Here is a 1,111,349-nt window from a genome sequence, read left to right as displayed (position 1 = left end):
AATGTTGGCTGGCGACCCCCCCGGGGGAGGGCCTTCTCTGTTGCTGCTCCGGCCCTCTGGAACGATCTCCCCATTGAGATCCGGACTCTCACGACCCTTCCGGCCTTCCGCAAAGCCACCAAGACCTGGCTGTTCTGGCAGGCTTGGGGCTGTTGAATTATCCAGCCCCATCTTGTGTTATGAATGTTGTTGAATTTTTAACTGTTGTTTTTTATTTTTATATTCCCCTTTCCCTTCTTTTTTAAATTTTTTTTCATTATTTTAATTTTATCAATTTCGTATATACATTCCCAATTATATGATCTCATAACTGTTATTAATAATATGTATTTATAACAATTTTTCCCTACTGTTGACAATATACTTGAAGATTGCTTTCTTACCATCCCATAGATCCATCTTATCTTACAACGGTCCTACTTCTTCTTCCCTCCCTCCCTCTTTCCTTCCCTCGTTTCTTCTCTCCTGCTCCCCTTCCTTCCCTCCCTCCTTCCCTCCCTCCTTCTCTCCTTCCCTCCTTCCTTCCCTCCTTTCTTTTCTCCTTCTCTCCTTCCTTTCCCCCTTCCTTTCCTCCTTCCTTCCCCCTTCCTTCTCTCCTACATTCCCTCCTTCCTTCCCTCCTTTCTTCTCTCCTTCCTTCCCTCCTTTCTTCTCTCCTTCTCTCCTTCCTTCCCTCCTTGCTTCCCTCCTTCCCTCCCTCCTTCCTACCCCCTTTCTTCTCTTTCTTCTCTCCTTCCTTCCTTCCTTCCTTCCTTCCTTCCTTCCTTCTTCCTCTCCTTTCCCTTCTCTCCTTCCCCTTCCTCCCCTTTACCCTTCCCCTCTTCTTATTTGTAAGCCACCCTGAGTCTTCCGAAAGTGGGCGGCATACAAGTTAGTTAGTTAATTAATTAATTAATTAATTAAATACATAAATAAATAAATAAATCCATGGTAGGTGCTACTTCAGAGGTTGGACCTTTGGGTGGCAGTAGTAGGGAGGTAAGGTGGGAGCAAAGGGTATGATGACTGAGTGGTTAAGTCACTGAGCTTGTTGATTGGAAAAACTGACAGCCTCAGTTCCGAACCTTAGTTTCGAGTTTAATAAAATTTGTATGCCGCCCACTCCCATTGGTACTCTGAGCGGCTCACAGCAAGACAAAAGAAACATTTAAAATTTAAGAATAAAAAATACAATTAAAAGTCCACGTCATCCATTCCATCTAAGCGGGGCTGGATATCAATCAACAGCCAGGAACAGCCAGGTCTTGACGGCTTTACGGAAGGCCGGGAGAGTGGGAAGGGTCCGGATCTCTACAGGTAGATCCTTCCACAGGGCCGGCGCAGCAACAGAAAAGGCCCTCCCCTAGGGGGCCGCCAGCCGGCATTGTCTGGTCGACGGCACCTGGAGGAGGCCCAACCTATGCGATCTTGTTGGTCATTGGGAGATAAGTGGCAGGAGGCGGTCTCTCAGGTAGCCAGGTCCTAAACCATGTAGGGCTTTAAAAGTAACGACTAGCACCTTGAAGCGCGTCCGGAGACCAATGGGGAGCCAGTGCAGCTCGCGGAGGATAGGTGTAACATGGGGGTATCTAGATACACCCCATATCGCTCGCTGCATTCTGGATCAACTGTAGTCTTCGAACACTCTTCAGGGGCAGCCCCATGTAGAGCATTAGTGCCATGCAACAGGATGAGCTCCCATTACTTGGCCCAGCTTCTTCCCAACTAGCAGTTCACAACAGAGGTGGTATTCTACCAGTTCGGTCTGGTTCGCCCAAACCTGTAGCAGAAATCACGGGTAGCCCTATCCACCCACCCCGACTCTAGGGCAACTCCTTTTTTTCACCAAAAGCGCATGCACGGAAGGCTGTGTGCATGTGCAGAGGTGGGCACAGGTGCTCGCACTCAACATTTGCCAACTAGTAGGGAAGGGAAGTGTATACCACCTCTAGTTCGAAAGCATGCAAGTAGATTCATATGTACCGCTTTGGTGGGAAGGTAACAGCATATCAGTGGTGGGTTTCAAAATTTTTTGGAACCTACTCTGTGGGTGTGGCCTCCTTTGTGGGAGTAGCTTGCTGGCCATGTGACCTGGTGGGAGTGGCTTGCCGGCCATGTGTTTTCTCTTTCTCTCTCTCTCTCTCTCTCTCTCTCCTTCCTTTTGTCTCTCTGTCCCTTTTTTCTTTTTTTCTTTAATCTCTCTCTCACTCTTTTTCTTTCTTTTTTCTTTTTATTTATTTATTTCTTCCTTTCTTTCTCTTTCTCTCTCTCTCTGTGTCAGTCAGTCTGTCTGTCTGTCTGTCTGTCTCTGTTTCTCTCTCTCTCTCTCTCTCTCTCTCTCTCTCTCTCTCTCTCTCTCTCTCCCTCCCTCCCTCCCTCCCTCCCTCCCTCCCTCTCTCTCTCTCTCTCTCTCTCTCTCTCTCTCTCTCTCTCTCAAAATTTTTTGGAACCTCTTCTGTAGGTGTGGCCTGCTTTCCGGGTCCACTGGTGGAACCTCTTCTAACCGGTTCAGTAGATTTGACCAACCGGTTCTACCGAATAGGTGAGAACTGGTAGGAACCCACCTCTGCAGCGTATCCATGTACCTTGCCATAAAGTCATGCTGATCACATGACCACAGAAAGGTCCTTTGGGCAACATTGACTCCCTCAGCTAAGAAATGAAGATGAGCACTTAACTTTTATCTTTACTTTAAGGTAAGGGCAAAGAAGATTGGCTGGAGAGCTGGGAATGCTCTATAGAAAAGAAGCAGCAGCTGAGAAGGAGATGGATGGAAGGGGGGATTCTCTGCTGAGGAAGGAATGGATAAGATCATAAGGCCTAGTTTATTTTACCATCTCGCATAGAGCCGTCTAATGGAGTCAAGGTGGCGCAGTGGTTAGAGTGCAGTACTGCAGCCACTTCAGCTGACTGTTAGCTGCAGTTTAGCGGTTCAAATCTCACCGGCTCAGGGTCGTGCTCCAAACGACCCACCCACCTGCGCTCTGTCCTTACCTGTATTTGAGCCAATCTTGGCAATCTGTGCGTATGTGCCTGCGCAACACTCCACCAAGGAGCTGGAGCATCGCGGAACCGTTGCAGAGCAACATGGGTGGTAAGTATTCATGTGTGCGCTGCATGTGGTGGACGCCTGGTCCCGCTGCACCGTACCGGTTGCACCAGGATCCAGAACCCACCACTGAGTCCATCTGTCACTTATGCCTGCTGATTAAGTCACTATGGACTTACTTGGACTTAATCTTCGTAAATGTCAACGTCCACAAGGCAGTGACCGTTGCATTGTGAAGGCCAAAGGCAGAACGTCACGCATTACAGAGTTGTTTATCCGTGTGTTGTCCTGCCATTGGGTTCTCAGCTTGTTTCACGGTTCCATCGCCACGGGAACCAACACTCCCCATTTATCCGGGCTTGTGACCGGCTATGGTTTCCCATAGGCTGGGTTTAAGTCACTATGCAAAGTGTGATCAAGTAGAAAGTTCCTTTTCTCCCCCTACAATTATTATTTTTGCTTTATTTTAATATTAATGTTTTAATAGTATTTTATCATGGGTGTTTTATTAGTATCTGCCATTTTTTCATGAAAGAAGGGATACCAGTGGAAATAATAACAGAAGCAAGAATACCATGGGTAAAGTTTACAAGAGAATTTGGGCCTTTGTGATTCAGGAAAAAAAAAATAAAAGCAAACTTTGAGGGATAGGATAAGTGGGGGTAGAAACTTGAGTGGTCTAAGAAGTGAAGTAGGTGATATGGGATAGATCAGTGATGGCGTACTTTTTCCTTACGGCTTGCTAAAATTGTGCCCCTGTGCATTATCTCACATGTGCCCAATCAATCTCTCCGGCCAACTGTGCATGCACATGCGACCCCTCCCCAGCCTCCGGAGGCTTTCCTGAAGCCCGGGGAGAGCAAAAATTGCCTCCCCCGGCCCGCCGGAAATGTGAAAAAGCAGCTGGCCAGTGCGCACATGCGCACCTAAGCTGACGGCTAGCGTGCCACCAAATATGGCTCCATGTGCCACCTGTGGCATGTGTGCCATAGGTTCACCATCAGGGGGAATAAATAAAACTTAGTACATTGTATGAGATTAAACCATAAATGCAACACCTCTTGGCTGTGAAATTGAATTGTTTTAAACTGAATCAGTCCCTTTGTGAAAGAGGAAAAATGATTACTAGTTATAATAACAACTCCGGGAGAACCGGTTGTTAACTTTCTGAGCAATTTGGTGAACTGGTTGTTGGAAGAAATCAGGGCAGAAAACCGGTTATTACATTATTTGAATCCCACCACTCCCTACTTTGTGTCAGTATCAGGATCTATGGGAAGTGTCCATATACCTATGTTCTACATTTGGGTTTCTTATAATAATTTGTTTGTTCATTTTAGGTAAGGGATGCTGAAATACCTTGACCTTTTTGTTTCATTTGTAGTAGGCTACAGATCAGTGGAAAATATAGATTTTTTTAAAAAAAAAATCTTCACCTTTTCACATCTGAAATATTTCCCTGTGCTACATGATATTGTAGACTACTCTTAAGTTACTAGTTCTCACATATTTTACTCCAATAGCTTACTACTAACTTTTTTATTCAGAAGAAAGATAGATTGGGAAGAAGAGTCGTTCAACTCTTTAGGAGTCCTGATTACTCCAGAGAAGATTAGTTTTCCTAGCAAAATGATTCTCCCCTTTCACATCTTTGCTATGTTTGTAGAAACAACAAGCAGAAAAGCTTCCAGCTTTTGGTAGCTTTAGCCAGGCTAGTTATCTGACTTGCTACATTCTTGAAAATGAAGTCTTTCTTGCAAAATGGTCGAGATGAAAGAAATCATTTCAATTCCCCCCCCCCCACCCCGAAGCCAACAACAATTGACTTAAATCTGGTCAAAGAACACTGAATGTGAAAAGCAGACTGTTTGCTCAAAGGACTAAGCTTTCATCTTCCATCTGCCTTCTACCTACACATTGTTTGTTAGTACCAGAGCTGTAAATGTTGTTTAGCTTCTGTAGGAAATTTAAGGTCCAGGAGACTTTGAAGTATTTTCTGTGACTTAACATCACCTACTGTTCCTGTCAGCAAGCTGAGATAAACCTGATGGATTCAAGGTGTCTGGTCTAATTCCTTTATTGACGCATTGTCTTGTCTTCAAATGCTTGAGTAAATGACTGTTTCCAGAGAGTAACGTGTCAGTAATAGCCTTCCAGATAAAGGTCCTTGTTTATGTACTGGTTCCTAAACTCTTAACAACCTTCAGACCTTACAAATTAGCACCTCGCTGAGATCAAAGTGGTTTTTAAAAAATTCTTTTTCTTTCTGCAATTGCATGCCAAAGGGGGACGCCTATATTCATCTTGGACCAGTAGAAGTCTAGAGGCTAATGGTGGGACTCATCCTTTGACAGCAAAACATGTAGGACTTTCTGTGTAAATCTGATGTATGCAAGAGCAGACAAAATGCTGAATGTAGTCAAGAGCAATCAGGATACTTTCCATATTGTGTATAGAAGGCAGCATGTATGTTAAAAAAAAATTGGGACTCTTCATGAGTAATCTCCCTGGTCCTTGAAAGTGGTTACCACATCGGTTGTACAGTGAAAGTTATAGCGTTTCTGTACCAGAGACAAACTTCTTGTGTGTCCAATCCTACTTGGCCAATAAAAAATTCAGTTCAGTTCAGTTCTGTTCTACTCTACTCTACTCTACTCTACTCTACTCTACTCTACTCTACTCTACTCTACTCTACCTCTACCTCTACCTCTACCTCTACCTCTACCTCTACCTCTACTCTACTCTACTCTACTCTACTCTACTCTACTCTAAAGTTTTTAAAGTCTGAAATCCCAGAGATATAGCAGCATAGATGCTTGCCATTAGTCTACAGTATGTCCAAAAAATGGACCAACACATGGCCTGTTTTTTCTTTTTAAAGAATGAAACATTTCACAAACATCATTTGGAATTGCCAGTAAATATTTTTGAATGTCAACCATTCATTAATACATTAAATATTATACTCCTTATATCACAACCTACTAAAAATTCATTTTTTAAAAACCTGGATTTCATAGTGGGATTTCAAGCATGATGAAAGTAATGAAAATGTGGTTGCTTGATTTACTTTTGCGAATAAAATATTCATGGGGCTGTATACATTCATATAAACCACAAAACTAAAATATAACAGAAGCCAGTCTTCTCAAATTACATGCACACACAAATAAGTAACATTTGGAAGTATAACACAGCAAGCCTAAAATAATGATGCCCAAAGTAACTAAGAAGGCACTGCAGAATCAGATGGGTGGCATATAAATTTAATAAAGAAAATCCATAACTTAGCCAATCAAATGATGCCACTGAGAATCATTTCAACATCATGAGAGAAAGGACCAGTCATACAGTGATTTCATTGCAATAAAGAATCCCCCCCCCTCATTGGATGGGTGGAAATAGAGATGGATGAACAGCTGTTTTTTAAAAGAAATTGGTTTGTTAAGTATGTATGAGAAAACAAGTATAAGTATGAATATAGCATATAAACATATATAAGCAGATATAAGTATATGCATAAGAAATTAGTACAAATAAACTGGAACAGTAGAACAGGGACTGGTAGGCCTATGCACACCACCTTACAGACTTCTTAGGAATGGGGTGAGGTCCACAGTAGGCAGTTTAAGGTTACGTTTTGGGGGTTTGAGGATGTAACAATGGAGTCAGGTAGGTTTAGGTTTAGGTTTCATTTTATTTATATGCCGCCCTATTCCCTGCGGGACTCAGGGTGGCGCACAAACCCAAGGAGGGAAAGGGAAACACAAAAATTACAAATACAAGGCATTTAAAAACAACCAACAGCCACACGAATCGAGAGGGGAAGGGAACTCATCGACCCCAGGCCTGCCGACACAGCCAGGTTTTAACGGCTTTTCGGAAGGCCTGGAGAGAGGTGAGGGTCCGAATCTCTGCGGGGAGTTCGTTCCAAAGGGCCGGAGCTGCCACAGAGAAGGCCCTCCCCCGGGTAGTAGCCAGATGACATTGGCTGGTAGACGGAACCCGGAGGAGGCCTAATCTGTGCGATCTAATGGGTCTTTGGGAGGTAATTGGCAGCAGGCGGTCTCTCAAGTACCCAGGTCCAATACCATGAAGGGCTTTATAAGTGACGACTAGCACCTTGAAGCGTATCCGGAGACCAATCAGTAACCAGTGCAGCTCGCGGAGGATAGGTGTAACGTGGGTGTACCGAGTTGCACCCACGATTGCTCGCGGGGCTGCATTCTGGACGAGCTGAAGTCTCCCAATGCTCTTCAAGGGCTGCCCCATGTAGAGCGCATTGCAGTAGTCCAGTCTTGAGGTCACGAGGGCATGAGTGACTGTAGCAAGTGCCTCCCGGTAGAGGTAGAACATTCCAGGCGTTGACCACTCAGTTGCTGAAGTCGTATTTTCTGCAATCGAGTTTGGAACGGTTTCCTTTTGAGTTTGTATTGATTGTTTGCCCGTGTATTATTGCAGTTGAAGCCGAAGTCCTCAGGTAGGACGTTGTAGCAGACAAAGAGACATATTTTCAAATGAACAGAAAACTGTTTACAATGTCCCTCCAATAGGTTATTGTATCTTCAATAACTTCATAAATAACTTTAATTTGAATTTTTTCACTGAGCAGGAGTTGGGTTTAGTGGCCTAAATAGCTCTCTCTCCACTATCTTTGCATAATTTAAGTGCAACATTTCATGTTGGGTTTCTTCTCCCCCTTTTAGTGGGGTTTTTAATGGAGAACGGCAAGATTTATTGCTTGTTTTTCTTTTCCCTTCTTCCTGTCTGAGCCATGTACCCAGCTTGTACCTAGAAATATTTTTTCTCAGAATTGCAAAACACTTGCAGAACCAGTTGGGATACATCTGAAAGCAGAACCTCCATACATCTATTTTCCTTCTGTTGGCTTGCAAAAAAAAAACACCCCTTCTTATGTACTTTATTATTTTTAATCTCTTGTTTGTGGTTTACAGTATTCTGCTGCCTTCAATTTGTGGCCATTCCATAACCGCTACTTGTGATTCTGCCAAAAGCTGCCCCCATTACAAAAGCTTTTTCTGGGCAACCACAAAATTTTGGAGAAATTGGGACGCGATGAATATGTTCATCATCTGCTAAAAAAAATAAGGCGCTTTTGGAAGCGTTCTGAAATGGTAAATAAATTTAACAAAACAAAAACAAAACCCTACCCTTACTCAGACAAAACAAAATAAGTGAAGCAGGATATTTATTTGTATCCCACCTTTGTCGTTTTTAGAAATAGCTCAAGGTTGCAAACTTTAAGCTATTAAACACTATCTGACAAGTTTAATTGTTATATCGTGTCAAACCCAACACAATCTGATCTATGAATACAGTGAACTAAAGTAAGTTTCTGTAGGATAGTGTTGAGGAATCTTTTCCGGACCCGTGGCACTACAAAACCGTGCTCGACTAAAGCGCGCCCGATTAAACCACGTCGCTGACGTCATCAACAGGGCAACAACAGCGAGCGCGGAGAAAGAAGGGCGCTTTAAATAGCGCTTTTAAAGCAAGCCGATTCAAGTTAAGGTAAGGGTTAGGTTTAGGGTTAGGGTTAGGGTTAGGGTTAGGGTTAGGGTTAGGGTTAGGGTTAGGTTAAGGGTTAGGGTTAGGTTTAGTGTTAGGTTAAGGGTTAGGGTTAGGTTTAGCGTTAGGTTAAGGGTTAGGTTTAGGTTTAGGTTTAGGGTTAGGGTTAGGGTTAGGGTTAGGTTAAGGGTTAGGGTTAGGTTTAGCGTTAGGTTAAGGGTTAGGGTTAGGTTTAGCATTAGGTTAAGGGTTAGGGTTAGGGTTAGGGTTAGGGTTAGGGTTAGGGTTAGGGTTAGGTTAAGGGTTAGGTTTAGGGTTAGGTTTAGGGTTAGGTTTAGGATTAGGATTAGGTTTAGGGGGGTTAGGTTTAGGTTTAGGTTTAGGTTTAGGGTTAGGTTAAGGGTTAGGATTAGGTTTAGGGTTAGGTTTAGGATTAGGTTTAGGGGGGTTAGGTTTAGGTTTAGGGGTTAATTTTAGGTTTAGCGTTTACAGCGTGCTTTTTTCTCCGCGCTGTTGTCGCGCTGTGATGACGTCAGCTATGCGGTTTCATCGAGCGCCCTTTAGTCAAACGCGGTTTTGTGGTGGAAACTTCAGGACCAAATGCCAAAAAGGGAGTGGCACTGGAAACTGGAAGAGCAGCTCCCTGGTGCGCATGTGTGTGCCGGGAAGCTGAGCTTCCGGTTTCCAGCATCCGCACTTCCAATTTTGAACATAACAACGAAGTGTGAAATGTGGCTTCATCAAAGAAGAAAATAAGGATCAGGAATATTCATATAATTAAAGCTATATATTTGTAAAGATCCAGCTAACAATTGGTGGCAGCAAATAATTTTGAGTTCTTGTCCATCTATGCTGCCATCGTCCATATTTTGCAGCCTAACCCCATATAGCCCTAATGCAATATTTTCAATCTTAACAACTTTAAGATGTGTTGACTTTAACTCTCAGAATCCCCAGTCCGCACATCCTAAAGTCTCTATGGTTGAAAAATACTCCTGTAATATAATGCTATGAGTTTTTCCATTCTGTAGAGATCTTGTTTCAAAACACGCCCTTCACGATTATAGGGGTGGGACCAGGTTACCTGTAAACACCCCTTGACTGGATTATGACATATGAACAGCCTACAACTGGGATGCATGCCAAAGTGGCACGCAGGGCCATTTGTCAGGGCACGCGAGGTGTTGCCCTGTCAGTTGGCCAGAGCGCACACTGGACAGCTGACTTCAGCTTTTTTAAGGCCATTTTTTCGCCCTCCCCAGGCTCCAGAGGCTTTATAGGAGCCTGAGGAGGGTGAAAACAGCCTTCCTCTCCTCCCCAAAGGCCCTCCGGAGGCTTCAGGAGTTTCCCTAAGCCTCTGGACTGCAGAAAACTGGCCCTACAGGCCAGTGGTGGGTTTCAAAAATTGTTTGAACCTACTCTGTGGGTGTGGCCTCCTTTGTGGGAGTGGCTTGCCGCCCATGTGACCTGATGGGAGTGGCTTGCCACCCATGTGACCAGATATGAAGATGCCGACGACACTTGTCAGAACCACCTTAAATTACTCACACACAGCACTGGCATGCATAAGAATAGGATGGAAACTTGTTTTTTAAAAGGCAACTTTGGTTTGCGTTAAAACAACTTCAACACACGCAATGTTCTGATTGCCCCACAAACGCAGTAGTCATCCTTACCTTTCACAGAGGCACTGAGTTTTATAAATAGGAGCATGATAGTGTAGAATAATCATATCCAAGGACCAGTGGGGGTTTCAAAATTTTTTGGAACCTCTTCTGTAGGTGTGGCCTGCTTTCCGGGTCCACTGGTGGAACCTCTTCTAACCGGTTTGGTAGATTTGACGAACCGGTTCTACCGAATAGGTGCGAACTGGTAGGAACCCACCTCTGCTATAGGCAAACCATAGGCTGTGTTTGCCCTCCGTGGGCTCCTATAAAACCTCTGGAGCCTGGGGAGGGCAAAAAAAGCAAGCAAAAAATGGGGGGGGAGAGCTGGTCATGTGCACATGCACGCTGGGGTCGTGCATTGCATTATGGGTGTTGCATGCCCGCATGCGATCCCCCCCCTGTGCTCCCCTCTTTTTGGCACGTGAGCCAAAAAGCGTTCTCCATCACTGGCCTACAACCTACAACCTTAATGAAGGACACACTTTTCTTATCTTCTCTATCACCAACAAACAGAGGACCCAAGCTTAGGGAAGAAATCAGTCCTCCACGTCAGTTTCCTAAATCTACTCCATCTATTCCTATTCTCTATGCTTTCTGAACCTTAAATAGACAGCTGGAGAGCACATGTGCTGTCACCCATTGAATATATTATTTCAAGGCCTTTCAGAATTCCATTACCTTCCCAAAGTGCTGTTATTGTTGGACTGTGATTCCTGAAAAGGTAAAGTAGAAGAGTTGTGGAGTGGAAATAAATTTTCTCCCCCATACCTCCTGCACACAAATATCCATTTATCAAACTAACAAAAAAAAAGATTTTTCAATTACTTACCAAGTGTTTAACATGCACTGTGAAAGCTATTAAAAATTATAAAGTAGGGTTTTCATGGTGCCTCTTTAACCTTATTTTATCCATTTATCTGTATGTCTGTATCTCCCTCCTTCCCTCTCTCTCTCCCTCTCATCTATTTCTTTCTTTCTTTCTTTCTTTCTTTCTTTCTTTCTATCTATCTATCTATCTATCTATCTATCTATCTATCTATCTATCTATCTATCTATCTATCTTATCTATCTATCTACCATAATGTATGTTAAATATTTAATGTAATTGAAAACACTTTTTTCTATCATCTATCTATCTATCTATCTATCTATCTATCTATCTATCTATCTATCTATCTATCTATCTATCATAATGTATGTTAAATATTTAATGTAATTGAAAACACTTTTATCTATCTATCTATCTATCTATCTATCTATCTATCTATCTATCTATCATCTATCTATCTACCATAATGTATGTTAAATATTTAATGTAATTGAAAACACTTTTTTCTATCTATCTATCTATCTATCTATCTATCTATCTATCTATCTATCTATCTATCTATCTATCTATCTATCTATCTGTCTATCATAATGTATGTTAAATATTTAATGTAATTGAAAACACTTCTATCTATCTATCTATCTATCTATCTATCTATCTATCTATCTATCATCTATCTATCATCTATCTATCTACCATAATGTATGTTAAATATTTAATGTAATTGAAAACACTTTTTTCTATCTATCTATCTATCTATCTATCTATCTATCTATCTATCTATCTATCTATCTATCTATCTATCTACCTACCTACCTACCTACCTACCTACCTACCTACCTACCTATCTATCTTCATCATCATCTATATATTTGACACAGAGTATGTTAAATATATAATTGAAAACTCTTTTCATCTCCCTCCCTCCCTCCCTTTCTTTCTTTCTTTCTTTCTTTCTTTCTTTCTTTCTTTCTTTCCTGGATTATGATGACATTAGGCAAAACAACAGCTTACCAAATGTCATGGAAATTGTTGTATTTCCAAAGATTTCATTTAATACAAAAACCCCACCTGAGTCCAATAAGAACCAAAACCGTATTACCAAAAATCTTCTTGGGAGTCATAAGTCATAAGCTGTCCATACCTAATGAAAACAATGCATGCCCCAGAGGCTTTCATGGATTTGACTTACTGGTTCTTGGTCATTGTTCACAGTTTTATTAATATCATGTCCACCTACCCCAAATAGAATAGATTGGTGTGGTATTCTTGTGATGACAGCATGCAAACATAAATTCACAAAAGAAATCGTCAGCTGTTGATCAGTGACCCTACCTATTTGTAGCAAATAAGTGTATGACAACCAAAAGAACAGACAAATTGATCAGTGTGTAAAATTTAGTTATGGACAAAAACTTGTTTTGTGGACAAAAAAAGAAAAGAAAAGAACAAAAGCCAATTTTGCTTCAGTTGCTCATTTCTGACCTGCATTTTTCAAGGGGTATCAATAATAGTATTTTCAACAGCACTCCTAATTGTGGAGTTCCAATGCAGTAGCTACAATTATTATTTCCCCCCCAAGATTGTCTATGAGTCCATTAAAATAGACTCCTTTCTTCATCCTGGCCTGATTTGAAACCTGCAGGTCCTAAATATTTAAAGTATATTTAAGGTTGAATATTTAAAATATTTACTCCAGCCTGAGACATGTCATTCTTTAAAGTCTAAAAGCTTTGGTTATTGCATGAATGAACCATGCAACTAATTATAAATCTGATTTGAAACAAGGTCTTTAAAGTCTGCTTATCTTCAGAAAGACAATCTAAAGTGATGTGCAAATTTTCCCTCTCACTATTATTATCCGTATGCATTCCCAGTTTAATAACAGCCATGTGTCTCATTTCAATGCTGCATCCAGGGTTTAAGCAATAAGCTCCTGAATCTATTGTCCCAGAATTGTTTGCTTTACTTATTTTCTTTTATCTGATTGTAAATAACACTTGAAAAACTCATCCATGGCTCATGATAAGAGAGAACTGGAGATGGGTGGCTGAGTTATCTTAACCCTTGAACTACTAATAATAACAAGAAGCAAGTTTCGATTCAAGTTGCTGGAACTCAGTTTTAGTGTGTATATGCAGTCCTTGACTTACAACCTTTCATTTAGTGACGGTTCAGAGTTACAATGGCACTGAAAAAAATGACTGAAGAGTGCAGAGGAGAGCCACAAAGATGATTAGGAGACTGGAGGCTAAAACATATAAAGAACGGATGCTAGAATTGGGTATGTCTAGCTTAATGAAAAGAAGGGCTAAGGGAGACATGATGGCAGTGTTCCAATATCTCAGGGGCTGCCACAAAGAAGAGGGAGTCAAGCATCTGAGGGCAGAACAAGAAGCAATGGATGGAAACTAATCAAGGAGAGAAGCAACCTAGAACTAAGGAGGAATTTCCTGACAGTTAGAACAATTAATCAGTGGAACAGAAGTTGCCTCCAGAAGTTGTGAATGTTCCAACACTGGAAGTTTTTAAGAAGATGTTGGATATCCATTTGTCTGAAGTGGTATATGATTTCCTGTCTAAGCAGGGGGTTGGATTAGAAGACCTCCAAGATTCCTTCCAATTCTGTTATTCTATTCTATTCTATTCTATTCTATTCTATTCTATTCTATTCTATTCTACTCTAATCTACTCTAATCTACTCTATTCTATTCTATTCTATTCTATTCTGTTCTAAAGACCATTTTCACCCTAATGACCATTGCTGCATCCCTATGGCCATGTGATTAAAATTCAGATGCTGGCATGTCTTCATGATGGATGCAGTGTCGTAGAGTCATCTGATCCCCCTTGTCAATCTTCCAACAAGCCTAGTCAATGGGGAAACTGGATTCAACCCCATTACTAACTTAAGAACTGCAGTGGTTCATTTAACAACTGTGGCAAGGCAGAGTGAAAAATGGGACAAAAGTAACTGTCTTGGTTAGCCATTCAAAATTCTGGGCTTAATTGTGGTTATAACTAGAGGAACACCTGCACTCTTATTTTGATTAGGCCAAAAGTGGCAATTCATCCAGGTTCAACGGCAGCTGTCCTGCCTAAAAATATCTTGTGTTCCTGAGCACACTTGAGAGACCGCCTCCTGCCAATTACCTCCTCACGACCCATTAGATTGCATAGATTGGGCCTCCTCCGAGTTCCATCTGCCAGTCAGTGTCGACTGGCAACTACGCGGAGGAGAGCCTTTTCAGTTGCAGCTCCGACCCTTTGGAACGATCTCCCCATGGAGATTCGTACCCTCACCACCCTCCAGACCTTCCACACAGCCCTCAAGACCTGGCTATCCCGTCAGGCCTGGGGTTAAAGATTATAATCCATCCCCGCCCGAATGTTGAATGAATGTTGCTTTACTCTTTTAATTATGTATTGTCCTATATGTCATTGTATGTTTCCCCTTCCTATATAAGTTGTAAGCCGCCCTGAGTCCCCTCAGGGAAAAGGGCGGCCTATAAATAAACTTAACCAACTAACCAACCAACCAACCAACATTCTTTGCACTCCATGATTTTCACTTGGGGTTCGATCAGAAGCGAGCGTGCTACTTAACTGCGATCCTCAGCACCAGAGCTGAGCAAAAATATAGCCAAAGTGCTACAACGAATGTAAACAGAGAATTAGATTATTATAGCTGCATGTGGTGGTATAATTAAAGAAGACGGCAACAAAGCCACTGGTGCATCGCATGCGCCATGGTGTCGCCAAATTTGCAGATGTTCAGCCTTACTTTTATTAAGCATGACAATGCTCAGCAGGATTTTTTTTTTTTTTTCTGATTATGCTCAACTGAAAAAGAATAGCAAAAGGCAAGATAATTAAAAATATATGACTTAACAAAGGCCGTGTCTATGATCCCTTTTTCAAGGGCTTTGAAATAGTTCAGATTTCTTTGCTGGCTGATATGTATAAGGAACCGAAAGGATGCCTTGAATCCAACATATGCCTCCAGTCTGTTTAATAAAAAGAAACATAGCTCAGGACCACCGTGAATTGATCTCTAAGTGGTGGCTTGTCAGAGGATTTTTAATTTTTATATCTTCCCTATGTATTAGGGTAAAAACTACTGCAACCTTTTGCTAGTGTATCTGGAAAGAATATTTCGCTCAACTACAATAGCTTTTCTCCCTGGAATTAAAAATTAGAAAGCACTTGATGGCATCCATCTCATGTGTGACTTTAATTTTAGAAAAGGGCTCCTTAAAAAATGCCACCACCAAAATACACAAACTGAACTATTCTCTGACTTCAAATTATGTGGTTTCTCAAGTGACTGGATGAATAAATTAAGACAGATGTGTTTGTGTTCTAAATGATAGCCATTTAAGACGGGTAGTGGCCACAAACACAAACACATATGAAAGTAATCCATGGAAGCTGTCCATGAATGAATTAAGGCTGAAGATGAAGCAGAGACACTTTCTCCAGCTTCATTCCTGCCTATCAGAGCACCATGTTCTGCTCTGTTCTTCTCAATCAATCAGAATAGAGTTGAAAGAGACCAGTGGTGGAATTCATTTTTTTTTACTACCAGTTCTGTGGGCGTGGCTTGGTGGGCGGGGCAGGGGAAGGATGCTGTAAAATCTCCATTCCCTCCCCACTCCAGTGGAACGTTACTGCAAAATCCCCATTTCCTCCCGATCAGCTGGGATTTCTGAGGCAACGAGTATTGATTTGATTTGATTTGATTGCACTTCTATGCCGCCCTATTCCCAGAGGGACTCAGGGCGGCTCACAAATCAAAGTAAGGGGAGGGGATACAAACAGGAGGAAGACAACGGACAAACAACTACAACAATTTAAAAAAACAATCAACAACCACACAATTTGACCGGGGACGGGGAACTCATCAGCTCCAGGCCTGTCGGAACAGCCAAGTTTTGAGGGCTTTGCGGAAAGCCTGAAGGGTGGTGATAGTCCGAATCTCCACGGGGAGCTCGTTCCAGAGGGCCAGAGCAGCCACAGAGAAGGCCCTCCTCCGGGTGGTAGCCAAACGGCATTGGCCAGTAGATGGGATTCGGAGGAGGCCTAATCTGTGGGATCTAATAGGTCTGTTGGAGGTAATTGGGGATGGGGCTAATCAGAGGTGGTATTTACCAGTTCTCCAAACTACTCAACATTTCCGCTACCGGTTCTCCAGAACTGGTCAGAATCTGCTGAATACTGCCTCTGGTAGGAGCCATGGTGGCACAGTGGTTAGACCACAGTATTGCGGGCTAATTCTGCTGACTACCAGCAGCTTGATCTTGAGCGGCTCAGGTTTGACTCATCCTTACTTCCTTCCAAGGTGGGTAAAATGAGGACCTAGATTGTTGGGGGCAATATGCTGACTCTGTAAACTGCTTAGAGAGGGCTGTAAAGCATTACAAAGTGGTATATAAGTCTAAGTGCAATTGCTATCTTTTCTTTCTCCCCTCTGTCTTTTGCTGTTTCATTAAGACATGGTGTTAGGACTTCCTGGGAGGAGCCTACTGGTGAAGGCAGCAAAAAATCAGCTGCCTCCGAATTCCTGGCTACGTACCTGTTTAGAGGATCTTCCATCTGACGTCTTATCAGGTTTTCTTATCCTTCAGGCAAGAGGGAAAGAAGAAACTGTTTTGCTGGCAAATGCTCTTCGATTTTTGCAGCTTTTGTGCTTGCAAGGAAAGGGGGGCTAGCCCATGGCAGAACGGCTGTCCGTGCTGGGAATTTCAAACTGCCTTGTGCAGGACAAAGTAGGTCTCTCCCACTCTGCTCTAAGTTTTGTTTGATTTAATCTTATCACGAGCAGAATCCGTTTACTGCGAGGACAATAATTGCTTATCAACATTTTAGCTTCTTCTCTTTTTCTCCTCCGAAAAATTATTTACTCAGAGGCTTTTAAAATGGCGCCGAGCAGGCTGGTTTCTCCGGTAATAACGAACACTTTTTGCTAATTCTCACAAGACTTCAAAAGAATTGAAAAGAATTCTTGAAAAGAATTCAAAACAAAAGAGATAGCTTATCACATGTTTTGGTTTCACAATAGAAGAATTTTACTCCTTCATTAACTTTGCTTATTTGGAAGTTAAATGGTGATGAATCTGTTGAACGGTCTTGTTACAATGTTTACTCACTGAAATTTTTGCCAAGCCTTAAACTTCAAAATAAAAGCCTCCTTACTTAAAGCTGCATATTTGGCAATAGAGTTTTATTAACTGCAGGCAGACAAATTTTGAAATGGCCTCAAAACCAAATATTAACTTGAAGTCGTCACCCTCTACTTCCAGGGGCACATCCTCAGTGCCTGGTACAAAGCTGCAGCCTCCGCTTCCTACGCCCCCTGCTGGGGATGTGTTAACGAAAGAATTTTTTCTGAGTAATCTAAGCGAGGCTCTTAATGCACAGACAATTAAAATGGAAGATAAATTTAGAGATAATAGAGAGGAGAGAAAAGAGGAAATAAAAGAAATGAAAGAAGAAATTAAAAGTGAAATTAAAAGTGAAATAAAAGGACTTAAACAGGAGTTGTATGAGAAATTTGAGGCTAAGGTTGATAAAATTAGAGATGACATGCTGAGTCTTGTAACTGTATTAACAGAACATATTTCTGGAGTGGAAGATACTCTAGAGGTTCTTAATGATGCCAATGCTAACTTGACATTGAAAACAGAGGTGGTGGAACAAAAAGTGGAAAATGCTGAAAAAGAAATTATTATGATACAGTACCGACAAATGGAGTTCGCATTAAGAGTAAGGGGGCTGCGTGAGGAGAAACAGGAGAACCTGAAACAGATCCTATCGGAAGCTTTTGACCGCCTGATGGGAAGACCAGGGACCAACCAAGGCTGGCAAATTGACAAAGCTTACCGCGTTAACTCCTGGCTGGCAAAGCAGAAGCAGCTTCCTCGAGACATCGTTATATATTTTACTACAAGAGAGTTCAGAAATATGGTACTGCAAGCGTCTTATAACACTAAGCTTCAAATTGGCGGTAAAGACCTGGCTGTTTTGAAAGAGATACCACCTCAAATGTTAAGAGCCAGAAGAGATTACGCTTTTTTGGTCGAAGAACTCAGAAATCGTCAGATACAGTATAGATGGGATGCACCATTCGGCATCATATTTACATTTGATAAGCAAAGGTACCGCCTCAACTCTGTATGGAAAGCCCGAGATTTTTATTATAATATATTGAAGGCCGGACACCCTGCACCATCTGGACCTAGAGAAAGACCACAAGAAGGACAGGATAGACAGCAAACTATACAACCACCAGACAAGATGGAGCATCTCTCTTCTCTAGAAGTGCAAGGTGCTATGGAACCAAGACCTAGCCGCATGACTACTAGACGTATGGAGAAACAAGCTAAGAAGCAACAGCGTCAACAATCACCGGCCATCGATCAAGGAACTACAACAACAAATCTGGAAGCAGTGGGAGGAGCTAGACCTAAGGTCAAACAGGCCATGCAGGAAGCTCTAAAAATGCTTCAACCAACCAAAGATGACAACTAAGATCTTAACATGGAATGTCAACGGACTGAACTCTCCACAGAAGAGGAAGAAAATATTTCATTATCTTAAACAGTTTAAGAACGATGTAATTTGTTTGCAAGAAACTCATATTAAGTCAACTGATCAAAAATATCTGATCAACTCAAAACTTGGTCAACATTTTGCAGCTTCTGCTATGGAAAAGAAGAATGGTATAGTTGTATACTTAAGAAAAGATATGAAAGCTGAATTAATAGAAGCAGATCCCTTCGGAAGATATATTGCTTTAGACTTAATCTTAGAAGGGAAAAAGACATTACTTTTGGGAATTTATGCTCCCAATCAACAGCAAGATAGATTCTATAGAAATCTTCATGCTAAATTAGTACAGTGGGACTATAGTTCCTGTATACTATTGGGTGACTGGAATGGAGTGATAGACACTAAGAGAGATAAGAAGATTTCCCGCTTAAATACCAAGATGCGAGCAAAGTTACCCAAATCTTTCTTTGACATTATGGATGATTTTGAATTGAGAGATATCTGGCGAGAAAGAAATGCAGAGGAATATGACTTCACTTTCTTCTCGGACAGGCATCAATCCCTTTCAAGGATTGATTTTATTCTAATCACTAATGATTTGCTTTCTAGGGTCAAGAAAACAAAGATTGCAGCTAGAGTCCTTTCGGACCATAACCCAGTTTGGATGGAGTTGGGAAGGGTAGTGCAGGCAAGAAGGTTTTGGAGACTGAATGAAAATTTATTTAGATATGAAAACTATATTAATGATTGTAAAAAATTACTATCTGAATATTTTGTTTTGAATATGAATAAGGGTACATCTATGGAATTTGTATGGGATGCAAGCAAAGCGTATATGAGAGGAGTTTTGATGAATATAAATAAAACACATAGAAATAAGCAAGGGTTAAAACGAACAGAACTGGAAGAGGAAATTAAGAGAAAAGAGCTGGAGTTAACAAGGAAACCAGACGATACAAAGGTTAAGGAAGCTATTAACATATTAAAATCTCAATTTGACATGTTGATCTCTGACCAGGTAGCTACTAATTTATTATATGCAAAACACAATACTTTTTGTAATGCAAACAAACCTGGCAGATGGTTAGCTTATCAGATTAGGAAAAAAAGGAAAACTCGAAATATATCTAAACTGATTTACAGAGGGAAGGAGGTGTTCCAACAGGAAGAGATTCAAAAGGCTTTCTGGGAATTTTTTACAGAACTGTATAAAGGGGATAAAATTAATGGTTTAGACATAGACAAATATTTAGACAAGGAGAAAATACCTTCAGTTAGAGAAGAACACAGGCAAAAATTGAATCAACCAATAACCTCGGGGGAAATCCTGCAGGTAATTAAGCAATTAAAGCCAGGGAAAGCACCAGGTACAGATGGCTTGACAGCGGTTTACTACAAAAACTTACAGTTAGAAATGGTAGAACCTCTTAGAGAATTATTTAATATGATTCAAACGGAAGGTAAAGTCCCTCCATCTTGGAAGACAGCGTTTATATCTTTGATACCCAAAGAAGATCAAGATACTACTCAACCCAAAAATTATAGACCCATTTCATTACTGAATGTAGATTATAAAATTTTTACTAAAATATTAGCAAATAGGTTAATGTTGGTCATTCAACAATTGATACATACGGACCAAACAGGTTTTATACAAGGGAGACAGATGAAAAGTAATGTTAGATTAATTATTAATGCATTAGAATATTTGGGAAAGAACAACCAGATCCCTGCTGCGTTTATATTTTTGGATGCTGAGAAGGCCTTTGATCGAGTTAATTGGCAATTTCTGTTGAAGATACTGCAAAAAATGCAGATAGGAGATAATTTTTTACAGTCAATTAAAGCAATATACCAACAGCAAACAGCACAAATCATAGTCAATGGAAGTCTAACAGACTCTTTTCAAATTGGAAAAGGTACAAGACAGGGCTGTCCTTTGTCCCCATTATTGTTTATTATAACTTTGGAAGTATTGTTGAATAAAATACGGGGCTTGGATGGTTTAAAAGGGATCAAGATTAGGCAGCAAGAATATAGAGTCCGCGCTTTTGCGGATGATTTGGTCATAATATTGGAACAACCGCAGGAATCCAGTATGGTTTTAATGAATATGATTAATCAATATGGTCAAGTGTCGGGCTTTAAAATAAACTTAGGAAAAACCAAAATATTAGCTATAAATATGAATATTAAACAAAAGGAAGAATTAGGAGTGATGCTAGGATGTGAGGTAGTTAAAAAAGTCAAATATCTTGGAGTTAACATTTTAACTTCAAATGGGAAATTATATAAGCATAATTATGAACCACTTTGGCATAGCATACAGACAGAGATGAAAAAATGGGAGAAATTGCACTTATCTTTGCTGGGTAGGATAGCGGCAGTGAAAATGAACATTTTACCAAAATTTTTATTTCTCTTCCAAATGTTACCTATACTTAAAAAAGATGCGAACCTTTTAGAATGGCAGAAGGGTATCAACAAATTTGTGTGGGCAGGAAAGAAGCCGAGGGTAAAGATGAAAATAATGCAAGATGTACGTGAGAGAGGAGGATTGAAACTACCTAATTTAAAACTATATTATGATGCAGTGGCATTATCTGCAATTAGTGATTGGATTCATTTAACCAATGATAGAATATTGAACATTGAGGGACACGATCTGGTATTTGGTTGGCATGCTTACCTGTTATTCAACAAAAAATTGGATAAGACCTTTAAAAGTCATATTTTAAGAAATGCTTTATTGCGGGTCTGGAAGAAATATCAATATAAATTAAATGACAAGATACCCATGTGGGCAATTCCTAGACACGCAATTGAAAATATGAATACAGCACAAAGACAGGACAGAATTACTTACAGACAGCTTCTTACCTCGGAAAGGGGGGTATTACAATTAAAATGTTTAGAGGTATTAAAAGAGGAGAAGGTAGTTCAAACATGGTTCCAGTATGGGCAATTACAGGCTAGGTGGAAAATAGATCAAAAAATTGGTTTTATTCAAGTTGAGGATAATCTGTTTAAACAAATAAGAGATCAAAGCTTAATGCATATAAAGAGGATATATAATGTATTAATACAGATGGATTCGGAAACAGAATTAGTTAAAGATTGTATGATAAAATGGGCTCAAAATATTGAGGAACCAATAATGTTGGATACATGGGAAAGAATCTGGGTAAGAAATGTGAAATTTACACAAGCTCAAAATCTGAGAGAAAATTTTTACAAGATGTTCTATAGATGGCATTTAGATCCTAAAAAGTTGGCTTCTATGTATCCGAATGTACAGCCTAAATGTTGGAGGTGTGGTTCTCTCGATGCTACATATTATCATATATGGTGGACCTGCCAAAAGGTTAAGGCATTTTGGATAAAAATATGGTGGGTCATGCAAAATGTTTTTAAAAGAAGGATAAAGTTTAGTCCTCAGTTATTTTTACTAGGTATATGTACTGATTTTACAGTGGTAGAGACCAACTTGACTCTGCACCTGATAACTGCAGCAAGACTGTTGGTGGCGCAATATTGGAAGAAGGAAGACTTGCCTACAATCCAAGAATGGACATTGAAAGTAACAAACTTAGCTGAAATGGCTAAAATATCGGCATATCTCAAAGATCATTCAAATGAGAGATATAAACGAGACTGGAAAAAATGGATTGACTATATACAAAATAAATACGGGACTAAGAAATTCCAGTTAGCCTATGCTTAAGATCAGAAATGATTTAAACTGTTAAAAGTCAGTTCAGTAAGAAGAAGCTAAGGTCAATCTAGAATGTCATTAATTTCTTTATTTCTTTTTTCTCAATAGATTTTAGACTGTGTTAGTTAAAAATCCATACCGTGTACGGGTTCTGGGAAGTCGGGGGGGGGGGGAAGGAGGAGGGGGGGTGGGGGGGTGGAGGGAGGGAGGGATACACACAACAAAAAAAAATTGTACTTTAATGTCTTAATGATTGACAAATGATGACATATTTGTGTTTTTTTTTTTTTTTTTAAAGAAAAATAAAAAAGTTGAATATTAAAAAAGACATGGTGTTAGCAAATATTTGATTCCAGAGGTTCAGAGGGATAGAAGGGATAAAATAAAATTCTTACGATTTTGCTCCTATCTGGTCTCCGTTGTGGGTAGTTGAATATCTGCCTCTAATATATTTACTTTAATCTGCTCAGAGTAGGTGAGCTAAAAAGCCAGGTCAGTGGGGAATTAAATTGGAAATATCTGACTCATTGGAAAAGGCCATCTCCAGAAATGTCATTAATTTCAAAGAGTTTAAGATGAATGCATGCCTGTTGCACTCTTTATCCGTTGCTGGAATGATATGCAAGAACAGAGAGAACAGAGCCATGGCCATTTATCTACTTGATCCAACATTCTAAAGAAAATTATATCTTTCTTACCTCTGAGTATCAATACTCCTGGGATACGGAAATAGCACCTCAAATGTCAACAAGCACAGCAATAGTTTTCTGGAATTCGCACCAAAGCCCTACAGCAGATTATATTGCAATATGCTTCCAGTTCATCAACTGAGAAGAAACCTGATTAACATAATATATCCTTGCTTTCTTTTTCTAGAGACAGATGTGGAATCTATTGGTAGTACTGCACCAGTTCTGATATATTGTGGGGCGGGAAGGACCATATCAGTAGTGGGAGAGCTCTCAAGAGTCCCAGTTTCTCATGTAGCCCTTTGGAAAAATTAATTACTCATCCCTGGTACTGGGTACTGCCTCAGTACCAATGCCAGTGTAAAGCCCCAGATGTTTTATTTCTCTTTCCCTTCCGTATAGTGTAGAGCTGAGGGAGTCCTTGTCTCCCTCCTTGTCTCCCTCCCCTCCCCTCCCTCCCTCCCTTCTGTATAGTGTAGAGATGAGGGAGTCCTTGCCTCCCTCCTTGCCTCCCTCCCCTCCTTACCTCCCTCCCTCCCTTCTGTATAGTGTAGAGATGAGGGAGTCCTCCCCTCCCCTCCTCTCTGTCCCTCCTTCCTTCCTCTGTAGCCACTCACCACATGCAGTCTTTTCCCACCATTTCAAGCTGCAACCGAAGGTTTGGAGAAGGGAGAATAGAGACATTGGGGAGGGTGGAAGTGCTTTAAGTCTAAACCAAACTTTCACTCTTGTTCAGCTTCAGCGCATGGCTGAAACTTAAAAAAAAAAAGAATAAAAGTTTTATATAAAGAGAGGAAAAGACTTTTATAGTATGGCTCTTTTTCTTTTTGCTGCCTGGGGACAATAATTATTAATTTTATTATTTATTAAATTTATAGGCTGCCCAATCCCGCAGGACTCCCGCAGAATAATGCACTTTGGATTATAATGTAGTGCATAATATGTATTATTTCAGCTTATTTATATTTTCTTTGTACTTATTCTGTGTTGCTTATTCTGTGTTTTAAAACTTACATGATGTGACACACAGCACTGGAGTTTTCACAATAGTAGTATTAAGACATACACATAAGGCAGCATAAATTCTAGTGATATATAAAGTCCAGACTGATTCTCCTTCCCCTTCTCCTCCTCCTCATTTTCCTTCTCCTTCTCCTCCTTCTCCTTCCACTCCTCCTCCTCCTTCCTCTCCATCTCCACTTCTCCTTTTTCTCCTTTTCTCCTCTCTTCCTCCTCTCCTCCTCCTTTTCTCCTCCTTTTCTCCTCCTCTTCTTCCAAAGTCACCACCTATAATATCTAATTATAAACCAAACTAGTGAAGAAATGTCTTCCTATGTTAGCTTCAGCATCTTGTGGTCAAATTTTTAAAAAACAGTAAAGAACCAGACGTGACTAAATTTCTGAGAAATATAGCAAGCGAGATGCAGACTACTGCAATGCGCTCTACATGGGGCAGCCCTTGAAGAGCATTCGGAGACTTCAGCTTGTCCAGAATGCAGCCGCGTGAGCGATCGTGGGTGCACCTCGGTTCACCCACGTAACACCTATCCTCCGCGAGCTGCACTGGCTGCCTATTGGTCTTCGGATATGCTTCACGGTGCTAGTCGTCACTTATAAAGCCCTTCATGGTATTGGACCTGGGTACTTGAGAGACCGCCTGCTGCCAATTACCTCCAATAGACCGATCAGATCCCACAGATTAGGCCTCCTCCGAATTCCATCCGCCGGCCAATGTCGACTGGCGACTACCTGGAGGAGAGCCTTCTCTGTGGCCACTCCGACCCTCTGGAACGAGCTCCCCGTGGGGATTCGAACCCTCACCACCCTCCAGGCCTTCCGCAAAGCCCTTAAAACCTGGCTGTTCCGACAGGCCTGGGGCTAAAGAGCTTTTGCCCCTTTCCTCGAATGGTATGGCTGTTGTGTGTTTTAAATTGTGTATTGTTATGTTCGTCTTTTTATCCCCTGTCTGTACCCCCTTCCCTGACTGAATTGTGAGCCGCCCTGAGTCCCCTTCGGGGAAAAGGGCGGCATATAAATGTAATCAATCCAATCCAATCCAGAGCACAATGCAGACAATGGTTGGTTGGTGGCATATGGAATCAACCTGCACTTTGATAGTATTGCCATTCTATGGCACTGATGTGTATTATTACTGCTTTCACGCATCCACGCGTACTGATTCTTTGTCAAACGGCAGCATAAATACTCTGGCCTTACATGGCAGAGCTTTCAACTGAATTAGGAGAAGAACACAACCACTATTTTCTATCTGAGATTAAAAAGAAAGGCTTGGTGTATTGAATAAATTCCCCTTTCAATTCACCTTCCCTAGGACAGATCTATTTAGTTGTTGATATGCTATGATGCATGCCGAAAATTATTTTCGTTCCTCTCTAGCTTGATCTTTCAAAAACATTTCATTAGCATGCGGAGAGTAGGAGGTAGCATGCCCTCTTCTCATCTGCTGGCTGTTACCAAATTTCTTCTGCTAAATTGACATTTTGACATTAGCCATCTTATTTAAACATGATTTCAAAAGGAGTGCCCAGAGATGTTTGTTTATACTGTGTAGGGCCATATGGCACAACATTATTTCAACAGGCAGTTTGCTCTAGCACTCCGCTTTATCGATGTAATGATTTTCCAGCATTCATATCTCCTTCTCTGTGTATAATTAGGCGAACGAGAAAATGGAAAAGAATCACGTCAGGCAAATTAAGAGACTATATCTAGAAACATTGGATGGTAGCCATTGGGGTAGGATGATTGATCTAAGGGTGGTGTTGAGTCAAACTAAGGGAACTAGGGACCTCTCTTTCTTTCTTTTTTTAATATTTTTATTTATTTACAAACATACAAAATACACACACATAAAACTTAGACGTACACTACATTTACACAATACAATACAAACAGGAACTTCCTGTTCATTCTAATAGCAATTTCAAATCGATACAGTTCTCCTTATATTATTTCCCCTTCTAATATATTTCATTCACATTTCACCATTTTTAACCCTCTTATTTTACTCATCTATCTGCTATATTGGGTGATTACCTCTAATAAATTTAAACTCTCTTGAGTGCATATAGGTGGGTTCCAGGGGTGGGTTTCTTGCCCCGTTCCAACCGGTTCGGTTGGAACGGGACCGGCGGCGTCCTTGTGCATGTGCGTGGCGCACGCATGCGTACTAGCGTTTGTGCGATGCTCCAGCTGCTCCTGGAGGATCGCGCAGGCGCTGTATGCGTCCTGCGCATGTGTGGAAGCGCAGAACTCGTCAAAACCGGGTAAGGAGTGCGGGCGGGCGGGTGGGCCCTTCGCCGTTCCCGGAAGTTACTTACTTCCGGGTTCACCGACCAACCGGTTCGCAGGGACCGTCGCGAACCGGTTGAAACCCACCCCTGGTGGGTTCCTACTGGTTTGCACCAGTTCAGTAAAACCGTATATATATATATATATATATATATATATATATATATGTTAATTCTCCTTAACTTCTATTTTTGAGTTTTATTGACTTCTTTCATTGATCCTTGTTTCTTTCCTCCATCAACCTATACCATTTTCCCCGTATCTGGTAATATTCTTTTTCTTCTTTTCCCTGGATTTCTTTTGTTAATTTGTCTATTTCAGCACAGTCCATAACCTTTCTTATTATTTCATCTTCTCCTCGTATTAATTTATTTTTCCATTTCTGAGCGAAGGCAATCCTCACCACCGTAATTATGTGTAAAATTAAATACTGGATTTTTTTTTTATATTTCACAGTCATTATTCCTAGTAGAAAAACTTCTGGTTTCCAATCTATTTTGACTCCTGTTATTGACTCTAGCCAATTTTTAATCCTTTTCCAATACTTTTTAGCCTCCTCACAAGTCCACCACACGTAATAATACGTTCCGTGGGTTCATTCACATTTCCAACATTTTGGGGAGATATTCGCTGAGAATTTTGCTAACCTTACTGGTGCCAGGTGCCATCTGCAAAACATTTTGTACTGGTTTTCCTTGTATGCAACCTATAGTGTTATTTTTAAATTCGCCCCCCCCCCAATTTTTCCCATTTATCTAATTCAATATTGTAGCCAAAGTTCTGTGCCCATTTTACCATTTGTTCTTTCACAATTTCTTCTTCCATTTTATACTTCAGAAGAAATTTATGTATTCTCCCTATCATCTTTCTTTCTGAGCTTTGGATTATTTTATCTAATTCATGTGGTTCCATTCCAATGTCATATAATTTAGTATCATTATTGTGTTTAGTTTTGATTTGAAAGTAGGTTAGCCAGTCAACTTTCTTGTTTTGTTCTGCCAATTCTTCAATTGTTTTTAAATTTCCCTGTTTGTTAATTAAGTCTATGTATCTTAACACTTTATTCATATCTGTAAAATTTGGGTGTGTTGTCCTTTCTGTCGTGGATAGCCAATTCGGGATTTTCACATAGTGGTTTTTTTTAATTGGATGACTGATCTAATGGTGGTGTTGAGTCAAACTAAGGGAACTAGGGATCTCTCTTTCCTTTAGCCTGTCACTGTGTATCACAAGGCAATTCAGTTGGTTTTTTAGCTTCCATGAAAGCCTTCTTAATTGCTTCAAGGAAGGGTGCCTACAACCTGTTTCATACTAAGCAGTAGGTCTCCTTGGTGCTGTCAAGATAAATCCACTGTTTGATATGTAATTTCTCTCCATGTTTATCATCTGTGGTGCTAACAAATATTCTCAGTAGTTTGAAGAAATCCTTGGTCTGTGTTGGTTCAACTATGGTACCTTCTCTTTTGAATTTAAAATTTAGGTAGCTCTCATTCTTAGGAGGAGGGGACAGCGGGAGATGGGATGGCTAGATAGGGTCATCAGCACTATGAACCAGTGGCGAAATTCAACTTGGGCAAACTCCAAGAGACAGTGGAAAAAGTGGAACCTTGTGAAGTACCCGTGGTTCGCCCATGAGGCCAATGTTGAGAAAAGACACGGACACGGGCTTTCTCGGGATGAGGCGACCCAGAATGGGGTCTGGTAGCCCCTTTTATTGAGATAGGACAAAGGCAGGAGGAGCAATCAGCATGTGATTTAAGACAGCCTGTCAAACTACAATTGCTAATCTACTACTCAGGGAAGTTCTGTCTATATATGGTCAAATCCTGGGTGTCGTTGGGTAAGGCACATCTAGAGCGAACTATCAGGATGTTATGTTATGCACTATCAGGATGTTATGGAGTTTGTTTTTTCCTGAGTGGTTCAGCGTGGCTGCGCATGCCCTGTTATGCACTGGGCCATGGGTGACCGCCACACCTACACAAGGAGTTATATGACAACAGAGCCTGGCACGCTATGGTCCATGGTGTCAACGAAGAGTTGGTCATAACTTACCAACAGAACAACAAAAAATTCTCACTCTTAAACTTTCACAACAAGAATACTTACAACTTATGTCAACTTTACTCATTTTGGACCTATCCTATAAATGTTTTATGTCATTATACTGGCTCTGTCCAGGACTAATAATCAAAACCTCATTGTCTTTCAACCAGCTTCATTAAACATATTTTTTCTACATTCTGTACTATTCTTAACAGCTCAAAATAATTCTCATGAACAAAATCAGAAGTGGTTGATCTCATTCTTACAGGAGAAGAGTGGAGTCCAAGAGGGTAAATGTTATTTTGTAGGTTTAATTATTAAAAGTTTCACTGATGTTATGGTCATTAGAATTTTATGCATTTCAATGCAAAAATCCTATTCCTTTGCTGTTGTCATTTCCATTTGCTTTAATCCCTTATTTCCTGTCCAATTCAGTGAATATCCACTACCATGCAAGGGTGTGATTTGTCAGATTGCAGATAATTAGAGCCAAGGTGGCGCAGTGGTTAAATGCAGCACTGCAGGCTACTGCTAGATCAGCAGGTCAGCGGTTCAAATCTCACCGGCTCAGGGTTGACTCAGCCTTCCATCCTTCCGAGGTGGGTAAAATGAGGACCCAGATTGTTGGGGGCAATATGCTGACTTTCTGTAAACCGCTTAGAGAGGCCTGAAAGGCCTATGAAGCGGTATATAAGTCTACTGCTATTGCTATAATGGTGTTTTTATTTTTGTTGTTAGTTTTAAAGCTCCATTTTCGAAAGAAAAAACTGCAAAGGCCAAAGTGCCTTCTCATTCCATCTATCTAAAATAGTAATTTTAAACACACTGGGAAGAAATTTAATTCAAGAAAAGTAAAAGTAGAATAGAAATAAATATCTGGACTTGTATTACAACTTCCAAGGAACAAAGATTCTTGGAAACAAAATGAAATTTTGTATTAATTCCCCCCCCCCAATATTTATTAAGGGAATGTGGGATTGATTAGATACTAAATTAAATAGATCCTAAATAGATCGGAGAAATTTGGATAGAAACATTCTCTCTTCTCTCTTTGCCTGACCTCCAAATTTGAAGCACTCTACTCTTTTTTAAAAAATATTTTATTTTATTTTCATAACACACACTCACATGTATACCCCATATCATATAGTATTAAATAATAATTACATCAGTTCCTCTTGTCAACAATGGCCCCCAAAATAGGAACCCATTATAGCTCTTCTGCTCTCCATACACCTCTTTCTTCCACCACCCTCCAACTTTCTATCTTCCTTCCATCATCCCCCTCTACTCTACTTCCCCTCCCCCTCTACCACTCCTCTCTCCACAGTCCACTCCCCCCCCATCCTTCTCATCTTCCCCCCCACCCTCTCTCCCATCCCTCTCTGTCCATCTTTCTTCTTTCCCACTCCTCCTCTCCTTGGTGTATTTCCGCTACATGTCAATATGCTTAGCCTATCCTATTTTAAAGAAAAATAATAGTAATAGTACTAAGAATATAAAATAAAGAGAAAAAAAAAGAAACAGTATACATGTGGTATCAAATTACATTGAGATCTAACACATCTCATCTAACCTTATATATATGACTTTAAGTATATATATATATATATATATATATATATATATATATATATATATATATATATATATATATATATATATATATATATATATATATATATATGGAAGTGTGACCTTCCTCCCATACTTGGGCATACCAGGGGTTGTGACTTTAAGTATATACCTCCCACCCTGGCTGGCTGATAAGGAGTCGTTCTCTGTAGCTCAAATGGTTAACTCCCTGCCTGGGAGGCAATAGAGCACAGGTTCGATTCCCAACTTGGGTATGGCTAGCTGATGAGAGCTAAATAGCTTGAAATAGATCTATACTAGTCTCCCTTTATTTATTTATCAGCATAAATATAGCATATATATATATATATATATATATATATATATATATATATATATATATATGTATGTATGTATGTATGTATGTATGTATGTATGTATGTATGTATATATATATATATATATATATATATATATATATATATATATATATATATATATATATATATATATATGTATGTATATGTATGTTTTTTATTTGTGCTTTAACAAAGGCAACAGTAAAAAAATATTGGGTTTCTGTCATGATGGACTCTTGTGACGAGCTGATTGACAGAGAATGGAAGTAGTTAGCTTCCTCCCATAATTGGGGCATACCAGGGGTTGTAACTTTATATATATATATTATATATTATATATTATATATTATATATTATATATTATATATTATATATTATATATTATATATTATATATTATATATTATATATTATATATTATATATTATATATTATATATTATATATTATATATTATATATTATATATTATATATTATATATTATATATTATATATTATATATTAGTGTGTGTGTTTTATTTGTGCTGATAAATAAATAAAGGGAGACTAGTATAGATCTATTTCAAGCTATTTAGCTCTCATCAGCTAGCCATACCCTTACTGGGATTTGAACCTGTGCTGTATTGCATCTTAGGCAAGCGTCTTAGCCATTATGCCACAGGTCTCCTCCTTATCAGCTGAAGCCAGGGAAGAAGGTATATATTTAGTGTTACAACCCCTGATATTTATTTATCAGCACAAATAAAACACAAATATAACAAAGGCAACAGTAAAAATATTGGGTTTCTGTCATGATGGACTCTTGTGACGATATATATAATTTTTGCTATTTAGTGATTTATTTTTAATTTGAACATATTTTTATTTCAATTTCATAACATACGAAGCACTCTACTCTTATAATGCAAACCAAGAAAACTAGATGAGGGTGTTTAATTGCCAATGGACTGTGTGCTGTTTCTGTCCATGGTGCTTAGCTTGTGATGAAAAATCCAGAGCCATTAAAACGATCTCCATCTGTTGAGTCTTCCTGTTGATCCAAAAATGAAAGTGCTCTCCTAGAACAAATCCAAGATTGACAGGTGGTGTGGATTTCATTCATCAGTGGTGTCATCTGGCTCCTGGCTGGATATTCCTGCTGTTGTAATGGTTTCAGCTGATTCTCCGAGTAGTACTTTGATTGCTCAGGAGTTTTGATCCTTTTAGGAAGTTGGAATTTTGTTAGCGTTGGTTTAGATAGCATTGGAATGCACATCTAAGATGTCATCTAGTATTATCCAAGGCTTTTGTCCTATCATGCACAATCTATGTGCTAGTGTAGCTGTGAAAATACTGACATCAACATTTAAGAAGAAAAATCAAGTAGTACATTGCACAACCCGCAGAAGTTTATTCAGTCTTCAGAGTCACAGTAAAATAAGCTTCACCGAAGGAGGTTGAAAAAAAATTAACAAAATCATCATCATCATGCTTAATTTTTAGATAATTTTTGACTCAGAATAACAAGTTAAATTTCAGAAATATTTTTTCATATAAACAACCAGAATCATAGTATGATTTTCCCTGAGCATCCTTAATACCGGTAGTAGAAATAATAAAACTTCTTGCTGTTTCTCTTAAGAAACCAAAAATATATTTTCTTGTTTTTTTTTCCAGTGTCTCATAAATATTCTTCAGCAAGCTCATAGAGGGAATTAAGTTCCAATTTAGCTAATGTTAAATCTTTATATACTTCTGGAAAGGCTTTTCCCCCCAAATATATTTAAAGATTCCTTGACTTTATTTTCCAAATGTTTTTTAAATGTCCTTTAAAGTTTTTGATTCTTTTTTTCATGTAAGCAATAATGCAACTGTGACTATTTCCTTTAAAAGTATCTCAAACCACCATTAAATTAATAGTCCATATTTATATTTAAAAATCTTCATAACCTAGTTCCATATGTTTTATTAAGAATGATGTTTTTATATTACCTTGAAAAACTAGAAATAGAAAGAAAAAGAAATACTTTTTCTTAAAGCAATTGATCATTTCCCTTTATATTTTTAAATAGTTGATTGATTTGCTTTTCTATTTATCCATGCTATGTCATAGCTAGTTAAGAACACGTCAACAGATCTTAATAAACGGAAAATCCTTAAAATATAATAAGGAAAAGATCTCTGAAAGATTACATATGGGATAGAAAACACACCTACTTTCAATCTCTTACTATTTTCATAAGTCTCATAGCTTATGTACTGATATAATTCAAGAATCTCAGCTAAAGGAATATAAATGTGAGGATCATATTTGTCATATGATTCGCTTTAATAAGCTATGGGTTATAGAAGAACTCCATAAGTTACTATTGGCTGATATTGCATAAGCTAGAATTTTCAGAAAATAACCATTTCTCCTTATTCTCTCCCCATTCTTTATTTCCTACATAAAGAATATAGATGAGGCTTAAGATAATTATTATTATTATTTTTTAATAATAATTATAGTCAAATGAAAATGGATATATGATGATGGTGATATGTATGAATATTTGAGTTAAAATGCTCGAGTTAACATGAATTATGTTTGTTGACTGTGGAAGAGATGCACAAAAGTCTTTTTGTAACCAACTGATATACTTTCTACAGCATGTAAAGAAAGATGTTGTATTTGTTTTAAATTAAAAATTAAAAAAAAATTAATTAAAAAAAAAGAATATAGATGAGGCTGTTTTATGTCAGGAAATAAGAGAGCTTGGTCAGGAATTTAAGGAGCCTAGACTTTTATCTTGTACAGTTTCTGAACAAGACAGAAATATTGTAAAGGGAGATAAAATCAACAATTTTCTCTATGTAATTCTAAGGTCTTCTGTGCTGTCTTATGGGAAAAACATTTAATATCATTCACAGGGGAGAAAATTATAACACCGGACATTTTATGCATAATAAAATTTATAGGAAGTATCTATACATTTAAAAATAAATACTGATTTTGGGAGATATTTGGAACAAGGAGTGTATAGCACTATTAATTCCATTTTTTTTTCTGGAATTGTCTTTAAGGCAGTGGTGAAATTCAATTTTTTTACTACCGGTTCTGTGGGTGTGGCTTGGTGGGCATGGTGTGGCTTGGTGATGTGGCAGGGGAAGGATACTGTAAAATCTCCATTCCCTCCCCACTCTGGGGCCAGCCAGAGGTGGCATTTGCCGGTTCTCCGAACTACTCAAAATTTCCGCTACCGGTTCTCCAGAACCTGTCAGAACCTGCTGGATTTCACCCCTACTTTAAGGCAGGAATATGTATATGAGAAAGACATAGGAGAAGCATCAAAGTGGCCCCAACTTGAGCTGTCAGGAGAAGCTGAATTCTGCTCAACATCTGAAAGCTGCCATCCCTATAAGATAGGCTAGAATAAGACTAAAGCAACAAGTAGGTCAGGGGTACTTTTATTGTAGTAGAGTTTTGCAAGTCTGAATATGTTTCCCACTCCCTTCCTTTATTTTCATGTAAATAGCTGTCTGAGATGTTTTCTCAAGTTTTGGTCCAGGCCTGGTTCCACCACAAATCCGCGAAGCCCTTATCCGCGGAGACATAAGCGCGAAGACTAATTCGCGCCGTTCGAAGCGCTAAGGAAAAACCCGACTCTACCGTGATGACATAATCGCGGAGGGCAAATCTGCGCATTCCCAAGCACTCAGTACCCTAAACCTAACCCTAACCCTAAACCTAACCCTAAACCTTACCCTAAACCTAACCCTAACCCTAACCCTAACCCTAAAACAAACCCCTAAACCTAATCCTAACCCTTACCTTAATTGAAATCGGCTTTCTGCCGCGGCGCCATTTTAAAGCGCCCTTCTGTTGCCGCGCTGTTGTCGCGGCGGTGATGACGTGCGGTGATGACGTCGCGGCTTTAGCAACACGCTTATATCTCCGCGGATAAGGGCTTCGTGGTTTTGTCGTGCCACGTCCAGGCCTAACCTCTCTGCCCTTTTCAGAGCCTAGGTAGTGCAGTGGTTAGAATGCAGTACTGCAGGCTAATTCTGCCAACTGCCAGCAGTTCCATCCTGACCGGCTCAAGGTTGATTCAGCTTTCCACCCTTCTGAGGTTGGTAAAACGAGGATCCAGATTGTTGAGGGCAATACGATGACTCTATAAACCACTTAGAGAGGGCAGTAAAGCACCGTGAAGTGGTAGATAAATCTAAGTGTATTGCTACATATCCTGAGCACTCCATTCAGTGATTTGCACAGCAGTAGCAGAAACAAGCTGACAAACTTTTTATATATATATAAAAAAGTAAATTATGTCCAACTTTCATAGTTAAAGCAGCCCTGATCTTACAGAATAATGGTATGATTGATGGTGGAGGGGATGATGAGAAATGACTCTGGTATATATGGCATAATAAAAAAGTAGTATTTTGCGGGATAAGTGTTGGTGTAAAAATTGTGTTATATAAACACTCCTATTTATTGTCTGGAGAGTTGAGTTGATGCTTTGCTGGACAGAGAGAGAGAGAGCTACTTTGTTCTTTAGAAGAAAAGAACAAATGGGAAATAGCTTCATAGTTCATTTTTCTTATATTATATTTGCCTCCAGCCATAATATTCTGGTTATTTTCTCCACATGGAAAAATCATGTTCAGATGTGTGGAGAGACGTATCTCCCAAGCAACCAAATCAGAAAGAATGATAATAATGTTCAATGTTCTAAATCAGATTTTCATACATTAGCATGGCAAGAGAAAATTATTAGACGGGGCCTTCTCATTTTGGAATTTGCTCCTTAGTGATATGGTCCTGTCATCTTACTCATCTTCTTGTTTTTACTTACTTTTTCTTTTGTGAATTCTGTGGTTTTACCTCGTCCAAGTGAAAGGGGAAAAAAAAGAAGGTAAAAGTTGCAAATCACAAAGGTTAGACTGGGGGGAGGGAGGGGTAGTAGGAAAGACAAGATGGAGAGGAGAAAGGAGAGGAATAGGAAAAAGGGAAGGGTAGAAGAAGGGGGGAAGGTTAAAAAAGGAGGAGGAGAAAGGAGAGAAGGGAAGGGAGAGGTGGAAAGGTGAGAAGAAAGAGAAGAAAGTGGGATAGGAAGGAGAGAGGAAAGAAGGCAGGGAAGCAAGGAGGGCAAGAGGGAGGAAAGGAAGGAGAGAAGGAGAGTAGATAGGAAGGAGGGAAGGAGGGAAGAAAGGAGGGAACTTAAGAGAAGAGAAGGAAGGAGGGAAGGAGGAAAGGAGGGAGGGAAGATATGAGAGAAGGAGGGGGGAAGAAGAGAGGAAAGAGAGAGGGAAGGAAAGGTAGGATAGGAAAAGAAAGGAGGGAAGGAAGGAGGGAAGGAGAGAAGGAGGGAGGGAAGGAAGGGGAGTGGGAAAGAAGAAACAAGGGAAGGAAAGAGGGAGGGAGGGGAGAAGATATCTAACCTCTGATGTCTATAAGGATTTTGATATTATGGGAACGTCTTGAAACGCAGTCAAATGTAAAGCGAAACAGTGAATGTTGTATTGTTTTTTACCAGTTATTGGTTGTTGTATTTTTCTTTTACTAATAAAAATATTTATTAAAAAAAAAAAGTTGCAAATCAATTGTTCATGATACCGTGCCTTTTTTTTTTTTTAAAGACTAGTTCATTCTATTAATTTTCAATGGCCCTTTTGCTTCTTAGGCTGAGTTTTGGATTATGGCCTGAGTCTCCCAAGAATTGCAAGTGTTTAATAATAAATAAGAATGAATCTACAGCCCATCGTAGTGATATATTGGTGGCATACCCTGCCTGTTGATTTGGTATCTATGCATACAAATTCACTTATGGCAATGAAAGATGCCCCATGGGTTTTGAAGTGATTCATGAAACTATTCTTCTTAAAACAGAAGCAGTTACTAAAAGTATTGTATACGACTTCTCAGTACAAGTAATCCCAAAGCAGGAAGGAAAAGAGATGGAGTTTGAAATCAGCTCCAGATCTCCCATAAGCCTAGCAATGTGTATCGTTCCTTTGTCGTTTATTTCTACCCAGTTGTAACGTAGCTGAAACTTCTTGGAAGCTATTTTTTTTAACATAGTGATTCTATCTCTTTCTGCTGAGGATCAAAGTTCTTCTTCTCCTTTCTCCTTTCTTCTTCCCCCTCCTTCTCCTCTTCTCCTTCTCCTCCTCCTCCCTTCCATTGGGCTTTATATGTCACTAGAGTTTATGAAAGAAGGAAGAAGGGAAAGGGAAGGAAGAAGAGGAGGAGGAGGAGGAGGAGGAGGAGGAGGAGGACTGACAAAGTTTTGATTAGTAATAATTTCTTGTGTTATATTGATGGTCACAGGATTTGCAGAAGTTTTCTGGAAGCTGCAACAGAACGGAGAACTGAAACTTGATCTGCCTTTCTGTCATGAGACATACAGTCTATACTTACTTATATAGTACCTTATTGAAACCTTGCTAAACTCTTTGGACAATTTAGTTACAGTTACATTAGGGGTGAGTTCCTGTACTGATTGCTACTGGTTTGCTGTGCGCACATGCTGGCCGCGCATTGCTCTCACATGCTCTGTAAATTGTTCTGCACATGCTCAGAAACATGCCGGCAATGGCAGAAGAGACCGGGGAACCGGTTCGGGGGTGTGACCAGCCTAGGTCGCTGCCAGTTCTGCCAAATCACCACTACTGGTTCAGCCGCACCGGGCCGAACCAGGAACAATCCACCTCTGAGTTACATGCATAGCAACATTTCATATACTGTTAGCATGGCTGGAACCAGTACCATTCCAGGCATCGAGATAGTTAATCTAAGAATGGTACATCTTAAATTTAAGAAGAAGCTCAAAATCAATTTGTGACATTCTCTTCCCTTCTGAAGCTAGTACCAGCTGAGTGCCATTTGTATACTTAGTCCTGCATGGTTGAAAAAAGAAGCCGTTTCTATCTTTGAACTGTTATAAAGAAAGAAAACATTTAAACTGATTTGTCAGAGGCTCTTTGTGTGCTGTGCCTTTTCTGTTTGATCCCACACAAACCCCTCACGGAGACAGTTCTCAGCATTTCAAGTGGCAGACATATAAACAATCAAAGGCCACCTTCAAAATGCTTTAGAGAGTACGAACAGTGGGTGGTATGGAGATGCCCTAAGAATAAAGTTTACAAAATGGCAAGACCTTATTGTGGTGTGATTTTAAAAGTGTGAGCTTCTGTTTTGGGTCACACAAGCAACTGAACTTTCCAAATAAGCACCCACTGGTTTTGCGAAGCTTTTCTGAGAATGAAGAGGAAATATGCATTTAATAATCAGTTGTACTGAAATTAAGAAAGGAAATTTTATGCGCTAATTTTAGTTTTTCTCAGGAAAGTTAGTGAACCATCTCATTACCACATTGTATTTTATGTATGCTGCTAAGATATTTGTTGAAATTAGTAATATAATAATGATAGGAATAAAAGGGATGTGGTGGCTCAGGACGCTGAGTTTGTTGATCAGAAAGGTCGGCAGTTCAGCGGTTCGAATCCCTAGTGCCGCATAACAGAGTGAGCTCCCGTTACTTGTTCCAGCTTATGCCAACGTAGCAGTTTGAAAGCATGTAAAAATGCAAGTAGAAAAATAGAAACCATCTTTGGTGGGAAGGTAACAGCATTCCGTGCACCTTCAGTGTTTAGTCATGCCGGCCACATGATCACAGAGACATCTTCGGACAGCGCTGGCTCTTCGGATTTGAAACAGAGATAAGCACTGCCTCCTAGAGTTGGGAACTAGCATATATGTGCGAGGGGAACCTTTAGTGATAGGAATGGATTTTTTTTCTCTTTTTCTGTTGCAATTCTGCTATATTAGATCTAAAGAAAAGGAAGATGGGCAGGTTTTATAGGTTGATACTTTTATGATTTATTACACAGTGAAGAAAACTATTCTTTTTTTTTTTTTTTTGCAAAGCTGAATTAAAACAAGATATGTTTTAATACGTCTGTAATGAATGGGGATTTATTCCAAGAGGGTCAAACATGGAAGCATTAAAAAAAAAGTAAATTAACTTTTAAACCAAAGTAGTGGAAAATGAAATAGGAAATGATAAAACCTTTAGCAGATAATCAGGAGTGAGGAATGAGGGTGGGATTTTATGAAGAGGAAGTGACGTTTTTTATTTTCTCCTTTGTTGTTATTGGGGCATATCTCAGAGGCTAGCTAGTGCTGGTTAAAAAAAAAACACCATGAAAATTGTAAACAATTATAATAACTTATGAAAGCTCGATGCAAACTAGATTAGAATTTGATGTTGTTTCATGAGGTATGAAGTGAGATTATTGCACGAGTTAGTTCTGCCTTAGTTTTGTACAGATTTTGTGTTGTGATGAGATTAATCAAATGCAATGCAACACCTGCTCAATTTTTCATCCCTCCCCTGCTTTTGCTCCCTCTAGTTCTTTAATCTTGATATACATCAAATAAAGAGTTGATTTCTTAATGAATCAACAACTCTCATTAACTCTCTAGGTATGGAATATCCTATCTGATTAGGCCACTGTCAAAAAAGACAACAAGATTATCTGTGTGACAAGGAAATTCTTTGGAGTGAAAAGGAAATTATTTGAAGTGAAAAAGAATTTCTTTGGAGCACAGTGGCCAATGGAAATATTTCTGAGTTGGCTTTCTATAGAAATTATGGAAAGCTATAGAGGTAGAGAGATCTTCTTCATGGGACTAGAAAGTTCAACCCAACACTTGCTATGCATGACTGCCTCCTTATAATAGATAAGCATTTAGTAGACATGTTTGAAATTCTTTAAATACCAACCAGAGTGGGACTGGGGCAAGAATATATGCAATAGAGGGATCTAGTCTTCCTACCTTGAAGCTGATCTTAACTAACTCCTGAAACAATTAGAATAATCTTTCCTGGGGAATAGCCAGGGGGCAGGGAGTAAAGCCAGGCAAAGAGATTTAATTTCCCTACTCTCCCATCATGCACTGTGATTTCAGTCCTGGTCCCTTCTACATTACTAGCATTTGAACAATAAAATACATGCACTATCCACGTACATATTATTTAACTTCTTGTATATTTTAGATATACACATTCTGCATTTTCACTCCAGATTGTTTAAATGCATCATTTATATATTTAATGATGTATTTACTGTATGTATGATTAAATTAGCCAACAATTGATAAAATATTTAAAACGGGTACAAAAACCACAACACAACCAAGAACTGGAACCTAACACTGAAACTTTAAACCAGTGTCAGTAGGAAAGTTGGAATCAAAGGCCTTCCTAAAGTGTCAGTAGGACAGTTGGAATCAAAGGCCTTCCTAAAGAGACATTTTGTCAGTCGGCAAAACTGAAGTCTCATCCTGATGTTCTTCCAACATCCAAGAATTTCAAATCAAGGATGCAATAGGTACCATTCAGGTTTTGCCCACGGTGGCATTTCAAGTAGAAGCCTACTAACTAATTTAGAGGCGACAGTATACTCTGCAGAAGTTTTGATTTGTCCAAGGGTAACCTAATTTGTAAGCACACCCTTCAGAATATTTTCTCCCTGACCCAAATTAGATTGATAGACAACAAATGATACACAATGCATGATAAACAATATATTGATAGATATATGATACATACATACATACATACATACATACATACATACATACATACATAGGATGGATGGATGGATGGATGGATGGATGGATAAGAGGATGGATAGGTGGTTGGATGGTTATGTGGATGGATGGATGGATGGATGGATGGATGGATGGATGGATAGATAGATACAAATAGCAATAGCACTTAGACTTATATTACAACCCCCTATAAGTGGTTTACAGAGTCAGTATATTGGCCCCAGAAATCTGGGTCCTTATTTTACTGACCTTGGAAGGATGGAAAGCTGAGTCAACTTTGAGTCAGTCAGAATTGAACTGCTGGCAGTTGGCAAAGTTAGATTGCAATACTGCATTCTAACCACTCCACCACCACAGCTCCTAATCTATCTATCTATCTATCTATCTATCTATCTATCTATCTATCTATCTATCTATCTATCTATCTATCTATCTATCTATCTATCTACCTACCTACCTACCTACCTACCTACCTACCTATTTATTTATCTCTATCTAGGCAGACCAACCAACCAACCAACCAACTAATCAACCATAGATGGATTATTTAGAGTTCACTGTATGGAAAAACAATTTCCCTTGACCAAGATACTTTCTCCATAATTCAGAACATTACTGGAAGAGAATGCACACGGCATAGCCTATAAATATTATATATTATATATTCACGGCCTGTTTGATTATTATTTTTTTAAAAGACGGTTGACAATGATCTCATCTCTCTATAACTACTCTGGCTAATCTATTATGGAAAAGAAATCTCAATGCTTTTATGATGACGTTTTAATAGGCTCCCCAAATCACAAGTGATATATTTGTTATGTTGTAGGTTTGGTTTTGTTGGCCAGCCCATGCAAATCTGAATGAGAATCTTCAATAGCAAGTTCGTTGCACAAGTGTATCAAAAACACCCAGCCATCTTTATTAAATATATTCTTTCAATGGTGTGCTCGAAACTGATGTACCAGTTGCTAACCGTGCAGCAAGCATTATTTTATATTTGTCTTGTGTGAAAGAAGCCAGTTATTTTTACTCCGTTTGTTTCTTTTTTTAGCTAATTGTAGAAGCATATACACTGTGCTATTCTTTACTCAATGTATGCATAATATACGGTGGGGTTTCTTTTATGGTTGCAAGCAACAACTGAAACAATATAATGACATTTCCTTCCGCTGGTCTTCCATGCATACTCATTTATTACATCACATACATTTTTCGTCTAGCATATGGGCAACATATAACCAGGAAACAGACCATAATTTAGCTAGTTTTATTTGTTAGCCTTGTTACATTTCTTTCATGGTGATCCAACCTTTTCCGAACTAAAAAGTATCCTGCCAATAAATACATAGAGGATCAAAACATTGGCATTAATAGGGAAAAAGCAATTTTCCTTGACCAAGATATTTTCTCCCTAATTCAGAAAATGAATTATCCACTATTGTTGCTTTGCACATTAGTTAGTGCCAAAATTAACACTCCTGGCATCTTAAAAAGAGCCCCACAGTCTTCAGTGGGTGCTTCCTTCACCCTGCCCATGTACACCATGTACAAAGAATATATTACATAGAGAATTGGCACCTGTGCCAGAGGTGGGTTCCTACCAGTTCGCACCTATTCGGTAGAACCGGTTCGTCAAATCTACCGAACCGGTTAGAAGAGGTTCCACCAGTGGACCCGGAAAGCAGGCCACACCTACAGAAGAGGTTCCAAAATTTTTTGAAACCCACCACTGGTCCTTGGATATGATTATTCTACACTTTCATGCTCCTATTTATAAAACTCAGTGCCTCTGTGAAAGGTAAGGATGACTACTGCGTTTGTGGTGCAATCAGAACATTGCGTGTGTTGAAGTTGTTTTAACGCAAACCAAAGATGCCTTTTAAAAAACAAGTTTGCATCCTATTCTTATTCATGCCAGTGCTGTGTGTGAGGTAATTTAAGGTGGTTCTGACAAGTGTCGTCGGCATCTTCATATCCGGTCACATGGGCGGCAAGCCACTCCCATCCGGTCACATGGGTGGCAAGCCACTCCCACAAAGGAGGCCACACCCACAGAGTAGGTTCGAACAATTTTTGAAACCCACCACTGACCTGTGCACATCTTTTCATTTCTTACTGGTTTCTTTCATCCTAAATAAAAATGGCTTTAGCTCTGAGCACTTTGCAACAATTATGGTCCAAGTAGAATTGAGACCCGCACATGATTTATAGCTCCGTTTGATTCGTTCTTCAATGTGTACATGACCTTTCCTTCTCTTTGGCATGGTGTAACTTTTAATGGGGCCAGAGAATTTGAAGTGACTACAAGATATGGAAAATGCTGGAAAGTAGGGATGAGAACGTTATGAACTGATCATTTCTTTTTTTCTTTATATAAGTGACTCTAAGTCCGTGATGGCGAACCAGTGGCACATATTCTAGAGGTGGCACACAGCACCTTCTCTGATGGCATGCCCCAGTTCAGCTTCACCGTGCATGCGCACATGCCTCCCACCAGCCAGCTGGCCTTCACGTCTCTGCCATGCATACATGGCGGGGTGGGGAATGTGGGGTGGGTGGGTAATGACACATGCGTGGGGTAGTCGCATAGGGGAAGCGCATGTGTGTGGGGAGGGGCACACACAGGGGGGTGTCATACATGAATGCATGTGGGGTGTGCGGGATTTATTTGTGCATGCACGGGGCATGGAACATGTGCGGGAGGTTGCATGCATGTGCGGGGAAAGGGCACATGTGCAGGGGCGCATTTCATTTTGGGGGTTTGGGCATGTGTGCATGTGTGCTTTGGGCACTCAGCAGTGGTGGGTTTCAAAAAAATTTCGAACCTACTCTGTGGGTGTGGCCTCCTTTGTGGGAATGGCTTGCCGGCCATGTGTTTTCTCTCTCTGTCTCTGTCTCTCTCTCTCCTTCCTTTTGTCTCTCTGTCCCTTTTTCCTTTTTTTCTTTCATCTCTCTCTCACTTTTTCTTTCTTTTTCTCTTTTTTTCTTTCTTCCTTTCTTTCTCTTTCTCTTTCTCTCTCTCTGTGAGTCTGTGTGCATGTCTGTGTGTGTCCGTGTGTGTCCGTGTGTGTCAGTGGTGGGTTTCAAAATTTTTTGGAACCTCTTCTGTAGGTGTGGCCTGCTTTCCGGGTCCACTGGTGGAACCTCTTCTAACCGGTTCGGTAGATTTGACGAACCGGTTCTACCGAACTGGTAGGAACCCACCTCTGGCACTCAGTCCAGAAAAGGTTAGCAATCACTGCTCTAAATAGTGAACAAAATTTAAATAAAACCAATTGCAACAATCAAAAACTAAAATACATAGCAGCCAAGACAATACTATGTTCCATAATCAGTAACATAGTCAAGAAACAGATCCCACATTCAGGCCTTCAGGCCTCAAAAGGGCTTTATGGCTTAAAAAAAATAATAGCAGTATCAGGGCCATCCTGATCTCCAGAGCAGGGGTGGGTTGCTAATCCTGTTCCAACTGGTTCGGTTGGAACAGGGCTGGCGGCGTCCTCGTGCACGCGCGCAGTTCACGCATGCGTCTTAGCGCCTGCGCGATGCTTCAGCTGCTTGCGGAGACTCGCGCAGGCGCTGTATGTGCCATCCAGCTGCTCGCGGAGAATGGCACATACAGCGCCTGCGCGGAAGCGCAGAAGCCTTCAAAGACCGGTAAGGAGCGCGGGCAGGCGGGTGGGCCCTTCGCCGTTCCCGGAAGTTACTTACTTCCGGGTTCGCCGACAAAACCGGTTCGCGGGGACCGCCGCGAACCGGTTGAAACCCACCCCTGCTCCAGAGGGAGGGCACTACAGCAGAAAAGGCACACCTTCTAGAACCTGCATTCCTTAGTGACAGGACCCAGAACATCTCCATCCTGCTTGACAAGATCAGGTGTATAGAAACAAGGCTTAAGTTTGATCCCAAGCCATGAAGGGTTTTAAAGGTGATAATCAGCACCTTAGCAGTGTTACATGCACTGAATAACTGGCACCATTGATTCCCTGTGGTACCACATTCTGTGCTTCCAAATGCTCTTCAGAGGCAGCCCCATGTAAAGTGCCTTGCAGTAGACCAGATGGGAGTCACAAGGGCATGAGTGACAGTGAAAGAGGCTTACTCATTCCCCATCCTTGCTTCCAAGTTGGGAAATGAACCTACATTATCTTATTACGGTTATGATACTCTGTTTGAAGGACTAGAATAGAATTTCTGATCCAATCATTTTTGTAGACGGGCAGAGTTTTAGTGTTCTACCTATGAGAAGAAAGATCTTGCCAAATATTTTATTGGGGGGGGGGGTTCAGCTTTCAGCTTTCATAGCTTCACGTTTTTGAAGATAGATTTTCACTATTTTAAATGTGTGAAACTTTCACATAAGTTGAAAAACTGCAGGGAAGCAGTGATCTGTGTACTTCTAAAGGGCACATTAAAATTAATTCAGTTCCAGTTGGCATGATCGTCCATATATCATGCTGAGAATGTGTTGTAATGTTAAAAAAAAACAACTGAAATCCAGAGAACAAATTAAGTCTGGAAATCCAGCCTGAAAAATGAAATCCTTTTAGCCTCAACACTAAGGATAATATTTAATCCCCCCCCCACTGAACTTCATTATTTGTACATGTGTAGATTCTTTATATGGCAGAAATTATTTCTCTGACAATTCTATACCCTTCCTCGGCTGTCACAACTATTATTTCCATTATCTGTGAAATTGACATTGAAATAACTAACCATTATGTACCTGTGTCTCACCAGCTGCCTCTAATTATTTTCACATTGCCGCCTGCTTTTTTGCATTTTTGAATGAAGTTACCTTGAAAGCAATAGCAATAGCAGTTAGACTTATATACCGCTTCATAGGGCTTCCAGCCCTCTCTAAGCGGTTTACAGAGTCAGCATATCGCCCCCACAGTCTGGGTCCTCATTTCACCCACCTCGGAAGGATGGAAGGCTGAGTCAACCTTGAGCCGGTGAGATTAGAACCGCTGAACTGCAGGATGCTGCTTATATTATATACAGTCATGCTATCTTTTTTTCAAAAATAAATAATGGAGTTTATACCCTGTTTCTCTGAAAATAAGACCTCCCTGAATAATAAGCCCAATCGGGCTTTTGAACACATGCGCAAAAATAAGCCCTCCCCTAAAATATTTAAATGCATGCACAGCTGGTCCCTGCCATCTCCTGGGGGAAGGGGGAACATGGCCCATGTGCCCCACATGCACCTGCCATCCATGGAAAATGGCCTCACGGAGGCCACTCCTACAAACCCGAGCTACCACGCTCCTTCTCTTAGTGGCGGCCGCAAAAAGAACGGCACTCCCAGCGATGCCGGGGATGACAAGAGTGTGCCAGAATCAGAGACAGAACTTACGGCCCTCTCTGGATCAGCTGATCCGCGAGCTGCGGGCTGAGATTAAGGGCCTTCTGTACCTGAAAAATAATAAGACCTCCCCAAAAATAAGGCCAAGAGTTTATTTTGGGAGTCAAAAGAAAATAAGACCTTATCTTATTTTGGGGGAAACATGGTAACAGTATATGTAGCAATGCTAGCATCACCAAAATTATTTCAATTAATAACTATTTGGAGCCTGCTTCATTGCAGAATGGCAATCTATCCTGAATACTTTACGGTAAAATAGCAATAGCAATAGCAGTTAGACTTATATACCGCTTCATAGGGCTTTCAGCCCTCTCTAAGCGGTTTACAGAGTCAGCATATTGCCCCCAACAACAATCCGGGTCCTCATTTCACCCACCTCGGAAGGATGGAAGGCTGAGTCAACCTTGAGCCGGTGAGATTTGAACCGCTGAACTGCAGCTAGCAGTCAGCTGAAGTGGCCTGCAGTACTGCAGCCTAACCACTGCGCCACCTTGGCTCTATAGGTACTTCTTGACTTTCAGCCATTCATTCAGTGACTGTTTCAAGTTACAACAGCAGTGAAAAAAGTGAGTTATGGCCATTTTTCACACTTACGACCACTGCAGCATCCCCATGCTATGTGATCAGCGCTTGGCAACTGGCTCATATTTATGATGGTTGCAGTGTCCCAGAGTCATGTGATTACCTTCTGTGATCTTCTGACAAGCAAAGTCAAAAAAGGAAGCCACATTCAACCAAGTTGCTAATTTAACCTCAGTGGTTCTTCTTAACAACTGTAGCAAAAAATAGCAATAGCACTTAAACTTATATACCACTTCACAGTGCTTCACAGCCCTCTCTAAGTGGTTTACAATTCAGGTAGTCCTCGACTAATGACCCAAATTTTCTGTTGCTAAGCGAGACAGTTAAGTGAGTATTGTGCTATTTTATGGCCTTTCTGCCACAGTTGTTAAGTGAATCACTGCAGGTGATTAGTAACTTCTAAGTGAATATCGCTTCCCCCTTGACTTTGCTTGTCAGGTCACAAAAGGTGATCACATGACCCCAAGACACTGTGAGCGTCATAAATATGAATCACTTGCCAACCATTTGAATATAAGTTAGAATATTTTGGACATGTGATGTGACACATGGATGTGAACATGTTGTGGGACACCCTGAAAAAGATGCCATACTCCACTTAATCCTCTAGGCAGAAGAAGGAGAAGGAGAAGGGGAAGAAGAATTTTGAAGCCTTGAATTGTATTTTAGCATTGGTCTGATTGTACACTACATACAATTGGGTGGCTGTATCTATTTCTAAAAATATTAAAATGAGATGAGAAAGTATTCAAATAGGTTTTTTCCCCAGGGTTTGAAATGTAAATTAATACATCTGTCAGCTAGGCTCATTTTGAAAAGATAGGGTGGAGGAGATTCTTAATGGAGGGCTAAGAATATTGGCTGAGAATGATGAAAATTGAAGTTGTTACAGATGTGGAAGGGATTAGATTGCAGCTGGTTGGGCTAATAAGATGCTTAATGTTGATGTTGGATGAACATCTGACTCAAGTCAACAACAAAAAGGCCAGTTTAAGTAATATATTAGTAAATATCAGTGGTGGGTTGCTGCCAGTTCAGCCCAGATTGGCTGAACCAGTAGTAGCAGTGGCAGGAGGATCCGCCCATATGCCCGGACACTTCTGTGCATGCGCAGAAGCGTCGCGCTCCCAAAACCGGTAATAACAAAATTGGCAACCCACCCATGCTTAAGATGTTATTTTCTTCACTGAAATATATCTCCTAAATGTGTGAGTGATATAGGGCATCTGCAAGAGAATAAGATTCGGATTTCCATATTGGTTTAAGCATTGTCACATACTAACAATGCGTTATTGCAATGAAGTAATTAGGCCTTTTGCATATAGAATCATTTTGGAAGGTTGTTTTCTTATTCCTATTCCTCACACTCTTTTTAAATTTAAAATTAGAGAAAACAAATTGTAGCATCAATTTGGTTTTGGCCACTGATCTTCATTGGAGCAATTTCAGGAATACTTGGGCTGACAAATGTTGGAAGGGAGACTGTATGCCCAAAGTTGAACTGCTTCATTATATGCTTGCAGAAACCTTGTAGAGGTTTCAAAGGCTCCATCACATTAGTAAGTTGATGTCAGGGCTGCTTCACTTAATAACCAAGAAAGAAACCACTCAACTCCATTTTTGCAGAATTAAGAGTACTTTTACTGGTTATAAGTAAATAGAAGCTAAGCAAAGCTGGATCTGAGATAAAAGCGCGCGCAAGCATAGATATCAATGTATGACCCATTCCCCTCCCCTTGGTACTCCAGCCCCTAGTCCAATCCAATTACTCCACAGGTGTCATGTGGGAGACATCTTCAAAAACCATCATCAGGTTGATATGCTGGACAGTTGGCCTTGGCGGGAAACTCCTCTCCCCACTACATGCACAGTAGATGGTGAGAACAACTCCCTTCTTACAGTCTCTCCTGTACAGAATATTTCCCATACCCAAATTTGATTTGATTTGATTTTGATTTGATTTTAACTTTATTTGTATGCCGCCCTTTTCCCTGAGGGGACTCAGGGCGGCTCACAATTCAGGGGGAGGGAAGTACAAAACAAGTTATACACATGAAGACAATACATCGTTAAAAAAGCACAACAGTCATACTATTCGGGTGGGGTTGAAGTCTTTAGTCCCAGGCCTGTCGGGACAGCCAGGTTTTAAGGGCTTTGCGGAAGGCCTGGAGGGTGGTGAGGGTACGAATCTCCACGGGGAGTTTGTTCCAGAGGGTCGGAGCAGCCACCGAGAAGGCTCTCCTCCGGGTAGTTGCCAGTCGACATTGACCGGCTGATGGAATTCGGAGGAGGCCTAGTCTATGGGATCTTATTGGCCTAGTGGAAGTAATTGGCAGTAGGCGGTCTCTCAAGTACCCAGATCCAATACCATGAAGGGCTTTGTAGGTGACAACTAGCACCTTGAAGCGCACCCGGAGATCAACAGGCAGCCAGTGCAGCTCGCGGAGGATAGGTGTTACGTGGGTGAAACGAGGTGCACCCACGATCGCTCGCGCGGCTGCATTCTGGACCAGCTGAAGTCGCCGAATACTCTTCAAGGGCAGCCCCATGTAGAGCACATTGCAGTACTCCAGCCTAGAGGTCACAAGGGCACGAGTGACTGTTGTGAGAGCCTCCCGGTTCAGGTAGGGACGCAACTGGTGCACCAGGCGAACCTGGGCAAGTGCCCCCCTGGTCACAGCTGATAAATGGTGTTCAAAAGTCAGCTGTGGGTCCAGGAGGACTCCCAAGTTGTGGACCCTATCTGAGGGGCGTAGTATTACCATGCCCCCCTCCCCATTTCAATGGCAGCCGAAAAGCAAGCAGCAAAACAGAGGCTGACAGTTGATGTCTCTTAGACTGCAGGCTGTAAGAAGATTCTCTGCTAAAGCTTCATAAAGAGCTTACAGATTATCTGGATGGCTTTTGACCTTCAGGGAGCTTCTTCTAATGGGCAACTCCAAAGCTTGATGATTGCTTTGAGGTAACAGTGGGAGATGTACCATACAAGCTATGCCTATAAAGGACACGTTGAGGATGTCAAGTGTGAATGCCTTTTATGGGAAGGTAATGGGTGCTAGAGGTTCTCATGAACATGATCAGCCCTGGAACAAAAATCACAGTCAATTGCAAAAGGCCAATTTGCTTGGAACAGCTTACATCCTACGATGATATCTTTAAAGGCCATCAAACAACTACACATCCTAAAATTTTGGGAAGGACTCGATAACTGGATAAAAATGCTAAATATAGCCTAGACATCTGGCTGACTGTGTGACCAGTCATAATCATATATACATTTTAATGTCAATTAACCAATGTCAGTGTCATTAATTTACGTCAATTAACTCCCAAAGACTCTGGTTGGTTTAAAACAATTGTTTTAAAAATATTTTTTTAAAAAACAATAGCAAAACACTAAAAAACAAAGAACACTAAAGAACAAGAGACATGGTGGCTCACTGGCTAAGACGCTGAGCTTGTCAATCAGAAAGGTCGGCGGTTTGACGGTTCGAATCCCTAGTGCCGTGTAACGGAGTGAGCTCCCGTTACTTGTCCCAGCTTCTGCCTTCCTAGCAGTTTGAAAGCACGTAAAAATGCAAGTAGAAAAATAGGAGCCACCTTTGGTGGGAAGGTAACAGTGTTCCATGCACCTTTGGCATTTAGTCATGCTGGCCATATGACCACGGAGATGTCTTCGGACAGCGCTGGCTCTTCGGCTGTGAAATGGAGATGAGCACTGTCCCCTAGAGTCAGGAACGACTAGCACATATGTGCAAGAGGAACCTTTACCTAAAGAACAATGAAAGAGGGAGGGAGGGAGAAAGGAAGAAAGGAAGGAAGGAAAGAAGAAAGGGAGGAAGGGAGGGAGAGAGAGAGTCATCTTTTGAAAGACCTGGATGAATAGCCAAGGCTTAGAGGCCATTTGAACTTTGGGGGAACCTCATTCTAGAAGGTGAGCTACTGAGAAAGCACTCTTCCAGTGCCCAAACTGATGGCATTGTTTAATTGATGGAACCCAGATCAAACCAAACCTAAACCAAACCTTCAAGGGCAGCCCTTGAAGAGCGTTCGGAGACTTCAGCTTGTCCAGAACGCAGCCGCGCGAGCGATTGTGGGTTCACCTCGGTACACCAACGTTACACCTATCCTCCGCGAGCTGCACTGGCTGCCTATTGGTCTTCAGATACGCTTCAAGGCACTAGTCGTCAATTATAAAGCCCTTCATGGTATTGGACCTGGGTACTTGAGAGACCGCCTCCTGCCAATTACCTCCCAAAGACCTATTAGATTCCACAGACTAGGCCTCCTCCTAATTCCATCTACCAGCCAATGTTGACTGGCGACCACCCGGAGGAGGGCCTTCTCTGTGGCTGCTCTGGCCCTCTGGTACGATCTCCCTGTGGAGATTCAGACCCTCACCACCCTTCAGGCTTTCCATAAAGCCGTTAAGATCTGGCTGTTCCAGCAGGCCTGGGGCTGTTGAGTTCCATCCCCACTCGAATTGGTGTGCTTGTTGAGACCTTTTAAACTGGTTCTGTATTGTTGTCTGTTTTTGTTTTCTTTTTTTTTTATGTTGAATGTTTGAATGTTTATTTTATTTATATGCCACCCTTTCCCCCCGAAGGGGACTCAGGGCGGCTCACAACTCAAACCAGGGAAGGGGGATACAGACAAAAATTAAAACGGCACAAAACAATGCATAATTTAAAACACACAACAGTCATACCATTCGAGATGGGGGCAACAGCTCTTTAGCCCTAGGCCTGTCGGAATAGCCAGGTTTTAAGGGCTTTGCGGAAGGCCTGGAGGGTGGTGAGGGTTCGAATCTCCACGGGGAGCTCGTTCCAGAGGGTCGGAGCAGCCACAGAGAAGGCTCTCCTCCGGGTAGTCACCAGTCGACACTGGCCGGTGGATGGGATTCGGAGGAGGCCTAATCTGTGGGATCTAATCGGTCTAGTGGAGGTGTATCGTTCCCTTCCCTTCCGGTTTGTGAGCCGCCCTGAGTCCTTCGGGAATAGGGTGGCATACAAGTTGAATAAAATCCAAATCCAAATCTATTAGATTAAGCTGATCAGGCAGATACTGTGGGGCATGAAGACATCTTGGGGATTTTGAACTTGTTTACCATATTCTGGCTTTTAATTTTTAATTTTTCACTTACAGTTTTGCTAAGACATGAACAACAGGAAAGCTTTCCACAATTTACTGAGCTTATTACCTTGGCTATACTAGCAATTGCTACAAAACCAGTGGTTCCAACATCCTAATTTTTTTCCCATCGGTCTAAATATGCATGGATTTTAAGAATGTTGCTTTATTTGCAAACCAAAGCAGCAGAAACATCCACAGGTAGAAGATTATTCTTTGTGTTGCATTTGGATATTCAACACCCATTCCCCCCCCCCTTTCTGGCTAAATTAGAGCCTTTGTTCATTTGTTTGCTTGCTTGTTAGTTTCAAAAAAAAAATCTGGAGGCCACAAGTGTAATTACTATCCAAGATGAGTTCTCCTATTATTATCAAGAATAATTTCATTTGTGCCTATCATAATTTGAGGGAAGGTTCAGGAGCTATTGCGATTAAAGAACCATTGTAGTGGATATCTATCTAGTCACTCACGCCCTTGTGACCTCAAGACTGGACTACTGCAATGCGCTCTACATGGGGCAGCCCTTGAAGAGTGTTCGGAGACTTCAGCTTGTCCAGAATGCAGCTGCGCGAGCGATTGTGGGTGCACCTTGGTACACCCACGTTACACCTATCCTCCGTGAGCTGCACTGGCTGCCCATTGGTCTCTGGACATGCTTCAAGGTGCTAGTCATTACTTTTAAAGCCCTACATGGTATTGGACCTGGGTACTTGAGAGACCGCCTCTTGCCAATTACCTCCCTAAGACCTATCAGATCCCACAGATTAGGCCTCCTCTGAATTCCATCTGCCAGCCAGTGCCGACTGGCAACTCCCCGGGGGAGGACCTTCTCTGTGGCTGCTCCGGCCCTCTGGAACAATCTCCCTGTGGAGATCCAGACCCTCACCACCCTCCCGGCTTTCCGCAAAGCCACTAAGACCTGGTTGTTCCGGCAGGCCTGGGGCTGATGAATTTCCAGACCCATTTGAAGCTGCGACTGTTGTTCTATTTTAATTTGTTTGTCTTTTATTTTCTTATTTGTATCCCTTTCCCCCTTGGTTGTTAGCCGCCCTGAGTCTCTCGGGAATAGGGCGGCATACAAATTGAATAAACTACTAACTACTACAACTAACTATCTCAATTCTTGATTTATTTTCACAATTTGGGCTTTTCTTATTGTCAGTATTTACCAACTGGGTTCTATGAGTTCTGATTCATTAAGACCAAAGAATTGTTGCTGGTGGATTTCCTTGCTGTTGCTTCTTTTTTAAAAAAAAAAACAACCCTCTTTTTATGACATGCTAAATGGACTCTTCTTATTGTTCATGTTTTCTCTTGACTTGGGTTATTATTAATTACCATGACTGTGATGGACTTTGATTCATTTAAATCAAAGCAAGGCTATCTGGCTTGAGTTACTTTTAGCTTAACTTCGCCTAGATGTTCTTAGAAGTCTTCCTGATACAAAGCACATCTGGCTTTGATAAATGACAGCTGGAGATGCATGGCACCAGTCTGCTCGGGGAAACATCCACATTTTAACATGCATCATTAGATGCATGCATATTTTGTCTATGGCACTAATAACACTGAACTGATGAAGGGAATGGAAAGGGCAGAGCCCAGGGAACTTCCCACAGCCAAATGCTTCCAAAAGCCTTTTTTAAAGTTCATAATATCCGAAAGAGGCATAAAAACAAGTCTGGAGCCAACAAGTTAATGTTACTGCTCTAAAGAGGCTTTCATACTCTTCCAACATTTAATTATTGGAAAGTTGAATCCAGCAGGAGCTGTTGGGAGAGGATGCCCTCCAGAACATAAGCAGAGTGCTGAAAACATTACTGAATAATTAAGTTGTGGGATATCCCATTTAAAAACAATTCACAATATAGTTGCTTCAGAAGCAGAGTGGGGAGCTAGCTGTCTGTGACACCCATTGTCTTTGAACTAGCAATAGCAGTTAGACTTATATACCGCTTCATAGGGCTTTCAGCCCTCTCTAAGCGGTTTACAGAGTCAGCATATCGCCCCCGCACAGTCTGGGTCCTCATTTCACCCACCTCGGAAGGATGGAAGGCTGAATCGACCTTGAGCCGGTGAGATTAGAACCGCTGAACTGCAGATAACAGTCAGCTGAAGTGGCCTGCAGTACTGCACCCTAACCACTGCGCCACCTCGGCTCTTAACTAAGTGCTAGGTTTCTTAAGGAACACAGGAAAGCAGAGATATCTTACTTCCGTGATCCAAATTATATCCTGAAAAATGCATCTCCAACATTAATAATCCCAATGTCAGGGTTTTAAAGTAATAGACCCATAGCAAGCAAAACTCCGAGGCAGATTAATTCCTCAAAGAATAACTTTATTGGAGATATCATATTGGCACAAATCTGATGAAAACCGACTCTGAAAGTTCCTGCAGTTGTCACCTAATTAAAAGTGAAAATTTCCCCTCAACCCCAAACACTCAGTCACGTGGTCCAATCAAGATGCTGTCTGGTTGCCTGGTGACCTCACTCCTCCTTCCACGGCCCATATGTGAGAATGTCCTTGGTTCCCAAGAGAAAGTATTTTATTTTGGCTACAAAACCCTAGCTATCTCTAATCCCCCCTCCCTATCCCTCAGCTCCAAGATGGCTCCAGCCAGGTCAGCTTCAGGGTTGACAACTAAAAACATTCTGTAAAAGAGTTATTCATTTCATTTCATTTATTAAATTTATAGGCCGCCCAATCCGGGAGGACTCTGGGCGGCTTACAATGAAAGAAGAAAAAAAATAAGAAAAAAAGTAAGTAAAAAATAGTTTAAAATACACAACACACATACGTTCTAATCGGGGCTGGACCTTAACACTAAGGTCAACAGCCCCAGGCCTGCCAGAAAAGCCAGGTTTTAACAGCTTTCCTGAAGGCCATGAGAGTGGGCAAGGTCCGGACCTCTGTGGGTAGCTGATTCCACAGGGTCGGAGCAGCCACAGAGAAGGCTCTCCTCCAAGGGCCCGCCAGCCGACACTGACCGGCTGACGGTATCTGAAGGAGGCCCACCCTGTGGGATCTTATCGGCCGTTGGGAGGTGTATGGCAGTAGGCGGTCTCGCGGATAGGCTGGTCCTGAGCCATGTAGGGCTTTAAAGGTAATAACCAACACCTTGAATTGCATCCAGTTATTAAAATATGAATATGAAACCTGTGGTCCCTCAGATGCTGCTAAACAACTCCATTTGCCCTGGAGTTGCCCCAATAGCGGATTAAGGCTCACTAGTATCCTAAGCACTGACAAATCTTGTTGCTCCCCCTCCTTTGTACGTATTGTACAAATCATCTTTTTTCTTCTTCTCAACTTTGTGGTGCCTCCTTTGGTGCCCTAAGCACGTGCTTAGTCTGCTTAATGGTTAATACACCACTGGTTGCGCCTGGAACTGTGTCGTCAGTAACGTTTCGAATGCAAGTTCCCCATTATTGTCTTCTGGGTCCTTAGGCTGTCGGGCTGCTATTTCCATCACTTCCCACAAATCTGTTGCTACAGATACCTCTCAATTACATGCAGCCAATCAGGCTTTCCGTTAGTTAAACAGTTCTATTCGGAGATGAGAGTATCAGCTTACAATTCAGGATGTTTGATCTGCGTTGTGCTACTGTCTCCTATAATGAGCGACTGCAGGATGAATCAGTCTGTGCGCATACCCTCTCCCAACATAAATGCTCCAATCATTCTAATCCATGAGATGATTAAAGCTTAGCTTGTTCAGACTCATCCTGATCAATGCTGGATCAGGGGCATTTCTGGGGAGTGGGTAGTGCTATGGGCATTGCACACATGTGCAAAAGAGGTGGGGTTTACATCACCACACCGTGTCCACTACTTTGCCTTTTCTTTAAACAAAAATCCCCTTTCCTCTTCATTGATTTATTGGGCATTTGCAATCCAGAGTTTCTAGATTTTGACATGATATTTTTGGCTAAATATCACCAAGTATGTTGAATGTTGATTTTATTTATATGCCGCCCTTTTCCCCCGAAGGGGACTCAGGGCGGCTCACAACTCAACCAGGGAAGGGGGATACAAACAAAGAATTTAAAACGACATAAAAAACAATGCATAATTAAAACACAACAGTCATACCAATTCGAGACGGGGGCATCAGTTCTTTAGCCCCAGGCCTGTCGGAACAGCCAGGTTTTAAGGGCTTTGCGGAAGGCCTGGAGGGTGGTGAGGGTTCGAATCTCCACGGGGAGTTCGTTCCAGAGGGTCGGAGCAGCCACAGAGAAGGCTCTCCTCCTGGTAGTCGCCAGTCGGCACTGGCCGGCGGATGGAATTCGGAGGAGGCCTAATCTGTGGGATCTAATCGGTCTAGTGGAGGTAATTGGCAGCAGGCGGTCTCTCAAGTACCCAAAAAAGTACCAGCTTTATCTCAATTTCTTACCTATTGTCCTATTGGTTTATCTTTTAAGCGGTTCCTAGGTATGTTTGAAGTTTGCAGTTTTTACCATTCCTTTAGTTCTATTGCACTATTTTTAAAGTTTCACTAGCATATGTGCTGAGCTGCCTTTGGAATTAGCATTCATGGAAAAATCGAGCTGTATCTGGTGCCTTTTGGTATTTTCTCTGTGGTTTGGCTAGAGTGAAAGAGCAACCATTGCTGTCTTCATACCAACTCAAAATTCACATACTTTATTGTCTGATCAATGTCTGTACCAGTGGTGGTATTCAGCAGGTTCTGACCAGTTGTGGATAACCAGTAGAAGAAGTTTTGAGTAGTTTGGAGAACCGGTAAATACCACCTCTGACTGGCCCCACCCCCATCTATTCTCTGCCTCCTGAGTCCCAGGAGGAAATGGGGATTTTGCAGTAACCTTCCCCTGGAGTGGGGAGGGAATTGAGATTTTACAGTATCTTTCCCCTGCCAAGCCACTCCCACCAAGCTATGCCACACCAACCAAGCCATGCCCACAGAACTGGTAATACATTTTTTTTTGGAATTCCACCACTGGGCTGTACAGTTTATTCATATAGATCCTACATAATCCTACGTTTAAGGATGATAGCAAGAGATATTGGATACAATGATGTAACTTCTAACATGTGTCAATGTGTCCATAGATCAGATAGGAAAAAAATTCAGGGAAGAAGGGGGAGTATTTGTGTGTATGGCAGTGGTGGGTTGCAAAAATTGTTCGAACCTACTCTGTGGGTGTGGCCTCCTTTGTGGGAGTGGCTTGCTGCCCATGTGACCGGATGGGAATGGCTTGCCACCCATGTGAGCGGATATGAAGATGCCGACGACACTTGTCAGAACCACCTTAAATTACCTCACACACAGCACTGGCGTGCATAAGAATATGATGTCAACTTGTTTTTAAAAGGCATCTTTGGTTTGCGTTAAAACAACTTCAACACACGCAATGTTCTGATTGCACCACAAACGCAGTAGTCATCCTTTCCTTTCACAGAGGCACTGAGTTTTATAAATAGGAGCATGATAGTGTAGAATAATCATATCCAAGGACCAGTGGTGGGTTTCAAAAAACTTTGGAACCTCTTCTGTAGGTGTGGCCTGCTTTCCGGGTCCACTGGTGGAACCTCTTCTAACCGGTTCGGTAGATTTGACGAACCGGTTCTACCGAATAGGTACGAACTGGTAGGAACCCACCTCTGGTGTCTGGTTCTGTGTATCTATGTGTCTGTGTGTCTGTTTGTTTCCGATTTTCAGTCCATGCCATTGCGTCAAAATCATTGGGACAGTTGCTGTAGGAGGATTTGAGTTAATGATGCATTTCTTAAAGGATTGACTATCATGCCAGTTTTAAGAAAAAGATCATATGGAAAACTGATATTCTTGGGACTTTAAAAAAATAAATAAAGGAGAAACAGGGTTGAGAAACAGAACCTGAGATATGAAATGGTATCATTAACATATTATGTGACTTGCTCAGTTACGAAATTCTGGTTTTATTAGAAGGTAATAAGGACACCATAAAATTCTGACAGCAGATTGATTGAATGAATGAATGAATGAATGAATGATTGAATGAATGAATGAATACATTTCTACTTTCCTTTTCTGAGATGATATTTCCAGAAGTCTTTGCATTCCCCCCCTGCCCCTATGGTTGAAGAGGAATTCATGAAAGGTGCAAGAAGATAACCAGCATGATTTGAATTATTATTATTGAGGGTGGGGGTGTTGTTGTTGTTTTTTTGTAAGGATTCGGTAGTCACTAAATAATAGCAAGGTAACCCTTGGACAGGAAATCACGGGGGTGATTTATACTTTATAACAAAACAAGAATAAGAATAGTGTCCTGATTCCATGAGCTTAATCTGTCTGGCTTACTCAGTGCTATATGGATTTAATGGGTAATCAAAAGTTACTGTAAGTGGAAAGGTGAGTTAACCTAACAAAAGTAGGTCTCCCAAACACAAAGTACAAGCAATACTTTCCTTTGTCTAATAAAAATGTCTCTTTAATCTTGGAAGGTGCAATAAACCCTCTGAACACAAGACAACGCAAATCCCTTGGGTTATCTTCTGCAAATTCACAAAGCAAAAGTTCCGAGACGGAGTATGCGCTAGTCATTCCCGACTGGGTAGTACTTGCTGCTAATCATCCTATCCACTTTTAAGTTGGAGCCTTGGGTAATCAGTTGGTCAGATCGCTTCCTGAAAAAGGCTATTTTCAGGTTTTCCAGGATGTCTTTCTGTTTGTTTGTTTTCCTCCCCCCTCCCTTGAGCTCACTAATTGGAGGTCAAATTGTTTTGTATGTATACTAAAATAACCGCGTTCCAAACTGGATAGAAAGATGCCGTTCTCAGCTCAGTGCAGTGACCAGAGGCAGGCCAGACTATTGAGTCAATGTTTATGGGAATGGAGTTACGTGGTCAAAGAAATCAGTCGATATAATTCGGTTATATATGTTCATTGTGGTATCTGCTCCACTGTTTTAGACGGTTCATACAAGAGCTGAATCAAGGCACAATGCTGTTAATACATAATTTGGCTAGGATATTAAAAGCTACTACTATGTTATTTTAAAAGGTACAGGCGCCCCTCGCACATATGTGCTAGTCATTCCCGACTCTAGGGGGCAGTGCTCATCTCCATTTCAAACCCGAAGAGCCGGTGCTGTCCAAAGATGTCTCTGTGGTCATGTGGCTGGCATAACTAAATGTCGAGGGCACACGGAGAGCTGTTACCTTCCCACCAACGGTGGTGCCTATTTTTCTACTTGCATTTTTATATGCTTTTGAACTGTTAGGTTGGCAGAAGCTGGGACAAGTAATGGGAGCTCACTCTGTTACGCGGTGCTAGGGATTCGACCTGCTGACCTGCCGACCTTTATGATCGACAAGTTCAACGTCTTAGCCACTGAGCCGCCACATCCTTCCAATGTTATTTTACGTTACTATAATTGGCTGAGTAAGTTCTGATTCTATAGTTATTGTAGTAAATAAGTACTGTATTTTTCAGAGTATAAGACACATTTTTTCCCTTAAAAAAGAGGGTGAAAATATGGCTGAATCTTATACACTGAATAGAGCATTTTTGGTCTCCTGAAACCCCACCGCCTTTGCAAAAATGGCCATACATTGCCTTTAGGAGGCTTCCAAAGTGCTCCTGGGGGCTGGGGAGGGCAAAGTGAGCAGAAAATGGGCCGGTGCGTCTTATACTCTGAAAAATACGGTACTAAGCATTTTATATATATATATATATATATATATATATATATATATATATATATATATATATATATATATATATATATATATGTTTTCTGAGGTTTTCGCGGGTGTTAGTATGTAGGTCTCTAGTTGTTCGTGTTTTCTCCCGCGTAGAATTGGAGATGTCTTGGCGACGTTTCGACAAAGTCACATTCGTCATCTTCAGGCTGCTGCTGATTACTTCAGATTTGGTGTTTCCAGGAGTCCTGGAAACACCAAACCTGAAGTAGTCAGCAGCAGCCTGAAGATGACGAATGTGACTTCGTCGAAACGTCGGTAAGACATCTCCAATTCTACGTGGGAGAAAACACGAACAACTAGAGACCTACATATATATATATATATATATATATATATATATATATATATATATATATATATATATATATATATTGATGTATTTGTGCTGATAAATAAATAAAGGGAGACTAGTATAGATCTATTTCAAGCTATTTAGCTCTCATCAGCTAGCCATACCCTTACTGGGATTTGAACCTGGGCTATATTACATACTAGGCAGGCATCTTAGCCATTAGGCCACAGGCTCTTATCCGTTATCAGCGAAGCCAGGGTGAAAGGTATCTATTAGACTTTTACAACCCCCGATATGCCCATATGTGTGTGTGTGTGTGTGTGTGTGTGTATGTATGTAATAAGTATTGTAGTTTTGTATGGTTAATAATTCCAATTACAAGTAATTTTTGACTTATGACCATAATTGAGCCCAGAATTATGACATAAGTTGTGGCAGTTGTTAAGTGGGTCGCTACCTTACCACACTCAATTTGATGATAATTTTGTGGCAGTCATTAAGTGAACACTATGGGTGTTAAGTGAACATGGTGGTCATTAAGGGAACCCATTTTCCCTAATGGGTGTTTTTTTTGCAAGAAACTGGAAGTAAGCACCAGAAATCTTGGTTATACTAGATCTGCTTTCTAAGAAAGGAAGGGAAGAGCAAAGGTAGAGGCAGAGGAGGCAGAGGCAAAAGGAAGGAGATTTTGATGGATCCTGCTAGATTCTCACAAGGAAATTCAATGGAGAAGCCAGCAGGAAGTCAGAAGTCATTTCTGCTCTCATTACTTTTTTACTTGGTCTATTTTTCTCTTTAAGTAACAAAATATCTCTGAAATGATGACCCAAGGGGGCACATGTCTGATATTATAAACTAACTCTGCTCCCAGTTCATTTATAAGCTCCATCAAGAGTGCTGATTTTTATATTTAAAAGTCCAAAGGCAAATTTTCTGACCTGCACACCATCTTCACACACGTTAAGATCCAGAGGCGGCTGTGTTTCATATATCTTTGGATGATAGATTATAGTGCCTTTTTGGTGGTAGAACCAGACATTTAAACTCGCTTACCAGAAATTCTTCAAAGGCCCCTTTTCAAGTGTCCCTTTCAAAGTAGCTATCAGTTAGAGGAATGATTTTTCTATCCTTTCCATCCCCCAAATTATGAATTATTTTATCCCAAAAAAAGTTAACCCAATGGTTAAATTTTTTCTGTTTTCTTTTTTTCTCACCAGGACAAAAGTTTCCCATTAGCCCAATAATTTTGAAGCTATAAAAGTGTCAAATTTTGATTACTATTTTTGTTTCTAAATTTATTTTCTATAACCAATGTTTCGCTGGATTTTAAATTTAATTTTGTTAGCTTGTGCTCAGAGTCTATGTGAGGTTTGGGCTTGTTGTTTATCTGTTGCCTTTTGTATCTTTAAATACTGTTTATATTTTAGTGTTATTTGAGATTTATGTTTTAGTGCCCATTAGTGGCTAATGTTTGCAGGTATCTCATAACCTACTCCCTGTGCCATGAGGTTGCAGTGGTTCGAATGCAGTATTGCAGGCCGACTCAACCCACTGCCAGGAGTTCGATCTTGACCAGTTCAAGGTTGACTCAGCCTTCCATCCTTATGAGGTCAGTAAAATGAGAACTTCTTTTTAGGGGCAATATGCGATTCTGTAAACTGCTTAGAGAGTGCTTTAAAGCACTATGAAGCAGCATTGCTATTGCTATAAATGCAACTGAGAAAACAAGAATTTTGGGGATATCATTTTAAAGTGAAACTTATATTTGCTTCTGATTATCTGCCTCATTAGCCATTAGCCACAAAGCAGTATATTCATAGGAATTCGTATGTATTTTGTAGTTTCCAAAATTACAGAGAACAATTCCGAGTTCCAGCAGCCATCAGTTCAACCAAAACTCAGTCTTAAGTTTTTATATCTGGAACCAGGGCCGGATTTAGATGAAAAGAGGCCCTAGGCTATTCCACTTAGGAGGCCCTTTCACCTCCCATTTTTAAGTTTGTAAATTACATGAGAGACAATAAAATACATCATTACTGTGATATATATCAATATATATCAATATATATAGCTGGCCTCCCGACGGAGGGCGGCTCTGTTCTGCAGCAAAGGCAGCGAGGCCAGCCACCTCCCCTGCTGCGCTCAGCTGCCCGGCTCGGCCCCCTCGCCTTCACCTGCCTGGCCACTGGTGGGCTCCCCGTCGACGGGGCGGCTACTGGGAGCGGCCGCGCCTCTCGTCCGACCGCCGGTGCCGGGAACATGGGCGGGCTCCCCAACTGCCGCGGCGCTGGAACGATCTTAACCAATACATTTTTATGTTTGTTTATTAGTCATATGCGTAGAATATCTCCTTATTTTCGGTTCAGTGTTTTAGTGTTCACTGTTTTTAGAGTAGTGTAATTTTAATTTTGCTAACAATTTGAATGTAGGCCCCTCTTGATCTTGAGGCCCTAGGCTGAAGCCTAGTTAGCCTATAGGAAAATCCGGCCCTGTCTGGAACCCACTTTGATTTTCTCTTCAAATATTAGTAATCTTACCTTGATTCTAAACAAAATAAATATGTTTCATAACTAGACAATTCCCATCAGGGGTGGGTTCCTACTGGCACCGGTTCACTGTCTTGCACGCCAGACACTCATTGCTCGCAGGTGCACAGCTCTCTGTAAATTGTTCTGTACATGCACAAAGACCTTGAAAAACTAATAAAAAACATGATGGCAATGGAGACACGGGAACCGATTCAGGGGCGTGGCCAGCCTGGGTTGCTGCCGGTTCTGTGACCTAGGCCAAATTACCATTACCGCTTCACCCGAACCGGTGCAAACCAATAGAAACCCACCTCTGATTCCCATGTAGCATTCTTCATTTTCTATATTCTGTACTTTAGAATTGTATGCAAGCCACCCAAAATCCATAATAAAAAACATGATGGCAATGGAGACACGGGAACCGATTCAGGGCCATGGCCAGCCTGGATCGCTGCCGGTTCTGTGACCTAGGCCAAATTACCACCTGAACCGGTGCAAACCAGTAGAAACTCACTTCTGATTCCCATGTAGCATTCTTCATTTTCTATATTCTGTACTTTAGAATTGTATGCAAGCCACCCAAAATCCATAATAATTGTTACATGGGAATGGAGAATAGGAAAATTGTTGTTAGTATAGGAGTTGAACAAGAATTGATTTCATTCCTTTGATCTGAAAATATAGTTTATAAAGAAAATAAAAAATTACTTTGCTTGTTTGCTCATACATAGCGTAGATAAGTTCTTCGCCTACATTATCTATAATATAGCCCAGCATTTTGACATTAAATACTATTTATATACTCCTTATCAGACCTATGCTTATGATAAAGCAACTTAATGGCAGCTTTAGGACCTATAATTGCTCAGGATACCATAACATTTGGTAGACAACTGTAATTATCAATTCTCTGAAGGAGACAGTCTTGAAGACCAAGGGACTGAAATATGTAGTAGCTAAACTGCTTAAATATAGACCTCAGCCACTCATTCATGGTTGATCTCTTACAATAGATGACATTAGTTTTATTACTTTCATTTCTCTCTATTTATTTACTACACTGCTTGAATTTCTAGAGAGACCTCTCATTCAGTAAATTCTCTAAGGGCTAAACATATGTTGTGTAGATATTATGGCAAACATGATTTCAGTTGTACCACAATTATTTCTTCCCGTTTAATTTGGTGTAGTCTCATGGCTCTTGGCTGCTTAAAACACTAGGTTTTGTGGCATGCCTGACGGAGGCAGGAATAGTTTATTGGCCAAAGATCTTGGTATTTGACAGCCAGAGACAATACATGAAATCTCGAAGAAAAATCTGGCATCTGGGATATTATTTTTTTCTTGGTTCATGTCCCAGATAAAATGGAAACGATAAATAATAATAGGAAGGAAAGCACATTCTAATATGGCTGTGCAGAACTTGGCATTCAAAAGCAAAAATTGTGCTTTGGAGCATAGAGGGTATATGTTGGCAAACATCAACCTTCAACATTTGAACCGTATCTGTTTTTTCCTGGAATCACACTGCATTTATAAAAGGCAGTTGTGCAATTCCGGAAAAGGTGCAGCTTTTTTCAAGGGTTAAAACACTCTGATGTATTTTTTGTTTGGTTTTGGAGTTTGGAGCACACCAAATGCAAATTCTTTCTTTTATTGTTTTTTTGTTAATCAACTACACTTTTTTTTAAAATGACATTTTAGGATAAACCAATCCCCCTCAGAACAGGTTTTTAATCTCAGTAAAATAACAATATGCAAAACCAGCAGAAGAACATTAACACATTGAAATCATTGCAGCATCCTTTTGTAACTAGTAGATCCTACCATAGTTTCACATCCAGACCCAGAGCTGTTAAGCGTGTGTGTGTGTGTGTGTGTGTGTGTGTGTGTGTGTGTGTGTGTTGTGGGCCAGCAGGAGCCGTTGGAGCTGCCACCAGACTCTGACAACGAGGGGACCTATGAGTCGGCTCTGGAGGATGTGGAGGACCCTGGACAGGGTTCTGACTCTGAGCAGAGCGCAGAGAGGCTGGTTGGCCACCAGGAGGTGCCTGAGCCTCGGACCAGTGGGGAGGAGACAAGGGAGCGTGATCCTGACGTCATGCATTGGAGCAGTGGGAAGGAGACAAGGGAGTTGGTCCTGGATGCCCGGCAACAGAGAGTTAATAGGCGTAAGGAACAGTTATGCAGTTACAGGAGATAATTGCACTCAGCTGGTGGTAATTAGGCTCCTCTCATGACTATAAAAGGAATGATTGTGCACACACTCGTTGCAGGAGTCAATGTACTTACTAGAGCTGGAGAACTCTCGTGGCTAGCTTGGCAGGCTGGATTGCTGCTAAGGTTAGTCTGTGCTGGATTGCTGCCAACGTCTGGACTGTGCTAGATTGCTGCCAAGGACTGGTTTATGCTGGGTTGCTGCCAAGGGCTAGTCTGTGTGTTAATAAATCCTTAAAGTATCTTTGTCTTGGCGTGCTTTGTTGTAGGATGAAGGGGGAGGGGAGTCAGAACATATATATATAAAACCCGAAATATATATATATAAAACTAAAAATATATATAAATAAAAAATATATATTATATATATATATAAAACCCGAACAACTAGAGACCTATATATATATATATATATATATATATATTTGTTATATTTATGCTGATAAATAAATAAAGGGAGACTAGTATAGATCTATTTCAAGCTATTTAGCTCTCATCAGCTAGCCATACCCTATGTTGGGAATCGAACCTGTGCTCTATTGCCTCTCAGGCAGATGTGTTAACCATCTGTCGGCTCGTCACAAGAGACGATTGACAGATGATGGAAGCAGTTAGCTTCCTCCCATAATTGGAGCTTACCAGGGGTTGTGACTCTAAATATATACCTTCTTCCCTGGCTTCGCTGATAACGGATAAGAGCCTGTGGCCTAATGGCTAAGATGTCTGCCTAGTATGTAACATAGTCCAGGTTCAAATCCCAGTAAGGGTATGGCTAGCTGATGAGAGCTAAATAGCTTGAAATAGATCTATACTAGTCTCCCTTTATTTATTTATCAGCACAAATAAAACACACACACACACACACACACACATATACATACATACATACATATACATACATATACACACATATATACACACACACACACACACACACACACACACACATATATATATGAGAGAGAGGTAGCTGTCCCAAAGATGCTTTTTCCGGAGGCAACTGGGCTTTTTTGTTTTTTCTTTGGAAGATGTTGCCCTTCTCCAAGTGCTTCAATGACCCTCTAAAAGGATGTAAATGACCAGCTGTCTGCAAGGAATATAAATCTTCCCATTCCCCACTATCCTGTCAGAGCTGAAGAAGCTTCTTGTATAAGAAGCAAAACGTCTTCAAAAGAAAAAACAAGAAAGTCCAGTTGCCTCCTGAAAAAGCACCTTTGGGACAGCCATGACCTGGATGGCTGATAATCTCTACAGAGAGATCTGTAGCTCTAATTTTCTTTTTAATCTCAGGTATCAGTCTAATTTCTCCCACGTTCAATGCCAACGTGAATGAAGACCCAACTGTCCAATTCAAAAATACAGTAGGGGGACTTTTCCTTCAATGGAAAATATTCTTTCAGCAGAAAAGGTTCTAATAAAATGAAGAAAAATTCTGAATCCAACCCAATTTAGCTTCAGACTTTCACCTCTCTTTCCATATTTCAGTAAGAAATGAAAAGCCTGTCATATATACCATGTTTTCCCGAAAATAAGACAAGGTCTTATTTTCTTTTGACCCCCAAAATAAGGGCTTGGACTTATTTTTGGGGAGGTCTTATTATTTTTGAGGCACAGAAGGCCCCGGTCAGCATGAAACTCCCTTCCTCCACATGCGCAGTAAGGTGGTCAGTTCAGCGTCTAGAAACTTCCTCCAGCACATCAATGATTCCCCTCCCAAATACCATGTCCCCCCCTCCCCGTTTCAATGGCAGCCGAAGCAGCAGCAAAGCAGAGGCTGACAGCCCCTTAATCTCAGCCCGCGGCCTACCGATCAGCTGAGCCAAAGAGGGCCAGAAGTTCTGTCTCTGTTTCTGGCACACTCTTGCCAGTCCCAGCATCGCTGGGACTGCCGCTCTGTTTGCAGCCACCACTAAGAGAAGGGGCGCGGTAGCTAGGGTTTGTGGGAGTGGCCTCCACGAGGCCATTCCCTGTGGATGGCAGGTGCATGTGATGCACATGGAGCATGTTTCCCCCCTTCCCCCCAGGAAATGGCGGGAACCTGCTGTACATGCGTTTAAATATTTTAGGGGAGGACTTATTTTAGCGCATACGCTCAACAGCCCAATTGGGCTTATTATCCAGGGAGGTCTTATTTTCAGGGAAACAGAGTATGCCCCCCCCCGCCCAGTGATAATATACCCAATATCCTGAACTTAAAATGAAAGAACTCGAAACGAGAATTTGTCTGAGACCTCCTTGCTAATCTTTGTATTTTTCTTCTTTGATGGACTGCCATGAGAAAATTGCTTTTCATGGCATTTCCCACTACAAGCACATGGCTTTCATCTGGGTTTCAACCACAAAAAGAGAACCACGTGTTTATGGCTTGAGAACACCAAGGAGAGGAGCTACGCTCATTGAATTTGCAGTCAGAGGAGAGACACACTGGGAAAAAAAAATCTAGATTCCCTTGCATCATTGAGTTCTCACTATTATTAAACTAGATCAAACACAACCAGCCAAGATTAACATAAAAGCAACACATATGTCAAGTAGATTTATTTGTTGTTGTTTTTTTTAAAGAAAGTATGGAAGGTATAGAGAAGTTGTGGATGAAATAATCTCTCGTCTTGCCTTGGTTTGTAGTCTTAAAATATATCTTGCGGGTGTGTGTGTGTTTGTGTGCTTACAATCTCAATGGGATGCACATTCCCTTATTGGCTCATGGTACAGAATTTCTCATGGATTGTGTGAACTGTGCCCATCTACTCATGGGAAGGACACTACAAGAGTAACAGGATGTCCCTTTAATCATCTTTCCTGACTCCTCAGCTCTAAACAAGAGACTTTAGGAGATTTACTTGTTCGTAACTTGGTGTTGGATGGAATTCTGCAACCACTTATTCATATGGTCCATCCATCCTCATTGTGCAATCTTGAGAAAGATGTAAATATTTGCTTTTAAAAAACACCACCACCACCACCACACCCTTAAATGACTAAAACCTTGTTTTCATCCTACATTTTACAGAATGGCAATATTTTCTTCTAAAATCACCTACAATTGTGAGGGAAGAAAGTGTAATTGCCCAAGGTTTTGTAAACTTGTGAGATTGCCGCTGATGTTTATTTCTTGTTTTACTTTTTTGAAAAATATTAGAATTCCGTGGAGACTTTTTCAGAACTTTCCTTCTTTCCCATCTGTCTCCATTCCCCATAATTGCTGCCTTGGTTCTTTCATTTTCTCACCTTACATTTACAGTCACTTTCCTTCCCAACTATACACACATGGAATGGGCTGTAAAGCAATATTGGCTCGTAATATATTTTTTCAGTTTTATATATTATGAGTTGTTTCAGAATTGAAACGAAATAACATTGGGTTATTTTGACAATCTTTGTTGTAAGATTGACTTGGACATAGTATCCTGCCTATTATAACATGAATGTAACAGGAGACTTTATTTGAATGGAGAGGACTATTAAACAGGTAGATACTGTATAGAAACTGAGTTACCATTTTAGCATGAAATCAATCCTTCGTTCCTTCGTTCCTTCCTTCCTTCCTTCCTTCCTTCCTTCCTTCCTTCCTTCCTTTTCTTCCTTCATCAGAGGCCTTTCAACAAATGGAAGGAAGGATAACCCAAGCTAAAAATAGCATAAACCTATTTTAACCTAAATTGAATTTAATTAAAATATTTGATTTAAAATTTAGTTTTAGCCCTACAATTCAGGATTTCTCCATTCCTTCATATAAAAAAAATGCTTTGAGGTAAGTATTTCTTATTGAGGTAGCTTGAAGAGAGCAGACCACAATATAACTTAATTTTTTTTTACTTTATTTGCTTATCACTTTTTCTATACTCCCACGACTCTTTGCAAGAATAAAAAATAGGAATGGAAACTTGCTGCAGTAAAAGGGAAAAAAAGCAGTTGGAACTTATCTCTGTGGTTGACTTTGCAAGAAATTGTTAGGCAAGGCTATAACTTTTGCTTAAACGGACAGAAAGATGAGAACATGGATTTTTTTTTTAGCATGAAATGACTGGATATATTACAGTTTCTATTCTCATTTCTTACGTTCTCTAAACACAAGAAGCTTGTCCTCTTCTTTTATTAGAAAGCTGGTAATCTAGCCTCCTAATTAACAGCTAAAGATCTGTATTGAAAACAGCTTACATTGCTAGTTAAATAACGTAAATGATAACCTAAAATCACTGTCAATACTATGGAAAGTCAAAAACTTGTTATATGAATTGTGAGCATGTTATGGTGCCACACATTTAGATCTCCAAAGACTCATCTTTACTTTGAATCAAAGCAGTATATAAATTATTCACCCTCCTTAACTCGTTCCAATACATCATCAATTAAATGACTTTCTTTATAGTTCATTTTCTATCAATCAAACTATGTAAGAGGAAGCTTCCGTCCTGAAGGAACATTTGGAAATCTAGACCTCAAGACTGGATTACTGTAATGCGCTCTACGTGGGGCTGCCCTTGAAGAGTGTTCGAAGACTTCAGTTAGTCCAGAACGCAGTCGCACGAGCGATTGTGGGTGCTCCCAGGTACACCCACGTCACACCTATCCTCCGCGAGCTGCACTGGCTACCCATTAGTCTCCGAATCCGCTTCAAGGTGCTGGTCGTTACCTATAAAGCCCTACATGGCATCGGACCTGGGTACCTGAGAGACCGCCTCCTGCCGATCACCTCCCATAGACCGATTAGATCTCACAGGTCTAATCCATTAGATCTCTCCTCCGGATTCCATCTGCCAGCCAATGTCAGCTGGCGATTCCCCGGGGGAGAGCCTTCTCTGTTGCAGCTCCAGCCCTCTGGAATGACCTCCCCGTGGAGATCCGGACCCTTACTACCCTCCCGGCCTTCCGCAAAGCCACCAAGTCCTGGCTGCTCCAGCAGGCCGGGGGGGGCTTGTGAAATATCCAGCCCCACGGAAACTGTGAATGTTGCCTTTTTTTAAAGTGTTGTCTTTGTCTATTTATCCCCCTTCCCTTGCCTATTGTGAGCCGCGCGGAGTCCTTCGGGAGTGGGCGGCATACAAGACAAATAAACTAAACTAAACTAAACTAACTAAACTAAACTAGTCAAAGATTTTGATAGAGTGTTTGTTTGTTTGTTTCTATCAAAAAGCAAACCATCAAGAAATTGATGAGAAACCATAGCTGGCAGTCCACACTTAAATAATCTACCTATCCTAATCATTACCTAGAAAATTAAAAGTTTGAGGTTGAATATAAAAGGTACCTTTCCACCCACTGAAAATATATTTCACAGCAATAAGACGCGCTACAAACTGTTTAAGCCAGACTTCAGACAAGGTAGCTTTATGCCACCAAGCTGTAAAATAGAAGTGGTGCATTTCTTGAGCCAGCAGCATTTTTGACTCTCTGCAAATCTCATTCTGATACATTTTTATAGATTGGAATTACAGTTCTTTTTTTAAAAAAAAAATCCCTGCTACGCTACACTGATGGTGGCTAGCAACATGGTCAACCACAAATGGGTGGCTCTTTGGGGCCACACAGCTGCAAAGCCTCAGACGGTAGCTCTGCCAGGCCCAAGTGCCAGCACAAGCTCTGCTTACACGATTTGATGCAGAATAACTTTGGCAGCTTTTGCTGGGCCAGATGTAAGATGTTCTGTAGGAGCAATCTTCAGCTCTCGGTTTTCATAACAGAAATATTAATATTAATACATATTAAGCATCCAATGGAAAAGTTCACTTAGCTATGTCGGGCTTGTTGTTTGTTAGGAAGGAAGGAAGGAAAGGGAGGGAAGGAGGGAGAGAGGAAAGGAAAGAAAGGAAAAAAGGAAGGAGGGAGGGAAGGAGGGAGGGAAGAAATGAAGGAAAGAAGGAAGGAAAGAAAGAGAAAGAAAGAGGGAGGGAGGAAAGAAAAGGAAAGGAAAAAAGGAAGGAGAGAGGGAAGGAGAGAGGGAAGAAGGGAAGAAATGAAGGAAAGAAGGAAGGAAAGAAAGAGAAAGAAAGAGGGAGGGAGGAAAGAAAAGGAAAGAGGAAAAAAGGAAGGAGGGTGGGAAGGAAGGAGGGAGGGAAGGAAAGAACAAAAAAGAAAGAAAGAGGAAGGGAGGGAGGAAAGGAAAGGAAGGAAAAAAGGAGAGAGGGAGGTAAGGAAGGAGAGATGGAAGAAAGTAAAGAAAGAAAGAAAGAAAGAAAGAAAGGAGGAGGGAAGGAAACAAAGAGAAGGAAGGAGGGAGGGAAGGAAGAATGGAAGGAAAAAAGAAGGAAAGAAAGAAAAAAGGAAAGAGAAAGAAGGAGGGAGGGAGGGAAGGAAAGAAAAAAGAAAGAGAAAGAGAGAAGGAGGGAGGGAAGGATAGAAGGAAAGAAAGAATTGGACAGTTGGAAGGGCCCTCTAAGATAACCAAACCCAATCCTCTCCAGACAGACTGTTTCACTGTTATATGGCTCTTATTAATAGGCATGCCTCACATTCTTTATCCATGAATTAGGGTTATTAATACTATGTGACCAGAAATCCTTCTCCACTACTTTCTGCTTCATAGACCTGTTGCAAATTTCTCTCCTCTGGAACAAAATTAGGCACGGTAAGTTCTAATGGAGATGTCACTGGTTTGCAGATCCAGTTATGAATTCCATAACTTTCCCAGGATGCTTTGGCCCAAAATGCATTTCAAATCAATATTGCTGCTATTTGGCATATTGAAGAAAGGTACGGGGAGTTTTCCCTAGAGTAAAAATAAATTGTGTAGCATTTATATGCCATCCACCACACTGTCAGGAGACTCTGGGTAGCTTACATCCGAAGGGATTGTCTAGATCTCTGGGGGTGACTGTCCCATCGGGCTGGTGCCATAAGAGAAGATGCATTGTTGACAGTTCTGAGTAGAATTGCTATACCCTGTGGATGGTTTTCTCAGTGGGAGAAACATCCCATTCCATAGTCTTTGCATATAACTAAATACTCAATACAAAGGTGATGACAAAACTGACAGTTCTTATTAGATAAAAGGCATTGACAAAATTTAATACTAATTGGAAACCTTTTGTGGACTTTTAGGAAGAAAGAGGAAAAAAACTATGTTATGTATGGACGAGTCACATTTATTTATTGTTTGGAAACATGGAAGCTATAATGCTCAAGTAAGGGATGAATTTAAGTTTTAACTATATCTTCTGTCAAAGAAGGCAGAAATCGCCTTCTGTCTACAGTTTTTCTATAGTCTTTCTATACTTTTTGCTTTTTTCTACTTCTATTTCTCATCTCTTTTTCTATCTTTCTTTTTTTATCTATTTCTCTCTCTGACCATTTATTTCCCTTTGTTAGTTTTTATTCTTTATGTTTTATGAGAGAAAAAACTCCAATAAAGTTATATATCATAAACAAGAATATAACTAAGTACGAGAAGGGATTTTCTTTTAATGCAAAATTCTGTTCCTATGCATGTGACGGATCTGCTAGCAAAGATAACACCTGGATGATTATTATAATTGGAATTAATGTACTGTATACCAATCCATTCATTGTATATTTCAAGGATAATTCGCTACATTTTGAAATAATTGATGACTTTTATTCCCCTTGCTTTAACATATTATTTTCTCAGTTCATAGCAAGCAAAGCCTTTTTCTTATCACATTTCCTTTTCAACTAGTCTCGTAAACGTAGTTTACATTATTAGCCCCATGTTATAAAACGTGCAATTAAACTATTTTTTTGTTCTGTCAAAAAAATCTGTCCAATCTTTTGCTAATAATGAAGGTGGGAACCTCCTGCAGAAACTGAAAACCTGCAAAAGATTTCTTTATTTACTTATAAATGTTTTTAGGCTGCCCAAATCAAACAACTTTGTGTAGTGATCCAAGTAATCAGCAACATCACCCCAATAGAATAATTCAAACACATAAATGCAAGACAAGCGAAATAAAAGCTGGTGCTATCCTTCATTTTTACTGGGCATGAAAAAAAGAAAACCCTCCAAAGCTCACCTAACAGTTTAAGAAGTTTTCCAAAGGCCAGAAATGAGAGTATCAAGCACATCTCTAAGATCACTTCGCCTCACTTCAGGTAAGGGCATAATATGAAGCAGGCCCTCTCTAGCTGCCCTGGCAGAGCCTGGAGAAAGTGTTCCCTGGAAAAAATGGTTCCACCACAAAACCGCGTTCGACTAAAGGGCGCTCGACGAAACCGCGTAGCTGACGTCATCACAGCGCGACAACAGCACGGAGAAAAAAGCATGCTGTAAACGCTAAACCTAAAATTAACCCCTAAACCTAAACCTAACCCCCCTAAACCTAATCCTAAACCTAATCCTAAACCTAACCCTTAACCTAACCCTAAACCTAACCCTAAACCTAACCCTTAACCTAACGCTAAACCTAATCCTAACCCTTAACCTAACCCTAAACCTAACCCTAACCCTAACCCTTAACCTAACCCTAAACCTAACCCTAACCCTTAACCTAACCCTAAACCTAACCCTAAACCTAATCCTTACCTTAACTTGAATCGGCTTGCTTTCAAAGCGCTATTTAAAGCGCCCTTCTTTCTCCGCGCCCGCTGTTGTCGCCCTGTTGATGATGTCAGCGACGCGGTTTAATCGGGCGCGCTTTAGTCGAGCGCGGTTTTGTCGTGCCACAGGAAAAAACTAGCTTTGTGCCATTAAGTGCTTTAGGGATGATAACCTGTTGTGACTCAGCAGATGTCTGCTGTGAGTCTTTTTGGGATACAAGATTCATTATGCAGCTGGGGCTTGTTAGGGGCAGGTTTGGAGATAAAAGGACGGATGCTGCCACGCCCTAGTCACAGGAGTCAACGTTCCTTCGTGCGTTCCTTGTTTGGTACAACATTGCTTGATTATTAAGTGCTCTGTGTTTCTTGTAACCCTGATTCAAGGCCACACTTGGAGAAGTGCATTGCTTGTAAGAGTTGTTTTGTATTCTGTTATCTCGTTAGAGACTCTATTTATGTTATTTTTGGGCTCGAAGCCAGTTTGAACTGAGAACTGATAAAGAAAGTTCCTTTTAAGTTTATTCATCTTGCCGTTTGTTAAGAGCCGTGAAGGGGGGACAGAACGATAACCTGACTACAAAATTGGGTTTATTCTGCAGTGGTGGGACCTGCACTCCGGCTGCTGCATTCTATATCAACAACAGCTCCCAGATCATTGTTAAAGGCAGACTCATATGAAACACATTGCATCGTTCTTTTGTTTGATGATAAAGGCAGGAATCAGTACTACCAGTCCTTCTAGAAACGGAACTGAATATAATGCTATGCTATGCTATGCCATCCCACTCGATGCTATCCTACCCTCATTAGAGCAGTGTTTCTTATCTTCAGCAACTACATGGTCTCCTGCCTTGGGCAGGGGGTTAGACTAAAAGACCTCCAAGTTCCCCTCCAACCCAATGATTCTATGCTATGCTATGGAAGTTATGCTGCATTATGCTACACTACACTACATCACACTATATTACAAGGTCCCCAACCCCTGGTCCATGGAACAGCACGTGAAACCACATCCCCTCTGGTCGACAGGAAAACCTCTCTCCACAGAACCAGTCCCTGGTGCCCAAAGGGTTGGTGGGTGCTATTATACATACTGTTCTGACCCCCCTACTTCGCTCGTTCAAAGACGACAGGCAGCCAGACTTAAAAGGAAATAACTTTATCAGTCCTCAGCTCAGACTGGCTGCGAGCCCAAAATAAACATAAATAAAGTCTCTGGCAAGAAGATAACAGAATGCAAAAACAAAGATCTCTTACAAAGCAAATCACTTCTCCAAGTGTCTCTTTGAATCAGGGTTACAGAAAGCAAATCACTTATCCAAGTGTCTCTCTCACAAACAAACCATGACCGATGAACGATGAACGTTGACTTCTGCAACCAGAGCGTGGCACCATCAGTCCTTTTATCTCCAGAAGACCACACTAACGAGCCCCAGCTGCATTGTTAATCTTGCATCCCGACTCAACTCACAGCAACCTTCTGCTGAGTCACAACAACATACTATACATACTATCCTATGGCATACATTATTATGCTATGCCATGCCATGCCATGCTATGCTATGCTATGCTATGCTATGCTATGCTATGCTATGCTATGCTATTCAGATGCTTGGCAACTAACTCATATTTAAGACAATTGCTGTGTCCTGGGATCATGTGATCACTTTTTGTGACTTCCTGACAAGCAAAGTCAATGAAGAAGCCAGATTCACTTAAAAAGTTAGTAACTTAACAACTGCAGTGATTTACTTAATAATTGAGACAAGAAAGTTCGTAAAACGGGGCAAAACTCACATGTCTCACTTAGCAATGAAAGTTGTGGGCTCAATTGTCGTCCTAAGTCAAAGACTACCTGTACTTAATCTACAGTTATGTATGAACATGCAGTTGCTACCTGACAAAGATCTTTCATCCACTGAGAAATTGACTCTTCAGCCCATGAAATGTCCACAGTCTATCAAATTGCTCCATGTTTACGGAAAGGCTTATTGCTGAAGAGTTCATTGCTGTTTTAAAGTTGAATTAAGGATCTTAACAACCTTTAATGTGTGACTGCAATTACCCAGAGGAATTTACAAAATGAACTTAAATGTTGTCTGTCGACAGGAATGCTTATTAAAACCCAATCTGAAGTCATTTACATTTGCCAATTTAGAACTTCTGAAAGCTGAAGTCTCTAAAGATGAAGGAAGGAAGAAGAAAGCGAAATACATTTTAAAAATAAATCTGTCTTTTGAAAAGCGATTTGTGAGCATCTGAAGGGTACATTATTCTTGGAGATTGGAAAAGACTACCTTTATTGAAATCAGAAGAAGGATCTCGGCTATTTGTACCTGTGTGCATCCTATGAAACTTTATGATCATAGTTAGTCAAGAATCGTTGAGTTCCTATTGACTGTTCATGATTATGTGCTCAAATGCTCTACTTAGGGATAAATCACCGTTCCTCCAAGGACATTCCATCAACCTCTTTGATCCCTTCCATCCACCTTATTTGTGGTCTTCTCTCAATTTTGCTATATATAATTCATCACTTTTGAGCTTCAGATTTTCAAAGCATATGAGTTTCTGCTTCCTGATTATCTTTCGAAAGGAGCCGCCATCTATATTTGGTCCAAGGATGATTAATTAGTTCTTCTTACAGTCCATGACACTTTTACTATCCAGATCCAGGTCCATAATTCAGAATGTCTTCTCCCACCCCCATCCCCTTTTTTTTGATGTCTACCTTTCATGTTGTACATTATATCAGGAAGGCCATTGCGTTAATTACCTTGAACTTTGATGTTATTGAAATGTCCTTATCTTTCACAAACGTTACTTGTTATTGCCTTCCTTCGCAGGCAAAACTTCCCTTGAACCCCCCAAAGAAAGAACTGTAAATTTAGTAAGCATGTATACTGATATTACTTTTGTTATCTTAACAAAATTAATCCAGATTGTAAACTTTGGGTTTCTTAACACTCTTAATGAGCTCGCCTACATCATTATAGGGTGTTACTCGTATATCTCGACAGTATTTGTGCTTTGACCTATTTTAATTCATCTCTTTTAATTCTGAGTTTAGAATATGCCATCTATCTTAAAGAGATCTGAGGATGCTAATCATTATACTTTGTAGGTAGTCCTTGACTTATGACCACAATTGAGCCCATTTCTGTTGTTAAACGAGAATTTTCTTAAGTGAATTTCCCCCCATTTTACAAACTTCCTTGCCACAGTGAATCACTGCAGTTCGTAAGTTGGTAACACAACTATCAAGGGAACCCCATTGTTTTTGCTTGTCAAAAGTTGCAAAAAGGTGATCACATGGGAATCACTTGGGAAACAGCAACAGTCATAAGTATGAACCAGTTGCCAAGCATCTGAATTTTGATCACGTGATCATGGAGATGCTAAACAAGTTGTAAATGTGAAAAAAATGGTCATAAGTCACTTTTTTCCATATACAATAGCAGAGTTGGAAGGGACATTGGAGGTCTTCTAGTCCAACCCCCTGCCTAGGCAGGAAACCCTATATTTATAGGATTAAGTTGGATAGCCATTTCAGATAAATGGCTATCCAACATCTTCTTAAAGACTTCCAGTGTTGGGGCATTCACAATTTCTGGAGGCAACTGATTGTTTTGTCAGGGACCTTGGAGGTCTTCTATTCCAACCCCCTGCTTAGGCAGGAAACCCTATACCGTTTCAGACAAATGGCTACCCAACATCTTCTTAAAGACTTCCCGTGTTGGAGCATTCACAACTTCTGGAGGCAAGCTGTTCCACTGATTAATTGTGCTAATTGTCAGGAAATTTCTCCTCAGTTCTAAGTTGCTTCTCTCCTTGATTATTTTCCACCATTGCTTCTTGTTCTACAGTCAGGGTGCCTTGGAGAATAGTTTGACTCCCTCTTCTTTATGGCAACCCCTGAGATATTGGAACACTGCTATCATGTCTCCCCTAGTCCTTCTTTTCATTAAACTAGACATACCCAGTTCCTGCAACCGTTCTTCATATGTTTTAGCCTCCAGTCCCCTAATCATCTTTGTTGCTCTTCTCTGCACTCGTTCCAGAGTCTCCACATCTTTTCTACACCGTGGCAACCAAAACTGAATGCAGTATTCCAAGTGTGGCCTTACCAAGGCATTATAAAGTGGTATTAACACTTCACATGATCTTGAGTCTATCCCTCTGTTTATGCAGCCTAGAACTGTGTTGGCTTTTTTGGCAGCTGCTGCACACTGCTGGCTCATATTTAAACGGTTGTCCACTGGGACTCCAAGATCCCTCTCACAGTTACTACTATTGAGCAAGGTACAACCTATACTGTACCTGTGAATTTCGTTTTTCTTGCCTAAACGTAGAACCTTACTCTTCCGTGCCATTGTAACTTTGAACAGTCACTAAATGAACTGTTTTAAGTTGAGAACTGCCTAAAATCTCCCTGCCTTCTTTCTCTGGGCCATTGTTTTTCTAAATTTAGTTCTTACAGCAACTTCAGAAGAATAATCAAGATGTCCATTATACTTAATAAACTCCTCACTGGAACTCTAGTCTGTGAAACGAAAGTACATTTTCTTGTATTGTTCTCTCCATCATCCATCTTACATTAACTATCTTTTGTCTTTTCTGAAATTTGCTTTTCTTTATACATGGATCTTTTTTAAAAAAAGATCTTAAACAAATCTTTCTTTGCGGGAGGAATTAGTGAAGTGAGCCTGTAATTTGCACATTCTCCGGCATCTCATTTTTTCGGTGTAGGAATGCACACTGATCTTGTCTGGTTTCTAAGCTGCATAGTCTTATTCCATACTGTTGAAATAAATGTATTATTCTAATTGTCTCTTCTTTGCAGCTTTAAATAGTTTGCTGTGTCCAGTGCTCCCCTATTTCACAGTTGTCTATTCAATCAGTTTCTGAACATATTCTCTCTCTCTCTCTCTCTCTCTCTCTCTCTATAATTCTTTTTCTATAATCCCATTTGTTTGGGGTTTCCCCCCTAGTCTTTCATCCTGCTTTAATCCTGTTTGCTTCTATCTTATCTCCTCTGCGATTAGGATTGCCCATTCCTATTTTAGCTGTACAATTCCCTGTGATTTTTTTTTTCAAAAACATCTTTAAAAGAGCACTTAAAAAAAACCTAGTTACATGCTTCTATTTGCTGACATTCTTGATTAAGGTGTCAGGAGAGATAATTCAGTGTTCTGTGTTTTGTTTTATTTTTATTATTGTAAATGTGTTTTTATTTTCCATTTTCATTTCGTACAGTCACATATATACTGTGCATAACCGGGGCCATATAACATTAAACAATAAACACAGCCATTCCTCTTGTCAACAATACCCCCCAAAATAGAAACCCAATGTACCACTTCGACCCTCCATACACCCTTTCTTTCGCCCCCCCTCCAACTTTCCATCTTCCCTCCATCATTCCCCTCTACCCTACTTCCCCTCCCCCTCTACCACTCCTCTCTCCCGGTACACTCCCTCCCTTCCTTCTCACCCTCCCTCCAATCCTCTCTCCCACCCTCTCTACCCTTCTTTCTTCTATCCCGCTACTCCTCCCTTCGGTGTATTTCTACTATCTATTAATATATTCAGCTTGTCCTATTTTTACAGTGAAATTAAAGAGCAACAGTATACAAGTGCAATCGCGTTACTTTAAAATCTAACACATACTATATATCCCCCCTCCCCCCTAACACCCCACCTCCCTTCCCCCCCCGACTTCCCAGAGCCCGTACACGGTATAGGTTTTTAACAAATACAGTCTAAAATATATTAAGACAAAGGAAATAAAAAAAAGAAGTTAATAACATCTCTGCATTTCTTTATCTTTTACTAGCTATTGTAATAATGGTCTGAAATTCACTCTTTTTCTCTTGAAGATTTTGAGATTGTTTTTTTTTTCTTACTTGATTTTCAGTCTCTAGTATCTCTTTTTGCGGTTCTTTGGTACAAATTAAGAATGCTGAATTTGTCCCTTAGGTCAGTGGTTCCCAAACTTGGCAACTTTAAGACTTGTGGACTTCAACTCCCAGAATTCTCCAGCCAGCAGAGCTCTGGGAGTTGAAGTCCACAAGTCTTAAAGTTGCCAAGTTTGGGAACCACTGCCTTAGGTTGTTGAGTATATGACTGTATTTTTCAGGTCATTTTTACTGGCACATCTATTCTCTATAATTTTCCAAGCTGAACCCATTTGTCTTATACCAATCATTCATGGGGTCTCACAATGTGCATCTGGAACTACATCTTCTCCATTCTATTATATTTTCTGTTGGATTTCGCTGTTCTTCTGGCAATCTTCATAGGTAGAGTCTTGCGTTGAAGTCAGCAACGTAAGTAATTCTCTTTGGCAATATCTATTAACCTGTTCCTGCATTTCAGTCACCCATTATTAATAACTCGAGAAACTGCATCCTATGGCTCTTACCACCCATCATAGAATCCCTTAATCCCTTAAAGGAGCCGAGGTGGCTCAGTGGTTAGGGTGCAGTACTGCAAGCCACTTCAGCTGACTGTTATCTGCAGTTCAGCGGTTCTAATCTCACCGGCTCAAGGTTGACTCAGCCTTCCATCCTTCCGAGGTGGGTGAAATGAGGACCCAGACTGTGGGGGCAATATGCTGACTCTGTAAACCGCTTAGAGAGGACTGAAAGCCCTATGAAGCGGTATATAAGTCTAACTGCTATTGCTATTGCTACTGCTATTTTCTGCAGTAGGATAGCTATGTAAAACATAATAGCAATAGCAATAGCAATAGCAGTTAGACTTATATACCGCTTCATAGGACTTTCAGCCCTCTCTAAGCGGTTTACAGAGTCAGCATATTGCCCCCAACAATCCAGGTCCTCATTTTACCCACCTCGGAAGGATGGAAGGCTGAGTCAACCCTGAGCCGGTGAGATTTGAACAGCCGAACTGCTGAACTGCAGTCACCTGAAGTAGCCTGCAGTGCTGCATTTAACCACTGCGCCACCTCGGCTCCATAATAAAGAACATCTCCTCTTTGCATATTCAAAAGTTGCACAATCACAAATCCTTGCTTCCCAGACTTCTATTCCTTTACTATCAGCTACGGGAACTAGTAAAGATTGTTCTAACTTTTCCCCATTAACATCTTTCCATTCTTGTTTGGATCAAAATAAAGGTTGTCCTCTGATACCTTATCCGTTCTTGATTGAATCAAGGCAGAGCATTCTTCGAACGGGTAAAAATAAAATGTTAAAAATGCATTCTCCCAAAAATGTCAACCTCTCTCATTTTTTATTTAAACTTACATTTTGAATAATAGTCTGCCTTCCCTGTTGTTGTTTATTGTTCAGTCAATGAATTACCGGTATTCAGTCAATGTTGACCTCCATTCTTCTTTGTTCTATGACAGGTATACAGTTTGTGTAACAACAAGCCTGACATATATCCACTGATATAGATATGATCTAATCATGAATTAGATTGAACATGAGCTGAACTTGTATCTTTTTTGAGTAACATTTCCATTCCGTTCTTTTGTCTGAACTCATGCTGTGAAGATTATATGAGGTAGACATCTGAATTAAAACTGATCCGTTCTGGTCCCCCTAAACCCAGTTGTTCTTAAAAATGCTCATTTTAAAACACCCATCCTTTTTGCCTTGATGATTTCAACTTTTACTTTAGTTCACGTTGCTCACATTTGATGTTCCTTTTGCAAATGCTTCATGTAACTATTGTCTAGGTCATATCCCGCTTTTTGTTCTTATGAAAATTCTACCCTGGGGGAATGCTTTCCCCTTTTCCCATTATATGACAATGGTCTTCAGGAACAGCCTCACATAGAATGCATTGCAACAGTGAGGTGGTTAAAGCATGAGTGACTGTATAAAGGGTTCCACCACAAAACCGCGGTCGACTAAAGCGCGCTCGACGAAACCGCGTACCTGACGTCATCACAGCGCGATGAAAAAAGCACGCTGTGAGCGGTAAAGCTAAAATTAACGCGTAAACCTAAACCTAACCCCCCCAAACCTAACCCTAAACCTAACCCTAAACCTAACCCTAAACCTAACCCTTAACCTAACCCTAAACCTAACCCTAAACCTAACCCTTAACCTAACGCTAAACCTAACGCTAACCCTTAACCTAACCCTTAACCTAACCCTAACCCTAACCCTAAACCTAACCCTTACCTTTACGTGAATCGGCTTGCTTTAAAAGCGCTTTTTAAAGCGCCCTTTTTTCTCCGCGGTCCTTGTTGTCGCGCTGCTGATGACGTCAGCGACGCGCTTTAATCGGGCGCGCTTTAGTGGACCGCGGTTTTGTCGTGCCACGGTATAAAGAGGTCCCCCTCCCAATTCAAGTAAGGGTATAACTGGTGCAGAGGTGGTATTCAGCCAGTTCTGACTGGTTCTGACGAACCAGTAGCAGAAATTTTGAGTAGTTCAGAGAACCAGCAAATACCACCTCTAGCTGGTTCTGCCTCCATCTATTTGCTGCCTCACAAGTCCCAGCTGATCTACATCCCAGCTCATTCGCTTGGTCTTCTTCTGTTGCACTGCACAGGAGAATGGCGCTAGGAAGAAGGTTAGTGGGATGGGGAGGGAATGATGGAGATTTTACAGTATCCTTCCCCCAGGAGTGGGGAGGGAATGGGGATTTTGCAATATCATTCCCCTGCCATGCCCACAAAGCTATGCCCACCAAGCCATGCCCACAGAACCGGTAGTAATTTTTTTTTGAATCCCACTACTGAACTGGTGGATAAGATGGAGGTGTGTAAAGGCCTTCTTAGTTGCAGCTGCCACCTGCTCTTCCAAAGTGTGCACCATCCAAGTGGGACCCCATGTAAGATTAAAGGTTCCACCACAAAACGGCGGAGGACAAAATCGCGCTCGACGAAAGCGCGCATTTGACGTCATCACAGCGCGACGAAAACATCGCGCTGTGATTGAAAAATGTAAAAATAAAGCGAAAACCTTACCCTAACCCCCCCAAACCTAACCCTAACCCTAAACCTAAACCTAACCCTTAACCTAACCCTAAATCTAACCCTAAACCTAACCGTTAACGTAACGCTAACCCTAACGCTAACCCTTAACCTAACGCTAAACGTAACCCTAACACTCTAAACCTAACCCTAACCCTTAACCTAACCCTAACCCTAAACCTAACCCTTACTTTTATGTGAATCGGCTTGCTTTAATTTTAATTTTATTTAAATTTTTATTTTTTTTCGTCGCGCTGTGATGATGTCACATGCGCGCTTTCGTCGATCGCAATTTTGTCCTCCGCAGTTTTGACGGATCACGAGATTAAAAGGGGAAATTGCTGGATAATAACTCCAGCCACTCAATCTTGGTAGGATTGAATTGGAGTTGATTGCTTCCCATCCAGGCTCACATGGCGAACCGTTTAGACACCAAGTGCCCAAACTGCGCACGCGCATGCCCAAACTAAAAGGTGTGCACGCATGAATCGTGCATGCACGGACATGCACGCAAGCGCAGCAGAGACCCAAAGACCAGCTGGCTGGCAGGGGGTGTGGCATCCCAACACCATGGCAAGAGGTAAGATCTTTTTCTTTCGTGAGCTTCGTGTTCATCATTTGCAGGGAAACAGAAGCTCACAAAAGAAATGCCACTGAGATCTGACCTGGGGTGATGGCACACATGCCAGCAGAGAGGGCTCTGTGTCCCACCTCTGGCATGTGTGCCATAGGTTCGGCATCACGGGCCTATAGGCACTGTGACTGAATTCTTATAACCCAACATCTTGGCCAGCCTGGAGTTGAAAGCTATAGTTGGGAATCATCATTGTATTGATAATACATATCCCAAACTAACAGATGACCTCACCTAGAGGTACCTGAGAGACCGCCTCCTGCCAATTACCTCTCTCAGACCAATTAGATCGCACAGGTTGGGTCTCCTCCGGATTCCATCTGCCAGCCAATGTCGGCTGGCGACTCCCCGGGGGAGGGCCTTCTCTGTCGCAGCTCCGGCCCTCTGGAATGATCTCCCCATCGAGATCCGGACCCTTACTACCCTCCCGGCCTTCCGCAAAGCCACCAAGTCCTGGCTGCTCCAGCAGGCTGGGGGCAGCTGAGAAGCATCTACTTCCACGGAAATTGTGAATGTTGGTTTTGTTTTTAATATGTTGTCTTTGTCTTGTTCCCCCCCTTTCCCTTGTCTTTTGTGAGCCGCCCGGAGTCCTCCGGGAGTGGGCGGCATACAAGACAAATAAATAAATAAGTAAATTAATTAATTAATTAATTAATTAATTAATTAATTTCAGGTAGATAGCAGTAGCAATAGCAGTTAGACTTATATACCGCTTCCTAGGGCTTTCAGCCCTCTCTAAGCAGTTTACAGAGTCAGCATCTTGCCCCCAACAACAATCCGGGCCCCCATTTTACCCACTTCGGAAGGATGGAAGGCTGAGTCAACCCTGAGCTGGTGAGATTTGAACAGCCGAACTGCAGAACTGCAGTCAGCTGAAGTAGCCTGCAGTGCTGCATTTAACCACTGCGCCACCTCGGCTAAACAAGATGTTAAACAAGAAGGAAGAGAACATTGAGCCCTGTTGCACTTGTCAAAAGGAATCTCGTAGGAGCAAACACACTCCCACCCTGTCAACACTGACTACAACTGTAATGGTATGTCAAAAGGACTTTGAGAGATTGAGCAAAGAGATGTTGCTAAGGGAATGGTCAGATAAGAGATAGTATAGCTTGTAACTACCTTTAAAGCCTTACATGGCCTAGGACCTGGATATCTCTGTGACCGCCTCCTGCCACATACCTCCCAACGTCCGATAAGATCTCACAGGGTGGGCCTTCTCCAGGTGCCGTTGACGACACAATGTCGACTGGTGGCCCCTCGGGGGAGAGCCTTCTCTGTAGCTGCCCCGGCCCTATGGAACGATCTACCCCCTGAGATCCGGACTCTCCCCACTCTCTCGGCCTTTCGAAAGTCTACTAAGACCTGGCTGTCCCGGCAGGCCTGGGGCTGTTGATCCTTGATTGAGTTCCAGCCCCACTAAGAACTGAGTGCATGTTGTGTTCTTTTAACCTCTTTGTTTTTGTATTTTAAATTTTCTAGTATTTTTAACTGTTTTTATGTGAGCCGCCCAGAGTCCTTCGGGATTGGGCGGCATACGAATCCATTCAAATTCCAATTCAAATAACTGGATAGTGGTTAGGAGAAGAGGCTCAGAAAGAAACCTCCTAATTTCTCAGCCTGTAAAGGAGAAAGAAGATTTATACTTTCAGATTTGCAAGAGTCTTGTCAATGCAACGTTACAATTAAATAGAATTAGGTTGTGATTTCTATCTAGTTTAAACCCGGAGACCTACAAGAACTGGCCAATGAAGAAGGAAGAGAACCATTATAAAATAGTTCCTCCTATTTCCAATCTCTCAGCCAAATCCAGAAAGATAATGTAGTTGATGGCATCCAAAGCCACTGAGAAATCTACAAGGATGGATGGATGGACGGACGGATGGATGGACAGATGTATAGACCAGCTCTATGCCAGCTCTGCCACAAGTCTTCCACAAGTGCAAGCAAGACTGTCTCCTTATTGAATCCCATCCTGAAACCCAACTGAAATGCATCTAGATAATCTTTTGGAGTGCCGTAATGTGTATTGGATCAATAACTTTGATTAAAGCAGTGTTTCTCAACCTTGGCAACTTGAAGATGTCCGGACTTCAACTCCCAGAATTCCCCAGCCAGGATTCGCTGGCTGGGGAATTCTGGGAGTTGAAGTCCGGACATCTTCAAGTTGCCAAGGTTGAGAAACACTGGATTAAAGCTATTTTATGAATGATCCTACGCAAATTTGAAATGGAAACCTACTTAGATTCCACATTACACTCTTCCTTGGTAATGGATTGCTTCCCTCTTTCCAACTGATATTAAATTATTATTAAATGTTTATGCCAACCATCCCATCTCCCCTACAAGGTGGCTGTGGGTTCCCCTTTCCTGCCCAAGCTTTTAGAAGACCGGTTCCACTAAAGTGACAGTGTCATTGCCCATTCGCTGTCTACTACTATCTCCAAGCTTCTTTCTTCTCTTTTGACTCTGCCCTTTTCTTCCCCTTTGTCTTTTGTCTTGAATCCTGTCTCTTCCTCCTTATCTATTTAATCTAGCTGGAGCCAATTTGACAAGATTCTTCCCAGCACAGCATAACCGACTGTCCACCCCAATAGCTCTCCTTTTAGAAATTGGGTGTCAGCAAGAGCTGCCAAAGATAGAAGCTGTCAGATCGGTAAGTACCACGAGTGCTGGAAGAAACATTTTATTATTTATCATACACAATTTTAAAAATGACACGTTAGACTTCATTGTCTGTGCAACATCAAAGTGTTCCTGCATGGAGAATGCATTTCCAGCTCTTGCAAGGCCGAATTACTGGAAAATTGTTCTACCAGGATAAAATAGAATAAAGATTAAATTCTTTCATGTGTGACAACATGTTTACGGCAGTTCCCGAGCATTTTGATGTGCCGAATTTCTCTTGTTTTGTAAGGAAATCTTAAAGAGCACATTTTGATTTATTTATTGATTTATTATTTATTATCAAAATTTAGATGCCGCCCAATCCCGAAGGACTCCGTGTGGCTTACAAAAAAGAGAGAGAAAAAAAAGAGAAAAAAAGAGACAGTTTAAAATCACAACACCAAATACATTCATTCTAATCGGGGCTGGACCTCAACAATGAGGTCAACAGCCCCAGGCTTGCCGGAACAGCCAGGTTTTTACAGCTTTCCTGAAGGCCATGAGAGTGGGTATGGTCCGGATCTCCGGGGGTAGCTGATTCCAAAGGGTCGGAGCAGCCACAGAGAAGGCTCTCCCCCGGGGGCCCGCCAGCCGACACTGTCTGGCTGACGGCATCTGAAAGAGGCCCAATCTGTGGGATCTTACCGGCCGCTGGGAGGTATGTGGCAGTAGGCGGTCTCAAAGGTACGCTGGCCCTAAGCCATGTAGGGCTTTAAAGGTAATAACCAACACCTTGAATTGCGTCCGGAGACCAATTGGTAGCCAGTGCAGCTCGCGGAGGATAGGTGTAACGTGGGTGTACCTCGGTGCACCCAATATCACTCGCGCGGCCGCATTCTGGACTAGCTGCAGTCTCCGAACGCTTTTCAAAGGTAGCCCCATGTAGATTTTAGGAAATACCAGATTTGTGGATAAGACTTATAGTTAATTCTGGTATGTCAAATAAGACTGTGGCACGACAAAACTGCACTCGACTAAAGTGCGCCCGATTAAACCGTGTCGCTGACGTCATCAACAGGGTGACAACAGCGAGCGCGGAGAAAGAAGGGCGCTTTAAATAGCGCTTTGAAAGCAAGCCGATTCAAGTTAAGGTAAGGGTTAGGGTTAGGGTTAGGTTTAGGGTTAGCTTTAGGGTTAGGTTAAGGGTTAGGGTTAGGTTTAGGATTAGGTTTAGGGGGGTTAGGTTTAGGTTTAGGGGTTAATTTTAGGTTTAGCGTTTACAGCGTGCTTCTGTCTCCGTGCTGTTGTCGCCCTGTGATGACGTCAGCTACGCGGTTTCGTCGAGCGCGCTTTAGTCGAACGCGGTTTTGTGGTGGAACCAAATAAGACATTCTATAGCATACCACGTCAGGATGGCATGAACATAATTAATGTATGATCTAATGTAAGAAAGAATATAAATGATATTATTTCATTTTTAACATACATTTTCCTCCACTTTCTATTTTTTTGAAAAAAATATGCAAGTTATTCATCATCATCATCAAGAGAATATAATAGTTTTTTAGGACATTGGATGCAATACAGCTATGAATAATGCAGGCAATCCTACATATAAACATCTTAAAAATGACAATGCATATTTTATAATGAAAATTAGTGTCTTTTGGACATTTGTTTCCTTATATATTTATTCATATAAAATACAGTCTTTTTTTCTTATGGAAGGTATATTAAGGTGGGGTTTTTTTTGGTAGTCATTGACTTAGTCTTCACTCCTGGTAACCACCTGGATTAGACCCTGATTATTTTCTTGGCAAGATTTTAGAAGTAGCCGAGGTGGCACAGTGGTTAGAGTGCAGTACTGCAGGCCACTTCAGCTGACTGCTAGCTGCAGTTCGGCAGTTCAAATGTCACCAGCTCAGGGTTGACTCAGCCTTCCATCCTTCCAAGGTGGGTAAAATGAGGACCCGGATTGTCGTTGGGGGCAATATGCTGACTCTGTAAACTGCTTAGAGGGGGCTGAAAGCTCTATGAAGCGGTATATAAGTCTAACTGCTATGGCTATTGCTAAGTAGTTTGTCATTGCCTCCTGTCTAGTACGTAGTTTGAACTGTCATTCCTAACAAGAATGACAGGCTCAGAACTGTGCAGCTAACTTTGTACCTAAAGCTGTGACACAGTGGTTAGAGCACAGTACTGCAGGCTACTTCTGCTGACTGCTGGCTACCTGCAATTCGGCAGTTCAAATCCCACCAGGCTCAAGGTTGACTCAGCCTTTCATCCTTCTGAGGTTGGTAAAATGAGGACCCAGATTGTTGGGGGCAATATGCTGACTCTAAAAACAGCTTAGAGAGAGCTATAAAGCACTGTGAAGTGGTATATAAGTCTAAGTGCCATTGCTATTGTTATTGCTAAAGCAAGATTTCTGCCAACCTAGCAGTTCAAAAATACGTAAAAATGCAAATAGAAAAATAGGGACCACCTTTGGAGGGAAGGTAACAGTGTTCTGTGCGCCTTCGGCATTTAGTCATGCCGGCCACATGACCACAAAGATGTTTCAGACAGCTCTGGCTCTTCGGCTTCGAAACGGAGATGAGCACTGCCTTCTAGAGTCGGGAATGACTAGCACAGAGAGCTTGGGAAAATTTCCATGGATAAGAATCCTCAAGTGGAAAACAACTCAGAAAGCTTGGGAAATTTTGAAAAATGAGATTACAAAAGCTCAGTCTAGCACAATACCAATGAAGAAGAAAAATAACAGCTCCCAAAAGAAACCAGCATGGCTGCATGAAGAACTATCTGACAAATTGAAAGACAAAAAAGATAAATATAAAAAGTGGAAAGAGCGGGACATAACTAAGGCAGAATATCAGCAAATAGCCCGAGCATGTAAAGATGAAGTGAGGAAAGCTAAGGCTCAAAATGAAGAAAGGCTTGCCACAAAAGTAAAAAATAACAACAAAAAAAAGCTTCTTCCAACATATTAAAAACAAGAAAAAAGTTAAGGAAACAGTTGGTCCATTGCTGGGAGAAAGTGGCAAGAAGGTGACAAGCAACAGGGAGAAAGCAAAACTATTTAACTCATGTTTTGCATCTGTCTTTACACAAAGGGATAAAACAGTCCAACCTATCAAAAACAGCACCACAAAAATCAGATTAGGAACACAAGTTGAAATAGGGAAGAATATGGTAAGTCAGCACCTGTCTACCCTAGATGAGTTCAAATCACCAAGACCGGATGGATTACACCCCAGGGTTCTGAAGGAACTGGCAGACAAGATCTCAGAACCACTGAACTATATCTTTCAGTGATCCTGGAGCACCAGGGAACTACCAGAGGACTGGAAAAGAGCTGATGTGGTTCCCATCTTCCAAAAAGGGGAAAAAAAACAGATCCAGGAAACTACAGACCTATCAGCCTGACCTCAATACCAGGAAAGATTCTGGAAAAGATAATCAAGCAATGAATTAGCGAACACCTAGAAGCAAACAAAGTGATAGCCAAAAGCCAACATGGGTTTGTCAAAAACGATTCTACGATTTCTACGATTTATAGGCCACCCAATCTCGGAGGATCAGATCATGCCAGACTAATCTTATTGCATTCTTTGATAATGTAACAAAATTAGTGGATGAGAGGAATGTTGTTGATATAGTTTACTTGGACTTCAGTGAGGCATTTGATAAGTTAGATCATACCCTACTACTAGATAAAGTAGAAGAATGTGGGTTAGACAGCATCACCACCAGATGGATTTGTAACTGGCTGACTAACCACATACAACTTGAAGTCCTCAATGGAACTGCATCTTCATGGAGGGAAGTATGCAGTGGAGTACCCCAAGGCTCTGTTTTGGGCCCAGTACTCTTCAGGATCTTCATTAATGATTTGGATGAGGGAATAAATGAGGAACTCATCAAATTTGCAGATGACACCAAGCTGGCAGGAATAGCCAACACTCCAGAAGACAGGCTAAAGATACAGAAGGATTTTGACAAACTTGAACATTGGGCACTATCTAATAAAATGAAATTCAATGGTGAAAAGAGTAAGGTTCTACATTTAGGCAACAAAAACGAAATGCACAGATACAGTATAGGTGGTACCTTGCTCAGCAGTAGTAACTGTGAAAGGGATCTTGGAGTCCTAGTGGACAACCATTTAAATATGAGCCAGCAGTGTGCAACAGCTGCCAAAAAAGCCAACACAGTTCTAGGCTGTATAAACAGAGGGATAGAATCAAGATCACATGAAGTGTTAATACCATTTTATAATGCCTTGGTAAGGCCACACTTAGAATACTGCATTCAGTTTTGGTCACCACAATGTAGGAAAGATGTGGAGACTCTAGAAAGAGTGCAGAGAAGAGCAACAAAGATGATTAGGGGACTGGAGACTAAAACATATGAAGAACGGTTGCAGGAACTGGGTATGTTTAGTTTAATAGAAAGAAGGACTAGGGGAGACATGATAGCAGTGTTTCAATATCTCAGGAGCTGCCACAAAGAAGAGGGAGTCAAGCTATTCTCCAAAGCACCTGAGGGCAGAACAAGAAGCAATGGGTGGAAACTAATCAAGGAGAGAAGCAACTTAGAACTGAATAGAAATTTCCTGACAGTTAGAACAATTAATCAGTGGAACAGAAGTTGCCTCCAGAAGTTGTGAATGCCCCAACGCTAGAAGTCTTTAGATGTTGGATAGCCAGTTGTCTGAAAAGGTATAGGGTTTCCTTCCTAGGCAGGGGGTTGGACTAGAAGACCTCCAAGGTCCCTTCCAACTCTGCTATTGTATTGTACATATGTGCAAGGGGAATCTTTACCTCTACCTTTAAAGCAGGTTTAGAAGTCATGGTCTCCGAGTTTCTAGCCTAGTTTCAAATGAACTTCAATATTAGAAGATATTACTCCTAATATTAAGTTATATTTCTCATGCCATAATCTGGGATACCTTGCTACCTACCATCGATACACTACATTCTGTATTGCTGTGTGGGCACATAGTTGTGTAATGGAATGGAAATAATTTTAATTGAATTCCCCAAAACAGTTTTATTTTCATTTGGAGTTAATGAAGCTGAGGTTTTAAAAATAAAAAACACGAAGCAAGTTATTAGATGTAAATTGGAATGAAAACGCTGGACAGCAAATGCTCCCTAAAATCATTTCTGAGGGAGAAAAGTAGCTTAGGAGAAGCAACCTCTTCTGCGGTTGTTTTGTGTGCTGAATGGGTGGAAATTGTATGAAGAAATAAAATAGGAGAGAAGAGAAATGGTTTGATTCGGTTTCATATCTATGTGGCAAGAAAGTTGTAGCAAATGTATTGCTAAGTCTAACTGAAGGCCAGTTTTAAGACTCCTTTATGGAGAAGATGGTGTCAAAGTAGAGATATAGAAATTGTGTTTTTTCCCATATTCCCATATGTAAATCAATGTATGTGACTATCTATCTGTCTGTCTGTCTGTCCGACCATCCGTCCGCCCGTCCGCCCACCCACCCACCCACCTACCTATCCACAGTATCTATCTATCTATCTATCTATCTATCTATCTATCTATCTATCTATCTATCTATCTATCTATCTATCTATCTATCTATCTATCTATCTATCCATCCATCCATCCATCCATCCATCCATCCATCCATCCATCCATCCATCCATCCACCCACCAGATATTCACTTCCCAAACCTAATATGTAAGGTTCCACCACAAAACCGTGCTCGACTAAACCGTGTCGCTGACGTCATCAACAGGGCGACAACAGCGCGGAGACAGAAGCACGCTGTAAACCTTAAACCTAAAATTAACCCCTAAACCTAAACCTAACCCCCTAAACCTAATCCTAAACCTAATCCTAAACCTAACCCTAAACCTAACCCTTAACCTAACCCTAAACCTAACCCTAACCCTAACCCTAACCCTTAACCTAACCCTAAACCTAATCCTAACCCTTAACCTAACCCTAAACCTAACCCTAACCCTAACCCTTAACCTAATCCTAAACCTAACCCTAAACCTAACCCTTACCTTAAATTGAATCGGCTTGCTTTCAAAGCGCTATTTAAAGCACCCTTCTTTCTCCGCGCTGGCTGTTGTCGCCCTGTTGATGACGTCAGCGACGCGGTTTAATCGGGCGCGGCTTAGTCAAGCACGGTTTTGATGGGTCACGAATATGTAACAATAAAGAACAACAAAGAAAAACTATATTTGAAAGAGTTTGCTTGATACTTACACCCTTCCTTAGTCTCTAGCAGAACAAAATCAGAGGTGGTATTCAGCAGGTTCTGACCAGTTCTGGAGAACCGGTAGCAGAACATTTGAGTAGTTTGGAGAATGGGTAAATATCATCTCTGACTGGCCCTGCTCCCATCTATTCTCTGCCTCCTGAGTCCCAGCTGATCAGGAGGAAATGGGGATTTTGCAGTATCCTTCCCCTGCCACGCCCACCAAGACACGCCCACAGAACCGGTAGTAAAAAAAAATTGAATCCCATCACTGAACAAAATGTTTCCAAATGCTGAGTGCATTTAAGGGCACACCATTGTTTTTATTTGATTTTTATTTTGTTCCGTCTTTAAAAAGTTTTTCTTGCAGCTGCTGATTGCTTATTGTTATATTTAAATGAAAAGATTCATCTACAAGCCATGAAGTTCAATATTCTGAAGCTAGAGGATTTTCCTTCTTGCCGGATTGACTGATAGGTAACATGAACCGTGTGTAGTTAAATTCTCCATTTGCATTATTCATGACAACCTTTCCATGCCACAAATGCCTTTTTCCCTTGGAAGAATTTATAAAGAAGCCTCTCTCCCTCCTTCCCTCTTTCTCTCCCCCTCTCTCTCTCCCCCCCTCTCTCTCTGTGTTTGTGTGTGACACAGAGAGAGAGAGACAGACAGACAGATAGAGACAGATAGAAGACAAAACATCAACCAGATGCAGCCTGTGAACCAAGGTCATGGCCACAAACATCTGAGATGAAGGGGGAGCTACTGCTGGACTGATTGGTTAACACAGGGATGTCAAACTTCATTTAGGGCTACATCAGGGTTGTGTTTCAACTGGGGGGGGCGAGGCATGGCCAGTTTGACGTCACTCGTGTTGGGGGTACCTTTGGTGTCCTGAGCACTCTGCCAGCAAAAACGGGCTCCCGAGTTCCATTTTCGGATGTGATGGCCTCCTACAACCTTCTGCCAGAGAAAACAGAACTCCAGAGGGCCACACGCAACCCTCCTGAGCTCCATTTTCTCTGGCAGAGGCACTGCAGGCCGGTCCTTCGCTGTTTCTATGACGGGCCCACGGGCCAGATCTAAGCACCCTGTGAATTGGATCCGGCCCCTGGGTCTTGAGTTTGATACCCCTGGGTTAATGTGACTCAAGACACCTGAGGGGGGTGGGAAGTTCCTGTTTTTTTTTATTACTCTGAAGCACAGGAAATACTCAGAGCTAGCTTCACCTTTCTAAGGGCCGATACGATGTACTCAATAAAAAGTCTTTAAAGCCTGAGTGGAGCTTCTGAGTCCAGATTCAATTGGGTTCATTGCTCGGAACCATGATGCCAGGTGGATTAAAATGGTTCACCGACAAAAGGGTGAATGACAAAACTGTGTGTTCTAAAGCGCTCCGACGAATGAGCGCTGAATCACGCCAACAACAGCGTGGCGACAGAAGCACGCTGTAAACCTAAACCTAACCCTAAACCTAACCCCTAACTCTAAACATAACCCTAAACGTAACGCTAAACCTAAACCTAACCCTAAACCTAAACCTAACCCCTAACTCTAAACCTAACCCTAAATGTAACGCTAAACCTAAACCTAACCCTAAACCTAACCCTAACCTAACCCTAAACGTAACGCTAAATCTAACCCTGAACCTAACCCTTACCTTAAGTTAAATCGGCTTTCTGTCGACGCGCTGTTGTAAAGCGCCATTCTGTCTCCGCGCTGTTGTCGCCGCATTGATGATGTCACGGTTTTAGCGACGCGGTTTAGCCGGGCACGGTTTTGTCGTTCGCTCTTTTGTCGGGTCACGGATTAAAATAGTTGACTTTGTGTTTTGTTTATCTGTTTGGAAAAACAGGTGACAACTGAAAATTGATGGAAGGTGCTCTATATCTTAATCAGAGATTAATTTTTGTTGCATTTGCATATACTTATATTTCCTTACTATGTATATTCGGATTATATTTATTTACTGCTTCCCCCCGCCCTCCAAAATTCTTAATGGCAGACATAAAAGGCCTTAGCAGAGTGACATCTCTGCTTTCAGAAAATCTCATCAGTTCCAGAGTGGAAACCACACAGAGCTAATGATAATTGAAATCAGATGTTCCTTATCAAAGCTTCCACTTAAAGGCAGCTTAAGGGGAAAATCCATAAATCTATGTCTTGACCTCAGTCTACCAGTCTTCTTCCTTTCATTCATTTGTTGCTTTTATTTCCATAGTTCATACAAATTATTATCAGGCATTGTTTTAATGAGCAGAACATTACTTCAGAATAAATGGAATTCTAAAACAGAATTAAATCACAATCCGTAGAGGCTCCACGTGGGCGTTAGAAACAGGAAACCTCTTTTAAAATGCCATTGTGATATTCTGCAGTTTGTTAGGGATTACTTTTATCTTAATATTTTTTGGTTTTGGTAATGTATTATAGATACTGGGTTGAAGAATAATTCACGTATCTTTGAAAAGACAAGGAAGGGTGCAATTCCTTTCTATTGTTTCATTAATTGAGGGTTGGTAGGCATAGGATAATGGATCTCTGGAGCATCTGTGGGTGGGAATTTTTAAAAAAATAGTAGCATCAACCACACGATCAAAGCCTCCCACTCTATAAAGCCTTAGTAAGACCTAGAATACAACACCCAGTTTTGGTCACCACACTATAAAAAAGATGTTGAGACTCTAGAAAGAGTGCAGAGGAGAGAAACCAGGATGATTAGGGGACTGGAGGCTAAAACATACAGTGAATGGTTGCAGGAACTGGGCATGGCTAGTCTAGTGAAGAGAAGGACCAGGGGAGATAGGATAGAAGTGTTTCAATATTTGAGGTACTGCCACAGAGAGAAGGGGGGTCAAGCTCTTTTCCAAAGCACCCAAGCTATTTTCCAAGGCACTCCTTATTTCTAGAATAAGAATAAGCTGATCAAGAATCTCTCCTTGATCAGCTTCCTTGTCTGGACAGACAAATTCACCACCCTTTGATGTCGATGTGGCTTCTAGGAGCCAATATGCAAATTATGATTTCCCACTTCAAAATGCTCCTTTGGCTATCCCTATCTTAAATTTTGAAGGGTAAAATCATATTTTCATCATGTTCGTAATCTGTTTAAAGTGACTTCTGTGATTATGAACTTTACAATGTTTATTATACTTCAGTGTTGATTTAATTGTGTGGGAGAGAAGGTAGTGTTAATTCAAAAACCTCCTTAGAAACGCATTAGGGAAGCAAAAGGTAGGTCATTTTTAAACGTGTGTGTGTGTGTGTGTGTTTGTGTGTTTGTGTGTGTGTGTGTGTGTGTATATGTAGCTACTTTTCATTAAAGAGTATCAATAGAGTTGTTGCTGTGCTATTTCATAAAAATGATTTCATAAGATGACATTCAAATAAATGACAATTGACTATTTGATTAGTTTGTATTTAAATCCATCTAGTATTTTACACAGCAAAGATTTGATTAAAAGACCCAAATTATAACATATGTGCTTAAAAGTTGGCTTTGCACCCATGGTGTAGCAACGTACTAAAATATCTTATACAAACAATGGCCACATGGAAATGGGACTCATTTTGTTAATAATTATTTCACTTTTTCCATAATATGGTTTTCTTATACTTCAGATATTCTCTTTTCTATATTTTCGTGAAGATAATATTGTTTACCTATCAAAACTAAGAATTATTAACTGGGGAAGACATCACTTTGGACAAGATAAAACATCTCTCTCTGCAGAATTAAATGCACAGCTTCTACTATATAATGGCTAGAATGCATTTTTTTTTTTCTTCCCTGGAAGGTGATTTTCACGCTGCAGAAATCATACATTTTAATTCAGGAAGAGCCTTTTCTATCAAACGTACTTGCATTCTAAATTGTTTTCCATACCCATATGACCTTTTTTTTTTTTAAAGTGCAGAGTTAAAAAAAATAAGATTTTCACACTATTATTTACTCTTTGCAATGAATAACATACTGTTGTAGTTCTGGTCAAGATAGACTGGTTTTTCTCTGTTCCCTTTTGGGGTTTCACACTGGATAGTAGTTTGAGAGAATGTAGGGTGTATTAGCTTTAAATCTGAGCTCTGCAGACCTGCTGGCACCATTAACAATAGTGGAGGCTCAGCACTTTGAACAGATATTATTTATTTTCACTAGCCAACAAAGATTAAATATCAAGCCCCCCTATTATTAGTGCTAGTGAAGCCCAGATTTACTGTATGATTAATCACTAAAGTCAGTATCACGGACAGAGAGTTTTTCCAGAAGTGGTTAAACTCTTCTTTTTAATAGGACTTGTAATTTACCATTTCCCTAATATCAGGATCCTTTCTTGGCTTTAATATGACTTGCCAGCCTCTTGGGACTTCAAAGTGGTGGGAAGCACCGTTTTCCCGAACCCTTAATGATAATTAAGAACATTTCTTTTGATTCTGATTTCCCCCCAAATGCCATACTTTTGATATGCCAATGAAAGGCAAGGGAACTTTCTAAAATCATAATAGCTGACTAAAACTAATTGTCATGTAAATGTTAAAACGGGGTCGGATTTTGATCCCATTTAAACGGAGAGCGGTTTCCTTTGAAATGAGCGACCTTGTGAAGATGCCATTGGGATTTTAAAATGAAAATAAAAATCTTGAGGCATTAAAGGGGTCTCAGGAATGACAATGGAAAGACATGCGTGTCCCTTCCCCCAATTATTCCAGATTTCAAAATGCCATTGCATCCGAGAACTGCTAATTCTTCAGCATTAAGAAATCAGTCCATGAATAACATGGCAAGAAACAAAAACTTGGATTGCTTCAAAGGCCTGTTACATAGCAAAGGTTTTATCAAAATACCCAAGTTATAAAGTATGTGCTTAAAAGTTGGCTTTTATACAGTATACACCCACACTGTAGCAACTTACTAAAGTGTCTTATACACTTGCTATTGTATTGTTGAATTTAGAATTGTATAAAGAACTAAATCTTCTGTAGCTTGTTGTCTCAAATGTATTGGACTCTATTTCCAGAATTCAATACAATCAATTTGTGCACATGTTAAAATGATAATGTACCGTTTAATATTCCCATTTCTTTATAGACGTCTGCTGGCCCAGTATTTGAAATCCATATACCAAAATGTATGCAAACAATGGCCACATGGAGGTGAGCTATCTTGTGAAGATGCCGTTGGGATTTTAAAATAAAAATCACGAGACTTTAAAGGGCCCCCAGAAATGACAATGGAAAGAAATGTGCTTCCCTTCCCCCCCAATTGTTCCAGGTTTCAAAAGGCTGTTGCATCCGAGAACCGCTAATTCTACAGCATTAAGGAATCAGTCTATAGATAACACGCCAACTTGGATTGCTTCAAAGGGCTGTTTTCAAACTCGCAAAAAAAGTAGTGAGTCAAAGCAACCCCCCCCCACTGCAGCCCATCACCCCCCCCCCCCCCCCACAATCCTTTAGCAATACTGGCTGGGTAGGGATATATCCTGCCCATTTAAGCAGAGACAACACCTCTGTTGCGGTGCGGTTAATAACCAGATAGGAGAATGGCATCCACCACTTTGATGGTAGGAAAGCAGGACTGTCTCCTCATTGGCGTCAAACAGTCCCCCCTTAAAGCATGCACCCAATTTCAATTATTACAAGGCAACCTTGCAAGGATGAAGCCTGGTATAAAATAAAGTAATTACTTTAATTAGGCCGCCAGAAAGGGACTAGAGAGCCACTGGCTGCCTAAATGCTTGCCTTTTGTTGACTTAAGAGGTCCTGAATAGAAACTTCAAAGTGTAAAGGGGGCTAAACAGGCTCCTTAATTAGCGGAGCCAAAGTTAGGAAACACAGCAAAACAACAACAACAAATCCTGCGTTTTCTTTTGCCGGGGAGTTCAAATAAAAAGATGGTTTGGTTCCCTTTGTGGATGACCCTGCATTAGGGTGATTTGTCTGTGAAGAGCTTGAGAAGGCACTTATGTTCAAAAGGGAAGATTTTCATTTTAATTAGAGTGGTCCTTCCGAACGGTACAAGATTGACAGCCGAAAAGCCAGGGATTTCGAACTACTTTGCACGAGCATTAAAATCAGCATTCTCAGTGGCGACTGCAAAGATGGAATACATTTGACTGGGAAGCAGAAATGAGCATGAGGATTCCTTTAACCTGGACTCGCTGGTTGCCAGGTCCTAAATGGGGAGGTCGGTAGAACATGATATTTAGAGGATCCTGCTGGTTTTATTTTATAATATGCATAATTTCTTTCCAAAATCAGAGGTTCTCTCAACCTATGACACCCATAATGCACCAGGTAGGACACTGAAATATTCTGAATTGTACCCAGTGCAAATCTTCAAAATATGAACCATAAGAGGAAGAATGGTTGATGGTCAGGTGATTCTTGATGTAGAAAAATCTAGATATGCCTTAATAAAAGAATCACTTCTAAGGTCTCACACCTGTCTATGGCTTTGTGGCTGGTGCCCAGAACACTTCTAAACACAATCACCCCAATTAGCAGCAGACTCTACTGCTATTTCAGTGTCTCTGGAAGGAGGAGAAGCAGAAAAATGGCAGTAAATGCCTTAAAATAGATTAAATTTTTTAAAGCAATACATCTCCACCAGATTCCTATCCATATCTATCTATCTGTCTGTCCGTCCGTCCGTCCGTCCATCCATCCATCCATCCATCCATCCATCCATCCATCCATCCATCCATCCATCTATCTATCTATCTATCTATCTATCTAGCTAGCTAGCTAGCTATCATCTATCTATCATCTATCTATCTATCTCTCATCTATCTCTCATCTATCTATCTATCTATCTATCTATCTATCTATCTATCTATCATCTTCTATCTATCTATCTATCTATCTATCTATCATCTATCATCTATCATCTATCATCTATCTATCATCCATCTATCTATCTATCTATCTATCTATCTATCTATCTATCTATCTATCTTATCTATCTATCTATCTATCTATCTATCTATCTATCTATCATCTATCTATCTCTCTATCTATCATCTATCTATCTATCTATCTATCTATCTATCTATCTATTATCTATCTATCTATCATCTATCTATCTATCTATCTATCTATCTATCTATCTATCTATTATCTATCTATCATCTATCTATCATCTATCTATCTATCTATCTATCTATCTATCTATCTATCTATCTATCTATCTATCTCTATCTATCCATCCATCCATCCATCCATCTATCATCTATCTATCTATCTATCTATCTATCTATCTATCTATCATCTATCTATCTATCTATCTATCTATCTATCTATCTATCATCTATCTATCTATCTATCTATCTATCTATCTATCTATTATCTATCTATCATCTATCTATCTATCTATCTATCTATCTATTATCTATCTATCATCTATCTATCATCTATCTATCTATCTATCTATCTATCTATCTATCTATCTATCTATCTATCTATCTATCTCTATCTATCCATCCATCCATCCATCCATCCATCTATCATCTATCTATCTATCTATCTATCTATCTATCTATCTATCTATCTATCTATCTATCTATCTATCTATCTATGGTATCCTTCTGCGACGACTGCGGGAGGTGGGAGTGGGAGGCACTGTTTTAAAGTGGTTCTCCTCCTACCTCTCGGACAGGTCGCAGTCGGTGTTGGTTGGGGGGCAGAGATCGTCCCCGAGGCCCCTAACTTATGGGGTGCCGCAGGGCTCGGTCTTATCCCCCCTACTATTTAACATATACATGAAACCGCTGGGCGAGATCATTCGGAGGCACGGGATAAAATACCATCAATACGCGGATGACACACAGTTGTATCTGTCCGCCCCGTGCCAACTCAATGAAGCGGTGGACGTGATGAACCGGGGTCTTGAGGCCGTTAAGAACTGGATGAGAGCTAACAAACTGGTACTCAACCCAGACAAGACCGAGTGGCTGTTGTGTTTTCCTCCCAATAATTTGGCCAATGTTCCATCACTCAGGCTGGGGGGTCAAATTTTACACCCCTCAGACAGGGTTCGCAACTTGGGAGTCCTCCTGGACCCACAGCTGACTTTTGACCATCATTTGTCAGCTGTGACCAGGGGGGCATTTGCCCAGGTTCGCCTGGTGCGCCAGTTGCGGCCCTACCTGAATCGGGAGGCCCTCACAACAGTCACTCGAGCCCTTGTGATCTCTAGGCTGGAATACTGCAACGTGCTCTACATGGGGCTGCCCTTGAAGAGCATCCGGCGACTTCAGCTAGTCCAGAATGCGGCCGCGCGAGTGATTGTGGGCGCACCGCGGTTCGCCCACATAACACCTATCCTCCGCGAGCTGCACTGGCTACCTGTTGATCTCCGGGTGCGCTTCAAGGTGCTACTTACCATCCATAAAGCCCTCCATGGTAGTGGATCTGAGTACTTGAGAGACCGCCTCCTGCCGATTACCTCCCTGCGACCCATCAGATCGCACAGATTAGGCCTCCTCCGAATTCCATCCGCCAGTCAGTGTCGACTGGCAACTACACGGAGGAGAGCCTTTTCAGTAGCAGCTCCGACCCTTTGGAACGATCTCCCCATGGAGATTCATACCCTCACCACCATCCAGACCTTCCGCATAGCCCTTAAGACCTGGCTATCCCGTCAGGCCTGGGGATAAGATCCTAATCCGCCCCACCCGAATGTTGAATGAATGTTGTGTTTTACTGTTTTATTGTATTTTATTCACATATTTTATGTTTTGTCTTGCACTCCTCCCCACGAATTGTAAGCCGCCCTGAGTCCCCTCAGGGAAAAGGGCGGCCTATAAATGACAAATAAAACTAATTTAAAAAAAACTATCTATCTATCATCTATCTATCATCCCTCCCTCCCTCCCTCCCTCCCTCTCTCTCTCTCTCTCTCTCTCTCTCTCTCTCTCACACACACACACACACACACACACACAGACACACACGATCCTGGGCTCACTCCTGGGCATCTATTGCAGACCTGTCCATCCATATTATTTTCTAGTATGGGTTTACCTTTGAATTGTTTGCTGGAAACTGTCTGGATAAATCTCTGCAATTTTCTAGCCAAGGTTTGAGATATGATTTGCTATTGCTTGTTTCGTAGGATTGAGATAAAGTGACAGGCCAAGCTCACCCAGCTGGTTTTGCGCCCAAAATGGGACTAGAACTCACAGTCTCCCAGTTCCTAGTCTAGTCCTTTTAACTACTACATCAAACTGTCTCTTGCTCCATCCATGTTCAACAATAAATTGCCATAGCTAATCTCTAAACTTAATTCTCGTTAATATAAAAAAATGGAATTATTCAAAACAGTGGTGGGATTCAGCCAGCCGGCACCTATTCGGGAGAACCGGTTGTTAACTTTCTGGGCAGCTCAGAAAACCGGTTGTTGGAAGAAATTTCCTTTTGTTTTTTTCCACTTTACAGGGCTAATCCTGTAAGGAAGGCAGGAAGGAAACATTCTGGTGTTGTTTCTAGCCTAACCTTTATTGCCCTGCTTACAGAAACTGCCTCTCCGGTTAATCCTGATTACATTGTAACAGCAAAGGCCAAGCGCCCATCGACTTGAGTGACCTTGAGTTGGCCCACATGGTCACATGACCACCGAGCCCCACCTACCCAGATGGTCATTAGGGCAGAGAACTGGTTGTTAAATTATTTGAATCCCACCCCTGATTCAAAATCATCACAATTTATTTAAGGTTTTGGTTTGCCAAAATCACAACCAACACTTTCTTGTTTAAGACCACTGGCTCTGATTTTATGACACACCTCTCACTGTTATGAAATCTATATCTATCTTCAACATTGGGACCAACTGCTTTATTTCAGGTCTCCTCAATCTAGACTGAGCGCCAGTCCTAGAGGAGATCAACCCTGACTGCTCTTTAGAAGGCCAGATCCTGAAGGTGAAACTGAAATACTTTGGACACCTAATGAGAAGGAAGGACTCACTGGAGAAGAGCCTCATGCTGGGAAAGATTGAGGGCAAAAGAAGAAGGGGACGACAGAGGATGAGGTGGCTGGATGGAGTCACTGAAGCAGTTGGTGTGAGCTTAAATGGACTCCAGAGGACAGGAAGGCCTGGAGGAACATTGTCCATGGGGTCAGACACAACTTCGCAACTAACAACAACAACAATCTAGATAACTATACCAGCTCAGTATTAGAAGAGCGAAGTCCAGCAAATCTGGAGACCGACAGCAGAGGGAAACTGATATATGTTTAACACAGAAATTAAACACGTGTGCAAACACAATCATTGGTAGAAAAAGATCTGGTTATATTATTATTATTATTATTATTATACAATTGTATCACAGCGGCCAGTTGTTTCGCCGGATTTGGCATTGGTTACTAGTCGGGCCCCACCCAGGGGCCTAGGACGTCGTAACGTATTTTCGTAATATGCGTGCAGATCCAAGCAGTGCGGCTTTTTGCATTTGACTGATGGTGATTTTGTCAATTTTTAACTGTTTTAAATGTAATTCCAGTGCTTTTGGAATAGCACCCAGTGTGCCAATTACCACTGGAATTACCACTGCTGGTTTGTGCCATAGTCGTTGAATTTCGATTTTTAAGTCCTGGTATCTTGCGATTTTTTCATGTTCCTTCTCGGCGACCCTGCTATCACCTGGTATTGCGATGTCTATGATTGTGACCTTATTTTTCTCAACCAGTGTGATGTCTGGTGTATTATGCGCCAGTATTTTGTCGGTTTGTATATGGAAATCCCACAAGATCTTGACCATCTGATTTTCGGTGACTTTTTCAGGCTGATGTTCCCACCAGTTTGTTGCTGTTTTAATATTATAATTTTTGCACAAATTCCAATGGATCATTTGTGCTACTGAATTGTGCCGCAATTTATAATCAGTCTGCGCGATTTTTTTACAGCAGCTGAGTATGTGATCAACAGTTTCATCAGCTTCTTTGCAAAGTCTGCATTTGGCATCATCAGAGGATTTTTCGATTTTGGCCTTAATGGCATTTGTGCGGATAGCTTGTTCTTGCACAGCCAGGATTAGTGACTCTGTTTCTTTCTTTAATGTACCTGTTTTTAACCATAACCAAGTTTGTTCACTGTCCACTTTATCTTTTGTTTTTTCCAGAAATTGACCATGCAGTGCTTTGTTCTGCCAACTCTTCATTATTATTATTATTATTATTATTATTATTATTATTATTTATTTGTCTTGTGTGCCGCCCACTCCCGGAGGACTCCGGGCGGCTCACAAAAGACAAGGGAAAGGGGGGAACGAGACAAAGACAACATATTAAAAACAAAAACCAACATTCACAATTTCTGTGGAGGTAGATGCTTCTCAGCTTCCCCCCAGCCTGCTGGAGCAGCCAGGACTTGGTGGCTTTGCGGAAGGCCGGGAGGGTAGTAAGGGTCCGGATCTCAACAGGGAGCTCGTTCCAGAGGGCCGGAGCTGCAACAGAGAAGGCTCTCCCCCGGGGAGTCGCCAGCCAACATTGGCTGGCAGATGGAATCCGGAGGAGACCCAACCTGTGTGATCTAATTGGTCTGAGAGAGGTAATCAGCAGGAGGCGGTCTCTCAGGTACCCAGGTCCGATGCCATGTAGGGTTTTATAGGTAGCGACCAGCACCTTGAAGCGGATTCGGAGACTAATGGGTAGCCAGTGCAGCTCGCAGAGGATAAGTCTGTGACGTGGGTGTAACTTGTATTCTAGACCACTGCACGAGCATGAGCTGAGGTGGCACAGTGGTTAAATGCAGCACTGCAGGCTACTTCAGCTGACTGCAGTTCTGCAGTTCGGCTGTTCAAATCTCACCGGCTCAAGGTTGACTCAGCCTTCCATCCTTCCGAGGTGGGTCAAATGAGGACCCGGATTGTTGTTGGGGGCAATATGCTGACTCTGTAAACCGCTTAGAGAGGGCTGAAAGCCCTATGAAGCGGTATATAAGTCTAACTGCTATTGCTATTGCTGCTATCAGTCCTTTCACTGCCATATAAATGTAGAGGAAGAGTGACAGTTTCTAAGGTGATAGATGGCCACCAGTCTCTTATCTACAGTGAAATTGTCGCCAAACATCTTTCACGCTAATGAAAAACACACACAGACGCTTGCACTTTCTGCTTCCTTGTCAACATCTAGCCACACAAGGCTAGCATGTCTCTGCTCGAGGCTGTTTGTCTATTCTAATACCCATGGAGACAACAGCCTGCTTATGTCATAAACCACATCTATCACCACAAGCTTCATTTCTTTATTCTTGGCTTAATAATGTTTGAAGGGAAGCATCACTTCTCTGTCTCTCTCTCTCTGCCTTCTAAGCACAAAGACAACATTTATGGTTCAAAGATCTAAACCATGTCTTGGGCAGAGATGAGCTGAAAAGCAGCGTGAATATCAGCGTTGAATTTTTTTACATAGACTTAGGAAGTGAATGTCTATAAGGAAGCAATTCAGGGCACTCAAATGCTTTTCTATAGAGTCCCCAAGCCTGATCTCCGGTCTAGATGTTACAAGCCTTAGCAAACCCTCCTCCATGTAATAATTAAAAAAAAAGACCTTTTCTATCATCACTTTCCTGATTAATAACATTTAGCAATCCTTAGTGATATTACAGTAGTCCATCATAGACCTTCTTTTGGAGAGATTCCAGATAAGATATTGACATGAAGGAAGGAGGGGGGTGGAAACAGTATGCCAAAATTAAACAGTCATTTGATATTCTTTTTTTAAAAATCAATTTCATATATACATTCACAATTATATGATCTCATAACTGTTATTAATAATATGTATTTATAACAATTTTCCCTACAGTTGACAATATACTTGAAGATTGCTTTCTTAACATCCCATAGATCCATCTTATCTTACAACGGTCCTACTTCTTCTTCCCTCCCTCCCTCTTTCCTTCCCTCGTTTCTTCTCTCCTACTCCCCTTCCTTCCCTCCTTCCTTCCCTCCCTCCTTCCCCTTCCCTCCTTCCTTCCTCCCTTCCCTCCTTTCTTTTCTCCTTCTCTCCTTCCTTTCCCCCTTCCTTTCCTCCTTCCTTCTCTCCTACATTCCCTCCTTCCTTCCCTCCCTCCTTCCCCTTCCCTCCTTCTCTCCTTCCCTCCTTCCTTCCCTCCTTCCTTCCTTCCCTCCTTTCTTTTCTCCTTCTCTCCTTCCTTTCCCCCTTCCTTCTCTCCTTCCTTCTCTCCTACATTCCCTCCTTCCTTCCCTCCTTTCTTCTCTCCTTCTTACAACAATCTCAATAAAAAGAGCTAGAAAGGAAGGTGCTATACACGTCTTACATATAAATTCCTCAAGCCTCACACAGTTATGCTCCTCTGGATCTTTATTCTAGCAGTAGGATTAGGAAAAAAATATGAGGCCATTTTCAAGAAAACGATGCAATTTGGAGGCATTGAATGAACAAGGAGACTGATCTGGTCATTATTTCTCAGCTAAATTTAACCTCACGGGATTTGGGTTTTTCTAAGATATACAGTGAAGCAATTCAAGATTTTAGTTTTAAATTGCAATATGCCTTTCCTACCACATTTGTCGACTCTATTGTCATTTTCTTTCTGGACCAAGGAGATTTGCTCTCAGATACTGCCTAGATAAGATTGTTGAGCCACAGATGATTTCAATTTCAATTCAGAATAGAGTTGGAAGGGACTAGGTGATAGTTGTTACCTTTAAAGCCCTTCATGGTATCGGACCTGGGTACTTGAGAGACCGCCTCCTGCCAATTACCTCCCTACGACCAATTAGATCCCACAGATTAGGCCTCCTCCAGATTCCATCAGCTAGCCAATGTTGACTGTCGACCCCCTGGGGGAGGGCCTTCTCTGTTGCAGCTCCGGCTGTCTGGAACGAGCTCCCCGTGGAGATCCAGACCCTTACGACCATCCAGGCCTTCCGTAAAGCCACTAAGTCCCAGCTGCTCCAGCAGGCCGGGAGCTGTTGAAGTATTCAGCCCCACGGTAATCTATGAATTAACCCTTCTCTGTGGCTGCTCCGGCCCCCTGGAACGATCTCCCCGTGGAGATTCGGACCCTCACCACCCTTCCAGCTTTCCGCAAAGCCGTTAAGACCTGGCTGTTCCGGCGGGCCTGGGGCTGATGAGTTCCCAGCCCCACTCGAATTGTTGCGGCTGTTGAGGAGTTTTTTAATCTGTTTTTTGTATTTTGTTTTGTCTTGTTTGTTTTCTGTTTATTGCCCCCTTCCCTATTTGGTTTGTTAGCCGCCCTGAGTCCCTCCGGGAATAGGGTGGCATACAAGTTTAATAAACTATAACTATAACTTTGGAGGTCTTCTCATCTAACCCTCCTGTTCAAGCATAAGACTCTATACCATTTCAGACAAAGGGCTGTCCAGTCTCTTCTTTAAAACCTCCAGTGATGGACCACCCGCACCTTCTGAAGGCAAGCTGTTCCACTGATTACTGTATATACTCGAGTATAAGCCTAGTTTTTCAGCCCACTTTTTGGGCTGAAAAAAGCCGCCTCGGCTTATACTCGAGTCAGTGAAAAATTTGCCCGAAATGGAGGAGAAAAAGGGGCGGGGCCATGCCGCTGGGTGACGCTCGTGAATGGCCCAGTGCCCCTGTGAGTTTCCCCTCCCTCTGTGTCAGTTTGCCGCGCAGCGTGCACCGCACCATCCCCCCTCCTCACGTTCTAATGTAATGCAGGGCTGTCTTACGATTCCCCTTCCTCCCCCTCCTGCCGCTCTGCAACGATGTCCTACCTCCTCCTTGTTATGGCAAGCAGCCACATAGCGATGTCCCACCTCCTCTGGTACAGTGATCCAATGATAGGAATCACTGTGCCGTGTGTCATAGGAGGCGGGACATCATCATCACAGCGGGACATCAGCATCATGAGGTGAGTGAAGTATTTCATTGAATACACCGCTAGTTTACTGTTTTTCTTTGAAATAAATATTCAAAAACATTATTGGTATCTATTTTTATTTTTGAAATTTACCGGTAGCTGCTGCATTTCCCACCCTAGGCTTATACTCGAGTCAATAACTTTTCCAGTTTTTTGTGGTAAAATTAGGTGCCTCGGCTTATATTCGGGTCGGCCTATACTCGAGTATATACGGTAATTGTTCTCGCTGTTAGGAAGTTTATCCTCAATTCCAGGATGCTTCTCTCCTAGATTAGTTTCCAACCATTGTTTCTTGTCCTGCCCTCTGGTGCTTTGGAAAATAAGTTGACCCCCTCTTCTTTGTGGGAGCCCCTTAAATACTGGAATACTGCTATTATGTCACCCCAGTCCTTCTTTTCTCTAGAATAGCCATACAACTGTTCTTCATATTATCTACTATCTAGACCTGTAATCATCTTAGTTACTCTTCTCTGCACTTTTCCCAAATACTGTGGTGACAAAAACTAGATGTAGAATTCCAGGAGTGGTCTTACTAAGGTTTATAAAGCAGTAGTTGTTTTTTGTTTGTTAGTTTTTGTTATGGCACTTGGTTGTTAAACTACAAATGGGATAATTATAATTCAGGCTCTGCAGTGTGAAAAAGATACATTATGAAGATTTTTTTCCTGTCAAAAAGGAAACACACCAGCCTTCTCTTACAGCCAGTAGATTTTCCTCAGTTGTCCAACAATAATTTTTATTATCATATGGAGGACTCTGCTTCCTCCATGTAAAAGCATGTTTTTAACAGTGTACTGTGTACTGTGGTTGTCAGCACCTCTCCATTTAATAATTAGGAAAGAAAGACCATGAGACTCCATACGTGGAAAATCAAATGTACTTTTACTAATTAAAAATGGTTAAAGAGCAGTTGCATAGCGAAGTCTGGTTAATTAGGCGCGAAAGCAGTTGATATATAGAATAGCCCATTCCACACCCCCTGGCATCATAGGCCTAGGCCAATCATAAGTCCTTCAAGTGTCAGGTGTGAGATAACTTCAAAAGGCATCACGAAGATGGAATGTCGGTGCCGTTAGTCCAGGCGGGAAACTCCCACGCATGCGTAGTCTGACCATCCAGAGAACTCCAGAACATTCCTCCAGCACATCGAATAACCCCACCCAAATACCATGCCCTCCCTCCCCGTTTCATGGCAGCCGAAGCAACAGCAAAGCAGAAGCTGACAGTGGTTATATAAGTGAGTGATCAGTGCATGAACAGATTTTTTTTTATTTTCCATAAGTTTAAAGCAAGTTCTCCTTAATTAAAAGTACTAGACTTCTTAGAGAGAGGGTCAGTTTGGTAGAGTGGTCCAAAGCACCGGGTTAAGAATCAGAAAACCATAAGTTCAAGTCCTGTCTGAGAAGCCTAAAAAATCAACTGGGTGAGTTTGGGCCATTCACTCTCCGTCAGCCGTAGAAAGAAGGCAAAGGGAAACCATTGAGAAGAAAAGTGCAGGGAATTGTTCATGTAGTTGTAAGGATTGAAGGCATCTCAACTCCACCCCAAAAAATACATAGCAATAGCAGTTTGACTTATATACCGCTTCATAGGGCTTTCAGCCCTCTCTAAGCGGTTTACAGAGTCAGCATATCGCCCCCAACAACAATCCGGGTCCTCATTTTACCCACTTCGGAAGGATGGAAGGCTGAGTCAACCCTGAGCCGGTGAGATTTGAACAGCCGAACTGCAGAACTGCAGTCAGCTGAAGTAGCCTGCAGTGCTGCATTTAACCACTGCGCCACCTTGGCTCTTAGTGAATCTATTCATTCTGCCAATATAGCTAAAGCATACAGTATTTTTCTAAAGCCTGATAATTAACTTGATATCACAACAGCCTTGACGTAGAGGGCCACGGTGGCTCAGTGGCTAAGACACTGAACTTGTCGATCAGAAAGGTTGACAGTTCAGCGGTTTGAATCCCTAGCGCCGCGTAATGGAGTGACCTCCCGTTACTTGTTCCAGCTTCTGCAAACCTAGCAGTTTGAAAGCATGTAAAAATGCAAGTAGAAAAAATAGGAACCACCATTGGTGGGAAGATAACAGTGTTCTGGGTGCCTTCAGCATTTAGTCATGCCGGCCACATGACCACAGAGACGTCTTCGGACAGCGCTGGCTCTTTGGCTTTGAAACAGAGATGAGCACCGCCCCCTAGAGTCGGGAAGGACTAGCACATATGTGCAAGGGGAACCTTTACTTTTAAGGATTGAAGGCATCTCAACTCCACCCAAAAAATACATTAGTGAATCTATTCATTCCATCGAAAGGGCTAAAGCATACAGTATTTTTCTAAAGCCAGATATGCCTTGAATTAGGCTGTTGTGATATCAAGTTAATTTTGATGTTTCTATGTATTTATGGGTGTGAACTTTGAAGTACCATAGCCATGTTGAGTGACTCACACAGATTTAGATCTATTTTATGTATCCGGCTTTTCTTTTGAAGTTCTACCGGCAATAGTATTTCCTGTGAAAAATCTTCTGCAATACTAGCAAATTCCCTAGCAAATCCTACTTTGATTGCCTTAGTCCTTTAAAGCTCCTATTTGCAATTTTCATCATGGAAATTTTAGTTGAACTTCTGCATTCCTAAACTGAAATTGCCTTTTATATCAATAGAACGTTCTCTTAATTCTTATTACCCAAGTCTATTGTTTCTCCAATAAGGCTTTTTTATTCTTGATTTCTGAATTTTGCCGCAAACTCTCTTTCCCACATGAAGCTCACTAGAAGATAATCTGTAATTATTAGATAACTTCCAATTAATATGGGCAAACATTCCTAAACAAAACTGACAATCAACGAGCAATTTGTGAGCATGAATGAAGAATGAGATGTCTATTCAATTTTCAGTGTTATAGTGTGCTCCAGACTCGCTGTGAACCTGGGATATGAGAAAAATAATATTTGTGAGAGGCACCATTGTGATTTCTGTCCCAAACAGCCCTGGGGAGATTTCTATAAAAACACCCATGGAATTTCTGTCATCCTAGTTCTTTTCTGCAACCCTCAAAGTTGCAGGTAGTCCTCACCTTACGACCACAGTTGAGCCCAAAATTTATGTTGCTAAGTGAGACCTTTGTTAAATGAGTTTTGCCCATTTTAAGACTTTTCTTGCCACATTTGTTAAGTGAATCACTGCAATCATTAAGTTGGTTAACCAATTTTTTTTTTAGGATTTTTTTTTTTTAGGATTTAGTTTATTTGTATGCCGCCCTTCTCCGGGAGGGACTCAGGGCGGCGAACAACTCAGGGGGGGGAAGGGGACATAAACACAATACACATAATTAAAATACACGAGAATCACACAGCCATACAAGTCGAGAGGGGAGGGGAACTCATCAACCCCAGGCCTGCCGGCACAGCCAGGTTTTGACAGCTTTCCGGAAGGCCTGGAGAGAGGTGAGGGTCCGAATCTCTGCGGGGAGTTCGTTCCAAAGGGCCGGAGCTGCTACAGAGAAGGCCCTCCCCCGGGTAGTAGCCAGATGGCATTGGCTGGTGGACGGAACCCGGAGGAGGCCAACCCTGTGCGATCTAACGGGTCTTTGGGAGGTAATTGGCAGCAGGCGGTCTCTCAAGTATCCAGGTCCAATTGTAGAGTGAATCTGGCTTCCCCATGACTTTGCTTGCCAGAAGGTCGCAACAGAGGAACCCATGATGCCAGGGCATTGCAACCATCATAAATGTGAGTCAGTTGCCAAGTGTCTGAATGTAAATCACGTGGACATGGGGATGCTGCAACAGTCATAAGTGTGGAAAATGGTCATAAACAGCCCATGGGGTGCTTAAACTGGCCCACAGAGCCAGCCTGGAAATAGCAAATGACTGACCTGTGGTGCCACTGGCAGCCAAAAAGGGCACTGTGGGCCTGTACCAGGGGTGGGTTTCTCGCCCCGTTCCAACCGGTTCAGTTGGAACGGGGCCGGCGGCGTCCTCGTGCACGCGTGCGGTGCACGCATGCGTACTAGCATCTGTGTGACGCTCCAGCTGCTCCTGGACGATCGCGCAGGCGCTGTATGCGTCCTGAGCATGTGTGGAAGTGAGAACTCGTCAAAACCGGGTAAGGACCGCGGGCGGGCGGGCGCCCCTTCGCCGTTCCCGGAAGTTACTTACTTCCGGGTTCGGCGACCAACTGGTTCGCAGGGACTGCCGCGAACCGGTTGAAACCCACCCCTGGCCTGCACACATCCCCCACACCCCGTTTTGGCTGGCAGGGTGATGCAGGAGGCAGGCCAGGCCCAAAATGAGGCACGGGGGCCACATGAGGCCCTTTGTACCTTATTTTGGATGGCAGGCTGGTACAGGAAGCCATTCAGGCACAAAATGGGGAGCGGGGGGCCATATGAGGCCATCTGTGTCTTATTTTGGATGGCAGGGTGGTGCAGGAGGCAGCCGTCCCATCTCCCCTGCCCCTTTGGCTGGCCCGCAGAGGAGAACTGCAATGCTGACCCAGTCCTAGAAGAAATCCAGTTTGACACCTGTGTTCTAACTTATCCTCTCCATAGCGCCAGAATTTCCATGGCTGAGGGTAGATTGGAGCATGGGTCTCCCTTCTTCCAAATCCTACAGTACACCACCCTGGCTGTTATATTTTTAGTGTCATGAATTGTATTGCTCAATTCACAGTGCCAGACTCAATCAAGGAGTGACCACTGAAAACTGTAGTTTTAACCTAGACTATTTTAATCAAAGACCCACTGTGATGTGGTCTTTTAGTAGTTGGGTTCAATCCAGTGGTGGGATTCAGCCAGTTCGCACCTATTCGGGAGAACCGTTTTTTAACTTTCTATGCAGTTCAGAGAACCGGTTGTTGGAAGAAATCTCCTTTCATTTTTCCCCACTTTACAGGGCTAATCCTGTAAGGAAGGCAGGAAGGAAACATTCTGGCGTTGTTTCTAGCCTAACCTTTATTGCCCTGCTTACAGAAACTGCCTCTCCGGTTAATCCTGATTACATTGTAACAGCTAAAGCGAAGCGCCCATCGATGTGAGTGATGTTGAGTTGGCCACGCCCACCCAGTCACATGGACACTGAGCCCCGCCCTATCCAGCTGGTCATTAGATTCAAGATTCAAGATTTCAGATTTAATGAATTTGTATGCTGCCCAATCCCGAAGGACTCCCGGTGGCTTACATAATTTTTTTAAAAAAAAATACTAAAAAAAATTAAAATACAAAGACAGAGCAAGTTAAAAGAATACAACATGCACTCAACCTTAGTGGGGCTGGAACTCAGTCAAGGGTCAACAGCCCCAGGCCTGCCGGAAAAGCCAGGTCTTAGTAGACTTTTGGAAGGCCGAGAGTGTGGGGAGGGTCCGGATCTCTGGGGGTAGATCGTTCCGTAGGGCCGGGGCAGCTACAGAGAAGGCCCTCCCCCGAGGAGCCGCCAGACGACATTGACTAGTCGACGGCACCCGGAGAAGGCCCATCCTGTGAGATCTTATCGGACGCTGGGAGATATGTGGCAGGAGGCGGTTAGGGCAGAGAACCGGTTGTTAAATTATTTGAATCCCACCCCTGGTTCAATCGTCTGGAAAAATCATTTTTTTGTCTATACACTGATCACTTGCACTGGCAATACAACATAATCACATAGAAGAAGTACATCGTTCCATATAGGAATAGAAATGTTGAATATTATAACTCTAAACTTAATTATATTATCCAAAGAATATTCAAACTCCAATATCTAGGTTGAGGTTGACTCAGCCTTCCAGCCTTCCAAGGTCAGTAAAATGAGAACCCAGATTGTTGGGGGCAATACGCTGACTCTGTAAACCGCTTAGGGCTGTGAAGCACTTGTGAAGCAATATGTAAGTCTAAGGGCTAATGCAATAGTGCTATCTACAATCTCCATTCAACCCTGAAAATACGTGGCTCACCAAACTAAATACAGTCCATTCATAAATAGATCTTTTCCTGCATTTGCCATCAGTTGTTTTTAAACTGTAATTTAAGTACAGGTTGTTTTAATCAGAGACCTAATTTGGCACTGTGGCTTAAGACTTCAGACCAGAAACCAGGAGGCTGTGGATTATAGTCCTACCCAAAGTATGAAACTAGGTAACCCTGGCCAAGTCACTTTTTCTTATCCCTAAGAAGAATGCAAGAATTGGGGTAACCTTTAACTGCAAGGAATTACAAAAACTGCAGGGAGTAATTCACGCAGGCCTTACTTCAAGACACCAAAGGGGGGAAGAAGAAAACCAACAAAACACTTATCAAGAGGCTATATATATATTTAAACAAAACAGATGCCTTTCCTTGTGAGTCAGGGACTAAGAGGAGGATGATAAGAGAAGCTTTCAGAGAATCTCAGTAATGCATAGACTCCAAAGGTATTACAAGCTGTTTTCTTTTGGGATTCTGTTAAAGCAACCCTTTTCATCTCTTAATCAATCAGTTTAGTTATTACATGTATTCACTTTTGTACGTTTAAACCTTTTGAAGGAAGCTGCCTAAGGAACAGCATCATAATATATTCCTAAAGCTACTTGGCCTTAAGTAACACTACTTCTGTTCTTCCCTCTCTCTTTTTTTTTAAATTCTTGTTCTTTAAGTTACATTTTGCATCCCTGAGATAGATTTTTACTAACGTCTGTGCATTATTCCATTAAATTGTATTCAGTAAAATGTAAAGTTGCATTGAAATATTGATGCAAGTGTGCTAACCATTTGGGGAAATATCCATGGCAGTGCCATCAATAATGTCTACAGACATTATTGTATTTCAGATAATACCATGTTTATTCTGCCCTGCAGAAGGAAATTTAAGCAGAGATGGGCCACTTTATTTAGCTTGAGGCAAGAGTTTAAGTATTTTTAGTATTTTTAGTATTTTATTAGGATTTATAGGCCGCCCTTTTCCCTGAGGGGACTCAGGGCGGCTTACAATCATTAGGGAGGGGGTGCAATTCAAAATAAACAATATGTGAGCAAAATAAAATAATAAAAACACAACTTGCATTCAGCATTCAACACTCGGGTGGGGCAAATTAGAGGCTTATCCCCAGGCCTGTTGGGATAGCCAGGTCTTGAGGGCTGCGCGGAAGGCCTGGACGGTGGTGAGGGTGCGTATCTCGACGGGGAGATCGTTCCACAGGGTCGGAGCTGCAACAGAAAAGGCTCTCCTCCGTGTAGTCGCCAGTCGACATTGACTGGCGGATGGGATTCGGAGGAGGCCCAGTCTGTGCGATCTTATTGGTCGGAGGGAGGTAATCGGCAGAAGGCGGTCTCTCAAGTACTCAGATCCACTACCATGAAGGGCTTTAAAGATGGTCAACAGCACCCTGAAGCGCACCCGGAGATCAACAGGTAGCCAGTGCAGCTCGCGGAGTATGGGTGTTATGTGGGCGAACCGAGGTGCGCCCACTATCACTCGCGCGGCCGCATTCTGAACTAACTGCAGTCACTGGATGCACTTCAGGGGCAGCCCCATGTAGAGCACATTGCAGTATTCCAGCCTAGAGATCACAGTTTTAAGTTTAAGTTTTAAGTTTTTAAGTTTTCCCGCTGAACATTTAGCAACTTTCTCTGAGGTCTGCAGGGAAACATTTCAGTGATATTAGGATGTTACCTGGGGTTAACACCTCAGCTTTCAAGGCCCCTTCATATACCACCTTGAGCTTGTAGGGTATGTGTGTGGAGGAGACAACTAATTTGCACTGTATTTGATGGGGTTGTGTTTTTCAGAACTTGTTTTAGCATTAGTTGATTAATTGCAACAAAGTTCTGGAAATCCAGCTCTTTGTAAAGCAACATTATCGGGGAATGCGGTTTTAGATGGGGATGAAGGAGTCATAAAACATTTGCTGGAAATCATTAAAAGAATCAACTCCAAGAAAAGGCTTGCAAATTTCAATGTTTTCAGTTTTGGGGCAAACAAGCTTAAGGGTGCATAAAATGTGAGGTGAAGGTTAGAAGTCCTCGAATAGATGTAGTTTCATCACACTCAAAGAGAATCGTAACATAATTCAATTCTGTATATGCTTTTGTAGTTCGCTTAACTTACCCACAATCACATTTCTGCTAAAGTAAGATGTTTAACAGGAAACTGTTTTTGTACAGAGACTTCTATAACCTTGTCTGATCATTGATGTGTGTTCTCAGAATCACACACTATCTCTTATGTGTCCAGACGCTAATGCTTATTCCTAGAATACAGACCAGTATCCTAACCCTTTCTTTTCCTTGAAGTCTTGATCTGAATTGGTCCCTTCCTGCTAGATTAGGTCAAAGGGAAGGTATTTATTTATTATTTATTTGTCTTGTATGCTGCCCACTCCTGGAGGACTCCCAGAGGAGGTATGCAGAGTCAGACCTAATTCAAGACCACGATAATGGGACAAAGGCTTGAAACTATATACATCCCTAACGGGATTAATAAGAAACATAACTTTGATGGGCCTTAATCTTTTAAGCTTTAATCTTGTAAGCTTTTAATACATTTTTATTTTATTATTTTATTTTAATTCAATTTGACATTTTATTTTGTTATTGTATTTTATTATTTTATTTATTGGTATCCCGAATTTATTATTATTTTTAAATAACTCGAGGTGGCAAACATATCCAACACACCCTCCTACTCTTATTCCCCCAACAACAACAACCCAGTGGTTAAAGTGCAGCACTGCAGGCTACTTCAGCTGACTGTTAGCTGCAGTTCGGCGGTTCAAATCTCACCGGCTCAGGGTTGACTCATCCTTCCATCCTTCCGAGGTGGGTAAAATGAGGACCCAGATTGTTGGGGGCAATATGCTGACTCTGTAAACCGCTTAGAGAGGGCTGAAAGCCCTATGAAGCGGTATATAAGTCTAACTGCTATTGCTATTGCTAACCCTGCGAAGTGGGTTGGGTTGGGCTGAGAGTGACTGGCCCAAGATCACTCAGCTGGCTTTCATCCTGCTGTTGTGCCCTGCCAGTGGCCAGCAAAGCTGGCAGCAGAGTCGAACCGTGAGGAAGTTGGGGAGGAACATGGGCCACTCCTGGAGGCTGGGGAAGGCTCGGACGAGGGCTCTGCGTCAGAGGCAGAGATGGGGCCAAGGCTGTCTGGCAGTTCTCAGCTGCCTTCGGAGCTAGACAGTGAGGCAGAAGAACAGCTGGAGCCTGTTCCCAGTGTGCGCATGTGCAAAGCTGCCACAAGAAAAGAACAGCTAAGAAATCAGGGTTGACTTGAGAGTAAAGGCCACAGGTGGACGGTGAATGGCCCCTCCCATAGGAAATAAAAGAGCGAAAGGGGAGTGGGCTTTTGCAGGAAACAATTTGTTCGTTCGTTTCAGGAGTGTGAAGATCTCCTGAGCCAAGGTGGCGCAGTGGTTAAAGCAGCACTGCAGGCTACTGCTAGATCAGCAGGTCAGCGGTTCAAATCTCACTGGCTCAGGGTTGACTCAGCCTTCCATCCTTCCGAGGTGGGTAAAATGAGGACCCAGATTGTTGGGGGCAATATGCTGACTCTCTGTAAACCGCTTAGAGAGGCCTGAAAGGCCTATGAAGCGGTATATAAGTCTACTGCTATTGCTATTGCTATTGCTATCTGTCGGTGAATCTCAGAGACTCTGTGCCTTGAAAGACTCAAGTTTTTCCTTGCACAGCACTGCTTTTGGAAAATATTTACATGGAAGCTTTCCAATCTAGATAAGGTCTGTGGTCATAAATGCACCTTTGAAAGACTGTTTACCAGGCGTTTGTTGAGTGTGAATGAGATAAATTCATATTCGTTTAATAAAAAGGGGTATTGTCAGGACCAGGAATCTGCTTCGTGCTTTTTGGGGAAGCCTGGGTCAGAACACCTGCTAAAGCAGGATTACAATCCAGAATCTCCTACTGGTGCTTTAACCATGATTAGACCAATCTGGGTCTCTTTTTTCATCAACATTAACTCTGGATTGGAACAACATGCATTGCATTGACACGAATGGACAAGTATTTGAAATCGATCCATAGTTTTAGAGAAGCTGTACTAATATTATAGGTCAGATTAGGCATGCAAATCCAGATTACTTGCCTCTGGAGATTGCATACAAGGCTTGTATATTGATAGTCCTGGCTATCTTTTCTCAAACCACACATTTTGGATGCCTTCCCTGAGATACAACATAGGTTCCCCCCCTTGCATGTATGTGCTAGTTGTTCCCAACTCTAGGGGGGTGGTGCTCATCTCTGTTTCAAAGCCGAAGAGCCAGCGCTGTCCAAAGACGTCTCTGTGAGCATGTGGCTAGCATGACTTGAGAGACCGCCTGCTGCCAATTACCTCCCAAAGACCCATTAGATCGCACAGGGTCGGCCTCCTCCGGGTTCCATCCACCAGCCAATGCCATCTGGCTACCACCCGGGGGTCTGTTGCAGCTCCGGCCCTTTGGAACGAACTCCCCGTGGAGATTCGGACCCTCACCTCTCTCCTGGCCTTCCGAAAAGCCGTTAAGACCTGGCTGTGTCGGCAGGCCTGGGGTTGATGAGCTCCCCTCCTCTCTTGACAGGTGTGGTTGTTGGTCATTTTAATATGTTTATTTTGTATTTGCATGTTTCCCTTCCCATTGGAGTTGTTCGCCGCCCTGAGTCCCTTTCAGGGAATAGGGCGGCATATAAATAAAATGAAACTTCAAACTTCATGACTCAATGCTGAATGCGCAGGGAACACTGTTACCTTCCCACCAAAGTGATCCCTATTTTTCTACTCGCATTTTTACATCCTTTCAAACTGCTATGTTGGCAGAAGCTGGGACAAGTAATGGGAACTCACTCCGTTACACGGCGCTGGGGATTCGAACCACCAAACCGCTGACCTTTCTGCTCGACCAGCTCAGCGTCTTAGCCACTGAGCCACTGCGATATAGCACAGCCTATCAGATTGCCTATCCTTGACTAGGGAGATGAGACTAGCTGGTGAATTGTCACTTTGCAGGTGGTTTTGTTGGTGCAATAAAACCACAGCTATGCGTAGCTGCCCAGGTCTCGTCAATTCCATATAGATTGGCTTTTAAAATGTTTCTAAAAGTCCATCAGCATCACTCTGAGTGGGCCGTTTCATTCCAGCTTCTATAAAATAGAATAAAAGAGCAGCTGTGATTTTCTTAAGAAGGTTTCCCCCCCCCACACACACACTTCTCTTTCATAGATGTTGAAACTTACCTTCCAATTTCAACTAAATTGTTGGAGAAATCACCTGTGTTATTAGATTTGCATTTGACAAAGTCAGGTTGAGGAAAGACACAAATGATTAAACAGAACATTAAAAAAATAAATACAACTCTCCCACATCACATTTATGACTGGGCATCTACTGTTATGTTGAAAGAATAATTAGGAGAAATTCTACTGGAAAGGGAGGTGCTGCCCCCTACTGACTAAAGGTAAACATGTTTACTTTAAAAAAATTATTTGGCATTTTCCAAACAATAAAATCGCAATTACACTTTTACAGCTTTCTGTTATCGGTATTTCTTTTTCCTGATTTCGGGTTTTCCATTTTCCATTCTATTGTTTTATACATATTCTTTGTTTACTTTCTCATTTGTACAATATATACATCTATATACAATATTTCCATCTCTTTCTAAATATTTGCCATCTCTTTTCATTGTGTTTGCTATGTGTTCCTTCTGCATTGATTTTACATCTCTTTTCGAGCCAGTTATACCACCTGTTCTATATTTTGTAGTACTCTGATTCCTCTCTAGCTCTTAGTTCCATTGTTAGTTTGTCCATTTCTGAGCATGCTAACACCTTATTTTTATGATTTCTGCATTTGATGGAATGATTTTTAGTTTCCAACTTTGGGCCAGAGGTGGGTTCCTACCAGTTCGCACCTATTCGGTAAAACCGGTTCGTCAAATCTACTGAACCTGTTAGAAGAGGTCCCACCAGTGGACCCGGAAAGCAGGCCACACCTACAGAAGAGGTTCCAAAGTTTTTTGAAACCCACCACTGGTCCTTGGATATGATTATTCTACACTATCATGCTCCTATTTATAAAACTCATAAGTGCCTCTGTGAAAGGTAAGGATGACTACTGCGTTTGTGGTGCAATCAGAACATTGCGAGTGTTGAAGTTGTTTTAACGCAAAACAAAGATGCCTTTTAAAAAACAAGTTTACATCCTATTCTTATGCATGCCAGTGCTGTGTGTGAGGTCATTTCAGGTGGTTTTGACAAGTGTTGTCGGCATCTTCATATCCGGTCACATGGGTGGCAAACCACTCCCACAAAGGAGGCCACACCCACAGAGTAGGTTCGAACAATTTTTGAAACCCACCACTGCTTTGGGCATATGAAATTCTGGCAGCAGTGATTATATGAAGCATTAAATATTGGCTATCCTTACTAAAATTAATTATTCCAAGAAGAAACAGATCAGGGTTCATGTCAATATTTTGTTCTATTATTTCTTCTAACCATTTTTGAATTTTGGTCCAGAATTCTTTGGCTTTCGATGGTAAAATGTCCCCTGTTGGTGGTTACATTTCCAACAGTTTGGTGATGTATTTGGGAACATTTTGGCTAATCTGCCCGGGGGTAAATGCCACCTATAAAACATTTTGTAAATGTTTTTCTTATAGGATGCTGACATTGTCAATTTATAATTCCCCGCCCCCCCCATACTTTTCCCCAGTGCTCCAATTCAATATTATACTCGAAGTTTTTAGCCCAAATTATCATTGTTTCCTTCACGGTTCCCTCCTGAATTTTAAGAGACAATTGTAGGTTTTTGTAATCATTTTTTCTTCTGTTCCCGTCATTATTTTGTCCAATTCTTGTTGTTCATTTTGAAAAGCGTACTGTTCTAAGTCTTTTTCGTATCTTGTTTGAATTTGTAGGTACGGCCACTGGCCTAATTCAATTCCCTGTAATTTTAACTCCTGATTTATTTTAGGTTTTTCTTGCCCATCCAATAACTCCTTATATGTCAATATCCTATTCAAATCTATTAGATTGGGGTAGATAATTGCTTCCCTGGTTGATATCCATCTGGGAATTTTTGTGTAGAGGTTTTTAAAGTATACTGATTCACATTAGAGCTGCTGCGTTTTGAAATGGATCTTGCAACTATTCACAGAGACATGGTTGGGCCAGCCAGTCAGAGTGCATTTGTATTATTTTATGAATACATGATAGCTGTACAGTATTATTTTTGGCTAATTGATTTTTGATAGCTGAGGGTCAGATGGTGACTTCACTGCAATAACTTTCACCTCTCTCCCTCCTACCTTTAAATGAAAAGCAAATATGGATGGGAGCGAACAAGCTTGCACTCAATCCCGACAAGACCGAGTGGCTATTGATGCTCCCTCCCAAAAATGGTCCAGCTATTCCATCCCTTAGCCTGGGGGGTGAAACCATAAGCCCCTCAGAGAGGGTTCGCAACTTGGGAGTCCTCCTGGATCCACAGCTGACGTTAGAACATCATTTGTCGGCTGTGACCAGGGGGACCTTTGCCCAGGTCCGCCTGGTGCACCAATTGCGACCCTACCTGGACCAGGAGGCCCTTCGGATAGTCACTCACACCCACGTGACCTCAAGACTGGATTACTGTAATACGCTCTACATGGGGCTGCCCTTGAAGAGTGTCCGAAGACTTCAGTTAGTCCAGAACGCAGCCGTGCGAGCGATCGTGGGTGCATCCAGGTACACCCACGTTACACCTATCCTCCGCGAGCTGCACTGGCTGCTCATTGGTTTCCGGATGCGCCTCAAGGTGCTAGTCGTTACTTATAAAGCCCTACATGGCATCGGACCTGGGTACCTGAGAGACCGCCTCCTGCCAATTACCTCCCAAAGACCGATCCGATCGCACAGACTAGGCCTTCTCCGGATTCCATCTGCCAGCCAATGTCGGCTGGCGATCCCCCGGGGGAGAGCCTTCTCTGTTGCAGCTCCGGCCTTCTGGAATGAGCTCCCTGTGGAGATCCGGACCCTTACTACCCTCCCGGCCTTCCATAAAGCCACTAAGTCCTGACTGCTCCGGCAGGCCGGGGGCTGTTGAAGTATCCAGCCCCACGGTAATCTATGAATGTTTTTGTATTTTAAATTTGCTGTTTGTCTTATTTATTTCCTTTCCCCTTTTTATTGTAAGCCGCCCAGAGTCCTTCGGGAGTGGGCGGCATACAAGACTAATAAACAGAACAGAACAAACAGAACAGAAATAAAACCAGAACCAAAAAAAAGCTGATGAACTTCAATTGTAATATTGTTGGAAGAAATGTACTCCTGGGTTCAGTTCCAAGTGGGGAAAAAGACACTGGAAACATGGAGGCTGCTTGGAAAGATGGTTTAATGGTGGACAAGATCACATGGCTTGACCTCCTGAACAGAAAAGGGGGATCACGTGCTTCCAGATGTTGGGTGAAGAAGAAAGGAGAGAGAAAAGGGGCTTGCTGAGAGTTCCTGGGTTTTTTTTAATACTCTCTGTTCGGCCCCACCTCTCTATTTCCTGTTCCTGTGTAAGAAATGTATTCTGATGAATTCCCAGGGGTGGGCAGGCTTAGCTAACTTTGTAGGATGTGGGTCTTTTTGAGTCCCAAGCTTGGTTGAGTTTCCAGATGCCATGCGGTGAGTTTCTGTAGAAGGCTAATCCTATCTTTGTTATGTAGAGTAGACTAACTCAGGGCCCCTCATGACCCATTGAGAAAGGTGGGCGCTATTAAAAGGGAGTCTGTTTCCTGCCTAAAAACATGTTTCTCCATTTCTGATCCAGAGTAATATAATATTGTGCCTTTTCAATATTTCCCAGGACATTTTATTTTTTTCTAGGAGATGGGGTGGGTGCTAACTTCCTACAACATTAACTAATAAGATTGCATTCAAGGCAAAGGTTCCATATGTTTACTGTCTCATTAAACAAAACAGCGATCCTTTATCCGCCCGGAGTCCTTCGGGATTGGGCGGCATATAAAAACTCCAAATAAATAAATAAATAAATAAATACTAAATAAATAAATAATAAATAAATAAATAATAAATAATAAATAAATACTAAATACTAAATACTAAATACTAAATACTAAATACTAAATACTAAATAATAAATAATAAATAATAAATAATAAATAATAAATAATAAATAATAAATAATAAATAATAAATAATAAATAATAAATAAATAAATAAATAAATAAATAAATAAATAAATAAATAAATCCATTGATTCACCAGATTCAAGCCAGCTGAGGTTGCAGGAATTAGGTCTCTAGAAAAGAAGGACTAAGAGTGACACAAAAGCAGTATTCCAGTACTTGGGGGCTGCCACAAAGAAGAGGGAGTCAAATTATTTTCCAAAGCATGAAACAATGGATGGAAACTACTCAAGGATAGAAGCAACCTAGAACCAAGGAAAGATTTCTGGACAGTGAGAACAATTAACCGGTGGAACTGCTTGCCTTCAGAAGTTGTGGGTCCTCCCATCACTGGAGGTTTTCAAGGAGAGATTGGACAACCGACTGCCTGTAATGGTATGGGGTCTCCTGCTTAAGGGTTGGACTAGAAGACTTCCAAGATCCCTTCCAGTTCTATTCTGATTGCTTGCTTGCTTGCTTGCTTGCTTGCTTGATTGATTGATTGAAGACCTCTCACAGGATGGTTTAAAGGGCTGTAGGAACTAATTCCTAAGGCTGGAGATGCCCGTGGCACGACAAAACCGCGGTCCACTAAAGCGCGCCCGATTAAAGCGCGTACCTGACGTCATCAGCAGCGCGACAAATAAAATTAAAAATAAATTAAATTAAAATTAAAATTAAATTAAAGCAAGCCGATTCACATAAAGGTAAGGGTTAGGGTTAGGGTTAGGGTTAGGGTTAGGTTAAGGGTTAGGGTTAGGTTTAGGGTTATGTTAAGCGTTAGGGTTAGGTTTAGCGTTAGGTTAAGGGTTAGCGTTAGGTTTAGCGTTAGGTTAAGGGTTAGATTTAGGGTTAGGTTTAGGGTTAGGTTAAGGGTTAGGCTTAGGGTTAGGCTTAGGGTTAGGTTTGGGGGGGTTAGGTTTGGATTTACGCGTTAATTTTAAGTTTACCGCTCACAGCGTGCTGTTTTCGTCGCACTGTGATGACGTCACGTACGCGGTTTCGTTGAGCGTGCTTTAGTCTACCGCGCTTTTGTGGTGGAACCGGAGATGCCACATTAGAGCTGAGGCTGAATTCACTCCAGCAGGATGGCTCTTTAGCAGTTAGTCCAAACAAGCAGAATTCTAAAAAGAGAGATCAGCTCATGGGGAAAGAGTGTTTAAAAGTACACAAATTATTTAGTTTATTTCTTTATAACCTTCCCTTATTCTTTTTATTAACAAATCACATGTCTCACCCTCCTTCCTCCTCCTATTTTCCCCATAACAACAACCTGTGAGGTGAGTTGGGCTGAGAAAGGGACTTTGCTTAAAGCCACTCAGGTGGCTTTCACAACTAAGGCAGGATTAGAACTCAGCCTCTTGGTTTCTGGTCTGGTTCCTTAACCACTAAACCAAACTTCCTCTGTCAAATAGCTAGGAGGCGCCACATCACTTGAATACGACAGATCATAAAGAATGTGACAAACCACATGGCTATATTTTTTTTTACATTTGGAGAAATGACTTTCAATTTAAATTACAATCAGTATTTATAAATACGGAGTCCTTGGTACTCTCTGAGCTTGGTGGCTTGCAGACATCTCATTACCCAACTTGGTAACATCATCAGTATGAGTTAGCATAGGTTTTGCTTCCTGTTTATGTAGAATAGCTTTTATAGATGCATTGTGTATATGTGCAAATGTCTGTCTTTTGCTTTTTCTAATGCCATTCCTAGTGTGTGGCAATGATTATAATATAATACACACACACACAGACACACACAGACACACACATTACTGATTTGTGATGGCAGCTCAGACGAGGCTCTTTGTGTGCTTCCAGCTCTCTCATTTCCTTGTTTTTTAGTTAATTTGCTTCTGTTTAAGTAAAGCCCTGATAACGTTCATGTCAAATTGAGCGAAGGAATAGCTTCATTTCTCGCGTAGAGCCAATTCTTTGAATTATGCTGTAATTTTAAGCCAGAAAAATCTTGTGAGTATTGATCCTAAAAAGATAACTACTCAGAGCTGGAAGGGACTCGCTGTACTGGGGCTGGGGAGATGCATTGCAGAGTTTGGAAGCTCTCAGCTGTGATAGATAGGCTCATTTCAAAGATTTTCACAGTACACGAAATGCTTTCAACCAGTCTTCAGAATCAATCCATCAATACCAATACGATTTTTAAGAGTTTCTTCCCATTTCAGAATAAAAGGAGTTATGATCTGTCAGTTTCAAGAAGGGGAAAACAGTTCAAGATTGAAATGGGATCAGAGAGTAAGGCCTGGCTTTCTATAAAAGTGGAGAAAAATGCTTTTAAAGTACAGTGAGATTGGCACCGTGATCTTTTAACTAAGCAACTAAGATGATCAAAGGCCTGGAGACTAAAACATAGGGAGAACGGTTGCAGGATTTGGTTTTGTCTAATCTAAAGAAAAGAAGAATTAGGGGTGACATGATAGCAGTATATTCCGGTACTTGAGGGGCTGCCACAAAGAAGAGGGGGCCAAATTATTCCCCAAAGCACCAGAGGGCAAAACAAGGAACAATGGTTGGAAACTAATCAAAGAGAGAAGCGACCTATAAACGAGACTGGAAAAAATGGATTGACTATATACAAAATAAATACGGGACCAAGAAATTCCAGTTAGCCTATGCTTAAGATCAGAAATGATTTAAATTAGCAGTTAGCAGTTAGACTTATATACCGCTTCATAGGGCTTTCAGCCCTCTCTAAGCGGTTTACAGAGTCAGCATATTGCCCCCAACAATAATCCAGGTCCTCATTTTACCCACCTCGGAAGGATGGAAGGCTGAGTCAACCCTGAGCCGGTGAGATTTGAACAGCCGAACTGTAGAACTACAGTCAGCTGAAGTAGCCTGCAGTGCTGCATTTAACCACTGCGCCACCTTGGCTCTAATTGTTTAAAGTTAACTCAGCAAGAAGAAGCTAAGATCAATGTAGAGATGTCATTAATTTCTTTATTTCTTTTTTCTCAATAGATTTTAGACTGTGTTTGTTAGAAATCCATACCGTGGACGGGTTCTGGGAAGTTGGGGGGGGGGAAGGAGGAGGGGGGTTGGGGTGGAGGGTGGAGGGAGGGAGGGGTATACATTAGGCTAGACAAGAATTTGGTGGTAAACTAGAACTATTTTGACACACAAAAAAATTGTACTCCGATGTCTTACTGATTTGAGGAATGATGAAATGTTTGTTTTAAAAGAAAATAAAACTTTTGAACCAAAGAGAGAAGCAATCTGGAATTAAGGAGAAAGTTCCTAACAGTGAGGACAATTAACCAGTGGAACAGCTTGCCTCCAGAAATCGTGGTCGCTCCATCACTTGATGTTTTTGTTCTGGTTGCTGATCTAAGACTGTAATAAATTGTTGTTGTTATTAAGAAGAGTCTGGACCACAGGTGTCAAACTCACAGCGTCACTGTTGCCATCATACAACATTTCACGACATTTTTCCCATTCACAGAGCTGGGGTGGGCACGGCCTGTGCGTGAATTTATTTTGATAAAATAAATTATTTTCCAATGAGTTCTAATCCATTAGTATGTGTACACCATGTATTCAATATGGGTTGCAGGAAAATTAAAGCTGTGCTTCTAATATTGTCAGGAAAGCCGATGACTGTTTAACGGCATACTGATATTGGGCTGTTCACATGCAATATAAGTTATCGGTGTAAATACCAAATTGCAACTAAAGCAGTCTTTTGGGAGAATAAATGTGGTGCTGTTGATTCCTTGGTGATTTTTTTAAAAAATGTGAGATATCTCTTTATATTTCCTTCATTTGTATTTTTCCACAGGTCTCAGATGTTAGTTGTAATAAATCCTACATGAAATGCAAGGAAAGGATGATGTAGATCAGATGTTTCCAGACCTGGCAACATGAAGACTTCTGGACTTCAACTCCCGGAATTCCATGGCTGGCTGAGGAATTCTGTGAGTTGAAGTCCACAAGCCTTCAAGCAGCCAAGTTTGGGGGGGCCCTGTCCTAAACATACCCATGTGCCCTGAATTCATTGGTAATGTCCATTTTTCTTTCTGAATTCATGGTGGCCCAGCCCTAACCCAAGGTTAGGAAAACCAGCTGTTGCAATGCTGTCCTTTCAAGATAATATTTTCTATCACCTACAGAAACAAAATGCTGGCAGTTCCTTTGAGAGCAGTATTTTTTAACAGATCTTTTCCGTAACAAAACTCCACATCTCATATTTGCTGGAGAATATGCAGCTAGAAAACTAGAAAAACAGGCTTGAGTAGTGGAGACTATACATAGCTCAGGAATGAACCATTGAGTTGTTGGTGCTCTTGGAGTTTGGTTGCTTGCTTGCAGATGTTTCATTACCCAACTAGGTAACAACATCAGCACCACTGACTGCAAAAGCAAGAATCTCCTGGTGCAAATGTACCTTCTTCTGAATAGGCATTATACGTCTTGGCAATAATATTTGGTGGCACTATATAAAAGAATCAGAACTTCACAAAGTTGGAAGCTAATAATACACAGTTACCCACCAATTGTGTTAACACCAATGGTAAATGGGTATTTATCTACCTGGCCCCACCTGAATTGGGGTGATTTCTCCAACATCTGCGAAGCACTATGATTTCAACTACACTGCGAGCTATACAGAGCTTGTAGGTCTGCATATATTCTCCCCTTATTAGAGAGATTGCCAGGGAGGGCAGACCATTTTTATCTAGGCTTTCTCCTCCAGGACACTAACCCGGTTACCATGTATGCAGTGGCAAAGTTCTGTGCTGCTGCAATGTCCATAAGAAAAAAAATGGCTACAGTATAGTACCCTCTTGTACCAATTATCTGGAGATACCTTTAACAATCTTTGGACCACAATGTTATTATCAGCCTCTGCCTTGCTGTTGCTTCGACTGCCATGAAACGGGGAGGGAGGGCATGGTATTTGGGAGGGGTTACTCATCGTGCTGGAGGAAGGTTCTGGAGTTCAACTGCCTGTCGGACTACGCCTGCGTAGGAGATTCCCGCCAGGACTAACGGCACCGACATTCCATCTTCATGATGCCTTTTGAAGTTATTTCACACCTGACACTTGGGAGAATTATGATTGGACTGTAGCTGTGATGCCAAGGGGTGGGGAATGGGCTATTCTATATATCAATCGCTTTCACGCCTAAATAATCAGACTTCGCTTCGCTATGCCTTTAATCATTGATAATTAGTAAAAGTACACTTGATTTCTACTCATAGAGTCTCGTGGTCTTCTTTCCTAATTATCTAATGGAGAGGTTCTGACAGTTATTATCCACTTTTAATGTAAATACTTTTTAATTATATTTTAATGTTAGTATTTTTAATATAGTGTAAAAGACAAATGTATATTGCTGGTCTTTGACCATAATAAAGATCTTACTTACTTACTTACCACCCGATCAACCCATGAGAAAAGCAACAGTTCATATCCTGGGAGGATAAGTTTCAAAATCAGAATGTCCTGTGTAGACATGAAACCAACTATTAACCTTTTCCTACATGTGAATAATTGGTTAAAGGGCATGGATAGCCTTTAGGAAGCCAATAGAGTACTGCTGGGGGCTGGTGGGGGGGGGGAACGGGCCATGTAACCTGGAGAAGAGGATGTTCTAAGGGGAGGAACATACTTCCTGCATACTTAGGAAATTCTTTTTAATAAAGCCCATCAGCTGGCGAGGCCTTATATGGCCAAAAGGGATGTTTTTCTCATGACTATCAAGTGCTTCTTGGTGTGTGTGTGTGTGTGTGTGTGTGTGTGTGTTTTGGATTGATCAGTTATGAAATCTGTTTCAGAGGCTGGTTCATCATCATAAAACACCGTATGAAATCAGACACTGCAGCTGCCATTCTCAACTATGGTCATAAAATTTCAGACTGCAGGCACAATGGAGCTGGGTGCGTGGGTGTGTGAACAGAGAATATTGAATTGGAAACAGATGAAGCATTGTCCTTGACAAGAGCCAACAACTCCTTCGGTAGGAAGTTTTTTGTCTGATGCTGCACTCTGGTGGACAAAACATGCACAGCATGCATCGTAGAATTCTCCAAAGAAGAAAATCCATTTCAGGATTTGCAATGCTGGAACTCTTTCTCGGGGCCCACAACAGCTTTTAGGAACGTGTGGGGCAGAGCAGTGAAAGGGGGCTGGCTTTTTTTGCCTCACTATGGTAGCAAAACTGTCGACAGCAGAATAGTGTCGTGCAGATTTAGGCTACCATGTTTTTCAGAATATAAGACGCACTGGAGTATAAGACACAGCAAGGTTTTAGCGATAGCAATAGCAATAGCAGTTAGACTTATATACTGCTTCATAGGGCTTTCAGCCCTCTCTAAGTAGTTTACAGAGTCAGCATATCGCCCCCACAGTCTGGGTCCTCATTTTACCCACCTCGGAAGGATGGAAGGCTGAGTCAACCCTGAGCCGGTGAGATTTGAACCACTGAACTGCAGATAACAGTCAGCTGAAGTGGCCTGCAGTACTGCACCCTAACCACTGCGCCACCTCGGCTCTTTTGAAGAGGAAATTTTTTAAAAAAAGTTTTGGCACTCAGCAAACCTCCCAAAAATTGCCCATTTTTCATGAAAATGGACCCATTCCCCCCCCCCCAAAGAGGGCATGAATAGCCTTTAGGAGGCTTGTAGAGTGTTCCTGGGGGGTGGGGTGGAGACAAAAATGAGCAAAAAAATGGCCCGTTTTTGTCAGAAAAAAGGGCATGGATAGCCTTTAGGAAGCCAATAGAGTGCTGCTGGGGGCTGGGGGGGGGAAACGGGCCATTTCTGCCCTTCCCAGCCCCCAGGAGCTCTCTGAAAGCTTTCTAAAAGCTATAGATGTCCATTTTGGTGAAGGGGCGGAGTTTCAGGAGGCAAAAAATACGGTACTCAGTGTATAAGATGCACCCAGATTTTCAGCCTCTTTTTTGAGGGGAAAAGATGCATCATACTCTGAAAAATACAGTAAATAATGCACATTTTTATCTTGGGCTGGGAGGATGCTGTGTTTCCATGCCTGGATAGCATGGGCCTGGGGGACTCTGTGATCCTGCTGATCTCTCCCTTGAAGAAATCCAGTTTGACACCCCTGCTTTATGATGATGTTCTGCCTCAACCTTAGCAATAGCAATAGCAGTTAGACTTATATACCGCTTCATAGGGCTTTCAGCCCTCTCTAACCGGTTTACAGAGTCAGCATATCGCCCCCAACAATCTGGGTCCTCATTTCACCCACCTCGGAAGGATGGAAGGCTGAGTCGACCTTGAGCCGGTGAGATTTGAACTGCTGAACTGCAGATAACAGTCAGCTGAAGTGGCCTGCAGTGCTGCACTCTAACCACTGCGCCACCTCGGCTCACAACACGCTGTTCGTTTTCAGAAATCCTGTTCCATCCATTTTCAGCATAAGGAGGACCCAGGTGTTGCATATGACCTAAGAACTACAAGTTATGCATCCCTGCCTTACGTCATATTTTATCTGCATAAAATGAAAATTACTCTATTGGTAATTTTGGATGCTGTTGTGTTTGCATTGGTTGAACACATAAGACCAATCATCATCATCTTTGAACAATGCCATAATCCCTTGCAGGGTGGAGTCTGGCCAACTAAATGGAGATAGCAAGAGTGTTTTAATGGCCGGATGTCCTTCCCATTGCCAATGCGGAGTTTTGTTCAGCAGATATAATCTCAGTGTGCCCAGAGAGAGAAATATCTGCCTCTACCTAGGATCGAACTCACAGCCTTCTGATTGTGAGAGCTTCACCTCTAGGCCACCATACCACTCCTACCTAAGACCAATAAGAACCTCAAAATATAAATTGTATTAGGGAATATCTGTGATACAAAGGAAACTACCTCTTTTTCACTGTATGGCACTGTATGTGCCATACAGTGAAAAAGAGATGCATTCTATTGGAGAAGGCCATGGTAAGCCATGGCACATCTCCATGATAAAAGCCCCAATTTATTTACAAACTCAGCAGCCCTGTGCCACAGAGCTCTGCCAACGCATTAGCTGCTCCTGTGCAATAAGCCTCAAGGTTCAACCATCACTCAACACAACACAGTTAGGTAGGTAAAAGTCCAGCTGTCTTGGATGTATCGCATGCAGGCACCTGACTAGTCCTCTCACCTTAACTGGCATTGGCAGCAGAACTTCATTTTTGGTGGGTGGGAGCAACTGGGAAAAATGGCAATGAAATTCTCTTTTGTCATTTCAAAAATATATTTTATACGGTAAAAGGCAGCTGCACGGTCATGAATAAGCCTCTATCTTCTCTGTTATTTTTGCTTGTGGAATGAGAAGCACACCGCAGTGTGACTTGTTATGCACCAGCATACCTAGACATTCAGGGACAGTGTTAAATAAACCCTCCATTCAATTCAATCTTACACAATTTGCAGCCCTGTTTCTGACATGAATAATATGGAGATGGAGAGCTATCTCAGCAGGACCTCTCATATAATCCAAGTATTATAGGAAAGCTATAGTGATTGTGGGACAGGCCTGCTGTCAGCCCTAGCTTCTTGCTGGTTCTTCATGAATCCATTCATTGGTACAAAACTCCAAGCAAATTAGTTTGGAATTGCTTGGGCGATGAGATGTTGAAAATGAAAGCTAGTACAAATTTTCAAAGGAGAAGATAGCATGGCACACATGAAATGACAATAGGTAATGGTAAAGGTTCCCCTCGAGCATATGTGTTAGTTGTTCCCAACTCTAGGGGTCGGTGCTCATCTCCTTTTCAAAGCCAAAGAGCCAGCGCTGTCCGAAGATGTCTCCATGGTCATGTGGCCGGCATGACTGGACAACAAAGGCACACGGAATGCTGTACCTTCCCACCAAAGGTGGTTCCTATTTTTCTACTTGCATTGTTACGTGCTTTTGAACTGCTAGGTTGGCAGAAGCTGAGATAAGTAACGGGAGCTCACTCTGTTACGTGGCGCTGGGGATTCGAACCGTCGAACTGCCAACCTTTCTGATCGACAAGCTCATCATACAAGCCACTGAGCCACCACATCCCTTGTAAAATGATAATAGGGAAGCCTTAAAACTTCTAGGGGGAAAATAAGGAGATATGGAGGTAACGTCCAGCAGCTAAAAAAAGCAATCATGGATTTAGATAGCGCTAATTGAAGATAGTGCTGGATTCAAACCAAAGAAAGGAGGGTGTCAGCACCTCTTCATTGAGTAATTAGGAAAGAAGACCACGAGACTCCATAGGTAGAAATCAAGTGTACTTTTACTAATTATAAATGATTAGAAGCGTAGCAAAGCGAAGACTGATTATTTAGGCGCGAAAGCGATTGATATATAAAATAACCCATTCCCCACCCCTTGGCATCCCAGTTACAGTCCAATCATAATTCTCCTAAGTGTCAGGTGTGAGATAACTTCGAAAGGCATCACCAAGATGGAATGTCGGTGCCGTTAGCCTTGGCGGGAACCTCCTCCGCATGCGTAGTCCGACAGGCAGCAGAACTCCAGAATCTTCCTCCAGCACAATTAGTATTCCCCTCCCAAATACCATGCCCCCCCTCCCCGTTTCATGGCAGCCGAAGCAGCAGCAAAGCAGAGGCTGACAGAGGGATAATGATCCTAAAATGATTTAGGCAGGGGCCTAATTCTAAAGACCTGATAGTTTATGTGTGGTCCAAAGTCCATCTGAATGCATGACCTGGGATGAGAGGACTAAAAAGAATGAAGAATCATTACTTACCTTGTCATCACAAGGATCAGCAGAAGGGTTGACAACGATGGAAAAACAATCAAAGATTTTAGTTGTCACAGGAAAATAAAGTTTTATCATCCTTCTTACCTGATTCAAGTTGATTTGAGCTGAAAACTGAAATTCAGATAAAAATGTTTATATTTTTAAAAGACCAGAGGAGGAAGAGGATTGTGTAGATTGATCAGATACAGCAGTAAATTGTACTTGCCTCATGCGAAGCTGCAGAAAAGAAATGTCCCAGGTCGCTTGTAAGTTTATAGGCATTTTCTGTCACAATTTGGTCACTACCAATTGTGACAGTGTCTTTTTTTTTTTTGATGTCCCATGAAGAGATGTGACAGACATTGACACTATATTGTGACTGGTGGTAGGAGAAGATGTAGAGGACGTATCCTTGATGGAGTTCTCAGCCCGAGGGAGAACTGTACTCAACATGTAACAACACAAATTGTTAAGGCCTCCTTTAACTGAAGATGAATTTAAGAGGCATTGATTTAATAGGAGAAGTGATTTATTTTCATTTTTTGGAAGGTTGCACGAAAATGCAAAATTGGCATAAATAAGTCATTCTCCATATTGTAATCTTCTGCCTTCAATTCTTAGTTATGCAATGGCACATGAAAGAAACTTTCTAAATATTCAAAGACTCTTCATTTTTACTTTTAACTTCTTAAGATTCTAAAGTTGAATTGTGGGGCGGTCTAAGACTTTAAATAATTCCTTAGACTTCAAATAAGCATAAATGGACACAGGATTGATCAGCTACCAATTTTTCCTTGACAATTGATACAGGTGGAATTAAACCCGGAGAGGCTAATTTGAAAAGGGCATTGCAATTCATTGACACAACTTTTAATTGCTGAGTTACGATAGGCCGGTTGGAAGATTGGCCTCAATAAGGATTAGTTAGAATACTTTGTGCAATGTTGATCTATTCTACCACTTTATTATAGCAAGACCCAGTCTGTTTGAATTGTGAACTATGGCATTAATTGTGGGTGAATATAATATATTCTCCACCATTAAGCTCCTCTCTAATCAAACGGAGTTCATTTTCAAGAGAAATGTCATGATGTCACATGATTTTATTTGGTTATACAGTAATTCCTCATTTTAATGGACCTAGCTGATGGAAGAGAAAATGTGTAGGTCAGGGTTGAGTTGCAGGGCACTTGGTGCTGTGTGGACCATGGCTTAAAGGACTTCAGATATAATGGACTCATGTGTTAAATCAGGTTTTGTCCATTAAATCAAGCAGTTTGATTATGAAAAAAGTGGTTCTGCCACTTGTTGAGATTTTAGTGCAAATAATGCTATTTATATCCATTAATATACAAATGATGTAAACTTGGATACAGGACCTAAATTAACAAACTTTCCTGTTAAGCAATAGCCCATTAAATAGAGGTTTTACTATAATATAGATGTGATAGCTAATCTAATACAGGTAATCCTTGATTTACAACCACAATTGAGCCCAGAATTTCTGTTGCTAATTTGTTAAGTCAGTTTCGCCACATTTTATGATTTTTCTTGCCACAGTTGTTAAATCACTGCAGTTAGCAATAGCAATAGCAGTTAGACTTATATACCGCTTCATAGGGCTTTCAGCCCTCTCTAAGCGGTTTACAGAGTCAGCATATCGCCCCCACAGTCTGGGTCCTCATTTCACCCACCTCGGAAGGATGGAAGGCTGAATCAACCTTGAGCCGGTGACATTAGAACCGCTGAACTGCAGATAACAGTCAGCTGAAGTGGCCTGCAGTACTGCACCCTAACCACTGCGCCACCTCGGCTCAAAGGGCCATGGCTTAAAGGACTTCAGATATAATGGACTCATGTGTTAAATCAGGTTTTGTCCATTAAATCAAGCAGTTTGATTATGAAAAAAGTGGTTCTGCCACTTGTTGAGATTTTAGTGCAAATAATGCTATTTATATCCATTAATATACAAATGATGTAAACTTGTATACAGGACCTAAATTAACAAACTTTCCTGTTAAGCAATAGCCCATTAAATAGAGGTTTTACTATAATATAGATGTGATAGCCAATCTAATACAGGTAATCCTTGACTTACGACCACAATTGAGCCCAGAATTTATGTTGCTAAGTGAAGCATTTGTTAAGTCAGTTTCGCCGCATTTTACGATTTTTCTTGCCACAGTTGTTAAATCACTGCAGTTGTTCAATTAGTAACACGGCTGTTACAGTAAGTGAATCTGGCTTCCATTAACTTTGCTTGTCAGGAGGTTGCAAAAGGGGATCACAGGAACCCGGGACATTGTAACTGTCATAAATACAAGTCATCTACCAAGCATCTGAATTTTGATCACATGATCTGTGCTGTAAGGGTTCTAAGAGTGAAAAATGGACGTAAGTTCCTTTTTCAGTGACATTAAAACTTTGAATGATCATTGTTGCCTGTATAAGAGGGTGAGAGACAGGCACTTTGGTGTGTGTGTGTGTGTGTGTGTGTGTGTGTGTGTGTGTGTGTGTATTTAAAGTCACAACCCCGGGTATGCCCAAATATGGGAGGAAGATCACACTTCCATTCTCTGTCCTTTGGCTCGTCACAAGAGACCATCCAGACAGAAACCCAATATTTTTTACTGTTGCCTTTTTGTTACATTTGTTATCTTTGTGCTGATAAATAAATGAAGGGAGACTAGTATAGATCTATTTCAAGCTATTTAGCTCTCATCAGCTAGCCATACCCTTGTTGGGAATCGAACCTGTGCTCTATTGCCTCTTAGGCAGATGTGTTAACCATTGAGCTACAGAGCTCGACTCCTTATCTGCCAGGCCAGGGTGAAAGGTATATATTTTTGCTGGGGCTGCTGACGCTCCTGATAAAATAATCTTTGAGTTAACTTCAGAGGATTGTGGTGTTTGGGGAGCTGGGTCAGAACAGGTAGATTGTAGGGGTGTCACCGACATATAATTTTTTGCCATGTTTTATTTATCTATATATTACATTATTGCATTGGATTCCAATTTCATTTTAAAGGAATGGTCACTTAATGCACTGTGAGTCAGTCAAGGTCTACAGGTACAACTTTGTTATTCCTGGCCTCTTTTAAACCAATTAATCTCATTAGTTGTTTTTGGAGATCTTCATTCTTTGCAGCTTAATAGCTCTTTCTTTCCCCAAGACATTTATTTTGCATTTTTGAAATTCAACAGTAGCTGAGATATATAGATCTTCTTGCAGAGTTATCATTCATTATCATTTTTTGATATAGTTTATATATCTGAATCATTCCCATTTTAATTCTGGGTGCTTTTCCGTGTGTGTGTGTGTGTGTGTGTGTGTGTGTGTGTGTGTGTGTGTGTTTTAAAGATTAATTGTAGAAGCTCCAGACCGTGACCCGTCAAAAGCGCGGATGACAAAAGCGCGATCGACAAAATCGCGCCTTTGACGTCATCACAGCGCGACGAAAAAGATCGAAAAATTCAAATAAAAATTAATAAAAATTAAATTAAAGCAAGCCGATTCACATAAAGGTAAGGGTTAGGGTTAGGGTTAGGTTAAGGGTTAGGGTTAGCTTTAGAGCGTTAGCGTTAGGGTTAGGTTAAGGGTTAGCGTTAGGTTTTTCGTTACTTTAACGGTTAGGTTTAGGGTTAGGTTTAGGGTTAGGTTAAGGGTTAGGTTTAGGGTTAGGTTTAGGGTTAGGTTTAGGTTTAGGTTTAGGTTTAGGTTAAGGGTTAGGTTTAGGGTTAGGTTTGGGGTTAGGTTAAGGGTTAGGTTTAGGGTTAGGTTTAGGGTTAGGTTAAGGGTTAGGTTTAGGGTTAGGTTTAGGGTTAGGTTTAGGGTTAGGTTAAGGGTTAGGTTTAGGGTTAGGTTTGGGGTTAGGTTAAGGGTTAGGTTTAGGGTTAGGTTTAGGGTTAGGTTTGGGGGGCTTAGGGTAAGGTTTTTGCTTTATTTTTACATTTTTCGAACTTTTTCGTCGCGCTGTGATGACGTCACAGCGCGCTTTTGTCGAGCGCGATTTTGTCCTACGCGCTTTTGTGGTGGAACCGCTCCAGACAATGCCATTAAAACAAACAAATTAATGCAAAGGCAGGTGGGTAGAGCTTTACCAGTGAAGATGATAAAAAAAATAAAAAAAGATTAATTATCACAAAATCCCTGCTGTAAATGATTTAGCATCATCTTTAATCTCCTGCTCAATGGATCTACATCGAGGTTATTGTGTTACATAATGAGCATATTGCTGATATCAAGGGCCTTCTTCCTGCTTTTTCTTAGAGCAGCTTTATAGCTTCAGACTTCCATTATGAATCTTCTCAGCAGCAGTAAATTTACAAAGCCTCATCGGCTTCCGTAAAGTTATGCTGATTTACCTCCGTGGAGTATCCGATCCAAGAAAAATATTCATAATTTATAATGCGGAGAGGTCTGGATTGCTCCCTTTGTTTATTAAACAGCCCTTTATAAATGTGTGGTTTTAAACATGTATAGTAAATGGAACGAGCAGCAGATTAGGGTGCAAATGTACTGAGTTCTCACACAGTTAAATAATCATAAGTGCAGTTAGAGTGATCAAGCTGAATTTACTCTGCGGTATTTCCATGCGCTCATCTGCAAGGCTAGAGACTGAGTAGTGTGGTGGCCTAGAGGTGGAGCTCTCACCTCACAATCAGGAGGCTGTGAGTTCGATCCTAGGTAGAGGCAGATATTTCTCTCTCTGGGCACAAAGAGATAACACCTGCTGCAAACTCCACATTGGCAACAGGCAAGGCATCGGGCCAGTAAAAGTTGCCCCGCCTCCATCCCAATGCAAGGGATTACGGGGTCTTTAAAAGACAAAAAAGGTTATTTTAGGAACAATGATAGTATTCCTATAGAATAAGGAAGTTGTGCTGCAGGAAGTGGAAACTTCTAACCGGATATGACACAGGAAATCCCTGTTGAGAATGTACAGTGGGTCAAATGGTGCAGATTTTTTTTTTAATGCACTGATATCAGCATACAATGGTTTGGCTTACAAGTCAAGACAGTCTATTTCAATAGCATGGAGTTTCATAGCTATTCATGGCTTTTCAAATTTCTTTATGGCTTATTAGCTTGCTATCACTGGGTCCTTCTAATTTTAGACATCTTTTAAATCTATAATGGACCTACAGGCTGATAGACTATGTGTTGAAAGCATGATGATGCAAATTCTCACAACTGCATCGGTATATGCGTAACTTTACAAGAATCCACCCAAGGCTGATTCTCATCATATTGATTCCCTACACACACACACACACACACACACACCGAAAATGGTCCTAAATTGATAGCGATAGCAACAATGGAAACTTTTTGTGCGAAGTATTAACTCTAACAATGGACAGAATCAAAAAAATCAATTCCCTCCCCCAGCTGAATGGAACTACTGAATGATAGATGCACATACCTTCTGATTTCCCTTTGCAGAGTATTTTTTTTTAAAAAAAAAACAATGTTCTAAATTGGAAAGGATCTTGAGATGAACCATCATAACTATCTGTCACATGTGACGAAACTTGATTCAACCTGAATTTGGACAAAATCACCTAGGGGATCTGGAATATTGCTTGTAGAATAAATGGCTCAAGAAAAAGGTATGGCATTAGCGGAGATGGCTACATTCTTGAATACATTCTGATTAGGTATAAGGCACATTGAAAGGAAGAGAATGAATTTCAAAGGCAGTTGTAATTTGTTATCAAGAATCGTTCAAAGAAAGAATAAACCATCGCAAGGCTAAAACTGACCTTGGAATGATCAATGTGAGTCTAGCTGGTTACAAGATATAGCCAAAGAAAGAACCACAGAACTATCTGGAAACAACTTAGAATATAGACCAGTGTTTTTCAACCACTGTGCCGCGGCACACTAGTGTGCCGTGACATAGTGTAAGGTGTGCCGTGGGAAAAACACTTTATATATAGTCAATATAGGCACAGAGTTAAATTTTTTTAACATTTTCTAATGGTGGTGTGCCTCGTGATTTTTTTCATGAAAAAAGTGTGCCTTTGCACAAAAAAGGTTGAAAAACACTGATATAGAAAATATGTGATTATTACTAGACCTAAGTGATGCGTGTTTATGTTGTGAAACCAAACTTTCTTCTGGGTTTTAAAGATAAATCATTCAAATATGTGATGGTTGCTTTTTCGGTTAAAAACACTGAACAATCACTGTTTGAGCATTCCAGTAATAGTTTTATGGTTGTTATTATTATGCAATAACTCTGAAACCAACAACCAACAAAGGAGTCCATTTTAATGAGAGTTTGTTCAGTGAATTTGGAGCCCATCCCCCCCCAAAAAAGAGAGAGGCGTGTGGGAAGAAAAAAATAATTAGTACAAACGTGAGTGCAAATTTTTTCTGGATTTTTGTTTTCCTTTGTTTTTCGACTTCTGTTTTTTTTTCCTTTTACTTTAAAGCATTTTGTTCGAAGTATACACAACTCAGGTGCACAATACAAAGTTTGTACGGTTCTCCTTGGTGACGATAAAAAGTGGTTTTATTGTTATCATTATCATTATTATAAATGGGGGAGGCAGGGATAAAAATCAAAACGGAAAAAAAGAGGTCACAGTTTTGTCATTGGTATGTGAAGGTTGTTCCAAGGGCCCATCCAGAGTTCCTCGTCTTCCGACTGTGCGTGATCGCTCGGCAAGTCCAAAGTCTCTTTGACGCCTTCATTATCAACGATGGACTCTTGCTGGTCTGTGCTTTTCAATCTGCTCCCCACCGCTTTGGTTGCTATGCTGTCAGGGTCTAAAGCCGAGGAGGCAGCAAAGGAAACACTACAGGGCCTGGGGTTCAGTTTATCGTTAGATGTTGCCCCGGTGGCAAATGTGTTCAGTGGGATGTTTTCCTCGTGCGTTACTCCCAACTTATCGAGCTTCTTGAACTGTTTCCCCAGTCTGGCGGGAGAGGCGACTTTCAAATTGTTCGAAAGGCAACTTCGACGTGTCCTGATCACTGACCCATTTTGGGCTATGTAGATATTGCTGTTGCCGTTGGTTGGAATATTGGGGTTGCTGAGACGATTCCTCTGGCTTTCGGGAGCACTGTCCTCTCCAGTGGAGCTGCTCTCATATTCAGGATCCAGAACCAACTTGATCCTTTTCTTTTTGGCCCACTGGAGGACAACAAAAAGAGATGAAAACATTTAAGTATCTCCTAGTTTATCTTTAATGCAGAACGTGGCTGCTTTTCTGCCTCTATTTTTTTTTAAAAAAAACGAAGAAATAAGATTTATAAGATTCTCTCTGATTAATGCATCTGTTTACACTAGTTTCTCATGCCACGTCCTTTGAAATGGCCTTCCGCAAAGCCCTTAAAACCTGGCTATTCCGACAGGCCTGGGGCTAAAGAGCTTCTGCCCCCCTCCTCGAATGGTATGGTTGTTGTGTGTTTTAAATTGTGTACTGTTATGTTCGTCTTTTTATCCCCTGTCTGTACCCCTTTCCCTGACTGAATTGTGAGCCACCCTGAGTCCCCTTCGGGGAAAAGGGCGGCATATAAATGTAATAAATCCAATCCAATCCAAGGCAATCTCATTTAAAACAATAACTTCAGAGGTGGAATTCAGCATGTTCTGACCAGTTCTGAAGAAATGGTAGTGGAAATTTTGAGTAGTTCGGAGAACCGGTAAATACAACCTCTGACTGGCCCTCCCCCCCTCTATTCTCTGTCCCAGCTGATTGGGAGGAAATGGGGATTTTGCAGTAACCTTCCCCTGGAGTGGGGAGGGAATGGAGATTTTACAGTATCCTTCCCCTGCCATGCCCACCAAGTCACGCCCTCAGAACCGGTAGTAAAAATGTTTGAATCCCACCACTGAATAACTTGTAACAATATTGAGAAAGTACGTATGAAACAATCATCCCTTTTTCCATCTCCTCCTCTCTGGTTTGTCGCATGCAGGAAATTTATTTTTCAATTATGTGGAACAGTGAAAATCTGTTGTGCAATTTGGAGGGTGGAGAGTAAAAGATATTCACCCAATCCTGACATTTAAGTAACATACTGAAAATGATCTTAAATTAATACACTTAAGGTTAGTCTTAGAATCTATATTGGCTAAAATATTCTAACTTGGGAAGAAATATTGTTGGTACCACCTATGGATAGAAAAGTGATATTAAACTCTTATATATGCAAAGCAGTGCTTAAACGTTTGCAAAACTGTTTGGATTTTCAATAATTCTGCAATATTCAGAATATTTTTGGCTCAATTGTTTAAGTGAGTTTACTTTTAGGACTTGTGTGGAGAACAAATCATGTTTGAGGCCATATTATGGATATTTGAACATTCAAAAGGTTCTGTATTTCTGTCTGTGCCTACATTTCTGTTTCAATCATATGAATCATGCTTGGGGAACAGATGAGCTATATTTGTAAGTATCTCCAGATACTTCCTGCACAAGGTAAAACAGCTGCAGGTAATTCTACACATTATTACCTATGGAGGAATTTCTCCAATAGCATTAATTCAGTTCCTGAAATTTGTTCAGGTGAACCAGTAGCTAAAAAACATGAAGATCTATAGTGATATTAAGACAGGTATAACCAGGGACGTGCAGTCACTAGAGGCAGGGGAGGCGTGGCCTCACCAGTCATGAGGAAAAGGAATTTTAAATAATTCTTCAAAAATAATTAAAGCCAAGGTAGTTGCTACCAGATTCACAGTGACTTGCAACAGTGCTTTGTGTTAACCATAGGAGGAGGCCAGAGAAATAGGGCCTCCTGTGCATAAGGAATTTTTCGCCTTTTAAGAGTTAAGCAAGGGTTAACAAGCAAAAAATTCCTTATGCAAATGAGGCACGTATTCTCTCGCCTCCTGTAGAGGGCATTTTTAGAGGCTTTTTAGAGTTCTCTGGGAGCAACTAGCTCAGTCTGACAGAGCTCTGGCCTTTCATGAGGGGAGGGCAGGGCAGGGCAGGCAGAAGCAGAGTTGAAATCGTCTCTGAAACAGCTGGAAAAAGATTCGTGTGTGGGGAGGGGGGAGGAATTCAAAAAGTTTGATCGGAAGGCAGCAGGGGAAGGGGGGGGTATGGCAGAGGAACTGCTTTCAAGCCTTTGGAAAATAATCTAATCCAACTTCTGTGTTTGTGTTTGAGAGTGAGTGAGTGAGGGAGAGAGGAGGAAGGAGGGGGAGGGAGAAGAAAAAAAATGGGAAAACTTATTTTGCAAAGGGGAAAAATGCTGTTGCTTTTAAACCGGAATTGAGCATGCCTGGCTGTGGAATTCTGGGAGTTGAAGTCCACAAGTCTAAAAAGTGCCTCACCAGCCCTAAAGCTGACTGCACATCACTGGGTATAACCATACTTTGATGCACATCCCTCCATCAACAGATAATGTATTATTCAAAGTTCATACATACATGAAAGCCTTATCATGAAATAATTCAACTATCAATATAAATAAAAAAAACCCTGACAAATGTATAAGACTTAGCAACACAGGTGGTATCCATTCTAATAATAAGGTTCGTATATTAAAAATAATCGCTTTCTTCCATTCAAAAGTCATTCAAAATACATTTAACAATGGCTTCCAAAGAGTGCTTGATATTTCTTCTTATCATGGCTCATTGTATCAAATGAAAGAATAATTTTTATTCTTCAAGGAAGTAAAAGGTATGGACATGATTAGAAAAAAAAACCAAGGATCCTAATACGAACATGTATCTCATCATATAAATATTTATCTAAATATGAAATTCATACAAACAAGCAGCGCTAAAAAGTTGCACCGGGAATCTATCGTATCCCTTATATTGGCACCAGCCAAGGGAACAAAAGGACCACTATACTTTCAAGATGAATTTCCACGCAAAAAGAACAAAACTATCAGCTTAAAGGAATAAGAGACAGATTATCTGCAAACAATGTTAAAGTTTGCAAAATCAGTATATAGTTATAGACTATATAATAATAACATAATTGCTTTTTTAAAGAGTATGCAGGCACTTTTAAGGAAAATACAAACCATGCATTATAGTAATGTTTCAGTATGGTTTCAGTGCATAACTATTCCACATGGGTTTCTTGACCGATCTGCAGTGTCAGGGGAAACTTGCTCATGTGAATTAACCATCCTAGTAAGAAGGGTCAGAGCAGTTCACACCACTTCAAGGGCATCTCTACTTCTGAACAAACCAGTGCACCAGAAAGTGTTACATGGTGATTTATACTGAATGGAACTGCTTCTTAATATCCTTATTCTAGAATGCTTTGAAATAGCACTGAGAGATTTAATTATTTAAATTGAACATGGTACTTCTGCAAAGTATGATTATCTTCCATATTTGTCCATCTAGTTTGTCTATGAGATTTTCATAATAACGCTTTCTCATGGGCAAAGAGGAACACAGAGGTGAACAGCAAACAAATTAAAAAACAACACACCACTGCAACTTTCTAACTATAGTCTCACTTTTCTTTTAAAAGGATGTCGAATCACTAGGCATGTCTGATTCAGTAGTGTCAGGGACAATCTTCGGTGTCATGGTCTGACTCGCCTAAATACCTCTTCAGGACCTTTTTTCTTTATATTCCCTTTTCATGCCTTCTTAGAAACTCTTGCTGATGTGGGTTTCTTCATAATTTTCTCCTTTTCAGTAGTATCTCCATCAGTGTCTTCTTCACTGCTCCTGTTTGTTGGCTGGAGGTAATGTTTCACTGTTGGATTGGGCTCATACTCACTTGATTCATCCTGCTCTTCCGTCTTCTCTCCCTCTTCCCTTTCTTCCTCCTCCTCTTCCTCATTTTCTCCCTTCTTCCTCTTTCTTTCCCTCTCCTCCTTCTCCCTCTCCTCCTTCTCCCTCTCCCTCTTCTCCTTCCTCTTCTTCCTCTTCTTCTCCTTTTTCTTGCTCCTCTTCTCAATGGAAGGTGGTTCTTCGTCTCTTCAGATATTCAGCTATCTATCATCTAAGTCACTTCCAGCTGTAGAATGTTTTTGGAAAGTGGACCCAGAGGTCTTGTCCTTCCTTGACCTTGGGAGTAACTTCACTGCTGACGGAACTCTGCATCACGATGAGATGTTTGATTCTGCTATCACCTTCTTCTACAATGTCAGAAACTTTTGCTCTGGGAATTGATTGTTCCATCTTAGGAGTCGCTGCTTGAGTGGAGCCAGCTGAATCTGAATGTTCTTCATCGGAAGTCCACCCGTGCTTTCGGTAGCTTCATCTTGGTCTAAGGTAACTTTCAAATAATCTTTATCGGATTGAAATGCTGAAGAACTGCTTTCTGATTGATGTTGACGATGAGGATGAGGATGTTGACTTAGTAGATGAGGTTGTCAATAGAAGATGATGTTGTCTTAGAAGATGATGTTGTCTTAGAAGATGATTTGTCTTAGAAGATGATGTTGTTTTAGAAGACGATGTTGTCTTAGTCGAGGATGTTAATTCTTCCTTTTTCCATAATCACTAACTTCAGATTCACTTTCTCTGCTGTGACACTAATTGAGATTTCCGATTTAGATTCGGAGTCACTTACTTCCTCAGAGGTACCACGCCTCCAGACCTTCTTCAAAACACTAGCACGTTTAATTTACGGCCAAGCTTCTTTGAGATGGTCCTTCACCTGCTGATTTCTGGAAAGGGCTTCCCTTAATAACCTTACTGTCTTCTCCATCTGCTTGCTGTGCTGCCATCAGCTTGACATAATCTGAATCTTTACCTCCTCCTTTTTGTAACATCATTGGGAAGATCTTGGCTTTTTTCCATGGGGATGGTGCTGCTTCAGTTGTGGCTGGCCTGTGAGCACTGACCGCTATTCGGCCCAGCTGCATCATGCTTTTAGTTTCCTTTTTCTCTGGATTGGACTTACGGTCTTGTGTTTACCTATACCACTAAGAGCTAATCGAGAACGTGGTTTCTGGTTTATAGCTCTTCCAACGTGACGTGTTCCCTGTTAATTACATAAATGAAATTTATATATCACTTTAGCACAGTTTTGTAAAAAAAATTGGAATGAAACTTGGTACCATAGAATGCACAGATGTGAAAAAAAACGTGGCACGACAAAACCGCGCTTGAGTAAAGCGCGCCCGATTAAACCGCGTCGCTGATGTCATCAACAGGGCGACAACAGCGAGCGTGGAGAAAGAAGGGCGCTTTAAATAGCGCTTTATAAGCAAGCCGATTCAAGTTAAGGTGTTAGGTTTAGGGTTAGGTTAAGGGTTAGGTTTAGGGTTAGGATAAGGGTTAGGTTTAGGGTTAGGTTAAGGGTTAGGATTAGGGTTAGGGTTAGGTTAAGGGTTAGGTTTAGGGTTAGGTTTAGGTTAAGGGTTAGGTTTAGGATTAGGTTTAGGATTAGGTTTAGGGGGGTTAGGTTTAGGGGTTAATTTTAGGTTTAGCATTTACAGCGTGCTTCTGTCTTTGCGCTGTTGTCGCCCTGTGATGACGTCAGCTACGCGGTTTCGTCAAGCGCCCTTTAGTCGAACGCGGTTTTGTGGTGGAACCGAAAAAAATGGAGCAACTAATATCTAGAAGTGATCTAGAATCAAAACAAACAGGTGAATCCTAATTTTTGTAGCATCCTAGGAAACCTGAATGTCTGTGTAGGACTTTTTAAAATCCTGAGTGATAATTAATAGTTTGTCCTCAATGAACGTGATCATTTTTTCTTTTAAAAAGTACTGAATATTCAAGGAATATTGGCAATAATTATTTTTCCTAAAAGAAACTCTAGCTTTGAGGCATCTTGTGTTAAATTTTACATGCGACACGAAATGTTGGGGATTAGCAGAGGTCATTCCCTTTTAATTTTAAATCTCAACTGGATATTTTGCAAAAGATTTTAGATATCCATTCGTTAGCTGGAAAAAATTGAATGTGTTTTTTTTTTAATTATATACTATATATATATATAATATATATATATATAGTATATATAATATTATATAGTATATATATATATATATTATATATATATATATATATATATATATATATTACTATTAACTTAGGCCACTAGAGGGTACTACAGATCTGAACAAGAATACAAGATGTCAAACCATATTTTTTTTAAAAAAAAATAAAGTCTGGTACTTACAGGCCTATATATAACTATGATGTGGTGTAATTGTTTAGCAGAACAAAAATGTAATCTAGGCTACTTTTCATGAGTTATTGGCTGTTGCATATAACTGTACCAATACTAAACATCTATGAAGATTGAAGGGCCCGAGAAGTTGTTGATATGGCATGAAGTTCAGGGACAGAGAGATGTATTTATTTATTTACAAGTAGCCGTCACATTTATTAAGATGCACTTCAGTCATACTACATCTGTAACTAGACTCTGCAATACTCAGAGGGAAAGAATCTAGATGTTCCTCCACGGTCCTTTCCAACCCTGTTACTCTATATTCTATGAATGGCTGCTACAGAAATAATGAATTTAATTCTTAGCTAAAGATAACATCAGTTGGTTATTATTCCAAGGCAGATCTAATGATAGATTATCCACTTCCGAAATAATCAAATGAACTGATGGTTTCAAGGATTTGGTAATTAAAATTCCTGCAGTACCTGTAGTCTTTTAAGCCCTAAATCAGTGTTTCTCAACCTTGGCAACTGGAAGATGTCCGGACTTCAACTCCCAGAATTCCCCAGCCAGCATTCGCTGGCTGGGGAATTCTGGGAGTTGAAGTCCGGACATCTTCAAGTTGCCAAGGTTGAGAAACACTGCCCTAAATAATCCACCTGTATATATTTGAACTTATCAAATATTTATGCTGCACTTTAATTCTGACTTCAGGAATGTAGCAGTTTGCAGCCCTTATAAATATATATTGACTGTGAATTTCTATTTTTTTCTCACATTTTTTTTAAAAAAAATTGGCAAAAATCCAAACACTGGTAGTGATATGGATCCTAAGATAAATGAATGGAAGCAGGAGTTTTTTGGAGCAGACTCTCCCTTCAGTTGTACTTTTGTCAATTGTACACTTCTAGCATGACCTTGTCTTGTTCCAGAAAAGATTCTCTGGACGAAGAGGAAGAAGACGAGAACTTTAGTTTATGAAGATGGGATGAGGTCAGTATGGGAGGGTAGCCTGCGAGCTGCTTTGGAAAAGTCAAAATCAAGCAAAATCAAAATTAAATTAAATTAGGCAGATGTCTGTCTGGTTTTAGACAGCTCTACCGGCACGATGGTCTCTTTCTAGAGATATGCAAGAAAGAAGCACTGATTTCTCTTCTCTGAATTTCTTGCCATTTGCTTCTTCTAGAATTCTTTTAGAAGGTTTCTGAATACCAAAACAGATAACCTATTGAACCAGAGATGGGTTCCTACCAGTTCGCACCTATTCGGTAGAACCGGTTCGTCAAATCTACCGGACCGGTTAGAAGAGGTTCCACCAGTGGACCCGGAAAGCAGGCCACACCTACAGAAGAGGTTCCAAAATTTTTTGAAACCCACCACTGTATTGAACATACAGAATGTGAGAGCTTCTGCATACCAGAACCATGAATTCAGGTGAATTTTGCAATAGCATCAAAGCCTACCTCTGCTTCTGTAGAGGTCCCTTGTGGACTATAATAATATCCGCCGTCACTCTCCACAACCACTTCTCCATATTCATCATACATTCCAGAAGGTGACAACAGGCGCCGACGACTTCCGTATTGAGGCAATTCGTACCTGGTGGAAAAACCAGGTACAGACACCTTCCATGTTTTATACCGTTCGATTACTATATAGCACATATACCATCTGTATATTTTACTTATTCCATCACTTTCAGTTTCTCCATCCCTTGCCCAATGAAAAACCTAATTGCTTCTAGACTTACCCTTGAGAGATGTGTCCGCATTCTACCTTCACAGATTTAAACAAAACCCCTCAAAAGTAATAAAAAGTCATAATTGTAAGTGCAAAAAGAGGCGTGATTAGTAAGAAATTATGATAACACCCTGTTTCCTGAGGAACAGTCATAATTGTAAATGCAAAAAAAGGCATGATTAATAAGAAATACTATAACATTCTGTTTCCTGAGAAACAGAATATCATTAATACCAGTTTATGACACAGCTATTTGACCAAAATGCACTAGATAGTTCAATCGAGCCTTGGTGGCGCAGTGGTTAGAATGCAGTACTGCAGGCTACTTCTGCTGATCTCCAGCTGCTTGCAATTTGGCAGTTCAAATCCCACCAGGCTCAAGATTGACTCAGCCTTCCATCCTGCTGAGGTGGGTAAAATGAGGACCCAGATTGTTGGTGGAAATATGCTGATTCTGTAAACACTTAGAGAGGGCTGTAAAGCTCTGTAAAGCAGTATATAAGTCTAAGTGCTATTGCTATTTTATTAAAAGATGGTCATATTTGTGTCTATATCTTTACTTCTGCTGCAATGGGATAGGAATAGTTCTACATAACATATCAACACACAAAACTATATATTCCTGTTGGAACAGATTCTACATAATTTTAAGTTATTTTTCAGATAACCCTACTTTGCTTTAGGTTCCATGATGTAGAGTTAAAAATAGTCCCACTACCATCCTTAGGAGCTGTAGTGGAGCACTGGTTAGAATCTAGAATTGCAGGCTAACTCTGCCGAAAGTCAGGAGTTCAATCCTGACCTGCTCAAGGTTGACTCAACCTTCTATACTTCTGAGGTCAGTAAAATGAGGGCCCAGATGGTGGGGGCAATATGCCGATACTGTAAATCACTCAGAGACTCAAGGTCTCAAGGCCTGTTGGTCTCCGGACACGCTTCAAGGTGCTAGTCATTACTTTTAAAGCCCTACATGGTATTAGACCTGGGTACTTGAAAGACCCCTCCTGCCAATCACCTCTACAACCAATTAGATCCCAGATTAGGCCTCCTCCGATCCATCAACTAGCCAATGTCGACTGTCGACTCCTCGGGGGGGCCTTCTCTGTAGCTGCTCCGGCCCTCTGGAATGATCTCCCGTGGAGATCCGGACCTCACCACCCTTCCGGCTTTCTGCAAAGCCACTAAGACCTGGCTGTTCCGGCAGGCCTGGGGCTGATGAGTTCCTGGCCCCATTTAAACTGTTGTGACTGTTGTTCTGTTTTTATCTTGCCTGTTTTGTCTTTTGTTTGTATTTCCCTTCCCCTTACTTGTTAGCCGCCCTGAGTCTCTCGGGATAGGGGCATACAAATGCAATAAACATTCAAACATTCAAGGTGCTATTGTTATCCTAAGATAAAATGTATATGCATCACGTCACACTGTATCTAATCAAGAATTCCTTTGTTGCTTATTTGATTTACGGTACCAGCTGAAGACCTCTTATGCAATTAAATCCAAAAAAATGCAACAATTATCTGCAAACTTTTTCAATCTAGTTGCCTACCCACTCATTGATGGTAGCCGATGATTGTAATAAACTTTAACCGACTTATCTATCTGGGTTCATTCTTGAACACTGTTGAAAAGTGAATATAATCAGAGTCAAGTGCTTTTAACATAATGGATTTTGACAAGCAATTGATATTAATAATAGGTAAATCTTTCCCAACCTGAGGTCTCACAGATACACTGCATACTATAGGGATGGTATTTCAAGAGCATCTCATGATTGAGAAAGCCTACTAAGAGGTTTGTTGTTTAAATTAACTAATGCTTAATACCTTGAGCACAGTCTTCAGATTCCAGCTACGATGTGCTTTAAATAAATAATAGCAGTAGAGATTTATAACCTATGAAGTCATACTAAAATAATAAGAAATGAATCATACCCATGTTCATAACTGTAGTAATCTTGCCCGTAATACTCTTGGCCGGGATCGATACCGATTCCATTGAAAGTTCCTGCAATACAGAGGATACACCAATCCATATGTTACTAAATGTAAACAGCCTGAGCACAATAAGCCACAAGGCAGCAGAACAGTTGTTTAGTCTTAGACACTTTAGTCATTAAATAAAAACAAATCTGGGTGATTTTCTTCATATAACAGAATAACAGAATCGGGACAGATCTTGGAGATCTTCTATCCAACCTCCTCTTCAAGCAAGAGACCCTATATCATTTCAGACAAATGACTGTCCAGTCTCTTCTTAAAAACCTCCAGTGTTGGAGCACCCACAATTTCTCAAGGCAAACTGTTCCTGTGATTAATAGTTCCAACTATTAGTAAATTTCTCCTTAAGGTTGGTGCTCTTCTTGATCTGTTTCCATCATTACTTCTTGTTTGCCTTCAAGGTTTTTTTTAACTCCTTTTTCTTTGTGGCAGCCCCTTGAAACATTGCTATCATGTCACCCTTGGTCCTTGTTTTCATTAAACTTGATGTACCCAATTCCAGCAACCATTCTTCATACGTTTTAGCCTCCAGCCCCTAATCATCTTTGTTGCTCTTCTCTGCTCTTTCTAGAGTACATCATTTTTTATTAGTGGCAACCAAATTTATATGTGATATTCTAAGTGTGGTCTTGGCAAGACCCAGAACTGAAAGTTCTGTGGTTCTGTGGTTTGTTCAGAATTAACATTTGGCATTGTAGTAATTCTATGCAAACGCCACCTTTAAATTCTTGTTGAGATTGTGTTCAATTCTATTTAGAATTCCAAAAAAGATCTAGTTGACAGATGGCGCACATTTATGTTAAAGCTGAAAAAGCAGTGCTTTTACTATTGTGCTTTATGCACAATTCTCTTTAGCATGTTGTTCTTATGCCAACTGCTTTTATTTTATTGCTATATATTTCTTTAAATATTTCTTTAAAAATATTGTTCAAAATCTAAAAGAATTCAACTTATTCACAGAATGGGACAGCTATTGAACAAACTAGTTGTAAGAAACATTAAATAATTATAGTAGAATTGTTATAATTTCAACTATAAGTTCATATGATCTATTCCCTTCTAACCTATTGATAATTCTGTAAGAGTGCCTCTCATTCCTGGTGAAAACTTTGTTCTGGTTTAACAACAGCAGATAATGAGACTGCATATAATAACATGCTAAAAGATACTTTACACATGTGAAACAATCCATGTGCACACATGAAATACACAAAAAATGTACCAAATATCATGGAACCATGAAATGTGTATATATGCTGGTCTTGTTGTATTCAGGTCTTTTCCCATGTAAGATTGAGATTGTCACTCGCCATCTTCAGCTGGGTTTTGGGCTTAAAGCGTGTCAGAGCTGCCGTCTTTCTATAATCTTGGTGGAGGTATGTGGAGTGCTGGCTTGTTTCAGATAATGGAATGATTGGTTGGTGCTGTATCATGATTGGTAGATTGGTGCTGATTAGTGCTGGCTGTGTGTCCGTTGTTGTTTTGTGTTGTAACGGCCTGGGTGGTGGGTGGGGCTCATTTGTTGACTAGGGCTGGTTTCCAGATATCTGGTAGGCAGGAGGTATCATCACATTTATTCATGTTGTGGGGGTGTTTTTCTATTTCGATAGCTTCCATAATTATTCTCTTGTTGAAGTTTTCAGTTTTGGAGATTAACCTGGTTCCTTCAAAATTAATTTCATGTCGAGAGGACGACACTCCTTGGTTTTCTAGCTGGATTTGTCTTTGGGGTTTCTTAAGATGTTGGCTATTTTTTGGTCAGTGTTGAAGGCTGTCTTGATATTATGTTTGTGGAGAATTGTGCTGATTTTATCTGTGGTGCCTTTGATGTAAGGGAGGAGGGCGATGCCGTTGTCCTGTTCTGTGTCTCCATTTTTGGGGGGAGTCTCCCCTTGGATTAGGTTGGTAATTGTTTTTCTTTGGAATCCGTTGGAGATTAATATGTTTGTGAGAGTACGCAATTCAGTTTTCAGGTGGTCTTTGTCAGCTAGACGCTTGGTTCTGGAGATGAGGGTCTTGGCTACAGAGTTGATTTGTGCAGGGTGGTGATGGAATTGTGCGTTTAAGTAGCAGTTGTGTTTTTCCCCTCCGATAGATGGTGTGTCCTAGGGAGCCATTGAGTATTTTGTAGATTAGGACGCCCAGAAAGGGAAGTTAGTTGTTTGCTTCTTTTCATAGTGAATTGTATTTTGGGGTGTAGGCTGTTGAGATGTGTGAGGAAGTTGTCCAGTTTTCCTTTCCCGTGTGGCCAAATCACGAAAGTGTCATCAACATATCTAAGCCAGAGTTTGGGTTTGTGTTCAGATTTATCTAAGGCGTTAGTTTCAAAATGTTCCATGTATAAGTTTGCGATGACGGGTGAGAGGGGTGATCCCATGGGTGCTCCTTCTATCTGTTTGTATCTTTGTCCATTATGGATGAAGTATTTCTTGGTTAGGCAGTGGTTGGTCAGGTCCAGGATGTGTTTAGGGGGGTTGTGTTTGTTCTGGATAGCTGTCAAGGCTTTTTTTATAGGCACTTGGGTGAAGAGAGATATGACATCGAAGCTCACAAGTAGGTCGCTGGGTTGTAGGTTTTCTTTATTGTTTCTATGAAGTGGAGTGAGTTTTGTACGTGTGAGATGATGGATTCTGCGTAGGGTTGAAGTTGTTTAGCGAGGAATTTGGGAAGATTCTGTAGAGGTGAGCCTATGGAGTTGACTATGGGTCTGAGTGATGTTCCTTCTTTGTGTATCTTGGGGAGGCCATAGAGCTTGGGGCATCTGGAAGATTTCTCTCTGGGGATGATTCTTTGCTGGATCTCTTCACTGATGGGAGAGGATTTTATTTTGGATTTGGAAGTTTTTTCCAGGAAGGTGGTGGGGTCTGTGTTTAGAGGTTTGTAAGCAAGATCTTGGAGTAGGTTGGATAGTTTGGCTTGTTAGTCAGACATGTTCATCACCACTGTGGCGTTACCTTCGTCTGCTGGGAGAATGATTATGTTGTTGGCTTTCCTCAGGTTGGTGAGTACTATTTCTTCTTGTTGCTGTAAGTTGCTTCTAGGTGGATTACTGGAGCAGAGGACGTTGGTGACTGCAAGTCTGATTTTATTGGCTTCATCTGGGTTGATTTTGGTGATTGTAGCTTCAACTCCACATATGATGTCTTCAGTGGAGATGTGTTTAGGGGCAACTGCAAAGTTGAATCCTCTGGAAAGGACATTGGTTTCAGCTGTGGTGAGGGTCCTGTCTGATATGCTGTGTACTGTTTGCTTCATGAGTGCTGTGGAGGGGGTTGGGCTTCTGTTGTTTTTCTAATCTGTGGAGTTTGTTGGGTGTTTGTCTGTCTTGTAGGAGGTTTCCGTTTCTGCTCTCCAGAGGGCTAGTTGTTTGGATTTGTCCCAGAGTGCTGGGTGGGCAAAATTCTCCACAAGCACAATATCAAGACAGCCTTCAGCACTGACCAAAAAATAGCCAACATCTTAAAAAACCCCAAAGACAAGATCCAGCTAGAAAACCAAGGAGTCTATGAAATACCATGCAAAATCTGCCCAGCACATACATTAGACAAACTAATAGGAGAATAAATGCATGCATCGCAGAACACAAGAACGCAGTCAGAAAAAAGAAAAAAACTTCCTCCCTTTTCCAGCACCTTAAAGCTACAGGACATGAAATTGATTTTGAAGGAACCAAATTAATCTCCAAAACTGAACACTTCAACAACAGAATAATTATGGAAGCTATCAAAATAGAAAAACACCCCCACAACATGAATAAACGTGACGATACCTCCCACCTACCAGACATCTGGAAACCAGTCCTAGTCAACAAACAAGTCCCACCCACCACCCAAGTTGTTACAACACAAAAGAACAACAGGCACACAGCCAACACCTCAGCCACACAGGATAATACGAAACAGCTGACCAATCTACAAACATCTCCATCTCCCAATCAGGATGCAACTACACAGCCAATCAACCCACTTACAGCAACAAAGCCAGCACTACACACACCCCCACCAAGATTTACAGAGAGATGGCAGCTCTGAACATGCTTTACTCGCACAAGCACAAAGCTGAAAACACCAGTCTGAAGATGGTGAGTGGGACCTCGCCGAAATGTTGCCAAGACAATCTCAATCTTACATGGGAAAAGACCCGAATACAACAAGACCAGCGTATGTATATGTATGTGTGTGTGTGATACATGCATGCATACATATATGCACACACACACACACACACACACACACATAGCATTTGTGCTGATAAATAATACACACACACAAACATAAATAGAAATAGAAATAAACAAACAAACTGGGGGCATAGAGACTGGATAACGATGTTCTTGGATTTGAAGGTATTTATGATATCGAGTATCTGCAATTTAAATCTTTCTGTGTTTATATGTAAGCATTTTCACAATTTCTTCAGGAAAATGTCATAAATTAGTTTGCTGCAGACAACAAAGGGCTTTTATTTCTCCCGATAATATCCTCCCTTCTCCCCCACCCTTTCAAATATGATATACAAGCGTTTCCCTTCTGATTTAAGGGAACACTTGTCAATGAAGTCCGTTTCAATATTCTCAGTTCTGTTTAGGGCAACTGACTATATGAGCTGTCAGCCAGAGGGACGGATTGTCTACATGAAATTATAAATTCTTCAGCTCTTGAAAACAAACAAACAAACAAAAAAAGACTGGATTGTTGTCTGTCAGAGAAACTCTAATTGATCTGCTGTCAGCCCCTCTCTTAGACCAGATAAGCAAATCAATTCCAAGGGAAGATTGGAAATACTTTTATTGAAATTGACTATAATCACAGAATCTTGCAACTATGATTGTGCTATACTTCAGGGGCTCCAACACCCGAGCCAGGGCCCATGACTGGACTGTGACATATTTGGAACCAGGCCACGAAGTGGCTGACTGGTGCGCAAACACACTGCACAGCTCAACTTGTATGAGTGGCGGGTTAGTGTACATGCACCCATTCCCCTATCACCCCTCCCCCTTGCTGGACCAAGGTTGGGGATCTTTCCTGCTAGAGTGAATCAGAGATGGATCTGCTGAGATTCGTCTGAACTTTTAAATATTTTTTTAAAAAAATGTTTTTGCCAGTTTTGCCTAGAGAATGTTGTTTACATTTAAGAGTCAGATTATCTTACCTTATCAAGAGAGAAAAAGAGAAGGAGAGGGTAGGAAGGAGAAGACAAAGGGTAGGAATAGGGGAGAAGTAAGGGGGGAAGAAGGGGAAGGGAGGAGGAAGGAAGGAGGTTAGAGAAGGAAGGGAGGGAGAAAAGAAAAGAAAGAGAAAATAAGGTGGGTCATAGCAGGTGCGAAGGATGGTAAACAATACATTCCAAATTATACCTTTTATCCTTTAAATGAAATAATAATAATAATATAAGAATGGCAAAGAAAAAGAATAACTATGGGAATGTATACCTAGAACTGTATCTAAGAGAATGAAGACAGTAAAAATATAAAGCCCATATAGGTAAATAATACTTGATCATAAGTAGCTAAGTATAAATAAAAAGAAATGTATATAAAATGGATAATGACATACGAGATTATGAAACGCAAGATAGAAATGTATAGAAGGGAAACCTAACTGCAAAGAAACCGATTCGGAACTGCTGTATGATATACGATGGAACTTATTGTTCCTATGTTGTTTTTAAGTTATGTGGTATTTTTGTTAATTGTGGCTTATGTGTTCTGTTGATGTGTTTATGCGTATAAAATAAAAATAAAAAAAGAAAAGATTATCTTCCTTATCTTCAGCCTGCACTTAGCAGTGATTATAATTCAAGACTTTAATGCTACACCTAATTACAGAATTCTAAAACAAGTGGAGCCCAGGGCTCAAAATGTTTATGGTCAAAAAGATCGAGATGGCAGCTGCGATGATGCAGTTGAAAGCACTAATTATGGCCCGATTTTGACTTGCTTCAAAACCCATACCCTTTGAACTTGCCTGGTGGCACATATTGGTACATTGGGCTGGGTTTCAATATGGTCATTTTCCTTTCCCTCCTGCTGGATTAGAAATATCAAATATGATCTGTGATGTATCTCAATGGACTATAATTATCTCTTTTGCAAGATGTAACTCAACTCGTCCAGAACGCAGCCGCACGAGCGATTGTGGGTGCACCTCGGTACACCCACGTTACACCTATCCTCCGCGAGCTGCACTGGTTACCGATAGTCTCCGGATACGCTTCAAGGTGCTAGTCGTAATTTATAAAGCCCTTCATGGTATTGGATCTCTGTACTTGAGAGACCGCCTGCTGTCAATTACCTCCCACAGACCATTAGATCTCACAGGGTTGGCCTCCTCCGGGGTTCCATCTACTAGCCAATGCCATCTGGCTATTACCCGGGGGAGGGCCTTCTCTATGGCAGCTCCAGCCCTCTGGAGCGACTCCCCACAGGGATTCGGACCCTCACCTCTCTCCAGGCCTTCCGAAAAGCCGTCAAAACCTGGCTTTGCCGGCAGGCCTGGGGGTGATGAGTTCCCTCCCCTCTCGACTGTATGATTGTGTGACTTTTGCTTATTTTAATTATTTGTATTTCGTTTTATGTTCCCCCTTTCCCACTTTTGAATTGTTCGCTGCCCTGAGTCCTCCCGGAGAAGGGCGGCATATAATAATAAAATTCAATTAATTCAACTTGTTTGAAACTTACGTTGGACTTAAAATGAACTAAGGACCAAGACTCTTCCACGGTCTTCTGTAACCACAGAGGTTACAGAAATGTATCAACTTGAAAAGACCTGAAATAAGTTGGCTGAACTCCAAGGCATCAGACATCAGTGCATTCTTAACAATTATATCAAATATTTGTTTCTTTTTCCTGTTCTGACCAAGGAAATATGTTCACAATGTTTGTCAGAATCTAGAACCTAAGACAAGTGCTTGGGAAATTCTAGAACAAGGAAGAAAATGGTACCTCAGGTCTGAGAAGAGAAGGCCTCAGCAATTGCTGTTGCTGACAAAGGGGAAAAAAAGATATAAATTTGATTTAATGGAAAAAGGCAAATAAAACAAAGTAATTTTTATATCATTATAACAATAGTACACTTTTACAACACAGCTACCATTTGGTTTCAGAGCCAAAGTGATTTTCTTTCAAGACTAAAGGGCTAAAACACCTCAGATTCATAAAATGAACACGCTTGAGTGTTAAACTTTCTTTGGAGCTCCGTTGTAAATTCCATTAGCAAGGCTAAGTTGCAAACAGTTTGCCGTACAAACTGTCTCAGTTCCGTCACCCAACAACTATTTTAGAAGGTCTCCTATTAATAAGGTCATTACTCCATTTGCACCTATCTTCACAGTTTTCAATAGTCAGCTATATTTTATATTCAGTACAGAAAATATTGTGTGATAATTCTATTGGTCTTTCAAGGCATCTTGCATCTTTTTCTTCCTTCCCTCCCCCCCCCCCCTCTGTTCGTAATGTCAAGTTCTGTATTCATTCTGAAAGTGATTCCTATTTATAAAACATACATCTTACAATTTTACAGAACAATATTGTTAATTGGACTTTGATTTCCGAATGAATGCAGCAGGTGCAGGCTTCAATTAATAAGTGGAAGCAAACTCTGTGTATGTCTTAGTACTGTTTATGGGTCTAAGTACAAAATTGTAGTTATGGAATAACATAGCTTTGCTGTCAAGGTTGGCCAATAAATTATACAACTTACAATATAAGAATAGGCAGAGGGTATGAGGAATCCAGAAAAGGCACATTTTTAGAAATAATATCTCTATTTTTGGATAGCAAAAATATTTTTTTTCCTAGTGCAGCCCTTCTGAAAGCATTTAATTCATAATTATTCATTTATTATAGTAAAGAATGTCTTTTAATCACTTTAAAAGTTTGGAATGTATGCAGCAAACAGAAAAAAGAATAGAAGTGTTACATCTAAAAGCTCAGGGAGACTTTTACACATCCATAATTCTCACTGATAACGTTTAATTCAGTGGATTAAATTCTCCAGGCTATGCTGAAGGAAACAGCTATAAATTATAACTTTTTGCTAAAATAAACGTAGGGAATGTGCATCTTACCTCTTGCTGTGCATATCCACGTCTGAATTACAAATGTAAAAAGGAAAGAAAAACATGACATTAATTCAATTACTTGCATTACATTTATGAATGTAAATATATGTTCCAAAAATGGTTAAAAATAATATGTGGGAACCTTGTGGATAAATCCATTGGAAATAATGAGAAAGAAGGGAATTGGTTGTTATGGCAACAATAAATGCATAGACCATAAATATATCTAGCATAGGAGTACTATGAACTTGAATAATGGCATAAAAGTACATTGAATTCTAATTGCTGAAGAGAACAAGTTCCATCTGATATTGACTATATGGGATATCTTAATCTTGGTGCCTTGAAAGAAATTCTTTTCTTCAACTCCCCTTCATCCTTCCTTCTGAAATTTACTGCAGGAAAAATGGAGTTTCTATTTATGTCTTAGATCTTCTCTCCATAATTTATATCTCATTCTCATCTCCTTGCTTCTGCTATCCAGAAATCACTTCAGAAAACGAGTGAACTTCTGTTACATTGAGGACTTGTCTCAAATCTGGAAAGGATTGAGAGGGGTGCACAATTGTGACCAGTTCAGTTTATACTGTATATCTGAAAGTTCTCGGGTGCACATTTAATTTGCAATTGAGCAACGATAACCACTTATATTTAAGTATGTTAAAGGACATGTTTCAATCATGACTGCTGCATTAAACAGAATAACAGAGTTGGAAGGGAGCTTGGAGGTCTCATCAAGCAGGAGACCCTATACCATTTCAGACAAATGGCTGTCCAATCTCCTCTTAAAAACATCCAGTGATGGATGATGTGATTTCTCCTTATTTCTAGGTTGGTCGTCTTCTTCACTGCTTCTTATACTGCCTCTCAGATGCTTTGGTGAATGGACTGAGCTCCTGTACTTCTGTGGCAGCCCTTTAGATCAGGGGTCCTCAAACTTTTTAAACAAGGGGCTAATTCACAGTCCCTCAGACTATTGGGGGAGCAGACCAGCTGGGTGGACATGGTTAGGTGGTCATGTAACTGGGTGGGCATGGCCAATTTAGCAGTCCAAACAATACAAACAAAATTAAATTGTTAAATTTAATTTGTTATGTTCTTGGAACTAGAAAGCAGGTTAGTGAAGGGATGTGGCTGCCTTGGGGTGTGTATGAGGAACTTCTGTTTGTGTGTGTGTCTCCCTCCCTCGCTCTCTCTCTGGAGGCCCAAAACACCCCTATTTTTGGCCTCCTGAGGCGTCCATGTATCCCATTTTTGGCCTTCCCAGCATCCAGTACCACTCTGCCGCCCCAAAACGGGCCCGTTGCTGGCCTCCCAAGGCCTCCGCATGTCCCATTGTTGGCTCCCCAGCCTCCAGTAGCATTCTGCTGCCCCAAAACAGTCCTGTTTTTGGCCTCCAGAAGGTGGTGGTGGTGGTGGGCTGGTGGGTAGTAGGGGTTGTGGTTGGGGCAGCCTCGTGGTCCCACATGGGTCAGGTTAATGGCTTCAGTGGGCCATATCCGGCCCGCGGGCTGAAGTTTGAGGAACCCTGCTTTAGATATCGGAACACTGCTATCATGTCACTCTTAGTCCCTTGTCTCATTAAATTAGACTTGTAGGTTCGCAGGACAGTGTAGGATCCATGTACACGATAAATACTCCTCGAGCCAAATTGATTGTTGTAAAGAAAAGGAAAACCAATGTCTCTTGGGAGTTTATTGAGCTGAAGTCTCAAAACTGATTTTCAAATGCTACTAAAATCAGCAGAATCATGCATGAAATCTGGTTCCTGTTTAGTATGTGCAGGACTGCCAGTTAAGGCTTCCCATTATCCATTTACAGACTAGTAATTTTGATGAGATACGAACCTCCTACAGATAGGGCCTTTTCTATTTAATTTGGATCTTTTGCTTTATAGAGCTATACAGTAGATTTGTTTGAGAAGAATAAACACTTAAAACCATGCTAAGTTCAAGCTAGGGGAGAGACGGCAGATGAGAGAAACCATTTAATCATACCTAAGGGAAAAATAAAGAACAATCTGGAGGAGCACATTTAATTTTTAATATTACCATCTGGAAAACTTTTCAATTAGCATTCCCCCTATGTGGAGGATTATTAGAGGTGAATTGTTGCTGTAGGCCATTTGATAGATAAATAATGAACGTTTAAAATGAAGATGATCAATGACATTTCAAAGTCTACACAGCCATAGTGAAACTCACAGCTTCCTTCCCCCGCCCCCCCGAGTGACATCTTCCAATGCTCCCCATCATTTTTGAAAACTTAAGCCCCAACCCTCTTTAAGAAAGTTGTATTGGGAGAAGGCAATCTGCAGAATGAGACAAGCTTTGCAGAGTGAGCTTAATTTTTCTGTGTTCATCGCCCACCAAAGTGGTTTTTCTCCTACTTGAATCTGATACCTTGATTGGAATAAGGAAAAGGCAAAAGTTTCCTGTCCAGTCAATTCGGACTCTATCGGGGAGTGCTCATCTCTGTTTCTTAGTTGAGGGAGCCTGTGTCGTCTGAAGAGGTTTCTGGGGTCATGTGACCAGCATGACTATAGGTTATAGGTTTATTTCATTTATATGCCACCCTATTCCCGGAGGGACTCAGGGTGGCTAACAAACCCAGGGGTGGGGGGGAGTAATACAGACAAGGCAAAAACAAACAACAGGATACAGAGAAAATTTAAAACAATCAACAGTCACACAATTCGAGTGGGGAAGGGAACTCGTCAACCCCAGGCCTGACGGAACAGCCAGGTTTTCACGGCTTTACAGAAAGCCTGAAGGGTGGTGAGGGTCCGGATCTCCATGGGGAGCTCGTTCCACAGGGCCGGAGCAGCCACAGAGAAGGCCCTCCCCCGGGTGGTCGCCAATCGGCACTGGCCAGTAGATGGAATTCGGAGGAGGCCTAGTTTGTGGGATCTAATGGGTCTTTGGGAGGTGATTGGCAGCAGGCAGTCTCTCAAGTATCCAGGTCCAATACCATGATACATTGAGGCACACAGAATGCTGTTACCTTCCAACCAAAGTGGTACTTATTTATCTACTTTCATTTGCATGCTTTCAAACTGCTCGGTAAGCATGATCGTGGTGGAAGTAAAGGGAATTCATTCTGTGGTATGGCGCTCACTTCTTGAACCTGGGCTGTCAGCTTTCCAACTGACAAGCTCAGTGTCTTTAACTACTGAGCCAGCGTGTCCCCTTGATTGGACTAAAAACAGACAATTCATTGGGAAAAGCAAGAGGAAAGGAGTTTAAAGTCTTCTTCAGTTCAGCAATCTCTTCTTTCATGCATACATTCTATGTGCATGCCTCCCCCCACCCGATACAAGCATAAGCCTAAAGTTTCAAACATCAGAAGAGTTGGTGGGAAAAGATATAATATAATTTACTGTAATTTATTAAGAGTTAAGCTTACTGCTCCTGCATGCTATCACTTTGTAAGAATACCTCTTCCAAAATTTCCAGAGCTGGAACAATTGAGAGTTCAAGAAAAGAAATGGTATCAGGATAGGCCACTCCATATACCATATTTTTGGAGTATAAGATGTTCTGGAGTATAAGATGCACATTAGTTTTTGGGGAGGAAAATAAGAAAATAATTCTGTCTCTGCCTACCAGCATCTGTTGGTATTCATTTGGCTAGCATCCTTAGCAAACAGCTGGTCAGCTTCAGCACATTATTGCAGTCTGATTCAGCATGAACAGCTGATTGGCAGGTGGATCGGCCTCCCGGAATACCTCCAAGCAGCTATTCCCAGAGGTGAACTGGTTTGCTGGTTGTCAGCACACATCCACACACACACACACACATGATCTTTGCTCATGCACACCACTTTGGGGCTGAAACGCAGCTTCAAACCATACAGCCGAGGTGGCGCAGTGGTTAAATGCAGCACTGCAGGCTACTTCAGCTGACTGCAGTTCTGCAGTTCGGCTGTTCAAATCTCACTGGCTCAGGGTTGATTCAGCCTTCCATCCTTCCGAGGTGGGTAAAATGAGGACCCGGATTGTTGTTGGGGGCAATATGCTGACTCTGTAAACCGTTTAGAGAGGGCTGAAAGTCCTATGAAGCGGTATATAAGTCTAACTGCTATTGCTATTGCTACTCAGGCAACTCTGGAGAGTACAAGGCGAAGCATGGAACTGATCTGACCATGCAGCAGCTGTTCAAGGCTGCCTTTTTGGCCTCTGCGTGTCGTGTTTTCTGGCGGTTCCAGGCAGCAGGGATCAGCAGTGGCGATCCCCGCCACCTAGAACCACTGGAAAATGGGACACACAGAGGCCCAAAACAGGGTGTGCGGAGGCCAAAAACGCAAGAGATGGAGGTCTATGGCAATCGGTGCAGCCGGGAACAGGTCTAAAACACGACACACGCTGAAAATGGCCAAAGGGTGGAGGCCGGCAGGTAGGCAGGGCTATATTCAGTGTATAAGACACACCCAAATTTTCACCCTCTTTTAGTGGGGGGGGAAGTGTGTCTTATAGTCTGAAAACACGATAATTTCCACATCTGGATGGGTCTAAGCAAAACCAATATTCTCAATCTATGTTCATTTCCAATTAGAAATTACTGAGGATTTCTTTCTAATTGGACTTTCTAGGTGTTGCATTAGTAGAGTTTCAGGGATTTTGGAAAGAGCTGCTCTTGGGAATGTAAAATTTAAGGGTTACTCTCAGTTTGATCTTAAATGAAAATAAGCAAATTTACTCTTTTAACAGATGGACATAGCATAATTTAAAAAAAATGAAATAATCAAGTGAAAATCATATGCAATCGAATGGACCAAACACTCATGCTTTAGTCACCTCTCGTATGGATTACTGCAATGTGTTCTACATGGAGCTGCCCTTGGAGAGTTTCAGAAAGTGCAACTTGTTCAAAGGGCAGGCAGTTATGCATGCTCCAGGTTCTGCACATTATATATCTCTGCTCCGCAAGCTGCATTGGCTGCCAGTTTGCTTCCAGATTCAGTTGAAGCTGGGGTCGTGATCTATAAAACCGTACATGGCATCCAACTGGGTTATCTGAGGAGATGCAGCTATACCTATTCAACCCATCTGGCCTAGGAAGGGTGGAGTATTGCAGGTTACATAATGCAGGAATGTTGTAGGATCCTAGAAGACAGCTTCCCATCAACCAGGGGATGTCATCCAGGATCCTAGAGATTTTTTTCCACTGTGGCGTCTGCATTTGAGCATTGTCCCCCAGAAATCAGATTAGTTCCAAAATGTTCTGGATTTTCTAGGCTCTGCAGGCCTAGTTTAACTAATAGACTCAAGATGAATGGGGTTATGTATTTAATTATTTTTAAAATATGTCTCTATATGAATTTTGTATTGTTCTTTTTTGTTGTTTTTACATTTGTTTGTAAGATGCCCCAAAGTCATATATATGAGATGGGTAGCTACATGGGTAGCCATAGCAATGTAGCGGATATAATGCTGTATTGCAGGCTGACTCTTCCCATTGCCTGGCTCAAGGTTAACTCAGCCTTCCATCTATGTGAAGTCAGTAAAATGAGGACCCAGATTTTTGAGGGCAATATGCTGACTTTGTAAACTGCTTCGAGTGCTCCAAAGCACTAGCAATAACACTTAGACTTATATACCACTTCATAGTGCCTTTACAGTCCTCTCTAAGTAGTTTACAGAGTCAACATATTGCCCCCAATAATCTGGGTCCTCATTTTACTGACCTTGGAAGGATGGAAGGATGAGCCAGTGAAGATCAAACTTCTGGCAGTGAGCAGTTTGCCTGCAACATTAATGCAATACTGCATTCTCACCACTGTACCATTACAGAAGTGGTGTATAAGTTTAAGTGCTATTGCTAGAAATTTGAAAAATCAAGAAAAATTTTGAACAACTGACTTTAAACAAAAAAAATAACCACTGGAAGAAGCTAGAATATTTAGACTTGGAGAGATTTGGGGCTTTGTGGTTTTTATGAATCTTATATTACTCTAGTTCTGTGTACATATCTGGGGACATATTTTTTGCTTAGGCCAAAGTTGATTTAGAGGATTGAATGAAAGAAAAAATCAAAGACATTATGATTTGTGAGTCTCTTTCCTAGTGACTGGGGAGAAACCAGATGTATGCATGCATGTATGCCTATACACATGCATGTATGTATGTATGTATCAGGATTGGGTTGCTCCCAATTCATCTAAACCGGTAGTGGCAGTGGCGGGAGACTCCACCCACCACTTGGATGTTTCTATGCATGAGCAAATCAGTAGTAAACTGGTTAGCAACCCACCACTGGTATATATGTATGTATGTATGTGGCTCAGTATGTGTGTGGATACATGTATGTATGTGTGCTCAGTATGTATATGGATGTGGTGGCTCAGTGGCTAAGATGCTGAGCTTGTCGATCAGAAAGGTCAGCAGTTCGAATCCCTAGTGCCGCGTAACCGAGTGAGCTCCTGTTACTTGTCCCAGCTTCTGCCAACCTAGCAGTTTGAAAACATGTAAAAATACAAGTAGAAAAATAGGTGGTCCCTTTTGGCATTTAGTCATGCCGGCCACATGGCCATGGAGACGTCTTCGGACAGCGCTTGTTCTTCAGCTTTGAAACGGAATCGAGCACTGCCCTCTAGAATCAGGAATGAGTAGCACATATGTGCGAGGGGAACCTTTCCTTATCTTTGTAAGTATGCATGTAAGTACATACATATGTATGCATCGATGCATGTATGTTACGTCACAATTATGTCCTGGTTTTCTAACAGATGGGAAAATATTTGTACTTCTTGAAGGCATATATAAAATCAGTTGCTCAATTCTGCATGTCTGCCCTGTTTTGCTTACACTGACTTAAATGGATTCCTGTTTGTGACAAATGCCACTGAAAATATCTTACAACATAACAAAAACATAGATCTAACTCAAAGCGAGGAAGAGAATGAAGAGTTAAGTCTATGTTTACCTTGTAGCTTGGACATAAAGATTGGATTATTTAAAATGTGGAAGCCTGAAAGATATCATCTATCTCAATTTTTGATACCTAACCCTTGTTTCCCAGTATCCTGTGGAAGGATCATTTTTCTTTCAGATCCTTTCAAGTTTTCTAGGTGTGGAATAATGTTTTCCAGAGGCTCTAAGTACAATGTGGCAGAGATATTTCCCTCCTGTTGTTTTGGACCTCTGATTAAGCAAAGCTGCAGAAATCCTTGTTCTGTGAGCTGCCTTAACAGGACTATATTTTTCAAAGCTTCCATGTCTCTGAATGTATGCATGAAAGGGTCCTTGAGGTTAATAGCAACTATACCTCTGACTGCGTATGAATTGGTCTTCAAGGTTAATAACAACTGACTTTAAAAAAAAACCCTATTCAATGGACTTGGTTTTTAAGTGGTTTCAGAAGGTGTAAGATTGGCTAAATTCATACTTTACATTACAGAAGCATGTGGAAAGAGATGCATTCTTAGTTAGTCTTATGCTGTGTGCAAAATCCCATGATGCATGAACATTCACACATTTTAAATTTTAGATTTAGAATGAATGAGCTGGAAGGGACCTTGGAGGTCTTCTAGTCCAACCCCCTGCTCAAGCAAGGAGAACATATACTATTTCATATAAGTGACTGTCTAGAATCTTCTTAAAAACCTCCAGTGATGGAGCACCCACAATTTCTGGAGGCAAGCTGTTCCACTGGTTAATTGTCCTCACTGTTGGGAAGTTTCTCCTTAATTCCAGCTTGCTTCTCTCTTTGATTAGTTTCCAACCATTGTTTCTTGACCTGCCCTCTGGTGCTTTGGAGAATAATTAGACCCCCTCTTCTTTGTGGCAGCTCCTTAAATACTGGAATATTGCTATCATGTCACCCTAATTCTTCTTTTCTTTAGACTAGCCAAAACCAAATCCTGCAGCCGTTCTTCATATGTTTTAGTCTCCAGGCCTTTGATCATCTAAGCTGCTGTTCTCTGAACTTTTTCCAAAGTCTCAACATCTTTTAAGTAGTATGGTGACCACAATTGGTTGCGATATTCCAGATGTGGTCTTACTAGGGTTGTATAAAGTGGTGTTAATACTTTTTTCCCTTTGCATAGTGTATTTTTCCCATTTACATATACTAACACAGGAAGTGACATTCAAATGTTACATTTTCATTGCATAGGATTCAACATTTAGACAGAAATTGCTTCGTGTAAGATAGGGAAATCATCCTTGACTAAAGAAAAGGCAGTGTGTATGTATGTATCCAAACCCAGTAATTTAAAATATTGTAAAAATGCAAACCCAAAAGTAACAGAAAGTGTGATCAGGGTATACTGGTACATGAAAAAATGATTTTGTATTTAATGCTGAAATTAAACATAAATTATAAACATTTGTTTTTTTAAAAAAACACCTCTCTTGGGGAAATGTCTTAAGTTGAAAGAGGAAAAAGGAGAATGGCTCACTTAGGCCAGATACTGTTATAATAAGCTGTCCTCAATATTTACAAACAGAGAAAGTCAAATTATAAACTAAATAATACAGTAAGTTAAAGCTGCACTTTTATGCCTCTTTCTCTGTTGTTTAGAAAAATCCATGAAGACCGGACTGTTTGAGAGGAAGAGGAAGGCTCCTTGCTTCATCATGGTTGCTATCTTTTATAGAATAGAATAACAGAGTTGGAAGGGACCTTGGAGGTCTTCTAGTCCAACCCCCTGCTTAGGCAGGAAACCCTACACCACTTCAGACAAATGGTTGTCCAATCTCTTCTTAAAAACTTCCAGTGTTGGAGCATTCACAACTTCTGGAGGCAAATTGTTCCACTGGTTAATTGTTCTAACTGTCAGGAAATTTGTCCTTAGTTCTTAGTTGCTTCTTTCCTTGATTTGTTTCCACCCATTGCTTCTTGTCCTGCCCTCAAGTGCTTTGGCGAATAGGTTGATTCCTTGTTCTTGTGGCAACCTCTGAGATATTGGAACACTGCTATCATGTCGTCCCTAGTCCTTCTTTTCATCAAACTAGACATACCCAATTTCAGCAACCACCCTTCATGTTTCAGCTTCCAGTTCCTACCCTTATTTGTAATGTTTTATTGATTTGATTGTAACTTCTTTGTTTGTTATGAGCTGCCCAGAATCATTGAGAGTTGAGTGGCATACACATTTAATAATAATTTATTTTCAGAGTAATAGCTGGTTTGGTTTGGTTTGGTTTTATTCAACTTGTATGCCGCTCTATTCCCGAAGGGACTCAGGGCGGCGAACAAACCGGAAGGGAAGGGAACAAAACAGAAGGGAAAAAAAACAAGACAAACAACAATGCAGAACCAGTTTAAAAGGTCTCAACAAACACACAAATTTGAGTGGGGATGGAACTCAACAGCCCCAGGCCTGCTGGAACAGCCAGGTCTTAATGGCTTTACGGAAAGCCTGAAGGGTGGTGAGGGTCCGGGGAGATCGTTCCAGAGGGCTGGAGCAGCCACAGAGAAGGCCCTCCTCCGGGTGGTCGACAATCGGCATTGGCCGGCAGACGGAATTCGGAGGAGGCCTAATCTGTGGGATCTAATAGGTCTTTAGGAGGTGATTGGCAGGAGGCGGTCTCTCAAGTACCCAGGTCCAATACCATGTAGGACTTTATAAGTGACGACTAGCACCTTGAATTATCTCAAGAGCTAAAGAAAACCCAACCAACCTTTTGCAGTACAGTTCAGGTGTTGATTATGACCTTTAAAGACCTTATGAACCTATCCTACTTGTGCTGGAAGAGAATGCCTACTTTGGATCCTGTCGATCAAAGAACTCTTGATTATCAAGATCCAGAAGAGCCTCCTCTGTTGCAGTCCCGGCCCTTTGGAACATGCTACCCTGTAAGATAAGATCTGCTCTCATTCTCCTATCTTTCTGTAGGAGCCTGAAGACATGGCTCTGCTGGTTGGTCTGGGAACCAAATGGGTGAATTCCATGTTGCTGGATTGATGGCAGACTCCACCTCTCTGCTCTTCACCCATCCATTTCATCATCCTATTGTTGTATTCTCGTTGTGTTCTTTTTCATTGTTTATTTTGTTGTTCCATTGTTTTACTCCTCATTTTCTTCCTTTTTATTATTGGAAGACCCCTTGAGTAGCGCTACAGCGAGATATGTAGCAAATAGATTTAATAAAATAAATATATTTAAGAAATAAATCAAGGGTTTTTCTCTCCACCAAGGAAGAGGATCATCAAAGAAAAGCCCCCACCTCACACCCCAAATCCCTTAAACTGTTTCAAAAACATCAGATCAAGGGGTCCAGAATATTCTGTCCATGGTTACCAGTAATTGCCATAAAAATATCTAATTTACTAATAGCTTACGATATCTGAGATTGAAACTAGTCTGAAAAGGACCCAGCTGTTTTTTTAAGACCCCTTAGAACTTTAAGCCTATCAGCTTCTCAACAACTACCTCCTTCCTTAAACAGGTTGGAGAAACTGGAGGAAAAGTGTCCATTACTGCTGGATCTTTCAATGGCTATTGAAAGAGGAAGAACCACCACTTCTTTCAAAGCAGCTGTTACCATCCCATTCTGTAAAGAAGTATTCACTACTGCCTAAATAACCTAGTCCACTTCCTCGGGATTAGCAGACTCCAGCTCTCCCCAAATAAATTAGCAAGATTATGCTTAATCAATTCTCTGGGACTTGCACATCCAGAATTCAGCTAATGCCCAGGAGTTCACCATCAACCAAGTGTGAATTGGGCAGCCATATAAAAATACTAAACAAACAAACAAACACAGTCAGAATAAGTGCCACTGTTGAAAAGAAATTAAAAAGCCCCTAGAATGGGATACTCTGCTTATTATCACTCATATATTACTTCTAATTGGCACACTGTGTTTTACCATGATATATCCATATAAAACGTATGCATTGTGAATTGCATATAGGAGGTTTCAGTAGGTTTCCAGGTACAATACAGGCTGCTGATGATCACCTATAAAACCTTATGTTGCCCAGGGTTAGAATACTCAAGCATTCACCTGTACTCCTGCCTGTCCACCAGTCTCTAAGGGTAAGCATGTTCCAGGTCCTATCTGTGAAACACCTTATGGGATCTGGGAGACCTACTATATTTGTCACAGTATCTGCCAGATGGAATAGCCTATCTCCTGGAGATTGGATGGCCTTCAACCCTATTAGCCTTTTCAAAAGACCCAATTTAATAGGATCTAAATGTTTAAATGTTATCCTTGTGCTGATGGCAGAGTTTATTTTTAATTAGGCATCTTTTGTTGTTTTTAATTTTTTTTTAAAAAAAGATTTCTCTTTTTATAATTGCTAGTCCACCCCCCCCCAAAAAAAGAGTTACTTATGATGGCAGCCATATAAATTGGTATGTTGAATGAATGAATGAATGAATGAATGAATGAATGAATGAATGAATGAATGAATGAATGAATGAATGAATGAATGAATATGTACATATGTATCTTTACAAAAGAAAGCCAAACAACATTCAGTGGTTATATGTGGAACAGGCAAAACTATATAGGAATGAAGATGAATTTTCTTAGGCACATACGATTTCTAGTGTAACAGGAGAACTCAGGTGGTGAAGTTCACAGAACGTGGCTTTTGGAGGACTAATTTTTTTAGCAAGTTTTTCATTCTTGTGCCACTAATGAAATAGCCAACCAGCAAAGGAAAACCATCTATTTTGAGACCTTTAACTACAGGATGTTTATGATTTCTTACCTGTTGGTGATGGATAATGTTAGTTGAGAAAACTGATTTTAAGCTTTTAATGTCTATCTCAAATGCCTGGGTTTGCAAACATTAATTATACATATTTCTGAAATAGACCTAGGATGTTTCTATATTAAGAATTGGAGGGAATATATATAACCATTGCTATGTCCCAGGTCATGTAATCACCTTTTGCAACCTTCTGACAAGCAAAGTCAAGGGGAAATCCAGATTCACTTAGCAATTGTGTTATTAACTTAACAACTACAACGATCCACTTAACAATTGTGAAAGAAAGGTAACAAAAATGGGCAAAACTCATTTAACAACTGTTTCTCTTAGTAACAGAAATTTTGGACTCAGTTGTGGTTGTAAGTTTAGGATTACCTATATATATATTAATTTTGCTTGGCCCTTGGCTTCAAATAATCTTTTCCCCCTCTTTAACCCACTTCTACTGTGAACAAATCTACTTCCACTAGAACCAGCAGTTAATTTAATAAAAATAGAATGTTAATTCTGCAAGTATTTTTTGTTTAGAGGGCTTAAAAGCCACAATCTTGCTAAGTGTGGCCTTTTGGGAAATTCATGCGCTTATAATTTCCTCTTTTTTCGTAGTAATTATTCAGATCATTTATTAGTTTTGACAAGCCGAAAAAAACGATAAAAGAAATATGCTTAGCCAGGTAGCATGCAGTACAGAGAAAAGTATTTTTAATAGGTTTTTTTAAAAAAAACAAACAAACGATTTTTACAGAAAATATATTACAAAAGTTAAGACTTAGAATATGCAGTGTCAGTATATAAAGAAGTAATAAAAGGCATGCTGGGAGAACAGAAGGGAGAACAGGGAGAATTATAAATAGAAAAATCATCAAAGCTAGAAACCTGTTGCCATGGCACAAAGCACTCCAGTTTACAGAAAAAGGTGATTATATTATTGCAATAATTGCATTTTTTTTCTTTTTGCCAAATCTGTTTGTTGTGGTTATCATTTGTTTTCCAATGACATCCAACCATGCTTTTCAGTGAAAAGTTAAGGTTAACCAGAGAACTTAACCATATATTCCCTTCCTACAGACCATAGCAGTTGAACTCCGAACTTGGATGTTTTCTTGCAGACATTTCATTACTCAAACTAGGTAACATCATCAGTGCAAGTAGCATTGATGATGTTACTTCGTTTGCGTAATGAAATATCTGCAAGAAAACAACCAGGCTCAGAGAGCAACTAGGACCCCACATTTCAACCCCAAGCTACAAATATTCTCCTTTATTCATGATAGTTGCTCTCGGGAGACAATCTATTTCAACCAAATAAAATACCCCTTTGCTATCTAGCTATCCTAAATGTGCTAAAATGCACTCACGGCTCTTAGAATTGTAATGTCTCGTTTTCCCCCTTTGACATGGACCCGGCAAACTTAAGGAATGAACAATTAACCACATTCCAAGATGAGATCGTGGATCAGCTCAAGAATCAGTAGTATTAGAGATTTAGCAGACTGTGAAGTGAAAGGAGAGAGAGAAAGAAACATTCTGATTGGGTCTATGATGTATGGGTTGGATGATGATGATACACTCGGCATACATCACGCATAAAAATCACTCAGGACTCTCATAGTGCAATTGCCTGAGGTGAGAACTGCTTTTCATGTTCTTCCACTAAAGTGCTCAAATTACCATTCTGTTGGTTATACTCCTCGGCTTCAGCTACAATTTCAATATCTGTTATCGGCTTTGGCTTACCTACCTCCTTAGGCAGAATGTAATTTTTATTTATCTGGCCGTACATATTGGCCACCGATTTTTCAATGTCTGCTAAGTTATGGATATTTTTAAGAATCCCCTTCAGTTGCTTGCGAGAAGAATCGCCAGGCTCTGATGCACAAGCCTGCGATGACCCCGTGGCTTGCTTGGAGCTCGACCTGGTACATTTTGCCACATGTAGAAGTTGGGCGCTTTGAATGGGTGAGGAAAGCCTTTGAAGGGGAGGGAAGGGGAGCGCTAATGAGGGAGGAGGCAGCAGTGGAGGGGATGGAGAAGGAGGTGGAAGTGGCAGAGGGGTTTTTGGTAGGTCTTGAATGCTTTGTGTTTCATCATCAGACATTTGGATCTTAAAAGGGGAAGGCGTTGACATACGGCTTGGTTGAGGGGATAACTGTTCAGGATTGTCATGATCAGTGATGGCAATGGATGGTGCTGTTGATGTTCTGAGTTCAGCCCCCTCAGAACATGCTTGGAAAGAAGAAAAAGAAAGTGCAGGAGATCCTGAAGAGGGAAGACAACATTCAGAAGTTGGTTCTACTGTTCTCTCTTCCTCTTGGGCCCAGGTGCTACTTGCCAGAGAAAGCCCACTTTTCTTTTCTTGGCATTTCATTGGTTGCATTTCTTGCAGAGCCTGCTGCTCAAACTGCCTTGCTTTCTCTCTAACTGATGTCCTTGTGCCATTGTTGGTCTTCAGGACTAGGCTGCTTCTATCAGGTCTTCTTTGGTGCGTCCTAACCCTGTCCTTCTTCACTCGGTTTTTCTCCTGGTCCCAGTGAATTGGGTCCATAATGAGCAAAATATTTTTCTTGGTAAGCTGGCTTGGTAAAGTCCAGGCCCGCTCGATGTCTTTCAAAGTGCCGCTCAACAGAACGTTTTTCAAAGCTGACTTTGAACGAAAGAAATGGGGCACTGCGTGTTTGCTTTCATATAACAACTCAGAAGTCGAACTATGCAATGCACTCTCAGCGTACAGAGGGTTTTGGATAGTTAAGGGAGTCTCATCAGATAATAATGTAATATTGCTTGCAGATTTGGGGAAATTGTTTTTCAACGTTCCTTTGATATTAGACTGCTTGTGGGCCTCGATTGCGCGAGAAGCAAAGCTGCTAATAACTCTCTGACGGTCTCCTCCCTCTAATAATACATTTTTTCTCCTGCTTTGTTGAAAACGGTAGAGAAGAAAAAGACTTGAAAGGAAAGAAAACCACAAATGAGAAAGCATGCATGGGAAAAACAATATGAATGAAGTGAATATGAAACAGAAAATGATTAAAAAGTCTACGTTCTTCTAGGTTATCTAAGAATCTAGATCTAGCATAATTAATCTACATGTAATTAATCTACTAAATCACAGAAAGCTATTTTACTACTTCACTGGGGGAAAGGGGATAATAAGTAAACTAAAATATTACAGGATGTAGTCTGCAATCCACATCTGAAATAGGATCAAATTTCTCTGTCTAATTATTTATTTATAGCTAATATTGCTGGAGGGACAAAACGTTACAGAAAGCATATTTTTGGTCATATCAAATTGCACTTGTGATTTTAATAGAATTATAGAGATGGAAGAGACCTCTGGTCACCTGATCCATCCCCGTGGTAACGGCTAAGATTTTCTAAAGCATTTCAGACAGATGGCTAACCATCTCTTTGATGACCTCCAGTGAAGGGAAATATGACAACTATTAGACATGTGAAGACTGGGGGGGGGGGGGAAAGCCTCCCCTCAAGCTTCTGTTCTGGTGGTTAAATATATCTAATTGTTTTAACTGTCCCTTATATGATTTCATTTCTAGTCCCCTCATCATCTTCCCTTGTGCTGGAGTGGCAGGCACGAGGGAAGGAGGAGGAGCAAGGAGGAGAAAGAGAGAAAGCATCCTTCTCCTTCCTTCATGCCGGCCACTCTGTTGCCCATTTCTCCATTGCAGCGCAGCGCCCAGGATTCACTTTGACAGCGGGAGGCGGCTAATTAAACAACCGGTTCAAATGATTCAGCTGAATCGCACCACTGTGTGCACTACCCCAAACTACAGACAGTATTCCAAATGATATGGATCCCTTGTTCTTGTTAATACAGGTAGGCCTCAACTTACGAACTACAACTGAACCCAAATTTTATTTTGTTACGTTAGAAATTTATTAAATGAGTTTGCTCTGTTTATGAATTTTCTTGCCCATGTTTGTTAAGTGAATCACTGCAGTTTTTAAATTAGTAACACGGTTGTTAAGTGAATCTGGTTTCCCCATTGACTTTTGCTTGTCAGAAGATTCACAAAAGGGGATCCCATGACTCCGGGACACTGCAACCGTCAAAAGTGTGAGTCAGCTGCCAAGCAGCCAAACGTTTAATCGTGTGACCATGGGGATGCTGAAATGGTCATAAGTGTGAAAAATGTTCATAAGTCACTTTTTTCAGTGCCGCTGTAACTTTGGTCACTAACTGAACTGCTGAATTGTCTAAACAGGCATTTGCCATTTTAGCAGTTGCATCATCCTGTCAACTCATGTTGTCAACTTGTGATCCATTAGAATACTCCAATCCTTTTCAAATCTACTACTGCTGGTTCACCAACAAAACCGTGCCCGACAAAACCGCGGTGACAAAACCGCGAGTTCTAAACCGCGCTGACGAATGAGCGCTGAAGCGCGCTGGCAACAGTGCACCAACAGAAGCGTGCTCTAAACCTAACCCTAACCCTAACCCTGACCCTAACCCTTACCTTAACTTAAATCGTGCTTCTGTCGGTGCGCTGTTGTTGGCGCATTGATGACATCGTGGTTTTCATGGCGTGGTTTTGTCAGCGCGCTTTTGTCGTGCGCGCATTTGTCGGGTCACGCTACTGCCTGCCAGGTTAGTTGTCCCCAATCCTATACATGTGCTTTTTATTGAAATAACTGGGGGGAAGGAGTATTGTATACCCAGCAACAGCCTGTGCTGCGCCCTGATTGGTTGGGACGAAGCACAGCCTGTGATTGGATAACAAAGTGACAGTTAGTGACAGTTGCTTGTGCCTGAGAGTATAAATACCGTGTCAGTTGAAACACAATCTGAATCGCTGTCATCTTCTAATAAACATCTTGCTCTCTGAATCCATGGCTCCTGCGTCTTTCCCTCAACTAATACACAATACACAAAACTTTTCATTTTTTATCACCAGTTGTAACTCTGTAAATTTTATTTGTTTAATTCCATTCTTCAAGCCTGCCTAATCCTTTTCAAAAAAAAAATCTTCTTATTTTCTAATTGTTCTTTCTAGTTTTGGATCATCTGTGAGGACATAAAGCCTTTTAAAAATGGAAATCATAGTTAGTCCATTAAGCAGTTTTCCAAGAAAATACTTTTAGGAACAGTGATTGGTCTACTATGTCTGTCTTTTTTTCTCCATCTCCTCTACTTGTTCTGATCAGCCTCAGTTTGCATAGCTTAATTGCAGGTATGAGAAAAAATCAAAAAATCAAGCTATAATTACAAAACTTCAGTTGTTTAACTGAGATTATTCTTATGTTAATGTTAATGTGACCTCTAATAAATGAAAGGTATTAGGATTGTGACTTGTTTTGACTGCGGAGAAATGTCATTAATACCAATAACTTGAAGGGCCTTGAATCTATATGCTGTAATTTATTGGGACATTGCTTTTAATCTTTTATATCTCGCTTCCTTTGGAGACTAGTGCATAGAATCTAGGAACTGCATACTAGAAAAATAAAATAATTGTATTTATTATTATTTTTTTTTAAAAAAAAAACACAATTGTTTCCATTTTCTACTATATTTGCCACTACTAGGAGAGTTTACTTACTGATGCCTACACGTCCAAAGACAAATAAAAAAAAGAAAATGAAAAATGAATTTAATTTCAAAATGCTATCTGTAGATGCTTTGTGCAATTCACAACACAGATTTCAACTGAAAACAGAATGAGATCCCCAAAGAAATTAGAGAAGTAAAATAAAGGAGATATTGTCTTTGGAGTACTTATTGCTTAAATTTTCAGGAATTATTAAGTATTGGCATTAAACAGTTCAAGTGCATCGTGAAATACATACTAAAATGATAGGTTATTTTGCAACGGGATTGTTAAAGATTGTTTTGCTATGGTGCATTTAAGCAAACATGTTTTAATCAAGGGAGTTTCTGTATATCTTCTGTATCCATCCCTTCAATGGATTTTTTAAAAAGTCCAATTACTAAAGGCAGCTCTATCCATTTCCCGAGGCAGCCTGACCCAATAGAGCTTGATTAATGCTCAGCTTGAATCTACGCTTTGAGTATAAAGTTTTTGTAGATATTGAAAATACTATTCAAGTTTCCACCCATGGAATATTCAGCTTTTTTGGGCTCATGTTACATGCAAAAGTTTGAATTTTACTTTATGTACTCCTTCCTATTTATATGTGGCGTTTGAACATCTTGACATAATTTTCCAACTACCAAAAAAACACTTTGCATTCAAGACATTTTGTCAGAATTTGAATAACACTAGTTTTGGACAAGTCTCAAATGGCTATATGATGGTGACGATTAGCCAAACAAATGTCTATGGGAATTCTTAATCATCTAGCTCAGGGCTGTTAAACTAGTGGCCCGTGGGCTGGATGCATCATGTGCTGGCCGGTTTAGTGAAGGGGAAGAAAGTCCCGATATGTCACATGACTCTGCTGTGATGACGTGGGTTTCACAGCCCTGATCCTCATGATCAGTGGTGGGTTTCAAAAATTGTTCGAACCTACTCTGTGGGTGTGGCCTCCTTTGTGGGAGTGGCTTGCTGCCCATGTGACTGGATGGGAGTGGCTTGCCGCCCATGTGACTGGATATGAAGATGCCGATGACACTTGTCAGAACCACCTTAAATTACCTCACACACAGCACCGGCATGCATAAGAATATGATGTAAACTTGTTTTTTAAAAGGCATCTTTGGTTTGCGTTAAAACAACTTCAACACACGCAATGTTCTGATTGCACCACAAACGCAGTAGTCATCCTTACCTTTCCCAGAGGCACTGAGTTTTATAAATATGAGCATGATAATGTAGAATAATCATATCCAAGTGGTGGGTTTCAAAAAATGTTGGAACCTCTTCTGTAGGTGTGGCCTGCTTTCTGGGTCCACTGGTGGAACCTCTTCTAACCGGTTCGGTAGATTTGATGAACCGGTTCCACCGAATAGGTGCGAACTGGTAGGAACCCACCTCTGCTCATGATTGTCCCAAAGGTGCTTTCAAAGGGCAACTGGACTTTCTTGTTTTTGTTTTTTTTAAACTTGGAAGTTTCTTGGATGAGAACGAAATATTTTCAAAGAAAAAAAAAAACAAGGAAGTCCAGTTGTCTTTTGAAAGCATCTTTGGGAATGTTAGCCAAATACGTTAAACAGTAAACGGCCCACTAAAGAACAACAAAGGCCATTCTCATCAGCAATGACAAGGCAAGCCACTACAATATAAATTGAAGGAAGCCCCACTGTTACTATGACTATTGTCAGCTGAAGCCATTGGTTTGTTTAGATTGATCACATTTTACAAACCCTTAGAGGTTCACTCGGTTCTATATAGAGCCGAGGTGGCGCAGTGGTTAAATGCAGCACTGCAGGCTACTTCAGCTGACTGCAGTTCTGCAGTTCGGCTGTTCAAATCTCACCGGCTCAGGGTTGACTCAGCCTTCCATCCTTCCGAAGTGGGTAAAATGAGGACCCGGATTGTTGTTGGGGGCGATATGCTGACTCTGTAAACCGCTTAGAGAGGGCTGAAAGCCCTATGAAGCGGTATATAAGTCTAACTGCTATTGCTATATTCCAAGCAGCTTTGCGGGAAGAGCAATAATACAGAATATTGGCTTTCTATATACTTTGGATTTTTTACTTAATTCTGACTACATTCTTGCCAATGATCCTTTGAATCCTTCCCTTCCTTTCTCCAAATTTGCTATTTATTTATTTATTTATTTATTTGACTTATACACCGCTTCATAGGGCTTTCAGCCCTCTCTAAGCGGTTTACAGATTTTTAGCAAATTGAGTCAGCAAATTGCCCCCACAGTCTTGGTCCTCATTTCACCCACCTCGGAAGGATGGAAGGCTGAGTCAACCTTGAGCCGGTGAGATTTGAACCGCTGAACTGCAGATAACAGTCAGCTGAAGTGGCCTGCAGTACTGCACCCTAACCACTGTGCCACCTCGGCTCATCCTGCCTGTATCCCTTTTCTTATCCACTGAACTCTCTTTGGTCTAGAATCTCAGGGGTGTCAAACTGGTGGCCTGCAGGCCGGGTGCACAGGCCACGCCCAACCCAGCTCCGTGAAAGGAAAAACCATAATCAAATGTCATGTGACGGCAATGTGATGCCTCGAGTTTGACACCTGTGGTCTAGATATACATCATTCAAAGTCCAATCTTAATAAGGGCTACTGTATGCTATTTTCATAGATTGATGAAATCCGGTCTCCTCTGGAGCGCGTAGGAAGAAGTGTTAAAACCAGTATAACCTATTCACTTTTCTCTCCTATCCCTGTTTCAATTTTGGTAGAAATTGGTAGAAATGCATTGATTCTGTCAGCCTTTTGACATTTTGCATACATTTGCTTTCATTAGTTCTTCCCAATGCACTAAACAGAATTCACTTGTACAGGAAGGTACACGCTGGACTTGACAAATTACCTAATCCTGTGATATCAAAAATAAATTTGCACACTTTAAAATACGTTTAAAAATTTTACAGAAAGTTTCTGAAATATACTTAGTACGTACACAGATGATCTCCCACTTGGTATACCAAATTGACAGTAATGCTTGTCACAATTCTCTTACGTGTCCAAAATTTTCCTACATGCTTCTGCTTACACAGTTACCATTTCTTTATCCTCCTTTGATAAATGCACTATTCCCCCATGATGTTCAGCAACATGTGGTTGATATTTAGAAGATTATATATTAATTTGCTTAGCCATGATGACTGTAATTTCTAAAGTCTCAAAATTATACCCTGCGTTATTAGCATTTTAAATTTCATTGGAAACTTACATGGTGCTGTCACCCAGTTCTTCGTAGAGATTATTGGCAGGGATGCTTGCTGATTTGCCAGCTGGTAAGGCCATCTGGATGCGAGCTGTCTTTGCACATTCAGCTTGTCTCCTTTGGTGAAATCATATGGGGAAGAAGCGAAGAGATTTGAAGGGAATCAAAGAATGATTCTAATAAGCCCACACTGGTAGAAACAGTCATGTGGAGAATTCATTAGAGGTTTTCATCTGTTAATTGGTGCTAATGCTAACCGTTTGAAAATACTGCAAACAGGATAAAATCGTAGCTTCTTGCTACAGATATACTCAGTTCTGTTACAATGGAATATTGTACCGGTGTTTTTGTGCACAATTGACTAGAAAGTTCTTGAAAAGCCGAACAATGAACTCAAGTTCTCTAAAATGAATAACTGGGATATTTAAAACTAAAAATATAGCTCCTATTTTCTTACAATCTAAGATGAAAAAAAGGGATTATAGAGGAGATAAATATCTCAAGTACCACTGAATTAATAGATTAACCTGTATTAGGTTGCTTGACATTTTGTACTCCTGTCCTACTGATACATATATATCCTTCTTTTTGAAATCATTGTACCCAAAAGCTGAACTTTTGCATATTCATACACAAGGCAAATAAAGTTTAAAAATAAAATACTTACTCTTTAAATCTGTTTTGTAATGCAGAATGGTAAAACAGAAATAAGAGAATAAACAGTGAGATTCACATAGAAAAATAATTCAGAAAATTCTTAACACTTTATAGGGTACATATTTTTAGGTCTCCCTCCTCAATCTTTAATTATTTTGACTAATCCATTAGAGATAGTTTAATAAATTAATAGGATATCTTTAATTAGGTGACCTTTAATAAAAAATAGCTATTTAGTTGCAATTAATGCTGTGATAACTGCCATTAAACTACCATCTTACAAAAATCCCTCCTTCCTTTGAAAGAGCCATAGAATAATATACCTTCTATGGGAAAGCTAGTATTTTATTAAAACATGGATTTATGCAGGTTTAGTAGATTAAAACTAACACAGGCTAACTTAATAAAGGAGTAACCTCAGTGGTGGGTTTCCATTTTTTTATTAGCAGTTTGCTCATTCGTGCGGCACTTCTGCGCATGTGCAGAAGTGTCCGGGCGGGTGGCCTGAGCCTCCCGCCACCACTCGATCTGGGCCAAACTGGGAGCAACCCATCTCTGAGTAACTTGATAGGTTATTGTGAACTAAAAATATATATTACATTATTGGGGGAAAAGAAAACTTCTTCCATCTGATGGAATAAGCCAGATTTGTTCTATTAACATTATCGCCAGGAAGGTGCGATGCCTTAGCAGTTAAAGACACAGAGCTTATTGGCTGGAAAGCAGACAAGTGCCCGTCTTTCCCTAGTTCCTGCCTGGCAGAAACATGCAAATGGAAGTAGATAAATAGGTACCACTTTGGTGGGGAGGAAAAGGCACTTTGTGACATCATGCTGGCCACATGACCATGGAAACATCTTCAAATGGTGCTTGAAATGGGGAGGAGCACTGCCCCCTATAGTCAGCAACGACAAGCAGAGTACAATCCATAGGGCTCCTTTCCTTTCCTTCCCAGGTTCTGGTTTTGATTTTTAAAACTTTCCATGGCATGGGGCACATTTGCTCATCCAATCAGATCTGACAAAAGAGGCATGCTACAGGGCCCGTCGCTCTAGAACAGTAGTTCCTAAACAATGGTGGGTTCCGGATCCCGTTCCAACTGGTATGATTGGAACGGGCACAGCGTCGCCCACATGATAATTTCTTGTGAATTTTTTAATAATTTTAATAAATAAATAAATAAACCAAATAGTCTGCTCTCAGGGACCAAATAGAATAGTCATGCACTTCTTTCTATAAGTCTGTCTGCCAGTGTAGTATTTTACCGTTTGATAATAGCTATTCAGTTCAATTCTTTATCCGAAAATCCTGCATTGGAAGTTACTGTCTGTGGACAAGGCCTGGAGGCAGAATGAGCAGAATCTACCTGAACATATATTTTGGTTGTAATCTAGTATAGTTTTATTAAAATGTCCACACCTACATATACATTTAGGCTTCTTTTCAATTTGTAATACTCTGCAGCAGGAGTGAAAATTGAACATCGAATAGAGGAAGGACTCCTACAGTTACAACATATTTCTATATCAACTATTACAATTACTTGTATTATTCTTTTTCTTATTTAATTAATTTTTAAATTCTTTTAGGTTATACTTTGTGTTTCTGGCCTTTGGCCATAATAGACTTTCATTCATTCACTTACATCTCCATGTACACACATTTTAGCACTCACAAGCTGTACACAAATCTGTACTTGTATTTTTCATCCAGATTTTAAATCACACAATTTTAGACAGTTTTAGAATAATGGTATATCTCTGAATTTTGTTTCTATATATCCATGATGAATATTCATTTATTAAATTCTAAAATCATCCATTTCCCTCCTAGAGGGATTCTGGATAGTGGACAAATACAATATTGGCATTAACAAATAGTGGACAAATAAATAAAAACATTAAGTAGTAAATATATAGTAAATATGCCCATTATTAATTAATTTATCTTTGGCTCATAATTATTATTTTCTTTGTGTGTAAACTATTGAAACTTCAAAATTATTGCTCCATAGGAAATAACAATGTTTTCTTTTTATTATTTTCCTACAATGCTACAACAATACTCATTCCCATAAGCAAATAAGCAATTGAAAATTCATTTAACTTTAAAGCTCTTTTTTTGTAATAATCTGGAAAAATTCATTGAACGTTAAACAAATTGGAATGTTAAACAAATTGTATTGCAAAATGTTTTATTACAAAGTGAATGCTTCCATTTTATGGGCATCAGTAATGATGGTTATGTTCATTTAAGTATAATTTTTTCCACTATGTAGCAGACTTCATCTGTTATTTTGCTAGCATTTATGGCTGCCAATTAAGGCATAAGAAAAGCTATAGAAAAAGAAAAATAGAGATATTTCCTAAATTATTTAAGTCGGACCATAGAAGAATAATAGCATTTTCAGGGTTTTGACATTCCTTTGAAAAAAAAAATCTGCCGTCACTGTTTTTTTCTTCTTCAGGTGGTCATTATGAATTACTTATTTGAATTAATGAAAAATTGTGCAGAAGTACTACTAGTTATAATGGCAATGCTTCAAAAATAACATATAATGAGCTGAGTCAGAACAGGGTTTGTCAAAACCTTTATCCCATATAAGAAAGTCAACATGGGATGAAAACAGTTCTCTGTAGGTCAACTGATTACCTGCTAGTTTGCAACTATAGCTAGCAAGTAAGCTATGTGAAGTCAAAGCTAGTTTCATGTTCTAGTGGGCCTCTTAATTGTTAGGCTTTCTAACACAGATGTTCTCTTAAGCAACAGTTCCATAGACACATAGATGTACTTGGCTAGGAACTGAATCTTTACTGTTACATCAGAACATCAGTCATAAGAGATAAACAGTCTCTATATCATGGGCTTCAAACTTGTTGGGTCACATTGCTGTCATGTGATGTATTGCAACACCTTTGCGGAGTTGAGTTGGGCATGGCCTGCACGTGACGCATTTGGCCTGCAGGCTGCTAGTTGGACACCCTGCTCTACATAGTCCTTCACTTACGATCATTAATTCAGTGAATATTGAAAATTAAAATGGTACTGAACAAAGGGCCTTAGAACTTGTGCCTGAAGTCACAGCCCTTGCAGTTTCTTCTTGCAGTCATATGATAGCAATCTGGGTACTTGGCAATCCATTTGCACTCATGACTGACTGCCAATTGCCCTGCAATCATGTGATTAGCATTTGAAAACTTCCCTGCTGGCTTCACCAGAAAGTCAATGGGGAAACCTGCAGGAAAAAATCACAAACTGTTGCCATCCATCAAAAGGATACCCTTTAGTTTCTGAGGGCTGGCTGAAAAAGGTCACTGATGAAAACCAATCAGGATTGTGAGTCATGGAGTGGAGAGACTTATTTATTTATTAATTATTTATTAATTAGACTTATATACCGCTTCATAGGGCTTTCAGCCCTCTCTAAGCGGTTTACAAATTTTTTTAGCAAATTGAGTCAGCAACTTGCCCCCACAGTCCGGGTCCTCCGGGACTTGTCCACAGATACTCCCCTCCCCCCAAAAAATCATATGTAATAAACAAATAAACTCATGCACCACGTCTCCCAGGACCTCTCCCATCCTGTTGAGTCAACCTGAACTCCTTACCTTACAGTGCTGCCTCACCCTCCTGGTTGGATTTCAGCAGAGAGAATTTTCAGCTCAGGAGCATAGAGGGTCTGAAAATCCTCCCTGCCAAAATCCAAGCAGAGCAGAGATGAAGTATGGTAAGGAGTGCAGCATGTCTCTGGGAATGTGGGAGGCTCTGGGAGTGCAGCATGAGTTGGGGTTGGGTGCTGCCGAGAACTCGGGAGCTGAAATCCTCCCTGCTGAAATCCCATCAGAGCAAAGAAACAGTGGAGTATGTTAAGGGTGTTATGTGCTTAGTAGGATGGAGGAGGCCCTGGGAGAATCAGCATAAACTGTGAGTGAGTTGGGGGTGCTGTAGACAAGTCTCTCTACTCTATAGCTGAAAATCCTCCCGGAGAAATCAAAGCAAAAGATTTTTAAATCCTGAATGGAAAGAGGAGGTTTAGAGGTTTATTACACTTGTATGCCGCCCTATTCCCGGAGGGACTCAGGGTGGCTAACAAACTGAAGGGGAAAGGGAATAATACAGACAAAAACAATAAAAACAGAAAAACAAAATACAGAAACAATTTAAAAACAGCCAACAGCCACACAATTCGAGTGGGGATGGGAACTCATCAGCCCCTGGCCTGTTGGAACAGCCAGGTTTTGACGGCTTTGCGGACAGCCTGAAGGGTGGAGAGGGTCCGAATCTCCATGGGGAGATTGTTCCAGAGGGCCGGAGCAGCCACAGAGAAGGCCCTCCTCCGGGTGGCCGACAATTGGCATTGGCCGGCGGATGGAATTCGGAGGATGCCTAATCTGTGGGATCTGATAGGTTTTTGGGAGGTAATTGGCAGCAGGCGGTCTCTCAAGTACCCAAGACTTGCCCACAGCATGCCACTCCCACGTTTGTGCTTAGCCTGCCCCAAGACCTTCCAGAGCCTCCTCCACCTAATTGAAGCATCCTGTGCTCTTATCTAGCATACTGTCTACTCAATGACCTGTGAGAGAGCTTAACAATGGGAACCAGGAGTGCTGGGAATGCGGTCCTTGAGTGAAGTGAACATGTGATGATTTCTTCACCCAATGACTTGGATTTTGGTCCCATTTGTGGTGGTAGGTAAGGTGGAGAGATGGTTCAGTGCCATATTTCAAATCCTTTGCAGTGCTTGTCACATGGAATTGTTCTCCTTTTACTTCTTACGAACAACTATGCAAAGAGGCATAATAAGGAAGAAGCAAAACTGGAAGGAAATTTGCCTTAAATATGGCTTGAATCGACCAAATAATCACAACCCATTGAAATAAGTGAATTCAGTAATGACAATCATGATTGCATATCTGATTACTGTAACGCGCTCTACATGGGGCTGCCCTTGAAGAGTGTTCGAAGACTTTAGTTAGTCCAGAATGCAGCCGTGCGAGCGATTGTGGGTGCACCCAGGTACACCCATGTCACACCTATCCTCCGCGGGCTGCACTGGCTACCCATTAGTCTCCGGACCCGCTTCAAGGTGCTGGTCGTTACCTATAAAGCTCTACATGGCATCGGACCTGGGTACCTGAGAGACCGCCTCCTGCCGATTATCTCCCAGAGACCGATTAGATCGCACAGGTTAGGTCTCCTCCGGATTCCATCTGCCAGCCAATGCCGGCTGGCGACTCCCCGGGGGAGGGCCTTCTCTGTTGCAGCTCCATCCCTCTGGAATGTCCTCCCCATGGAGATCCGGATCCTTTCTACCCTCCCGGCCTTCCGCAAAGCCACCAAGTCCTGGCTGCTCCAGCAGGCCGGGGGGCCTGTGAAACATCCAGCCCCACGGTAACTGTGAATGTTGTGTCTTTTTTAAAATGTTGTCTTTGTCTATTTATCCCCCCTTCCCTTGTCTGTTGTGAGCTGCCCGGAGTCCTTCGGGAGTGGGCAGCATACAAGACAAATAAAATGAAATGAAATGAAAATATCATACTGAACAAAATAATCCAAGAGCCCTTGTCCTCATCTAACATCCATTTGTTCCATGACTATTCAAACAGTGACAGTGTTGAACAAGGAAACCTCAAAGTTCTCACCATTGAAGAGTCCCTGCAGTTATGTGATTGTGATTTGGACACTCGACACTTAGCTGCAGTTACATGAATTTTGATGTTTCCTGCTGGCTTCCCACAAGCAAAGTCAACAGGGAATCTGGCAGGAAGTTGGAAGTTCTCACTTAATGATAGCAACTTTCAGCCTCTGCTTTGCTGCTGCTTCGGCTGCCATTGAAACGGGGAGGGGGGGCATGGTATTTGGGAGGGGAATACTGATTGTGTTGGAGGAAGAATCTGGAGTTTCTGCTGCGCATGCGGAGGAGGTTTCCCGCCAAGGCTAACGGCACCGACATTCCATCTTGGTGATGCCTTTCGAAGTTATCTCACACCTGACACTTGGGAGAATTATGATTGGACTGTAACTGGGATGCCAAGGGGTGGGGAATGGGTTATTCTATATATCATTTGCTTTCGCGCCTAAATAATCAGTCTTCGCTTTGCTACGCTTCTAATCATTTATAATTAGTAAAAGTACACTTGATTTCTATCCATGGAGTCTCGTGGTTTTCTTTCCTAATTATTCAATGGAGGAGTGCTGACAGCAACTGGGACTTCTGAGAACTGCCACTGCTAAGCAGCAAATCCACATGATGTTGCACCCCATCATTTAGTGACAGAAATTCCAGTCCCAATTACCTTCAAAAACTGCGGGCAACCTGTATAAGGAATGGAGGGAACACCAACACCTCCCCGAGTAAGATCTGTTTATATTGAATATGAATAATTGATGCTCTCTGAAAAAGAGCCACAACTGAAAACAAGAGTTCTATCTCATACATGACTTGTGTTGACAATTACTTTTTTAATTACATCAAACCCCTCAAGATCTCATGAGGGTTGCTAATTTTATACTCAAGACTGTAAGAGGTCTCACGTGATAATACTAGAGTCATAAGTGATTTGGTGCAAGGATAACCAACATCTCAGAGAAGATTGTCATTCTCTTAAAACAACTCTATAGGTTTTGTGGGTTTCAGCAATGCGTACCTTTTGTTGAATCCTTCTACTTCCATTTTTGCTACGTAACAAGTGCTATGCAAAGCAGAGTAAAGGGCTCTTGTATACTTACTGTTTGTAACTGACCATAACTATTAAAATAGCAGGCATGCAGCAAAGGATGATGATGACAGCCAGGGCCAACAGAGCTCCTTCCGTGTAGCCCACAGCTTGTGCCTGCTTTTTGACATTGGCCACCACATCTGGTGTTCGTATTTCCAAAATACGTCCTCCTTGCCCAAGGTATGGTTGAAATTCTTTATTGATATCCAGAAGCTTGCCATCCAGAAATCTTCAGTGTTCAAGGGAAGAAAAGCAAGGGAAGAAAGCAAGATCAAGCTAATCTCTATCCTTTTTGAAAGGTGGAATCAATATTAAAAGGTATTAATAGTCTTCTCCTCTCCCCTCCAGCTTTTATTTCCCCACCGTGGTTCCTTTTGAACATTTCATCCCCTCTCTGCCTTCTCTGTGGTTTCTTTGATCTGATTTTCATTCTAATTGACCAACGGCAGTAGAGTTATTTACAGTGTACCATCTGTTGATGATAGACTTCATAACACAACAGCTTCATAACAAAAGCACGCTGATCATCTCAGTGGAGACGATGGGGTAATTTTTAAAAACCAGGAACGATAGAACAAAAGAGTATAAAATAGTTCTGGAACAAATCTATTGGAATTATGATGTTGAAAATGTGATTATATTGCTTCAGAGCAAAATTGCTCCAACTGTTCGGGTTAGCAACCATGAATACAATAAAAAGAGCTAAACTGGTGTACCGTTGCAATTAGGCTCTGTGTTACATGAGTCCAAGTAAGTAATGCCGATTAAACTGAACAATTCAGGTGTAATGAAAAGAGGAAAACCTTCTCTTACATAATGCTTGCATGTATTGAATGCCATTTATGCTAATTAAGAAAGTGAAATGTCCTTCAGGGAGTTGTAATACACTCTTTTTAAAATTTTATCAGCAATTTATCTACAAATCTGTGTTTCTACATTTTTTTATAGCTTATCTGTGCTTATTGTAATTCAGATGAAACATGACATAAAGTACAAAATGAGATGAGGGCCTTTTAAATTTATTTTAGGAAGTCACAATGTCTCAGAATCTGTCCCTCTTTTTTGTACTCATGAAGGATAATAGATAGTTTAAGTATTTTTTTTAAAAAAAATTCTGATAGTACCTTTGTCCTAGTACCAAGAATGAAAAAAAGACATCATGACATTGGCAAATAAATTTCACTCGACACAGATATTCTGAATATCTGCATACACACAAACACACACAGGCACACGTGTGTTTATTTGTGTGTGTATGTGTATGCATGTGTATACTGTGTGTGTGTGTATATACATTGTGGCTTAATGGCTAACACATCTGCCTAAGATGCAGTACAGCACAGGTTCTAATCCCTGTAAGGGTATGGCTAGCTGATGAGAGCTAAATAGCTTGAAATAGATCTATACTAGTCTCCCTTTATTTATTTATCAGCACAATTACAACACAAATGTAACAAAGGCAACAGTAAAAATATTGGGTTTCTGTCTGGATGGTCTCTTGTGACAAGCCAATAGACAGAGAATGGAAGTAGTAAACTTCCTCCCATATTTGGGCATACCAGGGGTTGTGACTTGAAATGCATACCTATTTCCCTGGCTCAGCTGATAAGGAGAAGAACTTTGTGGCTTAATGGTTAACACATCTGCCTAAGATGCAGTACAGCACAGGTTCTAATCCCAGTAAGGGTATGGCTAGCTGATGAGAGCTAAATAGCTTGAAATAGATCTATACTAGTCTCCCTTTATTTATTTATCAGCACAAATACAACACACACACACACACACACACACACACACATATATATATATATACACACACACACACACATACATACGCTCTATCTATCTATCTATCTATCTATCTATCTATCTATCATCTATCTATCTATCTATCGGGGTGAACTTCAGCAGGTTCTTAACAACTTTTTTTGTGGTGGCAATTAAGTAAAAATAACAGCAATTGTGACCCCATTGTTCATTACGGCTACTTTTTTGTGGAAAACTGGAAATAAATGCCACTTTCTGGCAAAACCATTATAAATTGTCACATGACCATGGGGTACTGCAAAGGCCTATAAAATTGGGCTGGTTGTTAAGTGCCCAAAATGCAGGCATGTGACCGGAGGGAGGCTGATATAAAAAGTGGTTTATAAATAGTTTTTGGGGGGCGGGGTTTCCATTGTAACTTCAAATGGTCATGAAGAGGCTGGTCGTAAGTCAAGGACTACCTACAGTATATATTTGTGAGAAACTTCATGGTGAATTCCCCCCCCCCCCAAAAAAAAACCCCATATGATGTGGTAATAGAGAGAATGAATGTCACTGTCAAATGGCTTTGATATTAATAATTACTGTGCGAGGAAGTTTTTAAATAATCAGAGAAAATATAGAGAACTCAAGAAGATTCTTGGATGAGGAAACGTCTTCAAGAAAAAATAGAGTCCAGTTACCTTTTGAAAAAACACATTTGGGACAACCATGACCAGATTGACTGAAAGACTCCATAGACGCTGAGAAAATATATCTTACACCATATGCTTTGTCTTATTTTGAAGAAAGATTTTCATATTTGTTTAAAGTCTAGGAATAGTTGTATCACAAGAGACATTTTATTATTCCCATATTCTCCTTTCTGTCAAGACACCATTCCTTGAAAACAAGTCTAGGAGGCAGAACATCCTGAGGGACATGGCCTAAAAACCAGCTGAGAAATCTCTTTGTTTTTCCAGAATATCATGCTATTCTTTGGAAATTATCCTGTAATTGTACGATGAGGCAAAAGGCTGAATGAGACTCTTTCAAGGCATCTCATTGCAGGATTAAATAAAGGAAAATCCCAGCTGGAGTTAACTTTTGAAATCTGGAAATACATCTAAGTTTATAGGAATCAAACCACTGGAGATTCCCTGCCAAGCCTAAAATATGCTAATGTTTCAGACTAAAACTTTCTCTTCATTTTGCTAAACTGACACTTCTTCACCTCTGTCCCAAGGCCAAGAAAGTATTCCCTAGCCTTTTGATGTTATATATCTTTTAAAATGTTGGAAGAGGAAAAATAAAGCTAGTTGTGCAAGCTAAAGAAATATGTATTTAGGTTGCCTCTAAGCCTATGTTAATTAGTAGAGATGCATTTTTTTTTTAAAAAAAAGACTTTTCTTTGTTTTTTACATTTTCATCTTCTTTAGTACCAAGAATATAGATTAGATAAAGATTCAGTAATTCAAAATATTTGAATATTCAAATTGATATTTGAATATTTAAGTTGATATTTGAATATTTAAATTGATATTTGGATATTGAATATTTGAATACTCTACTCTACTCTACTCTAATTTTCTATATTTTAGTCCAGTACAGAGGAGAAAATTCAGCCTATTTTCTAACATACCATATCTCAAAAATATCCATTATAGTAGTGTTAAATGAATGAAGGCTATAATGGTTCGTTGTTATAAGAATTAGTTCCTCATTACATTATTTCTCCTTTTTATACTCAGCCTTTTATTTATTTATTTGCATCACTCTTTTTTGAGACAATGAGGCTAAAGACAGATATTATCTCATATTATTATTACACTGGAGAAACAGATTGTAACTACAACAAATAACTATATTCAGTAGCTTATTTTTGCTCTTTGGCTATCCCATGAATTCTTATTTATTTAAATAATGTCATGGTTTGAAATATAGCACAGTAACACAAGTATTTCATTCCACACACACATTAAAATCATATCAAACTGTTTATCTATTTTTTCCTTCACTTCTTAGAATCAGATTTGATTATTTCTTTCCAGATGTTAGAGGTCCTCCACTCTAAAATGCATAATAAAATGCACACAGGTTTGAATTTCAAAATTTTACTCATTTTACTCAATATTATATTACTACAATATTGCTTTCTAGGGAATAGTAAGGGAACAATTTTTAAATGTTTCTGTACATAAATATGCCATTTTTCTACTAGTGTTATTTCAGCAGAAGATGGCTTAGAATGCTAGAAATTCCAACGTCCTCGTCAACATGAAAGACTAGACTGCCTTCATCCTTTATTTTATTTCTTGTTTTATATATGTTAAGTGAAACCAAATATTAGGGCAAGCGACTAGTATATAAATGAGACCAAACCCTACTCCTGATGATCTTGTTTGGTAATGAAATGTCTGCAAGAAAACAACCAAGCTTAGAGAACACTACAGTCCAACTGTGAGCTACAAATTTTCTCTTTTGCTGGGAAAAAAAAACTGATTTGAAAAAAAAGGAATGAGAGGAATTATGTATAACTTTGGGCAATTTTTATGAACAGAAACATCCTGCATAAAAATATTGCACAGGTATAATGCAGAATATAAAATTATTCCTATCTTAAGTAAAAGTTGTGCTGGATGACATACATGACAGTTTATATTACATTTTTAAAATGTAGTTAAACGCAGTCCACCATTTATTTATTTCAAAATTGGACATGGAAGAAGAGTAAACCAATGTTGCAAATATTTATCACCAACAAAAAAACCCACAAATGTTTTCTTTTTTTAGTTCTATATTCAAACATTTGTCACTGTCAGTTTATATATTTGCTGTTTGTATATTATATATAGTTCTTTTTATATATATATAGTTAACACAATAGCTATTTGTAACCTCTCTCTCTCCATCCATCAACTGAAAATATGCCAATTTTCTTTGCAACATCAAGATATTTTGTATGTCACTATTAATTTAGCCACATAAGGTATGAAACTCTAAATAAACAAAATACCACCAATAAATCATAGTTCATTTGTTAGTTCAGAAACATTTGTTTCTTAAGCATACGGCTAGCAAACTATCACACTGCTCACTAGGCATTCTGACAGTATTCTCCTTAGTGCAGCAAAGATAAAATATAAATGAATTGCCTCAAGACTGGAGACTACATCAACATCTGTGCAGGCTTCTGAGTCAGAAGAAATCTAATCTCAAGAAATCTAATAACTCTACACCAGGGGTGTCAAACTCACATCGTCACGGTGTCATCACGTGATGTATCACAACTTTTTCCCCTTTGCTAAACCAGGCATGGGCATGGCCAGCCTGTGGTCCATGAGTTCGACACCCTCTACACTTTCTCCCTGCCTCCTAGTGAGATGCCTGTACTTTTGGTAGTCTTTGACCCAAAAGGACCACTGGTATAATTAACTCTTTGAGGTTGTATAATAATAAACCTTTGATCTTGAGGGATCAGGTTTGTCCTAATTTCCAGGTTCCAGAATGCACTATAAAAATAAGCAATTATCAAATCCAAGGAAAAAAAGGGGTATGCCATCAATTCTACCTTTGAATCCTAGCTCAGAAACTTTGTTCCACAACAGTGTTAGCACCTCTTCTTCTGCACTACTGTCTTGGCCTCTCCTATTAAGATTCTAATGATGGAAATAACAACTGTTGAAAGTCACCTCATTGGTTAAATCTCTGGATAGAAAATTTGGGACCACTGAACTCTTGAGTTGCAGTCTTATATCTGATTTATAGTAAACCAGGACTTTCCCCCCAAAAAACTGAACTTCTGAGACTTTTGAACTGTGCAGGTATAAAGCCCCGTATCTTTGAATCATAAAAACTACAGTGAAGAAGAACCTTATGAATAACACAACACAAATGCATTACCGCAAATGTGTCATAAATTGAGGGTGTGTGTGTTCAACTGCTGCTTTTCACAATAATTTTTGTGTGAAATTGAGCATATGTGATCGCATGTTTGCTTAAAGGCAGAAAAGATAACACAGACTACAAAATTCTTTCTAGGATTAACCCTATCAGAGTTTCTGTTTTCATCAGAACACAAAGCACTAAATCATAACAATGCTATTTTCAGGTCCAAAGGTGATCTCTTAAATAGCTGCAGTTGTGTGCCACTCAATGGTTACATATGGCCCTGTAGGGCATTACTTGCACCTTTAAACATCAGGCATGTAAAAGAAGAAAAAGTGCTAATATTGAAGTCAAATTCAGGCAATGCCTCAATACTAAGGTTGATTTCCTCAACTGATATTCACTGCTGCAATACACTTACTTGAAAAGTTCATTCCTCATTATAGCACGGTTTGTCTGAGGATCGATTGCATAGATCATGAGGTCAGATTTGGAATAATCTTCTTCTGAATATCCATCACCATATCTGCGAGCACCAATGGATTCCACTACCACTTTTGCACCAGGTATCTGGTCTTGAACATAGCGTTCCAAAATCCTGATAATGGAAATTGGTAATTTATTAGCTCTATTCTTTGACTTATTTATAGTTAGACAAAAAAAATCTTATATTGTAAAGAAAATTGATTAATAGCATGTCAGGAAGGCAGGAAAGATGGATGGATGGAAGGAAGGAAGGAAAGAAGAAAAGGAAGGAAGAAAAGGAATCCAGAAAAACTAGTTTCAAGCGTGGGGTAATTAATTCTACCTCTTAGTATTATATTGGGACTTGAATTTTAAATGGTTTGAAGGGAAATTGTAAATATATTTTACAGAGGGAACTGGTAGGCATGATAAAGGAATAGGTTTTATCTTTTTTTACAGAAGCTATTAAATTCCACAAACTACGCTCACAGTGAAATGCATTAAGTATATAACACAGAAGTGGCCATACATCTCACATGCGTAAGATTTATGCCTCTGAGAAAAATTGGAGTGCCAGATTGTCAGGCATACCAGAACAGAATAAGTAAGACTGGCAGTTAAGCCACAGGTATTTTCAGAAATGGAAAAAGTTGTTAACAGATTGTTTAAACAATGCCAGTGCAGAGCTGCAGCATGTTAGCAACCTAGAAAACACGGCTGACAATTATTGAAGATCCAGCCAGTTTCCTCTATCAACAAAAATAGACTTCCAGAAATATTGTCTCATGCGTTTGACTCTTTAAAAGTAGTCTATGGGGCACAGCAATAGCGATTTAAATATCAGTAGCATTATGGGGTGTGATTTCCTTAACAACCAACTGGCTTAGCAATGGAATTTCTGGTCCCAATTGTCAAGGACTATCTGTACTACTTTTGTTTAGAGCACTATAAACAACAAAAACATTGATGTCTTGGATAATCTCATTGACCCTTGGAGGTTTAGATTGACACTGTTTTAGATAAAGTCCCAGTGACTACCCATCTTCCATAGGACCAATTCAGTGCAGGCCCATTTAGTATCAGCAACAGCAGCCCCAAACTATTTTCTGAGTTCTTCACTTAAGAGTTATAATGTATGCCAGGGGGTGCCCCACAAGCGAGATGCATCACATGCAGGCCACGCCCACCCTAGCTCCACGAATGGGAAAAACATGAAATGTCATGTGACAGTAACATGACGCTCCACCTTTGACATCCTTGATGTATGCTATGGTCCATATAGCTTTGCTCAGTTCTGAATATGAATATTTTTATTTTATTAGACAGTGAGTTGGGCAACATTAATGAATAATTTTTAATGTTTATTTATTCATTTACCTACTTGCTTACTTACTTATTTTATTTACTTACTATTTTTACAAATAATTCAAGACAGCAAACATATCCAACACATCTTCCTCCTCGTATTTTCCCCACAATTCTGTGAGATTGTGTAACTGGCCCAAGGTCACCTAGCTGTCTTTCATGGTTAAAGCAGGACAATATAGTATATATTGCATATTATATTATAATTCAGCCTTTAAAAAAGGGAAATCTAACAAAATCCTCAATCTCACAAACTTTTTTTTTTGATAACTGTGAAGTAATTATTATTGCTTTTCTGAAAACCATGTATATTTACCTTAAAAGGTAGTGTCATGCAGAGGACAGCAAGCTTTCATTAATGTTACAAATAATACATTTTAACAATGTAATTGTAGTGATGGAGGTCCCCATGTCTTTTTTTAATTGTACTTATTAAATTGATGTCTTTTTTAAAATAAGAAATAGGGAGAAAACATAGTTTTTAATAGGGAGAGGTTTTTGTTTGTTTTGTTTTACTAAAAAGGCAACTAGAGTAGAGTTTTTTTAAAAAAACATTTTGAAAACAGAAACTGTGGGATTTATCTTGCAACGGCCAGCCTGAATTTTCCTGCTGCAGTTGCTGCATTCTTTGATTCCTTCCAAGCTCTGCATACTAATTCAAACAAAAGCTGTGCCAAGCTAATTAAACTTAGAGAAGCCCCTTCAGCAAACACTTCGGTTAATTTATACTTTTGTATAAACTGTAAGCTGGGTTGATCAGTCAATACACACATGACATGCAGCACAGATGATTCCAGTCATGTGAGTTTGGAGATTGATTCACAGAATACATGAAAAGGATCCACGTTTTGGCTCATAAAATCATAATGTTTCTTGAGCCAAGTTAAACAACCAGGGACTGCATAGATCCCTTGTACCAAAGCTTAGTAGGATTGCCTGAACCATGTTTAGTGGAGCTGTTTAGGAACTCACTTGGTTTGACTAGATTTTTTTTTTAAAAAAGTATGGTTGTATGATTTACCACTGATGTTACAGTCTCACTTCCCCTTTGGATATCTGCAATGTGCTTTACATAGAGTGCTCTTGAAGACCAGTCAGGAACTACAAATCCATAGACCTAGAACACAGTGGTACACACCAGTATTGGTTGTTCGTAAGGGTGTCAAACTGTTACACAAGCTGTACTAGCTCTCAGTTTCCTTCGTGGTGAAATTCAAGTTATTGTTCCCACATTTAGAACCCCATAGGACCAAGTTGCATACGGAAACACCACTCCAAGAAAATATCTGTGCATCTCACCAGATTGGGCAGAGTAGGCAGACTGAAATCTTGTCACCTTGTGGGACCTTGGAAGTGTACCTTTTCTGTGGCTATCCTATAGAATAGAGTTCCCCAACTTTTCCGGCTTTGAGGACTGGCGGTAGGGGGAGGGAGGATGATTCCGGGTGAGGTGTTGGCAAGTAGGTACACGCAGTTCCATTTGCACTATACAGCATTCATGTGTGCCACCACTCACACAAATAGAGCATGCATGCACATGCTTGCCTGCTGATCATTCAAATGGGGATGCGTGTGCTTGCGTGCGCACTTGCCCACCATCTCCACCGCCCGGTTGCAAACAACTCCAGAGGTTGGGGAGCCCTGTTGTAGAACACTTTCCACACAGACTTTTAATCTTTCAGAAAACTATCAAGACATGGCTTTTGAACTGGGGTAGAATGAAGATGTCTGATCTTGTTTGTGGGGTTGATTAAGGCACCATGTTCTGTTTTGGTTTCATGTTTTATATTTCTGGGTACCATTGTTGTTATGATCTGCTCAAGGTTATGTTTTTAAGTTAGGAAGCTATACAATACAACACTTTTAAATAAATCAGTAAATTCCAAAAGTCACCAGGGTTTTTGTATGTTTTTGGGTCAGTACATTTTTAATCACAAGTGATTTTTTCATGGTTACGGAATGAAGATATTCATTACCCTATAAGCTGATCTTTGCTTTGTTCTACAAGAGTAGGAGGAACATTTGACACAATGACTTGCATATCCAGCTGGTTGACTACTGAGACCTGAAACAGAAAAATAAAAATATAGTGGCGTCTGCAAAACATGTAATATACTCCAAATAGAAAGTGTATCTCATTTAAGAATTTCCTTTGATGGCCAGCAGTGTGGAGTTTGAATGGAGAAACTTATTATAATAAAATAACACAACAATTTCCTTGGTGGGATTTAATAAGCACAAATATGGCTGCAATACAACTTTTTTTTTAAAAAAAGAAAAAAATATGCTTTCATTTAAATAAGCCACATTTTATTATTACCGGTACATAATATACAAGAGACCATCATTTGTGTTGCCTTTTGTATTTGTATTTGTATTTTGTATTTTATTATTTGTATGCCGCCCTTCTCCGGGAGGACTCAGGGGGGCGAACAATTCAAGGGGGAAAAAGGGGAACATAAAAAAAACAAAATACAAATAATAAAAGTAAACAACAGTCACACAACCATACATGTCGAGAGGGGAGGGAACTCATCACCCCCAGGCCTGCCAGCAAAGCCAGGTTTTGACGGCTTTTCAGAAGGCCTGGAGAGAGGTGAGGGTCCGAATCCCTGCAGGGAGTTCATTCCAGAGGGCCGGAGCTGCCACAGAGAAGGCCCTCCCCCGGGTAATAGCCAGGTGGCATTGGCTGGTAGATGGCACCCGGAGGAGGCCAACCCTGTGAGATCTAATGGGTCTGTGGGAGGTAATTGGCAGCAGGCGGTCTCTCAAGTATTTCACCTGCACAAAATCTACCTGAAATTTTGTGTCTTTTTATCTGGAGATTCATACTTCAAACTGTACTAATTGAGTATAACTGGGTATAGTTTTTGTGACACCAAAGTGATCCTCAGCGACATTATCTATATTTAAAATAGCAATAGCAGTTAGACTTATATACCGCTTCATAGGGCTTTCAGCCCTCTCTAAGCGGTTTGCAGAGTCAGCATATCGCCCCCACAGTCTGGGTCCTCATTTCACCCACCTCGGAAGGATGGAAGGCTGAGTCAACCTTGAGCCAGTGAGATTTGAACCGCCGAACTGCAGCTAGCAGTCAGCTGAAGTGGCCTGCAGTACTGCACTCTAACCACTGCGCCACCTCGGACCATTTCCTATTGGTCTCTATCAATCTATCTATAATAGCCTAAGAAACAGCTGGAAAATGTCAAGTCATAATTGACTTCTGTACAGGTAGTCCCTGACTTACAACAATTTGTTTAGTGACCATTCAAAGTTATAACGGCACTGAGTAAAGTGCCTTATGACCATTTTTCAGACTTACAACCTTGGCAGCATCTCTTTAATCACGTGATCAAAATTCAGATACTTGGCAACTGACTCATGCTTATGACCATTTCAGTGTCCCAGAGTCATGTGATCATCTTTATTGATTGTTTAGCCTCTAGGCCAGTGATGGCGAACCTTTTTTGGCTCACGTGCCATAAGCGGGTGGGGGGAGTGCAGTTCACCATCCCGGCTATAGGCCCTATCAACATACAGGTTCAAACAGATATTAGGAATAAAATTGTAAACAAACAATTTAAAATGAGGGTACGGTAAAATATAATAATTATAGGATATAATACAATAATTAGCAGTTAGCAGTTAGACTTATATACCGCTTCATAGGGCTTTCAGCCCTCTCTAAGCAGTTTACAGAGTCAGCATATTGCCCCCACAGTCTGGGTCCTCATTTCACCCACCTCGGAAGGATGGAAGGCTGATTCAACCTTGAGCCGGTGAGATTTGAACCGCTGAACTGCAGATAACAGTCAGCTGAAGTGGCCTGCAGTACTGCACCCTAACCACTGCGCCACCTCGGCTCTTAATACATAAATATATAAAATAGAATACAATGAGATAAAATTAGATTTCTTTATCACCCCTGCAATCTATCCCAATCAGTCCCACATATGCCGATTTCAGATGGATCATTTTAATCAGAAATTGTGCTGCATTGAATGTCGTCAGATTCTGGCCACACATGAGGTATGTTGTTTTAATATTGGCCTCCAAATGGGCCATCCGCTTTATGAGCCGACATGGCGCAGTGGTTAAATGCAGCACTGCAGGCTACTTCAGCTGACTGCAGTTCTGCAGTTCTGCAGTTCGGCTGTTCAAATCTCACCGGCTCAGGGTTGACTCAGCCTTCCATCCTTCCGAGGTGGGTAAAATGAGGACCCGGATTGTTGTTGGGGGCGATATGCTGACGCTGTAAACCACTTAGAGAGGGCTGAAAGCCCTATGAAGCGGTATATAAGTCTAAGTCTAACTGCTATTTATATGATGATCAAGGTACTTATCACTCACCCCCTTATATAACCAGCAATCAAATATATGAGTCAGATCTTCTATCTCTTCAGCTCCACAGATATATGTACGTTCATTGTATGTGATAGAATGGAATCTTCCAAACCTAACCATTGTTATCAAGCTGTTCGAAACTTGCTCAAGTATACGTTTCCCTGAGATATTTTGGCAATTGTGATTTTTAAATAGTTGTTGTGTAATGTTACTAATTGCAGTGATACATTTAAGAACTGTGACAGGAATGGTCATAAAATGGAGGAAAATTCACTTAATAACTGTCATTTAGAACAGAAATTTCAAACTCAATTGTGGTCATAGATTGAGGACTACCTATATATGGAGTACACAAGGAGGGAAAGCACAAGGAGAATTTATCCACTTGAACATTGAAAGAGCAGATCAATCTGTATTTCTACTTGCCCTTCACCTCAAAAGCAGTATAATCTTGGTTGCAAGAATGGAGTGTCATTAGGAAATTATTGAATGAATAGCATAATCTATATGCAATCAAGGCTACATAACAGAAAAAAAATATTCATAATTTCCTTGGCCATGTAAGACCATGTTTTTTTATAATTATCTAGGTAGGAAACAGAAGGAATTGGTTTGCTGAGAAAGAATGAAATTGATACAGCCCACACATTAGTCAAGTAACTTAAGCTAAACCATTGGCAAGCCAGCATACAAATTCTATAATCGTACCAACCACACATCAGTGTACAATTAAACCAAGCGGTTGATATGCATGCAAATCATAACACGTTTCCTGATGTATGAGCACTTGACAAAACTAAGTCTCATAAGAAGGTCAAATTTCATTTTACTTTCTTGAGTACTTGAATTGCATAAGTAGCTTGCTTACTTAATGGCTTTTAAAACTATTTAATCATCGGGATGTTGGCAGCATAATTTGATATTGTGCTAGGCTCTGAAAAGTATCAGCATTTCATGATATAAGTCTTTTAGATAAATAAATAAATTCACACAAAACCTTGAGGGGAAAATCCTGGGACTTTTCCAAGAAGAGATGCGTCTCCAGTCTTAAACTTAAAAAGTTCAAATGTGGCAGACTTTTTTTTTTTTTTGGTGTGGGGAGGGTAACTATTATCTTGGGATTTCCCCCCCTACTTTCTTTGTATTTCAAACTTTTACACACACACACACACACACACACACACACACACACACACACACACACACATATCGTGAAATTGCCCCTTCCTCAACTACCAAATACTTGCAATCATGGTACTAAGGAGAGCTAATTCCAGTTTTGCTGTAAAGGAAATGTCACTGTGGAGTTAAAACCATTTCATTGCCTTGTAGTGGGCAAAGTATCACAAGGGATAACTGGCTTCCCAGATGCATTACCACCATACTGATGTCTCTGCTAAGAACAGTTGCCAAATAGGATACAAAATATACTATATTTTAAAATTCTAACATTTTTGTCTAACTGTAAATAAGGCTAGACATAGCCCGCAAGTACAAATGTGCATGCACATTCACGCCAGTGGTGGGATACCACTGGTACGCCCCGGTACAGGCGTACTGGTGCCTGCTGGGAGTACCATGTAACGTTCTGGTACGGTGCTGTAGAGGTCCCACCTGCCTTACCTGTATTTAAGCTGATTGGGGCTTTCGCGCATGCGCACGGAGCATACAGCCCATGTGCAATGCTCCACCGAGCACCTGGAGTGTCGCGGGCGGTAAGTACACATGCGCATGCTGTGTGCGTGCTGCACGCATTCACGTGGTGGACACCGGGCTCTGTTGCAGCTTACCAGTTGCAACAGGATCCGGAACCCGCCACTGATTCACAGACACTCACACCACAATATACAGTGCATCCATTCTTTTAGAGAAAGGTATAAAATTCCCACAATTTCTCTCTTCCACCAATCCTAGTAAAAATTAAAAAGAGGCCAAATGTTAACTTTGCCCAGTCCTGAAAGCGCAATGGAGACGATTACACATATGCATGATTTCAAAGGAAACGTAACGGATTTTTAAGAAGAAATTATTTTATTAAATAAATGAAGTCTCTAGATGCAAAAAAAAAAAAAAAAAAATATTGGTGAAAGGTATATGCAGAAGAACAAAAGAAGGGAAATTAAAACAAAAACCAGTCACACAGACACAATTCCAGATAAAAGTATTAGGAGACTGTAAATAAATATATTTATTATAAGCCAAATAAATATCAATATCTTCCAGTGGTAGATAAGATTTGTTTTTGTCATACTACATATCAGCAACAAAAGATTTGCAGCTACCTGGTTAGCAAGGTGCTGCTTTAAAGCCCTTCGTGATTTGGGACCAAGTTATCTGTGGGACTGTCTCTTGCCAGTGACATCCACATGACCCATTAGAGAGGAGGGGAGGAGGAATGTTGCAGGTCCCATCCTCTAAGGAGGTATATCTGGCAGGACCCAAAGAAGGGCCTTCTCTGTGGTGGCTCCCTCCCTTTGAAATATCATCCCTTCAGAAATTAGATTAGCTGGCCTCAATTTTGATACTAAGGACCTGAAGATTTGGTTTTGCTAGTAACCCAGAGTGGGATGGAGCCCATCAAATGCTCATTTAACTGTGTGTTGTCGCCAGGGGAGATTGTTTTTTTTATTTTTATCTATATTGTTTTTATTGCTTGTAAAGCTGCCTATTGAGCGAGCAAGCAGCTATATAATTTTTTTTTAAATCAATAAATAAATACCTACGCTAACTACAACAGAATCTCAATACAATGCAATCAGATCAAGAAATTATCAAGACAAACGTGTGCAAAAACAGGGGAATTATCGTAAATAAAACGTACAAGAATAATCTTCGGAAAGGATCTATTCAATCATACTTACAAGTACATCGGATTTGTTGCTCAACCCTTTTCCATAATTGTCCGTCGCGATGGCCTGAAACTTGAAATAGGATCGCCGCATGTTTTTGAACAGCATTGCTGTCTTGATCAGCCCTGTGTACGGTTCAATCACAAAGCCTTCCTTGCCATCTTTGATTGGAGGGATGATGAGTCTATACTGCATGGCACTATAGTTGCCGGTGTCTTTATCATGAGCCTGATGGGTAACAATGAGAGATAACATGAGAAGAATAATCTATGTGGGGTCCTTGGTGCTCTCTGACCTTGGTTATTGTTGTTTCTTCCTTGCAGACATTTCATTACCCAACTAAGTAACATCTTCAGTACTAGAAGAGACTGGGCTTTTTTCTCTGTTTAGATCAGTGTTTCTCAACCTTGGCAACTTGAAGATGTCCGGACTTCAACTCCCAGAATTCCCCAGCCAGCATTCGCTGGCTGGGGAATTCTGGGAGTTGAAGTCCGGGCATCTTCAAGTTGCCAAGGTTGAGAAACACTGGTTTAGATGCATTAATATATTCATTTTAATTCATAAATATAATGTATCCATATTAAATAAACTAAACTAAAAGGTATTGTGCAGCGTATCAATGACAGCACAAATTCTGGAATACAAACATTTGTTGTGCCGTACATGTTTTAGCATTATCAAGATTTACAAAGGAATTAGATCATCCAAAATGGGGAATTCAAAAAGTGGAACTTACAGAACTGTAGGAGCTCATAGAATTGTCTAAAATAGTACTAAAGCACATATGTTATTGGTGAAAAACACTTCTTCCATATTGATAGACATCCATGGAAAAGTTCACCCAAAATTAAGTTTTAGAGTGCCACTGGTGAAGAGAAAAGGTTAAGCAATATTTAATAGTTTATTTAAGACACAGATCATGATTTTGCCAAGCCTGGGTGATCACTTACCTTTTCAGAAAGAGTCCGATACTTTACAAGGTAAGCAGTCTTGGTTATTATTGTAAGTTATATAACCATCACTATGCCTGATGACTGACGTGGAGACTTTAATCAGGATTTGAACATGGACTAGTTCTGCATTGCCCCCTCAATTAAAAGGCAAATTTAAAACACAAGCTAGAAACTAAGAATATTGAAAGAATGAATATTTTCTAAAAATAAAGATTGACCTTGAAACTGTTGCATAGAATGGAATTAAATTACTTTTCGCATTCCGCCCTTTCCCCACAAATATTAAAGTTTTCAGTTTAAAAACATGAAAACACTCCATCAACTTTATATTTGCAACAAAATACAAAAGAAATCAGTTTGTGTTTGTGGATGTGTGTGTGTGTATTTGTGTAGCGGGGAAAGAGATTCTGGTTGAAATCCCTGTTAAGGCAGAGCATATATTTGGCTGTGTATTTGATGCATAATTTCTAAAAAATTAGAAATCAAGTAGGAATGGGGACAGCTTAATGAATGCACATAAATGCATATAAAGGTGACATAGATCAGAAATAGACGGACAGAACCATCGCTAATTAGCACTTGATTAAAGTATCAAGATTTCAACATCTTAATGTAGGTAGCAGTGCTTTTTTTTAATCAACTGTATTCATATGCCATTGTTATTTATTCAAAGATCTTTGAACTGAACTGAAGGTTTTTTTTAAAAAAAAAATGTTTCAAGTGTTCAAGAACCATCAAAAAGAGTCGCCTTTTTACCCAAAGAGAAAGATGGCTTTGCCACTTCATTAAGGAAAGATATACGTATATATAATGCCTCAAGGGTTCTGATAGGCCTGTCAGATAGAAGAGAAAGAACTACAGTTAATCTAAATGGCTGCATATCTTTTCTTTTGTTTATGTGGCATATATAAATAGGCAGATGTTTTGACAACTCTCTATGAACAGATGAGGAGGAATGGATCTGCTTTGTAACAAGCACAATTTTAATCTATTAATTAGATGTAACTGTATATCATTGGCTGCACGTTTACGCTCAGATTGAAGTATGTTTGAAATTTTTGTTTTCCAAATTAAGCATGGATTGAAGCCTCTTGGCACATCCTCATTATATGCTTTTGATTCATATATAAAAAAGGAGCAAGAGAAAGCCGTTGTACATGAACAATAATGGCTGGTAAAAGTTTTGAATTAACAAATGCATAATTTGGCTTTGTTTAAAATTGGGAAAGCAAGCTTCTATTTGTAATTATGAAAGAATAGACAAGCAATCTACACAACACGTTCACGTTACACCTCAAGTAGACCATAAATGGGAAAGAGGAGGTTTCTGGTTGACAAGAAACCAATTGGGTAACTTAGCAATAGCAATAGCAGTTCGACTTATATACCGCTTTGTAGGCCTTTCAGCCCTCTCTAAGCGGTTTACAGAGTCAGCATATTGCCCCCGACAACAAGCCGGGTCCGCATTTTACCCACCTTGGAAGGATGGAAGGCTGAGTCAACCTTGAGCCGGTGAGATTTGAACAGCCGAACTGCAGAACTGCAGTCAGCTGAAGTAGCCTGCATTTAACCACTGTGCCACCTCGGCTTCTAACTCCACTGTGAGGTGGCGCAGTGGTTAGGGTGCAGTACTGCAGGCCACTTCAGCTGACTGTTATCTGCAGTTCAGCAGTTCAAATCTCACCGGCTCAAGGTTGACTTCCATCCTTCCGAGGTGGGTGAAATGAGGACCCAGACTGTGGGGGCGATATGCTGACTCTGTAAACTGCTTAGAGAGGGTTGAAAGCCCTATGAAGCGGTATATAAGTCTAACTGCTATTGCTATTGCTATTGCTATTAGCCCAGAATTAGAAATGTGATGAATAAAATTACCCACAGATTATGCTGAGATTGAATCACAGAGAAGGAAAACCATAGCTCAGCCAGCAGTTGAGGATAATCTGTTCAAAATTTTTATTATATAAACATCTGTATACACATAGATGGTATTCAGCAGGTTCTGACCAGTTCTGGAGAACCAGTAGCAGAAATATGGAGTCCCAGCTGACTGGGAGAAAATGGGGATTTTGCAGTATCCTTCCCCTGGAGTGGGATGGGAATGAAGATTTTACAGTAGACCGCCTCCTGCCGATTACCTCTCTCAGACCAATTAGATCGCACAGGTTGGGTCTCCTCCGGATTCCATCTGCCAGCCAATGTCGGCTGGCGACTCCCCGGGGCAGAGCCTTCTCTGTTGCAGCTCCGGCCCTCTGGAACGAGCTCCCTGTTGAGATCCGGACCCTTACTACCCTCCCGGCCTTCCGCAAAGCCATCAAGTCCTGGCTGTTCCAGCAGGCTGGGGGGAGCTGAGAAGCATCTACCTCCACGGAAATTGTGAATGTTGGTTTTGTTTTTAATATGTTGTCTTTGTCTCGTTCCCCCCTTTCCCTTGTCTTTTGTGAGCCGCCCGGAGTCCTCCGGGAGTGGGCGGCATACAAGACAAATAAATAATAATAATAAATAATAATAGTATCCTTCTTATGCCACACCCACCAAGCCACAGAACCCGTAGTAAAGAAATTTGAATCCCACCACTGCTTAAGAGTTACTTAAGAGTTAAGAGTTAAGTAGCTCTTTAAATATTACAAAAAAAGGCATGCAGACAAAAGCAATAGGTTAAAGTGTTTGATTGTAAACTTGATGTTTGCTTGTAAACTTGACCCCTTTTTCAAAAGGCTTCCAAAGCCTGAAAAAGACAGATGAAAAATCCCTGTAATTTCTTGCTCACTGTCATGTCTTTTATTTTTTTAAAAAAACTATAGAAAAATGTCATAATCATTTATCAGAATGGCAATTTAGAATGATCTGCTTGTTTTCCTGCCCGAGGATGCTATAGAACTGAGCACTTATTGTATGCGCAAAATATGCATTAGTTTAGACTCAAAACAAATCAAAAAACCTCCTTGGGCATTTATAGTACAAGATAGCTTTCATTAGAACAATGCAAAGCTACGGCTAGTTATGGAGGTAGTGACAATAAAATGACATTGTTTCGTGGTGTTAAAAAGTTTGAAAAGAAGAAAGAATAGCAAAATGCAGGAACAATTCAGGAGCTTAAGACATGATGCCACCCTGAGTTAGCAGGTGTAGCTTTTAAGACTAAAAATATACATCAGGCTGTCAATTCCTGCAGGGAGAAAAGTGCTTGTGTTTTAAAAAGCTATTATATTTTGCTGGGAACTGTGACTGGAAACATCTGAATTTGCCATCTGTTTTAGTGCTGCTAAAGTTTAGTAGAAAAAGATCATTCGATTTATGATTCCCATTTAATGTATCAGATTTTAAAAAAATAAGAATGACCTGATAAGAGTAGATTAGAATGCCCAAAAGTATTTGTAGTACAATCTTCTCTCCGCTTCCACAAATTTCAGCAGCTGATTTGATGCAGGCTTCTTTTTTTTAAGGACAAAGAATAGTTAAGTCTGTTGTTTCTGTTGTTGTTGTAGTTGCTCCTCCTCCTCCTCCTCCTCCTCCTCCTCCTCCTCCTCCTCCTCCTCTTCTTCTCCTCCTCCTCCTCCTCCTCCTCCTCCTCCTCCTCCTCCTCCTCCTCCTCCCTCTTTGTCTTTCTTCTTGGTACATAGATGACTTACCCTCTGGAAACAAATACTGTGGGGGGTAAGACACCCCTCACACCACTCTGTGTGAGGGTTCCGTTAAGATACAGCCTGTTGTAGCCAAGGTGGCGCAGTGGTTAAATGCAGCACTGCAGGCTACTGCTAGATCAGCAGGTCAGCGGTTCAAATCTCACCGGCTCAGGGTTGACTCAGCCTTCCATCCTTCCGAGGTGGGTAAAATGAGGACCCAGATTGTTGGGGGCAATATGCTGACTCTCTGTAAACCGCTTAGAGAGGCCTGAAAGGCCTATGAAGCAGTATATAAGTCTACTGCTATTGCTATTGCTATTGCTATTGTTGTGCCTTCAAATGGCTTCTACCGTACTGCCGTAAAATGACTTCTATTGTACAGCACAGTGGATTTGCCATGGTAACTGCTTCACAATACTCCACAAGGGGACTCCCTCTGGTAAGGGGGAAAATCCAACATTAGAAATAATCCTGTATTAGACAAGATTATGATAAATAAATAACTGGGCAATGCCAGGTTATAGATCCCATTTTCCAGCAAGTTTTCCTGAGGAATATTTTCCTGAGTTCAAGAAAAACGCAGAGGAATGGGACATGCAATAACAATTAGGGGGCCTAGAAGTGAAGGAATTGTGTAAAGTATTTCCAATGTGACATCCTTGAACATTTTCCTGCTATTGAAATATCATAAGGTTTATAATGTCTATGGAGACTCTCAATCATCCAGCTCATTGTTGTCCCAAAGGTGCTTTTTCAAGAGGCAACTGGACTTTCTGGTTTTTCTTCTCATTCAAGAAGCTCCTTTGACTGGATGTTGGGGAACGGAAGGATTTGTATTCATTTCAGACAGCTGGAACTGTTAGCCGCATTTTGGACAAAGAGGACTGCTGGTTTGAAAGAGGGCTCAATGAAGCCATCTATGTCAAAACTGAACAGCCCTCCCTTAACAGAGGTGGAGGGATATGATATCATCTATCTCCAGTCGACAACATAGTCCTTTGAGCAATTCCCAGAAGGCTCCATACCCATTTGCACCACTCAGTTGACCCTGATGACACAGATAAACCTCAGAGTGGCTTCAATGACTCTCTAAATCAGTGTTTCTCAACCTTAGCAACTTGAAGATGTCCGGACTTCAACTCCCAGAATTCCCCAGCCAGCATTCGCTGGCTGGGGAATTCTGGGAGTTGAAGTCCGGACATCTTCAAGTTGCCAAGGTTGAGAAACACTGCTCTAAATGAATGCAAATGATCAACTGACTGCAAAGAATATAAATCCTTCCATTGCCCACCATCCAGTCAGAGCTGAAGAAGTTTCTTGGATGAAAAGTGAAACATCTTCAAAGAATAACAAGAAAGTTCAGTTGCCTCTTGAAAAAGCACCTTTGGGACATAAGAAGTTTCATAGAGACAGATTTCTGGCAAAATCACTGTAATCCAGCTTGAAATATGATTTTTTTTTAATTATATCCTCCTTCGTCCTTTTTCCTTTTAAAACATTTTGGTGAAGCTTTTCTCCCAGTCTTCAGTCTCAATTCAGTCCCCCCAAAATAATAACCGAGCCATCTGTCAGAGATAATTTTATTTAATTTCTTTCACTGAGTAGGATTAGACTTCATAATGTAATGGCCCCTTCCAACTTGATTAATGTATGGAGCGCACAAAAATCTGAATTTCTTTTTAAGAGTTCTTCGCCACTCATGTCTTTACTACGTTGAATCTCACAGTGTATATATATCCTTGTTTTAACAGAATTATCAGTCTGTTACTTTTCCATTTTCTGGGGGTAATAGCTGCCATGGACAGATATCTGTATATAACTTGATTGATATTTTTTAGTCCATCAACGTGATTAATTCAATGCCAAACACTATAAAATAGTGATATTCTCATTTTATATTGAAACTGAATGTAATATAATATAATGTATTTTATAAACATTTTATATTGAAAGTAAGTGTCTGAATTTGTATCATCAAATGAATCATTACAGGCAGTTTAGTGCTGGAGGTGTAGATTCGCAGCAAAGCTGAGCCTTTGTACTTGTTCTCCTATTGATTTCAACAAGTAGAAATAGCAAGAAAATTTCTTTTTTTCTTCTTACTCTTTTCCGTCTGAATGGAACCCTTCCTTCCTTCCTTCCTTCCTTCGTTCCTTCCTTCCTTCCTAAGAAAGTTAGTACCCACCCGTCCTAGAAGAATGAAATATTTTAGGAAATAGTAAAAACACAATATTTCACTTAAAAGAGAAATAAAAACTTAAAGGAAACAGAAACACAGCTTCCCCCCCACCAGCAGATATTTGGTGCCCATTGAGGACTGGGCCAGATATATACAGAACAAAAGAACTCTGCTCCAGGGTGATGGGATTAAGATATGAGCCTCCAGGACATAATAGGATTTATCTATAAGAGCCAAGGTGGCGCAGTGGTTAAATGCAGCACTGCAGGCTACTTCAGCTGACTGCAGTTGTGCAGTTCGGCTGTTCAAATCTCACCGGCTCAGGGTTGACTCAGCCTTCCATCCTTCCGAGGTGGGTAAAATGAGGACCCGGATTGTTGTTGGGGGCAATATGCTGACTCTGTAAACCGCTTAGAGAGGGCTGAAAGCCCTATGAAGCGGTATATAAGTCTAACTGCTATTGCTATTGCTATCAGCAGAGCTCACCACAGGGCATAAACAAGTCCCTTCATTGCATCAACCCAAGGTTCAACCAACCTTAATTCAGGCAACCTCAGCTGTGACCCCTGCATAGCCTCCTGGGAGTCTGACAGCCAACAGAATACATGCCCTTGCCACAGGAATAGGAAGCTCAAGTTCAAAGCCCAAGAGAGGGTTTAAATAACATCCAGTCTCCACTCCATGTGTTCAGCTGCACCAGGACTTCAAGCCCATTTGGTCCTGTCCATCAATAAATCATTTTTTCAATCAGCCTCCATGTTTCCAGTTCTTTCTCCCCACTTGGAACTGATGGATAGTTCTTTCCACCCTTCCTTCCTTCCTTCCTTCCTTCCTTCCTTCCTTCCTTCCTTCCTTCCCCTTCCTTCTTTCCTTCCTTCCTTTCTTCCTTCCTTCCTTCCTTCCTCACCCTCATCCATAAGAACTGTAAGATCAGCAGTGCAGGCTTTTTAGCCAAGCATGTAATTTTCTTAATAAATTTTAGCTGACTTATGGAATATTAAGCAGACTCTGGATGTTTTGAAACTTTTATGAATGCTCTAAGAATCAGGGAAGCTTCAAGCTTTCAATTTATAGTATTCTGATTTAAATATACTCAAAGGTGCTGGAAGAAATTAGCAAAGAAGAGAAAACCGTATTTAAAATTAAGGCTAGAAATAGAAGATGCTACTTCTGCAGGAAATATACCCATACACAGATTAAATGCCCCAGAGTAATTATTTTCTGATGTGAAATAAGTCAAGCCATGTTTCAGAGAGGGTGACTCATTAAGGCACAATACATTCAAAGACAGTAAAATGATAGGAAGAAACTAGGGAACAGAGTTTCTTAACTGTTAAGAAACAGAGAAGTTTCTTAAACTAGCTCTAAAAAGCATTTTAACATACATGGGTTGACTCTGTTATAACCTGTAATTTAATTAAAGAAAGTTAGAGATTTACTAAATTGGACATTAACTACAAGGCTCCCCATTTACCTATCAGATGGAAAATGAGCTTTTGCTGAAGGCAAGACTGCACTGTTAAGCAGAAAGAAACAAACAGAAAAACCACATCATTAAAAAAAAAACAGAGAGGATTGATGCTTTTGCCTATTCCAGTTTAGATATACTCATTTGATATCAGTGAAAACTACCAGTGAAAAGAGACCACGATAACATTATGCATTTTGTAATATACACACATTATACAATTTGCCAGGGAAGGATTTGAATTGCTGATGAGAGAGACTGTCAGGGAGAGTGGCCTGTTTGAAAGAGATTACTGTATGTAAATGAAAAACATCTAAAATGTGAAACAATGTGCATGTAAAGTATGCTTGAATGTATAGCACAGGGGATTAGGTCACTCATGGTGTTTCAAATATCTCAACCTAAGTGAAAATGGGTATTTAATCAGAGGCTTAAAAGCAGAGCTTTCAAAGGGAAATATAGGTGTTTGTACTGTCTAAAGGCAAATGAAATCTAGCCCTTTTTCTTCAGTGAAAGGAAAGAGTCATTCGGAGCTCTTAGAGATGATTTCACAATGGTATCCACGAAGAACAAAACTCCAGAGGAAAACAGCTGTCTCCTGACATTTATTGATATTTCTGAATATAGAACGTTGAGCACAGAATAATAGTGCTGGAATTTTGGAGATCTATACATATACATACATACAGTACATACATAGAGTGTGTATGTGTGCGTCAGGGGTGGGTTCCTCCCAGTTCGCACCGGTTTGCATGAACCGGTTTGTCGGTGAACCCGGAAGTAATTAACTTCCGGGAACGCCGGTACCGGTCCTGGCCCCTGTTGCTGCAAAGCGCCCTTTTGCCGGTGCATCGCAGCTCACTTGCTAATTCCCCGCCCATCCGCAGCTCGCTCCCTTGCTCCCCCGCCCGTCCGCACTAAGCCCTGCCTGCCGCTCACTGATTGGCTGGAGTCCAGCCAATCAGTGAGCGGGCTGGAGGCGAAGCGAAGCTTTTTTCGCGCTTGACCTCCATTTGAAAATTCCCTTCGGCCTTCACTTGCTGCTTCCCCCTCAGGTAAGCAACAAAGCCCCAATGGCGGGACTCGGGAAGGTCGGAGGGGAGCGGCGGTAGCGGCGGCATTAGCAAGCCACTCCCATCCAGCCACATGTGTAGCAAGCCACTCCCACAAAGGAGGCCACACCCACAGAGTAGGTTCGAACAATTTTTGAAACCCACCCCTGGTGTGCGTATACATAAATACATATACATACATACTGTGGGTGTATATATAGAGAGAGATAGGGAGGGAGGGGGAGAGAGAGAGAGGGAGGGAAGAGAGAGAGAGGGAGGGGAGAGAGAGATTCATTGTGAAAGCAAAGAAGACAAGCGACTTCTCTTGGCTCTATTCTGAAGTTATATTCTAAGGTACGAAATTAATTTTCAATAGAAAAATCACATGTCCACAGAATGATCTGCATGAAGAAAAGCTGTAGAATGTAAATGGGTCTTTATAATCAGCCCTGGTATAGAAAAGACCATTCTACATTAACAGCTCAGATCAACAGCTAAGACATATTCCCAAAAAGAATTATGACGTCACACTTGTACCAGTAGGGAACACAAATTGTTAATCTCAATTGTTAATCTCTCAAAAAGGAAACTTTTTAAGTATTGCAACATATAGAAAACGCCTCTAATAGAGTGCTTTAAACAAGGAAAGTTAAACTTGTACTCAAACCCAGGAATTATCTATCAAACCAAACCAAACCAAACCAAACCAAACCAAAATTTTATTATGACTTTCAGGCTAGAAAGGATAATAAAATATATAAACCTGTTTTTATTAATAATAACTCTTGAAAAAAGACAAGAGATGCAATAAAATGATAATTGTAACTATAGTACAGATAGCAGTGGCAATCACCAAAAATTGTGCTAAACTTCAACTAAAGATGGGGCAGATATAACAAACAGAAGCACCAAATCAGACAATCTGGAAAAATAAAATCAGTTATTTGGTCAATTAGACTCAGTGACAGATGAACCTTGGATTCTCTATCAGGATTTAACGGATAAATATCCATTAACTTCTGGAATTCTGTATAGAGAGACCACGAAAGAAGCTAATGGCTTGGAGATTCCACAGAGCGATCTCCACATGAGCAGAAGCACTGCTGAAAAGGGATTCTTCTATACCACCCCCACAGGAGTGCAGATGATAGTCATCAACCTAGCTATAATGAAAGCCAGACAGAATTTCAGAATTAGAGCTTAATGAGAGATAAAATGATGGCCCATGCCCATTTGAGAAGAAGCTATATAAAGTTGACAAATAAATAGAATCCATAAACCATAAAGCTGAATACTAGTTTTAAACTGGTTTGAAAATCCATCTCATATATGTTGTTTTAGGATAACTCTTCGCATTTTCCAGCCCTGATACAAAGAGGCTTTCCAAAGAGACTCCTAAAAATCAAAGTTTGCTATAAAGTTTGCTATAATTGCTTTACTATTTGTAAAACCAGACCTAATGGAGAAAATTTCAACCAGAAATTGAAGAGCATGGTTAGGACACTGACTTGATAAGCAGCAAGCCTGTGTTTGAGACCTGAGTGTTGCCATGGGGCAGGGTGAATCCTGTCCTTCGCTCCAGCTCCTGCTGGGGACATGAAAGTAGCCCCAATGGGGCGTCCCCTGAGCAACAGTGATGCCACCGGCTTATCCTTTCTACCTGGAAGCACCTCTGTGCCCCCAACACGTGTGTGATGCTACTAGAAATTTAGGAGAGAGAATCATGCTTAGACACACACAAGCCAAAAGTTGTCTTTAACAATAAAACAGCATTCTTGATGCATCTTGGAACTGCAAGTACAGCTCTTATACTTTTGGAGTACAGGGCTCCCAAGATATTAAACTTTGTAAAAATGCAAATTGGAATGCCATAAAGGAGCGGAGAGATTACCTTAGCAAGAAAAACCTTGCAAGCTGTGGGAATAAAATGTTCCCTCTTTGAATAGAAGAATCTTAAGGCAGCTGTGGAGCTACCTTGGGCCACACTTTCCTGATAAGAGAATGTGAGCTCCAAGATAAGAAAATCTGGAACTGCACCTCAAGATATTTATAAGTATGTACCCTGCTCTGCTGGGGTCCCATTAATTTTCCATTTGTTCTATTGTGCAAACACTAGAGCCTTAGGGTTTTGGGTCTTTTTTTTTGCTATAAGTTGTTCTTTTAGATAAAGGAAGCCAACACCTCAAAGTCCTGTTCATTCCCACCTGGGAGACTGATAAAATTACTATAGTGTCTGCACATAGCAAGGCACAAATTGTACCATCTGCTAACGTTGGAGAGTGATGATTAGAAGATGAGAGAGACCTCATGGTTGTATTGGATGCCAGTTAGAAAGAAATGGGGCTAGAATACAGAGGTCTTGTCTTACCCATCTTTTGGAGGAAATAGTCCAGAAAGATTCAGGTAGGAATTATCAAGGACCTTCATTCTGATTTATGTAAATGTTTTGATGATACGCTTTCAGAAAAAAAGATGATAGTAATAAGATTGTGAAACACCTAAACAGGGAGATGGAATGAAAGGGGAATGTTGTAGGGGAGAAAGGAAAGTTGGAGGGGGGGTGAAGAAAGGGTGTATGGAGGGTTGAAGTGGTATATCGGGTTTGTATTTTGGGGAGTATTGTTGACAAGGATGGCTGTGTTTATTGCTCAATGTTATATGGCCCCGGTTATGCACAGTATATATGTGACTGTATGAAATGAAAATGAAAATAAAACATATTTACAGACAAAAGAATCAACTCAGGCACGTGCACAGAAAATGAAATGTATGTCAGAAGCCGAAGATATAATACATATAATACATTTGGAATACATCGGTGGAGCAGAAGTCAGAGTGGTACATTAATGGAGAATAACTTTTAAACACAGGTTGATAAATAATGAGCATTCTATCAGGAATGTAATTGGCATGCTCCTTTGCCAAAAAAACATGGTTACTAGGCCAGACCATTACCACAGTAGTGGAAATCTTGAGCAGGAAAGATTGAACACTCTGTTCAAACAGGATCGGTTTGCAGTCCAACACTAGAAAGGAGTATTACCCTGCATTTGAAACTCATTTCAAATTCACAAATCCTTTACAGTTTGTCACAAGCAATCTTCAGTGAAAGCAATCTTCATAATTTGCACAAATGGATATGAAATTGCTAATATTTGAGCTTTCAGAAATGCAGGACCCATGTTGCAGCTTGTTTTCAGTATGTCTAAGGATGGTACAATTATTATTATTATTATGTGGTTAATTTTTGGTGAGGTTCACAGCCTTTGGGACTGGTTGGTAGCTCAACAGCTCGAGCCCTAACCAAGGACCTAGGAACTGTTAAGGTAACGTCGGAGGATATAAGCTGTTCCAAGTAGAGTCGTTTTTTGTAGAATCTAAGTCTGATAAATTTAAAATTTCCAAATAGCGAGGTAGCTCTTTAGGTATTGCTCCAATGGCTCCAATTACAATCGGGACAATACACGATTTCTTTTTCCACAGTCGCTCAACTTCAATTTGCAAGTCCCGGTACTTTGTGATTTTTTTCTTGCTGTTTATCTTCAATTCGTGCATCTCCAGGTATTGCAATGTCAATGAACCATACTTCTTTCTTTTCAACTATTGTTATATCAGGTGTGTTGTGGGCCAAGTGCCTGTCAGTCTGAATTCTGAAGTCCCACAAGATCTTGATTTTCTCATTCTCTAAAACCTTCTGAGCCTGATGTTCCCAGTGGTTTTTGCTGTACTCAAATCCAAACTTTTGGCACAATTTCCAGTGAATGATCTTAGCAATGCGGTCATGGCGTTGTAGGTAGTCAGTTTGTGAAATTTTGCTGCACCCACTGATCAAGTGGGTTGTTGTTGTTCGCAACAACAGAATTGTATCACAGTGGCCAGTTGTTTCGCCAGATTTGGCATTGATTACTAGTCGGGCCCCACCCAGGGGCCTAGGACGTTGTTGTTGTTGTTGTTGTTGTTGTTATGTGTTGTTATATCAATTATACCAATAGCCCTTAGACTTATATAACACTTCATAGTGTTTTACAGTCCTCTCTAAGTGGTTTACAGAGTCAGCATTTTGCCCCCAACAATCTAGATCCTCATTTTATTGACCTCAGAAGGATGAAAGGCTGAGTCAATCCTGAGTCAGAAATAAACTGCTGGCAATGAGCAATGAATTAGCCTGCAATATTGCATTCTAACCACTGCACCACCGTGGCTTTTATAAGTAAACATTCAAAGCTCAGTCAGCTTTAGACTTTGCTTCTTTCATAATCAGTGGTGGGATTCAATTTTTTTTACTACCGATTCGGTGGGCTTGGTGGGTATGGCATGACTTGGTGAGCATGGCTTGGTGGGCGTGGCAGGGGAAGGGTACTATAAAATCTCCATTTCCTCCTGATCAGCTGGAATTCAGGATGCAGAGAATAGATGGGAGCGTGGCCAATGAGAGGTGGTATTTATCGGTTCTCCAAACTACTCAAAATTTCCACTACCTATTATCCAGAACTCATCAGAACCTGCTGAATGCCACCTCTGTTCCATATATATATATATATATATATATATATATATATATATATATGTATGTATGTATGTATGTATGTATGTATGTATGTATGTATGTATGTATGTTTTATTTGTGCTGATAAATAAAGGGAGACTAGTATAGATCTATTTCAAGCTATTTAGCTCTCATCAGCTAGCCATACCCTTGCTGGGAATCGAACCTGTGCTCTATTGCCTCTTAGGCAGATGTGTTAACCATTGAGCTACAGAGCTCGACTCATTATCAGCCAGGCCAGGGTGAAAGGTATTTAAAGTCACAACCCCTGGTATGCCCAAATATGGGAGGAAGCTCCCTTTATTTATTTATCAGCACAAACATAACAAATGTAATAAAAAGGCAACAGTAAAAAAAAAATATTGGGTTTCTGTCTGGATGGTCTCTTGTGACGAGCCGAAGGACAGAGAATGGAAGTGTGACCTTCCTCCCATATTTGGGCATACCAGGGGTTGTGACTTTAAATATATATATATCTTTAGAGATTTATGTACTCATGAAATCTGATTTATCTTGGCAGAGCTTTTGAATACTGAAGATTTTGGTGCCGCTTCTGGGGATCATGGGGATCTATATCCCACCATTCTCTTTTATAACCTGAATTTGCAGTTCAAGGATTCTGCGGCACAAAGGGAGATGGGGAAGTGATGAGTAATGGCATGAAACATTAACTGTTTGTGAGAAATATTGTGTCATTACTTAAGATAAAACTAGGATAATTCAGAGTTTAGAAAGTATTTTGACAAAATTACTACGGTACTTAACTAATTAAAAACTGAATAATGCAAAGGGCATTTTTTGACCTCTCATTACTCCTTGTCAGAAAGTCTGGAGAAAAGGTGAGCAAAAAAAACCCAAACATCACTTAAGGCATTCTATGTTATAACCAGATGTTAATGAACTGTAAAACACTGAGGGAATATGTCAACACTATTAAACAGAGAACCTCAGTCTTTTAATTAATCAATTACCGGCTAATGTGTTAATTGAACCTTGCAGACTGAATAAAGAAATAACACTAGATAATGCAGAGAGGAAAAATGTCTGCAAAACAACTGAGATGCAAAATATTTAAACAAATTCATGCTAAGAGCCGCAACAAATTTCATAGACAAATAGATGCAACTATTTTTTAAAATACTTATTTATTATGAAAAGGATGTGTACGCAATGAGATAATATTTACTCTCAAGTTAGCAGCAAGGATAGAAGACATTGATCTGATTGATGGTGGTCTGAATCTTTGGACTTGAAGAGTGCAAACATGGAAGGTATACATTTAATTCTAAATTTAAAAAGCTGAAATGCACACCAGAAATATGAATTCATGCCATCTATCCTATTTAGTGCACCTATGAAAGTAGGAATTGATAGATGAGTAATAATTACATGTGATATTTCAGTGAATGGTGATAGTGAAAGACCTAGAGATGAGTTTAAGAAAAAAAAATGTAAAGTATTCTGAATGAATATGTTAAAATGTTGTTCTTGTTGTGAATTGATGAGAGAAAAAGTCCTGAGTCATGGGGAGAGCCCTCTGCCCCTCCGGGTCTTGATGTTATTATGAACTGAGTCCACCATTGATGAAGATTTCAGTTTTGACCGCCATTTTATTATTTTAGTACATTTGAATGAAATAAGTTATTTTTGTATTCATTAGAGTTTTCAGTTCTTTTTGTATAGGGCTCAAAGTCACATAGCATGACACTGGGCAACTACAGAAATGCTTAAGTAAATAAATAAGAACGAGGGTTATAAATATCTGTTCGTAGGCCTATTTTGATTATGTTTTTTAAACTTAATCCCATTTAAATGTGCATGTGGCTAAGGGAGGCATCCACTTTGAAAAGCATGCTGATTAGATTGTGTTTGTGATAAAAAGCTGTGTAGAATTAATAAAGAAAACAAGGCTGATGGAAGATTCAGAATGTGGGACCGATCATTTTTCGGTGATGGCAAAAATATTATTCCTGAGGAAAATGGAGAAAAGGTTGAAAAGAGAAAAAATGAAATACTAGAATTGTAGCAAAACTCACCTTATAAGTATTTGCATATGTATGTCTATTAATTTTAATTAATTCATTATTAATTTATTAATTATTAAAATGCTCAAATTTTAGTTACGTAGCAGGATGTACTTTCCTCTGAATTTATTTTTATTTTTTTAAAACATAATTGGTTTAGATAAAAAAATAAGATGCTTTAATATATGTTGTAGGCATGTCATTGAAAGTGCACAGATGTATATTTATCTGTGTGTGTTGCATTTTTGCTGATAAATAAATGAAGGAAGACTAGTACAGATCTATTTCAAGCTATTTAGCTCTCATCAGCCATACCCTTGCTGGGATTCGAACTTGGGCTGTTTTTACATATTAGGCAGTTATATTAACATGTAAGCCACAAGCTCTCCTCCCTTATCAGCTGAGTCAAGAGAATGATTAAGTATTTTTTTCTTTTGTCAAAGCACCTGGTATGCCCAAATATGGGAGGAAGCATACTGCTTCCCTATATCTCTATATAGATATCTATATCTATCTATAGATAGATAGATAGATAGATAGATAGATAGATAGATAGATAGATAGATAGATGGGTGGGTGGGTGGGTGGGTGGGTGGGTGGGTGGGTGGGTGGGTGGGTGGGTGGGTGGGTGGGTGGGTGGGGGCAGGGGAAGGTATTGAGGTCATATATTTAAAAAATGCTTTACATTTAAACTTTATCAAAATAGGTATTTTATTAAGAACCCCACAATAAATAGAAAGATAGATTTAATTTTTTTATTAGTTTCCTGTTGTAAATAGGATTACATTTGTAAAGTTAAAAGATACATTTACTGCACCTTTTTTAATTTTTCATGAAATATATGTGAACTGATATAACTCCTTGCCTGGCTGTTGTTATTCATGTTAAATTAATTAGTCTTTCAGAAAGGCCTTCTTTTTTGATTTGCTCCAAAACATTTAATTCAATTTAATAGGAGACTGCCAATAATGCTATACAAGAGACTATATTTCTGATTCATATTGTATTTCAGTACAGGAAATAGAAGTACATAATTACTCTTTGGACATTTAAGCTACAGCAATGTCTTACAGTCAAAATACTAGGAATTAATTTCAACTTAAATTACTACATAAGCATCCATCAGACTGAAGCCTTTTTTCATGGCTCTCAGATAAATAAACGGAGATCACTTTAGAAGCATGTAACTGCTTTGCTTTATTTTATTCCAATGCACATAAATTTCCTACAGTAAAAATTAATAGTTATAAAAACTAATCATCCAGGATATTAAAATTATACCACCATGGAGAGAAATGTATATGGTAACTACAAGAGTACACAAGCCAAAATAACTTGTTATTTAGCTCCAAATATATGAAATAATGTAGAACTGTCTTGTCCAATCTGCAGTTATGTGGAAACTAAGGCATTCAGAATTCCCAGAAATTGTGGCTTTTGAAGATTCAACTTTAAATCCGCTTCAAGGTGCTGGTCGCTACCTATAAAGCCCCACATGGCATCGGACCTGGGTACCTGAGAGACCGCCTCCTGCCAATTACCTCTCTCAGACCAATTAGATCGCACAGGTTAGGTCTCCTCCGGATTCCATCTGCCAGCCAATGTCTGTTGCAGCTCCGGCCCTCTGGAACGAGCTCCCTGTTGAGATCCGGACCCTTACTACCCTCCTGGCCTTCCGCAAAGCCACCAAGTCCTGGCTGTTCCAGCAGGCTGGGGGGGGGGGCTGAGAAGCATCTACCTCCACGGAAATTGTGAATGTTGGTTTTGTTTTTAATATGTTGTCTTTGTCTCGTTTTCCCCCTTTCCCTTGTCTTTTGTGAGCCGCCCGGAGTCCTCCGGGAGTGGGCGGCATACAAGACAAATAAATAAATAAAACATTTTTCCATGTTGAATAACGATAGATGGATGACTAAAAATGAATGGAGATTGAAGAAATTTATTTGGACTGTTCTTCAGTTAAAAATGATCAATTTTTCTAGGCAGCATGTCCAAGCATGGTTACCCATCTTATTAAATCAGAACTCTAGATACGTAGCCATAGGAATGCAGTCATTAATTTTGAGATGTATAAGACACAGATAATTGAATAAGAAAATAGTCTAGCCACCTTGGCAACCTGTTCCCAGAGGCATTCTTAAGAAAGAACAACTTAGGAGGAGCAAAATCTCTGCAGTTGTCTCAAGTAATGAATCACTGAACTGAAGTAGTAGCTTTCTTAGTAAAGTACCTTCTCATAAAGGACTGGTTGATGGGGTTCTGTTGTGACTCAGCAGATGTCTGCTGTGAGTCTTTTCGGGATACAAGATTCATTATGCAGCTGGGGCTGGTTAGAAGCAAGTTTGGAGATAAAAGGACGGATGCTGCCATGCCCTAGTCGCTGGAGTCAACGTTCCTCCGTGCGTGCCTTGGTTTGTACAACATTGTTTGATCATCAGTCGTGGTTTCTGTAAGATTCACTTGGATAAGTGCTCTGTATGTCTGTAACCCTGATTCATAGAGACTTTGGGAAGAAGTGTTTCGCTTTCGTTTTCTTCAAATTGAGTTGCCGTAAGAAAGATTTGTTTTCATTACGTTATCTGGTCAAAGACTTGTATTTATGTTATTTTTGGGCTCGAAGCCAGTTTGAACTGTGAACTGATAAAGAAAAGTTCCTTTTAAGTTTAATTGTCTGCCGTGTGTTAAGAGCCGTGAAGGGGGCTTCACGGCTCTTAACACTTCCATATAGGAAGTTCTTGACTTACAACCACAATTGAGCCAAAGCTTCTATTGCTAAGTGAAAATTGAGTAAGTGAATTTTGCCCCACTTTACAATCTTCTTGCCACAGTTGTTAAACGAATCACTGCAGGTGTTAAGTTAGGAAAACAGTTGTTAAGTGAATCTGGCTTCCCCACTGACATTGCAAGATTGCAAAAGGGGATCACGTGACCCTGGGACATTGCAACTGTCATAAATATGAGACAGTTGCCAAGCATCTGAATTTTGATCACACGATGATCAATGGGGATGCTGTAACAGTTGTAAGTGGGAGAAATGGTCATAAGTCACTTTTTTCAGCACCATTGTAACGTTGAATAGTCCCTAAGCGAACGGTTGTAAGTCAAGGAATACCTGTATCACACTACTTGGTTTGCCCTTCACTTAATGTGATGCTGACTATGAAACTTTGTTTATAAAATCCTGGTTAAAAAAAATGTTTTGTCTTGAATCATGAGCTTAGACGTTCTGTACCATACAATGTGCCTAGTGGCTCTTCTTCTTGGGCAGGAAAGGTTAAAAGAAGCTTTGAGCATTCCTAAACAAGAAAGAATTTCGATATGTTCCTGAATCACAGAGTATTTGGGTATTGGTTGATTTCTGCTTTGTACCTCTATCCTGTCTTCTGGACTGAGCTACCAAACCATTCAGATTCTCAGCAGGTTTCAAGAGAGTATAAAAAAACGGCAATAATAGTAATGTGTAGAATAAGAACATCATGGTGCTGAAGAATTACACCTTAAAACTCCTTAGTTTAGTTTTGCTCTCCTATGGAAAAGGTGCAGTCTAACTTTTAGATGCAGGCTATTTCAAAGAAGAGATCCAAAAGTGACAATATAAAACCTACTTGCCTTAGTTCCTCCTTGTCTTATGAAAATGGGGCATTTCCAATATCATCTTCTATAGGGAATCCTTGGACAAGTTGACGCTAACTGGAATAGATAATCCTTCAAGTATCTTGATGCTAACTAATCTACACTTCTGGTTCATCTGTTAGTCCTAACCAGTGGCTTCTCCCACAGGTCTTAATAAGTCAATTCTTCTCCAGCAGCTGCCCATGACTACTCTGATTCTTTTGGCTAAGGGGAAGGGACAGAATTTTCTTTGACAAAGCATTGTGGATAACATTTTTCTGTTTCGTCCTTACAAATGGCTTTACTTTATTTTATTTTTTTTGAACATATTTTGACACTCTGCTCATCTATCTTTATTTTCCTCACATTATGAGTTGCAAGATTTTGTTTTATTTCTAATATTTATTTTAGATTATTTATATTATTTAGGTTCAGCCCCCCCTCCAAAGTACAAATCTTAATCTAGTAGAAAATCGAAAATGTAAAAATGGCACCTTTCTTCCTCAGCAGAGCAAATCTCAACAGTCATTCATCATAATACTGCTTGCTAAAAGAATAACATTTATGTGAATGGCATTTAAAGAAATGTTCTAACGAATATATCTTTTTGGCAAGACATGGTTATGCTTATGGCCTGCAGTCTTGTCTATATTTGTGTCAAATTCAAAATCTGATGTATAAATAAAGCCAGTGTGGTATAGTAGTTATGATGTTGGACTAGAAGTAGGGATGCCTAAATCCTGATCCACTTCAACACATGATTGTTCTGTGGAGTGTCTCCCAGAACAAATAACCCCTCACATGATTGTGCAAAAATAGAATAGGAGCAACGAAGGTGATTAAGGCATTGAAGGCTAAAACATATGAAGAACGGTTGCTGGAATTGGGTATGTATAGTTTAATGAAAAGAAGGATTAGGGGAGACATAATAGCAGTGTCCCAATATCTCAGGGGTTGCCACAAAGAAGAGGGAGTCAAGCTATTCTCCAAAGCACCTGAGGGTAGAACAAGAAACAATGAACGAAAACTAATCAAGGAGAGATCCAATGTTGAAATAAGGAGAAATTTCCTGACAGAACAATTAATTTGTGGGATGACTTGCTGCTAAAAGTTGTGTGCTGTCTAATACTAGAGGTTTTTAGAAGAGCCTGGACAACCATTTGTCTAAAATGGTGTAGGGTTTCCCGCTTCAGCAAGTGGTTAGATTAGAAGACTTCCAAGGTCCCTTCCAACTCTGTCATTTTGTTATTTTGTTATTCTATTTGGTATGAACCGAAACGTATAAACACATAAATAATGAAGATTCAAAGCTTCATAAGATCCATAATTAGCTTCACTTTGACATATCTTTTCTTCTTTGCGGATTCTCTTTTACATTACAAAGATTTCCCAACACACAACCACACTCTTTGGCAGCTCAGTATGGACAATAGTGTTCTTTATTCCTCTTTTTCTTCTTTATTGATACAACTGAGGGTTGGTTTCTCTTTTGTTAAAGAAAAATCAAAGTCTTGAGAGGCATATGTTAAATGTGTGTTTACATTTAATGCAACTGGTTTTAATAGCCACATGATAGCTTGATCAGTATTCTGGCATATGGAAAGAATATTTTAAAACTGTATTTTACTCCTTAAGTTTCAATTTCTCCCAAGGAATAACATTGCTACTGATGCCTCTGGCAGCTTCCCATCCTTCTCCCAGTCTGGAAAAAACAGAACACATCTGAAGAATCATCTATTTGGCTTGGTTTTTACTGAGAACATGCCACAAATGAGAAGAAATTGTGGTGAGCAAAGCCTCACACCTGTCTTAATAGCAGTAGGGAGTAATTAGGTTGGTTTGCATTTTAATCTGAACATATGTAAACAGCAGCTTACATTTCTCGAATTTATATGGCTGGAAAGCAAAAAAAAATAAAAAAAAAAATCTAGCTGTGGTTCTCCACTGATTCTCCACTAGTAATTTGGCAGCACTATAAACCGCAAATGTCCAATGTTCTCTCATTCAGAATAAAAACTCAACAGCACCATGACAACTCTTCCTTTTAAGATTCAATTAAAACACATTATTTGGAAAAGGCTGTTTATCTAATATGATCAACTAATGTACTAGAATCTGGCTCAGAATATAAAACATACAATCTCCTGAAGAGTTAAAAATCTGACATCAAAATTTTCTGATATTTCCTATTTTCAAGTTTTCACATACATTTATCATTGTCAATGACCTGTAGAGAAACTCATAGGAATAGCAATAATAACGGAACATTTCTACCTCAGCAAAAATTTAGAGCCTTTTTTTTTTACTCAAGAGATCAACTATTTCTTTTCTTACATCTTATTTTAAGTGTGAATTTTAATGATCCCTCCTATTAAATTTGCACCGATAGAACTTCCCTTTCCATTAAAATGCAGCAACTGAGCTAAGTAATCAGAAATATCCTTTTGATTCTGTTTTTAGTGTAAGGTTTGAACTTCAAAACCAAAATGGCATTTTTCTATACCCTTTGCTTTATTCATTACTTCAGGCTTTCTCCAGTATAAGAAGAGTTACTGTGAATTTGGAATCCTAAAATTCAATACATAGTTTTTAAAAAGATGTAAAGCAGAAAATATTTAGTTGTACAGTATTTTGTTATTTATCGGTTGTTTCCCCATTTTTTATAATGGTTCCACATAAGAGGTAGAAATGATAGAATCAGAAAAATTATCAAAACATTTTAGTTGATCGAAATCTGGCCCATATGATTTGGGAGCTTCAGAAACACCTAAAATGCTTGGATTTTTAAAAAGGAACTATATGTAAAGCAAAACCAACAATTTATTTTTGATCAGAAATTTAAATATATGATCAACATTAATATTACTAGTTATTTATTATCTGTATAACAAGATTTTTACAATAAATATCCAGTTTTGGAAAATCAATAAAAGTTAAAGAAGTATTTCTTATGATTTAAAACAACATTAATCAGCCTGAAAATGTTTTCAGTCTACTGTATATCCCAAACAATGTTTAAAAAATAATGCCCGTTAGATTTTCTGTGATGGAGGTGTAAGAAATTTGATGAATAAATATGATTTGTTCATTTTTCTTATGCTCCATATACTGCATTAGGAGCTCAAATTATATTAAATTATCATACAACCAAATGAAAAATTTTTCTGTAGTTAATGCGGGAAAACCTGGAAGGAGTATTACATACATGGCCTTAAAATCTTAGAGGGAACTTAACATACAGCATGGAAAAAAGGTATACAGATGGTGTACGTACGTACGTACGTACGTACGTACGTACATACATACATACATACATACATACATACATACATACATATATATATATATATATATATTGGGTTTCTGCCTGGATGGTCTCTTGTGACGAGCCGAAGGACAGAGAATGGAAGTAGTGATCTTCCTCCCATATTTTGGCATACCGGGGGTTGTAAAAGAAATCTAATAGATACCTTTCACTGATAATGGATAAGAGCCTGTGGCCTAATGGCTAAGAAGTCTGCCTAGTATGTAATATAGCCCAGGTTCAAATCCCAGTAAGGGTATGGCTAGCTGATGAGAGCTAAATAGCTTGAAATAGATCTATACTAGTCTCCTTTTATTTATTTATCAGCACAAATAAAAAACACAAATATAACAAAGGCAACAGTAAAAATATTGGGTTTCTGTCGTGATGGACTCTTGTGACGAGCCGATTGACAGATGATGGAAGCAGTTAGCTCCCTCCCATAATTGGGGCTTACCAGGGGTTGTGACACTCACTCTCTCTCTCTCTCTCTCTCTCTCTTCTCTCTCTCTCTCTCTCTCTCTCTCTCTCTCTCTCTCTCTATATATATATATATATATATATATATATATATATATATATATATATATATATATATATATATATATATATATATATATATACATACACACACACACACACATATATATATATATATAATGTGCATGATATAAAGAAATCAGATACCGCACTGAATATTCACCTTATAATCATACTACTATTTGTCCAACAAATAAAATGTCTTTAAAGTCATAGATAAAGGGCCACCATCAGTGAGCTATTGGACAGCACTATTGGGTCTGTTGTGTGGATGCTTGGGTGGTTTAGGGGCGGGGAATTTTTTCGGTGGGTGGGGGTGTATTTGGGGATTGTTATGTATATTGGGTCTGGTCTCTGGATGTTGTGTGAATTTTGTTGTATGTATATAATTTGCATATACGTACAATGAGAATAAAGTAAATAAGTAAGATATATAATGATAAAATTGTTCTATGAAAAGGTACAAAGTTATTTTTCAGGCAATATCCAATGCTCTGTATGTAGCTTATCTCTACATTCAGAAGTGATTCTATTTTCAGTACACCAAATAATTCATTATATTTGTTTAGATTTAGCTTGTTATCGACCTCATTTTGTATTTTATGTACAATAACGGATCTGGAAAAGTGTATAAACTTTTTTTTTAGATAGAAAAGTAGTTCCTAATTTATAAGGAATTCTGTCTTCATTGACCCTAATGGAACAACAACAGCAGGTGTTTCTTCCATATTTTATTTCAGGCAGTTCTTAATTATGTTAATTCAGAGATATTGCAACTAGGGTAAGAGCTGGATTGAGCTACAAAAACACACTTCTCATCAATAATCTTTTCCAACCTTTCAACTGGTAGCAACATTAAGTAGCATCTTCTGGGTAAGATACAGGAGTTCAGATTTTGAATGGGTTAGCAAGAATAATTATACCTTAAAGCGTAGGCATCATATTTTAGAAACAATTTATTATATCAATAAGTACAACAAGTTAAAAAATACTGGATCTGACTAGAAGTATTAACAGCATACTTTGGGATTAAAAAAGAAAGCAGTAGTTAAAAAGCCCTTTATTTATCAAAACTCAAAGAACAGAAGCTGACTCTATATTTAAGTGAGAATAAAACATACGAAGAACAGTTGCAGGAATTGGGTATGTCAAGTCTAGTGAAAAGAAGAACTAGGGGAAACATGATAACAATGTTCTGATAACTGAGGAGAACAGGTGTCAAACTATTTTCCAAAGCACCTGAAGGAAAGACAAGAAACAATGGATGGAAACTAATCAAGGAGAGAAGTAACCTAACACTAGGGAGAAATTTTCTAATGGTGAGAACAATTACCAGTAGAATGGCTTGCTTCAGAAGTACTGGGTGCCCCATCATTGGAGGCTTTCAAGAAGGGACTGGACAGCCATTTGTTTGAAATGGTACAGGTTCTCCTGCTCATGCACATGGTTGGACTAGATTACTTCTAAGGTCCCTTCCAACTTTGTTATTCTATGAATAATTATACTTTAAAGAGTGGGCAGCATGTAGTAGAAATAATTTATTATATCAATACATACAATAAGTTAAAAATATTGGATCTAACTGGAAGTATTAATAGGCTACATTGGGATTTAAAAAGCAGTAATTAAAAAATCCCTTCATTTATAAAAACTCAAAGAATTATTATAGAAGCTGCTTCTGTATTTAAGGGAGTGTAGCAATTTTGAGCCCAGCTCTCATTTTCAAATTCCTTCTAACTCTTCTTCTGCAGTTTTGGAAATTTCTGTTAAATAATAAGCAATAAGCAAAGCTTCCATTCTCAGATAGCTGAAAATCTGTATGCATACTAAGTGATCTTTCTGCATGGAGATAAGACTCTAGGGTACATGTTTGAATGGATAGTAGGCTTTATAAGTGTACCTTCTAAAAATATTGAAAACAAAATGGGTTGTTCAGCATAATTCCTACCTTCACTTTGATCACGGAAGAAAACATTCTAGCGTCTTCAGAGACACCTCCTATATAAATTTTTTTCGTGAAGATGGGAGCATGATCGTTTTCATCCTGAACCTCAATGAATATCTTTGCAGTATTGCCTAAAAGTAAAAAACAAGGGGTTAGCAAAATTAAAGTACACTGAATGCCTTAAGTCATAATAAGCATGTCTCTTCTACATTCTGTTAGAAAAGCTGTAAAGAAAATTGCTGCATATTTACATTTTTAGGAACCATAAATAATTAGTTCACGCTTTTGTTCTAAAGTTCCTGAAGAAACTAAGTTTACATTTTGCTGCATATTTACATTTTTAGGAACCATAAATAATTAGTTCACGCTTTTGTTCTAAAGTTCCTGAAGAAACTAAGTTTACATTTTGCTGCATATTTACATTTTTAGGAACCATAAATTATTAGTTTATGCTTTTGTTCTAAAGTTTCAGAAGAAACTAAGTTTATATTTTTCTGACTCAGTGGAAATTAAACAGAATTGCTTTCTCAAAAAAAAAATCAACAGAACAAAGAGTTTGAAAACTCTACAATGAAGGACAAAGTCAAACTTGACTGTCCTTGATAATACAGAAATATTGAATATGAATATGACAAGAGTTTTATTTTTTCCTTAAGACTTAAAATGTTTCTTTGTTTTAAGTTATTTTTCTTTTTCATTCTTCAGGTAATTCGAAATACAGGTCCCAGAAAATAGTTAATATCATTAAATTCTTGATCCTAAAAGCTTAAAGAGATGCTATTTTTTAGCATATTTCAGGGTTGCTTTTCACCATTATTAATAGGTATTCTGTGCAAGATTGGTCATCCACTTTGCTTGTCACCTCCAATTCTATTATGTTATCCTGGGATAACGTAAGAGCTGTTGCCCCCATCTCGAATGGTATGACTGTTGTGTGTTTTAAATTATGCATTGTTATGTGTCGTTTTTTAATTTTTTGTCTGTATCCCCCTTCCCTGGTTTGAGTTGTGAGCCGCCCTGAGTCCCCTTCGGGGGAAAAGGGCGGCATATAAATATAATAAACAAACAAACATATTGGTTATATACATTTTGAATGGCATGCAAGTAAGGTATAAGTTATATATTGTCTAGAATCACTGCCTTATAGATAAATACTGTCACAGGAGAAAGGACTGCCACACCACCTTATGGATCATGCAGTTTGACTGACTGTGCACAGAGTCATAGCATAGTCATTTTATACGAACAACTGAAAATTTGTGAGTCAGCAAGAGTTATTTTAATAGTAGCAACACAGAAAAAGAGCTTAGAGGATTGGATGCCAAAACAAGACATAGAGTTAGTCTTCTCCCCCCGCCCCTCGCCGGTGCCATCATTCTGCTGAACACTTAATTCCTACAACACCCTCTCACTTCTCATCGTTTCTCATCTTCTCACCTGTCCTACATCTTCCATTGATTTCTTAGAATTTATCAATTGTTGTTTGTAACTTATAATTAATGATTGATTACAAAAGGCAAGAAACCCTACACCACTTCAGACAAATGGTTATCCAACATCTTAAAAACTTCCAGTGTTGGAGCATTCAAATTACAAATTCTTTTTTTTTCTTCTCATCGAAGAAGCTTCTTCAATTGTGATTGATGTTCTGACTCAGAACTGAAAAAGCTTCTTGGATGAGAAGCGAAACCACTTCAAGGAAAAACAAAGTCCAGTTGCCTTTTGAAAAAGCACCTTGAGACTATTAACTGGCAAATACTATTCTACTCTTTTGAATCATTGAATCCATGACTGGGATCCTTTCCCACGTCTTCTGACTCAATCCAATTCTTGAAATATTATTTTATGTTTTCTTGAAATATTAGAGTTCTATTGTCAAAGAAGTTATGACAAAGCCAACTGAAAATAATTAATATTTTCGGTGTTACCATAAATTTCACAAAACTAGATTTTCACAATTCAGTAACGTGCGATGAGCTTTTGTGTATACTGATGTGCCATATAAAATGATTGCTTCAATGTAATTTTTCCCTGTTATTAGATTTGTCACCAGTCTTGTTTGACATCAATATAGTTATAAGCAAACACAATGGGGTATTATTTCCACAGCTGCTACAAACAAAGGAATAAGTGATATGTTGCTGTTACTTGGCAACTATATTGTGAAGAGCAGTTCAAGAATTTTGAATATTGGATCATATAAACCACAGTAATGAAAATAGCTCTGATTTCCGTTATCAAACACTTAAAATATTTCTTTCTCTTGGATATGGATTATATGGATACATTCAAACATCTATCAAATTAAACTTCACTGACATTTAATTAACAATCTTCATTTTGCCTCATCGCTTCATTCCTATACAGGTGAAACTTGAAAAATTATAATATCGTGCAAAAGTTCATTTATTTCAGTAATACAACTTAAAAGATGAAACTAATATATGCGATAGACTCATTACATGCAAAGCAAGATAGATCAAGCCGTGATTTCTCATAATTCTGATGATTATGGCTTACATCTTATGAATTGAATTGAATTGAGAGTTTATTTATATGCTGCCCTTTTCCCTGGGGGGACTCAGGGCAGCTTACAACTCGAAGGGGGGGGGGAAACAAACATTTAACACGTAAAACAGTACATAATTAAAAGCACAACATTCATACCATTCGGGTGGGTTACAGTCTTTAGCCCCAGGCCTGACGGGATAGCCAGATTTTAAGGGCTGTGCGGAAGGCCTGGAGGGTGGTGAGGGTGCGAATCTCCATGGGGAGATCGTTCCATAGGGTCGGAGCTGCCACCGAGAAGGCTCTCCTCCGCGTAGTTGCCAGTCGGCATTGACCGGCAGATGGAACTCGGAGGAGGCCTAATCTGTGGGATTTGATTGGTCGCGTGGAGGTGATTGGCAGTAGGCGGTCTCTCAAGTACCCAGATCCACTACCATGAAGGGCTTTATGGGTGACAAGTAGCACCTTGAAGCGTATCCGGAGATCGACAGGTAGCCAGTGCAGCTCGCGGAGGATAGGTGTTATGTGGGTGAACCGAGGTGCACCCACAATCGCTCACGCGGCCGCATTCTGGACTAGCTGAAGTCGCTGAATACTCTTCAAGGGCAGCCCCATGTAGAGCACATTGCAGACCCCAAAGCCACAATCTCAGAAAATTGGAATATTACATGAAATCAATAAAACAAGGATTGTACATAGAACAATATCAGACCTCTGAAAAGTGTAAACATGTACTTGGTTTGGGCCCCTTTGCAGCAATTACTGCCTCAATGCGGCGTGGCATGGAGGCTATCAGCCTGTGGCACTGCTGAGGTGTTATGCAAGACCAGGATGCTTCAATAACGGCCTTCCGCTCTTCTACATTGTTCAGACTCATGGCTCTCATCTTTCTCTTGGCAATGCCCCATAGATTGTCTATGGGGTTCAGGTCAGGCGAGTTTGCTGGCCAATCAAACACAGTAATCCCACGGTCATTGAACCAGGTTTTGGTGCTTTTGGCAGTGTGGGCAGGTGCCAAGTCCTGCTGGAAAATGAAGTCAGCATCCCCATAAAGCTCGTCTGCAGAAGGAAGCATGAAGTGGTCCAAAATCTTCTGGTAGATGGTGGTCCAAAATCTTCTGGTAGATGGCTGCGTTGACCCTGGACTTAATGAAGCACAATGAACCAACACCAGCAGATGACATGGCTCCCCAAATCAACACAGACTGTGGAAACTTCACACTGGACTTCAAGCATCTTGCAGTGTGTGCCTCTCCATTCTTCCTCCATACTCCTTGGTCCTTGGTTTCCAAATGAGATGCAAAAGTTGCTCTCATCAGAAAAGAGGACTTTGGACCACTGAGCAACAGACCAGGTCTGTTTTTCTTTAGCCCAGGTAAGACGCTTCTGACATTTGTTGTTCAGGAACGGCTTGACAAGAGGAATATGACATGTATGTGGCGGCTCTTGATGCACTGACTACAGCCTCAGGCCACTCCCTGTGAAAATCCCAAACACTTTTGAATGGACTTCTCCTGACAATCCTCTCCAGGCTGCGGTCATCCTGCTGCTTATGCACCCTTTTCTTCCATACTTTTCCCTTCCATGTAACTTTCTATTAATGTGCTTTGATACAGCACTTTGGGAACATCCAACTTCTTTTGCAATTACCTTTTGAGGCTTTCCCTCCTTATGGAGGATGTCATTGATCGTTTTCTGCACAACTGTCAGGTCAGCAGTCTTTCCCATGATTGTGATTCCTACTGAACCAGACTGAGAAACCATTTAAAGGCTCAGGAACCCTTTGCAGGTGTTATGGCTTAATTAGCTAATTAGCATAAGGAGCCGAGGTGGCGCAGTGGTTAAATGCAGCAATGCAGGCTACTTCCACTGACTGCAGTTCTGTAGTTCAGCTGTTCAAATCTCACCGGCTCAGGGTTGACTCAGCCTTCCATCCTTCCGAGATGGGTAAAATGAGGACCCGAATTGTTGGGGGCAATATGCTGACTCTGTAAACCGCTTAGAGAAGGCTGAAAGCTCTATGAAGCAGTATATAAGTCTAACTGCTATTGCTATTGCTACTTTGAGCCTAGAATATTGCACCTTTTCACAATATTCTAATTTTCTGAGATTGTGGCTTTGGGGTTTTCATGAGCTGTAAGCCATAATCATCACAATTATGACAAATCACGGCTTGAACTATCTTGCTTTGCATGTAATGAGTCTATCTCATATATTAGTTTCACCTTTTAAGTTGCATTACTGAAATAAATGAACTTTTTTTTTAAAATATATTTTATTCATTTTCACATTCCATTTTACAATCACTTATATACAGGGTATTTGCTATAAGAAAAAAAAAATAAAAAAAAATAAAAAAAAATAAAAAAGAAAACACAACTCATCATTCACAACCCCACCTGACACTTCCATCCTCCATACACCCCATCTACCCCCTCCAACTTTCCTTTCCTCCCTCTAATGCTCCCCTCCTACTTCCCTTTCCCCTCAAACCTTCCTTCTCCCCTTACTCCCAACACGCCCTCCTTGCATTCCCCCTACTCCTTCCTTACTCCTCCCTCCTCTTTCCCTCTACCTCCCTCCTTGGTGTATTCCTTTATTCAAGTGTTGTTTATTATAATCTAATAAAAAGTAAAATAAACCAAGGAAAAAAAATTTAAAGAAAGAAAAGAGAAAAAAAAAGGAAAAAAAAAAAAGAACAACCGTATATAAGTGCATTCTTGTTCTTATTGAGACTATGTTAACACCCACCCACCCACCCCCCATAAATCCCCATCCCTACTCCTCCCGACTTCCCAGGGCCCACACCTGGCACTGCCTTCTATCTAAAGTATCTTATATTCATATGGATTAAAAATAAAAGCAATATATTAAAGGAAAAAAAAACCAAAAAAAAGAAAAAAAAAAGAAACTCTTTGTGTTAAGCTCAGCCCCCCATCTTTATATATGCTTAAATAGTGTAAGTCATTCTATCTATATTTTATTCTCGTCTCTTGCTTCTTTGTTATTTACCCCGACCTCCTGTAGACTCTCCCATTCCTCTTCCTTAACCTTGTATTCAGATAAACATTTATCCAAATTTGTATAGACATCAATATACAATCTAACTCAAAAATAATCCCTTCTAGTAAAATTTAAGCAGCGTGGATCATTCCACATATTCAAATATTACTTTACAGAAGAATAATCAAACTTTCCCTTTCTTAACCTTAATTTCAAACAATAATTCAAAATAATCTGACCAGACTTTCCCTTCTTGGTAAAGTTTAAGCAGCGTGGATCAAGTATTACTTTACACAAAAATCAGTTTGCATTCTATCTTGAAATGATCCCGACCAGCTTTCCCTTCTAATAGGATTTAAACAACGTAAATCATTCCGCGTGCATTTTGCCCTCATCCCTTGCTTCTCTGATATTTACCACTATCAAATTTATGCAGACATTAGTTTAAAATTTAGCTCAAAATAATTTCATCAAGCTTTCCCTTCTAATAAAAATTAAATAGCATAGATCATTCCACATATTCAAATAATACTTTCAACAAGAATCAGTTTACCTTCCGTTTTAAAATTATGTCATCCAGCTTTCCCTTCTAACAGAATTTAAACAACATAAATCATTCTGCATTCATTTTACATATATACATTCAGTATCACCCCACCAATATACATAAATCATTCCGCATGCATTTTACCCTCATCCCTTGCTTCTCTAATATTTGCCACTATCAAATTTATACAAACATTAGTTTAAAATCTAGCTCAAAATAATTTCACCAAGCTTTCCCTTCTAATAAAAATTAAATAGCATAGATCATTCCACATATTCAAATAATAGTTTCAACAAGAATCAGTTTACCTTCTATTTTAAAATAATCTCTTCAAACTTTCCCTTCTAACAAGATTTAAACAACGTAAATCATTCTGCATGCATTTTACATATATACATTCAGTATCACCCCACCAATAAATTCCGCTTTTTCTACCGGAGAGAGGTCGCAAACCCCCATTCAATCCACAACTTTGGCGAATATTTTAGAATGTCTAAATCCTCAAACTCCGCTTTTCTGCTTCTCCGAGGGAGGGGGAGCTACCCCCTCCATCTTGCAGCCATGTGGTCTGTTGCTTGCCTTCTCCTTCGGCTTGTCTCTCCTCTTTTCCAAGTGAATCAGAAAGTCCCGCCTTCAAAGTCTTGTAATAGAAATCTTGAGCCTCCGAAACAGAATTGAGACGAAGTCTTTGATTCTCAAATGTGACCGTAATGCCGGCTGGGGCCTCCCATTTATATTGAATCTGATGATTTCTAAGCTCTTTAGTTAAAAAGGTATAGTCCCTTCTTGCCTTTAACATCTGGAAAGGTATTTCTTTGAAGACAATCAAGTCCTGGCCATCAACTCTCAATCTATTATTGTAAAATTTTTGCATGATCGCGTTTCTGGATTCTTTTGTGGAGAAATATATGATTATGTCCCTCGGGAGCTGTCGCTGTTCCGCTACCAACGAATTCTGGCGATAGATTTTCCGAATCTGCCAATCAAAGTTAAGTCCCGGGCTTCCCACCGCATGGCTGAGGGCTTCAACAAAGGTCTGTTTCAGATTCTCTCGCTCCTTTTCGCGGAATCCTCTGACTCTTATTGCGAATGCCTTCTTATTAAAGTTTATCATAACGAGCTGTTCTTGGGTGTCTCTAATTTTTTGTTGTAATATTTGAATATTAGTAGTCAAATTAGAATTAGCCTCCTCCAAACTTTCCAATTTATTCTCTATTTCAGCGGTATAATCTGACAGGGCAGACACGGCTGCAAACGTATTCGCCTTCATTTGGTCAATTTTAGACTTTAAATCACCATATAGCTCCAATACAAATTCCTTAATTTCTTGTTTAAAATCATTAAACATTTGAAAAAAAAATTCCTGTGTTAAGAATTCTCCAGTAGAGGGCGTAGGAGACAAGGGCTGCGATTCCAGTGTAAATTCTTTAAGCTCATTCACAGATTCTTTAGGCACATTTGTAGAGAGACGCTTCGATTTTGACCTGGGTGCCATTATAAATAAACAAATAAACAGCGCTTTCGCTCCCCTCTGTTTCCAAAAAAACCAAAAAAAGTTATTTTGTTAAGGAGCGGTCTGCAGGAAGGTAAAACCGGCTACGTACATCCCCTATCAGTCACCAACGGAGAGAAATCGCCATTTTGAAGTCCGTTTAAACAAAGAAGCCTCTAAGACAAATGGTGCTGGTATTTAAGATAGTAATAAAAGCATAAATCTCACAGGAGTGGGACCCGCCCGTATTAATCCTAGCTTCAAACAACTTTGCTTTGTCCTGGGGGGGGATCGCCTGTCTAGGGCTGCAAAAAAAGGCAGCTGAGAAGAACTGGCTGGAGATAAAAGCTCCGCTCACGCTGGATCTAATCTCTGTCCACAGCCAAAAAAAAAGAGAGAGGCTGTGAATTACGAATAGACCCTAGCACACAGAGCTACTCCCTGCCCCTTTATAGCCAAAAAGGGGTGATATCTATGATCTTATTTAGATATACAGACCAGATCTCTGAGAGAGCTCGGTTGAGCCCTCCTCGGCGACAGGCTCCGCCCCCCCGGAAGCCCCCATTACTGAAATAAATGAACTTTTGAACAATATTCTAATTTTTCAAGTTTCACCTGTATATGGCATATATTTTACTGGGGTTTTTTTTGCAATTTTTTTTATTTGTAAACATAAAAAACAACTTAAAAAATTCTCATCCATTAAATAAAGCATGTCGTTTGGTTACAAGTGTTTTTGCATCCATATTCTCAATTACATATACAATCACAGATTTTCCGTCTAATATAACTAGATACCTCACTTTCATTGCGCAACATATATTCAATTACAATTAATATTTCTTTCTTTTCAATAAACCTAATTCCCTTACATTCTTGATTGTCTATTTAATAACAATATACCTTTATATAATCACTTATCCCATTTTGAACATTTTTACAGTATAAAAGAATTTACCAACTGCTTATATTTATATATCACTATTTTCATTTATGTATAATTCTACTGGGTTTTTTCATATCCATGTTATTCTGTATTTAATTCTGCTTTCTAACAATGTTCTAAAGAGTAACTGACTATAATAAAACATCTGCATGCCATTTATATATAGATTTGCTCTCCAGTGCATGGTAAAATCCAATATCTTGTTCTTTTGGGTACATAGGGAAAAGTGAATTTTGCAAGAGAGAATATTAATATTATTAATATAGTAATAAAAGCATCATACAGAACCCCCAAAACATATATTAAAATACAGATTCTAATAGAAAATAAAGGAGCAATATACAAATATAGCAGCAAGATGAATACAAAATTTTAATCAGATGATTAATTATACAAAAAAGGTAATTTAACAAAGCTTTGATGTTTTAAATATCTGACTTTCATTTTAGTATAAGGTTGTTAATTTATGATATCTACAAATCATGGGAAAAAATAATACTCTGATCAAAACTTCACATTTCCTATATTGCACTTTGAGCTCTCAAAATTTTGATTAGTATCTAGAGATGCCTTTCTGTTAATGGAAGACCTGTTCATCAGAAACTATTTTTTTCTTTTTTTGTTTTTTTTAATAAACATTTTTTTTATTTTTACTAAACAAACAACACACACAAATGATCATCTTACATTACATCTTGTAGAAAGTGTGTCAATTGGTTACAATTAGCTTTCGTGCATCTCTTCCAGAATCATTACTTACATTCATATCGAATATCAAAGTTCTTAATGAGTCTTACTTTCAACATATCATAGTTCTCATTTAGCTGAAATTGTTTTAATGTCCTTTTGCCTAGAATAATCCATAGTTAAAAAACAACAACACAGCCACCTAATGGCATTTCATTAATTATTACAAAGTCATCCAATAGCCTTAAACCTTTATAACACATTCTAAACAAAAATTAGTTGACAAAATATCTGAGCTCTTTTCTCCCTTCAAGTCACTGTTTACAATTTGTGTCCACGTTCCTTTTATTATGATAGTACATGTATGTATCATTAACTGTATCCCTTATCCTTATCATTCCATTGTTAGTTGTTATAATTAATAATGGTTAACAAAAAATCCTTTACTGTTATATCTATTTTCTTCTTATCAAACCAACATATATGCATTACCCTTGTCAATTATTTTTTAGTTCCAAAGGGTTTTATTTCTTTTAAAAAACACAAATATTTCATCATTCGTCAATCATTAAAACATTGAAGGACAATTTTTTTGTATGCCCCTCCCTCCCTCCACCCCCCCAACCCCCCTCCTCCTTCCCCCCCGACTTCCCAGAACCCGTACATGGTATGGATTTTTAACAAACACAGTCTAAAATCTATTGAGAAAAAAGAAATAAAGAAATTAATGACATTCTACATTGACCTTAGCTTCTTCTTGCTGAACTAACTTTAAACAATTTAAATCATTTCTGATCTTAAGCATAGGCTAACTGGAATTTCTTGGTCCCGTATTTATTTTGTATATAGTCAATCCATTTTTTCCAGTCTCGTTTATATCTCTCATTTGAGTGATCTTTAAGATATGCCGATATTTTAGCCATCTCGGCTAAATTTGTAACTTTCAATGTCCATTCTTGGATTGTAGGCAAGTCTTCCTTCTTCCAGTATTGCACCACTAACAGTCTTGCTGCCGTTATTAGGTGCAGAGTCAAGTTAGTCTCTACCACTGTGAAATCAGTACATATACCTAATAAAAATAACTGAGGAGTAAACTTTATCCTTCTTTTAAAGATATTTTGCATAACCCACCATATTTTTTATCCAGAATGCCTTAACCTTTTGGCAGGTCCACCATATATGATAATATGTAGCATCGAGAGAACCACACCTCCAACATTTAGGCCCTTGTCAATTATTTTTTAACTTAACCATCTATAAATTACTAAATTACTACTTACTAATAATAAAGCTTAGTTAATTTTTTTGTTATCTACTTTCATATATCCAATAACATTATACCTTTATAACATGTTCAAAATAAAAATTGATTATTTAAATTTCTAAACTTTTTCCCCCCCAAATCATTATTTGCAATTTCTATCCAAATTCCTTATATTAAGCCAGTACATATATATGTCATTAACTATAAGTTTTATCATTTCATCATTATTATTATTATCATTAATGTCATTAATCAGAAACTATTTTTGACATAATGAAAAATGGGAAAAAAAAACAAGTCCCAATACAATGAACATCTGCTTGCAAAAACATATTTCCTTAGATTTTATTTCTGTGTGCCACAGCATGCTTGTTCTTCATTCCACAAAGGATCTAAAAAACAAATCTACCAGACTTTTGTACTGCTCACCGAGAGATACTTAGAGATTCTTATAATCATAGGAGTGGAAGAGACCTTGGAGGTTTTCAACTCCAGGTCAAAAGAAGGGGAGGGTTCTGAAGCACCAGAGCTGAGGACATTGCTGTCAAGGTAGGCAGTCATAGAGATAGGAAATAGCTAAAATACTAGAGTCAGTCCAATAATGAGTGCCAACTATTTGGACCGGGAGGCACTGCACACAGTCACTCACACCCTCATCACCTCAAGACTGGATTACTGTAATGCGCTCTACATGGGGCTGCCCCTGAAAAGTGTTCGGAGACTACAATTGGTCCAGAATGCAGCCGCGAGAGCGATACGGGGTGTACCGAGGTACACCCACCCTACACCTGTCCTCCGCGAGCTGCACTGGCTCCCTATTGGTCTCCGAGCACGATTCAAGGTGCTGGTTATTACCTTTAAAGCCCTACATGGCTTAGGACCCGGATATCTACAAGACCGTCTTCTGCCGCACACCTCTCTACGACCGATAAGATCGCACAGGGTGGGCCTTCTCCGGGTGCCATCAGCTAGACAATGTCGGCTGGCGGCGCCTCGGGGGAGGGCCTTCTCTGTAGCCACTCCGGCCCTATGGAATGAACTACCCCCAGAGATCTGGACCCTACCCACCCTCATGGCCTTCCGAAAAGCTATCAAAACCTGGCTTTTCTGGCAGGCCTGGTGCTGTTGACCTCTCGACCGAGGTCCAGCCCCGATTAGACTGGGTGCATAATATGTTTCTTTTAATCTGCTTTTTCCTGTTTGTTTTTAACCTTTCTCTGAAAATTTTATTTTCTGTAAGCTGCCCGCAGTCCTTCGGGATTGGGCGGCCTATAAATTTAATAAATCCAATCCAATCCAATCTAACTACAGACTAAGATAACAGAATGACAGAGTCGGAAGGGACCTTGTAGGTCTTCTACTCCAAACCCCTGCTATGCAGGAAACCCTATTCCACTCCAGTCAAATGGTTAAAAACATCTAGTGTTGGACCATTCACAACTTACGGAGGCAAGTTGTTCCACTGATTAATTGTTCTAACTGTCAGGAAAAATTCTCCTTAGTTCTTCGTTACTTCTCTCCTTGATTAGTTTCTATTCATTGCTTCCTGTCCTGCCTTCAGGTGTTCTGGTGAATAGGTTGATCTCTTCTTTTTTAAAAAAAAAATATTTTATTTTATTTAGAACAAAGTTAAAATACAAAACAGCAATAACTGTCAGCCTCTGCTTCGCTGCTGCTTTTCGGCTGCCATTGAAATGGGGAGGGGGGCATGGTATTTGGGAGGGGAATCATTATGTGCTAGAGGATTGTTATTAGAAGCTGTCCTGACCATCCCTCTGCGCATGCGGAGGAAGGGAGTTTCCCACCAAGGCCAACTGTCCGGCATTCCAGCCTGATGATGTTTTTTGAAGATATCTCCCACCTGACAGTTGGGTGAATTATTATTGGACTATGAAACGGGGTGCCAAGAGGAGGGGATTGAATTATACATGATATCCATTGCTTTCGCGCCAATTTACTCAGACTCAGCTTTGCTTTGCTACTCATCCTTTGTAATTCGTAAAAATACACTTAATTCTAAAAATGGAGTCGAGTGGTTTCTTTCCTGATTATTAAATGAAGTAGCACCTGACAATAACACTTAGTCTTATATACCATTTCACAGCGCTTTACAGCCAGTGGTGGGATTCAGTCAATTCACACCTATTCGGGAGAACCGGTTGTTAACTTTCTAAGCAGTTTGGAGAACCGGTTGTTGGAAGAAATCTCATTTTATTTTTTTCCACCTTTACAGGGCTAATTTTATAAGGAAGGCAGGAAGGAAACATTCTGGTGTTGTTTCTAGCCTAATCTTTATTGCCCTGCTTATATAAACTACCACTCTGGTTAACCCTTATTACATTGTAACAGCTAAGGCAAAGCACCCATCAATGTGAGTGGGTCCATGCCCACCCAGTCACATGATCTATCCCTGTCTACCCAGCTGGTCATTAGGGGAGAGAACCGGTTGTTAAAATGTTTGAATCCCACCACTGATTACAGCCTTCTCTAAGTGATTTACAGAGTCAGTATATTGCCCCCATAAATATGATGTCATAGATATTACTGAACATGGTGGGATGATAAAGAAGTGCGGTCACAATTCTGGAAGGCTACAATTAATATATATTTAAAAGAGGTTTAATGAAAAGGGAGGGGTACCTCACTGCAGAGGAGGGAAAACATGCAAATCTATAGTTCTTAACACGGCAGCCCTCTGAGGAGAAGCAAATGGAAAGAGAAATAAAATTGACACACTTATGTGAGTTTATTATGGGTCTATAAGAAAAGCTGAATAGGAGGATGAAGAACATCAAAAATGTAGAGTCTGGACACAGAGAGTAATTATTGTGCTCTTAAGCACAGTCGCTTGAGTATATGGAACGATCTACCCCCTGAGATCTGGACCCTCCCTACTCTCTCGGCCTTCCGAAAGTCTACTAAGACCTGGCTGTTCCGGCAGGCCTGGGGCTGTTGATCCTCGATTGAGTTCCAGCCCCACTAAGAACTGAGTATATGTTGTGTTCTTTTAACCTCTTTGTTTGTATTTTAAATTTTCTAGTATTTTTAACTGTTTTTATGTGAGCCGCGCAGGGTCCTCCGGGATTGGGCAGCATACAAATCCATTAAAATTCAATTCAAATTCAAATTGCATTCAGTTCTGCACACCTCAATTTAAAACAAAACATTGATAAGTCCAGAAAAAAGGTTACCAAGATGATGAAAGAACTAGAAACCAAGTTCTAGAAACAGTTAAATTTAAGTAGGTTTTGTATGCAGTAGAGAAGGATGAGGGGCAACATGAGAGCTGTTTTCAATTTTCCCAAAACACTCATGTTGTGTGTGATTCAGATTTATTCTCCTTTGTTCCAGATAGTGAAATTAGAACTAATGGATTTAAACTTCAAGGATATAGTTCAGACATTAGGAAAAACATGTCAATTAGTGAAACAGTTTACTTATTGAGTAGCTTCTTCCCCTCCACTCGATATTTTCAAACAGAGGCTGGAGAATCATCTTTTGGGTGGGATGTAGTGAATCTTGCATGCAGTGTGCAGAAGGTTGCACTGATGATCTCTTAGGTCCCTTCCAACTCTATGATTCTACAATCTGAGAGATTTTCTACAGTGCCCAACAGAAAAATATATGGTTCACTTTGAAATGTTTTGTATTCAAGCAATGTACTATTAATGATAATAATTTTCATTTTACACCATGCTTTTAGCACATGTATTATACATGCATATATTCTCCCCTCCTAAAACTCAAGCTAGGCGCACTATAATTATCATATTATGTTGCAGTGAAACTGAGGAACAATTTTTTAAAGTTATGATATTTAAACGTGAGCGGATTTCCCAACTTAAAAAATAAAATAAAATCACAATGCTACATCTGGTTTGACCTTGTTTTGCTACATGTTGGTTGCCTTTAAAAATTGCCTAACAAATATAGCTTTGGATATTCCATTGGCCTCTTGTAGTCTTCTCACAATCTCCTCTTTTTAAAATGTATTTTATCTGCCTCAGCTTTGTGACCTTCCCCTTGACTTGAAACATTTCTTTGAGACTATTTACTCTATTTTATTTTAATTAATTTTTGTCCAGTCACCCTAACCCTAAATCAAAACTTTCTAAAGAAGAAATATAATTCCAGTTAAACGTATGTAATCAAATCAAATAAAATCAAATCCAAAACTAGGCAGGAATAAAGCTGTTGTCCAAACCTAAAACAATATGAACTAATATAGGATTGGAATGCATTTAAATATTATTTAAAAGCCTGGGAGATCTTCATCTAGGGCCAACATATGGGTACCAGTCAGTGGTAGGATTCAAAAATTGTTTACTACCGGTTCTCTGGGTGTGGCTTAGTGGGCGTGGCATGGCTTGGTGGGTGTGACAGGGGATGTCAAGGCAGCCTCCCTCAGTAACCAAGAAAGAAACCACTCAACTCCATTTTGCAGAATTAAGAGTACTTTTACTGGTTATGAGTAGATAGCAGCTAAGCAAAGCAAGATCTGAGGCAAAAGCGTGCGTAATCATAGATATCAATATGGTAGATATCAAGGGCGCTCTACATGGGGCAGCCCTTGAAGAGTATTCGGAGACTACAGCTGGTCCAGAATGCAGCCGCGCGAGCGATTGTGGGTGTGCCTCAGTACACCCACGTTACACCTATCCTCTGCGAGCTGCACTGGCTGCCTATTGGTCTCCGGATACGCTTCAAGATGCTAGTTGTCACTTATAAAGCCCTACATGGTATTGGACCTGGGTACTTGAGAGACCGCCTTCTGCCAATTACCTCCCATAGACCCATTTGATCCCACAGATTAGGCCTCCTCCGAATTCCATCTGCCGGCCAATGCCGGCTTTCGGCCACCCGGAGGAGGGCCATCTCTGTGGCTGCTCTGGCCCTCTGGAATGATCTCCCTGTGGAGATTCGGACCCTCGCCACCCTTCAGGCCTTCCATAGAGCTGTTAAGTCCTGGCTGTCCCAGCAGGCCTGGGGGTCTCGAGTTCCACCCCTTCTTGAATTGGGTTGTGCTTGTGTTTTTTAAATTGTTTGTATTGTTGTCTTGTTTTTGTCTTACTTTTTGTATTTGTTCCCCTCCCCTTGGCTTCTGTTCAGCCGCCCTGAGTCCCTCTAGGAATAGGGAGGCATACAAATCGAATAAATCCAATCCAATCCAATCCAATATGCCACCCAACTCCCTCCCCCTGGTAACCCTATCCCATGGTCCAATCCGCACAACCCTCAGGTGTCATGTGGGTTTCATCTTCAAAAAGCATCATCAGGTTGGTATGTTGGACAGTTGGCCTTGGAGGCAAATCCACTATCTGCAGCATGCGCAGTAGATGGTGAGAACAAACTCCCTTTTTACAATCATTCCTGTACTGAAAACTTCCCCTCCCAAATACCACGCCTCCTCCCCGTTTCAATGGCAGCTGAAAGCAAGTAGTGAAGCAGAGGCTGACAGGGGAAGGATATTGTAAAATCTGCATTCCCACCTCACTTCAGGGGAAGGTTATTGCAAAATCCCCATTTCCTCCCGATCAGCTGGGACTCAGGAGGCAGTTGGGGGCAGGGCCAGTCAGAGGTGGCATTTACCGGTTCTCTGAACTACTCAAAATTTCTGCTACTGGTTCTTCAGAACTGGTCAGAACCTGCTGAATACCACCTCTGCAGTAGATCAGATCTCATTAGGGAATGTTTTTTTGGGAAAAAAATATTTACTGTCCCTACAGTAAATCTTTCTCTCTCTTGCTCAGAACCACCTCATTTACTTTGGTGGAAGGACCTTGGGAAGGATCTCATTTTAAGATCTTAAGGTCTAGGTAGCAGCATACAGGAGAAGATGCTCCTTTAAGTAATCTGCTCTGAAGCCAACAGACCAGCAGCTAGACTGGATGGCAATTTATCAGTATAATATAAGAAGTCCTAATGGTGCAGTGGTTAGAATGCAGTATTGCTAGCAAACTCTGCCCACAGCCTTAAGGCTGAGTCAGTCTTCCATCCTTCCGAGGTCAGTAAAATGAGGACCCAGTTATGCAGCCATTGTAAACCACTCAGAGAGTGCTGTAAACCACTAAGGGGCGGTGTTCTGTCCCCCCTTCTCCGCTCGTTAAACAGATGACAGGCAAACAACTTAAAAGGAACTCTCTTTATCAGTTCTCAGCTCAGAATGGCTGCGAGCCCAAAAATAACATAAATAAAATCTCTGACTAGATAACAGAATACAAAACAAATCTCTCTTACGGCAATGCACTTCTCCAAGTGTATCCTTGAATCAGGGTTACAGAAAACCAAGCACTTTTCCAAGTGTATCTTACATAAACCACGACTGATGATCAATCAATGTTGAACGAACCAAGGAACGTTGACTCCTGCAACCAGGGCGTGGCACCATCCGTCCTTTTATCACCCAAAGACCCACTAACGAGCCCCAGCTGCATTGTGAAACTTGCATCCCGAAAAGACTCACAGAAGACTGCTGCTGAGTCACAACAGGGCGGTACATAAGCCTAAGTGCTGTTACTATTGCTATAGTATCATATGAGCTGATCCCAGTAAGCTTTATTTTGAAGCAAGTGAAGATTCCACTATTCCAAAGCCGTACAAGCAATCCATTGCAATAATCCAGTGGGGAAGTTACTGGAATGTGAAAAACGGTTGTGAGGCTGTCTCTGTCCAGGAAAGGGTAGAGTTGATAAATGAACTGAAGTTAATGAAAGACACTCTGTAACAGCAAGGCCAACTAGGTCTCTGGTGACACCGTGCAATGGACTGTGAAAATAACCTTGAGGAAGCAGGAGGAAGAACCCCAACCAAGATAATGGTCAGATTTTAAAAAAAAATCAATGTCCAAAGCAGAAATGTGAGACGCTTTCAGGCGTGTAAGATTCAGTTACTGTAACCATTTAATAAAAGCAGGATTAGTATTCATAACTTGAGTTTCCTATTCTGGTCTACCTCAAACAAATCAAGGAGAGAAGCAACTTAGAACTAAGGAGAAATTTCCTGACAGTGAGAACAATTAATCAGTGGAACAACTTGCCTCCAGAAGCTGTGAATGCTCCAACACTGGATGTTTTTAAGAAGAGATTGGACAAACATTTGTCTGAAGTGGTGTAGGCTTTCCTGCCTAAGCAGGGGGTTTGACTAGAAGACCTCCAAGGTCCCTTCCAACTCTGTTATTCTATTCTGTTCTATTCCATTCCATTCCATTCCATTCCATTCTTATTAATTCTATCCTATTCTATTCTATTCTAATTCCTATTATTTCTATTCCATTCCATTCCATTCCTATTATTTCTATTCTATTCTATTCTATTCTATTCTATTCTATTCTATTCTATTCTAAGGGCTGACATAGTGATGGATCTACTTGCTGAGATTAAAGAAGTTGAACTTGACAATAATATGCAAAAAGTTCTTCTCTAAGCAAAAAAGGCTGAAACAGCCTTAGACAGGGTTTTCCTGATTAACTTGGGTAGAAAGAGGAGGACAGGTAAAGAATAAGCAGGTTTACAACATTGAGAAATTATTAGTGAATAATAAAAATGCACTGGACCCATCTCAAGAACATTCATTTCTGGTCTTCCTGTAGAGTTGATTTCCTATTCTGGTCTACCTCAAACAAATCAAGGAGAGAAGCAACTTAGAACTAAGGAGAAATTTCCTGACAGTGAGAACAATTAATCAGTGGAACAGCTTGCCTCCAGAAGTTGTGAATGCTCCAACACTGGAAGTTTTAAAGAAGAAGTTGGATAACCATTTGTCTGAAGTGGTATAGGGTTTCCTGTCTAAGCAGGGGGTTGGACTAAAAGATCTCCAAGGTCCCTTCCAACTCTGTTATTCTATTCTATTCTATTCCATTCCATTCCTATTCTATTCCATTCCTATTATTTCTATTCTATTCTATTCCATTCCTATTATTTCTATTCTATTCTATTCTATTATTATTCCTATTATTTCTATTCTATTCTATTCTAAGGGCTGACATAGTGATGGATCTACTTGCTGAGATTAAAGAAGTTGAACTTGACAATAATATACAAAAAGTTCTTCTCTAGGCAAAAGAGGCTGAAACAGCTTTAGGCAGGGTTTTTCTGATTAACCTGGGTAGAAAGAGGAGGACAGGTAAAGAATAAGCAGGTTTACAACATTGAGAAATTATTAGTGAATAATAAAAATGCACTGGACCCATCTCAAGAACATTCGTTTCTGATCTTCCTGTAGAGTTGATTTCCTGGTCTGGTCTAACTCATTGGTGACATAACTTGCTCTTTAGGGCAAAATGTCTATGGAGATTCTCAGTCATCCAGGTCATGGTGTTCCAAAGGTAGTTTTTCAAAGGCAACTGGACTGCAGTCATCTGGTTGCACTCTGAAGGTGAGTCATTAGCTTCATTACTTTCAAAATGCTAATAACCGGATGACTGCAAGGAATATAAATCCTTCCATTCTCCAGCATCCAGTCAGAACTGAGGAGGCTTCTTGGATGAGAAGCGAAACACCTTCAAGGAGAAAACAAACAAATAAAAGAAATCCAGTTGCCTTTTGAAAAAGAACCACGGGGACTCTTTGGGACAACTACATGCCTTTCTAGGACTGGCAGGTGTGAAGTACCCGTGGTTCGCTCATGAGGCCAATGTTGAGAAAAGACACGGACACGAGCTTTCTCGGGATGAGATTGGGGGTCTGGGAGCCCCTTTTATTGAGATAGGACAAAAGCAGGAGGAGCAATCAGCATGTGATTTAAGACAGCCTGTCAAACTACAATTGCTAATCTACTGCTCAGGGAAGTTCTGTCTATATATGGTCAAATCCTGGGCGTCATTGGGTAAGGCACATCTAGAGCGAACTATCAGGATGTTATGCTATGCACTATCAGGATGTTATGTTATGAACTATCAGGATGTTTATGGAGTTTGTTTTTTCCTGTGTGGTTCAGCGTGGCTGCGCATGCCCTGTTATGCACTGGGCCATGGGTGACCGTCACACTTACACAAGGAGTTATATGACAACATCTCCTACTTTTTTTCTTTTTTGTCAAAAAGACTTTTCCTCTTCGTCTGCCTCTTCATCTGACAGGGCTGTCAACAGTGCTTTTTGTTGCTGCGCATCAAGGCCTGTTAAAGCCATGTTGATACTCTTTTTCTGTACCATGCCCTCCGCTGTGGACTGGATTATACTTCGGATGACAGGGATAAAACAAGGTAGTAGTAGGAGGCCTAAGAAAATGCTGCCTGCCATAAAGGCGGCTTGCTTCCAATTCCGGAAGATGCCCCCCAAGAACCCCGCATCATCCATAATCCCTGTCCACTTTTGTATGGGCACGTGTACTAATTTTCTCAAGTCAGCAGTGAGATCAGCTACCACTTTGCCAGTTTCATCAATCTGCAGGCAGCAATTTGTCAGGTTAAACTTTCCACAGGCAGGGACCATCAAATGGACAGATATGCCACTCACAAACAATATTTTTCTCATCTGGTGTGAGTCTCAGATTATTTAGTCCTATTACCCTGCTCAAGCATTGTTTCAGAATGCCAACTGCCTCAAGTGCGTTAAATAAAAAAGAGAGACATAATACTGGATACTATCTGTCATATTGATTACAGTACTGTACAAGGGTGCACCCATTGCTTCGTTTTTTTGCCAGTAGATTTGTATATATTGGTTCACACTTCTCACCAAAAAGCCAATTTTTTAAAAAATCTGAGGCTTGCTTTTAAAACAGACTTTTCACGCTAATTAATAGCAGAAAATACAATGTAAAAAACATTATTATGGATTATCAACGATTGAATTCATGTTTTAAAGGCTTTAGAGCCTTTTGTATGCACACATTTAAGTGAATCAGCCTGCATAAGTGTAAAATATTTCTTCCCTGAACAAGTGTCAGTTCTTTAGATACATAAACTATGTATATGTTCCATTAAATCATGGAAAATCATAAGAAACCAGATTTAAAAGAAAGATCATCATAGATATTTCAAGTGCAATAAAATTCTGAATTCTTCTGTTTAAAAATGATGTTCATGATTTCATGTCTAATATTTTTAAAGAGGTTACAATGTTTGTGCAAACTCCTTAGACAGTCAGATTTAAAGAATCTTCTTTCTGTTAGCATCTCAAAATTATAACTGTGTCTAAATTTGTCATAAGATCTTGTCCACAATTTAGTGGACAAGACTAACAAGTGTGTTACTAACTTAACAAATGCAGTGATTTAGTTAACCACTGTGACGAGAAAGATCATAAAATGGGGAAAAAATCACTTAATAACTATCTCACTTTGCAAAAGAAATTTTGGGCTCAATTGGAGCCGTAAGCTGAGGACTAGCTATATTTCTTAAAAACTCTCTTGTGCCACATATGTTTGACAGTTTGCAGAATGAATGAATGACATGCCTCATATTGCAATAAACCGCCTACATTGTTCAGCTTGCAATGTGGATTTGTTGAACAGGTGAGACAGAATAAAATGAGAGACAGCTCATCGCCGACACAATGCAACTGTCACCCAACATTTAAAGTATTTGTTAAAAGAACGGGTCACTACATTTTACTGAACGAAATAGGTTCATCCAATTCAAAGCAACAGCGCCCATTTTAGACACCACAAAACAAAGTATACATATCATTGCATATTACTCCACAAGAATGGAGTCAGAATGTCACCAACAATTGGCCTGGCTTGCTAAGCACATCTGGCCTCTCCTGTGATCTTCCTGCCATTTCACATGATGCTTTCTTTACTTAGCTTCAAGGCAGCAGAGGTGTGTTTTGACTGTTTTACAAATTGGCCAAAAAGCTTCGAAGCCAGGAAGAAGAAAAATAACAATTTTTGCATAGGAAAGGAGCTTTGATCCACCAAAATATCACTTTGTTCACAGATCAGAAAAAGAGACAATCAAAGCAAAAGGGCCAGCATGAATACAGCATGATCATTGTACGCCAAAAGGAAAATGCTCTTTTATGAAAGTTCTGGCACCATGCAGAAAAAGGATTACCTGTAAAATATTATGTTATTTTCTTGTCTTTGTTAATTATCAGTGCAACAGCTGAGACCTGGTTTACAAGAACGTACTTTTCTATAGAACCCATCCCAATTATGGTGCAAAGACACCTTCTTTGGTACCTGTCAAGTTCCTTATTTCCAAGAATTTATCTGGAACTGGGCATGGCTAGTCTAGTGAAGAGAAGGACCAGGGGAGACATGTTAGTGTTCTAATATTTGAGGGATTGCCACAGAGAGGAAGGGGTCAAGGTATTTTCCAAAGCACCTGAAGGCCAGACAAGGAATAATGGATGGAAACTGAAACTATGCGCTCTACATGGGGCAGCCTTTGAAGAGTATTCGGAGACTTCAACTCGTCCAGAATGCAGCCGCGCGAGCGATTGTGGGTGCACCTCGGTACACCCATGTTACACCTATCCTCCGCGAGCTGCACTGGCTGCCGATCGATCTCTGGATACGCTTCAAAGTGCTAGTCATAACTTATAAAGCCCTTCATGGTATTGGATCTGGGTACTTGAGAGACCGCCTGCTGCCAATTACCTCCCACAGACCCATTAGATCACACAGGGTCGGACTCCTCCGGGTTCCATCCACCAGCCAATGCCATCTGGCTACTATCCGAGGGAGGGCCTTCTCTGTGGCAGCTCCGGCCCTTTGGAATGAACTCCCCGCGGAGATTCGGACCCTCACCTCTCTCCAGGCCTTCCGGAAAGCCATCAAAACCTGGCTATGCCGACAGGCCTGGGGTTAATGAGCTCCCCTCCCCTCTCGACTTGTATGGCTGTATGATTCTTGTGTATTTTAATTATGTGTATTGTGTTTTATGTCCCCTTTCCCCCTTTTGAGTTGTTTGCCGCCCTGAGTCCCTCCCGGAGAAGGGCAGCATACAAATAAACTAAATCTGAAATCTGAACAAGGAGAGATTCAACCTAGAAACAAGGAGGAACTTTCTGACAGTGAGAATAATCAACCAATGGAACAGCTTGCCTTCAGAAACTTGTGGGAGTTTTATCACTAGAGGCTTTCAAGGGAAGATTGGACTGCCATTTGTTGGGGATGGCATAGGGTCTACTGCTTGGGAGGGGAGTTGGACTAGATGACTTACAAGGTTCCTTCCAACTCTGTTAATCTATCTATCTAAATACATACAAAAAGAGAGATAGTTGTAGACTATCTATTTGTCCCCTCTGCCCCCCTCTCCTATCAAAGATAAATTAGAGAGTATCCTGATAAATTCATGAAGGTGATGGGGAACGATCCCATGTTTCAATAAATTGTTATTACATGGTTAGCTATGGATAAAATTTCAGCTATTCCATTTCAAAATGTCAGATCATATTCATCAGCTAAGATGCTTTGATATCTCTGATAAGAAAGGAACATACATTTTGGGAAAGTTACAAATATTCTGGGAAAGTTACAAATACATGATTCTCATAAGATCCCCAAAATATAATAGGGAAGTGAATATAATAGGGAAGTGCATCTTGGTTACTCATGAAGCTGACCGGAAGATTGCTAAAGTATTGCTAACATATTGGGTCACTATTGCTAAAATATCGCTGATTACAAGTTAAAATCTTGTTGTGTCCTAAGGTGACATTTAAACTGTCACTATGTCACGTGTGTCTATGATTAATGTTTGTGGTTTACTGCCCACCCAGGTTTCCTGTTTGCCAGAAGCGTACAGTCTAAGTTCCCCTTATTTGAGAGATGCGGGAAAATAAGGAACTACTTTTTTGTAAGGCAAAGGGTACTGTGATTTTAGTATTTTAGCATTTTAGAATTAGAGTATTTAGCCTGATTAAGTATTGGGGGTTCACTTGTGTACCCCGTGCTGCATCAGTATCACTCTAAGCAGGTCACTAAAGTAGCTGACACAAGCCATGCATGCTGTATTTCAAGGGGGAGAAGATTAAGCATATTTTTTATTTACAAGGGGATAGTTTTTTTCCACTGTGCAATTAAGGTATATGGATACACACATTTAGATTCCTTGGTGAGTATTTCAGATGGTGCAGCCCACTGATAGCCTGCCTATATTTCCCAGAGTCCCTGTTGACAGTGAAGATTCTACCATACTTATAAACTTTCTTTGCAGAGAATTAGAAGTCTAGGAAGGATTCACAAGTTTTCAAGTCAGCTTCAGTATTGATTTTCCCCTACCATCTCCATACATTTGGGGATATGCCAGGAAAACAGGAGAACTGACTGGCTGAAGTATGACAGCTTAGATTTCCTGAGGATTCAGAAAGTACCTGCAATAAAATATGCTTTTTTTCCCCTTGCAAATTGTACAGTAGTCTAACAGAGTCAGAAACAGAACAGAGTTTCACCAACAGAGGTGAAAAGGTTTTATAGGAGCCAAGGTGGCGCAGTGGTTAAATGCAGCACTGCAGGCTACTGCTAGATCAGCAGGTCAGCGGTTCAAATCTCACCGGCTCAGGGTTGACTCAGCCTTCCATCCTTCCGAGGTGGGTAAAATGAGGACCCAGATTGTTGGGGGCAATATGCTGACTCTCTGTAAACCGCTTAGAGAGGCCTGAAAGGCCTATGAAGCGGTATATAAGTCTACTGCTATTGCTGCTATTGCTATTTATCTTCTGTATTAAACTGAGAAGTAACTCTGGGCCCACAAAACTATAAACCTGTACATATTTCATTTTAGTTTAGAGTGTCGAGACCAACCTATGCCAGCAGTTTTGTATCGTTACAAACCATGAAAGTTGTAAAAGAGAAAAACGGAGTTCTATCAAAATAAAAGTTGAGGAATATAGACTCACAAGGGAGGTGATGTTTGAATTCATTTAGAATGTGCATAACTCTCAAGTATACTTTCAATACTTGTGAAGGTCTTGTGAAGGTGGAAGAGAATGCAGTGTTTCCATTTTTCTAATATAAATAAAACTAATTGAGTTAGATTGTCCTACACTTTTGCATAACTGATGGCTGCTGTTCAAAAACCCATGGAAAACATGAAGGAATATGACCTTACAGATAAAATTATATCAAAGAATTGAAAGAAATGTAACGTTGAAAGATTTCCCCTGCCAATTGTTCAAGGACTAAGAGTAACAGAAGGGCATGCATATAAAGTATATAAAAAAAGTCAACGTATAAAATTGGCTAATAAAGACAAAAAGAAGCTTCAGAATACTGTTTTATATTATTTAATGCTGTTTTAGCAAATAAAGATTTTTTCAAGTTTCCCACTTTCTAAAATGCCCCATCTCCTGGTATATTAATTATGTGAATTTTCTTATCTTCTATAGTGGAAGTTAGGAAACTTGGTTCTACCACAAAACCGTGGACGACAAAATCGCGGTCTACGAAAGCGTGTATGTGATGTCATCACAGCGCGACGAAAAAGATAGAAAAAGATCGAAAAATGTAAAAATAAAGCTAAAACCTTCCCCTAACCCCCCCAAACCTAACCCTAAACCTAACCCTAAACCTAACCCTAAACCTAACCCTTAACGTAACGAAAAACCTAACGCTAACCCTTAACCTAACGCTAAACGTAACGCTAACGCTCTAACCATAACCCTAACCCTTAACCTAACCCTAACCCTAACCCTTAACCTAACCCTTACCTTTATGTGAATCGGCTTGCTGTAATTTAATTTTTATTTCAATTTTTCGATCTTTTTCGTCGCGTTGTGATGACGTCACATACGCGATCTCGTCGACCGCGCTTTTGTGGAACGCGCTTTTGACGGGTCACGGGAAACTTAACATATAAGAAGATACTCAGTGAAATAATGTAGAATACAAATCCTGTATACATTTATTTCCTCTAGAAGAACTAGCAAGTTCTACAGGGATGGAAGGTATTATTTGTTAATGTTATTTTTTTTAAAAAGAATTTCACTCAATCACTTTATCTTAGATATAATTTGTAGCGTATCATTTAGGAGCTAAAAAAATTACAAGGATACATCCTGAAACAAAAGCATAAAATGAAATGCAAGATGTTTTTGTTGTCCTTGTTAAAAAAAAATTACCTTAATTGCTCTGAAGTTCATTGTATTTAGCCAAGTGTTTGATCTTGCTCCAAGATGTATTGTGTAATCTTTTGGTTCGTGATTATTATGATTTAAAGTCAGACACTGGATTAATGCAAATAATTGTTTACAATACATCCTCTGTCTCATTATTTCTTTGAATTTTACTCTTTATCCTAATTGCACATTTTATAGTAGAAAACTGTAACTGTATAACCTCCTTTACACAAAATTACATGAATGATCTATCTAGTAATTCAATAGGAACTTACAATTACTATTCTCCAGGGTTTCATATATTGGACCTGAAACCTCTGGCATACAAACAATGTCACACTGAAATCAAGGCCTTGCCCATTAAAAAGTATTTCCCATTAACTGCATAATGTGTTTATAATGGGCAACAGTCAATAATGGAGACAATCCAATTCTTTTGTAATGAATATATAAGAACAAACCCAAGTTTTTATTACATTTCACTTCTGCTATAACTGGAAGGTAAATAGAAATTTGCAAATTAGTTTGGTCTAAAAGTTATATAGCCAAAAGGAAAAGAACCAAAAATGGTTTCTTTTCTGTAGAGAAAGTAAATTAAAAAGGAAAAAAAAATTTATGCAGTCTTTCTATCTTTGTGCAAAAATAGAATAATCTATAAAACACCATTCCTTGTTCTATTTCTTTAGCTCATTGAGTTTGGTAATTGGATTGAAGCAAATAGATCTTCATAAATTAGAGTGTCACAGACATTCTTATCATTTCAGGTTACAATTCAGAATGTATTGCCCTATTATTTAATTCTAAGAATGTTTATTTAAGATTACCAAAACGTTCCAATATCTTACGTCAGTGATTTTCAACCTATTCTTCACCACAAACCCCCTTTAAATACTTTGGTGAATGTCAACAACTAATACAATGGACCATGGCCACAGACCCCAACACTTAGCTCAAGATTTAAATCATGACAATTTTTCAAGTCTTCACGAACTGCCTATAACATCATGGGCCTCCAGCATGGCCCCCCCAGATGTCTGCAGACTACAGGTTGAGAACCACTGCCTTATGTCTTTTCAAAAAACATGCCACATGTCATTGTAAAGCAAAAAGATACAACAGTGGACATGACATTGTGATCCAAGCCTCAAACCTTTTGTATGTGCATGAAATATTGACAGAGGTTAGAGCTTGGGTAGCAATGCTGTGTCTAACTGCTGTCCTGTTTTGACTTTCCCCAGTAGATATTAAACACTAATCCCTTTAAAAAAAACCACAAAAGCTCCACAATTGGGAAGATATGCCTCAGAAGTCTTGAAGAGATCATTGAAAAATGTAAGGCTATATAACTTTGATTTTCAATGTTGATAGAAATTGAAAATTCTACTGGTATATGTTATTAAGCCTTAGTTCTATTCAATCCCAGATCCTTCTGGCTTTGCTTATTAGTTGTTGAAATTCACAACTAATCCATATAAGCTTGGTGCTGACATAGATAGCTTGCCCCCCATTCAATTCTTTAGAAGGAAAAAAAATATAAATAAAAACATAAACATTGAACTGCTAAGAAGCAGGAAAAACAAAGGCACTCTTCCCTGTGGAAATTGCTGGAACAACCAGTTTTCAGAAATTATGGTGTTTTTCCATAGTTTTCTGTGACATTGTTAAGAACTGCAAGGTTTAATTCTTGCTTTTCATTTAAATAATGACTTTTTTTCTGGAAATAATCCTAAAAAACATTCATTCCTGGTTTAACTTTGAACATACATCTCCATTTTCTGGATTGCTCATATCTTTAATGAAAAAAATATATAATAGCTATAAAATAAATATATTAATTTTGCTCATGATATTCCAGTTTAATTATAGGACAGATATCCTGTGATTTGAAGAGGGTGGACCTTATTCCTACCTTGTTGATTCAAGGGTTGATATAAGATATAAGCAAATAAAAGGTTAATTTTCAAAGTAATGGGAGATCAGGAAAAGAGCAACAGCTATAACATCAAATTTGGGGAAGGAAGGAAAGAAAGAAGGATAGAAGGAAGGAAGGAAGGAAGGAGGGAGGGAGGGAGGGAGGGAGGGAAGGAAGGAAGGAAGGAAGGAAGGAAGGATTAACTTACTTTTGGATGGCACTGGCAAATTAGAACGGACTACTATTAAGGAATCAGCTTGTACCCGAAGCAAATATTTTCTTGCAGTTTCATAATCCAGAGATTTTTGAATGGAGATAACTCCTGTTCTATTGTTAATGGCAAACACTCCTGGAATGCAAAAAAAAAAAAAAAGGTTTTATAAACATTTTAGGAATAGATAAAATGGCTTCTTTACAATTGTGCTATGTATCTGAAATGGAATATGTTAAATTTACTTTTTTCCATTTGGGATGTTTTATTTCCTCCCTCCCTCCTCCTCCTCCTCCTCTAAAAATATACTTTACTGAAACCAGATGCAAGGCCACGTTAACTTACCATCTTCATTTCCTGAAACAATGGAATAGACAATTGTTTGGTTCAAGGCAGCAGCGGTTACCACAACCACTTGGGTTCCTTTGGGGGCGCCTTCCCGCACAGGTGGGGGCCTACAGAATTAGTTGAAATAGATTATTGTTTATTTTGGTCACATTGTAAATATTCTCCTGTATATTCAGTGTATCTATGGAACTGGCGTGGAAACGGAAAGCTACATGTAAACCAATCAAAGGAACAAGAATAAAGCGTTAACATTTGAAGAAATTAACAGTGGCAAATGAGTGGAATGCAATTTCAATAGTTTAGTAAATAGTTTAGTCCTATTCAACTTTAACAAGTCAAAATCCACCTGATCTAGCAGGCTGTTTCCCACCATCCAGTCTTCTGACTCTGAAAGTACACAAATAGGAAGATATAATGAATTGTTCTTGCTATTTTTTTAAGGTCATTATACCTCTGATTCTGGAAACATCAAATAATAGCAATAAAGTCTAATTCCATGGCGCATAAAGAAGGTAAGGGTCTCTCAAGTTTCATGGGGGAGAGAGAGAGCACTGCCAATCAAGGGTGCTGCCATAGAGAAATTGCATCCATAAATGCAAGATGACCAATCAGCTGTGTAAGAGAGAAGGTAGTCTGAAAGCATCCTGATATCAAGTTTTTGTTTTTAAAGTTTTTTTATTTTTCCCTTTCAAATTCATTCATAAATAAACATTCTTATATTTGCTATTTAACATTTGCTATTTACCATTTACACACATATATAATACAGTTTGAGTCACTTCCTTGCCACCCTGTGCCTACATCTTATTTGGCAAGAACCTTACTTCTTCCATCTTCTCAAACCTCCCTTCTCTACCTTCTTTTTTCGATCTCAAGTTGTTTAGGGCTTTGATGTCATAAGCAGAACACAGAACCTAATTATATTCAATGCAGATTCTTTAATTGCACTTGGAGACTTGCTTACACTGAGATTAGACATTGTCAAGAATATAAAGTAGTCCAGACCCAGAAACAGATGCTAGGTGTATCTACTACTTGTATTAAGATCTTGCATATTTCAATGTGCTTCTCCTCTTCTTCCATAGCTTCAGTTGAAGTTGAATTCAGGGACTGAATCTGATCCCTTCCTCATAAGGACTTCTGCAATGCTTATCTGTTTGTTGCCTTGGTAACAGATCTTCCGTGTCCCCATCAAAGTCATCTTCTTTATTCTCCACTGGAATAGAGCTGAGCATCAATTTACTGATGACACCCAAACTTCTCACGATCAACTCCAGGAGGTTCAGATAGTTGATGAATAACCATTGCTTTGAGGCAACTCATAGCATAGCCACCATTGTGCAGAAGAACAATTTCTATTTTCTGTATCTATCCCTGCAAGTAAAAGTGAAACCTGCAGCTAATAGTTTAGAAGTACAGGTGAAACTTGAAAAATTAGAATATTGTGCAAAAGTTCATTTATTTCAGTAATGCAACTTAAAAGGTGAAATTAATATATGAGATAGATTCATTACATGCAAAGCAAGATAGTTCAAGCCGTGATTTCTCACAATTGTGATGATTATGGCGTACAGCTCATGAAAACCCCAAATCCACCATCTCAGAAAATTAGAATATTACATGCAATCAATAAAACAAGGATTGTACATAGAACAATATCGGACCTCTGAAAAGTATAAGCATGCATATGTACTCAGTACTTGGTTTGGGCCTCTTTTGCAGCAATTACTGACTCAATGCGGCATGGCATGGAAGCTATCAGCCTGTGGCACTGCTGAGATGTTATGGAAGACCAGGATGCTTCAATAGCGGCCTTCCGCTCTTCTGCATTGTTCGGTCTCATGTCTCTCATCTTTCTCTTGGCAATGCCCCATAGATTCTCTATGGGGTTCAGGTCAGGTGAGTTTGCTGGCCAATCAAGCACAGTAATCCCACGGTCATTGAACCAGGTTTTGGTGCTTTTGGCAGTGTGGGCAGGTGCCAAGTCCTGCTGGAAAATGAAGTCAGCATCCCCATAAAGCTCGTCTGTGGAAGGAAGCATGAAGTGCTCCAAAATCTCCTGGTAGACATCTGCATTGACCTTGGACTTAATGAAGCACAGTGGACACCAGCAGTTGACATGGCTCCCCAAATCAACACAGACTGTGGAAACTTCACACTGGACTTCAAGCATCTTGCAGTGTGTGCCTCTTCATTCTTCCTCCATACTCTGGGTCCTTGGTTTCCAAATGAGATGCAAAAGTTGCTCTCATCGGAAAAGAGGACTTTGGACCACTGAGCAACAGACCAGGTCTGCTTTTCTTTAGCCCAGGTAAGACGTTTCTGACGTTGTTTGTTGTTCAGGAGCAGCTTGACAAAAGGAATACGACATTTGAAGCCCATGTCCAGGATCCGTCTCTGTGTGGTGGCTCTTGATGCACTGCCTCCAGCCTCAGGCCACTCCTTGTGAAAGTCCTCAACACTTTTGAATGGCCTTTTCCTGACCATCCTCTCCAGGCTGCGGTCATCCCTGCTGCTTGTGCACCTTTTTCTTCCACACTTTTCCCTTCCACATAACTTTCTATTAATGTGCTTTGATACAGCACTTTGGGAACATCCAACTTCTTTTGCAATTACCTTTTGAGGCTTTCCCTCCTTATGGAGGATGTCAATGATGGTTTTCTGCACAACTGTCAGGTCAGCAGTCTTTCCCATGATTGTGATTCCTACTGAACCAGACTGAGAGACCATTTAAAAGCTCAGGAACCCTTTGCAGGTGTTATGGCTTAATTAGCTGATTAGAGGGGGACACTTTGAGCCTAGAATATTGCACCTTTTCACAATATTCTAATTTTCTGAGATTGTGGCTTTGGGGTTTTCATGAGCTGTAAGCCATAATCATCACAATTGTGACAAATCACAGCTTGAATTATCTTGCTTTGCATGTAATGAGTCTATCTCATATATTAATTTCACCTTTTAAGTTGCATTATTGAAATAAATGAACTTTTGCACGATATTCTAATTTTTCGAGTTTCACCTGTATATTGTGTTTGACAATATAGCAAAACCCATTTTCAGTCAGGTTCTTTCCCCAAACTAAGCCCAAATTAGCTAGTAAGATTGTTAGGAAATGACAATAGTTGCAAATATTTTATTTTCTCAAAAATCTTGCCTTGAAAAGTTTTTTTGTGTGTGACTTTAAATAGTTGCTCTCCAAAGGATCTATGGAAGAATTCAAAAGGTGGGAACTACTGTTTCTTTTAAGTCCAACTGTACATTTATGCAAAAAGATGCTCACCAAACCACTTCACTCAAATAAGCTGAGATGGTCAGGAATAAAGCTGCTGTTGGCTGAAAAAATAGGAATCTCATTAAATTGTACCAGATGAAGCTCCAAACATCTCAGTGTCATCTGGGTCAAAAGTCAATATGGAGATGAACTCCCCCTCTGGCAAGTTCCTTTCATATTTCTGAAATGGATACTTGAGGCTTCAACATCATCATCATAAGTTCTTAATCACCCTGAACAGCTGTGCTAGCTAGCTATTAAGACTCAATCTCAGAGGTATATTATGTTACAAACCTTCTCATTCTTGCAGGGGGATTTACGCTATGAGATCAAACTTCACCTGGTAATTGTGTGATCATGCTGGGGGAAAAGTAAATTGATCACCACCCTACCTGAATATTTGATGACAGCTTCTGTAAACACAATGCTGCATGGAGATATAACACGGGGCTTCTAAATGAAGCTAGCATCTTCCAATATAAATGATGACTTGTGTCCCATGACACAAAAATTGAATTTTCCAACCATCTGAGACTACATCTACCAGCATGGTCAGGGAAATTAACACAATATAGCCAATTAAAGTCTATTGAATTTAGTTGAAAGCCCCTCCCCCACTATTTTTTGATGTGTGCTATATGCTTAATAATACCAACTGGATTCAAGCTGGGATGGTAGATGAATTTCTTAACTGTGAGCAAGTTATATTTGCAAATCTTTTTTAAAAAAACCTTTTCCGCTCCTCCTGATTTGTTATTTTCAAAACCTGGCCGGTTGACTTTTTCCAAGTCTGTACTTCTAAATGAAGTGCTTGAAAAATGTAAAAATCTTTTAAACCGTTCTTTTGATCTGTGTTGGCTTTTGGCACATTTTAAAGTATTGTAATGTCCCTATAACTCTGATTCTGACATTTCTAAATTCTATGCATTGAGAACCCAGCAGCTTCCATTGATTAGGAGATTCTTTTGCATTTATCACACAACAGTTTGAAGTACAGTAAGTGCCCAGAGAAACATCCAAATGCATATTATTTGTAACTCAAATGTAACTGGATTTTGCTGATTTTATTTCCTTGAGCATATGTGAGACTAGGTTGAATCTACCACACCTTAAGATGAAGCAGGCACACAAGCAGCGTGGATAAAAACCAGGAAACCTAAAAGATTCCTCAAGAGTGATCCCTCATCATAATCACTGATGATGTTACCTAGTTTGCATAATGAAACGTCTGCAAGAAAACAAGCAAGCTCAGAGAGGGCCAAGAACCTCCCTCTCTGAGTCACATCAATAGCTATCAGACTTGAAAATCAATAAGGCAAGTCTTGTGAATAAAAAAAGCAAGGACTCTGGGAAATAAAATGGTCCTGAAACTCGACCACTCTTGGCATTGGATCCAGACCTGGTGGCTTCTGTCCCTCTAGCTCAGGGGTGTCAAACTCAATTTTAGTTTTAGTTTTTTAGTTTTATTATTATTTATAGGCCGCCCTTTTCCCTGAGGGGACTCAGGGCGGCTTACAAAATATAGGGAGGGGGGTACAAAACAGTAAACATAAAACAATACATAAGTAAAAATAGTACACAACATTCATTCATCATTCGGGTGGGGACAGATTACGATCTTTATCCCCAGGCCTGACGGGATAGCCAGGTCTTGAGGGCTGTGTGGAAGGTCTGGAGGGTGGTGAGGGTACGAATCTCCACGGGGAGATCGTTCCAAAGGGTCGGAGCTACTACTGAAAAGGCTCTCCTCCGTGTGGTTGCCAGTCGACACTGACTGGCGGATGGAACTCGGAGGAGGCCTAATCTATGCGATCTAATAGGTCGCATGGAGGTAATTGGCAGGAGGCGGTCTCTCAATTTCATTGAGGAGGGCCGCATCAGGGCTATGGTTGACCTTGGGGGGGGGGGAAGCATGCAGGCGTGGCTGACTGGGTGAGTATGTCCAACTGGGCGGGCATGACAGCTTGACGCCACTCCCCAAACTGCTGGCATGTTTCCTCTTCATATTGGGTAGACCGGCCCGGCCCCTTACATTATTCCAGAAAGGCTCTGCGTCCAACATTGTGGGACACATCTGATCCACCAGCCTTGAGTTTGACACCCCTGCTCTAGCTCGTACCTGCAACCTAGTTGAGAAGACATGGGTAAGTGTTGTGACTCAGCAGCAGTCTTCTGTGAGTCTTTTCAGGATGCAAGTTTAACAATGCAGCTGGGGCTCATTAGTGGGTCTTCGGATGATAAAAGGACAGATGGTGCCACGCCCTGGTTGCAGGAGTCAACGTTCGTTCATTCATGCATTCATTGATCATCGGTCGTGGTTTATTGGAGAGACACTTGGAGAAGTGATTTGCTTTCTGTAACCCTGATTCAAGGATACACTTGGAGAAGTGCATTGCTTTGTAAGACTTTTTGTTTGGTATTCTGTTATCTTGTCAGAGACTTTATGTTTATTTTTGGGCTCGCAGCCAGTCTGAGCCGAGAACTGATAAAGTGAGTTCCTTTTAAGTTTGTCTGCCTGTCGTCTGTTAACGAGCGGAGAAGGGGGGACAGAACAGGTAAGTCTATGTGTGCATGTGAGAAAGAACGCATATACATTGCAACTATTAAAAATTTGCTGTTACTTTAAATTCACTGGGTCTCTGTTTACAGGTAGTCCTTAAGTTACAGAAGTTCATTTAGTGGCTGTTCGAAGTTACAACAGCAATGGAAAATGTGACTTATGACTGTTTTTCACACTTAGGACTGTCGCAGAATCCCCACGGTCATATAAATTCAGTTCCTTGGCAATTAACTCATTTTTATGACAGTTGCAATATCCCGGGGTCAAAGGATCAGCTTTTGTGACCTTCTGACAAGCAAAGTCAATTGGGAAACCAGATTCACTTAACAACCGCGTGACTACGTTAACAACTGCAGCGATTTGCTTAATAACTGTGGCAAGAAAGATCGTAAAATGGGGCCAAATTCACTTAACAGCTGTCTCACTTAGCAACTGAAATTTTGAGCTCAATTGTGGTTGTAAGTAGCTTTTCTTTCTTTGTATCTTCAATTTATTTAGGACAGACATGTCAAACTTGTGGCCCGGGGGCCAAATCTGGCCTGCAATAGGCTCAGAGTTGTCCCACAATGCCGTTTTGGAGACATCAAGGGATTGGCCTGTGCCATCCTGGCTAACGCCCACCGAGTCAGCCACGATAACCAGGCGACACCCACCCAGGTCCCCAAAGGGAAACATTCCTGATATGGCCTGCAACGGGATTGAGTTTGATACTCCTGATTTAGGAGAACAGCTTCCCACTTATAAAGGTGCAACAGAAGTTTATTGCTACCTATAGATTTGGTGATTTTTTTGGTTCCAGCCTTTAATATCTAAGGATTGAGGCAGAACAACTGCAAAGAAGGAGGATACAGATGTGTGCTTTGCTACATGTAGGGTCATATACAAACCAAAGCCTTACATTGAAAGAGTGAGAATGATGTTCAGCATGGTTAACCATCTTGTTCTATGCTAAAAAAAAAATAACCTTGTCACTAATTCAGAAATTTTCCCAGTTTTGATAGCTTTGTTTGTGATGCAAAATTTTGGTGTATGTTTTCTGACCTAGGCTTCCCAAGGGCATGAAGCAACTCCTTGTCCCGACAAAAAAACCCTTTTATTAATTTACTGTGAATTCTGCTCATTCACATACAGCAAAGATTTTCAAGGGAGGATTTACAGTCACAGACCTTATCTGGCTTGGAGAGCTGCCAGGCTGATATCTGCAAATCGGGGCAAAGAGTCTCGGAGAGTCATTGTCTCCTCAAAACTCCACTCCCTTTCGCTCCTCTTTTATTCCCTATGGGAAGGAACTTGTGGCCTTGCTCCCAAGTCGACCCCTGTTCTTTAGCGGTTCCCTTCGTCTGGCAACTCTGTACATGCACACCCTGGGAACAGGCTCCAGCTGTTTGTCTGCCTCACTGATGTCTCACTCTGAAGGCAGCTGATAACTGGCATACAGCTCTGGCCCCCTCTCTGGCTCCAACACAGAGCACTCATCAGAGCCTTCCCCAGGACTGGCCCATGTTTCTCCCCAACCTCCTCACTGTCTGAATCCGCTGCCAGCTCCACTGGTCGCTGGCGGGCCACAACAGTGCACAAAACATATAGAATACTATGAAATAATAAGCAAACTAGCATTTCGACACAGGACTAGAGTCTTGAAATCAGTATGTTGTTATTAGTCCTTGTTTTATATTTCAAGTAGTATCTTTAATTAGGAAGCTGTCTGTTGCATTCCAAATTGATTTAGAAACCCTTTTAAAACATTAACAACTTTTGGGTTCTACAAGAGAGCTTCTTACATAAAGCAGAACTAGAATGAAGCCCCTTTTTGGGGGGGAACAAATAAAGTACTTGCTTTTATTTATGTCGATTTATTTATTTTTAACAGGATTGCATAAGTTTTGCTTTTGTAAGTGTGTTCCAATCATTGATTCTGAAATAAAGCAGCAATACCATCCCCTTTCCTTGCAATATTTTTCTTTTGCGAACCAAGATAATTATATTGTACTGTAAAACAAGTACAGGGTGGGTGTCAAACTGAATAATGCAAGTCTAAGAAAAAATGCTGAAAAACTTTAAAATGCTGTAGACTTCACCTTTTTGTACCCTCAGTGCAACAATTCTCAGTGAAACAATACTATAACTAATCTGAACAATAAGCAAAGAAATCAGCTCTCCCACACAAAACTGTTACGCAAAAGAGGAAGGAGTCAGGCAGAAATAAATACTATGTACATCAGGGGTCAGTGACGTGCGGTGAGGTTTATAGCTGGTGAGGCACTGACATAGGAGTTTCAAATTTTTTTAGACTTGCGGACTTCAACTCCCAGAATTCCACAGCCTCGCATGCTCAGTTCCGATTTAAAGCGACAGCATTTTTTCTCCTTTGCGAAATAAGTTTTACTTCATTCTTTTTCTTCTCCCTCCCCCATCTTCCTCCCTCTCTCCCTCCCTCGCCCCTCTCTCAGACACACGCACAGAGAGAAGTTGGATCCCTCTCTCACTCACTCTCAAACAAACACAAACACAGAAGTTGGATTGGATATATTTTCCAATGGCTTGAAAGAAGCTCCTCTGCCATACTCCCCCCCCGACCATTCCCCTGCTGCCTTCCGATCCGAGCCTTTGATTGCAGGTGGAGCCACGTTGCCTTTTCAAACTTGTAATCAGTGAAGCTGGGCTTATATACTTTTATCCAGCTGTGTGTGTGTGTGTGTGTGTGTGTGTGTGTGTGTTTGAAAAGGCAACGTGGCTCTGCATGCAATCAAACTTTTTGAATTCCTCCCCCTCCCCCCACACACGCACCTTTTCCAGCTGTTTCAGAGAGGATTTCAACTCTGCTCTTGCCTGCCCTCATGAAAAGAAAAAAAAAATGTAAAAGGCCAGGCTGAGCTAGCTGCTCCCAGAGCCTCTAAAAAGCCTCTAAAAAGCATCCTCTACAGGAGGCGAGAGAACCACGTGCCTCATCTACATAAGGAATTTTTCGCCTTTTAACCCTTGCTTAGCTGTGCTCGAGTGATCATAAAGTCAGACTAAATGAGGCACCTTGTTCTCCTGCTGCACCCTGTAGAGAGCACTTTTTAAGAGGCTTTTTTACATAGTTAAGCACTAAGCAGAGTCATCCACCGTGACTCTGGCAGCAACTACCTCAGCCTTTTTCCTTTTAATTTTTTTTTCTTTTCATGGTGACAGTGGTGAGGCCCTGCCTCCCCTGCTTGCACATCCCTGTCAGGGGTGGACTGCTACGGGTTCTCCCAGGTTCCAAATCCGACACCTGGCTGGCCCCGCTCACCCCTCCCCTCCCACCCTGCTCTGCTCCTCCCAGGAGTCTCCACATGGCTCATTTTGGATGTAAGGTAAGTGCAGGGCCCACGCAGAGGTTTAGGGAGGAGGAAAACTGGCCTCCTGGAAGTTCTGGAAAGCCAGAAATGAGCCTCCGGAGCCTGGGAGAGGCAGCTTTTGCCCTCCCAGAGGCTTGAGGAAAGCCTCCGGAGCCTGGGGAAGGTGAAAATGCTCCCCCCCCCGTGGTGCAGGAGGCTAACTAGGCCATGCCCAGTATGGCCACGCCCACCCATCAACCAGGCAGAGAACCCGTTGCTGAAATTTTTGACGCCCACCCCTAATGTACATTACTACTCTATATAGGTTTTATGTCTATAAAACAGTGCCTGGAATCACTGATTCTGATTTTAGCATTTTCTTTTAAATAAAGATAAAAAGAAAATCAGTTGTCCTAGGATTGAGAGCCCCCAATTGTGAGTGAAACCTGTCAGTCATGAACAAAACCCCAGCTTCTAGCACATCTACAGAGCAACCTTTTAGCCCCCAGCTTGTGAAGACATATTGTTAAAATTCAATTGTCTGTGTGACAGCAAACAACCGCTGTGATATACATACATTTCATTTCTCGGTGTAATGCCTGGAAACTGAAGTAACCCTGAAAATGATCTGGGGTATACTTTCCTGTAATGGTGGCAGTTCCATGTTATGAAAGATACCCCATAATTAAAAGAAAGTTTCGATGTTCACCAAAGGAGAATTGTATTTTATTTTGAAGTTCTATATATTTCAAGACAGACTATTCCATTTTTGCACGCTTTTGTCTCTGCACACCACTGCAATAAACCATATTTTTCCCAGTGTGAGTGACATTATTTGCAAAGAATGTTCCACAGGGCTGTGAAATTTTTCACTGCGCACCCTCTTCAAACTTCTCATATTAGTTCACAAAGTTTTGACCTTTCCAATGGTATTTACCTCTAAAAAGCCATGACAAGGGAGTTTGGGCATTATTACAATGAACCACTGACATGGCCTATTATCTTTAAATGTCAAACATCAGTCTGAGGGACTTAATAACATCAGGTGCAGTGCAACTTAGTGTAATCTTTGCAATAATTTGGTGAAAGCCACAAGTTTAAATATATTTATCACAGATTCAGCAGAATCATAAAAATGGGAACGCATACCATCCTCTTTAAATAACTTGAGTAGTTAAATATTGTGAGATAGTAAAGGTAAAGGTTCCCCTCGCACATATGTGCTAATCATTCCCGACTCTAGGGGGCGGTGCTCATCTCCATTTCAAAGCCGAAGAGCCAGCGCTATACGAAAACATCTCCATGGTCATGTGATCGGCATGACTAAATGCCAAAGGCGCACGGAATGCTGTTACCTTCCCACCAAAGGTGGTTCCTATTTTTTTTACTTGCATTTTTACATGCTTTCGAACTGCTAGGTTGGCAGAAGCTGGGACAAGTAACAGGAGCTCACTCTGTTACGCTGTGCTAGGGATTCGAACCGCTGAACTGCCAACCTTTCTGATCGAAAAGCTCAGCGTCTTAGCCCCCGAGTCACTGCGTCCCTCTATTGTGAGATAATTGAAAGGTACATAAACTATGGGAAGGTTATTCTCTAGGCTGGAATGAAGGGCAAACCTTCCTAGATAAATGAGATGGATTACCAAATTCAGTTGCTACATTTATTTGATTTGTTTAAAACAATTCTGTTAAGTGATGTTGCCATTTCCTAATTGTTTTATTTTGATAAAGGCAGGACCTACTTTTCTTTTTGCTTCATAGTAATAATGTGAAGAAAGTCTTTAGTTAATGCGGCTGCTGATGCAAAACTTTGTTTTGATTATATGTCTCATGTCTTCTGTACTAAATTCCCTTAAGGATATTTTCTGAGCTTCATTTATTAGACTTTGAAAGAAGGCAAGAAAAAAAAAAACCCTCTCATACCGAATCTTCTGAGAAAGAATATTTTGTTCTCCCTTTCTCAGAAGAGGAAGCTTTTCTATTTCATGTTTATGTTACTGTTATTAAGAACAAAGGATGTTAGGACAATGATCTAGTAAAAGTCTGCATACAAAATAAACAAAAATAGATGGGGAAAAAAGCAAGAATGTGACTTCAGCCATTTTTGGCTTTTGGAGGAAATATTAGGTAAATAAAAGATAATGTAGAATACTATTGTAGTCCAAAGTTATTGCAACTAGTACAGGGCAGAATATGGGGGATTGATAGAAATGCAAAACATAGGTAATTTTATAATTTGCATTGTTTGAGGCAAGGACTTTGAATCCTGCTCCTAAATTCTTTATTGATGATTGTCTGCCGTAAAAGTTTCTAGTAATTAAAAGGAGATGTTTTGAGAGAGAAAAAAGAAAGACAAAATTAAGAAAAAGAAAGAAGAGAAGAGGGGAGGGAGGAGAAGGAAGGAAGAAAAGAAAGAAGAAAAGAAAGAAGAAATGAAGAAATTATATGATGAAAGAATGACAACATTTTGTTATATTTTAAGCCTGTTATAAGACAAATTTTCAGTATGGTATAACTCGATTCCAAAATTTATATTACATAAAAAACCAACAAAGTGAATACTGGATTACCAATTGCTTGCAGTTCGTAAGCACCACCTCTTATTTGGAGGTTATAAGTCTATATGTGTTTCTGTAGTTCTATTTTACATATGTGTGTGCGATGTCTATCATCTCTTTTACAAAAATTAAATTACTATTCTTTCAAATTCAATTACCAAATTAATTCAGACAGGGAATAACTAATTAACACATAGATTTTTTTAAAAAAAATACATTAAATTACTTTAAGAGCATTCTCCTTGAGATTAGAATGGCCCCCACTCTAATTCTTTTCCGGAAGGCATTGAAGACCTGGTTCTGCCAGTGGGCATGGGGAACCCAGAGTGGGATGGAGCCATTAAACTATGAGCTGAGGTGGTGCAGTGGTTAAATGCAGCACTGCAGGCTACTTCAGCTGACTGCAGTTCTGCAGTTCGGCTGTTCAAATCTCACCGGCTCAAGGTTGACTCAGCCTTCCATCCTTCCGAGGTGGGTAAAATGAGGACCCAGATTGTTGTGGGCAATATGCTGACTCTGTAAACCGCTTAGAGAGGGCTGAAAGCCCTATGAAGCGGTATATAAGTCTAACTGCTATTGCTATGTGATCTGCTGTCACCGGGCCAGGGAGTGGGAGGTGATTTGGTTATATAGTACTATATTAATTTATTTGATTCTTTTTGTTAGTTTTACTGTTTTAAATAGGGTTTTATACTTTGTAAGTCACCTTGAGCTGCCATGGGCAAATAGACAGCAATATGAATTCAATTATAAATAAATAAATATATTATCATACTAATTAATTATTATTAATAATAACCATCCCTTAGTTATAGAAAAAAATATTGCCCTCTACCAAAGCCTATGTGCAATCTGGGGTTTCTTCTGGACTCACGGCATTATGTAAAAAATTTGCGATTTAATTTCAGAAATTTTATTTTCTCCTTTGAACCTAAATCAGTTCCTCTAATGTACGAAAACTAGCCTTTTCAGAAACAATGGTGAGGGCAACCAAACAATAGGACTGTATTCTGAAGTGCTTGAAAGAAACAAACCTGGGTGAGATAGGAGGAGATGCAACATATTTTACAAAAGACAAAAGGGTTTCTGTGACCATTAGCTATCTCAAGAAACAGAAATTATAGGCATTATATCTAAGGATGTCTGTAGCTAACAAAAATAAACAAAGCTTTTATTGTATACTAGCTGATGACCCAGCGCTGCCCGGGTATTTATTTATAGGGGGAAAATGTCCGGCTCAAACGTAATTTCTAACGTTGGATTTTCCCCCTTACCAGAGGGAGCCCCCTTGTGGAATACTGTGAAACCGTTACAATGGAAACTCCACTGCGTTGTACAGAAGCCATTTTATGGCAGTACAGTAGAAGCCATTTGAAGGCACAACAGGCTGTATCATAAAAGAATACATACTCCGTGGGGTGTTAGGGGTGTCTTATGCCCACAGTATTTGTTTCCAGACAATAAATCATCTGTGAACCAAGTTTTGGTTGAAAGTGTTCCAAAGTTATGCTGGAAAACACACACACACACATACACACGTGCACACACACACACACACACACACATGCCCAGAGCACCATTTTTATATATACAGATTAGTGACTTGTTGCTTTCTGATATACCCATCACAGACTGAATACATGTAATCAATTTATTCTGTTCCCTACATAAAAGCTGATTTCTCCCCTTTAACAAACTGGCTCTCCCCAATTATATTTAACCCATCCCATCCCATTTAGCAGGAGAGTTGTACTGCAGGAACCATCAGTGAGGAGAGTCATCTGGCTGTATAGACTGAGTTGACCACAACCCTGCTGGCTTTTTCTAAAGCCCTGAAAACATAGTTTTGCTACAAGAACACGAAAGCAGAACAAATGCAATGGCTGTATGGATTGTCAGGATCAGGGCTGTCAAACTTGCTGCCCATGGGTCAGATGCATCACATGTTGGCCCCGCCCACATCTTATTTAGCGAAGGAGGGAAGTCCCGATATGTCACGTGATGCTACCATAATGACGTGAGTTTGACACCTCTGGTCTAGATGAATAGGATTATGATAGGTTTTTGTTATTGAATTGTTGTAGGGTTTTTTACTCTGGCAGAGATATATATAATCAATATAATAATATAATTATAATATATAATTGAGTAATCTATCAATCAATCAATCAACCTATCAATCAACCTATCAATCAACCTATCAATCAACCTATCTATCTATCTATCTATCTATCATCTATCTATCTATCTATCTATCTATCTATCTATCTATCTATCTATCTCCCAGAGTAATCTATCTATCTATCTATCTATCTATCTATCTATCATCCATCCATCCATCCATCCATCCATCCATCCATCCATCTATCTATCTATCTATCTATCTATCTATCTATCTATCTATCTATCTATCTATCTATCTATCTATCTATCTCCCAGAGTAATCTATCTATCTATCTATCTATCTATCTATCTATCTATCTATCTATCTATCTATCTATCTATCATCCATCCATCCATCCATCCATCCATCCATCCATCCATCCATCCATCTATCTATCTATCTATCTATCTATCTATCTATCTATCTATCATCATCATGTATCTATCTTCCAGAATAATCTATATGAGATGGGCAGCTATATAAATTTAAATAATAAAATAATAAGCAAACTACAGAATCAGTTGCTGAGATCATTAACTTTCTTATTTAAAAAAAAAACTTTTAAAAGTTTCATAAGAATTTGCCTCTCTCTCCAAGTGCAGCCTAGGACTAATTACACTCCTTGGAAAAAAATGAAATATGTTACTGTATTTAGTGCTTGAAAATAAAATGTCTGAACACCTGTTAAATGTGTCCACAGGCAATGCATATTATTATTGATTGCACATTGTTAGCAATTTATTGCCTAGAATAGTAATTCAAGGCTGTTAACTATGACTTTCTAACTGCGGAAGAGAACAAGAGAAGTTATGCATTAATTAATAAAAATAGCATACTTTGGAACTTTTAAGTTATTAAAAAGAGAATTTATCACAAGAGAATTTATTCTGAAGTTAAAATAACAACAATGAAAACATTTTGTCCTTAAGGTCTAATTTTCCATCTGGTCTCACAATTTTTAAATGGGCTAAAGTGACAAAGGAGGCTTTCTATTATTTTTCTGCAGAAATATTTTAATTTTTTTTTAGTAAATCACTTCCGTACAATTCCAGAACATAAACATTCACAGCTTACCACACCTTTATGTATCTATTCATTCTTGTGAACATTCTCTTCTTATTTATATGTATGTGATTCTGCTGACCTGAAAAATCTCTATTCCAAGTACAAATATTGATAACAGTACTTGCACGTAAAAAAGATCAGTATTTCCTGGATATTTTATTAGGTAAGGTATTATAAATGGAGTTTGTGAGTCCTTATAGAAGATACAGTACAGCAGGACATGAGCTACAGTTTAAATTTCCCCTTATCCCCAGGGGCATAATCTCAATTTATATGGTGTTTTTTTTTGTATTGGCCCTCCAAATCTACTGTAGGAAATGCATTGCAGCGTGCCAAAGTTTTGTTTATTTTATTTTATTTAACATGTACAAGATAACAGGTATAAGTATAAACATGGACATGAACAAGGGAAATGAGTACAAATAAATGGGGACAGTAGAACAGTGACGGAAGGCACAATGGTGCGCTTATGCACAGCCCCTTTACGGACCTCTTAGGAATTGGGTGAAGTCCACAGTAGACAGTTTAAGATTGAAGCTGTTTCAGGATGTAACAACGGAGTCAGCTAGAGCATTCCAAGTGTTGACCACTCTGTTGCTGAAGTCATATTTTCTGCTATCTAGTTTGGAGCAATAGCAATAGCAATAGTTAGACTTATATACCACTTCATAGGGCTTTCAGCCCTCTCTAAGCTGAAGTTTACAGAGTCAGCATATTGCCCCCAACGACAATCCGGGTCCTCATTTTACCCACCTCGGAAGGGTGGAAGCCTGAGTCAACCTTGAGCCTGGTGGGATTTGAACAGCCAAACTGCTGAACTGCAGTCAGCTGAAGTAGCCTGCAGTGCTGCATTTAACCACTGCGCCACCTTGGCTCTTTCAGCAGTTAATGCCCTTCAGATATTTGGGATGCTTATGCGATATAAATATCTCACTGCTGTTACGTTTCTCTGAATGTGACCAAATTCTGCTGTGTTGTATATAAAATGAGGAAAACTTTAACTGCCCACTGTAAATTCACCACCAATGGCATTATATTATTCTGTCTGCCTTTTATTTTATTTTTTTACTATTATTATTGTTGTTGTTGTTTATTTTATTTTTAAATTTCCTTTTAAGGATTTTTTTAAAAATGATTTTTATCAAAATGCAAAATACAAAGGAAAATAAAAAGTAATGGAAAAGTAGGGGAAGGAAAAAAGGAAAAACAGAAAATGTGGGGTAGGAAGGGGGAAAAAAGAGCATTGACTTCAAAGTCTCTTGGGTACTTTGAAGATAATAAAATTACAACTTAAAACTTTTTACTTTTATACGATAGTATACAGGAAGTACTTTTTCTAAATTTTAAAATATTAATTTTTCTTTAAAAACATTTATTGTTATTATTGTTGTACTACTAGTGTTATTGTTTTAATGCTTTTATTTGCTGGTGTGTGACTGTAATAAAGATTGATTGATTGATACAAATACGTAAAGCTGAGTTAATTGAAAAGTAAGATAACTTAGTATAATAATAAAATTACATTAGGAATCATTACTTGCTAAGTATTCTAGAACGGGGTAGGGGGGTAGGGTTAGGGATGCACTACTGCCTCTATTGTTACATCTTCAAACCCCCATAACTTTAACCTTAAACTGTTTACTACTGACCTCACCCCATTCCTAAGAGGTCTATAAGGGGCATGCATAAGTGCATCATCATCGCCCCAAAATATGGTCCAGCCCCACTTGGAACGGAGTGCATGGTGTGTTTTTAAATCTATTTTCTCTTTCCTCTATTCTTTTTGATTTGTATTGTTAGCTGCCCGGAGTCCCACGGGATTGGGCGGCATACAAATGCTATTAAACTTTGAAACTTTGAAACATTGTGCCTATTGTTCCTGTCTGACTGTCCCCATTTATTCATCCTCATTTCATTCATACTCATGTTTATTCTTATACCTATTATCTTGTAAACTATTGACAAATCAAATAAATAAATAAAAATAAAATGTAGTGTTCTAATTAGATATCAGAAGACACAATAGTACATATCACGCAAAATGCATAAATCATTTATACATTCAATCGAAAACATTTTTAATGATATATGTTTCTTTCCTAAATATCTGTACTGAAGGTGTAGACCCTTCCCTCCAAAAAGACTATTTTGTACACCTGCAATATTGTTATAGCGCTCCTAGATACAAGGGTATTGAAGGTCTTGGCCCAATTAGCCTTTTAAAAGTTAAGGTCAATATCTTGAATATAAGACTTAAGAAAGCCAATGTCTGCCCTCCAATTTTTCAAAAATAATATTAACAAGAGAAGATATTATACCTGTACTCATCCTGGGTAAACCGTGGAATTACTGAGGGTTGCAATACGGAAATTTCTACAGTAGTTGTATTAAACTTCACCGGATCCCCATCATCATAGGCAATGACCACAAGCTGTTAAGCACACAAACACAATGATTGGACATATGATTCTCAATTCAATAATTTTAGAGATTGGAGGTTTATTTTATTAATCATACCATTAAAAAAACATAAATAAAAATAAATAAAATGTGCAGTATACACCCCAAAAGCCAATGCATTAAAAAAAAACATCCACTAAGCTTCTTTTTTTGTTCTACTCAAAAATGCAATTCTAACTATAAAACTCAGTTCTATAAATATTTTCAACCAGCACATTTTAACAGTGTATTTTCTTAGGGATAATAAAAAGGAAAAAAAATCACTGCTAGAGATGTGTAGGTGTCTCTTGAGATGTTTCCTTACTCCCATTGGATTTTTCTTTTTAGTTCTCTCAAAATTGTTTAGATATTTCATTTCAGCATAATTTGAAGTTCTGAAAGATCAGGTTAGGATTAGATTGTCACAGAGAACGTCTGTCTAAGAGGTTGCTATGAACTGGAAACAACTTGATGACATATAATCAGTCTCAGCATAAACCTCAATAAAATTTTGCTGGATGTATAATAGCAATAGCACTTAGACTTATATACTGCTTCATAGTGCTTTACAGAGCTCTCTAAAGTGTTTACAGAGTCAGCATATTGCCCCCAACAATCTTTTTTACCGACATCAGAAGGATGGAAGGCTGAGTCAATTTTGAGCTGATCAGGATCGAAGGAATCAAATTCCAGCCAGAGAGCAGAGTTAGCCTGCAATACTGCATTCTAACCACTACGCCATCATAGTTCTTAATAATTGATTGATTGATTGATTGATTTAATTTGTATGCCGCCCACTCTCAAAGAGACTCAGGGCGGCTTACAATAAAAAAGGGGGAGGGGGGACATACAAAAACAAAACAATATTAAAAAACACTACATTCACAACTTAATACCAGAGGGCTTATTCCACACTGTTAGTTTTTACATGCAATATAAACATTTTGGTGAAGATTAATTCTCTGATTAAAAAGCTCCTGATTAGGTACATTTCTAAGGCTAATTTCAATTTTCTGGCAGAAATATCCCTTGAAAAGAATCCCAGTTATGCTAGAGTTCTAACAAAAAAGTATGGAAAAGGAAAGGGATTTTATTTACTGATGCTATCTCCACTTAACGACATACATTTTGGGCTCATTGTGGTTGGAGGTTGAGGACAACCTGCACTTAGTAACATCAAATCTACTCCAAATTATTGTTGGGACTTGAGGGCTGCCTGTATTTTTAAAGTATTGTTTACATTAACAATGAAATAGAACAAAACTTCAATGAAACCCGGAAAAGTATTCAAAGCATTCTTATTTAAATGTTAATTGAATTTCTGGTTAAGTTCCTGCACTTGGCTTGTATTAAAGAGTGGATATGACTATTATTGTACAGAGCAAACTCTGTGTAGAACATTCTAGTGGTATTATTATGCAACATATTAAAATGGCATCTGCCATCCGGTAGGTAGATTGCTCATGCTGCCTATGAAATAAAGAAATTATAATTCCAAACATAGCAGGAAAACTTCAGGAACACTGTCTTAAACATATTGGAATGTAAAGGCGTAGTGTTACCTTAAACAATGTACTGGGTTCTTCGTTAAGATTCACTCTGGTTATTACGCGTCCAGATTCTTCTTCAACATCAAAGATACTTGCACTGTATGGGAACTGGACAACATCTACTTTATATCGTACATGACTTGCTGGTGTACCCTATGGAAAAAAATATATATTTTAAATTGTAGATGGCATGGTTTATGCAGTAAGAATGAAAAAACTCAAATACACCCTCACATTACATTCTGGGTCATTGTTTTTAAAACAAAACATATTGTTATTGTGTTTTAAATATACTAGGCATCCACTTTTGTAAAACATTTAAAATTGATAGATGTACAGTATTTGTTAAATTTATTGGCTACCCATCTTACCTCAAGGTAACTCTTTAATATTTTACATACACACATACACACACACAATTATTATTATTATTATATACACACACACTAATTCTAACCAAAACCTTTTCTTAAGACCAATTTCAGATTCTGCAGGTATGAACACAAGCTGTTTTTTCATTAATTAGAAACTGCATCATAAATGTTATTGCATTTTATTGGGACAATTGCTATATATGTACATTATGTATGACTATAAATACACCTAGATATAATTTCAATTTATATGGGTACCTCTCTCAAATACATAATTTGGGGTGGTTTACAACAATTGCAAAACTATAAAAAGAATTAACCATATTACAATACAACACAACCAGAAACTGACATATAAGAAACCACTTACAACAATCAACATAACCACTCTATCAGACATCCAGAACTCCAAGCCTAGAGATGGAGCCACTTCTGTAAGGCACTGGATTGGACCCAAGCAAATTCTTGAGGGCATGACATGACAGAATAGTGTCTCTTCCTGGAATCTACCAAATGACATATCCTAACAGAAAGATCCTGGACCTGCCTCTTCTGCCAAGCCTACTAGGGTGGGTAGACCAAACTGGGTCAAGTTGGTCCCTCAAATAACCCAGTCCCATACCATTAGTGCAACCACTCAAAAGGAAATACATGGAAAAAAATGAAATAAAGTAAAGAAAAGCCCTCATCTCTAAAAGAAAAAGCAAAGCTCTGGGAGTGACTTCTATACTCTCCAAAGTTCCTTTTTTACATCGTGGTGACCAAAACTGAATGTGGTCTTAACACTTCAAGTGATCTTGATTCTATCTGCTGGGGGGGGGGCTTGCAAGGTCCCTTCCAACTCTGTTAATCTGATCACCAACTGTATTTCCTGGGCAGAAGATATGTTTAAAATTATATTCAATATGTAATTTATAAAAGAATGCAACAGTGCAATTTTCCTAATAAACTGGATTTTACTGTCATCATTATTACTTCATGTTGCCTTAAGTGATTTTTTTTTAAATCATCATTTTTGTTGTAAACACCAACCAATTTGGCACATTAATTCAGTAAGAAGACGTATACCCCTATGGTAAAGAAACACTTAGGATAAGCAATAATTGGCTCATCAGATTGCAAATCATATACCAAAATAATTGCTATGAAAAATAAGTATAATAAAAAATGGGACCTTTGGCACTTTTAAATAACAGTATTTTACTGAAGTTATTAATGTATTGTCATATTTCCATGTTGATGTGAATGGGATCTGATGCAGAAAATGGTATCTTCAAAAGCGTTATTTGTTAGATTTACAATCTGTCTTTTTCTAGGAACTCATCACACTGAAAATGAATTGCATGTTTTACTTTGGAACATTTGGCTCGTCTAGATTCACTCACGGCCTGGCAGTTTAATAACATACTACAAGGATATGAAACTGAAGATTAGTATGGTAGCTGATGCAATTCAAAAGTATTTAGTTGAAAACAAGTTCTTTCTACCAGAAAGGACACTGCTCAAACAGCTGAAAAATAAAAACCAGCCCTTAATTGATGAGTTTGGAAAACTGCAAGTGAAGGAAGATCAATTTGAAAGTATCTTGGATTGCTTATGATTACTTTGACTCTGTCATATGCTTGGATAATCAAATGCCTAAAAATAACAGTGATAGAAACATCAGAAGCTTTGTGCAAATCTCAATGGCTCAATGGAAGCCAAAGCCACAGTTGGTAGTCAATGATGATAGACTGGGAGAGGTTAATATCAAGAGAGGAATTTTTGAAGGAGACTCACTCTCAACTTTAGTATTTGTCACTGCACTGATTCCTCTGTCAACAATACTGAACAAGTCAGGCTATCAAACATCAAAAACACCTTCCAGGGTCCCCCACTTCCTTTACGTGGATGATCTGAAGATATATAGAAAAACGCCATCTGAAATAGAATCACTGCTCAACACTGTCCATAAATACAGTCAATATATTGCAGTGAAGTTTGGTCATCTTGGGGCTGCCCTTGAAAAGTGTTCGAAGACTTCAGCTATCCAGAATGCAGCCGTGCGAGCGATAGTGGGTGCGCCTAGGTACACCCAGGTTACACCTATCCTCCGCGAGCTGCACTGGCTGCCCATCGGTCTCCGGACACGCTTCAAGGTGCTAGTCGTTACTTATAAAGCCCTACATGGCATCGGACCTGGGTACCTGAGAGACCGCCTCCTGCCAATTACCTCCCAAAGACCGATTCGATCGCACAGGCTGGGCCTTCTCTGGGTTCCATCCGCCAGCCTATGTCGGCTGGCGATCGCCCGAAGGAGAGCCTTCTCTGTTGCTGCTCCGGCCCTCTGGAACGAGCTCCCCGTGGAGATCCGGACCCTTACTACCCTCTCGGCCTTCCGTACAGCTACTAAGTCCTGGCTGTTCAGACAGGCTGGGGGGCTGTTGAAGTATCCAGCCCTGCTTCAATTGTGAATGTTGTATATTTTTAAATTGTGGTATTGTCCTATTTATTCCCCTTCCCCTGTTTTATTGTGAGCCGCCCAGAGTCCTTCGGGAGTGGGCGGCATACAAACACAAACACACACATACATCTTTATGATGCAACAGGGGAAAAGTTCAGAAAACTGAAGGAATTGAAATATCCTATTTCCATACCTCTGGAGATAATATGAAGAGACTGGATGAAGAAGATAATTATAAGTACCTGGCATTTTTCAAGTTGATAACATGAAGAAGCTTAAAAGTGAATACATCATGAGACTGAAGATCTGAAAGTTAAAACTCTATGGTGGAAATACTATCAAGGAAGTTAACACTTGTACTTCTCTGTTTGTAACATTCCAAAATGAACTTCTCCTTTTCGAAATGTCATGCTTGTCTCGTGTATGGAAACGCCTTGAGAATGCACAGTGTGGAACACGGCATAAAAGTAGCATCCTGGGCAGAGCCCAGGCAGTTCAGATTTTGGTGTGTGAACACGCTGAACTCGATGCATCAAATAAACCTGTTTCTCTCACCTTCGTGGTCTCAAGTCCTGGTCTTTCATAAGTAGATTGCTAAACAAAACCTCAATCTGCTGCTACATTCCAAGTACTTGGGAAGGAGCCAATATGTGGACAAAAAATGCCAAATCTGGTTTAAATGTCTGATTGTGCAGCCAACCATAATATTAAAAAAATAATACTTCTTTCAATAATCATTGGATCATATCAGAATACAAAATACAGAGGCATTCTATGACCATGTGTATTAACAAAGTAATGTGTAACAAAGTAGCATAAAAGTAGAAATAAAAGGAAATACAAATCCTATTTCTGGGTCTTTCTTAGAACTGACCCTAACCAGAGCCACATGCAGTTTTTAATTGTATTTTTTCCTTTGGATAATAGAGCTGTGTTATGTGTAATAACCACAGATTTTATTTCAATGTGTGGTTCCCTATAGACCATTTATCTAATATGTGATCCAAGATACCAAACTCTCTCTTTCAAATACAGTTGGCATTCAAATAATATATGAGCTATGTCCTTTTATCTCTGAAGCACCACAAATACAAGTATGTTCTCTGTAAAGAACTTGGATAAATTTTCCATATTTCATCACTGTAAAAGCAAGCAACATCTGTAAAATATGACAATTTTAAGAACATTATAAGAATGTTATAATGGCATAACACAACTTCTGTCACTTTTGTAATCTGCAACAGGCACCTCAACTCACATACAAAAGGGGTATAACACTCAATTATGATCATTCCCAAGTACTAGGCCTGGCATAGAGAAGGACCAGGGGTTAGCAGTCTTCCAATATTTGAGGGGCTGCTACAGAGAGGAAGGAATCAAACTATTCTCCAAAGCACCTGAAGGCCAGACAAGGAATAATGGATGGAAACTAGGAGAGATTCAACCTAGAAATAAGGTTAAATTTTCTGACAGTGAGAACAACCAAGCAATGGAACAGAAGTCGCCTTCAGAAGTTGTGGGAGCTTCATCACTACAGGCTTTCAAGAAGAGACTGGACTGCCATCTGTCAGAAATGGTATCGGTCTCCTGCTTGAGCAGGGGGATGGACTAGATGACTTACAAGATCCCTTCCAACTCTGTTAATCTGTTAAAACCATCCAGGATTTAAGCAGAGGAGAAATAGAAGGTTTATACAGAGAGCACGTTAAGGTGGTTAAGGTGTTGGCCTACAAACCAGATTGTGAGTTCTAGTCCCAATTTAAGCATGAAAGCTGTCTGGATGACTTTGGGCCAATCATTTTCTCTCAGCCCAACCTACCTCACAGGATTGTTGTTATGGGGAAATTAGGAGACTGAAGAAGCATTATGCACGTTCGCTGCCTTGAGTTGTTTATAAGGTAATAAAGATGAGATAAAAATCTAATAAATAAATATTCCTTTTTGTCATTCAGGCTAGTAGTAGAGCTGGACAACATTGTTAATTTCACTTAGTTAAATCCAAGAAATCCAAAGGGAAGAAAAGGGAGATCCAATAACAAAATGGCTAAACACATATGCATGTGTACGTGTGCGTGCGTGCACACACACACACAAACATAAACACACACACACACACACACACACACACAAACATAGAGCAGCGTAAAATTAAAGGGTCATGGAGGATAATGGAGAAAGGGCGTTCCTGCTGCATTATTTGATTCAGGTTGATGAAAACACAAGGGATAAATTGGATGATTATTTTTCAACAGCATTTCGCCTAAATAATGTTTCACGCTACGTGAAACGATTCCACCTCTTTCTCCAAGTTTCTGGTGAACAATTAGAGTTCTTCCATTGTCCAGATCTATCTGTTACTTAGCTGTCTCCCTGATAGGAATATCAGGGAGACATTGAAGATCACCCAACACTCTGAATGGTTTTAAAGCTATCATAGCTCTTGCAGCATTGTTCCAAAATGTTTATGGCAATGTACACATGTATTCACAAATAGAGGCTATTATTTCTGATGTGTGTTATAGTCACATTGATTTTCAAATTTCAATTAATAATATAAATTATTCTACTATGTGTACCATGGATTTATTATGATGAACTTACTCCAGTAAGTTGTAGAGTTCTGAAGAGCCATTAGAACATTTTTGTTAGATACTTCTGATGCTCCTGCTGATATATGCCAAAATATGGTATTCAGAAGTGACCATGATTTCATATAATTATTATGAAACACCTTCTGCCAAACAGTAGTTAATACATTTCTCTCTGTTTTGTGGAACTGAGAGAATGAAACAACTAGAAGGATAGTTACACTATATCAGGTTGGAATCCAGAGTGAGTTTAATTAAACCAGTATTTAGTACTCACTTGGCAATTATGATATTGGTTTGGGGGAGGGGTGTTGGTTATTACAGCATCTTTATGTTTCCATGCAGCAAATATTTTTGAAGTGAATGCAGCCACTGGAGAGGAGATTTAAAGAATGCTCAAGGGGCCTATTGTAAAATGTTTCAAAAGCATGGAAGATAAAATTGCATGTGTCAATTGTGACTTCAAGCCACTAATTACTTCAAGTCAGTATACTGGAGTATACAGAGCTATCTGATTTTCTATATCTAATGAATTTTGAGGTTCTGAGATTGGGAGAATGTTTGCCAACAAGGACAGTTTTCTTTGTGCCAAATCAACACTTACTGCTCTAGAGTCATTACATCAAGCAGTGAAAGACTTGTAAGTTTACTCCAGAGAATAATGAAGATGTTTGCTGTAATGGAAGGATCTCATGGGTTTCAAAAGAGGCAGTGAATCAGTTACTTATAAGGTAACCTTCTCTAGATTTGGAACAGTTTGATAATGTTCACTAGTTTCTACCATTCCTTCCTGGGCAAGATGCTTAAGCAAAAAATGACATATTTATGTTGTGTTGTCATCAGGATGGAACTGCTTTGATTCTTTCAAACCTTAATGCTTTCCAACTTGCCAATGAACTGGGGGGGGAGGGAGAAAACAGAATACTGAGAATGTGTGAGTGGACTGTGAGAGCCTACCATCAAAGTCACCACTGCAGGTGCTTGAGGAGGAGGTGGATTTTTCCCATAACAAAAGGACGTTTCATAATTGGAGAATGTGATTACTCGGGGTTAGTGAGGAAGGGAAGCCATTGTTTAACCAAGCAAGCATTTGCATGGAAAAACCAGAGCTGGTTTTGATTCTTCAGTACCAAAGTAGTGTATCCAATAAAGTTTTATTTTGGGAATTCAAAGTTCCCGAGAATGTTTCTTTATTTTGGATTGACTAGTTGGACAGTTGGCAGTGATATGGCATGGCATGGCATGTGTGGTTTTTCACACTAAGAAAAACATTGGTTGATTGAGGAATGACATCAAGAAGTCATAGAGCCCATTTGATCTAGTTGTGAAGGCACCAAGCTAAAAATTAGGAAACTGAGTTCTAGTTCTGCCTTAGGCATGAAAGCTGGCTGTGTGACTTTGGGCCAGTCACATTTTCTCAGCCCAACTCATCTCACAGGATTGTTAGGAAAATAGGAGGAGGAACAAGTGTGAAAAACATTCACTCCCTTGAGTTTTTTTTTATAAAAATAGTGAAGCTGGGATAAAAATTACCCTAAAAATAAGTCAGGAACAATGCAATTCTCTTATCTTCTTTCTTCATTAATTATGGAAGAGTTTCTCAACCTTGGCAACTTGGTAATGCTGGTTGGGGAGTTCTGGGAGTTATCATGAGCCGAGGTGGCGCAGTGGTTAAATGCAGCACTGCAGGCTACTTCAGCTGACTGCAGTTCTGCAGTTCGGCTGTTCAAATCTCACCAGCTCAGGGTTGACTCAGCCTTCCATCCTTCCGAGGTGGGTAAAATGAGGACCCGGATTGTTGTTGGGGGCAATATGCTGACTCTGTAAACCGCTTAGAGAGGGCTGAAAGCCCTATGAAGCGGTATATAAGTCTAACTGAAAAAAAATATCATAAAGTATCCAAGGTTGAGAAACCCTGGATTATGGTATTCTTCTAGATCAGTTTGCATGGTGGAAACAGAAGAAATAAGGTTACAGTCAACCACTGTTTAGAAGCCCAAGGTCATACTTTGCAGATCTTCTCTCAAATTTTTTAAATTTATGCTGTACATCCAAAAGGGGTCTAATTTTATCCAATGAAACTCATTACCTACATATTAAATCCCCTTTTAATGCCAGCTAACCCTGATAACAAAGGACCATCAATATTTTCATAACATTCAAGTGAAGTCTTAGAAATACAAAATTAGTGTCTGGCTGTGATAGTAAATGGACAGCCAATAAACTGAAATTCAGATTCAGATAAGATGAAGAAGCATTCATTCTGCACTAGCAGGGGTGCAATTTCCATATAGGAACAAGCTCATTACTAGTGTGATTTTTAATCCAGCAAGAAGCATATGCTTCTTTAGTAACATAAAAAGCACAGTGTGCTTTTTGTATTAGCTTAACTTGGTTTGTCAACAGCAAGCCCACCCGATGGAGCTGATTTGGCAACATTTATCCAAGCCTTTTATCCTGCAGGTTAGACTGCTGTGATGGGCTAAAAATGAGCCTATTTGAAAGAAGTTCAAGAAATATAAACTATTTATTCTAGGCAACTGATTATATTCTGTGCTGTAGCCTTTTGATTTAGTTGCCATTCATTTCTTTTTTTTACCTATATTATGCTTTATATTTTTACTGTCATTTATTCTCTTACATACAGTTATAGGTATACATTCACATAATTATTCTTTTTCTTTGCCATTCTTATATTATTATTATTCCATTTGAAAGGTTATAAGGTATAGTTTGAAATGCTTTGTTTACCATCCTTCGCACCTGCTAAGACACCACCTTGTTTTCTCTTTCTCTTTCTTTTCTCCCTCCCTTCCTTCTCTACTTCCTTCCTTCCTCCTCTCCATCCCCTTCTTCCTTCCCTTACCTCTTCCCTACTCCTACCCTTTTTCTTCTCCTTCCTACCTTCTCTCCTTCTCTTTCTTTCTCTTCCTCCCTCCTCTTCTTCTTTTTCTCTCCCTTCCACCCACCTTTCCTTACCTCTTTCTTCTTCCCTTACCTCTCCAGTTGCCATTCATTTCTATCTCCAATTCAAAGGGTTGTTTCTGAGCTATTTATTGCTGAAGGCAGGAGTGGTCAGAAGGGGTGGCTGTTGATGTGTTGTGTTATATGAGCTGAGGTAGTGCAGTGGTTAGAGTGCAGAACTGCAGGCTGCTTCAGCTGATTGCTAGCTGCTGTCCAGCAGTTCAAATCTCACCGGCTCAAGGTTGACTCAGCCTTCTATCCTTCCAAAGTGGGTAAAATGAGGACCCAGACTGTTGGGAGCAATATGCTGACTCTGTAAACTGCTTAGAGAGGGCTGTAAAAGCACTATGAAGCTGTATGTAAGTCTAAGTGCTATTGCTATTGTGTGTGATAAGTGTGATATATAGCAACTGCGGGAGGTGGGGGTGGGAGGCACTGTCCTACGGTGGTTCTCCTCTTACCTCTCGGACAGGTCGCAGTCGGTGTTGGTCGGAGGGCAGAAGTCGACCCATAGGCCCCTGAATTATGGGGTGCCACAGGGATCGGTCCTGTCCCCCCTCCTGTTTAATATCTACATGAAGCCGCTGGGTGAGATCATACGACGGCACGGGATAAAATACCATCAGTATGCGGACGATACACAGCTGTATCTGTCCGCCCCGTGCCAACTCAGTGAAGCAGTTGACGTGATGTGCCAGGGCCTCGAGGCTGTTAGGGACTGGATGGGGGTTAACAAGCTTGTACTCAACCCAGATAAGACCGAGTGGCTGCTGTGCTTCCCTCCTACTAATTGGCCAAGTGTTCCATCTCTCAGGCTGGGGGGTCAAACAGTACGCCCCTCAGACAGGGTTCGCAATTTAGGAGTCCTCCTGGACCCACAGCTGACTTTTGAACACCACTTGTCGGCTGTGACCAGGGGGGCATTTACATAGGTTCGCCTGGTGCACCAGTTGCGTCCCTACCTGAACCGGGAGGCTCTCACCACAGTCACTCGTGCCCTTGTGACCTCTAGACTGGACTACTGCAACGTGCTCTACATGGGGCAGCCCTTGAAGAGCATTCGGCGACTTCAGCTTGTCCAGAATGCAGACGCGCGAGCGATCGTGGGTGCGCCTCGGTTCACCCACGTAACACCTATCCTCCGCGAGCTGCACTGGCTGCCTATTGGTCTCCGGATACGCTTCAAGGCGCTAGTCGTCACTTATAAAGCCCTTCATGGTATTGGACCTGGGTACTTGAGAGTCCGCCTGCTGCCAATTACCTCCACTAGACCGATTAGATCCCACAGATTAGGCCTCCTCCGAATTCCATCCGCCGGCCAGTGTCGACTGGCGACTACCCGGAGGAGAGCCTTCTCTGTGGCTGCTCCGACCCTCTGGAACGAACTCCCCATGGAGATTCGAACCCTCACCACCCTCCAGGCCTTCTGCATAGCCCTTAAAACCTGGCTGTTCCGACAGGCCTGGGGCTAAAGAACTGTTGCCCCCGTCTCGAATTGGTATGACTGTTGTGTTTTTAATCATGTATTGTTTTTATGTCGTTTTAAATTCTTGTTTGTATCCCCCTTCCCTGGTTGAGTTGTGAGCCGCCCTGAGTCCCCTTCGGGGGGGGGGAAAGGGCGGCATATAAATAAAATCAACAACAACAACAACAACACCTGTGATGTGAACAATGCTCTGTGTGTGTGCGCGCACGTATGTGTGTGTGCACACACACAAACTGGAAAGTTTTATTTGTCATCTTGGGGATGGAGGGTCCACAAATCTTTTTAAAGCAATTAACCTTACAGACTGATATAATTTTACTACTGGGAAGTAGAGAGTCGAACAGGGACAATTTATTACATTAATTCCTCAATGCTGCCCTGCTGCCATGGAGTTCCAAAAGTTTTACTTACCTAATATTACCTTATTGCTACCTACACTGCCTTAAATTCCCAAGAAGAATGGGAAGTTATAATTCAGAGTCCAGTCTGAAAAGGGTTAGATTAGATTAGATTAGATTTAGTTTATTTGTATGCCGCCCTTCTCCGGGAGGGACTCAGGCCGGCGAACAACTCGAAAGGGGAAAAGGGGATACAAACACAATACACGTAATTAAAATACACAAGAGTCATACAGCCATACAAGTTGAGAGGGGAGGGGAACTCATCAACCCCAGGCCTCCTGTACAGCCTTGCTCTAAATGCTCGAAATCCTTCCTCAGTGGGTTCCAAGCTACTTAATGATTGTAAAAAATTCCTATTTAAGTAAAAAGTAAACAAGAAAAAAAGCAATACTGGCATAATAATAAATAGAACCACTCAACAGAGACCAAAAAGCCAGAGGGCAGATAAAATTTATGAAAAAGCTGTTTTTAAACAATTGTGTTGAATGGGGAGCAAGGAAGGAAGTGAAGAGTTAAAGGTTCTATATAATTCAGGGATCATGCTAATCATCACTTTCTTTAACTTGCTGTGAGTCTCTGAAATTACACTAATCAGTCAATATTAAAAAGCCAAAAGAAAAAAAACACACTATGGTGAAAACAGGATGCATAAATATTAAAAAGCCAAAAAGAGAAATATTATTGTGACTAGGGTGGAAATAAGGATGCATAAGTAAAATAGCATTCTTAGCCCCAGGCTTATTTAATTTTAAATAAAGCAAGAACATTATGCACGCTCTTGTTGATTGTCCTAATGGCTCAATTTTACCACCTGCTAATAGAGTGCTTGGAATTACTATTCTGAAGTTTAAACATCTTGGTAGTATTAGATAGAGTTAAATGGTATCTTTCAATAACGTTGTATTGCTTCAATAAACAATATGTCCCAAAGGTGCTTTTTTTTTTAAGAGGCAACTGGACTTTCTGGTTTTTTTTCTTTGCAGATGTTTTGCTTCTCATCCAAGAAGCTTCTTCAACTCTGAAGAAGTTTCTTGGATGAGAAATGAAACGTCTTCAAAGAAAAAAACAGAAAGTCCAGTTGAGTCTTGAAAAAAAGCACCTTTGAGACAGCCATGACCGGGATGATTGAGAATCTCCGTAGACATTTTAGTGAGATCAATCAAAGTCAAATGAAATCTAATGTGGAGGAAGTTGAGATGAGACGGGAGAAGAAAACAGAATGGGCCACTCTGCTTATGCTCAAAACTGACTGGATCAAGAAAACATTACTTGGCTTACAAACATCCAATGTTTGTAAGTCATGATACAGTCAAGAGCTACTTTTTGCACATTTTGGTCTTGGTGGGTCAGCAGCTGAAATTAATGTTTTAAAACAAACCAAGGTTAAAACAGAGCTGTGTTATAGTAGCATATTACAACAATACTCTTTCACAATTTACGCTGTCTTTTACTGAAGAGAATCCACTTAAATTCTTACTTCTATAAGGCTTTTCCTTTACCTGCAAAATTCATCATGTACTTCAGCATTCCCCAACCTTTCTGGATTTGAGGACTGGCAGCAGGTGAGGGGATGTTTCAGCACAAGTGGCGGGTGAATACGCACACAGCTCCATTTGCCCGTGCATTGTGCTCGCTGTTGACACAAATAGAGCTGCGGGCGTGTGCATATCCATCACTTCTGCAGCCCAGTTCCAAACAGGCCACAGCCTGGTACTGGGTCACAGCCCGCAGCTTGGGGACCCCTAATATACTTAACAAAATTCAATTCCTCTTTGTCTATTTGACTTGCTGAGATAGGAGACAGCAAGCCTAGATCTTGCAGCTTATTTTTCTTAATAAATTGAAGGCTGATTTAAGCTACTTCTGACTACTATCATAATAATTCTACCACCAGCCAAAAAAGATCATAACAGAGCTCAGAAATTATTACTTTCTAATGTGAACATCCTAATTCAGATTATCATGTGAATACATTTTGTTTATTTTTCTTTTTCCCCTTTTTATTTTTAGCTATCTTATGTTTGCTTTGTTTTTATTTATTTGTTAAGTAACTAATTTCTGGAAAATAATGTAGTCACTTTCATCTTGGCTAGTAATTCTGGAAGTGGCATTCTCAAGTGGGAACAAATTCTGAAACAAAAAAAACTTTCCCAAATTATTTCAAAGCTGTAAGATAATAAATACGTAGGTGTATTAATCATTTTAATCAGTTTTTAAATTAACCATTAAAAACATTCTTTACCTGAAAAAAAAAGAAAGAAGAAGACATTATTTGGTAGCACAATTATGGTGCCTCTCAATCACTAGATTTCATCTAAAAACCACACATCAAGACCTAAGTCACAAAGTGTCAAGAGATTGTTGCGTTTGCCCAGGGGTAAACTTACCTTCCCTACCGGTTCACAAATGTCAGTCTGCGCATGCAAAGCTCAGGGCATGAGCCTTGGCTTTAAAAGGTCCCTAAAAGGGATGTCATAGAGTTGGAGCGGGTGGATGGGGGTGAGCCCATCTGCGATTTCCGCTACTGGTTCAGGTGAACCGGTCCGAACCCCCAGAATATCACCTCTGTTTTTGTCCCTAATCTTTTATCAGAGGAGACAGATATTAATATATGCAAGGAGTGGATATGATCATACTGAGCAATTCTATAAACAGATCGCTGTGTGGAATAAATCTATAGGTTACAGTTCAGGAAATAGTTTAAAGCCAATCCTTCCAACAACTATATTTTAGAGAGAGATAAAAAGTATGTTATCCGTTGTTTCAACTAGTGAAATCTATCTTGAGAAATCATAATACCATAACATCCACTCTTTAACATTAATACTTTCCTTGATGCCCATAATTTTTTCTGCTTCTATGAATTTATGTTGCCCACTTGTTAGAATATTTAAGATTCATTGACATTCTTGGTATAGAAGTTAAGTCATTGCCTAGGAAATCTAAAACATTCTGATTCTTTATTCCAATCATTTCTTAATAGCCGCATATCAAATTGATTTTCTGTTAACACATAGAAAAACTAATATTAGGGTTTGGGGGGGGGGTTAAAGGATTTGGCAAGTTGTTCTAGTCTCTCAGATACTACCAGGACCAATGTCGTTGGTCCAAAAAATATAGTTAACCAATATTGTAGGTGTAAATATTGTCATTGGATTATATCTCAGATGACAATTATCTTTCAACATAGCAGATGTTAAAACTTCTTCATCTATCAGATGGTCCAAAGTCAAAATTCTTTTCCGTATCACCAATGTCCCCCAATTGTTAGTGTTGGGTTTCCCCATGAAGTTAAATTAGCATGGGAAAGGGGCTCAAATCTTCTTTCATTGGACAGTCCATTCCATAACCTTCTAATTAAATAAACATTTCCAGAGATATTAGAGGTCTGATACTGTCCGTGCAATCAAAGGTGTGAGGTAGTCCTTGACTTACAATCACAACTGATTCCAAAATTTCTGTTGCTAAGTGAAACACTTGTAAAGTGAGTTTACCTCAAATTTACGACCTTTGTTACCATAATTGTTAAGGGTATCACAATGGTTGTTAAATTAGACAAGCTGTTGTTAAGTGAATCTAGCTTTCCCTCTGACTTTGCTTGTCAGTAAGTCACAAAAAGGTGTCATGTAGGACACTAAAAATATGAGTTAATAGCCAAGGACATGATATTTGACCACATGATCACGGGAATACTGCAATGGTCATAATAGCAGTTAGCAATAGCAGTTAGACTTATATACCACTTCATAGGGCTTTCAGCCCTCTCTAAGCAGTTTACAGAGTCAGCATATCGCCCCCACAGTCTGGGTCCTCATTTCACCCACCTCTGAAGGATGGAAGGCTGAGTCAACCTTGAGCCAGTGAGATTAGAACCGCTGAACTGCAGATAACAGTCAGCTGAAGTGGCCTGCAGTACTGCACCCTAACCACTGCGCCACCTCGGCTCTTAAGTGTGAAAACTGGTCATGTCACTTCTTTCAGTGCTGTTGTAACTTTAAATGGTCATTAAACGAACAGTTGTAAATCGAGGTCTACCTGAAGTTTTCTAAATTAGAAAATTAACAATTGTTGGCTTCCAATATTTAATATAAACATAGTAAACTAAGAAAGACAATCTTTTGGTATCCTTCTATATTATGAATACATATCAACACCTTTCCTAATCCATTTTAATCCCACCTTTACTACTTACTGGTACTTTATAAGTAACTCAAGGTGGCAAACATGCCTAATACTCCTTCCTCCTTCTATTTTCCCCACAACAACAACCTGTGAGGTGAGCTGGGCTGACAAAGAGTGCCTGGCCCAAAGTCACTCAGCTGGCTTTCATGCCTAAAAGAGGACTAGAACTCACAGTCTCCTGGTTTCCAACCCAGTGCTATATCAAACTGGCTCTCCAGTTAATGTTGCTGTGCTGGTTAATGACAACAATAACATCAGTAGTTAATGTTACACCTAGCTTGGCAGCCATTTTGTGAAAGTGCCTACAACATGTTTTCAAAATTCCAAATGTGGCCATTCTTCCAAAAAAACCTTGGAGAATCCTGGCTGCATTAAGAGCACTTTCGATTCAATGAGCGAACATTGTTGGGAAGAAAATACTTAATCACATGCAGTTGTCAAAACCTGCAGTCCTTTTTTAAGAGTTTAATTAGGCTTTTTCGACAGGTACATTTCTTGCTGGAAGATTTGAAGAAATGACAAAACATAGGAATAATAACCCTTCAAAATATTTATTTCCTGTTGGAGCTACAGAGTTATTTGAACTAGCTGATTAGCTATTTGAAATGCATTTCTTGCTTATCCCTTGTTCCATCTGCATGCTGAGGCACACTAAAGATTTCTAACAGCAATTATTCCATCAAAAAGGAACCTGGGCCACAGAGTGGGGAAATGCAGGTTGTGGGGGGGGGGGGGGGGGAAGATTTGCATTGTAGCTTATCCATCTTGGAAACAGTAATTGAAGTGCAGCTTCAGGATAGGCTAGTATTACAGCGACTGCTGTGAAATCCATATGCAGTAATCACTTCCATTGTTCAGAGGATTAAATCCATTTATGTGGTTTTAAAAGAAATTCTTCTTGCATTAAAATATATTTATTAAGTAATCCTTTCTTTGCTTACCGGTGGGTCCTGATCTTCTGCTTCCACCATTGTGATAACTGTGCCCTTGATCGCATCTGGCGCAACCATGCCCCTGTACAGAGTTTTGCTAAATACTGGGGAGTAATCATTCATATCCTGCAAAACATTAAAAAAAAGATTCTCAAAACCAGAATGAATGAATGAACGAATGAACACACAACCTTCTTTAAAAAAAAACTTGGGGACATTTGTTTCCCCCGCTCCCCAAGCAGCCTGTTTTCCAGTATTCATTGCCTGATTCTTAATTTGATTCGCTTTGCTGCTCCAGCCTGGTGCTCAAGGGGAAATTTGCAGGCCAATGTGACTAACCTGTACAGAATTTCCAGAAAACCACTTGGTCTCTTATCAGAGTTTGTTGCAGCAATCACATCCAGAAAGCATACAAAGGTAACTGATTCAGCAGGATTCATATATAATATATATTTTATATAATATAACACAAAAGGAGGTTTTCCAATGTGTTAGTAAATACAAGCAAAACACAGGCAGAGGAGAGAATAGTTTCAGTTCAGAGCAGCAGACAGACTAGCTTAGAGCTCAGCACAGACTCAGAGCTTCAGAGCTAAGCCACGCCGAGGCTCCAAAACTGTTTCAGCTCCCATTAGTTGACCTTGTTACTAAGCCCTATTCCAGTTCATGAATGACAGTCCCTTCTATCAAAAACATTATGGCTGATCAAACAGATTTCTAGGACTGCATCAATTTTTTGCAGATGTTTCAATTCATCAAGCAGCATCTGAGATTACAGCTTTAATTAATTACACAAACCATGTGAGTGATATTTATCTATGACCATGATGAACTTGATTGCCTTAATTTATATAATCAGTCATCGCAACTTTAGGGCATGGACATAGGATTAAATCTGTAAAAATAATGAATGTCGCTTGAGATAAACTCAACTCGAACAATAATAAAAAAGAGAAACAGTGACAGGTTCACCTCACCAAACAGATCCCATGATCAAGGGAACATCAAAATCTTCAAGGATTTCTAAAATACGAGCAAAGGCAGGGCTCTACAAATCTCAGAGGATATAGTGTTCAAAAGGGTAGATTTTTGTAATAGATGAGGCACATTTCCTGAGTCACAGCAGATGGCATTGTTTAACAGATGGGATGTAGAGCACGTCCATCTTGTCAGATATGAGTGGCATGAATTAACCAGAAGCAAGCAAATAGGTAACTTCCAAGTCTATGAACTTTGGTTCTATGTAAAGATTCAGCTACAGCAAGGTGAACCACAATGCTGTTTAATGCACATGTTCAATTATGGTTCGTTATTTGGGAGATCTTCTGAACAACAGAATCTGTGAAATACCACTTACGCATCATCACAAAATCTCCAGAACTGTAAAGCCTCAAAATTTGAAATTTGGCATGCATATGTCCTCTTGGCTACTAGGTGCTCGCCTAAGAAAGAAATTTTCAATGTCTAAGCACTCAGCCCACAGGCCGGATGAGTCACGTGCTTCCCATGCCCATGTGGCAGTTGGAACAGAGTTGTTCTCAGGTGGGGAGGGGAAGTAGAACTCCTTAGCATCAGAGTGTGTTAATAATACTATAAAAATACTAATGATCTGATGGTCATTCTACTCCCTCTCTGCACCTGAAAAACTCTCTGATGCTAAGGAGTTAGACTGAAAGAGAGAAGGGGATAAGATAGGAGAGGCCTCCGTGGTGATTCTAATTACTTTATTTTTAAGTGTCAATTTATCAAGCCCGATCACATAGTTTCATAGCAGAGCATGGGTATTCAGTTAGTGGAATGAATAAAGAAACACACCTGTAGTGCCTTGGTGGACAAGAGATTAAGGAAACGGGCACACAGCCTTAATATGTATTCTCTAACATATTTCTTAACAACAGTCACACATTTCCCAGACCCCACAGGAAAACCTTGCCTAGGAAAAAAATATTAGGCTCTAAATCGCCTAAATCAGTATGCTTTATAAAAACTCTTTCCTTGTGCTTCCCCACTGATTCCATTTGTTTTTGTCTTTTCTTCCCTTGTTCTCTAATAGGCTTCCTTTGGGTGTAGACATTCAGTGCCCCCTTTATCAATCTTTTTACAGCCAATTAAGAGCAGAAGCAACCTGATAATGGTAAATTAATAACCTTAGCTAATTGCCTTCCATCTGTAGTATAAGATTAAGCATTGCATCCAGGATTTCATGAATTTGTTCACTTGAGCAGTGAGTAGAGACAAAGCAGAGAGATTTGTGAATACGTTTAACTTTCTTTGATAAAACTCAGCTAGATATAATAAGTCTAATTACAAATTTGTTTTTCCTTTGATATTTTGTTTATACATTATAAGGCAAAGGTCAAAGGTTCATGAGAACTAGGGGAAAAACTTTTTCATAAACTATTATAAATTATGAGTACAAGTGCTACTGAGTTACTTCATTTTGCTTTAGATTAGAAGAACACAGTTGGTTTCAATTTCACTCGAAGCTTATGAGTCAAAAATTGAAGGAAACCAAACAGACTGTCTACCTTTAAAGCCTACAGACAGACATCTGTTCTGACCCCCCCTTCTCCGCTCATTCAAAGACGACAGTCAGACAGACTTAAAAGGAAAGAACTTTATCAGCCTCGACTCACGCTGGCTGCGAGCCCAAAAATAAACATAAATAAAGTCTCTGGCAAGAAGATAACAGAATGCAAAAACAAAGATCTCTTACAAAGCAATTCACTTCTCCAAGTGTCTCTTTGAATCAGGGTTACAGAAAGCAAATCACTTATCCAAGTGTCTCTCACAAACAAACCACGACCGATGAATGATGAACATTGACTTCTGCAACCAGGGCGTGGCACCATCTGTCTTTTTATCTCCAGAAGACGACACTAACGAGCCCCAGCTGCATTGTTAATCATGCATCCCGACTCAACTCACAGCAAACTTCTGCTGAGTCACAACAGACATCTATAGCAGCTTCAAGAGACATTACCCTGTAGCAAGTGTTATCCAATTCAGCTTATGAGGGACCAGAATCTAGCATAGCATTTAGTCCAAGATCACACCTTTGAACTGTGGTGCTGGAGGTGACTATTACTCACCGTTTGGGCTGCAAAAATAAACAAAGTCCCAGACCAAACCTCACCAAAGATATCACTGGAAGCCAACCAAACAGAGACTGTCATACTTTGGCCATGTCATGAGAGCCGATTTACTCAAAAAGTCAATCATGCTGGGAATGGTCCATGGAAAAAGTATTTAGTATTTTTTTTTAGTATTTTTTTTTTTAGTATTTTATTAGGATTTATAGGCCGCCCTTTTCCCTGAGGGGACTCAGGGCGGCTTACAATCATTAGGGAGGGGGTGCAATTCAAAATAAACAATATGTGAGCAAAATAAAATAATAAAAACACAACTTGCATTCAACATTCAACACTCGGGTGGGGCAAATTAGAGGCTTATCCCCAGGCCTGTTGGGATAGCCAGATCTTGAGGGCTGCGTGGAAGGCCTGGACGGTGGTGAGGGTGCGTATCTCGATGGGGAGATCGTTCCACAGGGTCGGAGCTGCAACAGAAAAGGCTCTCCTCCGTGTAATCGCCAGTCGACATTGACTGGCGGATGGGATTCGGAGGAGGCCCAGTCTGTGCAATCTTATCGGTCGGAGGGAGGTAATCGGCAGAAGGCGGTCTCTCAAGTACTCAGATCCACTACCATGAAGGGCTTTAAAGATGGTCAACAGCACCCTGAAGCGCACCCGGAGATCAACAGGTAGCCAGTGCAGCTCGCGGAGGATGGGTGTTATGTGGGCGAACCGAGGTGCGCCCACTATCACTCGCGCGGCCGCATTCTGAACTAACTGCAGTCGCCGGATGCACTTCAGGGGCAGCCCCATGTAGAGCACATTGCAGTATTCCAGCCTAGAGATCACAAGGGCTTGAGTGACTGTTGTGAGAGCCTCCCGATTCAGGTAGGGTCGTAACTGGCGGACCAGGCGAACCTGGGCAAATGCCCCCCTGGTCACAGCCGACAGATGATGGTCGAGAGTCAGCTGTGGATCCAGGAGGACTCCTAAGTTACGAACCCTATCTGAGGGGTATAAAATTTGACCCCCCAGCCTGATAGATGGAACATTAGCCAAATTGTTGGGAGGGAAACACAACAGCCACTCGGTCTTGTCCAGGTTGAGTACCAGTTTGTTAGCGCTCATCCAGTTCTTAACGGCCTCAAGACCCTGGTTCATCACGTCCACCGCTTCATTGAGTTGGCACGGGGCGGACAGATACAATTGCGTATCGTCCGCATATTGATGGTATTTTATCCTGTGCCTCCGAATGATCTCGCCCAGCGGTTTCATGTATATGTTAAATAGTAGGGGGGATAAGACCGAACCCTGCGGCACCCCATATTTTAGGGGCCTCAGGGACGATCTCTGCCCCCCGACCAACACCGACTGCGACCTGTCCGAGAGGTAGGAGGAGAACCACTGCAAGACAGTGCCTCCCACCCCCACCTCCCGCAGTCGTCGCAGAAGGATACCATGGTCGATGGTATCGAAAGCCGCCGAGAGGTCAAGGAGAACCAGGATGGACGCATGGCCTCCATCTCTGGCCCTCCAGAGATCATCGGTCAATGCGACCAAAAAGAATAAGGGATGACCCTGATACCCGCTGGCTGGACATGATGAAATATTACACTTGGATGATCATAGTGGATCTGAAGGACAGTGTGGGACAGACGGGCATGGGGAGTGCTGATCCATAGGGTAGGTGATAGAGCTGAGGTGGCGCAGTGGTTAGGGTGCAGCACTGCAGGCCAATTCAGCTGACTGTTATCTGCAGTTCAGCGGTTCTAATCTCACTGGCTCAAGGTTGACTCAGCCTTCCATCCTTCCGAGGTGGGTGAAATGAGGACCCAGACTGTGGGGGCGATATGCTGACTCTGTAAACTGCTTAGAGAGGGCTGAAAGCCCTAGGAAGCGGTATATAAGTCTAACTGCTATTGCTATTGCTATTGATGATGGCGATAACATGCCAGTAACTACAAAGGGAAACTATTGTGTATCCGTGAGTGGAGAAGATGGCAGCATTATTTGTCCTCTGTGGAAAACAACTCAGACTCCAGATTTTCTAGAAGCTGGAGCTGTAACTTTCCCTGATAGAAAACTACTATAATTCATGTTACAAGGCAGATTTGAACTCTCTAAGTCTTAAGTGTTTTTTAGTTAATTACTCAGAAAACTTATATCATTGTGGCAGACCCTTTCAAACTTTCAGTTTCCCATTGCGGGCAGGGATGCGGTGCTACTATCCTTTTTACTAGGAATAACTCTCAATGAACTCTGTTTGATTAGCATCTGAAGACTGCACTATGCATGCACCAATTCATCCCGAGGTGGCGCAGTGGTTAGGGTGCAGTACTGCAGCCACTTCAGCTGACTGCTAGTTCTGCAGCTCAGCGGTTCAAATCTCAACGGCTCAGGGTTGACTCAGCCTTCCATCCTTCCGAGGTGGGTAAAATGAGGACCCAGATTGTTGCTGGGTGCAATATGCCGACTCTGTAAACCGCTTAGAGAGGGCTGAAAGCCCTATGAAGCGGTATATAAGTCTAACTGCTATTGCTATTGCTATCCCCACATTCTATGGAAAATGAGGTAAGACCTGTGGGCAGTCTTCATAGACATGCAAAGTGAATTGAATTTATATGTATAAGTTAAAACATACAAATGTACTGACAGGCAGATAGGACAAGCATATTGCCCTGTATCTTTCTAATGTCTTTTACAAGCACTGTAATAGCACATAAGCTGTAACACTTGCTTCACATGTAGAATGATGTCACTTGAAACCCAGAGTTCTTTGCCGCCAATTGCACACACACACACACACACACACACACACACACACACAGACACACACTCACAGAGCCAATTTCTGCTACAAAGGCAAGGAATTTATTGCAGTCATAAATACTTCACTGAAGTAGCACAATGCACATTGCAATGTTAAAGCATCTTGCATGGAAACCAGGAACAAGAACTTAGTTTTGCAAAAAGAAAAAGTCTGCATTTGGGAGGTAACTTAATACAATGTATTGTTAGTCACAGTTACAGTACCAGAATATTGCCATTAAGAAGCCAATCAAACCATCATTTCTTTTATAGAGCTTAGCTATCAGCTTGATACTTTTGCCAAATCACATTTCTTTCTTTCATAATTTATGATGTGTTGCTAGCCTCATGGCTTTGCTGAACTCATGGTCTCAGTCAGCTTGACCCAGTGTGAAACTGTGTCTCCTTAGATACAGACTTTTCAATTAATTCTTGAAATGCAGGCTGATGCTCATTCTACTCAAGCTCTTTAGGTTCAGAATGATCTGTAACAAATAACAAAAACTTTTTAAATTAATTGGGGTTTTTTTTCTTTGTGTTTGTACCAAACTTTTAGTTTGTTTTTCTAAAAAAAAAGTCCAGATGGTTTCTCCCTATGTGGAGAGATATCAGACAGTAGAAATGCTTCTATTTTTCTTCTTGCCTTGATCCTTCAAGGTTCCCCCATTCATGAACCAGATAAACTGACCCTTTAAAAGTGTTCAGCTATAGAGGAATATCATGACATATGGGAGGAAAGAGGGCTGAATAAAAAAAAAAAAGAGTGAGATTTGAAGCCGTAAAGATAAAAGAAAGCAGAAGGGGTAATAAAAATGACATTAAAGTGGCAACAATGGCTAGCAATGTTATTAGCTTTCAATAGAGATTCAGAGCACTGCTAATCTCTGCAGAGAACGTGCATAAAAAGTATAGAATGGTGGAGGTGTGGGTTCTGGCTGCTGCTACTGCTGGTTCACTCAGGGACGTGCCATGCACATATATGTACTAAAAATGCTTCTGTGCATGCGCAGAAGCCAAAAAACAGCGCCTATGGTGCTGCTGAGAGAACTGGTTCAGGGGTGTGGTAGGCCAAGTTACTACCTACTCGACTGAACCGGTCCGAACTCATAGGAACCCACCTCTGGAAGGGTGGCTGTTCAGCCACTTTAATGGCGCAAGATTCAGGCTGCTTAAGAAATGCAGATGGCTCACCAAGAGGACAGTGGCAACAGAAGAAAAGGATTTATTAAACCAGGGGTGTCAAACTCGATTTCATTGAGAGCCGCATCGGGATTGTGTTTGATCCTGGGAGGCGGGCATGGCCAGGGTGGGCGTGGCCAGCTTGACATCACTCGTGTTGGGGGCACCTGTGTTGGACCGAGTGCTCTCCCAGCGAAAACTGGGCTCCTGAGCTCCATTTCTGGCTGCAACCCTCTGCCAGTGAAAATGGAGTTTGGGAGGGCTGCCCACACACCCCTAACTTCGTTTTTGCTGGGAGAAGCACTGAGGGTCAGTACTGAGGGCTGTTTCCAGGGCGGCCCCACAGGCCAGATCTAAGTACCTCACAGGCAGGATATGGCCCCCAGACCTTCAGTTTGACATCCCTGTATTAGCAATAGCAATAGCAGTTCAACTTATATACCGCTTCATAGGGCTTTCAGCCCTCTCTAAGCGGTTTACAGAGTCAGCATTATTGCCCCCACAGTCTGGGTCCTCATTTTACCCACCTTGGAAGGATGGAAGGCTGAGTCAACTGTGAGCCGGTGAGATTTGAACCGCCGAATTGCAGTTAGCAGTCAGTTGAAGTGGCCTGCAGTACTGCACTCTAACCACTGTGCCACCTTGGCTCTTATTAGAGTCTGGATTAGACTCTCCAAAGTACCTGGATACCTGTTAAGTCGTAATATCAGATTTCCACTCTCTGCATACAAAATACAGGATACAGCACAGCTTGGAAAAAAAACAAAATTCTATTCCTAAACACAATCTAGGAATTTAAAAAATAATGTAAAGATGCCCAATAAATACCTTATTTTAAGAGGAAGTTTCTGAAGAATAAAACACTTTTTCTATCTTTTGAGCCCATTTTTAGAGACACTAATAGGATCAAAAATTTATTTTGAGTGTGTTTTTCTATATGTATTTAACACATATGAGAAAATATTTTAGAAGGAAAAATACTTAGGGGGGGCTATCAAATATTGGTACGTTTCTTTCTTTTGTCTTAATTGTTTTCAAAGCAAAGATGACAAATTCAGAACACATTTGTTCCACAAGTCCTTATGGTTCTGAAAAGAATTTTAAATTAAAATGCCAAAAAGAGCAATGACAGAAAACATTTCCTGATTAAGATGATACAGAATAGCCTTGTCTACAGGAAATGACTAGAATGGTTAATGCTTACTTCTTTATGACAAACAAAACAATAACAACAAGATAAATATAAATACGAAGTCACTCAGAAAGCCCAAAAGTTAAATAATGTTGTATGGAAGGCACATTTTGCAGCTGAGACAAATCTTAATTCAAAAATGTGGCATAGGAGCAAATTGTAAAATGAGTAACATAAAATTGCTAACTTTTCTCATCCATTCTTAAGTCTTTGAAATATCAACTAAACACAACACACATTTCCAGAAAGATTCGACTGAAAAGGTATTTTGTCTGGAATTCTAAAGAATCCAACTTGAAAATAAATCCTTTTGGCTTGTAGTTTGGTGTGAACAATAGTGTTTCAGTGTCTCCAAGCATATTTTTCACACCACAAGTTTGTATTTATAGCAGGTCAGTTAAAGACCCAACAGTTGCATTCCAGACAATGCAACAAGTTTGGTTAGCATTAATCTTTATTGTTTTGGATTGTATGGTCCCAATTAATAGATTAAAGACTTGACATTAACTGTGATTTAAAAAGGAATTCCTTATAGAGGTCAACTATGTATACATGAGTACAATGAAGCATGCTTATTTACTGAAAGTTTGCAATTATGTGAAGTTATATACACATATGAGAAACCTTTCTACACATTCGATTGCTGCTGCTTTATTGCTCTTTTTTTTTTTTTTTTACTTTTCTTTGCCATATTTTAATTAAATAAATCGGGAGAACCCACCAAGTCACAACTTTTTTTTTTTTGACAGCTTAGCATGTTGTGAGAGTTCAGAAAACTGCTTAGTTTGAGGATTAATATATTAAGTGTGAATTGGTAATTGAGTTACTTAAGTTTGGAATTTGTTGAAGTAAGCTAAGGAGTTGCCTTCGTTCGTTTTTCTAGTCATAATCTTCAAACAAAGACTTTTTGAAAAAAACGGCTGAACTAATTCCAAGGCTGGTCACATGAATACAAATGCTTTGGTTTATGGGGTTTTCAGAAGATTAAATTTTAGAAGACGGTGGGATGGAAGAATGGTTTCCCCTTCCCACCCGTTTTTTTAATTAGCTATATGCAATGCATTAGCATTAGCCTACTGCTTTTTCTCAGCATTTTTTGTAAAACTTGACAGCAATAGATTATAGCACCTTCTCCATTTGCTGAGTGGTAGAAAGTTGCAGGTACAACACTATTAGAGATTTACATAAGACAGGCTGGAGATTTAACATGCTTTTATAAGACTTACTTTGTTTAAAAACATACAAGCAAAGCATAATTTAAAGCATTCCCAGAGTGTAGAAGAGCCATTATGCTGCATATAATTCCCTTGGTGGACCAAATTGTGTACCAAAAGCATTTTTAGAAAACTTTTAAGTTTGCCCCTCTCCCCAAAGCTTTACAGCCTTGTTTTTCTCTCTTTCTCTTATACTCACAATTGACAGGCCCCAAACAGAGGTCTGCAATCAGTTGTTAAGGCTGAGTAACAAGTCACATCAAAGGATAAATTAGGAAGCAGGGCTAAGAAACAAGTTAGAAATCAGGACAAATTAAAAGGTTAAACCAGACCTGATTAATCAAGGAACAATCTCTTAGCAATCTTCCTTGTTTACCTGAAAATAGACCTGATTCATTTCAAATTGGAACCTTGAGACATGAAAGGTCATGACATACTTTTAGGAGTGCAGTCTTCAGAGCTGCAATTTTAAATTTATTATGTCGGTAGAACTCAAAATCTTCACCCAAAACTGCACCCTGGTTACTTTCTTATACCCTTACTTCATTCTTGTAAAATGTTAATGAGAGGTCCATTCAAGTCAATGAGTGGTAGATAAGAAGAGCCGAGGTGGCGCAGTGGTTGGGGTGCAGTGCTGCAGGCCACTTCAGCTGACTGTTATCTGCAGTTCAGCGGTTCAAATCTCACTGGCTCAAGGTTGACTCAGCCTTCCATCCTTCCGAGGTGGGTGAAATGAGGACCCAGACTGTGGGGGCGATATGCTGACTCTGTGAACCACTTAGAGAGGGCTGAAAGCCCTATGAAGGGGTATATAAGTCTAACTGCTATTGCTATTGCTATATCATGACCTCCTTGCCTTGCCTTCTCTAGTCATTGAAAAAACCACCATTGATTGCCCTGCATAATGTGTTGCCAACTTGCAAGACTTTACCACTCTTTGCCACAATTTTCTCTCGCACTTCTCCCAGAATAACATTATTTTAAACAGGTGCCAATTATATAAAGTCCCAGCTGATTATGGCCTTAACACCCTTGAGATCATCTGGGATCACTTATCTTGACTTGGATGGAATTATTTACATCTCCTAGATATTAAGTCAGACATTTATACAATTAAAAATAATTAATTTTTGTCAGAAGTATAAACTGAACTATTACTTAAGGCTTTAAGCTGAATTCTTACTTACGGCTTTAAAATTAAACAAAAATTCACATGAAATTAGGTTGAAGGTTACTTGTGACCCTTGTGCTTGTTGCCATAGATTATCTTTTTCTTTAGTTTTAGTTTAGTTTAGTTTTAATCACATGGGTTAATCCTGCTAAGATGTACTTATAAAAGCAGCACAGTATCTAGAAAATTAAGTCGTTGAGGAGGCCAGCAAAGAAAACATTTAAATACACTTCTTTGAAATAGAAACGTTTACAAGAACCCATAATTTTAGTGAGATGAAACTTTGTTCTTAATTTATTTTCACCTAACATTTCTAAAAAAAAAAGTTAAATGACCTTTGAAAAATCCCACACAGAGGCTGGAAATACTGAATACTGAATATGATGTAATTCGGAAAAGACAGTTCTTATCAAAATTAGATAAAATTATGGGTTTAGAATTACAGCTATTTTATTTCAATGACAATTTATTTATACAGAGTTTTTAATTTCAAAGGAAGGAAGATAGAAAGGAAGGAACTATTACCTTGCTCCATCTCTCTCTAAAACCCCCATCGAAGGAGTTATTACTATGGATTATTTATAGGAGATAAATTCATTGTAGAAAATTAAACTCTAAAATTCTTCACGCAGTTAGTTATCCAACTTTATATGTTCAAGTAAAATTACTCATCATCTATAAAGGCATGGAAAAGAATGCTTTATATCTACAAAATAATTATCACACTAGAAATGCTGGACAAGTACAGTCAATTAATTTGGGTTCTCAACCAATGATGATAGATATTTCTAGACCGATGATGAATGGGCTAAGCTCATTCATTTCACCAAACAAATGCTGAAAACAAAAATAACTGGTTCCAATATTTCAGATTATTTTTTAATGTACTAAGATTTTTTTTCTGACTGAACTCATTTATAAAAATGCTACCTGTAGATCTGTTTATATTGCCAATGTTAGGAATGATAACTTTTTTTCAGTTTGACTACCCCTTGCATTTTTATATATGTAATTATACTATAGCTAAGATGAAATGATCGCTTGATGTTGTATCTTTTAAAAAATCTACATTTTTGGTTGGGATAATTGATATTGAGATTTGAAAGTGGACTGGGAGAGAGGAGTGGTAGAGGGGGAGGGGAAGTAGGGTAGAGGGGAATGATGGAGGGAATATGGAAAGTTGGAGGGGGGCGAAAGGAAGAGGTGCATGGAGGGTTGAAGAGGTATATTGGGTTTCTATTTTGGGGGGTATTGTTGACAAGAGGAATTGCTGTGTTTATTGTTTAATGTTGTATGGCCCCGGTTATGCACAGTATATATGTGACTGTATGAAAATGAAAAATGGAAAATAAAAACACATTTTACACTGAGATTTGAAACTTACAATATATCATTAACTTCTACTATATCTTGAACAATATTGACAGTTTCCACTGAGTATACCAATGGTAGCCATCAAGCAACCTATTCTATAATCTGCTTGTCAAGCAGAAACAGAATTATAGCAATTATACACTCCAGAAACAATAGGAAATTATAGCTGATAGTATTGAAATTTATAAAAGGTTCAGATTCATTTTAACATTCTCCTAGTAATTTCCAAAATAAGTCAAGTTGACACTAGCGTCATGATGTCATAATGAAAAGTACACAATTATGTATTTCTGTCATATAGCATGATACAAATGTCTCATCGTTGTGATGTCATGATTCACACCTTGTCATTTGACTTTATTTCTCCTCTCTGTGTTGGAAACCTCTTGGGGTTTACTTTTTCTGAATATTAACTGTTGTGACTCAGCAGCAGCTTGCTATGAGTTGCGTCGGGATGCAGGAATAATGAGCAGCTGTTGCTCATTAGGGTCGTCTTCTGCAGATAAAAGACGGATGGTGCCACGCCTTAGTTGCAGAAGTCAACGTTCGTGGTTCGTGGTTTCGAGATTCAAAGAGGCACTTGGATAAGTGATTTGCTTTCTGTAAACCTGATTCAAAGAGGCAGTTGGATAAGTGATTTGCTTTCTGTAAACCTGGTTTGCGGTAAGAGCTTTTTGTTTTTGCTTTTGCTGTGTAACTTTTTGCCAGAGACTTTATCTACATTTATTTTTTGGCTCGCAGCCAACTTGAGCCAGGACTGATAAAGATATTTCCTTTGAAGTTCTGTCTGACTGTCATTTGTGAACGAGCGAAGAGGGGGGTCAGAACAATTAACTATTTGAATGCTTTATCTCCACGACATTCAAATATTTTAGTGCTCAATATTTGAATATTATCTGTGTATTAATAATGAGGGAGGGACTGGTGGAGAGTGAGAGAATTAGACTCATTTCTGTAAAAGCTGAAAGCAGTAGATTAAATCATTTCAAATATCCAGCTAAATATATGGAGTGTCATAGTGAAGGATACATAATGTACTATTCTGAATACAGAACGGTACATTATGAGCTCAGTTTTCCTACTATCTTTGAAATCATTACCATAACACAAATAACTGACAGGATTTCTATTGATTTTTGGCTAAATTATGATATCCTAACGTATTACATCTACGGCATTTTCTATAGAAATATTTTCATTTAAGAAATGAATGAAAAAATGAAATACATGTATAAATAAATGGAACCAGCTGAACAGACATGAATAGTCTCATTCGTTTTTAACGCAGTGAAACATTGGGAATTTCCAAGACACCAGTAGTTATGCTCTTTTACCTAAGATAAAAGATACTCTTCAATTTTTCTAGCCTCGAAATGCAGAGGACATGTAAAGACAATATGATGATGGTGAAACCTTTCACAGGTGAGCTTTTATCCTTCTGCCTTTGAGTCACTGTTGTTTCTTGATAACTGACTGAATTAATCCCTGCAATTTTCTTGGTGAGATTTCAGAAATGCCTTGCCGTTGCCTCCTTCCTACAACTGAGAGAAATTGACCAGCCTACGGTAACCTGGTTGGCTTTACACCTAAGGCAGGATTAGAAGTCATGGACTCCCAGTGTCCAGCCTGATGCCTTAATCAGTAGATCAAACTGTGTCTCAATTGACCAATAGATAAGCATAAAGAACATCATAATAATCCCCTGAACTGTTAACAAAAACGGATTAATGATTGTGGGTGCACCTAGGTACACCCACGTTACACCTATCCTCTGCGAGCTGCACTGGCTGCCCATCGGTCTCCGGACACGCTTCAAGGTGCTAGTCGTTACTTATAAAGCCCTACATGGCATCGGACCTGGGTACCTGAGAGACCGCCTCCTGCCAATTACCTCCCAAAGACCGATTCGATCACACAGACTGGGCCTTCTCCGGGTTCCATCCGCCAGCCAATGTCGGCTGGCGATTCCCCGAGGGAGAGCCTTCTCTGTTGCTGCTCCGGCCCTCTGGAACGAGCTCCCCGTGGAGATCCGGACCCTTACTACCCTCCCGGCCTTCCGTAAAGCTACCACATCCTGGCTGTTCTGGCAGGCTGGGGGCTGTTGAAGTATCTAGCCCTGCTTTAATTGTGAATGTTGTGTATTTTTAAATTGTTGCATTGTCCTATTTATCCGCCTTTCCCTGTTTTATTGTGAGCCGCCTGGAGTCCTTTGGGTGTGGGTGGCATACAAAACTAATAAAACTCTAAACTAAACTAAAAACAAGAATATCTTCACCCTCAGAAATTAATAGCATCTATGTTTTTCAGTGCATGCAATTTTTTGTGCCTTTGCCTAGTGATTTGCACATAAAATTTGCTACTACCATATGAGCTACTTTTATTTGTGAAATTTGTTTGTTCTTTTTGTTTCCTTTGAGTCTTTTTCATTGTCACTTTGGAGTAATATGTAGATGTTGTTTATCTCCATGTGTCTGTTGACGGCTGATTGTTTGAATGCCTGATTGCTCTCCAGAAACTCCGACACTTTTGGACTTGGAACTGATCTATGATACTCAGTTTTCCGATTGAAACAACATGTATTTGTTGAATGTGTTCATGTGTTGTGAAATAGTCTCTTCTTTCAATACTTTATTAATCGCCTTTGAAAATTGCTCATTAACAGTTTATTTATATATAAATTCAATGTAATTGGTACAGTTATTTCTATTTGTCATAGGAATTATTAGCTTATGTAATAAAAGTTATAGATAATTATAACTCAGCACTTGGTTTACAATGTAATGGTACAGTTATTTGTATTTGTCATAGGAATTATTAGCTTATGTAATAAAAGTTATAGATAATTATAACTCAGCACTTGGTTTACAATGTAATGGTACAGTTATTTCTATTTGTCATAGGAATTATTAGCTTATGTAATAAAAGTTATAGATAATTATAACTCAGCACTTGGTTTACAATGTAATGGTACAGTTATTTCTATTTGTCATAGGAATTATTAGCTTATATAATAAAAGTTATAGATAATTATAACTCAGCACTTGGTTTATTTCCTGTTTTTATTAATTAATTATCTTTCTGTTCTGGAAATGTGATGTGTAGCAACAGAGCTTTAAAAGGAAACAAGAATTTTATTTTAAGTTAGCAATAATTAATTATTGGGGGTTGACAAATGCTGTGTAAAATGACATTACAAAAACTACTACCTGTTGGGAGAAATACATCACTATTACTAACTGATACACCTGGTAACATCTTTCAAGAAAATATAGCTTTGGGTTTTTTGCTTGTTCAAAAGGCATAACTGATGATAGCATACCTGCAAAACTTCAAGTAATACCTCCATCCTTACTCATTGTCATTCTCCCCTCCTTGACAACTGTTTGCATTGATATTTAATAGCTCAAAACCAAATCCATTCTCTCCTTCCCTGTGCCAACAACCACGGAATTCCTCTTCCATCTGCTCAGATTCACAGAGAAAGGATTAGTCACTTTCACCTCTCTCTATTCTACAACCCTCCATAGCATTTTCGTTGCTGCACAATGTTTGATGAGCTTTTTTTCCTTTGGGTCACAATTGCTTATTTGAATGAGTCCACTGTAGAAGCACCATTTGAATGTATACAACGAACAATGGGAAAATAACACACCAGATGAGAATGTTGCTGGTCTAGCTGTCCTTGGTGTTTATGATGAGAATCTTCTTACAACAACTTTCAACTCGCTACTTCTCATGATAAAGTGAACATACTCCGGATTCCATCTGCCAGCCAATGTCGGCTGGCGACTCCCCGGGGGAGAGCCTTCCCTGTTGCAGCTCCGGCCCTCTGGAATGAGCTCCCTGTCGAGATCCGGACCCTTACTACCCTCCCGGCCTTCCGCAAAGCCACCAAGTCCTGGCTGTTCCAGCAGGCCGGAGGGTCTGAGAAGCATCTACCTCCACGGAAATTATGAATGTTGGCTTTGTTTTTAATATGTTGTCTTTGTCTAGTTTCCCCCTTTCCCTTGTCTTTTGTGAGCCGCCCGGAGTCCTCCGGGAGTGTGCGGCATACAAGACAAATAAATAAATAAACATCACGGTTTTTCTCTCTAACTAAATAGATCTCCAATTAATTGCTGCCGTGTTGTTAATGCTGCACAATGGCCCTGTTTTCATATTTAATATTCTGCGAGCCTAAAGAAGGTAATTATTTAAATTAACAGAGAATGTTCATAAGGAAGTATATGAGGCAATAAAAGGCTTGTGCAGACAATTAAACATCAGAGGGAAGATCAGAGATCAGATCTGCTGAAGCAGCTTTATCCAACATATGGCTCTAAAATATAGTGAAATAAGATGGCACTGGTAATCAAGCACAGCTACTGGAGAGAGCAACAGATTGGCTGGCACTGAGGTTTCTAAATTGCAAGCGAAAGAAAAAAACTCTGGAAAAAATAGCAATAGCAATAGCAGTTAGACTTATATACCGCTTCAAAGGGCTTTCAGCCCTCTCTAAGCGGTTTACAGAGTCAGCATATCTCCCCCACAGTCTGGGTCCTCATTTCACCCACCTCGGAAGGATGGAAGGCTGAGTGAACCTTGAGCCAGTGAGATTAGAACCGCTGAACTGCAGATAACAGTCAGCTGAAGTGGCCTGCAGTACTGCACCCTAACCACTGCGCCACCTCGGCTCTAGCAACAGCACTTAGACTTATATACCACTTCACAGTGCTTTACAGCCCTCTCTAAATGGTTTACAGAGTCAGCATATTGCCCCCAACAATCTGGGTCCTCATTTTACCCATCTTGGAAGGATGGAAGTCTGAGTCAACCTTGAGCCTGGTGAGATGTGAATTGCCAAATTGCAGGCAGCCGGCAGGCAGCAGAAGTAGGTTACAATACTGCATTCTAACCACTGTGCCACCCTGGCTCATAAAATATCATTAAAAATTCACAAATGAGATTTTAGGCTTTTAGAAACTAGGAGAGAAATTATAAACGTGCAACTACATGGTAATGAATGGAGTATTTATATAATAATGATATACAATAGTGCTACTAAAATAATAAAAGTGTAAAAAAAATGAATATGACTTTGGACAGAAGTTCCAATTTAGTAAAAGTATTGTTTACTTTTTCTTTTTGGACTATGTTTATGTTTATTTCATTTATATGCCGCCCTTTTCCCCCGAAGGGGGACTCAGGGTGGCTCACAACTCGAACAAGGGAAAGGGGATACAGACAGTTTGACAACAACACAAAACAATACATAATTTAAAAAGTGCAACAATCATACCATTCGAGATAGGGGCAACGGTTCTTTAGCCCCAGGCCTGTCGGAACAGCCAGGTTTTAATGGCTTTGCGGAAGGCCTGGAGGGTGGTGAGGGTACGAATCTCCACGGGGAGTTCGTTCCAGAGGGTCGGAGCAGCCACAGAGAAGGCCCTCCTCCGGGTAGTCGCCAGTCGACACTGGCCGGCTGATGGAATTCGGAGGAGGCCTAGTCTGTGGGATCTAATCGGTCTGGTGGAGGTAATTGGCAGCAGGCGGTCTCTCAAGTACTGTATTCTATCCTCTGACTATGAAAATATCAGAGGATAGAATACAGTATAGTTTACAGAAATGGAAATACACTTGATAAAAGTTAGTTAGAATGGAGAAAAATAAAGAAATGTAGTTACTTTGTCCAAGAAAAATGTTTAACAGTATTAGATCCAAGGCATTAAATATTGGTGTGAACAGATAAAAGGAAGAAAACAGCCTTGTCATGAATACGACGTTTAAATCTATTGCAAATGTAAAACAATATTGCTGAGGTGTTGAAAACACTAAAACTGTACAGTAATGTCACACAAATCTGTACAATATGTCTATATGAGTAACCTGAAACAATCTTTTCAGCTACCTTATTTGAAGAGCCGAGGTGGCACAGTGGTTAAATGCAGCACTGCAGGCTACTTCAGCTGACTGCAGTTCTGCAGTTCGGCTGTTCAAATCTCACCGGCTCAGGGTTGACTCAGCCTTCCATCCTTCCGAGGTGGGTAAAATGAGGACCCGGATTGTTGTTGGGGGCGATATGCTGACTCTGTAAACCGCTTAGAGAGGGCTGAAAGCCCTATGAAGCGGTATATAAGTCTAACTATTTCTATTGCTACCTTGGTAAAATTGCATTTTTGAAAGCTGTCCCTAAAACGATATTAAACTACAGGTAAACAATAAACAAATACATTTTAAATTTAAATCCAATTTAAATTTTCTAGTAATATCAGCCTCCCAAGTAGACCAGACAGGAGCTAATACTACTATATTCTAGGATTACATGAACAGCATCTTGAATGTCTAAAAGTACAAGACTCCTAATGTCTTTTTTTACCACTTTTTTTTTGCAGTGATGATGTTACCTAGTTCAGTGCCTATGGCAGGGGTGTCAAACTCACATTGTCACAGTGGCATCATGTGACGTATCAGGACTCCCCCCCCGTTGCTTAAGCGGGCAGGGCCAGCACATGACCCATCTGGCCTGCGGGCCACAAGTTTGACACCCCTGGTCTATGGAGATTCTCAGTCATCCAGGTCATGGTTGTCCCAAAGATGCTTTTTTTTTTCAAGAGACAACTGGACTTTCTGGTTTTTCTTTGAAGATGTTTCACCTTTGGGACTACCTAGTTTAGTAATAAAACATTTGCAAGGAAACAATCAAGCACAGAGAGTCCCAAGAATGACACTTCCTTTTTTATCTGTGACCCGTCAAAACCGCGCTCGACTAAACCGCGCCCGATTAAACCGCGTCATTGATGTCATCAACAGGGTGACAACAGCCAGCGTGGAGAAAGAAGGGCGCTTTAAATAGCGCTTTGAAAGCAAGCCGATTCAACTTAAGGTAAGGGTTAGGTTTAGGGTTAGGTTTAGGGTTAGCTTTAGGGTTAGGTTAAGGGTTAGGGTTAGGGTTAGGTTTAGGGTTAGGTTAAGGGTTAGGTTAAGGGTTAGGATTAGGGTTAGGTTAAGGGTTAGGGTTAGGGTTAGGGTTAGGGTTAGGTTAAGGGTTAGGGTTAGGTTTAGGGTTAGGTTAAGGGTTAGGATTAGGTTTAGGGTTAGGTTAAGGGTTAGGTTTAGGGTTAGGTTTAGGATTAGGTTTAGGGGGGTTAGGCTTAGGTTTAGGGGTTAATTTTTGGTTTAGGGTTTACAGCGTGCTTCTGTCTCCACGCTGTTGTCGCCCTGTTGATGATGTCAGCGACACGGTTTAGTCGGGCGTGGTTTAGTCGAGCGCAGTTTTGTGGTGGAACCTTTTTTATCATCTGGTAAATTAGGACTGATCCCTTCCTACTCAGTTGTGTGCCATTATTCTTCATATGATCATTCCCTGGGGAGCATTTCTTCTTTCCAACTCCCAAGGCCATTCTCACATTCTATTACAAATCTCCCAAAACGTGTGTAATAAGGAAAAAGGCTTACATATCAATGTTAGACACAGATTAACCTTCCTGCACTACAGTAACATGAGGCCAAAATTGTCCATTAATGCTAATATATATCCTGTAAATTCATCACATGCTGTATATTAGGCTGATTAGATTGGGATATTAGTGAATTTAATTTGGTCTGCATTTGTAAATGAAATGACCTCATTGCCACTTTGTAGTTTAACATGGGTTCAGAAAGATTTATCTTTTTGACCGTGTTTTCAAAGAGGTTTCCTTGCTAATATGTACCTCCCTGAGTTAGATTTTGTTGCCAATTGGCTGTCCACCATTTTGGGTGCTGTAGGAAGCCCATTTGAATCTAGGCGTTATTGATAACATGAAGTTTATAACTTGCTAAACCCCTTTCAAAATATTGCAGCTTTATGAATGCTTACTCAAATGCAACTTCAGTATAATTTTAGTAGGTTTCAAGGGATTGGATTACCTATATTTTTTATAACGTTTTTAATGCAACGGCGGGAGAACATAGTCTTTCTATTAATCAGGTTTGCATCTCACTATAATCCCAGGAGTCTGACCAACTCACAAAATAAGGAAATACGTTAAAATATAGAAACATAAAGACAAATAAAACCTAAACTAAATGGCTCAGAATTCCTCAGGAAAAGCTCTTCTGTTCAGCTTTTTTTTTAGAAGGCGAACAACGTTAGAGGCAGATGAATTTCCAATAGGATATCATTCCAGTGGGAACACCGCATCACCGAAAAATACTTCCAAGCGTAATGGCAACTGGACTTCTTTTCTTGTTGGCTTGAAGCATTTCATTGATTAGTCAAGTCGCTGTTTCAGTCTGAGCAAGTTGGTTATGGGGTTATGTCCTCCAAGGTGATTTCATTTTTCACCTAATCTGGATAGATTCAGTAGGTAATAGGCAGAAAGAAAGTCATTGGGATGTGAATGTTCCAATTCCTGTGATGTGGTCTTAATCTTCCTGAGGACTGAAAAAAGATCAGCATAAAATAATGGTGGACAGGTTGTAGCTGAGGCCTTCCACAGCTATTCAGGGAAGCATTTACCACTTTAACATAAATTGATTCATTCATTTCTCCCTCAAACCGTGGTTTCTTCAGTTCCCCAGGAAGATTAAGACTACTACACAGGTTCACCATGGAGGCCACACTTCACAATATGCCTAGGGTAAAGGATTTCGTGGCACGACAAAACCGCGGTCCACTAAAGCGCGCCTGATTAAAGCGCGTCGCTGATGTCATCAGCAGCGTGACAACAGCGACCGCGGAGAAAAAAGGGCGCTTTAAAAAGCGCTTTGAAAGCAAGCTGATTCACATTAAGGTAAGGGTTAGGTTTAGGGTTAGGGTTAGGGTTAGGTTAAGGATTAGGGTTAGGGTTAGGTTTAGGGTTAGGTTAAGCGTTAGGGTTAGGTTTAGGGTTAGGTTAAGGGTTAGCGTTAGGTTAAGGGTTAGGTTAAGGGTTAGGTTTAGGGTTAGGTTAAGGGTTAGGTTTCGGGGGGTTAGGTTTAGGGGTTAATTTTAGCTTTAGCGCTCACAGCGTGCTTTTTTCATCGCACTGTGATGACGTCAGGTACGCGGTTTCATCGAGCATGCTTTAGTCGACCGCGGTTTTGTGGTGGAACCAAAGGATTTAGGAGTTGGAACATTTCACTCTCAGCCTATTCACCCAATGAGCCTATCCAGATTAGCTGAGCTGAGGATATATACATGGAGTCCTCCTAACCTTCTCCAGACTGAAGAAGCTATTCAGATAAGCAAACATTTCAAATCAAGAAAAGAATTCCAATTTCCATGACTCAACTTCCAGACAACTTTATCTGGATGGTTGAGAATTTTCATCAACATTTCCCAATTTTGTTTCTGACTTCTCAGAGGTGAGGGACAATCAGCTGCTTGATTTAGATGTAGTGTCCATGTATAGCTCCATTATAGTGGTTCCATAAATTTGAAACTAAACGTAGCATAAATATGGTGTCTTTGGTGGCCAACCTGTTACTAAAGTATAATAGTGGATTATAAATTTGGTTAATATTAATAATTAATAATATTGGGAATGACTTAACCTCTGACATGATAGGATATAATGTTGCTGTATGCTAGCCACATAAGAAAATAAATGAATTTTTAAGAGACACAAGGGTTCATAGACTCTAGGACATAAAACCTAATAAATATTTATTGCAAAATGGAAGAGCATGTCAAGGCTTTGATGATTCTGGAATCATATGTAGGCACAGCCTTTGTATGATATTACACAGACAATTGCTCTTCTTGTTTTTACATCACTGAATGCCATAACAGGATTAATAAAAGCCCTGAACAATGTATCTAAACTTTATTAAAAAGAGGGAGGGGGGACCCTGAACTCCATGCTCAGTGCCTTTAAAAGCAAATTTCCTTCATTTTGTTCAGGCATAAACCCACATTTAAGCTGAATTTCTACACCCACTATCTAGTGGTGAAATTCAATTTTTTTTACTACCGGTTCTGTGGGCATGGCTTGATGGGTATGGCTTGATGGATATGGCAGGGGAAGTTTAGTGGAAAATCTCCATTCCCTCCTGATCAGCTGGGACTCAGGAGGCAGAGACTAGATGGGAGTGGGACCAGTCAGAGGTGGTATTTGCCAGTTCTCCGAACTATTCAAAATTTCCACTACCGGTTCTCCACAACATGTCAGAAACTGCTGAATTTCACCTCTGCCACTATCCTAACAGGGAGTCCAACTGCTTTCAGTGTGACCTATTTTTGAGTAGACAAACCTACAATTGTACTGTTAGTAATTTCCTGAAAAAATGTAATCTATATATCATAGTATAGATCTAGTTTTCAATCGAGAGACAATATGAGATGAAACACTACCTGCTTCTCAACCAAGATTTTTTTTGGAAAAAAAAAACTCCCTTAGGTTTCATCCCAAGTGATTTCATGCAATTTTCTTGGGCCTTTCCCCCAGTTTCTAGTGTACAGCTCTATCATCTGAGTTAATTTGCCTCCAAGTAAAGACTAAAAATCAAAGCTTCCTTTGTCAGTTTCCAAGACATGGCATCGGACCTGGGTACCTGAGAGACCACCTCCTGCCAATTACCTCTCTCAGACCAATTAGATCGCACAGGTTGGGTCTCCTCCGGATTCCATCTGCCAGCCAATGTCGGCTGGCGACTCCCCGGGGGAGAGCCTTCTCTGTTGCAGCTCCGGCCCTCTGGAACGAGCTCCCTGTTGAGATCCGGACCCTTACTACCCTCCCGGCCTTCCACAAAGCCACCAAGTCCTGGCTGTTCCAGCAGGCTGGGGGGAGCTGAGAAGCATCTACCTCCACGGAAATTGTGAATGTTGGTTTTGTTTTTAATATGTTGTCTTTGTCTCGTTTCCCCCTTTCCCTTGTCTTTTGTGAGCTGCCCGGAGTCCTCCGGGAGTGGGCAGCATACAAGACAAATAAATAAATAAATAAATAAATAAATAAATAAATAAATAAATAAATAAATAAATAAATAAATAACCAAAATTAGCTGTGGATGTGCCTGCTGCTGTAGTTATGGCATTAAAAAACACTTATATGTTATTTTCGGTCTCCATAACTGTTCGTATACATTCTGTCCTATGTTGTTTTCTTCATAAGAAATCTGGTTCTATGAACTAGGATATCCTTTACTGGACATCACTCAACATTCAGTGCAAATACTCCCCAATATACTTTTATGCTTTTTCTATAACATAACTGTCTGAGAAGTTCAGACAGAAAATCAATGCTATCAAGAAACAGATGGATAGTTTTAGATTTTTTTCCTCCAGGCAATATCTTTATTTGTTATGTAGGCACAGAGATGACACATTATTAAAAATGAACGGGAGAGCATAGCATCTAAGGTGAAGGTCTTGCACGTGAACCAAAAAAACCCGCAGATGATACTGTTAGGGGGAAAAAAACCTTTCAGCAGAATAGTAGTGGTTATAACATGGCTCCTATTCAAATCTTCAGGGAAAATTTATTATCTATACATTGACATGAAATAAGCGGCTGATAAGGAAATGTGAGTACTGTACTTTAAATGGAGGATTTTTCAATCCAAATATCGCAAATCAAAAATATTGACTTTTGTATCTTGGATGCATTCATTTTTTTAGCACAATCTAATACAAAGATCAAAACTCACAAAAGCAGAAAAGCAACCTATTATATAATTAATTTTTTTTTCATTGATCACAGGATGATAGAATCAGTATCATAATTTCCTGGGTTGTAAAAGAATGTAATGATTGATGTAAAAATATTATTATCCAGAGTAAAAAGCATAAAGAGATGAAAGTTTACTCTCGTGAACTGCAGCTCAACAAAGAGACAGATTAGATACAGCATCCTACCTACTTCCTAAAAGGCGTTTAGTGAGATAAATTGAAAGCCAACAGCAGAGTGATGTGGTAGCCTAGAGGTGGAGCTCTCGCCTCACAATCAGGAGACTGTGAGTTCAATCCTAGGTAAAGGCAGATATTTCTCTCTCTGGGCACACTGAGAATATATCTGCTGAACAAAACTCCACATTGGCGACAGGAAGGGCATCCAGCCACTAAAACTCTCTTCTAGCTCCATTCAGTTGCCCAGACTCCACCCCGCAAGGGATTGTGGGGTTGCTAAATGAAGATGATGATGATGATTGAAAGCCAAGAGCAGAGTCAAAACCACATTTAAAATACAAGCCAGGTATCAAGGTAAGAAATACAGTACAGTTAGTACTTGACTTACAACCACAATTGAACCCAAAAGTTCTGTTGCCAAGCAAGATAGTTAAGTTGATTTTGCCCCATTTCACAACCTATCTTGCCACCGTTAAGTGAATCACTTCAGTAGTTAAGTTAGTAACCCGGTAGTTAAATGAATCTGGCTGCCCCATTGACTTTGCTTGTCAGAAGGTCACAAATGGTGATCACATGACCTGGGATACTGCAACCGTCATAAATACCTGCCAGTTGCCAAGTGTTGTACAACCGGTAGGAACCCACCCTGGCCTCTGTATACTCCTGGGTTGTCTCAAAATAGTATTCACACTGTGCACACTCTGACAGGTAGGATATGACAGAACAATAAAAAGCTACACACAGGACGCCCACCTTTCTTGTTATGAATAAAGAAATAAGCTCACTGTTCTTGCACTCCCTTCCTATTAATTGTAAGCCGCCCTGAGTCCCCTCAGGGAAAAGGGCGGCCTATAAATGTCAAATAAATGAAATGAAAATGAAACATTTGAAAGAAAAATTTAAGAGCATTGAAATTTAGGAAAAACGAACAATGCCAATTATTATGGATAATGATTTCTTAACGTCTGGAGTAAGAAGTAGCAAGAATGGATCTAAACAGAATTTCTATTGGTTATTTTTTTTTTACATTGAACAAAATGCAGTATTAAGAAATTCCAATCAATTCTATCTTCCATAAAATTGGACCTTGGATAATAGAATTGAGAAAATGATTGGAGAATAATTTCCAGTTACACAGGAAACTGTCTCGATATTACAAATTTTGCATGTGTTGAAACTATTAGATTTCTCCATTGACAATGTCATTAAAAATAGTCCTGTATGAGACCAATGAATGATGACCTCTCCTGCATATTTGGGCACTAAAGGAAAAAATAATAATAAAAGATTGTATCTTCCAGACATAAGAAAGATCCTAGAACACTAATTTCACAGGTGATTCAGAAAACATATCTATATGTAAGCCCATTGACAACATGGATACAATTTTCAGTATTTCAAAAATGGGTATTAACAGCTGTTCCACACCCTACATAAATAAATACATACATATGATTCTGCAATTGGTAAGTAATCAATTGTATAAAGGTAAAGTTTCCCCTTGCACATATGTGCTAGTCGTTCCAACTCTAGGGGGTGGTGCTCATCTCTGTTTCAAAGCCAAAGAGCCAGGGCTGTCCAAAGACATCTCCATGGTCATGTGGCTGGTATGACTAAATCTTGAAGGCGCACAGAACACTGTTACCTTCCTACCAAAGGTGGTTCCTATTTTTTTACTTGTCTTTTTTACGTGTTACTGCTAGTTTGGTAGAAGCTGGGATAAGTAATGGGAGCTCACCCCATTATGCGGTACTAGGGATTCGAACCGCCAAACTGCGACCTTTCTGATTGAGAAGCTCAGTGTCTTAGCCACCGAGTCACTGTATTCCTCTGGTCAATTGTATACTAACTTGATATACATTTGCAAATATGAGTTTGGACCAGTCATGCTTTTCACTATCACCTTTGTATACATTTGGAATATATATCTAAACATTCAAGTGAAGAACCACTTAAAGCTCCCAATCCGAGCAGATTGCTTGGGTCATGAAAACAGAAACATTTCTATTTTTAAGAGCAAATTAGTCTTGTTGTGGATTAAAAGTTAGAACTTCATGATAACAGAAAATAGAAGTTCACTTCGTACAAGCAGCTGGTCCCTAAGTAAAGATCATAAAACTGTGGATTTCTGAGGACTTAAACTATAATATAGATATTGCCACTTCAGTCAATATAGATATTGCCACTTCAGTCAAGTGTTTCTTTCCATCTATGGGGGATTTTAAAAGATTCACCCGTTCAATTTTGTAGCTCACAGATCCATGAACCAAGAAATAGTTCTTTAATTATGTGATGAAATGCATTATAAATTTGAACAAGTTATTCTTCTAAAGTCAGCCTATATGAATGAAATGGAGTCAAGATTACAAAAGAAAAAAAGAAGTCTTTTTCGGAATATTTTTTTATCCTTTTAAAAATGCGTCTGGGTCTTGTTTTAAAGCATCGAGCATAGATTATAGGAACAGAGAAGAGGAGAACGGAACATAATTCTTACCTTTATTCTCACAGTCACAGTTGCAAGGCCTGGAGGCATCGCTCCTCCGACATCAAAGGCTTCCACTAAAAAAGTGAATGTTGCTTCTGTGCCAGAAAAGGACTCAAAATCCAAGGACTTTCGAAGTGACAGTTCACCTGTAAATTTGTTCAATGCAAAAAACTGGAGTGCTCCCTGACTTCGTATTCCATAGGTAATATTGGAACCGAGGTCAACGTCCTTAGCCTTGAGGAAATGAAGAACAGGGTTTTAGGATTTACAAATTTCATCACTAAAACATGACATCCATCCCCTCAAACGTGACCCGACAAATGCGCGAACGTCAAAAGCGCGCCGACAAAACCGCGGCGCTAAAACTGCAATGTCAAAAGCGCGCCGACAACAGCGCGACGACAAAAGCGCACTGACAGAAGCGCGATTTAAGTTAAGGTAAGGTTTAGGGTTAGGTTTAGGTTTAGGTTTAGGGTTAGGTTTAGGGTTAGGTTTAGGGTTTGGTTTAGGGTTAGGCTTACAGCGCGCTTGCTTCAGAGCTCATTCATTGGCACGGTTTTGTCGGCGCGGTTTTGTCACCGCGGTTTAGTCAGGCACGCTTTTGTCATTCGCGCATTTGTGGTGGAACCCCCCTCAAAACAGTTTTTGCAACATTGATTTCATGTCTGTGCATGATACACACATGCGCAGATGTGCCCACATAAACAAAAACAACCCTCCAAAAAAAATAATCTCCCTCAAACCCATTTATCTCTATGAGGGCATCAAACCTAAAAGTATCAAGAATGAGGAATATCTTTAGGAGCTGGATATTATCACATGATGTTGTGTGATGGCAGAAGTGTTAATAAATAAAATACCAATTGTATAAAAACATCTGGATTCTCATACAATTATCACATCTCATGAAATTTGGTAGTTTCAAGAGATTGTCTACTTTTAAGAAATTGAGGGATATTTTGGTAAATATAACAAGACGGTAGTCACAAACGCTGCGTTGATAATACAAGCTCTAACTATAATTAATGCTTTCCTTTCATTTTTTAAGAATTGTATTGAAGCCATATCACAGGGGCTCTCACAAAGAAGAGGGAGTGAACTTATTCTCCAAAGCATCTCCTGAGGGCAGGACAAAAAGCAATGGGTGCAAACTAATGAAGAAGAGATGCAACTTAGAACTAAGGGCAAATTTCCTGACAGCTAGAACAATTAATCAGTGGAATAACTTGTCTCCAGAAGTTATGAATGCTCCAATACTGGAAGTTTTTAAGAAGATGTTGCATAACCATTTGTCTGAAGTGGTGTAGGGTTTCCTGCCTAAGCAGGAACTAGAAGACCTCTAAGGTCCCTTCCAGCTCTGTTATTATATTATATAATAATATATTATATTATCAAATTGTATTACAATGTGTCAAAATAGGAATTTAAATAGCCTCTACAGATTGTTAAAATTTGCAAAGGATAATAATATAGCTGAGAGACAGTTTGATGTGGTGGTTAAACCAACAGGTTAGAAATCAGGAAACCTATGGAGGATTCCTATATACCTATGGAGAACCTATGACTTGCTTTGTTACCAGAAGTCAAGACTGATGTAATAGCACAAAGCTATAAAAATTCAATTCAATTCAATGTTGGACTGGAAATATTTCTAATGATATCTCAAGGAATGTTAGTAGTTTTTTCTGATTTAAAGCACTGAATGTCCTGATGATTAATTAAATCAATATAAAATCTCTTAATATTTAGTAATATTTTTTTTGTTTGGAGTGACGTGATGGCAGTGTTCCAATATTTGAGGGGCTGCCACAAAGAAGAGGGGATTAACCTATTTTCCAGAGCACCAGAAGGCAAAGCAAGAAACAACGGATGGAAACTAATCAAGGAGAGAAGCAACTTAGAACTAAGGAGAAATTTTTTAATACAATCAACCAATGAAACAGTCTGCCTTCAGAAGTTGTTAGGTGCTCCAACACTGGAGGCTTTTAAGAAAAAGCTGGACAGCCTCTTGACAACTACTTGAGAGACTGCCTCCTGCCAATCACCTCCTCGCGACCAATTAGATCACACAGATTAGGCCTCCTCCGAATTCCATCTGCCAGTCAGTGTCGACTGGCGACTACGCGGAGGAGAGCCTTCTCGGTAGTAGCTCCGACCCTTTGGAACGATCTCCCCGTGGAGATCCGTACCCTCACCACCCTCCAGACCTTCCGCACAGCCCTTAAGATCTGGCTATCCCGTCAGGCCTGGGGTTAGATTGTAATCCGTCCCCTCCCGAATAATGAATGTTGTGTTCTATTTTTAATTATGTATTGTTTTATGTCTCACTGTTTGTATTCCCCTCCCCATGAATTGTAAGCCGCCCTGAGTCCCCCCAGGGAAAAGGGCGGCCTATAAATAAACTTTCCAATTTCCAATTTCCAACTCGAGCTTGAGCAGGGGGTTGAACTAGAAGATCTCCAAGGTCCCTCCCAACTGTGTTATTCTGAATTGTTCTACAGATTACAAATATAATCTGGAGACACGTGATAATGATATTACTTATTCTTTTTTTTTTGCAATTAAATGATTCTTTTATATATATATATATATATATATATATATATATATATATATATATATATATATATATATATATATATATGAAAGTTACATGACGAGACTGTTTGCTTCAGTGATTAAAAGTGATGAAGGGAAGGAAGAAGGGGAAGGAGAGGAGGAAGGAAGGAAGTAGAGAAGGAAGGGAGGGAGAAAAGAAAAGAAAGAGAAAATAACGTGAGATGTGGCGGAGAGGTAGGGGAAGAAGAAAGAGGTAAGGAGAGGTGGGTGGGAGGGAGAGAAAGAGAAGGAGAGGAGGGAGGAAGAGAGAAAAAGAGAAGGAAAGAGGGTAGGAAGGAGAAGACAGAGGGTAGGAGTAGGGGAGAAGTAAGGGAAGGAAGAAGGGGAAGGAGAGGAGGAAGGAAGGAAGTAGAGAAGGAAGGGAGGGAGAAAAGAAAAGAAAGAGAAAATAAGGTGGTGTCATAGCAAGTGTGAAGGATGGTAAACAATACATTCCAAATTATACCTTATAACCTTTTAAATGGAATAATAATATAAGAACGGCAAAGAAAAAGAATAACTATGTGAATATATACCTATAACTGTATGTAAGAGAATAAATGACAGTAAAAATAAAAAGCACAATATAGGTAAATAATACTTGATCATAATTAGCTAAGTATAAATAAATAAAGAAATGTATATAAAAATGGATAATGAATAACGAGATTATGAACACAAGATAGAAATGTATAGGAGGGAAAACACTAACTGCAAAGAAACCGATTCGGAACTGCGGTATGATATACGAAGGAACTTATTGTTCCTATGTTGTTTTTAAGTCATGTGGTTATTTTTGTTAATGTGTTTATGTGTTCTGTTGATGTGCTTATGTGCATAAAATAAAAAATAAATAAATAAAAGTGCTGAACTAGTAGGCAATAAGTTTTAATTCTGCCTTAGGCATGGAAATGAGGCAGGCGATTTTGGACCAACTACTCTCTGTCTGTTCTAGGGCAAGGGCAAAGCCACTTCTCTAAAACGTTTCAAAGAAAACACGTTCATACTTTATAGCACTTTTTCTTAGCCATCAACGTCTTTTGAAACTCATGGCTCCTTTACCTCTAAACGAAGGAATACTGTGCCCGGAGCCAGGTTTTCGGGAATTGAAACTGTATAGGAGGCGTTTGTAAATACAGGACTGTTGTCATCAATATCCAGGACTCTGATTCCCAGAGTTAATGTTGTACGACGTGCATCCACGGCTCCATCTGTGGCTTCAGCAACGAGTTCATAATAATCTTTTTTCTCTCTGTTTAGCTTCACCGAAGTGTAAATGCTACCATTGGATGTGATGCGAAAAACATTATTAAAGTTTGCTAAACTATAATGGACTTGGCCGTTTACTCCAGCATCTGGGTCAGTAGCCTAAAATATATAAAAAAACACACACACACATATTAAAGTTGAAAAATTATAACTCATTATGCATACATCAGGATCATTTGCTTAAAAGATTTATGTGTAAAAGAAGGAGTGTCAGAACCTGGGTGTGGAGTTAAAAGAGGGATCAGTCTAGAATCCCTAAGTAGCCACAAGAGGATTAAGTCCAACTTCCCTTGAAATCTATGGGCTCTTATCAGGGGTGGGTTTCTCGCCCCGTTCCAACCGGTTCGGTTGGAACAGTGGCGTCCTCGTGCACGCGCGCGGTGCACACATGTGTACTAGCGTCTGTGCGATGCTCCAGCTGCTCCTGGAGGATCGTGCAGGCGCTGTATGCATCCTGCGTATGCGTGGAAGCGCGGAACTTGTCAAAACCAGGTAAGGAGGGCGGGTGTGTGGGCCCTTCACCGTTCGGGCGGGTGGGCCCTTCGCCGTTCCCGGAAGTTACCTACTTCCGAGTTCGCCGACCAACTGGTTCGCAGGGACCACCACGAACCGGTTGAAACCCACCCCTGGCTCTTATCTAACTCCAGGAAGGTGCTAACTGTTAATTAAGAAGATAGCATAGACCAGGGCTGTCAAACTCAGGACCCATGGGCTGGATGCAACATGCATTGGCCACGCCTAGTTCAGCGAAGGGGGAAAAAGTCCCGCTATGTCACATGACACTGCTGTGACGACGTGAGTTTAACACCCCTGGCATAAACTGTTTAGCAATACCTAAGTTTAATTGGATTTGAATATATAGACCTGGTCTTTCACACCTGACAATGTGTGGATGAAAGTAGTTTCTACCATCAGAAAACTTTCTGTAAGTTTTCCAATGAAAACCAATGAAAGTATGTCTGATAGTAACCATTTAACTATAAGGATGGACATCCAACAAGCATAGGTGTTAGAAGGCAAATTACCAGTATATTCCAAACCATAGATTATCAGTTTTGCTTTTCAAGACAGCTATTTCTAATTTTTTTAAAATGTTGTTTTAAATCTCTAGCTGTTTTCTTCCCTCTTCGTTTTATAAGAAACAATTAATTCATTGCTCTTGGTCAAAGAATGAATGAATTAAGGGCAATAATTGAATATTAGATACTTCTGGAAATTATCCAAAACTGTTTTTTTATTTTTATAGGGGGAAGTGTTTGCTGCCTAATAAAAAACCCTAAAAACCAAAAATCAAAGCCAGTGATCAGGTGATCCATGTGTTCCCCCAGAAAACAAAATGTATCGTTATTATTAATGTGACTTTATTTACAGGCAAGCACCAAAGAAAGAAAGTCAAGTAACAACATACTTTTTTAAAAAGAAAAACAAATCATGTAAAGAAAAGGCTAAAAAAAAAACCCAAGGAACCATATTGTCAAGTTCAAATCCAATGCTTCCTGGTGGCAACTACAACGGAATAGAATTTGGCTATTTTCATGGATAAAGCGATGGAATGATGTCCTATTAGAAAATACCATGCCTTCTCTAAAGGCCAGCTTAGAAAGAGGTGCATTGATTTATTGTCACCCAACTCGCCAGATTGAAACTCTAGGTAGCACAGAAATTCGGTATATTTGAAAAATTGTCCTGTCCTGTTTTGTCCTGTTTTATAATGTCCTAAGCACATCACCAACAAAAACCCCGGGAATGAAACAAATCACATAATTGGGTCATAATCATATATATTCAACTAGGATTAGTCCATCTATCATCAAGGGAACAACTCTTTCTGGAACATGCAAGCTTAAGAGCCTTCTTGAAGGCTCGCAGTATTGGGGTCAATAGAATTTTGGGCCATAGATTATTCTCTTTTCACAATTGAAAAGATGCATCTCCTAAAGCTCATTAGAAGGTACCATAGTCACTCTGTTGGAACATGTAGGACAGGAAGAAAAATCACAGTAGGGTAATTAATATTTAAGAATCTTTTTGGCAATTTCACATGACTTGTAAGGGGGAGGGGAGAAATGCCACGTGAAAAGAACATAGAAAGTTGTCTTGTATAAGTCAGATCTTTGGTTCACCCAGAGTCACAATATCTACTCTGAATTGAAGTTCTCCAGCTTTTAGACTAGAGTCTTTCACTGCTCTCTCTACAGTAGCCAGGGATTAAAGTCTAGCCACTTGGTCATTGAACTGTATCCCCTTTTATCTTGAAAAACTACAAGAATGTTCCCTAAAAAGTAACATCAGTGGATATCTTTTGTAGTAGGATGGAAATATGCACAAGAGTTCAGCACAGTATGAAGTTGGTCAGTCCATTTTTTCATTTCCATTTTTTCATCAGCTGGTAGAGATTTTTACACTTGCAATTTATGTCATCCATGGTGATATAAAACCTGTCTTCGTTAGTGATCTATTATGATAGCTATGACTGCAAAGGTGTTATAAATTGTTAATGATGGAATGCTCATAACACTGCTTAAATATTATTGATTTTCATACTGCATAAATGCTTTTGGAACTTCACGTTTGTCTCTCGAATGGGATGTGTATTTCTTCAAACATATTTAATACAAAAAAGGGGTTAGCCTTTTCTGATAGCTCTGGTAGCTGACCATTTGATGCAGCAGATCTATCACTGTAGTAGCCCAGTGATGATAAATTGGTATATTTGGCTTATCCACACTTATCCAGTTAGTAAAGATGAGCTTTAAATACTATTTTTCTACCTCTGATTAAAATCCTCAGTGGCAGAGATCAGAGAAATTTGTCCAAGTACAGGTAGTCCAGTGGTGGGTTTCAAAAATTGTTCGAACCTACTCTGTGGGTGTGGCCTCCTTGGTGGGAGTGGCTTGCCGCCCATGTGACCAGATGGGAGTGGCTTGCCGCCCATGTGACCGGATATGAAGATGCCGATGACACTTGTCAGAACCACCTTAAATTACCTCACACACAGCACTGGCATGCATAAGAATAGGATGTAAACTTGTTTTTTAAAAGGCATCTTTGGTTTGCGTTAAAACAACTTCAACACACGCAATGTTCTGATTGCACCACAAACGCAGTAGTCATCCTTACCTTTCACAGAGGCACTGAGTTTTATAAATATGAGCATGATAGTGTAGAATAATCATATCCAAGGACCAGTGGTGGGTTTCAAAAAATTTTGGAACCTCTTCTGTAGGTGTGGCCTGCTTTCCGGGTCCACTGGTGGAACCCCTTCTAACCGGTTCCGTAGATTTGACGAACCAGTTCTACCGAATAGGTGTGAACTGGTAGGAACCCACCTCTGAGGTAGTCCTTGATGTACGACCACAATTGAGCTCAACATTTATATTGCTATATTTATATTTGTTAACTGAGTTTTGCCCTGTTTTATAACCTTTCATGTCACAGTTGTTAAGTGAACCAGTGCAGCTGTTAAATTGGCAAGACAATTGTTCAGCGACTCCGGCTTCCTCATTGACGTTGCTTGTCAGAAAAGGTGATTATATGACCATGGGGACACTACAACCGTCATAAATGTGAACAAGTTGCAGAGCATCCATATTTTATGAAAAAGGGTCACAAATCACTTTCTTTTGTGCCACTGTAAGTGTAATCTTTATTGTCGATGTACTTTAATACAACAAAACTGGTTTAACGAAGATCTTGAAGGCGTGTCGAGAAACAACTCTCGCTGCCATCCTAAAAACTTCGAATGCTAAATGAGCTGTTGCAAGTTGACAACTATCTGTACTAAAACTGTGCTAGCTATCAGTCATGGACTGATAGCAATAGGCCAGGTAATGTAACATCACCTTAGGCTAAATAAATAAAAATAAATTTTATCTTCTCTTCCTTTTCTCTTCTTCTCTTGTCTTCCTCTCTCTCCCTTCTTCCATCTCTTTCCCCTTCTCTGCCCTCTCCTTTCCTCCCCTCCCTTCCCTTCTTACTTAAATGAAGGCATTTTCATTTACCCAGATAGCTCTTATGAAGGGCAGGCTTCTACAAGACAATTCTACCTGCATATACTTATAAAAGAGCTTCCAGGTGATTTCAGAAGATAAGCAATAGAAAGTCCCTAATTATCCAAACTGCTGTCAGGAAGTTTTCAAAGGCATTTAATATCCTGCCAGGATGCTCAGTGTGAACAGATAATGAAACCATTTATCCTCATGGAAATCCATTAAAACTTAATTAAAACAGTTAATAAAAATCATACAGTCATCTCCTTTCTGCACTCCATCAATACAATAGATGTTAACAGTTTTGCCGTTATTTCTACTTCGCTGCTAATACATCTTTACAAACAATTTCTTAATATGGATGACTATATACCTCGACTTCCTTGGCAGCTGCTTCGCCAATCAGCAGCTGAAAATCAAATTAGGCTGAAAAACCTATCACTGCTTTCCTTAGCCTATAGAGACACAAATGCACCCAACGTGATTGATTCATGGGTATGATGAAGAATTTCAGCTTAGGAAAGCTTGCTGTAGATCTTCCATGGCATCAGTTGTTAGAAATGACTGATATCCAGCAGCATGTCTAAATAAGAGGTGAGCTCCAAAACTTAGAGATAAGGATATATTTCATAATTATCTAACCTTCACCTTTGAAAAGCTGGAAAACTTGACTGAACCAATAAATAACACGTTTGTCTTCATTCAAGATAGTATTTTAGTTCAAGTTTGCCAAGGCTGGTTATACTGGAAAGCGGCATGGTGGCCTAGTGGTAAACACTGTCACCTCCCACCCCGAAGGTTTAGAGTTCAATTCTAGGTAGCGGCAGATGTTTCCCTCCTAGGTCACAAAGAAAAAATATATCTGCTGCTAACTCCACGTGGTGTCAGTAAGGGCATCCGGCCAGTAAACGCTCAACTCTATCCAGTTGCCTCAATTCTACCCCGAATTAAAGGCTTACAGGATTGTAAAAAGGGAGTTATTTACATAATTAAAATAAGATTTTTTTAAAAAAAAATCTCATTTAAAAAGAGACCTTGATGCTGGAGAACCGGGCATAGTGTGTTACGAGGATTTCAGCTGAGATAATACCAGCACACTATCTTTTTACTAGTTTAATACATGACAGATGTATATAAGCAAAAGCAATGTGTGTTCACAGATACTTTTGCACACAAAAGCAACTGAACAGCTGGTAGCTGGATTATAATACCCATTAGACAAGAGTAAATTTTTAAAAGATTAATTGCCAACTGAAATGTTACTGCCAAATTAAATTGCATGTTAATATGCTGTTCCTCAGTTATCATGGAAATGAGAGTGCATACCTCAAAACTAGTTATTTATTATTTATTGTTTATGTAACTGTTGTGTTTGATTCTCAGCATCACAGTTGAAAAACATAAGTTCAGTAAGGATCACGAGAGATGATCTGGGTATTAAAAACTATGTTCCAGGAAGAGAGATTGTAGAAGCTGAGTTTGCATTTAACACTATCATATCTTGTCACAGTTCATAGTGGCATGATGAAAATTCGAAATACATATATATTATTTTGCACTTATGAAGCGGTATATAAGTCTACTGCTATTGCTATTGCTATTGCTACTTTTTAACTTAATCAAGGACTTCAAATCTTATTTTCATGGGTTGGAATTTAAAAATCAGTTCTGTATCAGAGCTCAGTACTGTAAAACGAAATATGTCTGTATATTTCACTTCAAAACATACAAAGAACAGGAGATGCAACAAGAGTGAGCAACTAATACCACCAGAGCTACTTACAATCATCTTTAAAGAAGCAACTCTAGTTGTATCTGTATCACAGGTAAATGCAGCAATAGCAAAGGCAGTTAGACTTATGTACCGCTTCATAGGGCTTTCAGCCCTCTCTAAGCGGTTTACAGAGTCAGCATATTGCCCCCACAGTCTGGGTCCTCATTTCACCCACCTCGGAAGGATGGAAGGATGAGTCAACCTTGAGCCGGTGAGATTGGAACCGCTGAACTGCAGATAACAGTCATCTGAAGTGGCCTGCAGTACTGCACCCTAACCACTGCGCCACCTCGGCTCTTTATAAATGTGTTTATAGAAGACAGTTTTCATTTCTGTTTTTATTTTGTTAAAAATAGTAAACCATCAAATTGGCTCAAAGTCATTCAGTTGGCATATTTGCCTAAGGGTAGGGTGTCAAACTCAAGGCCCGGGAACAGGATCCAGTCCACAGGGGTGCGTAGATCTGGCCCCCAGGGCCACGCTGAAAACAGTGAAGGACCAGCCCATGGTGCCTCTGCCAGAGAAAATGGAACTCACAAAGGCTCTATTTTTGCTGGCAGAGTGTTACAGGAGGTCGTCACAGCTGAAAACTGCTTAAGAGAATCGCAGACGGCCCTCCTGAGCTCTGTTTTGGCTGGCAGAGGGTTGCAGGAGGCCATCGCAGGCGAAAACAGAGCTCACGAGTCCATTTTCACTGGCAGAGTGCCAGGGCCACCACAGGCGCCCCCAACAGGAGCCGAGGTGGCGCAGTGGTTAGAGTGCAGCACTGCAGGCTACTTCAGCTGACTGTTATCTGCAGTTCAGCGGTTCAAATCTCACCGGCTCAAGGTTGACTCAGCCTTCCATCCTTCCGAGGTGGGTAAAATGAGGACCCGGATTGTTGAGGGCAATATGCTGACTCTGTAAACCGCTTAGAGAGGGCTGAAAGCCCTATGAAGCGGTATATAAGTCTAACTGCTATTGCTATTGCTAACATGAGTGATGTTGACCTGGCCATGCCTACGGTGGCCATGCCCACCTCCCCCCCCCGAAGTCAAACATAACCTTGATGAAATTGCGTATGACACCCCTGCCTAAGGGTATGTATAAGTACACACACCAGAAAAAGCAGCATGAACCCTATACCAGGATATTCTGGTATATGTGGTCTTTCATTGAAGAAATACCTGTATCAATAGCAATAGACCAGGAACCAGATATTTAAGTCACAGTTCTTTTTGATCAGCATTTGTTTCTAACAGTATTTTTTTTCCCAACAATGTAGAATTTGTTTAGCTATTAGTGATGGTAAATTAAACATTTAACAAGGGCTTCCAGCTAGCAGAATAAAGTAGCAAGTATCTTTCAAGACTATTGTTTAAATACTGAAGTGTAAAAAAAAAAACTTTAAAAAAATATTCTATGCAAAGGTTTTTTTTTTAAAAAAAACATCTGTATAACAGATGTTGGACTTTCTTAACCATCAAAATGTTCTCTTCTTATTTCTGTAGGTTAATCTTCCATGCAACATGAAAAAGTAATAAAATAAGCAGATGAGCTGGCCGGACAGGTTTTCCCCCCCCCCAAAGTTATTATCTATAATTAAGGTATCTGAAAGAAGGGGATTGATACAACTCTTGTTGGATGGAAGCGGACATAAGCATACAAATGCATAAAAATAGTGAGATTAAAACTTGTTAAGAGCAATTGTCCCAGTTCTTACTTATGTACTTAATTTTATTTATTAATTTTCTCAAGTAGCCTGGCACTTTTAGTTAATTTTCAAGTTGCTCCTTTTCATTTTTTAGGATCATCTGTTTTGATGCTGTGCTAACGTGACACACTAGAGGAGTAAGGGGTATTGAATTTCAAATATTTCATGGTATCTTTATAAGCTCATAGCTGGGAACAAAAGATGACTTTTAAAATTCTACCTTTGCCCTAGTGGAAATTTAGATATCTCACTGGTCTCTGAAGTTCCTTCTCAATGTGAAATGAAAAGACACAGATGGTGGGACGTGGACTTTCCTACTGTTCTTCTTTATAGTTTCATCACACATAACCAGAGTGAAAATGCCAGGCAATTAGATGACTCTTGTATGTATAATGTGTGTAAGCATGTATTTTCCTTTTATATAGCTAATTTATGACAACGGGATAATAGTTACCTGCATAGATTAGCATGAACAGTTTTTCCAGGAAAGTTTAATAGATAAACCAGCAAAATGGGATAAATGCTGTGAACTTTCCATTTCTTACTCCAACCTCCCATATAGAACATTTCTAAATCCATCACTATGTGGTGGTCTCTCATGAGGAATAAGACACTCAGGCAAGATGTCTCGGGATGAGAGCTCAGAACAGACTCTGAAAGCCCCTTTTATTCTTATTACACTCATTAGCATACAATGTTATCACTTAGGCGGCCAGAGCTGGCTATGGCCAGTTATTTTTAGGATTCATTCATCCTGTTTTCCACATTCCCATGCGCTTTCATTGTTTCATGTACACTATGGCACATCCTGTGGGAGCAGGTCTCTGCCATTATTCCCACATCACTATTGTCGAGAAGACCCAATGGACGTTTGACTTATTTCAAGTCCTTGGTAAGAATGTGGCAGGTGAAATTAATGATGAACAAGAATTTAATGATGGTTTTAAGTATCAACATTTTAATAGGATTTAATTGTGCTTCATCTATTTAGGACAGTTTCCACGTTCCTTTATCAATATCCAAGACAGAATGCCATTCTTAAGGTGATATATTGGCTAGAATCAGGTGTTTTACACATGTAAAAAGGAGTAGTTAATTCATTTGCTATTTCTATTTCTATAATGTTTGCTATAATATTTCCCAAATATTAAATCTGTCATTGAGCCCCTAAAAGAGGAAAATATTCATAGTAAATGAATATTTACTATGAATATTTACTATTTTCCTGGGCTAATGCACAGATGTACATTCTGTGCATTAGCCCAGGAAATACTGTATGAAGCTGGCTTTGCCAAAACAGAAAATATTCAAACTCTGCAATTGTGAATAATGCAAAAGCTTAATTCCAACATAATCTATTATCTTTCCTGCTTTGAGCAAGGACTCCTACTGTGACATTAAGAAAAATAACTAAGGAACAGGACGATCTCTGCCTAGGAGGTAACAGTTTAGTTTCATATAATATTAGAGAATAGATTGTAATTTTCCTATAAACTGAATTTGTTTGGTCAATATTTCAAATTGGAGTGTGTTGTATATTATTCACTACACTGCTGTTTTATTGTATTTGCACTGCGTCAATATCAGTTTTTCTACTAATCCCTAAGTGAGTTTGATTTCCTGTTCAGAATTAAGGGCTTTTCTCCTCCAAAGGTGGTCATAGAATGATGGAATTAAATAAGGGGGTAACCTTCAGTACACACATTTACACAATTTCTGATTGGCTAAATTCTTCTGGATGATAGGATTAAAAAAAGAAGATTATGGAAGTGAGTTAAACTATGTAAAAAAACTTAGATAAAAGAAAGGACTATTCCTTTCTTCTATATAGGAGCTATGTGGTAATTATGCATTTGTGCAACAAGAAAACAACAACATTTGAAATACTTTTGTGTTGAATTTATATTTACCAACAAATAAATAAAGGGAGGATAGTATACCTTTCTGGGAACCCGGGCTACTTACATATTAGGTAGATGTACTAACCTCTAAGCCATGGGCTCTCCTTGCTTTGTCACCTATACCAGGGGAGAGATTAAGCGAAGCAATATGCTCTGTTTGGATAGGCCAGGTTGCCCTGATAAGACCAGTCTCACTGGAAAAACACTTAACATTTGAAATAATGTGCCCTCAAAAGCTCCTATAAAGAAAAAAAAAGTGTCTCTAAAAAAATATAAGCCATAAACATATTGGCCTATAGTACATTAAGACATTTTTCTTGCATTACTTTGTAAAATATATTTGTCCTAACAATTCTGTTCTTGGTATTTGCTGTCAAAATCGGGGGATAGCATCAAAATCAAGGGCAGAAAAGGGAAAATCTGGAATCAAATTAAGACTTCTATCAGAACCAGATAAAACCATTTTAAAGTATTTACGTTTAAGATAGCATGGGATTTGAGTAGTAGCATTCAAACCAGGCAACCAGAAATGGGTAATTCTCATGATGGCCTCTCCACTTAAGCTATCAAGGGTCTAGATTTGAAGATGCCTTGTTCTCAAGAAGGAAGTTTCATGAATGTTGGAAGGCAATAGGCCACATGATCTTTATCCTGGGAATCTAGAAATGATTGATAGAGGAAGGATTTCAGAGCAGGAATTAAGACACAATGGCGGGGTGGGTGGGAGGGAAGAGATGAGGCGACAATATTGGAAAGGGTGGATTAGAATAAAAAAAGGAAACTTCCAGTTTTGCCTCTGCATTCTGTTTCCAGGTTCCTTTTGTCTATCACAGGATGTTCATTCTGTATTCTTGACACTGAGGGTAAAATCTGACTCCTACTAGATCCAAACAGCCATCTTTTCCTAAATCCCCTGTCTCCCTCTCTCTTCAGCAAACAGCCTCTCTACATTTTACATTGGCTTCCTTTAAAAAAAACATTACGTGGTTTGACAGGAAAAGACCTGTACACTGTAATAAAATAATTAGTATTCAAAACTCAACAGTTTTGTGATTCATAGATTCTCTTCTCTGTTAACATGCCATCCATTTTGGCTGCCTCAGACAGAAAAGCTACCCTGAAAATGTGCTACTTTATAGCTGTTCAGCGGATCTTTCATGAAATTTCAGGTAATAACTATAGGATCATAATATTTTTATGTTCTGGGCATGAAATATTAACCAATTAAATCAAAATGGTTTCGTATGTCTCAACCTCAATGTCGGTTTCATTAACACATTGGCTAGAGTGCTGAGGGTAGCATCTTTTGGAAAGCAACTAAAATCCTTTGTTAATTTCCTGATTAGCTTTGGACACATCCCTGTTTTGCGGTCTAGTTTACCAATCAGGGCTTTGGGTATTGCCCAGATCTTCTTAAAGGTGCATGAGGATCAGAGGTGGGTTCCTGCCAGTTCACACCTATTCGGTAGAACCGGTTCGTCAAATCTACTGAACCGGTTAGAAGAGGTTCCGCCATTGGACCCGGAAAGCAGGCCACACCTACAGAAGAGGTTCCAAAAATTTTTGAAACCCACCACTGGTCCTTGGATATGATTATTCTACACTATCATGCTCCTATTTATAAAACTCAGTGCCTCTGTGAAAGGTAAGGATGACTACTGCGTTTGTGGTGCAATCAGAACATTGCAATAGCAATAGCAGTTAGACTTATATACCGCTTCATAGGGCTTTCAGCCCTCTCTAAGCGGTTTACAGAGTCAGCATATTGCCCCCAACAACAATCCGGGTCCTCATTTTACCCACCTCGGAAGGATGGAAGGCTGTGTTGCGTGTGTTGAAGTTGTCTTAACGCAAACCAAAGACACCTTTTAAAAAACAAGTTTACATCCTATTCTTATGCATGCCAGTGCTGTGTGTGAGGTAATTTAAGGTGGTTCTGACAAGTGTCGTCGGCATCTTCATATCTGGTCACATGGGCGGCAAGCCACTCCCATCCGGTCACATGGGTGGCAAGCCACTCCCACAAAGGAGGCCACACCCACAGAGTAGGTTCGAACAATTTTTGAAACCCACCACTGATGAGGATAGAAGTGTAACTGGCTCCATAGTCCAAACTCTTTCTTGCATGAAAGTTAGTGGCGTCTCTCCTGCTTTCCCCAGATTTACAAGTCTAAGGACAGCATCAGAACTACATCTTCAGTATTAGCTTGTTGTTAAAATGCAATTGATTTCTCGGCTTGTTTTGCTTCACAGAAAAGAAAGGGCACCGAAAAACTCAACTGGGTACGAGGAAGATCCCAACGAGAAAATTAAATGAGGAGTTTCTTATAATAACAATAACCATTAGATGGAGTGTTTTTTTTTTTAAAGTCTGCAATACATTCACAATACTTTGAGATTTGTCCTTTTCAAGTTTTAGCCCTTTTTATTTGCTTTGCATTCTGCTTTTCCCCAAAGACAAGGCCAATGGATGTCAGTGATTACAAGCATTCAGCTGTAAAATGCTTTCATCTCACATATTATTAGCATTGTTTTTTTTCACCAGCTCTTAGTACATACAAACTATATTGATGGGGTTTGGCATTTCTAAAGGGAAATAAGCAAATATTCTTTTGTTTTGCCCAAAGAAAAAGAGCAAAGTAGAATAAGAGTTCCCCTATTCTGAATGGAAGGATATTTTCAGTGTTTTGCCAAAAAAAACACCTACACAAATACAAACACTTCTGGGAGGAATAATTCTTTTGAATAAACATTCCAATACTGAAATAAGATTAGGGATATTGCTTGAGAGTCGACTTGATTCTGAATTGTATGTATTAGCATCACTACAAAACTAGCTTCTCTTTCTCTCCCACTCATAACCTCATCTAGAAATCCATATTGCAGCCTGGTGTTCGTGGTGTTATCCTTTGTTGCTGTGTAACTCAGATTTGTGGGAGGGTTTGTTTATTTGTTTGACAATAAAACATTTTCCTGAGACTCCAAGGAGGCTTTTAAGGACAACTGCATCTTTAATTAAACGTTTCTTCCTTGCCAGTTGTCTCCATTGCAAGCGTGAGATGAATGCTGAATTAGCCTTTAATTGATTTTTTATTAGTCAGTTTCTATTTCCTATTAGAGGGATTTTATTATTGGTTGCTGTTAAATAAAACAACTTAACTGTGATTAGTGTCTCCTAAACCATAGCAACAGAAGACCAATTAAGTAGCCATGGACTAAATTGTCATATAGGCAAACATCCTACCCTGTGAAGGGGATGGGAAAAGATTAGCATATGAAACTTGGTTTGAAGAAACAGGGTATTAGAATATCAGGAGATTTCGGAGAAGGCCAATAAAAACAATTTTAGTTCTTCATTAAGTCATTTTAAGGTGAAGTAAAGTCCCCGTAGGACTACAACAATGCAGCATTTGCATGAAAATGTCAAAGTATGATGTTAAGCTACCACATTTCTGCTTTTCAGCAAGTCACTGAATCAAAGAGTTGATCGCGTGATGGTTGATTTAGAGAAAGCGTATGGTAAAGTGAATAGTTTTAATGATGAACTTTTGCATGGTGATGGATTTGAAGGACGCTTTTGAATGTGATAAGATTATTATTAGTAATACTGCTTTACAAAGCCTTAGTATGACCATACTTGGAATACTGCATCTGGTTTTGGTCACCATAATATAAAAAAGATGTTGAGATTCTGGGAAGAGGCAGAGAAGAGCAACAAAGATGATTAGGGGGCTGAGGGCTAAAATATATGAAGAACAGTTACAGGAATTGGTTATGTCGAGTCTATTAAAAAAAGGATCTGGAGAGACATGATAGCAGTGTTCAAATACCACAAAGAAGAGAGGGACAAACTATTTTTCAAAGCATCTGAAGGCAAGACAAGAAAAAATAGATGGAAAGTAATCAGAGAGAAAAACAATCCAGAATTAAGGAGAAACTTCCTAATAATGAGAACAATTAATTAGCGGAACAGTTTCCTTTCAGAAGTTGTGGGTCCTTCAACACTGGAGAATTTTAAGAAGAGATTGCACAGAAATCTGTCTGAAATGATACAGAGTCTCCTTCTCGAGCAGGGGTTGGACTAGTTGATCTCCAAGGTCCCTTCCAATTCTGTTATTCTATATCTATGTTCTAATGTATGATGGAAGTGAGAATAAATGGAATGCATATAGACTAGGGAGTGAAAAAAGGATGTGTGATGTTTCTTTGGTTGTTTAATATATTTGTGGGTAAATATATAATGAATGTTCATGCTGGTGTGTTAGATGTGTTGGCTGGGGACATATATATATTTGTGCTGATGTGTTAGATGTGTTGGCTGGGGATGTGAATATATGGGTATTTTTTTATAAACAGGTGATGCCATGTTTCTTGGCCAAGAATCAAATAATTTGTAGCAAATGTTACATAGATTATATGGTCTCATGAGAAGTATGGATCTGAAAATTAATATAATAAAAACTAAGGGAAATGAAAGGGAAAACAGACTGAATGAGTGCAAGTGTACATTAATGAGAAAAAATCTAGAGCAAGTAGATTAATTTTTCTGCCTTGTATATTAAAGAAGGGAGAATGAATGGAGAAATTTTAAGATGTGGAAATGTTAATAGAAAGGGAGAAGATGATGCCTATTACAGTATTTTGAGGAATGAATGCCAAAAGGAGAGAAAATGGCCATTTAGAGATAACGAATAAAAACCATATCTCAAAATGGATTTATGAAGGAAAGGAGAAAGGCAAAAGAAGGGAATGAATCAGATGAATCACTTTCCCCAAAAGTGAGAAAATTAAAGAAAAAAAAAGCAATGCATAAGTTAAGTTGTTAAGTTTACTTTATTGTTATTAGCAATAGCAATAGCAGTTAGACTTATATAGGGCTTTCAGCCCTCTCTAAGCGGTTTACAGAGTCAGCATATTGCCCCCAACAACAATCCGGGTCCTCATTTTACCCACCTCGGAAGGATGGAAGGCTGAGTCAACCCTGAGCCGGTGAGATTTGAACAGCCGAACTGCAGTCAACTGAAGTAGCCTGCAGTGCTGCATTTAACCACTGCGCCACCTCGGCTCTGGTTATTGCACCTTGTACAACGAAATTAAATGCCACTTTCAGTGTACATTACAACTATAAAAATAAAACACAAGTGCACATCCTTCACATTCTATACAATTGAATTGAAAACCCGATATTGCATTAGCAAATAAATTGGTCTATGGATGTGATGGAAGTGAGGGTGTTTTGCAAGACTTGGTGTAAATAGTTTTAGCTATTGTTCTTCCTATCTCATTCTTTCATATTCTCTGGCTTGCTGTTTTGTGTGTGTGTGTGTGTGTGTGTGTGTGTGTGTGTGTGTGTGTGTACTCTGCATAATGCTGTTTAAATGGAATAAAGTACCGCTCAATGTATGTACATGTACACTATGTGACTCAAGGAAATTGTCTGCTGAAGAAATTTCTGCTGAAATTTAATTTATCCTTTAAATACAGAATGAAAACAAATGTTTATTACAAATCCAACTGCAGCACTTCAAAGCATTTAAAGGTTAAAACGATATTGAATATGTTGGAAAGCTGACAGATTCTGTTCCATTATATAAGCAGAGAAATGGGATGCATCTCAAAGCTGTTTGAGATGATACACTGTCAGTGTATGGAAAGAACAAAAAATGGATTAAAATGTTTACTGCTACTCTAAAGTAACGTAACGGTGTCCTCGGGAAAGTCAAGAGATTATCAGCTTCAGTTTTAATCCAATTTTACCTAGTTCAGAGAACGTGTTCCCTTAAATGCTCATTCTTTTTTTTCAGTGAGCTGCTTAATACTGTCCTGAACTTTCATCTGTCTGCCTACCAAAAATATACAGGTTGCCACTAAACCATTTCAGTTGGGCCAATCTTATTGTCCCATCATGCTTGTCTGCCTCAATTATTTAATTATACATTAGGATCAGGGGTGGGTTTCTCGCCCCGTTCCAACCAGTTCGGTTGGAACGGGGCCGGCGGCGTCCTCGTGCACGTGCGCAGTGCACGCATGCGTACTAGCGTCTGTGCGATGCTCCAGCTGCTTCTGGAGGATCGCGCAGGCGCTGTATGCGTCCTGCGCATGCGTGGAAGCGCAGAACTCATCAAAACCGGGTAAGGAGCGCGGGCGGGCGGGTGGGCCCTTCGCCGTTCCCGGAAGTTACTTACTTCCGGGTTCGCCGACCAACCGGTTCGCGGGGACCGCCGCGAACCTGTTGAAACCCACCCCTGATTAGGATGTATACATCCTGGACATAAATTGCTTCAACTTCTACCCTCAAAATGATGCTATAGGGCACCGCACACCAGAACAACTAGATACAAGGAAAGTTTTTCCCTGAATGCCATCACTCTACTAAACAACTAATCCCCATTACACCGTCAAATTATCTACTAAGACTGTATTACTATTATTCTTCTCTTCCTTACTAGTACCTATCTCTTGCCACTTATGACTATAACCATGTTGCTTGTATCTTTAAAATTTATATTGTTTTATTTGTTTCCTAGTATAATTTGATTGTGTATTAGTAACTATGACTATCCCTAAGTGTTGTGTCTTATGATTCTTGATGAATGTATTCTATTTTATTTTTCTTTATGTACACTGAAAGACAAATTCCTTGTGTGTCCAATCACACTTGGCCAATAAAAAATTCCATTCTATTCTATTCTATTTGGCCTGCTTTGTGGAGTCATGGTTTTTAGTGTCCCTTTTCTTGATCAAATTGGGTTGGGTTTCCTTGACCTGTTTCCCCAGAAAGGAGAAAAAGCTTACATTGGCCTTTGGAGCCTCCACTTCATGTAATCAATCAGTCAACAAACAATCAGTTCGTCAATCACTCAGTCAGCCTGTCAATCATCCAACTGCTTACATCAACCCAGCTCAATTCTTGCTGTAATTACAAACATTATAATGAAGCAGTAAAGGAAGATGAAGAGGCAAGCTACAGCCTCCTCTCGACTTCTTTTCACAAGCAAGTGTGAAAGAGCACATTTTATGGCTCAAGAAAAGCAATACACAAAGAACAACACTCCTTTCTCCATTCACTTAGCACAAAGTAGTGGAAAGAGGAATATGCCAATAAGCTGAAGTACAGCAACAGAAAATTGACATTAAATTCATAAAATAGAATGCAAATTAATTGCACGTTAATTTTACTTGCAAATACTGGGGTGGCAGGACAGAGGAAAAAAAACAAGCTTATTGCACTGTGTAACGCATGGAAAAAAGGTATGCAGCTAATCTCTTTACGAAGTTGCATTTACCCTTCCATTTTACCTTTTCCACCATTCACCAGATATGGTGCCTCTGCATGGAATTTTAAAGTGGAAGAGAATAAGGTTATTCAGCTATGATTAGTGGAATGTTTCTACAAAACCTTGATCAATGAAGTGCAATGCGTTTCCAAAGATTAGAAAGCCAGACAATGTCTTATAATATCACCAGGATCAACTATGCCTACTGAAAACCGTGACCCGTCAAAACCGCGGAGGACAAAATCGCGCTCGACGAAAGCGCGCATTTGACGTCATCACAGCGCGACGAAAAGAATTAAAAATTGAAATAAAATTAAAATTAAAGCAAGCCGATTCACATAAAGATAAGGGTTAGGTTTAGGGTTAGGGTTAGGTTAAGGGTTAGGTTTAGAGCGTTAGGGTTACGTTTAGCGTTAGGTTAAGGGTTAGCGTTAGGTTTAGCGTTACGTTAACAGTTAGGTTTAGGGTTAGATTTAGGGTTAGGTTAAGGGTTAAGTTTAGGGTTAGGTTTAGGGTTAGGTTTGGGGGGGTTAGGGTAAGGTTTTTGATTTATTTTTACATTTTTCGATCACAGCGCGATGTTTTCGTCGCGCTGTGATGATGTCAAATGCGCGCTTTCGTCGAGCGCGATTTTGTCCTCCGTGGTTTTGTGGTGGAACCACTGAAAACTATTTACAAAGAGACGTGGAATGGTTTTTCCCAACAGCAGCAAAAGGCAAAGTTAACAGCTGAATACTAGCCAACATAAACTATACACATAGTTTACTCCAAGCACTTCTCTACTAAGCTTCTTTTCCAATTGTTTCTGTCGTCCAGTTTTGTCAGAAGGAAGTTGGGAAGGCAGAGATGAATGGGATTTATTTGTGTGTTTACTTTGATGCTCGGAGAAAATAAAATAAAACCAGACAATGACCCTACCCATTTAACAACAGAAAATATTTAAAAGCAATAGTACAATACTATGAGTTTCTTACCCTCACTTGACCCACAAATGCATTGGTTTCTTCTTCTTGTACTGTAAAATTTTTGGGAAGAAAAGGATCAAAGACTGGCCCATTATCGTTTACATCTGTTACAACCACATTCACCGTAGCAGTTGAAGTCTATATAAAAACATAAATAAATAAATAAGATGATGATCCACATAGTTTTATCTTGCTGATAAAGTTCAATGTTATACTCTGACAAGTACAGATAGTCCTTGACCATTCATTAAGTGACCGTTCGAAGTTGCAAAGGCACGGAAAAAAATGACTTATGACATTTTACACAAGAATTATATATTCTTGTATTGGTAAGTAGGCAATTGTTAATCTGAACTAAGCTGTCATACTCAGCAGAGACCACAAAATTAGGCAAGGAGTTCTCAAAAAATAAAAAAGTCACGTGAGAAGTATATACTAAGCACTTTCTATGCCTATTTTCCCGTATTTGCAGACTACTGTATCCCTTCTCAATAGTGAAGGTGGAAAAAACAAGAAAAAATATTCTGGTATTTTGAACCAATTTCGCTGTTGAAAGCCTTTATTGACAAAGTGTCCTCTCTAGAAACCCCACTATCAAGCCTTCTCTGTGGTCCCCTCTGAAGAGATCACTCTTGAATATATAGTTTCTACTATTTCTCTACTCCTAAATTGATGTGTTTTCTACTAGACTGCAAAAAATATAAATAAAAGAGCTTGACAGATAAATGACATCTTTTTATTTATTTATTTATTTTTATTTCTCATATATACATTCACAATTATATAATCTCATAACTGTTGTTAATAAAATGTATTTATAACAATTTTTCTCCCCTACAGTTGACAATATAATTGAGATTGATTTCTTACCATCCCATACACCCATTTTATTTTACAACAATCCTACTTCTTCTTCCTTCCTTCCCTCCTTCCTTCCCTCCTTTCTTCTCTCCTTCTCTCCTTCCTTCCCTCCTTCCTTCCCTCCTTCCTTCCCTCCTTTCTTCTCTCCTTCCTTTCCTCCTTCCTTTCCTCCTTCCTTACCTCCTTTCTTCCCTCCTTTCTTCTCTCCTTCTCTCCTTCCTTCCCTCCTTCCTTCCCTCCTTCCTTCCCTCCTTTCTTCTCTCCTTCCTTTCCTCCTTCCTTTCCTCCTTCCTTACCTCCTTTCTTCTCTCCTTCTCTCCTTCCTTCCCTCCTTCCTTCCCTCCTTTCTTCTCTCCTTCCTTCCCTCCTTCCTTCCCTCCTTCCTTCCCTCCTTTCTTCTCTCCTTCTCTCCTTCCTTCCTTCCCTCCTTCCTTCCTTTCTTCTCTCCTTCCTTCCCTCCTTCCTTCCCTCCCTTCTTCCTTCCCTCCCTTCTTCCTTCCCCCCTTTCTTTCCTCCTTCCTTTCCCTCCTTTCTTCTCACCTTCTCTCCTTCCTTCCCTTATTGACAGAGTGTCCTCTCTAGAAACCCCACTATCAAGCCTTCTCTGTGGTTCCCTCTGAAGAGATCACTCCTGAATATATAGTTTCTACTATTTTTCTACCCCTAAATTGATGTGTTTTCTACTAGACTGCAAAAAATATAAATAAAAGAGCTTGACAGATAAATGACATCTTATTACGTGCCCGACAATGAACTATACAGGGATGATTTCTTGTTTTTTTTTTTTTATGAAGCATTCTTGTAACTAAAGAGGGAGAGTGTTTGTAGCGCAGGGTTGAAATGAGTGGTCCTTGGTGCTCTCTGGAATTAGTTGTTTTCTTGTGGATGTTTCCTTACCCCAACTAGTAACATTATCATGTTGAAGATGTTACCAAGTTTGGGTAATGAGATGTCTGCAAGAAAACAACCAAACCCAGAGAGCATCAAGGACCCTGCATTCTTGGAAGGATGGCAACATATCTAAATAGGGCAAGGTTCCACCACAAATGCGCGAACGACAAAAGCGCGCCTGACTAAACCGCGGTGACAAAACCGCGCCGACGAATGAGCGCTGAAGCACGCCAACAGCGCGCCGACAGAAGCGCGCTGTAACCTAACCCTAAACCTAACCCTAAACCTAACCCTAAACCTAACCCTAAACCTAACCCTAAACCTAACCCTAAACCTTACCTTAACTTAAATCGCGCTTCTGTCGGCGCGCTGTTGTCGGCGCGCTTTTGACATCGCGGTTTTAGCGCCGCGGTTTTGTTGGCGCACTTTTGTCGTTTGCGCATTTGTCGGGTCACGAAGAAAAGAAACAGATTCAGGCCCTGAAAACATATAACTGATTGACGTTCACTGCCACTCTTATTCATAAATTTGAAAGCTTTAATCTGAAGCTGAGTTTTCCACGATAGCAGAGTTCCTCAATCTTTCCAAGTTTGCAGACTGGCGGTGGAGGGAGAGGGGATGGTTCCACGCAATTGGTAAGCAAGGCAGCACACACGCAGCTCCATTTGTACAGGGGGTGGGTGCCCGCGACTGCCAGTCGTGCAGATGGGAGCACATGCTCACTCACTTCTCATATAGGGATTTGCACACGCTCACTTGCCACTATCGCAGGCCAGATCTGAATGGCCCAACAATCAGTAGAGAGCTGCAGCCCAGGGTTTGGGGACACCTGCTCTATAGGTTTAGAAAATTAACTTTGATCTCCTACAGAAAGTCTGATATTGGAAAATCTTCTCTGGCAATCTTTGAAGCTATTTTTTTTAACTCTGACGCTGGAATTTGGTATTGGGAAGAGGGAATAAGATGGACACTAGAAGAGGTAGAGGGTCTTTCTCTTCCACCCTCTGTCATGTGTCCCAAATGGGGGAAATTTAGAACAGAGATTTAACTTAACTACTGCAATGCACTCTACATGGGGCAGCCCTTGAAGAGCATTCGGAGACTTCAGCTCATCCAGAATGCAGCCGCGCGAGTGATTGTGGGTACACCTCGGTACACCCACGTTACACCTATCCTCCGTGAGCTGCACTGGTTACCGATTGGTCTCCGGATACGCTTCAAGGTGCTAGTCGTCACTTATAAAGCCCTTCATGGTATTGGACCTGGGTACTTGAGAGACCTCCTGCTGCCAATTACCTCCCAAAGACCCATTAGATCACATAGGGTCGGCCTCCTCCAGGTTCTGTCTACCAGCCAATGCCATCTGGCTACTACCCGGGGGAGGGCCTTCTCTGTGGCAGCACCGGCCCTTTGGAACGAGCTCCCCGCAGAGATTCGGACCCTCACCTCTCTCCAGGCCTTCCGAAAAGCCGTTAAAACCTGGCTGTGCCGGCATGCCTGGGGTTGATGAGTTCCCTTCCCCTCTCGATTGTGTGTCTGTTGGTTATTTTAAATGCTTGTATTTGTAGTTCTTGTGTTTCCCTTCCCCTCTTGGGTTTGTGAGCCGCCCTGAGTCCCGCTGGGAATAGGATGGCATATAAATAAAATGAAACCTAAACCTAAACCTAAACTTTTTTTGAACCATTTATCTCCCATTACCTGAAATGAGGGCAATTTAACAAACAAAGAAACAAAAACACTGGGACAAGCATCTCTCCATTTCCCCTCTCTCAGGCCAACATGATACCACACGAGATGAAGTAGAGCTGTCTGCAATGTGTGTGTTTCAATATAGTCAAGACGTCATCCATGGGGTGGTTGCTCCATCCCTTTTTCTAAATGGGCCATGATGTATATAAAAAAGGGCAGAGCTTCTGTCTTGATTTTTTTGACCTCCCTTATGATAGTCCTGAAGGGACACGGTGGCTCAGTGGCTAAGACACTGAGTTTGTAGATCAGAAAGAATGGCAGTTTGGCGGTTCGAATCCTTAGCGCTGCGTAACGGAGTAAGATCCAATTACTTGTCCCAGCTTCTGCCAACCTAGCAGTTCGAAAGCCCATAAAAATGCAAGTAGAAAAATAGGGACCACCTTTGGTGGGAAGATGACAGCGTTCCATGCACCTTCGGCATTTAGTCATGCTGGCCACATGACCACGGAAACATTTTCGGACAGCGCTGGCTCTTCGGCTTTGAAACGGAGATGAGCTCCACCCCTAAAGTCGGGAATGACTAGCACATATGTGCGAGGGGAACCTTTACCTTTATGATAGCCCTGAGAGGAAGATTTGGATTATTTTCTACCTGTATCCAGCAAAAGCTAAACCTTGACATTACTCTAAAAAGTACAAGTAGTCCTCAAGTTACAACAGTTAGGTTAGGTTAGGTTAGGTTTGTTTTATTTATATGCCGCCCTATTCTTGGAGGGACTCAGGGCGGCGAACAACTCAAGGGGGAAAGGGAACACAAAGTACAATACAAGTAATTAAAACAACCAAGAATCACACAGCGACACAAGTCGAGGGGGGGAAAGGTACTCATCAACCCCAGGCCTGCCGGCACAGCCAGGTTTTGACGGCTTTTCGGAAGGCCTGGAGAGAGGTGAGGGTCCGAATCTCTGCGGGGAGTTTGTTCCAAAGGGCTGGAGCTGCCACAGAGAAGGCCCTCCCCCGGGTGATAGCCAGATGGCATTGGCTGGTAGACGGAACCCGGAGGAGGCCGACCCTGTGTGATCTAATGGGTCTTTGGGAGGCAGCAGGCGGTCTCTCAAGTACCCAGGTCCAATACCATGAAGGGCTTTATAAATTACGACTAGCACTTTGAAGCGTATCCGGTTCATTAGTTCATTAGTGACTGTTACAGGGACACTGAAAAATGTGACTTATGACCATTTTTCACACTTTCACACTTATGACCATTGCAGCATCCCCATGGTCATGTGATCAAAATATAGACACTTGGAAACTGACTCATATTTATGATGGTTGCAGTGTCCCGGGGTCGTGTGATCAACTTTTGAGAACGTCTGACAAACGAAATCAATGGGAAAGCCAATTCACTTAATAACCCTGTTACTAACTTAACAACTGCAGTGATTCACTTAACAACTGTAGCAAGAAAGGTTAACAGTGATTCACTTAACAACCATCTCACTTAGCAGCAGAAATGTTAGGCTCAATTGTGGTGGTAAGTCGAGGATTACCTGTATCCAATCTGTCTAACTGATGAATCCCGATATTGACCTACTCCCACTGAAAGCTGGACAACTGGATTCATTTGTTCATTTATGCTGAATTCACACTTCTACTGGATGCTACAGAAAGGATGACTCAATTTTCTCTGCTCTTTACAACCTCCAGAAACCCACAGGAATCACAACATTTGATTTCTAAGTATTCTGTCGAAAATATGGCTGCAGTTTCTGCTGAGAACAACTTGACCATTTCAAGTAGACTGCGTGGGAAGAAATGTTTTCTTCCTGAAATCTATGAGAAAAATACTTAAAAGTACAATGTTCCTAATCTCTCTGAGAGTAATGACACATCATGAAGTCCCATTAGTCCCAAAGCAGCTTCAACATATTTCAAGATGTGCAGCCACATGAAATATGCATGCTAGCTGCTTCAGCCAACTCACATCTTGCAGAAAATGTGAAAAAAGAAGAAAAACTCTCAGATGAAAATACCCAACCATCTTTTCGTTCCGAAAATAATACGGATCCCAAATTATTCTCTCTCTCCCCTGCCAATGAATCCTCATAGAAATAGGATGAAACAAACAAGATTTATTGAGAATCACACATGAACATGCCACAAACTCAGTTAAAATTGCTGTGCCTTACCCTAACTATTCTGTCACTTTTCCTGGCCCTTTAACAATCTTTAATAATAAATTCTAATATAAGAGGGTGGGGGCAACCTGGTAACCATATTAGCAATTCCATGTAACTTGTTATGCGAAATAAGATACGTTGCATGTGCTTTAAAAACGTCTACTGTATATACTCAAGTATAAGCCTAGTTTTTCAGCCCACTTTTTGGGCTGAAAAAAGCCGCCTCGGCTTATACTCGAGTCAGTGAAAAATTTGCCCGAAATGGAGGAGAAAAAGGGGCGGGGCCATGCCGCTGGGTGACACTCGTGAATGGCCCGGTGCCCCTGTGAGTTTCCCCTCCCTCTGTGTCAGTTTGCCGCGCAGCGCGCACCGCACCATCCCCCCTCCTCACATTCTAATGTAATGCAGGGCTGTCTTACGATTCCCCTTCCTCCCCCTCCTGCCGCTCTGCAATGATGTCCCACCTCCTCCTTGTTATGGCAAGCAGCCACATAGCGATGTCCCACCTCCTCTGGTACAGTGATCCAATGATAGGAATCACTGTGCTGTGTGTCATAGGAGGCGGGACATCGCTCCCGCGGCTGCACGGGACATCATCATCACAGCGGGACATCAGCATCATGAGGTGAGTGAAGTATTTCATTGAATACACCGCTAGTTTACTGTTTTTCTTTGAAATAAATATTCAAAAACATTATTGGTATCTATTTTTATTTTTGAAATTTACCGGTAGCTGCTGCATTTCCCACCCTAGGCTTATACTCGAGTCAATAACTTTTCCAGTTTTTTTGTGGTAAAATTAGGTGCCTCGGCTTGTATTCGGGTCGGCCTATACTTGAGTATATACGGTATTTGTTGCTGATAACTCATTAATGTATTGACCGGTGAAGAGGACTCATCAAACAGAGTAAGACATTCATTAGAATCCATGCCAAAATTGAAGTTCCGGTACTGTGTGATGCACAGTTGGGTTATACATCTTCTTAATGAAAAACCACAGTAGATTCATCCTTTCTCGCCTTATACAATGGAGTTTGCAGTAATTAGAAGGGGGAAATAAAAAGATGCAAATGTGACTTTTCTGCCAAAAAGGTGTAGCCACAGTGATAGTTAACTAACCAGTCTGAAACAAGTGAAGCAGGAATTCCATCCCGTTCCTTATTATATTCTTGCTGAGGCAGAAAAATGCAACTTCAAATGTTATGAAGTATGGATTCCCACCCCCCACCCAAAGCTTTCCATTTAGAACGAAATAAATGAAAATGAACTAATACCTGAAGAGCTAATAAGTGGAGCCTGCATTGCATGGAGATTTTCTCCTTCAGTAATGATATATTCATTAGAAAACCTGCACTATGAAGCAGACAGGTGATGCTCTCAAAATCTCCAGACCGGCGCTATACATGCAGGACTTTCTATCCTTAGCTTTCTGATTAGAATTTTCATGGTCTTCCCATTTTCATTTAGCGCCTTTGAGAATCAATAAATTGGACATCACTGGGCTAGAGTAGGGGGTCACCAATCCCTGGGCTGTAGATCAGCACTGGGCTGTAGCATGCCAGCAACTGGGCCACACATAGAAGTGGAGCCCCATCTACAGGATTCAGGCAGCATGCAAGAGCCACGGTGGTGTTGATGCAGGAGGGGGTGCACAGGTAAACCCACCAGTGGCTGGCCAGGTTAGGTGGTCTTAATAGAATGGACCTTATAAATTCATATTAGCTTGGCTTTTCATCCTAGTGCCCTGGAGTTCCAAAGTTGACTTTTAGCTGGAGTGAACTTTCTCTCCAATTTCCTCATAAGTATTAAAAATAGGGCTGAACAGTGTGGCAAGACCCTGTAAAGGAGGGGCACAGGAAGCCAGACGTGGGTGAGAGATAGAACAGAGGTAAAAACTGCTGACAGCTTAAGACATTATAGGAACTTCTCTTTTTTGTATTTCTCCTATGTACTTCTCTGTAACATTCCAAATGAACTTCTCCTTTTCGAAATGTCATGCTTGTCTCGTGTATGGAAACGCCTTGAGAATGCACAGTGTGGAACACAGCATAAAAGTAGCATCCTGGGCAGAGCCCAGGCAGTTCAGATTTTGGGGTGTGAACACACTGAACTCAATGCATCAAATAAACCTGTTTCTCTCGCACCTTCGTGGTCTCAAGTCCTGGTCTTTCGTAAGTAGATTACAAACATCAATCTGTTGCAACAGTGTAGTGGTTAGAATGCAGTATTGCTGGCTACTTCTGCTGACTGACGGCTGCCTGCAATTTGGGAGTTTCAATCTCACCAGGCTCAAAGTTGACTCAGCCTTCCATCCTTCCGAGGTGGGTAAAATGAGGACTCAGACTGTGTGGGGCAATATGCTGACTTTGTAAACCGCTTAGAGAGGGCTGCAAAGCACTGTGAAGAGGTATATAAGTCTAACTGCTATTGCTATTGCTTAAACCATGCCCCCTCCAGTCCATGGAAAAAACCTTTCTTCGTGAAACTGGTTGGAGGCTGCTGGGCTAGAGAATAGAGTATTCCAAGAAGAAGTATTCACATTTTGATAAATTTATGCCAGGAGCCCAGTATTTCATAATCTTATACTAAGTGGTGGTTTTTCAAGGCCTGAACAGATCATCAGAAAGAAACTTTATAATACCGTCTTACAAAAAGCTTTTCAACGAAGCTGTACTATCAAATACAGAAAAAAAGTAAAGTACAGCTGATCCTCGACTTATGGCCACATTTGGGCCCAACCTTTCTGTTGCTAAGTGAGACATGGGTTAAGTGAACTTTGCCCCACTTTACGACCTTTCCTGACACCGTTGTTAACTCAATCGCTGCAGTTGTTAGGTTAGTAACATGATTGTTAAGCAAATCTGGCTTTCCGTTGACTTTTCCTTGTCAGAAGGTGGCAAAGGGAGATCACATGACCTCGAGACACCGCAACCGTCATAAATATGAGCCAGTTGTCGAGGGCATCCGAATTTTCATCACGTGACCATGGGGATGCTGTAACGGTTGTGAGAAAAACAGCCATAACCCATTTCTTTCAGAGCTGTCGTAACTTTGAAGGCTCACTAAATGAAATGAAGAGCCAAGGTGGCGCAGTGGTTAAATGCAGCACTGCAGGCTACTTCAGCTGACTGCAGTTCTGCAGTTCGGCTGTTCAAATCTCACCGGCTCAGGGTTGACTCAGCCTTCCATCCTTCCGAGGTGGGTAAAATGAGGACCCGGATTGTTGTTGGGGGCGATATCCTGACTCTGTACACCGCTTAGAGAGGGCTGAAAGCCCTATGAAGCGGTATATAAGTCTAACTGCTAACTGTTGTAAGCCAAGGACTATCTGTATATGACTGAAGCACAGGGACAAAAAAGCAGCATTCCGCAGCATGTAAGCATAGCTTGCCCTCACATGTACCCCAACTGGCTCCTACAGTCAATCTGTTCTTCTCTTCATTCTTACCATTCCATTGTCTCAGCCGTGTTCCTAATCATATCCCCCTTCCCACCTTATAGGAGTTTAAGAGGAGATTTTCTCCAGAATGGTATAGGGCAGGGGTGCCAAATTCTTTTTCATTGAGGGCCACACCAGGATTGTGTTTGACCTTGGGGGGGGCAGGGTGGGTGTGGCCAGCTCAATGTCACTCATGTCGGGGGCGCATGTGGTGACCCGAAAGCTCTGCCAGCACAAATGGGCTCCTGAGCTCTGTTTGTGGCTACAACAGCTTCCTGCAACCCTCTGCCAGCAAAAATGGCGCTGGGGAGGGCAGCCCTCCTGAACTCCATTTTCACTGGAAGAGGCACCATAGGCCGGTTCTTTGCTGTTTCCAGGGCGGCCTCATGGGCCAAATTTAAGAACCCCATGGCTGGAACTGCCCCCTGGACCTTGAGTTTGACACCCCTGGTATAGGGTCTCCTGTTTGAGCAGTGGATTGGACTAGAAAACCTCCAAGCTCTCTTCCAACTTTATTAGAGCCGAGGTGGTGCAGTGGTTAAATGCAGCACTGCAGGCTACTTCAGCTGACTGCAGTTTTGCAGTTCGGCTGTTTAAATCTCACTGGCTCAAGGTTGACTCAGCCTTCCATCCTTCCGAGGTGGGTGAAATGAGGACCCGGATTGTTGGGGGCAATATGCTGACTCTGTAAACCGCTTAGAGAGGGCTGAAAGCCCTATGAAGCGGTATATAAGTAACTGCTATTGCTATTGCTATTGTTTGAGTACCATTGAAGGGGCTGATTTAATGTTTTAAAGCCTGAGACACCATGCTTATAGGAACTTATCTAGATGTTAAGATAAAAGAGGAAGACTGTCTTAATCAAGCTTTCACTTCTCAAGATCTGTGTCTACCTTAACAAGGCACATAGCAATAGCAATAGCAGTTAGACTTATATACCGCTTCATAGGGCTTTCAGCCCTCTCTAAGCAGTTTACAGAGTCAGCATATTGCCCCCAACAACAATCCGGGTCCTCATTTTACCCACCTCGGAAGGATGGAAGGCTGAATCAACCCTGAGCCAGTGAGATTTGAACAGCCGAACTGCAGTCAGCTGAAGTAGCCTACAGTGCTGCATTTAACCACTGTGCCACCTCAGCCACATGGTCTATGCTGGTATGAGAACACACATTTTATCAAATACACTGATCCCAGAACCATTTTCAACCTGTTTTTATTGTAAAAGCACTGCCATTGTTTACCTTAGCAGAAGGTTATTAAATGCTGACATTAAAAGTAATCCCAGTTCACCAAATTAATATATATATTTCAGGGCTGTGAAGTGCTAAAGTACTATATAGAGTAGAATTGCCCATACTTCAAAGAGAAATAATATCATGGTCTCTAGCGTGTAAATTGTATGCATTCTTTGAACTAGCTAAAAAAAAGCTTATTTAGCATGAATCAGAATAGAGCTGGAAGGGACCTTGGAGGTCTTCTAGTCCAGCCTCCTGCTCAACCAGGAGATCCTATACCATTTCAGACAAATGGCTGTCCAATCTCTTCTTCGAAACCTCCAGTGATGGAAGAGTGCCATCTTGTAACAAGAGATCTGAATGTGCTTGATTGCTATTGATTCATAAGTACAACAAGTATCCCAATTCTCTAGCTAGCAGCTACTCTAACTTGTGAACTTCCACCCTGAGTAATAGTAGAAAACCTTCATTGTGATTTTCATTATAACTTTGTCACACATCGTTTCAAAATTCTTTCCCAAGTGTCTGGGGGGAAAAAAATGAAAAGAAATTGTGCCCATGTCCTATTACCCATAGGGAAGTTCCCAGGACAGAATCTTATAAAAGGTTTGTATAGGTCAAAGCAAGTAGCTCAGGCTATGGATTCCAGTTTTGTGCTGGATCAATCCTTGGGGATTCCCCTGACAACGTGTGATGTTTGAATTGGCCAAAACAGAACAATGAAATGTCAGAGGATATGGCACAAACCACTGGAGTAGCAGCATTACAAGCATCGGTAGAAATGTTTTGGACATAAGAGGGAATTGCTTTATATTAGAAACGTTAGGGGGGGAAAAAAGTAACCAAAGGTTGTGGCTCGGTGTTTTTTAGTTTCCTGCTTCTTTGCTCACAGCTGCAGACACATTTTTATATTTCTGCAAGGAACTTACCCCATCTGGTCGGCCATCTGAAGCTGTAACAATCAAAATGTAGCGATCGGTGCTTTCTCGGTCTAAAGGCTTTCCTAAGGCTAGCAGCCCGGATCTAGCAATAAAACAAATATGTACGTTACAACAAAGTATGGCTCTTAAAGAGTGACAAGCTTATTGATATGCAAAGGGCTCTGATTTGTATTAGCAAACATTTCTATTTTAGAATGGACTTTGGGGGATGATTTTTCTGTGGCATAAGGTTGGTTTTTGAGATTTAATAACTGCATATGATAGATGGATGGATGGATGGATGGATGATAGATGTAGATGCAGATGACGAGATAGATAGATCTAAACATAATGTGTGTGTTTGTGTGTGTGTATGTGTGTGGGTAGGTAGGTAGGTAGGTAGGTAGGTAGGTAGGTAGGTAGGTAGGTAGATAGATAGATTAGATAGATAGATAGATAGATAGATAGATAGATAGATAGATTAGATTAGATTAGATTAGATAGATAGATAGATAGATAGATAGATAGATAGATAGATAGATAGATAGATAGATAGAGAGAGAGAGAGAGAGACAGACAGACAGACAGACAGACAGATAGAAAGTTCGATACATAGTTAGAAAGATCGATAGATACGTTAGAGAGAGAGAGAGAGAGAGATGGGTAGATGGGTAGATGGGTAGGTAGGTAGGTAGGTAGGTAGGTAGGTAGGTAGGTAGGTAGGTAGGTAGATAGATAGATAGATAGATAGATAGATAGATAGATAGATAGATAGATAGATAGATAGATAGATAGATAATAGATAGATAGATATTTCTCTCTCTAGGAACACTGAGAATATATCTGCTGAATAAAACTCCACATTGGTAACATGAAGGGCATCTGGCCATTAAAACACTCTGCTACCTCCATTTGCACAGAGTCCATCCTGTGAGGGATTATGGGGTTGGAGGAGGAGGAGGAGGAAGAAGAAGAAATGTGTGTGTGTGTGAGAGAGAGAGAGAGAGGGAGGGAAGGAGGGAGGGAAGGAGAGGGAGGGAGGGAGGGAGGGAGAGAAAGAGTTTAAAAATTGAAGATTTTGTAATATATGGTTATACTAGTGGTCCCAGCACTGAACTGACAGGATATGTGTCTTAAAACACAAACAATAATGAAATGCCCTTAAAATCAGATTATTTCAATGCAACTGCGATAAAAACGACTGGTCCAGATTTAAAGAACTCTGCTGCTATGCACCAGCCTGGACCTGGAGATCTTTGAAAGGTGCTCTTGTTGGGAGTGTTGCCTATAAATAATGGCAATCATAGTTCTACGGCTTATTTTTGTGAACTGCAGTGGAAGACCTGGATGAGAAGTGGCATATCTTAAATAAATAATATTATATGCTCTAGTTCTCTTCTGTTCTCCCAGACTTCTCCTTTTCTCACCAAGAACTTTTACCCCATAAGAATAAATAAACAAACAGAAATAAATAAATAAGTTCAACTAGAGTTAAGAATGTATGTATATCACTTTGTTAGAAACTGAATTACTCCTACTAGGTTTGTTTAAAACAGGTGCAAGAAACTTGTATATCTCTAGGTCTTGCTGAAATAAAATTTCCAATATTTTCAGCCAATGTAGATACAGTAGTATTTTGGTACTCATCAATAATTGGTCTCATTGGCACAATGAATACTATGAGTACCAAATACACGTTTCCCATAAGGAATAATGTAGTGAGTCACAAGGCAACCAAGGTTCCTCCACAAATGCGCGAACGACAAAAGCGCACCTGACTAAACCGCGGTGACAAAACCGCGCCGACAAATGAGCGCTGAAGCACGCCGACAACAGCGCGCTGACAGAAGCGCGCTGTAACCCTAACCCTAACCAAACCCTAAACCTAACGCTAAACCTAACCCTAACCCTAACCCTAAACCTAACCCTGAACCTTACCTTAACTTAAGTCGCGCTTTTGTTGGCGCGCTTTTGTCGGTGCGCTGTTGTCAACGCGCTTTTGACATCGCGGTTTTAGCGCCGTGGTTTTGTCGGCGCGCTTTTGACGTTCGCGCATTTGTCGGGTCACGGGCAACCAACACCAACAAGTTTTAGTTTGTGCACTGAGTATCAAACAAACAACGAGTATTGTGACAAAGTTTTCACATCAAAATGGATTGAGTACCAAATTTGATGAGTTTCAAAGCAGTTGAGAGCACCAAGGTACCACTTCGAGGGAAAGAGTTGCCAAAAGCTTTGTTTGATAATGCCTGGAAGCCTGATATTCGCTGCCCCTTATTTGAAGTATGCAATGGAACATTAATAAAGAAAAAATGGTTAATGTTGTACTGAATTAAAAATTGAGATGAGGTAGATGGTAGAAAAGAAGCTCTTAACAGAGATATGCCCACAAAGTGGCGAGAGGAAAATCTGGCTTAATATCAAAACAAGATCAAGGCATGCACAACAGCGTGGCACAACAAAACCGCGCTCGTCAAAATAGCGGTGACAAAATCGTGTCGCTAAAGCTGCGACATCATCACCACGCGTCATCACCGCCGCAGCAACAGCGCGGCAACAGAAGGGCACTTTAAAACGGTGCCGTGGCAGAAAGCCGATTTCAATTAAGGTAAGGGTTAGGATTAGGTTTAGGGGTTTGTTTTAGGGTTTGTTTTAGGGTTAGTTTTAGGGTTAGTTTTAGGGATAGGGTTAGGGTTAGGGTTAGGGTTAGGGTTAGGGTTAGGTTTAGGATTAGGTTTAGGGTTAGGTTTAGGGTTAGGTTTAGGGTACTGAGTGCTTGGGAATGCGCGGATTTGCCCTCCGCGATTATGTCATCGCGGTAGGGTCGCGTTTTTCCTTAGTGCTTCGAATGGCACGAATTAGTCTTCGCGCTTATGTCTCCGCAGATAAGGGCTTCGTGGATTTGTGGTGGAACCGCACAACAGACCTCTGCAATTCACCTGAGTATAAGAAGGCGAGTGGGCAGGAGTGGGGATAAAGCATAGTTCTGTGGAGTTGATTTCTTGGTTTGGTATACATGGTGGTGCTGACAGATAAATACCCAAGAGAAAATCAACTGGAAAAATCAAGAACAACCGTTGTGCGGTCCCAGAACTACTTCTACATTTCTTTATGCAAAATGACCAGGACATTATATTGTTCCAGTTATCCAATAAAACAAAACAAAACAGAAGTTATAAGCATTCACAAAACATCTGGGATATTTCAAGTAAACATAATAGTGGGTGCCAGGGGAGGCAGGTGTTTATCCGAAAATGTAGTTGCTACTTTCTTCATAGACAGAATTTACCTGTCTGATATCAATTGAAGATGAAGAGAAGTAGGGAACAAAATCTAGTAAATAAGCATAAAATAAATAGTAAGAAAATAAAGCAGAAATAGAATGCAATAAAAATGCTGAATTTTATTATTAAATTTATAACTTTTTCCTCAATACAATAAAAGAGAGTCCCTGCCCCAAATTAATATGATTGAAATCAAAATTCATCATTAAGAAGAAATTGAATGGAGGAACAATGTACCATGTAAAAGGTGGATGGGATAGTTGGAAATTGACTTCCATGCAGACTTCTAGACAGCCTTAATAAAAAGAAAATTAAGATTGTCTAAGGGATAAATAGATGTGTGTTTGTGTGATGTGGAGCAGTCAGACAATGAAAGCCTAAGAAAATAAATGTTTTGAATAATTTAAAGGAAACTTATTTGACCAAAGAATTCTAAAGATGATAAAATCTTTATATGCAAGTTGCTACTACATCTCCCATACTACCTTATTTATAAATTCACAATATTTGATGAACTGCCATTCCTGTAAAATAGTGTGAATTAAGTCTCTCACATTGAAATCAACCAGAAATCTAATATTCAGTTGTATACTTGAGGCACCATACATTTGGCCACATACATGAGAATAAACTCTAGCAAACTCAATGGAACTTCTGAATAATAATGCACTTGATTGAATTGCAATACTACTACTTAATTTGTAAAAGAACTAGCTGAGAAGATTTTTGGCAGACCAAATATTACATTTAGTTCCCTGCTGTTGAAATGAAAATGCTGAGAAGAATTTCTTTATGTCTCTTGCTATAGCATAGGAGTATAATTCAACTGAGCCGATGGAGAATTAGAATAGGATAAATTGAGTATTTGCTCATACTGAAGTTCTTGTATTTGTGAGGATGTTATAGAGAAGAATGACATGGGGATATTTTTATGTCCCTTGTTCAAATGTTCGACTTTATCCTGATCCTTTCCAAGCTAAAAAAACGGTACTCACAAATAACTGGGTGAATGAAATATGTATGTGCTTTGGCAGAACAAAGGAGTTCAAGTCATTGAAAAGCAAAATGTAGGAAATAATAGGCTACGTTAACATTATAGGACTATAGACTGAACACTTGAGCCACAACTGAGAATTTCTCCACTTGCATATTAACAATCTTCAAAGAACCTCTGATACGTCCCATTATGTTGCTTTCATCTTGTTCCCAACCTTTTGAGTGAGGTTTCCATAAGTTACAGTTGGCTGCATTGCTGTTAACATAGCATTTTGCCCATAATAAAAAAATAATAATGTTCAGCCTTCCTTGATTTGTAGCATTTTCTAACCTTGCTGGTAGTGGTAGTCAGAGGACCTATTGATAGAAAGCGATGGATGATATTTCAACCTAGGGCAGATATGCTCTTTACTATCTGACCCCTGAAGATTTTTCACTTCTACCATTCTCTATTTCTTCATCCCCACTAAGAGCAAGGAAGCAGGCTTGGAGTTCTTGGAAAGAGTTAAGAATATGTGGTAGAGAAAGAGACAGGACTGTCCTATAACCAGTCATCTTGGCCAGAAAGTTAATTTCTGACTATCACTTGAAAGTCGTGTAGAAATTCAGAAAAGGGATGGAATTTTTCAGTAGCCTGGATAGGATAATATAGAGCTTGCACAAATTAAAAAAAAATATGCAAGAGTTCTAGTTATATCAAGCAGACACCTTCGTTACCCTTGCAATTCATAAATGTTATTTGGAACTCTAAATATTGGTTCTAGTGCAAAAGGAAATTAGGGCTATCAAGACCATGCTGTAAAAATATGTGTAGCGCTAACCCTTGTAAGGGCTGCTGGAGTCTAGGTTCTCCTGGCCCTCTTGGTATGGCTGCCAGTCCACCCTGGTCCTTCTCTGACTCATCGCTACTTGCCAGGGTCATGTGATGGGGTGGTGGTCAGCCTCCCCTCAGCAGGCAAGTCACAGATGTGGTGGTATTCAGGTGGCTGGTTGGAGCTTCTTCCTATTCTCTTGTCTCCCTCAGGCTTGGTCCACACAAGCCTCTGCTATCCTATTCTCTTGTCTCCCTCAGGCTTGGTCCACAGAAGTCTCTGCTATCCCATTCTCTTCTCTCCCTCAGGCTTGGTCCACACAAGCCTCTGCTACCCTATTCTCTTGTCTCCCTCAGGTTTGGTCCACAGAAGTCTCTGCTATCCTATTCTCTTGCCTCCCTCAGGCTTGGTCCACACAAGCCTCTGCTACCCTATTCTCTTGTCTCCCTCAGGCTTGGTCCACACAAGCCTCTGCTACCCTATTCTCTTGTCTCCCTCAGGTTTGGTCCACAGAAGTCTCTGCTATCCTATTCTCTTGCCTCCCTCAGGCTTGGTCCACACAAGCCTCTGCTACCCTATTCTCTTGTCTCCCTCAGGCTTGGTCCACACAAGCCTCTGCTACCCTATTCTCTTGTCTCCCTCAGGTTTGGTCCACAGAAGTCTCTGCTATCCTATTCTCTTGTCTCCCTCAGGTTTGGTCCACAGAAGTCTCTGCTATCCTATTCTCTTGTCTCCCTCAGGTTTGGTCCACAGAAGTCTCTGCTATCCCATTCTCTTCTCTCCCTCAGGCTTGGTCCACACAAGCCTCTGCTACCCTATTCTCTTGTCTCCCTCAGGTTTGGTCCACAGAAGTCTCTGCTATCCCATTCTCTTCTCTCCCTCAGGCTTGGTCCACACAAGCCTCTGCTACCCTATTCTCTTGTCTCCCTCAGGTTTGGTCCACAGAAGTCTCTGCTATCCTATTCTCTTGCCTCCCTCAGGCTTGGTCCACACAAGCCTCTGCTATCCTATTCTCTTGTCTCCCTCAGGCTTGGTCCACACAAGCCTCTGCTACCCTATTCTCTTGTCTCCCTCAGGTTTGGTCCACAGAAGTCTCTGCTATCCTATTCTCTTGCCTCCCTCAGGCTTGGTCCACACAAGCCTCTGCTACCCTATTCTCTTGTCTCCCTCAGGCTTGGTCCACACAAGCCTCTGCTACCCTATTCTCTTGTCTCCCTCAGGTTTGGTCCACAGAAGTCTCTGCTATCCTATTCTCTTGTCTCCCTCAGGTTTGGTCCACAGAAGTCTCTGCTATCCTATTCTCTTGTCTCCCTCAGGTTTGGTCCACAGAAGTCTCTGCTATCCCATTCTCTTCTCTCCCTCAGGCTTGGTCCACACAAGCCTCTGCTACCCTATTCTCTTGTCTCCCTCAGGTTTGGTCCACAGAAGTCTCTGCTATCCCATTCTCTTCTCTCCCTCAGGCTTGGTCCACACAAGCCTCTGCTACCCTATTCTCTTGTCTCCCTCAGGTTTGGTCCACAGAAGTCTCTGCTATCCTATTCTCTTGCCTCCCACAGGCTTGGTCCACACAAGCCTCTGCTACCCTATTCTCTTGTCTCCCTCAGGCTTGGTCCACACAAGCCTCTGCTACCCTATTCTCTTGTCTCCCTCAGGTTTGGTCCACAGAAGTCTCTGCTATCCTATTCTCTTGCCTCCCTCAGGCTTGGTCCACAGAAGTCTCTGCTATCCTATTCTCTTGTCTCCCTCAGGTTTGGTCCACAGAAGTCTCTGCTATCCCATTCTCTTCTCTCCCTCAGGCTTGGTCCACACAAGCCTCTGCTACCCTATTCTCTTGTCTCCCTCAGGTTTGGTCCACAGAAGTCTCTGCTATCCTATTCTCTTGCCTCCCTCAGGCTTGGTCCACACAAGCCTCTGCTACCCTATTCTCTTGTCTCCCTCAGGCTTGGTCCACAGAAGTCTCTGCTATCCTATTCTCTTGTCTCCCTCAGGTTTGGTCCACAGAAGTCTCTGCTATCCCATTCTCTTCTCTCCCTCAGGCTTGGTCCACACAAGCCTCTGCTACCCTATTCTCTTGTCTCCCTCAGGTTTGGTCCACAGAAGTCTCTGCTATCCCATTCTCTTCTCTCCCTCAGGCTTGGTCCACACAAGCCTCTGCTACCCTATTCTCTTGTCTCCCTCAGGTTGGTCCACAGAAGTCTCTGCTATCCTATTCTCTTGCCTCCCTCAGGCTTGGTCCACACAAGCCTCTGCTACCCTATTCTCTTGTCTCCCTCAGGCTTGGTCCACACAAGCCTCTGCTACCCTATTCTCTTGTCTCCCTCAGGTTTGGTCCACAGAAGTCTCTGCTATCCTATTCTCTTGTCTCCCTCAGGTTTGGTCCACAGAAGTCTCTGCTATCCCATTCTCTTCTCTCCCTCAGGCTTGGTCCACACAAGCCTCTGCTACCCTATTCTCTTGTCTCCCTCAGGTTTGGTCCACAGAAGTCTCTGCTATCCCATTCTCTTCTCTCCCTCAGGCTTGGTCCACACAAGCCTCTGCTACCCTATTCTCTTGTCTCCCTCAGGTTTGGTCCACAGAAGTCTCTGCTATCCTATTCTCTTGCCTCCCTCAGGCTTGGTCCACACAAGCCTCTGCTACCCTATTCTCTTGTCTCCCTCAGGCTTGGTCCACACAAGCCTCTGCTACCCTATTCTCTTGTCACCCTCAGGTTTGGTCCACAGAAGTCTCTGCTATCCTATTCTCTTGCCTCCCTCAGGCTTGGTCCACAGAAGTCTCTGCTATCCTATTCTCTTGTCTCCCTCAGGTTTGGTCCACAGAAGTCTCTGCTATCCCATTCTCTTCTCTCCCTCAGGCTTGGTCCACACAAGCCTCTGCTACCCTATTCTCTTGTCTCCCTCAGGTTTGGTCCACAGAAGTCTCTGCTATCCTATTCTCTTGCCTCCCTCAGGCTTGGTCCACAGAAGTCTCTGCTATCCTATTCTCTTGTCTCCCTCAGGTTTGGTCCACAGAAGTCTCTGCTATCCCATTCTCTTCTCTCCCTCAGGCTTGGTCCACACAAGCCTCTGCTACCCTATTCTCTTGTCTCCCTCAGGTTTGGTCCACAGAAGTCTCTGCTATCCTATTCTCTTGCCTCCCTCAGGCTTGGTCCACACAAGCCTCTGCTACCCTATTCTCTTGTCTCCCTCAGGCTTGGTCCACAGAAGTCTCTGCTATCCTATTCTCTTGTCTCCCTCAGATTTGGTCCACAGAAGTCTCTTCTATCCTATTCTCTTGTCTCCCTCAGGTTTGGTCCACAGAAGTCTCTGCTATCCCATTCTCTTCTCTCCCTCAGGCTTGGTCCACACAAGCCTCTGCTACCCTATTCTCGTCTCCCTCAGGTTTGGTCCACAGAAGTCTCTGCTATCCCATTCTCTTCTCTCCCTCAGGCTTGGTCCACACAAGCCTCTGCTACCCTATTCTCTTGTCTCCCTCAGGTTTGGTCCACAGAAGTCTCTGCTATCCTATTCTCTTGCCTCCCTCAGGCTTGGTCCACACAAGCCTCTGCTACCCTATTCTCTTGTCTCCCTCAGGCTTGGTCCACACAAGCCTCTGCTACCCTATTCTCTTGTCTCCCTCAGGCTTGGTCCACACAAGCCTCTGCTACCCAATTCTCTTGCCTCCCTCAGGCTTGGTCCACACAAGCCTCTGCTACCCTATTCTTTTGTCTCCCTCAGGCTTGGTCCACACAAGCCTCTGCTACCCTATTCTCTTGTCTCCCTCAGGTTTGGTCCACAGAAGTCTCTGCTATCCTATTCTCTTGTCTCCCTCAGGTTTGGTCCACAGAAGTCTCTGCTATCCTATTCTCTTGTCTCCCTCAGGTTTGGTCCACAGAAGTCTCTGCTATCCCATTCTCTTCTCTCCCTCAGGCTTGGTCCACACAAGCCTCTGCTACCCTATTCTCTTGTCTCCCTCAGGTTTGGTCCACAGAAGTCTCTGCTATCCCATTCTCTTCTCTCCCTCAGGCTTGGTCCACACAAGCCTCTGCTACCCTATTCTCTTGTCTCCCTCAGGTTTGGTCCACAGAAGTCTCTGCTATCCTATTCTCTTGCCTCCCTCAGGCTTGGTCCACACAAGCCTCTGCTACCCTATTCTCTTGTCTCCCTCAGGCTTGGTCCACACAAGCCTCTGCTACCCTATTCTCTTGTCTCCCTCAGGTTTGGTCCACAGAAGTCTCTGCTATCCTATTCTCTTGCCTCCCTCAGGCTTGGTCCACAGAAGTCTCTGCTATCCTATTCTCTTGTCTCCCTCAGGTTTGGTCCACAGAAGTCTCTGCTATCCCATTCTCTTCTCTCCCTCAGGCTTGGTCCACACAAGCCTCTGCTACCCTATTCTCTTGTCTCCCTCAGGTTTGGTCCACAGAAGTCTCTGCTATCCTATTCTCTTGCCTCCCTCAGGCTTGGTCCACACAAGCCTCTGCTACCCTATTCTCTTGTCTCCCTCAGGCTTGGTCCACAGAAGTCTCTGCTATCCTATTCTCTTGTCTCCCTCAGGTTTGGTCCACAGAAGTCTCTGCTATCCCATTCTCTTCTCTCCCTCAGGCTTGGTCCACACAAGCCTCTGCTACCCTATTCTCGTCTCCCTCAGGTTTGGTCCACAGAAGTCTCTGCTATCCCATTCTCTTCTCTCCCTCAGGCTTGGTCCACACAAGCCTCTGCTACCCTATTCTCTTGTCTCCCTCAGGTTTGGTCCACAGAAGTCTCTGCTATCCTATTCTCTTGCCTCCCTCAGGCTTGGTCCACACAAGCCTCTGCTACCCTATTCTCTTGTCTCCCTCAGGCTTGGTCCACACAAGCCTCTGCTACCCTATTCTCTTGTCTCCCTCAGGTTTGGTCCACAGAAGTCTCTGCTATCCTATTCTCTTGTCTCCCTCAGGTTTGGTCCACAGAAGTCTCTGCTATCCCATTCTCTTCTCTCCCTCAGGCTTGGTCCACACAAGCCTCTGCTACCCTATTCTCTTGTCTCCCTCAGGTTTGGTCCACAGAAGTCTCTGCTATCCCATTCTCTTCTCTCCCTCAGGCTTGGTCCACACAAGCCTCTGCTACCCTATTCTCTTGTCTCCCTCAGGTTTGGTCCACAGAAGTCTCTGCTATCCTATTCTCTTGCCTCCCTCAGGCTTGGTCCACACAAGCCTCTGCTACCCTATTCTCTTGTCTCCCTCAGGCTTGGTCCACACAAGCCTCTGCTACCCTATTCTCTTGTCTCCCTCAGGTTTGGTCCACAGAAGTCTCTGCTATCCTATTCTCTTGCCTCCCTCAGGCTTGGTCCACAGAAGTCTCTGCTATCCTATTCTCTTGTCTCCCTCAGGTTTGGTCCACAGAAGTCTCTGCTATCCCATTCTCTTCTCTCCCTCAGGCTTGGTCCACACAAGCCTCTGCTACCCTATTCTCTTGTCTCCCTCAGGTTTGGTCCACAGAAGTCTCTGCTATCCTATTCTCTTGCCTCCCTCAGGCTTGGTCCACACAAGCCTCTGCTACCCTATTCTCTTGTCTCCCTCAGGCTTGGTCCACAGAAGTCTCTGCTATCCTATTCTCTTGTCTCCCTCAGATTTGGTCCACAGAAGTCTCTTCTATCCTATTCTCTTGTCTCCCTCAGGTTTGGTCCACAGAAGTCTCTGCTATCCCATTCTCTTCTCTCCCTCAGGCTTGGTCCACACAAGCCTCTGCTACCCTATTCTCGTCTCCCTCAGGTTTGGTCCACAGAAGTCTCTGCTATCCCATTCTCTTCTCTCCCTCAGGCTTGGTCCACACAAGCCTCTGCTACCCTATTCTCTTGTCTCCCTCAGGTTTGGTCCACAGAAGTCTCTGCTATCCTATTCTCTTGCCTCCCTCAGGCTTGGTCCACACAAGCCTCTGCTACCCTATTCTCTTGTCTCCCTCAGGCTTGGTCCACACAAGCCTCTGCTACCCTATTCTCTTGTCTCCCTCAGGCTTGGTCCACACAAGCCTCTGCTACCCAATTCTCTTGCCTCCCTCAGGCTTGGTCCACACAAGCCTCTGCTACCCTATTCTCTTGTCTCCCTCAGGCTTGGTCCACACAAGCCTCTGCTACCCTATTCTCGTCTCCCTCAGGTTTGGTCCACAGAAGTCTCTGCTATCCCATTCTCTTCTCTCCCTCAGGCTTGGTCCACACAAGCCTCTGCTACCCTATTCTCTTGTCTCCCTCAGGTTTGGTCCACAGAAGTCTCTGCTATCCTATTCTCTTGCCTCCCTCAGGCTTGGTCCACACAAGCCTCTGCTACCCTATTCTCTTGTCTCCCTCAGGCTTGGTCCACACAAGCCTCTGCTACCCTATTCTCTTGTCTCCCTCAGGTTTGGTCCACAGAAGTCTCTGCTATCCTATTCTCTTGTCTCCCTCAGGTTTGGTCCACAGAAGTCTCTGCTATCCTATTCTCTTGTCTCCCTCAGGTTTGGTCCACAGAAGTCTCTGCTATCCCATTCTCTTCTCTCCCTCAGGCTTGGTCCACACAAGCCTCTGCTACCCTATTCTCTTGTCTCCCTCAGGTTTGGTCCACAGAAGTCTCTGCTATCCTATTCTCTTGCCTCCCTCAGGCTTGGTCCACACAAGCCTCTGCTACCCTATTCTCTTGTCTCCCTCAGGCTTGGTCCACAGAAGTCTCTGCTAGACTATTCTCTTGTCTCCCTCAGGTTTGGTCCACAGAAGTCTCTGCTATCCTATTCTCTTGTCTCCCTCAGGTTTGGTCCACAGAAGTCTCTGCTATCCTATTCTCTTGTCTCCCTCAGGTTTGGTCCACAGAAGTCTCTGCTATCCTATTCTCTTGTCTCCCTCAGGTTTGGTCCACAGAAGTCTCTGCTATCCCATTCTCTTCTCTCCCTCAGGCTTGGTCCACACAAGCCTCTGCTACCCTATTCTCTTGTCTCCCTCAGGTTTGGTCCACAGAAGTCTCTGCTATCCCATTCTCTTCTCTCCCTCAGGCTTGGTCCACACAACCCTCTGCTACCCTATTCTCTTGTCTCCCTCACGTTTGGTCCACAGAAGTCTCTGCTATCCTATTCTCTTGCCTCCCTCAGGCTTGGTCCACACAAGCCTCTGCTACCCTATTCTCGTCTCCCTCAGGTTTGGTCCACAGAAGTCTCTGCTATCCCATTCTCTTCTCTCCCTCAGGCTTGGTCCGCACAAGCCTCTGCTACCCTATTCTCTTGTCTCCCTCAGGTTTGGTCCACAGAAGTCTCTGCTATCCTATTCTCTTGCCTCCCTCAGGCTTGGTCCACACAAGCCTCTGCTACCCTATTCTCTTGTCTCCCTGAGGCTTGGTCCACAGAAGTCTCTGCTATCCTATTCTCTTGTCTCCCTCAGGTTTGGTCCACAGAAGTCTCTGCTATCCCATTCTCTTCTCTCCCTCAGGCTTGGTCCACACAAGCCTCTGCTACCCTATTCTCTTGTCTCCCTCAGGTTTGGTCCACAGAAGTCTCTGCTATCCTATTCTCTTGTCTCCCTCAGGTTTGGTCCACAGAAGTCTCTGCTATCCTATTCTCTTGTCTCCCTCAGGTTTGGTCCACAGAAGTCTCTGCTATCCCATTCTCTTCTCTCCCTCAGGCTTGGTCCACACAAGCCTCTGCTACCCTATTCTCTTGTCTCCCTCAGGTTTGGTCCACAGAAGTCTCTGCTATCCTATTCTCTTGCCTCCCTCAGGCTTGGTCCACACAAGCCTCTGCTACCCTATTCTCTTGTCTCCTTCAGGCTTGGTCCACAGAAGTCTCTGCTATCCTATTCTCTTGTCTCCCTCAGGTTTGGTCCACAGAAGTCTCTGCTATCCCATTCTCTTCTCTCCCTCAGGCTTGGTCCACACAAGCCTCTGCTACCCTATTCTCTTGTCTCCCTCAGGTTTGGTCCACAGAAGTCTCTGCTATCCCATTCTCTTCTCTCCCTCAGGCTTGGTCCACACAAGCCTCTGCTACCCTATTCTCTTGTCTCCCTCACGTTTGGTCCACAGAAGTCTCTGCTATCCTATTCTCTTGCCTCCCTCAGGCTTGGTCCACACAAGCCTCTGCTACCCTATTCTCGTCTCCCTCAGGTTTGGTCCACAGAAGTCTCTGCTATCCCATTCTCTTCTCTCCCTCAGGCTTGGTCCGCACAAGCCTCTGCTACCCTATTCTCTTGTCTCCCTCAGGTTTGGTCCACAGAAGTCTCTGCTATCCTATTCTCTTGTCTCCCTCAGGTTTGGTCCACAGAAGTCTCTGCTATCCCATTCTCTTCTCTCCCTCAGGCTTGGTCCACACAAGCCTCTGCTACCCTATTCTCTTGTCTCCCTCAGGTTTGGTCCACAGAAGTCTCTGCTATCCTATTCTCTTGCCTCCCTCAGGCTTGGTCCACACAAGCCTCTGCTACCCTATTCTCTTGTCTCCCTCAGGCTTGGTCCACAGAAGTCTCTGCTATCCTATTCTCTTGTCTCCCTCAGGTTTGGTCCACAGAAGTCTCTGCTATCCTATTCTCTTGTCTCCCTCAGGTTTGGTCCACAGAAGTCTCTGCTATCCTATTCTCTTGTCTCCCTCAGGTTTGGTCCACAGAAGTCTCTGCTATCCTATTCTCTTGTCTCCCTCAGGTTTGGTCCACAGAAGTCTCTGCTATCCTATTCTCTTGTCTCCCTCAGGCTTGGCCCATAGAAGCTTCTATCCTATTCCCTTATCTCCCTCAGGCTTGGTCCACAAAGCCTCTGCTTTCCTCCCCCCTTGTCTCCCCTTTTCCTCTTGGTTTCACCTCCTTTTTCCTTGCTCTTTTCCCTCTCTTTTCTTTCTCTTCCTTTCCCTCTCCCCAGCCAAGCCCCTCCTTCCTTCTCCTGCACTCCCTCTGCCTCCTTCCCTTCCTCCCAAACTCTCCTAAGAGCCAAGGTGGCGCAGTGGTTAAATGCAGCACTGCAGGCTACTGCTAGATCAGCAGGTCAGCGGTTCAAATCTCACCGGCTCAGGGTTGACTCAGCCTTCCATCCTTCCGAGGTGGGTAAAATGAGGACCCAGATTGTTGGGGGCAATATGCTGACTCTCTGTAAACCGCTTAGAGAGGCCTGAAAGGCCTATGAAGCGGTATATAAGTCTACTGCTATATTGCTATCCTTTTTTTTCCTCCTCCCCCCTGCTACATATGGATGTCTACTTGGATAGTAGCAAAGAGTTTGAATTCTCTATATCCATGTAATGAGTTACTTAAGGTGGTGCAGTGGCCTAGAGGTGGAGCTCTCGCTTCACAATCAGCAGGCGATTGTGAGTTCGATCCTAGGTAGAGGCAGATATTTCTCTCTTTGGGCACAATGAAAATATATCTGCTGAACAAAGCTCTGCACTGGTGACAGGAAGGGCATCAGGCCATTTAAATACTCTGCTAGCTCCAAAAGCCGAGGTGGCGCAGTGGTTACAGTGCAGCACTGCAGGCTATTTCAGCTGACTGCAGTTCTGCAGTTCGGCTGTTCAAATCTCACCGGCTCAAGGTTGACTCAGCCTTCCATCCTTCCGAGGTGGGTAAAATGAGGATCCGGATTGTTGGGGGCAATATGCTGACTCTGTAAACCGCTTAGAGAGGGCTGAAAGCCCTATGAAGCGGTATGTAAGTCTAACTGATATTGCTATTGCTATTCAGTTGCCCAGACTCCACCCTGCAAGGGATTATGGTGTCATTAAAAGATGATGATGATGATGATGATGATGGTGGTGGTGGTGGTGATGATGATGATGTAATGAGTAAGAGCCAAGGTGGCGCAGTGGTTAAATGCAGCACTGCAGGCTATTCAGCTGACTGCTAGTTCTGCAGTTCGGCTGTCCAAATCTCACCGGCTCAGGGTTGACTCAGCCTTCCATCCTTCCGAGGTGGGTAAAATGAGGACCCGGATTGTTGTTGGGGGGCGATATGCTGACTCTGTAAACCGCTTAGAGTGGGCTGAAAGCCCTATGAAGCGGTATATAAGTCTAACTGCTATTGCTATTGCTATTACTTGTTAGCACTCAAAATCTGGAAGCCATACTGTAAATCTCTACGATACTCTTTTCTTCCTAGCACAAAATAAATGTCAGATGTCATGGTTGCATTTCAAGCCTCTCCCTATGACACTTTCTATGTTGTTGGATTATTTCTGCAAGCTAGTAACTATTAGAAGTGGGGAGGTCAGGAAAGTCAGAGCAGTCATCCAACTGTATGAAAAAAAGAGCACAACACACAAGAAATAAGGCACTGCTTTTCATCGATAAGGGAGAATGGAACCCACAAAGAAGAAAGGGATTGGCAATAAGGACCACTTTTTTTCTGTTAGTATATTTTCTTTCATTCGTTGGATGGTGGGATTGCACTTTAACCGAGACATGAGCAAAGAAAAACCAAGTTTTTCCTGCTATTTCTTAAAAACCTCCTGGCTCTGACTGAAATCCGAGACTCTCATGTGGTTGGAAAACTGTGTGCACTACAAAAGAGGTGTGAAAGGTGTGAACTTTGAGATAATGGGATGATGGCTCTGAATTGGTGTTGGGATAACCTGTGGTTCACTGCATTATAAATTCAGTCACTGTCTTGCTGGGTTCCTGACCTCCCAAGGCATGAATTGTCCTCTTTTCTATTGACAGAGTATCTGCTTCAATATAACGTTCTGCTGATGTTCTTGAGAAATTTTGAAAACCAGTCACCTTGCCAGCGTAGTTTGTCTTTGCAAACAGAGTGGTCCCTATGCTGCATTCTCAGATTATTTTCCTACTTTTCGTTTTGTCTAACTTTTAAAGAGAGAAGGGGGAGAGGGAGGGAGGAAGAGAGAGAGAGAAAGACACACACAGAGAGACAGACAGACAGACAGAGACAGAGACAGGTAGATAAATGCTGTACTGGGAATACAGCAAAACAGTGTTTTAAGGAAGTAAATTTCTTTGTTAACGTCTGCTGATTTGGGGAATCAGAATGGTTACAGGCAGCTTTGTTGCATTGTGAGTAAGCTAAACACTTTTTTAAAAACAGCAATTGTCCCATGTAACCTATAAATCTGCAAAACCAGACATACTGGATAAATTCAGGACATAGAATTCACACACACACACACACACAAATGAGGTTACATATGACATGGAGTTCTGGTTTCCCATTTTACTAAATCCTGTCTGTAGGAAACCTTAAAAAAAATTACACAAATTGAGTAGCTACATTTGATTTTCTAAGTGTCATCCTAAACTTCTATTAGGTTTGCCCTTTCTAAAATGGAAGCATGAATCAGTGCTGAATCTTTCCATAAGCAGCCTGGCTAATGTGTGGAACTATGAATTTTAGCCAAAGTTGATTAGGTCAGCTTCATTTCAACAAACCTCAAGAAACAGCTGTAATATTCATCACTTCTTGTATTCCTTACTTTCAAAGAGATTTGGTTCTAAATATACATCCCAGTCCATAATAACGCATTTCAATCTAATGCAAAATTAGATGTTGGATATGACTTCCAAAATGATAACCATGACAGTTCTTAAATATCCAATTACATTCCACAAGAATTAATATTTTCAGTCTTTGATATGTTGTTCCCTACGCAGAAAGTAAATCACCGAAATAAAGCTGGTTCTGCATTAACAAAATTACAATATGAGCTTTAAAAGAAATTACCACAACATCCACAGATTTAGTCTTTATCCTGCTTATGCAGTACTCAACTGTTGAAGAACTAGTCATTTCTTTTGTTTTAATACAACTGTTGAGTTCGGGAAACACAATCATAAAGCTTCAAATTTACTTTTTTAAAATAAAAAAATACAGCTTCCTTCTTTCCTTTTTATAATTAATATTCAGACAAGTAATAGCTTCGCAAATGGCAGATTCTAAAAAAAAAGGATTTTTCACTGTTTCTAGTACATGTACCTTTCAGTTTGCTATGGCTTTTCATTAATGTGGCATTAATTTAGGAAGAAAGCTAAAAGCTTTCTCGGTAGTAATGTCTGGAATATCTGGGGTTGAATTAAAACAATAGTCCCAAAAGGTCTTTCTTATTAAAGCACATTTCATTTTTAAGACTAGAATTAACACTTTTTTTTAAAAAAAAGTCACTGTCATTAGCGGAAAACCTGGCAAATCTAAAGGCTTCTAATTAATCCCAGGTTGTTCTCATAATGGAAGTTTCCATCTCAGTGGGTTTTTACCCAATCAAACATTTATAATAAATAAATGGTCTCAGATGTACGATTTTAAAGTTTAGCACATTTACAAGGCTGCTATTAAATATGAGAGAGAGCTCAGCTTCGAAGAACTGAATAGTTATGACTGGAAACTTATTTGCACACAATCTGCTATTTAAATTGGGCTGAGAAGTTAGAAGTATGTGCTGTAATCCTACGCTTACAGAGAAGGAAGGAAGTTCCAATGGTACTTTCTTTTGTGAATCTGAATAAGCTTGCGTGGAAAACAGAGATGAAAGTAGATGTGTTTGGAAGCCTATCATAAAGATATGTCATTGATTCAAAGGGTTTGCAAGTCTGTCAATCGTCTATCCATATATTACTACATCACACTTATTATAAGGCAAAGTAAAATTATTGTAATGTAGATTATTCTGATTTGTAGCTCTGAATTAATTGTCTGGGTGGGTAGGCCTAACTTAGTCACGACCATGAAAATTGCTTCAAATTCATAGAGGTTATTATCACTACACACATTTTCATCAGTAAACTGATATATATTTGTACAATTTGTATAGCTGATTAGAGAGCCAGTTTGGTGTAGTGGTTAAGTTAGGGGTGTCAAACTTGCATCATCATGGCATAGCAGGGGTGGGTTTCTCGCCCCGTTCCAACCGGTTCGGTTGGAACTGGGCCGGCGGCGTCCTCGTGCATGCGCGCGGTGCACGCATGCGTACTAGTGTCTGCGCGATGCTCCAACTGCTCCTGGATGATCGCGCAGGCGCTGTATGCATCCTGCGCATGCGTGGAAGCGCAGAACTCATCAAAACCGGGTAAGGACCGTGGGCGGGCGGGCGGGCCCTTCGCCGTTCCCGGAAGTTACTTACTTCCGGGTTCAGCGACCAACCGGTTTGCAGGGACCGCCGCAAACTGGTTGAAACCCACCCCTGTGGCATAGTCATGTGACGTATTGGACCTTTTCCCCTCTACACTAAATCAGGCATGGGAGTGACCAGTGTGTGACGCATTTGGCCCACGGCCTGAAAGTTTGACAACCCTGGGTTAAGGCATTAGGCTAAAAAGTAGAAGACTATGAATTCTAGTGCTGTCTTGAGCACAAAGCCATCTGGGTGACCTTGGGCCAGTCACTTTCTCTCAGCCCTTGGAAGCACGCAAGGGCAAACCGCCTCTGAAAAAAAAACTTTGCAAGAAACCTGCAGGGATTCATCCAGAAGGTCTCCAAGAACCAGACATGACTGAATGGGGGAGAGAGAGAGAAAAGCAGCTTAACTAAAATTGATTTGTTCATTGATTGCCATTCAAAGGGGAAAAAAAATTGACTTACGTTTCAGAAAGATTAAATACATGTTGGGGGTCTCCATTTTGTATGAGGTATTTTATAGGATCACCTTCTCGATCAATTGCCTTAAAAACAAAAACAACAACAACACAAGAAGTGGCATAAGAGACTTGATTTCTTTTTTTAAGTTTTTTTAAAAAAAATGCCGCATAGTGATGGACAACACATTTGAAATGCTAATCAGCTCATAACAGTTTAATATTTGACAGCTTTAACTCTCAACGGCCTGATCATTATAGTGTTTATCCCCTCTGGAGAATGGCTGCATTTTGGCTGCATGAGAATATGCTGTGATAAGAATGATAATTGCCTATTGGAATTTCACAAAATTAAAATATTTGCATACTTAAGATTTAGTCAACAATGAGTTTATTTAAAAAGGGGTCCTTTTATACAGGCAGTATATTCTTCACATTATTCTCAGAATGATGCAGAAGGGACTATTTATGACTGATTTTTTTTTAAAGAAACTAGTAAAATAAGTCATAAAAATGTTTATTTAAATCATGCCCTTATTTGTATGCTTCTTAAAATATGCAGCACAAAAATCCTACAGAGCAACAGATGGTTTGAAAAAAAAAGTGATCAGATAATACCATAAATTAAGCAAGATAATAACAAACTGTATCTGTTTAATAATAGAAAACACATTCCAGTCAAAATTAAGCACATTAAAGTACCATTGGCATAGAAATCTAGTAAGTGTCTACTCTTAAATAAAATCCTCTGAGTTCAATGTGACAAATAGAGGAACACAGCTTTGAAATTACGGATTTTAGCCGGATCCTCCTTGCAGTGTTTGTAAACATAATCTAAATGTGGTTTGGTTCAACATCAGTCATACAAACAAATAATCTAAGCAAAGAACATTTTTATTCCAAATTTCCAAATGTATCATCATTGAACCACTGGATTCAAATATTTCTTGAACATTATTCTTGATCCCATCACACTGGCCTGTCAGAGGTGGTATTCTGCCAGGGTTCAGACCAGTTCGCCGGGCCCACCTGCCCACCCCGGCTCTATTTAGGCACATTTTCATTTAGGCACATTTTCAAGTCAAAGCACATGCACGAAAGGGGTCACATTTGCGAACTGGTAGGGAGGGTAAGTGAATACTATTCCTGTGGCCTGTCCCATCCAGTCAGAATGGTAAGGTATGTTGCTGACCCCATCAGTTAAAGAACTTCAACTGTTTTAGGGAGGACAATCTAGATCTAGAATATAATGAAATGAGTCTACAGAATATTCTTCCCTGGGAGAGTAAGGTAGCCTCCAATCTCCTCACCTTCCAAAAGAAGTTAAACACGACTCTGTATGACCACAGTCATTCGGTTGGTTAGCGCTATGAGAGCCTTCCCTCTGCCTTTGTCAAGTAAATTCTAACAGGATTTAAATATTCTTGACTCCTTAATTTATTTACATTTTAAAAACATTTTAACTCTAACATTTTTTAATATACTCTTATATATTTTGATACTTTACTGTACACTGTCCAGAGAAGGACTCTTTGAAAGAGATGGGCAGTTCAGAATACTGGACAAACATTTGTCTGAAATTGTACAGGGTGTCCTGCTCGAGCAAGGGGTTGGATGAGAAGACCTCCAAGGTCCCTTCCAAATCTGTTTTTCAAATAGATTGATGATAGAACTTAAACTTATATACCGCTTCACAGTGCTTTACAGCCTTCTCTAAGCGGTTTACAGAGTCAGCATAATGCTCCCCAACAATCTGGGTCCTCATTTTACCAACATTGGAAGGATGGAAGGCTAAGTCAACCTTGAGCCTGGTGAGATACAACCTGCCAAATTGCAGTCAGCTGGCAGTCAGCAGAAGTAGCCTGCAGTACTGCACTCTAACCACTGCGCCACTGCGGCTCATAAGATTAGATAGATAGATAAATAGATAGATAGATAGATAGATAGATAGATAGATAGATAGATCAGAAGCCTTAATTTAATGGGACAACAAACAGATTGGTTGGCATGGAACGTTGACTTCTTTTTATTATGCTAAAGAATAGAAAAAAAAAACTTACTGAAGTTTCTGAATCCCTCACCCATAACTAATCTATTATTAATCAGCCAGTCCTTTGAGTTGATGTTTGACAGATAAGCCTGAGTTCTGTCTTCTATCCCTATTTTTGCTTGGCTGTATCTGGATTACTTGAAATAAGTTCGTAGTAAATGTTGCCTATTAATGGCAAATATCGGGGATTATTATTATGTTAGGGAAGCTTCAGCATATGAATCTGCGTGGTCGAACTGCAGGACGCGAGACCCTCCCAAAGACCCATTAGATCACACAGATTAGGCCTCCTCCGGGTGCCTTCTACTAGCCAATGTCATCTGGCTACTACCCGGGAGAAGGCCTTCTCTGTGGCGGCTCCGGCCCTTTGGAACGAGCTCCCCGCAGAGATTCAGACCCTCACCTCTCTCCAGGCCTTCCGAAAAGCCGTTAAAACCTGGCTGTGTCGGCAGGCCTGGGGTCAATGAGTTCCCTTCCCCTCTCGAAGCATGTGGCTGTTGGTTGTTTTAAATTCTCTGTACTTTTTGTTGTAGTTCTTGTGTTTCCCTTCCCCTCCTTTGGGTTTGTGCGCCGCCCTGAGTCCCGCCGCGAATAAGGCGGCATATAAATAAAATGAACCTCGAACCTCGAACCTCAAGTTTCATCATGAGTGATCTCTGGAAAACCCCTCCCCCCAATTATGCAGTTAAAATGTGAACGTTGCTTGATTGAAGGGATCCCTAAAGTTAAAAAAATAGGAAGAAAGAAAAATTATCAGGCTGAGCTTACTGATTCTATCTTTTGGGGCTATATCATTATCTCCTGCCTCCTAAGCATGATTACCACCGGTTGTCCTGGTCAAGCTACATAGTCTCCGACAGAGCTAACAAACCCAGAGAAACAGAAGTGACACAGGTGTACCTCTTCCAATCCATTTATTTTCATGTTAAAATACTTCCAGCATTGGAAATTATTTCCAGAATGCTGCTTCAAAAGGTACAGATGCAGGAAGAGGCCATAAATGGCTTGAAACCCTGAGGAGATGGAGGTTCTTTTTCTGTCAGGAAATCTATTACTGAAACCAAACCAAGTGGATAGAATTGGCCCCTACAGGTTGCCTGCTGCAATATAAGCACAACGTTGGTTGGGATTCTGTGCTTTTCTGAGGTAAAATTTCAACTGCCCCAACTTTCTGTTTTTAGGCATGGCAAGGCCGTAATGAAAAAGCGTGATTTGGTTAAAAGCACTAGACCTCTGGGCATGAAAATGGTGGCATGGGCTAAAATTATCATGTATGTATGTATGTATGTATGTATGTATGTATGTATGTATGTATGTATGTATGTATTTAGTGTCACAACCCCTGGTATGCCCCAATTATGGGAGGAAGCTAACTGCTTCCATTCTCTGTCCATCGGCTCGTCACAAAAATTAGAATTAGAATTTTATTATTTGTATGCCGCCCTTCTCCGGGAGGACTCAGGGCGGCGAACAATTCAAGGGGGAAAAAGGGGAACATAAAAAGACAAAATACAAATAATAAAAGTAAACAACAGTCGCATAACCATACATGTCGAGAGGGGAGGGAGACCATCCAGACAGAAAGCCCAATATTTTTACTGTTGCCTTTCTTACATTTGTGTTGTATTTGTGCTGATAAATAAATAAATAAATTATATATATATATATATATATATATATATATATATATATATATATATATATATATATATATATATATATATATATATATATATAGTGTCACAACCCCTGGTAAGCCCCAATTATGGGAGGAAGCTAACTGCTTCCATCATCTGTCAATCGGCTCGTCACAAGAGTCCATCACGACAGAAACCCAATATTTTTACTGTTGCCTTTGTTATATTTGTGGGTTTTTTTAATTTATTTATCAGCACAAATAAAAAAAAATAAGGAGGAGACCTTATAAGGAGGAGACCTGTGGCTTGATGGCTAAGACGTTTGCCTAAGATGCAATACAGCACAGGTTCGAATCCCAGTAAGGGTGTGGCTAGCTGATGAGAGCTAAATAGCTTGAAATAGATCTATACTAGTCTCCCTTTATTTATTTATCAGCACAAATAAATATATATGTATATGTATATGTATATGTATATGTATATGTATATGTATGTGTGTGTGTGTGTGTGTGTGTGTGTGTGTGTGTGTATGTATGTATATATGTATATGCATACTGCATTGGAAATGTTGGGCAGAGTTCCCCAATGTTTCCAACTCTATGAGCTGGTGAGGGGGTGGAGAAGGCGCGATGGTTCTTTGTGAGCAGCCGGTAAATGAACACATGTGCAGCTCTACTTGTGTGTTCTGAACCAGGCTCCCTTAAAAAGCAAGAAGACGAGTCTTGGTCCCGGCAAAACCCCTTTTATTTACATGACTGTGAATTCCTTTCATTCACAGTCAGCAAGGCTTAGCAAACAGTGTTTCCAAGGAATATTTATCAACACGAACCTTATCTCATTTGGAGAACTGCCAGATGACTAGTTTCCAAATGCAGGACAAGGCGAAACTTGGCACAGAGTCTCTTATAGTCACAAACAGAACTTTCCACTCTTGAAACGACCAAATGAATGAATTGCTTCCTGCAAAAGCCCCCTCCCCATTCGCTCCTCTTTTGTTTCCTATGGGAGGGGCCAATCATCTCCAAGGTGGGGATTTACTCCTAAGTCGACCCTGCTTTCTTAGTTGTTCCTGTCTTCTGGCAGCTCTGCGCATGTGTGCACTGGGAACAGGCTCCAGCTGTTCCTCTGCCTCACTGCTGTCTAGCACCCTCTCTGCCTCCGACGCAGAGTCCTCGTCTGAGCTTTCTTCAGCCCCCAGGACTGGCCCAAGTTCCTCCCCAACATCTTCACTGTCCGACTCTTCTGCCAGCTCTGCTGGCTGCCGGTGGGCCACAACATTGTGTGAGCAACATACACACATCAACATGCACACACCCCTGCTGCTCACTTAAATTGAGCATGTGGATCTGGCTCACTGCTGCTTGCACAAGTGAGAATGTACACATGGGTTCGCTGACCATTTCTGTGTCCTGGTTGAAAACCCCTCACGGCCCACTAGTAAGCCATGGCCCACAGGTACCCTAATGAATGAAATGTTAATTTTCCTGATATATTTTCCTTTCTTTTCAGTATAATTAGTGTTCTTTTCTGTAATAATTGTTAAAAGCAGAATGTTCCCTCCCCCTTTAATTATGAAATGTTCAAGTTAGTGTTGGGAACAGCATGAGAAAAACTGTCATATTTGCTGTTCTAAGAACTTAAAATGAAATAACACAAGTTCTCCTATGCTGGGTCATGTCATTGATCAGTACAAGCTAGTGCAGCTTTATTATGTTACCAAATGCAATTTCTTCTGCCCTTGTTGGAAATACCAGAAATGTAACCTTGAAGCTTACATGCAAAGCACACTTCCTACTACTGCACATAAAGAGATGGAAAAAATGCAGAACATGACGCATTATCTACAGAGATATCTCACTGGTTTCAATAGTTTTCCATAATGATCCAAAAGATCTCTATGATATGATGGATGGGTGTTATTACAGATACTGCAAAACAGCAGTTTTGGACTCCAGAAATCTTGCAAGGGTCCCTCAATAAGATTTACAGTGATGAATGTGTTTTCCCCGAGAAGGTAACTGATCCATAGAATTCTATCACATGAAATCCAAGATAAGAGAATACTGGATGCCTGCGTTATGGAGTTATGGAGTGCTTGCTATTTCATCGGAGCAAAATTAAACTCTTAGGTGCTTATTCATCTCATCAGCGTCAGACAGGCTACGTAACAATATGCATGGATTATTCTATAAACCAATTGGGGGAAAGTGTTGAATGTTAGCTAAGATTTCGACAATCTATCATGCAAAAGTTGCCCGAGCAAAATCGGGAGTCATTTACAAATAATTCAACTCATACGCATAAACAGAAAGAGCTTTGTAAATGCTTACATTGAAGCATTCTGTACCTGCAAATTCAGCAAAATGGCACCAATTCGCATGGCCTCACTGAGCTCAAGACTGTACATCTGTTGAGGGAAGCGAGGTGGACTTTGATTGTTAGGAGGAAGCACCTCGATGTAAACAGTAGTGATGGAACTCCTGAAAGGACAAACAGAATTCAGTCAAAATCAAATTATAACACTTTCCCTCTATCAAACTCTAAATGTTATATCGCATTAAGCATTCAGGGTGTCTAAACAAAGAGAAGAGCCCCAATCAGCCGTGACCCGTCAAAACCGCATTCCACAAAAGCACGGTCGACGAAATCGCGTATGTGACGTCATCACAACGGGACGAAAAAGATCGAAAAATTGAAATAAAAATTAAATTACAGCAAGCCGATTCACATAAAGGTAAGCATTAGGTTAAGGGTTAGGGTTAGGGTTAGGTTAAGGGTTAGGGTTAGGTTTAGAGTGTTAGCGTTACGTTTAGCGTTAGGTTAAGGGTTAGCGTTAGGTTTTTCGTTAGGTTAAGGGTAAGGTTTAGGGTTAGGTTTAGGGTTAGGTTAAGGGTTAGGTTTAGGGTTAGGTTTAGGGTTAGGTTTGGGGGGGTTAGGGGAAGGTTTTCGCTTTATTTTTACATTTTTCGATCTTTTTCATCGCGCTGTGATGACGTCACATACGCGCTTTCGTCGACCGCAATTTTGTCATCCGCGGTTTTGTGGTGGAACCCAATCAGCAGCTTCTAATTTGTGTTGTAGTCCTGATAAATAAGTAAAGCTGTTTCCATTCCCATTAAAACAGAGAAGAGCCCTATCTGCACTGAAGAGGCTGCAGGGGCCTTAAGAAAACTTAAATTTCCTACCACGTTTTAAGCTCTAAGTAGTAATATGAAAGCTATCTCAATGAGGATTAAAATAATGTGCAGTATGCTTTTAATGACCGTAACACTTTCTCAAAAATAAGCCTTTTTTTGGGGGGGGGAAGGGGTGCTCAAATAAACATATTTATAAACTCAGTCCTTTGATTAGATTACTTAGAGCCGAGGTGGCGCAGTGGTTAAATGCAGCACTGCAGGCTACTTCAGCTGACTGCAGTTCTGCAGTTCGGCTGTTCAAATCTCACCGGCTCAGGGTTGACTCAGCCTTCCATCCTTCCGAGGTGGGTAAAATGAGGACCCGAATTGTTGTTGGGGGCAATATGCTGACTCTGTAAACCGCTTAGAGAGGGCTGAAAGCCCTATGAAGCGGTATATAAGTCTAACTGCTATTGCTATTGTTTTTTTTTTTGTACAAAGTTATTTATTTATTTCTTGTTACATATTTTTTTATGAACAAAGTGTTGTCCTGGTTCCCCCCCCTCTACATCTTCTATTATGCATATAACATTTTACATCATATTTCCATTTTGCATTTCAGTCATCTTATTTTTATTCCGTTTTCTCCTGCTTAATTTAATTTTTTTCTTTAATATATAAACAATACCCTTTTTGCCTCTCAAAGTTGATCAAGCTTAACATATCATTTCCATCTATTCTTCTGTTTTACTCTTAATAATACATATTTTATACAGTAAACATTTCATTTAATTAGTTATCCACAAGTAGTAGTTTTAATCTATATCTTCACACATTTTATTGAATATATACCGTTGATTATATTTACTAAGTTTCATTCTACCCTACTAGAAAATCCTTTTCTTTCTTTCCTCCTTTCAACCATTTTCTCTTAGTCTCTCAGGGACTTCATTTCTCTCATATTCTCTTCTAAGAAAACCTATTTTTTTTGAAAATTAATGTTTTTATTTTCCATTTTTCATTTTCATACAGTCACATATATACTGTGCATAACCGGGGCCATACAACATTAAACAATAATCACAGCAATTCCTCTTGTCAACAATACCCCCAGAAATATAAATAAAATAAGACTCAAACTCAAATAGAAACCCAATATACCTCTTCCTCTCTCCATACACCTCTTTCTTCCACCCCCCTCCAACTTGCTATCTTCCCTCCATCATTCCCCTCTACCCTACTTCCCCTCCCCCTCTACCACTCCTCTCTCCCAGTCCACTCCCTCCCTTCCTGCTATTGCTATTGTTATTGATGGAAATATATTTACTTTTATTTTTAAAAATCAAAACAAGATACCAAATATTACACTGATTTGATTTTTGAAATCTGCTATTAAAAATTGCATCAGAAAAAAAATAGAATAGATAGAACTAAATAAAATACATACAATCAAATGTTAATCAATACTGGGAAAATGTTATGATATATGATATAACTAAATATTATGGATGTTCAGCTAAAATAGGATATGAGGATTTGATGTAAATAGAGGACTTTATAAGTAAGTAAATGAAATGTCAGCATGTGTTATGGATTAATTCTTTGACTTAGCTAAGGATGAAGGATGTTTAAATAACTATAGGTAATTAAAACTGGAGGTATAATGATGCTAATATGGTAAACATTTGAGTTAAGATATTTGAATTAATATGAGTTAATGGAAGAGAAGCACCAAAGGATGTTGTAACCACTTGATATACTTCTTCTTTTTTATAATAGATACCTGTGTTTTTTTTTTCCTGCCTTGTCCTTTGTCGTTTTTGTCTTTTTTTTTTTGTTCTATTTTTTTTTTTTTTTGCCTTTTCTTTTTGATTTTTTCTTTTCCCACTGGTGTGGGCAGGTATTGTTCAAGATTATTACTTGTATTAATACTTTTAAATAATAATTACAGTCAAATGAAAATGGATATATAATAATGCTTAAGTTAATATGAGTTATGTTTGTTGACCGTGGAGGATCTGTAATCGATTGATACATTTTCTACAGATGTAAAGAAAGATGCTGTACTTGTTTCAATTAAAATTAAAAAACATTTATTAAAAAAAAAATAGATTTTTAAAAAAATCAGCTTTCTAATTTAGGCACCAGGAAAAAAAACCCCTAAGGATTGCACATACTACAGCTCAATAGAGTTTGTACAGTCTGGGTTTATTCTGGCACTTTAAGAAGAATGTACATTTAAGATATCTAATCCTTATAGGTATGAAGATATATTTGAATTTAAGTGTTTACAATGCTACATGACTGGTGACAAGCCAAAATGTAAATATGCATCCAAATTGCTTAATATTATTATAAGAATCATTTAAAGTCATTGACATTTAAGTATTACATTTGGAATGTCCACTTTATAGATTTCCACATAGGTTTATTATGTCAGTAATTCTGTTTTAGTTCTATGTTATTCAGAATGCAGACAGTAGCAAAATGAAATCACATATGTTGGATCTAATCTCTACCTCCATCTACATCCAAAATCCCAAAATTGAATAAAAGAGAAGCTAAATAATTAAAGAACTGTGCATGAAAAGCTCCATCATATTCTTGATCTATTTATTTTGAGGAAGAGAAATTGGGGAAATAGCTCCACTTAAGGAAAAGTTCACCACCATAAGGAGAGGAACAGCACAGCTGCAGTCTCCATCTTTTTGTGGGAGGGAAAGAAATGTTGTTGCCAAAACATTGTGGAAACGATTGTGACAAAATTATGCAGGGGGAAGAGAGAAAGTGTCTTTCTACTTAAATGTGGCCCTACAAATTCAATTTTCCAGTCAGGCAGGGATGAAATTCAGCAGGTTCTGGAGAACTGGTAGCAAAAATTTTAGGTAGTTCGGAGAACCGGCAAATACCACTTCTGGCTGGCCCCAAAGTGGGGTGGGAATGGAGATTTTGCAGTGCCCTTCCCCTGCCACATCCACCAAGCCATGCCTACAGAACCAGTAGTAAAATATTTTGAATTTCACCACTGCAATCAGGTCTAGGATTTATGGACTATGTTGCATATCAAAAGCCAGTGGAAGTATTTCTACTAAGGTGGAAATGTTTTGTTGCTTCCATATACTGGAGAGAGAGAGAGAAAGATGAAAGAAGAAGTGGATGAAAGAGGTAGAGATAATGGGATCACCAGAGCACTAGCTAAGCCTACAATTAAAATATATGTTTTGGACTTTGCTTACATTTCTTTTATTTTGTTGCATTTTCCTTTTCTTGGCTATTTCACAGGATAAAGAAACTGAGAATGTTCAGAACTGAAGACCTCTAAATTCTTTCCTCAATATATAGGTGCCTTTCCATGTTTTTTGGAAATATGACCAATTCTTTTTTTAAATATTTTTTGCCAAAAAAGAGAAGGTTTGAAGAGTAGAAAAACACAGGATTCCAAGAAAAGGTACGGCTGCTTTTAAGAGTTGCCGATAGATGTTACCCTTCATGACATGCTTCCAGAAGACCTATCAGCTTCTAGAAGAGTCATCACATTGCCACTGTATATAGAAAATATGTCATATGCATTCCATTTGGATAGTGCAGAAGGAATGTGTGAGTCATGTTAAATGTTTAGAATAGTGTGCATTTGTAATTATGTATATAACCATGGTATATTTTAAAGTTTTGTTCTGTGAAATATATTGACATTCACACTTGAGGACTTCCCTCCAAGCTATAATCTGTATGCAAAACTAAACCTTTTCTGTTTAACTGTGTGCTGTATATTTTTGAATCACTCATTATGTTTCTTCTCCACACTGGGTTTAAGAAAAAAAAAATCTTGCTCTTCTACTCTATGCTTCCCAGCTCTAACATGTCAAAAATTAGGAACCGAATGAGGTTGCTGTTTCCAGTGCGGATTTCATTGGGGCATATTTGATTCTTTGTCGAATATTTGCTTAGCTTGCAATTTGTGTTCCAAATTGAGTTAAGGGACACCATAAGAATGCATTGCCTGGGGAGAAAAAAAAATTATCTTCAGCTCAGTGATCCTTTCAGTTCCAGGATAGTTGGAGATATTACCGTTAAATGATATATGGCAATTTACAGAAGCAGTTGCTATTTGTGCTTCCATTGCTTTAAGCTTCTCTCTTCCTTTCGCTCCTTCTCAGCCCCTTAAGCTGACAGTCATTGATATGGGTGACGCTAAATTAACACACTTGATTCATTGACCTTTAGGCTGACACTTAGCAGGCTAAACAAACAGAGTTGTCTTTTTTTTTTTTAGAAACGTCAAACCATTTTTGATCCACTGAACTTATTGGATAGTGATAGGTATGCACTGGGTATAATTTCATTTCCTTTGTGATCCAGGTTGAAATGTGCAAAAGGAAAGGCTGCAGACCCAAATATCCTTACCTGAGAGTAAGATCCAGTAAATTCAATAGGTTTATTTTCAAGTAGAGCCGAGGTGGCGCAGTGGTTAAATGCAGCACTGCAGGCTGCTTCAGCTGACTGTTATCTGCAGTTCAGCGGTTCTAATCTCACCGGCTCAAGGTTGACTCAGCCTTCCATCCTTCCGAGGTGGGTGAAATGAGGACCCAGACTGTGGGGGCGATATGCTGACTCTGTAAACCGCTTAGAGAGGGCTGAAAACCCTATGAAGCGGTATATAAGTCTAACTGCTATTGCTATTGCTAAGTAGACAGAAGTATGACATTGTGCTGTAAGCAACTAAAAAGCGGGAGACCGTGAGTTCAAATCCCACCTTAGCCATGAAACCCAGCTGGAGGATTTGGGCCGGTCATTCTCTTTCAGCCAACTCACCTCCCAGGGTTATTGGGGAGAAAATAGGAGGAGGAGGAACATGTGGTGGATATGTTCACTGCCTTGTGTTATTTGTAGAAATAATAAATATGCAAATAAATAAATAAATAAATAAACAAACCAATAAATAAATTGGTAAAGGATAGTAGATGTGCTTCTTTCAAAGAAGCCATCTACTACTCCATCAGGACTACTTGGGATTACTATTCTTTTACAACAGGTCTCAGCCTCCACAACTTATTCTGATTGTGTTCTCAAGTTTTTAATAATGTGGTTGCCAAAAAAAGAGCAGCAAAATTTCTTATCATCTTGAGATGGAAAAATAAAAAGCTGTAGTATAAAGTATAACATAAAGTTAAATTTAAAAATGAAAACCCAATCATGACCTAGATAGAATAGAAAATTCCATCCCACTCCATATGTGGTGTATCTTTATCTATTTCAATAAATGGTCTCTACTTACAGCTTTTCATGTACAATAAATCAGTTTCATTGCACCACATCCACTTGGTCAGGCAAAGAAGGTATGCTATGGACCCCGCCAGTTAAAGAATTCTGACTGGTGGGGTCTAGAAAGAGAGCCATCTCTGTTTTTGCCCCCACACTTTGGAATATTCTGCCCCCAGAGGTGAGGTGGGCATCTGCTCTCCTGGCCTTTTGAGAAAGAGTTAAAACATGATTCTGCAGCCTTGCAACTTCTTCTTCTTGTGCCATGTCCATCATTGGAAGTGGTGATGATGTTGGTGATCTTATTTTTATCAACAGCTGCACGAAAAAAGTGCTGTTGAGTTTTGTCCAAATCAGCCCCTTAGATTTTGAAGCCATGATGTTCTTCTTTTGCCTGGACCTCGTTTGTCTTCAATCTTTCCTTGGAGGACTAAGTGAAGTATTCCTTATTTTTCTGGGTGTTGCATCACATGTCCAAAATATTCTTTTGCTTTTTTATGGTTTTGATTATTTCCCTTGGCTTTCCCAGGTGGCTTATCACCTCCTCATTTCTGATCTTGTCAACCCAACTTATATGTAACCGCCACCTGTAAATCCACATTTCAAATGCTTCTAGTTTCTTCAAGTGGTTTTCTGTCAGAGAACAACTCTCTACTCTGTAGAGCAGTATAGAGAGCCTAGCATGGGGAACCCAAAAGAACATGTAGTTGTGGGATTGGTTGGTATCATGAGAGACCTTCTTTTGCCATTGTAATCTATTTTTTTAAACAGGGTTTAATTCATTTGCCTCCTTAAATTTTTGTTACCGTTTTACAAATTTTAATTCTAAAATGTTAAGTGTAACATCTTATTTGTATATACAATTTAATTAAACACCACACAAAGTCCCTCTTTGAGGGAGATGGATAGTTCAGATATATAAAATTCCTGGCCTTGACTTCATACTTCTTCATAGAGTTGAAAAGTTAATTTCCCATCTTGGATAGCTAAACAAATAAAGTCAGATATGACATACCTTTTCTGTGCCAGTGGAGCGCTGTCAGATGCTTTGACTGTGAGGGCGTAGGACCGACCTACTACCAGTGTAATTCCTGGTGCAATGGTGATAAGGCCTGTCTTATCATTGATTATGAAGTCTCCCTGGTCACCAGCCAAGATTTCATATCTAATCTGTCCATTTGGACCTTCATCTGCATCCATGGCAGTAAGCTGCAGTTGAAAAGAATCAACATTCTAGGTTTATTGTTGGTATCACAAGAAGAGTTAAAGTACATCAGAGGGGGGTGATGGCATATCCTATGATATCAGACCTAAACAATCAGACGTTACTACAGGATATAAAAACCTGCAGCCTAGAATATAAACAAATAATATAAAGCAATGTTTCTCAATCTTGGCCACTTGATGATGGGTAGACTTTAACTCCCAGAATTCCTCAGTCAGCTATGCTGGCTGACAAATTCTGGGAGTTGAAGTCCACCTTTCTTCAACTAGCCAAGGTTAAGGGACACCGTTATAAGAAAAGAAAAGCATTAGTTAACCCAGGAGTGTGATTACTGAGTTATATTTAGGGATCTCTTTGTCCTAGGATATCAGCATTGATTACCATTTTACATTACTATTTTTTAAAAAATCTGGAGGTATTTAAGGCAGCTAAATATTAAAATAAAAGATACATGATTAAACATTAATTAGGTTGAAAAGCTTACTGTACCACATCCCATTTTGCTCTGAAGTGTGCCATTATCCTTATAAACATTGGAGTGGAATGAGTTGAAAGGATGGAGATGATTATAAAAACAACATGGATACAGCTGCAAGAAATATACTGTTCACTAGTGACTAATCAATAATGCCACCAACAGTAATATTTGTCTCACAGGAACACAATCCAGCCAGGGCCAGTCATTCAGAACTGAAACATCTCAGTGGTTAAATTAATATGCACCGACCTGTTCATCAAATATGTTCACATGCACCCATCTTTTCTTGTTTGAGAGGACAATGATGGGTGGGATTCCCCCCACCCCCCATGGCTTCTGTATATAAGTTATGCCTGGATGATTAACAGCCACAGGCCTGCCGTGGTTTCTATTGAGAATAATTACTTTAAAGATGTAGCTGTAAACTCATTTACTAAGGAGTAAAACCAATTAAGCACAGTAGGACTTCCTTCAAAATAAAAACTCATCTTTTGAATGGCTGACAGCATCCGCTGTGGTCTTAAAGTACTCAACTCAACGAGGTGCCTTTTCCCTGCTAAAACTGTGAAACTATTATTTTAATCATGTAAACATTCCTTTGTGGAACTGCATGTAGTTGCTGATCTCCTAAATTAATGCTATTAATAAAGATTGAAGGCTTCTTTGAAAAGTGTTATAATAGGCCTTCTCCAGTTCAGGGGATGGGAGAAGAAGATAAATCAACGCTTTTCACAAAAAATACCAGTCCCAACCATTTAATTACACGCTAGGAACCAGGCCAAGTTTTATTGTGACAACATGAAAAGGAGAACTGGTAGAATCACAAATACCTAAATTAACAAAGTTAATTAAATTTACAAATGGGCATGCTTTGAAAAGAGAAGTTATCTGAATAACATTTGGAGGGGGCAAAAAATGTGTCTGAAAGGGAGCATTACAATCACAGAACTGTCATACTGCCCTATGGTTCCCAGTGTACGAATTGCAGGTGTCTTTGGTAGATAGGCGCCGGTTTATATGATCCTGGACATTCCCGAATCCCTAAAAGCAGTTAAAACAAGGATCCTTTCTTCTCTCTCTGTGTATCTCATACAGGAGCGGTAATTTTCTTCCCTAAAAATAAGCAGTACTCAAAACTTGACAGTGATGGATCTGTTTGCTTACCGCTCAAGGAAAGCCCGATTTGCTTTGTGCAAAAAGAAAGCTCTAGGAAACTTCCATTGCATCCTGTCTTTAACAATACTGTGTCTTTTATAGTCATGCCACATTTCATTTGTTACTGTCATTTTAAAACAAAGGTTAGTTCAGCTGGACAGAGCTCTCATTATCAGAGATATTTTTGACCAAAACATGGAAAAGCTAATAAGATATCTTGACTCTTGTAGTTCAATATCTGTCATGAACTAAAAAGTTTGGGCAAATTGGACTCATTCCCAAATGCCTAACTTGATTATTTCCTGCTGATATAAATTGAAACTTGCAGTTTGCTTTCCAGCTACTACACTTCAATAAGACCATTTCTCAGAGTCATTCGCTATTAGCATATATTTATTTTAGCTATTTGAATCGTGTTGTGAAAATTGCCATGGAACAGCGTGGCTGACACCTTTGGATTAATAAATTATTGGGGTCTGCCATCACAAAATGTACACAGCTCCTGCAGATAGTTCTTCATTTGTTTGTGGTCTCAGCCTTACACTTAATATGGAGCAAGAGATTATTTATTGATCTGCAATATTTATAAAATGCCTCAATTATTCATTCAGGCTCAATTTGATGTGGGATGACTATTTTCTCTTGGCCACCACCATTAAGGATGGAGGAAAAAATAGGGACAGAAATTTGCTTGTACATCATCCAGAGTCCCTCTGTGACGGAGATGCGTAGTTTCTAAATTTGATAAATAAAAATAAATAAAATAAAATAAAAAGCCATGAAAGAAATCTATGAGAAATCTGTGATATCACATATGGATTCTGTTATATACGTAAAGGGGAGAACAGAATGAATACAGTGTTAAAATCATATTTTTATGATCACAAGATTAAGTATGTGACTATTTTATTATGTACTTTTCCATTGTTATCAAGAGACAAGGCTTTCTAGCAATGGTGGATTTCAGCTCCCGTTGCAACTGGTACACTGCAATGGGAACCAGATGTGTACCATGGGTACAGGTGCTGCACACACATGGGCACCCTCTGCCTGCAATGCTCCAGCTGCTCGGCGGAGCATCATGCAAGCACCGAATGCTGCGCTTGTGTGCACAAATGACCCGTTTCCTTCAAATACAGGTAAGGAAGGAGGGTGGGTGGGCAGGTCCTCCAAAGCCCCATTCCGGTACGGTAGCTGCTGGTTCCAGCAGGCACAGGGATGCGCGTACCGGGGCGTACCGCCTGCAACCCACCATTGCTTTTTAGGTGTCTCATAAAATAGAAGACCCTCCCAATAAATATCCTGTTGAGTCTAAAACAATCATAGAATTTTAGACAAAAACAACACCATATGAGAACTGGAGAATTTAGGTAGAAGAGTTTTTTATAAGGTCAAAGCACATTTCTCTAGCAAGGTTATGTATGTAAGAAGCATTCTTTCTGTGAAATTGTCCATTGTACAATTAGCATTTGTGCCCACATGGTATTAAAATGTGGTCTTCCCTGAACGGTACAGCCAGTCTTTACTCACTTGAGAAGGCCACAAGACTGAAGATAATATAAATACAACCAGAAGTTGTAAAACTCAATTTTGTGCATTCTGTTTCTCACTAATTTTTTTACATACCAATTAGACTTTGAAAACGCAAAGGTATTTTTTTCAAGAGGCAACTTCACTTCCTTGTTTTTCTTTGAAGATGTTTTGCTTCTCATCTGAGAAGTTTCTTCAGCTCTGCCTGGATGGTGGGGAATGGAAGGATTTATACTCCTTGCAGACAGCTGGTCATTTGAATTCTTTTAGAGAGCTATTGAGGCCACTTATTGAGGTTTATCTCTATCCTCAGGGTCATCTGAGTAGTGCAAATGGGTGTGGAGACTTTGGAATTGTTAAAGGGACTGTGTTGTAGACTGGAGATAGATGATGCCATGTCCCTCCACCTCTGTTGAGAGAGGGCTGTTCAATTTTGACATAGATGGCCTCTCTGACCCCTCTTTTAAACCAGTGGTCCTCTTTGTCCAAAATGTGGACAGCAGTTCCAGCTATCTGCAAGGAATATAAATCCTTCCATTCTTCACCATCCAGTCACAGCTGAAGAAGCTTCTTGAATGGGAAGTGTCTTCAAAAAAACCCCAAGAAAATCCAGTTGCCTCTTGAAAAAGCACCTTTGGGACAACCATGACACGGATGACTGAGAATCTCCACTGACTTTTCGACTTTGAAAACTTTGTGTCAGATCAACTGAATTTTGCTCATTTTTTAAAAAAAAAAATGAAGAGAACACTATGCATATTTTATGGCTGTCTGAAGTATATGAAGACTGTTTGAAATCCAGGCCATTGCTATGTAGCATTCTGAAACCACTTGGATATATATTATTTGTGACAGCTGACAACCTTTGTCAAAATCTAGTGGGAGAAATCCCAAGTGTTTTTTTATATATTCATTTGATTTATATCTCATATTTCTACTGTAGCAATTATTCAAGATGGCTCAAACAATGTAACATAGTGTTAGACTAGATCTAGCTAACTTTCAAGCTAAACCAAAACAGCAAGAACAAACTCAATAATCTAATTCCTTTTGAATCGAATGTTCTAAAACATATGAGGCTAGAATGCAATGCAGTTGTGACCAGCTTAATATCAATAAAATTAACCCCATTATCCATTTTGGCATCTAGGACTTCAATCTTAATTTCCATTTATTACCTTTTGCTGATTCTTCCATCCTAAAACATGCATTTCATTTCATTTTCATTAGAACACAGTTATAAAAACATAGACTCTTAAGGAAGAAAAATAACACAAGGACACATACAGAGAAAATACAGGTTATCATTTAATACAGTGGTATCTCAACGGCTTTGAAATTCATTGAATTTGGTATCCAACACATTTTGACATGAAAATTTTGTTTCCAGTTCTTATCATTTGTTTCATGCTCAAAACATAAGTTACAACTTGTTGGTATTGGCTGCCTTGTTACTCGCTACATTATTCCTCATAATTTGTTTGGCCCTCATTGTTTTTACCCCATTTCACTGAAAACAAGACCTCCCCAGATAATAAACCCAATTGGGCTTTTGAGTGCATGCACTAAAATAAGCCCTCTCCTGAAAATAAGCCCTCCCCAAAAATATTGCAACACAGCAGCAGCAACCATGAGGTGACCACGCTCGCAGCCTCCTGCACCTCAAAAGTAATAAGACCTCCCCAAAAATAAGGCCAAGTGCTTATTTCGGGGGGAGGGGTGCCAAAAGAAAATAAGACCCTGTCTTATTTTCGGGGAAACACGGTAGTAGTCCTTGCACCTCCCAGAACCAATTAATAATGAGTGCTGACGTAGTGCACTCATACCAATCTTCTCAAACTTAATGAGTGCTGACGTAGTGCAGTTATACCAATCTTCTCAGACTTAATCTCTATTTTCCATTGGCAGGGTTAGACAATTCCTCTATAATAGAAGGAACCATGACCCAGATTTAAAATATTTATCTTTCTAATTAAGACTGTGCTGTTGTTCATTTTATTGAAAAAGAGAGATGAAGGCAAAGAGGAGGTAAGTTGGAAAGGACCAAATATGTACTAAGAAATAGCAGGCAAAAAAAAAAAAAAGATAGGAATAAAATACAGAAGTTGTGGGTAGACCATAGCATTTATTTTTATTGTTCATTTTCAAAACCGTGAATTTATTTCAGCTTCCATTCCTAAAGAAGCTGTACTATACAAAAGATGCTAAAGACAAAATAATCCACAGAACCAGAAGACTTTAAAAAACCTAAACCTAAAAAGAGAAACTATTTAATGAACTATAAAATTCATTATTAGAGGAGTTCTGAAAATTATGGTTAAGATATCATTGAAAAAAGGCAGAAACCTAGAGTTCAATTGGCTGTAGCCAGTCAATTAATGAAGAAATCAAAGCCATAAAATAGATCCTTTCATGGTCATTCTTTCATTCATAGAAATAAGTAGCTAACAGTTTTCATCAGTCTCGAAATCCAAATATGTTCTATTTTAATTACAAAAAGGAAGGATTTTAAGGGCAGTCAGGTCTGAATTAGGGAAAAGCAGTAACTATCTAGAGAATCAGCCTTGAAAGTGCTTGGATAATATCTTTAAATCTACTTAAAAGTCAACATAAATAGTACAAACACTATGAATAGTTGGCAATGTTGGGATGACTTGTGTGTTTATTATTAAATGATCTGCAAATTTATCATGATCAGTCAGCCAATAACGATTATAAACTTTTTTTTTTAATATAGAAGGGATGGGTGAATATAGGGAGGTTATCAGGAGAAAACTATTTGGTCAAGTGTCAATCCCAAGACATGTATCCACAAGAGATTTAAAAGGGACATATGTCCCATAATCCTTCAATGTCTCTTTTTCCATATATCAGAAAAACCTTTGAAATAATTTTGAATTCATATTTGTTTTTATTTTTCTCCTCCAGGTACCTTATAGTTGCATATTGTTGCTCTCAAAACAAACCAGTGATTTTCCAGAGAACAGCTTTTCAATATGAAAAACCGATTCAGTCGATTGATTTATTGAATATCAATTCAATACGGAGGGATAAATTTAAATACTACATTAAAGATTTGGATTATGGTGGCTCATCAAGACAGCTATACATTACTATTTCTGTTTTTCCTTACAGATTTTTTCTCATTCAAGGCAATTCTAAATTGGTAACATCTTTATCTCTCTGAGGTGGCGCAGTGGTTAAATGCAGCACTGCAGGCTACTTCAGCTGACTGCAGTTCAGCAGTTCGGCTGTTCAAATCTCACCGGCTCAGGGTTGATTCAGCCTTCCATCCTTCCGAGGTGGGTAAAATGAGGACCCGGATTGTTGTTGGGGGCAATATGCTGACTCTGTAAACTGCTTAGAGAGGGCTGAAAGCCCTATGAAGCGGTATATAAGTCTAACTATTGCTATTGCTATCTTAATGCCCTCAGTTTTTAGTAATTTGGCTTTTGTTAACAACATTTCAAAATATTACATCAAACTTGCTCTCTAATATGGACATCCTTCCTATTTTCTCTTGTATCTGATACTTGAGGTTGTTTCATAATTGGAAGAATCCTTTTTTCCCTATGAAAAATACTAAAAGAAAATGAATCAGAATAGTGTTTTCTTACAAAAAAAATCTTAAAACACAAAATATGAAGGTAGAGGTCATTCAAAAATAGATGTGCAAGATTTAATTTTCAACCAATTTATAATCTAGTTAAGTCTCAGCTTCTCCATTCCTTGATTATAAAACTTATTAACACTATATTTTGAATAGATGATGGTTTAATATAATTTTCTTGAGTGTTATAACTTATTAATACTGCACCCTGGAAGTGTCAAGACACTGCCTGATCTTCCTATCTGGAGAGACATAGGAAACAGTTAGTTAATATGCAAAGTAGTCTTTCCAACTAGTCACCTTAGTTGCACAAAATAGAATTCCACATGTCACCTTAGTTGCACAAAATAGAATTCCACATGCTCAAGGTCAAAATGGGCTCTGGTTATCCTTGTGGAATTTTAAACAAAATGTGCCATAACTTACCAATATTATATTCTTACCACCAGCAAGAATGCTTCATATGGCATGGATGCAACTAAGGACAGTCAATTTATTACTTTTGTAGCTTAATATAATGATTGACTGAGTTGTGATGGGTATTAGACATCAAAGTAATAGGAAACATTGAAAGTAGAAATTGAAATGAATTATATAATTATATACTAATTATATCACACACAGACGCTCTCCCGAAGAAACATAGTTATAGTTAAATGTATAAGGAATGGCATTAGAGAAACATTAATTGTGGATAGCTGTCATTTTCACCAGTTCTCAAGAATGCTGTTAGGAAGAAACCAATGAAGTTTCCAATATTATTTGATTTTTTTAAATGAACTGAAAATAATGGATTCTGAAGTAAAGGTACTACAGTTACTTAGAATTCACTAATCTTGTCTCTTACCCTTTTAATAAATTTTGTCAAGGAAGATTCAACAATAATCTTGTTTTAGTTGCATTCGGCTAGCAACAGCCTTTTAGACAAAGTAAATGCTGTGAATAGATGAAAGTTATATAAAAAGACAAAAGACAAAGCAAATGGATAAATTGGTAGAGATTGATAGAATGTTTAGGGAAGAGTTGGAACTTGATGGATATACTTTAAGACTGTAAATGCTGGTAGAAAAAGTAGACAATAATTGGTCTTTTCAAAGGAAAGAATGAAAGAAATGATTATTGTTTTAAAAAAATTAAGGAGGAAAGGGTGAATAGATTGAGAAGAAACGTTAAGTTTAATGGTTGGATGTAGTTGAGAAACTCAACAAAACAAGGTAATTTGAAGAAGAAAAATTGGTATATGCATCTAGTGAAGCAATGGTGACTTAAAAAGATATTTAGAGGTACTATGAATGATATTGTTGTAATCTAAACCTACTTTTCCTTTTTCTTTCCTACTTTTCATTTCTTTTGCTATTTCTTATTTTTTTCCCCTTCTTGTATAACCTTGTTTAACATTCAGAACTATACAGGGGACGTGGCAATTATTTTGATAATATTACAACTGTGGTCTGAAGCAGCTGATATTCCAGGCCAAATGAAATTTCTCTGTAAATTATTATTCCTTTCAGGAACAAGCAAGAAACACACAGCTTTTCTCACATTGCATCCTACGCTTGCCCTTTGTACTTACATAACAGACTTTATTTTTCATCCACAGACAATATTATATCTCTTTTCCATTCGGGGCCAAAAATAACCTTTTTTAAAAAATATTGGTCAGTTACCTAAACAACCCTAATAATTTCAATGGAATATTTTTTTTTCCAACTTGTTGGAGAAAGCACCAGCTTAACAGCAAAGGAGCAATTAGTTTGTCATTAAACATGAGACTATTTGGTTAGCAACCATGTCCTATTTTAAGTGTATCTGTAGGTGTCAGCTTTTTAGAAGATTCTAGCAAGTAGAGGAGATTAAGATCCTAAGAGCAGTTTAATTCCTCCTATGCAAACTTAGTTTCCTTTTTAAAATTATTTTTAATTAAAGTACTTTTGCAGAACAAAACATGTAAAGAAGAAAAAAGTGCTGAGGAAAGAACAGAGAAATAAAAAAAAATGAGAAAAAATGAGAAAAGACATGAAAAATATAAAGAAATGACCTCCAATCTTTACAGCAATAATAAATACATTTGAATTTTATGCTCTCTCTCTAAGGTTATATCATAACTCCCTTTGTTCCATTACATTTTTTTTCCAAATGTTATTTTTAGAAAAAAATATTGGCTGAAAACACAGACAAAAGAAACTGTTCTATTACCTTGATAACGCTTTCTCCAGGCCTCATGTCTGTATAGATCTTCACATTATATGATATGTTTGAGAAGGTTGGAGAATTATCATTTGCATCAAGTACAAAAATATTGACTGTGACTGGAAAACTTTCTTGTACCCCATCGGAAGCTGTAATCTTCAGAATAAGGAGACACGAAGAAATAGTTGTGTTATAAGAAGTTCTGTTTCTTGTTATTACTAAATTGCTAACTCACTAGTTTGAACACTTAAGAAACCAATTCCTTTGAAGCCAGCTCTAAGCATATATTTCAAATGCATAGAATACATTTCACACATAATTGCATCTAAAAAAAAATCATTGGCATTTAACAAAGTTATTTGAAACTAAAATTATTTTATGATGTTCTTTATAGATCCCATTATGGATGGTGTATGCTTAATTCCCATTTCCAATGGCTCATTTTAGAACTTATTGATTTTAATAGCATTAAGGTTGTTCTCATTTAGCCTGGAATTAAAGTATATATTTTTGGTTCATATTCAATTGAATTTACAAAATTATCATCTATAGGGATCCATGGGTAGTTTTAGATTAGCATAATTTTTCCCGTCTAATGTGTAAAAAAAAAGTATCTTTGCAGAAAAAATAATTCTAACAAATTTCGAATGATTAATTATCTTGTAGATAAAATATTCTAAAGTGAGGATCAACATTTTGTTACTTTTTTAATCCAAGGAAAATACTTCCATTATATTTTTCCCCTCCAAAGACTGCAGTAACAGATTTGTATATATGTTTTTATTACTGTCATTAACCAGCAAATTAAATAGTTTTCTTCCTAAAAAAATAAAACAAAGATCATAGCAAGTTACAACATTAGAAAACACAAACATTATCTGGAAATAACAGCCAGGTACCAAAAGTCTAGAATCTTTTCAAGACATTGATAAAAGGGCACATATATATTTATTTGTTTGCTTGTTTGTATCCCACCTTTATTGTTTATACATAACTCAAGGACGCGAACATATCCATCTATCTTCTCCTACAACCCAAACCCTATGAGGTGGGTTGGGCTGAGAGTAACTTAAAAGTGACCTAGCTGATATTCACATCTAAGGCAGGACTTGAACTCACAATCTCCCGCTTTCTTGTTTTCTAGATCAAACTGGCAGGAATAAAACCTATATAAGAGGTTTTAATAACAATTAACAATTCTTTCCAACATTGACAATTTAAAATAAAATGCTGATAATTAAAGTAAAACTACTTTAAACATAAAGTATATCACATAAGTAAGTACAAACCACTCACATAAATATTTAAGTACAGTACATTTTGCCAGCAGTTTGGACATTAATGGCTGTGTGTTATTTTGAGGGAACAGCACATTTACACTGTTATACAAACTGTATACTCACAACTTTACATTGTAGCCAAGTGTCATTTCTCCAGTGTTGACACATGAAAAGGTATCCTTAAATGTTTACAAAATGTGTGGGGGGGGGTGTACTCACTTATGTGATGCACTGGTAGTTATCAGAGAAGGTCATTTCAATGAGTTCAATGGATCAGGGAGATTTGAAGAAGCCTTGTTTATAAATCATTCATAAATGAGGCAATTTTTGTGGTCATGCAATTATCATTTGGGCACGTTGCAACTGGAAGTAAATGTGATTGCTATTTGTGTAGGCTGGCGACTCCCCGGGGGAGGGCCTTCTCTGTAGCTGCTCCGGCCCTATGGAACGATCTCCCCGTGGAGATCCGGACCCTTACTACTCTTCCAGCCTTCCGCAAAGCAATTAAGACCTGGCTGTTCTGGCAGGCCTGGGGCTGTTGATTTATCCAGCCCCATTCTAAGCTATATGAATGTTGTGCAATTTTAATGTCTGTTCTTTTTTAATTTTTATATGTCCCCCCCTCCCCGTTTTTATGTGTAAGCTGCCCTGAGTCTCTCGAGAGCGAGTGGCATACAAATCCTAATAAACCGTAAACCGTAAACTTCCCAATCAGCTTGTGACAAGAAGAATTAATGGAGAATGCAGAAACAAAAACCTACAAGTCGCGATTATGCAATGTTTCTCTTAACAGCACCAGTGAAAATGACTAAGAGGAACGTGTTGACATAAATCCATTGTGGTCACATGATTTTCAGATCCCAATTGTGGTCACTAAGGGAGGACTACCTTTACTGGTGAGTTGTTGTACCTTATTCAAGAGGCAAAGCTCTCATATTAGAAAAACTGACTGCAGTTGAGTGAACTTTTTCTTTGCCCTTAATCCTAGTCGCCAACCATTTGTAATCAAAAAGATTTGTTTCCTGCAAAATATTTGGTGATTATGATAGATCACTTCAAACGGAACACAAATATAATTTCAGAATGACTGTATCATGTAGGAATCTTGAGAAATATGAAATTAACTGATAATGATTATAATGCAGCATAAAGTTCTGACACACTGCATGAGTTCAACAGGGTTAAAAGTGTTTTGCTGCTGATTTTCACTTGCACTCAGTGTTGAATGCATCTTACTGCAGTGTCCAGCAATAGTCATCCAGCACTGATAGATTCCAGTTATCCTGATATCATTTTTCCATTGTGGCAATGTCCATGTTTATCACTGATTGCAGTAGATTATTGGGGGGGGGGGAGGTCAAAGTATGAATGCCGAAGGCTGTAATAAGTTTGTCAACCAGCTGAATGTAGTTTTGTGCTCTGTTGTTGCCAAGAAAATTTTCAAGAACATCCTTGAACGCTTCCCAGGTGATTTTCTCTGGCTCCACTAACAGATCTTCCAACCACTTGTCATTGATGATGTGTCTATTCTGTGGACCAACAAAAATGCTTTCCTTAATCTTGGCATCAGTTATTCTTGGAAACATCAATCTCAAATAATGAAAGTCTTCATTTTTCTTGTTCATCACTTTCACCAAAAAAAATAAAAAATAAAAATCATCAGTCTGAATTTTATGTGAAGTGGAGCCAAAAAATATCTTTGTCAGATCAACAAGTGGTTTATGTGCCATATTTTTCTGACCTGGAACCAAATTCTTTCAGAGTGGCTATTTCTGTTTAATCTATTGTGTCTCTTACATGGCTGAGCTATTTACACATGTCACACCATTACTTAGTATAACTGAACTGCATTCCAAACAGCCCAGGCATTCCTTACTTTTAGAACTCCGTGATTTTCCAGTTGTATTTGGTACACTGAATGTGCTTCAACAACATCTCCATGTTTTTGTATATTTCTTTCATGTTCACAGCATAGCCAACAGGGTATACACTGTTGTGTAAAAACAGAAGACTTCTATAAAACGGTATGTGCTGATTTTTGTGATTTGCAGTCAAAAATCTATAAAATACACTTAGTAGCCACACTCTGAAGTGTTCCAGTATTTCTTACAATTTTTCAAGAAATGCTAGGTTTTAGAGGAACATAGTTTGAAAAACTTTGATCTGAAGTATGATGGCTGCATTCAGTAAATGACCAGAAAATTCTTGCAGAAAAATACATATCACTTGTGCAGGGGCAACATTTAATCAATTGCGATGAGCCAAGACTAGAAGTGATGGTTTAAATGAAAGGTAGATAGATTTCTGTTCTGACCCCCCTGCTTCGCTCGTTCAAAGACGACAGGCAGACAGACTTAAAAGGAAATAACTTTATCAGTCCTGGCTTCCGCTGGCTGCGAGCCCAAAAATAAACATAAATAAAGTCTCTGGCAAGAAGATAATAGAATGCAAAAACAAAGATTTCTTACGGCCAAACCAGGTGTACAGAAAGAAAGCAGATCACTTCTCCAAGTGCCTCTCATAAACAAACCACGACCGATGAACAATGAACCATGAATGAACGACGAACGTTGACTTCTGCAACCAGGGCGTGGCACCATCAGTCCTTTTATCTCCATAAGACGACACTAACGAACCCCAGCTGCATTGTTATTCCTGCATCAACTCACAGCAAACTTCTGCTGAGTCACAACAGATTTCACTGCATAATGTCAAGCAGAATTTGGACAGTTATCTCTTGGCAATCCTGTGGTCCGATTTTTTTGTTGGTTTTTAGTTTTGTTCTGATACCATTCCAAGTGTTTCTAAGGAAGCCCAATGAGTTAGTCAAGCCTAAACTTAACTTTAATCCTACCTTTCCAGCTTTATTCATATATTAAACACTTCATCAGATCAACTAGAGACCCATCAGTTAAATTTATATAACTACATTGACATTGAATCTTTATTTATTAGCCCTTGGGCCATATCAAAGTGCAAAGTTCAGGAAACAAAATGGAATTTAGGAGAAGCCAGAAGCATCGCAGTGAGACCGGTTGGTAAAAAAAAAAAAAAAAGCAGACTCTGCTGAGCCTCGCAGAAATCCAGCTGGACAAACTGCTGTCAGGAAGACTTCGGACTGAAACCTGTCCTGGAGAGACAGGGGAAAAGAAGGGACAGCTTGGATAACCTAGAGCAGCTGGCTGGAGAATTCTGGGAGTTGAAGTCCGCAAGTCTTAAAGTTGCCAAGTTTGGGAACCACTGACCTAGAGGAACCAGCAGTTCTTCGGGAAGTCGGAGAAAACCCCTTTAAACCAGCAGTGGTGGTGGTGGCCATAACTGAATGACCACTATAACGCTGGGGCACCTGGACTAAGTCATTGTGCTGGAGCAGTGTCTGGAGTGGAGTGTTAGCAATAGCAATAGCAGTTAGACTTATATACCGCTTCATAGGGCTTTCAGCCCTCTCTAAGCGGTTTACAGAGTCAGCATATTGCCCCCAACAATCAGGGTCCTCATTTCACCCACCTCGGAAGGATGGAAGGCTGAGTCAACCTTGAGCCGGTAAGATTAGAACCGCTGAACTGCAGATAACAGTCAGCTGAAGTGGCCTGCAGTACTGTACCCTAACCACTGCGCCACCTCGGCTCAAAAACTGTTGAAACTGGGTGAGTGATTAACCAACTCACAGGAAAAAAAAAAAAAAAGCTGATCTTAATCTTAAAAGGGATCCTGAAGTGGAATTAGCAGCTTACTGGCTTTCGGGGAATGTTATTGAAAAAATGTGGCAGAGGAGACTAAGCACCAAAACCTCAGAGGATTTTGTCTTCTGCAATTTGGAAATGGAAAAAATTAACAACTATAAGGAGGAGCCCAGGGGGAAGTCTCTATTCTCCTTATCTTATTCTATTCTTTGTGGATAAGAAACATTTTTGATGGCTATTGACAGCTAGTTGTGGGATTGCATTGCGGTCTGGAGAGAGCTGTTTAACCAGGGAGTAAATTTTACTATGATGTAAAAAGGACCATGTAAGTGAGAGGATGTAAAAGAAAAGATCCGGACAACTCTTTGTTCCTATAATATGTATAATTTGTATTAAAAAATAAAAAAAACCTTAAATGGGAAAAAAGGGAAACAAAAATGGAATTTGATAAAATACAATTTAAAATGTATTTGGAATAAAATACGATTTAAAATGGAATTGGAATAAAATACAGTCTAAAATGAATTAAGATATAGATAAAATATGATAAAATTATATTTTGGTATCACCCTTGCAATCTACCCCAATCACTCCCACGTGTGCAGATCTCAAATGAACCATTTTGTTTAAGTACTTTGCTGAGTTAAACGTTATTTTCAGGTTCTGGCCATAAATAAGGTAGGTTGTTTTGATATGGGGCTCCCAATGGTCATATAGACCAAGATACCTGTCTCTCACCCACTTATACAAGCAACAATCAAATAGGATGTGAGCCAGGTCTTCTACCTATGCTGCTCCGCAAATGCAGAGACGCTCATTGAAGGGTATAGAATGGAATCTCTCATATCTGACCATTGTGTCAAGCTGTTTGAATCTCACTTGCGTAAATATCTCCCTAAGATGTTTTGGCAGTTGTAATTTCAAATAGCTTTCTACTTGAAAAGTATGTTTGTATTTACTCAGCCATTTCAAGTTACCCACCTTAGTAAGGATAGCTATATCATTTTGTGCTTCTATAACCTTAATTCTTTGGGCAGCTCTTTTTTTGAGTTGTTCTCCTGTTATGCAAGAGTCAGGAAGGTCACAGCTTCTTTCAAAATTTGTTAGTTTGGTGATCCGGGAGATTTGTGATTGTAATTTTATTCGCTCTGGTAGACATAACTTGGAGAGCCTATCCGTCTCCATTTCATTGACTTTGCACCAGTACGCTCTAATTTTGGATCATGCAGGAATTGTATGAATTCCAAATTCAGCTCTAACTGCTGCAGCAGATGTTCTTGGCTCTACACCCAAAATTCATCTCAAGTGTTCTGACTGTGTTTGTTCTAGGACTGAGATTAAGATTTAAGATTTAGTTTATTTGTATGCCGCCCTTCTCCGGGAGGGACTCAGGGCAGCGAACAACTCAAAAGGGGAAAAGGGGATACAAACACAATACACGTAATTAAAATACACAAGAGTCATACAGCCATACAAGTCGAGAGGGGAGGGGAACTCATCAACCCCAGGCCTGCCGGCACAGCCAGGTTTTGACGGCTTTCCGGAAGGCCTGGAGAGAGGTGAGGGTCCGAATCTCTGCGGGGAGTTCATTCCAAAGGGCCGGAGCTGCTACAGAGAAGGCCCTCCCCCGGGTGGTAGCCAGATGGCATTGGCTGTTCTTGGCTCTACACCCAAAATTCATCTCAAGTGTTCTGACTGTGTTTGTTCTAGGACTGTGGTTGAGTATAGACCCCAAACTTCTGCTCCATACAAGAGCGTAGGTGTAACCTTAGCTTTACAAACCTTAATTAATGGGGCTAGGAAGCCTGGTAATTATGGTTCTTTAGCTTAACTACAGAGTTTTGTTTGTTTTAACTTTACTTAAGAGTGTTGCTATTTAATATGTGGTGCAAGGTCTGATCATTTTATTGTTTTATGTTCCACAGCTTGTTCAGTTCTATGAAATTCTAACAGTTTTCTAAAGATCTCCGCCAAGTTAAATTTCAATTGCCTAGCTTTTGCAATAGTTGAAAAGATTACCAGTGCCATTCCGACAAAACTCTTAAAATCCCCATCACTTACCAAAAAGGTGTATAACTGCTGAAATTCTCTGTCAACTGGCTGAAGTAAGGTGAGATAGCGGGCTATTCCAGTCTGGGTCACAGTGAAAAACGTATTGTAATCGTTTAGAAACAGGTGGAGCAGTGGGTCCTTTGTCTTCAAAGTAAAACAAGATGATAATTACATTCTCAAAGGGATAATAACAGTACACACACAGAGACACACACACTCACATATCAAGACTAGCTGGACTAACAATTACATTCAGGAGAAAATTGTAATCAACATAAATTGCTGGAATAGCAATTTCTCTCTTGAATTGGAGGGAGATATTGGAAAATAATACCCCATTCCCAGTTCACTGCTTTTAACCAAAATATGAGCGACAAACATTTATTATTTTCCTTGGTAACTAAGACTCTGATCATAGCAGGTTTAGGACAATTTGGTAAGTAACAATTATCTCTATAACAAACTTAAAAAGCAAGGGGAGGTTGAGAAGCGTAGCCATCTTCTAGAGGAGCAAAAACATCAGACCATGCCTATTTGATTTATTGACAATATATTCACTACAAAAGCCAATTGTGAACAACCTGAATTTTAATACAACAATGGAAAAAAGGATAATTTTTGATTCAAAACCACCAGCCTTTATTGAAGGTCTTGAGAAACCTGCCAGCATGGTTAATGCAGTTGGAAAGCTCAGTAGCTTTGAAATTTTGGCAATTAGATTGGAGCTGTGGATTTTTCAATAGAGAACAAAAGATTGGGATGTTAATTTTTATGGCTATGAATGATCTTTAAAAAAAAAACAGAAAAGGGACCATATCATCTGGAGATACAGAGTACATGAATGACAGTGATGGATCCCTCCAGTTTAATTCATATGATTTTCTTGCATGTGAACAATCGCTACGGAATTGTTAAAAATATTGGGGGGAAAAATCAACCTGACAAATTGCCTCCAGTAGAGCGTAGCTTGACAATCCATACTTTAACATTATAATCAAAGATGATGAAACTCAAAACAATTAAAAATAAGCAAGTCAGACACCCTGCAGAAATAGTACATTTTTCTCTCTACATTCCTGAATTTCATTCTTGACCTGATTTGTTCCAATTTTGTACAGAATAGTTAACTCTGCACCTCTGAATAAGTAAGAAAACCCTGTGTGCCACAGAAATAGCAAGGGACAGTACTCCTGAAATAGTATTTTCCCAGATAAAGGATACTGTGCTAAGAGAAAAACACTGGGCTTCAAGGCAGTACAGAGAAATAAAGGACTGATTTAATACCATCAATTTTCAGACCAAGAGCCATAATATTGAGACTTCCCCTTCTCAAAAATATTGCCGAGATGGCGCAGTGGTTAAATGCAGCACTGCAGGCTATTTCAGCTGACTGCAGTTCAGCAGTCCGGATGTTCAAATCTCACCGGCTCAAGGTTGACTCAGCCTTCCATCCTTCCGAGGTGGGTAAAATGAGGACCCGGATTGTTGGGGGCAATATGCTGACTCTGTAAACTGCTTAGAGAGGGCTGAAAGCCCTATGAAGCGGTATATAAGTCTAACTGCTATTGCTATTGCAATGATTTTTTTTTCTCTCTCTCCATGTAAGCATACTTAATAATGGAATATTTTTTACAATATTATTGTGAAGCTGTTTAGCATGTCAGCTCATCTGTTGATTAATTTGAAACTCGAGGTTTTTGAACGAACTAAAAGGAAATACAGCTAATCCCTGACTTGCAAACATCCATTTAGCAACCATTTGAAGTCACAATGGCACTGAAGAGAGTGACTTATAACCAGTCCTCACACTTAGAACTATCGAAGCTTCCAATGAGGTCATGTGATCAAAATTGAGGTGGTGTGGCAAGTGACATGTATTTAGGATGATTGCAGCATCCTAGATCACAAATGTGATTGACATTTGTGATCTACCCAGCAAGCTTCCAACAAGCAAAGCCAACAGAGCTGGATGTACGTAATGACTGCATGATTTGCTGAACAACTCCAGTGATTTGCCTGGCAGAAAAGGTAGCAAAATTAGGTGCAACTCGCTTAACAACTGCCTTGCTTAGCAATAGAAATTGTGGTCCCAATTGTGGGTCATAAGTCAAGGACCACCTGTGATAGTGATTGCTATTAGATCTGAGCTGTAAAAACCTTTTACTATCACTATAAAGGCAGCAAATACATATATAACACTTTCTTTGTTGCATAGTAGTAATCTTAGTAATCTGTGTTTTTACAGTGCAGGATTAGTAGCCCTAGTAAGGACAGACGTACAGTATACTTCAGGAGTGTAACCACACCACTGCAATCATGTGGAAGGAACCAGCAATCAAGGAAAGAACTACATTCTATATATATTGAACTCCCTCCCCCCCTCCATTGGCTCTCTCTTACACATTAATCTTGAGCTCAAGCGGTATTACAGAAAAGACTGCTATATATAAACTGAAAGTAGAAGAGAGGCTAAAAAGAGTACAGTATTAAAAAAAAAAACCTAATTAAAATATAGCTTCAGTTGAAAAAAAAGGTGTGGTGATTCCTGCATTTTGGCCAAATATATGTTTGCCTGTAGCTTAGAAACACAGACACAAAGAATAATCAAGAAAAATGTTCACTTATGCTTCTACCATTAGTTATAGAGGTAGATTTTACTGCATTAAGTGGCTCTTGCTCATAAGCATATTAGGTACTGTATATTTAAAGAAAAAATACATTTTTTTGTTTAAATTTTTAATTTCTGCTTAATTTTTCTCGATGGATGAATAGCCATAGAAATGTATTTAGTAAAATAATAAATAAGCATTAATATGACAAGTTGTAATCAGCTAGTTTGTATTTGTATAGGAAAATGAAAGCTTTCACTTTTCATTTTTGAAAGTAGAGAATAAATTATTGTTTTGAACCTTGAAGATAGTAGTAGAAAAGTAGCAAATGAGTAGAGTATCAAATCTAGTCTTAGCTTTGAAACCAAATGATGAAATTTGCTTTAACAATGAGTAGTTTTCAAAGGAAGCACAAAGAATTGTGATAGTTTCAAACACTATTGTATAAAATGTAAAATAAAATGAATTTTAAAAAAAAACTTCAAGAGGTAAAAGGTAAAATTAACACAGCAAAAAGAAGGCACACTTAAGATACCTACAGGAATGGCACCTGATGGAATCTAAAAAGCAAAAATAAACAAATAAATAGAATAAGCATAAGCACTTGCCTCTATGTAATACATACTAGCTAATAAAATAATCTATTGAAATAAGGAAAAAAAGCTGGGTGATCAACATTCATTATGATAACTTTTAGACATCAGGGTAAAAAGATTACAACTAGCTAGAAATGAGCTATTATATCAAATGCTAAATTTCTCTTAATAGAATCCATTATTAGAATTATTATTAATATTATATACAATTAATAATAATATATATAATCTAACAATATTATTCTAATGTTATTAATATTATTAAAATATTAATTCTTTATTCTTTATAGCTTTCCATTATATGAATGAAGGACAGGGACCTATATGATTTTGTTTTTCTGCTAAAAGTGCTGCTTGCCCATCGGATTATTTGTCTGAATTTTAATTTACAACCAAATGCTACTTCGCAGATGGCTGAAAGAAAGGAAAAAACTCTTTAAAAAAATAGAGGTGTATTACATCATTTCCCCTTATATTATGTATCAGGCATTTCATTGTTTTTCATTATATTGGGCCTTTATTTTGAAGCCAACTGAGATGAGTTAAAGATGACTGTGGACTTTCTATTATGAATGTGGGCTGATATTCATTGCATTAAGTCTCACACATGATCTTCCTTCCTAGCTTGTGAGTGGTACTTGTTTTTAATGAGTTAGATCCCATACACTTTGTAAAGAAATCAGCATGTGCTGTATAACAGAGACTTGCTGGATTAGTTAATGTGCTTGGAGAGGCTATATAGCATTTAGCACACACCAATTCAGATTTTTGAGCAAGGTAAGATTTACAAATAATCCACTTTTCTCAAGCCCAGACTGTGATTCCTTTGTCATTGTTAAATTTCACCAATGGAATCCAATGCCAATAGTATTGAATTTGCAAATTGAATTGATTCCCCAAAGGAAACTGGAAATTCTGAATTGATTTTCTGAATAAACATGAATTGTGAGGTTGCATAAGATTGATTATTTAAATAGGATTAATGAATTATGTGAATTGGAGAAGCTCTGCATTGCCATAAGCATGCACATTCTTAAAAAAAAGAGGGACCAATTTAACATACGATTGACGGAACAAAGGGTCTATGTCAGAGATGGGTTCCTACCAGTTCGCACCTATTCGGTAGAACCGGTTCATCAAATCTACCGAACCAGTTAGAAGAGGTTCCACCAGTGGACCCGGAAAGCAGGCCACACCTACAGAAGAGGTTCCAAAAAGTTTTGAAACCCACCACTGGTCCTTGGATATGATTATTCTACACTATCATGCTCATATTTATAAAGCTCAGTGCCTCTGTGAAAGGTAAGGATGGCTCCTACGTTTGTGGTGCAATCAGAACATTGTGTGTGTTGAAGTTGTTTTAACGCAAACCAAAGACGCCTTTCAAAAAACAAGAATCCTATTCTTATGCATGCCAGTGCTGTGTGTGAGGTAATTTAAGGTGGTTCTGACAAGTGTCGTCGGCATCTTCATATCCGGTCACATGGGCGGCAAGCCACTCCCATCCGGTCACATGGGAGGCAAGCCACTCCCACAAAGGAGGCCACACCCACAGAGTAGTTTCAAACAATTTTTGAAACCCACCACTGGTCTATGTGTGTGTGTTTTGACAGAGGTAAGGGATATAAAATTCTCTAGGTTATATTGCTGAGAACCCACGGGGAAATTTTGATGCATTTGTATTGCTGAATGGATCTGCTGTCAGGGTTATACACTTATTTTTGCTTGTTCATTGTTGCTTTATTCTGATACTACAAGCTTCCCAGAGTTTATTGGACTTGGGCAGTGCCTAAGTAGAATAGAATCAATAAATACATTTAATGCAGAGATACATGTTAATCTAAAAAGATATGCGCAAAGCAAAAAGCGCAACCAAGAAGATCTGCAGATCAGTTAAGGATTAAAACATGAGAAGGGTAGCTTTTCTCATTACTGAAAGATAAGATGTATCATATTTACCAATGGGAAGAGGAGTTCTCTCCCCACCCCGATAATTACCTGAGACTTAAAGAGGTAATCCTGCATAGCTAAGGAGAATAAAATACACTGTGGTCTGTTGAAAGGCATCAGCGTTTTTGAAGATTAGCTGTGCATGCTGAATTTTAACATTTTTTTCCTTAACTCCTAAACTTGGTTTCCCTTAATTTTTTCCCCTTCTCTCCTCTGTTATCTCTTCTTCCCCTTCCCCCCCTTCTTCTTCTAGTGTAATTACTTCTCTTCTTACCTCTTTTATTATTCCCCCCCCCCATCTTTTTTTGCTGTTTCTGACGAAAGAAGGAAAGGGAACGCAGCCGTGTGTGATGATATATTTCTGTGGTTTTTGGTGTGAAAGTGGTTCTCACGTGCGAGTCAGAATGGTTAGAGTACACACTGGGTAAACAATTCTATAAACGGGATCAACAGAGTATCTTATGTGACTTGTGGCGTCCTGGCAGGCAGGTATGTGAGTCTGTGTGACATGGACATATTTATTGCTGGGGGAAAAAATTATTTTCACAATCTTGACGAGATAAAAACTTGTAATTAGCTATATTTTATCCTATCTCCCATTTAGGAAAGAGCAATCTTAAATAAAGGTTTATCTTTTGGGAGGGTAAATATGTCTATTTCATAATTTTTAAAAGTATAGAAAGTTATTATCCTCAGAATTTCCGCGTGTGTGAAGTCATGTTCTATTTTTAATTCAAGCAGAATTTGAACTTTATTTCCTCAGAGTGGAAACATTTCATTTTTTCCCTTTGAATATTAAAAAGATAACATTGGATGGAGTTACCAAAAAATGTCTTCTTTCCGTTAGGCCTTTCTTTCTGCATGAGTTTGTTTAGTGGATTGAGTGAGGCCACTGAATGAGGCCAAATTATAACTAATTGGGGCCCATAATCCATATTATTTTGATTCCACTGTAAGTGAAAGCTACTTTAATTGCTGAAACCTCTAGGGAAAATTTAAAATGTTTGGAATACAATGTATTGTGTTTGGAAAACATCCTAGACACAAATGATTAACATGAAACATTTAATAGAAGGATAAATAGTTAATAACTGGTTCTCAAACTATTCAGATGTTACTTTTTCTTCATGTTACCAAATAGAATCTAACATTTGTAATATCTGTTGCATATCCCCAAAAGCACAAATTGGTATCATCAAATACAAACCTCTTCAACATCATTATCTAAAGCTACGATCTGCAGTGGAGACGTCAAATTCTGGTTATCAGAAATAGTTGTACCGACAGGGGAAGACTCTGAAATAAAGCCTTCATATGTTGATTTGGTGAAGAAAGGTTTCTGATTGTTTTCATCTAAAACTTCAATATGCAGATTAGCAAAGGCTGGGAGAGGATGGCCATTGTCTTGTTCAGCCTGCAAAAGCAAAAGGTTAATATGCTATAAATTCCTGCTGTCATTTTTTTTTAACATTAATTGGTTTTAATTTTGTATTTTACAGCAGAGATATATTTTACTGACTTGTTGGTGTTTCTTTCTAACTGCAGCTGGATTATGTAGCAAAGCTAGATGCCGGTCATTCATCACATGTTGATGTGATGAGAAACCAAAAGCAAGTCACAAACTATATAGACTTTTGAAAGTCTCTCATTAACTCATAAAAATAAACATTACACCCAGGACAGTCTTATTAAAACTACACTACGGATGTATCACAAAACTACATGGTTCATTAGGAAATAGGTAGGTAATTCGGTACACAGGTGAAGGTTTTCTCTGGGGTAGTCTGAGGAATTGACAATTTTTTAAAAAGACAAGATAAAAAGTCTACTAACTCTTTTGAACTTTGGCATTGAAAAAAACTGCAGAGAATACAATCAACAGCGAATAAATACAATCAACAGCGAATAAAACAAAACAGATCATAGGACAAATCAGTTCGGAGTTATGACTTAATGCATGAGTGATCAGGCTCAAAATGTCCTATTTTGGACAGATTACGCAAAGAATTGTCTCGCTTTAGAAATCTATAAGACTGGGAAAAATGGAACCAGAAAGAAGAGGATGTTTAGCAACAAATGGACTCAGTTACAGTGATTATACATGCAACATTGGAAGACCTGAAGGGCAACCAGGCCTGAGGAGAGAAGGGTGTAGCTGGTACATTGTTCTGGGGCCCATGGAGCTCAAAGGGGGCCCATGAAGGGGAATTTTTAAAAAAAACATTTTCAAAACCAAATTTTTAAAAAGAAAAACAATATTGGATATATACTTCATACTTTGTGTGTATAGCAAAGCTGCCTTGCAGCCTTCTTTGACATAACCTTTATTAAACTGTACTGCAGCCACTTCAGCTGACTGCTAAGTTGCAGTTCGGCGGTTCAAATCTCACCGGCTCAAGGTTGACTCAGCCTTCCATCCTTCCGAGGTAGGTGAAATGAGGACCCAGACTGTGGGGGCAATATATGCTGACTGTAAACCGCTTAGAGAGGGCTGAAAGCCCTATGAAGCGGTATATAAGTCTAACTGCTATTGCTATTATTTATGTAATTTATTGAATTTTAATTTCATTACTTATTAATTTAAGTTTTCAAGTTTAGCGTCATTTCATTTATGAATATATTTTATATTTCATTTCAGTTTATGAATGGTTATGAAATGACATCTCAAAAAGAAACATTTTTCCTCCATGTCTACGTGAGGGGGCCCATACTAATCTTGTTTTAGCACTTAACAATACTCTTGGCGGCCGTGAGGACAACATTGGAAAGAGATCTTTCAGGAAAAAAATCTGTGTGGTCACCAATAATCAACCACATTAGGTAACACAATTTTTGTTTTAAGTGTTATGTGCTTATATCCAAAACCTATGCAAAAATGACTGTATTCATTACACATTCTGATTTTTTTGACAAGTTACAAAATTTCATATTTATACAGACAAAAAGATGATTTTTAAAAATCTTTTTTAAGCACTTAGAGAAAACAGCTATTTTCTATTTAATTTAGGCTTAAGGAATTAGGAAAACATACCTTTTACCCAGGAACAAAAACTACCGTATTTTTCAGAGTATAAGACACACATTTTTCCCTCAAAAAAGAGGCTGAAAATCTGAATGTATACACTGAATGTAACATTTTTTGCCTCCTGAAACCCCGCTCCCTTCACCAAAATGGCCATGCATACCTTTATGGAGGCTTTCAGAGAGCTCCTTGGAGCTGGGGAGGGCAGAAATGAGCAAAAAGCAGCAAGTTTTTGCTCAATTTTATCCCTCCCCAGCCCCCAGGAGCACTCTATAAGCTTCCTAAAGGCTATCCATGCCCTTTTTTTAATGAAAAAGGGGCCCGTTTTTGTGAAAAACAGGCCATTTTTTGCTCATTAACCCCCCCCCCCCAGGAGCACTCTGCAAACCCCCTTAAAGCTATTCAGGGCTTTTTGAGGGGAGCGAAATGGGTCCATTTTCTCAAAAAAAAAAAAAAAAAAACCCAGGCTGTTTGCAGAGTGCAAAAACTTTTTTTTTTAATTTGCCTCTTCAAAACCTTGGTGCGTTTTATACTCCGGTGCGTCTTATACTCCGAAAAATACAGGTAATTGATATTTGTTATGCAGTGTAATTTGATGGCACATATACTTCATCAATTGGATAGATTTGTGTGGATGAATACAGAATACAGATGAATACAGATATTTAAACTTTTTAAAGCTGTTGTAATTTAAAACTTCCCATTCCATTAATTACAAGTGTATTTTTTTTTAAAAAAAACAAACAATTTGGGAATAAAGGTTATCAGAAGTCAGACAAAACTAAGCATTTCTAAACAGGGGAATTATGCACATGTTCAGCTTTTTTGTTTTGTTTATAAGTAAACAACTGATTTTTTTTCCCCCTGGAAAAGAGTTTTCAAAAAGCAATAAAAGCCAGTTGCTTTGTTCTTTAAAGCCAGCAATTTTTTTTTCCTGGCAGAAAAGGAACACCATTCCCTTTGATAATACAAGTACAGATATAAAAGATGCAATTACAGCAAAAGTCCAGAGCTTTAGATGACCTATCATTCTGCTTTTTGCTTCAAAGCGAATGAATAAATCTATTCAGAAGGGATCAGTGTAAAAATTAGAATTTACAAAGAAGATTCTGAATATGAATAGTTGGTCCTCCTACATTTTTTCAAGGTAACATACGTCTCAGTTCTGTAAATGAGGTATTAATAAAATATACAGTATATTATTGAGGGGCTTTGGAATTGGAAACTTCTCCTCAATTTTGAAACTACTCAATAGAGCACAGATAGCAATAGCATTTAGGCTTATAAATCACCCTATAACACTGCACATCATTCTCTGGGTGAATTACAATGTAAGCATTAATTGCAGCCAGCAAAACCCAGTTCCACAAATAATATAAATGTTCTGGAGCTGTTTAAAGTCACTTGGCAATTTTTGGAACTGCTAGAGAACAGGGGGAGGCATCCAGGAGTAGGTTGCTGCCAGTATTACTCCCAGTTCAGAGCGCAATTTTTTGGCGTATGTGCGCTCGCTTCACTTGCACACACTCCCAACGTGCACTCTGAGCCTATGTGCATTTGCACCTAACAAGGTCTGTGCATGTGCACAACATTAGAAAAGGGGGAAAAATTACATTTTTGCAATGAAGATTGTTCTGCGCATACACAGAACCGGAAATCAAGATGGTGCCGCCGCCGATAGAACCTGTTCAGGGCAGGCCTAGTTACTACCTACTCAGCCAAACCAGTCTGAACTGGTAGAAACTCTTGAAACATCTCTGCAAAGGAACTGCCAGACCAATTATGTACTGGACTTTTTCACATTTGTTTCCTAAATAAAATTACCACCTTCCCTATTTGATTTGGTGGGTTGTTGTTTTTTTTTTTACTAGGTTAAGAAAAGGTTAAAAAAAATAATGATCTTGGGTTAGTAAAATGTCAAGCCATGTTGAAAACAGATGAAAAGATTCTACTAGATTCTAGTATCTAGGCAGCTCAAGGTTAGTTTGGCTACCATTGCAGGAGTGGCGCAGTGGTTAAATGCAGCACTGCAGGCCACTTCAGCTGACTGCTATCTGCAGTTCAGTGGTTCAAATCTCACCGGCTCAAGGTTGACTCAGCCTTCATCCTTCCGAGGTGGGTGAAATGAGGACCCAGACTGTGGGATTTGGATTTTGGATTTTATTCAATTTGTAGGCCGCCCTATTCCCCGAAGGGACTCAGGGCGGCTGAACAAAGCCAAGGGAGGGGAAATTACAAAAAGTAAGACAAAGACAATCAGACAATACAAACAGTTCAAAAGCACAATAGACACAGCAAATTCGAGTAGGGGGGGGAACTCAACCCCAGGCTTGCTGGGACAGCCAGGTCTTCACGGCCGTCCGGAAGGCCTGAAGGGTGGATAGGGTCCGAATCTCCACGGGGAGCTCGTTCCAAAGGGCCGGGGCAGCCACAGAGAAGGCCCTCCTCCAAGTAGTCGCCAGCCGACATTGGCTGGCAGATGGAATACGGAGGAGGCCTAATCTGTGGGATCGAATGGGTCTGTGGGAGGTAATCGGCAGAAGGCGGTCTCTCAAGTAAGTCGATATGCTGACTCTGTAAACCGCTTAGAGAGGGCTGAAAGCCCTATGAAGTGGTATATAAGTCTAACTGATATTGCTATTGCTATACAGAATAGCAGTGAGACAATGATGGTTCTAATGCTGCAAGGGATTCTGACAGATTAGCGTTTTGAGAGAATATTCTGTTCTTTTGTGAATAATGGGTGGCTGGACATGTTCAATACTGTGAACATCCTAGACAACTTTAAATCCAAGAATGCTATGAAATTCCAGGAAATCTGGCACTCAGACAAATCACTGACCAATCTACACATACTTTAACTTTAACTTTTAATAAATTTATATGCCGCCCAATCCTGTAGGACTCCGGGCGGCTTACAGAAACAAGTTAAAATAAGGAGTTAAAAATAAAAAGAAGATATAAACTGTATTCAAAAGAGACAGGGACACTATGAAAGAAACAAAAAGAACAGCAGTCTCTCCAGCAGCGAATACCAAGATAAGCAGGGTTTACACCAGAAAAATATTAAAGCAGAAAGCAGTACCCTAATCAAGGAACAATCTCACCCCCACCAACACTGGCTGGGAAAGCTACTGTTTAGAAACAGGGAACTGTATAGTCACTAATGCTAAGTTACATAATTGGGTAAAAAATTGTTCACAGAGAAAAATCAAGGAGTTCAGTAATATATTTGTTAGTTTCCTTCACTGTAAATTAATGTTCCAGGCTGGTTGAGCTAATGCAACTAAGGCTGGCTGAAATATATAACAAACCTAGTAATTAACTAGCAATTCCTAGTTAATCCTGTGTGGTAAACCTGGCTCATGCTTGAGATATCAAAATAAATTCCAAGATGGCAGGTGAAATGGAGACGCTGGGGGAAAAAGAGTCCTGGAACAAGATAATGGCAAATTACTTCAGATTATTGACATAATATTGACATTAAAAACTAGACAGTTGGTCCATCTAGTCCAATCTAGTTTTCATCCATCACCAGAAGCTGAAATGAACTCAAGAGAGTTCAGATTGTCTATTTTGACTTCAATAAAAGCAAACAGGGGTGGCCACTTGGGGTTCACAGGTGTTAGGGAGAACCGTGGCACGACAAAACCACGCTCGACTAAGCCGTGCCCGATTAAACCGCGTCACTGACGTCATCAACAGGGCGACAACAGCAAGCGCGGAGAAAGAAGGGCGCTTTAAATAGCGCTTTGAAAGCAAGCCGATTCAACTTAAGGTAAGGGTTAGGTTTAGGGTTAGCTTTAGGGTTAGGTTTAGGGTTAGGGTTAGGTTTAGGGTTAGGTTAAGGGTTAGGGTTAGGTTAAGGGTTAGGATTAGTTTTAGGGTTAGGTTAAGGGTTAGGTTTAGGGTTAGGTTAAGGGTTAGGTTTAGGGTTAGGTTTAGGGTTAGGTTTAGGGTTAGGTTTAGGATTAGGTTTAGGGGGGTTAGGTTTAGGGGTTAATTTTAGGTTTAGCATTTACAGCGTGCTTCTGTCTCCGCGCTGTTGTCGCCCTGTTGATGACGTCAGCTACGCGGTTTAGTCTAGCGCGGTTTAGTCGAATGCGGTTTTATGGTGGAACCAGGGAGAACCTCTAGCTCAGATTCTGTGCAGTTCAGAGAACCCCAAATCCCACTTCTGGCTGGCCTGCCCCTCCTGCCCCTCCTCTCCCGGGAGTCCCCAGGTAGCCCATTTTGGATGCAGGTAAGCGCAGGGCGCATGTGGAGGCAGAAAAACAGGCCTACTGGAAGTTTGGGCCCATTTCCAGCCTCCAGGTGGCCTCTGGAGCCTGGGGAGGCGGTTTTCGCCCTCCTGGAGGCTCAAGAAAAGCCTCCAGAGCCCAAGGAGGGAACCCCCCCCGCCAGGCTGCAGGAGGTTGACTAGGCCATGCCCACCATGGCCATGCCCACCCAGCAAACAGGCAGAGAACCCCTTGCTAAAAATTTTATAACCCACCCCTGGGTTACAAATGTTCAGAATAGTTGCTAATACTTCAAATGTCATAAAGCCTCTGCTTCTTCCAGGCTAGTGCTGAGGTAGCTAAGCGAGGGACAGTCTAAATCAGTGTTTCTCAACCTTGGCGACTTTAAGTCCTGTGGACTTCAACTCCCAGAATCCCCCAGCCAGCATACCTATTTCTAATGATAACTGCACAAAGGATAATAATGGAAAAGTGTTGATAACCTGTGCTAGATTCATACGTGCTAAGCCATAACGTTGCTTGTTGGTTCTGATTTTGGCTCTGATAAAGTGTGAACCCAGCTATTCTTTTTAAAAAAAAAAAAAAAAAAAAAACACCTTAAAGGGCGGCCTTAGCTGAATTTTGAAAAAAAATAATAATAAAGTAAATATTGAAGTCTAAACTACGGTACATTATTCTGCTGAGATTCATATTGTAAAACATCTATATCTGTACAGGATGATATGCCATATCTTTCTAGTATCTTTTAACACTCTTCTGCTAAATGAAGCATTGATGTGCCTAAAGCATGTGGCAATTATTAGTCTTACAGATTGATACCCTTGCTTATTATCCACCCAGCTGCACACTAATCACAGTAATTTGAATCTAATAATGCTGGTAAAAAAATCTATTAATAATATAGCCAGTTATAAAGCCACTAGAATATGACCACAGAGAACTATAATGCATTTTTTTAAAAAAAATGTATATGGCTATATTACTGCTTATAACAGCACCAATTGTCTCAGTATAAATGAATAGGCCTTTTCCCCATTGAATTTGAACATGTAACTATGTAAAAACCATTTGTGTTAATTCCAATTTTGTATTTTGAACATCCAAAGAACTATATGCAATGAAAAATTTAAAATGTAGAATAATTTTAAAAACCTGAATAATTGACATCAAATACTGGTATTTTATTACCAGACATTTGCAGGCATTCATACTAACCAGAGGTGAGTTCCTACCAATTCGCAGCTATTCGGTAGAATCGGTTAGTCAAATCTACCGAATTGGTTGGAAGAGGTTCCACCGGTGGACCCGGAAAGCAGGCCACACCTACAGAAGAGGTTCCAAAAATTTTTGAAACCCACCACTGGTCCTTGGATATGATTATTCTACACTATCATGCTCATATTTATAAAGCTCAGTGCCTCTGGGAAATGACTCCTGCGTTTGTGGTGCAATCAGAAAATTGCGTGTGTTGAAGTTGTTTTAACGCAAACCAAAGATGCCTTTTAAAAAACAAGTTTACATCCTATTCTTATGCATGCCAGTGCTGTGTGTGAGGTAATTTAAGGTGGTTCTGACAAGTGTCGTCGGCATCTTCATATCCGGTCACATGGGCGGCAAGCCACTCCCATCCGGTCACATGGGTGGCAAGCCACTCCCACAAAGGAGGCCACACCCACAGAGTAGGTTCAAACAATTTTTGAAACCCACCACTGATACTAACAAAAGATTAAATAACACTTTGAAGATAAAAACTTTATCTTTGGACTGGACTGGATTGGACTAGACAAGAATCTTTATTGTAGTGAACAACCAGACCATAACAAACACTTGGATAAATAACGTTGACATTGATCAGCAGATAGGAAAACAAATTTGTCAGTCAAATTGCTATCCATCTTATATATTACACTGCAGAATTTGGCCAACTTATATTATTCTCTTCATTCAAATAGTTCAAAAAACCTATGTGTTATTTTACATCATTGTAAGCTGCCCAAGATAGTTGCGGAATCAGGAGGCCTTGAAAGTGAAATATTAAATTAAAATTAAATCAGGAAGCCTCAAGGTGGTACGTAAGATATTTTAAATGTCACTACATTTCACAAGATGCAGTTGAAACACAGCTTAAAAAAATATGACTTAGGTTAAAATTCTGAACCTGGGAGCAAAAGTCAGTAGATTTCATCCCGACTGAATATAATGTGTAGAACTATTAACCATAATATTCACTGCATGTTAAAAATCTGGAACTGAGTTTGTAGAATCTTCGTCTGAAGTATGAAATAGATAACTCTTCTCTCATTGAGCATTTTAATCAAAATAGTTGTTATAATGATGTGGGTTGATTACCTCCATTTTGACATTAAACTGATGAATTATAAATCAATATATTTGAGGGACCACACTTCTTTGAAAATATTTCATTATAAGCTTATACTTTTCCATAAGATCCCAATATCTATATAGAAATAAGAAATCAGTGAATTTACCTTAATAACCAAATCAAATTTCTGATGAAAATCCCTGTTTATCGGCTTTAGAAGGTGGAGTTTAGCAGTGGTACCATTCATACTGAAATACTGGGAATAATCCTCAGGAGTCCCTAGGAAAAAAACACACAAAAATCTGAAACAAGGATTGTATAACTATAACTTTGAAACTGGACATCATGGAACACTGGGAATTAGAAGAACTATGTGAAATTATAAAAAAATGTACATAAATCAATAAAATTAAGCTTAAATAGAATTCTGAACCAAGTGAAGCAGAGATCTAAGGAAGAATTCAAAGAAGAAGAATTCAAAGAAGAAGAATTCAAAGAAGAAGAATTCAAAGAAGAAGAATTCAAAGAAGAAGAATTCAAAGAAGAAGAAGGGGGGGCAAGAGAATGAAGGGGGAGGGGGAGAAACAGAGGGAAATAAAAAGCAGACAATAAACCCCATCAGTTTTGGTATTGGTATAGGGGAAATGGTGGCACAGTGGTTAGAGTGCAGTACTGCAGGCTACTTCAGCTGACTGCTAATTCGGCAGTTCAGCTGTTCAAATCTCACCGGCTCAGGGTTGACTCAGCCTTCCATCCTTCCGAGGTGGGTAAAATGAGGACCCGGATTGTTGTTGGGGGCAATATGCTGACTCTGTAAACCGCTTAGAGAGGGCTGAAAGCCCTCTCTAAGCGGTATATAAGCGGTATATAAGTCTAACTGCTATTGCTATTGCTAACTGCTAAATGGTAAAGAGAGGAGATAGCTCAACAAAAGGGGGGGACAGATAAAAGTGCTCTTGAAGGTTGTTAGTGGTATAAAGAAAATTGAAGTAGGAGACTACACCCCAACAAAGAGAAGTATAAAATATTTGAGTGAGGGTGGTTTGGGGAAAACTGTTGGGAGTGGAGATGTTAAAATAAAGAAAAGGGGGAAGACAGGAACAGAGAAATGGGACAAAAGACTTACTAGGAAAAAATCAAATACCTAGATAGGTGAAAATATAAAGTAAGATAAGGGTTTTATTTTTAAAATATGAAAATAAAATGGAGTTGCTAACTGGTTGAACATAATAATGGAAAAATAACTAAAGAGACCAAAAAACATTGAATATGGATAAATATGAAACTGATATGGGGAGGTTGTAAAGCAGAGGTTTCTGTTTAACTTTTACATATGATAATTAAACTGAGTTATGAATTGACTGAAAATGACAATAGTAGGATAACTAAACATTGGCTAAATTTTAAGATGATGAATAAAGCAAGATGTTTACTGCTTGTTCTCCTTTACATAATAGATTAAGGGAATCGTAATAAACATTGAACAGTGTGCTGTGTCATTTATAGACAATTTAAGGATAATTTGATCCAAGTTGTAGAAAAATAGAGAGGGAACATGGAATATATCTACAATGGGAAATTATTATGATTTTAAGATAAAATCACAAGTTGGGGGCGTGTAAGGATATATAATTATATAAAAGTGATGAGAATAGCTAGGAATTGTAACCAGGTCTACATCTCGACCAAAATTAGGCTGGGGGGAGGGGCTTAAAAGTACAATGACTATATATGTATACTTTTTTGTTTTATTTTTTTTCCAAGAAAGGATGTTAAAATGAAATATGTATATTGCAAAGGAACTATAAATGCCATCAACATAAAACGGAGCTTGCTCAGAAGCAAGTAAATGATAAAAGTGGGAAGAAAAGAGGGGAGGCAGAGGAAGGAGAAAGGAATAGGAGAGAGGGCAAGGAGGGGGGAAGAGGAGGAGAGAAACGAGAAGTGGAGAGGGGGGAGAAGAGAAGGAGAGAAGAAGGAGAAGTAGAATAGGGAAAGATGACAGAGGGAAGAAAGGAGGTAGGGAGGGGGAGGAGAGAGAGGGAGAAGAAAGTGATGGATAAGGATAAATATGGTGTATGGAGAGCAGAAGAGCTAAACAATTGTGTTTTGGGAGCTGATGGTAAGATGAATTGATGTAAACACAATAATACAAAATGATGTTGGTTATGTGATAGTATACATATGATTCTATGTTGTAAAAATGGAAAAATAATTTTTTTTTTACAAAAAAAATCACTCTGCAAAACCATAACTTCACTTAAATGATGTTCATATTATTTGTCTACAAAGCAATCAGATTAATTCTGCTGGTTTTTTTTTAAAGAATGAAATATGTATTTTGGACAATTTGTATACAAGTAATAATGTACCTTGAATAAATACAGAATGCCTATATATGTCAAAATATCTGATCATTAGTTTCAGTACTGAGCTATATAAAGCAGATTTAGAGAAAGCTAATTGAATAATAATAACTATTATTATTATTTTGCATTGATAGATAGTGTCCCTCTAGAGTAGGGGTGTCAAACTGGCGGCCCATGGACCGGATGCATCATGCATAGGCCACGCCCACTGGCTCCACAAAGGGAAAAAACGTGATACATCATGATACATGTTTTACGATCGAGTTTATGATCAAATAATTACTCATTCCACTCCACTGATTTATTCATCTGCTCGCTACTTTTAATATGGTTATATAAATTCATATTTTATTTATAAATGTATATTGTATTGCTTTAATCTCATAAGATGTCCTGCAAGGAAATCTACTAAGATCAAGAATGGATAATTTCTGACTGTTGGGAGATTGCTAAACTTCTGATGTGACATTTATAGATTTTTTTCCTGGAATTCTTTCCCTGTCAATTCTCCATAACCAAGGATGGCAATAGCATTTTCTCTATCTGGAAGTTGGCACAACAACATAAAAGGTTTTATTGGTCTGTGTGCGTAATTTTGAAAAATAAAAATATATAACTACTTGCAATGTTCCTTTGGGAAATACGTTTTGATTTTCTTACCAGCGCTGCTTTTCAATTGCACAGCCTATTTCTCACAACAAAATAGCACTTACTAGTGTTAACAATTATATGTCTTGCTGTGCTGACAATATGTGCATAGAGAGCATTCATGCACAAAGCAGATAAATGCTTCTTTCTTGTAAAGCTATTTTCATGGTTGCATTTGGAAACTGGGATCCTAAATTCAGAATGGTAATTATTGCAAGACGCCGTTTTCTCTTCCCAGATTGAAAAACGATAAGCGGAGATGGTTCCAATAACATTGATAAACAACTATTTGACATTATGCATAGTTCATGGGATAGTGTGGGAAATTATAACCCCGTGCTTGTTTTTAATTAATAAATAACAAATCTTCTCATTAATTACAAGATTTACTAGCCACTCACTAACAATTTTGAAGGCCTTCTGTGCCCCGGGAAGGTGGGCGCAAGAAAGCCCACATAAATCATGATGCCCGTATCAAACTGATCATTAAACTCACAAAAAAAGAAACTCTATGCATGCACGTGGAATATTGAAAGAAGATTACAGAGACACATCCCAGACTTATTGGAGTTATTTCCTGGAGTCACAGAGAGAAAAGTTATCTTGGAAATCAGGGGAAAGAAAGCACCAATGTAGGAATGGATTTCCTTTCATTTTACATAGACTTAGAGCCACAGTAATAAATAGCACTCCTCCAAAAACCTGCCTTCCCAAGAAATATATCTAGAGTTTGGCTGATGGACAAAAAGGAAATTCTAATCTCCCGACCTCCAGAAGAGATAAATAAGGATTTTGAAAGAAAGAGCTATGTATGGAAATTTGAAGGAAAAATAATCAGCAAATAGTATTATTTGAAACATTTCCAAAATAATTCTGTAAAAAAATGACACAAGCTAAGTGTCAAATGCCAGTTTCCCCCTCAGGGTTTGTCTTGCCAGGGGGGGAGGGAAGCTCTTGGTGTTGCGGGAGGGTTGTGAAGCTGGCAGTTGCAACAGCGTGCCGAAGAACCACCGTTGAAGCCGCAGATCAACTGCATAGCGGGTAGCTGGGGCAGCGCAAGGCAACTAAGATATCTGATGATCAGCTGGGCAAGGAGGCGAAGGCATCGGACCGACGATCAAGCTGTGAGGCTTCACGGAGCATCTGGGCCCAAATGGCTGTTCCAAAGGACAGCTGCCTTCTGGGTATGGCCTGCCCTGGTGGTGGGCATGGCCCACCTACATAACTATGCTGGGAGGCAGATGCTACACCCTGACTGCATTTGCTTCTTGCTTTTTAGAACTCATTTGCATGCCAGAGTTAAACCCAGTTATCAACCACGCGAGTGGAGTTGTTAATGGCGGGTTAGGTCCAGACCTCAAAGCTCTTGAGACTGAGAAAGGATGGGCAAGTTAAGAGCATATCAAAATAGTCCTATGAAGTATCAGAAGCTAGCAACTGATACTGGATACACACAAAGAGAGAAAGATTAAACTTTTTATGTAGAGCATTACAGAGTCTTATCACTGGAGTTATAGGTTGCACAATCAGGGAACAAAGACTGGGTCCCTGGTTAGTTCCTATTAATTACAGGAGATAATCAGGAGCTACAGTTCATACGTTCATTTTAATCTTTCAAGTTAATTATGATAGTGGTGAAAACATCCGTTGACACACCAGGAGATGGTGAATTAAAGCAGTGGTTCCTAGCCTTCATGGTTGCATAAGGGACTGGTTCCGTGGAGAGAGATTTTTCTGTAGACTGAAGGGGTTTGGTTTCGGTGCTACCTGCATCCCACAGAAGAGGCTTCACTTGTTTGAAGGGCTCAGTTTCTGGCATGTTGTGGCCCTGTGCTGGTCCATGGACCGGAGGTTGGGGAACCCCGAATTAAAGTCCTGCCTTAGGCATGAAAGCTAATTGTGGGACTTTCAGCCTGATCCAACTCACAGGGTTGTTATTGTGCGGAAAATAAAAGGAAGGAATATTAAGCATATTTTTAATCTATATATATGGATGGATCAGGGGCTAAGATGCTGAACTTGTCGATCAGGAAGGTTGGCAGTTTGGTGGTTCGAATCCCTAGTGCTGAGCAATGGAGTGAGCTCCTGTTACTTGTCCCAGCTTCTGCCAACCTAGTAGTTTGAAAGCACATAAAAATGCTAGTAGAAAAATAGGAACCACCTTTGGTGGAAAGGTAACAGTGTGCCTTTGGCGTTTAGTCATGCCTGCCACATGACCTTCAGCCAGTGCTGGCTCTCTGGCTTTGAAATGGAGAGGAGCACCACCTCCTAGAGTTGGGAACGACTAGCACATATGTGTGAGGGGAACTTTTACATATATCTATAACTATATTTATAGATAGATAGATAGATAGATAGATAGATAGATAGATAGATAGATAGATAGATAGATAGATAGATAGATGATAGATAGATAGATAGATATAAATATAGATATAACTATATTGGCTAAGCTTAATGGCTAAGACGTTTGTCTAAGATGTAATATAGCGCAGGTTCAAATCCCAGTAAGGGTATGGCTAGCTGATGAGAGCTAAATAGCTTGAAATAGATCTATACTAGTCTCCCTTTATTTATTTATCAGCACAAATATAACACAAAATGTGTAACAAAGGCAACAGTAAAAATATTGGGTTTCTGTCGTGATGGACTCTTGTGACAAGCCGATTGACAGATAATGGAAGCTGTTAGCTTCCTCCCATAATTGGGGCTTACCAGGGGTTGTGACACTAAATACATACCTTCTTCCCTGGCTTCAGCTGATAAGGAGGAGAACTTGTGGCTTAATGGCTAAGACGTTTGCCTAAGATGTAATATAGCACAGGTTCGAATCCCAGTAAGGGTATGGCTAGCTGATGAGAGCTAAATAGGTTGAAATAGATCTATACTAGTCTCCCTTTATTTATTTATCAGCACAAATATAACACATAACTATCTCTCTCTCTCTCTCTCTCTCTCTCTCTCTCTCTACCTACCTACCTACCTACCTACCTACCTACCTACCTACCTACCGTCTGTCTGTCTATCTATCTATCTATCTATCTATCTATCTATCTACCTACCTACCTACCTACCTACCTACCTACCTACCTACCTATCATGTCTACAAATATTGTTTCTCTTTATTGTAATGTTTGATATTTTCTATGGGTTTTTTTTTTGCCCCTCACTCTCTGTTTCACAGTTTTTACTAAACATTGAAACAAACTTTTTTAAAACTCCACTATTTCACTTTAAACTACAACCCCTGGGTAGCACTTCTGTATAGCAATTCTACGTAGCTTTGATGATTGAATATGGCTGCCATTTGGAGCCCTGGTACTTGTCACAATGGCTACATCTTAACAGATTTATTTTCTTCCGCACGTTGCTCTCAATGGAGGGTTGTGTGACTGCTGAATGAACCATATGTTAAATGAAATGTGAACACAGATGTTTCCCATAGTAAACCAACTTATAATTAGTTCATCAAATGGGCTGAGAAGTCTGAAACCTCCCTGCTCTATAAATCCAGCTGTAATATAATCTAGTCTTCTCTACTTTACTATCTGTTACTCTTACCAAAACATGACAATTTTTGTAGCAATCAATGACAGCTGAGCAGCAAGAGGAATTAAACTAGTGGAAGAAAATGGACGTAGATTCTGAAGGTGTTTAAACAGAAAAAGAAATACATTTCACAGGTCAAATGGATGTTCAGGAAAAGTAATACAATTTGCCAAATTGCATCTGAATTACTTAGGCATATAATTATATGAATTGTTCAATGGGTAAAAGAGAGGCTGTGTTCTTCTATCAAATTTGGGGTGGAGGTCAGAGAAACCTATTTTAGAAAACTATGTTAGAAACTGATTTAACTGAAATCTGCTAAGAAGAAGTAGCATGGTGATGCCACTTCAGCTGATAAAATAGCCCTCTGAAAATCAGTAGCTGGGGCTTCTATCTGTTGATGTTACATCTTGGAAAGCTTAAAATTAGCAACACATCATCAAAGTGACTGAAACAGATTTCTGTAAATATTAGACTTGGGTGCTGGATCCGAGAACAGGGCAGCAAAGGGGTTGTGGGTAGTGCTTGGCATCATATTTCATGTTTCCTGAATATTGGGGGCATAACATTTGGTGGTTCAGGATAGATAAAAGTTCCCCTCGCTCACGTGTGCTAGTCGTTCCTGACTCTAGGAGGTGGTGCTCAACTCCGTTTCAAAGCTGAAGAGCCAGCGCTGTCCGAAGACGTCTCTGTGGTCACGTGGCCAGCATGACTAAACGCCGAAGGTGCACGGAACACTGTTACCTTCCCACCAAAGTTGTCCCTATTTTTCTACTTGCATTTTTACATGCTTTCGAACTGCTAGGTTGGCAGAAGCTGGGACATCACTCCGTTATGCGGTGCTAGGGAATTTGAACTGCCGATCTCAGTGTCTTAGCCACTGAGCCACTGCGAACCTTGGTTTAGGATACCCAAGTCCACATTAGCAAAGAAATCATCTTATGATTAAAAAGCAGATCAGAGAATCTTGCAGCAATTTTAAGAATTCATCAAAGCATTAGAACATCGGGTTTTGTGGATCATTGTTTAGTTCACTGGAGACAATGTAGGAGACAATCCTTTCTGATAAACTATATTGTGATTCACAGAAGTATGGTGGCACAACAAATATGTTTTATAAAATTTCATGAGATTCTTTGCTGTTTTAAAATATATATAGCACCATGTTACTAAGGGTGGTATATTTTATTTTATTCTTGGGTTGAGGAACTTTGGATTTATACTGTTAAATCCCTGGCATAATATTTGTAATGGCATCCCACAAGATCTGTTTAAATCCTATCTAAATACAATTTAAATCAAATGCTTAATTTTGATTCCTTGCAGCAAGCTACTTTTGTTATATGTTGTTACAGCTTTATTGGGTATCTTCTGTCTATATTGTATGTTGGAGATGGTTGTGCAATTATTGCAAAGCAATAATTCCTTCTACTTTTTCCATAATGAGACAATTCAGACTAAGATACAGCATCACTAAATGACCCAGCTTAAAAATTCAAACAGAAACTAAGTCCTGGTTAAATTATTGGAGATTTGATCATCTCAAGTCTTATTTTAAAAAAAAGCTGGATTATATTTTACATATTGAATAATTGAATGAGGAATCCATTTTATTCCATTTAGTGGTTTATTATTTAGGTTTAATCCAGTGCTTCTTTGGTAAAAGAAGCATGTATCACAGCAACTTCTAACTTAAAACAGTGTTCCTTGTTTATTTATTTAGTTGTTGAATCCTGCAAAACATACAGTAAGTTTACACCTTCAAAGGTCTACCCTTTAGCTGGATCTTGGTGGTGCCAATCTTGAGCGTTATTTTGAATTAAGCAGCTAATTTTGAACAAGTGCCACTGTTGATTATCTAAGCACTGCTAATTGCAGTGATTCCTTACAATGGAATTGTAACAGAATGGTGTAATGAGAAACAAATGTAAGACAAATATGTGCTTGGCTGCCCAAGAAATTGAGAAGAGATTACCACTAAATGCAACAAAATGTAACTAAGGAGATATTTAACTCACAATAAGGAATAGAAGTAACAGCTTTCTATCACCCAATACTGTTAGTATCTACAACCCAGAACTCGGATTGCTAAAGGTTCTCTAAGTTTTTTCATCACTTTGACTCTCCTTCATTTTACTGGAGATATCATCATTAATCCCAGAATCTGTTGCAATAGCTTGCTGTGCTATGATAGCCTAAGATGATACTTATTCAGAAAAAAGTGGCAACTCAACAGTTGAATGTAAGCTATGATAATTAGAAGATAGAGTGAGTCTTTCACACAAAAATATCACTTTGTTTTCATGCATATTGCCACATCTCAGTGAAAAAATACACTGGTTTATTGCTGTCTATATGTTTTATATGTTAAATCTACCATTTTTCTTTTGTTAGTGCAACACAACAGAATCAACGACACAATATATCAATAAGAAATTGATTGGATTCTTCTATCTACTTCCTTTATTATAAACAAAGGAAGGAAGGGGCTAAATTTCCATCATTCACAATAAACCACTTAGGAACCATGCAAAAAAAAAAGTATTTGCCTAGAACAACACCCAATATACAACACACTCAGTATGAATCCATCATTTGTTTTCTACTCCCCCACATAATCTTTGTCTGCCTCCTCCTACTGCAGTCTTTGTGAGAGACAGTCAAATGATCAAATACTAACCAACTAAGATGGAATAGAGTATTCCTGGGCGATCAGATGCAGGCTGGATGTTGCGATCCTGATCTATAGCTTGTATTGGTGGTGTAACATTGATTGGGTTTACCCGTGCCTGGAATGAAAATTAGATGTGTTACAGTGGTATTCTTACACAGATGATTTTATTTAATAGTAAGCCATGATGCTGAGTACATTAACAGGTAACAATTATAAACACAAGTAGTACAGTTGTATAAACATATCGGCTTGAAAAACTGAACATGAACTAACATATTAGTGCAATTTCAGGGCTACAAACCTATATAGATTGTCCACATATCCTTTAAGTACATAATGTAAGGTTAGACTGTGTTTGTTAAAAATCTATACTGTGTACGGGCTCTGGGAAGTCGGGGGGGGAGGGAGGTGGGGTGTTAGGGGGGAGGGGGGATATATACTATGTGTTAGATTTCAATGTAATGCGATTTCACATGTATACTGTTTCTCTTTAATTTCTCTGTAAAAATAGGACAAGCTGAATACATTGACATATAATAGAAATACACCAAGGGGAGGAGCAGTGGGATAGAAGAAAGAGGGGTAGAGAGGGCGGGAGAGAGGATGGGAGGGAGGGTGAGAAGGAAGGGAGGGAGTGGACTGGGAGAGAGGAATGGTAGAGGGGAATGATGGAGGGAAGATAGAAAGTTGGAGGGGGGCGGAAGAAAGGTGTATGGAGAGTGGAAGAGATATATTGGGTTTCTATTTTGGGGGGTATTGTTGACAAGAGGAATTGCTGTGATTATTGTTTAATGTTGTATGGCCCCGGCTATGCACAGTGTATATGTGACTATGAAAATGAAAAATAAAAACATTTAACTTTAAAAAAAAGTACATAATGTAAGGTATTTCCATCATAATGTTATGAGTTTTTCTAAACACAAAAAGGTGTTAGTGCATTATAATAGGGCATTATTTAGGTACACTGTATTTCTTTTGGGAAGGAGACAGAACTTTATTTAGCTATAAGCTAAATGCTGGAAAAAAATTACTCAAGTATTATAGAAAATAGATTTCATGGTAATTATTTAAATTATTCTCTTCCCCTCACTATATAAATTGAGATAATATGTTTTCAACTCAGTGATATATTTCACTGATATATTTTACTGGCCAATAAAGATGTCAGGGACTGCATATGCCCTCAAAGCCACCCTAATTCTCACATGTGTGCAAAGACAATTCTTCAAGCAATCAAAGGTTAAGATCATTAATGGAAATATAGACTGTCTTTTAGCTATGCAACTGACTGATTGGTACAGTGACTCTATTTTCTTGGAAAAATAAAGGATAATCCTGAAAAAGATCAAATCTGAAAGAGGTTTTTTAAGGGTTAAAAAAAAAAGGGTATGGAACTGCTTTACAAAGGAAAGTTCAAAAGCAAAGTCAAGGAAAACTCTACGAGAACATATATTCTAATAAAAAAAATCTAAAAACCATAAAAAGCTAAGAAGCAAATAATAGAAAGGATTTCTGCAATCAGATTGTGCATTAAGTGATACCATTTGTATGGTAAAAGTTAAATGGCCAAAATAAAGGACAAAAGTGACTTTTTGCAAAATGAATAAATCTAAATGACAGGTTTCTAAAATGAAGGACTGTCCTTTATAATAAAGAACATTATGTTCGCAGTACATGCTGAGAAAGAACCACTTGGCGATACAGTGACCTCTGGAATCATTAAAGTAGCCATAAGCTGCTTGCTTGCTTATAAATTATTGCTGGAAATCTTGAACATGTATATGAGAACAGCTATTATGCTTCACTATTAATTATCCACTATTTTCCTAATGGATAATTCAAAGAAAGGTGCTTCACACACCCACATACACCCACCCACACACACTCATTGTGAAACTCTTCTCGCTAAGATTGGTATTGCCTACTGTTGTATTTTACATATGGAACATAGAATTTTTTTTAAAAAATATACAGGCTCTAAATCCAAAAGTAATTTAACTGTGATCCCAATGTTGTAATAGATGTGATTTGATTTGATATAAGCTGCAATCAAAATACTGCTGTAGAAGAAGAAATACTCTCAAGGGGAAAAAAAATATCAAACCAGGAGAAAATGAGCTTTATCTGCATTTTTTCCTCTTGGAAATCTATTGCTGTATTTCAAAGCATGTATGCAAAATGAGCTATAAATTAAAAAAAAGTAGAGCAAAAACAAGTAATTATCCATAGCAGGCTTCTCTTGAATTTGGCATTATACACTTGTCACATAATGTGACAGAAAGATAAACTGTGAAATGTTTATTTAGAGGTAATAACATTGGAATACGTATGCTATAATTTTAAACTTCTATCACAACAACATTATCTTATTAGCAACTTGGAACTTTTTTTTAAAGTTAATGATTTGCCTTGACATAAGTATTCAGCAAAATTCTAACACAGTGTAGCCAGAGAAGATTAAAATCAATATTACTGATCTGATTTTTTTTGTTAACTATTTTTAGAGAATATGCTGACCCCAAAGCACAACTTATTACTTTTTAAAAAAAAGCAGTTTGTGTGTGTAGTAAATCTGGATAGTTTAAATAAACATAAAAGTAAAGGGTGGAGGAATTCACAGAATTTTGTGAACAACCACCATTACTCCACATTTTCCTCTGATTTACAAATAAATTGCATTTCATTTATTTTTTCTTTCTTAAAAGAGAGGGTTGGTTTGTTCAACTGTTTATTGGCGCCAAAGAAAGAATATTTTTTGCATATTGATTGGTAAAACTAATGGTGAAGATAATATGAAAAGAATCTGAACATTACCTTTTGAAAAAAAAGACATTAAAAAACCCTACCATTTCATTCTGTCATTGTCATGCATCCAGTTAAATAATTAGAACTTTATACAACTCTCTGCATCTTATAGATTACCCTGAAATTATTCAGTAAATGACAATATGCTACAAAGAATAAGACCATGAAAGAGCAAATTCTAATTTATCACTTTTTGGTTCTGATATGCAAGTCTAGTTTTCTCAATACACATAAACAAATATCCAAATATAGCAATGGGTATGCATATTGACACAGAGAAGGATTGAGATTCAGCTTTTTGAAAGCAACATTTCAGACCCAAATAGTTTCATTAGTTAAGGAACTAAAGGACAAATTTACATATTAACCATCCCTTGAATGAAAAGAAGGAACATCTTCCTCTAGTTGACCTTGGCAGGTCCATTTAGTTTTCTGGGCAATACTATGAAAGTGGATTTTATTGTCTTACATAGCGTGACCCGACAAAAGCGTGAACGTCATAAGCGCGCCGACAAAACCGCGGCGCTAAAACCGCGATGTCAAAAGCGCGTCGACAACAGCGCGCTGACAGAAGCGCGATTTAAGTTAAGGTAAGGGTTAGGTTTAGGGTTAGGTTTAGGGTTAGGTTTAGGGTTAGGGTTAGGGTTAGGTTTAGGGTTAGGTTTAGGGTTAAGTTTTGGGTTAGGTTACAGTGCGCTTCTGTCGGCGCGCTGTTGTCGGCGCGCTTCAGGGCTCATTCGTTGCTCCTTCGTCGCGTGGTTTTGTCGGCGCGGTTTTGTCACCGCGGTTTAGTGAGGCGCGCTTTTGTCGTTCGTGCATTTGTGGTGGAACCCTTACATAGTACAACATACACTATTACTGTAAAAACTCTAGGACAACACATTCCCAAATGGCAAACATCAACCTTTGAGTTTGCTCTGTGTTGCAGATGCTAATTTTTTTTTAAAAAAAATTCAACCAGGGATGAAATTCAGCAGTTTCTGACAGGTTCTGGAGAACCGGTAGCGGAAAGTTTGAGTAATTCGGAGAACTCTGGCTGGCCCCAGAGTGGGGTGGGAATGGGGATTTTGCAGTATCCTTCCCGCAGGAGTGGGGTGGGAATGGAGATTTTACAGTATCCTTCCCCTGCCATGCCCACCAAGCCATGCCCACAGAACCAGTAGTACAAAATTTTTGAATTTCACCACTGAATTAAACACATTAAAGTAGCTGAAAATTTGCATTATGTAATTCACAAAGAAGAACAAATTGAAAGATGACTATTAATATTAAACAAGTTGTTAGTGGGCACTTACCTAATACTGTCATGGATGCAATGATTACTTTATAGGCCAGTAGTACATTTGATCCACGGCCAACATGCCAACTTAAAATTTTGAGAAGCATTGTACTTTATATACTATTAAGAGATATAGAATAATCTTATCACTCAACGTTGCTATTATTTATGACTTAGTCCCAGATTACATTTTTGTTTGTTCTGGAATGATCAACAGGTTAGCAATAGCAATAGCAGTTAGACTTATATACCGCTTCATAGGGCTTTCAGCCCTCTATAAGCGCTTTACAGAGTCAGCATATCACCCCCACAGTCTGGGTCCTCATTTCACCCACCTCAGAAGGATGGAAGGCTTAGTCAACCCTGAGCCGGTGAGATTTGAACAGCCGAACTGCAGATAACAGTCAGCTGAAGTGGCTGCAGTACAGCACTCTAACCACTGCACCACCTCGGCTCTATTGGACCTCAAACAGGATACTTCTAGAGTCTGTTACTTTAGCAACAGTACTGCTCTAATTAAGTGCTAACACGGATGAGGAGACATCTGAGTAGCTTTTAGGGATAGAGCCACTTTCTCTGTCTCTCCATCTCTTCTCAGAACTTGGAGAAAGCATGTCAGCATGGCCTCACAGCAAGGCCTTAATATCAGCTGGAAAAGAGCTTTCTGAGTGGTTGTTTTTACAGCTCTACTGTGTGATCCAAAACAGGAGTGGACAATTTCACATGACTAACTGGGACTGTTGGGGATGACTGCCACCATCACTCCTTCTCTGCCACTGCTCCCACCGTATCCCCCACTGTTGTGACTCAGCAGAAGTTTGCTGTGAGTTGAGTCGGGATGCAGGATTAATAATGCAGCTGGGGCTCGTTAGTGTTGTCTTCTGGAGATAAAAGGACGGATGGTGCCACGCCCTGGTTGCAGAAGTCAACGTTCAACGTTCATTCATCGGTCGTGGTTTGTTTGTGAGAGACACTTGGATAAGTGATTTGCTTTCTGTAACCCTGATTCAAGGAGACCCTTGGAGAAGTGATTTGCCTTGTAAGAGAACTTTGTTTTTGTATTCTGTTATCTTCTTGCCAGAGACTTTATTTATGTTTATTTTGGGCTTGCAGCCAGTCTGAGCCGAGGACTGATAAAGTTATTTCTTTTTAAGTCTGTCTGACTGTCGTCTTTGAACGAACGGAGAAGGGGGTTCAGAACACCCCACTATCTACAACGCTGACACTGCGGGCCAGATAGGAACCACCCATGGGCTGCATGTGGTTTGCAGAATTTAAAATGCCCAGGTCTATCCTATAAGAATAACAAAAGGGTAAACCTTTCTTGAAATTCCAGTCCTGCCAATTGTGGGAGAGGCCACTATCAAATGCCCTACAGAATGCCTATTAGAATAGCAATAGCACTTGTATTCTGCTTCATAGGGCTTTATATGCAGGGGTGGGCTTCAAAATTTTTGGCAAGTGGTTCTCTGCCCAGTTGCTGGGTGGCCGTGACCTAGTCAGCCTCCTGCACCATGGTGTGTGCGTGGGGGGGAGTTTTTGCCCTCCCTGGGTTCCAGAGGCTTTCCTCGAGCCTGTGGGAGGATGAAAACAGCCTACCCAGGCTCCAGAGGCCAGAAACTGGCTCGTTTCTGGCCTTCCCGAATTTCTGTTTTTTGCCCTCCCTGAGCCTCCATGCACGCCGTGCATTTACCTGCATCCAAAATGGGCCACATGGGGACTCCTGGGAGGGGAGGGGCAGGGTGGGAGGGGCAGGGTGGGAGGGACAGCCAGGAGTGGGATTTGGGGGTTCTCTGAACTGCACAGAATCTTAGCTAGAGGTTCTCCCAAACCCCTGAGAACCACCAGCAGCCCACTCCTCCTTTTATAGCACTCTCTAAGTGGTTTACAAAGTCAGCATATTGCCCTCCCACAATCTAGAGTTCTCATTTTACCAACCCCGGAAGGATCGAAGGCTGATTCAACCTTCAGCTGGTTAGAATCAAACTGCTGGCAGTCGGCAGAATTAGCATGTAATTGTACATTCTAACCAGTCCGCCAGCACAAGCTTAACAACTCTTGCATGTCCTAATTATGCCATCAATGCATTTGCCACTTACTTATATTTATATTGAATATAAATTGAATATTTATAGACGGTAGCAAAGATTTGAGATTTTTTTTTCTTTCTTGGCTGCTCTCTATTAGTTGTTCAGATTTGTTCAACTCAGATATAGAGATTAGATAGATATTGTTGAAATGAAGGAGTTTGAGAAAGGGTATGAGTGACTTTTCTTGTTATCACTGCTCATTTTTTTTGCAGCAGCCGATTAGTAATTTGATAAATCAATACTTACTTTTAACTGCAGCATACTAAGTGGCTATAGAAGTTAAGATTTTGGTTTTCTTACAGGCAAAATAGCACTGCATAATAGGCAGAGAGGCTAGTAACCAGGTGGAAGGAGAAGAGTCTTGATCTGGGATAAGAGCAAAATACTAGACACAATTATTTCATTGCTGACTTCTGGCTGATCAGAAGTGGCAGGTGATAAGGTGAAGATTTGTCTTGAGGTCATGCCCTCTACAAATAGTGGGGCATATATGTGCTGCAGAAGAGACAGCATGTGGTAAGCAGGTTGTGATTCAGACTGGTGCAAAATACACAGGCTTTCCTTTGTGCCCCAATAGTTTACATGATAGATAATCCATCAAGTTGGCTGATTTTTTTGATAGCTGTTCTGGAACTCCTGACTGAATCTCTGTCTCAATTCCTCTCATCTATTGTTGAAGATACAAGACTTGGTCATAAATTCAGCTAACAAGATAAAAAGATATATATGTATGTGTTGTGACTCAGCAGAAGTTTGCTGTGAGTTGAGTCGGGATGTAGGAATAACAATGCAGCTGGGGCTCGTTAGCGTCGTCTTCTGGAGATAAAAGGACTGATGGTGCCACGCCCTGGTTGCAGAAGACAACGTTCATCGTTCGTTCATGGTTCGTCGTTTGTTTATGGAGAATTCAGTTCCGTTCCTGTTTGAGTTTGTGAGACACTTGGATAAGTGATTTTGCTTCTTGAAAACCTGGTGCTGTAAGAGTTTTGTTTCTGCATTCTGCTGCATAACCCTTGTTGCCAGAGACTTTATCTATGTTTATTTTGGGCTTGCAGCCAGCGTGAACCAGGACTGATAAAGTTATTTCCTTTTAAGTCTGTCTGACTGTCGTCTGTGATCGAGCGAGGAAGGGGGGTCAGAACATGTATGTATGTATGTATGTATGTATGTATGTATGTATGTATGTATGTATGTATAGGTCCTGAGCTTGAAATATCAGAATATGAAAACTGTGGAAAATTGTGAATGCTTCTATTTAGTTGGCCTTTGTTCTATATTTATCTTGGGAACAAAACCCAGTTTTACAAACTTGAGCCTTGACGCTGTGATATTGGATTGGATTCTGCTGCTATGCTGTCTTTCAAAATTATCATTATTGCATGCATGAATCAGTTTAATTCCCATATACCATTGCCTAAATTACAGGTTCTTTAAAGATTATTTCAGTCTATGGTGCTCGCTTTAAGAGCCGTGGTGGCACAGTGGTTAGAATGCAGTATTGCAGGCTAATTCTGCCGACTGCCAGCAGTTCGATCCCGACCAGCTCAAGGTTGACTCAGCCTTCCACCCTTCTGAGGTCGATAAAATGAGGACCCAGATTGTTGGGGTAATATGCCGACCTGTAAACCACTTAGAGAAGACTGTAAACCACTGTGAAGTGGTATGTAATTCAAAGTGCTATTGTTATTGCTACTCAGGTAATGCTTCGGTCAGGAATATTATGATCAATTACATTTTACTTATTACTCTGTCTTGTTTTTCAATATGCATTCATAAAAAATTTAGAAACTAAGAACTTGTAGCCATCAGCAGATAAATTTGATATGCTTATCCCATAATATGGTAATGAGCATATGGTAAGATTTTAAAACTGGCCATTGCATTTCTAGTCAATCAAAAACCTTAACATAATTCAAGTTAAGGTCAGAGAGGTCATTTTCTTGCTGTGCACCAAATTAAGCAGTAGTTTGAAGGTATCAATGTCCATTGACAATAGGGCTTACCTGAGATTTGTTGAACTATGTAGCCTACATCAGGGGTGGGTTTCAATTGGTTCGTGGCGGTCCCCGCGAACTGGTTGGTCGGCGAACCCGGAAGTAAGTAACTTCCGGGAACGGCGAAGGGCCCACCTGCCCGCCCGCGCTCCTTACCGGTCTTTGAAGGCTTCTGCGCTTCCACGCAGGCGCATGGCACATACAGCACCTGCGCGATTCTCCATGAGCAGCTGGATGCCACATACAGCGCCTGCTGAGTCTCCGCAAGCAGCTGGAGCATCACGCAGGTGCTAAGACGCATGCGTGATCTGCGTGCGTGCACGAGGACGCCGCCGGCCCCGTTCCAACCGGTTCGGTTGGAACGGGATTAGCAACCCACCACTGGCTTACATGCTTAGAAATGATGTCCTGGACAATGTTTCTCATTTTCAAATCATCATCATCAAAACCATTTTGCAAACAAGAGAATTCTGACTTCTTAAACCAACTCAAGGAATACTATTTTAACAAGCACCACACACCCCCAATCTTTATGTTTAATGACAATATTGAAGTGTTTGCACATCACATTTACAGCCTCTCATAGCTTGTGCCATTAAAAAGGCATGCTCTTTACTCAAGTGTAGATTTAAATACACTGAGGTGTTTCAGAATGATTATTGTATGTAAATTGAGACTGCAACTTCAGGGGTTTATGTTCAGCATCCTAGTTATCCTTTCTTTCCAAAATAATACTTGCCCTATAAATGTTTTTTTTCTATTTGAGAATACACATTCTACAGTGATTATGATCATTTCTCATTAGTGGGGAATCTGTGGGGTGAGGGTAGGGAACAACAACTCCTTAATATGTGTGTTTCTGCAACTTTCAGCGTTCCCTTGAAACTAATATTTCTCTTCTTGTCTCTGAATGGCCTCATTTTGGTTTTCCTGCTGTCAGCACTTCTCACTTGATTTTATTATTTGAAGAGGAGATTTTCGCATTACTAGAGGTTGTATTATTTCAGAAACTGCTTGCCACTATCTATTATAGTAAATTTTGAAATGCGAAGTGGCGCAGTGGTTAGGGTGCAGTACTGCAGGCCACTTCAGCTGACTGTTATCTGCAGTTCAGCGGTTCTAATCTCACCGGCTCAAGGTTGACTCAGCCTTCCATCCTTCCGAGGTGGGTGAAATGAGGACCCAGACTGTGGGGGCCATATGCTGACTCTGTAAACCGCTTAGAGAGGGCTGAGAGCCCTAGGAAGCGGTATATAAGTCTAACTGCTACTGCTATTTACAATGGAACAATTAAAATACAATAACGTAGTAAATTAAGAAAACCATTAATAAATACACTTTAAAAAGGGAAAAGGGGTGGGGGAAGGAAAAACACAAAATCCATTCATGCCATATTCCGAGAAGGTTGGGGTTACAGTGAAGAAATTTAACAGATTAACAGAATTGGAAGGGAGCTTGTAGGTCATCTAGTCCAACCTTCCACCCAAGCAGAAGACCTACACCATTTATGACAAATGGCATCCAGTCTTTTCTTGAAAGTTTCTGGTGATGAAGCTCCCACAACTTCTGAAGGCAACATCTGTTCCATGGGATGATTGCTCTCACTTTCAGAATTTTTTTTTCTTATTTCTAGGTTGAATCTCTCCTTGTTCAGTTTCCATCCATTATGCCTTGTCTGGCCTTAGGGTATTTTGGAAAGTAGCTGGACCCCCTCCTCTCTGTGGCAGCCCCTCAAATATTCAAATACTCAAATAAGTGGGTACTTCTCAAACAGTTCCTTGGGGCATGGTGGAGTGGACCAAATTTCTTAGCATATGCCATAGAGCCTTTCCTGAAAATATTAATGAGCCTTTAGATATGTAATACTGAGATTAGTTCACATATCTTAGATTCCACATTGCCTTTGGCATCAAAAGCAAAATCTTTAACATAAACATACATCTGTGTTCTGTCCCCCCCTTCACGGCTCTTAACACACGGCAAGACAGGCAAACTTAAAAGGACTTTTCTTTATCAGTTCACAGTTCAAACTGGCTTCGAGCCCAAAAAATAACATAAATACAAGTCTTTGACCAGATAACGTAATGAAAACAAATCTTTCTTACGGCAGCTCAATTTGAAGAAAATGAAAGCAAAACACTTCTTCCAAAAGTCTCTATGAATCAGGGTTACAGACATACACAGCACTTATCCAAGTGAATCTTACATTAAGCAATGCACTTCTCCAGTGTAGCCTTGAATCAGGGTTACAAGAAACAGAAAGCACTTATCCAAGTGTAACAAGCAATGTTGTACGAACTAAGAAACCCATGAAGGAACGACGTTGACTCCAGCAACTGGGGCCTTTTATCTCCAAACCTGCCTCCCACAAGCCCCAGCTGCATACTGAATCTTGATTCCGAAAAAACTCACAGCAGAACTGCTGAGTCACAACACATCTGTATATAGGTAGTCCTCGAGTTACGACCACAATTGAGCCCCAAATTTATGTTGCTAAGTGAAACATTTGTTAAGTGAGTTTGCCCCCTTGTACGACTTTTTTTTTGCCACAGTTGTTAAGTGAGTAATTGCATTTGTTAAATTAGAAACATAATTGTCAAGTGAATCTGGATTCTCCATTGACAGTGACGGTCATAAATATGAACCAGTTACCAAGCCCCTGAACCTTGATCATGTGCCAATAGGGATGCTGCAATGGTCATAAGTGTGAAAAACGGCCATTAGTCACTTTTTCCACTGCCGTTGTAACTTTGAACGATCACTTAATGAACTATTGTAAGCCGAGGACTACCTGTATTGGAATGAACAAGGTAGCAAATAGGATGGTGTTCTGTCCCCCCAATTCACGGCTCTTAACAAACGCAAGCAGGCAACTTAAAAGGAAGTCTTTCTTTATCAGTTCTCAGTTCAAACTGGCTTCGAGCTCAAAAATAACATAAAATACAAGTCTCCGACAAGAATGCAAAATAAAACTCTTACAAGCAATGCACTTCTTCCAAAGTCTCCACGAATCAGGTTTACATGAAACACCAAAGCACTTATCCAAGTGTAACAAGCATAAATCCCAATTAATAATCAAGCAATGTTGCACCAAACAAGGAACACACGAAGGAACGTTGACTCCAGCGACTAGGGCGTGGCAGCATCCATCCTTTTATCTCCAAACTTGCCTCTAACCAGCCCCCAGCTGCATAATGAATCTTGTATCCTGAAAAAACTCACAGCAGACATCTGCTGAGTCACAACAGGATGGTATAAAATTGCATCAGCTTTACTTATTCTTATGCTATTTTTGCCACTGTTCTTGTAAGGTTCTCAGGCCTTCAGGCCAGTGCTTTTAATTTTATTCTTACAAGAACCATATGTAACTATTAGGCCATTTGGAACATAGTCATTCAATAGTGATAGAGGTCTGAAATTGGCTTTTTCTAATAAAGATGTACAAAATATTTCAAATTGGAAGCTGTTTGGTTTTTTTATGAGCTTGGGATCCTGTGATAAAGTCACAGTACCATAGGAGAACGTCTGATGAATGATGAATACATTACAAAGTTTTGTGTTTTAAGTAGTCTGTGTAAAGGTAGTCCTTGTTTTGTAACTGCCTTGTTTAGCGACCATTTGCAGTATGGTGGTGATAAAAGAGTAATTTTGCAATAAATCTTTGCAATTACAACTTTCCGAAGTCTGTAAAGCAAAGAAGGCTGAAGTGAGATTGTAAGCGCAGTTGCAGTTTTACTTAGTGACTACTTTACTTAACAACTGAGTTGCTGTACCAGTTGTAATAATTATGGATTATTGTAACACGCTCTACATGGAGCTACCCTTGAAAAGCGTTCGGAGACTGCAGTTAGTTCAGAATGCGGCCGCGCGGGCGATATTGGGTGTGCCGAGGTACACCCACGTTACACCTATCCTCCGTGAGCTGCACTGGCTACCAATTGGTCTCCGGACTCAATTCAAGGTGTTGGTTATTACCTTTAAAGCCCTACATGGCTTAGGGCCAGGATACCTTCGAGACCGCCTGCTGACACATACCTCCCAGCGGCCAGCAAGATCCCACAGATTGGGCCTTCTTCAGATGCCGTCGGCCAAACAATGTCGGCTGCCGGGCCCTCGGAGGAGAGCCTTCTCTGTGGCTGCTCTGACTCTTTGGAACCAGCTCCCCCTGGAAATCCGGACCATACCCACTCTGATGGCCTTCAGGAAAGCCGTAAAAACTTGGCTGTTCCGGCAGGCCTGGGGCTGTTGACCTATTATTTGTATTTGTATTTGGTTTATTTGTATGCGGCCCTTCTCCAGGAGGGACTCAGGGCGGCGAACAACTCAGAGGGGAAAGGGAACATAAATAATAGTACACATAATTAAAATACACGAAAATCACACAGCCATACCAGTCGAGAGGGAAGGGGAACTCATCAATATAGCAATAGCAATAGCAGTAGACTTATATACCGCTTCATAGGCCTTTCAGGCCTCTCTAAGCGGTTTACAGAGAGTCAGCATATTGCCCCCAACAATCTGGGTCCTCATTTTACCCACCTTGGAAGGATGGAAGGCTGAGTCAACCCTGAGCCGGTGAGATTTGAACCGCTGACCTGCTGATCTAGCAGTAGCCTGCAGTGCTGCATTTAACCACTGCGCCACCTTGGCTCTTCAACCCCAGGCCTGACGGCACAGCCAGGTTTTGACGGCTTTCCGGAAGGCCTGGAGAGAGGTGAGGCTCCGCGGGGAGTTCATTCCAAAGGGCCGGAGCTGCTACAGAGAAGGCCCTCCCCCGGGTAGTAGCCAGACATCACTGTTGAGGTCCGGCCCCGACTAGAATGAATGTATGAGGGTGTTTGTTGTTTTAAATTGTTTTGTCATTATGTTTTTTTATATATATATATATATATTTCTTGTAAGCCGCCCGGAGTCCTTTGGGATTGGGCGGCATATAAAAAACCCCAAATAAATAAATAATAAATAAATTATACGAGGGCTACTTGTATGTCTACTTCCTACTCCTAGTCTGATAGAACTTTAAAGCTCTCTGTAAAAGAAAAAAGTGGTTCTGAGAAGATGCTCATGGGTTTCATGAAAAGGCAACTAGAAGTAAAAAAAAAACGGGCAGAAAAATGAAAATCAATGATCTAAGTTGTTATGTGCTGGCATGCTGCTCCAATTTTCACAGAAAAAAATATGTTAAGATTTAACAATTCTGTACCCTAACGACAAAATGTACAGGGAGCAGTCAGCCAAAGTTACTTTAACAATGTTCTTGATTGCAGCAGGACTTTGGGGGACAATTTAAGCAAGAGTTTAATTATTCTGCTACATCCAAGGGTTTTTGGTAACGCTTCTCTCAGGCTAGATCAGTTCCAAAATATTTCCCTTGTGAACATTTACATGTTGAAGATAAGATTGTCTCTTCATTAGCATGGGAAGTTTTTGAACCAATAAGCATCCACTTACTGCTTTGCCACAAAGGAGATAATCATATTTCTTCCATTAAATGCTTCCCACTATTTGAAAAGTTGCTTTTGTCTTGATCTATCTCTGTAAATCCATTATTAAGGTTGTTGGGGGGGGGGGGGGAGGATCATCTGAGTTAAGTACAAAATGATCAATTGCAAGAGGTCATAACATGTCCCAGTTATTATAAAGAGCAAATAATAATAATAATGTAGTTCACCTGCTTAATATTAAAGAGAGTTGAACTGTACTCAACAGTTGTAGATTCTGGAAGAATTCCCATATCTAGTAATGGATACTCTGGATAGTAATGGACATTCTGGATAGAGAGGATCATTTGAAAGATGGGTAAAAGAGGCCATTTACTGTAGACTAACATTGAGTAACCCTTTCTCATCAGAAGGGGAAAGGATAAGACAGTTAAAACCCCACCTATTTCCTGTCCAGAGAGGAGTTGCTACAAAGAGGAAGGGGTCAAATTATTTTCCAAGGCAGCCAAAGGCCAGACAAGAAATAATGGATGGAAGCTGATCAAGGAGAGATTCAACCTAGAAATAAGGAGAAATTTACTGACAGCGAGAACAATCAACCGATGGCCTTCAGAAGTTGTGGGAGCTTTTTCACAGGAGTCTTTCAAGAAGAGATTGGACTGCCATTTGTCAGAAATGGTGTTAAGGTTTCCTGCTTGGGTGGGGGGGGGTGTTGGACTAGATGACCTACAAGGTCCCAACTTTTATTAATCTGGAATAATATCTGTGTATAGCACAGCCTTTTCAGCAGTTCCAAGAAGATTCTACAACCAATTGTACTCTGATACAGGTGACCACGAGGCCACAGATAAACCCCTAAGTGGCTCAAAAATTCTCAGGGAAAAATGCTAAGACCAGGTGACTGCAATGAAATATGACCTTTCCAACCCACACCCACCCAACCCCTTCAAAATAATCTTCCCATAGCCCCCATCATCCTGTCAGAACCAACGAAGCTTCTTGGATGAGAAGTCCAGCTACCTTTTGAAAAAGCACCTTTGAGACAACTAGGACCTGGATGACTGATAATCTTCACACACATACTTGATAATGCTTTTAGCATTTTCCAGTCTAGTTCTTCAACTAACAATAAATAACGCAGACAGAAAACTCACATTCTACATTCAATATTCACCATCTAAAAAGTCACTGGTATTATAAAGTAGGCTACAGAAAGTGATTTATTTCAAACATGTATGCAAATTATTAAAACTTTAAATGTATATTTACAAGTCTGTTGTAAAAGTCAAGCAGAAAAAAGGGAAGCTTTGCATATTTCCTATTTCGGTTTCAGAAGCTTGTGTCAGAAGTTGTAAGTGTTTAGGACAGATAAAATAGTCAATCCATATAGCTTACACCCATTTGCTGTTGCCCATCCTAACTCCATCTATTATTACAAAATATGCCTTGAATATATACCTGGCCATAGTGAGCTACAAAGGCAAGCTCCTACTCCTCTGAAAATATCTTAAGTCTTTAAATATAACATCTGGAAAAAAAGTTTATTAATTCCTGAGACTTATTTGGCCATCTATAACTCTGGACAACTTACAACAGTGTTTCTCAACCTTGGCAACTTGAAGATGTCCGGACTTCAACTCCTAGAATTCCCCAGCCAGCGAATGCTGGCTGGGGAATTCTGGGAGTTGAAGTCCGGACATCTTCAAGTTGCCAAGGTTGAGAAACACTGACTTACAACAACCATAAGAAATTAACAAAAATGGTAAAGCCCTAATAGCATGGAAACAGGTTCCTTGGGGAACTGCTTCTACCAAATTACACCCACTTGTCTCATCAGGTCTGGTGATAGGGGCACTTGTAGGATGTTTCAGGGCTTGTTAGCCAGAAATGTTGTGTGGTAAGACCAAGGAAAAGAGCCTTTTCTGAAGGATGTGTTGGGACCATGAATACATTTTCTGTTACAAAATTTGTACTATTCCAAAGCAGTGTGTGGTGCATATTATTTCATGGAAACCAATGGATGTTTGTCCCAAGGGATTAGGGACTGAGATAGGATATATTATAAGGAAATGGTCTTTATGTTCCTATCTTTCTGATAGAATGTCCACATTCCATGTTTTTACCATATGTTCCAGAGGTGGGATTCTGCTGGTTCTGACTAGTTCTGGAGAACCGGTAGCAGAAATTTTGAGTAGTTCAGAGAACCAATAAATATGACCTCTGACTGGCCCGGCCCTCATCTATTCTCTTCCTCCCGAGTCCCAGCTGATTGGGAGGAAATGGGGATTTTGCAGTAACCTTTCCCTGGAGTGGGAGGGAATGGGGATTTTGCAGTAACCTTTCCCTGGGGTGGGGGAGGGAATGGGGATTTTGCAGTAACCTTTCCCTGGAGTGGGAGGGAATGGGGATTTTGCAGTAACCTTTCCCTGGAGTGGGAGGGAATGTGGATTTTGCAGTAACCTTTCCCTGGAGTGGGGTGGGGATGGAGATTTTACAGTATCCTGTAAAATCCTTCCCCTGTTATGCCCATGAAGCCATACCACGCCTACCAAGCCATGCCCACAGAACCGGTAGTAAAAAATTTTTTAATCCCACCACTGATACGTTCCATCTAAAAGCTATAGATGACTTGAAATTTACATGCTTACTCTATTCTGCCCTTTTCATAACATTGTGAGACCGTATACAGTTCTGCCCTCCAAGCACAAACATGTATTACAATAAGAATATACATATACATGCTACAATGTTCCTTCTTTCCTTCCTCCCTCCCTCCCTCCTTCCAACAACCAAAAGACTCTCAAAGTCATGAAAATAATAAAATAAAAACAGTGGAGTGTGGGCTGGGAAGGAACTAATTCACCCATCCTTGTCTCTACTGTCTTGCTATTGACTGAAAATCTTTAGACATTCCATCTGATCTGTTCACATTATTACTTTTATGGTAGATTAAAGATACAAGTGATTTTGTCCATTCATATTAAGACTGAACAAATAAAAAATCAAATAGAGGTAGGAAAGGTGTTACATTAGCAGAGCTCTGCTAATCTATCTATGTTTAGAACAATGGAAGGGAAATCTATAATTATTTTTCTGTGGTTAATGTTTCATAGTTATATAGGGACAATTTCCTTTAACGTGATTCACAAATGTGTATTTAGCAATTATTGCAAACACAATTTAAACTTCATGGATTTTGAAATTAATTATACCTATAGCAAACCACCCGTTCTAAACGCTCTGACAATAATACAAGAACACAAAATCTTTTCAAAACCATTAATGGACAATTTGTAGGATAGCATGGCAATTAAAATTATAATTATTGCTGTGAAAATTGGCAATTTGACAAAGTTGAAAAATCTTCTTGATGAACATCAGCAGTAGGATAGATTCATAATAATAATTTATATTTCAAAACTTTTAAATGGTTGAGAAATCACACACAGGCACATACAGAGACATGTTCTATGTCCATCTTTCTATCTTCTTTCTCATTCTCTGTCTGTCTGTCTGTCTGTATCTCTCTCTCTCTGTATGTGTGTGTGTAAAATTAAATAAAAATAACAACATACTCATTTTCCCTTCTGTTCCTCCCTCCTGATTCCCCATTAGTGTTGTTTCTGCAGAAAAGACTTTTGAGACATTTCATTATATAAAACATATTCTGTGGAATAATTCAAAATTTTAAAAAGTGAAAAATTGCAAATAGGTACTGATATCTGATAGATCCTGGGAATATTACATGGCTGTTGTTCTTGGAAAATCTAGAGGCAGGAGTGTAATGGATATGCTAGTTTCATGGGAGATAACTCTTAAGAAATAAATTATGTATATATAGATACTGTATACCCAAACTTCTAATGATGAAGAACTTTGATTCTAGAGTGATAACATAAAGTAAGGAGGAGTCCTTATTACATGAAGATATTCTGGAGGTTATGGAATATACCATATTTTTTGGCATATAAGAGGCAGTGGAGTATAAGAGGCACCAAGGTTTTGAAGAGGCAAATTTTTTAAAAAAGGTTTTTGCACTTTGCAAACCTCCCCAAAATGGCCCATTTTTCACAAAAATGGGCCAATTTTTTTTCCAAAAAAAGGGCATGAATAGCCTTTAAGAGGCTTGTAGGCTGCTCCTGGGGGCTGGGGTGGCAAAATTGAGCAAAAAATGTGCCGTTTTCCGCTAATTTCTGCCCTCCCCAGCCTCCAAGAGCACTGAAAGCCTCCTAAAAGCTATGCACGACCATTTTGGTGAAGGGGGCGGGGTTTCGGGAGGCAAAAACTGCTATATTCAGTGTATAAGATGCATCCAGATTTTCATCCTCTTTTTTGAGGGAAAAATGTGCATCTTATACTCTGAAAAATATGGTAACCCTTTCTAGTCCAAAATGCAATGTATCAACTTTTGAAAATATATTTTAAATGCATTATTTATTTTCTATTTTTACTATTTTACCTATCACTCATTGTTACAGCTGCAATAAAAAGACTTCTCTGGAAATAAATCCTATACACAGAATGTATATAATGTTATATAAGCAAATAGGATCATAATCTAAAAATATTGTTTTTCTTTTGTCTAAAATGACTAATTGCTTCTTATAACTTAGTCCATAATTGCTTCTCAATTCATTGAGAATATGAAGAACTATGTTCTACCAGTAGCATTTGGTTATCACAGAAACATGGAAGGTAGGGGGAAAAAAAGAGGAATGATAGAATTAATATATATGGGAACTTCAATAATCTGCAATGCATAAATGCTGGAGTTAAAGAAGGGTTTCAGTCTTCTTTCATGATTTGGATTACATAGAACATAAATGTTTAAAGTCTAGAAAAAACTCCCACATCCATTCCCTTCAGTGTCAGACTTTGTTCCCACAGCCCAAGTCCATATACTCAGCTCCTCTGTTTATACCTATGAATCTTGTGCCATGCCACCGTCAGAGTCTGAATCAGTGGGGGAAGATGAACAGCTGACAGAGAGTGGGAAGAGTGGCTCCATTGGCTGTGGAAGAAACTGGGGAATTGAATTGAATTGATTATATTTCTATGCCGCCCTTTTCCCAGAAGGGACTCAGGGCGGCTCACAACCCAAGTCAGGGGGGGGGGGGGATAGGGGATACAAATAGGGAAAAAGAGACATAGACAAACAATACCACAATTTAAAAACAACTCAACAGGCACACCAGTTGAGCGGGGCCAGGAACTCATCAGCCCCAGGCCTGTCAGAACAGCTAGGTTTTAAGGGCTTTGCGGAAAGCCTGGAGGGTGGTGAGGGTCCGAATCTCCACGGGGAGCTCGTTCCGGAGGGCCGGAGCAGAAGGGCAAAGTCAGGCTGGGTAGGACAAGGGAGAAGGGGTTCAGATAAAGGCCCACCCCCTCCTCATCCTAGGGCATGCAGGGAAGAATGGAGAAGAAATCAATGTGGGTTGTGTGGCTTATGAGAAAGGAAAGGACCCTGATTCCCTTCACAAGGGACACCTGGGGATGGAGTTTAAAGGAGAGGCAAATGGGATGGGTGCTTGTCGGGAACAAACGCTGAGTTTAACTGCTTATCTGAGTTCTTGGCATCCTCCCAACTGGTTTGATTTACTGCTACTTCACTTCCGGAACTCCTTATCTTGCTTTTCCCTCCTGGATTAATTACCTTATCTTGTCTTGTTGGGTTTATAGTTGGAAGTTTGCTGCTTACAATGCTTGGACTGGAGTATTTTCAGCCAAAGGCTGTTACAGGTTTGTGGGAGAGCTTTTCTCCAGGCTGGAGAGTTGAAGGGGACATTGGTGGCACAGTTGGGGTTAATAAAGGGACTCCGACTGGTTCTCTGGCTGTGTTGCCTTTTTGCCATGCCTCGGGTCGTCACATCATGGCTTTACTTCTCTTTACTAAGGATGTAAAAGCAATGTCCTCCCCAATCACTCTCACCTCTACTACAAGTATACACAAGTTATATGTTCCTTATTTGGGTTGCTTGGTCTGCCTTTGGTTCTGATGATCTGGTTGACTACAATGTTACTAGCATACAAGGACTGAATTCAGCATTAGAAGCACATGCAAGACCTACAAGCAAACATAACAATCAGGTCTTGCTTTAGTCAATAGAGCAGGAAGATGGAGCCGAGGTGGCGCAGTGGTTAGGGTGCAGTACTGCAGGCCACTTCAGCTGACTGTTATCTGCAGTTCAGCGGTTCTAATCTCACCGGCTCAAGGTTGACTCAGCCTTCCATCCTTCCGAGGTGAGTGAAATGAGGACCCAGACTGTGGGGGCGATATGCTGACTCTGTAAACCGCTTAGAGAGGGCTGAAAGCCCTATGAAGCGGTATATAAGTCTAACTGCTATTGCTATTTCTATTCTCTCTGAAGACCTCTGCGTTATCAATTTTTTTTGTGGGAAATTAGGGTACCCTCAATAAAAAAAAGAGGGTCAAGGAGAAAAATGGGGAAGTGATAGATTTGTTTCACCTTGTTATTTCCCCTACTGAAATGATTATAATTGCAAAGTGCTTATTCTCATGATGCTTCTATTTTTTGCTTCTATTTATAAATATGCTTCTATAGAAAAGCTGATGTAAATCCACCCTGATTTTTTTTTGGGGGGGGGGGGGAATCATGGATGAGGCCGAACTATATAGTATAGGCTCTTCACCTGAAATCAATTTTATATTATGGAAATATTTGTCTATCTTCCAAGAGGAAGAGACAATCAACCCATCCTCTAAGCTTCATGCCTTTCCACATCAACATTAGTGCCAATTTCATTTAATTAGCCTTGTCATTCTTTATGCAGCCCCATGCATATAAAAATTTAATTATGTGTAAATTCACATCTTCATAATTTCTAGCTTTCACTTCAGTTGTTCTCGATGACATTTTCTTAAGAACACAGTTATCAGGAGATTGCACATGGAGAACACACAATGTATCAAAAGGTTAAAAAAATAATGAGAGAAGTGGGGTGGATGAGACTTAAACAAAAATATCAACACATAAATAGCATATAAAACTTTAAACTTCAGCTACCACATGATGGAGGATTTTTGCTCTGAGATTTCAGAATTAAACATTAAAGAACCTTTAATATGTGCATTCCATTTTTATTAAATTAAAATATCTACTACTTGGCAGTATCTACTATTTGCAGCAAGATCTACTATCTTGCTGCAAATTTGTTAAAGATTGAACATTACCCTTCATTTTGCATTTATACCATTTTTTTCCTGAGCATTTTTTTTGGTTCTAATTATAAAGAACCAACATATTAGGGGGAAGGAATCCTTTATTTAAGAAAACAGTTTTATAGGTTTTTGCTTCAGAGTCCATGATAAATATTAAGCAACAGTTTTTGTGGGATTCAGTAGGCATAACAGAACAATTAGAGTTGAGAGGGACCTTGGAGGTTTTTTTGGTCCAACTCCCTGCTCAAGCAGGAAACCCTATACCATTTTCAACAAATGATTGTCTAATCTTTTCTTAAAACCTTTCTTAAAAAGCATTCACAACTTTTGCAGGCAAGCCATTCCAATGATTAATTATTCTAACTGTCAGGAAATCTCTCTATAGGTGTAGATTGTTTATCACCCTGATTAGTTTCCATCAATTGCTCCTTGACCTATCTTCAGATGCTGTTGAGAATAGGTTGCACCCCTCTTTTTGTGGGAGTCCCTGAGATATTGGAGTAAAAGAGCATTCTAGAATCCATTCAAAGAGAAATTAAAATCAATTGAGCATATGGTGAAGGAATCCTTGATGCAGAAAAACTCTGTTGACTAGATAGAAATCTTCCCAGAGCTTATTATGCACTGGCTGAAAAAGAAAAAAGAAAAAGAAATCTATAGTTGCATGTTTTCACATGGTCAACATTCTTGGGTGCATTTTGGAGAGTTATGGTGTTAGGACATTCCATTGAGAAATTTCAGGATTAAGTATATCACGTACAGCAATTTGGAACCAGTATGATTTACTTCCCATTGATAAACCAATAGTGGGACACATTGAAAAGGAACAAAAATTATTTATGAACTAGGCAGAGGTGAGCTGCACTTACATTCACAAACAGTTTGCTGGTTATGAACACACACGTGCTAGCTTCGCTCACACTTGCCCCTTTGAGAGTGAAACAGAACTTCATAGAATCAGATAATCAACTCAGGCAGCTCCGGTGAGTAAAGCAGAGGTGGCACAAAACTCAGCTGGGAAGTAATGGTGGAGGGAACGAGCCAGAAAGTTAGTTATAAACGGATAGCTTAATCCAAGGGTAGGTGAGCAGGCCCAGCCAGCGATCAAAGTTAAGGGTTCGTCTGAACCAGCACAACCATGCAGCAGCCCACCACTGGAACTATATGTTCCTTATTTGGGTTGCTTGGTTTGCCTTTGGTCCTGATGATCTGGTTGACTACAATGTTACTAGCATACAAGGACTGAATTCAGCATTAGAAGCACATGCAAGACCTACAAGCAAACATAACAATCAGGTCTTGCTTTAGTCAATAGAGCAGGAAGATGGAGCCGAGGTGGCGCAGTGGTTAAGGTGCAGTACTGCAGGCCACTTCAGCTGACTGTTATCTGCAGTTCAGCGGTTCAAATCTCACCGGCTCAAGGTTGACTCAGCCTTCCATCCTTCTGAGGTGGGTGAAATGAGGAACCAGACTGTGGGGGCGATATGCTGACTCTGTAAACCGCTTAGAGAGGGCTGAGAGCCCTATGAAGCGGTATATAAGTCTAACTGCTATTGCTATTCTCTCTGAAGACCTCTGAATTATCAAAGTTTTTTTTTGTGTGGGAAATTAGGGTACCCTCAATAAAAAAAATGAGGGGCAAGGAGAAAAATGGGGAAGTGATAGATTTGTTTCACCTTGTTATTTCCCCTACTGAAGTGATTATAATTGCAAAGTGCTTAAACTGGAACTAGGCCTTGGTAATGGCAGATTGTCATTTTGTTCCAATTTAGATTTGTTCTGCTACGTTCCAGAAAACAGGCTCTCCGTGTTACAGTAAGGACTAAGTAGGAATACCGCGTAGAGCGCAGTACAACCAAATCTGCAGGAGGCATTCTTGACAGGGATTCAGCAGCCTTCCAGAACACTGAGGAACACTTGTAGAGTTCAATCCCCTCATGTCTTAGTCGCTGCATGCAATGGCAAACGTGCTGTGGAGATTCTGACTGCAAAACTGTTTGAAAACAGTGGATAGGCAGTTCGGGCTGAAGACTGTTTTTTATTCTCATGAGACATATTGGTCTGATTATAATATCTGGACTTTCTCATTTCTGGAGATGAGATAGCCGTAGAAACATAGAAAACAATGACGAGACACTAAGGACCAATTGTAAGCTAGCAGATCACTGACATTTTCCTCCATGCGCAGGAAGTATTGTATCACAGTAAGAGGAATAGACACTACCTTTGTGCTAAAACAAATAACGACCTGGGGCTAGCTTTCTGGCAGCATGGCAACAAGATGGCCTATGTTATAAAGTCTAGTCGTCAACAAATATTTAGTGGGGCATGAATATGACACCCAGCCCCTTAAGTCTAGTTATCTAAAATCTGGTAATTAAAGGACTGTTTATAATTGCACAATGACTCAATCTTCTATGGTTTCTTCTGGCATGTATAAGCATGTAGACTTGGCATATTTCAAGTCCCATCTTTAAGCAGTGTCATCTGATGGTCCCTTCTGTGTTGCAGCACCTGCTGTCTGGATCAAGAGCCGAGGTGGCGCAGTGGTTAAATGCAGCACTGCAGGCTACTTCAGCTGACTGCAGTTCTGCAGTTCGGCAGTTCAAATCTCACCGGCTCAGGGTTGACTCTGCCTTCCATCCTTCCGAGGTGGGTAAAATGAGGACCCGGATTGTTGTTGGGAGCAATATGCTGACTCTGTAAACCGCTTAGAGAGGGCTGAAAGCCCTATGAAGCGGTATATAAGTCTAACTGCTATTGCTATTGCTATCACCATTCCTCCTGATATATGAGTGGTTCCTGCCTTGGTCATATTTAAGAGAACCATTAAACAGGATCTTTGTCCTCATCTTGCAGGTGCAATATTTCTTATTGTCCTTCAATACATATTCTTCTTTTCATAATTTTGGCAAATGTAAGCTGTACGTGAACCTCAACTTCCAGAATTCCCCAGACCATAGTGTTGAAGTCAACAGAGTTGCCAAAGTTAAGAAATACCATTCCAAATAACTGGATTTTAATTTAATTAGTTTTTTTCTACTGTATTCTACTTGGGGGTCACCGCAGAATTGATCAACCTTACAAATGTAATAAAAAAATAAGTAATATCTCTTTCAAGTTCTTAAATTTAGCATTCTCCTGAATAATGTCTGATGAAATACTGTACATCTGGGCTCCATTTTGAAGAAACACTCTGAAAGGATCGGATTGCTGTGCACTTCTAAATACTGTACTTGAATAACTTAAACTTTGGGTTCAAAAGAACTCATTAAAAAGGTATAGATAAATTGACCCAGAGTGTTATCTTTATCTTCTATATCTGAGACATAATCTTGTCTTTCTACATCATTATCATCTGCCCCAATGCTTTGTTGCTATGGAGAGCATAGCAAAATCTTAAAATGACAAGAAAGGGATAATGAGCTTCCTATTTCTTAGAATTAAACAAAAGGAACTGGCACCAAATAAAAGGTGGATTCAGAAGGGAGTGGAGACAGCAATGCAAACACACAAATCAATATCTAACATAAGACAGAAAGGATAAGGAAATCTTGGTGCCAGATACAAGTGTTATACCGCAATGGATCCGTTAACATCTTGCCAATTTCATATCCGCCTTTGACCTGAAACCCCCATTTGTGTCCAATCAAGATTGTTCCTCATTGATAATATATTTTTCAAAGTATAATCAAAGACTATAGCAGCAGTGATAAGAAATAGAAAGGCCAATTTATTTATTTTAAACATTTGTACGGCTGCCCAACTAAACTAAACGGACTCTTGGGAACTTACAGAAAATTAAACAAAATCTAATCAACAACAACAACAATAAAAGAAAGCCCAAAAATAAAATGTCAATCCAAACAAATCATCTCATTGGTGCTCCAACATATTGTAATACAAGGCTTTGGACCTAGAAGTTCCAAAGGTATAAGGGTCCTATTAGATGTCAGTCACAGCCAGCAATGCTAAATATTGCACAATTCTGAGTAGGAATACGATGGCTTGATATGTCCTACCAGAAGATAGAATGCACACAACTGCACAAATGCTTGCAAAATACAAGGGCAGGACTATGTCCTATATAGCAAATGCAGTTTATAATCTTTGGGTAGAAAGACTGAAGGTTTGGTGCCAGAGGTATTTGGATACTATCATGTTTGTAACATGTTACTGAGATTAAAATGTGATTATCTCTCAGGGAAGGAGAGACAAAAAGACTTTTACAGAGCAGAAAGGACTGCCAAACATTTGAACTGCTGCTGTAAAGGAACTATGAAATCCTTTACAAAAAGCGAAGACTTTTATGAAAAGTGAAGCTCTAATAAAATCTTGATCTGTAACTACAGAGATCCGAGAAGACTTTGCAATTTGCAACTTCATAATGATTTTCCATGCAGTGAAAAGATTGATTAACATGTAGCTGCATAACTCAGCAGTTGTGTCTAAAAACAAATACCTATGTTTTACCATCTCTCTCTCTCTCTCACTCACTCACTCTCACTCTCTCTCACACACACACACGTTGCTTTACTTGATCTTGTCCTTTTGAAACAGTTAAAGATGATTAGAGTAGAAGTTATTGTCTTGAGATTTATTTTGGTTTCAGTGAAGCTTTTCTAGTTTCAAACATACAGTATATTTCAAGGGGGAAAGGATATTAGATGCATGCAGGGCAGTAACAATGCAGCTTTTTTTTATTAAGAAGCCAAAATATGCTTCAGGTATGTCCCAACTATATCACCGTGTGGTCCTGATAACCTCATATACAGTTACTTGTTAATGTGCATCAGTGGTGGGTTTCAAAAATTGTTGGAACCTACTCTGTGGGTGTGGCCTCCTTTGTGGGCGTGGTTTGCCACCCATGTGACCGGATATGAAATTATGAATTATTACTTAGGTCGGTCCAAGTAGCTATTCAGAAACTCTGGCATTGAAGCATGCAAGTCTTAAAGCTGTCAAGCTACAAGATCCTTGCCAGTGGTGGGTTTCAAAAATTTTTGGAACCTCTTCTGTAGGTGTGGCCTGCTTTCCGGGTCCACTGGTGGAACCTCTTCTAACCGGTTCGGTAGATTTGATGAACCGGTTCTACCGAATAGGTGCGAACTGGTAGGAACCCACCTCTGATGTGCATCAAAGTCAAAGGAGCAACAATATGAAAATATTTGAGTTTGAGTTTGAGTTTAAATTTATTTATAGGCCGCCCTTTTCCCTAGGGGGACTCAGGGCGGCTTACAACATATAGGGAGGGAATATACACAATGACAGTTAAAAGAGAACAACACATAATTATAAATAAAAAGCAACATTCATTCATCATTCGGGTGGGGACAGATTATAATCTTTAACCCCAGGCCTGACGGGATAGCCAGATCTTGAGGGCTGTGCGGAAGGTCTGGAGGGTGGTGAGGGTACGAATCTCCACGGGGAGATTGTTCCAAAGGGTCGGAGCTACTACTGAAAAGGCTCTCCTCCGCGTAGTTGCCAGTCGGCACTGACTGGCGGATGGAACTCGGAGGAGGCCTAATCTGTGGTGTTTCCCATTTGGGACTAATAAGAAAAAATAACCATTTCAGAAGTGCAATTTTTAAAGCTTATCGAAGTAGCTATTCTTCATGGCAATGCACTCTTTGTTCTCATCTCCAAATCTGCATTAACTGAAGAGTTTCTTCATTACCACAATCAAAAACCATATTTTGAATCTATGGGAGGTTAGAAAAAGTGAAATCCCTTTTGCCTCTCCATGTGTCTATTGCTGTTCTAAGGCTATCATTAAAGGATTATCACAGGATCCAGCAGGAGGCAAGTAGCCACAAACCTTAAGTGCAAAAGGATTCTTTCAAACCTTAAGTGTTTCAGAGTTGTGAGACACACAGAGATGTTTACAGGGTCAATTGACCTGAGTACAATGTGGCTTATTGCATTTCAGTTTACAAAAACAGCGGCAGAAATAGTCTAGAGTAACACAGAGATAATGTCTCAAAGTCCTGGGAATTTCTGTTAGAATTTCTTACCATGAATACATTGTGTTTACTTAGAACAGGCGTGTCAAACTTGCGTCATCATGGCGGAGTCACATGATGTATCGTGACTTTCCCTCCTTCGCTAAACTAGGTGTGGGTGTGGCCAGTGCGTGACGCATCTGGCCTATGGGCCGCGAGTTCACAGCTTTGATTTAGAGTATCTACTAGGATCGAATAGGAAGCAATGTATTTCCTTATCGGCCCTTTAAAGTAGATTATTTTAGGAAACCAGAGTTATGAATGATAATACTACTTTTATTATAAAGTTACAGTATCCAAATCCTGCCAGTTTGAATGTGGTTCTCCCCTCCTTCCATTTATCTTCACGAGACCTAGAAAGACTGGTGTCTTAGATGCTTCCTCAATTCACATTTCTGCCCTGGATCCAGATTTTCTTTTAAAATTTGATCCTAGTCTTGATAACAAATTCTCAAAGCTGTCACGAAACAACTCTGCAAACTGGCTCTTTAACCAGATGCTGACAGCCCTTGCCACCTCTTCATTTGAATCTAACACATCTATGCCCACAGGGTATTCCCTGAATTTGGGGAAAAGGTAGGAGTTGCATGGAATCAAGGTTTGATGGTATGGAATAATGTTCTGCTTCTGATCCCTGCTCTACTGTTGTTTGAATGTTGCAATAAAATGCTCTGAGTTGACAGTAGCGCCAGATTTGAAGAATTCCATGTAAAAAGCCTCCTTTGTATTTCCTGTCAAAGCCTGGGTTTTCATTCTTTTTTAAACTGGCAAAGCTTTGTGATGACTTTCCATAGACGAGGCTTCTTTTCTGGGTTAGACTAATGAGCCATGTGTCATTGGCTGTGGCAATGTGACAACAGTTGCTGGCAAATGCCAATTTTGGATGCTTTCATGTCCGCCATCAACATGTGAGAAAACCTATCTTGCACACACCTTCATGTTTTGACTGACAGGTTTTTGCCATGCTTGACGTCAATTTCCTTTGAGTGATCCACCAATTGCCCTTAATCAAGTTCGTTAATGTTTCTTGTGTGAAGCTCTTAAATTGCTGTCAAAGGACATCCACACAGATCAGCACTTCACCATCTTTACTTACTTACTTACTTACTTACTTACTTACTTACACACAAACACACACACACACACACACACACACACACACACAATTGATACACACAGTAGTCAAAGCAACACAGTCATCACCAGAAATGGCCTGCATTTGACAGTCGATTTCAATTGGAAGGATTCCTTTCGCATTCAAATTTCAACCATAGCATGTTGCTTCAAGTGCAGCGATGAGTAGTAGCTCTCATTTCGTGAAAAATAGCAACATAACCTTTTCTTCCTACCAACTGAGATGAAATAACAGATAGTAAGGAACATATCTGAGCATTTGGTGCTAATGGTTTGCAATGTTAGAGATGTTACTTTTTGTTCAACCTTCATAATGTGTTACTCTATGCCCATGTGCCATAAATTTTGTACCAACATGTTGACTGTACAGCAGATGTCACCAGAAGCAGTTAGATGGGTAGCTTCCTTAGATCTTGATCTATAACATCTATCTTATTGTGATTCCATGGTGCTGTATTGTGGCCATTTTATCATGGTTTAGCCCCGATTTAATATTTTATCTTGTTTACTGTATTATCCATACCCTCTGATATTTGTGTTTGTATGTATAACGTGTTTTCTTAGTGTTGTATATCAGTGACTGCATGAATTCTGTAGATGCCATACGCTAAATAAAATAAATGTACAGTAAATGTATCAGCATGGAATTAATGGAAGAGTGATCCAACTATTTATTGTACCTTTTCAATCTAAAAAGTTTGGAGTAAATAGTTGGTTTGCTCAGTTCTTCTGAGTGTGGGTATATGTGCACATACAATTGACCGAATGTACTCATGCTTAAAAAATTACAAAACCAGAGTAAACTACAGCATGACAATTACAAATTGCACTAGTTGCATAACATTAACTGTTTACAGAACATATATTTCATAAGAGTAGGAATTGGCATATCGATAATTTCTTTTAAATGTGCATAGCCTGAAACAAGTGCCAATGGACAATCTGCACATAACCAACACTACAATCCTATGCACAATTTCCTATTATACTTGCTGCGTGTAGAACATTGCACTGAAAGGATCTGCAAGAATTACTCTTGCAGATGAGGACAGCTATATCAGTAAAATCCCTATTGCACATCTTGTCAACCTTTAAGCGCCAAGCCCTATAAATCCGGAGAAGATTAAAGATATCAGTTGTAAGACCTGCTAGCAAAGGCAGCCACCATTTCAATATTCGTAAAGGAACACAAAGAATTTGGCATATGGGCATTCTATAATTACACATGAAAAAGATGTACTTGGGCTGACAATCAAAACCTTGAACCTTCATTTTAGATATTCCAAATCCAGGTTTTGTACACTCGGTGACAATGATGACTATGTTATTGTCATCCATCTCAAAGAAGATACAGTTTGTGTGGTAAAACACTTATAGCCAAGAAGCTGATGAAGCTTCTTGGGTAAGAAGCAAAATTACTTCTTCCTCAAGAGGAAAATAAAACATAGTCATTTGAAAAACCACCTTTGAGAAAAACATGACCTGGATGACTGAAAATCTCCACAGACACTATCATATAGACCAGCGGTGTCAAATTCGATTTCATTGATGTTAGAACCGCGGAAAGAACCAGTCGGAGGCGTCTGAGGTAACCGTAAGTGAACAACGTTTATTTCAGGCAAGAACGAACGAAGAACAGAAGTAGACCGGCACCCTTCCTCCGTCTGACAGCTTTTTATATAGAGCTGTCAGACGGAAGGACCAATAGCCGGCGTATGACAGCCCGGCAACTTGCAGGTCGCGCCTGATTGGTTAAGGCGCGCCTGGCTGTTGCCGAGCTGTCATTCGTAAGTCCGAGGACTTACTCGGGCTTCAACAATTGAGGACCGCATCAGGGTTGTGTTTGTCCTTGGGGACCAAGTTGGCCATGGGCAGAATAGGCGTGGCCAGCTTGACGTCACTCATGTCGGGGGTGTCTGTGATGGTCTGAGTGCTCTTCTAGAGAAAATGGGCTCCCAAGCTCCATTTTGAGCCGCACATGTCTCCCCTCCAAGCTCCGTTTTCGCTGGCAGAGGGTGGTAGGAGGCCGTCGTGGCTGAAAACAGAGCCCGAGAAAGCCATTTTTGCTGGCAGAGGAACTGGAGGTTGGTCCTTTGCTGTTTCTATGGCAGCCCCACGGGCCAGATCTAAGCACCCCGCGGGCCGGATCCGCCCCCTGGGCCTTGAGTTTGGCACCCTTCATATAGACCAATCCAGAAGTCATCTCCTAGGCAGTAGGCAGCCTTTAGCAGATGGGTTGGTGAAAGTATAGTTTGGAGGAACTTGTTCATTTTATCAGCAGTAACAGAATTAAACCTAGGCCAAATAACACCACAAGACTGTGCCCCAGGCGATTTGCTTAGACCTGGCTAATCAGAGTCTAATTTCAAGCTTATTTAACAACTTTGTACACTAGAAAGCATGATTATCAACATTTCTTACTGTTGACTTAGGGTAATCAGCAGAGAAGACAACAAGAGCTAACAAAATAAGAAATAGATTTGCTAACTCTCCATAATAAAGAGCAATTATGAAATTGGAAATAATATCAGAAACAATTTATTATAATTAGCCTTTGACCTTTCCATAATGCCAACACTTCCAAGGCTGAAAAACTTGGAGAACAAGAACGACTTAGATTCCGGGAGATATTTTTATTGCTAGCAAGGGTAATGTAACAAGCTTCAAAACCTAACAAAGCAACCCTCCATACAACTTATACCTGATGTAATTAAGGTGAAATTCGGTTCTCATGTTTATTTGTTCCCTGGATTCCAGACTCTCTTATAGTCTTGTTCCCTTCTTTTAATTGTCTTTCTACCCACTTGGAAACTGGCAAGATCTGTTGGCATTCCATCACATCTGGAATGTGTGTATACTTTATTTCTTAAACAAATGAAACTCCATATGTCTTTGTGATTTTAAACTATGCAATTATGTCTTACTATGATATTCATTTAGAATTTTTGGGGAGGGCTTATTTTGGGGAGGGCTTATTTTCGGGGGAGGGCTTATTTTCGGGGGAGGGCTTATTTTAGCACATACGCTCAAAAGCCCGATTGGGCTTATTAGGATGGGTACTTTGGGGATGATTTATATTATAGCAACAACAGATTCAATAAATTATTTCTAGGGCTATAACACAAACAAAATGCTGCAAGGTACTCAATGAGTTGACCAGCAGGCAGTGAAGGTGGTAATGGTGATGAGTGCTTTCCATATGCACCAACTCTCTTAATTGACCTAAAGGTAAATATAATACACTCTGTCTGATTCTTTTTATCATGTTGCAAATCTATTGCTACTTTAATGTTTCTGAAAAGAAATGATTGCATTCTCCATGTAGTTTTCCTTTTAAATTTGATGTTAAAATCAACTGTAGCATTACACTTTTGTAGTATTACACTACAAAAATACTCTAAATACTCTGAAATTTAAGAAATATTTTTGATCAATTCAGAGTGATATTATTTCTTAATTGGAAAGAATATTTATACAACAAAATCTTATAAATGGAAAGGTCAATGTACATTGTAAAAGAGAAATTAAGCAAATAAAAATATGACATGAGGATGCTTATAAATTATTATATTTTTCCCATGTCTACAAAGATTTATTTATGTTCATGATATATATTTTACTTAATCTCATTTTCCTTATTTTGGGGAAAAACACGTAAACAAAATCTGAGGTTGTTAGCTAATGAATATTTTGATAATTCAGTAAATACTAAAAACCTATAAAGTTAAGACAAAGGCTGAGCAGGAGTTGAGTAGAATGATGGGTTATAGGGAAGTATCTGACTAATAAATACTTAGGATTTTATATCTATGTAATATTTACATAATAAACATGTTAGCTATATGGGCTTAAGAAATCACTACTAAAGATTGAGAGGCAAAAATCAGCAACACCCAGCCTAGTGAAAGCTGTTATTGAATATATTTCAATCACCTGTCAGTCTTATAGGCAAACCAGATAGATAACATGATGAAACATCTAATTCTATTTCATTTAAATTTACACTGACTTAATCTCACAAGTCTGAAAGTACATTTCTCTCTCTGTTTCATTTACAGCCTCAGAAACTAGGGAAGGCGTCTTCTGACCTTCTTGCTCTGCCCATTATTCAGCTGTGGGCTACACTCTCTCTTATCTGATCATCAGTTAGCATCTCTTTATCCATCTCCCAAGGTCTTTTTCACATACCATTGCATCACCTCCAAGCCATCAAGTGACCAGTCAATTTAGATAAGCAGGAGTTTTATAATCTGGAGCAGGGGTGTCAAACTGGTGACCCATGGGCTGGATGTGTCAGAAGAAGGCACACCCATCCTAGTTCCACAAATGGGAAAAACTATATGTGATGGCAACGGGAAGCGGCGAGTTTGACACTCATGACCTAGAGTATGGATTTATAAAGTTTCAGAGATTTTTTTTGGTAGTAAGGTGAATAATCAAGTGTTATGATTGAGGTTCCATTCTTTGGAGCAATAAAGATATCAATTTAGCCAAGTCATACCTTGGAGATTTCTGCCAAGTCTAGCTAAGAGTTGGATTAAGGGTTAAGTGTCTGGAGGCATATGATTTACTGCCAGTCTGGGTGTGAAGCCTGACAAGAATCCACTCAAGGGTCTGATAAATCAGGCTTTGCAATTTGCATGTAGCTGCAAAAACCGAGACTGTCTCTGACATAGCAGGATATACGGCTGGCCTCTGTTGAGTCTGCTGATTGTAAGCTTGTGCTGCACAATTAGTGGTGACTAAATACAGATGCAGAATGAATGAATTCAATTAACAGCCTTGTACTTACAGGGTCAGTGAGTTCTGGCAAACTAGCTTGATAAGTGAGTGGCCGGCAGTCCCGAGTGTTAAAAACTAATATACATGGAAGGAACATTGGTCCAAGGTCATCCCCATCAAGGACATCAACAGTGAGAGTCGTCGTGCTTGTTCTTCGTTCCACAAGATTTTGAGCTCGATCCTGTGTAGAAAAGAGAATGTTTAAAGACCATTCTTGCAATTCCTCCAGGAAGAAGAATGATGTCTTTCATTACAGGTAGTCCTTGGCTTACAACCATTCGTTTACTGAGCATTCAAAGTTACAATGCCACTGAAAAAAGTGACATATAGCAATAGCACTTAATGTGCTTTCCAGCTCTCTTTATGTGGTTTACAGAATCAGCACATTGCCCCCAACAATTTGGGTCTTTATTTTGCCCACCTCGGAAGGATGGAAGGCTGAGTCAACCTTGAGCCTAGTGATATTTGAACTACCAAATTGCAGGGAGCTGGCAGTCAGTAGAAGTAGCACTCGTTAAACCACTGCGCTACTGCGGCTCATGACTGCTTTTCACCCTTAGGACTGTTTCTGCATCCCCGTGGTCACATGATCAAAATTCAAGGGCTGGGCAACTGGCATGTAATTATGACAGTTGCACTGCCTTGGAGTCATGCGATCACAATTTGTAGCCTCCCCAGCCTGCTTCCAAAAAGCAAATTCAATGAGGGAAGTCAGATTCACTTAATGACTTCATGATCCGCTTAACAATGATTCATCTAACAACTGTGGCAAGAAAGGTCACAAAAGGAGGCAAAATTCACTTAACAATTGATTGGATAAATAGGAATTTGAGACTCAATTGTGGTCATAAGTTGAGGACAACCTGTAAAAAATATTTATCATTTCATAACATGCAATTTCAGTCTGAATCCTATGATGTCCTTGAAAAATTATGTGGATAGAAGTAATGAACTACCAGACTCCAGATAGCAATAGGATCTTGGTTTGGTTTGGTTTGGTTTATTAGATTTATATGCCGCCTTTCTCCCAAGGATTCAGGGCAGCGTACAACATTAAAAGAAACACATAATACAAAAGTTTAAAAAAATTAAATAGAATATCCCAAACAAACCCAATTAGAATTGACAATAACATTTTTTTAAAAAATTCGAATTAAAATTAACAATGATCAATAATTTATTTTGTTTTGTTCAGGCCAGGCTGGCTTGCTGGAAAAGCCAACTTTTTAGGGCGCGTCGGAAGGACCGGAGATCGGGGATTATATGAAGCTCCGGGGGGGCAGCTCATTCCAGAGGGAAGGGGCTCCCACAGAGAAGGCTCTCCTCCTGGGGTCGCTAGCCGACACTGTCTGGCCGACGGCATCCTGAGGAAGCCAACTCTGTGGGATCGCACTGGACGGTGGGAGGCTACCGGTGGCAGTAGGTGGTCTCGCAGGTACCCTGGTGCTGGAAGGTTTACTTTCTTTTTTAAAATCAGGTGGAAAGTTCAATTTGTTTTTATTTTTTCATGTCACTAATTTTCTTCTCTATGATATCATACATATCCTTTCCCCATTATTTTAGGTGTACAGTATGTCTGTTTCTACCTCTCTCATTATATATTTATTGATGTCTTCTCTATATTTTCCCATTAAGCCTCTTTCTCCTTTCCTGGTATTTCAAGTTATTCAACTCCTTGAATAGTTTATGTGAGATGTTAGCTGACATCAAGCAAAAATATACAAATGTGTCTCGGAGAATCTTGAATGCAGAATCTAGCTTTTAGTGATTCTGTAATAACTCTGAGAAATAAAGCTAATTATCCAACAGCAAAGAAATTTACCATGTGCAAAACACAACTTGCAAAATGAAAAGGGGTTTTCCCTCTCCCCTGAAATATTTGAGGAAAAAATTAAAAAAAAACTTTTGTGATTAAACTTTCTTTTTTGTAAATTTGGGGAAAATAAGTATTGTTTTCTTCACAGAACTACAAGGAAAGTTAATCCCCTTTCTTTCTACAAAACTTTCTATAGTTTTAATTATTGAATCATTTATCAGTCAGCCCTGATAAACACACTCCATCTATTCTGCTTTCTGGAAGAAACATTAGTCAATTCTGTTGCTTTTCAAACAGAAAAGATTACGTGCTCTGCAGGAAAAATGAACTCAAACCAACACATATGGTACGCCAACCTTACTCAAGATTGTAGAAAGATTGTCAGACTGCGCAGTTTCTTAATTTGAAATTTGAGTGCTGTTTCTGTTTTTAGTCTTATGATAAAGAACTGTAGTGAAATATTATTACTTGTATTGTTATAAACAGTTATAAAGTATTTTGGAATGACAGATACAGCTTCATCCTTGCTAATTGAACAATTGAAGAGGGGCGATCAGATTAATGGAAGACATCCACGTGTACCATTCCTACATTCTGTCAGTTTCTCTTGAATCAGTTGAAAATTAAAAACAAATGTTTAGTTTGATGATATTACCTAGTTAGGATAATAAAATGTTTGCAAGAAACCAAGAAAGCTCAGAGGGCACCAATGACCCCTCATTTCAGCCCTGAGCTACAAATATTCTCCTTTAGAGTCTAAAATTTCCAACTCCGCTATACTCAGATGGAATGGCTGACTCCGAGTGGGATCGGGTATTTGATAAATGAAATTCCCCAGGGGCGCAAGAATCTGACAAGCAATAAGAAGCTGGATGGAAGGCAATTAAGCAGCAGCAACACACAAGCTTAGATAGGTTAAAAGCAGGAAATGAGAGTACCATTGCAAATTAATTGGAAAGTATGGACAGAACTAGAAATAGCAGTACATATTCAGGTCCGGCAGGAGCCAATCATGATTCCAATCAGTAATATTCTGATCACACCTCATCCTCCGTTAGCACTCACTCTTTTCCCATCTCATTCCCTTCCCTTCCTGTGTCATATCTAGTGAAGGGGAGAAGAGGAAGGGCTGAGTTTGAGGTATGTGAATTCTAATTATAATCTTAGAAGGAACTATTGAGATCATTCTCATTTCTGCAGCAGAAATGCGGCAGCAGAGGATCTGAGCCTCGATACTCCATTTACAAAAGCTGGCTCAGGAATTCTGGGAGTTGAAGTAATAAAGGGGGCATTGTTCCCCAATTCTGATTTAGACCATCAATTCTAACTGCTGTCAATGCAGGTATTTTAATTAAGGTATGCTTCATAGATGTTGTCCAGTTGTTACTCATCATATGTTCCACTGTTGAATTGCTCCTTATGTCTCCAGAATATTCAGCAAAAAATCTATCTTTTGGTAATTCATCTCTATTAACAAATGTGAGAGTAGGAATTCTGCAAAGTTGGATCAACTTTTTCTGCAGTTTAAGTACCTTGTAGGAAATCTGTGCAATTCAGAGACCAAGGGAATATATATTAGCTCTGCTTGAATATTCAGGACTAAACATTTGATTTTGGGGGGAAATGTTATTTTTCTGGAACTAAGACGAGTTTAAGACTTGATATAATGCAATTATTAACTGATTCCATAGTTTTGCTATACTGTGTAATGATTATTGTGGATTTACCTATTATTTACCTATTATTATTGTGGATTTACCTATCATCTACAGTTACTTATTCTAAACCTGCACTTCATGTACTTGTGTTGCTGGTCTGGATCAATAAGTAATAAGTAATAAGTAAAGTAATTTATTTTATTATATAATGTGTATAAATTGTTTTTTTTATAAACAAGATATGCAACCTGACCTAATTAGATAAAATGTCTCCCAACGTTTCTACATCAAAGCTTAATACATTAAGCTTGACATTAAGTTAGCACTACACAAAATTATTATTACCATTTATATGAGAATAATGTGCATGCTATCATGTGTGTGTGTGTGTGTGTGTGTATGCATGTATGTATGTATGTATGTATGTATGTATGTATGTATGTATTTTCCTGGTATCCTGAGTATGTCTCAATATACTGCCAACACTTTCTAGTGGGGTGCAGATAACTATGATTAAAAACTAGATAAAAGGTCTTAACTTGCACATATAAGGAATATAAGATGTACCTTTTTCCTTCAAAAAAGAGGCTGAAAATCTGGGTGCATCTTATACACTGAATACAGCATTTTTTGCCTCCCCAAGCTCTGCCCCCTTCACCAAAATCGCCATGCATAGTTTTTAGGAGGCTTGTAGAGTGCTCCTGGGGGCTGGGGAGGGCAGAAATGAGTGAAAAACGGTCCATTTTTTGCTCAGTTTTGCACCGCAGGCCCCGAGGAGCACTCTATAAGCTTCTTAAAGGCTATGCATGCCTTTTTTGGGGGGGACAAAAAACGAGCTCATTTTCATGAAAAACGAACTTTTTTTTAATCATTTTTGCCCCTCCCAACCCCCAGGAACACTCTACAAGCCTCCTAAAGGCTATTCATGCCTTTTTTTGAAGAAAAAAAAACAGGCCCGTTTTTGCAAAAAACCTGGCCGTTTTTGGAGGTCTGCAGAGTGCAAAAACTTTTTTTAAAATTTGCCTCTTCAAAACCTTGGTGTGTCTTATACTCTGAAAAACATGGTATTTCGTTTTCCACTATTCTGTGCCATCTCTAGCTACTAAAATGCGTTATTTAAAAGCCTCCACTGACTAAAACCATGATGGGCAGAATTCAATATCTATGGTGCCATGTCGTATAAAAGCTTACACATTGGAATGTAAAATGAATAAATGGTAAAGACCACAAATTAAATAAATAAAACAGGCCTCTTGTATATCAATAAGAAAAAGCGGTAGATGTAATGGGTGGTTCTTACTTTCTGTGCAGTTCAGGAATGCATGCAGTGATGTGAAGGAGGTTTTTATTATGAACGAGAGGATAAGAATATATTGTCAAATCTATGAATAGATGTCATTTGGGTTATTTATGGGTGTGTGAGAAAGTAAAAACAATTGCATGAAATTGATGAAATCCTCACAAACAATACATTGAGAAGGTGATTATTTTTTTAAAAAACAACAACATTGTATTGACTTGGTCCAAGCAAAGATAGTTTGCAATGGTAGAAAATTATGGAGAAGAATAGGGATAGTATTGATATAGAATAGTTTTGACTAGACGTTAACTTATCTTCCTCATTTCATGTGCCTTCTATATTTGGCTTACTGTTTATTATTTTCTTTTTGTGCTTTCTATAATGTTTACTGAAAAAGGATAGGTACGTATGCAGGTTATGTATAAACTTTTATGGAATCAAAACATTGCTGCGCCAGTGAAATAATATATGCAAGACAGTGTTGCAACAAAAGCATTTGGCTTATTTTTCAAGCATGTACATGCCATCTCATCATTTGGAGGCCTGAAATATGTTTTTAAAAACATGGTATGGCCACCCAACTCAAACTTTGAAAAGCATGCAATAAGCAAACAACGAAGTAAGCAAACAACAAACCAATTGTGGTTAAAGTCACAACAGCAATTAACAGGCAATCATCAACTCAAATTTGCTTTACACCACCCTGGTGGGAGCCTCAATCATCGTGCTCCAGGAAAGATACAAGTTTTTATGGTCTTTCTCTAGGTCAACAGGGTGACAGCCAACCCATATATTTAAAGGAGTCGTTCCAGGGATTGGTTGCTGTAATGGAAAAGGCACACTTTCTAGAGGCTTCCAGATGACATTGCTTCAAGGAAGGACTAACAGATGAAATAGGAGTAAAGTGGTCCTGAAAATAAGTTTCTCCTATTCCATGCAGGGCTTAATAGGTGACAATCAACATCTTGAACTGGATTTGGAAGTCTATTGGGAATTAATTCAGTCGGCAAATAATGATGTTATATACTATACCCTTAGCTACCTATTATAGCTTCCATGATTTGATTTTCACAGGCAGCCCCAGGTCCAGTGTGTTGCTGCACAAAGATGATTGACATAAGAAGTGGTGAGATTCAATTTTTTTTTTTTTACTACCGGTTCTATGGGCTTGGCTTGATAGGCATGGCATGGCTTGGTGGGCATGTTTGGTTGGTGTGGCAAGGGAAGAATATTGTAAAATCTCCATTCCCTCCCTACTCCAGGGGAAAGATACTGCAAAATCCTCATTCCCTCCTGATCAGCTGGGTCTCGGGAGGCAGAGAATAGATGGGGGCGGTGGCGGTCAGAAGTGGTATTTACCAGTTCTCTGAATTACTTAAAATTTTCACTACTGGTTTTCTAGAACTGGTCAGAACCTGCTGAATACCACCTCTGGACGTAAGTAACAACAAGCTAAACTTGATGCAGGAATGGCACAACTGGAATACAAAACAAAGTTATGCAGAAGTCTTCCTGGCCTCAGATGCCACCTATTCTTCAAGCAGGTTGTGTGACTCTAGAATGGTGCACTGATTTTGAGTTGGGGAGTGCCACCTTCCTCTAAACCAAAGTTGGAAAAACTTCATCTAGAGGGCCCCAAACACATAGCCATTCAGTCTTGCTGGGATTTTGCTGAATCCTATTTTTCAAATCTCCACAGTCTCCAGATAGTGGGACAGAACATAGAGCATATCATGTAGTCATCTAGGGGCAGAGATACACAATTGAACATCATCCGCATATTTATTACCTATTAATGTCTTCCTAATTTGGAGAAAGCTCTGTGAGGCATTTTATGTACAGCTATTCGTTTGAATGTCTAAACTAATCTTCGACCCATGCAAAAATTTAGTGGGAAATTTGAGAAACAATGTAGGCTTGCTTGATAAGGACAAGATAAAACATCTAAATATTTACAAGTTTTCTTTCCAAAGCAGTCATATACATAATAAACACCCCCCAAAAACATCATGCTCACATTTGCTTGGACAATGAGAAAATAACGTGACTTTTCTTCATAATTTAATCTCTCACGCAAAACTATTGCTCCCGACAATGTCAGAGGGATGTCAAAAGTCCTATTTGATGTCTGCAAAAGAAAAAAAAAAGGAGGAGGGAAAGGATGGATAAAGAATTGTAGGAAATGATGAGTTAACAGTTTAAGACCAGTGACCAGTGGTAATTAATGACAATGCCTCTAACTACAGAAAAATGTAGATTATTGCACACATTCTACTTTTAACTAGCTAGTTTTCACCCACATGAACTGGTGGATTTTTAAAAAAAGAAAAACCGGAACTTCGATTACATCAAAACACGTTTGATGTTAGAACTGTACTTAGCAAATTTTTAAAAGGAGGAACAATGATCATGCTTAATTTCGTTCTGGTAAAATTTAACTTCATTCTCAAAGATCACAAGACAAAATATAATCAAACTTTACTTTTCAACAATGAAAGAGTATAAAAAACCACTCCCTTTTCAATACAAAGAGAATTAAATCAAAGAAGGAAGGCTACAGTGACTTAATGCAAATTGATAATAATAGCTAACTGTTGGAGATATAAAGTCTGCTCACACAACCAAACTCTAATATCATTATGATTATTGTATGCTGTACTGCTGATGTGTTAAAAGTGAGTCCTGCAAAATTGCATCATTCTTCCATTCAATATATTTAATTTAATTTAAATTAAATTAATGTAACTTGAAAAATTACAAGGATCTTTAGTTATGCAGTGACATAACTGTGAGTGGAAACATACATATATTAAGTCAGGAACAGTAAGCTCTTGAACACTTAGGATATTGAACATACAGATATTTTTGGCCTTATGTAAGTGATCTTGATGGGTGTGTATGTTTTACTAAATTAGCTGTAGATTCTTCCATGGATGTTTCTTTCATTTGCCAATAATTATGGCTTTTTCTGGAAGTCATCAAGATTTATAGTGCAAAGGATATGAGCTTTCTAGAGCTCACAGGTTACCAAATGCATCCACTCCTTGTTTAACGACCTCAGTTAGTAACTGTTTGCAAATATGAATGTAATAAACAGGAAAAAAAATCACTTTTTCAACCAAAATGCGCACTGCATGAACATTTGGATGTGCATATAGAGATAGTCGCACCTGACAACAGTGCCCAGTGGAGTGAGAGTGATGCTGGCATTGTTTTCACTTATTGACCATTTTGCAGGAACTTATTATGGTCATTAAATAAGGAGAGAGGGCATCATAATGTGTTTTCCTTCAAAGGCATTCATACTTTGTAGTGGATCTGACCGGTCTATCCAGATATGCATTTAACTCAGTGTTTCTCAACCTTGGCAACTTGAAGATGTTCGGACTTCAACTCCCAGAATTCCTCAGCCAGCATTCGCTGGCTGGGGAATTCTGGGAGTTGAAGTCCGGACATCTTCAAGTTGCCAAGGTTGAGAAACACTGATCTAACTCTTCATTAAAACCTCATTCTGCTTCGACTACAGTAGAATCATTTGTTTGTTTGTTTATTGCCACTCATTTCATATCTCAGGGGAGTCAAACTCAATTTCATTGAGGACCACATCAGGGTTGTGTTTGACCTTGGGGGCTTGGGATAGGCATGGTCAGCTTGACATCACTTGTGTTAGGGGCCCTGTTGTGACTCAGCAGAAGTTTGCTGTGAGTTGAGTCGGGATGAAGGAATAACAATGCAGCTGGGGCTCATTAATGTGGTCTTCTGGAGATAAAAGGTCTGATGGTGCCACGCCCTGGTTGCAGAAGTCAACGTTCATTCATTCGTTCATGGTTCGTTGTTCATCGGTCGTGGTTTGTTTGTGAGAGACACTTGGATAAGTGATTTGCTTTCCGTAACCCTGATTCAAAGAGACACTTGGAGAAGTGAATTGCTTTGTAAGAGATCTTGTTTTTGCATTCTGTTATCTTCTTGCCAGAGAATTTATTTATGTTTATTTTTGGGCTTGCAGCCAGCGGGAGTTGAGGCTGATAAAGTTCTTTCCTTTTAAGTCTGTCTGACTGTCGTCTTTGAACGAGCGGAGAAGGGGGGTCAGAACAGGGCCCTATGGTGGCCTGAGTGCTCTGCCAGCAAAAACGGCCCCCAGAGCTCTGTTTTCAGCTGCAACGGCCTCCTGCAATCCTCTGCCAGAGAAAATGGAATTTGGGAGTGCTCCATTTTCGCTGGCAGAGGCACCATGGGCCAGTCCTTTGCTGTTTCCAGGACAGCCCCATGGGCAAGTTTTAATCACTCCGTGGACCAGATCTGGCCCCTGGGCCTTGAGTTTGTTACCCCCTCTGTCATATACTTTATATGACAGTGAGCAGAATAGAAAAAAAAAGGAACCAAAATTAAAAACAGGAATAGCATTAAAATAGCAGCCAGGTGCACTCATAAATATCCAAGCTAACCATGAAATGGTCTCATCATTAGCCGCCAAGGTCCCAGGTTTATTATTTATTTTATTTTATTGGTGTCAAATTTGAAGGCTGCCCATGGCAGAGAAAGTTGTCCTTCTGGATCTCAAGAGGAAAAAGTCTCTTTTGGCTGGGGCCCAGATACACATCTCCTGCTGGATCTAACTGGACAGGTAGAAAAATATTAACCTATTTTGAGAGCCCTCTGGCTTCAAGGATCCTATGGGATAGATTTACATCTTCTTGCATAACTGGAATAATAACTCCAATTCCTACGGTGTTATACTCACCATCTATGTTCATTTGACTTTAAAAGAACCCATTAGAATTGAAAGTACAGATTATAGGCCACAGATTACAGGCAGAAAGAGCCATAGTTTAATCGCAAAATTATAGAGCTCAATCTTATTGAGAAAACTGTTATTAACAGCTTATCATTTTGCCAATATTCTTTGCCAAGTGCAAATTGGACTTTTTATATTTGCTAGATTCGATATGCTGCCTTCACGATTATAAAGAAAGGAGTTCAACTCTATTCTTTTATAAGAAGGTCTCTGACTTTACTTGCCCATATTCTTCCTCACTATACCTTCCACTCAGTTTGACACAGAGACTTAGTAATTTCCTCGTGATATGGTCGTATCCTTATTATTTTAACAGATAGATCATTGACAGTCTCCAAGAGTGACTAAATTTAATTCATTCATCCTAATGTATAATTACAACATTTAGCCTCAAACTTTATGATTTTGTGTATTCAAAAAGGAAAGTACTATGCCATTTTTGATCCATTATCTCCTTTAAAAGCCAGCCTAGTAAAATGATTAAAAGAACTGGACTGGAAAAAGGAACCCATGAGTACTATCTTGAGTAAGGTGACCAGATTTTAACATTGGTAAAGAGGGACACCATTGACCGGGGGGGGGGGGTTACTTGATTATTTTTTTTAAAAAAAATGGGACTTTTTTAAAACGCCGTGGGACGCGGGACAAATTGTTCAAAAGTGGGACTGTCCCACCAAAAGCGGGACGTCTGGTCACCTTAATCTTGAGTCCATTTTGAGCAAGGAGATCAGCTGGATGGCTTTGGGCCTAACATTCTTTACATGACTAGGAAGAAGATACTTGCAAGCCACTTCTGTAAAATGTTGCTAAGAAAACTAAAGGGATTTATTCCTGTAGATATTCCTGTAGATAACCAGAACTGAACGGCCATCACTATACACCACCTCTTTTAAGAACATTGCCTTGTTCCATGGATAACACTTTGACAAAACCTGAGTCGAAAACACATTACAAAAAATGGTACTCAAACCTTTCAATATATATTTAAATTAATAAAAGAATAAATTAAGCATATCTAATGTATTCTATTTTACATTTTTTTTAATTAAAAAAATATTCCAACAACATTTACTGAAAATAAAATTTCACATACTGGATCGCTGGGATTGTATTGGATGACATACTCTATCTGGCCATTGGGTCCATCATCTATATCTGTGGCGCCTCTGTTTCCAGAGAATCCGGTGAAGATCGTGGTTCCAACTGGTGTTAACTGAAAGAACAACATAAGGTTCAGGCTTAAAAATTCTTGAAGGAAACCCAAGTTCTGTATCCAGATGGTTAGAAGTATGCTGGCAACTCTCCCAGCTGAAACAAGATAATCAGTAATCATTTATAACTTTAATAAACAGCAGCGGCTCCCAACCTTTGGGGCACCAGGGACCAGTTCTGGGAAGACTGGTTTTCTGTGGACCAGAGGGACCATGGTTTCACGTGCTTCCTGCATCCCATGGAGGGGATTCGCTTGTTTGGGCAGACCAATTGCTGGCATGCCATGGACCAGTGCCAGTCCTATTGAAGGTTGGAGACCCTTGATATATAGTAAAGCAGGGGTTTTAGAGCAGGGAGCAGGGACCCTTGATATATAGTAGAGCAGGGGTGTCAAACTCAAGGCCTGGGGGCCAGATCCAGCCCATGTGGTGCTTAGATGTGGCCTATGGGGCTGTCCTAGAAACACCAAAGAAACTTGCGCTGCGGTGCTTCTGCCAGCAAAAATAGAGCTCGTTTTCCGCCCTCTGCCAGGCTCCTTTTTCAGCCACAAAGGCAGAGGGTAGCATGGCGGCTGAAAGCAGAGCTTGGGAGCAATTGGGCCACCACAGAAGCCTCTGACACAAATGACATCAAGCTGGCCACTCCCACCCTGACCCCTGAGGTCAAACATAACCCTGATGCAGACCTCAATGAAGTCGAGTTTGAGATCCCTGCGGTAGAGTATTTGAAGGGGAAAGAAACAAAAAAGCAAAAGGGAGAAAAATAGGAACACACTTTATGGAAATTACTCAACTGAATTGCTTAGCTTAAAAATAAAATGACAAGTTAATTACCACAGATTTTCATGGTCCCATCCAAGCACCTCACCAATAAGGTTTCATGAAGAAAAAAGGCACTCAAATTAAAACCTGAATGGTAGTTGAAACTAATATCTTAGGCCTCCTGATTCAAATTATGTAATCAACTCACAGAGATAAGAATATGGGTCAGCTTCGCAATGTTTTTTCTGCATCTTTCACCATTGCTCATACTAGCTAGGTAGGGCTGCTGGGAGTTGTACATCAATATTGAACCATAAAATCATAGATCTGGAAAAAAACAATTTAGGCTATCAATTCCAACTCTCTCTTTGGGATAGGAATTATGTAAAGTATCAGGGGAAAACTGGGAAGCCTCTGCTTTGACCACACATACAATGAACAGAACTTACTGTCTCTCTAAATACTTGAGTCTATCATCAAACTGCTATTACAAAAAGGATATTTTCCCTGGCATTCCCTAGAACATTAATCTGTGCCATTTACCCTGAGACAACAGAAAACAAGCCACGATTTGTTTGGAATGATAATTTAAAAAAAATATGTGAATATATCCAGTTTTCTTGGTGCTGATATTTTTGCTGTCTCCAAAATTGAACTCAATACCTGAGGTGAGGTCAAACATATGCAGCAGAGGTGGGTTCCTACCAGTTTGCACCTATTCGGTAGAACCGGTTTGTCAAATCTACCGAACCGGTTAGAAGAGGTCCCACCAGTTGACCTGGAAAGCAGGCCACACTTACAGAAGAGGTTCCAAAAAGTTTTGAAACCCACCACTGGTCCTTGGATAGGATTATTCTACACTATCATGCTCATATTTATAAAACTCAGTGCCTCTGGGAAAGGTAAGGATGACTACTGCGTTTGTGGTGCAATCAGAACATTGCGTGTGTTGAAGTTGTTTTAATGCAAACCAAAGATGCCTTTTAAAAAACAAGTTTACATCCTATTCTTATGCATGCCAGTGCTGTGTGTGAGGTAATTTAAGGTGGTTCTGACAAGTGTCATCGGCATCTTCATATCTGGTCACATGGGCAGCAAGCCACTCCCATCCGGTCACATGGGTGGCAAGACACTCCCACAAAGGAGGCCACACCCACAGAGTAGGTTCGAACAATTTTTGAAACCCACCACTGATATGCAGAATAGAAGAAACATTATTTCCCTTTAATTTGGAAACTATATTCTATTGATGCAATCTACAATTGCTGTTTTACAGACATGTTACCTTCATATTCAATTTGTGATTCAATTATAACCCCAGTATCTTTTTTAGAGTTGCTGATGCCACTCTACCATATGTTTATATCAGTGGTGGGATTCAGTCAGTTTGCATCACTTTGGGAGAATTGGTTGTTAACTTTCTGAGCAGTTTGGTGAACTGGTTGTTGGAAGAAATCATTAGGGTGGAGAACCTGTTGTTAAATTATTCGAATCCCATCACTGGTTTATATGTTTATTTTTTCCTATGTGAAGAATTTTGCATTTTCAGCTCATGGTTCAAGTTTGTTTTGATATATCAGATGGATTTTATTGGAAGAGTTCTCTGTTCATTCACTATCAAATGTACCTGTCATCTGCTAATATGAAAAAAATTACTTGTTTCATCCTTGTTTCTTTAAAAACAATTATTCTTAGTAAAGTTTTGGATACAGAAAAGTTTGCAACCACACCATGACTATCAAACTTCCCCACATTAAAAAAATAAATAAATGGCACTTACAAAGTGTTGTGCAAAGGCCAAAAGAAAATTTTGTTTTCCAAATAATAACAACTAGCTTTTTGAAAAATAAGTATGACAGCCATAGAAAAAAAACTAAGATGAATAACCTCGGTGGAAAAGTGTATATTGCAAAAATAAGGAACTCTCTAAGATGTACAGTATGTAAGACGGAATTTGTAGGAGATGACCAGGCTGATTACAAGGAAGGGGTCAAACATGTTTGTTTATTAGTTTGTATGTTGTTTATTAGTTTTGTATGCCACCCACTCCCGAAAGACTCCGGGCGGCTCACAATAAAACAGGGAAAGGGGATAAATAAGACGATACAAACAATATTAAAATACCCAACAATCACAATTGAAGTGGGGCTGGATACTTCAGCAGCCTCCAGCCTGCCGGAACAGCCAGGACTTAGTAGCTTTACGGAAGGCCGGGAGGGTAGTAAGGATCCGGATCTCCATGGGGAGCTCGTTCCAGAGGGCCGGAGCAGCAACAGAGAAGGCTCTCCCCCGGGGGATCGCCAGCCGACATTGGCTGGCAGATGGAACCCGGAGAAGGCCAAGCCTGTGCGATCGAAACAGTCTTTGGGAGGTGATTGGCAGGAGGCGGTCTCTCAGGTACCCAGGTCTGATGCCATGCAGGGCTTTATAAGTAACGACTAGCAACTTGAAGCGAGCCAGTGCAGCTCGCGGAGGATAGGTGTAACGTGGGTGTACCTAGGTGCACCCACAATCGCTCGCACGGCTGCATTCTGGACTAGCTGAAGTCTTCGAACACTTTTCAAGGGCAGCCCCATGTAGAGAGCGTTACAGTAATCCAGTCTTGAGGTGACGAGGACGTGAGTGACTATCTGAAGTGCCTCCCGGTCCAGACATGTTACTAGTCTTGAGACTTGAGCACTCACAAGTGATATAAGTCCAGATCAATTGAATTATGTTGATCCTTATCTATTGCCAATTTGCTTTGACTGTTAGTAGTTCAGATTCTTGTGGAGAACTTTAGCATGCAATAAACCTATATGTTCATTTTAACTGCCTGGAGTCTTCATTTCCTGCACTTGACAGAATTCCTTCAGATCTTATATATATATACATTTTCCATTTTTCTTTCATCAAAATCTGTTAGATATCTTTTTCTATGATTATATAAAAAGTTCCAAAATAAATTCAATACTATAACAAGTTCAAGGGAACACACAGAGGATAGTGATGTGTTTTGATTTTATCCTTGTTCCTTGGCAAGTTATGGCATTGTTATTTTGAAATCAACAAAATAGATTTTAAGAACAGAGTGAAGTGTGAAGTGTGTTTGCTGATAGCCCTTTGGAAAAAGCATTAAAATAAAGTACATCGGTTATTTTTCAAAAAACTACTTGTTACTCTCTATACTGGGGAAGAATTGTTTCCTTACCACTGGCCCTTGATAATAGATAAAGGAAATACTATTTTCACATTTAAGGTAAACTATATGTAGACAAACCTCTGACATTTCTTCCCTCTGTCTTTACTGTGTCTTTGTAATTAATTACTTATTGGATTTAGCCTACATATATGTTTTATTAAAAAAATATATATATAAAATACAAATAGAAATAAAATCAATAGAAAAACAGTAAAGAGAACAGAGGATATAAGTGATGGAAAGGAGAAAAAGAAATAAAAAAGAAACAAAAAGCAGTAACTTCCAACCTATTGGCAATAATATACATAATAAAGCTATTATTTTTCAGTTACGCCAGATAACAATCACGAGCCATTCCTACAACAATAACCTACTTAATTGTCAAAACCCAAAGTCAAAATTTCATTTTTTTTCCTCATTCACACAGAATGTCCAAATAACCACAAAACTATTGGATTTAGTAACTATACCCTATGGAGATTATTATTATATGGGCATCATACTCTTTGGTTTCATAAACAGATGAAGAACTTAAAAAAACAGAGTTATTTGAGAGATTATAAAAGAATAGGTCTTTTTTTTTAGTTTAACAAGGTCAGTGGTGGATGAAAAGAAGCAGAATAGGATTGAGGTACATGGCTGTTAGTAGAACCATCTTGCCTTAGCTTGATTTTGATAAAGGACGACAGCTTTTATGAAACAGTTATTTAGAGAAGAAAAGTGGTGAATTCACTATGGCAAATAGGAGAGCAATTTCCCTGCTTAGAATTTAAAAAGTTCCAAAACAAGCCCTACAGCTCCAAAATAATACAAGAGTTGTTTGCCAAGATACTGAAAAATAGAGAAAACTGGTTTATTTATTTATTTTTTTTAAAAATGAACCTCAGGGGTTTTGATATACAATTCTTACAGGAAATCCTTAGAAATGGACTTTAAGAATAAATAATCCAGTAGGTAAAATTTTTTGCTTCGTAAAAACTGTACTTCATAGCCTTAAAATGATAATGTATTTATTAGATTAAATATATATATATATAGTTTCTCAAATATCATATATATTCCCCCCTATCACTTTTTAAAACAAAAACCTGGAAGACAAACTATTTTACTATCTGTGACTGCCTTAGAAACTTTTGTAAGTGAATATGAAATAATATATTATCTCCAAATTAGTTTTTAGTTAAACAGCAAACTGATTTATGATATTAGTATAGACAACGTTACAATTTTGGTTTACATGTTGTAAAGAGATAAAAGACTCTACATTCTCAAGAATTAATTCCATAGTTTGTGTAAGGTTCAATTTTATAAAAAATCTCTGCCTAGCCATCTTTGCCCATTGTATTGTTTGAGTTCATCAGTTCATCAGTTTTGACCAGGCCTAGCAACGTTTCTCTAATAGCAATAGCAGTTAGACTTATATACCGCTTCATAGGGCTTTCAGCCCTCTCTAAGTGGTTTAAGAGTCAGCATATCGCCCCCACAGTCTGGGTCCTCATTTCACCCACCTCGGAAGGATGGAAGGCTGAGTCAACCTTGAGCCGGTGAGATTAGAACCGCTGAACTGCAGATAACAGTCAGCTGAAGTGGCCTGCAGTACTGCACCCTAACCACTCTGCCACCTCAGCTCTAACACTGTTGGAATGTTTGAATACACTCTTGCTGTCAAGAATGGAGATACGACAGAGGAAATGTGGTAGCTGTCCAAATTGAACACATAATTGAGTTAATACACTGTTACAATATTGTCTAAAAGAGATCTCACATGTAGATCAATAAACACTTGAATGGAGAAATTTCAAAAAACTTACAGAAAGGAGCTCATTTTTAATAGCATTGATGGAACAAATGAATTTGGGAAGAACAACAGAGCCTTTTTCTATCATTCATATTAGAAAATGCATTGATCTGGACAAGATCAATGGTATAGAGGTGGCAGGAAAGCAACTCGCTTAGAGAAAAATGAACAGAGAAGATAGTACCCTATCTTCTGGCATTAATGCTGTTATTAAGAATGGATAAAAACTTATCTGTTGATAAGTGAGGGAAACTTTCTGTTTATGATTTGGGCTTGCCTAAGCCTTTTGTTGCTTTCACACCATCTTCCTAGCATAGGAGCTCAATAAAAATAATCTGCTTCCCTTATCTTTATGCCTTGGATAGAGTCTATATGAGCATCAAATATTTTCTCAGGCTGTCAGTTTAAACAGAAATAGCTGATAAATGCTCAGACAGAGCTATAATAGCTGGCAAGAAAAGAAGACAATATTTAACTAAAACATATGAGGAGAGTTTTATTTAGCTCCTCAGCCAGAAACTAACTGGGGAAATAGATTCAGATACCACCTCTAGGGTGGGTAGGACACTTATTCTTAAAAGTCATCTCTCTAGAGCAGTGGTTCCCAAACTTGGCAACTTTAAGACTTGTGGACTTCAACTCCCAGAATTCTCCAACTAGCTCTTCTGGCTGGAGAACTCTGGGAGTTGAAGTCCACAAGTCTTAAAGGTGCCAAGTTTGGGAACCACTGCTATAGAGGAATCCATTGTCTTTCTTTAGGAGAGAGAAGGGCAGTTCTTCATTAGTTCACTGAGGGGGAAAAAAAACTCGACTCTATTCTTAAATTCACAGGTTTCCCAGGAGATAAAGTCTTGCATAGGAGTGTAGTGAGAAGCTTGTTTATCTTCAATTATTTGTCTACCTTGGCTAGTTTCAGAGTCCAGAGAGTTGGTTATATATATCTTTTTTTTCTTCATCACACCAGGAACTTTTGAGTTCAAGGACAGAATTTTGGGGTTGTATGATGGGTGAAGTATTGAAGTAGGATGATATAAAATAAATAGGGAATAAGTGGAACCTCGGGTCACGAACGCTTCTGCCTATGACCAAACCAGGTGCCGGCCCAAAAATCCGCTAAATGTTTCACTCTGTTCACGAACACATCCTTGGGTGGTGATCAATCGTGACCCGTCAAAACCGCGCTTGACTAAGCTGCGCCGATTAAACCGTGTCGCTGACGTCATCAACAGGGTGACAACAGCCAGCGTGGAGAAAGAAGGGCGCTTTAAATAGCACTTTGAAAGCAAGCAGATTCAACTTAAGGTATGGGTTAGGTTTAGGGTTAGGTTAAGGGTTAGGGTTAGGGTTAGGTTTAGGGTTAGGTTAAGGGTTAGGGTTAGGGTTAGGGTTAGGTTAAGGGTTAGGATTAGGTTTAGGGTTAGGTTAAGGGTTAGGATTAGGGTTAGGGTTACGTTAAGGGTTAGGATTAGGTTTAGGGTTAGGTTAAGGGTTAGGGTTAGGGTTAGGGTTAGGTTTAGGGTTAGGTTAAGGGTTAGGGTTAGGGTTACGTTAAGGGTTAGGATTAGGTTTAGGGTTAGGTTAAGGGTTAGGGTTAGGATTAGGTTTAGGATTAGGTTTAGGTTAAGGGTTAGGTTTAGGTTAAGGGTTAGGGTTAGGGTTAGGGTTAGGTTTAGGGTTAGGTTAAGGGTTAGGGTTAGGGTTAGGGTTACGTTAAGGGTTAGGATTAGGTTTAGGGTTAGGTTAAGGGTTAGGGTTAGGGTTAGGTTTAGGGTTAGGTTAAGGGTTAGGTTTAGGGTTAGGTTTAGGATTAGGTGGGTTAGGTTTAGGTTTAGGGGTTAATTTTAGGTTTAGGGTTTACAGCGTGCTTCTCTCTCCGCGCTGTTGTCACCCTGTTGATGACATCAGCTACGCGGTTTAGTCGGGCGCGGTTTAGTCAAGCACGGATTTGTGGTGGAACCGTGATCAATCACAGCTGCAGCGATTTTCCCTTCTGTACCTTTATTTTTTGTGCACGCATGTGCAGTCAGTCTTGCTTCCAGTCATTTATTATTTATTTATTTGTTTATTAATAAAATTTATAGGCCACCCAATCCCGGAGGACTCCGGGCGGCTTACAAAAGGAAGGAAAGAAGTAATAAAAATAAAAATAAAAAAGACAGATTTAAAATCACAACACATGCATTCGTTCTGATCGGGGCTGGACCTCAACAATGAGGTCAGCAGTCCCAGGCCTGCCAGAATAGCCAGGTTTTAATGGCTTTTCTGAAGGCCATGAGAGTTTAGTTTAGTTTTATTGAACTTGTATGCTGCCCTATTCCCCGAGGGGACTCAGGGCGGTTAACAAGCTAAATAGGGAAAAAGGGGAAGTACAAAAAATGAAAAGACAGAAAAATACAAAACAGATTAAGAACTCATCAACAGCCGCAACAATTCAAGTGGGGCTGGGAACTCATCAGCCCCAGGCCTGCCAGAACAGCAAGGTTTTAAAGGCTTTGCGGAAAGCCTGAAGGGTGGCGAGGGTCCGAATCTCCACGGGGAGATCATTCCAGAAGGCCGGAGCAGCCACAGAGAAGGCCCTCCCTCGGGGGGTCGACAATCGACACTGGCTAGTTGATGGAATCCGGAGGAGGCCTAATCTGTGGGATCTGATTGGTCGAAGGGAGGTAATTGGCAGGAGGCGGTCTCTCAAGTACCCAGGTCCGATACCATGTAGGGCTTTAAAAGTAACGACTAACACCTTGAAGCACGTCCGGAGTCCAATAGGCAGCCAGTGCAGCTTGCGGAGGATAGGTGTAACATGGGTGTACCGAGGTGCACCCACAATCGCTTGCGCGGCTGCATTCTGGACAAGCTGAAGTTTCCGAATGCTCTTCAAGGGCTGCCCCATGTAGAGCGCATTACAGTAGTCCAGTCTTGAGGTCACAAGGGTGTGAGTGACTGTTCTGAGTGCCTCCCGGTTCAGGTAGGGACGCAATTGGTGCACCAGGCAAACCTGGGCAAATGTCCCCCTGGTCACAGCTGACAAATGATGCTCTAAAGTCAGCTGTGGATCCAGGAGGATTCCCAAATTGCGAACCCTGTCTGAGGGGCGTATAATTTCACCCCCCAGCCTGAGAGTTGGAATACAAGGCCAATTATTGGGAGGGAAAAACACAAGCCACTCGGTCTTGTTGGGATTGAGTGCAAGCTTGTTTGTTCACACCCATCCAGACCCTAACAGCCTCCAGGCACTGACACATCATGTCAACTGCTTCACTGAGTTGGCACGGGGCGGACAGATACAACTGTGTATCGTCCGCATATTGGTGGAGTGGGTAAGGTCCGGATCTCTTGGGGAAGCTCATTCCAAATCATGACCAAATTGGGTGCCGACTGAAGTTCTGGAACGGATTATGGTCGTGACTGGGAGTTCAACTGTAAAGGGTTCAGGAAATAATGACTAAAAATCAAGATAAACAAGTACTTCAGTAGAGCTTACTGATCAGATTGTACTTCCAACACTATCTTGGAGGGGAGAAATGCCAATGTCATAATGGGTGACCTAAAATAAGGTAAAGGTAAAGGTTCCCCTCACACATATATGCTAGTCATTCCCGACTCTAGGGGGTGGTGCTCATCTCCATTTCAAAACTGAAGAACCAGCACTGTCCAAAGATTTCTCCGTAGTCATGTGGCCAGCATGACTAAACACAGAAGGTGCACAGAACATTGTTACCTTTCCACCAAAGGTATTTCCTATTTTTCTACTTGCATTTTTACATGCTTTTGAACTGCTAGGTTGGCAGAAGCTGGGACAAGTAACGGGAACTCCCTCTGTTACCAAGCACTGGGGATTTGAACCGTCGAACTGCTGAACTTTCTGATCAACAAGCTCAGCGTCTTAGCCACTGAGCCACCGCATCCTACATTTAGAAAAGATCAATTTTCTTGATGCGTTAGTAAAACTACACATATACATTCACATTATTTTGGACATCTATAGATCACCACGTGTATCAGTGTGTTTCCAGCCCCATACAGAACACATCACCAAAACCATCACTTGTAGCCAGACTGTGCTACAAATGGATCTCTTCTGACTCATTTGACAGAGATACTCCACTGATGGAATTAAGCCAGGCATTCAGGAGACTGAACTAGCCACACAGAAGGATCAGACACATCAATATAGCTAGTTCAACTCCCAGGAGGACCTTATTAAAAGACAGTATGCTGAAACAGAACAACACTGATTGCCACCTACAACTCGGAGCTCAAACTACTCAAAGCCCTTACTAATATGTTACTGCCCGTATGGAACAATGACACCACACTTTCTCAGGCTTTGGTAGCAGCTCCAAACAGTTAACCACTCTGCCTAAATCAGAGTCTTATAAGTAACAAGAAACAGCAGGACAATGATTGCATCAAGGGAACCAGACTCTGCAACAACATCTATTCCCCATCTCCCGTATCTACCTGAACAGCACCATCATATACACACACGATGAGAGACACCTTCACATAGTCTTTCTCTAACATGAACAATGCTATCATTATCCAGCAATACTCCTCTGAATTCTATGTCACACATTGTGCAATATATCAAGGACACAAGTTGTACATTAGGTCTCAAAACTAAGGCTATAGTCACCATAGTTCTCTTCCTACAATTCCCAGATAAAAACTCTCATAGTTTCCTGCTATGCTGGACAGTTGCAATTCCCATGCAACAGGAGGCAAGGAACACTTTCAGCTCTTCTTCCTCCAACAACCAGATGGATACTGAAAAGTCCCAATAAGAATGAAACTAAAGGTAAAGGTTCCTCTCGCACATATGTGCTAGTCGTTCCCGACTCCAGGGGGTGGTGCTCATCTCCGTTTCAAAGCTGAAGAACCAGCGTTGTCCGAAGACGTTTCCATGGTCATGTGGCTGGCATGACTAAATGCCAAAGATGCACAGAACGCTGTTACCTTCCCACCATGCTGTCAAACTGCTAGGTTGGCAGAAGCTAAGACAAGTAACAGGAGCTCACACAATTATGCGGCACTAGGAATTTGAACTGATGAACTGATGAACTGCTGACCTTTCTGATCAACAAGCTCAGGGTTTTAGCTACTGAGCCACGCTACTGTGTGCCCTAGAATGAAACTAGTCAGTAGCTAATATTACATTTAAAATGATATACCCCCACTTCAAGGGTGGCAATAATGACACCCAGTCCAAAACAAGTATGGATATATATATATATATATATATATATATATATATATATATATATATATATATATATATATATGTGTGTGTGTGTGTGTGTGTGTGTGTGTGTGTGTGTGTGTGTGTGTGTGTGTTTTTTATTTGTGCTGATAAATAAATAAAGGGAGACTAGTATAGATCTATTTCAAGCTATTTAGCTCTCATCAGCTAGCCATACCCTTACTGGGATTTGAACCTGGGCTATATTACTACTAGGCAGACTATATATATATATATAGTGGTTAGTGTTAACCACTAAGCCACAAGGTTCTCCTCCTTTATCTCATATATATATGATATAAAGGAGGAGAACCTTGTGGCTTAGAGGTTAACACATCTGCCTAATATGTAATACAGCCCAAGTTCGAATCCCAGTAAGGGTATGGCTAGCTGATGAGAGCTAAATAGCTTGAAATAGATCTGTACTAGTCTCCCTTTATTTATTTATCAGCACAAATATAACACAAATGTAACAAAAGCAACAGTAAAAATATTGGGTTTCTGTCTGGATGGTCTCTTGTGACGAGCTGATAGACAGAGAATGGAAGCAGCAGACTTCCTCCCATATTTGGGCATACCAGGGGTTGTGACACTAAATACATACGTACGTACGTACCAGGGGTGGGTTTCAACTGGTTCGCGGCGGTCCCTGCAAAACGGTTGGTCGGCGAACCCAGAAGTAAATAACTTCCGGGAACGGCGAAGGGCCCACTCGCCCGCCCGCACTCCTTACCCGGTTTTGACGAGTTCTGCGCTTCCACGCATGCGCAGGACGCATACAGCGCCTGCGCAATCCTCCAGGAGCAGCTGGAGCATCGCACAGATGCTAGTACGCATGCGTGTGCCGCACGTGTGCACAAGGACACCGCCGGCCCCGTTCCAACCGAACCGGTTGGAACGGGGCGAGAAACCCATCCCTGGTACGTACGTACGTACGTACGTATATATATAGAAGGCATATCTGCCCTGCTTCTCAAATGTGAAGTTTATATACAGAAAGTCATAACTGTGCTATAGGACAGAATTAAATCAGGTCAGCCCCTGAAGGCTTTCTGGAGCAGTGAGATTTTAATGGTTTTCCTAATCCCCAATAGGACTGATATGTCCAGTGCATTTACAATTATAAGAGCTGTTTTGAAACCTCTATGGTGTGGGAAGGAAGGCAGGGGAGAGGAGAAGAGCAATCTAGGTGCGAAAAGACAACACAACTCAGATGTGAGAATTGTGGGAAGAGAAATTTCAGAGATTTCACCTTAATTATCTCACTATCAATCTAAGTGAGGATTTACTCTTATAGTTTTCGATTTTCTCTTCTCACCCCAGAACCAGCATTACAGATACTCCCCTGAAATCTGTCTAGTTACAGTTCCTTGGTCTTCCCATCTATGTGGAACTTGACATGTTAAAAATAAACTAAACTTTTGCTTTTATTCTGTAAGAACGGCTGGTCGTTGCCGTGTGTGCTAAAAAAGAAATTTACTGCCTTTCAGTAAAATGTCAGGAAAGGCACTTAGCTATCTACATGGAGAGCAAGTGAACTGCAAATAGCAGTTCAGTCAAACAGATGTTAGGTCTGTCTGAAAGGAGTGTAAAGGATTCCCTATTTCACAACTATTTTCCTCAACACTCAATATTTAATTTCCAGTCTTTGGCCCCAGTTCAGAGTGCTAATACAGCAAAGACACAACCTGCACCACCTTTGCTGGCTATTTTTCATTCCTAGCAGGAAAAAGATGTAACTACTATTAGAAAGAATGTTTGCTTATAAAGGTTGTGAATGAATATCTGTATTACAAGGGTAATAGTAGCAGCCCTGAATTCCCTTTTCTCACTAGGAAAATTTCCAGCAAAATAAATAGTTGGTGTATTCACATATGGTGATTCAAAACCCTGCTTTCACACTTCCAAGAATTATAGCAATTTAAATGCATCGAGTATATTTCTAATAGTTGTTGTGTTTTGTGGATTGTGTGTATGTATGTATGTATGTATGTGTGTGTGTGTGTATGTATGTATGTATGTATGTATGTATGTATCAGGGCTGGGTTTCAACCGGTTTGCACCGGTCCCTGCGATCCGGTTGGTCGCCGAACCCGGAAGTAAGTAACTTCCGGGAACGGCGAAGTCCCCCCCCACGCCCGCGCGCGCCCGCACACCCGCGCCCGCTCCTTACCCGGTTTTTTTGAATTTCGCGCTTTCCACGCATGCGCAGAACGCCTGCGCGATCCTCCAGGAGCAGCTGGAGCATCGCGCAGACGCTAATACGCATGTGTGCACCACGTGCGTGCACACGCGCGCCGTGTGCGTGCGCGAGGATGCCGCGTGCGTGCGTGAGGACGCCGCTGGCCTCGTTCCAACCGATCCGGTTGGAACGGGGTGAGAAACCCACCCCTGGTATGTATGTATATGGGAGCTCAGAACACAGCCAAGCTCCCACCCAATCAGCTCAAATCCCCACTGGCAGTTAAAAGGAAGAAACAGCCGAGATCTCACATTGCTACTGGAAGCACGAAGCCTGAAGATGACGAATGAGACTTCGTCGAAACGTCGCCAAGACACCTCCAATTTTACACGGGAGAAAACCCGAATAACTGAAGACCTACATATATATATATATGTAGGAAGGAACCGCAACTAGACAGATTTCAGGGGAGTATCTGTAATGCTGGTTCTGGGGTGAGAAGAGAAAATCGAAAACTATAAGAGTAAATCCTCACTTAGATTGATAGTGAGATAATTAAGGTGAAATCTCTGAAATTTCTCTTCCCACAATTCTCACATCTGAGTTGTGTTGTCTTTTCTCACCTAGATTGCTCTTCTCCTCTCCCCTGCCTTCCTTCCCACACCATAGAGGTTTCAAAACAGCTCTTATAATTGTAAATGCACTGGACAGATCAGTCCTATTGGGGATTAGGAAAGTGGGCGGCATACAAATAGCGAGTGGGCGGCATACAAATACCATTAAAGGGAAAGGGAAAGGGAGTAAGGTTCCAAACACACACACCCCTCTCTCCCTAAACCCCCTCTCTCTGCATTAGTCCACTAATGACTTTTGGAACTGATTGCATTGCAAAATGGTTGCCATGTTTCTGGGTGAGAAAATATAAATGTATTCAGAAAAATATTTCACTCAGAAAGAAAAGTGATACTATAGTTGCACATAAGTGCATCAACCTATTCTCTCAACAGAAGCTGCCTAAGTTGAAATATATAACATACCTTAGCTATCTATCGTTGCTTGTTCTATGTATACCTAGTTCTACTTTCCATTATTCAGACCTTCCTCCGTGCTGATTTTCAAAAAAAAAATTGTCTTATTTAGCAAATACAACTTTTGCCCAGAAGCAGATTTCTGCAGATGGATCTCTTTTACCTGATACACACACAAAAATTATCTGTGGAAAGGAAACTGATACACAGCCACCAGGCAAGGCATTAGGAACCCAGGAAAAGCTTTTGCATCAGCACTGCCTATCTGTGGATAAAGCACAAGGCCCTCTAATGCTTCCAAGGTTCGTTATCTGAAACAAATAGTTTATAGCAATAGCAGTAGACTTATATACCGCTTCATAGGGCTTTCAGCCCTCTCTAAGCGGTTTACAGAGAGTCAGCATATTGCCCCCAACAATCTGGGTCCTCATTTTACCCACCTCGGAAGGATGGAAGGCTGAGTCAACCCTGAGCCGGTGAGATTTGAACCGCTGAACTGCTGATCTAGCAGTAGCCTGCAGTGCTGCATTTAACCACTGTGCCACCTTGGCTCTAGTTTGAACGTGTGAAAAACACATATTTATGCTTCGGGAAGTAATTGTCATATCCACTGCTGCAAATATCTGGAAAAGTTTTGTTAAGAAGAATGTACAAAAATCAGTACTGTACTGAAAGAAGAAATTGTATATATAGGAACCCAGGGCTACTCAGATAGTCAATAGAACCCATGTTTATTCCTCCAATTTTAAAACCGCTTTCAGTCCAGACCCCTTTTATATATATTCAGAACATAGGCTGAATAAATGAGAGGAGAGTATACAGCCTTAGTCTACTCCTTTGTCAACTTAGAACAAGTCTAATTAATCATCTTCTGTCAATACCGTGTATTCAGTATTTTTTTCATGAAAACAATGAGGTATTGTGGGATTTCATTCTAAAGGGTAATTCTGTGTGAAAGACATAGTCATAGTAGCACTAGCAAATAGCACTTAGACTTACATACTCCTTCATAGTGCTTTACAAGCACTCTCTAAGCAGTTTATAGAGTCTGTTTCCCTTTGAATAGAAGAGAATATTGGACATACCCACTCGGCAGAGGTGGGTTCCTACCAGTTCGCACCTATTTGGTAGAACCAGTTCGTCAAATCTACCGAACCAGTTAGAAGAGGTTCCACCAGGACCCGGAAAGCAGGCCACACCTACAGAAGAGGTTCCAAAAATTTTTGAAACCCATCACTGGTCCTTGGATAGGATTATTCTACACTATCATGCTCATATTTATAAAACTCAGTGTCTCTGTGAAAGGTAAGGATGACTACTGCGTTTGTGGTGCAATCAGAACATTCCGTGTGTTGAAGTTGTTTTAACGCAAACCAAAGATGCCTTTTAAAAAACAAGTTTACATCCTATCCTTATGCATGCCAGTGCTGTGTGTGAGATAATTTAAGGTGGTTCTGACAAGTGTCGTCGGCATCTTCATATCCGGTCACATGGGTGGCAAGCCACTCCCATCTGGTCACATGGGTGGCAAGCCACTCCCACAAAGGAGGCCACACCCACAGAGTAGGTTCAAACAATTTTTGAAACCCACCACTGCCACTCGCACTATAAAGACCCTAGAGATAGTCCTTTCTGAATACTTTAAAATAAGTAAATGCATAAGGAAAGTATTGTTATAAATCATTTGAGTGCTTTTTAAAAATATGTTCCTTAAACTCTCATCCAATTTTAAAGATATCTTCCATCACCCAACATTAAGCAGTGTATTAATTTTAAAAAGTAATTGATGATAAGTTCATAGTTATTACTGCATTTCAGCCAACCTACTGACACATCATATAAAGTGTACACAATGTATAAATGAATGAGTTTCATTGAAGTAATTGTGATTTCTCAACTATCCATCTGTTAAGTCAACCACTTTAGCAGAAAGCAACTTAGATGAGTACAGAAAAATTAGAACATATACAGTCTGTTGCAATCCTCTCTCAATATTCCAGCTAACTTGCATCCATAAAATTTTTCTGATATTTCCTGAGCTCCAAAAGACTCTATTCCTTTCCTTTTCCACCTCTATTTGCATAATTCCATATCATAGCGAGTCAGCCACTAAAAAAGGGATAAGTAAAAATATCCAAGTTCTTATCAACTAATTGAACGGACTGGTCTTTAGGGTGACAAATATAATAATGGACGTGTTCTAGATTTTAGTTAATCTACGGCATCACAGAAATCAATTTGCAGTTACTTTTGAATGAACAAAGAAAATAAATTAAAACCACAGACCAAGACTTGTCTCTACCAAAGTGGTTTTCTGTAATGAAGGCCAATAAAAATGTCAGAAGGTGCTATGTATTCAGCGTGAGAAAGAAATTCTTACCCTTTTGCCATTTGGGAGATGTCAGTAGAGGTGAAATGTATAATTGCTTTACAGACTGTCATCTGCTAATCTCCGAAGCCTCAGTGATCAAACCTTCTTAATTCTTTTTTTCTCTCTCTCAAAATTAATATTAGCTCTCTGCCAAACTTTAAGAGTTTCATAGTTATGAGAGTATGTTTGTATTAAGTACAAATCAGAAAGTAAACATAAAATCAAACCAAGTCAAACACAATATTCAAAATTCAACCTTTAACAATCCCATAGTCATAGATAATAATCCAACTCAAAAACTTGTTGAAGACATGTATTTATTGATCGTCTCCAAGGAAGAAAAACATCCAAAAGTTCAATTCTGGGCTGCTGCACTCATATCCCTACACCCCAAGAACAACTTCCCAGGATGAAGGAATCCATAGCATGTGGATTCAGTTATACAAAAAGAATGGGCAGATTCTACATAGAGAAAATTGCCCTGAAGTATTTTGAGGCCAAGTTATGATTTTATTATAGGTCAGTATAGGGAGTCCTCAACTTAGAAATATAATAGGGACAGGAATTTTGGTTGTAAGTCATTATGGTCATAGGCATTCACGAGTGGATCCAATTTTCCAGTGATTGCAATTGTTAAGTGAGTTTTATAACAATCCTTAAGTCAAATTCATGTGATCTGAGTTATTGTCATTAAGACCTCCTGCTTATTTTCTGGCTCAATATCTAGCAATAGCAATAGCAATAGCAGTTAGACTTATATACCGCTTCATAGGGCTTTCAGCCCTCTCTAAATGGTTTACAGAGTCAGCATATGGCCCCCACAGTCTGGGTCCTCATTTCACCCACCTCGGAAGGATGGAAGGCTGAGTCAACCTTGAGCCGGTGAGATTAGAACCGCTGAACTGCAGATAACAGTCAGCTGAAGTGGCCTGCAGTACTGCACCCTAACCACTGCACCACCTCGGCTCAAGAGATGATTTACAATTATGACAAATCACAGCTTGAACCATCTTGCTTTGCATGTAATAAGTCTATCTCATATATTAGTTTCACCTTCTAAGTTGCATTACTGAAATAAATGAAGTTTTGCACAATATTCTAATTTTTCGAGTTTCACCTGTAAGTACAACATCATCCTTTTTGTGCAAAATTTTATTATAAAAGATCCAGAAAGCAACAAAAGCAATCTGTGCAATAAAATTGATTGGTAGGCAAGCTCTTTTAATTTTACTTTATAAAAAAAATTGAACAGTACACTTTTTTCCCCTTTTATTTTAAAAAAAAAGTATACAATAACACTGGCAAATTAACTAGAACAGTGTTTCTCAACCTTGTCAACTTGAAGATGGACTTCAACTCCAAGAATTCCCCAGCCAGCACCTCGGAAGAATGGAAGGCTGAGTCAACCTTGAGCCGGTGAGATTAGAACCGCTGAACTGCAGATAACAGTCAGCTGAAGTGGCCTGCAGTACTGCACCCTAACCACTGAGCCGCCTCGGCTCCTGTTTAAGAATATTATGTTTGTTAAAGTAAGACTGAAGTTCATCCTACTTACACAAAACAGTTTTTTTTTTTAAAAAAAGAAGAAGTTACATCCAAGTTCTTCAGTAATGAAAAATAGTCTTGCATTATTTGTGCAATTATTTGAGGTATCAAGTAAACAATTCCTTATAACTGAAACATGAATGCAGTTGTGTCTATCTGTTTATAATGGAATAATACAAATTCTGCTTACATTAGGAGGTTCTTTTTCATAGAAAATGTAGCCTCAGGTATTTTTTTCAGTCTATTACCTTTCTATAGATGAAAAAGCCACCTATCAATTTTACAAAATACCTTGGAGATGTAACCGAGGAAAATAGTGCAGCAGCTGAATACGTAGCTACTCTACAAGACAGCTGTCCAAAGGCATTAATGTTCCCATACGTTCATAGTGAAAAAAACAATTCCAGCTTTTTCACAGAGAACCCGGATAAATCTAAAATTAAAAAGGGGTAGTTTAAAAGAGTGGCTAAGGTGTCAAATTAATATCCTGGAACCCCAGGTTGAAGTCCACTCTGAGCCACAGCAACCATTTGATGACTTTGAGCCAAATCAGCCAATGAAAAAATTTAGGAGTGTTGATTTGGGGCAAGGATGAAAGAAGGAGCCTGAACTGCTGGAGGAAAGGAAGGATTTAAATCCAGCAAATAAAAATAATATCAAATCATAGATGATTTTTCATTTTTGGTGTTGTTTTGATTTGCTTCTCTTTTCCTTTCTCTTTGCTTTTTTTTTTGTAAGTGGGTGACATGACTAGAAGCTAGGTAGGATAGAAAGAAAATGTTTTTTTTAACAAAGATGACATGATTAAAACTTAGAATAAGAGTAATAATAAGAGAAAACATGGAACAGTCTAGGGGTGGGTTTCTCGCCCCGTTCCAACCGGTTCGGTTGGAACGGGGCCGGCGGCATCCTCGTGGATGCGCGCGGTGCACGCATGCGTACTAGCATCTGTGCGATGCTCCAGCTGCAACTGGAGGATCGCGCAGGCGCTGTATGCGTCCTGCGCATGCGTGAAAGCGCAGAACTCGTCAAAACCGGGTAAGGAGCGTGGGCGAGCGGGTGGGCCCTTCGCCGTTCCCGGAAGTTACTTACTTCCGGGTTCGCTGACCAACCGGTTCGCAGGGACCGCCGCGAACCGGTTGAAACCCACCCCTGGAACAGTCGAATAACAACAGATTGCGACTTTATATAAATATGTATTACCATTAGAAATATATAAATTGGTTGAAAGTAATAACTATGACTAATGCTATTATTTTTATTTGTAGTTTTATTTTATTAGAATGTATGACACCCAGGTGCCACACTGTTCACGCACTGATATTTTGTAAAACAATAAAAAAAATAAAAAAACTTTTAAAAAATAAAAACAAAACGAATAAACATCTACATATGAAATACTGGGACTTCACAAGTCATATTTAGAATGTTATTTATCTAGCTTGCTCTGGAGGGTCTCGTGCTTTTCATAATATGAACATACATTTGTTATTTAGATATGGTTTAATAAGGTTAGGTTAGGTTTATTGGTTTTGTATGCCGCCCACTCCCGAAGGACTCCGGGCGGCTCACAATAAACAGGGGGAGGGGAATAAATAAGACAATACAAACAATATTAAAAATCCACAACAGTCACAGTTGAAACGGGGCTGGATACTTCAACAGCTCCCAGCCTGCCGGAACAGCCAGGACTTAGTAGCTTTATGGAAGGCCGGAGGGTAGTAAGGGTCCAGATCTCCACAGGGAGCTCGTTCCAGAGGGCCGGAGCAGCAACAGAGAAGGCTCTCCCCTGGGGGGGTCGCCAGCCGGCATTGGCTGGCAGATGGAACCTGGAGAAGGCCAAGCCTGTGCGATCAAATTGGTCTTTGGGAGATAATTGGCAGGAGGCAGTCTCTCAGGTACCCAGGTCCGATGCCATGCAGGGCTTTATAAGTACCGACTAGCACCTTGAAGCGAGTCCGGAGACCAATGGGCAGCCATTGGGTGCATATTATTTGTTACTATCACACACTAATATGCCACTACTTTGCATGCTGCAAACAGTTATTGAGCTATCATGAAGGTAAAAACTTCTTAAAAATAAAGAAAAATAAATTATAGATTACTTAATCTATAATTATCACCAGAATTGATGCATAAGCTAAATATAAGTGCTATTTCTGACAGACCAGGAAATGGCATCACAACAAAAACAAAAGCTTTACAGAAATTATACTTATTTTATTTGTTAAGATGGTTTCAAAGTAAGGAAGAAATACATTTCCCATAATAGTAGAAGAGATCTCTGCTTGCATATAATAGTTTAATTTTTATAGGGAGATAAAGGTAGAAGTTCCTCTTGCACATATGTGCTAGTCGTTCCTGACTCTAGGAGGCAATGCTCATCTCCATTTCAAAGCCGAAGAGCCAGTGTTGTCTAAAGATGTCTCCATGGTCATGTGGCCAGCATGACTAAATACTGAAGGTGCACGGAACACTTCTAACCTTCCCACGAAAGGTGGTTCCTATTTTTTCTACTTGCATTTTTTACGTGCTTTTGAACTGCTAGGTTGGCAGAAGCTGGGACAAGAAACAGGAGCTCACTCCATTACACAGCACTAGGGATTCAAACCTCCAAACTGCCGAACTTTCTGATTGACAAGCTCAGCATCTTAGCCACTGAGCCACCGCATCCCTTTACAGAGAGAGCAAGAGCTAAATAATAATTAGCATTTTTTTTTGCCTAAAATGTTGAATAATTTCCCCAACAGTTTCTGTTCTTCAAAACATATCAAAGACTGCTAAAGTTAGCTTTTAGACATACTGTATTATGATTTATAAACGGATCAGTATAATCAGTAGTGAATGATTTTTTTCTAATCCTAATACAATTCTTTTAAAAACCAAAAGAATCAATGATCCAATAGACTATTAAAAACATGTCAATAAAAGGTATTATATTCACCTAGCTGAATAAAATAAATTGCTTTAACTTTTCCTCACATGACATATCTTTATACTATTGCTATTATTATTGCTTTTATGCATGATTGTTAAGCTTTTGATTCCTAGACTGTGGCACACTCATTTCTTTGATAAATTATTACTGATAAACCTTTATCAGAAACAATGGGGAATCAACCCAATCATTTTTAAAGGGAAAAAAATAGGTACATTTTCATGTATCCCAAGCCTGTCCAACTTGTAGTTTGCTAAAGCTAATCTAATTTTTTCACCTAAATTCTAACCATCAGTGGAAGTCCATTCTAGACAGCTAGAATGAATGTCTTCAAACTTCTGTTCAACCACTTCTCAGGGCCCATGGATTTATTTGTACTTTGAAGATTCTAGGTTGTACAAAGATGTCAAATATTAAGCATAACATGTTCCCCTCGTACATATGTAGTAGATGTTCCTGATGTTAGGTGGCGGTGCTCTTCTCCGTTTCAAAGCCAAAGAGCCAGCACTATCCGAAGACGTCTCCATGATCATTTGGCCAGCATGACTAAATGCTGAAGATGCACGGAAGACTGTTACCTTCTCACCAAAGGTAGTTCCTATTTTGCTACTTGCATTATTACAAGAGCCGAGGTGGCGCAGTGGTTAAATGCAGCACTGCAGGCTACTGCTAGATCAGCAGTTCAGCGGTTCAAATCTCACCGGCTCAGGGTTGACTCAGCCTTCCATCCTTCCGAGGTGGGTAAAATGAGGACCCAGATTGTTGGGGGCAAGAGGCTGACTCAGTAAACCCCTTAGAGAGGGCTGAAAGCCCTATGAAGCGGTATATAAGTCTACTGCTATTGCTATTGCTACATGCTTTCAAACTGCTAGGATGGCAGAAGCTGGGACAAGTAACGAGAGCTCACTCTGTTACACGGTGCTAGGGATTAGAACCGCCAAATTGCCAATCTTTCTGATCGACAAATTCAGCATCTTAGCCACTGAGCTAAGGCATCGACCTGTGCATTTTGCAACAACAAATAAAGTCAACAGGAAGAACAATATTATATTATATTTTAAAAATTAGATAATCTCCCAATATGGAAAATAATACATCACAGACACCTTCTATCCAATATTTTGTATAGTAATTATAAACTGGCTAAATATATATATAGCAATAGCAATAGCAGTTAGACTTATATACCGCTTCATAGAGCTTTCAGCCCTCTCTAAGCGGTTTACAGAGTCAGCATATTGCCCCCACAATCTGGGTCCTCATTTCACCCACCTTGGAAGGATGAAAGGCTGAGTCAACCCTGAGCCGGTGAGATTTGAACCACTGAACTGCAGATAACAGTCAGCTGAAGTGGCCTGCAGTACTGCACCCTAACCACTGCGCCACCTCGGCTCTTATACATCAATCTTGATTTAATTCACCTACCACTCCTGTGATTGTTATTTTTTTAATTAAAGCAATGAATAATAGATGCCAATAGAAAAGGCCCAACAGCTTGGATCCACACATATATTATACCAATACATTATAACACCCTAGTTTCTTGGAAAGAACTCACTGTGAATGCCAATGCCTTCATTCCAGCTAATGAACCACTAGCAGAGATTTCACATTGTTGTGTATATAATAAAAATAGCATCTATTGAACATACTGAACAGCTTGTCTACAGAGCAGCAATGAGGGTTACGGAAGAACTGGGTAGTTAAAAAATTTAGAAAACCAACAGCAAAATCATACTCATTTCCAAAGTGGAAGATCCTACTAGAGGCCACGATGAAGAAATTAATATCAGATGCAAGTAATTTTAAAAACACGAAAGAACAAAAATTGAAAAATGTAAGGATCAGGATGAGCCTAATTAAAAAAAAAAAATTGGCTTAGCACCAGAAAATTTGAAGCAGCTTTGGAAACCTAACAGCAACAAACGACAGAAATAGCTGGGGAAATTGAACACTATGAGGCACAAATCATCCAATTTAAGCAAAATCAGCTACTTCAATCAGATCAGAGATGATTCTATCAAATTATAAACGGCAATTGGAATTTTGAAAATACAAAACTAAACAAAAAGGAAACAATCCAGTATTGGAAAGATCTATGAGAAATGTGTATGGACTATAAATAAAAATACCAGATGAATAAAAGATGAATTCAAAGTGAATTTAGTAAAAAAATCAAATTGAAGACCTAATAACAGCAGAAATGGTTAAATATGAAGTAAAAAGAATAAAAAAAACTGGACACTTCCTGGAAATGATTGATTGCATGCTTTTTGGCTCAAATATCTGACCAGCTTACCTCCAACTATAGCTAAACAGCTTGATGAAATATTGCATAAATGAGATATTAGTGGGTAGTTAATAACTAGAAAAATGTATCTGATTCAAAAAGAGAAAGGAGTAACACCAGGAAATTATAGGCCAATCATATGCTTGATTACTATATTTAAGATAGGCACATATATAGGCATAATAGCAGACAACATCCAAAAATTATTTAAAAGAAATAGCACCATCTCAGTAGAACAAAAAACAAAATAAAAGGGGAAATAACGGTAATGAAGATCTAATGATAAAATAGTTCTGGGGAATTACAAAAGCTGATAAACCAATTTGCATATCATCTGGATTGATTAAAAATGTGTTTGATTCATTACTACAGAGCTGTATCATGAAATTTTTGGAAATTACTGTCAGTAAAAACACTAGACTTTATGGAAAAAAATGAAGCAGTGGAAGACAGGATTGGTGGTTGGGAATGAAAAAAAAATATGGCTTTGTCAACATTACTATAGGCATCTTTCAGAGTGACTCATTTTCACCCTTAACATTTGTCATTGCCATGATCTCACTTTCAATAATATTGGAGAACATACGGTAAATCTTGGCTAGAAAGCTGCAAAAAAGGAGCCGAGGTGGCGCAGTGGTTAAATGCAGCATTGCAGGCTACTTCAGCTGACTGCAGTTCAGCAGTTCGGCTGTTCAAATCCCACCAGGCTCAGGGTTGACTCAGCCTTCCATCCTTCCGAGGTGGGTAAAATGAAGACCCGGATTGTTGTTGGGGGCAATATGCTGACTCTGTAAACTGCTTAGAGAGGGCTGAAAGCCCTATGAAGCGGTATATAAGTCTAACTGCTATTGCTATTGCTACTAAAATACTAAAATCTCACATTTGCTTTATATGGATCAGTGGTTCCCAAACTTGGCAACTTTAAGACTTGTGGATTTCAACTCCCAGAATTCTTCCAGAGTTGAAGTCCACAAGTCTTAAAGTTGCCAAGTTTGGGAACCACTAATATAGATGATCTGAAGCTTTGCAGAAAATCAGAAATTAAAATCCAGTTATTGACAAAATCTGAATTTTTAGCACAGATACAGCAGTGGAATTTGGCCTACAGAAATCTGCTATCATAGCCGTAAACTGGGTAATATCACAAACAAGAAGGGAATTCAAATGCTGAAAGGTGAAATCAGCAGGAACCATTAGGATAAAATCTACAAGAATCTGGGCATTTTACATTCAGATAATATCAAGCATGGACAAGTTAAAAATGTGATTAGTAAAGAATATATCCAAAGAGTTAAAAAAAATGGCTAAGGATGGGAACACAATCAAAACCATCAATTGCTGGGCTATACCTGTGATGTGTTATGATGCACTGCTGGAATTATTAATTGAAGACAAGCTGAACTGGACAAGTTATTGATAGATTATACCTGCCCATCAGAAATGGAGGCAAAAGTTTACCTCAGGTCAAACAAATTACTGAAGAAGAAAAGTGTGCATTGGCCGATTATGTAAAAGACAGCCAAGAACAAGCAGTGATGCAAGTTAAAAAATGGAACACACTAAATATACAGGAAACAGAAAGTGAATATTAAAATAACGTAATAAAAGTACGAACAGAGTGCTGGCAAGGAAAAGAATTACATGGTCGATTTCTGGAACAGATTGAGGGGAAAGCAGATAAAAATAAAACCTGGCAATGGCCTACAACTGGGACATTAAAAAAAAAGAAATTTAAACCCTGATTTTGGCTGTGCAAGAGCAAGCTATTCAAAGGAAGGCATTCAAGGCCACTACTGAAAAAAAATCATCAAAGGATTCAAACTGCAGATTTTGCAAAGAGGTAGAAGAAACAGTAGATCATATGCTCAGGTAATGCAAGAAGGCCACACAACTCGATTATAAACAACAATATTGAATTGAATTGAATTTTATTATTTGTATGCCGCCCTTCTCCGGGAGGACTCAGGGCGGCAAACAATTCAAAAGGGGGAAAAAAGAGGAACATAAAATGAAATACAGATAATTAAGATAAGCAAGAATCACACAACCATACATGTCGAGAGGGGAGGGAACTCATCACCCCCAGGCCTGCCGGCAAAGCCAAGTTTTGACCGCTTTTTGGAAGGCCTGGAGAGAGGTGAGGGTCCGAATCCCTGCGGGGAGTTCGTTCCAGAGGGCCGGAGCTGCCACAGAGAAGGCCCTCCCCCGGGTAGTAGCCAGATGGCATTGGCTAGTAGATGGAACCCGGAGGAGGCCAACCCTGTGAGATCTAATGGGTCTGTGGGAGGTAATTGGCAGCAGGCAGTCTCTCAAGTACCCAGATCCAATACCATGAAGGGCTTTATTAGTTACGACTAGCACCTTGAAGCGTATCCGGAGACTGATCGGTAACCAGTGCAGCTCGTGGAGGATAGGTGTAACATGGGTGTACCGAGGTGCACCCACAATCGCTCGCTGGTGGGCGATGTTATGGATTCATCTGTAAAAACTATCATGTTCCAGCAATGAAAAATTGATGTAGGAACGTAGAGTTGAAAAAGTAGTTGAAAATGAGTCGTTTAAAATATTGTGAAATTTCTGATTACAAACTGATAAACCTTTGGACCATAACACACCAGATTTAACCTGGTCGAAAAGGAGAAAGTCTGGATAATTGATGTGACAATACTAAGGGATAATAGAATAGAAGACAAATAATTGGAGATCACAAAGTATAAGTGTCAGGTGCTCCTTTGTTTAATAATCAAGAAAGATACCACTCAACTCCATGTTTAGAATTAAGTGTACTTTTACTAATTACAAACGATGAGTAGCAAAGCAAAGCTGAGTCTGAGTAAATTGGCGCGAAAACAATAGATATCATGTATGATTCAATCCCCTCCCCTTGGCACCCCATTTCATAGTCCAATAATAATTCACCCAACCGTCAGGTGGGAGATGTCTTCAAAAATCATCATCAGGTTGGAATGCTGGACGGTTGGCCTTGGCGGGAAACTCCCTTCTTCCACATGCGCAGATAGATAGTCAGGACAGGTCCTAATAACAATCCTCCAGTACATAATGATTCCCCTCCCAAATACCATGCCCCCCTCCCCGTTTCAATGGCAGCCGAAAAGCAGCAGCGAAGCAGAGGCTGACAATAAGTTTGAAAATCAAAATTGGAAGATTATGTCATAAGCTGCCCATGGAGATCCCAATGTCAGGCACAATGTGTTAAGGTCCAGTTCAGAAGCTTTATTGTCCATGTCTATACACAAGTATCTAGTCAACTAATTGTCAGTTTTCAGTTTAAATATCTGACTGGTCTGAAAACATTCATTCGCAAGCAATTTAACATTATGGAAGGAGGTGAACTTTAAGGCCGGTTAACATCTGGCAAAACCTACCTACCATGAAAGAGCCAACAAAAGGGGGCAGCACTAGGCAATTACCGGCTAATGACCTGCTTACCAACAACTTTCAAAAGTCTAATCGGTGTGGTAGCTGATGCAGTCTGACAGCATCTAATTGAATACAAGATTTTTCTACCTTAGCAGAAAGAAAACTGCCCACAGTGTAGCGGAACAAAAGATCCACTCCTAATTGACACGATGGTTTTGGAAAACTGCAAGAGAGGAAAAAAAAAACATCAACTTGACTGTAGCTTGGATTGATTACATGAAGGCATTCATCTCCCTGCCATGTAATTAGATATTAAGTGCCTGGAAACATCAGAAGCTTTGTTCAAAGATCAATGGCACAATGGAAGACATGGTTGTTCAATGGTGATAGACTGGGAGATCGTTGATATAAAAAATTGAATCTTTTAAGGTGACTCGTTCTCACCCTTTGTTATTGCACCGATTCTTCTGTGAACAATATTGAACAAGTCAGGCCAAAGCTATCAAGCATAAAAACATCTGCCAGAGCAGGGGAGGGTTTCTCGCCCCGTTCCAACCGGTTCGGTTGGAACGGGGCCGGCGGCGTCCTCATGCACGCACGCAGTGCACGCATGCGTACTAGCATCTGTGCGATGCTCCAGCTGCTCCTGGAGAATCGCGCAGGCGCTGTATGCGTCCTGCGCATGCGTGGAAGCGCAGAACTCGTCAAAACCGGGTAAGGACCGCGGGCGTGCGGGTGGGCCCTTCGCCGTTCCCGGAAGTTACTTACTTCCGGGTTCGCCGACCAACTGGTTCGCAGGGACCGCCGCGAACCGGTTGAAACCCACCCCTGTGCCAGAGTATCCCACCTTCTTTATATGGACAATCTGAAACTCTATCGAAAAACACCATTTGAAATAGAAGCACTGCACAACACCGCCTCTATATACAGCCATGGAGTTTGGACTAGAACAAATGGGTTACCCTCACTATCAATGGGGGAAAAATAATGAAAGCTGAAGGAATCAAGATTAATCTTAATTGTTAAGATTACTCATTTAGTTCATGATATTTTTTTCACTTCCGCTTCTATTTCTGCATCACAGTTGCTGCAATCCATCTCAGATAAGGATCCCAAATGTAAACTAACAGGCAGAGCACCATGGATGCTGCAGGGACAATATACGCCAGAACAGTTTTGCGCATAGATTATCAATTTAGCACAAATAGTCCGTCAGGCTAAACTGCCTTGAAATTCACACTGCCTGATATCAGAATTAGTTGGTTTTGAATTATGAAGAAACACACTTTTGAAAAATACTCAAGATCGTGAGCAACATTCATTGGGGGGAAAAAGAGTGGGATCATATATTAAGCCCTTTGATGGGATTTACTATCAAAACAAACTTTATATTGATAATCCATACATGGTAAATCTTCAGATTATACACTTTGCATAATTTTAGAAATACGTGCACATATATGGCCATGCACTGATCCACCTATGCGTGTCCATTTCAACAAGCAATGACAGAATGTCCCATAAGCTCTGTTCCTTTGGGATATATGTATAACTCGACAAACCACCTATAAAACATATGGGGCTCTTGTTAGAGTGACCAATTTGACTCAACCCCCCTGCAAATATTGCATATATGTTCATATATGCATGTATGTATATATACATGTTGTGGCTCGGCAAAAGCTGTTGGAGCTGCCACCAGACTCCGACAGCAAGGGGTCTTATGAGTCAGCCCTGAAGGAGGTGGAGGACCCTGGACAGGGTTCCGACTCCGAGCAGGGCGCAGAGAGACTGTTAGCCACCAGGTGGCACCTGAGCCTTGGATCAGTGGGGAGGAGACAAGAGTGAGTGATCCAGAAAACACCTGTGAGTTGTTCCGAGATGCATGCCATCGAAGGGCTACTCGGCGTCAAGAACAACGGCGTATTTATAGGAGGTGATTACACTCAGCTGATGCTCATTAAGATCCTCTCCTGATTATAAAAGAGACTGCTTGTGCCACGCCCTTCTGCAGAAGTCAACTTTAAGGACTAACAAGAAACAAACTTGGCAGGCTGGATTGCTGCCAGAGTTTGTTTGCATTGCTGCCAGAGTGCTTATCTCTTTGTTTATGTGGCTTGCAGCCAACGAGAGTCTGGACTGATTAAAAAACATTCTCATTTACATTGGTTTCGGTGTTCGTTCCTGGACAGAGGAGGGGGGGGGTCAGAACATATACATATGTGCCTGCATGTAGGTGTGTCTTCATTTATTTATCAACCTTAGGGGAAAAGTATCAGAGTTTGCAGCACATCCGACCGGCACACAATTAAGTGAACTCGGCAGGATTCATCTACATAAGAAACCTCTATACAATGGCATATAACAGAAGTCAGCATACAAAATCAGGAACACAGAAGCAATATTCATAAAAGCAAGACACTACAGAGCAGAGATATAAAGAGGCCTATATTGTACAGAAGCTGATGAATGTTACAGAGGCCAAACCAACTCTTAAATACAGTCCAGAAATCTAAACCATGCCCAGACTCCAAAACTATCTCTTATAGCCCCATACAAACAAATACTATATTTCAGTTTTCAAACAGTCCCCATTGGCTGACCTGTTGCCATGTCTATGTCAACAGTCCCCATTGATTGACCTGTTGCCATGTCTATTCCAACAGTCACGATTGCTGACCTATTACCATGTCTATTCCAGTCTATGAACATACTCTGAAAAAAGTACATGGGAGACAGAGTTTCATCTGCTCTTCTTTCTTGAAGGTGATGAGAGACTGCCAAAAGGAAGTTTGGACTTTCCTGTCGGCATAAACAAGGAAGAAGCCTTGCAATGATTAGATTAGAACAGTTGTATCTCATACTGTCCAAGACTTCCTGGTTCTTGTGAGATTGGGCAATAAAAGCTAGGGGTGGGGGAAATCAGCTTACTATCAATTGGCAGGCAGAGCTACCGTAACACCCATCTAGTTGTCTCAAGCTTTGGCTCTTTGCTCTTTTAAAGGTTGTGTGGAACTCCCGGCCCCCCACCCACTATGCTCTTTATCTTCTTGGATAACTGCTTTTTAGCTTAAAGATAGCTCTTTTAAATACAGTTCTTTAATGTCTATATAAAGCTTCTGGGTGAAATCCCTGGGAATTGGGGATTAAATGCCACCAGTATGCTGGTGACATTCAGCTCTTTTTCTGCCTGTCACCAGAGCCAGGTATGACAGTGGAGTTGGATCAATATTTGAATGCTGTAATGGGAACAAGGGAATCCAATAAACTTTCGCCTCACCTTAGAAGGAGGAAAATCTTGTGAATTTTTAACCCCTGGGTCCAGAAACGGTATGTCTTTAATTCTAATGGGATTGCCTTTCTCTCACATCCTGGACATAAATAGTTTCAACTTCTACCCTCAAAACCATTCTATAGGGCACCGCCCACCAGAACAAGAAGACACAATGACAGTTTTTCCCCAAATGCCATCACTCTGCTAAACAACTGATTCCCACAACACTGTCAATAATTTACTAAAACTGTATTACTGTTATTCTTCTCATCCTTCCTAGTACCTATCTCTTCCCACTTATGACTATAACCATGTTAGCAATAGCAATAGCAGTTAGACTTATATACCGCGTCATAGGGCTTTCAGCCCTCTCTAAGTGGTTTACAGAGTCAGCACATCACCCCCACAGTCTGGGTCTTCATTTCACCCACCTCGGAAGGATGGAAGGCTGAGTCAACCCAGAGCCGGTGAGATTTGAACAGCCGAACTGCTGAACTGCAGTCAGCTGAAGTAGCCTGCAGTGCTGCATTTAACCACTGCGCCACCTCGGCTCTCTGTTGTTTGTATATTTACAATTTATATTGTTTTATTTGTTTCCTAGTATGATTTGATTGCTTATTAGTCACCTATGACTATGAATTGATCAGAGGGAGCAGAATAAAATATTAAATTAGATTAGGAATTTGTTTGTATTGTAAATACCATACTTAAGCCCTAATGTGCATAATTTGCATTTTACATAATCTAATGACCAACAATCACTCATTCATGTTCTATGTTTCCTAAAAAAAATATGGGTTTAACATTTTATAGAGATCAATAATTACTTACTTTGGCAAATATATTAATTTTGCCTGTTCCAAAGATGTATCACATAAAAAGTTGTTCCAGTTAGCAATAATGTTTGCAGTCAGAAGGTGTTTTTCCTTGTACATTAATCCATGCCATCATGGGCTGCTTATAAATCTAACTTTATATCTATTTACATCATTTGCTTAATTACATCATTTGTTAAGCAAATGGCATACATTGCCACCAATGATATAAATCAAATAACGATGCAAATGATACGTTATGCAATTATGTAAATTCGGATTTAACCAATACTCGTGTTTGATACCTCTTTCTTCCCAAATGGTCTGTTAAATCAAGATTTCATCACATTTCATTTTCATCTTGCTCTAAGATTGTTCAGAGTTCTTTTTTGCTGTACTGTTTTATATAATTATTGCAATATGCTCTGGGTGGTAGGTTTGGATTTATTTAATTTGGGGGTTCTGCTTGGAGCAAGTTTTTCAAACTCAAATGGAACTGAGTAAGTAACCTTAACTGCAGCTTGTTACTTAAGGAAATAAAGTTGCTATGTAGAAATGCATTACGTGCTAAGCTGTACCCTATCAGAAATATGAAAATAAATAGTAGTAATGATATGATTTTTTTTAAAAAACCTCACCTCATTCACAGTGACATAGTACTGTTCCTGCTGGAATTGGGGAGAGTTATCATTTCTATCCCGCACCACGATCCGAACTTCATGGTTGATGATAGTTCCTACTTTTCGATTAATGCATTGGACTTGGACTACAATAGATTGAATGGACATTGGTGGCTGCAAAAGAGAAAAAACAAAACTATAAGCACATTTAAGTATTTTCCAAGTATGTCTTCATATTGTAGGATGCAATTCTCTAATTCCATCATGAGGAATAAAGCTAATTTAGTTGATTGGGCTTGTTCCCAGATCAGAATACGTACAAGTAGCAATAGCAGTTAGACTTATATACCGCTTCATAGGGCTTTCAGCCCTCTCTAAGCAGTTTACAGAGTCAGAATATTGCCCCCAACAACAATCCGGGTCCTCATTTTACCCACCTTGGAAGGATGGAAGGCTGAGTCAACCCTGAGCCAGTGAGATTTGAACAGCCGAACTGCAGAACTGCAGTCAGCTGAAGTAGCCTGCAGTGCTGCATTTAACCACTGCGCCACCTCGGCTTGACTTACAACCAGCCTGCCAATCATATGGCCAAGTTCCCCTCTCCTCCCCACTGGGCCACCAGGTTCTCACGCTACTGATGTTCCAAAAGTGGAGTGGTGAGAGCAGTTGTGTGGGACAAGTGTGAGGCTGCCTGCGTAGCACATCTGATCTGCTTTTGGTGCATTGGGCAGCCTCGATGAGTCTGAAGGAGCATGAAATCATGCCCCTAAAGGCTTCTCTTCTCCACGCCAAAAGCTTTTGCAAACGGATGAAATGGGGCAGATATCTTGCACTGCTTCAGGCCTTCCATCCATTTGCAAAAGCTTTTTGTTCTCTTTTGGGTGAGTGGAGAGGCATATGCACACATCAGCCCACCACTCATATGGTCTGGTTCCCCCTTCATCTCCCTCCCAGCTGGACTGCCAAGCCACAAAGATTGGGGACTGCTGTGCTAAGGGACAAACATTTTTTTTGTTAAACTTAACAAAAAGTAGGTTTCTTTATGACAGAAATGCTACCAGATAAAAGCCTGAAATTATCAGAAGGAAAAGAAAAATGGGTCCAGGCGAAACACTCTATGATAAGTGCAGAAATGTTAAGCATTGAAGTGTTAAAATGCACAAAAATAGACTGACCATGTGAAAATAAGTTTTAAAGCTAATGATGGATGGCTTTGGTAATTTTATAACTGGAGTATAATCATTAACAAACACTTTGTCAATAAACCTTTGAATATGGAGCAAGAGAAGAGATACTGCCTTACAGGAAAAGCTTAAACAAACTCATCAATGATGAAGGCATCATACTGTCAAAATTTACAATGCAAAAGAGACTTGGTTTCTTCGAACATTAGGTTCTCAAGAACATTTCGGCATTTAGATGTAAAAAAAAATCAACAGGATGTAGATAGGCATGAGATGGATCACATTGTTACTTTGTGCAAATGCCATCCCACTGCATAGATTAATGTCAGTCACTGTTGGCAAGTCACATTATTCAGAAGTGTTAAAAGGCATTATGCATCAACTGCCAGCATGGATTCACAAACTATATGGTCTACGTCAACACTTTTTTTCAGGAACAGTTCTTCAAAATCAGTTTGTTCCAGAAATCAGAAGATTTCTAAATGAGATGCTCAAAATATCAACTGAAATACCAGGACTTTTCTAACTCTGAATGACTTCTGCTTATTATTTGGAGAAGAAAAATGTGTGTTTTTGCCCAAAAATGTAGTATAGTCATCTGGACAATGAACCATTCTATCAAATAAAAGGGTTCATACTTTTTTTTTTTTTGAAAAGGTGAATTTTGGTTGTATTTGAGGACAAATCTGTTAAGAAAAGTGACATAAGATGGCCTTAAAAACTTTAGAATCTATAAGTTAAAGCCATCCATTTCCATTTTTGCTACAGTTTGGAAACTAGTCAAAATTCCAGTACTGCAGCTGGTTAGCAAAATTGCTCTACAACATTGGCACAGGCTTGTAATTTATTTATTGACATTAGGTCACACAACTCAAACTATTACTTGAGTAAAAGACTGGATTATTGTAATGCGCTCTACATGGGGCTGCTCTTGAAGAGTGTTTGAAGACTCCAGTTAGTCCAGAATGCAGCCGCGCGAGTGATTGTGGGTGCACCAAGGTACACCCACGTTACACCTATCCTCCACGAGCTGCACTGGCTACCCATTAGTCTCCGAATCCACTTCAAGGTGCTGGTCGCTACCTATAAAGCCCTACATGGCATCGGACCTGGGTACCTTAGAGACTGCTTCCTGCCAATTACCTCTCTCAGACCAATTAGATCTCACAGGTTAGGTCTCCTCCGGATTCCATCTGCCAGCCAATATCGGCTGGCGACTCCCTGGGGGAGGGCCTTCTCTGTTGCAGCTCCGGCCCTCTGGAACGAGCTCCCTGTCGAGATCCGGACCCTTACTACTCTCCCGGCCTTCCGCAAAGCCACCAAGTCCTGGCTGTTCCAGCAGGCCGGGGGGTCTGAGAAACATCTACCTCCACGGAAATTGTGAATGTTGGCTTGTTTTTAATATGTTGTCTGTCTCGTTTCCCCCCTTTCCCTTGTCTTTTGTGAGCCGCCCGGAGTCCTCCGGGAGTGGGCGGCATACAAGACAAATAAATAAATAAATAAATAAATAAATAAATAAATAAATAAATAAATAAATAAATAAATAAAGTATACAACATTCAAACATATAATAACCCTTTGAAAGAAAAATCCATCCCCAGGTCATATACCACAACATTCAACATATACAATATATGTATACAATGTATATGACATATACAATATATGAATGTAAAACATAAAGTAAAAATATAGTTTCAAAGAACTGAAGTCAGTTATTAGTACAGCAATGCAGAGAAAAGTAGCAAAGAGACAGCGAATGAGCACAACATCTTGCGGTTGGCAAAGGAAGGTGGATTCCAGGTTTTGAAAGAAAGTGAGATGGTCATACAGGCTTCTGTTGGGCGTTGAGGGCAAAGATGTTGAAGAAGTAAAACTGACACGTCCCTCAAACAAAATGCCTACATTGAAATCACACCTGAAGGTCATACAGTCTGGCCTTATTCTTTATCCTTCCAAACTTTTATATAAATATCATACAGAACTAGCACACTTCCAAGCTTTAAATCAGAGTAGTTATGATGACAAAATCCAGCACCTCCATAGAAGACGATTCCCATTCATTCCAATAGAGTAGAACTGGGACGGAGAACCTATGGCATGCGTGCCACAGATGGAGCCATTTCTAAGGGCACGCGAGGCATTGCCCTGTCAGCTCTAGCGCACATGTATGCGTTGGCCAGCTGATTTTCAGCCTTGATTTTCAGTTGCTTTTCACCCTCCGGAGGCTTCAGGGGGCTTCCCTGAAGCCTCTGGAGGGAGAATAATGGTCCAAGGGGCAACCTGGAAGTCCATTCCCGAACTTCCGGTTTGCACGTTGGGCTGTTTTTCACCCTCCCCAGGTTCCTAGAAAGCCTCTGGAGCCTGGGGAGGGCAAAAAACTGACGTACCAGGCCTATGGATATCGGAAAACAAGCCATTCCTGGCTTCTGGAGGACCTCCGGGGGGGGGGGGAGGCCATTTTTTCCCTCTCCAGACTCCAAGAAATCCTCTGGAGCCTGGAGAGGGCAAAAAAACGGAACTACTGAGCCCACTAGAAATTGGAAAACGAGCCTTTTCCGGCCTTTGGAGAGCATTGCGCACACATACTTTTGGGAGCCGAGGTGAAAAAGGTTCGCCATCACTGGAATAGAATATATATAGCTCAGGGTTGAAGTATGGGGTCCTGTTGTAATCTGAGCTTAGTTATTGTCTTGCAGATGCTTCATTACTCACCTAGGTGACTTTTCTGTGTTTTTTTGGTCTGTAGTATGATAGTTTGGCTTATGTTTTCTTGAGTCTCTGTGGCATACTCTGTAGCTTTAAATGCTGCAAAAATTCTAACTGATTAACATCGTCTAGGTTATAGTAGAGAACTGCCATCTCCTACAAAACCTTTCTGAAGAATATTTTAGGGTTTAACTTGACCAATTTGATTTACAGTTTGAGTTTTCCTTTCTCCAGCTTGTCTTATGGAGGTACTCTTTTTAGAGGATCGGTGGAAGGACGAGGCAGGAGCCAGGACTGGAGAACGCAGAAGTCTTTATTAACAGGTCAGAACTATTTACAGGTGATTCAGCACCTTCCCTGCTTGACAGCTATTTATATGGAGCTGTCAAGCAGGGAAAGCCAATAAGCGAGCCCCTAGTGGCCCGCGCTTAGCCAAGCCGCACCTTAACCAAACAGGGCGCGGCTTGGCTAGTTGCTAGCAGCTAGGTCGTAAGTCGAGGACTTTCTGAGTCCTCAACACTCTTAATGGTGGTTGTCAACATTTTTGTGAGTTTTGGGGTCATGGGTGGTTCTAGTTGCTCCTTGTGATTATCTATGGTCTGCTGGCATTCATTTAGTCTGAGATGAGCATTCATGCGTTTTAACCATATCAATTTTTTTACTGTGTTGTTGAGCTATTTTCTAGGCAGCTGTGCATTTCATTGGACGTTCGTATCTGATACTGGTGGGAAAAGCAGGTTATCATAGGCATTTGTGCAGAAAGAATAGTTAGTGCTTGGTGGACGTTTGCCTATATTCAACATCCTTATGGTTTAATAGATGCCCCTTATCCCACACATGGAAGGCTTCCAGTATTTGGAATCCTGTGGTTGTTGCCTTTCTGTGTTTCTCTATACTTCTGAACAAACTTTTTTTACAGCCAAAGATTTAGTGACATTCTTCATTAAAAATGTCCCTGCATGGAAGATCACCTAGTTGCACAAGTGCCTCTTGCTTTTCAGGAATGGGAACCAATTTAAAATAGAATAGAGCTGGAAGGTACCTTGGAGGTCATCTAGTCCAGCCCCCTGTATAGCAGGAGGACCTATACTATTTCAGATAAGTGGCTGTCTAGTTTCTTCTTAAAAAACTTCCAGTGATGAAGTGCTCACGATTTCTGGAGGCAAGCTATTCCACGGGTTAATTGTCCTCACTGTTAGGAAGTTTCTCCTTAATTCCAGTTGCTTCTCTCTTTAATTAGTTTCCAGCCATTGTTTCTTTCCTGCCCTCTGGTGCTTTGCAGAATAATAGCAGTAGACTTATATACCGCTTCATAGGGCTTTCAGCCCTCTCTAAGCGGTTTACAGAGAGTCAGCATATTGCCCCCAACAATCTGGGTCCTCATTTTACCCACCTCGGAAGGATGGAAGGCTGAGTCAACCCTGAGCCGGTGAGATTTGAACCACTGAACTGCTGATCTAGCAGTAGCCTGCAGTGCTGCATTTAACCACTGCGCCACCTTGGCTCTTATAATTTGTGGCAGCCCCTCAAATACTGGAATACTGCTATCATGTCACCTCTAATTCTTTTTAATCCTGCAGCTGTTCTTCATATGTTTTAGTGTCCAAGCCTTTGATCATCTTTCTTGCTCTTCTCTGAATTTTTTTCCAAGGTCTCAATGCCTTCTTTGTAGATGTTGTCTGCAGTGTTCCAGGTGTGGTCTTACAAGGGTTTTATAAAGTGGTACTAGTATTTCACGTGATCTTGATTCTATGCCTCTGTTCATACAACCCAGGGATTTTAAAATCTATACTTAGGCAGGAAATTCCAAGCCATTTTCCTTTCTGTTTCTACCCTGGCTGATGGAAGAGTTAAGAATTTCCCAACTAGATAGACCAGGAAGTGTTACACGGCTCAGTGCCAATGATGGCAGTCTAAGGATTTCTTTTTAACTGAGAAGTTTTGTGTTTTGTAATCTTCTAGCAAAGTTTAAAATTATCTCCTCTCCTGGTTTATAACAAAGAAGCATCACAACCTAGCAAAATGTGTGAATTAGGCCATTGCCTCTTCTCTGTCTGTGTAGCGAAAATAATGTATAAGCTTTTGGCTTTGGGACGAGATCCATTTCCTAGATCATATTAACTGTGATTTTTTAAACTTTATTTTCAGCTTTGTTGAAATTGAAAAAAAAAATAACAATTACAGTTATAGTTTAACGATGAATGAATAAAGATGAAGAGTTTTTATCAACACTGACAATTGTATATGAAGATTCTCAGTCATCCAGGTCATGGTTATCATGACATTGATAAATGCAGCAAGCCAAGATTTCAATGTAAAGGTTTTTGTTCCATTATTTAATTTTTATGGGGGAAAATTATAATTTGTATTATATACTATAATAATTGCAATGTAATTCCAGGAGAACTTTTAATTACTCTGATTATATTTCTACTGACAGAAACAGTATAAGAAAAAGCACAAAGGACCCAACAGATAAAAATGAAGATGAATCAAATCCAGATATTTTGTTTTTTTACTCAGTAGTGCTTGCTGTGAAACATATGGAAATACTATCAGGAAAGTAGAAAAACAAATAAGCTAATTGCTCAACAACAACTGATATTAACTTTTAATGCAAAGTTTCTTACATATATCCGTTCTTTATAGATTCATCAAGTTCCTTCATTTGTACCACTTTCCATCACACTATTACGAATGTATTATAGAATGCATTGATTTGCATGAAAAGAAACATCATTTAAACAGCCCTGACTTATCACACCTCAATTTTTTATTCAATACCAGAATGAAACATTTTCTCTCTATTCTTTCTACAATGCCCATTATTTTACAAAGCTTCATCATACCCCATCTCAACTTCATTTAAAAAAAAAAAAAAAAATCCCTAAATCTTCAACGTAGATCTTTCTGTCTCCAATCCTTTGGTTTGTTCTTTTGCTTGAACTATGGTGCTGGAGAAGACTCCTGCGAGTCCCTTGGACTGCAAGGCGATCAAATCGGTCAGTCCTAGAGGAGAGCAACCCTGACTGCTCTTTAGAAGGCCAGATCCTGAAGATGAAACTCAAATACTTTGGCCACCTAATAAGTAGGAAAGACTCACTGGAGAAGAGCCTAATGCTGGGAACGATTGAGGGCAAAAGATGATAGAGAATGAGGTGATGGATGGAGTCACCGAAGCAATAGGCATGAGCTTCAATGGACTCCAGAGGATGGTAGAGGATAAGAAGGCCTGGAGGAATGTTGTCCATGGGGTCACAATGGAATGGACATGACTTTGCAACTAACAACAACAACAATTCCTTTCCAGAGCGTTGGTATTTATTCTGGAACACAGCTATATGAAATTGCATTCCAACTATGGCACTGAACACAGTTTTCCAGAAAGCATTATGGTAGGTTGGTGGAAGAGCACTTACGGTACTTAATGTGAAAATTTTCCCAGTTTCTGAAGGCAGTGTTTCTAAGGTCACAAAAATGGTCATTAAAATTTTTTAAAGGTTGTTGTGGTATGTAAAAAATAGCAAGTGAAATAGCCCCAGTTTCAGTCATAAAAGCTACACTTTTACATAGTTTCAAGAAGACTTCCAGATGCACTTGAAGGTACTACAGAACCCTCACATCCTGGACATAAATTGTTTCAACTTCTACCCTCCAAATGACACTGTAGGGCACTGCACACCAGAGCAACAAGACACAAGAACAGCTTTTTCCCCAAATGCCATCACTCTGCTAAACAACTGATTCCCACAACACTGTCAAATAATTTACTAAGACTGTATTACTATAATTATTCTCATCCTTCCTAGTACCTATCTCTTCCCACTTATGACTATAACCATGTTGCTTGTATCTTTACCATTTATTTTGTTTTGTTTTTCCCTACTATGATTTGTTGGCTTATTAGTAATCTATGACTATCACTAAGTGTACCTTATGATTCTTGATGAATCTATTATATTTTATTTTTCTTTATGTACGCTGAGAGCATATGTGCCAAAGTCAAAATCCTTCTGTGTCCAATCAAAATTGTCCGATAAATAATTCTGTTCTGTTCTGTTCTGTTGTTCTATTCTATTCTATTTGTTCTCACTTTTAAAGCCCTATATAGGATTGGGTCAGATTAGCTCTGGGAGCATCTATGTTTTCTGCCCATCTCATTAGACCTACCAGAGAGAGCATACTCAAGTCTCCTTGGTGAAACATGCCACTTAGTGGGACCTTGAAAGTGTGCCTTTCATGTTGTGGCACTTGTGGTACCCTCCCTCCCCCTTCTCCCCCAAGATTGAAATACATCCAACCTTGTTGGCCTTCAAGAACGCTGTTGTATATGTGATGTTTCATCCAGGTATTTTTAAAGGAGCCCAGTGTTGAGTGTATGAGATATATTGGTAGGTTATTTCCTATACTGCTTCAATGTGATTCTCTTAGTTGACTTTTATTATTGCTGTTTTTATTATTCTATTTACTGTCGAGAATTCTAGTGATAAAGGAACAGCCACGCATTTGTTGAATGAATGAATGAATGAATGAATGAATGAATGAATGAATGAATGAATAAAATGATAATCTGTTTGTTGCTTCCACATGATACACTACATTGGAGATAATTCTTGGATCCAAATATCTCATTCTTAGATGTTTAGGCTGACTAAGTTTTTAAAGAGTGAAACTGGGATTTATTGGCTTAATCAGACTTACCCTGATTATTTTGAATCTCTTCCTTAAAATTTTTAAATTTATTTCATTCTTGCTTTCCCATTCTTGATTAAATAACCATCCCATAAGAAAGCGCATTCTCTTATAATGCATTTGATTTTAATTTCTCTCTGCTTCTGAACAAAATGCTCAAATCAAATTGATATGTGAAGGTTTGATCTTGAAATAAAGATGAATAGTGAAGATTTTAAAAGCTTGTCTTCTAAAAACATTCAATAAAGTTCTTTTAAAAATAGATTATTATTTTTTTAAAAAATCAGCGGGATGGAGCTTTGTTTCAAAACCTAGATGCTTCAGGGCTTCATCAGATCACTGAAAAATACAATATATGTCCCGGGGCACCTAAGCTCTAAGAAAGATAATGAAATAAGGGAAATGATTGAACAGCAGACAGAAGCTGCAGGCGTGGCCAGAGGGCAAAAACTCTTTTGAATTACTTAGTAGTTCTTTCGGTTATGGTATACAAGTATACAACGTGGCTGCTTTTCTGGAGAGAATAGAATTGTACAGATTACGCTGTCAGATGGAGAAACTCTTGAATATATCTGTTCATTCCCTAAGTGTAATAAAATACTAGTTTCTTTAAAAAAAGTATTTTGAAATGTCTTAGAGGGATTTTTTTTTCAGCCAAAAAACAAAAGAACAAGCATTTATGAGTTGAAGTATCACCACAGTATTACACAGGGAGAAGATAACACTGTTTGTGAAGTTGGCAGAAAGGGAAGAAACACGATCTGAAAACATATGGGTATTGTCATCAGAGTGTTTCTTTGCCAGGCACATAATAAAATCTCAATTAGACAGATACTTTATCACATTGTGAAACTGGCTTACAGCAGGAATTCAAAGACATGACAAGACCAAAGCAGTTGCTTTCTTGCCAATAAGAATTGAGTCATCTACAATTCTGCATCCAGAAAATTCTTCCTATCCAGGAACAAAAAATTGTCCGCCCCAGAGTGTAAATTTCAGGCTTTTTTTTCTTCCTGTCCTTTTTGAATCAATGGAAATTTGGTTATTCTCATCACTGCCTTGAGGTTGCAAAACACCTGCTCAGAGTTTATATAAGGGTTCTGGGGTGAAATATAATCTAGAGTTGCAGGAATGATGGACTCGTTCCCAGAAAGCAAAGAGACAGTGGAGCGTGGAATTTCCTGGTATGTAGGAAGAGCAAAAAGAAGCCTCCTCCACCAGCAGTTCATAAAATACATCTAGTACAGGGGTGTCAAACTCTTAGCAATAGCAATAGCAATAGCAGTTAGACTTATATACCGCTTCATAGGGCTTTCAGCCCTCTCTAAGCGGTTTACAGAGTCAGCATATCGCTCCCACAGTCAGGGTCCTCATTTCACCCACCTCGGAAGGATGGAAGGCTGAGTCAACCTTGAGCCGGTGAGATTTGAACTGCCGAACTGCAGATAGCAGTCAGCTGAAGTGGCCTGCAGTACTGCACCCTAACCACTGCGCCACCTCTGCTCTTTCTTGTCATCACCAGGTGGGCTGCTGGAGGTTTGCACGTGTTCAGGTGATCCTCTAGCTAGGATTCTGCCCAGTTCAGAGAACCCCCAAATACCACCCCTGGCTGGCCCCGGCCATCCCTTCCCTCCCACCATGCCACTCCCAGGAGTCGCCACGGGACCAGTTCATCATGCCAGGTAAGTGCAAGGTTCAGGGAGAGGGGAAAACAGGCCTACAGGAGGTTTTAGAAGCCCAGAAATGGGCCTCCAGAGCCTGGGGGAAGCAGTTTTCGCCCTCCCAGAGGCTCAGGGAAAGCCTCCGGAGCCTAGGGAAGGCAAAAAATTCCCCCCCACCTCTGTGGTGCAGGAGGCTGACTAGGCTATGCCCACCATGACCACACTCACCCAGCAACTGGATAGCCAACCTGTTGTTGCAATTTTTGAAGCCCTCCCCTGGTCGACACGTGACGTATTGTGACTTTTTCCCTCTTCGCTAAACCTGACACATCTGGCCCACAGGTTTAACAGCCCTGATCTAGTAGTTATTCAGACAGTTGCTTTAGTCTGACAAGAGTTCTGTCTATAGGCAAACAATAAATAAATAACTACTCAGAAGTAACTACATGTTTCTCCCAAACTTTATATTCAATCCCATCTCTGTCTCCTTCCTTGTTCTGGAGCGGCTTGCTATGCTGCCGTGACCTGACAAATGCACATACGACAAAAGCGCGCCGACAAAACTGCGGTGAGAAAACCGCAACGTCGTAAACGCGCCCACAACAACGCGCCGACAAAACCGTGCCCACAAAAGCATGATTTAAGTTAAGGTGAGGGTTAGGTTCAGGGTTCGGTTTAGGGTTAGGGTTATTAGGTTGTTATTAGTTGTTTGTTGAAGGCACGCTTTTGTCAGCGCGCTGTTGTGGGCGCACTTCTGCGCTCATTCGTCGGCACGATTTTGACCTCACAGTTTTCTCGCCTCAGTTTCGTCAGCGCGCTTTTGTCGAGCGCGCATTTGTCGGTGAACCCTATGCTGCCACTGAAGGAATTCTTTGTATGCCAAGGGTCTGGGTGCCCCTGAGCTTCAGTACCTCAGCAGCCCTAGCAACCCAAACCTGGTCCAGACCAGACCAGCACCACAGCAAAAGACTTCAGTCTAGGTACCTTTGTTGCCCTGAATTCTGAGCCTCCTGCTGCCCTGCACTGTGCCACCCCAGCTGACCTTCACCCTGTAATGCTCTGTAATGTGAGTTCTTGGCCTGGCCTGACAGAACAGGGAGAAACTTTATTTTGCTCATTAATCAATAAATGTACATTCAATTTAAAAAAAAAAAAAGAATCATACACTGTTGTTATTCCCTAACAACAGGAACTATTGGCAACTATTTATGGGTGACGCTTATACATAATCTAGCAAAATTTTGCTGTCTTTAGAGAAATAAACTTATCTCAATTGCTTATCTGTTAAGACAAAATTATCAGAGTGTACCAGAAATTTAAATGAAGGAAGAGCACATGACTGTGTCAAACGTCCTTGTAGAACTGGCAAAAGAGAAGAACATGGAGCTGTTGATTCTATCGGACCCATATCATACGGGCATACTGGGTTTCATATAAGGTTTTTCTACATTTTCCTGCATGCAGGACAACTTTAGAAAGACCTTCTTTTTCTTTGCCTTTTTCTTTCCTTTCTCCTTTCCTGTCCCTTCTTGTATGCTCAAATGGAAAAGGGGAAACATTTCTCCTTTTGTTTTGCTTTGTTAGCCTTCTGCCAGTGAAAATGGGCCCCATTTTAGCTGCAATGTCCTCCTGCAGCCCTCTGCCAGTAAAAACAGAGCTGCGCATGCCCCCCCCCCCAGGCCCCGTTTTCAGCCGGCAGCCTCCTGCATCCCTCTGCCCAGAGGTGGGTTCCTACCAGTTCGCACCTATTCGGTAGAACCGGTTCATCAAATCTACCGAACCGGTTAGAAGAGCTCCCACCAGTGGACCCGGGAAGCAGGCCACACCTACAGAAGAGCTTCCAAAATTTGTTGAAACCCACCACTGGTCCTTGGATATGATTATTCTACACTATCATGCTCATATTTATAAAACTCAGTGCCTCTGTGAAAGGTAAGGATGACTACTGCGTTTGTGGTGCAATCAGAACATTGTGTGTGTTGAAGTTGTTTTAACGCAAACCAAAGATGCCTTTTAAAAAACATTCTTATTCATATTCTTATGCATGCCAGTGCTGTGTGTGAGGTAATTTAAGGTGGTTCTCACAAGTGTCGTCGGCATCTTCATATCCGGTCACATGGGTGGCAAGCCACTCCCATATGGTCACATGGGCGGCAAGCCACTCCCACAAAAGAGGCCACACCCACAGAGTAGGTTCGAACAATTTTTGAAACCCACCACTGCCTCTGCCAAAGAAAACAGAGCCTCTGTTTTTACTTGTCTTCCAATATGAGATAGGTAAATGGCCTGGTCCTTCACAAGGCAGATGCTGACCAAGGGTGGGGGGTGGGGGGGAAAGCTCATGTGATCGACAACAGCATGGCAAGGGGCCAGGCCAAACGTGCCTTGTCAGGAATGGAAGCAAGAGGACAGTGAAGTCAGCTGAGGATGGCAAAGTGTAGGGTGGCAGGGGCCCTGGGGTACAGGAAGCCAAAAGGGCAGAAATGTAGGGGTTAAGTGTATGTCACAATTGCAGGACAAACCAGATAGGAAATACAATCAAATGAGTAATTATACTTTATTGTAACGTTCCACCGATAGACTTGTTGCAAGATGGAAAGTACATTTTCCCTTCTCTTTTACAGGTATAGAAACTAGAGAGTATCTCTTTTGAGCCTCCTGCTCTGCTCACTGTCATGGACTATATTCTCTCTTATCATTGGTCACTGTCTCTTTATCCAGCCTCCAAATGTCTTTCCCACATACCATTATAGTGGTAGGGAGATTCGAAGTGCCCCTGTGGTTGTAAGTGTAGGGAACTTTCCAAGTCCTCACAATTTGATCACATGACTGCAATGGCTATTAACTCCTGGGACTGGACATAAATACATTCATTCATGACTAATGTAACTTGTACATGGCTTAGGGCCTGGATACCTATGGGACCGTCTGCTGCCACATACCTCCCAGTGTCTGATAAGATCTCACAGGATGGGCGTTCTCTGGGTGCCGTCAACTAGACAATGTTGTTTGGCGGCTCCTCGGGGGAGGGTCTTCTCTGTAGCTGCTCCGGCCCTACGGAACGATCTACCCCCAGAGATCCGGACCCTTCCCACTCTCGCGGCCTTCAGTCTATTAAGTCTATTAAGACCTGGCTTTTCCGGCAGGCCTGGGGCTGTTGACCTCTTGAATGAGGTCCAGCCCCACTACGGTTGAGTGTGTGTTGTGTTTTAACCTGCTTTGTCTTCTACTTTTTAAACTTTTTAGTACTTCTTAAATTGTCTTTTATGTAAGCCGCCTGGAGTCCTTTGGGATTGGGCGGCATATAAATTTATTAAACTTAAACTTAAACTTATCTAGTTGCTGAACAAATTGTCATAACTCAAGGATTTGTATTACACTAGTACCGACTAATTATGTTTTGTAAAGTCCAGAAACAGCTGAAGAGATGTCATTGCAATAGTGCAGCATGCGTACCAGGCATGTATGTGAACATTTCCCATGGAAACTCATAAAAAAGCGTGAGTAAAAGACACTGATGAGGCTGAAGAAGTGAACATTTGCACTACAAGCAATTTTTACAAACATTTCACAGAATCACCTTCAGTACAATTTATTCTGTGCACACTATGAGTTTATGATTTGCAAACATATCTCTTACAAGAGGTACAGCTAATTAGCCATCTGTGGCAAGATTACCCTCATCCAAGCAAATTTATTTGGCCATCAGCAGCTCAACCAAATAGCAATCAAGGTATGGTAAACAAAAACAAAATTATTATTTCATTTGTAAGGCAAATGAGAAATCAACAGCTGTTTTTTTTTCTTTCAGCTTCTGGGATACAGCAACATCCATTCTTATTTTTCTGTTATGTTGTTTGAGTCTTCCCACCCTTCTTAATATGTACCATAACCTTCTTAACTCCACTAGGTAAAGGTTCCCCTCACATTTATGTGCTAGTCATTCCTGACTCTAGGGGGCAGTGCTCATCTCCGTTTCAAAGCCGAAGAGCCAGCGCTGACTGAAGACGTCTCCATGGTATGTAGCCGGCATGACTAAGCACTGAAAGCGCATGGAATGTTGTTACCTTCCCACCAAAGGTGGCCCCTATTTTTCTATTTGCATTTTTACATGCTTTCGAACTGCTAGGTTGGCAGAAGCTGGGACAAGTCACGGGAGCTCACTCCGTTATGCGGCAGTAGGGATTCGAACCGCCAAAATGCCGGCCTTTCTGATCAACAATCTCAGCAACTTAGCCATTAAACCACCGCGTCCCTCTTAACTCCATGACTACTGCTAATTTTATTAAATTTTATTAAATGTTCAGAATGTTAATAGCTAATGAGTTGGATGCTATTAAAATTGTTTAATATAAATAATGCTTGCTTTCAAGCTTATGGGAAGATTTATGTTTTTACATTTCAACTCAATTTCTAAATGAGTTTCCTTGTATCCTACAAACAAAAATGTAATGTTGGTTAACCTTGTATTCTTGGTAAAGTCTTTATTTGCTGTACAATAGATTCAAGGTCCAGAGCTCTACAATTTCTTTCAGGATGAATCCTGACTACCTAATGAAATGAAAATTATCTAAAAATAATAAGCTTGAATAGACAGTGGACATAATATACACATATTTTTCTTCCCCCTTAGTAAAATTGATCTTGCTTTGTATTTGATGAATTTATGACATGAATGATATTATTACAGCTACACAGAACTCACAATATACTTACTACTTGCATTTATAGTCACAAATGCAAGTAGGAAATCAAATAATTCAAATCATAGTATATTTAGTCATTAAGTCCACAAGTTTGCTTATATGTGACTTGAAATGAGTTCTGACACTGTCATTTGTGATGAAAGTTTAAGGTCTAGTCCATTGCATGACTCAAGTCATTTATGCTGTTTGATAAAAAAAAACATACCAATTTCAATATGACCAAAAAATATAAATCTGCTTGATAGAATGCTTCCATACATCCACCACTTGGGACACCTACTATGGCTACAATTTCACATATTTAGAAGAGCTCAATGGAATTTCTTTCAGAGTAAAAAAAAAAAAAAAAAGCTTACGAGAAGAAATGTGCAAATGTCCCATTTTCACTACTCACTTAAAAAAATAAATAAATCCCTGAACTAGAAGTTTAATATAAAAGAAGAATCAAGTTCATGAGTGAAGCCAACTTACATCTCTGTCCAGGACTCGTCCAGTGCTGTTAAGATAAAGCCTCTGGTTGATAGGATCTAAAATGACCCAGTAGTCTGTGTTATCCTTTAATGTGAGTTCAATAGTGGGATCAGGTCCTGCTGCTGTTCCTTTGATCAACATGCTGTCTACCAAAATTGTGCCTGAAACAGAAAACAGGGAAGGCACATCTGTAAGTGAAATACAATTTTGAGAAGATACAACATCAAATCTTTAATTGCCATGCGCTACACTGGCCTGGGATGACTTTACCTGCTTAAAATATAATCAACTATCATCAATAACTTAACATACCCTCCCCCCCCCAGAAACGGCCACATCAAAGCAATATATATTAAAGACAGAAAACAAAGTTTAGTTTAGTTTAGTTTAATAAGATTTGTATGCCGCCCCTTGGGACTCTGGGCGGCTTACAGGCAGGGTAAAAAAAAAACATTTAAAAATTAAATAAAAAATACAATTATTAAAATTCCACATCATGCATTCCGTCTAAGTGGGGCTGGATATTAATCAACAGCCCCAGGCCTGCCAGAACAGCCAGGTCTTGGTGGCTTTGCGGACGGCCGGGAGAGTGGTAAGGGTCCGGATTTCTATGGGTAGATTGTTCCACAGGGCCGGCACAGCTACAGAGAAGGCCCTCCCTGGGGGGGTCACCAGCTGGCATTGTCCGGTCGACGGCACTTGGAGGAGGCCCAACCTGTGCGATCTTGTTGGTCGTTGGGAGGTAAGTGGCAGGAGGCGGTCTCTCAGGTAGCCAGGTCCTAAACCATGTAGGGCTTTAAAAGTAATGACTAGCACCTTGAAGCATGTCCGGAGACCAATGGGGAGCCAGTGCAGCTCGCGGAGGATGGGTGTAACATGGGTGTATCTAGGTACACCCAATATCGCTCGCATTTAGCATTTATTCAATATACCCAGCAAGAGAACCTTATTCACTGAAGTATAAAGTAGGATAGTGGCCTCCAACATTTTGGGCACCAGAGACTGCTTCCGTGGAGAGAGGTTTTTCCGCGGACCAGAGAGGGCATGGTTTCACGTGCTACCTGCCTCCTGCAAATCACCTTTGCTTATTTGCGTGGCCCAGTTTCTGGCATGCCACAGCCCAGTCTCTGATCCCTGAACTAAGAGGTTTGAGATCAAACATAGAAGGGAACTGCAGCATCACCAAACTGCTCCCTTCCCTAGGTTATAATTCATTTAGATTGGTGCATGCTTATTCTTTCTAGTTATTTGATGCACAAAATATTGCAAACTGCAAATACACAGCCCTTGTTAAACTTTGCCCAAAGACGTATTCTCTTCAACTGAAATGCATCATTTCAATTAAAAGAAACAACATTTTTGCATCTTTGTTTAATTGTTTTAGAGTAATTCTTGCAGGTTGATTTCCCAGGCTAAAAAATTGATTGGCCCACAATCTGCCATTGAGATTCCATGTGTAAGAAATATGAGCAGGATTCATTTGGATAGCATGATATCAAGATGATTGCTATAGACAGACAGACAGACAGACAGACCAGGGATGGGTTCCACCAGTCACTACTCCCAGTTTGCTTGTGACTGTGGCACGTCCTTGTGCATGAACAGTTCAATAAAAATTGCTGTAGCACTCAGAAGCAATAAGCAAGATAGTGGCACCTATGGGGCTGCTGGGAGAACCAGTTTGGGGGCCTAGCAGACCTGTATTGCTGCTGGTTCAGCGACCCAGGCCGCCAAACCACTACCAGTTTGGCCGAACCGGGCCAAACCAGTAGGAGCCCACCACCGAGACCGATTCACACATACAGCATTAGGTTGAACGGATGATTCTTGTTTTTTTTTTTTTAATAGCAATAGCAGTAGACTTATATACCGCTTCATAGGCCTTTCAGGCCTCTCTAAGCGGTTTACAGAGAGTCAGCATATTGCCCCCAACAATCTGGGTCCTCATTTTACCCACCTCGGAAGGATGGAAGGCTGAGTCAACCCTGAGCCGGTGAGATTTGAACCGCTGACCTGCTGATCTAGCAGTAGCCTGCAGTGCTGCATTTAACCACTGCGCCACCTTGGCTCTTGTTGGTTTCTGAAGTTATTTGTTTGTTTGGGGCAGCCCTTGAAGAGCATTTGGAGACTACAGCTTGTCCAGAATGCAGCCACGCGAGCGATTGTGGGTGCACCTCGGTACACCCATGTTACACCTATCCTCCGCAAGCTGCACTGGCTGCCTATTGGACTCCGGACGTGCTTCAAGGTGTTAGTCGTTACTTTTAAAGCCCTACATGGTATCGGACCTGGGTACTTGAGAGACCGCCTCCTGCCAATTACCTCCCTTCGACCAATCAGATCCCACAGATTAGGCCTCCTCCGGATACCATCAGCTAGCCAATGTTGACTGTCGACCCCCCCAGGGGAGGGCCTTTTCTGTGGCTGCTCCAGCCCTCTGGAACGATCTCCCCATGGAGATCCGGACCCTCACCACCCTTCAGGCTTTCTGCAAAGCCGTCAAGACCTGGCTGTTCCGGCAGGCCTGGGGCTGATGAGTTCCCAGCCCCACTCGAATTGTTGATTGTTGTGTAGTTTTTAATTTGTCTTTGTATCCTGTTTGTCTCGTTGTTGTTTTTTGTATTGCCCCCTTCCCTATGTGTTTGTTCGCCGCCCTGAGTCCCCCCGTGAATAGGGTGGCATACAAGTATAATAAATACTAAATACTAAATACATTTAATTCCCCAAGTAGGTAAAAACATAATTGCAACATCATCATTACACTGATAATGTTACCTAATCAGGTAATATAGTATCTGTAAGCAAGCAAGCAACCGACCTCAGAAACCAACAGGGATTCCATAGCATAATATTGGGATTCTCAACCTTGATAATTTTAATATGTGTGGACTTCAATTCTCAGAGTTCTCCGTGTGAAAGTCCAAACATCTGAACTTTGCTAAGATTGGGAAACATTGGCACAGAACAAGGGTGTCAAACTCAATTTCGTTGAAGGCTACATCAGGGATGTGGTTGACCTCGGGGGACCACCCAGGCGAAGCTGACTGGGTGGGCGTGGCCAGCTTGATGTCACTCCCCAAACAGCTGGCATATTTCCTCTTTGCATTGGGCAGACTGGGCCGAAGCCATGCTGGCCTGATCTTTCCTCTTCGCACCAGTATGGCCCCGTGGGCCGGATCCGACCATATTGTGGGCCGGATCTGGCCAATGGGTCACCCCTGGGATGCAATATACAATAGTTGAATTTCTGGGTTCATGGGAGGAGGTGGGGAGAGTGAGAGTGTGAGAGAGTGTGTGACAAAAGAGATCTGCCTCCTTTTTTTGCCATTCAAATTAAAGGGCTGGTCTTTTAGACTTGATTGAATCTCTATGTAAGGTGCATTCAAACCTTTGGCTTGCCTCGGCCACTTTTGAGTGAAGAGAAATTATCTTGGGCTGCATATAAAATACATAATATAATTAATGTACAAAAACAAGAAACTTCCTTTATTTTTTATATTTTTATTATCTAACTGTCTACGGCTGAATGCAGCCCATGGACTACAGGTGTTGGCCACATCTGCTCCACACCTTTTCATTTATAATTCAAGCTTTTTGGATATAAAACTTGAAACATGGCTGGGACAAAGGTTAAGAATAATTTTGTCACTGACTGCAGCCTTCAAGAAAATTGGGGATGGAGCAGTGGTGAAATTCATTTTTTTTACTACCAGTTCTGTGGGAGTGGCTTGGTGGGCGTGGCAGGGGAAGGATACTGCAAAATCTGCATTCCCACCCCATTCCCGGGGGAAGGATATTGCAAAATCCCCATTCCCTCCCCACTCTGGAGCCAGCCAGAGGTGGTATTTGCCGGTTCTCTGAACTACTCAAAATTTCCGCTACCAATTCTCCAGAACCTGTCCGAATTTCATCCCTGGGATGGAGGTGATCTATAATTTCAAATGAATTTCCAGTATTCAGCAACTAATTTGGTTCTGATTTACTTTTACCTTGTTGGATCATGCCCTTAACCACATTCAGAGAGCATTTATTTATCACAAGAGTTGGTTTCAGTTCCTTATTCCATGTTGTATTAATCACAAATGCACATAATTCTCCTGTCACTTACTTAAAACACTTTAAGGCTGTCCTTTAGCTAACCACCTTGTTATTACACTTCTGAACTTCAAGTTCATGTGTCAGCTTTTGGGGAAAGAAATGCCTTCCTTTCATTCCTTTTATATTTTGAACATTTCTTTCAGCTGCACAGAGCCAGCTTTGTCCTTCAGCTAAAATGCCAGTTTGATAACCTATTCCTTCTACACATGAAATCTGGAGATAAGATTTTGATGTGGCATACATATATTTCATCCTACCAGGCAAACACAAAGCAAACAGCTATGATGTGAACCCCAGGTTGACAACTAATTTCTCATTGGAGTTATAATCTGAACCGCACAAGTGCAGAAAGGAGAAGAATATTCGTTTCGCCTACTGGCTTCCTTTGGCATAGCCAAAGAAGAAACTCAGGTCTTTCTAACACCTATCATTTATTCCTGCCTGGAGAGAAAGATCACTTCGGGTGGTTGTTCAAGACCATGAAAAGAGTTAGGGCAGAGGTTAAGGAGAACAAGCAGCTGAGATTCACCAGACAAAACAGAGGGAATTAAAGAAGAAACAAACAGTTCTGTCCCTGTCACTTCTTTTTAACATTTACAAAAAGAGTACAGGGTTCTTTGCTTGGATACCGACAACACGGTGATCATTATTACATTTACTTATCTTACTGTTATATATTGTTTCTCATCCAGCACAGCGATGTCTGCAGGAGGGAAGGGGTGTCAAAAATCAACAAAGAACGCTTGACTAGCATTGATGATGTTACCTGGTTTGGTAATGAAATGTCTGCAAGAAAGCAATCAAGCACAGGGACAACCCAAAGACCTCTTGGCATCAAAATCTACAGCCTGGTGCATATGGCATAACTGAAGTCCTATGTCATAAACACATGTGTTGACATTTACATACAAAAGGGGCAGGAGTTCAGTTGTGATGCTGTCTCTGCTGACTTGCAGTTTTTGAGATACACAGACAGACAGACAGACAGACACACACACACACACACCAATGCCCATGATTGTAGAACAGTGTCTTCTTTTGGAGATATAGGACAGATAAACGCATGGCACTTCCTGAATTACCCTGCTGCTTCTCATCTCTGGCATTTCACCTCTAAAGTATCATTGCACAGGATCCAATATTATTCAGGACCAAAAGTTTATTCTTCCAAACTTTTGGGCCTGTGCTAGAGCCCATTGTCAGGGAACTTAATTTAGCTTTCTCTCTCTCTAGGATATGTGCCCTGGGCTGTTTTATTAATATGACGTCAGCAGTTTATAGTTACTGAATACACCCAGTCTTTGGCAACACATTTTTTTGTTTCTATATCCCATACAGAAACTATAGAATCCAATCCCATTGCCTCCACAATTTTTTCTTGACAAGCATGGCGGTAGTTTGCCATCGCTACTTCCTCTGCCTCTTCTTCTTTGCTTAGTCTACAGTTTAAATCTTCTCCGAAGGTGTTCAACCTTATCTGAACAAATGCTTATCTGACAAGATCCTGCTTAGTTTCTAAGCTCAAACGTGCCATACATGGATACATCACTTAGAAAAGCAACACAATATATTGTTGTTTGGTAGGACTGTGAGATGGTTGTGAATCACTTTGGAAGAGAATTTCTGGGATGACAATGCAGGCATTCTTGGGCTTTTAAATGAATGGTAAATATATGCTTCTTTGCACTCCTGCACTCTGAAGGCTTCTGAACTTAATCTGAAACCTTACAGTTTTACTGTTGGCACAGCTGCCCCAGTGGTGGGTTTCAAAAAATTTTCGAACCTACTCTGTGGGTGTGGCCTCCTTTGTGGGAGTGGCTTGCCGGCCATGTCACCTGGTGGGAGTGGCTTTTCTTTCTCTCTCTCTCTCTCTCTCCTTCCTTTTGTCTCTCTGTCCCTTTTTCCTTTTTTTCTTTCATCTCTCTCACTTTTTCTTTCTTTTTTTCTTTTTTTTTCTTTATTTATTTTTTCCTTTCTTTCTCTTTCTCTCTCTGTGTGAGTCTGTCTGTCTGTCTGTCAGTGGTGGGTTTCAAAACACCTTGGAACCTCTTCTGTAGGTGTGGCCTGCTTTCCGGGTCCACTGGTGGAACCTCTTCTAACCGGTTCGGTAGATTTGACGAACCGGTTCTACCAAACAGGTGCGAACTGGTAGGAACCCACCTCTGAGCTGCCCCCTTTATACTCCATAAGAAGAAGCAGGATTGCAGTCTTTATCTTTTCTTTTTAAAAACAAAAACAAAAATTAAATTATAGAAGCAAAATGAGAAATCACTACCCCTGTTTCCCCAAAAATAAGAGCCGGTCTTATATTTTTCCCTCCAAAAGAGGCATTAGTTCTTATTTTCGGGGTATGTCTTCCACTGTCTCACCACGCAACAACCCAGCCCAGCAAGAGCCTTTGTAGCAAGGAAAGACTTCTGATGGTGAAATGGAGGTCGGGGAAGAGGGGATGGGGGAAGCTGCACATGTCCACCCGTAGCTCATTTCTCAACTGTAGAGGCCTTTCCTGAAGGCCTCTAACAATGAAAGGGAGGGTGGAAGTGATGCACACAAGCTGTGGATAGCAGCTGCAGAAGAAATGGGCCGGCCAGGTGAGGCAGGTGTCGGGGTGGGGGAGGCCTTGCTGCAACTGTCCTAAGGTAAGTGGATGTGGGGCACAAGGGACAGCTGTACCCCCATCCCTACCCTAGTTTGTTTTTACATGTGCACCTTGCCCCAACCTTGTGCAACTAGGTGCAATGGAGTGGACAAGGTCTTAACTAGGGCTTATTTTGGGGACTAGGGCTTATAGAAGTTATAGCAATAGCAGTTAGACTTATATACCACTTCATAGGGCTTTCAGCCCTCTCTAAGCGGTTTACAGAGTCAGCATATCGCCCCCCACAGTCTAGGTCCTCATTTTACCCACCTCGGGAGGATGGAAGGCTGAGTCAACCCTGAGCCGGTGAGATTTGAACCGCCGAACTGCAGATAACAGTCAGCTGAAGTGGCTGCAGTACAGCACTCTAGCCACTGCGCCACCTCGGCTCTGTTTGGGTACACATGCAAAAATCAAGATAGATCTTATTTTCAGGGGAACACGGTATTTACATTTAGAACTTGGCAGTATTTCCTGAAATGAAATCTTCCTCTCATTTGTAAACATTAGCTATATAAATAAATTTTAATCAGGAAAGACACATTTTTAATCTGGACCCTATGTTGCATTTCCCACAAGTGTTTGAGATAGGTTCACCCATAGATTTCTGATATGGCTTTAATTATGTATCTTGCTTAGTTAATCTCCAGGTTCCCGCTCTCTTCTGAAGAGCAGAGATGAATAACATCATATTCCTCCGTATACTTCCTAGCCTGCAGAAAAAGTAGTCCCTGTTTTTTCTTCTTCTAGCTATGATTCAAAAGTAGTACTTTCTGGTCAAGCTGCTTTGAGATCTTCAGAGTGAATCCTTTCAAGAATTCCATTCCAATATAGCCCCCAGCTATGATTAGCTGCAGGGATGCGGTGGCTCAGTGGCTAAGATGTTGAGCTTGTTGATCAGAAAGGTCGGATCGAATCCCTAATGCCACGTAATGGAGTGAGCTCCTGTTACTTGTCCCAGCTTCTGCCAACCTAGCAGTTCGAAAGCATGTAAAAATGTAAAAATAGGAACCACCTTTGGTGGGAAGGTAACAGCGTTCCGTGAGCCTTTGGTGTTTAGTCCTGCGGGCCACATGACCATGGAGATGTCTTCGGACAGCGCTGGCTCTTCGGCTTTGAAACGGAGATGAGCACTGCCCCCTAGAGTCAGGAATGACTAGCACATATGTACAAGGGGAACCTTTACCTTTATGATTAGCTGCATTGCTTGCAGTGTCCTGTTGCCTTGGCTAACCACTATCCTGCGTAGCTACAATATTTCCCCCTGTGATGCCAGATTGTTTACATTTCTTCTCTTTTTCTTCATTCTTTTAAAATTTACAATTTTAAAAATGCAAAATAACAGGTAGTTCTTGTTTAGCCAATGCAAGTGAGACAAGCAACTCAGGGTTTTTTTTTTTAGTAAAACTGTTGCTAAATGAAAGTCAGGATTGTGATAATGTCTCCAATTTTACTTCAGCTTTCATTTGCTTTATAGCATTAATAAGATGTGATGCTAAGCAGATGAGTGAGCCTAAATAGCAGGAGAGAATTCCAGGACTCACGTGGAGGCTGAGAAAAAGGACAAATCTAATAGTCCATTTCCCCCCCCCCCCCATCTCCCTGCCCCCAGTCTTGGGAATGTTTCATTCTGGAGCTGAGATAATCAGCTGGAAAGGAATTAAAGTTTGTACTTATATTCATTGGAGAGGAAGGGATTACAAGAGAGTAACCAGCCACGCACACAAAAAAAATAAACAATGCAAAGCTGCTTGCCTAGCAAAGTTGTTATGAGCCATGAGCAGCTTAGGAGGCAAAAAGCCTTTAGTGTGAAATTGATTACGGTCTGGTCAGTTTCCGGCAGCAGCTTCATAGCCTTCTAATCAACTAATTAAGGTTACAGACCTGAGCTTGTTAAGGTCCCTTTAGCACTTTTTTTAGGGAAGTGTTGCAAGGCTGAGAAAAGCAGCTAGGAAAAAAGACTTCTTTAGGCAACCTTTCTGTTCTGCGAAGCTGGAGGGGAAAATTAAAAATTGGGTCAGGCGCAGAATAATGCCTGTTAATGTGCTGTTGTGGCAAACAGGTGACTGAGAAGAGGCAAAATGCTGCATCAGTGGTAAATATGGACACTTGTTGGGCTGCAGTGGTGCAGTGGTTAGAAAGGGGGGGGAAAAGGAGAGCATTGACCAATCACTGTTCTGCATTAGTCTTAATCCAGATGAACAAACAACTGGATCCCATTTTCAAAACACAGTAATCCATGCTCTGAAGTGGGCTCAATAGCCTGGAAGACAAGCAATTTAGATTGCTGTGTGGAAACGGCCTATGTCAGTGATGGCTAACCTTTTACAGTCACAGTGCCCAAAGCATGTGTGCATGCCTGAACCCCCAAAATGCAACGTGCGCACCCCCCACGCATACAGCCCTCACATGTGCGTGCTGCTCCTTTGCATGCCCTCTACCCCCACAGATGCACATGTAACCCTCTGCACGCCCCATGTCCCCGTGCATGCACACAGAACCCCTCTGCATGCACCCCACTCCTCCACACATGCAATTCCCCCGCACGCCTATCGCCTCCCATGCATGAGAAGCAGAGACCCGAAGACCAGTTGGCCAGCGGGAATCACGTGCACATGCACGGCGGAGCTGAACTGAGGTGACAGCTCATGCGCCATCAGAGCGTGACCCGTCAAAACCGCACTCGACTAAACCGCGCCCGATTAAACCACGTCGCTGATGTCATCAACAGGGCGACAACAGCCAGCGTGGAGAAAGAAGGGCGCTTTAAATAGCGCTTTGAAAGCAAGCCGATTCAACTTAAGGTAAGGGTTAGGTTTAGGGTTAGCTTTAGGGTTAGGTTTAGGGTTAGAGTTAGGTTTAGGGTTAGGTTAAGGGTTTGGGTTAGGGTTAGGTTAAGGGTTAGGATTAGGTTTAGGGTTAGGTTAAGGGTTAGGTTTAGGGTTAGGTTTAGGATTAGGTTTAGGGGGGTTAGGTTTAGGTTTAGCTGTTAATTTTAGGTTTAGGGTTTACAGCGTGCTTCTGTCTCTGCGCTGTTGCCGCCCTGTTGATGACGTCAGCGACGCGGTTTAGTTGAGCGCGGTTTAGTTGAGCGCAGTTTAGTTGAGCGCGGTTTAGTTGAGCGCGGTTTTGTGGTGGAACCCCATCAGAGAGGGCGCTGCAGGCCACCTCTGGCACACAGCCCTATGTTCTTTGTTATAGCTCAAATACATCACAAAGTCCTGAGATCCTGAACACAAATAAAAGAGCAGAGATGATGGGCAGTTTTCTAAGTTTAATAATTTACTCTCCACTGGCATAAAAAAATATGCTTCCGTTAATAGGAGAGGGATCATTTTTTCTGTTGATAGAACAGGCATTCAATCAGTATTGAGGGTGAGGGACAGAACTAGGCTTTCTGGAAGGAACAACCTATGTTCAAAATAAATATATTGGTTTCAAATGATTGAGTTTTTTCTTTTTGGCTGCTGGCAGAACTATAGTTTAAATAATGTGGCAAATATAGGACAATTTGATAGCTAATGTGTACAATTCTCAGAAGCAAAAGAACACTCATTAGTTTTTAATTACTTAGTTTTAATGCTGAGAGGAACTAAGAAATTTGATAAATATATAGAAACTCAGAATGCAGGAGAAAATATGTTTAACTTAGTCAGTCTCTCTACAGATAATCCTTGACTGACAACCATTTATTTAATGACTGTTTGACGTTACAATGGCATTAAAAAGTGATTTATGACCATTATCCACACTTACGACCATTGCAGCATCCCCATGGTCACATCATCAGAATTTGGACACTCGGCAACTGGCATGTATTTATGACAATTGCAGTGTCCTGGGTCATGTGATCCCCTTTTGTAATCTTTTAACAAATAAAATGAGCCGAGGTGGCACAGTGGTTAGGGTGCAGTACTGCAGGCCACTTCAGCTGACTGTGATCTGCAGTTCAGCAGTTCAAATCTCACCAGCTCAAGGTCGACTCAGCCTTTCATCCTTCCGAGGTGGGTGAAATGAGGACCCAGACTGTGGGGGGCAAGTTGCTGACTCAATTTGCTAAAAAAATATATATCTGTAAACTGCTTAGAGAGGGCTGAAAGCCGTATGAAGCGGTATATAAGCCTAATTAATAAATAAATAATAAATAAAAGCCAGAGTCAACTGTGTTAGTAACTTAACAATTGTGATTCATTTAACAATTGTGGCAAGAAAGGTAATAAAATCTGCAAAAATAGCAATAGCACTTATATACCGCTTCATAGCACTTTTACAGCCCTCTCTAAGCGGTTTACAGAGTCAGCCTCTTGCCCGTCACAATCTGGGTCCTCATTTTGCTGACCTCAGCAGGATGGAAGGCTGAGCCAACCTTGAGCCTGGTGAGATTTGATCTGCCAAATTGCTGGCAGCTGGTGATCAGCAGAAGTAGCCTGCAGTACTGCACTCTAACCACTGCACCTCCGTGGCTCTTTGAATCTAAAATGGGTCTAAAACCATATAATCATTTAACAACTGTTTTGCTTAGCCATGGAAAGTTTGGACTCATTTGTGATTGCAAATCAAGGACTACCTGTATTACTATTCGCGGGGGAACACAGGCTTTGTTTTGATCCGCCTTGGAGGGAAGGGAGTCCAAATGTCCTCCATTTGTTAAAATAATGTAGAAATGCACCTAATGCTTTTATTAAGGACTGATCCATATTTTAGAATTGTCAAATAATATTAAGTTTGGAACTTAGATTATACTGAGTCAGTGCCTCTGGCCAAGTAAGGAAATTAAAAATTTAACCAACTATTCAAATCTAACATTAATAGTCTGCATCAGAATAACTCACATTAATCAGGCCCAAGGCTGAGAGCCATAAATCTTGTTTGAATTGAACTACAGTCACAGAACAAATTGATTACTGGGCTCTAAAGGCAGAGTGCCTTTTTGTGTTTTGTTCAACCCTTCCACATTTTCATTAAAAAATGCTGCTGTAATTTTGTACAGCCTAAGATATCTTTTCTAACAAAATCAGTAGAATTTACCCCTGAATAGCATATATTTACACACTGTTGATTTTTTTTTTTTTAAAAAAAAAACTCTTTGATTTATTCCCAAGCAGAGGTGGGTTCCTACTGGTTTGGACCAATCTGGCTGAGTAGGTAGTAACTCGGCTGGCCATAACCCCAAGAGCCGAGGTGGTGCAGTGGTTAGAGTGCAGTACTGCAGGCCACTTCAGCTGACTGCTATCTGCAGTTCGGTGGTTCAAATCTCATTGGCTCAAGGTTGACTCAGCCTTCCATCCTTCCGAGGTGGGTGAAATGAGGACCCAGACTGTGGGGGCGATATGCTGACTCTGTAAACCACTTACAGAGGGCTGAAAGCCCTATGAAGCGGTATATAAGTCTAACTGCTATTACTATTGCTATAAACTGGTTCTATTGGTGCCACTGTAGGTGGCACCATCTTGTTTTTTGCTTCTGCGCATCTGCAGAAGCAATTTTTTACTACTGCCTATGCGCATGTAGCGAACATCAAGGGCAAACACACCTGAAGTGCATCCCTGAGCAAACCGGCAGTAGCAGAAGCCGGAACCCGCCCCTGTCCCCAAGGAATAGAAATCAGAACTATTCTGTTTTTAACATTACATACACTATATCAGTGTGAACAGTTTTGCAGAAACTAAAGAATAAGTCTCCATCTGGGTAGGTAAAACTAAATCCAATAAAGATGTCAGGGTTCCAAATAGCATCCTCAATAAAATCAGAATCTGAGGCAAGAGGTTCCTTAAAACTCCAATTTATTAGAAGAGATTTGTTGGTACATCCGAGAAACCCAAATCTGAAAGCCTCCAGGTTTTTCCCACCCAATTGGAAGTTCAAGACCCTGCCCCAACACCTACATGTCCATCACATGGTCCAATCAATCATTGTCACGAAGGAAGATTCCTTCCATCCACATCTGTCCAGGTGCAGGGATGAGGCGACCTTGACTTTCTGAGAAGGTATATTATTTTGGCTACACATCTCCCAAGCTCCATACAATTCCCCCTCCCAGTTTCCCATAGTGGACTATGTTTGAATATGTGGCAGGCTTGAGGCTCTATACTACAATGGCTTCTATGCCTGACAAAATGTTTTGGTTCTTTCCATATAAAGTGTTCTGCTTGGTCACAAGATAAAAATAAATAAGCGGCAATATCTGTGACTATATAAAAACTGTTGAAGATATGAATGTCACACCTTAGAGAGGCCGTGTCAAACAGCAAAATGTTAATGGATACTTCCAACGGTTAATAATGTAATTTAAATTCTGGGTAATAAAGGAACAGAAAAGTGTAGCGGAAGGCCAGCAGAACTTTGAAACAAAGGGAAATTCATATATATCTCCAAAAACAGGACACTTCAACAAGAGAATAACTATGGCCATCGAAATAGAGAAACACCCCCACAACATGAATAAACGTGACGATAACTCCTGACAACCAGACATCTGGAAACCAGCCCTAGTGAACAAACGAACTCCACCCACCACCCAAGCCGTTACAACACAAAAGAAAACACCAGTCTGAAGATGGTGAGTGGAACCTCGCCGAAACGTTGCCAAGACAATCTCAATCTTACACGGGAAAAGACCTGAATACAACAAGACCAGCATGCATACACACACACACACACACACACACACACACACACATCTCTCTCTGTGTGTTTGTGTGTTGCATTTGTGCTAATAAATAAATAAAGGGAGACTAGTATAGATCTCTTTCAAGCTATTTAGCTCTCATCAGCTAGCCATACCCTTACTGGGAATCGAACCTGGGCTGTATTACATATTAGGCAGTTATATTAGCCACTAAGCCACAGGCTCTCCTCCTTTATCAGCTAAGCCAGGGAAATAGGTATGTATTGTGTCACAATCCCTGGTATGCCCAAATATGGGAGGGAGCATATATGACACAATACATACATATGTACATCCATACATCCATACATCCATCCATAAACACACACAAGCACACACACACACACACATATATACACATACATATACACATATATACACACATATACACACATATATATGTGTATACATATACATATACATATACACACACACACAAACACATACATACACATACACTATCTTTTTAAAGATTTGTTTTCATCCAACACTCCAAAAGAAAGCAACCCCAACCAGTAAAAATTCAATAATATAAAATGTGAAACCATTTAAAAAAATTGAACAGCAGAACAAAAATCGATAGCAAAGCTAGAAGCTTCAATTAAACTACTAAACCAGTGGGATGGAAAAGCAACTGAACGCCTTAATTTGAGATGGAGAAGAATATCCCTAGTTCACTGTGTTACATCTCTCCGAGTGAAATTAAACTTTATTGTTTTGCCAGTCATAAACAAGTCCCCAAGTGCCAGGACACGTTGATACACATGTTTTTTTTCCATAAGTGTATTGAACAGGCATGTGACAAGCATATTTCTCCTCAAGTTGTTCAGACATTAATCTATCAAGATTTAGTTCAGAGTCGTCAGACAAGTCATGAAGGCGGCAACGAAAGAACAAATGATTTTTTTCCCATGCAACATAGATGCTCTGACAGCAACCAATATCAAATAGAAGCACCAAATTCTAAAACCCTTGACTGCTGAATCAATCACAACAATCATAACAAATCACGGCTTGAACCATCTTGCTTTGCACGTAATGAGTCTATCTCATATATTAGTTTCACCTTCTAAGTTGGATTACTGAAATAAATGAACTTTTGCACGATATTCTAATTTTTCGAATTTCACCTGTAGGTACATCATCATCCTTTTGTGCAAAATTTTATTATAAAAGATCCAGAAAGCAACAAAAGGAATCTGTGCAATAAAATTGATTGGTAGGCAAGCTCTCTTAATTTTACTTTATAAAAAAAAATTGAACAGTACACTTTTTCCCCCTTTTATTTTTTTAAAAAAGTATACAATAACACTGGCAAATTAACTAGAACAGTGTTTCTCAACCTTGTCAACTTGAAGATGTCTGGACTTCAACTCCCAGAATTCCCCAGCCAGCATTCGCTGGCTGGGGGATTCTGGGAGTTGAAGTCCAGACATCTTCAAGTTGACAAGGTTGAGAAACGCTGAACTAGAACCACATCAGAAATCTCTAACTAATAGCTATGTTTATATACTGCTTTCAGCCATAAATCCTTCCTTAGGAACACAGTATGAACAGTAAAAACCTTCAGGTTTCTAGGTCAGGAGTGTCAAACTGGTGACCTGTAGGCCGGATGCGTCATGCTCAGGCCACTCCCACCCCAGCTCCGCAAAAGGGAAAATCTAACTGAATCTGACTTCCCCATTGACTTTGCTTATCAGAAAGGTGCAAGATAGAACTAGCAATAGCAGTTCGACTTATATTCCGCTTCATAGGGCTTTCAGCCCTCTCTAAGCGGTTTACAGAGTCAGCATATCGCCCCCCACAGTCTGGGTCCTCATTTCACCCACCTCAGAAGGATGGAAGGCTGAGTCAACCTTGAGCCGGTGAGATTAGAACCGCTGAACTGCAGATCACAGTCAGCTGAAGTGGCCTGCAGTACTGCACCCTAACCACTGCCCCACCTCAGCTCAAGAGATGATTTACATAACCCCACGATACTGCAACTGTCATAAATATGAGTTACTTGCCAAGCATCTGAATTTTGATTACGTACCCATGTAAGAGTGAAAATTGGTCATAAGTCACTTTTTCAATGCCGTTGTAACTTTGAATGGCCACTAAATGAACTGTTGTAAATTGAGGACTACCTGTATCTTAATTGCTGTCTGGTTTGGCACAGCAACCAAATAGGACAGGTACAGACTTCAACTGATATATATATATATATACAACAACAAATGTGCCAAATGGCTCTCTTAATAAATCGGAACTTTGAGCAACACTTTGCCTTGGACTCTGATTTAATTTTGGATGCTATTTGGAACCCTGACATTACGCCATGATGGCTGTATTTTAACAGTGTTTCAGTTATAGATCACCAATCCTAATGTATTTTGAGAGAATAAAACTTAAACTTAGATCTGTCAGTTGACTTTTTTTGGGGGGTGGAGGGTTGGAGGGAGGGGAAGGTACCATTCATCTGAATAGGGAAAGTAAATGGGAATGAGCAAGCTTTATGTAGCAGCACAGAGTTCATTTATCTTGCAGTTTAATAAACCAAAACATAGCTAGGATGGTGCTGGTGCAGGGAATGTCAAATTGCAATGGATATTAGGAGAAGTCAGCTATCTTGCAAAAGTCTCATTAGGACGCAAAGCCAACTATGCCCTGAATCTCTCTCTTTTTCCCCCCAGTGTTCAGTGATGAAAGAGAAAGAAAATATCAGAGGCTCCTTGATATTCCCATGGATGGTTTGGAAACAGCAACATTAAATTGTTCCTGCAGAGAAGACAAAAGGAAAGGAAACAGGTATGCTACCCGCTTCATAAATAGCTCACTCCTTAACCTGTGTGGGAGAACCTGCAAAGATAAGAGCCGAGGTGGCGCAGTGGTTAAATGCAGCACTGCAGGCTACTTCAGCTGACTGCTAGTTCTGCAGTTCGGCTGTTCAAATCTCACCGGCTCAGGGTTGACTCAGCCTTCCATCCTTCCGAGGTGGGTAAAATGAGGACCCGGATTGTTGTTGGGGGCGATATACTGACTCTGTAAACCGCTTAGAGAGGGCTGAAAGCCCTATGAAGCGGTATATAAGTCTAACTGCTATTGCTATTGCTATTGCTACTTTATATAGAAGGTAGTCCGTCAACCCTGGCAGAACAAGGGCAATATTTGGTTTCTTGGTGGGTTTTTTTTAAAATTTCAGCCACAGGTTTTCAAACAGTACAAAAAGAATATAGTCAACTGCATAAATAAGGTATGCACATAACTTTATCCATAAGGGTTATGAAAATGTGGGGGAAAATCACAGAACTATGAACTTGTGTAAGATTAATCTCTCTTCCTGACAATGCTGGAAGCCAGAAATATGTGGGAATTAAATTTGTCTCAAAGGCAGGGATCAAGAAGGATTTTGTTCTCTATCTTTCTGAGAACAAATTTGTATTTTTTTGGCTTTCAGCGAAGTCTTTTCGGTCCTTCCTTAGGGGGAAAAAAAAATCTAGTTTCGTTTCAAAACTCTTATTTTACCACCACCAAATAGAAAAAAAATGTCCACAAACACAGAAGTTGTTTTCATTGGCAACATTTCCCCCCAGCCCATCTGCAAATAGCATGATATACATCTTTTCAGTAGGAAGCCTGCTGTGCCCCTCAGGGAGGGCGAGATGATGCTCTCTTCACCTTGTTAAGCAACAGATTGTGGCAGCACAGACTGTGGCAAATTGACACTAGTTTGCACACCAAAGGCATCTGCATGGTACACTCTGAAGATTTTTAGAGGTCATCACATACAACTGATTTTTTTAAAAATAGATTCTAGCATTCAGTTTAGCTCAGGAGAACAAGAGTTTCTCTTGAGAGGCTATGCAGTCTCACAAAGTCGTGTAAGTGCTGTCAAATTGGGTTGTAGTCTGCCTTGTTTAACCCTTCCTTCCTTCCTTCCTTCCTTCCTTCCTTCCTTCCTTCCTTCCTTCCTTCCTTCCTTCCCTTCCTTCCTTCCCTTCCTTCCCTTCCCTTCCCTTCCCTTCCCAGAAGAATGAAATATTTTGAGAAATATTTAAAAAGGCTAAATATTATATTTTTCCTAAAGGAGAAACATGTTTCTAAAGACAGAAATTCAGGGCTCCACCACAAATGCGCGAACGACAAAAGCGCGCCTGACTAAACCGCGGTGACAAAACCGTGCCGACAAAACTGCGCTGATGAATGAGCGCTGAAGCGCGCCGACAACAGCGCGCCGACAGAAGCGCGCTGTAACCCTAACCCTAAACCAAATCCTAAACCTAACCCTAAACCTAACCCTAAACCTTACCTTAACTTAAATCGCGCTTCTGTCGGCGCGCTGTTGTCGGAGCGCTTTTGACGCGGTTTTAGTGCCACGGTTTTGTCGGCGCGCTTTTGACGTTCGCGCATTTGTCGGGTCACGGAAATTCAGAACTTCAGCTCGCTGCCTTCAGCAGATATTTGGTGCTCATTGAGAAGGACCGGGCCAGCCCATCAACAAAATAAAAGACCTTCAGATCCAGGGTGATGGGATTAAGACATGACCCTTCAGGACATAGTAGGATTACCTAGCAGCAGGGCTCGCTGCATTGCAAAATCACCTGGGGACATTGCATCGCCCTCCAGGCTTCAACCAAACTTGGTTCAGACAAACATGACCCCACATGGCCCCAAGGGAGTCTGACTACAGCCAATACAATATGTTTCTTGCACAGGAACAGGAAGCTCAAGGGCAAGGCCCAAGAAAGGGTATAAACAACGCTCACTCTCCACTCCATGTGATCAGCTGCATAAGGACCATGTGCTTGGCGGTTCTGTTCACCATTAACCCTCTTTCCAAGCAGCCTCCATATTTTTTTAAAAAATATGTTTATTTCCATTTCATTCCATACAATCACTTGTATACTTTGCATAACCGGGGCATATAACATTGAATAATAAACATAGCCCTCCCTTTTATAGACAATACCCCCCAAGATACAAACCCAATATACCACCTTGAGCCACCATACACCCTCTTTCACCCCCCTCCAACTTTCGTTCTTCCTTCCAACATTCCCCTCTACTTCCTACTTCCCCTCCCCCTCTATCACTCCTCTCTTCCACTACATTCCCTCCCTTCCTTCTCCTCCTGCCTCCAATCCTCTCTCCCACCCTCTCTACCCCTCTTTCTTCTTTCGCTCTACTCCCTTCGGTGTATTTCTATTGTCTATCAATATGTTCAGCTTGTCCTATTTTTACCCTAACATTAAAGAGCCACAGTATACAAGTGCAATTATGTGCTTTAAGATCTAACACATATTATATTTCCCCCCTCCCCCCTCCCCCTAAAACCCCACCTCCCTTCCCTCCCCCCTACTTCCCAGAGCCCGTACACGGTATAGCTTTTTAACAAACACAGTCTAAAATATCTTAAAACAAACAGCCTCTATATTTACAGTGTCTTTCTCCCCCGCTTGGACCGAACCAGATGGATATTTCTCCCAACTCTCCCTCCCTGTTTGCTATTGCACCATTGGCAGAGACCTGCTTCAAGGGCTGGCGGGAGTACATAAATTTTAATTTTGAATTTCACTCTGTAAGCTTTGGGTCAAAGAGATGCAACTAATTCTATGCTTTCACAAGCATTAGAAGATTGCAATGAAAGACCACGGAAACAATTTGTAGCTATTCTACACTGGTATAATTCTTGCAAATTGCTTTATAATTATCATCTGCCCAAGTATACTGCAATCCGGATGATATGTACCACTCAGCATCTCCTTACCTATTACGGTTTCCTACTATTGTAGCCTTGGAGTGAAGGATGAGAGGAAAAGAGGGAAATTGAGACCTGTAGTTGCTTCCAAGTTCCGGTTGTTTCTTGTAGGCAGAATATTTAAAATGTTTCGAGGGCTATTCTGACAGAACACTCAAGCTGTTTCAAGTTTTGTTCTGCAAAGCAAGTTATTTTAATTGCAGTTGTTTTGCCTGGCAAGGCAAAGCAAAATAGTTTCCGCAATCTAAGTTCTGTTTCAGTCTTGCACAGAAGAGGGTCATAATCGTGATATTTAATTGCTGTCAATGCGTTGTAATAATTACTAATAGATACCTAAAGCCACCTGACTTCTTGAAGCTGTTTCAGTGATTATCTGTGTTAATTAACACAGCAATTGAATGATCAAAGTTAATTTTTAAATCTGCTCCTGCTGATGACTCTGATGACAAAATTAGCATATTGAGGACTGACACATTCTCTCTCTCTCTCTCTCTCTCTCTCTCTCTCTTTTCTCTCTCTCAACTAATTTCTTGGGATAGTGTCAGGCTTGGAACATATTTAAACATCAAATTCTACAAAGTGACAGGTTGACCTAGAAAAGGTACGCAACTTCCTGTAACTAGAGATATGTAGTAATGTAGGAGTGTCAAACTTGTGGCTTGTGGTCCGGATGTGTGACGTGATGGCCACACCCATCCTGTTTTAGTGAAGGGGGAAAAGTTGTGATGTCATGGGACATTGCGAGTTTGACACCCCTGTAGTAATGTTAAGCTGTATACTTCACACACTCAATCACCCAAACCACAAAAGGTTCTTTACATTAATGCATATTTGTTTCTAGAATATTTACCTTTTAATGCGTTTAATATCTTTATATCTGTTGTTTTTAATAGTTGTTGTTTTACAGCTCATTATATGCTGCCCAGAAATGCTTTTTGTGATATTAGGGGCTGTACAAATTTGAAAAATAAATTGTTTGTTTGCTTGTTTGTTTATTGGATTTATATGTCGCCCTTCTCCCAAAGGACTCAGGGCGGTGTACAACATTAAAAAAAACCCCACATATTACAAAAGTTAAAAAGAAAATTAGATAGAGTATCCAAAAACAAACCCAATTAATATTAACAATAACATTTAAAAAATCGATTAAAATTAACAGTGATCAATAATTTGTTTTGTTTTGTTCAGGCCAGGCTGGCTTGCTGGAAAAGCCAACTTTTTAGGGCACGCCGGAAGGACCGGAGGTCGGGGATTATACGAAGCTCCGGGGGCAGCTCGTTCCAGAGGGAAGGCACTCCCACAGAGAAGGCTCTCCCCCTGGGCGTCGCTAGCCGACACTGGCCGACGGCACCCTGAGGAGGCCAACTCTGTGGGATCGCACTGGATGGTGGGAGGCTACCGGTGGCAGTAGGTGGTCTCGCAGGTAACCTAAATTGTTAATTCTCTCACTGACTGTTTAGAAGACTACCTTAGAACTGGAAAAATTGTATGGGACTAGCAAATTGAGCCTTTTTAACACTATCATTCATGTATGTATGTATGTATGTATGTATGTATGTATGTATGTATGTATGTATATAATATGCTTTAATGCTTTAATTTCTCCTATTCTACTTCAAGGATCATATGAATCACCCTTTCTTTACATGATACCATTAATTTCTCAATAAATATGCAGAGGGGCCTACTTTGATGTTGCAGTGTATAAAGTTAATTAAGAACATATGATGAATAAAAACCAATAGATTAAAGAATATATCTTTAATATTGCTGCTTTTGTAAAGTTATTTGCAGTATTAGTGGCTTGACATTTTACCCTTTATTTAAATTGCACTTCTGATATTTTTAAAATTGCAAAGTTAACGTTATGGAAAATAACTCTCTAGCATTGTGATTATTGGATTTATAGCCCTTAATGTTATGTATAATGTAATTGGGTATTATGTATTTCATAGTGCACTGTTTTTATAGGCAGTCTTTTATTACAATCTTCATTGTTTCTGTGTTAAGAAACTGGTTTTTGTGGTAACTACATTTGAAATTTAGCTAATTGTAACTGCAACTGAGATATGACTCTGATTGTTTCAGAAAAAATCATTATACAATATTAAGGAACATAAGTGTAACACTGTGCTGCACCTTTTTCTAAGTAGCTTTATGATCTTATTTTGGTCCTTTAATTTTGAATAATTTTATTGGTTACAAGATGAGAAATGTCATTAAGAACAAATCTCTTTAAAATATAGCAATAGCAATAGGGGTTAGACTTATATACCGCTTCATAGGGCTTTCAGCCCTCTCTAAGCGGTTTACAGAGTCAGCATATATTGCCCCCAACAACAATCCGGATCCTCATTTTACCCACCTCGGAAGGATGGAAGGCTGAGTCAACCCTGACCCGGTGAAATTTGAACAGCCGAACTGCAGAACTGCAGTCAGCTGAAGTCGCCTGCAGTGCTGCATTTAACCACTGCACCACCTCGGCTCTAATATATAAGATTCATGGGAGTAAAAGTAAAGGTAAAAGTTCCCCTCGCACGTATGTGCCAGTTGTTCCCGATTCTAGGGGGCTGTGCTCATCTCCGTTTCAAAACTGAAGAGCCAGCGCTGTCCGAAGACGTCTCCGTGGTCATGTGGCTGGCATGACTATACACCAAAGGCTCACAGAACGCTGTTACCTTCCCACCAAAGGTGGTTCCTATTTTTCTACTTGCATTTTTTTACATGTTTTTGAACTGCTAGTTTGGCAGAAGCTGGGACAACTAACGGGAGCTCACTCTGTTACGTGGCACTAGGGATTCAAACCACCAAACTGCCAACCTTTCTGATCGACAAGCTCAGCGTCTTAGCCACTGCGTCCCTTTTCTTGGGAATAGACACTCAAAATTAGAAGAAACACTGGCAAAAAAAAAAAAAACACACTGAGGAAAGAGAAAACAACACACACTGCATCAGCATGTAGCAAATCATCAGCAAATGATTCAGTGAATGAGGTAAATTTTAATCATTCCATAAATAACCCAATTTTTCTATGTTTGATTGGCATGTGGATCTACAGCAAATATCCTGTATTGAGCTTGATATAAACTTGGAAGCAAAGCATTGTTTGCTGGCACCATATACACAGCTTTCTATATATGTACAATTATATTAAACTAGAAGAATTAAAAATAATCGTGGTGAAATGTAAATTAAGACTAAAACAGTGATGGCGAACCTATGACACGCGTGTCAGTGCTGACACGCATAGCCATTTGGGGTGACATGCACAGGATTTCATGAGATTCATCCTCGGCTCCTGCACAGCCGCCGAGGATGAAAGAATCTGTGCTGGAGGAACGGGGGGGGCGGGACGTGTGATCTCCCCCGCCCACACTCACTTACTGTATCGCCGCCTCCCCTTTCTGAGCGCAGGGGCTGCTGGTAAGGCGTGTGTGCCGTGCGCACACACGTCATCAGCGCGGCGAGGGAGGACCCACAGGAGAGGAGCGCGGGAACAGTGCGCGCCTCTCTCCAGTCAGGCCGGCACAGAGAGTCTACTCCTGGGACTGTCGGTTACGACCGCACCACACTTATCTCAGTTCATGGCAGGGCTGTGGAGTCTGCTGCTTCCAGCTCCACGTCCTCATCAACATGCCGCTCCGGCCCGCCCCCGCTATGAATATTCATATTCTTCGCCCTCGCGTCACTAGGAATATTCATAGCAGGGGCGGGCTGGAGCGGCATGTTGATGAGGACGTGGAGCTGGAAGCAGCCGATTCCACAGCCCTGGTTCACGGCACCCCAAACAAGTTCAATAATATCAAGGGCAACATACGAAATCGACTGATGAACAAAGAAGTTACTAAGCAGGTATGTTAAATAATTTGTTTTTGGTTTATTAAATACAATTATATATTGCAATTATACATTTTTGTAGTTTAAACTATAAATTGCGCAAAATTATGTTTTTGTCGAAGTGACACACAACGCGAGTTATGCTCGATTTTTTGCCGATTTTTGACATACCACGCCAAAAAGGTTGCCCATCACTGGACTAAAACAAGGTTCCTTTAAAGAACAGATATCAAATAGCAGAGGGTACAAATATTGATAGGAACTATACTGACAAAAATATAGGCAAGACGCTGGAAGAAAGACAAAATCTGTCTCTTTTTTATTTTTTCTAGATAATGTTTTTTATTTTCCATTTTTTCATTTTCATACACTCACATATATACTGTACATAGCCAACACCATACAACATTAAACAATAATCGCAGCAATTCCTCTTGTCAACAATACCCCAAAAAATAGAAACCCAATATACCTCTTCCACTCTCCATACACCTCTTTCTTCCACCCCACTCCAACTTTCTATCTTCCCTCCATCATCCCCCTCTAGCCTACTTCCCCTCCCCCTCTACCACTCCTCTCTCCCAGCCCACTCCCTCCCTTCCTTCTCACCCTCCCTCCCATCCTCTCTCCCGCCCTCTCTACCCATCTTTCTTCTATCCCACTCCTCCTCCCCTTGGTGTATTTCCACTATATGTCAATGTATTTAACTTATCCTATTTTTACAGAGAAATTAAAGAAAAACAGTATACATGTGAAGTCACATTGAAATCTAACACATCGTATCTAACCTAGTATATATCCCTCCCCCCACCCTCTCCCACAACCCCCCACCTCCTCCCCTCCCCCCAACTTCCCAGAGCCCGTACACGGTATAGAAAATCTGTCTCTAACAGCACAAACATATATGCACAATCACATATATGCCCTATCCCATTCACGACATATAGCTGATAACAGATTTAATGGCAATAGAGGCCATTCCCAAAGCACCTTTTCTAATTCCCTCTTACAACTGCCATGCTATCAAGTGCGCATGTGTGAACTAGGGATTTGTATATAATCTTTAAGGAGATTATTTGATACTTATTTCATTTATTTAAAACATTTATATAATCTCCCATCTCATACCAAACTCTGGGCTGCTTCCGATCAAGAATTGAAACAGCATTAGCAATAAAACAATATTAAAATTATACTAAAAGATTGAAAACCATTATATATTACTAAAAAATCTTGTCGTTAATTACCTAGATGAAACTATGCATCATAGCATAATAATTTTTGAACAAGGTATCTCAAATGCGTCCAAAATCCCAAACCTATGGCTCCTGTGGATATAGCAATAGCAGTTAGACTTATATACCGCTTCATAGGGCTTTCAGCCCTCTCTAAGCGGTTTACAGAGTCAGCATATTGCCCCCAACAACAATCCGGGTCCTCATTTTACCCACCTCGGAAGGATGGAAGGCTGAGTCAACCCTGAGCCGGTGAGATTTGAACCGCCGAACTGCTGATCTAGCAGTCAGCTGAAGTAGCCTGCAGTGCTGCACTCTAACCACTGCGCCACCTCGGCTCTATATAAATTTGGGGGAACTTGTGGCTGCTTCAGTGCTGTTGTAATCTTCATTTTCAATGTTCCATGACAGTTTCCCAGCCACTCTCACAATCCCTCCCTCCCTCCACACCCAACAGCAAAGAATCAACTTATCAGATGACTCTTTTAAAGAAACAACAACTTAAGGTGCATGAAAAAGGCCTGGATATTTCATTGGTTTATGTGTCCCTTTCCCAGCATTCAAACATGCATGCATATCCATATTCTATCTTTGTTCAAGAAATCAAGGAACATGCTCCATACTCCTATTTTTCTTCACAACAACCTTGCAAGGTAGATTGGACTGAAAACCTCCTAGTGATTTGCTGTGGCTGCAGACGAGTAGAAACCTGATTTCTGTGGTGTCAGTTAAATATATTAGCTTTAATACCTTAGTCCTTCACCACTCTGTTTTATTTTTCAACTGCTTCCTACTCTAGAATTGATTGTAGACCACTCCCCTCTTTGGCTGCTGGAGGTCAGGTAAAGTGGTCTCACTGTAGATATCAGAATAGCAATAGCAATAGCAGTTAGACTTATATACCGCTTCATAGGGCTTTCAGCCCTCTCTAAGCGGTTTACTGAGTCAGCATATTGCCCCCAACAACAATCCGGGTCCTCATTTTACCCACCACAGAAGGATGGAAGGCTGAGTCAACCTTGAGCCGGTGAGATTTGAACCGCCGACCTGCAGATAGCAGACAGCTGAAGTGGCCTGCAGTACTGCACTCTTAACCACTGCACCACCTCGGCTCTCATAGACATAGAATCCCATTTAAAACTGTATTTGACAGCATCCGGTATTGGAGAAGCCAATAGATATTCTAAACTATTCTGAAATTATAATTGCAACATACTAATACTGATAAAAGGATTAAATTAGTAAATTAAATGGGATGCCCACCCTGTGCCCAATCACCTGTTGGCAAAGCCCAACCAGCATTGGCTACTTTGGAACAAAGGCCTACATTTGAAATCTCTTGACAATGGTGGCTGAGGAGGGAAACATGAGGAAGCAATTTGGATGGCTGCTGGCTAGGTAGGAGTGACTGGGAGGGTACCAGTTATCAATTGATGGGGGACTGGGGATGCTGTTTTCCTATGGCTCCCTTCATTCCGAGGTGGCGCAGTGGTTAGGGTGCAGTACTGCAGGCCACTTCAGCTGACTGTTATCTGCAGTTCAGCGGTTCTAATCTCACCGGCTCAAGGTTGACTCAGCCTTCCATCCTTCCGAGGTGGGTGAAATGAGGACCCAGACTGTTGGGGGCAATATGCTGACTCTGTAAACCTTATGTGATGTCCATTCCGGACATCACATAAGGTTTCAGAAGATAAGGCATTGCTATATTACAAAGAAAGTAGTACATGAAATTATCTACTACAATGTCCTACCTGTTAATGACTATGAAGCGGTATATAAGTCTAACTGCTATTGCTATTCCCTCTCCCCACCAAGCAGACAGTTGTACTGGTCAGCCAAGGAAGAAGAAGAGGAAAAAAGAGTTTTTTTTTCAGAGCTCTCCTGATAGTCATGAGGTAAGGAAAAATGTTGCAAGCCTATATTATGCGAAGAAAGAAGAAGGAAGAGAGAATGGTTGAAATGCCTACTGGTGTAAAAAAGATCAAATAGTTACATAGGGTAAATGGAGTTAGGTCAAAGGTAAGGAAAAGCTTTTACTGAAAAACTGTAACCTTCAGGTCAGTTCCAGGAGAGCTTTAAGTAATCTCTCCAACTCAGAGATCAAGAGAGAATCCAGGCTTTCGAAATTCTGATCTCTCCTTTGCTAGTAAATCCTGTGGAAGTGACATATTTTGGCAGAAAATTGAAGCATTCCGGACATCACATAAGGTTTCAGAAGATAAGGCATTGCTATATTACAAAGAAAGTAGTACATGAAATTATCTACTACAATGTCCTACCTGTTAATGACTACGTCAACCACAACAATACATGAGCACACAATAGATGCAAACTTAAGGTAAACCATACCAAACTCAATTGCAGAACATACGACTTCAGCAACAGAGTGATCAATGCCTAGAATATGTTACCTGACTCTGTAGTTTCTTCCCCAAACCTCCACAACTTTAACCTTAGACTGTCTATTGTTGACCTCACCCCATTCTTAAGAGGTTTGTAAGGGGCATGCATAAGTGCACCAACATGCCTACTGTCCCTGCCATAACTACCCCATTTATCCATTCCATGTACTCATAATCTTGTATATACTTACATCTATTATCCTATACACGCTTGACAAAACAAATAAATAAAACTTACATTGAGTAAAAGCACTTAACTCAATAGAATTCAGTAAAATCAAAGGCCAGTGATTAAATCGGGTGAGTTAGGTGCTGAACTACAAAGAGTAAAATCCAATTCAAATAACTAGAACTAACTTGACCAAAGTATAGTAAGAAAAATGAAATAAAACACTGGGATTTTAGAATACTAGTTCCTATCAGGAGCCTTTCGAGAAAAATATAGCATGCCTTAAAAGTCTGTAACCTTTGTTCTATATGTTTACTTTTAATTTTGGGTTATATTTAATAATCAAATATTCTATAGTAAGTCATTCTGTCATCAAGTGCAGTCTTCATGTAGTCAATTAACCACTTCAAACATTTTGTTACACTTCTAATTTTGTTCCTTACATGCTCTTTGAGTGTGTCTGTGTCAGGAGTAATTGTTGTATACTCTGAAAAACGAAATGAAGGTTTTTCCTGACAAATATTTTTTCTGGAACAAGCAATTGGGTTCAGTTCAAACCAATAATAAACGACTGTTTTTGGTTGAGTCATTTTTACAAAAGTAAATTAAATATAATTTTTAAATATGTAATTTTATATTTTTTTTTGTAATTGTGAATTGTTATGGAAAGCATATAACATTTCCCAAGTACTTATTTTAAATAGCTTATCAAAATACAGTTTTCCTTCCCATGTTCCTCCAAGGCCCATGATTTGTATTGGCAATTTAGAAAAATATTACCAGTCTTACACAGATCTTATTGAATTTTTTTAAATATTTGTTTGTAAAATTATACATATATTCCATATAATTGTAAAATTATACATATATTGCTTTTGTAAAAATGACTCAACAAAAAACAGTCATTTATTATTGGTTGTAACTAAACCCAATTGCTTGTTCCTGAAAAATATGTGGTTTGTGGTGTTTTAATAGTTGTTGTTAGTTGCAAAGTCGTGTCCGACCAGAGGTGGGTTCCTACCAGTTTGCACCTATTTGGTAGAACCGGTTCGTCAAATGTACCGAACCGATTAGAAGAGGTTCCACCAGTGGACCCGGAAAGCAGGCCACACCTACAGAAGAGGTTCCAAAATTTTTTGAAACCCACCACTGGTCCTTGGATAGGATTATTCTACACCATCATGCTCATATTTATAAAACTCAGTGCCTCTGTGGAAGGTAAGGATGACTACTGCGTTTGTGGTGCAATCAGAATATTGCGTGTGTTGAAGTTGTTTTAACGCAAACCAAAGATGCCTTTTAAAAAACAAGTTTACATCATATTCTTATGCATGCCAGTGCTATGTGTGAGGTAATTTAAGGTGGTTCTGACACGTGTCGTCGGCATTGTCATATCCGGTCACATGGGCGGCAAGCCACTCCCACAAAGGAGGCCACATCCACAGAGTAGGTTCGAACAATTTTTGAAACCCACCACTGTGTCTGACCCATTGTAACCCCATGGACAACGTTCCTCCAGGCCTTCCTGTCCTCTACCATCCTCTGGAGTCCATTTAAGCTCACGCCGACTGCTTCAGTGACTCCATCCAGCCACCTCATTCTCTTTTCATAGTAGGTATACTAATTTTTGAAAGTTAAATAACTGAATTAAGTTAATGAGAATGAAAAGAGCTCTATGCCTTATCTTCCTAGAGCAAATAAGATTATTGTTATTTTAGGACATGGTTCGATAACTCAGATCTGCTAGTGAGAAAATAATTTAAACATAAAACTGATAAATGCAGAATCCCAAATAGAATCAGTGTGACTTCACACTTTCGGAGTGACGACTTCTATAGGATAGAAAATAGATAATAGAAGATATATTTTTTTAAAAAAAGAAAATGCGTGCTCATCTCTCTTTCAGTTAATTTGCCTTATGTCTAAACATAGCAAAAGCTTCAGGATGCTAAGAATGGAATCCTATGCATGGAAATTGCACATAGAAATTATAAACCAATAAAATTGTAATGGATGCTGTCAAACTTAACATGAATCACAAGCTTCAGAAAAGCTCTAAAGCCATGAAAATTAATACAATGGTTTCATTATGAGAAACTCAACTAAAATGGTATGGGGCATTAATGCACTGACTTTTTGACTCTGTTACATTTTTTTTTATTTGCACATTGAGATATTAATGAATTGAATTTCAACTTAAAACATTGGTTTGCCTTTGAATTATGCTAGCGACTTCTAGGAATTAATTTAGTAGCACATCAGTACTGGTTTCTAAAAAAATGAATGCCACTTCTAGAAATCTTCTGCTTTAACACACCAACAATTCTGCATGACTGTTCTGAAGTACTGGGATATATAGCAGAGAGGATTTAGCTTAGAAGAAATTAGAGGTATTCTCCAATGCAGTAGTCATGTCAATACCCATCATATTTATTATTCCATCCTGTATACTAACTTTCCACCGTTAGCTTATTCCAAAGTATAACCAAAAGAGCCAATTAAAATATTAATCTAGTCGTGACCCGTCAAAACCACGGAGGACAAAATCGCGCTCGACAAAAGCGCGCATTTGACGTCATCACAGCGCGACGAAAAAAATTAAAAATTGAAATAAAATTAAAATTAAAGCAAGCCGATTCACATAAAGGTAAGGGTTAGGTTTAGGGTTAGGTTAAGGGTTAGGGTTAGGGTTAGAGCGTTAGGGTTACGTTTAGCGTTAGGTTAAGGGTTAGCTTTAGGTTTAGCGTTAGGTTAAGGGTTACGGTTACGGTTAGATTTAGGGTTAGGTTAAGGGTTAGGTTTAGGGTTAGGTTTGGGGGGGGTTAGGGTAAGGTTTTCGCTTTATTTTTACATTTTTCGATCACAGCGCGATGTTTTCGTCGCGCTGTGATGACATCAAATGCGCGCTTTCGTCGAGCGCGATTTTGTCCTCCGCGGTTTTGTGGTGGAACCAATCTAGTACCACAACCCATTACAATTATGGCAAGGAAGAGAGGCAAAAGTGGATAAAGAAACAGAATGAGCTACATTTCAAGATTCTGCTATTATAGCCAGCATTTGAACTTTCCTATGAATTTGATTTCTGGTCTACCTTATACGGTAGGTAAATATTGACTACACTGTGTCATACTACGTTGTGCATTAATGTATTGTGCTGTATTGTCTTTTTCTTTTTTAAATTTGTCATTGAGCAAACCACTCAAAAATTGTCATCTGTTTTGAGCGCAACATAAATTCTCTTTTTCTATATATGTATGTCTTCAATAAGAGCCCTTTAAATGATGCATTAAGATAAGAGTCAGAAACTGGAAGAATCAATGATTAATCAGTGTAAACAGATAATGCTTGCAAGTGTTACTAAGCGTGGCATATTAATAAACCCCAAATGTTTGAGGGTATATACCAAGGGGGGAAAAAGTCAGCAATTACAAAAGGGGGAATTGTTTAGAAACTGTTAAATAAAGGGTGCAAATTAACGTGAACTGTTGAATTACTACCACAAACAGAGGTTTTATATTAAGAGAAACAAAATTAGGGAGAAGTCACATGTTAATGGGTAATTGGCAGTCATTTGCCTACTTTCTATTCAAGTTGTAGACTTAAGGGCAGCTGTGCAAGTTAGTGCCTCTACTGAAATCAAAGAGTTGTTCTTCTCGGCCAACAGATAGCTCACTTTTTTCATATTTAAAGGAACTCAAGAAAGCCTGCCAGGACCTAGAATTTTATACTAGCTGTAACTAAATGGCTAGCAGGTGGCTTTGTGCACAGAAAAGCAAGGGCAAATATTAATAATTCATGCTATTCCCTATAGCATATTCCAGGAAAAGTAGGGTTTCCCACAAGCAACAGATTATTTCATAATGCAAAAAAGGAACAAAAAAAACTATATTCCAAATTCTTGTAAGGATTTCTCTGTTATAATAAATAGATTTGCAGGCACATATGTGATGCAAAATTATGTCCTTTTATTCAGCATAAGGCTTGGGGAATTTATACATATAGCCATAGCTAGCTCCTGCTGTGATAAATTACTAAAAAAATGTATTCATTTCCTTATCCTGGTAAAATAAGTATTGCTTATCCTCAGATCAAGGTTTTTTTAAAAAAAATATTTCTCAAAACATTCAATTCTTGTGTTAAATGTTTGAAAATATGCCTTGCTGCTGCTACAGAACAATTCAGAAATTTGTCTGTGAACTTAAGTTAGAACCAAAAAGATTTTCTGAGGCTGTCTCCTTCCTTGAAAACTTATTTAAGTGAAAAATAAATTATTAAAATGATTATTATTACAAATACAGGCAATGATTTTGTATTTTGTATTAGATCTGGACTGACATTTCACTGATTGCTAGTAAAGGCAATTTAGGATTAAAAGCTAGTGTTGGTCCCATTCATATAATATAGTACTTAAAATGAACTGTTTAACTCACATATTTGTATGCCTTAAATATAGAAATATGTACTATGGAAATTTAGAAAAAAAAATTCTTCCCACTCCTCCAGTTCCAGTAGAAAGGGCATGCTACATTGATCAGGATTATAATAATCCACATTTTTGCATTGAAATGGCTGAATTAAAGAGAATAAAAGAATTGTAATAAAATGTACCTGTTGTGGCCCAGCAGGATCCGGTTGAGCTGCTGATGGACTTGGATAGTGAGGAACAATATGAGTCTGCCATGGAAGATGTGGAGGATCCTGGGCAAGGTTCAGAATCAGAGCAGGGACCAGAGAGGCTGGTTGACCACCAGGAGGCACCTGATGCGTGGAGCAGTGGAGAAGATCAGAAGCAGTTTGTCCCTGATGCGAGATTGCATAGGGACGAGAAACCGAAGCAGCAACTCCGTAGGCAGTCTCATAGACGATAATTACGCACAGGTGTTTGTGCCTGGACCCCTCCCAAGAGAGTTTATAAGTGAAGCATTTGGAGGGGACATTTGCAGGACACAACCGTTCGAACTATTATTGAAGAAATCTGTGTTCCAGTCGTGTCTTGTGGAATTATCTGCGTTGCTTTCTTGGAGCTTCTGGGTTGCTGCCAAATCGATTGTTTTGGACGTGAGTTTGTCTGGGCCTTCAGCCAAAGGACGGTTATCACACTCATTAAATAGTGGCAAACAGCCAAGCCTGTGTTCTGGTTTATTCACAGGCCAAGGGGGGGTCAGAAAAGTTTGTTTCCTGCCCTAAAACAAAAGCTGTAAATATCATCACCATGGAGCAGCTACATGCGAAAACACCCAACTTGCACAGCAGTTGGCCTTGCTGGCTGCTCAGCTTCAAGGGCATTCAACCCCCCCGGGCCTCGGAGGAAATGTCCGGTTGCTATGCCGGATAAGTTTGACGGCAACTAAGCCATGTTTCCAGTTTTCTTGGGACAATGCCAGCTTTTTATCAGTCTGAGAGAAGAGGACTGATTGACAGCCCTCCCGGCACTTGATCTTGGCAGCACACAGGTAGTCTGTCTGGTAGTCTACCGGGGATTCCAGCCCATGCCCTGGTCTATTCCGCGGCTACCACGAATTTCATAGAAGAGGCATTTGTGACCAGTATGTCATCCCTTTGTGCCCGGTAGACCCACCGATGCTGGTCGAGACCATTGATGGCCGGAAACTTCGGTCTGGGCCTATCAAGGCCGCAATGCAGCCCTTGTGCCTAGGCTTCCCGTTGCCACAATGTGTCGGCAACACCCGTCACATATGTGCAGGCCAGGTGCTGAGTTCGCCCAGGGTGTCATTGCCACTGGACTTAGCGGAGTTTGCGGACCTCTTCAGCGAGCAGGAGGCGGACCAACTGCCACCGCACTGGCCTTATAACTGCCCCATTGACCCGACACGAAGCTCCCTGTGGGTCACCTGTACTCCATGTCCAAGCGGAGTTGGCTGCATTGTTGGACTTTCTAGAGAAGAACCTTGTCCAGGGTTTTATCCACGTCTTCACCACTGTCTGCCCCAATCTTGTTCATCAAGAAGAAGACCAGGGATCTGAGACTCTGCTGTGATTACCGTCACTTGAATGTGACCACAGTACACAACTGTTACCCTTTGCCCCTGATTCCTGAGTTGCTGGAGCGGCTCCGGAAGGTGACGGTGTTCACAAAACTGGACTTGTGTGGCTTCCATCCCGCTTCCATCCCAGACAGTTTTGCCCGTCGAATCCTTCACTGCAGTTACGGCCTCGGATACAGGACATGCAGTGGCACGAAAGTGGGTGGAGCAACGGAACGCAGGGTTAGAGCCGGCTTCCCCATGGACTTTTGACTATGACCTCTTGAGGTACCGGGACAGACTCTATGTAACCACGGGGCCCCTCCGGGGACTTATTCTCTCGCAGTGCCATGACAATCCGGCGGCGGGACATTTTGGCCTTTTCAAGACTTTGAACCTGATCTCCCGTAACTTCTGGTGGCCCCGCTAATGACACAACGTACAGACATATGTTACTTCTTGTGTACAGTGTCAGTAGGCCAGGTCAGCGACAGGAGGATTGGGCAGGATTCAGACTCGGAGCAGGGACCAGAGAGGCTGGTTGGCCACAAGGAGGTACCTGATTCATGGAGCAGTGGCGAAGATCAGAGGCAGTTTGTCCCTGATGCGAGATTGTGTAGGGCTGAGAAATGGAAGCAGCAACTCCGTAGGCAGTCTCATAGACAATAATTACGCACGGGTGTTTGTGCCTGGGCCCCTTCCAAGAGGGTTTATAAGTGAGGCGTTGGGAGGGGACATTTGCAGGAAACAACCGTTCGAACTATTATTGAAGAAATCTGTGTTCTAGTCGTGTCTTGTGGAATTATCTGCATTGCTTTCTTGGAGCTTCTGGGTTGCTGCCAACCGATTGTTTTGGACGTGAGTTTGTCTGGGCCTTCAGCCAAAGGACTGGTTATCACATTCATTAAATAGTGGCAGACAGCCAAGCCTGTGTTCTGGTTATACATAGGCCAGGGGGGGGGGGGTGTTCAGAACAGTACCTGTCCATAGTTCAGGAGAGGCATGATAAGAAACCGCAGATTGGCCCAATGGTTTTTCTAAATTTGTTGCTTTCCAAATATGCTTCTAAATGTACTTTGTGAGCAACGACATTGTAGGTTTTTTTTTTTTTTTTGCTTTTTATCTATTTTATATAAAGCATTTCCTGCTTTTGTAACCAAATAAAGTATAAAGACAAGCTGAATAAATCATTTGGGGTTCCTTCTAGGTTTATGATAGGACCCACCTTTGTCCAGATATGAATTAATACGTGATTCAGAAAAATTGAATTCTGTACCTTTTTTACGTGTCAGGCCAAATCTAGTGTTCCTACTTAAAAAGTGGGCCATAGATGGTGAGTCTTCTCAGCTGTGGCACTGAGGTAGCCCCCCATCTAAGACAATGGTTCCCAACCTTTTTTTGGCCACGCCCCACCTAAGCGTCTCTAAAATCCTGATGCCCCACCCCCACCCCCAGTGACATATAATTCTTACATTACTGAAAATGTGAACTCTACTCACGTGGAAGAAGCCTAAAAGGCCATTGACTTGGTTTAAACAAGGTTCAAATTGCACCCATTAAAAATCAAATTGGCTCCCTCTGGGGTCTGGGTCCCATGTTGGGAACCGCTGGTCTAAGATGAGTCCTGACTTTCTGAATGGCCCTGAAAATGTAGATGTTTGATCATGTCTGGGAACCCCAAGGAATTGGTAAATTAATAGGATGACTCCATTATTATTCATAGCCCTTCACCATTATTTTATTTTTAACTGAATTTTGCATATTTTAATGTTTTTTAATTTATAATAGTAGCTTAATGTATAATAGTAACTTAATTTATTATTGGGTTTTTTAAATTTCTTACACACCACCCAGAATCATTTGCTTTGTGAGATGGGTGCCTATATACAATACATTTGAAAAAAATGGATAAATAAATATGATGCATTAATGAAGCAACTAGAATAGGAACATGTTTATTTTGAAAAGAATAGTTATTTACAATGAAGCAGCACTCAAATCATTATTTTTATGAATACATAAGTGGTTTTAAATCTGAAACACACTGAAAAATATTCTAATATATTCTGTTCTAGTACTTTAACCCTTTAGTACACAAGCTTGATTTTGAGTGGTAACCCTTTCTATCATGTAATTGGATGGATGGATAGATAGATAGATAGATAGATAGATAGATAGATAGATAGATAGATAGATAGATAGATTATATATACACATATATACATACATACATACATACATACATACATACATACATACATACATACCCAGGTTCAAATCCCAGTAAGGGTATGGCTAGCTGATGAGAGCTAAATAGCTTGAAATAGATCTATACTAGTCTCCCTTTATTTATTTATCAGCACAAATAAAAAAACACAAATATAACAAAGGCAACAGTAAAAATGTTGGGTTTCTGTCGTGATGGACTCTTGTGACGAGCCGATTGACAGATGATGGAAGCAGTTAGCTTCCTCCCATAATTGGGGCTTACCAGGGGTTGTAAATATATATATATATATATATATATATATATATATATATATATATATATATATATATATATATATATGTGTGTGTGTGTGTGTGTGTGTGTGTGTGTGTGTGTGTGTGTGTGTGTGTGTGTGTGTGTGTGTACAGTATATATGTATATACACTATACATAAAGTTCCATAGATTAGCTAACTGTCCTATACCCTTCTTCAGATTCATGAATCAAATATTTTTTTTGATATTTTGGACAAATATGTAGTGGTTTATTGGATGATATCCTGGGGTTTTTGTTTTTTGTTTTGTTGGTTCTGTCTTTGCATGAGGCTCATGTTTATAGTATTTTGGAGTGACTACCAAGACAATTCTTTTTCTCAAATTGGAGAAATGTTCATTTGATCATCCTTAGATGGGTTACTTGGATTACTGGATCTCTACAGAGAGCATACAAATGGATCCTACATCTATGCCATCATGGCAAGTACCTATAAATGTGGAGGATATTAGCATTTTTATAGAGAAAGTTCATCTCTAAATTATTCATGTCTTCATTTTCTCTGGATTCACCTTTATCTCTGACTAAGTAGTAGGGGATCTCTGAATATTTATCTTTTCGACAGATTTCTTCAGCCTCTATGTGTTTAAAGTAACGTAGTGCTATGTGATTATTAAGATGTCTCACTGAATAAATTAGTTCAGGTCAAAATTTATTTTGTTCCTTTATTTTGTTTTCTGTACACTAAAAGTTTCCTTATTTTCTTGGCAGAGTTCTAGAGCAATATTAAATTTGTTGTCAGAACTGGTAACTCCTATTGATTTAACTAAATCAGTTATATTGTAACAAGCAAAGTTGTAATTTTTCAAGTAAGCAGATAAGTGGGCAGAAGACATCAGGAAGAAGTGGCAAAGAAAAAACAAGTGATGAAGAAAGGCATTTGCACCGTGACACCATGACATATCTTTTTTATGTTTGCATTATCATGGTTAGAAGAGCTATGGTGGTGCAGTGGTTAGAATGCATTTTACTACCATGAGTTTGATCCTGACCAACAGCAAGTTGACTCAGCCTTCCATCCTTCTAACGCCAGTAAAATCCGGAGGCAAATTGTTGGGTTCTATAAACTCCTTAGAGAGGGCTGTAAATCACTATGAAGTGATATATAAGTCTATTGCTATTGATCGATATAGTAGCTAAGAGTGGACAAAGCAGCTGATTGGCCTACTGGTTATTGAATTCCTAATCAACATGGTGTCTTCCTTTTAACACAGTTTTTCTGGAGAAAAATTTCACTCGAGTTTCTGTCAATGTCTACTCCAAAGTTAGAAGAGCTGGAACGTTTATTATAAAAGAGAATTTCATTCTACTGTAATTTTAAAAGCAAGAATATATTCTGCTTAAAGCCTGAATCTTTTTTAAGTCAGAAAATGTGTAAAGAAAGTCTCATTTTATGTTTTCTTTCTGAGTGACTTTTCAGTTATTTCCCCCTTCTTGAAATATCACAGTCCTTAAATATCTGACTTTAAAAAAAAATCTTATTATACACTTCCATAAAAACATTTATTTGTGTTCAGAAGTTCTTATATTCTTACTGCTAAGTACAGAATACCTGTCATTTTAACTGACTGATTTATAAATAATGGATTTCTGTCTATAACTATCAATCCAGAATTGGTAGCATAAATGGTTTCTAATGCAAAGTGCTTAGTAGCTTGTAAGAGTTTAAAAATGCTTTAAACAGTTGTGATTTTCTTTCATTATTTTAAAAGTGTGTCTGAAAACCTATTCAATGTATTGCCCTAAAATTTTAAAAGCGTTTAAACCACAGGTGGATTAGTATTCTAAGAACCTTGCAGACTAATTGCAGTGTTTCCTTTTCACTGAAATCAAAAGAATCTTATGCGAAGTGATGCATGTCACTTCCATCTAACTTAGGATGAAATCTATTTTAAATAATTAAATATCTGCACAGAGTATCTTTGATTATCATTCCATTTATTACCAGAATGCCCTGTGTAGATTGAAGCACTGTTGCTGAAGCAGGACTGAGCGAAAATAATTCAGGGAGTTGTCCAAGAAGAAAGAATATTTAAAAAATATACTGTTTGATAAGTGTTCAGCATAGGCCTTATTAATTTAGAACTTAAAAAGAGAAAGGGTTTACCACTGGAAATGCACAGAACAATTATAAGGTAGCAGACCCTGAATTTATAGAAACTCTGTCCTGAAATCAAAAGTAGTCAGAAAAAAATCCTCCAAAGACCAAAACAATTATATATATATTTCCAATACACTGAACTAAAGTCCCCTCCATATATGCCTCTTGGGCTGTTGGGGTTCCACCACAAAACCGCGGACGACAAAATCGCGGTCGACGAAAGCGCGTATGTGACATCATCACAGCGCGACGAAAAAGATCGAAAAATGTAAAAATAAAGCGAAAACCTTACCCTAACCCCCCCAAACCTAACCCTAAACCTAACCCTAAACCTAACCCTAAACCTAACCCTTAACCTAACGAAAAACGTAACGCTAGCCCTTAACCTAACGCTAAACGTAACGCTAAACCTAACCCTAACCCTTAACCTAACCCTAACCCTAACCCTTAACCTAACCCTTACCTTTATGTGAATCGGCTTGCTGTAATTTAATTTTTATTTCAATTTTTCGATCTTTTTCGTCGTGTTGTGATGACGTCACATACGCGATTTCGTCGACCACGCTTTTGTGGAACGCGGTTTTGACGGGTCACGGGGCTGTTCCCCTGTGATTCCATCACACCTTCTGTAGGGAGCCATTTTCCTTCTACTAGTCCTTAAGGAAAACTTGTACTCAGTTGGATTCCCTCTATTTTGTTTTTATTTATCGGATTTTATGCTGTCTGACTTCCCAACAGCTCTGGGTGTCTCATGACAACTCAAACAAGGAGAAACAATAAAACCAATTAGAAAGATAAAAGATGATGTGAACAACAGATGGGAATGAAACAAGAGGATGTTCCTCCGCTTCACCAAAGGCGTGGATATAATGTGAGGTGTTAGAATAACCTTGGAGAACAAGAGGAAGAGCTGAAACCAAGGCAAAAGTCATATAAAAGAAATTGGAGTCCAGGGGAGAAAGGTAATTTGAGAAAGCAACTCAGACAGGACCCTCCCTAGTTTTTATAAAGCTAAAGAGAGGGAGTGGCAACACATTCAGACTTGAAAAAAAATCTATTAATGTAATGTAACCTTATAATAAAATTAGTTTTGAAATTTATGGCTGTGGTCTCCTAGTCTGGTCTACCTTCAAGGGCTGGCACTAGCTGAAGAGCCATTAGCTATTAGTCTTTTTACCTTGGGGGGGAGGTGTAATCTAGATCTTGGGGGGGGGGGATATCTAGATTTTAAACATAGCAATATCAGTTAGACTTATATACCGCTTCATAGGGCTTTCAGCCCTCTCTAAGTGGTTTACAGAGTCAGCATATTGCCCCCAACAACAATCCGGGTCCTCATTTTACCCACAAGGATGGAAGGCTGAGTCAACCCTGAGCCGGTGAGATTTGAACAGCCAAACTGCAGAACTGCAGTCAGCTGAAGTAGCCTGCAGTGCTGCATTTAACCACTGCGCCACCTTGGCTCTTGTAAACATGGACACTTTAAACCCCAAAATACCCAAGGATAAAATACAAACTGGGCAATGGGATATGCAGTACAATGCAGTTGTACATTGTATATGAGACATGTACAGATCTGTACATTGAAAAAAACAAAACAACCACTTCACAAACACACAGCATACCATAGGAGAACAAACCTATCAGGACAAGATTCAGCAGTCCATCTGAAATTAAAAGACAAAGGGCACTACGTTGAAGACAGCAAATCCACATTCTGGACACAGAGGACTGCTGGCTTGAATGAGAGCTCAAAGGGCCCGTTTATGGTAAGATTGAACAGCCCCCTATGATTTTTAGGGAGTGATACAATATCACCCACAATATCAGTCCTTTTAGCTATTCCGGTGAGGTTCCATACCTATTTGCACGATTCCGATGTGCCTGAGGACCAGGGGTGGGTTTCTCGCCCCGTTCCAACCGGTTTGTTTGGAACGGGGCCGATGGTGTCCTCGTGCACGTGCGCAGTGCACGCATGCGTACTAGCCCCTGTGCGATGCTCCAGCTGCTCCTGGAGGATCGCGCAGGCGCTGTGTGCATTCTGCGCATGCGTGGAAGCGTAGAACTCGTCAAAACCGGGTAAGAAACGCGGGCGGGCGGGTAGATCCTTCGGCGTTCCCGGAAGTTACTTACAGGGACCGCCACGAACCGCCTGAAACCCACCCCTGCTGAGGACACAAATAAACCTCCAAGTGGCCTCAATGACTCTCAGAAAGAGTGCTAATGACCAGATGACTATGCCATAGGAATATGGAGGAATATGAATCCTCCCATCCTCCACCTGTCAGTCTCCAAGGAAAAACAAAATCTGGGTTGCCTTTTGAAAAAGCACCTTTGGGAGAATTTTGGGTGGGGAGACCTCATTCCAGAGAGCAGGTGCTGCAAAAGACAAGAAACATTTTTGGGATCCTGATAGATTGCATTGTTTAACTGAAGGAACCCTGAGCACATCAACCCTGCAAGATTGAATAATCTGGTCAGTTACCATAGGAGAAGATGGTTCCTATAACGTGCAATATCCCCTATATGTGGGCAAGGTGAATACTAGGGGAAAATACTTATGACACATCTTGTTCATCTTTTACATATCATTATTGAATATGAAAAGTTGAAATTGTTTATTTATAATTTCACTACTCATAAAAAGGTAAAAGAAGGTAAAGGTTCCTCTTGCACATATGTGCTAGTCATTCCCGATGCTCATCTCTCTTTCAAAGCTGAAGAGGTAGCGCTTTCCAAAGACGTCTCGGTGGTCATGTGGCCGGCATGACTAAATGCCAAAGGTGCATGGAACGCTGTTAGCAAAGGTGGTCCCTGTTTTTCTACTTGCATTTTTTACATGCTTTTGAACTGCTAGGTTGGCAGAAGCTGGGACAAGTAACGGGAGCTCACTCCATTATGTAGCACTAGGGATTCGAACTGCTGAACTGCCGACCTTCTGATTGATAAGCTCAGCGTCTTAGCCACTGAGCGACCATGTCTGTATTTCACTACTCATATGCAGTACAACTTAGTTAAAATATGTCTCTGGGGTGAATTTTTGATACATTCCTTTGGCTTAAAAATGAAGATTTTTTTTTAAGACTAGTCACCAATACAATAATACAACTTCTTATCCTGCTTTTTAAGATCAACACAGAACAAGATCACAGGAAACAGGACAAAAGGAACATGCAGTATGTGTTAAAAAAACATAGATGGTCAGAAACTTTGTTCATAGTTTACACCAAACAGAAGCACCACAGTTTATTGGATATTGAAATCCTCAGAATAAAACAAGATTATTATTATTTTTACTTCTTTTATTCGTCTCCTTATAATTTTCCCAGGAAATCTCAATCTGAACAATAACTTTTCCAAACAGTGGTGTACTGCGTTACTTCCTGGATGCCTTCCCTAATGATAGTTTTCAAAATCTACAAATTTCCAAATGTCATAATAGAAGCACATGATAGAAGCATTTCATATCCACTGTAAGGAAATAATTTCAAAATATTATGGCCTTCCCTTATTTCATTTTCTTATTTGGGAGAATTAACAATTTTGGTTATTTTCCAAAAGATGAATAAGGGAAAAATACTTCAGAAACTTTTATAAATAATCCTCCTCACCCCTCCTCCTCACATACACACACATATCACACAGCCACAGTCACAGTCACAGCCACAGCCACAGACTGATAGCTTCCGATAACACCTCCATTCCTTCATTCCTTTTGAAATGCTTTTATCCAGATTTAGTATATAAGTTATCCTTGATTTAGAACCACAATTAAGACTCAATAGGATCATTAAGTGAGACATCACGTGACTTGACCCTAGTTTCCAACCATTTTCAGCAAGGTCATTAAGTGAATCACTACAATTGTTAAGTGAATCAACATGATTAAGCAAATCCAGCTTCCCTGATAGATGCTACTTGTTGGAAACTGGCTGGTAAGGTCAAAAATCATGATCAAGTGATCACATGCTCCTGAAAATGTTTGCAAATGTGAGCCAGTACCCGATTGAGATCTGCCAGGATGGTGCAAAGACAAGTCACAAATCACTCTCTCTGAAACCATTGCAACTTTGAATCATTGTTACATGAATGGTTGTAAGTTGAGGATTCCCTGTACAAATGCATTAATTAAAATGGCAACGTCTCCTAAAATTCAGATTTTAAATGCATAGGACAATGTCATGCAGAATGCCTTGGTTCGAAGCCTGAAAACCACACAAATAAGGCTGAAAGCAAAAAACAATAGTTCTAAAACCAATCAATTACCATACTTTTTGGACTATAAGACGCACCAGTGTATAAGACACAGCAAGATTTCAAAGAGATAAGTAAGGGAAAAAAGTTTTTGTCTTCCCCGGCCCCCAGAAGTACTCTGCAGACTTCAACAGGGCTGGGGGCAGGCAAAAACACCCCGATTTAGCAAAAAGGGAGGCACTTTTGCCTTCCCCAGCCCTGCTGAAGCTTGCAGAGGGCTGCTGGGGACTGGGGGAAGACCAAAACTTCTCAGTTTTTGTGAAAAACGGCCCATTTTCACAAAAATGGGATGCGGGGATGGGGCTTCGGGAGCCCCAAAATGGCTGTATTTGGTGTATTAACATGCACCAATATTTCCACACACTTTTATGGGGGGGAAAGGAGTGTCTTATACTCTGAAAAACATGTTAGTTGATGTCCATTTGCTCCTGAACCTGTGATGTTATGTCTTTCCTTCAGTTCTCAATAACGGCTAAAGAGCAAAACATCAGATTAATACTTGCAATCACATTAGGCAAATGATTTATCACTGAAAAGCATGTTGCGATGACCCAAGTTGTGGCCCAAAGGTAAAACAGCCAGAGAACCAGTATGAGTCCCTTTATTAACACCAACTGTGCCCTCAACATCCCTTTCATTCTCTGGCCTGGAGAAAATGTCTTCCACAAACCTGCAAATACTCCAGCCAAAATGCAGTAAACAGAGTTCATCACTCCAGCAGAACATGACAGTGAGTCCCAGGAGTGAAGGATAATTCCAGCAGGATGAGATAAGCACACCAAAGGTCGTCAATAATTCAAGCAGTCGGGAGGAATGTCAGGAATGCAGGCCACCGCTCTACACAAGGTGAACTTGGCCTTCATTCCTGACAAACGGCCCTTCCTATTGCCTCTCCTTTAAATTCCATCCCCAGGTGCGCCTTGTGAAGGGAATCGGGATCCTTTCCTTCCTCGTAAGTCACGCAACCCATTGCTCTTTTCTGTGTTCTTCCCTGCACTCTCTAGGATGAGAAGGGGGTGGGCCTTGATCTTCATCCGAACCCCTCTCCCTTGTTCTAACTCTCCCCTGCTCTGCCCAGCCTGACTTTGCCGTTCCCTAGTTTCCCCCCCAGCCAACGGAACCATTCTCCTGCTCTCTGTCAGCTGTTCGTCTTCCATCTCAGAGTCAGACTCCAATGGGGACATGACACATGTAAACTTCCCAACTCAATATACCAGAAAACAGAATACAAAACCATTTTGTTGCTGTTAATAAACGTATATATTATTTATGGTGGCATAAGAAATAGTCTCACAATTTAGATACATACTCACCATTCCGACTTTCTTCATCAATTGGAACTATTGTTGCTGGAGGTCCTGCCCTGGCCAACTTGCAGTCTATAAATATAAAAATAAGAGTTATTCTACAGGCTATAAATTTTGGCATGCAAGACAGAATTTGTTGGTAATCATTTTAACAAAGTACGGTGAATAAAAGTTGTAAAACAATCTGTGTTCGGTGCTATCAACTTCCATAATGTTCAGCCAGATTTTACCTGACTCTTAATTATGACTACATGTAACACAAGGTTTTTCTTTAGAAAACTTTATCCAGGAGTATATTTTTCTTTAAATCCAACGTACATTGTTTTACTATAATTTGCTTCTTAAATTTCATATGTTTGGAACATATCTACAAATACAAGGCCTTTACCATAACACAACACAATAAACAACATTGTTTTGTTTTTAATCACGTCTTGTGCTAAACAGAAACTAGTTTGGAACAGAGGGTTTTTCTAGACATAGATGATGCGATGGTAATTTAAACCACAATAAAAACAGAAGAAACGATTACAGAAATAAATCATAATTAAAGCTTCACAGGAGAAAGACACATAATTGAAATTTAATTGCAGCACAAGTCTCTAATTAGACTGAATGGAATTTCAACAAAGTTTTAAACAGAGCCACAGTGAAAAACAGACAAGCAATTTTCAGGAAGTTTCACAGTTGGCCTTCTTACCCTCATACTGCCAGTCTGCAAGGAAGTTAAGAGTCATCAGTGGAAGCAAAGCAGAATAATGAAAGAAAATAAGTAAGATTTTGTTATGGTTTATTGACATTTTTAAAAATAACATATATAAAGCAGTAAAAGCAGAGAACCGAGGTAAAAGTGTAACAGTAAACCAATTGTACCAGTAGGGAAGATCTTTACACTACACTAGTAGAAATGAAGTATTCTCAAATGGAAAAGGGGGAAAAGTTACCCATAACTAAATAGGTTTAAAATAAACCACCAGTTGTCTTTAAAAAATCTGAAAACAGAAGAAAACAAGCTGACATCTAACAACGGAAAGAAAAATTAAGTCAACAATGCTTTGAGGAAATGAAATAGAAATTGCTCATTAAAATATCAAGAGAATTTACCAACATCTTTCAAGTTAATGAAGGATACAACACATAATTAGTCAGGTTTCTCCAAAGTGACTTAATCATAAATATTACTTCATGAACTGAGCCTAATAATTGTATTTCAATATGCAAAATGGGGTTAATTTTCAAAGACAGAATGGTTTCAAATTAAAAGTTTTGTTTGTCTTGAGCTGCTTCAGAGAGTTTTCACACTTTGAAAACAATTTGGAATTATCAAGTTAAGAGAAAGGGTTTATGTTAATGAAGGAAGGTTGGTGATTTTTCTGGGTTACAATTTCGTGAGAAACATCCCTTATTATCCCTGGGGACACCCAACTCTCTGAACTAATTTTAGACATACAAAAATACTCAGCTTCATAACTGAAAAGGCATTTGATGGTGATTTCATAATGCATTACAATGTTGTATAAACCCTATCTTTGTTAATGATTTATTGCTATAATGATGTATATTGAATTATTCCCACATTTATCCATTCACTGTACTTGAACCAATTCCGTTGAGACTTTATGCCTGCATACATATTTGTTAACATGTAGAAGGTTTTATTTTCATCCCTTGCAGGATTCTGTTTACAAAATAAGTTTCAATTACCTCCACCAGACCGATTAGATCGCACAGACTAGGCCTCCTCCGAATTCCATCCGCCGGCCAGTGTTGACTGGCGACTACCCGGAGGAGAGCCTTCTCTGTTGCTGCTCCGACCCTCTGGAATGAACTCCCCGTGGAGATTCGAACCCTCACCACCCTCCAGGCCTTCCGCATAGCCCTTAAAACCTGGCTGTTCCGACAGGCCTGGGGCTAAAGAATCGTTGCCCCTATCTCGAATGGTATGATTGTTACGTTTTAATTATGTATTGTTTTGTGTTGTTGTCAATGGTCTGCATCCCCCTTCCCTTGTTTGAGTTGTGAGCCGCCCTGAGTCCCTTTAGGGAAAAGGGCAGCATACAAATGAAATAAAACTCTAAAAAAACTCTAAACTCAAGAAATATTACTGCAGCCTTTATTCCAACGGATAAACCTGGGTTGCCTAAATTCCATACAAGATATATTTAATGTTCAAAAGAACCTTGAGCTTTTGAATTAAATTTTACAAGTCAGTGACCATTGAAATACATACCTGTATATTGCTTGGGTTGAAAAGATATAAAGCTATCACTTTCTACACCTGTAATATTTTTATGGAAAAGATTCATACTTTCTTTCTTTTTACACCATCATTCATGTTTTAAATTAACGATATTTCTTCCGTATATCCCATCTGTTCTTTAACGATAGTGTTTAGATGGCTGTTTTATTGCAGCCGTGCTCTCATTGTCAAAAATAAATTGATCAGGAATAGCCATAGTGATCTTCATGGACAAGTGGGAAATAGCTATTATATGCCTACGTGTCTTAATGGATATCAGGACTCTTTATATAGCTATGAGTCATGCCAACTGTATTATTTATGTATATTTGTATTACTAGAAACTAGAGAACCAGTTTGGTGTGGTGGTTAAGGCATCAGGATAGAAAACTGGGAGATTATGAGTTCTAGTTCCACCTTACGCACAAAGCCATCTGGGTGACCTTGGGCCAGTCACTTTCTCTCAGTTCTTGGAAGAAGCAATGGCAAACCATTTCTGAAAAACATTGTTCCAGACAGTTTCCGAGAATCAGACATGATTGAACAGAAGAAAAAAATGAATATTTCTATTGCACTGCAATCTTGGTGGTTCACAGAAGTTACAATAGCAGTTAACATAACCATGACGTATCGATCACAATGAATCTCCAATATATATGATAAAGCATAAAGTATCAGCTGTGAGTTTATATGCCTCATTCCAGAAAATGTCACATCCAAAATCAAAAATTCCATTTCCTGCTACATTCTGCTACCTATCCTCCGCGAGCTGCACTGGCTTCCCATTGGTCTCCGGACATGCTTCAAGGTGCTAGTCGTTACTTTTAAAGCCCTACATGGTATCGGACCTGGCTACCTGAGAGACCACCTCCTGCCAATTACCTCCCAGAGACCTATTAGATCGCACAGACTAGGCCTCCTCCAGATTCCATCTGCCGGTCAATGTCAGCTGGCGACTCCCCAGGGGAGGGCCTTCTCTGTAGCTGCTCCGGCCCTATGGAACGATCTCCCCGTTGAGATCCGGATCCTTACTACCCTTCTGGCCTTCCGCAAAGTGACCAAGACCTGGCTGTTCCGGCAGGCCTGGGGCTGTTGATTCATCCAGCCCCATTCTAAGTTATGAATGTTGTGGAATTTTTAATGTTGTTTTTTTATTTTTTGTATGTCCCCCTTTCCTTTTTTACCTGTAAGCCACCCTGAGTCTCTCGAGAGTGGGCGGCATACAAACCAATTAAATAAATAAATAAATAAATAAATAAATAAATAAATAAATAAATAAATAAATAAATAAATAAATAAATTCAGAAGGAAGCTAACACAAGAACCTAACTTAATTTCCATGGGGGGAGGGGGGATATTATAGAGGACTGCCGTTGCCACCAAAAAATCAGGTAAATTTATATAGCTCTAAGTACAATCCATTTTAGTAACTGGTAAAATAGATGGAAAAAAAATGGAGGGCCTTCATTATGTCCACTGCATGTTGAATGAAAATTCAATAAATAGTACATCTAACCTATTACCCATCTTTTGCTGCTAATAAACTCTCTCGTTTCCAATGAGCTTACTTTCAGATTTTGGAATAGATTGTAGATAAAGAACATTTGACCTAGGTCAGTGTGATTTAAACTCCAAGGCTACATGAAGTCTCCACCATGCCATTAGTTTATCTTACATTTATCAACAATGTGACTGGAGTAAACATTCAATGTTTCAATTAATTTAAGTGTCACAAGGTCTATGGACACTTAGATAGATTTTCTCCATGATGATCTCTCCCAAAACTGGACATTCAGGTATTTTTATTATTTTAATGTTTTCTTATACTTTTATGAATGCAAATAACACAATGATTGTATTAATGCATATGAATAATAATAACAATTGCTAATACCTTATATTTTGATTATGGTGGTATTTGTCCAGCATTAATTAAACATTAAGGCTATGATGATTTAGGTAACTTAACTTTGAAAGATAAGGAAAAATGTATTCAAAAGTATTTCTTGTTCGGAACCTACTTATATCTCTTCCAAATTAGTAATGAAGAAAAACTCAATTTGTTCATATCATTTCACTTAAATCCAGATCATTATTGTGCTAAATATCCCCCTATTTTCCCCCACAGGTAGCTATATATAAAACAGTGCTGAATACAGCTTCAAAACCCTTGAAAATATATCTCAGAATCTTTATATCACTACACATTAGAAATGGAAGTAATACAGAAGCTTAAAAACATTCACAGGTTAGATTATTTCCCCTACAGGCATTCTCAAAGAAGAATTAAAACTATTGCACTATACTTTTTTCACAGAAGAATATCATATACATCGTGAAGGAAATAGGGAATGAATGAGTAACAGAATAACATAGTTAGAAGGGACATTGGAGGTCCAACCCCTTGCTCATGCAGGAGACCCTACACCATTTCAGACAGTCTCGTCTTAAAAACTTCCAGTGTTGGAGCATTCACAACTTCTGGAAGCAAGTTGTTCCACTGGTTAATTGTTCTCACTGTTAGGAAATTTCTCCTTAATTCTAGCTTGCTACTCTCCTTAATTAGGTTCCATACATTGTTTCTCGTCTTGTCTTCTGGTGCTCTGGAGAATAGCTTGACTCCCTCTTCTTTGTGGTAGCCCTTCACATATTGGAACACTACTGTAATATCGCCCCAGTTCTTCTTGCCTAGACAAATTCAATTCCTGCAATCATGTGTTTTAGCCTCCCTCCCCCTAATCATTTTTGTTGCTCTTTTTTGCAGTCTTTCCAGAGTCTGTTTTGTAATATGGTGACCAAAACTGGATGCAGAATGAGAAAGCTGTTATGGTGAAATTTTATGAGTTATTCAGTCCTGAGAAAGAAAACACAAGAAGCTCAAAATAACCCTACTTTGATTTTCATTAGTATAAAATGGGGCACAAATAATCTTGTATGGGTTTTCAAGATTCTTTTCTTCTACCTTACTATAATAAAGATCATTTCTGGAATCCATGTCTTGCCGGTTTCTAGATCTTAATGCTAATCTTCAAAAGGCTGATGTAAATATGTCATTTCTCATTCATATCTCAAATCATTTGCATCATTTGCATTTTCTCTAAAGAAAGTCTATTTTGTTATCTCAGTTTGCTGCTTGTCTGGCTTTATTTTATAAAATAAAAGGAATGCAGGAACTAAAAACTAATTAAAAGGGTGCAAGAACTAAAAATATATTATTATTATATTCATTTATTGGAGTCTTTTTAGTAGTTTTACTGTTTTAAATGGGGTTTTATATTTTGTAAGCCGTCTTGAGTTGCCACGGGCAAATAGGCGGCAATATAAATTCAATTATAAATAAGTAAATAAGTAAATATATGAAGTTGTGAAAGCCCCAACACTGGAAGTCTTTAAGAAGATGTTGGATAGCCATTTGTCTGGAACGGTATAGGGTTTCGTGCCTAGGCAGGGGGTTGGACTAGAAGACCTCCAAGGTCCCTTCCAACTCTGCTATGGTATATATAAAAAATGAAGACCTGGTTGGCAATCCACAGCTATTTTATGCCAAATTTCCTCTATTACATAAGTGTTTCTTTTAATAACAGCAAGTCAGATATCCATGGGGCCCACCTGTTCAACCTTTTCTGTAGGTCACAAAATGGAAATAATTGTCAGTTGTTTTTTGTGTCCAGGCCCGGGGTGGGTTGCTGAGGGTTCGCATAGATTCGGGCGATCATCTAGCTAAGGATGTGCCCAGTTAGGTGAACTTGCAAATCCCACCCCTGGCTGGCCCCGCCCACCCCACCCACTCTGCCCTGCCACTCCCAGGAGTCTCCACACGGCCCATTTTGGATACCAGGTAAGTGAAGGGCCCACATGGAGGCAAAAACGGGCTTCCTGGAAGTTTTGGAAATCTGGAAACAGGCCCATTTCCACCTCCAGGGGGCCTTTGGGGCCCAGGGGACCCTGTTTTTGCCCTCCTGGAGGCTCGAAGAAAGCCTCTGGAGCCTGGGGAGGGTGAAAACACCCCCCCATGGTGCAGAAGGCCGACTAGGCAATGCCCACCATGGCCACACCCACCCAGCAACTGGACAGAGAATCCATTGCCAAAATTTTTGAAGCCCATCCCTGTCTCGGTCTAATATATTTACAGTATCTTGGAATGTTTGAAACTACCATCTATAAAGAAATAGCAGTAGTGTAAGTGTATGCTTTAAATCTCAACAATAGATTTAGGATTTCATCATCCTAGAAGCTTTGAACGTTGTCATCATATCTAACCTTCATTTCATCCGTTCTTAGTTTAAAAACCAGTTTCTTTGCAAATCAAGCTTCTTCCATAAATCTAAATGCAGTGATAAATTGCCCTATAGCATAAACGAAGCCTTAAGAAAATGAAATCCTTGAAAATTATGAGTAAATAAATAACAGTTCTTTGAGCTTGCTGATTATTTAAAGGAAACTCACAACACATTTGAAAAACGTAACTTTGCCACAATCTTTTTACAAAATTCTAAGTCTCGTATACTTAAGGGAAGTGTTAATTCAATGAGCTAACCCATGATTGTATTAGAAGTATTTTCAACACTTTAAATTATCTGCAACGCAAGTGTAAAAACAATAACTCATAATGTTTATTTGAAAATTCAGTGAATTAAAATAAATATGCCTTCAAAGAAAAAAAACACACAATAATCATAATAACTTAACAAAAATTAAATAAAGCTGCAACTTTCATTTGATATATATAGTGCCAGCCTTTGAGGTGCATGAGAGCTGAATACCAAAAGTCTTGAATATTAAAAAAAAAAAAAAAAAACTACCTAAAACTATTTTAAAATGTTATAACACAACTCTGAATATGCCTGTCCTTTCCTTGCCTATATCGTAAAGAATATAAGAGAGCGACGCGTTCAAACAGAATAGACTGCAAGTGACCTTGGAAGTCGAGGTGGTGCAGTGGGTAGAGTGCAGTACTGCAGGGCACTTCAGATGACTGCTAGTTCAGCAGTTCAGCGGTTCAAATCTCACCGGCTCAGGGTTGACTCAGCTTTCCATCCTTCCGAGGTGGGTGAAATGAGGACCCAGATTGTTGTTGGGGGCGATATGCTGACTCTGTAAACCGCTTAGAGAGGGCTGAAAGCCCTATGAAGCGGTATATAAGTCTAACTGCTATTGCTATTGCTAAGTCTTCTAGTCCAACCCGCTGCTCAAGTAGGAGACCCTATACCATTTCAGACAAGTGGCCTTCCAGTATCTTCTTAAAAGCCTTCAAGCAACCACAAGTTCGGAAGGCAACCTGTTAATTGTCCTCACTGTTAGGAAGTTTCTCCTCAATTCTAAGTTGCTTCTCTCCTTGATTAGTTTCCATCCATTGTTTCTTGTCCTGCCCTCAGGTGCTTTGGAGAATAGCTTGACTCCGTCTTCTTTGTGGCAGCCCCTCAAATATTGGAATATGATGTCACCCTTAGTCCTTCATTTCTGTAGACTGGCCAGACCCAAATCCTGCAACCGTACTTTATATGCTTTAGCCTCAGAGGTGGGTTCCTACCAGTTCGCACCTATTCGGTAGAACCGGTTCGTCAAATCTACCGAACCGGTTAGAAGAGGTTCCACCAGTGGACCCGGAAAGCAGGCCACACCTACAGAAGAAGTTCCAAAAAATTTTGAAACCCACCACTGGTCCTTGGATATGATTATTCTACACTATCATGCTCATATTTATAAAACTCAGTGCCTCTGTGAAAGGTAAGGATGACTACTGCGTTTGTGGCGCAATCAGAACATTGCGTGTGTTGAAGTTGTTTTAACGCAAACCAAAGATGCCTTTTAAAAAACAAATTTACATCCTATTCTTATGCAGGCCAGTGCTGTGTGTGAGGTAATTTATGGTGGTTCTGTCAAGTGTCGTCGGCATCTTCATATCCGGTCACATGGGCGGCAAGCCACTCCCATCCGGTCACATGGGCGGCAAGCCACTCCCACAAAGGAGGCCACACCCATAGAGTAGGTTCGAACAATTTTTGAAACCCACCACTGTTGAGCCTCCAGGTTTTTAATCATCTTAGTTGCTCTTGTCTGCACTTTTTCCAAAGTGTCAACATCTTTTTTGTAATGTGATGGCCAAAACTGAATGCACTATTCCAGGTGTGATCTTAGTCTGAGATCTTTCTCAAATTCCATTGTTGCTTTGGATTCTTCTCTTACCTGACTGTTCCTTGACTCTTCCTCCTGCTTCTCAATGTTATTTTTTCACATCCCATTACACAAAGATATATAAAGTTTTTTAGAGGGTTGATATCTAAAATAGCAGCTAAAATATACAACATGGTTACGAGACCATGGGTGCCTACAAGGAGAACGTGAGTACAGTTAACAGGGGTGAAATCCCTTTGCTACCGGTTCGGTACTGAGCCGAGGTGGCGCAGTGGTTAGAGTGCAGTACTGCAGCCACTTCAGCTGACTGCTATCTGCAGTTCGGCGGTTCAAATCTCACCGGCTCAAGGTTGACTCAGCCTTCCATCCTTCCGAGGTGGGTGAAATGAGGACCCAGACTGTGGGGGCGATATGCTGACTCTGTAAACCGCTTAGAGAGGGCTGAAAGCCCTATGAAGCAGTATATAAGTCTAACTGCTATTGCTATTGCTACTAGCGTGTGTGCACATTCGTGCATGTCAAAAATGGACCAGATGACGTCTGGGTGGGTGAGTGGAGCCCAGGAAATCCTGCTTTCTAACTAATATAAATTGCATGTCACAACTGATTGTCAGAAAAGCATTTTGTTTACTACTCATTCGGGTGAATCAGTAGTATTTTTACTACCAGTTTGGGCAAACCGGTCCAAACCGGTAGCATTTCACCCCTGACAGTTAAGTAAAAAAGAGTTCCTAAAATTTATTCTTTTGACTTGGGAGGAAATAATCTTGCTTTTAATTTATTATTATATTCTAACACAGGGACAATATTATGGAAGTTATGGGAACAATGGAGACCAGCCTTTGAAAGTCAACTGTTGACTTAGCCTTGTTCGTACAGCTGATTGGCCATTGTCAGAATAGACAGATAGACCATATGTGCCAGGGATCTGATCTAAGGGAGCACTGCTAATGATTGTATGTTCTTATGAAGAAGTGGGTTTTATAAATCAGCACAACTTAATCTATGCACATATTAATGGACTACAAAATCATGGGTACCCAAACAACATAAGATGGGACAAGAAATGATAGGTGAATCAATTCTAGTTTGGTCTTGAGTAATGTTTGCTCATATAGCCAGGAGTTAGAATCATAGCTGATGAATGAATCTAAGGTGAAGGGTTAGGATGGCCAGAGGCAATATGGATGCACAAAGGCTCTCCTACCAAACATTATGTACTACAGATCTCATAGGTCAAAGCTTACTCAATTTGAGTGATATTATTTTTATTTTTCATAACTGGAAGGGAAAGAAGTGCCTTTGTAGAATACCTGTGAAGGTTTTTGTTCGAAAACTATTATAGCTTCTTTCAATATTCCAAACTATTTGTCAGTGAATTGAAAGTGTACCATCTTACAGATGGCATGTTCCCCCCTACCCCACCCCATAGAAGAAAAGTGAAAAATCATGTGTGGGAACTGATAATCTTTTGGCAGGAAAAAAGAAGGAATCTGCAATTTTAAACGTTTAAATTAGACTGAAGAAAGTATAATAGTAAAGCAATTATTTTTATTTATTTGTCTGGATTTTTTTTTTGCCTTAAGGATTCATATCAGAATCTTTTGTCAGGAAAAGAGATTGAATTATAAGATTCTAGCCAGGATTTATATGCGTTCCCTCCATGTCCTCACCCGATACCTCCAACTTCAATGCATGCTGAAAGGAACTCCTTTAAAAAGAAAGCCTCTCTTTGTGTATAGCTATATAGATATCCTGAAGAATATGTTGATATAAGGAATGGGCTAGAATAGTCGTGTTTGAAATTCTGCGTAGAAATCCCGATGCTCCACTCTTGAAAGATCTGCATTCTTTTAAGAACAGATTTCTAACTTTTCTGAAATGTTTAATATGCAAAGACCCAAATGTACATTATCAAGCCACGCAAAATCAAGAGGCTTGCTCAGCGTCACATCTCAGGGGTTTTTGAAAACCCTTTAAATGGTGAATTAAATATGAATCAGAATGTCCAAGGAAGGTTCTTTTGGTTAACTAAGAGGATTCAATCGTGCATCATTTATTTGCAATCTTTGGAAGAATGGTTCAGGTTTTTTTTTTTAATGTAGTAGAAAACTGCAAAGGTAATTCTTGTTTGTATGATTATCACCTTGTTTTTTAAAGGATGCAGAGTAGTGGCTGATGTACATACCTTTCAAGGAAATTGGAGGCCGCAGATAAAATATTGGTAAACTGAAAAGGAACGTGCAAGTGGATATGAAAAAAAAAGAAAATAAAACTGTTCAGTTTTTAAGCTATCTTTGGGGGTTTGCTTGAGTTAACACACTGTAAAAAGTTGTAGAGTTGGATTGTCTCCAGCTGCTTCCCATCTGACTTCCTTAGAAGGACTAAAGTACTGATCATTAACATTCATCTACTCCTGTTCCCAAACTGTGTCCTGCAGTACCAGCTATCAGGGTTCCAAGTAATACACCCATAGCAAACAGAACTCCGAGGCAAACAGTTTCCTCAAATAACAAATTTATTGGATATATCATATGGGCACAGACTGGTGAAAACAGACTCTAAAGGTTCCCGTGGTTTTCACCTAATAAAAAGTAAACGTTCTTCCCCCTTTCCCAAACAATCAGTCACATGGTCCAATCAAGGTGCTGTCTGGTTGCTTGGAAACTTCACTCCTCCTCTCTTCCGCTATCTGTGGGAATGTCCTTGGTTCTCAGGGGAAACTATTCTGTTTTGGCTACAAAACCCCAGCTATCTCTATTCCCCACTCCCTATCCCTCATCACCATGTGGCAACAATGAAGCCTCCAAGATGGCCTCAGTCAAGCTAGCTTCAGAGTTGACACCTGCTCAACTTGGTCATTAGGTGACTTCGACAAATCCTAGTACAAAATTAAGCAATTCCATTGGATTATTGCCATTTGCTCACAATTCTGACAATTCCTTTTCCTTCCATGCTGCATATCTCAGGGTACTTTCATATATAGCACTACCTCTGCTCCCCAGTCCCTTTAGGTCACTTTGAAGCCAATAACTATGTTCCCTCTCAGCATGATGAGAATCACCATCATTAACCAATCAGTGCTTTTCCTTCAGTTGATCAATAGGGCTTTGCCAAAAGCATAGTAATTCAGTCAGCACCCTGCTCAAATTGCTGGCAATTCTAGATTTAGTTAGATTTAGTTAGTTTAGCTAGAAAGAAAGAAATATTCAGGCGACTCCTCCGAAAGAGAAAATGAATCAAACTGTTATCTAGTGCATCCGTTGAATTTAAAACAGACTGTTGTGGGTCGTCGGCTGCCAGCAGAGCTAGCAATAGAGTCAGATGAGGCGGAGTGGGTGTGGGAGTCTGGGCCAGCATTGGGGGTCTTTGGAAGGCTCTGAAGAAGAATCAGAATCAGAGGCAGATGCAGAGATGGACCCCAGGTGGAGAGGCAGCAGTCTTTGGGAACGGAGCTGAGCGAGAGGGAGAAACAGATGGGGCCCATCCCAGATGTACATATGTGTAGAGGAGAGGAGAGCAACAGAAAGCAATAAGCTGGCTCTCAGGGAAAAGAAGACATAGATACTAGCCAGCTCCTCCCTGACTGGGAAATAAATAGTAAGGGTTTCGGAGTGGTCTGTTGTCGGAGAAAACCCTTTATTTTCTAGTGTACATCAATCAAGTTGAATCCCTTTGCCTACATCAATCAAGTTGAATCCCTTTGCCAGAACCAGGTTTGTTGGAACTAATTGCTCTGTATTTGAGGTGCCAACTGAGTCTTCCTGCTGGGAAATAATAGGCAGTGAATTTGCTTCAGCAGGACCTCAACAGGGACTGGTTTTGCTTGGCTTAATCATTGAAGGACTTTTTTATCTTGAGTTCTCATTTGAACAAACACTGTTCCTGTCCTGTTTTAAATGAGTAAGTGGTTTCTCATTGCTTGTGAAGGCTGGGTCAGAACACAAATGAACAAATACAAACTTCTGTGTATTTGTAACGGGAAGCTAGTTCTCTCCCTCTATTCCAGAGAGCCGAGGTGGCGCAGTGGTTAGGGTGCAGTACTGAAGGCCACTACAGCTGACTGTTATCTGCAGTTCAGCGGTTCTAATCTCACCGGCTCAGGGTTGACTCAGCCTTCCATCCTTCCGAGGTGGGTGAAATGAGGACGCGGATTGTTGTTGGGGGCAATATGCTGACTCTGTAAACCGCTTAGAGAGGGCTGAAAGCCCTATGAAGCGGTATATAAGTCTAACTGCTATTGCTATTAAAAAGATGTCTTTTTTTTTTTGCCCTAGACTCAGTCTTGACTGCTGGCAATTTTCTCAAAATGTTCCTGCAATTTTCTTGGCTTTGTACCTAAGGTAGAAACTAGAACTCACAATTTTCCTGGTGAATCAACTACAACCCCAAATTGGCTGTCTAAATAGGAACGTCCTCAAAGAAAGCAACCAGCAATAACAAAACCCACTGAAAGTGCTAAACGTAGCATGTTATCATGGATTCTGTTCAGAGGTGGTATTCAGCCAGTTCTGACCAGCTCTGGCGAACTGGTATCGGAAATTTTGAGTAGTTCGTGGAACCGGTAAATACCATCTCTGGCTGGCTCCACCCCCATCTATTTGCTGCCTCTCGAGTTCCAGCTGATCGGCTGGGTCTTCTTCTGTTAGCAATAGCAATTAGACTTATATACCGCTTCATAGGGCTTTCAGCCCTCTCTAAGCGGTTTACAGAGTCAGCATATTGCCCCCACAGTCTGGGTCCTCATTTCACCCACCTCGGAAGGATGGAAGGCTGAGTCAACCTTGAGCTGGTAAGATTTGAACCGCTGAAGTGCAGATAGCAGTCAGCTGAAGTGGCCTGCAGTACTGCACCCTAACCACTGCACCACCTTGGCTCTTCTGTTGCACAGGAGAATGGAGCTGGAAAGCAGATTAGTGGGGTGGGGAAGGAATGGGGATTTTACAGTATCCTTGCCCTGGAGTGGGGTGGAAATGGAGATTTTACGTATCCTTCCCCCAGGAGTGGGGAGGGAATGGAGATTTTGTGGTATCCTTCTCCTGCCACGCCCATCAAGCCACACCTACCAAGCCACGTCACGCCCACTGAACCGATAGTAAAAAAAAAATGAATCTCACCACTGGAATGAGTTTGTAACCAGGCTGCCTTCTCAAGATCTTAACTACATTTATAGGCTGCTGTATTAACAGAAATGAAAAGAACAAGGGAGAAAGAAGAAAGGAAAGGAACTAAATACTTTTAGGCAACAAGATCTGAACTTCACTGTAAGGGCATGTCTATACTGCAACTATATTAGTCCTCCTTTCCACTCTGGCATGTAGGAAAAAAAAATAGCTTTAAAATGCCTGCACATCTCTTTGCTCCCTTTCCAAAGAATAGTCATAGATAGCCAAGAACTCCTATTAATTGTACTTATGTGAAAAAATCCAACATTTCTTTTAAACGACCTTGGGGTGATTGGCGCCGAGAGAAAACACGAAGCAAAGCAAATGCTCTGCAGAGCTTCAGGCTTTCAAAAAGAAAAATAGCTAAGGTTTTTTTTTTGGAGATTTGGGTTACACCTTGGCTAAGCTAGCAATATATCAGTTCAGCAGCTGAGCAAGCCAATGTCACGAGGTCAGGGAGGTTCAGAGTTGCTTTTAAACTGGGTCCTTGGGTGGAATTGTCCTTAGTTTATAAGATATTATTTTTTTTCAATTATATATCACCTTGACAGATTTAGTGAAGTTTGTAGCAACTAAGTCACGAGTACAGATCATACAATTACTTTTTTTTATTAGCTGCATATTAATGTATGAGCCGTCTGCTTGTGTTGGTTTAGATTGCTGGGGGTAACTTAGGTGTGCCTCCTTGTTCAATTGGAAAAGTATATAAATATGTGGATCTGAAATGCATTTTAGGTTCCACCACAAAACCGCGGTAGACAAAAGCGCGCTCGACGAAAGCGCTTACCTGACATCATCATAGCGCAACGAAAACATTGCGCTGTGATCGATAAATGTAAAAATAAAGCGAAAACCTTACCCTAACCCCCCCAAACCTAACCCTAAACCTAACCCTTAACCTAACCCTAAACCTAACCCTTAACCTAACGCTAAACCTAACGCTAACCCTTCACCTAACGCTAAACGTAACCCTAACGCTCTAAACCTAACCCTAACCCTTAGCCTAACCCTAACCCTTACCTTTATGTGAATCGGCTTGCTTTAATTTTATTTTTATTTCAATTTTTTCCGTCGCGCTGTGATGACGTCAAATGCGCGCTTTCGTCGAGCGCGATTTTGTCCTCCACGGTTTTGACGGGTCACGGCATTTTACACATTGTCTCTAAGAAACAGGTGTGGTTCTTCGCCAATGGCTTGAAGAACAGTTAACTGGCTTAATATCAATGGCTGTTATTCTAGATTCAGTGTCCCATTAGGGGTAAAACAGCAGTTCTGTAGAGAAGCTCAGGTAGTCCTTGAATTACAATAATTCATTTAGTTAGTTCACTTAGTAACAGTTCAAAGTTACAATGGCCCTGAAAAAAGCGACTTAAGACCATTTTTCACACTTACGACCATTGCATCATCCCCATGGTCACATGATCAAAATTCAGACACCTGGCAACTGATTCATATTTGCAGTGTCCCAGGGTCATGTGATCACCTTTTGCAAGCTCTGACAAGCAAAGTCAGAGTCCAGATTCACTTAATAACTGTGTTACTAACTTAAAAACTGCAGCAGTTCATTTAACGACTGTGGCAAGAAAGGTTGTAAAATGGGGCAAAATTCACTTAACAACTGTCTCACTTAGCAACAGAAATTTTGGGTTCAATTGTGGTCATAAATCATGAACTACCTGTAAATCTCCTTATGTGATTGGGTCATACCATTCGTCCTAGCTGTGCAAAAGTTACAAAGGGAATTTTAATGATACTAAACAATGACTGAGTCAATACACTTCATTAAGCAATGGGTTATTTTAACCTTGATTACTTAAAAAAGCCAGAATTATTTGTTTCTACATTACACCAAAGTCTAAATATAATGGCTTGGTTTGTAAAGTGAGACTGTTCTATTGGATGCCATTCAGAGGTGGGATTCACATCAGTTTATTACCAATTTGCAAATGTGAGCATGCCCGCATACTCACATCGTGTGAGCCTTCCACACATGCGCTTTGCCTGCCTGCATGCATGTGCGCACCATCGAAAATGAGGCTACATAGGACATTTTGGAGCCAGGGCGGGTGACCAGGCCCACCTGCAGTTCGCCGCTACTGGTTTGGGCGAACCAGTCCGAACCAGCTGAATACCACCTCTGATGCTATTGGTTGTGTGACTTCCTTTTCCATGATTGTTAAATAATAGGTTCCACCACAAATCCGCGAAGCCCTTATCCGCGGAGACATAAGCGCGAAGACTAATTCGTGCTGTTCGAAGCGCTAAGGAAAAACGCGACCCTACCGCGATGACATAATCACGGACGGCAAATCCGCGCATTCCCAAGCACTCAGTACCCTAAACCTAACGCTAAACCTAACGCTAAACCTAACGCTAAACCTAACGCTAAACCTAACGCTAAACCTAACCCTAACCCTAAACCTAACCCTAAACCTAACCCTAAACCTAACCCTAAACCTAACCCTAACCCTAACCCTAACCCTAACCCTAACCATAACCATAACCATAACCATAAACCTAACCCTAAACCTAACCCTAAATCTAACCCTAACCCTAACCCTAACCCTAAACCTAACCCTAAAACAAACCCCTAAACCTAATCCTAACCCTTACCTTAATTGAAATCGGCTTTCTGCCGTGGCACCGTTTTAAAGCGCCCTTCTGTTGCTGCGCTGTTGTCGCGGTGGTGATGACATCACAGCTTTAGCGCCGTGATTTTATCACCGCGATTTTGACGAACGTGGTTTTGTCGTGCCACGAAATAATAACCATCAAGAGGCTTAACTTTCTGGTATCCTATGTCCGTAGCCTTATTATTTCCTCCTTGCACTATAGACAATCATGCCATGATTTCTCAGCCATGTTTAAGATTTTATAAAGGCATACAACAGGCAAGATAAACAGGCAAGTCATTTAAGGAATTCTGTTCATAGATCACAGAGAGGATAAGTTTATATAACAACATCTTCCTGTAACAATATGCTGTTTTTATTACAGAAATTTGTCAACATCTATGCACAGGGAGACTATAATTCCAGATATATGTTTTGCTTTGTTTCTGGTGTAAGGGGAACTCTGAAGCAAAACTGAACCCAAAAGGATTTTGATAGACTTTGGAGATGAGTCCAGCTAATTTTTAAGCAATGACGTTTCTCAATGTTATAGCTTTTGAATTAAAACAGATTATCATAGCCATATACATAATTATTCACTTTAAATAAATGACTTGGGCAGGTCTATTATTGGTGACCAAAAATACATTTACCAGCCTGCTATTTCAGTTATAGTATTGACATACAACGATTACATCATAGATATCATAGTTTTATGGATATGTATTTCAGATTTTGTTTTTGAGGGGGTTGTCAAGTAAATATTTAGAGAAAAGATCAGAAGCATGTGTGGCATTTTTTCTGTTCTGTGCCATTTTAAAAATATTCATTTGTGTCCTATGAAACAATCCAAAATTGAAAATGAATTGTTACCTTCCTCCAATATTAAACAGCTATCAATCTTATATTATAGTCACAGAATTAATAAAAACAAATTAAATATTTAAATAAATAAAACAAAACATATAGTGCATATAGTACCATATATTTTGATGAAAACATGAGAATATACTTAAATTTGTTAATATAGTATTACATATGAATTCAAATAGGCATTGGTTCATCGCAGCCATTTCTTCATAGCTGTACAATAGCTATCAAAATGAATTGCATTAATTTCCTGTTAACTTGTTCCTCATATTTTGAAGAGGCTCTTCATCTGGAATATTCAAATTCTTCCATTCGTAAGGACATTTCTACTTCAATATAAATCAAAATTACCATCATCATTAAAACTGACTGCAGCTTTCCATTAATTTAAACAAAGGATGAAGAAAAATAGGGCACAAGAATGATGCTAATTGTAGCACATAGTCACCCTCTCTCCAGGAAGTAAAAAGGAACTAGGGAAATGGGAATTTATTTATTTTTTTGCGAACTGTACATGCTGTGATTTAATTATGGCAAAAGAAAGGAAGAAAGGAGATGATCAAGTTGTTCATTTTCAATTCTTGCTGGATTTACAAAACGATAACGCCATGCGTGGCATGACAAAACCGCGGTCCACTAAAACGCGCCCGATTAAAGCGCGTCGCTGACGTCATCAGCGGCGCGACAACAACGACCGCAGAGAAAAAAGGGTGCTTTAAAAAGCGCTTTTAAAGCAAGCCGATTCACGTAAAGGTAAGGGTTAGGTTTAGGGTTACGTTAAGCATTAGGGTTAGGTTTAGGGTTACGTTAAGCATTAGGGTTAGGTTTAGGGTTAGATTAAGGGTTAGCGCTAGGTTTAGGGTTAGGTTAAGGGTTAGGTTTAGGGTTAGGTTAAGGGTTAGGTTTAGGGTTAGGTTTGGGGGGTTAGGTTTAGGTTTATGCGTTAATTTTAGCTTTACCGCTCACAGCGTGCTTTTTTCGTCACGCTGTGCTGACGTCAGGTACGCGGTTTCGTCGAGCGCGCTTTAGTCGACCGCAGTTTTGTGGTGGAACCAACGCCATGATCAATACAAACAAGGAAACCAGATCAAAGTTTCTAATTTTGCTCTTTAACAGTAGGGTAAGAAGCATTAAAATGATATTCTTAAAATGGTGCATGTTTATAATGCCTTGGTAAGGCCACACTTGAAATACTGCATCCAGTTTTGGTCACCACGATGTAAAACGGATGTGGAGACTCTAGAAAGTGTGCAGAGAAGAGCAACAAAGATGATTAGGGGACTAAAGACTAAAACATATGAGGAACCATTGTTGTATTTGAGCTGATAAATAAATAAAGGGAGACTAGTATAGATCTATTTCAAGCTATTTAGCTCTCATTAGCTAGCCATACCCTTACTGGGATTTGAACCTGTGCTGTATTACATTACATCTTTATTTATTTATCAGCTCAAATACAACACAAATGTAACAAAGGCAACAGTAAAAATATTGGCTTTCTGTCTGGATGGTCTCTTGTGATGAGCTGATAGACAGAGAAAGGAAGCAGTATGCCTCCTCCCATATTTGGGCATACCAGGGGTTGTGACACTAAATACATACTTATTTCCCTGGCTCAGCTGATAAAGGAGGAGAACCTTGTGGCTTAGTGGCTAACACAACTGCTTAATATGTAATACAGCACAGGTTCAAATCCCAGTAAGGGTATGGCTAGCTGATGAGAGCTAAATAGCTTGAAATAGATCTATACTAGTCTCCCTTTATTTATTTATCAGCTCAAATACAACACAAATGTAACAAAGGCAACAGTAAAAATATTGGGTTTCTGTCTGGATGGTCTCTTGTGATGAGCTGATAGACAGAGAAAGGAAGCAGTATGCCTCCTCCCATATTTGGACATACCAGGGGTTGTGACACTCACTCACTCACTCACTCACTCACTCACTCACTACATACATAGATACATACATAACATACATAACATACATACATACATAGTTTTCTGCTATTCCTTTCTTCAACATTAGATGCAAAACCTCACATCTAAAATTAGTTATACTTCATATGAGTGAATGACCTCCAAATCTCTTCAGAATCATCTTCCTAAATCAGCCATTCATCAAGGTAATGCAGTGGTAGGATTCAGCCAGTCCACACCTATTCAGGAGAACCGGTTCTTAACTTTCTAAGAGGTTCAGAGAACCGGTTGTTGGAAGAATCTTCTTTTGGTTTTTTTCCACTTTACAGGCAGGGCTAATCCTGTAAGGAAGGCAGGAAGGAAACATTCTGGTATTGTTTCTAGCCTAATCTTTATTGCCCTGCTTACAGAACCACCTCTCCGGTTAACCCTGATTACATTGTAACAGCTAAGACGAAGCGCCCATCGACGTGAGTGATGTTGAGTTGGCCACACCTACCCAGTCACATGAACACCAAGCCCTGCCTACCCAGCTGGTCATTAGGGCAGAGAACCGGTTGTTAAATTATTTGAATCCCACCACTGTCACATACTTATTCCAAGAAATCATCTAGAGCCAACTTGGACACAACATTTTATGTTAAGAAATTGTTATTTAACAATATTTCTATAGGATTATAAAGTACTAATGGTTTCCACTCCTTAAACTGCATATCCTGGGAGCATGATGGCTCAAGTGATTGGACCACTGGGCAGGAGGTTAGCAGTGGGGTGAGGTTGAGCTTTTGTCCTTCACTCCTCCTCCTGCCAGTGGGATGTGAAAGGAGCCGCCAACTAAGAGTCCCTAGGGCAACAGTGATGTCACCAGCTAATCTGTTCAATCCGGAAGCCCCTTCGTGTATCTTGCACAAGTGCCAAAGCAAATTGTATACCCTGCCAGCCTCACAAGGTAGAAGTGACTAAGCATCCCTACAACTACTTTAATAATGTATATAGTAACAGAATCTCTCAAATTAAAGCATGAATTTTCTCCTCTACCTTTATGTGAATCTGGGGAGGTACCTGAGATGCTTTTAGATTTCTTCCCCATCATCTGTGCTTTTGTGATGTTTACCTGCTTGTTGTCACACTAACAGATTTCCTTTCTCTCCATCAAGATTTTTACTCCTGTACAATACCTAAGTTCTTTTTAAAAAAAAATAATCCTAGAAATTGGACTAAGCAATATGGTGCTATATCCTTCTCCAAATTAAGAGAAAGGTAAATAGAAATATGCCAATGAATAGACCAAGAACAATCTCACTATCAACCAATGGAATGTCTTGCCTTCGGAAGCTGTGGGAGTTTCATCACTGGAGGCTTTCAAGAAGAGACTGGTCTGCCATCTGTCAGAAATGGTTTGTGGGGGTCCTGCTTGGGCAGGGGGTTGGACTAGATGACAGGTTCCAACTCTCTTAATTTCTTGGTAAGGCAGATACTGGTGGTCTACGAAAAATTCAGAATCAGGTTCTCTCTGGTTACCAGCTAATACAACACAGCTAAGCTCCATTTCCTAATTTTCCTAAGCTCCATTTCTTAACCCACTGCAGGTTGCAATTCTCTTATCCTGTATCCTTAGATGACCATTTTTCTGCATATTATCTTGTGTCTGCAAAGTGTCGTCAACACAAAGGGCAGCATACGTTGTTTGCTTTAAATTAACAGTCCACTTTCTAACAGTCCACTAATTCTCTATGCTATCAGTTATACTGCAGAAAAATATGTATCTAAAAGAAGAGTTAACGTTTCTTTCAAAACTTGGTCAAAGGAAGGAACTACAGACAAAAGTGAAGAAATGACACTTGTCTACAATGTAAAGTAGTGAGTATACAGCTTGTATAACAGTGTAAACGTGCTGTCCCCTCAAACTAACGCAGCACACAGCCATTAAAGTCTAAAAATTTTTATAAGATGTTCTATAGATGGCATTTAGATCCTAAAAAGCTGGCTTCTATGTATCCGAATGTACAGCCTAAATGTTGGAGGTGTGGTTCTCTCGATGCTACATATTATCATATATGGTGGACCTGCCAAAAGGTTAAGGCATTCTGGATAAAAATATGGTGGGTCATGCAAAATATTTTTTTAAAAAGGATAAAGTTTATTCCTCAGTTTATTTTTACTAGGTATAGGTACTGACTTTACAGTGGTAGAGACTAACTTGATTCTGCACCTAATAACGGCAGCAAGACTGTTGGTGGCGCAATACTGGAAGAAGGAAGACTTGCCTACAATCCAAGAATGGACATTGAAAGTCACAAACTTAGCCGAGATGGCTAAAATATCTGCATATCTTAAAGATCACTCAAATGAGAGATATAAACGAGACTGGAAAAAATGGATTGACTATATACAAAATAAATACGGGACCAAGAAATTCCAGTTAGCCTATGCTTAAGATCAGAAATGATTTAAACTGTTAAAAGTTAGTTCAGTAAGAAGAAGCTAAGGTCAATGTAGAATGTCATTAATTTCTTTTTTCTCAACAGATTTTAGACTGTGTTAGTTAAAAATCCATACCGTGTACGGGTTCTGGGAAGTCGGGGGGGGAAGGAGGAGGGGGGTTGGGGGGGTGGAGGGAGGGAGGGGCACACAAAAAAATTGTACTTCAATGTCTTAATGATTGACGAATGATGAAATATTTGTGTTTTTTAAAAGAAATAAAATAAATATTTGTGATTAAAGTCTAAACTGCTGGCAAAAGTTATACTTAAATATTTAGAAAATATGAGGGAGTGTGCTCACTTCTGTGATATACCAGTATGTCTATGTGTTTCTCTTGGAAGGTCTTGGAAGGCATCAGAAAATTCCAACTCTTCCCCATCATAATTATCATCACTACATATGCCTGTAATCAGAACAGATACAATATTTGCATTATATTTTTTTTTCCAAAAAAGAAAGATAACTAGCCTATTCTCAAGACTGTTCCCTTACTGCAGTGGTTCCCAAACTTGGCAACTTTAAGACTTGTGGACTTCAACTCCCAGAATTCTCCAGCCAGCCAGAATTCTGGGAGTTGAAGTCCACAAGTCTTAAAGTTGCCATGTTTGGCAACCTCTGCCTTACTGACTCATAAATACCCATCACGAACCATCAGAATTGTAGAAGGTATTGGATCTGTCCTTCAGTCTTTGTCTTTTACAACCAACCCTAAAATTTCTTATGCTGCTCTGAAGAGGGGATGTGACTGCGTTTGACAAACCATGATTAGATTTGCCATAGTATCACAGATCATGATTTCATGTAGCGTCATTTTCATTGACTAGGACAAATCTGGAAAAATGGAAAGGGGGGGGGCATATCTCTTTCACATTATTTTACTAAATGTTCAAATTTCTTGGGTTTTTTTTTTTTCATTTTACAAAACACACACAAAATAAACAAAAATACATATACATACATACATACATGCATGCATACATACATACATACATATACAAAATAAATACGGGACCAAGAAATTCCAGTTAGCCTATGCTTAAGATCAGGAATGATTTAAATTGTTTAAAGTTAGCTTAGCAAGAAGAAGCTAAGATCAATGTAGAGATGTTATAAATTTCTTTATTTCTTTTTTCTCAATAGATTTTAGATTGTGTTTGTTAAAAATCCATACTGTGTACGGGTTCTGGGAAGTCGGGGGGGAGGAGGAGGGGGGTCGGGGGTCGGGGGTCGGGAGGGAGGGATATACATTAGACTAGACACGATGTGTTAGATCTCAATGCAATGTGACTTCACATGTATACTGTTTTTCTCTAATTTCTCTTTAAAAATAGGATAAGCCAAATACATTAACATATAGTGGAAATACACCAAGGGGAGGAGGAGTTGGAAAGAAGAAAGATGGGTAGAGAGGGATGGGAGAGAGGGGGGGAGGTGAAAAGAAAGGGGGGTGGATCTGGAGAGAGGAGTGGTAGAGGAGGAGGGGAAGTAGGGTAGAGGGGGATGATGGAGGGAAGATAGAAAGTTGGAGGGTGGTGGAAGAAAGAGGTGTATGGAGAACGGAAGAGGTATATTGGGCTTTTATTTTCTGGGGCATTGTCGACAAGAGGAATTGATGCAATTACTGTTTAATACTGTATGGGGTATACATGTGAGTGTATGAAAATGAAAATAAAATATACTAAAACGGAAAAAAAAATACAGAACAACATGCATTATGTATTTCCGCCCATCAATGGTTTTTCTTAAAAAAAAAATAGCGACAAGCTATAGAACATATGCAGCATTATAAAGATCCATACTGTACATCCAAATCAGTTGAATTTATAAGTAACGTAATGTTAAGGGGGGGGCATTGCCTTATTCATTTCCTGTGGGAGTCAATTCAGAAGGGACAGCTGTGAAAATTAGGATAAGCCTGCCATATCCCTTTACATTAGCCAAATTGTGGTACAATTCGTCTGTATTGAAAACAGTATAAGCAACGCTTTCAGACTTCTCCTGGGTCTTCCTGCTGAGAGATCCAATTCTAAAGTCCCTGAAAGGAGCGACAGTGAGCTTTAAACTGTATTCATTTAGCAAACTGTAGCATACTGTACATGTAGCTACACTCAATTTCTGGGCTGTGGTTCAGACTGTAAATTAGGCAGTGTATGAAGCAGCACTCAGGAATCTGTAGTTCAAAGATTCAAAAAATGAGATGGCAGAAAGAAAAGGACCTTACAAAAAGTTAACCAGATGCAAAATGCTGACTGACGACGACAATTTTTTATTTTTGTCTTTAATGCTGGAAAGAATAAACTCTAAATGAATAAGGAAAAAAACCCATCATGTTTAACCTACTAGCCTTAAAACTGAATCTCACTCTCTGGGAATTTTTTGAATGAAATATTTTGTACTCTAAAGAAACACTCTTCCTTTATTAAAAAAAAACCTTTACCGTAAATATTTAATTCATGATGATTAATACTGTATATGAACAGTGGAGTCCTTGGTGCTCTCTGAGCTTCCTTGTTGCTGATGACGTTATATAGCTGGATAATGAAACATCTGCAAGCAAACGACCACGTTCAGAGGGAATCAAGGACTCAGCAGTTGAATCCTAAGCTACACATGTTCTCTTCTATTGAAAATATGAATAGGCTGAGGAAATGAAGGACAACTTTCACATTATGCAGAATGTTAAAAAAAACAAACACCCAGCCATTCCTTTAAAAAGTACATTTAAAAGTATGTTTTCATACTTGACGTTATTTAAACAGCATCACATTAAAATGGAAGATCCTTCCATTTTACAGGATGCATCTGTGTGTCACATTTCTCCAAAATAATGGGCAGTATATTAACAATGGGTAAAAGAAAATAGCAATAGCAATAGCAGTTAGACTCATATACCGCTTCATAGGGTTTTCAGCCCTCTCTAAGCTGTTTACAGAGTCAGCATATTGCCCCCAACAACAATCCAGGTCCTCATTTTACCCACCTCGGAAGGATGGAAGGCTGAGTCAACCCTGAGCCGGTGAGATTTGAACAGCTGAACTGCAGAACTGCAGTCAGCTGAAGTAGCCTGCAGTGCTGCATTTAACCACTGCGCCACCTCGGCTCGGTGGTTGAGCAAAATGAGCAAAGGTAATATCATCTTCATTTAACAACCTCATAATCCCTTGCGGAATGGACTCTGGGCAACTGAGTGGAGTGTTTTACTGCTGTGTATTGAAGGTTGAATGTTGAAGTTGTGATTAAAACAGGGCATTGCACCTGACACTGATCTGTCCCACAAAGTGATATAATGACTGAACATTTTTATTTGGTTAGCCAAACAAACATAACTGAATATCCCCCTATAGAACTGGCTGGAGCAAATTAACACCTTCTCACTTTGTTCCAACTATTTAAAAAAATTAAAACATTTTAAAAAGCGAAGCAGTGGGATCCTTGAGGTACATGATTGCTGCCATATGTATCCAGTGGTGGGTTTCAAAAATTGTTCGAACCTACTCTGTGGGTGTGGCCTCCTTTCAGGGAGTGGCTTGCCGCCCATGTGACCGGATGGGAGTGGCTTGCCGCCCATGTGACCGGATATGAAGATGCCGACGACACTTGTCAGAACCACCTTAAATTACCTCACACACAGCACTGGCATGCATAAGAATATGATGTAAACTTGTATTTTTAAAGGCATCTTTGGTTTGCGTTAAAACAACTTCAACACACGCAATGTTCTGATTGCACCACAAATGCAGTAGTCACCCTTACCTTTCACAGAGGCACTGAGTTTTATAAATATGAGAGCATGATAGTGTAGAATAATCATATCCAAGGACCAGTGGTGGGTTTCAAAAAACTTTGGAACCTCTTCTGTAGGTGTGGCCTGCTTTCCGGGTCCACTGGTGGACCCTCTTCTAACCGGTTCGGTAGATTTGACGAACCAGTTCTACCGAATAGGTGCGAACTGGTAGGAACCCACCTCTGTATGTATCCCTACACCACCTCATATTGGTTTCATAAATAAAACTGTTGACTAGTGAATCGGTCTCCTTTCTTCAGCATCCTGAAGGAAAACCCTAAACCAAATTTGAATATGCTGATGATTTGGCAAAAGCAGTTCAAGGAAAACACATGGAGGTGACTGAAGACCTCCTATCCAAAGATGTTAAAATCTTGGGAAAATTCTTCAATGACTGGAGGTTCATTCCTAGCACCAGCAAAAAAAGTAATTAGCTTTTTGTAACCAGCTGATATACTTTTTTATAACATATGTGTGTTGTGGGGTTTTTTTGTGTTTTTTTTATTTTTGTGTGTATCAAATATATAAGTATATATACAATAGAAAGATACAAAGTGTGTCTGTGGGGGGGGGATATAGTTAGGATAGATTAGCAAAGGTAAGGGAATAAGAAATGATACTAAATTATATCTGGGTTGGCGGAAGTACCATCCCAAGGAAACATAAACTGAGATTTAAAATAGACACACCAACAACAATAGAAAAAGAAAGGGAGAGAGGAGGAGAGAATGAAAGGAAGACGGGGGAAAGAAGAAAGAGGTAAGGAGAGGAGGATGGAAAGGAGAGAAAGAGGAGGAGAGAGGGTAGAAAGGGGAAGAGGAAGAGCAGGAGTAGGAGAAAGGTACAGGAAGAAGGAAGGGGAAGGAGAGGAGGAAGGAGGAAAGTAGAGAAGGGAGGGAGAAAGGAAAAGGGAAGGAAGGGAGAGAAAAGGAAGGAGAGAGGGTAGGAAGGGAAAGAGGAAGAGTAGGAATAAAGGAGAGGTAAGGGAAGAAGGAAGGGGAAGGAGAGGAGGAAGGAAGAAAGTAGAGAAGGGAGAGAGGGTGAAAAGAAAGAGGTAAGGAGAGGAGGATGGAAAGGAGAGAAAGAGGAGGAGAGAGGGTAGGAAGGGGAAGAGGAAGAGCAGGAGTAGGAGAAAGGTACAGGAAGAAGGAAGGGAAAGGAGAGGAGGAAGGAAGGAAGTAGAGAAGGGAGGGAGGGAGAAAAGAAAGGGAAAATAAGGTGGTGTTATAACAGGAGGAAGGGATGGTAAACAAAGCAACCCGAACTGTATATTATAACCTATTAAATGAAATAATAAATGTATAAGAATGAAAAAAAAAAGTAACTATGTACTTCCACCTTAACAGCAAGCTGGTATATGAAGACTGAAAGGTCTACTTAAACAATAACTTTTCCCTAGGCACCTAAGTATCTTGGAGTAACATTGGATCGGACAGTCTCCTACAAGAAGCACCTAGACAATACAGTGGCAAAAATCAATATCAGGAACAACATACTCCAGAAATTATGTGGAACTAAATGGGGAGCTTCAGCAGTCATCAGTCCTAGAATTGGTCTACTCTGCAGCAGAATAGGATGCCCTTGTAAGGCTTAACAGCAGCCATACTTGATGCTAGACTTAATGACACCATGAGGATTTATAAGTGGATGTATTAAAACAACTTCACCTTGCTGGCTTCTTGTTCTGAGCCATATAGCACTGCCAGCTTTATCAAGGCAAGGTGCATTAGTGAGAGAATACAGAAAAAAATATGAATTTGCTCCTATCTGTGTATGCTGACCTTCCTCATTTATCAGCAGGAGGACTCAATTCCAGGAAGCCCCCCACCCCTGCGACTTGCACAATGTCTGCTCAACAACTTTAACATCAATTCCTAATGGAAAGCCAAATAGATCACTGAATACCCAATTATAGGGAGACATATGCCATATTTATAAGTATAAGATTTTCTCTGCCCCCTTAAAGTAGGTGAAAATTTAACTGCATCTTATAGACCGAATACAGGCGTTTTCAGCCTCTCAAACCCTCCGCCAGTCACCTTCCCGCCCCCCAGGCTCCCAGAAGCACTCTGCAGGCAAAAAATGCTTCTGGAGGTCGATGAGGGTGAAAATGCAATGCATAGAGGCCAAAAACTATTTTTTCTTGTTTTCCTCCTGTAAATTTAGGTGTGTTTTATAGTCCGGTGAGTCTTATAATCCAAAGAATACGGTAAATGATCTCACAAAAATGGTGCCAGGCTTCGAATAGGATTTGCATCTCACACAGCGTACACGTGGACTCTGTGTGTAATTGGGACATAGTATCCTCATCTCATTTTGATTGCAGGGTTTCACATCAAACAGTAGATCACACTGTGACGAGCTGTAAGTGGATGGCATATACCAATCCAGTGTTTGCTTTTTTTAAACTATAAACAAGGCTGCACTTCAATGGATAGATGGCCCAAACATTGATACTTGAAAGTAGACCTTTTTTTTGCATTTATATTTTATTGGGTTCCACTAATCTAGTTGAATTTATATTGCTAGTCCGTGTATGATTGGCCATACACTAAATAAATAAATAAATTGCCAAACTGACTGATTAGCTATTCAGCTATGTTTGCATAATTGTTTGTGTGCTGGAGCTAGAGTTCATTATATAAAAAACATCAGATTTGCTCTCAGAATTGGCAATGAAAGTATAGCCTGTTATTCTAGGATCTTGGAGGAAATCAATCATGATGCCTTTACAGAATGACTTATGCTGACATTTGTCAAACTAATTTTTGCATTCCAACTTTACAGTCCCAGCCATTGTGCAGTGCAAAAAATGTGGCAGCGTAGCTCTCAGCAATTTAATATTTTTAAACACGTTTAAAGCATTTGTTCTCAAAGTCCATTTTTTAAAGAGTAAATATGCATTTAATTATTATATATACAGATAAATTAGACAGATATTTAAGATTTAAAAAAACAACAACACACTCTGAATGACGCAAAAATAATGTGGAGGAAAAAATTACATGGACACAAAAACATTCATTTTTATAATTTACTAACTTTTTTCTTTCAGACACTATTAAAATAGAAGTTATAGGCTAATATTAAAGCCATGTATACTTTCCAAATGGCATCACCAAACAAGGTCAAATGCCAGTAGCATATATATATACTAATGTAGCTTTTATAATTTAAGTGATGAATATATTTTGTTTGCTAAATATGAAAGGTTGGCTAAGTCTTAATTCCACAACCAATTTCATGAATTGTTTTAACAGCCTTAATAAAAAGGAAGTAGGTTCCAAATGATACGTTTTACTCATATTGTAGTTTATCCAAGAACCAAACCATCCTAAAGTATTTCAGCATTTCAAAATAGTAAAGTTTATACATTGTGGAGTGCAGTGACGTGCGGTGAGGTTTATGGCTGGTGAGGCAGTCCTCTCCCCCGACATCCCACTGTCTAAAGCACTTTCTTTCTTTCGCCCACCTGAGCTCTGACAGGCAGGCAAAAGAAAGTGGCAGCCCGCCAACAGAGGCGGGCAAAAGACCCGCCTATGCTGGCGGGCTGCCGCAGACACAGAGGCGGGCAAAAGAAAGTGACTTTCGCCCGCCTGAGCTGGCGGGCTGCCCTCCCTGCCTCTCCTACCCCCTTCCCTCTCTTCACTGAAACAAACTCTCTCTCAAATTGAGAGAGAGTTTGTTTGAATGAAGAAACACACACACACATGCACACACACACACACACACACACACACAAAGTTGCACCGGGCGAATTAATTTTGAATTCTTCCCCCTCCCTCTGACCCACATACCTTTTCCAGCTGTTTCACAGAGGATTTCAACTCTGTTCTTGCCTGCCATCATGAAAATGTATAAATGTAAAAGGAAAAAGGCAAGAGCTGCTGAGGTCAGGCTGGGCTAGTTGCTGCCAGAGTCCCCATGGATGACTCTGCTTAACTGTTTAAAAAAGCCTCTAAAAACACGCCCTCTACAGGAGGAGGCAAGAGAAGCAAGTGCCTCATCTACATAAGGAATTTTTTGGCTTTTAACACTTGCTTAACTCTGCTCGAGCGATCATAAAGTCAGACTAGATGAGGCATGTGGTTCTCCTGCCTCCTCCGGTAGAGGGCACTTTTTAAGAGGCTTTTTTAAACAGTTAAGCACTAAGCAGAGTCATCCACTGTGACTCTGGCAGCAACTAGCTCAGCCTTTTTCCTTTTACATTTTTTTTTCTTTTCATGATGACAGTGGTGGGGCTCTGCCTCCCCTGCCTCCCTGACTGCATGTCACTGGTGGAGTGAGAATTAAGATATATACTAGAGAGCAGAGGTGGGTTTCTCCCGGTTCGGGTGAACCAGTATTAGCGGCAGCAGGAGGCTCCGCCCACCCATCCAGATGCCTCTGTGCATGCAAAACATCTGCACGCGAAACATCTGAAGGAAAGAAGGCAGGGTATAAAAGTAATAGGTAATGTATTTGGGAAAAGGCATTCAAGCAAAGATGGTGGGAAATGTTCATTAGATATAGTTGAGGACAAATCGTATTGGCTCTGAAATGTGAAGACATTCCTAGACTTAAGGATGCTTTGATTATGATTCAACAACAGATTCAGAGGTGGGTTCCTAACAGTCCGGTCCATCTGGATAGGTAGTAACTTGGTGGGCCACCCCCCACAAACCGGTACTGTCGGTTCATGTTGTTTTTTGCCATCTTGTTTTTTTGCTTCTGCACATGCACAGAAGCATTTTTTTAATTATTGTGTATGTGCGTATTGTACGCATCAAGTGCAAGCGTGTGCGAAGCACGTCCTTGAGCGAACAGAAGCCGGAACCCACCCCTGAATAGATTGTTAGTTCATCTCAGATCAGCTAAAGTATCTGAAAAAAATATTGCAAATGTTCTTCCATTGAATTGAAGTTAATACCTATTCATAGGTACATATATACATTTTTATATAAAGATGGAAGATGAATTTCCTATGTTATCTAATACAGTTTATATGTTATGGTTAAAAACAGTCCTAACTGAAAAAAAATAGGTTAAACTTTCTATCCATAGAGAGAACAGGAGAGAACATCACATAAATGAAAGTTTGACCAGAGGAAATATAATTTTCTAGCCTTATATCTAAAAATCAACCTATCATCATACTTCTGAGAAAACATATCCAGAAAACCTGATTTATCTTTACTTCAGCCAATACAATTTTACCCCTATGCAGAAGATGAAGTTTATATGACCTGAAGTGAAATTAGAGTGCACTTTTTGCACTCAATAATAATTTCCATCAAGCAAAAATTTGACAGTTGCAAGTGGTCTAATTACATAGACCTAAAGGTAATAAATGAGCTGTATCTACAAAGGTAAAAATTAAATTTAGTTTAAAATAAAGTAGTGCAAAGCTATAGACCATTAAATACAATCAAGAAGCTCATAAGACATGCTCGTGAAGGTGAATTCCTTCTTTCACTAATGTTCTCTAGGACTTGGTACTTAAAATATAGTTTTTGTGACTTGAAAAATATGTAGTCTCAAGGCTACCAGCAACTGATAAATCAAGGGTCACTACGGTACATATCTAAAGGAAGGCAAGAACGGAGGGCCCATTCAGTAGCGTATCCCAAAACATATGCAAACATAATTGATATGAATCTGAACCAGAGGTGGGTTCCTACCAGTTCGCACCAGTTCGGTAGAACCTGTTTGTCAAATCTACCCAACCGGTTAGAAGAGGTTCCACCAGAAAGCAGGTCACACCTACAGAAGAGATTTCAAAAATTTTTGAAACCCACCACTGACACACACACACACACACACACACACACACAGAGAGAGAGAGAGAGAGAGAGAGAGAGAGAGAGAGAGAGAGAGAAAGAGAAAGAAAGGAAGAAAGAAAGAAAGAGAAAAGAAAAAAATAAAGAAAAAGTGAGAGATGAAAGAAAAAAAGGAAAAAGGGACAGAGAGACAAAAGGAAGGAAAGACAGAGAGAGACAGAGACAGACAGACAGACAGACACAGAGAGAGAGAGAGAGAGAGAGAGAGAGAGAGAGAGAGAGAGAGAGAGGGAGAGAAAGAGAAACACATGGCTGGCAAGCCACTCCCACAAAGGAGGGCACACCTACAGAGTAGGTTTGAAATTTTTTTTGAAACCTACCACTGATCTGAACCTTCAGAGGTCCTATTATTTTCACAATAGGAAATGAAAATAGAAAAGAATGAATTTTCTTTATATTTTTGGAGTGTTTTATATCTCCTGTTCTTATCTGTTTTAGAAAAGAAAATTGAGAGTGATTGGGTACAAAGGATAAAATTTTCTCATTCTTATTGCTTTTTTGAATTCGGTCTACTCTAAGATTTTGCCTGTGTGCTTAGGGAACTTGAATTGAGTCGAGGATTTTGAGATAACCCTGATCGATTTATAGCAGTCTTAAAACAGATAATCAATCCTATTTATGAAGTCTGGAGCAAATGTTCCTAACACAAGTGCAAAATGAAATAATATACAGAAAATTTGAGAATATCTAATCAGTAAAAAAAAAAAAAAAAGGAGCAGCATAACAATCTCTTTTGAACCAATCAGAAGTCAGGGGCAAGTACATGTGTTTGAGTTATAGAACTGTATTTGTACTTGTTGAGTAGCCAAAAGTTTAAATAATTGAAACCAAGGCAAGACAGAACTGTAATGTTTACCTTCTGCCTTTCAATTTCTTTCCATACTTTCCTTACTTGAAAGTTTTGTTATATGGGTGGATGTGCATATTTAACATCAGTACTCTTTGCCAATGTGAAACAAAAGCCCCCAAAATTAAGAACCATAGAAAGCATGTAGGCAAACAGAGGAAAAGAATGTAGAATCCATGGAGGAAATATGTTTTAATAAGCCAGCCAAAATTCTTTAATTATTGTAACACTTTTGAGTTTCTTAGAACCCTTCATCAGGCAGTATAATTATAAACTCCAGCGCAGGGGAAAGATTGTGGGTAGCAGAGAGAGAGAGAAAGAACAAAAATGATCTTTCATGCCACTATCAATACTGGGCACTTAAATGCCCTAGTGGCATAATTAATTTTTTTTCCAAAGCTTCTTCAAAATAATGTACTTGTTAGCTTTGCCATTTCAGGGAAGAATAATTGGTAAATAGCCTCAATCTATCAACAAGAGCTGTTAAAAAATAAAATATTCCAGATTTGACTGATTAATCATTCCTGGGGAAAATAAAGACATTTAGATATAACAGATAAGTATTTGCAATGTAAATCTTTTGTTATATGATATTACTGGCTAAACGTAGTAAACAAATATGAATCAATACATTAATAATGAAGGCTCAGAAGATCAAATCCGAGTGAAGCCTCTTAGCTCTATTTACATCTGCATGCTGTTGGGTTATTTCTTTTTTTTTTTTAAAAATGATATGGTATTGATTTTGCATTAGGTTGGAGACCTATTAATTGAGAAGCAAATGAAAACATTTGATTAAATACATTTGTAAGTTATAATGGAGTTCTCCTCTTATCTGGCAATATACCAGTTCACTGGAAATGGTTTTGGAATCTTTACCTTTTCATTTTTCAAATAGCTGCTCAACTATTAACACCAAAGTGTGGCCAGAACGAATGCAGCAGTCTTTATTCTAGATCAAAGTTTTGTGGATTTCCAGAATTCCACAGCCAGTGTGAGACTGAGAAACAGTGTCTTAAATGATTAAGATTAAGTTGCTCCAGAAGTGCTCTCCCTTTCTGGAGACCAATGTGTGAGAAGGTCAAAAATTCTTAACATGTGTTACTATCTATCTATCTATCTATCTATCTATCTATCTATCTATCTATCTATCTATCTATCTATCTATCATCTATCTATCTATCTATCTATCTATCTATCTATCATCTATCTATCTATCATCTATCTATCTATCTATCTATCTATCTATCTATCTATCTATCTATCTATCTATCTATCTATCTTCCACTTTAGGGTTAAAAAAAAGAAAAGAATGATATATTATTCCTCACAGCAAAGAGAAGCAGAGATGGTTAATTGATTCTTTTATCGAAAGAAGAGGATATATCAAACCTTGTCTCTATTCTGAAATTGCTTCCGGATTTTGTGCTTGCAATGGGAAAAAAAGATGTGACTTTGATTTTGTTTTTGTTAACTAGATAGGCTTATTGTTATAAAAATGGCTTGTACATACTGATGTGTAAAAGTAACACTGGGCACTGTCAACTCAACATTTATTTAATTTACTCAGGCGCTCAACAGAGGTACTCTGCCTAACCTATCCTCCTTTATTTTGAGATTATTTTGGGGGGTGAAACAGTAGGCTAGATTACAAGAGTTGTTAAAGGCACAGGTCTATTGTACAAAGTACCTTATTGGGGAAAAAAATGTCTTTCTTGCTTTTTAACATAAACAAATGGAAGTTTGCGGCAAATTGACTTTCTCTGCTACAAAACAACAAGTTCTTTGTTTATTGAGTTGCTATTGCTTTTCGGTGTTTCACATTTGAAGGAAAAACAGAGTTTCAGAATTTGTGGGAACACTGTAGTAACAAATTCCTGGAAAAAGGCCCTTTTGATTTAAAGAACTGCTGGCAGGTGCTACGTGTGTGCCTATGCAAATTCCAAAGTACCTTTTTTTTCCCTTCAAAACCAAAGTACGGAATAATAATACTATTAATTTGCAAATGGCCAGATGAATGCATGCAGCATGCAATAAAGATAGGGATGGAGAGATGGAGAGAAGGAGGGAGGGAGAGCGAGAAAGAGAGAGGGAGGGAGAGTGAGAGGGAGGGAGGGAGAGGAAGCAATTCATTTTGTTCATTGTTGTGTAGGGCAAGGATAAGGATATTTTTATTTTAAGACAGCTATATAGGAACTCTGGGAATAAGATATTGTTTGCCCATTTTTAATCTATTCTACTAGTTAGCTGAAAAAAGAAGTCACAGTGTACCCCACTTGTTTCTTAATGCTCTCAGAAGAAACACAGATGATCATTTGAATGCTTCAAACTGGCCTACGAAGGATTAGGGATGGAAACAGAATGAAATAATTGCTGAATGCACCTTCATATTTATAAGTCAGATTTTCCGATGTATCTATCAGATTTTTTGCAGTCATTTCATCCCATGACCCAGCAAGCCTTCCTCAGCAATGCTGATCTGTGAGTTGCTTTTCAGCACTTGTGGTTTCTGCAAGATTTGGATTTGGCAGGCTGGTTGGCACTTGGGGGTTTCCTGAGAGATGTTGTTTAATTGGTTACTTGCAATGATGTTTCTATTTTGGTTGGTCGCTTGCAATGTGCAGGTGCCGGACTATGATGCATTGAATATTGCAGGTCATCTGTTATTTTGTATGGAGCTTATCCTGTCTTTATGCCTCTAGCAAATTTATAAATGTATATATTTGTGGTGATATGATCTTGTTTTCAATTTACATGGTTTAGGACCTGGCTACCTGAGAGACCGCCTCCTGCCATTCACCTCCCAACGACCAACAAGATCGCACAGGTTGGGCCTCCTCCGGGTGCCATCGGCCGGACAATGCCGGCTGGCAGCCCCCCGGTGGAGGGCCTTCTCTGTAGCTGCGCCGGCCCTGTGGAACGAACTACCCATAGAGATCCGGACCCTTACCACTCTCCTGGCCTTCCGTAAAGCCACTAAGACCTGGCTGTTCCGGCAGGCCTGGGGCTGTTGATCAATGTCCAGCCCCACTTAGACAGAATGGATGATGTGTAATTTTAACAATTGTATTTTTTTACCTTTAAATTTTTAAATGCTTTTTTATCTTGTCTGTAAGCCGCCAGAGTCCCAAGGGAGTGGGTGGCATACACATTTTATTAAATTGAAATTGATCTTGTTTTGTCTCTAGTCTTTTGTGCTTTACCTTATTCATCAAAATATTTTACAAAAAATAAGATGAAAAACAAGATCTAGCCACTTGCTTTATCCCCACACTGTAATCATGCAGGGATTGTGTTTATCTTATTAATTTGCATCGTGCCTTTATTATTTCTATGAACAATTCAAGGCAGAGAACATATCCAACACACCTTCCTTCTCCCATTTTCTCTACAACAATCCTGTGTATTGGTCTGGTTGTTGTGAATATTCCTATGAAAGGCAGGTGAGATCCAAAAATTTTTCAGATTATGTTTTGATTGGAACATTTTAGATTGTACCAATACAAAGGAGAGTGAATAAATCGATTTTAGAGGCTATAAAAATACAGCCATTTTGATTCTTGTGGTATTCAGGGATACAATGTGAAGCTAAAACTCTAATTTTCTTACCAACAAGTTTTGGTAAGAAGATAACAAGTTGACCCCTTTTGGAATTATTTTCCAAATCTAGTCTATAATTAGGGCAGGGGCAAAACAGAGCTGCTGGACTTCAAGGCAAACGTTTCACATAGCCTGCAAAAATCGGTTCCACCACAAAACCGCGGTCGACTAAAGCGTGCTCGACGAAACCGCGTACCTGACGTCATCACAGCGCGACGAAAACAGCATGCTGTGAGCGGTAAAGCTAAAATTAACGTGTAAACCTAAACCTAACCCCCCCAAACCTAACCCTAAACCTAACCCTAAACCTAACCCTTAACCTAACCCTAAACCTAACCCTAAACCTAACCCTTAACCTAACGCTAAACCTAACACTAACCCTTAACCTAACCCTAAACCTAACCCTAACGCTTAACGTAACCCTAAACCTAACCCTAACCCTTAACCTAACCCTAACCCTAACCCTAAACCTAACCCTTACCTTTACGTGAATCAGCTTGCTTTAAAAGTGCTTTTTAAAGCGCCCTTTTTTCTCCGCGGTCATTGTTTTTGCGCTGCTGATGACGTCAGTGACGTGCTTTAATCGGGCGCGCTTTAGTGGACCGCGGTTTTGTCGTGCCACGCAAAAATCTACACGTCCTTTGGATAGCAACAATAGGATAGGTTTTTCTGGATCTTTTTGCTGCCTCTTAGGGCATGTCAATTTTTTTTCAATTTTCAATTTCCCAACATTAGGGCTGCTCAAAAACTGTGACATGCATTGAGGATTGTGAATACTTTAACATAATTTACTTTACTTCAATATAATTTAGTTGGTTACTTTAATATAATTTAGATGTGCTTGGTAAGTAGCGACCAAATATCACAACTTTTTTAACATTTGGTTTCTTTCATTTGCTCTCCTATGGTAATCTGCAGAATGATATGTCTGTTTTCTTGCCATGATTTCTACATAGTCAGAAGGCAGGCAAACAGTGGAAAAAGTGTGGGTGGGGTGGAAGGTGGTTCTAGTCAATCACGCAAGTGGCTGGAGTATCCAAGATTCACTTTGCCTGTGGGTCAGTGGTGAGATACGACTGGTACTCCCCAGTACGTGCATACCGGTGCCTTCTGGGAGCACCAGGTACCGTTCTGGTACGGTGCTCTGGAAGGCCCACCCGCCTGCCTGCTCTCCTTACCTCTATTTTAGCTGGCCGGAGCATTTGCGCCCAGGCACGGGGCGTACAGCACCTGTGTGACGCTCTGCTGAGCAGCTGGAGCGTCGTGGGAGGTGGGTACACATGCGTGTGTTGTGCACATGCACATGGTGGTTGCCTGGTCCTGTTGCAGCATACCAGTTGCAACGGGAGCCGGAATGCACCACTGCTATGGGTGCTTCCTACTTGCTTTGTTTTCACAAGAGCTTTTGCTCTTTGGAGTCACCTCTAATGTTGTTGAGCTCAGATTTCTTTTTTTGCCTATCTGCATTGTAAATTGTGTTGGTGTACGCTAGCAAAGATCAGGAGTCTGGTAGCACCTTTTCTGACCAACAAATTGTATTGAAAAGCAGAAGCTTTACGTCCCATATTATACGCTAAGTGTTAAAATTATAAAGGGTTGCTTCATCAAATCTTGATCTAGTTCCCAGTATCCTATAGCAATAGCAATAGCAATAGCAGTTAGACTTACATACTGCTTCATAGGGTTTTCAGCCCTCTCTAAGCGGTTTAGAGCGTCAGCATATTGCCCCCAACAATCCGGGTCCTCATTTTACCCACCTCGGAAGGATGGAAGGCTGAGTCAACCTTGAGCCGGTGAGATTTGAACAGCCGAACTGCAGAACTGCAGTCAGATGAAGTAGCCTGCAGTGCTGCATTTAACCACTGCACCACCTCGGCTCTATATACATATACATATACATATACATATACATATACATATACATATACATATACATATACATATACATATACATATACATATACATCAGGGGTGGGTTTCGACCGGTTCGCACCGGTCCCTGCGATCCGGTTGGTCGCCAAACCCGGAAGTAAGTAACTTCCGGGAACGGCGAAGGCCCCCCCCCGCGCCCGCCCGCACACCCGCGCCCGCTCCTTAGCCGGTTTTTCCAAATTCTGCGCTTTCCACGCATGCGCAGAACGCATACAGCGCCTGCGCGATCCTCCAGGAGCAGCTGGAGCATCGCGCAGACGCTAGTACGCATGCGCGCGCCGCGTGCGTGAGGACGCCACGTGCGTGCACGAGGACTCCGCGTGCGTGCGCGAGGACGCCGCCGGCCTCGTTCCAACCGATCCGGTTGGAACGGGGCGAGAAACCCACCCCTGATATACATATACATATACATATACATATACATATACATACACACACACACACACACACTTGATTCATAGGACTTGACAGACAGCATATTCAAAATGGAAACAGAAAAGTTTCCTGTTGACACAGGAATGTTGGAAAGATTACAGTTTTCTCTTTGTTCTTTCAAGATCAAAATGCTTCAGAACTTTTGGTTTAAGAACTGATGTAAGACCTAAGAACCAGGGAAGAGAAAGGAAATTGAATTCTCAAAATCAGTTATTTCTCAACTTCAACAACTTTAACTTTCAAGTTCCAGAAATTCCCAACAGTATGCTGGAAGCTAGGGAATTCTGCAAGTTGATGGCCACACAATTTAGTCCTACGGGATTGGGCGGCATATATAAATGTTATTAAACTTTAAACTTAAACTTTAAACTTTAAAGTGGCCGAGTTTGAGAAACGCTGCTTAAATCATAGCAGAACCAGAATTATCTGCTAATTAAAGATTCTATTCATTTGCATCCACAAGACCCAGATCAAGCCAAATATATTTAGAAAACTGTTTTAGATCTCTGTGATAAATTATCCACAATTTAAAAAGTGGAGGTTCTGTGAAAATGCCCAAGATAATGAGAGGACCTAGATATCAATGAAAAGCAGAAAACAACTTATTTGCTCTGTTCTTAAATTTTCTACTTCAAAATCAGGACATTTCAGGTTGTCTACTGGAAAGGAGAGACAGGCAGAACTATGTTTAAAACTAATCACCTGCAAAACTTTAATTTGATTTAATTCTGAGAAAGAAAGAATTACAGAAGATTTGGCTTGCAAAATCCAACAGAAAAACAAGTGGCGCCTCCGTTGCAACAGTTTAGGATTATTTGCAAACTAATTGTCTGAGAAACAGGAAATAAAGTAAACTGGACCCAGCTAAATTGCGTGAGTATGAATTGTTGCAGCAAGGGAAAAGAAGATGGTAAATAAATTGCTAAATTAAATCAGAAAGAACTCCCCAGATTGTACTTTTGCCAACGTAAGGTAGGGTATGTATTAATTCTGGTGCCACAAATAAACTTTACAAACAACCTCATTAAATGGAATGAGAGATTTGTTGGTCTCATATCAGCCCTTTTTTAAAAGCAAATGGACAAAAGCTCCTTTCAGTTTAATCAGGGTCAGCAAAATTCCATTGGATTCCAAGGAAAGGAAAGGACAACAGTTTAAAAATTCAAGATGCACAGAATGTCCCACATTAAGAATCCAGTCTGTTCTTAATAAAATTCATGACACAGAAGTAATGTGAACTAAAACTTAGGACAACCATTGTGTAGAACAGTGTTTCTCAACCTTAACAACTTTTAAAATGTGTGGACTTCAAGTCCCATAATTCCCGAGGTGGCGCAGTGGTTATGGTGCAGTACTGCAGGCCACTTCAGCTGACTGCAGTTCTGCAGTTCAGCGGTTCTAATCTCACTGGCTCAGGGTTGACTCAGCCTTCCATCCTTCCGAGGTGGGTGAAATGAGGACCCAGACTGTGGGGGCGATATGCTGACTCTGTAGACTCTATATAAGTCTAACTGCTATTGCTATTGCTATTGCTATTCCCCAGTCAACTCTCACTCTTTTCCCATTTTAGGCTAGTACAGAAGAACAGAAAAAAAGAATTGAAGTATTTCCTCCCAACTGTGAATTCCAAAGAGGAATACCAACTCCTGAAGTCTCAGAAATTCTGGAGATTCCAATTGCAGGGTTTAATCTTAAGATCTCACAGGCTGGGCCTCCTTCGGGTACCGTCGACCGGGCAATGCTGATTGGCGACTACTCGGGGGAGGTCTTTCTCTGTAGCTGCCCCAGCCCTGTGGAATGATCTACCCGCAGAGATCCGGACCAGAGGTGGGTTCCTACCAGTTCGCACCAGTTCAGTAGAACCGGTTCGTCAAATCTACCAAACCGGTTAGAAGAGGTTCCACCGGAGGCTTCCTGGGAGGAGCCTACTGGTGGGGGCAGCAAAAAATCAGCTGCCTCCGAATTCCTGGCTACGTACCTGTTTAGAGGATCTTCCATCCGACGTCTTATCAGGTTTTCTTATCCTTCAGGCAAGAAGGAAAGAAGAAACTGTTTTGCTGGCAAATGCTCTTCGATTTTTGCAGCTTTTGTGCTTGCAGGAAAGGGGGGCTAGCCCAAGGCAGAACGGCTGTCCGTGCTGGGAACTTCAAACTGCCTTGTGCAGGACAAAGTAGGTCTCTCCCACTCTGCTCTAAGCTTTGTTTGATTTATTCTTATCACGAGCTGGATCCGTTTACTGTGGACAATAATTGCTTATCAACATTTTAGCTTCTTTTCTTTTTCTCCTCCGAAAAATTATTTACTCAGAGGCTTCTAAAATGGCGCCGAGCAGGCTGGCCTCTCCGGTAATAACGAACACTTTTTGCTAACTCTCACAAAAATTCAAAACAAAAGAGATTGCTTATCATTTGTTTTGGTTTCACAATAGAAGAATTTTACTCCTTCATTAACCTTGCTTATTTGGAAGTTAAATGGTGATGAATCTGTTGAATGGTCTTGTTACAATGTTTACTCACTGAAAGTTTTGCCAAGCCTTAAACTTCAGAATAAAAGCCTCTTTACTTAAAGCTGCAAACTCAGGCAATAGAGTTTTATTAACTGCAGGCAGATAAATTTTGAAATGGCTTCAAAACCAAATATTAACTTGAAGTCGTCACCCTCTACTTCCAGGGGCACATCCTCAGTGCCTGGCACAAAGCTGCAGCCTCCGCTTCCTACACCCCCTGCTGGGGATGTGTTAACGAAAGAATTTTTCCTGAGTAATCTAAGCGAGGCTCTCAATGCACAGACAATTAAAATGGAAGATAAATTTAGAGATAATAGAGAGGAGAGAAAAGAGGAAATAAAAGAAATGAAAGAAGAAATTAAAAGTGAAATTAAAAGTGAAATAAAAGGACTTAAACAGGAGTTGTATGAGAAATTTGAGGCTAAGGTTGATAAAATTAGAGACGACATGCTGAGTCTTGTAACTGTATTAACAGAACATATTTCTGGAATGGAAGATACTCTAGAGGTTCTTAATGATGCCAATGCTAACTTGACATTGAAAACAGAGGTGGTGGAACAAAAAGTGGAAAATGCTGAAAAAGAAATTATTATGATACAGTACCGACAAATGGAGTTCGCATTAAGAGTAAGGGGGCTGCGTGAGGAGAAACAGGAGAACCTGAAACAGATCCTATCGGAAGCTTTTGACCGCCTGATGGGAAGACCAGGGACCAATCAAGACTGGCGAATTGACAAAGCTTACCGCGTTAACTCCTGGCTGGCAAAGCAGAAGCAGCTTCCTCGAGACATCGTTATATATTTTACTACAAGAGAGTTTAGAAATATGGTACTGCAAGCATCTTATAATACTAAGCTTCAAATTGGCGGTCAAGACCTGGCTGTTTTGAAAGAGATACCACCTCAAATGTTAAGAGCCAGGAGGGACTACACTTTTTTGGTCGAAGAACTCAGAAATCGTCAGATACAGTATAGATGGGATGCACCATTTGGCATCATATTTACATTTGATAAGCAAAGATACCGCCTCAACTCTGTATGGAAAGCCCAAGATTTTTATTATAATATATTGAAGGCCGGACACCCTGCACCATCTGGACCTAGAGAAAGACCACAAGAAGGACAGGATAGACAGCAAACTACACAACCACCAGACAAGATGGAGCATCTCTCTTCTCTAGAAGTGCAAGGTGCTATGGAACCAAGACCTAGCCGCATGACTACTAGACGTATGGAGAAACAAGCTAAAAAGCAACAGCATCAACAATCATCGGCCATCGATCAAGGATCTACAACAACAAATCTGGAAGCAATGGGAGGAGCTAGACCTAAGGTTAAACAGGCTGTGCAGGAAGCTCTAAAAATGCTTCAACCAACCAAAGATGACAACTAAGATTTTAACATGGAATGTCAACGGACTGAACTCTCCACAGAAGAGGAAGAAAATATTTCATTATCTCAAACAGTTTAAGAACGATGTAATTTGTTTGCAAGAAACTCATATCAAGTCAACTGATCAAAAATATTTGATCAACTCAAAACTTGGTCAACATTTTGCAGCTTCTGCTATGGAAAAGAAGAATGGTATAGTTGTATACTTAAGAAAAGATATGAAAGCTGAATTAATAGAAGCAGATCCCTTCGGAAGATATATTGCTTTAGACTTAATCTTAGAAGGGAAAAAGACATTACTTTTGGGAATTTATGCTCCCAATCAACAGCAAGATAGATTCTATAGAAATCTTCATGCTAAATTAGTACAGTGGGACTATAGTTCCTGTATACTATTGGGTGACTGGAATGGAGTGATAGATACTAAGAGAGATAAGAAGATTTCCCACCTAAATACCAAGATGCGAGCAAAGTTACCCAAATCTTTCTTTGACATTATGGATGATTTTGAATTGAGAGACATTTGGCGAGAAAGAAATGCAGAGGAATATGACTTCACTTTCTTCTCGGACAGGCATCAATCCCTTTCAAGGATTGATTTTATCCTAACCACTAATGATTTGCTTTCTAGGGTCAAGAAAACAAAGATTGCAGCTAGGGTCCTTTCGGACCACAACCCAGTTTGGATGGAGTTGGGAAGGGTAGTGCAGGCAAGAAGGTCTTGGAGATTGAATGAAAACTTATTTAGATATGAAAAGTATATTAATGATTGTAAAAAATTACTATCTGAATATTTTGTTTTGAATATGAATAAGGGTACATCTATGGAATTTGTATGGGACGCAAGCAAAGCGTATATGAGAGGAGTTTTGATGAATATAAATAAAACACATAGAAATAAGCAAGGGTTAAAACGAACAGAACTGGAAGAGGAAATTAAGAGAAAAGAGCTGGAGTTAACAATGAACCCAGATGATACAAAGGTTAAGGAAGCTATTAACATATTAAAATCTCAATTTGACATGTTGATCTCTGACCAGGTGGCTACTAATCTATTATATGCAAAACACAATACTTTTTGTAATGCAAACAAACCTGGCAGATGGTTAGCTTATCAGATTAGGAAAAAAAGGAAAACTCGAAATATATCTAAACTGATTTACAGAGGGAAGGAGGTGTTTCAACAGGAAGAGATTCAAAAGGCTTTCTGGGAATTTTTTACAGAACTGTATAAAGGGGATAAAATTAATGGTTTAGACATAGATAAATATTTAGACAAAGAGAAAATACCTTCAGTTAGAGAAGAACACAGGCAAAAATTGAATCAACCAATAACCTCGGGGGAAATCCTGCAGGTAATTAAGCAATTAAAGTCAGGGAAAGCACCAGGTACAGATGGCTTGACAGCGGTTTACTATAAAAACTTACAGTTAGAAATGGTAGAACCTCTTAGAGAATTATTTAATATGATTCAAACGGAAGGTAAAGTCCCTCCATCTTGGAAGACAGCGTTTATATCTTTGATACCCAAAGAAGATCAGGATACTACTCAACCCAAAAATTATAGACCTATTTCATTACTGAATGTAGATTATAAATTTTTTACTAAAATATTAGCAAATAGGTTAATGTTGGTCACTCAACAATTGATACATACGGACCAAACAGGTTTTATACAAGGGAGACAGATGAAAAGTAATGTTAGATTAATTATTAATGCATTAGAATATTTGGGAAAGAACAACCAGATCCCTGCTGCGTTTATATTTTTGGATGCTGAGAAGGCCTTTGATCGAGTTAACTGGCAATTTCTGTTGATGATATTGCAAAAAGTGCAGATAGGAGATAATTTTTTACAGTCAATTAAAGCAATATACCAACAGCAAACAGCACAAATCATAGTCAATGGAAGTCTAACAGACTCTTTTCAAATTGGAAAAGGTACAAGACAGGGCTGTCCTTTGTCCCCATTATTGTTTATTATAACTTTGGAAGTATTGTTGAATAAAATACAGGGCTTGGATGGTTTAAAAGGGATCAAGATTAGGCAGCAAGAATATAGAGTCCGCGCTTTTGCGGATGATTTGGTTATAATATTGGAACAACCGCAGGAATCCAGTATGGTTTTAATGAATATGATTAATCAATATGGTCAAGTGTCGGGCTTTAAAATAAACTTAGGAAAAACCAAAATATTAGCTATAAATATGAATATTAAACAAAAGGAAGAATTAGGAGTGATGCTAGGATGTGAGGTAGTTAAAAAAGTCAAATATCTTGGAGTTAACATTTTAACTTCAAATGGGAAATTATATAAGCATAATTATGAACCACTTTGGCATAGCATACAGACAGAGATGAAAAAATGGGAGAAATTGCACCTATCTTTGCTGGGTAGGATAGCGGCAGTGAAAATGAACATTCTACCAAAATTTTTATTTCTCTTCCAAATGTTACCTATACTAAAAAAAGATGCGAACCTTTTAGAATGGCAGAAGGGTATTAACAAATTTGTGTGGGCAGGAAAGAAACCGAGGGTAAAGATGAAAATAATGCAAGATGCACGTGAGAGAGGAGGATTGAAACTACCTAATTTAAAACTATATTATGATGCAGTGGCATTATCTGTAATTAGTGATTGGATTCACTTAACCAATGATAGAATATTGAACATTGAGGGACACGATCTGCTATTTGGTTGGCATGCTTACCTGTTATTCAACAAAAAATTGGATAAGAACTTTAAAAGTCATATTTTAAGAAATGCTTTATTGCGGGTCTGGAAGAAATACCAATATAAATTAAATGACAAGATACCCATGTGGGCAATTCCTAGACACGCAATTGAAAATATGAATACAGCACAAAAACAGGACAGAATTACTTACAGACAGCTTCTTACCTCGGAAAGGGGGGTATTACAATTAAAATCTTTAGAGGTATTAAAAGAGGAGAAGGTAGTTCAAACATGGTTCCAGTATGGGCAATTACAGGCTAGGTGGAAAATAGATCAAAAAATTGGTTTTATTCAAGTTGAGGATAATCTGTTTAAACAAATAAGAGATCAAAGCTTAATGCATATAAAGAGGATATATAATGTATTAATACAGATGGATTCAGAAACAGAATTAGTTAAAGATTGTATGATAAAATGGGCTCAAAATATTGAGGAACCAATAATGTTGGATACATGGGAAAGAATCTGGGTAAGAAATGTGAAATTTACACAAGCTCAAAATCTGAGAGAAAATTTTTACAAGATGTTCTATAGATGGCATTTAGATCCTAAAAAGTTGGCTTCTATGTATCCGAATGTACAGCCTAAATGTTGGAGGTGTGGTTCTCTCGATGCTACATATTATCATATATGGTGGACTTGCCAAAAGGTTAAGGCATTTTGGATAAAAATATGGTGGGTCATGCAAAATGTTTTTAAAAGAAGGATAAAGTTTAGTCCTCAGTTATTTTTACTAGGTATATGTACTGACTTTACAGTGGTAGAGACCAATTTGACTTTGCACCTGATAACTGCAGCAAGACTGTTGGTGGCGCAATATTGGAAGAAGGAAGACTTGCCTACAATCCAAGAATGGACATTGAAAGTAACAAACTTAGCTGAAATGGCTAAAATATCGGCATATCTCAAAGATCATTCAAATGAGAGATATAAACGAGACTGGAAAAAATGGATTGACTATATACAAAATAAATACGGGACTAAGAAATTCCAGTTAGCCTATGCTTAAGATCAGAAATGATTTAAACTGTTAAAAGTTAGTTCAGTAAGAAGAAGCTAAGGTCAATCTAGAATGTCATTAATTTCTTTATTTCCTTTTTCTCAATAGATTTTAGACTGTGTTAGTTAAAAATCCATACCGGGTACGGGTTCTGGGAAGTCGGGGGGGGGGAAGGAGGAGGGGGGGGTGGGGGGGTGGAGGGAGGGAGGGGTACACACAACAAAAAAAATTGTACTTCAATGTTTTAATGATTGACAAATGACATATTTGTGTTTTTTTTTAAGAAAAATAAAAAAGTTCTGTTTAAAAAAAAAAAAAAGAAGAGGTTCCACCAGTGGACCCGGAAAGCAGGTCACACCTACAGAAGTGTTCCAAATTTTTTTGAAACCCACCACTGACACACACACACACACACAGACTCACACAGAGAGAGAAAGAGAAAGAAAGAAAGTAAGAAAGAAAGAGAAAGAAAAACTGAGAGAGAGATGAAAGGAAAAAAGGAAAAAGGAACAGAGAGACAAAAGGAAGGAAGGAAGGAGAGAGAGAGAGAACACATGGCCGGCAAGCCACTCCCACCAAGTCACATGGCTGGCAAGCCACTCCCACAAAGGAGGCCACACCCACAGAGTAGGTTCGAAATTTTTTTGCAACCCACCACTGATTCGGACCCTTCCCACTTTCTCGGCCTTCCGGAAAGCCACTAAAACCTGGCTGTTCCGGCAGGCCTGGGGCTGTTGACCCCAAAATACGGTCCAGCCCCATTTAGAACGGAGTGTATGGTGTGCTGTTTTTAAATCTATCTTTTCTTTTCCTGTATTTTATTTTTGACTTATTTCTGTACTGTAAGCCACCCGGAGTCCTACGGGATTGGGTGGCATATAAATGTTATTAAACTTGCAAACAAACTTGCAAACTTGCAAACTTGAAGTGTTACACATATTATCGGATATTGGATAAAATACTATTTTATTTTATTCCAATAGCATGCATTTCACAACATTCAAAATATTTGGAGAGCACAACATTAGTACACCTTGTTATTCTATAGAACATGATGGTGAATCTTTATGGCATTGAGTGCACAAACCAGAACTTAGGGGCATATGTCCGTGTGCATGCGCCAGAGTGACGGAAACCCAAAGAATAACTGGCCCGCATGGGCATGCCTGTGTTTTGGCCATTTGGGGCTGGTTTTTTTTGCCATTTTCAGACCATGTTCAGGCCATTTCCCAGCATTCTGGAACTCTCGAAGGCCAGCTGGCCGGTGCACATGTGCGCATCGGAAACCAGAAGAGCTGCTGGTGATAGTGCGCATGCCCACAGAGAGGGCTCTGCGTGCCATCTCTGGCACATGTGCCGTAGGTTCACCAGTGTTTCTCAACCTTGGCAACTTGAAGATGTCTGGACTTCAACTCCCAGAATTCCCCAGCCGCTGGCTGAAGTCCAGACATCTTCAAGTTGCCAAGGTTGAGAAACACTGCTATAGTATATAGTCATAGCAGATTTGATGAAACTGTGATTCACCCTTTCTGAATTTATAATTAGAATTGTAACTGTGATTTCTTTCAACTATAACTATAAGCCATTTTCGAGTGTTAAATTGTCTAAATGGCCAGGGTCGACTTATGATTTGATTTGGCAACTAAGAATGTAATACATTCTTCATTTATCAGCTTAGCCTTATTTCCTCAGATATGTGTAATAACCCCAAAATTAAGAATGTATTTTCCTTATTTTCTTATAATTTTAAAATCTCTTTACTTATTTTAGATTCTTTTTTCCCTCCTGAAACTATTCTCTACAATACGTTTTAGGAGAAAGATCTTAACATCAACATGTATGTTATTTTAACACACCACATTAAAATATATTTGGCCAGTCAGTTTATTGATTTGTGAATGCACTGGCTATTGTAAATTGAGAAAGAATTCAGATACTAATTTTTTTCTTGTCGAAAATGATTGTTATGGTCCTTGAAAGAAAAATAAGTGGGAACATTACTACTGCAATTTTAGGTTTCTGAACTATGCTATAATAATCACAGTCTGCAACCATAGTTCCTAAAGCTTGCAAGCTTCTATCAAGAGTTGTTTTGATTAAAATAACTGTCAATAACATGAAATTGTAATGGTAAATACAGCAAGTCACAAAAGGAAAGCCGCAAAATATTAGAAGATAATTAAAACTGAATGATTTATTAAGATATATGAAACAGCGAGCCAGTTTGGTCTAGTGCTTAAGGGCCTAAAGTAGAAGTCAGAAGATTGTGAGTTCTAGTCTGCCTAAGGGAAGAAAGGCAACTGGGTAATCATCACAGGGTTGTTGTGAGGAAAATAGGAGAAAGGAAAAATATGATGCATATTTGCTGCCTTGAGGTTTTTTACAAAAACAACAAAAGCAGGATTTAAATAAATAAATAAATAAATAAGTAAGTAAGTAAATAAGTAAGTAAGTAAGTAAGTAAGTAAGTAAGTAAGTAAGTAAATATAAATATCTGCTCCGTTAAAAAAAGGGCAAAAAAAATACACAGAATTATTTCAAATCTTCTATACTTTCCATGCAAAAAATTACAAACGAAGAAGTAATCTTTCAGCATATATTATTAGTAAAAAGAATTATATTTCACCGCATGGAGATCCGTTTCTGATTTTTTTTAAAAACCCAGAAGGAAACATATCAGTCAAGTAGATGAAAAAGCAAAACAATTGGTTATAATCAAGTTTCTTTATAGCAAATTTTCTTTTTTGATCAGTTTTGAACTACCGGAACAGTAAATGTGAGTTCCTGAATGTGAAGATATATATATTTTTTTTTTAAAAAAAGAGAATTTATACATTTCAAATTAATCTAGTTCCCCAGTGACACTGAAAAACGCCTCTATAAATATTTCCTTCAACCTCAATATTCCACATTCTTCAATGGGTACTAAAGTGAAAACCATACAAAAACCCACCAAAATGTTGTTGGATATTACTGTGAAATATCACTGTGTATGGGAGGGAAAGAGTTCACTCTTTCTGCAGAAGTCAGGACCAATATATATACATATATATTTCTTCCTGTCCCCTGAGAGAAAATTCCGTCAGTAAGGAGAATTACTTTCACTTGCAATAAAAAAATCAAATACCTCTTGCTACCATTAATGTCACTATAAAATCAACATTGAAGCATGGTAGTGGCTATGCACAATTAGAGTGGACATTAGCCCTGAAGTGCTGTACAAGCACTTGACACACAAACACCTGAATACCCCATTTCAAGACAGACTTTTACTTCCATCAATTGATGAGCAGGTAAAACACTGGTAAATGCAGCTATCAATCTGAAGAAAAGGAAGTAATCCAAGGAAGCAAAGTTTCTTATGAATACAGATTGGCTAGCCAGGTAGTTTCCCCTTACCTTACAGATAAGTACCAGAGAACCATTGATTTAGGAAGGCTATGACATTCGCTCCCCACACTGAACAAATCATGGCCCTCTAGACGACATGTTTATACCTGGTGGCGTAAGCCAGTAAGCCAACCTGATGCATTTTGCTTCAGGTATCTGGAAGATGAGAAAATAAAAATGCCTGGGCCTTGAAATCTTATGACAGATGGGAGAGAAACAGTGCGGGGGCCACGTCTTCTGATATGCTGATTCAAAAATGGATGCTGCTATCTATTGTCAATTATTAAGAGTACAGTGCAATCCCTGCATATAACAGTTCTAGCAAGAGATCATTCTAGACCAGTGGTTCCCAAACTTGGCAACTTTAAGACTTGTGGACTTGAACTCCCAGAATTCTCCAGCCAGCTCTGCTCTGCTGGCTGGAGAATTCTGGGAGTTGAAGTCCACAAGTCTTAAAGTTGCCAACTTTAATTCTGGGAATTGAAGTCCACAAGTCTTAAAGTTGCCAAGTTTAATTCTGGGAGTTGAAGTCCACAAGTCTTAAAGTTGCCAACTTTAATTCTGGGAGTTGAAGTCCACAAGTCTTAAAGTTGCCAACTTTAATTCTGGGAGTTGAAGTCCACAAGTCTTAAAGTTGCCAACTTTAATTCTGGGAGTTGAAGTCCACAAGTCTTAAAGTTGCCAACTTTAATTCTGGGAGTTGAAGTCCACAAGTCTTAAAGTTGCCAAGTTTGGGAACCACTGTTCTAGACCAAATTCATTCTGTTCACATTTCATAGAGGTTAGACAATCAAGGGAACATGTATTGTTTCATGCTGTGTGGTTTTGAAGAAGCTGACTGCCATTTGGAAAATCATTATTCTTAGCAATAGGAATATTCGAAATAATACTTGGGTGATGACAAAGTGGGGATATGTGTTCAAAGATTATTGCTTCCTTTGGAAAGATTTCAATCCAAGTTTTTGAGAAAACATTTTTTTCCCAAGCATCTGGAACATGTTCCTTTGTTACATAGCGGGGCTACTTAAAATCAAAACTTCCATATTTTAATCTTTTCCCATTTCCCCTTTTCCAGCCAACTTGATTCCTTTTAATTATTATCAATAGCTTTCAGTCTTCCTGGGGTCAGGCAGTATATGCTTAAATGCAACTTTAGGGTTTGATGGGCAGGAATGTGCACTAGGTCATTCCAAACAGCAGAACCGCTGATTTGGAGTTGCAATCGGATTTTTCCACTCTACCCAGAAACACCTTCTTCAACCATTCTGCACATCTTCTCCAACCACCTAGATATCATAGCTGCCTAAAAAAACAAACCCAAATTCAAAAGGGCTTTACCTTGTTTAACTAGATTCAGTCCTTCCAACAGGGGTTACTGCAAGGAGATACCAAAAGATCCCCTTTGCACAGAGACTGTGTCCATGCAGTGGAGGAATAGTTAAAATGTTGGAACATGTTATTCTGAATTGCCCCCCTCTACACAGGTGCTCAACGGGAATTATCATCTCTATTTTTAGTAAATATCTTGGAAATCCTTACTTGTTTAATCTGGTTATTATGGGATCAATCTGATTTTATTTCCTTGACCACAGCTAAGTGGTTTGTAAAGTTTGAGCAGTATGCTGTACTATTTCCTCTAACTCTTTTTAGATATTTTAGAACAATTGTATTGGCTTGTAAAGAAATCCCAATTGTACAGAAAACCAATGCCTCCCGATGTTCATCAAATGCCATCACATGGAATCTTAATTGACAATTCTGTCAACAGTGGCAAAAATAATATTAAGACAAAGAAACAGACAATAACAGATTATCCCTATTACATTCCAGATAAAAGCTATGGACTTATGCACTGTGAAGCAGGGGTACTCAACCCCCAGGACACGGCCCATTCAGAAATGGACTACACAAGCAGCAGATACACACACTTGCACTCCTCAATTTGCACAAGCAGGGGGCACTCGTGCGCACGCATGAAACTCCATTTGTGTGAGCGTCGGGCGCGCCCGCCGCTCACACAAATGGAGTTTCATGTGCTTGTGCAAGTGCCCGCTTCCCGTGAAAATGTTTGCACGGAATCATTTCCTCCTACCCACACACACACCATGTCTATGGACATTGGAGGTTTAGAATGTTCTCACAGAGCAGTTTGCATAGCAAACATAAATTGAAATCCTCTTAGGATATGGAAATGAAACTTGCAATGTATTTGTTATGCTTGTTCCAATCATTTCTTTCTTTCTTTCGTTTTCCCTCCTGGGACTTTATATAAAACTATGTAGTAACAGGGAAAAAAAAAAAACAAGCAAACACTTACCATCATCATTCTGGGCCAAGCAATCTATGAAGGCAACTGAAACTGCAATGCTTATCGCTAACCATTTTGAAAAGCCAGGCCGCTGTAGCATTTTATGTCACGCTTCAATCAAGAGAAAGCTAGAAAAAAGAGAGGGTTTATGATTAATATATTATTATTATTATTATTATTAATAAAACTGTGTGTAAATTAACTAGAACACTTTTTCATCCAGGAAATGATTCCAAAATGACCTGTTTTTGCAGTTTGAGAAAACAAGGCTATGGGGAAAAAAATAGCATTTAAAAAAACCTCAATCCATTAGCATAGCCTTAAATTATCCTTGTTCTGAATTACCCATCGGTTAAAACTCTGCGATGGAAAACTCCCCAATTATCCACATTTTGGGGAAAGATATTTCATCCTTTGTAACTTGTCCCTTCATTTCTTGTAATGCTTTTAACAAGCCAAAACCATTCAGTTCTCCCCCCCACCCCGTTTTTTAGTGTGTCTACTTATGGAAAAAATGAGTGGTTTGAACTTGTCCTCTCGTTGTCCATTAGAGGACACAATCACAATGCCAGCTTTTACCATTAGCCCCTCACCATATTGACTGAGATGGTTTCCATTTGTATTGCTAAAACGATACAGGAGGGCACTGATTTGACCACTGCAATTTCAGATATATCAACAGCGTTGTGAAAATTAGACTTGGGAAATTATTGAGCTAATGCATGCGGCAAATTTTGAACGCTGAAAGCGTACAGTATCAAAATTGCAATGCATAATACATTAGTCCCGCTCAAGCAGACTGTTGTTACAAGCTGCTTTTGGATATACAGGTACTCCTCGATTTAAAACAGTTCATTTAGTGACTGTTCAAAGTGACATGATCACCAAAAAAAGTGACTTATGACCATTTTTCACACTTGCAACAGCTATGGCATCCCCGTGGTCATGTGATCAAAATTCAGGAGTTTGGTAACTGGTACATATTTAGGATGGTTGCAGTGTCCTGGGGTCATGTGATCACTTTTTGCAACCTTCTCACAAGCAAAATCAATGGGGAAGCCAGATTCACTTAACAACCATGTTACTAATCTAACACATGCAGTGATTCACTTAACAACTCTTGCAAGAAAGGTGGATTAAAATTCACTTAACAAATGCCTCACTTAGCAACAGAAATTTTGGGCTCAATTGTGGTCATTAGTTAAGGACTACGTGTCAATTAATAACCTGGCTATGCCACATAGAAATGATGGAATCTAGGCAACATTTTGATGGTTACAATATTCCCATCTCCATCTTAAAATAGCATTGCCCAATTTTAAAATCATAGTTACTTTATCACAAATACTTACCTAAGTTTTTCTAACATTAAACATTCCCAGATAAAGCAACATAAACAAGAAAACTAAATAATAAAGGGAAGGAATCAAGGGTTATATTACAATAATCACAGTGTAGTTTTTATAGCAATACAGTAGAACAGTACAGGATTAACCATGTAATTTAATATATTTTTTTCTGTTGTTCCATAATTGTGGGACTATATCTTAGTTTTGTGAGCCCAGCTTCTTTTTTGAGTCTATTTTCTTTCTATTGTTCCTTACTGTTTCTTTCTATTTTCTTTCTTATTGTTTAACAATTGCTAACATCAAAACTATTCTACTTTCAGACTAAAATCATTTCAATCACTGCTATCCTTTCTCTCCCAGAAGTCTTTTTTCCCCCCTTTTCTATCAGAGCTGTCTTGGGAGTTGATGAGAGAGCATGGCTGAATACCCCTGATATTTCAACCCTTTTTCTTCCCTGGTAGACCGGTGGGGGGGGGGGGATCCAGCACCAGTTGTTTCAATTAACTAAATATCAATTAACTAAATTAACTAAATATTTGGGAACATTTAGGAAATAAATATTGATATATTTGAAATGCAGGTAGAATTATTTTAAAATATGGATGTAGCACAAAGAACAACGTAAATGGATAAAGTAGATTTGTCTGAAATGGTAAAGGGTTTCCTACATGAACAGGGGATTGGAGTAGAAGACCTCAAAGTTTCCTTCCAACTGTTATTCCAACCTTCAAATTTCTATCTATTATACCTCAAGACCTAAAATGGACACCTAACATCAAAAACGTCATCAGAAAAAGCATAACAAAGAATGTTCTTTTTACGCCAACTCAGGAAGCTCAAATTGCCCAAGGAGCTGCTGATACAGTTCTACAGAGGAATCATTGAGTCTGTCATCTGCACCTCTACAGCTGTCTGGTTTGGTTCTGCAACCCAACAAGACAGACACAGACTTCCGAGGATAATCAGAACTGCAGAAAAAATCAATCTCTACCAACCTGCCTTCCATTGAGGACCTGTATACTGCACGAGTCAAAAAGAGGGCCGTGAAAATATTTGCAGACTCCTCACATCCTGGACAAAAACTGTTTCAACCCCTACCCTCAAATCGACATTATAGAGCACTGCACACCAGAACAACTAGACACAAGGAGAGTTTTTACCTGAACGCCATCACTCGGCTAAACAAATAATTCCCTCAACACTGTCAAACTATTCACTATGACTATTAGTCTTCTCATCGTTCCTATCACCCATCTCCTCCCACTTATGACTGCATGACTGTAACTTGTTGCTTGTATTTATCTTGATATTGTTTCGCGGTTGCTTATTTGTGCCCTATGACTATCATTAAGTGTTGTATCTTATGATTCTTGACGAATGTATCTTGTCTTTTTATGTACACTGAGACAGAGGTGGGTTCCTACCAGTTCGCACCTATTCTGTAGAACCGGTTCGTCAAATCTACTGAACCGGTTAGAAGAGGTTCCACTAGTGGACCCGGAAAGCCGGCCACACCTACAGAAGAGGTTCCAAAATTTTTTGAAACCCACCACTGGTCCTTGGATATGATGATTCTACACTATCATGCTCATATTTATTAAACTCAGTGCCTCTGTGAAAGGTAAGGATGACTACTGCGTTTGTGGTGCAATCACAACATTGCGTGTGTTGAAGTTGTTTTAACGCAAACCAAAGATGCCTTTTAAAAAACAAGTTTACATCATATTCTTATGCATGCCAGTGCTGTGTGTGAAGTAATTTAAGGTGGTTCTGACAAGTGTCGTCGGCATCTTCATATCCGGTCACATGGGCGACAAGCCACTCCCATCCGGTCACATGGGTGGCAAGCCACTCCCTGAAAGGAGGCCACACCCACAGAGTAGGTTCGAACAATTTTTGAAACCCACCACTGCACTGAGAGCATATGCACCAAAGACAAATTCCTTGTGTGTTCAATCACACTTGGGCCAATAAAGAATTCTATTGTATTGTATTGTATTGTATTGTATTGTATTGTATTGTATTCTATTCTATTCTATTCTATTCTATTCTATTCTAATTATTATGTAAAGAATGAAGGATGACAAAATTGATTTTAGACAAGTATAAACTATATAACACAAGTATAATAATTCTCCCATTCAGTCCCTTGGTGACCATTCGATCCACTGCATTTCCTGTCTTTTTTCAGGACGCTTTTAATTAGAGTTAGAAAATAGGAAATCGGCAGACTGCAAAAGCACCAAACACATATTAATCTGCCACAAGACCCCAAAGGTCTCACAGGGTTACATCTTGTTTTCCTTCTAATTTCTGATTCTCCTTGTCTCCATAGCATCCTTCATTTCATTTAATTTTTCAAGACGTTTTGAGACTGCTTCCCACATACATATATTCTTAATTTGTCCTCTGCACCCCAGGTCTATTGCCTATCTACCATTTAGCCCAACTTTTAGGCAAGAATATAGAATGTATCTACATTTGCTTAAAATCATCTTTTAGAAATAAAAGGTGAGAAGCCTTTGAATATTATTTAACAAATCTTTAAAAATATTTTTAGTGGATTATGTGCTTGTTTATCTACTGCCAGTAAAATGCCTTGTGGCATTTTTGTGAACGAAAGTTCTATATATTAGGAATTACAGTTAAAAAGAAACCCAAATCTTCAGTGATGGGAATGAAGTTTAGTTCTAAATTAATGAGATCAGTAGTAATGAAATACATGGTTTTCAGGGATATGACTGTATGAAGATTTTATCAAGAAATAACAAAAACCTTTATAGAAACATTTGGTTGTCACTAAGCAATGCATTCAATGGAAACAAAGCACAGATATGCATAGAGTAATCATATTATATATATTTATATGATAAAAAGAAGTGCATAAAGAAGATCAGGGGTCATATTAATTTCCTGTGGGCATTGTACTAACTTCATTCTAGGCTTGATTTATTTTAGGGAAGCAAAGAGCAAAAAATACCTACATATGATATCCTTTACTAACAGATATGACAGGACATAAGCAAATTATATGCCATTCATTGATAAGATCCAGACAAGGTTGTCAAAAAAATATCCATTTTGTGGGTTTATTAAATTAAGATATGCTATAGAATAGTATAGCTTGTTTGCATTTTTGTATATAACATACAAAAGAAATCCACTACACTGGATAATTCAGAAAGTTCTAAAGAGTAGGAAAACAATGCCCCCACAAGCCCCCCCCCCCCAAAAAAAAAATAGTGTGTGAATCACTTGAGAACTTTTGCAAATATTTACAAAAGATAACTCATTAAACATATTTGTATGGTAATTTTACAGCTCATCTTTGGTTAATTTTTCATTTGTCCTGGTACTAGGTTGGAAATTAGAATGCATCATTCCTGTGGCCTCCTCCGACTTCCATCAGCTGGTCAATGTCGACTGGCAACCACGCGGAGGAGAGCCTTCTCGGTGGCAGCTCCGACCCTATGGAACGAACTCCCCGTGGAGATTCGTACCCTCACCACCCTCCAGACCTTCTGCACAGCCCTTAAAACCTGGCTGTCCCGACAGGCCTGGGGTTAAAGATATTGACCCCACCCGAATTGTATGAATGTTGTGCTTTTAACGATGTATTGTTTCATGTGTTTAACATGGTTTGTCCTCCCTCCCCCTGAACTGTGAGCCGCCCTGAGTCCCCCCAGGGAAAAGGGCGGCATACAAATAAAATATCTATCTATCTATCTGTGTATAGGGAAAAAAAAACAGCTTCAAAGTATTCTTCCTTCCTTCCTTCCTTCCTTCCTTCCTTCCTTCCTTCCTTCCTTCTTCCCTTCCCTCCCTCCCCCTCCCTCCTGTCAGCTGCAGTTCAAATATTAGCAATAGATGACAAATATAATTCTAATGGTTGTAAACCCATTCAGTAAGTCGTAAAAATTGAATAAGTAAATATAGAAATCTTAATATTCACTATACTATTATGCATTCTGAATAAACAATCCAGAAAAGCAATTAAAATCATAACCTGCAAATAATACAATAAATAAGGAAATGGGAGTATTTATCATTCAAAGACCTGCTTTAATAGCTTCATTTTTAATAATTATTAAATCCTAAAAGTTGGAGAGATGATTGAATTTCAGGAACCAATGCAGCAACAGAAAATGAGTTTGTTCTTTTACTAATAATAGCAATAATAATGAGTCTAACTGCTATTGCTATTGCTATGTATGATTGGAATGAATAGGATACTTGAATGTTTGTCTCAGAAGAAGCATAATAGAAAATCAGCTATTAGCTGTAAGAGATTGTAGAAGATGAGGAACTTTAGACAGAGGAGAGGATCACCTTGAAGGACAGGAGAAAGAACTGCTACTATGTCCTGAGCCAAGAACCTAAGTTGAGTGAATGTCTTAGCTGAGTTCCTTTCTAGCTCCTTGAAGAAAAAGGGAGGGAAAGACATTCAGATGTACAGGATTCGGTTTCTATAGCTGTTACCATTGAAGTGTGTCAGTATATAAGGGTTCATGAATTGGAATAGACATGATAACAGTTCATCCAATGGGGACAATTTGGCAGCTCAGAGCCTGGGTGTGGCTTAGCTTGACTGATTTGGATATAACTGTTGCTTTGCCTTGCAATATTGCCTCTGTATTATATTGCTTCTGTGAATATTCTTCTGTATTTCTGGATTCTGAGTTCTTGTTCTGGCTTCTGCTGCATGGCATTGTATAAAAAGAAGTTTCTCATATAAATGAATCCTGCTGAATTATTTACTTGTGTGCTGGTTGGATTGCTGCAAACACTAACAAAGTAGTTCCTGCCCTACATGTCATTGGTTTCTTAGTCTGGTCTACTAGAGCTGAGGTGGCGCAGGGGTTAAATGCAGCACTGCAGGCTACTTCAGCTGACTGCAGTTCGACTGTTCAAATCTCACCGGCTCAGGGTTGACTCAGCCTTCCATCCTTCCGAGGTGGGTAAAATGAGGACCCGGATTGTTGTTGGGGGCAATATGCTGACTCTGTAAACCGCTTAGAGAGGGCTGAAAGCCCTATGAAGCGGTATACAAGTCTAACTGCTATTGCTATTGCTATTGCTATTGCTATGTATGACTGGAATGAATAGGATACTTGAATGTTTGTCTCAGAAGAAGCATAATAGAAAATCAGCTTAGAAATATTCTAAGTGTTTTCGTCTTCATTACTCACTGTAGCTGAGGGTGAGAAATTGCTCTTATTTTTTTTTTAAAAAAAAAGATTAGCTACCTTCCTGAAAGCCATGTTGTTCTTGCTTCCTTGGTTCTGCTAGCTTGCCATTAGCAGTTTCTCCTGGAAGCTCTGATTTAGGCAGATCAAAATTGAGTTGAAAGAACAGTCCTGGAGATGCAGTCCGTACTGGTTCTCCAGAACCTGTCAGAACTGGCTGAATAGCACCTCTGACACAAGCCTTGAGGGACTGTCATTGCTTCTCTCATGCCCTCGTGACCTCAAGACTGGACTACTGCAATGCGCTCTACATGGGGCAGCCCTTGAAGAGCATTCGGAGACTTCAGCTCGTCCAGAATGCAGCCGCGGCTCCGGCCCTTTGGAACGAACTCCCCGCAGAGATTTGGACCCTCACCTCTCTCCAGGCCTTCCGAAAAGCCGTTAAAACCTGGCTGTGTCGGCAGGCCTGGGGTGGATGAGTTCCCTTCCCCTCTCGAATCGTGTGGCTGTTGGTTGTTTTTAAATGCCCTGTATTTTTGTAGTTTTTGTGTTTTTCCCTTCCCCTCCTTGGGTTTGTGAGCCGCCCTGAGTCCCGCAGGGAATAGGGCGGCATATAAATAAAATGAAACTCAAAACTTGAAACTCAAAACTCGAAATTTCTTTTTATTCAATCTTAAATTACATCCAGATATGTAGCTGAAAGCTGACTTACTTTGCTTTTTGAAGTTTCTCTGAATAATTGTTCACCTTCTGCCTAATATCCCTGCAGTCTTTTTAAAAGTTGAGATAGGCAAATTCTGTAGCAGGTTAACATCCCAATCATAAACATGCTTGCTCAGAAATAAATTTCTCTTATGTTCAATGTGGCTAATTTCCAATATTTATGGAATGCAGCCTATGGATGCAAAAGTGCATCCTTCAGTTTCACATGTTAAATTAGATTCACATCTACTTCTGAGGAAGCTAATGTGCTAATTTACTTATTCAACCACCTGCTAGGCTCACATGGTTGTTTAAATAATTCAAAATATACCAGAAGGAATTCCATGAAAGTCTTCTACAAAAAAATATCAATGTCAGAGGGTCTCAAGATGCATAAATTTGCCTTCCTGATAGTTTTCTTGGCATCCTATAGGGCCCTGATGGTAAACCTATGGCACACATGTCACAGGTGGTACACTGGGGCCATATCTGCTGGCACACAAGCTGTCAGCTCCAGTGCACATGTGCGTGCTGGGCAGCTCATAATTCATTCATTCATTCATTCATTCATTCATTCATTCATTCATTCATTCATCATTTATTGGGTTTGTATGCCGCCCACTGTCAAGAGACTCAGGGCAGCTTACAGATAAAGGGAAAGGGGATACAAAAATTAAAAAAAAAAAACATTAAAATACCACAACATTCATAACTTAGGATGGGGCTGGATAAATCAACAGCCCCAGGCCTGCCGGAACAGCCAGGTCTTGGTCGCTTTGCGGAAGGCCGGAAGGGTAGTAAGGGTCCGGATCTCCACGGGAAGATCGTTCCATAGGGCCGGAGCAGCTACAGAGAAGAGGGCCTGATTTTTGGTTTTCCAGAGGGCCAGAGAAAGGCATTTTTGCGCTTCCCAAACTTCTGGTAGGCTCATTGGGCCTGTTTTTCACCCTCCCCAGGCTTCGGATGCTTTCCTGGACCCTGGAAATGGTGAAAATGGCCTCCCACGGCCCCTCAGAGGAAATACCAAGCTCAGTTTGGAGGTGGGCAGTGCGGCATGCATGGGGAGCATGGGGGTTGTGCATGCATGCGCATACGGGTGCCAGCACACACATGCATTATCGTGTGCATGCCTTTGCATTTTTGGCGCCCAATAACAAAAAGGTTACCCATCCCTGTTATAGGGTTTCTCCATTTTCCAGAAAAATTCTGAGCTGATATGGAGGGAAACAAGCTCCTTCCAGATGTAATATCACCTTAATATTAGAAATATCGTTTGGATTTTGCCCAATGTTAACAGAGTTCTACTCAGAGATGGGTTCCTACCAGTTCGCACCTATTCGGTAGAACCGGTTCGTCAAATCTACCGAACCGGTTAGAAGAGGTTCCACCAGTGGACCCGGAAAGCAGGCCACACCTACAGAAGAGGTTCCAAAAAATTTTGAAACCCACCACTGGTCCTTGGATATGATTATTCTACACTATCATGCTCCTATTTATAAAACTCAGGGCCTTTGTGGAAGGTAAGGATGACTGCTGCGTTTGTGGTGCAATCAGAACATTGCGTGTGTTGAAGTTGTTTTAACGCAAACCAAAGATGCCTTTTAAAGAACAAGTTTCCATCCTATTCTTATGCATGCCAGTGCTGTGTGTGAGGTAATTTAAGGTGGTTCTGACAAGTGTCGTTGGCATCTTCATATCCGGTCACATGGGCGGCAAGCCACTCCCATCCAGTCACATGGGTGGCAAGCCACTCCCACAAAGGAGGCCACACCCACAGAGTAGGTTCGAACAATTTTTGAAACTCACCACGGGTTCTACTACATCAACTTTTATTTAAAAGAAACATGTTCTTATCCTGGCAACTCAGAGAAGGACACAGACTTTACTATTGGCTGAGGAAATACACAGGAATGCAGCTTATTTGTCCCTGAAATATGTGAGTGGCACCAACCAAGACAGAGGAACAAAGAGAGAAAGAAGAGGCAGAGAAAATAAATTTAAAGCCCATTCAGAGCAGGTAGACAGTGACCCAGTTAACACAGGATGTTTATAAAGAAGCTTTAATGTAGCCAAAAAATAAAAATAAAAAATCAGGTGTCTGGTGGCTCCTCTTCTAACAAGTTTTACTAAATAGCATAAGCCTTTGTGAGTCACAGTTCACTTCATCAGTTGCACTGAATTGCTACACTGAAGAAGGGGTATTAAATGAACTACTTAGAATAAAAATTGCTACTCGGAGAAAGATGCTATAAAATGTATTCCGGTTTTTTGCTATCCAAGACTAAGATGGCTCTTATTCTGAAATATCTTTAATGTGGTCAGAAATTCCCAGATAAATAATTTTGGTAGATGGAAGTAGTCGCACTGTTATAATGCAGAGATTTTTTCCTGCAGACAACTTCGTTTTTGCTGTTTTGCAGCAAAATAATTTTCACAGCAGCAGTGAGCTGTATGGCTTTAAAAAAATTAAAAATAAAACTATAATGGATCTCTGTGCCTGGTATAGCACATTTCATTCACACAACTGATGGCCAATATATCCAGCCAAGATTTCCCAATGTATGGAAGCATCTTTAAACCTCCTTGAATCAAGAATTGGTTTTACCGTAGATACACTACAATGGAAAATTCTTCCATTGATTGCTGATTTGCATATTTTCACAGTAAACATTTTACATTAAGAGATCATTCATCTTCCAGATATTCTTATGAATATGCTGCAATGTTCTGATACTGTATCACAGTAAACAGGGGGGAAAAATAGAGAATACTGATGGTGTTTAGAAAGCAACTTAAAGACAATCCATATTTTTTATCTTCTAAAAGAGCTTATGCCTATGAAAGGTGTTTTTTAAGGTGTTAGAGGTGTTACAAAATCTTCATGATTGTTGGGTGTTTTCCCTCCCTTATAAAAAACTCTTATCGCCAGTATTCTGTAACACTTAAAATTATACCATTCTTCTCTTCTTCTTCTTCTGTATCTTGGCATGGCACTTATAAAAGGTAAAGGTTCCCCTTGCACATATGTGCTAGTCATTCCAGACTCTAGGGGGCTATGCTCATCTCAATTTGAAAGCCGAAGAGCCAGCGCTATCTGAAGACGTCTCCATGGTCCTGTGACCAGCATGACTCAACGCCGAAGGTGCGCAGAGTGTTGTTACCTTCCCACCAAGGTGGTCCCTATTTTTCTACTTGCATTTTTAACGTGCTTTCGAACTGCTAGGTTGGCAGAAGCTGGGACAAGTAACGGGAGCTCACTCCCTTATACGGCGCTAGGGATTCGAACCGCTGAACTGCCAACCTTCTGATTGACAAGCTCAGTGTCTTAGCCACTAAGTCATCATGTCCCTACGTCATTTATAGATGCATGTAAATTGGGGGTGATTGTGATGGTATTTTAAACAGAATGGCATCTGCACATTAAGCCTCACAGTGCATAACTAGAAAGCTATAAAGCCAATGAAAGATAATGCCATGGCTACAGATTTGATAATAAATCCTTAGTTGCTCTAAAGGTTTCTACAATGACTTTTCAATTTCTGGTCAATTGCTTTTATGCTATCTCTTTGTATAACCTTGCTATTTTAATTTTCAAAGAAAAAAAAACATTAAAATTTAACATCTGTTACATTATTAGCACTGGATATTTCATGGAAAAACCAATGAAAGTGGGCCTAATTAGAGCCTTAATTTTCAGTTTTAACTTAAGAGTAAAATATTATTTTTCTTTATTAAAAAGTATGAAAGCAGCAGAGAAAGAATTCTTCTTCCACAAGCTGTGGGGTTGTTTCATGATACATTTTAATATCATTAGTGTTTCAGTACCTAACTTGCTGCTGGGCTAAAATAAATGAAAAGTGAAATGTCTAACAGCGCCCAGCATATTTTACATAAAAATAACGGCACAATAACATCACACATACATGTATAAGTCCCATTCTCAGTGGTGTGGGGGCCTAGAGGTGGAGCTCTCACCTCACAATCAGGAGGCTGTGACCTCTCTCTGGTCACAATAAGAATATATCTGTTGAACAAAACTCTGCATTGGTGACAGGAAGGGTGTCCGGCCAGTAAATACTCAGTTCCATTCAGTTGCCCTTACTCCACCCTACAAGGGATGGGGAATATATCTATATCTATATCTATATCTATATCTATATCTATATCTATATCTATATCTATATCTATATCTATATCTATATCTATATCTATATCTATCTATCTATCTATCTATCTATCTATCTATCTATCTATCTATCTATCTATCTATCTATCTATATATATATATATATATATATATATATATATATATATATGATAGAATGTATGTACAGATGAGGCCTTGGGGATCAGAGGAAGGGTCATATGTGGCGTTAGGACCCAGGTGTGGATGGAATGGGCATGAGAGTGAGGAATATGAATTCTGATAAAACATTTTCTTTTGTCTTCATTTCTTTGCCTTGGCAAATTAACAGCTTTGCTCCTCAGTAGGAAGGAGTGGGGCTGCGCATTAACAGCAAGACAGAAAGCAGCACCTTAAAACCACTAGCCAGGATATTAGGAACAAGAATAGCTCGCTTAGAAGAAAAAACCCCAAAACCACATAGCTGGCAGACATTGCAAGATATCCATGACCTGGGGTGAAAAACAGGTGACATGACATTTAGCTATTTAACATAACAAGCGTAAGGGTTTACGCTTAAGCTTTACAAGCTTAATCCAAATAACCAATCAATATTATCTGTATTATATGTTGTCCCCAAAATTGTATATATTACAAAACTGTATATATTATACATATACAGTACGTGTTACGTATACACACACACAATTCTCAAACAACTTGTTAATTTTTACTGACTAAAATGTTTCACTTATACTTGTATAACAATACATGATTATAAACATTTGAGGAAACAATTTAATACAACTTTAGCTTGCTCCACAACAATCAACCACTGCTAAAAAGCCCTGAAGCTTTTTTTTAATCCCCAAAGTGTATTTCTGCTCCATGTTCTATTAAACTAGAGTTTTGTAATGTTTAAGATAATTGACTTTAGTTTAGTTGAATAATTCTAAATTCTTGGTCTATTTGCTCTGTTCCATAATTAATTCAATCTCAGAACTGTAGAGTCCTTAACAGTCTTTCTTCTTAAATCTGTAAGTGCCCTTGTGATAAATAAGTTAACATCTTTTAATACTTTGCATATATAACAGCATTTTTTCTAGGATATTTTAAAACCAATAGTTTACATTGCAAACAGTTACACAATTGCTCAGCACACCAGATGTTTCCTATAAGATGTGTGGTTTGAAAGACTTTCACTGTTGACAACTACTGTAAGTTGATCTAAGTTCAATGAATTGTAGACAAATTTATGAACATTGGTCAGAGCTGTTGAAAATTTGTGGAATTAACTTTCTACAAATTAGCTTCCAAACTCCACTCCTCATTCAGTGACTGAAAATACCCAAGAGGTCATCATACCAACTCCCCACTTCCTAGTATTTGCCATTTAATTGTAGGTGGAATATTATATATTACCTACAAGAATCCCAAGAACACGAATCTCTTTCTAAATCTCTCCCTCCCCATATACGTGTGTGTGTGACAGAGAGGCAGAGACAGAAACAGATTGAAGATGTAATTCCATCAATTTGGAATAACAGAATAACAGACTTGGAAGAGACCTTGGAGATCTTTTATTCTAACCCCTTACTCAAACAGGAGATCCTATAATATTTCATACAAATTCCTGTCCAATCTTTTCTTAAAAACCATTAGTGCTGGGTACGGTGATCAGATTTTAAAATTGGTAAAGCGGGACACCATTGACCGGGAGGGGGAGGGGGCGGTGTGTTCTTGATTAAAAATTTTGCCGCCCAGCGCTGCGGCTGAGGTGAAGTCACCAAAGCTCCCGCTGGCGCCCAGACCCGTGGCAGCAGCGCCGCCGCCTCCCCCTCCACCGCTCGGAGCACCTGAGCTGGGCACCACGTTACCCCTGCCACCGCTGCCTTTTCCTCCGCCGTGCTTTTGAGAAGCCATGGGGCCTTTTTTTCCTGCTTCCGCCCCCTCTGCCGCCTTCCTACTGGCTCCCACAGCCTCATGGCTCATCAAAAGCACGGTGGAGGAGGAGGAGGCAGGGGTAATACGGTGTCCAGCTCAGGTGCTCAGAGTGGAGGGGGAGGCGCCGCTGCCACAAGTGGGGGCGCCGGCAGGAGCTTGGCGGCTTCACCTCAGTCGCAGCGTCGGGTAGCAAATGTGGTGGTTCTGTTGGAGGAGGAGGCGGCAGCAGTTATTCTAGTGGTGGCAGGGGCTTTGGGGGTTCCCTTCAGCCACAGCGCCAGGCGCAAGCGCCTAGGACTGGCCGCCCACAAAGGACCTCCCCGGGCTTGCTTTGCTGAACACGGAGCGACTGACGATAGTTTGAGCGGGCGCGGCCGGCACAAACTACCATCAGTCTCCCTGCGCTCATCAAAATAAGTCCGGGGAGATCCTTTGCGGGCAGCCAGTTGTAGCCACGTGCAAAGGACCTCCCCAGCTTCCAGAGCCTCTGACAGTAGAAATTACTGCAAACTGCTGCGCAGTGTTTTCTTGCCACCTGCGTGGCCGTGCAAAAAGTTGGGACTTTTTTGAAACGCCGTGGGATGCGGGACAAATTATTAACAATCGGGACTGTCCCGCCAAAAGCGGGACGTCTGGTCACTTTAGTGTTGGGGCTACAACAAGTTCTAGAGACAAGCCATTCTACTGATTAATCGTTCTATCAGGAAATTTTTCCTGTGTTTTAGATTGGTTTTTTTTCTTTGATTAATATCCATCTATTATATTCAGTAGTGAAATTCATTTTTTTTACTACCAGTTCTATGGGCATGGCTTGGTGGGCATGATAGGGGAAGGATACTGCAAAATCTTCATTTCCATCCCATTCCAGGGGAAGGACACTGCAAAATCCCCATTCCCTCCTCACTCCAGGGAAAGGATACTGCAAAATATCCATTCCCACCCCACTTGGGGGCAGCCAGAGGTGGTATTTGCCAGTTCTCCGAACTCCTCAAAATTTCTGCTACCGGTTCTCCAGAACCTGTCAAAACTGGCCCTGATTATTTCCCGTCGTTCTTTCAGGTGCTTTGGAAAATAGGTTAACTCTCCCTTCTTTGTGTCAGCCCCTCAAATATTGTGACATTGCTATCATGTCACCCCTAGACTAGACATTTTTTTCTAGAAATTTCACTCCTCCCCCGGACTAGATATACCCAATTCCTGCTTATGCTTTAGCCTCCAGCCCACTAACCATCTTTGTTGCTCTTCCCTGCAATTCTGCAGTATATATTTTTTGCAAGAGAAGAAAGTGGAAAATTGAGAAACAATGAATAAGAAATACTATTCAGAGAAGGTGGTAGCCTCATAGAACATTCTTCTATAGCACTGTGACAAGTTGACATCTTCAGATGAAATACCAGAAAAAAAAAATATAGGCATTCCTGTAAAACCATACGCTTCAATGAATTCCTATGTAAATAGAAGATGACATGACCTCTACATGGTACCAAGTTAAACACAAAACCTTTTTGCACATCTGCATACAAAGTTATTATTTATGTGCAGTTGTTCACAGATTCAAAATATGGAAAATTGGATATAGCAGGTAAATTTACATTTTAGATAGAAGAGCAACATAGAACTGCCTGATAATAATTTAGTAATGGTTAACTCTAGAAAAGGTTGAGCTTTGAAATTATAGCTACAAATGTGAATTTTAATTTAATCCAAATTGTACCAATTTCTTCCTAGTTCACAAATCATCTTTCACTAATATTAATTTTTTAAATCAGATGTTTTTTTCTGATAAAACATAGATGGATGAAGTTAACAAAATAAAAAGTAGATACAACTTTTCCACTTGTATTTGTTATGAAATGTATACCCTGCTTTTCTGCTAACAAAATTACTCAAAATATACAAAATCTAAAACATGATATATACATAATAGCAATAGCAATAGCAGTTAGACTTATATACCGCTTCCTAGGGCTTTCAGCCCTCTCTAAGTGGTTTACAGAGTCAGCATATCGCCCCCATAATCTGGGTCCTCATTTCACCCACCTCGGAAGGATGGAAGGCTGAGTCAACCTTGAGCTGGTGAGATTTGAACCGCCGAGCTGCAGAACTAGCAGTCAGCTGAAGTGGCTGCAGTACTGCACCCTAACCACTGCGCCACCTCGGCTGTAAATACATACAGAGAGTCAAATATCTTGACTATAAATTAGCAATTGAAAGGTTGACAAACAATATGCATCTTTGCCATTTTTCCAAGTATAGCATCATTCATAAATCAACAAAACAGGTAATAAGGTTTTTAGTAGGGAAGCAATATTGAAAGGCCCTGTTTTGATCTAGAAATCAGGCAGGCTGATCAATTGAGCATTAGGGACTATGGGCTTCGAAGATCAATGCTATCACATAACATTTGTGTCCAATAGTCAGTTTATGGTGATTTAAATGGCACTAGCTACTCCCAGATAAGAATAGCAGTCAGTTTGGTCTGGTGGTTAAGGCTCCAGGCTAAAATGCAGGAAACCGTGAATTCTCAACTTGCCTCAGCCGCGAAAGGCAGCTTTGGGCCAGTCATCTCTCTCAGCCCAACTGACCTAACAGGGCTTTTGTGGGAAAAACAGGAAGATGAAGTAATTAATAATTAGTAATTTAATAAATTTATATGCCGCCCAATCCCATAGGACTCTGGGCGGCTTACAAAAACAAGATAAAGGATAAAAGGTTAAAAATAGAAAAGAAAAACAAATTTAAAAACAACACACCATACATTCCATCTAGGTGGGGCTGGACCTCGTTCATGAAGTCAACAGCCCCAGGCCTGCTGGAATAGCCAGGTTTTAGTGGCTTTTCAGAAGGCCGAGAGAGTGGGAAGGGTCCGGATCTCTATGGGTAGATCGTTCCACAGGGCTGGAGCAGCTACAGAGAAGGCCCTCCCCCAAGGGGCTGCCAGCCAGCATTGTTCGGTTGACGGCACCTGGAGAAGGCCCAGCCTGTGAGATCTTATCGGCCATTGGGAGGTATGTGGCAGGAGCCGGTCTCTCAGATATCCGGGTCCTAGGCCATGTAGGGCTTTAAAGGTAATGACCAGCACCTTGAAGCGCGTTCAGAGACCAATAGGCAGAAAGTATGTTGGATACAATTGCTGGCTGACTCATTTATAAAAATAATAAAGGTGGGATACAAACAAACAGACAAACAAATAAAATCCTATTCAAGTCATAATTAAAAGGTAAAGGTTCCCCTCGCACATATGTGCTAGTCATTGTCATTCCTGACTACTCTTTACACACACACACACACACACACACACACACACACACACACACACACACACACATATATATATATATATATATATATATATATATATATATATATATATGTGTGTGTGTGTGTTTTTTTATTTGTGCTGATAAATAAATAAAGGGAGACTATTATAGATCTATTTCAAGTTTTTAGCTCTCATCAGCTAGCCATACCCTTACTGGGAATCGAACCTGTGCTGTATTGCATCTTAGGCAGATATGTTAACCACTCAGCCACAGAGCTCAACTCCTTATCAGCCAAGCCAGGGTGAAAGGTATCTATTTAGATTTACAACCCCCGGTATGCCCAAATATGGGAGGAACATCACTACTTCCATTCTCTGTCTTTCGGCTCATCACAAGAGACCATCCAGACAGAAACCCAATATTTTTACTGTTGCCTTTTTGTTACATTTGTTGTATTTGTGCTGATAAATAAATAAAGGGAGACTAGTATAGAACACACACACACACACACACACACACACACACACACACACACACACTTATTCCTGGTATTTTCTGATGGTCTCCCATGCAATTCCTCATGGCATATGGCCCGGTTTAGCTTCCAATCCAGATTAAGCCACCCTGACAATGCCATTTCCACAGACAAGGAACTATTTCCTTTGCCTCTTAAAAGTGAGTGTAAATTGATCAATAAAGCTAACTTAGTAACACTGTGAATTATCTTCAAGCAGTAACATAATGTCCTGATTAATCATAATTATGAAACAATCTGAATTTGGTAGTTTTTACCCTGATCCAGATGAAACTGAAAATATTATATTCATTATGAATTTGAACAAACAACATTTGTTTTAATGATGCTAGCAGCAAGATGAATGATTCTGGAATTATATTCTATTTTGCATGGCAGCATCTCCAGGATGTACGTTTTAAGCAACCAATAAACATTCAGAAATGGTTTTAAAATGAGACAGCTGCCAGATTCACCCAATATTAAGTAACATTAAAAGAGATTTTTTTTAAAAAAAAATAAATAACTCGGTTATTTAGGCTGCAATCTTGTCCTTTCTTGTCTATGAGCAATTCTGCTGGTTAATGGCCACAGTAAAGTTACTTGAATTTGAATCTTGTTTATGAGTAAGTCTCACTGAATTCTGTGCAATCTGCTTCTGAGCAAACACATCTAAATCTTCAAATAGATAGAACTGAATTGTTAATATTCATTTGTTCTCTTTTTGAGGCAAAAAAACTATTTTCAACAACTGCAAAATTATTACACTACAAGGGTAACAATGTATATAACAAATACAGAAATAGCTGCCACCTTCTTTCCTTAATTGATTGGGGATAACAAAGTAATTTATTTCTGGCAAAAAACCCAAAACAAAGAATAAATATACCAACATTTTAAATTTGTTGTGTATAGTTTATTATGGCATACACTTTATGTGATTAGGAAGTCTTTCCAACTCAGTGCCTTGTCGTACGTTGAAGATCCACAATACATAAATATTAGAAATTCTGGAAGTTGTGAAGAATAGCAATAGCAATAGCAGTTAGACTTATATACCGCTTCATAGGGCTTTCAGCCCTCTCTAAGCAGTTTACAGAGTCAGCATATCGCCCCCACAGTCTGCGTCCTCATTTTACCCACCTCAGAAGGATGGAAGGCTGAGTCAACCTTGAGCCGGTGAGATTAGAACAGCCGAACTGCAGATAACAGTCAGCTGAAGTGGCCTGCAGTACTGCACCCTAACCACTGTGCCACCTCGGCTCTATTTCTGAGGAACACCAGATTAGGGAACTATACATAGGAAAATATGATCTTGGGCTAATTCAGAGGGTTAGGTGAGTCTATAATGAAGAAAGAACAAGAAACTGTTCCAGGTCTTTTGAAGCAAAGTAAGGAGACACAACAACATCCTCATTCATAAGGTCTATGGAAATTCCCAGTCATCCAGGTCAAAATTGTTCCAAAAGTGTTTTTTCAAGAGACAAGTGGATTTTGAAGATGTTTCACTTCTCATCCAAGAAGTTTCAGTCAGAACTGAAAGTTTTTGGATTTCTAAGTGTGGCAAAAAAAAACTACATGAGGAGTTCCATTTTGCAATAAAACTTTTCTGATTTCCTACTCCAAGGTTTGGAAACCTTTCTCAGCTGTAAGATTACCAATTCCATTGAGTAAATAAGGGTGAAATGTTGGCATCATTCCCCAACACCATTTTAAGGTCAGAATAGATTACTTATTTTGTTTGGACCATTGCAATCTCAACCTCTCAAAAGGTGATTAGTATTGTGGAAAATTCCACAATAATATTATATGACCTTTTCTGAAAGTGTGAGCAAAATAGTTCTAAGATCTACAGTAAGTATATATCTTTACATTTCAGATGTTTTTTTAGTGGGCAGATACCTCTGTAAGATAGCTTTCTGTTGTGGCCCAGCAGGAGCCGTTGGAGTTGCCACCAGACTACGACAGCGAGGGGCCCTCTGAGTCGGCTCTGGAGGATGTGGAGGACCCTGGACAGGGTTCCGACTCCGAGCAGGGCGCAGAGAGGCTGGTTGGCCACCAGGAGGCACCTGAGCCTTGGACTAGTGGGGAGGAGACAAGGGAGTGTGATCGTGATGTCACGCATTGGAGCAGTGGGGAGGAGACAAGGGAGTTGTTCTTGGATGCACGGCACCAGAGAGCTAGTAGGCATAAACAGTTATGCAGTTACAGGAGGTAATTGCACTCAGCCGGTGGTGATTAGCCTCCTCTCAAGACTATAAAAGGAATGATTGATTGTGCACATGACCTTTGCAGGAGTCAACGTATTCACTAGAGCTGGAGAACTTTTCGTGGCTAGCTTGGCAGGCTGGATTGCTGCCAAGGTTAGTCTGTGCTGGATTGCTGCCACCGCCATGTCTGTGCTGGATTGCTGCCAAGGCCTGGACTGTGTTGGATTGCTGCCAAGGGCCTGTCTGTATATCAATAAATCCTGGAAGTATCTTTGTCTCGGCGTGCTTTGGTGTAGGACGAGGGGGGTCAGAACAGCTTTCCAATATACTTTCTTAAGCATAGATACCTCCAAAGGAAAAGTAGACTTTATGCAAACATTTGTCAGATGATGCAGTAGATCCATTATTTCTTAATATAAGAGCCATCACAAGATTAGTGCTAGAAAAGTAACTCATCAAAACAATGCATAGGATATTTCCCCCTTTCCCCCCTTCACTAATGTGTGTAGTGTTATGGGATAGATTTTGTTTTGAAGTGCTATGATGAGAAGAGAGGGATAATATCAGTGAGATGGAGCAGAAATGTAAGGAAAATAATCTAATGTGTAGAAATTTCATATGTCACCTAGTTATTGCTCTTTTCTCTGTGAAACATTCTACTTTCATTCTTAAAACAATTTTCTGATTTTATAAATAAAATATAGTTGGTAATATCCTAGAAGGTATTTTTATTCAGAATTTGTAGGTTATGAATATGCCATATGTTAAGATCACATATGAACACCTTTTCAGAGAATATCTGACTGCTAGTTGTTATCTAAAAAGAGCCGAGGTGGCGCAGTGGTTGGGGTGCAGTACTGCAGGCCACTTCAGCTGACTGTTATCTGCAGTTCAGCGGTTCTAATCTCACCGGCTCAAGGTTGACTCAGCCTTCCATCATTCCGAGGTGGGTAAAATGTGGACCCAGATTGTTGGGGGCAATATTCTGACTCTGTAAACTGCTTAGAGAGGGCTGAAAGCCCTATGAAGCGGTATATAAGTCTAACTGCTATTGCTATTCAGGGATGTGTTCTGCTAATCTGCCTGTTTGTTCTAGGCACCAAGTTCTCAAAGTGCATACACACCCAAAGTGCACACATGCCCAAACTCCAAGGCATTGGTACATGCGTGCACGCACCCCACACATGTGCATGCACTCCACCCAAACTGCATCTGTGGCAGAGACCCGAAGACCAGTTGGCCGGCAGGAGGTGCCAGGCGCATGAGCAGCAGAGACCCAAAACAGAGCTGGGGCGACGGCATGCGTGCCAACAGAGAGGGCTCTGCATGCTACCTCTGGCACGTGTGCCATAGGTTCGCCACTACTGTTCTACGTAATGGCTGTTGCAATCTTTACAATGTATGTTTCAAATGACATGGTTTTTTTCCCCTTCTTCTTCTGAGGGTTGCTGAAATTTTTGGTTTACTTAGGATGTTTTGGAAGACTTTAGTTGGTTTATGTGCTATGTTGATTCCATGTGATTTTAATAGTCTGTTGGAGGTTTCTGAGATGTTTTTGATGTATGTTGGTGTCAGGGGTGGGTTTCAACAAGTTTGCAGCGGTCCCCGCGAACTGGTTGGTCGGCGAACCCGGAAGTAAGTAACTTCCTGGAACGGCGAAGGGCCCACCTGCCTGCCCGTGCTCCTTACCGGTCTTTGAAGGCTTCTGCGCTTCCACGCAGGTGCATGGCACATACAGCGCCTGCACGATTCTCCGCGAGCAGCTGGATGGCACATACAGCGCCTGCGCGAGTCTCCGCGAGCAGCTGGAGCATCGCGCAGGCGGTAAACCGCATGCGTGAACTGCGCGCGTGCACGAGGATCCCGCCGGCCCCGTTCCAACCGAACTGGTTGGAACGAGATTAGCAACCCACCCCTGGTGTCATCCTTTTTATGGCATCTGTTGGTTGTGCTATATTGGGTTAAGTAGGTACCTTTTTATGAAGTTGCATAGATATTCACTGTCGGAAGATGTTACATGGATGATCTATTCTTCTGCTGCTGTGTGTTTGTGCTCATCTAAACATAGTTCTTTCACAGCTACTTTTGTGAGAGGTTGGGTTATTACTTTGATAGTGGAGTACTTGATTGGTGTGGGTGATTTTTCAGTACACTTGTGTTTCTAGTTTGCCATTGCAGTTTCTGCTGATCAGGACATTCAAGAAGGGTAGTGAATTGTTGCTTTCTTCTTCCCTAGTGAATTGCATTCCTTTGAAGGTGTTGTTGATGTTTTTGTGATTGTTTCCTAATTGATCCTTTTTTATTATGGTGAAGCTATCAATCTACACATCTGATCCACACTTTGGGTGGTATTTGTTGAAGTGCTATCACTTCCATATATTGCATTATGACCTCTGCTATTATGGTTAGGCAGAGGTTGATAAGACCCATGAACCTGGATGTGTCAATCTACATGTATTTGGTTACATTGGGTATACTATGAAGCAGAGCAATATTGTCATAGATTATTTGACTAATTCTGGGTCTATGCATGTGAAAAGGTACGTGACATTAATTTGAGTAATGAAATGTCTTCAAGAAAACAACAAAACTCAGACACTACCACGGACCTCTCATACTAGAAATTTTATTATCATTATTTTATTTTCTGTAGGGTTATGGCATTCATGTAGGTATGGACTAGGTTTTCTATACTTTGTCAGATTGAAAAATGTCAACAACTATACTATAACTCTTTATAGGAGTGGCATACATATATACACCTTACTTTTTTATTTCTCTTCCTATCACCCTCTACCAGAAATAGCATAACTAATATCAGAACATCACTGTCTTTGGCTGATATGAATTCTTTTGCTACAGATAATCATTTCCTGTAAAAGATTTAATTTATTCTACATTTTTAAAGCAAAACGACAAAAAAGTAAAAGACCGGTCAAAAATGTAAAAGCAAAATATAAAAAAACTGTACTGCATTAATAGAGAAATTAAAATTAATGGTCTCTATGATTTAATTAACAATCAGCATTTTCAACATCTCCCACACATATAAAAGTACTTGTTATTAAGAAGTGTTCTGATACCTATTTCTTTTGCTAGTCCATTTTGAGTGATAAGTTTCAAAATCAGCACTAAGGGTTACATTTTTTTAAAAAAAATGATAGAGCTTGGAAAACATAAAGCACTTTTTTGATGTCGACATTAAGGTTTTAACACCTTAAGTTAAAATCTACTTTGTCAAAAAAAATAATCTGCTTTCTGTGAAGAGGTTGTTCATCCCCAATTATTTCAACTGAAAAGTTATTTCAATTTCATATCTTTCTATTCTTCTGAAGACTGTGAAGTAATTGCCAATTAAGAATACAAATATTCTTAAGAAAAATGACCAAGCATGATTGAGGATACTCTTTCTAATTCTAGAGTGATGACAGACAATTGTATAATTGTCACCACAATTTATTTGAACTTTTAGGCAGTGAAAATCCTTCTTAGGTTATCTAGAACACAATTGCTGGAACATTTGAAATTCACTATGATCATTTTTTGTTTATTTTTAAAATAGTCACCTGCATCCATTCTGATTTAGTAATGCAATAAAATAATCCAGCCATCATTATGAAAACTTAATAGGTTGTCAGCTTCTAAACATGGACTGAATGGATAATAACTTCTCATGTATTAGTGAAATTATTGAGATAATGTTCAAAACTTAGAGATGATTAATGCTTCCGTGAGGAACAATAGGATAACCTCACTATTTGATTCCAAGTTTCAGCATATATTTCAGCCTTGTCACCTGATTTCTCCCAATCTCTTCCTGTTGATTAACTGCTGAGTCAGATTCAGAAGGTTGAATAACTGCCAGCTCCTGGGGCTGACAACTTCCTAGATCAAGAACTCTCTTTTGAATCAGAGGAATCCAAAAAAAAATGCTTTGGGATCCATAGGGTCACAAATTACATAGCCCTTCTAATGACCCATGATGTTTTCCTGGAATCATGTGGCACCTTTACACCTCTGTGTACTCTGAAATATTTTTGGGTCCTCATTTTCCGACCTCAGAAGGGTGTATGGCGGAGTCAACCTTGAGCAAGTGAGAATCAAAGTGCTGCATTCTTAAGAATGTTCCTTTTATAATGGTTTCTTATTAATCTTTTTTATTTTGTTTTGTTTTGTTTTTAAGTTTTGAAAATCATTTCACAATATGTATTATGTTTTTCTTCTTTTTTCCCTTTTTCACTTGTTTTACTTAAAGCCAATAAAAGTGATACCTTAAAAGAAACATAAACAATACATGTTTAGATTTCAACCTTTTCAGCAGAAATGTCTTGTTGCATTTATGTTGTTGGAGATGCACTGAAATTAACCTTTTAATTAAATATATTGTTAAGAGGCACTAACATGCATTAGCTCAATGTTGAAATTTAGTATTTTCAAATGTTTATATTCTCTATCCATTTGCCTATGTGAGTTGGCCTCTGGACAAAGAAAACGGACTTATAACCAAAGATTCAGCATCTCAAACAACAAATACATGGATCGGATTATTTAGTTGTTTTTAGAACAGCTTAACATGGTGTGAATGACTGTAGTGAATCATGGCCTATGTATGCATGCATGTATATCCAGAGGTGGGCTTCACTTAGGTTCATATGTGGTTTGCTGGTTGTGAGAGCGTGCATGCACACACGCTCTGCTAGCTTCACTCGCGCACACACCCTTTGGGAGTGAAACAAAGAACCAGATAATCAACTCAAGCAGCTCCAGTGAGTAAAGCAGGGATGATGTGAAACTCATCTGGGCAGTGAGAGCGGAGGAAAAGAGCCATAAAGTTTGTTATAAATGAATAGCTTAGCACAAGGACGGGTAGGCGGGCCCAGCCAGCAATCAAAGCTAAGGGTTCACCCAAACCTGTGTGGCCACGCAGCAGCCCACCACTGTAGCAGGGGTGGGTTTCAGGCGGTTCGCGGCAGTCCCCGCGAACCGGTTGGTCGGCGAACCCGGAAGTAAGTAACTTCCGGGAACGCCGAAGGATCCACCCGCCTGCCCACGTTTCTTACCCGTTTTTGACGAGTTCTGCGCTTCCACGCATGCGCAGAACGCATACAGCGCCTGCGCGATCCTCCAGGAGCAGCTAGAGCATCGCACAGGCGCTAGTACGCATACATGCACTGCGCGCGTACACGAGGATGCCGCCGGCCCCGTTCCAACCGAACCGGTTGGAACGGGGCGAGAAACCCACCCCTGCACTGTAGTATATCTGTAAATACACCTTCTGTATGTTTTTTATTTCTTCCTAGCTTTCTTCTGCTTCTTTTATTATTTTCTGAGGAAGGAAGTTGTAATAAGTTAAAGGGGGGGACGGACTCAAAAAGAAGCTATTGAAAATCCATGGTTTGACTGACACCCATTTTTGTCGACCTCCACCCTTCCTGAAAGTGACCATAACGTCACCGTCATTTTTATTTTAAGGACAGTGATGTGGATAGTTATCTTCTTAGCAACGTGTTGAGGCTCTTCTCTCCTTATCAGAGAGCGAAGCAATTCCCAATTTACTTATTTTCATGTTTGGTCCATTGAGCACAGCAATTCCACTTTGCTGTGTGCAGAGAGGCAGTGTGGTGGTAAGAATTTCAAGGGAGACTTTTAATTGGAGAAGGGCCAGATCAGAGGTATCCAGTATTATCTCTCAAATACTTAAAAAAGATTTCCCTTTTGGTTAATTCTGCATATTTCTAATTTGCAGTTTCCCAACTTTGGTTTTTGTTCAGTTGTTTGAATGTATCTCTGTTAAAAAAAATCTAATGGTTTGGTCAAAGTGAAAAGATCAATAAACTATTAAAGGCATAAAAATTAAAACACAAACTAAAATAGTAACACTTAAAAAAACAAATGCTTGGTAAATCAATACAGTAAGTCCTTTCTGAAACTCAAACAATAGCAAAAGTTCAACAGCAATATGTCACTGTGTTTCTTATATTCAGAATTTATGTTACTGCTAATGCTAATCATTAGCATTGTTAAAAAGTTTTTTTTACACCTTTCTCCCCAGAGAATTTTAGCTGAGTGATATATTTTCTTTAATATAATGTGCTAGACTTTTCTGCCCTCTAATACGAATATGGTACATGCTTGATGTTTTTGAACGCAATTTGCATTACTTCCTACCATTTTTTTCTCCTTACTTGTAATAGCTTTTCTATCCTAAGAAACAAATCAGAAGGATACAACCTATAAATTTATGCATTTTAATAAAATGCATTCATTAGGGAAACTGCTACCAGAGTCCTGGTTTGGGGATTTTTTTTCCTTTTTTTTTTCTTTTTAGTATCAGAGACTGACCCAACTTTTTATCTTCACAAACCGCCTTGGTCGCATTGATGGATGATCTTTGGAGAGCCAGAGATGAAGGGCACCCCTCCATCCTGGTCCTCCTCGACCTTTCAGCGGCTTTCGATACCATCGACCATGGTATCCTTCTGCGAAGACTGCGGGAGGTGGGAGTGGGAGGCACCGTGTTACGGTGGTTCTCCTCCTACCTCTCGGACAGGTCGCAGTCGGTGTTAGTGGGAGGGCAAAGATCGTCCCCAAGGCCCCTGAAATATGGGGTGCCGCAGGGTTCGGTCTTATCCCCCCTACTATTTAACATTTACATGAAACCGCTGGGAGAGATCATCCGTAGGCACGGGATTAGATACCATCAATACGCGGACGATACTCAATTGTATCTGTCCGCCCCGTGCCAAATCAATGAAGCGGTTGACGTAATGGACCGGGGGCTTGAAGCCGTCATGGACTGGATGAGGATTAACAAGCTTGTGCTCAACCCAGAAAAGACCGAGTGGCTGTTGTGTTTTCCTCCCAAAAATTTGGCCATTAATCCAACACTCAGGCTGGGGGGTCAAATTTTACACCCCTCAGAGAGGGTTCGCAACTTGGGAGTCCTCCTGGACTCACAGCTGTCATTCGACCATCATATAGCGGCTGTGACCAGGGGGGCATTCGCCCAGGTACGCCTGGTGCGCCAGTTGCGACCCTACCTGAACCGGGAGGCCCTCACAACAGTCACTCGGGCCCTCGTGATTTCTAGGCTGGAATACTGCAACGTGCTCTACATGGGGCTGCCCTTGAGGAGCATCCGGCGACTTCAGCTAGTGCAGAACGCAGCCGCGCGAGTGATCGCGGGTGCACCCCGATTCACCCGCATTACACCTATCCTCCGCGAGCTGCGCTGGCTACCTGTCGATCTCCGGATGCGCTTCAAGGTGCTATTGATCACCCATAAAGCCCTACATGGCAGTGGATCTGGATACTTGAGAGACCGCCTTCTGCCAATTACCTCCCTACGACCTATAAGATCTCATAGGTTAGGCCTCCTCCGCATTCCATCGGCCAGCCAATGTCGGCTGGCAACCACAAGGAGGAGGGCCTTCTCAGCAGCGGCCCCGACCCTTTGGAACGAGCTCCCCGTAGAGATTCGTACCCTCTCCACCGTCCAGGCCTTCCGCACAGCCTTGAAGAACTGGCTCACCCGTCAGGCCTGGGGATAAGGACCATTACCCCGCCCGAATGTTGTATGCATGTTGCTTATTATTTTATTATGTGTTGTCGTCTTAGTGCTGTATTCCCCCCTCCCTGGTTTTCTGTGAGCCGCCCTGAGTCCCCTCGGGGAAAAGGGCGGCCTACAAATAAAATCAATTCAATTCAATTCAATATTGTTTGTTTTGAATTGCACCCCCTCCCTAATGATTGTAAGCCGCCCTGAGTCCCCTCAGGGAAAAGGGCGGCCTATAAATCCAAATAAACTATAAACTATAAACTATAAACTATCTGTGGTTTATGCTAATTAATAAACCAAATAGAGGGTTATATAATCCTTCAGGGATTATATTCAATAGCAATAGCTCTTAGACTTAAATACCGCTTTACAACTCTGTCTCTAAGCGGTTTACAGAGTCAGCCTCTTGCCCCCAACAATCTGGGTCCTCATTTTACCCACCTCAGAAGGATGGAAGGCTGAGTCAACCCTGAGCCTGGTGAGATTTGATCTGCCAAATTGCAGGCAGCCAGCAATCAGCAGAAATAGCCTGCAGTACTGCATTCTAACCACTGCACCACCATGGCTCCCTTCTATTCATTTTTACTCTGAATTCCAGATAATAAGGGAAGATCTACATGACCAAGTTGCCGTACCACTAAAATGGCCCACTGACCGTTTATCAAAGTCAAGGTAGTCCTTGACTTACAACAGTTCATTTAGTGAACATTCAAAGTTACAGCGGCACTGAAAAAAGTAGCTTATGACAATTTTTCATAGTTACAACCTTTGCAGCATGCTCATGCTCATGTGATCAAATTCAGATGCTTGGCAACTGGTTCACACTTATGACCGTTGCTGTGTCCCAAAGTCAAGTGATCCTTTTTGCAAGCAAAGTCAATGGGGAAGTCTGATTCACTTAACAACCAGGTTACTAAGTTATCTTCAGGGCTGCCCCTGAAGAGTGTTCAAAGACTGCAGTTGGTCCAGAATGCAGCCGCGCGAGCAATACTGGGTGTACCTAGATACACTCATGTTACACCTATCCTCGGTGAGCTGCACTGGCTCCCCATTGGTCTCCAGACACGCTTCAAGGTGCTAGTCGTTACTTTTAAAGCCCTACGTGGTTTAGGACCTGACTACCTGAGAGACCGCCTCCTGCCATTTACCTCCCAAAGACCAATAAGATCACACAGATTGGGCCTCCTCCGGGTGCTGTCGGCCGGTCAATGTCGCTTGGCGTCTCCCCGGGGGAGGGCCTTCTCTGTAGCTGTGCCGGCCCTATGGAACGATCTTCCCATAGAGATCCGGACCCTTACTACTCTTCCGGCCTTCCGTAAAGCTACCAAGACTTGGCTGTTCCGGCAGGCCTGGGGCTGTTGATTAGTATCCAGCCCCACGCTAACAGTATGCATGGTGTGAAATTTAATAATTCTATTCTTATTTTAATTTTTATATATGTTTTTTGTCTTGTTGTGAGCCGCCCAGAGTCCCAAGGGAGTGGGCGGCATACAAATGTCAATAAACTCAAAACTTGAAACTCAAGTGCAGTGATTCACTTAACAACTGTGGCAAGAAAGGTTGTAAATGGGGCTGAACTCACTTAACAAGTGTCTCACTTAACAACAGAAATTTTGCATTCAATTGTGGGGTCAATAATTCGTTCCTTACCCACTCGTCTGCATCCTCTGGTGAGGGAAGTTGTGCCTATTTTTCTGAGTTATGTGCCAAAACTAATCTTTTCTGATACCTTCCAGCTTTACTGGTGCTGTCATGTTCACCTGCCATGCTTCATTTCATAGTAACAACCCTCCAACCATACCCTGTGGCAGGAACCTTTTACCTCTGATCATTGCCCTTTATGTCTACTGATTTTAACAGCTTCGCCAACTGAATACTGAAAAACTGAGCGTTATTTCTACAAGATCATTAAATAGATCTTTCTTCGACCACAAGTTAAAATTGACAAGAGTTCTGTCACTTTGTCTCTGTACCCCAAGTAAAGGATTCATTAAAATGGTAAAACAATGAGGGAATGAGATTGTTGTTATTGGTTTTTTTTTAACCAGCTCAAGACAGGTAAAGAAGCAAGGAAACACATCAAATGTATCATAAACACAGTCTGGAAAAAAAAAATTACACCATTGTTGCAGAAAATAACGGGACTTGGACATTTCAGGATCAAGGAGAAGTAGTTTTATTTGGCAGCCAAAGGTTCAGAATAATTTAGCCAAGATAGCCATTTGAAAATCTGATCAGTGTTCTGAAGGAAACATGCATTCTTCTACTTTGTCAAAAGCAGCACAATACGGAAATACTTAACCCATTTCTGATTGGTTACTGTCTTGCTTCCCCTTTTGTCTGGGCCACAGGTATTTGAGCATGGAACTCTAGTCTCATAATGACTATGTGGCTTTGTGAGAACTCTGCGGTTTTGTGAGAACTTTAGCTGAACTCTGCGGTTTTGGCATTCACACTTCCTATTCTTCCGCAAGCTTCAAACTCCTTTTACTTTATAGTAGCAAGATGAAAGGGTCCCCGAGAGGCTATCCAGCCTGACCCTATATGTTCACTCTTAATATCCAAATTTCACTTTACGTCCTACTTTATCATCATCCTATTGGCCAAAAAAGGGGAAAAAAATTAAAGCTGCAGATTTATTTATTGAATTAGCTTCACTGCTGGCTGGTTATCCATAAGAGTAAGGCTGGAATGTGGAAAGTTCTTTTAGTATATAATGAAGTTTCTAAATATAAGCCACAAATAAACCAACATGGATTCTTAGCAGAGCCAGAGAAAAAAAAACAAGGCAATTTATTCTGAAAAGAATGAGCAGGGAATAAGAGATATCTATTTTCTCCCATATAAATTTATGTCAGACATGTCCAGTGATTACAAAATATAGGATTTGAAGCTATTAATTTAGAGTGGCAGTCAAAAGCAGTTCATTCTTTGCTTATTTATTTTTTTTATCTCTAAGTGAACTCAGAATATATTTACTGATCATACTACTTCTAAATTCAGGAGTATAATTTCATTTCAAACCTTGATCAATTTATTTTTCAATCCATTCTCACAGAGTCTTTATCCAAGCCATTTTATTCTTTGTAAACCAACCACCTTTGTAAATACCCACATAGAAAATCTGAAAATCTTTTTAAGGAATTTAAATATTACTTGATTATTTAAAAAAATAGCAGAAAAGTATGATAAGTATTTTTTTTTATTCAGATGGACATGAGACAGGTCTTGCAAACACAAACTTTTACAGTGAGCAAAACATATTTTTTTGATTCAATATAATTGTCTGTTTTTGAAACAAAATTCTTATTTCATGTTAATGTTCAGAAGAAATCAGGTGCAATGTTTAATTATATGGTAAAAAGCACTGATTTATGAAAAATACTAAAAGCGATAAATTTGCTTCTCTGTTACTATTAATAAATCTGGAGTACTGATAAAATGGATTAAATCATTTCTACTTTAAACATCAACAACTTTAAAAGATTTATTCATTTGTTTTTAACTATCAAGAATCTTATCTATCAAGAATCTGAATGAGTTAGAAATATAACTTTACAAATTTATTTTATTCTGAACTGTGTAGCAGCTATAAATGCTATTCCTAGTTTGCTTGTTTCATTGGGTAGGTGACTTTTTATTACAAATTCCAAAACTGGCATGATATTCAACAAGAGAAAGCTGGTATGATATTCATGTCCTGAATTTTTTAGAAAAATGACACTTAATATGTCCACTTTTTAAAGAGAATATTAGTGAGGCCAATTATGTAACACTTATATGCATAATATTTTATATTGTCTTTTTTCGCTTTTATAAGCATCGTATTAAATTCTTATCTTCATATATTTGAGAATACATACAATTTCCTTTTGCTTAAAACTTGACCTGCCCCCAAAAATAAGATTGTGAGAATAGTTATTTGAAGAATTCAGGATCTTGATTGTAATGTTTTATAATCATAAATATTTGCTACAATGCAGTCCTTACAAAGATCATGTTATCAATTTTACTAGGCTGTGCCAAGAAAGTGTTCCATGGAATTGAAGGACCTTTAATTGTGAAGTTTAAATGCAATTCAGATAAGGACTTATCTGTATCTCCATCACACAGGAAATAATCTATAAAGACTTCCATTAATGCATCATACTGAATACTGTGCTCTTCAAGAATAAATGCTGAATTGTATCCATTTGATGCTCCATTTAACAGAATAGAGCATTCACTTGGTCAAATTCAGATGGTGCATGTGTGAGAATGTACTGTATTTGTGTGTGTGTGTGTGTGTGTAGCCCTTAAATTATAAAATGCAGCTATGAATCTAAAATCTTTACCTTCTACTACTAGCAATATTATAGAATCTGAACTAATTATCAACTAATATCATGATCCAGAAAGTACTTCAGGACACTACCGGGGCCAAGTCAGAGGAAGTGACTAAATCTAGAAAGGGATTTAAAATAAATTCATAAATCCAGAATATTTATGAAAGGGACTAAAGTATTTTAAGGATGCATTGTGGAAAAACCCCTTCAGTCAGACTATTGCAACCTGACAGTGCAAACTGAAGCATCTGAAACGTATACTCGGATACACATACACACCCTCAAGTATATTCCACTGCTTACCCTCAAGACACTGAGGGAATAGCTACACTAGATTTTATGTTTGCCTGGTTTAATGCAGAGGTGGGTTCCTACCAGTTTGCACCTATTCGGTATAACCAGTTCGTCAAATCTACCGAACCGGTTAGAAGAGGTTCCACCAGTGGACCCGGAAAGCAGGCCACACCTACAGAAGAGGTTCCAAAAATTTTTGAAACCCACCACTGGTCCTTGGATGTGATTATTCTATACTATCATGTTCATATTTATAAAACTCAGTGCCTCTGTGAAAGGTAAGGATGACTACTGCGTTTGTGGTGCAATCAGAACATTGCGTGTGTTGAAGTTGTTTTAACGCAAACCAAAGATGCCTTTTGAAAAACAAGTTTACATCATATTCTTATGCATGCCAGTGCTGTGTGTGAGGTCATTTAAGGTGGTTCTGACAAGTGTTGTCGGCATCTTCATATCCGGTCACATGGGCGTCAAGCCACTCCCATCCGGTCACATGGGCATCAAGCCACTCCCATCTGGTCACATGGGCGGCAAGCCACTCCCACAAAGGAGGCCACACCCACAGAGTAGGTTGGAACAATTTTTGAAACCCACCACTGGTTTAATGATATGTGTCATGTCTAGCATTTTGAGAGGGCCCATTTGCATGCCACTTCTAACTCTCAAGAAGAAAAAGTGGGGTTTTATTTGAACTTCTAAACCCAAACAGCCCTGGGTCTGAAGAGGATTATTCTTAAAACAACCTAATGTATATTTCTACTAAATTAGCTTTCCAATCAGCCATGTCATGCCGACACAGATGATATATTAATAGAAATCTAACCATGGTGAGAACCCTGAGATCAAATCTCTAAGAGCCGAGGTGGCGCAGTGGTTAGGGTGCAGTACTGCAGGCCACTTCAGCTGATTGTTATCTGCAGTTCAGCGGTTCTAATCTCACTGGCTCAAGGTTGACTCAGCCTTCCATCCTTCCGAGGTGGGTAAAATGTGGACCCAGATTGTTGGGGGCAATATGCTGACTCTGTAAACTGCTTATAGAGGGCTGAAAGCCCTATGAAGCGGTATATAAGTCTAACTGCTATTGCTAACTTCTAACTGGTAAATCTTCCAATGCTCCTGCAAAGCTGGAACCACACGATAAAAGTAAGGCAACGACAGCACCCCAATTTTCATGGCAGAGGATATTAATGTCAGCAAGTCACTCATTTGGGGGGGGGGGGAGGGTGTTGAGGGTATATGCAACAGTCTCCCAGAAAAATTCCACAATGCCTAAGATACTGTCAAACACAGGCACTTCTCATCTAATGATTCACTGATTCAAGTCAATCAGTATTTCACTTGATTTATTTTGTGACCAAATCTGCTGACTTGTGAAAACACGACCACAAAGAAATCAGAATTACTTATTTTAAATCCTCCTTGATGAGGGGATTATAGAGTGATGCAGAGGGCAGGCTATCTGACCCACTTTGAGGGATGAAACCACAGCTTCCAAAATAGCACACATATGCCAGGCCTAGGCGAAAAGATTAGCTTGTTGCTGTTGTTCCACTATAAATGAAAACAGCCTTTAAACCAACCCATTAGCTAAAACAGCTCACAAATCACAATTACAATTCCTGAAAGATGTAAGGTATGTTAATAATATGAATGGAATGAATTGTAAAATTAAGATTCTCTCTCTCTCTCTCCCCCAGGTTGCTATTTTCTGAGCTACTTTCTTTGCGGTGAATGATATTGGCCTGATTCTTCAATTGAGGACAAGCCTGTCAATCACTGCAGATAATCTTCCTCCTTTGTCGTGTTCCATTACTGTGCTTAATGCAAAACAAAGTTTTCTTTGTTTTATCATTCAGTTCCACTATTTATGTTTGAAGGAGTTGCAGAAAGGTAAATCAGGGCTAGTTATAGTTATAGTTTTATTGATTTGTATGCCGCCCACTCCCGAAGGACTCCAGGCGGCTTACAATAAAACAAGGGAGGGGAATATGACACAAACAACATTAAAATATACAACAGTCACAATCTCCGGGAGGCTGAATATTACGAGATCCCCCAGCCTGCTGGAGCAGCCAGAACTTAATAGCTTTGCGGAAGGCCGGGAGGGTAGTAAGGGTCCGGATCTCCACGGGGAGATCGTTCCAGAGGGCTGGCGCTGCAACAGAGAAGGTTCTCCCCCGGGGAGTCGCCAGCCGACATTGGCTGGCAGATGGAATCCGGAGGAGACCTAGCCTGTGAGATCTGATCGGTCCATGGGAGGTGATCGGCAGGAGGCGGTCTCTCAGGTACCCAGGTCCGATGCCATGAAGGGCTTTATAGGTAACGACCAGCGCCTTGAAGCGGATCCGGAGACTAATGGGTAACCAGTGCAGGAGTTAACCAGGCTAGAGTTTCATGTACATATTTTAATCTAGTCTGAGGCAAGTGAAAAAAAAATCTACCCTGAATTATTCCAGCTTGCTTTAAAATTAAGATCACATTCAAATGTGATGCAGAGTCTCTCTCTTTCTGTGCCTAAGAAGTACATACATAAATGGCAGATTCTGTAGCCCAGGGGTGTAAAACCCGCGTCATCATGGCGGCATCACATGACATATCGGAACTTTTCCCGCCTTCGCTAAACCGGGTGGGGGTGGAGCTAGCATGTGGCGCATCCTGCCCACGGGCTGCAAGTTTGACACCCCTGCCGTAGGCTATAAGTTTGTTTTGCTATTACCTTTCTTGGAAACCAATTCAGTAATCCATTCTCACTGTTGAAGGTGGGAGTTGTAAGCTTGTTTGTCTTTCTTTTGTTAAGACCATTGAGAAAAAAGTTATTTGCCTTGTTTGTGCAACTAGTGAAATGGAAAATATATTTACTGCTGCTGTTTAAGATGCCATCTGGTACTGGCAGAACATGTGTGAAAGGCACAGGTTGTGATTACTTTTGGCTCTGGTGTAATCAACAAAGAGGTATCCGTTCAGTGTTATGCATAGAATAAGTAAATGTTGCTCTTCTAGTCTCTAAACTACCTATTTCTTTTAAGTGAATAAGCTGTTTTAAAAAAAAGTGATTTAAAGAAAGGAGGAAAAATAATACTTCCATTGCTCATATAATCCCTTTATGCATTTCTCTGAACTTTTCTTCTGTGCATAAAGAAAGACATAAAAGAAAAATTAGTAAAATCCATTACTCTCTATTCTTAATGTATATGCACTAATTAATTACTGCTGCCAATTTTTTTACTTTTCAGCAATCTCAACAATAGAATATTGTTGTACTGTCATTTGTACTTCTATAACTCTCTGGTTTGGTACAGCAATCAAACAGGGCAGGTACAACTTCAATGGATAGTTAGGACTGCAGAACACACACACACACACACACACACACACACACACACACACAAAAACAATTGCAATCAGTCTGCCTTCATGGAGGACCAGTATGGTCCATGAGCCAGAAAGAGGGCTGAGAAAATATCTACAGTCCTTTTAAGTCCTGGACATAAACTGTTTCAACTCCTCCTTTCAGGGTGCCACTATAGGGCATGGCATGCCAAAACAACTAGACACAAAGACAGTTTTCCCCCCATGCCATCTGCTGAACACCTAACACCCACAACACTGTCTTAGTCCTAAAGATATTTACCCATGTAGTAGGGCTGTATTACTAATATCCTTCTCATCTTTCCTATTACGTTCTCCTGCTGGTATATTATGATTATCACTCTGTGCATACACAGAGAACTTAAGTGAAAAATGAGGCAAATTTCTTGTGCGTCCAATCACAATTGGCCAATAGAAGACCTATTCTATTCTATTTTATTCTATTCCATTCCATTCATACTGAATTAGTAAGTACTACAACATGCAGCAAGTCATTTCCCTCCTGTTAGATTTAGATTTATTTTATTTGTATGCTGCCCTTTTCCGGGAGGGACTCAGGGCGGCGAACAACTCAAGGGGGGAAGGGGAACATAGAACACAATACAAGTGATTAAAATAACCAAGAATCACACAGCCACACAGATCGAGAGGGGTGGGGAACTCATCAACCCCAGGCCTGCCGGCACAGCCAGGTTTTGACGGCTTTCTGGAAGGCCTGGAGAGAGGTGAGGGTCTGAATCTCCGCGGGGAGTTCGTTCCAAAGGGCTGGAGCTACCACAGAGAAGGCCCTTCCCCGGGTAGTAGCCAGATGGCATTGGCTGGTGGACGGAGGAAGGAGGAGGCCGACCCTGTGTGATCTAATGGGTCTTTGGGAAGTAATTGGCAGCAGGTGGTCTCTCAAGTACCCAGGTCCCATACCATGAAGGGCTTTATAAGTTACTGTTCAGTTGGCGCCACCGGTTAATCAAAACAACGCATCAATACTTTTCATGCAACTGTAACCCTATAAACTGTTCACTCTTCAGCATGACGTGAAACAGTTTATATTAGCTCAGGAGGTATATTGCCCCATAATCCAATTGGATTTATTCGGAAAATCAGCATAAGGGCGAACAAAGCTATTTAGAAGCATAAATATCATCTATCTAGAATGCTCATAATCTGATTCATTATGACAAGGTTAGACCACAATTAGCAATAAAAATCTGCTTCTAAAACATAGTACATAGTTTTGGGAGAGAATGGGTTGATACCAGAAGTGGGTTGCTGCTAGTTCGGCCTGGATTGGCCGAACCAGTAGTAGCGGCAGCGGGAGCCTCCGCCCACCCACCCACCCACCCACCCAGACACTTCTGCGTATGCGCAAGCACGCGCGGGAGCACGCCCAAACCTTTAGTAAATAAATTGGCAACCCACCTCTGGTTGATACATGTTGCAAGGGGAAGTCATTTCAGAAAAAAGAAGCACATTTTTAACAAGGGATTAGATGTTATGCAAATAGGTTATCTATCCTTGTTAAAATAAAGATTTCATTTAGAAAATAAAGGACAAAGTAAAAAATCGTGGATAAATAGGCTCTATTCAGATGTCAGTACAACTAGGAAAAGTTTGGGAACATTTTTTTTTCTATTTTGCCTTAGCCAGAAATGCTAGTTGCATACCATTACATTAGACAAGTCAGTTGAATAAAATATGGTTTGAAATGGGCTTGTTGGAAGCTAACACTGTGAAATTGTATCCTACTTATTATTAAATTTGGATGCTGTACAGTAACTTCAACTCCTGAGAACAATAAAATAAAACCAGATTCATAGTATATTTTGCTATACTATTACAGAGTAAAAACAATTGCAGTAAAAAAAAACAGTAATAAGAAAAATAGACATGGAAATTAATTTCATCTACAATCCTTATAACGTTTAAAACTAAAAAAGAAAGAAAGAAAAAGAAATTCAAAGTCATAAAGTCAACAGCAAGCAATAAAAAAACATAATAAAAAAATGAATAGCCATGAGAAACATCATATGCTAAAAGTCATCCATAGGAATTTAAGCTTCACTAACTTCTGGAAACATAGCCACTTTGGTGCAATCATTAAGGCATAAGGCTAAAAACTAGGAGACCATCAGTTCTGGGCTCATTCTTAGGAAGGAGGCAATAGTAAACCATTTCTGAAAAACTTTTTCCAAGAAATCTGCAGGGGAGTCCTTGAGAATCAGACGTGAGTGAATGGAACTTCTAAAATAAAGTTGGTCAAAAGAATAGGTGCCATAAGTGAAAACTATACCTTTCTCATCTCACGTAAATGGATCGTAATAAAAGCAGCTTTTCGTTGGGACTAATTTCTCAAATGGTTCAACGTGGTTGGAGAATGTAGCTATTGTGGTTTCTTGCCCTGGAGTCAGACAGATGAGGCTCATTGTTTTTTTGCTATTTGTGCTTGGATGTCATCTTGTTTTGGGTTTCTACAGCTGTGCATATACACTTTGTGATCTGCCCATTGGGTGGCGTCCAAATTGAAATAAACATATAGGGCTTCATAAATCAAAACCAATGCTCCAAACTGTATTGAGAAATTTACTGGTAGCCAGTGCAGGAGATGCAAAGTAGGTGTAAGATCATGATTATGATTACCCAGCTACATTTCGTGCCAACTGTGATTTCTAAATTGTCTTCAAAGGTAATCCCTTGTAGGACACATTGCAAAAATCTAATACTTACAGGTAGAACATTAAATTGTTAATCAGAACTCTTCCAAGGTTGTAGCTGCATCTACCGGACGTAGAATTCTTCCCCTAAACTATGTATTAATATGTATTAATTTGATCCTCTAGAAGAAAATTATGCCAGCTGTCTAAAAGCTATATTCTATCCTGTCTTAGTAATAAATCTTGTTAGTGGTCCTATCCTTAAAGCGGTTGAGCTGCGCAGTTAAACAGGAGAGAGCTTCTGTAATACAATTCAGTGTTCCTATTTAATTCAAACTTCCACATCACTTGAAAGCTACAATCCCATTCAGTCGGGACCCAGCCAAACTCCAACGCTGAAAGAAAGCCAACATTTTTAATGGTTGAAAGAACATTCATGCTCACATAAGGATTATAGTTCTTTAGGGTCTTAATCATGTCATTTCTAATAATATTCCATTAGTAGTACCAAAATATATAATGGTGTATGCTTGGGTTTTCATTCTGATTGTGAAGTAACAAAGGAAGGAAATTCACAATTTTAGAACCAGTAGGAAGCAACAAGAAGGATGGAAGATCCATATCCACTTAGTTGCACAATGCTATTTTGAAATGGAAGAAAATCAATAGGTGGTCATATTAGTCCTAGCTATAGGCCAGAAAAGGGTGAAGTAAAAAAACACAAACAAAAAAATTTACATTTCAGTCTGGCCAGCATTCTGGAACATTTAAAAGTTACAATACTCATAATAAGCTTCGGTCAGTTACTCAACTGAGATGGGATAAACAAACATTCTTAACATTGATATGCAGATATAACTACTCTCTATATAAATAAAGGTAAAGGTAAAGGTTCCCCTTGAACATATGTGCTAGTTGTTCCTGACTCTGGGGGGCAGTGCTCATCTCCGTTTCAAAGCCGAAGAGCCAGCACTGTCCGTAGATGTCTCCAGGATCATGTGATTGGCATGACTCAACGCCGAAGGCACACGGAACACTGTTACCTTCCCACCAAAGATGGTCCCTATTTTTCTACTTGCATTTTTACATGCTTTCGAACTGCTACGTTGGCAAAAGCTGAGACAAGTAACAGGAGCTCACTCGGTTACCCGGCGCTAGGGATTCGAACTGCTGGCCTCTCTAATCGACAAGCTCAGCATCTTAGCCACTGAGCCACTGCGTAAATACTTGAATACAATTTAATACAAATATTACAAGTATATTATTTCCACAAAGAGGTTTGGATTGTTCTATTTGTTTGTCCTTCATAAATCCCAAAATACTGTTTCCAACTAGGAGATGCAAATGTTTATGAAGGTTTTGCACAGAATGAGGACATTAATAAATTCCCTGACATGCACATACATTTTCCTGGTAGGGGGAAAAAAAGTTGTTGCATTTCCATTTATTGTGGTGAAATGGCAAAGGAATGTCAGGAAAGAGAAGTGATGATACAAATGGAAGCATATTTGTACAAAACAATTGCTCTATTAAAATTATCAGAAAGTTATTCTATATTGCCTCCATTTTAATTCATGTTCAGATTCAATATCACAAAGTGAATTAAATGGTAAGATTATCCACTTATTCAATTCCATCTTTAGTTTCAGGGGCTCAAAAACAATGAATTTTCTCAGACCATATATTATTGCCAACTTACTCCGTCTATTGTGGAGTTGAAACACTAACAGAACATCCCAATGCATATTTTCTGAAGAAAGAGAAATCCCAGGATATAATCTGGGTCAGTTACCAGGACCAGAGCTTAAGCTTTCCAAGATTTTGGATTCGTGCTGGAAGCCAACCAACATATTACAAAAATAAAAGCCAGTGGTCAGACAAGAACTCATTGGTAGCCTCACATTGCAATGAACAAGAAAATACATTCAATTTAGCTGCTAATGAGATAACTGTTCGAACAGGTAAAAAGATAGTGGGGAAATGAGTGAAGCCTGGGGAAAAGGCACTTTGTCAGTCAACAGGAGTGCTGATTTACCACCAGCTTACAGGTACTTAGCTATTCAGGAGAAGAAAACTACAGCCAATTATTTAATAGCCAGCCATCAACACTCCAACCAACAAATAAAAAGCCATACACAATCACCATATAATACTACACAAAACACATATTCTGTTAGAGAGCGGTTCCACCAGGATGGGCTCCAGAACAAGTCTGAAAGCTCAGAAGACTAAACCTCTGATCCTGGTGATTGGCCCAGATTAGATCCTGCAACGTTATCCGGGGACAAAACTATTTGCCTTCATTCACGAGGGAGAAGTTCCTGGATGATGGGCTCCAGCACGAGTCCAAAAGCTTGGAAGAACAAATCTTTCATTCCCGTGACCGACCCAGAATGTTCATTCTGCAATACTTTTTCTTCATTCTGCAATACTTCTGACAAATATGCTCAAAAACACAAGTGATGAAAAGAATGCACACAAATATATATTTGTGTGTGTGTGTGTGTGTGTTGTATTTGGGCAAAAATAAATAAATAAAGGGATATTTGGGCATACCAGGGGTTGTGACACTAAATACATACGTACATACATAAACATATATGTATACATACACATACACATACACATATCAGCACAAATACAACACAAAAATGTAACAAAGGCAACAGTAAAAATATTGGATTTCTGTCTGGATGGTCTCTTGTGACGAGCCGATGGACAGAGAATGGAAGTACTGAACTTCCTCCCATATTTGGGCATACCGGGGGTTGTAACTCTAAACAGATACCTATCACCCTGGCTTAGCTGATAAGGAGTCGAACTCTGTGGCTTAATGGTTAACACATCTGCCGAAGATGCAATACAGCACAGGTTCGAATCCCAGTAAGGGTATGGCTAGCTGATGAGAGCTAAATAGCTTGAAATAGATCTATACTAGTCTCCCTTTATTTATTTATCAGCACAAATACAACACACAGACACACACACACACACAGACACACACAGACACACACATATATATGTTATATTTGTGCTGATAAATAAATAAGGGGAAACTAGTATTTATTTATCAGCACAAATATAGCAAACGTAACAAAAAGGCAACAGTAAAAAAAAAATGGGTTTGTGCCTGGATGGTCTCTTGTGATGAGCCGAAGGACAGAGAATGGAAGTAGTGATCTTCCTCCCATATTTGGGCATACCGGGGGTTGTAAAATCTATATCTATATCTATATCATCTATATCTATATCTATATCTATATCTATATCTATATCTATATCTATATCTAATCTATCTCTATCTCTATCTCTATCTCTATCTCTATCTCTATCTCTATCTCTATCTCTATCTCTATCTCTATCTCTATCTCTATCTCTCTATCTATCTATCTATCTATCTATCTATCTATCTATCTATCTATCTAATCTTTGATCAAATATATATCTGTCTGAATATATATTTGTCTGAAATAATCACTGAATCGGAATGAATAGGAAAAAAATTGACATATACACTCATATTCAGGGGTGGGATTCTACCGGTTCGAACCTATTCAGGTGAACTGGTAGCTCCGATGATCAGATGGGAATGAACCAGTTCGCTTCCAGCTGATCATTGGAGCTACCACCCACCCACCTGCACTATTTTCCTACCTTTATCTTTCTTCTCAGCTGATTCGCCCGGCAGAGTGGATTGCTAAGCGAATCAGCTGTGTTGCTCCTCTGAAGATACCTGGAAGTGAAGATTTCTTTAAACTGCATGCACGCGTGCAGCAAATCACACAATCACCGAAAAGGTTGTTAAACCAGGAGGATCCCACCACTGCTCATATTTATTTAGTTTACTTTGCTTCTGAAAGTTAGAGACATAACTTTCTATTTTGTGAACAAGCTGTTTTAGCTCCATAGTTATAAGCATACTTGTAGTCACAGTACAAGTTTAAAACATCCCTGATTAGATAGAACATTCAAAATAAGAATATTTGACCAGGTTTAGGGCTTTAAGCATCTAGACATCCATTTCCAATCCTCTACCTGCTGATAATTAATTGGACGAGCTTTCTAAAAGAGTCTCTCAAGCTTGCAATCTTTAGTCTTTAAGTACATAAGTCACCAAAGGAGGAACTACCTTCCTGTAGCAATTAAATGATACGAAGCAATTGTTTTGAGCTTGTTTTATATGGTGCCTTGTTATGGGGTCGGTAAGAATGGTCTTTAGTTTGAAAGCAACTTTATTTACATTTATAAGCATTATACTCCGTGCTACTCATTCTATCTCAAATGTTTTTGCTTAGTTAAAGCTGGAATGCATCTCCTTTAGGGCTTACACCTTGGCACTGCTGAGATTTTGATTGAAATAATTTTCCCAGGGAGCATTCCTAGTTCATCTTACTCTGTTAGATAAGTTTGCCTCACCCACAACCTGACATATTGCATCCGAGGTGGCGCAGTGGTTAAATGCAGCATTGCAGGCTACTTCAGCTGACTGCAGTTCTGCAGTTCAGCTGTTCAAATCTCACCGGCTCAGGGTTGACTCAGCCTTCCATCCTTCCGAGGTGGGTAAAATGAGGACCCGGATTGTCGTTGGGGGCAATATGCTGACTCTGTAAACAGCTTAGAGAGGGCTGAAAACCCTATGAAGTGGTATATAAGTCTAACTGCTATTGCTATTGCTATTGCTATTACTATTAATCTCTGGCTATGTTACTCCTTAAGGCAAGATGAAGCCTTGATTAAACTTAAACAAATGACCAGGAATTTAGACCTTCACAAAGTAAAGTTCTCCATTTTAATTATGCAATTGCTGCCATCTCAGACAATCCTTAGCTATTTTTATAATATTAAACTGCTCCATATGATAACTACAACTATATATCCTGCTGTCTTATTTACACTAAGGGAGTCTTGATACAATTGTCCAGGAGAGAGGGAAATTCAGATAGTCCTCAACTTACAATAGTTCATTTAGTGAACTTTCAAACTTACAACAGAATTGAAAAAATTACTTCTGATCGTTTTTCATACTTATGACTATTACAGCACCCCCATGGTCATGTGATCGAAATTCAGATGCTTGGCTATTGACTCCTATTTTATGTTGGTTGCAGTGTCCTGGGGTCCTGTGATCACCTTTTGCGACCTTCTGACAAGCAAAGTCCATGGGGAAGCCAGATTCACTTAAGAATCGTGTTATTAACTGCAGTGAATCACTTAACAACTGTGTCAAGAAAGGTCGTAAAACAGAGCAAAATTCACTTAACTATCTCACTTAGCAACTGAAATGTTGGCCTCAATTGTGGTCATATCTTGAGTGCTAATTAATCATTAGTACTGTTTTGCTAACCACCTCCTCCTCCTCCTCCTCCTCCTCCTCCTCCTCCCCCTCCTCCTCCCCCTCCTCCTCCTCTTCTCCTTCTCCTTCTCCTTCTCCTCCTAGTGTTGTTGCCCAGCATTCTGCCCAATTCATGTTACTCCCAACAAGACTGATGCCCTGTTGGGGGCATATAATTTACTTGGCTGATAGATGGTGAACTGTGACTCTGTAGTGGTTGCCTCTTATATGTCCATGATAGTGACACTAATATCCTATAATGTCTTGTTGGGATGACATTGTGTTTGTTTGATTAATTACTTTGATTAATTAATTGCTGGAACGGCTTGCCTCCAGATGCTGTGGGCTCCAACACTGAAGGTTTTCAAGAAGAGATTGGACAGCCATTTGTCCAGAACGGTATAGGGTCTCCTGCTTTGGCAGGGGATTGGACTAGAAGACCTCCAAAATCCCTTCCAAGTCTGCTATTCTGTATTCACGTGATTGTTGCATTATATTTGGTTTCTCACTGTTAGATTAATAAGAAAATAGTTGCACTTCATCTAATTTTTGTATGATTGTTTCAAACTACTATTATAAACTGTTATTAACATTTAAAAGTATTAAGTATATATAGTCAAAAATAGAATCAACTTTGCCCAATCAATTATTTTAAGAAAATCTCCACAAGAAAAAATCTCCACAAGTAAAATAAACATAAGAATTCTAAGATCAAAGAACACCCTCCCCATGGGAATTTCAGCAGCAAGTGCTTGGCATTAATAAATATATGATCTTTGGAATGCCACAAACTCAACATAAATTAGCTTTTCAAAGATAACCTGAAATAGTTTGTGGGTTTCAAACTTTCTATCACGGTAAGCTCTCTGGCTTCAACTATCAGCAAAACAAGATTTCACAGGGGTTTTGTATTTCAGTTGAAACAGAGCACATCAGTTCAACTGTAAAGGCTAATTATGAAGAATAGATACATTCTTTGTATAATTGGACTAGAATCAGGTAAAGTACTTAGAAAAGCATTTCAAATTTTGGATAGAAAAAAGTGAAAGGTTAAAAAATGTATTAAAATGACGTTTGACTTGCAATGTCTTTGCATACATTTATATTTGAATTATCTGCTAACAAATTTGATTTTTTTTCTTCAAAATTAATCTTTTATTACATTTTCATTTTCCTTTATACAAATTTGATTTTTTTTAAAAAAAAATAATGATTAGTCTACAATGCAAAATACTTCACAATGGCTAGCTACTTATTCTAAGCAAATATTGTTACATAAATTTAGCAACCAACAAATCTACCCAGAGAGAGAGAGACAGAGACAGAGAGAGAGAGAGACAGAGAGAGAGAGAGACAGAGAGAGAGAGACAGAGACAGAGACAGAGAGAGAGAGAGTTAGAAGCAGCTGGATGGTGTAGTGCAGGGGTAGGTTTCAACCGGTTCGCGGCGGTCCCTGCGAACTGGTTGGTCGGCGAACCCAGAAGTAAGTAACTTCCGGGAACGGTGAAGGGCACGCCCACCCGCCCGCGGTCCTTACCCAGTTTTGACGAGTTCTGTGCTTCCACGCATGCGCAGGATGCATACAGCGCCTGCGCGATCGTCCAGGAGCAGCTGGAGCATCACGCAGACGCTAGTATGCATGTGTGCACCGCACACATGCACGAGGACGCCGCCTGCCCCGTTCCAACCGAACCGGTTGGAACGGGGCGAGAAACCCACCCCTGGTGTAGTGGTTGGAGTGCCACCCCTTTGACATGGAATACTGGTATTCAATACCAGCAAAGATCCCTGGCCAAAGATTCTCTACCACTTCATCTGCCTACCTCAGATATGACAGTGGCATGAACTAAGAAAGCCATTGTGGCCCAGACGTTGCCCAGATTAACATACCAATCCATACCATATGTTTGAGAATCAGGATGATCTGATAATCTGGTAGTTGGCTATTAGAAGAAAGGATAGATGCAAAAGACAAGAGAACATGGAACTGATGGAATGCTACTAGATCAGTAGACTTAACGAGATATGAATCATATGAGGGAACTATGAATCCATCTGCCAGTCAGTGTCGACTGGCAACTACGCGGAGGAGAGCCTTTTCAGTAGTAGCTCCGACCCTTTGGAATGATCTCCCCGTGGAGATTCATATCCTCACCACCCTTCAGACCTTCCGCACAGCCCTCAAGATCTGGCTATCCCGTCAGGCCTGGGGTTAAAGATTATAATCCGTCCCCACCCGAATGATGAATGTTGCTCTATTTTTTAATTATGTATGTTCTATACGTCATTGTATGTATCCCCTCCCACATAAGTTGTAAGCCGCCCTGAGTCCCCTCAGGGAAAAGGGCGGCCTATAAATAAACTTATACTATACTATACTATACTATACTATACTATACTATACTATACTATACTATACTATACTATACTATAAATGGACAGAAGACCTACATAATGGAGAGGAATTTGCTCTCACAATTTGAGATGTACCAACTATGCATTACATCCCATACTCAAGAAGATCCTGATGAACCAGATGTGTGGTCAACACCTGAAACTGGAACTTCACTGCCACCACAGCAGCTGACCTGGGACATAAAATCATGGAAAAATGAGCTAAAGTCAACCCTCAAGATCAAATACCAATGCTCCAAGGAAAAAATATCATTGGCTAAGTATGCTGGGAGTTGCCAAGACTCCTCACCACAACCCCTACTCCCACCAAAATGCAAAGCAATGAACTGGTCTATGGTACAGCCATTGAATATGCTTCATGAACAGGATACATATCTCCCCTGCAAAATAACATTTGAGGCTAAGATCAAGGCAAATCAAACATAAATTGGATGCTGGAACTACAGAAGAGTGTTTAAGGATTAAGGATACCATTGCCCAACACTTTGCCAAGTGTCAGGCAATGACCAGTTGCCAGACAACAAATGGTTATTTTGAGAATGCTGAGACAACAATCCCATTGGTAGGTAGATAAGGAGAATTTAAGCGTTACTGTTTGCCATCCATTTCACTGTCGGACTACTTTGGTGAGTCACAACAGTAAAATGGAAAAAAATAAATAAACATAGCAACTTAACAGAACACATTCAACTGTAACAAGTAATTTGAAACCTCTTTCGTGCGACAGAGATACTTCAAGGCTCAAGCCTATGCAAAAGCTGCATTTTAATAAAACAATTTGGCACTAAGATTTTATGGCCTTGCTTCCCTGGTCATGAGATTGCAAATATATGACCTGGGATAGGACTGAATACACTAGAAGCAGAAGATGCTAGATACACAGAAGTAGGGGTGTACCACATTAAACAGAGGCTGAGATGTAGGTTACACAGAAAAATTGCAGGCAATCCAACATAATAGCAGGGCATAAGATGCAAGCAGGAAGAGCATAGACTGTATGGCACAACAAAGTAGTAGACTATGTACAGGAACATCTGCACATCTGTGGAAAATAAGAGAGCTAAGATCCTGTGGGACTGCCAGATGAATCTAGGACAACTTGCCACCATGGCCAACTCACTATAGCCAACTCATCATGGCCAACTCACCATGGCCAACTCACCATGGCCAACTCACCATGGCCAACTCATCATGGCCAACTCATCATGGCCAACTCACCATGGGACAATTCACCATGGGACAAAAGTTATGCAATGTCAAAGAAATTGTGAAATAGAATCATTAAAGAAAGGATGCAAAAGAAGGGACAAAATGAAACGTGAATGACATTTTTTTAAAAAATAAAATAAATTATTTTAAATAAATAAAATTGTTGAATTGGCCTGTGTACAATTTTCCCATGGCAAATTGGCTGTGGCAAATTGTTGTGTGGTGAGTTGGCCATGGTGAGTTGGCCGCGGTGAGTTGGCTGCGGTGAGTTGTCCCATTCTGCTGCCAGACCCAGACAGATTGGCATGACCTGGCCAATTAATCATGAGCTGAGGTGGCGCAGTGGTTAGATTGCAGTACTGCAGCCACTTCAGCTGACTGCTAGCTGCAGTTGGGCGGTTCAAATCTCACTGGCTCAGGGTTGACTCAGCCTTCCATCCTTCCGAGGTGGGTAAAATGAGGACCCGGATTGTTGGGGGCAAGATGCTGACTCTGTAAACTGCTTAGAGAGTGCTGAAAGCCCTATGAAGCGGTATATAAGTCTAACTGCTATTGCTATTGCTATAATCAGACATTGTGATAGTAGAGAAGGATCAAAAGACAGCAACGGTAATAGGTGTAGTGGCCTCCAGTGACAGAAACATCAGAAAGAGGGAATATGAAAAGCTAGAGATGTACCAGAGTCTGAATGATAAACTGGAGAATATGTTGAATGTGTGTGTTTGTGTGTATGTAATTTCAATCACTATACTGGAAAATACAGTAATAAGATTTCTAGTAAGTCACCAGGAACAAGGATGTCAAAACATTATTTTAATTATGCTGGAAATTAAAGGGAGAAGAGCAAATACTTGTATGATAGTTTATTACCTTTATGCTACTATTTGATATTCAACCAACGTTCCAAACATTTTTACTTATTCAAACATTCACTAACATGAATGAAGAATAAGCGAAAAGTTTCTCCTACCCAGGTAAGTTTTCCATGTGAGTAGTAATTTCACTTTCAATGGTTCTAGATTTCCAGAAACTTTAAATTATACATTAGACTATCCCAGATTGAGAAAGTTTTACAGTTTTGTATAAATAACCCCTAAAACACTGGTGTTAGTCTGTTATTTATACTTTAAATTCTAATTACTGTAATTTCAAATAGATTACTTATGGTACCTGTTAAGTTCCTTTAAATATAAAATGTATGAGGTCTCAGTATTATATAGATTTGTTGATATGCCAACTATGTTAAATCTATTTTTGTTTCTTTTCATTCATTTTATGGCACTTCATTTTAATGTTTACACTGTATCACCATATTTTACTCTTTACAATTTCAATTTCAATATCAACCATAACACATTTTTATAGTTATTTCTTGGTGTATGTTTTGCCATTCTGTGTTAGTAATCATCATAATGATGCTATTATTATGCCATTCTATACTTTATATCCTTATTCCTGGAATCGTTGGGATTTTATGTATTTTATAATGATCTACAATTGAAATAAAGATTGACTGACCAGCTCTTAATATAAAGGCAACAAAACTGGAAAAAAAAAAGGATTTATTTATGTTGGCTGAATACAGAACATGTAAAGTATTCTTAGAGGAAATAAGTACTCTTATTTATTCCTCTAAACATAAACTCATATTTCATACAACTAATTCACTTTACACACTCTAGTTTCTAAGTGACCTGAAAAAAAATGGGCAGAAACAACCTGGTAACTCTTCATACAACTTTTTTGCGTTTTATCCAGATTTAAATCTTTTATATGGCTAAACTTTTATGATGTGGCTACTATAACTACAAAGGTACAAGAGGTTTCAGCTGCTACTATAAAATTAATTGTTGTAGTAGTGCTGAATTAGTATAGAGAAAGAAAGGCATGCCCCCCCCCCCCAGTTATTTTGCAGCCCAGTGTCTAAAACTTTGTGGTCAAGTGGGAAAGAATCAGAGGTGGGTTCCTACCAGTTCGCACCAGTTCGGTAGAACCGGTTCATCAAATCTACTGAACCGGTTAGAAGAGGTTCCACCAGTGGACCCGGAAAGCAGGCCACACCTACAGAAGAGGTTCCAAAATTTTTTGAAACCCACCACTGACACACACACACACACAGAGAGAGAGAGAGAGAAAGAGAAAGAGAAAAGAAGGAAGAAAGAAAGAAAGAAAAAAGGAAAGAAAAAGTGAGAGAGAGATGAAAGAAAAAAAGGAAAAAGGGACAGAGAGACAAAAGGAAGGAGAGAGAGAGAGAGAGGGAGAGAGAGAGAGAGAAAGAGAGAACACATGGCCGGCAAGCCACTCCTACCAGGTCACATGGCTGGCAAGCCACTCCCACAAAGGAGGCCACACCCACAGAGTAGGTTCGAAAATTTTTTGAAACCCACCACTGGAAAGAATAATGTGCTACAATATGTTTTCTACTAAGGTAATAAGTTATTGTGGTGAGGACAAACTGCACTGGCAAGAATAAAAGCTTATGGGAATCACAATCCTGTTCAAACACCTTCAGATAATCCTCAACTTACAGCCATTTTTAGCAACCTTTCAAAGTTACAATAGCATACTTACAACTGTCAAAGCAGTCACATGATTACAATTTGACTGTTTAGTAATAGTAACAGGTATTCATGATGGTTACAGCATCCTTGAGTCACGTCATCACTATAGGAGGAGCCGAGGTGGCACAGTGGTTAAATGCAGCACTGCAGGCTACTTCAGCTGACTGCAATTCTGCAGTTCGGCTGTTCAAATCTCACTGGCTCAGGGCTGACTCAGCCTTCCATCCTTCCAAGGTGGGTAAAATGAGAACCCCGATTGTTGTTGGGGGCAATATGCTGACTCTGTAAACGGCTTAGAGAGGGCTGAAAGCCCTATGAAGCGGTATATAAGTCCAACTGCTGCTATTTGCCTACTTCCTAGCTGATTTCCAATAAGGAAAAGTGTGTGTGTGTGTATGGGGGAGATTTAGTTAAAAAACTACAGTGATTTCCTTAATGACTGGAAAAATGCTACAAAATTGCACACAATTCACTTAATGACTGTATCACTGATTGATAGAAGGCCTGGTTCCAACTGGTCCACCTGTTCTATTCTTTGGGAGCTGCTAGGAACTATATAGGAGATGGATTTTCTGTCCCTCTGATAGTTCACCAGGTCTGTATTCCAAGGAATGCCAGGTATAGGATTTTTTTTTTTTTAGTTTACATTTCTTGTAATGTCCTCAAACAATTCTACATTTTGACATTGAGATACATATCTTCTCCTTCTTGGTAAACCATTGATGCCAGTGTAATCATGTTGAGGAAAGTAAACAAGAAATAGCAAAGAAGGAAGATAATGCAAAGCGAAGAAGGAAGGTAATGAAGGCTAAAGCCATTCTTAAAATTTTTACAGTCCTGATGTGAGCTATATTTTCAGACTTTAACCCTCCTCTATTCTACCAGGACTTCTCTTTAGGAGAAGAATCATAAAACCCATAATCCCTCTGGCATGTTTGTGATCCTTCCTAAAAAAAAACAAAAAACAATAGAGGATATATATTTGAAGAAAGCGCAACATCACAGCAATGACTGAAGAAAAAGTCAGAGGATTAGATCCATTTGAGATCTGGCTTCAGCTGAAGATGAAAATAAAGATTTAGCAATAGCAATAGCAGTTAGACTTATATACCGCTTCATAGGGCTTTCAGCCCTCTCTAAGCGGTTTACAGAGTCAGCATATTGCCCCCAACAACAATCCGGGTCCTCACTTTACCCACCTCGGAAGGATGGAAGGCTGAGTCAACCCTGAGCCGGTGAGATTTGAACAGCCGAACTGCAGAACTGCAGTCAGCTGAAGTAGCCTGCAGTGCTGCATTTAGCCACTGCGCCACCTCGGCTCTTTATTTTATGATTTATTTTATGAAAGATAGAAGATGCTGCAGAAATGGACAATGGGAGTCACTTTCCATAAGGAAGACAAACAAATGAGTAACTGGAAGAAATGATGAGCAGAGGCAAAAAATATACTTTGCTCACGCCGTTTTCAACCGTTTCAACTGAAAAACAGGCTTTTTCAAACAAAAAAATATATATATCTGGAAGTAAAAGACAAACTGCACAAGGGGAAACTGAATGGTGATTGCCTAAACTGCAGAAGGAGCACAGCAGCATTCCACATAAAAGGAAAAGTCTTGGCAGCTGGGGGCTCACTGCTATGAAAAACCAAAATAAGTACATAATGAATGGACCCAATGGGATATGAAATATATTGTCTACTAGAAACAAGAATCAGTGATGTGATTGACCTCAGACGGTTCTGTTAGATCACTCAATACTAACTCTTCCAGATAATTCATGTGGAGACAAATGACTATAAATGTGTGACCATATCCTTCAAGATCTAGGGAGTGAATTCAAGAAATTCGTATCCATTCTTGCAGTCATGGAAATAAAACTGGAAAGTAAGAAAAGCATGTTATGAGTGAATATTGGCTACAAAAAATAGTATTGATGGGAGAGATTTGATTTCTGAGACCATGGTCCAAATTATCTAGATGTTGAAGTCCTGGTGTGAAATGTGAAATTGCTTGCATTTCAGAATTACTTGAAAAATGTGTTTGGTCATAGCTTGGTAAGTATGATCAAAGGGCTTTAAATTAAAACCTACAGGGGCTGAAGACAAAAATCTCAGATAAATATCTCTGCACTGAAAAAGGAAATGGAAACGTTGCTTTCAAAAACCTTATTTAATTACTGGAAAATATCTATTCAAAAATTATTATATATATTTTAGAAAAAGTAGAATATTGAGTCATGAAGCTCACAGACTTCCTTATCTCTACACTGCTGCTTACAAGCATGATGGATCTGAAATCTTAGAACAAGAAGGCAAATATGGTTTAAAAGGAGTAGTAGAAAGCTAGCTTAGTTGCTTGACCTCTATAATTGGAATATAGGAAGATAATTTTGTTCAACAATGAGGTGGCATCTACATTTAATTAATAAATAAAATAAAAATTATTTAAAAGAAAATGTTTGGTTAAAATATCCTTACCAGTTCAGATATCCAAGGGGATGAACTTGATAATACTGTACAGGGTACTGCATTCTTTTGTTATAAGAATAACACAAATGTCTTTCAAGATATGTTCAAAAAAGTGGAAAGAATGAAGTTATCAGCTGCTCATAGAAAAAAATATATATTGATATTTAAGAAAGAAAAACAGGGGCACTCAATTTCCAGGTTTTGCCTCAGTTTTGTCAACAAAAGGATATGTGTTCCAATAAAGCAATTAGTAATAAGTGGAAGAAAGGGCACAAATGAAAATGGAGGCTACAGAAACATGTCTAGGGAATAACTATTTACTTTGAATGTGTTCAAAATTCTAATAATGTTATCGTAAGGTATTTAAAAAAAAAAACCTTTGGTGATTGTCTGGCTGAATCCCGGGGAATAAGTTTAGAGCTATACAACTCAAACAGAGTTACTATCTCTTTTTTTTAAAAAAAAAATATAGGTGTGTGTTCTGTCCCCCCCTTCACGTCTCGTTAACAAACGCAGGCAGGCAACTTAAAAGGAACTTTTCTTTATCAGTTCACAGTTCAAACTGGCTTCGAGCCCCCCCAAAAATAACATAAATACAAGTCTTTGACCAGATAACGTAATGAAAACAAATCTTTCTTACGGCAACTCAATTTGAAGAAAACGAAAGCAAAACACTTCTTCCAAAAGTCTCTATGAATCAGGGTTACAGACATACAGAGCACTTATCCAAGTGAATCTTACATTAAGCAATGCACTTCTCCAGTGTAGCCTTGAGTCAGGGTTACAAGAAACAGAAAGCACTTATCCAAGTGTAACAAGCAATGTTGTACGAACTAAGAAACCCACGAAGGAACGATGTTGACTCCAGCGACTGGGGTGTGGCAGCATCTGTCCTTTTATCTCCAAACCTGCCTCCCACAAGCCCCAGCTGCATAATGAATCTTGATCCCCAAAAAACTCACAGCAGAACTGCTGAGTCACAACAGATGTGGGGGGAAAATCCAAGAAATTACCAACCCATGACTCTGTTAAGAGTATCTGGGTAGTGGATGAATCTTGAAAGAACATAACAACAAGAGATGAATCTTGAAAGAACATAACAATAAGATTTAAGAACTGGACACTGAAGATAACTCTTCAAGAACCTGAAATGGTGTAACACAGAGATCTGTTCTGCTATTCCAAATTTAGGGCATAGAATAATAGATTTCTATCCACAGGATAGATTTTAATTAGGCTCTCTAGGCTCCAGATGCTTTCCTGAAGTCTGGGGAGGGCGAAAACAGCCTCCCCAAGCCCTCCGGAAGGCAGAAAATCAGCGGGCCGGCGCGCATGCACATTGGAGCAGAGGGCTGACAAGGGCCGCTGTGCCAGCAAATATGGCTCCGTGTGTCACCTGTGGCATGTGTGCCATAGGTTCGCCATCGCGGCACTATGCTGCTAAACCACTAAATTGAACCTCCATGTGGCTTCATTAATCCAGAATTACAGAAAAGTGTCACTCATTTTTTTTTAGAAAACAAGAGGAAAGCTTTCATAAGTTGGACTTGTTCTTAGATGATTCTCATCATGGCTGCTTTCATTTACAGAAAAAAAACTGTTGTTAATTTTGTTCACATTGCTCAAGTGTTTTTTTTTCCCCACTGACTATGGGAATGGAAGAAACTTTTAACTAATACAACCTTTACATCTCACAGCAAAAGATCATTCTTATGCTAGTCAAAATGAAAAGCTAATTGATAAATGAAGTATGTTTCCTTCACCTGAGACTAACATTATCCACTCTAACCTTAGCTGATGAGCTTGACATAGTAATTCATTATAATGTACAAAAATAAAGACTGCACAAAGGATAGTGTTTTTATTCTAGGATAACATGTGAAACAAAGTGTGGAGGAAGAAAAACATGGCCTATATGACAACATTAAGAGTAGCTAAGAGCCTTTGCTGAAGGCAGGCAATCAAGGGAAGCTCTTGAAAACAACAAAAGTGAAGGCTGAATATAGAAACAAAACAGTTGAAAACTGATTTTGTTAACTGGAAGAAAAAGCCAATGCATGGTCAATACTTGAGGGATACAGAAGGAAAAGCCAATTAAAAAAAACACATTGGCGTTGGGTAAGATCACGACTGTTAAAGAAACTGAAAGGTTTATTTTACCAGCTCAAGAAAAAGCTTTATCAATTAATTGCATAAAGGTAGAAATTCAACATGTAGCAAATAATAGCCAATATCTCCTTTGTAGTAAGATGGAATAATTGACTGTTTGGTTAGGGATTGCAGCAAAATTTCACAAGCTGATTACAAACAGTGTCATGATCGAGTTGGGGCCATGCAGAAAGTTTATTGCAAACTTTCCCAGAGGTTTAACCATAAATGTAAGAACCACTAGATCAGGGGTATCAAACTGGCAGCCTGCACAGGCCACACACATCCCATTCCTCTGAGAATGGGGAAAACATCACAAAACATCACATGACAGCAATGTGATGTGATGGCAACATGATGTGGTTAGTTTGACATCTGTGCCATCAAGTTGAGAAGATTTTGGAAAATGAGACTTTAAGATTTAAAATGTTATGGAACTTTAAGATCCAAACAGAAATCTCAAGTGTTTGACTTACGAACCTAATAAAAGTAGGTACTCTCAGGAACTTTGAACTCCCAAAAGCAAAACTTTATTGGAGACATCATTTCAGTACTGAAGACTCAAAACCAACTCTGGTTTTTCCCACACAATGCATGTATAGTTAAACAATTTCCTTCTTTCCTTCCCACTCTTGGTTGGTCACATTGTCCAATTATGAATCATCCTTTTGTTTTGAGAACTGTTCACTTTTCTGTCGGACACCCTGCCTTGGTCGATTCTTGCCCTCACACATCTCTGGTGTACATGCATTCCTTCTCCCTTTAGCAATAGCAATAGCAGTTAGACTTATATACCGCTTCCTAGGGCTTTCAGCCCTCTCTAAGCGGTTTACAGAGTCAGCATATCGCCCCCACAGTCTGGGTCCTCATTTCACCCACCTCGGAAGGATGGAAGGCTGAGTCAACCTTGACCCGGTGAGATTAGAACCGCTGAACTGCAGATAACAGTCAGCTGAAGTGGCCTGCAGTACTGCACCCTAACCACTGCGCCACCTCGGCTCTTTTTTTCGGCCCTTTCCTCCCCCACCTTTGGCAAGTTGAATAGCAATAAGACCTAAATGTTTCAAAAGCGGTTCAATCTTGACTCGGGAATTGAACCAGTTATTTAAAAAAATAATTGCTGTTGATCATTGATGTTGTTATTTTAGGAGATACTAGCATTGAGGAAAAACAATTGTAAAAACATTACAAAATACTGGACTCACAAATTGAAATTGAACATTTATGGGCAAAAAATGTTCTTATACAAATTTTGACTGGAACCCTCAAAGCAATACCTATAGGATTATCAATATATACAGATCTGAACACCCTAATTTTTTACAAAATATCAGTCTAATTGGCAACGGCCTATATTCTTAGATGCTACCTTAATAATTCTTAACATCTTGATTATGACTTGACTTATTAAGTTTCTGCGGTCTTAAAAAGTGGCTTCTAATTGTAGATTACCCATACATATAATAAGTCTAAATAAAACAACTCCTTTCTTGTAGAGAGACAGAGGGGCCAATTCTAACTGCACAAGACCTTACGCAAATAAGCCTTAAGAGCAAATGTGTAAAAAGCCAGAATTGAGATAATACCAACAGATGGTTAAGTGCTGCCTCTACAAAGAAGCTGAAGAAACAGTGGACCACCTGGTTGGTTGCTGCAAGAAAAGCACATAGAAGACTACAAGCAATGTTGTGACAAAGTAACAACAACAGTGTATTAGAATATCTGCAAGGAAATACTACTTGCCAGCAAGAAAGGTTAGGTTATAGGTTTATTTCATTTATATGACGCTCTATTCCCGGAGGGACTCAGGGTGGCTAACAAACCCAGGGGAGGGGGGTAATACAGACAAGGCAAAAACAACAAACAGGATACAGAGAAAAATTTAAAAACAATCAACAGTCACACAATTCGAGCGGGGAAGGGAACTCATCAACCCCAGGCCTGCTGGAACAGCCAGGTTTTAAGGGCTTTACGGAAAGCCTGAAGGGAGGTGAGGGTCCGGATCTCCGTGGGGAGTTTGTTCCAAAGGGCCGGAGCAGCCACAGAGAAGGCCCTCCTCCAGGTGGTCACCAATCGACATTGACCGGTAGATGGAATCCAGAGGAGGCCTAATCTGTGGGATCTGATGGGTCTTTGGGAGGTAATTGGCAGCAGGCGGTCTCTCAAGTACCCAGGTCCAATACCATGAAGGGCTTTATAAGTGACGACTAGCACCTTGAAGCGTATCCGGAGACCAATAGGCAGCCAGTGCAGCTCGCGGAGGATAGGTGTCACGTGGGTGTACTGAGGTGCACCCACAATCACTCGCGCGGCTGCATTCTGGACGAGCTGAAGTCTCCGAATGCTCTTCAAGGGCTGCCCCATGTAGAGCGCATTGCAGTAGTCCAGTCTTGAGGTTTGCAGTGTCCCACAGGCACATGATGGTTTTACAATGGTTTTACTTCCAGTTTTTGGCAAAAACTGTGCCCATACTAAACCATTTGGTTTGTTTAACGCCCATGGCATTTGCTTAATGACTACACTGGTTTCCTTAATGATGGCCACAAAAAAAGTTATAAAATCGTATCAGCATTGGGCATCTCTCCTCAACAGAAATCAAATTGAATGGAGTGTTTGGGAACCAGTAAGGTGTCTGAAAGATTAGTACCTAAGAGTAGAATAGCATTTTTTTTAGACCCAAACTTAATGTCCTCCCCTCAGCAGTGGTGGGATTCAAATATTTTTACTACTGGTTCTGCGGGCGTGGCATGGTTTTATGGCTATGGCTTGGTGGGCATGGTGGGGGAAGGATATTATAAAATCTCCATTCTCACCCCACTTTTTTATTGCAAACTCCCCATCCCTCCCGATCAGCTGGAATCAGGAGGCAGAAAATCGATGGGGAGCCAGTCAGAGGTGGTATTTACTCAAAATTTTCGCTACCGGTTCTCCAGAACTGGTCAGAACCTGCTGAATACCACTTCCGCCTCTCAGCATTCCTGAGGTATGATAAAACCCAATAGCTGAATGAATGTGTACATGCGGCAATGGGGAAGCTGAAGATATCTCACAGGTCTTCTTTTGCTGCAAGTTCTACAGGGACATTTGATAAATGCACATTGTCCCTCTATTAGAGAGATTTCTAGAGAGATCAGATGATTTCCAAGAGAAACCATCTCCTTCATGACTCAGATCCAGCCACCAACTCGTGCAGTAGCAAAATTTTGGGCTGCTGATAAGGAAGAAACACCTAAAGAACTTCAGATCCTTATTCGTATTACTGCTTTGCTTAGTTATTTTCCAATAACTTTTAGAGAACGTATTTATTTTGAAGTTTAACTTTTGTGCTGATCTGTGACCCTAATAAAGATTGATTCTGAACATCATATCCGCATGTGACCATGACAAGTTACAACCTTATTGGACAAGCTTCATTATGGTGGTAATTTGAGGTCTACCTCAAATTTTATTTTATTATGGCTGGTCTTGGCTCCCAGCAGCAACATTGGAAATTTTATAGAGGTTTTGTAGGAACATTTTCAGAAGTGTTTCCTATTGCCTTCTCTAATTATGAGTGTGTTAGGTCCAGTGTCACCCAGCATGGCGTTTGATAGAAATTCTTAATCTATCAAATATATTGAAACCTAAACCTTAATCTTAAAATCAAATGAAGTGTGAATCATTAGTTTTAAAAGACTCATTATCTAATAGAATTACATTGAGAAAACTACTGCCTTTGAATTAAATCTAGTTTTACATGTTGATTTCCCTCTGCTCTTAAGTGTTACAAATGCATCATGGTTTCGATGGGCTTTAAATTAACATAATTTAATTCTAACAACTTTAGCCTGTTTTGGTCTAATGATTTTACTATCCATTTGATTTGCATTGTGGTGGTTTTTTGTAACGTGAGAGGCAAACAGTTCTCCATCTGAAGGTTTCCCCACTCACATAATGTCTTAATTTTGGGGGGAAAACACATAGAATTCCTTATTCACTCATAGGGCAAAACAACCACAGTTTTGGAGCCACAGGTATCATACCAAGTACACTTTCTTAATTCAGAAGAACAAAAAAAAAAAAACCCCTTCACATTTATATTCCTGAAAATATATAAATATTTCTCTTTTGTTACTAGGTGAACATTCATTTTTATATAGCTGCATCTGCAATGAAGATTAGTTGAACTGTGGAGTCTTTTGCCATGTCAAGCCAGGACTCACGCTGAGTCATGGACTTTCTAGAGATCTGTGATTTACTGCTGAGACCAAGTCAGGTCAAGGCAACCTGAGGTTTTTGCTACTGTTGCTTCTTTCTTTCAATAAAAGTTGGGAATCTGGGCATTATGACTAATCTGGAAGCATGACCCAGGCACTCTTCTTGCAGACTAAAATTCTCCTGATCAGCAAAAGTAAATTAAAGAATAAGGGTGCAACTTTTTGTCTGATAGAGGTCATACACTAGGAAGTATCAGCCTAACACTCATTTACTTAAACTTGCCGCAGTCTGATGGAATTTAAGTTTTAACCCAGCAGTAGATATTGGTTTGATCAGCCTAACACTCATTTACTTAAACTTTCTGCAGTCTGATGGAATTTAAGTTTTAACCCAACAGTAGATATTGGTTTGGTTCAAGTGATCAGCTTTGACTCCATATTTAAAGCACTGAAAACTGAATTCCCAGATATCCTGGCAAGACCAGCATAGAAAAGCATTGTTGACTCATGTAAATGTTGTATAGTGCTTGGTGGCAGTTGGCCCTTATAAGAGCCGAGGTGGCGCAGTGGTTAGGGTGCAGTACTGCAGGCCACTTCAGCTGACTGTTATCTGCAGTTCAGCGGTTCTAATCTCACTGGCTCAGGGTTGACTCAGCCTTCCATCCTTCCGAGGTGGGTAAAATGAGGACCCGGATTGTTGTTGGGGGCAATATGCTGACTCTGTAAACCGCTTAGAGAGGGCTGAAAGCCCTATGAAGCGGTATATAAGTCTAACTGCTATTGCTATTGCTATGCTGAAAGCATGCATGCACACACATAATGCAATATGCACGTGACATCCCCCATGCCCCACCCTCTGCGCTTACATGTGCAACCCCCCCATGCATGACCCCCAACAATTCTCCACCTCTCACACATGCCCCCCCCTTGTCAATTTTTGGTTTCCAGGTTGGTGCAGGAAACTTTCCAGGCCGAAATGGGGAGCGGGGGGGGGGCTTGCACGGCACTCCCGTGCACTGTTTTGGGCCTGGAAGGCTTCCTGAGCCAATCTGGAAGCCAAAACAGGGCACGGGGCGGTCTGCGCAAGGCCCAAAAATGCAATGCCTCCCCCATGCATGCATCCTGCCCCGTGTATGCGTCCCACAGTGGTGGGTTTCAAAAATTGTTGGAACCTACTCTGTGGGTGTGGCCTCCTTTGTGGGAGTGGCTTGCCACCCATGTGACTGGATGGGAGTGGCTTGCCGCCCATGTGACCGGATATGAAGATGCCGACGACACTTGTCAGAACCACCTTAAATTACCTCACACACAGCACTGGCATGCATAAGAATATGATGTAAACTTGTTTTTTAAAAGGCATCTTTGGTTTGCGTTAAAACAACTTCAACACACGCAATGTTCTGATTGCACCACAAACGCAGTAGTCATCCTTACCTTTCCCAGAGGCACCGAGTTTTATAAATATGAGCATGATAGTGGAGAATAATCATATCCAAGGACCAGTGGTGGGTTTCAAAACATTTTGGAACCTCTTCTGTAGGTGTGGCCTGCTTTCCGGGTCCACTGGTGGAACCTCTTCTAACCGGTTCGGTAGATTTGATGAACCGGTTCTACCGAATAGGTGCGAACTGGTAGGAACCCACCTCTGGTGTCCCACCTCCCACAAATGCATGGCAGAGACCTGAAGACCAGCTGGCCGGTGGAAGCATGCACACATGCACGATGGAACTGGGCTCGTGTGATGGCTGGCATGCCCACAGAGAGGGCTCTGCATGTCACCTGTGTGCATGGAGGCACTGCGCAAGGCCCAAAAATGCAATGTGAGTGCCCCCCCCCCATGTTATCATGGACCTATATGAAAAGCTGTATGTACTGAAAGGAGACAGATTTTAACTTTTGCATACTCTTTGGGTAAAAAGAAACCTCAAATTTCCATTTCTTTTCGGCTGGGGAAAATCATATAATTGTGGTTAGAGAAAGTGAAACGATCTGATATTTGTAATAAAAGTTTAACATAGAAAGCAAAGGCAAGCCTCAGGAAATATTATCAACTCACTACTGCCTGTTATTAGAGAACTTGATCTTTTTGACAGTGTGCTGTATAAGAATTAGATCAGTCTTGGTAAATAATTCCACAAGTTTTGAAATTTGCAGCTTTTCTACCAGAACATGGAAAAAATGTTATTGGATAATACTTTTTCCTCTCAGAATTAAAGTAACCCTAGATAGCATAACTTGCCTGATATTATTTGAGCTTAGAAGTTAAGCAAGGTCTGCCTTGGCCGGTATTTGGATGGGAAACTGTCAGGGCATTCCAGAGTTGTAAAAGCCGTAGAGAAAATTCAGAAGTCACCGTGGCAGAAGGCAAGTAGGAAAACCACTTCTGTATTGTTGCCAAGAGATTTAAATGGATGAACACATCTAGGAAATCACTAAGTTGCAAAGCCAAGTTGCATTTTCAGTTCTCAATGAGCCTTTAACATTAAGCTAACCCAGTGGTTCCCAACATGGGGCACACGTAATTTTTAAAGGGGGCAATTTGAACCTTGTTTTAACCAAATTAATAGCCCTTTAGGCTTCCTCCACGTGAGTAGAGTTCCCTTTTTGAATAAAGTAAGAATTATATGTCACGGTGGTGGGGCATCAGGATTTTAGAGATGCTTAGGTGGGGCATGGCCAAAAAAAGGTTGGGAGCCACTGATCTGCCCCATCCTGTCATCTAATATATCTATTTTTCATATTGAACACTCAAAATGCATTAGATTATTTAAAAAAAGGTGCTAGAATGCATGGAAATGGACAAATTAATGATGGAACTAAGAGATAGAGAGGAAACAGAGTACTATAAGACATGGAATAGATGGTATAATTGACTTGAAAAGAGGTGTAAAACCAATGCATAATGAACACATAGAAAATATAATAAAAGGAGATGGTATATATCTAGAAAATGATAGAGATGTAAATATTGTGTGTGTGTGTGTGTGTTTGTATGTATGTATATATGTGTTTACTGAGGTTTTCGCGGGTGTTAGTATGTAGGTCTTTGGTTATTCGGGTTTTGTCCCGCGTAAAATTGGAGGTGCCTTGGCGACGTTTCGACGAAGTCTCATTCGTCATCTTCAGGCTTCGTGCTTCCAGGAGCAATGTGAGATCTTGGCTGTTTCTTCCTTTTAACTGTATGTATGTATGTATGTATGTATGTATGTATGTATGTATGTATGTATTGTAAAAATGAGTAACTATGAAACAAGGAAGAATATGTATAAGACAATAGGTTGTAGAATGGAAAGCCCGAAATTAGAAAAAAGAATACCAATAACGGAAAGCTGTAAAAGTGTAGTTGTGATTTTAATGTTTAAAAAATGTTGAATAAAAACGATATACATATCGTATTTTTGGGAGTACAAGGCACACCTTTTTCCCTCAAAAAAGAGGCTGAAAATCTGGGTGCATCTTATACACTGAATACAGCATTTTTTCCCCTCCAGAAATCCTTCCCCCTTCACCAAAATGGCTGTGCATAGCCTTTAGGAGGCTTTCAGAGTGCTCCTGAGTGCTGGGGAGGGCAGAAATGAGCAAAAAACGAGCCACTTTTGCCTAATCCCCCCCCCAGCCCCCAGGAGCCCTCTATAAGCTTCCTAAAGGCTATGCATGCCATTTTTTTGAAAAACTGGCTGAAATAAGGATAGATACTTATTATAAATATAAGAAAATAAAAAAAATATAAAGTATAAAGTATGAATAAATAAGGGCGGACACACACTGTGTTTTCATGAAAACAAGACAGGGTCTTATTTTCTTTTGACCCCTGAAATAAGTGCTTGGTCTTATTATTTTTGAGGTTCGAGAGCCGACGAGCGTGATCACCTCATGGTTGCTACTCTGTTGCAATATTTTCAGGGATGGCTTATTTTGGGGGGAGGGCTTATTTTAGCGCATGCACTCAAAAGCATACACACACACACATACACACACACTTTTTCTCCTTCCTTCCTCCCTCTCCCTCTCCTTTTGCTTAGTGAAATTAATTTTCATTGCCAGACATAACATAATATATTCTGACTTTTGAGCAACATTTTTCTGTGATTTAAACAAGCCAGAACACACAGTGCACTACACAGACACAAATGTAATGTTCATATCATTTCTTTATGATGTATTGCCACCATGGGTAAATAGCTCAGACAAGCAAGACCCTATCTGAGTAAAGGCATGTGATAAAAAGAAATAAATTTTGCATATCCACAAGGATAAAACAATAAAAAAGCACTTTTACTCATGGGAAGTATGTAATTGAATTTGAAAAGTTGTAATACGGTTTGGTTATTTTAATTGCTGTTAGCAGAAGGCTGCTGTTCGAAAAGAGGGCTATATAAGTAGAATAATGAAATGATGAAATATTTCAATTTACTTGAAGCAATAAATACTACTATAGAGAATGATCCTTTAATGTGCATTTATTGAAAGGGGAACATTTCTAAACTAGGCTTGAATTTGTATTATTATTAATAGGTAGCCAATATGAAGGCATTTAAATGCAACTAATATTTTCAATGTAATTTTGATAAACGATTGTAAGCTACATGATGGACTTTGTTAGTGGCTCTGGTCAGAGAACTAAAAATTAGTGTCTACAATTTGAGAATAAGGAGAAGCTAATTCTGCAATTTATAATGCCTCTTTGGTGGGATTAAGTGCTTTTTCCGCACTGCAGCTTTCAGATGTTCTCATAAAACTCCTGGAAATAAACAGCTTATTTTCTTTTGTAAGCGTTTTTCATTTTAGCCACGATGATAACTTACTCTTCAGTCTGGCAAACAGAAAAAGAAGTCTCTGAACCATGTGCTAGAGGACCTAGGAAAAACTTATTTTTGAAGGAACAAACTAGTGCAAGACTGCACTCTTTATATCAAAGGTCATTTTGAAGGCAACATACTATGTACATTAGACCGGGGTGTAAATGTAGGGGTGATGACTTATTATGAATATAGCCTATTGTTTTCTTCATCTTTTCTTGCTATAAAACCTAGTATCGATTTTATACTTTGGATATGAGCAGGTAAGCAAATCAACTAGACCTCGAGAGCTGAGGTGGCGCAGTGGGTAGAGTGCAGTACTGCAGGCCACTTCAGCTGACTGCTATCAGCAGTTCAGCGGTTCAAATCTCACCGGCTCAGGGTTGACTCAGCTTTCCATCCTTCCGAGGTGGGTAAAATGAGGACCCAGATTGTGGGGGCGATATGCTGACGCTGTAAACCACTTAGAGAGGGCTGAAAGCCCTATGAAGCGGTATATAAGTCTAACTGCTATTGCTATTGCTAACTAAGTTTCTATGCTGAAAGTCATATACAACACATATAACAAGCAGGTACAACTTCAACAACACCATTGTGGCTGCCATCTTGTTTTTTATTAACCACTAGCTGATAACCTGGCATTGCCCAGGTATTTATTTATAGGGGGAAAATGTCCGGACCAAACATAATTTCTAAAGTTGGATTTCCCCCTTACCAGGGGGAGCCCCCTTGTGGAGTACTGTGAAGCAATTACCAGGACAACTCCACTGCGCTGTACAGTAGAAGTCATTTTACGGCAGTACAGTAGAAGTCATTTTACGGCAGTACAGTAGAAGTCATTTAAAGATACAACAGGCTTCATCTTAAGACACCCCGAGAGGTGTTAGGAGTGTCTTACCCACACAGTATTTTTCTCCAGAGAGTAAGTCATCTGTATACCAAGTTGCTTTCCTTTTGGTAGACATATCTTTTTTAGGCTGGAAAAGCACAGGAAAAGTTCTTCCTGTTTCTTAGGCTAGAAGGGAAAACTTGGTTGAACTCTTGTGAGTTTCACAGAGGAAAGAAGAGATAAGGCAACATAAGGTAAGAATTTTACTCTTCTCTTACTGTGTTGCAAAATGAAGAAATAAGCTTTTCAATGCAGGCAGCCCACATAGTATGGAATGACTGTAGAAAGCAGAGAGTGGACATGGAGACAGACATAACTGCCAGATATTATCACAATGGATTAGAACTAAGTCATTTGTGAAATGTGAAATAGAGGTAAGTCCTCAACTTACAACAGTTCATTTAGTGATCATTCAAAGTTACAACAGCATTGAAAAAAGTGACTTATGACCACACTTAGGCCTGCTGCAGCATCCTCATGGTCACATGATCAAAACTCAGATGCTTGGCAACTGACTCATATTTATGAATGTTGCTGTGTCCCAGGGTCAGGTGATCACCGTTTGCAATGTTCTGAGAAGCAAAGTCAATGGGGAAGCCAGATTCACCTAACAACCATGTTACTAGCAACCACTGTAATGATTCACTCAACAACTGTGCCAAGAAATGTCATAAAATAGGGCAAAATTCACTTAACAACTGTCTCGCTTAGCAACAGAAATTTTGGGCTGTAAAGTGGACAGGACATCCTGCAGAAGGCAGGGGAAATTGAAAAAAATAAAAAAAACAATGTGTAACTCGCAAAGTATCCCTGTCCTGCTCTTGAGTTGCCATAGGTAAGGGGAAAGAGAAACCGCCAAAGCAGCATAGCAGCCAAACACCGAAGTACATTCCAGCCTTATCTCTTTCAAGGCGGTCTCCCAGGGTTACCCATACCAGCAGGAGAGGAGTGAGCTCTACAACACATGAAACTGCTCCATTGATTAATGTGATTTATGACACACTCTGGGGGAAAACAGGGTCATGATTGGGGCATAAATTAGGTGGGGTCAGAGTTGGCTTCACTTGGGTACATAATAATTGGATTTCTTTTGAAGCTTGGCTCGAGGCTCATGATTTAATTAGGGCATCTGTCAGAACCCTGACACAATGTTCTTATGAAGCAAAAAAAAAAAGTGGGTTGCCTTCCCAGCAGGCTGGAGATAAGCTACAAATGATGTCACCCATTTCTGTGTCTATCAAAATGGAAGGTGGCTGGTCCTTGCACTAAGGCAAGCAGTAACTGCTGAAAAATGGTAAGTCTCGGTATAAATAATAACACCTGGCCAATCTTGTCTGAGATTAAAATGTAAACAGGTTTAGTGATTATTAGTTATAGTTTGTACCTAAATGAAAAGGGAATACTAGGCTTGTAAACTAGATTAAGAAGTTGAAAAATGCCAGAACAAGGCAATGGCAAACCACGTTTTCCCCCAAGAAAAAACTCACAATAGAGAGGAGTGAAACTGAACTTAATGATCAAATTAAGCATAACATAGTTTGAAGTTGCTAAAAATGGTGATACTAAAAGTGCTGGACCAACATATTAATTAAAAGTATAGCTTCCAAGGAGGGAGGGAAGCAAGGAGGGAAGGAAGGAGGGAAGGAAGGAGAGAAGGAGAGAAGAAAGGAGGGAAGGAAGGAGGGAATGAAGGAGAGAAGGAAGGGGGGAAGGAAGGAGGGAAGGAAGGAGGGAAGGAAGGAGAGAAGGAGAGAAGGAGGGAAGGAAGGAGGGAAGGAAGGAGGGAAGGAGAGAAGGAAGGAGGGAGGGAAGGGGAAAGGAGGGAGGGAAGGTAGGAGGGAAGGAAGGAGAGAAGGAGAGAAGAAAGGAGGAAGGAAGGAGGGAAGGAAGGAAGAAGAAGTAGGATTGTTGTAAGATAAGATGGGTTTATGGGATGGTAAGAAAGCAACTTCAAGTATATTGTCAACTGTAGGGGAGAAAAATTGTTACAAACACATATTATTAATAACAGTTATGAGATCATATAATTGTGAATGTATATATGGGAAATAAAAATATTAAAATAAATAAATAAAAGTATAGCTTCCTAAAATATTGATGTATTTGATATTTTTTTAAAAAAACCTGCAACAAACTAGCATCTTTACTGTTCTGGTCTAATACAATGTCCATATATCTGTGACTATATGTAAGTATATTCACAAAACTAGTTTTATTTGCCCTTCACCAGTAAGAGACAAACTTAGCAAACATGGGAAGGTCTCCCAAAGCTAAAGACAGCCAGACTTGATTGCTCCTTGAATGAGAGGCCACGGTGAAATACTGGGTTTGAAAGCTACAATGGGAGGATGAAAAATTACCCAGAAAAATGGCCAATTGCATCAATAGTATTGCTAAAATAATCATATTATTTAGAGCTGGGGTGGTGCAGTGATTGGAATGCAGTACTGTAGGCTCTTTCTGCTTTACTGCTGGCTACCTGCAATTTGGCAGTTCGAATCTCACCGGGCTCAAGGTTGACTCAGCCTTCCATCCTTCCGAGGTGGGTAAAATGAGAACCCAGATTGTTGGGGGCAGTAGGCTGACTCTGTAAAATCTCTTAAGAGAGGGCTGTAAAGGCCTGTACTTATAAGTCTAAGGGCTTATTGCTATTGCTATATTATGATGCATTATAATGAAGTGGCAGTTTCTCAGGTAAGAAGGAGCACATTCAAGGAGGGGGCGAAGACAACACGCAGCTGGATAGGAGACAGAGGGAGAGGGTTAGGAGAGCCACTCCCTAGAATCTCCCAATTGATGCATCCATTATCAGGACTCTTAATTAAAGAACCTTTTTAAAAGTTATATCTAACTTTTATGCATGAGGTAGTCTGTGTTATACACAGTGGTGGGCTGCTGCTGGTTCGCACCGGTTCGGGCAAATCGGCAGTTCCGACTGGTGGTGGGACCTCGCTCACCTGCCCAGGTGCTATTTTGACCATATATCGCAATGTTTTTGAAGTCGCATGCATGCACACGTGCTCACATTTCCGGTGCTGGGTGAACTGGTGTTTGCATTATGTGCCACGCACCTCTGGTTTACAAACTGTTAAAATCAACTAATCCTATGCAATAGCAATAGCAATAGCAGTTAGACTTATATACCGCTTCATAGGGCTTTCAGCCCCCTCTAAGCGGTTTACAGAGTCAGCATATTGCCCCCAACAACAATCCGGGTCCTCATTTCACCCATCTCGGAAGGATGGAAGGTTGAGTCAACCCTGAGCCAGTGAGATTTGAACAGCCGAACTGCAGAACTAGCAGTCAGCTGAAGTAGCCTGCAGTGCTGTACTCTAACCACTGCGCCACCTCGGCTCCTAGGAAATCTCATTTGTGCAGCTCACAAACTATTGCTTTATCTTGATAATTTAATTCAGCACAACTAATTTCAAAACAAAGAAACCAGATAGACGTGTCAGCAAATAAATAAGCCCCTATATTAAAAAAAAAAAAAATACTTTCCCAGGTATATTAAAAACTTTTAACACTGCTACTTTTACAGGTGACTGCTCTGTTGGCAAAGCTATTATATCCGAGCTAAGATGACAATGCAATTATTCCAATCAGTGATTTAAGACCAGAAGATTACTATAAAGCAGACAAGAAATTTCAGAGTTTGCTACAGCCTGTACATACTTACCACACAAGGGTAACTCGTGAGACAATGTGATTGAAGCTAAAATTCAGACTGAAACACATCATTAGATCGTTGGGAAGGGCAATACCTCTTTATAAAGCAGAACTGACTCTTATTAACTGCCCTCTCATTTCATAGAGCTGCTGTACCAGATCAGGTGTATTATGTTGTTGAAACTTGAGTAACACCGATAGAGGACAGAAGCATCACATAACACTTTGGCAGCCATAGGACAATTATTTTAAGTAAAAAGGGAAAGGAACAATGAAACCCAAAGAACTGGAAGAAAATATAGGTGCATGCATATGAAAGTAGACCCATCTTTTCTGGGGAGAATCAAGATAGTGTAAGCACTCTTCAAATATACACTTCTATGAAAATTAAGTATTCTCCTGTCATCAACTTGCCACATTTATTTAACAAGACACTCTGTGAGAATCTAGAAAGAAGGGATGCAAATGTATAAACGTTGTTTTTAATCAATGGCACAATTGTTAATAAGGATTTACAAATAAGGGGGGGGGGGAATCCATAAACAGACATGTGTTAATATGCATGAATTTAGCCCACAAAGTTCAATGCCACAGGTGTATTTAACCTGTTTGAAAAAGCAAATTTCGCACACATGCGTAGGAAAATTCATTTTGACATCCCACAATAAAATACCCTGACTTTATTACTTTGCCTACTTTGTATTAAAGTGCTTATTACTGCAGCAGATTAAAAAACCTGATGTTTGTGCTGCACAGCTTTCCAATTAACTTAATATATGGATGAAATGGTGCCTCATTACACACCAAATAAAATATAACCTTCTTTCTGAATAACAGCCTTGTCAACGCTTTGCTTCTGATAAAAACAAAAAAAGGGGTAGACCAGTTAAATTTATAATTAAAGTATCTTAACATCACAACATACTAAATATATACTGAATAACACAGACGTTTTAAAAAGCAAATCACCACTAAGTAAAAAAGCAAGGAAAGCAACAAAGCTGAAACGCAGAAGAAAACTATTTTTAAAAGGAGACATTTAGCAATCTTTTAAATAAATGATTAGTACCACTTCACTATTGCGACTTCCAGCTATAAATTCAAAGCAGATGATTTGCATAGTAAACAAACTACTTGCTCTAAGAGAATCGCAACTTTTCAGGTAAGTTTCCCAACATCTTCCACTTAAGGTGAATAAAAATAACTTACGGAACCAGATGAAACTTTCATGCTTAGCCAAGGCAACGTATCAAGTTTTTTTCCTGCTTATGCCCGGTTAAAGTGTACATCCCACACAAAAGAACAAGACTTCACTTTTTTCATTAAGTATACAAGATGCAGAGCAGATCCAAAGCAGATCCAAGGTCCATACTCAGCACAATCAAAACCTTCCCCTTTAAAAATAAAATAAAATAAAGAAAGAACAAATACCTTTTCATATTAGATCAGAAAGCCCCCAAAATCCCTAGTCTCCACGTTGTGCTGTGTGCTCGAACTCCTTTAGTCATTACTAATAACTAGCTGCACACTGGAAGTAGGAATTCTTGTGCCCTCTATCTGTAGCTATTAGGTCTGCACGTTGATTTACTGACACTAAAGCAATAGCAATTATCTCTCCTCCTTCTCAGCCGTTACTGAAAAGGGACGGAGGCAGAGAGCTGAGTGGGCTAAACAGTGCAGTGGCCACTGAGCTCTTGCTGGCAATTAGTAGCAGGTGTTTTAGCCCAAAGACAAATTGATATCCCACTGATCATCAAGAGGCAGCTCCTTCCAAGTGTCCTGCGTCCAATCATCCCTTTGTCAGAGATTTTTCATTGGCTTTTTCTGCTTCATCGGTTGCAAAGGAGTACAGCAGCTTACATGCATTTAACAACACATAATTTGATCAAGAGGCATAAGCTCCCTAAAGCTTCTCAGAAGAAGCAGTTGGTGGAGGCTAACTCTACCTTATGCTAAATCTCTTAGGTGAAAGAGAATAATAGAGCTTCCTTCCTGCCAAGGTAAGGGATGCAGTGGCTTAGTGGCTAAGACGCTGAGCTTGTTGATCAGAAAGGTCGGTAATTCCGCGGTTCGAATCCCTAATGCTGCGTAACGGAGTGAGCTCCCATTACTTGTCCCAGATTCTGCCAACCTAGCCATTCGAAAGCATGTAAAAATGCAAGTACAAAAAGAGGGACCACCTTTGGTGGGAAGGTAACAGCATTCTGTGCGCCTTTGGCATTTAATCATGCTGGCCATATGACCATGGAGACGTCTTCGGACAGTGCTGGTTCTTTGGCTTTGATACGGAGATGAGCAGCACCCCCAAGAGTCAGGAACGACTAGTACATATGTGTGAAGGGAACCTTTACATTTACCTGTAAAGGTATATTTATCTCAAATTCCAAATTGTTTAGCCTGAAAACAATATTCCTGAATAATATTTCTTTCTGAAAATGTACAGCAACCGAAATGCATGTATCCATTTTAGATTTTACAGAGTTTTCAGTAATGTGATTTCAACAGATAGAGTATTTGTAGTTTTGAGGGAGTAGAAGGGAAATGAGGGGTTGCAAAATTTTGGCCGATCTTTTTTTTCTGCACAATTCTGTTTTCTATGTGTACTTCTGGTTATCACTTGAAAAGTTTTAGAAGTTAATTTCATGGAGATTTAAACTATAAATATGCTTGTGACTGCTTGGTATTACCTGCATAATATGTCTATCAATAAATCACCAGGCCACAAAAGTACTGTTGTGCTTATGTCCTACTTTTAAAATCCATGTATATAGAATTCTAAATTTGGAATTTGGGATATAAGGTTTTACTAGGCAACCCACGACCTAATGGTTTCATCATTTCAGAAATATTTCTTTACCTAAACAGAGAAACAGAATGGCCACAAGTGGGCAAAAAAAACCACAGTGGGATTAGGAGTGCCCTCCAACTTTTTGTCAACTTCTCCATTGAGTTTCCTTGTCAGAATTTGACGGAGAGCATTAGAAATCTTCCTCCCTCCCTCCCTATTTCCCCTCCCTTCTGAGCAGGCAGGTAAAAGGCTGCTGTTAGGTTGGCGAGAGAGCAAGAGATTGTGAAATTGGCTTGGAAACAGTGATGGAACCTTGAAAAAGAACATAATGTTACTGCATCAGCAGTCCATCAACAGTCAGTAGCACCGAATCAGCCAAAGTTCATTCTCTTGGTCAATGGTCAAAAATCAATTGTCCTAGATTTTTGACACATCTATAAGTTAGCCAATGGGGAGAGTCAAATAATTTAACAACCGGTTCTCTGCCCTAATGGTTTCATCCAACAGCCAGTCCACCAAACTGCTCAAAAACTTAACAATCGGTTCTCCCGAAGTGGTGCGAACTGGCTAAACCCCACCACTGAAATTAGCCCATTTCAAGTACCTTGGCTATGAAAGTTATTGTCCTGTGATGCACTACTTCACCAAGTTAAAATTCATGACAATGAGTTTTAATAGTATATTTAGCACACATTAGCACACATTTGGACTGATATAGGAGAGCTGTTTTTACCTTCCTACACGAGAGACCAAGCTCTTTTTAGGTTTACTCCACCTTTGGGAGGAAAGCAGAAGCCAAGACCTCACATCAGGATGCCTCTTTTGTACAAATGAAATTCAAATTATGTTGCAGAATTTTAGATACCAGTTATTAAAGAGCCTTGACGGCGCAGTGGTTAGATTGCAGGCAAACTCTGCTCACAGCCTGAAGTTCAATCCTGACCAAGTCAAGGTTGACTCGGACTTCCATCCTTCCAAGGTTTGTAAAATGAGGACCCAGACTGTTGGGGGTCAATATGCCAACATTGTAAACCACCCACAGAATGCTGTAAAGCACTATGGGATGGTATATAAGTCTAAGTGCTATTATTATTATTATTCATGCATCTATTTGTAATAGTTTAAAGCTGTTTTCCACTGTTCAAAATCCAAAGCGAAGACAATTTTATTTCTTGTTAGTACAGCTCTGAATGGTTGGTGTACTCAGTGGTGTATTAACCATTAAGCAGACTAAGCACATGCTTAGGGCTTCAGGCCCAAGGGGGCACCACAAAGTTGAGAAAGAAAGAAAAAAACCCAATGAGGATTTGTACAGGGCGGGGCATAACCTTTTCCTAGGGGGTCACAGCAACACTTGTAATAACAACACAAATAATTCATACACCATTCGAAAGCCCATCAAAAACTGAGTTTATTGACACGATTTAATAGTCAGTATGACCACCATTAGCCCTTCGAACAGCATTCAAACGAGGTGGATAAGAACACAACAAATCTTCAAACAGTTCCGTTCGATTTTCCAGATTTTTCAACACAGTTTCCAAATTCATTCTCAAAGTTTCAACCGAATATCGATTTTGACCTTGCTCCTGAATCATCAGAGCTTCCACTTCATCCTTAATTATGGCCCCAATGTTCTCTGCCGGATTGAGATCTGGCGAATTGAGATCTGGCTCCAGCATCGCGAGCCTCTCGAAAGGCAATGCATTTTATTCTGTCAATGATCCTTTGTTCTTCCGAATCGAATTTTCCAGCCATTCTTAAAGCAAATTTAACATTTAATAGCTCATTCAATTCAGTTTTTTATGGGCTTTAAAATGAGGTGTCGCGGAAGTTGTAAACTGCTGTCGATCTTGCTGTGACCCCCTAGGAAAAGGTTATGCCCCGCCCTGTACAGTATGTACAAAGGAGAGCGGCACCAGATTTGTCAGTGCTTAGGGCACCAGTGAGCCTTAATCCGCCACTGGGTCTATGTGGGTCAAACTTGACTTGAGGTCTTTCATCTGATAATTTTATCTGGCAAACAGGAAGAGTCAGAAGTGGTATTCAGCAAGTTCTGACCAGTTCTGGAGAATCGGTAGTGGAAATTTTGAGTAGTTTAGAGAACCGGTAAATACCACCTCTGAATGGTCCTGTCCCCATCTATTCTCTGCCTCCTTAGCCCCAGCTGATTGGGAGGAAATGGGGATTTTGCAGTATCCTTCCCCTGCCACGCCCACCAAACCGTGTCCACCAAGCCACACCCACAGAACCAGTAGTAAAAAGTTTTGAATCCTACCACTGGGGAGAGGAAAAACTGCCCAATTCTGAAACCATTGCAGGATGCCTGGAATTTTTAAACCAATATTTTCACATCGAGTCTTGAGTTTGGGATGAGTGGTGGTCCCCCCCCCTTGTTTATTTGCATGGCTGATATAACTTTCAACAAGCAAATATAAATCATTAATATTATAATTATTAAAGAACTAGTATTTTTTAAAAACCAGCAAAATTTGTCTTGCAGGATGTTACCCCTGAACAACCTGAAGAACAGCATAGGAATAAAGAAACCCTATCTGCATTAGGACACTGAAGATATGTGCAAATCTGAAGGGATACCGCTGAATGGCTTTAGCTATTATTGTTGCTGAAAGGCCGGGCTAAGGAAATCTCATTATAACTCGGAATGCAGGCAGTAGCGGAAATCCATTGCACATTGCAATCAATCCATCTGCCTGCCATCAGGGCTTAATCTAAACCCTATGTCCACACAGTAGTAATGGCAGCAGTAACTGACTATTTTAGAAAAAAAAAATCCTGCAATTTCTATTTTATTCATGTTTGTTTATTTAGCAAAGCAGCTCGGTTTTCAATATTAACATCTATTTTTCTCCCATTGCTTCACAAATTTCATGCTGCTACAATATTTTATTAGGATAAATATTTGGTACTAAAACTCAGTAAAGGTAAAAAATTTATGCAATGGAGTTAATACACTTCTGGTTGTTTTTTTTTAAAAAAAAAAAACCAGAGTTCTTTTGAATTACAAAGTCACAGAGCTATTACAAAGTCACAGAGCTTTAAATTAAAAACAACTGAACACAGCTCTAAAGACAAAGCTTTAAACAGTTTGAGAATTGTTAAAGGTCAGAATAATTAAAGTCATTTCAACTAAGTTGTTTTGATTTTTTTTTTTAATCTTGTTTCTACATGTGCAGGAACTGAGATATTCCACACAAATTTTAAAATATGTTTTCTAACGTAACAGTGCCATTCATGTGCCAAATGATTAGCTGTCATTTAGTTGTTCCTGTTCCACAACTGCTATTTAATTACACAACCAGAGTTTCAGAACCATAGTTGTTGCCCCTGTTTGATGTTCTATAGTTTGATGTTCTAGTTCTCATTGTAGGGCAGTGTGATGGCTTAACAGTTAAGATACTGGGTTTGCTGGCTGGAAAGTTGGCAGCCCAGGTTTGAGACCCAAGCACCACGTGATGGGGTCACCTCCCATCTTCACCCCAGAATCTGTCCACCTAGCAGTTTGAAAGCATGTAAATGTGAGTAGATAAATAGGTAACACTTTGATTGGAGGGTCACAGTGTTCCATGACATTGTGCTGGCCATGTGACCGTGGAAATGACTTTGATGGCTTTGAAAAGGAGATGAGCATGAGAACTAGTCATAGTTGACAATGACTAGTTCTCATAGTAAAATAACATTCACATAATAGTATTGATTTGTATTTGTGATAATGTATTCATCTGCACTATGATAGGACTTTGATCTCAGTACTATGCTTTTCTAAATAGAAGGCTGAAACCCTACAAGAGTTTAGGAATGTAGGTAATACAGGAAAACAGATTTATCTCAATATTTATCCCAATGCCATAAATATTGAGATTATATGGCAGGAGGAATTTACCTATCATTCTAACAACATAATCAAATATGATTATGTTACATCAACATTTGGATAATTAGTAAAATTTTGCAAATTACGCCATCAGGATTCCTAATATTCAAATGAGATAATTTCATGAACTCATGAAGATACTTTAAGATATTTTAAAGAAATATCTGTGCATATTGTTAAAATTCAGTATGCACACAGAGAAACAAATTAAGCAGTTGCTATACTTTCACAGAATGTTGTGTACTACAATAAGGGGAAAAGCTGCAGACCTCAGAAATATTTTTTATATTATTTCTGTTCTGCCACAGTGAGTTGCAAATTAAGGCAACAAGTTTTTTTTATTTTATTTATTAAACAAATTTATATAGCTGACCAACTCACAAAGGTGACTCCAGGCAGCTAACTATATTAAAAATTCATCACACACAACATGTACCCCCCCAAATCTATTGCAGCTGTAATTCTATCAAATCAACCAATTAATTGGCTCCAGTTCCTCTGTTGTCCTCACTGCAAACCATGTCTTCGTGGCTTTTCAAAAAAGCAATACAGTGGGTCAATTGTACATTGTGTGTGTAGGTGGGGAGGAAAGAATGATGTTCTCCCTCTATTTGGTTTATCTTTTGCTTTTCCTGGTGTTGAATTTTAGCTTGTAAACTCATTGAGAACTTACGTTCTCAATGAGTGCTATGTTAACAAATGTAAAATTAATAATGATTAACTTTTGGATAACATATTTCCATACTCTTGAGATACCTAAACCCTAATGTCTGAAGTGTAAGAATAAAAGATTAGAGTTATTTAGTGGAAACAGAAAGAAAAGAAGAGGATGGAGAAGAAGGAGAAGAGGAAGGAGAAGAGATAGAAAAAGAGGAAGGAAAAGAGGAAGTAGGTAAAGAAGAAGAGGAAAAATGAGAAAAAGAAGAGTACATTCACACCAAAAATCTCTCTAAAATCTTGCCTAGCACTACAGCAATTCTCATAGTCCTTGCATGGTTTAGCTAAAAGTTTCTCATATCTTTATTGTCAAGGCAAGTGTTTTATTTTCATTTTATCATAGAGTGAATGATACAAAATCAATTACATATTAGAATATTGTTAGACAAATGTACGATCGATTCTGAAAAAGATTTTGTCTCATATGATGTAACAAGGTTCCCAATTAACAAGCTTGCAAACTACTGTGGCAAAACATTTCTATTTCGTCTGATGTTTTATTTTATGGCCTCAATTTTCATTGGTTGAGTCGTTTCAAATGTCATTGCTGCCCGCTTTTGTGTAATGTGATTTTTAAGCTTTAAATATGATATTTATTATATATTTTAAGCTATATTGCAATAAAATGAAGTATTATAACATCGTTGAACATATATTGCCAGACTGTTAGCTGTATTATTCTTCTGCAGCAAAGATAGTGAGTTATGAAGACTTAGGATTTTAATAACACTTCCAGAGATTTTTTTAAAAAAAAAGGTTCTACACAATGTGTCTGTGGCTGGAACAGTTTTCTTAACCATTTTTACCAACTTTCAAGCTTTGAAGAAATTTCCACACTGCGATGTTTCTGTTCACTATTTCCAGGTCAAAAGTGGCATGATGGAAAAATCTTATTATTTCACTGGAAAATGCAGCCAATAGCATAATGTGCTTAAAGCCAAATATTTGACAAGAGAGACCTAAAGTGTCAGAAAAAAATATTTAGAAATATATAACAAAAGAAAAATATGTAATAAATGTTCCAGATGTCTTCACGAGTTATCAAAATAAATTAATGGGCATATACATTTATTGCCTTTTTTAATCAAAACACAATAAATACTAAAGCAATTATGCAAATTCATATTTTAAAAATACTTCCTAAAATGTTCCATATGTTAAGTTTTAATTAATAAATCAATAGGTAGGTAGACCATACCAGGAAAACAACTTCACAGGAAGCCTATAATTACTTTTATTGAGATTGACTAACAAAATCCTACACACCTGATTGTGGAATATCTCCTCCTTTCTACACACCAACTAAACTGAATCATTAAAAAGAAGAAGAAATACACAGTACTTCAGTATTCTTAATCTAGAACTTAATACCTGAGAGGTTGAATAAATAAATAAATAAATAAGTACATAAAGGATATGTTTTTTTTAAAGTCGTGTATTAGGTGCCTTTCAACCATTTTGATTTGGTTAAAATTGATAAGATTAAGTATAAAATTTCATATGTTTAGTGTGATTATATATCCTGTTAGTGGTGATATATTATTCAATGTATTTCAAATTTCATACTGTATGGGAAGCAGAATTCAAATCAACTCAATGTCTGCCAATATTCTCAGTCATCCAGGTCATAGTTGTCCCAAAGGTGCTCTTTTAAGAGGCAACTGGACTTTTTGGGTTTTCTTTGAAGATGTTTTGCTTCTCATCCAAGAAGCTTCTTTGGGTTCACCCGGGCTTCTTGGATGAGAAACAAAATGTCTTCAAAGAAAAACCAGAAAGTCCAGTTGCCTCTTGAAAAAAACACCTCTGGGATGACCAACTCAACGATTATGATAGAGCCATGCCTGTAATGGGCACCTAGATACAAATACAAGCCGTAGTATAAAGTGCACTTCAACAAATTATCAACAACATTCTACAATATCATACTCATAGTGATAGGTAATCACAGGGACGTGCAGGCAGGGGAGGCAGGGCGTCAGCACTGTCATCATGAAAAGAAAAGAAAATTTAAAAGGAAAAAGGCTGAGGTAGTTGCTGCCAGAGTCACAGTGGATGACTCTGCTTAGTGCTTAACTGCAGGAGGAGGCGAGAGAACCACGTGCCTCCTTTAGTCTATCTTTATGATCACTTGACTAGAGTTAAGCAAGGGTTAAAAGGCGAAAAATTCCTTATGCAAAGGAGGCACGTGGTTCTCTCGCCTCCTCCTGCAGAGGGCACTCTTTTAGAGGCTTTTTTAAAACAGTTAAGCAGAGTCATCCATTGGAGGTTCTGGCAGCAGCAGCTTTTGCCTTTTTCTTTTTACATTTTTTTACATTTTCATCATGGCAGACAAGAGGAGAGTTGAAATCCTCTGTGAAACAGCTGGAAAAGGTATGTGGGTCGGACGGAGGGAGGGGGGAGGAATTCAAAATTATTGTAATTTGCAAGTAATTTTTTATTGTGAGTAATTTGTGTGTGTGTGTGTGTTTCTTCACTTCACTCAAACAAACTCTCTCTCAATTTGAGAGAGAGTTTGTTTGAGAATAGAGGGAAGGGGGAGAGGCAGGGAGGGCAGTTTGTTTGAGAAGAGAGGGGCAGCCTGCCAGCAGAGGCAGGTCTTTTACCCACCTCTGCTGGTGGGCTGGCGCTTTCTTTCTTTTTCCTGCTGTGCCCCCCTTCCCTTTCTCCTCTCCCCCCCACCGGGAGCACCGTCCTGCAACCCCTCCCTTTCCTCCTCCTCCTCTCCCCTTTCTTCGCTGGCTGCCACCTCGCCCCCTGTCTCCTCTGTCTCCGCCACTGTCCCCGACAGAGGCGTCTCGTGTCTATGGTGGACATAGACGCAAGATGACTCTGTCGGGGACAGCGGCGGGGACGCTGCTTCTCACTGCCGCCACTCTCCACCACCTCGCCCCCCCTCCTCCATCCCTGCCGCTGTCCCCAACAGAGGTGTCTCACGTCTATGGCGGACATAGACGCGAGACCCCTCTGTCGTGGCAGGGACCCTGCTTCTCACCGCTGCTGCCCTCCGCCCCCTACCTCTTCCATCCCTGCCGTTGTCCCCGCAGAGGTGTCTCGCATCTATGGCAGACATAAACGCGAGATGCCTCTGTCAGGGAGAGCGGCGGGAACGCTGCTTCTTGCCGCCGCCGGGATTGTGCCTCACCAAACCATAAACCTCACCGCACGTCACTGGGTAATCAGTATACCTTATACTGGTTACCTATGAACCTCTCCGCATAGATTAGTTGGGAAACTCATGTTGATCAAATATGTGTCTCTCTAATTCAGTGCTTCCCAAATCTGGATAAATTACCCAAAAATTGAGTAAAAAAGTTTTTGGGGGGAGTACTGATACGCAACCAATCACAGCAGGAAATGTTAAATAAGGACTTTCTGATAAACAGTTTTGGGAAATGAAGGGGAAAATGGGAAGCACTGCTATAATTTGTCGTGCTATAACTGAGTAATATATTATAGGGACAATTATATTCAAGGTTTGATTCAGTAAACCTAAGTAACTGTTCACTTCTACCCTACCGGAGACAAAGTTTCAGAGAGGGGAAGAAATAAGTTCTCAGTGCTTTCCCTTAAACAAATTGAAGGAAGAAAGGGAGGGAGGGAATAATTAAAACAGCCATGCACCCTTGAGAAAACACATACATATGAATGAATGAATGAATGAATGAATGAATGAATGAATGAAGTGGAGTCACAGTCACAGCTTTAATCTTGGGTTATTGGAGGTTTTTTGGGACCTATGTCCTCTGTAAACTCGCCTATAGTTGAATGCACCAGGTTCGCCTGGTGCACCAATTGCGTCCCTACCTGAACCGGGAGGCTCTCGCAACAGTCACTCACGCCCTTGTGACCTCAAGACTGGACTACTGCAATGCACTCTACATGGGGCAGCCCTTGAAGAGCATTCGGAGACTTCAGCTTGTCCAGAATGCAGCTGTGCGAGCGATTGTGGGTGCACCTCGGTACACCCACGTTACACCTATCCTCCGCGAGCTGCACTGGCTGCCTATCGGTCTCCGGATACGCTTCAAGGTGCTAGTTGTCACTTATAAAGCCCTACATGGTATTGGACCTGAGTACTTGAGAGACCGCCTTCTGCCTATTACCTCCCAAAGGCCTATTAGATCCCATAGATTAGGCCTCCTCTGAATTCCATCCTCCGGCCAATGCCGATTGTCGACCACCCGGAGGAGGGCCTTCTCTGTGGCTGCTCCGGCCCTTTGGAACGATCTCCCTGTGGAGATCCGGACCCTCACCACCCTTCAGGCTTTCCGCAAAGCCATCAAGACCTGGCTGTTCCGACAGGCCTGGGGCTGATGAGTTCCCATCCCCGCTCGAATTGTGTGGCTGTTGACTGTTTTTAAATTGTTTCCGTATTTTGTTTGCTTGCCTTTTGCTTTTTTTTCTGTATTATTCCCTTCCCTTTTGGTTTGTTAGCCGCCCTGAGTACCTCCGGGAATAGGGCGGCATACAAGTAAGTGTAACAAACCTTGAACCTTGAATATTATTTCAGTTCTCAAAACAATCTTATCTAACAAGCAATGGATGTTCAGAAAATTATTGTCTCAGGAAATCTACAATCAAGCAGGGCAAAGATAAACAAGTTTACTAAATGTGCTGAATGCCACATTTTGAACTTCAGATTCAAAAGTCCCACTGAGGGCAAACGAACTTCACAGAGAATCATCAGACATCAGCAACCTCCCCCCCCCCCTCAAAAAAAAATCTTTTGTTGGCTGTGCATGATATGGTTCATGATCTTCAAGAAAAGTTGCATATGGAAAATCAGCGTGCCAGCTAACAGCCTGGCAGTGAAATAAGTTGGTTTAAAATACACCGATTCTGTGACAAATACCAACCCATTGTTTATTTATTATTGAATAAGCCTAACAATAAATATTGTTATTGTTCTCAAAATTCTAGGTCAGTCTACTGCTATTTATTTTCAAAACAAGGCATTGGCACTGGATGCCAAATGACATCTTTATTATGGCAAAATATGTGCATTATTGTTTAAAGAGAGTGTGACAATAACTGTTCACTATTCACTGAGTATTATGCTTAATGACTCAAATTGTTTATGCATCATGCTATTAATTTATTTTCATTGGTTAAGCAAACAAACCATGCTCATAAAAAGACTAAGAACATTTAAATTTATGTTTTTTTTTTTAATTAGTTGGACGTAACTTTTTAGTCAATAAAATAAAAACAGGTTCTAACGTTACAATATGTTCTAACGTAGCAATAGGTGTAAGATGATCTTAATTCATACACCGGTCTCATTTTAATTATCATCAATGACCTAAATAAACAAATTGATTTGGATATTGACAGAAATGTCTTCTATTACAAATGACCAGCACTTAGAATGGTAATAAAAAAATGTGCAACTTTTATAAATAAAAGTATATATAGTTCTCCATTAAGATATACTATCAAAGATAAAGAAATGATAATAACAGCATTAATAACAATACCTTTCATCATAGAAGCACTGATCAAAACATTGAGAAGTACAGTATTATTTTTCTTATGTTTTTTTTATTTTTTATATCTTTTCAAATTCCTTAAAACATCTTACACAGCTGTATATTAGAAAAAAAATTCCTTTGTGCTTTATCTTTAGTTAAGCTATATGATTTATTTTAATAGGCATTTGAAAGGAAGAAGAAATTTAGTTCAGTGAGTTGAATAATTTTGTCATTTAAAAATGCTGTAAGTCATATAAAAATACATCTCTATACCAGCCTGAATTATAAATTTAACTTTTAAATGAATGCAGAATCCCTTGGCTTTTTAATATTTTAGTGCTGTTGTCAGCAAGGAGAGCCAATAGAATATCCAAGGATGTACAGAGTTTTTATTCTATAAGTGAATGTAAGGTATTTAGTTACAGTCACTAAATCTTAGCAACTGGCTGAAAGTACACAAAGCATCAGTTATAAATAATATTTTTTCTTACATTAATAAATTAACAATAGTTTATTATTCAGTTACCATCACAATAAGTTTAAATATAAAATACGGCCATTAGAAAAATCAAGCATTTCATAAAAATAAAATGTAATCTTCTTGGGGATACATTTCAGAATGCTACTGAGTTTTATTATCATATTTTGATTATGCACTAATAAATGAAACTGCTGAGGTGTTCATGCAGTTATTTCCCTCTCTCTACCCAGAAGAGGATTAAAGCAAGTTTGAGCAATCAAATCAACCTCACAAGCTAGATTTGTACTTTTCCATCTTCTTAGTGGGGCAGATGACATAAAGATACATGTCTTCAGGGAGAGGCCCTATCCTTCATCTAAGTCTCCTACCCTTTGTGGCAGACTTTCAGCCATGAAAGTTTTACTCATCCTGAAGAAATCATATTTAAGCAGAATGGGGGGGGGGGAAATCAATCCCCAAACTACATCACAATATTTAGTTTCTGGTCACTATTATCACTATCAGCATTGACAAGTTTTAGGAACCAACTGGAGATTTCCAAACCACACTTTTCGTACTTCAGACCTTCAATAACTTTGAAATGATCAGAATATCATGCTATCTAATCAAAGCATCCAACCAATGTCCTATCCCCGTGATAGCGAGCCTATGGCACGCATGCCACAGGTGGCATGCAACCCCCTTTCCTGTGGACACACGAGCCATCGCCCTAGTTCAGCTCCGCCGCACATGTGCACATGCCTCCCGCCAGCCAGCTGGTTGAGTCTCTGCTGTGCATGCATGGGGGCGGGACGTATGCAGGGAGGCCATGTGTGCATGCACAGGGCACGTGTGAGGGCACACACACATTTGCAGGGTGAATGCAGAGGGTCACATATGCATGTGCGGGGTCGGGGCGCATGCACGGGGCCACACACATATTGCATGTGGGGGTTTGGGCATGCATGCTTTGGACACTCGGTCCAGAAAAGGTTAGCCATCACTGTCCTATGCTGTATTCTTGCATCAACTACTCAAGAATTCAGAAAAAAGATGAAACACAACTAGAAAGTCATTAATTTCACCGCAGCCATAGTGAAGATCTAGATTCTTAGTACAGGGAAGAAAACTTAAGACCTGGCTAGTGAAAAAAAACAAGTCCTAGCCAATGAGAAATTGTCCTGCTCTCCCCACCCCTACAAGCTTCACAAGGATTTCAAGTTTCTAGTACACAACTAGGTTACGTGTGATTCCTGATAGCTACAATTGAGCTGGAAATGGATCACATCACTTGCCCAATCATGTTTATTTATAGGAATAAATGAGCTTGAAGCCAATGTAGTGACATTCCCAAAGGTCTCAGAGCTGGAGGGTGTCAGCAATTTATTACTGCCTCTGTCTTATACGGGAAAACAAGCTTGTGCTACAGAACAATATTTCTGTGTGTTTCAAGTGGTGAGAGAAGAAATAACTGGGTGTTTTTTGAGAGCTTAATACCATATCTTTAATCATCTGCTCAAATTATACCTCCATCTATATTGGGTTAAAAACCATTATTGTCCTCTCTAAAATACTAGAACTTGTTACTTCTTTAAAAATTGCCTTTAATGCAAAACCAAATATACGCAGGAAATTCCATCTCTATCACAAAGTATTTAGAATTTGATTCTAGTATATGAACCTCCCGAATATTTCAAAGAAAAAATGGTATAGGCACATGGCTGCAGATGTCCTTTTTCATTTAGTTGGAGTAAGGCAGCTCCTACTGCTACATTGCTCGCATCTGCCTGCACTATAAATTTCCTGGCTGGATCAGGATGTCTCAATATTGGCTCATGTGTGAACAATCTCTTCAATATTTCGAACGCTTTTCGACAAACCAGATCCGACTGTAAGGGTTGACTTGGACGAGGCTTTCCAACAAGGTGTCTTGTTTTCAATAGGTCGGTAAGGGGTAAAGCCACCTTGGCAAATGATGGTATGAACTGATGGTAGAAGTTGGCAAACCCCAAGAAGCTCTGTAATTGTTTCCGAGTTCTTGGAGCCTGCCAGTCCATTACTGCCTGTATCTTTGCCAGGTCTTCTATTCCCGCCTTGGAAACTCTATAGCCTAAGTAGTCCAAACGAGTCTGGTGGAATTCACATTTAGATACTTTGACATACAATTGGGCTTTTAATAATTTGGTCAGAACGTCCCTTACCAATTTTATGTGCTGATCCATGGTCTTCGTGTAAATCAAAATATCATCCAGGTAAACGAGTACACCTTTATAAGATGTTCATGCAGTACCTCATTTATTAACGCCGATGCCTCCTGTTACTCGAATGGCATCGCCCTATATTGGTAGCTCCCCAGGGGACAGTTAAAAGCTGTCTTCCACTCATCCCCTTCTCGGATCCTGACATGACAATAAGCCTCCCTCAGATCTATCTTAAGTGAAAATCACTCCCTCAGATAAACGGGCCAGTATATCCTTTATGAGTGGCAGCGGGTACATATGCTCTACGCACACTCCGTTTATACCCCGAAAGTCTACACATAGACACAGTCCACCATCCTTTTTCTCTCTGAATAACACAGGGGCTGCAATAGGGGATCTTGCTGGCTGTGCCAACTTCTTGTCAATATTTTCTCATCTCCTCTAACTCTAACTCTTTGGGTGTCATAGAGTACATCCTTGGCTTGGGGGGCTTGGCTCCTGGCACGATTTCAATAACACTGTCAGTAGAATGGTGTGGAGGGAGGATGTTGCACTCTTTTTCACTAAAAACCTCAGTTAAATCGGTGTATTTCTCTGGGACCCTTACCAATTGGTCCACACCCTTCAACATCTCTACCTCCTGCTGCTGACCATTCCCTGTGAGCCAACTTCCTGTTCTTAGCTGTTCATGTGGCATTGGTTCAGGGCCCACCCCAGTGCGTATACACCAACAACCACCCCCCACCATATGAGGGGGGCCCACTTATCCAGCCATGCAAGGCCAAGTATCACAGTTTCTGTCATCCATGGCACTACGATAAACCAGATTAACTCCCAATGGTCCCCAAGCTCGAGTCTAATTTTCTCTGTAATCTGGGTAGCTGATGCCCCACCCAACACTGACCCATCTACTAGGGGACGGGACAGGGGAATGGGACAGGTTTTGAACTTTTATCCCCAACTCCATCATTGTGCTTAGACTCATGAGGCAACGAGTACTCCCAGAATCAATTAAGGCGTCATACATCCAACGCCTCTGAGCAGTGAGGATAACAGCCACCCAGAAGGGTTTTATTGGCCTACTCACCATAGGGTCATTTTCACCCTCTTCATCAGTTTCGTACCCTTCCACTGGAGGACTTGCATATGCTAAATCTCGAGAGTCATCAACCCTCACTGTGGAGTTTTCAGTGGCAGCTTGCTGAATGCGCTGAGATTTCTCTGCCATTTTCCTCATGGTTTTCTGGGCCGTACTAGGTGGAACTGGATTCGCCTGGACTGGTTTAGGCTGTGCAGCTGGGTCATCATGTTGCAGTCCACTGCTCTGTGCCTGGGTTTTCCACACCGGAAACATATAATGGGAGGTCTGTTTGTTACTGTCTTTTCCGTTGACCTTGCCGCTGACGTCAAGAATCATGGAGAACGGCTCACTGTATGGTCAAGGAAACGGCGTGGTCTAGCATTTCCCTCATCTCTGGGTCTAAGGTCCCTCAACTCCACTTCTAGTTCTGTAACGGCTTGATACCAGGACCACAGGCGGGGTTGTAGGCCTCGATATACACGCCTGCCAGATTGATCTATCTAAGCCGGTCTTAAACTGATATACTAACAGTCTCTCTGGCCATCCTCTTAGTTTTCCCAACAACTGCCGGAAATCCCATATATAATCAGCAACCGGTCGGCCCTTCTGGCATAATGCCATCAACTCCCCTTCAACCCTTTGTACCCTGGTTGGATCCTCAAACCGTTCTTGGAGGGCATCCAAAAAGAGACCACAATGCTGAAACTCTGGACTGTGTTTGCTATAGAGGTCTGCAGCCCAATCTGCAGCCTCTCCCTCCAAGACCCCTGCAATGGCCATCACTATGGCCCATTGTGAAGTGTACAAATGGCCAACTCGGTCCATATGCTCTATCATGTGATCCAAGAAAATGGCTACTTTGTCTGGGTTACCATTGAAAAAGACCTTCAAGGAGGGAGGCTCCCAAGGACCCCCCCACTAAAGCCTGGCCTTGTCCACTTCCAGCTGGCTAAGTATAGACGGGATGGCCACTAGATACTACCTGTGGTGGCCAACATTGACTTCCATCGTCACTTAGCGGTTCCCTTTGCTGTTTAGGTGGAAGCCTCGAAGGCAACTGTGGGTCCAGCTCCCTGCCACTGGCCTGGGTATATTCCTGGGATGCACCCAACCTCAACTTTGGACTGGCTAGACAGAAGCGAGGGATAGACTGGGAAGGGGGCTGTGATGTATTCCTGCTATCTGACCAGCCGTCCCCTCTGTTCTCTTGATAACCAGAATTGCTATTATGGAAGCTAGACTCCCCAAACCACTCCCTCAGACAATCCATCGTCCGGCTACCCAGGCAGTAGCTCCAATCATCCTCTTCATCTTCAGTCACCCTCCTTTCTCTCCACCGAGTGAGGTGACCGCCCCCCCGGGGAGAAGGCACAGGTAGTTCTGAGCTGGTTGTTAACCCCGCATGCTTCCACCACTCATTCACTGGCACCACTGGTTGACATGTAGGAATAGCCCCAGTGGCAGCGGCGTGGTGTACCAAGGGACTCTCCTTACATCTTATGACTACCTCTGTTTCCTCCTTCTGTGTTGGAATGACCAAAGGAGTGACCTCAGATAGGACCACTGCTGCTGCCTCTGCTCCTTCAGACATCATTCAGACCAAACAGGAACTGTGCAAAGTGAAGTATTGATAGAGGGTGAGAACTGACTTTTCTGTCATGTTCCGGCGTTCACGTTGCATACAAACAGAGATTCAATTTGTGTGTGTATGTGTGTATATGTGTGTGTGTGTGTGTATGTATGTATGTATGTATGTATGTATGTGTGTATATATATATATATATATATATATATATATATATATATATATATATATATACACACACACACACACACACACACACATACACACACACACACACACACACACACACACACACACACACATAACATTACCCCACCCAGTTCCACCCACAATTCCACCCAGCCACACCCCCACTCAGTGTCATCATAGCCTCTTTCCTGGTTAGCCGCATCTGAGCAAAAGAGTTACATCAGAGTAGGCAGATGCACCCAAGTAGAAGAGCCACATGCAGCTACAGGATCAACCAACATCAGAGAGGCAATATCAACGTGGCAGTGTTAGTGGCATATAAGCATGGCCGAGCGGGTATGGTGATGGACAGGTTCCCCCTGGATGGCAGCCTTAGGGTTGACATTGGGTTCTTAGGAATCTCCCCTTTGGCCTAAATTTCTTGCAAACTAAACATAATTCTATGAAGTTATTCTGTGTCCCAAAAATGTTTCGGCCATGTTATAATGGGTAATATAATATATTGTATGTGGTGCGTTGTAAGGTTCAATCACAGATAAGAATGAATGCAGTCAAAGCTCAAGCTACAGAAGATGTTTCCAATGGACAGCTGCAGAGAGAGAAAGGACAATAGATATCACAACGCACTGTTACCATCTCAATGTCCATTAATCTTTAATGGTCCTGATTTACAGTTATTTAATTTTATTGATTTCAATAGCAATAGCAATAGCACTTAGACTTCTATATCTCTTCACAGGGCTTTACAGCCCTCTCTAAACAGTTTAGAGAGTTAGCATATTGCCCCCAATAATCTGGGTCCTTATTTTACTGATCTCCGAAGGATGGAAGGCTGAGTCCACCTTGAGCCTGGTGAGAATCAAACTGCTGGCATTTGGCAAAATTGGCCTCCCTTATTGCATTCTAACCTCTGTGCCACTATGGCTCTTCAAGAGGCTCTGGTTATGAGGATTATTTATTCCAATAGGAAATGTAGGTCGCTAAGTTTGAACCATCTAAGCTTTCATTAGAATTCCTTGATTTTTGTTTAAAGAAATAAATATTTCTCATCAGTGTCACAAAAGTCACATAACTTATTTGAGTCAGACTTGCTCAAGTGATAAAAACACACTGCGATATTTAATGAATTCAGCTGCTTTTAAAAGATACTTCTTGACCCAAAGTTTTTGACATATCCTAGGAAAGCATGCAGATGTCAGCAATAAAAGCATATGACATATCATATATTGGCTTGCCCAGATTACCATTAGGCGCAAAGAACTCTGTGAAATCCTTCTGTCTGTTTCATAACTGCCATGGTGAAGAAATAAACACTGTCAGAATTGTGATAGCAGGAAAATAAGATTATGCAGCCTTTGGACTGCATGATCTTTACAAAAGAGAACAAGGTCACCAAGGAAATATATTTTTGCAGAATTACAATTGGCAGGTTTTGTTTATTATTCCTCTTTCTTTATAGCTTACCTGCCTGCCTATCAGGCTGGTCAGTCCTATGAATTTCCTGTCATCCTGTTTTATTACCCCTTCCTAGATTATTTAATGTAATATGCCCCATATGTCTCCTTAAAGTTAAAGAAGCTAATACAAATTTTAAAAAGTTGAAAAAAATACAAACTATAGATATACCAATAATAGTGGTATCACTAAACGAGTAAAAGCCCAGTACATTACAACCATTTCCTAAATACTCACAGACCAAATACAACTTCAGAAAGTCAGCTTCAGAAGTGCCACTCTTGGGTATCTTGATAGCTTGACAGATTTGCAAAAAGAGGGCTAACCTTTTAGAACAGGTGTGTCACATACAAGGCCCGTGAGCTGGATCCGGCCTGCATGTGATCAGATCCAGCCTGCAGGGCTGTCCTGGAAAATGTAAGGGGCTGGCCCGAGTTGTTCCGGCTCAATCTACCCACTACAAAGAGGAAACATGCCAGCAGTTTAGGGAGTGGCATCAAGCTGGCCACACCCATCCAGTCAGCCACACCCAGTGAGTAGCATCAAGCTGGCCATGCCCACCCAGTTGGCCACACCCACCAAGTGTTTTGAGATTTATGCTTGTGTTAACCAGGATAGATTAAGAAAAGAAACGGAAAGGAAAGGATTCACCTTTGCATACACATTTTGAAATCTGAAAACCTGCTATTTTAAGCTATTCTGAAGAAGTTTGCAATGATTTTTGACTCTTTTCAATCATGTCTGATTGTCCTATTCTTTATCCCTATTTATAATAAAAAATAAATTGTTGAGACAGGGAATGGCAATCAGTTTTTTATTTGAAAAATAGGTACTTGTTTTAAGCATAATGTATCTCTCCCATAATATAGTGGCAATAGCAGAGCTGGGATTCCAAAATTAGAAAAAAGATGGTGGAAGGTGGCATATACTGTAATAATATTCCCTTTCTGAGGTTCCTGAGCCAAGAGAAAGCTTTTACAAAGATTACTGAACTGGCCTGCAAGAAAAATAATATTTGGAGGGCCTGGAGATGGAATATTGTACATTTGGCATTGGAAACTCCCCTGTGGTTCCATGATATGTGTACAACCTGATATAATGAAGATAACATATCTGTAACCACACCAGAAAAAAAGAAGAATATTCTGTAAAAAAAAACTGATAAAACTGATCTATTTTTTGTTGTTTTGATTGGGAAAAGAATCATATTGATTTTTTTAGGCTGCTTGCAGTTGTGGTAAAAAAAATATATATGTGTCATTCGACTTCACCAAGAGGCAATTCAAGCTTTTTCTTATAAAACATGCTGATATGAATTCTGCCGATAATACGTATACTTTTTCAAGTAGCAGTATTGTAGTTTACATTTGGTAGGAAAATATGAACAGGGCAAATCACATTATTTCATTATTTTGTTTTAAAGAAAAAGGCAAATGGTATTCTTTTGTTTCAAAATTGATTGATTGATTGATTGATTGATTGATTGATTTCATTTATATGCTGCCCTTTTCCCCAAAGGGGACTCAGGGCGGCTCACAATTCAGTCAGGGAAAGGGGTACAGACAGGGGATAAAAAGACGAACATAACAGTATACAATTTAAAACACACAACAACCATACCATTCGAGGAGGGGGGCAGAAGCTCTTTAGCCCCAGGCCTGTCAGAATAGCCAGGTTTTAAGGGCTTTGCAGAAGGCCTGGAGGGTGGTGAGGGTTCGAATCTCCACGGGGAGTTCGTTCCAGAGGGTCAGAGCAGCCACAGAGAAGAAAATGAATAAATTACCTCAACTCATGCTGCATAGAATCTCATGGAATCCATCAAAATCTTGTGATTTGAAGATGAGGCTGCTTATTCCCAGGGAATAAGCCATCAAAAAGGTTTTTGCAGCTATTTGTCAGATCAAGAAATGGAGAAACAGCGCTTTACAAAAGCTTGCAAAAAACTGCGGGGAAAATGCTCACACAGCACTGAAGAAATAACCTTTGATACCAGTAGCTTCCATGTCTTAGGTCAAAGGAAAGGGCAGGAGAGAATCATAGTATAATAGCCACAGCAGTGGTTATCTGGCAGACTTAGATGAATGAGCTGGAGTGGATTTATAAAAAAAGAAAAGGTTTGGAGGAAAGAAATACTTAATACTTCTTGCTCAGCTGCTCTAAAAATCTAACATTTGAAATCTGTCATCCTTCTTCTTACATTCGGCAACTGAATTCAACCACTGTGATTGGCATTTGTAATTTTGATTTGCAGATGAGGGTGGGGAATGTGGCTGATATTTTCAACCTTTTTATAACTTTTCAGCCTGGTGGACAATGGATTTATTCAGCAAGAACAATATTTTTTTTAATGAAATGTCTGTTATGGCAGACAAAAATACCCGGGTGCAGTCAGATATTGACAATAATAGGATTTATCTTAGTTGAAAAGCTTTCATTGATGAAATCTTTAAAAAAAAAAAACCTTTCAGGTTATTATTCTTGTCCATATTTTGAAAACATGCATACTGTTGAGGTAATATTAAAAGCAAGTGCAGAAATTGCTGTTGGAAATTTTGATTATTTCTACCTCTAGAGGGCAGCGAATAAAAGAAAATAGTATGCAAGAACCCAATGCAATCACAACAGACATAATGCAGTATTAATAAGTATAAGTATCATCTTTATTGTCATTGCACTTAAATACAACGAAATTGGTTTTAACCTCACTGGTGCAAAATTATAACAGAAATGAAAAAAGGAAAAAAAAAATTAGCGTGTGCATGGAGTGATTGTGGTTGTATTTAAAAGTCTCACAGCCCAAGGAGAGAAACTATGTTTAAACCTGTTTGTTTGTCTGGATCAGAGGTGGGTTCCTACCAGTTCGCACCTATTCGGTAGAACCGAAGAAGAGCAGCTGGTGACGGGGTTCATGCCCACAGAGAGGGCTCTGCGTGCCATAGGTTCACCACCACAGGTCTAGGACTTCGTTTATTTTTGCAGTCCCAAAGTTTTGCAGCACCACAGCTCAAAAGTCTCCACTTTTCTCCTATCTACCTTTTTCAGAGTCCTGGTTTTGCAGCCATAAGCAGCAATTGGAAAAATCATATTCCAAATGCATTTGTTGCCAATGCAAGGAGACAAGTATAAATATATGAGAACAAAGAGACAGATCTTCTGCAGAGATCACAAGGCATATTTCTACTTGTACTGTCACACAAAGTAGGCAGGTGATTCTGGTGATAATTTATCATGACTGCTAACTAGCCATGTGACAGTGGGATCACTAACAGACGCAAATACAGTACAGTGTAGAACAGACGCAGTGGCATAACACATTGATGGCATGCAGAGGATGTGCAGATCCAGTGCCATGGCCCAGCATAATCTAATCTCTCACTAATCATAAGTAATCTCATGAAAAATCCGAGGAAGAGTGAAAACAAAACAAAAATAGTCTGCATGAATTGAGCCAAACTAGTTAGATACCGCTATCAAAAAGATTATGTTTTACACATTGAACTGCCAAACTGACTGATGTTTCACATATTTTTCAGTTAAGAAAAATGGGGAAGGAAAATCATATGCCGTTAACAGAATCTATGCATTTGTCAAAAATTATTCTGCAAGAAACGTAACAAACCAACTTGTGTGATCACTTATGATGTAAAAGCTGATGATGATGTAAAAGCTATACCAGCTGCCTCAGAAGGAAGACACTGAAGGAAAATAGTTGCTTTCTAGGTATTACCTTCTGTTGAAAAAGACAGCTGTGTGCGCTACACAACGTAACCCTCAAACTTGATGCTATTTTGCTGCCTATTGTTGCACTAGTGGACACTCTCTTCCTCACACTCAATATGGGAAAAACTTGTAGATTGCACATAATATATTATTACCTTAGCATGGTGACATTTCCAGTGCATGAGCAAAATACTTTCAAACTGATTGCTATGTTCTGGCTACAACTCCTTTCCCTTAAAAGTTGCTATCTACGGGACCTAAGAAGGGTACCAGGGCAGCCTTCGTACAGAGGAAGAGCCTTTTCCTTGAGATTCAGCAGTTAAAAGCTCCAACTTTCTTAATCTTTTAGGAAATTGTAAAGAGTTGCTTTTCCCCCAAGTGCTGGAATAGGGTGACTTTGGAGCCTGAAGAGAGTGGTGTTGGTTGCATCTGAAGACATTGGCTGCACCAGGCTTTTATTACTATTATTATTATATACTTTATTCACCAAACATGAAACTCAGTTAACTGAACATTCAAAAATGCATCACAAATACCATTGATGGGTGCTAATGGTTGACACGGGTTGCTACCAGCATCCTAGATATCAACCAAGTACCTTCTTAAGATGTATGATGTTCCAAATAGCACATTTTTTTGCAGTTCCGCCGGTGTTATTGCAGGAAGCTGCAATTTGTTGATGTAGTCCTGGTATTTTGTGATTTTTTTCTTGCTGTTTATCTTCAATTTGTGCATCACCAGGTATTGCAATGTCAATGAGCCATACTTTTTTTCTTTTCAACTATTGTTATGTCAGGTGTGTTTGGGCCAAGTGCCTGTAAGTCTGGATTCTGAAGTCCAACAAGATCTTGCCTTTCTCATTCTCTAAAACCTTCTCAACCTGATGGCCCCATTGGTTTTTGCTGTACTCCAACTTTTGCCACAATTTCCAGTGAATAATCTTAGCAACACGGTCATGGCGTTGTAAGTAGTCAGTTTGTGAAATTTTGCTGCACCCACTGATCAAGTGGTCGACTGTCTCGTCTTTCTCACTACAGAGTTGGTGGTAACATGTTGAATTTTTGCCTTCATGCAGTTTGTGGCTAAGGCTTGTTCTTGAGCTGCCAAAATAAAGCCTTCTGTTTCTTTTTTCAGTACTCCTGATCTTAACTAGTTCCAAGTTAGTTTTTGGTCAGCTTTGCCTTCAATACTTTTCAAGTATTGGCCATGCATAGCTTTGCTTTTCCAATTTTCAGCTCGCTTCTCAATTACTTCTTTCTTATATTCAGTTTTTAACTTAGTTGTCTTCAAAAGGCCTTCTTTAGTTACTTCCTTAATCATCATCATCATCATCATCATCATCATCATCATCATCATCATCATCATCAACTTTATTTATTAAACATGAAACTCAGCCAACTGAACATTCAAAAATGCATTACAAATACCAGTGACTGGTGCTAATGGTTGATATGGTTTGCTGCCAGCATCCTAGGTACCAACCAAGTACCTTCTTAAAATATAAGATGTTCCGAGTAGCACAGTTCCGCTGGTGTTATTGCAGGAAGCTGCAATTTGTTGATGTATCTTGTAAAATTCTTGGACATGGTGCCAAGTGCCCCAATGACAATGGGTATCACTTACATGCTGTGTCATGAGTGATACCCCAATGACAATGGGTATCACTCATCCATAGCTGTGTAGGTTCGATGGCCAGGTCATGACATTTCATTATTTTTTCTAGTTCTTTTTCTTTGACTCTGGCATCTCCAGGAACACCAGTATCAATAAACTGTACACTTCAGCCCTCTACAACCGTGATATCTGGCGTGTTGTGCTCCAAATAACGATCCATTTGTATTTGAAAGTCCCACAAGATCTTTACCTTCTCATTTTCAAGCCGAGGTTAGGGTGCAGTACTGCAGGCCACTTCAGCTGACTGTTATCTGCAGTTCAGTGGTTCTAATCTCACCGGCTCAAGGTTGACTCAGCCTTCCATCCCTCCGAGGTGGGTGAAATGGGGACCCGGATTGTTGTTGGGGGCGATATGCTGACTCTGTAAACTGCTTAGAGAGGGCTGAAAGCCCTATGAAGCGGTATATAAGTCTAACTGCTATTGCTATTGCTATAATAACTTTTCCCACTTTATGTTCCCATGACTTTCTGGATACAGGTAAATCATATTTTTTACATAATGACCAGTGGATTAATTTAGCAATTCGGTCATGTCTAGCTTCGTAATCAGTTTGTGTGATTTTGCTACAATCACATATTAAATGTGAAACAGTTGAATGTGAAACAAAGCCATATTTTAGCTTTGAGTATTTCTAATTTCTATATTTGGGCATACCAGGGTTGTGACACAAAATACATATCTACTTCCCTAACTCAGCTGATAAAGGAGGAGAACCTGTGGCTTAGTGGCTAACACAACTGCCTAATATGTAATACAGCACAGGTTCAAAGTAAGGGTATGGCTAACTGATGAGAGCTAAATAGCTTGAAATAGATCTATACTAGTCTCCCTTTATTTATTTATCAGCACAAATGCAATATGTATGTATGTATGTATATATGTATGTATGTATGTATGTATGTATGAATGTATGTATGTATGTATGTATGTATGTATTGCATTGCATTTGATATATAAAATTTTATAGCACACATCCTGGAAAACTTTATTTCTATTTCTCCAAACTCAATTCCCACAGTAGCTTTTTGTTTCTGTAAAAGAAGAATTTAAATGTTCTGGCATATCCATTCATCTTAATATATTCCACAATGGTGCATAATCTACGCAATCAAGTATAGTAAATAAAACCAAGATAAATCTTGCCTTTGGCTCTTTCCATTATCTTCCCTTATGTTTGCTATTTGCTATTTGCTATCTGATCCCATAGCTTCCTTTTCTAAAACCTGCATATTCATTTGGCATTTGTCTCTCCAGATTTCTTTCCTTTTTAAGTTCAGAAAGCATAACATTGTTTACGTGAAAAATTAAAGCAATTTTCCATGATTAGTTTTGAGTTTTCTTACTATAACTGTAAAATGTTTTGATTTCTCTGATGGCGTTAAAATATATATCTTATTCCTCTTTTCTTGTCATTTTTTTCTCCTATTACTGTTGAGTCTTTTTCTTGATGTTGGCAGTTGCTTTCATTCACTATGTATACTGTTTATTGCTCAAGGCTTTCATCTTCCCTCTTGCTTTCACTAACATGATTGTTCAGAAAACCACTTGGAGCTTTTCCTCTTGGAAAGGCTGAGAATATTTTTGTATGCTTTGGTTCTTACGATATCTCGTATCTCCTCTTTTAGCTACTCATGTTTCCTTTCACTTTCTTAGCGAACACCTAGAAGCCTTTGTAGGCTGGAGATATATGTAAAAATAATCTAGATTAGTAGAACCCAATAAAATGTAAATGTTAAAAAGATCGATGTTCAAATTCTAGATTATCTAATGATTAAAGTGGGGCATCATTTATATTTTTAAAAAATCAGATACTAGACTGGTATGTGCCCTCAATTTACAGCCAGTTACAATGTGATGTGTTTGATGTGGGATTCCGCAGTCACACTTTGGGAAGGATACTATGCCCCATTTATACCAGCAGAATCATGTGAGGTGTGAGTCCCATTCAGGATTGTCACTTTTTAAAGGGTCATTTATACGTCTTCCTATAATTGGGTATTCAGCAACCCATGTGGCTTTTCATGGGAAATTGATGTTAAAGTCGTTGGGCAGATGTTGTGAATAACACAATATAAGCTCCATTATGACCTCAAAAATATCTATCCCCATGCTATGGATACTGGTTTTTGATATGTAACAAGCAATCTTATTTTTCTACAGGTTACAAAACATCTGGTAAAGAACTGTACATCAAACAAACTGGGATAAATTTGATGTGAAGTGAAGATTAGCCTGAAATCAAGTTTATTAGAACCAATATTTCTTTCTCTTTCCTTGTTAAGTAATAATAATCACAATCCGTACTGATTTTACTACTGACAAAACTTCTTCATAACTCCAAGAAAGAAAAGGATTGATCAATAAAAGCATCGCAGGTTACTAATTCTGTCAGGGAGCAAACGTGGACTTAACAATAATATTCTTACTGAAATGCTCATATAAAACCTCTTAAACTAATCACATAATATATTGATACAAATACTTCAGACTATTTAAATGCTTATTTAATAATGTATGATGAACAAACTCATTGTCACATTCAACATACACCTCTGTTTTTTGTCATGTGTTGGTGAAATAGTTTCATAGGGAAAAATAGATGTCAAGATTTGATATCAGATGATTATATATCTATATAACCATAAAACATTTGAACATATATTTATGCATGTAGAATTTACTTGCTGAACCTATTGTTCATATGCTATCATACATACCCTTGAAGGAAGTCTCACTGAAATATTTTTATCCTGATTTAGGTTCAAGCAGATTTATTATCTGTAAATGTGTGCAATATATATTTATACACACACACATACATACACACACATATACACATATTCACACAGACATACACAGACATACACACACACGATTTTAGGCAGTGGTTGTTGCTATTTTGCCTTTGTCTTTTAATTTTTATTAGCATAATAACATTTGGAGGGCCAACACAGATTTGATTTTTGCTTTTGCTTATCTGATAAGAAAACAAATGTACCTGAACTGTTTAGGATTACTCCACTTCCCAGAAAATGTTGTTGTTCCATTGCCTTTAGAGACATTCTGTAAGAAATTATGAAAAGGACTAATTAGATTAACAGAAAGTTAAATAACCTTTGCAAAGATTAGACAAGTGCTTCTCAAATATATTAAAAAACTAGTTTATCTTCTACAGTGCTTTAAGAACTTTTAAATCTACTATAAGTCATACAAACATTACTTAATCAGAAATGAAAATTGAACAGTTCTATATTTTAATTTTAATATTATATGTAGAAAATGTAAGAAATTGTTGGAACAACTGAACAAGTCAGTGGAAAGGGAAAGAAACTATATGCTGTTGACTTGGATCTCATAGAATTGTGTAAAGGAGAAAAATATCACAATTTACATTTTGCAAAAATGTAAAGGTACACAGATTCTTCAGTTGAGTAAACATAATTTATCAAAGATTCTGTTCCCAAGCTTGAGATTACAGTGTTTGTGGAGCTCTTTTCAACTCAAAATATTATTGATGAAGTTCTGTTTGAGCGATCATGTTTCTTAAATTATGTGATTTAAATATTGTAAGTTGCCTAGAGCCTTTTGGAAGTTGGACACCCTCAAAATCAAATTACTTACACACCTTACTTCACTTCCAATGTCAACAGATCAAAATGTTTCAACAGAAATTAATAAACTGTCTCCCGCTGTGGCCTTATTTATGAGTTTTGAATACTTATTGAAGCAAACGATTCAAATTTAGCAAACATCATCCTTATAGGACTAGTTCCTCATAACTCCAAAGCAGGTTCTGGCATTTTATATAGAGTGGCTTCTAAAGCTACTCACAGTTCAATCTTTTCCTCTAATGATTATAAAACCTCTTCTTAGTGTAAATAAAAAACGACTACTGCGTGGAATGAGGAAAAAAATATTTTGTCAGATCTAAGCATGAACATAAAATTGTCTGCTTCTGTGAACGAGTGATCTCCTAGGCTCTGTCATCTCCCTAACACACTCAGGGTTTCTTCTTACTTTATGGATATCCTTCAACAGCAAAATTAATAGCTTATGCAGAGTATTACAAATGAATGAAATATTCTGATTGATTATATGAAGAAGTGGGGAAGGGAATTATGTAGGATTGAAACTTGCCATTCTAAGCTACAGAACCACCATTCCCACATATATACAATATGATTCTAGATTCCCCTATTCTGAATTTAAATCTGTATAAATCTAGGAGTTTCTCTGTTTAATTATTAGGCATAGAATTGGGCAGCATTTCACCGAAAAGACTTTGACCACAAAGATGCCCATCTTACTTTTACTATTCAGCAAAAAAAGGAAGAAATTGTTTTCGAATTCCAAAACCGCAGATTTGTTTCCTTTTGAGTAATTGTACACAGTGAGCAACAATTAACTCCATAACTAATGCAACATTTAAAGACAAAACTGAACAAAGAAGAAGCAAGATCTCTTAAGTCAATAATTTTGAGTGGAAATGCAAAAGGAAACATGTATTGTTTATATGTAGAGCTGTACTAATTGTAGGATTCCCAATGGGATACTATATTTATTTATTTTCATTTTATTTCTCTCCTTATCCCTTTTAAATGTTCTGTTGTCATCTTAGGAATGCAAAATTCAATTCTAAATCAAAGACATTTTTATAAAAATTTTAATCAGTGCTTCATGGTATATAATTTAATTTTCTTTAGAAATTAGAAATACTCAAATCTAAAATAAAGCTTAAGAACAGCTAAATAAATACCCTTTGTATTTGTTCTCTGTGCTACACTCATTATGATATACATTGTATGTTTCTATGGAAAGTAGATATGATTGTACTTTTGTTACTTTTTTAAAAGTGTCAATTATGTAGTTATATGCAATTCTTCATTAAGGTTTCTTTTAAGGATATGCAGCTTTTTTAGTAATAGAAGTCAATATCAATTATAGAGATTAATTTTAAACCCCTCTACTGGTTCTTAAATCTCCTCTTTCTAGCCCGCCTCAAAATCCTTGAATTTAGCTTTTCCAGAAAGGAGTCTTACTTGCTACATGACACATTACCTTTGAAATTCTTTGAAAGTATTTCCATAAATACTGCACAAATAAGATATCAGGGACTATATTTCAAAAGTTAACAAAAGGGTCTATTGGACATTTGTGTTTGTAGAAGTAAAGCCTGTATGACGTAAAAGCTGGCTTCTATGTATCCGAATTTACAGCCTAAATGTTGGAGATGTGGCTCTCTCGATGCTACATATTTTCATATGGACCTGCCAAAAGGTTAAGGCATTCTGGATAAAAATATGGTGGATTATGCAAAATATCTTTAAAAGAAGGATAAAGTTTACTCCTCAGTTATTCTTACTAGGCATATGTACTGACTTTACAGTGGTAGAGACTAACTTGATTTTGCACCTAATAACGGCAGCAAGACTGTTGGTGGCACAATACTGGAAGAAGGAAGACTTGCCTACAACTCAAGAATGGACATTGAAAGTTACAAATTTAGCCGAGATGGCTAAAATATCGGCACATCTTTTTTTTTTTTTAAAATATATTTTATTCATTTTCACATTCCATTTTACAATCACTTATATACAGAGTATTTGCTATAAGAAGAAAAAAATAAATAAAAAAAATAAAAAAATAAAAGAAAAAGAAAACACAACTCATCATTCACAACCCCACCTGACACTTCCATCCTCCATACACCCCATCTACCCCCTCCAACTTTCCTTTCCTCCCTCTAACGCTCCCCTCCTACTTCCCTTTCCCCTCAAACCTTCCTTCTCCCCTTACTCCCAACACACCCTCCTTGCATTCCCCTTACTCCTTCCTTACTCCTCCCTCCTCTTTCCCTCTACCTCCCTCCTTGGTGTATTCCTTTATTCAAGTGTTGTTTATTATAATCTGATAAAAAGTAAAATAAACCAAGGGAAAAAAAAATTTAAAGAAAGAAAAGAGTAAAAAAAAAGGAGAAAAAAAGAACAACCGTATATAAGTGCATTCTTGTTCTTATTGAGACTATGTTAACACCCACCCACCCACCCCCCATAAATCCCCATCCCTACTCCTCCCGACTTCCCAGGGCCCACACCTGGCACTGCCTTCTATCTAAAGTATCTTATATTCATATGGATTAAAAATAAAAATAATATATTAAAGGAAAAAAAAACCAAAAAAAAAAAAAAAGAGAGAAAAGGACAAAGAAAAAAAGAAAAAAAAAGAAACTCTTTGTGTTAAGCTCAGCCCCCCATCTTTATCTATGCTTAAATAGTGTAAATCATTCTATCTATATTTTATTCTCGTCTCTTGCTTCTTTGTTATTTACCCCGACCTCCTGTAGACTCTCCCGTTCCTCTTCCTTAACCTTGTATTCAGATAAACATTTATCCAAATTTGTAAAATAATTTCACCAAGCTTTCCCTTCTAATAAAAATTAGATAGCATAGATCATTCCACATATTCAAATAATACTTTCAACAAAAATCCGTTTACCTTCCGTTTTAAAATTATCTCATCCAGCTTTCCCTTCTAACAGAATTTAAACAACATAAATCATTCTGCATTCATTTTACATATATACATTCAGTATCACCCCACCAATATACGTAAATCATTCCGCATACATTTTACCCTCATCCCTTGCTTCTCTAATATTTGCCACTATCAAATTTATGCAAGCATTAGTTTAAAATCTAGCTCAAAATAATTAGTTTCAACAAGAATCAGTTTACCTTCTATTTTAAAATAATCTCTTCAAACTTTCCCTTCTAACAAGATTTAAACAGCATAAATCATTCTGCATGCATTTTACATATATACATTCAGTATCACCCCACCAATAAATTCCCCTTTTTCTGCCGGAGAGAGGTCGCAAACCCCCATTCAATCCACAACTTTGGTGAATATTTTAGAATGTCTAAATCCTCAAACTCCGCTTTTCTGCTTCTCCGAGGGAGGGGGAGCTACCTCCTCCATCTTGCAGCCATGTGGTCTGTTGCTTGCCTTCTCCTTCGGCTTGTCTCTCCTCTTTTCCAAGTGAATCAGGAAGTCCCGCCTTCAAAGTCTTGTGATAGAAATCTCGAGCCTCCGAAACAGAATTAAGACGAAGTTTTTGATTCTCAAATGTGACCGTAATACCGGCTGGGGCCTCCCATCTATATTGAATCTGTTGATTTCTAAGCCCTTTAGTTAAGAAGGTATAGTCCCTTCTTGCCTTTAACATCTGGAAAAGTATTTCTTTGAAGACAATCAAGTTCTGGCCATCAATTCTCAAACTATTATTGTAAAATTTTTGCACGATCGCGTTTCTGGATTCTTTTGTGGAGAAATATATAATTATGTCCCTCGGGAGCTGTCGCTGTTCCGCTACCAACGAATTCTGGCGATAGATTTTCCGAATCTGCCAATCAAGGTTAAGTCCCGGGCTTCCCACCGCATGGCTGAGGGCTTCAACAAAGGTCTGTTTCAAATTCTCTCGCTCCTTTTCGCGGAATCCTCTGACTCTTATTGCGAGTGCCTTCTTATTAAAGTTTATCATAACGAGCTGTTCCTGAGTGTCTCTAATTTTTTGTTGTAAAATTTGAATATTAGTAGTCAAATTAGAATTAGCCTCCTCCAAACTTTCCAATTTATTCTCTATTTCAGCGGTATAATCTGACAGGGCAGACACGGCTGCAAACGTATTCGCCTTCATTTGGTCAATTTTAGACTTTAAATCACCATATAGCTCGAATACAAATTCCTTAATTTCTTGTTTAAAATCATTAAAGATTTGAAAAAAAAATTCCTGTGTTAAGAATTCTCCAGTAGAGGGCGTAGGAGACAAGGGCTGCGATTCCAGTATAGATTCTTTAGATTCCTTCACAGATTCTTTAGGCACATTTGTAGAGAGACGCTTCGATTTTGACCTGGGTGCCATTATAAATCAACAAATAAACAGTGCTTTCGCTCCCCTCTGTTTCCAAAAAAAACAAAAAAACAAAATTATTTTGTTAAGGAGCGGTCTGCAGGAAGGTAAAACCGGCTACGTACATCCCCTATCCGTCACCAACGGAGAGAAATCGCCATTTTGAAGTCCGTTTAAGCAAAGAAGCCTCTAAGACGAATGGTGCTGGTATTTAAGATAGTAATAAAAGCATAAATCTCACAGGAGTGGGACCCGCCCGTATTAATCCTAGCTTCAAACAACTTTGCTTTGTCCTGGGGGGGGGGGTCGCCTGTCTGGGGCTGCAAAAAAAGGCAGCTGAGAAGAACTGGCTGGAGATAAAAGCTCCGCTCACGCTGGATCTAATCTCTGTCCACAGCCAAAAAAAAGGAGAAAGGCTGTGAATTACGAATAGACCCTAGCACACAGAGCTACTTCCTGCCCCTTTCTTAGCCAAAAAGGGGTGATATCTATGATCTTAATTAGATATACAGACCAGATCTCTGAGAGGAGCTCGGTTGAGCTCTCCTCGGCAACAGGCTCCGCCCCCCGGATCTCAAAATATCGGCATATCTTAAAGATCACTCAAATGAGAGATATAAACGAGACTGGAAAAAATGGATTGACTATATACAAAATAAATACGGGACCAAGAAATTCCAGTTAGCCTATGCTTAAGATCAGAAATGATTTAAATTGTTTAAAGTTAGCTCAGCAAGAAGAAGCTAAGATCAATGTAGAGATGTCATTAATTTCTTTATTTCTTTTTTCTCAATAGATTTTAGACTGTGTTTGTTAAAAATCCATACCGTGTACGGGTTCTGGGAAGTCGGGGGGGAGGAGGAGGGGGGTTGGGGTGGAGGGTGGAGGGAGGGAGGGGTATATATTAGGCTAGACAAGAATTTGGTGGTAAACTAGAACTATTTCGACACACAAAAAATTGTACTCCGATGTCTTACTGATTGAGGAATGATGAAATGTTTGTTTTAAAAGAAATAAAACTTTTGAACAAAAAAAAAAGAGTTCTACAAACTATATAGCTTTATAAATACTCTGAATAAATCTAAGCAAAATCTGATAAATGAGCAAAATGACACTCCATTTCTAAAGTCCTTTTCCAAGTATAATTATAATCTTTATTGTCACTGTACTTAAGTACAACAAAATTGGTTAGAGTAGATCAGGTCAGTGGTTTAAGGAGAATGAAAAGCAACTATAGGACCTGTTCAAGTCTACTGTTTCCTTGGTACATGCAAGAAACTCAAGGTAAAAAGCAAAATTCCCTGTTTCTAATCAATTGGGCAGTTAGAAGTTATAAGTACTGCAGGCACCGATCTGAAACGCCAGTTCAACTATTAGCATGCTTTTCAGCAAAGCAGAGATTAAATTGGCTGTGACTATAAATTTGGTTCCATAGAGTAGATTCAGAGAGAGCATGGAAGTATGGAAGAAAGGCTATAGCTGTGATAGCGAATCTAGGCCACATGTGCCACAGGTGGCGCACAGAGCCCTCTCCGCGGGCATGCCAGCTGTCACCCCCAACCCAGCTCCACTGTGTATGCACGGGCGCTTCCCGCCAGCCAGCTGGTCTTTGGGTCTCTGCCATGCATGCATGAGGGGAAAGGCACATGTGTGGGACACATGCACGCATGCATGGGGGGGATGCATGCACGGGGACATTCACATTGCATTTTGGGGTTCACATGCATGTGCATTCCCCCCCGTGCCTGTTTTGGACCTGGAAGGCCTCCTGCACCAATCTGGAAGCCAAACATGGGCGAGGGGAGGGGTGTCGGATGTACAGGGGATGCATGCACATGCACAGGGGTGCTCACATTGCATTTCTGGGTTTTAAATGTGTGCTTTGGGCACTCGGCACCAAAGAGGTTAATCATCACTGGGCTATAGTATTAGAACAAAGTGCAAGAATTCTCAGCCTTCTTCATTCCATCCTCATTTTGGACAATTACCACAATTTTATATTAACGTCCTTCTTTCCTTTTCATATGACCTGAAATCAAGTATCTGCCACCACCACTAAACTGCAAGGGACATACTAAGAATTACTAGAGGTAACAGCATTGACAGCAACAAGCCAAAATGGCTTGGGCCTTCCATGATTAATTTTATTGAAAAGAAAAATTCAAACTTATTTGTACACTTATAAAATGTATCTTGCTTAAGTGAACAAATACAACTTAAGATGATGATGAAGCTGTATAAGGGTCAGCTCTGCTTTAACAATGAGGAAACAGAATATAGTTTTGAAGTATATATTCAGAATGTTATTCCTTGAGCCACGCACACTAAATCTCTGGCAAATGCAATGCCTTCCACAGAGTAAGTCAGCATTATCCTCACTAATAAGCAGATACATAAAGGACAGATCTATTATACATTCATTGAAAAAATGTAATTCCTGAGTTGATCACGCTCTAAAATAAATCAGAGAGTATATAAATTTTCATCTTACTGTTCCTCCTTGAGTCCAATATGATGGTCATTCATTGGTTTGGGGTTTCCACAATGACTCATATGATACATAGTAGTAGAGTGGGATTTAATGATCAGTGGGTTGCATCCAGGGGTGGGTTTCTCGCCCCGTTCCAACCGGTTCGGTTGGAACGGGGCCGGTGGCGTCCTCGTGCACGCGTGTGGTGCACGCATGCGTACTAGCGTCTGTGCAACGCTCCAGCTGCTCCTGGAGGATCGCGCAGGTGCTGTATGCGTCCTGCGCATGTGTGGAAGCGCAGAACTCATCAAAACCGGGTAAGGACCGCGGGCGGGCGCGCCCTTTGCCGTTCCCAGAAGTTACTTACTTCCGGGTTCGCCGACCAACCGGTTCGCAGGGACCGCCACGAACCGGTTGAAACCCACCCCTGGTTGCATCCTCATTCTAAATACCTTAATGACTTCCACCAAAAAGTGAATATAGAGGATAGAACAGTACACCCTGTAAAACACTACCACTTAACTATCAAGAGACTGGGTATGATCTTCCAATAAAATCCTCTGTGTCATAGCCCTGCAGCTAGAAGAGGAATAATTATCAATCTGTGTTTACAACTCTCAGCATGAAAAACCTCTTCAGAAAGGCAGTGAGGTCAGTGGTTTCAAAAGCTGCTGAGAGATCACTTGGAAGCCATCTTGGGCATTGGATCTTCAGGTCTGCCACATTTAGTCTGTGGGAAACTGGGAGGGAGGATTGTATGGAGCTGGGGAGGTACAGAGTCATAATAACATTCCTTTCTCTGAGAGTCAAAAACATTCTGCCTGGCACCTGGAGGGGTGTGACTGGGAGGCATCTCCAGTTTGGACTGTGTTTTGATTGGACCATGCGATGGATTTGTGGGTGCTGGTTAGGTGCTTGGATTTTCTTTTGGGTGGGGAAAACCTGGAAACTTTCAGATTCGAGTTTTCCCAGATGTGCCAATATGACATCTCTAATAAAATGGAACTTTGAGGAACCTGTAAGCTTGGAGTCTTATTTTGTTGGGGGTATTACTTGGAACCCTGATATCAAGGAGAATCAACCTAGTGGCTTTCTCCGACTCTCTTCTTTCAAATTAAGAAGACTCTACAATATCACATTTTCCCATTATTGCTCAGGATGGCATAGGCTGCTCTGTCCAACATGCAGGAATGAGTCTGGAAACTTCCCAAGAGAGGAGCATTTATCTACTAGATGACAATTATTTCAAAAGAAAAGGATCTGTACATAACTTGTGGTTTTAAAATATACTCAAAAATTAGGTTCAGCTTGTCTGGTGACCACAGGACAGATTTTTTAAAACCTGTCATGATCTTAAAATTCTGCAGTTTCCTAAATGTAGCAGTTTGCAGTTTCCTATCTGTTGCAGCAGTTAAAAACTTGAAAATTGACTTATTTGCATGTAATGCACGTTTCATGATATCAAAAAGCCGAGGTGGCGCAGTGGTTAAATGCAGCACTGCAGGCTACTTCAGCTGACTGCAGTTCTGCAGTTCGGCTGTTCAAATCTCACCGGCTCAGGGTTGACTCAGCCTTCCATCCTTCCGAGGTGGGTAAAATGAGGACCCGGATTGCTGTTGGGGGCAATATGCTGACTCTGTAAACCGCTTAGAGAGGGCTAAAAGCCCTATGAAGCGGTATATAAGTCTAACTGCTATTGCTATTTGGTTGAAATTTTGAGACTGGCTTATCCGCCAATGAGTTTATGTATGTAAAAACGTTACATCATCCAGAATGGATATTTTAAAGTTGTCCTTGTTGTTCTGTCATCATTTTTGCTGAAGCCTAATTTATCATTTGTGTTCCTTTACCAAGAGCTAAGGTAGATATTACTTAATCCACTTTGGGAATGTATTTGAGGCTTCAAAAATATTCATCCATGGGTCTGTCTGCCTTTTTTTTTTTTTTTTTTAAGTTTACTTATCCTGGATATGAATCAGAAAATTTGAGTTCTTCCCTTTTATTAGGAAAAAAACCCAGAAAAGGCTAAAATGATGTAACTTGTTACAATCAGAAAGGAATATAACTTGCAGGTTATTTAGCATATTTTGTAACAAATACCCCATGTAAATTTAAAAAGTCAATGTAGAGATTTTGGCTTTTCACCAGAATATTTGAAATTTTTAATATGTAATGCATTAAAATTAGTGGTTAGTTTTTAAGGGACGGTTTTTCTTTTTCGATTTCTATATCTGGCAGAAATGAAATTGGCACTAAAAATAGCTCATATTGTGAATAATATCCATGGGAAATTTCAGATAGGTTCTGCAGGCTTTGGGCCAAAGATGAGGAAAAGGCATAATGATTACAGTACAGCAGTTTGCCAAATATGAAAACTAGAGAAAAGCCCATGAGATTAAGTAAGCATCTGCTTGTTTCTTCTCAACAACTTTGAAAGACCCTAAATGCAAGGAGGGACAACTCAATAGACATAACACTTTGGAAAGTGGATCAAGCAATTCTTCAAAATAGGCAAATTTCTATTAGGTATGTAGGCAAATATGAATTTTTTTATTCTTTTTTATATTTGGTGGATAGGAGTCATACTTTTTATTATTATTATTTTTCACAACTCAATGAAATGTTGAAAAGAAATTATGAAATAGGACTTATAGCAATAACAGTTAGCAATAGCAGTTAGACTTATATACCGCTTCATAGGGTTTTCAGCCCTCTCTAAGCGGTTTACAGAGTCAGCATATCACCCCCACAGTCTGGGTCCTCATTTTACCCATCTCGGAAGGATGGAAGGCTGAGTCAACCTTGAGCCGGTGAGATTAGAACCGCTGAACTGCAGATAACAGTCAGCTGAAGTGGCCTGCAGTACTGCACCCTAACCACTGAGCCACCTCAGTGGTACTTAAACTGTACATCAGCGCAACTATTTGAATACTGAATAGAACTGGATCAAATTTCTTGCTGCTGGTGGTGATGTGGATTGGCAAATGAAGACTAAAATGAAAAATGGACTGGATCAAGCCAGGCACTGTGAGAAAAAAACACCTCGATGCAGTCGCATGGGAAAAGCAGCTAGACGGCTTGCAACATTGCTTATTTCTCCATTCCAGGCTCCCTCTTCCCATTTTGATTCCTGATCAGAATGGTACCATGATTAAAAAGCTGAGAAGAATTCCTGCAGCCAGCTCTGCTAGCTTTCTCTCTTTTGGAGACAAAGCCATTCTATGGCTTACGTTACACTTAAATACATTCCATGCTACTTTTATTCATCACGTACAGCAACAGAAGGTTTTGGGAGCTGCAGAAAAGAGGTTTGGATATCACAAGAAACCCTGAAGCTTAAGAAGATGATATACTCTTGCCCCAGTGTATCCCAACAGTACTCAGAATCTGGGAAGACCCAAAGTATTTAGTTGTCTCACTAATTCTGGTCATATTTTTATGTCACTTACAGTCACTCAACAATGAGATGGGTGGCATACAAGTTTAATTAAAAATAAAAATGAATAAATAATTAAAGTCCAGTCATTATTTACTTCTTTATTATTTTCTTCTCCCCCAAAATAATTAAAAAACAAAAATAGATATTATATTTACTCCAATGCCCTAATAAAGATATTACTTCTAAGAATTTTGACACAACTAAGTTTTCTAAGATTTCTCCACCACATCAGAATTGGGTCAGTTTGATTTCACTGCAATGATTACGTTGATGGAAATAACTGATATCCTGTACCACCAAAATACAATTATTCAAAATTAGTTAATTGATTAAAATTAATTTTAAAAAGTTCAAATTACCATTAGAACAATTAATGGAACAACTGCCTTCAGATGTCTATGGAGATTCTCAGTCATCCAGGTCATGGTTATCCAAAAGGAACTTTTTCAAAAGGCAACTGGACTTCCTTTGTTTTTCCTTGAAGACTCTTCTTGGATGAGAAGCAGCTTCTTGGATGAGAAGTGCAAAGAAAAACAAAGGAAGTCCAGTTACCTTTTGGAAAAAGCATTTTTGGGACTGCCTCCAGAAAATGTGGGTGCTCCAACACTGGAGATTTTTAAGAAGAGATTAGACAACCATTTGTCTGAAAAGGTATTGGGTTTGCTGCTTGAATAGGAGTTTAGACCAGAAGACCTCCAAGATACCCTCCCAACTCTGTTAATCTATTATAAGAAAGTTTATTCTGTGTTCAGATCAGATCACATCATTTTATTATTTCCTATGGTTTCTGAGATAGAGAACAAACTCATTATATCTGTAGGCAGAGACACAAGTTTAGGTTTCTTCCATGAAACCATATAACACTTGGAAAGTGAATATACTAAAAAACAATCTGGATTGCTGTAGCCAGAAGAAATAATATAAGAGCCACAAAGCATAATCTAGAATGGGAATTACATTTCCTCATCTATAACAACAACATCAGGAGGAAGGGCCCTAGCTGTTATATTTTTGTTTTTATTTTGATCACGCTGATAGAGAACCAGCATAACCAGTTGTTGTTTTTTTAAATGATATGTAACCACTAACTCTCTGACAGCTTTTACAGGGTGATAACGTTCATCAGAAAGTTAATGAGAATATTCATATTTAAGCAAGCATATCTGGGGAAATGCTGACTTGAAACAATACACTGTTCTTGCTATTATTTTTTTTTATTCTCATTAACACTACTACTTGGTGTTTGTCAAGAACAGACTAATAGCATCTACTGTGTGCTGTCTCCCCCTTACCTTAAATCAGATACTGCAATTTAACTCAAGGAATGGGTAATAAGACTTGCTTTTCCATTATCTTCATTTTAAAGGAAAATGATCAAAACAGATTTCTAATCTGATGCTATCCTCTCTTGATGTAAATTCGCAAAACCTCAGAGTATTTAATGGTATCAGTAGTTCACTCTCTGTTACACAAAATCAATACCGCTATCTTGATAGCATATAGCACTGAAAAGAAAGTATCTGCAAAACAACTTGGACAATTTGATAATAGGACTAAAATCATAAGATTGCTGCTTTTAACTCGTTCTCTTTCCCTAAATGAGTGCTTTAATCTTGGCTGTCCCCTCCCTCTTTTCTTAGAAGATTACCATTGGAATTATACCAGAATCATCTTCATTCAACTAACCTTGTGAATGAATATTCTTCTAATTCGTAAGTGATATGATCCTAATATATGAAGATAGGAAGTGGTGTGCATGTTAAAAAAAAAATCCTGGGTAAACATGCTGTGTGAAACCCACTCACTATTAAGAGGTTTGTTTGAAAAAAGAATCATATTCTTCATAATAACTATGCTGCTTATTGTTATTCTATTTCATCTAAGTAAAAGTGGTCATTGGTATAAAATAACAGGGGAAAGTAATTCTGAATTATTTTGTTTCATATGATGTTGATCTATGATTATTCCACAAAATGTGGCTGTGAAATATAGAATCTATATAGTAAGCCTTATGTCAGCGTTCCAAGTATCATGCAGAATTAAATCAGAGTCCAAGGAAAAACAATCCTTTTTTGTTCCAATTTAATAAGACAGACATCTTACGCACATCTGTGTTAATCCCAATACTGGAAGTTACATCAGAATTCCACCCAGTTAAAAGTTCATGATCTTGTCCCCACCCCCACAATCCATCACATGGTCCAATCTTCTTCTTCCACGCTGGTGTCCATGCCCAGCTTCTTCCGGTCAGGTGTGAAAGTGCGGAGACAAAGGATGACCTTGGCTTCTAGCAAAGAATGAAAAACAATACATTCCAAAATCCTACTCCTGTCTATTCCCCCCTCCCATTGACTATACTTAAAAAAAACAGCATAATGAAATAAGAGAAAGTGTGGCAGGCCAACATTCTAAAAGGAATATAAATGCAGGCCTGACACCTTATTTACTAAGTGAACTCTGTACTTTGGAGGGTGGAATCTATTGTACAATTAAGTAACTAGGTATTTGAATTCAAAAATGTTGGGGACATACAGCAGAACAACAGAATAATAGTCAGAAGGGAGGTCTTGGGAGGTGTTCTAGTTCAACCTTCTGCTCAAGCAGGGGATACTATACCATTTCAGACCAATGACTGCCCAATCTCTTCTTAAAAGCTCCGATGTTGGAGCACCCATAACTTCTGAAGGCAACCAGTTCCACTGATTAATCATTCTCACTCACATGGAATTTCTCCTTAGTTGTAGATTGGTAAACACTTGTTAATTATAAAATGGGCTGATACCTTCTGAAAAAAAAGGGAGGTATTTAATTTATTCACAATAATTACCTTGCTTGCAGTGCTTTATCTTTTTTTTCCCTAATCAAAACTGCATTCCCCAGCTAACCCCCCCATTTTTGTTCTTTCTTTTCATACCAGATATTGGTTCTGCCTCCTTTCATTCATTGATTACGATCACATTTCATTGCATTTCCCTGCTTTTGAGACATAAATCTCATGTAACCCACACTCCATAATAAGCAAACCAAGAAAAAATAAAAGTAAGAAGTTCCATTTCCTAACTCTGCAGTAATGAATAATGGCGTTGTAATAGCACCTGGGGGAATATTCTGTCACAAGAAATAAAATGCTATTACTCTATATACAACTTATCTCTATTAAGGTGCACACTTTGTACCATTTGACTTAAAAATACAATAACAGGTTTGGTGAAATAAAGCAAGATGACTCTAGGATTTACTAGTGTTGTCATTTTTGATGGAATTAATTCAGTCTCAAAGTTTGTTCTCTTACCAAATGTCCAGCTTGATCCCATTCCTATTCATGAAAGCTCCTGTGGATGGGAGGATTTTTGAGGACCTAATGACAGTGTCTTTTGTCCTCCTTCCTAATTGTGCCAGTGTTGGCCTTGACAATAAGGGATCAAGATATCTAATTGCATGGTATGGATTATTCTAGGTAGCAAAAGTCATGGTAAAGAACAGGGTCTCCAACCTTGGCAACTTTAAGACTTGCGGACTTCAATTCCCAGAATTCCTCAGCTAGTTGGCTGAGGAATTCTGGGAGTTGAAGTCTGCAAGTCTTAAAGTTGCCAAGGTTGGGGACTCCTTGTAAAGAACACTTTGAAGGTTGTAATAATTTGCATGTTCCTAGTGAGGAAAATATTGCAGGTCTCAACAGAGGTTGGACATCTTGCAATTGTTGGCAAATAATATCTAACCTTTAACATGGAAAATAATCAGACATCATCATAATAAACTACTGATTCATTCGATCTGTAAATTTCAGCATTGACCGAAAATCACAGGACATAGAAGTTCTGCATTATTTTGTTTCATGATGTTGATCTATAACATTTCCAGTTTATCCTATAGCGTCAATTTAGACTGAAAAAAAAGGATAAAGATGCCACTTCTTAGAAATGATGTATCACTAATTCTGATTAAATATAAATAATAGAAGTAAAACTTTTGAAATTATTAATTTTGATTGAAAAATATTCATATCATAGATATTGCTTCATATTTACCTAAGAAAATTATGAAGCAGAGACTTTTTTCATATAGTAATAGCAATAGCAATTAGACTTATATACCGCTTCATATAGGGCTTTCAGCCCTCTCTAAGCGGTTTACAGAGTCAGCAACTTGCCCCCACAGTCTGGGTCCTCATTTCACCCACCTCGGAAGGATGGAAGGCTGAGTCAACCTTGAGCCGGTGAGATTTGAACCGCTGAACTGCAGATAGCAGTCAGCTGAAGTGGGCTGCAGTACTCCCTTTCCCTCCTTGGGTTTGTGCGCCGCCCTGAGTCCCGCAGGGAATAGGGCGGCATATAAATAAAATGAAACCTGAAACCTAAACCTACTGCACTCTAACCACTGTGCCACCTCGGCTCACTCATGTACACAAGAATTCCACCCTCTTACTTGAAATAATTTCCACATTTAAAAAACACAAGATTCTTCTTCCTCTTCCTATTTTTCTAGTCACTGATAATAGCTGGGTTATTGTTGTTGTTTGGCTTTAAAGGTTCTGCCATCTGTTCCTTTATTTTACCAAAAAAAAATTTGAATGAGAATCAGAGATTCCCATCACACCAACTTCAATACTTTTAACTTGAGCGTCGGGGATGAGATTTGTAATTGCCACAGATGGGTTAGAAGTGGGATATGTGCTTCTCCCTTTCCAAAGACATCAGCATAATATGCATACTTAGCAGGCCAAATATAAGAATCCCCTACTGTGGAGTTGTAAGCAATGGGTATATTTGTGCATGCTGGAAAATCAAAGCTTATGTTTGGCTGATCGTAAGTATTTGGATTGTAAATTTGAAGTCAAGCTATTCCCAAGAATGTCAGAAAACTATATGAAGTTAAAAATAGTTGCAGAGCTTATAATGAGTGGAGTATTGCGTAATGGATTCCGAACGAGACTTTCCATTGAATGGCAAATAAATGTAGTGTGTTTAAAGTAGCATCAGTACTTTTATTTAGTTTGTTTTTCTCCCACCTTTAGTGCTTTATAAATAGCTCAAGGTAGAGAACATACATACTACTCCTTTCTCCCTATTTCCCCCACAAGAACGAGCCTCTGAGGTGAGTTAGGTGAGAGAAAATGATTGGTCCGAAGCAGTGGTGGGATTCAATTTTTTTTTACTACCAGTTCTGTGGGCATAGCTTGGTGGACGTGGTGTGGCTTGGTGGCCGTGGCCGGGGAAGGATACTATAAAATCTCCATTCTTACCCCACGCCAGGGGAAGGATACTGCAAAATCCCCATTCCATGCTGATCAGCTGTGACTCAGGAGGCAGAGAATGGATGGTAGCGTGGCCAATCAGAGGTGGTATTTACCAGTTCTCCAAACTACTCAAAAGTTCCACTATCAGTTCTCCAGAACTGATCAGAACCTGCTGAATACCACTTCTGGTCCAAAGTCACTCATCTGGTTTTTATGGCTAAACCAGGACTAGAACTCGCAGTCTCCTGGTTTCTAGGCCAGCATCTTAACCATCATATACAGGATCAAATACTGGTGCATATACATTTCTAGATCCCTTTGCATGCCTTTCTTAAGTTACATTCTGGGCTTCTATTTACAGAATAGGATCACATCTCCCTGAAATATCTATCTTACTGACAAAAATGTTAGATAACTATTTTGGAAACCACAATAACACATATCTCACAGTTGTTGAGACCGGTACTGATTCTTCTTTTTTATTATTTTACTTTTCCCCCTTAATTTTAACACTTATTATATGTTTCTTGTCTTTGGAGTATTATCTGTAAAATTACAATAACATTTTTTTTTAAATAGTCTACTTAAGGTATAAGCAGTGATGCTAACAGGAGCAAAAACCTTTCTTTAAATATATTTAACTGTAAAATAGCTTTAATATGGTTGGTCCTCTTGAGAATATGTGTGTGTGTGTGTGTGTGTGTGTGTGTGTGTGTGTGTGTGTGTTGTATTTGAACACAAATGTAACAAAGGCAACAGTAAAAATATTGGCTTTCTGTCTGGATGGTCTCTTGTGACGAGCCGATAGACAGAGAAAGGAAGCAGTAGGCTTCCTCTCATATTTGGGCATACCAGGGGTTGTGACACTAAATACATACATACATACACATATACATACATGCATACATACATTCACACACATATATATTCACACACACACACACACACACACACACACGAGGTCATAGTGTCATTTCCTCTGCTTTATTATATATACACACACACATATATAGACATACACACAAACATGAGCTCATAGTGTCTTCTCCTCTGCTTTATTAAATGAAAACCAAACCTTTAAACTAAAACTTAATTGTAAGGAAATAAGAAACAAATAATACTTTATTCCATGTCAGCTTGATAAGTCTGATCAATTAATATATTTCTGAACTTATAAATTGGATGAATGTTCCTATCAATTTTTTACCTGGAGCCTGAACACAATTTGGTAACTCAAACTCTACCACAAGAATAGAATAGAATAACACAGTTGGAAGGGACCTTGGAGGTCTTCTAGTCCAACTTCCTGCTTAGGCAGGAAACCCTACACCACTTCAGACAAATCCACCATCTTCTTAAAAACTTCCAGTATTTGAGCATTCATAACTTCTGGAGGCAAGCTTTTCCACTGATTAATTGTTCTCAGGAAAAGTCTCCTTAGTTCTAAGTTGCTTCTCTCCTTGATTAATTTCCACCCATTGCTTCTTGTTCTACCCTCAGGTGCTTTGGAGAATAGTTTGACTCCTTCTTCTTTGTGGCAGCTCCTGAGATATTGGAACACTGCTATCATGTCTCCCCTAGTCCTTCTTTTCATTAAACTAGACATACCCAGTTCCTGCAACCGTTCTTCATATGCTTTAGCTTCCAGTCCCCTAATCATCTTGGTTGCTCTTCTCGGCACTCTTTCAAGAGAAGTAGAAAGAAGGTTTAGAGTGAGTTATGCTGGCTGTCCATGCTGATTTCTCTCCATCAGTGCTGATATAGGAACAGTTAGACCTTTCCTTCAGTTCTTAATAGCTAGTGGGCAGGCCATGTTGCAAGGATGTCAGACCATCACATCCCCAAACTGCTTCTTTAGGGTGAGCTGTCTCAAGGAAAGTGATTGCACAGGGGACAAAGGAAGTGATACAAAGACACATTGAAAGCCTCTCTCAAGTCCCTGGATATCAACATCACTTCCTGGGAAACCCTGGTGCAAGATTGATCAACACGTTCCACATTGATCCACCAAGGCTGCCCGACATTTGAAGACATAAGAACCACCACAGCACAAGAGAAGTGAACATTCCGCAAAGCCAGAGCTGCAAATGCTGTAACAATGGTGCCCACACATCTGCCCGACATGTGGCAGAACATTATGCCTGTAAAGGCCTTACCAGCCACCTGCAGACACACTGTGGACAGCCCATAACCTGTTAGATGCCAAGGTTCTCTTTGAACACGATGGAAGAACATCAACAGCTAGTATGGTAAGCTGCCTCCCACTTAGCAAAGTTCTATTGTGTTTATCTTCTTGTGAAAGTGGTTTATGGGTAATGAGAGAAAAATAGACTTCTAGTCTTGATAATTCTTGTCTTGCAGCCCCAACACATACCTGTACACTCACACACACAAACTGTCTCAAACAATACTACCATACTGCTTTGTAAACCTTTGTGCTAATGGTAATATTAATAATATATATGGGAGCCCAGATTTTGTTATTCACTTTCTGTATTCTGTTTTCCCTTTTGAGCCAGTAGTATTCTTATAGATTCTTAGAGCAATTCTTACAGGATACTTATAGCAAGTACGTACTAGATCTTTGCTTAAGTCATCTATATATTATTACTTCTATGTTAGCTTTGAATAAAATCAATTTGCCACCATCTACCATAGTTATACTGAACACTTTAAAATCCAAATCTCATTATCTCCATAAGACAAACAGGCTTGTTTTTGTTTTTGTCTTAATTTGGAGGATTCAAGAATTTAGTGTAATTTGAACATTTGTATTAAACAAACTAGAGGGACATGGTGGCTCAGTGGCTAAGACACTGAGCTTGTCAATCAAAAGGTCAGCACTTCACTAGTTCAAATCCCTAGCATCGCATAACGGAGTGACCTCCCATTACTTGTGCAGCTTCTGCCAACCTAGCAGTTCGAAAGCATGTAGAAAATGCAAGTAGAAAAATAGGAACCACCTTTGGTGGGAAGGCAGCAGCGTTCCGTGTGCTTTTGGCATTTAGCCATGCCAGCCACATGACCATGGAGATATTTTCGGACAGTTCTGGCTCTTCAGCTTTGAAACGGAGGTGAGCACTGCCCCCTAGAGTCGGGAATGACTAGCAGAGAGGAACGACTGTAGAAAGGAACACCTCTCTCTCTCTTGGAGAGCATTCGGAGACTTCAGCTTGTCCAGAATGCAACCGCGCGAGCGATTGTGGGTGCACCCCGGTACACCCACGTCACACCTATCCTCTGCGAGCTCACTGGCTGCCTATTGGTCTTCAGATACGCTTCAAGGTGCTAGTCATCACTTATAAAGCCCTTCATGGTATTGGACCTGGGTACTTGAGAGACCGCCTCCTGCCAATTACCTCCAATAGACCTATTAGATCCCACAGATTAGGCCTCCTCCGAATTCCATCTACTGGCCAATGACGATTGGCCACCACCCGGAGGAGGGCCTTCTCTGTGGCTGCTCCGGCCCTCTGGAACGACCTCCCTGTGGAGATTCGGACCCTCACCACCCTTCAGGCTTTCCGCAAAACCCTTAAAACTTGGTTGTTCCGACAGGCCTGGGGCTGACGGATTCCCCGCCCCCGCTCAAATTGTGTGGTTGTTGAGTGTTTTTAAATTGTTTGTAGTTGTTTGTCCGTTGTTTTCCTCCTGTTTGTATTCCCCCCCCTTTTTTGGTTTGTGAGCCGCCCTGAGTCCCTCTGGGAATAGGGCGGCATAGAAATCCAATAAATCAAACCAAATTTCTCTCCCTCCCTCTCTCTCTCTCTCTCTCTCTCTCTCTCTCTCTCTCTCTCTCTCTCTCTCTCTGTCTCTCTCTCTCAAACACACACACACACACACACACACACACAGAGTCTACCTGCCTGCCTGTCATCTATCTATCATCTATCTATATCTGATAGAATAGAAAATGACTGCAAGAAAGTGCTCAAGCTCAGAGAGCAACAAGGAATCCAGCATCCGTCTCTCAGTCACTTTTCTTTCTACTGGTTGCTTGCAAATCTTTTTTTAACAAAGGTAATCATTTTAAAATAGTTTTAGAATAGTTTAGAATCTTGCATTAGAATATTAGAAATGAGGCAAAATATTCTCACCCAGTGCTCCCTAAACAAGTAAAATAACCAAGTGTCTTCCAGCACTTTGAATGCAAGTCAAGCCTCAATGATTTCACCTGAATTTAGTGTTGTTGAGAATGCCTCTTGCCAGCAGTTCCCTTCCTAAGAAAGGCAGGCAAAATTGATGAGATTTTGTCTGCATTGGATCACTGTAGTGGAGACTAAATGTCTCTCCCTATTACTCTCGATGCAATAAAAACACAGACAGCTGCTTTAAACTTATTCCTTCAAGTTAGTTCTCAGTCCCTCCTAAAGGTATATATATATATATATAAACCATGCACAATTTGATTTTCTCAGCTTATGTAAGTGACACGACACAGTTGAATTCAGATGACTCATTATTCTTTTTTCCTTCTTTAAACATGCATATGAATAGAGTCTATATCATTACCTTAAACTTTGGATGTACCTGTTGGGGGGGGAAAATACCTGGATGCAAAATGATGTTGTCAAGCCATTATTATTCAATGGAAAGTTATCCAATAATTTATGTTGTGGTAGGATATAAATATGTGTATATAATCAACAAATATCATTCTACAGCATTTAGGTTCAGAAACCTTTTCCCCCTTTTGCCATAATGACTATTGCAGAAGGGATTTCTGTTACTCTAGGAATTGCAGTAGTTTAGGAGGAAAAGTATGGAGAATACATACCATAAATACATATATGCTTATATATTTCAGTTAATCAGCTACAGGAGGTTCTAATCAATTTGGCTTATTTTCTATCTGTTTCCTAAGACTGGTGGAAATGATTCTATAACCAGCTTCAAAAGCCTTTTCTATTTTCTTTGGCATCCTGCCTTTTTGTTTCCATATGCCTATTATCTTTGGGGATGAAAACGGTTCAGATTCAGATTCTTCCTCCCCCTTATAAAGCTGGACAATAAATCGACTGGCTTTTTTGAGGGCGGGGGGCTTGTCTTTTTATGAAATGGATGTATATTGAGGTAGAAAAGTACCAATTTGTTTGAATGTTCTTGAGTTATTGGTGTTGGTGTTTTTGGGTGGGGGGTGGGGGTATACGTGTAATATGGCAGTCTGACCCCACTCTGGTAATCAGCATCCCTATCAGGTTTCTAGGCTATTATCCTTGATTCACTGAAGTGTCTTATTCTTTGCTGTTGGCTGAAGAATGATGAAAGAAAAGGGGGCCACTCCATGGATACTTTCCAAGAACTGGAATGATGAATGGAGCTATGTTTTTTTCTCAATGAGAAGGATCTTACATAGGAATCAATTCTAGGTTATTTAACTATTTATCAATGGAATGGCTACTATGGGGCAATCTGTCCTATCCTTCTCCAGAGCCAATGGCTTTTGGTTTCCTAGAGCAGTGTTTTTCAACCTTTTTTGTGCAAAGGCACACTTTTTTCATGAAAAAAATCAGGAGGCACACCACCATTAGAAAATGTTAAAAAATTTAACTCTGTGCCTATATTGACTATATATAAGGTGTTTTTCCCACGGCACACCTTACACTATGTCACGGCACACTAGTGTGCCACGGCACAGTGGTTGAAAAACACTGTCCTAGAGAGTTTTAACAAGTTACTTTCTCTTTCTCCCTCTCTCCCTCTCTCTCTCTCTTCTACTTTTTCTCTACTTTTTGTTGGTCATTTTAATATGTTTATTTTGTACTTGTATGTTTCCCCTTCCCGTTTAAGTTGTTCGCCGCCCTGAGTCCCTTTCAGGGAATAGGGCGGCATATAAATAAAACTAAACTAAACTAAACTAACTTCTATCTTCTTCTTCCTCCTCCTCCTCCATCACCGCAGTTCCTCTTCTGCATCTCCTTCAACTCTCTACATTTTCCATTATTCTCTACAGTGTATTTGCTACACCTTTCAACCAGATTCTTCTTAAAGGCCTGGCTGGCATCCCAAATAAGGCAATAGCAGGGCCCTGAAAAGAAATTTGGAGAGTGAGAAAGCACAGGCATTTTCTTTGGCATGCATCTTTCCTCCTACACAAATCTATATAAATTTTCATGTTAAATTATAACTTTAAAATGCACGGTTGTTTATATCTCGGGAAGAAATGAAACCATGTAATGGAACTGGGTTTTGTGATATTGTTGAATGTAAATTCTATTTCCTCAGAGTCCTACACAGCATTTATTGTGGTTGCCTTGAAACCACAAATTTACTTGTTCTGGGTCTTTTGCTTACATCTTTATGTACAAATTAAAAAAATAATAATGCATCTGCTTATTACAATCCACTGCTTGCAGTGTACTACAGCAAACCTCTATGCCACTTCTTAAGGGCATAATTAGCTGTAAAACATTTCTTAGCAGATATATTATGCTCTTATCTTGGATGCTTTAATAAAACAAGTAATTATGAAGCTTGAGGCATTCTTTCACAGAGCTTGCATATTCTAAGAAAACATTTGTCAATTAAGTATCTAGAGACTAATGCAAGATTAATGTAGATGTACATGATAGGAGTAAATTTAGAACCTTCAGCCCCCCCCTCCCCTCCAGGGTTTTCACTTTCCTATAAATCTCATTAAATAAAAAAAAAATGTGCTTATAGGTTCAATTTATACATTTATATTTCTCCAATGACGTTTCTTTATATTAAAATTCAGATTGCAAATTTGCAAAGGAGGATCCATATCAGAGGTGGTATTCTGCAGGTTCTGACCAGTTCTGGAGAACCGGTAGTGGACATTTTGAGTATTTTGGAGAACCAGTAAAAACCACCTCTGACTGGTCCCAACCCCATCTATTCTCTGCATCCTGAGTTCCAGCTGATTGGGTGGAAATGGGGATTTTGCAGTAACCTCCCCCTGGAGTGGGGAGGGAATGGAGATTTTACAGTATCCTTCCCCACCAAGCTACCCCTGCCAAGCCATGCCACGCCCGGTAATAAAAAAAATTAAACCCACTACTGATGCATAGCCTCCTCCATCTCTATATAAACAAATACTTATATATGTAAATATCTATATTGTTTTGACCCATATTAATAACCACAAAACCACTTTGGTAGAATTCTAGTCTGATTCAACTTTTCAGGCTAGTTGATGACATGGAATTATAATATTATATTTGAAGACAGCAAATATTCAGTGCTTATGACATTTATCTTGATGGCTTTTCTGTCTCTCATTTAGTTATTTAAATAGGCCAAAGTGTTTATGACTGGTTTATCAAGTTTCTTGTGTAACTTCAGCTCAACTCCCTTTCAGTCAAATTAAAAGCATCTTTGTCTATCTTTGTCTATCTTCCTTGTGCATTATATTACAAAGTTCTGACTTGTAATTGCCAATATAAATCCAATTATTGTCAGGTTATTAAACATCACTAAGTTGCATAGCTAGTGGGCTAAGAACAGGATTCTTAGCAGTTCAAATTCTAACGTTATTTATTTATCTAATCAAATTTTATAGTTGTCCATCTCACCAAAGGCAACTCTGAATGATGCACAAAAATTGGATATCGCAACAGATATAACAATTATAAATATGCAAAAATAATAATCCATAGTAAAATAAATATTATAAAAATAAATATATAAACCATAATCACAATGTTAAAATATCAGCATTCTAAAATTTCTCCCATTTTAATTTTTAATCAGTGGTGGAAAAGAAAAATCTCACTACCAAATCTGTTGTTCTAGTAATGATCAATAGCAATAGCAGTTAGACTTATATAGTGCTTCATAGGGCTTTCAGCCCTCTCTAAGCGGTTTACAGAGTCAGCATATCGCCCCCACAGTCTGGGTCCTCATTTCACCCACCTCGGAAGGATGGAAGGCTGAGTCAACCTTGAGCCGGTGAGATTAGAACCGCTGAACTGCAGCTAACAGTCGGCTGCAGTACTGCACTCTAACCACTGTGCCACCTCGGCTCTGAAAGGAAGTGCCATCTCAATCAGAATGTCAGGGTTCCAACTGATGCCCTAATTAAATCATGAGCCTCAAGCCAAGCTTCAAGAGAAATCCAGTTATTTATTAGGCACTTCATGTCGGCACGGACCAAGTGAAGCCAATTCTGACCTCACTTAATTTGCACCCTGGCTCTGACCCTGTTTGCCCCTCCCTCCAAGGTATGTTATCAGTCACATTCTCCAAAAAAGCAATTTTGTGGTTGTAGAGGTCTCTCCCTCAGGTCATTGTGGGTCTGCATGGATATGGCCTTGACGTGGCCGGCTAGAATGTGCTTTGTTTTGATTGAAGTGCAAGTTCATGCGTTGCTCGATTGCCCATCCACCTGCCTATGGCAACTCGAGAGCAGGTCAGGAATGCTTCCCGAGTTGACACAGACTAGAACTGGAAGGGACCATGGAGATCTTGTAGTGCAACTCCCTGCTCAAGCAAGATATCCTTTTCATAATTCACATAAGTGGTTGTCCAGTCTTTTCTTAAAAATCTCCAGTGATGAAGCACCTTATAACTTCTGACAGAAAGCTTTTCCACTGGTTACTTAACAGTGTTAAGAAGTTTCTTCTTCATTCTCTCCTTTATTAGTTTCCATCCATGTTTTCATGTCTTGCCTTCTGGTGCTTTTCAAAATAAGTTGACCCCCCTCTTCTTTGCGGCAGCCCCTCAAATATTGTAATACTGCTAGCATGACACCCCAGTCCTTCTTTTCTCTAGACTAGCCACACCCAATTCCTGCAACTGTCCTTCATAAGTTTTTGTCTCCAGGTCTTTAATCATTTTAATTGCTCTTCTTTACACTTTTTCTCAACATTCTCAAAATTGTAGAAATGAACCAAATGCATGACCAATATTAAAAAAAACTGAAATATGAGGAATTGGAAATATTTATAGTTTGACGCCATCAAGAAGGAAAAATGAACATTATTTTTTTGTAATTATAGATGAGAATTGCAAATACAAAAGTGATGGATATAACAAAATTGCTCCAACAAATTAAAAAATAATGTAAAGACAATGGAGCCAATGTGATCCATTGATATTTGTGCAGAGTTATAATCGTTGGATTGCACTCAAATTTGGTACAATCGAAACACTTTACTTTTGAAGTATTGAAAAATAATGTTAAGATTTTATATATATATATTTTGCGTACAGACTGATCACCATGAAGAATGTTTTGCAAATGGATATCTATAGTTACTGGTGCAATGGATATCTATAGTTACTGGTGCACACACATCTTCAGGCGGCTTCAGAAGATGACGAATGAGACTTCGTCGAAACATCACCAAGACATCTCCAATTCTACGCGGGAGAAAACCCGAACAACTAGAGACCTACATACTAACACCCGCGAAAACCTCAGAAAACTATATATATATATATATATATATATATATATATATATATATATATATATATATATATATATATATATATATATATACATACATACATACATACATACATACATACATACATACATACATACACACACACACACACACACACTTTAAATATATACCTTTCACCCTGGCCTGGCTGATAAGGAGTCGAGCTCTGTAGCTCAGTGGTTAACACATCTGCCTAAGAGGCAATAGAGCACAGGTTCGATTCCCAGCAAGAGTATGGCTAGCTGATGAAAGCTAAATAGCTTGAAATAGATCTATACTAGTCTCCCTTTATTTATTTATCAGCACAAATATAACATATACATACATACATACATACACACACACACACACACACACACACACACACACACACATATGTGTGTGTGTGTGTGTCTGTGTGTGTGTGTGTGTGTGTCTGTGTGTCTGTGTGTGTGTATTTATTTATCAGCACAAATACAACAAAATGTAACAAAAAGGCAACAGTAAAAATATTGGGTTTCTGCCTGGATGGTCTCTTGTGACGAGCCTAAGGACAGAGAATGGAAGTAGTGATCTTCCTCCCATATTTGGGCATACCGGGGGTTGTAAAAATCTTACATACATACATACATACATATATACATACATACATACATACACACACACACACACACACACACACGCCCGATACACATCATATATCGTACCTAGAAAAATGATCAGGTTCCAAAACTTTTAATTGGCATAGTAATGGTGCAAAAGTTCTACATTTCTGGAGACTATTGAATCTTAGACATTTAATGGGTAGTACAGAATTGCATGCAAAAGTGGTTTGAATAGTTTTTAGTTACAGTTGAGATTAATTCCGATCTCCAAAATTGATAAGAGCATCTAAGGAGCCTGTGCTTCAGTGTTGATACAAGTGAGTGGGGAACCTGCCAATGTGAGATGGTATTAATAAACGATACAAGTATAAAGTTCTTTTTTAATAAAGCTTAGAAGTATTGGTGCTGTTTCTTTGTAAGTCAAGATCAAAATTTATTTGATACACAGGATTTTAAAGATCAATTTTCAATTGATGTCGGAAGTTTTCCTTTTAGGATTAATGGATAAACAGCTAGGAAAAAAGCCATGAAAATATATTTTGATATATATATATTAAGTGCAGCAACAGATGGAAAGATTCAACAATATTCACTATGGAGAAATTGGTTGAAGATGACAGAGTAGCTTGAAATAAATTGGCTTCTTTAATTAGAAAAATACATTATCTATATTTATTGATGACTGAAACCTCTCATGGACTATTTGCATAAAAATGAAGAAAAAATAATCTTCTGATTTATCATTTTGATGATTAGATTGTCAAAATTAGAGACGTGAGAGTAATATGGTATAACTCTAGTGAGACAAGTTAAAATGTACTTATAACTGCAGTGAAAAATATCAAAAGTTGCTTTTTTGTTCTACCTTTTCTCTTCTTCCAACGTTTTTGTTGCTGTTGTACCCTTTTGCTGTTGACCTGATTTCTCTTCTTCTTTTTCTTCTTTTCTTTATATTAATTCATGTTAATTTCTATTCTTTTATTTAAATGTTCTAATAAAGTCTCCAACTACAGGTAGTCCTCAAATAATCACAACTGAGCCCAGAATTTCTGTTGCTAATCAATAGCAATAGCAATAGCAGTTAGACTTATATACCGCTTCATAGGGCTTTCAGCCCTCTCTAAGCAGTTTACAGAGTCAGCATATCACCCCACAGTCTGGGTCCTCATTTCACCCACCTCGGAAGGATGGAAGGCTGAGTCAACCTTGAGCCGGTGAGATTAGAACCACTGAACTGCAGATAACAGTCAGCTGAAGTGGCCTGCAGTACTGCACCCTAACCACTGCGCCACCTCGGCTCTCTAGACACTTCAAGACACTTGTTAAGTGAGTTTTGCCCCATTTTATGACTTTTCTTGTTATTAACTGTTAACACTGTACTTGTTAATTTAGCAACATAGTTCTTAAATGAATCTGACTTCCACATTGATTTTGCTTGTCAGAAAGTCACAAACCGGGATCACATGACCATCATAAATATTAATCAGTTGCCAAGCATCTAACATTTGATCACATGGACCTGGGGATGCTGTGATGATTGTAAGTATGACAAATGGTCATATGTTGCCATTTTAACTTTGGACTATAATTAAATGAACTGTTGTAAGTCAAGGACTACCTATGTACAGTGTGTATGTATGATATATAGATATAGATATAGATATAGATATAGATATAGATAGATAGATAGATAGATAGATATAGATAGATAGATAGATAGATACATACATACATACACACACACACACACACACACACACCATATATATATGGATGTATATATGTGTATTTATATGTATGTATGTGTGTGTGTATGTATGTATGTATGTATGTATGTATCTATCTATCTATCTATCTATCTATCTATCTATCTATATCTATCTATCTATCTACCTACCTATCTACCTATCTACCTATCTATCATCTATCTATCTATCTATCTATCTATCTATCTATCTATCTATCTATCTATCTATCTATCTATCTATATATCAGTTAGACTTATATACCGCTTCATAGGGCTTTCAGCCCTCCATAAGCGGTTTACAGAGTCAGCATATTGCCCCCAACAACAATCCGGGTCCTCATTTTACCCACCTCAGGAGGATGGAAGGCTGAGTTAACCCTGAGCCGGTGAGATTTGAACCGCCAAACTGCAGCTAGCAGTCAGCTGAAGTGGCTGTAGTACTGCACCCTAACCACTGCGCCACCTCGGCTCATGATTAATTGGCCAGGTCATGCCAATCTGTCTGGGTTTGGCAGCAGAATGGAACAACTCACCACACAACAATTTGCCACAGCCAATTTGCCATGGGAAAATTGGACACAGGCCAATTCAACAATTTTATTTATTTAAAATAATTTATTTTATTTTTTAAAAAATGTCATTCACATTTCATTTTGTCCCTTCTTTTGCATCCTTTCTTTAATGATTCTATTTCACAATTTCTTTGACATTGCATAACTTTTGCCCCATGGTGAATTGTCCCATGGTGAGTTGGTCATGATGAGTTGGCCATGATGAGTTGGCCATGATGAGTCAACCCTGAGCCGGTGAGATTTGAACCGCTGAACTGCAGCTAACAGTCAGCTGAAGTGGCTGCAGTACTGCACTCTAACCAATGTGCCACCTCGGCTCTTTACACACACACACACACACACACACACACACACACACACTTTTTTTTTTTTTTTGCTTTGCAGGCTTCATCCAAGCTGTAAGGGGCAGAAAGAATAACTTTGAGGACAATGGATAGATAAAAGAAATCTGAATTTAGACAGAAATGTATTTTGGAAAAAAATGTTTCCGATATGACCCTCCTTAGTTCTCACAAAGTTAAAAGAAGAAAGGGAGGAAATATATTCAGACTTTCAAGAGTCTGTCACAGTCACCTTATAATAAAAGTATTAACATTCATAACTTTGGTTTCCTAACCTGATCTACCTTGAAGGTTTGAAAGATGAAGACTGGTGAATGAGTTCACAATACATAAGCCTGGACATTCATGATTTGTTTCTTCCAAGAAGATGCCAATAGATCTGAAAAACTTGATTTTTTCAGACATGGGAATATTTAGCACACCACAAGTTGATTACAACCACTGTGGTTATCAAATGATTGATTTCTAGCATTGCAGATTGGCAGTGGGGTGCTAATGCATGAATGCTGAATTACAGCTGTACTTGAAAAAACATGCTTACAACATCATTAGCATATTGCAGAATAGAGATGGACTTACTGGCCATAGAAGAGGGATGACACCAATCCAGCTAACCACCACCCTATCAGCTTACTATACATAAGTATCAATCCATCCTACATTGTTAAGACTTTGACCTCTAAGTTTTTAGAGTATCCTTGCAAAAGACAAAGATAAGTATAGGGAGAAGAGGGTATCAAAAGTAGATTTCATAAATTTAATTCAATTCTAGAAATCAAAATATATTATAATACTATATTCTGACTTCTTTAAATGCATATTGTTTTTTGAATATATTTGTATCACTTTTAGAGTTTGAAACAAATACACACTGAACATTTTCAACTTGTCCTTCACCTAAACCCTTCTCTTTCTAAAAATATAAATGAGTGAATAAATGAATGAATGAATGAATTGCAGTTTGCAAAGTGTGGGTTTCCTATTATGCAAAACATGCCGGAACTGGTAAAATACTAAATAAAATCAAAATAATCACAAAGTTTAAAATAATAGAGATACTGAATCCATTCAGCAAAATCAAGCTATAGATAAAATCCAACTATAAACATAATATATATCTTAATTAGAGTTTGTTTAATTTATTTACTCTGCACTGATTTAAAAAAAAAACACAGCAGATAAATTAAATTAAATCAATCCAAATAGGAAAATTTCAGATTTGTCTAAAGTAACGTACAATTATTTATAAACATAACCTATATACCGTAACTAACTTACTTCGGTAAAGTAACTTGGATAAAATTACAATATGATATTATTTACAGAATATTGAAGCAAAAGTTTCCGAAAAACAAGTAGAGTGATAATGCTGTTATATTAACATTTGCGACAATTCTCATGAATGATTTTATTCTCCAAATGTCAAACATAACATGGTTCAGGTTTTTAAAGTATTATTAAATTAATAAATTATTATTACTTAAGAATCATAAAGCTACTTGCCATGTGTTTTAGTAGCTGTTCATTATATCTTAGGAGCAAGATGTTGGTCCTTTCAGGTTTTCAATAACATCAGTACTAGTGATAGAAGTAATAATAAAATATTAGTTTCAGCATCTTGGATGGAATCTAACAGAAAATGTATGGAAAAATGATCTTCCCTAAAGTCATGCCTATTTCAGCACGGAGATTTTTTCCAGAATTTGAAGTGACAACCTTGAAATATAAGTTCTCAAGCTACAAAAATAATGGTTATTTATATAAAGGACACAAGCCATGTTTCAAGAAACAATCACAAGGAAATCTAAAGCACATTGATAATTTTTTGTAGTAAGGAGGGAAGTTTTTCTTTTTCTTTTTCTTTCCTCACCTCTCTCCATATAGAGAGAATTTAGCATTTTTTTTTAAAGTAAAAGAAGCTTATTTTCCATTTCTGTGCTAGGCAAAAGTCAAAAGTAACTTTAAAAAGTACGTTTTACAGTCAAAAGTAACTGAAATAGCAAGAAAAAAAGTAAAATATCAAAGAGTCTTCAAGTTAGCTATATTTTCACTTTTCTTAATTGGAAGCTTACATGCAAGAAACCAAAAGTCATTCTCACACATATATTTTCAATATATTTAATATGATGTTATATTAAATAGCTTTAGTTTCTATTTCTTATTTTATTTCTTATGTGAATAAAACGCATTTGTTTTGCCTATCACCCACTGATTCCATTTTTATCCATCTTAAGTATCAACCTCAAATACAGTGAGATTGATGGGATGGTTTAATGACTGGTCTCTTAGAAATTGTCAGCATCTGTCTGAAGTTAAGTTTTCCATACCCAGAAGATAAGCAATATCAAACCTGATTAGTACTTAGATACGCCACAGCTTTGGTTGAAAAACCTGTGAAGTTTTTAAAAAAAAATTCTCGAAAGAACCAGGGGTAGAATAATTTTATTTTTCATTTTGCTGTCTGGCAAAATTTGATTTTAAAACATTCATTTACTTGAAGTCATTTGAGCTTGGCTTCACGAAAATTTATATTTTCCAATGTCTCTTGACATCAAGGGATAATCCTTACTAGCTTGGAAAAAAATGGTGTTGGAATTAAGGAACAGAAGAATATGGTAATGTGGAAGACAGGAGTACTGATCGAGGAGGCATAAGAGACTTATTTCCCTCATTGTCTCTTTATCCCTATGTGTAGTCTGGAAGAGACTACATTACCCAAAAGAGCCTAGGTTCTAGTTAGGATGTGAAGTTAAGGGCTGAAGATGTATAGGTAAACCTTGACCTATGGAATCTGACAATGATGGTGTATGTGTTGGGCCAGTGTTTGATGAAGTAGAATGGATGAGAGCTAATAAACTGAAAGTGATTCCTCATAAAATGGAGATACTATAGACTAAAAGGTCATGAGTCTAGGAATTATGTCTCCCATAGTAGGGCTATATTTCTGCTGTACATGAACTTCCTCCAGATTCAGTTGATTGTAATTGTCTCGTGTGTATTCTCCGTTACAACCTTTCTTGGATATGAGTGATCTTGCCACAATATAACCTCTGCGGTAGAATACTGAACACCCATCATATAAATATGCCCTTGAAGAAAACCAAGAAGCTGCACCTTGTCAAGATTGCAAATATCTGGAAGATCTTTAAAAGCTTACATAATACTAGGCCTACGGTGATTGTATTGTCTATCAATATATTGTTGGTCAAACATCAAGATTTAATTATGACATTTAATGCAAATGTTCCCACTTCAAATAATATATCTCGCAAGATATATCTACGCAAACATTAAGATCTGTGGTAGAGATAAATAGATAGGTAGGTAGGTAGGTAGGTAGGTAGGTAGGTAGGCAGGCAGGCAGGCAGGCAGGCAGGCAGGCAGGCAGGCAGGCAGTCAGGCAGGCTAAAATATTGAATTAATCATGACAGCTGGCAAGTAGATTAAGCAAGTAGAAGAGCCGAGGTGGCGCAGTGGTTAGGGTGCAGTACTGCAGGCCACTTCAGCTGACTGTTATCTGCAGTTCAGCGGTTCAAATCTCACCGGCTCAAGGTTGACTCAGCCTTCCATCCTTCCGAGGTGGGTGAAATGAGGACCCAGACTGTGGGGGCGATATGCTGACTCTGTAAACCGCTTAGAGAGGGCTGAAAGCCCTATGAAGCGGTATATAAGTCTAACTGCTATTGCTATTGCTATAGTATCTTACCACTAGTATCTGCCTATTGATGTTTTCCTAAGAAGTATTTAAGATCTAGTTAAAATGAAAATTGCTTTCATAGTACAACTGATTGTTTATTTGCATATTTTATTTTTTGACAAATTATTACTACTTTGCTATCAGATATCTCACGTGATCATGATCAAAACTTTTTTTTAACATGTTCTTGACATCTCAGTTTTTCAGTTTGACCGTATTCTCTAAAAACAGAAATATATTATAATTCTTATGAATTACAATTTCTAACTCTGGGAATGTATATAGATTTGCCAAACTTAATGAGAGTATTATTGAGGGACATGATTTAGAACTTGGCATAATCATGGGATTTGTTGAACAATGTGCAACTTCATCTGTCTGGCCAAAATCAGCTCAAGTATATCTGATTTCAACAATAAGAAATTATACATTTGCTGTGGTTTTTAAGAAAATTTATTTGGGGACAATTATGAATTATATTTTTTTCAAGACATCCCTGAAATTTATTCTGTACTGTTGAAATAAAATTACATTCCTTGATTTTACTAGATTAAAATAGTAAGACTCCAGCTTGTTAAATTGATAGTTTATTTCAATTGTTGCTATTTTAAAAAAAAATGACCAACTGTTTCAAAGAAGCAATACTCTTTGCAATCAAATATAAAGAACAGAAAATTAACTACTTTGCAACACAAGGGTGACTGATTGCTGCTACTACTGTTTTGAACAGAGGCGTACCCTGATAACTTAAGATATATTCCTAAAAGATTTAAGGAAACTGCTGAAAGAAACCAAAGCTCATCGCATCCAATATTTTGTTTCACAACATGGCCAACTAGATACCTTGCCAGCCAGAAATGGAGACATGACAACATCAACTGATATTCTGTCTTCAACCCAGCAATTAAGTCTTTATAAATAATGCTACAGGTCCTAATAGACTTGCCCTCTGAATTTACTGAAACCCTCTTTAAAGCCATCCAATTTATTCACCCCTTATGCAATGAATTCCAAAAGCCAATTAACAACAACTGAGTTGAGAAGAACTTTTTTTTTTCAGTAAAGGAGAATATTTGTAGCTTGGGGTTGAAATGAGGGGTCCTTGGTGCTCTCTGAGCTTGCTTGTTTTCTTGCAGACATTTAATTACTCTAACTAGGTAACATCAGTGTTGAGAGCATCAGTGGCACAGTGGTTAGGGTGCAGTTCTGCAGGCTATTTCTGTTAACTGCTAGATGCCTGCAATTTGGCAAATTGAATCTCACCAGACTGAAGGTTGGCTCAACCTTCCATCCCTCCAAGGTCGGTAAAATGAGGACCCCGATTGTTGGGGGCAATTGGCTGACTCTGTAAACTGCTTAGAGAGGGCTGTAAAAAGCACCGTGAAGCAGTGTATAAGTCTAATGGCTAAGGGCTATCATCAGTGCTAGTAAGGAGTGCTGTTTGCTGTCAGTTTATATTCTGGTGTCTTGTTTGTCTGGGTGGGTGGAGGCAGTCTTGGAGATTCTTTGTTTGGGCTGTTTACTGGTGGCTCTTTGGCAGTTTCTTGATTGGGGTATTGCTTACTTGATTGTTGGTCTGAAGTTGACCTTGAAGTTAATTTATGCTGATCTGAGTGCCGATTACTGTTGGAGAGGTGCTGGACTCTTTTTCTTTTTGGGGCTGGTTGATTATTATTCTTTTGCATAGTCTATAGATGTTGTTAATGTCTATGTTACCTCCCAAAGACCCGTTAGATCACACAGGGTCGGCCTCCTCCGGGTTCCGTCCACCAGCCAATGCCACCTGGCTACCACCCGGGGGAGGGCCTTCTCTGTGGCAGCTCCGGCCCTTTGGAACGAACTCCCCGCGGAGATTCGGACCCTTACCTCTCTCCTGGCCTTCCGGAAAGCCGTCAAAACATGGCTGTGCCGGCAGGCCTGGGGTTGATGAGTTCCCCTCCCCTCTCGACCTGTGTGGCTGTATGATTCTTGCTTATTTTAATCACGTGTATTGTGTTCTATGTTCCCCTTTCCCCCTTTGAGTTGTTCGCTGCTCTGAGTCCCTCCCGGAGAAGGGCGGCATACAAATAAACTAAATCTGAATCTTAATGTCTATGTGTCTATCCATGGCTGATCTGTCAGAGTGCCAGTCTTCCAGAAATAACCTGCCATATGGTTAAAGGTAAAGGTTCCCCTCGCTTCCCCTCGCATATATGTACTAGTCATTCCCGACTCTAGGGGGGCGGTGCTCATCTCCGTTTCAAAAGCCAAAGACCCAGCGCTGTCCGAAGACGTCTCTGTGGTCATGTGGCTGGCATGACTCAATGCAGAAGGCCCATGTAACGTCGTTACCTTCCCACCAAAGTGGCCCCTATTTTTCTACTTGCATTTTTTGTGTGCTTTTGAACTCCTAGGTAGGACAAATAACGGGAGCTCACTCCATTACACAGCACTAGGGATTCGAACCGCGGAACTGCCGACTTTTCTGATTGACAATCTCAGCGTTTTAGCCACTGAGCCACTGCATCCCCCTAAAACTATGATTAAATCTGTCTACATGCTGTGAAATTACAGAATATTTGTCATGACTTCTGACGAAGTCATGTTGGTGTTCAAGGATGCATTCTGCCAGTCTTCCGCTTGTTTGTCCTACATAGTGGTTATTGCAGTTCTTACATTGTATGTTGTAAGTGCCTTCTGTTTCTTTCCCCCCCTAGGATTGCTGGATCTTTACTTTCTTGTTGTCTGTTCTATTTCTTTCAAATAAGCATCACTGGACAATTCCTAATCCTCATATATCGAAGCCTAGAAAAAACTTTTTTCCCTAACATCATGCCTGATTTTATGTATTTTGATCATGACCCTTCCCAGTTGTTTTTATCCTAATCTAAAAATATGCAAAGGCTGGAGCCTTTTTCTTGTTAAAAAAAATATGTTTATGAGACTTCTTTTCACTTTAGTTCCTCTCTTCAGCATTTTCTCCATAACATATTCTGTTTCAAATTTAGGCATGTATTGATTTTGTATGCTGCCATATCTAGTTTTATGATATCAAACAGTAAATTTGGGGTGTGGATAAACTGTAAATTTGTACAACAGCATTACAATTCCTTTCATTTTTCATTTTAAAAACAACTGACGTCGCCTTAATTTTTTTTTAGTTTTCTAGCGGTAAGTTTTATTTGAAGCATGTTAAATATTCTTGCTAGGAAATCAGCATTTTCACATTTGACTTTAAACAACACTTTTAAAACTTTTAAGAGCAGGAGATTTTCATCAGGATCAAGTAATTTCTCACTCCAATCTCAGAAGTTTAGCACACTGAGCATGGCTGGTTCCCTTCAAAGCAGGAAAGGGAAAAACATTTGTTGTCAATTTATGCCTTTCAATTTCCTTCTACCTGGGTAAAAGCTGGTGGGATCTGTTATGTCTCAGAGTGGCCCAGATCAATCCTGATAGCATTTCAAAGTTGAATGAATGAGATAATATACACTTCTTTAGGTATTTTAAACAGCGTAAATAACACATGGAAGTGTCTATGTAGGTAATCAAGTTGCTAAATGACAACCTCATTAAGAATAGAACAGAACAGAACCCCAGAGTTGGAAGGGACCTTGGAGGTCTTCTAGTCCAACTCTCTGCCTAGGCAGGAAACCCTACACCACTTCAGACAATTGGTTATCCAACATCTTTTTAAAGACTTCCAGTGTTGAAGCAATCACTTCTGGAGGCAAGTTGTTCCACTGATTAATTGTTCTAACTGTCAGGAAATTTCTCCTCAGTTCTAAGTTGCTTCTCTCCTTGATTAGTTTTCACTCATAGCTTCTTGTTCTACACTCAGATGCTTTGGAGAATAGTTTGACTCTCTCTTCTCTGTGGCAACCCCTGAGATATTGGAACACTGCTATCATGTCTCCCCTAGTCCTTTTTTCATTAAACTAGATATACCCAGTTCCTGCAACTGTTCTTCATATGTTTTAGCCTCCAGCCCCCTAATCATCTTTGTTGCTCTTCTCTGCACTCTTTCTAAAGTCTCAACATCTTTTTTATATCGTGGTGACCAAAATTGAATGCAGTATTCCAAGTGTGGTTTGACCAAGGCATTATAAAGTGGTATTAACACTTCACATGATCTTGATTGTATCCCTCTGTTTATGTAGCCTAGAACTGTGTTGGCTTTTTTGCCTCATATTTGGCTCATATTTAAATGATGTCCACTAGGATTCCAATATCCCTCTCACATTTGCTACTATTGAGCAAGGTACTACCTATACCGTACCTGTGCATTTCGTTTTTCTTGCCTAAATATAGAACCTTACTCTTTTCACCATTGAATTTCATTTTGTTAGACAGCACCCAGTGTTCAAGTTTGTCAAGAGCCTTCTGTATCTTAAGCCTAACTTCTGGAGTGTTGGCTATTTTCCAGCTTGGTGTCATCTGCAAATTTGATGAGTTCCCCATTTATCCCCTCATCCAAATCATTGATGAAGATATTGAAGAGTACTGGGCCTAAAACAGAGTCTTGTGGTACTCCATTGGAAGCGTCACATGACCACAATGAAATCACTTCCATGCAACTTAAGCAACACAACTTGCAGTTTTACTCCTGGCGTCTCGAGGGACTCTACTTGTTAGAAGCTGGGAAACTGCACAAATGGTGGTTACATCAGAGCTAGTATTCAGCAGGTTCTGACCAGTTCTGGAGAACCGGTAGCAGACATTTTGAGTAGTTCGGAGAACTGGTAAATACCACCTCTGACTGGCCCTGCCTCCATCTATTCTCTGTCTCCTGAGTCTCCTGCCTAGTTTTTCACTTTGTCTTTTACAACCTCTGCCTAAACCTTGGATTTAAAAATGTATTGATGGAATCAAAGGCACTGTTAATATTCTTGGCTTACTAGATTCTGCTGAATTCTCAGATTCTGATGTGTAGGTCAGTATAGCCACTAATTCTCTTCTTATGGATGCAATACTTATCACTTACTTAAGTAGAAGAGAACAAGAAACTCCCTCCAAATAAAAATCAACATAACATTTACAATGGGTTCCTGCAGGCGTCTTTCAAATAAATTTGATATGTTTAATATATCTTTGTTATAAATAGGAAAAAAAAATGTTATTCTGCCATACTTTGCAGACAAATTGCATTACAAGGAAATATAAAATCACACTTGAAATATTTCTATTTTTCTGATAAAACTAAACATTTCAAATTATTTTTATGGTTTGATCACACTCCGTATCAAGGAATTGAAAAATAAATAAATTATTGATAATTTTAACATACCCACCAAGGCATACAGCCTACCAGGGACGTGTAGTCACTAGAGGCAGGGGAGGCGTGGCCTCACCAGTCATGAGGAAAAGGAAAGAATTTTAAAGAATTTTTTAAAATAATTAAAGCCAAGTTACTTGCTACCAGATTCTAAGTCACAGTGACTTGGAACAGTGCTTAGTGATAACTAAAGGAGGAGGCCAGAGAACTAGGGGACTCTTTTGCATAAGGAATTTTTCGCCTTTTAAGAGTTAACCAAGGGTTAAAAAGCGAAGAATTCCTTATGCAAATGAGGCACGTGTTCTCTCGCTTCCTGTAGAGGGCATTTTTAGAGGCTTTTTAGAGTTCTATTTAGAGCAACTAGCTCAGTCTGACTCAGAGCTCTGGCCTTTCATGAGGGCAGAGTTGAAATCCTCTCTGAAACAGCTGGAAAAGGTGCGTGTGTGGGGAGGGGGGAGGAATTCAAAAAGTTTGATTGCATGTAGAACCCACGTTGCCTTTTCAAACACAGAAACAGACACAGAAACACACACAGACACACAGACACACAGACACACACACACACACACACACACACACAGAGCTGGATAAAAGTATATAAGCCCAGCTTCACTGAAAAGGTAACGTGATTCACCTGCAATCAAAGGCTCCGATCGGAAGGCAGCAGGGGAAGGGGAGGGGTATGGCAGAGGAGCTGCTTTCAAGCCTTTGGAAAATATATCCAATCCAACCTGTGTTTGTGTTTGTGTTTGTTTGAGAGTGAGTGAGTGAGAGGGGGATCCTAGTTCTCTGTGTGCGTGTGTCTGTTTGAGAGAGGGGGGAGGGAGGGAGAGAGGGAGGAAGGAGGGGGAGGGAGAAGAAAAAGAATGGGAAAACTTATTTTGCAAGGGGGAAAAATGCTGTCGCTTTAAATCGGAACTGAGCATGCCTGGCTGTGGAATTCTGGGAGCTGAAGTCCACAAGTCTAAAAAGCTGCCTCACCAGCCATAAAACTCACGTCACGTCACTGCAGCCTACAGTATGACATGCTACGTGAACCTGGCTTTGTTATCTTATCGATTAGAATATTGTCTGAACCCAACTCTTGACCAAGAAATCAATGAACCGTCGTTAACCAACAGCAGTTTAACACAGGGGCGTCAAATTTGCGGCATCACGGCAGCATCACATGACGTATAGGGACTTTCTCCATCTTCTCTAAAGTGGGCGTGGCTGTGGCCAGCACATGACGCATTCAGCCTATGGGCCAGGAGTTCGACAGCCCTGGTTTAACACAATATCCGAGCCCAGTCTGTGAATTTCGTGATACATTTTTTGAGTCCTTCATAGTAATCCAGACAAGAAGCACAGCAATGGATACTAGCTCTATTTTAATCTAAAATTACATTAACAGAATCTTGCAATTTTGAAAGTATTCTTCCAGGGGTGGGTTGCTTTACTGTCGGTTCTGTACGCATGCACATTTGCATCTAAAATTATGCAAAAAGTTAAAAAAGGAAAAAAAATACATTTCTGCAATGAAAATTGTTCTGTATATGCGCAGAACTGAAAATCAAGATGGCGGCGCCATAGGAGAACCAGTTCAGGGCATGGCTGGCCTGGGTCGCTACTGGTTCCAGTGATCCAGGCTGCCAAGTTACTACCTATTCAGCCGAACTGCTCCAAACCGGTAGGAACCCACCTCTGTATTCCTCCCTACTCTTCCTTTAATTTTCTGGATAATTAGGGAGGGCCTCTTCTGAAACCCCCTTCCTTCCTTCTGTGGACTGAGGTAACTTTTTCACAATCTTTCTTCTGTCTCCCAAGGTCATTCCTACATATCATTACAGTCTCTTCAAAAAAAAAAAAAAGGGACAAAAAGTACTATCAAGGCTTTTTTAAAATTAATTTAAACATAACTTTTTTTTCATTTTTCAAATCATTTGCATTACTGCTGTTTCTCATTATTTTGAATAGTCCATTAAATTTTGCAGTTATTCAATGTAGTAACACTTTTAAACCTTTATTTCAGTATTAATTCTATTCTGCTCTATTATAATGCTAATTAATAACTAAATGACTATAATAGTAACTGAACTCTAAAATAACCTCAGTAAAACAATTACATGGTAGGTTGAAATTAGACCTGGAATGCAACTTCATGTCCCGTAATGAGAAAAAAAAATGCTATTATTCTGGGGTGCTACAAAAAGAAATGATGGAATAACACACCAATATATTTTTCTTCTCTGCCCAAAACGTCCTCTCTCTCTCCCTCTCCCTCCCTCCCTCCCTCCCTCCCTCCCTCCCTCCCTCTCTCTCTCTCTCTCTCTCACACACACACACACACACACACACACACTATATGTGTGTTCGTGTGTATGTATCACAACATATAGATGTAGATAGATATAGAGAAGAGATACAGTACTTAGACCTATAGGTATATATTGCTTTACAATGCTTTACAGCCCTCTCCGGACAGTTTACAAAGTCAGTATATTGCCCCCAAGAATCTTGGTCCTCATTTTTCCGAACTCAAGAGGATGGAAGTCTGAGACAACTTTGAGCCGGTCAAGATCGAACTCCTGGCAATGGGCAGAATTAGCTTGCAATGTTGCATTTTAACTACTGAGCTGCCACGGCTCACAATATAGGTATAGATAGATATGCAGATTTATATGTATATAAATTTATATGTATTTGTGTATATAAATATATAAATATCAGAATTCAAAGTAAATGTTATGACTTATTTTTACAGTGATACTAGGATTTATCTCAGAATTTAAGTTCTATCTTGACACTTTACTGTATGTTAGATGTTCTCATTGATAAAGATAATGATGAAGCTACATGAATTGGAAAGTATTCTTTCTAATGGCCATGTTAATGTGCCACATTCCTGTATGTGAGCCAAAGTAAATGTATAGTAGCATAATTGTGCTGCTCCATTTGGCAATTCCTATCATGTAATATTGGTTAGTTTCTATTATAGCCCAAGTTAAGAAAAGAATTATAATTGTGGGAATTATTTAGTTTTCTGTTAGACTAATGCCCACAACCGAGCCCGAAATTTCAATTGTAAAATGAGACATTTGTTAAATGAGTTTTGCCCCATTGTATGACCTTTCTTGCCACAGTTGTTAAGTGAATCACTGCAGCTGTTAAGTTAGTAACATGGTTGTTAGTGTAGTTTAGTTTAGTTTAGTTTAGTTTAGTTTTATTGATCTTGTATGCCGCCCACTCCTGAAGGACTCCGGGCGGCTTACAATAAAACAAGGGAAGGGGATAATACACAAAACAACATATTAAAATACACAACAGTCACAATTTCCGAGGGGCTGGATATTTTGAAAGCCCCCCGGCCTGCTGGAGCAGCCAGGACTTAACGGCTTTGTGGAAGGCCGGGAGGGTAGTAAGGGTCCGGATCTCCATGGGGAGATCGTTCCAAAGGGCTGGAGCTGCGACAGAGAAGGCTCTCCCCCGGGGAGTCACCAGCCGACATTGGCTGGCAGATGGAATCCGGAGGAGACCTAACCTGTGTGATCTAATCGGTCTATGGGAGGTGATCAGCAGGAGGCAGTCTCTCAGGTACCCAGGTCCGATGCCATGAAGGGCTTTATAGGTAATGACCAGCACCTTGAAGCGGATCCGGAGACTAATGGGTAACCAGTGCAGCTCGCGGAGGATAGGTGTAACATGGGTGTACCTGGGTGCACCCACAATCGCTCACGCGGCTGCATTCTGGACCAGCTGGAGTCTTCGAACACTCTTCAAGGGCAGCCCTATGTAGAGCGCGTTACAGTAATCCAGTCTTGAGGTCACAAGGGCGTGAGTGACTGTCTGAAGGACCTCCCGATCCAGGTAGGGTCGCAATTGGTACACCAGGTGAAAATGGGCAAAGGTCCCCCTGGTCACAGCTGACAAATGGTGTTCTAAAGTCAGCTGAGGATCCAGGAGGACGCCCAAATTGTGAACCCTCTCTGAGGGGCATATAATTTAGTTAAATGAATATGGCTTACCCATTGACTTTGCTTTTCAGAAGGTCAACAAATGGTGACCACATGACCTTCAAGACACTGCAATCATCATAAATATGAGTCAGTTGCCAAGCATCTGAATTTTGATCATGTGACCTTGTGAATGCTGCAATGGTCATGTGTGAAAAATGGTCATAAGTAATTTTTTTCAGAGCCATTGTAACTTCAAATGGTCACCAAACTAACTGTTGTAATCAATCTCTGACATTCAGTCATTCAGTCCTAGTCAGAATGGCCCCTGTAACACCATTGCTCTGCGAGCTTCACTGATTACCAGTCTGCTTCTGGGTGTAATTCAAGGTCTTTTAAAGTCCTTCATGGCATGGGTCCAGGTTACCTGAGGGATAATGTTACCCTACTGGATTAGTCCATGCCACTCATTCAAGTTCAGGTTCAGGTTCAGGTTCATTTTATTTATATGCTGCCCTATTCCCAGCGGGACTCAGGGTGGCGCACAAACCCAAGGAAGGGAAGGGAAACACACAAACTACAACAAAAAGTACAGGGCATTTAAAACAACCAACAGCCACACGATTCGAGAGGGGAAGGGAACTCATCGGCCCCAGGCCTGCCAAGACAGCCAGGTTTTAACGGCTTTTTGGAAGGCCTGGAGAGAGGTGAGGGTCCGAATCTCTGCGGGGAGCTCGTTCCAAAGGGCCGGAGCGGCCACAGAGAAGGCCCTCCCCCGGGTAGTGGCCAGATGACATTGGCTAGTAGACGGAACCCAGAGGAGGCCTAATCTGTGTGATCTAATGGGTCTTTGCGAGGTAATTAGCAGCAGGCGGTCTCTCAAGTACCCAGGTCCAATACCATGAAGGGCTTTATAAGTGACGACTAGCACCTTGAAGCGTGCTGGCAGAGGAAGCAGGCTGCAGGTCCCATCAACTTGATTATTCTGGCTGGCAGGTGTTGTGGCCCGCCAGAGGCCAGCAGAGCTGGCAGCAGTTTCAGACAGTGAGGAGGTTGGGGAGGAACAGGGGCCAGTCCTGGAGTCTGGGGTGGCTCTGATGTATGCTCTGTGTTGGAGGCAGAGAGGGGGCCAGGGCCGTCTGATAGTTTATCAGTTGCCTTCGGAGTCAGACATCAATGAGGCAGACGAACAGCTGGAGGCTGTTCCCAGTGTGTGCATGCGGAGAGTTGCCAGATGAAGGGAACAACTAAGGAACAAGGGTCGAATTGGGAGTAAGGCCACAGGTGAACATTGAATGGTCCCTCCCAGAGGAAATAACAGAGGAGCAAAAGGGGAGGGGTGTTTGCAGGAGACAATTAGTTCATTCCTGCATTCTAGCCAAGTATTGCAATGTCTGAAAGATATTGGCTTGGCCACTCTCCAAGCCTGATAAAGGTCTGTAATTGTGAACTATCTTGAAAGACTGTGGGAGAGGAAAGACTTTGTTGGAGAGGAATTCACTGTAAACTAAATAAAAGGGGTTCATCAGGACGAGGACTCAGCTTCATGCTTCTGGGGGAGCCTAGGTCAGAACAGCAGGGTTCAGGTGGAGGGCCTTCTCGGCTGTTGCTTTTGCCCTATGGAACTTCTTGTCCCCCAATGTGAGGTTGGCTTCAACCCTCCTATCTTTTCATAAGGACTTTAAGATGTGGCTTTGCCAATTGCCTTTGGGGCTCCAGTGGGGGAACAATGTAATGGATGTTCCCCCTTCCCACCCCACTCTGCTCTTCCCCTCCTCATGTGTCTTTGGTTTTAATGTTTGTTTTTAACTGTTTATGTTTTAGTGTAGAAGTAACTGTAGGCCGCCCAGATTTACCCTATGGAAGATGGTGGGTAGGTAAATAAACAAACAAACAAATAAATAAAGTAAGTAAGGACCTGTATTTGCCAAGGATGTTGTCTATAGATATTCTCCAAATGAATTAGAATTTGTTTTGTTTTAAAACAAAGCAAATTCTAATTCATTCTTTTAAGAAAGGTATATAATTATTTCTGTAAACACATTGTGTATTAAACTTCATTTATCAATTCTAGATACCACGTTATGAGTCACTTTCGATGTTCAAGGGCAGCTAAGGAGATTTACTTCCAGCCCGTCAATTCTCGATTTACGATTCATTAGCTGGTCTATTTTTAGATAGGTTTACACTTTTAGGAGCCATCCATTCTGTATAAGGTGTATGGTAATAAATACCTTGAGTAACAATTTGGGACAAAACATTTGGGTGCTCTTTCCTCGTTCCCCTCGCGCACTCCTATATGCTATCATCCTGTTAGCTGGACAACTTGATCAATTGCTAAGATCAGCGTTATAAGTCTCTGCCTAAACTTTATTTTTGTAGTAATCATATATTTTGAGTTGTGTAATTCCTCTGATAATAAATATCTACTAGGCTTAGGACAATTTGTGTAAGATACTATAGTATCATTATTTCTACACATCTGGAAATTCCCTCTGTGAATTTTTCCCCCCACAGGCTGGTGAAGAAACGGTAATCAAACATTTTCATGTAATGTTGGGCAGAGTCAGGCAAATTTGCTTTCTGTACATAACTGTTCAATGCACATGATCATCATAAGAGCCGAGGTGGCGCAGTGGTTAATGCAGCACTACAGGCTACTTCAGCTGACTGCAGTTCAGCAGTTCGGCTGTTCAAATCTCACCGGCTCAGGGTTGACTCAGCCTTCCATCCTTCCGAGGTGGGTAAAATGAGGACCCGGATTGTTGTTGGGGGCAATATGCTGACTCTGTAAACCGCTTAGAGAGGGCTGAAAGCCCTATGAAGCGGTATATAAGTCTAACTGCTATTGCTATTGCTATAAGCCCTACTGCAAAGGGCCAGGCAAGGTTTCCCATTGACTTTCCTAAATATATTGAAAGGGGAAAAAAAACATACTTAATCAAAATTATATTATGTTTTATATATTCTTTTTAAAAAGCTTCAAGTAAGATTCCAATTATGTTTCCACTCATTTTATTCTCAGCAAAAACATTGTTAAAATTAGTTAAAATTTATCTAATTCAAGGATAGGCCACCATTTCCAGCCAGGACAGTTCTCTTCATATGGCTTAAAAGATTAAGAGTTAAAAGGGACATTACAGATCATTTAGTCCAACCCCCCACCCAAGCAGTTCCTTTCTTGGCTACCAGGATCTATAGTTGATAAAAGCAATAGCTTATTTAAAGTGCTTCAGACATGTATGCTGTATTTATGTATGTATGTATTTTAATGTTTTTTAAAATGTATGACTTACTACTGCAACGTGCTCTACATGGGGCAGCCCTTGAAGAGCATTCGGAGACTTCAGCTTGTCCAGAATGCAGCCGCGCGAGCGATTGTGGGTGCACCTCGGTTCACCCACGTAACACCTATTCTCCGTGAGCTGCACTGGCTGCCTATTGGTCTTCGGATACGCTTCAAGGCGCTAGTCATCACTTATAAAGCCCTTCATGGTATTGGACCTGGGTACTTGAGAGACCGCCTGCTGCCAATTACCTCCAATAGACCGATCAGATCCCACAGATTAGGCCTCCTCCGAATTCCATCCGCCGGCCAATGCCGGCTGGCGACCACCCGGAGGAGAGCCTTCTCTGTGGCTGCTCCAGTCCTCTGGAACGAACTCCCCATGGAGATTCGAACCCTCACCACCCTCCAGGCCTTCCGCAAAGCCCTTAAAACCTGGCTATTCTGACAGGCTTGGGGCTAAAGAGTTTTTTTGCCCCCCTTCTCGAATGGTATGGTTGTTGTGTGTTTTTAAATTTTTGTATTGTTATGTCTTGTCTTTCTTATCCCGCTGTCTGTACCCCCTTCCCTGATTGAATTGTGAGCCGCCCTGAGTCCCCTTCGGGGAAAAGGGCGGCATATAAATGAAACCAATCAATCAATCAATCAATAGTCCTGCAGAACCAAATTATTTGAAGTGGTGAGAGCATTCAGGTTATTTGTGTTCCTTTCACACTTTAAATTCATCAATCTTAATAAAAGAATCACGTTTTTCATAGAAATAGAACTGTTGACATACCCAGTCCTGATCCTCATGTTTGAACATATAGTAACATCAAAAAGTATTTGATTTTTTGATTTGGGTCAATTGCCAAGATTCCAGAATGCTGCAAACGTGTCCATCACAGCTCTGAATATTCCTTTGATTTTTCAGTAATATTATGTTTAATGAACATTCAAAACAAATTATCTATATGTCAGTCATGTTTGAGATCCTTAGCAGGTTATTTCTGCTTTCAAGTGCAAGCACAGAATATCATAGATGATGTGAAGACACAGAAACAACGAATACATACATTGTATTAAAAATTTAAAAAGATGTTCCCTTAAAAATGAGAAAAAGCATCTGCATTAAAAATTCTAAAGAAAAGTTTTATTTCTCCAGTGGACTTTTTAAGATCTATGGCAAGGGTAGAAAACTAACTCAAAGAAGTCAGAAATCTTTGCATGCTATAAAGAGAAGATTAATAATATTCCAATAGTGGTTATTTTTAGTTTAGAAAATGGATCTGGGATTCCAAGAAAAGTAATTTCCAAAGCAGAGGTATAATCCTTACCACATGCCAAAAAGAACCACCAAATTATTTTATGAAATGTCCATGTCAATTTTCTTAAAATGTGTATAGATTACCAAAAAAAAAAAAAAAATCTCTGTCAAAGTTAAAACCAGAAATGCAGCTTGCATCTTTTCATATTTGCCTCAGGTTTGCACAGAAGGTATTTCTCAACGATAAGAATTTAGTGTTCTGAAAATGAATTTGCTGTCCAAAATCACATTAGTGTTGTTCGTCCTACTTTGCAGAAATGAGGAGATAATTCACTTGCATTAGTTGAATCTTTACAGAAGAAGCACTATAAAATTGTTGTTATCCTCTAGGGCAAATGTTTGCATGAGAAAGATAGTGAAGAATTATAGCATGTATGAACCTTGAACTACCTCTTCCTTGATTATATGCAATTACGTGCCATCAGCTCCACCCTAGGAGCAGTATGCTCCCTCCCATATTTGGGCATACCAAGTGCTTTGACATAACACTTACATATTTCTTTGCCTCAGCTGATAAGGAGGTGGCGCAGTGGTTAAATGCAGCACTGCAGGCTACTTCAGCTGACTGCAGTTCTGCAGTTCGGCTGTTCAAATCTCACCGGCTCAGGGTTGACTCAGCCTTCCATCCTTCCGAGGTGGGTAAAATGAGGACCCGGATTGCTGTTGGGGGCAATATGCTGACTCTGTAAACCGCTTAGAGAGGGCTGAAAGCCCTATGAAGCGGTATATAAGTCTAACTGCTATTGCTATTGCTAAGGGAGGAGAGCTTGTGGTTTAGTGGCTAATACAACTGCCTAACATATAAAAACAGCCCAGGTTCAAGTTCTAGCTGATGGCTAGCTGATGAGAGCTAAATAGCTTGAAATAGATCTATACTAGTCTCCCTTTATTTATTTATCAGCACAAATGCAACACAAAAATGGTTTCCTGCCTGGAAGGCTCCTAGGGTGAAGCTATATATATAAGATTTTTACAACCCCCGGTATGCCCAAATATGGGAGGAAGATCACTACTTCCATTCTCTGTCCTTCAGCTCGTCACAAGAGACCATCCAGGCAGAAACCCAATATTTTTACTGTTGCCTTTTTGTTACATTTTGTTGTATTTGTGCTGATAAATAAATAAAGGGAGACTAGTATAGATCTATTTGCTGATAACGGATAAGAGCCTGTGGCCTAATGACTAAGATGTCTGCCTAGTATGTAAAAATGGTGATAAGTATTAAGCTCCAGTGTACAAAAAAACCTTCTAATTCTAATGTGAGTAATTTTTAGATTCTGACCCTTAATATGGGTAATTTTCATCCTAGCAAGTTTAGTTTAGCTCATTAAAATATATACTTGTAGATCAAACCTACAGAAGTTTTAAAAATACATTACACAGCTTAGAATAATATATATATATATATATATATATATATATATATATATATATATATATATATATATATATATATATATATATATATATATATATATATATAATATGTGTGTGTGTGTGTGTGTGTGTGTGTGTGTGTGTGACTTTAAATATATACCTTTCACCCTGGCCTGGCTGATAAGGAGCTCAGTGGTTAACACATCTGCCTAAGAGGCAATAGAGCACAGGTTCGATTCCCAACAAGGGTGTGGCTAGCTGATGAGAGCTAAATAGCTTGAAATAGATCTATACTAGTCTCCCTTTATTTATTTATCAGCATATATATATATATATATATATATATATGTGTGTGTGTGTGTGTGTGTGTGTGTGTGTGTGTGTCTGTCTGTCTGTCTGTCTGTCTGTCTGTCTATGTATGTATGTATGTATGTATGTATGTATGTATTTGCATTGGACTCAGTGGACACGACCAATTGTAGGGTTTAAAAAGCAATTTCTCTTTAAATAGCAAGTATATTAAAGCTAGGAAAACACTGAGTCATTAGATTAATAAAACATAAATCTTTGCTTTGAAGAAAATCAATATAATCAATTTCCTAAACCAAATATTTGATAAATATGACATATTTGGGGTTTTCACATGATTAGATATTGCTTTAAGGTATCTGTGTAAATATAAAGCATTTGTCAAATTTATAATACATGTTTTGTCACTGACAGATTTTGTGATCAAGAAAGAAATATTATTACAGTAATATATGAGAACAATAAAAATATGGAATGCCATGATTCTTGCTATTTAAAATAGACTACTAAATACATAATGTTTAACAAAAATCTCTTTGACACGATGCTTGTCAATATAGATGTGACTTGTAAGACATAAAATCTGCAAATCAACCACACTATAAGCGTCAAGGACAATTTATTATATTGGCTTCATTGTCAATAGAGTTCTTTCTGAATTGATTATGTCATTTCATTTATTTTATTATGAACTTTTGATCTCCCTCTGGGAGATAGGTTTGAGTAACCTTATCCATCTGACCATATATAACTATTGTCTCTTTGATTTTCATGAAAATAAATGAAACAAAGGACTTAGATAAAATAACAGAGATTTTTAAGCATGTCTAATCTGTACAATAGCATTACTAGAGAAATTGAAAGGAAAATTGGTCATTTCAAAGTACCAGTAAGGTCTTTTATTCAGACAAGGGAAATTTTGTAGAAAAGCTTTATCTATTGAGCATGTGACAGTTAACTATGGATCTACTGAAATTGAAAGACAAAAAGGACAAATATAAAAAGTGGAAAGAGGGGCACATAGCTATGGCAGAATATCAGCAAGTAGCCCAAGCCTGTAAAGATGAAGTGAGAAAAGCTAAGGCTCACAATGAAGAAAGGCTTGCCACAAAGGTAAAAAATAACAAAAAAAAAAGCTTCTTGCAACATGTTAAAAACAAGAAAAAAGTCAAGGAAACAATTGGTCCATTGCTGGGAGAAGTGGCAAAAAGGTGATTAACAAACAGGGAAAAAGCAGAACTATTTAACGCATTTTTTGCATCTATCTTTACAAAAAGGGAAAAAAACAGTCCAACCTATCAAAAACAGCACCACAAAAAACAGATAGGAAAGAAAATAGTAAGTCAGCACCTGTCTACCATAGACAAGTTCAAATCACCAGGACCGGATGGATTACACCCCAGGGTTCTGAAGGAACTGGCAGATGAGATCTCAGAACCCCTGAACTATATATTTCAGAGATCCTGGAACACTGGGGAACTACCAGAGGACTGAGGACTGGAAAAGAGCTGATGTGGTTCCCATCTTTAAAAAAAGGAAAAAATAGATCCAGGAAACTACAGACCTATCATCCTGACGTCAATACCAGGGAAGATTCTGGAAAAGATAATCAAGCAACGAATCAGTGAACACCTAGAAGTAAACAAAGTAATAGCCAAAAGACAACATGGGTTTGTCAAAAACAGATCGTGCCAGACTAATCTTATTGCATTCTTTGACAAAGTGACAAAATTAGTGGATCAGAGAAATGCAGTTGATATAATTTACTTGGATTTCAGTAAGCATTTGATAAAGTAGACCATAACCTACTACTAGATAAAGCAAAAAAAAAAAAAAGTAGGTTAGACAGCATCACCACCAGATGGATTCATAATTGGCTGACCAACCGCACTCAACGTGTAGTCCTCAATGGAACTGCATCTACATGGAGGGAAGTATGCAGTGGAGTACCCCAAGGCTCTGTTTTAGGCCCGGTACTCTTCAACATCTTCATCAATGATTTCGATGAGGGATAAATGGGGAACTCATCAAATTTACAGATGACACCAAGCTGGAAAATAGCCAACACTCCAGAAGTTAGGCTCAAGATACAGAAGGCTCTTGACAAACTTGAACCTTTGGCGCTATCTAACAAAATGAAATTCAGTGGTGAAAAAAGTAAGGTTCTACATTTAGGCAAGAAAAAACAAAATGTACAGGTACAGTATATGTGGTGCCTTGCTGTGGACAGCCATTTAAATATGAGCCAGGAGTGTGCACCAGCTGCCAATATCCCAACACAGTGCTAGGCTGCATAAACAGAGGGATAGAATCAAGATCACGTGAAGTGTTAATACCACTTTATAATGCTTTGGTAAGGCCACACTTGGAATACTGCATTCAGTTTTGGTCACCACGATATAAAAAAGATGTTGAGACTTTAGAAAGAGTGCAGAGAAGAGCAACAAAGATGATTTGCCTTATGCATACCTGCTTCAACGAGTTACATGTTTTTCAGATGAAAAACAAGTGGAATTAGAAGAGATAGTCTAAGTAGACTAGATAGATAGTCTAAAGAACTGAAAAATAGGAAGCTTTATGTGAGTTACGTATTTTCATTTGTAATGTTTACATGGTGATCACACTTGACAAGATTCTTCTCAATGCTTCAGTCACCAGCAATAGTAAGGGAAAAACAAAAGACGAACCGATTCAATTGTCTGAGACATGATTCTTATATTAGCTACACTGTTTTATTTAATACAGATGCTCCTCAGCTTAGGACCAGTTGCTTGGCAATTTTCAAAGTTACCCTGAACTTAACTAAGGGTACTTACAATCTAGATTTGAAACTCCAATGATCCCCAAAAGAGCTTTTAGTGCTCAGTAACTAGGTCTCTATTGGCAGCATTCTGCATTACATAATTTTTGCAATGCCTTTGCCAAAAAACAGCATTTACTTTTGTGGGGGAAAATGACCCACTGCAAACTATGGGTTTGCTTCACAATCACAACATTTGACTGCCACCCAAAAGTCATATATAGAACTGGTCAGGTGATGACCCAATTTGTGACCATTACAAGTTGCAACTTAATGAGTAATGTCCATTACAATCATAATTTGAGGACTACCTATACTGTGATTCAAAATAGTCATTATTCAATTGTAATGAAGTAATTTGGTAAGAATGAAGTAAGTTGGTAAGAAGACAGATTGAAATCAGTATGACAATTGGTATTCATTAAACTTCTATCCTATTAGTTTTAATGTGACAGTTATAATTTTGTTTAAATGCCACTTGTGAATTCTCAATATTATATATTTATAATATTTTACATATTATTACATATATAAATATACTAAATAAAAGGTATATTAAATAAATTCCAATTAAATACTCTTCATCTTTTTAAACAGGTAGCAGGTTATTTAAAGTCTTTTAAAACAAAACCTTTTTTTTAAAAAAAAGTAAAGCTTTTGGGGGGTCGTATGACCAAGCTAAAGAGAATCAAAATTATAACTTAGCATACATCATGTTTCATTTGTTCAAAGGGTTTGTCAACAATTGTAATCCACAAAGACAGAAAACAATGACAATCAGAATTACCTTTAGTTCATTCTTATTTTTCTTTGTTGTCAAGATAAAAAGATGATTTAGTAAGGATGCGAAGAATACTTTGGCCTACTTTAGTTGAAAAATCCCAAATACTTATTATTCCACTGAAGGCATCATTCCTAGAATGATAAAAGATAAAGAATTCAATCAAAGAGAAGATAGTGAAAAAGGAGACTAACAAGATAGTATTGGGTTTTTTTTTTTACATGTTGCATTTGTCCAGCCTAAAAACAATTTTGAGTGAGAAACTGAAGTATTTTTTCAATAACTTGCAAAACATTTCACAGCATAATATGAAACTTCAAATAAAGATTATATTTCAATAATGATAGCATTTAGACATGCAACATTCATGGTGCAGTCAGTGCTAATATTTGAAATACCACATCAGGAAGGGTTTCCCCACTGACTTACATTCTGGAACTCATTACATCCATGCAAGTAATCTAATTTTCACTTTCAAGTATTAGGTTTAACTCTGATTCCAACAGGCATAGATGTCAAGTATTAATGATGTTCCGTCGAAATTGAAAGATGATGATAATAATATACAGTAAGTTTAATTTTACTACCCTACACTGAAAAGTGTGTGTGTGTGTGCGCACATGCTCAAAATACTTAGAAAGACTCATACAGTATTACATTTGCAATGTGTCCCAATATTTGACACTATGCTTTCTTTCACAATGGACTGAATTTCCTTAAAACAGTGACATTGACCTTAGCTTCTTCACTCTAAGAAGCTAATCATCACCCAAAATATTTTGAGCACCATATAATAGATCCTGTGCTTTGGAGTCTGTGGTGCTAAACCAGGATATCCTCTGAGAATGTTTCTGTTGTGCATTGCCTTCTGTTTTTCAGTATTTTCAATAGGATCATGAATTGCTAATGGGAATCAGATAGTTACTATTTGAAGACTGTATAAAGACACTTCATTTTTAATGATTTCCTAATGTTTCACAGAGAAAAGATCATCTACTATATATTTTCTCCAAACACCAAGGCAGACAGACAGACAGACAGACAGACATCTCCAGAATTAATAACAAGGCCACATCTTCAAGAACCTCTGAAAAATAAGTAGCAGTGGAGAATGTCCCATAAAGTGGGCACCATGGCAGAGAAGGACCACCAGATAGATGGTCTGTTTAAGGTGATTAAGGCATTAATAGCTATGAATAGACCTCCCCCATCAAGAATAGGGTTTAATGGGAAAAAAAACCTGGGGGAAAAATTGGAACGTTGGTGTTATATATGTTGATGGCAGCAATATTATTTCATGCACAAAAATGGAAAGGCACTTTAATTCCCAGAATGGCTGCAAAAGTTGATGGGAGTTAGCAGAGATGGCTAAACTGACTTGCTTTGATTAAAGAAAAAAAAAAACACAATTACTTTTTTTTCCTACATGGAAACCACATCTGGACTTTGTGCTTCAGGTGGAAAAAATGATTTTGGGTTTTACCAATTAAATGGGTTTATTGTGATAGAAATGGCTAGTTTACACTATTATGTAAAAATCCAAAGTTGAGGTTTGATGTTATTATCTTATTGTACTGCACCAAAGGGAGTTGGAAATCAATGCTTTTTCTTTCTTCCCACCCCTTTTCCTACACTTTCCCCTTCCCCTTTTCCTTACTATTTCTTACTATTTTACTTTGTATTTTTGTATTGCATATTATAAACTAATAAAAAAAAAAAAAAGAACAGATATAGCTGATACAAAACACGAAGGTGTGCACAGGCCTTCCTGGTCATGACTGTATCGGAATGTAGTTTCAGTGCGAAGGTTACCCTCATCTCTGATGTCATATCTACAGTGTATAACTTATAGGTAATGATACAGCATGGGTTGCACAGGTAAACCCACCAGTGGCTGGCCAGGTTAGGTGGTCTTAATAGAATGGACCTTATAAATTCATTTTAGTTTGGCTTTTATTCCAGTGCCCTGGAGTCCCAAAGTTGACTTTTAGCTGCAGTGAACCTTCTCCCCAACTTCCTCATAAGTATTACAAATAGGGCTGAACTGTGGGGCAAGACCCTGTAAAGTGGAGGTACAGGAAGCCAGACGTGGGTGAGAGATAGAACAGAGGTAAAAAGCTGCTGACAGCTTAAGATGAAATAGGAACTTCTCTTTTTTTATATTTCTCCTATGTACTTTGCTGTAACAGTCCAAGTGAACTTCCCCTTTTGAAATGTCATGCTTGTCTCGTGTATGGAAACGCCTTGAGAATGTACCGTGTGGAACACGGCATAAAAGTAGGATCCTGGGCAGAGCTCAGTTCAGTTCAGATTTTGGTGTGTGAACAGGCTGAACTCGATGCATCCAATAAACCTGTTTCTCTCACTTTCGTGGTCTCAAGTCCTGCTCTTTCGTAAGTAGATTACAAACCACAATCTGCTGCAACAGTATTTTTGTTGCCAATGTGCTGCCATGATGCAATTGGGAAACAGAATGAATATGAATGATAATTGCCAGTGGTAACCTCTTTGCAAGGTCCATGAGATTCATAAATATTGAATTGATACCTATGTATCTGGTTGGTATTTGTTAAAATGTCTGTGGAATTTTTTTTAAATGCCAAGAGTCAAATTAAAATTCCAAGCCACAGTGTTGCCACAGAAATGATGGTGAGATTTCTTACATGAGTTTGAGTTTCATTTTATTTATATGCCGCCCTATTCCCAGAGGGACTCAGGGCGGCGCACAAACCCAAGGAGGGGAAGGGAAAAAAACACAAAAACTACAAAAATACAGGGCATTTAAAAACAACCAACAGCCACACGATTCGAGAGGGGAAGGGAACTCATCGACCCCAGGCCTGCCAACACAGCCAGGTTTTAACGGCTTTTCGGAAGGCCTGGAGAGAGGTGAGGGTCCGAATCTCTGCGGGGAGTTCGTTCCAAAGAGCCGGAGCCACCACAGAGAAGGCCCTCCCCCGGGTAGTAGCCAGATGACACTGACTGGTAGACGGAACCCGGAGGAGGCCTAATCTGTGTGATCTAATGGGTCTTTGGGAGGTAATTGGCAGCAGGCGGTCTCTCAAGTACCCAGGTCCAATACCATGAAGGGCTTTATAAGTGACGACTAGCACCTTGAAGCGTATCCGGAGACCAATCGGTAACCAGTGCAGCTCGCGGAGGATAGGTGTAACGTGGGTGTACTGAGGTGCACCCACAATTGCTCGCGCGGCTGCATTCTGGATGAGCTGAAGTCTCCGAATGCTCTTCAAAGGCTGCCCCATGTAGAGCGCATTGCAGTAGTCCAGTCTTGAGGTCACGAGGGCATGAGTGACTACATGATGTCTGAATATTGGTTGAACAATTCAATTGGCTTTATTTCTGTTTGTTTGGATCCTTGATTATCCACCAACATTTGTCCAATGGACCAATCTAATCACCAATAGCAAAACCAGTCACCTTTTAGAAGCTATATTCATGGGTAACAGAATGAGACAATTTGTTCTTGACTTCCTCTCAAAATGTAATCTCCTTTTATTAGGGTTTTTTTTTTTTAAGTTAGGTCTTTCATGTTAAACACTATTTGAAAACAACAATGCTGCCTTGGGAGCTTTGAGCAATTATTTTCATCAGCACTGTTTAATCAATGCTAATGAGTTTCTCATATCTGAGTATTTATACTTAAGTATAGACATTATTACCACCAACTGGATGCAATTAGTCTCCCATGTTCATTGATGGGATTATTACTTAACAATGTTAACAATGTAGATTATCAAGATTTAGGATAAGATGTTAGCAATAACGTGTAATTAGGAGATAGCTTTTCCATTTATAGCCAAATACCCTGAGCTTATTATTTGAAAGATCAAAGCAGATGAAGTCAGTGTTATTTTAAAATATTTATGCAGATGGAAACTGTTTGTATGCTGTACATGCATGTACCAATACGATATAAGCTCATATAACCATAAGTATATGTATAAGAACATCATATGCTATTTATTGAATCATAATTTCTATGGAGAAAATTAAAGATTTTAAAATAAAATTCACAAAGCTGTTGATCAGGTACTGTACATGTGTACAGATTTTACATTTCAAAAAGTAAATTATGGTTAATAAGAGCCTTGAAAAGTTATTCAAAAAAATCAGACAATTAGCAAATCTAATGTTTGGAATATTTGTTATTTTTTCACCCTCTTTAACCTGTGAAGTACTTTAACCAATAAAATCCAGGAGAATCATAGGGTACTATACATTCAATAACAATAGTAAATAGGTAGATCATAATAAAGCAAACATTCTGTCCAAAATACATAGATGTTAAGAAACATCACAGCTGAAATTGTTCAATAGCTCAACCAGAATCTAAACACGAAATCAAGAAAACAAACAAGTATTCCAATTCAACAGGTCATTGTAAAACGTATAAGCATTTTCTTAAAAAGCCAAACCTAGCTATTGTTTTGGGATTTGTAATCTATGTTAAATTACATTAATGATTTCATATTTTCATGATAGCATCGATAATACAGTAGAACTGTTTCCTGTTTTAGAGTCTGCATTGCATGAACTTCCATTGTACAGGTAGTCCTTGATTTAGGACTATAATTAGGATCAGAATTTCTATTGCTTAACAAGGCATTTGTTAAATGAGTCATGGCTGATTTAATGACTCTTTGCCATGGTTGTTAAAGTGAATCACTGCAGATATTAAGTGAATCACATGTCCATTAAGTGAATCACATGTCCATTAAGTGAATTTGGCTTGAATAACCTGACCAGATTGATTTCTTACAGAACAGTTCCAAAGCTATCACTTGTTCAGAAACAGTTAAAGCATGATTACTTATATTAAAATTAACAGGTACCATATAAATGGAATATTATGTTAAGACAACAATATTGTCAGATAATTTCAAATCTACCAAATGGGCTTCACCTACTGTATATAATACACTTTTGGAAAGATTTAGATTCATTTTATAAGAGTCAAAACAATTATCATTTTTAGGTTAACATTTCTATAAGAACCTTTTTTAAAAAAAAAATTCATAGGCTATTTTCAAGATTATGATTCAGTAACTCGGCTAGCAACAACATATAAATTACAATTGTTTGGCTTGCAAGATGCTCAGGGATTCATTTTTTTGATCTAAGAACCATGGGTACTGTTGTGGCCCAGCAGTGGCCGGCTGAGTTGTTGGTGGACTCTGACAGTGATTACCAATGATTACCCTCTTCCATTGCGCTTATTACTCGCGGAAACTCAATTCTTCCGAGTGCAAGTATACCATTTGGGAGAAGGAGTTACTAGCCATTAAGGTGGTGTTTGAGGCCTGGAGGCATTATCTAGAGGGGGACAGGCATCAGATTGAAGTCCGGACGGACCATAGGAATTTGGAATTTCTGAAGACCGTACGGAAATTGAACCAGCATCAGATCCGGTGGTCCCTTTTCTTTGCACGGTTCAATTTCCGCATGGCGTACATTTCCAGTGCGCACAACCAAAGGGCGGATGCCCTATCAAGGAAACCCGAGTATTCATGTATCAAAGATCCAATTCCACCCCGGACAGTTTTGCGTGTAGAGTCCATCTCCACAGTTCACGAGCCTGTGGACTTATGGCCTCAGATACAGGAAGCGCAGCGGCATGACGATTGGGTGGAACAACGGGAGGCAGAGATGGGGCCTGCCTCCCCATAGACATTCACCGATGAACTCTTGTGGTACCGAGACAGACCCTATATGCTAGCAGGGCCCCTTTGGGGACTTATTCTATCCCAGTGCCATGATAATCCTGTGGCGGGGCACTTTGGCCTCTTCAAGACCTTGAACCTGGTCTCCCGTACCTTCTGGTGGCCCCGATTGCGACATGATGTACTCTTACATCATGTCTTGTGTACGGTGTTGGCAGGCCAAGTCAGCGATGGGATCCCCTCCAGGGCTGCTCCAGCCATTGCTGACCCGGAGAGACCCTGGGGGCCATTTCTATGGACTTCCTGACGGATGTGCTTCCATCTTCTGGATTTACCACGGTGTTCATGGTGGTGGACATGCTGATGAAGATGGTGCATTTTATCCCGTGTTGGAGATTACTGACAGCTTTAGCCACCGCCCGCATGTTTATCCAACATGTTTTCAGGCTGCACGGCCTACCTGACAGAGTCGTATCAGACAGAGGAATGCAATTCACAGCCCAGTTTTTGAAAGGGCTGATGACGGCCTTGGATGTCAAGATCTGCTTGTCCTAAGCGCACCATCCCGAAACCAACGGAGGGACGAAGAAAGTGATCGGGATTTTGGAGCAGTACCTGAGCTGTTTTGTGAACCAGCAGTAAAATGACTGGGCAGACTACCTGGCAGTAGCAGAGTTTGCGTTCAATAACTCACAGCACACATCCATGCAGACGATGTATCATCCTCGGTTCTTTCCTCTCACTGGTCCCCGCAGCTAAGGACTTCCTGTTGGAACTACAGGCAGTCCATCAAGTGTTGCGGCGATATCTGGATAAAGCCAAGGAGGACAAGAGAGTCATGGAGAGGTCTCGGCGCATGACGACGGTGTTGACTGTGGGTGATCGAGTGTGGCTGTCCACTAGACACCTTCTGTCAAACCAACCGGTTAAGAAGTTAGACCACTGTTACCTTGGCCTGTTTCCTGTTGAAGGAGTCATCAATCCGGTCGCCTATCGCCTGACTTTACCACGTTTGATGCAAGTCCATCCGGTCTTTCATCGATCTCTTCTTGTTCCTGAATAGCTGGCTTGTCCTCTTCACCAACCCGATCACCCCCAACCAGAACCCCGTGCTGAGTACGAAGTTGCCAGGATGCAAGATTCTCGATGGCTGAAAGGAGTGTTCCAATACCTGGTGGAATGGAAAGGCCGAGAGCCGGAGGATGTTACCTGGGAGGATGCAACCTCCATGCACGCACCTGCTTTGGTGCAGGTCTTTCATGAACAATTCCCAGCTAAGCCACACCCTGAGGATCAGACCCGGGGGAAGGGCCCTGCAGTGAGGGATAGTGTTGTAGCCCAGCAGTGGCTGGCTGAGCTGTTGGTGAACTCTGACAGCACTGACCATTATGGGACTGCTCTGGAGGATGAAGAAGGCTCTGGAGGGTGTTTGGAGTCAGAGCAGGGACTAAAGAGGCCTGTGGGCCACCAGGTGGCATCTGAGTCAGGGAGCAGTAAGGAAGAACAGAGGGAGGTTGTCCCTGATATGCGTGTGTGTAGAGCTGAGAAGAGAAGGGAGCAGCTGTGGAGAAGAAGGAAATCATAGAAGGAAATAGGGATAGGTGGCTACTGTTGTGGCCCCTCCCAAAGAGCTTATAGGTGAAGCGACGGGAGGGGAATCTTTGCAGGAAACAACGGTCCATTTTATTAGCCGTTGAGAAAGCATTCCGTAAGTCTAATCTTGGTTTCTTGAAGATAGCGTTCTAGGCTCCTAGCCAAGGGGTGGCTTTATCTCCGTCATTAGTCGTGGCAGACAGCCAAGCCTGTGTCTGCATATTCATTAGAATCACGGGGCAGAACAGGTACGTATCAGGTTTTGCCAGGCCCTATAAACATATGCACACCAAGACATAATTGGATACAAACTCTTTCAAATAGAAAGCAAGGGAAGAAGGAAACTTCTGAAGACATGGTTTATGCCTGGGCAATTTAGCAACTTTTTAAAATTAACTAAAAGTCTTTCATTACTAAACAGACTCATGAATATACCTGCCGGCTACTATAGAGTTTCATCATACAATGCACAATGCTACACAAAGCCAGCATTGGCAAACAATTGCAGCAAAAAGAATAACTGCAGTTAACTTGAAAAATAACACATTGCATAATTTTGCAGGCAGCAGGAAGAAACCAAACCAAAACAATGAAGCATGTAAACTTTCCAAGTTTCTAATATTTTTATACTACTATTTAAAGTTTTATTGAAATTCTTGCTTTCTCCATGGCAAGGATGATCATCAAATTATTCTGTGGGAATTAACGTTACCTAGTATCAAAGGTTAGAACAACCTGACCTTTTTTTAGGCTCTGTAATGAAGCTGACATTGACTCAAAAGTTTTAACAACATTAAGGTTAGCACATTCTAAACTTAATTTCACCATAGGATATAAAACATTTTCTTGTCCATATGAAGATAATGTACTACTGTGTAATCTTATGCTCCATGCATGGCAATTGACTAAATTGTCTTTTCTGGTTCATTTGGACACCCAAGATTAAACATACCCAGTTATGAAGTTTACTGAGTATTCAAGGCTGGAAAAAACACAAATCACTCAGATATATCCCAAACATTATTCTCCAATTTAATTTTGTTTAAACCATATGTGTTAGTTGATGTTTAAGCCTCCTCCTCCTCCTCCTTTCCTTTTAGACTACAAATGTAATATAAATTTAAACTAACTTACAACAAAAGAAAGCTTAAATTTGTATTTAAAGCAAAATAAATAGGGTACCGTTATTTCTGTACTCCTAGGAAACAAAGTGTATAGGAACACAAGATACTATTGTAGTCTGACAAGTTCCTGACACTTCAAATTTCTTTGAATGACAGAAAACACTCATGAGAAATGTAGTGGAAGACCTGGAGCTTTTCTTTACTTGCTTTTGCAATTTCTTATCAACGTTTGATTCTATTCTGTTATCTCTTGATTCTATTCTGTTATCTCTTCTGGGGAGAAAAACTTAGGGGATTTGATACTGATCCACAGTTTCATAGAGGAGTTAGGGGAAAAAAAGGATGTTTCCTAGCTCTCTCCTTGTTCAACTTATACACAAATTCACTGATAAAGGAAATTTCAGAACCAGACTTCCACCTTCCAAGAATATCAGCCATGAATATTTCATATTTTGCTGTGTGCGGATGAGGCAGCCATCATTTTAAAAACTGCAAATTTGTACAAGAATAATCCCTTTGTGTAAAACACTGCCAGAAAACCAAAGTAGAAGACTCTGACAAAAACACGATTCGATGGACAATAGAAAGCTGTGAGACTGAGCATATCAAGAATTTTAAATATATAGGTGTGGTTTTCAGGGTCATAGAATACACACATTAATTCTGTAGTTGCTTGGGGGTCAAAAAAGGTCATCAGTTGTTTAAACACTATTTCATACAAATGGGGGGGGGTGCAGTACTAAAACTATTGACAGTCAAATTATAAGTACAATTGATCTATGGATTTCAGTGGCACTCTTTGTGAAATTATAGGCTGATGGAAATAATGCAGAGTAAGTTTATCAGAAAAGTTCAGAAAAGTTCTTAAACTCAAAAATGTGTATGTAACGTCATGCTGAAGCTAGAGAGTAAACCGGATAAGAATCAATTATCGGCTCAGATGTCATTATTTTCCAGTTGAGTCTATCCCATCTCTTTATTTGATAAATTCCAGTTCACTTGGACCCAAGCAATTCTTAGAAAACTTTCATCATGCAACTCCTCCCTTGAAATTACTTACACTTTTGAGCATTCCCAGAAAAAAAAGATCCTCAGCTTTGGAATAACAGAATCAGAGAGGTTTCATTCCAGAATATGTCAAAGTATAGAAACCAAATAATTATAAAATTACGGAAGTAAATTCCACCGTTTTGCTTTTATCTGTTCAATCATGATGACAACAGGCCTGACAAGATATTAGCAATAGCAATAGCAGTTAGACTTATATACCGCTTCATAGGGCTTTCAGCCCTCTCTAAGCGGTTTACAGAGTCAGCATATCGCCCCCAACAACAATCCGGGTCCTCATTTTACCCACCTCGGAAGGATGGAAGGCTGAGTCAACCTTGAGCCGGTGAGATTTGAACAGCTGAACTGCAGAACTGCAGTCAGCTGTAGTAGCCTGCAGTGCTGCATTTAACCACTGCGCCACCTCGGTTTGCTTGTTACCAATTGATAAGTATTTGTAACGTCACAGTTCCAGAACACTGAAATTCATAATTGCCTCATTACTTACCTAAAATAACCAGAAAAAACAATCATTTGAGATCATTTTGAAGGGGAGGAAACAGGCATGTGCCATTGTTATTCACCTCACCTCCCACCCCAGAATATGAAATGTAGGACCTATATTTCCTTTAATAATCATGCTTTCCTTTATTTAATAAAAAGATCAAGGTATGATATATTAAAATTATGCAATGGACATTTTTTCTTGTAGAAGATGAAACACATTTTCCAAATTTAAACCACAGATCACTCTAGGTTCTGAACATTTGATATTTTGTTTCAGGTAAAAATTGTGCATTAAATAAAACTGCCAAGATTAAAGATATGCAAAAATTCTAAAACTGGAGAAAAAGACTGAATAAAAACCCATATTATTGTGAGTTGACTAAGTTTTGATAAAATATTAGATGAAAGTCTCTGGCATGAGTGAAAGTCGGAAGAATGACACATTTTTGAAGTAAACATAATCCTAAAGGTCAAAATAATGTCTCTCCTGAAACTGATAGTTCTATCTGCATCTTTTTTGACATGAAGCAGCTTATGAGTAAATACTTTATTTTCTTCTCAGAGATTAACATTTAAAAAGTTTAGAAATAGAAGAAAATTGTGGAATGTGAATAAACAATAAAGACTATTAGAGCTGAAAAATAGTGACTATTCACTTGAATAGAAAGGTAATGTAGAAGTGAAATTTAAATAAATAAATAATGAGTAAAATAAGCAATAAAATATCTATTTTGAAATCCCGAACATATTTTCCTAGCAGTAAATGCTATTAAAGAAAGAACATAAATCTAATGAATAAATCAAATGAGTAAATTTCAGGGGAGTGTTCCAACGGAATCTTTACTACTAAGACTGACAGGACTGCAACAATTTAAAATCAATTAACCAAGAAAAGAGAGTGCATCGGATTTCATTTTCACACACACAAACTTGTGGATGGAATTCTGATCAAGTTTTAGACACTATTTAACTTTTTTCTTTACAAATTTGATCTTCTAAATTTAAGAAACATTGAAATAAGATAGTATTGAACTTCTGTAATTGCAAGCAATTTCTCCAAATCTGTTTAGTTATCGAGAGAGTGGAGGGACTGTAAAATAGGAATATAGATACTGTATCAGTAAAGGATAAGAGTAAAGGATAAGAAAAAGAAAAGAAAAGAAAGTGTGCAGAACAACAATGGCTCTTTTCCACACCTATCCTCCGCGAGCTGCGCTGGCTACCTGTCGATCTCCGGATGCGCTTCAAGGTGCTATTAATCACCCATAAAGCCCTACATGGCAGTGGATCTGGATACTTGAGAGACCGCCTTCTGCCAATTACATCCCTGCGACCAATAAGATCACATAGATTAGGCCTCCTCCGTATTCCATCGGCCAGCCAGTGTCGGCTGGCAACCACAAGGAGGAGGGCCTTCTCAGCAGTAGCCCCGGCCCTTTGGAACGAGCTCCCTGTGGAGATTCGTACCCACTCCACCGTCCAAGCCTTCCGCACAGCCCTGAAGAACTGGCTCGCCCGTCAGGCCTGGGGATAAGGATAGTTGCCCCTCCCGAATGTTGTATGGATGTTGCCTACTATTTTTAGTATATGTCTCTATTTTGTTGTCTGTATCCCCCCTTTCCTAGTTTTATGTGAGCCGCCCTGAGTCCCCTCAGGGAAAAGGGCGGCCTACAAATTCTAATAAAACTAAAACTAAACTAAACTAAACATGACAGATAAAAGCAAACAGTGGCAGCTGGGGAATTTTATCATCTGAAATATCCAAACATCGTTGTGAGACTTCTGCAAAACATTAGCAAAAACAAAAAAGGTTTCATATTTGAGATGGAAAATATAAGTAGGTTTTGTGAGGAAATGAAGGATGGCACATTTATTTATTTATTTATTTATTGTACCATGTACTTCCTTCTACCTATGGCAACATCATTTCATTTCCAATCGTTTCTCTATGATTCCAAATATATTTTTTTTTCAAAGGTTGAGGAAAGATTTATCTGGAAACATAAATGAGGTACTTCTTATATATGCTTCCCCTAATGCTGAATAAAACTTGTGAAGCTTATTTTTCAGTAAAGCTGCTATTTTGATTATTTATTTCACTGACCAAACTTAACCTCTATTCAGTCAAAGCAAACCTTTCTGAATTGCTTTGGGTCACTTAAAGTTCAATTATAAATCAGTTTTTCCACTATGGTATTTTATGTCAGTCCGTCCGTCCATCCATCCATCCATCCATCCATCCATCCATCCATCCATCCATCCATCCATCCATCCATCTATCTATCTATCTATCTATCTATCTATCTATCGTAGAAATTATTATGCAGTCAAAAAAAAAAAACAATATAGCGATAGCAATAGCAATAGCAGTTAGACTTATATACCACTTCATAGGGCTTTCAGCCCTCTCTAAGCGGTTTACAGAGTCAGCATATCGCCCCCACAGTCTGGGTCCTCATTTCTCCCACCTCGGAAGGATGGAAGGCTGAGTCAACCTTGAGCCGGTGAGATTAGAACCGCTGAACTGCAGATAACAGTCAGCTGAAGTGGCCTGCAGTACTGCACCCTAACCACTGTGCCACCTCGGCTCTATGTGTTGGGGGGAAGGGATTACAGAGAAATCCAAGCTCACCCCAAAGAAATCTTTAGATGTTCAGCACTCCAAACGGTCATTCACGCCCTAGTCACCTCAAGGCTGGATTACTGCAAGGCGCTCTACATGGGGCTACCCTTGAAAAGTGTTCGGAGACTGCAACTAATCCAGAATGCAGCCGCGCGAGCGATATTGGGTGTACCTAGGTACACCCATGTTACACCTATCCTCCGCAAGCTGCACTGGCTACCTATTGGTATCCGGATGCAATTCAAGGTGTTGGTTATTACCTTTAAAGCCCTACATGGCTTAGGGCCAGCATACCTGCGAGACCGCCTACTGCCACATTCCTCCCAACAGCCGGTGAGATCCCACAGGGTGGGCCTCCTTCAGATGCCGTCAGCCAGACAATGTCGGCTGGTGGCTCCCCTGAGGAGAGCCTTCTCTGTGTCTGCTCCGACCCTTTGGAATGAGCTACCCCCAGAAATCCGGACCTTACCCACTCTCATGGCCGTCAGAAAAGCTGTTAAAACCTGGCTATTCCGGCGGGCCTGGGGCTGTTGACCTCATTGTTGAGGTCCAGCCCCAATCATAATGAATGTATGTGTGTTGATTTTAACCTGTTTTTATTTTTATCTTTTATTATTTCTTTTTTTCCCCTTCATTGTAAGCCGCCCGGAGTCCTCCGGGATTGGGCGGCCTATAAATCGTACAAACAAACAAACAAACAAACAAACAAACAAACAAACAAAGATAAGGAAAAGTCTGCAGCAATACAGAACTGAAAGAAAGAAGAGGAAAATTGTTTAAAGAAAATGACATATTATTGGCTAATTTCCATATAGTAATGATTTGTTCCAGATTTTTGCCGTTAGTTTTATTTTTGGACTCTACTACGAATTAATATTGAGTGGGACCCAGTGGCTCAGTGACTAAGATGATGAGCTTGTCAATCAGAAAGTTCAGCAGTTCGACGGTTCAAATCCCCAGTGCTTGGTAACAGAGGGAGTTCCCATTACTTGTCCCTGCTTCTGCCAACCTAGCAGTTCGAAAGCATGTAAAAATGCAAGTAGAAAAATAGGAACGGTGGAAAGGTAACAGTGTTCCATGTGCCTTCCGCATTTAGTCATGCTGGACATATGACCACGGAGATGTCTTCAGATGGCACTAGCTCTTCAGCTTTGAAAAGGAGATGAGCACCACTCCCTAGAGTTGGGGACAACTAGCACATATGTGGAAGGGGAACATTTACCTTTCATATAGTAAGGATTTGTTCCAGATTCTTCCCATTAGTTTTATTTTTGCACTCTACTATGAATTAATATACAGCTTGTGTATATATTATTAGATGAAGAAATATAGTGAGAATACTACATCCGTGAAAATGATGCTTGTCAATTAGCAAAAAATTATATTGAAGAAATAAGAAAATCAAAACTGGCTTCTTTAAACAAGTAATGGAAAATGGATGAAACAATCACAATTGTTAAAGCAAAGCAAATAGTTCCTGGGCCTTGGCTATCTAGGTATATTGTCAGCATTGTTACATTAATATTTTTTTAATGAATTTAGGCTAGTTAATGATAAAAATGGCATCTGATAGACAATAGCCCATTGTTTACTCCCAACTAGGAAGGTATAACTACAATTGAGTTCTTTATTTAGGATTTTATGATATTTAAAAAGATTTTTTGAAGGTCAGAAGGAGGCCTGCATGTAGCTGTGTATGTATTTTTCAAGTGAATGCCATATGTAACATGATACAATGGTGTAACTGACATGATAAATCTGAAGTAACTGGTTCAGCTTTCTACTTGAAATTTGTCAAGATATTATGTGTCTCCTTGAAAAACTGAACCAAGACAATGATTTTGAATATGTGGGATTGTCACTGTACATTGGACAGAAGACATCATCCCACAGAAATATATCATTTTAGAATTTTGAACAGCTACTTTTGCAAGTCTAAAATGTCAAAGGTGTTTTCCACAGATAAGAGTTGTAAGGAAAGGGAATTTTTTCACTCTCTGAATAAATGTAAGGAACTACTTTCTGAAACATATTTCTGTGGTCTTCTTTTTTCTTCTTAACTTCCACTTCACTTTTATCCCCTCGGTGTCAAGGGAGATACAGAGCTCTGTTTCTGCTACTTCTGTCCTCACCCATTATTATTTGATGCTGTTATGATGTGTCTTTGATGTTGGATCTTCACCTTCTTCTAGGTATGTCTTGTGTTCTTTGGTCTTATTCTTTCTTTCTTTTTGTATTTGTCTTGTATGGTATATAATTCTGTATAATAAAACATTTTTCTGCAAGTGAGCAAACCACTTAACTTGCCATCTTTGTAGTAGTTTAAGATTGATTCTATTCCAATTCTTTTTTCTTATGAACTCATTTTTGATTTTATCCCTTCTGGTCACTCTGGCATCTTTCCTCAAATATCTCATTTCCATGGTGACTAACTTTCATTAATATTTACGTGACAGCATAACAAAATGTAGCAAGACAAAATTGAGGGAATTTTGAAATGAGCAAGCATAATATGATTATTTTTCATATAAGCTTTTGCATAAGCTTTTAATACAGCAAAAGACAACTAGCAATTGGAATTAGAAACAAGGTAACTTTAAAACATATGAACAAAAAAGTCATACTCATGTATAATTCATTAGAATGTTAATCTGTTAAAACAGAAAAATAGAAGGAGGAATATATTTATGGTGGAAATAGACATTCAGGCCAATTGAATGCTGCAACAAATTAAAATGTTTGTTTCTTGGTATGTCTAAAATGAGTAGGATCTATTTAACCTACATCTTTAATATTCATTCTCTTTACTCATTCTTCTGTTTCTTTGGCCAGGACGATGAATCCTTACTGATCTGAATATATACTCAGGTAGACCTAAACTTTGCATTACAGATTAACTGAAGCAAGTTTCAGTCTCTTTCTCTCTTGTGTCCAGTGTGCCATTTTAAACAATTTGCTACACAAGCGTGACATTAAAAATTGGTTTGTAAATGAATTAACTAAATCCCATAGCAGTCGGTATCTGGCATATGAGTTATTTCACATTAATAATGTCTATTGACAAACCCTAAGATGTGAACCAGTGACAGAAGCTAACAACTAGTGTGGGCAGGTGAGTTACAAGCACACAACAGAAAGCATCAAGCAGATCTGGCGAAAGTGATTCCAACAAATAACTCCTAAAACAAATGTTTCATCCGGAACAGGGGTGTCAAACTCAATTTCATTGAGGACAGCATTAGGGTTGTATTTGAACTTGGGAGCTGGGGTGGGTGTGGCCAGGTTGATGTCACTCATGTTAGGGGTGCCTGTGGTGGCCCAAGTGCGCTACCAGCAAAAATGGACTCCTGAGCTCCATTTTTTTTCTGTCAGAAGCACACAGGCCAGTCCTTTGCTGCTTCCATGGTGACCCTATGGGCCAGTTATAAGTACCACGTAGGCCAGATCTGGTCCCCGGCCCTTGAGTTTGACACCCCTGATCTAGAAGACAGAAGCATCAGAAAATAAGAATAAATAAACACACTTCTGTTTCTGTTTATGTCCCTGTTTTGGATTACCATGGAAATTTCCTCTGAGAGAAAAGCAACTGAAAACCTGTTGTTGAGAAATAATATTTGATTTATTATTATATGTAGCTTTCTTTCAGCCTTTGTAAGTTCTTTTTCACTTTAAAAGGGTTTTTTCCCCCTAGCTTTGGTGATAATTCCATATTTGTCACAAACGAACCATGTGACTACTGTTTTGATATAGTTTTTAGAATACTGCATAGGAGTGGATTCAGATTTAAGCACAGTCAGTTTGTCAGAAGTGGAATTTCTACCCTTTCTTTACTTCTCTATAGGGCAATAGCAATAGCAATAGCGGTTAGACTTATATACCGTTTCATAGGGCTTTCAGCCCTCTCTAAGCAGTTTACAGAGTCAGCATATTGCCCCCAACAACAATCGGGTCCTCATTTCACCCACCTCGGAAGGATGGAAGGCTGAGTCAACCTTGAGCTGGTGAGATCACTTAATCTGCTTCACATGTTTTAAACCAAGATGCAACAAAATCTTAACTTTCTAAGATTTGAATTTACATTCAATTGCTAACATTCAAAGCATTCTCCCTGACATTAAGATGCTGAAAATTCAACAGAACACTAGACAGACAGATATATGATAAATAGACAGACAATAGATTGCCACCCGTCTCACATAATTGTCTCTGGACATCTTGCAAGATTAAAAAAAAATTCTCCAAATAGAATCCCCAGTGCAATAAACTGCTAATCCCACTCTCTCCTCTATTTCCTAACCAAATATCTGGGGGAACAGCCAGGTCTTCAATGCTTGCAAAAAGCTAACAGGTTTGGGACCTTCAAAATTTGGATAAATGGGTCTTGGGAGACATGTACCTCTCCTTTCTACATTCCTATATTCATTCCAGTATTCTGTTGAGATATATCATTCCGAATTTTGCATTACTTTACTGAACTTTCCGTTGCATTGGAAGATTGACATCATTTCTCTTTATTTTTATCTTAAATTGGATTTACAGAAAGAAATATATAGGTAGATGATCTATATTCCAACACACACACACACACACACACACACACATATACATACACACACACACACACACACACACACACACACACACACACACACACATATATATATATATATATATATATATATATATATATATATATATATATATATATATATATATGTAGGTCTCTAGTTGTTCGGGTTTTCTCCCACGTAGAATTGGAGATGTCTTGGCGACGTTTCGACGAAGTCTCATTCGTCATCTTCAGGCTGCTTCAGAGTACTTCAGGTTTGGTGTTTCCAGGAAACCTGAAGTAGTCTGAAGCCGCCTGAAGATGACGAATGAGACTTCGTCGAAACGTCGCCAAGACATCTCCAATTCTACGCGGGAGAAAACCCGAACAACTAGAGACCTACATACTAACACCCGCGAAAACCTCAGAAAACACACACACACACACACACACACACACACACACACACACACACACACACACACATATATATATATATATATATATATATATATATATATATATATGAAGTCATAAAATGGATCCATAGATATTGGCTTCTGATTTTCAAATTGTTCACTGCATACATTCATATAGTGTTTTAAGCAAAAAAGAATTAGTCTGGACAAGGGTATAAATCATAATCATTCTCATGATACATTCACTTTCTAGCAGTAATAACATATCAATCATATTTGTCACATCTTCCCAGCATGCTACAAATGCAACAAGTGCAACCAAAGACCAGGTCTGTTTCTAATAGGCTCATGTTATTTTATATAGATTAGGATTGCTAATCTAGAAACAAATGAAAACCAACCTAGAAAGTAAAAAGTAAAATAGGCCGTGAAGAGGATCTGTAGCATCCCACACAATCCTGCGGACTCTGCTGAAGCAATACAGGACAATACTAATTATGATTAATATTAAAATGCTACCCTTAAAAACATGCCAATTTGTTGTGTTATACATCACATGTCTCTTCTAATCTTGTCATCTTTTTGCTCTTTGAAAGCAGACTTAGACTTAGAACAACTTTGTCACTTTGTATGTACATTGATTGGCATACGTTAAAATGAAATTTCATTGCAAACTTACAAATAAATAAATACAAAAATTATGCATATACCTACATATATTAAGTAGGTAGGTTTATATTAAGAATTACAATCATCACTCTAATCCTTACAGCCAAAATGTTGTTGATTGAAAGTAGAACAATCAAAGGTTTCTACTTATAGTAATACTGGGAAATAATTCTACATTTCTCTCTCTTGGTATGTATGTTTGTATGCAATGTATGTATGTATGTATGTATGTATGTATGTATGTATGTATGTATGTAATGTAATGTATGTATTACAGTATTTCTGTTTTAAGCATTGACAGCAAATCACAGTCAATTTAATTGCTGTCTTTCTTGTGGTATGCTCTTATACAGATTTCTTTAAAATAAATACAAATGATTAATATTTTAAAATATAATGGATTATGTAAATAACAGATTAGGAACCAACTGTATGGAGTTCTTTAAAGTACCTGACCCATTGACCTCTGAAGCAGGATATGATTTGATATTATTTATCAGAATATAATATCCAAAGAAGCATGAGCTGGTGGGTAATTGAACACAAAATATTTTAATAAGTTCCTTTCAGATATGTCATTACCAATTTGGTACTGATATCAACTGCTGAGATGTTTTATATGATGGGCATATTAAGGAAATAAAACAAAAATAGCTTCTATTCACCTATATGAAAGTTTCATTGCACAAATAGCCTCCCAGGTCTGCTTTTAACTTAATTAATTAATGTAGTAATCAAGAAATTAATGTATCTGTGGATTAATGCAGTTTCTCTTGCATTCCATTTGACCCTCAATAAATAGCTTGCTGTTAGCATATATTTATTGGTCTGTCTACAAAGGAAAGCTCCTCTGAGTCAAATATGAATCTAGTTTGTCTCGGATTTTTTCCAGGAATGTTAGTGATTCTTTTTTAAAAAATCTATTTTCCTTCTATTTTAAAGTCCTGGAGATCTCTCATCCATCTTAGACTTCTTTATCAGATTAAACTAAGCTGATTAGGTAATGTCCCCATAAAACTTACAAAAAAAAGGAATGTTTTTCTTTTTAAATTTGATCGTTCATGGGAGTTTTATTCCAGGACTTCTCTCAGTTTTTCATTGAAAGGAGAGACCCCTGAACCACAAGATGGGTGGCAAATAATTTAATAAATAAAATAACGTAAAATAATTTTATTATAAACCAATATGAAAACGTTTTTCCCCCCTTACCAGGGTTTAGGAGGCATGATGCTGGTTGACCTTCACAGTGAGATGACTTTCTGTAATTTGTGTTCCATTATCACAAAACTGCAGATAAAACCTGAAAATAAAAGTATAATTATTTTAACATGGTTGAAATATCTTTCAATATTTAAATAATTGTATGACTATATTGTATTAAAAGACCATTGATATTATACAGTATATCTTATCCTTCTTTTTTTTCTTCTTGGGTTTTTTTCCTCCCATTCAACTGGATTAAGGATCAGTAGCCACAGCCAACCAGCTGTGGCCAGATTTGCTCACCACATGATCTATACAGTGGTTAGAATGCAGCACTGCAGGCTGCTTCTGCTGACTGCCAGCAACCAGCAATTCGGCAGTTCGATTCTCACTGGCTCAAGGTTCACTCAGCCCTCCATCCTTCCGAGGTTGGTAAAATGAGGACCCAGATTGTTGGGGGCAAGATTCTGGCTCAAACTGCTTAGAGAGGCTGTAGCAATAGCAATAGCAGTTAGACTTATATACCACTTCATAGGGCTTTCAGCCCTCTCTAAGCGGTTTACAGAGTCAGCATATCACCCCCACAGTCTGGGTCCTCATTTCACCCACCTCGGAAGGATGGAAGGCTGAGTCAACCTTGAGCCGGTGAGATTAGAACTTCTGAACAGTCAGCTGAAGTGGCCTGCAGTATTGCACCCTAACCACTGCGCCACCTCGGCTCTTTCTGTAAAGCACTGTGAAGCAGTAAATAAGTCTAAGTGCTAATGCTATTGGTATTGCCAGTGCCATCCCACTGTGGTCAATTTGCCATAGCCACTACCCTGTGGGAGAACTCAGCACGGGACAATCCACGTGAGATAACTTAAAGTGATGTTATCTACCACTGTTTCTTCTATGTGGTGGATAATATTTAACCCATTGAGTTATCCCATGTGGAATTGTCCCATAGCGAGTTGTGCAATGGTGAGTTGGATGCAGCAAGATGATAGCAGGCAGGTGGCAGTGGAGACTTGGCTGTGGCAAGTTGTCCCATTCTAAGTTGTCCCAGTGGTTAGCTGTGGTGGTGCAGAGGTGAGTGATTAGAATGCAGTACTGCAGGCCACTTCTGCTGACTGCCAGCTGCCTGCAATTTGGCACTTTGAATCTCACTAGGCTCAAGGTTGACTCAGCCTTCCATCCTTCCAAGGTTGGTAAAATGGACCCAGATTGTTGGGGGCAATATGCTGACTCTGTAAACCGCTTAGAGGGGGCTGTAAAGCACTTTGAAGAGTATATAAGTCTAAGTGCTATTGCTATTGCTATTCCGCAATCAACCTAGTGAGGGCTTGCTTCTTTTGATGACTTCTCTAACTCCTTCTGATTTTCCCTCCTACAGAGATCATTCCAGATCCACCAAATTGGCTTGCTCCCATTGAGTGTCTCACATTTACCCCTGCAGAGCTTTGCATGTTACCTCTATCACCAAAAGCTTTATCTCAACCCTTTGGGTTGTTGCAAAATAAAAACTGCTGTGGCCATGTTGAAATTCTACCAAGTGATCAATCTTTAAATAGTTTCAGGAGTGGAGAGCTATAAAGGAACTGTCAGAAACCACAAAGTGGTAGGACTGTGCTGCAAATCTTTGACACTTCTCCACTCTTGTCCTTCCAATCAGAGTCATAATGTCAGCATTCCAAATAGCATCCCAAATAGCATCCAAAAGTAAATCAAAGTCCAAGGCAAAGTATTGCTCAAAGTTGCAATTTATTAAGAGAGCCATGCTGGCAAATCTGGGAAAACCTGAATCTGTAATTTTCCTGGTTTTCTCCACCTAGTTGAAAGTTCAATAGTAATAGCAATTAGACTTATATACCGCTTCATAGGGCTTTCAGCCCTCTATAAGTGGTTTACAGAGTCAGCATATTGCCCCCAACAACAATCCGGGTCCTCATTTTACCCACCTCGGAAGGATGGAAGTCTGAGTCAACCCTGAGCCGGTGAGATTTGAACAGCCGAACTGCAGAACTGCAGTCAGCTGTAGTAGCCTGCAGTGCTGCATTTAACCACTGCGCCACCTCGGCTCTTGCCCTCACACCCACAAGTCCATCACATGGTCTAATCTCCCACTGCCATGCTGGCAGTTCCACCCACCCAGTTCCCACCATGTGGGACCACCAGGTGCAGAGGTGCAGAGACAAAGGATGGCTTTGGCTTTCTAGAAGGAATTTTATTTTGGCTACAGAGCATTTAACTCCATACAATCCCCCCTCCCATTTTCCCACAATAGAAAATGCATAGTAGAATAATAGAAAGTATGGCAGGCCAAAGATCCAAAAGAAAAGATGGATCTTGCAGGCCTGACATAGTTCTCACGTGGCCAAAAAGCCTGTCTCACTTCAATCAACTTTGAAGATGCCATTCATTATTACATGTTTTTTCCCCCAAATTTCTATGTAATCTTGGAAAAAAAGTTGAAGCCAGTTTAATAAAGCTGTGACTATCTTTACCAAATTGATTCCTTTGGTGAGCAGCATGGGGTTTTTTTCAGCTTCAGATAAACTTCAGTAAATGCTTTAATAAATATGAAAGACCAATTGCACTTGTGCAAGGCCAAAATAATTTATTTCAAATCATTTTCAAAGCATATATTGCACATCTCTAGTAACAAACTATACCTTCCAGTCATTAATTTTCAATATATCTACAGTTATTTTAAAGTGATTCCAGAAGTACACTTGGTATCTCACTATTGATTGCTACTTGCCGTAGAACAAATTAGACACTTACAAACCACCTTATTTAGCCTTTTGTTAAAAATTGTTTCTTGACTTCATGATAATGATGTAGCACTAAAGGAGCACTAAAGTGATATTTTTAGACAGAAAAAAATGCTTCCTATCCAAAAGTGACATTTACTATAAGGTATTAAAACTCTCAACCTTATTTCTACACATAATAATAAAAGCTTTCTTCATATTTCACAGTAAATATGCTTTACAATTCTAATAGACAATTTATTCTCTGCTTTGCATTAATAGCAATAGCAATAGCAGTTAGACTTATATACCGCTTCATAGGGCTTTCAGCCCTCTCTAAGCGGTTTACAGAGTCAGCATATTGCCCCCAACAACTATCCGGGTCCTCATTTTACCCACCTCGGAAGGATGGAAGGCTGAGTCAACCTTGAGCCGGTGAGATTTGAACAGCCGAACTGCAGAACTGCAGTCAGCTGTAGTAGCCTGCAGTGCTGCATTTAACCACTGCGCCACCTCGGCTCTTCCCTTTAAGAAAACTTTACTTTTTTTCTGAAATATGCAAAGTTTTTTTTTTTTAAAGATTGGTAATTTAGCTGAATAAAAGGATTCTGGAATTAATTAGGTAAGACTTGTTCTCAGTTTATTGGATTAGCACTTGTAAAAATGTAATTATCATATTTATTGAAAAAGTTCCTTGAATTCCATGGAGCTACTTGGATGTAGTTACCTTGCTTGATAGCACTTGATAAATATAGGGTTTTCACTGTTTACAGCTCCATCAAATAGCTGTTATGTTGAGTATGTGATTATTCCAAAGCAATGTTTTAATGGTTTTCATTATTACAATAACTGGAATGGTCAACTTTTGCATTTTGAATATTTAGCCTCATGCCTCAATCAACTTAGCCTCAACCAATGCAAATGATTATAAACAAGCAAGAGGTGATGAAGCAAGTGTTCTTCTGTTTAAATACAGTGTCAAATATCTTCCTGAAATGATTGTTAGGACAGGAGAAATAATTTACAAAATATTTTTCCAGGCAGTCTCTTGAAGAGTGTTCGAAGACTTCAGCTTGTCCAGAACGCAGCTGCGCAAGCGATTGTGGGTGCACCTCGGTACACCCACGTTACACCTATCCTCCGCGAGCTGCACTGGCTGCCCATTGGTCTCCGGACGCGCTTCAAGGTGCTAGTCGTTACTTTTAAAGCCCTACATGGTATTGGACCTGGGTACTTGAGAGACCACCTCCTGCCAATTACCTCCCAAAGACCTATTAGATCCCACAGACTAGGCCTCCTCCGAATTCCATCTGCTGGCCAATGTCGGCTGGCGACTCCTCGGGGGAGGGCCTTCTCTGTGGCTGCTCCGGCCCTCTGGAACGATCTCCCCGTGGAGATCTGGACCCTCACTACCCTTCCGGCCTTCGGCAAAGCAGTTAAGACCTGGCTGTTCCGGCAGGCCTGGGGCTGCTGAACTATCCAGCCCTATTCGAGGTTATGGCTGTTGTAGAATTTTAAATTGTTGTGTTTTATTTTATTTTTTTGTATCCCCTCCCTTTTTATTGTTAGTCGCCCTGAGTCTCTCGGGAATAGGGCGGCATACAAACTTAATAAATTGAATTGAATTGAATTACCATCTGGGGGCAATTTTTAATAAACAATAATTAGAATGCTAGGAAATGTTGGTTGCTAGATGAACTATGTTTGCACAAAATAATGAAGTGTATATTATCATACAAAATAAATATTGCCGAAAACACTAATTATAAATGATTGTGACTAGGTAAGCTATATTCTTTAAGTTGATCTTTGGGGAGCCAATTGACATTTCCATGCATTTTCCCAGGCAATGATAAGGAACTATTTTGTCATTACCTTGTTCTCCTTTGAAGTATTTTGATAATAGTCTAAGAACAGTATAGTAGCACATCAATGGGTGGAAGTAAGTTTAACTTTAAAGATCATGACAACCCACAAAGTTAATCTTGCCTTAATTAATGAAGCCAGCTGGGTGATTGCAGAGAGTAATCCACTAGTCAACATTGACTCAAATGCAATTCTTTTTAAAGAAAGAATTCAAATTAATACTTTTAAAAATAAATTAACAATGCCTGTTTATTTTCATTGTTTTGTTATAATATAATCAAGTCAACAGATCAGTTTAACATACAACTAATTACACTCTGAATAGTTTGTTTCAAACACAGAATGTCTTCATTAAACATCCAAATAAATCATTTTAATGCAAATGAATTGAAAAACACCCAATTGATTAAACCATATTAAATCAGGATGAACAATCACCTGAGTTCACTGAAAGAAAGGTGCATGAAGTTGATTTTGTTGGTTCCCTTATCAAGAGTAAGTAGAAGGGAAATAAAACAGAACAATAACAACACAAGGGCAGATAGTTTGTGTTTCCCTAAAAGACTTGAAATAACTTGAGCTTAGAACTTGACAACATTTCAACATCTTGTCAGGCATTTCAACCTGATTGTTTCAATACATACATCTACCACAAAGAGCCCTTGAGGCATATGTCAAACTGAATAAAAGCAGTAGATCAAATCTATAAACAGAAGGTCATAGTATAAAATTTTGAACATACATCTTTAATACTGTGAAAACTGTAAAGAGAAATTTAAAATTTTTCTGTGACAGCACAGATACAGTGACTTCATTTTCCCAGTGTGGAACATAGAACCATTCTTCTGGTTGTGAAACCACAGGAATCTTACTTAATGGAAGTAAGTAATTTTAAATTACATCCTTGTGTCCAAGAGTTTTTCAATGAAAAACAGGCTAGAAAGAATGTATGTGTGGATCTTCACATTTTAACCAAGTTCTAGAAAAGTCAGAGTGATGCAGGGGTGGGTTTCTCGCCCCGTTCCAACCGGTTCGGGGGCCGGCGGCATCCTCGTGCACACGCGCAGTGCACGCATGCGTACTAGCGTCTGTGCGATGCTCCAGCTGCTCCTGGAGGATTGCGCAGGTGCTGTATGCGTCCTGCGCATACGTGGAAGTGCAGAACTCGTCAAAACCGGGTAAGGAACGTGGGCCGGCGGGTGGGCCCTTCGCCGTTCCCGGAAGTTACTTACTTCCGGGTTCGCCGACCAACCGGTTCGCGGGGACCGCCACGAACCGGTTGAAACCCACCCCTGGAGTGATAGCAATACAGAATATAACAAACCACCTGGTCACATAAAGGATAGCTATGCAGAATTACATGGGAGGACTTTAATGAGAACTTTCTTTACCATTTAATGAAGCCAATTGTCAAGCTAGGAATGTAGTGTATTGAGTAATAAAGAAACATCTGATCAATTCCATCTTTTCAAAGGTCTTTGTTTCACTGCATACTCAGGATTCTTGAACAAATAAAAATTTGAAAAAGTTGGAAATCAATAATCTCTCTCTTTTTCTTGGGTGTTTTTAGGCAGGCTCTCTTTCCTACACTTTCTCCCTTTTTCTTCTAAGCACAATGTTCAATTTAACACAATATGGAGAAAAACCGAAAGCCAGACTGGCAGTTACTGTACTTTTTCCAGTCATGCAAAATTTCTACTTATAATGTCAAGGAAAACACCAACAGCATAAACATGACCTTACAAGAGCTTGAAACTATTACTCAAATAATACTTTCAGCCCTTTCACGTCAACCAGAAAACAAAAAAAAAGGATCGAAAGAATTAATTCTACTTTATCGTAAGGGTATACATTAACCAAAGCTTGCAAGTCTGAAACTATAAAACTCTGTGCATCACTCTTAACAATACATTAAAGTAGATCCTTTAAAGTTTCTTCTTTCACACAATCAGCTGTGGAGGTGTCTCCACTTTTATCTGAAGCATCTCTTCCTCTCATCCCTTAAATTCATTCCCACCTACCATTAGGCAAAATTATGACCACTGGGTCATGAACAATTGGAAGCTTTTGGATGATTTAACCCAAAGTACATTTTTATATCATGCCATGAATTTGAAAGGATGGGCCTTCTCCGGGTGCAGTCAGCGGTACAATGCCGGCTGGCAACGCCTAGGAGCAGGGCCTTCTCTGTTGCCGCTCCAGCACTATGGAATGAACTACCCCCAGAGATCCGGGCCCTACCCACTCTCATGGCCTTCCGCAAAGCTATTAAAACCTGGCTTTTCTGGCAGGCCTGGGGCTGTTGACCTCTTGATTGAGGTCCACCACCACCCCTTGATTGGGAGTATGTTGTGCTTCTTCTTAACTTTGTTGTGTCTGAACGTTTTAATTCTTTTTAAATATTTTTCATTTCTGTAAGCCGCCCTGAGTCCTTCGGGATTGGGTGGCCTAGAAATTCAATAAATGAAATGAAATGAAAACTAAAATATCATGTCCAGCCAGATACATATGTGAGAGCCATTGTCTTAACCCAATTGATTAGTACTAATTCCATATTTGCTCAGAGAACTTTATTCGAGATGGTATTTCTGTCACAGATACCAGCTAGTTGTAATAAGGCTTCTAGATTGGCTTAATAGATATATTGAAATGAAATTTATTTAATTTATTACTTATTTGCAAGTTAATGTTTGGGACAGTAATACAGATGCAAGTATTAGATTTGCAAAGAAGAATCTGACACAGCAGCTTTATTTTTGAGACTATTCTTGAAATATTCAGCAATGCACTGAAAGTGAGAAGTAAGGTTATTTTTAAGTTGATGAGGTATTTTTAATTGATGTTCAGAAAAGAGGAAGAGCAGGACAATTTGCTCTTAACATATTTCTTTGGGTTTAGAGTTCCTTTGTTTTTAACACCATTGCAAAATGTGTGTATTTCTCTGTATGTAACTGTGAATTTTGCATGATTTCTATCCATAACTATGAAAAGCCTACAGCCTATTTGTGCAGAAATGGGCAGGAAAGTTCACACCGTCTGCACCTCTGAAGCTTCAAGGTGGTTTTTGATTGCCTTTCCATATCTCCATCAGGAACTTTTTCTCTGAAGGAAAAGTAAGAATGGAGACACTCCATTTTGCATACTGTTGAGAGTGATATATTGGCTTACAGATTAATTTATTGCACTTAATGTATATCAAACAGGCCTGGTATGTATCAGATCTGGAATGCAAAAAAATCCATTCATCTCTAGTAACAAAAAAGAGATTCTATCATTTCATGTATATTTGGATTCTTGCAGCCCAGATCAAGAAACTCGATCATGGAACATGTTTAAGATTGCTTTATATTGATATAAATCTCTCTCTCTCTCTCTCTCTCTCTCTCTCTCTCTCTCTCTCTCTCTCTCTCTCTCTCTCTCTCTCTCTCATCTCTCATCTATCTATCTATCTATCTATCTATCTATCTATCATCTATCTATCATCTATCTATCTATCTATCTATCTATCTATCTATCATCTATCTACTCTTCTCACCTTAAGTTGTATTTTAAAAGGAAATTATAGAATGTGCCTTGCTTGCTTATTACATACTTATTTAATACAAAGATTGCAAGTTGCCTAACAAGATTTTAGGCTATTAAAACAATTCATTATATAAACATACAAACAACATTCGATATGTTATTATACAAAACAAGTTGCTTCCTCTGCAAATGGTCTCCAGAATGGAAAGTTTTTACTATTCTTCTGAAGGAATTCAAGTAGAGAGTGGGATAAAACAGTAGACAAGAGAAGCTAAAGAGGCATCCCAACTTTGTCCCTAAATTCAATCTAGAGAAATGTAGATTGCAAATGCATAAAAAACGCTCTTTTCCTCTTCCCCCTACCCAAGGCAACAATAAAAGCTGCATGGAGAAAGAAGCAGTTATATGAATGAGTCTATTTATTCTTTCTTTAACAGAAGAGAATGTTTGTAGGTCAGGATTAAACTGTGGGATTCATGGTGGCTTGGCTGTTTTCTTGCAGATGCTTCATTATCCATCTAATTGAGTAATGAAACTTCTGCAAGAAAACAACCAAGTTAAGAAAGCACCAAGGATTCCACTAGTCTTCTTTTTCCCATCACTTTTTCACACAATTCAATTCAAACAACATTGAAAGAAGGAAGTTTTCATTCATTCTTTCATTAATTCATTCATTCATTGGCAGTCCATCTTACCATAGGATAAGTATAGTAGACAATCCATGGGAATATAAATCCTAATGATGGTTGATTGCTAACTGCGGGTGTGGTTTCTTAAGTGTGGTTGATGAGTTACTAGTAGTTTCCTACTCTATCTTTGAATTGAAGTGAACTGAACTTTATTTGGCCATGTATGATTCAGTGAGGAACATAATTAATATAGAGCATGTCCCTATAAAAATTATTGCCTTGTTCATGAGGCATCTCCCTTTTGGCTTGGAAGCCACCTGTACTACTTTATGATACACTACAGATATCTGTTATCAGTGATGACTGAATTAAACTATTTATAAAAGAATTACGACATAGACATTGGATTGGAGTCTCTGTTTTTGCCAAGCAGATCATAGTGTCAGTAGTGGGATCCTGCCGGTTTAACAACCAGTTTGGTGATTGTGTGTTGTGCGTGACCACGTTGGATGCGCACTGCACATGCGTGCACAATTTTACTAAAACTTACCTTCCACGTTACTTCTTGGGAGTTACACAGCTGAGGCACAGCAATCTGCCTTGCTGTGCTAATCAACTGAGAGGAGTCATTGTCATCCATAATGTGGCCAAATCCTGCCTAGCAGCAATGAGAATATAACAGTGAATATTACCCAACACTGTGGAGTATTTTTTTTTAAAAAAAATATTTTTTAAAAACCCATTTTTACACAGATTATTTGCTGTTGCCTTTTGGATCCTTCGTTGTATTTATGAAATATGACAGATCTAATGTAGATGCTAAGACTACAATGAAGTTGCTTTCTTTTGACCTAAGACAGCTCAAAGGGGCATTTAAGAAATCTAATTTCCACAGAGAAAACAAATAGGAAGGGCGAAATGGACTGAGAGAGAGGAGGTCAAGAGAGAAATAGTTAGTTGTCACCCAAAGAGATGGTATGGAGGTTTAAGTAGTTGGCTTGTTGGCACTCTACATGGGGCTGCTCCTGAAAAGTGTTCGGAGACTACAATTAGTCCAGAATGCAGCCGCACGAGTGATACTGGGTGTAGCTAGGTACAGCCACATTACACCTATCCTCCGCGAGCTGCACTGGCTTCCTATTGGTCTCTGAGCACGATTCAAGGTGCTGGTTATCACTTTTAAAGCCCTACATGGCTTAGGACCCGGATATCTTCGATATCCGTCTTCTGCCGCACACCTCCCTAAGACTGATAAGATCACACAGGATGGGCCTTCTTCAGGTGCCATCAGCTGGACAATGCCGGCTGGCGACGCCTCGGAGTTGGGCCTTCTCTATTGCCGCTCCAGCCCTATGGAATGAGCTACCCCCAGAGATCTGGACCCCACCCACTCTCATGGCCTTCCGAAAAGCTATTAAGACCTGGCTATTCCGGCTGTTGACCTCTGGATTGAGGTCCAGCCCTGCTTAGATTGGGTGCATGTTCTGTCTTTTTAAATTTGTCGTGTTTTATCTATTTTTAACTTCTCTTAATTTTCTGTTTCTGTAAGCCGCCCGGAGTCCTCTGGGATTGGGCGGCCTATAAATTTAATAAACAGTTAAACAGTTGTTCATTCCCTCTCTTCCTTGTCTGACTAATTTAATGTGCTTGACTGCATATTGTGTCAGTTATTTCATTGGGCAGCTTTAGAATTGAGCTTCATGTGAACGAAGGCACAAATTTAATTATGTGCCACAAACAGAAGACAAAGAAGTTTCATCTCTGGTGTGCAAGAACGTGGCTAGTCCCTTTTCTATGACAAAGGCTGATGCTATTTATAGGACCTTCTTCTTATAGGTATGTCTTTTATGAAAACTGAGAAGGAAGGATGCTTGGCAGGGCTTCTCCAGTCTCATCAGAAGTGTATTAAAGCAGAACAAAAGAAGGAGGAAGATAAACTGCCTATCAATATTTAGTGCATTGTGTTTCCCCAGACCAGCATGTTAAACTACACATTTATAGCTTTCATCTTACAAATACTGCCACGTATTCGGAACAATTATTATGGCTGGAGACACCGAAACATATTCCCAAGTATAAAATTAATTTTATCCAGGAAGACTAACACATGGATGGTATACCAAAAAATGACACCAAATATACACAAAACAAAAATGCCTGGATTGTATTCCAAATAGCCAAATTCAAATCATTACTTTTATTGTCCTCAAGTTCTGAAACCTCTCAACATACTAGCCCTGAGTGATAATGTTTTTGTAACCCGCAGCCATTGCAAAGATTTCCAGGATATACCCTGTTTCCCTGAAAATAAGACCGCCCTGGATAATAAGCTCAATCGGGCTTTTGAGCACATGCACTAAAACAAGCCCTCCCCAAAAATATTGCAACACAGCAGCAGCCATGAGGGGACTATGCTCGCCACCTTTTGCACCTCAAAAATAATAAGACCTCTCCGAAAATAAGGCCAAGTGCAAAAGAAAATAAGACCCTGCCTTATTTTTGGGGAAAGATGATAATATATAGAGACATTGAAATGACTTGCCACTCTCATTTGCATATATTTTAGGAGCCGAGGTGGCGCAGTGGTTAAATGCAGCACTGCAGGCTACTTCAGCTGACTGCAGTTCAGCAGTTCGGCTGTTCAAATCCCACTAGGCTCAAGGTTGACTCAGCCTTCCATCCTTCCGAAGTGGGTAAAATGAGGACCCAGATTGTTGTTGGGGGCAATATGCTGACTCTGTAAACCGCTTAGAGAGGGCTGAAAGCCCTATGAAGCGGTATATAAGTCTAACTATTGCTATTTTATTATACCGTCTTACAAAGCTTTGCACCAATTTGTTGAGGAGTTTGATAGTTGTCAGATCAGGGGTGAAATTCACCAGATTCTGACAGGTTATGGAGACCCTAGCAAAATGCCACCTCTGGCTGGCCCCAGAGCGGTGTGGGAATGGAGATTTTGCAATATCCTTCCCTCCGGAATGGGGAGGGAATGGGGATTTTGCAATATCCTTCCCTTGCCATGCCCACCAAGCCACATTCACAGAACCGGCAGTAAAAAAAAATGAATTTCACCACTGTGTCAGATCAATAGTTTAGGCTGCAAAGTGTTGCAATATGTAATGTGAACAAACAATACTATTGGTCAGCATTACTCTCTTAAAATTCAGCATCACCCCATGAGGCAAGTTGGGAAGGCATGACATGACTTGTAATATTATCATTATCATGGGGGAGAAGAAGCAATTTTCTTTGACATTTGGTGATCCTGGACTTCTACTAGAATAGGGCACAGATACAGTTATTTCCAAAAAGTTATAATTCTGGAACTTTGGAGAGGGGGGAGGCATGGATTGATTTTGTTTCTGCTCTTCTAGCATGCCTGATTTTGTATAGATAGTAATTTTGGTGTCAGATTTTGTTTTATGAAGCCAGGAAACATTTTTCACATTTGGTCTACCTATGACAATTACATTCTTAAGTACCTTGAAACATACCTATTATTATAGATTGTATACTGAACCATTTACAGATGACCTTGGGGAAAAAAACCTCACAAGATTATATGTGTTTTGTGATCATTAGTACATGCCTCAATTTAGGTTGCACAGATCAACTTGACTGAAGAAGGATTAAAAAAAAAGTTTTATTCTATGCAACCTTTCTCACAGTAGCAGTAACCTACTCCAGCCCACAACTCAAAAAATAATGAAACCATATTTAATTTCCAAAATTTCAAAAGAAATATCTACATCACCGGAGACAACAGTGGAGGCGCTGGCTGTGAACTGATAAAGAAAAAATCCTTTTAAGTTTGCCTGTCTTGCTGTGTGTTAAGAGCCGTGAAGGGGGGACAGAACAGGTATCTATTGATGGCTTGTATGTTTGTACGTTTAAATCAGTTTTTTTAAATTGTTTTGGCATTGCTTTAATTGTCGTGGATTGTTAATTGTTGTGGTTCACCCAGAGTCACTGCATGGGCAGCTATAAACATTGAACATAAAAACAAAATAAAGAAGATGCTATATTAGATGCAGTCGCTATCTAAAATATTTTGAATATCTTTGAAATATCATGCCCAGAATATGAAAATATATGTAGGTGGATTCTCATTCATGTGGTCTCCAGAGCCCAGCTGGCCTCTTTAGAAAATCCAATACCCTTCTATATATTCATGACAGGAAAAAGAGAAGCTACTACTGAGCTCTCTTTTGCTGTTTTTTAAAATATTGACAAAAATCCGAAGCGCTTCCCTGTGATAAGAGCCAAGGTGGCGCAGTGGTTAAATGCAGCACTGCAGGCTACTGCTAGATCAGCAGGTCAGCGGTTCAAATCTCACCGGCTCAGGGTTGACTCAGCCTTCCATCCTTCCGAGGTGGGTAAAATGAGGACCCAGATTGTTGGGGGCAATATGCTGACTCTCTGTAAACTGCTTAGAGAGGCCTGAAAGGCCTATGAAGCGGTATATAAGTCTACTGCTATTGCTATTGCTATATTGATAAAAAACCATGCCAACTCGAGGTAACAAATGCAGTGCAGTTACCAGCCTATTTTATATCAGATTTAATGGGAAAAAAAGCAGAAGCAATATTATTAAAAATGTGAAAGACCAGTGCTTGAAATAGAATCATTTATGAAGTCACAATTTCACAAGAGTTGCAACTTACTTTTTGTACTTGGTTTTTGTTTGCAATAATAAATTAAGGCAACTTTAATTATCTTCAGACAACAAATATTTAGTAGGTGGAAATATAGCATCTTTCTCTCTCTTCTCCTAGTTCAGGAAGTCACTGAATAGTGTTAAGAGCCTTTAAAGTTTATTTCATTTATTTCTTTATTTGTATCCCACCTTTATTATTTTTACAAATAACTCAAGGCAGTGAACATATCCGTCACACCTTCATTCCAAGGGTGGGCTTCAAAAATTTCAGCAAAAGATTCTCTGCCGAGGTGGCGCAGTGGTTAGAGTGCTGTACTGCAGGCTACTTCAGCTGACTGCTAGTTCTGCAGTTTGGCTGTTCAAATCTCACCGGCTCAAGGTTGACTCAGCCTTCCATCCTTCCGAGGTGGGTAAAATGAGGACCCGGATTGTTGTTGGGGGCAATATGCTGACTCTGTAAACCGCTTAGAGAGGCTGAAAGCCCTATGAAGCGGTATATAAGTCTAACTGCTATTGCTATTTCCCGATTGCTGGGTGGGTGTGGCCATGTTGAACATGGCCTAGTTGGCCTGCTGCACCATGGCCGTGCGTGTGTATTCACCTTCCCAAGGTTCCGGAGGCTTTCATTGAGCATCTGGGAGGTAAAAAGCTGCATCCCTCGGGCTCCGGAGGCCTTCCGGGATGCCCATTTTCCCCCCTCCCCAAGCTTCCACGTGGGCTCTGCACTTACCTTGCATCCAAAACAGGACACGTGGAGACTCCTGGGAGGGTGGGAGGGGCGGGGCCAGTCAGGGATAGCAGTAGCAATAGCAGTTAGACTTACATACCGCTTCATAGGGCTTTCAGCCCTCTCTAAGCAGTTTACAGAGTCAGCATATCGCCCCCACAGTCTGGGTCCTCATTTCACCCACCTCGGAAGGATGGAAGGCTGAGTCAACCTTGAGCCGGTGAGATTAGAACCGATGAACTACAGATAACAGTCAGCTGAAGTGGCCTGCAGTACTGCACCCTAACCACTGCGCCACCTCGGTGATGGGATTTGGAGATTCTCCAAACTAGCCATAACATTAGCTACGGGTTCTCCTGAACCCGGGCGAACCCACAGCAGCCCAGCCCTGCTTCATTATCCTATTTTCCCCAAAGCTACAGCCTTGTGAGTTATTTTACAATGTAGGTATTTTTTGTGTCTAAAGTAACAAATGATCACTTATAGTAATATAGCTTCTATATAATTCTCTTAGGAAAATACTAAAAATACATTTCATTCTAATTTTGTTTCATTCTTCTGACTGTGTTAAAAGAACTCAATAGCACTAATAAAATACACAGAAAGAACAATCAGTAGTATTTTTATCTCAGACATGGAAAATGTTGAATTCTTCAAACAAAAAAATGTGTGGCAACACAGCTGCCTGCACCGCAATGATTGTCTGAGGCTTCTGATTTCTACACGGAATAGCCTGACTTTTATAGCAAGAAGAAACTTCAGCCATTTCCTAATTATATCTAAATTATCTCTGAGCTATATATTTAGATTCATCAGATGTCTTTACAAGTTGCCTGTGGAAGTCTGGTCTGCAGGGATATGAAACATTTCAAAGCTCCCACTATGTGTATAGGCAATGTAGAGCATACCGTATATGTTAAAATCAGCATATCAAAGGTAGACAGTAACTAGCTCATATAATTTCTGTATTTGCTCAGAAGTGCCGAATATACAGTATATAGGACAGTGATGGCTAACTTTTTTGTCGGCTTGTTGCACAGTCAGCCAGATGTTCAGACTGAATTAAGCATTTTATTCACCAACTGAGTCCTCCTCAAGGACCTTGGACAGTTATAATTATTATTACTATTATTATTTAAACTTAATATAGTTTCCCTCTCGTCCAAGAGTTCTGCATGGCTTACAAATATAAATCTAAAACATTAAAATCATTTTAAAAAATCTAACCTCAGACAAGAGATAATCCTCGACTTAACAACTGTTTGTTTAGTGACCAAAGTCACAACACTATGGGAAAAAAGTGGCTTTTGACTGTTTTTCACCCTTACAACTGTTGCAGCATTCCCACGATCATGTGATCAAAATTCAGATGCTTGGCAACTGGTTCATATTTATGTCAATTGCAGTGTCCTGGGGTCATATGGTGATCTTCTGACAAGCAAATTCAATGGGAAAGCCACATTCAATTATCAACCATGTTACTAACTTAACAACTGCAGTGACCCATTTAAAAACTGTGGCAAGAAAAGGCATAAAATAGGGCAAAACTCACTTAACAACTGTCTAGCTTAGCAATAGAAGTTTTGTACTCAATTGTGGTCATAAATCAAGGACTTGCCTGGATTATAAAAAAAAATCAAGCCAAACCAGGTATCCCGCAAATATATGGTTTTTGAACACTAGAAGTGAGACCACTGCCTGTATCTTTGGGACATTAATCATTCATTTTTCTTAGTTATTTAAATAAAATAGGATACATGATATTCAGAAAAGAATGAGCTGAATTATAACATCACAACAACAATAGCAATAGCAATAGCAGTTAGACTTATATACCGCTTCATAGGGCTTTCAGCCCCCTCTAAGCAGTTTACAGAGTCAGCATATCGCCCCAACAACAATCCAGGTCCTCATTTCACCCACCTCGGAAGGATGGAAGGCTGAGTCAACCTTGAGCCGGTGAGATTAGAACCGCTGAACTGCAGATAACAATCAGCTGAAGTGGCCTGCAGTACTGCACCCTAACCACTGCGCCACCTTGGCTCTAAATATACAATCAGTATTTACTGCTTTCAGTTGATGTAATCATGATTTACAGAGATTGTGGAAATCTATACTATCCTCAGGTACGGTACCATGAAAAATTAAAATTGGAAAGAAGTTTGGAAATGATACATTATTCTACACTAAGTCTAGAAATCGTATAACAATGGATTGAATTTTTTAACTTTGCCATGTAATAGGAAGTGTCTCCATTTAATTTCCATCAAGAGGCTTTAAATATAGCAAACAAGTAGCAAATATACTTCTTCAAAATGGATGACCTAAGTAAGAAAGGTTTTACATTATTATTTAAATTTTACATTTAGATTTTTTGTTGTGTAAAATTATGTAAGATTATATCTGTGAAATAAATTTATCTTGTTAGGAAGAGATATAATCTTCATTAATTACTATTATTATGTTACTTCTAAATTGAAAATGTACCATTTATGTAAAATTTAATTAGGTACAATTCTTTTGTTCATATCTTTTGCTCATACCATGTAAGACTACCTACATGATTTTTATTTTAAGGCATGCTTTCCACAAGGAATATATGAAGAATATATTTTCATTTTAAAAACGGCAAATTTGGATGAAATACTTTAGATTTTTAAAAGCTGTAGATGCATTGCAAGTTTATTTACAACTTATTTTTATCTATTCTATTATCTTGCAATCCACCTATCATATTTTTACCTGTCTCAAACCAATGCCAATCACCATGATGTTTGAAACTTAAAAGAGTTGTAATGTAACACATCTGAATGGCAACAATTTTGAGAAGATTGGCTTATGCATTTTGGAATGAGTTAGGTATATTATAGAGATCCTGAGCTTTATCTTTAAATAATACAAAATTCATCTACCTCACACAGACACATAACTTTCTATCCCATGTGACTTCAAACAGCCGAGGTGGTGCAGTGGTTAGGGTGCAGTACTGCAGACCACTTCAGCTGACTGCTATCTGCAGTTCAGCGGTTCAAATCTCACCGGCTCATGGTTGACTCAGCCTTCCATCCTTCCGAGGTGGGTGAAATGAGGACCCAGACTATTGAGGGCAATATGCTGACTCTGTAAACTGCTTAGAGAGGGCTGAAACCCCTTTGAAGTGGTATATAAGTCTAACTGCTATTGCTAGTTATCAGAAGCAACAGTGAATCAATATGTAAATAACTTTTGAATCTTTCACTGATTCAAATCATAATCAAGTCAATGTTCAATCATTTCAGTTCTGGTTCTCCTGAAGTTGAGGAGTCAAATACTTTTTGCTACGTAGTGTAAAGAAGCAGCAATCCAGGTCAATCCTATTTCTGAATCGTGTCACTGTAGTGGGCCTTCTGATCATTAATAAGAGAGAACTTGACTGTTTGATTGACTGACTGTCAGTAGTGGACTCTGAAAGAGATAGACTGAAGACAAAATTTGTAAGTTCTGTCCACATCTTGCTAAGCCATGTCATACTATATGGATTCCTTATGAACAGCAGGATAGTCTCAGAGCTTCTACTATCACTATTGCTGTGTAACAAAGGCAAACAGAGGGAAATATCATCCAGAAATAAACACAGGGAGGGAGGGAGGCAATGAATCAGAGGAGGACAAAAAGAAAAACTAAAACATGAAACAAAAGATTCAAGATTTGTCGTATAATGATATGCAAGGATCGAATCTGGTTTATAGCTAGTGCATTATGCCCTCTTTCCAAGATTACTATGAAATATTTTGAAATGTAAGCTATGTTGAGCCAGAATCACACTGATATATCTTTAGGAAATATTAAAGGCATATTTGAAGGCAGATGCATGTTTTGCTCTATTACAATGCACAGAGTATTTAAGTAAAATACAGTTTCCCTGAAAATAAGACCTGCCTGGATAATAAGCCCAATCGGGCTTTTGAGCGCATGCACTAAAATAAGCCATCCCGTAAAAATAAAACCTCCCCGAAAATAAGGCCAAGTGCTTACTTTGGGGGTCAAAAGAAAATAAGATCCTCTCTTGTTTTTGGGAAAACACGGGTATAATCTACTATATGTTACCTATTTAACATATAAATCTATTATATATGTATGTGTATGTAATGTATATCTATATGTAAATGTATATCTAATCTATTTATATATCTACTATATCTAAATCTAAGTATAATAATAATCCCATAAAAAAGACAGCTTGCCTCAGTGACTCATCAAGCTTTGGAAACATTAGCTTTGATTTTGGGACAGCCTTATCACAATTCTGGTAATATTTCATAATTATGATAAATATAAATAAATGTGTCAGCAGCAATTTTTTTAGAAAAAGCCAGAAAGATTCTTTGAACACATTTTTAAAACATGAAGTAAAGTAACATTTTATATAACATTTTTGTGCTTTAAAACAATTGATCTAAACTTAGTCTTTGCTTTTAAATTAATTGCTGAAGGGACTTTCTAATATTTTAATAAAAAACAAAGCTAAAAATATTGTAAAAATAATATAACAAAGCCTCTTAACAGTAAAAGAGATTGTAAGCTTATGATTATTTTAACTCAAATGGTATTGAAGAAAGAGCTTCTATGAAATTTATTAAATCCAAAATAAATTCAGCTATTTTTGCTACTATTTTCTCACTAATTGGCATCATATTTTATTAGGAGATGAGACACATCTCAACGTAGGTCCCTCTGTTAATTAATAAGAATACACTTCAGGCTGGATTTTTTTTTCTTTTAAAAATGAAAGAAATATATATTCAATTAATCACAGATTGGCTTGCCTTGTTAAGTTTAATTGTACAGCGTAGAAACTCACACCACCACCACTTATCCAGTGGTTAAAGACTTCATTTATGACTTCTCTTTAGTCAAGTGATTAATACGAGATGACAAATGATGTCTGAAAGAAAATGTCAACTCTTTTAATGTCAGTTGAACAGTTCTAAAGTATTAAACATTTTTTGATCTGGAACTAAATTAAATTACTTTGCATGTTTGACAGAAAAACATAGGCAAGGTACGAATATTTGCAGTAATTTATTCAACATTTGCTGAATTTGTTCCAGAAATATTCATGCTTTGAATTATTGAAATCCAATGGAATCAATGTGACTCAGTTTAGACACGGAGTCAAAACACGAAATAGATTCTTCCTCTTGTTTTGGCTACAAATACCTTATGGAAAGGCACACCTCATTTCAGCCTAGTCATAGAAGGTTCACCATATATTTAACGTTGAAATGTGGCTAAACTGAATTCTAGTGCCAATTCTGGACACTTTCAAATTACAAGAGAACAACTGGTGTTGTCTTCAGTTATTCTAGAATATAATAACAAAGTTGGAAGGGACCTTGGAGGTCTTCTAGTCCAACCCCCTGCTTAGGCAGGAAACTCTATACCACTTCAGACAAATGGTTATCCAACATCTTCTTTAAAACTTCCGGTGTTGGGGCACTCACAACTTCTGGAGGCAAGTTATTCCACTGATTAATTGTTCTAACTGTCAGGAAATTTCTCCTTAGTTATAATTTGCTTCTCTCTTTGATTAGTTTCTACCCATTACTTCTTGTCCTGCCCTCAGGTGCCTTGGAGAATAGTTTGACTCCCTCTTCTTTGTGGCAGTCCCTGAGATATGTAACACTGCTATCATGTCTCCCCTAGTCTTTCTTTTCATTAAACTAGCGACACCCAGTTGCTGCAGCTGTTCTTCATATGTTTTAGTCTCCAGTCCTCTTATCATCTTTGTTAATCTTCTTTGCACACTTTCTAGAATCTCCACATATTTTTACATCATGGTGATGAAAACTGAATGCAATGTTCCAAGTATGCCCTTACCAAGGCATTATAAAGTGGTATTAACACTTCACAGGATCTTGATTCTATCCTTCTGTTTATGCAGCCTAGAGCTGTGTTGACTTTTTTGGCAGCTGCAGCACACTGCTGGCTCATATTTAAATGGTTGTCCACTAGGACTCCAAGATCCCTCTCACAGTTACTAATATTGAGCAAGGTACCATGTATACATTTTGTTTTTCTTGCCTAACTGTAGAACTTTACCTTTTTCACCATTGAATTTCATTCTATTGATGTTTTGTTTGGGATCTGGGGTTATTTGATACCAATTGCTTCTAAGTGCTCATCCTAATTTAAAACATAATCCCCTAATCATAGTCTTAAAGATAAACTGTAATAGCTAAAGTTCTCAGGTGGAGTTTAGAAGAGGGATCAACAAGTGGTTGTTGTTTTTTTTCCAGATTGTGAAGTGGTTGTGCCACTTCCTCCCTGAGCTCAATCACAGAAACATCCATGGCTTGTTGTGAAGTTTCTCATTCTTTTTTAAAAAAGGTTAATAAATCTCTCCCATTCAGGCTAGTATATATGCCACCGCTGATACAGAATCAATAAATGAGGAGTTCATTATTTTTTCTTATATGCTCGATTAGGTCAGTTTTAACTTTGGTACCAAGCATGATGATCAGCTATTTAGAACAGATGCTTTACTATTTGTTTTCTCAACCTTTGCCCCGAATGTTTACACTGTCTACCAAATAAATTATTAATGAAGACTTAGTACATATCATAAGTGCTCCTCTTAGGGATAGCAGTATCCCTGTTTTCTAAAGGTTAAGTTATGTTTACTTTAGTGATGAGGGTTAAGGGTTAGGGTTATTGATTATTGATTAGCCCTTGGGCCATATCAGAGTGCAGTTCCAGACACAAATTATTACTAAAATCTGATAAAAACAATTTAAAGTGGAACTGGATAAAATAGAATTTAAAATGAAAGTGGAATAAAATACAGTTTAAAATGAAATTGGAATAAAATACAGTTTAAAATGAAATTGGAATAAAGTACAATAATTTAATCTCTCTATATAAAAGTGTGGGTGTGTGTGTGTGGGTGTGGGTGTGTGCATGCGTGTGTGTGTTCCAGCATAACTTTCAAACACCTTGAGCAATTTCAACCAAACTTGGTAAACAAATGACTTATTATCCTCTGGAGAAAAATACTTTGGTGGTAAGACACCCCTAACACCCTTTAGGGTATGTGTTCTATTAAGATACAGCCTGTTGTGCCGTACTGCTGTACTGGATTCTACTGTACAGCGTAGTGGAGTTGTCATAGTAACAGTTTTATAATACTCCACAAGGGGCTCTCTCTGGTAAGGGGGAAAATCCAACATTAGAATTTACATTTGGTCGGAACATTTTCTTCCTATAAATAAATACCCGGGCAACGCCGGGTTATCAGCTAGTATATAGATAAATAAAATATGATAAAATTATATTTTGATGTCTACAATCTATCCCAATCAGTCCCACATATGCCAATCTCAACCAAACCATTTTGCTCAAATACTATGCTGTGTTAAATGTGATTTTCATACTATGGGTACACATAAAGTACTGCATTTTTCGGAGTATAAGACACACCTTTTTCCCACAAAAAAGAGGGCGAAAATCTGGGTGGGTCTTATACACTGAATACAGCATTTTTGGCCTGCCATAATAACCCTGCTTTTTTGCAAAAAAGGACATCCAGAGGGTTTGGGAGGCCTGCAAAGTGCTCCTGGGGGCTAGGGAGGCAAAAATGAGAAAAAACAAGTTGTTTTTGCTTATCCCCCCCCCCCACAAGCACTCTACAAGCCTCGCAAAACCTCTGCATGCCCCCCTTTTTTCCGCAAAAAATGAGGCTTGCAGAGGGTTTGGGAGGCACGCAGAGGGCAAAAACGTGTTTTAAAAATTTACCTCTTCGAAATCATGTTGCGTCTTATACTTTGGTGCGTCTTATAGTGTGAAAAATACGTTAAGTTGTTTTGATATGGAGATCCCAATGGGTCATTTGTTTAGTATATAGACCAAGGTACCCGTCTCTCACCCTCTTATACAGACAACAATGAAATAGGATGTAAGCCAGGTCTTCTACCTCTGCCACTCCACAAATGCAGAGACATTCATTATAGGGTATAGAATGGAATCTACCATAACTGACCATTGTGTCAAGCTGTTCGAATCTCACTTTCATAAATACTTCCCTAACAAGTTTTGGCAGCTAAAGTAGTCTGCTTTGATTCCTGTGGAGTTTGGCAATTATAGACTTGTTTTTAGCATCCTATAATTGGATATGGTGGATCCTGAACGAAGCAGATTTTCAATTCCGCTTTTTAAAAAGCTACAAGATTCAGAATGCCATGATCTATTATATTATAAATTTTATAAATTTATTTATATAATCCTTTAAGGGTGAGTAAGCAACTCTCAGTTATCTATGTCCTTCATGCAGATTTCAAAAACACATTTCAGAGTTATTTCTTAATTCTAAATTTGTTTGTTTATTTATTTTTCTCTCTGTTATTTTTACAAATAATTCAAGATGATTAACATATCTAACACATCTTCCTACTCCTGTTTTCCTCATAACAACAACCTATGTGGAGAGTTGGGCTGAGCTAGCATGATTGGTTCAAATTCAACAGCTAGCTTTCATAGCAGGGGTGAGACTAGAACTCACTGGATCCCACTTTCTAGCCTGGGAATTTAACCACTAGATCAAACTGGGTCTCTCGTTGTTTAGTTTAACATGGTCCCTGCCCAGAAGTAAAGAAAGAAGCTAAATTGGGTGATAGTTTGAAGGAATCTCACCAGTTTTTCTTCCTTAAATAAGAATTCCATATTCAGTCTTTGCAATTATTTGTGAATACAATTACTTCCCTAAAACCAGATTTTTTTAAAAAAAAAAAGCATTACTTTACATGTTTTCAAAATTCCAAATGTAAATATTTCTGTAATGCTTAATCTCATGTCCCAAAATAGCTGAATCATATTTTAAACTATTATCTGCTAGGATTTCTAAGTGGTTTATAAAATCAAGTTTATAATAGGCTTCTAGAGACTTAATTTTTTTCTATTTTAAAATATATTACCTTTAATTATCAAATCTGTTTCATCTATGTAGTTATTTGGGTTTATTTCTATCATTTATGCATTTATAGTACAAAATAACTTAAGAGCAAAGTATTCATTATCCATCAGGCATTGATTTTCCTAGCACATATTCAAGTGCAATAAAAATAATTTATTTGTCAACTTAAAATATATACACAGAAAAATACAAAAAGTTAAAAAAAATGTTAATCAATCTTTTAAATTTGACATGTTTTGTCTGCATGTGTGAACTTGTTTTAGTTATTAGCAAAATAATGAAAACATTTATTTCATTTACTTTAAATATTTATCTTTAAATATTAAAGATTAAATTAGTGGGAAAGATCTCAACCAAGGAAATACTACTTAAAAATTAATGGTTTTTCTACAAAGTCAGTATACAAAGTCATTTCTTGCAATTGCATTGTGGCCATAAAGATCTCCAGCGTAGGGGACCACTATCTAAGGCCCCAACTGGGCCTTAAATGTGGAAAACCTTATCCCCTTTCACTTCTCCTTATGAGTGAGATGGATCAAATGTAGCACCTTAAGGCAGTGCCCCCCAACCTTTTGGGTATCAGGCATCGGTTCTGGGGAGGTGAGAATCACACACCATGGGTTTGTGTGGTTTGACACGCTACTTAGATTCCATGCATGCACAGATGGAACTTCACCAATATCAGTCCATGGACAGGGGATTTGGTGATCCCTGGTTAAGGATTGATAGCAAATTCTTGGCAGCAGACTGTAAGGAGGCATGGAAGTGTTCAGATTCTCTCCTTTCCTTTTTCACACAAAGGGTCCTTGGAGTGACTGGAGGCGGCAGAAGGCATCCTTTGCCTGTTCCTCCGAAGCAAAGAGCCTCATGGCGCCTGAGGTACCCGGGGCTCAGATTCCTTCGCCGGCGTGGGGTCCTAGTTGTCCAGAGTGAAAGATCGCCTGGCAGTCCCTTCACGTGTCGCCAGAAATGTTGCAGAAATGAGACCAGACCAGCTCTTTGTCGAAGGGAAAGATTTATTGCGCAAAGTTCACCAGTGATAGTTCAAGCAGAATCTGAACCCCGAAGGGCAGTTTGTTACAAGTTTTTATACTTTATCAGGCAGGAAATTGATCATTCTCCTAAATACACATTCTTCCCGTGTCACGTATGCCTTGTACACATTAACCCTAGTGACAGGATATTTTGATTGTTTTATGAGGATAGAATAATACCAATTTCCTGGCTAGACCTAGTCAGGTAGATAAAGTATTTAATCCCCTGTGGAATGGATAAGGCTCATGGCATTCTTGTCTGTCTTAACTTTATATTTTATGTTAACCCTTTACTTTAGAAGAACACCAGGTTTCTGATCCAAAGCTTTAACAGAGAAACATCTCAATATTATGTTTTCAATCAAATGAGGAGTTTTAATTTTAGGACAGAAACCATGTTCCTATTTGTTCTCATCATTCTCCATTTAATTCACATAAAGCTGTAATTTACCCCAATTTATTAACAATTTATTCCACTTAATCTCATATATTTGATAATCTCATAATCTGTTTTTTTTAAAAAACAGAATCTGGTTTCATTTAGATTTGTGGGAGAAGAATGAAATGTTTTGAGAAATATTAAAAAAGGCAGATTATTATATTTCCCCAAAGGGAGAAACATGTTTTTAGAGCCAGAAAGCAACCCCCACCTTTTCTTAATAGCCTCAGCAGATATTTTGTGTCCATTAAGAAAGACTGTGCCAGCCTATCTACAAAACAAAAGTCCTTCAGATTCAGGATGATGGGATTATCCTTCAGGACATAATAGGATTAACCCATTTAGCAGAAGACACAGAGCTCAGTACATTGCACAATCTCCAATATTTCATATCTTCATTGCATCAAGCCTTCATTGCATCATCTCAGCGCAGTCCAAACCTCAACCAAACTTAGCTCAGGCAAACACCTAGGATTTGTACTTTGCCTATAGAGCCAGCTATGTCTGCTACATAACCCCTACATGACTCCATAGGAGTCTGACAACAGTCAATAAAATACATGTTCTTGCACAGGAACAGGAAGCTCAAGTGCAAAGCCCAAGAGAAGGTATACTCTCAACTCCATGTGGTCAGCAGCACCAGAACCCATGTGGTTCTGCTTCATCATTCAATCATCTTTCCAATCAGCCTCCATGTTTCCAGTGTCTTTCTCCAAGCTTGGAATGGATATTTCTTCCCACAATTTATAAATACTATTCTTATTTGCCATAAATGTAAAATTTCAAGAGGCCAATTTACAAATAATACTCTGGGTCAATTATTCCTCTTTAAGTATGTACTACTATCCTTAATCTTCAACTTGTTCAGAAGTGAACAAATAAATGCTAGATTTGTGGCATTTAAAAAAAAAGATATTTGTATAGATTTGTAAAAGAAAAATCCTTTTATTTTAAAGTTGAGCCTAATGATGTATTGACCTTGGAAAGTAAATAACTAAATCAATATATTTAATGTATTAATTCAAATGGGTTGCTTGTACTCTAGTCAAATAAATGACATTGTAAAAATGTAGCAAATTTAGGTGTAATAAAAAAATATAGATGACTCAATAGCATATTTGGTGGTTTGCCCAGGGACATATATGCAGCTTTAGATGCTTCATCTAGCCCAAACCCTGCTCAAACAGGAGACCTTATACCATTTCAGATAGATAGCTATCCAATCTCTTATTAAAAACCTCCATCACTAATGGTGCTCCATCACTAATCAGTGGGAAAGCAAGCCTTTCCACTGATTAATTGTTCTCACTGTCAGAAAATATTTCTAGCTTGGATGTCTCCCTCATAAGTTTCCATCCATTGTTCCTTGCCTTCAGCTGTTTTGAGGAACAGGTTGACTGCCTCTTCTTTGTGGCAGCCCCTTAGCTAATGGAAGACTGTTATACCACCCCAGTCCTTCTTTTCATTTGACTAGATAGAACCAGTTGCTGTAACCATTCTTCGTATGTTTTAGGTGACATCTGAACATAGCCCTTCAAAGTTTGGTACAGGCAGAACCCCTTCAGAAGTTGCCATCAAAGTATAATTGTAATATAACAAAAAGGAAAACAGCGAAACACCTGGATACATAACTGTGTTTTCATACTGGCTTCATCTTTATTCTGATTCACCATCACCCCACTTTTATTTTTAGTGGTTTATTTATTTTTTAAGAGGCAGTATATGTCTAAACTAAACAACACTGCACCACGGCTTCTATTGTCAACCCTAGCACAAGCCATCTCCAAAGCTGGCTTGTCACCAAGAATTTGAACAAGAAATATGCTTGTGATAGGTTGTCAAAATTAGAAGCAGTGCACTTAAGAGTGTTTTTTTAAAATAATTCCAGTGGCCTATTGTAGCTGAGCTGAAGGAAAGCAGCTTGTGGCCTGCAATGCAACGCAGAAAGGGACGAGAAGCAAATAAGCAGGCTGTCAGGCACTAATAGGCAAGTTTGGAGACAGAGATATGAGCGGAAAGAGACAACATTTCTGCACTGATGTTGCTTCTGTTCTGATTTCTTGCCAATTTGGTTCTCTAAAATGCTTGGAGAACAGTTCACAGGAGAGCAGCATCAAACCCCATATTCCAACAGAATAAAACACCGAACAGCCTGTAAGTTCTGTTGCAATAAAATTAAAAATGTGTCAAATGTTCCATCCATGCAAAATAATGGAAACCTTGTGTGACACCCTTTCATTTTCTAAAGTTTCCAAATATTGTATACGGTGACTGAATTCGCTGCATAGAAATAGAAAGAGCTATTTCCACTTAACTACATAAGTAGGTTTTGTTTATGTATTACAACGGCATAAAACCCGGCACTAATAACTCCTGTTACTGTTTTTTCCAAGCTCTTCAAACGCATTTCAAGCTCATAAGCAAAAGATAAGAGCAATGTTTTCTATGTGCATTACTCAAACAATGATATACTACATTACTTTTTCTTAAGCTCAACATCAATAAAACACAGATCCATGTATGCACGGATATTTAAAAAATAACTAAAATATAATATTTTTCTGGACTTTAAAGATCCAAATAAAGAATTAAAATAAATTAATTTTGAAATGTAGTCTTGAAATATATTTTGTTGCAAGAATAAGTAATTCTAAATAGTAGTCTCAAGTTTGAGACTACTTGAGTTGTTTTGCATATCTGTAGTACCAACTCAGGGTTAGGGCCTATGCACCCTTTTATTATTTTTGGGACCCCTCAAAGTTTGTAAATGGTTGAAATGGTTATCTCCATTTCAAAGCCAAAGAGCCAGCACTGTCTGAAGACGTCTCCGTGGTCATGTGGCCGGCATGACTAAACGCCAAAGGTGCACGGAGCTCTGTTACCTTCCCACCAAAGGTGGCTCCTATTTTTCTACTCGCATTTTTACATGCTTTCAAACTGCTAGGTTGGCAGAAGCTGAGACAAGTAACGGGAGCTCACTCCGTTACGCAGTACTAGGGATTTGAACCACCGAACTGCCGATCTTTCTTAGCCACTGAGCCACCGCATCCCTCAACCATTAATTGGAGAAGGATAAATATTTAGACAATTATAGATAAGAGTACAGTAGTTCATAATACTGTATTGTTTGGTCCTTTGTATTCTATCTACTGTTAGTATTTTTCCTTGAAAAGAGCAAAAAAAAAAAAAAAAGGATAACTCATATTTACCTGAAAGTGATTATAAATGATACTTTGTCATTTACAAAACTTTCATAAACTGCAGTAAGAGAGAAATCTAGCTTCAAGAGTAGTAGAGGAAAAACAACAGGGGTAAATGCATCAGGGTTACTATTTACAGTCATACACATAGAGAACATTCCCTAGACATTCCCATAAAATATCACTAATCAGGGCAACAATACCGGAGGTCTAAATGGCTGCTAATATTTCATCCTATGTTATCAAGGATGGAAGTATTTTAATACAATCTTTATTACTGGATATTGGTTAAAATATCAACTAATAATTTAATTCTCTTCTAATTGACGAAAGCGTTAAAAAACTGTAATGTGTTTGATGCAAGTGAAATGTCTCTTCTTGAAGCGAAGCGTTAAAATTGTTGCATCTTCAGACAGCTTGGTGCAATTATCACAATATTCTTGCTTTATCTGTCTTCAACTTGTATATCAATGTTATAGTGAACAGTCTTTACAACCCAGATTTTTACTTTGAAATTAGCAGGTTGTAAAATTCCCATATAGCCAGAGGTGGGCTTGTTCCTGGTTGGGCTCAGATCAGGCAAACCAGTAGGGGGCAGTGTCGGGAAGCTCCACCCACCTGCCCGGACGCTTCTGTGCATGCACAGAATTTTCACACACACGCACACATGAACGAACAGGTAGCGCCGGGATTTGCAACCCGCCTCTGTATATAACACCATACTGCTAATGTCATCATAATATCACAAGCCTTTATCGGACTAAAAAGAGCAATAGCGGTAATGTTTTGGTATTGTAGACAAAACCAATAAGTACTTAAATCTAAGTTTTCCCAAGAGGGCCAAATAAGCAATCCTGGAAAATAGAAAAGCACAATGTAGAGCAAATAACTGTCTTTAAATACCTCCTGGTGGTTTTTCACGTTAAAGGCACCTGAAGTGCACAACACAATCACACAGTGCAGTTAGCCCTAAGATCTTCAATGTTAAAGAGCACAATTTTTAGAGAAATTGAGATCAACAACTGAGGCAGAAAGTGCCTGTGGAGAAACTGTTTGGGAAGTTGGTGGTTGGAGATTGACATGATTGTCTATGTGCTTGGGCGAATGGAGAAGGCAGATGTCAATTCCTGGCCTCAGAAAGAGTAAGTAAGTAAGTAAGTAAGTAAGTAAGTAAGTAAGATCTTTATTACGGTCAAAGACCAGCAATATACATTTGTCTTTACACTATATTAAAAATACTAACATTAAAATATAATTAAAAGTATTTACATTAAAAGTGGATAATAACATTGTGGTCCAAAGATTGTTAAAGGAATGTCCAGATAATTGGTACAAGATGGTACTATACTTCTGTAGCCAATTTTTTTCTTTATGGACATTGCAGCAGCACAGAACTTTGCCACTGCAGACGTGGTAACCGGGTTAGTGTCCTGGAGGAGGAAGCCTAGATAAACATTGTCTGCCCTCCCTGGCAATCTCTCTAATAAGGGGAGAATATGTGCAGACCTACAAGCTCTGTATAGCTCGCAGTGTAATAGTACATGTGAATTATCTTCCACTTCTCCTTTACCACATATACAAATGCGTTTGGCTATAGGTGTTCTTTTATACCTGCCCTGGAGGAGTGCTGAGGGAAGAATGTTAAATCTGGCTCTGAAGAAAGCTATTCTTTGTTTTGGAGAGATCAGGTCATTCAGATATCTTGCCGATTCCCACACACCCTGTTTTATTCTGTCCCTACTGTGGAGAGGCAGCCTCAGAAAGAAAAAAAATGGCTGGTGGTTTTCCTGGGAGAAGAAATGAAAACCAAGACAGAAGAATATGCTTCACCCCAAACTCAAGACTGAATGGGGAATGAGTTGGCAACGGATGCCTAGAGGTTATGGAGAAACCCCAAATGGGAAGCAATGGCCAAAAGACCAGGGGTGGTATTCACTTACTTTTCCTACCTGTTCGCAAATGTGAGCATGCGTACAGCTTGTGCACATGAATGTGGCTTGAAAACATGCCTAAATAAGATGGCATAGAGTGGGGGGGCATCCGCCCACCTGCAATTTCCACTACTGGTTTGTGTGAACCTGTCCGAACCGGCTGGATACCACCTCTGCAAAAGACAAAAAAGGGAGGTGCAGTATACAATGCGCTCTACATGGGGCTGCCCCTGAAGAGTGTTCGGAGACTACAATTGGTCCAGAATGCAGCCACGCGAGCGATATTGGGTGTACCAAGATACACCCATGTCACACCTATCCTCCACGAGCTGCACTGGCTTCCTATCGGTCTCTGAACGCGTTTCAAGGTGCTGTTTATTACCTTTAAAGCCCTACATGGCCCAGGACCCGGATATCTGTGAGACCGTCTTCTGCCACATACCTCCCAACAGCCGATAAGATCTCACAGGTTGGGCCTTCTCTGGGTACCGTCGACCAGTCAATGTCGTCTGGCGACCCCCCCTGGGGGAGGGCCTTCTCTGTAGCCACTCCAACCCTATGGAACGATCTACCCCCAGAGATCCGGACCCTTCCCACTCTCACGGCCTTCCGAAAGGCTACTAAAGCCTGGCTATTCCGGCAGGCCTGGGGCTGTTGACCTCATGTACGAAGTCCAGCCCCGCCTAGATTGAGTGTATGTAGTGATCTTTTAATCTGTTTTTATTCTCTCTATTTTAATTTTTACTTTTGAAATGTATTTCTGTAAGCCGCCCGGAGTCCTCCGGGATTGGGCGGCATATAAATTTATTAAACAGTTAAGCAATGTCTATGCAGAGGGATGAAAAGGCACAAAGAAAAGTGCTAAACACACTCCAAAGTAACTCAGACAATTTGCATCCTACTTTTCTCCCTTAGTGAAACACTGGAAAGTCAGATAAATCCTACATGAATTTGGAAATACAAAAGTCAACATAATTTGCCCCCAAACCCAACGCTGTTGTATCATTCTGATGTCATCCGTTCTTTCATTGTCCAACTCAGAACTGATGCTTTGTGCCTTTAATTCCAAAATTCTTGAACAAGGTGAATGTAACTGTGATATTCTCAACGAAGACCCATTGCCCATAAAAGATGCATTCCAACACTAGAGACAACTACTGGAAGGTTCAGCAAATCTCATTCAAACAGGGACTTCATTAGAAGAACTTAGAACAATGATGGCGAACCTTTTCTGCCACGACTGCCCAAATCAGAACACATGTGCATGCGTGTGCGCCAGAATGCGTGAAGCTGTGGTGTGCCAGCCACAGCTGGTCTTTGGGTTTCTGGCACTCATATGTGCACCAACCAGCTGGTCTTTGCACATGGTGGAGCACCATAATCCCAAAGACCAGCTGGCTGGCACATGTATTCCAGCAGGTGATTTCAGGCTGTTTTTCTGGCTGTTTTCAGGCCATTTTCCTGGCTGTTTTCAGGCTGTTTTACAGGGCTCTGGTGACTGGCGTACATGTGCACCAGGGGTGGGTTTCAACTGGTTCGCGGCGGTCCCTGCGAACCGGTTGGTCGCCGAACCCAGAAGTAAGTAACTTCCGGGAACGGCGAAGGGCGCGCCCGCCCGCCTGCAGTCCTTACCCGGTTTTGATGAGTTCTGCGCTTCCACGCATGCGCAGGATGCATACAGTGCCTGCGTGATCATCCAGGAGCAGCTGGAGCGTCGCGCAGATGCTAGTACGCATGCGTGCACCACGCTCGTGCACAAGGACGCCGCCGGCCCCGTTCCAACCGAACCGGTTGGAACGGGGCGAGAAACCCACCCCTGATGTGCACACTGGAAACCAGAAGAGCAGCTGGCGACAGTACATGTGCCCACAGAGAGGGCTCTGCATGCCACCTCTGGCACACGTGGCATAGTTTTGCCATCATGGACTTAGAACATGTACAGATGGCATGCCTATTTATTCAATGTCAAATTGAAGTAAGCACATTTTGGGGTTTTTAAACTTTCACATAACCAAATGCTGCTAGTTAGCCTGTTTGTTGTATTCCCTATGATTCTCCAGCCACTATCTTGAAACCAGAAAAATGGTTTCACACCCACACAACATCGCTTTCAAAGATTTTGGAACAGAGAAGGATCATCCTAAGCCCTTACAACAAGATCCACATGTTCAGCTTTAGATGAATGGTTTTCCAAGAATTTTCTTAAATTGTTCTTTCTCTTACTTTTCTTGGGCTGAGGGAGAAGTATTCTAGGATAAATATATGTTGTTTCACTTCTTGTCAAGGAAATTTGAAAGAGTCATCATGACAATTAGACTGCTGGGCACTTTGACATATTCAAGAGCTTACTTTTGCTTTTATTTTAGGATTTGAATGGCCTTGCAGAAGAGCAGATGCCAAAGCATATGTTTCTTTTTGTCTTCGTGCCAAGTCTTTTAACAGTTAAGCTAGTCAGAGTGTTACTTCTCCTCCCCTCCTTTCTCCTGCAGGGCTGGGGAAACTGTCTCTTTGGATTTTATTACTGACCTTTGCTCAGCACCAGAAACTGCAAAACTGTTCATTGAACATGTCTTCTGATACAGAGGGATGAGTAATATTATTATTATGGATTGTGACATTTAATTTATATAATGTTCCTGAAAAGCTTTGTTCTTGAGGATCAGATTCATTTATCTCTGCCCATCCTTCTCAGGAGGCTGGTGAAACAAAATGAACCATTGCAACTCCAGAGCAGTACATGAGCCTCTAAGTCAACTACAAAAGGACAACTGGCCTCACTTGTGACCTCCAGCTGAACTTGCATATAACAAGTCCATGAATTCTATTGGCAAGTCTCCATTCTAGTCTACTTATGGTTTACGTCCTACGACCTCTTATATTCTTCAGAAAACTTAATTCCCACAAGATCTACAAGCAACACAAATCCTCCTCAAGAAACTGCTGGATCTTGCCAAATGTGCTCATAAGAATGCTCAAACATACTGGATCATTCTTTCTATTGCAAGGGAGATTATGTCAAATGTTCTTATTTCGCTTTCCCCTTCCTCACATGTTTTTCAAGGAATTGGATTCTAGAGCTATCGGTGCAGCTGAAATTAGCCCAAAGCCCTTTTGTTTACAGAGGCAGGATTTCTAGAAAACCACTACATCAGGGGTGTCAAACTCAAGGCCGGAGGGCCAGATCTGCCCATGGGGTACTTAGATCTGGCCCGTGGGACTGCCCTGGAAATAGCGAAGGACCAGCCCACGGTGCTTCTTCCCAAGAGCCATTTTTGCTGGCAGAAGGATGCAGGTGACTGTTGCAGCCGTAAACAGAACTCAGGAACATGTTTTCACTGCCAGAGCATTCAGGCCACTACAGGCACCCTCCAACACAAGTGACATCATGCAAGGGCCATCCTGCCCCCCCCCCCAAGGTCAAACACAACTCAGAGCCGAGGTGGCGCAGTGGTTAGTGTGCAGTACTGCAGGCCACTTCAGCTGACTGCTATCTGCAGTTCAGCGGTTCAAATCTCACCGGCTCAAGGTTGACTCAGCCTTCCATCCTTCCGAGGTGGGTGAAAAGAGGACCCAGACTGTGGGGGCGATATGCTGACTCTGTAAACCGCTTAGAGAGGGCTGAATGCCCTATGAAGCGGTATATAAGTCTAACTGCTATTGCTATGTGGCCCTCAAAGAAATTGAGTTTGACACCCCTGTCCGACATTATTTCATTGTTCTCCTGAAAGTCTTTTCTGTAGAGGCTAAATCAGTAGAGGCTAAACCAGCTTAACCAGTAGAGGCTAAACCAATTTCATTGTATACATGATGTACAATGACAATCAAGGCTTTGAATTGAATTTGAATTTGTAACTCCTCACTACCTGCTCTGGGATAGGGAAGGAAGAATTTATTTTATATCCCAGATGACAAATGGACAGATTGGGATATTTTATTCACTGGAAAGACTATCCTAATGCGGAAAATTCCTGGAAGACTGATGTTAATAGCTTTTTGACAGTACCATTTCTAATCTCCTATCTCTCACAATTCTGCTTCCGACTTCAGAGTTTGATGAACTCTGACTTTGAATGCCAAAGAATTGGACTTCAGCTCTTCTGATGATGATGATGCTCTTCTGTGGAAATCTTTCTCTCCTACATCATGCATCAGTCATAGGGAGAGAGGTTATATTTGTCTCAGTCTTCCTCTTGGATTCTGCTTTGTTGCTTTCCTCCACAACAATGGTGATATGGGAGTCCCTTCTCCTGATCTTTCTTCTTCTGTCCTTGGGGAGCAAGGAAAGGAAATGGCTCCTGTATTTTTCAAGTAAGTGGGAGCAGACAGGGGAGGTGATCAGAGGTGGTATTCAGCAGGTTCTGACTAGTTCCGAAGAACCGGTAGCAAAGATTTTGAGTCGTTCGGAGAATTGGTAAATACCACCTCTGACTGGTCCCGCCCCAATCTATTCTCTGCCTCCCGAGTCCCAGCTAATTGGGCGGGAATGGAGATTTTACAGTATCCTTTCCCTGGAATTGGGTGGGAATGGAGATTTTACAGTATCCTTCCCCTGCCACGCCCACCAATCCACGCCCACTAAGCCATCCCACATATACCAAGCCACCCCACAGAGCCAGTAGTAAAAAAAATTGAATCCCACTACTGGCAGCGATGTAATTATTTGGCCTTGGTATAAAACTGTTTGCACAGTGTGTAGAAAAAACAGCAAAGGGACATTTTTGTGGCATCAAATAAACAAGTAGCATCCTTTGTATTGAATCAAAATGCAGCTACAGTTCCCTCAATTTAAGCTAATTCACTCTGACTGACAACTCCTTTCTCATTATATCACATAAAATACCTGACAAATCTATATACTGTAGATATATACATATCTTCCTATCATTTTTTTTGTCTTTTCGCTTTTAGCCCATTGTCAATTGCTTTTAACATGATTTACGTTAGCCTTTCTTTCCTTTTCTTTATCGTCCTTTTGGATCTATAACTGTATAGCAAATAAATAAATAAAAGATAAATGCATTAGAAACAAGATCAAAGGCAATGTGGACTTTAAAGCCTTAAAATACTTGCTGATAAATTGACCAAAATAGATAAGATATAATTTCCATGATTTTGTAACATCGTCCTTGCTCATTGCAATAAACCTGTCTACCCTGAATCTAAGTGACTTTACTTTTTGGTTATAAGCTTCAGGCAAAGAGACAAACTTGCTGCAGAAATGTCATTTTTAGATACATTTCAAAAATGCATCACAAGAATTTCAGAAAAGCATAGTTAATACAGCCGAATTCCCCATAAATACATACAGTGGACACTTCGGGTGCCGACCATAATCCATTCCAGGACTTCAGTCAGCACCCAATTTGGTTGTGACCAGAAGAAAGACTGACTGCCCATGTGCTCACAGAAAAAAAATGATGCGGAATGGAAAATCGCCACAGCTGTGTTTGATCGGCACCCAAGAATGTGTTCATGACCTGAATGAAATATTTAGCGGATTTTTTGGACGACACACAAATTGTTCGTGATCTGAGCCATTTGTGACTTGAGGTCCACTGTACACTGTACTACATACTAGTTACCTAATTTCTAAGAAAATTAAATGAACAGGGTTACAGTTATAAATTGGTATAAATCTGTTTCAATGTAAGTAGAATCATATCAACAACATAAACAGAACTGATGTTTTATTGATTTAAAATTGCTGTAACAACACAATTTGAGTTGTTCAAGTAGAAATAAATCACAACTAATTAAATTTAACAAAAACTACACATTTGCCATTTTATAAAGCTTTGTTTATACGATTTTAAATAAATGAAATGGCTAGAGCTGCTGGTTGACAATTTGAATTGGAATCATATCCATTAGCTACTAATCGCTATGAATCAAATCCTGTTGAATGCCCTGCTGAATTTTGCCACAGTTACTGAATGTTCCCTGGTACAATTTATTAAAAAAAAAAATCATCACAGTATCATTGTAAGGAGAACATGCTGCTCATCTGCAGGTAATTTCCTGAAGTGGATATGTGGCTATTTGAAATAAATTTCAGTTGAAAATAATAGCAATGCAAATAGTATCAATAATAAAAAAATTAGTGATCCAAGATAGATTTCAAGGCATTGCTATAATGTAGTTAGATATGAGCTATTTCCCCTCTCACATTGCTCTCCATAAAGCAAAAAGATCAATGAACCCTGCAGCTTGCAAAATGATGGATAAGTAGATCCTACAAATGCAAATTGTATTGTGAATAGAATCTATCCATCCGTCTGTCCGTCCATCTCTCTATCATCCATCCATCCATCCATCCATCCATCTATCAATCAATCTATCAATCTATCATCTATCTATATCATCTATATCATCTATATCTATATCTATATCTATCTATCTATCTATTGTAAAATCTAATAGATACCTTTCACCCTGGCTTCACTGATAACGGATAAGAGCCTGTGGCCTAATGGCTAAGATGTCTGCCTAGTATGTAATATAGCCCAGGTTCAAATCCCAGTAAGGGTATGGCTAGCTGATGAGAGCTAAATAGCTTGAAATAGATCTATACTAGTCTCCCTTTATTTATTTATTTATTTATCAGCACAAATACAACAAAATATAACAAAAAGGCAACAGTAAAAATATTGGGTTTCTGCCTGGATGGTCTCTTGTGACAAGCCGAAGGACAGAGAATGGAAGTAGTGATCTTCCTCCCATATTTGGGCATACCGGGGGTTGTAAAACATATATAAATAAATATAAAACATATATATATATATATATATATATATATATATATATATATATATATATATATGTGTGTGTGTGTGTGTGTGTGTGTGTGTGTGTGTGTGTGTGTGTGTGTGTGTGTGTGTGTATGTATGTATGTATATTTAGTGTCACAACCCCTGGTAAGCCCCAATTATGGGAGGAAGCTAATTGCTTCCATCATCTGTCAATCGGCTCGTCACAAGAGTCCATCACGACAGAAACCCAATATTTTTACTGTTGCCTTTGTTATATTTGTGTTTTATTTGTGCTGATAAATAAATAAAGGGAGACTAGTATAGATCTATTTCAAGCTATTTAGCTCTCATCAGCTAGCCCAGTAAGGGTATGGCTAGCTGATGAGAGCTAAATAGCTTGAAATAGATCTATACTAGTCTCCCTTTATTTATTTATCAGCACAAATAAAACACACACACACACACACACACACACACACACACACACACACACACACACACACATATATATATATATATATATATATATATATATATATATATATATATATATATGTCTATTTATCTATCATCTATCTGTCATTGTCTGTCTGTCTGTCTTTCCCCATATTAAAATAACATAATATTTATTTGGGCTAATGGGCTACAACATTTTCAATAGTGAAAACACACTGGGAATATAACTGCATGATGAGACTGTGCCAATCTACCAATTGTTCTAGTTGCTATAACCACAGGGCATTGTTTGGAAGTGGAGAAAAACCTCCTTTGTTTTCAGGAGCCCTCCATATACTACTTCGCATGCAAGATTTATATTCTAAATCTACTTCAGTAGAATTTGTGGTGGGCATATTTGATTTATTAAATAAATAAATAATAACGTTACTGATTGTAATGGTTAAAGGTAAAAAAGAAGGTACTGCAAAAAATATTAATTTCATATTTTGCTGTAATACAAAGTGTGATAGAGCACATTAATTAACAACTATTAATATTATAAACACTATATATTATAGCGGCACAACTAGTTCTCAACTTGTGAACATATTAAGAATCAAATTTTCAAGAGCTGGCTGCAGACATTTGGATATAAGCATGAATAGCAATAGCAATAGCAGTTAGACTTATATACCGCTTCATAGGGCTTTCAACCCTCTCTAAGCGGTTTACAGAGTCAGCATATCGCCCCCAACAACAATCCGGGTCCTCATTTTACCCACCTCAGAAGGATGGAAGGCTGAGTCAACCCTGAGCCGGTGAGATTTGAACAGCCGAACTGCAGAACTGCAGTCAGCTGAAGTAGCCTGCAATGCTGAATTTAACCACTGCGCCACCTCGGCTCACAGTTTGAAAAAGAACAGCAATCAAGCTTATAATCATACTTATACAGATTTTTATATTTTCATTTGGTAAAATTGAAGATAAAAGAATGCAAAAGACCGACAATGATGCAAGTTCCCAAGGCTTTAAAATGTCAGCCCACACGGAATACAATAATATGATCATCATTTTTTAAACACAATAATTATGAATAAATATTATGCTTATAGTATTTTCTTTAACAAACTTTTCAAATTAACTCTGTGACTTGGAAAATCTGCAGAATGTTCATGTAATTGTTCTATATTAATTCGCATGATTAGTATCAAGAGTGGGTTGCAATCCAAAGCGTACTATTCTCCTTGCTTTTTAATCATGTTATAAAAGTCATAGAACATATAATCTAGGGAGTTGGGAAAAATCATCAGTGTTTTCACAAAACCATCTCTTATTTGTCTTTGTTATCTGTGTGAAGTGGTCAGAGATATAACTAAATTGGAGTCCAAGCTGTTCTTGCCTTTATTAAAAAAAAAAGTAATGTCTTCTTCAAGTTGAGTTCAGATCCAGTAACTTCATGGGTATATTCAGATAATTGTTTGGTAAAAGTATGCCTATAGTTTTACCATTGTATTCTTCTGGGAGGCATAAAAAGTCTTGCATAAAGCTTGGAAAGTTTTGACTACTTCACTTTACATGGGGCTACTTTAAACAGAAAATAAGATTTGTTTTAGATAGCTAAGGGAAAATAAGATTTGCTTAGACTTTGAGTAAATAAATGCAGATTAAATATCTGCTAAGATGAAGATAATATAGATGGATATTTTTTCTCATTGGAGAACCAAGGATTCAAGCTATTTTAACTGGGTCAGCATTTATGCAAGATCAGATCCACAGTTTGAAAATACTTCTTCACTCAGCTGAGACATCCACTCAGTAAACTGGCATCCATCTGGAAACTTTTGAGATGCTGCTGTAAGGTACCGCCTTCTGAAAATTGGCATTGTCTATCTTTCCCTATTAATTTTATGATTTCAAGTCAGTTTTGATTTCTGAAGACTCTCTGGACAAGTCATTTAAAAAAAAAAAAAAAGATTTATTTTCAATAATGGCTTGTCACTCTTGTCTTCCTCTCTGAGATAGCTGACTTCCCACCCAACTGGCTTTGTATTGAGTCTGAGATTAGAACTCAGAGTCTTGGTTTGTCACCTTTTATCTTCAAATAAAAAGCAAGGAGAATAATATCTTCAAATTGCATCAAATTGACTCACTGCTATTGTCTAACAGTAGTAAAGTAAAGGAATCCCTGCAGTTTTTACTCTGCTAGTCATTGCTGACTAGAGTGTGCAGTGTTCATCTCCATTTCAAGGCCACCAAATCAGTGCTGTCCAAAGACATTTCCATGGTCATATGGCCAGCATGACATCATGAAACGCTGCTACCTTACCACCAAAATGGTACCTATTTATCTACTTGCATTTGTAAAGTTTCAAACTGCTAGGCTGGCAAGAGCTGGCACAGAGACAGGAGCTTACCCTGTCACATGGTGTTTGGGTCTTGAACATCGACTGTCGGCTTTCCATCTGTCAAGCCCAATGTCTGAGCCACCACATCTCTCGGTCCATACTTAAAGTGTTGTTAATTTATCCCGGGGAACTACACCAAGCTCCCAGGGAGCTGGGGAGGAGTAAAAACCATCTTAGGAGCTGCTGATACAGTTCTACAGAGGAATTATTGAGTCTGTTATCTGCACCTCTATAACTGTCTGGTTTGGTTCTGCGACCCAGCAAGGCAGACACAGACTTCAGAGGATAATCAGAACTGCAGAAAAAACAATCTCTACCAACCTGCCTACCATTGAGAACCTGTATAATTCATGAGTCAAAAAGAAGGCCGTGAAAATATTTACAGACCCCTCACATCCTAGACATAAACTGTTTCAACTCTTATCCTCAAAATGACACTATAGAACACTGCACACCAGAACGGTTCCACCACAAAACCGTGCTCGACTAAACCGTGCCCGACTAAACCGTGTCGCTGATGTCATCAACAGGGCGTCAACAGCGCGGAGACAGAAGCACGCTGTAAACCCTAAACCTAAAATTAACCCCTAAACCTAACCCCCCTAAACCTAATCCTAAACCTAACCCTAAACCTAACCCTTAACCTAACCCTAATCCTAACCCTTAACCTAACCCTAAACCTAACGCTAACCCTTAACCTAACCCTAAACCTAACCCTAACCCTTAACCTAACCCTAAAGCTAACCCTTACCTTAAGTTGAATCGGCTTGCTTTCAAAGCGCTATTTAAAGCGCCCTTCTTTCTCCGCGCTGGCTGTTGTCGCCCTGTTGATGACATCAGCGACGCAGTTTAATCGGGCGCGGCTTAGTCGAGCGCGGTTTTGACAGGTCACGCACCAGAACAACGAGACACAAGAACAGTTTTTTCCCGGATGCCATCACTCTGCTAAACAAATAATTCCCTCAACACTGTCAAACTATTTACTAAGTACTAAATATTGGCCATATTATAATGTTCCCCATTCTTTACTCTGGAAAAGAGTAGTCACAAGGTTAAAAAGGCCTAGACATCAAGACTATTAATCTAATTTCTCAAATCATATTAAAACATCATTCGTAGAAAAACACATAGCCAAATGTCAATTCAAAAATAATTTATTTTTCTTTGCCTAGTTAACATTCACTTTTGGCTTCATTCAAATGTATTCATTATGTTATATTTTGAATTAATTTACTAACGTCCTCAGCTACAATCATTGAAGTTTATTGTATTTTTACTGCTCCCTAAAGGAATTCCTTGACCTTTTGGTTCTGTGTACATTATACGTATGTCAATAAAACTTCCTTTTACTGAAAGAGATTCTGTTTGCATGTACCTTTCATTTACCGAGATGCACTATTGACCATTGCTAAAAGATCCCAAAGTGGGCATGGATATGCTACAGCAAATTGCTTTATCTAGTTGAACTAGATCATCAGGATATCCCAGAGCTAAATTATAGACTTGATACTAAAAAAAAAAAAAAGTTGAAAACCCTTTCTTAAAGAAAGCGGTGCTTTAAGCTCCATATTGATGCACTTGATCTAAGTGAAAAGGCGGAGAAGGCTTTTACTTACATTATGGAGCTTAGATGGGTCCTTTCTCTGATTTTATCCCTCTGGATTGCTCATTCTAAATTTTTAACATTCCAGACACCTCACTGTATCTCAAATGGTGGTTTGTGTTGCGTCCTCCCGTACCAGCTGACGGGCGGGGCTGGAGCAGCCGGTACCTGATTGGCTGCGGCGCATCTGCCAGCTGGAGGGAGACGCGCCGGTCACCTATTGGCTGGCCAACTGACAGCTCGAGTATATAAAGAGCTGTCAGTTGGTCAGGAGCTGTCCGCGTTCTGAATCCTCTCTGTTAGCTAGACGTGTTGCGAATAAACTGTTAGAAACCATTACTGTTACAACGACGTCTCTCGCCTCGTTACTTAAAAGTTTGAAATTGGAGGCAGAGACAGAGGCCATAATACAGTTGTCCACACTTCGCTTCAAATTAAGACTTTTCCTGTTTCCAACAGCATTGGGGATTGTAATGCTAGTTTATAAATATCACATTTCAGGAAAATGAAATTTTCACCAAAAAAGTTATCTTCTTTTATTCCCTCTTAAACTATCAGGATGATTTACTGAAGACATGTCCATATTTAGTGATAGACAAGCTGAAGCTATTAAATATGTTCTTTACTTTTTTTTGTAGATATACGGTAGTATTTTTATCCACAAATTATGCTTATGGTCTCCAGCTTTTTCAGATAGAAAGGTGGATAGACAGATATTTCACAGACATGTAAAAGCAAAGCAAAGCAAAACAAAACTCAAAATGTGTAAGTGAATTATGCACATCAATTTTTAGCTGAGTATTACTTTGGAATAATTATTCTTTTACAACTCACAGTACAGTCAAGTATCACCTTCAATATATAGTAGGGGAGGGTTTCTTATTTGAGTTTATATATTTTCTGGTTAAAGGCAAAGGCAAAGGTTCCCCTCACACATATGTGCTAGTTGTTTCCAACTCTAGGGGATGGTGCTCATCTCTGTTTCAAAGCCGAAGAGCCAGCGCTGTCCGAAGACATCTCCGTGGTTATGTGGCCTGCATGACTAAATGCCAAAAGCACATGGAACACTGTGCATTATTTTCTGGTTATGGTTTTATAAATTCTTAAATAGTGTCTATTTCAGGTAATTGCTAACCTAAATCAAGTACTTGGATTGTGTTCTTTATCAAAAATCCTAAGACTCTTATATGGTGACTAAACAAACATCTTTGGCATTGTTCCATATACTATTGGCAAGCACAAAGAACACGCTGAGTGTTAATAGTTAATATCCAAAAAATCTGCATCTGAAAATTCTTCAAAATTCTGTTTCACAAAAGGAGCCCAATTCAGCTATGATTAAAGCGCAACTTCTTTTTGTAGCCCACCAGGCTTTCACTATAATGATTTCAATTTCAATTTTGAGGACTCTTTTCCAAGTCCTCTGCTGCGCCTCCAATATATTCATGCATTGAAAAGCTGGATATCTGCAACAGAAATATTAGCCATGTCCTAATATTGTCTCATATTGTTTCAAGCTGTTGGTTTTTCCAGTTGGCTGGCAGATACCCTCACCTCTGACAGATAGCTTGAACTCTTCTTGGAGTCAGACATTCCCTGAGAAACTAAATTCTTTACATGTATGAATGGCTGTTATTATGGCAATGGACTGACTCCTCTCAAACAGTACATTTTGCATTTGGAGAAACAGATGGATCAGCCAGTCCTGTCAAAATACATCTTTTAGAGCGGTCTCACTCGTGCATTATAAGCAGCATGATATCTCAATATAATAAGAGTCATAAATTTAGGACCGCTTTCTCTTTGGCTACATACTGTGACTTCTGACTGCTGTCACTAATAGCAGAAACGGGGGGTGTTCCGTTTGAGCAAAGAGTTCGACATTGCTAATCAGGATGTAGAGTCATATTGTAACACATTGTCCCTAATGCTCCGTTTCGTGTCAGAAGCTGATATTCCTGTCATTGGTTGTTTGAACATCTTTATCTATTACTACCTAAAAATTGGACTATAGCCAAATACTGTTTTATTTTCTGTAGTATTAGACATTACTTTGAAAGCTATGCCAAGAAAGCTGTGCCCGTATAGTTACCAGGAGTCAAGCATGAATCAAGAGAGACTTATACAAATTGATATTGAGACTCTAGAAAGAGTGCAGAAAACAGCAGCAAAGATGATTAGGGGACTGGAGGCTAAAGCCTATGAAGAATGGTTGCAGGAATTAGGTAAGTCTAGTTTGATGAAACAAAGGACTAAGGGTGGCATGAGAGCAGTGTTCCAATGGTTCCACCACAAAACCGCGTTCGACTAAAGCACGCTCGACGAAACCACGTAGCTGACGTCATCACAGGGTGACAACAAGGCGGAGACAGAAGCACGCTGTAAACACTAAACCTAAAATTAACCCCTAAACCTAATCCTAACCCTAACCCTAAACCTAACCCTTAACCTAACCCTTAACCTAACCCTAAACCTAATCCTAACCCTTAACCTAACCCTAAACCTAACCCTTAACCTAACCCTAAACCTAATCCTAACCCTTAACCTAACCCTAAACCTAATCCTAACCCTTAACCTAACCCTTAACCTAACCCTAAACCTAACCCTAAACCTAAACCTAACCCTAAACCTAACCCTAAACCTAACCCTTACCTTAACTTGAATCGGCTTGCTTTTAAAGCGCTATTTAAAGCGCCCTTCTTTCTCCGCGCTCGCTGTTGTCGCCCTGTTGATGACGTCAGCGACGCGATTTAATCGGGCGCGCTTTAGTCGAGCACGGTTTTGTCGTGCCACGGTTCCAATAGGGTGGGTCGATCTATTCTCCAAATCACCTGATGAACAAGAAACAATGGATGAAACTAGGTTGGCCAACCTAAAACTAAGGAGAAATTTCCTAAGTTAGAAAAAATAAACAGAGGAATGGCCTGCCTCCAGAAGTTGTGGATGCTCCATCACTGGAGGTTTTTAAGCAGATATTGGACAACCTTTTGTCAGAAATGGTCTAAGGGTTTGGACCAGAAGACAGACAGGTATAGGAATAGTTAAATTCTGTATGGTCATGGCTCATGCTGCATATCTGATAACAACCCCAAAGAAGAGTAGCAACTGTTTCATCCCAACTGTAACATTGCAGGAGCCGTGCTCACCCCAGGCCTTCCTCCATGCAGAAGAAAGTAGGATCCTTTAGTTCCTTATGCATAAAGTTTATACATGCTGCCAGAGAGGGCTTCCCACCCCTCAAGCCTTTCCCTTTATGCGAATGGACTCATCAGTGTAGATGAGACTGACTCTTCAATCATATTCTACAAAAGCTGGTATGCCAGGTGTGAGCTATTTAGTATGAGGAGCAATGGTGGGTTTCAAAAATTGTTCGAACCTACTCTGTGGGTGTGGCCTCCTTTGTGGGAGTGGCTTGCTGCCCATGTGACCGGGTGGGAGTGGCTTGCTGCCCATGTGACCGGATATGAAGATGCCGACGACACTTGTCAGAACCATCTTAAATTACCTCACACACAGCACTGGCATGCATAAGAATATGATGTAAACTTGTTTTTTAAAAGGCACCTTTGGTTTGCATTAAAACAACTTCAACACACGCAATGTTCTGATTGTACCACAAACGCAGTAGTCATCCTTACCTTTCACAGAGGCACTGAGTTTTATAAATCTGAGCATGATAGTGTAGAATAATCATATCCAAGGACCAGTGGTGGGTTTCAACAAATTTTGGAAGCTCTTCTGTAGGTGTGGCCTGCTTTCCGGGTCCACTGGTGGAACCTCTTCTAATCGGTTCGGTACATTTGATGAATCGGTTCTACCGAATAGGTGCGAACTGGTAGGAACCCACCTCTGATGAGGAGAGTATGACAATTCATGCTATGTCAGCTGAAGTAGCCTGCAGTGCTACATTTAACCACTGCGCCACCTCGGCTCTTGTTAGTATCAGGCAGCAATGAGAACTGGCTAGAAGGTTATAATAATCTAATTAAGATCATCAAGCTAAACTTGTTAACTTGCAGTCAGCACTTTTTAGGGACATGTTGCACTACAGTGTGGTGAAAAGTTAGTCAAGGAGAGGTTGCTTCTTTAGGCAGTCTCACTGCTCTGCAAAAAGCGGAAATAAAAAACAGGTCATACCAGGGGTGAAATCAACTTACCTTTGCTACCGGTTCGGGTGATGTACCCGCGCGTGCATGCACAGGACTTTCGATTTCTGACGATCAGCTGTGACGCGCAATTTAAATTAGCTAGAAAGCAGGAAATCCGTTGATTCTAACTAATATAAATTGTGCATCACAGCTGATGGTCAGGAATACCGGTTCGCCTGAACCGGTAGCATTTTTTTTACTATCGGTTTGGGCGAACTGGTAGCAATTTTTAATACAGGTTCGGGTAAACCAGTCTGTACCAGTAGCATTTCATCCCTAGGTCATACCCAGGACAAGGTGCACTTACTGTCACGGCAAACATGAGATGCAGAGAAAGATGTACCTGCAGGCATTGGTCACACATTTACTTTTTCATAACTATTATAACTGCAAACAACCACTTGACGGAGGCCCTTACTGAATGAGGACTATCTATACTTTTCCAAGTCCATTTTGAAACCTTTTGGCCTTTGCCAAAACCCTCAATTATGATCAGCTTGCTTGTGAATATGATGATTAGGTTCATTTGTTTCCTTTGGCGAGAGCCAGAGCACTACCCACACATTCTTCATGCAATCCCGTTTCCGGATAATTTGACACAGCTCTGTGACCTCGTTTTCTGTTTTGTTCCTTAACTGCAAAGCTTCTATCTACTCTGGGTTCCATTTTTCCCCCCCTCAGTGCTATCAATTATTGTGCCTTCATTCTTGTTCATATAAGCCCGTTATTCATAGCTTATTGTTCTTACACATCTGGCATATATTCATTTTCAGTAACCTTTGGGGTATTTCTGTTTTGATATGTTTGAAAGCTTTATTTTCCTTTTCAATTTGGGGAGGCCAATCCATAGCCAAACAGCTAAGGTCTCACAGGTTTCACGTCTAATATTTTTAAGGCAAAGTTTCATACCCAGATCTTATTTTGCTTATATTCTGGGCCAATTTCAAGAGCCGAGGTGGCGCAGTGGTTAGGGTGCAGTACTGCAGGCCACTTCAGCTGACTGTTATCTGCAGTTCAGCGGTTCTAATCTCACCGGCTCAAGGTTGACTCAGCCTTCCATCCTTCCGAGGTGGGTGAAATGAGGACCCAGACTGTGGGGGCGATATGCTGACTCTGTAAACCGCTTAGAGAGGGCTGAAAGCCCTATGAAGCGGTATATAAGTCTAACTGCTATTGCTATTGCTGCTAATTTCAACTCTTTGATTCTCCCTTTCCCTTTTCCAGCCTTGTTAGTTAACCAATAACATCTACCTATATCTGGAGTTTATCAACTGCTCACTATTCAACTTCTGTGTTTTATTTAAACTTTCTTGTTTGTGCTTGTGTGTGGCCCGACAAAACCGCGCTCGTCAAAATAGCGGCGACAAAACCGCATCGCTAAAGCCGCGACGTCATCACCGCAATGTCATCACCGTGGCGACAACAGCGCAGCGACAGAAGGGTGCTTTAAAACAGTGCGGCGGCAGAAAGCCGATTTAAATTAAGGCAAGGGTTAGGATTAGGTTTAGGGGTTAGGTTTAGGGTTAGGTTTAGGGTTAGGTTTAGGGTTAGGTTTAGGGTTAGGTTTAGGGTTAGGTTTAGGGTTAGGTTTAGGGTTAGGGTTTGGTTTAGGGTTAGGGTTAGGGTTAGGGTGCTGAGTGCTTTGGAAGGCGCGGATTTGCCCTCCGCGGTTATGTCGTCGCGCTAGGGTCGCCTTTTTCCTTAGCGCTTCGGACGGCATGGATTTGCCCTCCGCACTTATGTCGGCGCGGATAAGGGCTTCACGGTTTTGTCGGTGAACCGCGCTTATGACTGGTTGTAAAGGGCCCTGTGATCATGTGATCACCATTTGCGAGCTTTCATGCCGGCTTCACTAAAAGGTCAGTGGGAAAGCTGGCAGGGAAAGTTGCAACTTCCAACCCTTGCTGAGTGGACAGCCTTTTGTCTCAGGGGCCTAGATGAAAAAGATCTGGGCCAAAATCCAAGATGGATTTTCAGCCACAGAGGATTTTTAATCCCAGAGTGGAGAAATTTGTCCTCGAGCACCCTCCCTCTCACTGTCTTCCCCCTGGCCTTCCTTCACTCAGTAGCAGGGGTGGTATTCACTTAACTTTCCCTACCATTTTGCAAATATGAGCGCTTGCTTCGCTTGCACATGCCACGTGCATGCATGAGCTTGGCCTTTGGTGCATGTGCTTTGGCTTGAAAATGTGCCTAACTAGAATGGCATAAAGCCAGGGCGGGCCCATCCGTGATTTCTACTACTGGTTTGAGTGAACGGGTCTGAACCGGCTGAATACCATCTCTGTTCAGTAGGAAGCCAGTCTGACGCTTGAGACTTTCACTTAATGACGACAACTTGGAGTGCCTTAGTTGTCATCACTAAGAAAAGCACTTTATGATCACATCATTTTGCAATGGAAATTCTGTTCTCAAATGTGATTGTAAGCCAAGGCTTACATCGAGATCAAAATTGAGATTGTCACAATTAGCACTCTTGTGATATGCCAATCTTTCTTCTCTCGTCTTCTCCACTTGAGAATCTTGCTTTTGGGTTGTAAGTGCCTGCTAAGGGCTTGATAGCAAACTTCCATTAATTATTGAAGCTAATAGTTAATTACGTACCTTTGTATCGATATATATGTCTGTCTGTCTGTCTGTCTGTCTGTCTGTGCGCCAGCATAACTCTGGAACACCTCGAGCAATTTCAACCAAACGTGGCACACAGATGACTTGGAAATAAATAATGTGGGGGTAAGATACCCCTAACACCACTTGGGGTATCTGTTCTGTTAAGATACAGTCTGTTGTACCTTAAAATGGCTTCTGCTGTACTGCCTTAAAATGGCTTCTCCTGTACAGCACATTGGAGTTGCCATGGTAACAGCTTCACAGTACTCCACAAGGGAGCTCTCTCTGGTAAGGGGGAAAATCCAACATTAGAAATTACATTTGGTCCGGACATTTGTGAATGTCTAATACAGGATTGGGATAAACAAATACCCGAGCAATGCCGGGTTAACAGCTAGTTTCTTATAAACATAAATAACTGACTTTGAAGCTTATTTCATTCCTCTGAAGTCACCAGAGGAATCTCAATAGAATTCAAATAGGGGCAACAATGGAATCAGTACCAAACAGCCCAAAGACCAAATGATCAAATTAAAACAAATCTACTTTGAAGTCAATTTCCCTTGACTTTGCTTGTCAGAAGCTGGCTGGGAAAGTCACAAATGGTGATCACATGACCCCAGAATAAAAAAACGCCAGTTGCCAAGTGCCCGAAATTTTGATCACAAGGATGTGAGGATGCTGCAACAGTCATAGGGGTGAAAACTGGTCATGTCAATTTTCTTCAGTGCTCTTGTAACTTTGAATGATTACGAAATGAATGGTTGTTTGGAGTTGGAGTTTGGAGTTTATTCAATTTGTAGGCCGCCCTATTCCCCGAAGGGACTCAGGGCGGCTGAACAAAAGCCAAGGGAGGGGAAATTACCAAAGTAAGACAAAACAATCAGACAATACGAACAATTTAAAAGCACAACAGACACAGCAAATTCGAGTAGGGGGGAGAACTCAACCCCAGGCTTGCTGGGACAGCCAGGTCTTCACGGCCGTCCGGAAGGCCCGAAGGGTGGAGAGGGTCCGAATATCCACGGGGAGCTCGTTCCAAAGGGCCGGAGCAGCCACAGAGAAGGCCCTCCTCTGAGTAGTCGCCAGCCGACATTGGCCGGCAGATGGAATACGGAGGAGGCCTAATCTGTGGGATCAAATGGGTCTGTGGGAGGTAATCGGCAGTTGTAAGTCAAGGACTACCTATATCCATAAAGTAAGTTTTTCATGATAAAAGGGTCAACTGTGTCTTCAGCCATCTACGTATGAAGTATGTATATTTATACAGAGGGGATGGAGAAAAGGAAGGAAGGAAGGAAGAAGGACAGAACTGAAGCTGATCCAAACAAATAAGGAACTAAATACCAAGCTTTACTGGGATCATACAATAACTTTCAAACCGAGCTCAAAGAGTTCTTAAGTTTTCTTATACCAATCAATAACTTCAATTGAAACATAAAATTGAAAATATGGAATATAATTTGCTTAATACATTAGGATAGAACAGAAGCAGGAACATCTCTTAAAATAAGCTCTAAATAAATTTAGCTCCATCACATTTAGTTTTATCCAAAATACCCAAATGAATGTTTCCTCTTCCATCTATATATTTTACCTGTGTCAAAACTGGGTGTTGGGGGAGGTGGAATCATATTTTCCAATTGAGAAAAAGTCTTAGGAAACCTAATAATAAGAGTTTTAATAGGAGTCTGGACACAACCAAAAACATCAATCTCCATATGTAAAAATTACTGTGAAGTCCAATGGCATGAACTGCTATTTTCCCTCTTTATAAAAAAAAATTGAGGCAAGGTACTAATTCATGTATTAAAATGATGCTGGAGTGGAAGTCTCTGACATAACTATAAACCATAGCAGAATTTACAGTCTGCCTCCCGTAGTAGATCCTGTCTAATGTTTTCAGAATGATTAACAGTACAGCAAGATGTTTTAAAGTCAAAATAAAAATAAAAGGAGAAAGAGATTGTTCTTTCAGATGAATCATGACACAACTTTTACCAGATAATGACCACTGACAATAAATGTAGCTGGATTCTGTTTGTTTCGAGCTAACGCCATTGCCTCAGTTCAACATGTAGTATTATCCAACGCTTGATACAGTACAAATATAGTTGGAAGTACAGACAAGCCAAGGTAGATGTCCACATTTATGTTGTGGCCTGCCAGCAGCCAGCAGAGGTGGGGACAGATTCAGACAGTGAGGAGGTTGGGGAGAAACAGGGGCCAGACCTGGAGGCTGGGAAAGACTCTGATGAGAACTCTGCATCGGAGACAGGGATGGGGCCAGGGTCATCTGACAGTTACCATCTGCCTTCGGAATCAGATATGAGTGGGGCAGAAGAACAGCTGGAGCCTGTTCCTGGTGGGTGCATGTGCTATCCTCCGCAAGCTGCACAGGTTACCAATTAGTCTCCGGATACGCTTCAAAGTGCTAGTCGTAACTTATAAAGCCCTTCATGGTATTGGATCTGGGTACTTGAGAGACCGCCTGCTGCCAATTACCTCCCAAAGACCCATTAGATCACACAGGGTTGGCCTCCTCCAGGTGCCATCTACCAGCCAATGCCACCTGGCTATTACCCGGGGGAGGGCCTTCTCTGTGGCAGCTCCGGCCCTCTGGAATGAACTCCCCACCGGGATTCGGACCCACACCTCTCTCCAGGCCTTCCGAAAAGCCGTCAAAACCTGGCTTTGCCGACAGGCCTGGGGTTGATGAGTTCCCCTCCCTTCTCGACTTGTATGGTTGTATGATTCTTGGTTATTTTAATTACTTGTATTCTGTTCTATGTTCCCCTTTTCAGTTGTTCGCCGCTCTGAGTCCCTCCCGGAGAAGGGCGGCATACAAATAATAAAATTCAATTCAATTCAATTCAATTCAAAGCTGCCAGGAGAAGGAAACAGCTAAGGAAGAAGGCCCGACTCAGGAGTAAAGGTACAGGTGGATGGTGAATAGGTAATTCCCATAGGGAACGCCCATAGGAAATAAAGAGGAGCAAAAGGGGAGTGGAGTTTGCAGGAGACAATTAGTTCAATTCATTAGAGTGACTTCTTGCCAAGTATTGTCTGCTACAGAGTGGCATTTGGAAAATATCGGCCTGGCAGCTTTCCAAGCCTGATAAAGGTCTGTAGTTGTGAAATCTCTTGAAAGACTCTTTGCTGGGACTTTGCTGGAGAGGCATTCCCTATAACCTAAATAAAAGAGGTTTTATTGGGACAAGGAGTCTGCTTCATGATCTTGGGAAAACTAGGACAGAACAACTTATAGATAGAAAGACAGATATAGACAGACAGATAGAGATATGGATAGATATATTTAACAAAGAGGCAGGTCTGTAATTGCAACAAACACTAATATTATTACTAACAAATAATACTTGCCCCTTTAAACAAAAAAAGGAACAATTCTGATTAATGTAAATTTTCAGTAAATGAGGAAGCAATACTAACTGACTCAAAAATCTCAACCTGCCCTAAAGAGTTTCTCAAGCAAATCCTATTTTCTTGTTTAGGATAATTCCAGATAAATGAAATAATCAAAAGCCTTATGTATCAAATACCATTCAACCTAGCAAGCAAGCTCCTAACCTTGGTTAAGGAGATAATAATAATCTTCCAGGAAATTATTAGGTTCACAAACCTTTCCCACTTTCACATTTTAAAGAGGTGGGAAGCGGAGAGAGGGGTTAGCAACCTAGAGTTGTGACAGTTCTGATACTCTCGTATTCTGTAAACAAATATTTTTTGCTTGTCTCCTATTTGTGAGATATTTAAAGTAAACAGTTTGTGACCTCTAATCAATGTTTTCTTGTGTTCCTTGGTCAGTTCCAATTAATCCTGTTCCAAGTGCTTAATTGCTGAAAATCTATACCAAGTAATACCAAATAAGATCATGTTTCTCACTCAAAAAAAAAACACCCCAGAATTTTCTTTTCCTTTCCTTTCCTTTTGTGTTTCAGAGCAATCTGGGTATCCAATATACTTTTAGAGTTGGTAGGCTTCATCTGTGGAATCACTGAGGAACAAGAGCATTGTTGGAGCAAAAAAGAACTTGCAAACAGAAGGTATTAATTATTGAAAACATCAATTTAAAAGAGATATTGTGGAATTTGTTTAAGAATCTCTTAATTAGCAATAGCAATAGCAGTTAGACTTGTATACTGCTTCATAGGGCTTTCAGCCCTCTCTAAGCGGTTTACAGAGTCAGCATATCGCCCCCACAGTCAGGGTCCTCATTTCACCCACCTCGGAAGGATGGAAGGCTGAGTCAACCTTGAGCCGGTGAGATTAGAACCGCTGAACTGCAGATAACAGTCAGCTGAAGTGGCCTGCAGTACTGTACCCTAACCACTGCGCCACCCCGGCTCGAATTGTATAAATTGATAACTACAAAAGCCTTTGTGATTTCTGTTTTCCTTGCTAATATAGTAATAAATTGTAATTCATTGTAATAAATTATATATCGTAATAAATTATATCTTAAATCAATATAAAAACATACAATCTGAATATACCGTAAATACTGATATGTAGTCAAACCTATCAGAAAACTTTAACTGCATATGATACTGACTAGAATAGAGCGTCCAATGTGGTGCAATACCAGTTTATAGGACAGTCAATAAATCAGAATAACAGAGTTGGAAAGGACCTTGGAGGTCTTCTAGTCCAACACCCTGCTCAAGCAGGAAATGATTGTCCAATCTCTTCTTAAAACCTTCTTGTTGGAGCACCCACAACTTGGGTGCTCCAAGGCAAGCTGTTCCACTGATTAATTGTTCTAACTGTCAGGAAATTTATCCTGGTTTTCTCCTTGATTAGTTCCTTCCATTGCTTCTTGTCCTGCCTTCTGGTGCTTTGAAGAATACGTCCATCCTCCTCTTCTTTGTGGCAGTCCCTTAGATCGGGGTGTCAAACTCGGGATGACATGTTATTGTCACATGATGTATCACAACTTTTTTCACCTTCACTAAACCAGGGGTTGGTGTGGCCAGAGCATGGTGTACCTGGCTGATGGGCTGAGAGTTTAGATACCTCTGCCTTAGATATTGGAACACTGCTATCATGTCAGCCCTAAACATCTTTTCATTAAACTAGACATACGTAATTCCTGCAAGTGTTCTTCATGTGTTTTAGCTTCCAGTCCCCTAATAATCCTTGTTGTTCTTGTCTACACACTTTCTGGAGTCTCAACATCTTTTTTATATTATAGTGACCAAAATTGGATGCAGTATTACCCAGGCATTATAAAGTGGTTATTCACACTTCATGTCATCTTGTTTCTCTCCCTCTTTTAATGCAGCTTAGGACTATGTTGCCTTTTTGGCAGTGAGTCATGTTTAAGTGCTTGTCCAATAGGATTCCAAGATCCCTCTTGCAGTTACCACCTATTCTATCCCTGTGGATTTGTTTTTTCTTGCCTAATCTAGGCTGGGCACTCAGATTTATTAGGAGCCAAGGTGGCGCAGTGGTTAAATGCAGCACTGCAGGCTACTTCAGCTGACTGCAGTTCTGCAGTTCGGCTGTTCGAATCTCACCGGCTCAAGGTTGACTCAGCCTTCCATCCTTCCGAGGTGGGTAAAATGAGGACCCAGATTGTTGTTGGGGGCAATATGCTGACTCTGTAAACTGCTTAGAGAGGGCTGAAAGCCCTATGAAGCGGTATATAAGTCTAACCGCTATTGCTATTGCTATTCAATAAGAAAGAGGATTATTAAAGGGACAAACAAAAAAAGTAGAATCATATTCATGGTCCAACTGTAGCTAAGGATGGACTCATGGTATTTTTTTCTTTCTTCCCCCTTTCAAGAAAATCAGCAAGATCTTACATAACTAGACATGAATACATTATCTATAAATCTACTAATCAATATTGAGTTAAATATTGTCTAGTAATGCCACTCTATATACAGACTCCTTAAAAATAGTGAAAGCTACCTTTAGAGCCAAGCATAAATGCATTTTTACCCGAGTAGACTTGCCGCTAGCTTAATTTATGGATTTAATTAAACGGTCTGACTAAACTTGATAGATTAATCAGTACAAACCTGGCAAAGTTCAATATGTATCATCCAAATGATATTCTAAAGGCTATACATCTCAGGATTTAAAAGGTACGGAGGCTAGAAATAAATCTGTGGGCTCTGCTAAAGTTGAGTATCAATATTTGATAATTACATCAGGCAATATTGTCATTGAATACTTTCAGGCAAGAACACAGGGAGGGCGAGAGCCTGTCCTTTCTGATAACCCCAACCAAAAGCAGATACAGAGAAAGAAGAATCACGTGCAAAATAGCAATAGCCCTTAGACTTGTATACTGCTTCACAGTGCTTTACAGCCCCTCTCTAAGTGGCTTACAGAGTCAGTGTTGAAAGAAATGTCCTTCTGGGTTCAGCTCCAAGTGGGGAAGAAGACACTGGAGACATGGAGGCTGCTTGGAAAGATGGTTTATTGTTGGACGGGGCCACGTGGCTTGAGCCCTGTACAGAAAAGGGGATCACATGCTTCAATGTTGGTGGAGAAGAAGAGAGAAGGGCTGAGGAAGGGGCTTGCTAGGCTTTTATACCCTGTTCAGTCCCACCTCTCTGTTTCCTGTTCCTGTGTAAGAAATGTATTCTGACTGGTTGTCAGACTCCCATGGTGCCATGCAGGGGGCTACTCTCTAGGCTGTGATGAGTTCTCAGTTGCCTCGTGGTCAGTTGAGTAATATCCCTTCCCCCTACAGCTGCAGTGAGGAGAAGTCTTTATTATGTAAAGTGGGCTAGCCTGGCCATCTTAATGGCCCATTAGCTGGGGATGGGCAGAAAGCTATAGGCAACTATTCTGTCTTTTGAAACATGTTTCTTTTCACATCCAGAGAAATATTCTGCCTTTTCAATATTTCCTAGGATATTTCATTTTTCTGGGAGAGGGCTGGATGATAACTTCCCACATCAGCGTTGTCTGAATATTCATGAACTGGCAGTGACATGGTAACAAGGTCAGCCAATGAATAGGCATAGCAACTAAGTCAGCCAATGAGAGCTGTTTGGAAACAGAAACTTAAGCAAGGAGTCTGGATATGGCTTAGTTCTGTGCTCAGCTCTAAAACAAAACTAGTCTGGTCTTGTCTGTATTAAGCCCTGAACTCTGAACTGAAACCAATCTCTCCTCTGCCTGTGTTTTGCCCGTAACTACTACTATGTTGGAGAATACACTATTGGTATTGTACACTTAGTCATGTGTTATTATGTACCGTATTTTCCAGCAGGGGTCATTTTATATGCCGGGTATACCAAAAAACCAAAAGAAAAGGAAAAAGCAACGCCATGAAGCAAAAAGCTGTGCCACCACCAGCACAGATGCCGGCCTTTCAATCAATAACTCCGGTGCTCCTCGCCTGGGTACGTGGATGGATGAGCACTGGGATGGCTTAGTAAGGTCTGGCTGGAGGTCTGGAGGAGGAAGGCGCTGAGCAGGGGTGGGTTTCAACCGGTTCGCGGTGGTCCCTGCGAACTGGTTGGTTGCCGAACCCGGAAGTAAGTAACTTCCGGGAACGGCGAAGGGCGCACCCGCCCGCCCGCGGTCCTTACCCAGTTTTGACGAGTTCTGCGCTTCTACCCATGTGCAGGATGCATACAGCGCCTACACGATCGTCCAGGAGCAGCTGGAGCGTCGCGCAGACACTAGTGCGGATGCGTGCACCACGCACGTGCACGAGGACTCAGCCGGCCCTGTTCCAACCGAACCGGTTGGAACGGGGCGAAAAACCCACCCCTGGCGCTGAGCTCAAACTACGAAAGCCCGGCAGCGCAGAGACCTCCAACCAGCTCGCGGGCACCTAAAAGTAGGGGGGGTCATCTTATATGCCCAGTCACCTTATACGGCAGAATATACGGTATATAAAGAAGTTAATGAATCCTACTGAATCAGTTATCTGTGTGTACTTTCTGGATTTGATTTCTACAACAAACTCTGACAGGCATATTGCCCCCAACAATCTGGGTCCTCATGTTACCGACCTTGGGATGATGGAAGGCTGAGTCAACCTTGAGCCTGGTGAGATTTGAGCAGCCAAATTGCAGGCAGCAGAAGTAGCCTACAGTACTGCCCTCTAACCATTGTGCCACCTTGGCTCACGACATAAAAGGACTTTTATATTTTACAACTTAGGCAATGCTTTCAATGTGTATACTACGTACTTTGCTATTCTGAAGGAGATTAAAGGAGGTCAAAGGGACTTCCTTCATTAGGCTTACTTTATAATAAGGAAACAGATTCATCTGTGTCCTATTTAAAAAAAAAACAACAGAGTGAAGTTCTCAATGTGTATGCTATGTATTTTCCTATTTTGCTCCTCCTTTAATAGGCACATTTGGAAATATATTTTTTTGAAAATCTGAAAAAAATAAACACTTTAAAAAAACCATAGGACATCTAAAAAAAAATCCAGAACAAGGCTATGGCAAACTATTTTGTCAGTGTTGAACTTGACTCAAGAAAATCTTTATTCTTTCAAATTTCTATGAAGGTCATGTTTACAGAATTCAGGAAATTCAGGAAATTAATTTGATACTTTAGAAATGCTACATTCTGAAACCCACACAAATACTCCGCAAACCACTTTCCATAAAGCAAAGCATAGTGGAATAAAATTATATGTGAAATTAAATCAATTCTTAACATCAAACTCAGCCATGCCTTTAACAAATGAAAGGGGGGGGGGGAGGAAGCTGTGACGTGGGATTTATGCATTAACTTCTCTGCAAGTAAACACATTTTCCATTTTAATGGGGACATCTGGATAAATTTGCTAATTATAACACAAGCAATTTGAGTACTGATGAAGAGTGTATAGGATATTTCATTTTTTATGACTCTTCAACTTAAAAATTATTCAGAGCACAAACAAGATGAAAAGGAATGCAATTAATGAATTGAAATGGAACAAAATGATTCTAGTCCAATTGTCTTTTACAGAGTATGATCGTGTCAAACTGTCTACAGCTATTTGATGCTGTTTCGACTTAAAATGAGGGCCGATAACTGAAGATGAATCCCAACAAAACAAATTCCTGTGGCTAATTCAAGTATATCCTGATTTGTGTGGAATTGCACCTGAAAGAACAGATAAGGGGTTTTGCAAGTATATCTTGATCCAACATTAGAATGAACCCCAACTACCTTTGATAATTAGGATTTTTTTTGGGGGGGATAGTTTATCCATAACTACACTTTTTACCTGGGATAGTCCAATTACTATTATCTGATTTCTGATTTCCATGGGAGACAGCATTACGTTCCTTTCTGACTAAAATGCTTTTAAAGTCATTAATGTTACCAATTTCCAAGACTGCAAAAAAAACCTTCAAAGCAGAAACAGGTCAGTCTTTTAGAAAATGACAGTGGGGGTGCCGATGGCTTCAGCAGCGTTAAATCAAAAGGAATTGGCAAATGGAAACATTATTCTGGGAGAAAGGGCACCAAAGATGACTTTAATATACCCTTCCCAGCAATCTGAGCTATACTGAATTTGTTAGGAAGAGATATTCTGCAGCAATCTAAATGCATCTCAAAATTCCTGGGGGAAAGAGGCTTTGTAAGCATAAATCCAGATATATGTGATATATATCACTACACAGGTGGTGATCCCAACTCAATAACCAGCATTCCATGCAGCTTCAGGACAAGGAAGTTGCCTATCACTGGGTGATGTGATGCAGATGTTTCAGCAGATGCTAAATATAGATAGTCAGCAACTTAGGGCCACAAAATTTCCATTGCTAAACAAGGCAGTTGTTAAGTGAGCTTTGCCCCATTTTACAAACTTTCTTGCCACAACTATTGAATAAATCATTGCAGTTGTTCAGTTAGTAATAGCAATAGCAATAGCAATAGCAGTTAGATTTATATACTGCTTCATAGGGCTTTCAGCCCTCTCTAAGCGGTTTACAGAGTCAGCATATCACCCCCACAGTCTGGGTCCTCATTTTACCCACCTCGGAAGGATGGAAGGCTGAGTCAACCCTGAGCCGGTGAGATTTGAACCGCCGAACTGCAGCTAACAGTCAGTTGAAGTGGCTGCAGTACTGCACTCTAACCACTGCGCCACCTCGGCTCTAGTAACATGGTTGTTAAGTGAATCTGGCTTCCCCATGGACTTTGCTTGTCTGAAGGTCCCAAAAGGTGATCATATGACCCTGAAACACTGCATCTGTCATAAATACATGCCAGCCAGTGATGGGTTTCAAAAATTTTTAGAACCTATTCTGTAGGTGTGGCCTGTTGTTTGTGAGTGGCTTGGTGATCATGCGACAGGTGGGAGTGGCTTGGTGATCATGTGATCAGTGGGAGTAGTTTGGCAGTCAGGTGACTGAGTGGGAGTGACCAAGTCGATGTTACTGAATTCTTTGCCCCCAAAAATGACCTACAAAAAGAAGATATAAAAAAGGAAATTTATTATTTTGTGCACTTACTACTTAAATAACAATAAAATAAGTACACAAAACAATAAAACAGCTACTTACAAAGGAAATATGGCTGTCCTTGCCAGTCTTCAACATTACTGACCACCTTACACACACACTTCCAGCCCCTCTGCCTCTTCCCTCTTCCTGAATTCACTCAGACATTTTTAAAACTCACAGCCTGTGCACAGCACACACATTCCCAGCCCCTCTACCTCTTCCCTCTTTCTGAATTCATTCAGACATTTTTAAAACTCACAGCCTATGCACACACAAGACATTTTTAAAACCCATAGCCTGTGCACAGCACACACACTTCCAGGCCCTCTGCCTCTTCCTGGATTCACTCAGACATTTTTAAAACTCACAGCCTGTGCACAGCACACACATTTCCAGCCCCTCTGCCTTTTCCTGAATTCACTCAGACGTTTTTAAAACTCACAGCCTTCTGTGTAGAGGGGCTCTGCGAGGTGTACAAATATAATATTAGAAACATTTAATAGAACAACATAATCAAAAAATTGGAAGGGACCTTGGAGGTCTTCTAGTTTGCTCAAGCTGGAGACCCTCTCTATGCCATTCCAGACAAGTGGCTGCCCAGTCTCTTCTTAAAAGCCTCCAATGAGGGAGCACCCACAACTTCTGAAGGCAAGTTGTTACATTGATTAATTGTTCTGTCAGGAATTTCTCCTTATTTCTAAGTTGCTTCTCTCCTTGATTAATTTCCACCCGTTGCTTCTTTTTCTACCCTCAGGTGCCTTGGAGAATAGCTTGACTCCCTCTTCTTTGTGGCAACCCCTGAGAAATTGGAACACTGCTATCATGTCTCCCTAGTCCTTCTTTTCATTAAAATAGACATACTCAGTTGTGCAACCGTTCTTCATATAAATGAATGGTTGTAAGTTAAGGACTACCTATACAATGGCTAAAAAAGTAACCAGTATTTTCGACCACAATCACTTTACCAAGACTAAAGAAGCTGCTTATTCATTTCAAAAGCCAGTTCAAGATTCCAATACTTAACTTTGAGGTCTGAAACATTACAGGAACATTTCTCCCTACAGAAATTTGCCTGGGACGTTTTATTTTTTAAATGGCTGTTTTCTAAGTACATCAGTACATCATTTGTCATCAAAGCTCCTTGGACCAAATTGTGACATCATGACCTCCACTTAATGTCAAGATTTGGTACTACCCCTAAATTGATGGTGGTGGTGCAGAGGTGGTATTCAGCAGGTTCTGACCAGTTCTGGAGAACCAGTAGCAGAAATTTTGAGTAGTTCGGAGAACCGGTAAAATACTACTTCTGACTGACCCCTCCCCATCTATTCTCTGCCTCCCGAGTCCCAGCTGATTGGGAGGGAATAGGCATTTCCCTGAAGTGGGGAGGGAATGGAGATTTTACAGTATCTTTCCCCTACCGCACCCACCAAGTCATGCCCACCAAGCCACACCCGCAGAACCGGTAGTAAATTTTTTTGAATCCCACTATGGTGGTGGCACCCTTGTATTTTGAAACTAGAACTGTGACCTAGTTATCTCCCAACAATCTCCAGTTTCCATTTCTTCCGTTACTTTCTTAAAGCAACTCAAGGAACATTATTTCTACTTTCTACATAAAAGTATTGTTCAGGGTCAACTTAAAAAAAAAGTATATCCAGCTATTATAACTATTACTTTTGCTTCATCTACTGCATTCCTTTCCTCTCTGTTTTCATGATAACGTAATATTTTTTTCCTATCTCGGACATTCCTATGTTACCTATGTATTGTTAGCGAAGCCATAAGGATGAAAAGAAGTTTTAAACTGTTTTAATAAAGGAAACCAGTCTAGAAAATCTGAAATACTTGCCGTAGCTACCAACAGAACTTTCTTGTTTTAAAATTGTCTTTGAAAATTCTCCTCCTAGAAACAGGAGAAACCTGTGGTTCATAAAATACAGGTCAAGGGGAGTATAAATATGCCTCAAGTGCAGAAAACACAAGGTTTAATATTTTGCACATTTTTTTAAAAGCCATAAAGCTCTGGATATTTTTATGAACTCAGTTAAGACTTATTGGACAAGGAATCATCTTCCAACCCCAACTACAGTTCTGAATGATACTGGGATAATTGTTGGTTTTTCCAGTTTGCTTTGCAGAAGTTCTACCTTTGCAGACTAAATTACAGCGCTCACACAAAATAAAATATGTTGGGGAGAAACGTTTCTAATTTCTAATACTGAAAAGATGTGTACATGCTATTTGATTGTGTTCACTTGACCCCATTACAGCTTTGCTTTGCTATTGCAGCGAGGAGGATATTAAAAATGCCTTAAAAGTAAAATCGGCTCACGTTGAACTTAACAACCATTGTTATATTCAAAATAATACAAGGTTCTTTAGGAAAAAATATTGTTTGCAGTTACAAAGATAGATTAAGGCTGCAAGAATAAAAGAACACTAGATAGATAGATAGATAGATAGATAGATAGATAGATAGATAGATAGATGGATGGATGGATGGATGGATGGATGGATGGATGGATGGATGGATGGATGGATGGATAGATAGAGAGATAGATAGATAGATAGATAGATAGATAGATAGATAGATAGATAGATAGATAGATAGATAGATAGATAGATATAAATATATATACACACAAAGGGACAGAAAGTACAGAAAAGAAAATATAAAGAAAAATAGAAAAGAATAAGAATATATTATAGAGAAAGAAATCAAATATATAAAGAAATGAATTTCTCTTTCACCACAAGTACAAACAACTTCAATAACTTACTACCTTCACCAAGAATACAGCAAAATAGATCTCTTCATATCTCTTATCTGTAAACAAATTCTTAAATTCTTGTCATTCCATCCTAGTTATTAGCAAAAGCCCAGTAAAAATTATCAGAAAACAAAATGTACTTATTTTATTTATTTAGTGTGTGGCATATCATGGACTAAAAATTAAAAAAAATAATGTCTCATGTAGATTTGTAGAACCCAATAAAATATAAGTGTTAAAATATTTTGTTTTCTGACCCCTGGGAGGGGGGGCAGGGTAGGAGGGGCCAGCCAGTCCTTTCAGTGAACCAGATGTAAAATTAGCATCCAGTTCACCCGAACCGGCTGAATCCCACCCCTGATGTCTAAGCCATCTAACCATTGAAGAACAGCATCAAAATAACAGATACTGGACTAGTATATACCCTCAGCTTACAGCCTGTCACAATGTGATCTACAATTTGACGTGACACCCGCAATCACATCGAAGGAAGAATACTATGCCACATTTATACAGAGAGTCTCGGCAGACACCATGTGAGGTGCGAATCCTATTCAGGATTGCCCATTGCTGATGTGGTCATTCAAAGCCTGGCATTTTTTTTGTGGGATCATTTATATGTCTTCTTATGACTGGGAATTCAGCGACCCAAAGCCAAATGAGTCACTGAATGCCTAGACATCGGAAGAAATATAAATGACCCCACAAAATATATATTTTAACCTCAGCCAAATAAACCAACTTTACATTCCTTTCCTTTGATTTAACAATCTGGATCTTTAAACACTTTAAATAATGGCCCAGCATTTCTTTCCATTTTCTCTTCATCACTTCTCAGAAAATCCCTCAAACTTTTGCAAGTCTCTTTTACAAATCCGAAGTAAGAAAAATACCCAAGACATTCTTCTGGTTTGTTGTTTGCATAACTCTTTTAATTATTAAAACAGGGTTTCATTTGTATATTTAATGTAACATATTTTTCCATATCACTCTTATCACTTGTCATTTTAAAATCCACATTCATGTCAGCTTCAGTCTCAATCTTGTCCAGTAAAACGTCTATAAACCTCTTTTAAATCCAATTTATCTATGATAGCAGATAATCTTAAAATTAACCTCTTAGCCCATAGTCTCCAAATATCCTTGAATTAATCCTATGTTAAAATATTTTGCTCCATTCTATGTTTGTAATTGAATTTAAGTGTCCTTCTCCTTTAATTATAATTTAGTTTATTCTGGTCCCCTCTAGTATCTATCCAACCTTCAAAATCCCATTTTATCCGAAGGTTTTTAATAGTTAAAAAGTAATGAGAAAACAATTCCAAAAGTGATTAAGAAATGAGGCTCAGCCATATAAGCTACGTTGATGTGAACTTGGTAGTTCTCCCTTGACTCCCAGTTATTCCCGTCACGAGCCAACACAAAAGACTTCAGTGTACTTGCACAGAGCAATTGTCTGGACTGTGTGAGCAAAATTTCACAATCTTTCTTTTTGTTTGGAAAGATTGAATGTGGCCAAAATTTTGGTTCTGGTCACCAATTTTTGCCTCACTGCAGAAATTCAGCTCTCCGAGTCCTCACCGGAAGTCACAATAATATAGAAGTTACCATTGCCCTTAAAAATAATTATTTCCCAGTCCTGTTCACTAGCATGGCAATCTAGCCAAATATTAATTAGGTCCGACATTGGATACCAAGATTCTATAAGGTTGAGAAGGATATAGTCTTTTTTTAAAAGTAAACTAACTCTGACTTCAGGGGTAGTGTTCATATCCAGTTCTTAGCAAGGGAGCCAGTGTTGCTCAAAGACATTTCAAATGATAATGTGGCCAGCTTGATTGTATGTTGAGGAACGCTATTACCACATGGGGTACCTATTTATCTACTCACATTTGCATCAGAGGTGGTGTCACGGCTCCTTCGCTTAATAATCAAGAAAGAAACCACGCGACTCCAGTTTTCAGAATTAAGTGTACTTTTACTGATTATAAGCGATGAGAAGCTAAGCAAAGCTGGATCTGAGCAAAAGATTGTGAAAGCATTAGATATCAATGCATGATTCATTCCCCTCCCCTTGGTACCCCAGTCCATAGTCCAATCGTATATCACCCCAGCTGTCAGGTGGGAGACATCTTCAAAAATCATCATCAGGTTGGAATGCCGGACAATTGGCCTTGGTGGGAAATACCCTCCTTCCACATGCGCAAACGAATGGTGAGAACAACTCCCAAATAACAGTCCTCCTGTACAGATTATTTCCCCCACCCAATTACCATGCCCTCCCTCCCCGTTTCAATGGCAGCCGACAAGCAAGCAGCAAAACAAAGGCTGACAGGTGATATTCAGCAGGTTCAGACCAGTTCTGGAGAGCCGGTAGCAGAAATTTTGAGTAGTTCAGAGAACCAGTAAATATTACCTCTGACAGACCCCGCCCCCATCTATTCTCTTCATCCCGAGTCCCAGCTGATCAGGAGGAAAAGGGGATTTTTGCAGTAACCTTCCCCTGGAGTGGGGAGGGAATTGAGACTTTACAATATCCTTCTCCTGCCACTCCCGCCATGCTGACCAAGCCACACCACGCCCACCAAGCCACGCCCACAGAACTGGTAATAAAAAATTTTGAATCCCACCACTGATTTGCATGCTTTTGCACTGGTACAATGGTAGGAGCAAGTAATGGGAACTCAACCCTTTGTGCTGCAGTTGGGTCTAGAACTCAAACTATCAGCCTTCCAACTGACAAGCTCAGTGTCTTTTCATTACTGAGCAACAGTGCCTGTACATTCTTTAAAGAAGCCCTTTAAGAGAAACTCTGCTTTGGAGCCCTAAAGTATTAATAAACTTCCATGACTGGTACCTAAACTTCCATGACTGGGTAAGAGGATTGAGGGTTGAATAGCAATAGCAATAGCAGTTAGACTTATATACCGCTTCATAGGGCTTTCAGCCCTCTCTAAGCGGTTTACAGAGTCAGCATATCGCCCCCACAGTCTGGGTCCTCATTTTACCCACCTCGGAAGGATGGAAGGCTGAGTCAACCCTGAGCCGGTGAGATTTGAACAGCCGAACTGCAGATAACAGTCAGCTGAAGTGGCCTGCAGTACTGCACCCTAACCACTGCGCCACCTCGGCTCTCTGAATGGTGAAAGACTGAAAAATAGTAATTTCAAATTGATTTCAGGATAAGCTATGGGGCTTTTTTGGCTAAATAATCAAGTACATCTGGGGATCAGCACGCATTGCTCTGTTGGTTCTCTTCAATCTTTCAGCAACTTTTAGTATCATCTACCATTTAAATTTTTGGTAGTTTGAGAACAGGAAACAGTGCTTTATAGTGGTTCCATTTTTTTTTATTTCATGAAGTCGTTAACATCTAAAAATTATATGCACTTCTACATATTGTTTATAGTTTTAATTGTTCAGTGGGGGTTTGTTTGTTTGTTTTTTAGAATATGCAACGGATATGGTAAAATATTCATTAACCAGGAAGACCACTAGATGGCACTGCTATACTAGAAATCTGTGTAAGGTGTTGAGGAAGAAGATGGAATACTTTTTTTTTTACTTCCTGTGGTCATAACTTTCAGCACACCTATATGTATTTTTATTTAAAACCTGATTTTTCATTAAGTTCCTTACGCTTCTCTAAATTAGCTTTAAAGGCTACTGACTGAATGCTTTTGCAATCAATACATTGAAAATTTCAGAATTAATTCTAGGTTCATGTTTTGATTGTCAGCTACCATGAAACAGTAGCAGTCTGTATTATAATCAATAAAATATTATCTCGTTTAAAGATTTCCTATCAGCAAAATATAAATATAAACATAAATATATTCTGTTGTGCTAAAGTTTGTCTTATTTGCACCTATGTGGAACAAGTTACAGGATTCTTTTGCTAAAATAAAACACATTTAAATAAACACTCTCTAGCCTTTGCATGCTGAATACATCTCAATCAAGAAATCAATTTCAAGGTACACTCTATTAATATGTTTTGTGTTCAGCCCATTAAGCATTGTCACTGAAACATTCTAAAGCAACTGTTTGTTTTTAAAAACCGTGCTGGGAAACTGGAAAGAATTCTAATATGATTTGTGTTTGAAAATAGTATTTCTAAGGCCAGGAGAGACTATCGTTCATCTTAATTTTGTTTGTCCAATTGTGCAGGACGCTCTGCTCTTTAAGCAAGCTCATTTTTTTCCTTAAACCTCTGTTCTTGCTCACTTCGGATGCTTCATTGTATCGCCAGTCATTAATAATAACACACCATGCTGAGACAAGTACTACAAACACTAAATGTAGGAATAGATTGTTTTTACATAAACTTCTCTCTGTTTCAAGTCAGGCAATCACAATGTGAATAATATGGGGAAAGAGACACACTCAGCAAATACTGTTCACTACTGAAAATCTAAAACATTTACTTCATTAAAATTCTGTCTCTCCCATTCTCTCTCTGTCGATCTCTCTCTTGCATATACATTCCCAGATTCAAAAATAAAAAAGAATATCACTTGAAATTAAAGGAACTTGAGAAAGAGTAGAAGTCTTCCGTTGGTGAACACAACTGGCACCACCAATTTATTGCAGTCACTAAGTGGGAAACCACATGACCACAACTTTGTTTTTCTTTTCCCCCACTATCTCACCCTTTGGAATGATTCAAAAATTGTTGGAACCTACTCTGTGGGTGTGGCCTCCTTTGTGGGAGTGGCTTGCCACCCATGTGACCGGATGGGAGTGGCTTGCCGCCCATGTGACTGGATATGAAGATGCCGACGACACTTGTCAGAACCACCTTAAATTACCTCCCACACAGCACTGGCATGCATCAGAATAGGATGTAAACTTGTTTTTTAAAAGGCATCTTTGGTTTGCGTTAAAACAGCTTCAACACACGCAATGTTCTGATTGCACCACAAATGCAGTAGTCATCCTTACCTTTCACAGAGGCTCTGAGTTTTATAAATAGGAGCATGATAGTGTAGAATAATCATATCCAAGGACCAGTGGTGGGTTTCAAAATTTTTTGGAACCTCTTCTGTAGGTGTGGCCTGCTTTCCGGGTCCACTGGTGGAACCCCTTCTAACCGGTTCGGTAGATTTGATGAACCGGTTCTACCGAATAGGTGCTAACTGGTAGGAACCCACTTCTGGAATGATCACAACAACCCTGGGATAATTAGCAAGAAGGGAATTAATGTCTATATTTACATTCAATGGAGAGGAAGGGGTTTAAGAGCCGAGGTGGCGCAGTGGTTAAATGCAGCACTGCAGGTTACTTCAGCTGACTGCAGTTCAGCAGTTCAGCTGTTCAAATCCCACTAGGCTCAAGGTTGACTCAGCCTTCCATCCTTCCGAGGTGGGTAAAATGAGGACCCGGATTGTTGTTGGGGGCAATATGCTGACTCTGTAAACCGCTTAGAGAGGGCTGAAAGCCCTATGAAGCAGTATATAAGTCTAACTATTGCTATTTACAAGAAAGTAAGCAGACACAGCAACTTGCTTACTCTCTTATAATCCCTTCACCTCCAATCTCTCTGCTCTAGAAGGGGGAGTGGAGTGCATCGTCCCCCACATCTGCCCCACTCCCCACGCATGCACAGCAGAGACCCAAAATCCCGCTGGCTGGCAGGAGGCGCGCACACATTCACGATGAAAATGGGCTGGGGCAATGCAGAGAGGGCTCCGCGTGCCATAGGTTCACCGACACGGAAATAGGGGGTGGTTTTGATAGGATGCACTCACACGTTTCTTTTCATGTTCTTTCAAATGGTTGGGAAATATTTTTTTCTTTCTTTCTTCTTTTGTACACTCCTAATTAATTGACAGTAATTTATGAGAACAGAAAACATAAAAGGCACTTATGGTAATGGCAGCAATACACCTTCATAACCAAAGTTGAAAAATGAAGAGTACAGTTAGTTAGGTGTTCTAATTTCAACCTTTCTGAAATTTCTCTCTTTCTCCCTCTCTCTCTATCACTATAAAATCTGGATTCCGTAATATCATGTTAGGAGGATTGATTCCCCCGCTACCCCCTTGGACATATCTCTTTTTTTTTTTTTGCTTTTAATAGTCAAAAAGGTTTTTTTTAAAATATATATATATATATATATAGGACAGTTCAAAAAGTTATCAACCTGACAGCTCTCTGACATATCCTGGTAGGAGCAACACATCAATACTTTATTGCCAGAAATGTCCTTCAACAGAATGAGGCACTCAATGAGATGTAATAAATCTTGGATAGAGAGAACAGCAGCCAGTTGTGCAAATGTATGAGTGGAGGTTCACCATGAAATTTTTTTTTTCATTTCTGGAGACTGGTAACTATGCACTTCATTCTTCCAATCTTCTGCTTTTTCTTTATATTGTGAAGAATGTCATGATTCAGTATACAAAGACAAGGTTTGAAAATCTTCCCACAGGTACAGACTTTGGTACTTAAATTTTTCTGAGCTCTTTTGAATTTGCAATTATTTATTTATTTATTTATTTATTTATTTATTTATTTATTTATTTATTTGACTTATATACCACTTCATAGGGCTTTCAGCCCTCTCTAAGCGGTTTACAATTTTTTTTTAGCAAATTGAGTCAGCAACTTGCAACTTGCCCCCACAGTCCGGGTCCTCATTTCACCCACCTCGGAAGGATGGAAGGCTGAGTCGACCTTGAGCCGGTGAGATTTGAACCGCTGAACTGCAGATCACAGTCAGCTTTCTGCATAGATATGATCTAAAGTAGTGTGGATGGGACTTTGCTTGTTTCTGCAATCCAGTTGCTGCCATGCCATGGCCCACAAAACCCACGGATCTGGAGTTGGGGACCCCTGGCCTAAAATATGATCTATTCTGTACCCAAGCCATAAAATTAGATAGAGAACCCAACTATGCAATGACTCAAAAACATTACACTTGTTCATTTATTAATCCATCGGTGAAAATAATCCCAAACTACTTTCATTTAGAAATCAGAAATACCAACCTGAATATAACTTGTACTCCAGAACATATGCTGGAATTTACTCTTCACAAGAAAGCATCCAAGGTTCAGAACAATATATGTGAACTCAACAAGAGGAGAAAAATGTGTGTGTGTGCTTGCTCATGGTACAGTATCAATACAGATGGATGTGTATATTTAAAAAAAAAATAAAAAGTTAAAATGTGTGCTTCATTTCCTTTATATTCATTAAGCTTGCAGGGTTATCTTTTGCAAAATGCCATCCCATTTTTAAAAAAAATATACTGTACATTAAATATTTTGATATATCTTTAATATATATTAATTGTTGCAGTCTCTCTATTCTCGTTTCCTAACTCCAATATCTAATTCCCTTATCCTTCCCCAGATTATGTTCTAAGATATTCACACTAGCTATAATAAAACTGTGAGGTTAAATGTTATACATTTGCCATGGATGTCTTTGGTTCTTAAGACTCACTTTTAAACAGCCTTCCCACAAAATGCCAATGTTGTCAAAACACAACATAATAAACACTTGGAAAGGATATGGCAATACTAAGAACAAGATTAATTACAGTTATTAGGAAAGTGTGTATGTGTGTACATGTATGCATTCCCTTAAATTATTATCAACTAAACAATTTAAGTTTTCTTGTCCAGAAAACTCTCTCTCTCTCTGAGCCCAGCCCACCTCACAGGGTTCTTGTGGGGAAAACAGGAGGAAAAAGGTGTGTTGGATATGTTCGTCACCTTAAATTATTGGTAAAAATAATCAAGGTGGGATACACATAAATAAAATAAAATAATAAAAACTAATTGTACTTTATTTTTTTCTTTTAAGATGCTGCCACCTGCTGACCCAAAAGTAAACAAAAATACAGTAAAGTACCATTAGAGGGCGATATAAGGAAATGATACATTCATAATTTTTGAAGAGGAGTTTGAAAGGAAAACTGTATCTTTTATTAGAATTATAATTTGGTTTAGAGCCTTTATTCAGCCATGAATTGACTATATACATAGTTTGGCCTGAGATAATTACATTTTACATCAGTTTCTTTCATCATTCATGTATCTTTTCTTCAAAAAATAAAAGGACAGGTAACAGGGATATCGTATCTCTACAAGGAATCTTTTAATTTCCTGTCTATGATTCCATAGTGTATACATTAATTTGTCTTTTTTTAACGCTGAATATTTTTTCTGCATTAGTTTCTTATTAAATCCAAAGATAAATAGTTCACTTTGTCAACCTCAGAATTATCTGTCCATTTTATAATTTAATGAAGAGGTATGATTTCTGTTGTACATTAGCTTCACGAAATTCCAAATATGAAGACACCAAAATGAATAGGAAATGGAAGACTGATTCTAAACTATTAGCATGCTTATAGTTTGGTAATGTGTGCAGTCAATTCCGCGACTATATAAATGAACATTGTCTGCATACTTGTTAAACAGCCAACTGTAGTTACATTATGTTGCCTATTTTAATTTAGACTCTCTGTACTGCATTATTTCATGTTGCATTATTTGAAAAATGTTTTCTATCGCTTTGTAACATCTTCAGTTAACAAAGACATTTTCTTGACTGGTTAATTAGGAAAAAAATGCCTACAGTAATATTGCTACACTTTATGGTCCAGACTGATCACTACATTTAGTTTGGGAAATTGAGAGTTCTAGCATGCTAGAAAATAACACTATCGGTTAATGTTTTATTCCACTGAAATGTGGAAATGTATTCAACTTGGACTTAAAAAAAAACAGGGTAGGAGGAGTATTGACTGATTTGAGCCGAGGTGGCTCAGTGGTTAGGGTGCAGTACTGCAGGCCACTTCAGCTGACTGTTATCTGCAGTTCAGCGGTTCAAATCTCACCGGCTCAAGGTTGACTCAGCCTTCCATCCTTCCGAGGTGGGTGAAATGAGGACCCAGACTGTGGGGGCGATATGCTGGCTCAATTTGCTAAAAATCTGTAAACTGCTTAGAGAGGGCTGAAAGCCCTATGAAGCAATATATAAGTCTAATAAATAAAATAAATAAATAAATAAATAAATAGTATGGGAGATAACTCCTGAGAATATTAAGGGCAGCAAAGAAAACAAACAGATGGATAATCCAGCAAATCAACCCAGTGTTCTCACTCAAGGCAGAAATGATCAGGTTCAAATTATTCTACTTTGGCCACATAGTCAAAGATCTACCTCTCTGGAGAAAATTCTGATGCTGGGGAAAGAAGAGGAGAACAGGAAGAATAGGGGGGATGGGCTCAGTTTGTGAATGCACTAAAATATCAGGCCTGTCAAACTGGCGGCCCATGGGCCAGATGCATCATGTGCAGGCCACGCTCACCCCGGCTTCGCAAAGGCAAAAGTTATCATGATACATCATGATATGCCACATGCCGCAATCAGGTTTGACACCTGTGCACTACATAGTCCAAAAAAAAAACAACATAAAGCTTTTGCTATGACCCAGCATAACAGATATAGCGCCTTTGCTAACCTTAATGGGGATACTAAAGAGACAGGTCAAGGTAGTTGTAATAATGATGACTCAAATAAGCAGGGGATTGTGGTCCAAAATGAAGAACTTTCTTTGGAAAGGCGAAATGGGGACCTAGGTATCACACATCAGTCTCACAAGAAGAGCAAGGTATGTAAAAAGAGAAGTCACCTTCTGGTTGGTGATTCAATCATAAGGGATGTAAATTTAGGAAAGGATATGGAGATTTTAAAAGAGGTCAGGTGTCTGCCAGGGGCTACTGCAAGCAGAGACAAGAGGCGTATTCTTAAAATAGTCAAGAATGCAAGTAAGGACTGTGACATTGATGCTATTATACATCTTGGCACAAATGATCTGTCCCAAAAAGATGTACTTTCTGTGAAGAATGATTTCCAGAACTTGGGGTATGAACTTAGTAGTGTAGGTTGTAGGCTTATCTTTTCAGAGGTTTTACCAGCATATAAGGAAGAAAAAGGGAAGGGACAGCGTGTAGCAGAGTTTAATGTGTGGCTAAAGGAGTGGTGTAAAAGGGAAGGCTTTGGTTTTATTAGTCATGATGCCTGCAGCTGGTCCAATGAAAAACTGTACAAAAGAGATGGTTTGCACCCATCCAAGAAAGGGACTGAGTTATTTGGCATTAAATTAACAGATTCTTTTGGATAAACATTTAAACTGAACAGCGGGGACAGAGAATTAATTGATACAGAACATTTCTGTCCCCAGCAATCTAAAACTCATAGGGTTATCAGTGCATGTAACATAGATGTTTGTGCGGGTAAGATTATCACTTCTGCTGTCAAGCAAAACCAAGCATTTAATAGTGAGTGCCATACCATGTGCATGAATCATACAAGTAGGAAGAAAACAGGGGCAGTCAGGCATAACACAAGTTATGTAGACAGTAAACACAGGGTCAATCAAAATGGACTCAAATGTCTATACACCAATGCACAGAGTATGAGGAATAAACGGTGAATTAGAACTTCAAGTAAATGAGGGCAGATAGGATATTGTTGCCATTACAGAAACTTGGTGGGATGAAACCCACAAATGGAACATACAGCTAGAAGGATTTAAATTATTTAAAAGAAATAGACCAAATAAAAGAGGAGATAGAGTTGCACTATATATAAGAAATAACTACAACTCTACAGAAATAGAGCACAACAATGATGAGAACTATTTTGAGTGCATTTTGGTCAATATTAAAGGTTGGGGGAGGGGAATGACATTGGCATAGGTCTATACTACAGGCCACCCAACAAGAAGAGGAAGTAGATGAACTTTTTGCTAGTCAGCTAACTAAGGTATGCAGGAAGCACACCACAATAGTAATGGGTGATTTTAACTACCCTGACATCTCCTGGGAAACAAACTCTGCACCAAGTGGAATATCCAACAGATTCCTAATGAACCTAGCAGACAACTTTGTTTCCCCAAAAGTAGAAAAGGAAACAAGGGGATCAGCCATATTAGACTTAATTGTCACTAACAGAGAGGAAATGATAGAAGATGTTGAAGCCATAGGAAACCTGGGGGCAAGTGACCATGCAATATTGGAATTTAGCATTATGCAAACATAAGTAGTAGAACAAAGTCAAACTAGAGTCTTGGATTTTAAGAGAGCTAATTTCAATAAACTTAGAGAGAGCTTGGGAAGAATTCCATGGATGAGAATCCTCAAGAGGAAAACAACTCAAGAAACTTGGAAATTTTTGAAAAATGAGATTACAAAAGCTCAGTCTAGCACAATACCAATGAAGAAGAAAAATAACAGCTCCCAAAAGAAACCAGCATGGCTGCATAAAGAACTCTCTGACAAATTGAAAGGCAAAAAAGATAAGTATAAAAAGTGGAAAGAGGGGGACATAACTAAGGCAGAATATCAGCAAATAGCCCGAGCCTGTAAAGATGAAGTGAGGAAAGCTAAGGCTCACAATGAAGAAAGGCTTGCCACAAAAGTAAAAAATAACAAAAAAAGCTTCTTCCAACATGTTAAAAACAAGAAAAGGGTTAAGGAAACAATTGGTCCATTGCTGGGAGAAAGTGGCAAGAAGGTGACAAGCAACAGGGAGAAAGCAGAACTATTTAACTCATTTTTTGCATCTGTCTTTACACAAAGGGATAAAACAAGTCTAACCTATCAAAAACAGCACCACAAAAATCAGATTAGGAACACAAATTGAAATAGGGAAGAAAATAGTAAGTGAGCACCTGTCTACCCTAGGCGAGTTCAAATCACCAGGACAGGATGGATTACACCCCAGGGTTCTGAAGGAACTGGCAGATGAGATCTCAGAACCACTGAACTGTATCTTTCAGAGATCCTGGAGCACCGGGGAACTACCAGAGGACTGGAAAAGACCTGATGTGGTTCCCATCTTCAAAAAAAAAAAAAAAATAGATCCAGGAAACTATAGACCTATCAGCCTGACCTCAATACCAGGAAAGATTCTGGAAAAGATAATCAAACAACAAATTAGCAAACACCTAGAAGTAAACAAAGTAATAGCCAAAAGCTAACATGGGTTTGTAAAAAACAGATCATGCCAGACTAATCTTATTGCATTCTGTGACAAAGTGACAAAATTAATGGACCAGAGGAATGCAATCAATATAGTTTATTCAGACTTCACTAAAGCATTTGATAAGGCAGACCATAACCTACTACTAGATAAAGTAGAAGAATGTGGGTTGGACAGCATCACTACCAGGTGGATTTGTAATTGGCTGACCAACCGCACTCAACGTGTAGTCCTCAATGGAATTACATCTACATGGAGGGAAGTATGCAGTGGAGTACCCCAAGGCTCTGTTTTAGGCCCAGTACTCTTCAACATCATCTTCAATGATTTGGATGAGGGAATAAATGGGGAACTCATCAAATTTGCAGATGACACCAAGCTGGCAGGAATAGCCAACACTCCAGAAGACAGGCTAAAGATGCAGAAGGATCTTGACAAACTTGAACATTGGGCACTATCTAATAAAATGAAATTCAATAGTGAAAAGAGTAAGGTTCTACATTTAGGCAAAAAAAATGAAATGCATAGGTACAGTATAGGTGGTACCTTGCTCAATAGTAGTAACTGTGAGAGGGATCTTGGAGTCCTAGTGGACAACCATTTAAATATGAGCCAGCCGTGTGCAGCAGCTGCCAAAAAAGCCAACACAGTTCTAGGCTGCATAAACAAAGGGATATAATCAAGATCACGTGAAGTGTTAGTACCACTTTATAAGGCCTTGATAAGGTCACACTTGGAATACTGCATTCAGTTTTGGTTGCCACAATGTAGAAAAGATGTGGAGACTCTAGAAAGAGTGCAGAGAAGAGCAACAAGGATGATTAGGGGACTGGATACTAAAACATTTGAAGAACGGTTGCAGGAACTGGGTATGTCTAGTTTAATGAAAAGAAGGACTCAGGGAGACATGATAGCAGTGTTCTAATATCTCAGGAGTTGCCACACAGAAGAGGGAGTCAAACTATTCTCCAAAGCACCTGAGGGTAGAACAAGAAGCAATGGGTGGAAACTAATCAAGGAGAGAAGCAACTTAGAACTGAGGAGAAATTTCCTGACAGTTAGAACAATTAATCAGTGGAACGGCTTGCCTCCAGAAGTTGTGAATGCCCCAACACTGGAAGTCTTTAAGAAGATGTTGGATAGCCATTTGTCTAGAACGGTATAGGGGTTCCTGCCTAGGCAGGGGGTTGGACTAGAAGACCTCCAAGGTCCCTTCCAACTCTGCTATTGTATTATTGTATATGCACTATGATAATTAGGGAGCAAAGGAAATTTTATCTCACTCAAAGATATGTTATGGAAATGTTAGGGACCTCCAAGGTCCCTTCCAACTCTGCTATTGTATTGTATTGTCTTCCATTTTACCTCAACAAATATCAAGTGGAGTCTTTTCCCCCTGAATTCAGAGAGATGGATATAAGGATTGATAATCAGATATGATACCTTTGCTAAATGATTTCTAGAGGGGGGGGGGAAGCACTTATACAGCTTAAGTGCTGATCCTATATTGCTGGGTTTCTTATGGTTCCCGTCCCCTCTTTTTTTGTTATGGATCTGTTTTCATTAGCCAAGTTCCTTTAATGGAACATGATTGACCTCAGCATGTATGAATATGTAGCTATGGGGGATGATTACAGCAATCAAGGAAAATTTGGGAAAGTGTTTAAGAATCTATGGTTCCATTAATTCTTAAAGCAACTATTTATTGGCCCTTTTATTGAAAAACCACACATGAAATATTAATCATTCCCAAGGCTGCCATTCGGGTGCCAGTTTGAATATATCTCATGAGTTCTTGGTTGAAATTAATTTACAATCATTTCAATATAATATATTCAATATATTCCCCTTTTAAAAAAAAGCAAAACACATATAATGACAAATATTTCTAAAAGTTCATATACATTAGAAATGTATGTTCTCATTCACAAATGACTTTGGAAAATATGAAATGGATTGATCCTCTCCAAAATAGAAGCTGAACATCTCTATTTTTGTGACTATTGAAGTTTTTTTTTTCTTAATTATCTTGTCATGAATGTTCATATTTTATTGTATCTATCCTGGCATTGTGCTCAGCTTTTTTGGAAATGATTTACCAGGCAAAAGTAGAACACAAATAAACTGATGATTTCTTAGCCAAATCACTTTTGTTGTGATAAATGCCTGGTGTCGCATACATAGGACCAAAAGATCAGATTATTCATGTTTTATAAATAAACACATACTAATTAGTTTTATTTCAGTCAAGGCATGCCCTCGATTTATATGATTCCGAACAGAACTGGACAGATGCAGTAAAATTTGGAAGATACTTAAATCAAAATATGGCCTCTCCACTGCAGACTATATCAGGAGTCATGAGAATCAGAAAGATGCAGCACATTTATATAAAATTTGATACAGTTTCCCTCAAGCTGTTTTGGAAAAAAAATACACTAGGATGGTGTGATGGAGTGGCAAGAATAATGGCTGAAACAGTTTTTGCCGGGGTTTTCAATCTTGGCATTTGTGGAAGGCTGATGAAATAATATATTATACAACCATTAAGGATTCTCCTGTGTTTTCATTCATTCTCCTTTTTCAGGAACAGGTAGATTAAAACATTTTTGATGGCTTACAAAGTGTAGGCTATCTTGACGTTCGCCATTACAAAAGCTGCAAGATGAAGATCTCCAGCTTCTGCTACATTTTCCTTCATTTATAGCATTCTATATTTTCTATCATCTCATAGCAGACTGAAGAGGAAAAAGCCACAGGTCAATTATTCCCAGTAACCGTGTTTCTGACTTTTTATGTATTTCTTGCACAGACACAAAATAAAATGTTTTTTTTTTAAAGATTTCCCAAGTTAAAAAAATCTTTAAGAAAGTTCTACTATAAACAGAATAATATGAAGCTTATCAAGTAAGAAATATCCTGGGTTCATCTGAAAAAGCATCAGCCAGGATGCTGACATGTTTGGAATGTAAAAACTTTAGAGTCAACAAGAAAAAAAATGAATTAGCATTGGATAAATTGGTATTCAAGAACATTATTGTATGTTTTGAACATCCGTGGCACTGCACACATTGTCCAAAATGTGGCACTGATTATGAATGTGATTACCAATTTTGAATTTACCGAAGGCCACAAACCTCTTGCTAAAAATATCAAGTTTTTCCCTCTCTGATAGCAAAGGAACAGAGAAGAATGCACAGGGGAGGAAGTTGCTCAAAAATTCTGGACTGGTTATTAGTGACAGTTGGATAATTTATAGCTGAAGCTCAAAAATAGCTGCTTTGTGGAGCTCATATAAGGCCTCTGAATAATACTGCAGCCTTGGATTCTTTGCAAAGTTTTTGAAGAATACATACCAAGTACTTTTTTTTTACTGTCTTTGAGTCAGTGCTGACTCCTGATGACTATTTGGAGAAGTCCCCACAGATTCCTTGGAAAGGTTCTTAAGAAGTGACTTGCCATTGCCTGAGGGCTGAGAGTTGGTGGGATTGACTGGTCCAAGATCACCCAGCTGGCTTTTTGCCTAAAGCAAGAGAAGAACTCCCAATCTCTATAGCTATAAATTCTCATGGACACAGTATGGAGCACTTGTGGGTGATCTCAAGTTCTCTCCCCATTCAGAGAGGAATTATCAAAGAACTGATCTCTTTGTTGGCTCTTCATTCTGTCAAAGACATTGGATCAGTGGTGGGTTCCTACCAGTTTAGACCGGTTCAGCCGAACTGGTAGTGGTTTGGTGGCCTGGGTCTCTGGAACTGACAATGACCCAGGCCTGCCATGCCACGAACCGGTTCTCCAGGTGGCGCCATAGGTACCACCATCTTGCTTTTTGCTTCTGCACATGTGCAGAGCAATTTTTATTGTACTGCGCATGCACGCACAGTGAACATCAATTACACGCACACATGCAGGGTGCATTCATGAGAGAACGGGCAGTACTGACTGCCAGAACCCACCCCTGCATTGGATCCGCGTTTAAGCAGTTTGCCGTTCTGCAAAAGTCCAAATTAGCTATAGAATGTAGACTTATATACCGATTCACAGTTCTTTTACAGCCCTCTCTAAGCAGTTTACAGAGTCAGCCTATTGCCCCCAACAATTTGGGTCCTCATTTTATCCACCTTGGAAGGATGGAAGGCTGAGTCAACCTTGAGCCTGGTGGGATTTGAACTGCCGAACTGCAGCTAGCAGTCAGCTGAAGTAGCCTGCAGAACTGCACTCTAACCACTGCACCACCTGCGACTGTTCTGAAGAGAAACATTGTTTTTACATTTCAAAAATAGAAACTTCTTTCTTTCTTTCTTTCTTTCTTTCTTTCTTTCTTTCTTTCTTTCTTTCTTTATTTATTTATTTATTTATTTATTTATTTATTTATTTATTTATTTATTTATGAAAATGTATATGGCCATTCACACACACTCAGTGACTCTGGGTGACTTACAAAAAAATTTATTTCAGAAATATTTGAAAAAATTCTAAATGCAACAAGAATTTTAGCTTTAAAAATCCAAAGTTAATGCCTGAAAATTTTGTGAATGTGATTAAATAGTGATTGAACACTAGCCTTTTATTAGCCTTGTTTAGTTACCACCTTGCTTGATGAAAGTATTTGCAAACAATGATTTTATACCTTTTATACTATGGTTTTTGAATTTGCTAGATAAATTTGCTAGATAAATGCATTGAGCTAATGTGATAGAAATAGTCCTTATGTATATAATATTAGCTCACTGAAACATTGCCCATGGCTAGTCAGAATCATGTGAAGGGTTCTAGCACATAGAAAGGGTATCATTTACAGAGTGTGTGAATGCAATATATTATTCCGTACCTCCAATTAAAGGAATAAGTATGTTTCTATTTTTCACCAGTTGGTTGCTGTGTTTAATTACAATGCAGTAATATGCAATTCATAGCCTTGAAGAGAACATAATTACACATGGGATTATGCATTGAGGAACACTGACCTTATTCAGATCTAGGATTTAAATCCTAGCAGACACTAGATATAATTATCCCCAATTTCCAGAGAATTATGTTTTAATCATGTCAAATCACCACCACATGATTTACTTGGCTAGCCCAATAATGAGCACTTGCAAATAGATTTTCTACAATGGTAGCAAATACTTGAAGGGTGTGGTTCTTGTAATAATAAAATCATACAGTTGGGAAGGAACCTTGGAGGTCTTCTAGTCCATCCCCTGCCCACGTTAGAAGAACTTACTGGATCCCAGACAAATGCCTTGTCTATTTTTTTTTCTTCAATCTATCCATTCAATCTAATTCTGAGTATATGCTTTCTATAAATGCTTCCCTATGCTTTCATTCCCATGTTAGTTCAAGCTTTAAGCTCAAGGACATGTAGAACAGTATCAAATTGTGGTTTATAAAGTATCAATAGAAGAAAATATTTGTAGCTCTGTGCTGGAACATTCTCTTCCTCTTCACCATCAAGAAAACTGGCACTCAGAGAAATCAGCCATCAACTGATCAAATTAGGAAACACCAAGATCACTCCAACCAACACTGACAGGTCAAGCCACTGGTAGATAAAATGAGAGCAAACACCACTCCCTACTAGCACAGATGGTGCTACCTAGTTTGGTAATGAAATGTCTGTAAGAAAGCCAAATTCAGAGAGCACCAAGGACCCCACACTTTATAAGGTCTTAGAACAGGGACGGGTCATTATCAACCTGCAACTCAAGGTGTGCATCAATAATACACCATTACAAAAAAAAAAAATAACACAAAAGCAATTCGGAAAAAATAAATCTTGTTAATCCACAGGACAATGAGACATTTAGCTTGATGAGATTGAGTGCCTCTCATAACTACTCTAATCAAATAATTTAAAAACTCAGCAAGGCCCATCAATTTTACCAACCATGCTTCCATTGTAGCTTGTGCTGAATCTTTCCATCTTTGTACACGCAACAATCTCCCTCAGTTGTCATATAGAATAACAAAATTCCATAACTTATTTTCCAATTGTTTGTCCACCAGTCTCATACAAAAGACCTTTGGTCTCAAATTGTGTATTAAGCCTTAAAATCCTCTGAATCAGTGTGTGTATTGAAATCTAATTTTTAAGCTTTTTAAAACATGTCTACCAAGCATGATAAAATCTCCCTTCTTGTTCACATTTCTAGCATGTGGTTGAAATGTCTTTATACATTATAGACAATTTCCCTGCATTGGTAAAAATCATTTTGTAAAATTTCTCTGTACGTTTATTACATAAATGTGCATTTTAGCCCTTTCAACCACATAGTTTCCCATTGTTCTATCTGTATATTATTATCAAAATTTCTATCAAACATTATTCCACTTGTCCTTTTGTTTCGAAACTCAATAGATGTTTATACATTTTAGCAATTACATGTTCATCACTTGGGCATAATTCCATTTCAAACTCAGTCTTAGCGTTCAAAACAATAAATTCTTGTGCCAATTTAAATCTTTTTAGTAATTATAAATAAAACCTACTGAGAACTACATCCCTCTGCCATCAGTTCTTCTCTTGATTCTATTTTACATCCCTGTTGGCAAAATTCTTGATTCTATTTTACGTCCCTGTTGACAAAATTCTAGTATCTCAAGATAAAGTAACCTATTATTTTCCATCTATAAAATGTTTCTTGTGTTAAGATCCAGAAAAGGCGTTTTGAGCACAACATGGGTTTGCATCTATTCTATATTCTCAACAAAAAACGTCTAACACAAAGATTTTTAAAATCCACATTAAGCTTGACTCTATGAGATCACAAATACCCATGTCACCCAAATCTTGGGTCAAAAGGCTGCAGTGATTTGATTTCTGAGCAAATTCAAAGCCACGGTGCTTCTACATATTGACCTAGGACCACAGATCTTACTGACTTTTTAATCTGAATTTTATTATTAATTGGGTGTTAATCCTCCTTAGTTGAATTACAAATATAATATGCATAAAACAATTAAATGTAGGTTGTCTATATCTTAGTAACTAAGCTAATCAAGTCTGCCTAGTAGCTGGATGGGATATCACTAGAAAATTCTAGGGTGATATATTCGATTGGAAAGTAGGAAAGAAGTTTCAATTCTGAACCCAACTGAAAAAAAACCACATCATTTATTCATTTGCATTATTTTAGCCTGATTCAATCAAAAGACCCCCAAGTAAAAATGCAAAATAATGTATGGATTCAAAACACCCCTCCCTCCAACATGCAAATCTTTCAATGAGGGGGCTATTTCGTTGTATACATGATGTACAATGACAATCAAGGCTATACTATTACTATTATGGAGACTAATAAAATAGGGAGTTTTATGTGGGTCTTGTCCCACATTCACTGATGGAAGTAGAAGTTCTCAACCACTTCTTGAAATAGTCTTGCTAACTATGCAGATTCAATGACACGCAGAAATATCCTAATCCTACACTGTATATAATTTTACAGGTTGAATTGGGTCCAGAAATGTTAACTTGCAATGGCAGAGCTGACTCACCACTAGCCTTGCTATAGCATTCTCGATCAGCTATAGCTTCTGCATTGTATCCAATGTCTGTTACCTATAGAGGATGTTATAATAATCCACTCAGGTGGTCTTCAAGACACATTCTCATGTAGAATGCAGTCACCCAATTATATTCAAGGCTGTCTTTGCTTTTCATGTACCTTTACAAGAATGCAAAAAAATATCATAATGGAATAATAACTATATGTGTGAAATTCTTTTTGTTATAGAGTGTCTTAATTATTCACAAACTGAGTACTCCCTGTGCAACGGTCCAAAAAGAAAGTATTAGGCCTACCAAAAATAAATTGTACCTCTATCAATATGGGGGATGCCTGAAGTACATTTCAAAGGGATAGATGTTACCTCCAAAGTCATCATAGATTTTACTAAGCTTCCAAATACTTAGTGCTCAGGTGGTTTCTAGTAGCTGCAGTTTTGAATATACTGAAGCTGTAAAGAACACAGTAGCCTGGTATGAAATGTAATGTCAATGCATGTAAGTGGGAAAGAATAGGATTATAAAGCTAATTAATTAAAAAGTGTGAACAATCTTCAATAGAAACATAGAAGAAAAATATTTTCAGCAAGGATTTTTCCACGATTGTTGTGTTATACTTCTGTATTATCTAATTAATTGTAAATGTACAATGAATATAGCACCTGACTCTTTTTGAATATGGTATGCCTCTTTTTATGTATGTAGTACAATTTATACATGGAATCAAAGGGTGACATACAACAGCTATACTGTTAGATAAAAATAATGATGATAAATTCTTTACAGAATTTTGGCAATCTTATATCCTTTTCGCATTACCTCATCCATCTTTCCTGAATGTACATTTATCAGACTTAATTATGTATTCCCAAAGCAAGCAGAGCAAAAACATGAAAAAGGATATTAACAATGCATATTCCATTTTCACAAAAACACGGAGAGAAAGAAATGTATAATGAAGGTAATCTTAAACATGTAATATTCACCAGACCAACATGAATAAACACAGGTAGAAAAATATATATTTAATCAAATCACTTTAAATAATCATGATTCAAAATGAATGCTTACATGTCTCTCAAGCCATCACAATTTTGTGACACACAAACAAAATCAAAGCTTCTATAGAAAGAAAAGTATCCAGTGAAGGGTGAAGGGTGTCAAACTCAAGGTTCTGGGGCTGAATCCATCTCGCGGGATGCTTAGATCCTGGCCCACAGTGCCTCTGCCAGCAAGACCGTCCAAGTTCCGTTTTCACTGGCAGAGGGTTGGAGGAGGCTGTTGTAGCTGAAAATAGAGCTTGGGATTGTTTTCACTGGCAGAGCGCTCAGGCCTCCACAGATACCCCCAACGCAAAGACATTGGGCTGGCCACGCCCCCTGCCCCCCAGGTCAAACACAACTCTGATGTGGCCTCAATGAAATTGAGTTTGATACCCCTGATCCAGTGCATTACCAAAGCTGAATTAATATGAAGTTTGTAAGCAAAATAATAATACGGGTGCTCCTCACTGGAGATTTTTAAGAAGAGATTGGAGTCATTTGCCCAAAATGGTATAAAATCTCCTGCTTGAATATCTACATGGAATTCAGAGATTAAGAGGCAGGATGCTATGGCCACTAAATAGGAATAATGCTACCTAGATTGCAATTCTGCCATCAGAAGCATTATCTGGTATGAGCAACCAGATAAGATGAGAATAAGCTATATTAACTGAAAGAAAGCCATAGGAATCTCAAAAAACTATCTTATGCAGGAGCTTTACTGCAATGAAAGAGATCATATCAATTCAATTCTTACTGTAATACTATTATAGGATTAATTTACATACTGATGCTATCACAGCCACCAATACTTTTTATGTATAGGAAACAAAGCATCATTTTTTGCTTAAGCAATTTATAAAAATTATACAATACAACTAGAATGATTACAGTGGTTAAAATGCAGTATTGTGGACTAATTCTGCTGACTGCTAGCAGTTCGATCCTAACCAGCTCAAGGTTGACTCTATCCTTCCAAGATTGGTAAAATGAGGACCCAGATTGTTTGGGGGCGATATGCTGACTCTTTAAACCAGTTAGAGAGAGCTGTAAAGCACTATGAAGCAGTATATAAGTCTAAGTATTATTGCTATTGCTATTAAAAGGATGTCTGAAAAAAATTCAGACAGCTGTCTATTAAGGAAAAAAATAAAAATACATTTTATTTCCTTATTAAAAGCAATGGGTAAAATCAGAGAACTTGCACAATAGATTGGATGTCATTCCACATAGATAAAACAAAACACCTCCAATTTCCCAGTTTTCAGTGCTTATGTGTAAATTAGCATGAAAAAAATGATAATATCTTGTAAAATTCTTTTAAAACAATCTGAAAACTTTTGACAAAAGAGTATTTGTGAATCTAAAGAAATATTCCTAATTTTTCAGTGCCTTCACATTAACATTGACTAACATCTGAACAAGACGCTAGATTCTTCTAGGGAAAAGTTTTCAGAAATGGTTTGCCATTGCTTCCATCCTAGGGCTGAGAGAAAGTGACTGGCTAAAGATCATCCAGATCCTCTAGTCCAACGCAGGACTAGAATTTACAGCCTCCATGTTTTGAACTGATGCCTTAATCATTATGCTACACTAAACTAGTTCTCTACAATTTCCCTAGTCCCCGGTTATAATTAGTTAACTGGCTGTATTAAAACTAAGATGTCTTCAGCAAAGGTATTTCATTCCTAATGTGAAAACAGAAGGCAATTCAATACTTCCATTAAATAAAACAATAGCAATAGCAATAGCAGTTAGACTTATATACCGCTTCATAGGGCTTTCAGCCCTCTCTAAGCGGTTTACAGAGTCAGCATATCGTCTCCACAGTCTGGGTCCTCATTTCACCCACCTCGGAAGGATGGAAGGCTGAGTCAACCTTGAGCCGGTGAGATTAGAACCGCTGAACTGCAGATAACAGTCAGCTGAAGTGGCCTGCAGTGCTGCACCCTAACCACTGCGCCACCTCGGCAACAATAACAGAGAAATATGTCAATGGATTTACACTAAACTAGAATCAGTTTTCTTCTTCTTTCTCCTCAAAGAAAAACCAGTCCAGCTGTCTTTTGGGGAAAAAATACCTTTGAGACAATTATGATCTGGATGACTGAGCATTTCTATAGATGTTTAACCTAGAGCCAGTTTAGTTAAGGCATCAGGCTAAAAATTGGGAAACTCTGGATTCTAGTCCCACCTTGGGCACACAACCAGTTGGATGACCTTGGACCAGTCACTTTCTCTCAGCTACCTGAAGCGGGCAAAAATAAATCACTTTTGAAAACCAAGAACTCTACAGGGACCTGTTGAGGTTGTCCCTGAGAATTGGACACAATTGAGGGGGGAAAGATAATCAATGTCAGAAAACTTAGCAGAAAACCTGAAGTATATGTGTAGTATTCCACATAAGATTGACTAGCTCCTATTTTGGTAAATGTGCTGTCGCTAGTGGTCATTCATACAAAATTTTCAGATATATTAAATGAATAGAAATCACGGTCTACTTTCTTTTGGAAAATATGGAACATGTTTTGCCATAGAAGAGCTTTACTCACGCTTCACTATCAAGCCACTAATTACAATAATTATTGTTTTGTTTTGTGATTTTTCTTCAACACTGTTACTAGAGGGCCAAACTACATTTTGCATCTTTAAGTCAATCTTGTAGTACAGTATATTTCTTAAACTGAAGGAATTTCTTGAGTTCACCTAGAAAGCCACAGCAAGAAACAGTAACGTTCAGTCTAGAATCAAGAATTCTGAATTCTTGCTGGGAATCTGATATCATGTTTCAAATGTTATCGATTACATCAAGGTATCTTTTCTTACTTATACATAAGGTATATGTGGTTCATATGAAAACTGCTACATGAGGGTTCCACCACAAAACCGCGGTAGACTCGATGAAAGCGCGTACGTGACGTGATCACAGTGTGACGAAAACATCGCGCTGTGATCGATAAATGTAAAAATAAAGCGAAAACCTTACCCTAACCCCCCCAAACCTAACCCTAAACCTAACCCTAAACCTAACCCTTAACCTAACGCTAACCCTTAACCTAACGCTAAACGTAACCCTAATGCTCTAAACCTAACCCTAACCCTTAACCTAACCCTAACCCTAAACTTAAACCTAACCCTTACCTTTATGTGAATCGGCTTGCTTTAATTTTATTTTTATTTCAATTTTTAATTTTTTTCATCGCGCTGTGATGACGTCAAATGCGCGCTTTCGTCGAGCGCGCTTTTGTGGACTGCGGTTTTGACGGGTCATGCTACATGAGAATATCTCTCCCTGTGCATGAGAGGACGAGGGGGAGGAGAGGGAGGGAGGGAGGGGGAGGGAGGGAGAGGAAGAGAGGGGGTGGAGAGAGAACAGCCACAATTGTGTCCAAGGTTTATATAATCTGGTATCTAGACTGTCTATTTTTATCGTTGCTGATTTACCAGCCATGGCTTAAGAACTGCAATTATTCCTCACAATTAGTGCCTTTACTTATAAATTTAATTACCATTAAAAGTTGCAGCATTAACAGCATAATTGGATAAGGATAAAAAGGCTATGGCAGTCCCCTAGAATAGTTCACTGACAAGTTTCCAGTTCATAAGATGTTCATTAGCGTACATTTTACTGTATTTTAAAGGTAGCAGCATTATCTTAATACACCTTTCCTATCTTTTGGGGCAATATATGATCTCTAATAAAAAGGATTGTTCTTCATTAAAGCCATTAGAGCTAATTCTCAATTCATCTAGGAATGCGTAGGGTTCATAATTAAATCTCTGTATGAAATTAAATTAAATCCAATTTCTATTACAATACAGGATTTGTTTCGGTCTTGCTCTTCAGTATGTTGGGATTTTTGCATATATGTGAATATAGGTGAGACATTCTGTCATATTGAATCACTCTACAAATCTACACACAGATTATCAATTGAATGAGAAATTGAAAAAGCAATAAATAGTTCATGTTATATGTATCTTTGCAGGTACCCTGAGTGCTTTTCTACCGGAGACAAATTCTTTGTGTATTGTGGCCAAATAAAACATTCAATTCAATTCAGCTTAGTACCCTTCAGGATTTGCAGAGAGCTTTGTACATGGAAAGTGACTGGCTTTATCAGTCACTCAGTACAGAATGGCAACCGTTATTTATTAATTTTAGCTTCTTTACCTACTCGTAGGACTGGAACATGGATTGTTTCCAAACAGGCCAAGAGGATTGTTTCTCTGCCTTAATTGAAAAACTAATCATTTCATCATGCATAATATTATCTGAAATCATACCCATCACCATATTATGATTATATATAAAAGGAAGAAAAATATCTTGTTGTCTTACTATACTGAGAAATTAAATTATAAACAACTGTATTTGTATAAACCCAGAGAGTTTCCTAGTGATTTTATTTCATGCTGTTTGCTATTTAGTTGTTACAATTCAGTTCGGCATCACAGCACAGAAGTAGATCAGAGGTGATATTCAGCCAGTTCTGACAGGTTCTGGAGAACCGGTAGCAGAAATTTTGAGAGTGGGAAGGAAATGGGGATTTTGTAGTATCCTTCCTCTGCCACGTCCACAAAGCCATGCCCACAGAACCGGTAGTGAAATTTTTGAATCCCAACACTGAAGTAGATACCATACTACCAGATTTCCCAACTTGTCAACCTAGAGTTTACTGAGGGGTAGAAACTAAAAGAAAAATGAAGAATAACAAGCAGGAGACCCCCTATACCATTTCAGACAAATGGTTGTCTAGTATCTTCTTAAAAACCTCCAGTGATTGAGCACCTACTGTACAACTTCTGAAGGCAAGCAATTTCACTGACTGTACTAAAAAAAAAACACCCTAAAGAAGGAAAGAATCTAAAGAGGGAAATTAAATAAAATCCAGCAGTGATAAGAAGATGCAAGAGTTACTTTCCCCATTTATTTTGGAGAGTAAGTGAATTATGTATTGGCATATTTAATTTTATTTAACCTGGAAGTCTGCTTTTCAAGAGAATAATTGTTTCTCAAGGACACATTAATTTTAATTTTAGCTGAGGGCTAAAATTGCTAGTCTCTGACCTATGCTTAGCATACAGTAAAATAAAAGAGAGTATGTTTGCACTATGTTTATAAACAATAAGCACAATGATGGGAGGAAGAGACAGTTTCAATTCCTGTCCAATTCATTTTCGATACTGTAGAATGGCTTAATGAAATAATGAGCAGGTGAGAGCAAAAAGGGAACACATCATTGGTTTGTTTCTTCCAATTGAGTTGAATTGAATTGAATTTATTGCATTTATATGCTGCCCTTTTCCCCGGAGGGGACTCAGGGCGGCTCACAATCCAAGTCAGGGAAGGGGATACAGATAAGGGATAAAAAGACAAACAAAACAATACACAATTTAAAAACACACAACAGTCATACCATTCGAGACGAGGGGGGCAACAGCTCTTTAGCCCCAGGCCTGTCGGAACAGCCAGGTTTTAAGGGCTTTGCGGAAGGCCTGGAGGGTGGTGAGGGTTCGAATCTCCACGGGGAGCTCGTTCCAGAGGGTCGGAGCAGCCACAGAGAAGGCTCTGCTCCGGGTAGTCGCCAGCCGGCATTGGCTGGCGGATGGAATTTGGAGGAGGCCCAATCTGTGGGATTTAATCGGTCTATTGGAGGTATTTTTTGTCTCAATCATGAGACAAAAACCAAAAAGCTAATGTTTATTTTATATATGCATATACAAATACAAAAATACTTGGGTATGTTTGTGTGTGTGTGTATGTATATGTATATATAAATGTGTATATATATATATATTTCAGTTTTTTTAAAAAAACCCTCCTGTTGTATCCCTCTTTATTAAATGTCAAAGTTAAGGGCATTCCTCAGGGAAACCATAATGTGAAAAATCCAATGGAAACATTACAGCAAAAATCTTTTAAAATCATATAATTAATTTCCTCACTTAAATGGACTGATTTTTTTAAAAAAACAAAACTATGGTTGTGTTGTTTTTCTGATAGTCTAATTGATGACATACAATTAAATCAGTTGTGTATTTCATTAGTCCCTGATATTATAAACCTCATTTTGCTGGTTTGTTAATAGTGTAGTACAAAGATTTAATGAAATTTATTTAATATAGTATGATTCCTGCTGCACGACTAATAATCTTTTAAAAATAAAACTAATACAGTTCAATTACACAACATGTACAATGAGGGGAAAACAACAGGGTCAAGGAGCACATGAAATAAAGGACTAATTTTAAGCTTATATTTCTGGTTTAAATTACATGTTCTTGGTTGAGGTTCTATAGATACAAAAACATTCACAAGTTCTCTCAGAATAAACTATAAAGCACTAGTTACAAAAGAATCTTATATAGTTAATTGAAAAGGTAAAATAATTTTATGATGATCAACAAATTATTATGCATCCTTGACACTTGATAGAAAATGGTGACCTTCCTGTTAACCATTTTCTCTTAGGCACAATTAATTTTTGTGAAATAAAGACACAATGGCTTCCAAACAATAACATCTTCAGCTGGTATTCATTCAGAGAGTAACACCTAAAAGTATGTGTCCCATATGGCAAATTTATCCCGCCATATATTAATTAATGGAGACTAAGAACCATCAAATGGTTCTTAGAACCATCAATGATTTATTATCTTTTCAAAGGGTTTGTTTTGAACACATTATGGCTGGAACAGTACCACAATTAAATGAAAGAGTATTAACAAAGGAAGCGGGAGCACAAGAAATGATGCCTATGTCCAATTTAATAATTTATTTTTTTTATTATTACTATTATTATCCATGCATATTTTTAAAAGAAAACTCATTCTAGAATTCTTGAGAAAGTTTTTTTCGTTGTCTTGTTCATGGTACTTTGAATATTTTTTTAAAGAAAGAAACCTGTTTAGGCTATTTACATCTGAACTTTCTTCCTGAGTAATAATTATTACTGTGTGTGAGCTGAAAACTGTCTAATCAGCAGGTGGCTACTGAACACAGCTGTATACAAACCAACATGCAGAAGAATTCCAAGTGGAAACAAGCAATTTAGGAAGTTTATAAGTTCTCCACAGTGCACAATTCCTGAGAGACGGATATAACTTATTCTCAGATATTATGCAAAGCTATTCTGAAAAAAAAAAAAAAGTAAAATATTCATTGGAAAAAATAAACCCAGGATAAACAATTAGCCAAACAATTCCACTGATATGATCACATAAGTCCTGACTCCACTGAAATTAATTAATTCACAGAAGCGCAGATACACCAGAAGACGTATTAGAACAGGGTGTCAAACTCGGATTTGACTCATGGGGTGCTTAGATCTGGCCTGCGGGGCCACCATCGAAACAGCGAAGGATCAGCCATGTCCCCCCCCGACCCCTCCCCCCCGAAGTCAAACACAACTCTGATGCGGTCTTCAATGAAATAGAGTTTGACACCCCTGCATTAGAACATCCTTGATTACAGAAAAATAGCAATAGCAGTTAGACTTATATATCGCTTCATAGGGCTTTCAGCCCTCTCTAAGCGGTTTACAGAGTCAGCATATTGCCCCCCAACAATCCAGGTCCTCATTTTACCCATCTCGGAAGGATGGAAGGCTGAGACAACCCTGAGCCGGTGAGATTTGAACAGCCGAACTGCAGAACTGCAGTCAGCTGAAGTAGCCTGCAGTGCTGCATTTAACCACTGCGCCACCTCAGCGCTTATCACATCATAGGATGTGATATTTCCATCAAACTGATGAAAGCAGTGTCATGCCATTCAAGTCAAAGACCCGTCCCTGTTGTACATGCATGTAACACCACAATACACAGACAAAAACAGCAGGTGTTGTGACTAAACCATAGTCCTTAAACATTTCTCCCTTCCACCGTGACTCATCTTTCTAAAATCAAAGTAGGCATTTTGAGACATATTTTTTTAAAAAATTCCAGTTTTTAGAAGGGCAGAGCATGGAAACAAAAGGAAACATTCCTATTTGAATATCTGAAATATTTCGTATGCTCTTGATTGTACAGGACAAGTTTATCAGAATAATCCCGGTCCTTCTTCAAAAATTCTAGCAGCATTACTATAAAGAGAGATGATGAGTAAATAAGGGGCCTTTGATGGATGGGAAAATTCATATCGCTGAGCAGATTTACTGTAGCACCAGAAATTGAGAAGTTTCTCTCTGGATTGCAGTTGATTGTAAAGTTGACTGTGAAATTTAGTTATTTTGCTTCTTTAAATGCTTAATGAAAACGTGGGTACTTTTATTTCTCTATTTAAGTAGATATATATTTAAATTTCTAAAGTCTCTGATGAAAACATACCTATCTGTCATATCATAACCTGTGCCTCATTATATTTTGTTTGAACTACTTGGCATCCCCAGAAAATCTTAAATCTTGTTCCAAAATTGACCAGTCCAGAAAAACTCCCTAGTCTCCTTCCGCTGATTTCTTCCCTTGACATCTGATGAAAGAAAACCTCTTCTCTTTGGCAGGCAGGTTCTCAAAAAGCCTGCTATCAATCACAATGCAGTAATAAGCCTTTACAAATGGCTATGCAGCAAGCAAAAATTGAATGTGTGCTTGTGCATACAGCAAGCTGTTTACAAGGGAAGCCCATCTGAAAATAAACAGAGGATAGAATATCAGCATGCAGAGCCACTTCTATCTATCTATCTATCTATCTATCTATCTATCTATCTATCTATCTATCATCTATCTATCTATCTATCTATCTATCTAACTAACTAACTAACTAACTAACTAACTAACTATCTCTGTCTGTCTGTCTGTCTATCTATCTATCTATCTATCTATCTATCTATCTATCTATCTATCATCTATCTATCTATCTCTCTCTATCATCTATCTATCTATCTATCTATCTATCTATCTATCTATCTATCTATCTATCTATCTATCTATCTATCTATCTATCTATATCTGTCTGTCTGTCTGTCTATCATCTATCTATCTATCTATCTATCTCTATCTATCTATCTATCATCTATCTATCTATCTATCATCGATCTATCTCTATCTATCTATCTATCTATCTATCTATCTATCTATCTATCTATCTATCTCTGTCCGTCCGTCCGTCCGTCCGTCCATCCATCCATCCATCCATCCATCCATCCATCCATCCATCCATCCATCCATCCATCTATCTATCTATCTATCTATCTATCTATCTATCTATCAAGATAAAAGAACTTGTTGGAGGTTTCCTCTTTCACCTGTGTTTTCTCCTGCAAATCTTTTGGAAGATAGGTAAAGGTAAAGGTTTCCCCGCACATACATGCTAATCATTTCCGGCTCTAGGGGCGGTGCTCATCTCTGTTTCAAAGCCGAAGAGCCAGCGCTGTCTGAAGTCGTCTCCGTGATCATGTGGCCGGCACGACTAAATGCCGAAGGCGCATGGAGCGCTGTTACCGTCTCACCAAAAAGTGGTTCCTATTTTTCTACTCGCATTTTTTACGTGCTTTCGAACTGCTTAGGTTGGCAGAAGCTGGGACAAGTAACAGGAGCTCACTCCGTTACCCAGCGCTAGGGATTCGAACTGCTGAACTGCCAAAAGGAGCCGAGGTGGCGCAGTGGTTAAATGCAGCACTGCAGGCTACTTCATCTGACTGCAGTTCAGCTGTTCAAATCCCACCAGGCTCAAGGTTGACTCAGCCTTCCATCCTTCCAAGATGGGTAAAATGAGGACCCAGATTGTTGTTGGGGGCAATGTGCTGACTCTGTAAAAAGCTTAGAGAGGGCTGAAAGCCCTATGAAGAGGTATATAAGTCTAACTGCTATTGCTATTGCTATTGCTAACCTTCTGATTGACAAGCTCAGTGTCTCAGCCACTGAGCCACTGCGTTCTCTCCCCCCCACCCCTGTCTCTTTAGAGAGAGAAATAACTTGTTGGAGGTTTTCTCTCCTCTTCCTGCAAACATAAACCTTTTGGAAGATAGCGAGGTGCATGTTGTGGATATGAATACTCAATTGTTAACAGACCTTTTTCAAGCCCAGCTAGCAGGGAGGAAGAAAGAATGATCAAATGAATGAGTGAGTAAACAGAAGTCTTTCAAGCCTAACCTATTTTTTGCTTGGCCTTTTGCCAGTATAGACCGTCCGCCACTTCTAAATGCAGGAACGGTTAATTTCATCCTCATCCCTCACCCATATCACTGAAAATGTGCCTCACGCTCAGGTTTTCCAGCTTTGATTCAAAACTCCTTTCCAACCCAAGAAATCTTAAATCTCTCAGAGCAGATAATCCCCAATGCTTTGTTCCATTCTAACAGCAGCTCCAATTGGCTGCAACAACTGGCACCTGCCCTCCATTGCAAGATTTGGCATGGCATCCTGAGCTGCCAAGTCTCTATGTTCATTCCAGATCAGAAGGTGTTGTGATTTTTTTTTTAATAATGTCTTATAATTCAGTCCTATAACGGTTTATTAAGTCAGTGAACAATCCTATCTTTGTATCTGTCTGCCCTTTCTGTTTTTGCCCCTAACTAGATGAAGTTTGCCTTCTTTGCTTTCTACCCCATGGCCACAATATTTGAAAGCTTCCTTTCCCTTATTTTAAGAGCCGAGGTGGCGCAGTGGTTAGAGTGCTGTACTGCAGGCCACTTCAGCTGACTATTATCTGCAGTTCGGCTGTTCAAATCTCACCGGCTCAGGGTTGACTCAGCCTTCCATCCTTCCGAGGTGGGTAAAATGAGGACCCAGACTGTGGGGGCGATATGCTGACTCTGTAAACCGCTTAGAGAGGGCTGAAAGCCCTATGAAGCGGTATATAAGTCTAACTGCTATTGCTATTGCTATTAAAAGGTGGCTCAGTGACTAAGATGCTGAGTTTGTCGATCAGAAAGGTTGGCAGTTTGGTGGCTCGAATCCCCAGTGCTGTGTAAGGGAGTGAGCTCCCGTTACTTGTCCCGGCTTCTGCCAACCTAGCAGTTCGAAAGCATGTAAAAAATGCAAGTAGAAAAATAGGGACCACCTTTGGTGGGAAGGTAACAGCGTTCTGTGCGCCTTCTGTGTCTAGTCTTGCCAGCCACATGATCACAGAGATATTTTCAGACAGGGCTGTCTCTTCGGCTTTGAAACAGAGATGAGCATCGCCCCCTAGAGTCGGGAACGACTAGCACGTATGTGCGAGGGGAACCTTTACCTTTATCTTCCCTTATTTTGTTTTAACTTTAAATTTAACTTTAAATTGCAAAGAAAAAAATCTGTTGCTGCTGTGTTTCTATGGATCTCAACTGTCATTTCTTCCTTAGACCTTCAGAGGAATATAGAAGCAAAAGAATATTCTATTCCCCATTGCTTTGACTATTGTAGCATCAGAGCAACCTTTATACCATTTGGAAAGCAAAGGAAAAGCAAACATGGATTGGTAGAATAGTACACCCAGGATCCGGGCAGGTAGGTTTGCCTCTTTACCACAGATGGGAAGGGCACAAAACGGGAAGATTAGTCAAGCTGCTGTGGCCTTATTCTGACCAACGCATCATCCAGCCCACATGGACTAAAGTGTTTTTAGTATGATTGGTCCTTGCTTAATGACCATAATCTCAACAACCATTGCCATTGTGCTGAATTAATGTTATGGGATTGCAATCTGTACGCTGGGCAACCAGTTTGCAATTATATCCTCAAAGTGTTCTACAGGCACGTAATTACCATTCGCGACCTTCAACAGAAATGCTGTCAGGAGGTTACAAATGGTGACCAGGTGACATTCTCACTTAAAGACCAGTGGTGATTAAGCTAATGAAGACAATTGGGAGTCCTAGAATTGTTATCACTAAGTGGTATGGTCATATGATGGCATGTTTTACAACCGCATTGCTTTCCAATGGCAATTCCAGTCCCCGATAGCTTAGTTAATCAAGGATTGATTGTAATTTCTTAAATGTTGTAAATTTGTGGGGGCAACACAAATCTCCAGGAGAATGTCAAAGTCATATTGCTGAGACCAAAACATCTCATCCTGGCCAACCCACGGCTTTATCATTATAATTTTGTAAATATACAATTTTGCAAAGTACCATCAGACCTGGAAGCCATCTTTTTACATTAGGACAAGTACATTTTGCAAATCATAACAAGAAACATTAAATTAATTAATGATCAGCCTCATACATACAGTACAAGTACTGAAAATACCTTTGTTGAATTAAATAGCCCAAGTGATAATTTAAAACTGAGCAATTGAGGTTTTATTTCTTCACAAATTGAATGAAGGCATTTGATTCCTAATTATAAGACAATTTAAGGAACAACCTTTAAAAAAGGGGGCCATATAAAATTTATAAATTATAAGTGACTATGTCCTTTAAATTACTGGTTTTATTGTTAAAGAACAGTTGCTGGATTTGGGTAGTTTAATGAAAAAAAAGGACTAGGGGAGACATGATAGCAGTGTTCCAATATCTCAGGGGCTGCCACAAAGAAGAGGGAGTCAAGCTATTCTCCAAGGCACCTGAGTGTAGAACAAGAAGCAATAGGTGGAAACTAATCAAGGAGAGAAGCAACTTAGAACTAAGGAGAAATTTCCTGACAGTTAGAACAATTAATCAGTGGAACAGCTTGCCTCCAGAAGTTGTGAATGCTCTAACACTGGAAATTTTTAAGATGATGTTGGATATCCATTTGTCTGAAATGGTGTAGGGTTTCCTGCTTAAGCAGTGGGTTGGACTAGAAGACCTCCAAGGTCCCTTCCAAATCTTCTCTTCTCTTTTAATTTATTCATTGTTAATTTTTTTTGTGAAAACAAGGACTTCCCTATATTTTTTTCTGTAAATCTTATCAATCCCCCCCCCTTACAACAATCCCAATTGCTATTTGACAAAAAGACACTGCTTAGATATAAGAGACAATTACTTAGACTACAATCCTACACCCCCAATATGTGACAGTATGTGCCTCTCAACTTAAAAGGATGCACTGTTGAGGAATCATGCCTAGGAAGGAGCTGTTAATATCTGGAGCCGATGCACCAGTAATTACTATTCAAAGCCACAGATGCCTGGTACTCTACTGTAACAGATTGTGTCTTAAGAATGCAAGCCATATGGGAAAAGAATAATTTTATTGCTTTGGCAGTACTTTCTGTCCGTTGCATAGTTAGCATAGAATCTTACTAAGTACAAATAAGTAGCAGTAACAATAATTCTACCTAAAATGAAATGCTGAAACATATGAAATACCTTGAAATCAAGACAGCTACCATATTATATTGTGTTAATTGCTTCCTTCTTTTTTTTTCCGAGTTCAAAAGTTTTATTTCTTTTAAGACAAACATTTCATCATTCCTAAATCAGTAAGACATCGAAGTACAATTTTTTGTATGTCAAAATAATTTTAGTTTACCACCAAATTCTTGTCTAGCCTAATATACACCCCTCCCTCCCTCCACCCTCCCCCCAGCCCCCCTCCTCCTTCCCCCCCGACTTCCCAGAACCCGTACACGGTATGGATTTCTAACAAACACAGTCTAAAATCTATTGAGAAAAAAGAAATAAAGAAATTAATAACATTCTACATTGACCTTAGCTTCTTCTTGCTGAACTAACTTTAAACAATTTAAATCATTTCTGATCTTAAGCATAGGCTAACTGGAATTTCTTGGTCCCGTATTTATTTTGTATATAGTCAATCCATTTTTTCCAGTCTCGTTTATATCTCTCATTTGAGTGATCTTTAAGATATGCCGATATTTTAGCCATCTCGGCTAAGTTTGTAACTTTCAATGTCCATTCTTGAGTTGTAGGCAAGTCTTCCTTCTTCCAGTATTGCGCCACCAACAGTCTTGCTGCCGTTATTAGATGCAGAATCAAGTTAGTCTCTACCACTGTAAAATTGCTTCCTTCTTTATAGCAGAGGTGAAATATATGTATGTATTTCAACAGGTTGCAATAAAGGAAGTCAAATGGTAGCGCTGTTATCTCTCTTACACACACACACAGTCACACGAGCATGGGCACACTCACATGTACATACATGGATTCTTCAATTAAGGAAATGTATTATATTTGTTATTCCTATAAGATAATATAAGATAACAGCATTGCAATATTTGAGGGGCTGTCACAAGGAACAGGGGGTCAAGCTATTCTCCAAGGCACCTGAAGGTAGAACAAGAAGCAATGGATGGAAACTGAGGAGAGAAGCAACTTAGAATGAAGGAGAAATTTCCTGACAGTTAGAACAATTAATCAGTGGAATGACTTGCCTCCAGAAGATGTGGATGCTCCAACAATGGAGATTTTTAAGAAGAGATTGGGCAGCCATTTGTCTGAAATGGTATAGGGTTTCCTGCTTGAGGAGGGAGTTGGACTAGAAGACTTCCAACTCCACTACTGTTATTCTGTCATTATTCTATATGATAGGAAATGTACATTTCAGTTCAGTGTATTTTTCAGTACCGTATTTTCACGACTATAAGCCGCACTGAAAATCCTAAAATTTGATCAAAAACCGGCAGTGCAGCTTATAACCCGGTGCGCTTTATATATGGAGCAGTTTCCCTCCCCAGCACCCAGGCTTTCTCCTCCGTTCCTGCCTCCCGTCCCTTCTACCATCTGAGCAGTTTCTCTCCCCAGCGCACAGGCTTTCTCCTCCGTTCCTGCCTCCCGTCCCTTCTACCATCTGAGCAGTTTCCCTCCCCAGCGCACAGGCTTTCTCCTCCGATTGGTTTTAATGGGGAGGTCCGATGGAATAGCGCTTAATGGGAGAAGGATTAATAGTTTCTCGGGTTCAAGCTGCGGATTCTAACTTTCACAAAGGGAACTAAAACTGAGCAGGTAATTGCTTTATTAAAGCCGATTCAGTTCGCGGGAGATATTTGGTGCGCTTCTTTGAAAATCTCCCTCCCAATTCTGCCCAACGCCTCCCCGACCTTACTGGACGAACAGTGCGGGGGGGGGTGTATCATGTAGTGCGGTGTCCGAGGAGTGGCAGATGTTGCGATTTCGTTAGTAATTTGTTTGTTTGCGAAAGTTGCGTGCGGATGAATGTTGCAAAAAAAAACGTGCGGCTTATAACCCGGTGCACTTTATATATGAAAAAAGTTTGAAAAATTAACGTTAACTGATACTGCGGCTTATAACCCGGTGCGCCTTATGGTCGTGAAAATACGGTACCTTAATTGTTCTGGCCCAGCAGGAGCTGCCGATGGACTCCGATAGCGAGGGACCCTATGAGTCAGCTATGGAAGATGTAGAAGACCCTGGGCAGGGTTCAGACTCAGAGCAGGGACGAGAGAGCCTGGTTGGCCACCAGGAGGTGCCTGAGGCATGGAGCAGTGGGGAAGATCAAAGGGAGTTTGTTCCTGACGTCAGGCACTGGAGCAGTGGGGAAGATCAAAGGGAGTTTGTCCCTGACGCAAGGCAAAGAAGGACGGAGAAACGGAGGCAGCAGTTACGGAGACATACTCATAAGAGATAATCAAGCCCCAGGTGGTTGTGGCTTGGCTCCTCCCAAGAGAGTATATAAGAAGAGACTTTGGGAGGAGACCTTTTGCAGGACCCAACCATTCATTACAAGCTGGAGAAGCTCTTGTGTGTATTGTATCTCTTGTCTGTGAGAGTCTGGGTTGCTGCCAATGTTTTGCCTGTGAGTAATTGCTGTGAATAAAGCGTGGCTAACAGTAAGTCTGTGTCAACGTTAATCACCAGACGGAGGGGGGGGGTCAGAACACTTGACTATATGTTTGTTCTTATTACTAGCATTTTGTTGTTATTGTTATACTATTAGGATTTATTTTATAGTTACATGCTGCCTAGAGTAACATCAATTAATTAATTAAATTTGACAATACTTTTCTGTAGTTTTATTAAAAAGAAGTAGAAGAATGTAAGAACAAGCTATATATATATATATATATATATATATATATATATATATATATATATATATATATATATATATATATAATTTTCAAAACAAACACATCACAAAGAATCCTCCTTCTTTACATACTGTAGAAAGTGTATCAGTTGGTTACAAAAGACTTTCGTGCATCTCTTCCACAGTCATCGACCATAATTCATATTAACTCAAGTATTTTAACTCGGATATATTTATACATATTACCATCATCATACCTCCATTTTCATTTGACTATAATTGTTTAAACGTCCTTCATCATAAAATATATCAAAATTTAAAACATAACCACATACTGGCATTTCATTTGCTATTTCTAATTTCTTCCAATAACACTGAATCCTTATGGCCTATTCTGGCTAAACATCTATAATATTTAGTGACAAAAATTTCTAATCCTCCTTTCCAAATCGCTGTTTACAATTTACATCCAATTTCCTTATGTTGTACCCATGCATATATATACGTTGCTATCATTATCCCTCCTTTGTTTGACTGTATCCTTTATCATAACATTTCCCCCCCCTAAAAATCAAAACTTAATAAATTTAACTTAGTTCTTTTTTATTAACCTTTATATATAACCAAAAAAAATCTAATCTTCCTTTCATAGATACGATTCAATATTCATATCCAATTATTACTTATCATAGCATTAAATATGTCTACATTATTATCATTATCAATTATTTATTTAACTATATCTATTGTCACTAAATTTCACTAAGTTTAACTAGTTTTAGATTGTACCCTTTCATCTATCAACCTGTATCTTTCCAGTAGCAAAACAATCTCATGTCTTCTGCCATTTGTGGTATCAGTCCACAGGTAATCATCTCCTTAATCAAATTTGTATGGACTCCTCTTTGCAACTCATTGCTTATTAAGTCTCTCATGTAATTTTGATGCCCTTCTTCTGTTTCCTTAATCAGTTTATCTTTAATTGTCAGTGGCGTTTTCAATGATGTTGTTAATAAAATTTATCTCTTTAAATCCATAAATTCTTTTGTTTTTTTCTTCTTCTGTATCTTGCCATCTGGGGTAGAGTTCCCCTCCATTTAATTCCTCCTTCCATGTTCCACTCTTTCCATTTCCAGACACAAACCAATCACCATAGATATCAGCGGATTTAATTTCTTTGTAGTCATTTCTCTCCTTGGTTTTTAGGACTCTAACCTCCACTTTTTCCACTTGATAAACATCTCCAACTTCTTCATCATATTTTACTGTTAGGTGCTCTAGATTTCCAACTTCTTCTCCATCCCATCAAATGTGTTTGATAATTTTTGCATTTCCAACAATATCTTTTGCAAACTTAAAGTTTCTTTCTGCTGTTGAGATTGTGCCATTATCTCCAGCTGACAAAAACTGCTGCTGTGGCTTGGAAGATTTTTACAAGATTAAGCATAAATTCACAATAAGGTCTTATTTTCACTTTTCTCTGGTTAAAGATATATTTCAAAGGAACATCTGTATGCTTTTCTTCTTATCACTCTCTATAGACAAAACTGTGAGATCTTGAAGTGCCAACCAGAATAATCAGTGAGGAAAGTAAAAGTGTTTTGTTTCCAATACACAAACCTCCAGCCTCCGAGTAGCAATGTCGTCTTTCCCTCTGTTGTTACAATTTTCTTTGTTGTCTTTTGTATCTTTTTTATTCCAAGTTTAAAAAAAGTCAAATTCTTGAATGAAATAGAGAAGAAAAAGGGGAAAACAAATGCAGTAATGAAGAAGGAGAATTTTATTCCACAGGTTGCAAAAATAATAAAAAAAGATAGAAGAAAACTTAATCCATTCATTTTAAAAGGCTTGCATGAATTCCATCTCTGAAAATAGCATTTAAAAAGTAAGATAACATACTGTCCAAAACCATTCAAAGCTTAATTCCGCTGCTTATTTCTTCTGTTCTCAAATTTAAATTAACTTTACATTTTTTATAGGCAGTCTGTTAAAACGGTAATAATTCCTCACCAGCTGAAAACACTTTCTCTTTCCGTATCCTTCCGTTTTGGAGCCGCCCCAACTTCATCAGCCTAATGGCTGAGCTTTTGTTGCCAGCTAGAAGAACTTCTCCTGGATCGATCAGGGAGTTTGCGATGTCCCTGAGATCAGCAGGATGTATTCTTCCCATTCACTATCTCGGTGGAACGGTTTAGGTCTGTTTGGACCACCCAGCGGCAAAAGTAACACTGGTGATCTCAGAGCATTGAGATCGCACGTCATCTCATTGCGACATTGGCTCCTCCTCTCCAATAAGCCATTGATTTTTTATTTATTTATTTATTTATTTATTTATTTATTTATTTATTTATTCATCTCTTTTCTATAATTGGTCATCTCATCCAAGTGCCTCAGGGTACCTTACAATCAAAACTAACTGCACTGCTACAATTGTATTCATTAAAGCAAACAATTTTCCATTCTTTTTTCATATGGAAATGATAGGAGGGATCTAGCTATATGGCTTACCTTTTTTACAGCAGCATCTGCAGAATCTTTCTGTTAGTACCCTGTTCTGACCCTCCCTCCGTACGGTGAGTCACGCCAACACAAGATTACTGCTAGACAATTTATTCACAGTAAATTAACACACCAACAAGACTTTGGCTGCAACCCAGACTTCCACAGATAAGAAATACACACCAGAGCTTCTCCAGCTTTAGTATAATAATTGGATCCTTCAAACAGCCGCCTCCCAAAGTCTCTTCTTATATACTCTCTTGGGAGGAGCCTAATCACAACCACCTGGGTCCAATTATCTCCTTTGCCTCCGTAATTGCTGCCGGCGCTTATCCACCCGCCTCTGCCGGGCATCCAGGACCAATTCCCTCTGCACCTCAACACTGCTTCAAGGGCCTGACATCTTCACCACTGCTCCAGGATCCTGATGTCAGGGACACAGTCCCTTTGGCTTTCACCGCTGCTCCATGCCTCAGGCGCCTCCTGGTGGCCAACCAGCCTTTCTGGTCCCTGCTCGGAGTCTGAACCCTGTCCAGGGTCCTTCACATCTTCCAGAACCAACTCATAGGGTCCCTCACTCTCAGAGTCTGTTTGCAGCTCCAACGGCTCCTGCTGGGCCACAACAGTACCCTGTTTCCCTGAAAAGAAGACCTTTCCAGATAATAAGTCCAATTGGGCTTTTGAGAGCATGTGCCAAAATAAGCCCTCCCTGAAAATATTGTGACACAGCAGCAGCCATGAGGTGACCACACTCACCATCCCCTGCACCTCAAAAATAATAAGACCTCCCCAAAAATAAGGCCAAGCACTTATTTTGGGGATAAAAAGAAAATAAGACCCTGTCTTATTTTTGGGACAACACGGTATGACTTTAGTCATTATTAGAATAACTAAAGTAAAACTGCAATGTCGCACCATACTCTCTTAGGGCCACATGTACAAAAAAGGTAGGAGTTTTGTCATAATCCTACTTTTGTCACTCCAGACCATTTGCACTCTTTGCCTCTGAAGATACTACTGTTTCATTATCAGTTTCTCCACCAGAAAAATATTGACAGTTTATTCATTCAATAACATTATGGATATCAGATGTTTACAGATTTAGTGGAAATAATTTCTGATCTACGGTCATTTGAACAGAGCCGAGGTGGTGCAGTGGGTAGAGTGCAGTACTGCAGGCTACTTCAGCTGACTGCTAGTTCGGCAGTTCGGCTGTTCAAATCTCACTGGCTCAGGGTTGACTCAGCCTTCCATCCTTCCGAGGTGGGTAAAATGAGGACCCGGATTGTTGTTGGGGGCAATATGCTGACTCTGTAAACCGCTTAGAGAGGGCTGAAAGCCCTATGAAGCGGTATATAAGTCTAACTGCTATTGCTATTGCTATATCCCTGACAGACCAACTCTCCAAATTTTGTCATTAATTTATGTTTACAGATTTAGTGGAAATAATTTCTGATCTACGGTCATTTTAATGCATATACCAGAAAAAAAGCAACAACAAATGGGTCTAAAATCCCAAAAATATGTACTTTGACCATTCATATGGTTGTTGTTTAGGTGGTCTGGAAAAAAGTAATTCCTTAAAATTGCTTTTATTAATAACCTGCACTAACAGATGTTTCTAAGATCTCTTTTATATATTAGCTCTCGTCAAAAAAGGTGAAAGAAAAAAAATACAAAGGTCAGAATAAAATTGTGAAATCATATCCATATGGCAATCTGCTCCATTAAATCAATTATACTAAGTATTAAATTAATATTAAGAATTCATTATGTAACATCTAGATAACCAAGGGGATAATTACTAATTTTAATTCTCCTTCACAATTACAAATCATGGTATATAAAACCGACTTCATTTTTACAAAGTTTTTTAAATAACTATATTAACTTTTATTTAATTCTCAAAATGCTACTTAAATTTAATATCTGAATACACCTATCGTTTTTGAAGATCAAAGAAAGGACAAGTTTCTTGTCTAGAAAGTTTTTGTAACTTTAATACTTTTGGAATTACTGTGTTCTTGGCCTGCTCTTCTCTTCTGCTACTAATTTTCAAGGAAAAAGTATGTTTTAAATATTACTGCATACTTCCTAGAAAATACAGCATACATTGGAATAATTTTAGCAAATTATTACTAAATAATTGAGGGTTATGTTTTGAATACATTAGATCCACAGCCAGAACAAAGCTATAGTATAATCTGGATCTTTTCTATAAAAATAGCAGAGAGGGTTTTTTAACTGTGATGCTATCCAAACCCATAATTACCTGATTCACGGTACACATTTCCTAGTTGTTAATATTTAATACTTACAAAACATATATTATTTCTTTTCAATGCAGGAAAATAAATGTATGCAACTAATGCTTGCAGAATTTTAAATAAAGTGAAAAAGCAGATTGTTCGAGGAATTTCTGAAATGGGGTAGCTGTAGTGTAGGAACAATATTCATTAACTTATAATAATTTGAAGACTCTAGATCTACTGCTAATATTAATGCTTGATTTCGGGCCTGCATCCATAAAGGAGCAGGCCCATAGCTTGGGGAAATCTTCTTGGACTCAAAGATCATATCCAAGCAGTAAGTAAATATGCAGTTCAGGTGGGCTATTGGTCCACCTTTTTTGAACCAATAAATCCATATAGCAATGCCTTTGTTCTCATCACCTTGCATTTAGATTACTGCAATGCACTGTTCGCCTTTGAAGGCTTCTTTGGAACTAGAGTTAGTGTAACATATGGAAGCCCAAGGAAGCCCAAGAGTATAATACTTCAGTATTTAATATGTGGGAGGGACGCAGTGGCTCAATTGCTGAGCTTGTCAATCAGAAAGGCCGGCAGTTCAGCAGTTCAAATCCCTAATGCCACGTAACGGAGTGAGCTCCCATTACTTGTCGATACTTTTTCTAGTTGTAGAAAAATAGGAACCACCTTTAGTGGGAAGGTAACAGTGTTTCGTGAGCCTTCAGCGTTTAGTCATGCCGGCCACATGACCACGGAGACCTCTTCGGACAGTGCTGGCTCTTTGGCTTTGAAATGGAGATGAGCACCGCCTCCTAGAATCAGGAATGACTAGCACCTATGTGTGAGTGGAACCTTTGCCTTTATTTAACATGGTTCCTAGTCAATTTCCAAATCCAATGCAAAGTGCAGGTTTTAACTTATAAAGCCTTAAATAGCATGAACCTTCAGAATAAGTTGTAATCCTCCTTGTCTATATATTTCTTCATGCAGACAGGAACACAAATTTACATGTAGACACACAAACATATACAGTCAGAAAGTCATTTGTGGCATGCATATAACAGCAATATAAAAGTAGACATCACTCTCATCTCTGATTTAGCAATAACAATAGCAGTTAGACTTATATACCGCTTCATAGGGCTTTCAGCCCTCTCTAAGCGGTTTACAGAGTCAGCATATTGCCTCCAACAACAAGCCGGGTCCTCATTTTACCCACCTCGGAAGGATGGAAGGATGGAAGTCAACCCTGAGCCGGTGAGATTTGAACAGCCGAACTGCAGAACTCCAGTCAGCTGAAGTAGCCTGCAGTGCTGCATTTAACCACTGCGCCACCTCAGCTCCTTAATTTAATTTGATCATTATTGCCCCAAAATGAAAAAAAAAATGAATAAATGCAAAGATGCTCAAACTATATAAGTGTATAAGACAACGTACTCTTAAGACACCAAAATAAACCTAAGAAGTTAAAAAGAAAAAGAACCTGGAAATCTATAATTTACCATGTCAGTGCTTTTTATGCATTCATGCATATAAAGAAGCAGTATCACTTGCAGAATTTTATAATGACTTTAGGTACATGTTAATTTACAGAAAATATCCATGTACTGAATTTTTTCTGTTTTATTAGCTGTTAGAAGAAGAGCAGCTCATAATAACCTCAGTTCTATTGACCTGGAAGGATGTGTCAAGGACCATAACATAAATTCAAGGTTTGCCTCAAAGTAAGAAATTTTACTTCCTATGCCTCTGAATGACTTTTGTCTCAGCTGTGCTATCTGGAACTATCAAAACATGCTTTCATTGATGACATTCTTTAATATAATCATTAGAGTACAAAGTTACTATGACCAGCTGGGTACGCGGGGCTCGGTGGTCATGTGACCATGTGGGCGTGGCCAACTCAACATCACTCAGGTCGATGGGCGCTTCTCCTTAGTTGTTACAATGTAATAAGGGTTAACCGGAGAGGCAGTTTCTGTAAGCAGGGCAATAAAACGTAAGCTAGATACAACACCAGAATGTTTCCTTCCTGCTTTCCTTACAGGATTAGCCCTGTAAAGTGGAAAAAACAAAATGAGATTTCTTTCAACAACCAGTTCTCCGAACTGCTTAGAAAGTTAACAACCGGTTCTCCCAAATAGGTGTGAACTGGCTGAATCCCACCACTGATCTTGCCATATTCTTAAAATAGAATTTTTACATGAAGTTAAATATTCAACATCAAAATAAAATCTATATCCCAGTAGGACCCAAATATATCTAACTGTTCCCAGACCAGGAAGCTGCTGTTACAAATAATTGTTCACACTTAGGAGAAATAATAACAGACTCTAAGAAAGCCCATAAAGGTTGATATTCAGTTCATTCCCCATAAATATAGATGACAGAATAAATGTTTAATGATGTTTTTGAAAGTTAGTAAATTAAAACCTCTTTCATCAAAATATACTTTCAATTTAGCCAATGAAACTTTTGGTGGCTTATCTTTTCATATATATATTCCCTCAACAGTTCATCTATCTGGATAAAATATTTATCTGCCATTAACCTTGGAATGCTTTTTAAAATATTAATAGGTGGTATTATTTATTTTGATTGTTATGGATTGTGTATATGAAGCGGGAAGTGGTGTGATGGACTATAGTAAAGAGTCAGCTTCCCAGGAAGCAGGGAGCATCCTCCAAGGATGGGTTGAGACAAGAGACAACACAATCCAGAGCTGGATCACAGAGGAAGAGAGATAAAATAGTCATTCCCTAGAACAGTGATGGCGAACCTTTTTGGCACCGAGTGCCCAAACTGTTATGTGGGTGTCACTGCCCCTTCATTTAATAACCAAGAAAGAAACCACTCAACTCCATGTTTCAGAATTAAGTGTACTTTTACTGATTATAAACAATGAGAAACAAAGCAAAGCAAAGCAAAGCAAAGCAAAGCAAAGCAAAGCAAAGCAAAGCAAAGCTGAATCTGAATAAAAACCCACAAAAGCATTAGATATCAATGCATGATTCATCCCCCTCCCCTTGGTACCCCAGTTCATAGTCCAATCATAGGTCACCCAACTGTCAGGTGGGAGACATCTTCAAAAATCATCATCAGGAAGAGAAGCTGGTGACAGTGCGCGTGCCCGCAGAGAGGTGGGCCATAGGTTCGCTATCATGGCCCTAGAACCTCCCAGTTTGTAGCTGTTTTAGGATTAGAATGATATAGGTTTAATTTGACAAAATTCTTTCCATATGATGTAAGCAAGTAAAGAACTGAACTTTGACTGGATTGTTCTGTAGCATTCCTGAGCTAGGTGTACGAGAAGGAAGGGCAGAATCTGGGGGCAGATTTAATTGTTCTAATTGTCATGAAATTGCTCCTTGGTTCTAAATTAGATTTCTGTCTGATAAGTTTCCATCTGTTACATCTTGTCCTGCTCTCAGGTGCCTTGGGGAATAGGTTGACCTCTCTCTTCTCTGTGATAGGCCCTCAAATATTGGAAAACTTCTGTCAACCCTTCTCTTCATTAGAGTTGACATACTCAGCTCTTGCAACCATATTTTAGCCTCCAGCCCCTTAATCACCTTTGTTGATCTTCAACATCTTTTTTGTATTGTAGTGATCAAAACTAGAAGCAGTATAAAAGAAGGATAAGCCTAAAATCCATACACAGCTACAAGTGAACGAAGTTCAATCGCCATTCAATTCCATTGACTAAAGTCCAATCTCCTTTCAATTCCATTGACTCTTATCCAACTCCAAGCAGGTGCTAACCATTAGTTGAGAAGTTTCCTACTCACAGGCATGAATAACAAATAAATCAGTTTAATAGGACTTTCACCTGCAAACCTAATCTTTTGTGCTTGACATCAATAACATTAATCTTATCCCAGCTTCTTAAGGGAAGTTTAATTCACCTATTAAAATTCATCTCAGTATTATTTATAGCAATTAACATATTAATTTCCATATTTTTTTATTTTTTTTCTATATACAGTCATCAATGCCTATGTGTAATCCACAAATTAAAAAGCCCAAGTTCTTATATCTATTAATATATCAGATGTGCACGACATTAGACTGAAACTAGATTTTTATCAATTTTATAATCTAAATATTGAGCAAATTGTTGAACAACCAGTTTGTTGCCAATCAATTAATTGTCCAAAATTGCAATTAATAGATTGAAATCCATTAATTAAAGGAGTTGAGAATCCATGTCTAATATAGCTTACTTTACAAAATTTATCTGAACCTTATCAACTCTTTTTCAGCATCCAGGAAATTTATACAGCAGAGTACACTCTATCTTGAATTATGTCCAAAATAATTAATGTTTTATCTAATGTTTATCTATTTTTAATAAATATGGATTGAAATTGATTAATTATGTACATTAATATTCTCTGCAATAACTAGCCAGCAAAGCAATTAATATCTTAGCATATGCATTAAATAATAATTAGGTTCTACCATTTAGATACAATTTACCTTCTTTTAAAATCAATGTTACGTAAGCATGATAAAAAGATAAGCACACTTTAAATGCTTTATTATGACTTCTAATAATATTAGGGCCAGCAAATCTATACACGTTTTATACACTATCCAACTGGGGACTTTCCTGTTTTCATCAGTTGAATTGTCTCTAATACGTCTCAAAGTTTCAAATCTGCTTACAAAATACCAAAAATAAAAAACCTGCACTAATGTTCAAATATATATCTTATTTTAAAAATCATCTGTTTGTTATTTATCCTTCAAATTATTACCTTCCTATAATTGCTTATGAAATTGAAAAAAATATAAGGGTTTGGCACCTGTTATTCTCAGGTACTAAAGAATCTGATAGAAATTGACAAACTTTTTCACCAGATTCAAAATACTCTGGTTAATCTCTTCAAAGACATTGATTTGATTCAACTTAATCAGCATAAAAGTTTGCCCCTTGGCTAGCATTATTCATTTCCCACCTCCTTTACCTTCTCCAATTTATTGAGGTAAATAAGTACTAAAGTTATTAAAATCAGAGTAAATATTAAAAGAAGAGTAAGATCAACCCTATGTGAAAAATAAAGTGGCAGCATTTGAAAAACAAAAATTCAAAAATGTATCTTTTAATTAACAAGAAAAAAACAATGTGTCAGAAGAATTTATTAGGTGAAGCACACCAATTTGGAAAAGAAAATCATGGATTGTAATTTCTCTGTCAAGAAGATAGGAATAGCAAAGAAATATAGGCTCCAAAAGGGAAGATAAACCAAAAAAGTAAACACACAAACACACATACACACACAATCTCACCTTGAACATTTTTGCAGGAATTTTATGGAGTTACCCTCAATAATTTACCCTTTCTCTGATGTTTGTGCATGTTTGAGAGACATGTTTTCTCTCACATAGTTTTAAAATACTCATTCAATTAAATATCTCACTTCCATATTGGTCCTGGCTGAACAGTCTATCATCTGAAGACCATAAAACTATCTACCAAATTGTTCTATATAACTATATCGTGAGAACAACACTTCTAAATATCAAATGAATTAGCCAATAAAGAAAAAACTCTGACACGTTTCAAAAATTGTCCCATCATGTTTTTAAACTTGGTACAGTGCTAGATGATCTATTCAAACAAGCTGAGGTCAGCTGTTGATACAGAGTCCCGTTTCATTAGGACAGTAATGAGAGTCCTCTTTAGATCTCAATCCCTAGACTATCAAATCATTGTTGTGGTCCGCATGCTGAGCTGACAGCAAAGTGAGGAGGTTGGGGAGGAACTTGGGCTAGTCCTGAAATCTGAGGAAGGCTTGGATGAGGGCCCTGTGTCAGAGGCAGAGTAGGAGCCAAGGCCATCTGGTGGTTACTTGCTGCCTGACATCAGTGAGGCAGAAGAACAGCGAGAGCCTGTTCCCGGTGTGCGCATGCGCAGAGCTGCCAGAAGGCAAGGACAATGAAGAAAACAGGGTCGACTCGGGAGTAAGGTTTGGAGAAGATTGGCCCCTCCAATAAGACATAAAAGAGGAGTGCATGGAACATGAGCTTTTGTAGGAAGCAATTAGTTCATCTGGTTGGTTCAAGCTTTGAAAAGTCCTGCTTGACTCTGTCAAAGTTTGGCCTTGCTCTGCATTTGGCAATTAGGTCTCTGGCAGCATTCCAAGGGAGATGAGGTGGGTGTTTATCAACATTCTCCAGCAAGACTGTGGCAACTCGAGCAGACATCTGTTGGAATCTTCACAGACTGTTTGTGAAGCCATGCAGACTGTGAATGACCATAATTCACAGACATATAAATAAAAGAGGGTTTTGGGACTAAGATTGTGATTTATGCTTTCTGAGGAAGCCTAGGTCAGAACAATCATGCTGTCAAAACCTTGGCTCAGAAGCTACTCAGGTCTGTTGGAGGAAAAATATTTAGGTTTACCTTCACAAGATTGTGTTTATAGGTTCATTTTTCTTCCATTTTTAGTTCTGCTAAAAAGTGGGGTTTTAGTTTTTCTATAAATGGGGGTTATACTTTATCAGTCAGAACTCAACTGCAACTTGAGGTTCTTATTGGTTTTCGATATTCTAATAATCATTTTTTTAAGGGGGGGGGCAAAAGAGCTTTTGTATAAATTCATCCATTGTATCAACTTCACCCTTTCCTCAAAAGGTAAGACACTCATGCCTTGATCAGCTCAGAAACGAACTGTTGCAATACACTCTACATTGAGCTGCCCTTGAAGGCTATTCAGAGGCTTCAGGCTTGGGTCCAGAATATGACAGCACAGGTAGTTTTAAGATTGTCATGGTATATCCATACAACACCTATGCTCCACAAGCTGTACTGATTACTAAAAAGCTTTTTGGGGCAACTCAAGATTCTGATAGTCACCCACACCTTCATGGTGTGTTGTTGTTGTTAGTTGAGAAGTCATGTCTGACCCATCGCGACCCCATGGACAATGTTCCTCCAGGCCTTCCTGTCCTCTACCAACCTCCAGAATCTCTTTAATTTCACGCCGATTGATTCAGTGACTGCATCCAGCCACCTCATTCTCTGTCATCCCTTTCTTATTTTGCCCTCAATCTTTCCCAGTGTTAGGTTCTTCTCAAAGTGAGTCCTTCCTTCTCATTAGGTGGCCAAAGTATTTGAGTTCACCTTCAGGATCTGACCTTCTAAAGAGCAGTCAGGGTTTGTCTCTCTTAGGACTGACCGGTTTGATCGCCTTGCAGGCTAAGGGACTCGCAGGAGTCTTCTCCAGCACCATAGTTCGGAGGTCTCAATTTTTTGGCGCTTTCTTATGGTCCAACTTTCACAGCCATACATTGCTTCTGGGAAAACCATAGCCTTGACTATACGCACTTTTGTTGGCAGGGTGATGTCTCTGCTTTTTAATATGCTGTCTAGATTTGCCATAGCTTTCGTCCCCAGGAGCAAGTGTCTTTTAATTTCTTGGCTGCAGTCCCCATCTGTGGTGATCTTGGAGCCCAGGAAAATAAAATCTGTCACTACAATAATAAAATCTGTCACTATGGTGTAGTGTAGGGCCTGACTAACTGAAGGACTACCATTCTCCCTTTCTTATAAGATCACACTGAGTAGATTCCAATAATCTTCAAATTCCAACAATCTTAATTCTACTATCATTTAAAAGAGCTTTTCAGGATCTGGATTTATTCTGGATTCTACTAAAGCATATACCTGCCTGGACCATGTTTGCTATACTTGTATTATGTTTGTTCTCCCTAGCTATGTAAATATTTTATTGTTTTAATCAATTCAACGTACTGAGGTTTTGTTTTTAATCAGTACATTGCCAACACTGTCTGTGTTGGGTGACCCTATAAATCTACAGTACGTTATAATTACTTTTTAAATGAATGTAAATGGAAGTATCACCTTCTGGCCCTGTTCCATTTAAATCTTTCAATTCTTTTTTTCTCTTTCTTAAGATTTTCCTTCATAACCATATATCCCATTGCTATGATGATTGATGGACATTTTTAGTATTTCAAAAGGCTGAAGCATTGTATGATCAAAAAGTCTTTGAAAAAATTCAAGCTTAAAATGTTTGGAGCCAGAGAAAAATTATTTTAGTATATATCATTCGATAAAAAGGTGTATATTTACTAGATGGAAAAATAGATTCTTAGTTATTTTAGTTCAAGTTCATTTACAAACACATTGTAATACAGAATGCCCTTAGCACAGCCATGTAATACAAAACATCTATATTTCAAATGGGATCAAAGACAGTGGTCTCACAGGAAATTGTGGAATAGCAAATGAATTTATTCTTGAAAGCTTTATGTCAGTTCAGGTTAGAAGGAAAATTGGAATGGAAAGATTTATAATATTGTTTATTGCAATATAAATATAAAACACAAAAATAAAATTCTTTTTTATGGAATGTAATTAAGTCTATGCTTCCATCTCCATTTGAAAATATGTGCATGGATTGCTCTCCATAAAAGCTACTGGGCAATAAGATAATTAAAATTAGCCTGCAAAATTTGGCAGTATAGCATGATTGAAGACTTTGAAACAGAAATAACTAAAAATAGCTAATGAGAAACTCAATGCTGTATGCTTCAAAAGAAGCTGAACTGTTGTAATTATAAAGAACCATTTAAGGAAATTATCCACAGGACATTACAGCTCCCAACTTTGCCCTCTCATTTTCTATAAATTATAGACTTAGGAGGCATATATCTAATGAAATAAATATAAATAATTGTTATCTATGATGGAGTTCAGAATTGTAATAAGTTGTACAGGAAAGCTGTCTTTGGGAACAATTCCTTACCTATTGCATAGATAGCAATAGCAATAGCAATAGCAGTTAGACTTATATATCGCTTCATAGGGCTTTCAGCCTTCTCTAAGCGGTTTACAGAGTCAACATATTGCCCCCACAGTCTGGGTCCTCATTTTACCCACCTCAGAAGGATGGAAGGCTGAGTCAACCCTGAGCCGGTGAGATTTGAACAGCCGAACTGTAGATAGCAGTCAGCTGAAGTAGCCTGCAGTGCTGCATTTAACCACTGCACTTCAAACATGTTTGAAGTGAGAAAATGTCTGAAGTCCTGGGAAAAGGGGACTCTTTCCCAGAGGAATGGAATTTCTAGAAGGCAGAAAAGGCCAAAGAAAGACACTCTCTAGCAGTTTACAGGGTATATCTATAGTTATGCATTTTGTTACTTTAGTCGGGCATGATTCTGTCCGTAGACGAACAAAAATAGAGAAACTAGTCAGAATTAACTTGACACGTCTTTCTTGGTTTGTGAGACCTCTTAACATCCTTAACTTTGAACAGTGAACAGAGAATGGAGAGAGAGAAAGAGGGAAGAAAGAGGAAGCGTAAGCTGAGTGAACATACTCAATAGAAATCAATTGGTTCAATCAAACATTAGAAAATAAACCTCAATCATGTGAGTCTGTAGCTTAAAAGTTTTGTTCTGCAACAATAAACATGATATTCTGTGTACTCTAGCATTCCATTTGACTTCAGAAAATCTCATAGTAAAATAAATATGAATATTATGAATTTAAATTTGACTTTCACTTTCACAGCTACAGGCTTAAAATTGCCTAGTCCCTGTCCCTACTTCCTCAACTTTAAATTCATATATCTCAAGTCCATTCATTAATTTTTAAAATATTTTATTGCACACTCATAGGTTAATTAAACATTTTTAGCAATATGTTTTGCTTCGCTTATTCAAATTACTTAGTTGTATATGTTTAATATTAGCAACATGTAACAATTAAGAGTTGAGTAACTGTATTTGTAAAGTTTTATGCTCAAATATCCAAAATAATTATTTTTTGATTTTTTTTCCTTTTTTAAAATAAATGCATATATGGTCTGTCTGCCAGAGAGGATCATTATGTAATTGCTTATTTATTATAGTCTCTACACATTTTGTATTTAGAATTTAATATCTGACTATATATATATATAACTAATTTTTGCTTAAATCTTAATCCTATTTACCATAACTTGCTTGATAGGTTCTGAATTTGTTGAATTATGTCTTCTAAGGAATCTGACTTTCAGAATTCCTGACTTCAGGAATCTGAATTCCAGAATTGAAACTCCCATCAAATGTAGTTATTTTTTTCCTAATATTAAATATCATTTATCCAAATGTAGGTCACACAGGGGGGAAAACAAAAAAAAAATGTAGTTATTAATACTATGCTACAGAAACAGACCTCCTACCCAAGATTCTCAGAAACTAGGCTATTTTATTTATTTCGGCCTGATATAATAAAAAAGAGGTGTTGAGACACTCAGCAATGAATAAATGTGACCAACAATATAAAAAGAATTGATAAAAAGAATAACTGAGCTGAATGGACTACAATATTACATTTTCATGTAATAAATCTAAAAAAAGTGAATCTTAATAAAATGCAGTAATTTATGAATAGTCTAAGTTTCAACATAAAACTTAAAATTAGCATAAAGGATATCACAATTTCCATGATTCTGCTGTCTTGTCTTTGTGGTGATCCTCATCTATATTCCCTCTGATGAGGTATGCACGCATTACTCATCAAGCCAATGCACCCACTTCTTTTTAATTAATTAATTAAACTCTTAAAAAATAATAATAATAATAATAATAATAATAATAATAATAATAATCAAGACACAACTAAAGACACTATAGTAGAACTCCCAGAAGAAGCTCTCGGGGAGGAAATAACATCACCACCACTAGAACCAGTTATCATTGAACCAACTGATGAACTAACTCAAAAACAAAAAGAATTGAAGGATAAGATCATGGAGCATTTTCTGCTTAATGAGGAAAGGCAACGTTTACCATCACTAAAAACTGTGCCTAAGAAAATTTTGGCCCCTATCATGAAAATGGTTAATGCAGTGTTTTCAACAATTGAACCGGGATCCATCTTGGAAACAAACCAGTTAATGTACAGCGCAGCTGTAATAGTCACTAATGAACTAGGCATTAAAATTAAAGTACCTAGTCACACAACAGAAAAAGCATCAAAGCCAAAGTGGAAAATCCGTCTAGAACAAAAAATCAAAAAATTAAGGGCAGATGCTAGTAACTTAAAGAACATGCATGAGCAACGGCTTAAAAACAACAAAATCATAGATCGGCTAATCAGAAGATATAGATTGGATACAAGAAACATCAATGAAGCTGTAGAGATTGTAAAACAGCAGATAACAGCAACAGCTAGAAAAATTGAAAGATATGAGGCACGAATCATCCAATATAAACAAAATCAGCAATTTCGATCAGACCAACGGCGTTTTTATCAAAGTCTTAATGTGAATGGTGACACCAAAAGTGAAAAACCAGAAAAGCAGGCCACAGTTGAATTCTGGAAAGAATTGTGGGAAAATGCAAAGGACTACAACAAGGAAGCAAAGTGGATACATGACTTTGAGAAAAGCATTGGCAACAAACAAATGCAAGTATTAGAAATAACAACTGAGATGATCAAAAATCGAGTTAAAAAGGTAAAGAATTGGACATCACCTGGAAAGGACCAATTACATGGTTTCTGGCTCAAATATCTGACCAGTTTACATGCAATATTAGCCAGGCAACTGAATGAAATTTTACAAAAGGGCCAAATTGATGAATGGTTGACAACTGGAAAAACATACTTGATTCAGAAAGATCCAACTAAAGGAACAACACCTGAAAACTATAGACCAATAACATGCTTACCAACAACCTTCAAATTACTCACAGGCATTATTGCAGATAACATGATGGATTATTTGGAAACAAACAACATCTTGCCAGTAGAGCAAAAAGGCAACAAAAGAAGGAGCAGGGGCACAAAAGATCAGCTTCTAATTGATAAAATGATATTAGAAAATTGTAAGAACAGAAAAACGAACTTGAATATGGTCTGGATTGATTACAAAAAGGCATTTGACTCACTGCCACATAGTTGGATCATAAAATGCTTAGAAACAACTGGCATTAGCAAAAATATTACATCCTTTACTGAAAAGGCAATGAAACAATGGAGAACTGAGTTGGCAGTAGGGAATGAGAGCTACGGAATGGTTAATATCAAGCGAGGAATTTTCCAGGGTGATTCACTTTCACCTCTTCTCTTCATCATCGCAATGATCCCACTATCAGTAATCTTAAAAAAAATGAAATTAGGCTACCAAACAGCCAAAAAAGCTGAAAAAATTTCGCATTTACTATATATGGATGATTTGAAACTCTATGGCAAGTCAGAAATAGAAATCCAATCATTGACAAATACAGTCCGAGTATTCAGCACTGATATTTCAATGCAGTTTGGCATGGAAAAATGCGCCACTGTATCCATAAAAAGGGGCAAAATCACTGCATCTGAGGGAATTGAAATGCCCAATGGCCAACTAATTAAATGCAAAGAAAATGAAGCCTACAAATACTTAGGCATTCTGCAGTTGGATAACATCAAGCATGGAGAAGTAAAAACTATTGTCAGGCGAGAGTACACCAACAGAGTTAGGAAAATTTTGAAATCTAAATTGAATGGTGGAAATACAATCAAGGCCATAAATACCTGGGCAATACCAGTTATAAGATACACAGCTGGCATAGTTAACTGGACACAAGCTGATTTGGACCTTTTGGACCGAAAAACCAGGAAACTAATGACAATGCACTACAGTTTACATCCACGTGGTGATACTGATAGACTATATCTGCCCCGAAAATCAGGTGGCAGAGGATTATTACAAGTGAAGCAAACAGTTGAAGAAGAAAAACATGCACTGGCTGATTATTTAAAAGAAAGTCAAGAACATCTATTAATCGAAGTAAAGAACAAAAATCTACTGAAGGCCCAACAGACAAAACAAGAATACAGAAAAGATGTGATAAAATCAAGAATGGAGAGTTTGCAGAACAAAGCACTGCATGGTCAATTTCTGGAAAAAATAAAAGATAAAGTGGACAGTGAACAAACTTGGTTATGGTTAACAACAGGTACATTAAAGAAAGAAACAGAGTCACTACTCCTGGCTGCGCAAGAACAAGCTATCCGCACAAATGCCATTAAGGCCAAAATCGAAAAATCCTCTGATGATGCCAAATGCAGACTTTGCAAAGAAGCTGATGAAACTGTTGATCACATACTCAGCTGCTGTAAAAAAATCGCGCAGACTGATTATAAATTGCGGCACAATTCAGTAGCACAAATGATCCATTGGAATTTGTGCAAAAATTATAATATTAAAACAGCAACAAACTGGTGGGAACATCAGCCTGAAAAAGTCACCGAAAATCAGATGGTCAAGATCTTGTGGGATTTCCGTATACAAACCGACAAAATACTGGCGCATAATACACCAGACATCACACTGGTTGAGAAAAATAAGGTCACAATCATAGACATCGCAATACCAGGTGATAGCAGGGTCGCCGAGAAGGAACATGAAAAAATCACAAGATACCAGGACTTAAAAATCGAAATTCAACGACTATGGCACAAACCAGCAGTGGTATTCCAGTGGTAATTGGCACACTGGGTGCTATTCCAAAAGCACTGGAATTACATTTAAAACAGTTAAAAATTGACAAAATCACCATCAGTCAAATGCAAAAAGCCGCACTGCTTGGATCTGCACGCATATTACGAAAATACGTTATGACGTCCTAGGCCCCTGGGTGGAGCCCGACTAGTAACCAATGCCAAATCCGGCGAAACAACTGGCCGCTGTGATACAATTGTACAACAACAACAATAATAATAATAATACATTTAGGCATTATAACAGTCTGGAGTCAACCAAAAGTTCTGAAAGAATTAGACAGATGACAACACTTGTCCTTAAATTTTGTGTTACTCCTAAAGCCGTGATAGCAAACCTATGGTACGTGTGCCTCAGGTTGCACACAGAAACATATCTGAGGGCATGCAAGGCGGCTCCAGTGCACACTGATTTTTGGCCTTCTGGAGGGCAGGGGGACGCCATTTTCGCCCTCCCCAGGCTTCAGGAAAGCTTCCGGGTGGCGCAGTGGTTAGAGTGCAGTACTGCAGGCCACTTCAGCTGACTGCTATCTGCAGTTCAGCGGTTCAAATCTCACCGGCTCAAGGTTGACTCAGCCTTCCATCCTTCCGAGGTGGGTGAAATGAGGACCCAGACTGTGGGGGCGATATGCTGACTCTGTAAACCGCTTAGAGAGGGCTGAAAGCGCTATGAAGCGGTATATAAGTCTAACTGCTATTGCTATTGCTATTCCGGAGCCTGGCAAGGATGAAACATATTCCAATGGGCCTACCAGAAATTCATTTCTGAACTTCCGTTAGGCCTATTGGGTCTGCTTTTCAGCCTCCCCAGGCTTCAGAGCTTCAGTGAGGTCTGCGTGCACGTGCGGGGCGAGGGGAGTATGGGGGGGATTGTGTGCACATGTATGGGGGGAGGGCATTGCATTATGGGTGTGGACACACATGCACTATCACACGTGCATGCGCCCCTTTGAGACCCGAGCAGAAAAACATTGGCCATCACTGTCCTAAAGAGTAACTTTTAATTTTAAACCTAACTTATAGTACATTGCTCCATTATTACAAATGCACACTTATATATTACACTTTACATATTGTGTTTATTCATTCACCCACCTGCCAAATCAGAAACTGAACTTCAGAAGAGAAAGAAATAAGAATCTGTAGAGGCCTAACCTAAACTGATCTATAGAATATATTTTCCTCTAGAAACTTAAACCTATCCATTCCGAAATGTCACAGCGTTTGTAACACCAATGAAGCTTCTAGAGGAGGATAAAATTGTGTAAGCTATCTATCCTTTGGATAAACATCATGATAAATGCCAGATATTATGACACCTATCATTCAATTCTCACTCTATCTGAAACCCTAGGGTCACTGAGACCACTGGCTAGTTTTCTTATACTTCTCTCTTCCAGCTTCCAGCTAAATTTATTGTTTGTTTGCTTCTGAAAAGCAAGGAGATGGAAGTAACGTGAGGGCTGAGCATCTCGGTATGCCCTATGGAGGTGGAAACTTGTAAAATTTATACCGCAATGAAATCAACAGCTGGAGCATCGCACAGACGCTAGTATGCATGCGTGCGCCGCACGCGTGCGTGAGGACGCCGCACACGTGCGCGAGGACGCCGCACACGTGCGCGAGGACACCGCCAGCCTCATTCCAACCGAACCGGTTGGAACGGGGCGAGAAACCCACCCCTGGGCTGTATCACTGGTGGATTCCAGATCCCGGTGCAACTGGTACGGTGCAACAGGGCCCAGCATCCACATGAATGCACGCAGCACACGCGCATACAGGCATGCATGCATCCTTACCTCTTGTGACACCTCCATGACACTTCAGCTGCTTGGAGGAGCATCGCACAGGCACCATACGTTCCATGCACGTGCATGGAAGCGCCGAAGAGCTCAAATACAGATAAGGAGGGCAGGTGGGTGGATGGGCCCTCCAGAGCACCTGATGCTCCCGGCAGGCATTGGTACGCCCATACCGGGGTGTACCGCCTACAACCCACCACTGGTATGTATGTAACCTTTACTGGATATTTTATTTGTGGGTATTTCTCTTCAAAACAGACATAGGTTCTGCATTCTGGTTTAGCATTTCACACAGTTATTACTTAATAGCTATCTAAGTTTTATATTTATATACCGTAATTAATAAGCCCAGATTTTCCCTGCAAGTTACAATGATAATTAGTTGTTACTAACAGTATACTACCGAGGCGAGGTGGCGCAGTGGTTAAATGCAGCACTGCAGGCTACTTCAGCTGACTGCAGTTCTGCAGTTTGGCTGTTCAAATCCCACCAGGCTCAAGGTTGACTCAGCCTTCCATCCTTCCGAGGTGGGTAAAATGAGGACCCAGATTGTTGTTGGGGGCAATATGCTGACTCTGTAAACCGCTTAGAGAGGGCTGAAAGCCCTATGAAGCGGTATATAAGCCTAACTATTGCTATTGCTTATGCAGAGAGCATAGCAGCTGCAGTAAAATCAGTGGAGCTCTTATACCGGAATTGCATACACCCGTCTCTCCATATATCCAATCATTATTATGGAAAGGCAGCCAAATAGTCTATTGAATTCCTCCCTCTGTTTCATAGCTCCTTTTAAGTAGTAATGAAAAGATGCATAAAAGTGGTACATGCATTAACAATTTAATTTGAAACACTGTGAATAGCTGTTTTATTTTTTTTCTGCTTTTCATATTCCACAGTCATTCTTTTCCAATAAACCATGAATGAACAGATGGTGGTTTGCCTAAAAATATTTTTCATACTTTCATTTGAACAAAACTTGATCCTAAGTGCAATTTCAGGCATCTGCTTCACTTCTATATTTCTTATCAGTTCACTAATTAAAGTTAGTTATACTTTGACCCCCTACTCTAATTTAATGGCAGAGAAAAGACATGCAATTTTCATATAAAAATGGTCTTCCACCAAATATTTCTTAAAATCTTTGTCCTGGTGACACATTTAATTTCAAACATGGAAGAAAGGGAGGGAGAGGATGACCAAACAGGCTAAGAAAGATAGGTCAAAGAATTAGATAGGAAAGTGGCAATTTAAAGCAATGAGCAAGTCTACTGAGTGATGTTAATTAAGCAAAAATGAAACCGATTCCTCACAAAACAGTTCCCTCACTTAAAATATATTAGAACGGAGACTACTTACTATCATGATTTGCTTTATAAAAGAATTAGACAGAAAATTTCTATTCAGATATTTCCACCTGGGCGAACAATCGAATACCAGAAACAGTGGATTTCTCTTCCCTCTTCAGACAAACATAATTGATATTGAGAAGTCTCTGCCTTTCAAAATAATTTGAATTTTAAAAAGGCCATCACTAAATTTGTTTCTGCCTTCTCAGTTAAGGGATGATTCACCTGCTAGCTCATATTCTGGAAATTTTTCTAGATTTTTTTTTTAAAAATGCTACACTTTTGCATGGCTCTCTAACACATTCAGATTTAGTACTCAGTTCTTTATCTACTTATTTCTACCTACTCTGAATTCATCTTTGCAGCAGATCATTAAACCAGATACAATTTATTATCAGTACTACATTCTGATTAGAATTGAAAAAGACATTCTAAATTTAGATGGAAAATTAGGACTGAGGATCATGTGTACAGAATCAAGGTAGATGCAATAATTAAGATATGGAATTTGGACCAGGAACTCAGGGAAAACCAAGTAAAACACTACCACAGAACTTGGTTGATGACTTTGGACCAAACATTTTCAAGCCAACCTACTTCATAGAATTGTTGTAAGAATAAAATTAGGGGAAATCCCCATATTTGCTGTCTTGAATTTACACAGAAAGAAAAAACAAGATTTCCATGCAACAAATTTAAACACTGGAATGTTTAGTTGCTGCTCATTAGATCAATTGTTGTTGTTTTTAAATAGACATTTATAATCTGATTGTATAAGTGTTCAATCATCTTCATTATCACAAGTTTATTTGATTGGTGATTAGAAAAATAAAAGTATCACATTAATGACTTAGTCTTAGAAGGTAAATAAATACATTGCAGTACAAATATATGCCACAATAGCTGCATGTAAAATTCTAAAGACTTTATATATAACTCAGCTCCGCATAATATTCTAAAGGCTATAACTCAGCCTGGAAATAATATTCGTTCTATTTACATGAGATCTAATTCTATAGTAATCTGTTGCATGCTTTAATATCTGCCAGACAAAATGTAACTATGTTATTTCTGATTTACGGTTTGATAAGAGAAAAGCAAGATAAAGCTTATCTGATGATCTTGGCATATGTTTCAACAAGGGAGATATGAGACTGAAATGTTGGGTGGCTACTATTAAATTTAATTGCAGGGATAAATTCTTTTGAAAAAGAAATTTGGGGTAATTTAAGACTAAGATCTCTTGTACGTCTACCTCAAAGAGCCACTTTTAAGCAGGGTACATAAACATGGATAGAATACCTACTTAGTTTCCATTTAGAGTAGGATAGAGCAGGCCCTTCTCTAAGTGGGTTACAGAGTCAGCCTATTGCCCCCAACAATCTGGGTCCTCATTTTACCCACCTCGGGAGGATGGAAGGCTGAGTCAATCTTGAGCCCAGTGAGATTTGATCTGCCAAACTGCTGTCAGCCTGTGATTAGCAGAAGTAGCCTGCAGTACTCTACAGAGTACTGTAGCCAGTACTCTAACCACTGTGCCACCACGGCTTAGTAATGACAGTAAAATTGTTGATTCTCCTTTAAGAATTAGAAGAATTAGAATAAGAATTAGAATTTTATTATTTGTATGCCGCCCTTCTCCGGGAGGACTCAGGGCGGCGAACAATTCAAGGGGGAAAAAGGGGAACATAAAATACAAAATACAAATAATAAAAGTAAACAACAGTCGCACAACCATACAAGTCAAGAGGGGAGGGAACTCATCACCCCCAGGCCTGCCGGCAAAGCCAGGTTTTGATGGCTTTTCGGAAGGCCTGGAGGGAGGTGAGGGTCCGAATCCCTGCGGGGAGTTCATTCCAGAGGGCCGGAGCTGCCACAGAGAAGGCCCTCCCCTGGGTAGTAGCCAGGTGGCATTGGCTGGTAGATGGCACCCGGAGGAGGCCAACCCTGTGAGATCTAATGGGTCTGTGGGAGGTAATTGGCAGCAGGCGGTCTCTCAAGTACCGCCTTAAGAGAGAAAAGATGATTTTTAAAAGAAATACCCAATCAAATTAAAAAGAAAATAGCTGCAAACAGCCAGTAGAGAACAAATGTCACATAAATCTTTCTTCTTCAGTTTGAGATGACTCAAAAAGGTGACACACCGGAACTCTAGATCCAATATAAGCACACTAACCAAAAACGAAGGAAGCGGGATGCATCTATTTTTATCTAGCAAGTCTGGAGAACAGTATTATGTTTTAATATGATCACAAATTTCAGAAGTCACTGCTATATTTCATTCTTCCTCAGAGGTAAACAAGATTTGGGCAGCACACTTTTCAAGCTGTCAGTTTCAGCTTCTGGTCCTCCATCTGTAATTGCAATCTTAGAAACAAATGTATTGCTGAAGGAAAATTTCTTAAACTCCTTTGAATTTTCTACCATTAGCTACTCCCTCACGTGCACTTTGATAGCATATTGTTATATTGTAAGTGGTTTTGGCCCTTTCCTACAATCTACAAGAAGAAGAAGAAATAAAAGAATTTATGGATTTAAAGAGACTGGATTGGATTGTATTTATTCAATTTGTATGCCGCCATATCCCCTAGAGACTCAGGGCGGCTAGCAATCGAAGAGGGGAGGGGGTACAAAATGAAGATAAAAAGACAAAGACATTTTTTAAAAAACAACAACAGTCATACCCTCGAGTGGGGCTGAGAGATTCAGCAGCCCCAGGCCTGCCGGAACAGCCAAGTCTTAATGGCTTTGCGGAAAGCCAGAAGGGTGGTGAGGGTCCGGATCTCAACGGGGAGATCGTTCCAGAGGGCCGGAGCAGCCACAGAGAAGGCCCTCCCCCGGGGAGTTGCCAGCCGACACTGGCCGGCAGATGGGATTCGGAAGAGGCCTAGTCTGTGGGATCTAATTGGTCTATGGGAGGTAATTGGCAGAGAGAAATTTTGTTAATTACAATTAAAGATAAGCTGACAATTGAAGATAAGCTGATTAAGGAAACGGAAGAAGGGCATCAAAACTACATGAGAGACTGATTAGAGGACTGATACCACAAATGGCAGAAGTCATGAGATTGTTTTGCTACTGGAAAGATACCGGTTGATAGATGAAAGTGTATAATCTAAAACTAGTTAAATTTAGTGAAATTTAGTGACAATAGATATAGTTAAATAAATAATTGATAATTGATAAGTGTTCAAACTTGACAGCTTTAAGACTTGTGGACTTCAACTCCCAGAATTCCTCCTCTTGCTCTTCATCTTGATGATGTGCGGACGGGCGGGGGGAAGGAGCTGGAACCGGTTCTAAACAGCACTGTAGATTTCTGGAACCTCTTCTATAGAAGAGGTGAGAATTGCAGGAACCCACCCCTGGTACAACGTAAGGAAAGTAGATGTAAATTGTAAACAGAGATTTGGAAAGGAGGATTAGAAATTTTTGTCACTAAATATTATAGATGTTTAGCCAGAATAGGCCATAAGGAGTCAGTGTTATTGGAGGATATTAGAAATAGCAAATGAAATGCCAGTATGTGGTTATGTTTTAAATCTTGATATATTTTATGATGAAGGACGTTTAAACAATTATAGTCAAATGAAAATGGAGGTATGATGATGGTATTATGTATAAATATATCTGAGTTAAAATACTTGAGTTAATATGAATTATGGTCGATGACTGTGGAAGAGATGCACGAAAGTCTTTTGTAACCAACTGATACACTTTCTACAGTATGTAAAGAAGGAGGATTCTTTGTGTTGTGTATGTTTTGAAAATTAAAAATAATATATGTATGTATGTATGTATGTATGTATGTATGTATGTATATATCAGGAGTGGGTTTCTCGCCCCGTTCCAACTGGAACGGGGCCGGCGGCGTCCTCGTGCACGCGTGCGGTGCACGCATGCGTACTAGCGTCTGCGCGGCGCTCCAGCTGCTCCTGGACGAGCGCGCAGGCGCTGTATGCGTCCTGCGCATGCGTGGAAGCGCAGAACTCGTCAAAACCGGGTAAGGACCGCGGGCGGGCGCACCCTTCGCCGTTCCCGGAAGTTACTTACTTCCGGGTTCAGCGACCAACCGGTTCGCAGGGACCGCCACGAACCGGTTGAAACCCACCCCTGATATATATATAAAAACCAAATGATGTCAAAATTTAGGCAATTGGTAACTAGAATGTATTTACCACAGCTATATCTTCCAAGATCATAGATTATCATTTGTAACCTTCCCAGACCGCTCCTACAAGCCAAGTCAATGGGGGAAACCAGATTTACTTTAACCATCACTTCTTACCAACTTCAGTAATTTCCTTAACAACCATGACAGAAAAAGGTCGTAAAGTTGGACGTGACTCACTTAACAACCACTTGGCTTTGTTAGTTTGGAAGCTAAGTCAGTTCCAAGTTTACTCAGTTCCAAGATGAAAAGCCTAAGGACACAGATAATCACAATGTGCATCTTTAATCATTAGTCAATAAGAGAAGTGCTTCCAGTTAAAAAGTTGACAGATAACTTTCTAATCTGACCAAGGGAAATTAAGTCAGAATTTATCACACAATCTGCAAGTATAACCATCTGAAATATCCAGTCATAACAGCTCTTTTCCTATGTTTTTACTTTTAATAGCTTTTTGGCTTACAAGATTATGTTTTCTTCTGTTTTAAAAGGAAGACAAATAGGACCAATTCTGTACTTGCACAATACTATTTTTCCCCTCTTCTTTATCTACCTTCATGAAGCTTACATTAACTCAAGACATTCCACACAATATCTGTATATTAATTCAGAAGCAGGTATTTGAAAAATGATTTTTTTTTAAAAAAAATCTTCATTTAGTTATCTTGAAAATGACTCTGTAAAATAGCATGGATTATTGTTCAAAAACTGAAGGAAGAAAAGGTTCAGTGTGGGCAGAAATAAAATAACCAAATATTACTCTCATTTAAGTACTTGATATTCTATAATATCTAGTGTGAATATTGGTTGCAGAATTAACTACCACCTTTTACTCAGATAAAAAAATTAAATCAATATTAAAACCGAGAGAGAGCCGAGGTGACGCAGTGGTTAGAGTGCAGCACTGCAGGCTACTTCAGCTGACTGCAATTCTGCAGTTCGGCTGTTCAAATCTCACTGGCTCAAGGTTGACTCAGCCTTCCATCCTTCCGAGGTGGGTAAAATAAGGACCCCGATTGTTGGGGGCAATATGCTGACTCTGTAAACCGCTTAGAGAGGGCTGAAAGCCCAATGAAGCGGTATATAAGTCTAACTGCTATTGCTATTGCTAAAACTAGATTCTGTTCACTTCCCATAAAAATTTCATTTTGTTTTACCATATGGAGCTATGAATGCTATCATTAGAGTAGCTTTTTCAGCGCACTCTAATTACAACATGTCCACTTCTTTTCTTTTGATTTTTTATTACCATGCTGCATATGGCAGGGGCTGCTAGAGAAAAGGCAAGTGTCCTGGCTCTTATCAATAAAGAGTCTAGACCCATGATGGCGAACCGGTGGCATCCAGATCCCTCTCTGTGGACATGCGTGCCATCGCCAGCTGCTCTTATGGTTTCTGGCACGTGCACACGCTCCGACCAGCAGGTCTTCCTGCACTTCGGAAACCCGAAGACCAGCTGGCCAGTATGTGCATGTTCCAGTGTATGTGAAGACCAGCTGGTCAGCATGCATGTGCACACCAGAAACCCAAAGACCAGGTGCGCAGCTCGCGCACATGCACCGGACAGCTGGTCTTCGGGTTTCCGATGCTTCAGTGCATATGCACACATGCAGGTTCCAGTATGGGCATTCAGTGCCAAAAAGGTTCACCATCACTAGCCTAGACAATCATTTGTCTGTGTGGTATAGGGTCTCCTGCTCGAGCAAGGGGTTGGTCTAGAAGACCTCCAAGATCCCAGCTCAATTTTTATATTCTATGTTTCTTCCTTCCTTCCCTCCCTTTGCACTCAGCATTGCTCATCAATAGCAACCTATTTATTATGTTAAAAGATTATCAGCCAAGAAAACAAACTGATGGACCATCAAGCGAGTTGAGGCACAAATGATCAGGCTCAAATTACCCTACTTCAAATATATTTATGTGAACATCCAGTTGTCTGAATAAGCTCTAATAGTGGGAAAACTGGGGTGGGGGGGGAGAGAAGAGGATATCCAAAAGCAAGATGGATGGACAGTTATTTTGTTGATAAGTGCACTATGGGGGGACTTGAAAGAAAAGGTCAGGAATAAAACATCATGGATAAAATTGCTCTGTGTGGTTGCTAGGACTCGATAACAACTTGATGGCACATAACCCATTTATATTCCTTAAAAAATTATCCACTGCTCTATTTAAAAATGTATTCAAAAATATTAAATTTGTAATATTAAACATCAATGAATATAACCAAATACAAAGCAAAAAGCATAACAAAATGTTATTAATATAGCAGATTTAGTATTCAAAGGATAAACCAGTAAAAAATCCAAATTATCATTTCACAAAACATTCAGTGGAACCGAAATATTTTAAGCAGAGTTGAATTGATAACTTTAATTTTAGCCATCACAAATTTTAACAATTATTTCCCCTTCATTTTATTCCTTTTTTCAATATCAAACCTGGGGAAGAGAAATTACTTTGAAATAGTGGCAAATATCTGTAGTTGAGGTTTAGGGTAAAGGTTCGTTCTCTGGGCTTATGGGTTGGTTTCTAAATGTTTCATTGCTAGGTAACATCTTCAGTGGAGTTTAGGGGTATCCGTGTTTTCCTGTTTATAAGAGCTTCAGGTGTAGATATGTCAAGATATGAGGGTCTTGTGATGGGTCTTGTGATAAGGAGACTACATCAAGTCCAGGTCAAGAGAAATTACTATTTGTCCTAGTCAAAATTGCAGTCTGATCTCAAGCAAAAAAGAATGTCATTGCTATATAACCATAAATGTCCTCTCCATTCTTTACTTGACAAATGTGATTTTCCATAAACATAATACAATCAACTATCTATGAACCACAGTTTATAGAAGCATGCTAATTACAATAAAAACAAACATAGTAAACAGAATTAAACTCCACATCTACAAACAATGAAGTATGCATCAAAGCAATGAAGTAGAGACATACATGATAGCTAATCTCAATTTAGCTAAGGAAGGACTGGAGATCCACTTTAGATAAAAACAAGGCTGAAGTACTGTAATAGTCTTTAATAAAGAAGGTATCAGTATAGATGGTGTGTTAATGAACAAAGAGCATGGTTGAGTAACCACAGTTGTTATGCAGATTTTCCCTGTCCAACAAATTCCTTTTGACTGAACGCTCCTTGAGAGTGTCTTGGTCATGGTACCTAGGCAAGAATATAATAGATTTTGCCTTGTTTTTATTAATACAAAAATGTAGCCTATCCATGGTTCACTTTTGATGTAAGGCAAAAAAAGGAGAACATTTAACTCCATATGATCTTTGCAAAGGAATATTCACAAAAATCTATATGATCATAGTCACATTCAGTTACTTCTGCAAACCATATTGACAAGCAAGAATGAGTCTCATGCTGTTCTGTTTTTCCTTTCCTTTCCTACATATTAGACAATATTAAAACATTTATTTCTCCTTAGAGAAATGGGGGCGATGATTGTGATTGTCCAAAAATTATGCTTTTCGATTTTATACTGCAATGCTTATCTATTGAAATATTATACTGCAATTGAACTATTATAGTACAATGCTTACCTATTGAAATATATAGGTACCATAGTCCTTGACTTATGAACTGTAATAGGGGATCATTTTTTTTGCCCCAGTTGTTAAGCATATCACTGGAGTTATTTACTACATGAATCCAGTGTTTGATAAATGATTTGATAATCATTTATCTGGATAAATGATAAATGAATAATGAATTTGATAAATGAATCCAGCTTCTCTCATTGACTTTGCCTTTTACCCTGCTCACATTTGTGAACCGGTAGCAAAGGTAAGTGAATCCTATTACTGGATGAATGTATTTATGATGACTGTTCTGTCCCCCCTCCTCCGCTCGTTAACAGACGACAGGCACACAAACGTAAAAGGGAAGAACTTTACAGTTCTCGGCTCAGACTGGCTGCGAGCCCAAAAATAAACATAAACAAAGTCTCTGACAAGAGATAACAGAATGCAAAACAAAACTCTTACGGCAAATCCAGGTGTCCAAAAAGAAAGCAAATCACTTCTCCAAGTGTTTCTCACAAACCAACCAGGACCGATCAATGCTGAACGAATGAATGAACGTTGACTCCTGCAACCAGGGCGTGGCACCATCCGTCCTTTTATCACCAGAAGACCCACTAACGAGCCCCAGCTGCATTGTTAAACTTGCATCCCGAAAAGACTCACAGGAGACGTCTGCTGAGTCACAACAGATAGCAATAGCAATAGCAGTAGACTTATATACCGCTTCATAGGGCTTTCAGCCCTCTCTAAGTGGTTTAAAGAGAGTCAGCATATTGCCCCCAACAATCTGGGTCCTCATTTTACCCACCTCGGAAGGATGGAAGGCTGAGTCAACCCTGAGCCGGTGAGATTTGAACCGCTGAACTGCTGATCTAGCAGTAGCCTGCAGTGCTGCATTTAACCACTGCGCCACCTTGGCTATGATCATGATTTATCACTTATATCTTTTATGAACACTGAGCGCTTATGCAACCGAAAACAAATTCCTTCTGTGTCCAATCACACTTGATCAAAGAACTCTATTCTGTTCCATTCTAATGCAATTAATATACTGAGAATTAGGCTTCACAGAAAAACATATTTGATATTGTTCAGGGGCTTTTATTCAATGGAGATAATTTTAATATACTGTTTTTCATTTCTATACAGAACTATAGAAATTGGGCTTTTACTTGTAATACCAATGGAAATACCAATGGAAAACAGTTTCTCCAGTGTTGTAAATTTCCAACAGATGGCTCTACTGACGTGTTATTTTATGATGGGAATTAACTATGAGAAAAGTTTGTGCTGCTATTATTTGTGAAATGTAAGTCTCCAGTGAATACTCATCAGTGCACTTTTAACAATGGGAGAGAGGACAAAAATTGGCTCATCATTATAACCCAGAAACAGAGAACCTATGGAATATCATCATAAATTTCATTTATGGAGGAATTGTTGGTTTAAAAAAAAAAAAAAAAAAAAACTTTGACCACAGCACAAAAACTGGATATATGTTTTGATATTTCTTCACTCTCAGCTTTCATCACTTTCAGCTCAGACTATTATGTTGCAACAATCAAAACTGAAGCAATGATTAATTAATTGAATGATTGATTAGAAAAACAAGAAGCAAACTTATCTGCAACTTGCAATAATTGTCCTCGCACTTCACAAGCCATCCAGAAAACAAATGCAAAGTTTTCTGGTGTTGGGATTTGTGTGTGTTTGTGTGTGTGCTCATGTGTATGTGATATTTTTTTCTTTTCATTTCAACATAAAAATATTTACATAATATATATCAGTGCCGTGCGGTGAGATTTATGGCTGGTGAGGCAAAAAGAAAGAAAGCGGCTTTTGGCCGCCCCGCTGCTATGTCTATGGAGTATCCCGCCGTGCCTGGCTTATGCTTCCCACCCGGAGAGAGGATGGCCGGCCTGATAGGCAGCCTCTTGGGCTCTCAACTTGTGGCTCGGTTCCAGCGCCGCTGCAGGCTCTTCCCGCGAGGCGCGAAGGACTACCGAGCTCAGGCGTTGGGGAACGGCAGCCGGTCCCCGACTCCGCAGGATGTCCGCAACTGGCAGCGCCCGGGCTTCGTTCTGCCGGCTGACTGCACCACCTGCAACAGCAGCCCCGGGGATGGCTGGAAGGTACCCAATAACCAATTTTCTTTTAACTTATTGTTGTTTGTCACATAGGTTCTTTTATATATTGTTCATATTTATAAACAATATGGTCAGTAAGTGGGCATAAGGTTTCAATTTAAATAATAAATCTTAAGCATCCCAAGGACATAGCACAGGCACGACTTCCATAGTGCTCTGTTTACAAAACTGCAAAGTTTTCTACTCAAGAACATCTTTACCTCTTTTTTATTTAAAAAAAAACATTTCAGATATATTTCCACAATGGTGGAATAGTAGATTAAAAAACACTGGAAAGGTTTTTTTTACCGATTTTCCTTTTTTGTTCTTTTTATAAATCTTCTAGTATTATGCACAACAGATTTTTGCTGTTTGTCTCATACATACTTTTCCTAGACATGTATTTCCTAAACTCAAGTTTAAACCAAGTCTCGTACACATTTTTGTAATATTAGTCATATGGAAGAAAAATACAAACAACCGTGTACTGCAGCCCAAATAATTGATCATTCTTGTGCAGGCAACAAATATCACAGGACATTGGAGATGTGCTCATAAACAAGCAACCATAACTCATGTTATTGCTAACCATATGACTCAGAGTCTCAGACACTCCAAAGAGGAGGTAAGATGAGGAAGTACCAAAATTCTATTGCTAATAATAGATCAGTATTGTGTCTTTCAATATCGATCACATTTAACCATTCTTCAATTGAATGGGATTGTAATGGCTGTTTTCCTATCAGGGTCCAAAAACCAAGAAAAACATGCTGAGGTTCTTCCAAGCATTTTCCTTTACAGGTAACCCTCAATTTATAACAGTTCATCTAGTGACCATTCGGAGTTACAACAGCATTGAAAAAAGTGACTGATAATAGTTTTTCACACTTATAACCATTGCAGCATCCCCATGAAAATTTGGACACTTGGCAATTGACTCATATTTATGACCATTGTAGTGTCCCTGGATTATGTAAATCAGAGCCAAGGTGGCGCAGTGGTTAGAGTGTAGTACTGCAGGCTACTTCAACTGATTGCTATTTCGGCAGTTCGGCTGTTCAAATCTCACCGGCTCAGGGTTGACTCAGCCTTCCATCCTTCCGAGGTGGGTAAAATGAGGACCCGGATTGTTGGGGACAATATGCTGACTCTGTAAACCGCTTAGAGAGGGCTGAAAGCCCTATGAAGCGGTATATAAGTCTAACTGCTATTGCTATTGCTAATCATCTTTTGCAACTTTCTAACAAGCAGAGTCAATGGGGAAACCAGATTCACTTAACAACTATATAGTATGGTAGTTGTTACTACTACTACTGCTGCTACTACTATGCAGTAATATAGTTGTTACTAAGGTAACAATTGCAGAGATTGACTAAACAAGTGTGGCGAGAAAGATAATAAAACTCACTTAACAAAATTCCATAAATCAAGGGCTACCTGCATTGTTCCTAGTCTACAGACAAAAATCTTGCTAAACTAAGCAAACTATTTGGACCATTAAAAATATACCTTGATGACTCCTAGGGGGGAGCTGTTCTGACATCATCCCTCTCAAACTATCTAAACTTCACTGAAGCTTGCTCCTCTGGAATGCTCCCCCTCCCTGCTGAAAACTCATTTCACCACATTTCTGGACTGATAAATATTTTGAAAGGAAAACCTTTCTTCATGAAGAAATCTGCCTCCTTACCAGATCTGTTAGAAGGAAACAATCATGCAAATCAAACAAAATTCTACAATCATACTAACAGTTCAGTTGGTGGGATTTTTAAAACATTCTTCTTAGTAAATTTTGCTAAAGAACTCTGTGAACATTTTCTTGGGGAAAGAATCACTTTCAATGTTTGGCAACTGCCAAAAAGGTTTTATGACAACAGCTTAATATTCTTACAGTTGTTAATTCACAAGCCTGGTTTTTGTCCTAGATATGTAGTTTTATCGATTCCATTTCTTCTATCCCATACCTAAGAATAGCCATTTTTTTCTTATAGTGCTAATAAAGTCACTATTATCACAGAGGAGTCTTTGTCAATCCTTTGCAGAAATATTTCAAGCGGAGGTTCTAATATTAAACAGGTACTTGGACTAGGTAGCCAATAAAGATACTTTAAGTTCTATGCAGGCATAATATATGTAGAGAACTCTGTGAAGCTTCAAAGAGATGGTTCAGTGAAGGAAAGTCAATTCATCCTTGAGCTGAATTTATATCAGCTCCAAAAGTCCTGCAAATCACATCTTATATTCTGTCCTCTAGTTTGTCTCTCATTCTTTCACTTAGATCCGTGGAAGGAAGGGGGGAAAGAAAGCTGACTCAGATCTATAAATTTGACTCAGGCTTGCTATTAAAAAGTGATCTAGATTATGCAGCCTGCTAATTTTATAAAACATTTCACACAGCATGCAATACTTATAAAAACATGCTTCATAGATTCTTTTAGTTTTTTTAAAAAAAGTGATGCATGATTTCCAGAGCAATTATCATGCCAATGAGCAACACAAGAGCTTGGTTTCTTTTTAAACAGAATGTTAACTTTTAATTTTATTTTTAATTTTATTTATTTGGAGATTTTCTGCATTGCTTCAGTACTGCCCCACTGTATTTTTTTTTTTGCTAGAATATGTTGAGGCTATTGTTTCCCCATTTTTGCTACTTCTGTTTCAAATTCTTCAAACATTTGTTTTGGACAAAGCTGTCTAGTTGAAACTGGACAGGATGAATATCAATAAAGATATTATCAATCAATAAACTTCCATTTTATTTTCATCCTATGCTATCCTATGCCACAGCAATTCTGAAGAAAACAAAATTCTTAACTTTGTTCTGTTTCAAATTCTTCAAACATTTGTTTTGGACAAAGCTGTCTAGTTGAAACTGGACAGGATGAAGAATATCAATGAAGATATTATCAATCAATAAACTTCCATTTTATTTTCATCCTATGCTATCCTATGCCACAGCAATTCTGAAGAAAACAAAATTCTTAACTTTGTTCTGTTTCAAATTCTTCAAACATTTGTTTTGGACAAAGCTGTCTAGTTGAAACTGGACAAGATGAATATCAATAAAGATATTATCAATCAATAAACTTCCATTTTATTTTCATCCTATGCTATCCTATGCCACAGCAATTCTGAAGAAAACAAAATCCTTAACTCTGTTCTTTATAAAAATGACTGATTCACACATACATACACACACACAAACTTTATTTCAATCATTGACCAATAAAAATATATTAAATAAAACAAAAAAACTAAAGTTAACCCCTAACATCAAAGGCTGTTTTATTATATTTCCTTTTCAAAACAGCTGTATGGAGAATATTAAATTAGGCTCTCCTGAATTTTGGGACTGTGGTAATTTGATTGTTTACAATTATATTGTGAGAAAAAGCAGATATTTTTGTTGGACTACTACATCAAATCAAATCAAACCAAGTTTATTACAGTCAAAGACCAGAGGCCAAAACAAATAAGACTACATATCTGTTTTGTCTTATTATTGACCTAAAAAAGTTAAAATTCAGAATAATATTGCCGGGATTAAGCTTCCTCCATCTCGTTATAGTTTCAGCCTATAAAACCAAGCATAAATTACCAATTACTGGTAATTTACAAGAGCTGGAATATGCAGCAAATTGATTGCTTTATGTTTTAAAGAATGTTAAGGATTTATTACTCGTCAGTATTTATATACCATCTACTCAAAAAATGTAGGTGACATAATATGAAACCTGATAACCAACACAAAACAATACAAATTAAATACACAGTCATGAATTTGATTAAGTAAATTTCTTATGGTCTCAAGCTGAGATTAATTCCACATTTCATGTACGTTAAGACATCTCACTAGCTATTTAAGAAAGTTTGGATGTCAGTCATTTTACGTTAATTACTCTTTATATTTAAAGGAATTTTGTTAAGTAAGTTTTGAGCTCCTATTCCATTAGCTCCATTTTGAGCTAATTGTCACTTTATATTAATATGGTTTAAAAGAGAAATAAGGTTTAAAGATGTTAATGTAGTGCTGAAGTTCATATTGAATGTTTGCAGATAGTTCTCAACTTTTGGAACTGTTATATCAATTATTGAATGATGAAGTGGTCATTTGTTGTTAAGCAGTTGTTAAGCCAGGGGTGTCAAACTTGATTTCATTGAGGGCTGCATCAGGATTGTGATGACCTTGGTGGTCCAGGGTGGGCGTGGCCAGGGTGGGTGTGGCTAGTTCAACATCACTTGTGTTGGTGGTGCCTGTGGTGGCCGAATGCTCTGCCAGCGAAAATGGGCTCCCGAACTCCCGAGGTGGTGCAGTGGTTAGAGTGCAGCACTGCAGGCTACTTCAGCTGATTGTTAGCTGCAGTTCGGCGGTTCAAATCTCACCGGCTCAGGGTTGACTCAGCCTTCCATCCTTCTGAGATGGGTAAAATGAGGACCCAGATTGTTGGGGGCGATATGCTGACTCTGTAAACCGCTTAGAGAGAGCTGAAAGCCCTATGAAGTGGTATATAAGTCTAATTGCTATTGCTAATTCCATTTTTGCTGGCAGAGGTACCACAGGCCGGTCCTTTGCTGTTTCCAGGGCAGCCCTACAGGCCAGATCTAAGCACCTTGTAGGCCAGATCTGGCCCCTGGGCCTTGAGTTTGACATGCCTGTGTTAAGCAATCTCCCAGGTTGTTATGAGACAGCTGAGTACACCGCTCAAATAGCTGAGGTGATTGCATGGTGTTGGCGACTGGTGCTAAGGGTTACAGAATTCCGATAAACAACAACAAGCTCCAACTCTTCTCACCTTTATGAAAGTAATTAAGACCTGATTTTTTTTTCCAGGGGTTATGTACTAGTTCAATGTGAATCCACTGTGCCTGTCTTGTGATGTTCTCAGTTGCCACTTTAGCATCTGTATTTATATACTGCCTCCTTATTGTTGTATAGTTTACTTAGTTTTTTCTTCTTTTTGATTGTGCATTTATGCTGTAGGCTGCCCAGAGACATACTCTTGAGTTATAAATCTTAAAAAATAAATAAATATTTTATTTATTGGCCCTAAATTACATTGTACTTTAGTACTTCAGGGAATATTGTAATATGTGAGCGAAAGAGAAATGCATAATTTCCTCAAGATGCATGATTTGATATAACCGTGTTATACATTACTTATCATTCTTTATTTTCAATATTATATCCTAAGGCTGTGGTCTCCAAATTTATTTATTTATAAAAATGTATTTGATGCCCACCTTATATCCAATAACTTCAAATGCTGTCATTGTAATGTTTATTCTATTGTTATAATCGACAGAATGATTACCTTTCCAATAAATGCCCACTTGAAACAAGTTTCTTTTTAAAAAGGAGGAATAAAACCTACACACACACACACACACACACACACACACACACACAGAAACTCATTCATTAAATATTTTTTAAAGGGAAGATAAAAAGAATACTGTACAATCTTATACAAAATGAGAAAAAAGAAAGAAACCAACAAAAATCTAAAAAGTCAAGAAACAGGTGGAAAAGTAAAAAAAAAAAAAAGGAAGGAAAAAAGTACAAAAAGGTAGCTTCCAATCTTCTTTACAACAGTTACAGATATCTCTTATTCTGTTATTACAACACAAGTCTCTTCTTTTTTGAACTCTCTAACTGTATAATCATCAAAACTATAAATCGTAAGTGCATTTCCCCCCTGATTTATGCAAAAAGTCCTTAAGAGGTTTCCAGTCAGTAATAAATGTAGGCATTATCCTTTCTCTAATCAGGGAAGTCAATTTAGCCATTTCAGCAAGTTCCATCATCTTCACCAACCATTCCTCCTTTTAGTGTAACCAATTTCACTGTATACATGATGTACAATGACAATAAAGGCTATACGACTACTACTAGTGTAGTGCTGAATCTTTCAATCTTTGTATTCTTAATATTCATAATGACCATGTACAAAAAGAAAAGTTCCCTGACTTTATTCCAACTGTTTTCCATTAATTCACACAAAGAAATTCCCTCATCTCAATGACACATTAATCTTTCAAATCCTCTGAATCAGTGCATTTATTTCAATCCAGAATTTTATAGCCTTTTTTCCATGTCTACCAAACATTGTAAAATGTTACTTCCCATTTCCAGCATAAATTTGAAGTGCCTTTATAAAGTCTACACAACTTGTCTCATGGCATCATAGTTTAAATTTTAATCCTTTCAACCACATGTTTCCCATCATTCCATCTATACATGATAACAAAAAAAAAAATTAGCTCACTTTAAAAATGCCTTTTTCAAAACTTCTTTTTCTAGTATTCTAGTATCTCAAGTGTTTGACTTTCATTTCTGTTGTAAAAATGCTTCTTGTGTTGAAAATCATAAAGTCAATTGTGGGCTTAATCTGGGTTTGTATCTATCCCATATTCTATAAAGGTAAAGTTTCCCTCACACATACGTGCTAGTCATTCCCGACTGTAGGGGGCAGCGCTCATCTCCATTTCAAAGCCAAAGAGCCAGCATTGTCCGAAGACGTCTCCGTGGTCATGTGGCCAGGATGAATAAACGCCAAAGGTGCACGGAACGTTGTTATCTTCACACCAAAGATGGTTCCTATTTTTCTACTTGCATTTTTACATGCGTTCAAACTGGTAAGTAACATAGCAGTCTCTAGCAGGGACAAGTAATGGGAGCTCACTCCGTATGACATACTTAACATAATTATTTTTAAAATCCATATTAACCTTGACTTTTTGTACCATGAATATCCATGCTACCAAAATCTCAGACGTGTCCTTTTAACTCCAGAAGCCTTCTTATTCTCAGCTGCACCCATTCTTTCAGCAAAGCCGAACAGCAGGCTTGCAAAATACAATTTCAAATCAAGTAAACCCAACCCTTCCTCTTCGTTTTGCAACTTGTAACACTTCATATTTAATTTGTGGCTCTTTCCTTTGCCATACAAACATGGGCATATCCTTTTGCCACTGTTTAAATGATACATCAGTTCTCAGAAGAAGTATTGTCTGAAACAAAGACATCCTTCCAGGCAAAACATTCATTTTTATCGCATAAATTCTCCCCAGCAATGACAGCTGTAGTTTCTCATCTTAACATGCCCTTTTTTAGCTTCATTGCATGTCTTAACTTAGTTATTTTGAAGTAACGTACAATTTATATCTGTCAGAGAAATAGCCAGATATTCTTAATTTTACATTCTTAATTTAAAAAAAACCATTTTATTCATTCATTCCGTTTGATCTTCCATTTTCATATTTTTGTTAACATTTTCATCTTCTGTTTATTAATCCTGAAACCCGCTAATGCACCAAATTCTTTAAATCTGCCCATTAAAAGGATCTTCCAAAACCAACACTTTGGTTTTGCACATTTGCAAAATACCTACATCAAACAGCATAATAGCTTTTAATATAATTATGTCTACCTTCCGTTTTTCAAAAAAAAAATCATATGCTAAGGCATTGATCTATATTGCTTGGAATTTAGCTGTATAATCTAAATTGTTAAAGTGTAGGAGAGCATGTTATGGAGTGAAGAATTAAAACATGTCATATTCAACAAGAGTAAAGAGAATTTATACTGTCCACAAGAGTCAATCTTTTCTCATTACTGAAGTAGCATCCTTAGCCTTATTTTGAAAGGATTTGCAGATCATAATTTTAGGAAAGTTAGTACGATAGAATTTTTTTGTCTATTTTTATCACAAGGACAATAAAAAGACTAGCACTCCTTCTATTACAGTCCTTTCTTCTGATAGCCACATGAAAATATTATTTACCTTGTGTGTAAAAAAAATCGTATCTGAAATGTTAACATATTTATATGTGTATATTTTATGTCAGCGAAATACCTCTGTAATTTTAAATATTCTGCCTGTACTTTCTATTTCAAATTATCTAATATCTTTTGTGCAGATAATAGAGTTTTGACATGTTAAAATCTTGTCAAATTATCAATTTTACATTTATTTTTCCTCTTGAACTTTTTTTCTGAAAACAAGTTATCATCGCTTACAAAAGAAATGGAACAAAAGTGTTGATTCAAACTGCCATTTAAAAACAAATCATAAAATTGATTTTCTACATATGGCATTCCTCTTTATCCCATTTAACACTAACACAATGAACCATCAAATGTATTTTTCTCCATTATAAATATGCTACTAAATTTAATAATCCTTCTGAATTAAAGTCGGATGGAGAAAGGAACCATATCAGAGTCCTTTCTGTTACACAATGCTCAATCTCTTGAACTTTGATTTCGGGCATGGATCTATTAGTAACAGAAAATGTGCAGCAGTCAGTCTATTATTCCAATCAGGGCTGGGTAACCTAACCCCTATTTGTATTAGGAGTTTCAGGGAAATCTAAGAGAGGCATTATAGATAAGCTACATGATGTGCTATGCTTTCTGTGCATAATTCACATTATACAAAACATATTTTACATGTGTATCCATTCAGTATTGTAATGAGATAAAAGTGGATTAAACTAAGGAGCAAGCCAGTTGCAAAAACCATGAAGTACTTAACAGTGAGAATGCATATTTATTTCAGTATTGGAGAGAAAATGATGAACTGCAAAATCTTGCAAAGTGAAACTCAGTTTTTGCATAATGTATCTATAGAAACCAGAATCATGCTCATTTTGGTTTCAATACTGGGACATTATGTTTTATTTACTTATGGTAATTACTATCTTAACATTACAGAAACTGTAACATTAATCATTTTAATTAATAAATTAAGACCACAACGATTGAAACTAAAAAATAGTCAAAAGATGGGTTAGCTTTAAAGGCTTAATGAATTAATTTTCTCAATATATTCCACATAGTTAATAGCTGCTGGCTTGATTTTTTTTTTTTACTTCCTTATAGATTGTATTCCTTATTTGTGGATCATGTTCCCTGGTGTTTAAAAGAGCAAAGGACTATAACTTTACTTTAGGTAGCTGAAAGAGGAATGCTAAAGGAACAGGGTGTAAGTGACAAAGGACAGTGTGATGGAGAGCTAAAACAGGTATCTATGCAGAAGACAAGACTATCTCAATTGGTCTAGTAAGCAAAGAAACTCAAAAGCTACTACTCAAAAGCTCAAAAGCAGAGAAAGAAGTACCAGAGCCTTACAGCCTCATAAGCCTTCAAAGATGAAGACCCATTACACAAAGCCACAAATAATTGTTTTCTCCCACCTACGATAAGAACCGAAAGACAGAGAAGTGACTCTGTAAAAGGGAGCAATTACCAGTCTTCTTCAAACTTTAGCAGCACCTACTGAAGTATAAGGGCTGAAAAGTAGAGGATAATATAGGCTAGGTATAAAGTAAAAGTGCATGAAGCACAGTGTTAAAGGAATAGGATTCTGAGTCCTTAAAGATGAGGAAAAAGAAAAGAAAAATGGCAATATTGCCTTATTGCTAGAAAAGGTGAGCAGGGGAAAAAAATTTTTTTGTAAGTTTAAGTATTATTACCTTTCATCTCTAGCTATAACATTGTCACTTGTAAACATATTCTTAGGCCCAGATAGATGAGTTGTTTATCTTAGTTTCAGCACATCAGAATTGTATATCTTGTATAATAAATCAACATTGTGTACATATCAATGTAACAAGTTTGGTGGGCAGGTATAAATAGCATGTAAAAGTAAAAACATTCAGTTTCGTGATCTATGCTCTGTACCATAATAGGAAACCTCCCACATACATGTTCTGTCTAATTGGATTGCGTTTTTCCAGTTTCTATATTATAATATAATCTGTTTCAAATTTGTTCATCTAAGGATGTTCAGGAATAGAGTCCAAATTTATCTTGTTTGAGACAAGCGTTGAAAATAAAGAATATTATTCACTAAAGTCTGTTTCTTGTACGTTATTGCTTGATTGATGGATCAAATTTAAATACCACCCATCTCACTAATGACAGTGTATTACTCTTTTTGTACAATCAAAATCTTCCTGCGATCACAGAATCTCACAGTTTTCTATTTTGCATCCTGTCATACGATTGGCAGTGCTGTTTATTATTTACCTGCTAACACCTCTGGTAATTTTTCATAAATATCTTAATGTCTTCCTCCATCCTGTCATTTCTTGGGTTGCAGTCAATATCACTGCCATTCATAAAAATATTTGAAGTGTGTAAAATAGCAGGTTAACCTATGAGTTCAAGTGACGCATTATGGCACTTAGGTTCTGTTGTAACCCGCCAGCAGCCAATGGAGCTGGCAGCAGATTCTGACAGTGAGGAGGTTGGGGAGGAACATGGGTCAGTCCTGGAGTCTGGGGAAGGCTCTGATGAGGGCTCTGTGTCGGAGGCAGAGATGGGGCCAGGGCCGTCCGACACTTATCAGCTGCCTTCGGAGTCGGATATCAGTGGGACAGAAGAACAGCTGGAGCCTATTTCCAGTGTGTGCACTTGCAGAATTGCCAGACAAAGGGAACAGCTAAGGCATGACAAAGGGTCAACTCAGGAGTAAGGCCACAGGTGGATGGTGAATAGCTACTCCCAGAGGGAATAAAAGTGGAGCAAATGAGAAGGTGTGTTTGCAGGAGACAATTAGTTCATTCCTGCATTCTTGCCAAGTATTGCGGCGTCTGGAAGATATCAGTCTGGCCACTCTCCAGGCCTGATGAAAGGTCGGTAACTGTGAACTATCTTGAAAGACTGTGGGCCGGGACTTTGCTGGAGAGGAATTCACTGTAAATTAAATAAAAGGGGTCTAGCAATAGCAATAGCAGTTAGACTTATATACCGCTTCATAGGGCTTTCAGCCCTCTCTAAGCGGTTTACAGAGTCAGCATATCGCCCCCAACAACAATCCAGGTCCTCATTTTAGCCACCTCGGAAGGATGGAAGGCTGAGTCAACCCTGAGCCGGTGAGATTTGAACAGCCGAACTGCAGAACTGCAGTCAGCTGAAGTAGCCTGCACTGCTACATTTAACCACTGCGCCACCTCGGCTCGACTTTATTGGGATGAGAACTCGGCTTCGCACTGCTGGGGAAGACTAGGTCAGAACAAGTTCATTCTATTCTTATGTTTTTTTTTCCCTTGGACAATTCCATATTTTATTTGGTTACTGCTTTTAAGTTCTATATTTCAACTTTATACATCATTATAAAGTGAGGAACTCTTCATGTTGGCACTTATCAGTGGCCAGATGTCCTTCAAGTTTCAAGTTTAAAATATTTTTATTTCCTTTTTCATAACACTCACTCACATGTATACTATACATAGCCCATATCATATAGTATTAATTAATAGTTACATCAGTTCCTCTTGTCAACAATGCCCCCCCCAAAAGAAACCCATTATAGCTCTTCTGCTCTCCATACACCTCTTTCTTCTACCACCCTCCAACTTTCTATCTTCCCTCCGTCATCCTTTCCTACTATACTTCCCCTTCCTTTCTACTACTCCTCTCTCTACATCCCACTCCTTCTTATCCTTCTCAGCTTCCCCCCTTACCCTCTCTCATATCTTTCTCTACCCATCCTTCTTCTTTCCCACTCCTCCTCTCCTTGGTGTATTTCCGCTACATGTCAATATACTTAGCCTATCCTATTTTTAAAGAAAAAATAGTAATAGTAAACAATAACAGTATACATGTGGTGTCAAATTACATTGAGATCTAACATATCTCATCTAACCTGATATATATCCCTCCCCCCCACCATCCCCCCCAACCTCCCACAACCTACCCCCCCCCCGGCTTCCCAGAACCCGTACATGGTATAGATTTTTAACAAACACAGTCTAAGATATATTGAGAATAAAAGAATACAAAATTAATAACATCTTTACATTGAGCTTAGCCTACAATCCAAGAATGGACATTGAAAGTCACAAATTTAGCCAAGATGGCTAAAATATCTGCATATCTTAAAGACCACTCAAATGAGAGATATAAACGAGACTGGAAAAAAATGGATTGATTATATACAAAATAAATACGGGACTAAGAAATTCCAGATAGCCTATGCTTAAGATCAGGAATGATTTAAATTGTTTAGCAAGGGCCAGATGTCCTTATAGATGTAGTTTGGTCACATAATTTCTACGTGTGCAAATTTAATATACTATATTGCAGGGGTGTCAAACTGGGGGCCTGCGGGGCCACGTGCATCATGTGCAGGCCACACCCAACCTAGCACCATGAATGGGAAAAACATTGCAAAACATCACGTGATGCTCTATAGTAATGAGAAATCTGCCTTCTAACATGAGCTTATATAATACGCAGTTCTGTCTATTTTTTTTTCATCTTGTACGTGGTTTTTTTTAGCAGTATTATTGAATTTGTTGAGTGCTGACTTTTTGGGGATTTCTGGGTCAATTTTTTAAGTTCTTTCTGCATCTTAATTTTGAAGAAACACTGTTTCAACCTCATTACTAATCTTTGCTTCTTTCCTCTCCTTTTGTCATTACTTGAGAGACCGCCTGCTGCCAATTACCTCCAACAGACCAATTAGATCCCACAGATTAGGCCTCCTCCGAATTCCATCCACTGGCCAATGCCGATTGGCTACCACCTGGAGGAGGGCCTTCTCTGTGGCTGCTCCGGCCCTCTGGAACGAGCTCCCCATGGAGATTCTGACCCTCACCACCCTCCAGACTTTCCGCAAAGCCCTTAAAACCTGTCTGTTCCGACAGGCCTGGGGCTGATGAGTTCTTGTCCCCGCTCGAATGGTGTGGCTGTTGACTGTTTTCAAATTGTGGTATTGTTTTGTTCGTGTCTTTTTTTTTTGTATCCCCCCCCCCCCCGACTTGATTTGTGAGCCGCCCTGAGTCCCTCTGGGAATAGGGCGGCATAGAAATTCAATAAATTCAATTCAATTCAATTACAATAAAGCTGTCAGGAACAAGAAATCGGGAAGCAAGGCAGTTCAAATGAATACAGGCTTACTGCATACTAACACACACTACAAGAATCTATACTATGGTGGTAGATGGGAATCAAAGGAATTCAAGATGGTCTAGACGTAGATGTCTTGTGGGTGCAAAAGGACCTGAGACTCATGATGTGCTTGACTCTTCCCTTTGGCTCAAACTGATAATCTCTTACAACTGGTAACAGTACCAGGAATTCATATTCCCTTAAATATCAGTTTCATGATTACTAAAAGTATTAAGATTTCCTGCACCATCTCCAAAGTAGGATTTGCTTCTTCACATGTAGCTGTTGCGATTCACAACTGTAATAAGCCCAGTTAGCTCATCAAACACACTGCTTCTTTATTTTCCACTGTTGTCTATGTTCCTTGGCACTGTTAATTGTGCTTCTTAGTGAAACTGTTTTCTGTTATTCTTTTCATTCAATCTCGTGTTCATGTACATTGTGGCCAAAATAATTAAAGCCAGCACCTGCAAAAAGTTAGGCCAAACCTATACTAAATTCCCAGAACCTAATCAAATTCCTTTAAAGGCTAAAATTTAGAAGTAACACTGAGATTTCCAAATTAGAATTACTTCAAAAAAAATTATTCCCAATATCTTGAGTTCCAAAACAATGGTGACCATGTTTACATATTCCAAAACAATAGTGACTAGACAAAAGCAAGAAAGAAACAGAACAAAAGGCTATTATTTGAAATTAAATAATAGATTGTTCCTACCTTTTCCTATCTAAAATAATAGAAAGTATTTTAAAAAAACTCATGTTATTATCCCTAGTCAATTAATAACATCTGAAGATAAGGAATACCTTCTGGAAATATACATTCTACTATTAAAGCTAAAATTATTTCTAACTGAAATGGAAACATTCATCAAGAAGCATTCATCGTTCCTAATAGGGTAACTGTATACAAAGCCAAATAGATCATGACCAGACTTAATGTGAAGTAAGTTTATATATTATACCAGCAAATGGGGATAGTGGCTTTCAGATTAAGAGAAAAATCAGTAATAAAAAATCAGGCTTAAATGGAAAACTGCTTACAAAAATGTTTTGTCTGTCTGTCTATGTATCAATCATACTATTGACAACTTTGTTGTCAAGTACCAGGGAAATTCAGGTAGTTCAAAGGTGTATAAAGATTTATTACGAGCTTAAGCTCTCTACAAGAATCTGAACTACTAACGGTACAAGAAAATTGGCGGTAGATCAGTCACAGGAATTCATGGTGGGGTGGCTTTAGATCTCTTGTGTGGGCATGAAGAGACTCATTACTGATGATGCATTTGACCCCCCTCCCTCAGTCTCAATCTCATCATCTCCTGCACCTGGGAAGCTATTCCCAATAACTCTGCAAGAAACATTAAACAAACCATGTATAAAATATATGAGATAATTATCCAATGCAATCATTTAGGGTACTGATGTATAAGGCAGTCCCAGGTTCAAACTATAGGTATGAAAGCATAGAAGGTCATTTTGGTTGGATTATAATAAGGATAAAAATTGGGGAGAGGGAACTCTATGCATATAGTAATGCTTAAAAATGCATACAAATTTTTCATGCATTCTATGAAATTACATATTGATGTAGAAATCAAATAAAATATACTAAATATTGGAAAAGTAAAAATCCAGTTGGCATATTCATCTATCTTCAGTTCTATATTGTATGTAGGAAGACTGCTTCAAGGCTGACTAACCCTCTACCCTTGGAATTCTCAGCTGTCAAATCTAGATGAAGTTTCTACAACCAAAGAAGATCTAATTCACTTCTTAAACAATTAACAACTTAAGTATTTTTAAAAATGACATTTCTATTACACATTCAAATAAAGGGACCATATAGCAATAATTCCCTATATGAGGTTATCTCCTTACTATGAACTAGTAGTTTGCAGATAGAAGCAGAAATGGTTGTTATTTACTCATAGTTGTTTGCAGTAGTAGGGATTAATTGCATAAGAAAAGAAAAAGAAATAAGTTCAACTGAAATTATTTACTAAATGCAAATGCATTTCCTTTCCTTTCCATATCTATCAGCTTGTCAAATGCACCTATTTGGCTGCTATGTGGGCATATAACATTTTAATTGATGAGACTAAAGTTGTTGGGTACTCTTTATGACTATTTAATAATGCAAATCTGTACAGCATAACATTTTATTTACTAGCTCACATCTATATATATATATATAAAAGCCAAATATCACTCACTCATCACAAAATCTCCAGAACCGTAAAGCCTACAAACTTGAAACTTGGCATATATGTTGTTCTTTGCTTCTAGGTGCTCGCTAAGAAAGGATCTGAAATGACCATCAAATCATTAGTATGTCTTATACAGTAATTAACACGCTCTGATGCTAAGGAGTTCTACTCACCCTCCTCACCTGAAAAAACTCTGTTCCAACTGCCAATTGCCTTATATTCACACACTCTGATGCTAAGGCAATATACATTCTACTCCCCCTCCCCACCTGAAAAGAACTCTGTTCCAACTGCCAGTTGCCTCACATTCCATGACCTCAGTTCAAATTGGCAAACATTTCACTCCTTTACTCAGGAGCGGTCTGGGGCTCCTTACAGTACTAAATGTCAGTACCTCACCAAAATGTCTACGCCTTCCACCTATGGAACTGCTTCCAGATCCAAGGTGGTGGGAGTGATATTCCCTTATGTGTTTCAAACACCAACCACCACTGAGACACGGATTGAACCTGAATGAACTGGATTTCTCCTGCATTGCCCGATCACATAGTTTCATTGCGAAGCACGGGTATCCAGCTACTTTAAAATAATATCATAAAAAGACGTTACAATCCTCTATTTAATGCTATTATTGGAAGTCATAATGAAGAAAAAGTGATATTTGTTATTACTCAGAGAAAATCAGAATCATTTTAGCCAACTGATTGTGTCTTTGATCAATTAGGTGATTTTAATGACAACTTTGAGTTTCAGGAGAAGGAAGTGCCATCTTGCCTAAAAATTAAGTCTTAAAGCTCTTAGCTAGAAGCTATGGTTGCCCAGAGGAAGAATTAGCCAACTATCATAGATTTTGCAATTTTTGGCTGAAGGTCAACATAATTATCAGAGAATTTCAAACTTGAGTTTTAAGATCAAGGTTATGCTGCTTGAACTTACTCCAAGCAGTAAGTTAGCAAGAGAAAGATCACTCTGCTTTATTTTGTCAATGATATTTAAGCATCTGATTGGGGTCCATTTAACCTTTCTTGCTATTGCGGGCACGATTAGGTAACATGAAGTCAGGTCTATCAACAAGTACCTATTCTCAAGCAGAGCGCAAAATGCCTGGACAATGAATGTAAACATTGTTGGCAGTCAAACAGAAAAATTGTTAAACCAATTGGACATAACGAGACTGTACAGATAATGGCTTTGGCTTCCAATGTCACCTTCTTTTGCTTAACTGTCTAGACAAAATCTTCATGTACATCACCTTCCTCAAACCAAGGGATTTCGCCAACTATCATCTAGTCGTATCTACATAGTACCAAAACTCTCATTGTGTTTATCTGTTTGTTTGTATCCTCAAGTTAACCCAAACAGTGCATTATACTTTAACATTTTTTGAATCAAGATACCTAAATTCCATTCACTTAAAGAATGTATAAAAAAAATATCCAGAGCCTGTTACGCCTGTGGAAGTGAAACTTCCACAAAATTCATATATATATTTGCAAAGTTGTTGGAATTGCAGTGCCCCTATGGTGGGAGTATACAGGGAGCAGTTTTAAGAGCCGAGGTGGCGCAGTGGTTAGAATGCTGTACTTCAGCCACTTCAGCTGTTATCTGCAGTTTGGCTGTTCAAATCTCACCGGCTCAAGGTTGACTCAGCCTTCCATCCTTTCGAGGTGAGTAAAATGAGGACCCAGATTGTTGGGGGCGATATGCTGACTCTGTAAACCGCTTAGAGAGAGCTGAAAGCCCTATGAAGCGGTATATAAGTCTAACTGCTATTGCTATTGCTATTGATACGCTGGTCAAGTAAAATTGATGTGGAAGCTGGTAGTAAATTAGAAGCTACTCCTGCTCCTGCTGCTTTTTCTGCCTGACGATTGGGTCATTCTGTTTATGTTTAGATAGGTAAATATTGACATTATTGAAGTTTGTTTGCCACTGTAATTATTTTTGTATTGACGACATCAGGGCTGGGTTTCAATCGGTTCGCACCGGTCCCTGCGATCCGGTTGGTCGCCGAACCCGGAAGTAAGTAACTTCCGGGAACGGCGAAGCCCCCCCCCCGCGCCCGCGCGCGCCCGCACACCCGCGCCCGCTCCTTACCTGGTTTTTTTGAATTTCGCGCTTTCCACGCATGCGCAGAACGCCTGCGCGATCCTCCAGGAGCAGCTGGAGCATCGCGCAGACGCTAATACGCATGCGTGCGCTGCGTGCGCGCGCGAGGACGCCGCGTGCGTGCGTGAGGACACCGCCGGCCTCGTTCCAACTGATCCGGTTGGAACGGGGCGAGAAACCCACCCCTGGACGACATATACTCCTCATAGATGATAATGGTTTCATCCAGCATTGATGTAGAAAAGCTCAGGCTCAAATTTAATGTATTCTTTGGTTACCTCAGACTGAATTACCTTTTCTAAAAGAATCATTCAAGGAGTCATAGGGTAGTTAAGTAGTGCATAATTTTTTGGTGGACAATGTGGTTAAGAGGGTGAAGTCTGTACAGCTACAGAAGTTCCTGGGGAAACCAATTTTCTTAACCCATTTCAAACTAGGTTTAGAGCAGGTGCTGGGATAGAATTAGTCATAATAACCCCAATTAATGGGTTCACATAAGGAAGCATGAAAAAAAATCCAGTCTTGGAGTATGCATTATATTTCAGTGGGTCTCTCTCAGGGATATTATGTTGTAGTGAATCTATTCCTACTTAACGCAACAGGCTCATAAAAATATAATTGTTGCTGCTCTGTCTTTATCCATATCTATAGAGCCCACTTGTTTTATACTGCACTTGTCTGATTCTAGAGTGAAGTGCCTATGGAGATTCTCATTCATCCAGGTCATGGTTATCCCAGAGGTGTTTTTTTCAGGAGGCAACTGGACTTTCTTGTTTTTTCATTGAAGATGTTTTGCTTCTTATCCAAGAAGCTTCTTCAGCTCTGACTGGATGTGGGGAATCGATACTCCTTGCAGATAGTTGGTCATTTGCATTCTTTTAGCAAGTCGCTAAGGCCACCTGGAGGTTTGTCTGTGTAGACAGGGTCACTACTCAGGTGACTTTGCACTACTCAAGTGACCCTGATGACACATATAAACCTCCAGGTGGCCTTAACAACTCAAATGCAAATGACCAGCTGTCTGAAAGGTGTAAGGGCCTGCAGCCAGGTTCCTTTTGGGATCTTTGGCCTGCCACATTTCTATCTACTATGCTGTTTCTATAGTGGGGAAATGGGAGGGGGATAGTAAGGAGTAGGATGCTATGTAGCCAAAATAAAATTCCTTTTAGATTGCCAAGGTCATCCTTTGTCTTCGTACCTCTGCACTTGACCGGAACTGGATGGGTGGAACTGCCAGCATGGCAGTGGGAGATCTGCTATGTAATGGACTTGTGGGTATGGGGGCAAGTTCTTGAATTTTCAACTGGGTGGGGAAAACCAGGAAGCTTTCAGATTCGGGTTTTCCCAGATGTGCCAACATGACTCTCTTAATAAATTGGGCAATACTTTGCCTTGGAATCTGATTTAATTTTGTATGTTATTTGGAACCCTGACACAAGGAGTGGAAATCCTCCCATTCCCCACCATCCAGTCATAGCTGAAAAAGTTCATTGGATGAGAACGGAAACATGTTCAAAGAAAAACCAGAAAATCCAGTTGCCTCTTGAAAAAGCATCTTCAGGTTCTAGAGTGAAGCTGTATGATGTGGTGGGAGATTTTGTTTTTATTCTTCTGTATGACTTGTAATATACCCAGACGCCAAGGAGAAGTGGTTGCCATAAGATCACTTTCTCGACTTCTGTGCCCAAGAGAAGATAGGAAACTGAGTCTCTCTGCTTTTAGTCCAGCACCTCCACCTGTATATCCCATTGGCTTTGGGGGAATTAAGTTTACATTTTCTAATTGAGATTGCACTAAGGCAAAAAAAAAACCAACAGATTTGTAGTTTGGGAGAGTTTCTAGATGTATTGTTTTCATTTGACCCCCTAAGTATTTGGCATGGCCCAGAAAGCTGGTACCATATAATAATGTCTATATACTCTTTATATTATAGCAATGAATTCATTAGTAAGCCAGCAATTATTGGTAAGTATAAATTATAAGGTATATTTCCTTCTCTCTCTCCCTCCCTCCCCCTCTCCCCCCCCCTCTCTCTCTCTCCTTCATTTGTATTTCGAGTTTGAGGTTATCACTTTAACTTTTTTTAAATTAAAGATGGGAAATGGTTTGTCTATGGATTAAATGTGTATTCAAAAACAAAAAAAATCATGGTTCAGAGTGCCTATTTCTAGCTTTAATTCCTATACAAACTACATTATATGGCTAAAAGGAGCTTGCCATTGTGTTTTATATTTTGTAGATTATTTTGAGGTATCTTTGCATTTGTAATGTCATAAAGATGTTGAATAATTAATGTTCCATGAGACATGATTCTACCAGCCAAATTCTCCTGCCATGCCCTGTGAGAAATCAAGTCTGGTCCATAACCTCACATTTCACATTAATAGCTCTATAGTTGGTTGTCCTTCACCTAAACATGATCAATGATGACAGATGACCACTGCCCTGCAGATATCGATTTACTTAGGCCATGCTCAGAGCTGATCCCTGACTCATCTAAGAGAGTTATACTAGGATGAGTAATTGGCTTATGTTATCTGAATGGAATATACTGTACATACATACAAACCAAGACATCATCCTACAGCGTTTTTCAGATCAAATCAAATTTACTTGTATGATAATTGATCAAAATGCACACTATTTTTGATCGTAATGTGTATCATAATTATATTGATATTATATAATAATTACCTGGGTACTTGAGAGACCGCCTGCTGCCAATTACCTCCCAAAGACCCGTCAGATCTCACAGGGTCGGCCTCCTCCGGGTTCAGTCTACCAGCCAATGCCATCTGGCTACTACCTGGGGGAGGGCCTTCTCTGTAACAGCTCCGGCCCTTTGGAATGAACTCCCCGTGGAGATCCGGACCCTCACCTCTCTCCAGGCCTTCCGGAAAGCCATCAAAACCTGGCTATGCCGGCAGGCCTGGGGTTGATGAGTTCCCCTCCCCCCTCGACTGGTATGGCTGTGTGATTTTTGTGTGCTTTAATTATGTGTATTGTGTTTATGTTCCCTTTCCCCCCTGAGTTGTTCGCCGCCCTGAGTCCCTCCTGGAGAAGGGCGGCATACAAATAAACCAAATACAATACAATACAATACAATATTGCAATAACTATCATTTCCTAAATTTGACAGGTAGGTCCTAGGGTGACATTTTGCCACATTAAGTGCATTTTGTTGATGATTTCTAAACATCACTGAGGGAGGTTACAACTAAAAAGATATACTGACTAAAAAGGGAGTAGAAGGAATGCATACCACCTCCTTCTCTGTCATGGGCACAATCTCTGAAGGAATCTGCCTTCCAAGAAGGTGGAAAGAAGGGAATTCCTGCCACAAATTCTTCTAGTGATGTTTTTAAGCATAAACTAACTGGGCATAAAAAAACTAGATCACATATTAATATTAAAGCATCTATATTTCTATGATCCCTCAACCTTTTTTCAGAATTTGTTGAAATTCTCAGAAATTATCTTGTTGCATCTATTGTTTAGAGGAAGATGTAGAAAAATACAATCTCCCCAGGTATCAAAAGATCTATTTTCTGTGAAATATTTAGGATTAGGTTCATTGCTTTGCAAAGCACATTCTTAAAATCCACATTTTCAGTCATGATTTTAGGAAAGAACCCAAAGACACTCAACCATGATATAGAAATTATACTTAGCATGTTGCCGTATAGCTGTGTTCATTGGCATTGCAGAAATAAAGCAGGTTCAAGGTATGATCATTGGGAATAGAACTCCTTTCTTAAGCCTTGTCCCAACCTTTAAAAAGTTAATTATATATGAAGAAAACAAATCAACCAAAAACCTGCTTCTCTTGTCTTCCTTTATCAAAGTACTAGAATATTAATTAAAAGGTGCATTATTACTAAGATTTTTCAGTGATGTTAGTCAATCATACCTATCTTTAAAAACTATTATTGTTTTATTTAAATTTGTTATGTCTGCAACTCCATTAGATTCTAATTAAGATGATCCTCCTTGGCCATAGTCATTTTTTTTTTAATGGAACTTTTTCCTTAATTCAAGTACATATGCTGGGATAAGACTGGCAACTACGCGGAGGAGAGCCTTCTCGGTGGCAGCTCCGACCCTATGGAACGATCTCCCCATGGAGATTCGTACCCTCACCACCCTCCAGACTTTCCGCACAGCCCTTAAAATCTGGCTATCCCGTCAGGCCTGGGGCTAAAGATTGTAACCCACCCGAATGGTATGAATGTTGTGCTTTTAATTATGTATTGTTTACGTGTTAAATGTTTGTTCCCCCCCCCTTTGAGTTGTAAGCCGCCCTGAGTCCCCCCAGGGAAAAGGGCAGCATATAAATAAACTTTCATAACTCATAACTCATAAGAATGTCCAATAGAGGAAGTCAAGCAGCATATCAAAAATACTGATATTCCCACAGATTCAATGTCCCTCCCTAAAGATATATGTTTAAGCAACACTTGTACTCCCTACAGACCTGCTGGATATTTAAATCAAACCACAATTTCTGTGAAACTAGGAGGATCCAAACTGTCCAGCCTAAGAAATCAGGATCCAGGAATGTTCAAATGAGTACAAATATATTCCATGCTATCTCTAAACAAGAATCTGAACTACTAACAGTCAAAGCAAATTGGCGAGGACAAGTCAATGGAATTCAAAGGGGATGGACTTAGATTTCTTGTGGGTGCGAACTTATGGCATGCTTGAGTCTTCCCTGGGGCCTGTTCATATCCTACACAAACCTTAGCACAATTCAACACACTTCCCATTGCCAGTTTTACAGAGAAGATAAAAAGGTATTCCATTTAAATCCAGATTCTGTGATGAAAGTGCCATAGAAATCACCTTGCCCATTTTATGCCAACAGTCACCAAGAGCTGCTAATTCCATCTAATTAAATATCCAGGTTACTTTCATCAGTTCTATTTAAACCTTTTACTATCAAATTGACTTTATTTGCTTAAGTGTGTCAAATTCTGCCATGTAATATGTAAGATGCACAGCGGTTGTTTGTTTGGAAAATCTGTTTAACCTAACTACCTAATCAACATCATTTTTATGTATCCAAGTGTTTTTGAGGACTGGTCATTTACTGCAGTAAAGATTCTATTCTACCCCAATTAAGATGAGGTAGGTTCCAGAAACTATCAAAATTACTTCATTTGTCAGTAGTCCTCAGTTAAAAGAAGCTTCATTATACATCAGTGGCAAATCATCTTGTAACTGATTCGTTATGTGATACCATTAGCAAAAACGAGCCAAAAAAGACATATTACAGATTTTAAAATGTATGTTTGGTTTGAGGTGGCGCAGTGAGCCGAGGTGGCGCAGTGGTTAGGGTACAGTACTGCAGGCCACTTCAGCTGACTGTTATCTGCAGTTCAGCGGTTCAAATCTCACCGACTCAAGGTTGACTCAGCCTTCCATCCTTCCGAGGTGGGTGAAATGAGGACCCAGACTGTGGGGGCGATATGCTGACTCTGTAAACCGCTTAGAGCCCTATGAAGCGGTATATAAGTCTAACTGCTATTGCTATTGCTATTGCTATTGAGGTATGTCAAAACTGAAAGCGTGAGATTTTTTAAAAATCATTTCTAATTGAAAAATTAGCAACTGGCATATAAAATTCAAGTATGTACTACTGCATTTATCCAAGTTGCATATAAAATTCAAGAATGTGCTACTCCATTTATCCAAGTTGACTGGATTATTTAATAGCAGTAGCAGTTAGACTTATATACCGCTTCATAGGGCTTTCAGCCCTCTTTAAGCGGTTTACAGAGTCAGCATATCACCCCCACAGTCTGGGTCCTCATTTCACCCACCTCGGAAGGATGGAAGGCTGAGTCAACCTTGAGCTGGTGAGATTTGAACCGCTGAACTGCAGATAACAGTCAGCTGAAGTGGCCTGCAGTACTGCACTCTAACCACTGCGCCACCTCGGCTCTCTATTTAACCCTAGTCCCTGATCATTGAATTCTAATATGCTTTAATAGCTGCGGACAATAATCTTAAACAGTGGAAAAACAGTTTAGAAATGTTTTCTAATACACAAATGAATCCCTGTGATTCAACACAAACAACCCTTCTAATAAAGCATTCTCTTCAAATCCGCACAACAGTTGCCACATATTTCAGACAACTATCAAGAACAGTTGGACATCTGTTCATGACCATTCAGGATGCAAAAACAGATTTCCTTAAAGTTCCCCCTGTTCCTCAAAGCCACTTTTCACCCCCTTCCCTTCAAGTCAGTCTTGAGGCCTGACAATTGGCCCAACAAATCCTTGTAGTTTTCTTAATGAAATGTTCAGAAGTGTTTTTCCACTGCCCCTTGGTTGCTTGAGAGTGATTGTCCCCAAGTTATTCTGATTGCTTCTTGCCTAAGGCAGAACTAGAACTTACAGTCCCTGGTTTCTAGCCTGGTGCCTTTAATTCACCAAACTTGCTTTCCCTGAAGTTTACGACTATAATATTTTTAGAACTGAAAAAGAAATTGAAGGGGCTGCATTATCCCAATGGAAGATTATGGTTTAGCTTTATTTTCTTTGAAGGAGGATTATATATGTATTTAAATGAGTGGAATAAACATATAAAACATAGATTTACTGCTAAAGTAGCCAAATGTAATTTTTTCCTAATTGCCAAAATTAAGTTATATAAAATAAGAAACCTATTTCACAACTGGTGACAGCTTTAAATTACTCTTAAATCATGATTTCCCATTCTGTAAAACATGCATAATTTTTCTCTCTTCGTTTGCTTCCTTAATTATGTTTTTCTTTAACAATTTGCTAATTACTCTAATAATTAGTATACATCTGCTTATCTCATAATTTTCACCAATACATAATAAGAAATAAATTACTAATGGATTTCTGACCACTGAAAACACTGAGAGGGGTTTCATCCTTTCAGAAGTAAATACAAAATTCAAAGTAAATGAAAAATTTGCTTCAGAAACCAACTCATTGATTTATTGTTTCATCTTAAAAAAAAGTGGCAAATTATTTTCTGGCTCATACATTAATTTCTTTTCAAAATGCATAATTTTTCTAATAGCAGAAAGAGAAGCCCTACTTATATTGTTTAGAACAGGGGTGTTAAACTTGATTTCATTGAGGGCAGGATCAGGGTTTGTTTGACTTTGGGAAACTTGGGTGGGCATGGCCAGCTTGACATCACTCGTGTCGGGCGCCTATGGTGGCCTGAGCACTCTCCAGTGAAAACAGGCTCCCGAGCTGAATTTTTGCTGGTAGAGTACCATAGGCCAGTCCTTCGCTGTTTCCAGGATGGCCCTGCTAAGTGATCTAAGCACCTCATGGGCTAGATTTAGCCCTTGGGCCTTGAGTTTGACACCCTTGGTTTAGAATATCAGCAACCAGTAACTTAAATACTAAGGTGCACCTGTTCATAGTACTTACAAATACTATTCTATAGTGCATAACCAGCTTTTGGGTGAAACAGAATGTCATGAAACCACTATAATGTAATTAGGAATATGATCATATCTGATTTGGCTTTATCATTGGACAATGGATAACATTGCAGGATTAGCTCACATTTTTACGCCCCTTGTGAATATAACTCAGTTGGTTTGCTCAGATTTAGAATAAACTGACTCAACTTAATTCATGTGCTCAGATAAGATATGTAGTGAAGAACGAGAGGTGATCTTTGATTATGAGATTTCCGTAGAACACCATGCAATTGCCTCTTTGATGACATACAAAGCATTTTAAATACAAAATACAAAACATTTTATATTTTATGTCTCTTCAATAATGTTTGATCTGCTATTTATATAGTTTATACTGTTTGTAAAATATTTTCATTGTCAAAAGTAACCAGTAGTTATTCTATTGGTTTTGAACAATTGATTATTGTTTCTGATTTTATCTTATACTAGAAGTTCCCATAGAGACCTTTTGTGCATAAGGTTGATAGATAATTTCATGTTGGACTTCGACTCAATTCTCAGAATATTAAAAATGTCACAATATCATTCTAGTAAGCAGTAAAAATGTCATTGAAATTAAACCTTATTTTCAGCAAGCATAAAAATATACTAGAATGCATGCTACTGAACTTTGAAACAATACCAACTTTTAGATTTAAATTAAACACATTGGGAAAATGAATTAATCCCACATTAACTAAGTTAACCATTACATACTGAAGGTAACAAACTTCTATTCACTTTTGCAATTTTCAGCTTACAAGAAAGTGGAATAATATTTTAAATTAATCTTGAAACGTCTAATTTGTCAGAAAATTAACTTAGGACTTAATAATATAAATAAAATTTGCTTACAGAGGACTATAATTTCAAATGTATTTAAATATGCATGATAACCATGTAACCTTTAAACTATTAATTGAATAAACAGTGTAGTTATATAAATTTAATTTGCATTCATCTACTGTTAGTTATGTAGCAGTTACACAATTACACTACCCTGACAAAGAGATTACAAGAATAAGATTGTATAAAAAGAATACAGTAATGTGTAATAACACTACTCTTCCAGTAATTTTAGTAGTTAAACTAATGGGTGACAATTATATAATTTTAATTGAGGGATTCATTCTATCAACTGATTAATACTCCAAGTCCAACAATGTTATTGTAAAAGTTAATTACACAATTTCATTCAAAGTTAATTATTCAAATGTGAGGACTCCTTTGCTCCTCATTATTAATGACTTAATATGGGATAAAAATAGCTCTATTATTAAACTACTGACATCACATTTCTTTGCAAAGTCAGAAGCAATTCCCATTCATGTTCAAATACATGTAGTTTCAAATAGCAATAGCACTTAGACTTCACAGTGCTTTACAGACATCTCTAAGCAGTTTTACAGTGTCAGCATTTCACCTCCAACAATCTATGTCCTTCTTTTACTGACCTCAGAAGGATGGAAAGCTGAGTCAACCCTGAGCTGGTGAGAATCGAATTGATAGCAACTAGCAGTCAGCAGAAGTAGCCTACAATACTGCATTCTAACCACTGTGCCACCATGGCAAATCAAACTATTAGGCAATATTCACATAGTCCATAAACAATACAATGTAGCAGCTTATACATGACAATATATTAAATAGTTTTGAATGAAGTACATTAAAATAAATATATAGCACTGAAGGCAAACATTCTATCCGGTATAAATTTCCTATCCTACATTTCATAAATGTCATACAATTCATAAAGAAGCCAGTTAAATAAAAGCACATTTCATATTAGGCATTTTTTTAGCTAATGGCACACTATATTATTCTAGAAATATTTAAGCTCACAGTGCATGAAGAATATATTCTTCAAACCGAATGCACCAACCATACAGAATACATTTCACTAAACCTATTGTGCCTAGCTCTATACTATAATTGCTAGTAGAGTAATTAAACAGTAATTTTACTGAACATTACTACTATTGAAATATAAGAATCAAGACAAAGTTTTGAAAAAACAAAATAAAAGGGAAAAATAAAATGGAAAATGAAAAAGCATAGTAAAGAAAAAATAAATTCCTTCCCCATCATAACAAATATAAGCGATTTCGTAATTTATCAGCTTCTCTGAAAATACAAAAATGATCTCTTCTTCCCATACCTCAGCTCCTATCTATAAACTCCTATCTTAGAGCCGAGGTGGCGCAGTGGTTAGGGTGCAGTACTGCAGGCCACTTCAGCTGACTGTTATCTGCAGTTCGGCTGTTCAAATCTCACCGGCTCAAGGTTGACTCAGCCTTCCATCCTTCCGAGGTGGGTGAAATGAGGACCCAGACTGTTGGGGGCGATATGCTGACTCTGTAAACCGCTTAGAGAGGGCTGAAAGCCCTATGAAGCGGTATATAAGTCTAACTGCTATGGCTATTTCTAACACATCTTTGAAGCCTCATTCTTTTAGTTCTGATTAGGAAAAGTCAATTTAGGGTGACCAGAGTTACGAAGACACCTATTTTAACCTAGATCAAATAAACCAACTTTAGATTTCTTCTTTTCATTTTATAAATCTTGACCGATTTGTATTATTTCCATTTACTTTGAACAATTTTGAACCTTAATTCCATTAAATACTGTCTTAGAATGTCTTCTCATTTTTCATTGCCCCTTCTCGCAGCATTCTTCAAAACTTTAAAAAGTATCTGTTGTTAATCTAGCATAAGAAGGTAATTCAGGTCACTCTTTTGGTTGTTAAGACATTAGCCGGTTTCACTTGAATCTCCAGTGTAGCACCATTCACACAGCCTGTCATTTTCTGGAACCCTGACTGTCTCTTCAGGAACCCTGAAGAACCAGTCCATTTACTGGCCTTCATTCTGCCATGGATGTCAGTTTGATTCTCAGCAGAGCTGGTTTTATTTTTCCATTTCTACCGTGGAAGTTGACTGCAATCACTAGTTCTAAAGACAACTGACAAATCACCCAAGTCAAAAACATGAATGGAAATGTCAACAATTATCACATGAGGTACAGAATAAGTGTAAGATAAAATTATGTTTTTACAAAGCATGAATCAATACTTTATTTATTCATAATATATAGTGGAAGCTTCAAATCCCTGTTGCACATTCTTGAAGGAGAATGATAGGGGCAGGGAACATACGCAAAGTGGGGATTACTCTCATTTATGCATTAACAACTATGCTTTTGTTGGCAATTTGAACTGATCAAGCTGGGAAAAATATTAATCGCCAGCAGAACTTTTTTTAAAAAAAATACTACCAATTAATTGAGCAGCTTATATCTTCTAGGAGACTTCGAAGCATTCTAAGGCAACACTGCTATATAATTTAGATCACTGGTTCTTCACACTGATACTAATTAATACTAGGAACAATGGTCAAGAGTTTTCCTCATGTGGAGCTAATTGCTTAGCTTTGTTTCCTGGGAGGAAGTATCAGAAGATTTATTTCCTCTAGTCTTATTCCTGTGTACCAGCTTTCACAAACTTACTCAGCACTTTCACTTAAACTTACGATGTTTTTACAAAGCATGAATCAATGCTTAGGTTATAACATATAGCCAAAGCTTCAAATGTCTACTGAAGGAGAATGACAGCAGGAAACATATACATTAAAACAGAAATGTCTATTCTTTTAAGACCATATCCGTACACCAAAAAAATCAAAACAAAACCCACAAAAAATGTTGGATTATTTAACTGGATGTCAGCCCCCCCTCTCAAACCAAGAAAGGCATTCTAAGCATTTGCATTTATTGTTTCTCACCTCTAAATAATTTTTTTGTCAAAGTACAGAAATCTTTTTCATCAAATGTACTCTGAGAACTTTTAGGGAATCAGTTCTCTTGACCTTCTTTCTACCAATCAAACTATATAAACTTTGTTATCTCTTGGTCCTCTAGAATCCAGGCTACATTCTACCACACTAGATGAATTTAGGACATTGGTATAATGCTATTTATTGATATAAATCTAATTATAGAATTAGCCCTGCAGCAAACTGAGAAAAATATTTACCTAGAAACTGTTTTGAAATCCCACCTCAGAATAGAGAAAGTAACAGATCGGTCTTAGATTTGCTGAAGTAGAGAGAATGGGTATTTTTGAGGGGAAGCAATTTTCTTGAATATTAAATTGATTCAGAAAATTCTTCAGTTCTTCTGCATTTCCAGAAGGAAAAAAAATGAACTTAATGGACTCAATGAGTTCATTTATCTGCAATTTATTTCAGGTTAGCACAAGTTATATGGACTTTGCAATTTGTTTTCTGTTTCAATCAGAGCTACAGGAGTAGCAGTTGTGCAAACACTCAGAGACAGTTCTGACTGAAGAGACTTATAAGCCCTGTAAAAATTAATGCAATATAACAATAACATAACAGGCTTTTGCAGACGATCTAGTTTTCGTGTTAGAGGATCCTATAAAGTCCAGTATGAAACTTATTGAGGAATTGACAGAGTATGGGAAAGTAGCAGGTTTAAAGATAAATATGACAAAGACTAAAATGCTGGTTAAAAATATAACAGCCAAATTGAAAGAGGAGTTAACAAAGAAATTGGGTATCCAAACTGTCAAAAAAGTCAAATATCTAGGTATACATTTATCTGGGAGGTGTGTGTCCATCAAAGAAGACAACTATACTAATTTGATCAATAAAACTAAGAAAGACTTAGAAAGGTGGAAAAACCTACAATTGTCCCTGATGGGTAGTCATAAAAATGAATGTACTACCAAAATTTATTTTCCTATTTCAGAATATTTCCATTAAATTAGAAAAATGGTTTTTTAAGGATTTGAATCAATTGGTTTCGAAATTTATTTGGCAGGGAAGAAAACCAAGAATAAAACTCAAAGCTATGCAAGACACTAAGGAAAAAGGAGGATTTGGCGTATCAGATTGGGAACTTTATTATACTGCGGCTACTCTAACATGGTTAAAAGAATGAATAATGTTGAGAAATAAAAGATTACTCAAATTGGAAGGTCATGACCTCCAAGCAGGATGGCATGCCTTCCTTTGGTATGAAAAAGGATCTGCCCACAAATATTTCAATAGACACTATATCAGACAGTCCAGGGGTGGGTTTCAACCGGTTCGCGGCGGTCCCTGCGAACCGGTTGGTCGGCGAACCTGGAAGTAAGTAACTTCCAGGAACGGCAAAGGGCCCAGCCGCCCGCCCACGCTTCTTACCCGGTTTTGATGAGTTCTGCGCTTCCACGCATGCGCAGGATGCATACAGCGCCTACGCGATCCTCCAGGAGCAGCTGGAGCATCGCACAGATGCTAGTACGCATGCGTGCACCGCGCGCATGCACGAGGACGCCGCCGGCCCCATTCCAACCGGTTCGGTTGGAACGGGGCGAGAAACCCACCCCTGAGACAGTCCCTGTTATTAACATGGAACAAAATTAAACATGACCACTATACCAAAACACCCATTTGGCTATCTACGATGGAAGCATACATACACCAAAATTTAATCAATATGGAAAATATAGTTACATATAAAGAGTTATTGAACAGACAGGGGGAAATTAAAACTAGATTAGAATTGGCATCACAAGGGGTACAAGTAGAATAGTAGTCTTACTTACAGATATAATCAAGATTTGCACAGGATAAGAAGGTATTGCCAAAGATTACACAATATTAGATAAACTTCTGATACAGACAGAAAACAGGCTGATCAAAGTGTTGTATAGATTTTTGTTGGAATACAAATTAGAGGAGGAACATGTCAAAGAAACTATGGTCACCTGGGTGAAAAATTTTGGTTATAATGTGGAATTGGCTATGTACTTGGCTTCCCTCCTGCGATGCTGGCCAGCTTCAGGTGCCTGGTCTCTGGTCCTCCTCTGGTGGTTCTTGGATTCGCCAACCACTGCTGCCGGAGTCCTCTGTCGCTGGGAAGTCCCTCGGCTCAAGGGTCCGTTGGCGCCAGGGAGGTTCCCCCTGACAGGATGAGCCCCGACACCGGGGTGGACACTCCAGAGGGTCCCAAGACCCCTCGACTCCTGGCTGGCTCGCCAGAAATGTAGCAGCAGATTGAGGTTTGGTTTAGCAATCTACTTATGAAAGACCAGGACTCGAGACCATGAAGATGCAAGAGAAACAGCTTTATTTGACGTGTCAAGAGTTCAGAGTGTTGCACACCAAAACTGAACTGCCGGGCTACACCCTGGGCAGTGATTTTATATCTTTTAATCAAACTTCGTAAATCAGTAGGCGTTACAATAGGCGTATACATTTTGGATGTCCAATCACCCTGCTGAGGACAGGGAAATACATTTTGGAAAAATACAATAGAGAAGTCAAAGTTACAATACTGAAGTGAATCCTGATAGTCATAAAAACAAGACAGAAAAAGTGCTGAGATAATGCCCGCATTATGCTGTCATTTGGCTATTTGAATTACTCTACACCCACATTACTTCCATGTGCCATCCTTGTGCAGAAGCTTGCGACATGTTCCCATAATATTTGTAAGACTTATGAGGAAGTCAGAAGTCAAGAAGTTAGGAAGTCAGAAAGTCAGAAGTTAGAAGTCAAGTCAAGTGCACTAAAGTGAAATGTCCAGCTAATATAAATTTATAAGGTCCATTCTATTAAGACCACCTAACCTGGCCAGCCACTGGTGGGTTTACCTGTGCACCCCCTCCTGCCTCAGGAAAAACTTTGGATACTTAATCAGAAACTAACAACGGCTACGGCATATAAAGAAAAGCTTTATAAGATGTTCTACAGATAGCATCTCCCCCTAGCACCGCACTCCAAAATGTTTAAAAATCTGGCCCCAAATTATTGGAAGTGTAAAAAAACACCAGGCACTTTTTATCATATGTGGTGGACATGCAATGAGGCAAAAAAATATTGGAAAATGATTCAATCATGGTTAGAACAAATGGTGGGAGGCCAAATTCTGTTTAAGCCAGACATTTTTCTCTTAGGTATAAGACCGGAAGGGTTTAAGAAAGATACACTTTATCTAATTATACATGTACTAACTGCAGCGCGCATAACTTATGCACAATATTGGAAAAAAGAAAATACACCATCACAGCTAGATATAATCATAAAAGTGTTGGCCTGTGCGGAAGCAGATAGGCTCACTCTTGAACTTAATAAAGGGGAATCAGAATATTTTGAAGTCTGGAACAGATTTTATGATTGGTATTAAGAAAAGGTGACAAGACTGGGACAAACTGTATATATTGTGATTGGACAGAAGGATAGACAATGTATTAAGTAGGCTAATAGTTAATGGTTGAGACTAGTTGTATATAATGTGAATGTATGGTCACTTCGACTGCATTGTTTTAAGTGTAAAAATAATAAAAATATATCCCCCCCCCAAAAAAACCCAATAACATATTCAAGCTTGGGAGAAATCATTCATATTGAGTAATGTGGTATCTCCCAGTGCATATTGAATTTCCATGAATGTGTGAACCATTGCCATATTTTTTCACATGAAGTAGTCACTGGATGAAATGATTCACAATGTTGAAGCCATAGTCAAAAAAATAATCTAGTCAGCCTTTGAAAATTCATCTAATATTGCTAATATGCTTATGCACAGTAAAATATACCCTTATTTTATGTTTTGTTAGCCTGAAAAGTGCTATCAAATTCCTAATATTTGTGCTTATCAGCAACATTCTATTCCACAATCACTACAACAAAAACAAAAAACTTCTGGGTCAATGCCAAATTTTATGGAATCTGGATTAATAGAATGACACAGTCGGACAAGATCTTGGAGGATTATTTCATAAATAAAAGCCAAAATGTAACAATGATGCAATGAGATTTTAATTTCTACTCTTTAATATCACACTTGAAGGTGACACATAAGCAAGTCTACAGAAATTCATTTCGCTGTTGCTAGTTGACAACATGCTGACACGCATTACTTGTCCAGAAACCATGGATTGTAACCAGCAAAGAGAAAAAAAAATATAGGAAAACCAGATCTCAAAAGTAAACAAACTAGAATTCATTTTACTAAAGAATCTTTCCATCACATTTTAGAATCTTATTAGATTTTATTCATCAATATAGGAAAATAAGAAATAAAACTGTGGGAAGATAAGATTTAGTCTGCTAAATGTAACTTTTTTTTAAAGAAAAACACAAACACTTTCTTTGACCTTTGAGATTCCTCCTTATTTCTAACGTAATCTCCAATCAACAGTAATGATCATTTGTATATGATTACCAAATTTTAGAGTTTTAACAACTAAATTGCTAAAACCAGAGTTTTAAGAAACACATTATATCAGGATTAGAGGAATTTCCAAAGGAATAATTTAGAAAAGAAGGTATGTAGTAAAATGTAGACTTTTTTGTTCAGGGTATTTCAGCCATATAATTTTTGCCATTTTTTTTTCCAGTCACTTTTTCTCCCATTTATTCTCTTAGTAGTTGAATCTGTGATTGGCTATGTTTTTGAAGAAAGATAACCCTATAATATTTTTTTTTTTGCTATAGTAGAAAAGAGAGCTAATATTCAATGCCCTTTTGGGGGATGGCAGGAAACTATAACACCTATAAGATTTATCTGCTGATTATTTCTTGCTAATAATACCTTGAGTTAGTTAACAGAGAAAGAGAATCAGAGGTAGGGAATTTCTAACAGAAAACTGCAAAGAAAAAGAGATTCAAGCAAAGAATAATGAAAAAACCATAACCAAGAAATTATTAAGCTCTTTAAAGAAAAGCAAATATATAGTTCAAAATTAAAACCAAGAGAATGAAATTAATTAAGGGAATAATATTAAGAGATGCTCAATTATTATAAGTATATTTTATCACTGTAGAGATGTTATTAATTTCTTTATTTCTTTTTTCTCAATAGATTTTAGACTGTGTTTGTTAAAAATCTATACCGTGTACGGGTTCTGGGAAGTCGGGGGGGAGGAGGAGGGGGGTCGGGGGGGAAGGTGGAGGGAGGGAGGGATATACATTAGGCTAGACACGAAGTGTTAGATCTCAATGCAATGTGACTTCACATGTATACTGTTTTTCTAATTTTTCTTTTAAAATAGGATAAGCCAAAGACATTAACATATAGTGGAAATACACAGAGGGGAGGAGGAATAGGAAAGAAGAAAGATGGGTAGAGAGGGAAGGGAGAGAGGGTGGGGGGAAGGCGAAAAGGAAGGGGGGGAGCGGATCTGGAGAGAGGAGTGGTAGAGGGCGAGGGGAAGGAGGGTAGAGGGGGATGATGGAGGGAAGATAGAAAGTTGGAGGGTGGTGGAAGAAAGAGGTGTATGGAGAATGGAAGAGGTATAGTGGGCTTTTATTTTCTGGGGCATTGTCGACAAGAGGAATTGATGCAATTATTGTTTAATACTGTATGGTGTATACATGTGAGTGTATGAAAATGAAAATTATTGTAAACAACATTGTGGATATTTGCCATCACTCTCTCTTGATGTGCCTTGTTTGAGTTTGGCAGTAATTAAGCCAGTTTTTATATACTATCTCTGAATAATACACAAATGTCTACTCTAAAGTCTGAGAAGAAATAGGCTAATTAGAATGTTTTCTATTTTATCTGATCATACTGAAAAATAATGAACTCTGTAAGTTACAGAACTGGTTGAAAGCAAAGAGAAGTTTTCTAGCATGCTGAATTTGAATTAAAGGGTCAACCGTTGGAGAGGGATAAACCTCCTTATAGACAATGGTGATCTTATCTACCAGTGGAGATCAGAAAGGTCGGCAGTTCGGCAGTTTGAATCCCTAGCACCGCATAACCGAGCTAGCTCCTGTTACTTCTGCCAGTTCAAAAGCACGTAAAAATGCAAGTAGAAAAATAGGTACCACGCTTGGTGGGAAGGTAACAGCATTCTGTGTTCCTTCGACATTTAGTCATACTGGCCACATGACCAAGGAGATGCTGGCTCTTTGGCTTTGAAACAAACACTGCCCCCTAGAGTTGGGAATGACTACCACATATTCGAGGGGAACCTTTATCTTTATTCAATTTTCAGGTATTTCTTAATAAACAGTAGCTTCTATTTCAAGTACAATGAATTCTGCATCTAAAATAATCATATTATGAACATTTGTTTTTCTGTGAGGAAATGCGTATTTGTGTACACGTGTAATGTATTCCTATTTAAGTATTAACTAACCTTTCAGCATAACCACAATGATGTCCTGCTCAACAATTGAATTTGTTTTTCGTGAATTTAAATCTCTAGCAAAAACCATGAGCACATTAGTTTAAGTATAACTGGAAAAATATTTGATAGGATTCCGTTTGAAAAATTACATGATGTAACAATGAACAAAAACTAAGCAGTATGTTTTCATGCCATGTGGGGGATGTAAAAATCAGATTCTTGCTCTTTAGTAGGCCACTGAGAAATGCATAAATGTAAAAAGAAAATGTACATTTGCTGATTTAGAGCATATGGAATTGACGACTACTTGCTGAATGTGATCAGAATGGAAGTGAAGCATGAATGGAAATAAATTAAATGCTTAATATATGGTTCAGCACTATTGAAGGATGAGGGATGCCCCTCTGATGGTTTCACGGATTTATAGATAAATGTATAAAGTTATTTCTTTTATTTAGTTGTTAGATTTACATCCTGTCTTTTCCTATAGGAGTCAAGCTGGCATATAAAGCACACATTCCAAAAGTTTTTCTTTCCATGACAATGTTCTTGTGGTAAATTGGTCTGAGAGAAAATGATTATCTGGAAATCATAAGGGATGTGGATGGAAGCGTAGAAGTGTGTCAGTTGAATCTTTATGTACTTTTGAATGTAGACAGTTTTTTCAAGCAAATGTTGAGTGATTTCAACAACATAATATGGCCTCAAAGTTAGTATGAAAGGCCAAGCTCATTGTTTATGACATAGAAAATGAGACAAACAGGTAGAAAGAAAGCAAAAATTTACAGCAAGTAAATTAATTTATGTAACTTGGGAGAATGATTGCTAAAATTGGGAAAATGGAGAAGTGTTGATATGAAAATGCTGCTATAAAAGTAATAGAGAATACAGGTAGTCCTCAACTTATGACCACAATTGAGCCCAAAATTTATGTTGTTAAGTGAGACATTTAGAGCCATGGGGGCACAGTGGTTAGAGTGCAGTACTGCAGACTACTTCTACTGACTGCTGGCTGCCTATAATTTGGCAGTTCAAATCTCACCAGGCTCAAGGTTGTCTCAGCCTTCCATCTTTCCAAGATGGGTAAAATGAGGACCCAGATTGTTGGGGGCTATGCTGACTCTGTAAACTGCTTAGAAAGGGTTGTAAAGCACTGTAAAGTAGTATATAAGTCTAAGTGCTTTTGTTATTGTTATTATTAAATGAGTTTTACCCTATATTATGACTTTTCTTTCCACAATTAAGTGAATCATTGCAGTTTTTAAGTTAGTAACCCAATTATTAAGTTAATCTGGCTTCCCCATTGACTTTGTTTGTCAGAAGGTCACAAAATAGTAATAGCACTTAGACTTATATACTGCTTCACAGTGCTTTTAAAACCCTCTCTAAGAAGTTTACAGAGTCACCATATTGCCCCCAACAATCTGGGTCCTCGTCTTACCAACCTCGGAAGGATGGAAGGCTGAGTCAACCTTGAGCCTGGTGAGATTTGATCTGCCAAACTGCTGACAGCCGGTGATCAGCCTGCAGTACTCCACTCTAACCACTGCACCTCTTTAAAAGGGGATAATATGATCCTGGGGCCCTGCAACTGTCATAAATATGAGTCAGTTGCTAAGCACCTGAATTTTGATCACATGGCTATGGGGATTGTCATATGTGGCCCAGCCTGGTCTTCTAGGAAATGAACACATTCAACTCCATTTGTGGTGAAAAGGTTACTTTTACAACTAGCCAAGTGGTTACAGAAGCAAAGCTGGATCTAAATATTTGCATATTTGCATAAGAGCCGAGGTGGCACAGTGGTTAAATGCAGCACTGCAGGCTACTTCAGCTGACTGCAGTTCTGCAGTTCGGCTGTTCAAATCTCACCGGCTCAAGGTTGACTCAGCCTTCCATCCTTCCGAGGTGGGTAAAATGAGGACCCGGATTGTTGTTGGGGGCAATATCCTGACTCTGTAAACGGCTTAGAGAAGGCTGAAAGCCCTATGAAGCGGTATATAAGTCTAACTGCTATTGCTATTGCTATTGGTCCATGGCCTGTTTGAAACTGGGTCGCGCCGGTGATGGGCAAGTACACATGCATGAAATTCCATTCACACAGTGAAGCTTCACTCTCATGAGTGGAAGACGCTTAAGTGGGAGGGCAGCTGTACTTGTGCACGAGGCTCCATTCGTGTGTGAGTGGAGCTTCATGTGAGAACTCAAATACACTCCGCTTATGTGTGAAGCTCCATTTGCACGAGTGGAGGGCTCCTGCACCTGCTGCTCACACCAATGGAGCTGTGCATGCATGTGCACCTGACACTCAATAGTTAGCAATAGCAATAGTTAGACTTATATACCGCTTCATAGGGCTTTCAGCCCTCTCTAAGCGGTTTACAGAGTCAGCATATCGCCCCCAACAACAATCCGGGTCCTCATTTTACCCACCTCGTAAGGATGGAAGGCTGAGTCAACCTTGAGCCTGATGAGATTTGAACAGCCGAACTGCTGAACTGCAGTCAGCTGAAGTAGCCTGCATTTAACCACTGCGCCACCTCAGCTCTTGTATGTCCACACTCGTACGTCCATCACCACCACCCGACGCCAGGCTGAGCCATCAAGGTGGAAAGGTTGGGGACCACTGCTCTGCAGAAGTGTTAAACTAAGATGCCATGAAGTTAGCAAAATAGCAAGATTCATCCATGCTATGAATCATTTTAATTTCAGAAATATTTATACATGTCATTAATACAAAGCTGAAAACTTTCTTGTAATCTCTCCTCCATTAATTAAAAATTTTAAAGTATTAAAAGCTATTAAATTTTCACAGAAATTCAAATTTTACTCAGACAAGGTATCATACCATGGATCTTTAGAAATAAAGAGATTTATCTGAAATATCTCATTTGTATGCCCTTCGTTAACAAAGTAATGATGCAACAGGTCAATTAATATCTTTGAGTTGAAACTGCATATATAACTTTCCTAGGAACTGCTTCCTTTGAATTCAGCAAGACTTACTTCTGACTTACTTTACATGCAGTATGGCATTATCCTGTATTATCTATGATATTTATCCAGAGACACTATTTGGTTGATCTAATATAATTATTTCAGTCATTTTCTCTGCAAATATTTTCAGTTTCAAATGGAGTGGACTAGGGAACCTTCAGTCTTTAGGCTGAATTTGACTAAACCAGGTATTCTTAAATAAAATTCTTCTCCGTATTCTTATCCTCTGCATTCCTCGCCAGAGGCAATTGTTTCAAGGTTGTGAGAATGCATTGAATAAATTTCACATTTTGCTTTCCTAACTTCCTAACTAAAAAAGGTGAGTCAACCTTGCTATAATGCACAAGGAGGAACTATCAACATGATGGTGAACCTATGGCACACAAACCCAATGTAGCATGCGAAGCCATGTTGCCCGGCACGGGCGACCTTGTCTGTTTGTCTTCTGGGTTTCTGGCACACATTGCATCAGCTGTCCTTCATGTGTGCGGTGGTGCCGAAAACTGGTATATGCATGCGCACTGGCCAGCTGATTGTCAGGTGTGGATGTGCGCCAGAACCCAGAAGTTCAGCTTCTCCGGAGCATGATCCCTTCGCATGAGCGGCAGTGCTGAACATTGGCCTGTGCATGTGTGCTGGCCAGCTGATTGCCGGGCACACATGCATGCTAGAACCTGGAAGATCAGCTTTTCCAGAGCATGGCCCCAATGAGCACGCGCATGCATGCACACCATTTCTGTGCGACCTTTTTGCACTCTTTGAAGAGGTTCACCATCACTGAACTATCATGTATAGATCCTTCTTCAGACTTTAGTCAAGGACATTTCACGAAACAGCATGGATTCACAAAAACCTGATAAACTTAAAAATTCCAGGAGATTTTAAGATTACAACTGTTATTTATACTTAACAGTTATTTTTTCTCTCCATCAGCAGTTACAATATATTAACAAAAAAAACCACTTCAGTTATCATGGAAACAACAATGTATTCAGTCAATGTAGCCAGTAACCTAAACCAGTTTTGTGAGTTGACCATCATATAGCTACAATTAAATTGACATTGAAAAGGGCATTTTTTTCTGTCCCATTAGTCAAAAAAGAAAAAAGGTGACTGGAAAGAACTACTTACTTTTATTACAAAAAAACCATGATTTCTCACATTGGTATTGCAATTTACAGATGATTCTACAAGCAAGGTAATCCATTATTTTCATGCATACTTTACTTCAAATATGTTGTATTCAGCAAGCAACCTTCAACTTCTTACTTGAAAAAAACAAAACAATTGTGATTCAAATATATTCACTTTATTTTTCCCTGAATCAACAATATAGTCCTCGATTTATATCCACAACTGAGCCCAAAGTGAGACATTTGTTAAGTGAGTTTTGCTCCATTTTACAACCTTCCCTGCCACAGTTGTTAAGTGAATCACTGCAGTTGATAAGTTAGTTACATGGTTGTTAAGTGAATCTGGCTCCCCTGTTGACTTTGCTTGTCAGAAGGTCACAAAAGGGGATCACATGACTCCGGGACACATCAACAGTCATAAACGTGACAGTTGCCAAGCATCTGAATTTTGATCACATGATCATGGAGATGCTGCAAAGGTTGTAAATGTGAAAAACGGTCATAAGTCCCTTTTTTCAGTGTCCTTGTAAATTTGAACCGCCACTTTCTTACATTCATACATTTTTTCCTGAACATTATTAGCTCATAATATTCCTATAGTCGAAGGAAGGCAGAAAGAATATGTACGATAAAGTCATTAATATATCTAAAAGTGGGAATATTTAAGCTGCTGGATAGGAGACCTAATTCATCACAAGAACAGCAGGCCAGTGAAATTTAGTTAGCAGTATTTGCTGATACTCCTATTCTATAAAATATTTTTTTAACCCCACCAAAGTCTCTAGTTACCTGATTTAACACTTCAGAAGCAAACACTTATCAAATGTGAGTTGAGTACAGATCAATTATACTGGCAACTACTATAATCTATGTTCAGCAGCAAATGTTCTCTAAGGGCCAATCCCCCCAGCAAGCAGCATTGCATTAATGAGTCACTTTAAAAAAGGCAAATTCTATGTTGTGTACCTTGAACGCTCAGTATAAAATTAATTTCCACTCTGTGAGAGTAATTTATTTTCAAGGTAGAATATTTCTTCAAAGAGAACAGTATGTCATGCCATTTTTTAAAACTCCTTATTGATTAGCAGCCCAGATCTAGCAAGGTATTTGACTTCTGTAAAACGTGCTTAATTTCTTTGCCACTATTTGGTATTTCCTGATCTGACAATTCCTCTTAGAGAATGCCAGTTTCTTTCTATCTCAATAATCGAAAAGGAATTACTTATTTAAAAAATATAAGCATAAAAATAATAATCATAGAAGGCATTGCATATAAAGCATTAAGTTACTTAAAACATTGACCAAAGCAAAAAAAGGCCTTTTTAAGCACCTGCATTAGCACAAATCCTTAAGCCAAATATATTGTTTTCCAGAGACCATGCGCAATACGGAATATACTCTTTAAAAGTATTACATACAGATCAGTGGTGGGTTTCAAAAATTGTTTGAACCTACTCTGTGGGTGTGGCCTCCTTTGTGGGAGTGGCTTGCCGCCCATGTGACTGGATGGGAGTGGCTTTCCGCCCATGTGACCGGATATGAAGATGCCGACGACACTTGTCAGAACCACCTTAAATTACCTCACACACAGCACTGGCAGGCATAAGAATAGGATGTAAACTTGTTTTTTAAAAGGCATCTTTGGTTTGTGTTAAAACAACTTCAACACACGCAATGTTCTGATTGCACCACAAACGCAGTAGTCATCCTTACCTTTCACAGAGGCCCTGAGTTTTATAAATATGAGCATGATAGTGTAGAATAATCATATCCAAGGACCAGTGGTGGGTTTCAAAAAATGTTTGGAAGCTCTTCTGTAGGTGTGGCCTGCTTTCTGGGTCCATTGGTGGAACCTCTTCTAACCGGTTCGGTAGATTTGACGAACCGGTTCTACCGAATAGGTGCGAACTGGTAGGAACCCACCTCTGATAAGAGGTACAAAACTCCTCATTTATCAGACACAAGAAACAAGAAACTTATTCCTTAAACAATACGGCCATAAGCCATTGACTGCACCTCTTAAAAACAGTAGTTCTGGCAATCCTTGTTGCCATCATTAAGCAAGGACTATGTGGGATGGTTTTGTTTTTTTGTTTTGCTTTGGTTTAGTAACTTAATAATACCTTAATGCTTTCTATGCTTTAAGCAAAGACTTCAAATAACTGAAATTTCTGACTTCCTGCTGGCTTCCCCATTGATTTTCCTTGTGGGATGCTGGCATGGAAGGTCACAAATTGTCATCATGTGACTGCACGGCTTCTCTGGCAGGTTCAAGTACAAGGTCTGGTCATAACTATCACTTGATTGATTGATTTGATTTATTATATTTCTATGCCGCCCTTTTCCCCAGAGGGGACTCAGGGCGGCTCACAATCCAAGTCAAGGGGGGGGGGGTACAAATAAGGGAAAGGGGGGAAAAAAGCACAAAACAAAACAGTACCACAATTTAAAAGCACACAACAATCATACCATTCGAGAGGGGACAAAAGCTCATTAGCCCCAGGCCTGTCGGAACACCCAGGTTTTAAGGGCTTTGCGGAAGGCCTGGAGGGTGGTGAGGGTTCGAATCTCCACGGGGGGAGCTCGTTCCAGAGGGTCGGAGCAGCCACAGAGAAGGCCCTCCTCCGGGAGAGGAGAGGAGGATGGAATTCGGAGGAGGCCTAATCTGTGGGATCTGATCGGTCTATTGGAGGTAATTGGCAGCAGGCGGTCTCTCAAGTACCCAAGTCCAATACCATGAAGGGCGTTATAAGTGACGACTAGTGCCTTGAAGCGTATCCGAAGACCAATAGGCAGCCAGTGCAGCTCACGGAGTTTGTAACTATCACCTTCGTAATTAAATGATGCCCACTTGTAAATAAAAATTTAGACAAAGAATTAATCAATTTAGACAAAGATTTAAGATCATGTGAAATATTACTACCACTTTATAAAATCCTTTGTGGCAGCCCCCCAAGTACCGAAATACTGCAACCAATTTTGATCACCATACTACAAAAAGATGTAGAGACTGGAAAAAGTTCAGAGAAGAGCAACTGAGATGATCAAACACCTGGAGACAAAAACGTATGAAGAACGGCTGCAGGATTTGAGTTTGGCTAGTCTAAGAAAAAGAAGAATTAGGGGTGACATGACAGCAGTATTCCAGTACTTGAGGGGCTGCCACAAAGAAGAGGGGGGGGGTTGTCAAATTATTATCCAAAGCACCGGAAGGCAGGACAAGAAACAATGGTTGGAAACTAATCAAAGAGGGAAGCAACCTGGAATTAAGGAGAAACTTGCTAACTGTGAGGACAATTAACCAGTGGAACTGCTTGCCTCCAGAAAGCGTGGGTGCTCCATCACTGGAAGTTTTTAAGAAGAAACTAGGCAGTCATTTATCTGAAATAGTATAGGTTCTCCTGCTTGAGCAGGGGGCTGGACTAGAAGACCTCCAACGTCCCTCCCAGCTCATTCATTCTACACGTATTACTTTTTATGAGGGTGGGGCTGGGCCTAGCTGAAAGAGTAAAGAGCCTTCCGTGGACTCTATTTCTTTCTGGTCTGTCTCATAGAAAGACACACCACTTGAAAAACAAAGAGAAAACAAAACTGAACATGGCAGTGGATCTTATTATTGCCATATTTCACCTAATGAACCAGCATGGTTCCTGCTTATGAGAAATATGGGAATATTGTATAGGCAACAATTTTATAGATTATGAAATGACTCACAGAGGCACAACAGAATTTTACACTTCCAAGGAAAACAGTGATTCTCCATGTAGGGGATGTTTTAAAGTTATTATTATCAGAATAAAGACAACATAAAGAGTCAATAAAGCTTGACCTAACAAGACAATAAGTAAATGTGGAATTAATATAATAAGTTGTAATTTTCCATTAGGTAAACTAGCATTTAGCTTATATATCATATTCTTTGTCCAAATTATCTAGAGTTAGAACTTTGAAAGTATAGCCACACTATTACGTATCCAAGGCACAGTCTTGTTTGCCTGATGTGTGAACCCAGGACATACACAGCTTCCTGCTTGAGATATGAACCAGATTTTGGGTTCTGTAGAAAAGCAAGATAAGGGAATACCAAAGTAATGAGAAATGGAAGGGCTGTGTGCTTAGCAACATAGGCCTAACTAATTTTAAATTTTAGGCAGAATAGCAGATTATAGGTGAACTGTTAGCATGTGACTGGCCTGGACCTATCAACTGGGCCTGGAAAGGAGGGACAAGTGGCGGGTAATACAATTGCATAAAATATATGCTTAGATCTGTAACTGGGTGTGGACTTCTGTTGTTGTGCTAAGCTGAAGTTCTACCAGCCTTTGCAAATGCTTTCAATAAATCTTACTTCTGGTTGATCCGAGTATTTTGTGAATCTGTTATGCACACCAATGTTTGTCACATACTGTTGTGGCCCACCAGCAGCCAGCAGAGCAGATTCGGACAGTGAGGACGTTGGGGAGGAACATGGGCAGTTGTTAGAGTGCAGTACTGCAGCCACTTCAGCCGACTGTTAGCTGCAGTTCGGCGGTTCAAATCTCACCGGCTCAAGGTTGACTCAGCCTTCCATCCTTCCGAGGTGGGTAAAATGAGGACCCAGACTGTGTGGGCGATATGCTGACTCTGTAAACCGCTTAGAGAGGGCTGAAAGCCCTATGAAGCGGTATATAAGTCTAACTGCTATTGCTATTGCTATGGGCCAGTCCTGGAGTCTGGAGAAGGCTCTGATGACATCAGAGGCAGAGATGCGGCCAGGGCCATCTGACAGTTATCATCTGCCTTCGGAGTCAGACATCAGTGAGGTAGATGAACAGCTGAAGCCCATTCCCAGTGTGCGCATGCACAGAGCTGCCAGATGAAGAGGACAGCTAAAGAACAGGGGTCAACTTTGAAGTAAGGCCACAGGTGGACAATGAATGCCCACTCCCAGAGGAAATAAAAAAGAAGTGAAAGGGGAGTGGAGTTTGCAGGAGACAATTAGTTTGCTTAATTGGACTCTCCAAGACTCCATGCCAAGTTTTGCAGATATTGGCCAGGGAGCTCTCTACGCCAGATAAGGTCTGTGACTGTAAATTCCCCCTTGAAAGACTTGGCTGGATGTGAATGAGTAGAATTCACAATAAATTAATAAAGGAGTTTTTTTTTGTCAGGACCAGGAGTTTGCTCCATGTTCTTGGGAAGCCTAGGTCAGAACATATTTATGTATTTATTTATTTATTTATTTATTTATTTATTATTTATTTATTTATTTATTATTGAATTTGTATGCCGCCCACTCTCCGAGAGACTCACATACTATGTGAACTACTAATCTATTAGCACTATGTTTCCCTCAAAAATTTAAAATATCCTGCTGTGCCCTTGTAAGTTTGCCATTTCTGTAAAGTCTTTGGTTCCCAAATTGTATGCTTGGTTTTGGAACTCCAGAACACCACAAAAAACTTACTGAGTCGCAAAACTGCCATGAATCTACGAAGTTTTAAAACCTCTGGATTACAAAGAAGCATACAGAATATACACATCTTAATGCATCTTTGATATTAGTGTGCCCCACATATAGTTCTAACGGTGCATTAATTGAATTTGCACTATTGTTTAGATGATAATGTATAACACAGGATCAATGGGAAGTTTAAATTAAATTGAAGATTTAAAACCAGCATTTTTTTCCCCTGCTGATATTAAAAGGTTTTGTTTTATATTGATCCATGCTCACTGAGAAGCGGTACAAAAGGGAAAACACGGCCTTGCAGAATAGCACTTGAGTGGATAACCCATTAGATTTTTGTTTTATCTTTTTTTATTGCATTTTGTGCATTAGCAGCAAATACGCCATTTAAACAAGAAGTGAAGGACAGTATAATGAAACCGTAAGAAAGCCTAAATCAATACTCATGCACAGAGAATTAAGTTTTATTTGTTATTAGTTCCTCTAATAAGAGAGGACTGTACTTTGGATTTTATGGATGTTCTGTCCATACCTCAATATTCTATCCTGTTCCGGAAAACTTCTTGTTCTGAGAAATGTCATTGTTGAATGTTGATCCTAAAACTGTTCAGTCAGTCTGAAACAACACAGGATTCCCTTTCTAATCCAATTATGAATATATTCCAGATTTTATCAAACCCTATGCATGCAGCATGGCACATGCTTAATTAGATACTCTGTTCATCTAAATTTGTTCTATATAACTCAATTATCCTGATTAGATCTCTCTCTATATTAATCTTAAAATTTATAGCCACACAAACCCCTAAATGAGTAGAATAATTAAAAAAACAATTAACTTTATCTGATAAAGGTTCGTAATGGATCTACATGAATGTTTGTGGGGAAGTACCCATCTTTTGTATAGATGTCCACTGTTAATATCCAAGTGGCAGATATTACCACTTTTTCTCAGGGGGATAGTTGTCTACTATGAAGTTGAAACAACTGAATCTTAAATATAAGTGGTAAAAAAAATCTCAAGACAACTCAAATCAAATCTCAAAGTAACAAACATGCCTATTTCTCCATCTTCACTGTATTCACCCCAAATAGGCTAGTCCCGTGATGGCTAACCTTGTTGTTGTTGCATGCCAACATAATGCAATGCACGTGCAACCCACCATGAGCGCCCTATCCTCCAAGCATGGGTGCGCAACCACCCACATCGCTTTACCCCTGCGCATGCATATAACTCTTTGGGCTCCCACTGCCTCCAGACATGCACATGTGACCACCCATGCATGCACATGTGAGCATCCCACATGCCCCCTGCCCCCTGTACATGCACATGTAACCCTGTGCATGCATGTCTGACCGCCCACATGCAACCCACCCCATGTATGTGCATGTGTCTCCCACAGGTGTCCCACTCCCCACGTATGTGCAACAGAGACCCGAAAACTAGTTGGCTAGTGGGAGGCAGCACGCATGGATGTTGAAGCCGAGCTGGGGTGATGGCTCACATGCCCGCAGAGGACTCTGTGTGCCACTGGTGGCACATGTGCTATAGGTTCCCCATTAGCTATAGGGGCTAATGTTTTACTGTTTGCTTTCACAATATATTGGAGAAAAGAAATCAAATGTTAATAACTTACCATTTTTTCTGGATAATGTTGATTGAAAGTCCAAGTATAACTTCAATGTTTGGGGAAATTACAGGAATGTAACTTTGGTGAGTTTTCCTATTATCTTGGTTTTGTTTTAAACCTTCAAAATTTCAGTGTCAACAGAGCAGAGAAATCAGAATTACAACTTCTTTATTCCTTTTCCTTTGTCGGTGATCAGCTAGTACAGGACTGATCCCATAGATTAGAAAATCCATCCTTCTTGATGGGACATTGTCCCTTCTTAAAATAGGCAGAGCTCTACAAAAGTTCTCTTTTGACCTGGAATAGTCTTTGTAATAATAGGTCAGCCTAATAGATTCAATTTTTGGCTAAAGTTGTTTATTCCTTCAGTTATTTTTGAATGACAGTAAATGTAAGAACCAATTTCAATCAGGCTTTCAAATATAGCTTAAGATGGACACTGTTTTGAACATTTTAATGCATAACCTATCCTAAAAACTGCATGAGAAAAGTAGAACAATACAAATTCTTTTGAACCATTTTAATTCCAGATATTTTTAGTAGCTAATGATCAAAGTATCTTTCTGGGTTGTCTAATGCGATTGGATTGTGGAAACACTGGTGTTCTCAGTAGTTATCAGTAAACCGGGTGCCAAACTCAACGATCCTAGATGGCACTTATAAAATCCACGCTTTGACAAAAATTTCTGTCAATTATATAATAAGACCATACTTCTTAGATCCACACATATGCTATGCTTAAACTAAGCCTCCTAGGTTCTTAAGAAGACTCAAGCTCAATGAGTATGAAGGCCAACACCAGCTAAAATATTGGTAGCTGTGATTTTAAATTGTGGTGTATATAATATTTGTGTGTATAAAGACCACATATAGACTGTTTGCTATCCTAACAATATCAAGAATCTATTGATCATCTTCAGAAAGACTATATAGCATGTTCCTTCCATTCATGCAGCATATTCCACAGAATAATTATCTAGAGAATATACAATTGGTAGAAAATCCACACATTTAAACGTAACATATAGAATCAACAACGTTTTCTATTAGTATGTTTGTAAAAAATAATATGCACTGGTAGGTTCAAATCTTTATGGTTTCACACCAGTAGGTAGAATCTTGCCAGACTTAGCACTCTATTATATGTACCTACAATATATTCTGTGAACTATTAGGGAGTTCGCCTCTTTCAATCATATTATCTGGACTGAGTTTCCTCTTCCTTCTCTGAAATGCACACCCTCCCACCTGGGAATCCTTACTACATTACATCATACGCTCTGATTTAAATTAGCCATTGCTCATGTATGTATCTTCAGTATTCACAACTTTTTAAGGGGATGAGTGGAACCATCCACAGCTTACTTCAATTTTTTAAAAAAGACATTCATCAAATGTTTATATTTAGAGGCTATACATAGTTAATTCCAATTTCATATAAAATGGAAGACAGAATATTAGTTGCAATTGACCATACAACTATGCATTAGCGCAGTAAACTTCAATAATACTGTAAATGGTACAGTAGTAAAGTGAAGTAAAAGTAGGATGAAAATTAGAATTGATCAAGAACTACATGACTTTTATTAATTCCAGTTTCATTTTATATTACTACACTATATGATTATAATTATAATCTAGCATTATTATATTCAATACCATACAGTTGTTGATTTATGTAAAAGAACCAGTGGCCATTGTATTATGTATAAAATCAAAGCTGACACATAGAAATGTCAGGATGATACCATATGTAGACTTTTTGCAAATTACCTTTAACATCTCATCATGAATGGTAGAGTTCACCATTTTTTTTGCTTCCTTTTCAGTGAATACATTCTGCTGTGAAATGGGTGTTGGCTTACCTGATACGCTCAATCTCTGGGAAGGTAGAGACAGCAGTCATGAATGGGTTCTTCAATGGAGATTTTGTGAATATATGTTAAACAAATGGAATAAGCCTATAATTTTCAAAACATTCTCTGAAATTTATCCTTTGAATACATTCTGTGAAACTCCCTTGGTGTCTTTTTGTAAAAATATAGTAATTGTCTTAAAAGCGTTTACTTTATACTATGATTTTCCTTCTCTGTGTTCATGATGATAACATAGCATTAAATTTTGTCTTGTCGGCGAGATCATACTTATTGTAATATAGGCTTGATATTGTATTAACGTACATTAATGGAAGCATTATGAATAAACTTGAGTCTGACATGTTCAATGTTATTTATATACTTGTGGTTTTATTAGTAGACTTCTTTCAAGTACACCTTGCTTTTCAAAACTGAAAGTTAATACAAATAGATTGGAGTTCATGGCAATCAAGTTGATGCGCAGCTCGCTCAAAGTTCATATTCAAGGAACAGTCATGAACTGTTCCTGGTGGGAGGTTTATTGAAGCAGAATGCCATATGTTTTAGTCCTAGACTCTGCAATCTCCAGTGCTTTTATGAATGTCCTGATGAATAAAAGTAAAAGGAGTCCCTGCAGATTTTATTCTGCTAGTCATTGCCAATTATAGGGGGTAGTGCTCATCTCCAATTCAAACCTATTGAGCCAGCACTGTCTGAGGACATTTCTGCAGCCATGTGCCCAGCATGATGTCATGGAGTGCTGTTACCTTCCCATTGAAGGGGTACCTATTTATCTACTTGCATTTGCATTCTTTTGAGCTGCTAGTTTGGCAGAAGCTCTAGCAAGGATGGGAGCTCACCTCATTGCGTGTAGCTCAGCTCTTGAAACTGCCAACTTTCCAGATGACAAGCCCAGTGTCTTAACTACTGAGCCACTTACTGATGAGTAGGTGAATGACAATGTTGGAAAAAATGGTTTTCAATAACAAGATACATTTGATAATTCTTTAAAAGAAATAAATAAAATTCAAAGCACTATGAATAGGGTACCAAAATAAAATTAATGCAAACCTCATTTAGTGAACAAAAATCAAATGTACTATGGTAGTACATTTGTACTACTTGTATGTACTAGTACGTTGTATGTATAGGAATACATGCAAGGCATACATACATAGATGCAAGGCAAATTGAATTTTAAACTGTATCAACTATAGTTTCCAAATCATTGGCTGTAAGAACTCACCTCATTCTACAGAGGTTTGTGTGAAAATGGTTTATGATCAGGCCAATGAAAAAAGATTGAAAGAATAAGAAGTATTTAGCCTTGGAGAGAGAAAACAGACAAGAAGTGGTAATATTTCCAGATACCTGAAAATACATCCTACAGATGAAAACCAAAGCACTTTCTTAATACCTCTCTCTGTATTATATGGATTTAAGTTACAGGAAAACTGATTCCAACAGATAAGAGATCAATACAGAACCCAAATAGCTCAACAGTGGAACCAATTACCCAGAGAAATTGTTAAACTCCCCTTCACTTGATGGGGACTCCCTTCAGGTCTAATAAGAAGTGGAAATTAGATATCCAATTATTGGGTATTTTCAAATTTGAATTCATAATTTAAGGCAATATATTGACTCGGTAGTTTAAATTATCCTTTTCAATATTGTTCCTCTATAACATATTAATAAAAGTAGATTTCATAATCTGGATACACTACTGAAAATCCTAGATTTCAAAGGTTCATTTGTGACCATTCAAAATTAAAACCTCATGAAAACCTCATGAAAAAGTTTTTTACACTTATGCAGCATCCCCACAGTCATATGACCAAAATTTAAATGCTTGGCAACTAATTCATATTTTAATTTTAATTAATTTTTTTAATTTTTTAATTTATTTGCATTTGTAGGCCGCCCTTTTCCCTGAGGGGACTCAGGGCGGCTCACAGAAAACCAGGGAAAGGGGAAATACAACATTGAGACAACAACACATAATAAAATAATGAGCAATATGCATACAACATTCGGGCGGGGTAGAAATCCTTATCCCCAGGCCTGACGGGCGAGCCAGTTCTTCAAGGCAGTGCGGAAGGCCTGGACGGTGGAGAGGGTACGAATCTCCACGGGGAGCTCGTTCCAAAGGGTCGGGGCTACTGCTGAGAAGGCCCTCCTCCTTGTGGTTGCCAGCCGACACTGGCTGGCCGATGGAATGCGGAGGAGGCCTAATCTATGGGATCTTATAGGTCGTAGGGAGGTAATTGGCAGAAGGCGGTCTCTCAAGTATCCAGATCCACTGCCATGTAGGGCTTTATGGGTGATCAATAGCACCTTGAAGCGCATCCGGAGATCGACAGGTAGCCAGCGCAACTCGCGGAGGATAGGTGTAATGCGGGTGAATCGGGGTGCACCCGCAATCACTCGCGCGGCTGCGTTCTGTACTAGCTGAAGTCGCCGGATGCTCCTCAAGGGCAGCCCCATGTAGAGCACGTTGCAGTATTCCAGCCTAGAGGTCACAAGGGCCCGAGTGACTGTTGTGAGGGCCTCCCGGTTCAGGTAGGGTCGCAACTGGCGCACCAGGCGTACCTGGGCGAATGCCCCCCTGGTCACAGCCGCCATATGATGGTCGAATGACAGCTGTGGATCCAGGAGGACTCCCAAGTTGCGGACCCTCTCTGAGGGGTGTAAAATTTGACCCCCCAGCCTGAGTGTTGGATTATTGGCCAAATCTTTGGGAGGAAAACACAACAGCCACTCGGTCTTTTCCGGGTTGAGCACAAGCTTGTTAATCCTCATCCAGTCCATGACGGCTTCAAGCCCCCGGTCCATCACGTCAACCGCTTCATTGATTTGGCACGGGGCGGACAGATACAATTGAGTATCGTCCGCATATTGATGGTATCTGATCCCGTGCCTACGGATGATCTCTCCCAGCGGTTTCATGTAGATGTTAAATAGTAGGGGGGATAAGACCGAACCCTGCGGCATCCCATATTTTAGGGGCCTTGGGGACGATCTCTGCCCTCCCACTAACACCGACTGCGACCTGTCCGAGAGGTAGGAGGAGAACCACCGTAACACGGTGCCCCCCACTCCCACCTCCCGCAGTCGTCGCAGAAGGATACCATGGTCGATGGTATCGAAAGCCGCTGAGAGGTCAAGGAGGACCAGGATGGAGGGATGTCCTTCATCTCTGGCTCTCCAAAGATCATCCATCAATGCGACCAAAGCGGTTTCCGTGCTGTAACCGGGTCTGAAGCCTGACTGGAAGGGGTCTAGATAGTCTGCTTCCTCCAAGGACCGTTGGAGCTGGAAGGCCACCACCTTCTCAACAACCTTCCCCAGAAAGGGGAGGTTGGAGACCGGGCGATAGTTGTTAAGGACAGCTGGATCCAAGGATGGTTTCTTCAGGAGGGGTCTCACCACCGCCGCTTTCAGTGCGGCGGGGAAGTGCCCCTCCCGAAGGGAGGCGGTTACAACCGCCTGGATCCAGCCTCGTGTCACCTCACTGCAGTTAGAAACCAGCCATGAGGGACACGGATCCAGGACACAGGTGGAGGAACTCACAGCTCTCATGGCCTTGTCCACATCCCCGGGGGTAACCTCCTGAAACTCAACCCAGAGCTGTTCTACTTGGTCCCCCTGTGCCTCGGCTGGAACTGCAGGTGTGGAGTCCAAGTCCGTCTGAAACCGAGCAATTTTGTCCGCTAAGAATTGGGCATATTCTTCAGCTCTGCCCTGCAAGGGTTCCCCCGTCTCCCTTTTGTTCAATAGGGAGCGGGTTATCCTAAACAGGGCGGCTGGACGGGACTCAGCGGATGCGACCAGGGAGGCTATGTGTGATCTTTTAGCTGCCCTAAGTGCCCTAGTATATTCCCTGGTGCAGGTGGTTACCATTGCTCGGTTCGATGCGGACTTATCGGACCTCCAACGGTGCTCTAGGCATCTCCTCCGGCGCTTCATCTCCCGGAGCTCCTCGGTGAACCAAGGGGGTCTCCGGGATCCGCCGCCTCGGAGGGGCCGCAGTGGCGCAATCCGGTCGAGGGCCTCTGACGCTGCCAAGTGCCACGCAGCAGCCAGAGTCTCTGCCGGACTGTGGGCGAAAGTGTCAGGAATAACCCCAAGCTCTGTCTGGAACCTTGCTGGCTCCATAAGACGCCTGGGGCGGAACCACCTGGTCGGTTCCTCCTCCCTACAGTGGGGGTTTGGCCTCCGGAAGTCGAGCCTCAGTAGGCAATGGTCTGACCACGACAGGGGTATGATGTCACTCCCCCTCAGACCAAGATCACACATCCACTGCTCCGAGAGAAATACGAGGTCAAGCATGTGTCCCGCTGAATGGGTTGGGCCTCGGATTACTTGAGCCAAGCCCATGGCTGTCATGGAAGCCATGAACTCCTGCGCCCCATCAGAGTTTTCACCGAGCGACGGCAAATTAAAGTCCCCCAGGACCATCAACCTAGGGAACTCAATTGCCAGCTCGGCTACCGACTCGAGGAGCGAGGGGAGGGCTGCTGCAACGCTGTTGGGAGGCAGGTACGTTAGCAGCAAACCCACTTGACCCTTGAGGTCCAACTTTAACAGCAAGGACTCACACCCGACAATCTCCGGAGCAGGGACCCTACGAGGAACTAACGACTCCCGGATAACAACGGCCACACCCCCACCCCTTCCCTGGGCTCTCGGCTGATGTAGCACCTGAAATCCTTCTGGGCACAGTTCTACAAGGGGGACTCCTCCCTCTGGGCCCAGCCAGGTCTCAGTAATACATGCCAGGTCTGCCCTCTCGTCTAAAATTAAGTCCCGGACGAGAGGTGCTTTATGTACAACAGACCTGGCATTTAGCGACAACAGCCTGAGACCAGGGTCCTGACTACTTGCGCCATCTGGTCTTGGAGTGGGACTCCTAGGGCCGGAAGGAGGGATCTCTGTGATGTAGCGAACCCTCCTTCCCCGGTAATGGCCTGCCCTAAAGTCCCCGCCGTATCTGCCCCTCCCTGTTACGACCGCAATACCCCGACCCTCTCCCGTGTCTTTAGTCCCCTCAACCACCCCCATAGCCCCCGCAATTCCCGGCAGGTCCTCCGAATCAAGCACACTCATTTATACACTCAAGCAATCCCCACGTAATAATTAAAAACACATAAAAATACAACAATCATGGAATAATAAAAGTGGGATCATCCAGTTCACACATACAGTCACATGCACTCACCATACCATTTAAAAATTTGCGCAGCGTGCGTAGATCTTATAAAAGAATATATATAGAAGGGGAGGTAGCATTTCTTCCCTTCTTACGTAGTTGGGAAGGTCCCAAAAGTCCAGGCGATTAAAAGAAATCGTCAAAGATGTTAAAGTCCGGTTTGTCAATAATGTCAGTGAAGGCAGAGTCTGGGTAGTTGAGATGGTTTCCCTGGGACGACGAGGGGCAATATTAACCAGATGGGTACAATTTGTTCGTACGTGAAGAGGCCCAACAGATGTAATTGTAGATGTAATTATAGGAGGGGTGGGTAGATGGTAATTAAAGAGGCGGTAAAGATGATAAAGATGGTAAAAATGATGAGACCAGCCAAAGGATGGAGGAAGTGCCAGTAATGGCCACTGGGGGGAGTCTGAGGTCCACATACGCTGCCTTTCCGGAGCAATGGCGTCCAATACAGAATGGTCCGGTGGACGATTTTGCCTAACGTGGCCCTCCTGAGGCAGCAGCAGCAACAGATGATACCCAACACAACAAAGAGCCTGTCGTTGAAATCCTGGGATCACAGTCCAGGTGGATAGATGATAAATAAAACGTTGCAGAGCCCAGTGGAAGCAACGGCAAAACACAAAAAGGATGCCGTGCCAGGGGGAAAGGAAGCAATCAGCAGGGCCGCAGTACAGAGCAACAAAGTTGCGGTGGGGGTAGAGAGCCAGTCCTCCAGTCCAAACAGGCACTTCCATACAGTTCCCTACCCTCTGTTCAGGGCACAAATCAAGCCTCCCAGGGTAGCGGGGCAGCCTCCTAAGGCAGCGGGGCCGAAGCCGCCGCCGCTCGCGCAACGCCGCCACCGCCGCCGCCCAGCTGTTCGATAAAATCACCGAGGGAGGTAATACCGTCCAGGGGCCACCCGAAGGCAGCCCCCTCCTCAAATAATTACCTCCCCGGGAAGCCCGAATGTTGATCTCTTGCAAGGACCCCTCCGTTGTCATGTTCGGGGTCCTAGTCGCCTGGAATCTATCGCTATTATTTCTCAATAGCCGGAGCGTTGAAACTCGGCGGCCATTCCCATTCTCACGCATGCGCATAAACCATATTTATGATGGTTTCACTGTCCCTGGGTCAGGTGATCCCCTTTTGCAACTTTATGACAAGCAAGGTCAACGGGAAAGCCAGATTCGCTTAACAACTATGTTACTAACTTAACTGCAGTGATTCACTTAACAACTGTGGCAAGAAAAGTCATAGTCATACAGAAGTTATCAGCAATTTAAATGTATATGTAAAATAAAGATTTAAAAAATATGTAAGGAAAATGCTAACTACTTCTGGATTTATCTGCAATATATAGTATAAGTACTGTAACATCCACTATGTAGCACACACAGGCAGAAGACTAGCAAAGAACATTCACAAATAGCAATTAGTAGTCAGAATACTCAATGAAAATTCCTTAATCTCGCCACACACGGACAGATTCAACCCAGTTTCAATTCGGTAAGTATCTGAGACCAAGCTAAAATTTAAAAGCGCTAAGAATTCCTGGAAGCTTGGCATTCAGACAAATGAGCCATCGAAAGACACAGAGAAATAAAGCACACTTACACACCATTCAAATGAAACAATAAAAAAGCAAAAAGAACACATCCTCTCCAGCAGCCAGGTAAGTAGGGATCACAAACAAACAATCAAATAGAAAACAACAGCTTAATCAAGAAACGTCCAAGGAGGAAACCACACCCCCACCAAAACTATCAGAGCAAGCTTACTGTATATTAAGAAGTAGCAACTCTCATATTTTCTCACACTGATTGTGTCACTTTGTTGGGTAATGAGATGTCTGCAAGGAAACAACCAAGCTCAAGGAACACCAAGCACTCAACAGTTCAGCTCTGAGCTACATACATTCTCTTCCACAGGGACTCTAAAACCTGGAGTACACTTGCAAGTCCACATTTTGGTGAAATAATTGATTTTACCTTATTATCTTCACCAAAAAAAAGGAGAATATGTTTTTGTTTCTGGCAGTAAAAGTTAATGAATTATTCTGTACATCAGACAGAACAAATGCTGGTATTTAAGTCAGCTGCCAGTGTGCATGCCAAAGGTTTTCATGCTCAATCAGCTAGTTCCAAGAATCCATTTTAAGCTGGAACCTATTATGTGTCATAAATGGGAACTATTACAGAATGCCAAGTACAAATACTATTCTACTAATGAATTGTTGATGTGTGAATTTTTGCCAATACACAACAACTTTGTCCACCCCCAGAAGTTAGGAAAGGTGGGGAAAGAAGATGCACTGGAATCTAATCTACTCTCATCCTCTCCCGATCCCCAGGACCCTATAGGCTGGAGTTTCAGACAGGTACGTCCGTTTTCATTGCAACATCATGGTAAAACCTGATAGGTCAAGTGAACCCTGGCCAGCAATGAGAGAAAGCAGGAAAGAAAGTTGGGAGAAAGCAGGAAAGGGCCAGCTTCCAGTCCCCCATATGCATCCAACCCTCTTCCAACCTCCTCTCCATACTCCTTCCTACCACGACGCAAACCCCACTGAAAACATGTCATTTCAACTCGAGAGGACAACCCGATACCATCTTCATCAGATTAGCCATGATGCCATAACCCATGCAAAGCAAGAACTGCATTGTCCATGTTTTTTAGGCTTGTGGCACAAGGCAGACTTGCAGCATCTTGGAAGGTAACCTGTTTATAAGTAGGACGCTGTGTGTAGACATTTTTAATGAGATGAGTCTTGTACTCACGTAGGATACGCAAAAGAGTTTTTAACGTTATTTAGAAACAGAAATAATTTTATTTCTCAGGATCCCACTGCAGCAATATATAGAAGCAGCATTAGAAAGTTTACTTTACATCATGACTTAGTATTATTTTATTCTACATTACGATTTAGTACTACAGTTTTCCCCAGCATAGTTGGCTAAATGGAACAAAACAGAATGGAACAGATCTTAGCAGAGCAGAGCAGAACAGAGCAGAACATAAGAGAACAGAACAGAACAGAATTCTTTATTGGCCAAGTGTGATTGGACACACAAAGAATTTGTCTCCAATGCATAAGCTCTTGGTATACATGCGAAACAACAAAGTAATAATAATCCTAATAATGATACCAATAAGAGAAAGTGGTAGAGAAGATGGAAAGGATAATATTAATACAGCTATACTGTGTGGATAAATATATTTAGATATATGGGGATTAGGTGTTCAACAGAGTGATGTATTGGGGGTGAGGGGGACTGTGTCTGTATCTAGTTGTTTTGGTATGCAATGCACTGTAACAGTGTCCCGAGGAAATTTTTAACACTTTCAGAAAGACTTAAAAATATTCTATCCCTAGACACACATTTCTAATTGAAGATACCTTATATGCAAAATTATTAATATTTTTGTTAATATTTTATTAATGACTTTTCATAGCCTTCTTCAATACCAAAGAAACGTAATGATTAATAACTACTAAGAAAGCTGATTTTTTTTCTTCTTCAACAGGCCTCCAAAGTATTTTCTTATTTTATCAAATACATACCTGCTCCAATATTACTGGCCAAAAAACAACTGGGACTAAAACTACACCAAAATCTATACAAACTACTCAGGTAAAGTATTTCTATTTGTCATACCTCTGACAGATTATGAATATTAAATTTATAATGTAAGAAGAGTCCGCATTCTTCCACTCACAATCCTATTACCTCTCCTATTAATTGGCAGTTCTGCTCAAAAAAATCATAGTTATATATACACACAAAAATGGCTTTCTACATCAGTTTTTTTTTTTTTTGTCCTCTTATCAGGCAAAATAGGAGTTAGGAATTAGCAGCAGGACTACCATACTAGACAAGATAAAATAGCAGATAGCTGGTATTTCCATGTTCACCACAACATTTATATTTTCACCAGCCTTTTACAACTAGCCTTAAGTTGATTTGCCCTTTTTTTTAAACCAAGGAACTTCCGTGACCCGTCAAAAGCGCGAACGTCATAAGCGCGCCGACAACACCGGAGCGCTAAAACCGCGATGTCAAAAGCGCGCCGACAACAGCGCGCCGACAGAAGCGCAATTTCATTTAAGGTAAGATTTACAGTTAGGTTTAGGGTTAGGTTTAGGGTTAGGTTTAGGGTTAGGGTTAGGTTTAGGGTTAGGTTTAGGGTTAGGTTTAGGGTTAGGTTTAGGGTTAGGGTTAGGTTTAGGGTTAGGTTGAGGGTTAGGTTTAGGGTTAGGGTTAGGGTTAGGGTTAGGGTTAGGTTTAGGGTTAGGTTTAGGGTTAGGTTTAGGGTTAGGTTGAGGGTTAGGTTTAGGGTTAGGTTGAGGGTTAGGTTTAGGGTTAGGTTTAGGGTTAGGTTTAGGGTTAGGTTTAGGGTTAGGTTTAGGGTTAGGTTTAGGGTTAGGTTTAGGGTTAGGTATAGGGTTACGTTACAGCGCGCTGTCGGCGCGCTTTTGTCAGCGCGCTTTAGGGCTAATTAGTCGCTCATTCGTCACGCGGTTTTGTCACCGTGCTTTAGACACCACGGTTTAGTCAGGCGCAGTTTTGTTGTGCGCGCATTTGTGGTGGAACCGGAACTTCTTCCCCAAGGAAAAAGCAGTCCAGTTGCCTTTTGAAGAAAAAAAAATCTACATTTTGGATAAAGAGGACCCTTGGTTTGAAAGAGGGGTAAAAGATGAGAAGTGAAACATTTTCGCCTTCTTTCTCAAGTAAAAAACAGTCCGGTTGCTTTTGAAGAAAAAAAAAAAAGCACCTTTGAGAACTTTTAACAAAAACAAAAAGATTATCCTTCTTCTTGCAATCTGTATATACTTTGTTACCACCTAAAAATCTTTGTAGAAGGAAGTCTTCATCTGAAATCCAGAAATTAGCATACTGAGCTTAAGAAACATTGCATCTCCAACTGTATTTCTATAAAGTAACAATAAGCAAGTTTTTCTCTTCTTATTTAGCTAAAACTGAAATTGAGGAAAAAATTTTGCTCAAACTTTGGTTGCAGTCTTTGGCAAAACAGCTCCCACCCCAACAGATTTATAATATTATGTCATACATGAAACAGCAAGCTATGTATACCTTTCATAAATCTTTTTAATTAACTTTCGATCACCTGCTTATATTTTTTTATTTATTTTGTCACAAGCTTTTATATAACACACTTTTAAAGAGTAAGCAAGCCAAATATTATCTTAACTCTGGGTAAATAAGTACTTTACATGGAACATTTCATATAAATAGAACTTAGAAGTATGTACAAAATCAATAGAAGTTACTACGGAAGAATAACAGCATATAGACTTATGTGTTCAGTATGCAGTTATTTTGATAGTGAACCACTGGATCACCTCAGGCCTTAGGCAAAATAATTCGAAACTAGCTAAAGATGTAATAAGAGACCTTTGAGATCCATAGACTTTAATTTATCTCTTATAGATCTTGCTGGATTGTTTTGCTCTTACAGTTTTTTGGCTGTTGGAAGAAGTTAAGACCCTCTTGTGAGCAAAGATATTAGTAAACTTTTTCCTCCAGTCTTCTTTATTTTTCAGGTTCGATTTTATAAGATATTTTTTAACTATTTGCCAGATATTATTTGTGGATCTTTATCACCAATTCATTGAGTCATCATCTATGTTGAGAAGTAATACCCTCTATGTGTTGCTATAAGAAGAATGTATAATACAGTAGGAATTATATTAATTGTTTCTTCTTTTTTTCATACTTTGTGAAAATGAAAGCAAGCACCACACTTCTCAAGTCTTTTAGCAAACACGCATGTACTGAGAAATATACAATATGTTATTTCCCCCCCCCAAAAAAAATTATCAGAGGATCTGTACATGGGTAACTCCTTACTCCTTACTCAACAGAGGGGCAAATAAATTTACACCTTGGGAACAGATTTAGGTTTATTAAATAACCAACTTCATTGTATTTAAGTACAATGACAATAAAGATTATACTTATAACGAGGTGCCAAAAATACAGAATGTTCCAATTCCTGCTAATATTTTATTCTTATTAAGAACCTGCAAAATAGACAGAGCTTGAAACCCATTACATTTAGCTTATTGTTCTTTCCTATGGGACTCTCAGAAAACTATTATAAGAGGAAAAGCCACTTCAAAATAGATTACCCTAAAACAATTTCTCAATATTAGTAATCATATACTTCTGTTTAAAATGCTGAAGGAGAGTGAACTTTAAAGTAGTTATGAGGAGCTGTAGTCCTGCAGAATATTTAAACTGCAATTTCCAATAACCAGTCAGTGTGGCCAGTGCTGTAGGATATTAGAAGCTGTATCCTAAAATTACTGCAGTCACAAGATCCCCATCTCAGTAGACCACTAAAGTCCTTGAAGACCACACAAACTCACATATATAGGTAATGATACATTAATTATGGAATAGACACACCTTAGCATTGAGTTAATGAATAAAGAGCATAGATTCTTGTGGCATTAGTCATCCTCTAGTACTGTCTATAATCTCTGAGTATTTTTCTTCCTTGCAGAAAAACTGCTGTAGACATGACAAAAAGTAGAACTGAAGTCCATTCTGAAATAGTAGCTTCAACTGGAAGATAGTCCAACAATATACTTTTGTGATGGAATATTGTCTGGATTCCAAGGAGAGAGTGAGTCCATTCCAGAGCGGCAAAAGACAGTGTGGGAGAAAGAGAGTTAAGACAGCTCCACCTGAGCAGTTCCCAGAGTATATGTTGGGTGTAAGCAGTTTGCTTTACTCTGGCAAGATTTCGTTTTATGGGTGAGAAACAATAAAGGGAAGTGCTTAGAAGAGTATCAATGTGTCCTCCTTGGTTTTTGGAGCCTGGCGTCAATCTTGCCAAACTAAAGCAGGTTACTTACACCAAAAACATATACTCTGGGAACTACTGGAGAGAAACTATCCCAACTCTATAAGCCGCAATGTCTTTTGCTCCTCTGGTATGTATTCCCTCCCTCTTGGGAATCTGCACAACAGCCCATCACAACTGTCAATAGTTCTGAGCAATGATGTACCAAGTTAATCCGAATAGCATTGCTATATATATATATATATATGCTCCTTAACATGTGATAGTGCTTCAAATGATGCATTTGCCATTTCCGTAACTCCAGATGATTTTGATATATAGAAAGAGAAATAATATGTAGTTCTTTCAGCAGCCATTTCCAATGCATGAATTGAATACAGGCAGTCCTCAACTTACGACCACAATTGAACCCAAGATTTATGTTGCTAAGTGTGAAATTTGTTAAGCGAGTTTTACCCCATTTTACGACTTTTCTTGCCACATTTGTTCAGTGCAGTTGTTAAATTGTTAACACCGTAGTTAAATGAATCTGGCTTCCCCGTTGACTTCGCTTGTCAGAAGGTCGCAAAAGGTGATCCCATGACCCCAGGATATTGCAACCATCATAAATATTAACCAGCTGTCAAGCATCTGAATGTCAATCACATGACCATGAGGATAGCAAGTCATAATTATGAAAAATGGTCATAAGTCACTTTTCTTAGTGCAGTTGTAGCTTCAAAGAGTCACTAAATGAATTGTTGTAAATCGAGGACTACCTGTGCTAAAGTTGTACAAATAACAATATTAACTTTTACTTTTCAAAAGTTCCTCCCTTCAAATATTTGTACTCACAAAGATGTGCATTTGAAACTTTAAAAATAAGTAGAGAAAAGTTTACTGAGAGAGGAACTATATTTTGGAAAGAAAACAAGAAATACACTATACGATATATAAGATATCATAGTTACAAGAAATTTAGCTATCAGGCCATGTTGACATTTTAAGCACTTGTGAATCTATGTGTTTCATTGAATTAATGTATCAATCACATCAATCACATACTTCTTCAAGGGGGTGGCTTAAGTGGAATTTCCAATGCAAACCAAAATGATATGTTTATTTTCCACATGTACTACAATCTTTTAAACAATATTTTCCCAATATATGTTTTCTTTTGCTCCATTCTATTCTAGACTTTTCACAGTGTGCGCCATGTTTTCCTCCAAATCTCTATTAAGTGCATTTAATGTCAAGCAAAATAGTATTAAGACCTAAATTCAGTATTAATGGCATTCAACACATATCTATTACCAATGCCAAATAAAAATGTTGTAATTTATAGAGTTGGATAAGTCCATTACTAGATGTTATCAGTTAGCCTTCTCACTACCATATTACTGAATATTACTACTTCTGTTATAATAGCTAATTAGTATGTTGTTAATTAGCAATAGGCTAGTTATTTACCATTACTTTTTGTTAACTATAAAATAGGATGCAAATAAAGCTGTCATACTCTCTTACATGACCTAAGTATTATTGAACTCAAACATACTTCTAAGTACATATAAGTGAAATAAGTTTTTAGACTAGTAGCCTGATCATAAACATATTACCCAATTAATAGAACTGGAACATGATACTATGAATTCATATTTGTATTTATAAAACGTAAGTTCCATTCATTCCATCAGATTTACTGTAATTATTTTCCCATATTCCACATTTCCATACAAAAGTAAAATTAATAATTTATAATAGATGTGGGAGGGGTGGTCCTTTAGGAAAAGAAAAAATACCATGGGGCTTCTATAAAAGTAAGTTCTCCATTTACTTCTTATGACACTAAATGGTTTTTAAGTGTCAATTTTTGTTTATTTCCCTTCTAAATAAACATCAATAGACTGGCTGTTCTAAGATATAGAATGCAAATGTTAAAAAAATTCACACTATTAAAAAACAAACAAAACAGGATACAACGACTACTTGGACATGAGTCTCATTAAAATCCTTGGGGCTTATTTTTGATTAAACATGTCCATTCATGTTCAGGTATAACATATTTTGGTTCAGGTAACATAGAGCTGTCATTAAAACTTCTAACTTATTTGAGAAACAACTTCTATTTCAGAGCAAAATTGCCTATTACAGTTTGAATCAACTAGAACCCTGCTTTTCTCATCCATATTTTAATGATGTACTAGGCTGCTCCCAGAAGAACCCCAATTATGTATTTTTTCCATAAGCTTCATCAACTCAAAAGCCAAAAAGCTCACAATTCAAAGACCCAAAATACAAGAAAAACACGCACGAATCCCAGAAACTGTCACAGCATCCCAAGAACAAGAAAATAAGGTTATGTGCTGGTAGTATTGTCATTCCAGAATAATAAATGCTTTTTACCCGAGAAGCTTCCACTTCTTGCTCGCTCTCCCATAGTTAAAACAAGAGTAGAGCCAAAATCAACTAGTCCCTCTTATTTTTTTCATAGTGCCCAGATATTTGAGAAAGAAATGCCACCTGTGGGGCAACGGGCAAATACAGTGAGCGTTAACCCTACATCCACATATAATTTCAGAAGTAAAATGTAACAGCAGCCTCTCTACTGCTTCAAGTACTAGAAGAACAGAACATTAGCCGGTTCATTTCTCTGGCTAATTATCTTATGCAGATATTAATATTCTCTCTGCTATTAGGCCATGGCATACAGCACGTTTGTTCCAGAAGCAGAATTTGACTTATACAGCGTAATACTCTCTCTGTGATTTGTTTTCGTAGCAATGTGGGGTACTTTCCTGCAACCCCTTCGCTTTCTCCAAAATCTTGACCATTCCTCCTATCACCATCCTGTTCCTTTTTTAAAAAACAAAAACCACCCATAGATAGGATTAACACTAAACAAGTAAGTCTCTTGGAGAGCAAAGTAAGGAAATGATTCCATCCTTTTATCTCATGGTGATGTGTCTACGCTGCCTGCATTAGATGTTCAGTAGCGGCCTGGGAGATGGGAAACGTATCTTGGAGATGGGAAACATGTCCTCAAAGCAGACAGCACTTAAAAAAGCAAAACTGTCATTTTACTACAGAACAGCCATCCCTACAAAGGCGGAAAAGGGGACAGAAAGTTTTGTCAGGGCAAAATAGCAGCTGGGAGAAAACCAAACGATTTGCCAGGATTCTGGTTGCCAACAGCACCCTTCCTTCCTTCCTTCTATCTATCTATCTATCTATCTATCTATCTATCTATCTATCTATCTATCTATCTATCTATCTATCATCTATCTATCTATCTATCTATCTATTCTATCTATCTATCTAATCTATCTAATCTATCTATCTATCTATCTATCTATCTATCTATCTATCTATCTATCATCTATCTATCTATCTATCTATCTATCATCTATCTATCTATCTATCATCTATCTATCTATCTATCTATCTATCTATCTATCTATCTATCTATCTATCTATCTATCTATCTATCTATCTATCTATCTATCTATCTATCTATTTATTTGTCTTGTATGCCGCCCACTCCCGGAGGACTCCGGGCGGCTCACAAAAGACAAGGGAAAGGGGGGAACGGGGTGGGGGGGGATCCTTACTTTCTCTTAAGTGACTCCAACCTCTTCTCCCCCCAAAACCCAGGGTTATTACAGAACCATTTGGCAACATCAAAGAATCTGCCTTGGTAGGCTTGGGCTCGGCTTTGGCAGGGGTTGGACTAGATGACCTTCAGGTGCATTTCTCAGCCAGGCGCATTTCTCAGCCAGGCGCCTCAGTCGCTTGGGGAGCAATTTAAAAAAAAAAAAAGAAAGAAAGAAAATCCTCCTCGATTTTGCATTGTGGCATTTGGCAATGCCAGCAAAAGGACAAGATATCCGAAGTGGGACCCGGGCGAACCTCATCCCTACCAACTTTCAGGCGGCGCCCCCCACCCCAAAACACCGATTCCAGGCACGAAGCGAAAGAGGAAGCCGCCAAAAGCTTAGCGAGCCATTCGCTCCTCCATCTGAAAGAGAAACGGCGGAGGAGGAAGGAGGAGTGCGGATGGGGGCGAAGTGGACTTACCTCTCCAAATTTAGCCGCCTCCTCAGAACCGTCGCCCCAAAGCAGCGGGTTGCTGGTTCCCTCGCCCAGCGGCCGTTCCACAGGCGGCTTCGGCTCCCAGGAGAACCTAAACGCCGTCTCCGGCGCCCTTCATCTTCACACACACACACACACCCGCTTCGGTTCGTAGCTTCCCGGCTTCGAGCAAAAGCCTCCCCGAGAGTCCGAGGAGAGGGAAAAGGGGAGCGAGGGGGGGGGGGAATAAAAAAAGTGGCGCCGCTTCGGCCACCGACGAGTCCGCCCTCTCCGACGCCAAGTCCGGGATTGACTGCCTCAGAAACGTGGGTCTGTCTGGGAAGGGGAGGAGGAGGAGGAGGAAGAGGAGGAGAGTCCCCGCCGAAGGGAAGAAGCTGAGGTAAAAATAAATCAAAACTTTAAGGCTTTTTTGAAGGGACTCCGAGGCGGCGAGCCCGCCTGTCGCCACATACACCCGTCGCCAGCGTCTGGGCGCGGGAAGGCAACGAGGCTCCGACCCGGTCGGCTCAACTCCGAGCTTCGGCCACCTCAGCGCAGGAGAGGCGCCTGCTACGGAGCGAGCGGGGGAGAGCGAGGGAGCCCCTCAGCATGGGGAAATAGGGGCGGGGGGTTGTGAGAGAAGGCGCCGCAGCCGGCTAGAAATAACCGCCCAGGCGGTTTAGCCGAGCGCGGCGAGAGGCAGCAGGTAGTAGCAGCCGCCTTTCGGTCAAGGGAGCCGGAGGTTTTCCCCCTCTCGCCCGCCTGGCTTTCTCTCTCTGGCGCAGCCCGGCAAAAGACAAGGGACGCCTCAGGATTCAGGCTGCGCAGCGCGCGGGAGGGACGGCCGGGGCTGGGAGATAGAAGCGCGGCGAGGTGCCGGGGCGGCTGCGGAGAGCTCCATCGGACGCGCCGTTCTCTCTCTCTCTCTCTCCTCCTTCGAGGGGGACCAAACGGACGTCTCCCCGCGGCTTTCCCTCAGTCAACCTTTCAGCCTCGGGACGCCGCTCCTCCTTCTCCTCCTCCGGCTCCTTGGCGCTTTGCCGAGCGGGACCAAACGGACGTCTCCCCGCGGCTTTCCCTGAAGCCCCGGAGTCAACCTTTCAGCCTCGGGACGCCGCTCCTCCTTCTCCTACATCCCACATCCCCCGTGGACCGGACCGGCGTAGAAAAGTAATGCCTCTCTTCTTTCCCCGCCTGTGAGGGGAGCGCGGAAGGATGCGCCCAGCTTCGGCAAGGGTGGTCTTATCCTCGTTCTCACGCTCGCAGCCTTTGCTGGAGGAAGCGGGCAGCGTCCTTTCGAGACCCTCCAGGCATTGAGACTTTCGGCTTCGCTCCTTTATAGGTAGTTTGTGTTTTTATCCCGGCCAACGGAAGGGCTGGCGGGGCTTTTCTTTTTTTTTTTCGCCGAAGGATTCCTGCCTTCCGAAGGCCGCGGAGAGAATCGAACGGGCTCAAGGCCAAGTTCGCGGAGCAAGTTGACGCGAACGGCGGCGGTTCGGCTTGCCCGATAGGGGGCGCCCGCTCCTTGGTTTGAGAGAAACGCACAGGCGCCCGATTGAAATCCTGTCCTTCACGCGGAATGGCAATTGTGATGTCTTCGTCCTTTCTCCCCCCTTTATCGTGAACCCAAAAACTACGAAGGGCAAAACAGTGAAAATTTGATACCTCAAAAATACCAGAAAGATCCACCCACCCTCCTTACATTCCCTTCTCACTCCCTCTTAATTCAAGAGGTGAGATGGTGGGAAGGAGAGAAAGGAATGGTTGAGGGGGAGGGGAAGTAGAAGAGGGGATTGTTGGAAGGGAGAAATGAAAGTTGGAGGGGTAGAAGGAAGGGTGTATGTAGGATAGAAGTGTTATGAGTTGTTTATTGCTTCTTCTTTTTTTTAACTGCACAGTATTTAAGTGATTGTATAAAGGAAAAGGAAAATGTAATAAAAGAATCTTTGATTAAAAGACAAAAAAATAAAAATAAAAAAAAAATAAAAATACCAGAAAGATCCTTTTTGGACTTTTTTTTTTGTCCTTTTTGGCCTCCCCCCCTCCCCCCACCCTTTTTTTCTTCTCTTGTTTTATTTTGTTGTTTTTTTTGTTTTTTAAACCCTAGCTTAGTGTGGTGCTTATTAAATATACAACAGAGAGATACGGGATGTATAAACTTAGTAGGGATGCACCTGTGATTAAAGCAGTGTTTTTCAACCTTTTTTGTGCAAAGGCACACTTTTTTCATGAAAAAAAATCACGAGGCACACCACCATTAGAAAATGTTAAAAAAATTTAACTCTGTGCCTATATTGACTATATATAAAGTAATTCTCCCACGGCACACCTTATACTATGTCACGGCACACTAGTGTGCCGCGGCACAGTGGTTGAAAAACACTGGATTAAACGACATATTGTATGTGAAGATGGGTTTCCCCTCCCCCCCCCTTTTTTCCCCCATCATCTCCCTTTCCCATTGTTGTCTGTGTAATAAAAAATAAAATTAAAAAAAAAATACCAGAAAGATCAAGGCAGGGCGAGATTTTTTAGCTGCAGGGTAAAAAACAAAAAATCCGAAATCCGACCCGATACTTAACCGTAGCGAAATTCTGATTGGCTCCTGGGGTTCACTCCATGCTTTGAGAGACGTCATTGAAATAAAGAAGGACTTTTTTGTCATGCCCAGGAGTTTAATCTGATTTTCCACTTTGGAAATGCCATAATATGCAAATCTGCCTAGAATTATCCTTAGGATAAATCAATATGTTGGAAGCTGTACTGTCGGGCCTCTTCGAGATCAAAGGATTTTATTTTATTTTATTTTAATCTGAGCACATTCGACTCCTGGATTTCCATTGTTGGAAATGGGTTCAGTTCCAAGTGGGGAAAAAGACACTGGAAACATGGAGGCTGTTTGGAAAGATGGTTTAATGGTTTAACAGGACCACATGGTTTGAGATCCTGGGGGGAAAAAGGGGGATCACATGCCTCAATAGCAATAGCAGTTAGACTTATATACCGCTTCATAGGGCTTTCAGCCCTCTCTAAGCGGTTTACAGAGTCAGCATATCGCCCCCAACAACAATCTGGGTCCTCATTTTACCCACCTCGGAAGGATGGAAGGCTGAGTCATCCCTGAGCCGGTGAGAGTTGAACAGCCAAACTGCAGAACTGCAGTCAGCTGAAGTAGCCTGCAGTGCTGCATTTAACCACTGTGCCACCTCGGCTCAAAGATGTTGCAGAAGCAAAAAAGGGTAGAGATGCTGAAAGTCCCTGGTTTATGCCCCCTCTGGCCTTTGATCTTGACCTTGTATTCTGATTGGTTGTCAGACTCCCACGGGGCCATGCAGGGGCAACTCTGTAGTTTCTCAGGCTTGCTTGACTTGCTAGGTGATGATGTAATCTTCCCAGGTGCCATGTGGTGAGATGGGTAAAGGGCTAATATTATCATGTCCTGAGGCCCATGCCTTAATCCCAACACCCTGAAGCTGAAGGGGGAAGATCTTAGTTATGTAGAATAGACTGGCTCAGGCCTTAGTAGCTCATTGACAAAGGTGGGAAGGATGAGTTTCTTCCTCCCTTTTAGAGGGAAATATTCTGCAAATATTTCCTAAAATATTTCATTTCCTAGGCAAGAGGTGGGTGGTAACTTTCTACACCTTCCTCAACCTTTCTGTGATCTTTGGATTTATCTGTGCCTGCTTCATAGATGCAGACCGAATCAAGGTTGATTCAGCCTTCCATTCTTCCAAGGTTGGTAAAATGATGACAAGGAGCGTTGGGGGCAATATTCTTTAAAGAGGGCTGTAAAAGCACTGTGAAGTGTTCTGTAAGTTAAGGGCTATTGCTAGTACTAACTGTTATTTTGGAGAAGTTGAAAGATGACTTCCATGGGTCAAAAATGCATTCAGCCCATGAAGAGCTAATCTTTGGGGATTGGAGAATTTACAGAGCCTTTGAGATCAATAGCTTCCATGGAACAATTGCCTATTTACTATAGATAGACATGGCCAGTCACAAAGCACTTTTTTTTGGTCAGGTCACAAAAACTAGGCATCACAATTCACACATCTTTTTCTACTGCTCCATGAGCTGCGCTTCAGGTGGACTTCTGGGTACAATTCAATGCGCTGGTTGTCATCTATAAAGCCCTTCATGGCCCTTCATTGCATGTGATCAAGTTATTCCAGGGATGCCTCTCCAGGTAAAGGTAAAGGTTCCCATCTTACATACACTATATTGCCAAAAATATTCGCTCACCCATCCAAATAATTAGAATTAAGTGTTCCAATCACTTCCATGGCCACAGGAGTATAGAATCAAGTATCTAGGCATGCAGACTGTTTTTACAAACATTTGTGAAAGAATGGGTTGCTCTCAGGAGCTCAGTGAATTCCATTGTGGAACTGTGATAGGATGCCACCTATGCAATGAATCCAGTCATGAAATTTCCTCGCTCCTAAATATCCCACAGTCAACTGTCAGCTGTATTATAAGAACATGGAAGTATTTGGGAACGACAGCAACTCAGCCACGAAGTGGTAGTTCACGTAAACTCGTCCAACATCAGTGTGTGACCTCACAAATGCGCTTCTGGAAGAATGGTCAAAAATTCCCATAAACACACTCCTGAACCTTGTGGACAGCCTTCCCAGAAGAGTTGAAGCTGTTATAGCTGCAAAGGGTGGACTGACATCATATTGAACCCTATGGATTAGGAATGGGATGTCACTTACAGTAAGTTCATATGTGAGTAAAGGCAGGTGAGCAAGTACTTTTGGCAATATAGTGTATGTGCTAGTCATTCCCAACTCTAGGGGATGGTGCTTCTCTCCATTTCAAAGCTGAAGAGCCAGTGCTGTTCGAAAATGTCTCTGTGGCCATGTGGCCAGCATGACTAAACGCCAAAGGCGAACAGAATGCTGTTACCTTCCCCCAAAATTCGACATGTCCTGATAATAAGGCCATGCCACATTTTTCTGGTGGGCAAAAATATAAGCCTCCCACACAAATAAGCCACCTGGTTGTGGGCCAGCTGCTGGCTGAGCGTACAACCATAGAGCGTACACCCAGAGCGGCCACTGCCGGAGGACTCAGTTTGGAAGCTGCCGAAAAAGTCGTGGCGGCGGTGGTAGCAGAGATACTCTGCCTCTGCGGGGAGAGCTGTGCCAGGGCATCGTGAGGCTGGGAGGCGCGTGAGCAGGAGTGGAACAGCTGCTCACACAACCCCCCTCTCCAGCCATGGAGAGGACTTTTCACTGGCATTTTGAAGGCGCCAAGCCATGGGAGCTGGGCGGTGGCAAACAGGCGCTCACGGGGCTTGGCGATACCCCTAGGTCAGTGAATGGTGCTGTGCCCCGCTGGAAAGGGGGTTTGGCGGGTGGCTGCTCGTGAGTGTGGTTGCTTCATGGCTGTGGTTGCTTCATGGCCAGCAACCCCGAAACAATAAACCCCCCATAATAAGGCCCAAGCCATATTTTGTGGGTAAGAAGAAAATAAGACCCTGAATTATTTTTGGGGAAACGCGGTAGGTTGGCAGAAGATGGGACAGGTAACAGGAGCTCATGCCATTACGCACCACTAGGCATTCGAACCGCTGAACTGCCTACCTTAATACCTTACCTTAATTGGTGTATCGTTCTTTCCCCCTTCTTTCTTGTAAAGGTTTCTCAATTGTCTATGATGAAGTGGGAATGAAGGAAAGACCAGGAGCAGTGGAGATGGCATTATAAGGACTGTTTCTCTTTGGAGCCATAATAGTCATTTATTACCAGAACCGGGCCGTACAAATCCAGACAACCACTAGATTGCAGTAAAGAGATGGAGAAAAAGCAACTTCTTGGTTGTAGTCCCAATAAGAGGCCAGATTTTTATAGCCCAGATCTGATATCCCTATTTTAAAGTTGTAAGAAGGAAGGACATGTGATGCAGCATTCAAAAAATTACGGCGTACTTCACTTAATCCTCCAAGGAAAGCAAATAAGGTCCAGGCAGAAGAACATCATGGCTTCAAAATCTAAACAACTGGTTTGTACAAAGCTTAGCAACACTTTTTTGTGCAGCTGTTCATAAAAATAGGATCGCCAACATGATTGCCAATGTCCGATGACGGATATGGCAGCAGAAGAATAAGAAGAGGAGGAGGAGGAGGAGTTTTCCCTAGGCATAAGCATTAGCAGCTAGAAGAGTTCATTACTCAAACAAACAACAACATTACTAGCTCTCCATAGAAAAATATTTTTTGACCTGTCGTGTAACCAGCCTGGAAAAAAAGAAATTGAAAAATATCAGAGAGACCCCACCTTAATGAACTCAGTAGTAAGAGAAGGCTTGAGGGTTCTTAATCTCAGTTCCCAGAATTTGGCACGCTAATCCCTAATTTGTGGCATTAAAACTCATTTAAGTCCATGTGAATCTTGCTTCCTTGATTTTGCTCTTTAGTCAACTGGCCTTGACATTCAGCCATTATGTATCTTGTCTTTTTATGTACCCTGAGAGCATCTGCACCAAAGACAAATTCCTTGTGTGTTCAATCACACTTGGCCAATAAATTATTCTATTCTATTCTATTCATTGAAGTACAAATAACCCATGCAGCAAAGCTGAACCCAGAACATTCATTTACTGATTTTCCCGTGATCAGGCTTACGGTTTCAAGGTTTTTGAAGAAATTGAGACAAATCTCAGCACGATTTAGCATATTCTGTCAAGAGAGTTCCTTCTGTGTGTCATTTTTCCAATTAAAAACAACCCCCCCCCCAAATATTACTAAAGCATCAGGTTAGAAACTGGGAGACCAGAAGCTCTAGTTCTGCCATAGGGACAAACCAGGTTGGGTTACCTTGGGCCAGTCACTTTCTCTCAGTCCTGGGAAGAGGGCAACAGCAAACTATTTCTGAAATCTTGCCAAGGAAACTACAGAGCCTTGCCTAAAGAGTTTCCAGGAATCAAGACAGACTTTAAAGTACACACACACACAAACACACACACTAGCAAACACACATGATTTAGCAAGAAAGGTGAATTTCAGTCTAAATTCATTTGCCTTTACGCCATGCCTACTATAGTATTTTTTTCCCTCGGGCTCTAATCTTCCTAGCAAATTCTCTCTTTTTTTCTCTGGCATTATCCAGCTGTGACAAGAATAACTCCTATAAAAGAACACATGGCCTTTAAAAAATACATTCATGCTAATTCACATAACATGGTATGCCGCAACTGATGTCTTTTCTTTTAAGCCTGATCATATAATCACAATTTTATTCAACATTGTAAGCTATACTGGCAATGAATATTGTGCTTAATAAAAAAAATATATAACAATTGGAACTTTCTATTAAGGCACTATTACAAATAGACTTGTGGTGAAAATTGTGTGGATTAATCCTGCCCTTCTAGCAGTTCAATAGCAGTTCAATAGCATGGAAATGGTAGTAGATAAATAGGTACCACTTCAGTGAGAAGGTAACTGTCAGCGTTCCAAGTATCATGTAGAATTAAATCAGAGTCCAAGGCAAAACGATCCTTAAAGTTCCAATTTAATAAATAAGACATCTTAGCACATCTGTGTAATCCCAATTCTAAAGAGCTTCCTAGGATTCCACCCAGTTAAAAGTTAATGATCTTGTCCCCATACCCACAAATCCATCAGATGGTCCAATCTTCTTCCACGCTGTCATCTCCACCCAGCTGCTTCCGGTCAGGTGTAAAAGTGCGGAGACAAAAGATGACCTTGGTCTTCTAGAAAAGAATAACAACAACACATTCCACAATCCTACTCCTTTCTATTCCCCCCTCCCATCAACTATACTAATGAAACAGCATAATGAAATAAGAGAAAGTGTGGCAGTCCAAAAATTCTAAAAGGGATATAATTGCAGGCCTGACAGTAACAGCATTTACCTTCTGCGGAGGTAAGAGCTGCAGTGGTGCAGTGGTTAGAATGCAGCACTGCGCAATACTTCACTGGTTAGAATGCAATACTGCAGGATACTTTAGTGGTTAGAATGCAGCATTGCAGGATACTTCTGCTGACTGCCAGCTGTCTGCAATTTGGCAGATCGAATCTCACCAGACTCAAGCCTTCCATCCTTCCAAGGTGGGTAAAATGAGGACCCAAATTGTTGGGAGCAATATGCTGACTCTGTAAACTGCTTAGAGAGGGCTGTAAAAGCACTGAAGCAGTATATAAGGCTAAGTGCTATTTCTATGTGTAGTCATATATGACCATGGACATGTCTTGGACAACGCTGGCTCAGAAATGGAGGTGAGTACTGCACCATAGAGTCGGACATAATTGGACAGGGAGAAATATTACCTTTACCTTTACTTACAAACTTAATCAAAAATTAGCATTGCTCAAGATAGAGTTGCTGAATGTAGGCCAAGCGTAAAGCCCAGTTTTGAAAGCATGTTATTAATATTCCTGCCCAGTACAACTGCTTACAAATATTAGTTCTCCTTAAATATATTATTTGAGTCACTTAAAGTCAGCTTTCACACATGTCAGTGTGATTGATCACTGTGAGAGAAAGGGAAGGGGGGAAACCCTTCACCATCTCTGTTGATTAGATTTATTTTCTCTCAAGGTCTCCTATTCTTTTGATGCTCCTGATTCACTCTTGTTTGTTTGTTTATTTCTATCAGCAGGTTCCCAGTATCTCTGACAGCTCCATGTCACTTGTTGACCTGTTTCCATTCAGCATATTTTTAACAATACTGTGAAAAAAAGCTTCTCAAATTAGAGTTGGAGTTTCACCTACGGTAATCTATTGCTTTTGATGGTATTCTTTGATTGCACTTCAATTACAATTTATTTCCAAGAACACATCAAAAGATGGTTTGTCAAATGATCAAAATAAGAACTAGCAGATGAAAGTAGTTCATTAAACAACTGGAAAGTAACCCTGGAAATTATATAATGGCTACCAAATTTACTTATTCTTCCTCTACCCCATATTATTTGTGTTCTATATTCTGTCTGTCTATCTGTCTGTCTATCTGTCTGTCTGTATATTTCAGGGTTGACACAGCCTTCCATCCTTCCGAGGTGGGTGAAATGAGGACCCAGAGTGTTGGGGGCAATATGCTGACTCTGTAAACCGCTTAGAGAGGGCTGAAAGCCCTATGAAGCAGTGTATAAGTCTAACTGCTATTGCTATTGCTATCTATCTATCTATCTATCTATCTATCATCTGTCTGTCTTTCTAGCTATCATCTATATGCAAATGTACATGGTTTTTATGGTGTGTAGTTGTACATAGTATCTCCTTGAAAATTCTGTAGCAATATATTATTCATTGCCAGCTTGGTGGGCCTGTCACAACTTCACCAGATCCTCTTTAGCAAGACTGTTTCCAGGTGACCCACGATGCTCTTCATGCCATAGCAGTCCTGTGGCACAAGGCCACACCATACCTCGACCAATCTTAGCAATCCCTTATTTTGTCTTGTTACCACTGCTCACAACATGGGCATGGGGTTGGACTCTGAAAAGCTAGTCCCACCCCCTACAACACAAGGCAGTACTGATCAGCACAAAGAAGGATCTCGTACAAAGCGTACTCATTCCCATCCTGTGTTACAAGTGCCAAATATGGGCACTTGCAATAAAGCATAAGTGAAAGTTAATCACTGCAGAAATGAGATGTTTGAGGAAAGCTGCCAGAGTGACCAGAAGGCATAAAATAAAATTTAAAAAAATGAGATTATAAGAGAAAAGAACTGGAATAGAACCAATCTTAAATTATATACAAAGACAGCAAGTTAAGTGGTTTGCTCACCTGGAGAGAATGTCTTGGGGATTCTACACCATGCAAGGCATACACAAAAAAAGAGAAGACCAAAGAACACGAAGCAGAGACAACATCAAAGAACTCATCCAATAACAATGGTTGAGGCTGCCAGAAGTGCAAGAACCAGAACTTTGTGTCTCCCTCAATACCCTAAAATGATAAAACAGGAAGTTAAGAAGAAAAAGAAGTTGTACATAGCAACATAGCAAAAATCAGATCTAAAAAAAAAAAAGACACCTTGCCAGTTTCTGTAACAAATCCAAGACCTGAAATTTCCGTGACCCGTCAAAACCGCGGTCCACAAAAGCGCGCTCGACGAAAGCGCGCATTTGACGTCATCACAGCGCGACGAAAAAAATTAAAAATTGAAATAAAAATAAAATTAAAGCAAGCCGATTCACATAAAGGTAAGGGTTAGGGTTAGGGTTAGGGTTAGGTTAAGGGTTAGGGTTAGGTTTAGAGCGTTAGGGTTACGTTTAGCGTTAGGTTAAGGGTTAGCGTTAGGGTTAGATTTAGGGTTAGGTTAAGGGTTAGGTTTAGGGTTAGGTTTGGCGGGCTTAGGGTAAGGTTTTCGCTTTATTTTTACATTTATCGATCACAGCGCGATGTTTTCGTCGCGCTGTGATGACGTTACGTACACGCTTTCGTCGAGTGCGCTTTTGTCTACCGCGGTTTTGTGGTGGAACCGAAATTTCAACAGTCACTGGATTAGTACAACTGGGTATCTCCATGTCAAGTTGCCCATTAAACCTTCAACCAAAGATTTGCATCACCAGATTGACAAGCACAGGTACAGGCTACTGATCCGAAAGCCATGAAATCACCTTCTACCCATTTTTAGCCCACCAAGCAGGCAATCTCCGTTTTCCCTTTTCTATTATTAGCTACTGATGCCTCTGTGCAGCTCAGTTTAACTGCTGTACTTCACTTTGATGGTAGGAAAACATTTCCATCCCAATTTGTTATTGGGTGGGTGGCAGGGTGGCCTCTTCTCCTCTTCTCCTCTGATCATTGCTTTCCTTAGAGGTTTTTTTTTTTAAGTTTCCAATGCAAAAGTTGTATTTTGTAACTGAACTGGGTAGACAGCGAAACAGTGGGAGTACCATTTTGGTTTTTTGGTTTTGTTTTTATTATTATTAACATTTATAGGCCGCCCTTTTCCCTAAGGGGACTCAGGGCGGCTTACATTTCATAGGAGGGGGTGTGTGAGACAGGACACAAAAAAATGTGAATAAAAGAAAATAACCAATAAAACACAACATTCATTCGACATTCGGGCGGGGCAAAATTAGGGACTTATCCCCAGGCCTGACGGGATAGCCAGATCTTGAGGGCTGTGCGGAAAGTCTGGATGGTGGTGAGGGTACGAATCTCCACGGGGAGATCGTTCCAAAGCGTCGGAGCTGCAACCGAGAAGGCTGTCCTCCGCGTAGTCACCAGTCGGCACTGACTGGCGGATGGAATTCGAAGGAGGCCTACTCTATGCGATCTGATGGGACAAAGGGAGGTAATTGGCAGGAGGCGGTCTCTCAAATAGTCAGATCGTTATTATTTCATTGATGAAAGGGACAATGTTTGTCTGATTTCATTTAACCTGATAAAAATAATAAAGGCTGCCCTTTTAATCATAGCAAATCTAATCATCAAAATCTAAAATCAAAACTTCATTTTTTAATCTTTCTCTGGCAAGAAGTCCAAATGTGGTCTTCAAGTAGAAATGAAGCCACATAGGCTTTTATTCTTCCATCAAACTAGTCAATTTTGTCATCCTTGCCAGTTTGTTAATTTAACAATTCACTCTTCAGTTATGGAAATTAGTTGGCCCCTTTGTCATATAGAGAGACAAAATCCCATGTTTTCTTTCAATCTGCTTATCCATGATACTTGAAAACAACTTCTAGTTTTAATTTAACATCCATTTTTCAATCAAAAAATGTATCTGAACCCAATACTTCTTGGCAGTTCTTACATGCCCACCAAAGATAATAATAGTTACCTACCTTCACATTGATTAAATTTTCAGTCCTTATTTGATATTCCCTTGTACATCTTTGACAAGTTCTCAGGGGTTAAATAGCCGTGATACCTCATTAAAAACTTTCTTTCCTTTTTAACCGATACCAAGGGCAAAAGATGGAGTGAAGGGAAATCTGCTTTGCATCAAACCCTAGACTGTTCTTGTGGCAAAAGCAGAGGAAAATTATAAAATCTGGAAAGGGCTCTATTAAGCCAATTTCATTTCTACCCAGATTATATATGAAAGTCTAGCAATTTGAAGGTTCCAATGTAGTAAAGCTCTAAATTTGATTCTAAGGCTAAAATAGGCATTTATTGTTACTGAAAAGACAATGACTTGGTTTCTATGGGTCTAATTAGTAATTTTCTTCCACAAGATGCCTTAGGATCATTTGCAACAAAATGGTGTAAGAGATGTTTAAAATGTAGTTCCAAAATACAAAAGTATTAAAGCTACTAAAAGAAGCAATTAAATAAGTGGCAAATTAACACGTGCTTAAGTTTATTCTTTTTAAGAAATGATTTTTTTTGTGTTAAGATACACTTTTACAAAAAGTGAATATACATCATACGACATTTTTGTTCTTAAATTTGTTAAGGTTTTATACACACATAGATATATTTCTGTATCTATGGAACCATGTTTCCTCACCCAATAAATGCCTTCATACATGCAATCAATTTACACATAATTACAAAAGGTGGCCATGTAACCATCTGCAGCAATTGCCCAATTCTTGTAGCCTTTATCTTATAATTAAATTAACCTTCTACAGCAAGTTCCACTGAATTTTATAGCTCAAGGTTCCATCTAAAATTTAAAAACACAGGTGAAATAAAAATGATCTGGCATAAAAAGGGTTTTACAGATTCTGATATGACCTCATGAGGGAGTCATAAGCAACTTTTTAGTGAGTGGTTTCAGCAATTATTGAAAGAAATGGGGAAGCACCATCAGAAATAATCTCCTTTTAATCTCAGCAAAGTGCGCAGAAAATTTCAGAACAAGTTTTGAGAAACGGCTAACCCATCTGTTAGAACTATCCACTAATCACAGGAATACAATAAGTGTTTGTTTTTCTGTTGGTTTGTAACTTCTAAAATCATGCATAGCTGTAGTACGATTGGAAATTTCCTTTTTTTTAAAATTAATTTTTATTGAACAATTTTCTTCATTTTATATCACATTGCATTCTTTTAAAAAAAAATATTTTAATTGAACAAAAACACAAAAAAAGAATCATCCTTCATTACATCTTGTAGAAAGCGTGTCGATTAGTTACAGATAACTTTCGTGCATTTCTTCCACAGTCATTAGATTATATACTTTAAATCAAAAATCTTTGTATATCTTACTATTAATGTACCACAATTCTCATTTGACTACAATTATTTGAACATGCTTTTACCTCAAATCATTCATACTTAAAGACACAACCACATAATGGCATTCATTAGCCATTTTAAAAAATCTTCCAATAACATTACACCTTTATAACATCTTTTAAATAAAAGTCAATTAATAAAGTTTCTAAACCTTTCCCCCCCTTTTTTCCCCAACTCACTGTTTAGAATTTATATCGAAGTTACTTTTGCCAATACCATAGCATGTATATATTTTTAAACAATGTCCCTTGACATTTCCTTATTATTATAATTGGCTAAAAATCATTCACTATTTATGTCCCATCTCCTCTCATTACATCCCCACCCCCCAAAAAAAAACCCTTATAACAAGATCTAAATAAAAATTTGTTAATAAAATTTTATAGGTCTTTTTCCAAGTCACAATTTGCAATTTATATCCAAATTTCTTTTACTAGATTACCAGAAGGCTTTGTCTTCCTGATCACAGTCTCTATGGGATGGTTTAGGTCTCAATGGACCGTCCAGCGGCAAAAGTGTCAACGGCGGTCTCAGAGTATTGAGACCGCACGTTGTGACATCGCGACTTGGATCCTCCTCCTTCGCATTTGCATTCTCTACAAAGCTCCGGTATTGGTTTATCTGATATGTACATAGACATTATTTACATTATTTTTCCTTTTCCTTTATGAATGTATCTATTTTATACAGTATGCTATTATTATAATTGCATCACTATATATATTACCTCTTAATTTACTTTAACATTCTTGATCTTTACTTCTATTTTCTAACCAATTATACCATATGTTAGAATGTGCGGAGATGGATACGCTAACAATGGAAATAAAAGAAAGAGGAGAAATGGAATACTATCAGATTTGGGACACATGGTATAAGAGTGGAAGTTTCCTATTAGTGCCATTGAATATTTGTATCCTTTATTTTAAATTTTGTATTTTCAAAAATAAAAAAAAAACAGTTTTTTTCAGTGGTAACAAAAAAACATCTAAAGATGATTAGTATACAGCTAATGTTAATAAGATTAAGCCTCAGGTGAGATCGTCTAATGCAAATTGCATAATACCAAAAGTTATATTTATTCTTGTCCATCCAATGAAATCAGTATTCATGGAGAGGAGTTATATACATTTGTTTATCATTTAAAGGATTTACTAAATTGCAAATTTTGAAAATCGCTTTGATAGAGAATTTATATTGATTTTCTTTTGCTTGCAGTTGCAGTATTTATTCATTTATATATATATTTCTGTAAATGGAAATGTGTGTTGCCAAATGCAAAAAAATTATGCCCCCTCCTGTTTTTAGGTGGGTTTCCCTTTGCACTGAAAACTAGAGTCTCTGCTTCCAACTTACCAAAAGACATTAACCAAATTGTTCCTTTTAAAAAGCCCCCAAATTATATCTAAGTCTTTTAGTTAAATTTCAGTTACTGTTTCAAATAAGGTCAGAAAATGCAATGTATATTCCTTCAGTCATTCATTTGTAAGACTACCATAGGATTAATGTCTCATATGAGTATTCTTTTTTCCCCCTGGCAGCCTGCCTTCCCCCATTTACAAGTGCACAGTAGATGGAAATTCAGTGTTTGTAGCTTTTATGTACCTGTAATTGTGAAGAAAAAGCATTGTGTGGATTTCCCTCCATGAAAAGAGTTTGCATCCCCATTGCATGAAAACGTATGCATTAAGCTGCTCAAGTAATAAATTGAAATCAAATTCTTGGCTTTAGTCTAGTTTCACTTACTTGAGGATAGAATCACTTATCTCTGTGGGTTTATACATAATCCCTCCATGTCTGACAAAAGAAACAATCTTATTTTAAATATACCTTCATTTTTTTCCTTTATATAAGAGTTTTTTTAACCAGGTGTCGACATGCCAGTAAAATCATGTTAAATACATTCTATGATCGTGAATCTAATCTACAGATTCACTGTATATGAAAGAATATTTATGAAATGCTTCACCACTGAGCTACAATTTCTTCTATTTTCTTCTGTACATTTCTGAGCTGCCTGACTATATTCTCTTTTGCCAAATGCCGCATACACCAATTAAATTAAGCAAATTTTCCTAGGGGACAAGCTCTATAAAATGGGGAATTTTTTTTTTAAATGGCTTGCAAATAAATCGCTTGCTCTTTGTTGAATTATTCACAATTTTCTCCTTAATACAGTAACTATATCATAAGCCACTGTCAAGGTAATGAGAATATTCTTTACTTTGTATCAAATACTATGTACTAATGAGAATTCTCTATTCGGCGTATTTGGTAGTAAGTTTCTGCATTATCTTTAAATGATACAAAGCAATATACTGAAATTGCTTTGTATGTGCTCTCTGATTTACATGAAAAGAATGGGTCTTAGTTGGTTTTTTGTAACATATACTGTAGATGTTATGGAGAAGATTTGTTCAGTGAGTAGAGGAAAATAGATTGAATACATCAATTATTACCACTGCTTAAATACTATTGTAATTATTCCGTAGTAGATGTTGAGGACCATTAAGATCTGCAAGATTCAATAATAAAATAGCAATAGCAATAGCAGTTAGACTTATATACCGCTTCATAGGGCTTTCAGCCCTCTCTAAGCAGTTTACAGAGTCAGCATATTGCCCCCACAGTCTGGGTCCTCATTTTACCCACCTTGGAAGGATGGAAGGCTGAGTCAACCCTGAGCCGGTGAGATTTGAACAGCCAAACTGCAGTCAGCTGAAGTAGCCTGCAGTGCTGCATTTAACCACTGCGCCACCTCGGCAAGGCATATAATGGGAAAAAAGGACTAAAATTAAATATAAAGTAGATCAACCCGGTGGCAACATGTACATAAACCAGCCTTAGAACTGACAATGAAGGAATAAAAAATGGTGGGTAGCTGCTTTTTAGGATCAACTGCCAACAGTTAAGCAATAAGCAGGCAAGAGATATACTGCAGAATAGCACTTCACAGAGCATCCATGAAGGCCTTGGAGAAGATGAACAGATGCCATGATATATCTTCAACTACAAAGTTCAGAACAGTGCAAGCCTTTCTATTCTCTGCTACACTCTAGGAAAGCAAAAGTTGAACCATAATGAAGCAGGATAGCACTGATGTTTTTGATCTTTGTTGTTGGAGAAGATTGGATAAGAAAACAATAAAATGGTTCATCAAATAAATCATTCCAGAATTCTCATTGAAGCTTTAATGGCCAAGCTCAATTTATCCCATTTCAGAAATGTTATGTGAATTCCCCTTCTGGGGAATGCTGCAATGTTGGGAAAAGTGGAAGGAAATAGAACCACCAGCAGCAAGGGTGTAATGGGTGTATTGTTGTGAAACCTGAAGGACCAGGTTAGAATCATTAGGGGGAAAATATTCCAATTCCAATAAGTCTTGATGTCAACTCAATGGCACCTAATCAATGGATGAATAAATTAGCTGGCTAATAGTAACCTAAATCACTTTGTTGACAAAGCTATATTTAAAAACAAAAGTTTAAATATAGCTTGTTGACAAAGCTATATTTAAAAACAAAAATTTTAACTCATATCTTTTGTTTTCAAAATGCATCTTGTTAGATTAAAAATAATATTCTCTCTTCAAAAGGAATGATGGTTTATTTTGTTGAATTGCAAAATTAACATTGATTGATTGATTGATTGATTACATTTATATGCCGCCCTTTTCCCCGAAGGGGACTCAGGGCGGCTCACAATTCAATCAGGGAAGGAGATACAAACAGGGGGATAAAAAAGACGAGACATAACAATACAAAATTTAAAAACACACAACCAACATGACAACCACCTCCCTCTCCCTCTCTCTATATGTTCCTGAAAAGGTTAAACTTCCAGAAATTAAATGAAGGTAAATAAAACTGAGAGTGAGATGGGTGGTACCTTCATTGGATAAATAAAAAGAAGCACTTTGCTACAGTGTCTATGGACAATCAGTAGTGTCATTGTTAAAGTCAATTATAGCTGGGGTCCCCAACTCCCAGGCCACATCCTAGTGCTGAGCCACAGCCCATTCAGAACTGTGCTGCAGAAGTGCATGGATGTGCAAAAGTGCATTTGTTAAAACGGCACGCGTACATGAAAACCACCCTCATCAACAACACTGCCTCCACCGCTCTGAGCCAGAAAGCTTGGAGACTGCTGATTTAAAGACAAGATAATCTCATGTAAGAGAAGCAAGACAGAACAAAACAGAATAGAATGGAACCATAAGAAAAAAGATATGTGCAAAAAGCTAAACAGACAGGAAGACATTATTTAAATGGTATTGACATTGGAAATCCCTGTAGACTAAATGAAGCTGTTTTATGGTGCTCTGTGAACATTTCCCATAGTGAACCTCTCCTTTAGCATGTTTTAGTTTGCCCCCCTTCTCTGTTAGATTTCTTACTAGTCCTCAACCAACCTCCAAGTGAGATTATAATCTTAGCCAAATTGACAATATTCCCTTCTTCGCAAAAATGAATTCTAAGCTGTTTGATTCCCTGGACAGCTAAACATTCTGAGTCATCATCCCTTTTTCAGCTGATAAATGTCAGATGCTATACAAATGCAGAAACGTTCACATACAAAGCTTGAAATTTTGTATGCATTTGTTTTATATATCATATTTTGGTTCAGAAAGAGCTTTGCAAGGAGCTAGAAGCAACCTAAATAAAAGATTAAAAATGAAACTATTAGTAGTACTTTTATTTAAAAAACCAATTAGCAGTTAAAATATTGACAGAAAATATTCATATTCACAACATTTCTACATGGTGTGAAAGTGTAGATTTATACAACATGTGGCAATCAATTTCAACTAAATAATTTAAAAATATAATAAAATGTACATCATTTTTTTTATTACACACTATTTTTTTCTCCAATTTCTTCTGTTCCCTTGTAGCAGAATTCTCTTACTTTTTAACTATGCCCACATTCTCTTTCAAAATTAATTTGATAGTCCACATTTTGTAGAGCTAGCAAATGCCAGGAAATATTTTTTAAATGCCATTTTTCTATTTCAAGGATTATCATGCATTTCAGGGAATTTTGAAATTCTTGGGGTTGGTTTATGCAAGTATGAATTTCCTTCTCTGCCAAGAATCATTCCAAGATACAAACTATTTTATCGTTACAATTTCTTTTTAAAATAATGTTCTCCTATTTTATTAGACAATATTATTATGTTAAATCACTCCCATTTGAAGTAAACATTCTACTAATGACTAATTCACTACACAACTTTCATATTTTTATCAGGATTGTATCTAACTAAAGTGATTCAAGGACTGATCTATACATCAGATTTGTCGTAACCCTTCTATTTAAAACTTTATTAATATTTACTAATTTGTGTTACCTGACAATTTATAAGCATTATGAACTGAGATAAATTCAGTGATGTGCAGTCAGGAGAGACAGGGGAGGCACAGCCTCACCACTGTCATCATGAAAAGAAAAAAAAATGTAAAAGGAAAAAAGGCGAGAGCTGAAGTCAGGCTGAGCTAGTTGCTACCTCACTGTGAATGACTCTGCTTAACTGTTTAAAAAGGCCTCTAAAATGCGCCCTCTACTATGAGGCAGGAGAACTGCATGCCTCATCTAGTCTGACTTTAGGCGTTTTATGATCACTCGAGCAGAGTTAAGCAAGGGTTAAAAGCCTAAAAATTCCTGATGTAGGTGAGGCACACAGCTCTCCTGCCTCATAGTAGAGGGTGCTCATTTGGGCGGGGCTTCTTCAGAGGACACGAGGCAAGAGCAGAGTTGAAATACTCTCTGAAACAGCTGGAAAAGTTATATGTGGATCGGAGGGAGGGGGAGGAATTCAAATTTCATCCTTCTGGTGCGAGGCTTTGGGCAAAGGCTGGAAGGAAGGACTCTGGCTCGCTTGTGCTCTCTCTCCCCAAGTGTACTTTCATTGCAGGCAGAGCCACGTTGCCTTTTCAAACCTGTAATCAGTGAAGCTGGGCTGGATCCTTCCGGGACTGGGGGAAAGTGTGTGTGCTCCAGTATGGCTCTTTGACTGGCTTCCTGCCTCCTCCTGTGGTCTCCCTCCAATCCAACTTTGTGTGTGTGTGTGTGTGTGTGTGTGTGTGTTTGTTTGAGAGAGTTTGTTTGAGTGAGAGAGGGAAGGGGTAAGAGAGATAGTCCAATACAACTTCTGTGTGTGTGTGTGTTTGAGAGAAGGGGGAGGGAGAGAGAGAGGGAGGAAGAAGGGGAAGGGAGAAGAAAAAGAAAGAAGGAAACTTATTTCGCAAAGGAAAAAATAAATACTGTCGCTTTAAATCAGAACTGAGCATGCCTCGCTGTGGAATTCTGGGAGTTGAAGTCCACAAGTCTAAAAAAATTTGAAACCCACCACTGTGTCAGTGCCTCACCGGCCATAAACCTCACCGCACGTCACTGGATAAATTATATGACTGAAATTATAAATCAGATTATCTCATGTAGACATTAGATCTTTATAGTATTTCTATATTAAAATATATTGTTAATAGCCATGTTCCAAACTCTTATTAAGTGTTATTTTAACTACTGCTGTTACAATTGTGTTGGGAACACTGAAGTGCTTCCAGGTTGAAAAGATTGAATGGTGAGATCACTGTTGTCTGAGAGACATCCAGTTGGAAACACCTTTCATGTTCCCATCAAGTTGTCCACGGAAGTGATACCTGTTAGGTAAGCTTCCCGTTGGGAGAGCGACTACTTTCAGAGAAGCGTTGTGAGAGTTGTGTTGGAGAACACACAAACCAGCATACAGGGACACTGCAGTTTAATTAGGCTTTTACTTTTGTGGAAATAGAGGTATCAGAGTCCATCAAACAGTCCAAGTCATACACAGGTAAGACAGTCAGTCATCAATGTCTTTCAGTTAAGAGATAATCCAAATAACATAGTACAGTATCATATAATCAGTTCAGAACTCAAAGTTTGCTAGCAGTTGCAAAACTTACAATAGCTCACGGCACTCAGATCAGATCAGCCCAGCATCTAACGAACAGAGAGCTAACAGTCATTCTGGCTCCCTCTTATGGCCGATTGAGGAAAACAGCAACCAATCACATTTTACAGTATGATTTAAAGAAACAGGTACAGCATTGTTACATGATTTATATATTGCCAACCCAACTGTTAGAATTATATTCCTAACATTACCCATCTATCTACTTAGCTGTGGTGGTGCAGTGGTTAGAAGGCAGTACTGCAGGGCTAACTAACTGTTCAGTACAGGAGTTCGATCTTGACTGGCTCAAGGTTGGCTCAGCCTTCCATCCTTCTGAGGTTGGTAAAATGAGGTCCCAGATTGTTGGGGGCAATATGCTGACTCTGTAAACTGCTTAGAGAGGGCTGTAAAGCACTGTCAAGCGGTATATAAGTCTAAGTCTATGTGCTATTGCTACTTGTGGTCACCCATTTCGAATTGGTGGGTTGGCAGGATTGCATGCGATGGGAGCTCACCCCATCCCATGGCAGCAACTGGATCTCGAACACCTGCCTGCCGATTGTCAGTCCAGTGTCCTAACTTCATAACCCACCACGCTCCTTATTTTAACTTAAAAGTCATTGATATGGTGTGCTGAATTGAGACAACTCATACACTGTATGAGCCATTACTATAGTGCAGGTTCATCTGGAACAAATTATTCTGATTAGTAGCACAATTTCACAACAGTTCTTTATGTTTTGATACTTCTTCTTGGTGGGAAAAGCTAAATCTACTTTATCAACCTTCTTTTTAAAAAAAATCACATAAAAGTACATTTCTAAAGATTACTAAGTGTAATCTCTAAGAGCCAGACTAATAAAGGTTATATAAGCAGGCAACTGAAAACTTCGTGCTATCTCTGGAGAAATCTATTTTGTTGTCAGATCACAGAAAGACTTCTGTGGGAGAAACTTGGAATGTATCAAGCACAATTTAGAAGAGGATATCGTGATACTAAATTGCTAAAATTCTTGTAACTCTATCCCTTTCATCTCAATTGATCTTGCTAAAAGGAACTCTGAAGATCTTGTTTGGAAAAAAAACACTTTTGGTTTTACACTGCTTCCAAGGAGCCTGACATTAAGCACCTTCTGAATCTAAAGATTATGGAGTTTTTTTTTTACAGAACTCTATTGAGTTCTTTTGCTGATTTTTGTTTGTTCATGTTATTTGCATTCTAGTTTGTATGTATCACTTTATACTGATTATTTTATGTTTAGCTGATCTTCTGTGATCATGTACATATGAAAACATTCAACTGTGTTTTGTTGAAAATAATAATTCTTTGTTTAAAGTGCCTTGTATTACAGTCCATTTGCAATCCATTTACTGCGTATTGCATTGCAAAGGGATTTTGAAAACAAAGATAAATTAGGCAAGTCCACCTGTTTGCAGTTCTCTGCTTCCCTACCCACCCATCTTTTATTCTTTTATTCTCAGTTTTCTTTTTCATTGTTTATTCTATTGTTCCATTATTTTGTTAATGTTGTCTTTTACACTTCTTTTCATCTCTTCATTTTCATTGTTGTAAACTGCCTAGAGTAAGCTCCACAGAGAGAGAAACAGCAAATAAATTTTACAAAGAAATAAATTTAGTAAAATAATAATAATATATTACTAAACTTATGAGAATCCATATTATTTAAGTTTCAATTGCAATAGTACATTCTTTCACATTCTTTCATGGGTGGGTTCCAGCTTCTTCTATTGCCAGTTCGCTCAGGGACGTGGTTCACGCACATGCACAGTAGGTAAAAAAAATGCTTTTGCACATGTGCAGAAGCAAAAAGCAAGATGGAACTGGTTGGGGGCATGGCTGGCTGAGTTACTACCTACTTCGCTGTACCGGCCCAAATCAGTAGGAACCCACCTCTGATGGTGGCCCAAAAAACCAGAGGACTGTGAGTTCTCGGTTTCATTCTAAGAACTGGGTGGTCAATTGGGTGACTTTGGGACAACCCAACCCAATTCACACAATTCTTGAAAATAAGATGATAGAGTTATGTATAAGAAAAATAGGATAAAAATATAATAACGATATTTGGATTCCAATAGTAAAGGATTCTTTTTAGCAAGCAGAATAAATCAAAAGTCTTTTTTGTATCATAGAGGCAAAGATGCAAGTTCTCTAATGTTGTAACTATAGGACCAGCTATTAAACAAGGTTCCACCACAAAACCGCGGAGGACAAAATCGCGCTCGACAAAAGCGCGCATTTGACGTCATCACAGCGCGACGAAAACATCGCGCTGTGATCGAAAAATGTAAAAATAAAGCGAAAACCTTACCCTAACCCCCCCAAACCTAACCCTAAACCTAACCCTAAACCTAACCCTTAACCTAACCCTAAATCTAACCCTAAACGTAATCCTTAACCTAACGCTAAACCTAACGCTAACCCTTAACCTAACGCTAAACGTAACCCTAACGCTCTAAACCTAACCCTAACCCTTAACCTAACCCTAACCCTAAACCTAAACCTAACCCTTACCTTTATGTGAATCGGCTTGCTTTAATTTTAATTTTATTTCAATTTTTAATTTTTTTCATCGCGCTGTGATGACGTCAAATGCGCGCTTTCATCGAGCGCGATTTTGTCCTCCGCGGTTTTGACGGGTCACGATTAAACAAATGATATCTTATCTATTATTAAAGGCAATCTTTGTTTCATGAGAAACAAAGCCTGAATGACATGTAGCCAAATTAAAGTCATGTGTGAACTTTAATAATATAATAAGGATTGCTGTTTTACGCACCGATATTAAAAACAAATTTTGTATAAATTTAAAATTATTTAGGCATTTTATATTATGGAACATGGCTAGATATTGATCCATTGCAATGCCCCATAAGAAAACCATAACAAATTTAATTAATAAAGTAAACCTCTGATCCAAAGCATATTTTTGGAAACAAAAATATGCTTTGGATCAGGGTATGCACCAGTTTGACTAGTAACTAAGACTGTGCACTGCTTTGTAGTTGATTCCAAAACATATGCATCATAAGGGGATGAATGTACTTCTCCCCCCAAAAAAAATATGACCTACCCTGAAAATAAGTCCTATCTTGATTTTTACACATGCACCCAATATAAGCAATGCACACAAGTGAGATGAGTCAGTGGAGGACATCCCCCCTGAAAATAAGGCCTGGTGTCTTTTTTTGGTGCCAAAAATATATAAGACAGGGTCTTATTTCCGGGAAGCAGTTGCTTATATTCTTAAAGCATCTGAGTCGTTAGTTAGGATCACATCAAAATGACTGGATTAGATTTTGGTCATATTTGTATGAGTTTTATATTACTTAGTTGTTATAAACAATCAACTTAAGACCTTAATGTTTGTACAAATTATAACATTGTAGAACAAATAGCTACTCGCAGAGGCAAAAATACAGCAATCGAAAAAGATCAGGAGCAGTGATTCACTATCCTTGACAAATGCACCTAAAACAATATTTAAGTTGTTTATAATTATTACATCACTTGTCTATAAAACAAACCATATCATGGTTTGGCTGCTGACTTAACCTTATTTGGAGCAGTTATCAGTTAAATATGAGTTTTGTATTTGCTTAGCTTAGAAACCAGCTTATAAATACCAAAAAAGAAAAAAAAATATTTTATAGACTTTGCAACTAAGAAATCAAAACTGTTGCTTGTAACACCCTATATTAAGAAAAAACCCTATATCTCATTTTTGCTGTTCAATACCTTACTACATTATCCATCTGATCTAATAAGAATAAGCTCACCTCTTTTATTTTAGTTTTTCTTCAATTCATCAAGAAGATATTCTGTCCTTCTCAATTGTCCATATAAGATCACATTTAAATGTGAACTCGAATTTCCTCAAGCTACTTGAACAGGGATAGCTTCTAATGGTGCCACAGTACACTCTGTCTGCTAATAATCATTAACTGTTAAGCTTATATGGTAGCATATAAGCTTAATAATACATAAACAAACAAACAAATACCATATTTTTGGAGTATAAGATGCTCAGAAGTATAAGAACCTCTTATGGGGGGGAGTGCATCTTAAATTCCCAAAATACAGTAAATAAATAAATAAATGTGGAAGAACATTGAAATGGGTTAAAGTGAATGCTCTTTCAGAGTTCTTAATAGTTAAAAAAATACACATGTAAGTAGGTATATTCAAGTGTTTGTGTATGGGAAACGAAGAAAGAGAAGGCAGAAATCAAGACCATTTTCAAAACGAAGCCATAACAATTGGTTAGTGTTAGTTATTAGTGATATTGAATGTTGCACTCCAAAAAGCAGGAAATTATAGAAGATCGTTCTGAGTTTAAGGATTAAATAAATACATTTTCAGCACCATGGACAGAGTGCACCATAGCTAGCTTGCTACAATCAAAAACCTCAAATTCAGTTTCTTATTTTGAATGCCTTTTCAAAATCTACAGTTATTTCAATCAGAATAGAGCTGGAAGGAACCTTGGAGGTCTTCTAGTCCAGCCCACTGCTCAAGCAGGAGATCCTATATCATTTCAGACAAGTGACTGTCCAGTCCCAATCTCATATAATAAGTCTCTTCTTTATCTAACAATACATATTGTTATATAAGACTCTATATGTATTGTCATAATTAAAGTACAGAAGATCCCTAATTATTTTTAAAAAATATTTAATTCCAGCTGGTCATTAGAATTGTATTTCTGGAAGGTAACATGAAATACATAAAATCTAAGAAATGAATTCAGCTTTAATGAATCTATCATTTAGGAATGTTCTATTCACTGGTTATTTTTAAGCTGTATATTTTTTCTTTAGCAGATTACTTTCATAGGTACAAATCTCTTTAAAGTTGGAAATTTTGAACACTGGGCATTTAAAGAATTTATATTTCTCCTCTATATTACATATATAACCACGTGCATATATATATTCCAAAGGTTTTGTTCTGATTATTCTCTTTAAGTTTTTTTTTCATTATCCTGCTTGTTCTTTTAAATTTTATTATAATGCCCTATATTCTTCAGAGGAGAACTCACAGGCAGATTTGGAGCTGTGTATGACTTCTCTTCTGCATAGGGTCTTGGTCTCATGTTCAGAAATCAGAAATTATAATTAAAAAGTCCAAATTGGGTAAAGCTCCCAGCACAGACTGGTGAAGTAATAAAAAATAATAATTTAGAATAGTGAATTCTAGTGTTAGCTCCACTTTTCACAGCAATATATGTTTGATTGTGATATCAGACTATTGGGTTTTGGCTATTGTAATAACTATATATAGGGATGCAATGGCGCAGTGACTAAGACGCTTAGCTTATCGATCAGAAAGGTCGGTAGTTCGGCGGTTCGAATCCCTAGCACCGCATAACAGAGTGAGCTCCCATTACTTATCCCAGTTTCTGCAACCTAGCAGTTTGAAAGCATGTAAAAATGCAAGTAGAAAAATAGGAACCACCTTTGGTGGGAAGGTAGCAGTGTTCCATGTGCCTTTAGCATTTAGTCATCCCAGCCACATGACCACTGAGACATTTTCAGGTAGTATTGGCTGTTGGGCTTTGAAATGGAGATGAGCTCCACCCCTTACAATTGGGAACGACTAGCACATATGTGCGAGAGGAACCTTTACCGAAAACTGCATATAAGTAGAGCAAAAGTGATGTTGAAGCTAACATCCACTCAATTAGCGGAATTAGATTAATAAAATGTATGCTAAACATCTACCGTTGTGTTACTCAACTTTGCCCACTTTAAGATGCGTGGATTTCAACTCCCAAAATTTCTCAGCCAGCATGCTGCACATATCTTAAAGTGGGCATGGTTGAGAATCCCTGATCTGAGGATAAATTATTTGACTGGCTTGAGCCTGAAAACATTCTTATGAATGAACAGGGTGGGTTTAGAACAGGCTGATCAATGTTAGACCATGTGATATACTGCAACATCTAGTAGAAAAATATACCCACAAATCTGGACAAACCCCTTTATGCAGCATTTATTGACTTTATGTCAGCTTTCAATACAGTATTTAGATCTAAACTGTGGTGTAAATTGAAATACATCACAATAGACAAATGTCTGCTTCTGTTGCTCATTAAAATTCATGAGAATACAAGACTGAAGGTCAGGTGCAGCTACCAAGGACATGTCACTAAGGAAATTCCAGTAAGGAGGGGAGTTACAGAGGGATATGTATTGGCTTCTGTTTTATTTAATTATTACATAGACTCATTGTTTCTTCACTTAAGTAATTTTACTTTTCATCTTCCCAAATTAGCCCATATACATATCAATTTACTACTGTATGCTGATGACTTAGTAATTATATCATTAACTTTCATTGGCCTTAAAATAACCTTAAGATCAGCCACACATTATTGTATTGAGGAGGAATCAATAATAAACTATTTCAAGACCAAGATTCTCACTTTTTTCCTAATATTAAAAACAATGAAGCTGGGATTTAGGCAGGAAGTCCACCAAGCAGTTTAAGTTCTTTAGTTAATCAGAGATAGTTTTTCAAGCCTCAGGAAGCAAAATACCCACTTGGGTTCTGTATCCCACAATGCACAGATATCTGCATCAGCTATTCATTTTAAATTTATTATTTTTTAGGTGTGGAGGATAGTTTTTCTCTCTGCAATTAAATTCTTTGCAAAGAAAGCCCGACCACTACTGTTATATATAGGGGAGGGAGGGGGTAATTTAGGATCATATAGCTGTTCTGACTGAGGCTTCCCAAGAGCATGAAGCAAACTCCATGTCCCGACAAAAACCCCTTTTATTAATTTAAAGTGAATTTTGCTCATTCACACAGTAAAGTCTTTCAAGGGAGGATTTACAGTCACAGACCTTATCTGGCTTGGAGAGCTGCCAAGCCGATATCTGCAAAACTTGGCAAGGAGACTCAGAGAGTCATGAACCAATTAAGTTAATCAATTGTCTCCTGCAAACTCCCCTCCCCTTTTATTTCCTCTGGGAGAGGCCATTCATCGTCCACCTGTGGCCTTGTTCTTTAGCTGCTCCCTTCATCTGGCAACTCTGCGCGTGCACATACTGGGAACAGGCTCCAGCTGTTCATCTGACTCACTGATGTCTGATTCTGAAGGCAGCTGATAACTGGCATACGGCTCTGGCCCCCTCTCTGCCTCTGACACAGAGCCCTCATCAGAGCCTTCCCAAGACTCCAGGACTGGCCCATCTTCCTCCCCAACCTCCTCACTGTCAATAACTGTTGCCAGCTCTGCTGGTCACTGGTGGGCTACAACAATAACAGTCTGTTTAACTTAGAAAGAATTCAAACAAAATTTCTAAGAAGCATCTTTCAGGTTACTTCCTATGTTCCAACTGCAATAACTCACTGGAAGCAGGAGTCAGTAAACTTGAATCCAATCTCTGGATACACATCTTTACTTACTGAATAAAACAACATCATAGTCTTAGTGGACCAACTCATAAAATATTGGCATACAACTTCAAATCGACTTGGGGAACAGCTATCCAAAAGAAACAAAGTTCCTGTATGGATCTTCAAGTGATGCCATCTCAACTTTAAGGCTAGATAAAGCTAGATCAATATTAAAGCAAAGGATCTTAAGACATAAAAAGGCCAAGCAGAAATTGCTACTTTCACTCACAACATATTTGTTAAACAATCCAAATTTAGCTCTTATATCGCAGCCTCTTATTTATATCATGTCACAGTTCCCAAATTCGGGAAACTTTTATCTTTAGTTCGATTAAATGCTTCTTCCCCATAGCTCGTTTGGAAAGGAAATATAGGAAAACCTCTTGTAACACATGACATTGTTCCTGGGGCCAAGTGCTGTGGGAACCAAATTCTTTGTAGCGTCGGTTTTACAGTGACATTTGCCATTAGCTGATTAGCCCGATTTTTAACTAAATTTCCACAATTTTTATCTGCATTATTTGTTAAATAATCAGGAGAAATCTATCCCTCCAAAAGTGGCAAAAAGCTTGTTACATTATTTATAAGCTTCATCCACAATGGTTGCCAGTAATCATTGACGTTATAGGTTACATTAGCTTTTTTATGTACTGAATGTGGTTTTATTGGCCAGTAAAGTTTCTGTCCATCATTGTAACACTTTTTAAAAAATATACTGTACAAGTAAGGGAAAATTTGCTGTTGATTGCATTGAATACAAAAGAGAAGGTTTGTAAACCCCTAAATTTATTTTCATACCTCACTTTTCAAAAAACAAAAACCTGTAAGCACACACAGTGAATTCCAGTTCAATTTTCAATACTTATATCCTCATGAGATTTTTGGTGATCATCAGATTTACGCAGTTATTTCATGGCCCGAAAAATATTGGTTAACCTAAAACCAGACACTCCACTACTAACTTCTTAATAAGCCTGTGAAATCCAACCTACATTTACTGGTGCTTGATTTAAGAAGTGTCACAAAATATATTAGGACTGCAGGTTTTAAGAACATTCTTTCTTGCATTTTCAACCAGAGATCAATCATGGCTTCAAGAATATTTTACGAGACTATAGAAAGATAATCAAGAGTCCATTCAACTATTGCATAAAAGTAATAACATTTACTAAGCAATGAAACTCAGAGTTAGTGACTTATAAATTCTATTCCATATTTTATAATAATTTGATTCTTCGCTTTCTTTTAACTCCATGGTCATTTTGTCCAGAATTTATAAGTGGCTAGAAAACAGAAGCCAAAAAGAAAATAGGTCTTTTTCTAATTCTTTCTAAACGAGCATAGAATAAAAATTAACCAAAGTTACTAATTACTATCAAACTATAGTCATTACTATGACTATAACGTAAATATAATGGTGATATGAACAATTAATATTATTACAATTGTGAGTACAACTGTTATTACACTATTACATATGTTAATACCAATAGGAAGGCAAGGTAGAATATAGAACTATAAAGCTAAATATGTAAGCTGATACAGAATGCTGTAAAACTATTTTATATTGTTAAGTTTGTCTTGTACTTTGTGTATTTATTGTTGTTTTTTTCCTGTTTTTAAAGGTTAAAATGTTTAATAAAAACTATTTTTTTTAAAAAAGAAACAATGAAGAAAGAATTGAAGGAGTTTTTCCTAAGCACTGATTAAACTTATTGTACTGCGTGATGCTTTGAAAATATATTAAATTTCAGAAACATTTGTGTACTTCAAAATCAAGTTCTGCTAGCAACACACATTATTGGAAAATGAATTTGTTGCATCTCAATTTGCTACATCTAAATTTTGATTCAGGTTATGTTAATGTGCATACTTACTAGAGAAAAAAGTGGCTGTTAAATACACAGAAATAAATATTGTAAAACTGTAGCCTCCGAGGTACAAACATTTCAGAAGGAATATTTAAACAGCTTTTTTCTGACACTGGATTACAAAGGATAAGAGAAATATGGAATAAAGACATCTTTGAATGAATTTAAGAAAATATTCAGCAAGTGTCTGAAAAGCTTTATTTTTGAAAAGTTTGGTAAAAGTTAATATGCAACAATAGCCTAAAAGATATAAGATAAAAATTAAAAATTTAAGTCTATTTATTTATTTAGACTTAGTCATTGTCCAAATCCAAAGTATTTAAAAAAATCAATCAATTTTTTTTTTTAAAAACCCCATACAATATAAATAAACAAGACAGCTTTTGACAAATCAACCCAACACATAGACTCATTTAACAAGGGGTGGGGCATCCAACTTGAATTCACCTGTAAATCCACCCTGGGTTATGCATTTCATAATGCACACAGATTTGCTTCAGCTGTTCAAACTTGTGGAATGTACAGCTTATTCCTGCTGTAATTAAGTTACTTAAGGAGTAAATTCATCTGATGTGTGTAAAGCAGCTTTTCCCGTGCTATAACTTGCTCAGAATTCTCTTTTCCAGCCTTCCTTAGATTGGTGCCTTCAGATGCCTTGGTAATTCTGGCTGGGACTTCTGAAATTGCAGTCCCAGAGGGTCAGGCTTCAAATGACTATCAAAAGAATCTGCCAGAGAATTTTCTGGGAAGAAAGATGTCAGGAACAGAATTTGGCAGCTTTTTCATGCAAATCTTCTTACTCTGCCATCCTTTTGAAAGACTGATTCATTTGAGGTTTTATTTCACGCATGTATTGTTGGCTCCTCTCACAATACCTCATATATTCCTTTCCTCTGAGGTCTTCAAAAGATGGTTACTGTTTTTCCATTCTAGTTGGAGAGCGAAATTCATTGCAAAACATTTGAAATGTAAAATATATATAGCAAAGGTGAAATTCAGCAGGTTCTGACAGGTTCTAGATAACTGGTAGCAGAAATTTTGAGTAGTTCAGAGAACCGGCAAATGCCACCTCTGGCTGGCGCCAGAGTGGTGGAAATGGAGATTTTGCAATATCCTTCTCCCAGGAGTGGGAAGGTGTTCTGACCCCCCTTCTTCGCTCGTTAACAGACGACAGTCAGACAGACTTAAAAGGAAATAACTTTATCAGACCTGGCTCACTCTGACTGCAAGCCCAAAATAAACATAAATAAAGTCTTTGACAAAAAGTTTACGCAGCAGAATGCAAAAACAAAGAGCTAATTACAGCAACACCAGGTTTACAGAAAGAAAGCAAATCACTTCTCCAAATGTCTCTTTGAATCAGGGTTACAGAAAGCAAATCACTTATCCAAGTGCCTCTCACAAACCACAACCGATGAACGATGAACCATGAACGAATGAATGAACGTTGACTTCTGCAACCAGGGCATGGCACCATCAGTCTTTTTATCTCTAGAAGACCACACTAACGAGCCCCAGCTGCATTGTTATTCCTGCATCCCGACTCAACTCACAGCAAACTTGTGCGGAGTCACAACAGGAGGGAATCGGGATTTTGCAGTATCCTTCCCCTGGAGTTAGGTGGGAATGGAGATTTTGCAGTATTCTTCCCCTGCCATGTCCACCAAGAGACACCCATAGAACTGGTAGTAAAATAATTTGAATTTCACTACTGGTACATCGGTTTTTAAATATTAGGATAGTAAACTTGTCTTCTGCAAAATGTGCCTTGACTTAATCCAGCTATACATTTTGAATCTGGACTTTATGTAGGAGATGACCAGGCTGAGCCCAAGAGGAGGGTTAAGTGCATTCTCAGCCTCTAGTCCCTTTGAATCCAAAAGACATCAAAGTCCAGCTCACCTTGAGTCTGTTGATTCTTAATCTACCGCCAATGTGCCTTGACCATTACTAGTTCATATTCAGAGTCTTTCAAGCATTGGCCTTGAGCATCTCTACAGCAGAATATGCTACTCCGGTGTGTGGGTGGGTGGGTGGGTGTGGGTGTGGGTATCTGCACATGTGAAAAAAGTTGATATCACTGTCAGTACACTGAAGAAGTACACTTGGTGACAGGTTGTCACCAACTGAGGAAATATCCAAGAAGGCATTGCCCCACCTAAGATCAGGAAATAAGTAGCAGCAGATGCTGAGAGAACTAAGCAAGACAATGGTCCTTGACATCCTTGGAATTGACATATGCTCCAAGCCTGCCGATTCAGATCTAGGACCAACTTTATGGCAAGAACAAATGTTCTTGAGAATAAATGTCATACTCCAGCAGCAACTCCTTCGACAGAGTGGGGATGTCATGCCCCAGCATATAACTTTTATATACTGTTGTTGCTCTCTAGTCCCCTCTAGTGGCCAGAGGGACAAATACCAAGTATATTGTTTGAAACTAACCCAACCCATTTCCCCATCAGCCCGCACTCTCAAAACAAGTGCATGCTGGGAAGCCAGACTCCATTTCCTTTAGCATTTGGAAAAGGCAGAAGCACAAAGAAGAATCCATCTTAATCTGTGGCACATGGTCATCCAAGGACAAACCCACATCCCACACACAGAGCATCGCTGGTGAGATTTAAATTGCTTGTATTTATTAATTGTTAAGTTCAGCATAACTTAATACTGCCTGTCTTGTATTTGGTTCTCATTGTATGTATTCCTATTTTCCCCAGTTTCACCATATCCTGTTCTTTCAATAAAGCATTTAGATCTACGCATGAGGTCTGTTTTATTGGAGGATAAGTGGGTTTAGCTACAGGTTGAGCTGCACACAGACTAATGTGTAATGGAGACAGAACAATACACAAGAACAAAATTGAATTAAAAGATGGAGGAAGGAGACCATTGAGCAAGGAATAACATTAAAGGAGGATATGGCTGAAGATTTGATCTTCTTTTATACTAATTGGACAGGGCTGGGTTCTGGAAGCCACTACTGCTGGTTGGCTCATAGTTGCACATGCAGAAGATTGATGTGCACTGAGCATGCATGTGCAGTACTATAAAAATGCTTCTAAGCATGTGCAGAAGCCAAAACCAAGATGGCGGTGTTTATGGTGCCACTGGGAGAACCATTTCAGGGGCATGGCAGGCCTGGGTCACTGTCGGTTCCAGCGACCCAGGCCGTCAAATCACTACTGGTTCAGCCAAACTGATCTGAACCAGTAGGAACCAACCATTGTACTTGGAGGATCCTGAATAGATTGAGAATTGGAGTGCCTGAATGTAAAACCAACAAGCTCAAGTGGAAGCTCTTAGAGGATAACAACATGCTATATGAATGTGGAGAGACACAGAACCCAACCCATCTACTGAGTTTGACCCAGTCATGGAAGAAGTTCAGATACTTCAGAGAGTTAACATAGAATAAACCTGTACTCATTGGAGCAGCCTTGCTTCCTGATTTCTTGCACCTAATATGTTGTACCTATACCATTTTAGAACGCTGATTAATTTAATCTTGTGAACTGTGTCTTCTTTGCAGAAGAAGGCTTTGAGGTATGATTTCCAGTGTTACATTCGACATCCTATCCTATCCTTCAATGTTTGGTGACTTTTACGATTTTATGCTAAGGATCTGATTGCATTATAAGAACTTCAAGGGTCTTTCCCCATTCCCTTTAGTCAGGGGTGGGTTCTGGCAGGCCCTACTGCCAGTTCGTTTGGGTGCGTGCCACACACATTTCTGATGTGCACTGCGCGCGCATGCACAATACAATTAAAATTATTCTGTGCATGTGCAGAACTGAAAAACAAGATGGGAGCACCTATGGCACTGCCCAGAGAACCAATTTGGGGGCGTGCCAGGCCTGGGTCACTGGCAGTTCCAGTGACCCAGGCCGCCAAACCACTACCAGTTCAGCCGAACCACTCCGAACTGGTAGGAACCCACCACTGCTTTTAGAAAATCAATACTGTTCTTCAGTACTAGAGCTTCAATTCCAAGTACATTTCAGAAAGTTCTCTTGCTGCATTGAAATCTATTTCTTTTGTGGCCCGTCGGCTGCCAGCAGAGTTAGCTACAGAGTCAGATGAGGAGGAGGAGGAGGAGGAGGAGGAGGAGGAGGAGGAGGAGGAGGAGGAGGAGGAGGAGTGGGAGCCTGGGCCAGCTTCAGAGCCTTTGGAAAGCTCTCATGAGGAAGCAGCATCAGAGGCAGAGCCAGGGCCTTCTGTCCTCTCGTAGTTGGAGAGGCAGCTGTCTTTGGGGACTGATCTGAGTGAGGGGGAGGTACATCTGGGCCCATCCCAGATGTGCATTTGCGCAGAGAGGAAAGGAGAGCAAAGGAAAACAATAAGCCGGCTCTCAGGGAGAGGCAGACGCAGATGATAGCCAGTCCCTCCCTGGCTGGGGACTAAATAGGAGGGGTTTAGGAGTGGCCGTTTGTTGCAGACAGCTGTTTGTTTCTAGTATACAGCAAGCAATTTGGATTTCTTGGCTAAACCGAGGTTTGTTGGGACTAATTATGTTTGATTTCTTGTTTATCCATGTTATTAAAAAAGGGGGTTGTTTTACTCACAAGTAAATGTCTGATCACTCCTTACAAAGGTTGGATCAGAACAATTTCAATGAACATATATTCTCATATATAAGAGTTCAGTGAATACACACAAATCCAACTGTATATGCATACATACCGTACATACATAGACCAACTATTAGTTAATCCTCAGCTTGAACCTAATTTGTTTTTAAATTCTTAGCTGTGAGAATCGGACTGATCCTTTGCATTGATTCAAATCAAAATGTTCTAGATCAGGCATGCCCAATCCACTGCCCAAAAGTTAAATGTATCTCTGGACATTAGCTACTGTATATAAGAGGTGGGTTCCTACCAGTTCGGACTAAGTAGGTATTAACTTGGCCTGCCACGCCCCCGAACCGGTTCTATCGGCGGCAACGCCATTTTGTTTTTTGGTTCTGAGCATGCGCAGAACAATCTTCATTGGAAAAATGTGATTTTTTTCCCCTTTCTAATGTTGTGCGCATGTGAATTAGTTGCAAATGTGCATATGCACGGAGCGTGCAAAACTTTTTGTGTACCACACTGGCAGTAATGCCGGTAGCAACCCACCCCTGCTGTATATTATATATATCTATATGCAGCCCAAGACAATTCCTCTTCACTCAATGTGGCCCAGGCAAGCCAAAGGTTTGCATAACCATGTTCTAAATCAAAAGAGTATAGTTTCTCATTTTTAGCTATGTTTTTATTTTGAGCAGCGGTAGAACATTCATAATTATTTTCTCGTGGCTTGGCCTTTCAAGTACCACAAAGTCAAACTTAGAAGTTACACTCCTTTCCACTGTTAACGGCTGTGGAAAAAGATAATAGATTCAGACTAAGTGGAAGGTTAAAAGCCTGCATACAATTAAATGTCCTAAGATAAAATATTTCTCTGTTTCCCTAATAGAAAAAAGCAGGGGGAAGTTAGACACAGATGTTAGACCTTGTTAATCTTTCTCCTCTTCACTTTTAATTTTTCTTACTACTAGGTCAGACACAATATACTTGTGTATGAGGTTAGACAATAGTTTGACCTTTCTGTGGACATTAGGAAAAACAAAAGGCTTAACCATATGACTATTCTCTGAGTCAGCTGAACTTTTTTATGGTTTTATTATTATTTTTAGAAAGGGGTGAATGTCACCTGTGAGATATTTTGAAACACAAGATTCCTGGAGTGAAAGAAACAAGCACAGAATGTTAATCCACAATGGTATCTCTGCATGAGTTCTACCAAATTTAAATGTTTCGATCCAAAGGCAATCTCAAAAAGTAGTTGAATTCATAAAAATGCATAATCCAGAGCCAACTAGTTAAAAACAAATTCAGTGCATCCATATAAATCAGCCATATATATTTTCTCTGGGCTAAGTGTATTTCTTTTTCATGCTGTTAATCCATAGGGAAGTTCTATATACCAGCGAGAAATAAAATAAAGTTGTTAAGAGTTCACGAGAAAAATTGAAGTAACGAAAATATTTGGCCTATGTATTTATTTTAAAATGTTAGGATCAAGGATTTCAGCTTTTCTTACCAGACACTACTTTTTAACTCTTACTCTTTTGAACTAGACAATTATTCCTTAAAAAAAAAAAAAAAACCATTTTCAAAGGAGCAGCAAAAACCGGTTCCACCACAAATGCGCAAACGACAAAAGAGCGTCTCACTAAACCGCGGTGACAAAACCGCGCCGACAAAACCGCGCGGCGAAGGAGCGACGAATGAGCCCTGAAGCGCGCCGACAACAGCGCGCCGACAGAAGCGCGCTGTAACCTAACCCTAACCCTAACCCTAACCCTAACCCTAACCCTAAACCTAACCCTAAACCTAACCCTAAACCTTACCTTAACTTAAATCGCGCTTCTGTCGGCGCGCTGTTGTCGGCGCGCTGTTGTCGACGCGCTTTTGACATCGCGGTTTTAGCACCACGGTTTTGTCGGCGCGCTTATGACGTTCGCGCTTTTGTCAGGTCACGGCAAAAACCATCTGTGAAAATAATAAACTTGATTTTTTTCCCAAGCACTTTCAGGGACAGCATAAAAAGTATTAGCACTGCTAATACACCGTTCCTTCTCTTGTCTTAATTTGGATGGTGAGATGGGGGTGGGAAATCCCAAATCCCTAGAATTCAATGGTCCCCACTGAGAGTGTTTTTAAAACAAAACAAAACAGAGAGGAATTAATAATATATAAGCCTGAACTACGCCAAAGAACACATCATTTTCAACTCCAAAGTGCATATTATAGTGCCTCATGTAGACAGACTGAGGTTCCTGAAAGGTATAAATATGACTTAAAGGATGCTCTGACATATAATCAGCACAATTATATCTATGTTTGTTCTAAAATAAACTCAGGAAATCCTGTGCTTTATCACAGATGATTAATGAATCAAATGAACATTTCAATTAAATACAGTAATTGTCATGAATAATAATTCTTTTTTAAACTTCCTTTCTCTTAAAAAGAAAAGGTAAATAATAGAATAATGAAAACATAACGATAATGTCAAGCCCAGTGGTGGGTTTCAAAAATTGTTCGAACCTACTCTGTGGGTGTGGCCTCCTTTGTAGGAGTGGCTTGCCGCCCATGTGACTGGATGGGAGTGGCTTGCCGCCCACGTGACCGGATATGAAGATGCTGACGACACTTGTCAGAACTACCTTAAATTACCTCACACACAGCACTGGCATGCATAAGAGTAGGATGTAAACTTGTTTTTTAAAAGGCATCTTTGGTTTGCGTTAAAACAACTTCAACACACGCAATGTTTTGATTGCACCACAAACGCAGTAGTCATCCTTGCCTTTCACAGAGGCACTGAGTTTTATAAATATGAGCATGATAGTGTAGAATAATCATATCCAAGGACCAGTGGTGGGTTTCAAAACTTTTTGGAACCTCTTCTGTAGGTGTGGCCTGCTTTCCGGGTCCACTGGTGGAAACCTCTTCTAACCGGTTCGGTAGATTTGATGAACCGGTTCTACCGAATAGGTGCGAACGGGTAGGAACCCACCTCTGGTCAAGCCATTTAAAATTACAACAAAGCACAAAATAAATTGGATGGTAGTTTTTTACAATGTACATACTGTAGGTGTCTTCTGCACAGGTGTGCATGCACACAACTATAGATCACTTTCTCTATCTTGAATTTATAAGAACTTGTCACTGGTTTTCTCTGTTATGCCCACAAGTTTTGAATTCCAAATGTTTTTTGAGCATTTTTAGAATTTAAAAAGTTTTTCCTCCAAATTTGATTGGAGCTGTCACTTCGTTGAGTGCATGTCAGACTCTGGATTTTTGTGATTCTTGCAGCAATTTTACAAAAAAGAAACCCAGCCTTTTCTGAGAATTGCCTGTTGGTATGCTCATAACAATAATCAACAATGTGATTTTTTTTGGCACTTGGTATTTAAACCTGCATACCGACATTTATAGTGTGACAAAGTACATTATATTTAGCATAAATTGAATTAGGACCAATCCCTGGAGGAAATTTTCTCTGTTCAGACTTGGTATGAGCAAGTGGCAGCTGTAGTATGTTGGTGCTTTTGCACAACTGTGTCTTGTGTACAGTTGTGTCCATTCCTGGACCATGGTCACTCACAACTTAATGGTTCCACCACAAAACCGCGCTCGACTAAACCGCGTCTGACTAAACCGCGTAGCTGACGTCATCAACAGGGCGACAACAGCGCGGAGACAGAAGCACGCTGTAAACCCTAAACCTAAAATTAACCCCTAAACCTAAACCTAACCCCCCCTAAACCTAATCCTAAACCTAACCCTAAACCTAACCCTTAACCTAACCCTAACCCTAACCCTAACCCTTAACCTAACCCTAAACCTAACCCTAACCCTTAACCTAACCCTAAACCTAACCCTAAACCTAACCCTTACCTTAAGTTGAATCGGCTTGCTGTCAAAGCGCTATTTAAAGCGCCCTTCTTTCTCCGCGCTGGCTGTTGTCACCTTGTTGATGACATCAGCGACGCGGTTTAATTGGGCGTGGCTTAGTCGAGTGTGGTTTTGATGGGTCACGCACCTTAATTACCCTCCAATTAGATTATTGAAACCAGTGGTGGGATTAATTTTTTTTACTACCAGTTCTGTAGACATCGCTTGGTGGGCATGGCAGGGGAAGGATATTGTAAAATCTCCATTCCCTCCCCATTCCAGAGGAAGGTTATTGCAAAATCCCCATTTCCTCCTGATCAGCTGGGACTCGGGAGGCAGAGAATAGATGGGGACAGGGCCAGTCAGAGGTGGTATTTACCGGTTCTCCGAACTACTCAAAATTTCCACTACCGGTTCTGCAGAACTGGTCAGAACCTGCTGAATACCATCCCTGACTGAAACATTCGCTACACAGGGCTGCCCTAGCAGGTCATCTGGCAGGTTCTGTTGGTCCAGAATGCAGCAACGAGAATAATTGTGGGTGCCTCTTGTTATGCTCACATAACGCTGCTATTCTGTGAACTTCACTGGCTTCCAATAGGCTTCTGGATGAGATTCAAGAAAGCAGTTATCACCTTTAAAGCCCTACGTGGCACAGGAATGGTTATTTGAGGAAGCCTTCTTCAGGAACATCTGCCCACTCCAGACACTTCCATACGACAAGTATGTTTGGGTTGCTTCTTTTAAAACATGGCATTTTATTAGGCCTAGGAAACAGGCCTTTTCTGTGGTCCCTATTTTCTGGAATGATCCTTTCACCAATATATGACAGGTGTTGTCTCCCCTTGTCCTTTATGACACCTGTCAGGTCCTGACTTTCCACCCAAGTATTAGGGGCCAGTTGGGTGGAATCCCATTTTTCTTCTTTTGTTGTGGTGTTTGGTTGCCATTTTTATATTTTATATTTATATATTGTACATTAAGGGCCTCAGTGGCATAGTGGTCAGAGTGCAGTACTGCAGCTACTTTTGCTGACTGCTGGCTGCCTGCAATTTCGCAATTCACAATTTAATGGGTTTATATGCCGCCCAATCCCGGGGGACTCAGGGCGGCTTACAAATACGAATGAAATAAAATAACACACAGGGGGAGGATACAAACAATACAAACAGTATTAAAAACACAACATACATCCGGTTTAATTGGGGGTTGAACCTGATTTGAATCAGCAACCCCAGGCCTGCCGGAACAGCGAGGTCTTGGTGGCTTTTTGGAAGGCCGCAAGCGTGGGAAAGGTCCGGATCTCTGCTGGGAACTCGTTCCACAGAGCCGGAGCAGCTACAGAAAAGGCTCTCCCCTGAGTGGTCGCCAGTCGGCATTGTCCGGCCGACGGCACCCGGAGGAGGCCTAACCTGTGAGTTCTTATCGGATGTTGGGAGGTGTGCAATCTGGCAGTTCAAATTCCATCAGCCTTCCATCCTTCCGAGCTGGGGAAAATGAGGACTCAGGTTGTTGGGAGAAATACAGCTTGCCTGTAAAATGCTTAGAGACGGATGTAAATCACTGTGAAGCGGTATATAAGTCTAAGTGCTATTGCTAGTGCTATGTCGTAATGCTACGGGGATATTGCTAGTTATGGGAGGGCTATTGCTTGTTTTGTTGGTGTTGTAAACTGCTCAGAATCACCTTGTTTGAGTTAGGCAGACTTATAAATCCAGCCGCTCATTTTTAAGAATGCTTTCCAGGACGTGGCTTGTAAGTCTACAGACCTGTTATTGGCTCTGCCCATTCTGCAGAAGAAATTAGGAGATATGAGCATCCCCAACGGTAAAGAAAAGGGGTAGTCATAGAAGAGATGAGAAGAATTCAAGATAGCAGCCAAACCTCTGCAATTGAAGCTCCACTCTTTGGAGACACAACGTGGAGCTTCAAGCATGTGGCCCAGGCTGACATCTTTTTTTTTAATCCATGTAATAATTTCTAGTAATAGAAATTTCTAAAAGCATCTTAGAATATGTATTTTGTAGCAGAAAACTTTCAGGATGAAAATTTGGCTTTACCACTTGTAATACTGTATTTCTTTTCCTTGGTTTTCTTTCTCCTTGCAAATTAGGGCTGAATTAAATGATATGTTAATTAAGTAATATATTGAACATGCATGGCTATATTTATTTTAAGAGCAACAGAGGTTCCCATATCAGACAATTTTTATGCAAGCCACAGAAAAGCTGTGGAGACTTTTATGTCAGTTGAATTGGTGCATAAGCTGCCCCTAAGAACAATTTCAAATTCTCCCAAGAGGTATATAATAACAGCTTTATAATAAGACTGCACCAACTAATAATGCATTTGTAAAGTCATATGCATGTGATGCATCTATGCAGCCAGATTCCCAAGTCGTTTTAACAATGGTTTGCTTTATTCCAGGTCCATAAAATAAGCCACAATAGTCAGAATTATTTCTGTTGATAATATCCCATGCAAGAAGAAAACTGCCTTTTTGAAATTTTGTAATTGGCTCCAAAGTGGCCCTAGTCAAAATAGCAGGGGCTCAAGACTGTATATGATACAAATTAAAAATGAATGTTCTGCCAATGATTTTTAATGTTCTCCTCAAATATATTTCTCAGCATAGCTTTGGATATTACAAATAAAATAGTTTTCTCTCTCTTTTCTAGCTTTGTATGGATGAAAGGTTTCCTTAGCAACAGTAATAATATCAAAACACTCCCCCCCATGTGTGTGTGTCAGTGTGTCTGTTTTTGCTTGTGTGTTTGTGTAACATGTGAGGATTGCTAAACTGAGCAGGAAAACCACAAATCAATTGGCTCTGCTGAATTTTAATATGAACAAGAACCTTGGGAAAGTGTTCTGTTTAGCATTCATGCAAATTCTAATGGCCCAAATATTTAATGTTCCTGTTTCTTAAATAACATATTTAACCATTTCTCCTCCTCGGTATTTAAGGCAACTGTTCTGTGGTGCAAATTTTACTGTCCCACTGTAAGAAGGACAATCCAGCGAGAACATCGTGTTCCTGTACCGAATCTGTTCCTTTCAGTGCGTCTTCCAATGCAGCTCTGCCATGTATAGAATATTCTAAATTAGTATGTTTAATAATTGGCCCTGTCAGCTAAAGAGGCTACTTTGGTGAGTACTCAGTGAAGCCTTGTGTCACAGCAGCACCCTAATTATTGAAACTCCTTCCCAAGAGAGAGAAGATTAGCTGAAGCTTGTTCTATTAATGCAGTTTAATCGCCTATATTACGCTTTTATGTGGCTCTCTAATTTTTATCGTCATTATATTTTTTTTAACGAGGCAGGTGTGTTTACCTAATTCTTACTTTAGTCATATTGCAGATTTGTGCATTTAATTAGTGAAAGGAATCGACAAAAAAAAAGCCATTCCTGATTCCAGTAGTTTCTTCCATGCCAGATATCAAATAAGTAACAAATATAGGAGTTAAAAAGCAGCATTGGGATAAGATTTTAAGAGCACCTTCTCTGTTTTTATTTTTCCTTTCTAACAGAAAAGAATTTCTCCTTCTAAAAACTTTGTTTGTAAGCCCCATTGGGAATCTTTTGGAAAAATAGCACAGAAGGATATAAAAATATGATTAATCTTACTCCTAGCCATGTTTACATAAAAGTAGTCCCTTATGATTGCATGCAAGTCAGAACAAAAATAAAGATGTCAAAATCAGACAGCTTAAAATATTGAAGACATACAGCTCATATAGTAATGGCCAAAAGAACAAGGACGTTCTTTTGTACTACATCTTTAGAACTTGGCCCTCTGCAAGATTCCGATTTCTGACATACTTGCTGTAGTTATCCTTAGCAGATTGAAGAATAATACTAGTGAATTGGTTGTCTCTCTTTCTGATAACCTTTGACTTTGTCTTCTTTATGACTGAAACCACAGGCACCTTTTCAACATAAATCAGCTCTCATTTTGACAGGCCCAGATATGAAAGCTAGGATGGCGTACCTCGTGGAAGTTAAGACCAGGGAGTCTCAATCATGTCAGGGTTGTGCTTATTTTATGAAGTGTCAATTTGTTACATGCAACAAAAAGAATGTGGTTTCTCTGAGGGGAAGTAAAAAAAAAAAAGACATCAAGCTGTCTTTATCTTTAAAAGACCCAGAAGCCCAGGAACCAGATAGCCTGGTGGTTTTCTTCTAAATAATGAAATGGACCACCTGCAAAATTTACAGAGATCCATCATTTCAAAAAGGAGACAGAGAGAGATGGGGGGAGACTGCTGTTATTGTAGTTTCAAATCTCTCTCTCTCTCTCTCTCTCTCTCTCTCTCTCTGTGTGTGTGTGTGTGTGTGTGTGTGTGTTTTCCCAGCATAACTCTGGAATGCCTTGAGCAATTTCAACCAAACATGGTACACAGATGACTTACTCTCTGGAAAAAAAAACACTGTGGGGATAAGACACCCCTAATACCCCTCGGGGTGTGTGTTCTGTTAAGATACATTCTGTTGTGCCTTAAAATGGCTTCTATTGTACAGTGCAGTTGAGTTGCCATGGTAACGGCTTCTCAGTACTCCACAAGGGGGCTTCCTCTGGTAAGTGGGAAAATCGATCATTACAAATTATGTCCGGACATTTTCCCTCTATAAATAAATACCCGGGCAACGTCTGGTTATGAACTAGTATACTATAAGTGAGCCAGAAATATGTGAGTGGTCCACTTCCACACAGTTGATTACAGCTGTCTTGGCTGCATGATAACAGCAGAGACTTTGATTTACATCTATCTCATGACTGCCATCAAGTTCTTGGCCAAATTTTTGTCATCTGGTTATGAGAGTGCTAGCAGTTGGTAGCATCACACTTGTTTAAAGCTACTTTGAATTGGCACACAGTCCTGTACCAGTGTGGAAAATATGTCTAGTAATATATGAGCCTATGAATAACATTCCTGAAAATGGTAGATAAACCTTAAGAGGGTGGGGGGGGGGTTGTATTTTAAAATAACCTTCCATAAAGTCCAACCCAATAGATTGCAACCCTAAACTTGAGAGACCGCCTGCTGCCAATTACCTCCCACAGACCCATTAGATCACACAGGGTTGGCCTCCTCCGGGTTCCATCTACTAGCCAATGCCATCTGGCTACTACCCGGGGGAGGGCCTTCTCTGTGGCAGCTCCGGCCCTCTGGAACGAACTCCCCGCAGGGATTCGGACCCTCACCTCTCTCCAGGCCTTCCGAAAAGCCGTCAAAACCTGGCTTTGCCGGCAGGCCTGGGGGTGATGAGTTCCCTCCCTTCTCGACATGTATGGCTGTGTGACTCTTGCTTGTTTTAATTATCTGTATTTCGTTCTATGTTCCCCTTTTTCCCCTTTTGAATTGTTCGCCACCCTGAGTCCTCCCGGAGAAGGGCGGCATACAAATAATAAAATTCTATTCTATTCTATTCTAATCTAATCTTACCCTAATCTCCATTTCACCTTCCCTTCCCACCTTTCTTTTTTCTTAATCCTAAAACAAGCAAGCCAAAATCTTGAAGAGAACGAGATGACGATAAGTGCTACCAAAGGACCTTGCATTTTCTCTTAACCTGGAAAGTATACTTAGAAACTAACTGTATTATAGAAACGAATGTCCCATCATTAATGTAGGAAATTGTTCTCACCATGCCTTTTCTATCAAAGGAAATGGAATGTTAACTCCTCCTGTTTTCTCCCTCTGCAAAGTACTTTCCTCAACTTCCTACCTATCTATCTTTGAGTAACTTATAAGGGAAAAAAAGAGTTTAAAAAACCCTGATATGGTTTTTAAACCATATGATAAGAGCCGAGGTGGCGCAGTGGTTAGGGTGCAATACTGCAGGCCACTTCAGCTGACTGTTAGCTGCAGTTCAGCGGTTCAAATCTCACCAGCTCAAGGTTGACTCAGCCTTCCATCCTTCCGAGGTGGGTGAAATGAGGACCCGGATTGTTGTTGGGGGCGATATGCTGACTCTGTAAACCGCTTAGAGAGGGCTGAAAGCCCTAGGAAGCGGTATATAAGTCTAACTGCTATTGCTATTGCTATGGTATATGTATCTCTTTTCAAATCAGGACCAAATGGCTTAAGCTTGCTTGAAACCTGGTGTCAAGTTTTCATGAGGGTCAATTTTGAGCTCACCAGTCTTCTACTGCTTCTAACTTTTCCTTCAGTTCCTAAAGTTTATTCTCATAAACATGGGGGGTGGGGGGTGGGTTTGCACACAAGTCCAATCTAGTATATGGCACAATATGAAAGGTATAAGCCTTGCAAGAACTTATCATACATGGGCTGCAAGAATCCTAGCAATCACTAGAAAGCAGCAAATAAATTAATTTTTTTTTTTGGTTATCTCTTTGTTCCCATCTAACCGTTGTCTAGAGATTTGCAGCTCCAATACTGTAGGATTACAAAGCAGCATAGTTAAATCCAGCTCAATATTTAAGTTGACAGATGAATGGTCTAATCAATTTCTAAAAGCCAGAGCTGAGCAATTCTTTTATTAGTACCAACCAAAATGTCATAAAAGGCTGACAGGAATTACAAGACCAAAATACAGTCGATTGGGGGTGGGGGAGAAATGGAAAAGTCCAAACATTTGGAAAAGCTTGCACGTTTTTGGTCATGTAAGCTACATCCTAGTATTAGACCAAAGACAGAGATTTTAGACCAAAGGCATTAGTAATTTTTATCAGCCTGTATCTGACATGCAGAGATAAAAAGAAATGAAATGGCTGTCCTCCCTACCCCCTATCCCAGCAGGGACGTGCAGTCACTAGAGGCAAGGGAGGCGTGGCCTCACCAGTCATGAGGAAAAGGAAAGAATTTTAAAGAATTTTTTTAAAAATAATTAAAGCCAAGGTAGTTGCTGCCAGATTCACAGTGACTTGGAACAGTGCTTTGTGTTAACCAAAGGAGGAGGCCAGAGAACTAGGGGCCTCTTTTGCATAAGGAATTTTTCGCCTTTTAAGAGTTAAGCAAGGGTTAACAAGCAAAAAATTCCTTATGCAAATGAGGCACGTATTCTCTCGCCTCCTGTAAAGGGCATTTTTAGAGGCTTTTTGAGTTCTCTGGGAGCAACTAGCTCAGTCTGACAGAGCTCTGGCTTTTCAAGAGGGGAGGGCAGGGCAGGCAGAAGCAGAGTTGAAATTGTCTCTTAAACAGCTGGAAAAGATGCGTGTGTGGGGAGGGGGGGAGGAATTCAAAAAATTTGATCGGAAGGCAGCAGGGGAAGGAGGGGTATGGCAGAGGAGCTGCTTTCAAGCCTTTGGAAAATATATCCAATCCAACTTCTGTGTTTGTGTTTGAGAGTGAGTGAATGAGAGAGGGATCCAAGTTCTCTCTGTGCATGTGTCTGTTTGAGAGAGGGGGAGGGAGGGAGAGAGGGAGGAAGGAGGGGGAGGGAGAAGAAAAAGAATGGGAAAACTTATTTTGCAAGGGGGGAAAATACTGTCACTTTAAATTGGAACTGAGCATGCCTGGCTGTGGAATTCTGGGAGTTGAAGTCCACAAGTCTAAAAAGTGCCTCACCAGCCCTAAAGCTGACCGCACATCACTGTATCCCAGTGATGGCGAACCTTTTTGGCACCAAGTGCCCAAACCAAAACACATGTGCATGCGCACGCACCAGAGTGCTGTAAACCTGAAAACCAGCTGGCTGGTGCATGCATGTCTGTTTTTTGGCCATTTTCAGGCCATTTTCCAGTGCTCTGGCATCCATGAAGACCAGCTGGCCGGTGCCCATGTGTGCACCTGAAACCAGAAGAGCAGCTGGTGATGGTGCACATGCCTACCGAGAGAGCTTCGCATGCCACCTCTGCCATGCGTGCCATAGGTTCACCATCACAGCCTTATCCTTAAGTTCTCAAAACCCAAACATTAAATGCATTTAGATTGATGTCCTGAACTGTCTTGGATTATTTCTTGCAAATGATGTGTAGACAAAAAGAGTCACACACCGTCTAGTGTTACCTAGTGAGTGAAAGGAATATAATCTTTGGAAATGTGCAGTGCCCTTTTCTCTTTTTAATAAAATTAATTTTTTACGTCATGCCCATGGATCTCAATGTGATTTAGCCCCAGCTAAAGACATACAGAATTCAAATCTTAATTCTCTATATCTCTCTAATAACACCACCTCTACTGCTGGAATGTGAGATTCCATTAATTCTGATAAGATTATGGAAACACAAAGTGTAAGTTTGAAAAGACACATCTAATCTTCAATACTGCAGATGCTATTTAACAGCAGTACATCTTGTATTATGTATGAAAGGACCACATTTTTGGAATATAAAATCTCTCCTAATCAGTTCCTTGTTTACATCCTTTATTTATAAAATATAAATAATATAGAGATTGCTGTTCTTCTGAACCTTCCATCTTTATAGAATTGTATGCCTGTCTGTCTTTCCCTCGATACTATGTATCAGAATACTATCAAAAAGTTTTTTTTAAAAAAAAATAAATTAAAAAAAAATACAGTAGGAATATGTACCATCAACTTAATGTAAATGCAATTCTCAGTTCCTTGGGACAGTTTTTTTGTGCTCAAAAAAACTAATGATATTAATTAGAAGAGTTTTATAAATGGCTGAAAGGCCTTTTGAAAGGAATAAATTGAAGGAAGAGATATTAATAATTTGGGTTTAACAGTTCACTATTTTATTAAAAGAATATGGCAACATGTCAATAACAGTGTGGTTAAAAGGCAATTATTATCACTCTTACTACAATAGTTAAGAAGACTACCATGGCCTGCTGACTGAAGTGTTATAATCCAATATAATTATCCTAAATTTGCAAACAAACCTTGTAATTTCACTTTTATCCCTGAAGAGTTGTAGCTGCAACTTAGTCTTGTGATTGCTTGCAAATCCTATTAGTTCTCTGTCATCGTTTGGAAAGACAAATTTTACTTATCAGTTTCTCTATCGCTATTTTTGGCTGTATCACCAAACTGGAACTGAGCACCATCTGAGCGCCATCTAATTATCTTCGTCCTAATCTGTAGTATTTGACTTCTCAACTATTTTCCACCAGAAAAGTTTACAATCAAGTCTAAACATAGTCTGCTTCATTTAAAAAACCAAAACTATTCCTGACTCAAGACTTAAACTAATCTTGCCTATCTCTCAATCTAATAATTGAGTAATCTTTCTTCTTTATTTCTTTATTCCTTTAGCCAATAATCTGACTGATAGGGCATCATGCCAGCATGAAATAATATACCTAAAAATCATTTATGCATACATATAAACTTTGTGCATACGAACACAGCAAAATTTGAAATGACTCACATTTTCATATGGTATCATGTTTAGTGTTTGGTTCAAGTGTAGTTTTATTGTTGTTCCACCACGGCTGATATAGTATTCTTTCCAAGGAAAATATGGATGAAATATATATGCACACAATCCTGCCTGTTTAATCACAAGCAATGTAGTCAAAGTTAGTCTTTTGCTTATGGACAATAGCACTTGTATAGATTGCTGCTATTCCATCTAAACTAAAACAGAACTGAAGATACATTTTTAAAAAGAGAACGGTAAAGGTTCTTTTGTACAGTCATGTCTGACTCTAGGGGACAATGCTCATCGCCATTTTCTAGCCGAGGGAGCCAGCGTTGTCTAAAGATGCTTCTGTGGTCATGTGGCCAGCATGGCTACAAGCCGAGGCGCATGGAACACTGTTACCTTCTCACCAAAACAGTACCTATTTATCTGCTCTCCTTATCTGCTTTTAAACTGCTAGGTGGGCAGCAGCTGGAGCAAGTAACCGGAGCTCACCTGTTGCATAGCACTTGGATCTCAAACCTTTCCAACTGACAAGCTTAGCATCTTTAACCACTGAGCCATCATGCCCCCTTCACACATTTTTAGAGAATAGAATAAATTTTTATTGAACTTGAGTTTTTAGTTGGGGAAAACAGGTTATTATGTTAATGAGAATTATTTAAAGTAAAGATGCATAAATAATATTCGACAATGCCGGTATTTCCAGTTGAAACTATTTAAAGACCTATATTTCTATTGAAGTTGAGCAGGGAAAATGTAAAGCAGCTGTCTGTAGGCAAGTACAAATCAGGCCACCAAATCTCCAGTGTTTTTAATTTTGTCTTCAAGGCATATGAAGTCGGAAATACCCTTGAGGCTTAACTATACTGTAGGTCATAATGGAAATTAAACCTTTGATCAGCTAGCAGAAGCTGTGTGAATACTAATTTCGTAGGGTAGGTGACATCTCCAAGATACTTTGTCCATCTGCCATCTTTCATCTAGTTCAAAGGAATTTGCTAATCCCATTAAAAAGGAGAAAAATGGAGCAGGACAGCCTGATTCCCACAGCTCCTAGTGACTGAACATTTGGAAACCTTTTGACCCTGGAGTTCCCTGATCTGGTAAGAGGATGCTAAAATCTTTAAGAGTTATATTGCCACTTTGGGGAGAAGAGTCTCTTTCTTTCCCATGTGTGTCATAAGCTCCAACCAGTTCATTTTTTTTTTTAAGAAAAAAGAAATCTTTGGAGACCATAAGAGATTGTAATACACTTCAAACTAGTACATTATGCATAATATGTTGAATATCCAACTTTGTTGGAAGGTTTTTCAGGATAGTTCTGAACTTGGAAACATGTCGACCTTGAACCTGAGTGTCTTTCCTGAGAAACAGCAAATGGGAACACTTTGGTAAATTTGGAGTTTAGAACGTTTCGAATTAGAAATATTTTATAACTTTATATTTTAGAGATTTGACCAAAATGGTTAGGTTTAGATTCTTTTTATTTTTAAAACATACTGTATTTAGAAGAGTAGAAAACAACACAAGAAGTAGAAAAGGCTTACAGTATGTTTTGACGTCTTTTTAAACTGAAAGTGGTGGGAAACTATGGGATAACTGTTTTGGCGATTTTGATCAGAGGAGGGCCCAAGAATATAAATCCCAGCTGTCTCAAAATATTCCCTCAACACTGTCAAACTATTCACTAAGGCTGCATTACTAATACTATTAGTCTTCTCATCGTTCCCTTCACCCATCTCCTCCCACTTATGACTGCAGGACTGTAACTTTGTTGCTTGTATCCTTATGATTTATATTGATATTGATAGTTTCCTGATTGCTTATTTGTACCCTATGACTATCATTAAGTGTTGTACCTTATGATTCTTGACGAATGTATCTTGTCTTTTTATGTATATGAGAGCATATGCACCAAAGACAAATTCCTTGTGTGTCCAATCACACTTGGCCAATAAAGAATTCTATTCCATTCCATTCCACTCTACTCTATACATGGAAAGTAAAGACTGAGGAGAATCCTGATTTACTCATCATACTGGTTTAGTTATAAGCCTTGTTGATGTCCCCAAATACAAGAAAAGCTTTCTTAATTTTCAAAACAATCCTTACATTTCATGAGGATAATTCTTCAAAGCAAATTAAACTAACTAAGCAATGGAAATATTCAGGCAAAATCTCACCATTAAGATTTCTGCTCCTTCTCCCTTCCTCAATAGATTTATTTAAAGCAGTAAACTTTAAATAAGATAAAAATTCTCCTGCTCAGATTCCAGTCGGAAAAGAATAAGATTGTTGAGGTTTTTTTTTTTTTAATTTAGCTCCCTATGGAAGTAAACTTTACTGACCCCCTCAAGCAAATGTCTATATCTGAGCCCATTATATTTTGCCAGAATTACTAGAGAGGCCATTAAAGAGCTTTTGCTTGGTAATGCTGTTAAAAATCCAGAGGGGTTTTATTTTTTGAGGGGGAGAGGAGCCACTTGCCTCTGTTTTTTAAGCAGAGTTGTAATAAATTCAATTCTGCAGGTAAAGCTGTTCAAGGTATTAGAAAAGTTATTAGCTTTACTTAATTTGCTGAGATCAAACTACCATTAAAGAAGAGCCCAGGGGTTGATTCAATAGTTAGTGATCTGTCTCCTCAGGTCTGTTCTCTGCCATTTCCTGTCAAAAACCAAACTCTTAATATTATCGTTGTAAGACAGCACTCTTGAATCTAACTTTAGTCTCTTAGCCAAGTGATATTCAATTAGCCAGTAATGGACTTGAAGCACAGAGGTTGAGGCTGAGCTGAGCCAAGGAGAAAAGGAACCGCTCTTCAGCCCAACTGCCACTATTAAAATAGAATGGAATAACAGAGTTGCAAGGGACTTTGTAGGTCATCTAGTCCAACCCCCTGCTCAAGCAGGAGACCCTATGCCATTTCTGACAGATGGCAGTCCAGTCTCTTCTTGAAAGCTTCCGGTGACTTCTGAAGACAAGCTGCTCCGTTGTTCTCATTGTCAGAAGATTTCTCCTTATTTCTAGGTTGAATGTCTCCTTGATCAGTTTCCACCCATTATTCCTTGTCTGGCCTTCAAGTGCTTTGGAAAATAGCTTGACCCCCCTCCTCTCTGTGGCAGCCCCTCAAATATTAGAACACTATCATGTCTCCCCTGGTCCTTCTCTTCACTAGACTAGCCATGCCCAGTTCCTGCAACAATTCATAGTATGTTTTAGCCTCCAGGTCCCTAATCATCTTTCTTGCTCTTCTCTGTACTATTTCTGGAGTCTCAACATCTTTTTTGTAGTGTGGTGACCAAAACTGGATGCATTGTTCTAGGTGTGGTCTAACTAAGGCTTTATAAAGTGGTATTAGTATACCTTACGTGATCTTGACTGAATCCTTCATTAATGAACCTCCTGTTCACTTTTTTTTCTTTGCCACTGATTACAGTTTTGAAATAGTGCAAGAGAAAACAGCCCAGAAGACAATGGCTTTCATATATAATAATATGATATAAAGAAGTAATGAGGGAACATAGCGAGATTGCAGAGAAGGTTTCCTGAAGTAGGCATGCTTTTCTGTTCTGTCCCCCCTTCTCCGCTCGTTAACAAACGGCAGGCAGACAAACTTAAAAGGAACTTTCTTTATCAGTTTTCGGCTCAGACTGGCTTCGAGCCCAAAAATAACATAAATACAGTCTCTGACCAGATAAGAGAATACAAAACAAATCTCTCTTACGGCAACACAAGTTGAACAAAACGAAAGCAAAACACTTCTTCCAAAGTCTCTACGAATCAGGGTTACAGAAATCAAAGCACTTCTCCAAGTGTATCTTCTTGAATCAGGGTCACAGAAAACAAAGCACTTTTCCAAGTGTATCTTACATAAACCACGACTGACGATCAATCAATGTTGAACAAACCAAGGAACGTTGACTCCTGCAACCAGGGTGTGGCACCATCCGTCCTTTTATCCCCAGAATATGCCCCTAACGATCCCCAGCTGCATAATTAATCTTGCATCCCGAAAAGACTCACAGAAGACTTCTGCTGAGTCACAACACTTTTCTATATAAATATCAATATGGATATTGTTATGTATTGAATCTATAAAGTAGCGTTAAGCCCTGCTAAAGTGAAACTAACCTTTAAATGACCCTAACTGTTAACTCCAACTGTTTTGGAGGGAAACTTTGAACATTCATATTTGGGCGGGCTTTTTCAAGGATCATGATTGGTTAAGGCCCTGTGGGCCCAGAGTATAAATTATAGGCAACTGCCTGTTGTTCCTCAGTTCCAGTTTGAGTCGATAAAAGCTGTTGTAGCTACGCTGGTCTGTTCTTGCCTACTAAAGCCCACTACACAATAGATATCAAATAGAGAGTATAAACACACAAACAAACAAACAAACCAGAGATGGGTTGCTCCTAGTTTTACTACTGGTTCACTGTGCATGCATGCACCGTTCAATGTAAATTGTTCTTCGTGCATGCGCAGAACAATTTACAGTAAACTGCATGGGCACTACTAAACAAAATGCCGGCAATAGCTGTGGCAACCAGAGAACTGGTTTGAGGATGTGGCCAGCCTGGGTTGCTGCCTGTTCTGTGACCCAGGCCAAAATACCACTACTGGTTTGGCTGAACTGGCCTGAACTGGAAGCAACCCACCTCTGAAATAAACGCACAGGAAACATTTAATGGAATTCATTTGAATGATTTTCTATGTAGTACTCCTCAATCTTTGCAAGTTGCAAAGAATAGTGTTCTGTAGTTTTTAGTTTTCGTTCCTCTATTAACTGACCTAACATTTCACCCAACGAAAGTTACTCTGATGTCCTCCTATATTAGTTCCATGGTATTTAATGCCTTCTTACTATTTTCTGACATTTATCATTTCATCCATGCCCATCCCTTACTTTATTGCAGATGACCCTCAATGTAACATCTGGATGTATCGACTCCTAAACAGATACAATGCATATTTATTTATTGTATTTATTTATCATGTTTTATAGCCACCCATCTTACAAGAAAGTGACAGGGTGAAGTGCACCACTTGATTTTTAAAAACCATAAGTGCATTAAAACACTTTTACAATTAAAAATAACCATAAAAAGGCAGACAAAAGAGGAAAGGGTTATATTAACCAGAGTAAGGAAGCTATCACAAAGTCTGATGGCACAGTCAGATCTTGAGGAACTTGTGGAATGTTGAGAGGGATGGAACTAAACTGAACTCCAAGAAGAGAAGATTCCACATAGTGGGAGGCACAGCCAAGAAAAGAGCTGCCTCCTGGGACGCACCAGATGTAATTCCTTGGCAGATAGGACCTCCAACGTTCTTCTCTGCCCATCACCATTAATATACTTTGGCCTGTAGCCATCCTGCCAACGGTTCCACCACAAAACCGCGGACGACAAAATCTCGGTTGACGAAAGCGCGTATGTGACGTCATCACAGCACGACGAAAAAGATCGAAAAATGTTAAAATAAAGCGAAAACCTTACCCTAACCCCCCCAAACCTAACCCTAAACCTAACCCTAAACCTAACCCTTAACCTAACCCTAAACCTAACCCTAAACCTAACCCTTAACCTAACGCTAAACGTAACGCTAACGCTCTAACCCTAACCCTAACCCTTAACCTAACCCTAACCCTAACCCTTAACCTAACGCTTACCTTTATGTGAATCGGCTTGCTGTAATTTAATTTTTATTTCAATTTTTCGATCTTTTTCGTTGCGTTGTGATGACGTCACATACGCGATTTCGTCGACCGCGCTTTTGTGGAACGCGGTTTTGACGGGTCACGCCTGCCAACAGCAGCCAGGTACCATACCTCAGTCCCTCAATTCAAGATAGCACATGCTAGCCATGCTAGTCATACATGGAAATAAACCAAGCACCTCAAGACATTTTAGAATAGAATAGAATAAAATAGAATAATTTATTGGCCAAATGTGATTGGACACAGAAGGAATTTGTCGTTGGTGCATATGCTCTCAGTGTACATAAAAGGAAAAAAATACATTCATCAAGAATCATAAGATACAACACTTGGTGGTATTCAGCCAGTTCTGACAGGTTCTGGAGAACCGGTAGCAGAAAATTTGAGTAGTTTGGAGAACCGGCAAATAGGCTGGCCCTGTTCCCACTACCTCCCAGCTGATCTTCTTTTGTTGCCTTGAACAGGAGAACGGAGCTGGAAAGCAAGTTAGTGGGGTGGGGAAGGGAATGTGGATTTTGCAGTAAGTGGATTTTGCAGTATCCTTCCCCTGCCATGCCCACAGAACCGGTAGTAAAAAAAAATTGAACCCCACCATTGCTCCAGTCTATCCAGCCACTGTTCACACCTCCAAAGTCTCAGCATCACAATGACAAGCAGAAGACAAAACAATGGTTAAAAGGCTGCAACACCAGAGCTCTAAAATGTGATAAGTGCAGCAAGGGCAGTTCCTCAGTCCTCAAACAGACAGCCCAAGTAACCCTTCAGATTAGCGACTTTGACTCTTGGAAAAAGTGCCTTAGAGTTATGTGACACAGTCTTGGAAAATCAACGTCATAAATCATACAGGGAATCTACACGAATCAGCAATTTGCACAATCTTCTTTCTATGCCTTGTGTCCAATCAACCTATAATTCCTAGACAAAGTGTAGCCTCTGAGCTCTCATTGATTGCCCTGCCCAAATGTTGTCTGTCATCTTGAGATAGGAAAAACTGAAGGTTGAAGTCTAACTTAGCTTAACGTACAGTAGTTTTAAAAACTACAATATCTCCAACAAAAGCTAAGGGAGGAGATTCTAGTTTTGGAATCTTCTATGTTTTTATTTATTTATAAATTTTATTTGCTGCCCATTTCATAGCCAACAACCCTGGGTGGTACAGCGTGAAACATTAAAGAAGAAACGACATTAAAAATGACAGTCATGACACTAAGCAGATAAAATCATTCACAATATCTACTGTTGTGGCCCACCAACGGAGCTGGCAGCAGAGTCGAACAGTAAGGAGGTTGGGGAGGAACATCGGCAAGTCCTGGAGGCTGGGGAAGGCTCAGACAAGGGCTGTGCATCAGAGGCAGCGATGGGGCCATCTGGCAGTTCTTAGCTGCCTTCAGAGCTTGACACCAGTAAGGCAGAGGAACAGCTGGAGTCTGTTCCTAGTGTAGGCATGCGCAGAGCTGCCAGAAGAAAAGGACAGCTAAGTAATCAGGGTCGACTTGGGAGTAAAGCCACAGGTGGCCGGTGAATGGCCCCTCCCATAGGAAATAAAAGAGGAGCGAAAGGCATGTGGGCTTTTGCAGGAAACAATTCGTTTGTTCATTCGTTTCAAGAGTGTGAAGATCTGTCTGTGAATCTCAGCAACTTTGTGCCAAGTCTTTCCTTGCACAGCACTGTCTTTGAAAAATATTTATATGGCAGATCTCCAAGCTAGATAAGGTCTGTGGTCATAAATTCACCTTTGAAAAACTGTTTGCCAGGCCTTTGCTGAATGTGAATGAGAGGAATTCACATTCAATTAATAAAAGGGGTTTTGTCGGGACCAGGAATCTGTCTTGTGCTTTTTGGTGAAGCCTAGCTCAGAACATCTACATGAAGAACCCATCTACTGCATGACTGATGCTAGTTGGGCTTTAAGTACCCTAATCTTAAATTCATCAGCTAGCCATAATAACACAAGGTTCAGCCAATGTGGATTAGAAGCATTATTTTGTTTTCTCAGTAGCCATTCAGATCAGGGGTGGGTTCCTGCTGGCATTACTACCTGTTCGGTGCCCAAAACCTTTTGCATGCACTCGCTTCGCTTGCACACACTCCTGACACACACTCCACACATGTGCGCATTTGCACTTAAAAAGGTCTGCACTTTCGTACATCATTAAACAAGGAAAAAAAGTTAGATTTTATTCAATGTAGATTGTTCTGCGCATGTGCAGAGCAGAAAATAAAGATGGCGGCGCCCAGGATAGAACTGGTACAGTCATGTATCTGCCTGAGTTACTACCTATTCAGCCGAACCAGTCCGAATAGGTAGGAACCCACCTCTGATTCAGATTTCCCCCTCACCTTTGTGCTCCCCTGATTCTGCTGTAAAAAGTCAGAATTGACGTCAAGCTGATAGTAACCAATTCACAAAACAAGCAGCATTGATATTTGTGCTGTCAATCTTTCCTGCCACTTCTAAAGCCGTGCAACATAGTAGTGTTCCAAATGAGAACATGCCACTGGTTTGCATAAAGACATTACAGTAGAAAGTTTATTTTCAGCTCCTTTTCAAATGATTCTTAGTGTGATTGATTTGATTTGATTTGATTATATTTATATGCCGCCCTTTTCCCCCGAAGGGGACTCAGGGTGGCTCACAATTCAAATCAGGGAAGGGGGGTACAGACAGAAAATAAAAAGACGAAACATAACAATACATAATTTAAAAACACACAACAGTCATACCATTCGAGATGGGGGCAACAGCTCTTTAGCCCCAGGCCTGTCGGAACAGCCAGGTTTTAAGGGCTTTGCGGAAGGCCTGGAGGGTGGTGAGGGTTCGAATCTCCACGGGGAGCTCGTTCCAGAGGGTCGGAGCAGCCACAGAGAAGGCTCTCCTCCGGGTAGTCGCCAGACAGCACTGGCCGGCGGATGGAATTCGGAGGAGGCCTAATCTGTGGGATCTAATCGGTCTAGTGGAGGTGATTGGCAGCAGGCCTTTTCCACAGCTGCTGCCACACCAAGATCACATCTGCATCGAGCCATGTACTATGACACCAAGATCTTTTTTCCTGGTTAGTTACAGACAGCTTAGATTCCATCAGCGCATATGTGAAATGGAATGGTCTCAATTACAGCAGTTTATGTTTAGTTTAATTGAAATGCATTTTCCATTTGGTTGACCAATCAGGCCATTTAATTAAATTGTTCTGTGCTTCACATTCACTTTTGAATTTTACTACTCTGAATAGTTGGGTATTATCTGCAGACTGGCAAATAATACCCATCCCTGTTTATTCATTAGGCAAGGTATTTTTGAATGTTTAAGACCACTGTCCCAAAATGATTCTCGAGGATATTCTCTTTCCCACCATTGACTATTTATTCCTCACCTTTCTGCTTTTTAATCATTACTCATGCATAAAAGGACACGTTCCCTTAGTCCAGTGTTTCTCAACCTTGGCAACTTGAAGATGTCCGGACTTCAACTCCCAGAATTCCCCAGCCAGCGAATGCACAGTGTTCATTACACAAAGTTGAGCGCCCAAACAGATTGTCCGTCTTGATTTTGTAGATTGTCACCTTAAAATTCTCTACTGCTGTTTAACTCTGTCATTTTATAGCAAGTAGATGAGAAGAAGGGACAGACTCTCAGGAGAAGTAGAGAAATATGCAGGAAAAGGCACAACCACTCTGTTAAAAATTCAGCAGCAAAGGTAAAGATGAAAAATTAATCTTTAAGTCCCCAGGATACTTTCCTTTTTCAGAGATACCCTATTCAATGCTTGTCCAGCATAGTTTCTTTTCTGAATCGAAGCAAAATAATTGCCTATTCAACTTCCTTGCTACAATCAACTTTTCATAAAGATAGTCAATCCCTATCTTTTTCTGTCTCTTCCTTAACCCCTAAATATAGAATTCATCATTAAAGCTTTCTTAGTATTACATCAACTCTTAGTAACATGATGTCCACAATACTACTAAATGGACTTCCAAAATTGAATAATTTAATAAACAAAATAAAGATTGCCAAAACTTGCACAATCCATGTCTTCTTGCATGAGAGTTGATGTAATATTTTTTCAATTTTACAAAGTCAATTAAATGATGTATAATGCTTTAATTAATTAATTAGTACATCATGCACTGATATGCCTCATATGAAAAAGTTACCAGAGCTTGCTTCAGAGGTTCAGTTTTTTGAATTGATGTAACTTAAAACGAAAATAGTGTCATGAAAAATGTATCCAATGTTTCAGTAATAAAATGCCATTGCTTGGCTTTTTGCCATTCTATCTAAGAAATAGACACAATATGTGGCTGAATAAGAAAGAGAAGGTTCTGCACCTAATAACGGCAGCAAGACTGTTGGTGGCGCAATACTGGAAGAAGGAAGACTTGCCTACAATCCAAAAATGGACATTGAAAGTTACAAACCTAGCCGAGATGGCTAAAATATCGGCATATCTTAAAGACCACTCAAATGAGAGATATAAACGAAACTGGAAAAAATGGATTGACTATACACAAAACAAATACGGGACTAAGAAATTCCAGATAGCCTATGCTTAAGATTAGGAATAATCTAAACTGCTCAAAGTTTGTGCAACAGGAAGAAGCTGAGTTCAACGCAGAGATGTTATTGACTTTCTTTTTTAAAAAATTTCCTTTGTCTTAATATATTTTAGACTGTGTTTGTTAAAAATCTACACCGTGTACGGGCTCTGGGAAGTCGGGGGGGGGGGGAAGGGAGGTGGGGTCTTAGGGGGGAGGGGGGGAGGGGGGATATATAGTATGCGTTAGATTTTAAAGTAACGTGATTGCACTTGTATACTGTTGCTCTTTAATTCCAGTGTAAAAATAGGACAAGCTGAATATATTAATAGATAGTAGAAATACACCGAAGGGAGGAGTAGAGGGATAGAAGAAAGAGGGGTAGAGAGGGTGGGAGAGAGGATTGGAGGGAGGGGGAGAAGGAAGGGAGGGAGCGTATCGGGAGAGAGGTGTGGTAGAGGGGGAGGGGAAGTAGGGTAGAGGGGAATGATGGAGGGAAGATGGAAAGTTGGAGGGGGGCGAAAGAAAGGGTGTATGGAGGGTCGAAGAGGTACATTGGGTTTCTATTTTGGGGGGTATTATTGACAAGAGGAATGGCTGTGTTTATTGTTTAATGTTATATGGCCCCGGTTCTGCACAGTATATATGTGACTGTACGAAAATGAAAATGAAAAATAAAAACACATTTACATTTACATATTAAAAAAAGAAAAAGAAAGAGAAGGACGGAAATTGCAAGTTGCAAATTGCAAGTTGACCACATCTGTTATTCTAATTCTAATTAATATGGGAATATGTTTTTGTGATTTCTGGTTAGCTTTATATAAATGCTGTCCTGTCCCTTATAGACTGCTTTTAATAATATAAATGAGACACTGTTCTACTCTGCATCTGTAATATAACAAAAGTTAAGACTTAACCTGGTAGATTTCTTTAAAAAAAACATTATTTACAAACGGTTTCCTTTTGTATATCATTGGGAATGGATCAGTACTGTATTTGCATAAAAATAATGAAGTCTTTTTAGAGTGTGGCCACCTGCAATTTTGCATAAAAGAAGAAAATGGTATAAATTTGAAAGAAAAATAGTCTTAGAAAGAAAGAAACAGAATGATTACACACCTAGAATGATCTGTCCCATTAAAGACAACGAGCTTCTCATCTTGAGGTAGTTTTCTAGTCAAAATGTGTTAATTTACAAAGAAATTCCCCTGACTGTTTCTCTAAAATGCATATCGAAACATCTCTATTATTCTTTATTTTCTTTATTTTTTCTCCTGGCTTCTACTTTGTTAAGTGAATACAAGTAGTCCTCAAGCTATGACCACAATTGAACCCCAAATCTATGTTGCTTCGTGAAACATTTGCTAAGTGAGTTTTTATGCCCCATTTTATGACCTTTCTTGCCACCGTTGTTAAGTGAATCACTGCAGTTGTTAAGTTAGTAACATGGTTGTTAAGTTAATCCGGCTTTCCTGTTGACTTTGTTTGTCAGAGGTCGCAATGACCCCGCAATGACACTGCAACCATATAAATATGAACCAGTTGCCAAGCATCTGAATGTTGTTCACGTGACCATGGGGATGCTGCAATGGTCGTAAGGGTGAAAAATGGTCATAAGTCACTTTACATAGTGCCACTGTAACTTCGAAAGGACGCTACATGAACTGTTGTAAGTTTTGGACTAAAGGTAAAAGTTCCCCTCGCGCCAGTGGTGGGTTTCAAAAATTGTTCGAACCTACTCTGTGGGTGTGGCCTCCTTTGTGGGAGTGGCTTGCCACCCATGTGACCAGATATGAGGATGCCAATGACACTTGTCAGAACCACCTTAAATTACCTCACACACAGCACTGGCACGCATAAGAATATGATGTAAACTTGTTTTTTAAAAGACATCTTTGGTTTGCGTTAAAACAACTTCAACACACGCAATGTTCTGATTGCACCACAAACGCAGTAGTCACCCTTACCTTTCACAGAGGCACTGCGTTTTATAAATATGAGCATGATAGTGTAGAATAATCATATCCAAGGACCAGTGGTGGGTTTCAAAGAATTTTGGAACCTCTTCTGTAGGTGTTGCCTGCTTTCCGGGTCCACTGGTGGAACCTCTTCTAACCGGTTCAGTAGATTTGACGAACCGGTTCTACCGAATAGGTGCGAACTGGGAGGAACCCACCTCTGCCTCGCGCATATGTGCTAGTCGTTGCAAACTCTAGGAAGCAGTGCTCATTTCAAAGCCAAAGAGCCAGCGCTGTCCGAAGACGTCTCCGTGGTCATGTGGCTGGCATGACTAAATACCAAAGGAGCACAGAAAGCTGTTACCTTCCCACCAAAAGTGGTTCCTATTTTTCTACCAGCATTTTTATGTGCTTTCGAACGGCTAGATTAGCAGAAGCTGGGATAAGTAACGGGAGCTCACTCCATTATGTGGCGCTAGGGATTCGAACCGCTGAACTGCTGACATTTCTGATCGACAAGTCTTAGCCACTGAGCCACCACGTCCCAAGTCAAGGACTATCTGTATGTGAAATGAAATAGTTAAATAAATAAAATCTATATGTAAAGAAGTCAATGTGATGGATGACTCTTTAAGATTTTATTATCGTATTGTGTGTGTGTGTGTGTTTCAGCGCGTGTGTGCTTAAGGGTGAATTAAAATAAATCTCTTTTCTAAATAACAATAATCCATATTTCATAACCATCTCCCAATGAAGGACGTTTCTGCTTTAACTATTGCACGGTGCCTATGAATTTTGAATATCTGAACTATCTGCCATTTCCATGCAATTTGAGAAGTTTTCTACTGCATGAGAATGGAGGCATATGCTGAAATTTGATAAAGGTCAGTTAGAGTTTTTCATGTACATTAAAATTGTTGTGTCAAGCAGGAATGTAAGTCTGATGTCAGAAGAAACTGGTCTGTGGACACAAAGGAGACGGGTTATTGGAATCTTGATGAGATCTAAATTTTAGAATAGGGGTCAGAAAACTCAGGCATTTTCCCATTATTCAAGAGAATAGCTTAGTTTGCTGAGCACAAATGGGAATTTAAGTTGAGCTGGGTGCATCTGTTACTAGTATCTAGTATCAACCAAATGTGGAGCCTTGGTCTGCAGCCCAACCCATGCTTATATGGAAATAATTGAAATACAATCAAAAGAGACATATTTCTAAAATAACTTATCTACTTGGTTTAGATTGAGCTGTCAGCCTTTTTGGCCTCATTAAAAATTATAACATTCTCACTGAGAACAATATCCTTGGAAAACTGAGCAAGGAAAAAATCCACATTGCAGAATGCATGAACATCCTTAATTCTAGTTTCTCTATCTGTTTATTTATCTCTATGTTTGTGATTTGACAGTGGTGAATGACAGTGAAAGACAAATAAGGAGTAAAAAGATAACTGGAAATCAGAACATAAGAATTAAAACCTATCAATAAGTACGTAATTTTTTTAATCTTTCTCCAGAAACCAAAAGAAGAAAGAAAGAAAGAAGAAAGAAAGAAAGAAAGAAAGAAAGAAAGAAAGGAAAGAAAATAAATTTCAAACAATCTTTATAACAATAAAAAGCAATGAAACACAAATGCTTTAAGGTGTATTTTTTAAATTCTTATTAGAACATTTCCTAATCTCTATTAATGGGACTTCAAAGCAGTCCAAATAAGAACAATAATCAATCAATAAAGTTTGTTTGTTTGTTTGTTTCATAACCGTGACCCGTTCAGAGAAAAAGGAAGCAAGAATAACAAAGAAATACATACTTTGAAATAGAAGGTTTTTTAAAAAAGAGAATAGGGAGTTTATAATGCTTTCTTAAGAGTAAGAGATAACCAGATGGACTTTTAAAAAATTTAAAACAAAAACAAAACTCTCAAATGCCTTTAATGTTTAGAGAAGGGGATAGCTCCTCATGGACCTTTTCTACAATTCTAGATGACCTCATTAAAAGATTGCAATCATTGGAGAAGCCCAAACTGATCATGGAAGAGTTTAGTGCTTCTACAAGCAAGAATGGAGCTTGTTCAATAGTCCACTCCTTACACTTAACTCATTTTAAAGGTATCCAGTAGGCCAGGGGTCACCAACATTTTGGACCTCAAGGACCACTAAATTCATAATTTTAAATCCCGTGGACCACTAATATGATCTGCCTAGTGACCAGCTGGGTGGGAGTGGCTAGGTGACTGGTCAACTTGATATCACTCACATCGAGGGGCACCACGCCAGCCTCTATAATTTGCCCCTCACCTCCCAGCCACTGCTTGCCTGCCCACCCGGGCTCCTTAGGGCCCCAACAGGAAGCAGTTGTTGGAGCTAAGCAGCCACCATGAGGAAGAGTTGGCAAAATAGCTGACTCAGTTCAAATTGTATGTGACTGAGAAGGAGGCTCAGCAGAAGCACCTGACTGAGGACTATGAGCATAGGCTTTCCAAGCAGAGGGAAGACCTGTGGGAGTGCAAGACCAGGTACCGGTGCCTGGAGACTGGCTAAGATGGTCAGCCAGTTTCAGGCCATGATGCAGTCCCACTGGAACAAGGCCATCCAGCTCTTTGCCACCAGTGGCACTTCCCTCCAGCCTTCACCCAAAGACCTGCACCTGGAGGCTGAAGCAGACCCCAAGTTGGAATTCCTCTACCCTTCCAACCTGCACAAAAAGGCCGTGAAGAGGGAGACTCTCTGCAGCAACACAAGCATTCATTGCACATATCTGGCCCAGAGGCCATAGTTTGAGGACCCCTGTGTCATCCTCTGCCTTGCTACTGCTTCGGCTGCCATTGAAACGGGGAGGAGGAGCATGGTATTTGGGAGGGGAATCATTATGTGCTGGAGGAATATTCTAAAAGCTGTCCTGACCATCTCATTGCGCATGTGGAGGAAGGGAGTTTCCCGCCAAGGTTAACTGTCCAGCATTCCACCCTGATGATGTTTTTTGAAGATATCTCCCACCTGACAGTTGGGTGAATTATAATTGGACTATGGACTGGGGTGCCAAGGGGAGGGGATTGACCTATACATGATATTCATTGCTTTCACGCCCAATTAACCAGACTCAGCTTAGCTTTGCTACTATTCGTTCGTAATTAGTAAAAGTACATTTAATTTCAAACAAATGGAGTTGAGTGGTTTCTTTCCTGATTATTAAATGAAGCAGCACCTGACACCCTGATTTAGTGCAATATAAAAAATGCAAATAATTTTTTCTGCAGACCACCAAAATTTTCTTGTGGACCACCAGTAGTTCACGGACTACCAGTTTGGTGACCGCTGCACTAGGCAACTTACTCAATATAAATGACAGCCCAGTCCACCGTTTGAAAGCATGACTCATTATTTAATATTTTACTATCTTCCGACGTTAAAATTAGAACGTCAACCTTCAATGCTATGTAGTTATTACACCTAGTGAAGATAAGCCCTGTTGAGTTAATATATCAATAATTTTCTGTTAGTGTGATGTAATATTAATGGGTACATAGCTGCTGTTTTAAAATGCAACTCTAGCTGTCGGATCCTCTTCATTTACTAATTAGGAAAGAAAGACCACGAGTCTCCATGTGTGGAAATCAAGTGTACTTTTACTAATTAAAAATGATTAAAGGCATAGCGAAGCGAAATCTGAATATTTAGGCGCGAAAGCGATTGATATATAGAATAGCCCATTCCCCACCCCTTGGCATCACAGATAGAGTCCAATCATAATTCTCCCAAGTGTCAGGTGCGAGATAACTTCAAAAGGCATCACGAAGATGGAATGTCGGTGCGGTTAATCCTGGCGGGAAACTCCCACGCATGCGTAGTCCGATCAGCCGGTGAACTCCAGAACCTTCCTCCAGCACAAAGAGTAACCCCACCCAAATACCATGCCCTCCCTCCCCGTTTCATGGCAGCCGAAGCAACAGCAAAGCAGAGGCTGACACTAGCTTTTTATACTAGGCAAAGCATAGTTAGTGATCTGTTACAGACAGATGTAGTAAGATTTTTTTTACTTTCACTTTCTAAATAGAGATCATGATTATTCCCAAATTAATTTTCATAAATTTTATCAATGGCTTATTGATAAAAACCCACATGTGGCTTAAACAAACCCATCTGTCTTTCCCTTATTAACAATCCATTTAGTAATTAATGGTACATGTAATGCTGAAAGCTTTAATTTGAACAGCCGATGTGTCCAGTGACGCTGAATTAAACTTATTTTGTGGGCTCTGAGCTTTTATTCAAAACCTATTTATTCATGAATAAATCACACTGAAACAAATGACATTTCCCATGAAGCATTAAACTACATCTTTAGTTCAACATACATGCCACACATTTTTACACACCCTTTCTTACAAGAGGAATAAAAGTAGTACACTTCCTTACCATGGGAGAAATCTGTACTTTATCTTAGATCAACAAAAGACAGGCAACTTTGTAACTTAGTTTGCAGATAGTTCTTAGATCAGTTTCTCGGACTAAATATTACCAAAAAACCTGAACAATGCATATCTTTACTTAAAACTTGGCAAATGTGGGAACAGATAATGTCAGTGGGTTTTTTTTTAATTAATGTGTTGTATCTAGAATATCGTCTTATTTTCCAAAATAATATGGCTCCTTTATCAATGATTGCATGACTTCTGGCATATGTGAATTAAATAAACAATATGACTTCTTAATTACTGTTTATATATACGCAATGACTAGACTTTGGGAACTACTGGGAATCAGTTTGCTTTGAGTTTGCTTTGCTTCATAACTAGAGATGTTGTCCAGAGTACAACGGGCTGAAGTCTGATATCCCAAAAAGATGGTAGGACAGAAAATATATAATCTAAAAACATAACTTGCAAGTATTAGTTCATAGTACTGCTTATTACTGAAGCTATACGCTGAAATCCTTAGTAGCTTAATAAAGGGCTGCCTTTCTCTGTCTCCTATCCGACATTTTTCAGAAGGACTCTGGTGTTTCAGATAACCTTTCTGGTGGTTGAAATGTGGATGCAGCTAAGAAACTTCCATGACACTTCCTTAATGTAGGAGCCGAGGTGGTGCAGTGATTAGGGTGCAGTACTGCAGGCTACTTCAGCTGACTGTTATCTGCAGTTCAGCAGTTCAAATTTCACCGGCTCAAGGTTGACTCAGCCTTCCACCCTTCCGAGGTGGGTGAAATGAGGACCCAGATTGTGGGGGCGATTTGCTGACTCAATTTGCTAAAAATCTGTAAACCGCTTAGAGAGGGCTGAAAGCTCTATGAAGCGATATGTTTGGAATGTTTGGAATGTTTATTAACATTTGTAGGCCGCCCTTTTCCCTGAGGGGACTCAGGGCGGCTCACATAAAATCAGGAAGGGGAATACAAACAATGACGTAGACACATATAGTAAAAATAATAAGCAACATTCATTCATCATTCGGGAGGGGCGGCTATCTTTGTCCCCAGGGCTGACGGGCTAGCCAGTTCTTATGGGCTGTGCGGAAGGTCTGGACGGTGGTGAGGGTACGAATCTCCACGGGGAGCTCGTTCCAAAGGGTCGGGGCTACTACTGAGAAGGCCCTCCTCCTTGTAGTTGCCAGCTGGCACTGGCTGGCCGATGGAATTCGGAGGAGGCCCAATCTATGAGATCTAATTGGTCGCAGGGAGGTAATTGGCAGAAGGCGGTCTCTCAAGTACGCAGATCCACTACCATGCAGGGCTTTATGGGTGACTAGTAGCACCTTGAAGCGCATCCGGAGATCGACAGGTAGCCAGCGCAGCTCGCAGAGGATAGGTGTTATGTGGGTGAACCGAGGTGCACCCACAATCACTCGCGCGGCCGCGTTCTGGACTAGCTGAAGTCGCCGGATGCTCTTCAAGGGCAGCCCCATGTAGAGCACATTGCAGTATTCCAGCCTAGAGGTCACAAGGGCCCGAGTGACTGTTGTGAGAGCCTCCCGATTCAGGTAGGGTCGCAACTGGCACACCAGGCGAACCTGGGCGAATGCCCCCCTGGTCACAGCCGTCAGGTGGTGGTCAAAAGATAGCTGTGGATCCAGGAGGACTCCCAAGTTGCGAACCCTCTCTGAGGGGTGTAAAATTTGACCCCCCAGCCTGAGTGATGGAATATTGGTCGAATCTTTGGGAGGGAAGCACAACAGCCACTCGGTCTTTTCTGGGTTGAGTACAAGCTTGTTAGCCCTCATCCAGTCCATAACGGCCTCAAGGCCTTGGTTCATCACGTCTGCCGCTTCATTGAGTTGGCACGGGGCGGACAGATACAACTGGGTATCGTCCGCATATTGATGGTATCTTATCCCGTGCCTGCGGATGATCTCTCCCAGCGGTTTCATGTAGATGTTGAATAGTAGGGGGGATAAGACCGAACCCTGAGGCACCCCATATGTTAGGGGCCTAGGGGACGATCTCTGCCCCCCCACTAACACCGACTGCGACCTGTCCGAGAGGTAGGAGGAGAACCACCGCAACACGGTGCCTCCCACTCCCACCTCCCGCAGTCGTCGCAGAAGGATACTATGGTCGATGGTATCGAAAGCCGCTGAGAGGTCAAGGAGAACCAGGATGGAGGAATGTCCTCCATCTCTGGCTCTCCAAAGATCATCGGTCAATGCGACCAAAGTGGTTTCTGTGCTGTAACCGGGTCTGAAGCCTGACTGGAAGGGGTCAAGATAGCTTGCTTCCTCCAAGGACCGCTGGAGCTGGAAGGCCACCACCTTCTCAACAACCTTCCCAAGGAAGGGAAGGTTGGAGACTGGGCGATAGTTATTAAGAACAGCTGGATCCAGAGATGGCTTCTTTAGGAGGGGTCTCACCACCGCCGCTTTCAGTGCGGCGGGGAAGTTCCCCTCCCGAAGAGAGGCGGTAACAACCGCCTGGATCCAGCCTCGTGTCACCTCACTGCTGTTAGTAACCAGCCATGAGGGACACGGGTCCAGTACACAGGTGGAGGCATTTACAGCCCTCATGGCCTTGTCCACATCCCCGGGGGTAACATCCTGAAACTCAACCCAGAGATGGTCTACTTGATCCTCTTGTGCCTCGGCTGGAACTGCAGGGATGGAGTCCAAGTCCGACCGAAACCGAGCAATTTTGTCCGCTAAGAATTGGGCATAATCCTCAGCTCTGCCCTGCAAGGGTTCCCCCGCTTCCCTCTTATTTAGTAGGGAGCGGGTTATCCTAAACAGGGCGGCTGGGCGGGACTCAGCGGACGCATATATAAGTCTAATAAATGAATGAATGAATGAATGAATGAATGAATAAATAAATAATAAATGTAGCTTAAGATCTACGTAATACTCCTTCAGAGCTTGATATTTGTGTTAAATTTTTATATTATACATATATGTATATCACTGATACATAACCTATGGCATGCGTGCTACAGGTGGCACGCAGAGTCCTCTCTGTGGGCACGCGAGCTATCACCCCAGCTCAGCTCCACTGCACATGGACGTGTGCCTCCCATTGGCCAGCTAATTTTTGGGGCACGTGTGCATGTGCGGGTGGTGGGGGGAGCATGTGCCTGTGCAGGTGGCGTAAGGTCACGTGTGCATGTGCGGGAGGCCTGGGAGCATGAGGAGTGTGGTGCTCCCCCCCGTGGCCTGTCTTTTGTCTCAGGAAGCTGCAGGGAGGCCTACTAGGCCCAAAACGGGGCATGCGGTGTGTGGTCCCAAGAGGCTGCAGGGAGGCTTACTAGACCAAAAGGAAGTACAAGGGCGATCACATGCACATGCACAGGGGTGAGGGGGCAGAGGGGTGTGCCACATGCATTGCATTTCTTTCCATACGCAACGATAAAAAGGTAGCCATCACCGTTATATAATAATAGCAATAGCAAGTTAGACTTATATACCGCTTCATAGGCCTTTCAGCCCTCTCTAAGCGGTTTACAGAGTCAGCATATTGCCCCCAACAACAATCCGGGTCCTCATTTTACCTATCTCGGAAGGATGAAAGGCTGAGTCAACCTTGAGCCGGTGAGATTTGAACCCCCGAACTGCAGAACTGCAGTCAGCTGAAGTTGCCTGCAATGCTGTATTTAACCACTGCGCCACCTCGGCTCCTTAAATAACACGTACCTACAGTATTTATATATTATATAAATAGTGATATATAAATAAATATACTTTTGAAAATAGTCCTGTAGTTCTTGCATAATTACATAGATTAGATATTAAGATCTACATTTTGATGATGAATACATCAAATGGGGTGGGTGGGGGGAAACATTGCTAAACCTCCTCTCTGATGCATATCAACGTTGCTGAATTAAATCTTAAGAAAGGTACGCCTGCATTCTAAACCAGACTATTACTTGTTCTCAGATTTTTTTTATTCCCCAGTTCTGGTTGTAATCAGAACAGAAAATATCTCTCACTTACACCGTGTAACTTACAGTGGCTTTTCACCTCTGTTCCACCTGGTGTGCAGATCCCATTGCCCTCCTGCTGTCCTTTGGAATTTGACAGGTTTTTCTGCTGTTTAACTTTTATACCAATTGACTGGTGATAAATCTCTCTCGCCTGGCTGTTCATCCCCTTACTTACTCTTGTGGGAAAGCTATTTTCAATTTTTCTGTATGTGAATTATGTAGTTATTCTTTCAGTATCTTTGGCAGGAATGAGAAGTGCCTTACAAATGTATCTATTATTTTTTTTTTTGCAAAGCTAGAAACTGTCAATTATTTAAAAGAAAAAGAAGAAGAATATCCTTTTAAAAAGAAAACAAAACTATGGATTGCAAATTTATAGGTACTTAATTGAACAAGTGTTCCAACCTATAGTAAATATCCAGGAATAGTATGTCAGAATAGTGCAGAAAATCCAAGCAGAGTGAGCAAAGAAATCATCGGATCTTTTCTACATAAATAACATTATGTTATAAACACATTAAAAAGCTTTTTAAGAGCAAAAACATTTTTTTAAACAAAAGTAACATCTGAATTATTTTATGGAACACAAATCTGCTCCTATCCTAAGGACTGCCTCCCTAAGTGTAGTCCATTCAGAGTTTCTAAAATGTAAAAGAAAAAATATATTGTTTGTTAAACTTGTATGCTGCATGCTTCCTGGAAGTTAACTAAAGTGATAATCAAGAGAAATAAAAACCAAGCAATAACAAATATCATAAAGGTACTAGCAGAAAAAATGAAAAAAGAAGCTATAAATCAGCATTAAAATCCAGATGACAAACTCATCTATCCCCACTCATCAAGACTTATCGGTAAACAAGAATAAAGTCAACTTCATATTGACTTATAGAGCCAAGGTGGCGCAGTGGTTAGGGTGCAGTACTGTAGGCCACTTCAGCTGACTGTTATCTGCAGTTCAGCGGTTCAAATCTCACCGGCTCAAGGTTGACTCAGCCTTCCATCCTTCCGAGGTGGGTGAAATGAGGACCCAGACTGTGGGGGCGATATGCTGACTCTGTAAACCGCTTAGAGAGGGCTGAAAGCCCTATGAAGCGGTATATAAATCTAACTGCTATTGCTATTGCTATTCTGATATTCACCTTTTTTTCCCCTTTGTATCTTCTTTGAAAGTTTATCTCTTCTTTGAATAGTTTTTTTTAAAAATCTTCTTTGAATAGTTAAGTCACTTGATGCCAGATGTTAAGAGGCTGCTTGAATAGGTTTGATTTTTTAAAAATTGCTTTAAAAACCCCATTAAATTCATGATTGTCCTCGCATGGCAAAAGATCCATCAACGTGGAGTTGAGGCCAGAATTATTTTTATTAGTGATTACAAAAGAAAAAAAATATGGGAAAGTGGACTATATTTAATGCTGTATATTTTAACAGCGGCAAGACTGGTTTTTTGCACAAAAATGGAAAAATAAAGAGACTCCTCGGAACAAGAAATAATAAATAAGATACTGATGTGCGCAGAAATGGACAGACTGAGTCTAGAGCTCAAAGATAAGGGTGAGACGGAATATCACGAAATCTGGGACAAATGGTACCGATGGTTAGAAATGAGGGGAAAAGGCCAGGAAAGAAAAATACAGACAAGTTAAGAATTGGAAAATATGGTATTAAGAAGGTATAATATGTAGAAATTGGATATCTATTTGCATGGTTAGTAATTATATAAAAGAAAGGCTCAATGGACAGGTAATCTGACTGACTACATATACCTATGGATATAAAATGTAATTGTTGTAAGAGCCAAACACTATATGGAAACGTTTATGCCAGAAATGTCACACTATGTCCAATGTTTTTAATGTTTTTCTAATAAAAAACTTTTTTTAAAAAAAACTTTTTTTAAAAAAAGTTTTTTTTAAAATCCATCAATGTTTGATGCAAGTTGCCTCTGAATTCAAGCCCAGTACTTTTCAACATCTTCATCAATGATTTGGATGAGGGGATAAATGGAGAACTCATGAAATTTGCAGATGACACCAAGCTGGCAGGAATAGCCAACACTCCAGAAGACAGGCTAAAGATACAGAAGGATCTTGACAAACTTGAACATTGGGCACTATCTAACAAAATGAAATTCAATGATGAAAAAAGTAAGGTTCTGCATTTAGGCAAGAAAAACAAAATGCACAGGTACGGTATAGGTGGTACCTTGCTCAATAGTAGTAACTGTGAGAGGGATCTTGGAATCCTAGTGGACAACCATTTAAATATGAGCCAGCAGTGTACAGCAGCTGCCAAAAAAGCCAACACAGTTCTAGGCTACATAAACAGAGGGATAGAATCAAGATCACGTGAAGTGTTAATACCACTTTATAATGCCTTGGTAAAGCCACACTTGGAATACTGCATTCAATTTTGGTTGCCACAATGTAGAAAAGACGTGGAGACTCTAGAAAGAGTGCAGAGAAGAGCAACAAAGATGATTAGGGGACTGGAGACTAAAACATATGAAGAACAATTGCAGGAACTGGGTATGTCTAGTTTAATGAAAAGAAGGACTAGGGGAGACATGATAGCAGTGTTCCAATATCTCAGGGGTTGCTACAAAGAAGAGGGAGTCAAGCTATTCTCCAAAGCACCCGAGGGTAGGACAAGAAGCAATGGGCGGAAACTAATCAAGGAGAGAAGCAACTTAGAACTAAGGAGAAATTTCCTCACAGTTAGAATAATTAATCAGTGGAACAGCTTGCCTCCAGAAATTGTGAATGCCCCAACACTGGAAGTCTTTAAGAAGATGTTGGATAGCCATTTGTCTGAAATGGTATAGGGTTTCCTTCCTAGGCAGGGGTTTAGTCTTGGAGACCTCCAAGGTCCCTTCCAACTCTGTTATTGTATTGTATTGTATTGTATTATATTTTAGAATTAATGGGGAGAGGGGGACCCTCCAGACTCACTGAATGACCATCTAGTGACCAATGACCATCCACTACAATATTCTCCTTGCATCTCTTATTTTCCACTGGCTACTAAGAGAATAGTCATATCCACCTAATAGGGGATTGTGACTGAAGATGGGAAACATAACAGCATGAAAAAGGACAACAGATCCAGGACAAATAAAAGCAAGAGTTAAAGCAATAGGATTTCAAAGAAACTCCACAGGTAGAGCTCTGAGCCACGGAAGGACATTAAAGAGCTTTAACAAGCTGTGATAGAAGAGTACATGCAGCATATTGATATATCATGTGAGCCACGTTCCTAAACTTCCAATAAATATGCCATGCTTGACAGAGACAGTGAAACACAAGCATCTTTTGAAGAAAATGTGCAATTGGATACTGGGGGGGGGGGGGAACACCTGAAACCTCTTTTGTAATGCTGATATGGAGCTGGAGGCTAAAAACCTAACCCCCAAACAGGGATCTGTATTGAGGACTAGCTGCCGGCAGCTAACAATAAGACAAACAAGGATCCCTTTTTCAGCAGTATATGTCGAGATCATATCTCCACAGAGAAAGTATTCAGCTCCATTATCCAACACAGAATGTGAAAGTATCCTAAAACTTACTGACACGGATACAACAGAGTCTGTTATTAAGTCAGCCCAGAAGCAAACCTGCTTGGGGCCATCTTTGAGGCTTCAAGGTTGCTACTAGATGGGAGGGGGAGGAAAATAGTTATCTGGGATTTTGCAGTCAAAACAAAAGGTTTTCCTGTGGGAACCAAGGTCATTCCAACAGGTGGCTGGGAGAGGAGGAGCAAGCAACTGACCAGCACCTCAATCGGAACATGTGACTGATGGAAAGGGGGGAAACGTTCTCTTTTAATTCGGTGAAAACCGTGGGAACTTTCAGAGTTGGTTTTCACCAGTTGTGCCAATATGATGTATCCAATAAATTTGTTCTTTGAGGAATCTACCTGCTTTCTATGGGTGCGTTACTTGGAAGGCTGACATTAAGAGGAGTCTGACTTATAAAGAGAGGTGACACCCCATCTATCTGGTCGAAGGATATAAGCTGCTCAAGGCAGGAATAATTCATATACTTTCTAACTAAATAAAATTAGGCTTCAGATTACTGATAATGGCACAAACCAGGGCAGATGTTATAATAAAAAAGGCCATCCATTCATTCTCTCTCCCAACTGTTATATTGTCAAAGATACTATAGTGATCTGAGAGAGGTTGGATTGCTCCCTAGTGCATTGGATATAAGATAGTTGTGCTTAAATACACAACTCTGTCACTAGTAATTATGGATGATGGATTCAACATTGTGACAGAACTATGAAGAAAAGTTTTTCATTCTTTTAAAAACTAGCTAGAGAGAAGGCAGATCAAACTGTGATAAGGGCTCTATTCTTACTATTAAACCTAACTTTGGAGTTAATTATTGTTTTCCTTGAGGATGATGATAATAATGATAATAATGATAATAATGATAATCGCCTTTGATCTGCTAGTCGTTGTTCACTAACATTTGAATCTGAATATTGTTATTTCCATAATTCATACATTCGCTTTAAATAACCTCTTTTTTCTGGCTCTGAGTTGTAGTAACAGGCCATTATGGCACGGTTTTCATCTGCACTATATTTTTGTTGTTTTGTTGGCTGGTCCACTTGTAGCCCTCTTGTCGATGGATGTCCAGGGACCCCAACATCCACCGCGGCCCTTGTTAACCCGCGCGACGACCGATGCGGTATAAAATTTTTATTTGTTTCTTTCACCATATTGTATGGGTTGGCGGGGTTTTTTATGGGGCCAGGTTGCCAACCTGACCCCAACCCTCCTCGTTTCTCATCCGGGCTTGGGACCAGCAACGGCCAAGAAGCTGATGAAACTGTTGATCACATACTCAGCTGCTGTAAAAAAAATCACGCAGACTGATTATAAATTGCGGCACAATTCAGTAGCACAAATGATCCATTGGAATTTGTGCAAAAATTATAATATTAAAACAGCAACAAACTGATGGGAACATCAGCCTGAAAAAGTCACCGAAAATCAGATGGTCAAGATCTTGTGGGATTTCCGTATACAAACGGACAAAATACTGGCGCATAATACACCAGACATCACACTGGTTGAGAAAAATACGGTCACAATCATAGACATCGCAATACCAGGTGATAGCAGGGTCTCCGAGAAGGAACATGAAAAAATCGCAAAATACCAGGACTTAAAAATCGAAATTCAACGACTACGGCACAAACCAGCAGTGGTAATTCCAGTGGTAATTGGCACACTGGGTGCTATTCCAAAAGCACTGGAATTACATTTAAAACAGTTAAAAATTGACAAAATCACCATCAGTCAAATGCAAAAAGCCGCACTGCTTGGATCTGCACACATATTACGAAAATACGTTACGACGTCCTAGGCCCCTGGGTGGGGCCCGACTAGTAACCAATGCCAAATCCGGCGAAACAACTGGCCGCTGTGATACAATTGTATAATAATAATGATAATAATGATAATGATTCAACTGAGTCTCATGCAAAACTGAATAATGGTTTCAGTAATGTATTATTCATGGATATTCTTTTCATTACGGTCCTATATAAGTCCTATATATGTTGTATCTCATTTCTGCCATTGCCTTGTTGCTTTTAAAACTCATGCTCTATGTACCACTTCACAACTTAAGAAAACAAACCTGATTCATATAAGTACTAAGCTCTGAAACCAATGATCATATCAGAGAAATAGATACAGATGCACAGAAATTGGTACAGCCTTGAAACTTTTACTCAAGTTTTCAATTTGTTTTTAAATTCCTGAAGCAGGGTTGTTGGCTACATGGCTAAGCACCTATATAATATTACATCACATCCATAGTTAACACTTGTATATTATATGTATATGTATATGTGTTGTGACTCAGCAGAAGTTTGCTGTGAGTTGAATCGGGATGCAAGATTAACGATGCAGCTGGGGCTCGTTAGTGGGGTTCTGGGGATAAAAGGATGGATGGTGCCACGCCCTGGTTGCAGAAGTCAACGTTCATTCATTGGTCGTGGTTTGTTTGTGAGAGGCACTTGGATAAGTGGCTTGCTTTCTGTAACCCTGATTCAAAGAGACACTTGGAGAAGTGATTTGCTTTCTTTCTGAACACCTGGTTCTGCCGTAAGAGATCTTTGTTCTGCATTATGTTATCTTCTTGCCAGAGACTTTATTTATGTTTATTTTTGGGCTCGCAGCCAGCGTGAGCCGAGGCTGATAAAGTTATTTCCTTTTAAGCCTCTCTGCCTTTCATCTTTGAATGAGCGAAGGAGGGGGGACAGAACATATATGTATGTGTGTGGGTGTACTTGTGCGTAGGGCATAAAAATTATATTTTAAAATTTATTTATTTAGAAGGTTTATATTGCCACCTATTCACACATGGCAACTCAAGGCGGCCAACAAGAATATAAAAACACCCAAGAACTGAACTATCTTATAATGGGAATTTCTCACTACTATGATTGTATTTGTCTATTTCATTTTTACTAGTTTACTTTCAGGCAGGCAGTATGGCATAATGGTTAAAACTGCTGAACTAGGTGCATAGAGATTCAGGTTGTAGTCCCCCTTTCATCATGAAAGCCTGTTGGGTAATCTTACGCCAGACACTGCCTCTCACCCAATGGTGGGATTCAAAGAATTTAACAACTGTTTCTCCCAGGATCAGGTCGGTTGTTGTGGGAGGCATGGCTTGTTAAATTATCTCCCTGCTATCAAAGTGGATCTTGGGCACTGTGGTGCAATGGGCAATGGAGTGGCCGGCACAAGGGAAGGAGAAGGCCACATTCCCTCTTCTCTCTGCTCCTCCTGCTCCTCCTCTCGTGCCGGCTGCTCTATTGCCCATTTCTCCATTGCAGCTCAGCACAGCACACAGGATCCACTTTGATAGCGGGGGGATAATTTAACAAGCCATGCCTCCCACAATAACCAGCCTGGGTAATTTAACAAGCAGCTCGCCCCAACTGATGCAAGCTGAATCCCACCACTGCTCTTGAGCCGAGGTGGCGCAGTGGTTAAATGCAGGACTGCAGGCTACTTCAGCTGACTGCAGTTCTGCAGTTCGGCTGTTCAAATCTCACTGGCTCAGGGTCGACTCAGCCTTCCATCCTTCCGAGGTGGGTAAAATGAGGACCCAGATTGTTGTTGGGGGCAATATGCTGACTCTGTAAACCGCTTAGAGAGGGCTGAAAGCCTTATGAAGCAGTATATAAGTCTAACTGCTATTGCTATTGCTATTGCTATTGCTCTTACCCCCAAATAGTATAAGGCTCTGAAACAAGCCAGTTAAAGAACAATCCCATTTCCTAACAGCTTCACTAGGTGAACCAGAATGACTGCAGTGCAAAACAAGCGGGACAATTGCAAGGGGTGAGTGGGATATCAATTTTACCCTCAGATGTTGTTTTAAAATTTAAGTCAATTGGAGAATCTGATGAGAGTTTAATTCTTATTCTCCTGTTAGTCCTTGGGTTACAACTATACCTGAACCCAGAATTATCGCCATAAAGGTGAACAGGTTATCAAGCACCCAGAAGGTGATCCTGTGCTTGGAGGGCTGGGGAGGGTGGTTGATGCAACTGTTGGAATCAGATCGTCAGTACCTTTGTGGGGGTGGGAATGTCAGTCATGCCTTTGAATGATGCTAAGCAACTGGTTGTAAGTTGAGGATTACCTGTAATAAGGTGTAATACAGCTCTACTTCCTTTACCCAACTCAGATCATGTTGTATGCATATACTAAAACATGGAAAATGTGATTTATTTATTTATTTATTTATTTATTATTAAAACTTGTATGCTGCCCACTCTCGGAAGACTCAGGGCGGCTTACAAATAAGAAGGGGGGGATATAAAAAATAAAAAACAACAATTAAAAATTCAGGAACATTCATAACTTAGGATGGGGCTGGATAATTCAACAGCCCCAGGCCTGCCGGAACAGCCAGGTCTTGGTCGCTTTGCAGAAGGCCGGAAGGGTAGTAAGGGCCTGGATCTCCACGGGGAGATCGTTCCATAGGGCCGGAACAGCTACAGAGAAGGCCCTCCCCCAGGGGGTCACCAGCCGACATTGGCCGGCAGATGGAATACGGAGGAGGCCTAGTCTGTGCGATCTAATAGGTCTTTGGTAGGTGATTGGCAGGAGGGGGTCTCTCAGGTAGCCAGGTCCGATACCATGTAGAATTGATTGATTGATTGATTGACTGACTGACTGACTGACTGATTGATTGATTAATTAATTGAACAGCATAAGTGTCCTCAAAACCATGATGATCTCAGAGTGATATGTGGGTTGCAAAGTCATTGTGCAAATGATGCAAATATGTGAAGCATGCAATGTTACTTGCCACTCAGGGGTGAGTTCCGGCAGTCACTACTGCCGGTTTGCTTGTGGGTGCACAGCGTGCACTTGATGCATGCTGTGAGCACATGCACAATGCACATGCGCGGAAGCAAAAATCAAGATGGTGGCACCTTCAGCACCGCCCGGAGAACCGGTTCGGGGGCATGGCAGGCCTGGGTCACCGTTGGTTCTAGCAACCCAGGCCACCAAACCACATTAGAAGATAGGCACATCACAATGAAGCTGCAAGAGATTGCAAGAGATTGCATTGAGGTAGCTGACCAAAATACTTAACATTCATTTCAGAGAAAAATGCTGAGGGAAAAGTAATTGAAAGTGGCAAATAAAAGTATCTATTCAGGCCAAATCAATAAAGAGAAAATAACAATGGCTAATAATTTTCAGAGCATACTCTAGAGGTTTTGTTTCAGTGGTCTAGAAAATTGAATTGAATTGAATTTGAATTTATTGCATTTATATGCCGCCCTTTTCCCCGAAGGGGACTCAGGGCGGCTCACAATCCAAGTCAGGGAAGGGGATACAGATAAGGGATAAAAAAGACGAACAAAACAATACACAATTTAAAAGCACACAACAACCATACCATTCGAGAGGGGGGACAAAAGCTCATTAGCCCCAGGCCTGTCAGAACAGCCAGGTTTTAAGGGCTTTGCGGAAGGCCTGGAGGGTGGTGAGGGTTCTAATCTCCACGGGGAGCTCATTCCAGAGGGTCGGAGCAGCCACAGAGAAGGCTCTCCTCCGGGTAGTCGCCAGCCGGCATTGGCCAGCGGATGGAATTCAGAGGAGGCCTAATCTGTGGGATCTAATCGGTCTATTGGAGGTAATTGGCAGCAGGCGGTCTCTCAAGTACCCAGGTCCAATACCATGATGGGCCCCTTTCCAGTTCCCTTCTAAAGTCTGCTTTTAAAATTCACAAATGACAGCCAACCTAAATTCCAGGAAAGTATAATTTGCTATTTTTGACGATGATGATTCCATTAGTTGTTCACTTGAGTATTTCAGAAATATTAAATACCTCCATCTCATTGCAGTTATATGAACCTCATTGTTTAGAAAACCTTGCAAGCTAGATTCAGTTCTGCTGAACTTCAGTCTTGATTAGGGCATTAAGTGTCGGATACTGTCAATAATAACGTATCATATTTGACTAGAAAATCCCAAATGGTGATTCCTTGATAACAGCTGTAGTGAAGATAAATCTTCTACGTTTATGTTATTTCTAGAAAGTATCAAGAGAAAAGAGTGTCTGGCAGAAATAAAGAGCACAGCAGGAGATGTGGCATAAGAAAAGTAGACTTCCTTTAATATTGCCTCTTGCATTCATATGCCAGCGAAACGCAGCCAGAATGATCATTCTTAAAAATAAATAAGATTACAGATTACACAAGAGAAATGAAACAGGATGATTGATATATGACCATTAGCCCAGCCACTGTGTGCAACCCCCCCCCCAATCATACGGAGTTGAACATGTCGTGGATTGAAAGTTTATTTTATTAAAATAAAATCTTTGTGAGAATTAGTTCTTAAATGAGCAGAGAAAAACAGCCAGCTCTCAAATCTATCCCTTGCAAAATCAAGAGGCAGATGAAACCAGACTTTTTAGATAAAGCAGGCTGTCTAATATATTATGCGCGTTCAGATGGGAGAAAGGTACAACAATAATAGCAATTTCACCTGAAACAGCACTTGCTTTTAATAGAGAGCAGAATTCTTTTATAAAGGGCAAATATGTCCTCGTTTCGCCGCAACCATTTTAACCTAAAGTGGAGCTTTCCTCCTTTCCACATGCTAATTTATGAAGAATCATAGACCATGTATCAAACAATTTAAGACTTTAAAAAAAAAACAGACCAAAGAAGAAGCCTGAAGTTTCCATTCCCATAATTTATTCCACTTTTGACCTTTTGTTGGAATCAACCAGACATCACGGTAGTAGGCAAGGACCCGAAGACAGCAGTGATATATGTAGCAATGCCAACAACATCAGGAAGACGGGTGGGTTCTGGCAGTCACTGGTTCGTTCATGGCTGCGCTACGCATGCATGCACAATGCAATAAAAATTGCTCTGTGTATGCCCAGAAGCAAAAAAACAAGCTATTGGCACCTATGGTACCACCTGGAGAACCGGTTCAGGGATGTGGCAGGCCTGGATTGCTACCAGATCCAGAGACCCAGGCTGCCATATCACTACTGGTTCGGCTGAACCAGTCTGAACCAGGAGGAACCTACCACTGTAGGAAGAAATTGGAAAAGTACCAGGCCCTGAAGGAGGGACTAGAGAGGATGTGAAAAGTAAATGCCAGAATGGTCTGGATTGGTCATAGGAACATTCAGGCCTCTGATCCTAAACTGGGAGAATACCTCCAAAAATCGTGGCACGACAAAACCGCGCTCGACTAAGCGGCGCCCGATTAAACCGCGTTGCTGACGTCATCAATAGGGCGACAACAGTGAGCGTGGAGAAAGAAGGGTGCTTTAAATAGCGCTTTGAAAGCAAGCCGATTCAACTTAAGGTAAGGGTTAGGTTTAGGGTTAGCTTTAGGGTTAGCTTTAGGGTTAGGTTAAGGGTTAGGGTTAGGGTTAGGGTTAGGGTTAGGGTTAGGGTTAGGGTTAGGGTTAGGTTTAGGGTTAGGTTAAGGGTTAGGGTTAGGTTTAGGGTTAGGTTAAGGGTTAGGTTTAGGGTTAGGTTTAGGGTTAGGTTAAGGGTTAGGTTTAGGGTTAGGTTAAGGGTTAGGTTTAGGGTTAGGTTTAGGCTTAGGTTTAGGGTGGTTAGGTTTAGGTTTAGGGGTTAATTTTAGGTTTAGCGTTTATAGCGTGCTTCTGTCTCCGCGCTGTTGTTGCCCTGTTGATGACGTCAGCTACACGGTTTCGTCGAGCGTGGTTTAGTCCAACACGGTTTTGTGGTGGAACCCCAAAAATACCAGGGACATCAGAACTCTCCATCCAGAAGAATTCTGTGCTAGGAATTGCCAAGATTTTGTATAGAACCTTCAACCCTCAAACTCCCAAACTTCTAGTAAAGGACCCAATATTGAGGAAAAAACATACCACTCATAAGGGTGAGAAGGGAAGACAGATCCCATCAACCAAAGAGTATCAGCTGATGGGATTAGAAGATGGACTTTTTCTGCAATAGACCTTGCTTTGAGGAATATTATCCTCTCTGGTTGTATTCCCGTGTCTGGGATGCTGAATAATTAAATAACTTTTTAGATATGTAATTATTATGTTAGTTACAAATGAAGCAGGGATAAAATAGAGAATTATGATAAAATAATTACAATATTACAATGGGAATTTATTATGTTCAAACATCTCTTTGACAAATATATTAGAAGGCCTTGCAGCGTCTTCACAAACATAAATATTGTCCCATGATGAATATACTTATACATACATAAAACATACAAATATCAGTCCCTTTGTTTCCTTTGAGCAACATGCCCAGAAGTAAAACATCAAAAATATGTCTATTTGTTTGTTCTATAATGTTTATTTAGTTGTTTATTTAGTATTGTAAGTACTTTTATGCTACTTCAGTTAAGTGAATTCAAGAGGCTTATAAATAAAGCAAAGCCTATAATAAGTAGCAAATATAAATGTATAATGTAAATTAAACCATAATCTATTCACAAGCAACAATTGTAGTACCACAATAAACAGAACCATACCCTTCTGAATTCCTACTTATTACATTCTTAGTTTTTGAATTCTGTATTTTCTGAATTCCTTCCGCTGGTAAAATGTGTGGTATCATGAACATACTGATCGTACCAAGTTGTACATCTCTTGCTTGAATAAACCAAGTGCTGTCAAGATCCTTTCATAGTTGGAAAGAATCAGTATGATTTCTGTCCCATACCTGTATCTACATCCTGAATGGCAAGTGTCAAGGTAATCCACTTTTTTCCAGAGCCCTTAATTGCTACCCCACCATCTCTTCAATCGTGACCCGTCAAAACCGCGCTCGACTAAGCTGCGCCCGATTAAACCGTGTTGCTGACGTCATCAACAGGGCGACAACAGCCAGCGTGGAGAAAGAAGGGCGCTTTAAATAGCGCTTGGAAAGCAAGCCGATTCAACTTAAGGTAAGGGTTAGATTTAGGGTTAGGTTTAGGGTTAGGTTTAGGGTTAGGGTTAGGGTTAGGGTTAGGTTTAGGGTTAGGGTTAGGTTTAGGGTTAGGTTAAGGGTTAGGATTAGGTTTAGGGTTAGGTTAAGGGTTAGGTTTAGGGTTAGGTTTAGGGTTAGGTTAAGGGTTAGGTTTAGGGTTAGGTTTAGGGTTAGGATTAGGATTAGGTTTAGGGGGGTTAGGTTTAGGTTTAGGGGTTAATTTTAGGTTTAGGGTTTACAGCGTGCTTCTGTCTCCACGCTGTTGTCGCCCTGTTAGTCGGGCGCGGTTTAGTCGAGCGCGGTTTTGTGGTGGAACCCTCTTCAATAACATTTCCTCAAAAGTGGAGGTTAGAGCTGTGTAGTCCCATTTTATCCAACATCACTTCCTTGACAAGTAGCACCATTAGGGGCCTCTCTGGTATGCCCCCTTCTCACAATAAGACATTCACTGTGGGCAGGGTCCAGATCCCTGATCTTTTCCTGACCATTTATGTAAGCCTAGTAAGAGAGGAGTCCAGTTCCTTTCAGTGTGTCCATTTCCTCAAGACTAAGAAAGTCTAAGGAGCCGAGGTGGCGCAGTGGTTAAATGCAGCACTGCAGGCTACTTCAGCTGACTGCAGTTCTGCAGTTCGGCTGTTCAAATCTCACCGGCTCAGGGTTGACTCAGCCTTCCATCCTTCCGAGGTGGGTAAAATGAGGACCCGGATCATTGTTGGGGGCAATATGCTGACTCTGTAAACCGCTTAGAGAGGGCTGAAAGCCCTATGAAGCGGTATATAAGTTTAACTGCTATTGCTATTGCTATTGCTAACTCTTCTGAGGTAGTGTCACAAGGCATTGTCTTGGTCACATCACCACAGTCTATCTCTCCAGCGTCCCCATTTAAAAAGTGGGTTAAAAAGTGGTTCCTTCTGCTTCGTACCGGTCTGGCTGAGTAGGTTGTAACTCAGCCTGCCACGCCCCCGAACCGGTTGTATTGGCGGTGGCGCCATCTTGATTTTCGGTTCTGTGCATGTGCAGGATAATCTTCATTGCAAAAAAGGTCTGCATGTGCAGACTTTTTAAGGTGCAAATGCACATGTGCATGGAGCATGAGTTTGGTGTGCATGCAAGTGAATGGAGTGCGCATACAAAAATTTTTGAAAGGCGAACCGGCATTAATGCTGGTAGCAACCCACCCCTGATTTATTTCCTTTGTTCATGTACATGTTCATACTTCTACCTGTTATCTTGTACATGTTTTACCAACTAATATAATAAACAAACAAACAAACAAACAAACTGCATGCAGATCATTGTGCTGCCTTTTCAAAGGGATCAGATAAGAAAAAAGAAATGGGACACATCTAATTTATATCAAACCATACCCATACCTATCTAACATTACAAATTATATTTCCTTCCACCATATCATTGTACAACTTCATAAATTAACCTTTATTTAACCTTCTTACCTCTGCCTTCTAGAACAACTCATCAATTCCATCAAATTGCAATCCTCTCTTTCTTCTCAATCCATTCAACACTCCAATACTTACACCGTCTTTCTCTCTCACTTTGTATGTGGTTGTTTGTGTGTATATGTGTGTATCACCCCAATATATTTTTTGTACTGGTATGTTACTTTTGTACATTCATTCAGCAGTTATCCATTATTCACTGTGTTTCTTCTTGTTTTACCATATCTAGTCCTTAAATACCCTTTTTTTCATTATATTCAAACTTAATTTTAAGTTTCTCTAACATACCCAAGTCTCATTTCCATGTAACAAAGAAGACAGAAACATACATTTACACATAGCCATTTCTGCTTCTTTTGCTTCATAATATATACAACAAATTATATTTTTCCTAGCATTTGCAGATCTTAAAATTTTGCATCCAATTCTCTGCCTTTAGTAGACTTTTGATTTTGGTATCAGATTCAGCTACTTGCTCTGCTTTTTCATTGTTTATATATAACCTATAGTAATTCACTTCATTTTCTCTACTTGATACCATTATTTTGGTTTTTAATACATTAATTTTCAGATCCATACTTCCAGTTGCATCGTACAGTCTAACATTCCCGATGAATCAGTCAATAAAATACAAAACTGCACATCCATTCAAGCATTACAATGCTGATTCTGGCACAAGCATTCATATTGCAACTAAAATCAACCTATAGACTCATACTGCCTTATGTATAATGACCAAAACAACCAATTCATAGTTTGTGACATTTATTTTAAAACCTTCATTTATAACAAAACTTTCACCTTTACTTCCCTACATATATTCATCAATTTAATTTCCCAGGATTAACGCATCCTCATTCAGATCTATTATTTTACTTCATTCCATTTTTGTTTCATAGACACACAATGCATTTTATTTCCTTTAATTAATAATCCTTGTTAGTCTCCGAAGTGAGGCGTGGGAGGAGTCACAACTGGGTATTAACACAGCCCTTTTGCCCGGAGACTGAGGTAAATCTTGAGGCCACACCTCCGCTCCTCCTCCTGACTTTCCCAGATTAAACTCAGTCTTCGGCCCAGAAGAAGTGTTTTTCCTGACTCTCGCTTCACTTCGAAGATCTTTTCAACAGACTAATTCCTTTGTTTGGATCACCTCTCCTCATCCGTGCACTGCCCACCTGTTAGGGCGCCTTGTGCTAGGGGCCTGAGCTAGTTCAGTTATGGTCAGTCAGGGACCGGGCAGGAAGGGTGTGTGTGTGTGTGTGTGTGTGTTTCTCTGTCCCTTCCTTCCCAGGTTTCTCTGCAACGGACCATCAGTTAATCTGGGAAAGTCGGGAGGAGGAGCGGAGGTGTGGCCTCAAGATTTACCTGAGTCTCCGTGCAAAAGGGCTATGTTAATACCCAGTTGTGACTACTCCCACACCACCTTTGAGACATGCAGTTCAGGTAAGACCAACTGACATTTTCTCCTCTTATATTCAAAGTCATAATCTTCCCAATATAACTGACATCACCAAGATCTATAGATATTGACTTCCAGGGCCCATAATGAGTTTAATCAATTGAGGGTTTTACATAATGCTTTTTACTGACGTACTGAAGATCTGAAGGAGGTTATTAGCCATAGGTGTGTTAATAACATAAAGGTAAAGGTTCCCCTGCATATGCATGCTAGTCGTTTTCAGCTCTAGGGGCAGTGCTCATCTCCATTTCTAAGCTGAAAAGCCAGCACTGTCCGAAGACATCTCCATGGTCATGTGGCTGGCATGACTCAACACTGAAGGTGCATGGAGCGCTGTTCCCTTCCCATGAAAGTGCTCCCTATTTTTTCTACTTGCATTTTTTACATGCTTTTGAACTGCTGGTTGGCAGAAGCGGGAGCTCACTCCATTATGTGGCACTAGGGATTCGAACTGCCGAACTGCTGATCTTCTGATTGACAAGCTCAGCATTTTAGCCACTGAGCCACCACATCCATATAGTTGTGTTAGTACACATGCCCTAATCATAAGTACTGGCAGCACTGATACACTTTAGCACATTTTAAAAATCAAAATGCCTCACATAAACCAAAGCCAAGGTTTATCTTAAGCATATTCAAACCAGAGGTGGGTTCCTACCAGTTCGCACCTATTCAGTAGAACCGGTTCGTCAAATCTACCGAACCGGTTGGAAGAGGTTCCACCAGTGGACCCAGAAAGCAGGCCACACCTACAGAAGAGGTTCCAAAAATTTTTGAAACCCACCACTGGTCCTTGGATATGATTATTCTACACTATCATGCTCCTATTTATAAAGCTCAGTGCCTCTGTGAAAGGTAAGGATGACTACTGCGTTTGTGGTGCAGTCAGAACATTGCGTGTGTTGAAGTTGTTTTAACGCAAACCAAAGATGCCTTTTAAAAAACAAGTTTACATCATATTCTTATGCATGCCAGTGCTGTGTGTGTGGTAATTTAAGGTGGTTCTGAGAAGTGTCGTCGGCATCTTCATATCCGGTCACATGGGTGGCAAGCCACTCCCATCCGGTCACATGGGTGGCAAGCCACTCCCACAAAGGAGGCCACACCCACAGAGTAGGTTCAAACAATTTTTGAAACCCACCACTGATTCAAACCATCAGTTTAGGTTCTTTAATCCAGGGGTCTCCCACTTTGGTAACTTTAAGACTTGTGGACTTCAATTCCCATGCTCCCAATGTTGGCTGAGTAATTCTGGGAATTGAAATCTACAGGTTGCCAAGGTTGGAGACTCCTGCTCTAATTCTTGGCAAACCAACATAATGTTGCCCACATCACATCAACTGGAAAGAACAGACAATGTACTGACAAATGTTCAGAATACAATATAGTTACAAGCTAGTTGTGATGTGATTTATCAGAGTAGTACCAGAGAAATCAGTTTAAAAAAAACTGTTGTGAGACCTTGTGGAAGTAATGAAGCTTTAAAAAAATCTGGAATTCATGCCCTAAAACTGTTCCTTTTTTATGCACTAGCAATTGCAACAATCAAGGCAGTTATTTGCCAATCAGTTTGATAAAGAAGAATGACCAATATCAGCCAAACTGTAGCTTGTGAAATATGTACAAACAGTCTAATTCTGAACAGAATGAAATACCAAAAATAGGTTTTATATATGTACCCCTTTATTCTAGGTCAGTAACGTTTTTCCGTGGCACGACAAAACCGCGCTCGTCAAAATAGCGGTGGTAAAATCGCGTCGCTAAAGCCGCGACATCATCACCGTGTGTCATCACCGCCGCGACAACAGTGCGGCAACAGAAGGGCGCTTTAAAACGGCGCTGCGGCAGAAAGCCGATTTCAATTAAGGTAAGGGTTAGGATTAGGTTTAGGGGTTTGTTTTAGGGTTAGGTTTAGGGCTAGGTTTAGGGTTAGGTTTAGGGTTAGGTTTAGGGTGAGGTTTAGGGTTAGGTTTAGGGTTAGGGTTAGGTTTAGGGTTAGGTTTAGGGTTAGGTTTAGGGTTAGGTTTAGGGTTAGGTTTAGGGTTAGGTTTAGGTTAGGTTTAGGGTTAGGGTTAGGTTTAGGGTACTGAGTGCTTGGGAATGCACGAATTTGCCCTCCGCGATTATGTCATTGCGGTAGGCTCGCTTTTTTCCTTAGCGCTTCGAACGGCACGAATTAGTCTTCGCGCTTATGTCTCCGCGGATAAGGGCTTCGTGGATTTGTGGTGGAACCACGTTTTTCAGTCCAGGATACCATTAAATTGATACATTTTACAGTAAGACTAATACTTGCATGAAAGGATAAGAAAGGATGCTTTCCCCTGAATCTTATGAGATTTCAGCATTGTTACATGAGAGATCAACCAAGAGAGAACTTGCAAAAGTTCTGGCATCTATTTTTTGGGGGTGGGTGCCTGGACTATATCTTGATAATGCTAGAAACTTGCTCTGCCCTGTTCTGTATGTAGTGCTGCTTGCTGTCTCGCACAACTAATAAACCCATTTGCTAAAAGCCAGTTTATTTCAATAAGGACTTGATCTGTTGAGGCTCCAGCATATTTATTCCGCCCAGCTTTGTCTGCTAACAGGATCATGCACTTAAAAAGATTCTGCATTCAAAAACCTGTTTGAATTCCAGCTGCTAGTGCCGTACAGGAGAAGATCTGCTAGAAAATTGGAAAAGGTGCCAATTGGTTTGATGGAATGGAGAGGAGCTTAGCTTCCCTCCCTTCACTGCTCAAAACCCACACTGCTTGACATCACGGATGAATTGCTAGCAGATGTTTTTTCTGCTATACTCAGCTGGATCTGAATCAAAGTTTTTATGAACATTTTTAATGAACATTTGAACTTTAGTTCAGTCACTCCTAGATAATTAGAGTAGGTTCATAAGATTGTAAAACAGTCACCTTCAACCCAGGAGCCCTCCCAAGCTGGATGCCACTGCCAAGAAATTCTAGTGGAATTGAAGTCCACATTGCAGGAGGACAACAGTTAGGAAGGGCTGATGGAAGGAGGACTATAGGTAGTAGTGAAAAAGAAAAAGAAAGAAAAAGAAAGAAAACCTGGCTATGAATAGCCTGGAGAAGAGAATGGGACATTAATATCCATCACAAAGAACATGTTTTTTTTCCATAGGACCAGCTACCTAAAAATTGCCTTCCAATGTGAAGATCTTGCTTCATCTGCAAAAGGATGAAAATGTCTCCCCAATAAGACTGCAAGTCTATGAAGGGGCACATCATAAAAACTGTTTCTTGAAAAACTGGGATTGCTGTCTTCTTTCGAAGACCTAATATTGTCATAGTAAGGTCCTTCTGAGATTAACAGACAATTAGAGTTGGAAGGGACCTTGGAGGTCAACTAGTCCAATCCCCTGATCAAGGAAAAAATCGTTGTCCAATCTTTCTTCTCCTTCTCCTTCTCCTTCTCCTTCTCCTTCTCCTTCTCCTTCTCCTTCTCCTTCTTCTTCTTGCAAATATTTATTCAGATCTGGGTCGCTTCTTTATGTGCCAGTTAATTCATATATATATATATATATATATATATATATATATATATATATATATATATATATATATATGAATATATGAATATATGAATATATATATGAATATATATATATATATATATATATATATATATATATATATGAATATATATATATATATATATATATATATATATATATATATATATATATATATATATATATATGAATATATATATCTATTAGATTTTTTTTACAACCCCTGGTAAGCCCCAACCATGGGAGGAAGCCAACTGCTTCCATCATCTGTCCTTCGGCTCGTCACAAGAGTCCATCACGACAGAAACCCAATATTTTTACTGTTGCCTTTGTTATATTTGTGTTTTTTTATTTGTGCTGATATATATATGAATATATGAATATATATATATGAATATATATATATATATATATATATATATATATATATATATATGAATATATATATATACGTGTGTGTGTATGTGTAAATGTGTATATGTGTGTATATGTGTGTGTGTGTATTTGTGCTGATAAATAAATTATATATATATATATGTATGTATGTATGTATGTATGTATGTATGTATGTATGGTGTCACAACCCTAGTATGCCCAAATATGGGAGGAAGCATACTGCTTCCTTTCTCTGTCTATAGGCTCGTCACAAGAGACCATCCAGACAGAAAGCCATTATTTTTATTGTTGTCTTTGTTACATTTGTGTTGCATTTCTGCAGATAAACTACATATATATAACATTAAAAACATTGGACATAGAGTGACCTTTCTGGCTTCGCCATTTCCGTACATATTTTAGCATAACAACAAATACAGTTTCAACTTATTGTACATTACATTACATTACATTACACTACATTAATCTTATTAACACATCCCTTATCCTGCTTTATATATTTATCTATGTATTATCCAGTTCCAATTTTACAATCCTCAAAATGTTCTGTTTCGACTCCTTTTCCTCATTTCCAACCATTGATACATTTTGTTCCAAATTTCATAATATTCTGCCTCATTTCCATTTCTGATTTCTAGTGTCAGTCTGTCCATTTCTGCCCAAATCAAACTTTCCTTTATTACCCCTTCTTTGGTGGGGGCATCTCTGTTTTTCCAATCTCTTCTTAAAAACCTCCAATGTTGGAGCACCAGATTATCTCCACATTAATGTCATGGACAGCTCGTCACCGAAGAAGTGTTTGTGCACAGACATATGCTGAGAAGATGTTCAGAGTAGAAACACTTAGCCTTCTAGAAGATGAAGTTCCTGATGTGGTCCAAAGAAGTTTTGTCCATAGATTCTAAATGACTTCTCACTTTCTGAGCATTTTCACTGTACAACCAATCTATGTTATATTGATTTTAACAAGTACAGTGATGCAAAACAGAATTCATTGCTGAATTTTTAGCAAACGCATAGTGCAGTGGTTCCCAAACTTGGCAACGTTAAGACTTGTGGACTTCAACTCCCAGAGTTCTCCAGCCAGAAGAGCTAGCTGGAGAATTCTGGGAGTTGGAAGTCCACAAGTTTTAAAGTTGCCAAGTTTGGGAACCACTGGCATAGTGTTTTAATTGGGCAGAGGGCACGGAATGCTGCAAGAAAACATTTCACATGTATAGATATCACAGGGCTGTTTTCAGAAAAGGTAAATAGGTTTTTAAGTGGTCAGTATTCTCGTGATGAACTAAGAGTAGTAAAATTGAAAGAAAATGCTTTGTTAAATGTTATCATCTGATAATATAACCCAACCCCTTTTGTTAGGGATAATAGGTTAATTAATCTTTTGTGAGAGACCAGTCTGGAAAAAAACTGACTTAAGATTTTGTGAGTGGGCAAATTGTAAGTTAGGCAACAATGAATTACATTGCCATACCAAATGATGTCAAAGTGTGCCTCCTTTTTTTAAAAAAAATCATGGAGTCTGATGAAGAGCTTTGTAAAGCTGAAGACCTGTGATTACTCAAAATAAATTCATTGATGCATTAAAATATTTAAGATGTGGTTTTTTCTACATTTCTGAAGAATAACATGCCCATGGGAATGCTTTTATGCAACATGGAAAACATTATTCTAAGATTCAGCAATGATGCTGTGTACAGAAAAAAGACTTGGTATCATCTTCAAAGGTATGCTGACATCAATTTGCATAATTATTTAGTTTAGTTCTGGTTATCAAGAATGTACAAGATAAGAATGGACATTGAAAGTTACAAACTTAGCCGAGATGGCTAAAACATCAGCATATCTTAAAGATCACTCAAATGAGAGATATAAACGAGACTGGAAAAATGGATTGACTATATACAAAATAAATATGGGACCAAGAAATTCCAGTTAGCCTATGCTTAAGATCAGAAATGATTTAAATTGTTTAAAGTTGGTTCAGCAAGAAGAAGCTAAGGTCAATGTAGAATGTTATTAATTTCTTTATTTCTTTTTTTTCTCAATAGATTTTAGACTGTGTTTGTTAGAAATCCATACCGTGTACGGGTTCTGGGAAGTCAGGGGGGGGGGAAGGTGGAGAGGGGTTGGGGAGAGGGTGGAGGGAGGGAGGGGTATATATTAGGCTAGACAAGAATTTGGTGGTAAACTAGAATTATTTTGATATACAAGAAATTGTACTTCGATGTCTTACTGATTGAGGAATGATGAAATGTTTGCCTTAAAAGAAATAAAACTTTTGAAACTAAGAATGTACAAGATAACAATGTTGTCCATATAAAGACTGTGTGGTTGAATTTTATTCTATCATTCATCGAGAAGGAATCTTTTAACCTGGTGTAAGAAAGAAGGGACATGCTGCTACTACAATTTCATAGGGCCTGAATGGTTTTTATGGCTATTAGCATTTATGATGCTATATATAGCTGTAGATTTACTCCCACGTAGCTGAAACAAAGTCTCAACTCCTTTCAAGTTAACTTATTTTTAATGTTTTATTTACTTTATTTGAATAACGTGAAAATTCCATTTCAAGTTAACTTTTATTAAGCCCCTTAGCTTGCAATATTTTTTAATCCACCCACCCAAAAAAACCTGTTGTGTAGTTTTGTTCTGTTTTCATTCTGAATTTTCTTAAGGTCGGCATGCTTTCTAGTGTGTTTAATTAAAGTGAATGTATTTTTCTAAGCCTGTTTTAGAAGAGTTCATTTATTCGGGTTCTTAACAATTCTAATCAAACTAATATCTAATAATTTCCAACCTCCAACTCCCCCCCTTCACTGTATTTGAAAATTAAAGTCTCCTGCAAGTTGAGCTTGACTTCTAGTGATCCTGCTTAATTGTTTTATCATACCACATGTCTGAACATGATTTTAAAAAGCCTATAAATTAAGGATTTACAGATCTCCCCTACTTCTCTTCACCCTATCTTGAAGTGCTACATACTCAGCATGTCCTTGCAAGAGAAGATGATGGGCAGTATCCATACCCTAAGTTTGTAAATGCAGATACCCCAGATGTCTTTCTTTTACAAATAATTTGATTAAAATTTTGAATCTCTCTCTCTCTCTCTCTCTCTCTCTCTCTCTCTCTCTCTCTATCTATCTATCTATCTCTATCTCTATCTCTATCTCTATCTCTATCTCTATCTCTATCTCTCTATCTCTATCTCTCTATCTCTCTATCTCTATCTCTATCTATCTATCTATCTATCTATCTATCTCTCTCTCTCTCTCTCTCTCTCTCTTTCTCTCTATCTCTATCTCTCTATCTACATATACATAGATAGATAGATAGATAGATAGATAGATAGATAGATAGATAGATAGATAGATAGATACATGCATATATGCCAAATGCCATTCACTCATCATGAAATCTCCAGAACTGTAAAGACTACAAACTTGAAATTCGGCACGTTTGGACCTCTTGGCTTCTAGGTGCTCACTAAGAAAGGATTTTTCAAAATAACTATCAGATCTCAGTATTTCTTATACAGTGTGATATTAACATGCATCAATGCTAAAGAGCTAGCCATTCTACTCCCCCTCCCCACCTGAAAGGAACTCTGTTCCAACTGCCAGTTGCCTTATATGGATGTGGCCAGCGCATGACTAATTCGGCCTGTGGGCTGGTCGATCACATGGTTTCATAGCGAAGCACGGGTATCCAGCTAGTAAAACAATAAAAGACAAGAGAGACTAAGAAAGGAAAAAAGTAATTGCAAGAAAGATAAATGTATAAAGAAAAAAAAAACCTGTCACCCAAGAAAATGATTCCCAATCCAACTTTTGGGCAAGTATATTCAATTTCCCAATCTCTTCACCTCTTCTTAACCAACAAAGATAAAACACTTCATCCCAAAACCACTTCTTAATAATAAGCAAATTAAATAAGCAACACCTTCTTTAATTCAGTTACTAGCAACAGATCCACACAAGCTCTAAAATATTAATATTAATTAACATGTATAAAAACTCCATATTCCTCTTAACTGTAACAAAATCTCATTTAAAAGTCATGAAATGCTCCCAACATCTAATATAGCTTTCCCAGGTGTCTTTTCAATAATGCTATATAGTAGAGACCGTGGTAACAAAATGGGGTAGAAGGACTAAGTTTCTAGAACATTTACTGATTTGATTTTTCTTTTATACCATAGGAGGAAGTTGGAACTGAAAAGGCCATTTCGTTACAAATTCAGTTTTTTTCCTCCTAAACATACAGACTCAGATCTTCCTATTTCTAGATATTCATACTTTCTTTCATGCATGATTAGCCTATCAACAAAAAACCCTGAATATTACAAAGGATGTTTAAAATGAGACAAAGAGAGAGAAATTGTTAATACATAAGCACAATGGGTGTTTATAGGATTATGAAATGAAATTGCTCTTCTAATTGATTATTTAAACACATTAATAAATTTGGAAAATTGAAGTGGATTATTTTTCTTTTTTTGGAGTTGCAATTTTTCTAAGCAGAAGAGGTAGAGTGGAAGAAATACATCCTCTTTAACCTCACTAAGTGAAACAGGTTAATTTTGATGATGGAAGCTTGGATGGTCACTGCAAATATATTTGGGGGACTTATTATTACTTTTTAAGCAGAAGAAAAATAAAAGAGGGAGAGAAAGAATTTCAGAGGACAAGTTAACTCACTTTCTCATCAATCCAAATTCTAAGCAGAATGTCGAGTCTCTAGAAATAGTGCAGAGAAGAGCAACTAAGATGATTAGGGGACTGGAGGCTAAAACATATAAAGAACGGTTGCTGGAATTGGGTAAGTCTAGTCTGATGAAAAGAAAGACTAGCAGAGATATGATAGCAGTGTTCGAATATCTCAGGGGCTGCCACAAAGAAGAGGGAGTCAAGCTATTCTCCAAAGCACCTGAGGGCAGGACAAGAAGCAGTGGGTGAAAACTAATCAAGGAGAGAAGCAACTTAGAACTAAGAAGAAATTTCCTGACATTTAGAACAATTAAGTGGAACAACTTGTCTCCAGAGTTGTAAATACTCCAAAAAATGCTTTTAAAAGCTGGAAGATTTTGAGAAGAAATTGGATAACACATTTGTCTGAAGTGGTGTAGGGTTTCCTACCTAAGCAGAGGGTTGGACTAGAAGATCTCCAATGTCCCTTTCAACTCTTATTCTGTCCTGTTCTTTGCTTAATATTCCATCTGTTTTGACTCTGCTTCTCTTAATTCATAAATGGAATGGATATTTGGCTCTGCATTAAGCATGACTGCAATAAGCTTCGAGAGAAAATCTTGGAATACAGGTAAACTAGTATTTGTCTAATGGCAAAATGTTCATTCTAGACTAAAGCTTTTAAAAAGGTAACTATAGCTGGTAACCTAAAAAGCATAAATAGCAATAGCAGTTAGACTTATATACCACTTCATAGGGCTTTCAGCCCTCTCTAAGCGGTTTACAGAGTCAGAATATAGCCCCCACAGTCTGGGTCCTCATTTTACCCACCTCGGAAGGATGGAAGGCTGAGTCAACCTTGAGCTGGTGAGATTTGAACCGCCGAACTGCAGATAACAGTCAGCTGAAGTGGCTGCAGTACTGCACTCTAACCACTGCGCCACCTCAGCTCTTAAACCTTTATGCACTCTTCCAATCAACTGGGTGAAACCCAATGGTTAATTCCACATGTCTACATTCTTTCATGAGAAGAGATTAATTTTATGATGAGAATGTCCCTTTCTTTTCCTGGCGGTTTGCTTGAAAATAGAGAAATGGAATCACAGAAAAGTGATGGATTTGGATCCGCCGAATGTCGAGAATACAAGGAAGACGAGATTAACTCAAGAGATTTGAGCCTTCAGTAAGGAAAAAAAAACAGCAAACCAATATCAAACAAACCCTTTCCATTATATTCCAAAGTACACAGCTGGGCCAATGTTGTCTTTTATGCAAAAGCCACAAAATGCATTTGAAGAGCAAAGGGTGAGGGGAAGAGGTAATTTCCCCTCAACAGTCATAGGTATTTGCTAACTTTCTAGAGTGCTAAACTCCTTTTTAAGTATACACTTCTGGGATCTCTTCTGAAGTATAAAACACTTGCTATTTTCAAACCAGCAATTTTCAGAATTACCAAATGATTCTGTGATGCCAATAGAAGCAAGCTGACTGTAATATGATGGGCCCTCTAGCCATGCTATTGCCTGTGAGACAGATTGCCAATATTTTGCTCTACTATAAAAGTACCAATTGATCGCCATCAAACCCAAGAGGCTTCGCAGGTGATGAACCTGCTGGTATCAAAACAAGAGATTGCTTGCACACAAAGAGAGTGGCTACAAGTCTATCCATCCCATGGGCAGTGTTGGACTGATTTTGCTGTAAATAGGGTTCACACATTTAACCAGGGATGTGCAGTCAAGGGAGGCAGGGCCTCACCACTGTCATCCTGAAAAGAAAAAAAAATGTAAAAGGAAAAAGGCTGAGGTAGTTGCTGCCAGAGTCACAGTGGATGACTCTGCTTAGTGCTTAACTGTTTAAAAAAGCCTCTTAAAAAGTGCCCTCTACAGGAGGAGGCGAGAGAACCACATGCCTCCTTTAGTCTATCTTTATGATCACTTGAGCAAGGTTAAGCAAGGGTTAAAAGGTGAAAAATTCCTTATGCAAAGGAGGCACGTGGTTCTCTCGCCTCCTCCTGCAGAGGGCACTTTTTTAGAGGCTTTTTAAAGCAGAGTCATCCATTGGGGTGCGCTCCGCTGCCTCGCCCCCTGCCTCCTCGGTCCCCGCTGCTGTCCCCGACAGGCATCTCGCATCTATGGCGGACATAAACACGAGACGCCTCTGTCGGTGACAGCGGCGGGGACGCTGCTTCTCGCCGCCGCCGCACTCTTGCCTCACCAACTGTAAACCTCACGGCACGTCACTGCATTTAACATAGGGTAATTACTTGAATTATTGCATAATGGCTTTAACTACTGATCAGTAGTTCTATGTATTTGAATATTTCTAGTTCATGTATAGAAGAAATGTAAGTATAAATTACCATATTGTATTGTATTGTATTGTATTTGGTTTATTTGTATGCCGCCCTTCTCCAGGAGGGACTCAGGGCGGCGAACAACTCAGGGGGGAAAGGGAACATAAACAACAGTACACATAATTAAAATGCACGAAAATCACACAGCCATACCAGTCGAGAGGGGAGGGGAACTCATCAACCCCAGGCTGCCGGCACAGCCAGGTTTTGACGGCTTTCCGGAAGGCCTGGAGGGAGGTGAGGGGATATTATTATATTAGTGGATAAAAATGTGTGTGTGTGTGTGTGTGTGTGTGTGTGTGTGTGTGTGTATAGATAGATAGATAGATAGATAGATAGATAGATAGATAGATAGATAGATAGATAGATAGAGAAATAAAGGTATACATGTATAGATAAAAAGAGTATAATGGAGGCTTACTGATGTGGAAATGTTGCAAAGATGATATTTGTGTTTATAAAATGGAAAAAAAACTTGTTTAATAAAAACATTAAAGAAAAGAATATTTCTAGTTCAACTTGGTAGGAAAAGCTTAACAGAGTGGATCATAAAAGATATTTAATTATTATAGTTGAAGATAGAATGTATCTAGCTTGTCTTCTAACAATAGTAGCAACAACATTGTTTCTCCTTTTTCTGTAAAAAGAAAAATGTTTGATTGTCCTAGACAAGCTTTTCAAACTCACTTTTTTTTTCTATTGATGCAATAGAAAGTGCCAACATTGGTTCCTCTTATTAGTCTGATTTATTAGCTTATTAGCTATCCAGATTAAATCTACAATAAATATTTTTGTTCAGCATCTACTTATTTTACTAATTTCCACCTACTGGCTTTAACATCTATTTCTGTTATTTTTTCCTTATGTGCTTTCTATGGCCATGATTGAACAAACACATACTGTATTTGTGATTTGATCATGCAAATACAATATAGTGACAGACAATCTATCCTTGATAGATTATTTTCCATTAAGGGTATCATAACAGAAACGTCCCACAATGACTATAAGGATAAGTATGCCAAATATGAGTAACCTACTTTCTGGTGCCAGATAACAGAATCCTGAACTGCCAAAGAATACTTATTTCTGAAAGTTGTCTACTATAGCTATTCAGGGTCCCGGGGTCTGGTTCTTAATCGTTTAGTATTTTAAAATAGCCATAACAGTGACTATATTAACAAAATCTTGGTTTAAATGATTATACAACAATGGAAATCATTCACACGATAAAAAAGCAGATGTTACAAAATAATCTTTTTTTAAAAATTTATATGCCGCCCAATCCCGTAGGATTCCGGGCGGCTTACAGAAAAAAGATAAAAGATAAGAGTTAAAAATAGAAAAAGAGAAGCAATTTTAAAAACAACACACCATACATTCCGTCTGGGTGGGGCTGGGCCTCGTTCATGAAGTCAACAGCCCCAGGCCTGCCAGAATAGCGGGTTTTAGTGGCTTTTCGGAAGGCCAAGAGAGTGGGAAGGGTCCGGATCTCTACGGGTAGATCGTTTCACAGGGCTGGAGCAGCTACAGAGAAGGCCCTCCCCCGAGGGGCCGCCAACCGGCATTGTCCGGTCGATGGCACCTGGAGAAGGCCCAACCTGTGAGATCTTATCGGTCGTTGGGAGGTATGTGGCAGGAGGCGGTCTCTCAGATATCCAGGTCCTAAGCGATGTAGGGCTTTAAAGGTGATGACCAGCACCTTGAAGCGCATTTGGAGACCAATAGGAAGCCAGTGCAGCTCGCGGAGGATGGGTGTAACATGGGTGTATCTAGGTACACCCAGTATCACTCGTGTGGCTGCATTCTGGACCAACTGTAGTCTCCGCACACTTTTCAGGGGCAGCCCCATGTAGAGCGCATTACAGTAGTACAGTCTGAAGCAAAACAAAGATTCCTTCCTTCCTTCCTTCCCCCTTCCTTCCTTCCTTCCTTCCTTCCTTCCTTCCTTCCTTCCATCCTTCCTTCCTTCCTTCCTTCCTTCTTTCTTTCTTTCGTTTTTCTGTTTACCTTATTAATCAATTCTTTGAACCTTTGGCATGAGCTTGAATAGCTCCTTCACTGAATATTACGTTGCAAACATTGTAAAGTGTGGTAAAGTTTGGCACATGTTGTAACCCAGGCATTAATGGGGTTGTTAACTCTCAGGTTCAGCATTTATTTCATTTGGAATATTTTGCTTTTATAGCCCCCCCCCCAAACCCTGAGCAAAGAAAAACCACAGCCTCAAGAACCCCTTTTTGGCAATGCAAAGTGGAGCCACTGTCTGCCATAGCCTGGGGTAAACTCTTAACTATTGAGGAAATGGGACTTGTTTTCACTCTAAAATATAACATGCTAACAAACCTGTGGATTGTCACCTTCTGTGGGAATTAAAGATTTACCAAGCATATCATGGAAACTGTCATGAAATGGAAGCAGAAGGCAACGTGTTACCATATTCAGAATTTCTTGCTGAATTTCTGGGCCGCCTTGCTGTCATATTTGCTCAAAATACAGGACACACATCTTACACAAGGGAAGTCTATCTCCTATTCCGTTCTTACTATCTTAAAACAATTCTGCAAGGTACTATAGGCTGGGAAGCCCTTGTCAAGGCTATTTTCAGAGTTTCAACTATTGGGAACGATTCTTGTGCTTAATGGTACAGCATATAAAACTTGTAAAAAAATCTTGGCCTAAAGTTTTGATTGAATACTAAACTTGGATTTTCATAGTAATGATAATTACAGCTATGTTTTGAAAGGACATGATCGAGATTTTGAAAAGTGATTGTGAATTGCTTCTGAACACTTGAGAAGCATTGTAGGTATGTTAATATTCCTCAATGAAAATATTCTTGGACCTTTAGAAAGGCTGTACAGATGGAGCCCTTTTGCAGGGTTTTTGAAGTTTAACTATGGCTGTTTGGAGTTGGGATAAGCATCAGGGTTAAACAGTGTTACTTTTTTTTGCAATTATTGCTTTTATTTTGATGTTCTGTTTTTAATGATACTGTAAACAGCTGGGGAGCTGATTATAGTGGCCTATACACTTAAATAAATTCATAGATATATCCCACAGTAAAGGCATTCATAAGGTTAGCTTCCTTGTGGTGAAAATAATATCAAATATCTATATTTGCTTACTAAGCTATATATTTACATGGAGTGCTCAGGGAAACAACATTGGTTGCAAATCCCCCCTCTTCAAAATTCTTTATGATTAGCTAGCAGCAACTTTTCGCCTTTTCACTCACGTACATAACTCCTAAATTGTTTGTGGAGCACGTGGAGTGCATATATCTAATAGTTAGTCGCCACTTCAAAGGCCATTTAGACAGCATGTTCTGCTAATGAAAAAAATTATCTTAAGTGAAGATAATTTGATATATTCAGAAGATACTTAACCGAATTAAGTACCCACATTGCCTGAAGCCTTCAAACCTCAAGCTGTGAATCCAAAGAAGAAATAATGTCTCCCACAAATATAGCACGTTCATCTTCATGACAACCACACTTCTGTTGAGAAGGCTACTTCACAGGTTTAGGTTTAGGTTTCGTTTTATTTATATGCCGCCCTATTCCCAGCGGGACTCAGGGCGGTGAGCAAACCCAAGGGGGAAAGGGAAACACAAAAGTACAAATACAAGCATTTAAAAATAGCCAACAGCCACACAGATCGAGAGGGGAAGGGAACTCATCAACCCCAGGCCTGCCGACACAGCCAGGTTTTAACGGCTTTTCGGAAGGACTGGAGAGAGGTGAGGGTCCGAATCTCTGCGGGGAGTTCGTTCCAAAGGACCAGAGCTGCCACAGAGAAGGCCCTCCCCCGGGTGGTAGCCAGATGGCATTGGCTGGGAGACGGAACCCGGAGGAGGCCAGCCCTGTGTGATCTAATGGGTCTGTGGGAGGTAATTGGCAGCAGGCGGTCTCTCAAGTACCCAGGTCCAATACCATGAAGGGCTTTATAAGTGACGACTAGCACAGAGGCAAGTCTGAAGCATTTGATTGTTAATTTGAACATTTCCTCCTTTCCCCCTTGTGTAATTCCTAATAGTGAACTAAAAATGATTGGGGGGTGGAGTGTCAGGGGAAAAAAAGTTGTTTCCTGAAACTACCTCGTAAGGCCTAAAGCTGTTCAATAATAGCGGAATTGTGGAGAGGAGGAGGCAACGTCAGGACAACACAAACGTCCGAGACCGCCATTGACACTTTTGCCACTGGACGGTCCAGTTGGACCTAAACCGTCCTGTAGAGATGGTGAACAGGTAGACAAAGCCTTGCTGGTCTCAGGAACATCGCAAAGTCCCTGATTGACCCAAGGGAAGCGCTTCAAGTTGGCGGCAAACAGGCAGCCCTAGGCTGACGAAGTCGGAGGTGGCTCCGGAAGGAAGGAAGTGAAAGTGAGTCTATCGGGTGAGGTTTTTTTTTTCTATTCTGAGAAAGATTGCCCAAAGAACATTTAAAAAAAAAAAAGATACATTAGTCCTTTAAGTAAAAGAATAAAGTAGTGAATTTAATTCTTATTGGACTGCCTTGGAAAGTTCTTGTTTTTTCTTGTAACGACATTTTGTGGATTGAAGTGACCATAACATTTCCCATTTCTCTGCTTGAATTGAACGAATTGATTTTTTCCCTTTATTTATTGTTACCTTATTTTTTGGCTTGAATTAAAACACTTTTTTTATTTTAACAAATTCTTCCTACCATTTGCTATTAAATTCCACCAAAGACAATTAAAGATCTTTGTTTTCCATAAGCTTGAGATAAGTATGAAAAAGTGGAATCTGCCACTCAGAAGTCAGAGTCTGGTGTTCTTTTTTTTGAAACAATCTATCCTTTGTTCATTCCTCTTTGATCTTACTGACTTTGTAACTGAAGGATTTGCAACTTGCTTACAAAATCTGATAAAGAGCCAAGGGCACGAATTGTTTTTTGCAGGTGCTTTTGGAAAATATTTTGGCAAAGAAAGGAAAAGGAAAGAAAAAGATAGAACCCTTCTCTTTTGAAGAATACAAAAGAACTTGTGCTTAAGTCAGCTTATATGTATGTGTATATATATATGTGTGTTTGTGTGTGTGTGTGTGTATGTCTGTATACATACACACACACACGCACACACACACACACACACATATATGTATGTCACAACTCCTGGTATGTCACAACTCCTGGTATGCCCCAATTATGGGAGGAAGCTAACAGCTTCCATTATCTGTCAATCAACTCGTCACAAGAGTCCATCACGACAGAAATTATTTATTTATTTATTTATCAGCACAAATATAACACAAATATAACAAAGGCAACAGTAAAAATATTGGGTTTCTTTCGTGATGGACTCTTGTGACGAGCCGATTGACAGATAATGGAAGCTGTTAGCTTCCTCCCATAATTGGGGCATACCAAGGGTTGCGACACTAAATATATACCTTCCTCCCTGGCTTCAGCTGATAAGGAGGAGAACCTGTGGCTTAATGGCTAAGGCGTCTGCCTAAGATGTAATACTTCCCAGGTTCAAATCCCAGTAAGGGTATGGCTAGCTGATGAGAGCTAAATAGCTTGAAATAGATCTATACTAGTCTCCCTTTATTTATTTATCAGCACAAATATAACATACACACACACACACGCACACACGCACACACACACACACATATATATACACACACACATATATACACACACACACACACACAATACATACACACACATACATAAACACAAACACAAAGGAGGCTTGGAAGGCTAGAGTGGCAGTGGCTTTCAGACTCCTTTTTTCTTTTTCTCTCCTTCATTTTTTTTTGGGGGGGGGAATGGATCAATATGCAGATGAGGAAACCTTAAAATTTTGAAATATCCTGGCTGGAATTCAAAATATCTTGGTAGGATTTGGGAGATTTGAGAAGAAGTTGGATAGACTATTGTTTCTCACAGCAAAAGATGATGGAGTTGGAGCCCCAAAAATTAAAAAAGAGAATGAAAATATAGAAGATAAAGACAAGACAATAGATGAATTTTTTAATGGAGCAAATATGGGTGAAAGTGGAAAGAAGGGAAGATGGAAAAGTGAATTTGACAATTTGGAGCTTTATCCCAGATTTAAAGATACAGGAGAAAAAAAGGGTGATAATGATGGAGTTAAGAAGAGAAACCTTTTCAGAAATAAGCCTGACAACCAAAAACAAGCTAATTTTAATAACAATTCAAGGGCAACGAGATTATTTGAGAGATCTTTTAAGCAATAAAGTGTGGAGAGAAGTTTATAAAAACTTTATAAAGGAGCTGAAAAGAGAATTGACACAACAACTGGCAAGAGAGATGAGACTGTTTTGCCACTGGAAAGATACAGGTTGATAATGAAAGTTGATGGTAAAAAGTTAGTTAATTTTTGGTGATTAATAATTAGGAATTTCAGTATTTTGTAGATTTTTTTAGATTGTTATTAAATGTTTATTCATTAACATATAATTAACTACAATAACAATAATGAAATGATAACCTTAATAAGTATAAGTAACTTGATTATAAATTGTAAATTGGGACTTGGGGAAAAGACCTATAAATTTTATTAATAAATTCTTGTTTAGATCTTGTTATAAAGCTATAATTTCTTTGGGTCTGATGAGAGGAGATGTGATATAAATAGTAATTTTTTTTTCATTAACTACAACAATAATAAGGAAATGTTAATGGATATTTTTGGTGATTAATAAGTAGGAATGTTAGTATTTTCTAGATTGTTTTAGATTGTTATTAAATGTTCACTCATTAACATATAATTAACTATGAATAATAATGAAATGATAACCTTAATTAGTAAAAATAACTTGGATATAAATTGTAAATTGGGAGTTAGGGAAAAGACCTATAAATTTTATTAATAAATTCTTGTTTAGATCTTGCTATAATGGTATAATTTCTTTTGGACCTGATGAGAGGAGAGGTGATATAAATAGTAAATAATTTTAGTTAACTACAATAATAACAAGGAAATGTTAACAGATAGTGTTTAATGATATATATATATATGTTTGTGTGTGTGTGTGTGTGTGTGTGTGTGTGTGTGGTGTGTTGGTAAAAGCGAATTGGACATGAGCTTTAAATAGTGAGTTGGGAGGAAAAAGGAGGGGGAAATGCTTAGATATCTTATTAATTGATTTTGTTTTAGAATATGTTATAAAGGTGTAATGTTATTGGAGGTTTATTGAAATTGCGAATGAATGCCAGTACGTGGTTGTGTCTTTAAATACAAATGATTTCAGATAAAAGCACATTTAAATAATTGTAGTTAAATGAGAATTGTGGTACATTGAGAGTAAAATACATAAAAGATTTTTTATTTAAAATGTACAATTCAATATGAATGAAGTATATGTAATGATTGTGGAAGAAACACACGAAATGTATTTGTAACCAGTCGACATGCTTTCTACAAGATGTAATGAAGGATTATTCTTTTTTTGTGTTTTTTGTTTAATTAAAACAATAAAAAACTTTTCAAAAAAAATAATAGCGGAATTGTGGCTGGCAGAAAAATGGAAACATTGGGGAAGATGGTGTTAGAATGGGTTGTGTCAGGTTCCAAGTAACACCTCTAACAAATGAAGACTCTGAGGCTTAAGTTTCCTTAAAGTTCCATTTTATTAGAGATGTCATATTGGCACATCTAGGAAAACCCAAATCTGAAACCTTCCAGGTTTTTCCCACCCAATTGAAAGTTCAAGTCCCTGCCCAGCACCCACATACCCATCATATTACCCAATCAGGCCCTATCCCAACTGGAGATGCCTCCCAGTCACACCACTCCAGGTGCAGAGCAAGATGTCCTTGACTCTTGGAGAAAGGAATGTCATTTAGACTATATATCTCTCATACTCCATATAATCCCCCTTCCCATTTCCCCACAGCATTAAATGTGGCAGGCCTGAAGGCCCAATGCAAAAGATGGCTTCCAGGCCTGACAGTTTGAGTAACGCCATGTTTTACTGAAGAACTTCCTCGCGTTGATACAATAGCAAAATACGTGTTTCCTCGGGAGCATTTTTTTTCCATATTTTATATTAGGATTCTAAAAGAAAGGACAGACTTCTAAACTCAATGGGATGCATCTTTTTCTCATGTTTTTTTTTTAAAATTTGATATAGTCAGGGACAATTTCTGCTAGTGGTGTTAATAACAGTTGAACCGCTAGCCTTCCGATTTGTGCACTAAATCTTATTATCCATGCAAAAATGTTTCAAGTAGATTTTTGTTCTTAAGTTATGCCTCCTGCAGTATGTATTTCTTTCCCAGCTTTTCCTTTCATGTCTGGATTTATTTTGTCCGCATTTTGTATGGAATAGGATTACCAGTCCAAAGTTGTTTTGCAAGTGTAAGTTCTGAATTTAAGGCTAAAACTTTGTGAAAATTCTATTCAATAAACTATACATTTGGGACTGCCACAGGAATGTATTATGAAACTATAAAAGCAAGGAAAAGCAGAAAGCCTCCCTCATTCTCTTCCTCATTTCATGCTTCTCAGGAAAGAAGCATATGGATTCCTGAAGCTGTTTTATCACATAGCCACTAAAATGTATACTTTCTGAAAATGGCCTCAGTAGGTATTCCTATTTGTCCATTTTCTTTTTCCATGATTCCTTTACAAGGAAGAGTTTTGTATAACAAGAACAAGAGTTTGAAGTTTGAAGTTTTATTTTATTTATATGCCGCCCTATTCCCTAAAAGGGACTCAGGGCGGCGAACAACTCCAACGGGAAGGGGAACATGCAAATACAAAATAGACGTTTAAAATGACCAACAACCACACCTGTCGAGAGGGGAAGGGAGCTCATCAGCCCCAGGCCTGCCGACACAGCCAGGTTTTAATGGCTTTTCGGAAGGCCTGGAGAGAGGTGAGGGTCCGAATCCCCGCGGGGAGTTCGTTCCAAAGGGCCGGAGCTGCAACAGAGAAGGCCCTCCCCCGGATCATAGCCAGATAGCATTGGCTGGTGGATGGAACCCGGAGGAGGCCAACCCTGTGCGATCTAATGGGTCTTTGGGAGGTAATTGGCAGCAGGCGGTCTCTCAAGGGACAAGGCCGTCCTAATGTTGAGACTTTGGAAAAAGTTCAGAGAAGAGCAACTAAGATGATCAAAGGCTTGGAGACTAAAACATATGAAGAACGGCTGCAGGTTTTGGGTCTGGCTAGTCTAAAGAAAAGAAGAATTAGGAGTGACATGATAACAGTATTCCAGTATTTGAGGAGCTGCAACAGGAGGGGGTCAAGTTATTCTCCAAAGCATCAGTGGGCAGAACAAGAAATAATGGTTGGAAACTAATCAAAGAGAGAAGCAACTTGGAATTAAGGAGAAACAGTGATGACTCTTAACAGTGAGGACAATGAAGCAGTGAAATAGCCTGCCTCCAGAAATCTTGGGTGCTCCAACACTGGAAGAGACTGGACAGTCACTTGTCTGAGATGGTATAGATTTTTCTGCTTGAGCAGAGGCTAGAAGACATCCTATATCCTATCCTGTCCTGTCCTGTCCTGTCCTATCCTATCCTATCCTATCCTATCCTATCCTATCCTATCCTATCCTATCCTATCCTATCCTATCCTAAACATTATGGAAAAGGCAATGATCTGGATTGCTAAGAAGATGACAGAAAATTGATAATTACTTAAGTTTTACTTCCAGGAAGAGATTTTCTATTTCGGGTGACATAGCAAAATAACATAGCTAGTTTTGATTACTCTTCATTTGGACATATTCCTTCCATTGATTGTGAGCCATGCCACTATAACAAAGACCACTTCAGATATTGCATTAGGCATCCCTACCCCAATAATACCAATAAATTGGGGCTTGGAGTATCTTTAATATAAATGCCTAGTTAACATTATAATCTTAACTCAGAGCAAGAGATTAAAATTGGTCCTGTCAGTTAACCAACTCAAACATTGGTTGATATACTTGATGATTCAAGCATTTCTTAGCTTTGGGATTTGAAAAAAAATATATATTGTTATGCTTCACTGGAATTTGGGTTTAGTGTTAATTAAAGTATGAGAGATTAAAGATGGAGCAACATTAACCTTTCAAAGTTGAAAGAAGGATAGCACAATACCAAGCACAGAATGATGTTATAAGAGCTTCTTGACATTAATACAGCCCAGTAGAAGGGGGAGAAGCCTAATTAAATGATTTGAAATATTTGAGATAAAATATGAAAAATGATGGAAAGAGATGAAGCATTATCTTGAGCAGATTAATGTTCAATAGTGAATTCATGCTCTTTCCATCTTCAGTCTGCAATTCTGCTATTATTATGTATTTTTCCTTATATCCTTAACATAACTAGTTTGTGTGTGTGTGTGATTAATCCTTTTCATGAAAGTGTGATGTTGAAGAGACTAACCATTGAGTTATGGAGTTCCTAGATATTATCATTCTTGTAAGAAAGCAATCTAGGAGGTGATATGTGGATTTTTGGAAGACAGATTTGTCTAAATCCAAAACCCACTCCCCTTTTTTCCATCTTCCTTAAATTATGCCACCATCTTATTTCCAAATTTTGCTTAGGAAAGTACACATCTATAGTATGCCCATATAATCAGCATAAATTGAGCTCAGCTTTTAGTATAATGATTTCAAAAATATGATGGATTCCATTGGACAGTTCCAATAGGTTAATTTGACAAGAAATCCTTGACAGATTCCTTTTTATAGCTGAAGTTTGGAGTGACCTACAAAAACTATATAGTAGTTATCCGAATAGATAGATATATGATGATATATTCCATTAAAAGGTAAAGGTTCCCCTCGCATATATGTGCTAGTTTTCCCAACTCTAGGGGGTGGTGTTCATCTCCATTTCAAAGCCAAAGAGCCAGAGCTGTCTGAAGATGACTCCGTTGTCATGTGGCCAGCATGACTAAATGCCAAAGGTGCATGGAACACTGTTACATTTGGAAATTTTAAATTTATCAGACTTGGACATTCTGATTCTACAAAAAACCTCCCTACTTGGAAAAGCTTATATCCTCCGACATTACCTTAACAGTTCCTAGGTCCTTGGTTGGGACTTGAGCTGTTGAGCTACCAACCAGCCCCAAAGGCTGTGAATCTCACCAAAGATTAACCATACAACAACAACAACAACAACAACAACAACAACAATAATAATAATAATAATAATAATAATAATAATAATATACAATACATTACCAAAAGCAGGTTTTCCAAAGTAGCAGTAAATACAAGCAAAACACAAGCAGTTTCACTTTCAGTTCCCAGCTAAGCCAGGCTCCTTCCTGTCTCCTTGTTGCTCATACAGCAAATTTCAGAGTCCAAATAGCTCTCATTGGCTGACTTAGTTGCTATGCCTATTCATTGGCTAACTTTGTTACCATGTGTCAGCTGAATACCCTGGATGCTGGTAGGTAGAAGCAGAATTTTTCTTATTATTATTTTCCTCCCCAAAAACTAAGGTGCGTCTTATACTTCAGAGCATCTTATACTCCAAAAAATATGGTACATTGTCTGCTTGTGTGTGCGAGCCAGATTTTGTGTCTTTTGTTAGTAGAACTGATCAGGTTTCTCTGGAAGAAGCACTGAAGGCACTTTAGTCACCACTACGGAGAAACGGTATAACAAGGGCAATGTAAATGTAAGAAGTCTCATGGCCTAAAGCTGTTAGAAATGATAGGTTACAGCCTGCTGGCTGAGTGAATTCTCGGAGTTGAAGTCAGCACAGCTTAAAGTTGTTAGAGGTTGAGGAACACTATATTAGAGGAAAAGGTTGAAGGCAAAGAGATTTTAGAATCAACTCGGTTGCAAAGCTGATGATAGTCTTACAAGTAGCATGCCAAAATGTAAAGAAAAATTGACTTACAACTGGCAAAGCACAGCAATATTTTCCAAACAATTTTCTAATTTGTTAATATTATAAATAAGGTATAAATGAACAGAAAAAATGATAATGATATGAAACATTAAATTCGATGCTGAGTGAATATTTAACTGTCTCCACAAATTATGTTTCTTTCCTTAAGTCTGACTGGCAAAGGTAATCTAATAAAATATAATAGAAATGGTAATTAAGGCTTCACATTTTCATTTACAGATACAATCAGCCTTCCAAATACTCTTAATTATTTGCAGAATAAAAGTAAATGCAGTTCTTCCTCTAGGCAAATGCAATTCCCAGAGTTGATCATAATAGTCTGTTATGACATCAAGAATGAAATGAGATATACACTAAACTAATTTACTTTAGACTTGATTTACAGACCTAGTGCTTTGTTTGGAGCACATGCTGGTATTTGTTCAAATATCAATAAAGCTTTCTGGTACATGCTTATGAACATAATGTCTCCTTGGAATAAACTCTCTTGAGTACATTGCAAATGGTTTGCGACAAGATGTTATATCAGCATTTGGATAAAAATGCATATGCTTATCTGTCAGCCCCATTTTCAAATTAGCAGTCTACCAAAGTTTCACAGGAAACCCAGGACGTTTTGCTACCTCTGAAAGGAGGAAGAAGCCACAGAACAAAGAAAATAGTGTTTTCTATTCATTTATCTCCCACTGCTTTTTACCACACCAGAGGTGGGTTCCTACCAGTTTGGACTGGTTCGGCTGAGAAGGTAGTAACTCGGCCTGCCATGACCCTGAACCGGTTCTCTCAGCGGCGCCATAGACACCACCATCTTGTTTTTTTGCTTCTGCACATGCGCAGAAGCATTTTTAGTGCTGCTCATGTGCATAATAGCAATAGCAATAGCAGTTAGACTTATATACCGCTTCATAGGGCTTTCAGCCCTCTCTAAGCGGTTTACAGAGTCAGCATATCGCCCCCAACAACAATCCGGGTCCTCATTTCACCCACCTCAGAAGGATGGAAGGCTGAGTCAACCCTGAGCCAGTGAGATTTGAACAGCCGAACTGCAGAACTGCAGTCAGCTGAAGTAGCCTGCAGTGCTGCATTTAACCACTGTGCCACCTCGGCTCTAAGCGGTTTACAGAGTCAGCATATCGCCCCCACAGTCTGGGTCCTCATTTCACCCACCTCGGAAGGATGGAAGGCTGAGTCAACCTTGAGCCGGTGAGATTAGAACCGCTGAACTGCAGATAACAGTCAGCTGAAGTGGCCTGCAGTACTGCACCCTAACCACTGCGCCACCTCGGCTCTTCTAATGCATCCCTGAGCGAAGCAGCAGTAGCAGCAGCCAGAACCCACCCCTGAACCACACATGTGTCACAGAGGTGGCTTTCTGCTGGTTCATCCCAGATCCAGTGAACTCAGTGGCGGTGGCAGGAGGCTCCGCCCACCCACCGTGACGCTTCTGCATCACACGGACGTGCAAACTGGTAACAAAAGAAATTGAAACCCACCACTTATGTGCCTGTAAGCAATTACTATATGAGAATTTATTTATTCAGTGCAGGGCAACTACACGAGAAAGAGCTTCCAAGACTGACTCATTCATAAGCAAGCTCCACATTCCAGACTGAAAAAAATGGCATGACAAATGGATTCCTTTCTTTTGTCCTACGCCCTCCGTCGTGGAGTTGACCTTTCGAGAAGTGCAAAGGCCATTTAAAAACATGTAGCAAAAGCAGAGAGAGTCAGTTGCTGACCAGCTGAAAGTTCATTGCCCAAGATGGATGAAATGAGCATTTGGATATTATCTTGTTTCCAATTTAAGAATGGAATGGAATAAAATGAACTAGGAATAGGAGCAGGAGAGGAGCAGGAGCAGGAGCGGGAGTAGGAGTAGGGGCAGGGGAGAATGAAACAGGGCTAGAATAGACTAGAATAGAATTAATAGGAATAGGAATAAGACTAGACTAGACTAGACTAGACTAGACTAGAATGGAATTAATAGGAATAGGAATAAGAATAGAATGGAATGGAATGGAATTAATAGGAATAAGAATAGGAATGGACTAGACTAGACTAGAATAGAATTAATAGGAATAAGAATAGGAATAGACTAGACTAGAATAGAATAGAATTAATAGGAATAAGAATAGGAATAGACTAGACTAGAATAGAATAGAATTAATAGGAATAAGAATAGGAATAGACTAGACTAGACTAGAATGGAATTAATAGGAATAGGAATAAGAATAGAATGGAATGGAATTAATAGGAATAGGAATAAGAATAGAATGGAATGGAATGGAATTAATAGGAATAAGAATAGGAATAGACTAGACTAGACTAGACTAGACTAGAATAGAATTAATAGGAATAAGAATAGGAATAGACTAGACTAGACTAGAATGGAATTAATAGGAATAGGAATAAGAATAGAATGGAATGGAGTGGAATTAATAGGAATAAGAATAGAATGGAATGGAATTAATAGGAATAAGAATAGGAATAGACTAGACTAGACTAGAATAGAATTAATAGGAATAAGAATAGGAATAGACTAGAATAGAATAGAATTAATAGGAATAAGAATAGGAATATAGACTAGACTAGACTAGAATGGAATTAATAGGAATAAGAATAGGAATAGACTAGACTAGACTAGAATAGAATTAATAGGAATAAGAATAGGAATAGACTAGACTAGACTAGAATGGAATTAATAGGAATAAGAATAGGAATAGACTAGACTAGAATGGAATGGAATTAATAGGAATAGGAATAAGAATAGAATGGAATGGAGTGGAATTAATAGGAATAAGAATAGGAATAGACTAAACTAGACTAGAATAGAATTAATAGGAATAGGAATAGGAACAGAATAGAATAGAATAGAAGAATAGAATAGATTTTTTGGCCAAGTGTGATTGGACACACAAGGAATTTGTCCCCGGTGCATAAGCTCTCAGTTTACATGCAAGCAACAAAGTAATATAATCATGAGATACCAATGGGAGAAGGTAATAGAAAAGATGGGAAGGATAATGGTAATACAGCCAGACTGCATAGGTAAATATCCTTAGACATAAGACAGTACTGTGGCAATTAGGTGTTCAGCAGAGTGATGGCACGAAGGGGGAAAAAACCTGTCTGTGTGTCTTGTTTTGGCACGCAATGCCCTTCAGTGGTGCCCGGAGGGAAGGAGTTGAAAAGGTTTATGTCCAGGATGTGGGGGACTATAGATATTTTCTCAGTCTTCTTTCTCACCTGTGCAGTATAGGATAGGCTTGTTGCAGTAGTGGGTTCCTACTGGTTCGGACCAATTCAGCCGAACCTGTAGTGGTTTGATAGCCTGGGTCACTGGAACTGGCAGCAACCCAGGCCTGCGACGCCTCCGAACTGGTTCTCCTGGCAGTGCCATAGGCATTGTTTTTGGCTTCTGCGCATGCGCAGAACAATTTTTATTGAGCTGTGAATGCGCGCACAGCCCACCTCAAGTGTGTGTGTGTGTGTGTGTGTGTGTGTGTGTGTGTGTACAGCATGGCAATGAACGAACTGGCAGTAGTGCCAGAACCCACTCCTGGCTTGTTGCCTAAAGCAAGAGTGAAAAACATATGAGAAACCTGTCCATATACCAAATGAATCACCCATTGGGATCACCATAGCAAAACAACTTACTTTATGTGTGGCCAGAACCTGAAAATAACATTTAACACAGCACAGTATTTAAACAAAGTGGCTCATTTGAGATCTGCATACGTGGGACTGATTGGGGTAGATTGTAAGGGTGACACCAAAATATAATTGAATTGAATTGAATTGAATTTATTGCATTTATATGCTGCCCTTTTCCCCGAAGGGGACTCAGGGTGGCTCACAATCCAAGTCAGGGAAGGGGTACAGATAAGGGATAAAAAAGACAAACAGAACAATACACAATTTAAAAACACACAACAACCATACCATTCGAGGGGGGGGGCAAAAGCTCTTTAGCCCCAGGCCTGTCGGAACAGCCAGGTTTTAAGGGCTTTGCGGAAGGCCTGGAGGGTGGTGAGAGTTCAAATCTCCATGGGGAGTTCGTTTCAGAGGGTCGGAGCAGCCACAGAGAAGGCTCTCCTCCGGGTAGTCGCCAGTCGGCATTGGCCGGCGGATGGAATTCGGAGGAGGCCTAATCTGTGGGATCTGATCGGTCTATTGGAGGTAATTGGCAGCAGGCGGTCTCTCAAGTACCCAGGTCCAATACCATGAAGGGCTTTTTATATCGTATTATTCTATTTATATATTTATGTATTAAATTATATTGTATCTTATCCTATAATTATTATATTTTACCTTACTCTTATTTTAAATTGTTTGTATAAGATTTTATTGGTGATATGTGTTTGAACCTTGTGCTTTGATATGGCCTATCGGCTAATCAATAAAGCTATCATATCATGTGAGAAACCTTATGAATCTAATTTGGCCTGACAAACTGACTGTCCAATAATGTATAGATTGTGATGAAAGTGAAGGACTATTAGATACTAGCATAAAGGTATTGCTTTTTACATGGCATCCCTACTCAAAGGGTTTTCTGATCTTTAGTCCTTGCAAAACGGACATCAGTTCATTCAATACAGAATTAGCACTTTCAGTGGTAAAGCTGCTTTCCCAAAGTAACTAATTCATTCTACTGTGCAATTATATTTGTTTGATTTTGGATTAAGTTGCATGATTTCAAAGTACAGCACTTGGCATGCCATGGCCCATGACTTAGGGTGCCTTGTAAATGCAATAAATTCAAATACATACATACATACATACATACATACATACATACATACATACATACATACATACATACATGGCTCTCTGTGTCTCTGTGTGTGTATGTTCCAGAATAACTCTGGAAAACCTCGAGCAATTTCAATCAAACTTGGTGCACAGATGACTTACTCTCTGGAAAAAATTACTGTGTGGTAAGACACTCCTAATACCACCCCCTGGGGTGTGTGTCCTGTTAAGATACAGCCTGTTGTGCCTTAAAACGATTTCTACTGTACTGCTGTAAAATGGCTTCTACAGTACAGCGCAGTGGAGTTACCATGGATATGGCTTCACAGAACTCCACAAGGGGTTCCCTCTGGTAAGGGAGAAAATCCAACATTAGAAATTACATTTGGTCTGGACATTTCCCCCTTAAAAATAAATACCCGGGCAACGCTGGGTTATCAGCTAGTCCATGATAAAGCAAGGTTACACATATCCATTTAGAGGCTTTGCTCCTTGTCTCGTCATTCTCATGCTTTTTTTGGGGGGGGGGGGGCTCTTCATTCCCTGATGCAAGTACAGCTTCAGGGCATTCTCTTCTCTGCAGTGCCTGTCTTATCCTCCCCCCCCTCCAACATTCAAGAAAGGGAAAAAAGGAAAATAGATTGGTGCAGCTCAGTGCTTCTGATCACTGAAAGCTCCATTCAGCAGAGCAGAATCCCTGCTGCGTTTCAACTGTTGATTGCCTCCAACTCAAGTGAAGGGGCAGGACAAGTCAGCAGCAAGGAACATAAAGAAATGGTGCATGAGAGAAAGGAAAAGAGATTAGGGAGGATTTTCTATTCTACAGTGTAAACAATATCTTTTTTTGTGTGTTGAACTTGTAGACATCGGGACAATGGTAGGTGCCCCGGCTTATATTGATGGACCATGAGGATCAATGAAGGAAAGAAAGTTCAAGGGCATTCATGTTGATTGCTGGTCCATTGGCAGCAGGTTGCCCTTTGTTGTCAGACTCCGCATTGACAAAAGCAGTCTGTGGTCAATTGAACATGTTTTCAAAGTAGTGCACAGCCTGGGGAAGCTTTCGCGGCAATCAAACCACAATACCAGATCTAATCTGAGACTGGTGAACAGGACATTGCAGGCAACTGCTCCCACTTGACCCACACTAATTCTCCATTCTTGTTAAATCTGCACAAAGGAGGACTCTGTTCCCACTTCCTGAGGCCTCTGATTCAAGACCAACTACTCCAGATCTCTGTTCACTGGAAACTTTACTACCTGGAATTATTGATTGCATCACACAAAGGGAGTGACATTGTGGAAGTGAGTTAGCTACCAGAAGGTCTCAGGTCCTGAGCAAACCACCTTTGAATGAGCAAACCACCTTTGAAATCTTAGAGCTCAATTAAACAACCTAATGGATTTACAACACCCTAAAGGTTCCCCTCGCACATATGTGCTAGTCGTTCCTGACTCTAGGTGGCGGTGCTCATCTCCGTTTCAAAGCCGAAGAGCCAGTGCTGTCTGAAGACCTGTCCGTGGTCATGTGGCCAGCACGATTAAACACTGAAGGCGCACGGAACGCTGTTACCTTCCCACCAAAGGTGGTTCCTATTTTTCTACTTGCATTTTTATATGCTTTCGACCTGCTAGGTTGGCAGAAGCTGGGACAAGTAATGGGAGCTCACTCCATTATGCATGGCTAGGGATTCAAACTGCCAAACTGCCGATCTTTCTGATCAATGAGCTCAGCCTCTTATCCACTGAGCCACCACATCCCATTAGTATTTCATAGATAGAGAAGGGTAGGTGACACAATATATGTACAAAGAGCACTAGATTTCCCTTTGTTGTCCTGCAGTTTCCAGTTTTCTTATATAACTGTAATGTGTTCCCACATTAGTAAGCTAATTGGGTTGATTTAGAGATCATGTAGAAGTGAACTGAAAGAATTGCTTTCACAAGTAGCCTCATGGTCTTTCCTAGTAATGCACCATTTAAAGCACAATCAAACAAATGCCAGTGTTCATTTGGGATTTTAAGCATGTAACAAACTGCAGCTTTAAAGTAAATGAAGGATTTCCTGTGTATATTTATTTAGCAGCCAGATAGTCTAGGTAGTTTCTTAAGTGATTAATCTTATAACCATGCCAATCAATCTCTATTACAGTCACAGACCAGCACAAAAGTTAAACATTAAAATAAATAGAACGGGACTGAAATGAACAGGACAGAGCATAGTACTCTGTTTCCCCGAAAATAAGACATCCCTGAAGGTGGCGCAGTGGTTAAATGCAGCACTGCAGGCTACTGCTAGATCAGCAGGTCAGCGGTTCAAATCTCACCGGCTCAGGGTTGACTCAGCCTTCCATCCTTCCGAGGTGGGTAAAATGAGGACCCAGATTGTTGGGGGCAATATGCTCACTCTCTGTAAACCGCTTAGAGAGGCCTGAAAGGCCTATGAAGCGGTATATAAGTCCACTGCTATTGCTATGGTTCAAATCTCACCGGTTCAAGGTCGACTCAGCCTTCCATCCTTCCGAGGTGGGTGAAATGAGGACCCAGACTGTGGGGGCAAGTTGCTGACTCAATTTGCTAAAAAAATTGTAAACCGCTTAGAGAGGGCTGAAAGCCCTATGAAGCGGTATATAAGTCTAATAAATAAATAAATAAATAAATAAAATAAAATAAAATAAAATAAAATAAAATAAACAATAAGCCCAATCGGACTATTGAGCACATGTGCTAAAATAAGCCCTCCCAAAAAAATATTGTAACACAGCAGCAGCCATGAGGTGACCACACTCAAAAATAATAAGACCTCTCCAAAAATGAGGCCAAGTGCTTAAGTTGGGGGGCAAAAGAAAATAAGATCCTGTCTTATTTTCAGGGAAACACAGTAATATAGTACAATTGATCGTGAAATCATGACAGTGACTGAGGTCTGCCTAATTTTACAGACAGCATAGCAAAACTTAGTTACATTCAGAGAAACTATATTGTACCAATCGAATAATAGCACCTGTACAAAAAAGAGATTGTAATTTCTGGGGTATATGATCATAAATAAGTCTGTGAGTGCAATTAGTAATTAGCAATTTAATGGGTTTATATGCCGCCCAATCCCGGGGGACTCAGGGTGGCTTACAAATACGAATGAAATAAAATAACATACAGGGGGAGGATACAAAACAATACAAACAGTTTAAAAACACAACATACATCCGGTTTAATTGGGGGTTGACTTGATTTGAGTCAGCAACCCCAGGCCTGCCAGAACAGCCAGGTTTTGGTGGCTTTTTGGAAGGCCGCAAGGGTGGGAAAGGTCCGGATCTCTGCTGGTAACTCGTTCCACAGAGCCGGAGCAGCTACAGAAAAGGCTCTCCCCTGAGTGGTCGCCAGCCGGCATTGTCTGGCCGACGGCACCCGGAGGAGGCCTAACCTGTGAGTTCTTATCGGACGTTGGGAGGTGTGTAGCAGGAGACGGTCTCTCAGATATCCAGGTCCAGTGCCATGTAGGGCTTTAAAGGTAATTACCAGCACTTTGTAGCGCGTCCGGAGACTAATAGGGAGCCAGTGCAGCTCGCGGAGGATAGGAGTAACACGGGTGTACTGAGGTACACCTGATATCGCTAGCGCAGCTGCATTCTGGACCAACTGCAGTCTCCGAACACTCTTCAAGGGCAGCCCCATGTAGAGTGCGTTGCAGGGTGCTTATGGGGGGAGGAGGCAATGCAACAGGATATGAGCTGTCGTTTCAATGGCCCCTTTTCCATAGCGACACAGTCTCAGCTCAGCGCAACTTTTAAACTATCAGCCCTCCAGGAATTGCTGTAGGCAGAGCATTGCATTGAGTTAATGTCCTCTGAATTTGAGAGACACTTATATAATATAAATATCTTGCTGGTTTGTGGAGGTGGGCCCGTCTGGTTAAGAAAATGTTCTGGGGTAAATCAGAAAAGTCCAACCATATAAAATAAAATAAAGACAAAAGTCAAATACAAGAGCTAATTCTAGGATAAAACAGATAAAAGAAAACAGAGGATAAAAGACATACGTGGTAAATACAAAAAACCCACCTTCAGTTAAATACATCGGCTTTATGGGGAAACCTCAATTATGTTTGATGTAATGGGTTCGTAGCTCAACTGCCTTAACTATAAACGTAGCAGTTATGCTCACAATGTACACATTAGAGCCCAGGAGGAAATAGGATAATCTGCGATTCATATCCCAGTGGGATGCTCTTTCAAATAGGTATTTAAAGGCCATCTGAACCCATGTGGTTCCCCGAAGGTTTATATACACACTGTTCTGGCTTACTTGATGCATTCCAGATGTGACTGGGCACTTAATGGGAAAGAGAAGGGGAGTGTAAAAATAACTCTAGCTACTATTTCGTGTACCTCCATGTAGAACTATCACAATGGAATGCAGTGTAAACCCCTCAATGATTTTTTAAAGCTTACAAAAGTTTATACTCATTAGAATAGAATAGAATAGAATAGAATAGAATAGAATAGAATAGAATGGAATAGAATAACCGAGTTGGAAGGGACCTTGTAGGTCTTCTAGTCCAATTCCCCTGCTTAGGCAGAAAACCCTACACCACTTCAGACAAATGGTTATCCAACATCTTAAAAACTTCCAGTGTTGCAGCATTCACAACTTCTGGATCCAAGTTTTTCCACTGATTAATTGTTCTAACTGTCAGGAAATTTGTCCTCAGTTCTAAGTTGCTTCTCTCCTTGATTAGTTTCCACCCATTGCTTCTTGTTCTGCAGTCAGGTGCCTTGGAGAATAGTTTGACTCCCTCTTCTTTGTGGCAACCCCTGAGATATTGGAACATTGCTATCATGTCTCCCCTCGTCCTTCTTTTCATTAAACCAAACATACCCAGTTCCTGCAACTGTTCTTCATGTTTTAGCCTCCAGTCCCCTAATCATCTTAGTTGCTCTTCTCTGCACTCTTTCTAGAGTCTCCACATCTTTTTTACATCGTGGTTACCAAAACTGAATGCAGTATGCATTATTATTTGTACCACTCTTATTAACCAGCCGTAAAGAAAACCTAGTTTGGAAAACTAGCCCTAAAGTAGAATAAGTTAAGCTTCATTTTAATGAGGTGGAACTGTCTTTCTCCTTTAAATAAAAGAGAAGCTGCTCTCCACAGAGGTGGGGGGCAGCTTTGAGCAATGCATCCAACATTTTTAATGGAAGCATCAGATATATGGGTCCATATAAGACACGCACCCAGCGGTGACTTCCTTTATGCATCAGACTTTGCAATCAATAACTAAAATACAAAACATCAACAATGTCATCTTCTTTTCTTTGGAAAAATAAGAGCTCCTGCTTCATGGCGGTAATATTGGGTTAAGACAGAAAAAAAGCAGACCTGCTTGAAATGTTCCTTTCTTATCTCCGCTTATTGTCCCTGGACTTTGTCTGAAACAATGATTCAAAACCGGCATGATTTTCGATTACCAGCTGCAAAGCACAGTAGCCCTGTATTTAGGTAGCTGGGGGAAAGCTTTGAGTCAGCTTTGCGAATAATTTTGGAGACTGTGGTTGCTTCAATGCTTCAGGAGGTGCTGCATTTGTGCAGCACACTTTATGAAGTGTTACATTTAAATGCTTTCCTCAGCCTTTTGGGGTGTTTTTTTTTAACATAACACAATGCACACACCTTGCTTCCTGAGACAAGGCCGCAAAACACATATATGGTTCTGGACATAGGAACAGTAGAATGAGGCAAGGGTGGGCTACAAAAATTTCAGCAATGCGTTCTCTGCCCAGTTGCTAGATGGGGTTCCACCACAAAACCACGCTCGACTAAACCGCGTCCGACTAAACCGCGTAGCTGATGTCGTCAACAGGGCGACGACAGCGCGGAGACAGAAGCACGCTGTAAATCCTAAACCTAAAATTAACCCCTAAACCTAACCCCCCTAAACCTAATCCTAATCCTAAACCTAACCCTAAACCTAACCCTAAACCTAACCCTAAACCTAACCCTAACCCTAACCCTAACCCTAACCCTAACCCTAACCCTAACCCTAACCCTAACCCTAACCCTAAACCTAACCCTAAACCTAACCCTAACCCTAACCCTTAACCTAACACTAAACCTAACCCTAAAGCTAACCCTAAAGCTAACCCTTACCTTAAGTTGAATCAGCTTGCTTTCAAAGCGCTATTTAAAGCACCCTTCTTTCTCCGTGCTGGCTGTTGTCACCCTGTTGATGACATCAGCGACGCAGTTTAATCGGGCGCGGCTTAGTCGAGCGCGGTTTTGACGGGTCACGGCTAGATGGATGTGGCCATGGTGAGTGTGGCCTAGTCAGCTTCCTGCACCATGGGGGGGGGGTTGCCTTCCTCAGGCTGCTGGAAGTTTTCCTCGAACCTCTGGGAGGGCAAAACCTGCCTCTGCTGGGCTCCGGAGGCTCTCCGGAGGCTGGAAATGAGCCTGTTTTCAGCCTTCTGGAACTTCCAGGAGGCCCATTTCTGCCCTTCCTGAGTTTCCGCATGGTCCCTGCACTTACCTCACATCCAAAACAGGCTGCGTGGGGACTCCTGGAAGGCGAGGGGAGAGTGGGAGGGGTGAAGTTGGAGGGGCGGGGCCAGCCAGGGGTGGGATTTGGAGGTTCTCTGAACCAGCCATAACGTTAGCTACGAATTCTCCCGAACCCAGGTGAACCCCCTGGAATGAGGCTATTTTGAAGTTTGTTCCATATCCCCTGAACATTGTAGCAATAGCAATAGCAGTTAGACTTATATACCGCTTCATAGGGCTTTCAGCCCTCTCTAAGTGGTTTACAGAGTCAGCATATCGCCCCCCACAGTCTGGGTCCTCATTTCACCCACCTCGGAAGGATGGAAGGCTGAGTCAACCTTGAGCCGGTGAGATTAGAACCGCTGAACTGCAGATAACAGTCATCTGAAGTTGCCTGCAGTACTGCACCCTAACCACTGCGCCACCTCGGCTCATTGTAACCTGTATCATGACCTGTATCCTAAGGCATAGAGGCTCAGTATAATTGATATTTGGATGTAAATAATGTATGCATGAACAAAAGTGATTTTGAAAACTAATGAAATAAACTATTCATGTACTCAAGAGTGCCAGGATGACCTCACGGATTGTTTTCATTTAATAATGTAATGGAATTAAATCATTGTGGCTTTAAAGGAGTAATAACAACATATAAAAAAGATCAAGTTTACAACTTCAAGGCTGCCCCTGGATTAAGATTGAAGCATCCCATCTCTCGAACCAATTATTAAGACTTTGGAGACAGCAATCCTTCAACAGATAAAGAATGCTGATGGCATGGTCTTTTAAATATAATTGAGAGAGAAAAGTAAGTAGATTAAAATTATGCATTGGATACACACGGTATTGTTTGAAAGACATTTATTTATTTTTATTTATGTATTTTAAGGCCATTCAGGTCTGCATTTTTTTTCATTTACATTCTGATCATGAACAAACTGGCATCTGTTCTAATCATTGCTTCTCTGCTCTTTCATTATTACTTGTCTGCTGTTGGCTAAGTCATCAGCCTTGTCATCATCACATACTCCTATTAGACATTATGGTGCATATGAAGTCACATAACAGATTAACAGAGTTGGAAGGGACCTTGTAGGTCATCTAGTCAAACTCCCCCACACAAGCTGAAGCCTAACTCTGTACCATCCCAGACAGATGGCAGTCCAGTCTCTTCTTGAAAGCTTCCAGTAATGAAGCTCCCATAACTTCTGAAGGCAACTTCTGTTTCATGGGTTGATTGCTCTCATTATCAGACAATTTCTCCTTATTTCTAGGTTGAATTTCTTCTAATAATGAATTTCCATCCATTGTTCTTTATATGGCCTTCCAGTGCTTTGGAAAACAGGTTGACCCCCCCTCCTCTGTGTCCATGACTTATTTCTTAAAATTCAGAATATAAAGTTCCACCACAGCAGATTTTATTTCCATATCAGAGTTTTTCTTTTTCTTGGTAAAGGATGATCTCTCTCTCTCTCTCTCTCTCTCTCTCCCTCTCTCTCTCCCTCCCTCCTTCCCTCCCTCCCTCTCTTTCTTCTCCTCCTTCCTCCCTCCTTCCAGTGAAACAGCTTGCCTTCAGAAGTTGTGGATTCTCCAATCACTGGAGCATCCACTAATCACTTTTAAGAAGAGACTGGACAGCCACTTGTCTGAAATGGTATAGAGCAGTGGTTCTCAACCTGTGGGTTGGGACCCCTTTGGGGGTCGAACGACCCTTTCACAGGGGTCACTTAAGACCATTGGAAAACACATATTTTCAAAAAAATATGGAAAACATAAAATAATTTTATGGTTTAGTGGGTCACCACGACATGAGGAACTGCATTAAAGGGTCACGGCATTAGGAAGGTTGAGACCCACTGGTATAGAGTCTCCTGCTTGAGCCGGGGGCTGGACTAGAAGACCTCCAAGGTTCCTTTCAGCTGTATTATTCTGTAAATGTAAATATCAATGAGAACAATGCACAGTCAAAACACATTTGAGGAATTTGTATTAAAAATGCATTAAACATTGTGTGCCTTTGAGAGTTGTGTAGAAAAAGATGATATGTGGGATGGTATACAAAGCCATCCCATATATAAATGAAGCATCTGGATGACTAGAAAAATGCAGAATCTATCTCAGATTTTTCAGGCATTCTTTTAAACAATGCAATAATACATAATGTAACTGATAAATGCAATAATATGCAATGTTCATGAGGCATATTTACGAGGCAAAATTTACACCAATCTGTAAAGAACTATAGCAATAGCAATAGCAGTTAGACTTATATACCGCTTCATAGGGCTTTCAGCCCTCTCTAAGCGGTTTACAGAGTCAGCATATCGCCTCCACAGTCGGGGTCCTCATTTCACCCACCTCGGAAGGATGGAAGGCTGAGTCAACCTTGAGCCGGTGAGATTAGAACCGCTGAACTGCAGATAACATTCAGCCGTAGTGGCCTTCAGTACTGCACTCTAACCACTGTGCCACCTCGGTTCTCTACTAAAAACGTCGCACCCTTCATACCATTTGAACGATAAAACACTGTACCTGCTAAAATAATAATTTCAACACTCCTGCTGATAATTTATCTGAATTTCAACAACTAATTGTAGGTATCATGAAAAAAGCAATACATTTATTAGGAATTGGCTTTATTATTGACTTCTTGCTACCTGGGAAGATGGAAAACTGCTGCTGATACTATAATTGGCTACTTAATATACCAAAATTATGTGATTTGGGGCACTTCAAATGAGAGAATTTCAGTTTTTACTCTGCTTTAGACATATAAGTATCTTAATCTGATCCCAGTCAAAAATAAAATTGAGGAATGTGATTTACACAATTGATCTGCAGACTGAGAGAGACTTCACTGTATTATTATCTGGCTTAGTGGCAATCTGATCCTTCAGCCACAATTTGAATATGTACATAAGTCCCATGACATAAAACTTTTGCTAGACCAATTCTTGAATACAGCTCATCTGCCTGGAATCCACACTGTATATTGGACATTAATACGATTGAGTGGGTCCAGAGGTACTTCACGAGAAGAGTACTCCTTTCCTCTGCTCACAATAGAATTTCCTATGCCACCAAGCTCGAAATTTTGGGTTTGGACAATCTGGAAATGCACTGCCTGTGGTATGATCTAAACTCAGTACACAAAATTGTATAGCAATAACAATAGCAGTTAGGCTTATATACCGCTTCATAGGGCTTTCAGCCCTCTCTAAGCGGTTTACATAGTCAGCATATTGCCTCCAACAACAATCCGGGTCCTCATTTTACCCACCTCGGAAGGATGGAAGGCTGAGTCAACCTTGAGCCGGTGAGATTTGAACAGCCGAAATGCAGAACTGCAGTCAGCTGAAGTAGCCTGCAGTGCTGCACTCTAACCACTGTGCCACCTCGGCTCTGTTACAACATCTTACCTGTCAATGACTTCTTCAGCTTCAACCTCAATAATACATAGGCAAAAAATCGATACAAACTCAAAGTAAACTGTTCCAAACTCGAACTGCAGAAAATACAACTTCAGCAAGAGAGTGGTCAACACCTGGAATGCTCTACCTGACTCTGTTGTAACATCCTCAAACCTGCACAGCTTCAACCTTCAACTGTCTACCGTGGACCTCACCCCATTCCTAAGAGGTCTGTAAAGGGGGTGTGCATAAGCGCACCAGCATGCCTAACATCCCTGTCCTACTGTTCCCATGTATTTGTACTCATTTCTTATGTACAGTATATACTTATACCTGCTTATCAGTGGTGGGTTTCAAAAAATTTTGGAACCTCTTCTGTAGGTGTGGCCTGCTTTCCGGGTCCACTGGTGGAACCTCTTCTAACCGGTTCGGTAGATTTGACGAACCGGTTCTACCGAATAGGTGCGAACTGGTAGGAACCCACCTCTGCTGCTTATACATTTATATGTTACATTCATACTTATACTTGTTTTCTCATACAGTACATGCTTGACAAACCAAACAAAATAAAATAAAATAACTATCTGGCTTAGCTGCAATCTGATCCTACAGCCACAATTTGAATATATAAATAAGTCCCATGACATATTTTTGCTTCATGTAAATGACCTATGAGAGTAAAAGTGTGATTGTTATTTAGACATAGAGCAAAGTCTGAGCTTGTAGATAAGATTATTTTCTCAGGAAAGAAAGAGATGAAACCCCAGTAATATTGTGGCTACAGACCAGGGGTGGGTTTCAGGCGGTTCGCGGCGGTCCCCGCGAACCGGTTGGTCAGCGAACCCGGAAGTAAGTAACTTCCGGGAACGCCGAAGGGTCCACCCGCCCGCCCACGTTTCTTTCCCGGTTTTGACGAGTTCTGCTCTTCCACGCATGCGCAGGACGCATACAGTGCCTGCGCGATCCTCTAGGAGTAGCTGGAGCATCGCACAGACGCTAGTACGCATGCGTGCACTGTGCGCGTGCATGAGGATGCCGCCGGCCCCGTTCCAACCGAACCGGTTGGAACTGGGCGAGAAACCCACCCCTGCTACAAACGTAATCTGATTTGTTTTTAAATGAACTATTTAGTTAATCAGATTTATCAGTCCTTATATAAAGGCCACAGTCTGGCAAAAAAATTGTTAAAAAAATTTAGTTAGAAAAGTTATGATTCTGCATTCTAGCTACTGAAGCTAAGATCATCTGTCCACCTCAAAACTAAACTCAGAGGAGCTACTAAGAGCCATGATGGAAATCTAATGGATCTATTTTTTCTCCCCGTTCAGTGTGGATTTTCATTTTTGACTAGTGTTGATTGCAAAGTTTCATTAGGAAAGCTTCGAACTGGATAATGTTACACATTATTCAAACATTTTAAATGATTAAACATAATGGGTTGCTTATATTCATGCTTTTATTAAATTAATTTTATTTAATACTTCTGAATACATGACTAATCAATACCCTGGCAGTTAATTTTTACAACCTTGACTAGGTCTAATAAATTTCAGTCTACAGCATTTATTGTAACGGAATCATTCAATTAATTGGTTTTATTTCTTTTAAAGAATTCAGTGGAAATTTAGTTAGAAAAAATCTTCATTTTCTTTTCTTGTAAGATTTAACTGGGTGCAGTTAACAGAACTTGCTGTGACTGCCCACCATTAAGAAAGATGTTTATAACTAAAGGTGATTAACTTCCAATCCATTGCAATCGCATGGACATGGCCTTCCATTAAGGAAGTGCCAGTTAATGAATGTTGTTGTTGTTGTTGTTGTTGTTGTTCTTCTTCTTCTTCTTCTTCTTCTTCTTCTTCTTCTTCTTCTTCTTCTTCTTCTTCTTCTTCTTCTTCTTCCTCCTCCTCCTCCTCCTCCTCCTCCTCCTCCTCCTCCTCCTCCTCCTCTTCAGATTTCACCCCTAGAGAGACATAATTTTCTAGGGCAGTGTAATGTTTCCTGAGAAATTTCAGAGAATAGTTAGAACATAGAGACTACCTTACTCGAATAGATCAAAGGATATTCCAGCAAAGTGCAATTAGTCTTATATACTGCTTCATAGTGCTTTACAGCTCTCTCTAAGAGGTTTACAGAGTCAGCATATTGACTGAATCCCCATTTTACTGATTTCAGAAGGATGGAAGGCTGAGTCAACCTTGAGCCGGTCAAGATTGAACTCTTGGCAATACTGCATTCTAACCACCTGCTGATGTTCCGAGTAAGGCGCCATTGAAAGCAGAACTCCAAGGCAGGTAGATTCCTTAAAGAACATGTTTATTGAATGCATCATATTGGCACAGCCAGTGAAAATCAACTCTAACAGTTCCTGAAGATTTCACCTAATTAAAAGAGTAAAAATCCCCCTCCCCAGGTGTCATCACTCACATTGTCCAATGAAGATGGATGACAGGCTCCTCTCCTCCTTCAACAGCCATCTGTTTCAATGGCCTTGGTTCCAGTGGTAAAATTCAAATTTTTTTACTACCAGTTCTGTAGGCGTAGCTTGGTGGATATGGCAAGGGAAGGATATTGCAAAATCTCCATTCACTCCCCACTCCAGGGGAAGGATACTGCAAAATCTCCATTCCCGCCCCACTCCAGGGGGAGGATATTGCAAAATCTCCATCCCCACCCCACTCTATGGGAAGGATACTGCAAAATCTCCATCCCCACCCCACTCTATGGGAAGGATACTGCAAAATCTCCATCCCCACCCCACTCTATGGGAAGGATACTGCAAAATCTCCATTCCCACCCTACTCCAGGGGAAGGATATTGCAAAATCTCCATTCACTCCCCACTGCAGGGAAAGGATACTGCAAAATCTCCATTCCCGCCCCACTCCAGGGGGAGGATATTGCAAAATCTCCATCCCCACCCCACTCTATTGGAAGGATACTGCAAAATCTCCATCCCCACCCCACTCTATGGGAAGGATACTGCAAAATCTCCATCCCCACCCCACTCTATGGGAAGGATACTGCAAAATCTCCATCCCCACCCCACTCTATGGGAAGGATACTGCAAAATCTCCATCCCCACCCCACTCTATGGGAAGGATACTGCAAAATCTCCATTCCCACCCTACTCCAGGGGAAGGATATTGCAAAATCTCCATTCCCACCCCACTCCAGGGGGAGGATATTGCAAAATCTCCACACACACCCCACTCTATGGGAAGGATACTGCAAAATCTCCATCCCCACCCCACTCTATGGGAAGGATAGTGCAAAATTTCCATCCCCACCCCACTCTATGGGAAGGATACTGCAAAATCTCCATTCCCACCCCACTCCAGGGGAAGGATACTGCAAAATCTCCATTCCCGCCCCACTCCAGGGGAAGGATACTGCAAAATCTCCATTCCCACCCCACTCCAGGGGAAGGATACTGCAAAATCTCCATTCCCACCCTACTCCAGGGGAAGGATACTGCAAAATCTCCATTCCCACCCCACTCCAGGGGAAGGATACTGCAAAATCTCCATTTCCACCCCAATTTCACTCCTGCTTGGTTCCCACAGGAAAACCTTTTCTTTTGATTATAGGTGGGCTATCTACTTCCTCCCTCCTTTCGCCGTCTAAGGCTTCATGGAAACTATGAGGCAGCACAAGATGGCTTCAGTCAGGTTCACTTCAGAGTTGACACCACCATTGGTACAGGGAATTCTTTTGATAACTTCAACCCTGAGGTTCTTTTAGAGAATATAGCTAGGAATAGGTGTTTGGGAGGAATCACTTAGTTTCTTTCACTTTTTTGGGGGGTGAGGGGAGGATGATTGCATACTTGAGTGGTTGTCTGTTGCAAATTGCTGTGAAAATGGCAAAAAAAAAGGCATTCAGATTTCAATGACCTAAATCATTAGAGTATGCGGACTGCTTTGGGGATAATGCTTTTGGTGCGTGTAGCCACAGCCTCTGTAAGCACTGCTGAATCATGAAATGAGAGAGCACCAGCTTTCATTAGCTGCCATAAAATGCACCGAGAGCTTTTTTCTCAATGTTCCTCTCCATAAACAGCCCTCGCTACACATGGCAGCTCCCCAAAAAAGAAACACTGGACAGGGCAAAACCTAGAATGCTTTTTCAAAATTGTCTTTGCTTCATTGCAGCTCATATTACCTGATATTGTAGGTCTTGCTTTCTTCCCGTTGCATGCCATCACTCCTTCCTTGCCAGCTAGAAAAGTTCCTTTTTAAAAATATTATATTTTAAAATAAAATACTGCAGCCTAACCACTGCAGCCAAGGTGGTGCAGTGGTTGGGGTGCAGTACTGCAGGCAACTTCAGCTGACTGTTATCTGCAGTTCAGCGGTTCTAATCTCACCGGCTCAAGGTTGACTCAGCCTTCCATCCTTCCAAGGTGGGTGAAATGAGGACCCGGATTGTTGGGGGCAATATGCTGACTCTGTAAACCGCTTAGAGAGGGCTGAAAGCCCTATGAAGCAGTATGTAAGTCTAACTGCTATTGCTATTGCTAAATATATTTATTTTTATATATTCTCTGTACAAGGGGGTGTCAGCTTCTGCCTTGCTGTTGCTTCAGCTGCCATGAAACGGGAAGGGGGGGGCTGGTATTTGGGAGGGGTTAATTGATGTGCTGGAGGAATGTTCTAGGATGTACCAGTCGTTGGGATTGCGCATGCGTATGTGTTTCCCGCCTGCATCAACGGCCTCGACATTCCATCGTCCGGCCTGTCTTTTTGAAGTTATCTCACACCTGACATTTGAAGGACTTATGATTGGACTGGAGCTTTGATCCTAAGGGGGGGGGAATGGGCTATTCTATATATCAATTGCTTTCGCGCCATATTAATCAGACTTTGCTTTGCTACTGCTCACTTACCATTTATAATTAGTAAAAGTACTTTTGATTTCCAACCCATGGAGTCTCTTAGTCTTCTTTCCTAATTATGTAATGGAGTGGGGCTTGACAAGAAGCAAAGTCTGAAAATAAAACCCCTTTCCAGGAGATTTACGTCTACCGAGAAGGGAAATAATGTCTTCTCCGAGCAGAGAGGAGGAGGGGGCCGTTGGAGGGGCGGATTCCAGTGAACTAGGACCTCCCGACCTTTCTTTACACGAGCCCAGCCCGCCTGACCGATCCTTGCACGAAGATTTATTTCAACTGCAAATTTCCAGCCAGCCTGAACCTTCCCCCCCACCCCGATGGTCAACTTCGGTGGGACAAAGAGAGACAGAGACAAGCTGGAATGCTGGACTCACCCAAAGACCACCCCGACAAACTTCGCTGGAGCCGGGTGCCGTGAGAAAACCCCAGACAAGTGAGTTCCCTGACTATTGGAGCCAAAGGTACTTTGAGGAAAGAAGGGGGGGCGATGAAGGAGAATGGAGAAGCTACCAGCACCAGGGGCCCATGAGAAAACCCCAGCGGAGTGAATTACCTGATTATTGGGGTCAAACATATTTGGGGGAGAGAAGGGGGGAGGAGGAAAGAGACTGGAGAAATTGGCAACGTTACCCACGCCCGACATCTCCCCCTCCCCCTCGGCCTGCTTCGCCCCCTGCGGCTAGAGGTGTTGCTGATCAAGCAGGCCCTCCCCCCCGAAGACATCGGATGGCTAAAATCCCTCCCTTGCCTGTACGTTATAATGGTGGTTCTGCTAGCCTGCCCTCGTTTCTTATGCAAGTGTTTAACTACATGGAGATTTATGGCCGGGACTTTGAAACTGACACCATGAGAGTCAGGATGATTCTTTTGTCCTTAGATGGTGAGGCGGCTACATGGTCAACTGCGTTGCATATGTCTGGCTCTCCCCTCTTGGGGAATTTCAACCGCTTTATGGAGGCTTTCCGCCAACGTTTTGATGACCCGTTAACTGAGAAGCGGAACAAATTGAAGTTTTTAACCTTTGAACAAGACGATAGACCTGTCGCCCAATACATCCAGGAATTTCAGTGTCTTTCCCAATACATGAGAGGCTGGGGGGAGGACGCCCTTCTGGACAGATTTGCTGAAGGATTGAATGAAGACATTTATCAGCAATGTGTCAATCGTAACCTGCCGAGACGTTTAATCACTTGGTTTGAGCATGCAGCGGACGCTGAACTCGACTTAACCCGTCTCCGTTATGCTAAAGAGGAAAGAAGGAAGCGGAAAGAGAGGGCTGCCAAGTCCCTCCCCCCTCCAGCCACTCAATCGCTCTTCAGACGACGAGGTGAAGCAAGGGGGCCCCCTTCTGGCTTCTCCAGGCCTGTAACATGCTTTCGCTGTGGCAAACTCGGGCACATCGCCCCCGAATGTCGTGCTAAATTACCCCTCTCTGCCCAACCCCCTCCCAAACGTGAGAAAAAGTCTGCCAGAGGCCCTGAAAAGAAGACGAAGGAAACAGCTTTCGCTGGGGAATCCAACCCCCCTCCTTTTGCCCAGCCATTAGAGGGAGACGCAGACGCTAACTCCTCTTCTTCGGAGGACTCCGATGACGACGCATCGCCTCACTGGGTGAGTTCAAACAAGGGGCCCCTGCTAATCCCTATTGAATTAAAAGTTCCTCCTGAGGGGATACCTGCCACCCTCTTGGCTTTACTTGATTCAGGCTGTTCCCGGTCCATGATCAATCCAGCCATGGTGGAGAAATTAGGCCTCAAATTGCGCACTTTGAAAACCCCAATTGTATTTTGCCAAATAGACGGCTCCATTGCGGGGGGGGGGGGCGCCCATTTTTTTACGGAGCCTTTGGAAATGAGGATGGGTACCCATACTGAATTAATCTCTTTTGTGGTCGCACCTGGCATGGACAGGCCACTCATTTTGGGCATCCCATGGCTTCGAAAGTGGAACCCTCACATAAATTGGCGGACAGGCCGCTTACGCGTTCGCTCGAAGGTGCCTCCAGTGGGGGAGGGCTCTCCGGACCAACCTGCCGTCACTGACGTTCCTGAAGTAGCCGCTAGAGGGCAGGAGAGGATTGCAGGAGAGGAGAAAATTCCGAAAGAATATCTGGATCTTAAGGAAGTCTTCAGCGAACAATCTTCGGACATTCTGCCCCCCCACAGGCCTACTGATTGCTCCATAGACATTTTACCCGGGGTTAAGCTCCCTAAACCCCGAATTTACTCCATGTCGCCCAGGGAAATGGAGGAGATGCGTTCTTTCATTGACAAAAATTTGAAACGTGGGTTCATTGAACCAGCCCGACCCAAAGTGGCTGCCCCTGTACTGTTTCGTGAAAAGAAAGATGGTTCTCTTCGCTTATGCTGTGACTTTAGAAACCTTAACGCGGTCTCTACTCAGAACCTCTACCCACTCCCATTGATGAAAGACTTGTTGGCGCAACTAGGGAAGGGCTGCATCTTCACAAAATTGGACCTGCGAGAAGCTTACTATAGGATACGCATTAAGGAAGGGGACGAATGGAAGACTGCTTTCAACTGCCCTCTTGGTTGTTTCCAGTTTCGGGTTATGCCTTTTGGCCTCCAGGGGGCTCCTGCTGTGTTCATGCAATTTATTAATGAGGTCTTGCACGATCATCTGTACAAGGGCGTTATCGTATACCTGGACGATATCCTCATTTATACCCGCAGTTACGACCACCACGTCAATCTGGTGCGCACTGTTTTGAAAAAACTCCGTGCCGCTAACCTTTATGCCAAATTGTCTAAGTGTGAGTTTCACCAAACTAAAATTGACTATCTGGGCTACCGCATCTCCCCTGATGGCATTGAAATGGACCCTGAAAAGGTGAAGGCGGTCACTGAATGGGACGCGCCCAGAACTCGTAAGCAATTGCAAAAAATTTTGGGGTTCGCCAATTTCTACCGTCAATTCATTCCCTCTTTTGCTAACATTGCTCTCCCTATTACTAATTTGCTCAAGACGAAAGGCGACCCGAAGCCTAAACCCAATAAGCCTTTGGACTGGAACATGGAATGCCAGGCGGCATTCGAGAAGCTTAAACGCCTTTTTGCCGCTGAACCAGTTCTTAAGCACCCTGATCTCGACCAGCCTTTCGTCGTCCAGGCTGATGCCAGTGATGTCGCCGTAGGGGCCATTCTGCTACAAGCTAACGACCAAGGTAACTTGCAGCCTTGCGCATACACTTCCCGTAAACTCACTGACACGGAGCGGCGTTGGGCAGTTTGGGAGAAGGAGGCTTTTGCGGTCCGTTGGGCCCTCGCTACTTGGCGCCATTTCCTGGAAGGCGCTAAACACCCATTTGAGGTTTGGACTGACCACAAGAACTTGGAAGCGTTGCGAACGCCTCGTCGTCTCTCCCCCAAACAGATGCGATGGGCCCAATATTTCAACCGTTTCAATTTCACTCTAAAGTATATCCCGGGCGGAAAGAACTTCATGGCAGATGCTTTGTCCCGATTACCTCAATATAATTGCTCTAAACTGAGTATCGTCCAACCGCTCCTGGCAGCTCCGGTACTCACACGTCAACAGACCCACGCTCAGAAGGAAGTGCCTCAAGATCTACTTTCTGACCTTAAAAAAGCTCTTCCTCAAGACGACTGGTTTCTGAACCATCGGGACGAGTGCACCATGAGGGACGATCTACCGTGGATTGGTGCTAAATTATACATCCCCGCTTCCCTACGACTTGTCGTCCTTCGTCGCGCTCATGACTCCAGATTGGCGGGTCATTTTGGTTTCGTAAAGACTTTGCACCTCGTGAAGAGACAATTCTGGTGGCCCTCTTTAAAAAAGGACATTGAACTTTATGTGGCCAGTTGCCCTGTTTGCGCTACCGCCAAAAAACCGCCGGGGAAACCGCAGGGACTTCTCCAGTCCGTCGCTCGCCCGGTTGCCCCTTGGAAGGAGATTTCTATGGACTTTATTGTTGAGCTTCCCGAGAGCCAGGGGCATACCGTCATCTGGGTGGTCACTGATTTGTTTTCCAAGCAAGTTCATTTCGTGCCTTGTCACAAAATTCCTTCCGCCAAGGCATTGGCTAAACTGTTCCTTTCACACATCTACCGTTTGCATGGGGTTCCCGACCGTATTATCTCCGATCGTGGGGTCCAATTCACATCTACTTTTTGGAAGGAGTTTCTCAAACGCATTGGCTCCGCCCAGGGCCTTAGCTCCGCCTACCATCCTCAGACTAATGGCGGCTGTGAACGTACTAATTCCGTCCTTGAACAATATTTACGTTGTTTCATCAATTATCAACAGGACGATTGGGTTGACTTGTTACCACATGCTGAGGTGGCCTATAACAACTCGGTTCACTCCAGCACGGGGTTTACCCCTTTTCGGGTCGTTTACGGCCAGGATTTTGTTCCTATTCCCGAATTGCCTACGGCCCAACCTCAGGTTCCTTCAGTTGCGGACTGGAGTGAGCGTCTCAGTCGCATTTGGCCTCTGACTCTTTCCACTTTGGACGCTGCCCATAAAGCCCATAAGAAACAGGCCGATAGGAAACGCTCTCAGCCCTATGAATACCACATTGGGGATTTGGTGTATTTGTCCACAAAGTTCTTGCACACTACACAGAAATCAAAGAAATTGGGACCCAAGTACGTTGGCCCTTTCCCTATTGTGAAAGTCATCAATCCTGTTTCTGTTCGTTTACAATTGCCCAAACATCTCAACCGAATCCACCCAGTGTTCCACATCAACCTCATCAAGCCGGTTCGGTTGTCCCACTTACGGCCCCCGGATGACCCTCCGCCTGCTCCGTTGCTGATTGATGGGGAACGTCATTTTGAAGTTCGTGAAATTCTTGATTCCCGCAGGCACCGTAATCGCATCCAATATCTGGTGGCTTGGAAACACTTCCCCCCATCCCACACGGAATGGGTTGATAAATCCCACGTTCGTGCTCCCCGCCTGCTACAGAAATTTTATGCTTCGTATCCCGACAAGCCTTGACTTTTCTCCCCCTCCCTCTTCTTTTTGTGTTTTGTCGTTTGTCTGTTTTGTTTGTTTTTCTTCCAGGCCTGACAGCCTTTTTTCCGGGGGACGGCCGGATGTCAGCTTCTGCCTTGCTGTTGCTTCAGCTGCCATGAAACGGGAAGGGGGGGGCTTGTATTTGGGAGGGGTTAATTGATGTGCTGGAGGAATGTTCTAGGATGTACCAGTCGTTGGGATTGCGCATGCGTATGTGTTTCCCGCCTGCATCAACGGCCTCGACATTCCATCGTCCGGCCTGTCTTTTTGAAGTTATCTCACACCTGACATTTGAAGGACTTATGATTGGACTGGAGCTTTGATCCTAAGGGGGGGGGGAACGGGCTATTCTATATATCAATTGCTTTCGCGCCATATTAATCAGACTTTGCTTTGCTACTGCTCACTTACCATTTATAATTAGTAAAAGTACTTTTGATTTCCAACCCATGGAGTCTCTTAGTCTTCTTTCCTAATTATGTAATGGAGTGGGGCTTGACAGGGGGTTTATATTTTAGGTGTAAGCAAGCTTAATTCTACTATAGGCTAGGGCAGGGGTGTCAAACTCAATTTCATTGAGGGCCCCATCAGGGTTGTGTTTGACCTTGGGAGACTGGGGTGCAGAGGTGAGTTCCTACCGGTTTGGACCAGTTTGGCTGAGTAGGTAGTAACTTGGCCTGCCTGCCCCCGAACCAGTTCTCTCAGCAGCACTGTAGGTGCCACCATCTTGTTTTTTGCTTCTGTGCATGCGCAGAAGCATTTTTTAGTACTGTGCATGTAGCACAGTGCATCCCGAGCGAACCAGCATTAGCAGCAGCTGGAACCCACCCCTGCTGAGGTGGGTGTGGCAAGGGTGAGTATGGCCAGCTCAACGTGAGTCATGTCAGGGGTGCTTGTGGTGGCGTGAGTGCTCTGTCAGCGAAAACGGGCTCTTGAGCCCCGTTTTCAGCTGCAACGGCCTCCTGCAACCTTCTGTCAGCAAAAGCAGAGCTCAGAAGGCCTGCCCACAGCCCTTGCAAGCTCCATTTTTTCTGGCAGAGGGACCATGGGCTGGTCCTTCACTGTTTCCAGGGCAGCCTGTCAAAGTTCTGACAAATGCCCTAATTAATTCATGAGTCTTTACCAAGTTTCAAAAGGAATCCAATGATTTATTAGGAGCAGCATATTGACATGACTCCCACCCGGTCACATGGCCGGCAAGTCACTCCCACCCAGTCACATGGCCAGCAAGCCACTCCCACAAAGGAGGCCACACCCACAGAGTAGGTTCCAAAAAAATTTGAAACCCACCACTGGGTATAGGGTTTCCTGTCTAAGCAGGGGATTGGACTAGAAGACCTCCAAGGTCCCTTCCTATCCTATCCTATCCTTACCACGAGTTCCTGAAAAGAAGGCAGGATATAAATCGAACAAGCATAGACATAAATAAGCCAAGCCTGTCAACAAGGAAAGATCCTTAAAGTGCAATGCAGTTCTCAAGTTGCTATGCCTATTCATTGGCTGACCTTGTTAACATGTGTTCCAAATCAGGAAGCTAGCCAGCTAAATACCATGGATGCTGGTAGGCAGAGGCAGAATTTTTTCTTCTTATTATTTTCCTCCACAAAAACTAAGGTGCGTCTTATATTCTGGAGCGTCTTAGAAAAATATGGTGCTTTTTCCAGATTCTACTTTGATGAAAGTATTTCTCAGGGTTCCACTCCAAATCAGGTAGAATTTAGCCAAAAAGGTGCCCACCAACCCAAAAAGGCCTTGCAGATAGAAGGTTCGTTTAGAAGACCTCCAAGGTCCCTTCCTATCCTATCCTATCCTATCCTTACCACAAGTTCCTGAAAAGAAGGCAGGATGTAAATCGAACAAGCATAGACATAAATAAGCCAAGCCTGTCAACAAGGAAAGCTCCTTAAAGTGCAATGCAGTTCTCAAGATGAATGTAGATTGAGTGGGTATTTGCCGACTTTAGGCACAGCTTCACCTGAACTAACAGATACAGTATTTGTCATACTTCTCCCAAGCCAGCCTATTAATGTTTCCACAAGGCAGAAAGCTAATGGAAACAACTGGGGAATAAGAAAAAAAAGTCGATGGTAGAAGAACGTACAAGTTTGTCAAGGTACATTGCTTTTCTACAGTAATAAAAATATTGCACAGTGGCGCCTGCTCTTAGTGTTGAAGCCATCTTTCAATATCTCTTACAGATTTCTGGACCTCACTTGTGGTCCAGCCAACATATTATGATCTCTTTGTGCAACTCAAGGGCAACCAATGAATTAAATTAGGGAATCCAAGTGCCAATAATTGAGGGGGGATACTGTTTTTTTCATGGGTTTCTCTTTTCCTCCCTTATCTACTCACATAGCATCAAACCATGAACAGAGCAAACCAGGGATTAAGATTAAAGCCCTACATGGCATCGGACCTGGGTACCTGAGAGACCGCCTCCTGCCGATTACCTCCCATAGACCGATTAGATCTCACAGGTTAGGTCTCCTCCGGATTCCATCTGCCAGCCAATGTCGGCTGGCGACTCCCCGGGGGAGAGCCTTCTCTGTCGCAGCTCCAGCCCTCTGGAATGACCTCCCCGTGGAGATCCGGACCCTTACTACCCTCCTGGCCTTCCGCAAAGCCACCAAGTCCTGGCTGCTCCAGCAGGCCGGGGGGCTTGTGAAATATCCAGCCCCACGGAAACTGTGAATGTTGTGTATTTTTAAAGTGTTGTTTTGTCTATTTATCCCCCTCCCCTTGTTTATTGTGAGCCGCCCGGAGTCCTTCGGGAGTGGGCGGCATACAAGACAAATAAACTAAACTAAACTAAACTAAACTAAACTAAACTAAACTAAACTAAAAGGGGGTGGAACTCATTTGCTTCAGAAGTTGGATACAGGTAGTCCTGTATTACAACCATTCATTTTGTGATGTTCGAAGTTACAATGGCACTGGAGAAAAAAGTAGTGTGTGATTGTTTTTCCACATTTAGGACAGTTGCACCATCCCCACAGTCACGGGATCAAAATTTAGGTGTTCAAGAACTAATACATATTTATGGCACTGTCCCAGGATCATGTGGTTACCATTTAAAACTTTTTCCAGTTGGCTTGAACCAAGCAAAGTCAATGGGGGAAGCCAGACTCACTAAACAGCAGCACGATTCACTTAAACAACTGCGATGACTCGCTTAATAACTGTAGCAAAAAGAATTGTAAACTCACTTAGCAACTGCCCTGTTTAGCAATGAACATTTTGGATTCAGGTTTGGCTGTACTTCCTGTACAATAGGAAACAGCAGAAAAGCAGAGATTTTTCTTAACTCTTGACAATATTGTACTTTAGTTGTCAGTCTCATTCATGCAATTACTAGAAATAAAGAGTATTATTTGCCCTCTTGTTCAGAACAAGTTTGCAAGTTTACAAGTTTAGTGTGCAAGTTTAATAACATTTATATGCCGCCCAATCCCGTAGGACTCCGGGCGGCTTACAGTACAGAATAAATAAAAAAATAAATAGAGGGAAAGAAAAGATAGATTTAAAAAACACACCATGCACTCCGTTCTAAATGGGACTGGACCGTATTTTGGGGTCAACAGCCCCCAAAAAACAAAGTTGAATCATCCTTGATTTCAAATTTAGAGCTCAAATGGAACTGTAACTTTGCTTTGCAACCAAATAGTTGCATGTTTGTATGAAATATTATATAGAAACATGTGGGATCAATCATATTAATTACTGTTATTATGACCAAATAAATTACATTTTTGTTTTCCCCAATCTATCATATTTTTGGAGTATAAGACGCACCTCCCCCCAAAGAGGGTGAAAATTTAGGGACATCTTATATACCGAATGTAGCTTCACCCACACCCACTAGAGGCCAAAAATGTGAGGCATGGAGGCAGCGATGATCTGTAGTGATACCTGCAGCCTGGAACAACTGATTGGGGGTATTCCTGCAGTCCGTCCATTCGCCAATCAGGTGTGCTGAATCAGGCTGCAATAAGTGTTGAAGCTGACCTGGCTGTTCAGAGTTTGCAGCAGGAATCACTTTCAGAAATCACACACAAGTAACTGATTCAGCAGGATTCAACATAATAGTAATATACAATACAATACAGTGCAATACAATGCAATACAATACAATACAATACAATACAATACAAAAAAAGGTTTTCCAAGGTAGCAGTAAATACACGCAAAACGCAAGCAGTTTCACTTTCAGTTCTCAGCTAGCAATAGCAATAGCAATAGCAGTAGACTTATATACCGCTTCATAGGGCTTTCAGCCCTCTCTAAGCGGTTTACAGAGAGTCAGCATATTGCCCCCAACAATCCGGGTCCTCATTTTACCCACCTCGGAAGGATGGAAGGCTGAGTCAACCCTGAGCCGGTGAGATTTGAACCGCTGAACTGCTGATCTAGCAGTAGCCTGCAGTGCTGCATTTAACCACTGCGCCACCTCGGCTCTAAGCCAGACTTCTTCCTGTCTCCTTGTTGCTCACATGGCAAATGCTGTTTCAGAGTCCATATAGCCCTCATTGGCTGACTTAATTGCTATGCCTATTCATTGGCTGACCTTGTTAACATGTGTTCCAAATCAGGAAGCTAGCCAGCAGTTTCACTTTCAGTTCTCAGCTAAGCCAGGCTTCTTCCTGTCTCCTTGTTGCTCACATGGCAAATGCTGTTTCAGAGTCCATATAGCCCTCATTGGCTGACTTAATTGCTATGCCTATTCATTGGCTGACCTTGTTAACATGTGTTCCAAATCAGGAAGCTAGCCAGCTAAATACCATGGATGCTGGTAGGCAGAGGCAGAATTTTTTCTTCTTATTATTTTCCTCCACAAAAACTAAGGTGTGTCTTATATTCTGGAGCGTCTTATACTCAGAAAAATATAGGGCTTTTTCCAGATTCTACTTGATGAAAGTATTTCTCAGGGTTCCACTCCAAATCAGGTAGACTTTAGCCAAAAAGGTTGCCCACCAACCCAAAAAGGCCTTGTAGATAGAAGGTTCGTTTACATAAATGAATAAATGATGCTTTTACCACCTAGAAATTGATATTGATATCTTATATTTTGAGTACACTGTGTACAATAATGGCACAACTGTAACGAATGGTTTAAAAATTAAGATTACTGTATTTTTCAGAGTATAAGATGCACCGGAGTAAAAGACGCACCAAGGTTTTGAAGAGGCAATTTTTTTAAAAAAAGGTTTTGCACTCTGCAAACCTCCCCCAAATGACCCATTTTACACAAAAATTGGCCCATTTTTTTTCTGGAAAAGGGCATGAATAGCCCTTAGGAGGCTTGTAGAATGTTCCTGGGGGGGTGTGTTCCAAAAATGAGCAAAGTATTGCCTATTTTTCATGAAAATGGGCCCATTTTTTGTCAAAAAAGGGCATTAGGAAGCTTATAGAGTGCTCCTGGGGGCTGGGGGGCAAAAGTGAGCAAAAATGGCCCATTTTTGTTCATTTCTGCCCTCCCCAGCTCCCAGATAAAGTAGGACGTAAAGTGAGATTTGGACATTAAGAGTGATCATACCGGGTCAGTCTGGATAGCCTCTCAGGGTACCTTTCATCTTGTTATTATAATGTAAAAGATGGAGTTTGAAGCTTGCGGAAGGACAGGAAGTGTGAATGCCAAAACCGCAAGTTCAGCTACAGTTCACAAGCTAGCCACAAGAACTTTCTGGAACAAGTTAAGCAAGATATGTAGTAGCAGGAACCACGAACCCATCGGTGCAAGCATGTTATATTCTCATCTACTGCTGCTTTTGAAAAATATATAAAGGCTGTCTTTTCTATAAGTTGTTGTTCAGATGTTCAAATCTTGCCTTAACTTGCTCTGAACCTTGATACCAATAAAGCAACTTCTTTTGATTCCGATATCTGAGTCCCTTAATTTCCTGCAACACAGGAGCTCTCTGAAAGCCTCCTACAAGCTATGGACGGCCATTTTGGTTAAGGGGGAGGGGTTTCAGGAGGCAAAAAATGCTGTATTCAGTGTATAAGATGCACCAAGATTTTCAGCCTCTTTTTGGAGGGAAAAAGGTGCGTCATATACGCCGAAAAATACGGTATATATTTTCTGTGCTGTAGGCTGAAGTTCAACATGTGAAGTGGACATGAAACAGGGTGGGTTTCAACCGGTTCGTGGCGGTCCCTGCGAACCGGTTGGTCGGCGAACCCGGAAGTAAGTAACTTCCGGGAACGGCGAAAGGCCCACCCGCGCGCCCGCGCTACTTACCCGGTTTCGACGAGTTCTGCGCTTCCACGCATGCGCAGGACGCATACAGCGCCTGCGCGATCCTCCAGGAGCAGCTGGAGCATTGCACAGATGCTAGTACGCATGCGTGCACCGCACGCGTGCACGAGGACGCCGCTGGCCCCGTTCCAACCGAACCGGTTGGAACGGGGCGAGAAACCCACCCCTGACATGAAAGCTGCTTTATTGAACAGGCAGTGCAGAATCCTCATGGATCACTTCTAGGTCCCCTATACCCATGTCTTTGAAAGAAGAACATGCTTAATATTCTCTCAAATGACTGACATTTTGGCTGGATCATAGCCAATCCTTTTTCTTAATTTTAACAACATGTAAGGCATCATTATTTCCATAAATAACAGTAAAAGGTGAATTCATCCCGCTGAGTTGTTAATAAACATCCTTTACTTCAATCATTCTAATATTCTAGGAGGAGAAGCCTAGAAAAAGTCAGCATAACAGAATACTTGACATTTACAATATCAGCTATAAATACTTTATTTATTTTACAATGCCTACCCCCCATTAATGGTGAAAGCTTGCAATAAATAAATCCCTAGAAATGTCTTGATTATTACTTGCTTTAAAAAAGAAGCTCTTGGAAACAGAGAAACATTTTGGCTTGGGGTTATAAACTTTAAAACACTTATTCTTGTCAAAGGTGTTTTTTTTTTCTTCGAATGAATTCACTGGAATATTTTTTTTACATTATTATTTGTATTATGTAAGTCTGGATATGATTCCACAACATTTTAACAGTAGGATGTGTGTACATAATTCGTGCCAAGTTATTCGTAAACATTAAAGCTGTAGTTAGAATCGGGTTGAGAAGCTGATGAAGGAAAAAAGATACGTATATTCTTTTGAAGCTGACAAAGGTAGTGGCCAAAAAAAGGCCATGCCAGAGTTGTCATCTGCAAAAGAGCTGGCATTCTACTCTAGAAAAGGTGTGTATTTAGCAGTCCAGATGTGTTGCTGGCTACTCCTGGATTATTCTCTGGCTGTGATCCTGTTCCGAAGGGTAATGTAAGTATAACGAAAAGCTCCAGATTAAATTATGCTGCTATAACGTGGCATCCGTTGGTCCAAATGATTTCAATGCCATTAGAGAAAACAGATACATGATCCAATACCACCAGATGGTTCATGATGTACAAGTATCAGCTCAGCTGTCTTACTGAAGACACAATGGGTGTCAAGGAGTTTGCTCCTTGCCCTTGATGAAAGAAATGTCCTTCTGGATTCGGCTCCAAGTGGGGGAAAAGACACTGGAGACATGGAGGCTGCTTGGAAAGATGGCATATTGGTGGACATGGCCACATGGCTTGAGTCCTGAACAGAAAAGGTGATCACATGCTTCAATGTTGGTGGAGAAGAAGAGAAGGGCTGAGGGAGGGGCTTGCTAGGCTTTTTATAACCTGTTCAGTCCCACCTCTCTGTTTCCTGTTCCTGTGTAAGAAATGTATTCTGATTGGTTGTCAGACTCCCATAGGGCCATGCAGGGGCAACTCTCTGGGCTGTGTTTTGAATCCAGGTTTAGTTGAGTTCTCAGATGCCATGTGATCAGTTGAGTAAAGGGCCAATATTATCATGCTTTCCTGTAGCTGCTGGTGAAGACTTTATTATGTAAAAGGGACTAGCTTGGCCTTCTTAATGGCCCATTAACAGTGGGGATGGGCAGGAAGCTACAAGCAACTATTCTGTCTTTTAAAACATGTTTCTTTCTCTTCATATCCAGAGAAATATTCTGCCTTTTCAACATTTCCTAGGATATTTCATTTTTCTGGGAGAGGGCTGGATGATAACTTCCCACACTCTTATGCCTTCGTACATCTGAAGGAGAAATGTTTGAATTTACCAAGAAACCCTTGAAGGACGTTGATAAACCATCACCTATTATTAGGTATCTCAGGGAGAAAGATACATTTTATGATGTACAGTACACCTGGTTATAGATATTTAATGCCTTATCAGCAAGGCTGTATATGCTGGTAAGGGCATTTGTGAGTTACAATAAACAACCTAGGCATGTGTGAGTGATGAGGAACTGGATAGAGGAAAAAGGAAAACCATTAGCTATGTATTACCAAAAGAGGTGATATGCTTGTTTTCACTGAATGTCTTCAAGCAAAGGCATTCATTTCAGTGGATTGCTTTACATTGTATTTTGCCTGATGTTGTCCTCAGTAGCTGAAACAGCCATTTTAAAATCTGTGATTGTAAGTGGACAATATAGATTTGTCTTTTTAATGTTTTCTTCTGTCGCTGATGATCTCCAGTATTTGATAGCAACATTAGCTGTTTTTCTTTTAAATGGACATTGGATTCAGTGTAGCATTGAGTGGGAAAAAAATCAATTGAATTAATGGCTTCAATTGGCTTAATCATCAACACTGGTGAACAAAAATATAAATAAAGTATCTATTTTTGATTTAGCTGTCACACATCCAAACATTGTTTTCTTCACATTGCATCTTCTTTTGTAAGTCCTCAAATGTTCACAATGTCAGAGCTGACTATAGTCTGGTATAATTGAAATATAATTACCACTTCATTTGAATAATTTATCCTCGTTGAAATACTTCATTTTAAAAAATCCATTAAATATCCACAACTGACAGTGTATAAAGCAGGTTGTAGCATCTTCTCAAACATGGCTGTCCTTGAGAAGCCAAAGAAGAATGAACCTGGGGGAGAACTTGGACGAGGTTTTACCAGGGCTATAGACTAGCCAAGTAAATCAAAAGTTTGTCGGGAAGAAAAAGCATCCATCAAGAATAAAACTCACAGAACACTTTGCTTTTAATCCCACAAACAAGTGTATAAAGATGTCTAACTATACAGAACAAGCTGGAAATAGAAAAGAGGCAAATGGTATTGTAAGTTTAAGGTATTATTAGCTAAGATAGGATCACAAGAGATACTTGTTTAAGTTCCAATTATTCCTCTTTCTCATCCAAAGTTTTCACAATGTTGTATAATTGAACGGATGTATCAAAAGTCATTCTTCTCTATGTTCAAATAGAGCATTCATTCATTCATTCATTTGCATTCATCCAGAGCCCTTTTAACATTTTTTTTTGTCATTGTGCTGCTTATCCTGTGAACTTACAAAATGGATGGTGCAGAAATGCAGAAACTGCAATTTCAGTTCATTTACACAAGAAACAAGTTACTGGCAGCAAAAGATTTTCTTTTAGTACATCTAAGGCAGAGCAGGTGCACCGGAAGCTTTGAAGATTTCTTAAACAGTATCATTGATATAATTGTTTCGTGAAGTTGGGTTACATCTTAAATTTTCTGGGGGCATGGTTCAATCATGAAAAGTTGGGAATATAGCCTGCATTGTCAGTCACATAAAAAGACAGAGATAATGATTTATTTATTTATTTATTTATTAGACTTATATACCGCTTCATAGGGCTTTCAGCCCTCTCTAAGCGGTTTACAATTTTTTTTTAGCAAATTGAGTCAGCAACTTACCCCCACAGTCTGGGTCCTCATTTCACCCACCTCGGAAGGATGGAAGGCTGAGTCGACCTTGAGCCGGTGAGATTTGAACCGCTGAACTGCAGATCACAGTCAGCTGAAGTGGCCTCCAGTACTGCAGCCTAACCACTGCGCCACCTCGGCTCTGTGCAAGATGCAAGAAAAAGTGTGGTGGATATGAGAAGACACATGGATAGAGAGCAGAATAAATATATAGCAGAAAAATAATGTAATGTAATGTAATGTAATGTAATGTAATGTAATGTAATGTAATGTAATGTAATGTGATATAATAAGAGTTGGAAGGGACCTTGGAAGTCTTCTAGTTCAAACCCCTGCTTAGGCAGGAAATCCTACATCACTTCAGACAAATGGATATTCAACATCTTAAAAACTTCCAGTGTTGGACATTCACAACTTCTGGAGGCAAGTTGTTCCACTGATTAATTGTTCTGTCAGGAAATTTCTCCTCAGTTCTAAGTTGCTTCTCTCCTTGATTAGTTTCCACCCATTGCTTCTTGTTCTACAGTCAGGGTGCCTTGGAGAATAGTTTGACTCCCTCTTCTTTATGGCAACCCCTGATATATTGGAACACTGCTATCATGTCTTCCCTAGTCCTTCTTTTCATTAAACTAGACATACCCAGTTCCTGCAACCGTTCTTCATATGTTTTAGCCTCCAGTCCCCTAATCATCTTTGTTGCTCTTCATTGCACTCTTTCTATAAACAGATGATGACAAAAAGACAAAGTAAGACACAGGGAAACCCACACATAGAGAGAAAAAGAGAGAAAGGGGGGTATGAATCAATGGAGGCCCAGCTAACGGCTCAGAAGGGACAACCCTAGTTTTTAGGACAGCTAAGGTAAGGGAGAAGATGATGTGTTTTTATATTTTAAATATTCTGTTATGGTAACAAAGGTAGTGTTGGCACTTATGGTTGGTGCTTCTTGAGTGGATTACTTCAAAGAGATGTAAGTATACTCCAAAGGGAAGAAAGACTACGTCAATCTTGCAAGTTTGAAAGAAAATCTCTTCCCCTTTTCTTTATGGTCCAAGAAATTAGGAATTGTGTCTTCTGAGAAGTTTGTCACAGCCACATTCTGTTCTCTAAGCTGCCTGTTATCTGACCAATGCATAGACTGTTCCTCCTCCTCCTCCCTCCCCCCCCCAAGTGAAGGCATAGAAATGGACACGTTGAGGAGAAATAAAGGAGCCGGCTTGGTCTGGTGGTTAAGTCACCAGGCTAGAAAGAGGGAGACTGTGAGTTCTAGTCCCACCTTAGCCATGAAAGCCAGCTAGGTGATCTTGGGCCAATCACCCTGTCAGCCTCTGCCTTGCTGCTGCTTTGGCTGCCATTGAAACAGGGAGGGAGGGGGCATGGTATTTGGGAGGGGAATCATTATGTGCTGGAGGAATATTCTAGAAGCTGTCCTGACCATCTCATTGTGCATGTGGAGGAAGGGAGTTTCCCGCCAAGGTTAACTGTCCAGCATTCCACCCTGATGATGTTTTTTGAAGGTATCTCCCACCTGACAGTTGGGTGAATTATAATTGGACTATGGACTGGGGTGCCAAGGGGAGGGGATTGAACTATACATGATATTCATTGCTTTCATGCCCAATTAACCAAACTCAGCTTAGCTTTGCTACTATTCGTTTGTAATTAGTAAAAGTACACTTAATTTCAAACAAATGGAGTTGAGTGGTTTCTTTCCTGATTATTAAATGAAGCAGCACCTGACACACCCTTTCTCAACCCAACTCACCTCACAAGGTTGTTGTTGTGGTGAAAATAGGGGGAGGAATGTGTGTTAGATATGTTTGCCACCTTGAATTATTTGTGAAAATAATAAAGGCAGGATAAAAAAAACAAACAAAAAGAGCAAGAGAAACATGAATTTTACTCTTCTTTAAGTGACAAAGGGAAATGCTTTAATTGACTTAGGGGAGATGACTTTTGCCCAAAATTGAACAAAGATAGGCACAATCTCCCCACTACCAAGGACTCCTCTCTTCTGAAATCATTAATGGGGAAGCTGTGAGCCTCTTCTAGCTGATAGTGTTGGTATCTGAGATTTTGTCCTGAATGTAAGTCTATTAGGTCTTCTGAGAGATTGCACGGTGAGAAATAAATTCCTTGCTGAGAATTGACTGGCAAGTAGTCTGGTTGTATCTCCTGCCAAGGACTATTAAAATAACAGAGATTGGGGGTGCAATTTGGTGAGCACAATAGTATCACATTATTCAGTTGTGTTACAAGAAAATGGCTTGATATGCATATCACTTTATTCAAGAGGAAAGAAAAAGTAATCTTAACCCTATGTTTCTTTTTTATTTTTTCTCCCAACACCAAACACCATTTTCAAACCGACCTATGTAAAATAATATACAATAAAAATAAACAAGTTACCATATATAAAAACAAAGGAAAGAAAAACTTTACACAACAAAAATACATTGAAGGAATAAACAAACTTGTAATTATAATTAGATCCCAAGTTCACCTGATTGTAAATCTTTAAAAAAAAATCTAAGCTTTTAATATTGACTAAGTCAGTTAAAAAGAATCCCTAAAGGGAGAGATAATATGACATTTTCTGATTAACCAAATATGTAATTTTCTCAAAAACCACTAAATCACATATCTCTGAAATCCAATCCTTTATATCTGAAGTCTAATGGAAAGGAGTCCAATTATTACTCCTGAATAAATTTTGCTCAGGGCTTCCACTGTTTGCTAAGTCAGCTAGAGAAATGGGATATGCAAGCAACTTTTTCTATGTTTTTGTTTTCCCAATATACTACAACATTCTGTTGGATGAGAGCATCTTACGCACAAACTAGGAATTAGGAATGGGAGGTGGAGTGATGGTATTCCTGCTTTGGACCTTTGCCCAGGTTCACCTGGTGCATCAATTGCGACCCTACCTGGATCGGGAGGCCCTTCAGACAGTCACTCACGCCCTTGTGACCTCAAGACTGGACTACTGTAACGCGCTCTACATGGGGTTGGCCTTGAAGAGTGTTTGAAGACTTCAGTTAGTCCAGAATGCAGCCGCGCGAGCGATTGTGGGTGCACCTAGGTACACCCACGTCACACCTATCCTCCGCGAGCTGCACTGGCTACCCATTAGTCTCCGAATCCGCTTCAAGGTGCTGGTCGCTACCTATAAAGCCCTACATGGCATCGGACCTGGGTACCTGAGAGACCGCCTCCTGCCAATTACCTCTCTCAGACCAATTAGATCGCACAGGTTAGGTCTCCTCCGGATTCCATCTGCCAGCCAATGTCGGCTGGCGACTCCCCGGGGGAGGGCCTTCTCTGTTGCAGCTCCAGCCCTTCTTTGGTAGTAGATTCTCCCAAACCTTTAAAAATTCCTCTCTAGATCTCAGGTCTTTAAAAAGCATATTTTTTTCCCAAAGCAGCAAGAATTCTACAGCATATAAAGAAGTTAAAGGGGGAAAAATACTCCCAAGATATGAAAAGGAATTGCTTTACACTGGAAACCATCTATTTTGCATTTTAGGGAAGGTGTCAAGCCTTTGTTTTCCATTTAATCCGTTAAGTCAAACAATGATGGTGACTTGTTTTAACTCTTTTATATTTCATTTTTCTGATTGTGTGGTCTTTTGGACACCTGGAGTGCCTTAAGAGTTAGAAAAGTGGGATGCACAGAAAGAATGGGCAAACTCAGCCAAGCTCACAAAATTTGTGTTTTATGAAATCTGTAGTCCCTGATTTGACCCCATGCTGTGAAAAACTTCCTTTGTTTTGGCTCCGTGTTAACTTGAGCTATTATGGTTTTCTACTAAATGCATTTAAGAGATACAGTAGGTGCTAGAGCTTATATTTTTCTTTTTATGGGTTTTTCTGACAAGGATCATAAGCACTCCTAAAGATGCACTTGACTGGCAAAAAATAAAGAAGGATAGTTCTTTTTTCTAGAAATGCTGAATCTACATTTTATGCATAATTTAGAGCAGGGTTATCCGACCTTGGCAACTTTAAAACTTGTGAACTTCAACTCCCAGAATTCCCCAGCCAGCATGAGGATTTAGAGCCTTTATCAGGAAACAAATGATAGTATTCCAGATGTTTCAGATTTTCAGGATTTTGTGCAAATTGCAGTTCCAACATATCCTGAAAACATCAGATTGAAGAAGATTGATGTAGGACCATTTATTCACTGAACATTTGCTGTTTTTAGCCTGGTACCAGAGGTGGGTTCCTACCAGTTCGCACCTATTCGGTAGAACTGGTTCGTCAAATCTACCGAACCGGTTAGAAGAGGTTCCACCGGTGGACCCGGAATGCAGGCCACACCTACAGAAGAGGTTCCAAAATTTTTTGAAACCCACCACTGGTCCTTGAATATGATTATTCTATGCTATCATGCTCATATTTATAAAACTCAGCACCTCTGTGAAAGATAAGGATGACTCCTGCGTTTGTGGTGCAATCAGAACATTGCATGTGTTGAAGCTGTTTTAACGCAAACCAAAGATGCCTTTTAAAAAACAAGTTTACATCATATTCTGATGCATGCCAGTGCTGTGTGTGAGGTAATTTAAGGTGGTTCTGACAAGTGTCGTCGGCATCTTCATATCCGGTCACATGGGCGGAAAGCCACTCCCATCCAGTCACATGGGCGGAAAGCCACACCCACAAAGGAGGCCACACCCACAGAGTAGGTTCGAACAATTTTTGAAACCCACCACTGGCCTGGTACCTTCTAGAAATATGGACTTCAGCTCCCAGAATTGTCAGCAATATCCAAGTTGAGGTATTCTGGGAGTTTTCTAACAGGTACCCAGATAACAAATAGATGCACTGACTGATATTCCACAGCAACTTTTTATGGAATAAATGAATGAATGAATGAAGACTGATTGAAGCTGTGCCTGGAAACTGGTGTGTGTGTGTGAGAGAGAGAGAGGGAGGGAGGGAGGGAGGGAGGGAGGGAGGGGGAGAGAGAGAGAGAGAGAGAGAGAGAGAGAGAGAGAGAGAGAGAGAGAGAGAGATTTTGCCCTTTATAAAACTCACAATTTATAACACCTTATCTAATAAAATATCTGGCAAATACTGATTTTATGTACAATTACTGTTATCAGATTGGTACAAAGTAGTTTCTTTGAATGTGATCAAATGTTGCTATGCTGTATGTCAAATTAGACAAACTTTAACTACCAACTGATAATTTGCCACCAACCACGATATATTATTCTGTCTGCTTTTTATTTTTGTTTTTTACTATTATTGTTTTTAATGCTTTTGTTTGTGGTCCTGGTCCATGGCTGTAATAAAGACTGATTGATTTATTACCCTTTATAAAACTGCACATCCATTTAATTAGCAGGAATCAAGCCTGAATGACTAAAAAGTTGTACTTAGTTTCTAGGCAGAAGTGAAAATATAAATCCAATCAATTTTTATGGTTTAATAACTGTATATATCAGGAATCTGGGTCTTAAATAAAGCATAGGAGATTTGAATTAAGTGAACGTTTAATGGTAAGGTTGAGAAAATTTATACATACACAGATGTTGAATATAGATGTTGAATACAGGATTAGAACGCTTTTAATATGGAATGAAACATTTCACTATACTTACGTGTGCACACACACACACATAAAGAAACTTTTTTGATAGTTTTAAACGCTTTATCCTATTATTCCTTAATCAATACTTAATGAGTTTCTGTAAGTTCCTTTAACGTTAAGAGGGGGAAATTGAAAGAAACATAATCCATCTTGTCAACAGCTTCATATTCAAGCTTTTTTTTTCTAGATTATGAAAATTCATTTCCCTCTTCTCTTTCCATTTTAAAATGTTCAGACACTTGATTGTGCTCAAGGACTACCAGGGCAATTAAGGTAGAACCAAAGTGGATAGGTTTAATTTAAAGAGCTACGTAGACTCAAAAGCAGCTATTGTATTGGGTGAGGTCTTTATTCTCCAACGTATTTCATTAAGTCTTTTATCAAGTAGAGTTTTATTCTTTACTCCTTGAGTGAAGCTATCAATTCTACATGTTTTTTAATGTTTCCCTGAGCAGTATTGATAGAAAGAGAGGTAGGTATTTTCTCTGTAGGCTTTTCATACTAGTTAACCTTTCTCTCTTTTAAACCCTCTCACACTGAAAGCAATGAGGGTGAAATCAGCTGTGCCAGCTCCACCCTAGTGTGGATGGGAGAAATGATAAGTATTGGATGGTCCATTTTGGACTTAAAATATGATTATTTAGAAGGCATTCAGAGGCCTGTTTAATATTTACACAATTAATTTGCTCCTACAACAGACTTCCTAAGCTAAAACTTTTCAGCTACTAATAACTAAGTTCATCTACCCACATCTCCCAAGAGATAAAGCAAACATCCGCTTCAAAGTCAAGGTATGCATTCCAAAGTTAGTAAAAGGGAAACCAGTATCCTCTATGAATAGCAATGTGAGTTAAAGAAATGTTAATGTGTGACCTTCCATATTTTGCTTCGGCAAGTACACAGTGAAGAACATGCATACTGTATTTAGCAAAAATATCTGCAAGAAGCTGCCGCAGCATCTCAGCATTGCAATTTATACAGTATTTATATGCCGAGTCACAAAGCATATACAAAAGAGAAACAGCTTATATTATGACAGCTAGACACTGTTTTTTGTCGTTTGCCTCTCCTTGACATACACCCCCTCGGGAGAAAAGCTCTGATATTGAGTATTTCTAAAAATTAGAGTCAAAATGCCCAGCTGGGTGATGACAGCTTGCTGATCTGGGTTGCTCTTAAAAACTAAACAGGGTTAGAATTGGCTAGTACTTCCATGGAGATCTATCATGAGCTCCCAGGCTTGATGGGTAGACTGCAAGGCGAAGAAAACCGTCTGGAAGAAAACAATCATACATCATTTTCACAATGTTGCCAAGAAAGTCACTTATTATGTCTATGACATTATGAAGAGTCGACTGGCAGGGAAATTATAGTTTAAAGACTTGTAAGCAAAATATGGACAATCAGATGACCTTTCTGTAAGAAGGCAAACTAGCTGCCTATAAAATTCCTAGAAATTAGCTTGATTCAAGGCATAATTTATATTTAAGAAGTTGCAAGGAAAGTATAAAACACTGGATGATGTCTGTGTAAAAGTAATAAACTTTCCGTGTAAAAATAAGAAGCAAAATGTGACATGGTTTGTCTTCAGCTTCCTTTTCCAAACATGGGGGTGACTCAATAGTTTGTGAATTGAAAAAATGGGAAAATAGAATTCTTAGAGGACCTTCTGTTCTGAAGCAATCGTTCCTCCTAATGTTCTTTCCTACAATATTAACTCTTTGCAGATCAAGTCTAGTCATATAAGTTCCATAATATTTAGCAAAAAAGAAGGAAAGCAGTTGAAAGATCTAAAAATCTAAAATATCTAAAACCTGAAATCGTATTAGGAAAATGGATCAAATATAGTCAATGCTGGAACACCCTATTATTCTGTAAGCTAATGCTTTCTATAATTGATGACAATTCCTGTATAGATTATTAATTTGCTAAGGGATTTCACATTATTATTATTATGTGGTTAATCTTTGGTGAGATTCACAGCCTTTGGGCTGGTTGGTAGCTCAAAAGCTTGAGTCCTAACCAAGGACCTAGGAACTGTTAAGGTAACGTCGGAGGATATAAGCTGTTCCAAGTAGGGTGGTTTTTTGTAGAATCAGAATGTTCAAGTCTGATAAACTTAAAATTTCCAAATAGCGAGGTAGCCCTTTAGGTATTGCTCCAAGGGCTCCAATTACAATCGGGACAACACAGGATTTCTTTTTCCATAGTCACTCAACTTTAATTTGCAAGTCCCGGTACATTGTGATTTTTTCTTGCTGTTTATCTTCAATTCGTGCATCTCCAGGTATTGCAATGTCAATGAGCCATACTTTTTTCTTTTCAATTATTGTTATGTCAGGTGTGTTGCAGGCCTGGTGCCTGTCAGTCTGGATTCTGAAGTCCCACAAGATCTTGACTTTCTTCTCATTCTCTAAAACCTTCTGAACCTGATGTTCCCAGTGGTTTTTTGCTGTACTCAAATCCAAACTTTTGGCACAATTTCCAGTGAATGATCTTAGCAACGCGGTCATGGCATTATAGGTAGTCAGTTTGTGAAATTTTGCTGCACCCACTGATCAAGTGGTCGACGGTCTCGACTTTCTCATTACAGAGGCGACATTTGCTGTTGGTGGTAACATGTTGAATTTTTGCCTTCATGCAGTTTGTGGCTAAGGCTTGTCCTTGAACTGCCAAAATAAAGCCTTCTGTTTCTTTTTTCAGTGCTCCTGATCTTAACCAGTTCCAAGTTAGCTTTTGGTCAGCTTTACCTTCAATACTTTTCAAGTATTGGCTATGCATAGCTTTGTTTTTTCAATTTTCAGCTCGCTTCTCAATTACTTCTTTCTTATATTCAGCTTTTGACTTAGTTGCCTTTAAAAGGCCTCCTTTATTTACTTCCTTAATCATTGGTTCTTCACTTTTCTGGATGTAATCATTCAAGCTGTGTCTTTATTCTTCTACAGTCTGTTTTACTTGTAGGAGTCCTCGACCACTCTCTGCTCTTGGTAGATACAATCGGTCAACATCACTTTTAGGGTGCAAAGCATGATTCATTGTCATAAGCTTCCTTGTTTTTCTGTCCAAATTGTCCAACTCGCCCATTCCTCTTCCGGGTTTCTGGTGCGCATGCGCATGTGATGATCAGCTGGATTTTGTGCATGTGGCAGTGCCAGAAACTGGAAGAGCTGGTCTTCTGTTTTCCAGAATTAGCATGTGTGCTGGTCAGCTAATTGTTGCACATGCATGCGCACCAGAAACCGGAGGCCTAGGTTGCCAGTGCGCATGTGCATGCCAGATACAGGAAGTTCATTTTCCAGTGCGTGCATGCCCCCTGGGCAGCTCCTATTCCGGGTTGGGGCCCAGGCGAGCGCACAAGTGCATGCGCAAATGGTGCAGCCCTTTTTCAGCACTCAGTGCTGAAAAGGTTTACCATCACTGCTACAGGCTATGTCAACGTATAAAGTTCGAATATGTGTTACCAATAAAATCCTATGCGAACAATTTAAAATAAGGGTAGGGTAAAATATAATCATTATAGGATAAAATATAAGAATTTAATACATAAATATGTAAAATAGAATAGATATCTGTGTATCACCCTTCTATCTACCCCAATCAGGCCCACATATGCTGATCTCAATCAGACCATTTTAGCCAGAAATTGTGCTGTATTAAATGTCATTTGGAACTTCTGAGATTTCATATATCAATAATGCTATGAACAATGTTTTGAAATTCCCAACATTTCCAAGATATACAAATAAAAGTCATAGTAGTATAGTCTTTATTGCCATTGTGCAAAATAAATACAACGAAATTGGTTGTATTATTATTGGTTGCATAGAAGATAGATCCCCCCAAAAAAATCACTTTGGAGGGGAATGGCAACCTGGATTCTGCCCCCCCCCCAAAAAAAATGGCAACTCCTGGATTCTACTCAAAAAGCTTATAGACTTGCACAACCATGAAAACATCAACAAGTTATTAGAATATGTCCACAGAAGCTCAAGTCTGAAGCTAGTTGAAAATCCATGAGTTAAGGACAGATTGTAAGTGCAAGTATAGCACTGGGGCTTATAATGCCTTGAATTGAAACAAAAGGACATCCAGCTGGTGATACACTTAGGGGCAAAAGGAAAATTGAATGCTATAAAAACATGTAAACTGTTGATGGGCAGGATGTCAAGATCATGAGGCAAAGCACTTGTCAGAGCAGAAATGCCAAGACCGAACACTGATATTCTGGAAAATAATAAACTGAAATAAATTAGAAGAAATCACTTTACATCAAAGGAGAATCAGCTCTTCTCGGAGGTGGCGCAGTGGTTAGAGTGCAGTATTGCAGGCTACTTCAGTTGACTGCTACCTGCAGTTCAGCAGTTCAAATCACATCAGGCTCAAGGTTGACTCAGTCTTCCATCCTTCCAAGGTGGGTAAAATGAAGACCCAGATTGTTGGGGGCAATAGGATGTAAACCACTTAGAGAGGTCTGTAAAAGCACTATGAAGCGGTATATAAGTCTAAGTGCTATTGCTATGGAAGCGAAGGGGGGGGGGAATCAAATATATGGAGTAACCATCTTAATTAATGAGCTGAGGTGGCACGGTGGGTAGAGTGCAGTACTGCAGCCCACTTCAGCTGACTGCTAGTTCAGCATTCAGCGGTTCAAATCTCACCGGCTCAGGGTTGACTCAGCCCTCCATCCTTCCGAGGTGGGTAAAATGAGGACCCAGATTGTGGGGGCGATATGTTGACTCTGTAAACCACTTAGAGAGGGCTGAAAGCCCTATGAAGCGGTATATAAGTCTAACTGCTATTGCTATTGCTAATGAAGGGGTGATAAAATCAGTGCTCAGGTTCAACCTTCACAAATAAAGAATTATCTCAAGGCAAGACAATCAATATTCAGGGATCCTCGTCTAAGTATGCTGCAACCATATATTCAGAGGAAGTGTAAATTGATCCATTCCACAGTCACATCTAATATTATCACCATCACCATCCTAAAAATGATGGCATACTACTTAAAGGAGAATGGCATTTGAAATGAGAGGAAAACTTGGCCATGCGATAGGAAGTGAAGCAGAAGATCGAGAAATACAGTTCAGCCTGAAAATTCATGCTGAACTATGTATTCTGCAAAGTAAGATGGGGAAATTGTCCTGACTCATCCAACGCGTGACCTGGCACTGACTTTGGTTTTGATTGTGAACTCCTTGCAAAATGACAACTTAAACTAAAGAAAACGTATACAACAAAATAACCAGACCAAAAAGATAAAAACTCAGCAATATTTCTTAAGATCATGTGGTGAACATAATTGGGAAATTTGATAGTTATATGGTAGAGGGCCTGAACAACTCTGAACTTCAGTCAGTGCCGTATTTAAAGATGAGGCAAACAAAAAAATATTCCAAAATGGGGAAAAAATTAAAATAAGATATTTTAAATAAGATAGATAAGATAAATAAGATATGGGTGGCACGCTTAAGAAAACTGAGGCACAGCAGAAAGTAAAAGGCAATGAAATGTATTTGCCAATCTAAATGTTGAATTCCAGAGAAGAGCAAAAAGAAAAAGAAATGAAGTAATATTTAAATATGCTTTGCAAAGGACTGAGGATAACGTTCAGTAGAAAAGCTGAGATATCCATTTAAGAAAATTATGCAGATCAAGGAAACTTTTTGTGCAAAAATGTGCATGACAAATGACAAAGAAGCCGAAGATTTAACGAAAATATGAGACGAATATATAGATGAACTGTACAGAAAAGGGACCAGCATCAATAAAATATATGAAGACATTCCAAAAGTGTAATTAAGCGGAACCTAGAATATATTACTAACAAGAATCTTAGAGGGACAAAATTGTTTAAAATCTTACAAGATCATACAGCAAAATTGCTACTTACAGTTTTTAAGCATATATGAAAAAAATAGCTGTAGTTGAAGGACTAGAAAAGGTCAGTTTATAACTTGCTAAGAAAAGGGGAAGTCCTTTTACTGTTAAACAACTTTAATTTTTAATTTAAAACAAATACAACATCCTTCTTTACATGCTGTAGAAAGTATATCAGTTGGTTACAAAAAAACTTTTGTGCATCTCTTCCACAGTCAACAAACATAATTCTTATTAACTTAAGTATTTTAACTCAAATATTTATACATGTCACCATCATCATATCTCCATTTTCATTTGACTATAATTGTTTAAGTGTCCTTCATCACAAAATATACCAAAATGTAATACATAACCACATACTGGCCTTTCAATTACTATTTCTAAAATCATCCACTAACACTAAATCCTTATGTCCTATTCTAGCT

The 1,111,349-nt window shown here is 39.8% G+C and overlaps 1 protein-coding gene across 1 annotated transcript; it reads right to left on the bottom strand.

The window, feature by feature from the left end:
- Window positions 1–136,888: 136,888 nt before the first annotated feature.
- PCDH15 (protocadherin related 15) lies at window positions 136,889–669,008 on the bottom strand. The gene is made up of 36 exons (XM_032231542.1): window positions 668,925–669,008; window positions 600,333–600,451; window positions 549,158–549,223; window positions 506,178–506,338; window positions 490,773–490,928; window positions 459,216–459,335; window positions 455,345–455,455; window positions 448,564–448,734; window positions 415,850–415,958; window positions 406,770–406,882; window positions 398,225–398,431; window positions 391,872–392,006; window positions 384,854–385,003; window positions 375,675–375,868; window positions 368,632–368,764; window positions 362,605–362,684; window positions 344,055–344,148; window positions 332,840–332,968; window positions 315,025–315,330; window positions 311,374–311,598; window positions 285,095–285,211; window positions 269,728–269,868; window positions 268,045–268,157; window positions 250,804–250,913; window positions 250,456–250,596; window positions 222,887–223,014; window positions 197,653–197,868; window positions 192,424–192,512; window positions 189,039–189,215; window positions 182,994–183,212; window positions 176,278–176,286; window positions 175,665–175,727; window positions 156,559–156,617; window positions 151,698–151,705; window positions 144,830–144,991; window positions 136,889–137,443 (listed from the first exon to the last, which is right to left on the bottom strand). The coding sequence occupies exons 2-36, from the start codon at window positions 600,421–600,423 to the stop codon at window positions 136,889–136,891; spliced, it is 5,058 nt and encodes a 1,685-aa protein (XP_032087433.1). The 5' UTR covers window positions 600,424–600,451; window positions 668,925–669,008.
- Window positions 669,009–1,111,349: the final 442,341 nt, after the last annotated feature.

The sequence above is a fragment of the Thamnophis elegans genome, chromosome 15 (assembly GCF_009769535.1).
Source record: "Thamnophis elegans isolate rThaEle1 chromosome 15, rThaEle1.pri, whole genome shotgun sequence".
NCBI classification, from domain to species: Eukaryota; Metazoa; Chordata; class Lepidosauria; order Squamata; family Colubridae; genus Thamnophis; species Thamnophis elegans.
This window is presented reverse-complemented; position numbering and strand designations above follow the sequence as displayed.

Bases quoted from the DNA above. Each gene is read 5' to 3' on its own strand.
- PCDH15 (XM_032231542.1), bottom strand. From the start codon at position 600,423: ATGCTACAGCGGCCTGGCTTTTCAAAATGGTTAGCGATAAGCATTGCA. The intron at 549,224-600,332 runs GTAAGTGTTTGC...TTATATTTATAG, and splicing joins CTTGGCCCAGAATGATGATG to ACTGCAAGTTGGCCAGGGCA. The intron at 223,015-250,455 runs GTAAGTTAATCC...TTTTACTTTTAG, and splicing joins TTTGCCAGTGCCATCCAAAA to GCAATACTGCAAAGATATTC.